General features: G+C 50.4%; 4 protein-coding genes, 2 long non-coding RNA genes and 1 pseudogene across 32 annotated transcripts; 4 read left to right on the top strand and 3 right to left on the bottom strand.

Annotated features, from left to right (window-relative positions):
* Positions 1-21,536: 21,536 nt before the first annotated feature.
* Camta1 (calmodulin binding transcription activator 1) lies at positions 21,537-778,271 on the top strand. 19 transcript variants are annotated; one of them, XM_078025166.1, is made up of 26 exons: positions 21,537-21,745; positions 46,754-46,781; positions 49,422-49,493; positions 50,928-50,997; positions 55,782-55,900; positions 283,544-283,611; positions 399,930-400,065; positions 557,799-557,870; positions 676,685-676,838; positions 692,411-692,551; positions 693,819-695,665; positions 700,665-700,791; positions 705,974-706,108; positions 746,989-747,140; positions 749,970-750,166; positions 750,550-750,628; positions 750,950-751,265; positions 751,644-752,182; positions 757,465-757,652; positions 758,055-758,301; positions 759,086-759,157; positions 760,542-760,562; positions 762,114-762,307; positions 763,031-763,105; positions 765,989-766,019; positions 775,052-778,271. In XM_078025166.1, exons 1-26 carry the CDS (start codon positions 21,552-21,554, stop codon positions 775,082-775,084), a joined length of 5,307 nt encoding a protein of 1,768 aa, XP_077881292.1. In that variant the 5' UTR covers positions 21,537-21,551; the 3' UTR covers positions 775,085-778,271. The 19 variants fall into 19 exon arrangements, with proteins under 19 accessions (XP_077881292.1, XP_077881294.1, XP_077881305.1 ...); XM_078025168.1 differs by having other exon boundaries at positions 751,644-752,167; XM_078025179.1 differs by having other exon boundaries at positions 751,983-752,167.
* LOC144367844 (uncharacterized) lies at positions 666,824-669,751 on the bottom strand. The gene is made up of 2 exons (XR_013427357.1): positions 669,264-669,751; positions 666,824-668,416 (listed from the first exon to the last, which is right to left on the bottom strand). It is a non-coding gene; the product is annotated as an uncharacterized LOC144367844 (long non-coding RNA).
* Positions 711,056-716,331, bottom strand: LOC120890610 (uncharacterized). 3 transcript variants are annotated; one of them, XR_013427360.1, is made up of 3 exons: positions 713,592-716,331; positions 712,646-712,859; positions 711,056-711,778 (listed from the first exon to the last, which is right to left on the bottom strand). It is a non-coding gene; the product is annotated as an uncharacterized LOC120890610 (long non-coding RNA). The 3 variants fall into 3 exon arrangements; XR_013427359.1 differs by having other exon boundaries at positions 711,056-712,859; positions 713,592-714,131; positions 716,060-716,326; XR_013427358.1 differs by having other exon boundaries at positions 711,056-712,859.
* A 12,454-nt stretch (positions 778,272-790,725) lies between the features above and the next one.
* Positions 790,726-800,102, top strand: Vamp3 (vesicle associated membrane protein 3). Its single transcript, XM_078025184.1, has 5 exons — positions 790,726-790,823; positions 792,765-792,846; positions 796,373-796,531; positions 797,524-797,575; positions 798,314-800,102. Coding segments are annotated over exons 1-5 (312 nt in total). The 5' UTR covers positions 790,726-790,821; the 3' UTR covers positions 798,331-800,102.
* Positions 800,103-802,197: 2,095 nt separating this feature from the next.
* Positions 802,198-850,679, top strand: Per3 (period circadian regulator 3). 6 transcript variants are annotated; one of them, XM_078025189.1, is made up of 22 exons: positions 802,198-802,779; positions 803,426-803,568; positions 804,339-804,454; positions 806,245-806,446; positions 809,718-809,766; positions 813,498-813,640; positions 815,291-815,369; positions 817,299-817,405; positions 817,630-817,786; positions 823,848-823,953; positions 824,820-824,948; positions 825,325-825,454; positions 833,055-833,187; positions 833,634-833,758; positions 833,991-834,164; positions 838,467-838,694; positions 839,543-840,207; positions 841,906-842,014; positions 842,707-842,890; positions 843,775-843,925; positions 844,039-844,040; positions 848,242-850,679. In XM_078025189.1, the coding sequence occupies exons 1-22, from the start codon at positions 802,655-802,657 to the stop codon at positions 848,432-848,434; spliced, it is 3,450 nt and encodes a 1,149-aa protein (XP_077881315.1). In that variant the 5' UTR covers positions 802,198-802,654; the 3' UTR covers positions 848,435-850,679. The 6 variants fall into 6 exon arrangements, with proteins under 6 accessions (XP_077881315.1, XP_077881314.1, XP_077881311.1 ...); XM_078025185.1 differs by lacking the exon at positions 844,039-844,040 and having other exon boundaries at positions 802,199-802,779; positions 838,464-838,694; XM_078025186.1 differs by lacking the exon at positions 844,039-844,040 and having other exon boundaries at positions 802,199-802,779.
* LOC101974228 (motile sperm domain-containing protein 1-like) lies at positions 848,490-895,156 on the top strand (annotated as a pseudogene). The gene is made up of 3 exons (XR_013427361.1): positions 848,490-848,585; positions 889,090-894,534; positions 894,603-895,156. The product of XR_013427361.1 is annotated as a motile sperm domain-containing protein 1-like (transcript).
* Positions 852,406-859,442, bottom strand: Uts2 (urotensin 2). The gene is made up of 4 exons (XM_078027212.1): positions 857,544-859,442; positions 855,259-855,427; positions 854,757-854,808; positions 852,406-852,864 (listed from the first exon to the last, which is right to left on the bottom strand). The coding sequence occupies exons 1-4, from the start codon at positions 857,644-857,646 to the stop codon at positions 852,724-852,726; spliced, it is 465 nt and encodes a 154-aa protein (XP_077883338.1). The 5' UTR covers positions 857,647-859,442; the 3' UTR covers positions 852,406-852,723.
* Positions 895,157-898,231: the final 3,075 nt, after the last annotated feature.

Here is an 898,231-nt window from a genome sequence, read left to right on the forward strand (position 1 = left end):
ACACTCTCACAAGGTCAAGACTGGAGACATTTGCATTCTGTCCTTTGGACACATCCAACTCTTGGGTACTATGTCTAGTTTCAATTTAAAAGTTAAAAGCCAATGAATGACTTCTCATCATAAAGACTAACTCAGGAATGTTCAATGCCTGGCCAGATGATGAAATCTGTGCCATTTTTCCAAACGTTAAAAAATACATATAGCATGTTCCCTAGATTGTTGCCGCACAAGAGCACACACTTGGTCTGTTTCACTTTGGGCTGTTTCTTGGTGCCTAATTACCTTTCTTTCAAGTTCTTCGTTATTCTGTCTATTCTTTCAAATCTCCCTTTTCTCCAGGGTCTTCCTCTGAGAACTTTCTGCCTTCTTGCTGTAAACTGGCTGATTGCTCCTCCATGCTCAGCAGCTCCTTGGAAGAGAGTCTGTCTGTGACATCGCTAACCATTGGGCAACACTCTCCCCTTGCCACGTCACCTCCGCTGCTCTGAGCTCTGGCTTTTCCTCTCTCCCAGTGTTTTATTTCCAAATCATTTCATCTTCTAGTTTTTCTTCCTGTCATTATAGAACTTGGCCTTACCTCAGCTTTCCTCTCTCTCAGAAGAAGAGTCCAGATCTTTCCAGAATATAACGTCAGCAGAATTTAGAAGACGATCAGCTCGCATTGAAAATGTGCCTCAAAATCCCAGGAGATAGAGGTGTGACATAAAATCAAGGAATTGATTTCATTGTTAATTTCTTGTGACTTTTCCCTAGTTTTGACTAATTATCCATCCTGCAGGCTAGATTAATTTTTGAATTTAATATCATTGTATAGGGTTCAATCAGAAAGAGGGATAATCAAGGTTAAAATTGTTACACAATTAAGTTGTAGTTTTTTTTCCCTACCTAAAATGGAAATGTTAAAAATTTACTTCTTTAACATTAAAATGAATCCAGATATTGATAAGTCTATCAGCAAGTATTTAAGGGAGATAATTTAATGCATAATCCCCACTGAGCACTTATTAAACATAAGGCTGCCTACGCACTCGTGGGCAGAATTTGTATTTGAATCAGGTGCTTCATTGGAAATATTTTGGCTTCAATCAACACAATTTTTTTTTTAAAGGAAAAACAAACTGGATGCAGAAATCTTCTTTGGAAGAGGAAAAACATCATTTTAAAACAAGCCAGCGAATCTAGCAATTCAGGCTATTCTATCCAAGTCCTCAGGGGCTGTGTGGGCGCTCAGGTGCTGACGGATCTCATGATGTCTTACTCCATACCAAGAAGCACACCGTGGTGGCCCAAGTGTTCAGCTTGGTGTTGAAACTGAAATTAGGGTAAATTGGGGGAGGTTAAAAAAATCATAAAAATTAAGGTATTCGGCATCACATGTGACATCTAAGATTTTTAAGAATTGTTTTTGCCTTCATCAGCATAAGCCTTTGGACGGCATGCAAATCGCTACAAGAAAAATTACCAGCTCATAAAAATGCTTTCCTTGCCTTCATTCCCTTAGGTGGTAAATAAGGAAGGCAACATGCCTTCTCCCTCGTTCTGGCTGAAACGGTTAATATTTCCAGGCAAGGGGGCCAGTCACTATTTGCCAAGCAGAGTTAAGTACAGACAGATGCCATCCTAACGATAATGCCTATCACTTAGAACTTGAAATTGACACATGATAGGTTTGCCCTCTTAATTTACAGTGTAGTAAAAACGGTAATAAAGGTAGGCGCTCTTCACCCTTGCAAAGAGTTACCATTTTTATAATTTTGACAAGTCCACACTCCCGATTTTCCCCTCACACTGTCCCAGGCTCAAGTATTTAATATTTAACAATCTGTATTCTATAAATAATAGATGTGCCTGTCTTCACAACTGAACATCAGCGGCAGATTTTATTGTTGACAAGAGTGATAATGTTCTCTCACCTTCTTAACTTTTTATGTTACTGTTAATTTCCCCTTTGTGGCTGAGAGTCCGGGGAGGGGTTTGGGTCGTTCTGGAGAGAAATGAGCTGTAATAATCCGGTTGGAACGGAGCACGGGGGAAGCCTGGATAACTTGATGATCGTTTCAGCAGCTTGAGGTCACAGACCCAGGCGAATGCTGGAGCCGGAGGAGCCAGCCTCCGCCTGCCTGTTCCAGTGAGGCAGCTGCAGGTCTCTGTAGGACAGATGCTTCTCAATGCCTACTATGTGCAAAGAAGGGACTTTGGGACAGGTGTCTGTGCGCCGGGATTTAGCCAAGGTCATACGGCTAATTCTTTGCAGAGTCTATGAAATTCAATTCAACTCAATAAATGGTTGGAAAACATTAAGAATCAGGATCCCAGCTCTCAAAAAGTTTGGCTCATCTGAGTCTCTTTGCTAAAAATTCTTACCAATGGACTTCTAGCTTCCTTCTTCCCCGTCTGGTGGTCACATCAGACCAAGCGCATGGCCTCCTTCAGCTGTCCATACCGGCTGTTCCCTGTGCCCCGTGAGCTCTCCACCCAATGGCCCCACTGCTCTAGCCAAAATAGCCACCCCCCACCGCTGTCCTACACAGCAGCGAGGCATTCCTGGTCCCCTCTCTGTGCTTTGTTGACTGTCCTACCTGCTGTTTCTGTCTTTCCCATGGAATGTGAACTCCCATCATGGTGGGACGTGTCTCTGTCCTTTGCTACCAGAGGCCTGGAGTCAGTGCCTGAGCTGGTATAGAAGTGCACATAGGAGTCGGTCCATGAGTGGACAACAGGGAGGCAGCTGACGGGATGGCAGTCACACTGCTATGGGAGGTGATGATGCCTCCTGTGGTCACCTCTCCTCCCACAGAGCCATGTTTGTTTATCTCAGCACTTAGTACAGCTCTTTCTTGGGATACTCGGAGGGTTTTCCCTGTCTGTAGGGCGAATGGGGTTCCTTCTCTGAGCCAATTACCCTGCTTTTGGGAGGTGAAAGAAGGTAGCTGGATGAATGGAGACCAGTGTTGAGAATTTGCAAAGCCATTCTCCTCACCAGCTGGGAGCACTCCTTGGTGGCCGTAGTCTCAGGTCAGTCCTGGTGCTATTTGTAAGTCTGATCTACCCTTTACTCAAAGATTAACGTTCATGTCCCTTTTGCTTCAGGATGCTGAGTGGAAGCAGTCTAGTTCCATTAGTTGAGAATAATGGGTCCAATAGGCTCTGTGAACACAAATAAGAACTAATGCAGGGCTCAGTGGTAGAGCGCTTGCCTGGCGTGTGTGAGGTACTGGGTTCCATCCTCAGCACTCCATAAAAATAAATAAATAAATAAATAAAGGCATGATGTCCGTTTACAACTACAAAAAAGAAAGAAAGAATGTAGAAAACAAAGCAAAACAAGACTTAAGCCTTCATGTTAAATTGCCAGAGCTTGCTTTTAGGGTTCCTACAACCTCAAATGAGGGTTCTGCAATGCAGAATGAAAATGAGTGGCCAGGTCTGTCACATTCCACGTGACTAAAACACTCAGGGTCACTCCAGGTGAACTGGGCTGCACGACATAATCACACAAGAGACAGAGATACCTTTTCTTTGGGTCCTGTGACGGCTCCTCCAACCTTAGGGGTCCGTGGAAAGAGAGAGAGAGAGAGAAAGAGCAGTTGCTGAAGCCTTTTATTGGGGAGAAGCCATTCCAGTGAGGCCAGGGGTCAGGTTTCAGGGGGCTGAGCCTAGCTTCCTGATGTCTGCTGTCAGCAGGTTGACTGACATCTAGGAAGGCCACACCCAAAGGCAGAGCAAGAGAAGGGGACACACAAAGGGCATTTCCATGGAACATTCTATTCCAAACAGGGCAAAGGGGTGGTATTACAAAGAAACAGGTGAGTGTAGCTCAATCCATGGGTTGACACACCTACATCTGAAGATGCATCCTCAACTTTCTGGACCAGGACAATGTCCAGGTCACCAAGAAATGCAGTGACTGGTCAAAGCCTCTCGCTTCAGCATGGAAGGTGTGAATCATTCAGCGTGGCTCCCCACACAGGTCAGCAGAGAGCTGGGGCAGGTGTATGGAAGATAAAGGGCAGGGGCAGTTGTCACACCTGCCATGTCCAGTGGATTTCCTCGAGAGTCTTTACAGGTATTCTCTGATCTTCATGACAACTCATGTGTTGGGACTATGGACATTTTTAGATAAGGAAAGCAAGAGCTCACAGAGGTCATGTGGTTTGCCCAAGGCCACCATCCAACACTGGCAGAGGCAGGACTGGAGTCCAGACCTGGCCATTGACCTAGCGTTTTTTTGGTAGGATGTTCCCAAATTGCAAAGTCAAGCTGGAAGCTGGAGTGAAGGCAGCTGAGGCGTTTTTGCTGATCCCATGGTACCGACAGCCAAAGAGGAGTTTGGAAACAAACTCCCTCGCCTTCCCTCTCTGATTTCCTTTTCCCTCTTGTACAATCTACTGCTGACTATGTGATGGTTGGGAGAATTAGGCTCATTGTGGCTTCAGCCTGTTGTCATGAACATGTCCCGAGGATCCCAAATCTTGTTAAATGACTCTGTAGCGTTTAATTGTGTCTTTGGGGAGGCCTGGCGGGGGTAGTGAGGTGCAAACTGTGGGGAGGCTTGTGCATGTGGAGGGAGGGCCGGTCTGCCCCAGCCTGGGCGCCTGGCTGCCTCCCCAAGTGCTGTCTGCCTTGGGTGCCAACAAAGCCTGCTGCGGAGGGGGGGGGCAGACAGCGTGGCCAGCCAAGGCTCTGGGGGGGCCACTACTGCCCCTCGGGATGGGCAGCCTCTTTGCTCTTTATCCCCACTCCCAGCTTTGACCAGGAATACTCTTGGTCTAGTCCCAGATGCCAGGGACTGACGGAGCCATTCTGTCCCTTCCCAGGGCCTGTCTCTGTAACTCGGGGCTGTTTTCACCCAGAGAAAGTGATCTCCATGGAAAGGTGTAGAAAACCAGGGAATTCTCTCCCTGCCCTTGATACCGAGGGCTTGTGTTCCCTGGGGCAAGCAGCTTCTCTTTGGCGGGCAGGTTTCCAGCCCTGGACAGTGGGAAATAGCCCAGTGGCCTGTCTCCTTGGGCTGTAAGGAAACGGGATCTGCTCAGCCGGTGCTGACTTGGCACCCACACGCACATGCAATTCCAGGCTCCCGCCGCTTCCTTCAAATCACAGGAGCACATCAGTGAACAGAAGACAGTCACTTAGATGGATGGGCCACCAGACTGTGGGGCCCTGAGAAGGGACTTCATGTGCTTCTGAGCACACATTTAGTGAGCTTGGCAACGTCATTAAGCATCCAGCTCGATTGCTGTAAAGACTCACACTTTGATTACAAACATTTGAAGCTGTCAGGTAGGCTTGCTTTGAGGGGGCCACCCCTCTATCCTATTTGTAAGGAGTCATCATTGGTACATTAAAAGATGCCACGCCAAAAGAACAGTTGGTTTTCTATCAGGCACACAAACACTGAAAAAGCCAGGCTCAGTTTTGACGAGTGTTTAAAAAACAACTACACTTGGCAACTTTGCCACGGTTTCCCTCTGCAGAGAAACTTTGCACCAGAGGAAAAGGGTTTCAGTATTGCCATTTAGCCATCAGAAACTGCATAGGCCAGCTGGTGTGGTGGCACACGCCTGTAATCCCAGCGGCTCAGGAGGCTGAGGCAGGAGGATTGCGAGTTCAAAGCCAGCCTCAGCAACTTAGCAAGACACTCTCTCTAAATAAAATATAAAAAGGGGACTGGGGATGTGGCTCAGTGGTTTGCCCCTGGGTTCAAACCCTGGTACCAAAAAGAAAGAAAGAAAGAAAGAAAGAAAGAAAGAAAGAAAGAAAGAAAGAAAGAAAGAAAGAAAGAAAGAAAGAAATGAAACTATACAGGGCACCTGGCTGTGTTCTGCACACCATTGCAACTGGACGTATGTGTGTAACTGGCTGAGTGCCCATAGTGACATGTGGACAGAATCCCCTCTGCTTATGTGTGTGCATGTTAAGTAAACAGAGCTGATTTTCAAATTAAGAAAACTCCAGACAGGGTGCCTCAAAGGTGGCATCACGGAGAAAAGTCCCTTCCCACCCACTATCCAACTTTCTCATGTTTACTTCTCCCAAAGGTAAAGATTAGGAGGGGAGCTGAGAATCTGGGACAGCGGCTCAGATGGAGTGTGTATCTATTGGCGTCACAGGCTGGGGTGGGGTGGGGGGATGCTGTGACCACAGACTGCTGGGCTCCTCTCCAGGTGTTTCTGACTCAGCAGGGCTGGTGTGGGACCCTGGAATCTGCCTGTTTAACAAGTTCCTAGATAATGCTGATGCCGCTAGCCCAGGGGACCCCACTTTGAGAACCACTGATCTAGAGGGCTATCCTGCCAGAAAGGGGTGTGCATCACCCACTTAGGGACACTGCCGCTTCTGACACATCATTTTCTCAATATTCTGATGGTATTTGTAGAACCAGTCACATTTAGCAACTATAATAAAATACCCCCCAGAAATCAACCCTTGTCTCTCTCCTTCAGTTGGTGTCCCCAACAGTGTGCGCGAGGGTTCTGGTTTCTCCACATCCTGCGGATGCTTGCTGTTCTGTTTTCTCCTGTCCTGATGACAGTCATCCTGGGGGCGTGGAGTGGTTGCACCCTGAATTTTCTGTGGCAGCTAACTCCAAGGACGCTTCCTTCTCAAAACTTTCTTTCCTCCTTTCCTCCGTGCTCTCCAGTATTATTTTCTACTTTTCTGGCTTTCTTTTCCCTTCAGTCTCCAAACACCTCATCAACATGAGTGTCCCCCAGGGCTGTGGCATGCAGGCCCCTTGCTCTGGGAGCTCCCGTGTTCCATGCGGTCACATACCGTCCATTGAGACTCTGCTGATACCCCAATGCACCTCCCACCCAATCAGCGGGGATTCTCAGGTGGATACCTACCCAGACCCTGTTCTTGAGCTCTTTTCTAGCAATCTGCTAACACCAGAAGCTAAAAACCAAAACAAAATAAAAAACAAGAGAGCTTGATTTGCGTTAGGCACTGGAGGTGAGGGGTCTACAAAGACTTTGTCACTGACTTCGTGTGTGCATGTGTGTGGTACTGGAATTGAATCAACTGAGCCTCTTTCTTTCTTTACCTATTTATTTTTCCTTTTAAGACAGCATTTTGCTAAGTCACTGAGGCTATCCCAAACCTGTCATCCTCCTGCCTCAGCCTCCTGAGTAGCTGGGATTGCCAGTGTGGGTACTGTGCTCAGCTCACATTTTTTTTTTTTTTTTAGTTGTACATGGACACAATACCTTTATTTTGTTTATTTGTTTTTATGTGGTGCTGAGGATTGAACCCAGTGCCTCACATGTGTGAGGCAAGAGCTCTTCCTCTGAGCCACACCCCATTTTTTGTTTTTAATTGCAGTGCAGGGGCTTGAACCCAGGCCCTTGAGCACCCTAGACACATGCTCTATGACTGGGCTACATCCCCAGCCTGACGCATTGTTTTGAATTCGTGCCTATTCTTACCAATCCTACCTGGCAGATTCTATCGTTAATCCCACATGGCCACTGAGGAAACTGAGGATTCAAGAGGTCACATAAGTAGTTTGCCATCAAACTCAAGGTGGTCTGCAGTGGCCCCGTGTCTGCTTCCCACCCCCCAGTCCCTCCTGACCATCGACAGGAGACTCCAGGCTGAATTTCTCACTGAGTTATAATTATACGTTTATCTCTCTGTCTCTACCACTGAAATTGATTGTAGGAAAACAGGGGCGAAAGTTTTTTATTTTAAATTTCATTTCTGTTTTAACAGGTCTAAGCTTAGTGCCAAGTGTCAGAGAATATATCCCATCAGTACTCGTTTGATGAATGGATGAGAGAACAGCCTGCATTTCATATCAGTGTTCCTTCAGGATCATGAAATACGAATGGCTACCTACCCACCAATACACATGCGTGTGGTGGAGGCTTCTACTGAAGAGGGTGATATGATTCATGTTGTCTTACAGCTAAACTCTCATGACGAAATGTTATTTGTAGGGAGAATCTCACAGGATGTGAGATCTAATTTTCTCTCCCCCTACCTCTCACCCAATGGGTAGAAATGGTAGAGAAATAATTCTCAGTGGCTAAGAGGGGATGTAAACTTTTATATTCACTATTACTCAAACCATTTAATACTGGCCAATATTTTGTGTCTTTCTTATCTTTTTTCAGATAGTTATCTTTCCTCTAAAGATAGCTATTATTTGAATAATGATAATTATCATTTTTCAGGACCTTTTATAAATTAGGGTTGAACACAGGGCCTCTCTCATGCTGGGCAAGTGCTTCACCACGAAGCCACAGCCCTGGCCCTGAACTGAACAATACATTTTTAGCTAAGTGTGGTGGCACACGCCTGTAATCCCAGCCTTTGGGGAGGTTGACGCAGGAGGATCAGGAGTTCAAAGCCAGCCTCAGCAAAGCAAGGCGCTAAGCAACTCAGTGAGACCCTGTCTCTAAATAAACTACAGAATAGGACTGGGGGTGTGGCTCAGTGGTTGAGTGCCCCTGAGTTCCATCCCTGGTACCAAAACAAACAGACAAAAAAAAAAAAACAATACATTTTTAAAACTAGGTAGTTTATGAGTGAAAAAAAAATCTAATAGTATGGAGGTGTTTGGGGGAAGGTCTCCTTCCCTCCTGTCCCTGGGCCCTGTGGGGACTCCACACAGAGACAACCTTCTTCATCCTGCTCATGCACTGCTTGAATGATGCCCTGCAATCACAAGCATTTATACATCTCCACCTACCCATGCCCACCCGTCCTGCTTAAAATATGACACTACCTGTGCTGCACCTGGCTTTTGTCGCTCTGCCGTGTGTTGGCAGCTGCTCCGTGTCCATCCACGGAGAGCAGCCTCGTACGACTTCACGCGCAGACCAGCACTGCTTGAACTCTTCTGCCCAAGTGCTTGGGATGGCAGAAGGGCATCTGTAGCAAGGACACAATTCATTCGAAACCTTCCATTTTGTTGGCATGTCATGCCAACTTTCCATTCTGCTTCCTAATGCATCTCTGCAGATTTTAATATAAAAAACATATTGTATTTTAAAACAGAGGCTCTAGGCAGAAACACCTTGTTTATCCTGAGACTCATCCCCCTGCAGATACATGGACCTCTGTGTAGAGGGCGGATATGAATTGCCACCTGGAATCCTGGTAATGTTGGGAGGAAGGCAGGGCAGGAATGATTAGTCCTTTCTAAAGATGTAGTGACTGCTGCTCAGTGATGTCAAGTGACCTGTTCCTGGTGACACAGTGAGGATGAAACTGGGAGAGTGCCCAGCACCCTGCTGTGGCCCGATGACTTGTCCCACTGCTCAATTATGCCACAATCGTACGTGCAAACCCAAGAAGATCTAAAGGACAATCCAAGCAGGGTTTACTGGAAAGGATGAAAGATCTAGAAAATGGAGTCTTTATTGACTTGGCAGAAAATGGCACCACAGTACTGAATTTTAATGCATAAGAACAGTTCACATCTTTCACACGATCAATTGTGTCCCCTGAAATTCACAAGGTGAAGCCTGAACGTTCAGAATCTCAGAACCTGACTGTGTTTGGAAATAGGGCTTTGAAAGAGGTGATTAGAAGGTTAAAACGAGAGGGCTGTGGTGGGCCCTGAATCTATCCTGTGGGTCCTCATAAGAGGAGGAGATGCCAGGGATGTCCACCAGAGGTAAGTCCACGGGAGGACACAACCACAAGGTGGCCGTCTGCCAGCCAAAGAGAGGGATGTGAGGAAAAACCACGCCTAACAACACCCTCATCATGGACTCCAGCCTTCATGACTATGAAGTAATAAATTTCTGTGGTTTAAGCCTCCCACTCTGTGGCATTTTGTAATGGCAGCCAAAGCAAACCAATACAGTATGCATTCCAAGGGCCACTTTTAATTCTCTTCTAAGTGAATTTCTTGTCTCCACAGCAATCAGGTTCCTGTGAACAGGACTGGACTGGGCATTCATCCATTCATTATTGTACACTGTTGTGTGCTTGTCCCATTGAGGCACAGGCACACTACAGTGACTGACAAAGCCCCTGCATCCTGGGGCTACTGTTTATTATCCCACCTCCAAAATGACCTGCTTCCCCATGTCTGCCCTGAGTGAGATACTGCAGGGTGGGGGGCGGGGGAAGAAGATACATTAAAAATAAATTAATGATCTAAGAAAGGATTTATGGATATTTCCAAATGTTTTGCTTTTTTAAAATACAAGCTTCCCTTGCAGATTGCCTTGTTTACCACGGGATTGAAGAAGAAGTCACTGAGGTGGGTTATAATCGCGCTTCTGCTCATTGTGAAAGTGTTCTAAGCATCTGGCACAGCTAGTTTTGAAGCTCGCAGCTCTGACGGTGATCAGAGCTATTGATTTGCTTGCATATATCTTTCCTGAGACTACCCTGGCTCAGAGAGGAGCTCAGATTCCACCAGCCCCATTAGAATGGTTTCACCTAGAGGCTGGGAGGACAGGGTGAGATGGAACTGTCCGCAGGTGTGTAGGTTAGTGTCTCCTACAGCGGATCCCAGAAAGAGCTAGAAGAGCCCCCTGGGGGTCCCAGCCATGACTCCTCTGCCTCCCAACGTCTCTCTCTGATTGTGCTCTCTGGACGTTTTCAAGAAAGCCTGAGTGGCTCATTGCAGATACCCATCATTAACGTGCCTTTCACGCTTCTTAATTCCTCCAGAACTTTACCCATCATTGCAAACACAGAAAGGGTATTATTCCTGGAGAAAGCTATTCATCATGACCGTACCAGCCTCCGTTTCTAGTGCAGGAATTACTTCAATTGCCAATGGGAAGAGGGAGCCAACAGGTATTTTTAAAGAGGCTCTATCCACTGGAGGATCGAAAAGAAAATATCCCCTTTGAGCATTTAGTCACACACATCAAAGGAAACAACAGTTTCAATCTTCATTTGCATCGTGCAGGCATTAGATGTGGTCCAGTTACACCGAGCTCCGCTTGAAAAGGCAGAAGTGCCAGTACTTTTCAAGCCTTGACGGAGACAGAGAGAAAATGCAGCCAGGCAAATAATATATCACCCTGCCAAGGCATTTTCCATTTTTAAAAGGACAGAACAATTTTACATTATTTCTGGAGACACTTTGCAGCAAATATCCCTTGACATTTGTTCTAGCCCCCTGGTCAGCCTGCCTAAAAGTGCTAGCGGGTCCCAGCCCATGGCTCCTGGGTGTGCTAGGGGACCATGTTCTGCTTCTGGGTCTTGAACCTCCAGATGTGAGAAGGGCAAGTGGCCCACTTTTTTTTTTTTTTTTTGGAGTGCAGGCAGATGGAACTCTGCTCGGCAGAAGTGGTCAATTAACATGCCACCCTGGTGGAAAGAAAGAACGTGGCGTTTCAGGTTGCTTGAAGATGCTGGGTGGAGATTCCACACTCAGGGCTTGGAGTTGCTGGAATGTAAATGTGAGGAAGCCTTGGGGTTTTGCAGTGAAGCCCCCAGGAGACCCCAGGGGGATTCCGAGTGCTTAGACTTGGCGGTGAAAGCTCTTGGGGAAAGATGGAAACAGATGCCACTTCTGGGATAAATTAGTGCAGAAGACTTGTAGTGAGGTGACAAATGACAGGTTTTCTCCAGATCTGGAGAATCAAGGATGGGGTATTTGGTAAAATTCCCCACACTGTTCTTCCACCATCCTCTTGTCAAGTGGAGGTCTTTTGTTAGAAGGAGAACTGTGAGTTTCATTGTTTCTAATCCTTAGCCTTGGCTGGCCTGAAAAATCTCAGGGTGCTGAATGATTAATTCCGATCTGCCCTAGAAAACGTTAGTCAGCTAGCAAAAGGAATAGCCCAACACGAAGGCAAAAGAGCAAATTGACTTTATCTGTGAGTGATTATGTTTGACAAGATGAAAAAGAAAAAAATCTTTGTCACTGGAGAAAATTGTGCTTTGAGAAATCTTTGCACAAGTCTTAGAGCTGTGCTGTACACTGTTTGAATTAAAATGGAAATAATCCCAGCCCTCTTTTCCCTCCCAAATAAAAAGTAGAGAAACAAAACTTTATTTTCATTCATTTACTAAGGAAGAGTTTCCCAGATCAGAGTAGGAGTCCCAGGTCTACTCCAGAGCAGCACTTTCATTAACCAGGAAATCCTCATTCAAGAAACCTATTTTTGAATTGCTATTTACTACTAAAATTTTAATTTTTCTTTTAAGTATTGTCACAAATGCAGTCTGATTCCTTGTGGGTAGAATAGCAAGGCAGATGGGAGTTTCCTCTAATAAAAGAGGAGAGCCAATTTTCATTCTAAAAGGGTGAAAAGATCACTATTGTTAAAGAGATTCTTCTGATTTTGCACTTATCCATTCCCAACTGCTTTGACTCCATCTATAGTTCTGATTTTGTTTTGCTTACATTTTCTCTTCCCCAATTAAAAGAAAAAAAATAACCTACTTAAATTTCTAAACTCCTTTTATATTTTAAACAATCTTTCAGTTACCCACGTGACTAACTCCCTCACCTCCTTTGAGTTTTTCCTTAAGTGATAATGATAATCTTTTTTTTTTTTTTTTTAATCCCCAGTACTGGAGATGGAACTCGGGGCCTCAGTCATGCCAGGCAAGCGCTTTACCACTGAGCTACATCTCCAGCTCTTCAATTCATTTTTTTTAATTAAAAATTTTTAATTGACACATAAGAATTATACATATTTATGGGGTATCTTGCATACATGGTGTAAAATGTCAAGTCAGTTTCCTAATGATACCTACATTGACCAGGACTATTTAAAATTGCACCTCCTCAACACTGGCACATCTGGCTCCATTTTTAAAAATATCATTATTTTTATATATTCATATTTTATTTTTTAGTTGTAGTTGGACACAATACATTTATCTATCTATCTATCTATCTATCTATCTATCTATCTATCTATCTATTTATGTGGTGCTGAGGATCAAACCCAGGGCCTCACATGTTGTAGGCAAGCACTCTACGGCTGAGCCACAACCTCAGTCCATGTCTGGTTCCTTTTAACGTGTTCTACTTTTAGTTTTTCCACTCATGGTCTTCTCATACACTATAGAATGTCTTTCTTTTCTTTAAAAAAAAAATTCTCCTGGCCTGGGGATAAAGCTCAGTTGGTAGAGTGCTTGCCTCTCATGTACAGGGCCCTGGGTTTGATCCCCATCACCTCCAAAAAAAAAAAAAAAAGGTAAAAATTTATCCCAGTTGTTGATGAACATAATACCTTCATTCTACCTGTCTTTTATGCAGCACTGAGGATCGAACCCAGTGCCCCACATGTGCTAGGCAAGTGTTCCACCACTAAACCACACCCCCAGCCCCTAGAAAGTCTTTCTTTACCGTGTTTATTGTCTCCCATTAGAATATAAGTGTAGAGAGTAGGATCCGTGTTTTGTTAAGTGATGTAGTTTAATAGCAAGGATAGTGCCAGTCACTTGGAAGGTGCTCAATAGATGCTGAATAACAATGTTGGGCAAAATTTTCCAAGACTTGGTAATGAGTAGGAGATTATTGGGTATCCTTTTGTAAAATGCCAGGTAGATCCTCCTGTGGGATGATTCTATGGAGTAAAGACCTTTGACCTGAGTACCTAGTCTATAGGTGAGGTGAAAATAGAAAACAGAGAGCAATACAGATTATTCTTGCCCAGTGTAGCAACCGACTTTTGCCCTGTAGAAAACATAATACCAAACGTGATGCTTTACTGCCTTATTAAAATAGGTTATTAATCAATTTTGCATCTTTTAGCAAGCATTCTTGCTTGCCTATAATTATAAATCTGTTCTTTGAATTCTGCTTTAAACTAGTTTCAACATCTTACAGGCCCTCATTAATTAAAGGGCTGAAGAAAACTCTTGACACATACTTTATGTTTGCATGAGAGTCATCATTTTTATCTTTTTGAAAGTTATGATGGAGTAAAAGTTACACTCCTTCCTCTAGGATATCTCAGCCCTGTGGTGTGTTAGCACCACCCAATGCTAGGTACTCCCAAATTTGTATCTCTAGACTAAATTACCCACGATGGCTTCAAGCTTGCAGTCATTTTGCCTCAACCTCTAGAGTGGCTGGGATTACAGGTGTGCACCATTGTGCTCAGCTCCAAGTGGATTTCTGAATTCTCACTCTCTCCTAAACTTGCTCCTTCCCAGCCTTTAAGTGCTACACCTATAACTCAATTGTTCAAGCTAAAATCCCAAGTGTCAAATCTTGGCTGAAAACATTTCTTTTTATTGTACCTCACACTCAACCCATTAGCAAAACCTAAGCAATCCTAAATCCATTTACCTTTTAAGGCCTCCACCTCAGTCTAACACCAGACAGCTGTTTTTGTAAATAAAGTTTTATTGGAACAAAGACATGTCCATTTGTTCACATATTATCTGTGGCTGCTTAGGTGCTACCGCGGCGGACTTGAGTAGCTGCGACAGAAACCACAGAAGCTGCAAAGTAAAAAATATTTACTATCTGGTACTTGACTGAAAAAAAAATCGACTCCTGGTATAGCAGGCTAAATAACGCCCCCCAAAATATCAAGTCCTCAGCTTGAGTGGAACCTGTAAATGTTACCTCATTTGGAAAAAGGGTCTTTGTAGGTGCTATTAAGTTAAGGCTCTTGAGATGGAGAGATTATCTTGGATGGTGTACATGGGCCCTAAATGTTATTATATGTTCTTATAAGAAGGGAAGGAAGACCTGACTCCATATACACAGAAGAGGGAAGGCAATGTGAAGATGGAACAGAGATTTGAAGATACTAGCCTTACAGACTGGAGCCATGTGGCTGCAAGCCAATAAAAGTTGGAAGAGGCAGGAAAGGGTTCTCCCTAGAACTTTGGAAGGAATGTAGCCCTGCAAACATCCCGATTTTGGCCCAGGGAGTGATTTCAGACCTCTGGCCTCCAGAATGGTAATAGAATACACTTTTGTTATATTAAGACACTAAGATAGTTTGTTAGATCAGCCATAGGAAATTAGTACCTTCAAGTCACCATCAAGTCTCGATGTCTGTGATAACCTCCTAACTGATCTGCTTCCTCTCTTGCACATGAGGAATATTCTCCATCCTGTGGCAGATTGATCCTTTTAACACCCCAATAAGATAATACTCTCAGCTCATCCCCTCTGTTAGCTTTCTAGTGTCTTCAAAAGAAAATCCCAAGATCTCTCCCAGAATGGGAGATGCTACGCAGTGGTTCCTCCCTGAATCCATGTCCCAGCACTCTACCTGGCCCCTCGTGGTTCCTAGGACGCATTGTATGTCTTCCTGTCAGGGCCTTTGAACTTATTATTTCCCCTGCCTAGAGCATTCTCCCACCCCATCTATGGCTGTTCACTTCCTTTTCTTTCTAGATTCAGAAACTTCCTTGACCTGCCTTGTCCAAAAAGCATCCCATCACCCCTCTCTCCCACATTATTTTTCTTTAAGCATTTGTCAATGTCCTTCAGCCATTGTCTGTCTTTCCCACTTCTGTGTCTGCTCCATAAGGGCAGGAATTTTTGCCTGTTTCGTTCACTGCTGTATCTTCAGCACCTAGAACCAGTACCTCATATGTGATAAACACTCAATAAACATTTGTTGAATGAATATACATAGTAAATAAATTTAAATCATATCAAATGAAGAGCAAGCCTTATTTTTTTTTTCTGCCCCATCTTCAAAGGTAACTACAGATAATTGAACTTTTTTTTTGTTATTCTTCTAAAACCTTTTTCAGAAGAATGTATAGATATATGGGAATATCTACACAGGAAATAAACTTTATATCCATTTCCTATATACATATGGGTATAGCGTATGTTATGCCCTGTGCCTTAATTTATTCAGTTAAACATTTAAGTAGGAGATCTTTCCATAGCAGTACATGTTGATTTGCCTCCACTTTTAAAAAGTGGCTGCATAATATCACACAGTTTAATACTTAAAGAAAAATAAGCTTCCCATTTTGTTTGAACACAGCAAGGCTAATGACAATTAAGTGCCTCTCCTCCTGTACTCTTTTCATTTACTCCCACAGTGGCCTGGCATCTCTTGAATGTTCCTCAGTGAATGTTCCTCCTAATACCACAGTGTTGGTGCATCAGTGGCTTTTATTCCAAATGTTTTGATGGGTCATTTTACTTTTAACAACTAAACAAAATTTCCTCTCGGAATGGAAACAAACTACATTGAAAGTGTTGAACACAGCAGTTAAAAAAAAAAAAGAAAAGAAAAGAAAAGAAAAAGAAAAAGAAAAGAAAAGAAAAAAGAAAAGAAAAAGAAAAAGAAAAGAAAAAAAAAAAGCATCTCTCCAAATGATTTGCAGCATCGGATATGGCCAGGGTGACTCAAGCAACATTACAATCTCCCCTAACTGCCTGGAGACACCCCAGATACACTGACAACACAAGTGCAAGTGGGGTTAGTCTGTGCAGATACTCAAAGCCCCCTGGCTCCCTCCCTCCGATTAGTTTGCACCCCCCTCCCACCAGCTGGCCTTCTGTATCCAGAGGGGCTCCACAGACATCTCCAGAAAGTTCAGGTAGGGAGTAGAGAGACTAGTTTTAAAGGGAATGTCCAGAAAAAACTGGATTGATTGTTGAAGTAGCATATCAAGGTGAGATACATTCCATCAAAGGCATTTAGATAAAACTTGAAGAAGGCCCCTGGAGAGCAAGTGCACTCAGGTATGTTTTATGCAATAGCTGGATGATGTGGAAAAGTTTTATGATTATAGCTATTGTTTAAACAACCTCTCTTGCAACCCCAATGATGAAGGATAATGTTCTGTTCTAGGTTTTAATTGTTAAAAGAAGAAAAAAAAAAAACCCTGCCAAAGTATGTGACTGTTACTCTGTCCCCTTGGACTTGGCTACCTCTAAGTAAATATTGAATGAATGAAACTACTGATTCTTTTCAAAATTTCAACACACTCTGTGTTCACAATCAGGCTTTTTTTTTTTTTTTTTTTTTTAGAGGAGAAAAATTTATTTTGGACTTACAGTTTCTGAGGTTCTCCAGGGTCAGTTCCTTTATTGCTGAGGTCCCAAATGAGGCAGATCAACATGGTGGTAGGGTGTAGAAGAGGAAAGCTCCCCACCTCACAGAAGTCAGGAAGCAGAAGCACAAATCAGGAATTTTTTGTTTTATGTGGTGCTAGAGATTGAACCCAGGGCCTTATGTATGAGAGGAAAGCACTCTACCAACTGAGCTACATGCCCAGCCCTCCAAATTCAGGACTTTTATGTTCATGTTATTTTTTAAATGAGCTGAAATTCAGGCTAACTCCTCAAATATCTCATTTTATTTGGGCTATCTGACAAGTCTCTACTCTCACATCCTAATAGTAGACATTCTGACAATCATGCTGATATCATTGCTAACTGGTGGCTGGTGGGTGAAGAGAAGAGGAAAGAAAGATGGAGATGTGCGGGACTGGGGAGCATGTAGTATCTGACTGGTGAAAGGTTGGTTCTAACAAAACCCATGCATTTTCATTATCCTTTATCTTGAAAGGAAAGGGACATGGGATCTCTGAATTATTACTTACAACTGCATGCATATCTACAATTATCTCAATATTTAAAAAATTAAGTAAAGAGAAGAGGAGAAATCCTTGGGAAATAGAAATGTTGGATATTGTAACTTTTCGTTCTAAAAGAAGGTGTAGCTAGAATAAATTCTCTTTTTTGTCCTGTGCTTGGTGAAAATGAGCTTGTATTCTGCACTTCCCTCATTAAAGTTTTTAACCATCCAAAATGGGCTTGGTCCACACTTTCCTCTCCCAGTCCAGTGATATGGAAGCTTTAGTAACTTCCAATTTAAGGAGACAAGTCCAAACACTTGGATTATTATCGTCTCTAGTAATAATAAAATCATTTTATTTCTGAAAGCTGATTGGAAAAAATGACTCTTCCACATGTATTTTTGAGGTAAGAAAGTGATGATATAACATTCCTATTGTTTATCTTATAGATTCTGTTTCTGGATGGTAATGCACTTTGCCTGAGGAACATTTGGGCCAAAATGGGCAAGGATTCATAGTAGTGCCAGCCAAGTGCATCTTCTTCTTCTTCTTTTTTAAAAAAATATTTTGTTTTAGTTGTAGTTGGATACAATACCTTTATTTTACTTTTATATGGTGCTGAGGATTGAACCCAGCCCCCAGCATGTGCTAGGCAAGTGCTCCACCGCTGAGCCACAACCCCAGCCCCAGCCAAGCACATCTTCCAACTATACCCTTTTTAGATATGCTCCTTTAGCATCTCAGGCTACCTCCTTTTCTTAAAATGCCCAACTTTTCATTATCCTCCCAAGCAAACACACAACCACCAACCAGCCTCCTGAACATATCATTCTCTAGCTCAGGGAAATTCTCAAACTCTTTGGTTCAGGATCTTTTTACACACTTAAAGAGTATTGAGGACCCCCAAGGACTTTGCTTTATGTGAGTTTGTTTACTGAGAAACAGGTACTGTATTTGAAATGAAAACTGATAAATTTTAAAAATATTCACTAGTTCATTTAGAAGGAATAAACCCACCAAGGAAAACATAAATCATATTTTTTGAGAAATTACTAACTTTTCAAAAAAATTAGCAGCAATTTTAGAGTTGCATTGTTTTTTACAATTTTGTAAATCTCTAATATCTGACTTAATAGGGCACGTCTGGATTTTCTTTTCTGTTTCTGCAGCCTGTTGTGAGATTACACATTATGTGGCCTCTGGAATGTGACTGTACTCTGGAGAGATTGACATAGCATCATTATATAAATACTTGTGACCTTGTGGATTCCTGTACCCCACTGAGGTCTCTAGGCTGTGCTTTGAGAACCGCTGTGCTGGACCTATCTTAAGTGGTTTCCATGGTGATGGTGATCCTCTCTGGAGGCTCAGTTGACTCAGGTGATTATTACTTTCTTCAGCATTCCCACTATAACTTGCCCTGATGCTTGTTAACATGCTAGGTTGTGAGCCCCCTGAAAGGAAACACCTTTATTCATCTTTAGTCTCAGCATTTAACAGGAGCTTCTGGCCTTGTAGTGGGCACCAGATAAAGTCAATGTTATTTTTTTAAGAAACAGGATCTTGCTATGTTGCTCAGGTTGGCCCTGAACTTTATAGGCTCAAGGGATCCTCCTGCCTCAGCCTCATGAATAGCTGGGATTACAAGTACATGCCACTGCACTGGCTTAAAATTATCCCTTAATTTAAGTATTTGTTTTAGTTGTAAAAGCTACATGCCTATATTATGGCTAAAGTACTGGAAATAAATATTATAAGAAAAACTTCCCATAATTTCCCAAATGTCACATTTTGGGTGTATTTTATGTCCTTTTGCAAAATGCAGTATTCTATACCTATCATTACATCATAGTTTAGAAATGAATATCATAATTTTGAATAATCCCCTTCATTCTCAGCAATGGGGTAAGCTTTTCTTTGTTTCTAATGACTAGTATTATGTTCCATTGTGTGGCTCTAACACACTTTACTTATTGAATATCTAATATAGCATATTTGGATGCTTCCAATTTTTTTTGTCACAATACATACAGTGATCCTGTGAAGAATACCTTCTTCGCACATCTAGCCTTTTTGGCACTAGTGTTATTTCCTTAGAATAGATTCCCAGAAGTAATATTACTAGGTCAAAAGATGCAGACATTTTTATGGCTTTTAACACATATTGTAAAATTGCTTTTCAAAAGGGTTATACTAATTTACAGTGCCACCAGCACTTTCAAAAATGTTTGAGCATGGGGCTGGGGATGTGGCTCAAGCGGTAGCGCGCTCGCCTAGCATGCGTGCTGCCCGGGTTCGATCCTCAGCAGCACCACATACCAACAAAGATGTTGTGTTCACCAAGAACTAAGAAAAACTAAATAAATGTTAAAAAAAAAAAAATTCTCTCTCTCTCTCTCTGTCCCCCTCTGTCTCTCACTCTCTCTTTAAAAAAAAAAAAAAAAAAAAAAAAAAAAATGTTTGAGCACACGAATTGTCAACATAGTGCTACTAAGAATGCAAATCGATAAAATATTGTACCCTTGTTAAAATTTTGCATTTTTGAGACACATAAAATTAAAATTTGTCGAGGAATGAGTGTATAATATAAAACATTCTTTTGGTTCACCTTTATTTCTGGAAAACCTAAGAAATTTTCACTGAAGACCAGAAAAAGAACACGTTAGGATTGGTACAAAATTCTTAAGGCCAAATCCTTGAACGACGACTTTTCTCTAGTTCTGCTACTTGTCACTGACAGTAGCAAAAGAAAAAAAAATAAAAGAAAAAGAGGAAGAATGAAACATTCTCACTGCGAACTGTACAAGATCACGGAGATAGGTTGGAGCTCTGCTTTTCATTCAACTTTTCTTTTTTTTTAAACTCAGAAATTTCATCCCTCTCCTTTGTTTCCAGTTTTACCTGCACACGTGCAGGATGAGGGGGGCATTTCCTTGCTGAGTGTTGCACACTCACCTTGCCCAGATCGGGGCTTCTCTGCACAGGGTGTGCTAGTCCACCAGGTGTGGACAGGCTTCCAGAAGAGCTGCAGCTGCGTTCCTCCGCCCTCTCTTTTAGGCTCTCCTTCCCCAACTAAACCCCTGCTCGCAGAGGAGCATCCCGCACCAGGCGCGAAAGCAGTGGGCGCCGAAACCTTCATTTGGAAAAGCCTTGCATTAAAGCCCGGCTGGAAGGAGAGAAGGAAACTTGTGTCACCTCGCCCTCCAGCCAGGCGCGCCGAGGTCTAACGTCCCTAAGGTTTCGCTCAGCGGCCTCATCCTGGGACAGGCATCTATGACTCATCGCTCCGTCGGTCACATGGGCAACGTGACCAAAATAAAGTTTCTGTATTTTAAGCGCTAGAAAAGGGGACAGCGGAGCACAGCGGGGGCGGGCGTGGAAGGCGGGCGCAGGCGGCCGCGCCCCCAGCCGTGGGGACGCGGCTGCCGAGGAGGCGGGGCGCCGGTGACCGGGTCGGGCGGGGCCTGGCAGGAGGCGCGGCCCTTCCCCGCGGCCGGCAGCGCTGCCCTTACTCCCGGCCGAAGGGCTGGGAAACGCGGCGCCCGGGAGGACCCCCACGCCGAGGCCCCTAGGGCCAACACCAGCTGCTGCGGCAGGTTGCGGGATCCCGGAGATCCCGGCGCGTCCTGCACTGCCACCGGGACCCCACGCGCCGGCAGCGGCTTCCCCGGGAACGTCCTTCAGCCCCGGGAGCACGCGGGAAAAGCCCTAGCGCGCCAATGAGCGGGCGCCTTCCTCATGACGGTCACGCTCGGGGGCGGGGCTTCCCTCCGCCGCTCCCGATTTCCGGGAACCCCCTTTGATTGGTCTGGACGGCTTGGGAAACACTGTAGTGACGCCCAATGAAAATGCCACGTTCCGGCCTCGAGGAAATATTCCGTATCGGCCCCACTCTGATTGGGCCGTTCTTTCAGGCCCTGACCACTAGAAAGCTTTGTTTAGGTCTGGAAGGCGGGCTTTCCTGGGAGTGGGTGGGGAGGGGGCGTTGGTTCTTGACCAATACGATTAGTCCGTGGGGTGGTGACCAGCCAATGGGTCAGATGGATAGGACGCTCCTCCCGGAGAGTAGTGAGACCCCTGATGCGGGGTGATTGGCGGCGGGAGCAATGAGTGGCAGTCCCACGGTCCAATGGGCGCTGTGCGTGGGCCGCGGGGCGGGGCCAGGGCGGGTGCGCGGCGGCGGCGGGGTGGCTGGGCCGGCGGCGGCGGCGGTACGAGGCGCGCGCTCGGGGTCCCGGTCGCGAGGAGGAGGAGGATGTGGCGCGCGGAGGGGAAATGGCTGCCGAAAACAAGCCGGAAGGTAAGAGCCGGAGCGCGAGGGCCCGGGGGGCGGCTTGGCGGGCGGCGGGACGCGGCCCCTCCGGACATCCCGGGCATCGGCGGCGCCGGGCGGGAGCGCGGGGGCGCGGCGGGCGGGCGCCCCGGCCGGGGAGGGGGCCGGCGGGGTTGGGGGGGCGGAGCGCGGCCGAGTCCTGAGGTGACTCGCGGGGCGACGGAGCGCGGCGCCCCGCACCCCACCCCTGGGGGCGGGCTGGGCCGGGGGGGGCGGGGGGCGCGCGGGGCGGGGGCCGGGCCCAGCGAGGAGGAGGAGCCGCGGAGGGCCGGCGCCTCCCCCACCCGGACCGGGCATCCCCGCCGCTCGCGAGCTCGCGGAGCCCGCGCCCCTCGCGCCGGGCCCGGGGTGGGGGCCGCGGGGCGGAAAGTTTATCCGCCTCGGGCCCCTGGCCCCGGCCGGGCCGCTCGGGCCGTTCCCCGTCGGGCGGCAGCGGCGGCGCTCAGCCCTCGCGGGCCGCCTGCTCCCGGCGGCGGGCAGGGCCGGACGTACTCTGGCAGCCCCCGCCGGCACCCCGACGCCTCCCAGGCAGGCGGGGGTCCCCGCGCCTGTCCCCGCCAGGGGGACCCTCTCCCGCTGAGCGTGCCTCGGCCGAGGGCCTCGTGTGACCCCTCCCCCTTCGCCTCTCGGGGAGGGAAGGGGGCCTGCGCAGCATCCCCGCCCCTCACCGCCCTGCACATCCTACTCTTGCCCTTGCACCCTCGAAGCCTGGAGGGTGGGGTCTCGGTTTCCGTGGCTAGTGAGGCTCTCCACACTCCCTTGCCCTTTACCTTCGGTGACCCCGATCGTCGCTTGGCATAGGGGTCCGTCTGAGCCTCTCCCTTCCATGGAACCTTTTGGGGCCTCTGCACTCTGTCTGTTGACCCTTTTTGCCAGGACTCGGGGACTCGGGCCACCGCTGTTCTTTCCTCGCCCAGTGATCCTGGGGGCCTGTGCAGCTCTGAAGTCATTTCTAAATGGGAGAGCAGACACTTCTTCAGATTGTGTGCACTCTCCGCACACTTTCCTGGGTTAGGGTGAGCTCATTCCCTGAATACCCTTTGAATTGCCCTCTTTTTCTTAGGTAGAAAACTGGATGGTCAGTGCTCCTTTCTCCAGTTGTCTATGTACCTTGATGTGTTCTTTCTCCTTTGAGTTCCCAGTCTTGAGGGTGGGTGCCCTAATGAGATGTAGGACAGGGCTTCCGTTGTGCCTAGCACTTGAGTAAAAAGGGGACACAACAATTACTCCCACATCCGAGGAAAACAAAGGTGTAATTTTTGCTTTTAGTTGATTCTTGCATCTTCGGAGGGGGGCAACCTTCACCAGTTGACACTATCCCACTGGGAGAAGAGTCGTGTGCACTTGGCTTTTGGTGTTCTGATTACTGTCTTCTGTGCAATAGGAACCAGACTTTGAACGTCCCACACTCAAGTGTCTTTGAACCTACCCTGGAAATAAACTTTCCAATTTCTCTTTTGAGAGGACTCATATCCTCCTTATGGCTTCTGTTTCCTAGTCAGCCATATTTAGTGAGCCTGTTACCTTGACTTTTTCTAATTTTCTCAAATTGTATTCATGTTGGCTGGGTAAGGAGAAGCCATATGCCTTTCCATCCAGAATAGGGAGTGTAGACACCCATGTCGCCCACGTGCCATTCGGGAAGTGGTAGCTTGTGTGCTCTTTGTTGTACTAGAACCTTCCTTTGGCCCTGGTAGTGTCTCTTGTGGGATCCAAACATTTCTTTGGATTTTGTACCTTTTAGGCAAATGGGAAATTTGAATGCTTTCTATTTTCTGCTGCTCTGGTTCTCTTTGGTGAAACAGATCATCTTGATGCTGTACTCATTTGTTGACATATATACATATAGGTCTGTATGCAAAGATAAAATAATATTCTTTACATATGTAGAGAAAAAGAAGGATTAGGTGACTAGCTCTACACTTTGGGTGTGTGAGGGGACTGTTAACATGCAAGAATATATATATATATATATATATATATATATATATATATATATATATTACTTTTGTTGGTAACTGTTCAGGCTTAGGAGAATCAGAAGAAGAATCACTGATAAATGGCCAGTTTTCACCACTCTTTTATTTGTCATTTGCACTGTACTGAATAAGCAGAATGACATCCTGAATGTTCACCATGTCCCTGCTTATGTGAAACATAGAGTGCGTGTGGATGAGTATTCGGAATTTAGGGGCAGTATTCTTTGCTTTTTCTCCATGGGGTGAAAAGTTCTTATATTTATTTCTTTATTGCAGTGTAGGGGAGGGAGGTTTCCTGTGTTTTGGGCAAATGATAGGAAATGGGTGAGAAGAATCTGTTTCTCTGTGACAGAAGTAGGAAGGAAAGGCCACATAAACATATTCCTGCTGGATTTTGGCCATTTAATAAGGAGAGAGGCTGTTAAATTAGGAAAAGGTACATTTGGAAAGGCCCTTGCCACTTCCTGAGAGGGTAGGAGGATTATTCCTGAGGTGTTTTTTTTTTTCCCCTCTCCTCTGGGGAAGGGGAATGGTGAGAGCCCTGTGGGCTGGGCTCTGGTTAGAGTTTTACCTCCTGGTCTTCATCTCTCCTTCCCTGCTGTCACTCTGAAGTAAAGTCTGTGTTTTTGACAGGCTTAGTGTGGATACTTACTCTCCTCAGTGGGTTTGTTGGGCTGTGAGAATTGGACCTTGGAGCACTTTCCTAGCAAGGAGACTCAACCTTGATTTCCTGAATAAGAAGATATAACCACTTAGAAGTTTGGATAGCACTGGGTTTGGACTGCTGGATTTTGCCATTCAGTTAATATTGAACTGTCCATTGAGTATGATAACTGTTGGCAGAAAGAGCTTTTGACCTCCTTTTTGCTTTTCTTTTTGAATTTCTTTTAGTTTTTAAGCTGTTTTGACTGTATCTGTAATCAGCTTGATCGAGTTGTGTATTTTAGGGGTAATGTTAGTCTTAGAAATATCAAGTCAAATACCTGCTGGTGTATGTTGGCATAAACCCAGAAGAGTTATCTCATTTCCCATGGTAGCTCTTTCTTGCCCTTCTCTAGGCCACTGCCTGCCTTTGGGAGTCTTCACTGTGGAACAAGGAGCTCCCTACTGGGACAGTGGAAGGCAGAGTGGTGGATGTTAGTCAGGAATGTGCTGGATATTACTGTCTAAAGTTGGGTTCTCAACCTTGAGTTGAGTACAGTTGTGCTTTCTGTGTCACTGGGCTTCATAGATGATTGGAAATGGCTTTTTCCTCCTACTCCCCCAGTGCAAGGTGCTCTTTTGTAGATAACCAGCCTTCATGGGTTCTCTTAACCACTTTCCTTTTTTCTGTTTGGTTTTCTGCTAGAACATCAGTCTTTCTCCTCTTATCTCCCAGATTTTGGGACAAGTTTCGGTGGCTGCTTCTCCCTTGTCTTCTTGAAGACCTGTCTTACCCTGCTTCTGGGAAACATTGGGTTGTTCTGTCTCATTTTTCAGTGTATTCAGAATGTTGACGTGTACAGGGCAGCCTTTCCTCAAGGTCAGATTGGGTCAGCTTTTCCTGTTCAAAGTGTAGCATTGTTGTTCTTAATTGCTTTTAGAGACATCTTTATACATCCTGCTCAGCCACATTTTCTGTTTCTTTAGTTTTTAGGCTCTGGCTATGATAGACTTCCCCCCTAAAACAGTCCATTCTTAGAGTCAGGAAACATTGGTTTAGATCTTTGTTTATGCTAGTGTAGTCTCATGTGAGTGGGTGGGTTTGGAATTCTTTTTGACTGATGGTGAGATAGCCCTTCTGTGGCTTAACATTTCTTCCCACTGTTTTCTTTACTTTGGGCCATTCATCATTTCTCATTTCTTAGAGTTTGAGGAATACCCCTTTGTGTGCAGTTGTACTTCTTTCTGACTTCCTTATGGAGAAAGCAGTAGAAGGTGATTCTCATGTTCTCTTATTTTCCTTCTGTAGTTGTGCCACTTGCCTCTCTTGTGGTGCCTTTGAATATGCCCTTTTGGGAAGAAGCTGTTTTTATACCCATAATCCATTATTGCAGTCATGTACTCAGGAGCCCTTTACTCTGGGCATCTACTATGTGTAAAGCTCTGTGGGGGTTATGTGATTTTAAGTGAGACCATATTGAATCTTGTTAGTCTTTTAGTATGAATGACATTTCAGTGTATCTTGTACTTGTCTTTAATAAAGTCTTGTACAATTTTTGTCTGAATTTTAATTTTTTGGATTGTAATCTTACAAAAATATACTCTAATAGTGTACTATCCTGTTGAGCTTTCTCCCTCCTCCCTGCAGGAGTGGGGGTGGAGAAGAGGGTGGAGGGTGTACTGGGAGAGGCATTGAACAGCTTTCCTCTAGGCCGTGGGTGTGTGTGAGATAGAGAAGGAGAGAGAGAAAAGTAAAGTCAACCTTAATCTGATTGTCTAGACATAACTTTCAGGTCATTTAGGTATATGATTGGTTGGGATGTTTATTAAACATTTGAACAGCAGCGTTGTGTTAGATATTATATAGAACATAAAATCAAATATATGCTTCATATAAGGAAGTGTTAGAAAAGCATTTTTCTCTTCTGATTAACTGGTCTGGTTTATATTACAGTATAATATATGATAACTATAACATGAGCTGCTGTTAAATTTTTGCTGCCAGAAAGTGTTATATCTAAATTTAATGCCTAAATGTGATGACCATTCTTAGATTAGATATTTGATACCATTATCACTGCTTTTGTTTATTATGTGACTTTATTCTTTATGCTTTTTGATATGCTGTTATTTGTATTTTTTTGTTTGTTTTTTTGTGAGTAGCAGTGGATTCTCCTTGGGTGCAGATTAGATATTAGTGGTGATGATAATCATAATAAAAATTAATCTGGAGTGTGTTTTTTTTTTCTTCCTTTAAATGAGATTACCTCCCTCTATAATATATTTTAGAAGCCAGTTTTGCTAGGATTTCACTACTGTGAAAAACTATGGTGTAGGATTGTTAGGGTTGTGGTATGTGGTTGGCAGTGTCCTCTGTTGTTGTGAATGTGTGAGTGAATGTTCTTTTGGTGACAGGGATGTGTGCTTCTTTTGTGTTTCCATTATACAGATCATTTCCTACAGTGTTCAGTATCTTCTGGAATCACTTAGCTTGCCCTTTTGGGATGTTTTAGATTAATTAAATCCTACCTCTCTTTCTCTTCTTTAAAGTCTTTCCGTTTTCTCTGTTTCTCGTCTTTAATCTTTCCTTTTCCTCTTCCTTGCATAAGCAGGTTTCTCTACTGCCCTTGTTGTTATAGAAAGCACTTGTAGATATATTTCATTTATAGCCTTTCTGTCTTTTAGTGTAAAGGGGCTGCTTTCCATCCCCTTTGTCCTGTAGACAAAGCATGGTTCCTTCTTATCTCCCTAAGATAGGTAGATGGCATGGAATTTAAGTTCCAGCAAGGGATGACAGTGGTATTTGTAACTGGAAATCATCTGAGGTGAAACACTGAGCCCTTCAAGGCTTCTGGGCCTCTACATGTAGGATTTTGTAAATTTGTTCGTTTCTCTATTAAGTCAGCTTTTCTCTTTCTCTTTGGCTTGATATTAGTACATTTCTTTGGGTACAGCCAACACATATACTATGTCTTTGGAGCCTTTGTTTACAAGAAAATGGGGTCCTTTCCAGTGTTACTTTGCCTAGGCTGGTATTGTCTTTAGTCTTCCATGTGTTTGAGGGTGAGACTCAGAAGTGTTTCTTGTTCTACTTCTTGGCTGTATAATTTGAGTAGAGAGTATATGGCCATCGCTCTGTTTTCTAGAATGTAGTATGACCTTTCTTTTTTTTTTGAATACCCAATCTGGTTCAGGATATAGGTTGATCAGACACTAACAGAACCTTTTGTTTGGTGCATCTATGGATGTATCCATCAGTTCTTTGACCAAACTCATTACCATTCAGTCATTAGAAACTACTTGCCACCCTGTGATATTGATCATGTATTTGTAAGGAAAGTCTATTTCTATATATATTGACAATGGTTAGCAGTCCTTGATTTTTAATATGGTGGGACAAAGTAAAGCCCCCCACCCCTTGCTATCAGTATGGCTATATAATTTTTAGGTTGTAGGACATCTTTCTGCTTTGAAAACCATGGCTTGTTGAAGGTCACAGGCCTACTTGTGTAAAGATTGGTAATGTTTCCTGATCTTTTTTTTTTAACTTCACTATCCTGGACCTAAATATTATATTCGCCACTGCAAAGAGAGGTCAAGTATCAGGTCTCTCTCTTACCCTTTTACTTATTTTTTTTTTAAGAGTTTTGTTTATTTACTTTGAGCTGATTGAAAAGCATAAGGTAGAAAGACCAGAGATAGTTTGTGATGACTCTTCTGCATTCATCCAGTGTTTTGCTTATTCTTTTTCTCTTATACATGACTTCTTTGCTCTTTTTTTTTGGTCCAGTCTATCCAGGCCCCTCAAGACATGAACCGTATCCCTTCCTGATCCAGTTAGCAGGGGGTAACTTTGAGGGAGATGTGCTAGCTGTATTATCACTTTGCTTTCTGCAGTATAGTTTTATGCACAGAGTCACATGTCTTTGAAGAACGCTTGGGACTGAGTTCTTCACAGTTTTAAACATGGAGACTAAGTGGTATTGCTCTTACCTCTTACCTCACTTCCTCATGCCATCTAAAATAAAATACCTTCCCATGCTCTCTCTCCAATTAAACAACAACAACAAAAAAAAAACAAATGCCAACAAAACAAAACAACAACCATAGCAACAAAATCCTGAACAAAAGCACAACACCCCGAAGGCCATCTCTGATTGCTCCTGCTCTACACTTCAGTTGCTAGCTTTGGACAGGTGTATGACTTTTGGATATGTAGTCTAGTGGGGTTGACATGCGAAAAGCCTTTTAGGACACTCAGCATTCATTCATTCAATAGGCCATGCAGTATCTCTTCCATTTTTCTTTATCAGTTACTACAAGGTAAAACCTGCAAAGTGTGTTAGTTTCCCCCATTATTCTCACTAACCCATTGGAATAAATAGTGGTAACTTATTATCCCTACTTTTGTGTTCAATATTGGTGAGAGAGTGGAGAGCTGATTTCCAGTGGTGATAGTATAGCCTGTGACTGACTTCTCTGTGCATCCTAGTCATTATTGCAATAATGATTTACATTTTCAACTAAATTTAGGGTTTGTAAAGAGGGATAAGCCAGATATGTAATTCTGTTTTTCTTTTACATCCAATAGGATGTATCTGTGTGTTATATTAGAATGATGTGTGGATACATCTCTTTTCAACAATTAAAAAAAAAAAGACTTTGCTTATTCTTGATATAAATTCTTGAAAAAACAGGAATTATCTTTTTTTTCTTCATCAAGCCATCAAAGTTGATTTAGATTGCCAGTTGTTATTTCTGAAGGTATATTAATACAATGAAGAATTTCTCTTTTAAAAATTTAGACTTTGTTTTTAGTCCTTTTCTGAACAGTCATTTCTGGGTATGTGTATGCCTCACTGGTTTTCTAGGCACTTGGATATCAAATCATTTGGGGGAGATAATAAGAAATTGGTATGAAGTATGAAATTATCAAATAGGAAGCAAAAAAAATGCTATTGTGAAACAATTACCTATTTATGATTAAAAATAATCTCAAAGTGGTATTTGGAAGTGTGAATTGAAATACTCTTAAGAAAAAATGGAATGTTGATGTGGTTACTATTTTGAAATCGACACATGCATATTGTAGAAAGACTGCTCTTCCAAATGGGGCATTTAGAAGACAAATAAATTGATAGGATTGGTTATTTTAAAATATCCTTTTTTCCCCCCTCTCTTTTAAGGAAACAATTGAAATAAAAGCCATTCTTAATGAAGAAAATGTAAACTTTGATGTAAGTTTAGCATTTGCAAAGTAAAGAAAGATTCAAGATAAGGATTTTTTTATTGCAAATCCACAAGGGGGTAGTGATGTTCTATCAAAGATATTTGTGGTGGAAATGTGAGATGATCTCTTTTAACATTTTAGATTTACAGATAAAACTGGCATGTTTGCATTTTAACTTAATAAGATCTTCTTTTTAAAATGTTTATTGGCAAAATTGTTTATTGCTTAAATTAAAAAAAATCCATTTGGGGTGAATGCTATTTTAAGCTGTACAAATGTTGAGAAGAGAGAATGTCCTTGTAGTTTTGTGCTTTGGAAAGGTTATGAAGGAGCTGAGGGTCAGTGTTATTTTCTAAGAATGTAATAATCTTAAATTTCCTGGGAAACATTAGGAATCTAGGAATCAGTAACTTAAGTGTTCTGAATAAAAGGATGTTAGTAAATTGTGTCTAAAGTTTACAGAAGTTCGTATTACTAGTTGTATTTTTCAGTTCTGCCAAGAGATGAAAAATGTGAACAATCCCTACCACTAGCCACTTTTAATAGTTCTAAATAAATCAAAATTTTTTAATATCTTTTTGTAAGTTTATCTTACATCATTGTATAAAAACATTTTTTTTCCTTCCTCACATAAAAATTCCAGCAGCTTGCCTCTGTCTTTGAATTCTACTGTCATATTCAGAATACAAGTCAGTGTTGTGTGGTGAAGTCAGGTTACTCTAGCTGTATTACTGTGCTCTTGTTTAAAAGGCTATGTAGTGGGTGAAAGATTTAAAATTGGGATGGGAATTATGTCCCACTTATTTAGAGATACAGTAACTTTGTTTTTAAAAAATGCTACTTTTAACATTAATGGTATTAAACAGTTTTATAGTTTAGAAGTTAGTGTCATATATGTTTGTGTATTTTTCATTTTTGGTCTAGGAAAAAGATTGTTAATACAGTTTTTCTCCCCTCTTTCCCCTTCCCTCATTCTGAGCAGAAAATGGCCATTTCTTCTTCTTTTTTAAATGACTTTGGTGATTTAACATCTCCAAAGATCCACAGATTCTTTGCATACTACTCTCAGCTCTACTGGGAACTGAACTATGACGTCAGCATTTTCATTCATGGATTCGATTCTTCTAAGCCTGTTTTCTTGGTTTGTATTCCTGAGCTAACTTCTGGCACATGCACAGATCAGTTTACCATCAGTCAGCCCATAAATCAACCAACCGTAAAAGGTAAAACAAAAGATAAGACATCGGAGTTATTTCAATAGCACTGTAGTTGCTCATGCTGATTTGCATCAATGCAGTTTGGATAAGGTTCCTGGCCAAACAGATTAAAATCTAAAAACAGTCAGTTTAATTATCTCATGATTTTGTGGATTGAACTGTGTTGTGAACATACTGATAAAATTTTTTTTTTCTTGGTGGAAGTTCAGAGTGCTGTGTGGTATATGTAGCTTCTTTGTTATAAAGTAGCATTTCTTTTATCATTTGGCTGAACTGGTACATTATTTCACCGAGGTTAGGCCTGGAGATTAAATTATGTCCTACACAAATTACTTTTGGAATGAATTTGGATTTTGGGAGGAAATTAAAATATTTTAAATAACTATTATTTAATGCATATATTTCATACATTATTGTTATTATTATAGAACTGGTGTAGCACCCCATGTGTTGGAGTCTGATTTCATCTCCCCTAGACTATATTTCCTGTGGTTGTGGACTCCAGCATCTCTTCCAGGGAGGTCACTGCTTGTAATTTAGTGCTGTGTGAGGACAGTTTTTGAAGAAATCTTACTTGGAGATTACTCTTTAGGGCCAAGTTGGAGGCTGGGCCTCTGGCCTCTGGCATTCAAGCCTCTTGGGGTTGATGAATGGTGAGCTATAAGAAAGTTCATTTTCTCTGCTTTCTTGAGAGTTTGCTGACTTTCTGTATATTTAATTGTCAAGAATATTTAGAAATAAAATGTATTACTTTTAGGAAGTACCTTTTAGTTCACTTATATTTCATGGTTCTAGTAGATGATTCAAACTGTGTCCATTTGGATTGATATGCATTTATCCTATCCTATCCCCTTGCTGGGGATTGTATCTAGGATCTTGTTAATACATGTTACTCTAGCGATACCTCATAGATACTCTCTCTCCATCTCTAAATAGAACTAGAGCTTTGTGCTTTTTAGGTTCAATAAGTTGTCTGAGGGGTAACGGATGAGTGGTCTCTGTGTTAGCTTTGTTCTTTAAATAGATGTACTGGGAAAAAGAAAATGAAATCAAATAGCATGTGGATGTGCATTTGAAGACTTAAATGACTTGTTATTTTCTCTAAGAACTAGTGTTGCTATTATAAATATTTTTTCCCTATAAATACAATTATTTGCAAGTAACATCAAAGAAAGACTTAATGTTGAAGGGTCTGTGTAAAACCTTTCTAGTTTTCAAAATTACCTCTGTTGGATTTCTGGACAGTTGTGGATTGTGATGGCAGGTTTCACAATGTTTGAAACACTGATGTGGGATTAGCATTGTCATTATTGTCATACCATGGGCAAGTAATAGGTTAAGTCTTCTGGCCATGGAGGGTTTAGGTTTCCCAGAGCTTTTAAAACAAGTCCTCTTTGATTCGTGTCCAATACTTTTTCCTTTTAGTAGCTGGGAATGTAGTCCAGCAGGACAATGGACCCTTTAAGCAGTGTGTTTTCTGCAGTCATCCTTGTTGTCACTTCCATGGGCCAGGAGAGCAAAGGAGCCTTATCTCTTCTCAGACTCTGCATCTTCTTGTTCTTACTAGAATTGGTCTGCTCCGTTTATTGCTCTTCATTCTTGGCCAGCATCTCCTTGTCTTGCCTTTCCTAGACCTCAGCTGTGGTAGAATGAGTTGATAATGATTTTGAGGGATTCATGTGTTGGGTGGTCTTAGAAATGATCTCTGAAGTCATTCTGTTCTTTCTTAAGATGATAAGAAGGTGAGGTTGGATTATGGAACTTCCCTTCACATCTTGAATTTCCTGGTATGCAGCTGTTTTGTGTAGCTGTTGCTTTTCTTTTTGGGGTCCTTGCTCCAGATCAAGAAGAAATATGTAGCTTCAAGCTGTGTAGGAGGAATTTGAACTATTGCTACTGAGGTACCTCCTTTCCAGTGTACATAGAGGGCTAATTTTTTTTTTAAACATCTTCTGTCTGCTATATTGTGAGTATTTAGGAAATGTAAAAAATTTTTAGGAGTTTTAATAGAAAATGTGAAACAGAAATGTTCAGTCTTCCTAGTTATTCTCTATGATAGATTTAAGGTTTTATTCAGTTACAGATGAGGGTTCATAATTTTAGGAAATAGACTTAAATAATAGATGATTACAGATTAAAAAATATTTGCTAATCTTAGGTGTTTTACATTCAAGATAGTGTTTATACTCATTTAGTTGTGTTTTTTGGGTTTGATTAATATCACTTATTAAAATGTATTGATTGCCAGTAATTCAGTAAATAAAAGACTCTTTCTGTCATGTGAATTGGGGAGTTGCTGAGGGTCCACTATAATTGATTATTTAGGATCTTTGCTTGGACATACTCCCTGGGCAATGATAGGCCTGGTGTTTGGGGGGCCTTTGAACATAATTCATCTTTGAAAGTTTTTTTTCCCAATATTTAAAGATACTGAAGGCAAGTTAAAGTTCCTGGTGTTCTTATAAACTTCCCTGCCTGTCCTTTCCATTTCTGCCATCATAAAATGTGTTGGCCGAATCATTTACTTTGACAAAGCTTTGATGGAGGTTTCTTCTTCATTTAGTATTATTGATGGAGGCTGTTGTGCTAAAAAGAACGCTGTAACAAGTCGAAAGGTGGTGAGTGGGCACTCGGAGCTTTGAAGTACTTGTCTTTCTTCCTAGGGCTCCTCCAGAAGTTGATTATAGATTACTTGACCAAATTTAAAGCCCACAAACTTATTGCAGACATTCTGGGAGCAAAGAAGCATCAGTCTTTCTGTACTGAGTTTGATATTCTATTGTGACACATTGCCTCTTGTGTGAGGACCTCCTGATGCAGATATGATAGTGGTGACCTCTCTGCTTAGGAGAAATATTCTTGGCAGCTCTATGATCTGTCGTCTCCAAGTATTTTTAGTCTCTTTGCCTCTGTCTGAGGAGCTGAGGATGGATTTAGCTGTTTTGGTGCTGCTCCAAGTTGTGATGGATGCCTTTGCTACCTTGCTCACCAACCTACCCAGTACTGCCCTGATGAGGTTCTTGCCCTTGTCGTTTGATGAAGGAGCAGATAGAACCATTTGCTCAATAAAGAGAAAAAAACTCATGATTTTCAGAATGCTTTTAAAAATAAAAGATGGTTAGTGGTGATGGTGTACAACCATGTGAAAGTACTTACTGCCACTAAATTGTATGCTCAAAAATGGCTAAAATTTATGTTGGGTATATTTTGCCACCATTAAAGAAAGGGTAATTTTCAAATGAATTAAACATCTAATGAGCAAAGTATCTAAACAATTCTCAAGAGTGAATGAATATATGGCAGTATTGTCATCACCCCAAGGTTGGAGATTGTTTCTTAAGTAAATTGTCAAAAATCTCCCCCCCCCTCTCTCTCTCTCTCTCTCTCACACACTCACACACACACACACACACACACACACACACACACACACTATATGATGGTAATCAGGCCCTGAGATTCTTTTATACAGAAAGTGATACAAAAAAAGTGGGATTTTTGTATTTGTAGTATTTATAATTGTTAAGAGGATTGGCTGGTTCATTCAGAAAAGTTTGAGGCTCATAGTGGATACTTGGAAAGTAGATTGTTTGGTATTGATGCCTTACTTTAAATTAGAACAGTTTGAATTGCAGGGATTCCAGCTACTCAGGTTAGGTCAAGTGGGGCAGTTCTAGGCTAAGAAGTCTCAGCCTCTAGGACAGACACTAAAGTGCAGTGGGAGATTCTGGGAACTGGCCAGAACTGGAGTGTCTGGTTGTCCTCTCTAGAGATGTGTTGGGCTAAGCAGAGATCTGTGGATGCCAAGGCTCCTGTTTCTGCTGTGCCCTTTGTCTCTTCTCTCCCGTTTCTCCTTGCAGATTGGCTTTCTCCTCTGCTTTCCTTGCTTCAGTTGCATGCAGGTATAGCCTGTCATGGCCCCAGTCATGGTTCCATTGCTTCCCATCATCCGACTCCACTTTGACAGCCCAGTATGAAAATACTCAAGACAGAATTGGACTGACTCCTTTCAGCAAGTTGCTCTGTTTCCATGGGGCTGGTTAGGGTTAGTGGCCTGCTGATCATTTAGGGGTTAGGCTGAGAGGACTTTGTGTGAGAAGAGTATGATAGCAGGGGGCCTGGCACCTCAGACTGCATCTATCTCCCTCGACGTGCAGTATAAAAGAAAGGATATTGACTTCTAAGTGGCTTTCTTGTGTTTAGTTGCTATAGTGATTAAACTTTTTGCAGAGAAAAATGTTCATTGTAGCTATAGATAGGAGGCCAAGCGTCCTCAGTCAGTCAGCTTGAGTGTGTGTAGAGTACATCAGCAAAGGGTGTCAGAACTGTCCCAGAGCTTGTGCTTTGAATGGTTGCAGAGCAGGAATGCCACCCTCAGTGCAGTCTGTGCCCTGCAGGGTTCTCAGGTAGAATAGGCAGTGAAAGGGAATGTCCGTATCATGTGAGGGCTCACATTTCAGGTGAGCTCCCCTTTCTCCTGGTTGTGGACTAGTAAGCTTAAAAGGTTAAGAAGAAAGGGAGACATTGCCTTCCCTGTGAGCATGATGGGGAACCCAGGAGCAGCCTCTGCAAAGGCCTTCGGCCGCCTCTGTACCCTGTCAGTGCACCTTCAGCCGGCCTCCTTCCTCTGGTCTCTTTTCCCGTAATTTCTCATGTAGAAGGAATTATAGAAAATGGGAAGCCTGTGAAAGAACAGGTTTGGAGGTCCTGAGTGAGGGCTGAGGGCCTCTACAGCATGGAACTACCTGAATTGACAGTGGTTAGGAATTGAGGTTTCGCAGTTAGGACCTGGAGTATCCAGTATTCAGAAAGCAGAGTTTTGGATTATCTTTTTTAACAGAAGAGGAGAGTATGTAATGTTTTAGGGAAACAATCACTAAAGTAGTTGTAGTTAAATGGATTTGATTCTTTTTAAATAAATTGTAAAACAACAATTTATTAAAATATAATTCATTTACCCTTTAAAAGTTTAGTGGCTTGTACTACATTTATGTGGTTACACAACTATCACCACTAATACTTCATGTTCATCAATCCAAAAAGAAAATCTGTGCCCATTAGCAGTCACTCCCAACTCTTCCCTCTGCTAGGCAATTACTAATCTACTTGCTGTCTTTGTGGATTTGCCTATTTTGGACCTTTTATATAAATGGAGCCAGACAGTATTTGTTCTTTTGTGATAGGTGTATTTACCTTGGCATAATGTTTTCTTTTTTTTCAGTGCTGGGATTTAAACCCAGAGTCTAGTGCATACTAGGCAAGTGCTCTGACATTGAACTATACACCCAGTACATAAAGAATTTTTTTATTTTTTTTTTCCCTTCCCTTTTCAATTTTTGGCAGTGCTGGGGATTGAACCCAGTGCCTTTCCCATGCTAGGCAAGTGAGCTACATTTCTGGTCCTGGCATAATGTTTTCAAAGTTCATTCATGTTGTAGCACGCATCATTAGTTAATTCCTTTTATGACTGAATTTTTTTTTTATGGTAAGGATATACCACATTTTGTTTATCCACTCACCAATTGATGGACATTTGAATACTCTGCTTTTTGACTATTATGAAAAATTTCCTATGAACATTAAAGAACAATTTTTTTTGCAGACAAATGCTTTCAGTTGTCTTAGGTAAGATACCTAGGCATGGAATTGCCGGGTCGTGTGTTTATTGTGTTCTCCTTTTCAAGAAACTGCCAAATTGTTCTCCATAGTAACAGTGTTATGTTGTATTCCACCAGTGATGCCTGAGGATTCCAGTATCTCCACATCCTTGCTGACACTTGTTAATCTCCATCTTTGTGACTGCAGCTTGTCAATTTCTACCAAAAAGACTAGTGGGATGTGTTTAATCTATATCTATTTGGGGAGTTAAAATCCTTTTTTTTGAATCTGTAAGTTGAGAAACTCCTGGCTAACCCCAGCATCTCACCTTAAAAACATGCAATTGTTTCACTTTTTTTTTTTTTGAGAGAGAGAGAGATGGGGGGGGAGAGAATTTTTTTTTAATATTTCTTTTTTAGTTTTCGGTGGACACAACATCTTTATTTTACTTTTATGTGGTGCTGAGGATCAAACCCAGCGCCCCTTGAATGCCAGGCGAGCGCGTTACCACTTGAGCCACATCCCCAGCCCTGTTTCACTTTTCTAATACAGAAAGTTGCCTCGGTGATCATTGCAGTCACTGTCAGGCTGAAATTGGACTTTGTAGGTTCTAGGAGAGCAGCTAGCTGCCTATATAGCCCATAGGTGATTTCTTCTTCTTCTTCTTTTTTAAAAAAAATTATTTTAGATATACATGACAATAGAGTGTATTTTTTTTTTACTTGTAGATGGACACAATAGCTTTATTTTGTTTGTTTATTTTTATGTGGTGCTGAGAATTGAACCCAGTGCCTCACACATGCTAGGTAAGCACTCTACCTCTGAGCCACATCCCTAGCCCCCAGTAGAGTGTATTTTGACATATTATGCATACATGGAGTATTAGTAACTTATTCTAATTAGGATCCCATTCTTGTGGTTATACACAAAGTGGAGTTTCATGAATACTGATCATGTATTCATATATGAACATAGGAAAGTTACGTTTGATTGATTCTACTGTCCTTGCTATTCTCATCCCACCTTCCCTTCCCTTCATTCCCTTTTATCTAAACCAGTGAACTTCTGTTCTTTCCTCCCCCACACTTACTATGTGTTAGCTTCCACATATCAGAAAGAGCATTTGGCCTTTGATTTTTTGGGATTGGCTTATTTCACTTAACACAGTAGTCTTCAGTTTCATCCATTAACTAGCAAATGCCATTATTTTGTTCTTTATAGCTGAGTAATATTCCATTGTGTAAATATACCACATTTTCATCTGTTGAAGGGCATCTAGGTTGGTTCTTGTGAATTGAGCTTTTGTAAACATTGATGTGGCTATGTTACCATAGTATGCCGACTTTAAGTCCTTTGGGTATATACCAAGGAGTGGGATAACTGGGTCAAATGGTGGTTCCATTCTAAGTTTTCTAAGGAATCTCCATACTACTTTCCATACTGCACCAATTTGCAATCCCACCAGCAGAGTAAGAGTGAATCTTTTCTCTCACATTCTTGCCAACATTTATTATTTGTATTCTTTTTTTTAAAGGGGGGGGAGAGAGAGAGAGAGAGAGAGAGAGAATTTTTTTAATATTTATTTTTCAGTTTTCAGTGGACCCAATGTCTATTTTTATGTGGTGCTGAAGATTGAACTCAGTGCCCCACGCAAGCCAGGCGAGCACGTTACCGCTTGAGCCACATCTCTAGCCCTGTTTGTATTCTTGATAATTGCCATTCTGACTGGAGTGAGATGTAACTTCAAGTCTGGTTTTAATTTGCATTTCTCTAGTTGTTGAATACATTTTCATATATTTGTTGACCATTTGTATTTCTTCTCTGAAGTGCCTGTTCAGTTTCTTTGCCCAATTATCAACTGGGTTATTTATTTATTTATTTTTGTGTGAAGTTTTTTGAGTTCTTTGTATGTTCTGGAGATCAATTCTCTATTTGAGGTGCAGGTAGCAAAGATTTTCTCCCATTCTGTAGGCTCTCATATTCTTAATCACATTCTTGATTGTTTCTTTTGCTGTGAGAAAGCTTTTTAATTTGACACTTTCCCAATTATTGATTCTTGATTTTACTTTTTGCACTTTAGGAACCTTGTTGAGGAATTTGGTTCCTAAGCCAACATGATGGAGATTTGGGCCTACTTTTTCTTCTAGTAGGTGAAGAGTCTCTTGGCTAATGCCTAGGTTCTTGATCCACTTTGAGTTGAATTTTGTGCAGGGTGAGAGAGAGAGGTTCAATTTCATTGTACTATATATGGATTTCCAGTTTTCCCAACACCATTTGTTGAAGAGGCGATTTTTTTTTTCCCAACGTTTATGGTGCCTTTTTCTAGTATGAGATAATTGTATTTATGTGGGTTTGTCTCTGTGTCTTCTCTTCTGTTCCGTTGGTCTTCACGTCTGTTTTTGTGCCAGTATCATAGGGTGACTTCTTGATGTTTGTGTTCTTTTGATGTGAAAGTTTGCTGATGCCATGCCTGTGTAGAAAAAAATAGATTGTTTTGGTTAAGACACATTCTTCTAAGAAAATTAGCAGATTACATGTATGGATATTTAATTATCAAAGAGTCAGAATATGTTAAAATTGTGATGTTGAAATTCATGCAGTTCTTATTGTTGGAGGTATCAGAAGGCACCATGTGAACATCAGTTATTATTGTGTTTTTGAGTTTTTGTGTACTCAACAGATAATAACAAAATGCCTATTTGTGCCAGGCATGGGAGGACAGAGTCAGCCCCTGTCCTCATGGAGCTAATGGCGAGACCCACCTTAATCAGGATGCCATGTGAAATAACAGCTGGATGTGATGTCCCCAAGGTGAGGTGTGAAGGCAGTGTGGTGCATTACCATGGGATTGACTCACTGAGTGAGAGGTTGGGGGCTTTGTGAGCACAACTGTGGAGGAACATGGGGATTACTTGAGGGAAGAATTAGGGAAGGAAATTCCAGGTGATTGAGTGAGCTGATTGGTGAGATGTGTGGAGATGGTTGAGTCCATTCTGGCTGTGTACAGCTTTTGGGAAAGAGTGTCTGAAGACCTGGCTATGGTCTTTTACTCTGCCCCTTAAGTGCCTTGGGACTGAGCAGGTTATCTGATCTTTCTGAGCTTGCTTACTTACTAGCTATTTTTATTTAGAGATACTCACATGAAAACATGCAGGAATCTAGGGGTTTTGATTGGTTGTTTTCTTATAATTCAGAAACAGTTATTTCTTTGTGAGCTTCTAGGATTGGCTACTTAGAAATGCAGCACTGGCAAACAATATTTTTTTGAACATTTTCCCTAGTCATTGATGTCAGGATTCACTTCATTACATCTTAAATTAATCCAGAAGCTTGTTGGGCAGAAGTGGGGCTGGTGTGGCTGTATCTGACTGAGGCAGCTCAGACTGCTGGTGTGAGGTTCTCAGAAGAGCTGGAAAGTCTTCTTGGAGGAGGTGGAATTTGACCTGGTAACATTGACCGTTGGAGGAGAAATTCCAGGAGGAAACGGAGCAAAGAAAATGCCAGGAAAGGCCTTGGGGCAGCTAGAGTGCAAAGAGCTTGATGGAAGGATAGGCCTGGAAGAGCAGGTAGGCCCAGATGCAGGCCTGTGAAGGCCGCCTGAGGAACTGCTCAGGGAGAGGCTCTCAAAACTTTTTTTACTTTTTTTTTTTTTTTTTTAAATCTACTGATGGGATAAAGCTGATTCTCCTTCAAGGTGCTGCTTGGGCCACCAGCTTGCCTCTTAAGCTTCCTCCATTCCACACACACACAACTGGACCCCACACACAGCATGCTAAGTTTTTTAGTGTCTGATTGTGTCAGGGTCTCCTACTTCTTCGTGGTTGCAGGCCTTGCACACTGCTGTTGCTTAATGTGGAAGGTAGCCTTCCTTCAGAACACAGATACTAAGCTCACATATGCTCTTGATGATTCTTCTTGGCTTTACTTCTTTCCAGACTGGATTGGGCACCCTTCCTTTTTTACCAGAGCACTCTGGGTTTCCTGGTCATAACATATTTTAGTTCCTTTTGGATTTGCTTGCTTCTGTTTCTTTCTCAGTTAGGCATTCATTTTGAGAGGTCAGACACTGAAGTACCGGGGCGTAGTAAGTGCATATTGGCTGAGTGAGTGAATGAGTGAACAGGAAGGACTAGAGTCCGGAGAAAGTCACTCCTGGCAAGAATTCTGGGTGGTGTCAGACTGAAGAAAGAGCTAGTGTGACTGAATTGTGTATGTGTTTGTTCCTCTCTCAAACGTACAATTTGTAAGTGATTGAATGTGGGCCTTGTGGGATGATGACTCCTAGATTTTAAACTCCAAGAACTGGGAGTTTGGTGAGGCCAAACGTGAATTAGGGAACACAGGAGAGATATTTTGGACAGACTATATGAAAAAGTATCTTGTTCTGTTTTAGATGTGAATGTGTAGCTTCAGAAAATGTATGTACGGGCTGGGGATGTGGCTCAAGCAGTAGCGCGCTCGCCTGGCATGCGTTCGGCCCGGGTTCGATCCTCAGCACCACATACCAACAAAGATGTTGTATCCGCCGAGAACTAAAAAAAAAAAAAAAAAAAAAATATTAAAAAAAAAAAAAAAGAAAATGTATGTACAACAGGACATTGGAAATGTGGGTCAAGGACCAGGGAGTCATTTGTATCAACCTGTCTCCTTTTTCTCCTTGATATTCTCAGAGGGCACGGGAACCCTGGTGCTAAGGTCTGTGAGATTGGCCCCCTGGGCAAGGGCAGAGTGGAAAAGGGCAGTGGGTCCATTTGGAGGGGCAGACAAATGTGCCAGCATGCCCTGGTGGGGGTAAGCTTCATGAAAGCAGTGACCTTGTTTTGCTGGCTCATGATTGGGTCACTGTGTCCATAACAAAGTCTTGTGTTTGAATGAGTGAATCAGTCCTTCATTTCAAAAGCATTAGAAGAACTCTTTGGAGTGAGTGAGATGGCCATGGGAGAAGAGAAGGGGCTTAGGGGCAGAAACGTGGTGATTCTTAGATTCAGGTGTGACCAGAGGGTGAGGATAAGTAGAGGCTGAGAAAGAATGGGCAGAGTGGTAAGCAACAAGAATATACAGCGGGATGCAGAGTGTGGGGATGGGGCATTAGTCGTAATGCGCCAAGAGAAAGTAGACAGAAGACTAAGGAAAAGGAATTGGTTTAGTCAGTTTGACAGTGAGTTGAGAAAATAAAGGCATAGAGATAGGATAGATGATTCTTTCAGAAATTTTGATGATATATGCAGATCACTGGTGGAAATGATTGATCAAGTTGAAGTTAAGAAACAAAATCACGGGGGCCTGGTGGGCTGTGTGTGTTAAATTACCTATTGGTGCTGTAACAAATGACCATAAACGTAAGTAAGTGTCTTAAAATTGTTCACCTTAAAAATAGTACAGCTTTATTATTTCAGAAGGGCGTGGCTAAGGCTGCAGCCTCAGGGCTCCATGGGCTTCAGCATCAGGGTACCCTTGCCTCCTAAAGCTGCTGTCATGGGAAAGCTCAGCTGGGGAGGGATTCACTGCTTTGTGGGCTATTGAACTGAGGCCTTGGCTTCTCTGGCTGCAGGCCAGAGGTCACCCTCAGTTCCTGTGGGCCTCTCCCACATGGCTGCTTGCTCATCAGAGCCATTGAGGGAGAGTCAGCTAGCAAGATAGAAGTCATAGTCTGTGCTGTCCAGTCACAGAAGTGACAGCCCCATATGGCTATAGCTCTTGTGAGCTGGTGAGAAGCAAGTCACCAGACCCAGCCACCCTCAAGGGGCAGAGGACTGCACAGAGGCAATATCCTCACAAGGTGGGGATCGTGATAGGTACATCATGAAGTTTGTCCACCACAGTAGGAAGGGACAATGGGACTAGGAGGCATTAGGGCAGTTCTTCAGATGGAGGTCCTATGGGATGCAGATGGAAGGATGAGAGTTCTCATCTCATGAGGGAAGATTTGGAAGTGAAGTTTCAGGGAAAAGTTAAACCGTGTCATGTGGTTGACCCTTCACTGGCAGCCTTCTGCCCTCTACCTTCATCTTCAAACAAGGGCACAGTTGCCTTTTGTGACTTCCCTCGTTTAGACAAATTAACATAGTATCTTATAACTGCCATTAATAAACCCATCTATTTTGTTAAAGTAGAATTAGTCACCAGAAGGTTCCTGGCCTTTCAAAGTGTCTGCCCTGCTTTTGTTGAAGATGAAATGAGGTGATCCATATGGAAGAATTTTTTGTAAAGTGACATGCAAATAAAGGTTATTAAACTGTATCTCTCCCTATATATGACAGGTAGTTTACGTAAAATTTATCTTACATTTTCCTTGTTAACTTGGGTTTATTGTGTTGTATGTTAAGTTACTGAATTGGGCTTTACTTAATACTGTGATATTTTTGGGGCCTTTTGAGTGGAGTATTTGCTTTTATGACAAACAGTCCCAGACTGCTAGCACCTTTCAAGCCCTTGTGTCCTTTTTTTTTTAATAAAAATATTTTAATTGTAGGTGGACACAATACCTTTATTTATCTTTATGAGGTGCTGAAGATCGAATCCAGGGCCTCTCACATGTGAGAGGAACACTCTACCACTGAGCTACAACCCCAGCCCTCCTTGTGTCCTTTTTAATGTTTAAATAGAAAGTCTCTTCTTGCTGTCCCTTGTCATTCTTTTGTGTTTGCCTATGTGTCAATTGTTGGCTATCTTCCTCTTCTGATTTCTTTCCTCTGATCTCTCGGCTTGGCAGCCTGATAATTAAGCTTGTTAGAATTATGAGCAGTTTAGTAGTAACCAAACTAGGAACGTGGATTGGAGCTCTTATTCTCAGTACAGTGGGTGAGCTGATGTGCGTGGACTTTGTGACAACCTCTTCTGGCCTTTGGAATATGTCTTGGCTTCCTTCCTGGTCCTGGCTGTGCAGACTGAGCGAGACTCCCACATAGCTGTGTTCCATTCAGGGGGAGCACGGCTACCATCTTCTTGGCATACACCCATTGCTCTGCTGTGAGGAACAGTGTCAGTTCTCTCCTTTGATGAGATTCTGATGTTGTGGGCAGAAGTGGTAGGTGATGGTTGGTCTGGTGCATGGAACAGAAACTATTTGGGAAGCACAGAAATCTTGAGACAAGATCATCAGCTGGGCCTGTACAGCAGGCTCTGTTCCCAAGCCCCTTGCCTTTAGGGCGCCCATTGCCCAGCTTAGCTTACTGCGTGCTGCACTCTTTTCCTCTGTGTGTTCATTGCTTTGGCTTTCTGTCAGAGCTGCCTGTTTCTTTTCTCTGCCCTAAATTTTGGATGCTTTCTTTGTGGAGGAGCATTCCTGTCTTCTGAGGGAGTGAGCTGTGTTCTTGTAGAAACAGTCCCTGATGGTGTGGGGTGCCAGATCTGGAGACCTGTTCCTTCCTGGCTTGCTGTCCTGACCAAGTGCCCCAGCTGTGCCTTGGCATCCCCCTTTCTGGAATAGGCTTAATGTCTGTTTCTACCTTTTTGGATGAAAATTAAATTTTATATTAAAAAATACTTTATGTGTATATAATTTAGATAGAGGCCTAATTTGTTGGGCTGATTCTGCTGATATTTGATTATTCTCTGTTTCTGAGGTATTAAAAATATTGTTGTTATTAGTACTAGTAATGATAAATCTTGCTAAAACAATGTAATTTAAAATCTTGAATAGTTTTTTTTTCAATAGTTTTTTTCCTGAATATGTTCTATTGAAATATGTGTATTTGTATAAATGGGGACATTTATTAAGTGCTCTTTCATTATTTTCAGACTGTTGAGTATACTGGCTTCCTGACCAATTAAATTTATGAGAATTCTGATGAGATTGTGATTCATATCTAGAAAGATTTTTTTAAAAAAATTCTGAAATAACTTTAAATACACTTTACATGAACATCTTGTAGTAGTGAATCAATTGATTTGATTTCTCAGACAGTAAATCAGGCTGCTATATTCTAGAACTAGTTCCTATGAGCTTAAACTAGCAGCTGCTCTGTGGTCTGTTCTAGTTACTTGTTTGCTTTTGGACTCGAATCTAGGTGTGGAACTCAGTTTAAAAGCCCCAAATGGCCCCAGTTTCTTAGAGGTTCCCATTTCACTATTTAATTTTGCCCACCCTAGGAGGAGGTAGCACTACCTACTGGACCTGGACCTTATCCTTTTAATGTATGTGTCTTGCCTTCATTTTGACTTTATCCCACAGGAGTGTTGTGAGGTTATTATGGTATGGCAGCACTTTTGGAAAGATAATGAGCACAAAATATTTTTGTATTGTACTATGTATATATATTCCCATTGACCTTTTGTGATTCAGGAAAAGGATAAAGCTGCTTAGGGGTACTTGTTGGATATTCTGTCTCAGATGTTATTAACCCAGTTTTATGGAGTATCCCCAAAGCACGTCTTTTGACAGATCTTGTGCTGTTGTATTTAGCAGGTATGTGCGCAATCAAGAAGTTTTATATTAGTCATTAGTATCTTGAACACTATTGCATATCCCCCATCTCAGTTTCCTTAACTGGGTCTAAAATAGCTTTGGTCCTATTCCCTTATTTCCTGAATAAGCAAAGGGATCTTGTTCTTTTTAAATAAAAAAAAAAAAGTTATAGCATGACTAAACCAAGACTCCTTGGCTTCTATCTTGCTGTCAGTCATTTGCTCCTGTCTCTGTGGCAGGAACACTTAGGCTCAGCACCTCAGAACCGTTGTCCAGGGTACCAGAGCTAGGAGGCAACTCGGGTAGTGTTAGTAGAGGGAGAGCAGTGTCTAAAGAAAAAAGGAGACCTTTGGTAAAGCCCAAGGCTGGGATGGGGTTACTTTTTCATAAATTTAACAAACATTTGAGCTCCTGTTATATGCCAGATGTTGAATTAAGTACTGGAGACACTGGGATGAACAAGCCAGACATCCCTTCAGGATACCCTTGGTACAGTCTGATTTTGAGTTTGTTAGAAAAAGATTTATCATAGATCAAAAACTAGATGCTGAATGGCCTTGGGAGTTAAGGTGGAGTTGTAGGTTGGCACTCAACATTTCTGGAAGGAGTGACTTTTCTGTAAGTAAAAGACAGTTTACAGATGGCAGTGGGTAGAGACTGCTAGCTGGTCCCCAAACCTACTTCCTCTTCCTAGGCATCCCTTGCATTAGGTGTGGCTTTGTGGCCCAGTTCTCTTCAGTGGAGTGAGAGCAGAGAAGTGTGCCACTTCCAGGCCTATTTCCAGAGTCTTTGTGCACAGGTTTGTGCCTTTTTCTCATCTGGCTCAGTGCAGAGGAGTCCATGGACTTAGCAACTCAGATGCCAGAGCCACTGCTTAGAGGAGAGCTATCTGCTGATTGGGAACATCTGTTTTGGACTTCACACAGGCTGGAAGTAAATATTTATGGTATTTGCACCATCATACAGTTTGTTCTAGAGTTAGGCTGCCTGACTAATGTAGACACCACTCCTAGAATGCTGCCTAAGTCTGGTGAGTTTACTAAAGGGGTGAAGGATTTCAGATTCTGCCTTGATTATTTGTATGTAATGCTATGTGCAGTGGCTGTGCACTTCATGAATCAATCTAAGTCAGGATAGAGTGACAAAAAATGTTTAATGCATCACTTGTAATTGGTACAGTGGTTTATTGCACTCAGTATGGCCTCTCTCTGTCTTTGATTTAATAAGCTATGTGGATTCTTAGTTAGCTTTAAAGGTACTCTGTGGAGACTTAAACATCCTCAGTCCTTATTTCAAAGAACTGTAAATACAGTTTTCATCATGATACTTCTTCTATTCCAAAGACTGTTATCACTTCTTATTATATAGCATTTTGTTTTAGTAATTCATCATCCAAAAACTATGTACATATGTAATGAAAGTGCCTGAGTGTAACATACTGACCTGAAGAGAGACAAAATTAGTAAAACATAGCCCCTGCCTTCAAAGAGTTTGTCCTTAGCATATTAATAGTTACTTCATTTCCACACTGCCACCATCTGCCCCTCATTTTAGCCTTTAATGTGCGATGCATTATTTTTTTATCACTCCATTTTCATTGTTGTCTCCTCCACTAGATAGTGTACTTTCTGAAAAGCTGGAAATATAGTTTTTAGTTTTCTGCGTTTCCCCTTGGGTACTTCTAGCAGATACTGGGTGCTATACTTAATTGAGTTAACTATTTCTATGGTATTTCTTAATTTATCTTGCTTGGATATTTTGGTGTAGTTTTGTATTATAGTCTGTATTAGCAGACAAAAGTACTTTTTAACCTATTGAAAATTCATAGAATTATGCAGTTAAGGAATGTCAGGACTGGAAGGATCTTTTTTTAGACCATTTATCTAATTCCTGATTTTTTAGGTTGATCATCTGGTTCCTGATACTCAAGGTGTGTCCATGAATCACGGCATCGGCATCACCTGGGGCTTTTTAGAGACAGACTCTCAGGCCCCACACAGACCTGTGAATCAGAACCCGCATTTAAACAGGATCCTCAGATGACCTGCATGCACATAAAGTTGGAGAAGCCCTGCTCAAGTCAACCTCCCATTTGACTCTTGAGAAAACCAGGAAAGTCATAGTTGCCCAGAGCCACACAACTGTTTATTTCACATCTTGGGATCACTTGGGAACTATTAATGCTGGGGTCCACTCCCCAGACATTCTGCCCTAACTGGTCAGGATTGCAGTCAGGGCATCAGAATTAAAAAAAAAAAAAAAAAAAAAAATCTCCCTAGATGACCGGCTGAGGCTGAGAATTGTTGATTTGTTTAATGATGAAATTCAGGTTTCTTGATCTTCTAATCAAGCATTTCCTTTACCCCACCATGGATGTACATTTAGGAATAACAAAAAAAGTTCCACTGAGTTCTCATAGTAGCACATCACTCTTCTGTTTCCTTTGTAACATTTATCCCTATTAGAAAGTATCCCACTTACTGTCTGCCTTGCTCCTCTGACATGCATCTATGGTGGGCAGGCCCCTTGCTTGTCTTGTTGACTGCTGGATCCCAGTTCCCAGAACAGTGTCTGGCATGTGGCAGGTGCTCCTTTCATAATTTTAGACCAAATGGAAGGAATAACAATAAGGAGGGAAACCCAGGCTGCTCTAGAGGCACTCAGAGGGCTGCCTAGCCTTGCCACTAGAGGCTTTCTGATGGACTAATGCATGGGCCAATGCAAGACTTGACCAAGTAGAGCCCAGGACTTCCACAGATGAGGGAGGGTGCAAGCCCACATCTCTCTGATTTGAAAGCTTGTGCCTTTCCAGTCTGCCCTGTTGTCCTGAGAGGCTGGTTTGCCTGGACTTCTCCACAGTGAACTGGGGAACTGGGATGGACCACTTCAGCTCTACAGATACTTGGGCTGCCTCCTCCCTCTGTGGCTGAGTTACCACAGTATTACAGACAGGCATCTAGTGACAGCGATGCTGAGTTTGTGGTCCTGTGCAAGACCCTCACTCACTGCTCAGCACAGGAAATCTTCAAAAGCAGCCATTCCCTTTCCACTTTTCTTGTGCTTTTGCTAATGTGTTGTGAGAGCCTAGAGGTTTTAAGGTTAGGATGACTTACTAGATTTCACTCTCAACTTATGTGAGTTGCTTTCCTAGTTAAATTAACTGTTAAACTTTATTATACCACTGCTATAAGAAAGCATGCTTGATTTTGTCCATGATATTTTTGTTATAGATACTATTTTCATGCTTACTTTTTCCTGTTTATTTGGAACATTTTACCACTGATTTACTTGTCATCAGACTTTGAATTTGGGTATGAAAATCCTTTTTTTATGAAGTCTGTTCATTAGCGTGTCTCACTGAGCATAAATTTTGACTGGGATCATGGTTAAGATATCTTGAAAAATGCTTCATCTTTCGCTGTCTGCTTTTGGTAATAGGATATCAGAAAATATCTTCTTGAATATAAGATTTTTTTTTTTTAAACACCATAAAACTTTTGTTTTTGGTACTGGGGATCGAACCCAGGGGCACTTAGCTACTGAGCTATATCTCTAGCCCTTTTTAATTTTTATTTTGAGACAGGATCTTGCTAGGTTCCTGAGGCTGGTCTCAAACTTGCAACCCTCCTGCCTCATTCTCTGGAGTGAGTCACTGGGATTACAGGGATTACACACACTTGGCCTAGCACCATAAACTAAAAGTTTCAGTTTAGAATCTGTATGAGCATGAGAATGTTGCCTTGGTGTTGCAGTGGGCTGTTGGAGACTGTAGATGTCGGAGGAAGGCAGGTTCTGCTGATGTCACATCAGCCTCTTTGCATGCTGTCATTCCATTCTCTGAGGGTAGTCCATAGTTCAGAGGGAGGATCCTTAGATCCAGATGCTTTCCCAGGTATCATGGGCTGAACTCAGGGGTGCTTTACCACCGAACCACATCCCCAGCCCTTTTAAAAAATATTTTATTTAGGGACGGGGTCTCACTGAGTTGCTTAGGGCCTTGATAAGTTGCTGAGGCTGGCTTTGAACTCCCGATCCTCCTGCCTCTGTCTCCCAAGCCACTGGGATTACAAGCGTGCACAGTGTGCTCAGCCCCAGGTTGTTACTGCACATATTACTATAGGTAGCCACTGCTGATGAACTCAAAGAGAGACAGTTAAAAGCCTAAGAACAAGAATTTTTCCAGAAACAGAAAAGAATTAAGGAGTTGATGGTTATCCTGGTAGCTCGAAGGCATTTTATGGTGAAGGATTTATTATATGGACCCTGAAAATAATTTGACTTCTGAAGCACTTGACTATGGATGTAAGGGAGAGGAAAATTAAAAATTCATGGAAGTCAAGTTTAGTCAGGTTTTAACATTCTTTTTGGCATAAAAAATTCAGGCTATCCTCACTTTGTTCTTAGAAAATGGAGATTGTTGAAGAGTATCTTTATTAACATAGTAACAATTGCTTATTTTATTTGTTAGGTCTTTTTGAATTTAAAGTACTTTTTTTTTAAAAAGAGAGAGAGAGAGGGAGAGAGAGAGAGAGAGAGAGAGAGAAAATGAATTTTAATATTTATTTTTTAGTTTTCAGCGGACACAACATCTTTGTTTTTGTATGTGATGCTGAGGATCGAACCCGGGCTGCACGCATGCCAGGCAAGTGCGCCTCCGCTTGAGCCACATCCCCAGCCCCAAAGTACTTTGGAATGTATTATTCCATTTATTTCCCCCTCCTGCCCTGTAAGACAAGAGTGGTCTCTTGTCTTTTTTTTTTTTTTTTTTTTTGATGAGGAAATACAGAGAGAGGTTCAGTTACTTTCCCAAGGACAGCTAGCAAGTGATATTACTGAGCTCTTTATAGTTGAAATAAGAAATGTTAAGGGTGGTTGCTGAACTTGTAAACAATCTTTGGTTTTCTAAGTATACAAATGGATAGTTTATAACGTAGGATGCATAATCTAAAATTTTACATAATACCACAACCAAACAAAAAAGTTATTAGGACTGAAAATAATTGGCTGGCAAGACCCAAAGAAAAAAATTTTAAGTTACCCTTGTGTAGATTTTAATATGAAAACTCTATAGTTTTATCTGATTGAAGCAGCCTGAGAGCAGAGACTCTGTCTTCCGACTTCCTCCTGATTGTTCCAGCCTCCATACTGCTGGTTGGCACTGAGATTCTTTTGTATGAGTTGGGTGTTGGGCATATTGCTGGGAAATGGTTAATAATGTTGATATTGATTGACTGCAAAATAAATATAACATTGGTTCTTAGTAAAAATTTACTCTATGTACTGCACATATGTGTCCCATTTAAAAAAGTAACAAAAATAATGAATGTTCACTAGCAGGGTTCTTTTTTTCACACACAAATCTTAAGTAGTTGTTTGTGGTGTTGGGGATTCATGCATGCTAGGCAAGCGCTTTGCCACTGAGCTGCATCCCCAGCCCTTATTATTTTACTTCGAGACAGGACCTTACCAAGTTGTCCAGGCTGGTTTTGAGTTTAAGATCCTCCTGCTTCAGCCTCCTGAGTTGCTGGGATTACAGGCATGTGTCACTGCACCTGGCTGTATCTTAAGTTTTGCAACCATCATATGCCTGCAGTGAAAAGAACTTTTTCCCGAAATTTGTGAATAAATTGTTGATAATTTTGTCATTCTCAAATACTTTTGTTATGTATTTCTTAAAAACAAGAACATTACTATAATATATTAATCACAATTGGGAAATTAATATTGGGACATCTCTACCCTCTAATCCTCAAATCCTATTTCAGTTTTGCCTGTTGACCCAGCAGTGACCTTTGTTTAAAAAAAAAAAATGTGTAATCCGAACCTTGGATACATTCTGTTGTCTCTTCAGTCTTATTTAATACAGAACAGTTCTTAGTCCTTTTTGACTTTCTTGACTTTGACCCTATTGAAGATTGCAGGCCAGTCATTTTGTGGAATGTTCTTCATTTTGGATTTGTATGATGTTTCCTCATGATTAGATTCAGGTTTTGCATCTTTGTCAGGAATATCACAGAAGAGCCAGAATATATCTTTTTCAAAGATTAGTTTTACATTTTATTTTCTGTTTCCTTAGAGCGTTTCCCAAAGTGTATTCTGCGGAACTAGCACCTACTGTGTTCTCAACACCGTGCCACCTATAGAAGGTAGGATTTGAAAAAGCTTTTGACTTAACAGGAAGGGGTGGGCTTGGCAGTGAGAGTGACTCCTCTGTCAGTGCAGTGAATCAGCTTTTGACCAGGACTTAGAAGGCCTGGATTCTGCCTTTTAACTGCTGTGTGATCTTAGATGAGTTACTTAATCCTTCTGGGGTCGCAGAAAGAACTCTCTCCTCATAAGGTTACTGAGGATTCACAAAGCAATGGATTCAGTCACACAGGAAAGCCAAAGCACTCTGCAGATGTTGGATATTAATAGAACAGTTGTGTAATACTAGAGACCTATACCAAGTAGTATAGAGTAGGAATAGTGTGGCAATGTGGGAGAAGCCACAGGTCATGTTTGATCCCAGTTGAGCCACTTGTATCTGTGGATCCTGGACAATGAATCTCAACCTCAGGTTCCTCATCTGTAAAGTGGAAGTAATGAAGCTTTTCTATTTTATCAGAGGATTAACTGAGAAAGTCCAATGTAAAGTATTTTCTGGGTGCTTCATGTATTAGAGTCCCACAAATGCTTACCTCCAGTCAGTAATAGAAAATAGATTTACTTGATCACATGTAACTTAAGTTGGAATTGTATGGAATAAAGCAGGATAGGGTACTCTCAAACCCAAATTGAAGTCATGGATTGAAGGGCTTCTGTGCCTGTACTTTACCTGCCCCATTCACATATTTTTAGATTGAAAATGTAAATGCAGAATAGAAGTTTATCAAACCTGAGTTATGAGTCTACCCAAACCTGGACTAGGGATTTAGTAACATGATTGACAGGATAAAGGTAAATCTGGGCCATCTAAAAATAGGAAGGAGGAGAAAGGTTATTAAAGAGCAAAACTAGTTAATGTTTTTTACTTAAAAAAATTATTTTTTTTACCCTTTTAAAAATCTTTTCTGTAATTATAATTGGGCTTAATACATTGTGGAGACTTGCATTGGAAAAGAATAATGCAAAATCTGATCAATGCTTGGCACATAGTCAGTGCTTAATTAATATCTATTTTGGATGAACAGTGCTTTGAAGGTCTGAGGTTAGTCAGGACAATGCTGGCTGCTGTGAGCACTGTGCTGACTTGAATGTAACAATATGTGCTTATGTTTTCCTGAATCAGTTCCTCTCCTACTCATTAAATCTCAGCACATAATAATTAGAGCTAAACAGAAAATTGTAGAGCTTCCTTTTAATTTTACCACTCCAAGTTGTTGATCAAATATATTCCCAATAAGATTTAGCAATTGGATACACTGTTATATCAACTTATTTTGAACAGTTTGGTCTAGAGGTTGAGAGATTAATCATAATCAACTTGATTGAATAACAGTCTCCATCGTTGTAGAACTCATTATTTAATTTTTAATAATTATAAATCAAAACGATGTGTAATTTCTAGTTTAGAGTTAATATAGTTACAGTTTACCTTGCAGAAGGCACAGCCTGTCCCAAGGAACATGTCAAATACATTTCTTTATTTAAATAAAGGATTTGGCAACCTGAATCAGAATTTTTGGAAACAAAACTGAAAGCAAGTGTTCTACTTTTTTCTTGTTAATTAAGTGAATGAGCATTTTTATATATTTTAGAAAGATTTAGTTAAATTATAGTATGCCTCTAAAATTATCATTTGGAAAATATTTGAAGGTTGACTAGAAAGGATGGTTCATTCTCTAGAATTATAGCTGTCAGCCAGATAAATCATCTGTCAATTTTAAGAGCTTCACTAGTTATGTTTTTATTGTGAAGTAGGTTAGAAAATTATTTTTGTAGAGTCATATCATACATGCATATTTTGTTAGATAACAGTAGTGAAACGTTTCACTGACATTTGGTTGACACTCCCACCTTGCAGGGTTAGGGTTTGACTATTTGGATTGAAGACTGATGCAGTTGAAACCAGCATATACCTTAATTTTATTAAGATACTGTTATTAGGATTTAAAAACTGGCATGTTATTAATCATTTATAGCTAGTCTAAAAACATTACACAGTAGCTTTTAATTAAAAACACATTTTCATGCAGTATTGCCATGTGAACAGTTCCTTGCCAGTGTAAAAGCAGTTTTTCTTTATTACACTTTAACCAGAAACACCAAAAATTTAAGACATGAGTTTTAACATTTTTGCCTTTTTGAGTTCTTAATACTTTCTTTTCCCCAATAGTGAAATCACCATATTCATAATGCATAGTGGGAAAATTTACCCAACATTGTGTTTCTTAAAAACATCCAGTTTACATTAGCATGAGCCTAAGTCCTGGAAATGGTACAGTTTAGAAGCTGATTAAGGGGAACCTGACGGCTGGTCATGGTCTTATTCATTTTTAGGCCCTGGCTGCACATCCCGTGAGTGCTGGATGAGGAAGCCTGGTTGAGATGGCACTTACAGAGCTGCTCTGCTTTTTCTTCTTTAAAAGCCTCTGGGCTGAATCACCACAGCCTGGTTTGGTATCATAGTGGAGGACTGAAGCTTTTCCTGTAACAGCCAGTTGTGGTGTCAAGAAAACACACACACACACACACACACACACACACACACACACACACACACACACACTGTATTTACCATGGGTAGCTAGGTTCCTTATAGAGGCTTTGGACAGAAAATAGAAAACATACCAGGTTGTGACCACAAACTCTGAGCCAGAAGCTAAGGTACACTCCTCTGCTCTGAACATCACTGGTTTTCAGAACTCTTTAACAGCCAGCTTTCTCAGAAACAAGACTGTTCATATGCAGTGCAGTGTAAGCCCATCTGTCAAGCACCTAGCACAGTGCTATTTTCAGAAAAGGTACCCTGTAAATATTGACTATTTGAATTGAGTGTAGATTTTAGAATTTTATCTCTATTCCCCAAACCGTATACATCATCATGGTGATATTTTAGAAATGAGAATAAAACCACTTTAGGGGCTGAGAGAAGGGAGGTGAAGGCTCCTGTGATTTGGTCTTCTGTGCTTTAAAGTTTTATGGCCCATGGTACCTCCCTCTGGAGGACGAAGTGCAGGGAGCATGCATAAGCACATAAAATTACAAAGGTTTTATAGTGTGTAATTAATACAGAACTTTCTATGAACTTTCTCCTAGTTAACAGTTTCCTTTTGATTTCTAAGTAAGACTTTTTGAAAGTTTAATCTTATTTTGCTATTAAATTAAAACTTTAGAATCTTAAAAGCAATCCATTTTTAAGTTTTTTGAGTTTTTATCCTGTTATAGAAATATATGATGGCATTATAATTCAATTGGTTATGTAGTTTATGGACCAAAAAAGATTTAGTACGATAAAACTCTCTTAAGTTCATCCCTATAAAATATTCTATATGACGTAGTAAATTTTTTTAGACTATTTCTATGCCCAATATTTTCCTTTTAAGATCTTTTCCATGAAAAGAAATGTGTTAATCAGATGAGAAATGTTTGGAGAGAGTTTTCTGAGCTTAAATATTTTAAAATTCTTTTATGTTTTTGCACGTTCAAAAATAGGCTGTGCTAAACAAAATTACTGTGAATAACTAGAAAAATATTGTATTTTACTTCTAACATCATTAACTAATGCCTATATACCTGTATAAGGCTGCTGAATTCTTAAGATGTTATTGAACGATAGTAAATTTTAGAGAGATTTGTGCCTAAAGCAGAATTAGAAGATCTCTGATTCTCTAATGATTTGGGAAAACTGAAAATATTAAGTAACTTACCCAAGGTCACACAATTGGAAAATAGCAGAACTGGGCCAGAATCTTGGTCTCTTTAAGTCAGAATTTAGTGTTTCTGTTGTACCTTATTAATATCAGAAAAAGTTGATACAGCTGTCTTACTGGAGCAAATTTAATCCTTAATGTTTCAGTGTGCTGTTTCTTAATACCTAGTTATTCATTACACCCTATGGTTATATTTTGGGGGAATTTATTTAGCCCTAAGAAAAATTGGAGTGGGTAATTTGAAATGTTGACCTAAGTGTGCCACAACTGCTAAGGAGTTTTGAACCAGGCAAAGGGACTATGTTATAGGATTCAAATAATAAATGATATGTAAATAAATGACTGAAATAAATGTTATATATATATATATTAGAAGGCATCTTGTAGACTGATTATAGGTTGTCCGACTTAACATCTAGTCTAAAAGTAATTAATTTTTAAAAATTCATTTCAAAGAGTTACATTTTGATGAAATATATTCTGTAGATATGTGCATGTATACCAAGTTAATCAAAGTGAGATTTTTCAATTCAAGATAGAAAGATTAGCTCCAGATTTAACTTCCTGGTATTTATAAGATTTGTGACTTGGTTTTGAAAGGATGAATCACATTTGTATTCAAAGAGACAAAGTGGTATTAGTTTATAAAATACTCATGTATTATTATAATTTTTCTTACCTAAAAAAAATTTTTAAGCTTTTTCAAGTGGTTAATAAAAGATTTTTGGGTTTTGCCAGGTTAAATCATTTTGTAATTATGATGTGCTTCATGGAAACACCGGGGGAAAAAAACCATTAAAAGTAACATTCTATTTATGGCAGCTGCTGGGATATTCCTTGTTCCCTTGCTTGTGATGGAGCAAAGCTCCATCCTGTTTTAGAACCTTGTGGCCAGCTACCTGCTGCCATCCATCTGATCAGGTTGTAGATGAGTGTTGCTAAGAGGAATAGTGGCCCTCTGCTGCTCTTGGTCTTAAACAGTGACCAAGCTGAGCTGCTGTTTCTGACCTTGCCAGTTTACTTAATGGGAGGCTTTTCTCTTATTTTGTCTGAATTTATTGTTTTCTTCTTTATAGATGATCATGGGAACAGCAATAGTAGTCATGTAAAAATCTTTTTACCGAAAAAGCTGCTTGAATGTCTGCCGAAATGTTCAAGTTTACCAAAAGAGAGGCACCGTTGGAACACTAATGAGGTAGATAAATTTCTATTTTTAAGGGTATAATTACTTTAAGGACAAATTTTTTAGATTGTTTTGCTTAGCACTACTTTATATTATGTTAAATTTGAAATATGGAACTAGGAAGTTATCAATGAGAGAAGAATATTTAATCTGGATTTGACAGAAACCAACTTGTGTCTTGAGCTCTCTTTGATCTGCTTGGCTTGTATTGAAACATGTAAAATGTGCACGCTGACTTAACTAAGGTAGCATGAATTTCTGTGTTTGCATTTTCTTGCCTTTTGGTGCCTTGCTTTTGGTGGTTAACCCTGCCCACATTTCAGTTAAACATTAGTACTGGGTTGTCATAAACTAATAAATATGCAGTGTTAATGTTTCACAGAAAATACAGCATTTTCACAATGTGAAGTTTCGCTAAAATTGGGAAGGAGCAAAGGAGCTTTAGTTTTCTCTGATTAAGAAAGTTTGCTTGGAGCATTAAGACTTTACCTCAACGATAGGCATTTCTACTGAGAATGGAGGCTGTGTGCAGTAGCATCCAAATGGAGGGCAGATTGATGAAAGTTTATTTTCTTGGGCAAAGTGTCTGCTTGTGGTAAATTTTAATCTGTGAGTTGTAGTATTAGGAGTGCATTGCTTTGTCATCTTTTTAAACTTTGAAATCTGAATACTTTGTTTAGGGCTATAGCCATTAGTGTGGTGACAAGAATTGGGTATGTGTCCATTTTCAGTGTAGGATAATATTCATTTAGTGTGGTGATAGGGAATCATTTTGTGAATTATATTCCTGTAGTTCTGATGGCTGAGGTTACTATTTTGCTGAGTGACAATATGAATGTTCTAAATCCATTGGTCTGAATACGTTGGTGTTGCTGGCTCAACATTTACTTCAAGTTAGGTTAAAGTTAGTGTATTGGCCTTGATTGGCACTCAGGTTTGTCAGGGCCCAAGAAGAAAACAGTGCTGTCTGATGAGCCTTGATTTTTGAAAGTTCTTGACTTAGTACTTTTGTTTCAAGTTGTGGGAGGTTCCAGGGATGAAAGTGCCTTTCCTTAGCATAAGTTACAGATTTAAATACTTTCTATTATTTCCTTGTCTCATCTGATTTTAAATCTCTCTTAAAGTATATACATTTTTGATTATTTGTATAAATGGAATTTTTCGCCTGGGTAGGATCCTTTTGTTTGACAGACATTAGCTAGCTTAGAGGCCAATGGTTTTAACCAGTTACATATTAACTATTTTGAACATTTTAGATATGAAAATGAAGTATGCTGAAAATTAGTCTTAATCAAATATTGTAACTCTTATCAGCAACATGATATAATTTGGAAGGCATTCATTAACTCTGTACTAGGTTATGGATTATTTAAAAATTCGGTATGTTTCTTAGTATTCCCTGAAACATGTATTGATACAATATTATTATATATTATTCCAGTTTTAAGTATAAAAAACCTTACAATAGGTATAGATATGTTCTTTTCTTTCTCTCTCCATCTCTTTTTTTTTTTTTTTCTTTTTTGGCACTGAGAGTTGAACATAGGGGGCTACAACTGAGCTACATCCCCAGTCTCTTTTTAAAAATGTTTTGAGACAGGCTTGTGTTAAGTTACTGTTGGAATAAGTTGGGTAGGTGCTTTTCAATGTTATATTTCAAATAAAATTGGCAATGTAATTATGGTTTAAATTTATATTTAAAGCTAAAAATTACCCAATGATTAAAATTGGTGACTTTAAGAGTCTTATTAAAGTGAGTATAGCATTGTCAGAAATTTACTTGGTAGATTATTTAGATTGGTAGTTTCAAAACTTTTTTTTGAAACTTTTAGCAATGTCCTTCATCTTTCATTAGTTTACCTCTAAATTATTGACATACTTTTACACCATACCTAAATTGTTAGGTATGGTGTAAAACATCCATAAAGAACTTTCATAGAGGACACAATGAAAAGACAATGAGAAAGTCATTCTTCCAGGATCCAATATATGTATTCTTCTATACCACGGGTTGCTATAGTCCAAGTTCCAGAGAGGAAATGCATCCCTCTTGCTGACTGATGGAATGTAAAATTGGGGTTATGGATAAGAAAAGGTGATTCTCTTTGGCAGGTGATTGCTGCTACAGAGGCAAAAAGAAAGTGTGTTCTCAAGGTTGATGGCAGCAGAAGGTGGCACAGCTGAGGAGGGCGGTCAGTCACATAGTGTCATTGGCCCTTGTGATAGCTTGATCCTGCAGTAGTTTGTTAGCACAACACTGGCGAAAACTCTTAGGAGAAAACTGAATTGATAGGTAAAAGACCTTGGTGTGTTTTTCCTATTTAATTCTTGGCTTCAGGAAAAATAGAGGAATATTAAGTGTGACAGTGGAAGACTTATATTAGGGGTTGTTAATTCCGCAGGGTGTTATGTGGCAGTGAACTGGCTTGGATATTAGAAGGAGCACAACAATTAGTACAATTACCAAAGCATTTTCCTTCTTTGGTCTTGTGGAGTATTGATACTTGCCCATTTTCGTCAGCCTGCCATCCTTTATGTCCCCTTAAAATCTGAAGAAAACCAAGTTCTATGAACTCGCCTCTCGCTGGGGCTTTGTGGTTCTAGGTGCAGGTATATCCTGTTTAGTCAACACTGCTGCGAAACCCCTTGACTCGTTCATCATGTGAAGGACAGCTGCACCATGCTGCTGGGAGACTTTCCTTCTAGAGTTGAAATAGATGCTGCGTTTTGGTTAAACGAGCAGTCAGCCTGTGTTTAGAAGCCATGTTGTTTAAAAACAGCATTTCTTCAGATCACCTTTCTTTAGGACAGGGGACACTCACTGGGAGAGGTATGTGGGCCTGAGAGTGGTCAAGTGCGTGATAGAGTTGTGTTTTCCATCTCACTCTGCACAGCATGTTTGCCAAGTAAGACTGGGGGTCGGAGCTGCCTGTGAAAAATAGCAGCTGTCATCTTTCTTGGTCTCCCGTGTCTTCACCGCCTGCCCTCTGCTAAATGTGTATGGTTGAAATCCTGGACATAAAGTGACTCCTCTTATACTTTTAAGGAATTCCTTTACTCAGATTTGGGTTAAAATATTTGTGGCTATTCAAGAAACCAGCTTTTATACTTGTGCCTGCCTGTGCTTAGGCACGTGTGTGTCGGGGAGAGGGTGTGAGACGGGGCCCATGCACATGTTGCCATTTATTGAGTACCCATTCTTTGCTAGTGACTGGGTATTTTCTATAATTATTTCTAAGCCTTGTAATAATATTTTAAAATAGGTAATATTTCCTATTAGATATGAAGAAGTATAGGTAGGATAGGGTTGAATAATTTGGTCAAGACAACACATTTGATAGAGTCTGTTTCTGAACTTAGTTTCTTTCATGTTACTTATTAATGCCCGGGAACTTTCATTCTATTATTTGTCTAGGCTTTTAATTGAAGACTCTTTAACTCTAAGCTGCTTTAGTGTACTCAGCAAATCCATTCTGTATTGTACTTTTGAATTAGAAGGAGTGATGGAGAATTAATATTGGTGTGTGTGGGGGGTCAGTGCGAACTTTGGTGCAGCTGAAAGTCACCAAAAGAAGACTTTGACAAGATGAGGGATCTTTGGTCTAGTTAAGCTATTTTAAACCTTTTCTAACCTATTGAAATACATAAAATCTCCTGTCCTTCTTGAATGTTATTTACAGTTGCAGAATAAATTAGATGCTGTACCTAAAAACAGATCAATTTTAGATTATTCTTTTCTCAACCACAAGTACTCTTCCCAAGGTTCTGAAGACCAGAGAGGAAATGATGATGACTACAACAGTAATTGTTGGAAGCAACATTTATTGAACGTATATTGTATGCTAGGCACTATTCAGTCTTTTACATGAATAATCACATTGAATCTTTGAATTAATGCTATGAGACGGGTTATTTGATTATCTTTGTATTATAGATGAGGAAACTTGAGTCATGGAGATGTTACATAGTGTTCCCAGAGTTGGAGCTAGTTGCAGAGGGTCTGGGAAGTCCAGTCCCTGCAGCCTGACTTCGGGGCTCATAAACCCTCCTGTTCTGTCCCAAAGAACAATTTCAAGTGGGCTTTTCCATGATCTTTCAGCATTTTAATGACTTCTAATCCTTTTATAGAATTGTTTGACATTTTTATTCAGTTGTATCTTCAAGTATTATAAACAATGTATTTTTGCAAGCTTATTTTTAAAAAGTAAGCAAGCACTTATTTTCTAGAGAAATAGGTTTGATTTTTAAGCATGAATATTATTAATATGTGGGCTTTGGATAATGAAGAAAATATATTAAGAGTAGAAATTTTGTACCAGTACTTGGGGTTAGGCCTGATTTGTATTTTTGGCGCAGGGGAGAAAGACTGTATGAAATACAGAGTATGTTCTTTAATGGAACCCACTCTTATTTCATAATCGGTTGGTATTCACATCTGTATTAGGTGAACTATTACAAGATTTCTACATTTTAAGTTATTATTTTTAAGTCCCAGAGCCAGAAATAATTATGCTAATGCAACTTTCTGATTGCACAAATGACTACTTCATAATTACACTTATTAGTACTCCATATATGTTGTCCAGACTGAAATTTCTTTTGTTTAGTCATTAATTAACTGTTTGACTTAAAATATAACTGCTGCATTCCCAAGTCTCCAGATTTCAAATGGCTTTCTTCCAAGTGGAATGTGGTACCATCAACCTTTTATAATGAAAAACAGTCGCCCTGAATATGTTCAAATCACTTTTGTGTGCTGTTTTTGAACTATTAATGTTCTTTCATTTATTTGTTTTTCTTCTAGTACAAAGTTTCTCTAGAGTAGGCAAACAATAGAATGCTAGTTTATACTGATTCTTAAAGTGACATTACATGTTTTTAGTTGGTAGTAGCTTCAGAAATTTTAATATTAAAAATGCTTTTTTTTTTTTTTTTTTTTTGGTACTGAGGATTGAACCAGAAGGATTATACCTCTGAGATACAGGCCTAGCACTCTTAAAAAAAAATTTTTTTTTAATATTTATTTTTTAGTTTTTTAGGTGGACACAATATCTACATTATTTTTATGTGGTCCTGAGGATCGAACCGAGTGCCTCACACGTGTTAGGCAAGCGCTCTATCACTTAAGCCACAACCCCGGCCCCCCTAGCACTCTTTTTTTTTTTTTCTTAGATACATGACAATAGTGGAGTGCATTACATTCATAATTATCCATTCATAGCACAATTTTTCATAACTCTGTATGTAAAGTTTGTTCATGTAAAATTATGCCATTATATATGAGCTCTTTTTTTGCATTACAATTCTTAATACACCTTTATACCACAATTTATCATATCTCTGTTTGTATATAAGGTATGTCAACACCAAATTCACATCCTCATACTTGAATTTAGTATAATGATGACCGTCTCCTTCCCATATCCTTGCTATTCCTCTTCTCCCTCCCTTTCCCTCCTACCCCTATTTCCTATCTAGAGGTGATTTTTCACCCATGCCCTCCCTCCCTACTCCACTTTGAGTCACCCCCCTTATATCAGAGAAAACATTTGGTATTTGTTTTTCTGGGATTGGCTAACTTCACTTAGCATAATCTTCTCTAATGGCATCCATTTCCTTGCAAATGCCATGATCTTATTCTTTTTTAGTGCTGAGTAATATTCCATTGTGAATAAATGCTACATTTTTTTAATCCATTCATCCACTGAAGGACATCTAGGTTGGCTCCACAGTTTAGCTATTGTGAATTATGCTTCTATAAACATTGATGTGCTATGTCCCTGTAGTATGCTGTTTTTAGGTCCTTTGGGTATAGTCCGAGAAGAGGAATAGCTGGTCAAATGGTGGTTCCATTCCCAGCTTTCCAAGGAATCTCCATACTGCTTTCCAAATTGGCTGCACTAATTTGCAGTCCCACCAGCAGTGTATGAGTGTACCTTTTTCCCTCATCCTTGCCAACACTTGTTGTTGTTGTTTGTCTTCATAATGGCTGCCATTCTTACTGGGGTGAGATGATATCTTAGAGTAGTTTTGATTCACATTTCATTTCTCTGATTGCTAGAGGTGATGAGCATTATTTTGTATATTTGTTGATTGTATATCCTCTTCTGAGAAATGTCTGTTCAGGTCTTTGGCCCATTTATTGATTGGATTATTTGTTTTTTTTGGGTGCTTATCTTGCTGAGCTCTTTATATACCCTAGAGATTAGAGCTCTATCTGATGTGTGAGGGGTAAAAATTTGTTCCCAGGATGTAGGCTCTCTATTCACCTCACAGATTATTTCTTTTGCCAAGAAGAGACTTTTTAGTTTGAATCTATCCCATTTGTTGATTTTTGGTTTTAATTCTTGTGCTATAGGAGTCTTATTAAGGAAGTTGGGGCCTAATCCCACATGATGAAGATTAGGGCCTACTTTTTCTTCTATTAGATGCAGAGCCTCTGGTCTAATTCCTAGGTCCTTGATTCATTTGGAGTCAACTTTTGCCTAGCACTCTTTTTTAAAAATATTTTTTCAGTTGTTGATGGATCTTTATTTTTATTTATTTATTTATATGTGGTGTGAGGATTGAAACCAGTGCCTCACACATGTCAGGCAAGTGCTCTACCACTGAGCCACAACCCCAGCCCCCTAACATTCTTTTTAAAAATTTGAAATAGACTCCCCCTGAGTTACCCAGACTGACCTTGAACTTGGGATCCTTCTATCTCAGCCTCCCAATTAGCTGAGATTACATGCATGCACCATAGCCCACAGTGTGTGGGGAAAAATTCTTGAGTGCGCTTGTATTTTTAATTTTTCTTTGTATAATTTTATAAAGTTGCCAGTCGAGGGTTGTAATTTTTCAGTGATTGGTTTTGCTAGATAACATTTTTGTGTTCTCTCTCTTTGAAATATGAAACCACATTATTTTCATTAAAATTTTTTTTATAGTTGTAGATGGACAGCATGCCTTCATTTTACGTGCTTAAATTTTTGTATGTGGTGCTAAGGATCGAACCCAATGCCTCACACGTGCTAGACAAGTGCTCTGCCGCTGAGCCCCAGCCCCTGAAACTACAATTTTTGAGGGATCATTTAGGACTCTTCAAACTTCCTAAATGTGCTCTACATTGAGAAGCACAGGTGAATCTAATTATAAAGGCTATTGAGATATTTTGGCTCTGATGACCTGGAAAGTTTGTGAACCCTGAAGTAGGGCTTTGTTTTGACAGAGCTACTGGCTTGATGGTCCCAGATTATTTTCTGAACCCAGGCAGGTCTTTTCTGATTAAATTGCAAATATGAAATAGCATGTGAACAGCGAACACAGAGCTGAACTTGAAGAGTGACATCATTTTGTTTTTGAACACAGTGCATGCAGTCAAGTTTCAAATTAAATGTGATAATCGTGTGGCAGTTGGATTAAGTGTAGTTCCTCTGTTCAACTTAGTATGAAGTGAGATAGTTGGATTCCCAAACCCAAGTAGCAAAAGGTCTGTTTATCAGACAGCTTATGTTAGCTTGGCACTTTTGCCTGGGGAGAAGTGGAAGTAGGCAGGATGTTTTGGAATCTGTGCTGGGCTGCATGTCCTTCCACTGTGGGGAGAGTGGACAGATGAAGACTGTCCCGTATAGCACATTTGAATAAGAAATGGTAAGAGAAGCAGCTCTCACCTGTAGAGAATAGTGCTCATAATATTTGAGTAAGATGTTAAAGAAAATGTTCCATAAAGGGAAAAAATTCCTGTGGACCCATTTCAGTTTGTACCAAAACAATTTTATTGTAATTTTACTTCAGTATGTAGCACCTAGAAGAATATCTGGCCTATGGTTATTGTTCAGAAATGCTTGTTGAATAAATGAAATAAAATCATAAAAATAGCAGTATAGATTTCTTAATTTCTGGAATTCTTATGCAGATAAAAAACTTAGATGTATATGTTACATAAATAGAAACTATAAACTAGTAAAATTTCTATTAAAGATCTTAGTGAATTTGATGGATGATGTTTTCTCAAAACTAAGTTGTTTCTTGAAACATGAATCTCATCCTGAGTGTTCTCCAGCAGGTTCTTTGGAATTTGGTGATACTGTACCATGCCCTTCTCCATGGAGAAACTGTTTTGTTTTTTTCCCTCCACAGCAGTCATTTCTATAAGTCTATATTAGGCCTTGGTACAAATATGTCATTTAATCTTAGATTCATTTCTGGTTTTTCTCATTAGCTCAAGAATGACTTAAATGACACCACTGGATACTAAGGTGAATTTAATTACAAGTTTTAAACTTGAGCAATGAATTTTTATGTTACAACATATTTGTTATAGGTGTTCCTTATTCAGATTACAAATTTTGAAATTAAAAGTTTCTTAGGAAGCCTTGAACCTCTGATTGTATTCCACAGAACCTGAGTGGAGAACCTCTGCTCTCTTGAATGAAAAGAATGCGGAACTGGCTCAGAAGCTGGTTCTAGTTTTGGCTCTGTCATTGTTCAGCCTCCTCAAGTCTTAAGCAATGGTGCACAGAGACCTTTAATAAAGATTGTTGTTGCTCTCAAAGGTGTTTGGAAGTGCAGCACCTTCTAGAGAGGCTTGACTCCAGCTTGGGAAGTTCATTTTTAATGTTAACTGTCTTTTTATAAAGTGTACAATTCAGTGATTTTTCATATATCCACAAAGTTATGTGAGCACCACCACTTCTAATTCCAGAATGTTTCCTTCCCCGTGACAGCCTCTGCACTCGGTGGGGTTGACACATGCAGCATCTCTTCTGAGCTCTTGAGATTCTTCTATGGTATTGTCTCGAGTTTCCTTACTTGTCTAGTACTGGAGTTGAACTTTGGACAGATTGTCCTTTTGTCCATTTCATAACTTACTGTGCTGTTTGCTGAGCTTGCTTTTAAAAAATATTGAGGTATAAATGAAGATCCATTTTGGGTCCACACTTTAAAAATTTTTTTCTTTTAATATTTTTTTAGTTGTCAATAGATCTTTATTTTATTGATTTATATGCAGGGCTGAGAATCGAACCCAGGGCCTCACACTTGCTAGGCAAACGCTCTTCTACTGAGCCACAACCCCAGCCACACTTTTTGAAGGTGGGTGGGAAGCACTTGAGGGGAGTTTCAGTTGCAGTTGAAAGCTCTGTGTTCTCTGCAGACACCATATTGATGTTATGTGGAGGAAAGTAGACCACCCTTTTTAGTAATGATGGGCCCTGGTATAAACGAGAGTCTGAGTCCTCTGGGAGGGTGGGCTGCCATGGAAAGGGAAGAATCGTGGAGAAAATGGCATTCTTTGGCTTAGAGGACTTCAGACTAAAGCTGGTCACAATCACCTTTCATTTGCTGGTCTCCATTTGTCTGTTTCAGACCCTCCCCACTCCCCCCAAGGCCCAAGAATGTACATTTTGAACACATACCCAGAGAAACCCACCTGGCTAAGAGCACTCAGCCTAGATGCCTGTTTTAATTAACATTACGTGACTTTGGCCTTAGCTTTGCTGTCCCCACACCACTCCAGTGTATTTTGGGAGACTTCAGCTACAGGGATATAATTGAGTCTCTTAGAGTCCCTTTCTCATGTCTTTAGCTAGTGAGTTCCTAAGGGTCATGGAATGCAGAGTTGTTTTTTGGGTACTTTATCTAAGATATCTGTTAATGCTTTGAGCCTTTCAAAACAGTGGTGTCCATGGTGGGGGTATGTGGAAGCATAGTCTGATTTTTTTTTTTAAATTTTTTTTTTTGTTGTTGTTGTAGGTGGACACAATATTTTATTTATTTATTTGTTTATTTTTATGTGGTTCTGAGGATTGAACCCTGTGCCTCACGTGCGCTAGGCAAGCTGTCTACTACTGAGCCACAACCCAGGCCCCACTGAGCCACAACCCCAGCCCGCATTGTCTGATTGTTTTGGACATTTTTTTTTGAGGCTGCAGCATGAAGGGAAGGTCCTTCTTCCCCATTTTTTTTTTTTTTCATCTCCATTTAAGCCCAAGTAGCTGAAAGCATCTGAATCCTGAAGCTGAATGTCATAATCTATCATTTTACCTAATCTGCCTACCTGCCAGATGTTTCTGTTCTCTTTGTAATTATAAAGTCCTGTTGAAGATTTTCAAAGAAGTTCCTAAATACTTTTACACTGTAGATCGGATTGCAAATTAGTATAACCGCTATGGAAATCAGTATGGAGGCTCCTCAAAAGACAGGAATGGAATCACCCTGTGACCCAGCTTACCACCCCTCAGTATTTATCCTAAAGAATTAAAGTCATCATACCGTAGTAATATATTTCATACCCATATTTAGAGCAGCACAATTCACAATAGCCAAACTGTGGAACCAGTCTAGGTGTCTGTCAATGAATGAATGGGTAAAGAATATGTGGTATATATACACAATGGAGTTTAATTCAGCCATGAGGAAAAATGAAGTTGTCATTTGCAGGAAAATGGGTAGAACTTAAAAACATTATGTTAAATGAAATAAGCCAGCCTCAGAAGGTCAAGAGCCATATGTTCTCTCTTATATGCGGAAGCTGGAGAGGAAAAAGGAAAAGAAATGTGTTGGAAGGGTATGTCATGAAAATCAAAGGGAAATCAGTAGAGGAGAAGGGACCAGGGGAGTGGGGGATAGTGAGGCGGGAAGTGCTGGGGAGTGATATTGGCCAAATTATAGTTACATTGTGTGCAGGTACAAATATGTATCAACAAATTCCACTGTTATGTACAACTTTATATAAGGCACCAATAAAAAAATCTGGGATAATGTTCCTAAAAAATACCCAAGTTTTCCAGTATTGATGCTTTCGAAAAGCTGGAAAATCAAATGAAAAACAGAAACAAAAAGAAATTCGTTCTAAATGATGAGAAGCTGCAGCTGAGCCAGGGTGAATGTGGTGAAGGAAGTGTGCATGGGCGATGCTGCTTCCTCTGCATGGCAGGGGACCTCGGGCAGCTTGGTGCTTCTGTGAGTTCTCTTTTTTTTTTCTTTAATTTTTTTTCTGTGAGTTCCGACATGCTTCTGGGGTGGTGTTCACTGGTGGTGAAGGGTGTAGAGATGAAATAAAGGTAAACTTTAAAGGACCTAGAATTTGTACTTGAGAAAGGTGGAAATGCAGAGTGTCTTCAGCTCTGGGGAATTGGGCAGCAGGGTGTATGCACCCGTGTGCCTGGGCCTGCTCCTCCAGGTGGGGTGTTGTGGTAGACCTGGGGTAGAATTCTGTGCAGACTTCATAGCTCTGTGGTCATTTTATTGTGATTTCAAAGTAGTTTATGGGAAGGGAGAAAAAGTTCCTATGTGCAAGAAACAAGAAGGCAGAAAAATCGCTTGCCTGGGCACAAGTAGCCTGCTGTGACACCACGTCAGGAGAGAAGCAGGTGATCTGAACCGCTGAGAACAAGGCCCAGGCCAGACTTCTGAGCAGGGAGAGACCTCATTCTGTGTGGCTCTCATTCAGGGAATTGTTGATGTCCCTGTGAGGAGACTGCTGTGGGTGGCACTGTGGTGGAGATTAGAAGGCCTAGGAAACACATGGTGGCATCACACCCTCTTTGTGCTCTGACTCTGAGAGAAGCTGATCCAAAGAGAGGCTCGTTTGGCTGGCAGATGGGGTTCTTATTCACCAAGGCTACAAAGGGGCACTTTTTCATAACAAGAAGAGGGAGAAGCATTTAAATATATTCATGTTTTTAAAAGTTGAAGAGTTGAAAGGGCAAGCAAATGCCATCAGCTTCCTGTTTTTGAGAAAGGGTGCTTAACTTGGAACTAAGCGGGATCTGTATGACAGGTTGGAGTAGAATCATTTCCCATTTTTCCTGACACATTTTTAAGTAGTGTGGTAAGAAATCCCCGTTCTTGGTGTCAGAGGACATTTGTTAATATGCAAGTTAAAATTTTTATTTTTGTACAGTTGAACAAGATTTAGACTTCTTAACTGATTATTTAAGAATATTTTTTATTAAAATCTTCAGTTACTAATCAAAATTTTGATATTAAAACATTTTCCAGAAATTTTTAACAACACATTCCTCAAGCAATTCAGAGAACCTGCTGTGTGGTGATTATGTATTTTTTATTTCATAAATGACAATAGTGACAGATAAGTGCTTTGGAGTTAGCATCCATCATGATTTAGTATACTGCATAAATTTATACTCTTTCACTATGCCTTGGTTGGCTTTCCCTGCTGGATTGTAAGTTGTGGGTGAGCAGAGATCTTGGTCTGCTGTATTCACTGATGTATCCTGTGAGCTTAGAGTAGTTCCTGGCACCCAGAGTGCCCTGGGACCTTTTATTGAATGGACGAATGAGGAGGAGTCCATCAGTCCACAGTGTCAAGTTGCTATTCACATGGGCTGCTCTTACTTTTTCCCTGAATTAGATGGCCTGGCATAGTAATAGTCATCAGTGGCACCCGGCAAATTCATGGCAGCTACCCCTGAACAGCTTGTGATGTGGAGGAGGTAGCCAACAAGTGTTCCTGTGTACGAGCGGATTCCTAGAACTAGGAGGGGATGGAGTGGGGCAGGCATGCTCAGTTCTCATATCAGACTCCTTGATCAGTTGAGGTGCTCTGCTAGGCGTGAAGGAGGGCGCGGAAGGAAGCCAAGGCCATCTTCTCTGGAATTCTTGCCTGGTGGCAACACAAAGACTGGGAAAGGAGGATGCTCGTTTCCTGCCTGTTGATTCCCAAAGTACCTATAGAAAATGGCCAGGCCTCCCAGAAGCCTACCATCAGAAATATATGGTTGTCTCTTCAGATTTTTCTGTGCCAGTGTGGAGATACATATATAGTTTATTAACTCAGAATAAGTCTACCTCACGTGTAGTTTTATAACCTGACTTCTCTTTTAATAGGTTATTAGGCCTCTTTTGACAGTGATCCATAGTATCATGTTTATTAATGCATATTAATATTCTTTTTCATTTCATGTCATTATTTTTATATTCAGCAGTATTTTGGGGGGGCCTGTTGTATACCAGGCTTTGGTTGTAGATGCTGTGAGGTTACCAGACAGACAGTTCTGTTCTCTTGGGGCTTATAGTTTGGAGAGAACGAAAAACAGTAACACAAGTAAGTGAGTAAATTAGAGCTTTAGAGAGCGCTAGATACTGAGATGTGAGCACTGTGAATTCGTTAGGGAAGGCCTGAAATCTGAATGGTGAAAGGAGGCCCGTTGCCTGAGAAGAGGATATAGGGAAGAAAACATTCTAGGCAGAGGGCACAGCCTGTGCAAAGCCTCTGATGCAGGAATGTGCTTGGTGTGAGGACCCTAGAAGAAACAGGGTTGGAACAGAGTGGGGCAAGCAGGGTGGGGTGGACCTGGGGAGCAGGCTCTGGGATTTAGTCTTAAGGGCAATTGGGAAGTCATTGGATCATGAGCTAGCAGGATGCGAGTGGTGTAATGTGGAATTGTTTTCTCTGACTGCTCCTTGGCTGTCAGGGGAGGTAGAGAGGGATCAACTAGGAGACTGTTGCACTCATTGTGATCATGGTAAGAGATGGTGGTGGCAGTGGAGAGGGAGCAGAGTGGATATATTTTGTGGAGCTGTCAAGACCCCTGGGCTTGGGTGTAAGGGAAAGGATTTTTTGAGAAATCCTTGGGGCCTCAGCTCCTGCATTGGGGCCTCAGCTCCTGCATTGGGGCTGGTGTTCATTATTGAAGAGAGGATGGGGTGGAATGTCAGGAGAGTTCTTCTGAATGTATTATGAGGTGTCTGTTTGACACCAGAGAGGTGATGTCAAATAGGCACCTGTCTAGAAGCCTGGGAGAAGGTCCTGCTTAGAGATAAAGATTGAAGGGTCATCTGTGTGTAGAGGGCTTTTAAAGCCACAGACTAGCTGAGGTCATTCTGGATGCAGAAGGTAGGTAGAGAATGGGTTGCTAAGCCCACCTAGAGCAGGAGGAGCAGTGGTGAACCATGCAGGTGTGAGATGGAAGCTGTGAGAAAGGCCTGGCATTCAGGTATGTCCCAGCCATGCATCACATGCAGGAGATGAACCGCCCTCTTAAATTTGCATCTTTTGACATGGTATCAGAAGTTTTCTGAGTGGTCAGTTTTAACAAGGGAGAAATCAACTTTTTTTTCCTTTCTCAGGTTTTTTTCTCCTTCTTTTCCTTTAGCAGACTTCACATTCCAACACAAAATGCTGGTGAAGTTCTGGGGTTAGAAACAGATGAATGAGACAGGAGCATGCAGTCTCCACCACATGTCTCTCAGTTCAATATTAGTGTTTTTTGGAAAGGAAAATCTGGCAGTTAAAAAAGCTTTTAATAGTAGTTGAACCATTTTTTTTTCAAACAGTGTTATGGGGAACCAAAAATGTATAAAACAGAAGTGGAGATGCTCTGGTTGAAGCCAGTTAGTAGGGCCAAGCTGCCTGCCTGGATTTCTCACTTTCTCTTGATGGCAGACTCCCTGGTGAGTGCTTGGAACCTTGAGTAGTAGGAAGCAAGGCTTGCAAAATTGTAGCTGAGGAGACCATACCCAGGCAGGCAGAAGACCCAAGTTAGTGCAGAGCCATTCCTTCCCTGGAGCAGCATGCTCTAGAGGGGTAGGTGCTGGCCACGTAAATGTTTTATTCAACAACAACTGGTGTTGAGTAGTGAGTGTACTATACAGAATGTTAAAAACTCCCTGTGGAGCTTGAAAAGGCCAACCCCTCTTGCTCCTGGTTTGGTGCTCGCTCTCTTTGTGTTGTTGGTTCTCAACCATGGCTACATGTTAGAATCAATCACTCAGACCAACCTAGTCGAAGTCATTTGGAGTCCTTGGGGTGGAGCCTAGATGTGTTTCTTTCTTTCTTTCTTTTGGTGGTACTGGGGATTGAATTCAGGGCCTTGGGCATGCAAGGCAAATGCTCTCCCATTGAACCCCAGCCCCAGTCCCAGCCCCAGGGGTGGGACTTCTGAAAACTCCCCAGGAGATTCTGAAGTACAGCCGGGTTGAGAACCATCACTTTAATCTTCTGTTGACTACTTTTAGAATTCTTCATTGTAATTAAACAAATTGTGATTAAAAATAAGCAAAAGGAAATCTGGAGGGGAGTATCAGTAATACACAAGTGGCCATAACATCTGAATCAGTGGACACTTCTGAGTTTGGGTTAAAATTTAAGCTGTGTGTGACATTCAAAGCTTGGTATTCATAAAGGCAAAGGTTACCCATTTCTGTTTTTCTCTAGCCACCTTTATTCGTTTTTCCTTTCTGAATATTTTAGGTTAATACAATGAAGTGTCTAACTCACAGAGGTTTTCCCCTCTTTTCTTCCCATACTTATTAGCCACTGTTTTCATTTCATACCTTACAGTTCTTAGATGTCTGTCCACTTCCTGTCAGTCTTAAAACATAGTGGCAGTGAGCTTTACTGGTAAGTGGACATCCAGTATGGAAAGACATTAAGTTTTATAAGATAAGCAGTTTCTGAGAATCTCAGTTGTTAGAAAACTTATGTTGTTGACTTTGTCAGGGAATGATCCAGAAAAATGACTGAGAGGTTAACCCAAACCTGATGTAGGGCATTCTCAGAGAAGGAATTGATTATTAATGTCCTCATAATTTTTTCCTTGAAGGGTATTTTATTTGTATGCGAGTAATTTTAACCATCCTCATTGTACATCTCTAAACTTGTACTTCTCTCTGACATTGACTTAACCCCACAATAACAGGAAATTCAGCATGATTTTTCAAATATTTCACAAGTATGTCATGATGGTTAATCTCACTTTGCTTTCTAACTTTCCAAAATAGTTGTTTTCCACCTAGTCCACTCAATAATTTATAATTTTCTTATTGTTGGATTGTTTCATATTAGTTTTTTTGGTGCCACTAAATTATCTAATTTTGATTTTCTGTAAACGAATAGCAGTCTTAATGGCTGAGAGATCTGTATCATTTCATGTTTTCTTGAGGTTGTATCAGTAATTCAATGGACTCTTTAGTTGACTTTTAAAATTTTTGAAATGTAGGTTAGATATGTTACACATATGTGAATAAATTGGGTGTCATGTATGTATATATGCATCCTGTATATATGTGGGTATCTGTTAGTGCTGTGAATGTATGGATCTTCTTAGGTACAGGTGGTGGAAGGCAACTCTTACACACTCAAACCTTGTACAACGTGGTGTACAAGGTTTGAGTGTGTATGTTGGATCTGACGGCCTATCCCCCTCTTGAATGCCCCTAAGTTATGCTGTGCTTCCAAAATATTATTTGCAGTTTTTAAGGATGTTTTGGAGGATTCAGTGACTTAACAGGTGTAACACAAATAGACTCCTTATGAAACATGAGGTCGCTTGCCCAGGGCTGATATGTATAGTAAATAATAAGACACGAAGAGTACTAACTATAATGGAAAAGGTTGATACACTGGATTACATTAAAAGCTCTTCTGTTTGCCAGAGACACCAGTAAGTGAATGAAAAGTCAACTCATACAATGAGACTGGCCAACATAGGCCTATTCAGAATATTTTAAGAATTTCTATGTCAATATTAAGATAGACAACCCAATTGAAAAGTGAACAAGAGACTTGAGCACGCACTTCACAGATGGTCAGTAAACACAGGGAAAGATGCTCAGCTTTTTTTGTCAACAAGGAAATGTAAAGTAAAACCACAGAAAGATGGCCATTGTACATCAGATGGCTAAAGTAAAAAAGACAACAGCAGATGTTGGCAAGGAGCAGAGCAGTGGTCATCCACATTAGTTTAACCACACTGAGAAACTAGAATTATCCATCAAAGTAGAAGATAGCATGCCACACATCTTAGCAATTCTACTTGTTACATATGTTACCCACAGAAATGTGTGTGTATGTGTCCATGCGCAAGAATGCTCTCTGGAGCATTATTCAAAATTCTCTAAAACAGGAGCAGCCTGAGTGCTTATCAGCAACAGAATGGAAGATGAATTGTGATATGTTCATAAAATGTAAAACTATAAAACCATGAAAATGAATGAACTAATGCTGTATTCAAGAAATGACTAACATCCACAGACATAATGTTGAAAGAAACCAGATGCTTAAAATTAAATATTGTTATATTCTGTGTACAAGTTTAAAGCAAGTTTGAAAACAGACAGAATGAATTTATGGTGTTGGAATCATAAGTAGCTACCTTTGGAGAGTGGGGAGGATGTGGTAGTTGGGCTTCCTCAGTATTGGTAATGTTCTTTTTCTTGGTCAGGGGCATACACACAGATACATGTCTGTAATAAAAAAAAAAAAAGGAATAGTTTTACAAAATGTGTGGTATCCAATTCTTTTTTTCTAGAATTGATAAAGTTGATGCTAAGCTGTTGTTCAGGGACATATAAGTAGTGTCTGTCAGTCATTACTCTTTGAGGGAAGCAGACTTCACTGGGAGTGTTGTAGCATAAAGGACCTATTTATTACAGGAACAAGGTGTTATGCAACTGTGGGGGAAGCTGGAAATAACAGTCCAGAAGAAGAGAAGTGTAGAGTCAGAGAAAAGTCACTAAACTACCCACTTCCGAAGCACAAGCACGCATGGCCAAGTTAGAGCTCGCAAGAGGATTGCTGAGGCCAGACAGGAACACTGCTGGAGTGGGACCACACCGGGAGTCAGGTGAAGAAGCCTGTGAAGAGCAGCCGCTGATTTCATGGTGTGTTGCCCAGCTCTGGTGGGAGCTGGGGGTTGGGGGGCAGGCCCAGTGACTAAGGGAAGAACCATGGAAGGGCATGCACCAGGCTGAGGCTGGTAGCGCTGCAGCTCCACTTCTTTGGGAAGCAGTGGCTGGTTTATTTCCATCTCTTCTATCTGTTGCCACTTCCAGCTCTGCTGGCCCTGGAAAGTAGCTGAATTCCACTGTTTCCTTTTCAGTCTTTTGCAGTTCCAGGGAAGGGCAGCCGGGAAATCCAGCCCAACCAAATCATGTGGGTTAGAAGGTGCTGTAGTGATAGTTGCACAGTTCTGTGACTGTATAAAAAATACTGCTGAAGTGTGTGGACTTCATGTGAATTATATCTCAGTAAAACTGTTACTTGAAAACTACCATAGGTTGAACTTTAAAGAAAAGCAAGGAAACAATTGGGACAAAAGTCAGGATGGTAATGGCCTGGGAGGAAGGGTGTGGAGAGGAGGGACTGTGAGTTAGGAAATTCCCTTGAAGAGGGTTGGGGTTCCATAATTGTTGCTTCATTATCATGTAGTCCTCTGTTAAGTGGAGTATTGCAGAAAACACAAGAAGACATGAATTTGCAGTTCAGTGATGGAAGGCAGTGAAATTAGTGCAGTTTATAAAGTTAGCGGGGCTCGGTAAGATGTGGCCCTCATTTTCTAACTTTGTAAAGGTTAGAAGATGTTAATGTGGCTATAAGTGTTCTTCTTGAGGTGCGGTTTTAGGACAGCCGTTGCTTCTCATCAACTTGGGTCTGTGTTACCCTATACAGCTATTCTTTGGAAAACTGGGGGCAGGAGCTGTGATCCACTTGTTAATCAGGTCTCCAGGTCTCCTGACAGTCCTAGTAAATTTTGAAAATAGGTCAGTGGGATACTTCTGTCACTTTCCACTGTGTGTATTTGATTTTGAAATTCAAACTAAGATTTCTTTGTACTTAAAAGTGGGTTTTACAGATTATTTAGACTTTCATATCAGATCTGTTTTAGTTATCTGAGAAATCAGAACAGTCTCATCAACTGAAACTTATTGGAAAATGTCCTTATCTATTCTGCATTTACTGGAGCCACTTTTCATTTGAATGTTTGTTATGGCTCTTTTTATTCCCTTTGTAATGAGGAAGCAATTGCCCAAATAAAGATATGCAGCTTTCCTGCCTGCGGCTGTAGTTGTACCATAGTTTCAATGGATGTGAAGGCTTTTAGGAAGTTCAAAACCAAGACTGTCTTTGTATCATTTGTATGCAGAAATTAGATTTTTTTTTTTTTTTTTTTGCTGTAGTTACGGAGACTTTTAGTTGCTTCTCTTGGTGTAGAACACATACAATGTTTTTTGAATGCGATGAGTTTTTTGGGATAGATTATTTCTATGTGGATTAAATTTATGTCAGTCAAGCCTCCTTAATATTAGTTATGACACCACTGAACTATTATAAATCTTTAGAGAATCAGTTGTTAGATAATGAGATTTTTAGGGTATGATTTGAGTCAAGTGTCACTTTTCCTACTTTTTCCATTAAGAAATAATTTTTGGTGAATTTTCTAGACCAGTTTGTTGCTAAACATTGGATCTGCTATTCTTTTTCATTCAGTGGTTGTTTTGAGTGCCCACTTATTCATGATACTTGCTAAAGCAGTAAGGCAGACCATATTCAGGGGCTCTGTCCATGGGAGTACAGCAGTGGGGTTTTGCAGCAGAGGCAAACAACTGGGCATAACTTCAGAGACAGGACAAATGGGGATTTGTATCCAAGGAGCTGGACGGGAGTCAGTGGGTAGAAAATTACTAAGAAAAAAGATAAGAGTAAGGGGGATTCTAGCTGAAATTTTTTAATGGGATTCTTGCCAAAAGCAGGCTGAGATGATCAGACATAACCTCAGAGATGATAAGAGGTTGAGGAATCTGAACAGTTATCAGATATTGAGGGTGGGGCTCTGGCTAAACTGTGCTGACAGGGTACTTGCTGACAGCCTGATTAGAGTGGATGCCAAAGGTTAAAGTGCAGGTGAGAGGAGGGTACCTGGAGCTTACCTAGATTTTTTTCAGGAGACACTCAAATATTTCCTCTGGCCTTGCGATAAGCTAGCCATTCAGAGGTATGTAGAAGGTGTCCAGGATCTTATAGGTTAAATGGACATAAAGTTTGATTGCATTGTGGTGTTTTGGGAGTATGATAACTTACAGAGCATGTGTGAGTAGGATGAACTTGGGCACAGAGGCAGCACTGACAAAGTCTGCTTGAGCATGCAAATGTAGGTAATAAAAAAAGGGCACTAGAGCTGTGTTTGGAATGTGATTAGGAGTTTGCTAGGCAGATAGAATCAGCAGGAAAACTCTAGGCTGATGGGAATACATGTACAAAGGAATAGAAGGAAGAAATTTGACTTACTTGGGTAATTGGAGAAGGCTGGCTGAGGGTTTGAGGCGAGGGGTGAATGAGTTGAGGTTAGAAAGATGGTAGCGAGATCACAGAAGCCCTGTCTGTAGTATTGGGTTTACATTTTGCCTCATAGGTAACAGGGATTATTTGAAAGATTTTAATCAGAAGAGTAATTGATCAGGCTTTCATTTTTCACAGTTACCCTGGAGTCAGTGTATAGAATGGCTTGGAGAGAGAAGCTGGCAGTTTGGTGAGGAATCCAAGTCAGAGTTAATCAATTAAGACCTGTTTTTAGGCAGTGGCAGTAGAGGAGGATCTGACTTGAAAGCTAAAATTAGTAGGATTTTAATGTGACCTCTTAAGATGTGGTGGCTATTGCCCTATTCCTAAATTGAGAAAGTACAGATTAGCTAGAGAAAAGATGGATTTGATTCACTTATGTGAATCAAATAGTTAATAGAAATGTGACTAAAAGGAGCAGTTAGAATTTGGGACTGATATACCTTTTTAATAGATGAAGGGGAGGCAGAGAAAGGGCATTTTTGGGAAAATGGATAACTTTCTAGAAAGGTAAAGGGCCCTTAGGAGAATAGTTCTGTGACATTGTTTGGATGTGGTCTGTTTAGGTGTCTTCTAAGAAGATTAGAATTGTTCCTGGGGAGGGGATTAATGGCAATTGAGTTCTTTCCATTTCTTTTGGGAGGTTCTCCTTTTAGGCCGATAGGGATTTTAGGAATGCAAATGCCTTTAGCTTGAAGTAATTTTTATATCATACTAGTTGCTTCTTGATCCTTTCTTGATGAAGGAGAGGAGAAATTACTGTATTCTGACTTAGTGATAGTGGTGCTATTGATAGTGAAGTACACAAAGAAGAGCATGTTTCAGAAGTGTAAAAATTTTATTTGTATAATCGAACTTGGAGCACCTGTGGAACATACAGGTAGAGATACTAGGAAGTAATTGGATATAGATCTGGGAGCTCGAGAGAGAGCTCAAAGAAGCCGAGGGTATGGATGAAGTATACCTAGGAGAGTAGGAAGAGTGGGAAAAGAAAAACGTTCTAGAGATGACCCAGAGGAGGTTGGAAAATGAGGGAGATGGGGAAAAATAAAAAAGAAATTGAGCTTATAAAGGAGACTATAGGGAGAAATAGCTGAGGACAATGAGAACTGGGAGAGTTATAGAAACCAAGAGGGGACAGGGTAGCAGGGAGAATAAGCAGTAGGGATTTATAAGGTCAGGTGCAGAGTAGAATTATACATGTTCAGAAAATATTTTTTGATTCAGTGTATAATAATGGCATAGTTTTGAGGAGGAAATGGAGTATTGTTTATTTAAATGAATTTGGAACAGTTGGCTTACCATTTTCCTTAAGACAAAATACATCTAAAAATTAAATGTAAAAAATTGGAAGTGACAAAAACACTAGAAGAAAATATGGGCCAGTATGTAGGTGTCAGTCTAGAATTCTGTACCCAGCAAAAATATTCTTTACCAGTGAGAACAAATTTATTACTTGATCAACAAAATTTATTAACTGATAGAATAACAGAGAATCAGAGGGCTTAGAAAATCTTAGTAACATAATTAGTAAACATGACCTAATTGAGATGTCATTTAGTAGTAGACTAGACAAAATGGAAGAGAGAGTATTTTGAAAAAAAGAAGTATTTAAAACAAAATATGGGATATAACAAAACATGAAATAAATACATTCTGCCTAATACAATAGACTATTCATTCTTCTCATATGCACAGAGAACATTTACCAAAATTGCTGATCCATAAAGCAAGCTTTAATAATTTCAAAACTAAAATTAGACCGTCAAACTTAGTATAACGATAGGTTTGATATTTGGAAAATTGATCAGTATAAAACTTGCAGAAAATAATGTGATGATGTCAATAGATGCAATATTGCCACTGGTAAAATTCAACACTCATTAAACATGAAATAGTATATTATGATTAAAAGGTAACTTCCTTAATCTGGTAAAGGTTAGACTCAGAAAAAAGGTTAGACTTCTGGCATGCATCATGTTTAATGGTGAAAATGTTGAGGCTGGGGAAAAAATAAGTTATTTTTAATATCACCATTCCTGTTTATTAAAGGAAATTCTACCTAATTAAATTATAAGACAAGAAAAATGGAGTATGGAAAAGTCAAAATAGAATAAATCTGATTTTATAGATGACACAATAGTGTATGCACAGAGACTAAAAATATATTCTTACAATTTATTTTAAATACTAACCAGACTGCAAAACTCAAAGTAACTTCAGACCCATTTTTATATGCCAGTGACAAATAGGAAATGTAATAAAATATATCAGTTGTAATAACATAAAAATCCATATTTTTCAGAAAAAATTTAAATCTAAAGCAATAAACATTATTGAGAAATGTTAAAGAACTACAGAAGGGGATATACCATATTCATGGATTAGAAGACCCTATTGTAAAATGTTGATATGCCACCAGATTGGGTGTGTGTGTGGGGGGTGTGTATGTGTGTGTGTGGAAATTAACAAATGGATACTAAAATGTACACGAAAATGTAAGCATCCAGGAATAGCTGAAAAAAATTTTGAAGGACAATTAAGTGAGCAGATTTATGTTTCAGGGTAGCAAGACTTACTATACAGCTATAGTAATACCATACTCTTGTATGGTTCTAGTAAAAGACTAGACAGGCACACCAATTGAACAAAGTAGTCCAAAGAGAGACCTACATTTGTAGGGCACTTGATGTATATTACTTAAGAGGCCCTGCAGTGTAGTCCACAAAGGATAGTCTCTGCAGTAAACGGTTTGTGGGGGCTGGGGACACAGCTCAGTGGTAGAACAGTTGCCTAGTATGTGCGAAGCCCTGGGTTTGATCCTCATCACCATCCATCAATCAATAAATAAAATTAAATAGAAAAAGAAAAAATGTATTTGGTTAAACATACTTATGGGAAAACCAAAAATGAAACAATGATACTTTTTTTTTTTTTTTGTGATGCTGGGGACTGAACCTAGGGCCTTCCTCATACTAGGCAAGCATACTACCATTGCATTGAGCCACATCCCCAGCCTAAATAAAACAAAAATATGAGACACCTACCTATGCCTGACATATTTTTTTTCCAAATTCATATCAGTCTGGATCCAGTTAGGAGGAAGAAACCAGTAAATTGAAAGAAAAGTTTAATATGAAGATACTAGTTAGAACAGGGAATTTAAGTTATAAGGGATTGACTAATAAAAATGCAACAAGAACTCTATAGAAAGCAAGGATAGCAGATACATGGAGCAGCTGCTACCTCCAGTGCTGAGATAGAGGGCCCCCTTCCCTCAGGATTGAGACAAGACTATACCCAGAAGACATGGTTCTGGTTTATTGTGTGGCAGACAAGTCCCTGGAGTGCCACACTGGTGGTGCTTGATGGGAATCTATTTCCGGATTTGGCAGAAGCCACTCTGCTGGGCTCCAGAGAAAAATGCTTCATGGAGGGTGTCCACTGTGGTACCTTGCTAAAACTACCCAGGTAGGATGCTGGGGAGCTGCTGGGCATTTCTGACTGCAGTGTGCTACGGTCTCCAGAGGCCAGAACCACTGTGTATACTGCAGAAGCTGGATGGTGGAGTAGCCACTCATGGTGCAAGAGCTGGTTGCTGTGGAATAACACACTTACTGTAGAAAAACCTGGAACGCTGTACATATCAAGATGCCAAGATGGCGCACACGTTTGTTTCTTTTTCTTATTGGCAAATTGGGTTATGATGATTTCTCCTCCCTTCCATATTAAATTCAGCATTTATTCAATAAAAGTCATTGCGTGTTTCTTCTGAGCTATACTGGATACATGGGAACGGACAAAATAGACATTGCACTTGCCTTTGCAGAGTTTGTGGTATGGTCGACTAGCCAGCTATTCAGTTGAGCTGCTTCTTTGTGCTAGGTATTGTTCTGGTCCTTGGGGATGTATATCTTGGTGATCAAGACACTCTTGCCTTCAAAAGGAAATAGCTATCGAGCAGATAATCATGAATAGCTGCATCTTAGGGAATCATCTAAAGGGGCAGAAAGGGAAAATTCTGAATTGTCAGTTCAGAGATGAGAGATCAGGATGGGGCTTATGGGAAGACCTTACCGTGGGAAAGAGCTTGGCTCATTTGAAGAAGTGAGACTCAGGGAAACTTGAAAATAGGGTGATGAAGACAGTGTCAGGAGAAAAGGCCCCAATAGGGTCCAACTTGCTCTCAGCCTTAGGCCACCTCGGGAACTAGAGTAGCCCAATGAAGGTACCCCCTGTAGAGTTCTACAGTCAGAGCCCAATGGATTCTTTTTAGGTGTTTTTATTGCCATCTTGTGGTGTGCTGAGTGGTCAGTTGATTGGAGGCAAGACTGGTGGTCTTGAGACCTTGCGCAAAATTGCAGGAATCCAAGGATGCTCAACGATGGAGCTTGACATGATGGATTTCTTGGGGATGGGGTTTGGAAATAAAATCAGACTTGGGGATGGATTGAATGTGGGCTAGGAGGGAGATGGAACTGTTGAGAATGACTTCCAGGTTTCTGGAATGTGAAGCCATTTTTCTCTGTACTTTTGAAACGAGTATAACTTACTTGTTGGGTTTAAAAAGTAAAAGAAACTTGAATTTGGAGATGAGGAAGGCTTTGGTAACCAAACAAAAATACAGTTACAGAGGGAGATAGAAAGTGAAGAAAAGGTGATGTTATAGATCTGCAAGTTCTTAGAGAAGCTGTAAGGTAGAAGGCTAAGGTAAGGCTGTGGGACAGAGGGTGTCGGGTTTTGTTTTATAGATGGGGCAGATGTGAGAACTTCTTTTGGGATGGAGAAACCATAGAGAGAAGAGAATTATCTGCATTTCTTAACAGATAATTGGATGTCTGTATGCGAGGCAATATTCTAAGTCCTTGCAGTATAAACCACAATACATATCCCCCTTTTCTGGGAGCCTAACTTCCAAAGTGGGGAGATGACAATAAATAAATAATCTGCCAAGTGCATTGTAAACAGAAAAAGAAATAAAGCCTGTTAATGGGGAGGTACAGGAGTGCTGAGGTGGGTGGACAGTGGGATGTGATTATATGCGGTGGGTGGCATTTATGGACTTGATGCCACTAGAATTAAGATACAACAGGGAAGGGATTTTTGTTTTACTCACTGTTATCTCCAGAATTTAGAATGGTGCCTGACATATAGTGCTCAATAAATAATTGTTGTATAAATCAATTGATTATATACTATCAAGGATGGGATGAAATGAGTTGTGGAATACAGTTGTGAATGAAGATGTAGGGATATAAGTACCCATATTCCCAATTCAAATTATAATTATCTTTGCTATAATTATCTTTGGATTCAGCTGTTTAGTTGTATTTTGGATCCTTTGGTTATCTTTGTTTCATGGCTTTAGTTTGGCTTGCTGTATGTTTCTTAGGTATATTAATGTAATTTACAAACCTTACTTATCCTTAGGCACATTACTGAAATGAGAAGTGACTGTTCTCAGTAATTTAAAAATAAAATTTGTACTATTATATTGGTTTATATATTGAAGATGTTTAATAACCTGTCTTGCTTTCAGCATTATGCTGCTTTAAAGTAGTCTATGTGTATGTATTGTGGTTGTTTTATGCCAACTAAAGAAACCAGTTTAGCTGGGTTTAAACTGCAGTGGTTGTATGTTAAACCAAGTCACATTCTCCTTGCTGTTCCTGTTTTGATCAGTCAGTTGGGCTGATCCCATAGCGAGTCTTTTCATTGACTTTGCGAAGTTCAGCCTTATGACGGTGTTCTAGTTTATTTGAAATCCTATGGCAGGCTAGTCCTCTCTGCTTTAGGCATGCATGAAGAAGACTGTCCTCTGTGTGCTGAGTCTCAACTCTGTGTTGGGGATTCCAGTGCCATACATGACTTTGTTCTAGCTCAGGGAAGTGCTGGCTTCTGGCAGCAGGGCTTGCCTTTGTCAAAAAGAATTGACACAGGTGTTTTAAGACCAGTCAAAGCTGGAAGTTTCCTTATGTTTCAAAGATTTCACATATTAATTAGGAAAAGGGAGCATACAAAACAACTATATCCTTTTTGCCATAGGTTGTCCTTTCTTAGAGAAATCACTTTATCTCTCTTGTAAAAGTGTATAAAATATACTTAATTATAAAAGTAATAAATGGTCATAGAAAAGATTCTAACAACATAGGAGTGTGGAGGTTAAAAAATGGAAAATTTTCTCTAAAATTGTACATTGTAGAAGATAACATTGCTATCAATTTGATTTATATTTGTATTAGTCTTTTTGTTACCATACAGAATACCCAAGTCTAGGAACTTTATAAAGAGAAGAGGTGTATTTAGCTCACAGTTTAGAAGGCTGAAAGTCTCAAGATTGAATGGCTCCATTGGTTCAGCCTCTGGTGAGGGACTGATGGCTGATGGCTGGAATGCATATGAGTGGGAGAGATCACATTGCCCAATAGGAAGACAAAGTGGGTGGACTGGACCCAGGCCACCCACTTTGTCTTCCTACTTCTCATAGGACCTTGTGACAGCCAACCAGGGTCCTATGAGAAGTACCTTAACCCCTTCTGAGGGCATGCCCCAGTTGATCTAAGAAGCTTCTACTGGGCCCTACCCTGTTGAAGGTTCCACATCCCCTTCCAGTACCTCCATCCCTGGGACTAAAGCCTCTGACACATATAGACTTTTGGGGCCACACTCAAACATATCCTTATCCGTATGATAATATCCTTATTTGGATTTTAAAGATGCATATGTACACCATGTATGTGTGAGTAATATATATCTGCATGTAAGTATGTGTGAATGCAAGTACACACACATAGAAGAGGAATCATATACACGTCTTAACTGTTTTTTCTCATAACAATTTATTATGGGCATTTTACATTTCAGTGAGAGAGTGTGTGTGTGTGTGTGTGTGTACGCTTGTGTGTGTGCATGACTGCATAACACAGTGTTCCATAAAGAATTAAGTCATCCCATATTTTGTTTTTGTAAGTAGTGATGCACTTAACCTTCTGTTAACTGTTTTTGTGAGGGGGTGTGTGTGGGGTTAATTGGGATTGAACCTAGGGGCACTGTACCACTGATCTACACCTCCAGCCTTTTAAAATTTTATTTTCAGGTAGGGTTTTACTAAGTTACTGAGTCTGTCCTTGAACTTTCCATCCTCCTGCCTCAGTCTCCTTTGAGTAGCTGGGATTACAGGTGTGCACCACCTTGCCCAGCATGTTCACATATTTTTGCACACTTCACTGTTATTTTCTCAGAAGACCGAAGGGCTTGTCAAAGTGTAAACATTTGCCTATAACCTTGTGAAAAGATACCAACTTGTATTCTCAGTTACCAAATATGAGCGTCCCATTTCCCCAGACCCTCACCAACACCAGGTGTTACTACCACTCTTAAATCTTTCTCAGTCTAACAGGTGAAAATTTATGTCTCCTTTTGATTTGCATTTCATATTTCTGTGATCCAGCATGTTTTGACCATTTGTATTACTTTGTTCTTTATTCTTTTTAGTTATAGACAGTAGAATATATTTTGACATATACATACATGGAGTATAACTTCCCATTCTTGTGGTTGTATGTGATGTAGAGTTACAGTGGTCAGATATCCATATTTGTGTTAATTTTTTTGATATCTTTTTTGAACTGTCTTTAGTCCTTTGTTCTTTTTTTTTCTTGGTAGGTTCTTTTCCCTTTTTCTGATTTCTGAATGTTTTTTAAAAAAAATATATGTATAATTTTTCTCCTGTTAGTCATTTGTATTTGTCTTTATTTATTATTATTTTTTAACTTGATATATCCTCATGCCAGTTCGGTGACTCATGCACTCAACTTTGAATCTTCTAGCATTGGTAGCAAACTTCGGAAAGTCTTCTCCATACCACTAACTAGATGTTCTGTTTGCTTATTTGTTTAGAATTTTATCCTCAAGATGTTTAACAGCTAAATAATTTTTCAGATATATGGGCAGGGTGAAGTAGAGCTCTGGGTTTTCTCCAGAACACACACTTATTGTTGAATTGTTGATGTTTTATTGCTGACTTAAAATGCCATCTTTAGGGCAGGGGTTGTATGGCTTAGTGGTAGAGTGGTTGCTTAGCATGTGTGAAAACCTGGGTTCGATTCTCTGCTCTGCATAAAAATAAATGAATAAAATTTAAAAAATTATAGCATCTAAAAATATTTTTTTTAAAATGCCACCTTTATCATGCTCAGTTTTTACAGATACATGGTTCTTGATAGCAAGACTCTGCTCAGCAATCCATTTGTTCTGTGCCTCTATTAGTAGTACATAATTTTCCTTTCCTTACATATTAATTTACTTATTCCCACATATTGTAAAGAGAACATTACTGCTTCTCTTCCCATCTTAAATATCTTCTCAAAAACAGGAGTGTGACTTCACAGTACACGTTCATTTATGTGAATTGTCTCTGTACTAATTTCAATAAGTTGAGGTCATATAATCTTTCAGAAGTTGTGGGTTGAAGGGCTGGGGTTGTGGCTGAGCAGTAGAGCGCTCACCTTGCAGGTGCAAGGCCCTGGGTTCAGTCCTCAACACCACATTAAATAAATAACTAAATAAAATAAAGGTATTAAAAAATTAAAAAAAGAAGTTGTGGGTTGATAAAAATGTAAATAGAGCAACTGTCTTTGCTGTGGAAGATGGAATTGAAATAATCCTTACCTGTATTTCTCTAGTCATCACTTCCTAGCCTTTCTCATATCTTAGAATACATCAAGAATAAATATATTTTCAGGGCCACTGGGTAGATGGAGGAGTGTTCTGGGTGTGGTCTGGATGGCCTGTCCCCTCACAGGGGACCAGGGATCAACACCTGCAACCCATTCTTTGTGTGCTGCATGTGATTAGGAAGTATTCAGGAAGCACTGCTCTAGGCTAATGTACTCCCACTTCAAGATTTTTGTAGGTCTTGACAGTTTGATAATGATTTAATATTTGGAGAGCCAGATTTCTCTAAAAATGTTTTTATTGGGGGTTGGGGTTATAGCTCAGTGGTAGAGCACTTGCCTTGCACATGTGAGGCACTAGGTTCAACATTCAGCACCACATAAAAACAAACAAAGAAAGATATTGTGTCCATTTAAACATTTAACAAATGTTTTTATTGTGGTGAGGTATACGCAATAGAAAATTGACTCTCAGTGATTTTTACTTGTACAGTTTAATAGTGTTTTTAAACACATTTGCATTATTTTGTGACCATCACCACTGTTCAGCTCAGAACGGTATCTTCCCAAGCTACAATTTTGTCCTTATCAAACACTAATTCCCCATACCACTCTCCTAGCAATTACTGTCTACTGTCCATGTACAAATCTGACTACTCCAGGGTTCTCAGAACGTGGAGTCACACAACATCTATTCATTCATTCATTCATTCATTCATTCATTCATTCATTCATTCATTCGACTGGCCTCTTTTAACATGGTGTCTTTAAGGTTCATTCATCCATGTTGTAGCATGTGACAGAACTTCCTTTCTTTTAAAGGCTGAATAATATTCCATTATGTATAGACCATTATGTTTATGCATTCATCCAATAATGAACACTTGAGTTGCTTCTACCTTTGGATATTTTGAATAGCACTACTATGAACATGATTGGGCAAATGTGAGAGCCAGACTTTTGTGCAGAGCCAGACTTTCCTCAGGGCTTGATCCTAGACTTTTCTTTCTGTGACCATTAAATGTGGATATTTTTCAGGAATTAGACCAAGGCCCTTCTCCTCTTCCCCTTTGGTTTTCTAAAAGTGAAGCAAAGAGATTTTGTCAGTCTCATCTTGTACATGAACAATATGACCTTTTTTTTTTTTTAAAAGGGAACAAAGCAACATTAATTACACTATTTTTAAAGGGTGTAACCCCCCCCAGCTTTATGAGATATAATTGGCAAATAAAAATTATGTACATTCAAGGTTCACAGTGTAATGGTTTGATTTATAATATATATATATATATATATATATGTATTGCATAATGATGAACCATCAACACATGCTTCACCACGCATGTGGCACATGTGGGAGGAGGCAAGACCCTTGAAATCTACTGCTTAGCACATTTCAAGTAAGTAGAGCAGCATTATTAACCATAGTCACCATGCTGTGTGTTGGGGCCCAGAACTTACTCATCTTACAACTGAAAGTATATCCCCTTTGATCAGCATTTCCCATTTCCTCCAGCCCCATCCCCTGTCAACTCCCGTTCTGCTCTCTGTCTTAGGAGAGTACTTCAGCCTCCCAAGTGCTCAAGTCATATCCTAAGAATCATTTTTAAAACAAACCTTCTAATTTGGGGTACTTTTGGAGTCACTGCAAAGTTGCAAAAATTTTGTGGACCCTAGTTGCTCTGTTAAAATTGCTATGGCTTGTTTGTCACCACCAGTGAACCAATATGGATATAGTATTATAAACTGAACTCCAGAGGAAATTCAAATTTCCTTTGTTTTTCCCTAATGTCCTTTTCTTTTCCAGGATTCCACGCAGGATGCCATATTATATCTAGTTTTCATATATTTTTAAGCTCCATTATACTGTCAGTTTCTCAGACTTTCCTTTATATTATTGACCTTGACAGGTGAGGTATTTTATATGATGTTCTTCAATTTGGGTTTGTCTGCTCTTTCTGTCATCATTAGACTCGGATTATGGGTTTTTGGAAGGAAGACCACATCACATTCAAGGGTTCCTGTTCTCAGTGTGACTTACTACTGGTGATGTAAACTTTAGTTACTTGGCTGAGGTACTATTTATCAGGTTTCTTCACTGTAAAGTTACCATTTTTCTCCCCAAAAGAGGTCATTTTAGAAACTTTCTCTGTTTTAATCTGTACTGAATCTAAACCACTTTGCACTGTATCTTTTTCCCAAGTAAGTTTTCCCAAGTAAGTTTCCATTCTGTTCACATCACTCTGTTTAAGCGCCACTCCTGTCTAGGCAGCAATGGCCTGTGCCCTGAGAGTGCCCTGGCCATGTGTCTCCTCTACTCTGGCCTCCTCCCACTTTGGTCTGTACCCAGAATGGTCTTTCAGAAATGCTCTTTTCTCAAACTTGTGAATAACTCCTATTGTGCTTCAGATGCCATTCCTGCTGCTCAACAGTCAGGGCCTGTGTGACCTAGTCTGTCCCCTCTCTAGCCTCTGGCAAAGTACCTCTCAGTTTGTTTACTGTCCCAGACGCTGGTTTCCCACTCTGAATTACTTCAGCAATCTCTGCAACACAATGTGGTCCTTCCTGCTTAGATTGATGGGCACCCACCACCTGTGTTCCTTTAGTCTCAGCCTGACTGCTACTTACTCTTTCTCCATAAGCCAGCCCTAGGGTGGAGTTGCCGGCCTGCCTTGCTGTGTGTTTCTGTACTTCTTCCCTGTACCTGTTGTGTTTTGAATCAACTTCCATGCTAAGTAGACCAGTGGAGACTTTCTCTGTTCTTTGCTGTGTATCCATCCCTGTTACCCGATAACTGAGCTTGCTCTGGAGTAGGTGCTTAATAAATATTTTTAAATGGGTTAGTTTTGACTTTTGAATGGAATTAAAAAATTCTTTGATATTAGCATGCAAGTATGCAGACAAGTTTTCAAATAGATGTCTCTAGTCAATTGATTGAATACCCTGGGTGTTCTTTTAAATGCCTTGTGCAGGGTGCAGCCATAGGTACAGTAAGGAATGGAGTGGTGTGTGTTCAGCCTGTGCTCTTCTTAAGTAACCGCCTGTTTATTCGGTCATTCTCTTCTTCAGCACTCACGAATCAGACTCTATAGTGCCCTTTGCAGATTGTGGGACCTGAGTGTGTGAGCCTTTGGGGCCTGGGGGACAACCTGCAGGCCAACCCCTCACTGTTCCATTAGTGGAATAAGACTAATCTGAACAGATCCAGTTTGAATTCAGCTTTGTCAGTTTTAAGACTTACAGTACAGTCTTGAGCTCATCTGCAAAAAAAAAAAAAAAAAAAGAGTATCTTCCTTGTAACCTGTGGAAGGACTCAGATAAGAAAAGGAATCTATGATGATCAGCATCACAGAGCTAATGTTCTTGCTTTTAGCTAAGCACCCTGCCAAACAGTCCATATTAATACTTTTTGTTAAATCTCACAGCAGCCCTATAGATAGGGATGTTATTATTTTCATGTTCTAAATGAAGAAAAAGACTTAGTTGGAAAGCCCAATAATTTGTCCAAGATCATGAAAGGAATAAAAGGTAGAGCTATTACTGTGTATGACTTTTAAAGCCCAGAATGGACTCCAGCCATGCCATCTTGGAGTGTAGCTTTGCTAGTTGGGGTTTTAAAGACTTTTCAGTCTTCTATTGGCATTTGAAGTCTTTAAGTCTTAGGAGGGAGGACCTTGTTACCAGCTTGAATTTTAATTCACATTGTAGCAACTTTGATATCTGTAACTGGTTGCCTGACATTGTATGTTTGTGGATCCTGGAGGACTGGGTTGGACCTACCTCGGCAGTAGGTAGGTCAGATTTACCTGGGGGGATTTACAGAAATGTAATTTCCTTGGGTGCTTCTTTGGTGTCCTAAATTGTAATCTCCTCCTGGAAGGATATGGGAAACTACAAGTGACACTATTCAGATAGGCGATTCTTATTTAGTCTGAAGCATGAGAATCAGTGACTAGAAGAAATGAGAAATGTCAGAGGATTCTTTCATTGTCTCAAGTTACAGGAAGACAAGAAGCAGTTCAGGTGCAGTAGCTCCATGGGTTTCCCTGTGCATCTCTTGGCATTCTCTGCATGGGAAGCCACAGCTTAGTGATGCGGCTCTTAACTGTGCAGGGTGAAGGCACATCCCTGGCATGAGCTCCTGTCTGCTGTTCTTATTCTTACACAACTTTATTGAGGAGCAGTTGGCATACAATAAGTTACACATTCTTTTTTTAAGATGAAGTTTTTATTTTTGATTCACACAGTAACTGCAGTGTGAATAGGGTATAGTGTGATGTTTCAGTTCACATGTATGATGTGTAATGATCAGGTCGGGGTTTTTGGCATATCCATTAACTCACTCACTCATTCATTCATTCATTTATTCATTCATTCATTGTGTTTTGTGTTGGGAATATCCCAAATCCTCTTCATTAGCTATTTGGAAACGTACAGTTGTCATAACCGTAGTTATCGTATGATTTTATAGAACATTATAGAATACTAGAAGTTATTCCTTCTATCCACCTGCCTTCTGCACCTGTTAACCAGCCCTCCTCTTCATATCCTTCGCAGGCTCTAGTAATCAGTATTCTACATCTGCTTTTTTTTATGATGTCAGCTTTTTAGCTTCTGTAGAAGTGAGAACATGTTTCATTTGTCTTTTTCTTAAACTGCACATTCCTGTGTCTGCCTTATAAGGTAGATACTGCATGATGTCCCCACACTATGATGATAAGCACATGCATCAATCAGAAGTGTCAATCAGAAGAAATGGAAGCATTTCTGTCTTGCAGGCCCTTCTTCCCACTCTCTTTATTCTTTGTGAAATCTTTGAAACTGCTATGGGGAAAAAGTTTCCTTGTTGAGGGTAAAATGGTAGGTAGGAACATATTGTGGTTTCAGTTTTTGATTTCTTTTTGAGGAATATAGTGGAAATAATATGATGATTATAGGTGTAGGTTACCATATCATTTATAGAAAGTTTTGAGAAACTGACAAGTATTCTAGACCATTTCTGAAAAGTTTGACAGGAAATGTACTTTTTGGAGGGTTGGGAAAGTGGCGGAAATGTGACTGTTGGTGGAGATGTGACTGTTGGTGGCAGGGGAGAGGAGTGACTGGTGGGTGCTATGTGGATGGGGGTTGCACATGAGAACCAAGGCTGTTTTTCTTTGGGTTTTCATTGTATGGCATTTATTCTTCATGGGAAAAACTAACATAAACCACAACATGATATGGAATAGAAATATAATCCCCACTTAACTGGAGAATATATTTAGCTCAAGTGCATTTTATATTTTATTGAATGGCATGATTTATTTATGATGTTTATAGATTAAAAATAAAATTTGCCCCATCACTGTAACTGGCTTTGGGTTGGGTGTTTCTTTAGTTGCTGAATACACTTGCTGAAGTTAGGTCTCTTTTTTTGGGAAGGGGGTTAGTACCAGGGATTGAACCCAGGCGCACTTAACTGAGCCACATCTCCAGCCCTTTGTATATTTTCTTTAGAGACAGGGTCATGCTAAGTTGCTGAGGATAGTTTTGAATTTGAGATCCTCCTGTCTTAGCCTCCCGAGCTGCTGGGATTACAGGTGTGCATTGCTGTGTCCAGTACTGAAGTTAGTTTCTACTGCAGAAAGCATTATATAATATCATTGAGTTAATAACTATTTTTTTTAAGAATTGGTAAAATGTGTGGGATTTAACTGTCACTTAGTTTCTCTTACTCTTTGAATTTCTTTACTATATTTTTATTTATTTCCAGTTCTTCCATGTATTTATTTTGAAGGAATATGCTTGAGGTAAAAATGGGAGCATTTCTGTCATAATTTAACCTTCTTAGGAATATCATTTTTGCTCTGTGTCTGAGAGTTGAAACAATTCTTCGTACTTATAGATGACATTCCCTCCTCACTTCTACTGCTAAATCAATCAATCAGTCAATCAAAACGAAAATGTAATGGAGAGTACACATCTCAGTTCCAGGTGGTGCTCACTGTGGGTGAGAATTCCCTGGAAAAAGACCCTTTGTTGGAGCACTAGTGACTTGATGTTCCGTCAGAAGGGGCTCGGTGTGTTTCTTCTTTTTTTCTTCATGAGTGTGGTGGCACAGAGTCATTTCCAGGTTTAGACTAGCATGTATACTGTGCTTACACCAATAGGTTTTGGGGATTTGGTTGGGGCTTTTGAGTCCTTTCTCTCTTTAATTCAGTTACTAGTTACAGAAAGAGACTAGCTATAATTGTAACAAGTCTGCCCGAGGTTGACTATCCTTCTGTACCTCTCCCTATGAAAATATCTTGCAGGTTGACTGTTTGGGGGTTTGCTTTGGATTAATGATCACCTTTCAGTCTGTTAGTATTAATTCAGTTCATTCAGTCATTAACTGGCTGTGGCCATAGGAAATGGGAAGCTGCTGGATAGGGAAGATGGGTCATTCTAGTTCATGAGCCACTGCTGTCTGGGGCCTGGGAAGGAGGCTAGAAGGAGGTTCCACAGAGAGAATATCTTGAATCCAATTTAGGATCAGGGCTAACCTCTTGGGGTATGTTGGGGGAAGCTAGTTGGGTCCAGTCACTTTTAAGAATTCAGAGCAGAACTGTCATTTTAACAGTTTCCAGGGCAAATAGGCAGGTGTCAACCATAATAGCTGCTTACTGCATTGTTCCTGTGGGAAAAATATATGTGAGTTTCCCATACCTCCTTTGTAAGTGGACTGGCTCTGAGAATTGGCTCTTCTTGCTGTTGTGGGGGAGGGCAGGATGTGGCAGTTAGCTACTGGCTGGGGTTGTGTTGCCCCTGAGAGTTTCCAGCCGCTTTTTGCTTGCTTACTTGTATTGTGGGGTCCTTGTGAGGACCATGGTGAACTGCTTACTGTCCTTCCCTTCCCTTACCCAATCACAAACTCATTTGGAAAACATTCCTAAGATCCTTCATTGATGTTTTGTTTTTAAATCAGCTAAAACATTTTTAATTTTGGCATAATTTCCTTCAAAGGTAGTTTGTCAGAACTGCTAAATATTTAGGTGGAAAGATGGACTCAGTTCCATGGAATCATTTGTGGGAATTCTGTTGGTTGTAATATTCAGGTGCTGAGGAACAATTCCTGACTACCTGGAGGTGGGGGCATCCTCTGGCAGTTGGTGTCTGGCACTTCTGGCAGGCATTAACTGGTAGAAGTTTAGGGCACCTTTTCTTTCTTTTTTTTGGTGAGTTAGTGACTTCTTATCTTAACTTAGAACACTTTTTAAAGTCATCCATAAATACTTCATTGTCTATTGTTAAGAGATTATTTTAAAAATACAGATTTTGGAAATGAATATTGCCCATGAAGCTATTTGTTCTGACTAGGCTTGTTGCTTTTCCTTACTAAGAGATATTAGGAAAACAAAACTTGACTAACGTCACACTGCTGGCTTCTTGCCTTTTGTTAGAAACATGCTGAAATGGTCTAAATAATGATGCAACTAAAACAACGTATGCATTGTTTTTGGGTATTGATTCCTTCTGTAGTGTTCAGAATTGCTTGCATGCCTCCCAGCAACAAATGCATATGTGACTGTGTGAGAGGAGCATTCTAGAAAAATGGAATGCTGCTTTACTTTTCAGTAGCTGTGCAACTTAAAGGGAAAAAGTCATGTTTTTAGAAATGTGACCTTAAGGCACTAACCCACTTATATCCAGTGCATGAAGCTCTGCAAATTATTTTAACACAACCTGATCAGAGGGAACAAAAATCTGGCATTTATAGTTTGTTTGTTTATTGATTGCCATAAGTCATTAGAAAGAATATCCTGTTCCTTTTAATAAAATCCTCTTGGACAGTTAAGTGTTGTATTGTGGGGCAGAGCTGACCTGGGAGAATGTAGGTAGAAATGGCAAATGGGGATTTATGAAAGAATTATAACCAAGTCAGGGTCCTTTTGCTAGTTGTGCTTCACCTGCTCTCCTGTGTGGCAGGATGTAATGTGTGTTGCTTCTTAGAACTTGCTGTCCAGTACACAGAAGTTTGGATTCTGAAATCAGGGAATGTAGCCTCTCAAGCTTAGTTTTCAGAGATAAAATGCTGAAGATGATCTTAGTAGTAGGCTCAACTGTTCGTTTTATTTACTAGTGAAATGAATTTTGAAATTGTTTACTGTAATAGTTAATTGTTACACTGTTAACAGTTAACTTACTGTTGCTGAAAGTTAAGCAAATGTGTTGTGACTTAGGTGTTAGCTACATTTTTCAAAACAAAATTTAGCTCTTTTCGTTTTAAAAACATAAATTAGTTTGTTAATGGGAAAGAGTAACATTTGTTGAAAAATTAAGTCACTTGCTTTTTTCCCTTTGTAGATCTTCTTCGTGTCAAGCCTGTATTAACTCCTTGTAATTCCAGTAGGACTAGCAAGTTATTTTGCTTAAAATGTCTTTTTTCCCCCCTGTGCAGTGAAAGTCGAATGTGAGAACAGATCTTAATAGATATAGTTACACAGTTTATTTTATCATGTATCACTTTATTGCTATCTTCTAGAACATTGTTATACTAAATGTTCCAATAATGGAAATTTTATGCAGCTACTTCAAATGAAAGAAATTTGCAAAAACTCAATTTTGGAACTCATTCCTTGAGGAGAGGGAAAAAACTCACCATGCTGTGACCAAATTAGATTTCTGATATGTTGGCAACTTATCAAACACTGTCATTTCCAGAAAACAGGGTGTGGGTTCCCACTGAAATATCACTATTTCCCAATCAATGTCAATTTGAGATATTTTGAATTTTAATATGATCGAATGGCCAAATGTTTACAAAGTTGTTGTTGATAACAGGTAATTAAAAATTGGTTTTGTACCTAAATGAAAATGGCTTTATATGGAATCAGGAATGACCATGTTCAATTACCAGGGAGTCGTCTTTTCAAGAGCTTGATTTAAAATTCTCAGAGATATTAGTTGTACTTACTGGAGCTCCTTTGTTTTGCAGAGATCATGATGCAGCCGTCCTTTTGGATTTCTTTTTAATAATGTGTGACCCTTCACCTTTGATCCCCTGACCTGCATTACCTTGGTAACCATTTCATTTTTTAATTTAATTTCATTTTTAATTTTGGTGTACAAGCTGTAACATTTCATCTCTCAAAGTGTAGCACGCTGATTTCCTCAGATAGAGATACCCCTTTGAGCGATAAATTTGCAAAATGCTGTCTTCATTTTTTGTATTAAAATTCATTTCAGTTTTATAAAATAAAATGTAATCTGTGTTTTCATCCTTTTAAAATTTAAGTTTAGTGAGTGCATTCCCCCACACAGGATAGTTCCTCTTCTACCAGTGTTTTGCAGAAGCTGAATTAAGTGACATTCATATGTAATGCACACCCCCCTTACCCCCACTCCACTGCCACTCCCTGTCAGCTCCCCTACTGTCACCACACAGCCCTGCCATTGCAGGATGATGACTTGTCTTCCCTTCAGAATAGTAGCAACTTGAATTTGTTAGTCTTAGCAGCCAGGTTCTGCACCCTCAGGTTATATTTTGTATTCTCAAATATTGTGGGGAGGGAAAGTTTAGAGTTTTATTTTTAATTTCATTTAAGGGCTGGAAGAATGTAAGCTATTTTCATTACCAGTGTTTGCCTTTCCCACCTCCTTTAATGTTTTATTTCTTTGAGACCTAAATTAAGGAAAAGTCACAATTTTAATTTGACCAAAAAATGTGGTTTTGTCTATGCTGAAACTTTATCAGTGAGCTCTGCTGGTCCCTATATCAGATTGATTTTTGCCATTTGTTCTTATTTCATGATTGCTTTTCAAATAATGTATTTTTATTGTAATCTTCTTTTCAGAAAATTCTTAAAAGCAAAACAAACCAAAACCAAAAGTCAAAACTTGAGTTAATTCTTTGAACTGGCAAAATACTCCAAGAAATCATATTCTTAAAAACAAAACAAAACAACAACAAAAAACTGTGGACTCTCTTGCATGGCCCAGTGAAGCACAGATGATTTTTTAAGTGTCTCATTATTTTATTCTCTAACATTTAATGCTGATGTTTTAATTGCACACAGCTGAAGCTGCTAAATGAGTACTGAAATGGATTTAAGTCTTCTCTGAGCTTTGTTGATACCTATAAAAGTTTATATCATTCATTAGAACCACAAATTAAAATTAGTTGTGGTGAGCTGTTCATTGGAGATTGGAACTCTCACGAACATTTTAGCTCACAGGCTTTGTTTTTGCCTGTTACACCTATTTACCTGGAAAGCTGCTTTCGCCCTGTTGGGTATCCTTTCTTTTCACAGAATTGAAAAATATCAGAGTTGAGGAATACAAATAGACAACTCATCCTATGATTGTAAAGCCCCCGTGATAAGTGTTCCAGTGGTTGAGAGCAGCTTCCTTGCTGAACCTTGAATTTTAAGGTGATTTTTTTATTATAATGTGTTCCACTGTTGTGCAGAGAAATTTTCCAGATCCAGAAACTTTTTTTTTTTTTTTTTGGCCTTAGGTACATTGTTTATTTGTTCTTTTGATGCCATGTCCTTGTAGCACCAAAGGAATGGTGCCTGAATCGCAGTTCATAGACTCACAGGGCTTTAGGGGACAGTGACTGCTTGTCAGCTTCACTCCTCTTCCTGAGGGATGAGCTGGCCCATGGTTCCCTGGGGAGGCACAAGTTCTCTGATGACAGAGTCAGCTCTCCTGTGGGCCCCCATCTACTTGAGAGAGCCAGATAACTTTATTTATAGCCTGTAGTAGGAGATGAAGAAACATTAAAAGGTGCAGAAATATTTCTATTGTCATGTTTTATTTTGTGATTAAATCAGTTAAAAATTTTAAGGTTTTCTGATTAATACATTTTAAGAGAACCTAATTTTTCTAAGAGAGCTAGTACACAAATACACTTATTATTTTCAATGAGCATTAGTTATATGGTTAGCATTTAGGACTTCTGGTAAGTTGTGAGGCACATGAATGAATACTGTTTTTGTAATCATGATTCACTGAGAAAACCCTTGTCTGAGAGTCAGAAAACTTGCTTTGGACTAGCATCAAGGTCTTTGGACATGTCACTGGTGTCTTTTGAGGTAGTTACCCCCAAACTAAAATATTCAAAGACAAAGAACTCAACACTTTAATTTGGGAATGAATACTGTGAAATCAGTTGTCTTGATTGACCACATAGGAACTTGTAAAACATTTCGTTGATGCTGCTTCCATTTTATGTGTATGTGAAATGTAGATACTGTGTGTCTCCTACTTGCCTTTTAGGGTTGTTGGGAGGATAAATGAAACACACACTGGGAACTCAGAAGAAAGGTGCTTTTGAAACTGAACCTCATCCTATGGCTGTGCCAAGAGGCAGTGGTAGTGAACCCCGTGGTGAAGGGCCAGGACCATGGCTCTGGAGCCAGGCTGCCGTGGTTTGAATCCCACCTTGGCCTCTTGCAAGCGGTCTGACTGCAGCACATTACCTAACCTCCCTGTGCCTGAGTTTCCTCCTCTTTAACTTGAGGATGATAATAGTAGCACCTACTCAAAGGATCCTGGTGAGTTTTAGCTGAGCTGATGTGTGCGGAATCCTTAGAGCTGCGCTGGATGTAGCAAGCGAGGCCACACCTGCACACCATGAGCAGGACATATACCTTGCACAAAATGACATTGCAGCCCCCCCATCCCCCTGCCCATCATTAGTCTTCTAACATTGATTTAGAAACCATTGAATGCTTAGAGAGGGGTACTGCATAGTTGGTGATATTTAAGCACCTCTAGATAGAAGTTCAGTGGGTAAAGTTAAATTTGGCTTCCTAACCTTTTTGTAAAAAAGTTCAGCTCACTAGGATCTGCCTGACACTCTGACTGTTCTTTTGTTTTAGCTGTTTTGGGTTATGGAGGCATAAGGGGAGAGGTGTGAGGGAGGGAGCTGCCTTTTGCCTAGTTGGCTTTCGTACCTCCACTCTGCTAAGTTGTCTAGCTGGCTTTCAAGGAGTCAGAGGGTTGAACTGTTGAGGGGCTTTTACTTGACCATATGAGGCTTTGGACTCCTCTTAAGTAGATCGAAGGATGGGACCCACAGTTGTCCCTGCATGAGAGAGAATATGTGTTGCATTGTTCCCAGTGCTTTCCATACATTTTAATCATACAGATTTATCCAGGAGGTGAATGGTGTGTTAACCCAGTTTTGCATCTGAAAATGCTGAGGTTTAGGTAGGGTAAATACACTTTCCTAGGTGCACATCCCTAGTAGACTGCACAGTTGCAGAAACTGTCATTTAAATCCAGGTGCTGCTTACCTCCTGATACTTGCTGCCTTGCATTCACCTGCAAACCTGGTAGAACCTCTTAACAAGAGAGTGTTCTGCTGTTTTCGCTGCAAGGACCTGAAGTGCATATATTAGTGTCCCTCAGCCATTGGACCTTTTAAATGAACAGCACCTCTAACTTTTGTAAGAACTCATATGATGGAGTAGCTGGCTCTAACAATCCACTACCACACACACCATTATCAGGAAAGTTCCATTATATATGTGGCACTTGATCCTGGTTGCACATCTGGAATCACTCGTGTAGTGTTTTGTTTAAAACTTGAAGCACTAGTCCCATCCATGACTGATTGTGGTCTAGCAAAGAACCGTTGATCAACAGGTTCAGATATATAGAAAGGTTTTTTTTTTTTTTTTTTTTTTTTTGCCTAGTTACAAACAAACAAAAATTGATTCTCTGTACACTCACAGATTTGTGCTTCTAGAATATGGACCAGTGCAATTAGTTCTGTAGTTGGCTACATTGTAGATTAAAATGGATCTCTAGTTTAATCATTTAACCAACACTGATCAGTACCCTTCTTGAAGGCAAAGCCCCAGCATCTATTCCCTAAATGCAGTCGTGTGTGAGAACCCCGAATGTCCTGAGAGGTGGGCTCTCACTTAGTTACAGGGTGAACCAAGTAGAGGGCCCTGTTTGCTTTCTTCTCCCTTTCACCTATCTTCTTTCTCTTTTATGCATCCATTTTCCTTTCCCTTCTCCATAGTTCTGTCCTCCCTCTTTTTTTCTTTCTTACATTTATCTGTCTGATTTTGACAGTGTGACAGTCATCAAGCTGTGAAGTACTTGAACTACTTCATGTACACAGCACATAGTAGGTGTTCAAATGAACTTTCTTATTTTTCTTAGCATTCGATTTTCAAAGGAGTAGGCACTACCTCTCATTAAGCCTGAACTTTGTTACATTTTGTTTGTGATTGTCTATCCTAACTTGGTTTATCTTGTGAATTTAGATAGTTTAGTCTCACTGGTTCTGATAAGTTGAGGAACTCCAGGCTTTAGTCACTGAGTAGTACAGAAGCTTAGGGAATAGAACAGACTTAGATTGTCCTAGAGGCTGCTTTTATCAGGCTTCTAATGTATTTGCTTCTAGTATATTTTTAAGCCAGAGGACCTGTGTTTGCCTCCGTCAGACCCCCTTTGTTTGGTGATGAGGAAGCTGCCATGGAGAGGGAAAGGCCCTTGGACTTGCTGCTGCTACCTCCTCTGGTAGCATTGTGTGTTGGGACAGAGAGCAGAGCAAACAATATGACAGCCTAGAGGTCTGCAGCTGACTGTTTGCCTCCAGAAATGTTGGAGAAGTAGTCACAGTAATCCTCCTTCTGCTTCCCCCTTTCACAGGAGAGGTGACCTAAGGGTGGGGCGATTCTGAGGGGAGTGGCAGGCCTCCCCAGCGTGGAAGTCGGGAGGCTGTGTGTGCGGCCCTGCACCCCAGCAGGTTGGCCCAGGCGCCAGCTGGCTGCCTTAGGAGTTCCTTCTGATGGCCTTTAGCCCTTCGAGGCTTTTCGGAGGCTGAGAAACCGTGGTAAAGGTATGAAAAGGTGTTTTTGTCATTCTTCAGTGAAAATCTGCCCTAACCAGAAAGGGAGTTTCTGCCTAGGCAGGAAACCATTGAAAAAGCTTGTTTGTGTTAGTTATGGTTATTGTTTCCCCTGGAAACTGTGGCCGTGGTTACTGAGGTACCATGTGACAATCTTAGTGTTTAGACTAGATTTCCGGTTTTCCACACACATTTATAAGTGGGTTCAGAAATGCACCTGTGATGAACATCACACATACCTACCACAAAACTTGGATGGTCAGCTTGGTGTGGTTTTGTGCACCTCTAAGCCCAGTGTCTCAGAAGGCTGAGGCAGGAAGATTGCAAGTTTAAAGCCAGCCTCAGCAACTTAGGAAGACCCTGAGCACCTAAGTGAGTCCCTTTCTTAAAATGTAAAGAGGGCTAGGGATGTGGTGCTGTGTTTAAGTGCCCTGGGTTCAGTCCCCTGTACCCAAAACAAAAACAAACAAACAAAACAAAACGGGTTTGACCTCCAATCCTTTTTTCTCTTTGGTGCTGATCCTTTTTCTTATTTCTGCATTTTTCTAAAGGAGAAACTACATGATCTGTAACTTTTTGTGATGGTGAGAGGAGGATTGGTCTGGAGCATTGAAGCTCTTGGTCAAAGTTTGGCTCTGGGTTTCCTTTTACCAGCTCTAGTTCACCTTATATGCCTGGCACAAGTTCTTGTACATAACAGACACTCAGCAAACATTAACTCTCTTTTCATTTCTCATTAGCACAGGTAATTAAGAATAGGAGCTGATAGACTCCACATATCTGTGCAGAGATATATCTGTAATTAAAGTTTTAATTAAAGAGACACCAGACCAGGCAGATGGTTCTTATCCTCATATCCTGTAAACCAAACAGCCGTGGCTTTTCGATCTTGCAAACAAGCAAAGCCGAGAAGCTGCTTTCGTGGTGGGGCATGGTAGTTTTATTAACTAGCCATGATCTATTTTGGTACTACTCTGTGTGATGCCTGATCCAGGGATAATCATTGTAGTTTGATATGGAAAGACAATACATCAAAGTTATGTCCCAACTGAAGCTTTCAAGCCTCATCAAGGGCATTGCCACAGCCCAGCTGGTGGATCACAAGGCATGTGGTTTTGTGCTAGATCACAAAAGCTGACAAAGTGTTATTTAGGATCATCAGCTAAATACAGTATTAAATTAAAGCACCATAATCCTGATTTTTCAGGTTTTGCCATTGTATAGCAATGCAGAATTGAGTTGTGCCTGTTTGCCTCATGCTGGTTCTCTTCTATGTCACAGTGACCTTATTGGCTAATCAGGTGCAGAATTTAAGAAATAAAACAACTGCAGGGGCTGGCTAACAGAAAAGGACTTATCTCAGATCTTATCACTTTTTAGGCCCTTCTAGTGAACCCCAGCCATTTATTCTATTGCATCCCTGTTGGCCAGAGCAGTGCAGGGAAGTGGGCAGCTCACCTTGACCTCTTGGGCTTTACCCTCTTCTTTACCCCAAGTTTCATAACCTTTCCTTGTAATTTTTAATGCAGTCAGGTGCATGGTTTTCAGGCCTTCCGTGCAAGAGGCAGTTCTTTTTTTTTCTTTTTTCTATTTCTTCCATATTTATTCATTAAGTTTTTTTTTTTATTGGTTGTTCACAACATTACAAAGCTCTTGACATATCGTATTTCATACATGAGATCAAGAGGCAGTTCTATAACAGAATTGCATGCTGGTTGATGTAGGTGTGTTTCTACCACCAGCATCCCAGTTTATTTTGTTAGGTAGAACCAGTACTGAAGATGTTGATTTCTTATTGCACAATGGAACATTTTAGGGTAGAGATTAGGAGCATGGTTTCTGCTTTGCTGAACAGTGCTGCTTTCATAGGAGGTGCAGTTTTTGTGTGATAGAGTCCACGGTACACTGGGAAATACGCTGGAACTTTCACATCACAGACCAGTCATCAAGTGATAGAACCTAGAAGTGTTTTAACTTACCTTAATACCATCTATAAATCAAGGTCCATTTGTCCTAGCTGAAATGTGTGTGCATAGGCACAAGGAGATGGGCCAGGAACATGAGATGTGCATGTGCTTTGAGTGGAGCCTGTGTCTCATGGGTAGCTGGAAATGTGTCTACCACCTTCTGTCTCAGGGAAGGATGTTTTTTGGTTTTAAAAGAGGTCAGTTCATTGTAAGCTGCTTTGATTAAATAGTCTTTTATTATTGTATCCAGAAAATACCATAGGATCTATGCAGAAATGTATTACTGAGTATTAAGTTGGTATTTTACATATGGAATTTGAACCTGACCAATTACAAAGTTTTTTTCTTTTCTAATGTGGTTCAAGACGTGAACATGTAACTCTGGAGTAGAGAACACAATTTTAGATTGTAGGAGGTTTCTTATGAAGTTAAACTCTTGCTGCATAGAGAGCAGTAGTTACGCCGCTTTGCTGTGTAGGAATCAGACTTCCACAGAGAGGAGAAGCACCAACAAACCCACTTGGACTTACTTTTCTTTCTGTAGTGGGTTTAGAAAAAATGTGCACCCCCACCCCATGCTGGGGATTGAACCCAGGCCTTTACCATGTTGGGCAAATGCTGTGCTACAGAGCTACATCCATAGCCCTGGAAGATCTGTATTTTACCACATAATCGTCACCACTGCATTAATGCAGATTCACTAATACTCCATGCATCCTAATCTTGAACCAGTGACAATTTAGTAATAAATGAGTTTTAAGTAATACTGGCACAGTATTTTTTTTTCTCTTTTAAAGCTTTAAATAATGGTTATGCTCAACTTTTTGCCAAAAAAGAAAAAGAAATAAAAGGCATAAAATCTGCAATGATTATGTGATGAAATGCATATATTTTTGCCCTTTCTAGTTGTGTGATGATGGGAGTAGAGTGTTCTGCCTACTCCAGAGTGACTTACCACCAAATATTTCTGTCTTTCTTTGTTTCTTTTTTTTTTTAATGGCGGTACTGGGGATTGAACTTAGGGCCTCATACAAGCTAGGCAAGTGCTCTGCCACTGAGATATGTCCCAAGCCCTTTATCATTTTTAAAAATTTTTAATTTTAAATGTTTTTTTTATTAATGCATTCTAGTTATTCATAATAGTGGGGTTCATTTTGACATGTTCACACATGCATCTAACATAATTTGCTCCATTTCAATCCCTAGTATTTTCCCCTAACCCTCCTCTCCTCCTTCCCCTTGATTTCCTTGCTCTACTCTGTTGGTCTTTCTTCCATTAATTTTTTTTAATTGGTGCATTATAGATATACATAAAAGTAGAGTGGAATTTTTGTGATGTATTTATAATGCACATAACATATTTGATCTTTTTTTTTTTTTGCTGTTCTTCTCCTTTCCCATCCCTACTTTTGCCCCCTTTATTTCCCTTTCTTTACTGTTCTTATATCCCCCACTTCCCCCACCCCCCTCTTGTTTTTAAATTTCTCATTTCTCCATAATTTCTGCATATGAGAGAAAACATTAAATCTTGATTTTTTGAGTCTGTCTTATTTCACGTAGCATAATGTTCTCCAGTTTCATCCATTTGTAAGTAAATGACATAATTTCGTTCTTCTTTATGGCTGAGTAACATTCCATTGCCTATATACACTACATTTAAAATTGTTGATGGACCTTTATTTTATCTATTTATTTATATGTGGTGCTGAGAATTGAACCCAGTCCCTCACACATGCTAGGCAAGTGGTCTACCACTGAGCCACAACCCCAGACCCCTATACGTCGCATTTTCTTGATCCATTTATCTGTTGTTAGGCACCTGGACTGGGTTCATTACTTGCTTAATTTGGATCATGGTGCTAAAGACAACACCCAGCCCTTTTAAAAAATAAAAAAATAAAAAAAAAAACAGTTTCAATGAGTTGCCTATGCTGGCCTCTTAACTAGCCATCATCCCGTCTCAGATTACAGGCATGTCCAGCCACACCCAGCTTATTTATTTGTTCTTTAAGTAGTTATTGTATTCCTGGTAAAGGGCAGCAGTAAGCAAAATTATGCCATTCCCCTCAAAAAGTTTATTTTCTGGTTAGGGGAAAGGGCAATAAACAAAAAAAGAGTAATTGAGAATTTGTATGAACCAGTCATGTTGGTTAACTCTGTGTCCTCCTCAGAGCACTTGGTGCAGGTGAGTGCTGTTCTGCTCCTTCTGCAGGCTACGGAGACACTATAGAGATGTGGACTGGCCTCTGCCCCACCCAGTGGGCTCTCTGCTTTCACATACCAGGCTGCTTGACTCTCTATTAAAACACTGCCTGGTCTGCTTATTTCTAAATAATAAACACATATTGTTGATAATGAGTGTGATGAAGAGTGTGATGAAGAGCACACTCATTATCAATAATATGTGTTTATTGATGATAATAATATTAATAAAAGCCGCAAGGGAAGCCATTGGAGGGCTCCTGGATGCCTGGGTGTAAGTGTTCGTTAGCATCATGACTTAAGTGGGATTCCCTCATAATGGGGGGTGAAGGAAGGCCACATCATGAGCCACGTAGCTATCTATCCAGAGGGGAGGGTATTCCAAGTCAAGGGAACAGAAAAAGCAAAGGCCCCAAGGTTGATGTAGCTTTGTCAAAGGTGGAAGAGAAGCCAGGAAGCCAGGTGGGAACTGTCCCTGTCTCTAGGAGGGTGGGGAGGGGAGCAGCCAGGAGCAGCATCCCTGGGGGCCTTTCAGGTCAGGTAAGGCCTTTGATTTTACTGAAGAGAGGGGAAATGGTCCAAGAATTTTTGAGCAGAAAAAGACATGATAAAAAGGATCACTCTGAAGGTAGGGCAGAGTCTAGGGCACGGTCCACAGACAGCTGCCCGCTGGCCGGATTGCAGCCTGCTTCGGTGTAGCTGACAAGCAAAGAGTGTTTGTGTACATTTGTGAATGGTTGGGAAAAAATGAATAATAATATTTGGTGTCCCAGAAAAAGTATATGAAACTCAAATTTTTGTGTCCATTTTCATTTCAGTGTTATTGGAATTGAGCCGCCCTTGTTACTTTGTGTATGTCCAAAGCTGCCTTTGAGCAGCCTTAGCTGAGCTGAGTCCTTTTAACAAACCACATGGCCTGCCTCTGGCCCTTTTCAGAAAAAGTTACTGTTCCCTGTCTTAGGGGGATGGAAACAGAGGAGACTAGAGTAGACATGGCAGAAGTGAATGGTGGTCTGAATAGGCAGTAAGAAGTGAACAGATGCAGGACGTGTTTCACAGCAAAAGCAGATGTACTGTGTTCACATGGGAAGATTCTGGGTGATGTATGAATATGGCACTGAGTTACTGGAGGGTGCACTTGCCCTTTTGGGGGTTGGGAAGACTGTGGGAGTGACAGGTTGGGGAGGAGGGTGAGCAGGAGGCTAGAGTTGTATTTTGGATATGTTGGCTTTATGGTGCCAAGTGGAGGTGTTGGGTGTCAGTCACTTGTGAGTCCAACTCTGAGGAGAGGCTGAGGCTCGAAGTAGGTATTGGAATATTTTCACATATTACAGAAGGCTTCCAAGCTGTGGGAGGGTGGAAATCCTGTAGGGAGCACACTTGGAGGGCAAGTCCAAACCTGGAACCCTGGGGTGCCCAGCATTAAGGGTAAGGAAGCAGACAATGAGAGGGAGCAGCCAGAGAGCGCACTTGAGCAGATTGGGGTGTCCTGGAAGCACAGTATGGTTCTCTGTGTCACATGCTGCTCAAGGTCAAGCAAGATGCCAACTAAAGATTCACCATGAATTTGGCAATGTGGAAGTCACTCGTGGCTCTGATAAGAGCTGCCTGTGTGACGTGGTGAGACAGAAACCTGAAACCAGCTGGGTTAATGAAACTGGGAGGACAGGCAGTAGAGCTGGTGTGTAGGAGACTGTCTCCTAAAGCCTGATTGCAGGCCAGGAAGGGGCAAGAGTGGGATTTAACCTGAGATTAGGATTTTGCCAGTTGAGGTCAGTGGAGGAAAGGGTGTGAGGGAACTGAACATTGTGTAGGAGAGTCCATATGACAGTGGATTGTGTAATTGATGCCAGGCAAGGAGCAAGATGCAGGGAGGAGATGAGGGACAGCAGGAGGTTGTGGGGGTCAGCAGATTCAAGGAGTTGTTGGATTTGGGGTGGTCAAGAGTCGTGTGCTTGAAATTGTCATCGTGGAGGGTGCAGTTGTGGTTACATCTAGATCTAAGGCAGTATTGTTCAAAAGCAATGTCAGGGGAGCCATGTATAACTTTTCATGTTCCAATAGCCGTATTTTTAAAAAGTAAGGAGAAAGAAACACGATAAATTTTAATATTTCATTATATTTAACCTGTTATCTCAAATATGTGAACATGTGAACTGTGTACAAATTATTGCAATGTATCGATTTTTTTGTAAGTCTTTGCAGTTGGTGTGTATTTTATATTTCTAGCACACCTTACTTTAGACTGAGCACATTTCAGGTGCTCAGAGGTCACAAGTGGCTCATGGCTGCCATACTGCAGAGCATAGGTCTTGGGAATCACTGTGGAAGTACAGTCCAAGGTTATTGGAGGGTGGGTTTAAGGAACAGAGAAGCCAAGGTTCATGAAGGATTATGTGGATCGAAGCCACTTGGGATTCCTTACAGAGTGGGGCCGCGGGGGTTAGTAGGCTGAGTGCTTTAATCTGCCACCCATCAAGTGAGTCTCAGCATCTGTGGGACTCTGAGGGACTGCTCTTGCCTCATCTTAAGTCCAGAAATCATGGGTATGGGGTATGCTTTCAGACTCACAATAAAATATCAGAAACATGGGCCATAATATTAAGAGGATCTTTTCAAAATGGCAACTTCCAGTCAGGGTTCACTCTCACTCAGAAGGCATTTCTTTGAGCCACTAATGAAGATGTTACCCATGTGAAGAACTCATTCCAGCCCATTTTTTTTTTCCTCAAGAAAAAAATATCCGTTAGATTTTTGTCTTTTATTTTGACATAAATCTTTAGATGCTGATCTTTATTTTGGCATAATCCTCAAATCCCTCAAATTCTGTTTGTAATACTTAGCTCAACAATCTTAAACACGCTTGAATCCCTGCAGAAGCCGACATTTAGGAGTTTCAAGGCAGTCCACATGATACAGACAGCAGCATGCAGCCTGGCTACCCTCTCTGCCTCCTTTTGATAGGGTTCATGTGGTAATATATTTTATATATACATGCATATCTACTTGTGTGTGGTGTGTGTGTGTATAAATATTGGCTTTGATCCACAATGAGTCTTTAAAGATCAATAAAAATGGATGATGTCAGGAAGCTGTTTTTGGCCTTATAGGCCAGGAAAAAGGAAAATGTTTTGAAAGGGTAGACAGAAACACTTCCACAGCTCAGTTGCTATTACTACTTTTCATATTTAAAGTTAACACAAGCTGCTCATCTGAATCCCAATGGAAAAGGTGAATGGATATTCCAGTTCTGTACCTTTATCAAATTCAAATGTACCTTAGATTACTTTCAGTTTGTTTCCTGTAGTATTAGGATTAACAACAGCAACAACAAAAATCCTCCCAGCTCAGATATTTAGGAAGAAGAACCCATTTTGAATCTGTGTTTATGTGCCCCCTCTTCTCAGATGCTATGTGTGTTGAAGGAGCAGTTGTTCATTTTGTAGGCGCCAGTGTCAGGGAATGAGGGATCTAAGTGGTCCCAAGCACCTAGGCTTTGGTAATCTCAGAGCAGGGTGAGAGTCTGCTGGGTCAGAACTGTCTTCCCTCTGGGTGTGGTGCCTCCTCTCTGCACTGTAGTGATCCCTGAAAGCAAGCCCAGGAAACGTCACTTAGTAACGAGGAAAGCTTTCTCCTTATGTGAGTTTTCTAATTAAAATGTTTTCCATCTGATGGGGAAGTGTGTGAATATCAAGAACTGGAAATTAAGCAAGAAATTAAAAGAACATTAATGGCTTCTTTGCAATTTGTTTTGAGGTTTTCCTCACTAAGTGGTATTTTGCTTACAAAGTCACCCTTTCACACATAAATCTTTATGACAAATGGACTGGAATATATCCCAGCAAAAGAAGAGCTATGGTGTCATGTGTAAATTATATCACACATTGTGAAAGAGAACCCAAAAGCATTCACTTTTTAAAAAAGCATTGATAGTACAGTTACTTAATTGGTGTATACAAAATTATAGTTTATTTGAAAGTGAAGGTTGGTTTGTCTAGAGGACTGGAAGAATAAGTGTTCTGACATTTGTTCATTGTTTGAATTTACACTCCAGACACCAGAATGCTCAATAAATCCAATGTGTGATTTACTGACTCTTTAAAAAGTTCACTGCTGAAACTTTATCCATCACAACTAGTGTCCCTTCACCCCGAGGCATGTTTGGTCTACAGTAGGCAGGCACCTGCCCCTCCTGGTCCTTGGGCCTCAGGGAGTGCATCGCATGCCACACTGGCAGTTTTGTTTGTCATTATCTGGATTTGTGTCTACTAGTAAAGTCTTCATTAAGCTGCAGCTTCTACCTCTGGGTGGAGAAGTAGGTGGAAACAGGGAACTGTCAAACTGTGTAGCCCTTCCGGGCCTACCTCAAAGTGCCCCCACCCACAGCCTCTTCTCTCTTTCCTAGACCTCAGGGTACTGCATGTTCTGTCTGCTGTGCTTTCAGTTTCCTTCTCTGGCCCAGCCCTTCCTCCCTACTTCCATTTATTCTGGTGGACAGCCTTTAGGGGCCAGCCCAGATGCCACTTCTTTATGCACCCTTTTGGGCTCCATTCTGCATAGTCTGTCTTTTGGTTCATTCTTCTCCTTCCCATATCCCCTGTGAGGACTGTCGCCATGAAAATGTCATGATCTCTTTATTGGTGTCTTTAATCTACTAAATCAGGAGCTCTTTGGGAGCAGGTGTTGGGCCTCCCTTATTTCTGTTTCCCAAGAACCCAGCCCAGCATCTGCACATGGTTGTGAGTGAATGAATTCGGGTGGATGGGTGGGGGAGTGATGGTGGGGTAATGTACCTTCAAGTCAAAAAGGTAAACTTGATTCCTGTTTTGGAGAAAGAGAAGAATAAATACTGTTTTTGTTTATACAGGTCTTAAAATTTTGGTAGCAGAGAGCAAATGTGCAGAGAGCAATGGAAAACAAGTCAGAAGCTGCTGTCTGATTCCAGAGATGGTCACATTTTATGCAAAAAGAAAAAAGTAATTTACATTTGATCACCTTGAGATCTTCAATTTGTCATTGTGATATCTTAAGTAACTAATGATTAAGTGAAATAAATCTTGGGAAAATAGATCACAAATGGAATGAGGACTTTGCATTGTAAGAAACCCACAACTCTTTTCTTTTCACAACATGACCTTTTAAAAAAGTACCTTATTGCAGGCTTGTGAAGGTGGCTGGCCTCTGAGCACTGGGCACATGCCTGAAAGTGATAGGCCTTTTTTATTTACCTTGATCCGCTGGAATTAAACAGTCATGCTTATATTCAGTTAGTTTGAGGTTTGGTTGGAATTCAGTTCCAAATTGGGGAAAGAAATGAGCATCCAGCCCCTCTTCCTCATATTGTCCAACTTGCCTTATGAGACTCATATGCACAGTATTCCCTGTTTGAACTGAAGTCACTCACTTGACTCTGTCCCTGCAGTAGTCCTTAAGGAAGGTACACGAACAGATTATCTTGAGACTTCCTTCTGCATCAGTAGTTTTGATAATTTCAAGGCCACTGTGGAATTCACCTGTAGTCTGTTAGGACCTTATCTTACTTAGGAACATTAGTCCTTTTATTCACGCACCCTCCAGTATCCCTTTGGAATGCTGTGTTTTGCTAACCCATGAAACTGGTCTAGAAAGTACAGTAGCAAGTGCTGGGAATTGAAGTCCACCTTCCTAGTGCTGTGCTTCACAAATAGTCTCTAGCTGGGGGCCTCTCAGAGCATGGTGTTCTGTTATATCAATATGTACTTAGACATGCTAATCTGTATTAGAGAGCCGATATACATAATGACTCCCCTGGGATGCTATATTAGAAAAAAAAAAAACCAAAAACTGAAGTAGTTTGCTGAATATGCATAGTAAGCTAAAAAATAAAATCCTTCTAAAATGAGCGTTAATTGAATCTGGACCTTGATCATCTTTGAACCTCTAATTTTTAATTTGATCCTTTAAAAAAGTTATAGGTTCTTGAAGACAAAATCTACAATTCAATAAAAGTTATGCTGTAGTGATTGCCTAAAGACTGAACAAAGCCCAATTTTGAGGTATTATTGCTCCATGTATACACAGCATGTGTGGGGTAGATGTATATACATGTACATGTACATGCATACACATACCAACTGTATGCTTAATCTATGCTATAGTTTGCCTTTATTTAGATTTCTCCTCTCTCTGCCTTTAGAAATGGGGCAAATTTTCTTCAGTTAAAAACAGAAATAGAAGCGGCGGCCTTGACCCATTTTACACCTGTTTATTTCAGGCTCTCACCACACACTTGTTCATGGGCACAGCAAGAAAAGGGATCCACAGAGCGGGAGCTGTGAGGTCTGACACATTGGGGTGAAGCTGGCAAAATTCGTAGGGAGAGCTTTACCATTCTGCCAGCTCCATATCTAGCCTCAAGACAGTTCTATTAGTAAATTAATTGTACTCAAAACCTCAAATTCATTTGAACCGAATGTTACTAAAAATGAAATAGATCAAAGTGACCTCCTCTTGCCTCATCCAGAGTGATCGTGAAGGAGCCCGTGGCCTCATTTATCTCTGGAGAGCAGGTCTCCACCTGTGTGCCTCCTGGTCCTGGGGGTTCTTCGTGCCTGTCCCTGATGCTGTTCTGCCCGAAGTCCCTCAGCAGGCTTCCATTTCTTACTGGCACTTCCCTCCCCTGTAATCTCTTTATGTTGATTACTGTTTGTCTCCCACAAGAATGGAAGCTCCATGAGAGCAGGGTCTCCGTCTTGTTCCATGTCCCAGTGCATAGGACAGTGCCTGGCACAGTGGAGTTTCAATAAACGTTATTGAATGAACTAGTGGGTCACTAGCCTCGTGTCCTTTCTCAGTCTTTCCCTTTTACTTGCTGTTTATATATGACATGCCTTTTAAAGTCATAAAGCAGTGAAAAATTGGGATCAAGTGTAAAAATTTTGTTGTGATTGAAATAACTGTTGACCTAGTTCAGGGTAGAACAGGAAACCCAGAGTGTATGAGGACTTAGGAATTACAACCTGTGTGTTATGGTATCCATGCCTCCTGGATCGAAGGTATGGATGGGTGGAAAATAGGAGTCAGCTCTCTGGAATATTGTAACATCAACACCAGGGAGAGTTGGAAGAAACAATTGAGGAAGGGGATCAGGGAAACAGAAAATAGACAAATACTGAATGATTTTCTTAATATTTAATAATTAATAAATGTTGGCATCAAATAAACAAGATAAATCAAAATATTTTCTAGATCAAGTGGGCATTAACAAAGATACACAGGGAACTTGAGGTGATTCCAGTCATGTGCCACATGACTATGTCTGGTTGTCAGTGGACTGTGTGCACGACGGTGGTCCCATAAGATCACATGGCATCGCAACGTCATTGTCATCTCAGTTCATGTAAGTACATGTGGTGATGTCCCCATCCCATGATGACAGGAATCACCAGTATTGCATTTCTCAGAATTTGTGTTGGAGCGTGTGGCTGTGTTAAGATGATACTAACATAAGTGCTTTTGTTCCAGATGGCCTTCACGGATGCTCTAGTCTCGTCCTCTTTACTTCTTGTGTATTGACATAGGCCAGAAACTGACACTGTTCTTGTAAATTTTTGAGAAGTTTTCTTTATTATTATTTTTTAAAACAAAGAACAAAAACCAAGGAGACAGTATTCTGTGATGTAGGCTGTTATCTCAAGGTGAGTTTATTTGTAGCACTAACTTGTGATAAATTGTTTAAAGAACTAAAACTTCTTTTCAGATTGAGCATATTTTATCTGTCAGATTTTGTTTATTTCAGCGTAAACTTGGGTTGTTATACACTGTGAAGGAATCAACTGAAGCAAGGACCAAGGTTCAATTTATGCTGGAATTTTATTTCATGCAGAGAATTGACCAATATTTCTGATCAAATCAGTAAATATGATTCAGTTTCATTAAATTGTGAAAAGCAAAGGCCAGATTTTTATGTACCACAAAGCAAAAGAGAAAAGAAAACCCCCTTGGAGCGTGACGCATTTTCATTGGACTTAAATGTTGAGTTATTTTGATTATGTAATCCTACCCTCCCAAAGAAGTGTAAGGAGTGTGAATTCTGGGGTGAAGATGTAATCACAAGAAATGGTTAATGAGGCAGAACACACAAGTCTGTATTTATAGTTTTGTGGACAAATTAATCATCAGCAGAGGATACAAATGCAAAAAAGAATTCTCGATTGCATTCAAGAAGTGCAAGGTTGAACTTTCGAAACTAAGACAGAATTTTAAACCTTCTCAGGGATGCGGTATTAAGTAAGTTAATGTGCTTGGAACAGGAACTTAGTATGTAATGATCACCCATAAAATATGCTGTTTATTCTTAGATGGATTCTAGTACAGGAGATGAAAGCATTTTTTAACTGTGCTTAATAAATTGTATTGTGGTTGGGTATGGGCGAGTGTCCACTTCTAATCGAAGCAAGTGCAGCTTCTCGAAGCAAAGCTCATAGCAAAAACTTTTCCTCGTATTTTTTTTTTTTTTTTTGTGTGTGTGTGTGTGTGCGTGCACACACGTGTAAAACATGCTGGGGCAGGCTGTGCAGATGATGCTCCTATGGCAAGAGCTACAGCAGCTGCTGCTCCACTTTCGGTTTCATTCTCAAGAGTTGTTCTGATTAATCTGAAGTTTTGATTAACTTATGTTTTTCATATATCCTGCAGCTGCATGTGTGTACCTTTAAGTTTTGTGGAATTAAATAAAAATTTATGACCAGTGACTCTTTAAAGCCATTGTCAAAGTTGCATACAAAACACTTCATAGGTTTGAAATCTAGTTTTCATTCAACATTCCTGCCGTTTAAAGTATGTGACATAATCTTTTAAAGAGCGATTCCATGAGTTAGTGCCCTCTGGTGGCACACAGAGGACATCAAGCACAGAGGGACTGTGACCCAAGAACCTTCAGATAGCTCTTCTAAATTAGATTGCTTTTTTGTTAGTTCTTTCTGGTAGTTTTTCCTTTGGGTGGAGTTTGAAAGTCCCCTGGTAGTTGGTTGATGCCTGCCTGTCATCATATCTTTTTTTGTGTGTTTGGTGCTTATCAGTTTCTTACTCTGTTAAACTCTGGTCCTGGAGTTGACTTGCTAGCAACCCAGCGATGTTAGCAGTGTAGGTTGTGAATAGAAATCCAGGTGAGGGGGTTTTTGGGTGGGTTTGCTGTAAAAAGGTACATGCCAGCATTCAGATTTCCCAGAACCAGAGCATCCATTTTTAGATACATCTCTTATCTCCCCTTTAAAAGGGAGACCATATCACTTCCTAGATTAAGGAGGGAGCCTTTCTGATGGCCTTGGGGTGACTAGGACACAGTTTGAGATGACTGGTCTTTGGTGGTACTCACTCACCATTTTGGCCTTCCTGGGGCCCATCTTTCCCACAGAGGCCTTTGACAGAGGTCATGCAGGCCAGGAACTGAATCCTCCCTCCACCACTGAGAAGTTGTGGGGCCCTGGGGAAGCTACTGTGTCTTGTGTGGGTTTCTTTAGCTGTGAAATAGGGGTGACTTTTAACCTGTGTTTCAAATCGATGTGAAGAGATACCCGTGAGGGTGAGGTGAGATGCTGTGTGTTTAAGAACTCTTTGTGGACCTTTGCCAACTGCTGCTGAGGATGTTTCCTTCTCTCTCTCTCTCTCTCTCTCTCTCTCTCTCTCTATCTTTTTAATATTTTTTTTAGTTGTAGATAGACACAATATCTTTTTTTTTTTTTTAATATGGTGCTGCGGATCAAACCCAGTGCCTCACGCGTGGGAGACGAGCGCTCTACCATTGAGCTACAACTCAACCCCATTTTCTTTCTCTTCTTTAAAGGCAAGTACTCTGCCCTTTTTAAACTTAAAAGGTCATTTAAAACAAACACACTTTATTTTGGATCAGCTTCATTTTACAGCAAAGTTACAGAGACGGTATGGAGTGTTCATTCATACACCCTTGCCTCATTTCTCCTGCAGGCCCCACTTTTATCCTGTTGAGTTTTCCTGATTGTTTTCTCTGAGATGTCTGTGAAGTTGGGTCACATCTGGTTTAAGTGCCAGCTAACACCTTGCTGAGACTGAGATGTTTGCTTTGAATCCTTGGTGTCCACCGTTGATGTGGTGTTTGCTTCCTTCTCTTTTACCTTGCTTGTGTCTGTGACCATTTGACATTAGAACAGTCTTGTGTGATTTTCCAGGATCTTAATGCCTAAGTATTTCCCCTTCTGTGCATTTAATGAGCTGTGCAACCTAAGGAAAGATGGGTAATCAGTTTCCATCAGTATTTCAGCTGGGCATTTTTGCAGTCTCATAGCTACTTGTCACATAGCTTCGAGGTGAAGGCAAAAGCACATGGATCTTCAAAAATGAATAAACAACAGAATTATCTTTAGAAACGGGAAACTTTCCTCTCTATTAAAAGTCCATTAGCTAGTTTTAATGCACAAATAATCTGTAATTAGCATTATTAAATGAAAAAAAATACTTGAGACACTCAATATTTTACATGTTTTAGCAACCTAAGAAAATGTCACAACTTCTTGACTGGGAGGATAGACAGGGAGAGCTCAGTCCCTTTTCATAAATGCAAGTGAAGTAAGGGAGGCCAAGGGGTAACCTGATCGGGGCCACACAGCAAGTTAAGTGAGTCATTCTCCAAACACAGCCTGAGAATGTTCAGCCCGTGCCTCCCCACAGCACTCCTGCAACTGTGGAGTGTTGGGAAGGCTGTTGGTCCACACTTAGTTCACTAAACTCAATTTTAGTGATATTACTTAAGCTATTAATATGTATAGTAATGCTTTAATACCTCATAGATAATTTTCATTTTTTTTTTTTTTAGGACTTTACTGAAATCAGCATTGTTGGTCCTGTTAACAGAATCTCATTGTTCTGTGCAGAACTTCAGAGGAAACCTGTGTTTTATATTCAGTTTGTGTGTGTGTGTGTGTGTGTGTGTGTGTGTGTGTGTATGTGTGGCTGTGACCAAAAGACCTGATAAGAACAACATAGAGAAGAGAAAGTTTATTTAGGGCTCATGGTTTTGGAGGTCTCAAAAGATGGCCAACTCTGGGTTCCAGGTGAGGTGACCATCATGGTGGAAGGGTGTGTCAGAAGAAAGTAGCTCAGGATATGGCAACAAGGAAATAGTTCCACTATTTAAACCCCAAAGACACACCCCATCTGTCTACGTATAGTCACTGTCCATTTGATCATATCAGTGGATTAATGCACTGCTTAGATTAAGGCTCTCATAACCCAATTGTTTTACCTCTGAACTTTCTTGCATTGTCTCACATGTGCTTTTTTTTTTTTGTACCAGGGATTATTGAACCCTGGGGTGGTTAATCACTCAGCCACATCCTCAGCCCTTTTTATGTTTTATTAATATAGGGTCCCACTAAGTTGCTTAGTATCTCCCTAAGTTGCTGAGGCTGGCTTTGAACTTGTCATCCTTCTGTCTTAGCCTTCTGAGCTTCTGGGATTATGTGCCACCATACCCCACTCACATATGAACTTTTGGGGGACACCTTGTATCTAAACCATAACACTGTGGGTTGGCTACTGTTGGTTCGTCTCAAGCTCTGCACTGTGGCAACATTGTTGGCACTGTCCACAGGCTCTGGGATGACTGTAGCCTCTTCCAGGAAGCTGCATCTTGTCTGTGACCTTTGGGTTACATGTTGTGCTGGAGATAAACCTTGACAGCACAGATATGTGTGACATATTTTTTACAAGAGCTACTGAAATGTTTGAATGAGAAGATGATGTCATTTGAAAAAGTGATAAATGGGCCAAATTCTTGAGAAACTAGCAGAACATCTTACTGAATCCTTGAGATCTGGTCAGAAAATGAATCTTTTTTAAGTTTTTTTTTTTTTTTTGCAAATATTATGGAGGTGTCAGTGTTTTTATATGAATTGTGTTACCTCTTTCTATGGTACAGAAATTTTGTTGTCGTGTGCCTTAGTCTTTGTTTTGTTTTTGGTTAGGCATCTCAGCTCAGAGCGGCCCCTGTGCTGGTGACTGTAGTGGCAGCAGGTCTCTGGCCTTGTTCACTGCTTGGTGGGTGGGTTTTTTTTGTTTTGTTCTGTTTTTAATCAGTAACTAAAAAATCTAAGCCAAAGTCAAATCTGTGAATTAAGATACGTTTTAATTTTCTGAAATCCTAAAGCCTCATTAAAGAGCCTGAAGAGGCTGTATCTATCTTTTTTTCTGGTAGGCTGTGGAGGGATCCAGATATCTGCCTGTTTTAGCCGGGCATCTTTGAACTGTGGCGCAGCAGCCAGGCAGCTTTAGGTGTCACCTGATAACTCTTTGCAGTTGGTTGGTTTGCCCTCAGGTGTGTTGCTTTGGGTCCTTAGGGAACAAGTGGGGCAGTCAGGCTGGAATGAGAGGGCAGCCACTCATAGAAGTGTTCCCTGTGGGGACATTTTCAAAATTCGTAGTGAAGATTTTAGCTTCTTGTGTCATTTTCTGGCAGTTGTCCATTACAGTAGGCTTGCATTGCACCAGGGGTACACACATGGGACCAAGAAAGTGACAGGCTGCAGTTCTTGGCTTTCTTTGCTATGGGTCACTGGAGAGACTCAACACTTTCCTTTCCTTTAGCTCTGGGCTCCTGTAATCTGTGGTGCTGAGCCTGAGAGAGGGGTGCTTTGGATTAATTTGTACCTTACAGCATCTTTTATTTTTTTTGGTACTGGTGATTAAATCCAGGGGTGCATTACTACTGAGTTACATGCCCTGCTCTTTAAGACAGGGTCTCACTAACTTCCTTAGGGCTTTGCTAAGTAGCTGAGGCTGGCCTTGAACTTGAAATCCTACTATCTCTGCCTACCAAATTGCTGGGATTTCAGGTGTGCACCACTGCACCAGGCTGTAGTTTACAGACTCTTTTGACGGGAAAATAGATTTAAGATTTCGGTTGTATAATTTATATAAATGATGGAAAGCATCAAGCACATTCCCTACATGCATAGTCGAGCCAGTTATACAGATATATATTTAAAATTTTCTTTTAGCCATGGATGGGCACTTTCCGTCTTATGTTTTTTTTTCTTTCCTTTAACCACCAGAGAGATTGACACTGAAGAATGACATGGGATCCAGTATGTAAATGTAGAAAGTGGGAGATCGGCGCTTTAGGTGCTTTGTGATGAGTGCAATTAAGTAAATGGAGAAGTGCACAGTTGTTGATTTGAAGGCTGGTTATGACATTCTAAAACCACCTGGCTGCCTTGCACTGAAACAGGCCTTTGGAGTAGGTTTTGTGTTTTAAGTTCAGTTTTGAGAATCAGCCATTTACTGTGAAAGCAAAGTTACTGGGAAGTTTGTTTTAAAGATGCTGCCACCCTCTATTTCTGTGAACCCAGTAAAAATAGCATGGAATAAAATTTAATTATGCTGTGCTGAATATTTCATGTGGAATTAAGGGGCAAAAGCTGCCTTTAAAAAGCATTAGGTTTGGAAAGAATAAAGGCTTTGTAGGTTCTTTGGAAGATACTATAATTAAAAGATTTGTTCAAATGTATTTTTCTCTTTTTTGAAGAGTTTAAAGAAATCCATCCCTCCCTTCCTAAATTGATTACCTCTCAAACAACAGCCCTGCTTGGCAGTAAATACGGTGAAGCTGCCTCTGTGCTGATTTGACAGCTTTTTTCTGTTAAATGTAAAATAGTTTTTTAATCTTCTGATTTAGATGTTTAATAGAAAGTAAATGTTTGACTTGCTTTGGTTTCTGCTGAACCTGTATTTAAATCCACACAAACAGTTTGAATAAAGTGAAAACATCACTGGACTAGCTATTTTAAACATTTCAGGATATAAGAATGCTAAATGGGGTTCCCTTTTAAAAATAGAAATGGCTGCTTGCATTTGCATAATTACTGCTAACTAGCACAACATTTTAAATGGTGACAAACTCAGGGTAGAAAATGTAGCTGTTTTAAAAACCTTGGTAAAAGGAAGCCGGAACTGTTCTGTGAGCAGCTGCTTTGGGTGGAGGGTCTTTGCAAAGGCAGGAAACAGGCTTTCCAGTTGGAGGGGTGGTATCAGGCAGGAGAGGTGGGCAGCACAGGTGGCCTCTGATAGCTCTGAGCTGGTGTGTGGGCCAGAACTTACCAGCCTTTCATTTTGATACATGAGTCTTGAGTATTGACTCTTAAATCTGCCTTGCTGTTTTGGACTGGGTGCAAGTGTTCTCTGCCAATGTTGGAAGGCGTCTGGTGAGGACTGAGGGTCAGTGTTGGTGAGAAGAGCATGGGAGGATATTTGTGAAAACGAAGAGTAGGGTTATCTTCACAAGCTCATCCTGAGTATCCTCTGGAGTATCCTTGATTCTGCCTTCTACCCTTCTCAGGCATTGAATCCATATGTAAGTTTTTTTGTTCTCTTTCCTCAGCATCTGACCTTCCACATTTCCACCAGTGCCACCTCCTCCCAGCTGCTCTTGTGTTCTTCGCCTAGACATCTGCCCCATCTGTTCCCTGTATTGATGCCTACCTCCAGTTTTGCTTCCCTTCTGGGGTGGGATCTCTCTAAAAAACGTAAACAGGATTAGGTCTAGCTTGCTTCAGCCCTGCGGGGACTTTCTATCCCTCTGGAGTCCAGCGGCTTGCTCATCACTCACTTCCCACCATTTGCCGCTTTCTTCTCGGCACATCAGGCATGTTTCTGCTGTGGTTAGTTCCCTCTACCAGGAATGCTCTCCCTTCCCCTCTGCACCTATGTGTGCTGGCTCCTTAGTGCCACTCAGGCTGACCTCACATGCCATCTCCTCAGACAGACCTTCCCTGAGGACTCCGTCTCATACAGTGCCCGCCTACTCTCATGCTGCATGTGTTTTCTTCATAGCATTTGTAACTGTTGGAAATCGTCTTTCCATGTCTCCTCCCCACACCACCGACTCTCTCAGGGCAGGGACCTTGTCTGTCCTCAGCTGCGCTCCAGCAGCTGGGATCAGATGAGTGCGGAGGAGGGACCTGGAAGGCGAAGCTAAAGGGCACTCACCTGGTGGAGTCAGTTCTGGGAAGGGTGGTTCTGGAGTCTTTGTAAATGTTTTTGGAATTGTTTGGGAAACACTGTTCTAAATCTTGCCTTTGAAGCTTTGAAAGTTGAAATTGGGGTCTCAGTCAGTGTCTGTGCTTAAATAAGAGTCCCAAGAAGTTGAGCAAGTGGTTCTTGCTGCACCTCAGCTGAGATGGAAGGTTTCTGTACCCAGGTTCTTATCCACAGCAGGAGCTCACTGGGTACTTGCCCCCCTGCTGGAGGGAGTGGGGCTGGGGTGCGGAGACCATTGTCTTGCTTTGCCAAAGACTGAATTTGAACTCACACTCAGCTTGAGAAGCCAGATGGCATTTTCTGTGACTTCCTGTGGCATGTTTCCTGTGAGCACGACAGAGATGCTTCCTGAGTTCAGTGGTCATTCTGGGGTCAGGTTACAAAAAAGAGAGGATTTGGGCTGGGGTTGTAGCTCAGCGGTAGCCCACTTGCCTAGTATGTGTGAGGCCCTGGGTTCCATCCTCAGCACTGCATAAAAATAAATAAAAAAAAAAATAAAGGTATTGTGTACAACTAAAAATAAATATTTAAAAAAAAAGAATTTCATGAAAATTAGAAAGGAGACCAGTAGAGAAGAGAAGTGGGAGGGAGGTTGTAGGTACCAAATTATGTATGCATTTGTGAATTCTAACAACAAATTCCATTAATGTGCATAATTATAATTCATCAAGAAAATTTAAAAAAGGTATAGATATTTGCAGAAACATAAACTTTGGTGATCAGCTTTTAGCTTCCTTGGTTTTCTCTGGGACATCCATGTTTTAGGGAGGGATATGGAAGGCTGCCGATACCTAGCAAGTTGTGAAGGTGCTCAGAAGTAGTTAGTTGAACCCTTTGTGTTCAGATTCCTTAGGGAAGAAAAGAATCACATTTCCAGCTCACTGAGTCTCATACATTTTATGCCACTCCCAACTGTCTGCTGAGGCACTGACTTTAGTCTTGAATGTGCTAGTTGGGGACTGGGTTGTAGAACTCAGGAGACCTGTCTGCTAAGCAAAAGCTCCCTTGTGTGACTTTCCATTCTCACTGTTGTCTTTAGCAGGGCATTATTACAGTGGTTGGGTTGTACAGTGAAAACAGTGACTAAGTTAATTTATAGTGAAATGGACCCTTCTTTAGTACTGGGACCTAAAATCCTACTCTGGAGTGATAGGTTTAGAGTTGCTTTTGATTGAGCATCAGTTCATTAGATGAGATTTGAGAGAATCACCCCCTTGTGTTTGGAGCATAATGCCACCCAGGTGCAGGTATCTTCACAACTCCTGGTCCCATACCTGCCACAGGAAATCAGACTGGAGTTGAAGGGAACAAACAGGGTACACACTGGCTGAGTCAAAAGCTCCAGGTCCTTTCAGGATCACCAGGTGTGAAGTGGAGGAGGATAGATGGGACTGGAAAAGGGTCTAGTATACAAGAAATGGGCAACCTGAGCAGGTTGCCTTCCTATGATGGTAAGCTACTGTTTTTAAGGTCAGCTGGGGGTGGGGAGAAGAGCTGAAATTACTTGCCAGTCATTGGTGTCCTATTTAGTACGGGCTGACTGAGCCTGCCAGTACTTGAAGCCACTCTTACAGCTGACACTTTGAGAACCACCTACTCACACCACCAGGTTGCATTGATTTTCTGATTTGACCCTCAGTTGATTACATTTGGAGTTAACATAGTGGACTGGTCAGGTGAATGTTCTAAGTGTATGGCAGCCAGCAATCCTGGTGAGTTATTCAAAGGACAGTGACCTTCCCAACTGCATTATTAGAAATTAGTGTATACAGTACATTTGACATTGTGCTTGACACACATTCCATTTATGTAGTTGTGATGTAAATGTTTAGGAATCATCACACTCTGAGCCCTCTAGTCAATCCTAAAGAGGTAAGACTGGCATGTCTACGTGGACATAGTGGTTGCATTTAACTGTCCTTGACTGTTAGTAAGGGAAAAGTACCCACTTAATATTGATTATTTCTCTTTTCCTAAGTGTAAAAGAGCTAAAATAATTTCCTGCCCACAAACAGCTTGGTTTTCTTTTTCTGTCTTGTCTTTCTGTGGCTATTTGCAGAAGTTTCTGGCTAACCAATAGTTTATAATTTTCCTCACTCTTACAAATGCTTCATTTAGTCATATCTGAAAAACTCCATGAATCTGAATTTGTTACCTCTGGACAGTTGGGATTCCAGTGGTTCAGTGTTGATCTCCAGTTTCACATTCCTTGTTTTGGTACCATGGTTTGCCAATTAAATGTTTCTTAAAGTTGGTTGAGGAGCTTCAACAGTTGTTAAAAGTTTAACATCTCCCGATTTAGGGGAAATTAATTATTACATACAACTTAAAAAGATACATCTGCTGCCTATTCCTCAGGTTTAGTGATGGAAGGAGAAGGTAATAAATTCTGTCTTCCAGGCCGACAGATTTAAGTTCATGATGTGTTGAGGGACAGTGAATATGACCCATCAGGATGGTGCAAATGGTTTCCAGGGGATGTTCTGGAAAGGGCTTTCCCTGAGCCTTCTCTCAGAGGAGTTTCCTTTATGTCCAACTGGCTGAGCCAGCTGGTCTAGCAGGCCTGATTGCTGAAAGGACTCGAGTCTCTCATCATGTCCAGACCTCTAAACAGGCCCCTGGTTGATGTGGATCCCTGGTTGGTTTTGTTTGGTTTTATTTTTTTATCTTTTTTTGGGAGGGAGGGTGTACCAGGGATTGAACTCTGAGGTGCTCAACCATTGAGCTACATCCCATCCCAAGCCCTGTTTTGTATTTTATTTAGAGACTGGGTCTCTATGAGTTGCTTAGTGTCTCGATTTTGCTGAGGCTGGCTTTGAACTCATGACCCTCTTGCCTTAGCCTCCCAAGCCATTGGGATTACAGGCATGTACCACCATGCCTGGCTGAAGTATTATTTTTTAATGTAGAAGTGGTTTTTACATTTCAAACACTAGACACAGCACCAGGATACCCCTGTCTTCCATCACCTTTGTGTGCCCTCATGTCCATGACATGTGGATCTTTGGGGAAAATCATGCAGGTCCCCAGGGTTTGGGGGTTACCTGTATTTTGGGCACTTCTCCAGAATGGGGAAGGTTTGCAGCCCCTGATGGCTCTGCACCATCGTGGAGGTGTGCCCAGCCTGCTTATCCATCTTGATGCACTGTGGATGATAAACAGTCATCTCAGCCCTGTGGTGGCTGAGAGGCAGACTCCAGCCAGTGTGTGCTGGGTGATGGTGTTTCCTGATGGATGGCACCTCTTCTGGGAAGCAGCTTATTGTCTCACGTGAATAGCCTTTCTAGAATAAATGGCTGCTTTCGCAATGTTTTGAATCATTTTCCTCAGCACATGTTTTGCTGCTGTGGTTTGAAAGCTTGCCAAATATATGCCTTTGCACAGCTCCCTGTAGGGCTGGATCTACAATCAGACCAAACAGTGTGATTTAAGGTTGAACATAATTGGGAACTCAACAATCACTTGCCTCATATTTGATAGAATGGCAGTGGAATGCTTAAGAGTTATTTCTCTGTTAAAAATTATATATATAAGACATGTACACACTGATATAGTTTCACTGCCTCATAATAAAGAAGTTGTGTCTGAAGCCACTGGGCAAAAACAATAGCATGATAAATAATTATTTGACTTCTGTGAGGGAGGCAGTAATTAACTTCCAACAAGTCCTAGCAGTTGATACCACAGAATGTGAGTGAGGACCTTAGTCAAGTCATATAACATTGGAGGATGGAAAGCAAAAGGTGGCAGAAATACATTTTAAACTCGGGTCTTTCATCTGATAATATGTCTTGTTTGTGAACTTAAGTAATTGAGCCAAAAGCCTGGTGAATTTGGTGTTGCCTCCCTGTTAAACAAAGGTCTTTGGTTTTACATTTCAAATACTACTGTGTGTTTGTCCATGTTGGAGGGCTGGTTGCCAATAATGGAGACCTTTCATGGGCCTCTGCTGGTGGGAAAATGCTATTAATAGCCCACTCCCTGGAGCTCTTTAAAAGACAGTTAAGAGCTCTTTGAAATCCAGAGTTCTTTCACAGTGTGGAGAGAGCGCACAGTACCACAAGCTAGTGTGTACCTGGGAAGAGAGGGTGGGGAGGGGCTGTGACACTCGCATTTTCCCTTCCAGATGTGCGGGTGGTCGCCTTGCTTGCAGCTGCCGCTGCTTGGGGAAAAGAAGTGGGGTGTTAGCAGGTGATGATGACCACCAGGCTCCTTGTTGATGGTGTTCTTTTGCCATCAGTGACATGCCTCTCTTCATCTGTTGTAAGAGTGCTAATCCAACAGGAAGAGGAAATAAAACACTTTTATTTATTTATTTTCTTTTTAGTTTTAGGTGGACACAATATCTTTATTTTACATTTATGTGGTGCTGAGGATCGAACCCAGTGCCTCATGCATGCCAGGCGTGCGCTCCACCACTGAGCCACAACCCTAGCCCGGAAATAAAACTCTTGAGGTCAAATCTTGCTATTTCAGCTTATACAGCTAGGGTGAATTTTCTCCAAGGGTTTTTTTTTTTTTTTTTTTTTGACTCTTGGACACTTTCTAATCATTGAAAAGCACCTACCTTTTGACAGTTAAATGTATCCAACTCAGAATTTAACCTTTATTTGTAAAAATCATGGTTATGAAAACTCTATTTAAACAGTCTATGAGAATAAGTGAATTCAGCAAGGATATAAGATAAATCAGTTGTATTCCTGTATGTTAGCAATCAACGATCGGAAGATGCAACTTACAAATCAGTATCACTTGCTGTAGCTTAAAAAACATTAAATACCTATTAAAGATCTATACAAAGGTAGGTCTTTCACTAAGAGAAGCTTGAGATCTATAGAAGTGGAGGATGTCTGTATTAGAAGACTAAATATTGTCAAGATGCCTGTTTTCCCTAAATTGGTTTGTGAATTCAGTGCCATCCTAGTCAAAATTTAGACAAGCTGATTGTAAAGTTCATAAGGAAATGCAGGAGACCTAGGGGGAAAAATCAATTCTGATAAAGAACAAAGCTAAAAGATTGCACTGCTTGATTTCAAGACTTCCTATCAAGCTACAGTAATCAAGACAGTGATATTGCACAGGGATAGACATATAGGTAGATCAATGTGGCAGAATAGAGGAGTCCAGAAATAGACCCACACATAGATAGATGGCCAATTGATTTTTGACAAAGGTACAGAGGCCATTCAAAAGAAAAGATAGTCTTTTCAATAAATTGTAATGGAACAACAGGATATCCAAATGCAAAAAGAAAAAAAAAAACGGTACTTCATACTGTATACAGAAACTAACTCAACTAACTCAAAGTAGATCATAGACCTAAGTTTAAATTCTAAAATCATGAAACTTCTGGCTGGGGGCGGGGGGAGAAACCTACAGGAGAAAGTTTTTATGACCTTAGGTTAGGAAATGATTTCTTAGATAAGGCACCAAAAGCGCCATCCTTAAGAGAAAAGATGGATGTCAGACTTCATAAAACTTAATGATTTATTCTTTAGAAGAAAGTGTTACAGGGCTGAGATTGTGGCTCAGTGGTAGAGCACTTGCCTAGCATGTGTGAGGCACAGGGTTCAATCCTCAGCACCACATTTAAAAATAATAATAAATAAATAAATAAAAGCATTTTTTCCATCTGCAGCTACAAAAACCAAAAACAAACAAAAAAAAAGAAGTGTTACGATAGTGAAAAGACAAGCCACAGACTGGGAGGAACCTTTGCAAAGCATATGTACACACAAACACACAGACACACACACATATACACACATACAAATTCTTATATCCAGAAATATAGGATGAACTTTTAAAACTCAATAATATGTAAAACCCAATTTAAAAACAGGCAGATTTAAATAGACATTTTAAGATATACAGATGGCAACTAAGCACATGAAAGATGTTCAATAGCATTAGTCATCAGAGAAATGAAACTAAAACCACAGTGAAGTACATATTTACTAGGATGTCTTCCAGCCAAAACAAAAAATGGGAAATGCTGTTAATGCTGACTGCCGGGGCTGGGGTTGTGGCTTAGTGGCAGAGCACTTGCCTCATACATGTGAGGGACTGGGTTCGATCCTAAGCACCACATAAAAATAAATAAACAAAGATATTAAAAAAAAATACTGAGTACTGGTGAACCTGTGGAGCAAATGAAACTTGTATCTTGCTTGTAGGAATGCAGAATGGTGCAGCCACTTTGAAATGAAGACTGACAGTTTCTTATAAACTGCATTTGAAAAAGAATCTATTAAATCTGTACTTCTAACATGACCCTGCAGTCCCACTTTCTAGGTATTACCCAGCTGAATAAGTGCATACAAAAATTTGTATGTGAATATTTACAGTGGCTCGGCTCATGATCTCCAGGTGCTGCAAACAACCCAGATGTCATTCAACTGGTAAATGAAAAAGCACCTGCATTGAGATACTACTCAGCAGTAGAAAGGAACGAACCAGTACAGCATGGGTGTATCTCGGACACCCCATGCACAGTAAAAAGAAATCAGAAAACACTGAAAAGTATCTGCTTCCATACATATGACATTCTTCAAAAGGCCAAACCAAGATGGAAAGAAAATGGGTTGGTGGTTGCCAGGGCCTGGGGTGAGGATGAGTTAACCAACAAAGGGCACAAGGAACTTTCTGGGGTTGGTGGAAATGTTCTATATCTTGGTTGTGGTAGTGGGTACACAAATGTATGAATTTTTGAATGTGTGGATCTAAGCAGTTTGAACAGGTGACTCAAAAGAAGATTCCACAGATGACATGGAAGGTGAGGAGGTGCTCCACATCTTCACTTGACAGGGAACTGCAGATTGAAACCACAGTGAGGTGCACTCTGTTAGAAAGTCTGAGATGAGCAAGACTACCAGCATTGAACATCAACTAGACCTTGGCGCAGCGTAGCCCTCATGGGCATCGGTGGATGTTGAGTGGTGCAGCCTCTTTGGAGGACTGTTGTCCATTTCCCCCCTATAATTAAACGTAATGTACGCTATGATCCAGTAATCCTACTTTTAATTTACCATAGAGAAATGAAAATATATGTTCACAAAATGACTTATTAGAATGTGTATATGAAGCCCCAAACTGGGAACAGCCCAAATGTCCATCAACTGAAAAGTTAATAAGAAGAATGAATGACAAAACCATATGGATGGAGCTCAAAGAAGTACATATTGTGTGAGTGCATTTAGGTAGAATCCAGGAACAGAAGAAACCAATCCATGGTGACTAACTGGTTTCTTGATTATAAGGAGGTGAGTTGAGAAGCAAGGCAGTTTCTATGGTGGTGGAAATGCACTGAATCCCATTTTGGATGGTAATGCATACTAAAACTATTGCCCAGATTAAGATCTGTACATTTTGATGTTTTTTAGTTATACTTAAATAAAAATATCTTAAAAGATGTGTGTGTGTGCTGCTGGGGATGGAACCCAGGGCCTCCCACATACCAGGCAGCTGTTCTACCACTGAGCTACATCCCATCCCTCTTTAACACTCTTACAGATATTTTACTGAATCCTAAATTCCTTTAACCATTTAATATGGTCATTGTTATGTACTTTGGATATAACCCAAGACTGTGTGGTATGTCTTGTTGGCATTGACCCTGTTCTGCTGAGGCAAGAGGAGAGCTCAACTTTTGATTGTCATGGCCCAGACCTTCAGAACAAGGAAAGGGTAAGTAAGCCATCTCTACTCTGGGTCCATTAGAACCTGCCCTTATTATCAGTTCACCATTTGTAGAACTCAGTGTTGCAAGGACTTGGCTGTTTGTGTTAGTCTTAAGGGCAACCCCTTCTAGATGCTAATATGGCTGGAATTCAGCATATGGATCAAGGGAGTGGGTGATTGAAGAGCAATGATGTGGACAAGAGGTTGGAAAGGAGGCCCTGGCCCCAGCTTAATTTAAACCTCATGGTTCTTGATGTGGTCTTTCCTCTCAGCACCATCTGAAGATGATTCCTGAACACTCACTTTCCTGAGTCCCCATTATGTGCTCCTTCCCCTCTGTTCACAGATGTGCTGCAGTTCTCATGTGCACTTTCTCTCAAACCTTTAGGGTTTGGTGATCTCTCCATTTCCCTTCCCATTCTCTCCCTAAGGCAGTTGCCTCCCTCCCCCCATTAAATAGAAACTTCTCATTTTAGAATTCACTGGGAACACTACTAATTCCATGACCTGTTTTTAGCCCTTATCTTTCCTGGCTTCTCGTCAGTATTTGTTGATGGAGCTGTCCTTTTCTTTCAAGAAGATTTTTCTCTCCCTGATTTCCACTACTGTCCATCTGCCCCTCTCCCTCTGCACCTCTCATTTCCTGGCCCCCTTTGAAGTGGCTGATGCCAACTGTGCGTCCTCAGCCTCTTCTCTCTTGCTGAGGGTGTTCAACTATCTCGCCTTCTCTGGCTTCAGTTTCTGTTTCACTGGCTGTCTCTCTGGGCCCCGAGTCTCTCCTGGGTTTCAGACCTTGGTTGATATTTCACATTGAGCACTTGCAGCTCAATGTGGGTGTGCCCAGAGTCAGGTTCCTCTGAAGGTTCTTTGCCTAGTTCAGGTGTCACGTGAGGTAGTGGCCCTAGGCTAAGGGATGCACTTCTCATTTTCTGGGGTAGGTAGAAAGAGATTATAGACTGTCCTGTGAACATTGTGCTCTGTCTTTTCCCAGGCTTGGGCCCTAACTTCCCTTACTCTTGGCTTTCCTTGTTTTCCTCCTTTCTTTATGAATCCCTTCTGCCTTGGTTACCCTGCTCTTCAGGATAAGCGTCTACTCCTCAGATGACAGTGGACCCTTTGTCCATGCAGTGCCTTGTCTCTTTTGCACCAGCTAACAAGACCACATTCAAGTTTCAATTAATTTCTCATTGCTTTCTATTCTATCCATATCCCCTGGCAGAGTGAGCAGTTTGGGTTTGTGTGATGCCTCACATCTTCATTAACTTGTGCATGTGTTTGTCTTCACATGTGCTCCTCAGGGACAGAACCTGGGTCTTGCTTGCATCTTTGGGGCCAATGCAGGGTGCTCAGTACAGGCTTGCTAAGGTGCAGTCACTGCTGGGGGAGCCTTGGGGAAGCACTGCTGCATCCTCCCTGCAAGCCTCCTGCTTGTTCTGTGCCTGAGCCTTCCCCTGTTCTTGCAGAACCCCCAAGGGGCACTGCCACACACATATGTAGGCTCTGGCTGCAGAAAGCCAGCACTGCCTGGGGTCGTGAGCCTCCAGGTTGCCCACACACTCTTTTGACAAGCAGGAGGGATCACTGTGACCTGGAAGATTTCCACATGTGATGCTAAGAGGGATTCCCTCTCATGTCCAATGGCCCTGCAGTGGAGTTTCCCATGACCCTCTTCCTGTGGAGAACCCTCTGCCAAAGGACTCACAGAAGGCAATTCTGGCCTCCTAATGAAGAAATGTGTGTTCCATGCCCAATGCATTTGTTGTGCCTGAGCTACCTATTGATGCCAATTAGGGCAAAGAAGGCTTCTGTCATGTTTGCCAATCCTTCCTTGCTGGAAGGACAGTGGGCAGTAGCCATCCCTCTGATCTTAAATAAAGCAGCCCAGGAAAACACAGAGGAGTCTGCATTCTGGACCACTCCTACCCACTGTCACAGCCAGTGAGGGTGGTAGCAGGTGTGGCAGGCAGGGTGGGAGACATGCCAGGGACCTGGGCCATGGAATGGTGGAGTTGGGCGCTTTTAATTGATGCCTTTAATAATTACTGTTTAAGCAGCAGAAGGCACAGGGAAATTGTTTCAAAGGCAAATCAGAACAGCACGAGTTTAGAAGTTGGCTCAGAAATGTGTGCCTCTCTTCCCTGCTCTGTGGCTTTTACTGGAATGTATTTTTTATTTAATTTTTCCTCCCCCTCATTTTGAGTGCAGCAGTCTTTTCCCTAAAGGGAATGAAAGAGGAAGGTGCTAAATGAAATATTCTCATACAGTTATTATTTGCCAGAGGCCTGTTTGGGTTTCTTGAGTAAATCAAAATATGCATTTTAGCCAAGTTTAAAACCTCACTGCCTAAGTTCTTTGGGCAGCCAAGGAGAAGCAGTGCTGACCTGCCCAAGAGGTGGAAGCCATTGCTGTGCGTCCTGTGACAAGTCACCGCCTTGCAGGGACCCTGGGGTCTGAAGAGGAAATAGAGATGCAACTTCAAGGTAGCCATCACTTAAGGTCTCAGTCTTTAAATATTTGTGTTTTGTCTGTTCTAATTGCTTTTCGGTTTGTTTGCTTTTTAAAAATCCGGTGTGTGGTTTCCACTGTGTCCTTGAGTTAGTGAAACAGTGAGTTATAGGACATCCTGAAACCCAGCAGCATCGTCAACATTCACTATCTGCTGAGTCGCCAGACGGCTGGGCTCTGGGATGGATGGAGGGACACGGTCCCTGACCTCTCGGAACTCTGCTGTGAAGAGATAGGACAACTAGCTTGCAGCCTCAGCAGCTGTCCTCCCTTCCCCCCACCAAGGTCCCATATTTCTGGAAGGAGTACAGAGATTTTGAAGTGTGGGTAGGGACACTTCTGAATGAGGCATGGTAGTAGGTGTGTTTCAAACGCAGACAGCCACTGCTCTGTGACCTTCAGTAAGCCAGGGCATCTCCAGGGCCTCACGTGACTCCTGCCTGCCAGCCTGCAGTTCCATGTTGATAGTCTCTTCTGATGAGACACAGGGCACTATGAGGCAAGTATCAGGTGCTGGGCCAGGCCATAAAAGTGGCCACTCCGCCCTGGGAGGAGTGCCTTCAGCCACACCAGGACTGCCCTCAGTATGTGCTTCTGGTGACTAGTAGACAAGCCAGGCCTCAACAGGCCCTTCCCACCCAACTTTTCTGCTCTAGACCCACCTAGGAATCAGTGTGGTCTTCAACCCCATCTCAGGTCCCATGGCTTTGCTTTCCTTCCTTACTTCCCACCCTCCCAAATCCAGAGACTCTTCCAGGTCCAGTGGTCAGGTTTGTGGCCTCTTTTCCCTTGTTTTCTGGATCACACTGGCCACTTGCAGTCCCTCAACCACACAAACAAGTTGCCCCCCTGGATGCCGTTCCTTGTGCCTGGGACCCCATCAGTTCTGCACTCGCCCCAGCTACTCCCAGACCACCTCCTCCCTGGTGCTTTCTGACAGCACACCTTCATCCTCTCTGCCTGGAGGCACTTTCACTGCTGTCAGCAGATCTTGGTCACCCCCTTCAGGATGCTAAGCTGTATGAGGAAGAGGCTTCCCTGCCTCTTCACCATTGTGATGTGGACTTGCTGTACCTGGCACAGGGGGGTGCGTGATGAGGTGAGCAGACTGCGTTGCCCTCAGTGAGCAGACTGTCTAGGGCGCTTGCCTTTTCTCAACCCCCATGCTGATGCTTGGCCTGCTGCTCCTGGCACTGGGAAGGCACTCACCGCAGATGGTAAGCCCACTCACTCACAGAGCATATTTAAAATAAAGATGAGTGCACTTTCCCAATGGAAGGGTTGTTTTTTTTTTTTTTTGGTCTGTGAATTGACCAGGATAGTGGCCCTGTCACCCTGTTCATCCAGGTTTGATGAACTGTAGCCCTCCTTCATTTTATTTTCTTGAGGGTGGAGAGTTGGGAAGAAGGACACAGCATATTTTTAAAAATATGCTTGGGTTCCCCCTGGGTAGATGCTCTTGATGTGCCAGGGAACGATGGACAGGCACTCTAGTGAGATAGGGCTCGTAGGCACTGCCACTGGAAAGCCCTTTGCTTTTCCTTTTAGCTACTGCAGTGGGACAGTCAGCTTGGTCTCCTCGATGTGTGGTTTTTCACCAGGAGTTGCTATTGACAGGTAAATGTGCAGTATTAATTTAGCCAGATTCTGGCATTTTCAGAATCACACATGAGAATTGAGAATTCATTGCTGAAACTGCTCAATCAATTTAAATTTAATTAAAATGCATCAAATCAAAGAGTAACATGGTCAAGTACACCGGCATCCTGGTCATCTTATAATATTTTTTTCTTCTTTGTAGTGGAGACAGGATTCAGCAGTCTGATTTGCCATATTTTCTTTTACCTCAGGAAAACAAGGATTTCCTGGTCTCTAAAAGAAAACTCAATTTATTTTGTCTGCTTCAAACATTTGAAGTATTAGATGTGGACCAGAGAATCCTTGTGACTTTTAATAATTTAGAGTCAAGGGTGTGCAAAGTATAGTCACCTGTATTCCATGCAGTGTTCAGAGAATATTTCTGAATTAATTCAGAATACATGTGAAAGGTCAGTTTTGTCTACTTATCCAACTGCTTTTGAAAAGAAACCTTTAGGTGTTCTTTCTCAGCAAAATCATAGCGGTCTCATTTTCGAGAACCTCTGAGGTGATAGATGCTGCAGGCTCCCGGAATGGGACAGGTTGTCGAGCAGGCACTGTCTGGATATTCATAGCCGCAGAAAGCCCATCTCAGGACAGGTAGGCTTTGGGACCTCTCCGGTAGGAACTAGTGTTCTCAGGTGAATGGGGCCCCTATCCTGAGGTGGGTGCTAGAGCAGACTCTGGCGGGCAGATAAAACTGAGGGTGGGGTGTTCCTGATGAGAGTCCGAGGAGTGTAGAAGCTCTGGTCTTTAGGAGTGGGTCTGGCTCAGAGGAGGCCTCTGCCTGTCAGTATTTCTTGGTTTTGCTTCTGTGATGCTGGCGTGGAACCCAGGGCCTTGTGCATGCCTGGTGAGTGCTCTACCACTGAGCTGCACCCCAGCCCTGCCTGTCAGTTTGCAATACGGATCTAACTGAAGCCGATGGGAGGCCCACAGGAGGTATTCCCATAAAGGGAGGCTGAGGTACACTAAGCCTTCAGCTGATTGTGTGATCTTGAGTACAGTAATCTGTGTGTTCAGGAACACTTGTGAAAAACACCCCGATGAACTTTACAGGTCTCTTGCCTTTCAGGCTCAGCTTTTAGAAAGGATGATAGTGTCTTTGATGGGATAATGCACACTTCCAGAAACCTAAAGCCACTGGAGCTTCCTTCTCCCATGTCTTTGCTGCAGCTGGTTGCCCTGGGGGTGGCATAGCCTGCGTGGAAGTCTGTAGCAGCCCTTCTTGCCCAGTTTACCAGCTCTGGACGTCAATTGCCTAACGTGTGTTCATGGAACTTGAAGCAAGCCTCTTCAACCTTTGGCTTTATCTGTATATTGACTTGTCTTGAATATGAAGCCCTTTGCTGCCCTGTTAGAGCTGATATGCCAAGGCAGTGCCACCTGTCATAGGACCCTTCTTAAGTGATTGGAGGGGCACATTGTTTATCTTCTTTCTGCTGGGTCAGAATTAAAGTTCACAATCCAAATGATTCCAGAGTTGCCATGGGCATTTCCTAGGTGACATGTGGGTCGGAGGGGTTGTAATCTCAAAACACCATTTACCTCAGTTTTCTTTCTTTCTCTTTCTGTGTGGGTATGAGTCAGCTGTGCAGCCCAGAACCTCTGTGTGGCCTCCAGCTAGACGGGACCGTAACTGCCGAGTTATCCTCCTCGGTAGCAGGATTATTGCTACTTTTGAGGCTCATGAAATAAAGCTAGCTTAGTTTTATTTATTTATTTATTTATTTTTTTAAGGAGGATGCTGGTTGTCTTTCCAAAAGAAAAAATGCTCATGGAACTTGGTGTGCACTTGGTCTGTTGGAGATCAGTCCTCTGCACACCTCTGCGTGTCACTATTTGGGAAAGTCATTATGTCCTTGCAGTCCATCTTGTGCCTTTTCTGTTTACAGAGTGCAGCCAACATTCTCGGGAACCCACACTGAATATTTAATGATGAAATACTTTAAAGATGGGGGTGTGTGCTCTTGTCACCTAAAGGGTCTGTACACGAACTGGTGGCTGGACCTGGCAGTGGGACCTCAGAATCCCATGCTGGATTTCAGCAGCTTGGAGTCTTCTGCTCTGGGGTGCTTTGCTCCTAAGTGCTCAGCGGTGAGGAAATTGAAGTGGCTTGCGAGACATGGACCTGCAAGGAGCGATGTGTCCCTGTTGCTGTCCTCCAGGATGTCATCCTAAATTGCAGTGCATCTGCTAATGAGGAGACAAGGTGCTACCTTCCGTTTGGAGTAGCTGCATTAATTACATCCTCTCAGACATCCCCTGTGTCTACCACTCCTGGCCAGCTTCCTTTATTTTAAATTAATAGACCAAATTAGAGGGAATTGGGGAGGGTGTCCCTCGAGGCCAGATGCCCTCTGCTTCTCGGACAGGGCTGAGGACTTGAGCTCAGGACCAGGAGCTGTGGGTGAAATGCAGGCTGGCTCTGTAAGGCCAGCCTCAGAGGGAGTTTGTGTAATCTAGGGCTACTTACATGGCTTCATTGTGCCTGGTGGGGGATGAAGAGAAGGGGCCCTGCAGTCCTTCTGCCTGCCAGTGATTGTTAGGGAGAATGGGACTTCAAGATCAAAACAAAAATGAGAGAAGACCCTCTGCTTTAGTGTTGTGTCCTCTAGGTAAAAGATCTGTAAGACAGACAAGTAGACCTGTGTGGGGAGCAGGGCTCTACCTGAGGGCCGAGCCTGCCTCCAGGCCCTTCACTTTACATGTCCCTGCCTCTGCCAGCGGGGAGAATGAGAAACCCCAGGGGCAGACTGCTTGCTGAGCTCCTAGTCTGAAAGCAGAAGCTCTGGGAACCACCTCTCAAGTCTGTCATGCCAGGTAAATCAGCACCTTCACACTGGTTGACTTTCATGTGTCCCAGCATTAAGCACATTCAGTGCACAGTGGATATTTGTTGAGCAAATGAATGTCAACAGGGGTCAGCACATTGATAGCCAAGGACACACCTCCTTTGTTTCCCTGAATCCTGCCTCCCTGTCCCTGCCCTCTTTTTTCCTTCAGGCTGTACCTGGAGCGGGTGTGGATGGCCAGGTTTCAGATCTCCAGTTGGTCGGTATGGCTCTCCTGTATTAGGTCTGGAGGGTGAGTGTGAGCCTGAGGCCTTCTCTTCTTTGTCACCTGGGGCTTGGCTCTCACCTCTGGGATAGCAGCTTTACAGGAGCCTCCTCTGGAAGTCCCATGTGCTGGAGCTTAAGGGCTTGAGTAATGGTAACCCTGAAGGTCAAGTCCTTTCAGACTGGCTGCTTCAGTGACTTAGCAGGCCAGTGGGATAAGCAGCAGTGATGTCCCCCTCTTTGTTTCAGAATGAGACTTTAAGTGTGAAAATGTGTGTTGTCTTGCTAATGGGACACTAATGAAATATTAAAGTGCCTTTCTTCCTGTCCTTCTCCTGGGGGCCACTCTGGCCTCTCAATTTTAGTCTATCTTTACATAAAGAGCTCTAGGGAATGAACATTTCTTAGTACTTTCCAAATAACCTTGGTATTTCTGATGCCATGGAAGAGAAGTTCATCATTTACATATGGTGACTGTCCGGCTCAGGGAGAAGCTCTGTCCCTTGGCAGGAGAGGGTTATTTTAGGTAGCCCTCCCAACAACTTGTCCTTGGACTGCCATCTTCTCCAAGCTCCCTATGCCCTGTATCTACTTTCCTCTTGACAGAAGGCTCTGTCCCAATTCATGGGAAATTTGCTGTCATAGCTGTCCGAGGTTGAGCTCTGGCCAGGAGCCAGGCACTCTGCCAGTTATCATGCCTGTCAAAAAGTCCTCTCAGCTACCTAGTGGGACAGTTGCAAAGGTGTTTCTGTTCCCAGTTTGCAGGGAAGGAAGCTTGACTTGGGTTGTATGGCTAGCTCAAGGACCTGGCAGGTAAGTCACAGAGGCAGGGTTTGAGCCCAGCCAGCCCCTACAGCATGAACCCTGGGGCCATGTGCAGAGGTGGCGCTGTCTTTCTAGCAGGACCACCATCCCCCTTGAGACCTGAGTGATTCACACTGCTTGCTCTTTCGTTGCCCCCTCCCTCTGAAAAGAATTCAGTGCTTTCAACGGGATCAAGTGCTGGGCCAACTTCTTTCTCCCACTGGTCGTTAGAGCCATGCCCTTGGCTTTGCTCTGGCTGCCACCCCATTGCCTCGGTTGGATGCTTGGGCAGTTGCTATTCACCCCACTGCTTGCTCTGACCAGCGTGTGCTGTTCTGCATGGCTAGACCATTCCTACCAAGTTGCTGGAAGCCCACAGGAACCTCCAGGGTCCTACTGCCTTTGGTTTCTTGGCCCTCCAGCCTTGCTGGGGTGTCATCCTGTCAGAGCCTTTGTGTGTCAGGCATTCTGTCCCTGGTGATCAGCCTCCCCCTCCCCAGGTCTGTGAGTTCTTAGTTTTTGAATGTTCCCAGTTGCCCTTGGTGGGTCTAGCACACTTGGAGTGGATGGTGGAGCCCTGATTGTCCAGTGCATACCCCACAAATGCCATCCCTGTCTTTCTGTTCCCAGGCTCCAAAGTCTTGGAGGTGACCAGGAGCTTTTCATCAGGCCCTGGCCCCTAGTTAGGATACCTTGGTCCCCTCTCTTCCTCCCACCCCAGCTTCCTCCAGCATAGATAGAGATCAACTTCTTCCTGGAAACTTTTCACCAAGAAAATTCTTCCTGCCAGGCATGATGGTGCTTGCCTATAATTTTAGCTACTTGGGAAGCTGAGGCAGGAGGATCCAAAATTCAAGGCCAGCCTGGGCAACTTAGCCTGTCTCAAAAATAAAATGAAAAGGGTTGTCAGTGGTAGAGCACTTCTTGTGTGCCTGGCTCTGCTTGGGGCTGAGGGAGATCCACAGGAGGGAAGGAGATGGAGGAGAGGATCACAGGAGGCTTCACAGAAGCATGAACTTAGGCTCTTCCTGCAGAGTAGGATGTTTGAGAGGTATGGATGGGGGCTTCCAGTTGAAAGCGACAGTGTGAACATAGGCGTGGGAGCAAGGAAAGATGAATTTGGAGGCAGAGGAGTAGTCCTTTTTGTGTGGAACAAAAAATTCATATTAGCTTTCTGGGAGATAAGCAAGAGCTACCTGAAGGCCATGTTGCTTGCAGTGTCTCATCCTGCCTTTGATATACTGGGCATAATCATAACTAATTGTTTCTGAGCTGATCCCTATGACATCTGCCTTGCTCACATGAATGTAGGTGGCAAAAAGGCAGGGTTCATCTCTTTGTCACTCTTCTCTCTCGTTCTGGGGTAGTGCCTGCTGTAACACAGGTGCTTCATAGGGCTTTCAAATAAATGCAGATGCTCTTTAAGATGAAACACTTTCACACACAGGTGTGTGCAAACATATACAACCATAGACTCCTGTAGCTAGTGGCTGTGCTGTGATCTCTATGGTGGGTTCAACCAGTGGGCAGCCTGCATGGGGCACCCTCTGTCCATTTGCAGAGCTGGTCTTAGGCAGAAGAGCACTGGGGAGGAGAGGCATCTGTATGTGGCTGGGCCATAGGCCTTTTCCTTCTGAGCTAGGCCTGCTTGCAGGTCTGAGGAGATGGAAGCTCAGGCTAGCCAGGGAAACTCAGGAGCCTGGAGACCCTGGGCATTGTTCTGCTGCTGTCTCTCCCCTCCCCAGAAACAAGTTCTGCCTCCACCTCTCCAGCATTTTATCTTAATTTATGAGCCTGCTGGGGCACCAATGAAGACATACTGTACTGCCTGAAAAAACTCGGCTGAATTCTAATTCTGTGCAGTTTGAAGGCGTGCTTTTGGCCAGAGCTACTTCACAAAATAAGCTGAACAGGAGACTCAGCCTTGCTCTGGCTCCATGGTTTGCCAGGAAGCTTTGCCCTGGCTGTCTCTTATTGGCCTCAGGCTTAATTAAGCCTTCTGATTTATTTTTCAATTCATTATTTTTTGAAAAAAGAAAAGCTGCTTTAATGGAAGCTTTTAAAATCCAGGAGCTTTGGATTCCTCTACTTTGTCAGGCAAAAGTGGATTCATTTAAGTAGTTTTATTTTTTAAAAAAGGACATATTTATGAAGGTTTCAAGATTAGACTTTTTTATTTCTTTCACTCCAGGAACTTAAAAGCCAGACTTGGAAAAGTTATTATTTTTTTTTTCTATAGTGGGGCATGGGCATTTGCTTAACTGGGAAATCTAGTAGTTTTTAAGTACTCTTTGAGTTTCTGCATTTTATAGTTTCCATGTCCTGCCCTCCTGGGGACTTGGGCTTTAAGGCTTTTGCCGCCCTTTTCTTGCCTTGGGGTTTGCGTAGGGGCTGCATGCAGGGGTTTTGCTGCAGGAGGAGTCCCCAGATGGGACTGTTTCAGCAGAGCCAAGGCCATGCTAGCTTTCCAGCAGGAGGCAGAGATGGTAAGGGGGCAGAGCGTGTTAAAGGGGAAAGGTCCCACAGCAAGTGCTGCTCATGTGGGTCCTCAGAAAGCCGCTGCTGGGCTCTGGCCTCCAGCTTCTGTAGCTATGGCCCCTGGTATGAGAAGGAAGGTAAGTTGGTGGTATTTGGGGTCATTCAGAAAGATAACAAGTGAGTGCTGCTGCTTGTTGAGGCCTGCATCCTACCCCCAAGATTCATTGACCCTACCATCTGCCACTCTCAGACTCTGGCCCAGGGGACTGATCCCAGCTACACCTCTCCACCCCAAGTCTGAGAGTTTACAGTCTGAATGGGTCCCAGTTGCTCTTGGTGGGTCTGTCACCCTTTGGGTAAGTCGTGGAGCCCATCTTCAGGGCATGCTCCATGAACATCATCCCTGCCCTTGAAAGGCTCCAAAGTCTTGGAGGTGACCAGGCTGCGAGAGGAGAGTGCCAGGGTGTGTGATGTCTTTGGCATGTGATCTCTTTGCTTTTTCCTACCATCTGGGAATCTCCAGGACCATGGAGACCTCTTGGCCTCACCCTGGCTGCGCTGAATCTGGCTTCCCCCACCTGTCAGCACAGCTCTGGCACTTCCCAGGCATCACAGAGTAGAAAGCTCATTCATTTTCCAAGAAAGGGCACTGGGAGAGATGGCCAAATTGAGTTAGGAGTACCAGGAATCCAGATCTGGAGCCACCAAGTTCCTGTAAGGCCTGCCCCGCCTCTGAATTCTAGCTGCTTGGTGTTTCTGCAGGGAGACCAAGCTGCTCTCTGAGGCATTCACAGCATGTTGATTTTCAGGCCTGCATGTTTGCTGCACATTCACATCAATTCTCTCTCCTTCTTTAAACTTTTAAGCCTTTGCTTTAAAATGATTGAGGCCACTGTGTTCCTTGTACTTTTCTATCAGGATTTTTCTTCTTCCCTTCCTGGTTTCTCCATAAACAAATTCTGAACCCCCACTCTGTGCAAGACCAAGGGCAGGCTCCCCAAGGTAATGAGTTGGCATTCTGGGAAGGGTCTGGGAGTAGCCAGATCTGTAGTTGTTTCTTCATTTGATTCATCCCTGAACAAGTGTGTCATGGACCCCTGTGCTACATAGGCCCTGTGCCAAGTGCCAGTGCTGGATAAGCACTGACCAAAAGCCTGAGGACCAAGAGCTTGCCCTGAGTGTCTCCTGGGGAGAAGATAGATGTGTGCTGAGAGGTGGGAGGGGAGAAAGGCAGGCTCCTGGGAGCCCACAACACAGCCTATGGGGTCTGGGTCAGTGACAAGCAAGTGGTGTCTGAGCTGAAAGATGAAGAATGAGCACGAGCTAACAGTGTGAAGGGTCTGGGAGAGGAAGATTGGTCAGGCAGGGCAGTGTGAATAGCCCCATGAAGATGTAGCATCCAGGGAAAGCATAGTTCGGTAGACAGGAAGAAGCCCAGTGCCTGTGGAGAGGGGAGCAAGGGAGACTGGCTGGGTAAGGGGTCAACATCGTGTGCAGGTACGAGGCGATGCTGAGCTCAACTGTAACATGAAGTGCACAGGAGGTCCTGGAGGGCCCAGGCGAGGGGCGGCTGGTGAGATATATGTGGCTTAGAGGAGAGGGCTGCACTGGCAAGACAGAGCTGGGAGAACCATTAGGAGACCATGAACTTGCTGCTATCAGGTTAGATGACAGTGGCTGAGTATGGCAGTGGAGCTGGAGAAAAATAACAAATTCAGAAGAGATTTAAGAAAAGGAACATGTAGGATTTGGTCACCTGTCAGACATTGAGGGTGAGGGCAAGAGGGGAATCAAGGACATCTACATGGCTGAGTTGGCTGGCTGGGCAGGAGGCAGCATACTGCCACGTAGGACCCAGGGGAGGACAGGAGAGTTCATTTCGAGGCCCCTAGGAGACAGCCAGTGTGGCCATGCAGTAGAGTTTACGGGTGAGAATCTCAGAACTGAGGAAGGTCAAGGAAACAGATTCGGGAGATGCCAGCAGTTGAGGCCCAGGGAGTGAATGGAAGCCCCCATGGGAGATTGTCAAAGGGAACCCAAGAAAGGTACAGCATTTAAGAGGCAGAACCACAATGTGGAGTTGGGGAGGTCTTCTTCAAAGGTGGGGACATGTGCGTGTCCTCTTGGATTCTTTGGACCATGTGGCGTATGTAGTCATTTAGCAGGTTGCGACCACAGGTCACAGGAAGACACTCCAGGTAACTGAACCAGTGTGACCAGGAGGAGGGGTTGCAGGCCTTGGTTTGCTCTGGATCGACCTGGACTGGGCAGGGCAGAGTCTGGCCCAATGCCTGGAGAGCCCTGAATGCCAAGTCCATGGCCTTGCTGTGCTCTGCCTTCCTAACTCCTGCCTGGGAATGATTCTGCAGCTATGCCTGAAAGAGTCATGCCAGCAGCCCTGCCATAGAACCAGGAGTGTATATTTGAGAGCAGAAGCCTTTCCCCTAGTGTTAGGCCAGCTGCTTTGGGAAAGTACAGAAGAATAATATTTTTTTAATCTAAAAGAACTTTACATTTATGCTTGACTGAGGCAGAGACCACACTGGTCCTGGGAGCCAATGGGAAGCTGGAGTGTGGGTAATCTATGCAAAGGCCCCTTAGCTGCCCTGCATCCATCATCCCAAGTGACAGAATTTACATCATTAATCATTGGCGGTAATAGAGAAGTCATTGGAATAGAATGTTGTCACAGGATAAATGTCTCCCAATTGCATATGAATGTCTCAGCTCTACTGTACCATGTGTGCTCAAGAAAGACTGTTGCTTCAAAACGGTATTTATCTGGTATCGGGAAACCATCATCCACAGCCTGACCTGCTGACAGCCTCTCCCAAGGAAGGCCTCAGGCTCGGGCACCACATATACCTCATCTCTGCTTACAGCTGGAATAGGGCACAGGGGAGGGGAGGCCCAGGCTCCTTGTGTGCTTCAGTGGACAGTGGTCAGCACTCAGGTTCCCCACTGTGTGACCCTAGTGTGCCATCTGGAGCTGGAGGCATTTTGCCCACTCGTAGCTTCCCACCACTTGATGCAGAGAAGAGCAGGACTGATGCTGGCCCAACTCGGCTGACAGTGTCATAGTCCCAGCCTCAAGTCCGAGAATGTGGCTGCTCCAAAGTCACCCCAGGTTGCTTTGGAGACTAAGGGGCCACTCAGCAAGCCAGAAGCTGAAGAGCTGAGCATTTGAAGGCCTCTCTACCATTTTAGAAATGAGGTCCACAGGATTTTTTGGCTGGCATCTTTTTGTTCTGTGACCTGAAAACACTCTGTTTTTGGAAAGTGCAGATCTGACACCATTTTCTTGAGGTTCATGTGTTTCTCTCTACATTGTACCACCCTGCCTTGGACAGGGCAGGTGCTGGCTGGAGGAGGCATGGGGCTAAGGAGGCAAAACAACTTTTGCCAGGCTTTGAAGGAATTCTTTCTGTTTGACCTTTCATTTCTCTACCCATTCAGTGGCCTTGGGCTGTGCTGGGGTCCCAGTAGAAGGAGGGAGCACTCCAATCTCGGTGGAGCCTGAGGCCCCAAGGCAGGAGGATGCCAAATTTGATGGAGGGCTTGGGGGTCCTGTGTTAGGGAGATGCGGAACTATGACTCATGGGTTTTGAACCAGAGCCAAGTGAGCTGGTAACCCAGGCAAGGTTTGTAGAGTGTGTGGTGCAAGAAGAGGTAAATTTCCCTCTTCCTTAGGGAAATTCATGAGTACTGGTCTATCAGATGTGGAAGTGATATGAGACCCCCCCCCCACCCCACCAGCTAGGTGTTCCCCAACATGGGATGCACTGGGCTTGTCAATTTTAAAAACATTTAACATCCTCGCACAGGATGGTCACTTTCCAGTTTGACCAAGTGAGGCCATTAAAAGCCAGTTCTCAGCTACTTTACTGTCATTTCATAAAGGAAAGATAATTTTAACACCAACACTATAAGAGGGATTTAATTTCAAGATAAAAGATATTTCTTCACTGAAAGAAATTTAGCTTTATAAAGGATTCCTTCCATCATATCTGTTTATTCTTTTTATTTCTTTCATTTTTTATCAAAGACTGGCAAAAATCTCTTCCAGGCCCCCAGTCCTTTATTTCACTGAGCAAGAGGGCTTGGCTGGGCCCCGTGGCTGGTGAGGTCGTGTTGCTCCAGTTGTTCCGGCTTCGTAACCAATTGCTCTGGCCTGAGAGGTGTGAATGGCCCTCATGTGTTACCACCTTCTCCCTGGTTCTGGGGGTGGACGGGGCAGCTCCTGCTTCAGGTCACATGGTGGTTGCACGGACTCATTTTGAAGGTTCCTCCTTCCTAGAGAGTTGGGGATGGGGCAGCTGGGGATCCTCAGCATTCCTTCCCTCTATATGTCCCAGCTTCTCGCCTGGACCCAATTGAGGCACTGCAGTGTCTCTCATGAGTCAGCCTTGGAAGTCAGGCATCACTTTGCCTTCTTCCATTTACTTACAAGTGAGCCATTAAGGCCAACCTTATTCAAGAGGAGAGGAAGGAATCCACTTCGTGGTGGGAGGCATGCCAGAGATTTGCAGACGTATTTTAAAACTACCCTAGCATGCATCCAGTAGGCTAAGCCTGAAGCTCCCCTGAGAGGCCAGGTTTTGATTTGGAGCCCACCCCCTTCCTTAAGTGTTCCAGGAAGGAGGCTGCTGGAGATCTAAGGGCCACTTGTACTCCTGGGATGGTGGCAAGCTCTGCTTTCTGATCCCTGCTGTCATTTGTATGAAGTAATAAATTTCATGAATAAGGTAGATTCCATCAAGTAAGTATCAGTTAAGGTCTTTTATGATCATAACTGAGATTATGAATTAAAGTCGAGTTAGAGAAATAAACAGTAAAAAAAGAGAGACTTCATAAATATGGTGTAAAATCTCGGAATCCTAAGCACTCACTAACTCTATAAAGAGGTGGCCTTCAGCCCTGGTTGAGCGCCTTCTGTGTGTAAGGCTGGTACATTGGGGCCCAGTGATGACTGCAGGAGGGGCCCAAGTCTGTGTGACCTGAATATCTGTGATCACATGGAGGGCCATCCTGTGTTTCTTCATCAGACCTGAGTGAGGAGAGGGTGAGACAGGGACCTTTTGAAATTCATGCAGGATGTAGTCCTAGCAGAGATGTTTTCATTTCCTGTCAAAGCGGCTTTCTTATAAGGATTCTTGAGGAAGTGAAGAAGAACACTAGCCCTTCTTATAGCCACACAGCCAGGCCAGAGGGATCCATGCATGGCTGCTTCCTTGGCACAGTGCTGGCAGCCCTCCCTGACAGCCCTGCAGTGACCGAGGTATCCTCAGTTGCCAGTTGCCTTCTCTTGGTCTCACTGCTTCAGAATAAAACTTCCTTGAGCCACTTTGGTCTCTGCTCCATGTTGACTGTGTCCCCCATGTCTCCTTCCTTGAGAGGCAGACAACCTCAGCCTACCACCTTCAGTGCCTTCCCATTCCTCTTGGAGTGTCAAGGCCTAGGAGAGCCTCCAGACCTAACCTACCTCTTTTCTGCATTTCCTTAGAATGGAAGAGCTTTGCTTTCTGCCATAGCTCCTTCTGAGAAAGGGACTCACTGATGGTTCTTCCTGCAAGGTGGTTCCTGCCCCGACCGGCAGGACACATCAACATGGGCAGCGAACCTAGATGGGGAGGAATGAAGGGACAAGAGACACGAAGGGTGACAGCAAGACAAAAGTTCTGATCAAGCTGCAAACTTTTATTGTTCACACAGGGGTATTTATGGGCTGGGGATGGGGGGAGCTCTCTTATCGGCAGTTGCTAGAAGTCTTCACAAGGTGAGATAGCGCAGGATGTCTCAGGGAGATGGATGGCTGCAGGGTATCTCCCAGGCGAGATGTCTCCTAGGGGGCTGTTTCTTGTAACTGTCAGGCTATTCTTTGAAGGAGAACTCCCTTTTGGTCCCTGGCAGGTTCCATTGACAACCCTGGACAATGCGTAGCAGCTATCTCTAAAACCAAGGTCAGGAAGCTGGTGAGATGGCCGGTAGCAAGAACAGAGGTGTACTGGCTGCTCAGGTCTTCTCATCTGTTCGTGGACAGACATGGAGCCAGGAACAATTCTGGTGGCTGGGGACCAAGCAGCAGGCACCCTTGCCTTTCATATGCAGGTGCTGAGGTGGTCTTTCTGAATCCCTGGGTTTGGTGGGTTACCATCTTATACCAAAGTTCTTTCCTTTCCAAAAGGAAGATGGAAACCCACTTCCCCAGTGTATAGAATTTACCAGGAACAAGACCCCACTGCCGCCCCAGCTGGTCTATCACTTCCCATAGTGAAGTGGCCACCTAGTTTGTTCATGATAAGCTGATGGATGCTTACCTGGAATCAGTAATGGAAGCCAAGCTAAGCTGGACTGGGCCACCACTCACTCACACATTCATTCATTTGATAAATATTTATTGAATGCCTGTCCCAGGCCAGGCACTGTCCCGGAGGCTGTGTAGTAGTAGACAAAAAGGGGAAGCCCCCAGTCTCTGGCTGGGAGACAGGCAGGAAAGAAAGATGTGGGAAGACTGTTGGAGAAGAACCCTGAGGAGGGGCTCAGCTGATGACAGTGCCCTGCAGGGCCCGGGAGTCAGGGCTGTCCTCTTCACCCTGAATAGGTGTCAAGGATCCAGTGTCACCCGCTTGTTGTATTTGCAGGAGATGACTTGTGTGCCCCTCCCTGGCCTGGCTTCTCCCTTCCTCCCACTGAGCATAACTCTGCTTTTCTGACTTCTGACCTGGGCCCCACGAGTGGGGAGTATATATTTAGCCTCTTGTGCTCTCCGTGGTAACTGTCTCTTTATTCCTGGTGAAGATGAAGAAAATGGGTCGGCTGTGTTTACTAAGAAGTGTGTTCCTGCTCCTTGTCCAAGGCTATTTATAAACTTCCAAAAATGTGTGCTGAGTTTTTCCATCCTACTGGAAGCTGGAGTGCCTGTGAATACCCTGTTACTTACTATGCGGGGGAAATCTAGCGCTTAGGGACTGGATTGTGTCAAGTGGGGAAGATAGAAATCTTGCAAATAGTGATTTTGATGAACACTGGCAGCCCAAGCTGCCTCTTGGTCTGATTCCTCTGGGTATTTTTTCATGTGACATTGTTGTGGCTTTCTTGGGTATGGTGGGGGACTGTGCATGCTAAAATTGGGCCATGCTGGGCCTTTCACAGCTGGAATCCTAATAACTTTATCTAGACCTCAAGCCCTGAAAAGTGGCCACTGCCAACTACTGGGCTCTGCTCTCAGCTGCCCTTGCCCCCTGGGTGTGGGGTGGTGGGTCTACAGGAAGGTGGCTCCCGAGCTGGGAACTTGGGAGCTGTTGGCACCTGTTTCTTCCATTGCTCACCTTTAGGTGGAAGGAGACCATGAGGCCCACCCAGAAGCTTTGCCTAGGCCCAGGCCGCCTCCTCCCTAAGTCCCTTGTTGGACCACCAGTCCCTGGCATCTCTCCTGTCTCTAATTCTGTGACTCTGTGTCATGGGGCTACACTTTCCTCATACTGGACAGAAAAAATGTCACTTCTCTTTCTCAGTGGCCTGGCCTTGCTTTCAGGAGGGAAAGTGCTGGGGTCATAAATTTGAAGTCACTCTCTTGCAGTAGCCTCTTGAATCAACTCTGCTTTGAGTTGGTGTTTGACCTTTTAAAGGGTCCTGCTCCCGAGAGGCTGGGCTGTTGACTCCATCTAGACTTTGTGGGGGAGCTCCACACCACGGTAGAGGTCTAGGTCCACTGCTTCTCTCCGTGGCTCTGCACCATCCCTTCCCAGAGGCCTCTTGCTCCCAAGCAGCTGAGTCACGGGGTGCCTCAGCCCATCTGTCTGCTAGGGTGGCCCTGCCCTCCTCAGCTGCAAAACACGGGGGTTTTACACTCTTCTGGGCCGCCTCCTGCGCCTGTAGGAACTGCCACCATCACCCTGGTGCTTCCTGAGTGCTTACTGCCAGGCAAGGCTCCTGAGAGCTGACCACCACAAGGCGAAGGGGCTGGTAGGATGAAAGCAGTTATCCAGTCACTCTCTCAGGGCTGGGCCTGGCCTTCCCATGATGCTTACTCTCCATATCGCCTGTCTGCCTGCTCCACACTGAGGAGCCTTGGGCCAGAATTTCCCAGAGCAGAAATTCCTGAACTTTCTTGGTTCTTGACACCCAAGTGCTTCCATGATTTTTTCTTCACATCCTCAGGCCTAAATGAATATCTAACAGATTCATTTAAGTAGTTAGAGCCAAACACTTAATAAATATTTGTGTCCTTAATATCTGTTTGAAAATATTCATAATTTAAAAAATTTTGTTTGTGACCTAATTACTCACTATTGAGATCTGTATGCCCATTGAGCCCTGGATGACTTTTCAAATTCTGTAATCATATTGGACACTACCACCCACATTTCTTGTTTCATGTGGATTTTTATGAGGAACTCACTTTTATCTCAGCAACCACTGAAAACGCAGCCTCACTCATGGTGCATGATATTCTCAAGAGGGAGGTAGGATGCCCTAATGGCGAAACGAAGCCAGCCCAAGCTAGCAGTTCCAGCGTGTCTGACAGGTATCTGACAGATAAAAGTATTGTTTCTTTCCCTCAAAAATTGAAATTGTCCTGCAGGTCTCCTGTGAGTTTGCTGAGGCTCCCTAGGGTGCCTTGGTACATAGTTTGGGAACTATGTTCCTGGAGTCTTATGTGTCTCCCCTGGTTACCCAGGAAGCAGATCCCTAGCTCTCGGGTTCTGACTCTTGCATGCCCATCTGGAAGGGTGCAGGGGAGATGAGAGGACCTGGGTGTCAGGACAGGGTCAGGAAGAGTGGCTTCAGGCTCTTCCCTCCTCCCTTCCTACTCTCCTTGTGCATAGGCATCAAGCCTGATAACCTACCCATGGGAAGGAAGGGGCATCCTCTTGACACTCTCTCATGGAAGAACTCCATGATCTGAGTCCTCCAGAATATGGATTCAGAAAACCCTCCTCTCAACAAAACGCTTTCAAGTCTGTGGCCATGTTGCTGATGCTGACAGAAATCACGCCTGCCATGTGGAGCCGAGAATTCCCTTTGTTGTTCTGGTGGGTGTGTGCCCTCCACCCGGAGTGCTGAAATCCTTCGCTTCAAAAGGCAGGGAGCTCTGCAAACCACTAGATTTACAAGGCAGTGAGTCTGGAAAGATCAGAGTGAGCCTGGTGTTATATCTCTTCCTGCTCAGGTGCTGCATCCCAGGCACAGGTGACTGTGAGCTCAGGTGGCAGGGCTGCTCTAAGCAGGCAGTGCTTCACCTCTGCACTTCTGCTTTTGCTGGTCTGCTCACTGCAGCCTTTGCTGTCTGCCCACCCCACCCATCTGCCTTGCTCCCACACAGGCCCTTACCTGTGGTTGCTGATGAGCCCCACGTCACTCTCCCTCACTGCCCACCTGCCTGTTTCAGGTTCCACCTACCTTGTCCTCTCCTCAGAGCCTTTGCACTCACCAGTCTCCCCACCTGGAGCCCCCTGCTCCAGGTGGCTGGCCCCCATTCATCTTCCAGGTCTCACTTATCAGATCAGCCAAGAGCCCACTGTCTAGAGAAGACCCGGCTCCTATGGGGCGTTCACCTCCTGGCTGTTTGAACTTGAGCTTCATCCTGCAGACAGAGACCACTTATCTCTGCATCCTGGTTACTCACTGTGTTTTCTCAGCACCTAACCCCATCTTCTTGGGCTCTGAGTAAGTACATCTTCATGACTAAGGGTTTCCCCAGAGCAGAAGGGACTTACAGGGCCAATGACTTTTAATTTTGCCAAGTAAGACTTAGAAAAACCCCAGCTGCCATATATCATCAATGTTTCATAAAAGAAAAATTGGAAGGACATAATCCCTGAATAAAGGACAATTCTTCCAAAGGAATAAATTTAGCATTATTGAAACCTTGCTGAATTGTACCTCTTCTTATCCCTGGAGGATGGATGGAAGCCTTCACAACACATTTGCTCTCCCCAGAATATCATGCCAATTCTCTACTAACGTGATACTGTTCTTGTGACATTTTTCTCCTTCACTGAGGTTGTACTCCTGGTGGGAAGCTGTGCTTTTGACTCCACTTGTCTTTGCAGGAGCCATGGCTTCTGCTTAAAATGCTCTTGTTGACCTCTGTATGCTTCCAGGTTCTGCCCAGACACCTGTCCTGCAGCTCTGGGAGATTGGCCTTGCTTCCCCTTGCTCCTTGGAATCATTTGTGATTTGACTGTCTACTTTAGCATTCAGGTCTTACTCCATTTGTACCAAGAGGCCTGGCAAGGCATAATGCACTGAAGGATGGACAGCTGTTGACGGTTTTGATGAGTGTGCAGCTGGCACACACATTAGGCTACATCTTGGGTAGGTGAGATGGAGCCTTCTCTTTTTCTATAGCCAATTTAAATTTCTGTTTCAATCCCTCATCCCACCAGATTACAGAAACATCATCTCATTTAATTCTGTGTTTTCTTTCTTTTTTTAAAAATTATTTTTCTGTAGTAGTGGGACACAATACCTTTATTTATTTATTTTTATGTGGTGCTGAGGATCAAACCCAGGGCCTCGAGTGGGCTAGGCGAGCCCTCTACCGTGAGCCACAATCCCAGCCCCAAATTCTCTCTTTTCTAAGAGCACTGCAAGGCCTCTCCAGGGTCAGCTCCTCCTTAACTGTTTCCATTCTCCTTTTGTGGGATAAAGGACCATCTGGCTGTCCCTAGTTCCCAGCAGCCATCTCTAGTCTCTGGGGCTCAGGGTGCCACTTGAGGAACAAAGCTTGCCCCTGCTGTGGAGTGCAGTTTCCTTTGGAGGACCCAGCTCATACCAGTAGGTGTGGGAGGGCCATGTTGCACTCCTTGCCTTCCTCCAGCTAGGCTCTGGGCAGGGAGCAGCTCTCCTGCCTTGGCTTCCTTGCACCTCTTCTGTTCCTGTCTGGGTGTGGCTTCTGAAATTCTGAAGTCATGGCTTTGAGTCTTCTGTTCTCTGGTTCTAAGTAACAGTCTTTTCCTGGGGTGTAGATGCCCTGGGTCTGGTTAGAATGAAAGGCTGTGAGGAATGGGGTGAGAGAAGCCTCTAGAAACCCCTGCCACATGTTCACCTTCTGCAGGTATCTGGGCTTGACGTCTAGGACGGCTGCTCATCCAGGAGGGGAAAGGATATGGGCTAAGCACCCCTTTGAAACTTGCCTTCCAAGGGGTCCAGGGTAACATGCTGCAGCCACCCAGTCTTGGCTTATTTGTTCATTTGGATATTGTTGTTTACTTAAAAATTTAAGTGTCAGGGATAATACATATTCAATGAAGAAAAGTAAGGAAATACAGGAAAACAAATAGATCAGAGTCACTTATCTTAGCTGCTGAAGACAACCTCCTTACATCCTGGCATATGTTTCTACAGGTAGTTTGGTAATAAAAGCAGAGATAATTATGGTACTAAATGTAGCTCTCACTTACTGAGTGCTTACCATGTGCCAGGCCTTGTTCCGAGCATCACTCAGATGTTAATTTATGAAATCCTAACAACCCCACAAGGTGGATATTACTATTTTCCTCATTTTGTGGTAGTGGAGCCAAAACTCAGTAAGTTACACATTTCAAATATGTGATTTATTACGTGTCAATAAAGGCACAAAGGTTAATATTATCAGCCCAGATGCAGCTGGCAGGGGAGCCTGACCAGTAGTGACCACATACAGGGGTGCACCTAGGGCCAGGCGTAGAGCAGTTAGCAAATCAGCTGTTGAGTTGTTATTCTAGTTTTTTTCAGGGGAGAAGCCTGTCCTTAAACCCTCAGGGCTCCGGATGTCACTTGCTGAATGAATGAATGGGGATATGCTTTTGAATTGAGTGAGAGCATTTTTTAGCACTAGTCACAGGCAGCTGTTTCTTTTGGTGACTCTGTTTTTCTTCCTCTGCATGTGTAGCACCCTACAGATTGGAACCTCCTTGCACAACCTCTGGGGGTTCTGTTCATATTGTATTCTTTTTCTAAAAGCGGCTTTATTGAGGCAAAATTTACATGTAATAAACCACATATTTGAAATGTGTAAGTTGCTGAGTTTTGGCTCTACCACCACAACTCACGACAATAAAAATATCCATGACCCCCAGAGGTGTCTGAGCCCTTTAGTGGTCCCTTCTTGCAGGTCTTCCTTGCCTCCCTCCCAGGCAACTGTGGATCCACCTTCTGTTACTTTAGATTGGATTTAGTTTGCATTTTTTTTTGGAATTTTATAAAAATGGAATCATACAGTCTGTAGTGTATGATTTTTAAAAAATAATTTTTAGTTGTAGATGGACCTTTATTTTATATATTTGTATGTGGTGCTGAGAATCGAACCTAGTGCCTCACGCATGCTAGGCAAGCGCACTACCACTGAGCCACAACCCCAGCCCAGTAGTATATGATTTTTGATCTGGTTTTTCCTTAGCATAATTATTTGGAGATTTATCCATGACATGTGTGTCAGTAATCCCTTTCTTTTTATTGCAGAGTAGTGTCCCACTGTATGGACATGAGACTGCTTGTCCATTTGCCTGCAGACTGTTTGAATTACTTTCAGTTTTTGACAATTACAAACAGTGCTTCTGTGATCATTTGTGTAGGAGTCTTCCTCTGGATATGTGCTCTCTCCTCAAGCGAAAACCGAGGAGTGGACCTGAACCATATGGAGGCTGCCTTGTTGTTTTTCAATGCCGTTGTGCCATTTTACATTTCGTCTCTCCACATCCTTACCAACCCTCTGTGTGGTCAAGTCATTTTTACTGTAGCCATTCTGATAGGTGTATGGGGGTCTCTTGTGTTTTGAATTGTCATCTCCTTTTCCACTAATGGTGTCAAGCCTCCTTACCCGTGCTTCCTTGCAACCTGTGAGTCTTTTGTGATGTATCTGTTCTAATCTTTTGTCCATTTAAACAGTTTGGGTTATCTGTGTTCTTTTTCTTGAGGTTTGAGAGTTTTTTAAAACATCTATTCTAGATGTATCAAATGCATATTTTGCCAAGATTTTCTTCCAGCCTGTGGCTTGTCTTTTCATCCTCTTTAACAGTATCTTTTGAAGATCAAAAGTTAATTTTTATGATGCTCAATTTATTAGTTTTTTTTTTTTTGGTTTGTTTTTTGGATTGTGCTCTTAGTATTATAGCTAAGCAATACAATGTTGTGACTATTTTCTCCTAGATTTTCCCCCCCATTTTTGTAGGAGTTTGAACCCAGGACTTCACTCATCTCATGCTAAGCATGTACTCTGCCACTGAGCCAGACCCCCAGCCCCTCAAAGTTTTATAGATTTTAAACTTTGGTCTGTAATCCATTTGGATTAACTTTTGCATATGGTGTGAGGTATGAGTTGAGGTTCATTTTTCTTTTCTTGTGCAGATGTCCAGTTATTCCAGCACAATTTGTTGGAAAGACTCCTCTTTCTCCACTGAATTGCATTTTTGTTCCTTTGTAAAAAATCATTTGTTCATATATATTAGGGTCTATTTCTGGACTCTGTTTCATTAGTCAGGTTGTCTGTCTTTAAACCAATACTGTACCGTCTTGACTATTATAGCCTTATACCATTCAGATTCTTTGAATCAAACTATTTTTTTTCCAGATTTGTTCTTCTCTTATAAATTATTTTGGCTTCTCTGGGCCTTTTGCATTTTGATGTGGGTTTTAGAATTGGCTCCCCACTTTCTAAAGCACAGCCTGCTGGGATTCTCATGGGGCTGAGCCTCACTTCTGGTTCTCAGCGGTGGTCTGCTCTGGTGGTGTGTCCACCTGGCATCCCGCTGCACCAGAGACTACAGCCATGTGAATGACCGGCTGGAATAGTGCTGTAGTCAATGCAAGGAGGAGCGATGGGTACGGAATTGGGTTTCAGGATGTCATTTTTTATTTTTATTGATTGATTAATTGATTGGCTAAGCCTAGGGGTCCCGTCCTCCCATCCGAGGACTGTAGACCAGAAGAGTCAAACATGCTCGTGGAACTCACCATTGCTCATGGCTTCAGTCAAGGCTGGACTCCTTTCAGAACCAGCGTGCCTGGAGCTCTCCTTTTCTAGTCAGCCCATGTGTGCTTTAGGTGTCAGTGTTTGAGGTTCCCTGCATGTGGTGAGTGGGTGCTATGGGAGGGTGGGCCAGGGCGAGTTGCCAGAGGCAATTCCTTTCTGCACTCTTTCTTTGAGGAGAAGTGGGTGGTTATGTCAGACTAGACATGTGTCCCTGGGTGTGGCTCTCCATTCCTTCCAGGACTGGCTTGCAGGGCCTTTGCTTCCCCTTTCTAGTACCCATCCCCTTGGTCCCTGTTGCCTTTGAAGGCATTTTGCTGAGGCTATGGCGTGGGGGAGGAAAGAGAGGCTCTGAGGAAGCGTTTCAGCCAGCTTTTCCAAGGACCGGCTCACTTGAGGCCGCCCCTGGGGAGAGGGAGCTGTTAAACTGTCAAAATAAAAAGTCAACCAAACTCCTCAGGCCAATCGAAGGCACTTAACGCAGGCTGCAGGCGCAAGGCAACAGATTTCCCTGTGATGTGCTACAGGGGAGAGGCAGCTGGGGAATTTAAAGAATGCAGGAAAAGTTCTAAAATATTGGAATATACCTAGTCAATAATACTTTAAATTTGGAATTCATAAAAAGAAATAGTGGTGAAAATCTTCCCAAATAAGTTTTTATTCCAAAATTTGATGACAAATCTCTTGGTGCACTGGTTATCCCGTAGGTGTGGTATTCTGAAATACAACCTGAGGCATATATATTGTCAAATAATAAAGTATTATGAAACCAATCAGCTGAGAGCTCCCCACTTGGCAGTTTAGAAGTAAAAACCCTTTCTCCTTTACAAGGCCAAGTGACTCCTAATTCCTCCCAGGGGATTTCACGTTAAAATGTGTTCACTGCCAGCTGACAAAAGAGGCAAGTCCAGATTTATTACCTTGGCACCTGCAGCAAAAAATGACGGATGGTGAAAATATATTTAATTATCATTCCATGCCACATCTCTGTCTGCTCCAGTCGCAGGGCTGCAGCTGTTGGCATGCACTTTATTTTAAAGTCAATGTGCTTATCTGGAGGGAAGGCTGCTCTCTGAGTAAATTGACTTGGGGGAGGAAGGAAATGGCGATCTCTCTCAACCCAGCTGAACAAATGCAGATTTGTATTCTGTGTGCCTGCTTTAATTGTCTAATCCGCCCCACATCACATCAGCACTGGGATTTAGCTTTTGTCAAGAAAACATTTGCAAAAAAGTAAACTTTCTTGTGGCCTTTCTGAGCCAAAATGAATGATTTCCTTCTTGGGGTGTGAAGTGCTAGCTGACGATGGATGCTCACATTTCTGCCAGAGGCGTGTAGGGAAGTTGCTGTAAGTTGCATCTGAGAACAGAGGGAGCCCTAGGGAGTCCGGGGCTGGACCCTCAGAAGCTGGAGGGCTCAGGCTCTGAGAGGAGGAGCCCTGGAATGGAGGTCTGCCCTGTGTTCTCATGACTTCCAGTCATCAGAGTAGGTTGTCACTGAGCTGACAGTGGCCCCTCAGGGTTGCCCTCCTGTTTTGTCTCCCGGTAGAACCTGTGGAAGTTGAAACCCTGGGTAGAGTAGCCACACTGTCTTGGGTGAGGCGCACCAGATTTCCTGAGTCCGTGGGAACTCTGACTTGGCCATTGGGAATCTCTGCCATTAGTTCATGCCTAAGATGTGCTGTTTGCAACAAAAATAGCCCTCATAATAGGCAGTGTCTAATGTGGCAATTTTCCTGCTGTATCTCTTCTTATCAGGAGAAGCCACTCGACGTTTTGTGCATGGTGGGATTTAGTCCAAAGTGATGGCATTTCCACTGAAAGTGAAACATAATAACTGGCTTAGCAGTTGGGATTTAGGGAAGAGAGATGACGCTGAGTGTTCATGCTGGTGGCGGGCCGGAGGCCGATGCCTGTGCCCAGGGGCGGGAAGGATGAGGTTTCTGTGAATGTGAGCTCACTCGGGGCGGGGCTCATGCCTCTGACCTTCTCTTTGATGAATAAGGATTCAAGATTGTATCTGCTGAGCCTGCAGGACCCGAGGCCTGGAGGAGGAAGGAGAGCTCTGGCTCATGATTTGGGCTGTGAACAGATCTCTTAACCCCCAAGCTTCAATGCATTGATGATATTTTGCCTATAAAGCAGAGTATGCCATTATTGTCGTCACCATCATCACCAGCACCACCTCATCTCACTGAATAATTTATTTGTCAGTTATCACGTACCAGGCACTGGAATAAGTATTTAAATACATTGTCTCTTTTAATCTCACGAGGTGGATATTATTTTGCCTATTTTACAAATGAGAAAACAAGCGTAGGTAAGAGAGAGCTAGAACTGAAGCCAGGCCCTGGAGTCTTCTCTGTCAACTACACCTTTTCATTCAGGGGCTTTAAGTAGATATTTTAAAAGTTTTATAGGAAAGAAAGAAGAGAAAGCCAGATATATGCTTTTTAAAAAAATATTTTTTACATATAGATGAATGAAATATCTTTATTTATTTTTATGTGGTGCTGAGGATTGAACCCAGTGCCTCACATTTATGAGGCAAGTGCTCTGCCACTGAGCCCAGCCCCAGCCCCAGCTGTGTGCTTTTGCCAAGAAAAGTGTTTTAGGATGTCAACGATTTTGAGTTTGAAGACCAGCCCTAGGGATTTCCTTTCCATGTGGCTAAGCCACCTGGACACATGCCAGGTAGAATTATGGCTTCATGCTTCGTGTCTAAGCTACCTGGACACATGGCTGACAGGAGAGGTGTCCCCTCCACTCTGAGGACTGTGGCCATTGGGAGAAAGACTGGCTGGGACCAGGATGTAAGGGTAGGTGCAGAGTCATTGCAGAGGGAGAGCGCTGGCTGGAGGGTTTTGGAAAAGACACAGCAGGAGTCAAGGAGGCCAAGAGGAGGTCTGGCCACTGCTCCCCTGCATTTCCAGACCAGGTGTTTGGGAGGGAATGGACAGTTAACTTCAAGGCTTGACTGGGGGGGAACAACTCAACCATTCTGTCCTCCCGGGTCTCCTCTGTTGTGTCACCAGCAGGACAGCCCTGCCCCGGGGGGGGGGGGTGTCCTTGTTGGTGTGGCCCTGTCTTAACACAGGTTGGAGTTGGCAGAGACTCTCCAAGTGGCCTGCATTTTGTTCCACTGTCCTGACCACACAGCTTCCAGGAAGCCTGACCTTTAAATTTATGACCTTTCATGATCTCTGGCACTGGTGGCCCATCTGGAGCTCGGGTATGATGCTTGACTGTGGCATACCCTGGCCAGGATTATGCCTTCATGCTTCGTGGCTAAGCTACCTGGACACATGCCAGGATGGTGGCCACCAGAGGATTAGGTATTTGTCACATTTTCTTCTGTTGCCTTGAGCTCCATGCTCAATCGGGATCTTGGATTTTACACCAGCTCCAAAGACCACTGGACCTTCTGAATCTGAATCTCTCAAAACAGCATTCACCACGTACTTATGTGTCCTCTGATGTAGACACAGTCCTCTCATGGGATTCTACACAGACAAACCTCAGGGAGATGCCATGACTCAGAGGACTGTCCCTCACATTCACATGTATCCTGGTAAGAACCTGGATCTGAGGCTTAGAGGTTGTTGGCAGAGGAACAGACATCTCTGAGCATTCTACCATAGCTTGAGGATACAGACGTATCAGTACTTGCTCACCAGGGGACCATGACCAGAGAAGTTAGGACTGATTTCATTTCCAAGTGAAGCTGATGATCCTCCTTTCACAATATACAATACTTTTGTTTTGAAACCTAGGTCCTGAACTACTCAGCTACATCCCCAGCCCTTTTTATTTTTTATTTTCAGGGTCTTGCTAAGTTGTCTAGGCGGGGCTTTAACTGGTGATCCTCCTGCCTCTGCCTCTCAGGTAGCTGGGACTACATGTGTGCACCACTGTACCCAGCTTCCGATACTTCTCATTAACTATTTTACTATTATTCCAAAACCAAACACTATACAGAGACAAAACACATTATCATATAGCCTCCATCTAGAATATGGAAAAGAAAATAAGCAGAGTTGTTTCTTAAAGAAGGGAATCACTGTGGTGATGTGAGGACACTGCCCATGGGCTCTAGGCACAGGCACCAGTGCTGCCTGATGCATAGGAACATGTCCTCCTGGGACAGCCTCCTGGACCCTCCATCTCTGAACTGCTAGGCTCCTATTCAGCCTGATTTCTTGTGGCAAGAGTTCCTACTCCCTGTCCTCTCCTGCCTGAGACCCTTGTATTCTCCAGGGATGGAAACATTACACAGTCCTTCTTGTGGCTCAGGCTTCACCTTGGAGAAGCCGTCCTTAACCTACCCAAACCACAGGAAATGCTGGTCATTCTTTATCACAGCAATAGAGTTTGCTTTCATTATGACACTTATTTACTCTTTGAGGGGTTTTGCTTATCTGTATCTCTGCTTCAGTGCAAGCTCCATGAAAACCATTACCTTATCTGCTCGTACAGCCTAATAGTCCTTGCAACTAGGACAGGGCCCCAAACAGAATAGACATAATCAAATACTGGATGAGTAAATGAATGAATGAATGAATGAATGAGTGTTTCCTCCACTGAAATGTGAGCTCTACCCTGGCCACCCACATGGCCAGGGCCAAGCCTATGGGATGCAGAGCAGAAGAGTGGAATCTTCCACTTTAGTCTGGGTGCTTTTAAACAGTTATCTAGGAGCTTAGGATGGAGCCTGTATTAGGGTTCTCTGGAAAAAACAAGACCAATAGGAGATCTCTCTCTCTCTCCCCTCTCTCCTCCCCTCCCCTCCTCGGATATATCTATATCAAGGCTTGGTTCTTACAATCCTGGAGGCCAGTCCCACTCTGTTATCTGCAGGCTGGAGCCTCAGGAGAGTTGGTGGTGGAGCTCTATCAGTCTAAAGGAGCATCAGTGGTGTAAGTCCCAGGCCAAGGGCAGGAGAATACTGATGTCCTGGCTTAGCACTCAGGGAGAGAATTCTTCCCTCCTCCACCTTCCTGCTCTGCTCAAACCCTCAGTGGACTTAATGCTGCTCAATCACACCAGAGAGGGCAATCCGCTTTACTCAATATACCTGTCCAAGTGCTGATCTCATAAATGGGGAACCCTCTTACACAGAAACATTACACAGAAATAATGTTATCCAAATATGGGCATCCTGTGATTTAACCAAGTTGACTTACAAAATAACCATCACAGAGTCTCAGTTGGAGATCCAACACAAACTTACGAGTTGCAGATCATTCCATATAAGGATGAGAGGGACTTTCTGGGGAGTTGAGTTCAAATTAAAGAGCAATCAGAGACTCTAGAAGCAGTAGAAATCAGGAGTTCAGTGGTGTGAGTGTGTGTGTGTGTGTGTGTATGTGTATTATGATGACCTTCTAGGGAGGTCAGAGAGGGCTGCATGGCAGGTGTCCCCTCTGCAAATAACATTGTTGTCACTGTCTCATTCATCAGCAAAATCATCTACTTCTTGGTGAGTCAAGGCCAGGCTCAGCATTAGCCCCCATCTGTTCATGGACTGTGGAGCATCCTGACAGGTGGGCTTGATCCTGACAGGTAGGCATGGCCAGTCTCCTTTTACTGCTGACGTGCCCACACAGCCAGTGCATGCATAGCAAGGATAGAACTGAGGTCTGTGGACTCCGGGTCCTAGAGCTTCTTCCATTCTGTGCTGCTGCTTCTCTGGGGGCATCCAGAGTTCTCACTGTATGTCAAGTTCCAGAAGCAACTCCTAGCCACCTCCAGACACTATGAGGGCCACGTGATATAGCTGCACTTGAAGTTATGGAACACCACTGGCTAGTCATTGTGTCCTCAAGGGAAGGATGCCCACTGACCCCACAGTTGTCATGAATGGTGCCCTTTCCCAGCTCTGCAGCAGCTTATTCTGATCTGAGCCCCCAGAGGCCAGACCTTGGTATGTTCATTCAACAGCAAGAAAGCTATGACCCAGAGGGTGAGGGGACTTGGTGACTTTGTGTGGTTCCTCCAGAAATTTCGCCTGAGGCAAGGATCTAGGTGCAAGTGGCCTATTTGGGAGACAATCCCAGAAAACGAGTCAGTGAAGGGTGGGGATACTGTCAGCCTTCTGTTAATGAATAGTTAGCACTGTGGGAACCTGTGTCCCTCAGTGACAGTAGGGGCAAATCACAGAATGGTCTGTTGACAGGTGAGGAAGCTTCTGTTCCTCATGGGCAGAGGGTCACTCCTGAGACAGTAGTGGCCAGCCATTGCAGGAAGCTCTGCAGGTTGACTGAACCTGGCCTAAGTACAGCCTGAGGCAGAGATGTAAGGAGGGGTCCCATGCTCAGAATGGGTGTGTGGGTTCCCTAAGAAGGGTGTTACCATTCGTGAAGGGCTACATTCGCTTCTGATGGAAATCTCAAGTGGGTGAAACGCAGCTCCCTTAGCATTAGCAGCTCTGAGCTTCCAGCGCCAACAGCTTTCAGCTCTTAGTGTTGAAATCCTCCTTGCTGCCCTGGCAGCCAGAACCAGCAGCTACTGGCAATTCTCTGGCACCCTTTCAGTAGCTGGGGCTAGCAGCTCCCAGCAGCTCTCCATTGCTCCCTGCCATTCTCTAGCTGCTAGCCGACCTGTGGCCAGCCCTGGTTACAGCCGGCAGCTTCAGCATTACCAGCTCTTAGCATCCAGCTAAGTCTGTGCTACTGGGGGTGGAAATCATGAGTGAGCAAAATATGACCATCCAAAAGAGATCTTATTAGGACTCATGTTGCAGCACCAGGGGGACAATATACAGACTGTTCCAGTAGGAGTCTGCTTATGTAGACAAAAATATATAAATAAATAAAGGTGGCTCACATGTGCACAGTGTCCTGACATCTAATTGCAGACTTTCTGCTTGATCACAGGGAGTGGAGGAGCTCCTCACAGACAAGATTCAGGGCTGTTGAAGGGCTGTGGAGGGGTGGCATCATCCAGAAAGGCTGCAGGGTGGAGTCATCTGGGATGGACTCAGCACAGAAACTGCTGCCACTAAAGCAAGTCTCCAAGTGTCCGCCAGGGCTACAAAGATGAAAAAAAAAACAAACATCTTTGGGGCATGGCAAGCCCTTCTCTCCTGTCTCAGGTGGAGGTAGCACAGTTGCCCTTCTGGCCAGTGCACACGGGATGGGCTGGAAGCTGCTGTGTCCACTCTGAGTGTGGCCCGGGCTTCAGAAGAGGTAGGAGGCTTGAGTTGAGATCAGTTCAGCCATTTAAGAGCTTAACAATGAGGGGCACAGCTATGGATGGACAACTTGAGTCACTAGCCTGGCTACTCAGGCTGATGGTGGACTGGGGCTGTGCTGCTGCTCCAGAAGAAGCCTTGCCCAGGGGACCCGCTGGTGGCTGCACGGGCTCCACTGGCTCTTCACAAGTGCCCTGCTCGGATTCTCTTTCCACTCTTTTATTATTATTATTATTATTATTATTATTATTATTATTATTATTATTATTTTTAAGAACTCTCATTTTACAAATGGTTTCCTGTACATTCCAAGTGCTGTTCACAGCACTTACACCCTGTTTCATAATTGGCTCATACAATACACCCTCTTCAGAATTTTTAATCAACCATGGCAAGTTGCCCTAGCAATTTAAATAAAAAGTATATAAATGAATTTAGTATTTTAATATAACAGTGACAGTAGCCTTATATATGTACTTAGCAATTTCATGCAGTATTACAATTTTATAAAATATTCCTCTTCATTTGGCTGGTGGATAAAGCCCAGTGTTAAAGCCATGGGCTCTTTGTGCAACCAACAGAGAAGAGAGCAGAGATGGTTGGGAGGAGCAGAGCCTGCCAGCTGGGCCCTCCCAAGAGGTGTTCCATGCAGCCAGAGCTATGTCAGGGCAGCGTCAGGCAGTTTCCATGTGTGGGGGCAGGAGGGCCTTTGGCCTGGTGCCAGTGTGTATACTCTGACCCAAACTGGTTCTTTGGACAGGGCATGAGAGGTACCACAGGGCAGAATGAGAACATAATGCAGGAGTAACCCACCCATTCTAGCTTCCATCAATTTCTATTGAGGGTCTTTGATGTGCCAGGCAACCTACCAGTCACTCTGCAGGCATTATCCCTGCTCAGAGTCACCTGTAACCCTGTTTTTGATTGGTGCAATAGCTGGATCTGATTCTTCCTCTCATGCCCTTGTTTGTAGTGCTTGACACGCATGATCCTCCCTCCTCTTAGGACGACTTACCATGGCTTCCAGAATACCAACTTTCCTGGTTCCCTTCCTCTCCATCTCCTCTGCTTCTTCCTCTGGAGACCTCAGGACTCAGCCTTGGTTCCTTTTCTCCTACTGCCGTCTCTGGGGCTGCCTCAGTCTAGAGCGTTGTGGGCTCCAGTGGCAAAGGGGAGGCCATGGGGTGTACACACAGGCAACAGCTGTCTTCAGAGGGCAGGGAGGCACAACTGGCCCTGTGCAGAAGTAGATGGCCCTTGTACCTCGTAGCTCCTTCCCCAGAGCTATCCTCGGTGCTTCTCAGGCTCTTTCTCATCATGGCCACAGAGTGGTTCCTCCTTCCCCTGCTCCCTCCCTTGTACCATTTTAGCCATTATTGGGAGTGCAGTTCAGTAGCATCTGTGCAACCATTCCCATCATCCATCTCCAGAGCTTTTTCATCAACCCAAACTGAAACTCTGTCCCTAAGACACAAATTCCTTATTCCCCTCTGCCAGTCCTGGCAACCATTCTTTCTGTCCCTCTGAATCTGACCCTGACTGCCCTAGGGACTGCTTATGGGTGGGCCATACCGTGTGTCCTGTTGGCAGGTTCCTTTCACTGAGCAGCATGTCCTCAAGGTTCATTCATGCTCTAGTAGATATCAGTATTGTATTATTTTTTTCAGACTAGTAACGTTTTATTGTGTGCATGCACCAATTTTTGCTTATTGATTTGTCTATTGACGGACACTTGGGTTTCTTCTACCCCTGGAAGGCCAAGCCTTTACAATGGCGCACTGAGACCATATACCTTGCTTGCTCCCACAGCCATGCTGAGCTCCCTGCTCTTCCTCAGAAACATGGGCACACTCCTATCATGTGGCACAAGCACAGGCTGTCCGTTACCCCTCTGCCTGGGACGTCCTTCTCAGGAGCTTGCCAGACTCCCTTCACCTTCTTCAGTCTTTGCTCCAGTGACTGCACTGACTGTCCAGAGAACACTGTTTAACACTGTGTCGGACCCATGTGTTAGTCAGCTTTCTGTCAATGTAACAAAACGCCTGAGGAAGCCAACTTAAAGGAAGAGAGATTTATTGTGGCTTATGATCTCAAAGGCTCCAGTCCATGGTTCTTGGCCCTAGTGCTTTAGGCCTGTGGTGAGGCAGCACATCATGGTGGGGAGCACCTTGTGCCTCGGAGCCGCCTGCCTCATGGTGGCCAGGAAGCTGGGAGGAGGACAAAATGTACCCTTCAAAGGCACACCCCCAGTGACCTTCTACCTCCAACTAGGCCCCACCTCCTAAAGGTGCCACCACCTTCCAACAGTGCTACCAGCTGGGGACTAAGCCTTCAGTATGAGGGCCTCTGTGGGGCTATTCCAGATCCCACGTCAACACCCACCTCTGCACTCCAGCTCCGACATGGCCTTCTTTTCAAAAGAGGATGTATCACCTTCTAACAGTACATTTATTTACCTTTTAATTATATCTGTTGTCTGACTCCTATTCCTAAAGGAGTTCTCTGTTTCATTTACTGATGCATCCTGTGTACCTAGATCAGAACTTAGTACAGAGTAGGTACTCAGTAAATATTTGTTAAATGAATAAATCTTTTTTGATAATAGCTTTATTGGGATGTAATTCCTATGGAATACAAATCCCCTCTAAAGTACGTAATCCAGTGGGCTTGGTGTATTTGCAGAGCCATGCAGCTGTCAGCACAACCAGCTTCTGGAAACTTGAGGCCCTGTAGCTGTCACTCCCCAGTCTCCCCAGTCTTAGGCAAACCTTAGTGTCTTCTCTCTGGATTTGCCTACTGTGGACACTTTATGTCATAGGTGGTCTTCACGACTGGCACCTTGCATTTACAGCATGTTTGAATGCTCATCTACGCTGTGTCGTGTACCCCACCACATTCCTTTTCATCGCTGGGTAACATTCTGTATATGGATGGACCACGTTTTGTTTGTCCTTTCCTCATTGACAGATATTTGGGATGTTTCACTTTTGGCTATCGTGAGTCATGCTGCTGTGACCAGTCATACACAGTCCCTTTCATGGGGGCATATGTTTCCAGTTTTCTTGGGTACATTCCTCGGAGGGGAACCATATGGGTCACAGGGTCTGATGGGTAATATTGGAGGAGCTGCCAAACTGCCAAATGCTGCGTCATTTACATTCCTAGCAGCTCTGTATGAAAACTCCAGTTTCTCTATCCTCCCCAACATTACATTTCCTTTAGACTAAAACCATCCTACTGGGTGTGAGGCTGGATCTCATGTGGTTTTGATTTTCATTTTCCGGATCGCTAATGATGTTGAACGGTTCACGTATGTGTGTATATATTCTTCAGTGACATTCCTGTTAGAGTCTTTGCCCATTTAAAATTGTTATTTATCTTTTTATTATTGAGTTGTAATAATATTTTATATATATTTTTGGTACAACACCCTTATCAGATATATTATTTGAAAAAAATTTCTCTCATTCTGTTGGCTTTGCTTTCATGATGGTGTCCTATGAAGCACAAAAGTCTTAAATTTTGGTAATGTCCAGTTTTTTTTTTTTCTTTTGTTGTTGGTGCTTTTGTTATAACTAAAATCGCCGCCTGACCTAAGGTCATAGAGATGTGCTCCTCTGTTTTTGTTGAAGAGTTTTGCAGCGTTAGCACTTATGTTGGGCCTTTGATCGTTTCCAGACAGTGTCTGCGTGTCGTAGGCGAGGGGCCAGCTGCATTCTTTTGCACTTGCACTTGTCCCAGCTGCACTTGTTGGAAAGACTGTTCTTCCCTTCGGAATTGTAAATCGACTGACCATGAATATATTTAGGAAGCTTTTTTTTTTAAAGGGGTGGTGGTGCTGGGGATGGAAGCCACCCATTGTCTTGCTGAGTTCTCCACTCTATTGGTCCATGTGTCGCCCTCATGCCAGAAGCACACTGTGGTGATTACTGTGGCTTTGGAGTAAGTTTGAAACTGGGAGATGAGAGTCTCAAGATTCTTTGACAATTCCGATCCCTTGTATTTCCATATGGATTTTAGAATCAGTTTGTCAATCTATACAAAGAAGCCAGCTGGAATTTTGGTAAGGATTTTGTAGAATTTATCAATCACTTTGAGGAGTATTGCCATGTGAACAATATTAAATCTTCTAGTCCATGAACATGGTTGTCTTTCTATTTACTTAGGCCTTCTTCTGATATAAGTTTTGCACTTCTTTGTAAGTTTTCCAAGTATTTTATGCGTTTAAGGCTATTGCAGGTGAAATTATTTTCTTAAGTTCATTTCCAGCATTTTTCATTGCAAATGCATAGAAATGCCGTTGGTTTCTATCTGTTGTTCTTGAATCCTATAATTTTGCTGAACTTGCTTTAGTTCTAACAGTGTTCTTGTAGATTCTTTAGGACTTTCTGAACAAAAGATCTCATCTCAGTGGAGAGGATTAAGTGAAATGTGGTATGTCAACTGTTAGCACCCCTCCTCCCCCATGTGCTGATCATCCAACCTACATGAAGTCCTGTGACATGCCTCCCTGTCCCCATCAGGCCAGCTTTCCCTGAGGCCAGATAAATGAAGATAGTTTTATTTCTTCCTTTCTAGTCCAGATGCATTTTATTTCTTTTTCTTGTCTAATTGTTCTACCTAATTGTAGGGAAGGAATACACAAATGTAAATAAATCCTCACATCATCTCAGTATTCATCTTTCATATTCCCATGTTACAGGTTGGCAAACTGAGACTTAGGGAGGTTAAGTGAGTTGTCTGAGAACACACAGCCGAGTATCCAGCTCAGAGCTGCTGTGCCCAGTGTCCTTGTTGGAACACCTTCTCCCTCAGCTGAGCCACGTCTACATATGTAGGGATTTGGAGGAGGTAGCATCCAGCTTATTTGATGAGGGTTTAATGATATATTCTGAGGTCTTGCAGCATCACCAAGCCCCTGTCTGTCTGTCTGATGCTCTCCATGTGTGCACAGAGAGCAAGAGGAAGCTGGAAGCATACACTGTGCATTCTTTTGGTCCAAGATCTTGTTGCATGCTCCTGGCAACCCTCCCAGATGAGAAGGCCCATTACTGTCCCATGTAATGATGAGGAAGGAATTGGCACTCAGACAGGTTGAATGACTCGTCTGGCCTTGGGACTTGCTGGCATGATGGGGACAGGCTGGGATGTTGCTGCTGAGCAGGAGTCTCATCTTTCCGAGGGTGGGGACTGACTGGCAAGGTGCTAACAGTTGATGTACAGTTTTACTTGACTCTCATTCCACATTGCTTTCCTCTTGCTAGAGTCCAGAAAATGAATGCTTAGAAGGTTAGTAAAGAGCTTCAGTCTGGTTGTAGACATCAGGGTCTCCCCTCGGGCCCAGCGTCTGACTCCCACATGCCACCTGCTTTTCTTGCACCATAGGCCTGAGACTATGAAGGAAATTCATTAAGGAGAAAAAAAAATGAAAAGAGCCATTTCCAGAAGGCCATTGCTGGCAGGTGCTGCTGCTCCCTGACGTGTCCCCTGTGTGTCACCCCACTTCGCTGCTGTTTTGAGAGGCAGAGTGATGTTCCAGGGCAGCACAGGGAAGGGGCCATCTGCTGAGGCAAGAGTCCTGTTCATACAGACTCCTGCATCTTCCCAGATGAGTCTGACTAATCCAGTCCTGTGGCTAATCTACTGGGGACTTGATCTTCAGAACTGCGGATTTATTGGAACAGGCTCAATTGTTGCCATTGCTGACCCCACACTGGGGGGTCCTAGGGAAGTGGCTGAGGGAAGAAGGTGGTCCTGGGAGTCATGAGGGTCCTTGAACTGCTGCAGTTTCAGAGTTGCCAGTGGAAGGGGCTGGGGCCAGAACCAATGTCACATGCAGCATCTTCTGCTGATGTCTCCGATGCCCCAGGCCACACCAGAAGCCACAGGGGCAGACCTGTGCAGTGTGGCCCTCTTCTCACAGGCCTCGCGGACAGTGCCATGGGTGGGAGTTCAGAGAAGACAGTGCTGGACCTTTTGTGACTTTACTTTCCCAGTCCATCCCGTGAGCCAGCATATTGTTCCGAGATCACAAAAATGCCTAAAGGCAGGGTCAGAGTTGACACAGCCCTGAAGCACAGAAAGGCTGTTGGTCGGATGCCCACCACCAGCCTCCCTGGGGACCCTTGCTATCTGAAGACCTGGACTGTGGTGGACAGAACCAGGATGTTGAAGGTGAAACTTTAGCACCTTGCTCTCTGCGTGGCCTTAGGCAACTCATTCAGGTTTTGAGTCCCAATCTTGCCATCTTACAGCTCACCTAGTCCAGCCAGTTCACTTTTCCAAAGACACTGAACTTGGAATCATCCCCAAAGCTACTCAACCAGTAAGTGCAGAAGAGAAGGGCGGTGGCCTGGATCACCTGCCCTCGCAGTGTCAGGCCCTTCTGTGTCGTTGTCTCATCTGGTCTTCACTACTAGCCTCAGAAGTGGAGGCATTACCCCTATTTGACAAGGAAGGAGACCAGGGCTCAGATGGGTGGTTACTCTGCCAAGGCCACACAGCAAAAACATGGCAGAACCAGACTGGAATCCATGTGCGTCTGACCCCAGACCCCCTTTCTCTAGGCTGACTGGCTCTTGGCTGCTGAGCAGGAGTCTCATCTTTCCGAGGGTGGGGACTGACTGGCTGGGCAAGGTGGGGTGGAGTCGTCGTGGGGGGGTGCCTTCTCCTGCTCCCAGTCCCCCACATGCTCTGGCTCTGCACACAGCCTAATGCCAAGAGGAGCCCGGGCACTCACAGGTCATCTGTTCACCTCCTGTCGTGGTGCTGGGCATTGAACCCAGGTCCTTGAACATTCCAGGCAAACATTGCCACTGAACCACACCCCTGCCCCTACAGTCTCCTATTTTTTGTTATACATTTAAATTAGATGATGCGTATTCCCTTGGTGTCTGGGGTTGACAGTGTTGGCACTTCTAAGAATGGGAATAGAACCTGGTTCCTTAGTGCCAGCTTCCCGAAGCAACATCTTAGAATAGGCCACAGGCAGGATAGCACCTGGGCCCTAATGGCTTCACAGAACACAGGTGGTCTCACTCCTGCCTCATGTTCACCATGTAGCCCTGGGGCGAGGCATGACCTGGTGAGTAAGTGGTTGGGCAGAAATGACATGCTCCTCTGCTGCTTGCTGACCAGAGCAGGTCCCCAAGCCTGTTTTCCCAGCCACGGTGCTGAGGAGGGAGCACTGCTCTGGGCGCCCTAAGGGAGGCAGAACAGGTGATAGCACTCATGACAACCACAGCTGAGGGGTAGAGCAAGAGTGCGCTAAGTCAGGGTACCTAGGGGGCAGCTCTGTTGTGGGGCTCTCTAGAAGCAGGGCATATCCAGTGGATGTCTGAAGCCTGACCTGGGCTCCTGCAGGGCATCTGAGCAGTCTCTGCCGATGGCGAGACTGTCACGGGGGCCTGGCCTCTGCCTGGAGCTGGAGCCTGCAGGTTGTCTTGTTTTGCTTTTCGTGGTGGTTCTGGCCTGGGAGCTGCAGACAGAGTCCCTGTGGGTGGTTTGGAGTCAGGAATGCTCACAGGGCCCGCTCACAGGGCCCACACACAGGCCCCAGAGGAGGGAAATGTGCTTCTTTCCACTTTCCTGAGGGATCGAGTGGCACAGGAGATACAGTCACAGTGTAAGCAAGAGTCTACTTCTGCATCCTGGGGAGGATGCAGGTGTGGGATCGGTGATTGATTAATTGATTGATTCATTTAATAGTTATTGAATCCTAGCTTTACATCTGCGTAGTGGTGTGACTTTAGTTAAGTCACTTAACCTCTCTGTACCCTAGCTGTCGCATCCTAACATGTGGAAATTGATCCCTATCTCACAGGGATATTGTGAGGATCAAACGGAAAGAAGGGGCGTGGTGCCTACCAGCAGCAGTAGGTTCCTTTGAAAGAGCTTATGCCCATTTCTCACAGGTAGACTGGGGTTCTTACCAGTATCTCTTCCCACTGGACTATTGAGAAGCCCAAAGAGGTAATTTCTATAAGCACCATCTGGCTCAGACACTTGGAAATGAGCTCCTCCTTGGGCTCCGGGCAGGGAGGCCGGGGTGGGGGGGTGGCCCCTCCTCCTCTCAGTAGGCTGAAGGTCACCAGAGCTTTTACCCAGAGCCTTCCCAGGCTCTGTCCTCAGTCCCTAAAGGCTTTCACCATTTCTGCCATGGCCAGAGCAGAGGGTGCATAGGCCTGGCCCAGGAAATGCCTGTTGTCAGCCTGGGAGGTCTAGGGCCAGGGCGCTGTGCAAACTGTCAAGTGCAGTACAGCTGGGAGGTCTGCCGTGCATGCTGTCATCTGCTGATGACTGTGAGGCGTGGGTGGAGCTGTCAAGTGTAGCATGACTGTGAGGTGTGCTGTGCAAACTGTCAAGTGCAGCATGACTGAAGCGTGCCATGCGGACTGCCAAGTGTAGCCTGACTGTGAAGCGCGCTAAACTGTCAAGTGCAGTACATCTGGGAGTTGTGCTGTGCAAACTGTGAGATGCCAGAGGAGTGTGAGGTCACATTGTCACTTCCTGGGTATGTTAGTTTTCCACCACTGAGACAAAACACCTGAGAAAACTGACTTCAGGAGGAAAGATTTATTTTGGCTGAGTTTCAGAGGTTTCAGTCTGCGGTTACTTGGCGCCATTGATTCTGGGCCTGTGGAGAGGGAGAACATCATGGTGGGGAGCATGTGGTAGAGCAGAGCTGCTCAGCTGATGGCAACCAGAAAGCAGAGCCAGAGAGAGCCTGGGACAACATGCCCTTCAAAGTCCCGCTCTCAGTGACCTACCTCTTCCCGCTAGGCCCCACCACTTGAAGTTTCCACCACCTCCCAATAGCACCACCAGCTGGGGACCAAGCCTTCCACACACAAGCCTCTGGGGAACATTCCAGATGCAAGCCATAACCTGTGAGCTCGGGTCTGGGCCACTTTCCTGCTGCTGTCTTGAGTCATAGCCCAAACCCCCACCTCCCACCCACCTGCTTCTGCCCAGCAGTCCTACCTGACAGCCTGCTGTCTGCACACTAAGCCTCCGGCTGTGGTGGCAGTTGTAAAGAAAGGGAAACGGTCTTGAGTTGTTCAGATGTTTCTGGTATCAAATGGAATAAAATCGTGAAGAGTTTTCTTAGGAAAGAAACATTTTTTTAAAGACTTAGTGTGTTTTAACATGATCAATTCTAGTAGTAAGAACAGCTCTTCATTGCAGGGAATTTAGAGCATGCAGAAAGGCATGGAGAGAAAGGGGGCTCAACCCAGCTCTCACTGCCTAGAGGTCCTCACGCAGGCGCTGTGGCCTCCCTTGGTTCCTACGTTTCAAGACATGTGTCTACTGTGCTTCATGTTGTCGGGATCATATTTTCTGTGGCTTACTTTCTTTCTCCTTAACACCATATTGTGAGCATTTCCCCTAGTCATTAAATATTCTTTGCAAACATGATTTTTAATGTTTGCCTAATGGCCTGTCCTGCAACTGTCCCTTTGCTTTCTCTCAATATCACTGTTGTGGCTTTAAGAATTCAGTATAGATTCCACTCCTGGAGTTCAGCCCAGTCTGAGAGAGAGGAAGATTCTAGAAACTACAGAGAGCCTTCTCTCTCTCTCTCTCTCTCTCTCTCTCTCTCTCTCTCTCTTTCTTTCTCTCTCTCTACCCCCCCTCCCTTTTTAAAAAAAAAAATTATAGTTGTAGATGAAAAGAATGCCTTTATTTGTTTATTTTTATGTGGTGCTAAGGATCGAACCAAGTGCCTTACACATGTGAGGCAAGTGCTCTGCCACTGAGCCCCAGCCCCAGCCTGAGCCTACTCTCTTACCTTGCAAGTTCCCAGACCTTGTGAGTGATGGAGATCTGGAGGAACTAGGGGGGCTGGGGCCCAACCTGGGGAACATGCCTTGGCTTTCCACTATGGCGTCATGCCCAGCCACGAGCTTTTCCTTTCCCACCTGCCCTCGGGCCCCTCCAGCTACACTGGAGCGTCCTACCACACTGACCCTGGGCTCACTTCTCTTACCTCCCTGTCCCCTCATTATGTCCAGAGTCAGCTTTGATTGAGGAACTCTCTAACAGAAGATGGGAAAACCCAAGGTGTGAAAGTCACTGCACTTTATAGTCTGTTAAGGACCTTTCAAAAACAACGCTCATTCCATTTTTTTCTTTTTTTTTTTTTATGAGCTTTTTGGTACACACAGCACATAATCCCACATCAAATGGCTGAGCATTATACTGGCATAAAACCCGCAATGATATGAAAGTCCATGAAGTTATGGGTTGCTTTCACAGGAGAAATTGTGGTCCTTCAGCCCCGAGGAGACTCTGGTTCAGTGCCAAGGCTCCTAGGCTTCTCAAGTTGCTGCTGAGTCCAAGGCACCAACACGGGCAGTGGGGTCCTTAGGGTGGAGGCTTAGAACCCTACCTGAACAGCGACGTGGCCGCAGCTTGAGCCTCACCACCGTGGCCCACACACTCTCTTTGGGACTCGTGTTGCTGTTGCCATCCAGTGTGGGAGAGCTGGTTCCCATGTAGTGGCTTTCTTCATGTTACCTCTGGATGGTCACTTGATGGTTGACCAATGTGAGGTCAGTAAGAGGTGTGGACTGTATGCCAGAGGACTGGTATCATGTGGAGACACTGGAGCAGGCTGTCTGGGTCTCAGATGCTGTGGGGCTTGAGATGGTTTCCCTGCAGGAGGCCCCATCAGGTGGCCCTTGGTGCCCAGTGCAGGTTAGAAGCTCCAACTTGAGATGCTAGCAAGGCAAGCTCCAGTTTATCCGCCTCACAATTGTGGCTTTTCTCTCTATCCTCAGAAGCCATAATACTATCCCAGGTGCCCCACAAGTTCTAGTATCTCATACCCCCAAATTGCATGATTATTTGTCAGATCCTGAGCTTGGGATTTGACTTTGTAGAGTAGGAAGAGAGATCCTGTTGATGGGTGGTCTCTCTGTGCCAGGCTTGCTGTCCATGGCAGCACAGTAGTGGGAACTCCAGTGCCGAGACGGTAAGAGGTGCAGAGAGGTTGCCACTTCCCCAAGGCCACACAGGAGACAGGCTCTGAGCTTGGTGTAGGCTGGCTCCAAGACCAGCCTGTGAAGGACTGTGGACTCTCAAAAGCCATCCCCACAGCCTGGCAGCTGAGAATCAAAAAAGTGCAAGGGGGAGCTGCTCCAGCTGGGACCCTGCCCTCCTCAGAGGCCACCGACCCTCTTCTTGCCTGTGACTGACTGAATGGTTGCTGCAGACCTCCCCTCTCTGGACCACTTTGACTTTTCTCAGCGTGAGACTTTTTCCAGGTCTACATTTTCATTTTCTTTGCTTTGTAGTCTTCATTCTCCTCTGTTAGAAGAGCTTTGGTTTATTGATTGTTGTCTCTGGACCTTCAGTTTTTCTCAATGGCTTAGGTGATCTGAAAATGAGTCTTCCAGCCTCGTTAGCCACCATATTCTGAAGAGCATCTGACCTTCCCCTAATCACCTTCAACTAATCATGGCTAGTAGCTTTGGATGAGTTGAGGTGGGGGCTTGGGGAGCAGGGACCTTGGGGTAGATGATGATGACGATAATGAAGCCAGGCACCTGCTACAAATCTTTCCACCTTTCCTTGTCCCCTAACTGCTCCTCTGCTCTGAGGCCAAAGGCACCTGTTCCTTAGTGTGCCAGGGGCTGTGTTGGTTCAGAGGCAGACTCTGGGCTCGGTAGAGGGGCTGCTGCTTGTTCACAGAAAAAGGTCTGATTTTGTGAATTGGGGTTTGGAACCAGAGATCTGGGTCAGTTAGATATGGGGGAGCCCTGGCCTCCGGATCGGACACCTTAACCTTACTTACCTTCTATCTAAACTGGAGACAGCTGTAGTGCCTCAAGGTTTAGGCTGCTACCAGGGCCAGATGGCCCTCACGATTGCTGTTGATTCTGTGATTGTTGAGTTGCCTGGGTTCTCCTGAGGACTCTTGCCTGGACCCTATCTCTGTCCCTTGCTTCTTTCTGGCATGATGTTCTTAGTGTTCAGTGTCCTGCTGAGCTCTGAGCTGGACATGGAGACCACTATTGTGTTGCACATCAGGGAGGAAGCCTTTGGATGGAGGGGGTGACTTCCAGGACTGTGGGAATGGGTCTCTATCCTGTACCCGTGGCCCATGGCAGAAGAGGCAGGCACTCAGAAGGATTTTTCTCCACTGGGTCTTTCTGTGCAAACCAATAGCGTGCACCAGGAAGGCCAAGCTCAGGGCAGCTCTGCTGCTGCAGTGTTTTCTAGTATGTTCTGCTTGAGAGAGTGCTGCAGCAGGCTTCATTTGGAACCAAGCTTATGGTTCCTCTGCACAGATGTGCACTAAGCATTTACTCTGTTCTGGGCTCGCTGCATGCTGAGACCAGACCTGTCTAGGTTCTGCCATGTTCTGGCCCTCTGTAGAATCATAGCTAAGGCAGCAGTTCTGGGGGTTGCTCCCTGCTGGGAAGCCCCAACCTCCTGTCAGAACCGCAGTCCCTAACAGAATCTGGGGATCAGACAGTTCTCTGTTTCTTGCCTCCCCTGGTGAACATTCAGGTGCATACTATGTGCTTAAAGCTCATGGTCAACCTTGGGGCTGATGGGTCTGAGAGGGCTTCAAGAGAGTTCTGAAGGGTTCTAAGGGTCATCCGCCCTGCTGGCCCCACATTTTCTTAGATGCTGGCTGGTCCCCTTCACTCTCTTGTTTATCATTCGCTGTTAACAACAGTAATTACAGTACAGTTGTGAGATGAAAACATGACTAAATTATGACACTGCTTGTGTAACAATCTCTTAAAACTGACTCAGAAGGCAACAGCTGCACAATTAGGCTATAAATTCTCTTCAATGAACTTATTGGTGGCAGCGGTACCTGTGTGGCTGTGTCGTGTAAGAGATAACTAGACTTAATGGGTTTGGGGAGGAGCACCAAGGATGGCCTCGTAAAGAAGGAAACTTTGTTCTTTGTCATAAACTGCTTGTTCTCTTATAAAAACAAAAGGCTTGGCGTTGGCCCATTAACTCCTCTGTTGTCGCGGGAGCAGAGTATCCGCCTGGAAGCCGACACAGGGCTGCTCCCTGCCTTCAGGTATGGGTCTTCCTGGGCCCTGGGACCCACAGGCAGCGAGAGGCCTGGTGGGAAGGATGGGTCAGAAGTGGCTAGGAACGCAGCTGTTCACACTCCAAAAGACAAACTCTCTGCGGCAGGGCTCCTTGGGCATGGGCCTGGAACATGGAAACCAGGAGATTCATTGGAGGATGAGGGAGGCTGGCCTCAAATTCACTAAATTTGGAAGAAAAGCTGCTAGGTCACTAATATAAGGAGAGGAATGGGAACTAGAAAGTGGTCCAAAATGTTTCTGCCCTACCCCAGTCTGAGGAGGTGGATGGTGTGACCAGCACTGTTGCTGGGACTGCTGTTTTCAGGCCCGCCTCAGGGCATTTCCACCTCCCATTCCCTTTCTGTCGCTGCCCCACAGATGGCGCAGACTTGGTAGCTTAAAAGGACACAGATGTGTTACAGTCTGAGATCAGAAGTCTGACATGGGTCTTAGTGGGTGAAAATCAGGGTGACATCAGGGCTGTGTTCTTCTCTGGGCTCCAGGCAGAGTCCGTTCTAGTGCTGTCCCAGTGTCTGGAGCTGCTTGCATCCCTTAGCTCCTGGCTCCATCTTCCATTGGCAAAGCCAGTCCCTTTCACATCATATTTCTTTGACTTCTTTTCCATTTTTAAGGACTCTTTAAGATTGCATTGGGTACATCCAGAAAATCTTTCTCATCTCAAAATTAGCAGATTAGCTACCTTAATTGCACGAGCCATGCAATCAATACTATGTCTGTTGACCAGTTTTTCATTGGTAAGACAAAATCCCTGAGGCTGCATACTTTATAAAGAAGAGAGGTTTAGTTAGCTCAGTTCTGGAGGCAAAAAATCCAGATAGCATGACATCTGCTCTGGTGAGGGACCCTCTGACTGTGTCACTCATGGGAGATGGCATCACGGTGGGGGTGCATGACAAAGGGAGAGGTCACATGTTGAGACTGGAAAGCCAGAGAGCAGGGAGATGCCAGTCTTGCTGTTCCAAGATCAGACGTGATTGGCTGCATTCAGGGCGATGTGGCCGTAGATGAGTGTTGCCCTTTTATAGAAACTTGGTCTCGTGAAACAACTACCTCACTCCCTGTGACCAGTACCAGTCTCTTCCAGAGCAGCGCCCCCTCAACCTGATCATCTCACACTAGGTTTCGCCTTCCAGCACTGTGATGTGGAGGACCAGGCTTCCAGCACGGGCATCTGTCGGGGACACATATGTACCATATCTATTCCTTAGCACCACGTGACAACATGTTCACAGATTCTGAGGATCAAGATGTGGACATCTTTAGGGGACCAATTTTCTGCTGCCCACAGGCATGTGGGGAGTGTGACCTTAGACCAGCGTGACCTTGTATACCAGACAGGGTTCAAACTTGAGGACAGAAGCTGATCTGGTCCTATCATGTATTAGTCACTTTCTGTCACTGTGATAAAATATCTGGGAGAAATTAAAGGAGAAAATGTTTATTTTGGCTCTCAGTTTTGGAGGTTTCAGGCCATGGTCACTTGGTCCTGTTGCTCCTGGGCCTGTGGAGAGGCAGTGCATGGTGGAGGAAGCTGCTCACCTCATGGCAGCCGGGAAGCAAAGAGAAGAAGGGCCCGATGCCAATATCCTCTTCAAGGCCACGCCCCCTGTGACATCACTTCCTTTTTAGTCTCTGCCCCCTAAAGATTTCACTACCTCCCAGTAGTGTCACAGGCCGCTGTCCAAGCCATTAGCATATAGGCCTTTGGGGAGCAGTTAAAATCTAAACCTTTACATAAGGGGAATTGAAGAGAAAGGGAAGGGCAGCTGCATCCATAGCATGGTGTGTCCGTGCAGGGGACAGCCCATGCCTCAGCTGTCACCTGCATTTTCCAGGAGCTCCCGGTCAGAGATAGAGCTTGGACTTGGAGAAACAAAACCCAGAGGCAGATGAACTCCATAGTTCACACGCTGCAGGAATCTTCCTGAAGGAAATGACAAGTGGGCAGCCTTTCCCTCCTAGATCCTCTCCCTGGAGAAGGTGCCAGTCAGAGCTGGCCAGCCCAAGATTAAGTTCAACCTTAACAATTTTAAAAATACACAAATAATACACAAACCCTGGCCGTTGCACCCACCCACTGGCAGGGGGTCATGGCTACAGATTTTACCAACTTTCCCCATTTGGGGGCTGTAAAGCTTTTCACCCACAGCTGAGGCCTGACCGGCTTCCTCTGCCCTCCCCCATCCCAGCTTGGCCAGGAGGCAGCCAGACTCCTCAGACAGCTTCCATGAGGATCCACAGGCATCTTCCTGGACCTGTCTATGCGACAGACTTCTGGAGCGTGTCCCCAGAGACCTCCAGCTCCAGGCCTATTACTGAAGTCTGTCACCCAGAAAATCTGTTGACGGAATCGTTCTCTCTGAACTGCAAGCAAATTGGGAAATTTGAATGTGATGCAATAAGACTGCAATAAAACAGAGCCTCCAAGAAGTGCACTGAGCGAATCTCCTCCCAGCCCAAGTCCACCGCCCATCTGCAGCTTCCCGAGCTGTCACCCTCCAGGGTGGCCACATACAGTATTTATTTTTTTTAATTAAGCTGCATTGCTGTGTGGTGCACCCTCCACAGACGCTTTATAAAGCCCAGCCTTCTAAGTTGCTGAAAGTTTTTATTTTTTTAAAGCAGATAGTAAAATTAAGCAGTTATTAGTATTCACAAAAAATGCTCGTGGCAGGCTTCGCACACGTAATGAGAAGCCACCTGCAGTTCAAAGCAGTACTTGATAATGCTGTAATTAGATTTGAGATGCAAAAAAGCTCATTAAAATTAAATAACATATTTGTCACTGTTTTAAGAGGTACAGATTGCCTAGAACCATGCTGGTCTCTTGACCTTGAGTATTTTGGCAGAGTCCTTGCTGCCAACGATTCAAAAATAACATCAGCAATTCTGCAGAGAGTCCTGAAAACATGTTCATCCTCGGTTCAGTTTGCATTGAAAAAAATAATATAGATATCTAGGGGAAAGCACAGATTTGTGCACAGTGTGTACCAAGAGAAGGGGCCATTCAGAATCCTCTGCACACACACTTCAGACAATGTGGAGGGGGTTGGGGTGAGTGAAGATCCTCCACAGGACATGGGGACACTATGACAGCATCTGCAAGGAAACAGTGGTATTGGGTACTACTGTTCACATCCTGGGCTGGATGAAGCCACTTGCTCAGAGCAGGCACAAGGCAACTGAGAATCAGATGGTCCATATTTCCTAGGTGTCTAGCAATGTGTTAGGTGTGTGCAGGGCAGGGAGAGAGACATGTGCCGGCAAGATGCATCTCGGGCTGCAAGGAGGGCACAGTCAGGAAAATAACTGGTTAGTAAAAAACTGATGTTTCCTGAGTGTGTCTTGCCTAGCAGGTACTAGTCACATGGCATACACTATCTTAGTACTCAGTGAGACAGTCCTCACTGTCTCAGATTCCTGGAGGAGGTTGTCACTTGCTGAAAGTCATGTAGTAACCATGTGGGCTGAGCCAGGATTCAGGTCCACCGTCCTGCAGATTCCTAGTGTTCATCATAGAGGAGTTAAGGTCCAATGACCAGAGTAGGCCAGAGGGAGGGGGACAGGTGGGATATACTCAGAGGCACAAGCACTCACCGACTGAGTGCCCATTTTCTTTGTCAAATCCTATTCAGAAAACTTCACAACTATTAATCATCCAAGCCCCATAACAACTTGTTTACTCCATGGTAGAGATGAGGAAATTGAGTCCTGAGAAATTAAATCACCAGCCCCAGGTCACCACAGTTGGCTACAGAGCTGGGATGAAGTTCTGTGCGTGACCACTATTCTTTCTCTTCCCTCATGAGAGATCTAAAGCATTCTACAAAGGATGTAATTTTAAAGTGACCATGATTATTCTTAGTGGAAGAATTTGTAAGTTTCATTTAAGGAGTAGTGACCAGAGAGTCTGCCTGGAACTGAGAGCTCTTAAGTTAGGGGTGAGGAGATGGGGTCAGATGATTGGAAAAATGAGGCCAAAAAACCTGGTCTGGTCTCCAGGGAGTGTCTGGGCACTCGTGGCCTGGGGGAGCTGGCATCCTTGGGGCAGGGAGCTGTTGAGAAGCTGGCCTGTGGCTGGCTGCCCCTCCTCCGGTGGCAGGATTGATTTTTGAAGCTGACTCTCTTGGCACTGGATCCAGATTTAGTTCTGTGGAGAGCTCGTCTTTCAAAGTCCAGCTCAAATGTCACCTCCTCTGCAAAGACTCCCCAACCCTCAAAGCAAAATTAATCACTCCTCCCTGTGCTCCCACCGCACTCTGTGGATACCTCCAGAATAGTCTTATCACATCAGATGCAAAAGGATTTATGTGTTTACAAGTCTGTCTCTCCAGCTCTACAGGGACTTCTGGGGGCCAGGTCCACTATGCTTGTGTGTCCACGGGCCTGGGGCAGTGCTGGGCCCACAGTGGGTGCTGAATAAATGATGCATGTACAGGAAGGACCAGCGGATGATTTAATCTGCTTGACTTTCCCAGGTACAGAGTACCGACTATGTGCAGGTTTCGCTTCAAGCCCTTTCTCTATGTGCCATATCCAGTCTTCACAATAGCCCTGCGAGAACAGTTAGATCTGTTATCTGCACGTTACAGGTGAGGCACTGGAGGCCAGAGAGGTTATGTAACTTCTCAATATCACGTAGTTGGTAGGTGGGAGAACTGGGATTTTAGACCCAGGTAGTCTGGGGTGGAAACATCTGCTTAAGGCGATTTTGTAGATCAGCCCATTCTGATTGTAGGTAGTGATCCTAGGGCAGTTTCTGGAATTCTCATTTCACTCTTGCTTGTCTGAATTTAGCAAGGTTTGGAAAAAGTGCTGGGGCTGTGATGCAGTTATGGCTCCTTTGTTGTAAGCCTCAGAAATCAACTCTGGTTAAATTAAGCAAAAATTGGAATTGTGAGGATTCTATTGTGAGACTCTGAGTAGCTCACAGAATGAACATCCTGGCAGGATGAGCTTTTGGAATGCTGAGGCCTAAGCAGCTGGAGCTGGAGGACAGTCTCCTGGGAGAGCTCAGCCTCAGTCTTCAGTCTGCAGGACACCTCCCCCCATTCACATGCCTGGCCTTGTAACCTGTCACCCATCAGGACTGTGCACAGGATGAGTGCTGGGTGGACAAGAAGGTGTGTGTGGCCTGCTCAAAGCTGGGTGTTCCTGATCTGCCTCCTGTATTCTGCCTGGGCATGGGCTGTGGGGCTGAGGGGCAGAAGGGCCCAGCACTCTCCGCAACATCTCCTTGACACACAGTGCTGGAGGTTGTGGGGAGCGGGAGAGGGAGATGCTTCTGAAAGGAATATTCACTGGCAGTGACCTTTCTTAGGTTTTTAACATTTTGAGGGGATTGATTGAATTGATCTAAGCCCATTCATTCTCAGCCTCTAAAGGACATAAATACCATGAGGCCAGCCTGGCTTGGACGTTTGGAAGCTGGGTGCTCTGGAACAGCACCCAGCATCTAGGGTGGGAGAAGGTGGGGGCTGGCTGGGATCCCTGGCAGCCTACAGGGGGTGGAGCTCTCTGGTTGTTGCAGGGAAGGGAGGGTAGGGGGCTGTGTGTACCCCTTAGTGGCTGGTCCAGGTCTTCCAGGATGGGCGTCTCCTGCCTAGCTGTCAAATCCTCACCCTCCCTAGGCTGGTGCTCCCAGCATCTGGCAGCACCCTCCCACCCCTCCCACCTCAGAGGCCTGGTGTCTCAGGTGTTGTTGGAGCATCCGGCCTCTGCCAAGACACCTGGATTTATTCATCACACAAGTATGCTTTGAGCTGGGGTGTGTGTGTGTGTGTGTGCATGTGTATGTGTGTGTGGGTGGGTGGGGGTACATAGCACAGTGAGAGCTGGGCAGAGGGCCTCTGGAAAACCGTACTCTGGTCTCCCACTCTGCCCAGCTTGGGGACCCTCTCCAAATCCCTACTCTCAGACTGTGCTTCACCCCACCCAGATCAGCTAGTCCTTGCTGGCAGGTGGTCCCTAGGGTGGGGAGGAAGGTGCCTGCCTCCTCCTGCCTGCAAATCCTCCCCCCAGCCTGCACCCCTTTGGGTGGGCCCTTTCTACGTGGCCCCTCCCCAGCAGGCTCCTCCCTTCCCTGGTGGCCCCGCCTTTCCTGCCTCTTTTGGCCCCTCTGGACCCACCCTTCATTGCTCTGGGCCGTATTCCCCTTTGGCTGAGGTTCCTCCAGCTTTTCCCCACCTGCTTCCACTCATGTCTGGCACCCTCCGCTGGAGCCAGCATGATTTGTAGGCCGCCTGAGCGGTGACCTATAAACCCTTTTCTTCAGGGGGTGGCTGTTCTTGGATTAAATGCCTCTAAAAGGAGTCTCTGCCTCAGAAGTGTCATGTAGAATGTTTCTACTGACGGAGAACATGACCTTTAAAACCCCACGTAAAGGAATCGGCGGCAGGGAGGAGAAGGGGCTGGGGGGCCTGCACTTGGGTTTACCAGCCCGGCTCTCCAACCCTTCCCTAGGCCTGATTGGCAGGCTGTGGTCCCCAGCCTGGTAGGCAGGGGCGCCCTCACTGGCTTGGTGGCCAGGCAGAGCAGAGAAATGGGGGTGCAGGCCTGGTTCCTGACCTTGTTAAAGGGAGAGAGGGTCCAGGGTCCTTGCTCCACATGGGTCACGTTCCCAGTGTCTCCTAGGGGATGGCGAGTCCTCATAAAGGCTCAGATGTCTACTTCATCCTTGAGTTTACTTGAGTTTATCCCAAGACTAACTGCATAGGTACAGTGTTCTGGGTTCTCATAGGGTTCAGGTAGGGTGCAGAATCCTGGGTGTCTGGATAGAAGTGCAGCATCCTGGGTGCCCTGGGTAGAGGCGCAGCATACTGCATGTGCCCCATCTGCATGAACTGGGAGACATCATAGAGCCTGGACTATACTTTAGTCTTGCATTTCATTGGAGACCTTGTTGCTTAGAGGGAAATCGGTGCAAGGAGGCCTGGTAGCATCTCTCCACAGGGCCTCTTTGCGGGAAGCAGCAATCAGTGTGTCTTGCATTTGGGATGCTACCAGGAATTATCTGGAAGGAGGACCAAGAGGTTTCGATACCTTTGTGGATGGAAGCAGGGGCATGTTTTGTGTCCTGTTAAAGGGTTTCTGCAGCCCTCTTTTAAGAATCTCAGAGTGGCAGGTTGAGATTTAGAGAGGTCCGGTCTATCTGGGAGACCTGGTGTGTGGTGTCTCGAGACAGAGAGGGAGGTATCTCGATTAAGGCGCTGAGAGGCCTGGCCACCTGGGAGAGCCTGACCGGTGGGTGCCCTTTTGTATGGGATGTACGTGAGAGCCACTTCAGAAAAAGCAGCATCGTGTGAGTGTATGTGCACATCCAAGAATGTATGTGTTTCTGTGTGCCTGTGTGTGCACATATGTGAGTGTGTGCCTTCGTGTGTGCCTTTTATGCATGTGTGTGTTTTCACATGCCTCTGTATGTGTGGTATGTGTCAAGGGGACAGCCAGTTCTAACCCGAGCAGCAGAGGCATTATAAATAAGGCTGATTTTTATATTCCCATTTGACCATGGCGTGCAACCAGCAGAGCAAAGGTAATGCGTTTCCGCCACCCGTCGGGGAAGGTAAATGTGGTTTATAAGCCCCTCTGGCTCAGAGGGGGCTGGGCAGCTGTGGCAGCTGAAGCAAGGCAGCTCCAGATGGAGGGGGGACAGGTTGGTGACTGTGTGCCCTGGTTCCTCTAAAGGAAAAGAAATGACGTGCCGCCCGTTAGCTAATCAGCAGTGAGGAGAAAGTCCTGACAACAAGTAAAGAAAACTTAGCTGGCAATAAAATAAGGGACTTTTTATGGTGGTTTTTATGGGAACATTTTCACTTTGGGAGTTATTAGAGTTAGTGCCGGTTGTGACAAAAGCCGCATTTGCATATCGCCTGTGATGGAGGCTGGATGGAGCCTGAATGCGGCATTAACTGCATATCAGAGACCCTTTCAGAAGCCAAACAGGATGACATTTATTGCAAGCTCGATGCCGCGTGTCTGGCATTAGTTACTGCTTGTTGTGTCCTGTGGAATGTAGATTTCCAGTCTTGGGATCTTCCTGGGGCTTGAAGCAGCAGCTTCCTATGTCAAGAGCAAGCTTGTGAGTGTGGGCTGGAGGGAAGAGGGGGAAGCCTTGGGAGAGGGCAGGGACCAGGCTTGCAGTGCTGCAGGCTGTCCCTTGCCCCAGCAGGTGGACCTTGAAGACACTGCCTTCCGAGGCCCCACAAGGAATAACAGGGATCCCCCCCCCAATAGTTTTTTATGCCTTAAATCACAGTTCAATCTCCACACTATCCTGTTTACCCATTTTAAGTGTACAGATCTGTGGTTTTTCTCTGTGTGCAGAATGGTGCAGCCATCCCCTCCATCATTTACAGAGCATTTCATCAACCAAGAGAACCCTCTTGCCCTTGGCCATCGCCCCAGGGCCGCCGCCTCTCCAGCCCTGAGACTACCACATCTGCCTCCTCTCTGCAAGGAGCTGCCTCCCCTCTCATTTCCTATTAATGCAGTGGCACCGTGTTTGTCCTTTGTGGCTGGCATCTTTCACTCAGCATAATGGTTTCCAGGTCCATCTGTGTTCCTTCCCATGGCTGAATAATATTCCATTGCATTTACCCATTTTATTTATATATTCATCAGTGGACCCCAAACACTTGTAAAACATACTGCCTTTTTATCTTAAAAGATACTCATGACAAAATTGACAAAATGGTGGTGGAGCCTATTGGAACCCACCTGAAGTTTTCTGATGCAGAATGGAATTCTGGATGGAAGGAGGAGCAGAGGGTGTTGACAAAGAGGCTGTGAGACACAACTGAGTAAGGGCCTTGCCTGTTAGAGGGAGAGGGCAGCCTCTGCTCTGCCCCTGGGTCTGGCTGCAGGGCTTGCTCAGCAGGAGGCTCTGCTGCTCAGGGCCAGGACTGAGACTGGGAGGGGCTTTGCTGCTCCTCATTGAGAGCTTTCTTGGTCCAAGGGCCCTTCAGCCTTTCTGTTAAGGACTCCCTGGGGGCATTGTTGTGGTTGAGGGCTTCAGAGCTGGGTGCGTTGGAGACTGTGTGCTCCTACCCATCAACTCCCACTGCACCACTTTGAAGGTCTGGACTGAGTCTTCTGAGGGGAAGCAGTTAATGCATCTCCCAGAGGTGTCCTGCCCTGATGGTCCAGAGTGGTCATAGGAGAGGCACAGGGGGCTTCTGCCCAGCCCTAACTTCAGGGAGGGTCTCTGGGCAGGGAGTGAAGTCAGAATGTCCTATTTTTTCTCTCCCAGAAAATCAGTGGGATCCCTTGGCGACTCAGCTCTTAGTCTTAATTATGCTGCTATGTAAATATTTCTGAGGTCCCTTGGTTTTCTCAGTTGGCATTATATCACCGTTAATAACTAGAGGGCACATTAGAAATATGCAAACTAATAATAATGCATCAACTTGAAGAGCTCGATAAATTGCCAAACTGAGCCGGAAGCTGCATAGCTCTTTCCCGTTGCTGCCAAGCCCACTGCCCCTACTCCCGAGGGTTCCATCAGCTCCCCCTGCCCTGGAGGGCATCCTTAGGAGCAGCCCATGCCCACTCGTTTGCTGAGGAAACTGCTCTTAATGTGGCTCTGGGTATGTTTCCAGCATCCAGTGAGCCACCAAGCAGAGCCATGCGCTTGTGTCCTGCCTGCCCTTGGCTCTGTCTGTGTTGGGGCAAGATCAGAAATAAAGGCTGGAGGGCTCGTCCTTCTTCCTGTCTTTGACTAAGGTGGAGAGCTCACAGCCCCCAGAGCAGGACAATCCCTGAGTTCCCATCCCAGCTTCCCACCTGAGAATGTGGCCGTAGGAAGTCATGTTGGTTTCCTCATCAGAGATTCATTAATTAGATAGACATTTACTGTGTGCCTACTTGTGCCAGATGCTGTGCGCGGCAGTGCAGACCTGCAAGCAGGAGGTAATGATGAATGGGATCACCGTGGGGGAAGCGTGGGGGGCCCTGGAGCATGGAGCACCTATGTAAGGCTTATCACCCTCTCCTGGTGGGCCAGGGAGGACTCTGAGGAAGTGCCAGTTAAGTGTAGACCTGAAGGGTGATCTGGAGATGCCCCGGTGAAAGGAGGCACGTAGACAGAGTGAAGGGGTAGATGTGGGGAAGAGCATGGTAGGTGAAGGGGCTGAATGTACAAACAGGCCCAGGGGAGGGTGTGGGTGTGACTGGGGAGCTGCCAGCTGCAGAGTGTGGCTGCAGTGAGCAAGAGTGTGCAAGAGGCCGGTACGTGGGTGCAGAGGTGAGCATCTGTCTCCAAGGGCGCCCTCCACCTTGCCAAGTTGGAGGATACTTGCAGGATTTAGACCTTCATCTTGACAAGAGAAGCCCAGGAAGCTCCAGGTTGAAGTGAGAGATCAGATGGGGCAAGAATGGCCGCGGGAGTGCATGGGGACCCTTGCTTGGCCTCCACATCATTTGCAGCAAGAACTCAGCCAGATGCTTCCTCTATTGCGAAGGGCACCTGTCCCACCAGCGTGGGCCTTGCTAAATTAGGGAGCCAGGAGAGGGGGTCTGCACTTGGAGTCTGGGCAGGAAGGAGGTGGTGTTTTGGTTTGTGGTAGGGGCAATGGGATGCGTGTGACTTGAGTGGAGGCAGCCTGGGCTGGGGCATTGCTGAACTGAAGTGACTAGTGCAGAGAGGAGTCATGGGCTCTAATCATCTGCTGCCACATACCCTACTTTGGCTCCTCACCTGAAATCTGAGGACACTCACATCTGCTTTAGGTCGTGAGAAGGGCTGAGTGATGTGCTGGGAATCAATGGTACCCAGGCTCTGCATACCCTTGCCCTGACCAGCTTGTTCTGGCTCAGCACGCTTCTCCAGCCTCAGCTCCCCTCCATGCCACAGGCACCTCCCTGTGGAGCTTGGAGGGGCAACTAAAAGAAGAGTGTGCTGTGTCTCTCCCCTTAACAAAACAGAGCTTAGACTAGTTCTCGCCCTTCCCAGGCAGATGCATCCAGTCGTCCATACTGCTCAGCATGAGGTGTAGACCGTGGTCAATCTAATTTTCAAGTTTTTATTTTGAAATCATTATAAAGTTGCAGGAAATGGCAAAGACAGTACAGAGAGGCCCTGTGTCCCTTCTGCCAGCTCCCTGCAATGGCTCTCAATTGCCTAACTGTAGTACTGTCACATCTAGAGCACCGACACTGATACAATGCACATGGTGCGTCTGTGTCATTCATGTCACATGCTGATTCATGTACCCACCAGAACCACACATCGCCATGGACGTCATCCTGCTTTCCTGGCTAGGCAACCCCTGGTCCCTCCACTTTCTCTAATCCTTCTCCCACACTCTGTTTTCCATCTCTGAAAGATTATTTTAAATCATGAATTTGTTTTTGTTCTACAACTGTAAACTTCCAGGAATGTGGGGACGTGAACAGCAGACCTTTTCCCTGTTCCACCCACTCGGCCATGGGGTGCCCCGCCTGCCCTCTGGCAGCCTGCACATATTGGATATTTTGTGATCCCAGGCCTGGGCCCTCGAACCTGCTCTGTTTGCCTGGCATGGTAGCGCTCTCCCTGTGAGGCTGGTGCAATCAGAATTGCAGGAAGCTGAATTTGGTGGTAGGGAGTGGGACTGCAGCAGGAGTGGAGACTGAGTGGAGACCAGCATTGGAGACAGGGTCAGCTTGAAGGGATTACTCCAAGGGCCAGGAAGCAGGGACAGGGCTTGATGCCCCAGGTGAGGCCTGGAGAATTCGGTGACTCTAAAACGCCTGGGTCATAGCAGCCTCTGAGTAGAACAGACCCACTGACTTGTAGAGTATGACTGGGCTGCTGTGCACTATGGCCTACGAGAAGGAGAGCCGAGGGCAGTGTCTGCGGGACCCCTGCTGCCTGGCCGTTTCATCTTCTCCCTTCTGCCTGGCTGCCTTGCTGATCTGGTCCGAATGCCACTCCCTGGGCATCGGGAGGGAAGGCACTCTGGTTTGCCCTCTGTTCCTTTAGAGGGCCTTGGAAGCTTCTTTCCAGAGCCCCTTTCCAGAGAACCCTGGCTTTCTGTCACCAGCTGCTGCTCAACTGTGGCAGAGATGGAGGAGACTTTGGAAGTCATGAACAGTGCAAGGACAAGAGATTCCCACAACAGAGGACACAGTGGGCCCTCTCTGTCCTCCTGGACCTGCTCTGATGAGCAGGTCCCTGTGGGGGTCTGGGAGTGGGAGGGTTTCTAGCAGCTTCTTGCTGGAGTGTTGAAATTTCTTCTTTATGGCACTGCACCTCGGAAAGGTCATCAATAAGCAGATGGTGCAATGATATCCGAGTCAGTCTGTCCTGACTTTAGTGAGCACAAGAATAAGCTGAAAGTAGAGATTCTGAAATTCCAATCTCCTGGACAGTTTGCAGGCACATCAAGGCAGAAGCTGTTTTTAACCACCCTGCCCTCACTACTGATTTTACCGTTGTCTTCAGCTGCTCAGTGGCAGATGCATCCCTGGTTGGTCTCTAACCAAAGAACAGATCTGCAGGCAGGCCCTTTATTAAAAGGCATTTAATGACTTTGAAGGCTTGGTTGCATTAGAGCTGATTTGGTACAGGGAAATGGCTGTGGCCGGATAAAACCCCATAGCCCTCCTGTGTTGTTATTAGGTTGGTGATCAGGCTGATCGCTGCTCTCTGAAGGAGAAAGGAAAGAAAGGGAAAGGACAGGGTTATCTTGGAGAAGCAGACACTTGTCTCTGGCCACGGCAGGATCTCAGTAATGGCATTATCACTGTAACCCAGGTGTGACTCAGTGCCACCGGCCACCAGCCCTGGCTCTTCACCTGCTGCCCTCTGCCTCACTGAAACCAGGAGGTGATCTAGCAAAAGGAGGGGTCCAGGCCAGGTGCTGGGGCTGCTTTTTAAATTTTTTTTTTATGTTTAGTTTTTAGTTGTAGTTGGACACAATACTCTATTTTATTTATTTATTTTTATGTGGTGCTGAGAAGCAAACCCAGGGCGTCCCATGCTAGGGTTGCACTCTACCGCTGAGCCCCAACCCCAGCCCCTGGGGCTGTTTTTTGAAGGAGAGGCCTCCTGTGTGTGGACAGCCCAGGACAAGGCATATCTTGACAGGGCGTATGTCAGGGCAGAGCTTCCTAGGGACAGCTCTTGTAGGCCTTTGTCACTTGGCATCATTGGGAGGTTGAAAGCTCTGGAAAGAAACTTGGCCAGGAGCCTCCTTTTCCTCTTGTCTTCTTCTCGGCGGTGTGTGTGTGTGTGTGTGTGTGTTGTGTGTGTGTTGCGTGCGCGCACACCTTGAGATGTTTTGCTGAGATGGGCAGGTTCTCATGCAGGGAGAGCTGGCTGTCCTGTTACTCTAGTGGGGAGGGAACTCCATTTCTGTGTTTCATGGTTGTAAACGTGGACGGAAGGGGAGAAAAATATACCGCTTGAGGGCAGTCCTGTGTATACTGCAACAGTAAGCTTGGCTCCTGGTATTTAATAAAGACAAAAAAGACTCCATGAAGACATGTACTCATTCCTTTGAACAAACTAGTATTGATTTGACCTCCCACAGGTGTTTGGGTTTTTACTTTTTCTTCTTTTGTATTTGGGGAAAGGATCATATTTAGGAAGCACCTTGTCCCCTAATGTTTTCAGTTAAACTGTATCCACTCTCTCTGCTTCTTTGATTCCTGCAGTGTGTCAGGCTGCTCTTCCAGGTGTAGGGAGCACTGTCCCCGCCCTCATTGAGCTCCCTTGCTAAGGAGAACCCATGAGGGAGGCCTGCCTGGCTGCCCTGGGAGCTGGCAGTTAGCCAAGGAATGTTGATTAAAGGGGCTAAAAGCAGAATCCTGATCGTGCCTCTGGGTGAGGGTGGGATGGGTGTAGACTTTATTCCCTGTATCCAAACTTATCCTGAGCCTAATTTGTTTTATCATTATTATTATTTTGGCAAGAACACTTAGCAGGAGGTGTATTATCTTAGACTTTTAGGTGAACGGCACAGTACTGTTCTCTGAAGGCACAATGGTGTTCAGCAGCTCTCTAGAAGGAATCATCATGTCTGGAGTCGGTCAGCGACTCCCCACGCTCCCCTCCCACCTGCCTCTGCGGCCGTCATGCAGTCTCCGTGATTCTGTGAGTTTGGCTCTTTAGGTGTTTCAACCATGTGGAGTCGCACAGGATTGGTCCTCTGGGACTGGCTGGTTTTTCCTGGTGTAAGGTCCTCAAGGCCCACCATGTTGTCCCATATTGCAGAACCCTTCCTTTCTAAGGCTGCATTCTGCCCCGCTGCATGCGTATCCCAAATCCCCTTTATCTGTTCATATGGAGGTGGACATTAGGCCATGCCACATTTTTCTGTCATTCTGGATAGTGCTGCAAGGAGCACAGGAGTGGTAATATCTTTTTGAGACTGAGGTTTCAGTTCTTTTGGAAAACACGCAGAGCATGATGGCCAGTCACATCCTGATTTTTTCTTGACCGTGGACAGTTTCTTAACCTCCTGTTCCCTGTCTGCCAGAACATTGCCTTATAGGGTCATTGTGTCCTCAGGCACTCGGAGCTCAACTGTATGGTGACAGATTCAGTCCTGTGGATGTTCCTGTGGCCATGAGCCTGGGTGAAGGGCCACCCCTTCCTCTTACAGTATGAGCTGTGGGGGAGTTGAAGCAATAGCTGTTCCACCATGTCCAGGGCATCTACCTGGAAGGAAACTTTTGTCTCCAAATCTCAGTGCATAAAGAATCTCCCTGTCAGGACCAGCCTTTAGGGAGGCCTGTGGTGAAACGTGATCCTTAAATCCCAGCTTGAGGCCATGGGGTTCTTATTTGGAATTTGGCTTAAATGGCAGACTCTCCCAGTGCGCAGGAAGACGGAAGCTGGGGCTCGTCAGGGCCCTCTACGCGGCACGCAGAGCAGCTTGAGACCCCGGAGTGGGCGCGGGCTGTCCTGCTTTGTAATATGTGTTGTTCTCGGTGCCAGGAGCTGCAGCAGAGTCTCAGGTGAGGAACAAGGAGAGGGAGGAGCCCAGGAGCAGGCGGGGAAGCTGGAGTAAGAAAATCCAATTTTTCATAGAGTAACAAAACAATACAGTTGTGTATTCCCATAATGTCCCTTCAGTTTCTTGGGGTCTGGAGTTGCATCTATTTTTAAAAACACTTGGACCAATAACTCTGCTTTATGCAGACCAACAGTAGGGTCTCTGCCTTGGAGATTTAATGTAAAATAAACTCTAAATGGGGTGGCACATGGCATGGTGGCCTACGAGTGGAGACAAGCAATTTTTCTTATACAAGCTGAGGGACTGATGTAAATGTTGGCTGTGGTAGGCTCTGTCCTGAAGTGAGGGGCTTTCTGCAAATCAGGGAGTTGGGTGGGTGTCAGGGAGATGGAAAGTCAAGGCTTATCTGGCCTCTGGTCCCCGTTGTCTCTCTGTCCGCTCTGCTTCCTGGGGATGCCAGCCCGTGTTCTGCTGAGCTCTGAGATTGGGGAGGCTGTCCAGAGGGAGGCTTATGCTTGGTAAAGAAGTGCTGTTTTGTAGGTTGGCTTGCAGCAGGACTAGCGCCATTTCTGAGCCACGTGGAATTGGAATAGTTCCTGCCGATCTTCTGTGGGTATGGAGCCCTTTTGCCACCTAAAGCCTATTTGTTTGTGGGAGAGGTTCTCCCACTGAGTCATGGCCACATACCTAAGCCTGGGCATCTGAAAAAGACTCTGAAGAGGACTTGTCCCTGGAACCTTTGCTGAAGGTCCCCAGCTGCAGGCTGAGCTCGATGTTGCGTTGACCACAGGCTTCATTGTCATGGGTCAGTAAGTCCCTGAGCCCCTCACCTGGCATTTGAACTGCACTGGGAAAGCTGCAGGGCTCTCTCACTTGCCCAGGATTTACCCCCTCTTCTTTCCCGGCCTCTTTTTCTCTCCTGGGCTTTGCAAACATTTTCTGGGGTTCTTTTCGTCCATTCTTCTTGTCCTTCATTGGGATTCCCCAAGCAGCAGAAACTTTTGAGAGACCATGCTTTTCTCTCTGCCCCAGTTCTCTGATGGTTCACTGGTCATTGTCTCAAAAAATAAAACATCAGTTGCCTCCAAGTCTAGGAATTGTGCTTGGCCAGTGAGGCGGATATGAATTAATCATCTCAGAGAATCCCCCTAAATGTCAGGTTGGAATCATTCCAAGACACTAGGAGTGCGGGGAAGATTACATTTCTTTGTTTAAACCTAATTAAATACAGTTCAAGGCCTCATCTGCTACCATTAGAAGTTGGTCCCAAATCAGGAGTTCTTGGGGCATCCCGCTCCAGGTTGTGCGAGAGAGAACCCTGGGGCTCAGAGTGCAGGACAGTCCCCTCTTTGTGGCAGCTTCTGCTCCTCATAGGATTCTTCTTGCCTCACTGCTGAGACCAGCAGAAGCCATTCAGGGTTGGGTGGTCCCTCTGGTAGCTCCACACCTTGCTAAGCAGGGCCACAAGTCTTGTTCAGGTCACAAAAGCCATAGCGTTTGGTGTCTGGTCTTCACACTCCTTCTGAGGTTCCGCTCCTTAGCTTTGCTTTGTCTGAAGGAACTCAGACCCCTGACCCCCTACCTGCAGAGTCCCTCCACCTGTGTCTTCTCTAGACCGTGGAAGAGCCAACCATTGCCCCAGGAAGGCTTCTCTCCTCTCACCAAACCCCTGGGCCTCACCCCTTCTCAGGTGCCAGCTTTGAGACCTTGGAGATGCAGAGACCTCTGCCCAGGGACATCCTGCAGGACAGCTAGCCGTCTTCTTCTGGCCCAGGGATTTGAGACTTATTTCTCCCCTGTGGGAATTAACAATGATAGTAAAAGCATTCATTCATCCAACAAATATCAAGCATAGGTTGGAATAAGTAAAAGGCTTCCATCTTCCAGGAGAAGGGGAGCTACTTTTCTTTCATTTCTGATGAGTCCACAAAATACCAGTTAACTTTTCAACGGATCCCCCTCAGTGTGTAGCTCATGAAGTCACCCTGTGGTCTCTGGCTCTTATGAGGCAGGTGCCCACTGTGCTTTCCAGGGTAGGACTTCGTTGGCAGCGATGGATGAAGGACCTGTCCCAGACACGCTGCGGCAGCGGCAGCGGCATGGCAGGCAGCTGTCCGAGGGCTTCTGGGCCAATTCTGTATGCTCCCTACCCACCACAAACAGGGTGAGCTCTGGGTAGAGGAGAGGGACGGACTTCATCTCTGGCCTCAAGGGGCTCAGGATCCTCTCAAGAAGATTCAAAGTCAACCTGAAGCGTTCACTACAAACTTCAGAGGCAGCGGAGCGCATGGTCAGCACAGGGCACTCGAAGTGTCCTTTGGCTCCTTTGCTGTTGGTTTTCATTAGACTGTGGGTATCTGGAAGCAGTGCTGTGTACTCTTGAGGCGGCTGTCCATGCACAGTCACCATTTGTTGAAACCAGGAAGGAAAGAGTAAATGACGGGTGCTACCTTGATGGCCAGGACTTCTGGGTGCAGTTCAGCAGTTCAGGCTGGGGCGGGGGAGTGTGGTGGGTGAGGAAGGGTGGAGCCCGCGGAGAGCGTGATGACAGTATTGAGATGTCCTTAACATACGGCCCTGTTCATCCACTTGAAGCATATAGTTCTGTTTTTTTATTGTTTTTTTATTCATATTGTGCGACCATCGCTACAACCAATTTTAGAGCTTTGGGGAAAGGAGGACAGACATCCCTGGCCTTGAGGGGCTCAGGATCTTTTCCTGAGGGAAAGTGAGCCCCAGAAGGTTCAGTATGAATCTTAGAACATTTTCACTGCCCCCCAGAGACCCTAACTCTTTAGCTGTCACCGCCCAGCCCCCAGCTCTCCCCGTCTTTGCTTCCTCCAGCCTGCTTTCTGTCTGTGTGGAGTCCCCTGTTCTAGGCCTGCCATGTCAGTGGAATCGTGCACGGGTGGTCTTTTGCATCTGGCTTCTGTCATTGAGTGTGGTGATCCCAAGGCTCATCCACGCTGCGCAAGGATTGAGGCTTCTTCCTCCTCAGTGCTGCGGAGTGGCTCAGGTCGGAGCTGCTGACGGCAGACCCAAGGGAGGCACCAGGAGCCGAACCTGAAGCTTGGGCTTCAGCCGGGGAGTGAGGTGGGTCAATCTGACAACGAAGATCGGGACCAGGAGCGGAAAGAGGAGCACCAACACAGAGGTGTCGAGGACTCATCAGCAGGACCACTGGGGTGCGTTTGTGGAACCAAGGGAAGAGCTGGCGTTGCTGGCCTGGGGTCCTGGGGGCCGGGGCCAGGATTATGTGGTGGCTGATGGGAAGGGAAGAGGAGGCTCCCTTGCCCCTGGGAGTGACAGCAGGTACAGAGTTCAGTTGGATGTTGGGCTCTAGATGAGGACCTGGGGGACAAGGGCTCCTGCCTTGAGGATGCCTTTGAGAGGGAGCAGATCCGCCTGGAGGTCAGCCTCTGGAGGGAGCTGGCGGCTCAGGAGGAGAGGAGCACAGGCCAGGGTGGTCCAGCAGGAGCCAGTCTCCCTAAGGGTGGATGGGCCATGCACAAGAAGGGAGAGGGCAGAGAATATTCTAGACCTAAGTCTGACAGATAACAGGATTAGGGCACTGGATGGGAGAGAAGGTTGTGGGTGGAGCCTGTTGGTATAGCCCGTATCTGCCGAGAGCATCTAGAGCAAGCTGGACAGCAAGGGAAGCGCCAGAAGCACAGCAGCAAAAAATCCAGAACATTCTGGAATTTATATTTGTGCAGCACCTGGTGACAGGCACTGGGTTAAGTTTTTAAATGTTTATTATGTCGTTTGTGTGTCACGACAGCCTACTAGTTACATTGTATCATTATTATCACTTACAAATGTGGAAACTACGGCTTGCAGAGATTAAGTGCTTGATCTAAGCCGTGTTTGTGAAAATTGCCTGACCTGGGTTCTGAAACTGTTTTCATTTGGGTGGAAACAAAAATCAGTAATAATCACAGTGTTTTAGACAGGATAGACATTCTGCTGATGCACCCAGGAAGCTTCTAGAGATGAAATTTCAATCCGTCAGATATTAGTTGGGAGCTGGGTGTTTTGGGTACAAAGTGCACCTCTAACCTGGCTGCCCCAGACAGGCACAGAAAGGACAGCCCTCCCCAGCCTGCCCCTCCCTCTCCTCTAGGGCCTCTCAGTGGACACAGGTAGAGTGATGTGTAACCAGGCTGCCAGGGGCCTCCCTCTTGCTCCGGCAGAGTTGGGTCTTAGCAGAGGCAGAGAACAAGGTGGCAGAGGTGTGGGATGCCCAGCAGGCTGTTGGTGTGTTGAGGGAGCTGTGGAGGGCAGTGTGGCAGGGAGAGCAGGAAGGAGCGAGATGGTGATGTGGGCTGGTTCCGCAGGGCAGCTTGTCCCCTTTCCCCTGGAGGAAGTTTCCTGAACTCTCTCTGCTGCAGTCTCCAGCATGGGCAGGTTTCCCAGGTAACAGGCCTCTCACCTGCTTCAAGGGAGGCCTGGCCTCCTCTAGCTCCTGCGCCTGTTTTGCAGGACCAGGGCCATTTAATTCTACATCCAGGCGCTAAATGGGTCTCCAGCAGCTCCAGAGAAAGAGATCCATTTAAACTGTGTGGTTATGGAAGGAGGCTCTGGGAAGAGCAGCCCTCTCTGAGCTCCTGTGTTTTGCAGCCTTCTGGAACTGAGCAGCTTTTAGAATTTCAAGCCACAATTTGTATTCAAATGAAGGTCATTTGAAAGGTGTAACATAGTAAACAGCCATTATTTCATTTTGATGGTGGCACTAAAATTATAGTGTTGGTTGAATTATTTTAGTGTAGGACCATTACCATCTCCCTAAAACACTTAGAGGGGTTCTTAGAACGCTGCTGCAATCCCCAAATTAGAAGAAAATTAAAAATCACAAGGCTGTGGCAATGGAGGTGGTGTAGTTGGAGAGAGGACCCCTGGAGTTCAGGACATTTCTCTGTCCCTTCACTGTGTTTTCCTTGCTTATGAAGTTATCCTGGGGCTCAGTTCCCTAGGTGCACATGAAAAGGGGTTATCTTAGTGCTTCGAATTGTGGGACACAGGAGCACCCTACAACCTGTCCCTGTCATTCAATTTCTTCAAATCCCACTGTGGGGCCTTTTCTCCCTTGGGCTTTCCCTCTAGAGAGGAGCATCCTGGGAGGAAGCTCAGAGAGGCAGTTTAGTAAGCCTCCAGAAGCCCTTTCTGATGGTCCTGCTGGGAGTACCAGCTATGGATGTTCTGAGTCCCTTCAGTAGTGCTCCCCCCACCATTTGGGGCCTACAGGTTGGGGGACAGTCACAAACAGGTGCTGTCTTCCCTGATGGGAATCTAGAATCATCTGTTTTTGTCCAGAGGCCTAAGGCTTCTCTCTGGCTAAACAAGGATGCTTCAAAGAGACATTGGGAGCCAAAGAGATGAGTACCCTTTAGGAACTCTGCATTGCCTTGCACTTGTACCAAGAATCATAAGCAAGTGTAGCAACAGAGTCAGGAGAGACGTAAAGATCTCCATCCTTCATGGTGTAGATTGGGACACCAGGGTCTAGAGAGACATGAACTCTGCTAGGTCACATGGCAAGACACAGGATGGTCTAGAGCCTTGGTCCTCTTCTGCTGTCCCTGGGCTGTGGCTCCCTTATCTGGAACCCTCGGGATCAGTGGTGTTGCAGAACTCAGGATTCTTTGGACTTCTGAAGAATAGGAGTATTTCTATGCTACTAGGCAGTGCAGTGGTTTCAGAACAGCACCCATGGGCAGACATGCTGACATTGTCCAGTGACACGTGTGAATAAACACTAGGTGGGGTGGAAAAGGACTAGGAATCGTGTCCACTCAGGTCAAGTTTGCCCTCAAAATATGTCCAATTTAAGGCAAAAGACTTTTGAATTCCACAAACTTTTTGGATTTTGGAATATCTCATAAAGGACCTTACCATGTCTGATAGAAATGTGTGTGCCTTGAAGAAAAGTTGAAAAGTTCAAGAGATGAAGAAGATGGCCATTGCCCACTTTTTACCAATTTCTGGACTTTTATCTATGTGTGTTTGCATAGCTGAGTTCTTACTCTACAAATTTGTAGTCTACTTTTTCATTATATTAATGTATAATATATTGTTTTGCACTTAATGCATTTAATGCATAATATATTTTTACTGCATTACATAATAAACACAATGCCATGTTTTAAACACTTAAACAGTTTGATGGTTGCATGGTGTTGAAAGCCAGGCTTCTTGACTCTCTCCCTGGTGCTTTTCTCCCTGAAGCATGTGCTGCTTCCCCACCCAATCTTACTGTAAGCCCACAGGGCACCCTACAGAACATTCTCCAGGGGCTGAGTGCATGATGGGTATCTGGAATCCCCAGGGCATGAGCCTCCCAGGGCTGTACCTGGGAGCAGTGCTTCAGGCTCAGGTTGATGGACAGCACCTGTGCCTGTTTCTAGGACTCCCTGGTTCTTTCTCCCATGCTGGCCACAGGCAATTGGGACATTGCTGGGACGGTGAGGGCAGATGGCTGGAGAAATGCCTCTCCTCCATCGCATGTGTGGAACTTGGAAAGAGGGGGTGGAGCAGGGGTATTCAGCATGCTCCTCTCGTGGGTGGGTGATGCAGCCCTTGGAACAAGTGTTTCCTGCCTGCGCTCCCCTCTCAGGACAGGAGTCCCTTATTTACTTCCTAAGTGTCCCAAGTACTTCTCTCATGATTTAGTACCCTTCCTTAAGGTTGTAGGTAGTATGGCCCTGGGTGCTGGCTCCCTGTCCCTAAGGGGTGACAGAAAGTGGCTCTAGGCGCCTTGGTCCTCCCTAGGACCCCTTCCTGGCTGTCTCCCCACTTGACTCTCTGTGCAATGGCTCTGGGCAAATGTCCTGGACTGGGGAAGGTTAGGGAGGGAGGGGAACAGAAATGGCCCCTGCCTCAGTAGCCTAGATCCTTGCAGCTTGGTGGGCACCAGGCGATGGCAGGGCTGATAGCCTGGTGTGTGGACTAGCTGCCAGTTTCCCATGAGGTGGAGGGTGGGTTGTGGGTGAGGGTTATGGGACCACAGTCTCAGGCGTTCTCTCTGGGCAGAGAGCCAGGCATCATCGCTATGCTGCTAACAGACCCTAATCTCAACACTACCCTCTTGGATCCAGCCCCTGAGGCTGCCCACTGTAAACTTGTTTGATGTCTCATCCATTTTCAGATTGGGATTTGGGAACAGTCACTAGGGTTAACAAAATGTGTGGGGCTGTGAGTCCCATTTGCTGTCTACCCTGTGTTACCCTTCCCTCAGTCAGGTTGTCCAAAAGTGCTTTCCAGAAAGACCCGAAACTGTCGGGGGCTGGGTGGGGAAGCTGCATTCCTGGAAGCCTTTCCTAACTCCATTCCTTGTTCTTGGAAAGTAGATGAGCCAGTTTTGAAGACCGTGCCGCCTTCTCAGTTCTGCCCACCCTCCCCGCACCAGGTTCCAGCTGTGCTGGAGCCTTCAGTTCCAGAGGCCCCAGGGTCTCAGGGCTGGACCATCCACTGCCCTTCCTCCTTCCCCTCCCCCTCTGCTCTTACGGAGTCTCAGCTTAAATCCCAACCCCAAGGCTCCCCGTCACAATCTGTCACCACACTGTAACTTTTCCTTTGTAAAACTTATCACAGCTTGATTTTAGATGTTTGTTTTAGTGTTTTATTTTATTCCCTATTTTCCTTTTTCACAAGGCTTCATGAGGAGGGTTTCATACCTGATTTGTTCATTGCTCTAGCCCAGTGCCTGGCAAATGGTAGGCACACAAAGAAGAGATTAGCTGGGTGGTGGATGGATGGGCAGCAATACCAAGTACTGCACTTCTTGAACATTCCATGAAAATCAGGCTAGATATCACAAAACATCCCAGGCTCATCCTACATCAGGCAGCTGTTTTCTGACTCCTTTGGCCACAATTTATAGAAAAAAACCTCAAGCTGGTCCAAGGAGAAAAAGAAGAGCTTCTTGTGAGGACACAGGAAGAATAAGGCTGGAGTCTTCTATTGCTGGGGGCCAGGTCACCCATCTGGTCTGCTGAGGTCATCTCTGTGGTGCATTGTAGAGGTCACTTTCTAGAGAAAGCAAATATTATGTCTAGGTCACCAATTCTAAGTATGCTGCAGAGTGGGTCATATTTTCATTTTTGGCTAAAGGTCTTACATCCCATTTGATGACCACCTGGCCTATACTGTTAGGTCCCAGGCCTGGAAGCTGACTAGGATGGTGGGGTTCAACCGAAAGCTGCAAGCCAAGGAAACCGTCCTTTTGGAACTGTGAGCACAAGAGGAGCAGGGCTGTCATGCAGAGCCCTCCCAGGAGGATTTGGGAAGAGAACTGCAGTTCCAATTGCCATGGCTCCTCGGGAAAGTCTTGTTGGATTTGCCCAAGAGAGACGGCCTGGGGGTCTGTCAGATACTGTGAGAGGGTGGAGCAGCTGTGGAGAGGGAGGAGCCACTGTGGGAGGGTGGAGCCTCTGTGAGAAGGAGGAGTCACTGTAAGAGGGATGAGCTGCTTTGAGAGGGAGGAGCCACTGTGAGAAGATGGAGCCACTGTGAGAGGATGGAGCCACCGTGAAGATGGAGGAGCCACTGTGAAGAGTGAGGAGCCACTGTGAGAGGGAGGAGCCACTGTGAGGGAGGAGCCACTATGAGAGGGAGGAGCCACTGTGAAGATGGAGGAGCCACTGTGAAGAGTGAGGAGCCACTGTGAGAGGATGGAGCCACTGTGAGAGGATGGAGCCACCGTGAAGATGGAGGAGCCACTGTGAAGAGTGAGGAGCCACTGTGAGAGGGAGGAGCCACTGTGAGAGGGAGGAGCCACTGTGAAGATGGAGGAGCCACTGTAAGAGGGAGGAGCCGCTGTGAGAGGATGGAGCCGCTGTGAGAGGGAGGAGCCTCTGTGAGAAGATGGAGCCACTGTGAGAGGATGGAGCCGCTGTGAGAGGGAGGAGCCACTATGAGAAGGAGGAGCCACTGTTAGAGGGAGGAGCCACTGTAAGAGGGAGGAGCCGCTGTGAGAGGATGGAGCCACTGTGAGAGGGAGGAGCCACTGTGAGAAGGAGGAGCCACTGTAAGAGGGAGGAGCCATTGTAAGAGGGAGGAGCCGCTGTGAGAGGATGGAGCCGCTGTGAGAGGATGGAGCCGCTGTGAGAGGATGGAGCCACTGTGAGAGGGAGGAGCCACTATGAGAAGGAGGAGCCACTGTAAGAGGGAGGAGCCACTGTAAGAGGGAGGAGCCGCTGTGAGAGGGAGGAGCCGCTGTGAGAGGGAGGAGCCGCTGTGAGAGGATGGAGCCGCTGTGAGAGGGAGGTGCTGCTGGGCGGGGGCGGGGGCGGGGGCGGGGGCGGGGGGGGGGGGGAGTCGGAGCTCACCACACAGCCCCTGAGCTTTTCCCCGAATCTGGTTTTGCAGTAGGCAATGTGCTGCCATTTTCAGAGTAGAAATTTTCTTCATGAGAAGAGAGAAACCCGGTTATGCACTTGTACAATGCAGAATCTAATTTAGGTTTCAATAAGGGAAGGAGCCATTATATCACCCTACTTCAGTGCTTTTTGTCATTGTGTTATATTTTTAAAAATACTTTCATCGGGGACCCGATATATACTTACAATCTCTCTGCATTTATTTTCTTTTAAGAACACATATAATAAAACTCAAAGTTAATAGCATGAAAATAATTTCTACAATAACAGTTGTAGCAAATCTTCGAATTGCCAGGGTGAAGGTGGCTAGACAGAGTGAGGCAATTACGTCTATTATTAGCAGCACGCGGGAAGGATTGATGTACAGTGGGCTGTGTGTAAGCAGAAGCCTTCAGACGTGAACTACATTTTAATGGTGGAATTCTCATAGATTATAACTCCCTTCATTAACATTTTCACACATCGCTGACTAACAAATGAGGAGAGAGGCCTTCTGCATGCGTAGATTTATTGTGCTCAGGATGCTCCCTGCACCTCTGTGCATGGGCAGGAGTTCTCTTCTAACCTCTGACTATGGGAGGATTAACTCTTCCTGGCCTGACCTGTTTCCTTCAGGGATGGCAGAACATTCTGGAAACACAGGCTCTGCACATTAAGCTTAGGAGGTCATCCCTGGGTGCCATCCTCTAGGATACCCCCTGCGGTCCTCTGCATGTCCCATGTTGGCTTCTGCAGGTGGTGTCACAGTGTGGAGGGTCTCAGGGGAGTGGGTCAGCACGGTCCTGGGCTCCCTTCATGCCTTGCTGCGTGTTCTGATGGCAGGGCGTTCTTTTCTACAGGACTCCCTGCTTGGGAATGTGGGTTTCTGTAAGGGGCATGGTGCCCTTTAGCATGAGGATGAGAAAAGTAGGTTTTCAGCAAGGGACAAAGCATCCTGTCCCTGGTGGGGCAGGAACATAGTCTAAGATGTGACAGGTAGTCTTGGGGAGGGCTCTCTGGGCAGAGGGGGCAGTGGACCCTTTGTTTAGGATCTGGGTGAACTGGCTTCCCACATGCAAAGCCTTGTCCTGGGAGAGATTTTCTTCTTAGTTTATGGAGGTGTTAGAGGCTTGGTCCCTACCCTGGGAGACTTGCAGTGAGGAGAGAAGACAGAAGAGGAGACGAGGTTCTTAGTGATTCACCATTTGGCAGTGGATCTGCACAAACTGGGAGGCAGTGCTGGAGCATGTGGAGAAGTGCTGTCCACTGGTCACCCCACTAGTGGGGGAGCTTCCTAGAGGAGTCTGCAAGTACTGGGACTCACTGAAGGTGTTCCTGGTGGCTGTTTGCACCTGGCACCAGATGGTGAGCCTGCTGAGGATGTGGGTCCACACAGGGGAGCAAACCTCCCAGCCTGAGCAGCAGTGGCCCGAGTCCTCCACCCACCCTTCCTGCTGAAACACCCCTGCTCCCCTTTTTGAGGACACAGGCCTTAGTGATGCAGGGGACTGGAATTTATTAGCTGCTTCTCGGGCAGATGTTGCGATGTTTATTGGATCCTCATGGCACATGAGACCCCAGGGTCAGTGTAGCCCAATGCTCATTTGTGGTTCCTGACTTAGGGTGAGTATTTTGGTGAGTTTCTCAGAATGCTCAAACCCAGGACTTTCTGTCCCCCAGCGGGGACTTTAAAAACTAATGATGTGGGGCCACCCTTGGAAACTTATTTTCAAAGATCTGGGGTGGGGCCCAGGCACTGGTGGTATGCACAAGCTTCTCACATGATTCTGGAGTCTAACCCAGATGAGAATGACTGACCATTCAAGCAGGTGACCTGGCTCAGGTGAGTGAGCTGGACGAATGTAGGTCTGACCAGAACAGTGAGCCACGGGCAGCTGGGGTGCCTTGTGGCCCCTTACTCTTGTTTGGTGCTCTGTGACCTGAAGGTACCATTGCTGCTGGACACAGTGGGACTCAAGGACCACCCATAGGTTGATCAGGGGCACCTTGTGCTTGGAGCTCCTCTCCCCTCCACTCTGTCCTTCCCTCCACCAGGTTCCCACTCCAGCCGGTGGGCCCTGAGTGAGCATCACTGCCGCCAGAGCTGACTTTTGTCATCTTTGATCTCCAATAACTCTGAAGGGCTCAGCGGCTCAGTCTGACACCAGCATGGCACGGCTGCAGGAGCTGCTCTCTGACCCCCGCCTCCCTGGGAACATTAGCCCTTAAATAAAATCAATGGGCCCAGGACATGCTTGGAATCTTGAAGTGAATCCTATATGAGTCCCATTTTCCTGTCAGTGTTTTCCTGGTGGCTGTGGGTGGGCTCTGCAGTGATAGGAAGGGGTGGGTTCATGGGAGGGGCTCTGAAAGGGTCTCATGCAGGCAGGGAAGGTGGTCCAGGCACTGTGTGGCTCCATGGGAGAGGTGGTCCGGGCACTAGGTGGCTCCACTGGGAAAGGGGGTGGGATGCTCTGAAAGCTGGTGTTGGGCTTCCTTCCACTGTGTGGGCTCCATCCTGCATCCTGGCATCCCATCAAGTGTTAAGGAGCACAGGAGGCAGACCTAATGAAAACCCAGTTTCATTTTGCATAATCAGGCACTATTGAAATGATCCTTTCAGTGCTGCATGCTGCAAATTAACAATCTGACTTGTATACAATAAAAACCCGAGTATTGTACAAAGCAATACTTCTTAGGTGGTGGATACACAGATGGAAATTCATTTAATGAACTACAAGTCCCCGAATGGATTCTAAACTTCTTGTAATTACCCTGGAAAGAACCCCAGTAGAAACAGAAAAAAGCTTTTTGTGTTCCGCCACCCCCTGCATTATGGCAAGCAGTTTTCTCCATCCTTCAGGCTGCCTCATCAGAAATGAGCATCTTCATGTGATGAATTCTTCCAGTCCCTTCCAACAGGTAGGGTTGGGCCATGTGCAGATTAGCAAACATGTCCCCCATCCCTGGATTCTGAAAACAGTGTGAGCCATGAAGATTTTGGTGCTGAACAAAATGGGTCTTAAGTGGTATTGTGAAATGTATCCCTAACCCCATGATCAACTAGTAAAGAAGCTACCTGCTTCCCAGAGGATCCAGAGCAGTGGGCAGCAGTGGGCAGACTGTGTCTAGACTGAACCAATGCTGGATAGATGACTCAAACCTAGTAGTTTACTTTGAAAGATATTCCAAAGGTGAGGCTATCGGAAGAGTTCCACTGGCCAGGAGTTGCAGGGGATGACACAGGATAGTGGTGCTTTGGGCAGAGCAGAGCTGGCCAGCAACTCTCAGGGGAACCATCTCCTGCCTCCCTTCGCCAGGGGCCTGATGCAGGAAGGAGCCATTTGGGACCAGCCTCTTCTGAGGGGACAGATCCACAGAAGGGCATTAGGAACGGATGCAGCATCCACAAAGTGTGCCACACTCGATAAGTATCACAACCTGTTCCATATTTATTATGGGCAACAATTTGACTAACGGAGAATTTAGATTAATAACATTCAGGCCAGAGAAGTAATTTCCTCTGAGAAAGCGATTTACATGCACTCTGCCAGAAAGAGCCGTCGCTGCTCTCTTGTCGTGTCAACTCAAATAATGAAGTTGGAAATAACATGGAAGGTTAATAGGTCCAACTTATCTCCTCAGAACTGAAAAGGAAGATTTACAGTGTGGAGGCTGTTTTGCATATTTCCAGTGGGAATTGAAAGGGTTTTTTTTTTTTTCCCCAAACAAGATTTACGAGAACCCGTGGTTCAAGGTATCTGCTCTGTTATTGCTCCTAAGTGAGGCAGTAAACCTCTTCATTTGGGTGGATGCTCTTGGCTTTCCCAAGAGCCATCTTTCCCCAGGTCACCGGCTGGGGGCTGGCATTGCTGCTGAAATTCCCACTTGCTTTGAAAGGAGAGTCAACAGCTTTTAATTCGTCATTTGTTTGCTAACTACTAAGGAGAGTTTGAAACATCTCCACCACCTAAGGCTTTTGAGAACATTTTTGATTTATTTTGTCCTCATTTATTATCCTTAGAACTTGGTGGGTTGCCCCGATACCTGGTGAATGTAGGGCAGTGGAGCTGGGTCAGAGCAAGGGGAATGCTCCAGTGAGTGGCAGTGCACTCCTGGAACACAGGCAAGGGCAGGGCAGGAGAGACCTTTGCTGCCTCTGTCTGCCTGCAGTGAGCTTTCCCGGAAGTCCCACCCAGCCACTTCTGCTAACCTCCCATTGGCCAGCTCTGTCTGCAGAGAGGCTGGGGGTGGGCAGTTGATCTGTTACTCAGCACATTCCTGCCCATGATAAAACTGGGTTATATTACTTAGAAAGAAGGGAAGAAAAGATATTGGTGTTTAGCACAAATGCTTTGTTCATTTATTTTTAATCTTTCTGGTTTTGTGTTGAATGCAAACTATAAAATTCCCTTTAAATACTGCTCTGGGGCTTTGGACAGAGCTTACCTGTAGAGTGCAGGCATAGCATGTGCAAACTCCCCCTGGGTTTGATCCCCAGTACTGGGGGAAAATGACAACAATAACAAAAACCCAACACCTAAGAGAAATACTGCCACAATTTGTTCCTGTTTCCTCCCAACATTGTATTGAAAATTTCAAACATAAAGAAAGGTTAAAGGATCATAGTTGCACAGATCTCCATCACTTCAACATTTTGTTGTATTTGTTTTATCGCATATCCATCCATGTTTCGATTCATCGATCCATTTTTATGCATTTCATAGAATTTGCAGATAACAACTTACTATGTTTCTCCTAAATATTTCACTGGGCATATTATGAATTGTTTATTTATTTTATGGAAGATTCCTGTACATTGAAATGCACAGTTGTAAGCATGCTGCATCCCTCTGTGACCCAAGCTCCTGTTGGGTCACTATACTTCCACCAACCCAAGGCTTCCCTTTTGCCTCTTCCCTGAAAGCACCTGAAAGAGAATACAAAAGAGAAAATGGAGGTAGACCTCAAGAACTAGTGATGCTGTATTCAGCACTGGAGGGGTACATCTTCTGCAGGAAATTGGTGGCTGGCCGGCCATCACAAGGGTCTAGGTTTCACAGGGCCTTAGCAGAGCCAAGTCATGCTAAGAGTTAGTTACTTTTGGTGGGCCTTTTGGCGGGCAGGGCCAAGTCATGGGAGGAGTTTTAGTGGTGGGGTTAATTTAGGGTGGCAGGAGGGCAGGTAGGGAAACTGTGAGGGAAGTCCCCGCCTTGGGGCCGGTTGTCCGCATCCTTATTCCCTGGCAGCGCTCTGCTCCTTTGGGCAGATAACATTCTGATTATTTTCACCAGAGGTTATTTTTGCCTGCTCTTGAACCTAATCTAAATGATTTCATATACTTATTCTCTTTTAGGGAATGTGTCCTTTGCTCTGCATGTTTTTGAGATTCATCTATGTTATTGCAAGTATCACGAGTTTTTTTCCTGTTTGCAATGTGTGGCATTCCATGGTATGAATGTACTGTGGCTTGTTTATCCATCCATTCATGGACATCTGGTATGTTTCCAGTTTGGGGCTGTTATGAATAAAACTGCTGTGACTGTTTTGTACAAGTCTCTTTAGGGGATATGTTGTTATTTCTTTTGGGTAAATGCCTCAGAGAGAATTGCAGTGCTGTGTTTTCTTTCTTTTAAAAGAAACTGCCAGATTCCTCCCCCTCCCACACCAAAATGAATATACCCAAATCTACCAACAGTGCATGGGGGTCCCAGGTGCTCTTCATACTCCCCACTCTTCAATACCATCACTTTTTAACTTGGGCCATCCTGAAGTGTGTGTAGTGGATCTCAGTCTGGTTTCAATGCTCTCATAATAGTTTTTGTGTGCTTATTAACCATTCATATGTCTCCCTTCATGATATGTCTGTGCCAATCTTTTGTCCATGAAACATTTTGGATTTTCTTTTGGTTATGGGCTTATAGGAATATTTTACATAATACAGGTAGAAGTTATTTGTTAGCTGTATGTTTCACACATATTTTCTTCTAGCATGCAATCTACTTATTCATTTTTTAAAATATTTATTTTTTAGTTGTAGATGGACACAATATCTTTATTTTTATATATTTACTTTTATGTGGTGCTAAGGATCGAACCTAGGGCCTCACGCATGCGATGCAAATGCTTTACCACTAAGCTAAAACCCCAGTCCCTGTGTATTCATTTTTAAAATGTTATCTTTTCCTAGAAGAAGTTTTTAATTGTGCTGAAGTTTAATTTGTTGCTTCTTTCCTGCTATATTCTTGCTTCCCAGGTCCTCCTTCAGAAGTCCCTGCTTACCTCCTTTCTATGAAGATAACGCTCAATGTTTTCTTCTTTCTTCTTTGTAGTTCTAGTTCACATATTGGCCTTGCCTCCACCAAGAGGTGGCTTTCAGTGTATGGAGTAAGGTAGAAAAACAGCATCATTACTTACTGAAGTCTAGTTGTCCAGTGCCATTTGCTGAAAAGCCCTTCCTTCCCCCTTGGATTGCTTTGGAAGCTTTGTCTAAGATTCAATGAACACATATGAGTGGTTTATATTCTGAGTTCTGTTCCTTTCTAGAAATTTATTAGTTCATCCTTATTCTAGTACCTTACTGTCTAGATTACTGTGGCTTTATAATAAATCTTGAAGTGAGTCCTCTAGATTTATTATTTTCCAAAAGACATTTGGCTATTCTCCTTCCTTTGCATTTCCAAATACATTTTAGAATCACTTATCAATTTCTACCTTGCAGGTATTTTCACTGGTCTGGTGATGAAATCTAGATTTGAAGAGAATTGTTGTCATTAAAATATTGAGTATTTCAGTTCTCAAAGATGGTTTATTTCTCCATTTATTTCAGTTATCTTTAAATTCTGCTAGCTATAGTTTTCAGTTTTGTTAAATTTATTCCTAGCCACTTTTAATTTTGGACACTATTGTTAAAGTCACGGATGAGGATAATGAATTTGTCTGTTTCTCTATTTCTGACAGTTTTTGCTTCTTGTCGTTTGAAACTTTGTTATTAGGCAATTGTACATTTATGGTTGTAATGTCTCACTGATTAATTGTCCTTCTTATTTTTATGAAATACCTCTATATTTGGTAATACTCTTACCTTGAATTTAACTTTATAGCCACTCCAGCCTTCTTAAGCTATGGTTTACAGGTATCTCTTGTTTCATCTTTTACTTTATCTGTCTCTAGATTTAAAATGTGTTTCTTGTAGATAGCATATAATAGGGTCTCACTTTTTCTTTCATTCCAACAATCTCTGCTTTTTAGAGTGTTTAGTCAATTTTTGTTCCATGTGATTATTGAAATGGTTGGATTTATGTCTACCATGTTGATATATGCTTTCTCTTTGTCTTATCTGTTCTTTATTGATCTTTGGGTTAATTGCATATTTTAGAAAGGATGTCATTTTAACGTCTCTCTCGCTTTTCAGCATGTTTTGCATTTTATGGTGGTTGCACTAAGGAATATAATATGTATTCTTAACTTTTTGCATTCTAATTATAGTTAATACTTGTACCACTTCATGTAAATTACTAGAATCTTGCTAGGTGCCATGGCACACACCTGTAATCCCAGTGGCTTGGGAGGCTGAGGCAGGAGGATGGGTCATAAGTTCACAGCCAGATTCAGCAACTTAATGAGACCCTGCCTCAAAATAAAAAATAAAAAGGGCTGGGGATTGGCTCCACTGTTAAGGATCCCTGAGTTCAATTCCTGGTTAAAAAAAAAAAGTCCTATGACTGTATTGTATATTTCCACTCTCTTTCATGCTATAGTTGTTACATGTATTACATCTATATTTGCTTTAAATCCATAGCACATTTTAATTTTTGTTGCTTTAAATAATCACATGTATTTTATGAAAGTAAGAGAAAAAAAATGATCTCTGTTATAGTAAACATTTAAGTAGATCTTTGTTCCTTCCTAAAACCAGAATTCTAATTTGTAACTTTTCTTCAGTGGGAAGAATTACTTTTAACTTCCTTTCATAGGAAGATTTGCTGGTAGTGAAGTTCTTTTATTTTATTTTTATAAATATGTATTTTATTTTATTTTACCTTTATTATTGGTGAATATTTTCATTGGATATAGAATTCTAGATGGTCACATTTTTTTTTCTTTGTTGTTGAACCTTTATTTATTTATATATAAACATTGGCAGTCCTTTCCAAGTAGCTGGGAGTACAGTCACATTTTTTTAAAAACTATTTTTAGTTATAGATGGACCCAATACCTTTATTGTTTATTTACTTTTATGTGGTGTTGAAGTTCTAACCCAGTGTGTCACACATGGTAGGCAAGCACTCTGCCGCTGAGCTACAACCCCAGCCCCTCTGGATACTCACATTTTGAGAAATAATATCCTTTTGCTTTTAATAAGAAATTATTTAACATTTATTTAGGTGTTCCCCTTAATGTAATGGGTTGTGTGTCTCTGGAGGCTTTCAGGATTTTTCCTTTATCTTTGGTGTTATTCACTTTGATAATGATAAGCCTATTATTTTTATTTTGTTTAGAGTTTGCTGAACTTCCTGATTAGGACTATTTTTTTTTTAAGATGGAGTCTTACTGTGTTGTCCAGGCTGGTCTTGAACTTGTGGGCTTAAGAGATCTTTTTGCCTCAGCCTCCCAAGTAGCTGGGAGTATAGGCACAAGTCACCACACCCAGCTCGAATCGAAAAAATCTTTTTTTTTTTTAAACAAATTTGGTAGGATTTTGGCCATATTTCTTCAAATACTTTTTTCCCCCATATTCTTATTTTCTTCTTTTAGGACTTTAATTATATGGATATTTGACCTCATGTTATTTTATTTTATTTTTGCACAAATCACTAAGGTTTTATTTATTTTCTTCAGACATTTCTGTTTTTAACGTAGGTCAGGATTTACAATCCCAACATTTTGGGCAAGATCATTCTGTGTGTGTGTGTGTGTGTGTGTGTGTGTGTGTGTGTGTGTGTGTGTATGTGTGTGTGCAGGTGTGGTTCCTATGCATTTTTAGGGTGCTTAGCAACATCTTTATCTCTATAACTGGATACCAGTAGCATCCCCTTAGTTCTGACAACCAACAACATCTCCAGACATTTCCAAATATCCCTCGGGTGACTATATCACCTCCCGTTGAGAATAACAGATATCAACAGAAATTTTCCAATCAAGTTCACCAATTCTTCCTCTGTCATTTCCAATTCAGTGAATGCATTTCAGCTATTTTATTTTTTAGTTGTAGACTTTTCATTTGGTTCTTTTTTCTTTTTTAATAGTCTACCTCTCTTCTGAGATGACTCATCTATTAATTCATTACAAGCATCTTTTTCTTTACACATTTGAACATAATTATTATAGATCCTTTAAAATCTTCTAATTTCAACATTGTTTTAAAAGGAAGCCATTATTATTCAGAAGCTGTGAGACTAACATTAGATGATTGCCATTGAAAAGAGAGGTGGTTACAGTTTCCTAAGGAAGGAGCTTCGCGCTCATACTGGCACGGGGGAAGCACCAGGTTGGTTGGGAGGCAGAGGAGCAAGGAGGAAATGTGGGCAAAATCCTTTCCTGTGGTCTCTGTGAGAAGGGCCAGATAAGGCTGGTTTGAATAACTTCCATGGGCTGATGCAGCGGTGAGAGTGGACAGCCTGATGGGACTATGATAAAGAGGTACTTGAGCTTGGGCTTTGGGCTGAGTTGACTTGCATTTGAAAGGGGTGCTCCTGGGCAAGCTGTTTGCTGTCTCTAAGAATTAGCAGTCCCTAACTAGAGGGGCAGTCCCTTCTAGTATCAGCAAGGACTCAAGATGTCAAAATAGTAGGCTAAACGCATGCTTGGCGGACTCCACTGGTTGTCTTTCCTCTGCATTCGGGGTGCAATCCCCTGCTTGTGCACCTTGTAAATTGGGATCTGTCCTGGTCCCTAGGAGTGATACATTATTGAGACTTGGGATTCTGTTAGGCTATTCTGAACCCTATTCAATAGGGTTTTGTTTTAGCAGACACTTAACTTTGCAGAATCCAACTCAACTCTGTCTGGGCAGCAGCAGAACTGTGGCCAGGTCTGGTATCCTTGGGTGGGTGGCTAAGGGTCTGTTCCATGCACATAATTCAGGACCACCAGAGATGTGGGCAGCTTACACGGACTTTGGAGCTCTCTCTCCTTTGGGATCTCCTCCTTCATTTCCCAGGTCACCCCCAACTTTTTTTCTGATTCTACAAGTAGATCTTTAGCTTTCTGAGTATTAGCTGCTCCATGACACATCCTGACCTGCCTTAGGCAAAACACCATTCAAAAAATCAAGACCCTTAGAAACTCACCCAGGCCCATCACCTTCGTCCTGCTGTCCAAATCCTACCAGTTTCTGCCTGCTTTTCATCTCTCCCTGGTGTCTGCTAATTTTTTTAAAAAACATTTTGAATGTTAGAGGATTGGTCCAGTATTCCATTATTAGAAGTGGAATTCTGTATGTCTCATAAATTTTGATATAATGTTTTACTGTGTTTTAATCATGATAATTTCTTGGCAGCCCTTGGGCATTGTTTCTAAGACCCCCAAGGATATAAAAATCCATGGTGCTAAAGTCCCTTATGTAAAATGGCATAGGATTTGCATATAACCTACACAATCTTCCCATAGACTTTAAATCATCTCCAGCTTGCTTATAATGCCTAATATGATGTAAATGTCATGTAACTAGTTGTTATACTATATTGTTTAGGGGATGATGACAAGAAAAAGTCTGCACATACTCAGCAATTTTTTTTTTCTGAATGTCTTCTATCTATGGTTGATTCAATCTATAGATGGAGAAGTAGTGGATATGAAGGTCTGACTTTCTTTTAAAATTTCCCTTAAGATTTTCCCTTTAACAAGGATCAAGAAATGTTTTTTAGTTCCCAGATGTATTAGATTTGCAAGCAAGCTATCCTTTTGTTAATAATTTTAAATTTTATCATGTTACCGTCTTGAACATGGTTTATATAATGTTGATTCATCAGTATTTACTGAAAGTTGCCTTATGGCCTAGCTCAGGTTTAATTTTTGTGATTGTTCTACATATGCTAAAAGTATATTTTCTCTTGGGTGAATTTTCCATAAATTTAATAGTCCAAACTTAATAAATCTCCCTTGTTCCTGCTTTTTGTGCATGTGCCATCAATTTATGAAAGGGAGTGTGTCTCCAATCAAACCTCTTGACTTTTCTTGTTGCTTCTTGTAGTTTGGCCAGTGTTTACTCCGTATTTTTCTAGGCCAGGATCTTGGGTGCATATATTTTCATGATGATGTGTCTTCCTGAGTCACTGTACCTTTCAGAAGCATCCACTGTCCCTCCATCTGTCTTTTGCATCCATTGGCACATTTTCGACTGAGGTCCTTGCATCTTCCTTTAGTTTGGGAAGTTCTTGGTGATCATCCATCCATTCATGCCTCTATCATGTAGAGAGAGACGTTTCTTCTGTTTCCAGTTTTCCTTCTACTTATTTATTTTAAAAATATTTCTTATGTCTTTATCTTTTCTTGATGCCTTCTGGGTAAGTTCCCGGATGTGATCTTCCAGCCTCCTAAATGATTCTCTGGCTTTCTATCAAGCACTTTCTTTTAGGAATAAAATATGATAAGTGCGCACCTCTGGCAGCCTCCAGCCCTTCCGAGTCCAGAGGGAGCCAAGCGCTGCATGTTCTTGGCAGGTGCCCCACCTGTCCTTCTGCATCGGGGAGCCCTGAGATGCTACCATCGGCCTTTATCCTGTGCTCATCAATCACTGCGAGGAGCCCTGACTCCCAGGACCCTCCCCCTGCTGTTTAGAACCACTCCCTGCCCTCCTCCTCCTCTGCAGCACCCAGTTCCAGCTGTGCACCCTGCATTTTATCTTCTGTCTCGACTGCAGCCTGGGAGGGTCAGGAAACACTGTTCTTTGGCTGTCTTGCCCTCTGTCACCTCCCTGCCACCTAGCCAAGGCACCTGACACATAGCAGATGCTCAGTCAGTATTTGTAAGTGAATCAACGATTATACCATAGTTTTATTTATTTCACCTATAACTTTTAAAAATAAAGCTATCATTTTATTGGATATCTATATACCAGAAACACTGTTAGGGCTTTTACATTCATACCATTATTCAAGTATTCACTTATTGACTCATTTCTAGATTTTTTGTACTGTGATAAAATATATATAACATAGAATTTGCCATTTTAAACATTTTTCAGGGGATAGTTCTGTAGCATTAAGTTTGTTCCTCTTACTGTACACACCGTCCTCGATCGGCAGAATGTTTTCATCTTCCCAAACTGGAACTCTGTCCCTGTTAAAGGATGCTGTTGTTTTCTTCAGACCCAGTGTTTCATCTTTGTTCTTCTCTATAATTGCCTGGTCCTACTTTATATCCCCGGTATCTTCCCTGCTTTGAGCCTTGTGTTTGTTTGTTTTGAATCTGGGTCTGTTCTGTGTCTTAGTTGTTTCCCACCCGCACAGGGTAGCTGCTCTCCTCAGCTGCCTTTCGGTGTGCCCCTGGGCTACAGCTCTGTGGGTGGTCACATGCCCCTGGAGGCGTGGGAGGCGTGGGAGGCGTGGGAAGGCCCACTTGGGCTCTTTCTGGTGAGTTTTAGAGCAGGGGAGGGGTATGTGCCCTCTAAGTGGAGAAGGTTGGGGGTCAAGTCTGGGCTTGGTCATTCCCTGATTTCAGGTCCCACCCGTGTATCCTGGTCCTGCACAGGATAAGGGCAGGTAGCAATGGCCCAGGGCTGTGGGATGCAGAGGGGTCGGTGGGGCCCTGCTGGCATGCGGAGCTCTGGGGCTCCCTCTGGACTCTCACGAAGGGCTGAGCCTGGCAGCCTTGACCACAGCCTGACCACGTGGGGGAAGCAGGAGGGTGGGGTGCTTGGGGCCACCCTGCTGTCTCTGATGTCATAGATTCCCCACCTCAGCAGGACCTTGGTGCCACAGGGGTACAGCTGAGGCATGGTGCTTCTGTTCTCTGTCGTCCTTGCTCCAGGGACAGGATGAGAAACGAATGGTCCGGGCAAGAAGGCCCCTGGAACACCCCTGGCAGCCTACTCACCCAGAGCTGTCTCCGCTTCCACCTCCCAGTCCTGCAAAGCTCTTCAAGGGTCCCCTGCACTTCTCACAGCTTCTTCCCATCAGTCTCCCTCGTCTGGGGTACCCCGCAGGTGGAGAACCAGTGCCCTGGGTCAGCTCACTGTCCTGTGAGCTATCTTTGCCCTTTGAAGCTTTCTGTTCAGAAGCCAGGCAGGGGAGTGGGTTCGCAGGCTGTACTGGGGTGGAATTGCAGAGGAGGGACCTGGAGAGCAGCTACTGTAACAGTCTGGGAGTCTCCCAAGCTCCCAAGGAGCAGGGCAGCTTATGGAGTTATAGACCTGACAGGGAGCAGAGGGCACCAGCAGCCTGGGATCCTTCCCTTGGGGCCTCTGCCCATTAAAGTCTGAGGTTCTGGGTCATATGGCTTCTCTGGCTCTGACTGCGAGTGTTGGGGGCCCATTGTTCATGTGTTTATTCCAGGTCCTCTTCGCCTTTCTCCCCGTCAGCCTCTGATGAGCCCTTGAGCTCGGCTTACATGTTCAAGAGGAGAGGTTGTTTCAGAAAGAGACACTGTGGGAAGCCACAGGCGTGTTTTATAGCCCAGTGTCTTTGACCAGAAAGGGACTTCAGAGGTGATGGGTCCTGTTGAAATCAGGTCATCTTACATTTGACTCACTAATTACTCATTCAGAAGTCCCAGGCCCCTGCGGATAGGAAGCTCTCCAGGCCTTCTCGTAGGTGTACTTCACATGGACAGTTTCATCACGTTTCTCATTTCCTTGAGTTTCGAGGACCTGAGTATTGGAGTCACAGTGTCGGTAGCTTCTGACCTACTTCCCGCCTCTTGGTAATCGCTGACCCGCTAATTCCGTCTGGGCTCACGGCTATCTCCCCAGCTCCCTGGATGATCCCCTCAGTATGCACTTGTCCAGGGCTTGGCTGGTGTAGTAGGTGGCCCTGGACCCATCTCTCAGCTCTGGCCTGTGCTTGAGCCTGTTCAAAGCTAGAGCCCTCACCGCCTCACCTGCGACCTGCCGTTGGAGTGGCTCACATATTTAGGAGGGTCTCGCTTCAGCTGAGCTTAGGTCGTTGCACTGAATATAGGTTAATCCTGCCTCTGTCCTGGAATTAGATTGACTACTTGGGGAGACATGAAGGAATCCCATGATGTTGTCTTGTCCATGAGGATGATTGTGATATTGAAGACAGCGCCGCAGGCTCCCTCTGATGTCCCCAGCAGGCAGATGTCCCCAGTTCCTTTGCATCATTTCCATAGGATGTTCTTCACTGTCTTAACCCCTAAAGGGTGAGCTTTTGTTCTCAGTATTGTTTCTAAATGTAGTAGCCAGAGCTAAACACGAAAGCACAAATATGGCTTGTGATCTGGGTAGAGAGTAATGGCATCACCTCCTTTCTTTTTCATGACCTTGTCCTTGACTAATGCAACCAAGTTAATGCTTTTTGAGTTTGTGCTCAACTAGAACCCTTTTAACAATGGACTCTGTCCTTTGCCCTGTTCTCTAGCCAAGTATTTTGAACCTGGGGCCGACTCTTGTAATCCCCTTTGTCAAGGCAAGATATACAAAAGACAATAGAGTAGGGGTCAGGAGACCATGACATGTGGACTGGCGATGATAATTAAATAAAATAGCCTAGAGAGAAAGTGCTTTGAAAACCATAAAGAAGTTGAAGCTTACCTATTCTTGCTGCATAGCTGGTTTATTATATCACAAGCCCCCGGGGTCTGTTCAGTTGTGTCTCAGTCCACCAGAACATCAGCATCCTTCTCATGCTTCTGTTGATGGATTTCATAAGAGTGCTTTCTATGATTTTATTCAAGCTATTGGTAAAAGTCCCGCGATAGGACTGAGGGCAAATCCCACGACAGGTATGTCTGGGATGACTCAGAACTATTAACTCCATGCTTTGGGAGTTGAGTTATTCAACCAACAACAAGCGTCCTGACTGTATCTCCACCTAGCCCATATGGCTTTGTCTAGTCTACAAGGACAACCCCGGGGACTGTGGTGGGCAGCTCTGCTGAAACCCAGAGGCCTTGTGATCCCCATGTGCAAGATCTGGCAGAGGAGACGGAGCCATGCCTTGCCATGGCCACTCTTGATGCTCCGGGATCCTGACTGTCACAGCCTCTTTCTAAGTGCTCCACCCACAGCGTTCCCTCCCCAGGACACCACACAGTCACAGCAGCTACTTGCAGCACACTGTGAAGACCATGGCAGGCTGCTGGAGACCATCTGTCCTCTTCAGCACCCTTGACATTCGGTCTGGACGCTCCTTGGTTGTAGGGACTGTCCATGCACTGTGGAGTAGGTGGCTGAGTCGCTGGTCTCTTCCCACTGTATGCCAGGACACCCTACCCAGTTGTGACAACACTTCTCTAGACATTGCCACTGCCCCTGGTTGTGAAACACTAGTCATGCTAATGGAGAGGGGTGGAAATATTCAGAACAGTGATACTCCACCCCCTTCACAGTTTCTGGATGTGGCTTCAAAATAACATAAATTTGTTATCCTAATTGTATTTTGTAAAGTTTATTATTAAAATGAGCTCATATGCTTTAGTTGTGCTCTGCCAACATAAAGTGGCCTAGAAGCATGGTTGCTGACAGGGAGTTTCCACACTGAGATGAATCCCTGGGGCATAGATAACTGGTTAATTTGATGGTCTATGTGAGAACAACTAGAATTAGATTGACTACCTGGGGAGACATTGAAGGAATCCCAGATCATGTATTAGTCTGTTTCTGTTACTATTATGAAATACCCAAGGCAGGGTACTTTTTAAAGAAAAGTGGTTTATTTAATTGCTAGTCTTGAGGGTTAAAGGGCATGGAGCTGGCGCCAACTCAGCTCTGAGCATCCCTGTTTACACCACCGCCTGTACTGTACCACCAGGCCACAGCACATGGAAGATGGCACCATAATGCTGGGAACGCGTGTAAGAGGGAGACAGTGCCTCTCCAGATGGGAAGCCAGAGCTGGACTCTTTTGTAACAGCCTCTGCTGAGAACTAACTCAAGGTCCCGTGAAGACTACCTTGAGAATGGCCTCAGTGTCTTGTGAGAACAGCGTCCCCAACAAGACCTTTCCCATGAGGACCCACCTCTTAAAGGTCCTGCCACCTCTTAACATCACCACACTGGGGACCAAACTTCCAACACAGGGTCCCAACCACAGCACTTACAGGTCCACATCAGAGGAGCATCTGGATTTGATGGCTGTGCTCGGGGTAGTGACACGGAACAAGGGCAACCTCTGAAATGTCTTTGGCTTTCAGCCATCATTCATGCTGGTCGGTGGGCGATCACAGAGGGTCTCATGGGTGCTTCATCCAGAAGTCACTGTTTTCCATTAGAAAGAGTCATGATTTTCATATATAGCAGGAATAAGGCTGTGTCGTCGGAGCTTGAGGATGAGAGTAACAGGAAACCTCCAACTTTGCAAAAGTGTCTGACTAGTGCTCTGGGAGGTCACAGAAGTTGTGAGAGGTGCATCCACGCTCATCATCATGTGTCAAACAAGGCGTTATTCATCATTATTATTTTCATTTTGAAAATTAACTCTCTGAAGGGGCCAGGCCATGCTATGCCTCTCCAGGGTGTAATTCCACTTTAAAATGTAAGCTGTTTTGAGATGATTTGAGCACAAGAATGCATCCAGTTACAGAACATGATTTCCCTAGCTTACCTTGAAATAAAACATTGCCCAGCATGCTTAGGGGTCGGGGTTATTATGCATGCCGCATTATTTTCTGGATGGACCCCCTTATAAACAAAAGTCCCATCATCCACTTAGTGGTGAAGAGTTGTCTGTTTGAAGAGAGGACAATTGCCAAGGAGCAGAGAGTCTGTATTTCTTTCCCTTTCAAAATGGGAGTGTGATACCCATTGCATTTGGGCCTCCATGTGAGGCAGCTGGAATTTTAACTGGAGAACTGAGGCTGGGAACCAGACTCAGGAGGGAGAGTCGAGGGCCTTTCTGTAATGCTGACCTGGGGGCTTGGCCAAGGACTGAGTAATCAGGTGGTCCCTGCCTATTGCTAGAATGTTCTCATGATCCCTTACAGCCTTCAGAAGTGTGTGTTCTGCTTTTTTTAAACAACCATCCGGGTGTGGTGGTGCATACCTGTAATCCCTTGAGAAGCTGAGACAGGAGGATGGCAAGTTCACAGACAGCCTCAGCAACTTGGAGAGACTCTGCCTCTAAATAAAATGCAAAAAAGGGCTGAAAATGTGGATCAGTGGTTAAGTGCCTCTGGGTTCAATCCCTGGTACCAAAAAATAAATAAATAAAACTATAAGTCTGTTTATTGTAAAACAGAGCATATGTGCAAAAAAGCATTCCAAATGAAAATGTGCAGATCAGAGGATGAAAGTGAGAGCAAGGGTGTGGTGAGCTGGCCCTCAGGAGCCACCCTAGTCCCTCCCCCTCCTTAAAGACAAGCACTTCCTGACTTCTAACACTGTATTTAGCTTTGTCTGACTTTTCATATATGTATTTTTTAGATTGAAAAAGTTTTAAACCTGCAGAGACATTGCAAGAGGAATACAATGAGCCCCTGTCCACCCTTCACCGGGACAGACCAGTTGTAGACGCTTTGCCACATCTTCTTTATCTCACCTGAGAAGTCCTTAGAGCCAACCTTGGCATTAGGCTTTGGGGTCATCCAGTTACACTCCAGGCCTGTTTTCCGGACAAGTGCTCCATCTGCTAAACTCTGACCGATTCTGAGTGCCCATTTGAAGTTTCCTGGCAAAATAGAGTGTCCTTTGGAACTTCCCAGGAGTCCAGGGTTATTTGGGGAAAATGATCCATCAGTGCCTCAATGAGTTCATTTCTCCCTCCTCTCCCATCTCCTTTCCCTCACGCCTTCTTGTTTTCTCTCCTCCTTCCTTTTCCCCTTCAGCGACTTCTTCCTGAATGTGGGCCTCTGGGCCGCGTGTGAGGGTTCACAGAGGCCAAGATGGGCTGGACTTCGCCTTGGTGGTGCAGTCTGCTGGCGTGGGGGGCCCCCTTCATGCAGCCAAGCAGAAGTGGCACAAGAGGATAGGCTACCTGCCAGCCTATGAGGGTGACAGAGGTGTCCGACGGGCAGGGACCCCCAATGGAGGAGGAAAAGCAGGGAGAAGAGAGTCTTGTAAGCCCGTCTAGAAGCAGGTCAGGCACTCACAGGCACGCGGGCATTGCAGGACCCGAGAGCCAGACCAGGGCAAGGAGAGTGCGCTCTTGGGGGCAGCAGGTGCTGTCCTGGTGCTGGCTGTCTAGGGGACAGCAGATGAAGGCAGGGAGTTTTGGTGGAGGAAGAACAGAGTAAGAGAGGCCGGGCGAGGTTGAAGAGTGGGGACAGCCGCTGAGCCCTGAGCACCCGGAAGGGTAGGGAGGTTGGCAGGTGTCGAGGTCCTGGGCATGGCTAGACTGGGAGGAAAGCCGGGAGGGCTTCACTGACCCGCCTGAGTGTTTCGGTCTGGACGTTTCCAGACGTGATGCTGTCCTGCCTTGAGCAGTGTGTGCCCTCTGCTTTTCCAGGGTCTGTGTTTAAAATCCTGGATAGAAAGAGCTGTCGGGTGAAGAGATTTTTAAGAAGAGTTTACCTTTTCTCATTATAAACTAGTATATGCTTATTATAGGAAATTTCGATAGTGCAGAAGGAATCCTAAGCAGTGGCGGTATTTCACTGAATGTGGCGTTAGTCCTAGGATCTCACTGAATGGGGGGGGCAGGTTTATTCCTTCTGTTGTTTATCTGATAGGACCCCCCCGCCCAGATTCAGGTGTAGAGAATTAGCTTATTAACTGAAAGGAAAAGGAGAGCGCTGAGAAGAGATTCCCTGAGGCCCGGCCAGGCCAAGGGCACAGGTAAGGCGGGGTCACCTCAGCAATGGCCTCTCCATGAGTCGCCCTTCAGGCCACCTGCTGGCTGTAACTGGGCCTGTTCACCTGCCTCAGGGGCTGCCCACAACCCCCGTCCTTTGAGGGCAGGGGCCCATCTCTACCTGAACCGGGGGCCTTTTCCCCTGGTTCCCACACACACATTCTGAGGTTTCCCCTTTTACCCCTTCGCGCCGTCAGACTCCTGAGGTGAATGATTTTTTTTCTTTCTTTTCTGGTTGCAGATTGGTTGTTTACTTTGGCTCACATTCTGTTTGCTTCCAGGTAGGATTTGTGAAAGCCAGTGGCAGAATGCACATTCATAGCCAGGCTGCCAGATAGAAGTAGAAATAAGAACATAATATTAATAACAACGATTAAAAGCAACACGGCTACATCAGCCCATTGTGTCACGGGCTTTAAGTTTAGCTGCAAGTGCCCTGGGAGTCAGGGCAAGAGGGAGGGACGATGGGCTGCAGGGTGACCTGTTTGGAAGGAAACAGGCCAACCCTGAGCAAAGGGACCGTGCCACCAAATGTGCACAGAACTGCTGCATAGGGTATGTGTTAGGGCCACGGAGCAGGAGAGGAGTCCACTTTGCCAACTGTGCCTCGGAGCCGGAGTGTTTCTCATAACCATCTCTTAAGGAACCCTGGGCCCCACAGAGGAGGACCAGGGAAACAGGAGTTGGAAAGTGGGGACCCTTACCAGGGAACCAGCCCTCATGAGTTTCCACAGAGGCAGGATGTCACTGCCTGGTCCTTCCCGGGCTTGAGCCACCCAGGGTGGTCCCAGGCTCCTTGAGGTGCTTTCCAGGTCCTAGTGACCGGGCCTCAGTTGCCTCCTCCCTCCAGCCTGTTCTTCCTTTTCCCCTCCAACCTGCCCCATCCTTCAGACAACCAGGCGCTTCCCCAAGGCCTGCACCAAGGGATGGCTGGCTCTGCCTGCTGTTTGGATGCTGCCTCCTTCCTGAAGGGCCCCTCTATGGGGCCGTGGGCATCCTGCTCCTGCCTCTTACAGAACTTTCCAACCTGTGGTGCTACCCTGTGCCTTTCCCCATGGCCCTCCAGAGAGACCAGGGCTTGTTCCACTGCTGCCCCCTCACAGCCTTGGCATGAAGTTGTGCTCAGTGATTATCCGATGACTGCAATGCACCCAGCCTTTGCAAGACCCGGGAACCAGCATCCACGCGTGGGTGAAGGCCTGTGCTGGCAGGGAGCAGGGCGAGGGGTGAACAGGAAGCCGTGGCGTTCTACTGCATTTAACTAATAACTCTCTTGGAGGTGGCTGCTGGGACACGGGAAGGTCATGGAGGGTTGCCTGTGTCCAGTGTGTCCTGGGCAGTTCCGGGAGGAGAAGGAAGTGGAACCTTTGCTTTCTAACTAGGCCTCTGATGTTCTCAGATGAGGTTTTTACAGAATCACGCTTGGGAATAGAGGGCAAGTGCTGGTGAGTGACGCGGAGAGCGGGCTCACAGAACTAAGGGAGCAGAGAAGCACGAACTGGGCACGCGCAGCCCTTGATGGGGGCCGGGTGCAGTCAGGAAGGCAGATGCATCGCAGGCAGAGAACACGCTAATAAACATCATGGGGGCCTGTTGATGTCTTAATGGACACAGTATGGACATGGCTGTCCTACCTGGGATACCAGGAATGAGCTTGGCTCTGTGTGGCCTTTGAGGAGGTCCCGGGGGAGGGGAGAAGCTGGATGTGACCAGGTGGCTGAGCCTTGTGTACCTCCAGCAGGGACCCTGCCAGGGGCCAGGGGGCAAGTTCTAACCTGGTATCTACCAGATGATCTCTGGATAGACAGAGCTTTCACAAGTTGATGGCTTTGTCTTGATTGTTCAAGTTTTCTAAGGCACTGGGACCCCTTATAAGTAGCTCTGAAAGGAATTGGATTGCTAATAAAAGCAAACTGTAAAATATTCATCTGAGGTGATTATTTCATATTATTGAGTTAGTACAAAAAAGAATGAACTTTCTGTCACCCAAGGAAGACCCACGACCGTCCGAGCTATTTAGTGAGTGAGACATTTAACTAATTTATGTGCTTTGAGAGACCTCGGATAAATGCTGTGGTCTCCTGCTGCAGAGGAAGCTAAGGGAAAGGATCACACTCCCAGCCGCCCCAGCCAGGAGCCCTCCGGGGGCCCTGGGGTCCCCTGTCCCTGATGGTAGGGCAGGACGGGCAGCCAGGCCGCTGGGACCCATGGTTTGCAGCACTCAGCCCTCCCCTTGGAGGGCACAGGCTGGGGAGGGGACACTGAGTGCTCTGCTGCACCCTTTCCCTCTCTGGGCCCTGTCCCCTTCTCAGCACATTAGAGGCATGACCAAGGACTCCTGGGGCTCTGTTGGCTCCAGTGTGTGGGCTGCGGGGTGCTGTGGGGCTGTGGGACTCATGCCCTGGCTCTGAGGAGCTGCGGTTCTTGAGGGTGGGGGCAGGGAAAGAGGCTGCCCTATCCACAGGTGCTACCATGATGCAGGGTATGAGCTTCACACTGTGGCAGCTCCAGGCAGCTTAGGGGGACAAGTGCAAGCCACGCTGCCCTGCCCCCGAGGAGCGTGGGGTCCAGACCCCTGATCCAGGCTGAGCTCACCTGCTTCATAACTGACACCAGTTGCCAATCAGCTGGTTTGTGCAGAGCCTCTGAGCCACCTTGGATTTCCAAAGCCTAGGGTCTGCTTCTGCTCTTTGCCCAGGGTCCTGGGTCCAAGCAACAAATGCCAAGTCCCTGTGATATGTGGTCCCTGCTCTTGCTGCTGTCCTCATTCCTGGGCTTCAGCCTGGTGCCCCAAAGGCCTTTCTCAAGTAGTTTGGCCTTGAGCATCAGGCCTCTGGGCCACAGGAACACACCATGGGAGGTGCGGGAGCTGTCTAGGACCGGCCAGCGTGGTCAGCAAAGAGCCCGTTCCTGAGCATTCACTAACTGCTTTCTGCTGCCAGGTTCAAGAACTTGCCAGGTACACTTCCTTCCTTGCTTTGAACTTGGGTTTGCCCCCAAGACATGATCTCAGGTATAACTAAGAGCCACCGGCTGGCAGGACGCTGCTGCTGTGAGGGCTTGGGAAAGGGGACATCTAGAGAGGGGAGGACTCCGTTCAAGACTCAGCCAGGACCTGGGCCTGGATCCGCATGTTGTGTCCAGAGCTTAGACTTCTGGGCCTCATCCCCACTTGCCCTGAGCTCCGCCGCTCTCGGCCACCAGGGCTCATGGGCTCAGGCGGCACTGCTCCAGGAAACTTGTCTGGCCACTCCCAGGTTGGGTCCATCCTGAGGAAGCCAGAAGGCCTTTTCTGGAAACGGCCTGCCTGCCTGTCATTGGCCCAGGTGTCTGGCACTTAGCATTGGGAAGACCTATGTTCAGATCTTGGCCCAGTACTTACCTGTGAGACCCGGGCAGCCTGTTCGTTACCCGTGGAATGGACAGAGTGCCCTGAAGCCGTGGGATAGACCAGCTCAGCACTCGTGCTCTGGGGCGTTAGCGGACGGTACCTGCTGCCCCCACCCCCAGCCTTCCTTCTGCATGTTTCTGAGGCGTCTCTTTTCTCATTCGCAGCTTCTGTGCTCAGCCTCCCTCTTGCCTTGCCTTCCATTTCAGAACCCACTGGGGGGCAGAAGCAATGGCAAAAGCTTGTCTGGCTCCCTGACCTGGCCAGGCGGCCCACACAGTCAGCACTGAGCTTCCTGTGTGGACGCCTGGCCAGGTGCCTATGGTGGCCGTTTCTGCGCCTGATTGTTGGGGCCAGCACTCCACCCCAAACACCCCACAGCTGTCTGTTCAGGTGCCCGTGGTGCCAGCCCTCTGGGGCAGTGTGTGCCGTCCATTGCCTCCTGTTTGGGCACAGACCCCTCGGCAGTAGCCGCTGCAAGCCAGCCGGGCCTCTTCCCTGTGGTTGAGTGGGTGGGTAGTCGCTTCAGTTTGGATTGTCACTTGCTGCCCAAAGCTCTCCAGAAACTTCCCCATGGCTCTAGCATAAGTGCCCAGACCCCTGCATGTGGTGTAGGGCTCACTCTTGACCTCCCCTCCATACTCAGAGTGAAGGTGAGTCCCTGTCACCATTCAGGCCTCAGCGACCTGAGACCATCCTGAGTAGCCTATTTAAAACAAGCCCCCAGCCCCTCCCATCCCTTCTCTACTTCCTGCTTGACCTTTCCCCAGTTTAACTGTCTTATTGTTTGTTCCTTTCTTTCTTGGTCTGCCTCTCCACCAGAATATAAGCTCTATGAGGTGAGACCCCACTGCACCTGTCGCTGGTGTGTCCCTGGCCCTTGGCTCAAGCCCGGCAGGCGGAGCTGCTCGTTGGTACCATGTGACCTCACCATTTCCCATGGTCACACCTGCTCCAGATCTGGACTGGAAAACAACCCAGTCTCCAAGTGCTGCACCTTGTCTCTCCAGCATTTCTCCAAGACCCACCCCCGGGGCCACAGGCGCCTCCCCGGCCCTCGGGGCTCTGTGGCCCTTCTTGTGTCTTCTCGTGTCTTGGCACTCTTCCAAGGAAACCTCAGCCCTGTTAGCCCAGTGTCCCCCTTGCTTCTCACCACGACTGCCTCAGGGGCAGCCAGAGCCCACCGCAGGCATGCCTAGTTCCAGGCCACGTCTGGCCTCCTGTGACACTGCCCAGCTTGCCCAGGACCCCTGTCCCTGCTCCCCTCACTGGCCCAGGCAACTTAGGAGCTCCCCCTGCCACTCGCTCTTTCACTTCCTTTCTCTCTCCCCCTTCCTCTCTCTCCCTCTCTCTCCCCCTTGCTTTCTCTCTCCCTCTCTCTCCCCCTTGCTTTCTCTCTCCCTCTCTCTTCCCCTTGCTCTCTTTCTCTCTCTCCCTTGCTCTCTCTCTTACTCGATCTCTCTTTCTTGCTCTCTCCCTTGTTCTCTCTCTTGCTCTCTCCCCCTTGCTCACTCGCTCTCTTTCTTGCTCTCTCTTCCCCCTTGCTCTCTTTCCCTCTCTCTCTTTCTCTCTCCTTTGCTCGCCCCCCACCTCTCTCTCTCTCCCTCTTTCTCCCCTTTTTTCTCTCTCCCTCTCTCTTCCCCTTGCTCTCTTTCTCTCTCTCCCTTGCTTTCTCTCTCGCTCGATCTCTTTCTTGCTCTCTCCCTTGTTCTCTCTCTTGCTCTCTCTCCCCCTTGCTCTCTCTCCCTCTCTCTTTCTCTCCCTCTTTTGCTCGCCCCCCACCCCCACCCCCCTCTCTCTCTTAATGACCTCACCCTGCCAGATCTGCTGCTCTTGGTTCTGGCCTCCTGCCTTCCCAAGCAGCTGTCTTCCTCCCTCTGGATTTTCCTGCCAGCACACAACCAGGCCATGATTTCCCCATCTTAAAAAACAAAAACAAAAAAACAACAAAAAAACCCTCTTTTTTGAGACCCCACCCCACCCAGTGTGGCCATCTAGCTCTGTTTTAGCTGCAGGCCACTTTGAGGGGTGGTCAGTGCCCCAGGGCTCCTGCCATCTCCTGTCCCCTCATGGACCCTCCACACCCTCCCAGCATGCCAGCCACAAAAACTGCTCTGCTCAAGGCCACAGGGGGGCCCAGTGCTGAGTCCGGGCTCCCTTACTCCCAGTGCTGAGTCCGGGCTCCCTTACTCCCAGTGCCTTCCCTCAGCCTTGCCATGGTGGGTCCCTCCTTGCGCTTAGAACTCCTGCTGCTGCCAGCCTGCCCCGTTGGCCTCTCCCCCTCCCCTCAGCCCTGTGCGGGCCTCCTCCTGTCCCTCAGCTCCTCCACATTGTGCAGGGCTCGGCACTGCTCTGCCCCTGCTACCACTTTGCAAACCCCAAAGGTACCCAATCTAGCGCTTCCCTGGACCTCCACTTGCTGAACAGGCCCAGAGCCTGAGCACCAGCCGCTCTGCCCAGATCAAGTCCTCCCCCATCTGCCCCTTCTCAGCGAGTGCCAGCCTCATTCTAGTGTCTCAGGCCAAAAGCCAGGGGTCAACTGTTTTAAAATTTATAATTTTTATTTTATTTTTTATGGCCGGGGAATTGAACCAGGGGTTCTACCACTGAGCCACATCCCCAGTCCTTTTATTTTTTATTTTGAGACAGGGTCTCACTAAGTTGCTGAGGCTGGCCTTGAACTTGCAATACTCCTGCCTCAGCCTCTTGAGTTGCTAGGATTACAGGCCATCATCACCTAGGCTGGGGTCACCCTTGACTGCCCCGCCCAGTGTCTCCACACATCTAATCCACCAAGGAGACTGCAGGTTCTACTCTCAAGGGCACCTGTGTCTCACCTGCCTGGTGTGAGCTCCAGGTGCCTTGGCTTGTGCTGGGGCAATCCCCTCCTGCCTGGTGTCCAGACTGCTGCCCCTTCAGCCCAGCAGCCAGAGCCCTCCACTAAGTCGAAGGTCAGACAGCTGCACTGCTGCTCGGATCTTCCAGGGCTCCCATCTCACCCCGAGCCAGGGCGCATGCTTGCCTGGCGCCAGGCCCCTCCCTCCCCTCTGGCCCCTCCTGGCCTCCGGCCAGCGCTCACTCCCACGTTTGCCATTTCTCTTGGAGATGTCTTGGGGATGATCTCCCTGCCCCTGGCGTCACCAGCTCCCTCTTGCTTAGTTGCTTAGCCCTTGTTTCCTCATCTGTAACACGAGGAAATGTCACCCCAGGGTCCTTGAGACAATGCAGGAAGGCTCACAGAGTGGATGCTCTGGACAGGTTGGCGGTGACCATCTGCCCGTCACCCCGCCCTGCCCAGGTGGCGCCTCTTTCGAGCCCTTTTCTGGCACCACCTGTGGTTCTAGCCACTCTGCTAGGACCATCCCGCTGCTCCTGGGCCTGTTTCCAGGACAGCACTCGGTGCTGTCCACCAACAGGTGCTGTTGACGTGCCGCTTTTCTTTGGAAAATGCCCTGAGCTCTGTGTCACCATACCTGGGACACACATACCAAGTGCCTAAGAGAGACTGGCATGGGACTGTTGGGATGACAAATGGGAAGCCCTTCCTCTCCAGCCTGGTGGGGTGAGCATCCCTGTGCTGGCCCAGACATGGGGGGCCTCGGGGCCCTGGCCACACTTTGGTGGTTTGTGGAGATGCATTTTTGAGGTGAGACTGGAAATGCAGCCTTGAAGGAGGTCTTTTAAAAACCATGGCAAAAAAAAAAAAAAAATATATATATATATATATATATTATATATATATCTCATAAAAAAAATATGCCATTTTGAACATTTTTACGGGGACAGTTCAGTGGCCCTGAGTGCATTCACACTGGCGCAGCTAGGACACTGCTACCCACCCCTCCCACACACCCCCACCACATTTGGTCCATTCCTCTGTGGACAGACTCCAGCGCCGGGGAGGCTTCCCCTGGCCTGTCATGAACAATGCTGATCAGACATCTGTTCCCGTCCCTGCTTTTAGCCCCTTGTGCACGTTCCTGGAAGTGGGATTCTTGGATCATGTAGCAGTTCTATATTTACTTATTCAAGGAGCAACTGGACTGTTTCCCAAAGTGGCTGTCTCTGACACTCCTGCTCGCGGGGCACCAGGGTTCCCATGTCTCACGCCCGTGCCAGCTCTTGTTGTTCTCTGTTTTCTCTCTCTTTGTTGATAATAGCCACCCTAATTGGAGTGAAGTGGCATCTCGTGGTGTTGATTTACGCTGTTGGAATGACTGATAATATCCAGCGTATTTTCATGAGCTGAGGGGCCATTTGTATATGTTCTCTAGAGAAATGTGTATTCCAGTCCTTTGCTTATTTGTAAATTGGATTATTTGTTTTTCTGTCGAGTTGGAGAGGTTTTGACTGAGCCTGGGTGCCTGTGAGGTCTAAAGAGGCTGCATTTTATCCTGGGCAGAAAGGGACATATGGAAGTTTCCAGAGCAGGGGAGGGACATGCTCTGGTTTGTGTCTAGAATGCTCACCTTAGTGGCCTCCTAGAGGAGGCTGGAGGCAGGGAAGGGTGTTAGGTGAGGCACAGGGGCTGGCTGAGGTGAGGGAGTGGCTGAGGGAAGACCACGGAGGGGCTCGTGTCCCAGGCTTGAGGGTGGCCTGGAGACAGATCTCAGAGGATGGGAAGCTTCTAGATGCCCTGTGCTCGTTCCTTCATGAAACGATCCTGGAGTCCACTGGGCTGGGTGGCTCTGGTGCTCCATCACAGTCAGTGACCGCCCCAGGTGGGCTGCAGTCCTCAGGATGCAGGTGAGTCGAGGGTGGCGTGGAGGAGCTCTGTCCTGGCTGTGAGAAATAGGTGGCCAGGGAGAGGCTGGGATGCACTCGCCCCTCGCCAGGTGACAGGCCCTCTAGTCTGTTGCTCTGTGTTGGCGCCTGGTGGGAGGCAGGGTGCCCCTGCACTTCCAGCCCCCAGGAGCTGGCAGAGCCTCCTTCCTGCCTTGCCTTCCCTCCTTGGGCCTGAACCACCTCCTCTGCTCCCTTTGACAGCCGAAGCCCCTATGGAGCGGGGGACAAGGAGGCTTGGCAGTGGAGCTGCTGCCAGAGGCCAGGCTGTGTCCTGGACTAGAGCCCGGCGCGCGCTTGTGCTAAAAACACAGCTCTGAAGACGGAGCCGTCCCGGGAGCCCCGTGGCCACCCCTGAGGCCAAAGGGAGGTGACTGGCCTGCTGGGCAGTGGCAGGCAGGGGCCTGAAGGTGCCCAGGGCCAAGCCCGGGTTCTGGGGAGGCCCATCTGGCTCTCATGCTCCAAACCCCAGCCAGAGGCCCATGGCAGCCTGTTACCTGCTCCAGTCTGCACATATGGAAGCTGGGCCTTGGGCTGGGCCTGGAAAACCTGCAAATAACAGTCTGTGTTCCGTGTGCGACGCTCTAAATAGCCCGCAGGCCCTAGGGGGTTGGCGACTCCGTCAACTGTGAGCAGCGGGACAGCTCCTTTCCTGGGAATCCCCGCGCCCACTAGAAATGTGCACCCGTGTTTGCTCCCTTGCCAGCTGTCCCATTAGACCAGGCAGTGTCAAGGTCGGTGGCCGGTGGGACCCCAGCCCAACTCCAGGTGGGGGTGTGGAGCTTCTGCTCCAGGACAGCAAACAAACAAACAAACAAACACGGCAGCCTGTCCCTGGGCAGGAGCCCATTTGGGGTGCTGCGGTATCAATTCCAGCCCAGCAGGACACTGAGGCCCCGGCACACCTGCGGCCACATCCGCCCACCGGACCACCCTCTTCCTGTCCCCGCAGTCTGGGCTTTCTGGCGAGTCCCATGGAGGCTGGCTTCTTGCCCTCAGCCTGTCGCTCTTGACCGAGCCACACTCTGGAGGGTGGCTGCAGTGGGCTCTTCTGGTGGCAGGTGCGAGTCCGTCCCCATAACTTCACCTGCACCTTCTTCTTGATGAATCTCTCCTGATTCACACCCTGTTGCTCGGTGTGCGGAGGCAGGCCAGTGTCCCACGCGTTTCCATAACCTCCCAGGCTGTGCGAACTGCGCACACTCAGATGAAGGCAAGAGCCGCAGCAAGTGACGCGAGAGGGAAACTTCCTATGTTCTAAAAAGGTCTAATAAACATAACCCCCAGCCCCCCAATTAAAAGTAATTAGTAGGAGAAGCAGGAGGAAAGAGGCCCAGATCACCTGGTAACAGATTTCTTCCTACCTCCTCACCTACCCGCCTTCCTGTCTCTTCTTTTGGTGAGCATTTCCCAGGCTATGCAAGAGGACCTCTCTATCACGCCCATCAGCAAGGCTGCTGTCCTGTGAGGGCTGGATAGGCCTGAGAGGGCTGGAGAGGCCTGGGTGTGAGGCGTTTTGCTCCTTCAGGCCTCCAGCTACAGTGTTAGAAGGAAACAGGCCCAAATGGTGAACTTGGCTCTTGCTGGTCCCAGCTGTGTGATGTTGCTTAAGTTGCTTCCCCTCTCTGGTCTTTATTTTCTTTATTTTGTACCTGGATGGTGTCTGTGGTCTCTTCAAGTTCCAAAACAAAATGATTTTGTGACTGAATGATCTCAACTCATACAGAAGTAGACACAATTTTCTAATGAGCTAGTTTTTCTCATTATAAAAGGTAAATTCCCTGCTCATGGCTACACATAATACTCCTCTAATTACACCTCCTTTAACTAGGATTTATTTAGTGCCTACTAGTTATCAGTTTCCAACTGGAGATTCTCAGTATTTGTAGGAGATGTAAACCCTGAGTGCTAGTGTTTGCAGGAAATCCAAGTACCACCCCACGCCGCTGTATTCATTCTTGAGATGAGGAGAGGAAGAGTGTAGATCTGCACTGTGTGGCCCTGTCCCCTCTTCTGGGGTCAACAGTTCAGGCTGGTGTTCTATACAAGGGTCTTTTAGGGCTGAGTGACCATGTGCCCTGATCGTGGGACCCAGTGGCTGGAGCCAGAGCCTGACCCCTGCTGCTTCCTTGAACCTGGTCCACGCACGCGTCCTCAGCAAGAGCAGAGTCAGGGGCCCACACAGAGCATTTGTGTGGGCTCAGGCAGACTAGGTCCTTCCTGTGCGCAGCGGGCTTGCTGCTCCAGCCGAGGCCTGGGCTTCTGCGGCTCAGTGACCAGGAGCCTGGCCCGTGGAGGCGTCTGCATGGAAGGGCACTGGCCTTCTCCTCCCTCAGTGGTGTCCAAAGTCTGCATAGACTGCTGGGTTGTTTGGCCTCTCGGGCTTGGAGGGGCCACGGGACTCTTCCAGGTCTCTTGGGTGGTGGTGGAGTTGGGGGTGAGGACCTGGCAGAAAGTGGTTCTGCTGAATGAACGTTTTAGGTCTCAGATGGGCCCGGAAGGGTGTGGTGTGGTGGAGGCAGTGAAGGGAGGCCCGGCAGAGCTCGGGAGGTTGGATCTGAGTCTCATAGGGAGTTTTCATGTTGAGTCCCAGTGTTTGGTCCCCCCAGGGTTGCCCTGAGGAGGGGGACGTCTTTCTTGGCCTTTGTCTCAGAAAGAGCAGGTGAGCTTCACGGGGGTCTCTCCTCCCGCTCTGGGGAGCCCCGAGGTGATTTCACAGGCTCCCGTCCTTTCACAGCCTCTCTGCCACCCCTCGGCTAGTGTGTGCTGCTGACCACGGCAGGAAGGAGCTTGGAGAAAGGCCGCTCACAGCAGCATCTCACAGCAGGAAGCAGCCTCGGCTCCGTCTGGTCACGTCGGTGTGGTCATCACGGGGGCCTAGTGATGCCTGGGACAAGGTGCCTCCCGTGGTTGGGGTCGCTTCTGGTCCTAACGTGCACCGTTTCCCTTCCCAGCCGTCAAAGCTTCCAGCACAGAGAAGCCTGGCTCGGGCTTGCCCTGCTGCCCTGGTTCTGTCATCCCTGCTCAGCAGCTGGGAGCTGCGGGACCCTGGTGGAAGGGCACAGGGGATGGCAGATCGTTAGAGAAGCCCCGCTGGAGCCCAGGAAGACCAGCGGTGCCGCCTGGCCCTGTGTCTGCTCCCACCCTGCCGTGGGCGGGACGGGCACCTGCTGTCCCCCAGGCCCTCAGCCCAGGTTCCCATCTGGAACCTCCACTTGCCATTTCCTGTAGCTTCAGCTCCCCTGAACCTAACCCCTGAGCTCCCTGGCGGGACCCGGTGGCTAAGGGTGCGCCCGAGGGCATCGTGGGCGCAGCGGCACCTTCCTTTCTTCCTGCTTTCTGGCCTGAGGTGGAGGCTTCGCTTCTCCACGGGCTCCTGCCAGGAAGGACGGCCTCCCGCAGGGCTGAGAGTGAGGCCAGCTGATCCTGGACGCAACTCCACAACCGTGAGCCCGGTCAAACCTTTCTCCAGTTAGGTTGAGTTCCCGCGGTCTCTGTCACAGTCTTGGAAATCTGACCAACACGAGGTTACCCCACAGCAATGGGCAGTCGGCAAATGAACGGGCGATTTCCTACCGTCCCCTGCCCAAGGCTGAGGCCCGGCCCCGAGGCTCCTGCAGGACGTGCTCCCGCCTTCGGCCACAGTGGCGGGGCTGAGAGCTGGGGCTAACTGTGGGCTGGCCTGGACCCACGACAGGGGCAGCATGATGACTGGACACCAGGCCAGGGCACACTCCCCTCGGGGCCTCGAGCCTGCGGGGGGAGGCAGCTGCAGTACCTAGGTGTGTCTGAGTGGCCGTGGTGTGTCCTGCGGGGCCTTGACAGTGAGGGATGGGGCACCACGACGGAGCACCGGGACACGGACCCTGCGTGCCGAGGCTGGCACCTGGCGCGTTCTGCTGCCTCCAGCCCCAGCGGACAGACGTGCCCGGGATGGTGCAGCTTTCTCTCTGTCGCTCTGACCCCTGTGGACGGTCTCTGGTTCCTTCTGCCTCTCGGCGGCACCAGGGCCGTCCAGCAAGTGCCTTCTGCCTCTCGCCTTCTCTCTGCCCTCGTCTCCCCACCTCCCCCTTCCTCCTTTCATATTTGATTTTTTTTTTTTACTATAATAGAAACCACGCATTGGACAGTGTGTGGGGCAGGAGAGGCCTGGGTGAGGGAGACCTCTGCTGCCCTGGCTGGGCGGTGGCCTCCCAGTGCACACCGCAGGCCCCTGGTCCCTGGCTTCAAGTTCCTCACTCAGTTCCCCGCAGTCAGCTGGCGGCTGAGATGCGAAGGTTTCCCCAGAAGGTCAGGGTGGCCTAGCAATTCCACGTGGCCTTACGTCACGCTCCTCACTGATGAAGGTGTTGAGTCATCTTTCGTCATCACGAGCAGGGGTGCAGGGCCATCAGACATTTTGAGACAGAGAGAGGGAGAGAAAGGACATTCTCTTAGCTCTTACTACAGTGTATCAGTATGTGTTCTGTTTTTATCATTGGTTACTGTTAATCTCTTACTGTGCCTGATTTTTATAAATCAAACCTTGTCCTAGGTAGCTGTGCACAGGGAACACGGTATCCCTGGGATTTAGTACTGTCCGCGGTTTCAGGCATCCTCTGAAGGTCTTGGAACATACCCCTGCAGATAAGAGGCGCCTGTGCCATGTACACCTTCAGTATGTGTGGCTTATGGCCGGTCAGTTCCCCTCAGGGAAGCTGCCTTAAACCCTGCACCCATTTGTAGTAGAAGAGCCGTGAGAAGATGTTTTTGAATGTTTAGCTTTTGGAAAAGCCCATATTTTCTTCCCTGTGAGCCCAAGGGAGGCTGTGACCTGGCAGGGGGCCATGCAATTCTGGGGTTTGGTCACTTTCAGATCATGGTCAACAGCATCAACAGCTGCTGCCACTGGGCGAGCACTCCATCTGCACATCAAACCTGTGTGCCAGGTCCCTGTGTTTGTCCCGTGTCTGAGACGCAGAGAGGGGAAGCAAAGTGACCTGTGCAGAGCCCCACAGCCAGTCAGTGACAAAGGTTTGCTTCAGCCCAGCTTTGGGGTGTCTTGTCCTTCAGCACTGCCTGAGACATGGGACAGGAATGCCACTTGGGAACAGCTGGTGACGGGTGCTGGGAGTTGCCTGTCACCTGCGCTGGAGGGTCTGTTTGAGTATGAAGGGAAGACGGTCACTGCTTCTCCTGTAAGGAGTAGTTAGTTGCCCCTTTCCTCTCTCTGCCACTCCTGCATCCCCAGCTGAGTGCCACTGGTGCCGAGGAGGGACTGCCTACTGTCCCTTTCCTCCAGACTCTGTCTGACCATTGAGGGAGGCTCATGGGAAGAATGGAGTGACCCTGATGTTTTTGGTGGGCAGCCCTGTGTGGGCCAGCTGTGCACTAGGGAACGTCACAATTGGGGTTCTTCTTGGTTTGGCTTCCCCAGTTACTCCAGGATGACAAGAAGCAACCTCCTTTAAAAAAGCTGTGTCAATCATCTATTGGTTTCCAAGGTTTTGGAATATTTAGGCAAAATAGCTTGGCAAATTCTGGAATCCTGGAGATGCAAGGCGCTGCCTGGCCTGTATTTTTTGTGGCTTTTCTCTGTTGGATTGGGTGGTATTTTGGGGGTCATATGCTTAGCTCTAAAGGGGGATTAGCTGTGACCAGGGTTTGGTGTGTTCTTGGTGAATATTAGGCAAGGGCAGCATCCCCTTGGCAGGGTGGGGGAGCTCTCGGAGACCTTCCAACCAAGGTCCCAACTACGCATGTGTGGGAGTCTCTCCTCTCACCCTGAGCCCGAGGAGTGGTGGATTACTTTAATAGCAGCAAAGGCACAGTTGAATTTCGAGGGAGATTGGGAGGTTTCCAAGTGCCAGAAACAACGATGGAAATCAGAGATGAGGCTGAGTGGCTCAGCTGGAATCTCCACGTAAACCCTAGGGGTGGGGTCTTCAGACTGGAACTAGTTTTCTTGCACAAAACTGGGAGCAAGAGGGACTGTCCTGTCTGTCAATAAAAATCAAAAGAGTTCTTGCCACTGGCTCAGAGATATGGCATGCTTTCAGCCACCCAAAGTGTAGCTATAACAGGAATTTCCTGCAAGAAAGAGGGCTACCAAACCAAACTCTACGTGGATGTGAGAGCAGTCCTGCACTGTCCAGCTGGGCAGAAGCTCTCAGATGAAAACCTAAGAAAGTTTGGTCCAGAACTAATGACTTTGTCAGATGTAAGTATGAAACTGCCCTCTGGGGAATCATCCCTCCACACAGAGCACATGTGAGTCTTGTGGGGAAAAAGGTGGAAGAATCACAATGTAGATGAGCTCTTGGATGAAAATTATAAAGCAAACGAGAAAGTCCCTACCACAAGAGATGATCAACAACCATGGCGAAAGGAGAGTCTATGTGTCAGGAACTGAAGATAATGTGGCACCCCAAGAAGGACATTAGACCAAATGCATAAAGTATTTGAAGAGAGAAGATAAGAAATAAAATTCAGAAGGATTAAATAGGAGATAATAAGAAGTAGGTTTTTTTAAAAGGATCAATTTGTTATTCTAAAAATAAAAATACATAGTATTTGAAACTAAAACCAAATAATCCCCAACCTTCTAATAGATGGTGTCAGCAAAAGAATAGACATCTTGCTAGAGAGAGAGCAAGCCTGCCTGCAGCAGTCCTGAGGTCATTCAGACCACAGCCTGGAGGCAGACGTGGAGGAGCCTGAAGATACAACATGTGGCCAGCAGAGCCCCGGAAGGAGGAGAGAGGGAACAGTGATCAGGCACGTGGGAGGCAATGAGAAGAGACTCCAGCCTTCCTACTGAGATGAATAGGGGTGCCAGGTGGAATGAACAAGAGCAAAAATCCACACGTGGATGCGGCATGGTAGGCTGGTGACACCCAGGATGCAGAGGTGTCTTTAAAACCACCTCCAGCAAGACCTCATTCATTTGGATGAATACAAAATGGGAAAATGCAAGTCGGAGGCGCCTTTCTCTGTTTTAATGTGTTCCTAAGGAAATGACTAGGGTCGTCTGGCTATTTTGGCTCTCCAGCCAGTCTGCGCTGATGCTGGCCTTTCAAAGCCGGGGCGTCCTGTGCATCTGTCCAGTGTTTCTGAAGTACTGCTTCCCGGTGTGTTGCTAGGACTGTGTGCTCTGTGGAATGTCTTTGTGGGGTAAACCTTCAAACATGGGCTGTGGGCCTGGGATCCCCTTGACAGGTGCTGCCAGGTACGAAAATGTGCTCTTCCCAGGGTGCTTACTCCTATTAATAAAAGAAAAAAGCAAACTAAATTAGTCTTGGGAAGCAAAGTGCCATATGAATCAGCTTTCCTCACTCTGAAAATAACTCGGTAAGAATTTATAGATCCCCTAAGTTCTGCTGATTTTTTATATTGTTTATTTTCCTCTCCAAAATATCAAATAATTCACAGGTGCTAGGTATGGGGACTATACGGATAATTTGAAATGAGAAATGGACAGCAGGAGGAATTTCCTTCCAGGGGGTCAGTGCTGGGGTGACTCCCTAAGACTAATGGTGCTGGATTAATAACCCGGGGCTGCTTCAATATTCATAGCCTGTTCCCTCTGAAGGCTGGGATATTTCCCACTTTTATGTCCTGCACAAAACTGTAAAGCAAAGATGGTTTCATTGCAGCTATGTGCGTAATGAGATGCGCAAGGGCCGCTCCTGCCCATTAATCAGCGTTTGGGGGAGGCTTCTGGAAGCCTGACCTATTGCCGCGGCAGCTGATCTGAATGCAATGATTTTTCCCTTGTGGGAGCCACTGCTGCAGGACCTGTGAGGTGGCTCTGGCAGCCCGGGATGGGGGTGGGGGCTGGCCAGGAAGTCGTGCCTCAGGGAGGAAGGTGGTCGCGTCTCCATTGTTCACAGGTGCATAGTGGGGGTCTTTTAAGTTAAAAAGCTGCAGGGCTTTGGAGGGAGCCATAGGACACAGGATCTGCAATAGTCCACCTGTCTCAGGGGCCATGTCATCAGCTGGCTTTACCAGGGCGGGGTCCTTAGGGAGTGTGGGTGTGGCCACACTCAACAGGAATGTGAGGGCATCTCTGCACAGGGCAAGGCTAGGTGCTGGGAGACAGCTAACTAATTGGGACATTGCCTTTGCCTTGAATGTGCACCTAGAGGCGTGGGCAGGGAGACCTACAGGATTGCTTCTATGACTACCAGTAGTGAAAGGTAGGGCTGCGACCAGTCAAGACTTGGTCCTGCCTGTTTTGGGAAAGAGGCCAGGAGGAGCGGGATCACAGCTTGGAACACTTCTGAGATGTGAAGTCTGAGCTGCAGCTAAGCCTAATAAAGATCTGACCAAGAGCTGGTGAGAAGGGGGCCAAAGCAAATGTGCCATCACAGCAAGGGGCCATGGAGGGACATGGCTGACGAAGGCGGCTGGCACGGGGAAGCTTGTGGATTGCCAGGTGGCCCCAGCAGGATTCTTGGACTTGCTGTGATGGTCTCACGTTTCCCTCTGGGGGGGCACATGTGGCAACACCCAAGTGAGAGGCAGGTGGATGGAGCCAGGGAGGGGAGCTGCTGGAGCAGGAGGGGACTCTGGAGAGCTGGTCTGGGTTTCCTGCCCCAAGCTCTCCCCTCCCTGGAATTTGGAAATAAGCTAAAACTACAATTCACTTCCAGAGATCCTGGAGATGTTCATGGGTGGTTTATAAATAGTGGGAAAATAAGGGTGAAGGGGACCCAGAACCCAAGGGTGGGGGGGATCGGCAGCTTGTAGACCTTTCCTGACCACTATAGCGCTTCTTCTAAAGGGCTGTGTCCTTGTGCTGGTGGCCTTTCCTGAGAGTCCGTGTTGGGCTGGGGTGGACTCCTGGGGCCTTGGTTGGAGTGTGTGCTACAGGACTTTTCCAGCCTGCTCTGGTGATGGACAGTAGGGCAGGAAGATGGTGGAAGGTCAATGCCACAGCGTCACTGTCTCACTCCTGGGGAGAGGGAGGGGCGGGGAGCCCTCTCATGGGTTTGGATCCACACACATTCTCATGGCTGCGGAGCTCGTGGCACCGTGGCAAATATCCACTCTGCACGGCTTTGGGGGTCCACAGCAAGCACGTGTGGCACTTAGAAGCCTGCAGTAGAGGCCGAAGGCTGAAAGCAAGACCCCAGGGTGCCCCTGGACCTGGGCAGGAATGAGTGGAACCTCAGCTGTGTATTCCAGGGCTCAGTGTGTGCCGGATGATATTCGTTCGTCTGTTCTCTAAGCCTCAGTGTACCTCGGCTGGTGGCTTGGTGGTGAGGCGGGGACTCCCTGGCTGGCAGAGTTTGACCTGATCTGTAGGACCTCTGAGCCAGGTTTCAGAAGATGGAGACGTGGCCAGGATGTCGTGCTATGGGGCAGAGGAGAGTGCTGGCAAGCCCCCTGACATGCGCGGAAGAGTGCGGGATGGGTTAGTCTGACGAGGAGGAGGAGGGAGAGTCTAGCAGGTCTTCAGCGTGGGATGCAGCCATCTGTCTGAGAGAGTAGGAGGTTGGGCATGGATACAGAGACCCTGGACTTTTCATTTGTTCACTTCAGTGGCAATGCCTAGATGTGCATTTGTTGCCAACCAGATACTCTTTTCTATATTTCTTCCTGACAATTTTCTAGATCCAAGTTTATGGCAGAAACTAAGCTCAGGAGAAAAAGTGCTTAAGGTTGACCAGCAAACAGTGAAATAACTGCAGACAATGGGTTGTCTTACTTATAGATTCAGTGCCAGTGATTGTCTGGGTGGTAGAGCTGATGGTCAAAGTGGACCTACAGCCAGGAGTCAGACCATGAGACAAACACACTCAGCCCCTTGGTTCCTCCAACCTAGGAGACTGTCCTAGAGCAGGATCTTCTCTAGTCAGGCCCCTGGTTGCTCTCTGCCACTGCAGTTTGGTGTCATGCATCTCCCCTCTTGCTGTCCACAAGTCTCTGTCCTTTCAAGGATGCCCTTTCTCCTGACATTCCTCTGAATAGCCCCCTGAACAGCTCTGGACTCCCTGAAGCCCTGGTCCCTTGGCATGCCCACCATGCTCAGAGAGGCACTCTGGTGTTGTTGTGAGTCATTTTATGGCCCACAGCCCTGCTTTGAGGCTTGTCTTCTTGCCTTTTTGCCGCCCCCCCCCCCCATCGCACAGTACTGGGCACATACTCAGGAAGTGTGTGGACGGTCGGAGGGGAGCAAATGAGCTCTCCTGTTCTTTCTGACCTGGCCTTCAAAACATTATGAAGTCGGAATTTTTAATAACTGCAGATAACCAAAAAGAGATTAAAGACTCAGTGCCTAGCTTTGAATCGCTCCTTTACCTAGTAGGTCCAGCCGAGAATGTACCCTCCCACTCCCACCAACTAAATAAAAGCTTCTGTCCTGTGATTTGGGGGCAAGACACTGAATTGAACCAGGGAGCTTCTCTTCATGCTGCAGGACTTGGCGTAAACTCATCTGGAACTTCATTTCTCCCTCCATAAGTCAGAGAGAATTACATGTGGCACATGTAGATTAAGTTGTATAGAGCCGACATTGTTTAAAACGATTGAAGACTGGGTTAGCTTTGTGTTGTGACAGAATATGTGAGCTGGCCCATTTAATAAGGGAAAGTCTTAATTTGGCTCACAGTTTCAGAGTTTCGGTCTGGGGCCACTTGGTTTTTTGGGCTTGTGGCGGCACAGGACCTCATAGCAGGAGCACGTGGAGGAGGATCTGCCACCTCATGGCAGCAGAGAGGCACAGAAGGGGGAGGGTGACCCGCCCCAGTACACCTTTCAAGGGCCTGCCCCACCACCTAACCTCCTTCCACCAGGCCCCACCCACAAAGGTCCCCCCACCCCCACAGTGTCACATGCTAGGGAGCAAGCCTTCCACACAGGATCCTCTGGGGGAACATTGAGATCTAAACCATAGCAAAAAAACCAATGTTAACACCGTCTGAGCTCTAAGTGCCACATCTAAGTTATTTGAGTGATTCGCTCCTTTGTTCATTCACTATTCAGCAAATACTTACTGAATCCTCTGCTACCATGGGTAGACACTGCTGCAACCTGGCAGGTAGGACAGACAAAAACCTCAGGGCTGGAGATGTCGCTCTGTGGTAAAGTACTTGCCTGGCATGTGTGAGGCCTTGGGTTCAATCCCAGCCCTGAAAAACAAAACAAAACCCTAAAACCCAATGCGCTCCCCGTGCCTACATTCTAACAGGGAAGGTGGACGACACATGTTATTTGGCAAGGAACAAGAGGAAGGCAGAGCAGGATGAGAACACAGAGAGTCAGGGAAGTCTCAAGGTGGGGGGTTTGCTGGCTCAGAGTAAGATGGGAACTGGTCAAGTCCCGGTTCCCTCACCCTCTGGGGCACCTAATCTCACCTCTCTGAACCTCGGTTTCTTTATCTATAATATGTGAATAACATCTATTTTCCAGTGTTGATGGAGGATAATGAGGATTTCAGTGTGAGTATAATAACGCCTGACCCATAATACATGGGAGCTTTCATTGCCATTATGATCATTATTACTGTCACTATAATATCAAAGTCTCTATTGGTCATCTGCACTGAAGAGTCTGCTGGTTAGCTTGGAATCTCCAGTGACTTGGCAAACGTCAAGAAATGCCTCCTGGAGCCAGCCGGACACTTTCTTGTTAGAGCTGCATCTCCTCATGAAGTGGAGGTCCCAATAAAGGCTTCGTCCATGTAGTCATCAAGAAAACAAAAAACAATGTCTCTTTTTTTTGCATAGACTATGGCTGAGCCATTCAGCTTCTGTAGAACAGTGGTATTGAACTTTTTGGTCTCCGGACCTCCTAACACTCTCAAAGGCCCCAAAGATGATCTGTTATGAGTTATAGCTACAATATATACTGTATTAGACATTAAAACTGAGAAATTAGTAAAATATGTATTAACTTATTAAAATAGCAGTAATAAACTCATTTCATGTTAACATAAATAGCATACTGTTTAATGAAAGATAACTGTTTTCCAAAACAAAGCAAAATTTAGTGAGAAGGGTAACATCATTTTATATCTCTGCAAATTTCTTTAATGTTTGACTTAATGAAAGACAAATGGATTCTCATATCTGCTTCTGTCTTCAATTTGTTTTGATATGTTAAAACAGAGAAGTTTCTGGATGTGCTACTTGAAAGGCTGAGGCAGGAGAATTGCAAGTTGGAGGTCAACCTGGGCAACTTGGTGAGACCCTGTCTCAAAATAAAAAATAAAAAGAGCTGGGGATGTAGAGCCATGGTAGAGTGCCCCGGGCTCAGTCCCCAGAACTACAGAAGGTGTGTGTGTGTGTTGGGGGGGAAATAGGAAAAATTCAGCTTAGTATGAATACAAATGTAGCCTGTTGATAGGCATTTCGGGGACGTGCGGTCATTCTTCTTTGATACTAACCCACACCTACAGATGGTGCTGTGTCAGTTTTCCACTGGGGTGACAAAAACACGTGAAAAAATCAACTGAAAGGAGGAAAGGTTTATTTTTGGCTTTTGGTTTCAGTCCGTTGGGCCTGTTGTGAGGTGGAACCTCTGGGCAGGGAGCATGTGCACAGGGGGCCTGTTCACCTCCTGGTGGTGGAGAAGGGTCAAGGGGCAGAGAGGGAGGGAAAAGGGTTGGTTTCCCAACATTCCCTTCAGGGTCACACCCCCAGATGACCTAACTTCTTTTCTGCCACCTCTGTCTGTAGCTGCCTATGGGCGACATTTAAGATCCAGGCCACAATAAATACTTTCAGAGAGTAGTTAGGATGTGGAGTCTGAAACCCCAGTCACGTATCACATGATGACATTTGAGTCAACAGAGACTGCACCTGTGATGGTGGTTCCTTAGAGCCTCGCCACCTTAGTGACGCTACAGCCTTCTTGGTTTGTGTGGGTACCTTCCACGATGCTTGTATGTGACAACGTTGCCTAACAATGCATTTCTCCGAACGGGTCTGTTAAGTGAAACGCGACTGTGTATCAGTGAATATTTTTGCATCCTGTTATAATAAAATCCATTGGCCTTTTTCGTTTTGCTTTCTGGATCGTCTTTTAATATGAATCTTTGGAAAGATCTTTTACTTACGCATGGGTTTGTAAAATCATACTGGCCATTTAAAAACATTGGCTCACTGAATTATGCCAAATCTTCCAAATGTTGACCCTTTTCATTATATGGTAACTTCTCCCATTACCTTTCTTGATACCCTTACTGATGACCTTGGAAAAGTATGTTTTTCAAGCTGCCAAGTTCACAGGGGTGAAGACAAATTTTCTCAAATTCCAGTTGTTCCTTAAATACTCAAATTTTACCACTGACAACAAATAGAGTTGGTTGAAATGATAGTCTTATTATTTTCATTTTTGAAAAACTGTCAAATGTGTATGATTAATTTCTAATTTACTTCCATTGAGATCAGAGAACATACTCTGTGACAAGTTATTTTAATTCTTTTAAATTTATCAAGACATTTTCATTGCTCACAATATAATGTATCTTGGTGAATATTCTGTATGCACTTTAAAAGGGTGTGCGTTCTGTGGATTTTAGTGGGGATGTTCTATACCTGTCAATGAGTTCGAGTTGGTTGATAGTGTCATTCAAGTCCTGTATTTTAATTTTAATATTTTAATCAATTATTAAGGGAAGGATGTGGAGATATCTAACTATAATCATAGATTTCTCTATTCTCATATTTTTATCAGTTTTGTTTGATGTATGTTGATGCTTTCTTGTTTGGTTGTAAACATGTAAGACTTTTATGTTCCCCTGATCAATTGTCTTCTTTATTGTGAAATTATCCTCTTTATCCCTGGTAGTACTTCTTTGTTCTGAAATCTGCTTTGTGGCATTTTCACATAGCCACTAATGATTTCTTTTTATTAGCATTGGCATGGGGGTATGTCTTCTCCTATCCTTTAGTGTTAACACGTTTTCGTCTTTGTAAATATGGTAGGTTTCATACAGACAGCATAGAGTTGGGTCTTGATTTTCAATCCAGTTCCATAATCTCTGCCTTTTTGAAGTATTTAGAGCATTTAACTTTAATGTGATCATCTCTGTTTTCTATTTGCTTTCTACTTTTCCCATCTGTTGTTTATTCCCTTTTTCTCTTTTTCTGCCTTTTTTTTTGGATTAAGATTTTTTATTGATTCCATTTTATCTCCTTTGTTGGCTTATTAGCTATAACTCCTGTTGAAGTCACTATTTTAACTTATTAAAATAATGTCTTATTATACATCTTTTTTTTAGAGAGAGAGAGAGAAAGTAAGAGGGAGAGAGAGAGAATTTTAATATTTATTTTTCTTAGTTTTTGGTTGGCACAACATCTTTGTTTGTATGTGATGCTGAGAATCGAACCCGGGCCACACACATGCCAGACGAGCGCGCTACCGCTTGAGCCACATCCCAGCCCTTATTATACATCTTTAACTTATCCCTGTCCATGCTCAGATAATATTATGCCACTTCATATGTGGTATGAGAAGTTCTATTTCTATTTCTCCCCCCCTCACTTTTCTCCTCTCTTCATTTGGTTTATTTCTAGATGTTTTAAGTCCCATTATTCATTGTTATTGGTTTAGGTTTAGTAGTGGTTTTTTTAAAAAATATTTTTTTAGTTGTAGATTGACACAATACCTTTTTTTTTTAATTTATTTTTATGTGATGCTGAAGATCAAACCCAGTGCCTCATACTTGCTAGGCAAGTGGTCTACCACTGAGCCACAACTCCAGCCCCAAAGTAGCTGTCTTTTAAAGAGATTTAAACAACACAGAGCCTTAGGCAGGCCCACATGGGTTCCGTTCCAGTCTCTTTGTTTCTTTGTGGGGTCTAGGTTCCATTTGGTGTCACGTTCCTTCTGCCTGAACATCTTTCGTTCACATTTCATGTGGTACGTGTCCACTGGTCATGAATTCTTTTAGCTTTTGTATCTATGAAAAAAGCCTCAATTTCACCCCTTTTTTCCTGAAAGATATTTCCATGGGAAAAGAATTCCGGATGGACAGGTTTTTCTTCCAGGACTTTAAAGGAAGTGGCCCTGTGTCTTCTGGTTTGTTTGCATCATTGCTGATGAGAAGCCCGCAGCGATGCGTGTCTTGGTTTCTCTGTACACAGTATGTCCTTTTTCTGTGGTTCCTTTTAAGATTTTCTCTTTATCACTGGAGGTAAGCAAGTTTATTATGATGGGCCTTGATATGGTTTTCTTATATTTCTTGTGCTTAAGGACCAATGAAATTCTTGAAACTGTGGATTTATAGTTTTTATCAAATTTGGAAAAAAAAATTGGCCATTATTTTGTTCAAGAATGTTTTTCTGTCCCCATCCGTCCATTGGGGATGTTATGCATCTCTTAGATTGCTTGAAGTTGTCACTGATACTCTGTTCATTTTTTCCCTAATCCTTCTCTCTTGTTTCATTTTGGGTAGTTTCTATTACTAGCTTTAAGTTCACTAATATTTTCTTTTGTGACATCTAATTTTGTGTTAATCCCATCCAGTGTATTTGTTATCTCCGATTGCATCTTAGATTTTGATTGCAGTTTTTATCTAGACGTTTTACTTGAGTGTTTTTAATATTTCCATGTCTCTTCCAAACAGGTTCAATTTTCTTATCTATTAATTTTATCACTGGGTCATTTCTGGTTTGATTGTGATTGACATTCCTTCTCATTAGAAGTCATGTTTTGCTTCTTTGCAAACCTGGAAATTTTCCATTTGGTCCCAGACATTCTGAATTTCCTACGGTAGAGACAGTATATATTTTTACCCCTATAAATGTTCTTGAGTTTTGTTTTGGAACATGGCAACATTATTTGGAATCAGTTGAAACCTTCCTGGTCTTATTTTTATGCTTTGTCACATGGGTGCACAGCAGCATTCAATCTAGGGCTAATTTTTCTCCACTCCTAGGGTAAAACTCGACTGATACCCTATGCCTTGTATATGATGAAGTTTTTCACTCTTGGTGTGAACAGACATATTCCAGTGACAGTGATTGCTCTCTTTTATCCTGTTGGGTGGTTCACTGAATGGCCTCAGATAATTTCCTCATGGAACAAGTCCATAACTATTGGAATAAAGGGGCCCCTCTACACAGATCAGAGTGCTCTGTGCATCTTCTCCATTACTCTGCCCTGTATGAGTTTCCATGGCCTCCTTAGATTCCTAGTTCCTTCTCCACTCAAAGAGGTTCCTGGGTGTGGGTCCCCTACTGTCTGTGCCATGGCCTGGAAACTTTCCATAGCAAGTAAACTGGGGCACTCAGGATCACCTGTGCTGCCCATCTCTCCAGGGATCTCTGCCCTTCATTGTCTGAAGTCCAGAGTCTAGAGAACTGAGGTTTCACGTATGTTGTCCAGCTTCTTAGTTGTTCTGAGCAGGAGAGTACATTCCTGTTAATTTATCTTGGCAAGAAGCAGAAGTCCTGCCACATACCTGAGTCTATAAATAACCAGTTTATTCTTTCAAATAAAGATGAAATTGCATGAAAAATGGCTAGTTTAGCTTATAACTCAAACAATCATGCAGTTGCTTTCCTTCAAGACAACATTGTACTTCAGTTTGCAGCAGAAATGCTACATGTATATTTTTAATATTCTGTAATACAGAATATTAAAAAGAATACTAAAATGAATTCTTAAGTACAACGGGAAAGAGAGTGTGTTTCTATTAGTGACCACTAGTACAGTTGGTGCCACCCCTTTATTTGTGTGGAGACCCTGAAGTTTTGCCCACCATTGCTTTTACTTCAGCAGTGCAAATGTTAACCTACTGAAAAAGGCTGATCACGTCTTAGTATTTTATATAAAAGTGATTTTGACCTTGTAGCCCTCTAAAAAGTTCTCAGGGGTGCCCCAGGAGTCTAGAGACCATACTTTAAAAGCTGCTGCCCTCTAGACACCATTATACAAACTTTGCACAGAGATGGATACAAGGGTGGTCTTTGGAAACAATGTAAATGGTCATCAGGAGTAGAGTGGATAAATACCTTGTAGTATATTTATAGAGTGGAATAGTATATAGCAGTTAAAATTAGTAAGCTAATGCTGTTGTATGCATATTACAAAGGAATTATATGGAAAAAGAGCTTTGCAGAAATAAATATATCATATGGTACTGTTTACAGAAGCTTCAAATGTAAAAAAAATCACATTGCTTGGGGATACCTACATATGTGGTAAATATAAACTAAATGGAAGATAGTGGGTTCCTGTGGAGGGAGGAGAATGAGATATGGCAGGCACATTCATGAGCTCCAAGGGTATCTGTAATTATTATTTCTAAAATATAAATCTGAGGCTAGTGAAATATGACTAGAAAAGATGGCTGGTTGGCACATAGATTTCTGTTACATTGTTCTTTGTAGTTTTTGGAAAATCTTGAACTCTTGAATCATCATCATCGTCAAAAAAATAGAAGAGGAAAGGTAGGGACGCATGGCAGATTCTCAGTGCTACGTGAACCCTGCTAGGTGCCAGTGCCAGGGCCAGGACCCCCGTGGTTATCACAATGCAAACAGCTGCTGTTTGTGGAGAGCTGCCACCTGCCCAGGACCCTACCTCGCTTTGCGTCCAGCTTTACTGCCACTCAGGAGGGAAGACTGACCCTGATTCTCGGACTCGAGCACTCAGAAATGTCCAACAACTTGCCAGTTACGAAGCCTCCAGTGGAGCCTGGGTCTTTGGGGTTCAAGGCTGTGCTTTCCCCACTCTGTTAACATCTGGGGTGATTCCTTGTCATTTGAAGGTATCCTCTTTCTTTTTCTTATTCAGCTCTTTTCCCAACCTAGTTTTTCTGCATAGTTTGCTGTGTTTCTGCTAAGTAGTGAGCCGGCTGTATCAATGACATTATTTTTGTTGCTACGGCAACAGCGATGCAGTGGTGTTTTGAAGTATTGTGACTGTTAACTGTGTTGTGAGCTGATGCTCCCCGGTTTGCAGAGGGCTCTTTCCAGGGCTGCAGCTTTCTTGTCTTGGAAGCTAATGGCATGGAGGCTTGTTCAGGGAGCCCCTGGATGTCGGGGCTGGTATATGACCTGCTGTGGGAAGGCTTCTTAACCAGTTTTATGTTGGGGTCATTTATAATGTTTTAGGTAATGAAACAGAAGGACCTTTTGAGGTTGTTGGTAATAATATCCCTATGACACATCAAGCATCGCCTGCAGATTTGCTTGACTGAATTGACTAGCTGATGGCAAGAGAGATGCTGTACTGTTTATTTAGCTCTCTTTACTTGCAGTTGACCGATAAAGGAGAATGGAGGTAGAATACTTGTGATTGCATTAATGTATCTGGAAAGATAGGCTGGGAATTTATAGAGTTTAAAAATAGAAGTTTGAGAATTTTGCACGTCTGATTACCTGCTGGATTCCTGCAGGACTCAGAGAGGGTGCTTGCTGCGGGGAGGTGGTAGGGTGAGCAGGGAGAGGATGGCACGTCATGTGGACGTCAGCTTTCCTGTGTCCTCACATCAGCAAGGCCCAGCTGCCCTGCCGCCGTGCTCTGTGATCCTCTTGCTGTGTGGGTCCTTTGTGTTGGTCTTTGTGGCAAATGGAAAAATGGAGAGTGTTTTCTTTAAATTTTGGACAAATGAAAAGCCCACATGGCCTGGGGAAACAGTGATCCTCAAACACTAGTTGTAAGACTATATGTGGATCCATCCTTTGGACCATAATTTGTAATCACAATGGTTAAAGTGACCTGCTCTGGAGTCACACTGCCACTTTCTGACTGTAAGATCTTGGGCAAGTCATTCAACCTCAGTGCCTCAGCTTCCCCAAGCATAACACAGGCTACAGTAGTCCCTCCTGATGGGGTTCACGTGAGGGTCCGCAAGGGCGACACGGTGTGCAGCTGCCTCGAGTAGGCCCTAGCGGGCGTTACTAGGCATCAGGAGTTGTGCATCCTCTTTGAGTCACAAATTCCACATGTAGGGATTTATCCTATAGAATGTTATCATGAGTATTCAAAGGCATATTTATGCAAATACTCATTGTGCTGTCCTTTGACATTGAAAAGCAACCCTGATGTCCACCAGTGAGGGAGAGGTTGACCAGTGGGAGTACCCATAAATCAGAATCTTGGGCAGCTTTAAAGAATAGAAAGACATTTGTGTAGACTTGGAAAGGGATCAATGCCATATTAGTATTTTTGTGGTTTCAGTTTGTAAATTTATACAGGAAGTTGAAAGAATTTTGCAATGAAACCAATATACCTAGAACTTAGTTTCTGTAGCTGACATTTTGTTATTCTTGCTTTATCAATATCCACCTTCTATTCATACATCCATCTTCATATTTTGATTCACTTCAGAGAAAGTTGGAGACACAGGATGCTTCTCCCCAAATATTTTAGTATGCAGGCAGAGCATTCATTAGGGCTCACTATTAGTTGAAAGTTTTTTGAAAAACTAGCTTTTGTCATAGTGCAAATGCTCTATGTACCCATTCATATAAAACAAAGCTGTTTGTATATGTAGCTCTCCAAGGGTCTCAGCAGACCATTTCTGCTGGCAATCTGTGGCTATCAGGGTTACTGAGCAGTGTGACCTTGACTTTATGCTTGGTATTTTCCCGTCGGAGGTGGACCCGTGGCATTGTGGTCACCGCTGCCCCTCCTCTGCATCCTCCTCCTCTTCCTTCTCCACCTCCTTGTTCTCTTCCTAGTTCTAGAAAGCTTTGCTTCACTTGTGAAGATACAGAATGCCTAGGCAACCCTTGCATTTCATGCGGCACAGGGGACAGAAACGGGGCACTCTTCTGATTAGAGACACTCATTCTGTCATTAATTAATTCTGGGGTCCTCTCTGATATCCTGCTTTGAGGAATCTGAATTAAAAGTAACAGCATTTCCTTCCCCTTCTGAGCCTTCTTGTTTCAATGAAATATTGAAAAACAAATGGAGATATTTGGAAGACGTGTAGGTATGTGGGGTGATTTATCTCAAGGGGCGTTTTATTCTGTGAAATATTTGAAGCTAATTGGCATGTGTCAACCTGCCTAATGGGAATTGCTTTAAAGTCTGAAACCAAAGTTCTAAGAGGCAGAAAGATGAGGCCCTTGGATTCATTATGATCAGGCATCCACCTGCTCAAACCCACTTGGTGCTTTTCTCTTCGCTCCCGTGGGTGTGGCGTGGGAGGACAATGGTGACCTGTTGGGGAGAGGGGTGTGAGTACAGACCTATATATAATTTACTTTCCTGGAAAGATACAAAACAAGGCATTTCAATTGCGTTTTATCTGGGGGCGTGTACCCTACAGATTCTGCCTAGGCTTGGGTAGAGTCCATTAGAAGTGGCAAATCATTTTTTTTTTTTTATGGAGGAATTCAGGAAATTTTAGAGCTTTGCAGTGCATATTTTTAAATATGTTAAGTGCTATCATAAGCCTCGGATACCTCAATCTTCTTTAAATAAATGGATTTTACAATTGCAAAGTGGTGACTTACTCTTTTTGGGGTTGCAACTCACAATAGCTCCACCTTTCAAGTGAAATTTTAGACGCGGTGGGTTCCGAGATGCTAACTGTGATTTTTTTTTTTTTTTTGGCTTTTAGCATTTTGGAATAAAGTTAAAAGTTTCAGGAAGCAGCCAGCATATTTCAATTTAATCTACTGCTGCTGGGTTGTCTCTTGTTGATAGCATAATGCTGGGACCACAGAGATGTTTTCATGATGTAAATAATTTGTGTATTATAAGTTGTCTAAACACGGCATGCGTGTGATAGGCTGCAATAAAATTGCCTGGCTATGGTTTTACATGACGGACTGTAATGGTTGCTTCGGAGTCATTAGAGCCTAGTATGTAAATAATCTGCATTTTCAAATTGTCTTAAATGCGCTCAGACAATGGATGAATGCCTCCTCCAGATTCATTAATTCCATCAGGAACCCACAGTCCACAGTACCTGAAGGCACCTGCCTGCCTCTCAGAGGAGCTTTTAGCATTGGCGGCCCCCCGGCTCCCGGGTGCACATGTGAGCAGGCACAGGGCGCACGCTTACCTTCAAGAGTGAAGGTTTGTGAGCTGCCGATGGAGAGCCTGACCTGGGGCGCCCTGCCTCTCTTGGTGCTCCCGTCTGCTCCTGGAGCTAGATGAAGGCCCGTAGGTGATGCCCCAGGGTTTTGCAGGAGCCGGGAGGTGACAGGAAGACAAAACCACTTTCCCTAAAAGTTGTGCCTGAGCCAGCATGGGCCCCAACGTCAGACACCAGACACCCGAGGCTCGATGGCCAGGATGGAGCTTGGAGGGCTCAGGCTTGCTCTCTGCCCTCCCAGCGTCCCCTGCCAGGGTCAGAGACATCCCATCAGATCTGTGGAGACAGGAGTGCAGCTGCTGTGATTTGGCGAGCATCTCTGGTCGAGAGGGCCAGTTAAGCTCTCTCTTTGAAACACACACACAACATAACATAAATCAGAGCCAGAATCTTTTAACATTTACAGTTTTAAATGAAATTCCTGTTGAGAGTCTCTTAAGCTAGATTTATATCTGATTTTGCATTGAACTGTGTCGTTATGTGGGACTGAGAAACTCTTACGAAATTAAGCATAATGCGAAAACATGCTGAAAAGACAGTTCTGTAGAAATGTGAAACATTATTATGTTATAGAATATTGGAGTGAAGAAATATGCATAAAGGCACAATTACCATGGACATTTTCCTTTTAATGATCCTTGTACAATCCTTGGCAGAAAGGTTTGCTGACGTCTCCTCATAGATAAAGGAAAATTGAGACAATATTGATAGTCTACATCCATTTTGAGATCCAAAAAATACCAGGAGAGTGAACTAGTCCGTCTCCATCTTCTGCAACACGGCCAGGCTACCCTCACTGCTACTTGCAGGAACTCAGGAGACTCCATCTTTGGTGTCTGGGGATTTGATTGAAACCGACACACCATGCATGGACCGAGCGAGTGGTGGCAATAACATAATAAGGATTAACTTCTGGTTTCACTGAACTGGAAGCTTCCAGAAGTTACTAGAATGGGTGGTGCTGAGGTTGTTGGAGTCTTATCTGCAGAACTTGGGGCCCTGAAAGCACCTATCTAGGATGGTTGGGGGTGGTTTGGGGATCGGTGGTCAGACTCCGTTTGGGCTCTCATTTTCAGCTGGTGGCATTGTCCCATCTTCTACCCCACATTTTGTTTCCCAAAGAAGACTCCCCACCTTTACCCTCAGATTCCTGCTGACCCAGGCAAGGGCGAAACGGATTATTTGTTACATCCCCTGGGATTTTGTTCCTCCTTCCTTCTACCCTGAAGCCAGGGGCTTCCATCTCCAAAATGACACCCAAAGCCAGTGCCTCTTCCCCTGCCTCATTGCACCCTCACCTGGTCTGCTCTGCCCCTTGGCTGGGTGGGACGTGAGCAGCAGCCCTCTTCCCCTTGTTCCTGGCTAGCCTTCTCCCGCCTGGGCCTGGCACGCGGTCTACTGCCTTTTCTGTTTAGGTGGGGCCTCTGCCTGCCAGCAGGAGCCCTAGAGTGGCTCAGCTCAGCAGGGCTCGTGCCATGCGAGATCATGAGACTTCTAGAAACCCTGGCCCCTGAGCTCCTAGCAGATCCCCTGGCAGGTTTGAAAGTGTCCCACAAAATCTTCCTGAGCCTGTGCCCTCTAAGCCTGGCATTGAGGTGCCAGCAGCTGGTTGGGGGATGGGGAGGTGGGGCTGAAACAGTCCCAGGCTGATGCTCAGAGCCTTTGCATTTGGCCTGGCACACTGTCCAAAGCCCTGGCTGGGTTCTCCTCCGGGTCAGGTAACTGCCAGCCTCTGTCCTTCAGTGGGGCTGGCAGCAGCTCCTGACCACACTCCTTCCTCTTCTGCTCTTTTTGGAACCTTTTAGAGGACCTCAAAGTATTTGGTACTCAGTTGCTTGAAATTAAGCAATCTAATTTTCATTTGGCCATGCAATGTCTGATTCTTGACCACCAGAGGTCACTGTAATAAGGTAGAAAGCAGGTGTTTCAGAGAGTTGTAGAAAGCAAAAGGAAACCGAACAAAATCCCCCCAAGTTTTTTAACTGGCGTGGGTGGACTGCAGTATGCCCTGGGACAGAGCCTCATCCCCACCTCCTTCTCATTTGTGGAAGGTCCACCAGCTGCACAGCTTGGCAGGACTAGGACAGGTGGCCACTATCGGGACACCTGGTTCCCCAGGCCCTTGGTAAAGGCAAGCTGGCCTCAGGGTGAACTAGGGCTGTGCTCAGTTGCTTGGCTCTCCTTCCTGCTCCCAGTGAGCACATATCTGGGCTGCATCCTCCCAATTTCTTTCAGCAGTCTTGGGTTCGGCTTGTCTGACTTATATTCGTGTGTGTGTGTGTGTGTGTGTGTGTGTGTGTGTGTGTGTGTGTGGTACATGCACACATGTGCCTTCCCCTCTGGCACTGTCCACCCAGAGCTGTTCGGTGTTCAGATGAGAAGATGCACAGAAAGGTGCTTATGCCCAGTTCCTGGCTCCTGGCTAGTGCTTGCTGAGCAGCCAATGCAGTGCAATTATCAGGGGAGAGTCAGTGGCAAGCCTCTATGCCCTCGAGGTGGGGCTCGACTCCTGGTCAAGGGCTGCCCTCCCTGCCTCTTTGGTCATCTTCCCTGCATACTGATGCTTCTTAATAGAAAGTAAGGAAACCTCGTCTCTATCAGCAGTGACTCCCTAATGTTTGCCCCAGGCAAAGTCTTTTCCTCTTGGGTGGGCGACTGGCAGGAGAACATCAGGGCTCTGGGGGCGGAGGTTTGGCAGGCCTGCCTTTAGCAAATACAGGGTCTGCCAGCTAGAGCTTGTGTGAGCCTTCTTTGGTATCAGCTTCCCGTCTCCTTCTAAATTCCCTGTCGTCTGCACAGGGTGACATTAGAGATGCATGGGATCTCAGTAGGGGCCAGGCAGCGAGGGCAGAGGTTGGCTCTGGATGCAGGTGCTCGCGTTTCTCCCTGGGAGCATTTGGTAGGATATATGGGTTTGGGGGAAGGTGAATGCATTACCTGGGTCCTCTAGGGGGCTGTTTGGCTGCCAGAGGAGGAGGTCAGGAGCGGTGATCTACAGGAGATGCGCTGCCATCCGCCTTCACTGGTAATTTCCTCTGGATGTCTCTGCGGAGGTGTCACACGTGCATGAACACACAGGGAAACAGCGAGGGCTGCAGAGCCTGAGCCGCTGGGCTGCAGCTGCTGGGCCTGTGAACCCACGGCCGGGACTAACCTGCCTGGCCAGGAGGGGGAGACCTGGGTATGTCCTGTCCCCCAGGACACAACTCCGGGGGCTAATTCTGGAAGGCACAGGCATGGTTAGCAGGGGGCGGCTGGGCCTCCAGCACTGGCTGCTGAAAGAGAAGCAAGCCGTCCTCTCTGACCTTGAAGACCTGGCATTTGGAGCCTGAATGCGTGGAGGGAGGAGACTTAGCCCTCCCCTCTCTGGCGACCTTCTGAGGCGCCAGTTCTGCTTGCTTCGGAGAGGGGGCTTATCCCTGCACATCCTCCTCTCCTGCCCCACTGGGTGGTATCTTTCCTCCCGGCCCTTCTTACCTCTGCCCTCTTTTCCTCCTGCTTTCCCTTCCCATCTGCTGGCCGTGTGTCCTCCCTGAAGACATCCGCCATTTTGACTAAAAGCAAAACAAAACCCAAACCCATCTGTGTGGAGGTTTTCTGTACAGACTCTGGAGTTCTATAGAAGCAGCCCCCTTCATAAACCCCATGAATAAATCTCTCCCATTGGTAAAACTTCTGCACAGAGGGCCCTTGTGAAGTGTGGCCCAGAGCCTGCGTGGGCGGCCACACTGTTTTTAACTCTGTCAGACACCAGGAAATGTTCTATGTGCTTCTAATCCTAATCCTGCTAAGGACCCCAAGAAGCCACTACCAGCATTGTCCCATGTTTTAGTGCAAAGCAAAAATTCAGAGCATTTAAAAGACAACTTGCTTAAGGTCACCCCACTGAGAGGCGGCAGAACCCCACTCTGACCAGTTGCCTCCAGGGAGGAGACCCCCTCCTGCTCACAGCACCCACCAGGAGTGTCTCTGTCAGGAAGCTGCCTCCCAGGCCAAGCTCAACCTCTTTAAAGTTAAATATCTCTACCTTTGAAAGGTCATTTTTATTCCATTAGAACAATTGTGGATGCCCTTATGGAAAAAGGGTCTCTGGAAGGAGGGGCCTAGAAGGTGACTCACCTGCCTGAATCCGGTTCTTTGCAGTCAAGATATGCAATTGGCTTTTAGAGCCACTGAAGCCTGAATTAAGCAACAGAAGCAGATTCAAGGGGCTCCTCTTTGAAGACACCTCCAGTACATGCTTTTGGGTTGTGTGGCTGATGAGGGTTGGGTGTTAAACACGTCCTTCCCTGTTACTAGTTCAACCTTTTCCTTAAAAAAAAAAAAGTAAATTCCCAGGCTTGGGCTGAACCTGGTTTAGATTTTCCCACACTGGAAGGCAGTGTTAATCAGGGCACCAGGCAGTGACATGGTGCTCACACCTGAAATTAATGGCTTAGGTGCTGCTGTGCCTTCCCAAACTGCTTTTCCTGGCCCCCAGTCCCTGTCTCCCAAAAGGGCCTAGTGTTCCTCCAACAGGTGTCATGGTGAGGAGGGGACCCCTTCCTGAGGCTCCCTCTCCTCAGACCCCTCTCAGCAGGAGTGCACACAAAGTCCAATTTCAGATCTGCTTCTGCATATTAATAGCAATATTACTTCTAAATTGAAAATTTCATTTTTCCTGCCTGGTGTGCAAGCAAATAATTGAGACCTAATTTACTTTATTTAATAAGCTGGCGGCCAATGTGGTTGAGCCCACATTGATAAAAACCTGGAGGGCGCTTGTTTACAACCTTCCGGATTTTTCTGGCTGGCTGGTTTGGGGCTGAGCATGCTCCAGAGCAGCAGCAGCAGGCCTGGACACCAGACCCTCCCATGTGCCTGAGAATCCCAGGTGGTCGTCTAAGTGCTGAGGCATCAGCTCTGGGAGGCTGACAACTGCAGGCAGAAGCCCTCAGAGGCTCTGCTGCTGGCACTGGGGGAGCCCCGAGGCCCTCGCTGGAGAGGAAGGGCTGCGGCATGGGTCTTGTCTCCCATCCCAGGGGAACTGGCACGCTCCCTCTGCCTGATGCTCTGCTGGATGGACAGAGAAGGCACCGTGTCTCCCTTGAAGAATTCTTGGTCTGGTGGGAGAGGAGAAAGTGACCAATGTCTTAGGAATGAGTGTGGAGAGGAGCAGAGACTGAGGGCTGGGCTTGGAGCACCTGCCTGCGGACTGCTCTTCATCCTTTCACCCTGACCTCAGAACGTGTATTTGACATCTTTGAGCCTTGGTTCCTCATCTGAAACCACGTAGTGGTAAAGCTTTTCTTCCTGGCTGGGACATGGCTGTCCCTGGGCAGTGCCCATCACAGCTCCTGGCCCATGGGCGCCTAGTGCTAGTATTTCTGCAGTCCCCCTACCCCCAGGGCCACGATGGGACTGCACTTCCCTGCCTCCTGTGAAGCGAGGGCTGGGTGTGTGACTGCCTTGGTTGGTGCAGTGTGAGCAGAAGCGTGTGTCTTTCTGGGCAGAAGCTGTCAGAGCCAGCCCGTGGTCTGCTGGTGCTTTGCCTGCTTGGCCATAATGGATGTGCACGTGGAGGTGGATCCAGGCACAGTCCCACACCCCAGTACAGGGTGGATATATGGTGGGAGCAAGAGACAAACTTTTTTGTTTGGAGCCACTGCAATGTTAGGGGTGACTTACTGATACTACAGCGTAACTTTGCATCCTGTCTACACACTCCAGAGGAAACTTTGTCCCCTTCAATGAGGAGGGTGCGCTCCACAGAGAAGCTGACATCAGGAGTCAGCATCTGGCAGGTGCAGGAGGGGAAAGGGCATTCAGAGGGAGGAGCCCCCCCTCCCCCTCCACAGCGCGGCTCCGGGCAGGCGCACATCTTGCCTCTGCTCGATCTCTCTTTCCCTGTCTTCCACTCCTGGCCTGCCCTCAGCTTCCTCCCTTCCATTCTCTCTTCTTGCCAGGAGTCCTGATGCTCAGAGTGACCCTGGAAGTCATCATTTAACCTGTCTGTGTCCCCAAAGAGGCTGTGTGTCTCAAAGCCCTTTGCAGCCCCAATTTTTCTTCCTGCTCCCAGATTTCTTGCTGCTGTTCTCCTCCCCAACAGAGGTCACTAGGATTAGATAGTGAAGCTGATACGTTCAGATTTCCCAGTGGTTGGCTGGTGATGACGGGGTGTCAGCCCAGCAAGAGCTGAGCTCCAGCCTCGTCCACCCACGTTTAAGGCCTTCCCAGGAGCAGGGCTCCTGTGGGTCCAGTGGACTGTGCAAACCTTAGATTTCCTGTTACCAGGCAGCGAGTTCTCATTTTTCTTAAGGGGAGATTTTAGGTCTTGCCTCAGGGCTCACCAGTTCAGTCATCCTGATAGCAGGGAAAGTCCTTGGTCACAATTGGGCACCTGTCTTGGGGCCTGGGACACAGGATTTGTGGGGGGCAGGGTGGAGCCTTCCTGGCCTAGTAGGGATCAGGATTTGCTCTTTCGCTTGATGACACTCAGAGCTGTGCTCGATTAAGATAATTTGAATATAATTGCTTTAGGAATAGAACCAATTAATTATTGTGACAAGGAGAAATTTTTGAGTGTGGAGAAAGGAAAAAAGAGGGAGTCACTGCAAGATAAAATAAACCACACGCTGGAAGGTCCAGGTAATCACTAGAGTGAGACCAACACTAGCTACACAGTCACAGCAGGGACCCTGAAAACGAAATACAATTAAGAGTTTAATTTTTGATGGAATTAGCAAATCAAGGGTTGCAGGGATGCGCGGGCTTCTTAGGATGGGAGACTCAGGTTAGCTTGGGTGCATGGTGGGCCCTGCTCCCAGCCGCTCCTGCCTGGGGACAGTAGCAGGGCCTCTCTGTGTGGCTGGGAGCAGCGTCCTGCCAGGACTCTGGGAACTCAGTGAGCACATCCACCACCTGTCCTGGCGTGTCTTTACCAAATTCTTGCCTTCCTTTCCTTCTCTGCATTCTCTGCCATACTAGAGGCAGAAGTGGCGGCTTCCTTTGTCACTCAGGAAGCTGGCTCAGTCCCTTGCACTGCACTGGGGTAGGGCGGTAGGAGGTGTGCAGACCCGGCTCTGTGTATCCCTCAGAGCTTCGCGACAAGGCTGTCCCCAAGCGCATTTGAAATTGTTCACAGGACTTGCAAGATGATCTGTCGACCTGTGTTGCAAATCTCCTCCAGCTTTAAGAATTAGTTTAAAATTAAAGTTACAGACAGGCTAAATCCCCCTGGACCCAGGTTGACTTAGGAAAGTACAGTATGTGGCTTCATTTTAACTAGGAGCTCCCTGATCCCAATGCCAGCTCATTCACTGGACCACACATGAGCCATCCACTGGACCCCAGCCGAACTCTAGGGCTTGGCATGTTAGCGGAATGTTGGTTCCAAGATGGAAGGTCCAGTGGGGGTCAGAGTGAAGGGTACACGGGGAGACCACCCAGTTCAAAGGCCAGCCGTGCTGAGCCAGCAGCTGAGCTCTTCTTTAGGAAGGTCGGGCGGAGGAAGCCGAGCCGAGGCAGTGGCTGGTGCCTGTGGCTCGGCCCTCTCCCACCCCCGCAGACCCTGGATCCTGGGAAATGGGATTGCTCCCGTGCGTGTACACGGCGTTCTGTTTTCATTTTGGATTTTTTCCCCCAAAGAAACAGTTGGCATCCAGTGGGATGGATTTATTCTTCCTACAACTATTTATTAAGCACTTGGTGTGTGTCATGGTGTGTGTCGGACACCTCAGACACTGGGGACCCAGGAGCTAAGGCAGAGGCTCTGCCTTCATGGAGCTGATGTTCCACTGGGAGGAGGGAGTCAACTCCACCCTCTGGACCTTGGTCCCAGTGCCTCTTCCAGCCCACTGTCCCTCACTGTCCCCCAGCCCTGCAGGTTGCTGGCCTTCTCTCCAGTCTGACCCGTTCCCATGTCAGGGTGTACCCAATACTCTTCTGGGTCCTCTTGGTTCCTCAGCCCCCATCCTCCCCTGCAGAGGCCTCTCCCCCTTCTCCCCTGCAGAGCCCCTCCCCCTTCTCCCCTGCAGAGGCCCCTTCCCCCTCCGGCTGGCCCTCTGGCTGTGGGTCTGTTGTCCACCACGGCTCGCCTTCCAGACCACCTCCTGTGGTCCAGGCTCACTCCCACTGGGGCCTCCAGTCCAGCCACCCTTCAGCCCCTCTTCCAAAGCTGTGGTCCTTGTCGTCTTTCTGCTGTCCCCACTGCTTGCCATCCCTTCTTGCTCACACACACATCCCTGTCCATTACTAGGCTCACTCCCTGGCCTTCTCCTTTTGGCTCTTTGCCCAGCTCCCAGTGACCAGACCTGCTCGGCCCTCCCTGCTCTGCTTTGTCCCGTTGTCCTCTCTGCTGCGTCTCACCCACCACGCTGCCCCTGGCCTTCAGCTCATGACACCAACCTGGAGGCAGACACCCTAATGCTCCTGGTTCAGGTCCTGCCCACTCCTGGGTGAGGCCATCTCCCCTCCCCTCTCCTCCCTGGTGCCCACTCGAGGCTGCTGCCCTGCTGCAGGACCAAGGCTCCCAGAACAGCACTTCTGGGCCCCCTGTCCCTCCTGTAGCCTCTGCCCCCTACTCTTTGTGGTGGGAGGAGGACGGAGCAGACGTGGCCGTGCAGGGGAGGGGAGGGACACGTGCAGGCCTGCTGTGCACCCAGGGCCACTTGCCACTTGCGACCTGGACGCTGACCCTGTGTCTGCTGGTAGCTGCCGCAGCTCCCCTCCCCCTGTGCCGCACTGGCGGTCTCCTTGACCGCCTTTCTTTTCCTCCCCATCGGCCTCCGTGTGTGCTCCGTCCTGCAAGAAGGAGCCCCTGGCCTGGCTCATTTCTGCTTCCCGTACAGCAAAACTTGGTCAAGGACAGTTCTGTGCTTACCATCTCTGGTGTCGCCCCCAGCTCATGTTCAGCTGTGACAGGCCATCAACAGCCTCCTTTCTGGTCTCCACTTCACCCTGCTCACCATGACATGTTCTTGTCACAGCCACCTGGAAATCTTGTAGAACGAGCACCAGGTCATGTCACATCTTTGCTCAAAACCTCCAGTGGCCCTTCTCCCTCAGATTAGAAACTGCAGCCCTCCCCTCAGCAGGGCCACCCGTGCTCTGCCCTCTGACCCCTGCTGGTCTCCTGGCCCACTCCACTCCAGGGTCAGGGTCTGGTGTGCTGTTTCTCACTCCAGGGCCTTTGCATGGGCTGCTCTTGCCTGGAATGCTTGTCCTTGGGTGTCTGCATGGTTCCCTCTCGCTCCCATTGGTGGAATGAATGGATGCTTCCTGGAGTCCTAAGTCTTTCTCAAGGGAGATGGCTCTTCTCTATGCCACATCTTGGCACTGGTTCCTCCTCTGTTGGTCCCCGGCCGGGTCTCTCTGGTGCCTGTGGGACCACTGCCCTCCTTGCCCTGTGTTCCTTTGGCCTTTGCTGCAGTGCTGCGGGTCTGGCCCACCATGTGCTGACCACAGGCCCTCTCCATTGCTCCCTGACTGTCTCGTGGCTGGTGCTCTGGCCATGCAGGCAGGGCCCTCCTGAGATGGCCACTTGATTTCTTACAGGAGCCCCCAGGTGTATCACAAGGAGCTGGGAGCTGGGGCTCTGGCTGCCCTGTGTTCCCCTGGACACCTCCCTGTGGGCAGAGCTCACACTCTCTCCCAGGACGGGCAAGGAGGAGGCCGGGCTGTCCCTTGTCTCCTGGTTCCCATAACAGGTGACACGCCCCCTGGCTTTCTGAGTCTGAGGGCTGCTGGCAGCAGGATGGATGACTCAGGGTCCTGGTCTTGCCAGTGTGTGTCCCGCACAGATCCATCTTTTTCTACTCTTTTGTCTCCTTTTCCCTTCTGTGTGCATTGTCAGAAGCGGTAACGGGGCCCAGCAGCGGCTTGGGCCTGCAGTTGTCTGAAGATGGAGCAACCCTGTGGGCTGAGTGCCCTTCCTGGCCCCCTGGCAGCGAGCCCAACAGCCAACAGATGTGTGGCTCTGGATCAGGCCCATGCACCTGATCATAGGCGCCCCCATGAGTTCCCGAGAGGTCGCCTCTCTGGCCCTCAGTGCTCCATCTGTGGAATAGGACAGTAATGGTGCCTAGGCCTTGTTATGAGATTAAGTGAGAATGTGTGGCCCAGCATCAAGGGCCACAGACTTCCCTTCACAGCAACATGGAGAGCATCTTACACACCAAAGCCCCGCTGGCTCTGGCCCTGGCCTGCCTCTCAGGTCCTCGAATTCCCACTTCCTCTGGCATGAATGTCACTCTCCTGGGGAGCCAATGAAAGAACACAAAGAAGGGATTTTCTGGACTCTAACACACAGTAGGCATTTTAGTGAGCGTCACCTGTGCACAGTGCTCTGTCAGTGAGTAATTATCAGGCCCTTTCTGTGCCAGATGCTGTGGGAGGTGACGTGGATGGAGACCTTCCCTAGGGGGACCTGAGCATCCATGGTCAGCTTCGCCTCTCCCTAGCTGGGGGCTGCAGCAGCGTCACAGTGGAAGGCCCTGTGTCTCCCGCCTGCAGGCCTCGGTGACTGTTATTCCAGGGACTTACTTGACCGGGCAGTCGGAGAACCAACCACGGCCCTTTCTCTCTGCCGTGAGTCCTGTACGGCAGGATTTCAGAGCTAAGCGACCCAGCTGAGAACAGTGTTGGTCGGAGGTGGCTGTTGGGGGAGCAGTGGCTGGCACAAAATTGACCAGCCCTCCCAATGCCCCCTCTCACTTCCTGTCACCTGAGGTTTCTGTAAGCTTTGCTGCTCGCCGTGCAGCTCATGAGGGTCCTGGTGTCCCACATGCCTCCTTCAGGTGGGAGGCGAGCATAGAATCAGAATGTGCAGTTGGTCCCTGGGGCTTAGAGGCTGGAGTGACAGCTCAGGGGACCTGCGATTTCACATTTTAGGGTCATTCCCACCTGGAGTCAGCCACGAAAATCTCATTTCACACCCATGCACGATTTTACTACATCTTTTGATGTGACCATGGTGCTTTTGAGTATTTAAATGTATAGCTTCAATAATTTATTTTGAACTGCTCAGATAACTAAACTGCCATTAGACCATGCTGCCACCAGGTGGGAAAGAGGGTCACCGTCTCACCTGTTAGGCTGGGACCATATGTGATCACCTAAAAGCCATCCTGGAATCATTTATTTATAGCTCTTTTATTTTTTTAGCTGGACACAATATATTTATTTATTTATTTTTATGTGGTGCTGAGGATTGACCCCAGGACCTCGCATGTGCTAGGTGAGCGCTCTACTGCTGAGCCACAACCCCAGCCCCATAGCTCTTTTTATTTTTAAAAATAAAAAATGTTCTCTGTTAAGGTAGCGACGTGAGACAAATGCTCCAGAATGCCAGATGGAAGGACTCTCTGAAGGAAGAACCCAACCTCATTTACTGTCTTTGATACGGCATAGAGGCAGGTCACTTGGTCCCCTTCCTCAGTCTGGTGGGGGGCAGGGATGGACCACAAGGGTCTCTCCTCTGGGTGTTTCCACAGGGAGGACCGCCAGAGGGTCAGCCTCAGCATCCCCTGTTCTTCCCGGGAGCCTTGGGTCTTCTCTGACCTTGCTCCCCTCCTGCCATCATCATGGCTCTGGGCTGGCACCTCCCTCGTGGGCAGAGGCCAGGGTGGGGATGAAAGTGGTTCTCCCATGTGGGCCTGAGATGGGAGTCTGCGCTCCTGGCTGTGTCTTTGGGTTCAAGGTCCTCCTGGAAGTTCACCCGTTTAGAAGACAAGTGCAGTCTCTGGTTTTGCCGGGGGCTCTCAGCTTGGAAACGGACCTGTGTGCAGGGAGCTGTGTCTGCAGGGAGCTGCCCCAGCCTCCTGCAGTGTGCACAAGCCATCTCACGTACTGACTGCTCAAGCAGGAGCTGTCCTGGGGATCGATCTTTGAAAGAGCTTGTACTGCAATCAGAACAAAGTGTTTAAAAAAGCCAACCTTGCAGGTATTTAAACAGAAGTCTAAAGTGGGTTTTATGACACCTCTCTGTACAGGCTTGGCAAATTCTCCAGGTGGTGGGTGGCTATACCCTGCTTCTCCCACAGAAGTGGCTGGCATTTCAGAGACCCCCTCAGGTGCCTGGGAACGTGTCTACCTGTCCACCTGACTAGTCTGACCTCAAGAGGTTGAGATCCTGCCACAGGGCTGGGGACCGCGTGGTCAGGTAGTCTGCGGCTTTTGTTTATGCTCAGGTGAGGTCTTTCCTTAAAGCTCTGGCAGTTAGTCCTGGCAACATCTGGATCAGAATATAGATGCAGAGAGAGGTGTCTAGTGTAGCGAGTCCCCTCCCTAGGTATGGTTGCGCTTTGTCAATGACCAGTTACGAGACATTCACCTGAAAGTCTTCCTTCCCTTCTGAGCTGGAGAGGCCCAAAGACTTGGAGCCAGGCTGGGGATGGAGACTTCCTCCTCTCTGAGAATGGCCTCTTCTCTGGACCCCAGGACCCTAGAAGGTGAGGCAGGCCAGGCCATGGTAGGGTCGTGGAAGGTATCTGCTCCAGAAGCAGGGTGGGGACGGGTGTGTCTTGACCATTTTCTCAAGGACAATCTCCTGCTGTGGAGGTTGGCCTTGTCCTTGTCCAATCCATGTGCAGCCACAGAGCACACCTTGGCTGTCATTTCTAAGAGTAATGTCCAGGCAGGAGGGAACCTAGGGTCTCTCCTCTCTTTTCCTCTCAGACCAGATGGACATAGCCCTATAGATGTCCAGCTTTGAGCTCGTTGGGGTAGTTTTCCTAGACTCCCCAGAATCATACAGTGCCAGATTCTCCTCCAAATGAAGCAGGGAAGGAGGGCCAGAGGACACGGAGATCTGGAAGTGATACTTCATTAGTGGTGCCACGGCCCAGTGGGATAATTCCCAAAGTCTGAGCCCTGAGCACAGCAGGGCTTTTAACTTTATACATAAGCAATTGGGAACACTAAGGCAAGGGAGTTGGTGTACTTCTACTGGAGGGTGAATTTTATGTTCCTTGTATGGGGAAAAGCTTGTCAACAACCTGGGGACTTAGCTCATACAGCTTAGGGGCTTTTCCTGCACTAAGCCTAAGGAGGGGTGGTTCCTCTGTCCCAATTTATTTCCTGCTTCTGCTGCTGTGGTCATCTGTTGGAGCTACCTGTTAGCAGCGGCAAGCTTCCTGGTTAAATGTCAGTAAGCGGGGCTGCTGTGTGTCGGGGGCAGAACCCAGCCTGTCACCTGTTGAACTGCTCAAGTTCCCATTCTGTTCTACCACGTTGTCCAGCTCGGAGCTCCTTGGGGGCTTTCCCTATACTCCCCAGCCTCACTGCAGTGCCTCCAAGCCCTGTGGGCCCAAGTGTGCCCCACCCCTTTTCCCTGGGCCTGAAAGCAGGAGTCCCTTGTCTGGCTGATTCCCTTCATGTCGTGTGTATTTCTTGACTGGGGGTGGCTTAATCCACGTTTCTGTTCCAGGATTTATCTCTTTGGGGAACATGTGATGAAGACACCCCTGCACTTGTTTATAAGCCACTCGCCTGCTTGGGGACCCTCTCCGGGGACCCTGGTTTCTGGGCTGGATGAAACTCCCCATGGCTGTGGAGTTCCTGCCACTTCTGGGTGGCAGGGCAGGTGCTAGCAGACAGCGTGGTGACACCCAGGAGACGTTCACGGGATGGGCGACTAAGGGAGGGAGGAACAGTGATGCTCAGTCATGGAAGATGGGCGCTCATGGACGCTGGCGTTCTGAGGGCAGCAGGACCCACGGAAGGCAGCGCTCCTCTTCCAGAGGTGGTTCCGGATCCACGGGTCTGCCAGGTTCCAGGGTCTGAACATAGAGGCCAGAATCCCTGCTCACCTTAAATTACCACATGGCAGGTGTTTTCCTGGCCCGTGGGAGACTGAAAACATTTGTGAATCCACAACTTCCAGTGGCTGAAGGGCGAGAGAACGGCGCAGCACACCACGCACACACGTATGTGCTGTGCGCGCACCACGCCCTCCGCCTCCTGCCCTGGTGAGAATTCTTGGGCCCTCTGTGACTGTAGGCTGAGTTCTAGACTCCAGGAGGAATCCACAGTCTGAGACCTGAGTTCACGGTGAGCAGGAGGTCATGGGCTAGTCGGTGGCACAGTTTGGCCCTCCTGGGGCCCCGCTGTCCTCTGGGTTTCCCTTCCCATCTCCTCTTGCTCACTCCACGGTCTCCCATCACTTCCCATTTCTGGCTGCCGCTGCCTGTCCTGTCCCTGAGCATTTCTGTCTCACCAGACAGGTAGGGAAGGAGGTCTCCATTGTTCCCAAAGCCTTGAAACTGGCCCCATCTCATCTGGGGCAGGGACTGTGGCAGAGCGCTCGCCTTGCATGTGTGAGACCCTGGGTTGGATTCTCAGCACCACATAAAAATAAATAAAATAAAGATATTGTGTCCATGTATAACTAAAAAAATATCTTTTAAAAAGAGTATTTCATCTGTCAAGTAGTTGGTGGACGGGAGGGTGGTGACAGCCTGAGGGGACGTCGCGGGCATAGGAGATCTCTGTTATCACGTCCTGTGCCTGTTTTCTAAGTCTTGTTCAGATGGTGCCCTTTTCTTATTCTTCTCTTCCTTCGGGAACTTCTTCCCCCTCCTTATACCTGAAGCCATCACAGTGGATTGTGTGCGTTGAGAAAGGATGGAAAATAGAATATACTGGGTGGTAGTAATTGGACCTTTATTGTGCTGGGTGCTTGTGCCTCATGCTTGAAAGCCGTAATTGGATCTGAAGCTCACAGAATGCCAAGAAGCAGTTGCTATTATTGCCTTATTTTAGAGAGAAGCAACCTGAGGCCCAGTTAGCACAGCCAATCAGCTGAAGAATCCAGATGTGAGCTGAGGTCACTCACCCCCAGCAGGTGCAGCACCTACAGCTGCCCCAGCCCGGGTCAGGACCACCGGGACTTTTGGATGGCTTTCATGTGCATAATCTACCATGCCCACAGTTCTTGAGGGCATAATCTGCCTAGTGAGAACATAAATTGGGCAAATGCCCCTCCTAAGGGCCTGCATCAGTCTGCTCCCATTGCCAGAACATGCCCCACAGACGGGAGGTTTAAGCAGAAATTTATCTTCTCATGGTCCTGGAAGCTGAAGTCCAAGGTCAGGAGTCTGCAGGGATGGCTTCTTCCAAGGCCTGTCTTATCGGCTAGTAGTCAGCCACCTTCATGCTGTGTCCTCATGTGGTCCTTCCTCTGGGTGTACACCCCTGAGTCTTTGTGTCCAGATGTCCCCTCACAAGGTGCCGTCATATTGGATTAGGCCACCCCATCGTGATCGTCTTAACTTCATCCCCTCCTTCAAGGCCAGGTCCCCAATGCAGTCACATTCTGAGGGCTTCAACATGTGAATTTGAGGGGGGCCCAACTCAGCCCATTACAGGGGTCTTCTCTTCACACCGGAGGGGCTGCTGGGGTGGCCCCTGTGCTAGCCGTACGCACGTCTTTAGAGCACTTGGGAGACAGCTGGCCTGGGCTTGGGCAGTGGGTGCCTGGATGGGCACAGCTGAGTATCCTCCTGACCTTGGTCCATGTCCCCTTTAGAGCAGCCCACATTCACTGCACTGGAAAATTCTGTGGCCTCTTGAACTGCCCAAGTGAATCCCTGGGCTGGCGGTCCTTCTAGGGTGGCACCCGTCCCCTGCAGCACAAGAGTGCTGCGGGCAGGCAGGTTGTGGGGTGGGCATGGGCGCCCGCCGCAGCCACGGTTCCCCTTGTTTTGGGCACTGACTGCAGAGCGTTTACAGAGGACGGCCTGCGAGGAGCGTATCATTCTCGCTGTCCTCCTCCTTCCCTTTTTACTCTTCCCAGTTTGTTTTCAGGTCAGAGCTTCCCGAGGTCGCCAAAGTTGCGAGATCTGACAGACTCACCATCTGAGCGCACAGACTGTCCAGGAACGGGCTTTATTTGGCTCCTGAGTAGATGTGACAGTTATGGGGAAGTCCTCGGTCCTTCCATTTTGTCTTTGCCTGGGAGAGTTTTGTTCAGTTTGACAACAGGCATTGTGTCCTTCCTGTGTGCCAGGCATTTGAGTGACCTCTTCCTGTCCCAGAGAGCTGCAGACGTGCACATGCCCACCTGTCCTCAGCTTGTGCCTTGGACCACATACCTTGCCGGGCTGCCAGCCTGGAGTTGCCCTGTCAAAAGCTTTCCCAACTGTTGGAGAGATGCCACCTGCTCTACCTGAGTGCCCCTGGCCCACGGGCATTCTGAGTCATGGCATCTGTGCTAGACTAGCGGTTGCATGTTGAGTGTTACCCCTTGGGCAGGGCACATGGTTGGGAGAGGTTGTGTTGAGAGTCCATTTTTGGGAATAGCCTTTTTGGAGGAAGTCAAGATTAAATTTTGAGTTGGAGCTCAGCAGACAGACCAGGGAGGAGCTGGAGGGGGACGGGACATTCTGTACAGGAAACAGGCTGTGCAGAAGCCCTGGGACAGAGCAGAGCTGGGTGGGTTGGCAATGGCGACAGAGCAGGAGGTCTGGGAGTGGTGGCTGACAGAGGGTTGTGCTGGTAGAAGGAGCTAGAAAGAAGAAAGGGTTCAGATGATGGGATCTCCATGCTGTGCTGTGGAGCCGGAGACTGTGAGGAGTGTGGCCTTTGTTCTGACGACGTGGACAGCCCCGCTGTCTTTAATTTTTTAAACTATTCTTTGCTCCAGAAAGGATTCCTGCTCCCCACATATAGCTGTTGCCCAGTAAATATTTGTGTCGTGAATTACTTATTGGGGTAGAAGATAAAGAAACATGTGATTCAGTCAGTGAGACGGGAGGAAAAGGAACCCAGCGTGAGGGGGTGAGGACACAGAGCGTGTGACGCAGAGCTGTCCACTCAGACGGGTTGAGTTTCCAGCAGCCTGGGCATGCAAAGGCGACCTCATGGAGGGTGGGCGGAAGGGGTTGGGAGGGCCAAGGAAGGGCTCCCAAGAGACTGCCCAGGGCGCCACTGCCAGGCCCTCACCAGGCGGTTGGAGAGGGAGGTGGGTGGGCCTGGCTGCGCAGGGGGCAGGGTGGGTAGGGGACAGGGGTGGGTGGGGACCAGGCCTGTTCGACTCCTCTCAACTCTATTTCATCTGTAGAGACCCTATTTCCAACAGGGTCTGTGCACAGATCCTAGAGTGGGCACCTGCACATCCTGTGGAGGACACGGGCAGCCTGTGAGCTCAGGTTAGGCCTGATCCAGAATCACCGTGGAGAGTCAAGTGGGGTTTCTCCCCCCAAGGCGCAGCTTCCTGTGGTGTGGCGCCTTTGACCCTGGGCTCCCCTTGGGGCCTGCTCCTTGATTTGGTGGAGTATCTCTGGAGACTGTCCCCAGAGCGCGCCTGGGAAACACTGGTTTAGCTGTGTGGCAGGCAGGAGGCTGGGCAGAGTGGCTCCCTTCAGACAGAACCTTCCAGCCCTTGAAAGGAAAGGTGTTGAAGGAGTCTCGCTGCCCGCCTGCCCCTTCGGGTCTGACTGCTGCTGTGGATCTGAAGAGCCTCCCCTGGCTCTGCCATTGGCCTTTGGACTTGGGATTCAGACATTTCCTTCTTGTAAGGAGCAGCAAGTTGTAGCTGCGGAGCAGGAGCAAGCTCCCAGTCACATTTGGGCACCTGTCATCTGCTGAGCATGGCGCCAGCTCTGGGAACACAGTGGTGAAGTCGCTGGAGACAATTTCTGCCTCCTGTAGTTGCATTTCTAGTGAGGGAGAGAGAAGCACAAGTCCTGTGTTGTCTGCTTGGGCCACTGTAGCAAACACCTAGGCAGGGTGGCTTAAATAACGGACAGCTATTTCTTCCAGTTCCCAAGGCTGGGAAGGCCAAGGGCAAGATGCTGGCGGTTTGGTTCTTGGTGGCGGTTTGGTTCTTGCTGGCGGCCCTCTCCTGGCTGCATCTCTTCACATGCTCAGGTGGAGGCCTTCTCTCCTCCTCCCTCTCTTACCCCATCCTGGGCCCACCTCGTGACCTCTCAGTCCTAATCACCTCCCACAGGCCCCATCCCCAACACCATCATCTTGGGGGTCAGGGCTTCAGATATGAACTGGGGGATACAGTTCCGTCCGTGGTCATCAGCAAGTGATGAACCAAGGTGAGTTCACCGGTGAGCACCTGCAGAGCAACGGGAAAGGTGCTGGGGCAGGGGGCACTTAGGGGGGCTGGTCCCCGAGTAGGGGAGGGAGGAAGGGAAGTGACCTTGTGAAGGGCCAGGAAAGTGGTCTCGGAGAAGAGAAGAGTGGTTCCTAATGTGTCCCAGGACGAGGGAGGCCCAAGGGAAGGGGAGGAAGGGAAGCTAGTTTTGATTGATTAATTGTGCAGAAGACTAAAGATTTTAGAAAGAGGCCCTCGAGGGACTGAGAAGGTGGGACCTGGGGCCCGGGGGAGGGACTCAACCTGGGTCAGAGCAGGGATATGGATTCCATGGCCACAGGAGACAGAAGGACCAACTAGGGGACTAGGTAATTTCCCCTCAGGGCGCAAGTGGCCCTCAAGGCTCACCCCACCACCTAGCCTGCAAGAGCCGCAGGCCTTGAGTGGAGAGAAGGACTGGCTTGGACCGGCCTTGACTGTGCATCTGCCCTCCCTGGAGCAGCCCTAGACATCTGAAGCCAAGCACAGGTCCAAGCTTATGCCGGGACTGACTGACCTTCACGGCAGGAGCTGAGCTGGGGCCACCTGACCTTGACCTCTGCCTGTTCACATCCTCTCGTCCTGAGCCCTGTTCTGACAGGGATCTTTCTCTCTCTCTCTCTCCCTTCCCAGTGTTTCCCTTTCTCCCTCAGCACCTGGAGCCCTGGCTGGCGGCCTCATCCAGTGCTCCGACTCCCCCACCACCCAGCGTCTCATCCCAGGTGGCGGACTGTGAGCCCTCCGGGGAGCTAGGTAGCTTGGGGAGGCACGAGTGCTGTGTCACTCACTTAAAGAAGGCACGACTGTTTGGGTCTTTGGTCAGCACTTGATTAGATACCTGCGGTCATTTTTACTGCTTTCATGATAAACATGCCAACTTTGGGAACAGAACACCAGAAATGTCTAAAAAGGAAATGACTCACTGCTTCCCATTCTGGTTGGATTTGGTAGGACTTCAGATGCAAATTCAGGCAGTTGAAGCTGGACTCTTGCTTAGAAGAAAGAGCCAACATTGAACATTCAGCGTCCACTTGTCCACACACATAATCGGTTGCCCCTTTTCAGAAGTCTTGATGCTAACAATCCCTGTGGTGCATGACAGTCACCTGAGCAATAGGAAGGGAAAAAGAGAAAGCTGTGCCTCTTAGATGGGCTAAATTTTCATCTGGCAAGTCATGGGCAGGGTCCTAAGTGACTCCATTTGTAGTTAGCAAAGTCCTAGAGTTGAACACTTGTGACATTTGCGTGACTATAGGTTTGACCCTCAGCCCAGAAGCAGGATCTGCTTTGTGGGAAAATAACTTTGCTGATCACCATGAGATGGACACGAAAACAAGGGGCCACTTTAAGGTTGGAGGGGGGAGGGTGCTTCTCCTTTGTGATTGGAATGGTTGGAACCCCCTATTTGGGGACTATCTTCCCCATAGTAGCTTCTCATCCAAAGTACGCTCAAGTGCAGGCATTGGAGCAAAGATGGAGGGGTTGCTGCAGGGCTGGTAGACCCACACCATGGGGAAACAGAAGTCAGCTCTGCTTCTAAGGAATGAAGGCCTCTCCTGGGGTTGGAAGGTTCATGTCCCTTGGACCCAATTCTCCCTTTCCTGGACAGCATGGGAGGCTGTGCTACACTTCGGTTCCTTGGGAAGTTCCCTGCCTCTGAGCAGTACCTTTCTTTGGACAGGTTTCAAAGCACCAAGTAGGCTCTTGCTTAATTACGCTCTTCTTGTCCTGCTGCTGAGACCTGGTGGAGTCGGGTGGGCAGCTTGATGATCTCGAGCCCATTCCCAGACAGTCTCTTGGTCTAATTCTGGTTCTCACTCATTCATTTATTCGCTCCACAGAGAGTTGACTGTCTCCTTCATACCAGGCCCCGTGCTACTCTGGAAGGATATGGCAAAGAACAAGCTGGATGAGTTCCCTGATTTTACTGTGTCTGTCCTGCAAGTTTCCCTCGGAAGATGGCCCATTGTGCCGACAGGGTGGTGCTGCCTGGTCCACCCAATACAGCTGTGCCCTTTTATTTCTTGACGGCAGAACTTTGGCTGTGTTCAAGAGTCAGTGGGCAGATTCCTTGGAGGGGCCAGGCCCTCTCCAGTTGTGGGGCCAAACCTAGCTGGGTCATTGTCCATCATGCCATGGTCGGTTTGGGGGTGGCCTGAGACTCAGTTATTGCCGGTGAGACAGAAGGAGCTTTGGGACCATCCCTCAGCTCTTAAGAAGATCAGAACCATGGTGACCTCTTCAGGAAGGTCCAGGACGAATCCTCCTTCTGTGGTCACCTCACAGCCATGTCCAGCCCACAGTTGGAGCAAGGCTGAGCTGAGAGAGACCCAGGTTCTCCTTGACACCACGCCTGGCTGCAGACCTCTTGTGAGGGGAGATGGTCCACCTTCCTTCCTTCAGGTGCTTTAGGTTGGCCCTGTAGTGATTTTGCAGCCCACATCTCCCACGGATACAGGCGCTGCTCATGTGCCTGTCCTGTCGGGGCCTCCCCTGGGTGCCTGGCACTGAGCTTAGCACCTAGAAGATTCCTCTCTGCTTTGGGGGCTCTTTGGTCTTCTCTTTGTCCCCTCTGCAGCATGTCACCGGCCCAATGTCTTGCAGGTGGTAGGATATCAATAAGTGCTTATTGAGTTGAGTTTGAGTTTTTAGGACAGGAGTTTAAATTTAGTGGCTACCCATGGGCTTCTGAGAAATTATTGAAGGCCAATCAGCAGCCCAGGGGAGGACGGGCCGGTCAAGGTACGTGCTATTGGGCCCAGCAGCCAGCAGCGGGGATGAACATGACCCACGTAAGGTGCCAGGGAAAATCTATCATGTGTCCTGAGCTCTGTTTTTATTGAAAAATCCATTTATAAATAATCTGGACAAATAAAGTAAAAGGCACTTTATTGTGATTCAGAAAAATTCATGGCTCTGAGCATTTGACCGATCTAGCTCCTGACTAGCCTGCCCCAGCCTCTTGGTAGCAGGCAACCCTCCAGGCCATTCCAGGGGCTGCTCTGGGACGAGGAGTCTCTTATTGCTCAGCATGCGGGGCATGAAAATCTCCTTTCTCTTTCTTTTTACATACTAGCATTTATGGGGTGTCTGGGCCGAGTGGATTTATCGACGTGTTTTCATGCAGATAATTGACAGTGACGGAGGGCACCAGACTCCTCTGCTTGGAGGCTGCTGGAGAGCCTTGGGGCTGTGGGAGGGGCTGAGCTGGAGGCTGCCTGGCCTCCCAGAGCTGCAGACAGGAAGTGGGTACCTTTCACACCCTGAGCCCTGCTCGAACCTGGGGTCCTATGGGTGGCTTCCTATTTCGGGAAATGTCTTTATTTGATGATTGTTTCCTTAACCTAAAGGTGACTGAAAAGACTCTCATGATCAGCCCAAAGGAGCAGTCTTCATTGATTGAGCACCATAGCGTGCCGTGTTCTGCACAGAGGCTGTCAATACTTCATCTTGCCTAGCTCTCTCAGAGATCATCTGAGGACAAAAATGAGACCTGAGATATACAGTGACTTGCCCAGGGTCACACAGCTTGTAATGGTGGAGCTAGGATTAGAAAATGCAATTTTCTTTTTGGAGTCTCACCTCCCTCCCAGATCACGGTGATCATCTTCTCCAAACCACAAATCAGATGCAGACAACCTGGCACAGAGCAGCACAGACACATAGTTGTTGAAGGAATAAACAAATTAATGAGATCACAGGTTACCGGGGGGCCCAGAGACCCCCAGGTCTGTCTCCCCTCTTTCGACAGTGGGCCAAGGCTCGTGGAGTCCCTGTGAAGGGGAGCCTGGACAGTAGTGTTTTGGGGGGTTGTGGGTTTTGAGAGCTGCATGGGCCAGGGCCAAGGGGCTGGCAGAGGGGCTGGCAGTGGGGACCTAGGCATGGCTGCCTCACCAGGTTAATTTGTCAAGTCGGCAAGGCTGGAGCTAGACTCAGACTCGCCCTGGACCAACTGGGAAAATACTACACAGTACAAAATAAAATTAAACAGTATTAACCACGGGCCCAAATTACACCTATATTTTAAAAAGCTTTGTGCAGTGGAGACTTAGAAAGCCAGGCAGCAGCGTGAGGCCGTCTTGGTTAGTGAGAACCTGGGTGCTGCCTGCTCCCAACCCCCTTTCCTGTGCTCATTTGCTGCGGGGAAGCCTGGTCCTCCCCAGACCAGTCCTGGGAGGATGGGGGCTCTCTGGAGGAGGAGGGTGGGGTGCGAGAGCTCCAGGGTGCCCACACCCTCTCTCCTTGTGCAAGAAGGGGAAGCAGCCAGTCAGGGAAGCCACTCAAGTGAGGGGTGGGGGCCTCTGGCTTCACAGCTGCAAAGGGGCAGGCAAGGTGGACCTTCTGGCCTTTCAGGGCCATTCGTGAGTGAGCAGCAGCATCCCACAGCCTCTTCTGATTTCATTTCAGCTCTGTCACGGATCCATGATGGGTCCCAAGTCAATCATTTGCTTCCCGCTGCTCTAGAGCCAGGCTCTGGGGCAATGTCTTTACCTTTCCAAATTCCAAAGCCCTCTGTGTTTGAGGAACAAATTCCTTCTGAGAATAGGGCTTCATCTCAGTTAACTGCAGAGATGCCTGTCGCCCCCTAGTGGTCGCCAGCAGAGGGAGGGGCTGCCCACCCCTTAGGCCCAGCCTGGCCCCAGCCTTGTAGGGCTTGTCCTGTTCCCACAGCTGTTGGGCAGCAACTGACGCTGGGGTGTGGGTGCAGAGAGGAGATGCTGCACAGTCCCTCAGACACCTAGCCCTCTGCCTCATGGAAATGCCACTAGCAGTCAGTTTTTTCCGAGCATGGAAATAATCTGCAGGTTTTAATTTTAGAGAACTCATCTGGCAGGGCTGAGTTTGGGGGGAGGGGGGCTGACTCAGCACGTACTGGGGGAAAGGGAAAGTTCTGAGAGGGAGGGATTGAGCCTGTTCTTTGTGGGGCTCCCTCGGGTCCCTGCACGGAGCTGCATAGCCCACAGGCTGGTGGCTTGCTCGGGAACATGGACGGAGTGTGCTCCCTCGTCTCCGCCCCTCCTGGAACAAGGTCATAAAAGACAAATGGAAAGGGGATGGTGAAGGTGGCTGGTGGGATGTGGATTCCTCTGACCTTGATGGCCGGTCCCTTCTATTTGTAATCTTGGGCTAGAACAACTGACAAATGGCCTGATAGGAGACAAAGCAAACAATAGACTCACTTGAAAGATACAGTGAATAGAATTTAATTGAATTTTTTTTTTTTTGGGTACAGACATTGATTTGACCCTGTAAGATGTATAGAGTAAATCATTAGGGGAATTAATATACACTAAAATGTAGTTTATTATCACGGAACTTTTATTGTGCTTGTAGTTGTGTTTTTAATTATTATTTTAATGACTTTCTGTATTTCAAATTGTGATAAATCTATTTTATTTTTAAAAATAAATGGACTATAGTTTTACAAGGTGACGTGTGGCGCTGAGCTGTGAATACTGCTTCTTCATTACCAGGAACGGACAGATTACAAAGACTGAGAACGGGCCGATTTACACACTTAAAAAGAAGCCAATTAATATCTAGCCATTAAACACAAATGTTATAGATTAGTCTCACTATCTTATCTATTCTCTGGGCTCCTATTGGATCCTGCGGAGATTGACTTTTTAAGCCAAATAAGTGAAGAAAGCTCTAAAAGTGGAAGTGCCTGGGACCAATTAAAACAAAGGATTTGGGCCATAATGTGCTGAAGAGGCCTGGTGGCCTCCTGCCTGGGCATCATTACCGGAAGGAGCAGCGAGAATGAGGTGGGGAGGGGTCCGTGCAGGCTGTCTCAGGGGCTGAGCAGAGGCTGGCAGCTCTGCTGGGAGGGCCGGGGTCTGGGGCGACCCTCCAGCCCCTCTGATGAACATCTGCATTCACCTCCGGAGTCTTCCTGGAAGCTCCTGGCATCTGGGAGCTCTGTGTGCAGCCAGGTCCACGTGGGGGCCATCCCGTGACCACTCTCAACCATGGTCATTTAGCTCAGCTGGGATCACAGGGAAGCTCCCACCAGCTCGCTCCCTGGCTGTCTGGGCTGGATGTTTCTGATTTTGTGAGTTTGCCAGGTGACATGTTTGGCCACCAGAGGTGGGACAGTGTGGGTGGGAGTGCGTGGGTCCTGCAGGCACAAGGCCCAGGTCTGCAACCTGGCACTGACACTGATGAGCTGCACGCCCTTGAACAGCCTTATTTGTTCATTCATTTATTCATCCAATATTTATTGAATCTGAGCCAACCGCTGTCCCAGGGATGGGGATAGAGCAATGATTGAAATAGAATCTCTGCATTGGGGGCGGGGGTGTTTGACAAGAGATAGATAGGGGCAGTCAACAACAGTACAGCAAAATGCGTAGTGTGTTAGAGTTGTCCGATGGAGATGTGCATGGGAGAGGGCCTGGGAGTGTGAGGGATGCTGCTGTTTGAACAGTGGTTGGGGAAGCCCTAGGAGGAGGGACATCTGAGCTGAGACCCAAAGGAAGTGAGCCAAAAGGAATTTGGAGAAGAGAGTCTCTTCTAGGCACAGGGAACTGCAAATGCTAAGGCTCTGGGGCAGGATGGGCTGGATGTCCGGGGCGCTGCCAGGGGATGGCGTGACTGGAGCAGGATGGAAAGAAGTGGATCAGAGAGGTAGCAGGGCCAGATGCCAGGATTGAGAGGCCAGGGTCAGGACTTTGGCTTTGACTTTGAGAGAGATAGGGCTGGTATGAGAGCAGGAGTGCAGGCTGGGGCACCAGGCAGGTAGGAGGCCACCGCCATTGTCCAGGTGAAAGGGACTGGTGGCTTGCACAGAGCGGGCAGCTGGCAGGAGAAGTGTCAGATTTTGGCCATCTTTTGAAGGCGGTGTGAACAGATTTGCTTTGACTGTTTCAGAGGAGACAGGGGTGGCTGGGCTGTGTGGCAGAGCGGGGCTTCATCTACTGAGAGGGGAACTAGGGAAGAGCAGGTTCACGTGCAGGAGCGGGGAGGACCAAGCACTCAGGAGTGACAGTGTGAAGCCTATGATCCCAGCAGAAATTCAGGAGGAGATTTTTTTTTTTTTTAACAGACAATTGGATAGATGAGCCTGGGGTTCAGGGGAGAGGGTCAGGCTGAAAAATATAGATTTGGGGGTAGCCAGTGCAGAGACGGTGTTGAAAGCTGCCCTGATGGGAAGCCTGGGAGTGAGCTGAGGAGGGAGAAGGTCCAGGGTGGCACTCTGGGGCATCCGATGTTCACAGGGCTGGAGGACAAGGAGGAAATAGAAAAGAAACCGCAAGTAATAGCCAGAGAGCAGAGGGCAGAGGGAGTGGGGAGTGTGGGCGGCCCAGTGACGACGCAGGCTTTTGCAGGGTGGGAGGATGTCAAAAGAATCCGATGGAGAAAGGGATTGGACAGAACTGTCTGGATGGAGTGGGAGGAAGAAGCACGTGACCTAAATGGGCTCGGGAGAGAGGGCAGGAGAGAGACTGGGAGCGGGCAGTTATGGACACTGAAAAGGAAGTTTTCTCTGAAGGGCAACACAAAAATGGAATGGTAAAGTGACTTAAATCTCAATTCCCGGTTTCTAAATCTGTAAAATGGGGATAGTGACGATCCCTACGTCATAGTCACAGCAGGACTGATAGTCTGAGATGTTGGGAACTCAGTGCCCACAGTAAGGACGTGGAGCTTTTCTTGCCACAGCGCTACTGGTCCTGTGTGACGAGGTGTGGGCAGGAAGACGGGTGGATGGCCTGTGTCCTGGGTTGCTTAAGGCGATTCCTGTTAGTCTGCCTCCTGGGTTGGAAGTACCTCACACGTTTGAGTACATTTCCAACATTCTGCAGCTGTGAAGTGTCATAGAAAGGACAAAAAGTCAGCCCCAGAATGTCCCTGCTAAGTGGTGGCTTACCTGGAGGACCGTGTGAAGGAAGCCCTGTGCCTTGTTCTTGTGCCCGCTGTAGGGTTGGCTTGCTGAGGGTGCTTTTCAAGATTAAAGCCATTTTGACTTTGAGTTGGAGTCTTTGAAGTGTAGTTTTCTTCTAATTATAAAACTCATACTAATTGTAGTAGAAGTTGGAAAAGAGAAGAAAATGTACAAAAAAAGAGAAATTTATCTGAGCCCTTATAACAAAATCCAACTGCTATTAACATTTTAGTAAATTTTTCCAATATTGTTAGGCGCCCTTTAAGATGTGCTTCAGAATATACACTGCACGGCGTTTTCTGCTTTTTCTCTCCGACACTATCATAAGCACGGAATTCCTCATACACAGTCTTGATGGCTGTGTAATATGGAATCTTTACATTTTCAATCTGAATTTCTATTCAAGTGAAATTGCTTTAACAGCTAACCTTTTTACAGCATTAAGGAGTTCCATCTTCTGTCTTCAGTGACTGTGTGTCTTTCCTTGCTCCTCGAAAGCCCCCTTACACATAGCTGCTGTCACAGTTCCAGGTTTACAGCAGAAGCCTTTGACATGGGGTTAACTCCTCCATGGACCAGGTGAGGCTCCGCACCTGTCTCCCATGAGAGGCCTCCCAGGTGAGCTCCTCCTGGAGGCTGCTGCAGAGCTGGGAGTGGAGGCTACAGGCATGCCTCCCCCTTCAACATTTTTTTTTGGGGAATAATCCTCCAAACTTTAGTAACTGATGTAAAAACAGAACGGTCTCTCCTTCTCCCTCCCATCGAGGTCTGCCGTGGCTCTGGTTGTGTGTCTGCTTCTCTTGATTCACACCCTGTGTTCTCTGCTACCGCTGCCTCTCACTTCAAACTTGGGTCAGAACTCCTGGAGACAGAGCAGAGTCGTCAGGGGTCGAGGACAGGCAGAAGCAGTTGTGTTCAAGGGCAGCGATATTTCAGCACTGTGCCCTTGGCCTTGGCAAGCAGCCAGAACTCTATTCAAGTCATGACCCAGAATCCACGTCTGTGTGTTCATCCATGATGAGGTAGCTGGATGGGGGTTGAGGAAACAGGGCGGCCAGGCACACTCAGATAGTATCCATTTCAGTCCACTCTGCTCCATCTGTCCCGCTAAAAATACCAATTCTACCTTAAATTGTTTCAGGGCTCACTAAAGGGTTAGGGCCTGCAGTAAAAATCGCCACCCTGGAGCGCGCTGCTGCTTCAGGACCAAGGACAGCAGCCTGTCCCTTCCCTTCCATCCTCATCCTGATGTCTCCAGCCAGGCCTGACCTGCTCTCCCTGGATCTCCCCTGGCCCACCTCCCATCTCTGTGGCCTCAGAGTCTTGTGTCACCCTCTGGCTTAGGTGCCTTGTCTTCCCAAGATTGTCAGCTTCTTGGAGAAGTCCTGGTCTTCTCTGTGGCTTACACTTCCTGAAATGCTTGACTCAGATCTCTGAGGCACTGGAGGAGCTTGATAGGTGATGGGAATATGGCACCAGGGCCGCTCACCCGTGGGTGGCTGGCTGCAGCTCTGTGGGGGATGACCTTGTGGACTGTCTTCACCCGGGGCCAGAGGGCCTCTCTGTATCAGAAACTCTTCTTCATATGACAAAACCAAACCAATCCAACCCAGCTCTCCTCCTGCTGCCACTGCCCTGGGGCAACCCTTGGGAGGCAGTTCCCTTTTAATGCGTTTGACCTCACCTGCTCCTTCACATCACAAGGGGCCCAGAAAGATGCTTTCCCTTGCTTTTATCCTACAGCTGTGCTGCTCTGCAGGTGACACGGTGTGATGCTTTGGCATCTTACTGCTTGATGTATCAAGAAGTGAGAGAAGAGGAAGAAGATCTCTTTTTCACCTTCCTAATGGGATTGAGATTCTGAGGATCACCTGGTCACAGAGGAGACTCATGTGCTTATCGAGGATCAGTTTTGGGCAGCCCTGCTTTTGGTTTTAATTAGGTTCTCATATAGGCGTAAGCTTGTGTCTTTGGGGATGAGGTGTCTGCACCGCTGATCAATAATACCTGAGGCTTGGAGGCTGGTCCCATTCTACCTTCCCCATGGGATCCTGCTGGAGCAACCCAGCCGTGGGCTCTTGGAGCGGCCCCTCAGCTGGGAAGGCTATGTTCATGCATATGTTAAGGTCTTCTGAGACCAAACTCAACTACTCTTCAAAGCAGGGGAGAACAATTACCTCTCTAAAATTCATGAATTCTCCTCCTGTTTACTCTTCAATCCCAAAAGCTTGAAGCTGGGGTGCTTGTTTATCATGTGGGATTTGTGATCACAGGTGTGAGCCAGTGGAGGTGGTGACTGAGCTTACCTTCTCTTATGCAGGCATGTTATGAAATTCAAACACTATTGAAATCCAAACACCTTTCATCTATTAATGGCCACCAGTGGCCCATAATCCAGTCACACTCTGTTAGCTACACAATTAGCTTGTTTGTTTGAAGTGTGAATTAAGGATTTGAGTCATCTGCTAATGAAACCTTACTTTCTCCCCACTTTAGCTGAAATCCCTGTATTTTTCTAAATGCAGCCAGTCCTGGAATTCCAAGAAAGGTGTCTGTCAACCCTATTTTCTTGCTACATGGCCTCAGCTTCTGTTTTGCTCTCACAGGGGAAAGAAGCAGGACCTCTGGCCTCCTTCCCCTCTGGACCTGCCTTCGCTTCATTCTGGATTTCCTTCCCCAGGGCAAGGGGCTCCCCTGGCTGCAGTTCTCGGGCACCTGGCTGGGCTGTTGTACCTTCCTGGAGCAGGGACAAGTGGCGGAGTCTCCCCCCTTGCCAGGGCCTTTGGCTCTCTCTTTGTTTGCGCCTCTCCTCTGGAACGAGTTTCTTTTGTAGATAATGGGATTCCATTACGGGGCGTGAGGGCGGTTTTGATCAATGGTTTCTGCTTGTATCTTGGATGTGTTAATTTTAAGATGGCTGGCTTCTGTTTTTGTTAGTTTTATTGGATTTTCCGTGGTGGGGGTTAGGATGAGTGTTGGTGTTTGTTCTGCTGGGAGCGAGGTGGCTCTGCTCGGCTTGGAGGCAGCAAGGACCTGGGGCCAGGCAAAGCTCCACCTGTCCCGCAGGGTGTCAGAGCCAGTGAGCTGCCTTCCAGGTGCCTTCTGGCCTCTGACTGAACACCCATTTCTGAAGGGCCGCGGGGGTCAGTGTGCGAGGGCAGAGGTGCGAGGGGAGGAGCCCTGCAGCATGGGGTGGGAACGCAGTTCTTGCTGCATTTTCCAGCGAGTCCAACTTCTCCTCCGGGGGCAGCGGCTGCATACAGACCAACAGGTGCAGCGCACTTCACACGGTCACCAGTTCTTAATGGGAGCTGGCAGCCCATGACACTTGCTGTGTGGACAGTGTCCTGCCAAGGTAGAGAGGGAGGCCAAGTTCGAGGGGCTCCGCTTCTGTTTTACGTTCAGGTGTGCGTCATGTTCCTCAAGCGCCCAGGACAACAGCCTCTGCTCTTTCGGGCTTTTCTGATTCTTAAGCTGAGCCCTCAGGTCCGCAAGTCTGCGCTTCATCGGGGGCAGAGGCGGTGGCAAGGGGCTGTCGAAGAAAGCAGGATGGGTCCCAAGTTGTGCCTAGTGCTCTCCGGTCCTGCTTCCAGGTATTTGAGGAAGTCTGGCTCCCCATGGGTTTCCTGGCACCCTCAGATCTTAACCCTGCTTCCTTAGCTGATGGTTCTTTCATCCAAAGTCTGCTGGCCTCTCTAAGAATAAAACACAAACTTTAAAATTTATCGCAAGACTTTTGCTGCTGGCCACGATGGAGTAACCGGCCCCGATTTGTCCTCTTGTTATAAACAATTATAAAACTGAACAGAACATGTGAGATAAATATTTGCAGACACTAGACCATACAATAGGCCTGTCACTACACAGTCACAGAAAAGATTGGGAGCCCTCCAGTCCCTTTGTATTTCTGCCTGGAGGCATTTCAGGACTGATTTCAGGGAGATATCCAAGCAGAGCACAGTGTCCCGCCACGCTGAGGAGACGCTGCCGAGTCTCAGGAGGGCGAGATGGGCCGAGTTTTCCAGGGAAGAACAGAGAAGAGAGGGTCTTGCAGATAAAGTGCCCTTCAAACCAACACGATGGCCCTGGGATGTTCTGCTGGACACCAGATTGTCAATGCTCTCTGTGAAGACCCGTGTGGCTGGACGGAAAGCAGGGGGGGCTGCAAGGTGGAAACCTCTCAGGGCTCCTTCAGAACTGGGGGTGTGTGAATTCTGACCACACAGATTTGTCCTCCCTGAGCACCTGGGGTGTTCTGTAGAGACCCCAGAAGGGAGAAATGGTAGTGGTGGGACTAAAACATTTCTAGAGTAAAAGATGCGTAGAACTGCCTGTAAGTAAGTTAAGAATAAGCCCTGGGGTCCGTTTGATCCACAGGTGACTTAAGTGTCTGGCAAAGCCAAGCCTAAGACCCTTCGTTTAATGATGCGAGGGCTGGGGGTGCAGCTCAGTGGTGGAGTGCTTGCTTAGCATGCACGAGGCCCTGGGTTCAGTTCCCAGTGCGTGTACACACACACACACATGCACACACGCACACATACATGCACACACACATATGCATACACACATGCACACACATGCAGAATTGCACACACACGCGCACGCACACACATACATACACATGCACACACATGCAGACATGCACACACACACATACACACACAATATAATGGCTGGCAGTTTTCCAAACTTAAGGAAAACTGTAAACCCACTGATCCAAGAAGACCAACCCACCCATGCCAGACAAATATGAAGAGAACCATGGAAAGGCCCATCATGATCAAATTGATTCAAATCAGTGACAAAGCCACCCAGTGGGGCACGAGGGAGACAATTACGAGGGAGAAGTCAAAGATGGAAACTGTGACTTCCTTCAGAAACCACGCAAGCCAGGTGACAGTGGGGTGGAGTCTTGAGGCCCAAATGGGGGACCATAAGCCTAGATTTCTGTACTCAGTGAAAGTTTCTTTCTATGGTGCTGAAAACCTTGCGTACCGTGAATGTGGTGACAGACCTATAATGTCTTCGTTTGTTCCCATTCACGGGCTCTGCATTCAAACAGGTGCACGTTATTGGTTGTCAGTTACCTCAGTGAAGCAGAGTCGAGCCCAGTGATCTCACATGGGCCATGGATCTGCCTGTGGTCCCTCCGGGGGTACAACTGTGCTGTCCCGTATTTTAGGTGAGGCACAGAGCTGTCAATTGACTTGCTCCAGGTCATGTGGACAAAAGGGATGGAGTAACTTTAGAAGAAATGCTTTTCATCTTCCAAAAGGCAGATTCAGGTCTTCTCATGAAGGGGGTGTGGGACACAGCTTCCTCGGTGCCTTCAACTGCCATCTGGCTGGTGCCTGGGCACTTGCTGTAAAGTCCTCACTGGGACAATTTGGACATTTCCCCCAATGCGTGCCTCGTCCCCCTGGGGTGTTCTTGTTCCACTTATACTTTTTAGTGTGCCTTCCAGGATGAGACGCGATGGTGAGTGTCCTCTGGTCTGTGGGCGGTTCTCCTATCAGTCAGGGTCCATTCAGGAGGTGGAACCCCCGCTGGTTATTTGAACAGAGAGCATTCAACATCAAGAATTGCTAACCTGTAGAAGGTGGCTGCCTACTAACAGTGTTCAAAAGGAATCCTAAGGGTTCCTGGAGTCTCGGTATGAAAGAGCCACTACCACCTCTAGGTGGAGGAGGGGCAGATAGAGGGTAAACCAAGGGTGCAAAGACCCCTCCCCCAGTGCTGAAATTCAGACCTCTGCAGAGAGTGTGTAGTGACCAAAGGAGTGTGCGGCCTGAGAGGGACGTGGGTCAGCAGGCGGCAGCCTGAGAGTGACGAGGGTCAGTGGGCCGGAGCTGGTCTATCACAGAAGGAGCTGTCCTGAGGGGTGGCTATGCCCATCTGTGTGGGCTCCCCCTCAGAGTGACGGTGACAACATTATAATAACAATAATAGTAATAATGATAGAAACCAGAGGGGTGTGTCTTGGCCTGTCTGTGGTGTTGGGATGAACCAGGGCCTCATGTGTGCCAGGCACGCGCTCTGCCACTGAGATGTGCCTTCTTGGTATTGACACCTTACAGGGTCATCTCATCGTTCTCTATTGATGAATCTTAACGTTCTGATAAGCTGGCAGAGGGGAAATGTTTAGAGGACCCTGCTTCTGTTTCACAAAGCAGGACAAAGGAGGGTGAAATTGGAGCTCAGTGACAATAACAAAGTGACAACTGTCACAAAGATGAAATAGAAATTGAGGCAGTTTGGGGGTCCAGCTTAATCAACAAATATCATTGTATTCAGGGGCAATTAGTGTTTGGGTTAATGTCACTTTGTTAAAAAACTCTGTTGTTCTAAGATGTATCTCTTTCTGGGTGGCCTGTACCAGCACATGTCCTTACAGTCCACAGTTTCCAGTGTCACAAAGACCAGAGTCAGGTGCCTGCAGGTCCAGGCAGGTACTGTCAGTGGAGAAAGGAAGCTGTTGGAGACAGTGGTCGCCCAAGACCAGCCCACCCGCAGAGGACACTCCCAGCTCCAGCCAGCGGGTGCTCTGGGGGATGGGGCCCCGCTGCCAGGCTTCCTGGTTTCAAGAGCAGCTGGGATTCCCCATCTCTCAATTTTTAATTGGCAGATAAACCAAATGGGAAAAATACTACGCAGGCCAAGCCAGTGCCTCTCTGGGTGGACTCGGCTGCTGGGCTGTCAGAGTGTGACCTTGGCTTTGGAAGTGTCCTCGCTGCACCACTGACCCTCGTGTTCTGCAGCCAGCTGGGTTTCAGCCCCATCTGTTTCACTTTTCCAGGCATTGGGTCCCCGTCCCTCTCCTGGGCTGTCAACGTAACTCCCATCAGCAGCCCCCTTCTGCCGTACCGCCACCCCCCTCTGCCACTGCACCAAAGCTCGGCCCTTTCTGTGTCTCCCCTCTGCTTAAAAGCCTTCCCTGACCACCTGGCTCTTGTAATGAAACTCACCTGGCCTGGCACGTCCACCCCGCACTCCCGAGCCCGCAACCTCGAGGCCTGGTTCTGACGTCGTCCGCAGGCCTGCGGGCTCCAGCCACTTCACTGGCTGCCATTGCCCTGAACACACCTGCTTCTCCATTTCCTGCTTTTGCACACGCTGCTTCCTTGGCCAGTGCTTGCACCACTTGTCTGCCTGGCCACCCCTGCTCACTCCTGCCCAGGCTGGGAGGTGGCTCCTTGGAGTCGCCTCCCTCCCCGCCTCAGCTTGTGCTCACTGCTAATTCAGCCCCGAAGCTGCTTTGCATGACACTGGTGCTGGACCCGGCAGCCTGTCTGTCTTCCCAGCTGCATTTCCAACAACCATTACTCATATGTCTTTGTATTGTTAAGGCTTCGTGTAACACCTAACATACAGTAGGTGCTCAATAATTCATCAAATGATTGAGCCAGTGAGTGCATAAATGAGGGAATCACTTCTTCACTGCATCTGTGGTTGACTTTCCTTTGGTGGCTCATTGTTTCTGTGCTGGTTGGTACTTAGGTGGTCAGAAGCAAACTTTTCCCTGTGTACGTGACAGCCAGCCAACTGGGCCAGGCGTCATGATTTTGGAAGTCGAGGCAGATGTATTCAGAATTGCTGTTCACCATCTTGTGGGAAGTCCTATGGACACCCTCGGATTTATGATAATGTCCATTTCATAAGTGGCCAGAGTAGAGCTCTGTTAGCTCCTGTGCAAATAAAGATATCTGTGAGCCATTATTCCATGTGCTAGTTGTTTCTAATGAGAGCTGGCCATCGCTTTGAAACCTTGACTTGGGATGTTGGCTTTGACCTGGGGACCCAGAACCTTCTGTGCAGGGTGTGGGCTTGTAGTCTGGTGCCTGGGAAGTCCACCAGAGGATAGGCATAGGAGTGTCCAGATAGGGCACTGTATGGCTGGACCCCAGTTGGAATATTTATAACAGAGGAGGAGAACCACCAGCTGTACCCATGGGGTTCCCCAGAGAGGGGGAGAGACACCAGGGGAGGGGGCATGGAATGGTTATTTATTTATTTAAATTAAGGCCAATTATTTTGTGTAAAGTGCAGTGAGTGGTGGATTCTGGGAAAATTTGCTTCCACTGTAAACATGTCGGCTAGAAGTCATTAATATGACATTCACACATCCCTAATAAAGTGCATAACACAGAGATCTGGCACCATGGAAATACCCAGAGGACATTAAGTATGAGCCTTAAAACCAAGAGTATTGGAAACAAGATATTTTTACTTCTCGTTTGGGAGTAATATAATTGCATTTTGTGGCTCTAGCAGATGCTGGGGCCAGCTGCTAGGAGAGCCGTGGCTTTCTTCCCCTCAGCGTCGGTCCCTTACAGATAAAACCCTGTGCAGAACTCTCATAAAAACCAAACTTTAAAAAATTATCTCTTGGTTGAAAACCCACCCTTTTCTCTGTGAAAGGTATGTGAGATTGTGTAGGCCACAGAGGTATTTTTATTACATGGACTCAGGAGAATAAAGAACAAAACATATACACACATATACGCATACATACATTCACACATGCATGATGCACACACACCACACACACACACACACACATACATTGTTATTTAATTTGTTACAAAAAGCACCAAAGGCCCCTCAACTGACCCTTGCTCTCCCTGACATTAACTTATGTCTGGAAGACAGATTGGACACAAGGTCCCCTAGAGACCCTGAAGGGACTCCTGCCCTTTGTCTGAGGGCTGCTTCTCGGAGGTTGTTGGAGGGAAGCTGGTCCGGCGGCCTGTTCTGTGGAGTGGGCAGCAGGCACTGTGCGGTGGGCAAGTCCTTCTGGGAGGGAAGGGAAGGCACACAGAGCTTGAGCCGAGAAGTTGGCAGATTCAGCCCTGGATTCCCTTATCCCCTCCTAAGCAGACGGGAGCCTCCCACCTCCAGCTCCTTGCCTCTGAGGTGGACCAAGGGGATGGTGAGCCCTGCCCTCTGGGCAGTCTGCCGTGTGGCACCTGCCCTCCCACTCTGAGTCAGGCCCAGGCACACAGCCGTGCTGGGAAGGCAGGCCGTGTTTGCAGGCCCCTGCTGTAGTGGCACTGGCTGTCCCATAGGGCAGCTGGGTAAAGCCACGGAGCCCTGGGACACAGCTGGGTCTGGTTGAGGTGGGCTGTGGGAGGAAACCACTCGGATCCAGGAAGCAGTAAAACAGAATATCAAGTGGCTCCCGGTTTCTTTCTAAAATTAGGGAATCACACGAGTTTGCATATATCAGTTGAAATATAAAACATTATTAAAATTAATTTCTCCTTTTTTTCTAGTTTTAAAAAATGTATCTTCAGGGCTGGGGCTGTAGCTCGAGGTAGCGCACTTGCTTGGCATGTGTGAGGCACTGGGTTCCATTCTCAGCACCACATATAAATAATAAAACAAAGGTCTGTCAACAACAACTAAAAAATATTTTTAAAAATGTATCATCTAGAAATGACAAAGCCACACACGTGCCTGGCATCCGCGCCTCCTGTCCCCTTCCTGTGGACGGTGCTGCTGCAGTGCTGGTGGGTGGCCGCAGGCTGCCCTGTGGTAGGAGCACCTGGAAGTAGCACCTGCGGCTCCTCTGGGCTCCTCTCGCAGGGGCCACGCCCACGGGACCCCACGGCCCTCTGTCCCAGCCCCAGGCTCACAGCAAGGGCAGCTGAACACTCTCATTTTGGAAGAGGACTTTGCCTTCCCTTATTCAACTTCATGGAGTCCGCAGTCATCTTTGGATACAAGGGCAGTGCAGGGCTCTGCGTGGACACAGGGCCTGAGATGGCCCCTCCTGGACGCTGCACAACCACAAAGGGAGGATCACCACACACACAGGCTCGTGACAGAAGGCACTGGGAGCTAGAAGTCCCAGAGTGCTGCGGCCATTGCGAGAAGGTTCTAGAAACTGGAGATCACAGGGAAGTGAGGAGTAGAAGACACCTGCAGGGCTGTGCTGTGAACAGGGCCTCCAGGCCCTGGGGGCAGAGCTGGTGCACAGGCGCTGGGTGGGAGGGGGCCGGAGGAGCCAGGTGGCCTCAGTGGGCGATCCTCCAGCCCTCACCTCTGGCACGGGCTTGCAACCTTCCAGAGCCTGTGGGCCTGAGCTGCGACTGGACGTGTAGGGTCCCCCGTGTGGGGATGGGGGAGTGACCAGGCAGAGCTCAGGACAGCCTTGCCACCCTTAGTCCTGCCACTCTGCCCTTCCTGCTGAGGCTCTGTCAGTGCCTCCAGGAAGGGCCCACCTGCCTCCCTGGTCTGCGGGGACCTTCCCCAGGCTGGCAGATTCTGCCACAGTGGCTCTCTGGCTGCGGCCACACACAGGCAACATATTTTGGAAGCAGTTTTTCTACTGGAATGTCCAAAGGACAAACTGAACGTGTAAGATCTGCAGGCTGGGCAGTCTTTGCTTTGGCACCTGCAGCGACTTTCCTCATCTTGACAGTCGAGCCATTCTCCTCCGCGGTGCAGTATTGAGGGTCCAGGAAGAGAAGGGTGCCCAGAGCCAGGGCACTGGAGGAGGCTGGCGGGTGGCGAGTGTGGCCCTTTGGGCTCAGCCTGTCTGTGGGCCAGGTAGGCTGGGGGTCCCTTCAGCCAGAGCACACCAGGCTGGACGCCATGCTCGATCCTTCTCTTTTTTAATTGTGATGAAATACACCTAACAGAGAACTTACCACCCATGACGTTTAGCACATCCACAGTATTATGCAGCTGTCACTGCCATCCAGGTCTTACCATCTTTGTCACTCCAATAGAGATGCAGTCACTCCCAGGCCCCTCTTCCCACAGCCCCTGCCAATCCCCAGCTGGCATTCGCTCTCTGGATTTGCCCTTCTAGACCTTCAAGTGGGTGGCCTCATACAGTGCGTGGCCTCTAGTGCCTGGCTCTCTCTTAGCATGACATTTTCAGGGTCCATCCGTGTCACAGCACCACGTCCAAACGACCGTCCACCGGATGTACGCATCCCGAGTGTTCATGCGTCCGTGGAACTTGGGTGGCCAGTGCCATAGCGATCCACGCTGCTCTGAGCACTTGTGCCTGTGCTTTGGTTTGAGTACCTGTTTTCTCTGGAGCCTCCTCTGCTCTTGCTTGCGCCTCCTGTGAATCTTCTGAGCCACACTTGATTCTGAGAGGTGGCGAGTGAGCGGGAAAGGAGGTGCCTGGGCTGGGCGCTGGGACAGCAGGGCCGGAGCCGGCCCCTTCCCTGGGCCTCAGTCTTCCCTGGAGAAAGGAGCTGCTCTGATCTCTATCTCGTGTCCTCCTTGGGCTCTCGGCTTGCAGAGCTTCAGGGGAGGAGGGGCTGGACCCTGCTGTTCACAGCTGTTCTGCTCTCAGCTGGGGCGTCTCCTCTGCCTTAAAAGACTCTTCAGCAGAGCTTCCGTGGATACAAGCAGCCTTGCCTACTCCAGCGACACAAGGACTCGCTGCAGCAGATGACCTCGAGAAGCAGACCAGGTCTCGGATGGAAGGGGCCTGGTCCTCTTGAGGGGGGATGCGTTGAGGGATGCCCAGTCTGCACTCGTGGCCCACTGCAGGGAGGTGGGCAGGCAGGGGCAGTCGGTGGGGAGCAGGAGGCTGTCCACACACGTTTCCTTTGTGCTCCATCCAGGGAATCCTGCTGTTCTTGAAGAAATTCAGGACAGTGGGCAGAGTGTGGGTTCTGGAAGCATCCCACATGGGTCTGGGTCCCAATTCTACAAGTACTGGCTGTGTGACCTTGGGCAAGTCACTTGATTGCTCTGTGTCTCAGTTTTCTCACTTGTGAAGTGGGCATGGTTCCTACTTCACAGTTGCTTGTGAAGAATAAATGGGATTATCCCCCATTAAGGCCTAGAGCAGGACACAACCCTGGACAACACTTCACCATGGTAGCGTGACAGTGATGACACAGAGGATGAAGTGTCACCCCCACCCTGCAAATCACCCCACCTAGCCCAGCTGACCCTCCTTACTCTGAAGTTTTATGGCTCTCAAGTTTCTCTACCCCATTAAATGTCTACTGGGTGTGTTCTTCCATCTTCCCAACCAGCTCCTAAGCTTTGAGGAGGCAGGTCTGGCCCTGGCTGCCAGTTGGTAAGGAGGGCCAAACCCCAGTAAGGGCTGTGGTTGGGAAGGCTGGGCAGCAGGGTCTGGGGTTGGAGAGGAGACCCAGACACTTGCAGGTCTGCTGAAGACCACTAACAGCCTGTGACAGTCACTGTGGTCAAGTCCAGGCCACTCGAGCATGGCAGAGGTGGGACTTGGTGTTGGTGTCGGTTTCTTTGGCTCAGAGAAGCTGGTCTTAAGTGGGACAGATGCTTTTCCTGGGGTCCTGGGTGAGTGTCCCATGGATTGGGAACAGCTGGGTATGTCTGGGGAGGAGGGAGTGGCTGGCAGCCACAGGTAGCTCCTAAGTCAGTGTTCCCTGGGGCCTCTGCTCGCCTGCACAGCTGCTTGTCAGAGCTGCGGTGACCCTGAGTGACCCAGAGCTTCAGCACAGCTGACCCTGGGCAGTGCTGATGCTGCCGTATGTGCTATTCCCTCCTTGACTGTGAGCTCGTTAGCTGCAGGCTTCCTTGTGGTCTCATTCACAGGCCGGCACATAGTAGGTGCTCAATAAGTGTCGATAGATCCATTCTGAATTCAAAAGTGGCCCGGGGGACTTTCTCTTTGGAGGACAGTAGCAGTGGGAAGCCTTGCTGGGTGAGCTGAGTGATGGCTGAAGGATGTTAATGAAGGTCTGTGGATGCTCTGAGTCATCAGAATAGAAATGTCTAGGGGTGGCTGGGATGGTTGCACTGTGCACCCCATCTCCGGGGTCACTAAGGCATGATGCTGGGCAAGGATATGGATCCGAGGGTTCCAGTTGCTGAGCCTGTTCCTCCAAGTCTCCCCGAGGTTTGGGGAGAGTCGAGACACTGTGTTCACACTATCCACATCCTGCTCTGAGTAGTTAGCGAAACCAGAGGGAGGCCAGCAGGTACTCCTCAGAGTGAGCAGTTATCCTACGTTGACTTTCACTGTCTGCTAGCGGGGCGAGAGGTGGGAGGGGCTGAGGGGTACACCCAGCAACAGGGGCCACTTCTGACCTGGGGCCATTTGGGCACATGCTACCTTACCGGGGGCCTCAGGACAGGTAGCTCACATCATGTAGACCTGGTGACGCTGAGACAAAGGGGCCCTTACTGGGGACAGGCTTTGCCAGCCAGAGTATTGTGACTCGCCATTCCCTGGCCTGGAAGGGGATACTCTCTCAGTTCCGTAGGAAGCGGGGTGGGGGCTGCAGAGCCACGCTGTGTGCGGGACGATGGCCAGACGCTGATGAGTGGTGGGGCTGGTACCGAGCTGGTGCTGCTTGCGGCCCGTGTGTGCCTGCTTCACCCCATGCTGCTTTCTCCTGCAGCGACTTAGAGTTGCTTAAATAACTGGCAAGTGCTCTCCAGAAACTGCTGTGCGGGGGGCTTTTGAGCTCTCACTTCCGCTATCTTCAGAATAAGCCCACACACCCTTCGAATGCGTGTTTATTTCCACACTGCCTGCCCTTCCCCAAGCCCAACCCCTTCCCGCCATCCGCCCGCTCCTCCAGCCATCTGTCTCACACACATTTATGAGAAACATCTCTGGCCCCAGGACACTGTAAGTCCCGGAGATACACCAGTGATGGCACAGTCCTGTCCTTCTGTGGTCGGATGGGATATTATCCAAACAACCAGGCAATCAGAACTCGGGGTGCTGCACCCACACTCCAGGGAGTATAGCCAGATATACTGGGAAATACAGAGGACCAACCAAAGGAGGTGACACCCCCCTGCAGCAAGACCCCGAGGGCAGATTTTCCTAAGGAGAGTAAATGAACTGTGAAAAGGCTTAGGGACAGAGGACATGTGCTGGTTGGTCAGTGACTTAATTTGTGATTTCTGTAGTGGAAACCGATGACAGCAACCTGGACGATGGGGGTGCTGTTCTTGCCGTAGGCTGCTTCTTCCCTGGTCCCTGGTGCAGGCTAGTCTCCTGGCGTCCATCACCAGCTGCCTCTTGGTAGTGGCTGTTCTCGGTCTGTGAGGCTTGCTCTCCACCAGGGCCTCGGGCCTTCTGGTTGCGTGACACGGTGGTGTTTTCTATGCTAACTGCTCTGCTTCCTGTTTTTGGTGGTGGTGCCTCCTTTTCTCTCAAGGCCAAGGGTAGTGTCTGTGGTCACAGGTGTCAACTCCTTTAGGTCCAAGTCCCAGAGGCTGCTGGCCCTGGGCAGACGGGCTGCTTCGTTCTAAGGCAGCCTGGCTGTGGAGAGAGTGAGGGAGGCCTCTGCTCTGCATTCCCTGCTAGTCGAGGGCAGCAGCTCCGGGTTGTATCCCCACCAGGATCGAGGGAAACGTGTATAGTCCAACCTTAATTTAACGTACGATCCCTGCCAACTTCGTGTTAGCAGATCTGTTTGGAGCTGGAAGTAATGGGCCATATCATGCCTCAGAGCTGGAGCAATGACTTATGCTGATGTCACCCACTGGCTTTTTACTGAAATTATTAATAAATCAGTAATTCTATCTGCAGTGATGCTGTGGTGTTTATAAATATTTAATTTACCTTCAGGTGCCCACATTTTCTCCCACTTTGCCTTAAACTCAGCTGACATTGCTCTTCTCTGAAGCACTGCTCAGTAGATCAAGTTATCAGTAGTGGGAAAGGCTACTCACTTCTCTCTCTCCTCTCTCTGGAATAAGGCTTTATCTCTTCTTTTCCTTTTAATCTTTCTGTGATTTGGCTCAGGGGGTTGGGAATCAAGCTGAGACAACGCGGCGTCTCTTGTGACAAAGCTTCAGAAAAACAGCCCAAACCTTCCACTCGACCTTGCCCAGGTGGAGACCCGTAGTTGGCATGTGCTTTTCCCTCCTTCAGATTAATGCCATTTAGAACCTGAGAGTATGTCTGATGTTTTCTTCCCACAGAGAAATATTTTTGTCCTTGCCATTGACTCTTCTTTTGAAACCCGGTGCTTTGATCATTATCGTAAGCAGGTTCAGTGGACAGGACTGGAAAATCAAATCGAAGCCGCGTCCAGGTGGCACATTTTCCTGGCAGAGACGGAGTCCAGCCTGGCAGAGGAAGACTGCGGCTGGCAGCGACAAAGCTTTCTTACTTCTCAGGGTCCAGCGTGAGCTAATTGTTGTTATTATCTCTTTATTCTTCTGTTTCAGGAAATTGCAGCTTATTTAATAACATTTGAGAAACACGAAGAATGGCTAACCACGTCCCCTAAGACAAGGTAAGGCCCCGGATCTTGCCGTTTTCCGCTACTTACAGTGAATGGATTGGTTGACTTTCATGGGTGACCTGATCTGGCCAGTCAATTCAGGCAACAGGTGGAAAACGCCACATTGCGCCAGGTAGCCTGTGGCTCCGCGGTGCCGTTAACTGCCCAGGCCGTTGTAGCCAGTATAACCAGATGGACTCAAAATGGCCCCGCTGCCTCTGAGCGCTCGAGCGCCTGTGCTGATGGCCAGGGCTGGACCCTTCCCCTGGGTTCCGGAGCCATTTTAGGCAGGGGCTGCAGGGGAGTTTATTTTGGGAAAGTGCCCCCCTGCCACTAGTATTCTCCCAAAATGTACCTTTAAAAGAGAAACTGGCTCATCTGCCCACTTTCATTTCAATGTGTTTTACACACTGCAAGTCGACTCGCTCCTGATTTCAGGTGAGAAGCTCCCCAATCAGAAGCAGTGGCTGAGTTTGTGGTTTATTATGCAGTAAATGTCCTTGAACCTACTAACTGCCACAAGCATTTAACTTCGCTTGCCACTTGGGAACCGAGGGAATTGTCGCCAACACCGCTGCCCCAGTCCTGCCAGCAGAGGCTGCCGCTGGGCGGCGGGGAAGTGTGGCTGGGATCAGCGCTTATGTTAAAGGCAGCTTCTTTCCTCGCCAACTCTGAAGTTTTTATTTTTGGTGTGTTACATTCTAGAGCTTCAGAAATGTGTGGCCACTCTCTTCCAACGGCCACAACTTTTCCACTGGCGGTGACAGGCCAGCTGTCTGTTAGCTGAGGGTATTAGCTGGGGTGTGGCTTGCGAGGTGACTGGCCTGCAGGTGGGAATCTAAGAGTGGAGTGCTCAGGCTGTCTCCTTGGACAGAGGCACAGCGTCCGGGGTCGCTAGCTGGAACCAGGGTAGGGGTGAGATGGGTCCTCTGCACCCTTGGTCACAAGCCTGACTCGGCTATGTGCTGAGCCAGGGAGGAAAGATCTGCCCCTTGAGAATGTTCACTTATTCAAGAGGTATTTTAAACTCCAGCTTCCTCAGCTCAGGGGTTTACTGGTTAGCATCTCATTTAGATGAGGGCAGAATGTTCCATTTGGAGGTTAGGGATATTGAGAAAAGGGAGATCAGTGGCTGAAATCCCCCTCCCCTGGGGTGGCTCTGACTCATGTGACTTTGCAACCTGAGACATGGAGAAGAGTCCCTCTGCAGGTGTCCTTAGCACCTCAGCCTTCTGGAGCTGTGACTCTCCTTGCTATAAAACCAAATGGCTTACATCAGTCAGCTGTTGCTGTGGTAATGCTACGTGAGAAACAACCCCCAATGTAGTGACTTTATAATAACAAACTTTTATTTCCTGCTTGTGGGTCTGTGATTGCCTGTGGCTTTGGATCAGGACTGCTCCATGCATATTGTTCTAGGACCTAGGCTGGGGAAGCTCCCTCTGTCTGGGACAACTGGTTCTCATGGGAGAGGCAGCGGCTGAGAAGCCGGAGGCAGCAAATGTGGGTGAAGCTAAAACCCCTGTCTGGACGTGGCATTGGGTGTCATGCAGGCTTGCCGATCCACGGCCAAAGCAAGTCCATGGCCAACCCCAGCAAGAATGGGGCCGGGAAGGACATTCTTCTGAGGAGGGGCAGGAGTGGGGAGTGCAGAGTCATGGTGACACAGTGTGCCATTTGGTGGACTCAGCCACAGCCCAGACTGTGGGAAACCCAGCCCAGTCCTCTTCTGTCTTCTGAGGGCAGCTTCCAGGGCAGTCACCGCAGCCTGTGGCCATCAGAGCCAGCTGCAGGACTTGCTAGAACTCATGCTGCTGGGCTCCCCCCAGTTTCCGACTCGCTGTTTGAACACAGGTGAGGGATGAACACAGGCCATGGCATGTGCCGGGCTGGACTCCCTTCCAGAAGCCCTGGCCTAGGTTCTTTGGGGAGAGGAAAGTGTGTGCTGTTTCCTGGTGGCACTGGTGCCTGTCTCTGCAGCCTCCAGCCTCTCCAAGGCTCTTGGCTCCTCCATGAGAGGCCCCTCCAGTCTGAGTGGGAGGAAAGAGCTTCTCCTGAGCCCGAGCAAGGCTCTCCGGAGTGTGCCGGCTTCAGACATGCGCACTGGTGTGGACTACAGCGCTGCAGCACAATCAAGGCGGGGGTTTTACCGCCTCCCAGCCTCCAGAACCTGGGTCTTGATTGAGAAGTGGATGTCATTCGGGGACTTTTTGGACTGTAAAAGGAGCAAGAGACTTACTGTCCCAAGACACAGTGCATGCAGGGAGGAGAGGAAATGTGGGTTCGCATATCGACGGGCTTGGGTTTGAGCCCTGGCTTTGTCACTCAGTAGTTTTGTGACAGTAAGAAAATCATTTCAGCTCCTTCAAAAGCTCCACTGTTTTTTCTTCATGTAGAAAGTGAGTTATGCTGATCCTGTCCTCAGAGCCATGGGAGGACTGCATGAGGGGATATTTGTGATCCTGCTTTGCACGTGCGAGGGTCCGTCATTCACAGGTGTCCCAGTTCCTCTGTCTGAAGGGCAGTCCCCAACCTGCCAGAGGCCCAGACTTCAGGAAGCATCTGCCAGAATTTCCCCAGGCCCTGGAAGGACAAATTCTTTTCCTAAAGGCAGAGGGTGGGGCCAGGCGGTCCTGTTAGTATTATAATATGCTCTCAGTGTTTACACTTGAAAGCTTTGTGTCCCAGGAGAAGGAAAAGTTGCCTTCTTGTTCAAGGACCTTCCTAAATTAGTTGTTGAGTTGGGTTTGACTCCCCCACCCATCTCCGGTATTGAAATTAATTGGTGCAGTTAACTGCTGAGTTCATACAAACCGGCCTCCTGGTATTAAGGAATTAATGACACCAATACTCTGCTGAATGAGAAGGCAGCACAACTTCTGTTTGCCACCACTGCCGCCACTGCTAATTTCATTTTAGAAAATTAATAAAAATGAATTGCACCACTGACATTTATAGAGTTTCTTAATAAAATGATACATTGTTTGTGTGGAGGAATCCCTATTAAATTAATTGTTGTAATCAGTTCACATATAGATGTTGGTATAGGAGCTGCAGAGGGACCCACTGCTTGTCTCCAAGGCTTGCTGGGGGGGGGTTTATAAATAGAGCCCTTGCTCAGTTATTGCCCTAATTACAGAGTGGGCCCCGGAGCCAGCTCACCTGTTTAATAAGGAGGCCTACTGCAGGGAGTCCCAGGGCTGGGGCTGGGCAGCTGTGCTGCTGCCCCAGGAACAAGTGCTGAGTGTTCATGCCACTGTACTGTGCTATCAGCAGCTGAGACCTTCATCTTGAAACATCACCCTTCAGGATGTCTTTATTTGGCACTTGCTGTGTGCTCAGCACTATGATAATCCCTCTTGGAGAGCTAGCTGAATGCCACACTCCCCGCCCTGCCCAGTGAACTTGGGATCTTGACATGAAGAGCATCCTCCCTCTGTCTGGAAGATCCGTCTGTCTCCTCATTGACCCCATGCCCCTCCCACACAGAGGACCCTTCCCTCTTCTTTGCCTGGTTCTCAGGGCTCAGCCCACCTGAGGCACTTTGCGTGTCACCGTTGCTTTGTTGGTTGGTTGATTCATGTCTGGCGCCTCAGGTGTGACTACCACAGGAAAGGGATCTTATGTTGGAGTGGTTTGCAGGGTACCACAAGCACCAAGAGCAGAGCCAGATGCACAATAGGCCCTTGACACATATTTGTGAAATGAGCAAGAACAAGGCAAAAAATGTGCATCTGCGTCTGTGCAGGAAGAGCCCTGGCTTCCTCGTGCTGTTTCTTCTGGCCTATCTGGCACCAGCACTGGCCAGCTGACCAGGACTGTGTCCTGGGCATTTGCTCTAGGCTACATGCTAAGTTTAAGTTTATTACCAGGGCTGGGAAGGTGTGTGATCCCCCTCCCAGGGCTGCACAGAGGGTGTTGGAGCTGGAACTTGAACCCAGAATGATCTTCCTGCAGAGCCCCTAACCTGCCCCTCATGTTGCACCTCCACTGCCCAGAGTGGGTATGGGGACCCGATGGTAGCCAGGATATGGCTCCACCATCCCTCTGCACCTCCGTTCACGAATTCTGAACCAGCCCAGAGACCCAGGCAGCATGGGCAGGGCCTCCCTTTGTGGGCGAGTGTGGCCTGGGCATAGCAGCCAGTGGCTTCCTGCACCTCTCTGGGACCAGGTTTGGCTCCCAGGCAGAGGCCATGCAGAACACACACCGCCACGGAGCAAGGCCCCTCCACCTTGGGGCTGCAGCAGAGCTGAGCAGGGTGCAGGCAGCAAATGCAAAACTGAGCAATCCCCGCCATTCATTTCTCCTCCCCTGGGAAACGGAGAACCTTCTGTGGACACGCAAGCCTCTAGATCGAAGGGAAGGTATATCCTTCCCAGGAATCCTGCTGTACCAGCTAGAAGGAGGCTGGAAAATGCTATTAATTGTCTAATTAATTAATTGGGTTGATACAGATAGCACCTTAACACTGATGCACTAAGGTCTAGTAATAGAATCTTCTATAATGAACACTAAATGCTGCTTCGTCAATAAGCAGTGAAACCAGAGTAGCAGGAGGTGGAAGGGAAGGAGGAGAAGCAGCCCTGAGTGTCAGGAAGACGCTGGGGCATCCGGGCTACCTTGCTCCTGGGTTTTCTTGACCCAGTCCTGGCTCTTCAAGTGCCTGGAGCCGTCCGTCGCGGTCTGGTCTGCGGCCAGTCGCCAGCCTCCTTGGGCGCCTGGATGTCTGAGGATCTCAGACTCCTCCTGGCTCCTCCCTCTCCCCTGGTGCCTGCTTCTCTGACTTCTCTGGTTCCCACGAGGGCTGTCTCCTTTTTAAGGATGCCAGAGCACAGTGCTCCCCAGGACTCCTCGCTCCCTTTGTACCCTGGGTCTAGTGAGTGCCCACCAGCCCTGCCTTCCCTGCGGAGTCCCCACCCTTGTGACCCTGGGGTGGCCGAGGTGGCTCTGGCCCCTCCTTTCTAGGATGGCTCCTTCTGCCTTTCCTAAAACACTGTTTGTGCCCCCCTAAAATGCTCCTCCCCGGACCTCAGGCCTTGCTGTGCGCTGGACCAGCTCCCCGGTGCCGCACTGACGAACTTATCAACTTATCGTGGTCATTCTGTCTCAACCTGCCCCTCCTCCACAGCTGGGAGGTGCTTACTCTCTCTGGACACATCTTCCCTGTCCCCACTTTTGCCTTCACTCGGCCACAGACCTCGTTTTGGTGCCTGATGGCCATCTGACCCATGCTGGAACCTTCTGAACCAGCAACTGCAGGAAGCACTTCCTCTTGTCCACAGCCTGCACCTGCTCCATGACTTGGATGTCCTCAGTATGGGGGTCTTGCCTCCCAGGGAGGTCTCCAAGGGCAAGGTCATGTTACTGTCCCTTTGTTGGGGTGGGTGTGTGGGCAGCCTGCAGTCATTGCCCACAGCAGCTTGCCCAGGAGAGGGGGCCTGCAGAGGGGGCCAGCAGAGGGTGCTGCAGCAGAGGGTCCTTTCCCTAGAGCCCTGGGGCCCACTTCTCGGAGCCAGGGGCTAGTGCCAGTCTGTGAGTGCAGGCCTATACCTCTGGCATTGCTTTTGCCCAGCTTCAGTGTAAGCAGTGCAGGGATGTGACCTTGTGGCCACCATTGAGGCACCACCTCCTTGGGATAGGGGCCAGGGCTTTTCTAAAGAAGTCCTCATTCCTGATGAGGCTTTTTGAGTGGCCAGAGTAGAAGTGAAAAAATTAGCATGAAGACATCATTTGGATGATTTAAAAAGTCCCCAGAGCTACAAAGGAATGAGACCCAGACCCCTCCTACCACGTGGACGAAGCCCAGTGTTGTGCGAAGTGCAGAGCTGGCACAGAGGGCAGGTGCTGCAGGGGTCTCTTTCTACGGGGCATCGGAGTGGCCAGGTTTGAAGACTCACAGTGGTGGTGACGGGCCGGGGAGGTGGGCAGTTGGTGTTTAAGGGGACAGTTTCTGTTGGAGAAGAGGAAAAAGTTCTGGGGTGGATGGAGGCGCTTAGTGCCACTGAACTGTCCACTTACAATGGTTAACGTTGTAAATTTTATGTCACATGTGTTTTTCCATAATTAAAATAATTCTCAGAGTTATTCTGTAGCTCTTTTTCAGGTGTCCTATTGGCAGAGTGGGTGGGAAAGGGGACTGGCCCTGTGTGTGGGGGGTGGGTATAGGGATGCTGTTGGGGCCCAAGTCCGTGAGGGCAGTCTCACACCCTGATCATTTCAGGGACTCTGTTCTGCAGAACCATAAGTGAAAACGGGGCCAGCCATCATTCAACATGGTGACCTTCGCTTACCCTGATTTGGGAATCTGCTCTCAAATTAGCAGAACGTCGTGTCATGTTGCGGGCATTTCAACATGTGCCCAATGCACGGAGCAAATCCAACCCTGTCCATACTGTCACCATTACCCAAACAGCAACTGCAGCCTGAAGGACCCCCAGAGCCCCGGCTGCCTGAGAATGACCGCCAGGCGCCTGTCATGCTGTTTGTATGTGTTTCAGGATGAGGCAGGGAACTGGCTGTGACCTGGATCCTGATGAAGTGTCTGGGAGCGTCTGTACCATGCCAGGTGTCTCAGCTCCAGGTGGAAGTGGGTCTGTCCTGGGTCCGGTTTCTTCACTGGGAATCACAGAATACAGAGTGCCAACAGCAGGGAGACCAGGAGAGTGTCCTGGTGGCCTCTGGGTCCAGAAGAGTGCCGAGGCAGGCCATTGGCTGCCTAGCCAGGGGTTGCAGCCCACACGGCTCTGGGCTCGGAGGATGGGCGAGCATCAGGTGCCCGCAGTGGTGCTTAGCTGGTTGCTAAAGTGGCAGTGGCAGCCGTGTGTGCTGGTGGCCCTGGCAGGAGGACTGAGGGTTGGCTTCACCCCACTCCTCAGAGCCAGGGGTGCAAGTGCTGGATGTGCTGGTGGCAGCCCGCAGCAGCGTCCATGTTGGTGTCTCCAGCTCCTCTGGGTTCAGACGGCTGCGAGCTTCTGACTCCTGTCTGCGTTTTCTTTTATTATTTTAATTTCATTAAAAATAAACACATACATCTGTGGTGATTCCTCTGGATCAGTGCAGACCTAGGAAATCAGGGCTTGCTGCGGGGAAAGGGAGCTGGCCCGCGGGCCCTACACGTTGCAAGGTGGGAAGGCCTGTTCTCTCAACAAACCTCCTTTTGCAATTCATAAGTTTCTGTGTAATGAGTAATTACCAAATCATCTGGGTATTCTGGGCTGGAGGTTCTCCCACTGTTCTCAGCTTGGCTGGGAGGTATTGCTGGCTTGCTATTCTTAGACTTTCCACAGTCCTTTATTATGGAGCTGTCTAAAAAATTCAAAATAAACCAGAGAGAAAGGAAGGAAATCTTTTCTGGTTCTTAAATTCTACTGCATATCCCGCTTTCCACCTGAACCTTAGCTTGGTGTGGTATGTGTGTCTATGTGCACACATCTCACACATACACACACACACACACAAGTTAGTAGAACACATACACACATATAATACATACATGGTCAGGAACAGACATGAAACATAGAGACACATCTATGTCCACATATGTGGGCACAAATACACAGCATACAATATGTGCACGCATACAAAGTACAGACACATATACATATAGACACACATAAATCTCTCTCTTTTTCTCTCTCTTACACACACACACACACACACACACACACACACACACACACACATACACACACATACACACACACCTCTTCCTGAGTGGGACACTGTTCTCTTGTAAGAAAGTGTTTTGGGGAAAAATTTCCTTCCATTTGTTCTATGATTTAATAAGCAGGTGCTCATTTGGGTAGAGGAAAATTTCTCCAAAAAAAATTAATCCTTCTGTCCTGGCTGTTTCTGACCTCACCCAGTGGGGAACTTCCAGTTAATTAAGCCGTTTAGTCTGAGGTGACTCTGGGGGAGATGGGGCTGGCTTGTCCCGGAGGGGACAGTCCTGGTGGTGCCCATGAGGGAACTCACTGAAGCATTCCTGGGTTTGCTCTGTGACTGCCCCTCGTTCCCCACCCAGGATCTGTGGGAATTCTGGCACACACCTTTGTGCTCTTCCTGGCCACTTGGCAGGCACAAGGCTTTTTGACTAGTGAAATTGCATCTGTGTGCAAGACGGCAGCTGGTGCCTAGGCTGAGGTCAGGATCCTCTCTGCCAGGCTTGGGGAAAGTCAGAGGGCAAACTTGGAGGACATGGTGCTGCGTCTGCAGCCCACATGAGTGCGCCATCTGCACACAGTGCCACACCCACGGGTCCGGGCCCGGCTGCCTCCTCTGTCAGGGGTTCATGTGATTAACCCAGTTCCCAGTGTTGGGAGATGCGGCCTCCAGTCTGGGGCAGACAGTGCTGTTTGGGGAAAGGACCTGGCCCCTCCCAGGGTGATAGTGAGCCCTTTTATTCCTGAATCGAGGCCCCAAATCTTTCCTGGGTAGTTGTTGGGCAGCGTTCGCCTTTCGATTTGTTCTGTGAATTATTGGAGTTCTTGTGCCTGGTGCTGCTCTGGGCATTGGGACAGTGTGGTGACCAAGAGGGCTAGACTGTCACAAATACAATTTTGAGGAGGTGCCATGAGAGACGAGTCCAGGGAAGGGGCTGGCGGGAGGGGAATGGTCACGGCTGCTTCCCCAGGGCTGAGCTTTGGTCAGAGCTCTGCTGAGTGCACACGTTCACAGGGAGCTGGTCACCCCTGGCTGTGTAGCCTGCACAGAGCTGAGGCAGGAAGGCGTTGGTAGCATAAGACTGGACCGCAAGCCCTTATAGCTGGAGGTCGTGGGGGTGAGGTTAGGAGAGCCAGGGAGACAGGCCAAGGTCAGGATGGTGCTGAGGGTGGCAGGTTCCTGGGGTATTCAGTGAGCGCGCTGGTTAACACCGCAGCCCGGCTGCCCTGCAGGTGGAGAATTGGAGGAAGGACTGGAAACACGAGAGTGGAAGTAGGAAGAAATCCGGGTGTTTTTAGGTCCCTTTGCAGATGTCCACTTTACTGATGGGAAAACTGAGGCTTCGTCTCTCTGGCAGCATGAGAAGACACAGTGGAGTCTGGCCACAGAAGAACTAGCTGGTAGCACAGAAAGGGAGCTGGGCCACCCTGAGGAACTGGTGCCAACAGCTCGTGGCCCAAAGCTTTGGCTCCCCGAATTTCAGGTACTCAGCGTTTGCCTGATGCCACATCCTCCCCTTGGCATTCTGTTCTCTCTTCTCTGTGTGCTCTGTCCCTCCTCTGAAATCGGGGTTCTGGCTGTGCCTGGGTGGTGACATCTAGATGGAAGGGCTGTTGGCTCAGCTAGTCTCTCATCAGACTGTTTGTATGTTAGAAAAATGTTGGTGACAGGGAGACCCATGGATAACAGAATGCAGGGGACACACTCTGCAGATAGCTGCCAACTGCGGGTTCTTCTTTGGCTGTCGTACAGAACTCCACGGTGAGCAGGAGCTCTCTCCCTTCACTTCCTGGGGAAGTGCCTTGGGTCTGTTTTGAGGGAGGCATCCTGGCCTTAACCCCAGGTGTGCGTCCAGTCAGTGTGCCTGGGGCTGCCCAGAGTCGCGCCATTTCTCTGGAGCTTAATTTCCTTAGCTGGTGCCAGAGGGTCTGCAAGGATACGTATGAGTTTTGCAGTTTATTAATTTTGCATTAAATAATTAATAGTAAAGTTAATTGATGAATTATTCAATTTTCAGGTAAAATGGGATGATAAATATTCATAACTTATTTTATTAAGGGAATTTTCATTTCCTATGTCATTAAATCTAGATTAACTAAGGCTGATTTTAAATGAAGATTGAAAACAATTGTGCTTTGGAATTAATTTACTAAGTTAAGGTCATTGCTTTGTGAGTTTACCCCTTGCCAGAAAGTTAGGGCTCATCCTCCGGAATATGTTCTGAATTCACAGAAAACATCAGTTTAGGAAATCAGTTTAGGAAAATTCCTCAGGTCTGATGGGGACTTCCCCAGGACAGGCACCTAGGTGGCTGTGGGAGTGGCTGGAGGAACGGGCAGAGCCTTGCCCCTTCCTTGGCCCCTTCCTGCCTTCTACTGAGCTTGGCTCTTGCTTTGAACTGTTTGTTGTTTGTTTGCAAATTGCAAGACAATGTATTATTAGCTCAGATCAGATGCCATGTGGGTGTAGATGCAGGAGAAGAAATGATAAGTGAATGTCCTCAAATCCTGTAAAAGTAACCCTGGGTTTCCCCGCAGAGCTCTAGGAAGTGTGCGCTGGGATTTCCTCTCTGTAAATGCTCTCAGTCAAGGGTTAAGGGCAGCCTCTGTTTTTATTTGTTTTCTATCTGATTTCTTCCAGATCTACTTTATGTTAATTTGCAAAACTGCTCAGAGTGCAGACCCAGGGAGGGGTGCTGAAGGCTTTCTAGCACCCTGCGGGCAGATTTCTGACCTGCAAATCCCCTTCTGATTTGGCATCTCAGTCCTCTCAGCCCTGCCAGTGGGTGATGCCAATGGGGAATGTGCTGAGGCAGAGGGAGAGGAGGCTGGGGAGGAGGAGGAGGAGGAGGGAGAGAGGGAGGAAGGGGGAAGGGGAGAGAGCACGTCACACTCCAGTGCTCTGTGCTGCTGCTTTCCTCCATTCATGGGTGAGAAAACAGACTCAGAGACCACGTTGCTTGCCCAAGGTCACTCAGCTAATTAGCCGCAGGGTTGGACTAGAGCCCAGGTCTTTCCGACTCACATTCGAGTGCTTCTTTCAACTTCAGTGTCTTTCTTCGTGGTTTAAAATAATCCCGACCACCCCGAGCTGCGGCACCTGGACGGCTTCTCCACGTCACCAGTGTTCCTTGTAGTGTCCACTGGGCCTTGTTTGCTTGGAGGAAGCAGATCCCACATAAGCCTCTGCCTCGAAGGAGCGCGTGTGATCCTATCTCATGGAGCTGCCTTCCCAAAATCATCCCTAATTGGCTTGGAAAGTGACTTCCAACAGGCAGATGGCTTCATATTTCACTTTCTAGTGTGACTGGGGAGCCCGGGATTAGATCTGGGCCGGGCGAGCAGTCTAGTTAACTTGGAGGTTCGGATTCTATTACTGCTGTGCCGACGGAGGTGGCTGCCTCTGGGGAGGCCGTGTGAACCACCGGCAGCAGCCTGCATCATCAGGGACAGCGATGGCAGGTTCAGGGAGGGGAGGGGGCACTGGAAGGTAATTCCACAACATCTAGCATTTGTCAACAAGCCTTTATTGAGTGCCTGCTGCATGCCTAGGTTTGTGTAGGCACCTTGAGGTTGCAGAGGCAGGAAACAACATGGCCCCTGATCTAATTGGAGAGCCAAGTCACGCATATCTGAGATAACTGGAGAGCAATTCCCAGACAGCACACGCAGCGGGCCTGGGTGTGTGTGTGCGTGTGTGTGTGTGTGTGTGTGTGCGCGCACACACAGAGCTGTAAGGAAGAATGCAAAGTGGGGCCAAGATCAATTGGATTCAATTGATTTCATTGGGCAAAACAGCACAGCAACATTTGTAAGGGTGAATTTTCATCAGAAAACCGTGAACTTTGGTGGTGGTGGGGGGCTGATGTGCCCTGATGAGGGACAGGAGAGACGACACTTGGACTTTTCTCATCTTTAAACCACACAGAGAGCAGATTAATTGGTGGCTTTGGCGTCAACAATTATAGAGTTCTAGAGGCCTCAGGATGCAAGATGCAGTGAAATCTGGACGTCCCAGAGGGAATGGCTTCAGGAGGAGGTGCCACGCAGGTGTCTTCTCTGTGTCCCGGCTGCCGGCAGTCAGATAGGGGATGGATAAATAGCCATGCCGACCCCACTGATCGACCAGGCGTCCTGAAGAGCTGACTTCAAGGGCACAGCCCACCCCCATTCACCGAGTGTCTGCAGGCTCTGGAGGCTGAAGCGCCTTCCCAGGCGGGATCTGATCTGGAAGCTGTTAGTCCCCCTGCACCCAGGCAGCTCCCAGGACCTCGGGCAGGGCATATGCAAGGTCACTCTGAGGGGTTGCTGGGATCATGCTGGCTTCTTCCTTCACTCAAGAGCCAGCTCCTCACCCAGGCACTTTGCCCCCGCCCTGGGACATTCCATAGTAACTGGTCACATGCGGGAGTTTGCTACGGCTTGTCACGTCTGCTGCAGTTTCTTTCTTAGGTTTGAGCCAGTGGGTGCAAACTGTGCTCAAAGGAAGGGACGGTGCGAGGGTCACCCTCAGCAGCAAGGATCAGGGGGGCCCACTCAGGTGGCACCTACCACAGTCGCGCGTCACGCAGGACGGGGCAGGCCCAGAACTGAGGCTGGGCAAGGCGCTGCCCCGTTTCTGGCACTCACTCTCCTTCTCTTAAGATGGAGGAGTGCGGGCGCAGTGGCACGGGCTGTGATCCCAGTGCCTCAGGAGGCTGAGCAGGGGGATCGGAATGCAGAGCCAGCCTCAGCAAAAGAGAGGTGCTAAGCAGCTCAGTGAGACCCTGTCTCTAAAGAAAATACAAGATAGGGCCGGGAATGGGGCTCAGTAGTGGAGGGCCCTGAGTTCAATCCCTGGTATCCCACCCCCCAAAAAGGCTGGGTTGGATTCATGGTGGAAAGGTGATGTGGGACCCATAAATGCTCAGGGTAGACCTCCCTAACCATGACACACTCTTTCTGTGGGCTGGATTCAGCCTCAGAAGCCCTAGCCAGGCGCTCTGGCCCCACCTGTATTCCTAGCTACTTGGGAGGCTGAGACAGGAGGATTGCAAGTTTGAGGCCAGCCTGGGCAACATTAGGAGAGCCTGTCTCAAAATAAAACAAAAAGGGCTGGGAATGTAGTTCAGTGGTGAAGCACCCCTGGGTTCAATCCCCACTACCAAAACAAAATGAAAACCTTCCTAATGGCTCTTGATTGGACAGCACTGGGGGCACAGTCCCTTTGTCATCCTATGTGGTCTCTGTTTACCGTGCCCCAGACCAGGAGTCAGATGCTATCATCAAAAAGGGTTGCATCATCCCCATGCCCTCCAAGGCGGGAAGGCTGAGTCCTCTGTGTTTGGAGACTGTGTGGCCCACACAGTTGGGGACAGTTCTATAGCCTAGCCATGTCCTTCTCAGCTAGAACCTGGCCTCCAGATGGGTGACTTAGAGGGGTGACAGCTGGGTCTGAAGCCCAGTGTGGGGTGGGCTTGACGGGGCATTTTTGTTGGTGGGTGGGGGTGGGCTTAGCCCCATATCTTCTGTTTGGCTCCTCTGGGGCAGACGTGGCCTGTGACACTCTTGCCTCTGGTGGGCTAGGGAGGGGCACAGGTCCTTCCGGAAAGGAGCTCGAGATGGCTGGGCGTTCCTGCATCCAGCTTTCCTGACTTTCGGTTCATTCGGCCCCTTTCTGGGTAGCGCTCTGGGGCTCCAGGTGATGCCTTAATTTGCCTGTGGAATCTTGATACCACCCAGGCACTGGCTTCCAGTCGCTGCTGGGGGCGTCCTGTTAACAAGGAGCAGGACGCATTTTCTGGGCCGTGTAACCTTTATCCCAGCCCATTAGGATTTTCGGCCCCCACCCAGTTTCTTTTCCTGGAGGGCTGGCGTGCTCAGAGGCAGTCTAATAGACATCGATTTGCAATGATTTTTAGCCACTGTGCTTCAGGAGAGTCGAGGAGCCCATAATTAATCCTCACAACCGCTCATCCCTTTTGTTTGAAAATGACCTAGTAGCTGAATCGCTCCAGCAGGCCGGGCCAGCCTGACCCAGTTCAGCTCCCTGCCTTCTGTGGCTTCATTCAAACGAGTCGGCTATGAATTATTCAGCCCTGCTGCAGGGGAGCGTGGGGCCCCTGTTGTAATAGTCAATCAGCAGCCGGGGAGGACAGCGTCACTTTCACAGACAGGGCTGCACGCGAGAGGCAGAGGAGTGAGTGTTCTTCCAAGTCGGGTTGGACCCCGCCTGTTCACGGAAGCTGGCGCCTCTGATCTCAGAAGGACGGTGCTGCTGCTGAGGCCCGTCCATGATCCCTGAGGCCTGGTCCTCTTCCTGAGCCCACAGAAAGCGACCTCCTGGCCCCTCCCAGCGTGGGACTCCTGAGGGACCCCCATTCCTGTTTCCTCGGAAGCAATCCCAGGGCGTGAGGGGGTTGCAGCAACTCCACCTACTAGCTTAGGGTTCTGTATGCCCACAAGTGGAGTCTCGTGGCCCCAAACCATGGAGCAGCAGGGCTCGCTCCTTCTGGGGGACCAGAGGAGAATCCTCCCCTTCTTTGTCCAGCTGCTGGAGGCCACCCACCTTCCTGGCTCCTGGCACTTCCTCCATCTTAAGAGCCAGCCCTGCAGAATCTCTGTCTCCCACCCCTGCCTCTGACCTCCTTTAAATCACTTTTCAAGTGATTTAACTGGGCCCATCTGGATAATCCAGAATCACCTCCCAGCTTAAGATCAGCAGTTCACAATCTTAACTCAGCCTGCCACCTTAATTCCCCTCTGCCACGTGACCTAACATACGGGTTCCCGGGATTAGGACGTGGCCATCTTTGGTTTTATGGAAATTTCTATTGAGAAGAAACTCCCAAGGGCTTCCCCGAGCAGGCAGTCTGGTCTAATTTAAGAATTAAGCCCATCTCAATTCTGCTGTCTGTGCCAGGAGAATGATGTTGACTCGGGATAGCAGGTGTACGGGACCGTCGCTTCACCTCTCTGAGCCCACGAGATGGTTCATGAATACCTGCCGGCCGTCGTGAAGGGGGATGGGGTAGCATGAGGAAGGGGGTGGCACCAGGAAGCAGCCCTTACGTGGTACGGCTATTGCGTCCCTCTGTCTTCAGGCGACTGTGGCTTCCTCTTACTGGTGCCTTATCTGGAGCCTATGTGGGGGAGGCTGGGGGTTGCTTTGGTACCCGGGTGGCGTGGAAGCAGGTGTATTTAGTGAGAACAGAGCCCTCGGCTGCTGGGCTGGTCCCTTGATGGCTCTCACATCTGGCTTTCTTCAAACCCATTTACTTACATCTAGGATATTGCGCCACGTGTCCACAAGGGACACTGACTGACCAGGCTGACCTTTTCCTGTGCCTTCGTCAAGGTTTCTATAGATGATCTTGATAATTTCCACCTCTTGATCAGTCTCTTAGACCCCTACAGAGTTTGGCCGGGGCACCCTGATTTTTCTTGCTGTAACTGGTGAAGGTTGAATCACCTTCCCCGTTAGCAGCCAGAGATGAAGACTTCAGTGACCTGGTTACCTGGCGGATAGTAGCCGAGCTGGAAGCTGAGCCCAGATCTGAGCGCCTTTCTGGCTGGGTTCTCGATCCTTCGTCCATAAGTACCCAGCAGATGTAGTGGCTTTCAATAAGCCGACCTCCTTGCCCCTCTGTCCCTTTCCCTTTGTGGTGGCACATTCTGGAGGGCGACTTTCCTCCTTGCTCACTTTTGATCTTGACACATGAAGGGCCGAGGTCACAGCCTCTGGGAGGCGAGTCTCCCCGTTGGCTGCAGGGTTTCTCTGGGCTCCAGGTCGCTAGGGCTCTTTTCCACTGCTCTCATGTGACCCAGGGACTTTGTTGACCTCCCCCACTTTCCAGACCTCACTTCCTGCATGGGGGGGGCAGCTTGGCTTTATGGGCTGTGCAGTGGAATGTGTCAATGCTCCCCGCCTCCCCGTCAGTGCCAGCCCTCCCGGCCAGCCTCGCCACCTCCTCTCTGTGCAGCCAGTCTCTTCTGGTCCTTGCACACTGGGCTCCCAGCTCACCCCAGAGAGCTGGTTTAGCATCAGTGCAAGAAGCAGCAGCTTGCTGAATTGCAGCGTGTGCAGATGAATTATTCAGTGAAACCCAGTCTAACTTTATTAAGCCTGGAATCATCCTTCTCTGTCAGAGGCACAGACAGAGGCTGGGTCAGGCCAGGGGCCTCCCAGGGCCTGAGGATGTGGCTGGCCGAGGACTGAGCTCCCCCCTCCCCCCCGGGCTCCAGTGGGCGGCGGTGAATGCCCTTGGCCTCATGCCTGTGTGGTCCTTCAAGCAGATGGGGCCAGAGGGCCAGAGAGCAGTGGGAAGAGGAGCGAGGGGGGCTCCCGGGAGAAGGGTGGTCTCCACTCGGCCCCACTGGCCCAGAGAGGATCTGGGCCAGAGTGGCTCAGGCAGGATGCCCAGGACCACACTGAGAGGAAGGAAGGACTCGGGCGAGACCTCCCCCACAGACAGGCCAGGGCAGCACATATTTATTCATGATATTTAACATCATAATAAAGTTAAAGAGTTTGTGGCATTTTAAATGCCTTACAGATTAATTTATATTCTAACATGGTAACGAGGAAGCGGCTTTTGTCCAAGAGGTGAGATATGCAAAAATAACCTTTAAGTTTCTCATAATTAACCTTTAATGGGATTCTCGCACTTCAGCAATATATTTTATGCTTCAAAACTGCAACAAACAGAAGGCACTGCGCGTTCCCTGCATCGAGAGCCAGCCACGTGAGGCTACTTTGACGTGGGCGCTTTGGCCACTCCGTCTTTTGGTCCAAGTTCACTTGGGAGGGTAAAGGAGCGATCGACACAGGCCCTGGGCCACACCAGCCTGTCTTTTGATCCATCCACAAGCCACAGCTTCTGATTCTTCCAGGCACGTCCTCCCTCTTCTCAGCCCCTCCAGCCACAGCAGGTGACTCTTCGTCAGAGTCCTCCTTAGATGATTCTGCAGAGTGCCCAGCACGGGCCAGGGCTCTGCCCCACCTTCCCAGTAGGGGCTGCAGATACCCAGGCCACAGCGACAGAAACCAGGACAGACAGTGCCACCGCTCTATTCCAGGTGTCCTCTGTATTTGATCAGGGCTCTCCAGGGAAAAAACAAGTGTGTGTGTGTGTGTGTCAATGTGTGTGTATGTGTGTGAATGTGTGTGTCAATGTGTGTATGTGTCAATGTGTGTGTGTGTCAATGTGTGTGTGTCAATGTGTGTGTGTGTCAATGTGTGTGCGTGTCAATGTGTGTGCGTGTCAATGTGTGTGCGTGTGTCAATGTGTGTATGTGTGACAATGTGTGTGTGTCAATGTGTGTGTGTATGTGTGTGAATGTGTGTGAATGTGTGTGTGTCAATGTGTGTGCGTGTGTCAATGTGTGTGTCAATGTGTGTGTCAATGTGTATGCATGTCAGTGTGTGTGTGTCAATGTGTGTGTGTCAATGTGTGTGCGTGTGTGTCAATGTGTGTGCGTGTCAGTGTGTGTGTGTCAATGTGTGTGTGTCAATGTGTGTGCGTGTGTGTCAATGTGTGTATGTGTCAATGTGTGTGTGTATATGTGAATGTGTGTGTATGTGTGAATGTGTGTCAATGTGTGTGCGTGTGTCAATGTGTGTGTCAATATGTGTGTCAATGTGTGTGTGAATGTGTATGTGTGAATGTGTGTGTATGTGTGAATGTGTGTGTCAATGTGTGTGCGTGTCAGTGTGTGTGTCAGTGTGTGTGTATGTGTGTGTTTGTGTGTGTATGTGAATGTGTGTGCGTGTGTCAATGTGTGTGTATGTGTGTGAATGTGTTGTCAATGTGTGTCAATGTGTGTCAATGTGTGTGTCAATGTGTGTGTGAATGTGTGTCAATGTGTGTGTCAATGTTTGTACGTGTGTCAATGTGTGTGTATGTGTGTCAATGTGTGTCAATGTGTGTGTGTCAATGTGTGTGTGTGTCAATGTTTGTGCGTGTGTCAATGTGTGTGTATGTGTGTCAATGTGTGTGTGTCAATGTGTGTGTGTCAATGTGTGTGTGTGTCAATGTGTGTGTGTGTCAATGTGTGTGTGTGAATGTGTGTGTGTCAATGTGTGTGTGTGTGTCAATGTGTGTGTGTGTCAATGGGTGTGTGTGTCAATGTGTGTGTGTGAATGTGTGTGTGTGTGAATGTGTGTGTGTCAATGTGTGTGTGTGTGTCAATGTGTGTGTGTGTCAATGGGTGTGTGTGTCAATGGGTGTGTGTGTCAATGTGTGTGTGAGTGTGTACACATATGCCTACAGAGAGAAACCTATAAGAAACCGCTCACACCCTGTGGAGGCCAGGATCCCGAGGTCTAAGTTAGCAGGTGGAGACCCAGGAGAGCGGTGGCTGGAGGCCTGGGGGCAGGGAAGCCGGAGGCTGAGACTCGGAGAAGCCGACTTCAGTCTGGTCTGCTGCAGTTTCAGGGGCCTCCTGAAGTCCCCGTGTGAAGGCGTGTTTCCCAGCTGGTGCTCCTGAGGTGGTGGGATCTGTAAGAGGTGGCACCTGGAGGAGGCCTTCTGGTCACTGGGGTGTGTCCTTGAAGGGGATAGTGAGACCTCAGCCCCCTCCTGTTTCTCTGGTTTTGCCTCTTGGCCATGAGGTGAGCAGGCTCCTTCTGCCGTCTGCTTCCCACCATGAAGTGCAGCCTCAGCACAGGCCCAAAGCAACAGGGCCAACAGCCCCTGGGCTGAAACCTCCCAAACTGCGAACCAAATTAACCTTTTCTCTTTGTAAGTTGATGATCTAAGGTGTTTGTTATAGTGACAGAAAGCAGCCCACACAAAATCCAAATGCCAAAAGAAGCTCAATCTCCCCACTCCAGGAGGCCAGACAGGAGGGGTCCCTTTTACTCATGAAGATGAGCCTTTCTGTTCTATTCAGGCCCTCAACTGTTTAGACAGGGCCCACCCACATTAGGGAGGAACTTCTGCCTGACTCAGTCTACCAACCCAAATGTTAATCTCATCCAGGCAGATGGTCTTCCTTGATGAGGGTGGGCCCTGTCTAATCAGAACACAAAGGTTAAGAATCTTAGCTTGGAGCCTGTTGACTGTTCAATCTTTTGATGCAGGGTGTTTTAATCTTCCTTAGCATGGGCCTGCTGTTGGGGGTAAGTTTCATCTTTTTTTTTTTTTTTTTTTTTTCAAGTTGCCTTGTAGCAACACCTTCCTCTAATTTTTTTCTTTCTTTTTTCTTTTTTTTGTTTCTGATACTGGAGATTGAACTCGGGGGTGCTCAACCACTGAGCCACACCCCCAGCCCTATTTTGTATTTTACTTAGAGACAGGGTCTCACTGAGTTGCTCAGTGCCTCGCCCTTGCTGAGGCTGGTTTTGCATTAGTGATCCTCCTGCCTCAGCCTCCGAGTTTCTGGGATTACAGGCGTGTGCCACTGCTCCCAGCCCTTTCTCTAATTTCTAGTGTAAATTTCTTCAAAGTGGAGGGAAGACTTAACGGCGTCTGTGAGGCAGCCAAAGCACAAGGTCCTTCTCGAGCTTGCCCCCTGGTGATGTAGAGTTAATCCTTCCCCTCTAACTGGGCAGCACTCTTTCGGCAGCTCACTTATGGAGTCTTTCTAAGTAGTTGACTCGGTTTTTGTAGAAAAATTTATCCTTTTTATACTCCTGTTCATTATTCAAAACATTACTTAATTTATGTGATTACAATAAAAAGTTCATCAGTGTGAACAGGTTTGGGAAGGACCTGGCAGGCTCTCGGTTCAGGCAGAGCTCCTGGGTGGAGAGGACGCGGCGGCACCCTGGGAGCGATGGCGCTGGGAGGGCTGGGCAGGTTCCGGGGGAGGCGGCTGCTGCATTGTGGCATTGCTGCCATCATGGATGATGGCTGGTTTCCTGCTGCCAAGGGTTAAACCACCTAACTGCTGAGCCACCTCCTGAACGGGTAAAATAGGCCCTCTGGCGAGTGGACGCCAGGCACCGGCCTCGTACACTCCAGGGTGAGCACGGTGAAGGAGGCCAGGTCAGGGCTTTTGCTGTTCTTGCTCACCAGCTAGCTCAGCCCTGATTTGCCTCTCCGCCACCAGATCCGCCCCCTTAGCACTTGTCAATCCACGGGGTGGAGGTCCCCTGGGCCCACCTCCATCCTCCAGCCACCCCTCCCCTGTCCCCTGTCCTGGAGGCCCTTGTGCTGCCATTCTGCCATCAGGATCTGTACCCGGCCTGCCCAGTGACCCTGGAACTTTTCTGGCTTTTTACTCCTTCTACAACTTCTCCGTTCTGCATCTCAGGCCTGGGACCAGGGGGCCTTGGGCTGCCTAACTTAATCAGCATTTCCAGCCCAAGTGTTGGCTTCACGGGCTTCACGGGCTCCGTGACCGCCACCTGCGCGTGGCGCTGGCTCCTGGGGGCTTCCAGGTCTCACAGCCTCCTGCCTGTGGTTCTCTCTATCGTGGCACAGCCAGCCGGTGTGGGGCAGTGTTTTCTGGATCCCTTTACTCTTCTTGCCGTCACTCAGGGGTACGTCAGAACCAGGAGCAAGGTGGGTCGGAACGAGAGCCCACATTCTCAGCATCCCGTGGTGTCTGGGCTTTGATGCTTTTGATTTGACTCAGAGGTGGTTTTGGAGTCAGGGATGTTCACGACTGTGTTTCTGCACATTATTTGAAGTTTTCCATTGTTAAAAACTGCGTGTCCCAGTGTGTGAGATGAGTAGCACTTCCCTCGCCTGTGCAAACACGGATGAAACATCACCAGTGGGGGACAGGCCTTGGTGGCCCAGTGTTCCTGTGCTGGGGTGAGGAGGGGACCGTGGCTGAAGGGAAGGGGACACCAGGGAGAGCTTGCTGTCAGACTCGAGGACAGAGGAGTGGAAATGCGTGTTTGCCAGGAGATGAGCAGACTCGCAGCGATCTTTATGCTGAAGTGGGGTGGGTATGGCGTGTGTAGTGAGAGCTTATCCCTGTGTGGACTGAGAAGTGTTCGCTAAGCTAGGAACTCCTGTATTTCCCAGACTCCTACGCGCTTGGCCCGAAGCCTGGGGTCTGAGTGCAGGGGCTGCCTGACTTCACAGAGCTCTGAAAGGCCCCTGAGGTCAGTTCACATTTCAGAAATAAAGGATTAAGTGCTCCTTGTGTTCTCTGAAGACTTCTAGCACTTGAAATGACTCCCGTGGTGCCGTCTCCCCGAAACCAGCCAAGAGCTGCCGTGGCCCTGCTGAAATGCTGCCCTGCTGTGGTCTGCACTGGGGCCAGGGGAAACGCAGGGAGGAAGGCCAGGGAGCGGCACAGACCACGCGAGACCGTACCTCCGAGTCCCAGCTCTTCTTTCCCCCGCACACGCTCAGGAAACGGCTGGCAATTAACTGAGGCAGGGCACCATTTTCACCTCTGCCAAATTCGAGTCCTGGAGCATTAACACAGATGAACCTGGAGCCCAAGGCAGAGGGGAAGAAGCTCCAAACTGGCTAGACAGACTGCTGGGCTGCATGGCCTTCTGGCCTGGTCACCGGGTGCAGCGGGCAGCTGGATCTGCAGCGTGAGCCCCTCACACAGGCCAGGCAGTCCTGAATCCCTACCTTGGAACGTCAGGGGATTTGATGCAAAATACCACAGTAATGAAGACACAGAGGCCAGGAAGTGAGGGATGCAGCCTGCCCCCCGGAGCTCCATGGCAGGGTTGAGCTGTGCATAATGATGTGTGCGGCTTTTTCTCAATGCTGTCAGGAATGGTCCCGCCAGGGTCACCCTGATGCGCAGGAGAGAGGCTGGTTTCTTACTTCCTGCCCACAGGAAGTTAGTGCTGGGCTCCTTCAGGAAGCCTGGGAAGAAGCTGGAGGTAAAAAATGCTAAGCTTTGACCAGTGGCCTCATTTAGTCCTTGTGACCATCCCAAGACAGGTGCCATACTTTTGGCCATTTCACAGATGAGGAAACAGAGGCCCAATGACACTGAGTGACTGGCATTTAGAGGTCACACAGATTGTACATGGTAGAAGAGGGCCAGAACCCAGACCTGTTGTCTCCTGTTGGTTATCCATCACTGTGTGGGCTTAAAACAACACCCATGTACGACCTGAGTGTCTGAGGGTCAGGAGTCCAGGCCTGACTGCCCCTGGCCTCTGCTGCAGGGTCTCTTGAGGCTGCACACCAGATGTCTCCTGGCAAGGCTGGGCAGCCACGGGCTCTGCTTCCCCATGCTTGTAACTGTTGGCGGGCCTCAGGCCCCTGCTGGCTGTGGGTGGAGGCTGTCCTCAGCTCCTGGACAGCTGGGCCCCTGCAGGAGCCAGGAAGACAGAAGTCACACTCCTGTGCAAACTAGTCATGCAAGTGACACCCCATCACCTTTGCTGTCAGATGCTAAGTGTACACTGCTCACGTGCAAAGGGAGGCACGGATACCAGGAGCCGGGGCAACTGAGCTGAGGAAACACTGGAGTCTACCCACCCCTGACTCCAAGGCCCAGGCTCGGGCTTGCTGCCTCCCGACTTGACGACGGCTTGGGAACCCCCATAGGGGACGAGAGGTTTGCCTGGACAGTCTGCTTTAAGGTGCTGAGTCTCCATGGTTCCCAACATTTCTAATGCCATTGGGATAGGATTAAAATCACAGAGCTGCACTTTCGATCCCTGTGTGAGATACAATATTATACATTTCATGAACGTATCTTTCAAAGAAAGCGAGTCTGCTTCCAGGAGAGGATGGGGGCAAAGGCTGACTTGCAGAAGAGGCACTGAGCAAAGCCATCGGCACTGCTGGTGGCGTGGAGCATCCAGACGGCCTCCCCAGGGCCTGGGCCCATACCTGGAGGAAAAGGAAGTCCTCCGAGCCGAGTCAAGCACAGTGACCAGAGTCGAGAGCGTGCGAGGAAAGACCTTGGTGTGCCTCAGCACATGTAGTCACCTGGCTTTGCACCAGGGCCTTTAGGTGGAGAACAACATGAGCTCTGTGTGCAGCTTAAAGCCCCGCTGGGTCCTGCAGAGCACCTCGATGCACACTGCAGAGTTGGAAGGATGACAAGCCACAAGTCCCGACACGACACACAGTGGTCACAATAGCCGGAGTCTGCTCGGCAGGGGGGTGCTCTGGCTCGAGGGAGGTTCTTGGGCTGGAGGACAGCAGCACGTGCTCCCCCAGAAACAGCCAGCCATGAAACAACCAGATAATTCTCAGGGACCTGTCTGTAGATTATGGGTGGCAATTGAACCTAACAGGAAAGCCAGGGCAGCTGGCCCTTAACTCGCTCTCTCTGACAATTCTGAAGTCCTGACGGGTCACAGAATGAGCAAGGCACTGTCCTGCCCTTCTGTTCTCCTCGCTGGGGTGGGGCCTACCTTGGGTGGGTTCCCTGCCCCAGTTGGTGGCGCTGAGACTCTGTGAGCGACCCTGTGCGCATGCAGAGCTCTGAGGTGACTGGCAGGTGGCTCTTTGGGTTAGGAGTCACTCTGTTTCCCAGGTCTTGGGGAGGTTTGGGGACAAAGGTGAAAGGCTGGGCCCTCCAGAAAGGCACTGCTTGCCCTTCTGTCCGTCTCTGATGTCACCTTCTCCCGGGGTCTCCCACAGTTGTCAGCTGCTCGCCTGGCTCCTCAGGACCGCCCAGGGGAAGGGCCCGGGGAGCAGCAGCCTGGCCTCTCTGGAGCCGTTCCTGGAAAAGCCGAGTGTGCTGGGCTGTGAGTGGCCCAGGCAGTGAGCACCGTGGGCTCCCCCACCAGGAGAGTGGCTCGGGACCGTCCTCTTGCTCTTGTCTAAGTCAGCTTTCAGGAAAGTGTGTGTGTGTGGGGGGGGCGCTGGTGGACACTCAGGGTCCTCTGTTCTGAGCGTGTTCCAAGTCTGAGGCTGGACGAGGCAGCTCGGACCTGCCTCTCCCTGGGGCTGTCCTGGTGCAGAAGCCAGAGCGTGGCCACCCTCCCTGCCCACGCTTGCCGGGTCCCTCTGCTGTTCTCTCCTGCAGGACGGGGCCTGGCCCTGCTCGTCTGCCTTCAACCCGTGGCGCGGCAGCTCCTGTCTGCGGCCCCAGCCCTGCGTGGTGGTTTCCCTGAGATTTTCTGAAGCAGGTGCCCGAAGCCCCACAGCTCAGTCTCAGACTGTAGACTTCTGGTCTCACAGGAAATCTCTGGAGGCCAGAAGTCTGGTTCCTTCTGTGGACTGACCGGGAGAAGCCGCGCCGCGCCTCTTTCCCAGCTGTGACCTCAGGTGTTCCCTGGCTGGTAGGTGACCGCCTTCTCCCTGTGTCTGCATGCACAGCGTCCCTCAGAATGTGCCTGTCCCTTTGTTCAAATCTCTCCTTTTTATAAGAACGTCCATCATCTTGCTTTAGGCCCACTCTGTTGACCTCACCCGATCGTCTGCAGAGACCCCACTCCCGACTGTCATACCCACAGGTGGTGGGGCGAGGCCTCAACATCTTTTGGGCTCCCAGCTTCCCCCCGCCCCTTCCCAGGTGAGTCTCTGCCGCTTCCCGTCACCCAGGCTCTGTCCCGTCCTCCCGGCTCTGGAAAAGCCTGGGCTGCCCAGCTGGCCCCTGGGCCCTTCTTCACTCCCAATTCCTTCCTCAGGGAGGCCCTCTCTGGATCCCCACCTTGTGTGGAGAGCCCTGCCGTCCCTCCCACAGCCCTTGGAATTCTCCTTTGGGACATCACTCTGGGCTGCCTCCTCCCGGGACCTACCATTCACTGAAGGGTCCCTTTGGTAATGCAGGGAAAACCTAGGCCTTGTTGTGTCCAAAGCTCAGGGCACCTGGGGGAGTGACCATGGGCGTTTTTAGACAGGTGTCTCAGAGGTCAGCCCAAGGGGTGAATTCAGCAGTGAGCCACGAAAATATCCAGCCCCCGCCACCCTGCTGCTTCTCACCTGCAGGGGTGTGTGTGTGTGTGTGTGTGTGTGTGTGTGTGTGTGCTGGGATTGAACCAGGCCTCGCTCATGCTAAGTGCATGCTCTACCACTGACCTACACCCCAGCCCTAGGGATGCCCCAAGTGGAGTCCTAAGGAAGTCCTTCTTCCACTTGAATCAGCATGGAAGGTCGTCACTGTTGATGCTGAGTCAGGAGTGAGAATCAGTCTCTGACCACTTAGGTGGGGCTGCCCCCACCAGGTCACTCTCCAGCAGGTCATCCCTGGGGATACTGGGAGGTCTCATGGTTCTAAGGGAGCTGGCCATTCATTTATTGAGTCTCATCTGGAGTTGAGAGAGCCTTTCCTGTGTCCCAGGCACCATGCTGTGTGAAGAGTGTTCAGGGGTGGGTAGGACCGGAGTGGTAGCCACCACCTGTGGCCTGCATTCAAGGTTTGCACAGAGTCGTGGTGGGCAGCACACATGATGGCCACTTACCCATCCACGCACACCCAAGAAACACCTCCTGGAGACGTGACATGTAAGCTGACATCCCAAGGAGGAGTGGGAATTAGCCTGGCCAGTGGGAAGGGGGCGGGGGAGGGGGTTTCAGGTGGGGACAGCATTGCCAAGGTCAGGTGGCCAGAGCCAGCCTGGGATGGTGAGGGGCTGAGCAGGTCAGCAGGACCAGAGCAGAGGGCTGGAGGGGGCTGGAAGTGTCGGGGGAGCAGGTCCCAGAGGCCTCCTGGGTCACGCCTGAGGAATCTGGGCTGAGGCCAAGCCAGGGTGTGGCGGAGCCCAGGGATCCCCCAGGAACCAGCCCAATGTCTGTCTGTCTACCGCAGCCGCTTCACACTGGACGGCTTTGTGCAGGCTCCCCATCTCCTCCTCCTGCTCCACCCCTGATTTGATCTGCCGCTGGCCTCTGTTCAGCAGCTAATGACACAGAGTGGTGTTTAATTCTGAACTCTGCAAACTTGAAAGATTAAATAATGGATTTTGTGATCTGCTGAGCTCTTTCCAGGATAGAATGATAAGATGTCAATTGGAAAAATTTAAATATTGATGAATTTTAACTTTTGTATTGATTGAGCAGTGACATATTTTGAATAATGATTCACATTAAAATTACAAGGATTCATATTGATCATGCAGTATCTGGCTATTAAAATGAGAAAGTAATCCTTAGAATTTGGAAAGCTTTTAATAATTTCATTCTCCTAAACTGAAGATCCAACTCACGCGTGGCTGGCAGCACCTGTTTGAGTTCTCTGTGCCCCTCAGGGTACTGAGCCTTCAGAGGGCTGGGTGGTCTGGGGACAAAGTGACCGACCCGGCACATGTGGGGTATCCCAGGGAAATTCTCAGACCTCTCTGCTCTTCCTGTTGCCTGTGGCTTCAGGGGCAAAGAAAAGGCTAGACAAAGTTTGGGGCTGGCCACGTTTCATGCTTGTGCTGAGCATGAAGCTGCAGCCTCGGGATCTGACACAGGAGCCCTGAGCAGCTGAGCCCCGGGATGCGCTCCTGGGCCTTGAACTTACCTTTACTCTCCTTGCCAGGACTTGGGACCATGTTGTCCTCGAGTTTCCAGGCTGTCTCCTTACCATATGGGTCCATTCTTCTTCACTTATGGCTCTGGACATTTCCCCAGGGCTCCCAGGAGGCTCAAGAATTAGGCAATTAATTAGAACAGAACGGTCATTGCTGATGCCCATTGTGAGCCACCCACTTTGCCAAATGCTTGTGTTCATTCATCGTTTGCTCATCCCACACATTATGTGTTGGACTTTGACTCTGTGCCAAGCAGGCACCATGGCTGCCCTGGGGGCCTGGAGCCTGGAAGGGAGGGAGACGCAGACCAGGGAGAACAGCGGAGACCAGTGTGGCTCCGTGAACTCCACGTGTGATGACCCCACACAGGACACATGCAAGGGGACAGTCTCATCTGGGGGGCCCCGCAGAAAGGCCTAGGCCTGTCTGGAGACAGTCCTGCCTGCATGCTGGCTCTTTACTGTGTCTGGGACCTAACAGGAACACAGTTCTTCATTCTGACAGGAAACAGCAAGAGCAGCCCAAACTGTGCAAACCAGTGGTTTGTGCCGTGCACCTGTTTTCCTTCCTGGATCCTGGTGCACGTGTTAAGCCTGGGCAGCCTGCATGACCACCCTCTGCCCCATACAAACCTTGAGTGCTGGGCCCCCAACAGGCTTCCCTCATAGACAGCACCTTGGGAGATGCTGCCACCTGCCTTTGGACGGTCACAGTGCGTCCCTTGCAACTCTGCTGGGAGAGGACCCTCGGGAGCTGTGGCCTGGTCTCCCTGGTCTTTCCCATGGGCCCTCTTCCTTTGCTGATTTTGCTGTGTGTCTTTCATGTAATAAATCCTAGCCATGGGTAGGACCATAGGCTGGACCTGGGAGTCACTGAGCCTGGGGATGGTCTTGGGTTCTCTAGACACAGGTGGTCAACAAAGGCCTCCCTGATAAGGTGGCGTTTAGCTGAGACCTTAGGAACTGAGGGTGAGGCACAAGATGTGAGGAAGCTTCCTAGCAGACCTGAGACCTTGTGCAGAGACCCTGAGTCAGTCACTGAAACAGGACAGGGTGGCCCGGGTGTTGGTCTGGAGGATGCACATGAGGTGAGGTGGCCTCAGAAAGACCGAAGAGGCCCGGCATGTTGGACCTTCTGGCCACAGTGAAGAATTTGGACTTAACTTTATTTCTAACTTTTTACAGTAACCCTACAAAATAGAAAGATTTGCCTCATTTTAAAACATGAATAAAATAAGGTCACTTGCCTGAGCTCTCACTATTAGTGCATGGCAGGCTTTGCCACAGATTAGGCCACCTGGCTTCCAGAAGGCCTGGGTCTGTCCAGCGTCCTTGGTACAGACAAAGGCAGTGTTTGAACCTCCTGAGCAAGGCCACGGAGAGCACAGTGGGTGCTGTCTTTCCCCTCTTCCCCTCTGCACCTGCTAACTCTCCAGGGCTCACTGCCCCCCCCCCCCCCGGCCTCGTGCACTCCCTGGGGGAGGTGCGGAGGTCACCTCTGTTGGCGTCCTCATTGAATGGGGCTTTTTCTTGGGGGAAATGGACTTCCTTCATTTGTGCCTCAGTGGGGCTGTGGTGGTAGGTCTGTGCTTAACTTAAGAAACCCCCACTCGGTTTCCCCAGCGGGTTGTGTTATTTGACATTCCATGAACTGCATATGAGGAGGCCTATCCTCCACCTCTCCCCAGCCCTGGGCCTGGCCAGCTTAATTTTTTCAAATGCTTAGCTAATCCAGGGATAGAGTAGCTGGGTCCCTAGTGACGATGGTGTGGATAGTTTTCATGTGCCTATTGCTGTCCATACCTGTTATGATGAAGTGTCTTCAAATCTTTGCCTATTTAAAAATCTGGATTGTGTTTCTGTTATTGAATTGCAAGAGTTCTTTGGGATATTCTTCATTGGTTATGTTTATGGATATTTTTCTTAATCTGTTTCTTGCTCTTTCATTTTTGTAGCAGGTCATTTGAAGAGAAAACATTTCAAACTTTGATAAAGTAAAATTTGTTGACTGTTTCTTTCATGGTTCCTGCTTTTTGTGTCATATTTAAGAAAGCTTTGTCATTCCAATTTTAGAAAATATGCTGCTGAATGGAGCACAAAGAAATCTTTGTCAAGCCTGACATCATTAACATTTTCTCTCCTGTTTAAACTTCTGGAAGTTTGTTGGCTTGCCTCTTGTAATTAGATCTATCATCACTTCAAGTTAGTTTTTGCATGTGATGTGAGATAAAGGTCAATTTTCTTTTTCCTTATGTGGCTACCTGATTGTTTCAGCACCATTTGTTGAAATGATTATCCTTTTCCCGTTGCATTGTTGGTTCCTTCACTGAAGATCAACCGGCGATGTATGTGTGAGTCTTTTCTAATCTCTTCTCCTGCCTCATTTTTATGTGTCCATCTTTATGCCCAAACCACACTTTATTAGTGTAGCTTTACAAAGTGTCTTTAAATATGGGAGGGTAAATCTTCCAATTTTTTTTCCTTATCAACATTATTTTGGCTTTTCTAAGTCATTGTACATATACATTTTAGAATCAGCCTATCCGTTCCTATAAAAATTTCTTCAAAATCCCTATGGGATATTGATTACGATTGCATTGACTACCTTGATAAGTTTGAAGAAAACTGACTTCTTAATAATATTGTTTTCTATTCCATGAACATGGTATATATCTCTATTATTTATTTATTTTAAAAATATCTTTTAGCTGTGTTTTATAGTTTAGCATGCAGTTTTTGTACATATTTTGGTTAAACACCTGTGTTTAATATTTTTCATGCTATTACACATGGCATTTAAGATTTGTCAATTTTCCATTGTTGATGCAAGCATGTAGAAATTCAGCTGATTTTTACATATTGACTTTGTATTTAGAAAACTTATTAAACCCACCTATTAGTTCTATTAACTTGTTAATTGGTTGTGTAGAATTTGATGTCTAAACAATCATATCATCTGTGTATAAGACAATTTTATTCTTTCTTTCCAATTTGTATACTTTCTATTTTCTTCTTCTTGGCTTACCCACTTGCTGCAACCTCCAGTCAAAAGAAATGGTAAAGTGTAAATCTCTGCTGTATTCCTGACTTTCAGGGGAAAATTTAGTCTCTAGCCAATAAGTGTCATGCTAATTGTGCATTTTGTATAGCTGTCTCTTATCAGGTTGAAGGTTTCTGTTTCTAGTTTTCTGAGAGTATTTTTCGGGGGGTTACTTTTAATTTTGACATAATTTTTGACTCTCAAGAAGTAAAGATAGCACTGTGTATTCTTCATCCAACTTCCTCCAATAATATATTTAAAAATATATGAAACCAGGCAATTGGCATTGACACAGCATCATCAGCAAGACCGTTGACCCTTAGCTGAATTCTGCTATGATTTTTTATCATGGACATGTATTGACTTTTGTCAAGTGCTTCATATGAACCTTCTGAGTCTGGCATGAGATTTTTATTTTTTAGTGTGTTAATAGGTGAATTACCTAATCAATCTTCAAACTTTAAACCAACCTTTTACTTGGCCATGATGCATGGTTATTTTATCGAAGGCTGTATTTGATTTGCTTGTATTTTAAGGAGGACTTTGGCCTGCATATTTGAGGACTGCTTGTTCTCTGCTTTCTTTGCTTATGCTCTCTTTGTCGGTTCTAGAACTGGAGTAAAGCTCATTCATAAAATTAATAGGGAAATCTTCCTCCTCTCCATATTCTAGAAGAGCTTGTGTTATGTTCTTCCTAAACATTTGGGGGTTCTGAGCTTGGCCTTTTCTTTGTGGGTCAAGCTCTTAACTGCACATTTAACTTCTTGGATGGGTAAAGGCCTGTCTGAGTTATCTGTGTCTTTATGAGAGAGTTTAGTGCTTTGTGGCCTTTAAGGAGGTGTCTGTTTCTTCTCAGGCACCAACACGTTGTTATGAAGCTATTCATCATCTTTCCTGTTAGGCACCCAGGTCTGAGGGGCCTGCGCCATGTACCCTCTCATTCCTGGTGCAGGGACTTGTGTGTTCTCTCTTTTCCTGACCAGTTTGTAGAGGTTTCTCCATGTTATTGTCCTTCTTAAAAAGCCACATTTAAATTTCTCGATGATTCTCTCAGGCATCACTGTCCCACACTGTTAGTGTGAAAACGTCATTTCACAGATTTTCAAGAGTTCCCTAAGGAGGAGGTCATTTCAGGCCTTGGCACTGGGTCGTGGCTCCCGCGTGTTCAAGGACATGCAGGGCTTCTGGAGGGAGCTGGAGGGCTGCCGGACCCTCCGCCCCAGGCCCTCTCAGGCACACTCTTGGCTCAGCATCATCCAGAGGCCGTGCAGGTGTCTTCCTTGCTCCTGGTTGAACTCGCACGCCACGGTCCCCATGGTCATCCCTCTTCCCTGAAAAGTCCTCTGTTCCTTTGCGCTTCCTGCCTTCAGGCTCCCTGCAGGCGCCTCTCTCCCTGCTGTTGCGGATTCCTCTTCTTCCTTGAGAGTTTGGCACCTGGGTCAATGCCTCTTTCCAGCCCTACACCTGTCATCTCTCCACGGAGGGACCCTTTCCACTCAGGAGTATTGGTGACAGCAGTGACACGATCCGCTGCTATAAACGCCTCCATATCTCAGCTGCTTAACTCACTGGAAGAGGACTTGTGCGTATGCCAAGCCCGGTGCCCTCTGTGGCTCCCACCTGCAAAGCCCACGTCTATTTATGTCCAGCTTTCTGCCTTCTGAAGACTCACACCCTCTGCACAGTGTGGCTGGAGGACAGATGCCTGCCCTGGCCAGATGAGCTCTAGATCGCCATCCCTCCCCTGAGCTCTGGTGCTACCTGGCGATACCTGGCGAGTCTGCCCTGCTCCATCCGCGCACACCGGGCCACCCTGTGTGGCACCATGTCCTCTCCCTGCTCCGCACTCACAGCCCTGGGCTTGCTCCTGTTTCACTGAGAGGATGGAATGGATCAGAGGGAATTTCTGGTGCTCCTGCCAGCACGTCTCCCTCCTGCCGTTAGCCGCACCTGACCTGACGGTGCCTTGGCTCTGCCCTGCTCCTGGCCACTCCGAGCTCTGCTGCTGCTGGGCCCATCCTTCTTGCCCCCTCGAGGACACTGTCCCGCGGTCCTTCCTCTCCCTCCCCAACCTCAGCCCTCAGCACAGAGCGTCCGCAGCGCCTCCTGTGTTCAGAGAGCCAGCGCCTCCCTCAGCCGCTGCCCGTCTCTCTGTCCCTGCGCAGGCCAGGCTGGATGCCACCTCCCTGTCACTCTCCTCTGCTCCACTTCTTTCTTCCACTTGGAATTGGTCCTCTCACCCCCTGGAAAAACTCCGGGCCGAGGAGGCCCCCACCTTGTCTTCCGGCCTGCGGGTCACACTTGACATAACAGTCGCCTCTGCTTTGTGAAGCTGCCTTTTGCCACCCACTCTGTGGCCACCGCTCCCGACAGTCTCTGAGTGGCTCCTGTGGTCCAGCCCCGTAAGCCTGCGGTGTCCAGGGCTCCATGTCTGGTCTCCACTTCTCTACCAAACCTTCTGGCCCCTCCCTGGCCCTTTCCTTGACACATATCTGTTTGCTGATGACCTCACGTGGGTAGTGCCAGCCTGACCGTCCCCGACTCTCGGTGCACCTGTTCCTCGAAGGTCAAGCAGGCACCTCAGACCTCATCTGTCCAAACTAAACTCGATTAGTCACCCCAAGATGTTCAGTCTGATCTTCCCAGAAAGTGGCACCCGACCTCCCCAGGGCCTGGGAATCACCTCCTTTCCTGTCTCTCTTCCTCCATCTGCTCCATCACTAGCCCCGCTGGCTCCACCTTCCAAATAGACCTAGAATCCCTCAGCTTCAGACCCTGCCCTGTACCACGATGGTCACGGCCACCTTTGTCTTTCTCCTGGACTATGGAAAGAGGTTTAGGATCCCTTGTAGCCCTCACATCCAAATGTGTCACCCACTGCTCAAAGCCCCCAGAGGCTCCCGGGAGTCTCCAGAGTCCTGCAGGATCTGTTCTTACCTCCTGTTTGCTGGCTTTGCTCCTGTCATTGGCTTAAATATGCCACACATGTTCCTGCTTCAGGGCCTTTGCACTCCCTGTTTCTCTGGAGGAAATGTCCCCCCTGTTTTCATCCTGGCTTCTCCCTCACCTCATTCAGATGTTCCCCCAAGTGTCACCTTCTCGAGGCTCTCCTTGACCACCCTGCACAAGACCCCCAACCTATCCCTCCTCTAATTCTCCTTCCTCTCCTCTGTCTTGGCCGCATCTCTGCTGTTATCCGTCTCCTCTGCCAGAATCTAAGGGGCAGATGTTCCCACTCTGATTCGCTGTCTGTCCCCAGTGCCTACACTAGTGCCCAGTTTGTCACTGGGACTGTCTTTCTAGAATGAATAAGTTTTGGCCCAAGTCCTGGACTCATAAACATAAAAATCCTGTCCTCCTTTATATTAATTTAAATTTCAGGAATTAAATATGACGACTGAAAAGAAACAATCAATTACAATTTAAATGCGCGTTTTTATGGTTAATAATTATTATAAGGACATGTTAATTCTGAAAATGCACACTCTTCTGAGAGGCATGATATAGAGTGAGAATCTGCCCTTGCAGATTCCTCCCTCCCTCCTCCCTGGGCCTCAGTCGCACACCTCAGAGCCAGCCCTGTGCTCGTTGCCTCTGTGTAGACAGAACACTCCACAAGTCGGATCCTGCTCCCGGCCCCTTAAAACGCCCCCAGAGGACTTTCTAGGCTGCCTCTGGATCTTCAGGAAACGCCATGAAGGCCTCTGGGACACGCTGGCTGCGGCTCTCACTGTCCCTACCCAGTGGGGCATGCCCACTTGGTACTCCCTGTTCAGAAGCTGTCCCTGGAAAGCCTGGGTTCTCTGACCCCTGTGACGCCCCCTGCACGGCGTAGGCCACTTTCCGGGGGGTCTTCCGTTGTCCCCTGCAGTAGCTTTGACCCCTTCACCCAGTTCAGTGGGTGCAGGTTCCATGGGGCCATTGGTGCTTCCCACTGCGATTTTGGATCCCCTGAGGTCCTGTGCGACGGTGCTGGAGAGGGAAAGTGACAAGACCAGTGATGCTGGCTTGGTGACTTGGAGTGGTAGGTCTGCTGGCTGGAGCGTGGCTCCCCACTTCACCCACGGGGAGGCTGCCGGCTTGTTCAGCCAGGGTGACGACTGCCATTTCCTGTGCGCAGATGCCCGATCTGCATTTTCCCTAATGTCCCGACAACCCATGTGAATTAGACGCCATTCCTATCTCCACTTCCTGAAACAGGCCCAGAGGGGAGCAGCTGCTCAGGGACACAGGTAGTTAGTGGCCAGGCTCACCTCCTCCAGAGCCCCACTTTTCAAGGCCAACCTGGTATTTCTGATGGAGAATCAGGTTGGTATGGAATTTTCTTTCCTAGGGGGACCAGGTGCATGCTTGATCACAGGAAGCATCCAACCTGTAATTAATAGATTCATGTGGCAACTTTTTTTTCTTTGCTTGGGAAACTCTCATTTTAATGCACACATAGAGTTAGCAGGGAAGAGACTCTTCAGAGTAGCCGGCTCCCTGCCCCCGCCCCAAACTTCAAAGGCGTCAGCCTGGCTCTGGAGGCCTTCTTCTGCGGGCGGCTTTCTGCTCTAGCAGGGGAAGGTGAAGGAAGAGCTGCCCTGAGCCGCAGGAGCAGGATGAACCATCAGGCCTGGCGCGTTTGTTCTGTGAGCAATGAGCACCTCGGACAGGACCATCCACTGTCTGTCAAACTCAGCTCTGGGTTCCACGGAACTGAATCTAGAAGAAAAAAGGAAAGCTATCTGCGGAGATTTTGTCGAAGTTCCACTTGGTTAGAATGCTTGCAATGCACACTGTAACAAAGCTTTAATATAATTAAATTTTAAATTCCATGTAGAATCTAGTGGGTAGGCAGATGTACCGGTATGTTAAACTTTATGTCGCTTGAAAATGGTTTTCAAGTACATCAGAGGGAGACCATCCAGCTGTAAAATTATCAGCTTTATGACTCCGCATCACAGCTCTGATCTTTTTCTTTTAATTAAAAATGTACCTTAAAGTTGAACTGCTCCGACTCTCTGCTACCTTTTCTTCTTTCATGAACTCTACCCACACAAGAGGCAGTAGTGCAACTCTTCTGTGAACCTGCAGGGATGTTTATGGAGGAAATAACTTTTTAATTAAATATTAATTTTGCTGGTTCCCGAGCCCCTCTGTGGGCCAAGGGCAGCTCCTCACCTGTCTGATGCTTTCCGGGCTGGGGGTCACAGGTAGTGAAGCCTTCCCTCTTCCGTGGCCAGTTCCAGAAATGGGAGGAGCCATAGAAATCTGGAGATGAGCCCGGCCCAGCTTTTCCCCTCTTGGTGGGGTGTGGAGGGCTGCAGGTGTCTGCCCCCACAGGGGCACGGCAGGCCCCTCCTGGGCTCTGTGCTCACACTCCTGCCAGATACCTTTCTTACTGACTTCTGACGTCTGATGCTTCTTGCCCTGGAGAATGTCGTCTCTTTAATTAGAAGTTTTGTTCTCTGATCAAGTGGAGACACTTGGTAGAGGGAACCCATCAGTCACAGTCCTTTGTTCTGACCCAGATCCCAGATCCTCAGAGAAGCCCATGGAGATACTGGAGACTGTACCCAGGGACTGGCCTCAGCAGCGGGGAGAGGACCCACAAAGGCCCTGGGCATCACGGTTATTCCCAAGGCTGGCTCTGGCAGGGGCTGGCTGACAGCTCCAACACACTCAGTGTCCCTTTTTAAAGGAGTTCAATTGTCATAAGTACCTGCTACAGAGCCTGGCTTACAGTGAACACTAGATCCATATTGGTTACTATTGAGATTATGAATATTTTTTGATATTATGAGTATTTCATTAATTATATTCAGATCCTGGCAGACCTTCTTAGGGATCCTCTGCCAAGGGGCACAGGAGGGAAATGAGCCATCCCTTACATGGCCCCGCAGTCCTCTCAGCCTCCAGATGTGGGTGGGGATGAGGATCACTACAGTTAGTGCCCCCTTGTGCACTAAATGAGCAGGAAATGGGGGTTCCCACCCACTGAGGGGACTCGTCTAAGACAGGCAGTGGGCCGTCCTCCTCCAGCTGGACCTTCCCCAAGGTCTCCTCCAATGGCTTGGCAGCCTGCCCGGCCCTCTCTGCTGAGCAGCACGGGCTGACTGTGCCCTGCGCTACTTCAGGGCGACTTCAGGGCGACTGCCCCTGAAACCTCCTGCAGCCTCAGGGAGCCCTGCCCTCCGGCCAGCCTTCCCGGGCTGCGGGCAGGGGAACTGGCCACAGAGGGTCTGCTGGGTGCTGGAGAACTGTGCAGCTCCCGCAGTCTTCCTGCTGCGCCCTGACCCTGCCCAGTGCTGTCCACACCTGTAGCAGGGATGCCACTTCCTGCCCTGGTGCTGGGACGTGTTTGGACGGTGCTCTCTGAAAGCCCTGGTCCAGGAAGTGCAGCCCCCAGGGACTCGGGATGTGGGGAGGTTGGCTTTGCTGCCGAGGGGTCAGAGACCTGGGGGGACGTTCCAACCAAGGACTCTGCTCTCAGCTCGGCCGGGGTGCCTTGCTGTGGGCACCAGGACAACCCAAGCTTCTCTGCCATCCAAGGCTTTCAGGGGGCTTGGAAAACAGCCGACACACGTGTGACTCCAGGGTGGTGGTGGGAGGCCTCCTCCGCCCGCTGGGCGAGAACCCGGGAACAGGACGAAGGGCGGAGGCTTCCTGGAGGAGGTCGGCCCTGGGGTGGGGAAGAGCCCACCTCGAGTGGGTGTCCTGCGGAGTCAGGGGGCGACCCAGAGCCGTCGGGGTCTGTGGGCGGGGTGGGGCAGCCTCTGTCGGAGAAGAACAGAAGCACAGTTCATACACATGGAACTGCTTGCATTTCAGGGTGCCCTGTGAATTTCTGTGATGGGCTTAGATGTGACTTTGAGTTTGCACCGTGGGGACATGGTTGTCACGATGCCAAGACCACCTCAGGGCTCTTCTCACAACCACCTTCCTCATGCTGAGGTACATTGTGACTTGCTTTCTCTGAAGAGGGGAGAGACACCCCCATAGGGCACAGTAGCTTGGAGGAATTTGGGGACCAGTGGCAATGATGGGGAGAGGCCCTCGCAGCCTGGTCTCCAGGTCTGTGGTGACAGGCAGGCCCTGTCCCCTCCCTGGGCCTCATGTGCCTTCTCTGGAGAGTGGGGGCTGAGTGAGCCCTGTTCAGGTGCCGCCTGCCACACACCGAGTCTGCCTGGGTGTTCTCAGGCCTGAACCCGCCCGCACTGGAGTCTACACCTCTTTGCCCCTCGGGGACCCTGAAGAGCAGACAGGCTGCTGCCCTCCAGGGACGGTGAGGGACAGGACAGGAAGAGCAGGATGCAGGCAGGCTTCACCTCCACCTGGGGCCTGGTCTGGACTCCTGGCCGAGGCCCCTGCCAGTGCAGGTGACACGGCTCCATGCTGATCAGCAGTTACGTGTTGTGACTCTCAATCCCAGTCCCAAGGATTAGTCACTGCAAGAAGCAAAACCTTCCATGAGACACTTTGGGCTGTGACAAAGTTAGCATAGTTTGGAGCCACCCTGGATGTGTGAAGCCAAAATTAATTACACTTCACCCCCAGACAAGCCGCTAAGTGTCGACGGTGGCTTCCCCTCCTCTGGAGGCAGCTGCTCTTTTGGTGGGAGGGGACTCCTGCCGGCTCAGCTGCTCTCCAGGCTGCACCCACACCTGACAGGGAGGCTCCTCCCAGAGGTTCAAGGTGCTCTGACCTCGTTCATGTGAGCTTCTCACGCTCCACCGAGAACTGTCCCTCAGGCACAGGTAAGCGCTCCCTTTCCTCAGGATGGCATTAAAACATTTTTTGGTCACTTTGCAAATAAAGCCTTTTTGTGATTTAGAGAGTAGCCGAGCAGCACCTTCTATCGCTCACTGTACGGGTTTGCTGGAGTGAACCCAGAGTCACCGTCAGCTGAAGTGCCCACTCATGTTTCATGCAGTGCCTTCTCTTCCATTCTCCACGTGCATCACGGTGTCATCAGCAGAGCCACTGTGTCACCAAACACAGGGACCTCTTAACTCTGTGGTTTCAGGCACACGGTCCTTCCCTCTGGGCACGATGTGGCGCTGGGCATTTTACCGGCCCGTCTCAGCTGGAGCTGCCGTGGCGCGGCACCAGGTGACAGCTTTACAGTGAGTTTCTTTCCTCTCGTCCTGGAGGCTGGAAGCCCGAGGTGGGGAGGCTGGCCTGCGTGACTGGGTTCTGGGGGGGTCTCCTTCTTGCAGATGCCTGGCTTCTTGCTGTGTCCTCATGTGGCCTTTTCCAAGTTTGAGTGCCTAGAAAACCCTCCTCGTCTTCCCCAGCCACCATCAGATCAGACACTACCCTTCCGTCCTCATTTGACCTTAATTACATCCTAAACTCTCTATTTCCAAATAGAGGTGTGTTGGAATTTTGGGAACCATAATTCAGTCCATAGCAAGGACCGACATACACCAACATTAGGCAAATTCACCTCGTGGGTTTGTGTGTGATCTCCACATTGTTGGGACCTACTCTTATTTTAAGGGCTCTTTACAAGGCTTGTGCTTGTGGACACCAAAACCTGCAATTACGAGGTCATTCCACTCTGAATAATTATTAAATGGTGTCCGATTCATTTGCCTCTGTTTATCAGTCCTGTCTGGTGACCTCTGTAAAGCATCCTGAAGGACGATCACCTGAGGCCATTTCAGCTGATGCTCTCTCCAAAGGGCACAGTCATTTAAGGTCGGGCAGTTATGAGCACCCACCATTTAGGCAACTCTAAGTGTCCAATCGTCAGTTGGCCGTCTGTGGCCCATGACACGTTGGTGATGTGGTACGTGCTTATCTGTCCCATTTGGCAAATGTAGATACAGATGGGGGCCGAGAGAGACTTGCTCCAGGGCACAGGGCTGTCAGCGGCTGGGGCCAGACCCGACCCTGGATCTATATTTTCCTAGCATAGTGTTCCTTATGGGGGAGGTGGTGGGAGTATGGTTTAATGACAAGACCTCTGAGGGGCAAGGGGCAGAGCAGGAACCTTCTCACTGCACCTCCTCCAAATCCCCAACCCTGGGAGTCGGTGATGCCCCTCTCAGCTGGGCCTGCCCTCCCAGCAGACAGGAGAACGCCCTGGTTCTCCGTGGCCTCGTGGGACTCCACGTGCCCCTTCATCTTGCATCAAGTCAGGGCTGGTGGGTTCCAGTTTGCTCATCCCCCGGGTTAAGGAGACCACTAAAACTTCAAGTAAGGGTCTCCTCCCCCGCGAGGCGCTCTGGGGAGATGTGTGTCCTGGGGCAGGAGAACGGGGCTCTCACTGCAGGGGCAGGGCTGCTCTGTGTCATGGGAGCTGAAGGAAACAGCTGTGGTGACAAGGCATGTGCTAGCTGAGCCCAACCAAACCTCTGGAGCCACTGCTGCCCTTGGGAGAACAAGGGCTCAGGGACATGGCAGCTGAGCAACCAGTGACCCTGGAGGGTCACAGCAGGAGCTCAGTCTGGTTTGACAGCACAGAACAATGGTGATCCACAGGTTGATTGGCCCCTCGCAGCTGGGACCACGCCAGTCACCCTGGGCCCCAGGCAGGCTGGTCAACATCAGTGTTGGGCTGGGGAACACTTCTTGGATGAGCACAGTTGCCCTTCAGGGAAATGAAATGTGGACTGAGGGTCATTGTGATGTCCAGAAGGAGTTCAGGGATGGCATGGCCCACGGGTGGGAGTCTGTGTTTCCGAGCTATGTGGCCCTGGGCTAGTGTTGTAAGCCCCCAAACTCAACCTTCGTGTCTCTGAGTGGAGGTGGTAGGAACCCCTGAGGCTGCCACAGCCATGCAGGTGCCTTCTGTTTACTGAACATGTACTCGGTGCGCGCATTATGTTGACGCTCGAATTGAATCGTCTGCTTTCAGGGAATAACTTCATAAAGTCTAGTGGAGCGTCTCGGCCTTACCAAGCACCCCCATATTCCGCACCCTTAGAAAACAGGGCAGCTGCTTATTTCAGAAAGTCTGAGGCCAGTAGTCCACCATGCCCCAGGAGCCTGTGGGCCTCTTCGCCTGCTGCTCTGGGGGGCCTCCCTCTGGGCGCCTGTGGATCCACGGGGCTCGGGATGTTAGAAGTTAACACAGATGCAGAGGAAGCACGCTGGAGGGAAGAAGTGAAGATAAGAACGTGTAGGAAGGTTATCTTTCAATTAAGAAGGCAGTAATTCTTCCTCGGGAGTCCCGTCTGGGCTATCTGTTTCGCCCATGCACTGAGAACCAGGCCCTTGGTATCTGTGCTGGAATGAGCAGGGCTCTGGGCTGGAGCCCCCCTCTGTGCCTGTGTCATGACACCAGCCAGGTCTCGAGAGCTCCTCCCCAGGGGCAAAGCAAGGCTGTACACCTGCCTACTGGACTGGCGGGGGAGGATGCCTTGGGTGTCACTGTCAGGGGAAGGAAGAAATTGGGGTCTAATGCTGGCTCCTGCCCCTCCTCCCTGCTGGGCTCCTGGCCAGGATCTAGAGGGCTGCTCTTGCTCCAGTGCTCAGGCCTGCTGACCTTCCACCCAGGTGTCTTGGACAGGCCCAATTCCAGCCCTTCCATCTCTGGGTGCACCACCAGAGCTCCCCTGTTCTGGTTTGGGGTGCAGCTAGCCTGACCAGAATGCCCAGAGGTCCAGGGAACCTCCCAGGCCCTAGCTGATCCTTCCCTTACAGGGGGCCTTGGGGTTCTCTGGGGTGGGGGCAGAGGGGCTCTGTGGGGCTGTGTGGCTGCCACTCTCCAGTGGACTGGAAAGGTGGTACCTGCGGGGCCACGCTGCTGTCTGCCATCTGCCCCCACCCCGCAAGGCTGTCTGGTTACTTCTCCACCCGGGTTGACTGGTCCCCTAGGCCAGAGCCTGGGTTTGCTTGTTCCAGGTCCCCAGGGGCTGCCCAGGGCCAAGCACAGAGAGGGCTGCAGAATTGCTTGCTGCCTTATGGGCAGCTATGGAGGCCCCTGTGCCCCAGGCCTTCTTGTCCTGTGGATGCATTTATATGGTCCTGGGGGAGGGGAAGAGGCCTGGGAGCCTCCGCCTAATGCTCCTTCAGCTGCCCAGAGATTGGCATAAGGTTGGGGGGCTCCCTGGTATGGGGCTAAATCCCCCTTGCTGTTGCTAGCCAAAACTCCGCTGCCAGAGGTGGACCAGCTTCCCGCAGGCAACTGGGGGTTCCAGCCATCTCCCTTCTGGGCTGGGGAGGGCTTCTGACCCCGAGGGGAGGCTCTGTGTCTGAGCACATTGGTCTTTTGTTTCTGAGCAGCAGAAAAACTCATGGGCAGAGTAAAGGGGGGCTCCCAAGCCAGACCCTCAGCATCTGGGGCAGCTGGAAGGGCTGTAGGTCCACCCCCTTGGAGAAATGGCTCATTTCTTGCTCCTCTTTTGCATCAGGAGAGTCTTTTCCCCTTCCTTGTGGAAATGCCAGCTTCATCTCAGGCTGGTAGTTTGGTTCCTGAGCAGCTGGGTGGTCTTGGGTCAGTTGTTCAACCTTCAGCCCTGGGATAATCAGGCCCATCTCCAGAGGCTGCTGGGAGGATCCGTGAGTTAATGTCCGTGAAGGCAAAATGTCTGTGATGGGAGTCGTTCTCATTTGGGTCTCAGCAGCAGAGCTAGGTTTCCTGGCGGGTCCCCAACACACACTGAGGACAGGGGACAAGCTGCAGGATGCAGCTCTCCAAGGATGGCTGCTCCTGACCTCTGGGGATGGAGTGGGTCCAGACAAATTCCAGAAATAATTCAGGCCTGGGCTGTGGCCAGCAGAGTCAGAGGTGCCGGTGACAGTGGCAGGCAGGAGGGGATGCTGGGAAGGCAGTCCTCCCGTGCCTCTGCGGGGAACACGAACCCGTTATGGCAATAAAGGGTGAGAGCGGCCGTGCTTCCTCCCGGGCTGCTTCCCGGACTGTAGTGCTGGGGGACATTCATAAGGCTGATGTCACTGCTGGGGGAAGGGCCTGGGGACAGTGACTCAGACTTCAGCTCCAACCAGGAGCTGGTGACATTAGACTCCACCAGCTGGGTCATGGTCCAGTGACCTCCCCTGGAAGAGTGGCTGGACCATGCCTCTTCAAGGACTCTGTGCTCTGTTTGAGGCTACTGAGTGAGGCCCGAGTCAGGGAGCCGAAGTCTCCCCGACCCCCAGCTGCCGCTCAAGATGGCAATCTTGCCCAGGAGGCCCTGGCCTAGCTTTGTGTTTGGCCCAGACACGCAAGTGGACCCCAGGACCAGTGGGAATGGCCGGTGTGGTTAATGCAGTAGAAACGCCTGTCCAACAGAAGCCGGGAGGGGAAGTCACGAGGCCACAGGGCACAATAGGGCCAGATTCCTGTGTCCTTCCTCGTAGGAGGTCGAGTCTACCAGGCAAGGAAGACACATCGACCCAGACACAAGTGCCTGCACCTGAGCACCTCAGTATTGGTGCTGGGCACATTCCTGGCTGGATACTTTTTTTTTTTTTTTTTGCTGTGGAGCCTGGCCTGTGCATTGAAGGGTGTTTAGAAGTGTCCTTTGTCCCCACCTGGCAGATACCAACAGCCCTTCCTTCTATCTGGGACAACCAAAAATACCTCCAGACATTGTCCCAGGTTCCCTGGAGGGCAGAATTCTTCCCTGCTGAGTACCACTGCTCTACTCCATGCAGACCAGATTCTCCGCGTTTTTAGGATGGAATATGGGCCAGTGCAGAAAGACAACGTGGAGCCTGCGTGTTTGGTTCATGGTCATTCCCTTCGGATGCTCGGAGGAAAGGACCTGGGTCCTGGCCCGACAGAAGCGTGGGAAGTCTGTATGCCTTCAGACATGGCTGCTGCTGGCCGGGGCTGCAGATGGGCTCAGAAGGCCCCTCTCACTTTGCCTCGGTGAAGAAAGTGTGCGCCAAGAGCTGTGCACATGCTGATTGACTCATCAAATGATCTTCCGCAGCTGCCTGCATTTGTTTACAGGGCGAAAATTAATGCCACAGATGTTTACTGTATAATAGGATTTGAAATCTGTTGGGGGAGCACCCGTTGAAATCACTGGGCCAGGAATGAGAAAAATGCTTTTGCATAAAGGAGGATTTGGTTCACTAAGTAGTGCACGGTGCTTGCTGTCAAATGCTAACAAGAAACACAGGCCTCCTCTCTCTTGGCCGGTGCTGGGGTTTGCGCCTGTCTCTTTGGCTTTATTCTGCACTGTGCTTTGATGTGGCACCTTGTAAAGTGTTTTCATTATGGGGAGAGCTGCTTCTGAGGGCACGCCCAGCCTAATTCACGCACATGCGATTCATCCTCAGCACCCAGCCGGCCTGGCCCACCTGCGCCCTTTCCTGCTCGCTGTCTCCTCCTACTCTAGCAAGACCTCTGGAGCTGGGTTGTGTGGGATCCCCCTGGAGACCTGGGGCCATGCTGCCTGGAGCTGGACCCCTGCACATGGCCATCCTTGAGATGTGTGTGTCTCTCTCGGCAGAGCATCTAAGCCACACGTGCCTGAGAGCCACGAGGGAGCAGTTGCTGGGCAGGTCCAAAGACTTTCTCAGGGACTGGGCAGACAGGGTCCCTGGTGCTTTCTTAGTGGAGTGCCACCAAGGAGATGGGTTTGGGGCAGAAGAGCTGGCATAGGCTGCTGGTGCAGTGCCCGGGGACCCCTGGGTCCCTGGAGGGAACCTCCTTCCAGAGAGCTTCCTGCCTGTGGGCCCAAGTGTGCACTTCCCTTTGATTCCCCACTTTGCTTTGTTTTTCTCTTCAGCCAGTTCTGATTGGATTCACCACAGATTAACATTTTCCATTATACGTTATAATGTGTTTTTTTTTAAACCAAATCTCCCTTCACAGATTGCTGTCTTTATAATATAGGAATGATTTCTCAGTCACTTTAAAAGTCCTGCTTCATTAGCTTGCTGACTGTTTGGTAATTTGCAAAGTCACTTTCACAAGTTTTAATACTGCCCGGTTGAGAATCACAGTAATAAATGTATTAGATCTTAATAGTGTTATGATTCTGTCTGAAGTGAAAAAAAATTAGAATCAGTAATTAGCTCTGACCCCAACATCAGCCTCCGCCGTGCAGGAGAGTACGCTGATTGTGAGCTCCGCCACGTAAGCAGCCGAGGGAGGCGACCAGCTCCGCAGTGCCCGCTGGCCTCCCTCCTGGTGCTTGCTCCTCCTTCCCCAGAACCTGCCTGGACACAGCCCTCTGGAAACACGCAGGGTGGGTGTGATTGTCACCTTTGCAGGTAGAGACCTTGGATCCCTGAACTCTGCCTCCTGCTCTGGCTTATTTTTTGATGGGTGATAACAGCTTTCCTTTGGATTCTTTTTTTTCCATTCTCACTTTGTTCCTCTTCCTGTGTGCAGGCCACCTCTGAGCTGCAGGGACGAGAGGAGGGTGCCAAGGGCAGAGGGAGCAGGCGGAGGCTCCTCTCTCCCCAGCGGGTTCCTCTGCTCCCTGGGATCCCTGCTGGGCCCTTCTGGCCAGGAAGCCTAAGCCTTGCTCCCTCTTGGTGGAGAGGCGGGTGGGCTCCCGGAGAGCCCCAGAGCTTCGCTCAGCTTTGCCATGTTCCATTTGCCCTAATTAATTTGGCAGCTGATGAACCAGAGGGAGTGGCACACGCCCCTAACCTTTCACAGATGTTCCAGGCCAAGGTTTTCTGGCAAAATCGATTTTGACATTTTGATAAGAACTCATTTGCTATGTTCTGTATTTTGAATCTTTGACTCTAAACTGTTCTGAAAACCAGCTGCGAAGCTCAGTCTTGTTTGTGGAATCTGCATACTGCATCAGCAGCAGAACTGCCAGGGCTCCAGGTCATTTCCTAGACACCTGAAGCAAGTTAGGCGGATGTGGTGGTAGGAATCGCAGTAGTTTATCAGACTCCTGCCTGGGAAGCCTGCGAGAGACGCATAATGAATGTCTTGAACCCTCTTCTGTCTGTTGCAGTGTTTGGAATGCAAAACAAAACAAAAAAAGGTAGACCCTTAATGGAAAGATTTTGTATTCATGAAAAAGACCAAGTCCCCGTTACTTAGGAAACTTGGCTGCAATGTGAAACTGAGTCTTGGCATCGGGAGCAGGGTGATCTTTTGTCACCCAGCATAAGGAACAAAATTAAACATTGGGTTGGAAGCATTTTAGGCCACTGTTTGAAAGTCACCCAGATTCTGTCCAAATTGAGCTTCCTGTTTATAAGCATCATTTCAGGGGAAGAAGAGCGATTCCCAGGCAGCCCTGGCTCCTGGAGGAGTGGCCTGCCTGCACCACAGGGTCCCCGCCTGCCTGCACCTGTGCCAGGCTGTTTCTTGCTCTGCAAGAATAACACAAACCAAAGAAGACAACGTGTGCAAGGAGACAGGTCCAGGGAGCAGGAGGGCAGGGAAAGGGTGGATGATGGCCAGTGATCATGCTGCGGGTCTTCCCTTTCTCCCCGTGGACGGTCAGTGTGATGTGGTGGGTAGGTGGGATGGGAGCCCCTGGCTAGTGTCCAGCATGAGGACACTGCAAGTTCTTGACCTTCTTCATCTTCCCTCCCTCTGCTTGGGGTCCCTGTGTGCGAGGGAGGCATGTGGGTCTTGAGAGCCTCTCGTGAATGACAACAAATGTGGCCCTAAGGACGCAGCCCCAGAAGGCTGCATGATGACATGGGACAAGGCCAGCAGGTGGGGCCCTGTCACGACCATGTGCCTGGCTTTCTCTAGGATCCCCGAGGGGGTCTGGCTGTCCCGGATGTGCCCGGGATGTTGGGCTAGAGGGTCGGCCAGGGCCTGGAAAGCCTTCCTGCAGCATCGGGGAGAGCACCGTAGTGCAGGGAGGCAGGGCCACCCATGGGGAGACTCAGGTCCTTTCCTGGACTGGAGGATGGGTGGACTGACCAGGGTCAGGCCCACTGGAACTCTGTCATTGAGAGTTGGCCATGGATAAGAGAGTGGTAGATGGGCCCGTGAGTCTGGCTGTGTCTTCTGTTTTTCCCTGGTTCTCTGACCTTCTTCTAGAATCCCCCGTCTAGCCTTTGCCATCCATTTTCCTGCCTGGGTGTTTGGAGCGTCTTTGTGCCCAGTTGGTCCCTCTCTGCGGAAGGAGAGGAGCTAAGAAATCAACACTAAGGCCATGATGGATTTGTAAACTCTTTTTTCTAAAATAATGGGGCATTTGCTGTTGGTAGCATCCAGGCCACTGTACACCTGAGCAGATGACATCTCCCTGTCCCGCCCTCTGCAGAAAAGAGAGCAGGCCATGGTGGGATAGTCTGTTGGGGGTTATTGGACTCCAAGCCTCAACCATCTGGGACACTATAGATAATCCCCTTCACATAACCCCTCAAGGGTCTGTGGTGGAGGAGTGGGAATTGGCTCCAGCTTCTCTTGGAGCCCCTCCTGCCCCAGGTGGGCACATGGGCGCCAGCATGGGGGCCTCTGCTGATGCTTGTGCACATATCTCATTAAAAACCTCCCGTCTGCCTAGAGTAGAACACGCGGGCAGCGCGCATTCCCTCTCCACTGTGGGCCTCCCGCCACAGCTAGCAAGATGAGGCCCAGAAATACTTGTAAGTGACAGACTGCAGGTGCTGGGGCAGCCTGCTGGCAGAGAGGTCACTGGGGGGGTGGGTGAGGGATCATGGACTGCTCGAGACAGATGCAAAGTGGACTTGGGAAGGGGGCAGAGTGGCCATTAGCCCTTTCCAAAGTGAGACCCTCAAAGGCCCCTCATGCTGGGCAAGGTCCACCCTCCCTGTGGGTGTCTTGTGCTGGCTTGGGAAGGCCCTACAGGAGGGAGGTCAAGACAGTAGCCTGGTCAACTTGGGCCTCCATGAGAGCACAGTGGGGTGGGAGAGGGCAGGGGACAGAACCAGTCAGGGGACAGGACACAGAAAAGCCTTGGGCTGGAAATAAGGAGCCCTGCTTCCAGCCTGACCTGCTGCTACTGAGCCACAGGGTGAGGTCCTGGGGGACTGGTCGGCAGGCCCATCCCTCTCCACCCCCTTCTGTCTCCCCGTGTCACCTGTCCATGCAGGTCTGGGAGGGGCTGTGCACTTGTCCTTCTCATTCCCCAGTCACTAGGTTCCACCTGTCCCAAGTCCCTCTCCCTGGGTCAGCTCTGTGGCCGCAGGGAGATACAATGGAAGCATTGGCCTCTTCTTCAAGAAAGAAGGAGATACAGAAATGGCTGGTGTGAGTGCAGGGTCCCCAGGACAATGACAGGGAGATGTGGGAGACCAGAGAGAAAGGTGGCCAGCCCACCTGCAGCGCCAGAGGCTTCTCAACAGGAGGTGACCTCTGGCCTGAACTCCTTTCAAGACAGTGCCCTCTGCCCCACACTGACTGTCCCACCCACCTAGGCTGTTGGCAAGAAGCCAAAGCTTGTGGTGAATACAGAAGAGCGTGAAGTGAGAGGGCCCAAGCTCTGCCGAGCCCTGGGGTGCTTCTCACGCCAAGACAGAGGCCATTCAGAGGGTTCCGCACCCCGTGTAACGTGGGACCTTTGACTGCTCTCTGGCTGACCCTTGATTTTATGGTGAGGAGGTCATTTGCCCTTCTAGATGACCTGTATCAGTCCCCACTCCCAGCACTCGACAGTCAGCAGGGTCTCCATGGCTCTCAGTGAGACCGTGGCGACCACTGCGTCCTCCTCACCAGCAGCCTGTGCACCTGCAGAACTGGAAGACAGCGGTTTCCAAGACAGTCCTCATCACCTTCCCTAGCCCAAGAGCAGCGCGGGTCAGGAAGAGTCTCTATGCAGGAGGAAGCGTAGGTAGCGTTTAACACAAAAGTTAATGATGGAAACTTTAAGCAGGACAGGGATAGAGGCCCTTTCTCATTCTGAAACATGTGACTGCCAAGCATCGTGACACAGGGGGGTGTGAATCTAGACCACAGTGACATGCACCACGCGTCAGCACCCTGGCTAACACAGAGGACACAGATGAAGGTCAGCACAGTGGGAAGCACCAGTGGCTGGTGGGGGTTAACATGGGTGGATACGCTGGGAAACTCTGGAAGGTTCTTCTATCTAAACTGAACATATCTACCTACAATAGAAGCTCCCCTTTCGGACAGTCACCAAGACACATGAAACCATGCTCACAGAAAGGCTCGTATAGGAATGTTCTTGCCAGTTTTACTCATAATAACTACAAATGGGAGACCACTCCGGCGGCACTGATGCATGGTCAGATGATCCCTGGGCCTAAGGTGAGGTGGGACGTCACGGCAGAGGGTGTGGGGAGCAGAGCAGCTCAGGACATGGCAACAGGAAGTAGAGAGAGCTCTGCTCACTTGAGACAAAACCTAAACCCCAAAGTCACACTCCAGTGATCTTCTTCCAGCCACTACCTGCCTAGTTACCACCCAGCTAATCCATAGAAGCGTGTTAATCCACTGACTTGGTTACAACTCTCTGAATCCAAGTTCACCTCTGAACATTCTTCCATCGGCTCACACATGCACTCTGGGGGACACCTCACATCTAAACCATAACAACCAGCAAGTGAGTGGACAAGGGAAGGGTATGCTCATATGATGGAATGTCACCCAGCAGTGAAAGGAGCACATTCCTGATAAGCACCATCAGTGGGTGAATCTGAAGACACCATGCTGAGTGAAGACCCAGACACCAAGAGCGCCCATTCTGTATTTTATTTATGTGAATTCTAGATTAGGCACTACTAATCCCTGGTGGGAAGTGATCTCAACCACGATTGCCTCTGTTGTGGGTGATGGTGCCTGCAATTGACAGGGAAGGGAGGTGAAGGACTTCCTTGGAGTATTAGAGTGCCCCGTACCCTGGCAGATGCGTGGCTTACGTAGGTCTGTGCATTTGTCAGAATTCATCCCATGCTGTATTTGAGATCTATATATTTCATTCTCTGTAAATTTTACCTAAAACAAACAAACTGAAAATATCGAACTGTAGTTAATGATACGTCTGCAGAAGGGTACTGATGTCTGCAATTTACTTTGAGATGCATCAAAAATAAACTGGATCGATGAATACATAGAAGGATGGCTAGACACTTGCAAGACAGCAAAAATAGCAAATGTTAATTGCAGAATCTAGATGGTGGGAATGAGATTTTTCTCTGTAAGATGCAGCTCCTCTGTGTGCTTGAATGGTGTTCAAAATAAAATGGAGGGGAACTCAGCATATACTTCTCGTGAACTTGTAGACAGCAGGCAACACTGTAGATTCAGAGTAGTATGGGAACCGCAGTGCACAGGTCAGGAGGGTGCTGTCCCCATGGCGAGTCAGGCTCGCAGAGGGTGGGGCACACGGAAGTGGCCACAGTGGTTCTGTATGGAATGTTCTGGCTCCTTGGTCAGCAATGAGATGGGGATGGGCTCATGAGTCTTCTTTTATTTAAACTTTGCAATTTACATGTAAAAAGCATAAATATTTCTACAATAATTTTTCTTAAAAATGTAAAGAGCCTGAAGGTTTTTAAAGGGAATAATAAAGGTCTTAGAGGCATGGAAGTTCTGTTCTCATTGGGGTCCACCAGGGGCTGCTCTTGATCTCTGGGGTGAGCTGGGCTTTAGGGAGGAGGGAACATAACCCTTGAAAGGGGTTCCCCAAATTTTGACCTTATTTGGTGACAAGCGCTCGGAGCAATGGTTCTTTTCAAGTTTCTAATCGACGTAGAAAGCCACGCAGGCAGGTGGAGCTGGAATCCAGTCCGAGGCTCACACTCGCGCCCCGTCACCTGCCCTGCTCACTCTCACAGCGGTCACTTCCTGCTTCTCCTCCTGAAGCGGAAGATGAGGCATGGGGTTGGCTGCAGCCATTTCCCTGCCTGTCCTGCTGCTGCCTGTCCCTCAACGGGAGGGAGGGCTGTCCCTCTGTTCTCCTGTTACTCCCCTCCATCTTCTGGATGAGGGACGGGACTGTCTCTCTGTGCCCACTTCAGAGGGTGGTCCTATAACACGTAGGTGCCCACCGCACCCGCAGTGCTGGTGCCCGTCACATGGCACAGATTCAGGGGTAACGCCATGGCTCTTGATGACTCAACTCTCCCCTCTCGACCTCCTGTCCACATCCTTAACTCCATTCTCACCCACTCCCCACCAAGATGTCTTGACAAGGTCTCCGGCTGGCCGTCTCTACCGTGGAACTGGCTGCCATGCCCTGAGAGTGCTCCCACAGGCCCCCCGGTCACTGTAGGATGGCTCTCATTTCCCTGGGTGCCTCTGAGCCTTGACTGGACATTGAGCTGTTGTATCTTGCGACAGACCCCTCTGCTGGCCTCCTGGGACGCCGCGCTCTGGTTCCCTGCCGCTCCCTGCCCACCTTCCCTCTCACCCTTGTGAGCGGCTTCCCTGTTCTCATCCCTTAAATATTCTGGATCTTTGGGAATCCGTCCAAGGCTCCCTATTTTCATTGCTTTAAAAACTTTCCTTGGGAGATTTCATCTCCTGTTATGGATTTGGTTTCAGCCATGACACCCGGCATCCTGCTGCTTCAGCACAGTAGCCCCCTTGGCTAGTGGACACCTCCACGTGGCCGCTCTGCGCTCTCATTTCCTCCTCCTGAAATGTGCTCCCTTGGGATCTCTAGCTCAGGACCTGGCCCCACCCTCGAGCCTCCTCCCTGGGTTGCTGCAGAGGCCTCGTCTCTTCCCCTCTCCCTTTCTTGCCCACCTTCAGTTCCTTCTCTCCAGCTGAGGTGTTTTCCCAAACCTCCATTTGATTCTGTCACTTGCCTCCTTGAAACATCTTCCCGTCTTCCCATCAGAAGGCAGCGTTTGACCTGGCCGGGTCAGTGTCCCCTGTGCTTCCTGCTCCCAGCTCTCTGGCTGCTGTCTGTCCCCTGTGGGCCTGCACCTGCCTTTCCTCTGCCCACCCTGTCCTTGGCACTCACACCACCACCTCCCCTAGCAGGCCTTCCTCAATCCCACAGCAAATCTCCACCGAGCAGCTGCTCTGTCCCAGCACTGAGATGAGTGCAGAAGGAGACAGGCCGCGTTCTTACCCCCAGGAGGTGACAGCCACGGCAGAGAGACAGTGAGGGGGAAAGCAAGTAGCCATCGGTTCCAGGGGTGACAGTGGCAATGAGAGAACCAGAAAGGGCAACACATGAGAGGCTGGGACATGTGTGTTTCTGTGCCCCAGCCCCAGGCCCCACCCACGGAGCTTTGGCCTTGACCTGAAGGAGCTGAAGCAGGTTTCCTGCAGAGGTCAGCAGGAAGGACAGACCAGGGGAGGTGCAGGTGGGAGCCACGAGGGCTCTTCTTGGTTCTAGAAGAACAGAAAGACCAGGTGGGGAGTGTCGTGGGTTCAGGGGAAGCAGTGGGGGCTGGTCACGGCATCATGGGACAAGGCCATGGCTGGCAATCACGTGGGGAACGTGCAGTGGAAGCCACTGCAGGGTTCTGCCGAGTGACGTGACCCCCAGAGACATGGGAAGTGCAGTCGAAGGCCTCTAGTGCATTCAGAGTGGTGGGACTGTTGCCAGAGTCGATTTCATCACCCCAAAAGAAGTCCTGCTCCCTCAGCAGTTGCCCCTCCGACCCGAGCATCTCTCAGCTGTTTGCATTCTGGGCCTTCATGTTTGTGGGGCTGCATGTCTATGGTCTCTTTGGCTGGCGTCTTTCACTGACCAGATCCTCAAGGCTGGTTCGCGTGCAGCGTGAGTCAGCTCCCCCCAGCTGGACAGCCTGCCCCTTATTCTTTCATCTGCTGCTGAGCATTCGGGTTATTTCCCCTTTTGGCTTTAAGAACGATGCCCAGTGGCCATTGGTGAACACGTTTTGGGCCGACACCTTCATTCCGGTCTCCCCAGGGCTGGAGCTGCTGGGTCGCCGGCAGCCCCCCACAGACCCCCACCCAGTTGCTGGATCTTTTGAGGAGCTGCAGCCTCTTTTCCAAAATGGCTACAACACTACTTCCATGAGGGGTTTAGCGTTAGAGGGTTGGGTTCAGGTCCCTCCTGCGGGGAGGTGGACTTCGGGAGTCAACGACAGGAGCGAGAAGGCCCACGAGGAGGCTGCTTCGGGATGCCAGGGAAGAATGGAGGGTCCCCTGCTTTGAAGGTGGAGGGCAGTGGACAGGTTGGGGACACAAGCCGAGGCAGAGCTGAGGTTCCTGGAGGACTGGTGTAGAGTGAGAGAGAGAGGAGTCAGGGAGGCTTCTCATCTTAGGCGTGGGAGGGAGGGTGGCCGTGCCAGTTCCTGAGAGGGAGGCTCGGTGTGGGCCAGTGGCTCTGATTTGGGCAAAGGAGGCATTCCTAGTGGAGGGTCAGGACTCGAGTGTGCAGTCGGGGTCGCCGAAACACAGGTGTAGGTTGTCCGAGGGTCCCGTGGAGGGAGTAGAGAGGACAATCAGGCTAGTGCTGAGCAGGGAACTTTCTAGCACTTAGGGGTGACGTAGAGACGATCCCACCCAGGAGACTGAGAAAGGCGCCTGTGTTGGGGAGGTGGTCAGAGGCCACGGGGTTTCCTGGGAACAGGGGGTCTGACCATCCATGTCACCTGCTACGGAAAGCCATGGGTGTTTGGAGACTGGGACGTGACTGCTCCGTGCAGCCACATTGCCACTCTTCAGTGACCTTCATAAAGCAGTTTCGGTAGAGTGGAGGGCTGAGTGGGAGGCAGTGAGGGGATGCCCCCTGCCTCGGGTTTGCTGTGGAGGTGGGCGGAGAGGTGAGACCCCGAGTAGGTGGCAGACACCAGCAGGAGTGGCCCCCCAGAGGGGCAGGATGGATAGTTCTGGGGAGAGGCGACAGCTGGGGAGAAGTTGTGAGCAGGTGACGAGGCGGGGGTTCTGTGAGCAGGGGTGTTTCTCCTGTGACCTGAAAGAGGGCAGGAGGGGTGGGTGTCCCTGAGGGGAGCCGGGTCGGCTCGCTGTCCGTCACTCCTGCTCCTCGGGAAACGTGAGGCCAAGTCCTCATCTGGGCACAGTGACCTTGGGTTCCAGGGGTAGAAGGTGTGACAGAGTCTCCAGAGTGGCCAAGGAGGCCCTGAGTGTCACCTAGAGCCATCTGCAGAACGGCCTGGGCCAGTCCTAGCAGCACCCCTTGCCTGCGGTCTGGCTCGTGTCCCTCACTCGTCCTGCAGCGGCTGCTTCCTTCCTCCTTTCCATCTCCCTCCCAATCTTTTCTCTCCCTCCTCCTCCTCCTCCCACTGTGGGGGTGGGCCGCCGTGTCAGGGTGGTTAGCAGGGACTCCAGGAGGCTGCCAGGGGAGACAGGAGAGCAGGACCCGTGGGGCAGCCTGATGGGCGGAGGGTGGTCGGAGGAGGAGAGGCTGGGGGATGTCAGAGGTGGCTGCTCTTGGTGTGTGGAGGTGGGGGTGGCCAGAGCTGAGGGGAAGGAGAGGCCACTGGAGACAGGAGGCTGAGGAACAAGAGGCCAAGGGTGGACGGGGCCCTGCATGGCTGCTAGGGTCATCCAGGAAGACAGCAGACGTGGGGCTGGTGAGGGAGAGGTGACTCAGGCCTAACGGCCCAGAGCGCACGTGGTGGCCAGGAGCATGCGGATGCCACAGAGGAGAGGACAGGCTGGAAGGTGAGAGGCTCCTGGCAGAGGAAGCAGGAGGGATATTCTGGAACTAATAATAGGGAGCAAGGGGCCACCCACCTCACCTGTAGGCTCTCTGGCATGATATGTGGGGCACAAGAGAAAAGGCACATCTGGGAAGCTACAGAGACGGGTCCTGGGGAGTGGCAGGCTCCAGCAGGGGCTGGAAGAGATCGCTGGTGTTGGACGGATGTCCACGATGGTCCACGGGACCCAATGGGGCACAGCAGGAGGATTTGGGAGGACAGACAGGAGCAGGGTGTGGAGGAACAGAGCTGGAGGAGGAGCCCCGTGTCCCGAGCAGGTCACACCGACACCAAGCTCGGCCCACTAACTGGCACGCTGCACCTCCCTTCAGGCTGCCAGCTGTGTTTGTGGGGCGTGGCCTCTTCATCCACAGCTGTGTCGCCCGTTTCCAGCCCCACTCTTAGCACCTAGTGTGTGCCCAAGAGTGCCCACTGTGTGAAGAACGATGGAAACTCTGCACTCTGCAGTCGCAGTGTGGGCACCGAGATGGCATGGGGGTCCTGCAGAGGGACACCGAGCTCTGGGGACTCCCCCTGCCACACACTCCTGATCCTTCCCCTGACCCGCGTGTCAGCACCAAGTCCAGCCTACAGTTTATCTCAGGGTTTCTGGCCAATAACAAGGCGTGAGATATTGACTTAGAGTTGCTGGGATCCCACAGGCCCCAGCTGGCCCCATCACTAGCTATTTAGAAGTTGGGACAGACAGATTGGATAGGGTTGTTGAAGGAGTTTGCCAGTTTGTGGTGGGAATTGAGTTGAATTTATTATCATTTTTGCCAGCATTACTTTGCCAAATATTTATTTAATCCGAGGATTCTAGAGAATGTTAGGGGGTTGACGGGCAGGCGGCCGGAAGCCAGCATGGCTATGTCTGGGCTGGCATCTCTCTCTCTGCCCCATGCCATAGCAATCCCCCACTGCAGTGCCTGCACCTCGGGACAGCCACGTTGGGGCCCATGGCCGTGGCCAGGACTGGCCCATCGGGGCATGTGGGAGTTGGCTTCGGGTCAGTTCTCACAGGAAGTGCTGAATCTCCAGTCACATCTTGGGAGCCCGGGAGAGATAGCATGGGACAGAGTGTCTGAAAATGGACATGATTAGCTCTTCACTTTTCAGGATCTGAGCCAGTGAGGCTTCTTTCACCTTGATAAGGATGACCACTGAACCAAGGGGAAAGTGGCCCTCATTGTGGGAGTGGATGCCGGGTGCAGGATCTCTGAAGTGCAGGCCACTGAGGCAGGCAGGTACCCTCGCCCCCAACTCATGTCCCGTGGTGAAATCACCTCGAGGGGCAGCTCATTTCAGGAGTGTCCTGCATGGGAGTGGGTGTCCTTTTTGTCCCTTTCAGAATGGACACTTTTCTTCATTAGAAATGGATGGAAAAGCTGCTTAAATATGATACAGTTGCGAAACGTTGAAGAATGGTAAAGAGTAGACACTGCAGGCTGAGGAAAACCATCCATTTTTTTTTAAAAGGAAATGGAATCAAAGTGGCCAGTTTACTTAAAAGTGGCCAAGGTTGTGAAATTTCCCTAGGATGAAGATAGAAATTAGTAGTTTGAGATTATTATTTAAAATGGATCATTAACTACTTCATCATGTGATACCTGCTGACCATGAAGAGAAGAATGTAACGTGCACCTGTTCATGTACCACTTGGCTTTTTACCCTTTACCCTATTTGATATTTTTATAAAGAAATAAAGCCTAACAAACACATATACATCTCCATCCAACTTCTCTCACTCCTGCTCCAGTGATGGAGTTTTTAAATCTTATGCTTTATTTTCTTTCCATTTTTATACTTTTTCACATATTTATGTGTTCATTAGCAATGCATAGCATTGTTTTGCAGATTCAAAAACCACCCAATATCCTCTTGCAACATTGCTCTTAAGTGTTTTCCTGACAGATAACCGTGTATGTATATAATATGTATCATATATCTTACATATGTATCTCATAACAAGAAATACATACATTTTTGGTGCATTTATTGTAACTGCTCTAGAGAATTTCATTGTGCTAATGTTTATGTGCCAGTGTTTCTCTAAGGGCTGTGTGTGTTTATCTGAGTACTCTCATTTTGCTAAAAGTCAAACTGCTTGGAGGTAGAGAACATGCATCTTCTGCAACTGTCAAATTGCTCTCCAAAATGATCGTATTGATTCATGCTCCCAACTATCACTGTGTGATAATTCCCATTTCTTCATATTCCAATCTGAAGACTGAAATATCTCTGCATTGTCTTAATTTCCCCTGTCACTGCTGCCAGTGTGCTGCAGCTTCTCAGTCATGACCAGCCCTTTGGTTTTTCCCTGCAAATTGCCCCTTTCCTCCCCCATTAGATTATTTGTATGTTAGTTATTGATCTATTTTCAGGGTCTCTTTGTATTTTTATATACTTATCCTTGGTCAGCTATGTGTATTAAAATGTCTTCCACATTTTGAGGCTTTTAATAAATGTGTTCTTTTTTAAAAAATATTTTTTTTTACTTGTAGTTGGACACAATACCTTTATTTACTTATTTTTATTTGGAGCTGAGGATGAAACCAGGGCCTCGCACGTGCTAGGTGAGCACTCTTCCACTGAGCCACAACCCCAGCCCTATCTGTCTCATTTTTATGGTTAGCACTTATTTTTCTTATTTAATAAATATTTCTATATTCTAATCCATAAATATTACTTTCTATATTATCTCCTAAAAGTTGTGGGGTTTTGGCTTTCACATTTGAGTTTCAACCCATCTGCAATTCATGTTGTGTAGGAAAATTTTCAGTTTTTCCTGTGTTGAAAACCACATGTTGCTGTACCCTTTATTGAAGTTTCACCAGTGCCATACCAGTGTGCAAGTGTAGTGTCCATAAGTGACTTCTGTCACGTCAAGCAGCTGTATGTGCATGGGTCATATGAGGTAATGTATAGGGGGGTCTGCTCTGCTCTTGCCTTAGTCCACATCATCTTCATAAATAAGTCTAGATAAGGGGTGGGTCGTGGATCCCACTTTAGATGTGTTCCTCAGATGTGTTGACCAGTTTGTCTACCTGCTTTTGCTGTTCCATGGACATAGGGAAGGTAATCTTGTCCAGATCTTTAAATTCTGTGATGATCTTGATTGGAATTGTACTGAAGCTATGTAGCAGCTTGCTGAGAATTGACCTTCTCACGATACTGAGGCTTCTACATATGAACTGGGTATACCTCTACGTATATTTAGGGCATCCTTAATGTATTTCCATAATGTCTTACATGTTATTCATAAATTTATTCTTGAGATAAATCCAGACGATTTATTCTCAGAAACTTTAAAATTTACATTGCAATTATAATTGGTATCTTTTAAATTTTATTTTTTTTGTTGCAGTTGAATCAACCAACATGAATTTATTTTTGTATGCTGGTTTTATATCCCATCACATTGGTAAAAATTTTAAGTTTGATGCATCACCCCTAGATTCTTTGGATTGCCATATGGAATTGTCCGTCTGTAAATATCGAGAGTGTTCCTCCTTCCTTTCCATATTTGAAAGCTTCTGTTTCCTCCTAGAACAGGAGTCGCAGGACCCCTTGTCTGAGACTCTTCTAATGTGTCCATGGTTGACGATGGTGCTGGCTGCCGGGGGTTTTCTGTTTGTTTATTTTGTTGGTATAATATAAACCCTTTACTGGTTCAATAGCATTTTCTTCTAATCCCAGTTTTTTTTTAAACAGTTTTTAAAACCACAGATGGATGTTTAATGTCATTGAAGGCTTTTAATGCCGCTATTAAGGGGGATCATATAGTTTTTCTCCTATAATATGCTAATATCCTGAGTCATGTTTATTTATTTTACAATGTTAATCTCACTCTAATTCTAGAACAGACCCAACTTGCTCATGACGTGTTATCATTTTTAGACATTGCTGGATATTTGGTTTTATTTAAGAGTTTTGCGTCCAAGTTCATGATTCCTTTGGGCCTCTAAGTTTCCTTTCTCATGATGTTCTTGTCAGACCTGGTTTCAGACCTGAGTTTGAGGTCAGGGATAGTCGTGCTCTGGAATAATGTGTGTAAGACTGGGATTACTTATTATTTGAATATTTAACAGACTTTTCGTGTGCCACCGCGCTCTGGGCCTGGTGCTGGATGCAGTCTTCCATTCCACACCATCTTGTGGGAACGTTAAGGTGCCGAGAGTACATTTTACGACAGTTTTCATAAGTTTATTTCCTTGGAATCTGTCCTTTTTGTTTGCTTCCAACTTCTTGTCAGGAGATGGCCACATCCTCTGGCAACTCCTAATTTTTGAGGCTTCTCTAGTGAAGTTTTTCATCAGATTTTGTCAACTGTATTGTTCCTTCCAAAGCACCCTCCTCCCCTGGCCCTGCTGCTCCTCTCTGCTGGGTACTTGTTTTGTTCCATGCATTTCTTCCTCATCCCGTTTCCTGCTCCCCCATCCCCGGAGTCTATCTTGCTGCCTTTTCCTCAGTTGGAAGCTTGACTTGTTAGTTTTAACTTTCCTGTATCCTCCATGAACACTTAGGTTCCTCTGTGGGTGTGCATGAGTTATCTTCCGCATATTTCAATACAAGGTATTATGATCATCATTCAGTTGTAAATATTTTACAACTTTTATTATGATTTCTCTTTTGAGTTGTCTAAAACTGGTTTCTTAATTTCCAAACATGTAGGGGTTTTTCTAGAATCTTTTGGTTACTTATTTCTAATTTAATTTTTTGATTTCAAGTTCAGTTCATAGTTCCTTGGAGAACACGATCTGTGCGGTGTTTTTGGCTGGTGTTTTTGAGATTTCTCAGGCCTGGTTGGCTCCAGTCAACGTGGAGTGGAACGCGCCCTCTCCTCTCAATGGCTGCGATGTTCCAGGTGTGTTTGTTGGTCACTTTCTTAATGGTGCCATTCAAATTTTCTTATCTCAGTGATTTTAGTTTATATTTGATCTAGGGATTGCTGGGAAAGGTAGACTTGCCATTTTCTCCTTATCTTTCTATCAACGTCCCCTTTATTGACAACTTACTTCTTGATAAGTTCGCCCTTGTGCTGCGAGGAAAGTGCAGTGTGCTCCTCTGTCCTGTCCAGTGTCCAGTTCAAGGGACGCTGCAGCCACTCGTGCTTGACCTCTGTTTCCTCCTCGCCTCCTGCAGCATCGCCAGGAGACACCAGTGAGTGGCCGGCCAGCATTATCGGAAGGAATAGTCCTGTGCTCCGAGAGCTCCTTCCAAGGGTGTCCCTCTCCCCCGGCCAGTTTGTCCCTTGAGATTTTTCAGTGGAGGTGAGATTCACGTAAGATCATCTGTTTGAAAGTGAGCAAACCAGTGGCGTTTGGCACATTCAAGTGCTATGCCACCGTCTCTATCAATCCCAAGACATTTCATCATCCCAAACGAAACCCTGCTCCTGCTAGGCGGTCCCTCCCTGTCCGCCCCTCACTGCTCCTGGGAGCTGTGCTTTCTGTCGCCGAGGCCTGCCTATTCTGGGTTTTTCTCATAGGTCATGCGCTGTGACCTTTCGTAGCTGGCATCTTTCACTCGGCATAAACCTTTTGAGGTTGGTCCCTGCTGTAGCGTGTGTCCGTCCTTCATTTCTTTCCATGGAGGGGTGAGAGTCCGTGACGCGAACAGCCATGCTGTATTTCCCTGTTCATCTGGGACGGACATGGGCCGTTTTCCCTCCCGGCCCACCTTCCCTTTCTCTCCTCTGCCTTCAGTCAATGTCTGCTTCTCACCATGGCGGACGGGTGTGGGTTGGATGCTCTAGAGATGGGCCCCTCCTCCCATCCCTTCTCAGTGCAGGGGTGCTCTAGGGGCTGCGGGTGTGGGCAGCACAGTGGCAGTGGCCTGGCCCTGAGGAGGAGGAAGCCGCCACCTTGGGGTTACCTCCATGGTCAGTAAAGGAGGCAAGGGCACCCGAGAGCTACGGCACAGACGGCCTGAGTTTCTGTGTGCGGACCCAGGAGGGAGGTCCAGCCTGGGCTCTCCCTGACCTTTAAGCCGCTGTTTCCCGGGGCTGCTGCAGCTCCCAGCCAGCCCAGGGCCCCCCTCCCAGGCCTGCCTGGGGGACAGGGATGTTCGCACCCAGTGGCAGGAAGGGACATGGGCTTCCTGGGACAGGGCCCATGAGTGGCTGGCAACCGGGGGACCCTTGGCAGCGAGGGGTGGGCATGACACAAGGACACCAGGTCTTCTCATGGAGGTCTTTGCAGGCTCTCTGTTTGCAATCCCCGAGGTTTGGGAACAGCCGAGCGGTTAATGATCTTCTGCACCAGCAATTTTAGGCTCTGGCAGCTAAAATTAGATCCCTCCCGGTGCCTCAGGGAGGATGGGCCAGCTCTGTCCATCCATCCCCTGCCAAAGTGTGGCTGGTGACAGCCTGCACAGGAGGCCTGGGGTGAGGCTCAGAGTCACGAGCTGCTGGACATTGTGTCCCTCCTGTCCCCTTCAGCTGTGCCTTCCTCAGAGGATGCAGAAATAGCACTTGGCTGCCCTCTGTCCTCTGGCAGGTCGGTGTGGCTGCATTTGAATCCCAGCTCCACCATGGGACCTGCCTGAGACCTCAGACAAGACCCAGAGCTGGGCATGATCATCCCAGGTCATGGAGCGAGGAGGATGAAACCACTTGAGAAGCAGAGGACCAGGGCCCTCTGTGCGTGCGCACGTGTGCATACATGTGTGTGTGCGGGTGTGCACGTGTGTTGTGTGTTCGTGTGCGTGCGCATGTGTGCATGCATGTGTGTGTGCATGCATGTGTGTGTGTGCGGGTGAGCACGTGTGTTCCTTTGTGTGCATGTATGTGCATGTGTGTGTGCGTCTTTGCGTGTACGTGCGTGGGCATATGCTTGCTCACGCATTCAGGGGATTGAACTCAGGCCCTTGCACTTGCTAAGCACTTCTTTATGCTGCCCTTTGGTTTAGGGGGTGGGAGGTGTGGGGACGAAGATGTCAGTGGACTTTGCTTTCTGTAGAACCCAGCAGAACCCAGTGTGGCCAGCAGAACTTAGTGGGACTAGAAGAGCCCAGTGGAAACCAGCAGGACCCAGAAAAGCCCAGTAGAACCAACTGTAATCCCTGGGGACCTGGCAGACAGGGAGCAGGCAAAGCCAGTGGGACCACGGGGCCCCGCCTTTGCTGTGGGTTACCTCGGCCACTGAGGCGCCCACCCTTCGGGTGCCTGGCTACCTTTCCTTGTATCGAGACTGTCAAACCCACCAGCTGTTCCACGTGAGCCACCCCACTCCTCTCCTCACTTCCTGCCGTCCTCTCCCCATGGAAAAATGGCCCTTCAAGGTGCAGCGCGGAGAGAGCCCCTGAGGAGCAGCTCCGTCAGGCTGTGAAAATGGTGGCATTATTCTTCTGCAGAACTTATTAGATTAGAAACTTGGTAAAAACAGCCTCAGCTGCAACCGCTGTACATAGTCACTATCAACAAGGAAAATTTATGCTTTAAAAATAAAAAGAAACTCAAGTGCATTAGTCAGAGTGAGGAAGTGTTCAGGAAAAAGGTTTGTTCCCCAAGTAAACAGCCACAATGGAATTGTAATCAAATTTCTTAATTATTTCCATAAATCTTGGGTACATAAAAACATACAGGGCCCTTTTTCAAAAAGTCACTGTTTACAAGAGCCTTGGAGTAGAGAAGAGGTAGCCTCGACCGCCTGGTGTGACTGGAAGATTCCATAAGGCGAGCAGGCTGAGTACACCCTCCCTCCTCCCAGACCTGGGTGTGTGGAGCGTGCTGTCCACCCCCAGTGACTGGGGAGGCCTGGCCAGAGGCCTGGGTGGCCGTTTCTGAGGGGCCACTGAACAAGAGAGAGCAGTGTTTACGGCCCAGGGGGAGGTGCTAACTGGGAGGAGCAGGGGAGCGGGGAAGCTGGCTCCCCCAGGGCTGAGAACCAGGCATGTGCTTCTCCCAGGTGGGGTGAGAGGCGGACTGCCCTCCACCCTCTGCATGCAGGGACCCTGGGCCCCGGGGCAGGATTCCTTCCAGGACGGCTGGGCTGAACGAGTGGAGGGGAGCCTGCCCCAGGACGCCTGGCCCTGCATCCTCCTGCCAGCCTCTGGGCTCTGGCTTGCCCTCCCCCAGGGTTAGGGGGTCCTTTTCTAAACTAGTTTTGAAAATAATTGAGAGAATTGGAAACTTTGCGATATTTTTCTAAGTTACCTTGTGGGGGAGTGAGGGAGACAGACACTCAGGCCCAGGAGCCAAGGCACACACCTATGCTGGCTCTTGGCAGTGTCCAGGTGCTACTTTCTGTCCACATGGATGCTCTGGGAAGGACAAGAGACAGGGTCACTGACACCTGGCCGTGGTGCCTCTGGCAGTTTAATGCCACGGGACGTGTGAGGGAAACAGACGCGTGTCAGTGAGTCAAGGCCAGGTTTTCCGTGCAGAAGCATCGAGTAGGGGAAGACGGTTCTTGTGTTTTCTGCTCCCCCCGAGCCTACTCAGCTCTTCAAGAAAGCTGGGTACAGTATCTTGTTTGAACAGTTGGCTGCACACTCTCATGATGACACAATTCCATTAAAACATTCCTTCGTTCAGCAGAGGCACCGTGCCAAATGCTCTACGTGCTGTATTAAGCCATAATCAGAATTAAAATGCGGAATCCCAACTTCCCACAATGTGCTTTCCTCCTCCGTGGTGCCCGAGGAATCAGGAGTGCCATGGGCAGAGGCTGGGGAGGGGCTGAAGCGGCCACATGGACAGCTGAAGCTTGGAAGCCCCTGCATCGCATCCTACAGTCAGCTGCCGGTGCCTTCAAAAGTGGGTGCACCCTGGAGTCCCCTCCTGGCTTCAGTCAGACCCAAGTCAGTCAAAAGCCACCTTTGTGCAAAACTCTGCCTTCAGCCAGGTTTACACCCCACTGCTTCCGGCTGTGGTCAGCTGAGAGGAAGAGGCACTGACCTGGAGTCCCTCTGGCCATCACCAGGTCCTGGATGGGCAGCTCTGCCTCGTGCCCTCTGGGTTCCAGAAGATCAGTGCTCTCACCCATGAGCACTCGTTTCACACAACACTGTTTTCATTGTTATTGAGCTTGCAAGTCGTTTCCCACATGTTCTCCAAGCAAACTCCGGAGCGCATCAGGAACACCCTCCCTGGGGCAGGGGAACTTGGTCCAAGGGTCCTTGGACTGCGGCTCCTGGCACCACCGTGTGTCCATTCTGACCTTGGATGCCCCCTCAGTGGGAGTGGGGGGGAGTGCGGGTGGGCTCTGAAGTTATGCTCAGGGCCTGCTGTGCTTGGTCAGGTCAGGTTTTGCAGCAAGGATACCTCCATGAGATTCGTGGTTGCTTCGGATGAAACTCTGCGCAGGTACGAGGACGTGTGGAGACAAGACTGAAGGGAAGAGAAACTCCAACCCGGGGCTCTGTGGCCACCAGGAACAATGGCACTACAGGGTCACCCAGGGAGCCTTGGGGCTGCAAGAGCCTTGGGTGGCTGGTGGGAGCACAGGGGATAGGAAGCTTGGTGTGTTTGCAGAGCGAGAGGCTTCTTCAAGGGCTTGATGCTTTTGTGTTATGGAAAAAACTATACCAAGACTACAGGATCATGGACAGGTGTCCCCAGACCTCAGAATCAGGGGCTGATACAGGCTCTCCTGGGGTCAGAATCTGCTGTCCCAGCTCGGCCTCTGCTGGCTCTAACTCCAGCTCCAGCTCCAGCTGCCTCCAACCTTCTAGTTCACCACTTTCCCTCCCTCAGGAGGGTGAGGGAAGGGGACAGACAGGCCCTGAGCTGGTGTCCAGGATGCACTGTCTGGGCATCTGCAATGGATGTCAGGAGCAGTGATAGATTTCTACACTAGACTAGCTCCTACCATGTAATATTGAATCGAGACACGTTGGAGACAGTGTAGCATAGTGATAAAAGGTGAATTGCAGTGATATTCAGGCCACCTACAGGCTGTGACATCTTGGAAAGGCCCTTGCCTGGTGATCACATAGGAGAGATTGTTGTAAACAGGCCTAGGAGCGGCATACAACATTTGAACCATATTTTATTGGACAGACGTCAGTCATAGGCCCCACCTATCTGCAGAGTGTCTGGAAAATGGTTTAGTAATGTCCCTGTTGGAAGAGAAAAACACATTGGTAGGTTCCTGCACAGTTGGATACCTGGGACCAACTGGGCAATAGGCCAGGCCCTTCCCCCACACGGAGCTCCTCCCCCACACCAGGGCTCCTCCCCCACACCAGGGCTCCTCCCCCACACCAGGGCTCCTCCCCCACACCAGGGCTCCACCCCCACACCAGGGCTCCTCCCCCACACCAGGGCTCCACCCCTACACCAGGGCTCCACCCCACACCAGGGCTCCTCCCCCACACCAGGGTTCCTTCCCCACACCAGGGCTCCACCCCCACACCAGGGCTCCACCCCCACACCAGGGCTCCACCCCCACACCAGGGTTCCTCCCCCACACCAGGGCTCCTCCCCCACACCAGGGCTCCTCCTCCACACCAGGGCTCCACCCCCACACCAGGGCTCCTCCCCCACACCAGGGCTCCACCCCCACACCAGGGCTCCACCCCCACACCAGGGCTCCTCCCCCACACCAGGGCTCCACCCCCACACCAGGGCTCCACCCCCACACCAGGGCTCCACCCCCACACCAGGGCTCCTCCCCCACACCAGGGCTCCTCCCCCACACCAGGGCTCCTCCTATGCATGGAGGCCCTTCCCCTGAGACACACCCCATACCCTGGGGCTCCTCCCCCACACTGAGGCCCCTCCCACATACCAAGTCTCCTCCCACACTCTGCGGCCCCTCTCCTATATTGACCTGACTCTTCCTGAGAAGTTCCCCAGGAGGAAAAGGCTTGAGCATCTCAAGAGAAGAAGATCTGTTTTTCTGGTGGCTTCTGCTCCTCTTTCTGGGCCCAGGGCACCAGAGCTGGTGCAGAATGTGGATCCATAAGAAAGGTCCCGCCCTACCCTGCCCTGGTCAGACTGTATCTCTGCTGCTATTTTAAAAGTTTTGTGAACAGTTACCCGTTGGTGTCCCTGCCTTTCTAGTGACTACTAATTGCCTTCCAAATGAAGGCTCAGCACTTGTAATTAGGCTGGCATGTTCCAGGCAGCATTTTGACTGTGTGTTGGGGCGAGGAGGGAGCAGGTGTTAATGGCATTGAACTAAGCCACACCCTCTTCAAGCCTGCTGATTAACCCAGGTTCATCCCAGGCCCTTTCCTACTTGGCTAAGCAGTGAGGTCTTTCTGGTTCCTTGTGCATTTACATCCTGACTTGACTCTTAGCCAAGGGCTGCAAACTTTGGTTCCAAAATACTTTCTGTATACAGAGAAGGTGCCTCTCTGCCTCCTCGTTCCTGCAGAAGGAACACTCTCCCTGCGAGCACAGGGATTCCATGAGGAGGCAGGAGGACGGGCTGGTGAGGGGTGGGTCTGCAGCAGGCTCCCTGGGGCTGCTCTGCAGTTGCAGGGGGAGCCTCCTCAGCCTCCTTCTTCAGAAGTCCTCTGTAATGCAGTTGAGAAGCCCAACCTTAGAGATATCATGTGTTAATGTTTTAAAGACACAGTTGGATTGGATGCATCCATCCCTGTAGCAGTAGGGTGCTTGGCGGTGGCTGAGGAAGAGCTGTCCAGAAGGCTGGCTGAGGGAACAGGTGGAAATAGCCCAGGAGGAAGAATGTGTTCTGGAACAGTCGGTGCCCTGAGAGAGGAGCACCTGTGCCAGAGCCGCGGCCTTGTGACCTGGGCAGAGCATCTCTGTGCCCCTCTGTGGCCGCTGCTGCCTGATACATGGAAGGACAAACGATGACATGGAGTGCCCTGGCCTCCCTTCCTGCATTCAGAAGCAAGGAGCTGACAGCAATTCAAAGTAGGCACCTAGCAGTTAGGGAGCACCAGAGCCACCTCTCTAAGGCAGCCCACTAGAGAAACAGGAGGCTAGGAAAAGCAGCCAGGGTCAGGGGCTTCTGACCCCCACACTCAGCAGAGCAGCTGGAGGAAGTGTGGCACACTCAGGCAGGAGGACGCACACATTCACCCCCCCCAGGTGTGTCTCCATTCACACACACTGCATACACACACTGCAATATACCTCCTCCTCCAGTGCACACAGATCATTTATGAAAATTTATCACTTACTAGGTCACAAAGAAAACTTCAGCAAGTTCTGTGAAGTAGAAATATTACAAGCCATGTCCTCTGATCCCGTCACCCTAAAGCTGGACACTGTAAACAAAGACAAAGACACTATCCTCTGGAAATGTAGAAACCTCCTGTGGAACGACTCTTGCACCAACAGGGCAAACAAATTAAAATGAAAAAAATTATGAAAATGCTTCCTACCATAATTTATGGGATACATTTAAAGCAGTGATCAGAGGAAAGTTCACACCCCTAAACACTTTTATTAATAAAAACAAATGAAAATAACTAGATTCCCAGCTCCAAAAGGTAGGGAAAGAAACAAAAAGTAAACAAAAGAAAGCACAAAAAATAAAACAGTGAGGATAAAAGAAAAAAGGTAAAGAAGAGAAAAACAGTACATCTAATTAATAACCCCCAATCAGATTTTTGAAAACATTAATAAAGGGGACAAATAATGTTTGCTAACAATAAAAACTGAGAGAAATCACAAATATACAAAGTAAGAAATGGTAAGGGAGGTATAGCCACTGAAATAAAAGAATTTTAAAATCATGACATTATTTGGTAGACCTCTACAAAAATAAATATGAAGACCTAGAAAAAAACACGGTACCAATTCAATATAGGAAACTTAAACAAACCAATTTCCACAAAAGATCTAGAAAAAGCCCTTAGGGAACTCCATGCAAAATGCATGAGGCCTGGGTGGTTTCACAGGGGAATTGTGCCCAACTTTCAAATGCTAGACACCCTCCGCTGTTGTGAATTGTTTCAGGGTATTGGAAACACAGGGCTGCATTTTAATTCTTCCCTGAAAGGAAATATTGCAACAATATCTGAATCCGAAAAAGCAAGCACAAACATGAGTTAACAGAACAATAATCACTTATAAATACTGAAGTTAATGCAGTAAACAAATTATTCACAGACCTGCTCTAACTTTACATTAATAAATCAATTTATCATGACCAAATGGTGTTTTTTCCCAGGAATGCAAGGTTGGTTCGACATCAGGAAATCCATTAATACACAAATAAATAGATCTAAGGAAAAAGGTCATATGATTATCTCTAGCGCCCATACCTGAGATATCAGTGAAGAAAATAGAAATGGATGGATACTTTCTTAACTTGAGAAAACATCTTATATGTCTGAATTCTCAAGTCAGGATCTCATTTGATGGGAAACCCTAGAACATTTCCACCAACTTCAGACCAAGGCAAGAAATGCTGATTATCTCCTTTCTTGCCCCCAACAGGACTGGTAATATTAGCAGCTAGATAAATCCATCAGTGGCATGAGTACTAGAACCGAAGAATCAAACTGTACCAGTGGGCACATGATATGGTAGTACACTAGGAAAACCCTAGTATGTGGTCATTGGTAAATGTAAATAATTGGTAAATGTAAATTCAGCCACAAAAGAATTTGTGAAGGTAGCAGGATAAAAAAATTGACACACACAACCCAATAGCTTTCTTGTACACAAGCAAAAAACCAGCTGTGGACACAATGACAACCAAGAAGATAAACTATTTAATAGTGAACCCAGTGAGACACAGGCAGAGCCTGTAACACTTCTAGAAAACCAAAATTAATCTTGGGCAGTAGACATCCCTTGTTCTTGGTGGGCTTATTTAACATCATAAAAGGCCAGTTTGTTCCAAGTTAATTGATGACTTTAGCACCGAAGTTAAAATATCAATAAGCTTTTTTTTACAGAGCTAGACAACTGGTATGCTTAAGGTCATATGGAAAACAAATGTGCAATAACCATGAAAATACCAGAAAATAAAAGCTCCCTAGGGAATTGCTCCACCAAACAGGAAGACTGACTGTGCAGCCTCTGTAATTCCAATAAGGTGGCACAGGTACACAAGGGGCAAAGAGCAGAGAGATGCAACAGGAAGTCCAGCAACAGGCCCAAGTACTAAGGTAGCTGAGTCTATGACACTGTAGCATCTCACATCACCCAAACAGAGATTAACTTTTTGATATTTTGCTGGGACGATCAGGCAGCCCTGTGGAAAAGATAAAATTGATGCATGTCTTTCACCATACACAACAAATAAACTCCAAATGGATCCAAGACCCTGATATGAAAATGACACCATAAAAGTACTAGAAGAAAACACGAGTGAATTTCTCTATAACGTGGATGTACAGGGAAAGGTTTTCTAACTATGACTCAAAATCCAGATGTAGGAAAATTGATAAATTTGATGATATAAAACAAAACAATTTTGACATTACAAACAACAACAACAAAAAACACCACTCTAAGTCTAGTCAAAATGCAAATGACTATGTGTTAGAAAATATTTGCAATGTGCATCAGACATAGAGGGTTAATATCCCTGAAACATAAAGACCTGTTGAAATCGAGGAGACTCAACAGAAAAACAGGCAGAATATGTGAAAGATGATTCATGTAAAGGAAATACAAATAGCCCTTACACATGAAAGGTGTTCAACTTCACTCATAATTAGGGAAATGCAAATGAAAACAACTCTGAGATATCATTTTTCACCTGTCGGATTGGCAAAAATTAGAGAGCTTGACAACACATCTGTTGGCAAGGCTGTGAGGAACAAGTGAGCTCATACACAGCTGACGAGAATGCAAATGGAGCGACCCATTGGAAGGGAAATTTGGCCATATTTATCACAACTACCTGTGCACTTACATTTTGATCCAGAAATCCCACTTCTAGGAACGAATCATGAAAAAACATACATCTAAAGTATGCACAAAGATTGCATTGCAGAGCTATTGATGTCCAAAGCACTGTGCTCCTTTCTTACAGTGGGGAACCTACTGATCAACCCATCATAAGTGGAAAACCCATCATAATCTGGAAATACACCTAACACACCTCTCTACTGATCACCCCAGTGTAGCCACAGAGCATGTAGCACAGTGTGTGGATGATGGAGTCATAGCTCACTGCTGCTGCCCAGCATTGCAACAGAGGATGGTACTGCATTGCACCAGCCCTGGAAAAGGTCCAGATGCAGAATTTAGAACACAGTTTCTTTTGCATCATTGTAAAATTGTAAGTCAAATTATAAATCAGGGACTTTCTGATGGGAAAGTACCTGAATTTCCAAACATAATGGAGCAGTTGAATGACTGTTGGTACATAATACCTGGTACATAGCACAGTGGAGTACTATGCAACTGTAAAAAAGGAACTGGAATGTCTGTATGAATGGATGTGAGGTAACTGCCAGGATGTATTGGTAAGTGATAAAAACTAAGCGCAGAAGAGCATCTTTATGAGGCAGAGGGCAGGGACAAATGCAGTTGAACATAAGGGGACTTTTTGCAGAGATGGCGGTAATATTGCACGTAATGTGGTTTTGCTGAAATTTATTAGAGTGTGCAGTTAGAGTAACTGAATTTTATGGTCAAAAATTGTCCGTAAAAAAAACTGTTATAAGAACACCTTTAGCCTACTACCATTGTGTGGCAAACGAAGTAAAATAAGAACTTATCTGTGTATTTTAGCAAAAAAAGGAATACAGAAAGGGGAACTAGAATCTAAGGAAACTGATAACCAATGGCGGGTGGAGAGGATGAGATGATGGGGAGGGGTCAAAAGGAATGGAGAGTCCAAGTTCTCTGAGTACACTGTTTTGTATACTGTTGACATCAATCATCACGTCAACATTTCACTACTAAAAAAGAGAACGAGACACAAAACCCCACGTGGAACAAAAAGAGAAACAATGACAGGAACTCTGCTTCAAAGGGATGATAAACCATGTCGGAAAGTGGGGACAGCTCCCCGGTGACTCTGCAGCTCAGTATCTTGACCACACACTCTGGGGCAGGTGACAAAACATAGCTGTAAAAAAAACATACAGTCGGGGCTGGGGCTCAGCGGGAGAGTGCTCACCTAGCGTGTGCGAGGCCCTGGGCTTGATCCTCAGCGCCACATAAAGATAAGTAAATAAAACACATTTACCTATCTTTGGCTCTAGTTAGTAGGCTTGTTTTTAAAGTCATCTAGTTATGGTTTAGACAGGAGGTATCCCCCATCATGTGTAAGCAATTTAAGAAAGTTTAGAGGCGAAATGACTGGGTTAGGAGAGCCTTAACCCAATCAGTGGATTAATCCACTAATGTGGATTAACTGGGGGTGACTGTAGGCAGCGGGATGTGGCGGAGAAAGTGGGTCACTTGAGGCGTGCCTTTGGGTCTGTCCCTGGCGAGGGCTCTCTGCTTCCTGACTGTCAAGTGCTGAGCTGCTTTCTCCTCCCACTCTCCTGCCCTGATGTTCTGCCTCCCCCAGTCCCAGGACCGTGGGCTCAGCTGTCTGTGGACTGAGACTCTTAAGCCCTGAGCCCCAAATAAACGTCTCCTCCTCTAACGTTGTTCTGGTCACGTCTTTTGGTCACAGTGGCAGAACAGCTTGACTGAAAGAGATGTTAGTTAGCAATTGTGAAATTACTCATTTGCATGCAAACTTGAGGGACCATGTAGGTCACTGAGTAGTGGCAGCCAAGTTTCCCAAGCCAGTGGAGGGAGTCCCACGGTGGAGGGTGGAGGGCTAATGTCACCAGAGGTGCTGGCTTGGGATTTGAGTGGGAGTGGGAACGGGCCGTGTGTGCACACACAGGTCTAGAATCGGTGCACGTGTCGATGTCACCCTGCCTGTGGACGGAGCCTAGAAGCTGTGACACTCAGATGCAAACTGAGCCCCCGTCCTGTTTTCAAATCACCCCCCTGAGAGGCGCAGAGGTCTTTGGAGAGATGGTTAATTCCAGGGTCGGGAAGAGCAAGGACAACAGGCCCAGAACAATTGGACCGGAAAGTAAACAAGTGCTTGAGGAATCGTGGAGAAGTGGCAAGATGGCCAGGCCAGGCCAGTCTGGGGTGGCCAGTGTCAAAATTAGGGTAAACAGGTGGGCAAATCAAGGAACCTTCCAGACAGGAGGCTGAAGACACCACCAGGGAGACGCGCCCTGGCAGACCCTGGAGAAGCAAGCCCTGTCCCTGTCCTTCCTTCTGCTCAGCAGACACGGGACGAGGACAGCTGTGCAGGTCTGCGGGTTGGACGGCTGTCCTGTCGCTGCGTCCTTCTCCTTGGGAAGGGCCACTCAGTGAAGAGGTGAAGGGCACCCTGTGGCTTCATGGCTCTCAGCTGCCTGAGGGCGCGGAGCACTGAGCTGGGCACAGGCAGCTGGTCTGCTCAGCCCTGCCCTCCTCCACCATGGCAAGCTGGCAGTCCCCTTGGAGCTTCACAGGGGCTCTCCTCCTCCTCTGTTGTCCAGGGATGAACCCAGGGGCCCATAACCTCCGAGCCACATTCCAGCCATTTTTTTTTTTTTTTAAGTTTTGAAATAGGGCTTTGCTAAATTGCTGAGGCTGGCTTTGAACTTGTGATCCTCCTGCATCAGCCAAGTTGCTGGGATTAAAGGCGCGCTGCGCCTGGCCACGAGGGTGTCTTGATAGACCTTCAGAGTGAGCTCCACTCATTCACAGTTAATTCAGTTGTTCACTTGATTTACCGAAAATGACAATGATGGGCCAGGCGTAGGTCCCTGCTAGGAGCTGGCGCTTGGGGAAGGAATGCTGTGGGGCAGGCGGAGAACCGGCAACGGCACCAGAGGAGAGACCCGTTCAGCCAGCCCCTATTTCCTGGTGGGGTGAAATCCATGGTTTCCCTGGAGCGTGTGGTTCAAATGGGGTGTCTGTGGAGTCTCCCTGGAGGGCTGTAGTACCGTCTGCTTGGCAGGGATTAATCCAGAATCCTAGGGTGTGATTCAGACTCTGCTGGTGGGTGTAATCAGTGTTCCTGGTGGGTGTCATTTGGTCACCCTGGTGGGATGTCATTTGGAATCATCCCAGGGGGTGTGAGTCAGACTCTCCTGCTGGGTGTAATCAGAGTGTTCCTGGTGGGTGTCATTCACAGTCACCCTGGTGGGGGTGGCTTGGACTCTTCCTAGGGGGTGTGAGTCAGACTCTCCTGCTGGGTGTAATCAGAGTGCTCCTGGTGGGAGGTCATTTGGAGTCATCCCAGAGGGTGTGAGTCAGCCTCTCCTGCTGGGTGGGATTGGATGTAATCAGAGTCCTCCTGGTGGGGTGTAATCCGAGTGTTCTTGGTGGGGTGTGAGTCACAGTCCCTCTGATGGGGTGTAACTTGGACTCTTCCTAAGGGTGTGAGTCAGACTGTCCTGGTGGGTGTGATCAGGTGGTCCTGGGTGGGCCTCAGTCAGGTTTCCCGGTGGGATTGGCTGTCCTGGAGGGTGGGGTTCACAGTCCCTCCTGTGGGCGGAACTTGGGCTCTTCCCAGGAGGCCAGGGTCAGAGCCTTCTGGTGGGCGGGGGGCAGGGTCTTCTGTTGGAGTCTGACTCGTCTCCCCGTCCCCGGGAGTTCAGGCCTTCCTGGTCAGGGAGGGGGCTGGGGTGCTCACCTTGAAGAGAGGAATAGAGGGCAGGAGCCAAGCTGCCAGGCCACGTCCCTGAGTGTTGCGAGGACAGCTGGGCGCAGGGCAGGAAGGGTGTGGGCGGAGGAGCCGGGCGAGGAGCAGGTGAGGAACGGGCGCTGTCTGTGGTCTGAGGAGCGCCTGGCCCGTGGAGGACTGTGGGAAATAAGGACCCTACAGGGTGGGACACTCACTGGGAAGGACCTTCGTTAGGAAGGACTTTCTTTTATGGCCTGACTCATCTTTTAACATAAAATGTACCTCCTTTTATGAACTAATACTGAAAGCGGAGACGACTTTTTAAATGCCCTTACTTATCAGACTAGGAAGTTGGCGGTCCTTATGTGTCTTCCCACCAATGTTTTAAACATCGATCATAAAACCTGGACAGCTGGGGACCTGGGAATTCCGGATTCCATGAGAAAAGTTTCACAGCACTTTCCAGTTTTAAGAAATGCACTTTTAAAAGCTGCAGCATCTTTTAAAAGATAGAGACCAGGAGGGAGAGGAGGAGGAGCACGGGTCTGCCCGGGCGTGGCCCTGCACTCCCCCTTACTCTCCCAGCTCACTTGCACCGTGACCGCCCCGCCCGCTGCCCTGGGCCTGTGTCTCCCGTGGTGGTTTGAGGGAGCCCTTTAGGAGCTGCTTTTCTGTGCTTGCTCTTTTACTTTACATTTTTAGTTGCAGGTGGACACAGAATCTTTGTTTCATTAATTTTTAGGTGGTGCTGAGGGGGGAACCCAGTGCCTCTCATGCAAGACAAGCACCCGGCCACGGAGCCACACCCCAGCTCTGTGCCTGCTCATTTGATGCGGGGACTTTGGGGATTGGCCTAAAATGAACCATTACACTTTTAAAGAGAACTGCAGTGAAGCGTGCCCCCCCCCAGCCCTTCTGGAGCGTAGGAGTGTCCACCTGCTGCGCACCATTGCTGCCAGCTGCAGAACTTACTTCCCAAAGTGAATCGGCTGGAGGGCCCATCTCCCTTTGTTTGGCAGGGTGTTTACCCATCAGCCCTGTGATCCTGGAGGGGGCTAACTGGCTTACAGGGGAAGGCTGCTCTGTCCACCAAGGCACCTGGTTGTGGGGTGATCTGCCTGGGAGGGTCCATTGCAGTCCTGTCCCTGCAGTGCTTCCTCTTATCTCGGTGTCCTCGGCCCTAAAGGGGCAATTTCCAGCTCCAGATGCTCACCTCTTAAATGGCTGACGTGCCTCTGTGCAGAGCTGAGCAGGAATCTGGCCCCAGGGTGAAGGTGATAAAGGAGACAGATACCAAATGAAGGCAGCGAGCGATGCCAAGTTTTATCCTGCTCTCGGTTACCCATCGGGCACCCGCGGGCCAGGGCGAGGAGCCGTTGCTTTTCAGCAAAGGCAGCCTGAGTCCCTGTTGTCACTGGGGCTCCAGCTCCTCCAGCTTTTGAGGTGCTTTTAGAGGGTAACAGGCTGTGAGTGAAGGTCTCTGGAGTGCCCTGCCCTCTGCCCCGTGGTGGTGCCCGGAGGCTCGCTGCCCAGGTGCTTCTGCAGGAGCCGTTGTGACCCACACAGGTGGTGCACAGGCTTCCCTTTCTCCACGTCCCACCAACTTGCCTTTTTGATTTTTAAATATGAGTCATGCAGGAGGGTGTAACATGGAATCCAACCACTGCGCTCTAAGCCTTATGTTTTTATCACTATATCAAGCTCGGCATCTGCTCTCCCTCTTGAACCCCATCTTCTCTTTGTCATCACCCCCTCCCTCAGCCTCCCTTAATTATCATCACCTGTGCACCAGGTCATACACAAAGTCCTTCTGCGTGGTTTTCAATGGAGAGAGGCTGGAGAAGACCTCTCTGTCCATCAGGAGGGGAAGGTGAAGCAGTGTGCCGCGTTTCCCCAGGCAAGTGTCCCCTCTGCGTGGGAAGATACTCAGGAGTAGTCCATGCCCCCTAGGCATGCCACACTCAGGACACAGTATGCCATGCACAGCTTATGGTCTTTCACACAGAGGTCATGGTTTGCCATGCACAGCTTGTGGTTTGTCATGCAGAGGTCATGGTTTGTCACACACAGCTCACAGTATGCCACGTGGCAATGAAAAAGAATGGGTTATATTTGCAACAATCCATAGTATATTATTAAGTTAAAAAGCAAGTTATAGAATGACATATTACAAACTACATATGTGCATAGATATGTAAGTGCACATGTGTTACATGTACGAATAAGGACACACTAAATGTAATGTGAACTGTCCTAATATGTGTGCACACTATGCAGGTACGTGTAACGTAGATGTAGACATGTTCACCTTGTTTAAACACACAGAAAGCTCTGGACAGGTATGAATGAAGTTGTTGACTATAATTATTTCTGAGAGTCTGAGGTCACTAGGCCGAATTTCAATTTTTACTTGTTGTGCTTCCAATTGTTTGAGTGGATTTTTTACAAGAAATATTATTTTTGTAATTCAAAAAATAAGAAAGAAGAGGGAAAAAAAAGGAAAGAAAACAGATGCAGTAAGCTTGACGTGCAGGCAAGCCATGAAACACAAACCTCAGCTCCGCGCGTGTTTATTCTAGATACCATGATGGTAACAGCATTTCCCAGATGCTGCCTGGGGCAGGCTGCGTTCTGGGCACTCTAAACAAACCACACCAGGAAGCAACTCCCCCCAGTGTCACACAGGAGGACATAAGCTCAGCGAGGTGAAGTCATTCACCTGAAGTCACATGGCTAGTAGACATTCAGTTCTGAAACAATGCCTTCTTTTTTCAAATGCGGATTTTAACATCTGATGTATCTTTAAAATTGACGAGCTACTGCAGACAGCTTGCAAACTCTGGAGATCATTAGGCATTTTGTTTGGCCTAATTTGAACACAGCTCTGTTCCTAGGAGCCTTGCATGGGGGGAGATGACAGGGACATGACAGCAGTCTTTATCAGAAGAGGATATTTCAGTTTCTATTTTAAATTAAAAAGAATTACCAGGTGGGACACTTGGGAGCTGTGCCTGAGCCTAATGTGAATGGGGGCTTGAGATTATTCTAAAGGTATAGCCGAGTTCTCTCATTCTGGGAAAAAGGGTCGTGATTTGCTCTTTGCCATCTGCGGAAGTGTCACCTCAGGTCACCCCTGGGGCCTGCGTGGAGGTCTGGGCCCCGGGCACCTGCTGGCCTGAGCTTCCCAGAGGTGTGGCTGGGCTCCTCTGGGAGCCACCCTTGCTCCCCAGCAGGCCCTCTCGGTGGTGCTGTCCCTTCTGCACCTGGAAGAACAGACTCCACAACAAAGGGCTCCCGGGGCCTCACTCTGTGAGACCTTGAAACTGTGGAGTGAATCACGTCCCTCCAGAACTGGTCAGTTAGGAATGGCTTTAAAGCTGGTCATTAAATTCTGGGGAACATGTGACTGCCTGCACATCTGGAACAGCTGCAGGGAGTGAGGGACGAGGACAGGGTGGTGACAATGCGGCAGACGGTGGCGAGCCAGCACTTGGTGGCGAGAGGGCTCCCCCCAACCTGGCAGCCCCCGAGTCCACTTCCTGGTGAGACGACCCGCGTGACCCCCGCGTTACTGCCCCAGGAACATCTCCTCCTGCTGCAGGAAAGGGCAGTGCAGAGTGGCCGGGTGTCCAAGGCTGTGTTCACTTCCCGAGAGCCCAGGGACTCACGGAGCCACCTGGACACGCTCTCATCTCTGTCCCCAACATCCCCATCTATGTAAGGGCCACAGAGTCCTCCTTGGGTTTGGAGGGAGGGGCTCCTGGCGAGGGGAGGAGCACTGTCTGCTTAGGAGCTATCAGAAAGATCCCAGGTGCTTTATTTGGAGAGGAGAGGATTCGGGTGACCTTCCCTTGCCATCTCCCCGTCTGTACGCAGCTGACCGTCCTCTCGGCTACTCAGCCCCAGTCTCCTTGCTCTTCTGGTTGGGCTCCTGGATTAGGTCTGTGGGACACGGACACTGATGTTGGACATTGTTAGCAGCCAGCCCTCATCTGCATCTCTCCCACTCTGTGGCCACGGTTTGACAAGCTGCCATCTGACGTTTGTCTGTGTGGGTGTCCAACCTGGCCAAGGGTCATGCACTCGGCCTTCTGTTGTAGGGACCGTGGTGCTGTGTCCTCCAGGAGCTGGTGCATTTCCTCTTCTAGGAATTGGCTAATGCTTTATGAACAGACCACAGGTGAGATGGGGCAGGAGCTGAGCGGCCTGAGTGCAGACCAGCCGCGGTGGGATCTCAAGGCTGCCGGGTGTCTAGCTGCAGCTGGAGCCTGGCCACTGGGTCGAAGCTGGGTGTTCCCACGGCCACGCCCTGCATGGCCACTGTGCCACAGGTAATACGCAGGCTCCCCTGCTCCAGTGTCTTCACAGCCCTGGAGTGGAGCCTGTGGCTCCTGTTACGCAGGTGCAGAGGCGAGGCCTAGAGGGGCTACGTCTCCGCCCCAGAGTCACTGTGCAAGTCCAGGGCAGGGCTGGGATTTGAATCCAGGTGTGAAGAGCAAAGGCAAGGTCCCCAAAGGAAAAGGAGAGGAGAGGATTCGGGTGACCTTCCCTTGCTGTCTCTCCTCAATCCCCTTCTGCAGAGAGAACTCAGATCCAGGTGACACATCAGGGACCCCGTTCCAGGCCACAGACCCCCAAGGGCACTGCAAGGCTCTGAGGAGTCCAGCATCTTCTGCTGGTCCTTTAAAAAGAGCCACTTGCTCTCCAGAGAATGTCATTTTTCAAGTCACAAGTCTCCCAGCAAAGCCAAGTGCCATCTGGAATTTATGGGACTTAAGTAGGTTACTGCAGCCCCGTTGCATCTGCTGCCCAAACACTGTTGACATTTCTAATAACAGTAGGTAAGTCCCAGGGAGCTTCAGCTGCCTGGGGAGGGGACAGCACCTCAGGAGGAAGGACGTGGGTGGGAGGTGAAGGACGCAGACACTGGACACAGGGTTGTTCTGCCTGATGTACCCACTGGAGGGAGAGGGGACACGCTTAGTCACACACACTTGGTGGCTGTTCCCAAGTGCAGAGAGCCGAGATGGCAGCGTCCTCATCTCAACACCCCTGGTGCAGCACGGGCACATCACGTGCCAGAGCTCTGTGAGGTGGCAAGGAGGGCAACGCAGGGTTGGAACCGCGCTCTCTGCGTGCCCTTCAGGAGCTCGGGCAGGTCTCAGGGAAGAGGCCCTGGCCTGAAGCTGTCACCAGCTCTGGGTTTCTGTTAACGTCTGCCTGGTCTCCGAGGCTGAAATGATGGGGCCCCCAGAGATGGTAGCAAACGTGACCCATGTCTCCCTCAGGCCTGTCATGGCCCTTGTATCACAGCCCCCTGCCACAGAGGGCACACACGCAGGAGTGTTGGCGACACGCACATGCACACCCGCAGCCTGCACTTGAGCATAGAGTTAAAAACAGACTTGTACTTAGAAATACAGAATACTTTTATCCCATGAAATCGAGGTCTTTAGAAGCATGACTTGAAAACAAATATAATAAACACAAAATTCCTTCCCCCCGCAACCCCCTTCTCTCACCAGTATCTGGTGAAAACACAGCTACTATTTACCAAAACCAGCTCCAAATTCCAAAAAGATGGCAAAGTTTCATCATCCACTCTTCGAACATTTCCTAGTGTTCTTAGAGGAGTGTGGAGCTTTGTGTGCATTGGAAAAGACTTATAGGGGGGATATATTTGGACAGGTATTGAATATAATAAACTATATTTAAATATTTATATGGGGAATTATTTTTTTTATGGTGCTGTTCTTTAAATCATTGAATAAGGCCCTATCATTTCTCCAAAAGATATATGAGCACTGTCTCTTGGCATATAGATCATTTTTGCCTTTGAAAGATCTCAACTTAAACATGATTTCTGCGGACGGTCTTTTGCATACATTTGTTATCGTGCAGAGCATTATATCCTGCTGTCTCCAGCGCTGCTTGGAGGGATCCTTCTGAAAATAGCATTTTATTTGCAGGAAGCTGAGAGCAGAGAGCGCAAGAGTGAGAACGGGCTGGTTTGGCTGGCCTGGCAGCTGGCTGGAGAGCTGGAGGGCCCTGCTGTCCCCAGCCTGACCTTGCCTCCCCGCTCCCCAACAGCTCGGGGCTGAGAGAGACTTGGCCCTTCTCTTCTGCTAAGAGTCAGGATTCTGTGATTTTTACTTTCCGCTTATGCCTCCAAGGCCTCCCTCCTCCTTCTTTGTCAATTTGAAGAGCTCTCCTTCTATTCCTAGGAGTTATCTAGATAACAACCATTTGTTTTTGAGATTGATTCCTGTAAGGAGAACATTAGGCATCTCCCGGGAAGCTGCGGAAGAACGTCAGACTCCCCGGGTAGGACAGGCCTGCTGGAGAGGGGGGAGGTTCTGGTTTTTTGGCGAAAACAAACACAAAAACAAGTCCACACACCGACTCCCCCCACCCCAGCAATGGCGGGGGTCTGCTGGGGCCCAGCGGGTGCAGGAGGAGGTTGCTAGTCTGATGGCACGTGGTGGGCTTCCGCTTCCTCATGCCTTTTGATGTTCAGGGCAGCCGTGACCCTTGCTCTGGCCAGTGACTTTCTAAGTGGAAGCGACACATATACTTTAAGGCACAGATTGCCGGAGTCAGAGAGTGGCTTTCCACGTTCCTTTTTCTGTCCTGGCAACGCTGGAAGTACTTGTGCAGCTGAGCTTCCATCCGCGTGGCTTCCTGAGCAAGGATCATGTGCCCCAGAGCCCCTAGTAGCCCCCCATGTGACTTGAGCAAAAAATGAAACGTTATAGTTATTCAGCAGAATTGAACCCATCCTGACTGATACAGGTAGATATCAGCAGGTAGATATGGGTGGATCCTGAGCAGGAGTGGGAAACTCTTCCATCACAGATGGCACCCACACCGTCAGGTACCCTAGTGGTCCTGAGACAGGAAACTGGCCTGCTAATATGCTAATTACAGCCATCACTGTCCACAGATGGACCAATAAAGGGAACTCTGAGAGGTTGGGGGGGACAGGAAATTGAAATTGCACTTGAGTGGGCTGTCTGCCTGCTCCCTGGAGCTCTGCTCAAGGAGTGGATGTGCCCATTAGCAGGACAGAGGGTGTGGTGGAGCTGGGTGGAGCTGGAAGAAATCACGCTAGCCAGGCTTCGGTATGCTAGCGGATTTTGGAGTGATTTATATGAAAACAGTTTAAAGCATTTACTAGCTGTAAGAACTAATTTCCAATAAATCAGGCAGGATTCCCTTGGGAACCAGAAATAAATGAGGGCAAAAGAAATTGCTAAGGGTTGTTGAGCAATAAAGAGATGGGTTCTAGATATCTTAAAATGATATTTAAATGGACAAAGTTGATTTAACTGTCTTTTTTCATGTCTAGGAGTAAGATTTAGGTCTACAGCATGTCATTATAACCAGGAATTATTCACCAGGAGATTTTCAACATTTCATGCACATCCCACTGAATGGCAGTTTTAACGTTCGGTTTCAGTCCTAAATTGTTACAAAAGGCTTCCGTTGCTTGGTTCCCTGCAAAGTCCATTAAAAAAAAGGAGAGTTTCTAGAAAAAGTTTAAATTTCTTATATGAAGCTGAACTTTCCTTATCTAATTTTAGTCATCTTTTTCTAATTAAAATTTTAAATGAATACATATTTTATTATCTCCAGACTCACAAGTCTTTATTACACAAACACTGGTCATCGGCAATGAGCCGCAGCCCTGCAGAATACAGGGAAAACAGACACATTCTACCTATCCTTTCCTGTCCTGTCTTGTCCTATCCTGTCCTCCTTTCCTTCCTTCCTGACCATCTGTCTATCCATCCGGAGATGTGGAGACTCCTTCTCCTGATGGGGCCTATCTGCAGCCAGCACTGGACACAGGAGGGTGTTCCTGGGTTCCCAAGGTGGAGAGCCCCAGCTGCCCAGGACACGTTAGTTCAGACCACACCACATCTCCCAGCTGAGGCTCAGCACCATTTCCTGAGTGCCTGGGGCCTCAGAGAGGGCCAATGTCCTCTAGGAACCAGACATGGGTGTTCTTGGGTGAGGTGAGGCCAGCAGGAAGGGACCCCTGTGGTAGTGGCTGCTCCGTACCAGCTTGCCCACTCACTGTCTCCGATGCCCGCCCCCCCACACACAGGGCATTTTAACTCCATCCTCCAAATGGAGAAGACAGACCTGCGAGGTCGGCAATGTGGCCGGCCACATGGCCCAAGCTGCGAGGCCAAAGTTGCCGGGCAGTCCTGAGTCCAGCCATGGCCCCTTTAGAGCACACGGAGGTGTGGTGGCCAGCAGCAGAGGAAGGTCTGTCTTCTCTGGAAGCCCAGGAGAGTGGGTGTCCCACCCAGGAGTGCAGTTTCTGCAGCAGGGTAGAGCCGCCCATGCTGTGACCTGCCCCCTGCACCTGCTCGGCACGCTTGGGAGAACTGGGGTGTGCAGGCCCTGACCCTCAGGGGAAGGCCCTCGCAGCATGGGCCTGGGACCTCGTGTGCCTCAGCCCCACCTGGACTCCCAGGAAGCAGTGGCTGAGGGAGGCTGGGCCACCGCGAGGCTGTGCAGCATGGTCTGTGCGGCAGCGTCCCCACAGAGCTGCAGCCACACCCTGAGGGCTCAGAAACAAGGCCCTTGTCACGGTCCCTTTGATCAGGCGGCCCTGGAGCTCCCGAGTCCCCTGAAGACCCCACCCTCTGCCTCCTTCCACTCAGCTGGCAGGCCCCCGGCTTCTCTCGGCAGCTGCCAAGAGGCAGGCCACAGGCTTCCCCAGGGCCCTTCTTGCTGCCGCCTCTGCGAGGAGCCCTGTCCCCAGCCACGGCTTCCCCGCCTCTGGCAGGTGCTCAGGGCCTCCTCCTGGCAGGACCTTCTCCGATGACCACGTTTGAACCAAAGCCCCAGCTGGCGGCCCCGCCCCGGGCACTGGCCCCTGTCGACATGGTTTTACCTGGTTGTTGAGTTTCTCGTCCCCCAGCCCCTCCGGGGCCCTCTCCGGGGCCCCTCTTCCTGCCCGTGAGCCTGGAACACAGGTTCCTCTCCCCCTTCCCGCTAAGGGGCCATGGTGCTTCCACCAGGGACCTCTGCCCTGGTCCCCTGGGTCCCCTTGGTCCCCTTGGTCCCTGCCTACGCTGGGGAAGCTGACTCTGCAGCACACTGCTGCTGGGCTGGAGGAGGGAGGGGACCGTGGTGGGGGAGGGGGAGAGTGGGAGTTTGGGGTTAATTTGGAATTTTGTTGTGTAATCTAGATATGCAAAGTGTGGATATTGAAAAAGTGGATAGTCCCACAGCGGCCAGCACTCCGTCCTCCCCACAGGTCACCAGGGTCACGAACATTGCCAGTCCCTTGCTACAGGGATGTGGAAAACTCTCTGATTTGTATAAATGACATTGTGCTGCAAACATGCTTTTTAAATTGAAAATTTTTATCTGAAACAATTTTGGGAAGTTGGAAAGTTTCAAAAATAGTGCCCGTCTCCTTCACATGACATTCACCAAAACCCACCGCTGTTCATGTTCCCTGCTGGCCCTGGCTGTCCTCCCGCGCTCTTCCTGGCTCCATGTCTCTTTCTGTCCCCTTGGCTCCGTGAGCCCCCTATTGGTGGTTTCATTTCTGTGCTCTCAGTTACCCACAAAGTATTAAATGGAAAATTCTCAGAGATAAACAATTCATGTTCTAAGCTGCACGCCGTCCAAGTCCTCCCTTGGTCCAGCATGTCCACGTCATGTCCACCACCAGCATGTTGGTCACTGAATGGCCGGAACAGTCATCTGTGCAACTGTCATATCACGTGCTGTGTCCAGGGGCCTTTATTTTTCTTAATAATGTCCCCAAAGTGCAGGAGAAGTCATATGGCAATCCAGAGAAATTGCAAAGTGCTTTCTTTCTTTTTTAAAAAATATTTAGTTTTTAGTTGTAGTTGGACACAATGTCTTTTTTAAATTAATTTATTTTTATGTGGTGCTTAAGATCAAACCCAAGGCCCCGGACTTGCTAGACCAGCGCTCTACTGCTGAGCCCCAGCCCCAGCCCCCGCAAAATGCTTTCTTTGAGTGAAAAGGCCAAAGTTATTGATGTCCGTGTGGGGCTCAGTACTCATGGTTCAAGCGTTCCCGCGTGTGTGCACGCTGTATGCACAGGCGTCTGTGGGGGGTGACTCTTGTCTGCACACCATGTGTGTGCATGGTGGGGACAGTGCACAGTTAAATAAAGTAGCTTGTGTGCAACAGTTGAACTTCCCCCAGGGACATTCCAGGACACCAAAGACAGGACGCCTCTCACTGCTCGCGTCTCACTCTGCGTTTCCTAAGACCAAGGACACACTGTAAAGTCACAGAGCCAACAGCCAGGTCAGGAGGCGAAGGTTGGTGGAACACTGTTATTTCATCCTTGTACTTTAGAGACACTTCAGCGGTTGCCAATGTTTTTTATTTTTCACATCAAAAGAAAAACAAAGGGTGCTTTTGGCTTTAGGTGCAGGGTCTGACCTGGGGTCACAGGTGGCCTGTACTTGCCACATCTCTTTGGTCTCTGCTCTTCTTTCTTGGAGTTTACATTTTGGAGAGTTGCCTTGTGGGGAGGCGGGAGCACAGTGTGGTCCAAATGCCTGGGAGTGGTGCTCTCCCCACGGCCGGTCTGTCCGTGGCTGGCTGAGGTTAACCCATCTCTTGATTAAGCTGGTGCTTGCGAGGTTTCTCTCCAGTAAAGGGTCTCTTTTCCTTTTGTAACTAATAAGCATCTCATGGAGTGATACTTGGGGACTGTCCAAATACCTTGTTTCTCATTCAACTTAAAACAAATTGTAAAAACAGCTTTATTGTGATATAACTCACACACCATGTAATTCACTCATTTGAAGTGTACAAATTCAATAGTTCATAGTATATCCACAGGTATGTACCCCCATTGACATTGTCATCAGCTCAAAGAGAAACCCCAAATCATTGAGCTATCACCCTACAATCTCCCCGTCCTCACTGCTGTGCCCAAGGCCTAGGCAACCATTCATCCACTTTCAATCTCTGAATTTCTCTATCCTGGACTCTTGTGTGAATAAACCTCTGTGTGAATAAATATGAACTTTTGTGAGACTGGCTTCTTTCCTTAATAATGATTTTAAGGTTCATCCAAGTTGTACTGTCAGTACTTTGTTCCTTGTTATGGCCAAATAATATTCCACTGTGTAGACTGACCAAGTTTGGTTTATTCATTCCTCATTTGGTGGACATTTGTGCTGTTCCACCTTTGGCTGCTGTGAATAGTGATGGGATAAATGTTGGCACACGGGTTCTCGTGTAGACATGAGTTTTTACTTCTCTTGGGTATGACTGAGAGGGAAATTGCTGGGCCCTGTGGTCATTCTACAGTCATATCTGTGGAACTGGCAGACCCAACCTATTCTCCCCCGTGTCAGCCCTCTTCCTTCCTGCAGGCAGGGCCTGGGGGTTCTGGTTTTACTTTCTAGCCCTCTGAGTGAGCACACAGTGGGATCTCCTTGTGGCTTTAATGGGCACTTCCCTGTGGCTCCTGTCGCTCTGTCTTTGTGCATAGCTATGTATCTTCTTGGAGGACCATTTATGCAGATCCTTAGCTGACTGTGGGATTTACTATTAAGTTGTAAGAGTTCTTATGTGTTCTGCATGTCAATTCTTTGTTAGACGTATGATTTGCAAATATTTTCTCCTAGTCTTTTCACCTTTTAATACAAGTAAATTTTGATGAACTCCAATTTATGTGTATTTTAAATTTTGTTGCATGTGTTTTTGTGTGCTTCTAAAGACGCTTTGCTGAATCCAGGGCCCTGAAGTTACCCCTATGCTCTCCTCCAAGAATTTTACAGTCTTAGCTCTTCAGTTTAGCTGTTTGATCCACCCTTTGAGTTAATTTTCCTACCTGTTGTGAGATAAGGATTCCATTTCATTCTTTTGCATGTGCCTAGTTGGTTGTCCCAGAACCATTGGTTGAAAGGACGGGTTCTTCCCTGTTGAATAGTCTTGGTCCCATGTTAAAACTCAGTTTGGCAGATGTGGAGGAGTAAGTCTGGGCTTGGTTCTACTCTGTTGATCCGTAGGTCTATCCCGGGGCTGGTTCGTGCTCCCAAATACCATTGCTTTGTAGTAACTTTTGAATTGGGGAAGTGTGAATCCTTCTACTTCTACTTTGGCTGTTGTGTCCCTTAAAGTTCCGCATAAGCTCTGGAGTCAGCCTGACCATCTGCAGAGCAGGGATGGCGGCGGGGAGTCCCGGAGCCCTCTGACGGGGTCCACTTTTCACCCGCGAACGCTGGGGCTTTCCTTTTACTTGGGGCTGCAATTTCTTTCAATAATGCTTTGCGGTTTACACAGTGGAAGTTTTCACACTCTTCTTTGTTTTTCATGGTGGACGATGAATGGAATTGTTTCCTTAATTTCCTTTTCAGATGGAAAGCTGAGTCTATAGGAATCGAGTTGATGTTTATAGGTCAGTCTTGACTTCCGCAGCCTCAGTGAACTCCTTCACTAGTTCATCCGTTTTTAGGGTTTTCTATACATGAGATCATTTCACCTGTGCATAGATTTAGTTTTATTTCTTTTTTTTTCCAATCTGGATGTCTTTATTTTTTTCTCTTGCCCGTTTCCTGACCAGGACTTCCAGGGTGATGTTCAATAGAAGTGGTGAGCGGGGTGTCTTGTCTAGTGCCTGAGCCAGGGGAAGGCCACCCATCTTTCTCCATTAAGTGTGATGGAAGCGGTGGGCGTTTATAGATGCTGATTGTCAGGCGGGGGAAGTTCTGTTCTAGTTTTTTGAGGGTTCTTATCATGACAGTGTGTTGAGTTTCCTCTAACGCTCCGTGTGCCTATTCAGAGGGTCGTATCCATGAACAAGATGTTCTGCTGTGAGTCAACCTTCAATCCTGGGACAAGTGTTGTCTGCTGATGGTTCGTCATTCTGTTTAAATGTTGCTGGATTAGGTTTGCTGGTTTCTCTTTGAGGAGTTTTGCATCTGTATCCATTAGAAGTATGTATTCATAAGAAATATTGGTGAGTGCTTTTATTTTCTTGGGATGTTTTTGTCTGGTTTGGGCATCAGAGTGGTACTTGTTGGAAAGTGTTCTCTTAAAATTTTTTAAAAGAATTGTGAAGAATTGATATTAATGGTTCTTTAAACGTGGGGTGAAGCTAGACTCTTCTTTGATTACTAATTTAGTCTCTTCACTTGGTATAGCGACATTCAGATTATCTAATGCTTCCTGTGCTGACTTTATTTCTTTTAAATCAATTTTATTGTGTATGTTTAAGGTATGCAAGATGATGTTATGGGATCAAGGCTACTATAGTGAAGTGCATTAACATATCCAGGGCCTCACGTGGCCACCCGTTCTTTGGTGTGTGGCAGGAGCAGTGGAAGTGTACTCTGTATGGATCTCATACGATGCGATTTTGGGACCCGTGGTCCTCCCAAGCATGTGCTGGTCTCTAGACTGGCTCCTCTTATGCATCTCTTCCTTTTATCTACTGAGCTATGTCCCTCCAGGTCCTCCCCCGTCCCATTCTGGTGACACTGTTTGTCCTCTGTATTTACACACCTGAGGTTTGTGGATTCCACATATAAGTGAGATCATGTGATGTCATTTTTCCTCTCTGGGCCTGACTCCTTTATTCTGCACATGACCCCGGGCTCTTCCACGCTGTGGCAAATGGCAAGATCTCATTCCGCTCCGCGTTTGGGGCTGATTTCTAATTTCATTCTGTTGTGGTTGGAGAACATCTATTGTATTATGTCTCTTCTTCAAAATTTTTCGAAGTTTGTTCATGGCCTTGGATGTGGTCTGTCCTGGGTAAGCTGCGTGTATCCTTGGTGCGAACGTAGATGCTCTTGTTCTTGGGTACAGTGTTCTAGAGGCTTCTATTGGATCTGTCGGTTTATGGTGCTGTTCAGGTTTCCGTTTCTGGGTCCCCGTTCTGTTGGTTCTTGAGGTCTCCAGATGCTGTGGCCGTTGTCTGTCCCACCTTCCTGCTGCCAGGTGCACGTGTGTCAATCCTGGGGCACCTTCCTGAGGGGCCGGCCCTTCCGCCGAGGAGACGTCCCTCTTGTCTCTTTGCTGTCCAGGCTCCTGCTCTGGTGGGGGAGAGCCGCTGTGGTCTCAGGCTGCTCTTCCGTCCCTTAGCGTCCGTTGTTTCTGGTCCTTGAGTCCAGCTCTGCCCGTGCTTTGGTAGAAGGCGTCTCAGAGTCAAGTGCCCACTCATCCCGTCCCCCACTTCCTCAGTTAGCAAGTTTCCTGGTTCTGCTGCCAGACAAAGCCAGGGCATAACTAAGGTACAGTAAGAAGTTCCCACGCTCAGCTACTGTATTTAAGGGTGATGTAGATGCTGGTACCTTTAGTTTGTACCTTTAGCTGCTGGCTGCAGAGGACCCAGTCACAGAGGGAGTGGCTTTGGACTGGGAAGCCGCTCCCTCTGTGACTGGGTCCTCTGTGGCCAGCAGCACGCCCTGGGGGCAGCTGGGCAGCTGGGCAGCACTGTGTGTCCTGGGAGAAGCCCACTGGCTCCTGCAGAGCCTTGGCCTTGGCCTCGTTTGCTAATCCACCAAGCAGGCTGGTCCAGGCTTGTGGAAGTTGGTTTGCTCTTCTGTTCATTTGGTAAACACATGTCATGGACTTCACTAAAGGTCCCACAATTACCTGGTCAGCCCAAATGGACATACACAAAAAGCACCTGCCTCTCCCTTTCCCCCTGGAGTGCTGGGTGTCTCTGAGCAACCCAAGAGCTTATAGGCAGAACTTCACCTGTGTCTGCCCCTCTGCACAGCGACATGGTGGCTGCGTGGGACAGGGTCAGGACTCTGCCGAACCACACGGTTCTGCTGGGGTCAAGTCAACCCAGTGCAGGGGCAGTGAATCAGCACGCATGGCAGTGTGTTCCCCGAGGCCTGGAGGGGTTGAGGATGCTCCCCAGAAGAGCCTTGAAGGATAGGGGCTTCCCACAGACTTTGGGGCAGGCATCAGCTTGGTGAGAGTAAGTGGGCCAGGTGATGTGAGCCTCAGCAGAGTGGGCTCTAGTGCTGTTGAGGAGACGGGTTTGGTGGGGTGCGTTGAGAGTCTCACTGTCATGTCCTCGGGCCTCCTTCTTGGGACTGCTGCATAGGAGGCCGTGTCCTGGGGCCGTGGTTGACCCTCTGTGCTGTGCAGGGTCCTGGAGGTAACTGGCTGGCCACAATGGATAAATAGCCTTCAGCCACCATCCTGGCCCCTGCCCCTCTCCTGGGTGCCTGCTTCTGAGTTCTGGTTTTCTGTTGAAGCTGTAGGTAATTACCCTTGTCCTTAATAATTGCATCAGTTTCCTTGTTGAACAGAGATGCTCTGGAGTCGACGCTGTTAAAAAGAGGTTAGGATGAAGTTTTTCAACCTGCTGCTGGTGTGAGAGGATATCTCCATGCCAATTACTGTCTCCTTGATAGGATTAGTCACTGTGTTAATTGCTACTCAGAAAAACTGCCAAGTTTGTTGTTTTAGACTTTGGCTTTTAAAATATTGCAGATGTCATCTCAAATGCAAATTGTATTTGGTATTAGAGATAACGGCTGATCTATTAACACTTTGGGGTTGATTCATATCCGAGGCTGCGTGAGAAAGAGGAGTCTTGCCCTCAGATTATTAATTGCGTCTTTGATGGTGGCTGCAGAGCTGGGAGGGGGGCAGCTGTCAGCTCTGTTCCTTGGCACTCTCTTCCAGAGAACCCAGAGCTCTGTCAGCAATAATCTGTTAGAATTGGCCAGAGTGATGTACGAAGCGGCCTGGCTCTTCAGCCCAAGAGCACGGCCTGGCTCCTGCAGGTCACCCCGTGGTCAGCTCCGATCCAGGCCTGCAGCGCTCTCCCCTTGGCAAGTGTCAAGTGGCCGGGACTTGTCCATACGTCGAGATTTTCTGAGTCAGTGGCACTTCCCCTTTTTGATGGGGAAAGACTAGTCAGAATTAAGGAATTCCGATGTTCTGTGGCATATTATTTTCACTTTATAGTTTAGAGACTTTTTTATTTTTAAATAATTAAAAATGTCAAAAAAGCTGTAAGAATACAACAAAGAAATCTTTGACACCCTCCACCCAGATTCCTCAAGGGTTAACATTTTTTCACATTTGCTCTGTGATCCTGTGTGTGTGATCTTTCCTGAGGCATTGAAGAGTAAGTTTTAGACAAGACACCCCACTAATCCTCAATATTTCAACGTGTGCACCTAAGAAATAGGGCAGAGGTCTGGGGCTGCAGCTCGGTGGCAGAGCACTGTCTGGTATGCCCAAGGGCCTGGGCTTGAGACCTGCCTTCCCCCCACCAAGAAAGGGGGAGGGGAGGGAGAGAAACAGAAGATTTTCTCACATGGCCCAGCATAATAAACCAAATCAGGAAAACAGACCCAATGCCATGCCATTACCCAATCTGCAGACTCCATTCCTGTGTCTTCATAGCAACTGTGATCTCCTAGGAGCCATCCAACCCACACTGTATTCAGATCCCGGTGCCTTTAGTCTCCGTTGATCTGGACCAGTCCCTCAGTGTGTCTTAGTCTTTGTGACCCTGAAGCTCCTGAAGCGTGCAGGCCAGTTACCTTGCAGAATGCCCTTCAGTGGGGGCCGCAGCTGCCTCCCGTGACTGCATTCAGGGTGTGTGTTTTGGGCAGGATCACCACCAAGTGATTTGGGGACCCACTTAGTGCTTCATTTGAGGATGAGTGATACCGGCCGCCTCTCCGGGGCTGATGCTGATCGTTGGTTGAGATGGTGTCTGCTGCATTTCTCCAGGGTAAAGTTTCCCTTTTCACCCTTGGCAATTAATTCACATTTCATGGGGATCTCGCTTAGGTCTATGTAAATACCTTATTCCTCATTAAACTTTTACACGTGTATTTTAGATTCCACTGATAATTCTTTTTGAGTCGATTATTATGTTTGCCAGATGGTAATTTTTTTTCTAAATTTGTTTGTTGTTTAGTGCACCCCACCATATTGAAGAGCTTTTGCTTTCTTACATTATTTATTTACTCCTTTATTTATTTATACACACATGGACTCACGGATTCCTCTTAGTCAATTTTGTCTTCTGTGTTCTTTTGACAAATCTCCACAAGTTTTTCACAACATTTTTATTATAGAAAGTTAAGGATAACTTTTTTCAGTGAACGGCCACTCTACCTGTCACCTAGGTTCTTTAACATTTTAACATGCTTGTTTTATCCAGCTCTGTCTGTCTGTCTGTCTGTCCTTCTGCCCCCTAGCAGTTCATCTGAGTTTTAAATTACATTTCAAAGTTGCAGACATCAGTGTTGTTCCTTCCTAAACCTTTGGTGGGCGTGATATTGTCCAGAGTTCAGTATTTGTTTGCAGTTCTTTGGGGCAACTTGCACACAGTACAGTGGACCAATATTAAGTGGCCCTCTGACGAGTTTCGGCCAAAACATGCACCATCAGATCATAGAGCCCGGGCCGCCCAGGAGGTCCTCGGTGTCTCTCGTCCCTGCTTGTCCTCATCTGCAGCACCAGCCACTCATTTTGCTCCCAGAGAGTCTTGCCTCTTCCTGTCACTTCTTCTGAATGGCATGTGTACTGTATTGCTATGGTTTGGATGTGTTGGAGGGTATCCCTCAAAGGCTCACATGCTAGAGGCCTGGTCCTCAGTGGGGACCCCAGAATCACCCTCATTGATTCCTCTTGGGAGCTGGGACCCATAAGAAGTAGAGCCTGAGGCCCAAAGCTCCCTGGCTTCCTGTTTTAAGATGCAGTCTCTCCATTATACATATGCTCCTGCCATGGTGCTACACAGCCGAGAGGGCCCTCATCAGAGCCGAGCTGATGCCAGCACCATGCCTTTGAACCTCCAAAACTGTGAGCAGCATAAACCTTTTTTTAATAATGTAGCCTGCCTCAGGTATTTCATTGTAGTAACACAAAATCAACTAATGCAAGTGTGAATTCATTTGTGTAAGGAGGATTTCGCTCATCCTAGTGAGGTTGAGATTTGCCTGTGTGGTTGACTGCATCCATTGTTCATTCTCCCATCACTCTTTTGAGTAATTCTTTACTTTCTGGCAAAATAAAATGTTCCAAGGTTGCCTTATACTTGCCATGCAGCAACCTTTAATTAGCTCTAACTTTAAGGAGCTTTGGCCCATTTCAGGAGAAATGATGGTTTCTAGAGTCTGAGAATTTGTTGCTACAGGTATGTCATTGGTTCTAGGGGACTTGACAGAGATAGCTAAGAAATACATGAGTGCAAATTCACAGGTACACATAGCTCCACAGCCACGTCCACACGTGCCCATCTCTGTGTGTGTGGGCGTGTGTGTAAGACACCGTCCCTGCTGACCTGAGGCCATGCTCCCGGGCTCCCTCTAGCCTCTCACCTGGCCACGCGTGGTTCCTCCCTCTCCAGTAAGGAGAGATTTTCCTGGCCATTTATTTGTTGCCTCAATCCTAAAAGACATGTTGAGTAGTTAGGGAGAGTTCACCCAAGCCCCGAGAAAAGCAGACCTCCTAACGAGAGTTCAGTTTGTCTGCCCCGCTGTGCTTCAGTCTGAGGGTACCTGGCTGGAAGGCTGTGTTCACAGATCCTCGGCGGATTTTCTTCTCCCCAGCCCTGCTTGACCTGATGATGCTATTCTTGAAAAAAAATTACAGATTTCTTCTGGTTTTTTGTTTATGTTCAATTTTAGGATCCCATTCCATCCTGTTGATCTTTTAAAGTATGGAAGACATGGATATATTTACAAAAATCCTTTAAAAACTATGCAAAAAAGTTAAGAGACATGTCACTGCCCCCTGCTCCCCCACATGGGTTTCCTTAACCTCTCTCTAGCTGTCCCGTGTTTCTTTGCTAATATAAGCAGGTGTATGTTTTCTCACATTTTCCTCCTTTATTGTGTAATGAAAGGGAGTTATGACAGACACTCCTTTACAGTCACGTTGTTTTTCCAATTAAACATTGCATTTTGAGACAATTGTTGATTCACATGCACTTATAAGAAATCACAAGAGAGAGACACACACACCCTAAACAGTTTCCCCCGGTGACAACCTCCGGAAAATCATAGTACTGTGTCCCCTCCAGGATGCTTGGCATTTATACTGTCACATTCAGGACACATCATCACCCAGGATCACCCTTTGTGGACACACCTACTTCTTCCCACCCTGTACCCTGCTTCAGCCCTGGCAACCACTAACCTGCTCACAGTTTCTGTGATTTGGTCATCTTAGGAATGCTCTATAAATGGAATCCTACGCAGATAACTTTGGGCTGGCTGTTCCCTCTCGGCAGGGCTGGAGATTGAGCCGGGTTGCTGCATGTGTTGAGTTTGCTCCTTCTTATTGCTGCGGAGTGTCCCATGGTGTGGCTCTGCCAGTTCCAGTTCCTGGCTGTCACATGTACAATTGCTGGAGGTTGAGTATCTCTTATCTGAAATGCTTGGGGCCAGAATTGTTTCCCATTTGGAATTTTTTGGACTCTGGACTATTGACATATACATAATGAGACACCTTGGCGATGGGACCCAAGCCTAAACACGGGATTCATTTTTACTCTTTATACCTATAACCCAAAGGTGATTTTATAAAATATTTTAAAAGTCTTTGCCCATGAAACAAAGTTTCATAGTGTGAAATTTTTCACTTGGTGATATCATGTTGGTGCTCAGAAAGTTTTGGATTTTGGAGTGTCTTGGATTTCTCTCTCTCCAGCATATGATGTAGTCACTATTTTGGGTTTTAACTGTCCTGATAGATGCACAATGAGATCTCATCGTGGTTGACTCCAATGACTAATAGCGCTGAACATCTTTGTGTATTTATTTGCCACCTATGTGTTCTCTTTGGTGAACTGTTAGCGTCCTTTATCTCTTTTCTTCTTAGATTATTTTATTTTTAATTTTACTGTTGAGTTTTATGAATTCGTTGTATATCCTACATACTAGTTCTTGGTCTGATCTGTGGTTTGCAAATATTTTCTCCTTGTTTCTGTCTTCTCTTTTTGTACTCTTAATAGGGTCTTTTCCAGAGCATAGTTTTAATTTTGATGAGTCCAGTTTATCAATTTTTCCTTTTATAGTTCTGCTCTTGGTGTTAAGTCTCAGAATCTCTTGCTTATTCTCAGGTCCATGTTTTCTCCTGTTTTGAGTCGGCTGTCCTTTGGGGTTCACTTCTGTAGGTATGGAGTGCTTTCTTAGACAGAGGTTCTTTTTCCTTTTCCCCTGGATGTCCAATTGCTCTGGCCCAGTGGTTGAAAGGGCTCTTTCTTCCATTGAGTTAATTGTTGAGCTTTTGCCCCTATTGGCTGGGTGTAGGTTGGCGTGCATCTATTTCTGGGCTCTTTGTTCTGTCCAGTGGCTCTTCGCTAATGTAGTACCGCACCCTTGATGCCTGGCTCTGTGTGATGGAGACCTTCTTCTCTTACAGTGGAATTGCTCCTTGTCATTCTTCCTGGATGAACTTGTGCTTTCTCACACTTGAGTGAGTGCCTAACCTGTTAGGTGGATTTGGTTGAGAAAAATCCAGAATTTTGCTTCATTAGCTTGGTCTACCTCTTTGATTTCCCCTTCCTTGAATTTTGATTGCTTTTCTTCCACTTTTAGCTGTTTAAGCTTCGTACTTATTTTTAAGAATTCTTTCATTTTTTATATTTTTTTTTAGTTGTAGTTGGACACAAAACCTTTTATTTATTTATTTATTTATTTATTTATTTATTATTATGCGGTGCTGAGGATCGAATCCGGGCCTTGCACGATCTAGGTGAGTGCCCTACCACTGAGCCACAGCCCCAGTCCCTTCTTTCATGTTTATTGACATAATATTTAGGGCTGGAAAATAAAAATTTTCATCTGAAAAATATTTTCATCTGAAAGTATGTCCCATTATTTTCAGTTTATATAACCATTAAAACATAATTTTCATTAAAGTAGAGATTTCTGTTTTTTGATTATTTTGAAAATTAATTTCCAGTTTTATTACGGTATAATGAGAAAAAAAAATTGCAATGTTTCTACTTTGTGGAATGTATTGAGCATTTATTTGTCACCTGACCCATGATCAATTTTATGGATACTGTGTTGCATTTATTTAAGAAGAAAGTATGTTCTAGTATCAGGCACAGGCATCTCTGTATGGTTTTGGGGCTTTCGGATCTGTGCCACCTGATCTTTTCTGTGGTGATGGTGGGGTGGTGAGCATTACTGGTGTGTCTCCCTCCATGTTTCCTTTCGTTTCCTACAGATTCTACCTAGGAAGGTGGAAGGAAACTGTGCAGTCCTGCTTGGCCCCTCGATATTCGTTACTGTTGTATTTTCACTGTGAAATGTGATTTAGCAGCAGAAAGTATGCTGGTCAGGGCTGGGGCCGTGGCTCAGTGGTAGAGCGCTTGTCTAGCATGTGTGAGGCACTGGGTTCGATTCTCAGCACTGCATAAAAATGAATAAAATCCATTAAAAAGAAAGTATATTGGTCACATTAAATATTTTTTAAAATTCCACTTATTTTACTTTGATATTGAGATTGCAATCCTTGTTCTGTTATTATTTTGATTTGCTATGTCTTTGCCCATCCATTGATTTTAACCTTTTTGAATCCCTTTTTAAGAGTATGCATCTGGTATGCAATGTATATTGGCTCTTGCTTGTTAAACCAAATTGAAAATCTTTTCTTTTCATGGCTAAGTTAAGCTATTCACATTATTGGTATGTGCCCAGTATTTATATAATTGATATTCTTGGTCTTAACACTCTCATAATATTTTATGTAACAAATAACTGTGTGTATGTGTTCTATTTTTTGTGCTTTTTTCTCTACATGATGCATTTTCTTTGCTTTTTCATTATTTCCTTTCTTTTTATGGAAGTTTTTACTTTTGTTTTGGTGGCTGTCTTTGTACTTATTACCTTTAAGAAAAAGCTCCCTTGGCCTCCGCCAACTTTCCCTATCTGCTTTGTAGGTCCTTTCTGGGATCTTGACCTACTGTGTGTAGACACGTCACTGAGTGCGTTCTGGTTCTTCCTCTTTTGTTGCCTACCATTTTGTGAAGGACAAAACATGACATCTGTGTATTTTTTCCTACTCTTATTCACACATTTAAGTCCTCAGTTAACTATATTAAATGCTCTCCATGAACCCATCTGCCTGAGTGGCCAGCCTTCTCTTGGTTAGGTGAAGTCAGTTCTCTAGTGGGTCCTTAAGAAGGCTGCCTGGGCCATTATTCCTGCCCTTCTTCCCTGTTTGAACCTCTCCTACAGCTCTGACCGTCAAAGGCCTGCTTTGCTGGGTATAAAATCTTTGAGCTCCAGGAGGATCCTGCTCCATCCTACTGTGCTTTCTTCTTAGGCTGCCTTAAGAAGGCTGCAGCCATCTGTGCTTCCCACCCTTGTAGGTGGTGCCCTACCTGTTTGCTGGCTGTGAGGCGGTCTTCAAATGCTTCTTTGAGTTTTTGAATTCAGTTTGTAGCATTAGGTCGCAGCTCCCTCCATCCATTGAACTATTTGGATTCCATTTTCGCTTTTCTTCTTTTCATTTCCTACAGATGAAGACTGCTTACGTTTGCATTTTGGGGTGGCTTCTGTGATTTTTTTTAGTTCAAGAGCCCCCTCTCCTGTCAGAGCAGCGTAGTGCAGTTTCTCTATGGTCGGCTTCTGGGGGCAGCCGGGAGGAGAGGATTTACTCTGTTGTCGCTTGTTCTTTTGCAGGGTCCTCCTGCCCCCCCCTTCCTCCTCCTTTCCCGCACACCTTCCCAATGGTGCCCCCTCCCCTTCCTGGCGCTGCCTCTGCAGGCCCAGGCCTGCCTCTAAAGCCCTCCCTTCTGGTCTGAGGCCTGGTCTGCCTGGATCCTTTCAGCAATTTTCCAGAGGTGTACTTTTCTTTCCTAGGTAATTTTAGTCTAATCCTAGACCTCCATTTTCAACTTGTCTTCATGTGGCTTTTGGACCCGGCCCACTCCCTTGCTCTTTACAAAGGTTCTGGGTGGGAACTCAAGAAATAGCTTCGCTGCAAATTGCTGTATATTTTTCTACTCACAGGTGATTTGACATTTACAGCGTCTCTGTCTTCTAGTCACACTGAAGGCGTGAGTTGTGTATGGTTTTATTCTTCCATAAGAATAAAAATGGGTTTGGAGGCTATGTTGGGAGATTCTGATTGTTGCAGCCACCATTAGCTTGGCTACCAGGAGGACCTTTCCGTAGCATTTGGAGAGGTTCCATGCAGTTATATCAATTTCAAGTACAATAGCAACTCGAGCCTGGTATTAACGAGGCTTTTCATGCTAATTGTACACAGATGAGGCTTGAGGACATGCTTCAAAGGATGCTCTCTTACAAAGGTTAAGTGTCTCCCCTGTGGGCTGTTTACACCATGACTCTGTTGGGCCAGTCCTCGTGGAAACTTCAGCCAGCTGTGGAGAGTTACAGTCCCTGCAGTGACCGGTGGGACTCAATGAGCTCTCATTGTTGTGGTAGTTTGCTATTCATCTGCGTGATATGAATGTGATCAAGTGGCTGAGGGCGTGTGTGTGTGTGTGGTCTTTATGAAGAAGAGACTGTCTGTGACAGCCTGAAGGTCCTCCCTACATCTCACGCTGAGACCCTGACCCCCTACCTCATGGCATTTGGAGATGGGGCCCTTGAGGATTAGGTGTAAATGAGGTCACGACGGTGGGGCCCCAGGATGGGATCAGTGTCCTCCTGAGGAGAGGAAGAGACTGGTGCTCCCTCTCTGTCCCCCCTGTGAGGACCCAGTGGGAAAGGCCCCTGGCCAGGAAGAGGGTCCTCTGCAAGAAGAATCAGCTGGGACCTTCACCTCAAGTTCTAGTCTCTGCGAAGTAAATGCCTGAGGTGCTCTGTGGTGGCCTGGGCTGACAAGACCCCTCCCACACAGAGCCCGAAGCCTGCGTCAGCCCGTGAGGCTGCGGGTGTGCACACGGCAGGGCACACGGCAGGGCTCACGAGTGCCTTGGGGAGGAGGAGTGGAGCTGCTTTGTTCTGAGGCCGACCACCTCTGAGCCACTGGAGCAGAAGACACAGGAAGGAGCGGGAAGGCCTGTGGACGCTGCAGCTTGGGCCCACGGGAGCCGCCAAGGGCCAGGCACCTGAGGAGCCCTGCTCCTGCCACTCACTGCTGTCCGCCCTCTGGGTTGACACCCCATTCACAGGGTGACCAGATCTCTTCCACCTCTGAGGGTGCTGATGAGTTTTGTCCCTCGATGTCTTCAGGGGTGCCACCCTGTTGTCTCTTGTTCTCTGTGGCCCCAGGAAAAGAGACCCCCTCAGCCCCAGAAGGAGGGTCCTCCACAGCCTCTCTGGCAGGAGGCGGCTGGCATTTGAGCCACCTCTTCAAAGTGAGAGTCATTCAGGGCTGAGCTGGACAGGGAGAAGGGACTCCCCCGGCCCAGGGAGCGGCTGGGGACAGAGAGCAGCTTGGGGACCTGCACCCCACGCCTGGCCCAGCGGTGGGTTTCAACCTCTCTCTCTCAACCCAGGCAGGGAGGAGCAGTCAGTGATGGAGGGACCTCAGGTCAGGGCCACCTCCTCTCCCGCGGGGACCTCAGACCGGCTGTCTCCCATCGACTGTCAGCGCAGGGCCAGGGCGTCCTTGGGGGAACTCCTGGGAGCCCAGCGGGCGGGCCGCGGGCGGGAAGCGCTGGGAGCCGCCTGGCCCCGGCAGATTGATGGCACGGTTTTCTCAGAATCCATCATGTGGAAAATTGGAGGAGCTCAGGAAGGCTGGATTCCGTGAGAGCGGCTGTGGGTGAGGGGAAACCCTGCCGCGGGAGCAGCTGCGGCCTGTTTCCTGGGGCTGTGTGCCTTAATCTCTGGAGAAAGCACTGCCTTCCCGGCATCCATTACCTTGTCCATCCGCTCGCTCGCGTGCTCGGTGGACGCCACCCTCTCCACCTTGTGCCCAAACCTGTGCTGGACCCGAGAATCAGAGGAGGACTCGCAGCTCGTGTCCTGGGGAGCCGCAGAGAGCGGAGGGGCTCTGTCCTGTGGAGGGAAGTCCTTCCAGAGCCAACCAAGCCAAGTCATTTAACGGATAGTCTGCAGATGGCCCGGGCTGTGGGGACGCGCTTCTTCATACCACCCCAGGCAGACTGGGACCTGCTCAAGCGCTGCTCCAAGTCTCTGGGATAGGGACAGGGCACAGTGGTGGGCATGGGTTTGGGGTTCAGATGGATCCCGTTTAGGATCCCAGCTCTGCTGCTCACTGGCCATGGGATCAGGCCATGGGGCCACCGAGCGGTGGCTTTCTCGGAGGTGGATTGGGGCTAATGATTCCTGCCGCAGTGGGAGGATTGAATACTGGGAAGGACCGGGAAAGGTTAGCCCCAGGGCTGGGAGGGTGGTATGCCAGGTGCCTGGGGTAACCCCTGTGTTCCCCCAGAGTGTGTGCAAATGGGCATGTGTGTGTAAGTGCACACGCACACACTCACATACACACAGGTTGCTGTCACCTGGTCAGGGCAGCAGCAGCTCTCCTTCCAGAAGTCCTCCGAGCTGTCTGCTCCCCACGCGAGGGCTAGTGGGACTCTGGCTGGGGTGACGGGTTATTGAGCGCTTTGCTGCCAGACACGTTGCACAGGCTTCTTATAATGTCACTTAGATCTGGGAAATGGACCAAGCATGATTTCCAGCTAGATGAAACACTTCAGGGCCATCAGCTAAATAGATGATGCTTTTGAGAAAATCCCGGGCGTGTAGTGTCAGGCAGGCTGTGGGACCTGCAAGGCTCTTCTGTCCCCATCGGGGTGATGATTCATCACCTGGGCCAGCTCCATGGGCCCCTGTGGCCACCAGGACCTGTGCTTTACGTCTGAATGCACTTGTGGAAGGAAGCCATGACATGATCCTTCTGGAATACTTAATCCTTCCTGCATCTGCTCTCTTCCTCCTCCCTCCTGTTCCATTTCTCTCTTCCTCTTGCTTGACTCCATCAAACACAGAATAAGAGTTTGGGGGCAAGCACCCTTGCCTTCCTACCCGACTCCATTTCCTCCCATGAAGTAGTGGCTGGGCCCAAGTGAGGAGCGCGCTTAGGTTCTGGTGGCTGAAGGGGGCCCTGCGCCCCAGGCCCTCGCCCTGGGTTCCGAGGGGCCAGGCTTCCACACGGCAGCCTCCTCCTGAACCCCCTGCAGAGGACCTCGGGAAAGCGCTCCCCTTTCTTTTCGGTGGCTGCCTGTGCTGGCCGGGAGATGCTCACCGTCTTCATGAGGGAGCTCTGTCAGGCCAACCCTGTCTCCAGTCCTGGCCCCAGGGCCAGCTGTGCGTGGCCCAGAAGAGACGACCAGCACTCAGCAGCTCACCCAGGCCGAGTTCTTAGCCTCCCCTCCTGCCTCCGGCCCCTTGCTCCTAGATCTTCTTCCCTCGCTGACCAGCACCTTCATTCCTCTGCCCTTGCTGGCAGCTGGGGGCGTCTTCTCATGGGCCACACTAGGTCTCCACCTGGCTTCTCTTACCTGTTCATTCACCTGCCTAGCACCCACGCACCCTCCCCCACCCTCCCCCACCCTCCACCTTGCCGCATGGACCCTTCCTACCTGTATGTGCCAGGCTGTGGCCAGCAAAGCAGGTTCCCTCTCTGTGGTCACTGAGCTCATCTCCGCGGCCTCGGATGGAAACCACGAGGCAGTTGTGCACCTGTGTGTGAGCTAGGCCGGGCGCTGGGCAGGGAGCGTGAGGGCCGCTTGGGAAATGCGTACCAGGCACCCGCCACGGCCCCTGAGGTCAGGAGGACTTCATGAAGGAGCAGGGTCTTTCCTTCTTGATCAGGTCCAGGCACCTCGAGGCCAGCGGGTGTGCTTTTAGGGCCTTGGAAAACCAGCCTCGTTAAGGGGTGATGCACCGAGTGCCCCCATCCTGAGGTTCTGGGGTTATATGGGGGGCGGATATACAAAACCACTGCAGTAGAAACCGGTAGTTGATGAATGCTGGTTCAGTTGCTTGTTCATGGGCACACGTGCCCCACTAGGCTTAGATTTGTAAGAAGTCTTCCCAGCGCGTTACCTCTGACTCCCATGACTCAGGAGCTTGGAAGTACTCATCTCGGTGTTCATGGTTCATGAATATGCAAGCCAGCTTCCTTTTAATCTCAAATTTTATTTTATTAGATGCATTTAAATTTATTTATTAGATCTCCGTTTTTTGCTTGAATCTATGGGAAATTTAATGAACGCATCATCTCATCAGTGCCGTTATTAAAGAGTTGGGTGGAAGATTCCTGAATAACTTGGTCAGCCCAGAGGGACAGAGAGCTTCTGGGTAGGATGACCACAGAGTGGTCATAATCACTCCCTGAACTGTCGCCGCAGTTAACTGTCTGTACTCCACGGCTCCTTGACCTTCTCAGCACAAACTTCACACAGGCCAGAGCTCTTAGGCTGCCCCCTCACCTGAATGGAGGGAGGCTGGCCCTCCACCAGGTGGGGTGGGGGCGCTGGGTTTGCTGGCCTCATTTTGCCACAGAGGAGCTGTGGGCTCAGTTGGAAGTGAAATTGATGTTCAAGGTCAGGGTAAAAACTGGTGGCAGAGGCACTTGGTGAACGTGTCACTGGGTGGCCTGAACTAGGCACTGTGCTGCAGGCTCCAGTCTCAGCTCACAGGGACACTGCCACTGTGAGTGGCTCAGCTTCCTCCCTAAGGGGGGAAGAAACCCAGGAGCTGGCCGAACCTGAGCAGGTTGTGAGAGCCAATGGGGAGCTGTTTTCTAAAACTAACTCTTACTTGCTAACATTAAGGCTTTGTAAAGGACGTCTGCCGTGCACAGTTTTATTTTAAACACCATCACCATTTTGGACAGGAGCACAGAACTTGCAAGCTCCCCTGTTCCTGGAGGCTGGGGAGGGGTGGGGCCTCTCTCCTGGGGTGTCCAGGGCAAGCTCTGGGGTCCGTGAGGTGCAGGCAGAGGCACCCCTGGGCTCTGGGTGGGAGTGTTGGGTGCATGTGCCTCACCCACTCAGCTGCCCAGGATCCTTCCTGACACTTCTCCGTGTCTCTTGGATGGACTGATGGCACCCCGCCCACCCAGGCGGCACTGTCTTTTGCTGCCACTCTCCCCGGCCGTCATGAGGAGACTTGGTTCACATGAGGAGCACCTTCAGAGCCTGCAGCCATTGAATGGCACAAAGCACCCCAAGCCCTGCTCCCTCCATCCAATTTCTCCTTGGCTGAGATGAGGGTCAGAGGAGAGTTTGGACAGGCAGCTGGACGGGGCACCACTGACTGGTGCAGATTCTCACTGACCGTCAAATCTCTCTCACTTTTCTTTTTTCATTTGTGGCTTTTAGAAATACATGACAGCAGGGTGTATTTCGACATAGTACACACACATGGGGTGCACCCATTACAGTTTTGATCCCGTTCTTGTGGTTGAGTGTGACGTGGAGTTACCCTGGTCGTGTATTCATGTAAGAACGTAGGGAAGTTACGTCCCACTTGTTCCACTGTCATTCCTGTCCCCCCACCCCCTACACCCCCACACACACCCCAACACCTCCCACCCCCCGCCTTCCCTTCCTTCCCTTTGTCTGACCCAATGAATTCTGTGCTTCCCCTCCCCACCCTGGCTCATTATGGTTACCATCACTTCACAAAAGAAGAAATCCGAATGGTCAAAAATAGATGAAAATTGTTCAACACTCTAGCTATTAGAGAAATGCAAAGTAAAATTACACTGAGAGTCCATCTCACTCCCGTCCGAGTGGCTGGAAGCCAGAATGTCCAGGAAGCTGGCGGGTGGGGAGAAAGGGGCAGAGGGCAAGAGCCACCCTCAGGGCCTGCTCCCAGGGACGACTCCCGCAGGCAGGCCCCACACCTGCAGTCTCCACCACGTCCCTGGAGTCCAGCTTCCAATGGGTGGACCCACCGACGAAGTCAGAGTTCTCATGACCCAGTCCCTGCCCCAACCTCCCCTGCCGTTATTGCCTTGGGGACCCAGCCTTCAACACGGGAGCCTCTGGGGACACTCCAGATCCACCCCATAGCCATCTCCTCCTGGGGAGGGTCACAGACACATAACCACAAGTTTATAGCTGGTTGGCTCTGACTGCCCAGAGCAGCGTCCCCAGCTCAGACCGGGCACCCACCCTCCTCTGATGAGGGCCACATGTCCCCACTGGAAGACCGAGAGTGACAGCAATGCCTACCCCCACCACTTGTTTGAGTGTAGTCCCTCCCTCCTCCCACCGCAGGGTCCCCGAACTGCTTTCCCTTATCTCTGAGCTCAGGATGCTGACACCCCTGTGTGTGTGGGGGGGTCCCTGGGGATGGCTGAGTATGGGGAGCGGCCTGTGCAGCCCAGGGCCCTGTCCACTGCCCCTGGCCGTAAGCATTACCTCGTTGCCTTCTCTGCTTTGGGTTTGGTCATCCCACAGAACACAAAGCTCCAGAAGGGCCTTTTCCCTTGGCCTGGTGAGAGCTTCCTTCATGCCCACACCTGCCCCTGAAGAACTGCCTTTCACAGGTGCACAGGCAGGGGATTGCCACAAAGGGAGTACGGCGCTCACTGCCTCCTGGCACAGCTGCCCCTTTTCTTGGGCTCCCCCATCGCCTGCCTCTGGAGCTTTACAGCCATCTGTTTATTCTGGTGGGTGCCTCTTGCCTGTGAGCTGTTTCTAAGACTGAGTTCCGGTCACCTCAGTGTCCTGAGGATGGGCCAGAGTTAATCAGTGAGCCCTCTCCTTTGATTTTCTGTGAATTTACATATTTCTCTTTGATTGAGACAGCGCATGCTTGCTCAAGAACATTCCCAGCACACAGACCTCTTCTCCCCACCCCCAATCCTCTGCCGCCCGTTCCTCACAGTCAGGGCCAACACTGGAGAACACCACCCCAGGCCGCTCTCCTGCCATGTAGGCACTGGGCATGGGAAGCGCTCCACCTACGTGAGAGCCTAGCATACTTGCTATTTTGCAATTAAAAAAGATAACCACAGAGCACTTTATGTGTCAATAAATACAGATAGGCACATCTTTTCTAATCACTGCATACTATTTGGTTATATGAACACACTGTGATTTATTTACCAAAGCAATTAACAGAAGCACTTTTAGGTGGCTTCCAAGCTTTGCCCCTCGTAAGCAAGGCTGTGGTGAGCGTCATTCCATGTCCCCTGGGCACCCACTTCAGTGGGGACAACCCCAACCTTTTGTAAATGGTTCTCATAACACGGATTTGCTGCTGTGGACCTGCCTCATTCCAGACGTTAAGAGCTCATGTGTGGGCCAGTTCCTGGGAGCTGAGTTTCTTAAAATGGGAATCACAGTCCCTGGACAGCAAGGGCCACTCTGTGGTCAGACCAGTGACAGGAAACCTGTAGTCTTTTGCTCCAACAAGACGGCATGCTGGAGGGTTTGGTCATCCCCACAGACCATGAAGAAAGAGTAGCTTCTTTCTGAGCCTGGTCCTGGCTCCGCTCCCTGCCCCAGCATCCTGAGCAGTGTCCCACACAGGGTGGAATTTCAGGACCACTGCCGACTGCCAGGGAAGAAGGGCCAGGGTAGGCGCTCCAGGCTAGGAGCGCTTTGTCCCTTAAACCTGCCTAAGGTCATCACGGGGCTTTTTGCCCATCTTCTCAGCCACCTAGCTCCCCTGGCAGTAAAACATCATCTTCTATTAAATGATGTGTCTGACATTTGCCAAATTTTATGTGACAATTTAGAAGGAACTGGTTGCATTAAACAGCCTTATTAATATTGCAGTAACATGATTAGGGGAACATCATGGCCGTTAGACCACAGGGCGCTGGTTTACGAGCTCTGGAGAGAAGAGCCACAGAGCTCTCTGTTGACCAAAGCCTTGGACACCACCCGTGCTGTACCTAAGGATGGTCACAGGCGAATCCCAGTAAGCGAGGACGCTGTCAAGGACTCTTCCAAGAGTCTGGATTATGCATTTCCTTCTTGGGTGCATACAGATTTGACAATGGGGGTGTAACACCATTAACTACCCAGAAGTTCCCTTGGTGGGGTGCAAGCCGTTCCAGGCCTTTCTTGGCATCAGAGTCTCTGTACCTTTTAACCAGCTTCCTGGGGACGCAGCAAGGTCTGAATGTGTCCTGGAGTCAGACCTCCCACCTGAGAAAGCTGGCAGCACCGTGATGGCTGTGTGGTCTTGGGGAACCTGTGTCACCTCTCTGGGTCTTGGTGACTTTGCCTGCAAGGAGCCATGTCACCTGTGCGTAGTCATCCGGAGACTCAGGCTGCTCCACATGGTTCCCGACCGTGGGCTCTGCTCCTGTGTGAGGAGGCCCATGGGTCACCTCTTCCCAAGCTCCAGTGAGGATCTTTGGGATCATGTCTGGAGACTGAAGCCACTTTTATAGGCCTCAGGAGACCAAGATAAAGTGATGTGGCCACCCAGGGGTTCCTGCCTTCTGGGGAGGCAGACGTGGAACTGACTGTAGTCAAGGAGGCCAAGGCAGGCCTGGGAGGGGCCTGAGGTCTTGTCCTGAGGTGGTGTGGAGCTCCATGCTGGTGGGGGATGCAGAGGCCTCTGAGACAGGCCTTGAAGAGCCAGATGGGACCCTGGATCTGGGCCAGAGATGACAGTGTGCGTGGTGACACCAAGGCCTGAGGGCTGGGCTACAGGGACTGGGTCACAGGACTTCAGGCCTGTGTGGACAAGGGTGGCAGCGCTGGCCCAACGGGAGGGCTTTGCCTGCATCAGGAACGTGGGGCAGGGCGGGGAAGGCCACCTGGAGCAGGTGGAGGGCGGGCAGAGGGCAGCACCCACAGAGTGCAGGGCGGGTGGTGAGGCTGGCCTCGGGGGGCAGGGAGGCAGGAGGAGCGGCAGGGAAGGAGGGTGCTGCCCGCCACAGCCTGCCCCATCCCCAACACCAGTGGCGCCTCCGTGTGCCTCAGGCCTCACGTTCCTGTCCCCATGGTGGCCCTTGTTAGACTCGGGAGACACGTAAAACAGGCCTGTGTTCTGGGGAGGGCAGTAGTGGACCTGAGCTAGACCATGAGGCAGGCTTGAAAGTGGGAGGTCGGGGACGGGGGTCACAGGTGCCAGGCAGCGCCACAGGGGGCTCCAGCAGGGGAGAGAAGGCAAGAGCCATTCCCGAGGGAGTGACCCCGACAGGCTCAGAGAGGGGTCAGCTGAGGCCTCCTAGGAATTAGGTGCCACTCCAGTTCAATTCAGCGACAGAGAGTTTCCCCTTTTCTCTTATTTTAAAATGAAACGGTTATGCTCACTGTGGAAAAGTTAAAATGCAGATGGGTTAAAGGGAAAAAATAGAGCGCCCTGGCACTCTGGGTCACAGGTGACCATAATTTGGGGCTTGGAATTAATTGTTATGTTCATCCAAATCACTTCTTTGGGGAGCTTTAAGAGGCTGGTTGGGCCCCGAAGCTCCAGAAAATGGAGGTCCCTTGAGGCCCCGGTGGAGATTCCCAGGGATCATTTGACCCCAGGACGGGGCTCACGGTTTAGGCTCCTGAGCAGCCAGGCCAAGGGGGTGAGGCATGTGAGCCTGGGGAGGATTCTGGAGCTGGTGCCCCCGGGTGCTCCCACCTGGGAAAGGGCCATGGCCTGGATCCCCGCCGGGTCCCAGGGTCCCGGGTTGTGACTCGCACCCTGTGGATGTGAAGCTGCAGATTTCAGGTTCGGCTGTCCGAGCCCTCCTAGGGGGCAAGAGAAGCCTCTGAGCAAGGGCTGCAGGAGCTCCCAGCTCTGGGCTGGGTTCTCTGCCCTCCGTTTCCTGGGTCTCTGGGCTCTGAGGCCACTTGACCTCTGTGTCCAGCTGACCCGCTGGCTCCCACTCTGGGCTCCCCACACCCCTCCCTGGCGGGGATTTCCTCCTGGAAAAGCTCCTTCTCTGCTCTCTCCTGAGCCTTCTGCCTCCCCGTCCCCGTCTGCACCACGGCCGCTGCCCTGATTCTGGTGTTCCTCCTGGCAGTGTCCCTGTGGTCCAGGTGGAGGAGGAATGCAGCCCTGCAGTGGCCGGGGCACCACTCAGGGCTCTTCTGCTTGGGAGCCAGAGCCTGAGAGCCCTGGGAGAGGACGCTGTTCTATCCTAGCCCAGGTGAAGGGCAGTCAGGGTGGCGATCGAGAGGGCTTCTAGACTCTCCTCAGTCCCTGGAATCCAGGCCGTGGGGCGGGGGCACAGAGCTGGTGCCCGTGGTGTCTCTAAGGGAGGAGGGCGTAGGTCACTGAGGGTGTCCTGTTGGGGGGCAGATGGTTATCTTCTAGAAAATTTTGCTTCCTGAGCCCAGGATGATTGCTCCCTGCCCACAGCTGGGGCAGCCACTGGACATCCCATAGGAGCCTGGATGTGGCCTGAGAAATAGAAGCCATTGCTGTTCAGGGCACCTACATGTGACAGGAGGGGGCAGATGCAGTCACACAGCAAGGGGGTGCCCAGCTTGGGGTGCAGCTGAGCCTGCACATCGAATGAGAGCCACGGGGGTGGCTGAGTGGGATCTGACCAGGTAACCCTCACCTTTGAGGGTGGGTGTGAAGTTTGGACACCGCTGAGGCCGTCTAGGCCAGGGAGGAATGGTGGGAGGAGAGGGCGGCGTACCTGAGACTGTGTGGTGATGAACTGGGGTGGGGAGTGCGGCCCCCCTGTGTCCTGCAGACCTGGGCCTAGTCCTGCTCCACCAGTGCTCTATGACCTGGGGTCACGACTCAACCTCCGAGATGGGGTCTCTTCTCCCAAAGAGGGGGGTCTGCTAGAACCTGCCTAAGGGGGTTGAACAGAGGAAAGCAGCAACACCTTTGAGCTCAGACAAACAGGCGTGGTCTCTGTCCTCAAGGTGATCTCAGGAGCCGGCCAAGTGTCCAGTGGGGGATGCAGAGGTGCCGGGGAGCAGGGGCAGGGCCGTCATCATGGCGGGGGCACATCAGCCCAAGGCTAGTTGTTCCCCTGACGGGGCAGGCCCAGCAGAGAGGACGGGGTGTTGATGGACTCCGGATCCTCCACGCAGGGCCCTTCAGCTTTCTGTCCATGACCTGTGGGGCTGGACTGGCTGCAGTGCTGGAGGGCACAGTGTGGTCACCTGGAAGTCTATCTACGGTGGCTCAGCCAGGCACCCTGTGCAGCTGCGGGCCATGCCACATGGAGCAGCCCTGTGGGCCTGGCCCTGGGCTTCCAGCTCCTGATGGCTGGTTTCTGCTGCCAGGATGGACTGCTATCACTTCCTGTCCCGATGCTCTGGAACCAGAGTGTGACTTTGCCAGGGTGCATTTTTTGAATTGCACTAAAGATTAAAAAAAAAAAAAAAAGTTACTCAACGAAAGAATTCTGTTTTAATGTGCAAATTCCTGTCTTGAGTTGTCTCTTTGTAGTGCTTATCTGCTTTTGTTAGTTTGTGTGTGTATTGGCCCATTTCCTCCCTGGACTATAAACTCCCTGAGGACCAAACAGGCTTGTCCATGTGCCACTGTGTCCCCAGGACCTGCAACAGCGCCTGGCATTTAGGGACCCACAGGACACGTGTCTGTGGAGGGAGGGACAAACGTCCACCCAACCTCTAGGCCCCACCTGGACGAGGTCCTGCGCGGTGTTTACATAGCTCCCTGTACAGTGCCGGCTCTGCCTGCCCATCTTTCTCTTAATAGTTATGGATTATGGAAAAGAAGAACAAAGCCCATTAAGAGGTTCCCCTACATTTGATTTGAGGAAGTTTTCATCAGAACGGCTCCATTTATTGGCCTTTAGCGGATAGCCTATTCCCTTCTCACAAAATGAATATTGCCTCGTCTCCTTGAGAAAAATTGATTTCAACCAGGAAGGAGAATAGCAAACTCCCTCCTCCTCCTTTTCTTCTTCTTCTTTTTATTTTTTTTCCCTCCCACTGAGACAGAATTTATCTCTTAGGTAGGTGGGGGAAACAGGAATAATTGGCCCAGAAGCTAATTCCCCGAGATTCATTGTCTCCAAAGCTCCCACCAGAGTGTGGGAAGCCTGCCTTGAATTGCATGCTAATGATAAATGACAACTCCAACAGACCCTCACATTGAGATGTTTAGTCCTTCCTGCAAGGAGATGACACATTAATTTTCGCTCAGATTTACATTGGATTATTAATAAAGTATCAGTGTTGGAATATGACAGGTGAGGGCCATGGGAGCGCCAGGCACCATTGTGGAGGCATGGACTCCAGCCAGATGGGACAGTGGTGGGGAGGAATATGACACATGACACTGGGTGGCGTTTCCACTGGGGCTCCAGAGCCTGGGCTGCACGGAGCAGCAGCAATGGCCGGTCCCCTTCACAGTGGTGCTGCATCCAAAGGGGGGCGCTGCTGTTTCCTGTCCCCTGTCTTAGAGCCCCTCTGTTCTTTGCCTCACCACTGACTGAAGCTTTAAACTAAAGTGATGCTTTCTCTGTGTTTGTAAGAAAAGCCACCAAGTTCCTGGATTACTCCCTGCTTAGACAGGCATCTGGAGCGCTGCTGCTGTGCAGGAGGTGGAGAGGTGGAGGCTGGGCCAGACCTGCCACGTCTGGGTGCCCACCCCACTCTGCTTCCCACCCTGCAGAGGGACGCCCGGAATCCTCTGAGGCTCCCCGCCTGCTCTCCTGCTTGCCTGACTTTTATTCTCATCCCCTTAGCCTGCATATCCCTGGGGCAGGAGATGAGCCCTGGACAAGGACTCTGTGACCTGCTGCCCTGTCCCAAGCCTCTCCCCGCTGCACTCTGTCAAGTTGCCCTGTGCTCTGGCCACGCTTCTGTTGAGAGTCCCTGCTCTCCTGCACTGCCACTCCTGTGGTTGCAGCCTCCGATTAATCTGTGTCTTTCCTCACATTGGAAATGAGATCCACCTTATTCAAGCACCCATGTCCATCCGCCAGCCCCTGGCTGCCCTTCCCGAGGCCCCACTGCCAGCAGTTGACGGACACACTGCTCTGTCCTCCCCGACTCTGGTCCTCTCTCCCTTCCCTGGTTCTGGGGACTGACAGGGTGGGCTCTGAGAGTCCTTCCTGCCTCCAGACATCAGGCAGCACTCAGAGCCCCTGCTATGCCTATCCCATAATAGCTGAATCAATCACTGGACATTGTCACAGGACTTGAAGATGAGCCCCGTGAGCTCTGGGAGTGCAGCCATGAGGGAGTCCCTCCAGCCTCGATCTGGCTGGTTCCCGGATGTGACCACCTATGTGCAGGTCGCCTTTGTTTTCAGTGACCTTCAGCCACAATTTCTATGAACAGAACTGTGCTCAGCTGCCTGCAAAATGGACGTGGGAAGCACATGTTGACGCTGCGGCCGAGCCGGCTTCCCCTGTCTCATGCCCCGGCTCATCTTGCCCCTGGAGGCTGGTGCGGCCCCACCTGCAGGCTTCCGTCATGCCTGGCTTGGGGGCCGGCCTCGTCACAGGCCTCAGGGGCTACACAAGATCCACGACTCGGGCACCACCTCCTGGTGGTGCTACGGGCTGTCTCTCCTTTTATTCAGATAAATGGAAACAGGCACCAGGGAGTCCTCAAATGAAGCTCCTGGAGCAGTGGCTTCCTGGGACTGCCCGTCAGGAACAGTGAGAGCAGGCTCACTCGCAGGCGCCTGGTGGCTCACGGGGGCTCCTAGGCCTATGAATCTACCCGGGCGTTTGTTCTCTGATAAGAAAGCCTCTTTTACGATTTTCAATTTGCCCTTATTTTAATGAAAAGAAGCTGGGGTTGGACCGCCCAAGAAGGGGCTAATCAAATAAAGCCAATTGGTGTTACCTCTCCTCATCCTTATTATTTCTATGGCTCCAGCCGGAATTTATTATGAACAGCAATTGGTTTTCCTATCTGAGATTGCAGCCCGGGCCGGCCCGACCGCCCTGCCTTCCCTACCATTCCACGAGGACGCGGAGTGGCCGGTGGGGAGGGGACAGATTGCTTGCGACAGGCTCTTGCTCCTTGTCCCCCAAATCGTGAGGACCCTATAAACAAGTCAGAGCAGGCACTGGGCTGCAGGTTAATAAACCAGCCCCTCCCCAGGAGATGGGGTCCCTCCCGCCTGGCATCCTATCAACCTTGCTGTGCGCCAGCCATCAATTACTGCTCTCGCTGGGCTTGTGCAAGGGGAGATAAGCGGCGGAGACATTCCTCTCCAGGGCTCCTTCCCTCCCTTGCAACAAAAGGCAGAGCCCTCAGAACAATTTACATTAGGCTCTGACTGTCCTTCCTTTATGTGGAGCGGCCGCTGGCTTTCCGTGGGCCTGCAGATGCCTTGAGTCTATTGAGGGAAGAGGGGGTGGCTGGGAGGGCCTCAGGAAGAGGGCAGGGGCAGGTTCCTGCTTCTGCCCTTACTGGCTGTGTGACCTTGGGAAAGTTTCCACCCTTCTCTGTGCTCTAAATATTGTCCCTGTGAAATGAGGATAATGATACCCACCTAACAAAGCCACTGTGGGATTAAAATGAGAAATGGGCTAAAGGGCTTTCCCCTGCATCGAGCATTTGGAAAAAGCTCAGTAAAATGGCAGCTCTTCTTGTTGTCACCGTAGTTGCCATGGTTATTATTGACATTTTGGTCCAGGCCACCTACCTCTAATGGTGCATTTAAATCAGGCTGTTCCGTGTGGGAAAGATCAGAAGGAAAGGTGCAGGTGCATAAAGCACGTTGGCTGCAATTAAGGGTGGCATTTCCCATTTTCTAACTGCCCACCGGATCGGAGATTTAGCACTGGCCTCGAGAACAGCTTCCCCTGCTCCAGGACATTGCGTCCGTGCCTGGTCACAGGGCCACTTTGACACTTGGGGTCAAGGCCTGCAGGCAGTGGAACACAGACACTGCATTGTCCTCTGGCCAGACCCTTCCAAGTGCCCGTGGCAGGAGGGTGGGAGAGCGGCCCAGGAAGAGAGGGAGGCGCCACTCCGCGTTTGGGTGCCAGCTGGAAAGGAGAGTTTTCTGCAGTGTTTGCCACTTGGCAGCCACCTGGATGTTGTTTGGAGCAAGAATGTCATTTGTTCTTAAAGGGACGCATCAAGGGGCAGGCGTCAGAGCTCGGTGGAGCTGGTCCACCTGCACTGCTTGCTGCACCAACCCTGCTGCCTCTGGGCCAGGGAAGTGGGGCAGGCTGACAGCAGCGCGGAGCCTTTGGGCTGACAAGGGCTGGAACAGCACCCAGCAGCCACGGTCTGCACAGAGACTGGTGGCCGTCAAGGTTCTGGACGTGATCAATTAGTGTCAAGGAACAGAGGGTTCTGGAGGAGGAGCCATGAGCCAGATGTGTTTGGGGCACAGCACATTAATGTCTAAAGGTCAACACAGAAAGTATCCAGACTTCATTTTGCAGAAGTAGCCCAGTCTTGGATTCAACCCCAGTTACCCCACAATTCCTGTTTGCTATCTGCAGATTAACCTCTCAAAGCACACTACCCGATCTTCCACTATCAATCATCTTCTGACTACCTAATTTGAAAAAGATACCGTGCCCTAAAAATGCTGGATGAGTAGGTGGACCTCCAGTGCTTAGGCTCAGCCTCTGCCACGCTGGGTGTCCCAGCTGTGCCCACGGGCACCATTTCCTGGCGCTCTGTCCTTCCCCTACTGCTCCTGCAGGGGGACCCACACAGGGCCAGGTCTGTTATCTTTATCAGTCGTGAAGCGGCTGCGCTGTGTGCTGGCAGCTGCTGGCCACCTTCTATACATTATGCAACAGGAAGACCAAGGAATCTGTTCAAGGTCACACAGCTCATAAGGAGCTGAGCCAAGATTTAAGATGTCACCTGGATCGCACTCCAAATCCCACGGCGATCTTCTTTTTAAAAACATCCTCTTATGGAAAACTTCAAGCATTCACAAATGTAGACAGACTAGGGTAATGAACTCCCTTGTGCTCAGTGCCTTAGACGTGGTCAGCGCCTGGCCAGGGTCATGTCATTCACGCAACCCCCACTCCCTGGCTAATTTTGAAGCACAACTCAGACATTATGTTATTTCATCTGTAAATATTTCAATATATAACTCTAAAAAGAATTAATAATAATTCAAAATAGTGTGGAATATCTGATCCTTATTCAAAATTCCAATTATTTCACAAATGCCAGAACACTGGCTGAAGAAGCCAGCTCACCTGTCCTGTAGTTTTCTAGTCCGGGTTTTGCCAATGGTTTCCCCATAACGCCTTGCCATGTTCCATTGCCCACTGAAGGATCTTAACAAGCGGAGGCTAGGTCAGGAGGTCCAATTTCAAGGTCAGTTTTTTCTCTTCACAAAATGCCCTCCCACTGGGAAACACTGGGTGTGGGCTGTCTTCTCCTGTGGTGCCGGCCGTAGCGGACCACACCTGTGCATCAGTTCATTTGAGGTGACAAGATGGTGATCCTCTAATTCTCTGATTTCCTCCCTTTGTTGGCCACAGTGCTCTTGTAGAGTAAAACCTCTCTCCTCCTGTTTGGTCAGCCGAGAAGGGTTGGTACCGAGAAGGTGGAATGAATGACTCTCTCCCACTTTTGTTTTTTTTTAAGTTTTCAAAATAATGTGTTGGGTCACTAGCATCCCCAAACAACGAGCAATCTGCTTTTCCTTGTTCTGGGGTCGCTGTGAATTCACGGATTTAAACACAGTCAATGTCTTATTCCTCTCAGTGGTCAAGTTGTCCCCCTTTGGTCAGGGGGAGCCTCTTCAGGTGGGCTCCTGAGTCCTCTTCACGTCAATGAGGTCTTCAGTGGAGCCAGACTTACAGGTGGAGGCGGAAGGCTTCCCCTTAAGGGGGCAAGGGGAGTCTTGGTTCTTACCACTTCGGTTCGGCATGGTCTGGAGCTTTCAGCCAGTGCAGTGAAACAAGAAAAAGAAATAAAAGCATCCACACGGAAAGGAGAAAGGGAAGCTAGGTGTATTTGTGGGTGGCTTGGTCACATATGTAGACAATCCTAAAGTATCAACAGGAACCTTTACTAGAGCTAATAAACAAGCTTAGCAAGGTCACAGGGTACAAGATGAATATGAAAAGTCAATTGTATTTCTATACCATAGAAACGAACAATTCCAAATAAGACGAGAAAATAATTCCATTCACAAATAGCACAAAAAGAATAGAATATTTAGGATAAATTTACAAATTGTAATACCTGTACATAAAAACTATCAGGTCTTACTGAGAGAAATTAAAGATTTATGTAGATGGAGAGACATTACATGTTAATGGAATTAAAAACCACTTAATTGGAAGCTATTGGAAGGCCCAATAGTGTTAAGGTGGCAATTCTCTCCAAATTGATTTCTAGAGTCAACGCAACTCTTATCAAAATCCCAGCAGGCTTCCCACCCCCCAAGAAATCATCAAGCTAATCTTAAAATGCATATGGAAACACAGAGGACTTAGAATAGCCAAACGATTTTGAAAAAGAATAAAATGGGAGGGTTTATAATCTCTAATTCTAACGCTTGCTTTAAAGCTATGGCAATCAAGATGTGATATCGGACAATAGGACAGTATACAAAGTCCAGAAATAATGCCTTATGATTATTGCCAATTTATTTGCAGCAAAAATACCTAAACAACTCAATGGAGGGTGGGTGGGGAAAAGAATAGGATTTTCTTTTCCTTTGTTTTTAACAAATGGTACTGAGACAATTGGACATCCACACAGCAAACATCAGCTTAGACCTTGACATCATGCTACACACAAAGATGAATGCAAAGGGATCAGAGACCTAAAGGTAAGAGCTAAAAATATAAAACTCCTAGAAGAAAATGTAGGAAGATTTTTGTGACCTTGGGTTAGATGAAACATTCTTAGGGGGATTCTTAGGACACTAAAGACACTTATAAAGAAAAAAACATGTTAGCATGAACTTTACTAAAATGAAAACATCTTGCTTTTTCAAAGAAACTGTTAAGAAAGAGAAAAGACAAAACATGGACTCGGGAAAGGCATTTCAAGTCACATATCTGATAAAGCAATTGCACTCAGATCTTACGGAAAGAACTCTTACAACTCAAAAGTGAGAAGATAAGTAACTCAATTAAAGATGGGCAGAAGATTCAAATAGACATTTCACCAAAGAAATTATATGAATAGCTAATAAGGACATGAAAAGATGCTCAACATCATTAGTCATTAGGGGAATGCAAATTAAAACCATCCCACTCCCACTAGGTGGCTGCCATCCAGAAGGCAGGCTGAGCCAGTGTTGGAGAGGCTGAGGAGCAACCAGAGCCTCACACATTTCCCAGGAGCGAAATGGTGCAGCCCCTCTGGAAACAGTCTAGCAGATTTATTTTTATGTAATCTGATGTATCTGTCTTTCACATAGTGTTGCTGAATTTTGAATTATGGTCAGGAAAGTTTTCTCTTTTCAGGTGATGGCAGAATTCACCTATAGTTATTTTCTCCTAGAGAATGCATGACTTCATTTGTTCCATGGAAACCTCTGGTCCAATTGGACTTGCTGCTGCTGTGCAGCGAAGGGATAGTCCAATGCACTTTCCCGTGTTCCTATCCAGTGACCCTAATGCCACTCAGTGGAAAGCTGATCCCCTTCCCCCACTGCCTTGAGCTACCTTGTTTATTATGCATATTCAATTTGTATGTGTAATTGCGGATATTTTTGGATTTTTCTTTTCCATTCTGTTGACCTATCTATTTATGGGTCAAGCCAATAGTTTTTTTTTAAATATAGAGGTTTTTTCTTCTTTTTTTATTGGTTGTTCAAAACATTACATAGTTCTTGATATATCATATTTCACACTTTGATTCAAGTGGGTTATGAACTCCCATTTTTACCCCATATACAGATTGCAGAATCACATCAGTTACACTTCCATTGATTTACATATTGACATACTCATGTCTGTTGTATTCTGTTGCCTTTCCTGTCCTCTACTATCCCCCTCCCCTCCCCTCCCCTCCCCTCTTCTCTCTCTACCCCCTCTACTGTAATTCATTTCTCCCCCTTGTATTATTTTTCCCTTTCCCCTCACTTCCTCTTGTATGTAATTTTGTATAACCCAGTATATATTTTAAGAGCTGGTAGGGTCGTCTTCATTGGGTTTATCTGGCTATTCTTGGTGTTTCTTCCTTCCAAATACACTTTATAATAAAATGTTCTAGATACAGAAAAAAAAAATCCTGATGGGATTCTCATTGTTATTACATCATATCACATTTATAAGTTATCTTTAGGAAGATTTACATTTTACAACCTTAACACTTTCCAACTGAGACTTGTTATCAAAACCTGCTTTTTTGTCTTTTGAAATATTTTTATAGCTTTTCTCTCTAGGTTTTGGGAGTTTCCTGTTAAATTTATGCCTGGGTGCTTGATTTTCTTTCTCTCTATAGTAAATAGGCGTAGCCATCGTTCCCCTGCATATCGAACCTGTCACCAGCAGCGCCTGTCTTTGTTTTGGGCCTGTGTCTTCACATTAGGGTTTGTGGTAGGCTCTGCTGACCCTGTGGTCTTCCAGCCCATTGTCCTGAGAGCTGCTGGCTTCATGAGCCAGCCGTCTGTAGGATAAAAGGTCACCTGGCGAGCAGCCCGTTAGGACAGGGTTCCTGCTGTTGCATTTCCCCTCAATGTCCCTCTGCTCTGCGCCATGCTGTGGCCTTGGCACAGCTTCTCCCAGAAGGACACCTTGAGATGAGGCTTTATGGGCAAGAGGTTTATCGAAGGTGACCCAAGAAAACACCAGTAGGTCGTTTACAATTTGGGGACTGAGGGAATGAAGAGGAAAGGAGGGTACACAGCACCGCCAGCCAGTGTCCCCAGTGGGCAGCTGCAGCTTCCTACCGAGGGCTACTCCCAAGGCCATTAGAGCCTCCAGAGCAGCCACCTCGAGGGGAAGCGAGGGGAAGCGGACCTGTGCCGAGCTGCTTACAGGCTGGGAATATATGCCTGCTCCTGGGGTTGGCGTGCAGTGAAGAAACACCCAGAGATACAGGTGCAGGCAGACACAGACCCGCCTGGGGCACTGCAGTCAGTGGCCGTACCCAGAAAAGGTGGTATCATCAGGTGGCAGAACTCCAGTCCGCCTCCACACAGCCCTGCCCTGCTCCCTGCCTGCAGTTCCACTCCTGTCCCCTGTGCTCCTCAGGCTCAGGCGGCCTCAGGTTGTCCTGAGGTGTGACCTCAGGATGGCCCCTGTGGCCTAGCCTGCCTCGTTCCTCCCAGAGCTGCCCTCCCCTCTTCCTTCCTCCCTTGGCCCCCTCTGGCCTGCTCTGGCTCCCTGTGAGGCCTTCTGCAGCCTCACGGGGCACGTGGGCCCTTCCACAGCCCGTCTGTTTCTGTCTCAGGACCTGGCGCTAAGGAGGGGCCCTCCCGCCACGCAGAGCAGGGGCGATTCTAACAGCACCAGAGGGCGGCTACCCTGTCGGGTGCTCGTCACTGCAGGTTAAAATGACAAGCCCGTTGAGCAGGGCTGTTCAGCCAGACACATTCCCTGTGGGATTGTCCCTCTCACAGGGTCAGATGACAGGCCATTCTCGGAGGCCAAAGAGGGGGTGTCCAGAAGAAGATGGGTCTCCAGGCAGGGTGCAGTTGTGACTTCACCTGTGTACCTGGTAGGGTTCTGGGGAGTCCCCCTCTGTGGGCCTTTACAATTTGGGGACAGTTGGCCTGAGTAGCTACCAAGGTTCCAGCTGCGGGACAGCCCCTGTGGCCCAGCCCGCCTCGGTCACACCTCAGGACAACCTGAGGCACTGAGCCTGAGGAGCGCAGGGGACAGGAGTGGAGCTGCAGGCCTGGAGCACACCACGTCTGGTCTTGGTCCCAGAGGCTGGGTGGGGTTTCCCACAGCAGTAGGTCTTCCTGATGGGGGCCTACAGGACTCTGCCATGGGTGCTGTCACTCCTCCTTTGAGGGGACAGGGCACATGCTTCGTCTGTTGAAGCCAACACTTTCCTTAGCTTTTTCCTGAGGCACTACTAGTTTGGTGGCCTTAAGCGTAGTAGTTGGACTTGGGGGGCCTTTTGAGGGTCTTTCCGGGGACAGGGGCTTGCAGTGTGCCTAGAGCAGGCTGAAGAGGAGCCCCCTTCCATCAAGATGGAAGTGAATGGCACTGTTTTCCATGCAGACTCCTAAGTGCAGACAGATTCCGTCAGGTCACGGCATTGTGACAGGCCTGTGTGACAGGCCCGCGGCACTGCCTCCTGATTTTTAGTCGGTTTGGGCTTAGGGCGGGAAGTGCAGGGACACAAGCCAGTTGCACCCTGTGGGAGAGGATGGAGCGCAGGGAGTCGCTGCTCAGGTCTGTGATCTCCTCAGAATTGCTGTTCAGTCATCACACCGCCAGGCTGCGTGGCGGGAAGCCATTGATAGCCAGTGAAATGGTCAGAGGAGGGAGGGAAGCAAGAGGCTGGAGGTGCTTGCCCTGCTCAGGGGCATGGCTGGCGTGTTCATCCTCACCTCTGGCTGTGCCGCCGACTGAGCCACTTCATTTGCCTTATTTGTGACAAGAGCTCTCTTCCTGCCGAGAGCGAGACGGGATGCTGGCCAGTGTGCAGAACCGTGCGGCATTCCAGGGCTGGCGTTCAGGCTCAGGGTGCCACAGAGCTGGCCCTGCAGCGGGGGTGTGCTGGCCCCAAGGCTGGATCTGTGCGCACCTGCTTCCACCTGTCCTGGAAGTGGCTTTCCACAGCACTGGCCCTCAGCTGCCAAGGGCCTTAGCGTTTGCCACCGATACGTGGCCGCGGCAGCTGCAGAGATGCACATAATGACCCTCTGCCCTCTGCAGCCAGCTCAGGCTTTCTTTTTTAGAAAATCCAAGGTTCCTTTGGTTTGTTCTTTTTAAAGGTCACAGAATGGCCACCGTACTCTTAGGGTTTAGCCAGGGGACAACTACTTTCCCAAGATACTGTGGCCATGGGCTGCGTAGGTGAGTTCACCTGGCATTACTACAGCTGAAGCCCCGGTGGGAACGAATCAGGGCCTCGGCTTGCTCAGGAGGGAAGCCTGGGCCGCTCGCCATATCTCGCAGTGATCTTCACGCAGGCAATGAGTCAAGAGCTTGGCCTCGGCAACTCTCTCTGCCATTGGTCCCTTCTTAACAGAGTCATCTAGCGCCTGCGTTAAACTTATTTATTTCCTAATGCTGGGTGATGGATTAAAAGATGTGTAGAAATCCTTCCATAGGAGATAAGATATTGCAGGCTGCACGACACCCCGGCTCTCCCTGCTCTCTCCCTCCGGTTGCCTCCTTTTCAGTGCACAGCCCAGGCCCCCACGTCGTACATCCTGATTAGTTTGTGGATATTACTAAGGGGATTTTTTTAAGCCTATCATTGACACATTTAATTCATTAGGTACCAAATCCACAAGCAAATTTTGGCTGGCCATAAAACACGGTTAATCCAGGGAGCTACAATAAAAGGTGAAAAATTATGTTCCAGCAAATGTGGAATATTGCTTTTCTGTAGAGACTTTTACTGGTCTACAATATCTTTCTTCATAAATTTGCCTTCTACTTGGTTCTCTTGGTAACTTAACCATTTGTTGTTTGCAGACCACAGAATGGCTCAATGATACTCTACAACAGGAAGAAAGTCAAGTACAGGAAAGATGGGTATTGCTGGAAAAAGAGGAAGGATGGGAAAACGACCCGAGAGGACCACATGAAACTCAAGGTCCAGGGAGTGGAGGTAAAGAGCAGAAAGGCTCTACTGTCCCCAAATGTCATTTCCGGGCTACATTGGAGAATGGAATTGCTGAGAGTGATTTGATGCCAGCCACCTCTGTTGAAAGAATCTTGGTTTGCCGAGACCCTGGGGTTTGCTTTTGTTTCTCTGCTTCCATTCAAGTTTTCAGTGAGTCGTGGTGTGACTGGAGCCCTCCGCTCTCTAGGGGGTCACTGGTGTGTAGATGGGGGTCTGCAAGGTACCTGCAGAGTGGCATATGGTATTACCACGGAGGAGCCTCTGGGTGCGCTGGGAGTTTGCAGGTGTCAGGGAAGAGGGGAAGCAGCCCACGGAACCTCCCTCTCGAGGCACCCCTTCCCCCAGAGCAGGGCTCTGCACCCCTCTACCGACACACCTTCTATCTCCCTCTGGGTGTTTCATCTGGTAGAGGTTAAAGATCATTAGCTGGGATCACAAGTGCGTGTGATTCTTGCTGGGCTGTGGTGGAGATGGCATCGCAGAAATGTCTGGGCCTCTTGGGCAACTTGGGTTTGGCCCCTGGATGCAGCCTGAGTTTCTTGGTGTTGTTCTGGTTCTCAGCCGTGGGCGGCCCTGGAGGAATCCCCTCACTCCTGATGTTGGGCACTTGAGGGCCCAAGCCAGGTGTGCCAGCAGTGGAGGGAGAGGGCGTGGGCCTGCCAGTCCGCCAGCACCCGCTTCTCTGCATTTCTTGCCTGTCCTGCCAAGAGACTTCCCCAGGGCTGTGCAGGTGCTGCCCGTGGCCAGGAGCTGAGAAGCTGATTTGTGATCTCCCTGGTATTTCAAACTGTCTTCACATGCAGAAGATAGGCGTCCTGTCTGTCGGAGTGTTGAGTCTCTAGCATGCCACCCTGATGAGGTAGCAAGGACTCTTGGTCCCATGGGTCGCCCATCCACACTGGTGGTTTTTGTGATGCACTTTGTCATTATGCTTTTTTTCTGTTTTAATCATGTGCTTTGATGACTGCTAAAAATAGCATCAAATGGCTTTTATTACCCTCTCCCCAGAGAGATGACTTTTGTTTTATGTGTATACGGGTTTTTTTACACCCAGTAACAATGCTTTATGAGGATGAACAAAGAGAAGTCCCAATCCGAGCAATCCCAGCTCCCTAACTCTCCTGTGCTTGGTGTCTGCACAGCATGATTTAATTGACTGCATGGAACATTAAAATGCAGATTACCCAAACATGCTCTCCAGACCCTCCTCTAGGACTGTGACTGGTGACCGTACACAGATATTAGCCATTGTTGCAGGGGGCAGAGGGAGGGAGATTTGGTCTTCAGGGAGGACCCGGATCTCCCACCATGAAAGAGCAGGTAGAATGTGAGGGAAAGTCGGGGTAGGGCCCAGGAGGGAGGATCTGCTCACAGACCCACAGACCTGCAGAATCCACACAAAACCAGGCGAACAGCCCTGTGCCCAGAGGCCTCTGCATATTTCATCTTTAGTAATACGTAAATCAGGAGCTTCTAGGTGTAAGTAACAGCAGGTGGACCTCCTCCTTGGCAGCCCAGGGAAAAAGCCACAGTGTTCATTTTCCTCCCTAGTGTTATAAATTAGAATTGTCACCTGATGGAATCACAATGATTTATGGCTATTTTTAGGCCATATTTACGTTTGGAGTTATTTGTGGTCTCACACTCTCGGAGAGCAGCGTGCCCCGCACAATGTGGAGGAAAGGAACCAGCAGTGGCCATGCAGGCAGTGGGTTCGGGAGAGGCCTTGGAAGTGACACAGGAGCTTTGTCTCCAGGCCACCTATGGCCACATGTTGTGAGGCTGCCTTTCCTCCAAGCTCAGGGAATTGTCTCACTGGGCCACAAACAAATATACCCACCATGCACCTACTTTGGCAAGACTGTGTATTGTCTGTGGAAAAATCAGAAGCCCTGATCTCTGTCCTCATGGTCAGTTCAAGGACACAGCCATGTCTGTACACAAAGGCCACTCATAGTGCTGATAAGTGTAGAGATTCTAGGATCAGTGTCCTGGGAGTCTGGGGTGGGCTGCAGTGACCAGAGATGCTTCTGGGAGAGGCGGGAGGGCAGTGAGCTCCTGGAGTGGGTGGAGGGCCTGCATCTGTGTCGCTCACACAACACTGTGTCACTCACCTTTCCCTAGAGAGTGTGGGCTGAGCTGCGGCCCTTTCATCCTGTTTAATGGCTCTGTGGCATCGCAAAGGGTGAATCCTTGAGCTGTCCCCTCCCAGATCTTCAATATCACACGCAACGTTCCATAGACACTCATGCGCATGTCTCTGGTGCACACACGCAGCTGGGTTCAGGGTTTGCTGGGTTGTGAGGTAAGGGGATTTTCTGTTTTGCTGGAGAGAGCCAAATTGCTCCTAAGTGACTGTACTAATTACATGCCCAGCGGCACTGGGAAAGACTATTTCCCCCTCACCCTCTTTCACACTAATGGATGAAAGATGGTACCCTGGCCAATGTGAATCTGAGTTTTTCTCAGTTACTAGTGGGGGATGGGCACCCTCTTTGGCTAGTGGGAGGTTCTGCAGTGAATGCTGTAGGTGGGTGTGGGTCTTCAAACCTCCCTGGAGAAGGACTTCCAGGTGATCAGCCTTGACCGGCAGTGCTCCTGAGTAGCTCTCCTCTGTCCAGAGTCGCAGAGCCCAGCGGGCAGCATTTTCCAACTGAGAAATTACAACGGGGAGAGACGGGGGCTTTGCGCCTCACAGGAGGAGGGTCCCTCCCAGTTGGGACCCCATTTCCTCCCTCAGTGGATTCAGTCAGGCAGTAACTAGTACTAACCAGTACTCCATCATCAGGCAGAGATGCCGCCCTCTGCCTTCGGCTGGAGGGGGCAGAAGGTCTGGCCTAGGGTCTGGAGCTGGGTGCCTACCACCCACGCAGTGCCCTCAGTTCGGGGGCGTGATGAAGATATTTACATCTGCCATTTGCCACGTCACCGCCTAAGCCTTCCCCCAGGCCAGGAGGACCTCCAGCCCTGCCTGGCTCCGTCAGCTTCCTTTGTTCTCAGAGGCTGGCTCCACATTGATTTTCTCCGTCAGGCACAGGATGGGGGCAGCGCGTTTGAAGCTGACGAGCTGTTAGGCCATGATTACTGGCCGAGGAGAAGCCAGCTCGATAAGGTTCCAGGATGACAAAGGTTGGCAGGGAGGACAGAAAGTGGCCGCGATGACAGCTTCATGAGATGAAATCTTAGCAGGTCTGAAGTGGGCCTCGCTCCCTGCAGATCCCTGCCTGTCCACCTGGAGCCACCAGGGGAGGGACAGTGGAGGTAGGCAGGCCCCCTGAGAACAAAGAGCCTCTCTGAAGCACTTGGGGACCAGCACAGCAGGTGTCTGTGCCGGGGGAGGCCAGCGGGGGGAGGCTGATCACGGGGAGCCCCTTCCAGGCTCCCTGTACTTTTCTCTGCCCCAGATGCTGGCCTCTCTGCCCTCCTCAGAGTGCCAGGGTGTCTCAGAACCATCTCATCCATCCTTGTAAAAAGTCCATGCAAAGTACATATTATTATACCATTTTATAGACGAAGAGATTGAGACTCAGAGAGGGCTTCTCTCCACCACATTAGGCCACAAGTCAGTGGCAGAGCTGGGACTGGCCCTGGGTCCACCTGGCTCTGAAGCTCATGCTCTGCCCTTAGACCAGAGGCTTCCGGCACCTGGGTGATATGGGTTGATTTTCAGGCCCAGTCGGCCCACATTTATTTGGCACAAACCCTCCATTCATCAGCCGGTTCCTGGAGGCCTTCTACCCTCCAGATTGTGACAGGGACGGAGAGTACAGGGTCCCCGATCTCATGGGGAGACAGAAAGCCCAGTGTGCCCTGGAATTCAGGGTTCAGAGGCTGTGCTGGGAGGCACCTGTGAAGTCCATAGGGGGGCACCCGAGGCAGGCTTGGCCTGAAGACATGACAGACACAGAGGAGGGACACGGCAGGAGCCGTCCAGGTGACAGGGCAGAGATGGGAGATATCAGTGGGCAATGACAGTCTATGAGGAAATGCTCATGTGACTTTAAGCCACAGGTGGCCAGAATAGTGAGTGTCCGTGTTCCTCCCAGCCCTCTGCCGGTTAGATATCTGCCTCCTGGGTTGGGGTCTTCTTTGCTCTGCTCTCCAGGTGTGCCTAGCTGCAGGCAGCCTTCCTTTGGGGCCTGTGGGTGGTCCTGGGATTGATGCTGTTGGAGCCTGTCCAAGACCTACCTTCTACCACCCGGCCAGTTCTGCCATGGAAGGAACGCCCTGGCCAGGACCATCTTTGGGTGGAAACGCCAGCCCATCATTCTGACTAACTCTCAGACGTGAAGAGAAATTTGAGTCTTGCTGACCTGTCTGTGCAGCCTAAAATGAAGGAGGGTTTGCTTCTTCCTCTCCACCGACTGCCTCCTGGCTGGACGCCCGGCATTAGTGCAGCAGCAGGGTAGCAAGGTTAGGTTTGGGAACTCGGGCTCATTAGGATGGTGTTCTTTATTTGGGCACTTAGGCCACATATTAACAACAAAAAAAGCACCTCTTTTTAAAAGTAGGAATGATATTGTAGTTACTGCATTAGGAATTAACAGGGCATGAAATAACTGTCTGCCTCGTGGCGATGCCAGATCATTTTAGCTCTGCTTGCAGCCATAAGATAAATAGGCATCTTGCTTGCAGCTGATGGGAAATGTTTTAAATAGCCAGCCACAAACATGTATGGTGCCCAAATCAAGTTTGGTAAACAGCAGTGAACAGATAAGGAGGAGGTAGATTGGCTGATGAAACGACTGAGTGCAGAGGCTCACGGGGCCAGGGCCTGCATGCCGATGTGCTTTTCACGTGGAGATACCATTTTTACTTTTTGCAAAGGACTAGGTATCTGTCCGTGACTGGTTTGTCTCCCTCGTGTCCCTGGGGCTCACCGTGAGCCTCAGTGTTTCTCCCCATGTCGAGGTCCAGGTGCCTTAACCTCGTGACTTCCGGCTCTTCCAGGGTCCTGCTCCAATTTCCTCCAGCCAAGGCAGCTGTTTCCTCCCCTAGATGAGGGTAGCTCTGCGTCTGCACCTTGTGATGAAAGAGCTCGCTCTGACGGGATCTCAGTGCGTCCGTGCAGTAGACAGGTTGAATATTTGGTTGGTATCTTCCAGGTTGAGAAAGTCTGGATCCAGTGTGGAGGTAGTGGGTAAGCTGCGCAGAGTGGGCTGAATAGAGGAAGATAAGACAGTGTCACCCTGAAAACCTACGGGAACTTGGCAATTGTTAAAATGACAGCTCACTAAAGAAGGTGTTAGAGTGTCCCAGAGCCTTGCTCTTCCCGCTCCCTGAGGGCAGGCTCTGCTCTGGGACCCAGAGCCTTGCTCTGAGCAGTGAGGTCTGCGGAACCTCCAAGAGCCCCGTGGTCACCACCTGGCCTGCACCTCACCTACGCCGCACCTTACTTCTCCTGGCTGCTCACCTGGGCCTGGGCCCAGGTCCCCTCCTGCCTGACTTGAGTGTGATGGTTAGGTGTCCTTGTCTTCTGAGGTCTCCAGTGGAGGAGCCCATCTGTCCAGGGGACCCTCGGAGCATCCCCCATGTCTCCACTGGCTTTTGGTCATCTTAATTTTTGTGTAGCTTTCTGCTAATATGCTAACAAGTTAAAATTCCCTGTTACCTGGATGTGCTTTGGTGGGATTCAATCAGGAGTTCAAACCCATAATCTTTCCTCTAACTTTTAATTACTGAGCATCCCTGGTGACATGTCCCCAACCACTCATATAATTAAAATTTTAGCTAATAAATGGAATTAAGCTAGCCATGTTTCTAGGTGACAAAGTGGCCCTTTCTGGTCACATTCCATGCTGTTCACCAGGCCTGGCGGGAAGGTGCTCTTGCAGTTTGCCCGTGTCACCGGGGTCCACAACACACATTCTTCTCACAGCCCTGGGGGTGGCGGGCTCCTTCATAAGGACACTAATCCCAGGTGACCTCATGAGCCCATCACCTAAAGGTTCCACCTCCCCAGCCATCCCACTGGGCTTAGCCTCCAACACAGGCACTTGGAGGCAGCATGGCCGGCCAGTGGCACCCTCTCAAGGCCCCTCTTGGCTCGCAACAGCCAGGTGACAGCAGCAGCGAGGATGGCACTGACACTTGTCTTGAGTGTCCTTTTATGTCCATTGTCCCACTCAGCACTGACAGTACCCGGATCAGGTGGGCTAGCTTCATCTTAAAAGTTCTATATTTTCAAACATTTAGAGATATTTTAATTAGAAAATTAAGGCAGTGAGTTATCCCTCAGGTTCTAAATGTGCCCATGAATTAAGTCATTCACATCCCCACTCAGAAGGCAAAACAGCCTTGAATCTCATCGCTCCTAAGGTCTTCCAGTAAAGAGTGAGCCCACGCCATGCCGGAGGGGAACCCTGAAGTGCCAGCATGGATGACGACCAGTAAGACATCTGCTCGTGTGGCGCCCGTCCGCATTCTATCCAGGGACTGTGATGAGACCCAGCCGCCCCTGGCTGTGCACTTTCGTCCTCAGGAGCTGGTCCCCAACCCTGGACATCCTGCATAACTCACTGCCACCCTTAGCTATGATTTGATACAAGTCCTTTGGGGACTTTTATATTCCCACGTGAGCTTTACTGGGGTGACAGAGCTGCTGGCTTCTGGCAAGAACTTCCTATTCCACTGTCCTGAAGCTGCAGGGGTCACACTTCCAGGTCAGGCTTGCTGTGACAGTGGCTGTGTGTGCTTCCTCCCCGTGGAGGAGCACAGGTGTGCTGTGTGTCTGCAGGGGTGGGGTGAAGGGGATAGGGGGTGGGGAGGGGTAATGGGAGGGGGATGGGGGTGGGGGAGAGAGAAGAGGGTCAGGCTACAAGATGTCCTGTTAAGTGACAATTTCAGATAAGCAGTGAATATTGCTTAGTGTAAATATGTTCCATGCTGTACTTGGGACACACCTGCCCTGAATAGTGCCCTGTTTGTCTGAACAACTCTACCTGACGACCCTCTGACCACGAGAGCAGTCTCCCTTGAGTCCTGCAGGCAGAGACTTGTGTGCGCTGGTGCTGGTCTCAGGAAGACCTGAGGAGTGCACAGGCTTATCTCAGCGTCAGGGAGGACTCGGGCCACTGTCAGTGGGCCCATGTGCTGCCAGGGTGGGGCCCTTTTGCTCCCTCTGAAAAATGAGTCCGTCTCACATTTGCCTCTCAAATACCAAGGCACGGGACCCAAGCACAGGCCCGGGTGTAGCTTCAGAGCGTAGCTCCTGCCAGCCGTGCTGGGAGAGGAGCTTGTAAGGAAGACGTGCCAGGGACCCTGAAGGAGGCAGGACTCCGCCTTCCTCCTGTCCCTGGTAGACGACAATGGGGACATGTTTTGTAACATCCTTTTTAAACTGGACTTGAGAGCCTGAGTGAGCCGGAGCCCCCTGGCCGAGGTGGAGCCAGGCATGCCTGCCCAAGGGCTGCACTTGGGCTCAGTCACCCTAGCGGCCCTGGCCATCATCGCAGTCTGGCCCCCAAGGGCCCAGATGGAAATGTTATCATGTCCAGTGATGACTTAGGTCCTTGAAGGCCATGGTCAGACTGGCCCAGGCCACTCTGCTGGACCCCGACCTGCAGCAGGCTTGGGTAGGGGCACTGTCGCACCCCACGTGCATTTCTGGCCTCAGCCAGAGCAGGTGTGCATTTTAAAACCATGATATATGTTCTTCCCCTTGGTAAATGACCAGATGGGGTTGTTTGTGCTGGGTAAAGAATGTCTCTGGCCTTCGCTTGACTGGGTCGTAAAATATCGATCTTCTCTATCTTTCAGTCCCCTGTATTGCTAGGGAAATTCCCTCCTGCCACCTGCCACTGTGGCTTGTGCCTGTGAGGCACCTACGCTGCTTTGATACAAGTCTCCAGACTGGCTCCAGGGGAGTCAACACTGGATGCACTTGAGTTGACATGGGTTAGTCACCAGCAGCGGGAAGGGGAAGGGTGTGCAAGCTAATTAGGCCACATCACTCAATCTGGGTGGTTCCCACACTGCCCCCCCCCATGGAGGTAGAGGAGCAGATAAGAGCTTTGGCTACCCATGGGAGTGGAGCAGAGAATGTGGCTGAGCAAATTAAAGAGGGGACAGCAAGCCACAGTGCTCTGGCCAGGCTGCTTTGGGAGCCAGTGCCTCGGTCTCAGGTTTTCTGCTCTGGGTGGCCTGGGTTTCTGGCAGTGAGCTTCCATGTCTGCCCTCCCCTGATGCCAGGGTAGATCTGTTGTAGACAGCAAGGATTTCATGAATGAACACCTCTTGCTCCTTGAGCTTGGATGGGCAAAAGGACCTTCTGTCTCCTCTTCACATTTCTTAATTCCCGCTCAGGGAAGGCTGCGTGCCTTAGGGAACGCCCTGCTTCCTGTATGTAAGGCTGGTGTCCCGCTCCTGCCACACCCCAGATGGCACAGAAAGACAGCGGCCACGGTGCTCTGGGCGCACCAAGGACAGCAGGATCAGCTTCTCCCAGGGGCCTGCTGGACCGCAGTATGCCCCTCGTCTGGGTCCCTGCCAGCCTGCTCTTTGAATTAGGCAGGCCCACGTGCGCCTGCGTTTGGAAGTACTGACTCATGTCATCCTCTTGCCACTGGTAGGGTCCTGCCTGGGGACAGGGGGTGTCTAACCACCTTCCAGGCTAAATTTTGTTTATCTTATTTTATGAAAAACAGCTAAAGGAAAATTTCAAAGGTTAGTATTTAATTCCTGATTATATGGCTTAATCCCTGGTTATATGTCATTCTTCATTCTGCCTTTAGCCGTGGTGGATGGAGAAGAGCAGGTTCCCAAAAGCAGAACACACCAACTAGAAATGACTGGACAGTCCCCCGACCTTCTGTTGTCCAGGGAAATAGCCCTGTCTGTGAACTCTCAGCTGCTCTGGATAGGACCCTGACTGTCCCTTCACTGCCGAGACTAGTGCTTGGTGTGGTACTTGGTACACATTTGTTGCTCATTAAATATTTTTGAATGAATGAATGAATTTTGAATAAATAGACTTTTTCTGTAAAGGGCCAAACAGTAGGTATTTCTGACTGGTGACTGGATGGTCTGTTGCAACAACTCAGTTCTGCCATTGTGATATGAAAGCAGCCACTGAAGAGAGTCAAGGAATGGATGTGGCTGTGTTCCCATAAAACTTTATTTACAAAGGCAGGCTGTGGGCCACATTTGGACCAGGGAAGTAGTTTGCTCATCCCTGTTTTAGGTTATGGCAGCAGTTTCTGGAAGGAGGGGTGCTTTGGGAGCTGGGAGGGCTTGTGGGCGTCATCAAGGCCTTCCACAGGAAGGATCTCAGTCTGGCACCAGAGTGTCCTAGCACTCAGGTTCACAGTGGGACGCTGTGGTGCCGCTCATGCTCAGCTCATATTTCCACTGAGTTGACTCTTTTATTCACAATATACCTGGGAGGGGTTTCTTCTTTTCCTTTATTTTTAGTGGCAAAATGTCCACATGGCATAGACCTATTGGCTTCACTCCAAGTTGTCCTCAGTCTGAGAAAGTCTTTTGCAAAGAGCGGTTGGGGTGGGAGTTGGAAATGTCCTGTCTCTCCTGGAAGCGGGGGCACTGCCACAGGGCATCATGGAAGCACCCGGCCAGCCTCCGTGATGCACTCTGTCCAGTGGGCAGTTGAGCCAACAGCGTGGGGTCTCATGAGACCCAGGGCTGGGGGTGCTTGAAGGACTAGGATGTCACTGAAGAGGGAAGGTGGCCTGCCTGCTCTCTAGGCTTGAAGTGCTGAAAGGAGCGCAGCCACTTGGACGTGGCTCAGTCCCCTCGGATCGTGACTGTGGCAGGTGCAGATGTTATTTGTCCATGTTTAAGTGCTTACATGACAGTACGAGGAACTGCAGGGGCCCCCTTTCATCCCTGCCGCCACGATTTACGTACAGCTTTTTGATGGATGCAAGAGGCAGACATTTATTACAAAAGCTTAAGAAATGTTGACTCTTCACGAATTGATTATTTAGAACTCATTTTATTAAATATTCTAGATGGTGTGTGATAAACTGAACCTCTGTTGGTTTGCAGTTTAATGATTCACACGTCGTAGTGTGAGAAGGAACCCAAAGATTGGGCTTGCCATTTCAGACGGAGGACGTGGCTTGTTATTAGATTGGGGACAGGCCTCTGGAGGAGCCCCCTGAAGGGAAGGCTCATGTGGACAGTCCCTTCTCTGTGCAGAGCCTTCATGCTGCACCTCTGCAAGCAGAAATCCCGCAGCGACTGGCGTGGGCCTCCCCGCCCTCTGGCTGCTCACGTCCTCACCCGTGGATGACCTCTTCATGCCTTCCTTGGTACGTTGCATTCATAGTTCTTCAATCCCCATGCTCCCCATCCCCCATGCTGAAAAGCTCTGCTGAGGTCTCTGTCTTCACACTGGAGGTGCTCATTGAAACCAGGGTAGTGTATTCACCTGGCCCTTTTGTTAAAATGTCATACAAAACTTAACTTCTTGGCTCACTGTGAATGAGTGTTAGATCTCAGCACCCAGTGGAAGTGCAGCCAGTTCCTGGGGCAGGACTGCCCTGAACCAATGCTCACTGAGGCCAGGGCAGCGGAGCTCTTCAAGTGGGTAAGGGCTGAGGATGGCAGGTCGGACGCTTGGCTTCCCGGGCTCTGGGCCCACTCTCATTCACAGATCCCATGAGCCAGGTGGAAGTGCACAGTGCCTTGTGGCTCTGTGGCCGTGCAGCCCAGCACCTGAGGACAGACAGCACTCCCAGGGGGACATTCAGTGGCAGGTGCCGTGAGGCATGCCTCACAGTGACATTTCAAAGGTGTTCACCTGGACAGTTTGGGCTTCCAAGTACTCCAGGACTTCCTTCTCTTTCCCAAGCTGTAGGTGGACGTGCGGGCTGCAGTCTTTCCCACAGGACATGGCGGGAAGCAGAGCTGGGGACTCCCACACCCTGCCCCCTTCCCAGGATTCCTTGCACCCACAAGCTACCCAGGCCTTCTCCACCGTGCAGTGCTCTGGCCGATACTGTGCCTGCCTGCCCCCATCTTGTCACGTGCTTTAATACGCAGAATTGGGCACAGCCTTCAGTCTAACACCGTGTCAGTGCAGCTTCCCCAAAGAGCACGCCCCGAGCTCTTCGGGGGTTATTTCTTACCAGCATCTGCTTGACTTTCCACACGCTAATCAGTCCACAAGGAAGCGAGTTTCGCTGCTGACCTTTAATTCTTTAATTGCTGTGAAATAGTTGAAAGAGTCTGAAATTACAGCCTCCCCCTAAAGGTGGGCATAATGAGGCTCCCTAGGTCTCTTCCCAGCCAGCAGGGCTGCCTCTTGGCCCTGGGTTCTGTTCTCATCAAATCCCTGCATTTCTCCTCCCCTTCTAGTGGAGGGCAGCACCCGTTCAACTCCCTGCCACTTGCCTCCTGCTCTCCTGTCTCCCCAGCACCTCGCACAGTAGGGCTCACCTGCAGCTCTGGCACATCTGGAGGAGACACACCTGAGCTGCGGTGCCCTGGGAGGGTGGAGCAGAGGTCTGTGTCACCTGGTGCTGGTGCCAGCAGCCTCGTTCCACCGCAGGGCTGGTCACATTTGCCTTTTCCTGGAAGGCGATTAAGTAACCGCATTGAAGCATCTTCTCTCTCAAATTAATGAATACTTTCAGACACAATATGAAATGTTTGGAAACGAGATGCAACACAGGATTTTGGCCGTATTTTTTTTCCCCTTTCACAACACCTGGCAATAAAATTCTCAGGCTAAATACCAGATGAGCGGGCGCTTCATTATGTATAGCAACTTCGTCTATAACTTTTTTTAAGCCCTCCAGATGGAAGCATGGTATAAATGTGGAGAGGCTGAGAAGGGAAATGAAAATAAATGCACTAAGAAATAAAGAATCTGTTTTTTATACTTTCTTTTGCAAATAGTGTTTGCAATGACATATTGTGAATGGACTGAATTATAACAAAAACAGAAATGAAACAGAGCTCGGGGGTAGGAAGAGCAATTGTTACACTTACTTTAACTGATATAATGCAGAGCCACGCTTTTTACACTCAATTAGTTTGCACATTGTGTTGGACACAAACCAGAATGTAGAACATTTTTGGGTTTTGTTTTTACATGATTAAGGGAGATGAGATGAAATAAATTCAGTAAATTACCCTCCATTCCTTTTTGGTTTGAGATATTTGTGTTTGTTTTCTCCTTACCCCTGGTATGGACTGAATGAGCCTCATTCCTTTGGGTGGAGGGGCCGGGGCAGCAAAGGCCCAGCCCCACCTCTGTTCCCCAACAAGATTTTCCTCCGGAGATGGATGGGTTTTCGGTGGAGTTCCTTCTTCCACACCAGGGCCATCTTTTGCTGCATAAACAAGGTTGTGAATCAGAATTTATTTGCATCTGATGTTTGAGTGCATTCCGTGCTTCGGCTGTGAGGAAGGGGAGCAAGCGTGACGGAGGCCAACAGATGTCAGTGAGCATTTAGGCAGCCGAAGTGTTTCCAAGACTATGTATTTCAAGATCCTTGTTTAATTTATTTTGCTTAATTATCCTTCCTTGCATTTTTAATGCTGCTAATATGGTAATATTAAGAATTTCAGTGTGTGATTATGCCTTGCTCATTTCTGGATTGAGAGGCGAGGGGAAGTGTGGGTTGATGCTGGGAGCCAGGAGCAGCGGAGCTGGGGACCCAGTCTGGCACCCTTCCGCGGCAGCTCTAGCTGTCTTCCAGGAGGGTCCCGGAAGGACTGGGCCTTCGCTGCAGATGGCGTAGGTGAGCTGAGCACCCCCTGCAGACAAGTCCCCTGGGGGCTCAGACTTGGTTGGTGAGTGGGACCCAGGGCACCCTTTACAGCAATCACCTGCAAGGCCAGCGCTGCCGTGCCACAGGTCCTGCCTTGAGTGGTGAGGACAGGAAGGTGGAGTGAAAATGATGGCAGTATGTCCCTCAGCTGCCTGCCACCTGGGCCCCACACCAGGACTACGCCTGCCACCTGGGCCCTGTCCATCATGCCTGCACATGCAGTGTCCCTCGGGTGCAGAAGGTGTGGGGAAGGGCCCTGCTCAGACCCCTGTCTTTTAAAAAGATCATCCTCATTTTCAAGTGTGCAAAATGAAGGCCACACTGGTGTCGCACACTCAGCGATTCTGTGCTTGATATTCCAAACCACAAGCACTAATAAGAAAACAATGGGAGAAACCTGTTAGGTATAATATCCAATTATAATTATTTTTTACTCCAAAAAGCACATCAAATAAATAATGCAGTTTATGTTACTTCTAGAAAATGCAGCAGCATTAGTTAATTTACATAAATTATACAACTCATTATCTTTGTTTATAAAAAGCCTTAGCAATATTTTGGCTTATGGATGGAAAAGGGGGAAAGAATCCCAGATTTCAGTTCAGCCTGGTTTTCCTTTCCTGCAGTCACCTTGTTATTTATTTACGGAAAGAGCGTCAGACGGATCCCCTTAGGAGAGCTGCCCTTTCCTCATGATGAATGGAATGTCTCACATTCACCTTTTTTTTATAAAAAGTCAAATAAATACGAGTGAATTAATCCAGTAGCCCAGAGCTGCAGGCCCCCTTGCAATGCTGACTCCGGTACCTCCGGGCTGGGGAGGGGGCTTCAAGGAAGGAGGCAGGGTCTCCCAGGCCTCTTTTCTGGCTTTTCTCAGGCAGGCTGCGTGGTGAGGTGTGCAGTGTCCCTGACTCAAGGGTCACAGTTAGCCGCTGGGCTTTTCCTGTGCCCCCTAAACCAGTAGCCAGGAACCAAATGCTGCTACCGAGCACAATTGTGGCATGTCGTAAGTGTAGAATTCACACTCCTGTTACCAAAACTTAACGTTAGAAAAAATAATAACTAACCCATGAATATTTTTATAATAATACTTTAAACATATTGGCTAAATAAAATATATATTAAAATAGGCTTTGCCTTTTTCCTCTAACTTTTAATTTTTACTTTCTTGTTGCCAACTACTGCTGTGAATGTGGCCTGTGTCATCTGCTGGGACTGCAGTCAGCGGGCAAGGAGGCTGGAGGCCTCGACTGCTCTCAAGCACGCGTGATTTAGACTCCACTGTAATCTTCTCCCAGCCCCGAGTCAGGCTCTGCCTTATAATCAGAAACTCAGGATGCGCCGCAGTGGAAAGGGCAGGTCCTGCTTGATGGTTTGGTTAGAGGATTGAAGGGCACCCAGGAGAACAGCATGATGTAGGAAAATTGAGCTCTTCTCCCTCGATGGCGCTTGGCTCCTGCTTCCAGCTTAAGCCTCTGCCCATGGCTGGAGGAGCCCCGCTCCCAGCTGTTTCCATGGGGAAACTGGCAAATCCAGACTTCTGCGTGACTCTGGCAGATCCAGCAGCAGGGCAGGAGAACAGGCCTGCCCGAGGGGGACACCGAGCAGGGCGCATGAGCTGGCTCCTGCTGTGGGCAGCCTGGGCCTGGCTTCGTACAAGGCTGTCTGACAGGTGGTAACCAGTGCACACCGGGGACCGTGGGCTCCTGGCTGGGTGTGCCCCCATGGGGTTCACCCAGGCAATGCCCGTGACCCTGAAGCTTTGCCCTCCTAACACTCAGGAGATTCGAGACTAAGATTTCCATCACTGCTCGGTTGATGACCAGTGGTTTAATTCCTCTGTCTGTTGTTCAAGAGACATGATCACGAGGCCACTCTGTCAGGGCTTTGCCAGGCACTGGAGATTCAGTGACACGCATACCAGACATGTTCTCTCCCTGGAACCCAAACTCAGGGACTTTGTGGTGGACTTTGTGGGGGACAGACAGGATGGAGGTAAGCAGCAGGCCCCTGGGAGCCTGGGAGGAGGCTGAGGGTAGCACCCAACACCTGGGCTCAGGCCCAGGCGCCGGCACGGCCTAGAGGCCCAGTAGGTCTAGAGGAGGCAGGGACATGCGGCCTCTGACTTGAAGGGAAGGGTCCTGGCAAAGAAGAGCAGGCGGGCTCCCAGGGGACGGCACAGCATGTCACCCGAAGGCCAGGAGCACCTGAGCTGGGCACTGACAGGAGGAACTGGGCCTGGAGAGCGGTGTACAGGGAGGGTGGTGTGAGGTGTGGCTGGAGGCCAGGTGCCAGGGGCACAGGGCTCAGCTGAGACACAGCGTTTGGATTTGGCTCCAAGGGTCACTAGAAGCCTCTGGCAGGATCGTCCCAGTGCTCTGGTGGGGGGAGTGGGGAGTTCTCATGGGGCCTCCACCGAGTGCTAGCTGCGCCCCTGGGTGATGGTTTTCTCATCTGTGGAGTGGAAGGGCGGGGCGGGGGGAGCAGCAGGTGGGCCCGAGCACCCTGCCTGTGGAGTGCTCAGAGAGCTCAGCCTGGCCTCTCTGAGCACACTCACCCTCCCGTCCCCTGGGACCGCCTGTGGGTGGCTCAGGGGCACTGGCATTTCGGCGCACTCTTAGCTTTCACGTCTGTGAGTTCTTTGGCTTGGTAAGATGGGAGAGGACAGGTCCTGGCTGTGCTGGTGTTGCAGCAGGGTGCCCGGCTCTCTTGGGAGGTCTGGGTCGGGCAGGCTTCCGTACTCTTCAGGAGCTTCCTGGGTGATTGTCTGCATGTCCACCAGATGGGAGACCCCCAAGGGGTTGGGCCTCTATCACGGCACAGAGGGCCCTTAGCCAGATGCCTGCAACACACAGGACTTCCTGAGACCACCCCAATTCAAATATTCAGACCCACCATGGGACCAACGTGTCATTCAGAAGTCTCACTACTGCATGTGACAGATCTCCTGCGCCCTGCGGAACACATAGCTCCATGGTAGACCGCAGGGCTTGCTGGTGGATTCTGGTCATGAGCAGACAAGTCGTTTGCGGGGAAGGCACATGGATCAGTTGTCATGAGAGCTACTAATGAAGATCTGGGATCTCAGAGGCAGATGCAGCTGGCGAGCACTTCTGATGCGGGTTTCCCCTGCCCCTCCCCTGCAGACCAGGAGCCAGCTGAGACTCTGCAGCAGGCTGAAGAACCCAAGGAGGGAGCCACCTGTGAATCCCATCCCTCTTGTGCAACTCCCAAGTGCCCAGAGACCTGTGGTCCAGGAACCCTAGTGAACAGGCAGTCCCGCCCAAAGCAGCAGGAGCACTTGACAGGATCCATGGAGCAACTGGCCAGAGGCTGGGCAACAGGCAGCGCAGGACTGCGAGACCCAAGCAGGGACAGGCACTGCTGGCTTTCCAGCCAGAGGCACTTTCCATGCAGCAGTGTGGGCATGGGTGGGCAGGCAGGGCAGGGAGGCCAGGGAGCTGAGGAGGTGGGGAATGGGGTCAGGCAGGGCAGACTGCGGGAGGATCAGGAGGAGAGATAAGCAGAGAAAGCGGGACCCGGAGTCCGTGGCTAGATACTAGGCTGCACAAGCCTTAGGTGGAACTCCACAGGGTTGGTCAAGAACAACCCTGGAGCTAATTCTCAGAGCTCACACAGAACTGAGAGATGTTGGAGTTTAGACTAGCCCATGGGAAGAGATGTTAATAAATACCTGGGTACTTAGTAGAGACTCCAGAAGGATCAGCCCTCAATCACAGGGCTAAACTCTCCCTGGAGTGAAAACTGCTTTAGACCCACCCTGTCAGAACACCCCAGCAACCCTCAAAATGAGCAAGCGGGTCTGCAGAAAGGAAGGTGCCTGACAAGACAGAATTCAACATCCTTTAAAGTAAAATAACAAAATCCACATTCAACAATATATTATTCACAATGCTCAGCACTCAATAAAAAGTTATTAAACATGAAAGAAACATGAAAATATGACCTATATACAGGAGAAAAATCAGTCAGTAGAAATGGAGCCTAAATAATACAGAAATGAAATTCAAAGACAAGGACTTTAAAGCAGCCAATATAAATATCCTCAGTATATAATCTATAAATACGCTCAATTATTTAGAGGAAATAGATGAACAAAGTGAGAAGTGCGGTAAGGGCCAATTAGAATTTCAGAGCTGGAAAACAATAAAATCTGTTATCTATTGATATATAACCAATCACCACACACAGAGCAGCCTGAAAGAATTCACATGCCTTATCTCAGTTTTTGAACATCAGAATCCAGGCAGGGCTCAGCAGCAGCTTCTTCACCAGGGCCTTTCCCGAAGCTAGAATCAAGGTGTCAGCTAGAGCGGAGGTCTCATCCAAAGGCCCAAATGAGGAGGACCTGCTTCTGAGCTTTCTTGTTTGTTGTAAGAATTCGGTTCCTTACCAGATGTTGGACCAGGACTTTGTTCTTAGATGGCTAATAGCCACAGGCCACCTCCACTACCCTGTTACATGGACCTCTCCAAAATAGCAGCTTGTTTATCCAAGTGTGCTAGCCAAAAATACCACAGAGCTTGCTAGCAAGATAGAAGTCACAGTTTTTTTGTAATCTAATTATCGAAGTGACATCTTGTTTCCTTTGATGTGTCCTAATGGCTAGAAGCAAGTCACCAATGTGCCCACAGTTAGCAGGCTGAGATTATACCAGGGGATGAACACCAGGAGTCAGATGACACTGTGGGGTCCTGGAATCTGGCTGCCACAATGGGCTTGATAGCAGGTGTGACACAGTATAAGAAAAGGATCAGCCCCTGGAACGTGAAGCAATAATGACTGCTCAAACAAAATCACTCAAAGAAAGAGAAACCAAAGAGGGGTGTGGGGTGGAAGAGCCCTAATGAACTGCGGAACCATATTCAGTCATCTAGCATACATACAAGTGGGGCCCAGACTTTACTGCCAAAGCAAAAACATTTTGAAGAGATAATGGTCAAGGTTTTTCCAAATTTGATGAAAACAATTAAGTCAGAGATCCTAGATGCTCAGTGAACCTAAACACAAAACAAAAGAGATACAAAGAAAAGAATACTGAGAAATATAATCAAATTGCTGAAAACTAGCAGCAAAGAGGAACTCTTTCAATTAGGCAGAGGAAAAAAAAGACAAAAATAAGAATTACCACTGATTTCTCATCAAAAAGACTACAATCTAGAAGACAATGAAACTCTTTAAATTGATAAAAGGAAAAGAAATTCAACCTAAAATTCTATATTCAGCAAATGTATTCTTCAAAGATGAAGAGAAAGACATTTTTAGACTAAAAAAAAAAAAAAAAGAAAGAAAAAGAAAAAAAAACCTGAGAGAATTTATTGCTGGCAGACTGATACGACAAGGTGTATTAAAGGAAACTCCTCAAGCCAAAAGAAAATGTTACCAGATGAAAACTGATACACCAAGGAATGAGGAGCTCCCCAAATGGTAAATATGTGGGCAAATACAAGATACCTTCCTTCTTGGTTTTCAATTTTTTTCTTTAGACTACAAATGGGGAAAACTAATGGGAAAGTTATCATTGATAATGCCTGTATCAAAGAAGAAAATGATTTTAACCAATCACCCAACCTTCCACACAGAATATTCAAAAAGAAAAGCAAAGTAACCCCAAAATGAGCTGGAGGAAGGCAGGGTGGCCTGGATGTTTCTGCCCCTCAGTTCTTAGACTGGAGCCCTAACCCCCGTGGCTGATTGGAGATGGGCCACTAAGGAAGTGATTGTGGTTCCACGAGGTCCTGGGGTGGGGGCACTGATTCAGCAGGATTGTGTCTTTTTAAGAAGAGACTCAGAGGGCTCACTTTCTCCCTGCAAGTGAGTACCAAGGAGAGGCCTAACAGGAAGGTTATCTACAAGTTGAGATGAGAACCCAAATAGACTTACAGCCTCCAGAACTGTGAGAAATCCATTTTTGCTGTTCAAGCCACCTAGTGTGGCCTGATGTCACAGCATCCTGAGAAGACGAATACATAGGGGAATAGTAAAGATCAGAGTGGGAATGAGGGAAAGCATAGAGCAAAATCCATGAAACCAAAGCTGGTTCTTTCAAAAGATCAACCAAATTGACAGACCTTCAGCTGGACTGACAGGAAGAAAGAGGAAGGGAGGATGGGAGAAACGCAGGGAGGGAGGGAGAGAGAGAGGAGAAGGAGGGAGCCCCAAGGAACTAAAACCAGGAATGTACTAGGGGCATCATACTGACCTTAGAGAAATAAAAGGATTATGAAAGGAATACTATGGACAACTACAGGCCAACTAGGTAGAGGACTTAGATGAAGTGGACAGAATCTCAGAAAGACGTGATTACTGAAATTGACTCAGGAAGAGTAAAGAATCTCAGAAGACCTAAAACAAATGGAGACATTAACTTTAAGATCTTCTGACAAAGAAAAGCAAAAGGTCAGATGGATTCATTGGTGAATTCCACCAGACATGTAAAAATAATTAACAGAATCATTCACAAAGTGGTTCAGAAAATAGAAAAGGTGGGAATATTTACATTTCATTATTATACACTAAGTAAATAATTTGAAAGTCAAATTAAGAAAATAACTTCAGTTATAAATAATGGCATCAAGAAGAACAAAATAGTTAAGGATAAAATTTTTAAAAAGCACAAGACTTAAAAATGGAAATCTATAGAAACATTGAAAGAAATTAAAAATATAAATGAGTAGAAACACATTCCATGTTCATGGATCACAAGACTTAATATTGTTAAGATGGTAACAGTTCCCACATTGATCTATAGATGCAATACAATCCAACTGCCTTTAAAAAAAAAAGAAAGAAATTGACAAGCTGAACCTAAAATTCATTTGGAAATGCAAGGGGCCTGGAGTAGTTAAAACAATCTGAGAAAAAAGAACAAAGTTGGAAGACTAAAAATCCTCAACATCAAAACTTACTATAGCATTATCATGATCCAGAAAACCAGTTAGTAGTATGGATATTGATCAATGAAATAAAATTGAGAGTCTGGAAATAAACCTGATGCTTTGTGGTCAATTGATTTTTGACAAAGGGGCCCAGACATTTTAATCATAGATAGAAGTCTTCAGCCTACGGTTCTGGGGCAACTGGATATACTCATGTATAAAAAGAAATCTAGGCCCCTGCCTCACACCATACATAAAAAAGAAACTCAAAATAGATACCAGACTTAAATGTAACAGCAAAAATGGTAAAAGTCTTAGATGATAACAGGAATAAATCTTAGGGACTTTAGGTTGGGAAATATTTCTTAATATGGCCCCAAACACAGGTCATTAAAGATTGATAAATTGGACTTCATGAAATAAAAACCTTTTGTGTTTCAAATAATGCTATCAAGAAACTGGAAAGATAACTTATAGCCTAGGAGAAAAAAAATTGCAAAATATATTTCTGATAAAGGACTTATATCTGGAACATATAAATAATTTTTATCATTTTATGATAAAAGCAACTCAATTAAATATGGACAAATAATGTGAAAAAGACATTTGCCCCCAGAAGATTTATGAAGGGTCAATAAACAAATGAAAATATGTTCAACAGCGTCATTATTCATCAGAGAAGTAAAAATCATAACGATATGCCGCCTCCTGTCTACCAGGATGGCTAAAAGAGAAAGAGCAGATTATAATCACTGTTGATAAGCTTTTTTGTTTTTAAATGGAAAACTATAAAAATATTGAAAGAAATTAAAAATCTAAATGAGTAGAATTAAAAATCTAAATGCACTGTTATAGTTTGTGGATCTGTAAACCTCACACAAGGCTGACAGGCATATAAGTGGTGGTGATATTGTGGAAAAGTTTGACAGCTTCTCAAAATATTAGCATGGAGTTCATGTATGACCCAGCCGTCCACTCATAGATATGTACTCAAGAGAAAGAAGATCATGTTCACAACTGTACACGTGCGTTCATGGCAGTATCACTCATACTAGGCAACGAGTAGAAACTACTGAAATATCTATGGACACATGGACAAGGTGAATTCTCACCATACTATGAAATGTTATTTGGCAATAAAAAGGAATGAAGCTCTCATACATACTATAACACAAATGAGTTTCTAAATGTGATTTTAAGTAAAAGAAGCGAGTCACAAAAGATTCCATTATGTGACACTGTTACTGAAATGCCAAGAATAGAGCGATCCATAAACACAAAGCGGGTTGAAAATCGTCCAAGATGGATGAAGGGGTGAGTGGAGGTGGGAATGGGGAGGGTCTGCTAGTAGGCATAAGGTGTGCACTGGAGTGACGAAAACGTTCCCAGATGAGATCATAGTGATGGTCTCAACGGCTGTAAATATACAAAAGACATTGAAATATACTGTAAATGAACGAATTTGATGGTGTATAAATTATACCTCGATGTAAAGTGCTGAAAGTGACATAATTGATGTCTTAAAGAATAACTACAGAGAAGCAAAGCATGTGGCCACAAGAGCACGGAGGAAGGCAGAGAAAGTTGCTGAAACGTCCCACATCTTGACGGCCGAGCGCTGCGCAGCTTTGAAGGTGGGATACTGTGATTAAGGGCACATATTGCAAATCATAGAGCGGCCACTACCCATGAGGGGACTCAGCTGAGGAGCCAACAAGGCAATTAAGGGGACACTCAAGACTCCTCAAATTAATGGACAGAGGAAGATGAAACAGGACAAGTAGAAGACACAGAGCTCGGTGGTGGAGATACCCCAGCCCCGCGATCCCCTCCACTGTACACGGCTTCAACATCCCTGTAAAAGTTAGGGATTGTCGGACTAGACAACAAAGCCACACCCAGTTGCGTGCTTTCCAGGAAATACATGTCGACAATAAAGGCCCAAATAGGCTGGGAGAAAGAAGGCAGAGTGCCCACGCCAGCAAGAGGGAAGCTCAAGGGATTACCAGGTAGAGGGGACTTCAGGGTAAGAAAGGCTACTCAGATAAAGAGAGCCATTTCCTAAAGAAAAACAGGCAAAACAGTTCTAAATCAGGCCTGCACCTAACTAAGCAGCTTTAAATACACTTTGAAGTGACAAATGGAGGGATAAAAAGATAAATTCACAATTACAGAGAGAGATGTCAACTTCTCCTTTTTCAATGATGAATAGAATGTGTAGGTGACAAATCAGTAAGGACACTGAAAAGAAAACACTATCAACCAACTCAGTCTGACTGGCATTTTTGAAACAAATACCTGCTCGTGAAAGAATACACATTCTTTCCCACTTCGTGTAGACTATTAACTAATATAGAACAATGTGTCATAAAACAAGTCTCATTAAACTTAAAATGATTACCGTCTGTTTCTCTGACAGTAATTGAATTAATTTAGAATTGAATAGCCAAATAGATATCTAAAAAAATTTCCAAATATTTGGAGATTAAACAATAATCCAGTGAGGGTAAAAGAAAAAATTACAAAAGAAACTACAAATATTTTTAAATAAGTGAAAATTAAAAGCCAACATATAAAATGTGTAGGCTGCAGCTAAAGCAGATCTTAGAAACTTACAGTCATAAGTACTTGTATTATATGTACATTAAAACCAACAAATATAATTCATATAAACAAAGGTGTAAAAGGTGACTTAAGCTATCACCTTTAGAAGCTATAATTAAAACCAAAGTAAGTTTTAAAAAGTTAATATTAAGATAGGAGTAAAAATCAATAATACAGTAAGTAGACACACAGACAATGGGAAACCTTTGTAAAGTAAAAACAATTTCTCTTCAAAGATCAGTAAGTTGATAAGTCTATAGCTAGTCATATCAAGAGACAGAAAAACAAATTATTACTATCATGAATGAAAAAGGATGCTCACTAGAGATATTATACATATGAAAGGTCTAGTAAAAGAATATCATGAAAACTTTACAGAGGGGAAGTTTGGCAACTTAGATGAAATGCATGCATTCTTGAAAATCAAAATTACTAAAATTGACATGAAGATAAATGGAAAAATTATACTTACTAAAGAAATTGAACTTGTAATTTAAAATCTTCCCCAAAAGGAGAGCCCTTCATAGTGAATTCTATCAAAGTTTGAGGAAAGAAATAATGCTAAGCTTAGCAAACATGTTTTTAAAATATACAGCAATGGTGCTGGGGTGGTGGCTCAGTGGTAGAGCGCTCGCCTGGCATGCGTGAGGCCCTGGGTTTGATCCTCAACACCACATAAAAATAAATAAACAAAATAAAAGTATTGTGCACAACTAAAAAAAAAAATACAACAATGGAATACTTTTCAGTTCACTTCGTGAGACCAGTATGTCTGATAACAAAAACAAGACAAAGACATTATAAGAAAACTACAGACTAATTTTGATTATGAAAATCTTGACAGAATATTAGCAAGCGGAATGCAGAGGTATGTGGGTAGGGTAAAACACCATGATTGAGGAGGTTGGTTGGAGGTATGCAGGTGGGCTTAACATTAAAAAATCAGCGGAATTTGCTATATTAAGAGAACAAAGGATATTGAGCATATAATCATCATAACAGATACCAAAAAAAGGCATGCCTCTATACTGATTCATATTCATTTAAAAAAAAATCTCAACAAGCTAAGGATGGAAGAGAATTTCTACAGTCTGATAAAGGGCACATAGAAAACACCTGTACCTAATATCACCCTAACAGTTCGTTACTGTACTCCCCCTAAGACTGGGAAAAGGTGAATGTGTTCCCGTTCACCCTCTGGATTCCATGCTGGACTGCTGCTGCAGGTCCTAGGCAGCTCAGTAAGGAGGGCAGAGACAGAGGCAAATATGAGAAGGAAGGAGCGAGACTTCCACTGAACATGGAAAATTCCAAAGAATCTGTGAAAAAAATCACTGAATCTAGAAGACAAATTTAGAAAGATCATAGGGAACAAGGTCAATATTTTAAAACTATGTATTTTCATAGAACAATTGAAAAATAAAATAGTATGTAGCTTATAATAGCATAAGAACTTGAGATGTTTAAGATACAATAAACAAAAATATGTAAGACCTGTACACCAGAAACTGTAAGACATTGTTAAGAGACAGTGACAGAGACTGAGTGGAGAGGGACACCATGTGCCTGGACAGGGTGTCCCGGCAACAGTTTTCGACACAGTGATCTGCAGCTGCTGCAGGGCACTCCCAACCAAAACCCCTGCAGGCTTTTTGTAGAAATTGACAAGGTGATCCTAAAACTTACACAAACATGCAAAAAACCTTGGGTAGATTGACAAAAGATAAAGTTCAAAGTGTAGCGCTACATGATCTCAGTACTTCATCTACAGCTACAATAACCAGGACAGAGTGATGCTGATGTCATCCAGCAGAGTTTCCAAGGAGAAGATTACAGGTTTCAGTTCCTGTACTTGCCTAAGAGCCAGACTAGGGACTAGGGAACTAAATTAGCCTTTCCTAGTAATGGGGTGGGGGGGGGGAAGAGGGAGAGAGACCCATTCTGGTCTCATTCTCATTCTTGAATTGCTTCTTAGCAGACGAGGCTTCCCAAGAAGGCTCCCATGGCAGATGGCAGAAACTATATATCATCTCCTCTTTTGTCTTCTGCTCCTCAAAATAAAAACATATTTCTCTTTTTGATTGTTTCAAAATGAACATATACTCAAACCAAAAATAATTCAGATGATTTAGAAAAGTAAGGCACATTAACACTACCCTGAATTCTCCACTGATGAATCAGCCCCCGATGTCCGTCCTTGGGAATGTTTCTCACACACACACTCGTTGTGACTAAATGGGGGTTCATGTTATATGCACTGGCACGCATTGATGCATTGAAATGATTCCATATTAAGTGACTTACACATTTTTAAATGGCTCTGTGCTAGTCCGCCCATTTAACCTGTTAGCTGCCCTGGGTACTGGGAGTGTTACTCCCAGGATGTCACACGGTAGGTGACATCCTCTTTCTACTCGGCAGTCCTTTGACAAATGTTTAGGTGAAGACTTACGGGCTTTTCATACTTGCCCAGTTGTTTTCGTGGGTATATTCCTAAAATCAAATGTAATGCTGGGTTAAAAGGTACATCCACTTAAAAATTGGATATGTGCTGCTAGATCATTCTTCAGAAAGACCGGGCTCATTTGTAGCAGCTCCAGTGATGTTGGAGAGGCCCTGCTGCTTGGCAGATGTGCCCACCACACATGACCCTGCTCAGGGAAGACCACTTAGGGTGGGTGAAACCTTTCATTCAGCAAAGACCAGCTGGACCACGTCTCGTGGGTGCATGTGCTGTGCTATCATCAAGGTCGTGGAGAGGGGCTGGGGAACTCTCCCTTGGTGTGTACTCAGTGTTATCGTAGACAGAAGTGTTCCAATCCGCCATTCAGCCATTTAACAACAGCAATAAGAAAATCAAAACGGAAGCTCCCACTTACTATGCTAAGTGCTTTTCATGTATCACCTCAGTCTTGCAACCACCCTGCGATGTTTCACTGATGAGAAAGTAAGGCTCAGAGAGGTTGATAAATAATTGCCAAGGTTACTGAGCTCATCAAAGAGCTGATCCCAGATTGGATCAGGTCCTCCTGCTGTGAGGTCTCACAGTTCCTGGACTTCAGCTTCCTGGCACTAATCATAGTTCTCCTACACAATTAGGAGACTAAACCTTGCTCCTCTATCAGACTGGAAGCTGCACAAGGGCCAAGACCCTACTCTAACCTCTCCTGGCCCTTTGGAAGGTGATCAGTCAATATTTCTAGACTGAATGAACCTGAAAGCCAGGGTGGTTGGGAATAGAAAGACAAGTTAAACTTGAAGGAGGTTGAGTTTGGGAGTTAGGATGTCTTGCATTTGAATTGTGGCTCTTTGATTCAAAGAGGAGTTTCTCTGAGATTGACAGCTGGTGGGGATGGGGAGGGCCATTAGAAGAAGGGGAAAGGTGGCAGACAGGAGGGCAGCGTGTTCAGAGGCCCTGAGACACGAGGATGGAGGCGCGGGAGGAGGACTGAAGGTCAGCTGGTGCCACGCTTGCCGCATGGCACCCAAAGCAGGCAGTGATGAGCGGAGGGTGGGAGGGGAGCCTCGCAGGGCTTGCGCAGGCTCTGGGATTCATCCTGAGAACACGGAGGCAGTGGGAGGTGTGGGAAGGGGAGTGTCATCATCTCATTGCTGTTTTGAAAACATCACTGAGGCGGCTGCACGGGGGCTGGGGAAGTGTGGCGTGCAGCTCCGACGGGAGGGGTTGCTGCGCTCATGGTTCAGACAGGTGGGCCCACCCTTTTTTTCGTTCCCTCCCTCTTTTGCTTTTTCTTTTATGGTTACTTCTCCTCCCTGTTCAGTTTGCACATTCTGGGCTTTGGGCTTAGGAAGTGAGAGGCTACAGATGGCTCAGGTCTTGCAGCAGTGAAACCAGGGACCAGCGGCCCCGAAAGCTGTCAGTGTCACACAAGTCATCCTTCCAGAGCCGCAGCTACCTTCTCGGCAGAATGTCAAACAGCTTGGCACCGGAGCAGCTGCTCGAGCAGCGCTGAGCATTGTAGCATTGTCAGAACACTGTAAGCAAAATGGCCAGGTTTCTGCCGAGATAACCCTGGCCTCCCACCCCAGGCTTCCGTGCCGTGGGCCAGGCTCTCTTCCAGCATCTGTTTTTGGTACTTCTGAAGCCCACAGTTGAGACTTTGGGACATTGTGGCTTGAATAATGAAATCCTGAGTCAAGGCAGGAGCAGGACTCTGAGATGTGCCCCTGCACCTGCTCTTGCGCAGAGAGGAAGCCCAGGAACAGCCTTGATGCTGATGGAGGACCCCAAGGCCTGGGTTGATGGAGGGCCGGGAGTGGCCCCTGCCAGCAGGTCCAGAGGGAGGAGGTAGATCGTGCCAGGGAAAGGCCAGCTGGTAGCTGTGGAGGGCTTGCGCTCCACCCCATGCAGGTCACTCAGCCGCCTTGGATGCTTTATTCCTGCAAATGTTAGAGATGCCTTGGCCTTAAGAACACAAAACCAAGCCCAACCCAGTGACCGTGGTCTTCCCAGCTTCGTGTATGGCCATCCTCCTGCCCTGCTGGGCATCTGGCCCCACACAGATCTCCTCCACCCACTCTGGTTTTTCTGGACTGTGCTCCCCAGGGAAGGAACGTTGGAGAATTCATCCCAGGGCTGGGAGACTCCGCTAAGCCCTTCCTGCCCGACTTGGGATCCCTGGGGTTGGCAACAGTTTCCAATTCTGCAGAAACAGTCACACTCTGGGGACAAGGTGCTGAGTGCCACGTGGCAGGACCTGGTGTCAGGGCACCGCAGTGTCAAGAAGAGCAGCAGGGCCAGCCCTTCCTGGGGAGGCCTGTGGTAATTGCCAGGTGGCTCGGGCCGCAGTGACTGCTCAGGTAATTGCTTTGTAATTGACTGCGTCACCTTCTTCCTGTTAATAAGTAGCATGAATGAAGCCAACCTGCACGTGGCAGGTTTGGAATTCCACTCCCCTCCGCCGTGGCTGCGTGCTTTCCATTTAGCATGTAAAGGCAGTTTCCATGTAAATTATTTCAAAAGGTTCTCCATGGACTAATGACATTAGTGTCTGGATGGAAGGAATTGTCGTAGTAATTGATACTACAATGGCGTGGTGCGTCTTGGAGGAAGAAATTGGCACTGTAACTTGTACATTTTTTATTATTAATATTAAAGCCAAATTAGAAGAGAACTGCTGAACAGCAAAAACCAAATATTTTGTTAACAAGAATCCAAAATGTGAGACATTTGTTTTGACTTGAAGAGCCAAATCCTCTGCAAACAGAATGAACCACTGCACTGATGGAGTTCCCGTGGAAAATGATCGGCTCTGGCAAACCTGGAGGCGCTGTCTTCCCTGACCTGTGAGCTTGCTCTTCCCCCTAGCGCGGGGTCCCCCATGCCTCTGTCCCCGGCTGACAGCCGAAGCCATATTAAAGACATTACTTCAGCTTTTAAAACACAGACTTGTAACTTTTTTCTTTATAACTAGGCAGAATATTAATCTTGCAAACCAATTCAAGAATCTCTTTAAAAAATGGCCTTCTGGGCTTCAAGGTTGTGGGTATATATTTAATAAATCGAGGTGCTTTACAGTTAATATGTCAAAGGCCTGCTCTGCCACGTGGAGAAAATAATTGCTGCAGAAACAAGACTAAAATCTTATTCCTAGTTAGGTAAATGTCCTGAGAAATTGGATTCTTGCCCCTGGAATAGGAATCCCTCATGAATTAAATATTCAGGCAAAGGACAGGCAAAGCAGCAAAATAGAAAAACAATCAAAACATCGAGTGAGTGTGTTCGCAAATGAAAGGATTAATCATACTAAATTAGAAAAAGTATTAAAATAGTTTTAGATTAATGCAGACTGTGAATATCAATATAATTGCAGCAGCTTAATTTGGCATAAAAAGCATCTAATGAAATATTTTAATATCACTGTCCATTCAATTTACCAGCTTGAATTTCATGAGGTATTAAGTGGCTTTTAAATCATCATTGCTAAATCTTTCAAATCCATGTTTTTGTCGTTGCTGTCTTTTTGGTTCCTGTTTATGGAGGAAGGGAGAAGGGAATTTCTGGGTGGGTGACTAGTGAGTCCACAAACCCACATCCCTGCTTTGCAGAGCAGGTTAGAACCAACCCCTCTCTTGCTGGTTGGGTGGGGATTGGCATCTCTCTCACCCGGCCTTTGCCTGGGGCATGCCCGGTGCTCCCAGGAGCCCAGGCCGGCCAGCTTGCCTTCACTGTGCAGTCAGGGGGACAGTGGCTCCCGCTTCCTACGGGAAAGCTCAAAGGAGGCTCATTATTGCAGATCTGCCGACTCATGGGAGGTGACTGAAGCCCCCAGAAAGCTGGAGGGGAGCTCCCCAGGGACAGGGTGGCTTGTGCCTTCCGGGGTCCTGGAGCCCCCAGGCTTGTGCCTCCTGGCTCTCCAGTGGCCGAGACTGGCCTCTGGCCTGTGCTGTCCACTCTGGCCTGTGCTTTCTCTCCCTCTTAAAGCCCCCACTCCTGTGTCCGTCGCTCTCTGACTGCTGCCCCTGGTCCAGAAGGGGCTGCAGAGCTGCCTGCGGGCATTTGCCCCCTGCTGGGTGGGGGGTGGCTTTCACTCCTTCTCAGGAGCGTTAGGGAGAGTTCATCTCGCTCTTGAAAATGGTCTCCTTGGCGTTCTCTATCTAGAAATCCTGGTCTCCGCAACCCGCCTCGCCCTGAGTTCCGCTCCTGCCACTGCCCTGGGAGGCCGTGTGCAGTGGGGGAGGGGGAGGAAGGGGTGCTGCCCTCTCTGGGGAGCCTGCAGTGGGGGAGGGGCCCGGCTGTGTGGGCTGGGGACACTGTTGCCAGTGTGTGGACAGCACGGGGTGGATCTGTTGCCACCAGAAGCAACCATAGCTTTTCATAAAGACAGAAAAGTGACAAAGTGTCCACACGATGTGTGACGAGGGTGCTGTCTGCAACATGCTGGGAGCAGGGGCGCTGGGAGCACCCAGCCGCCCTGTGAAGAGCTGGTGGCAAATCACGTCCTCCACAGATCTCTGTGGAACAAATGATCTGCAAGGACATACAGAAGGGTAAGAGGGGGAGAAGTTGTGTCCACGCCTATACCCCGAGTCCCCAACTCCGTGGCAGTCCCTCTGCTCTGCCACCCGGCCACGTGAGGCCACAGCGTGTGCTGCCGTGGCTCCACAGGCTGTCCCATCTTCTGCGCGGTTGAGGGGCCAGTGACAGTGTGTGGGGCCAGCCCAGCTCACACAAGCACACGTTCTGGTTCTGTCTTGGCTGCTGCTGTTGCCATCTGGCTGCTGCTGCTTGTAAACTAGGGATTGTGCTGAGAAACGCACAAGTTAACATGGGCAGAATGCTTGGGAGCAAGTTGACTGCAGAGTAAGTCCTTTACCAACACTGGCCATTGTTAGTGTCCTCTCTACGCATCCTGTTCCCCAGGCTCTTCCTGCCCTGAACTTTCCTGGCTCCTTCAGCTCCCTTGAGCTCACCCTGTGCCCACCACAGGGCCTTTGTACATATCCTGCTTCTGCTGTGAACACTTCCCTCTCCTCTCTGCCTGATGGATGGACTCTTCAGGGATTAGCCCAAGTCCTGACCCAATGACAGGGCCACATCTCTGGAAATAGACAGCACTTGAGCAAGGAGGGATGGCACGGTGGGTGACGCTCCCAGCTGTCACATGTGTGTGGGGAGGAGACACCACTCAGCAGCCCTCTTGGAAATCCATTGCTCCTGCAGAGCTCTCCCACAGGGTCCCTGGTGGGGGCCAGCCCAAGGCTCCTTCAGGCCACGTGGTCCCAATGGTCATGTGTCCCAGAGAGAGAAGACGTCCAACCTCAGTGGACAGAGAACTGTGCGGTGCCAGCAGGCAGTCTTCCAGCGGCCCTCTGCCACTCCCTGCCCATCCACAGCCCTGAGAAAGCAGATCAAGAGCATCTGCAGAGCCCATTTCCTGCTCTTTGTTTGCCTTTAATTGGAGAAAACAGAGAATCCTTGCCAGGTGGTAGCATCTCAGGGGACAGTGCTGCAGCCGCTTCCCAGCCAAGTCCTCAGCGAGCAGCGCCGCATTTCCTGTGGCTGTGCGCTGACCCTGGCCCTGGCCTTGTAGCCCAGAGCAGGATCGCCTTGGGCCCCAGGATCACCGAGGGCTCCTGGGGCCTCGCCTGTCTCCGGGACTCCTCTGAACAGATGCTCAAAGGCGACTTCCCTCTGAAATAGAGACCACAGACACTCTGGTTTTAAAGGTGATGGCCCAGCTGAGCCCCCTCCTCAACATCCCATGAAGGGAAGCCAGTGCTGGAGTGACCCAGCTCCAGATGCCCCCTCTCCAGGCTGAGCCCGACATTCACACGGCTGCCTTTGGGGCTGAACGTAGGGTCCCTGGAGGGTCTACACGCAGATGGAGCTGCTGTATCCCAAGCTCTGGGCTGGGTTCTGGGGACACCGTGGGCCATGGTGGGGGCCCGGGAAGCCCTTATGGGGCCATCAGCATGTGGCTGGAGTCTTGAAGGCTGAGGAGGGGTGTGCGAGCCTGTCAGCAGCAGAGCAGGGGGCACGGGTGCCAGGGGGCGCCACAGGTTTTCCGGCTCTAGGGCAGCGAATTGAGCTTTGGGGCCTCCAGGCGGTGCTGGGAGATGGTCCTGAGGGCCTGCAGCTGCTTGTAGTACTTCAAAAACTAGAGCCATCTTCTGGGAGAGGTGCACCTGTGGCCTCTGAGCCTCTTTGGGCTGGAGTGACATTTGTTCAGATGGGTCACATTGTGGCCATCACCCTGGGATGGACTGGTGGGCAGGTGTAGGCGCGACCAAGGTTGGTGGACAGAACCTTCATGCCCATGCAGTATTTTGGCATCCAGCGTCTTTCTATAAGGGCTGGAGATGTTTGGAGCCTCTAGGCTAGAGTGCTGGGTCTCCTGTTTCAAGATTGTTAGGCTCCGATTATACAAGATTTTAAATGATCCCAAATATTCCTGCTGACAGTCAACTAGAGATGTGGGGGGCCACCGAGGCTGCATGGAAAGACAGCACGCCCTCAGTGAGCACCCTAGTTCCTCATTCACAAGTCGTGAGACTCAGGCAAGTTGACGACCGTGCTTGGGCTCAGCTCCCCCGCTGTGTGCACCCCAGAGGTTGTGTGTGGGCTCAGCTCCCTGCCTTCCACGCCCTAGCTGCCTGGGGTTCATAACATGTTGAAGAGACATCTACCCAAGCCCAGAATACGGCCTTAGCTGGGAATGCAGTCCTTGCAGATCTAACTCATCAGCTCAAAGGAGGCCACACTAGATGAGGGTGGTCCTAGTCTCATGATTGGTGACCTTATAAGAAAAGGGACACGTGGACACAGACACCCAGGCAGAGACTGGAGGGAGACACAGAGCAAGGAGTGACAGGAAAGTCCTCCCTGGAGCCTTCAGCGGGGGCTTGGGCTTGGGCTTGGCTTCCAGAGCCGAAGACGCTACGTTTCTGTTGTTTAAAGCCCCCTGGTTGGCAAGTCACTTGTGTGGCAGCGCCAACAGAAGAGAGAAGGAACACATGAAGGGCGTTTGAAAATGCTGGTGAGTGGACAGTTGCCCCAGACGTGTGGCCATTTGACCAAATCTTGGCCAGGATAAAACCAGTGGTGCTGTGGGGACATGGCTGGCGAGGGCAGGCCTGGGAGGTCACCCGAGGCTCCGCCTTGGGAGGTGCTGCCCAAGGCCTGGCTCTCCTCTGCTTGGTCTTCATTCCCTCAGGAGTCAGGAGATGAGCCCAGTCTCTGGCCTTCCTGGCATCAGCCTCCGCAGGGACAGCGCCGGCCTCAGTTCTGGGGAGGGAGGAGTGGGGGAGGGGCGCCACCTCCCCCCTGCCCCTCCTGGCAGGGCTGCCCCCTTCAGGGAGGGGTAGTCGGTGCTAGGAAGTTCCATGCTGGGCCATTCTGCATTCCAGTTCCCGCAGAGCGTTGCCACTGCGGCCACGGCGCCCGATCCCCAGGTGTCCTGTCGTGCGTCTTGAAGGTGTTCAGGAGCAGAAGTTTCACTGACTGCTGTCCCCAGCTTTCCCCATTCCACCATTTCCACCATCGTCATTATCAGCTCGTGGGAGTGAGCACAGGGCTCTTGGGGACTCTCTCTGAGGACAGAGTGGGAAGTGGACACTCAGTGGCTGGAAGGCGTGTGGCCTCGGAGGCTCCTCCCAGTCTGCTGGGTCCCTGGAAGGTGCTCGGTGGGGCAGGATGGGAGGCTGCCGTGTCTGCCTTCTCCACAGAGCACCCACTGAAGGCCCAGTGGACCCTGGAGTGGATTTGGTGCCCAGTAGCTGGGACAGGTCCACATGTGGACAGGCAGAGGCAGGAGTGGGCAGGCTTGGAGCAGAGACTCTCTGCAGAGCTGTCTCTCCCAGGGAGGATGCTGCACTGGTGGGAAGAATATGGGCCATGGGGTGAACCTGCCACACAGTGCCAAGAACAGGTCTGCAGCAGCAGTGGACCTCTCTGAACTCCTCCCCTCATCTGCAAAGGAGTTTCACGCGTAGCTCCCAGGAGTTACTCAGAGATGGTCCATGTTAAGCTCCCAACCCAGGCCTGGGCCCTGTTGGCTGTCGGTTCCTCTAGCTGCATCTTTCCCACTTCACCTAGCAAAGGGCCAATCTTTCTTCTGGTCCAACTGATTTCTTAGCAGGAACTAGCTGCAGCGGGCTGGATGCTGTCTGGGCTACCAGCTGCCCTGGCCTGGAGGCTGATGTGGCAGCCGCGGTTTGCACTGGGCTTTCTGCCTTCACGTCTCTCTGCTGGCAGAAGAGTACGGGCAGAGAGCTTAGTCCCGGAGTGGGTGGCCAGGTGGCCAGGGCAGCCGGCTATTCCATTCCCTGGACAGCTCTACTCTCAGACAGCGTGGTTGACACCCACAGTTGACTTCATAGCTGGAGCTCTAGGGACATGTTCCCCTTTCCAATTGTCTGGAAGCAGGACGTGGTGCACGGGGAAGCCAGATGCCAGCTCTCCCGCTGTTTGGGCGGGGCTCTGCGAGTGGAAGAGCTGAGGAGGCTGTTGGAGGGTGTGTGTGCCCATCTGAGAGCTGGCCTGTGTTTGGGGGAAGGATGCATGGTGCAAACATACTCTGACGTTTATATTGAATATTTTAGTTTGCAGAAATTCAAAATTAAATATACTTTCCACCTACACTATGAAAAATCCATTTATAGAAACTAAATCAAATTGGCGATCTAAGGACTGGTGGCCAGAAATGAAAATTTTAAAAACGAAATATATGGAGATTGAATTGCTGCAGCGGCAGCTCATCCGGAGGCTTCCGGGTTGTGGGCTGGAAGGAGGGCCCATTGGACCATGTCTCCTCTGGGGATCAATTTGGACGCGCCCTGACGTCTTGCAGTCTCGGGAGGAAAGAGTGAGCAGGCAGAGCCAGTATTCGGTGCTTTCTTGAAGCCACCTTGGATTTCATCTTCCATGAATGTGTCTCTTGTGGATCTTCATGGAAATTGCTGGGACCCTCTGGAGAAGCTGGATGCTGCATTAAAACCAGCTCACCGTTGTCCCTCCCCAGCTGCCCACTCATCCCGAAGACTTGGTTACCGACAGGCGACGTAGGCTGGCACTGCTTTTTTCTTAGGAATGTCAGCCCAGAAGCTCAGTTCCCACCTCCCGGTGTTCAGCAGCCGGAATCTCAAACTCGGCTCTGGCTTAAGTTTCTGAGTTGATCCCTGATTGACTCTTCCTGCAGAAACCTCTTTGCAGCCCTTTACACTTCATCAAGGGCTGATCTGTCTCCTCCCGCTCCCACAAGCGACCTGCAACTGTGCAGGCATTCACCCGTGTGCTCTCTGCACCCACTGAGCATGCTCAGCCTTCTCCTCCAGGGGCTGCACGTCACTGCCCCTCAGGAAGCCTGCTGGTGGCTCACAGCCTCCTGTCCTGTGTCCCCCACAGCATCCCCTTTAGAACAAGGCCGAGGAATTCCTGGAGCCCCGGCACCCCACCTCCTCCCATTTCATACCAGGCAGATTGCCAAGGATCTCTTGGCAGGGAAATCCTGGCCCCGTTTTCCTGGGCACCCTGGAGAGGAGCCACCCTGCTGGGCCACTGGGAGTTTGAAAGCTCAGGCTAATTTCCGTGGTAATTTCCCTATTGCTTCCCAGGGATCCTCCACTTCCCAGTAGACAGAGAGGGGGTTGGGCTTCCTCCTGGGCTGGTTCTGGCCACATGTGGGGGCCTCCCCTGCAGCAAGGGGCGATGTGGGGGCTGCTGAGCAGCGGAGTTGCTCCTCCTGCACCTGGGTGCCATTCTGGGGCTGGTGTGTCCCTGGCACTCCAGATGAGCCAGGCTGTCTGGTGATTCGTCAGAGAAGACAAGAGGCATGATGAGCCGAGTTAAGGCGCGTCCAGAGCATTGCGGGGGCCAAGGCGCAGACTGTTGTGTGGTGCGATCCTGTTGAGCCTGCCGTTGGCCTTCTGGCATCCCCTGGGGAGTGTGTTTCTCCCCAGTTCTCACGATGCCACGTCCACTTTCCTCTGCTCTAAGTGAAATGCGAGGACTGGGGAGGGGAGGAAATCCAGTGCGCAGGCCTCTCTGAGGGGAGTCCAGGCATGAATCACCCCTGCTAACGCTTCAGCTGCTGGGTTCCCTGAGGATGCAGACAGGAGCCTCCTGGTGGTTGCCCAGCGTCACCAGCTTGAGTGGCCCTTGCCTTCCTCCAGAACTCAGCTGGCCCAGGGGTCCTCTTTGAAGCTGTTGGGAGACTTTGTGGCAGTGAGCGTGTGGCAGTGGCCCTCCTCCCCTGCTCCTGCTGGCCGCCCTGCACTCCACACCTGCCCGAGCACAGTCAGGAAGTCCATGGCAGGTATGTTCCTGGGAACACAGACGTCATCCTTGTTTCTGTGCCCAGGGTACAGCAGAGAAGGTCACCTCAGAGCACACCCCTGGAATCACAGGTGACTGGGGTGGCCTGGGCTGGGGGCGGGAGGGGGCTCCCAGTGGTGGGGGTTCCCTCTGCGAGGTTTTGCATGGGCAGTCGTTCAGCCAAGGCTTGGCCCCAGGACTTACCCTGTTTAACACTTGATGAGGGTCAGTGTTCGGGGTCTGTGTGCAGAGGGACACGCGTCAGTTCTCTGAGTCTAATCGAACTGCAGAGATGTGCTGTCTCAAGGCCAATGTGCTTGATCACAAGTGCGTCCCCATTCTCCTGGTCTCCAGTCACCCCAGACTCCCTCCACTCCATCTGGCCTCCACCATCCTGGTGTGAACTTTCCTCCTCCACACCCTGGTGAGCCCCAGGAGGAGGACACAGCCTCCTCGTTGCTTCCCGTTGGTCACCCTGCGGTGTCAGGGCCGGCTTGCCGTCAGACTTCAGGCATGCCAATGCCAGCTCCACCGGGTACTTGCTGGGTGACTTTTGGCTTGGTAAAATGGGGATCGTGATGGCACCTGCCTCTCTGGGTCGGAGGTTTAGATGCAGGACAGCCTGCCCAGGGCCCCTTAGGTCCTGGTCTTCCTTGCACATCCCTCTGTGGTCTTTCACTCAGCCCCAGAGTTTCACGAACAGATGTTCCTCTCCAGCCAGACCGTCGCCCTCTAGGGAGGTGTGTCGTTGGTTTCTTAGGGTCTGCACCGTGGTGCCCAGCAGAGAGCTTGGTGACACACTGGCTGACAGTGGGTGCCGCCGGGAGTCTGGGAGTGTAGATTGAGAAGTATGTTCCCAATTCCTTCCAAGTGTTCATCGTTTTACTATCCCCCAGCCCCTTGGGGAAAGGCCCACTGGATGCAATTTATTTGTCTGTTCAACAAATATTTGTTAAGTCCTCACTATGGAACGGCTCTAGTTTCTTGGGACTCAGAAATGGAAAAGACAGACAGGATCAGGTACCTGAGGAGCTCACCAGGAGCAGAGGACATACACAAGCTCAGGGGTGCTCCATGCCATAAAGACAGTAAAGCAGGGTGCAGTGGCTCTCCATCACTGCCTAACAAATTGCCCCAGGCATGGCAGGCTTGGCGCACTCAGCTGCTGATCACTCTGGTGGGCTGGGGATCAGCCTCACTTGTTCCTCCAGCTCGGGGTCTCACAAGGTTGCTGAGCGGCTCCTCAAGGCAACAGTCGTCTCAGGTTTCACTGGGGAACGACGCTCTTCCAGGCCACCCTAGTGTTGTTGGGGAGATTCAGTGTCTCACGAGCTATTGGACTGAGACCTTCGGTTCTAGTGTCTGCTGAGTGCCCCCCTCAGTGCCTGGCCTTGTGGGCCTCTCTGCCAACCTCCTAACACAGAAGCTCACTCCCAAGGGAGCAGGGAGGAAGCCCGTGAGCGAGCTTGTCAGGACCCTTGGCTCTCAGTCCTTGAAGCCTTCTCAGTAAGGTAGCTGCTTTCCAGAAGCTCAGAGAGAATGAGGGTGTCATCCAGATGCAGCCAACGAGTGGCGGGGCCAGGGTTTGATCCCAAGCGATTTGGCCCCGTACCCCTGCCCCTCAGGACCAAGCTCGGCACTGCTCTACCTCGGGCCTCATCTGCTGTCGGTGGGAGACTTCCAGACGAGAGAAGATGCTGGCTTAGTAGCATCGACAGCAGTGGAGTGGTTAGGAGTGAGCTGAGTTGGGCTGTATTTTGTTTTTTGAGAACTTGGATGTTGGAATAAGGGGGAAGAAAACACTAAAAAGTGATTCTAAACCTGGGAGGGGGGGTTGGTAAGAAATTGGGCAAATGGCAGTGCCGTTCATTCCTCAGGTCAGAGTTATGAGAGAGGGACAGGGTTGGGTTCTTTCTTGGGCATATGAGTGTGACATCCAAGTGGACATGTTGAGAAGCCGAGTGAAAATCGAAGCCTGGAGTTCAGGGTAGCATCAGATCCGAGAGGTAAACTTGTAGTCATTGGATGGCCATCAAAAGAAAGAGGGTAAAGAAGAGAAAATGGCCAAGGACTGAGGACCCCTGATACCTAAAACATTCACAAGTCTAGAAGAAAAGGAGAGTCAGCAAAGGAAACAGAGACCCCAAACCAAGCCACAAGGGCTGCCAAGGAGGACAGGGTCACTTGTGTCAAACATGGGAACAGTGTGACTGAGAAGGGAGAGAGACCCCAGTGGGAAAAAATTAAGCTGTAAAACTATGTAGTCAGAGAGGTCCTAGTTTGTTTTGTTTTAAGGTCCCCCTTAAAACAAAAGCTCTTTTTAATTTGGATTGTTAAATCTGTAAATCATTTTCAATCCATGAACATGGGATATCTCTACTCAAACTATTTTGGAAGGTGTGCCTGGGTCATGTTGCTTTCCATACAGGGTGTTGAGTTTTGTTACTCAGCCAAACGTGCTGTGAAGGTGTGGGGGCAGGTGGTTAATTCCTGGCAGATCCTCTTGACTTGGTCAGACTGGGTTTGACTAAGTCTCTGGTAGGCTTCGCCTATTTTGATTTTGCCCCTCCTGGCCTTTACTAAAGGTGTGGTCTTTTCTGGAGTCTTAAATAATGCCCCAGGTACTCAGCGAGGATTCTGCTGGGCTAGAATTCAGCCCTGCCCGACCTGCTTCTCTGCTCTGCTCTCAGCCCTGCAGCAGCTGTGGCTCTTGCCCTGCACAGGGACAGCTCTACCCTCAACCAAACGCCTCAAGGGACCATCTAAGCAGACTTCTAGGGTCCTCCTTTGGCACAGTCTCCTTCTCTCCTGAGCCCATACCTGGAAGGTCCAGCTGCTCCAGCTGCTGCAGCCGTCCCAAACTCTGACTTCTGCCTTCTCCAATCAAGGAGGATGCTGTGCCCAGCTCCCCGGGGGCTGGTCCAGAAACCCAGGCAAATGTGGGGCTGGTGTTTTCTTTTCCACAGGGTCACAGTGCGTGAGAACAGCAGCCTCAGACACTTTTGCCTGGTTTCGTGGTTGCTTATGAGGAAGGGCAAGTCCAGAACCAGTCACTTCACTGGGGCTGGAATCAGTGTCCCCCTGATTGAGTGTTTGCATTCTTCCTGTTCCCTGCTCCGGCTCATCACCCTTATCATGACAGTTCAGTATGTGTTTATAGTGTGATACGGAGCCGTCCTTTTGGTTGAAATAAAATCAAGTCAAACAATTTGTAGTCTGAAATAAACAAAGACCATTGTAAAGACTTTTCTGTTGTTTTCAGGCCAGTGTCGTATCTGGAGGAGACTCCCAGGGAAGGACTCTCAGGGACGACTCAGGGGGAGTCCTTGACAGCCAGCTGCAGGGCTGGGTGTGCAGGTGACTTCCTAGGGAGGAACAGGACAAGAGCCCACAAAAGGAGGCAGGTCCCTGGGTGCAGCAGTGCAGTGGGGCTCATTTCTGTTTTAGCTTTCCCACGACAAGCAGGGTTCCCCGGGGGCTCTGTGCAGGGCGGCTCCCCACCACCCTTACAGCAAGACCTTCTCTGCTCTGGAAGTCACTGCTGCGTCCTGCTCAGACCCCAGGGCTTCCAGGAATGGATGTCCTGCTCCGAGGGACTGTGTCTGTTGAAAGGGGACCCTTAACGGCCTCTCACTGGTATACACAGCCCTCCCTCCTGGGAATGCATCCACCGGGTATATTTTCCCACCCGCAGGGGCAGAATTCCTGTCGCTTGCAACAGGGAAAATTCTAGGGTTTTGTTTCCAAAAGGCCCAAGATGGCCAAAATCGACATTTCTTCCTGGGCATCACTTAGGAATTCACAGATACATTCTCCAATAGCTGCCTGTTCAATCTTTACCCCCCAAATTTATGAAGCACCTAAGACATAGCAGGCGTGTGTTAGGCTTCAGAGCCTCCCAGACCCCTGCCAGGACCAGGAAGGCACTCAGGAACCACTTCAGAGGCACAGGTGAGTGTCCTAATGCCCTCAGAGGGGCGTCACTGCCGTGTCCACAAACAACCCTGAGTGGCCTGCCTTCCAGCTCCCAGCATCTCCTCCCACTGGCAGCCAAACCTAGGGCTTCTGTACCCACAACTGCTCCTTCAGCAGCAATGACTGGGGAAGGGCACAGACTGCTCCAACCAGGAGCTGGGGAGATGCACTCAGGTACCCTGAGTTTGCACCAGTCTCTTACTGACTTGCTCTGTGACCTTAAGTAAGTACCTTTCCCTCTCTGGGCCTGCTACCAAAATTGTAATTCAAACTATGGGTTGGAGGTGAAGAGACCTGGGTTCCCTGCCTACTTCCATGTTTTCATGGATTGGCATTTAGAAGGGACCACTTTCATAGTATAACAGATGTGAAGCCATGACTGGATTTCTCTGTATGAAAGGTGCCTTGTAAATCTAGAAATGGGGTTAAAATCAGCCCTGCAGATGGCACAGTGGGACTCTCTCCCCCTTGCCAACATCTTGTACGAGACTCAGCACAAAGCAAGCAGGGGAGGGGTCTGGCCGCCCACTAATCCCCTCTTTCTCTGGATTTTCTCTGGGATTCTCCACTTGTTTCTAGTCTGGGCCATTTGCCTCCTGCTGCCTCACACTGGAGTCTCCCCAGCTCGCCCTGAGCCAGCCGCTCCCCCGAGGCAGACACTGGCCACCAGGACCAGGCACCTTCCCTAAAACCCTCTACCACCCCTCCTCCCTGGCAGGCAGCACCACCTGAACCCCACAAAGGGACTCAGGCCAGTCCAGCAGAGTGTGCAGCCGGGACCTGGCAGCCGTGTGGGCCGGGCGGGGGTCCCTTCCCCTCACAGGCTCAGGATGTCCTGGCCCCATTTTGCTTTGAAGTGTAGGTTCTTCCTGATGGAGTCAGACCCCAGGTTTATTGGGGGCCCTGGATGAATGGGGCTTAGCAGGAAAAGGAGTGCACGGGCCACAGAACTGAAAAATCCAGCGAAATGTCTGAGCATCAGAAGTTCAGAATCATAAGCACAACACTGGTCCTGAGGTGGCAGCAGGCGCACGAGGAGTCCCGAGGGCTTCAGCCCGACCCTGTTCCCATTCATCTGAGATCCTAGTAACTGCCCTGCACCTTCTACAAATCATAAAATTTAGAATAAAGAAAATTTCTTGCTGTATACTTATTTTAGAATCCAGCAGCCACTGTGTAATTTAGGTATGAGATAGCATTCTTTAAAAAAAAGTCCTTCACAATAAAGCCACAATGGCATGCTTGATGAGTCACCAGTGCCCTCTGAAAACAGCCGCGTTGAAGGGACTCACTCAGGAAGCACTCTTTCCCTCCCACCAAGGCTGCTGCAGCTGCCAAAGCCTCCCTCAGATCATCCCTGTCTTTCTCCTCCTCTCCTCCTGTCCATCCTGCTCACGCTGCCTGGACCCACAGACACTTCCCACGCTAATATCACCTCCCAGTGAACGTCTTTAACAATAATTGTTTAGAAAATTGCATTGAAACAGAAAAGTGAAAGATTGCTAATAATCGACAGGCAAGGAGAGGAAGTGAATTCAAATCCCGTCAGCAGTTGGTGACACCTTCAAGCTCTCCTGGTTTGAAGTTATTCCAGAGCAACTTTATTTGACGAGTCTGTGTTGCACTCAAAGTAAATATTAATTCCATTATGCCATAAACTTTTATTTATCATGACAGCGAGTCGTAAAGTTCTCTTATGGAATACAGCTTCTAAATTGCATATCAGAGATGAGATGCAGCTCTCACGCCGGGCAGCAGTGATCACCCCCGTCCTTTATGCAAGATGGTACTAAATGCACTTTCTCAGTAAGAGTCGCAGCCTGAGCTTATGCAGAAAGTCTTCCAAGGCCATTATCCAGGAGCCCATATATAGGAAGCTAGGGTGACAGAGGAGCCACAGCCAGCAGGGGCCAGCCACCAGGATCAAAGTGCACCAAGACACTCCGCAGTAATTCATTTGAAGCGTTCTTTGCATATTATGGGGCTGACTTTTTAAATTACATAAATTGCTCATTAGAAGTGTCTTGTAATTGCCTTACTCTGTGGTATTGCAAGAAGTGTGGGTTTTAATTATTCTTTTTTGATTTGTGGTGTGGTTTGACTTGTTCAGGGTGATAGTTTGAAAATGTGGATCTGCTTTAATTGTTGTGCTAAGTGAAAATAGATGACTCTGTTTATCACATTCCTTGAGTTTATGTCTGGGGACTGCAAGGGGGTCTCACCTTTCCCTGGCCTACTGGATAACCGAGGGAGGTTCCCATATGGGGCCTGGGGACAGTCCCTTTGAGCCTGCAGAGGCAGCACTTTGGTTCCACCTGGCCCTCGGATGACTTGTGTGAATCCTGGCTGCACATCAGAAGATAGCTGTGGCAGCATCTGCAGGGCGGTCCCCTCAGCTCTTGCCCACAGCATGGGTAGGACAGGAAGTGCCAAGTCCCTGGCATCACCTTTGGGCATGGCGCAGACAAGGGAGTGCAGGGCGATTCTCCCTCTCCAGACCCCTTTCAAGGGCAGCGGGGCTCCCTGCTGCCAGCCCCACCTGGAGCCAAGCTGCTCTGAGTTCCCGGGTCCCTGGGCCCCGCCTCCTGTCTTGCAGCACATGGCATCGGTGGGTCGTGAGACCAGAGCCATGGCTTTGGGGGTAAATCTCCAGGACCCGCTCTGGCTCATCCACAGCCACCGAGGACTGAAAGCCCGACCAGGACGTTGGTCCCTGAAAGGCGGCTGTGTAGGACTCACTTTGGAAAGGCAGGAGATTCTCTTTCCAAGATAAAATTGTGCACTTGTCAACGTGCAGTGGTCCTCCGGCTTTCTCTGGGGTCTCCCGCCGTCGTTACTCTCCACCAGTCTGCCCTCTCTTTGAAGCGTGGCTGTCACTGGGCTCACGGGCATCCAGGCCTCCTCAGCCCCTCCTGCTCTGGCTTCTTCCTTTTTGGAGCAGCCCACCTCGTAGGACAATGGAGGGGACAGCCTTGGTGAGTGGGGGGGGGGCAAAGCCCATTCCCCCTCTTTGTCACCTGCTGTACGCATGTGGCATTCTGTCCCAGGCTAGCCTTCTGTGACATGAAAAATACACTAAATATGTGCTGCCACTGTAGCTGTCATTAACCAGCCACTAGTTGTGTCTTTATAAATTTTTACACACCACTAAATTATAAATCCGCCATGCCGGGAGTCATGAAATATGCACCTATAATATCTGCAGTGGTGAGATTGCAATTCCGCATGGCGGGGGCGTGGGGGAGGAGCTGGAGCGCATCTGCTTCTCCCCCTCAGGCCCCCCAGGGTCTCCCCCCTGGCAGGGCCCCAGGGGAGCCCTCTCAGGTGTGGGCTCCTGCATGCCGCCCTGCCTCTGTGGGCCACGGGGACTCACTAACCGGGCTCCGTGGCTCCCTCCCTCAGCCCTCGAGTGGTTGGAAATCCACAGCAGGATGAAGCCCCCCAACACGTAAGTCTGTTCAAGATGACAGTGTGGGGTAGCGAGGGCAGAAGACAAGGCACCACAGGGGCATAGGACGCCCTTGGCCTAGGCTGGGACTCTGACGCGTTTCCTTACAGGAGGGGGCTGACCCTGTCCCCTCTGGTGCTGCAGGTGCATTAGCAGGGGCTGCCTGGAAAGCACTTGGCGGTGCCTGGCACACGTTAGGCACTCATGACGTGAGCCCACATGCCACCCTTACCCACCTTCTGTTTTCTGCCTAGTGGCTGAGATCAGAGCTAGAGGGCTCTTTCCTGTTGGAGAGCGTAGCTTCAGTACCACAGGAGTGAATTAGAGAGGCGTGGTTTCTTCTCCAAATTGAGAATGTCTTATTTCAATATGAAAATAATATGTAAAGATGCAAGCAGTATGAGAAGGTATCATGAAAGTCCCCCGAAATTCAATGCATACATCCATATTTTAATAAAATGAGGCTGTACTATATGTCACTTTTAACTACAACTACACTATGTAAGTTATTTTTTGTTCTACAAATAAATACATTTTGACAGCTGCACAGTAGTCCATTGTGTTGCCCACTGTGTGGGATAGCTACATGGTTTCTATTGCCTCATTCTACCAACAAGTGTTTGTTGAGCAGCTACGAGAACCTAGTGCTCTACGTGCTGGAGATGCCATAGCCCTTCTAGGCACATTCTAGACAGGGGAGACGGACATGAGAACTGGAACATATGGTATGTCACAAAGGGTGGGACTCAGGGGGAGAAGAGGGAGAGGAAAGGCATAGGGAGTGGGTGTGGTTCTAAATCAAGTGGCCAGGGAAGAAAACCAGAGGCCAAAGGGCAACCTGCGGATATCTGGGGAGATGCTTCCAGAAACAGGGCTGTTGTCCCCTAAAACTTGGGTGATTTTGCACATTTGTGATCCACGTATTTCTGCTGAGTGTGTCGCTTAGGCTGAGGGATTCTTCTTTACATAGAGATGCCCATTGTTCCACGGCCACTTCCTTTCTCCTTTGAATTTGCTTCACACCTTTGCTGAAAGATCAGGTGTCCGTGTTTCTGGGGTTTATTTCTGGTGTGTCTGTTCTGATCCACTAGTCTACATGCCATCGACCTATATTGTCCTCACATCTCCAGTACCACACTGTCTTACCACCATAGCTTTATATGAATCGAGAAATTGGGTGGTTTAATTTCTTCAACTGTATTTTTGTTTTCCAAAATTATTTTGACCATTCTGATTCTTTTGTCTATTAACAAAAATTTTTAATTAACTTGTCTACATATACAAAAAGAATCTTGCTGAAATTTTGTTTGATACCATGTCACCTCTGAAGATCATTTTGGGGGAAATTTGAAATCTCTACTAGGATGAGTCTTCCAGTATATGACCACAGTAGATCTCTTCATTTATTCAGATCTTTTTAAAAGAAATTCTTTCATTAGAATTTTATGGTTTTCAGCATATAGGTGTTATTATATATTTTGTTACAGTTTTACCTTTTTCATTTTTTAGAGCCATTGTGAACTGTATTTTAAAAATTGGCTTCCAATAATTTATTGCTAATGTGTGAGATATAATTGGTACAGTTTTTGTGTATTGACCTTATATCCTGTGACTTTGCTGAATTCACTTGATTTCCAAGAATGTTTCTTTTCTCTTGCAAATTTCTTAGAGTTTTCTGTGTAGATGATAATGTTCCCTGAAAATAGTGACAGTTTTACTCTTTTCTTTTCAATTTACGAGCCTTGCATTTCGTTTTCTTAACTTATTGCACTGGCTAGGATTTTCCTATAATGTTGAATAGGAGTTGTGAGAGCGGACATCCTTACTTCCTTTCCAATATCAGGAGGAAAACATTAGGTCTTTCATTGCTAAATATGATATTAATTGTAGGCTTTTGTTTTTCACAGATGTCCTTCACTGAGATGAGGAAATTTTCTTCTATTTCTAGTCTACTGAAGATTTTTAAAAATGAATGTTGAGTTTTGTAAAACTGCTTTTCTTCATCAATCAATATGACTATGTGTTTTTCTTCTTTAGATCATTAAAATGGTAAATTATAATGATTAATTTTGGGGACATTGAACCATATTTGCATTCCCAGGATAACTTCTACTTGGTCCATATTATATTATTCTTTTTATACATTGTTGAATTTGATTTTTAAATGTTATGTTGAGGATTTTTGCACCTTATTCCTGAAGGATACTGGTCCACAGTCTTCTTTCTTTCTTTTTTTCTGTCTTTGATTTTGGTATCAAGGTAATACTCATAAAATGAGCCGGGAAGTCTTCCCTCTTGTTTTCTGTCAGAGATTGTGAAGAAGCAGTATTACTTCTTTCTTGAATATTTAATATAATTTGCTAGGGAAACCATCTGTACCTAGAGAACTCATTTTTCAGAAAGTTTTAAACTACTAATTATATTTATCTAATAGGCATAGGACTACTCAGATTATCTGTTTCATCTTGGATAAGTTTCAGTAGTTTGTGGTTTTCAAGGTTTGGTTCATTTCATCCAAGTTTTTGAATTTATGTATATGGGATTGTTCATTCTTTCCCCTTATTATCTTTTTTAATCTCTATGGGGTCTAGTATCTCTTCTCTCATCCCTGATATTGTAAGTTTTTTGTCTTCTTTTTTCTTGGTCAATTTTACTAGAGCTTTATTAATATTATCTTTTGCTTTTATTGTTTTTCTATTCTCAATTTCTTTTCTAATTCACTTTTATATATATCATCTCCTTCTGTTGGTTTGATTTTTGGTTTATTTTGCTTTTATTTATTTATTTTTTTAGTTTTCTATGGAGGAGGGTCATATTATTAGACCTTCTTTTCTAATGTAAACATTTAATGATATGAATTTCCCTCTAAGCACTGCTTTGGCTACATCCTATGGATTAAAATTATACTTTTATTGTTTGATTATGTTAAAATATTTTATGATCTCTCTGAGTCTTTTCCTTTGACTTATTGATTATTTAGAAGAGTTTTTAAACTCCAAATATTTGAGATTTTCTTGTTACTTTTCTATAATTGGTTTCTAGTTTGATTCTATTATTATCAGAGAACATACTTTGTATGATTTCATTCTTTTAACTTTTTAAGGGTTTGTTTTATGGCCCAAGAGATCTTGGTGAATAGTCCATGTACACTTGAAAAGAACATGTATTCTTTTTGTGATTTTGTGTGGAATGTTCTCTAAATATCAATTAAATACAGTTGGTTGATGATGTTTTCTTTCTATGTCCTTGTTGATTTTCTGTCTATAATGATTCTCTATTCCTGAGAGAGAATTATTGAAATTTTCATGTACAGTTGTGTTTGTGTTTTTCCCTTCAGTTTTGTAGGATTTTGCTCCACATATTTTGAACCATGTTCATATGTGGATAGACATTTAGTATTGTTATGTCTCATCCCTTTATTATTACACAATGTCTCAGTCCCTGGTCATTTTCTTTGCTCTGTGGTCTACCTTGTGTGACATTAATATATCCAAACTATACTTTTCATAGTGTTTACCTGGTATATATATTTCCCTCCTTTTACTTTTAATTGTCTTATATCTAAAGTGAATTTTTGTGAGTTGTGTTTTTAAATTATCCATTCTGACATTCACTGTCTTTTAATTATTATATTTGGACAATTTACATTTAATGTAATTGAAAAAGATTTTTATTGTTTGCTTTGTTTCCTCTGTTCCCCATTGTTTACTTTCTCCTTCTTCTGATATTTGAACTTGTTTTAAATGTTTTATCTATTGTGTTTTGGCTCTATCTTTTTGAATAGTTCTTTGTGCTGTGTGGATTATGATCCACATTCTTAACCTTTCACAACCTACTTATAATCAGTGGATTATAGAACCTCTCCACCTTATGGATCCCTTTACCACCTCCTCTTGTATTTTAGATGCTTTATTCATCTATATTGAAAGATACAATAGAGAGTTGTATTTTTTCCTGTCAACCAGCAGAAGTATTTTAAAGGACTCAGGTAGATCATCAATTACAGTTACTCAGGTGTTCATTAATTCAGCTACTCTTCCTTCATCCTTCATGTTCTAGATTTCCTTCTGGTTTATAGTGTCTCTTCCATCTGAAGAACCTCTTTAGAATCTTTAGAGAAGGCCTGCTGGCAACTAATTTTCTTAGGTTTTCTTCTGTGACACTGTTTTTATTTCACCCTTGTTCCTGAAGGATATTTTTTGCTGGGCCTAGAGTCCTAGGTTGACTGTTCTTCCTTTTATTACCTACACATTTTTGTTTCTTTCTGCCCTGCATGTTTTCTGTTGAGGAATCTGCTGCATTCAAATCAGTGTTTCCCTATAACAAGGGATTTTTTTCTGTCAAAGGCCAGAGAGTAAATATTTTTGGCTTTGTAAGCTATACAATCTGTCACAACTGCTCAACTTGGCCATTGTATTGCTAAACAGTCACAGGCAATGCATAAAGGAAAGGTTGTGGTTATGTTCCAATAAAACTTTATTTACAAAACTGAGGTAAGCCAGAGCTGGCCTGTGCCCCACAGTCTGCTGATCTGCCCTGTAAGTAACATGTCATCTCTCTCTAGCTGCTTTGAAGAATTCCCCTTACTGTTAAGTTTTCTGCAGTTTCATAATGGATTTATCCTGTTTGGAATTCACTAAGCTTTTAAAATCTATAGGTTTATGACTTTTGCCAAATGTAGAAAATGTTCAACCATTATTTACTCAACTTTTTCCTATACCATGATCTTCCTTATTGTCTTCCAAGACTCAGGAACACAGATGTTACATGTTTTGGTATTGATTACATGTTTTGGTATTTCAACCGGCAGAAGTATTTTAAAGGAATCAGAGGAAAATCATCTATTACATTGTCCTACAGTTCCTGGAGGCTCTGTTTACTTTTTTCCATTTTTTTATGTTGTTCAGATTGAAATTTCCCATTGAAGTTATTCAAGCTCCTTTTATTCTGTAATTTTCATTTTGCTATTTGGTCTACCCAGTAAGTTTTCTGTTTGGTTTATGGTAATTTTCAGTTCTAAAATTTCCATTTGGTTCTTCTTTATAGTCTCTATTTATATTCCAAAACTTTTATCTTTCCATTTGTTTAAAGAATGTTTACCCTTGCTTCTTGGAACATTTTTATAATAGCTGATTTCAAGTTTTTGCCAGATAATTCCACCATCTATGTATCTTTTTTTATGAAAGCTGAAATTTTTCTAGCTCTTACTATGCCAAACAATTTTGGATTCTATCTGTGCATGTTGAACATTATGTTATGAGACTGTAGGTCTGATTTAAATCAAAGAGGACTGGGAATACTTTTGAGTGGGTGATTATTCCAGTGGGGTTCAGACTCAGGTTTCAACCAGCCTTCCATAGGTCGTGGTTTCCATGATATTTCTGGGTTCAAAGCCTTTGTCCTGCCAGGAGCTGTCCTGCTGGTGCGCTGCTGGACGGCCAGGCTGATGCACGGTAGTGGTCTGCCTCACAGTCCAGTTCTCAAAGTCAGGTCGGCTCCTTGCACGTGCAGCTGGGGGTGAGCCTGGGGGTTCACCCAACACATGTTCAGAATCCTCCCCCTTCTCTGTCTCCCGGGCCTCTCTTCAGCCCCCTTCCAGGATGCAGGGGTTTAGTTACCTTGCTCCATTGTGCAAACCCCATAGTTTGTGTCCGTATCTGGGGCCACAGTGGTAGGTCGGGGGACAGAGCGGGGTGGGGAGAGAAGACCACTGGGCTTTGCTGTAGCCTCTCGGGACCACAGGCCTTCCTTGGGGTGAGAAGTTTCCCTTCACACATGGTGTTAGGGCCCCTGGTGAAGGGCCCCTGTCGCTGCCATCGCCACCCCGGGATGGCCTGGGGCTGCAGTTCAAGTGGACAGAAAGAAGAATTGGGATTTCGTCCACTCTGTGTGGGGGCAGAGGGCACCCTGGGGCCCTCCTTCCACACGCTGGTGCCCCACCCAGGAGGTGCCCCACCCCAGCTCCGGGGCCTTGCGTCCAGGCTTGGGCACAGGACAAGGAGAAGCACGTGGTGTCTCCAGGGCACTTCCCCTCCCAGTCTCCCGCCCCCGGTCTGCCTGCGGCTGTTTGCTTTGTGGAGACCCCACTCCCACCCCGCGTCTGTCGGTGGGTGCTCCCTCAGCCCCTCCCTGCGCCTGCCCTCGGTCCTCACCCATCTTGCCCAGAAGCAGAGCTGGTCTGAACTCGGTCACCTCCTGGCTCCTGTCCTCTCTGTGCTGCGCTGCCCCTCGGCAGGCCTTCTGTCCCCTGGGCTGCCTCCCGTGGCTCTCGAGGGGTGGCTGATTTGGTCTTTCCTTCACGTCTCCCAGAGTGGTGCCAACTCACACTTCACCCCTCTGCTGCCATTGTAGTTCTGCCTGAGTTTTCATCTCAAAGCAGCCTGTGTTTCCTTAATGGATGTGGGACTCGTGGCGAGGCCTGGCCATCCGTGCTCAAGGACCCCCTGGAGATGGCGAGTCCTTCACCCTGTGTTCTGCGTCGTCCTCCTCTCCGCACTCTCACACTCGTGCTCACACTCTTTGGATTCTGATTCTTTTCTGTTGTTCCTGGTCTCTTGTGGTGGGTTTCCTGCCTGTGGCCCTGGATCTGGTATTTGAGGGCATTTCCTGAGGGAGATGGTCATCGCAGGCGTCCAGGCTAGCACAGATTGTCCCTGGATGGCCCAGGCTGTGTAGAGTCATGGCTGTCTGTGAGCCTCTCCCCAGGCAGAAGGAATTGGCGCTGCAGGGCACTGTCTCTCTGGCCACCCCTTTCTGACCCTCTCCCATGTCCACTTTTCTGGACCAGCTGTGAACCTGGCCCTTCTGGGCTGCCCGGCGCTGTGCCTTGGGATTAGCACCTGGGGCTCGTGCTGCCGCTTTGGCGACCTGCACTCTGTGGCTTTGCCGGGATCTGCACTCACAGACGTCTCGGTGCCCTCCTCTGGCCCCTGGACATCCTCTGTATGAGCCTTCCCTCGAGGGCCACTGCCGCAGCGGCCAGCCCTCCTCCAGGCGGAGACGCACTCTCCCCAGTCCCGGGGTGATTTTCTGGTGAAGGGGCAGCGACGTATTTATTCCATCATATTAAAGTCAGAACCTGGGTAGGTTTACTTTTAAAATATGATACACATATGATCCGATTAGACACCCTCGTATCTTAGATGTCCTTGTCCCTCTGCGAGCCTAGCCTGATCTGTAGGAAAGATGCGAGTGGGAGGAGGAAGTGGGGCAGGGCAGGAGGGAGGTGGGAGGTGCCTCCGGGGAAGGCAGTGAGGAGGAGGGCAGGGGCACAGGGGACAGGGACCGCCACAGGGACCTGGGCTCAGGGTCACAGGTGCTGAAGACATTTTTGCACAAGGACCCTGACTCCCACCCAGCGAAGCCGGGAGCCCCACCCCCGTATTTCAGATGCTCACTGCCCTGTGCGGGGCCGCCCAGGCTGCTGTCACCCAGGCTTCAGGGCCGTCTCCCACCACCCTGCTCCTCTGCCTGTGGCCGCTTTCCACACACTGGAAGCAGAGCCCCTCGTCCACCACCTCCACAGCTGCCGCTCTGCACGGGCGCGTGCTGGACAGGACAGGCGTGGGGAGGACACAGCTGGGTCTGGCCAAAGCCCACAGAGGTCTGGGGGACCTTGCAGCAGGGGCTCAGGGTTCGGGCCTTGGGAGGCTCCTGGGCACCACCTGGGAGGGAGCGCCAGCCCCTCCTATTCCATCCCACGCGGCCCCCACGCGGCTGTCCATGGCCTCAGCCCTGACCCCAGATGGGCGTCACTGCTTCTCCTCATCTTGGGACGGTGCCTTCAGCAATGGCCCCCCTAATGCTACGCCAAAGGCCGCGCGGGAGGGAACAGGGAGCATGAGGCGCAGCAGCGCTTCGGGCGTCGCGGCGATTGGAATCCCCACTCGGGCTTCACAGTGGAGCCGGCCGAGTCCGCGTGTTAGGGACCAATCCCCACGTTTCTGACAATTACAGTCTCTCCCTCTGGCTGTCAATCCCCTGCCTCGCTCTGCATTCACAGGGCTCTGCTTCAGCCCCCCTGGGACCCCAGAAGCACTTCACTGTTCACCTGAGATGGGGCAGAAATGGCCTCTGACGACCCAGGCCTGGCTCTCCCTCCAGGTGCCAACAGTCCCCAGTTTTAGTCATCCTGAGACTCCAGTGAAGGGAGACGTCATAGGATGAGTGATTAGATCCAGAGAGAGAAAGAGGACGCCGAGGGCTCGGCCTTCAGGGCAGTGATGGTGTCCGAGAACCCGCGACGGGAAGGGGGACATCCTTGGAGCTTCACTATCCTTGTCCCTTTGCTGCAAGGCCATTGGCAGCCATCGACTGGGTGCAGCTCCCCTGTTGTAGTTCTGGAAAGCCGACTAACACAAAGAGTCTAAATTTATGTACTTTGAGACAGGATCTTGCTAAGTTGCTAAAGACCTTGCTAAGTTGCTGAGGCTGATCTTGAACTTGCCATCCTCCTGCTCAGCCTCCTGAGTTCCTGGGATCACATGCTCCCCTGTGGCTTAGCTTTGGGACCAAGTTTCATGTTGACTCTACCCACACTCCGCAGGGAGTGTGCCTCAGAGAGGGCAATATTTTGAGTGTGAAGCCAAAGAGGCATTAGCCCTGCTGTCAGCCTGAGGCACGAGACCCCTGCCTGGGTCTGAGGAGCAATGAACGTGCAGCCGTGGAAGGGCTCTGTGCAGCAGTAGATGCAGAACGCTCCAGGGAAGGGTTTGGAATGGACGGGAAACAACTCTTTGTGCTTGATGCATTCAAGTCCAGGAGGGAGAAGGGGTGGCCAAGGCCAAAAGGTGCTTGAACTGAATGACATCACGTGGTAGGTGCCCCTGCCTTGGGCCCCTGCCCTGGGTCAGTGCCAGGTGGACTGGAATGCACTGTGTACACCAGTGTCGGGGGAGCTAACAGAAACAGCAACACTGATGGCCCTTTGGGGGTATTTATAAGAGATGTTTACAGTCAAACCAACAAATGGGATGCAGCCAGAGCGAGGCACTGCCTAGGCCAGCCCTTGATCCTTTCAGGGGGAGACATAGACAGGGTTGCTTTGGTCATAGGGGCCATTCCTGCTACCAGGGCCTTTGTGGCTAAGGTGCCACCTGCCTGTTGCAGGGTAGGAGGAAGCCCTGGGAACCGGGAAGGTATGTGCAACTAGCAAGCTTGACAGAAAGTGGGAAGATGTACTGCAGAGCTGGTGTGAGAGCCCAGTGCTCACAGCCCAGGCCCACGTGGTTCTGAACACGGTCAACAGGACCGTGCTCCTCCGAGTAGGGCAGGAATGGCACTGCGCTGCTCCTTGTCCAAGCACAGAGAAGCACGGTGCCGGGCCAGGTGGCACATGGAACTTTCTGGATTTCACCCTGGGGCACGTGTCTCCTGGGTGGTGACCTGGTAGATCATGAATAAAACAGCACTGGGCAACTCGATAAGGGCTAGGGGACAAAGGCTCACGAGTTTCACAGCATTTGGGGGGATATTTATGAGAGACACTTACCTTGGTTACAGAAAAATGTCACGTGAACAGAGCTAAGTATTATTGATTTCCCCCTCCATTTTGGTATGAGATGAATCACCGCCAGTACAAGCTCTGACTGTATTAATGGGTTTCCTTGGATGACTACTCAGCTGAGAGAGCCACCCCATTGGAATTCCAGGGAGAGGGTTATTGGACGTGACAAATAGGAGAGGAGGGCGGTTCTCCTCGGCTGCTTCAGGGATTACACAGTGCTGTGGGAAGGGAGGACCTTGTCCTCCACAGCCAGACGGGAGCTTTTCTGTTGTGCAGCGGTCCCACCTGCTGACCTGCTGCCAGTGAAAGCCAGCTCGTGGCTGCCATATGTCTTTTTTTATGGCCGAGTGTCTAGATCCTAGCACAGTGCCTGGAACACACAGGGTCTCAGGGTGTGTCAGGTGTGAATGGACGATGGAGAATGGTGACAAGTGAGGGTAGGGAGAACTAGGGAGACGAAGGAGTGTGAAGCCCCCTGCGCTGGGTGGGTGGAAGCAGACAAGCGAGGGTCGAGGGTTGCCTGGAGCCTGCTGACTTGCAGGCCATGCTGATTGGCTCCATCAGGCAGTCAGGGAGTATCCTGGGGCACTTCCTCACACCAGGGCACTTCCCACTCTCAAGGAGTCTGGACTTTGAACATCACCTACGTGGTTTAGTGCCATCACGGTGGGCATTTCAAAGAAGTTATGCAACTTGATCTGGTGGCAAGGGCGGGGAAGTTTTCTCTGAGGAAATCACTTTTACCTAAAGATCTGAAGCAAGGGTGATGTTTTTGATGCTATACTAGATCTTTATATATATATATACTAAAAATCTCATCTTGTATTCCATAGTTCCTGACAGAGAGAAATATAATTTCCTTGTGTATTGACCTGTGTCCAGTATCCTTGATAAAATTATTTATTCCGTCTAATAAGCTTATCTCTTGAAACCAGTATATTCTATACATATACAATTATGTCAGCTGCAAATAATGAAAGTTTTATTCCTTCCTTTCTGATCTTTATGGCTTTGATTTCTTTTTCTTGCTTTATTACACTGGATTGGATCTCCATATTCTATATCCAATATTCTACGTCAAATAGAAATGGTGATTGTAGTCACCCTGGTCTTGCTCCTGATGTCTTCTATCCCATTTCCTCAGTTTGTGTTTTGTTTATTGTAAGTGAATATTGTTATTTATTCCATGTGAATGAAAACTTTCAGACGGAGATAGAAGAGACCGTAGTCACCGATCACTTGTCGTGTGCTGCGTATCTGAGGGTGTAGTAATCTACTTGCGGGAAGCCATCTGGCTGGTGGGTGTGGATGATCAGGGCTGCTGCTGAGTAGAGAGAGCTCAGCAGTCTTCCTTGAGGGCCCTTCTGGCTTTTGCAGGGGCTACACTGGTGAGCGAAGTTCCCCATCCCCTTTACATTCCGTCCTGGGGTGAGCTGTTGCTTTGGCTTTGCTGTCTTAACTGGCCAGGGAGAGACTTCTACTTGCCCGGTCCCCTCCAGCCTCACAGACCCAGCCAAGTAGGTTAATCCCAATTACCCATTTGATGATGGGGAAATGGCCAATAGGCGGATCCACAGACCCAGTGGACATACTAGAAGCGGACTGTGCACAGGACTCCATGTATTATCAGGCCCTGCTCTAACAGGGGGACCATCGTGACACTTGGGGGTCTCTGAGTCTCAATATCGACTTGGACTCTGTGTCCAACAGTCCTCAAAATACCTGGGTATTTCCTCCCTTATTAGGCCTGGCCCACCCCCACTGGGTTACGCTGCTATTTAACACTAGTTTTAGGCCGTATATGCAGCAGGGAGGCAGAAACATCCTGAGTGGAGACGCCAGTTGCCACGGGGAGCGAGGCCTCAGTGCTATTTCCCAGAACAGGGGTGTGCCAGCTTTTACTGGAGAGGAGGGGGCACTCTGCAGGCTTAGAAAGTCCTGGCAGGCTCGGGGAGTCACCATCTTTGGCCCAGAAGTTCCTATCCCCTGTGTTGGGGTCCCCGAGTCCCCCACCCGCACTGGGGTTAGTGTGTTCCGTCTAGAAAAGCCTTCCTGCGGGTGTCCACATGCTGTGCCTCACGACCTGCAGTTCTGGGCTGCACATGTCCTCAGCAAGGCCACCGACCACCCGGTCCACACGTGCACCCCCTCGGCACTGCCCGGTACCTCCAGTGCTGCTCTTTATAACTGTTTGGATTTCTCCCCACAACGAACACTGGAACCATCCCACAAAACATGCATCCCTGACAGCAGGGGTGGATGGTGCATGTACAGTGCTCAGTGCTGAGTTGGTCCTCTAAGTCCCTGTGGAATGAAGGCGGCACTTTCACCGTAAATCCCTCCCTAATTTGCCTGTGGTTACAGACAGTGCTTTGTGAGATGCAGCCTCTCTCAAATTTGCTGAGACTTGATTTCTAGTGTAGAATGCGTTCCAGCTGTTTCAAGAGTGTGCGCTGTGTGGTGAGCCCTGGGTACTTGGTTAAGCTTCTGAATGACCTTGTTCAAATCTTTTGTGCTGTTTCTCTTTCTACTATGTGATCTACCCCAAGAATTGAAGCATGTATTTTCATCTGCCAATCTCTGCTTGGATTTCTGCCAAGTATTGCTTTAGCTATTTTAGGCCTATGTTATTGGGTATACATAGGTTTAGAGTTGTATCACCTCTTGAATCGAACATTTCATCAATATGTACCTCTTCATCTCTGGTGATACTTAGGTTTTAAATCTGTTTTCTCTGCTGCCTTTCCATCTCTTCCACCCTTTCACTTCCAACATTCACTTCCTCACCTTTTTCTCTATATCAGGTCTAAATGGTATATAGCGAGATTCTATTTTTAATCTAACTTGTAATCTCTTATTTGAGGATCAGTCTCTTAGCTTGGCCTTCCTATCCCTCTGTTTGGATCCACTATTGCCATCTAGTACTTTCCATTTATTCTGTCTGTGGCTCGCGTGTGATTCTTTCCTTTTCTCTACTTTCTTGCCATGTTTTTCCCTTTTCCATTTTTTAATGGCTTAGAGGTCAGAACCCTTATTTCTCTTTTTAGTGGTCACCCTAGAAATTCTAACATAGACTTGTGCCTAACAGAGTCCAAGGCTAGTCAACGTCTTCACCATCCTCTCAATCAGCACAAGAAACTCATCTTGGGCAACTCTCCCAGGCCTGCCTCCCCCACCAGTGTGAAGGAACTGCTGGTATCTTCACAAAACAGGCCTTGTCACCGTGATCACTTCACCTGGTGAATACGTCCATTCTTCTCCTCCACAGACTAGTTAACACTGTGCGCCCGGCTCTGTTCCAGGCACTCTGGATACAGTGGCAGAGCAGGCAAGGGTCCCCGGCCTCGTGGACTTTCACACCAGCTGGGGTGACAACTCTATGTGTCCCCGTCCTCCCTGAGTAAGTTAGATGTTAGAAAGAGGCAGCTCCTCTGGGGAAGAGGAGGAGCAGAGCAGGCAGGCTGGGATGCAAACTGATCTCCAGGTGGTCAGGGGCGGCCTCCGTGAGGAGGTGAGGTTTGAGTGAAGGCTGAGGGAGTGAGGGCGCCAGCCGTGTCCCCCTGGAGCAGGAACCCTGGAGGACAGTCAGTGCAGTCTGAAGGTGGAAGGACTTGGAATGTGGAAGGACAGCAGGAGGCCGCGCAGCTGGGTAGAGTGGGCCAGGACTCGAGCAAGGAGCGGGAGGAGGGCCAGAGCGCAGGGACCTGGGGTTATTTATCGCCAGGGCTTTGAGCCCTGCAGGGCGTTGGGCACAGGAGCAACAGGGTCTGACTCCCTGTGAGGAGGCTCCCTCCCACTGCGGTGCAGAGAGGAGGCCAGTCCGGAGGCTCCAGCGGCAACCAAGTGGGGAGGACCGCACCTCAGGGCAGGGTGTGGCTGGAATAGGCAGAGGGGACCAGCGCTCATCGCACACTCCTGATGGGCCGGGTGTGGGTAGACCACGCGTGTTTCTGAGGGTCGACCACGCGTGTTTCTGAGGGTGCTTGTCCTGAGCACCTGAAGAAGACAGTGGCCATCAGTGGAGCAGGGGAGCTGGGGAGGCACCGGGTGGGAGGGCCCGTGGGAGCTGCATGTCGACGTCCTGAAGTTGAGACGTCTTCAGATTCAGAGGCGGTTGAGTGCCAAGTCCGTGGTTTCTAGGGCAAATCCAGGTTTCCTGGCCTGACGCTTATTGAGGTCCTTTTTTAAGGAAGAAAAACAAGAATTACACAGAACCAGTGCAGGAGGGGCCCTGACGCCCCGGCTCACTGGGTCTAAGGAGCACTGCCTTTAGGGGACGGAGAAAGGCCGGGCTGAACGAGGGACGCTCATGCCTTGGGCAGAGAGGTGAGACCTCCAGGTTAGAGGCCGGAGGAGCGTGGCCACTTGAACTGTGTCCTCCCACCCACTGTCACCTCTGAGGAGGACCTCATTTAGAAATAGGTCTCTACGTGTGTGATAAAGTCCAGGTGGGGTCATGCTCGGTTAGAGTGGCCCAAATTCAATACATCTGGGTCTTCATGAGACAAGGGGAGCTTAGACATGACACCCACAGGGAGAAGGACAGGAAATGATGGGGGAACAAAGCAGAGTGACCCAGCGGTACGCCGTGCCGGGTGGAGACACCAGGAGGGAGCCTCCCCTGGAGACCTCAGACAGCCCTGCTGGCCCTGGACTTCAGATTTCTGGGCCCAGGACTGTGAGAGAGCAGATTGCAGTTGTTAGTCATCCAAGCGTCATTCATTACACAGCCCAGAGACTGACCAGTAAGTGTGGACGGAGAACAGAGCCGGCCCCAAGGCTCCTCTGCAAAGGATGGAGTTAGGACAGCAGGTGGGGGAGACGGAGGCAGGGAGGACCCGGCAGAGGCTGCCGACAGGAAGGATAAAGGCATATCAAGGAGGAGGGGTGGTCATGTTTGAGGAGGACTGAGAACTGGCCACTGACCCACCACGGAGGAGGCCACTGACTAGAAAAGCTCTGATGCACCAAGGGGGACAAGTCGTCTGCAGCTTGTTTAAGAGCCAAGGAGGAGGAAGGAAATGGAGGAGACAAGAGTAGGATGACGCTGTTAAGGAGAAGAGCAGAGGAAAGCAAGGAACGTGGCGGTAGAGTTGGAGATTTTAAAAGATGGAAGAAATAACAGCGTGTTTGAGGGCAGATGAGAAAGTCTGGTGGCGACTGTAAAGTTGATGAAGTTCAGAGTCAGGTGGTCGGACTGCTGCAGGGCTGACCTTGAGCAGGCAATGAGGAGGGAGCTTGAGTGGGGGGCAGTGGGTATGTCCCCTCACTCCTCCTCCCCCCCCATTTCTTCTCCCATCTCAGACACACCCCGCAGTCACCTTCTGCCCTTGAGAGGGAGGGGTGTTCTTGGGAAGCTTTCCTCGTAGAGTCTTGTGGACGTGTTTCTCAGCTTTGGTTTTGATGCTGAAAATTTTAAATATTCCCCTCATTCCTGAAAACAGTTTTGCTGGGTATACATCAGGCCGACGGGCTTGAGCTGCTGCTGCTGTTCCCTCTCAGCACTTGGAAATACCCGCCCAATGTCTCCTGGGACTGGCTGCGTAATCAGCTGTCTCTCCAATTGTCCTGTCTCTCTTTCTGAGCTGTTGAGAGAGTCTCTCTCATTTCATGTTCCCAATTTTCATTAAACCACACTCGGTGAGGAGTGGTTTTCACTTCTCCTGATTGCACTTCACTGAGACTCTTGAATTGGGGGGTGGCTATCTGTCAGAAGTTCTAAGAATCCTCAGAAAACTCAGTTATTGCCATGGTCCTATTTCTCTCCTCTTGAACTCAGAACATCTGCATCATACTCTACTTTCTATAACATTTATTTCATATTTTCCAGTGTTTTCTCTCTGTCTAGATTCTTTGGTATCATCTTTTGATTTGTCTTTCAATTTACCAATATTCTTTTTAACTGTTTAGCATCTTGTTTACATTGAGTTTTTAAATCTTATTGTATTTTTATTTCTAGAAGTTCTGTTTATCGCCCCCAACTCTGCCTAGTTGGTTTTGAGATTTTCTTGTTCCCTCATCAGACTTGACTTTGCTTTGCTTTGCTTTGCTTTCCTTCCTTCCTTCCTTCCTTCCTTCCTTCCTTCCTTCCTTCCTTCCTTCTTTCTTTCCTTCCTTCCTTTCTTCCTTCAGATTAAACAAACTCATTTTATATTCCTTTTCTGGTAATTCCAATATCGGAGACTTAGCTGACCTGATTCTTAACTTTTTGCTTGGTTCTTTCCTATGGAGGATTGTTTTCTTATTGTGCTTGGTGATTTTTTTTTTCTTATGACATCAAGCTCCAAAAGCTGCACTGGATATAAGATCAAAACACCTTAATCACCTCATGCATCTCCATCCTCCCTGAGTCTGCCTTACAAATCCAAGGGTACATCACCTTCTCTATACTTGAAGTTTTGGTAGAAATCTCTAAACTAATATCTTATGTGATTTCTAATTAGTTGGGGGCTTTAAAGTCTCCTTCCCTAGGTGAACATAAACTGCAAGCACGTGTTTTCTAAATAATTCAACTTAACACTTTTTTAAACAATGAGGCCATTGCAGCTGTGTTCATAATTAATCATTTCTTCCCTAATGTAAGACCTTTCTACATTGGGGAGAGAAATCCCAAAATTCTAAACCAGATTTAGAACCATGAGATTCTAAGATTGCTCTTTCAAAATTTTTCTACTTTATGGTAACATATTGTCTTAAGTTTGACCCCAAAATTTTGTTCCCACGCTTTATTTTTCTAAGTCGGGGAACTCCTTTCTAGGATATGATCAGGGCTGATCTCACGAGAATCACAGACCCCACAGATGGAAGAACTGAGGCCTATCCTTGCCCGACATTGCCCACTGACCATCCAGAAAACATGACTTCTCATAAGTGCCCTGGACGGGTCTGATGTGTTGAGATGGGGTAGAGATGCCTGTCTCCCATATGGACTCTACTGAGAATCCTCTGGACCCAGGTGTGAGTTGGGAGCAGAGGTGAGGAGCCAGTAGTACCTGCTTGAGCCCAGAGTAAGCCCCAACAGGATTGGGCACTTTTCCTCACTTGATCAGATCATTTATTGCAATTCAAGATGACTTCAGTCTCATCTATCTGTGCTATAAACAAAGTATTACCCAGGACAAGAGAATATGTACTAAAAATGGAAACCAATGATTCCGTCATGTTACTTGTACTAACTGCCTAAGTTATAAGAGAAAAAAAATTAAATGTTAAGATGGTTTCCTACGTTTCCTTCTCCGACTATAATGTAGGGACTGGCTATAGCAGAAATGCCACAGGAGAACTAGCCAAAGGAGCTGTGTTTGTCCCATCAGCCAGTCGTTATGGGGAGAGGGGAGGTGACCTCTTTGTCATGCCAACAAGCACCCACCAGACTCAGGCTGAGGCCATATAGGGTTTTGGAGGCTGATTGTATTGGGCTCAAGAGGTGAAGGTGAAGCTCAGGAAATCCCAGTGCCAGAGTTCTGGAGGAGCATGGGCAGATGCTGACTGCCATCGGCTCAGCTGGGTCCACCCTAAGCAGGCAGCCACCGTCGAACAGAGCTGGGGGGCCGTACACTCCCACAGAGGAAGGGGAGCTGCAGGAACTCCATGTCACGTGGGTGCATCCGTCTCTATTCACTATGTGAGTTAAACCAAGTACATCTGCCACTCAAGGACGCACACGTGCTGCTCCTGCCCTGAGCCACCCGAGCGGGGGGCGGCATCGCTGTCCAGTAGCCTCTGGAAGACGCTGCTGCTGCAGGCCTCAGGGCAGATCGCATCTCAGCAATCCCCACACCATGCTTGGCCCCAGGGGCCCTCCTGGGGGCTGACCAGAGGGAGCCCTGGTCGGGACCACGTGTCCAGCAAGACCAGAGGTGACCACATGCTGGGGTCAGCAGTTGTCCCCAGCCTCCTGTCTCTGTGACCGTCTTGTCTCATAGACTGGGACAAGGGGAAAGTCAGCGTGGAGGCTGCTGACTCGTCCCCCCCCACCGTCCTCTCCCTGTCCGGGTGATCCCGTGAGCTCTTTGGAGATCTGCGCTTCAGGCAGCGAGAGCCCTCCGCCAGCCACTGGGGATTCGTGGCCAAGACGCCAGGCCCTGGCCCACTTGTGCAGAAAGGCCAGCTTTCCCACAATACACAGGTCCCCCTGAGACCCGGAACACCATCCTGTCACCTGGTCAAGAAGGGCTGAGGTGAGGCTCGTGACTGCTGCTGGGAACACAGGAAACGAGAAGGAGCGGGCCGGAGTGGGAGCTGCGGCGGGGCCAGGGGACCCTGGGCACCAGCTTGCCCATCACTCCTGGCCCACTGTCAGGAGCCCCTCGTAAAGCATCCAGCAAGGACAGGGAACACATGTTTATTTTATGAATGACTTCAGGGAAAGAGGAAAAAAATCACCCGAATGTCATCCAGGAGGCTCGGTTCTTTTTATTATGTTTTGTCGGTAAACAAAAAAAAAATTGCCACATTTAATACTTACACCAGTCCTGTGGGATTTCTCTGACTAATGTAAAATGACAGTTGTCGCAACATTCTATATAAATACAAGTCTGTTTGCGGGAGCCTGTTCTATTTTTAATGTAAACCACACCTAACTTGCTCTGAAGAATGGCACCCTTGGAACTCTGCGTCCTGCCTGTTGTCTGTTCACGGTTCTGGATTGTCTCAGGAGCGGCCCGGAAGAAACCAAAAGCATCCCAAAGTTTTAGTTTAATGTGAGAATTATTCACCTAATTTCCCTGCAGCCATTGTGTCACTTAATTTATTGTGGTGCAGAGCGTAGGATGACGGGGCTAATGAGCGACACAGTGTATTTGGTGAGCCGACCTATAATTTAGAAGCTGCTGATGATCTTAGTGCTGTCTGAAGTCTGAGCAAAGCAGGCAGTAAAAATAAAGAATATACTCTCGGATTACATAAACACGCACAAGTCCCAAGACACAGTACACGCACGCACACACCAACTGGTGGTAGCTCGTGACCCGCTTTGGTTGCACGGAGCATGAACTCACCCTGCCTGCCCAGAGGTACCAAGGAGGCTGACACGGTGTGTGATCAGGTGGTCCCCTCCCCAGCCACCCCTCTTGAGGACCATGAGCTGATGGGGAGTTAGTGGAACAACGAGACTTCCCCGAGGCAGGCGAGAGTGACGTCCTCCGTGCTCCAGCCCCTGCCACTGCCACCACACCTCCCTGCACCCGTTCTGAATGGCATCAACTATGGGACCCCTCCGCCACTGGCATTCGGGAGCTGAACAGATAGAGGCTTGACGGGCCCTGCTCTGAGGTCTTCAGGTGGGAATGGCAAATGTGTCGGGGGACAGCTCTTGCCAGGATGACCAGCTTCTCTGCTGGTTTAGCTTTAGTTATCAGCCCAGCCCTGAAGTTGGCAGGATGAACCTACAGTGAGGAAGGACCTGTGGATGAGGTCTGATCTAACCCCAGGCCCCGTGTCAAATGACAATGATGGCATAGGTGACCCTTTCTACAAGGTCACACCTAGGAAAAAACCCATGAATGGGCACAGGTGGAAAACCTCATTCTTCCTGCTCAGAGAGTTCTTTGCACTGGGAAATTCCTGGCAGAGGACCCATATTCTGTCAGTGGGAGGCGTCTGGGCCCCTGCCCACAGCCCCAGCTCAGGGTCTCTGTGTCTGATCCAGGTAGACAACCTGTAAGTTGTAAGACGAGGGTCCAACAGCACCCGTGCCATGCCACCTGTCCCCCCGTAAAGCCCAGACCTCCGTGGACCTCTCAGAACTTGGAGCGACATATTTACATACACAGAGTGGGTTTAAAAATCAACTAGATTCACTTTGTCTTTTGCAGTCTCTTGAATAAAGCATTTTTGTAGCCTACTCAAAATCCTCTCTGCGTGTTTACATTTTAATGGGTATTCCAGTGAAATGGAGGAATTTTTAAATTATTATTACTTACATTTATCAAGAAGGGAGGAGGGGAGGAGCAGCCAATGGCCGGGCTGCCTCTGTGTGCGTCAGCAGGCCACAGCCGAGCACGCAGGGCATGGTGTTCAGCAAAGTGCAAAGGAGAGGAAAGGGCGTTTTTACTTGTCCCTGTGAGTTTATGGAATTTTAAATCTCAGACATCACCGAACAATAGGAAGAATTCTAAGAAGCAGCTTAGGTCTCATTGGTCCATGTGGACAATAAAATCCGTTTTACATAACGAGGTGCCACTCAAGCATTGTCCCTGCAGGAAGGGAGAAGCGGGAACCAAGCTCTCTGGCGTGGCAGCAAAGCCTTCCACTGGCTCTTTGTCATAGCTCATGTGACCTTGGCAGGGAGTGCTCATGTGACCTCGACTCTATGTCCACATCTTAGGGACAGTTTTAGTTCCTTGGACTGCATAAGGGGAAACCCTTCTCAAACCCTAGGGCACAGAAGCCACTGTCTGGAGGCGACAGGTTCTTTTCGGTGTAGAAGGGGACTCGGCCTATGGCAGCGTGCAGCTAGCATAAAATCCTCTCATGCAAAGGGTGCCCCCATCACAGTCGATCAGAGGATGTCGTACGATCGGGACAAGGCAGTTTGGGGTCCTGTGCATGGGGCAACTGTCAGTGTTTTAATCTTCCCTGGGGATGTCTCTCTTGTTCCTCCCCTGACATTCCCGGGAGATCCCTAATTAAAGCTACAGATGCGGTTTAAAAATACACTCACCAGATGTTCGCTGAAAATGACCTATAACTGGCAGCGGAGATGGAGGGCTGTTGCATCCGAGGCCTTCCAGAGGCCTTTTCTAGAATGTCATTCGGTATGCAAATGAAGCCCAGCGGAATCTCAGATCCAGCCCCGCCAAACCATAAAACCAACTGCTCTGAAAGCCATGCATCAGTGATCCCTGTCACCTGGCATCTGGAGTGCGGGAGAGCTCAGCTCCTAACTGGAACACGCTGTGGCCCGACTTAGGAGGCTCCCCTCCACCAGCAGACAATCTAAATGGATGGATCCGTTCGCTGGAGCTGAGACGGCTCCCTTTAGGATATTCCATTTTGAAAACCAAATCCAGGCTCTGACAGCACCAGACTTGACTGGACCCATAAGCCAGTGAGAAGGACCCTCGGGGTCGGAAACCCAGGAGGCCAGCCCCAGAGCTGGGCAAGTCAGACCGAGGCCACCTTCTGGGGTTTCATGCAGATTTTTCTGGCGAGCTCTCAGATTCGTGCAGAGCTGAGGGATGAGGGATGGAGTCCCTGGGAATCGACATCTTGGGGAACAAAAGGACTCTTTCTTTCCCAGGGACTAAAATTTACAGGAGCACTTTCTTCTCTGCATATTTATCAAAGTAAACATAGAGGTCAGATGACAGTCCACCCAGCAGCCACCTGCCAATGCCCTGGGAGGCCATGAGGCCTGGAGACACCCATCAGCACAGCAGCGTGCTCTGGGCTGTCCCCAGCCTCCCGGCCTGGTGCCCTTGAGCTGCCCCAGCTTGAGGCATTCTGTGCTTCGAATGAAAAGATGGGCCAGCTCCAGGGAGCCCCCTACGTCCCACTCTGGGGAGAAAAGAAGGCCGGGCTTTCTGGCAGAGGCAGAGTGGGCCAGGACTCGTGCTCAGAGAGGACAGGCAAACAGCTCTGACGCGCGTCCCCCTGGGTGGAGCCTGCAGGCCAGGCTGACTTACAGTCAGGAATTCTGCCCATCAGTGGAGGTAGATGTGTTTCTAGATAATGTTGGAAACAGGACCTCTGCAACCCTGGCGTTTTCAACGCAGAGCACAGGCTTGTGTAATAAGGAAATGGGATGCATCTATTGGTGGTGGGGAAGAGAGCCTGGAAGGCAGATTGGGTGTCTCAGAGGCATAATTATTTATCAAACTAATTAAAATGTAACCACGGGCTCAATGCCTCCAAACAACTGAGCTCCTCTGCCCAAGAAGCACCCTTTGCTGAGCACCTGCGATGTGAGTTTTCATTCATTATCCCAAGAGCACAAACAACAAGGACTGGCTTGGTCCTTTGGAGCGGCCACTCCCACCATCTGCCAGCCCATGGCTACCTGGGCTGGCGCTGGTCCAGAGGGGCAAGCCAGCTGGCCCCAGGGAGCCCCAGTGGGATGAGTAGCTGCACTGGCTGGCAGTGGGACGGGGAAGAGGAGCGCAGGGTATTCATCAAGCCCAGGGCCTGTGCCACTCAACTGGGTCTTCCCTGCAGCCGGGAGTTGGGACACTGGCCAGGAGGAGCTGCTGTTGGACCCAGTGGGCCAGTCGACTCCAGTGAAGGAGAGCACTGAGGGCGGGCGTGGCTTCTTGGCCATCCAGGAAAGTGGGCAGGGTTCCTGGGCGTGCCAGGCCCTGCCTCCTGTCCCTTGCGTCTCGAGGGTGTGCGCACACGGAATGGACGCTTAGCACAGTGGGGAGGCACAGGGCTTGTGGCATAGCTGCAAGGGGTGCTGCAGAGCAGAGATCTGCTGAAATGACAGGCAGAGCCTGGGCGTGGCGGGGCCAGGACAGGCGCCGGGTGGCTCTGGGGTCTCTACCCATTGGCATGTTTCCTGTCCTGGAGGGAGGGTGGCCGGGAGCATCCCCCTAGAGCGCAGCTTGGGCCTCAGGCGCAGGGCTCCAGGGCCACCACAGGGGTCGGCCTCACAACCCTCCCTGCCTCCCTCTGAGTCCCCACATGGGTCTCCCAAGGAGCCACAGCCCAAGGCCTCCTCTGTACCTTCCTTCAGGTCTAACAGTGGCAGGGCCGGAAGCCATTGTTGTGCTTGGCTGGCTACTGAGGCCACAGAAGCAAGGCCAATGACAACAGCCTGAATACAGAGGCCTCGCCCCTCTGGGAAAGAGGCAGGTGGTGGCAGACTCCAGAGGAGAAGGCTGGTGAGTCCACAGTCACCAACAGCTCTGGGGGGCTTGGCGAGCATCGGCCCATCAGTATCATCAGCTGTGACAGAAACGAGTCGTCCCTGTGGCCCTTGCTGAGTGGCTGTCCACATCTCACCTTGCCCTCTTCCTTCTGGGGAGGTGGCAATGACTTGCCAGGTGGGGAGAGCACAGGCATGATAAGGTTGTGACAGTCCCTTTCATGCACCAGCTGGACCAGGCAGCAGTGCCCAGATCTTGGTCGAGCATCAGTCTAGATATTTCTGTGAAGGTATTCTATAGATGTGACCAACATTTAAATCCATAGACTCTGCAAAACAAATGAACTTCCATAATATGGTGGGCCTCATCTGATCAGTTGACAGTTCTGAGAGCAGAGTCGGAGGTTTCCTATAGAAGGGATCTTCCTTCCAGACCACAACCCGGGAGCCCTTCCTGAGTTTCCAGCTGCTGCCCTGGAATTTGGACTCAAAACTCCAACATCAATGCTCACCCACATCTCCAGGCTCCTGTCTGCCCTACATTCTGGGGCTTCTCAGCCCCCACAGTTGATCATGTGAGCCCATTCTTTAAAATGAGTCTCTCCCTCTCTCTCTGTCCCCTCAAGAGTCAGATATGGACATGTAGACCTCCCTGTTGGTTCTGTTTCACCAGAGAACCACCTGATACAGGGGTGGAGTGCCACTCCTCGGGTTTTGGAGCTCCTGACACCTCAGTCACCTTCCTGCTTAGGTGCCACTCAGCCCTCTGTTAGGTCCCAGGAGGAAGGACACAGAGGTTAGAGGGGAGCCTCCTCTGGCCAACTCACAGGTTGCGGTGGGAGAGCGAAGGCTGAGGCTGCTCCCTGGGGCCAGGAGCGAGGGGAGGCGTCCGTGCAGTCCTGCGGGGCAGAGCTGTCTGCCTTAGCTGAGCGCAGACCGCGGGCACATGGCAGGGCCTTTCCGTAAAGCCCATCTGCCACGTCTGCCACGTGCAGTTAGGAGGTTGTGGTTCTTTATTCATTCACTTATTCAAACACTTAAGGAGCACCTGCCACGCCCCTAACAGACCTGCAGGGGTCGGGATGAACAGTGAGAAAGACCAGGTCCTGCCCCATGGGCTCACCTGGGAGAGGTGCACAGCCGTGAGGCATCAGCAGGATGCATCCTCAGGTAGCTGCAAGAGCCATGGAAAGATAAAGCAGGACAAAAAGAACCCTGGAAGTGACAGGGACACCGCAACACAGATGTGCCTGATGCCCCTGAGCTCCCCTCTTCAGATGCTCAGAGTGGTAAAGCTGATGTTGTATGCACTTTTTAAAATTTAACGTAAAAATAATTTTAAATGATTTCCAAGTATTCCAGGTTTTATTCTGGTGGAGACTGAGCACTTGTGAGTACACGGAAAGCCGCTGGGCTCCAGGCTTCCTCCTGGGGCCTCTGTGGCAGGTGAACCATCTCAATGCAGCGGGTTTTTTTAAAAAGCCAAGTGAGGGGTGGATGGATGGTTTCAGAGACGGAAGTCAGGGCAGCCCTTTCTGGGAAGGTGCCACCTGGGAGGGATTGTTGTCACCATGCTACAGAGGACTCCCGTACCAAGGGGGCTGCCTGCCTGGTGCAGTCTCAGGAGCCGGCCCTGCTGCTCCTCCCTTCCCGAGCACGTCCACACTGGTCAGCAGGCACTCAGGGCTGACCCAAGTCCCAGCAGCCAGTGACAGTCCTGGACAAGGCTGACTCCCAGGAACCCACAACCCTTTTCTGCAAAGACTTTGCTGGCCCTGTGGTCTCTGTTGCAGGGACTCAGCTCAGCGTAGAGCACAGAAGCAGCCACAGACCTTGTGCAACCCAGGGGTCGTGGCTCTGTCCCAAATGATTCCATTTACCAATGCAGGCAGGGGCGGGATTGGGCCACAGTCAGAGTTGGCCAACTCGTGATCTAGCTGGTCAGTTTCTCTTTTCTGGAAAGACTTCTAGAAGGTAGACAGGAGGGGGCTTGAGACATTCTGCCGCCCCCCCATTTGTGTCCAGGGAAAGGCTTGTGAGGTGCTTCATAGCCAAAATCCTCTGGAGAAATGAGATGCAGGACCCATTAGACCCAGATGCATCTCTGTGAGGAGGCGGAGACGAAGGGAAGGCCCCAGAGGCATCTCTTTCCTGGGCGATTGTTTCTCCTACGGCTCTTAATAAGCTACCATTCATGCACCCACGTATCCATCTGCCCTTCTTTTCTTCCCTCTCTTCCCTTCCTGCCACAGTCTGGCTGGGCACAAAATAACCGAGCCACCACACAGCCTTGTAGGTTCAAACAGCAACTCTATTCCCGAACTCTCACCAGCACTCTACACACACTTCCCAGGAACACACTCCCTCCACCAGGCTCCGCGAGCCAATTCTCCGGGCACCCCGTGAGAACTCAAGGGGAACTCCAGAATAGTGGGCTGAGGCAGCAGGATCGTCCTAATCCCAGCAGGATCCGCCCTAATCCCAGAGCTGCCCTAATCCCAGAGCAGGGTCACCTTTCAACCATTCCCTCTAGCACAATGCCAGGCGTCATTCCTACTAAACTGTGGCTCTCAACACCTTCCTTCCACCCATCCATCCACCTGTCCACCCACCCATCTATCCACCCATCCATCCATCCATCCATCCATCCACCCACCCATCCATCCATCCACCCACCCATCCACCCATCCAGCCACCCACCCATCCACCCATTCACCCATCCACCTATCTACCCATTCACCCATCCAGCCATCCATCCACCTATCCATCCATCTATCCACCCATCCACCCATCCACCCACCCGTCCATCCACCCACCTATCTATCCACTGCTTCATTTGTAAACAGGACCTCAGAACCTACCCTGCATAAAACTGGCTCGGGCCACATGGATCCAGTGAAGGACAAGGCCCAGCCCTGTTCTCAAGGGCTCAGGTTATAAACAGAGCCCAGTGTAGCCCACACACCAGTGCAGCGGGTGCCATGCAGCAACACAGTGGGGAGTCACTGGGCAACGTACCTTCTTTCTTAGACCAAGTGAGACAAGCCTCCACAGCAGGCCTCCAGATTCTAGGACCCCAGCCCTCTGACCACAAAGGGTCTCCAAGGTGGCGCCTTTCCTGAAGGGTCTGGGTAGCCTGTGCCCTGAGCCCTGAGCATGGTCACTGGGCCTGTTAGCTGGGCTGGTGGCTTGGAATGGGAGAGATACCTACTTTCCAAGCACATGGACAATGCTAGGAGTGTCTGGTGCTTTGGGTTGTCACGAGGAAGAGAGGCAGAGTCACCTATCTTTTCCCACACACGGGAGCAGGTGACCAACCCATGTGCCCTGAGCAGATTGGGCCACCCTCCAGAAGGTGGGACACAGCTGTCTTTGTGTCCAGTGAAATGACACTTATCTCCATCCTCCGATATCCAGGGCAAGCAAAGTCGGTTGGGATTGTTTGGGTGACAAAGAACAAGAGGAGCTCTTGTCAGGAGCCATTTCTCCTCTGAATTGAGCTGTCGCCCAGTTTGGAGCTGGCTCCCCTGCAGATGACAGCCCCAGCTGGCATTTGCCCAGCTAGGGGGTGGTGGCAACCTGGCCAGCCTGGGTTTCCCGTCTGTGTGACTGTTCCGCCATAAACATCATCTGTCTGCGCGTTATCTTCGGGCACGTGGGGCTCGCCAGTTTGGCCAGGGTCCAGGGCTTTCTGTCTCTGCAGAACTCAAAATCACGGCCGGGTTTCCATAGGATAAATGAGATGCCGCATCCAGCGGGAGGCAGACTAGGTCTCAGAGGGCCCACGGCCGTTCTCCAGGGGAGCGGGAGGGTGAGCGGGCCAGGCCAGGCCCTGCCGCCTGCGCTGCCTCTGACCTCGGCACGCAGCATCCACCCTGCCTGGATTGCAGCAGTGATCATCACATTGACTGTGGGCACCCCTGATGGGTGCTGATCACACTCCGTGCCCACGCGGACCCTCCCAACTCTATTTTGCAAATGAGGAAACTGAGGCACAAGGGGTTTCTTCATTGGAAAAAAATGGGCACAGACTCTTTCCAGTGGGCCCTGGGGCTGACCCTAGGAGAGGTCCGGGTCTCCGATGGCCTGGAATGGGAGGCCACTGCGGCCAGGAGACCTCAAGAGAGCTGCGGGCTCCACAGTCTGTCCGGGGGCTCCCCTGGGCTTCCTGGTGGCTCTGGCGCTGACCTGCAGGAACTCCTCTTGCACCTCTTGGCCCTCTCAGGGTTGTCCTGATGGTTGTCCTGTGGCGGGATAGTGGGGCCCCAGCGCTTGCCTCCTGTGCTCTCTGCGTGGGACCCCGCTTCTCAGGTCATCCTGGAGGATGGGGCCGGGGGCTGTGAGGTCAGGATGGGAAGAAATGACTCTCCACGGTTGTGACAGATGCCTTTGGTGGCCCCTGAAGAATGGTGCTCATTTCTTAAAATCCTGTAACCCAGAGCCATGGGACAATAGGGGACAAGAACTCAACCCCAATGTTGGAAATAAGAGGGGAGTCAGGAAAGGAGACAGGGAGGCCTGCCGTCACACCCCATCGGCCCTTAGACAGGTGCCCAGACACAGGTGGCCGAAGACAGCCTCCTGGCTGATGGCCCAGCCCCTCGAGGCCAGCGGGCAGACGGCCCACCTCCTGGGCTGCTTTCTGAACCCCTCGCCTGTCCTTGGCGAGGCACTTCCACGTTCCCGGGACCGTCAATCAGACGCGGATCTCCTCGCTGCTCTCGGGGCGGGAGGCGAGTGCCCTCTGCGCTGTGGACGCCGGTTCTACAGCCATGTATCACGTGGCGCCAGCCCTGGGCTCCGTCCCTGACCCCAACACTGCTAAAATATTGTCCTGTGGATAGGAAATGAAAAGGGTACGACCTTATTTCTTCCAAGATTGCCCAATCTAGCCCAGAGGTACAATAAAACCCCAAACTCTCCTGTCAGGACTCATCTTCTGTAAGTAATGTCTCCCTGCAGTAAGTGGTCAGCCACAGCTGAAGCCAAGCACAGGCGCGGGGGAGGGCTGCCTCGACGTTTCCTACGGACTGAGGGGTGCAGGGCACGCGGTCGCCCAGAGCTAGGGCCCCTCCAGGGCCATCTCGGCCACCCCTCTGTGGCCACACAGGGCTGGAGCCTGGGTTGCCTGTCCAGGGAGGAGTTTGTTTTTAAAGCAAAGGAGGATTTAAGTCACTGTGTTTGCCGTGATCTGGCCGGGACACACGATTATGGTTGACTTTGAGTGAGGGCCAAGGCCTCGCCACGGCAGATGCTCGACCCATGAGCTGGCCACGAACTGGACATTGCCTTTAGCCACGTCCACCTGCTGCCCAGTCCTCCCACCTTCCCACCTCCCCAGGTCAATGGCCCTCCCATTTCCCTGCCCTTCATTTCAGTCTGACCACTTACACTTTTATCCCCAAGTGACACATTGTTTAGTGTTGCCCGATTTTGAACTTTATAAAGCAAATGTTTTGTGCCCTCCGTGGTCTTCAGGGATTAGCTCCGAGGTCCACCATGATGCCGGTCCCACCTGTGCTCGCAGCCACCTCAGGTCTGACCACAGTCCTCTGCACACCCGCCCGAGGGCTTTCACTTGTCTCTGGGTTTTGCTGTAAGGAAGAGCACGGTGGCCATGCAGGTGTCGGAGGCCCCAGCAGTGCCCTTGCCGATGAGTCCTGCCACCTGCTGCTGCGCCGTACAGCAGCCCACGCCACCGCAGTCGCATGTGCTGCCCGCAGGGCCAGCAGACTCCTCGGCCCGCCGCACCCAGAGCCTTGGCTGGGATGACCTGAGCAGTCGGAACGCTGGACTGGCCAGGCCCATCCTGTCCAGAACCTTCCTGCGAGGTCTCCCCAGGACAGCAGCTCCGGCTCCCAGCAGAAGCCACAAAGGCCCCTCGTGGCCAGCACAGAAGCCTCAGACGTGTCCTGGCCACATTCCGCTAGTGAAGCCAGTCAGCAGCGCCAGCCTGGAGGCAGGGGCAGGGGCTGGGCTTCGCCCTCAGGGGACACGTGGCAGAAGTGGTCTTTACTGGGCCCCACGACATACACACACGTGTTCATCTTTGCCAGTGAACTCCAGCCGTCCCCTAAGGCCATCAGCAAGTCACAGCCGCCCAGCAGTGTGGGAGGGACGCCCTGGCCCCCACCCTCAGCCGGCGAGGCCGGACTTCTCATTGTTGTCAGCTGAGAGGGTGCGAAGGGGCATCTGACCAGGGCCTTCATCTGCACGTCCCTGATCTCGAGGGAGGCGGGGCACCTCTTCCTGCGTGGTTTAAGGTCACCAGGCTGCGTGGAGCTGTGACCACGCTCCTGTGGGAAGATGGGCTTGGCCAGTGAGTCCCCTCCCTTAGGGATGGTGCCCACCATCAGAACTGCTTTGGAACCGGAAGTCTCTGCAGTGCGACCTCGACCTCGGGGAGCAAATACCTTGAAGAAGAGGGGCGGGCTCCAGGAGGCCTGCCGTCCTCGCGACCCGGGCCTGGCAGAGGTGGCCTTCGCGGGCTCCTGACCTCCTGACCTCCACCAGGGACTGTCTGGTCTTGCCCCACCAGGGGGCAGCCACCCAGTCCACTTCCTCTCAGGAGGCCCAGCTCCTGGCCCCTAGCTTTCTTGGGGTGTCCCCTGATGCCAGGCCATAGCTCGGAGCCAAGCATCCTGATGGACACACTGGCCTTCACAGATGGAGGGACGAAGGGCATCTGGCCCCAGTGCCACCCGTCCCCTTCCTGACTGCAGGCCACCTGTCCCACTCAGCTCGGATATTTGGGGACAGCCCTTGAAAGGCCCAAGTGCTCCTCTCCAAACTGTGAGCAACAGACAGGGAAGAGGGGCCTCGTCCCAGTGGCATTCCTTGGTGGGGCACAGAGGACGGTTCTGTGACGTGGTCTAGGACTTGGGCCTACATGAGGGGCCTGTCCACATTCCACCTCCTCCACAGCCACCTGCAGCCTTGAAGCCATCAGGAAGGGGCTGCCAGTCGTCCCCCACTTTCTGACATCGGGGCCATGCTCCCCAGAGGGACATGGACTGGCCCCGGTCACCCCAGGCCTTTGCTGCCCCACCCTCCCTGGTCACTGCCTTTGGTTGTTTATTTAAAAGTGCTTTCTCGGGTTGCCAAGAGCTGGCACTTGCTCAAATCTACCAGTCTGAGTTCCCGTGATAAACTGCCACAATCCGAGTGGCTTAGCACAACAGGAAAATGTCCCTCCGCAGTTCTGGGGACCAGAGGCCTGCAGCCAAGGTGTGGGCACAGCTGGCTCCCTCTGGAGCCCGAGGAGACTCCGCCTGGGTTCCTGGGCTTGCAGATCACCCTCAGTCTCCGTCCACCACGGCACAGCCGCCTTCGCACCGTGTCCTGTGCTGCCTTTTCTAAGGACACTCTCGTTGGATTCGTCCCGCCAGATCCTGTACGGGGTCTGCATCCTTATTTACTCCCCTACTTCAGATAAGGTCATATTCGCAGCCTCCAAGGGTCAGGGTGTGGAGGTGTCTCTGGGGGCCACATCCATTGGCTTGTCACACTGGGGTGGAAGGCTGGCCCTTGAGGGCTGGCCCCAGCCAGAGCCGTGGTGCAGGGCTGTCGGGGCTCTGCTCACTCGGCCTGTTTTGTGGCCCCTGCTGTCTGTTGGTGTCAGCCTGTTTGTGTCTTCTCTCGGCCAACGGCTCTTCCTGCGCCCTGGGGTTAGCTTCCTCTGTCCTGCAGCGTTTGTTCAAGACTCTGCCGCGAGTCTTCTGATCCAGGTCCGCTCTTGGCCTCCGTTGCAGTAGTTTCTCGGCTCCAGCTTCTGCAAGTTCTCCTATTGCTTCCCAGCCCGACTCCTCGGGAGGAGATCTAAGACTGAGTCCAGCTCCTCACATCAGCAACCCACTCACAGGCCTCGGTCCATGGGCCTGGGGGAGAGCCTCCAGCGAAAGGGAACTGTCCAACGTCTGTTAATGGAGACATGTGAGTCCTAGTCCCGTTTGAGAGGAGAGAGGAATAAATAAGTCTACAATCTAGTGACCGGGGCATGACATCACCACTCCAGTCTGTTCCCCACTGAGTGCACAGCCGCCAATGGCAGGTGCCACCACCCTTTAGAAAGCAAAGAAAGATGGCGCTGCCTGCATTACTAGTTCTGACCTCCCCAGGCGGGAAAGGAGGTCGGTGGTGGAGGAGACGCCCAGCAGTGCCCTGGCTGCCTGTCCTGGCCTCGGGCCTCCCCGTCCCCAGTCCTGGGAGCCCGTGCTGCACCCCTCTCACCCAGTAGCAAGAGTCTCTCTTCTCACCCCCGCGTGGCCCTGCCCTTGGTCGGTGAGAGATTCCATCCCAGGGAATATCGTGTCCCCGCGCTCTGGGCTTAAGATGGCAAATCCGGGCGGTGACATAAATGCAAAAGTCATTACCATTCTGGGCGCGTGTCTGTTAACGACACCGCGGAATAGCGATAATTAGATGAGGCCTCATTTCCCAGCATCACCAGTGTGCTTTACATTTATTTATCGCCATTCTTTTCCCCTAAGTCAGCAAAACGGAGTCGTGTACAATATCCCAGAGCATCTGACGAGGGGACCGTCCTGTGACTGTTAATTACTGCCCCACAGGCGTGCCCAGCCCGGCCTCGCCACCGGCCTCTTTCTGGGCTCCAAAAGGACAACTCACTCTTGGCCCTCGCCAGCTGGGACCCGTCTGCCATGGCAGGTGACCTCTGCTCGGCTCCACCTCAGCTCAGGCCATCAGGACAAAGTCCCACAGCCTGGGGGCTCTACCACACAGATTTACCTCCCAGTCCTGGGGAAGAGAAGTCTGAGGTCAAGGTGTGCAGAGGGGGCTCCTTCTGAGGCCCCTCTCCTGGGCTGGGAGGTGTCCCCTCCCGTGTCCCTACAGTCTCTGTGCAGTGTCTGTGTTCTAATCTCCTTAGGAGGACACAAGTCACGGTGGGTTGGGCCCCTGGTGACCTCATTTTACCTTACTCATCTCTTTAAAGAGCCTGTCTCCCAGTGCAGCCACCTGGCCTCCTGGGGCTGGGGCTGCCACAGAGGGGCTAGGGTAGCAGCTCGGCCCACCAGACACCCCCGTGAGCAGGCACAGCTCTGTGGCTGCCTCTGCCCGGGCCCTCGCAGTCCCACGTCCCTGCAGGCCCCTCAGAAGTGCCCCAGCTCTGCACTCATCTCCAGGAGTTCCACTTGGTGCCTTTCCTGTTGGGTGGGCTGACCACGTTCTGCTGGGAGAGAACGAGAAGTTCCAGACACACTGCCAGCCCTGAAGAGCACAGCAAGGACTGCTCCGGGGAGCTGGACGCCACGTGTGCCTCTGTGGCCGACGCTGGCTGAGTCCCGGAGTGAATGTATCTTCCGTCGTCTTTCCAGTTCCACATGCCAGGCCCCGTGCCACGCCCTCTCTCGGCCTTCCTCAACAGTCCTTGCTGCAGTCCTCTGCAGGGTTTAGGGTACCTTTAGCCTTTGAAGTGGAAACTTGAGTTCAGAGGGGCTTAGAATCTGCTCAGCCAACAGCAAGTAAGTGGCGCGTAGGATTCCGCGGAAGTAGGTCTTTCTCATTCCAAAGCCCATGCCACTTGTCACTGTGCCATCTGGCGGACTCATGAGTAACTTAGGACAGAGCCTTGATTATGCCACCCTATCACCTCAGTTTCTCTTTCTACTAAGACTACAGAGTCAGCCGGCATTCTGATGGCCCCTTTCCCAGGTCACTACACAAAGGACACAGATGGGCCACTTAAACACCAGAAATTTGTCCTCCCAAAATTTCAGAGTCTGAAAGTCAGAATTCAGAGGTCAGCAGGTTCCTCCTGAGGGTGGCGAGGGTCTCTCCCCCTGCCCTCGGCCTCTGGCACCCGGGCGTTACCCACCACTGCCTGGCATCCCCTCCCTGTGTCTGCGTCCCCTCCCTCCGTGCATGTCCGTCTGTGCCAGGGTTCCCCTTTCTATGAGGACAGCCATTGGGGTGAGAGCCACCCTAATGACCTCATTTCAGTTTGGTCACCTGTGAAGACCCGATTTCCAAGTCAGGGGCAGCCCTGGTACTGGGGTGTGGACTGGGACGTGCACCCCACGACAGCACTGAAGCCAGGGGACCTCAGTTTAAGGTGAGCCGTGATGAGCCACATCTCCTTGGGCTCCTGGCCTCAGACCTGCAGAGGGCCCTGGGGGCAGGGGTCCACCTGGCAGAAGGGAAGTACGGGGGCACGTCCTGGGCTCCTCTGGGCTCATGCTGGGTCTGACTTGGGTAGGGCTGGGGGGCGCCATGACTCACGTGAGGCCTCAGCCCGGCTTCCTGGAGGGGAGCTGTCCTGCATGCTTCCCTGGCTCCTGGCTGCCCTCTGTCCCTGCCCACCTCCTGCCTCCCACCTGGGTCCCCCACATTGAGGATTCCTCAGTGCAGGGATGGCAGGTGCTGGGCCAGGGAGAGTCTCGGGAGTGGGAACGATGTGGCAGTGCTCTGTCACTGACAGTCCCTGCTTCTTGATCCACAGGGTCCTCCAAGACCTGCCATTACTAGAGCCCCCTGGGAAATAATCCGCTGCAGACTTGGGTGACACCTAAGTGTCATCTTTTATTAACTTGACCTCTCCTGTTGCAGGGGATCTGGTGGAAACGGCGTGTTCCCGCAGCACGGGCAGCGGTGGGAGCCACAGCTGGCCCGCCCCTCCTGCCTGTGGGGCTCGCTGCCCGTCGGGGTGGCCACCTGCTTTCCTGGGGAACTGCAGCTGTTAGGTTTCCCTCTTCCTCTGTACACTGTCCTCCCGCCCTCCCGAGGACCTGTCTCCCAGGACTCCTGACTTCACAGTGGACTCTTGCTTAGTATCAAGGGATTGTATGGTGTGTGGGGCCTTAGGAAGGCCTGGCACGTGCACACGTACAGCAGACGCCAGTGCTTGGGTCTCAGTCCCTCCGAGTCCTGCTGGGAGGACGTGAGCCTGCTCTGTGGCGGGGCCCAGGCTGGTGGGGCCTCCCCGGGCCTCTCCTCTGCCCAGAGCTGCGTGAAGGTCTCCAGGCCCCTCCTGAGCAGGGTTCACCCCCATGCTCTCCAGGGTCCTCTGGGCGTGGGTTGGTGGTGGCAGACGCGGGCATCATAGGAAAGTTGGGCATTGTGGGGCAGGGCAGCGTGACCCTGGACGTGCCATAGTCAGGGCCACTTGCCAATTATCGTTTGCTCGGGAGTGAATCGAGTGGCCCTGCGCTTTCACAAGCACAGACCCTCTGCTGTCCGAGGAATCGCTTTCCCTGGGGAACCGGCAGGGCTGGTACAGCGTCTGCCTTCTAATCTGAGAGCAGCACCAGGTGCCCAGAGCTGGCAATAGCTGGCCACAGGACAGCTGAGCCTGCAGCTCCTGACAGCACAGGTGCTGGCTGGAGGGACAGGCCACTGAGTTCAAAGGGCCAGTCCTCCCTGGATGCAGAGGTCACTCGCCAGAGTTCCCTCTATCTCAGAAAATCTTCCTTCAGCAAAAGCACGGGGTGGCCTCTGTCCAGCTGCTGGTCAATGACGCACGTAATGGCTTCAGCCATGGCTGGGCCGAGCCCCGTGTCTGTGGTGGTGGGCTGACTGCGGTGATGAACTTGGGCCTGAAAACTGACCAGGGAAATGAGTTGTGGTGTCTATGCAGGGCAGAGTCCACGGGTGTCCACCCATCTGGTCGGATGAGATCTGTCGGGAGTCACTCCGTGGTGAGGCTTCGAGCTCTGGGCTCGGGCTGTGCGTGAATCCCAGGTGGCGGGGCGAGATGCGACTGCCGTGTGTCACTCTGATGTGACGTTTATGGCAAATACAAGCAGAACACTATCCCCAGCAACTCAGAGCTGCGTCCCACCAGGGGAAGGCAGTGTGGAGAGGAGGAGCAGGACAGAGCGACAGGCTCCTCTCCCAAGGTCCTGCCATATAACAGGAAGGCGCAGAGCAGAGCAGAAAGTTGGAGCCATCGGAGAGCGCCGGGTCCCAGCGGCCAGACAGAAGTCACCGCAGATGACACCAGGGTGGATTCCCGAGAGAGGACGGGGGCAGGGAGGAAGCAAGGCCAAGGCGAGGGGGAGGAGGGGACACAGGGAGGGGACAGAAGGGACAACCGGTGGCCACACTCAGTGCTGGCTTTTCTTCCAGCTCCGTTGTCCTCCGGAGCATCTCTTCTGTCATCGAGGCCATCTGGCCACGTGCGCCTTGGTGTGTCCTGGAAAGGGTGACTGAGAAAACCCTTCAGGCTGTGGGCCCAGCAGGCCGGGGGGCCGGTCCAGCTTGAGTTCTTGTCCTGGCACAGAGGCCTCCTGAGTGTCCCTTCTTGTCACTAACAGGGAAGGCGTGGCCAAGCTGGTGGCTCTCTGAGCTCAGGGCTGTGTGACATTGGCTCAGAGGGGGCCTCACTGGTTTCCTCCCTGGGGAGACTTCTTGGCCACCACCCCAGGACCCCCTTCCCAGAACGGGAACTTTTAAAGCCAGCTGTAAGAGCCACGTGTCTCTGGGCCTCAGGCCAGCAGCCCTGACCCGGGGCAGCCCCTGTGGGGACTGGCCTCCTGGCTAAAGAGGCGTGGCGTGGTGTCTCAGCTGGAGCTGTGTGGGGTCTGGCCTGGGCTGGGGCCTTTCTAGATGTCCTACGCAGAAGTCCAGCCGCCTCCCTGGCTGGGCCAGGACTCTTGGCAAGGCCCCATTCTCCAGAGAAAGGCCCAGAACGAGGTATGAGAGGCTCCGCCCTTCATGCAGCCAGCTGTATTGAGGGGGAGAGGAAGGTCCAGAGGGACCCCTTCCCCTGGGGCATCGTAGGTTCTCAGAGTCACCACCCTTGACTTCTGCCGAGGGGAGGGAGACAGAGAGGATCGGGAATCTTGACGGCTGCCTGGGCGTGTGTGGGCTTTGTCGAATGAGCAGGGCAGTGTGACCTTCCTCTGTCCACTCTCCAAGCCCCGCGTTCCTTGTCTGCAGCACAGAGATTGCAGAGGTTTGTGAGGACAGGGTGGCATCGACTTGTTCCCCACGGTCAGCACCAGATGCCCCTCTGCCATATCCCAGTCCGCGTCTCCAGCCCTGGCCTCCCTCCTGAGCCCCAGACCCCCGTGTTTAGGCCTACCCACTGTCCCCTCCTCAGCCCAAGGAGCTCCCAGGCCAAATCAACCAAGCCCAGACTCTTCTGACCCTTCAGCAGATAGATGTCTCCTTCCTGTCTTCCCACCCACCCTCCACCCTTTCTCCAAACCCCAGGGGTCATCCTGGACTCCATCTTTCCTCCTGTCCGTGTTTAATTGCCATCCACTGCACCCCTATCAGCCCTGCACTCCAGCCTTGTCTTGCACCCAGGCCCCTCTGGCTGCCATGGCTCCAGCCAGATGGACTTCTTGCTGGCCCTTAGTTTGCTGCCTCTGGCTGCACCTCAGGGCCTTTGCACATGCTTTCCCCTCTGCTTTGAACACTCTCCAGATTGTGCAGGGCTGGTTCCATTCATATAAGCCTGTGGCATCACTGTGCATGGCTTGGGGACAGGGAGTTTACCCACCACCCAGAAGGCTGGAGAACCCTCAAGCAGATATTTGGAAAAATGGAGACACTGCATCAGGCTGCATGGTCAGGATGACAGCCAGCTCTGGCAAAGGTGGGCACAAGGCCTGAGGTGCCCCCGTCTTCCGTGGGTTTATTGCCTTGGTCGAGGTGTTCTTCCACAAACGGGGACTCCCAGAGCACCAGGCTCCCCTGCCCCCTTCTCTGGAAGGGCCTGCATGTGGAGGGGGTGACCTCCAGGCAGTTCTTGTGGCCTCTGCCAGGCTCTGGGCTGGCAGGCCAGGAGCTGCAGTGCCCCGGCTCGCACTGCGGAGTTCCCCGCTGCCACTGGGTTTCTGCTGATGCCATTTTGGCTGCACCTGAAGGTCGAGCCGCGGTGGGGTCTTTTGAAGGGTATTTGAAGGTGTTCTCAGAGCCTCCCCTGGCGTTTCCCAGGAGCTGAGAGGTGGACCTATAAGCTATGGCCATCCACCGCAGCGTCCACCGCACCCTATCAGCCCTTATAGGTGGACCTATAAGCTACGGCCTCCTCCCCAAGGTGTGAAAAGTGGAGAAGGGGAGACACTGACCTGTGGTCCACAGGAGGCTGTCCGCCCCTGGGGACCCAGCCTGCCAGGGCTCAGCGCCAGATGGACCCCGCTGCCCCTCTCCTGGCAGCTGCCGCTGTAGGGACGCGGTGAAGGTGACTCAGGGGCAGGGCTCTCACACGGAGCCTGGGCCTCCCCCACCCCCACGGACAGCGCTGTCAAGCAGCGCTCACCCGGGTTCATGTCCTTCCTCTCTCTTCGCTGTCACCGTTTCCTTCCCCCTTTCTGCCCCTTTCTTTATTTCTCTGTCCCTGAACTAGCTCAGGGACACTAGCCAGCAGCTAGGACCAGAGCTCTAACTGGGCAACGCTCCAGTGCAGGGCACTCCAAAGCTCGTGCCCCTGAAAGACAGGGCAGTAATACTAATGTCCTTGCCTCTGGGACTGGCATGAAGGCACAGTGTGGACCTGGCCCAGCGCTTGTGTCGTTACCCAGAAACAGCCTCAGGCCGGGTGGGGCAGGGCTGTCTGCGCCTCCACCTGCGGCTGTTCTTGGTAGCTAACCCGAGACTCGGTTTCATTTTGGACATCTTGGGCTGTGCTCAGGGCCACCACTGAGGGACAGCAGTGCTGGCTGAGCCCTCGTCGTCCTGCCTTGAACCTGCCACATGATGCCCTGGTCCTTCCCTTCCCTCCGGGGCAGCTGCTATTTGGGACCCGTGTGTGGCTTCCCCAGGGTCTGTGAGGTGGCACTTCTGATCTTTCCATGTGCAAGCGCCCTTCGACTGGGGAAATAACCTGAGGAAGCTTTCCAGTCTGTGCCTGAGCAGGGTGACGAGGTGCTGGAGCCTGGAGTCCCTGCCCCTAGGCCCCACTGCTGTGCCTAACTGTGTCCCCTAAAAGTTCATGGGTGGGAAACCCAGTCCCCAGATCCATGTTGACGGCATCGGCATTACTGGAGGACATTGTGATGGCATCTGTGCTTTGTAAGAAGACCTGAGCAGGCACCCACTCCACGGGATGCCCTCTGCCATGTTCTGATGCAGCAAGAGGCTGAGCGGAGGCTGAGCAGGTGTCCCACACTTGGGCTTCCCAGCCTCCAGAACTGTGGCCAAACAACCCACTTCCTTTACAAGTTACCCGGTCTCTGGTACTTGTTATAGCAACAGAAAACGGGCTAAGATCACCCCAACACACATACACAAATGGGGTGAAACCATCGTCTTCCTGGGAAGACTGCCCCTGTCCTCGGGTCTCTAGATGGCCACACACAGGGCCCTGGCTTTCAGGGCTGTGCTAAGAGGCAGTCTGTGTGCTGGGTGCAGACAGGGGATCCGTGGGCTCCTTTTCAGAATGAAGGCCCAAGCCCGGCTCTCCGGGGGCTGATGGACCTGTCACAGCACACCCTCCTGGTCTTCTGTTTGCCAATGACGGGCTCCTGAAGGGCTGTGGTCAGAGACTGCTGGGACGAGACCCCAAGTCCCCATGGCCTTCTTCTCTGGTGCCGGGGATGTGGGATCTCCACTTTTCCGAATCTGTAGCTGAAAACCTTGACTTGATAAATGAGATGTGGCCTTGGAGTGAATGTGCCTATTATCTGGAAGTCATGGCGGCAGATATTAAGAATGGACTTCGTCTACTGCATGAGCAGGCCAAGCTTCTCATAATGAGTAATAAACTCATCTCTGCTTGGCGGCGTTTACACTGTTGGTATTTTTTATTGATGCTGTCATGCTCAGGTGACCCTCACTTGAGGCCGACTGTGGGGGCCGTGCCGGGGGCTGGACTTTTCCCTCCAAGGGGCCAGCGGCCCCTCTTCCCAGGGCCACCCCGGCCCTGCTTTGCTTCTGGCCCCGCCCCAGGACTTACACAAGCCTCTCAGACCCCCTGCCCCCACAGGTGGCCGGGATGAGTGTGCAGGATGGGTGCCAATGGGTTTCCTCCCTCCTTCCTGAGGAGGGACCTGCAGTCCCCTTCACGTGCAGCCAGCCCCCTCTCATGACCGGCAGGCATGTGACCAGGCAGGAACTGCCATTTCCAGGCCAAGTGTGGGCAGGAGGTGGCCCTGGCTTCGTCCCCTTGCCTGCGGCAGGGGGTCCTGTCTCTGCCTGGCATTAGCGGTTGACAGGGAGGCGCAGAAGCTGTTGTCCCTGGGGTCCCGAAGCCTGATGGCTCTGGCTGAAAACTCTCACCCTTCCGCTGCCCACGGGGCACACAGGGAAGTGGGAACCTCCCTTCTAGAAAGTTCTAAGAGGCTTTCCCTGCCAGTAGAGCCCAGGGTAAAGCCAGCTCACCCTGCAGGGAGGGTTGGCTCCTTCTGGGCACTGTCGGGAGGATCCGCCCAGGCCTCCCCATGGCCACAGCCTCCATCTCCACCGGGCCTTCTTCCCAGTATGGCCGTGTCCACATCTCCCCTTTGTGGAGAGACACAGTCACACTGGACCAGGGGCCACCCTGATTTTTTTTTTATATTTTTATTTTTTGGTATCAGAGATTGAACCTGGTGCTTCGCCACTGAGCCTCATCCTCAGCCCTTTTTATTTTTTTATTTTGAGGCAGGATCTTGTTAAGTTGCTTATGGTCTCTCTAAACTGCTGAGGCTGGCTTCAAACTTGCAATCCTCCTGCCCCAGTCTTCTGAGCCTCTGGGACTATGGTGCGTATCAACACACCCAGCTCTGAAACCTTATTCTAACTAGACGACCTCTTTAGAGACCACCTTCAAACCAGGCTACATTCTGAGAAACTGGAGGTTAGGACTTCAACATATGAGTCTCGGGGAACAGGACTCATCCCATAATCTCTGAAAAAGGAGATGCAGCCTGCCCCCAGGGAGCGGGGGCTCACCACAGAGGCTGGTTCAGGGGCCGTTCCCCTACACAGGTGTCCTCAGGACTCATCCCTCACCGCTGGAGTGTGGAGATGTCTCTGGGCTGGGCATGAGTCTGGTCCAGATCTCAGGTTTGTGGCCCGCCAGCACATGACCTTGATCGGGTGACTGTCTCTCCTAAGTGCAGTCCCCTGTGTGTAAAGCCCAGACTGCACCATCCCTGAGGCTCCCCCTAGCCTGCCTGGCCAAGCGGCCGGGCAGTGTTGGCTGACTCACTTGGAGGATTTTCATCCAGGGAAGGGTGTGATGGAGACAGAGGCCCTCTCTCTCCTCCGGATCCGTCTGCAGCCCCTTGGCGGGCAGGGCACACCGTGGCAGAGGAAGGGAGTTTTACTGCTGAACGTAATGGGGTCATTTTCTGCAGCACATAAATCTGTCTGTGCTCGGCTGAGGTTCCTGGGTGGCTGGCACACCAGCCATTGTTAATGGGACTCGCTGAAGGCAGGCTGTGGGTGTTGGAGCATTGTTCTCCATGTTTCTTCCTTGGGGAGGGATACCGTGTGCAGAGGACTTAGTCACAGAAGCTGGGTTTGGCTTTTTAGCTGCTGTCTGCCAGTCGGGCCAAGGGGTCACCCTTGAAAGCACAATGGGAGGGACGCGCTCTGCCAGGATCTGTGATTCCCCTCCATGGCAGGCTGTGGAGGTTGGACTGAGTGCAGGGGTGGGGCCCCACCTCTCCCAGGAGATTCATCCTCCCGTCAGACAGTTCTCTGCTGAGCTTCCTGTTGGGCCAGCCCTAAGGCCAGTCCTGGGGCTGCAAAGACACAAGACAGATTTGGTCCCTGGCCTCAAGGAACTGAGGACAGCCAAGCAGAGGACAGGGACAGGGGTGATGGCCAGGAAGCTATCTCAAGAGGTGGCCTTCCAGCTGTCCCCTGGAGGATGGTCAGAGCTGGCCTGGCCTAGAGGGGAGGCCCGAGGAGCTGGGGCACGGAGGGGGGGGGACTGTGTCCTCTTGTCACCTTCCCTCAAGGACAGCTGCAATTCTCATTGTGGCGGGGCTGGGGGGGGGGTGGAGGGCTCAGAACAAGCGGGGCCTGCAGATCCAGCCACCTAAGCCACTTCTCCACAGCGTGACTTTTTAAAAAGTCAAGGTGAATCTCATTTCATGCAATAAATATTAACCTGGAAGGTTGGGGGTACATTAAACTTTTATGTATGGCAATCAATTCTTATGCAAGAAAGGACTCGCTACTAGTTGAAGGAATTTGGGGTGAAAGCTCCTTTGGTAGGGATCGCCCCGCCTCGCCTGTGGGCGGGTTTCACCAGGTCCTCTCGGAGCTGCTCCATGTTTATTCATCATCTTTGATTCTCTGTTCTCTTCCTCTCTTCAGCATCTCTCACTTGATCCCCGGAGCCCCCAGGCCGCTCTCTGACTTGGCTCCTCTTTGAGGGAGAATCTCTGATGTCCACCTGCTAGGCGTTTAACATGCCTCAACACGTAGGCCACAGTCTGTGTCTTACGGAACTGACCTGAAACTTTTCTCTGGCTGGCCATTGGCAGATAGCCTGTGTTCTGGTGAAAGTGTAACACATGCCCCTTCTGCTTCGGGTCCCAGTCCCACGTGATTTCGCAAGCTCCGTTCATTCTGCCTTACTAGCATGTCCCTCTGGATGGTAGGCGTGGCGAGTCGCTGGACCTGGGGAGGTGATAGACTGGGGTAGTACCATTACCCTCTAGGGGTGCTGGGTCCCCTGTCTGCGCTCAGCAGAGAATTCAAGAGCAGGACAGAGACAGGAGCAGGCAGCAGGCTGATGGCAGACCCAACAGAACAGACTTCTCCAAGGAGAAGGGGCCCTGGCGCCAGGAGGCTGGCGGGCAGATTGGGCCTGTTCTTATGGTCTCTGAAGTGTCCCCCTTTCCTTACCTCCTCCCTGTCCACCTGCTCCTCACCATTATTGATTGGTGCCCCGTGTTCTGTTTTCGTGTTTCTATTGGGTCCCCCCTTAGGAGCAGGAATACAGAAACACCTGTCCCCACTTGTGTCCACAGGCGCTTTCGTCAAGGAGGAAGTTGACCTCTGGGAGACCCTCTCCGCGCTCCTCTGTTCTGGCCCTGCCTGCCTACGCCCTTCTGCACCTCCCCAGGACTGGTGGAAACGGGGAGGGTGGTGGACTTGGGTGGTGTTCTGGGCCTCGGAAGGCGGTAGACTTGGTAGAGTAGATACATTTGAGGCAAGTCTTGATACAACCATGTCTGCCAACTTGCCTAGCTGGGGAAAGCTCTGCCCGGAAGGAGGAGGGCTTTAGGAGATCTTAAAATGCAGACATTGCGTTATGGCAGGTTTGAGACGTGGGAGGTGTGGATGGCATGTGCGTCCCCTAGTCTGACCCGGTGCTAAACCGCAGCACGTGCCGCTCACTCTGGCTGGGCATGTGACTGGGCTGTTTTCCTTGCACCCACTTCACCTGATGATTAATATCTTTTTTAATGTTCAGCTGCAGTGAATTCTTAATAAATTATTTTGTAACACATTGAAATCACTTTGTAAGCTTTTTGTTAACACCTCTAAGAGGCCTCCAGCTATAAAATATTACTTTATCATCTTCCCGATGCTGGACATTTGATGTGAAGCTCTGTCTCGGAGGTTGTTAATAAGTAATGAATGGAGAGATGATCTGGGGGTGACCTTTCGTAGAACACCATCCGTCAGCTGAACTTCCCTTACTCCTTCCTCTCTCTGTCTTCTGGCTTCTGGAATACGGGGCAGTTTGCAAACCGGGTGGCTTGGTTCCTGCCAACGAGGGATATTTCACAGGATGGGTGACATGGGACTATCGGCTGTGCAGTCGCCGCTGGGACCCTCAGGACGACCTGAGCCCTGTGATTAGCAGGTCTATTTTTGGCCTGGGGGGGTGGGGAGGAGCTGTGGGGTGCATGCCCTCCCGGTTGTGAAGGCCCTGGGGACCCTGCAGGGACTGTCCAGGTAAGAGTGTGGCAGTGCTTTGGTCAGCCCACTAGGCAGGGGTGTCTCTCAAGGGAGCTTTTGTAAATGGGCCTTTTGTTGACGCTTTTCAACCTTGCTAGCCCCCTCAAAGTCAGCAAGCAGAATGTCACAGAGACCAGGAACACCTGGGGACAGACACCGAGTAGATGGCCTCAGAATAAAATAAAGTCACTGCAGGTTAAAGCCAGAAAAACAAACGCCTCTTCGCTCCCAGCCCCAAGCCCTAGAGGAACTGGGGCCCAGGCCGGCCGAGTGCCGTCCCCAAGGTGGCAGGCACACCATGAGAGAGGACTCCTGGCTGGGCCTTGGACTCCGCTCCCCCTGACACGCTCTTCCCCATTGGATGGTTCTAGATTCACCCCACCCTTCGGAAGCAAAGTCCTATGGGGGGCCAGGTCTGTTCAGGGTTGTGTGACATCGGGGATGCGCAGGCAGCAAGACAGGCACGGTGTCCCTGGCCTCTCCCTGACACCTCAGCCCTGCGCACAGTCATCAGGGCCTCTGCTCGTGCTGTGAGGAGGCAGGCGGCAGGTGTGGCGGGAGTGAGGGCAACAGGGCTCCCTGAGGAGGGTCAGGGGTGGTGAGTGCCAAGGAGGAGGACGTCCTTTGGCTGGTGGAGAAGTGTGTCCCAACCTGCTGTGGGACCACAGAGAGGGGTCCTGGGTCCACGGCCTAACCTGTCAGAACCCGGGCACCGAGCAGCTGCTCCTGGGTACTGCGTGCATGAAGGAGCGGGCCACGTGTCACTCTGGTTTCTCCAGTCACACCAGGGGTGGCAGGGGTGTGGCCGCGGGGGACGCTGCAGCTACTCACAGCCCACGGTGAAGGATGGAGCGTCATACCACAGGGAGGTCCCAGGAGCAGTTGTGACGTCCAGCCCACCTCTCTCGTGGCCTTGAGGCAGGGCCCACGAGGTCCCTGAGTGGACGTGGACTACCAGCCCCGGTTCCAAAGCTTCCAGCAGGGAGCACTTGGCTGCTGCCCCCGCAATGGGCCTATGGCCTGAACCTGTAACCAATTCAGGCGTCTGAAAATCACTCGGAAATTATCTCTGGAGTTTTATTTCCTCCAATCCTGAATAGATCACATTTTATTGTTGAACACTGAAATCTCATTACTTTAGGAAGTGCTATTACTGGGCAATTACTGGAGAGGAATTCCTCTCTCCTGTTCTGATTAAAACCTCCTGTTCATATTTTAAAAAATAATTTCAGACCGATTTTTTTTTAATTTTTATGTTTCTTAAAGTGTAGAGGGACAGCCAAGAGTCTTCTCTGGGGGGCTCCGAGCCTAGCTGTGGCTTGCCTGGGCCGTTGGTGGGTGGGCAGCCCTGCCAGGGTCAAGGTGGCCCTCTCCTTCCCGTCACTTCCTGAGATTTTTTTGTTTGTTTGTTCTGGGGATTGAACCAAGGGGCACTTAATGACTGAGTCACATCCCCAGCCCTTTTTATATTTTATTTTGAGATAGGGTCTTGCTGAGGTGCTTAGGGCCTTGCTAAGTTGCTGAGGCTGGCTTTGACCTCGAGATCCTCCTGCCTCAGCCTCCTGAGCCTCTGGGATCAAGGTGTGTGCCACCGTGCCTGGCACTTCCTGAGGTTCTCGTTTCAGCTCTGACCTTACAGGCAGCTCTAGTGGAGACACCCAGGGACTTGGGCCCTGGGTTTGCTCACTACAACAGGATGCTGAGAAAGCTGGATGTAGGGTCCAGATCTCAGCTGTTCCTCTGATGGGTGGAGCCCAGGGGCACCAGCTCAGCCAGGGCAGTGGGACAGGTGAGAATCCCACTCACAGCAAAGAGACCACTGCCCTGCAGTCACCAGCTACCAGGTCTGAGAACTGACCTGGAGGTGCCCCTGCCCCACACCCTCCCTGGGTACCGTCAGGGGTTGAGCCCACGTGCGGTGGACATTGGCTGCTGGCTGGCTCCATCCTTGTTCCTCCAAGACTCTGCTTGTCCTCTGGGACCCTGGTGTGTGTCCCTCGGCTGCCAGCATCATGTGCTCAGAACGTATTTGTCAGATGGATGGCTGAATTCACACCAGCATCTAGAAAGCAGTGTGATTTGGGAAGTTCTGCCTGACTCCTGAAGGGCAGAGGCGGTGTCCTTCGCCCATCCCTGTGCCCACGTGGGTGCATGCTGCTTGGCAGGCTCTGCTGTGCTCACTGTCCCCTGGGGCCTGCTGCGCCTGCCTCGAGGCACCGTCCATGCAGACGCAAGCCCTGGAGGGAGGCCCCTGGGTCAGGTCCAGCTGGGAGTTATAGGTGGAGGCAGGATCCGCCTGTCCTCAGCTCAGGGGACCCTGGAGAGGAAGCTGCCCCCTTCCCCTGCTAAACCTGCCCCCAAGGCCGCAGTGAGCCGAGTAGGAAGCTCAGAGTAGCTCTGTGACTCCGCGAGGGGCTGGCTGGTGCGCTGGCTGGAATGCCTTTCTGGACCCTGGGCAGATGGGACCATTCACAACCGCTGGGGCCCCGCTCCCCTGCTTCTCTTCCGACTTCAGCAGGTGGAGTGGATGCTCTCTCCTCACGGAGCTGATGACGACGTTCCGCTGCCCCGTGGGTCCTCGGTGGCACGGTGGAGGGCATTTTCATTTCCCCAGGCAGCTCAGCAGCTAAGTGTGACATCCACAGGAAGCCCTTGGGCCAGGAGCTGCAGACACAGTGGCCTCAGCCTCTCTGTTACACAGGCTGCAGCACCTGGCCGGCCTGGCCTCTGGCCGCCGGGGCACGCTCCACGGGGGTCCCCCTGGAATGCACAAGGGAACACCTGATTTCTGATGTGGCCATGAGTCAGGGTCCCTGGCAGCAGAAGCTCGTTGGGATGGACTGCGCAGTCACAGGGGGCTTCTGGTTATGCAAGACCTGACCTTTGGCTTAGTCTCTGGGCCCTTCTCCCCTCACCCACGGCTTCCACGGCCTCATCTCTTTGCCATCCTTTCCCCTTTAAAAAAAAAATATCCTGCTGACAGGAGCTTTCTAACTTGTCATTTTGGAGATCATCAACAAATTCTATAGAGAGGTGACCTCCATTACGAGAAAGGGACTGGGAGTTGGACGGGCCCCAAGCTGAGGAGCTGGAGCCTCTTCTGACGGGCAAGGTGACATTGTGTGTCATATCAGCATTCATGACCAGCTCTCTTCTCCTCGGAGAGTAATTATTTCTTTCAGAGCGAAAGGTCCAATTTGCTGTAAAGAACAGAGCCCCGGGTAAAAGGAAAGCGCTCCTGCAGCTCCCTTGACACGGAGGCCTGCCGCCCTGGCCCAGCTCCGCTCCACACGTACACCACTGGGGCCGTTCCTCCAGGTTCTGTGTTTATTTGTGCTTCCTTCCTTCCTGTCCTAACGCACGAGGGAAGCTGCACACTCTGGTGAGGCTAGCTCCGAGGGGGACTGGCACTCCCTGTAGCTGATGCTGGTCTTGCCACCCTGGCCTGGGGCTCTGGACAGGACTGAGCCAGCAGCTTAGGAGAAACAGGGAGGTCTGCCCCAGGGTTAGGCTGATGATGGGCACTCCACCCTCCCCAGACGTTCCCCCAGTCCTGAGCCGTCGCAGGGACAAGCAGCCATGTGTCTGGGCTGCCAGCTCCGCAGCTGACACCTGTCACTGAGCAGACCACGGTTCTCATTCTCTCCTTGGGTCAAGACCATGTGCATGAAGCCGCTGTTTGGCCCTGTCTGGTGGCAGAGTGAGGCTACAGCAGGCAAGTCCTTCCCAGAGCCCTGGCCCAAGTCAGGGGCCCCTGCTGAGTGCTCTCAAGCCATCACCCCTAGTGTCCCTTGTCCCCTGGACAGTCTTTGCTTCCTTGCCTGTCTGCCCTCCCCTAAGGCTATGGGCCCGGCCTGTCTCAGCTGGCTGTTCATAGGAGTTCAGAAAGGTCAATGAGCCGGGAAGGTCATCTGGTTAGTGAGGGGCAGAGCAGAGTTCAGACTTGAACTTGGGACTTCCTCGTTAGTGTAAGACACCAGCTGCAAGTTCAGACGTCCCCAGGATCGTCCCTTGGGGGACTCACAGAACACACCAGGTTTGCTGCACTCAGGGTTATGGTCACTATGTTAAAAGGAACTGATTAAGTTCAGCCAAAGGAAGGGTGTGGGCCAAGTCCAGGAGAGCTCCACACACAGACGGCCTGCCCGTCGTCCACTCTGTGGACTGTGGGAGCGCCCACTCCAGCCAGCTGCCCACATCACCCCTCAGCTGGAGACCCTCCCAGGCCCAGTCCTCGGGGAGACTGACCTGGGTCTGCAGCCCCTGCTGAGCTCAAGCAGATGCCAGGTGATTCCTGAGAGGCTCTGCCCTGCCCAGCCCTGGTGGCATCAGTCCCCAAGGCCACTGGGACCCTTCTCTATCCTGGGCTCACGGCAGCGTAGTGCCCACCCCATCTGTCGGCCAAGGGTAGCAGGGCTCGTCCGCACGACGCCGGCATCCATGTTCCTCACCTCCAGCTGCAGCAACAACTTTATTTGATTTGATGTATATGAAGAAATAAAACTCAGAAGTCAATTGACTTAAACATGGAACAAATGCAGCTTGGTTATTATGGTGTATGCTAAATTTTAATGGCATTTAGAAAGCATTTTGTGGGGTAGAAAATAGAAGCAAACCCATCAAACCTCAACTATGCTCCATGTTTTATAGTGCAGAACATTTTTCTGCTACAATCCAAAGACTTTAAAATGTAATAAGGTACGTTTGAACCCAAGGGTTTTAAAATAGACGTAAGAAACACACGCAGAAACAGAGTAAAATAATCCATCACGGTCCAGGTCAGATTGGAGGGAAAACACGCATTACCGGGAAGGCTTTCCACGTTGCGTGCTCCGCAGATGTTATTTATCGACACGTTACTGTTCCAGGATTAACATATTGTGAGTGAGTGAGAACAGGGTGTTGAGGCTTTAATACCCAGCACTCTCAGGTGTTACCTATTTGTTAACACACTTATTCCTATGTATTTAGAAATCACATGCCACAAAAATTAATATATCAACTGAAAAGTAATGCAAATTTTCCGATTTTTATATTTCATTAAAAATATGCTCCAACCTTTGAGTGCATCTCAGCGTGGTGCTGTCCTTACCACCTGCTGCAGTTTTCCAGAGCTGTTGTCTGGACTCCATCCTTGGTACAGCACTTGATAGCACAGTGGGGAGTGTGTGTGTGTGTGTGTGTGTGTGTGTGTGTGTGACTGGGGAATGAACCCAGGGGTGCCCCTCCACTAGACTATATCCCCAGCCCTTTTTGTTTGGAGACAGTGTCTGGCTAAGTTGCTGAGGCTGGCCTCAAACTTGTGATCCTTCTGACTTAGCCTCTTGAGTACCTGGAATTACAGGTGTGAACCACTGTGCCAGGCTCCACACTGTGTTTTGTTTTAATACATTTTTTTAGTTGTAGGTGGAGACAATATCTGTATTTATTTATTTATTTTTATGTGGTGCTGAGGATTGAACCCAGTATTTCAGGCATGCGAGGCATATGCTCTACTACGGAGCTACAGCCCAACACTGGTTTTGATCACCTGACCGCCAGCATTTCTTGGTCAGCCTCTCTGAACCTACTCAGTTGTTTCTGTGGCTCAAAATGGACAGAATTCTTAGAATGATCCCTGACTTGGCTGCAGTGAAGCAGTTGCCTCTGGAAGTCTGCCTCCATCTCCAACATTCATTTGAAACGTGAATCTATTTCCATGAGCTTCAGGTTTCAGGGCCAGAGGAACCCTAGAGGTCACCAAGTCTGTGGACTTGGCCAGGGGCGATTTGGCTGTGGTGCTGGGTGGGGAGGGTCAGCCCTCCTGGTGTTTGGAAGCAGCTGAGGTCAGGGAGGTTTTTGTCATTCTCAGTGGTCAGGGTGCAGCCAGACCCAAGCTGCTGCCTGGGGCAGGCCCAGCCTGTGGCTGAGGGTGGCCCACCTCCTGTTTCAAATCCCTCCAGACCTTCTTCACCTCTAACCACTAGCAGGCCCCACCCTTTCCCTGTGCTAGCTCCCTCCCCTTCAGGGGTCCCTGTCCCTGTCACCATTGTTGGTGAGGTCATTGCGGGCTCCTTCAGGGAGCACACAGACCTGCTTTCTCCAATAATCATGGAGCAGTAAACTGGACGTGGCAGAGTTTGGCTGGAGGTCCCTGTTATTAGTTTATTTGTCCCCGTCCTACCCTACCTCCAGCAGAGTGGCCTATCTCCCGCTCTGTCACTGCAGCTTATCACTAAGCACTTGCGACCTGATTCATGGGCACGTGCTCCGGCGTCCCTTGCCTGGCCCTCCACCCAGGCACTTCTGCGTCTCTCAGCGTCCCCTCCTCAGTGTTGGTGACTACCACAGTGACCGTCGCTGGCATCCCGTGTGCCAGAGCTCCGTGTGGCAGAGCTCGTTTAACACCCACGGCAGCCTGGGAGGCAGGCATGTGCTCCTTGCCCCCCGCTGCAGGGGCAGGACCTCAGGCGGACGTGGCGTGTGGCTGTGGGCTGCGCAGCAAGCGGGCAGCAGGACCAGCCACCTCCACGGTCCTCTTAGCTGCTGTCTGCGTGGCTCTGGGCTCCTGTGGCCCCCCTGGTGCTTCCACCTGCCTTTGCGCTGAGCTCTGAGCAGGCCTGGTGTCACGGGAGGAGGCCCTGCAGTTACCACCAGCACACCCCCATGTCCCCCCTTGCAGTCAGCCGGAGGCCCTGGACAGGAGGCGGAAACGAACCAACCCCACTGGGCAGAGTCCCTGTGGGGCACTGTCTCCTGGGGGCAGGATGGGTCTTCGTCAAGGGGCTCTCCGTCAAGGGGCTCTCCTGGGGCATCCCGGCCCCACCACCACGGTCCTATCCGGTACCTCCCCACCTCCAACATGACGGCTCCGAATGTCTCCATACTTGTTAAAGGTCCCTGAGTGGGTTGGGGGAACATTCACTGGGGTTGGAACTGCTGCCAAAGCTCTGGCATAAGAACACTTTGCTAAGGCACAGGGTGAGATTCCTGCTCTCCCACCCCAGCAACCCTGAGCTGGCCATGGTCGAGGTGAGGCCCAGGCATGGACGACACTTGGGCAGCTGGGAAGCCTCGTGCTGGGCCTCAGTCCCTCACCTTGTCTCCACCTGCATGTCTGGGGGCCTGGGTCTGGTGGGTGTTGCACCAAGACCCAACCAGAGCCCAGGAGACCAGAGGGGCCAAGAGACAGCAGGGGACTCCAGACTGCCATCACCCACTTCCAGACAACTTGGCTTCTTTGCCTTGTGGGGGAACTTATAAATTATTTGGAGAGCAATATTAGTCTCTTTGCTTCTGAAAGGGGTTCTGCATCTTTAATAGAGCCTGGTTTTGAAACATAACTCACAGAGTTGTACAAATACCCCATCAATAGTGCAGTGGCTCATTTCATTGTTCTCAGCGCATGGAATCTTCATTATTTGCACTGTTGATAAAAGGCGGCATCTTCAGCAGATCCGCACTACTCCATTTAGCTGAGAACAATGATTTATTCCTCCCTCACTATTGGACATCCTCAATTTCCTTGGGTAATAAAGAATGCTCCCACGGATGGGCTGAGCGGGGACGACGGCTGCTCTGAGCTCGGAAAGTCCAGAAGAGCAAGAGGGGTCCTGACCGTGGCCCTGCCGAGGAGCCTGCCTCCAGCCCCACTGGCAACGGCGGCCTCTGGTGCAAGCCCAGAATTAGCACATGTCATTGACAAATTGCCCAGGAAGCAGCCGGGTCCCTGATGGCAAACCACCCCTCTCAGCACAGACAGCCAGCATGAGCCCTGAGCGCAAGGCTCCTTCCTGTGCAGAGATGATTCCAGCAGCCCTGGCGCAGTCCCAGCTCAGGCACGGGCAGAGTTGGAGCCTGCGCTCGCTAGCGCCTGGCTTTCTCCATATTAGAGAATTCACCAGCAGAGAGGGCGGGGCAGGAGAGAGAAAAGGGGGGGAGTGAAAGCAGTAGCCCCCAGCTGGAGACCTTTCCCTGGGACACAAAAGAGAACTAGAGATCTTAGGGCAGCAGGGCTGCCAAGGACACGGGGTGGGGCGGGGGCAAAGAAGAGCTGCCTCCCCACCCTCAGACGCCCTGGCTCCGGCAGCTTCTTGTGGAAGGGAAGAAGGTTGGGCAGTGGCTCCAGGGACCCCTCTCCTAGATCAGCGTTTAGAAGGAGCCCAAGGCAGGGGCAGGGTGCCCAGGGCCTGAGCACAAGGACCTCGTGTGCACCAGATGCAAGGGCACCTGAGAGTCCAGCCCAGCCAGGGCTAAAGTGCCATATCTGGCCCTTTCTCCCAGGACCCTGGTGGGTCGTGCAGCGTGAGTGCGGGGAGAGGATCCTCGGTCAAGTCCTCCCCTGGAAGGCTCTGGAAGCAGAGGATGACTGGGTTTTCCTGGGTCATTTCCACAGGGAGAACTGAGACAGCTGAGATAGACTTCTGTGAAAAAGGACACTCTGGATCACTTTTTAAGAGGACAAAAGGCCAGTTTCCAGCCAACTAACAAGAGACTACCCGCTGGCCGTAGCCAACCCAAAGCCCTCGGCCTCACCTCAGACACACCCCAGTAACTCCAGTGGGGCCTCAGATCCATGGAAGTGTGTTGGCAAGAAAGGAAGCACAGGGCAGCACCCCCTGGCAGGGGCTTGCCAGGTGCTCGGCCATCTTGACCCACCCTCCCTTCCCGCCCAAGCAGCTGGAGGCTGGGCCTTCCCGGCTGGCTGGCCTGGCTCCTCTAACCAGGGACTCATGTCCCCATGGTCACCCAGGCTGAAAGCTGGCAATAAATATCAGGGCCCCAACTGCAGGCAAGAGATGCGAGACTCAGGTTGGTTTGTGAATCCGGGAACTAGCGGTTTCCTACCAAATCAGCTTGTCCACTGATGAGTGCAGATATAGCAGCCTTATGGGGTCGGCTTCTCTGAACACCCTCAGTCAGCAGACAGGGCAGGGCAGGGTGACTGAAGGCAGCAACTGCCACCCCTCCTGGGCTCCTCCCAGCCCCTGCCCAGCGCAGCCCTACAGCGGTCTCCTACTGCAGATCCCTTGCCCGCCTGGACCACCAGCTGAGCCATTAAGTCTTCAGCTTTTAAAACGCTAATGGGGAGGCCAAATAAATATTTCAGGGTCACCTAAGGGCTCCCTGGGGTCTTGTTTATTAATAGCAACCTGGACACCCCAGTGTAGAAATGCTTCAAATTGCAGAAGTATGAATAGAAAGCAGCTCTTTATTTATTTATTTGATTATGAATTTATTTTTTTCTGCCGTCACCAACCCAGTGGGTATGGGCATGCTGGACAGCCACAGAGCCCTGCCCTGGCCAGCCGTGCGCTTCCGCCTGCTCACTTGGGAGCATCTGAACAGAAACCCTGCATTGCGACCGGTCCTTGGCTTCCAGAAAGAAACGAGCTGGCTCCCGGGGCCTGGGTGGGCACGTGTCCAGCACCACACGTGAGTGAGAGCCCATGTGCCGTCGCCCTGGGGACACTTGCCCAGTACCTTGGAGTGTCTCTAAAGGTGGGGTGCAGGCAGCGTCCACCCATGCCAGAGAGTGGACAGGCAGAGGGGTGACAGGCAGAGGGGTGACGGGCTGGGCTTCATTTCCTCCCCTTCTCAGTCCTGAGGACTCTGCGCTGCATCACCTCCACTGTATCCTCGAGGCCAAAGGAGAACAAATGCATGACCTGGTCCCCATGGGGGCACAGGGCCTGGGTCATGAAGCTGGGTGTTTGAGGAGCTGAGCCGTCTCCCCTGCCCTGGAAGCAGGAGCCAGTGCACCGCCTGCCCAGCAATGGTTGTCGTGCCGCCCCCTGCGGCTGCCTCTCTCTGCGTGGAGGCTCTGATGAGCCCCTTCACTGACTGGGTCACAGAATGGGGCCCACCTGGCGTGCGGGGCCCCAAGGGCATGTCCACGGAGAGGGTCTAAAGCAGCAGGACAGCACCTAGCCGGCCCCACCCAGTCCCAGCCACCACTGAGGGAGTGTGACCATCATGCAGTGCATTCCCTGCCCAGGGGATCTGACAATCTTCAGGTCTCACTCATTCACAAACACTTCCTAAAGGCTTAAAGAGGGCGGAGTATTGGGAACATTGCAGCTCAGAGCATCCTCCTGATGAAAGAAAGACAGTCAAATAATAAATGTTTAGGGGCAACACTTGTTAGGCAGGGAAAAGTCCAGTGTGAGAGGACTACTGGTGTGGCTTGATCAAGACGTTGCTCCTGTCTGTGGGCCTCTTGCTCCCTTCCCTCCGGTGCTCCTCATCCTCAGGCTGGCTTCCGGGGGCCACTGCAATGGCTGCAGGCATCTCAGACCTCTGGGAACATACTCCATCCTCCCAATGAAGAGAGAACCCAGACACTGGGCAGAAGTCCTGGGCTTCACTCGGGATCCATGTAGGTCCTCTGAACCCACCCCTGCGGCCGGGGGATGCAGTCAGCTTAGACTCAGACCATCCATGGCCCCTGGACCAAATCCAGTTTGGCATCAGCTTAAGTAAATAAAGTTTTATTGGCACACAGTCCTGCCCATCTGCCGCACAGTGTGTGTGAGCTTCCACAGGACAGTGGCAGGGTGGAGAAGGGGCAGCAGGGGCACTATCGCCTACAAAGCCGAAGGACCACAGAAAGCCCTCTAATAGAGAGTGCCGCCCCGGCTCCCCAGCTGCGTCTATCCTGCAAGGGGGCACTGGAGGGAACTCCCCCAACCTGTCGGGGGAAGGGAGGGCATGGAATAATGGCTGGGCGGGCTGTCAGTCCAACCAGGATAGCAAGGTGTCCACGAACTCACTAGTGTGCCCAGCTTGACCACACCAGACTCAGCCAGAAAAATCCCGACTTCAGACTGACAGCAGCTGAAAGGGAGAAGCAACCCACACCTTGGCTGAAGAGTGTGGTCTAATCCCTGCTGAGGGGTCATGCTGCCCCCAACCAGGGAGGAAGTACCAAATCATGGGAACAGGGAGAGCCTCAAAGTCGCTCCCATGAGAGTCAGCACAACAGCCACCTGCTCCTACCCCCAGGCACGTTCCAGACTCACCCCCACCCCCCACACCCCCCATACCCAGGTACACCACGCCCCAGGAACTCTGCCCCCCAGGCACACCGCCCCCAGGCACACCTCAAACACCCCCCACCCCTAGGTACAACCCGGCAAGCCCCATGCATGCCATAGAGACCAGAAGCAAATGGGTGGCTGCAAGGCAGGGTGCAGGGGAGGCTGCTTAGGGAGGCCCAGGTTTGCTTTTAGGGTGATGGAGATGGTTTGGAACAAGACAGTGGTGATGGTTGCAGAGCTCTGTGGACATACTAAAAAACACTGAATCGTACACTTTAAAATGGTGAATTTTATGCTCTATGAATTTTACCTCAATTCAAAAAATTAAAATCAGAGCCAGAGTCAGCTTTAAACTTGGAGGTGGAGGGAAGGCCTGTGGACTCTGTAGGCTTTGGAAGAGGGAGCCCAGGGCAGGGCGTGGCATCCTGGGGACATTCCTCCCCCTTTGCCCAAGCTCATAACTCCCCAGTCCCCAGCAGGTCCTCCTGGGGGGCGGGGGGGGGGGGCTTGGGCAACTCCTGCAGCACCCGCCTCACCTGGCCTCCAGAGCACCCGGTGCCTCCCTGCAGCCTGCGGGGGTGGGGGTCTATAAATTTGCCTGCAAGCTTGGCATTTATGTTGCCACCTTTGTAAAAATATTATTTCCCACCGCTACCCAGTTTTTATAATGTCAGTATACTAAGATCCCCCCTCAGCATCACATTTTACACACAATGCCGCTTTCTTTATACCCTGGAGCGCGTGTGTTTTTCTAACTTGGCTTTCAAAAATAGTTGGTTTTCAAAGAGATATCGCAGGAGACTTGCTATTGGCAGTGAAATACTTCTTCTTCTTCTTTTTTCTTTTTGTACCGTGATCTGGAGCAAAATATGCGATGGAATCCTTAATTGAAATTCACCTTTAACATTCAAGTTACATTTTTATTACAATTTGAAATCCATTGTGAGGGATCGTTACTACAGAGATTCATTCCCTTCGGGAAGTTTCTTCTGTGGTGATGTCATTCAAGTCTGGGGAGCTGGACAAAACACCAACGTCACATATTTCCATTGCTGGCCTTGGTGCCCTGGAGCCTATAAAACAAAGCACTCTGTCTCCTGCGGCCCTCCTCCTGCTGGGCTCTGCCCGCCTGCTGGGCCGCTCCCCTGAGCCTCTCAGGAGCAGGGGCCCTGGAAGACAGGCAGCTTGACCAGGAGCCAGCTCACACGGTGGGCTTCTGAAGCCCGGCCTTGATGCCTCGGGCCTCCTGATGGCCTCTCTCACCTCCTGCTGGCAATGCTTCCTGTGTTTTCATTTTGCAAACCACACATGTCAGGGCGCCAAGAAAGCCTGTCTGTGCACATCTGCCTCGTGCCTCGCAGGGAAAACTTGACGAGGCTGTGGCCAGCAGAGAGAGGACCAGTGAGCGGCGTGGAAGGGCAGTTCCTACCCAGCAGTCGTCACTTTGGGAAGTATAATAGCAATTTAATTAATTGCCCAACACCAGCGCTGGAGACAGGGTCTGTGAGACCGTCTCTAGAATTTGAGGAAATTATTACAAATTGTGCATTCTCAACTCTTCCGGTGAACACCAAATCCAGACATCATATGTTTTGACATGTCTATTATTTATATGCAAATCTGGCTCTTTGGAAAGGGTTTCCTGGGAGACTGTTAGGTTAGTTTTCATGCAAGTTCAGAAGCGACCGTCTGTTGGCGTGGGCCTCTCCATGGGCACCCTTGAGAAGGCAGCCCCCGCAGATCAGATTTCACGCCCCTACCAGCTGCCCTTCCACAGGGCTCCTCTGTGGAGCATAGCGCTGTGGTGCCCCAGTGAGACTCGCACCAGGCTCAGGCTCCGTCTGCAGGGCTCCGATACGTCTGCATGCAGGCATCCAGGGCTGCGCCCCCCAGACTCTGTGAAGCCATCCTGCCCAGCCCACCTGCCAACTGGTCACTCTGGACTGCTGAGCTCCCTGTTGGGGTTTGAACATGCTGGCAAGTAGCGGCAGCCACAGAACCCTGGAAACACGGCTAACTAGCGGGTATTGAGCACTCACCAGGCCAGACGCCGTGCTGAGAGCTTCCACATGGTATCCTAGGATCCAAGGATGACAGAGATGATCTCTGATCTACTTCCTAAAGAAAGTGGTTAGGTAAAGGTGCTCTGGAGTCAGGCAATCTGTACTAGTTAGGATAGATTTAACTGCAAGTAGGAAAAAAACACAATAGTAATGGCTTAAATAGAATAGGTTGATCCCTCTGCCTTGGAAAAGATTGGTTAGAAAATCCAGAGCCGACACGGAGAATCATCAGAGACCAGCTTCCCACACTGCAGCACCTCTGTCCTCATAGCCCAAGATGGCTACTTGAATTAAGCCCCACACCCACGCCTGCAGCCTCTGGTGTGCCCTGGGTGCCCGCATGCCCTGTTGTCGATGCACCCTGCAGGTGGGAGGAGTGAAAGGACACTTGGCAGGAAGCCGCAAGGCCACTCCTTTTTGTTGCAGTGATTTATTAGTCTTCATGGGTAGAGGGATGGATGGACAGACAGATGGACAGATAGACAGATATTCCCATAGCTTCCCAAGGCAGACTCTAAGAAATTTGGGGAAAACCTTTCCTTTTGTCTATGAGTGCACTTATTTATTCAGCCAGAGTCTGTTTCCTGCACTGTCCCTGAGGGCCCGGCCCTGGGTGGAGCACTGGGAGTGGAGTAGGAGAGCTGGCTGACAACGTGCATGCGCGGAGCTTAGTGTCCCAAAAAGGAGAAGCAAGACAGCCGGTCACAGACGAGGTGTCTATTGTGGATGGCATAGATGGCCCGGCTGAAACAACATGGTGCAGGAGAGTGAGGGTCCCAGCCCTGCAGGACTCCTGCACCGTCATCCCACTCAGAGCTTCGCCAGATGGTAGGAAATGTCCCCATTCCAGAAGGTTCCCGACGCCCACCACCCTCATTAAACTCAGACATCTTCTTCACACTTACACTTTCTCCCCAGCACACGTGTGGTGTGGTGATCTAGAACACACTCGGGAGCCACAGGGAGTCACACTGGACACAGTCCTGGGTCTGTCTGCCCAATGACTAATCTGCCCAATAACAGTTAGGCTAGCTTCTATGTGCCTCAGTCTTCCCGTCTGTAAAATGAGGATAGGAATGTTGAGAAGACTATAGAATGGTTGAGAAGATTAAAATTAGTTACCACATATGGCACAGAGTAAGCCCTATGTAAGACTGCTGAGGATGGTGATGGTGATGGTGGTGGTGGTGGTGGTAAGGGTGGTGGTGGTGGTGGTGGTGATGGTGGTGGTGATGATAGTGATGGTGATGATGGTGGTAATGGTGATGACGATGATGATGGTGGTGGTGGTGGTGGTGGTGGTGATGATGAAGGTGGTGATGATGGTGATGGTGGTGGTGATGGTGATGATTGTGGTAATAGTGATGATGGTGATGTGATGGTGGTGGTGGTGGTGGTGATGGTGATGATGAAAGTGGTGTTGGTGGTGATGGTGGTGGTGATGGTGATGATTGTGGTGATAGTGATGATGGTGATGTGATGGTGGTGGTGATAGTGGTGATGGTGATGGTGGTGGTGATAGTGATGGTATTTATGGTGATAGAGATTGTGATGGTGGTGATGATGATGGTGGTGGTGATGGTAATGGTGATGATGGTGATGTGATGGTGGGTGGTGGTGGTGGTGATGGTGATGGTGGTAGTGATAGTGACAATGATGATGGTGATGGAGATGGTGATTGTGTTTATGGTGACAGAGATTGTGATGGTGCTGATGGTGACATTGATGTTGGTGACAAGATGGAAGAGGATGAGAGGAGGAGGAGGATTATAGAGGATTATTATTTCCCACCATGCACACACCCCCACCCTCAGAGCTGGCTGTGCAGAGGGGAAAAGAGAGCACATCATTCTTCCTGTTTAGGGAAGCAGAGAAGCCAAAGGTGACCACAGGGCTGTTTAAATGCAGTGGAGCAGCACAGAGGGTCGGGCTGCAGAGGAGGGCACAAGCCTCCCTCCCCACAGAAGCAGGGCTGGGCTGGGCGTCACCCCACTCCCCACACCAGGCAATCTGAGATGGAGAGCAGGGATGAGGAATGGGGCTTCCTTTCCAGGAAGCCTCTGTGTGGGGGCTTCTCTGCAGTGGGGGTTTCTCCCCTACCCAGTGGAAGCGGGTGCTGGGTCCAGTCTGAAAGCTCTGCTCCTAAGCATGGCTTCTTCCAGAGGTTGCAAAGTGGCCTTGCAGAACCCACTACTCATCTTGTGACAAAAAAGTAGGCCAAATGCCTAATGTTTCCCTTTACTTCACTGGAAGTTGCAAGAAGTTGGTGCCCATCTAAGCAGCAAGGGCACACATCCGATAAATCAGTACATCTTTGCCATTTTGTCATTCTTAATTTTTTGCTAATTTAATTAGAATGGAGATGGTTGAGTCTAGGTGTGCTAAATCACAGACCATAAAATTCTGTAAATCACTGCAGCCTACGACAGGTGCACGGCATGTTTGTCAATCACAAGGGGCAGGTCTGCAGCTTCGGGGACCAGCCTCTGGTGGGGACCCTGAGTTGGCAAAGGTGGGAGGACTCCAAGAACACACGTGACCCCCTCTGGGACCGCTAAGGGCTTCTGCCTCCTGCTGTACCCCAGGATGATTCAGCTGGGCCAGGGAGGAGAGAGCGCAGGCTCAGCCCTGCTTTCCGGCTGTGAGTTCCCCAGATGAGACTCCTGAGGAGGCAATGCCCCACCCCCTCCTGCTGCCCCCACCCCTCTTGTCTGTTTGCTATTAACAGGACACTTGGCTTTTGCTAGACAGCAGCAAGCAGTATTTCCAGAACAAATAAAGCTGCGTAGACTATTGCCGTGGGCGGTCCACGTTTCAACTTGAATGTGTTTATCTCAGCTTTGCTGTTTGAATAACATCTCTGCAAGGATGTTTGGGCATCTAAATTGCCTGCTCACAGGCCAGTACTTACACTCAGGGGAGCCAGACAGGCTGGGAAGGGCCCCGAGAGGCCGTGACACCTCCCAAGAGAGACAGAATGGCACATACCAGACCCAAAATGGGCTGAGGCCCAGTCGGCCCAGGCCTCTTGGAGACGTCTCCCCAGAGTGCCGGCCTGGTTTCCAGAGACCTTGGGGCTGCCCTCTCCATCCCTCCCCCCAAAGCTCAGCTCTGGCTCCGCCCTGCTGGCCACCCGCCAGCCTCTGGTTCCTCCACTCCCTAGGGGTTAAGGCCCTGAGCCCAGCCCCTGGGGAACCGCACCTTCACAGTGACCACTCAGGTGGAGACACTGTGCAGCCCTGGGGGGCGGGTGTGGCCACCACCCAGGAAGATGACCTGCTGTCAGGAAAGACGCCTCTGAGTGTCTGTCCTCAGGGGCAGTTTGCCAGGAATCTGTGTCAAGGACAGGTCTTTGTGTTGAAGTCACAGGCCCCAAATGCAGAGCTGAGCAAACCATCCTGAGTGACGTCCCAGCATGCCCCCCACGTCACCTGCAGCCACTGCCATCTACCCATCTACCCCACACCGAGAGGGGTGCAATGTCCTGGAGAACTTGTCACAGGTGGGTGGTGCCTCTGGGAGCCTGCAGCTCCTACAGCACTCTCCTGAGGCTGGCGGGGGCTGGGGGGTCAGCCTGGCCAAGGGGCTCCAGCCCGCCATGGGCTCCAGTTGCCCTGGGGGCTGAGCTCTGCTGGGTGCTGCATCTCCTGGTCTCGAGCCCTAAGACCCCTTCCTTTTGGGAAGTGTTCTTGGCCTCCTCTCTCCTCCTAAAACCTCCAAGACTCCCTCTCACTCAGAGGAGCCACCTTCCTTCTCAGAAGAGCCTACACTGTGGCAGTGGACAATTGTCCCTGGAGGCTCAGCTGAGTGACCTGCAGCGAGTAACTCAGTCTCACAGCCTCCATCACCTCGTTTGTAAAACAGGAGTGGCAATGTCCCTCCTTCAGAGCCAGGAAGCCGATGGGATTGTGCTAGTCAGCTCTCCGTCACGGTGACGAAATACCTGAGAAAATCAATTTAAAGGAGGAAAGAGGTATTTTTGGCTCATGGTTTCAGAGGTTTCAGTCCAGAGTAGGCTGGTCCCATTGCTTTAGGCCAGAAGTGAGGCAACCTGTCACGGTGGCAGGAGTGTGTGGGAGGATGCCGTGTCCCTCATGGTGGCTGGGAAGCAGAGAGAGAGAGAGAGAGAGAGAGAGAGAGGAGAGAGAGAGAGAGAGAGAGAGAGAGAGAGAGAGAGAGAGAAGAGAGAGAGAGCGCCCGCACTAGGAGGGGCAGGAGGCAAGAGACAGGCTTCCCATCGGCCTCTCCCTCCCGCTGGGCCCTACTTCCTACAGTCCCAGTAGTTCATTCAATTGTGAGCCCACCAGTGGACACGTCCATGGAAGAGGCCAGAGCCCTCGGGATGCAGCCACTTCCCAGAAGCCCGCCTCTGACCACCACTGCCCTGGGAACGGGCTCCAACACAGAGTCACACTCAACAGGGCAAAGGCATTAAAGATACTTTGCAGGTAATTCCTACCCCTCGCAGCCGCACAGAGAAGTCCCTGCAACTGAGCAGCGCCTCGCCCCTGCGACACATCTTCCTGAGGGTGCACCTGCACCGCCCCGCACACCCTCCCCGTGCCCGGGAGCCTTGTGTTGCCAGGGTTTCCATGATGGTGCATCTCGGGTTCCTCTGACCTTGCTGATGGTTTAGTTGGAATTCTCTTCCCTGGCTCTCCTGAAGGTCGGCCTTCCAGGATGCCCCCTTGGCCTCTTCTCTTCCTGGGCTCTCTGGGCCCCTGGCCCTGTGTGGGTTTGTCCATTCCCAAGACTTCCATCCACGGAGGCTTCCCTTTCACAGGCCGGAGTCAGCAGGCTGGGCCCCTTGGCCTGTGTATGCTGGCCCCGCCCCCAGCAGGCCCAGACTCAGTCTTCCCTCCCGGCCTCCACACTCCCCTCGAGCACCTGGCTTCTCCCGCTCCACATCGTGGCTCACGGGTGCCCACCCTGGTGTCTCCTGGCCCTCCCCATCCAGGCCCAGTCCAGTCCTTATCAAGAGCCTCCAGGTCTCCTCTGCCAGCTGTTGCCATTTCCTCCCAGGCCAGGCTGCGGAGTCTCTGCGCTCCATGACTGCAGCTCCCCGGCCAGCAGCGAGTCCCAGCTGCCCAGCCCTGTCCCGGCCACGTCCAGCCCAGGTCCCCTTCCTGCCGACTTCCTGAGCGTCCACGTCTCCTCTCTTCAGCTGGAGGCAGACGAGCTTCCACTGGACAGATCGCAGAGAGGGAAAACTGAGAAGGAGATGTCTAAATACGCCTGGTGTAAAACTGATGGTGGGGACTGGACACAGGCGGCAGGGGGTTATGGCGGAAAACAGTTCTGCTTAATCTTGGGATGAAAAATGCTCTGATGCTGGCAGAGTCTGGTCAGAAGGAATTTCCAGGGGGATCTGTCTTCTCGCCACGCGTCTGTGACACGACTGGTCTCTGCTTGCGTCGCCCCTCCCGCCCCTCACTGGGCTCTTTTGCAGCTAATGCCCTGGAAGTCCTTCCTGTTGTCGGAGCCAGGTCCTGGGGAGGCCTTCCAGGAACACACCCATCTCCCCTCCCACGTGGCCTCCCGCATCCACGGCCAGGCCAGGCGGGGAGATGGGCCTGTCCCTCTCTGTGACTTACTGATCTAGGAGGGGCTCTGGCTCAAGTCCCTTCACTAGCCTTGAGCAAATTGCCACTCTAAAGATCTTTTTTATTTTTTCCATCTGAAAATGGGGACAGTAGTCCCTTTTCCATGGAGTCATTGTAAAGTTTAAGTGCAATGACACATAAGAATCGCTGAGCTGTAGTAACGCGCCGTGTCTCTTGTGTCAGGTCGCTGTGAGCCTACTAGCAGGACCGCCCATGTGCCGGCTCCTCGGTGTTGCTCCCAGGGCCCAGGCTGGGCCACTGTGCTGCAGGCAGAGGCATGGAGGATGCCTCTGTCCCCACTGAGCCAGACAAAAGGAACGTCTCCATCCTTGCACCTGCCTCCAGGTGTGCCTGGCTGGTGCCCGAGAGACCGGATCTAACTCATTCCCCGCTGCTTCCTGAGGACCATGAGCACATGGGTGGCGCCCCTCATTTCCCAGAGGCTGTATCAGGGAGGCCTGGTGTCAGGAAGCTAGAGGGGAGATGGCCAGCCAGGAGCCCTGCCCTCGGGAGGCACAGAGAGAACTCCGGGGGACCCCGCCAAGAGCCTGGCGGAATAGCCGGAGAACTTCTGCCCCACTGACTCCCCCCGGCTCTTGCCCTGTTAGGACTGAGAGTCAGATGGAGCTGCTGTCTCTCTCCCCAGTGCCAGCTCCCAGCGCTTACCCAGAGAGGCCTGTCCGTAGGCCAGCACAGAGCCAGGACTGAGCAGAGAGGGCCTCAGGCCCCGGAGCCCTCTGGCCTGGGCTTAGTAGGAGGGCAGGTGTGTGGCTCCACCCCAGCAATCTGGCCCAGGTGGACCCTGCTCTGCAGGTTTGACCTTGCCCAGTCCCTTAGAAACAAATGTTGGCGGCCACAAGGCTGAGCCAGGCTCCTGTGAGGCACGTGGGTCATCTGTGGGTGGGTGGTTCACCTCACTTGCCATGCTGGGGGCTGCACGCCAGGGTGGAGGAGCTGGTTGTTCTGAAAGGTGACCCCTTAGTGGTCTAGATGGGAAAGGATAGTGAGCACAGGGTCCCTGCAGGAGCAGGGTACAGCCCTGGAAGGGTGGAAGGGACTAAGGAGAGAGAACCTTGGAGTCCCCCAAGCTTTGGAGAAGACAAGATGGCCAGCACAGACTGGGGGGTCCAGCAGGATCATTGGAGGCTGCAGTTGGGGACAAGGGCTGAAGGGAGGTTTTCTGTCCAGGTCCAGGCCTCTGTTGTTCACCAGTCACGGTCTAAGTGCTGCGTTAACAGCTCCTGCAGCCTGTCTGTTGCCTGGGCTGCAGTCACGAATCAGTGACTCATCCTCACCTGTGGGGTGGCTCTGGGTGCAGGAGCCAAGGGCCCCAGCAGAGCCAAGAGCTCGGGGGACGCTGCAGGCTGGCCCTGCCCACTCCTGTCCAGCCACAGCCTCACATGCACTCAGAAGACCCTGGAGGGACTCTGTTGCCGCCTGAGCCTCCGGCAGCTTCCAGACTTCCAGCTCTCAAGCAGTGGGAGGCCAGGCCTCAGGGTCAGAGCCAGAGGATGACAACCCGCGCTGCAAGTGCCCCTTCTTCCAAGCATCTGGCCCAGCTCAGGGGCCTGCTGTCCCAGGCTCATTGCAGATGGGCACCCTGGCTCTGGGCTCCAGACCAGTTTCCCTGGGGAGCTCCATCTGGACCTGTGTGATGGATGGCCTCCCTGGCCTGCCCCCCACAGTCCACAGGACTTGCTGCAAGGGCTAGAGCAAGAGAATGGCCAGGCCTCACCCCCGGCCAGAGTCTCCTCTTGAGGCCTCAGTTTCCTCCTCACGAAATGGGGAAGCATCAGTGGCAGGGTCAGAAGGGCTGTGTTCAGACACCCAATCGGACAAGATCCTGCCAGGGGCCGCCCTCTGGTGGGCAGCCAGACCCGCTCCCCTAGAGAGGCACGTCCCCAGGAGGCCAGAGGTCTGCAGCCTGGGGGTCAAGTGCTGCCCTGCCACCAAGCCCCTGGTGCTGCCTGCTGGACCTCCCTGCCCAGGCCAGCATGTGGGCCTGGCCTGTCTGGCCTTTCCTCTGCAGACGGTCCTTTCAGTGCCTTCTTGGGAGAGAGGCCTCTCACCTCCATCAAGGAGCGGGTGGCGCCTCCTGCTGGCTCCGTGGGCTGGGGTCGGCTGTCAGAGTCTGTGTGCAGGCTCTGCCCCGGGACCTGGCCACAGGGTAGGCGCTGAACCTCAGTGCATCCCTCAGAGCCTGGAGAGTTACTGCCATCCCCTTCTTACAGGGCAGGAAACTACCTTGCAGAGGGACTAGGCCGTGTGGCCAGGTCACGAGGCTGGGAAGCCTTGGCCCCCAGCAGCTCTGGAGGAATACTTATTATTTACTCCCACCTGGGTCGCTGGTTGCTGCAGTCTGGCTGGGCACAATTCAGGAGCCACTTGTCAAGCAGAAACGAACTTTATTTTGGAACACACATGCTGCCCCTCACAAGCTCTTCAGGAACTCCCTCAGAGCCCAACTGCCACCACCCGCTTCCCACAAGCCTCTCAACCCCCACTCCTCCCGCTCTTGAGGCCGATTGGCTGGGTCGTGTGGGCGAAGCCAAAAGAGTCCCCCAGTGAGCAGCTCCGTGGTCTGAAGGGCGGGAAAACAGCCCAATGAGCATCACGGCAGAGGAGCCAATCAGCTGGAAGTTTGCTGGGGCCCACTACGGCTGTGGCTCTCAACACTGGGTCATGACATCATAGCCTCAGTCAGTTTGAAAATTCCCAACACTGTGATTAGCAACGCCCTCCCATGCCCCTCCCCTCTCCAGCCCCATGGCCGTGCAGATGGACTCAGAGCATAGCCTTTGGTCTGGCTTCTCCCAGGGAGCGTGGCTTGGCAAGTCATGCGCACTGCTGCTGGGTCCTCAGTTCCGAGGCATTTGGGATTTATCTGTGCAGTGTCCGTTGCTCCCTTTCCTGGTAAATGGCATTGCATTCATGGGCCTGATGCAGTCTGCTTAGCCCCTCACCTATTGAAGGACATCTGGCTATTTCCAGCTCAGGGCTTTCACACGTGAAGGATGATAAACGTTTGTGTGATCATTCGCTTTTATCTCTTGGGGAAACACCTAGGAGAGAAATTGCCAGGTCCCATGGTAAATAAGTTGTTCCAAAGGGCCTGTCCCATTTCACACCTCCAGCCACTGAGTTCTCCTTGCCCACACCCTTGAAGGAATCAGTATTGCTGTTCTTTTAATGCTACGGTAATAGGCACACAGGAGTATTTCACTGAGGTCTTCATTCGCATTTCCCTAAGGACAAATGCTGTCTCTAGTAGTTTCTGCATCTCTACTTGAGGGAGGGGTGTCTAACTCCAGACCTGATTTTCTTGGGTTGTTTTTTTGTTATTGACTTGTGTTTTCCAGGGAAAGGTTCGTCTTAGTGTGTGACAGTTGCATGTCTTCTCACCAAGTCTGTCAGTGTGTTTTTCAAAGGCTCCATGTTCCTAATTTTGATGATGTCAAATTGATCAATATATTCTTTTTTACGATTGTGCTTTTGGTATCATACGAAGCTGAACAATCTTTGCCTAACTCAGGATCACAAAGAGCTCCCGTGCTTTTATTCTGATTATGCAGTTTTAAACGTTACCTTGTCCCTGTGATCTATTTTGCATTGACATCTGCATGTGATGTGAGGTATGGACTGAGGGTTCTCTCCACACGTGGACGTCTCAGTTTTCCACCAACTGGCTCTGCGCTTTTGCTGAAGCCAATCGATTATCTCTTCTAAAGTCAGAAGATTCCCTCTTGCTGATACCCACCCTTTGCCAACCCCACGTGTGCCAATGGCTACAGCTTTGGAGTTAAGTCTTGAAATCAGTGGGTGTGAGGCTTCCAACTTCGTTCTTTCTCAAAATTGTTTTGCAACACTACCTTTGTTGCCTTTCCTTACAGTTCCCCCCAAGCCCCTCCATGTGCTGGGGATGTAACCAGGGCCTTGCACATGCTCGGTCAGGCTCTGCCACTGAGCTCCACTCCAGCCCCTTTCCATATTAATTTTGCAATGAGTTAGTTGATTTCTACAAGAGCCAAGAAAGTCCTGATGTGCTCTGTTTGGAACAGCAATTGGGTCTGCAGGCCAGTTCGGGGCGGGTGACATCCCATCAGTACCACACCTTCTGATTCGTTGATGTGCCATGTGTCTCAATTTATTTAGGTCTTTGATTTCTTTCCTCATGCTTTGTAGTTTTCAGCACACAGATCTCACACGCATTTTGTTAGATGTATTTTTGTTGCTATTGTACATGATACAGCTTTTTCCAATTTCCAATTGTGTGTTGCTGTTATATAGAAATGCAATTGATTTTTGCAGTTGTTGTTATTGACCTGAGCTCAGGTCTCTTGGCGCCAGCTCCCTCCTCCACCCCCACCCCAGGCTGTGTCCTTGGCTGCAGAAGTGAGGTCTGGGAACTGGGTTACTGGGCTATGGTCCCCGCGGTGTCCCTGATGGCAATGAGTCACCTTGGCAGAGTCGCCAGCCTCTTGCTGTGGTTCTCCTCTCCCTAGAAGAAGGGTGCAGGATGGGACCTCCTGCTCTCTCCCCTCCCAGGACCGCTGAAGACAGTGACTAAGGCAGCCAGGGCCGCAGTGCTCTGCCTGGAATAGCTTGGTGCATGGAGACCAGTGGCTGCTTTTTGTCCTATTGCAGGGCTCCTGTCATTTGCCTGTTAGGGGAGCGGCTGCAGGTGGTGGGCGAAGGGGCCAGGCTGCAGCTGCTTTGCCCACACCATCCTCAGGAGCCTGGGCAGACCCCAGGTTTCCCTTGTTTTCCTGCCACCAGCCCCAGGGCACCTTCTCCCCTCTCCTCCTCCCCTGCCTGCCTGGGAGACCAGCTCTAGCCTTCCCTCCTCCCCTGCCTGCTGCACAGCCATCTGGCACCTGTCAGTCTCCCTGGGCAGGGACAGGCAGCTCTCTGTCCTTACAGGGGGTGGTTGTCTGCCCATCCCCCAAACTGCAGGCATGAGGAAGGACTCCAGCTCCTTCCGGCAGGGCCCCCAGGTTCCACCTGATGCCCTGGTGGGGGCTTAGACAACACTGGGCGAGGCCTGGTCTCCTGGGTTCTTGAGCTTGGCCTCCCCTTCCAGCTCTGGGTTTGTAGAGGTCGGGGGGGGGGGGGGCTTCTGTCTTGTTGACAGTGAACACAGCAGGTGAGGCCAGCAGGGGCTTTGGTAAGGAGAGGCGGTGAGCAGAATTGGTGGGGAGCTGGGGACAGGCACCATTCTCAAACCCGGAAGGGAAGTCAAGTCAGAGCACATCCCATGAACCTCCAGAGTGGTCCTGCTCCCAGAAGCCTCCCTGCCCAGACCCTGCCTGGAGGGAAGGTCAAAGCGTTTGCCAGAGCTGGCATCCGCCCCTCTTCGTTCTTCTTTCATTCACAAATTAGCCCCAGCACAGAGTGAGTGCTTGGAGAGTAAGGGCCAACAAATGAATGAAGGACTGCCGGTGTGCGGCTCTGCCACTGAGGCGAATGGCAATCGTTTGAACCCCGAGGAGCGCACAGCCTGCTGAGGGAGGCAGACCCCAAGATAAAGAATGGCACTGAGTGGCTCAGTCCAGCAAGGAAGGTCTCCCCAGGAGTATGTGGTGCAGTGTGAGCCAGGAGAGAGCCACGGAGGCTTCCTGGAGGAGGTGACCTAGGTCTTCAAGGCTGCGTAGGAGCTGACCAGGTGCTGGGGGACCTCAGGGGGACAATGCAAGGCTGGGGTAGGAAAAAAGAGTGCAGACCCATGAATTCTGGGTGGTATGCCCTTCAAGGTCAAGGACATGGCTGCAGGTCAGCACTGCCAACTAGGACAATCATCCCGCCTGCTGATTTTCCACAGGAAGAAGTAGGCGAGAGACAGAGACCCGAGTCCCACCCTGCGGAAGTTCTCCCCACTCCTCACCACAGTCCCCCAGGGGGTGCACTAAGTTCTTCATCTTCTAAGTGAGAGAATGGGCAGAGGGGAAACTTCTCCAGGTTTCTGCTGCCATGAGCAGTGCAGAGGGACTAGGGAAGGACGCTGTTTACAGACAGGTAGAGAGGTACTCCCCTTTCACGGCTGAGGACCCTGAAGTCAAGAGGTCACCCGATGGGGTTTGACCTCTGAGTTGTGACCCCAAAGCTTTCTCACTTGAGCCCTCTGGCCAGCCCCTCATGTTAGCCAAGGAGAGCTGGCCTCCAAGCCAGGGCGGCTGCCCAAGGTCACAGGCTGCCCGAGACGGAAGTCATCAGGTTCACAGCCCTTGGTTCACCTGGCCCTCTTACCAAGAGATCCTGTGCTTTAAGGACAGGACAGTGTCAAGGACTGTGAACTCCCACCCAGGGCAGCTCCCGGCTCCAGCATGGGACCCTCACTCTTGACCTGGTCCTTGTGTGCATGCTCAGCCTTGATTCTGGGCTCTCTCGCCATCAGCAAAGTCCATATTGGACCAGTGGGGCAAGCTTTCAATGCGATTTTTTAAAAGTTTTCATATTAGTCTTCTGTGTTTCCTGTAAAAAAATCACTAAGAACTCAGTGGCTTAAAATGATAAAAATCTATCATCTCTCAGCTCTGGGGGTCAGAAGTTCCACGTGGGTCTCACTGGATTAAAATCAAGGTGCCGAAGGGCTGGCTTCTTCTGGGGGACAGGGCAGGATCCGTTTCCTTCCCTTTTCCAACCTGTAGAGGCCGCTGCATCCCTGGCCCTCGGCCTCTCCCTCCATCTTCAAAGCCAGCAGCCTGGGGTCCCTCTGAGAATAGCCAAAGGGTGGCCTCTTACAGCAGGGCACGTCCTCACAGTGGGTCCTGGATACCCGGGCAACCTCCCATCTCCAGATGCCAGCTCCGTTACAACTGCAGCCCCTTCTGCCATGAAAGGTGACGTATTCATGGATTCCAAAGACTAGGTCATAGTCATTGTTGGATGGCCATTATCCTGCCCACCAGGTTAATATACTCATATGGTGTAAAACTTAAATTTAAAGCTCAAGTTTAAAACTCAAAATGACATTCTAATAAGAAGAAGAATGCATGGAGCCCTGTATTGATTTCTTTTGTATTATTCAAATGTTTCTTTGTGCAAATACAAATCTCTGTTCTACTGACCCCTTTCTTGCACTTGGTGCCCATTCATTCAGACTTAACAAATTTTCTTTTGTTGTTAATGATCTATCCCAGAAAATGTTTTCCACAGTTAGAGAGAATGTCCCTTCATCTCCTCTAGTTTATTCTAATACTACATGATGTTCCATTGTGTGGATGACTCGTGGTTTATCGTTGCTTCTAATATTTTCCTATGACAAATACTTCTCTGGGGAGGAGTCCTGTGCATCCAGCACTTTGTAGTGGTGCAGGTACACCCGTGGGGTAGAGTCCAGCCGTGGGCTTGCTGGTCAGAAAGTAAGTGCATTGTGATTTTTCTGTTCACTAGTTAGAACTTATCTTGTTGGTTCTTCTTTATCCTTACATTTTTTATTGATCTAGCATGGATTGAGAGAGTGGTTTAAAGTCTCCTGTTATTAGTATGTTTCTATTTTTCCTTGTGTTTTCTTTAACTTCTGCTTTCTGAAAATTACTGGGATTTTACAAAGAAATCTATCCCCCCCATTTAATTCCTTGGGAACCGCACTTTTGAACACCAAGAAGTACCTTTTTTGCCTCATTTGTTGCCTTGTCTGAAGTCACAGTTTTGTCTTCTGCTTGACTCTTCCTGCTCCCCGCTCCCACCTGCACCATGTCCAGCTGTGGCCCATGACCCGTGGGTGGGCCGAGCCTGGGCCCCTCTGCACACCCCACCCCGAGACCCATCCTCCCCCCTGGCTTTTCCTACGGGGTCTCACCCTCCCACTGGGCCTGCCCACACACACCTCTTACCCCATTCTGTTTGATGCTACGTGACCTAGACACTGGCTTTTGATGTCCCTTGGCACTGGTGACCATGGGGTGTCCCAGAGAAGATGGTGAGGCCCAAGGCAGAGACTTCCCTTCTCCAGGCCTCCGGATAAGGCGGCCTTTGTCAGCACACAGCGGAAGGTGGAGCCTGGGGTACGGGGCTTGCTGCTCCACGTCGCCTGACAGGGGATGGCGCCGATGCAGGACCTCCAGGCACCCCTTCACAGCTTGGGCTGCAGGCTCCATGTCACACCCCTCTCCTTGGCTCCTCGGGGTCTTGCTGAGGTCCCCTGAAGGAAGCCAAGAGTTGGGGCCCTTCCTACAGGGGAGAGCCAGCCTCCATTCCCCTGGGGCAGCTGGAAAACAATTCGTAAGGCATTTTGAGAAAGTCTCTGCAGAACAAGGAAATTGATATGAGCAATCTCAGATCTCTAATAGAACTAATCTGGAGGGTGAAGCCTCCCTATTAATGGTCAGCATGAAGTAAAGGTCCTTTTGGTGTAACGGTAAGTTAGCTATTACTTTACAGTTGCGCTGAAGTGAAAAGATGGCGAGGAGGGGAGGCGTTAAGCTTTACGTCTCATGTCCCCGGTCCTCGTGGCAGGGGAAGATGACAGCTGGAGGCTGTGGAGTTCTGGGTCCCCGTGCTCCCTCACCTGCTAGGCCCCCAGAATGCCTCTCCTCTCTGAAGCTCCTGCGTTGGCACACACCCTCTTCTGAAATGGCCAGAGGTCCGCAAAGCCAGCCCCAAAGGCTGGCGTCTCACAACGAGCTTTGAACGTGGAGTTATTTCTGCTAGGCCTCGGTTTCCTCATCTGTAAATGGGGACGCACCACACTGGGTGGATAGGGGCTCCCATGAATTCGAGGTTGACACAGACCCCATGTCCTGGAGGCAGAGCAAGCGTAGCTCAGCGTTGAATGAGAAACAGGTGCCAGCTGGGGACAGCTTCTACACAGCTGGGGACAGTTGGGAGTATCATTCTATACATAGCTGGGAACCTGAGGACTCTGCCACTGTGGTGGTGGATTCGAACTCCTTGCCCAGAGCCTGGAACTGCGTGGGAGACCAAGCCAGACAGGACAGAGGGCAAACTGCAAGGAACGAGGGTGCCCCCTAACGGCAGAGCCGCTGCTCCTGCAGCTGCGGGGCTCCTGGGGCTGCTCCTCCACTCTCCAGACTGCTCAGGACCCACAGATGGGAAGGGTCATCCCAAGGTCCTTGGGTGTGGCAGGAGGTGTCTGTAGAGGCCCAGGGGCACAGAGATGCTCGGGGCATCCAGCAGCAGAGGCGCCCCAGGTCCAGACTCCACAGAGCCGAGGAGGCTGCGTTGGCCTCAGTCTTCACGAGTCCCAGGAAGCCCCTGACACCTAGCAGTGGAGTTACTTAGTTTTCTCAAAAGACATCCTTGCATTTCTGCCAACTTTATTTCTGAGTTACCTGTGCAGACACTGCTGCTAGACAAGGGCACCTGCTGAGAGCGTGGAAGTTCCAAGGCTTTGTCAGTTCTGTATCTCGGTCCCCAACTGGCTGTCTCCTGGGCTCTGGTGGCACTTTCAACCAAGTGCCCCCAGCCCAGCTGGGCAGGCTTTTTCACATGGTGAGACAGTTATTATATGGTTGCTAAACTCCATTTGATTCACTGGAGACGGGCTGGCTGAGCAAACTCTTCTGAAATGGATTTTGGTGACATTGCTGCTCGATCCCATGCACAGGGTTTCAATAGTGCACTCCTACCTAATTACCTCGAGGCACCTGTCAGCTGCAGGTTTGCTGGGGAAGCTGACTCGGGGACTCTGCTGTGGGAAAGGACACAGATGCCATCCATCAGAGGCAGAGCCTTTGGCAGCAGCTGGGGTCCAGGGGCAGGGACCTGTCTTGGGGGGCTGTGGGTACAAACTGCCATGCACAGAGAGGCTAGTAGGGGCTGCTCTGTGGGGCTGCTTCCTGCTTACCCTGGAGCCTAAAGTCCCCGCTGTGGGGTGGGAGGGGGCACCGCATCCCAGCCAGCCTAGGCCCGTGAGCTTGAGGCCCACTTCCCTGTGCCAGCCTTGCTTCCCCGCCCAGCTACAGGGTGTGGGTGGGTGGTGGGAGATGGCTGCAAGGTGGCCTCTGGTTTTAAAAATAAAGTCTGTCCCTGGCTTGTGCTGAGGCCTGTGACTCGTCCACTGCAGTGGAGGGTCTGAGTCCCCGCCACACCCCTGCCCCGAGCTCTGTGAGGCAGGACTTGGTTTTAGCAGGAGCCTGAGACAGGAGTCAAAGCCCAGGTGAGGATTGGGCAGTGAGGCCCCTGCAGGGGTGAAGGGCCCAAGGACAGACTCCAGGAAGGCAGGGCCAAGGCCATCTCAGGTCATAGCCCCTCTTGCCTCGATACCACTGCGCTCAGGCCGCTTCTCTGGCCGCCAGTGAGGCCTGGGTTTTGTGCCCAGAGGACCCAGGAGTTTTTGACAGGTGCCGATGTGAACAGAGTGGGTCAGCGATCCCATGGGAGGAAGGTCAGAAGCAGGCCTGGCATCCAGGCCACAGGGCTCAGCAGTCTTGGGCAACACCTGGAACTGTCTGTCCTTCCTGCCTGCCCTCAGGAGGCCCTCAGTGGTCTTGTGGCCCTTCTAGGCTCCCACGTAAACCATGGGTGGCTGCAGGTTGCTCAGAGAAATCAGAAATCAGAGTCTGACCTAGGCCTGGGAATGAGGGGCCAGAGACCCTTAGAACAGGGACTGAGCATGCCCAGCTCAGCACAGCTGCTCAGAATGTCATCAGATGAGAGTGGAGTCCCTGAGCCTTCTCTGAGCAGCTTCAGCACCTGCACCCATCAGGGCAGTGGGGGGCCCAGGCCATTTGGGCAGCTCTCTGGGCAGCGTCTGCTGACATCACATCCCTGTGTGTCCTGCGGTGCCCCGTGGGAGCATCAGGGGAGCCAGGGTGTGGGTGCTGAGGGGCAGGAGGTGGTCCTGGGCAGCCCCTCTGCCTGGCTTCTGTCTCCTGGTGCACCATGGCCCACAGGCAGCTCCCACCTTCAACCAGGTGTCCAGGCAGGTGAGCCACTGGCTTCTGGACAGCCTCCCGAACACACAGCCTCTGCAGCACCCCTCAGCCAGCCTCTGAGCCAGGGACTCTCTGTGGCCATCTTCTGGTTTGGAATTGGAGAAGCTGAGGCCCTGAGTCTCGTGCTCACGGGCGGCAGGGCCCAGGCCTCCCACTCGCCCCCTGCCCTGCCGTTGCCACCTCCCTGCCCTGCTCCTCTCCCACCACTTGAACACCTGGAGGGCAGGGCCTGTCCCAGGAACACTCCTGTCGGATCCCTCCTCCCAGCTCTCAGAGGCAGCCACCTACACCCGTCAAGTCCCCGCCTGTAACAGCTTCTCCGAGGTCATGGCAATGTCAGGCCAGGAGGAGCTGCCCCCTGGGCCCAGGGGTTTTGCCCGCAGTGAGCCACCAGGTGAGCTGATCTGCTGAGGGGAAGGATGAACCTGTCCTGGGAGGGCCACAGGCTGGCATCTCTAGGGCACTCCCAGACAGACAGCCCAGGCAGCCCGCCCCTCTGAAGCCTCCTACCCGGGGAGAGGAGAGCCCACAGCCAGCCCGTGGCATCTGGAGGCCCCTGGCCTGCTCGTAAAGTGGCCCTCTGTCCTACAGGGAAGGCCACCAGCTCACCCACCCCTCAGCCCGCAGAGGACAAGGGACTCCGTGGAAAACGAGGGCCCACGAGGCTGCCCTGGAGGACAAGGTTGACCATGGGGCCTCCTCTGCTGGTGCCCGCCCCCGGGCCCCCCGTGGCTTTGCAGGCCATGGCTGGCATTTCATAGCTGTCGCCTGCACCCGGCTCTACACTCAGCACTTCCCGCAGGGCCGTGCTGAGCCCTGTCAGCCACCTGTGGGTAGGGTGACCCGTCTCCACTCAGAGAGGCCAACTACCTGCCCGAGGCCCCTGCTGCACTGGAAGTTAACCATCAGGTCCAGGATCAGAGGCCAGAGACCTCATTTAGCTTTTAATGCAAAATAAGATTCCCCCCCCCCCAGAGGAGCAATACCCAGCTCCCACCCCAGGGTTCTTCTGGGGACACCACAGTGGGGTGACCCCCAAGCCTCAGACAAATCACTGCAGTCTTCTGAGTTCGAGGAACTCACTCATTTGACTCTGGGGGCTGAGGCCTAGACTGGCCAAGAGAACAGGCCGGGCGAGCCCCCTGAGCGGAGGAGCCGTGCCCCAAGTCTGTCAGCTTGCAGCCACTTCCTCAGGACAAGGAGCCTTGGGGGACAGTGACCAGAAGCTTCCGGTGTAGCAGGAGCCTCGATGGCATAGCACCCCCACCCTTGGGCAGGGGTGAGGCCATGTTGCTGGTAGTTTTAAAGTGAGCAGTCCCCAGGGAGCTGCTGTGAGCGGCAGGAGCCTCTGGCTCCCGGAGAGACAGGAGGCAGGGAAGGAAGCCCTGCGGGCCCCCGGCTGGACCAGCCGCTGCTGAGAGGGGGTCACAACTGCCACTGCCACGGTCACTCACGGGCCTCTGGATGGACAGGACCTTGACTACCTGTGGTCAGGAACTCATGTGGGGTGCAGTCACCTGGAGCTGGAGCATGGTGTCGTGTGCACACAGGCTGGCCCACAGACCCGCACCCAGCAACGCCTTCAGGAGCTGACACCTGAGACATCGGTAGCCCTGCAGAGCGAGGAGAGGCTGGCACCACCCACAGAGGCCAACGCCACCCACGGAGGCCAATCCACCCACAGAGGCCAACGCCACCCACGGAGGCCGATCCACCTATGGAGGACGACACCACCCACGAAGGCTGATCCACCACGGAGGCCAATCCACCCACAGAGGCAGAGGAGGCCCGACATTCACAGAGGCCGTGGCTGCACTGTGGGTCACCAGGCTCCCTGAGACTCGCTGCACAACCTGAGAGTCCTTGAGCGTGGACCACTGGATGGCAAGTCCACAGCCGCCGTGGTGGTACCCACAGAGAGATTCCCGGCATGTTAGATCCTCACCTCAGCCTGGCTTTCCAGCAGCCACCTGCTCTGATCCTGGGGACACAGCCAACCACTGGCTCAGGCAGATGTCCACACCCTGCTGGAGTGGTCCCTCGGCCTTTGGAAGGGGCCATGTTGGGCCCTGGAGACAGCATTCTCAGTCACTTCAAAGCCACCCTGGTCCTTTTTGCTCTGCATATGGGAAGGGGGGTCCGGGTTCTCCCTGCCGGTGGCCCATCCCTCTGCTTCGAGGAGGCCCACTGGAGCCCGCGCTCGGGCCAGGTGCGCACCCTCACCCTGCTCCTCCTGTCCTCCGTCGACGGAGCGGCCCCCTGACCTTGGAAAATTGCTGGTCTCTAAAGAATTAAAATCAAACTAAATTAAAGGGCTAGCACAGGGCCTGGGGGGACCCTGCTTCTCCCTCCTGTGGTGACTCCGAGGGCTGAGTCCCAGTCATGGTCTCCGCTGTGTGAGGGGAGCCCCGAGCTGCTGGGATCGGCGAGTGGGGCAGGGCGAAGGACAGGCGAGGGGGTGGAGTCAAGGCAGCTCGCAGTGAGGGTTCAGGGAAGCAGGTCTGAAGACCCAGGTCCTTGCCCCCAGCCGTCACTGTCCCCGTGTCCCCTCTGCCATTCCTCAGCCAGCCCTGGGAACCCCCTTCTCCTGGACACCTCCTCTCCGGCCTTCCCCACCCCTCTGCTCCTCCTTTCCCGGGGCAGGGCCAGCTCCCCAGGACCACGGCCTGAAGCTCCCTCTGCGCTGTGTCCACCACCATCCCTGAACTGTCCCTTCCCAGAATTCCCACTTGATAGTCCTCGCCTCCACGTGGCTGTCAAGTAAATGTCTCCAACGTCATGAGTGGAAAGGTGACACCCCCCCACCCCCCGCTACTTCACCCACAGCCTGCCCCTCTGCCAGGGGCGACTCCATCCTTCCACACGCCCCGGGTCCTCCCTTCTGCTCACCTCCTCCCCAGCAGGGCCTCCTTCCTTGCTGCCAGGACTGAGCCTCCGTCTTCCCTCCCAGGATCTACCTCAGCCTCCTCCACCTGGTTCCTTCCTTCCATTCTCCACACTGTGGCCGGGATGACCTCAGACAGGTGGACCTGGGCAGCACTCCATGTCCTCAGAGTAAAGCCACCAGCTCAAGGTTCCGCTTTCGTCCTCATGGTCCACAGCACACCTCACGGCTGAGTGCGCCTCGGCCTCCTGCTTGCCGGCCACCCCACCCCTTCTCATCTGGTTCCACCCCGTCGTCTTGACTTTCAAATATCGCAGTCCCAGACCCCCTTCCTGGACCACTTCTCCATCTGCCCACCCCCAGCCCCGCCAGCGACCTCTCAGACTCAGGGCTTTCAACCCTGGCCTGCCCCACCTCCCCACGGGATGTTCCTGTGTCACGCTGACGTGCTCCTGCAGGGCCACCCCTCCCACCCCCATCCACTCTACCCCCCACCGAGCCCCGGCCTTTCCTCCCCGCACCCTCCACCAGGGTTGGTCCCTCTGGACCACTGCGCTGTCCGCCTTTTCTGCATCATCTCAGCAGCTGTTGTCCCGCGGCCATGGTCCCTTGGTTTATTTGCTGAGGTCCAGATGTCAGCTCAGGTCACTTCTCTGCACAGAAGTCACCAGGAGCTTGGCACTTCACTCGAGCAATGACCCCAATCTTCCGCAGCCAGCCCGTCCTCCTCCTCCTCAGGGCCTCCAGCTGGCTGTCCCGTCCGCCCCAGCACCTGGCCTGTCCCTCCCGCTCACCCCCTCTCCCCTCCTCTGGTGCCTCTCAGATCTACGCACAGCGGAGGGGCCTCTCCTGCCCACCCGCGGCCCAGTCCCGCCTCCGCCCCGTCTTCTTTCTCTCCACGGCCTGCGTGCCCAGCTGGAGCTCCACGTGGACTTGCCCGGGCGCCGCCTGCCTCTCCCCCTGGGGGAGCTTCGAGGCCCCAGGCCCTCCCAGGGTGGCCGCCCCGGGTCTGTCGTCTCGGGAAGGAATGAGGGTGAACGGGCTGGAGGGCCTCCCTTCCCCAGGACTTGCAGGTCCCCTCGAGCCTTTGCTCTGTCAATGTCTCCGCTCAGTCTCCTGAAAATCCACGCACATATCCTCAGCCCAAGCCCCAGTGCCCTGGGCCCAAACTGGCGTCTTCTTTGAGCCTCTGAGCTGATGGGGAAGCAGGCCAACTGCTCCGGTGCAAATCTGCTGTCGTCAGGGCTCTGGGGGCACACAGCTGGTCCTTGGACACCTCCCAGGGCTCCGGTTCTCAGCCTCACCCTAGACCCCAGCCTGGGGCACCCTCAGGTGGGGCTACCAGTTCTCGGGGTTCCGTGACTTGCTCAGAGTGCTTCTCGGGAGGCCTTCTGGGAGAGTCCCAGCTGTCTTGACGTGGGACCACGCGGCTCTTCTGGTGTCCTGGCTTCTTCTGGCCTTCATTGGGGGCCCAGCATCCCTTAGCCTGGTGACTGGACACCCCAAGTACTCAGTGTGAACTGGTTGGACATCTTAGGCAGAGGGTGTGCAGTGGGGTGGCTAAGCATGGGGACTATAGCTGGCTGGCTCTGTGACTTTCTAGTGGGTCACCTGGATCTCGGTTTCCTCGTCTGTGAACTGGAGCGTCAACAGCATCCCCCTCTTGGTGGCCGTGAGGCTTAGTTGATGTGAAGCCTCAGGATGGGGCCCGGCAGGAGGGATGACACACGGAGGCTGGTGACCCCTGGCCCCACAGTGGTGTCAGGCGGGGTCCTTCAGTGGAGGACGGGAAGCTAAGGGCCAGTGGCGCTGAACCTCCCCCAGAGCCCTGCTCTCCCTGGTGCTTCTGGTGTGGCATGAGGCTCCCTGTCAGTGCGGCATGACTACGCGTGGGTGACCACAGGGCAGGTCCTCAGGACTCCCAATGCCTCCTTAAGAGCCCCGAGGTGTTTACAGTCCGTCTGGGGGAAAGTGCTGCGTATGGGAATCCAGGAGGCACGAAAGTACAGAGAGCAGGTGGCTGGCCTGCGCGCTCTGAGCAGAGCGGGAGCATGGCGGGTCCCGGCCAGGCCTCCTTTGTGCCTGGCCAGTGCTCTGAGCCACATGCTCCGACACAGTTCCCGGTTTAAAGATGCATGGTTTCAAGGGGCAGCTGCAGGTGCGTGCACACATGACAGTTGTTGAAGTGAGTCATCCAATAAGAGAGAAGGGCCAGGGGCTTCCAAAGAGGCTGGTAGATGCCCCTGGTAGGGCAGGTGAGGGGCTTCAGGACCAGGATGCCACCTGGTGGCACAGCCCAGGGAGCTGGTGGTGCCCAAGGCCTCCTTAGCATCTGGGCACATTTAGCTCCCTCCGGGCCTGTTGTTCTCCAGGAGACAGTGGGTCTGGCCTCCAAGGGCAGGTGAGAGGACCTGCCAGGCTAAGGGCCCACTGTGGATAAGAAGGGGGTGGGCAGCAGACAGCCGGACCCCTGTGCACTGCTGCCTGTCAGGGTGGCCTGGCAGGGATGCGATGCTGTGGCAAAGGTACATCTTTTAAACCAAGTATCTCAGTGTCCCTTTTTTGCAGGTCAGGAAAGAAGGGTCCTGAGAGGTTAAGGCCAAGGCCAGGCTGTGAACACTGCCCCCTGATTCTAGATCCCCACATACCCCACTCTCCAGAGCGTGGGACGCTCCCTGTCTCCCCACATTGGCCAACCCTGGACCACTCTCCTGCAGGCACCCCACTGAGAACAGCCTTCTGGGTGGATTCCTTCTGAGAACACATGAGCCCCTCCCCAGGTTGCCGAGGGGCTGCGTTTTCAGAACAAACATTAGTGGAAATGCATATTTAAGTGCTCTGAAAATATTTTCTGTTAATCTCTGTTGGGAGCTGATTACTACCCACAGGCTGAAGACCACACAGCCTGAGTAAGTCCAGGTCCCGGGGAGGAAGAGGCCAGGACAAGGGGCCCTCACAGCCCAAGGCCTCCTAGGAGGTTCAGACCAGCTCAGAGTAGTACCTGCTGTATGCTCCCACTCTCCTGGCCGGGTGTGCTCTGTGGGAACTCACCTGGGCATACTGCTGAAGGAACAAAGATGGCCCGTCCTTAGCATTTGGACCTCCCTCTGGGCCTGTTGTTCTACTTAGGTGAGATGATACTACATACTCAGTTTTAGATCCTATTTTTTGCCAATTAACATGGATTTCCAGTGACAGGACTATTTGCCCGCCCTGCCTTAGTTCCTGTTAGCACAACGCTGCTACGTTCTGCACCTACCTCTTGGAGCCAATTGCCAGGCCCACTGAGACAATGGGTAGGGCCCCAGAGCATGCATTGTGTCCAGTGCCCCCGGGACTTTGCACTTGCTGTATGTTCCTTCGATAAATAACACACCAGGGAGAAGAAGGTGCTGAGAAGGAAGGTGGAGGAGGAGAGGGGGCTGGAAAAGCTTCTCAGCCCTTTATCAACCAGGCCCCCTGCTGTGCCTCCCCAAGGCTCGCCCAGTGTCCCTCAAGTCCCTGCAGGCTGTTTGGTGGGACCCGTGCCCTCTCCAGCTCCAAGCTGCAGTTCCTGTGGGTGAGCTCTGCCACAGGGCGGGGCCTGGTGGGCACCTGAGGGAGAGGCTCAGGGCCCTTCACCTGCCTTCCGCCCTTGCTGCCACTCTGCAGCTGTGGCCCTGGTGTTCCTGCCTGCAGGGGCCTGCTCCCAGCCACAGCCGTCCAGGCAGCAATCAGAAACGTTTTAACACCATTTATCTTACAAACATTAATAGGCACTTGTAAAAAGAAACTAAATTAAAAGCCCCACCTCATTTCCTCTGCTCTACAAATTAAACTGCTGCGGTTTTCCCTATTCTCTGACAGATTCTAGAAACGTCATTTAGCATGGTGGGTCATGGCGCAGGGTCTCCGGGGGAGCAGTCAGTGGTCCTCCCTCTGTGGAGCTGGAGCAGGGGCCCAGGCGGGCAGGTGGGGCTTTGCCAGACTGAGGGACTCGAAGCCCTGCTGCACAGAGGCACCCTGGCTGCTGAATCTGGCCTGAACCTGAGGCTGTGGGAGCTGCTGACAGGCTGGGGCGCGAGCAGGCAGGCTGGGGCGCGAGCAGGCCTGGCGGCAGTAGCACTCTCCCATGGGCTACAGTGGAGTCTTGGCCAAGGGCTTGGAAAGGAGGTGGCTTCAGGGACCAGGGAAGCAGGGCCAAAGCCATGCAGCTCGATAAGGCGTGAGGGCTTCACGGCCAAGTTCAACCCAGCCTGGGACTTGCATCCAGGAAGCTGTCCCCAGCCTGGGACTTGCATCCAGGAAGCTGTCCCCAGCCTGGGACAATGTGCAGAATAGTGCCTGGTGGGGCACATTCCCCAAAGCCCAGTTGTTCAAGTGGGAGGGGCAGGTAGAAGGGGGTGTCCTGCCTGGGACTGGAGGAAGCAGAGTGGAGCTGTCCCCACAGCTACCCCCGGAGAGCTGAGGGGTGGGATCCCCGCCCGTGGGCCTCAGCACCCCCTGACTAGTCCCAGGGGAAACACCAAAAGCCTGAGCCTACGACACACGTGTTTGGAGGGTCTCAAGGGGTCCACAGACCCAGGGCTGTGCCCCAGGGTGGCCTTTGCAGCTCCCGCCACTCGCAGCCCACAGTGGAGGCGCCTGCTCCAGGAGGCTCCGGGACGGCAGAGAGAGTGCCGCATGCGGGCTCTGGGGGGAGGGCGCTCCGGCTCCTGGCAGCCCAGGAGGCCCTTGGCGCTGTGATCCGGAGGCCCAGGTGGTATCTAGACCCTAGAGAGAGGCCCTGGCCCTCCCTTCCTGCCGGGCCAGTCGTCCTCTGTGAGCCTGGTGGGGGCAGGAGAAGGATGACCTTGGAGCAGCAGGGTCCAGGAGCCTCCGCGGAGGAGACCGCTAGGGCTCGCATGTCTAAGAGCCGTGTCTCTCGCTGCCAGAGGACAGACATGGGGTGTCAGGGGACCCCTTCCCCTTCTCTGCATCTCACGGAGGCCCACGTGGTGGCACTCACCATGTGCCTCTCTGGGGCTGGCAGGCCTGTCCATCACTGAGGTCACTCTCCTGCCCACTTCCTAGATAAGAGCTAGGGGCCTGCAAGGAGCCCAGGTCTCCCTTGCACTTGGGATTCAGGTCTCACTATCCAGCAAAGGTGCCACCGCAGGGGGCTCCAGGCTCCCCTCTGCTCTCTGCCACAGGGGACATCCTCGGGACGGTCATGCGGTGCTCTGCTTTGGTGCGTCTGCAGTGTATTGACTGAGCACCTGCCCTGGCCTGGCCCCGCCGAGCACTTCGCTCCCTCAGGAATGGGGTGGGCCAGGTGGGGTGGCGCACGCCTCTAATACCTGCGGCTCAGGAAGCCGAGGCAGGAGGATCACAATTCAAAGCCAGCCTCAGCGACAGTGAGGTGCTAAGCAACTTAGTGAGGCCCTGTCTCAAAAAAGGAAAGGGCCAGGGATGTGGTTCAGTGTTAAGTACCCCTGGGTTCAATTCCCACACACACACACACAACGGGTAAGATGCGACCCTAGGGACATGAAACTGGGGAAGGGGACTGGGGTACCTGAAGGGTGCCTCCCTCATCCCTAAGCACCCCTCATGGTTGGGGGCATGTCTAGTCATTTTAAAAGGTACGGCGTCTGCCCCAGGCCTTGCTCATGCACTGCAGGAAGCTCAGGGCCACCTCAGTAAGGGTTTGCTACTAAGTCTACCTGGATGCCCCACCTGGTGGGGCCTGGGGCCAGGAACAGGAAGGCTGGCTGGGGGCAGCATCAACCCCGTCCTGGATGCTTGCAGTAAGTCCAGAAGGAGTGAATGTCCCTAAGTGCTGACCTGGGGTTTCCCGCTTGGAGCCCATTATCTGATAAATAACTGCAAAGATTTGATTGATACTATTTGTTAGATAACGCAGAGGGCCCTGGACGGGGCTGAGAAGGGCCCGATTTACATGGAGATGGTTTAAAAGATTGACTTTAGTGAAAGCTTCAAGGTTTGGTGAATCCATAATTAATCAGGTTGGCTCTGAGCTTCTGTAATTGGGGGCTGGTGACAGTTCTGCAGAAAGGCAGGCGTGGGGTGGGGGATGAAGAGAAAACTTCTCACTCACCACATCTGGGGAGGAGAAGGCTGAGACGCAGGGAGGTGGGAGTTGTGAATTGGATCATTTTTGTGCTTAGTTTCAGGGTATTTGCTTGCATGTGACTCATAAATAAGGTCTTTCACAGAACTGCAAAATCAGAGCTAAAAAGACCTGAGTGCTGTCCTCCTGGGAGGCAGAAAGGGATTAAATTTGGTCCTTAAATCTGGCTTGTGTTTTTAGTAATTTATCAGGGCACCAGGAAGGCCTCTCTGCCCAGCGGTGGCATTCAGAATCATGCTTCCCGTACTCCACATTCTGACCTGTCGTCCCTTCCTAAACTGTCCTAGTCAAATCTTCTGGAAGCAGAGCAACAACTTGGAGGTTTGAAGAGGTGCTGTCCCCATCTTCAAGGACAAGTGAGGACTTCAGCGGGGGGACAGGATGTGCCTGAGCTGAAAAGCGCTGTTTATTACAAGCCTGTAAATGAGCTTGGCCTTCTTTGGGGCAAGCCTGAAGCCTTGGCTGCGTCCTAAGTGGCCCCCGATATCAGAAGAGCTCTGTTCCTACTGTGCTTGGTGAATTCCTGCACACTTGCTTGCTAATCTCAAGAGATTAATGCTCAGCTATTTGGGTCTGGCGAACACGAATGCAGTGTTTATGAGTCAATAGTGAGCCATCTAGACTCGGTATTTCTACATCATTGGCTTCAGAAAGACCTTCTCAAACACGCGCCGACTGTCCTTCTCGCCAGTGTATCCGAGCTCTGGGAAGCTCTGCAGAGTCTAAATTGGAATGTGAAGATTTAGTACAGGGCTACATAATAATTTGCTTTAAGCTGTATAAATAGTATTTTATTTGGAAATTCATTGAAAGGAAGTTTTGAAGGTCATGTCTCCCCCCAGCATTGAGTGCCTGTGTATTTAATTTTCCATCTCTAGTCTCTTTGATAATCCTGAGTGGCTTGGCTTCAGAAATATTTTTAGCAATAGGAAATTGAATGTCAGTTTGAGAAAGCCTTCCCTCGGGGTGGCCCCTCCTGGCCTCCGCACGCCCTGCTCTGCCAGAACACGGTCATAATCCCCGCTGGTCCCTTGGGGGGCTGGTCGCTGTGACTACTCGCTCCTCGGACACTGCAGGTCCTCTAAGGTCAGCTCTGGGCACCGGGGCATTCTCCAGCCCCTTGCTGTTCGTCCCTGCCTTTTGAAGCCGCCGTCCCCTGGGTTTAGAGATGGCCCAGGAACCAGGGAACAGACCAAAGCAGAGCGCGGGACGCAGCCTGGCTCTGTGACCACCGCACTGGTCCCCAGGGCCTCCCACCCAGCTTGCCACAGACCCAGTCACCACCAGCCTCGTACCCGTGGGAGCACGGAGCCTCCTGAAGGTCTGGCCACAGCAGATGTGCCATGGGGGAGGGCGGGCAGCCATGGGCCCCCATCAGACCCTGGAGAGCTGTGGGGACGCGGTGCTGCTGGGAAGGACAGACCCAGGGAGGCATCCGGCTGGCAGAGTTGACCCCGTGCCGTGGGAGGGGGTTCCTAGAGGGCAGGACCTCCCTGGGCTCCTGGGCGGCTCCAACCCAGCAGCCACAGCAGAGCTCCGTGTGGAGGGGCTCAGCAAGCACAGATTACGTCAGGGGCTTTGGTGGGGGGGCTGGGGGCATGTTTAAGGCATGCCCTGCACCCCAGGACTTTGCCAAGTCAGGGACTGAGTGGCTCTTACAACCCTGCCCTGCTCCATTTCCCTGGGGCCCGGGGAAAGCAGAGTCAACCCCAAGCCCCTCCCCCACGGAGGTTGTAGGCTGGCTCCTGCGGGGGAGGCCCAGCCTCGCTCCCCATCGTGCCCCCCACCCTCCGAGAGTCCCCTGAAGTCGCTGGGCACTTTGGCTCCCCACTGCTCTGCCATGCTGTCCTCATCCCTGGGTATTTTCCCCCTCCCTTGCCCAAGGGGTGAAGCTACAGTTCTTCAGAGTCCCATCAACGCGCCTGTTTTCTAAAGGCCACCTGCCCCTGCCCCAAATCAGGATGGTGCGCAGCTTCACCTCAAGCCCCAGTCTTCCTGCCACACCTCCTGCTTTAGAGCCAGTTGTCCTGTGTCTGACCCCTTCAGCTGGCCGCACTGCCTGCACGTTGCCGAGCACACGGTGCTTATTTAATGGGATTTCCTCTGGCCTCCGACAGTGAGGACCCAAGTCCCCGCAGCAAAAGGCCTCAAGGGGAGAAGAGCCCACCATCCTGAGGTGTGACCGGGCACTCTCAGGTTCCATGCAGCTCTCATTGGAATCACAGTGTTGTCAAGATCAGGATTTGGGAACCAGAGTGACCTGGGTTCCAACTTGAGCTCCTCCCCCTGCAGAGGTAGGAAGTCTTGAGCAAGTCTACACCTCCTTGAACATGACATTCAGCAAACATAGGAGGAGTCACGTGGTCATTGAAAGTTGAAATATGATGATTTCTATGAAGCCCTTAGTGTGCCAGCGCACGGCAGAGTTCATCAGTGACAACTAGTAGCACTGTGGTGATGGTGTCTGTGATGGTGGTGATAGTGATGGTGGTGGTGGTCGAGATGGAATAATGGTGGTGGTGGTGGTCGTGGTGGTGGTAATGATGGTGATGGTGATGATGGGGGTGATGGTGGTGGTGATGGTGGTGATGATGGTGATGATGATGGTGATGATGGTGATGATGGTGGTGATGATGGTGATGATGGTGGTGGTGATGGTGGTGATGGTGGTGATGGTGGAGGTGATGGTCAAGATGGAATAATGGTGGTGGTGGTGGTGGTGGTGGTGGTAATGATGGTGATAATGGTGGTGGTGGTGGTGATGGTGATGATGGCGGTGATGGTGGTGGTGATGGTGGTGATGATGGTGGTGATGATGGTGGTGATGGTGGTGGTGGTGGTGGTGGTGGTGATGATGGTGGTGGTGGTGGTGATGATGGTGGTGATGGTGGTGGTGGTGGTGGTGGTGATGATGGTGGTGATGATGGTGGTGATGGTGGTGATGATGGTGGTGGTGGTGGTGGTGGTGGTGATGGTGGTGATGATGGTGGTGGTGGTGGTGATGGTGGTGGTGGTGGTGGTGGTGGTGATGGTGGTGGTGATAGTGGTGATGATGGTGATGGTAGTGATGATGGTGGTGGTGGTGGTGATGGTGGTGGTGATGGTGCTGTGGAAGTGGTGGTGATGAGAGTGGTGGTAGTGGTGATGGTGGTGATGATGGTGATAGTGATGGTGGTAACAGTGATGATGATGATGATGATATGGGGGATGGTGATAATGGGGATATCCATAAGTTTCTGCCATTTTGAGGCTCATCCAGGTTCCATGGCTTCAGATCTTTGCAAAGTCCTCCTCTGATACCCGACCAGTGCCAGGCTCCACTGAGGCATGAAGGCCACCCTGCTGCCTCTGCTCCCACTCTGGGTGTTCACCCACAGGAACACCCTCTGCTCTAGTACTGCCATTCCTCCCCTGCAGACCAGTGAAGGCACCAAGTGAAATCTTCCCAACTCCCTGCACTCCAGGCCATCTGCAGCTTCCTGTTAGACTCTTGCGCATCCCTTTCACATATTTTTATTGTCAGGTTAGAAGAAAATATTCCACTCGTTTGCAACATTCTCATTATATTCCCTTTATAACAATTTCTAAAAGAGAATAAATATAAAATATTTCTCGGTATTGTGGCAATATTTCATCCTGACTTTAATATGCTGCATAGTTTTCCAACTCGCAATCCTTCTAACCTTGTGATGACAGTTAAGAAATCTTCAGGCCTGGGAAAGCGAGGATCGATGAGTTAGTGGAAACACAGGGCACTTTATGGGGATTCGGGAGAGCAGTTTTCTGCCAACTCAGAAGGGCCTTCCCGGCCTCAGAGAGGAAGCCATTCCACAGCCTGAAGCCTCTTCCCCAGGGCTGTCTCTCAGATGTCTCCTCTGGGACCCGTTAGCACCTGAGTCCCACAGGAGCCTGGTCAGGAAGAGCAGAAGTAGGCCCTTGACCATGGCCTCTGAGCCTGGCTCCCAGGTGGCCATCACAACTGTTCCTACCCAGAGGACGCAGGCACATGGACACTCACCTGGAACACAGCTCCAGCACATGGTGGCCAGGCCCCTGCCTGCTGCAAAGGTCACCCTGCAATGCCCTCGGCTCCAGGCTGAAACCCCCTTGGCAGATGGAAGAAGTGGGCATTCCCAGCTGCTCTCCCTGGACACATGCCACTCTAGAGTGTTGGTGGTCTCTACTCCTCGTGCCAGGGGCCTCTCAGGCAGACCCAGCCCATTGGAAAATCCAGACCCCTGTGTGAACCCCTGCTTCTGCACCTGGCTGTGCACCCCTTCCTGCCCAGCATGGCTTCCTCTGACTGCCTGGACCCCTCCTGATCTGTAAGGCCCAATCTGTAGCCTTGTCCGACCCCAGTCACTGGGGTCACCCTGCCTCCCATTCGTTTGGGGCCCGTGCGTGTCTGGGTGCTGTTCTGTGTGTTTGCTGGTCACCCACCTGTCCCTCCCCACATGGCAGGATGATGCTCAGTAATCAACACAGATAGGCACTTGGGAGTTGCTGATAAGGGTGCCAGGAAACAGCAGAGCCCTAACCAGACAAAGGCAATCCTGGTCCTTGGGATGCTGTGGACAGTTCTGCAGAACACAGCCTAGACCTAGAGAGGACCGAGGAACTCTTCCAAGCAGAGAAGAAACAAGGCCAGTACAGAGCAGAACAGACCCGGGGAAGTCGGGTGACAGGACCGCTCTCTGTTGCTGGATGTCTACACTCTCTCTCTGAACCCTCACCCAGCCTCCTGAGCTGGACAGATAAGAAACAGGACCAGAGAGAGGAAGTGACCTTTCCAAGGTCACACAGCCAGGACACACAGAAGACAGGGTTTCAACTCAGGTCTCATTACCCAGCTGCACCCCAGGGAGTCCATCTGCGGGCATTTCCAAGTGGTCTAGAGGACCAGCAGGGATGGGAAGAGTGTGTCCCAGAATCAACGGGGACTTGGGCATGGAGACCACTCTCCACACAGCAGAGGATGAGCAAGAGCACCTGTGAGAAGTTGGGGCTCGTTCTGGTGAGGTTCACAGGGGGCCGGGGTGGTGAGGCACCAGGGCAGCGCTGGGCCTCTGTCTGGGCTGATCCCCTGTGGCATCGTGGTAGCCTGTCCTGGGCTTGGCCCTGGGAGAGGCCACTGGTGGCTTCCTGGGAGCAGTGCCTTTCTGTTGCCTGAGTCCCACCCAGTGGAACAGAATTTGCTGTCCCCCGTGTGGCCCTGTGTCTCCTGCTGTCTCTATCCAGGGCCCTCTGTCTTGGCTCCACCAGGAAGAGTTATTTATGGCCCTGTTTGTTTTGCTGTCTGCGGGAAATGCCAGGCTGAGCTCCTGGGGAGATGGGGAGCACGGGCCAGCCAGCACTGCCTGGCTGTGTGCATGCAGTTAGCACCAGGCCAACCCCAGAGGGTCTCCAGACCTCCAGCCCCAGGCTCAGGAAAAGCACCTCCTCGGAAGGAAGCAGCAGCCTCTTCCAAACACCAGGCACACTCAGTCCAGGGCCCCCTGCAGGGGCTGACGGTTCCCTAGGCCCTGGCCACCTGCCTCCTGCCCTGGAGGTCCTTGAGGGAGGAACTCTGCAGGAGAGGGGCCACCTGAGGCTTGGGGCTGCCCGGCAGGCAGTGGCTGGTGTCAGAAGAGGAGGACTGGGAGGCAGGGCCACGCTGCCCTCCTCTTCTACCTAGGCGTAGCTGTGTAGCTGGAAGGTTCTGGAAGCCATTAGGCCCATACATTCGTCCACCTCCTTGAATCTCCAAGTTTCCCAAGGAAACCAGCAACTTCCTGCTGCAAGGTCCCTCCCTGGGCTACAGGCTCAGCCAAGCCAGTGGTACAAAGGGCCCGGTAATCAGGAAGGACTATGGAGGCCTGAGACGGAAGAGCTGGGCCTCCAGGGAGTACTGCTGAGTGGAAAGGCCATTCCCGGGGCCACGTGCTGTGCGGTCCCACGCAGACGGCAGGGGGAGTCCTTGTGAGGACGTTCTGTGCCCAATTACCTCAATGTCACGGCCAGATGTGCAAGAAGGAGCCTCATGGCTCCAGGACCCAGCCAGCCCTGCTCTGGTCCCCAGGCCAGCCCTGCTGGTCAAGAGGAAGGCCTGGAGGGAGGAGAACTTACGCCTGTTAGCTTGCCCCAGCCTCCACTGCTACCCTCCCTGGTATCCCTGGCCCTCCCCCATGTTCCTCCCCCGGGCCCCGCCTATGCTGATGGGCAGCTCTCCTCTCTTCCTCCACAGATAACTCATGTAGTGACATACATTTTCACCTGATTCAAAGGACTGCAGCAGACAGGAACAGTGGAAGCAGGGAACAAGGACAGGCCCCTCTGCCCCACACTGCAGGGACATCTCCACCAGGGGCAGATACTGTACATGTGTCACTCTTGCAGTAGGGTGGCTGGCCGGTCCACAGGTTGGGAGGAGAAGAGCACTCATTCATTCATTCACAGTTGCCCCCAGAGCCCCCAGTATGTTCTAGAACCTCCCCTAGGCACTGGGTATCTAAAATAAATCTGATGTCTGCTTGTGTCTCATTCTGTGCTACTATCACAGAATGCCTGAGACTGGGAAATTTATAAGCAACAGAAGTATATTTCTCACAATTCTGAAGGAACTGTGCCAAATATATGGAGGCACCTGCACTTGGTCTGGTGAGGACACTGCATCCTCACATGGCAGCAGGTGAGGGAGCTGACCCAGGCTGGGTGAAGACTCTTTTCCAAGGACCTTAGCCCTAGCTACAGGGGAGAAGCCTCAGGGCCTAGTCACCTCTCAAAGACCCCACGTCTTAAGGCTATGGCATTGGCAAGGCCTGCATTTTGGAGGGACACAACCCTAGTAGCTCGCCTACACCCACAGAGCTCACAGCCCAGTGGAGAGACTGAGCCTAGACCTCCCTCCTTCCTTCACCATCAAACACGACTCCAGGCCAGGATCTCATAATCCCAAAGCCTAGAATTGCAAACCTTCAGATTCCCAAGTCTGGCACTCCAGAGCCTCTCCCTGGGATCTCTGCCCTGGCTCCCCCTGGGCTCCTTCCTGCCCCACCTGGTGGCTGTTCCTGATTTGAAACAGAACCTCTGGTCTTCCAAGGGTTGAGTCCTGTCCCTTCCACCTCTGCAGGCTCCAACAGGAGGGCGCGCTGCTGAGCACAGTCTCCACCTTTGGGGGTTCAGGGTCACATGGCCTTGGGGCCAGCTTCTCTGAGCAGGGTGGTTCACGCTGAGGGGCCCCACAGGAGCTCAGGCTGCATCCGTCCTGGACACTCAATTCTGGCGGGGCCTGGAGAGCACCTTGCCACATCTGACCTGGGTGGGACCTGGCTCTGCTGGGCTCAGGAAAGATTCTCCCTCAGAGGCATCTCTGGAGCAGAGGAAGTAGTTGGGGACACAGAGCAGCCCTGGGGCTGGTCTCTGCGGGGCACACAGGGAGGTGGGCTTCAGGGAACCCAGGGCCCTCTGTCTGGGTGTGGGGTGCAGAGCAGCATCAGAGGCTGCAGAGGAGGTGGAGCTGGAGCTGGGATGGAAGAGTGGGTGGGCTCTGCCTGTGCACAAGCCTGCTGCTGGTAGGAAGGACAGGGCACATCTGCCCTGTAGGAGCACAGGTGACAGGCTTGGCCAGGTGGGCCAAGTATAGAAAGGAGATAGGCAGCGTCCTGCAGGTAGCAGGAGGCCACCAGAGGCCTTTCCAGGCCTCCGTCCTCCTTGTGGTCCACTGGGTGTCTGTGGCCAGTCTCCAGTAGTCTGACCAGCAGCCAGGCCCCTCCCTGGCCCGCAGCCTCTGGGCAGTGTGCCACCTAGGTGAGGGGATGCCTTAGTCTGCTCAGGCTGCTGAAGCAAAGTGCCACATACTCTGGGGCTTAAAGGACAGGAATTCATGTCCACAGCCCTGCAGCTGGGAGCTGGGAGTTCAGAACTGGCTCTCTGTCCCCCCAGCTGCTGCTGCCTCGCTGGCACGCTGTGCTCTCCTTGGCTGGTCCACTCTCTGGCCCCATCTCCACCTGCCTCTCTACTTGAGGTTTCTCTGTGCACCTGTGTCCAAATTCCCGCAGTCACTGGGAGCCAGGGGCCCCTACTCCAGCATGACCTCGTCCTGACTGATCACATCTTCAACGACCCTATTTCCTCATCCTGAGGGACTGGGGTAGGATTCCTTATGATTTTGCTATCATGGGGACCTCTGGCTTTTAATCAAGGAAAGAGCCCACCCCCAGGATGTGCAGGTTGGCCTGGGGAGAAGGCCACGGCCAAGGCTGGTGGGAGTGCCCTGTGGGGGCTCTGCAGGGCGAGCCCTGTGCCTGCAGGCCCCCCTCATCCGTCCCCTCACTCCTTCATCTCCAGGAGGCTTCTGGGCCCTGCTCCCTGCCGGCTGTTCCAGCCCTGGGGTGCAGCAGCAGATGGTCACTTGGGGCACCTGGGCCCCCTTCTGGGTGGAAAGTGGACAAACACAGATCAGCAGATACATCTCAAGTGGAGCTAAGAGCTGTGGGTGGAAGATCAAGACAGGAACACCAGAGGGCCTCCCCGGAAGTGGGTGTGGGAGCGGAAATCCAACCGAGGAAGAGGCCAAAGCACCACAGAAAGAGCGTCAAGGCCTCAGGAGTGACCAATGCCAAGAGGCAGGAGTGAGGCCAGGCCAGGGGCAGGGTCAAGGCAGGTCGGAGTCCTGGAGCTGGGCTGAGGGGGCAGCGCTGGGGCCTGGTGGCAGCAAGACGTCCTCCGAGGGCAGTCGGGAGGCAGTCACGGCGCGGGAAGACCTGGCCCCAGGGAAGCCAGCTGCGGCTGCCTCTGGAGTCTTCAAAGCCCTTTTAGAAAGACGCCAAGGCCATGAGTGAGCAGGGTGGCCCAAAGAGGGAAAGACGTGGCTTAGCGCTTGTCACCAGCGCTCAGGCCATTGCTGGAGAGGCAGAGAGCACCCAGGAGGCTGGGCTCCGGTAGGAGTCTCTGTCCTCACTCGGGAGCCTGAGGCCTGAATGATGGACAGGCCGAGGGAGACAGCTGGGCCCTTGCCCGTGGCTCCTCGCCCTCCTTTGCTGTCCACCCTCAGCCGCAGCCGCACCCTACCCTGCTCTCCCTTGCCCCGAAGGGCCAAGGCGGGCAGAGGCAGGCAGAATCAGCCCCACCCGAATCAGCTTCGAGAACTCACCAGGGCCCCCGAGGTCCAGGTGGAACAAAAAGAAGATGGTCTTCAGAGACCAAAGGCCTGATTGTGGTCACCGACAAGGACTGTCACCAGGGAAAGTGCTGCCAGCCCTCGGCCTCAGAGGCCCTGGGGATTGTGAGCTGGCACGGGTGCCCCTGGGTGCAGCTGCTCTAGCGGGGTGGGATGAGTGCTGCGTCTGTCTGTCATGGTGCACAGAGAGGCAGGTGCAGTAGGAGGTTGAGAAGGCAGTCACCATGCGGAGGTCGACCCTTGCCTGCAGGAGGGTGGCCAGGGTGCTGCAGGCCCAGGGCCCCACCTCCTTGGCTGAGACCCCTTCAGGCCCCGGCTCCCATGTGGGCAGCTGTGTTCCTCGTCCAGCCCTGCCCCTCCTGGCAAGGACACAGCGGGCAGTCTCCCTTGTCCTTGTCACGACTGCCTTCTGCCTCCAGTGTGCAGAGGTCTGGAACCTCTGGTGTGGGCGAGAAGGTGCCTGGGCCGCGGAGCTTCCCTGGCACAGGGCGCCTGGGCCGAGCATGCTGCACCTCGCGTCCTGGTTCCCTCCTTTCTAAACAAGGGGGTCCAAGGAGCCAGGAGGACCCTTCACGAGCCCTTCCCTGGAATCCATGAGGCTGCGGAACCCCAGAAGGTCTGTCTCTGGTGTGGAAAGAGGCCGCTCAGGCAGAGCAGGCACTGGGGCCCAGGTAGCTGCACTGGGGTCCTGCCCATGTGAGCAGGCACCTGGCGCGTCAGCCCACAGGGCCAGTGGCACTGTGCCATTTGCCCCCATGAGAGTGGGGCCCAGGACCCTCACTCATACCAGGGCATCTTGGGCTCTGCCCGCCCTCTGGGGAGAGGTGTTCAGTCCCCAGCCCAGAGCCCACCTAGCCACCTCTCAACCTATCAGCGAGCATGGCCGTGGCTTCCTTCACCCTCGCTGGAGCCTGGGGAGGCCTGGGCAGAGGTCCTCAGGGCAGAGCCAGTGCCGCCCCAGCAGGAAAGAAGCCAGGAAGGGGAGACCCAGAGCGCAGGGTGAACCTGCATCTTCAGTGTTTGATTGATGGCGTCGTTCAGAGTGGATATATGTTTTAATAATCTGTTTCCAAAATTAGCCTCTCCTGTGTAGCAGCTGTCACGAACAGCGGGAGGTGTGCTGCGTTTTACTTGTCAGACGTAGATGGTTGTTTGCCTTTGAGGGAGCAGCAGATGAAGGACTGGCTCCTGGGTCCCAGTCCCTGGGCGCTGGAGTTGGCCCTCCCTTCTCGGGCTCCAGAGCCAGGGCAGTGCAGAGAAGTCAGCCTCACTGGGTCTTCTCTTGTCCCTGCTCTCTGTGGCTTGGGGGCCAAGTGACAATCCCTGACTGCTCCTCCGTTTCCTTGTCTGTAAAGTGACCATGGTCACAGTTACTCCAGGCAGCTCTGTGGGAACTAAAATAGAGGATAAACATAGTTCACACATAGTAGGTGCTCAGTGAACGCTCATTAAGGGACAACTTCATCCTCCATTCTTTACCCTCCCAGTGGCCTTAGCAGCAGACTTTGCCGCAATTGGACTGGTCCTTCCGGAGTGTTCTAGAGCCTTACCTTTAGCCCAGGTGTTCTTTGAATGAAGTCATAAAGCTCTCCAGTGTGCCCAGCCCCCACAGCTGCCCGTCTTCTGTGAGCTCCAGAGATCCTCCTCCAGCCAAGGCTTTTGGTCCTTGAGTTTTCTATTTCTGTTGTTTATAAACTCAACCAATAGGTTCTTTCTGTATTCTAAAAAATAGTCACACTGAATGTGTGTTCAAACCAGTCCCCACCTGGCAGGTCCCCTGGAGCCATGCTCCCTGGCACCTTGTTGGGGAGCACCACCCATGCTCGCCTCTCCTACGGTGACTGCTGCTGTCCCTTGGCGCACAGCCCTGCTGGGCCACTCCTGAGGGGTCAAGGCTGATCTCTGCCCCTAACGCGCCCTGTCTCTGGCTGAGGAGTCTAGGTGAGAGGTGTGAAAGCCTCGGCGGGCCCTGGGGCCGTGCCCATTTGTCCTGGGTGGCTGCAGGCCAGGAGCCAGGGAGCTCGGGAGAAGGATGGAGTGCAGGTCGGCTTTCTGGAGAGTCCTGAGCTGAGCTCCAGATAACAGCAGGCGGGACTGTCGGAAAGGAGGGCAGACTGCAGGTGCAGTCGACTGGAGCCCAGGCTGAAGGTGGGGTCAGTGGGCTGCAGAGGGGCAGCTGGTGGGCACAGCCCTGTGCTCCCGCTGGTCTTGCTCATCCACGGACTGCGACGAGCAGCCAACCCCACCCCATCCTGTGGTTCTGCCGTGTGGCCTACCATGCCCACTTCTCCCTGCTCTGGGACAAGGTGGGTCCCCCCTGCGTGGCCCACCTGCTCCCGCAGCCAGCCAAAGGGCAGAGCTGGACTCAGCAGAACTGGCCCCCAGGGGAGGCCCGGATTCTGGCAGCGTCTGAGCGAGGGCTGTTCCCTGCCGAGTCATCCATCAGTCCTCTCACCGCGGGCTTCTGGGGACCCCCAGGACTTCCCCAGCGCCACCCTCGCCCCTCGTGTTTCCATGGAGAAGTGCTGACGATTTTGTTTCTACTCTCCGTTTCTTTCTGAAATTCATCTACATCAAAGCGAGATCCCTTATGTTCAGCTCTCAACAAGGCTGTGGTGATTAAGCACTTAAATTGATTAATCAAATTTCCTGTGATGAGAACTACTGTCATTCATTAATCTGAGCGGGATTATAAATAAGAGATGGCAGGTAGAGGAGACAGACGTGCTGACAGATCCACGCGACAGCATGAATCACAAGCAGGCGCCTGCTTCCCGAGGGCTTTCGCTGCGGGCAGCCTGGGGCTGGATTCCCTAAAGACAAATGAGACGGAGGTTAAAGTGGCCCCTCTTGATAAGGGAGTGTGCACAGCTGAGCAGTGGCCGAGCCGGGGCGGAGGCCACAGGCTGCGTGCCAATGGCCGGGCTCTGTGCCCGCAGGTGGTCGCAGCAGCTCTGGGGGCCAAAAGGGTGGGGAACGAGTCTCCCTGCACGCAGATGCCAGCAGTTTGCCCTCTAAGCTGCGCCCCACTGAGGATGCAGGCTTGGGGTCGGATCCGCCGGGGCCCACGGATTGCTCGGCTAAGACTCTCAGCCTCCCAGGAAGGGGATGTCAGTGACACCTGTCACACTGGGCTGTCGTTCAGATTTCATGATGCCATGCCTATGAGGCACTTAAATCTATTCTATAGATACTTATTGAGCACCTGCTGTATGCCAATACTAATCTGGCATTTAGAGATTTGCAAGCAAGAGTGCCGTGCCTGCCCCCAGGGCAGTGTCCTCGTGGGGAAGACAGACACTGAGACTAAAGGACTGGGAAGTGCCACCATCCCAGCCTCCCAGGGTGCCACATGCTCTTGTGGCCATCCAGCTGCATGGATGTCCTTTCTGTCCCTGGTCGTCACACGCTTCTTCCTGCCTGGGCTCCCACCCTGGGACACTGGCTGATTCCTTGGCCTCTGTCAGAACTGTGGCTCCTGGCTCCAGGGTACTGCTTCCCCGCCCAGGTCAAAGCTACCTGCCAGCCCTGCAGAGCAGGCGGCCTCTACAATGCACTGGGTTAGTGCCAGAGCGGAGGGGAGCCCAGAGCAGAGGGTGGGCGCCTTTTCTGGGTGGGCCGACGCCAGAGCTGGGTTTTGTGGATGTGGGAGTCGGGAAAAGGGAAAGGGGTTTCTTAGGTCTCTGCACCCGGTTTTCCACTGATTTCTACCTCCTGACATCCTGTGCGGGTCTTAACTCACCTCTACGGGGCAGCGTTGGGGGGGATCCTCACTAAGTAGGCCAGAAGGAAGAGGCCCGGCCTCCCACCCACACCGCTGCCTGGACACAAAAACCAGGAAACTGCATGCTCCGTCTCGCTGGGCTCAGACGCAGCCATCAGTCGGCCGCTCTGCAGGCCCAGCCTCCTTCAGGCCTCCCAAACTGCCCATTTGTGGAGGCGGGGGACGGGGTTGGGAGTGGGGGGAAGCTGGATTCCCTCACTGGGAGGAAACCCGCTGGTGCTCAGTGAGATTAAAACTATCACTCGTGGTTGAATTGGCCTCTTCCACTGGTTTGCTAAATATTTAAAGACTCCTTATTAAAAGAGTTACCATCTTAAAAATGTCAGCTCGTCATCTGTCATGTCCTTCCTCTGGAGTGTGGCCTCTGGGCCATTCCCAGCATCCCAGCCAAAGAAATCTTCTGCCCTGGGACCCCAGATCACCTTGAGTAGCTGTTGAGGACCTACTCTGTGCCCAGCGCTCCAGGGCGCCCAGGCACCTGGAAGCTCAGCCTAGGTCCCTGCAGCCACAGAGGCTCCCACAGGATGACAAGCCAGCACCAGCCTGAGCAGGACTTGGGTACCAGGAGGAGGCAGGTAGGGCTGCAGTCCATTGCCACCCAGTGCCTTGCCCAGCCCTGGGCTGCCTGCCACTTCCCTTACCCCTGGGCACTGGCTGGGCCACGGAAGCCGGAGTGCCAGGCAGGCCCAGGTTCTGCCCTGAGGGGCTCCTGCCTAGGGAGGGACAGGGAGTGAAGGCTGAGACGGGAGGGCTGTGGCCTACCAGGATGGTGAGAGGGGCTGGTGGGGCTCCAAGGAAGGGTTAGAGGTGCCAGGGTTGGGTGGGATGGCTCAGGTTAGGTCAGTTGTGCAGTGGAGCAGCTCCCTGGAGCATGGGAACAAGGTCACTTAGCATAGACACAGGCTTCCCCGAACCCCCCAATCCAAGAAAAGTAGGTTCAAAGAGTTGTAAAAGCCTGCAACTCATTCAGGGATTCATTCAGCTGAGTGCCTACTGTATGCCGGAAGCCACAAAGGGCTTGAGAATAGAGAAATGGGGTGACACATTCCTATCCCCTCATTAGTGTGCAGCCTACCGGGGGCGGGGGCAGAGTGGAAGAGCCCACCTTGCTGCAGGAAAGGCAGGTTCCAGCCGCCCCCTCCGCACCTGTGCATCAGGGGAGGTGGGAGGTCCCCCTCCTGCAGGAGATGCCTCTGGGCTGGCGTTGACGGCCTCGCGATCCCCTAGGAATGTGGGGAGCTCAGTGTGGCAGGCCGGCATGAGGGAAGCTGCAGCAAGTGAGTCCAAAAAGGGCTGAGGACCACAGGGGAAAGAGACAGAACCTTCTGGAATATCCACGCAGAGGTGGATGAAGAAGCCAGCTGCTCTGAGGAGGCCCCTGAGAGCTGAGGGGGTGGCAGGGCCGATGAGGAAGGGAGAGCTCGTGGAGCTGGACATGAGTCACGTCAGAAGGGGGGTCAGCCAGGAATGCCCACTGTCCACAGGGGCTCTGGGAGCTGGTGGCAGATGCAAGTGCCCAGCCAGGGCACATGGCCCCAGTGACCTGGGCCTGGTGGGGGTCAGCCGATGACCCCATGCAGAGTGGAAGGACTCAGTTGAGCCTGGGGCTGGGGGGTACAGGCTGCCTGACACTGGGGGAACCAGAGAGCAGGGGGACACGGGGCAGGAACGGTGTGGCTTGACCTTCCATCACTCCCACCCTCGTGTTCAGAGACTCTGGCACCCAGTCTTTCAAGGTCTGTGGGATGAGAATCTCAATTTGCTGCAGCCACTGTTAGCCCCAGAGTCGGGGACCACAGCTGGGAGACGGCACCCGATGTCCACCTTGACCCGTGCATATTCAGGGGTGCAGATGATGTGAGGAGGGGCGCCCGGAGTCTGCAAGTCCACAGACCCGAGTCCCGTCTGGGCGTGGCCATGGACTCCTAGGGAGCCCGTGGAGGAGGCCAAAGTCCCGGTGCCAGGGCCTTCCTTCACTGCCCAGTGCACAAAGGCCTCCACTGGCCGGTGGACAGTCCCAGCCGCCCCTTCCGGCTCCAGTCAGCCCCCAGCTCTGTGCATCACGGCATCTCGCACCCGCCCGCTCACCTTGCTGTCGGCAAGAGTTAAGTTTTAATGAGAAAAGAATTTCTCTCTGGAATATTGAGTATAATTAAAACTCTGCTGTGGGGGAAAAAAGTCTAGCAAACACTGAGGTGCTAGAGGAAGGGAGAATGTTAGAACCCGACCCCCACCTTCCTTTCCCCGTGACACGGATTATTAAGTCAGGTTGGAGAAAGTTCCTATTAAATATTTAAATATTTCATTAAATATTCATCATCTCAAAAATTGCTTCCTAACAGATCCTTAGGTAAATATAACAATATTTGATCACAAAAGCTGCTTGGCCTGACACAGGCCCAGGGGGGCGAGTCTGTCTGGGGCTGGGGTCCCATGGGTGCAGGGAGTCCCACTCAGGGAGGGGAGGCTGGGAGGGCAGCAGGGGCTGCTGCTGGCCGTGGCCAGGGGCCTGAGTGGCTCCAGAGAATGAGCCTCAGAGGTGAAATGACCCACAGAGGTCACGTGGCCTCTGGTGGTGTAGCTAGACCCAAGTGGCCAGCCCTTCTTAGGTGTCTCTTTGAGGCTGTGGAAAAGGCTCCATAGGAGGGGCTCCCTCTGGCCTGTGTCACCTGTAGGGGGACGTTATGAAGGGATATTGTCCCCAGATGTGGCTGGGCTAGAGAAGCCTTGGGTCCCTTCCCGGCGCTGTGGAGGGGTGTTTCTCTGGGGCTCAGATGGCTGTGCTTGGGGCCCTGCCATTCCTTTTAGGGACATCTGGTCCACCAACGGTGGGAGTGGTGCCTGGTTTTCTGTGGGCAGTCACGCATGTGCCCACCCTGTCTCCCACCTCACGGGTACAGCGCTCAGGTCTGCAGGGGCTCTTAACCTCCGCGCTGTGACTTTGGGACCAGATCATCCTCCGTGGTGGTGACTGTCACGTCATTTAGGATGTGCTGCGTCGTCCTGGCCTCTGTCCACCAGATGCTCCATCAGCCATGACCCCCGAACATGGCCCCAGACATTGCTCTTACAAGAAAGGCCCTCAATAAAGCTGAGTGGGTATGGCTTAGGGTTCCCAGGGACAGAAGGGGAGCCAATCGGGTGGAGGATGGGGCCAGCCTTGGCCTGAAGGGCTGGCTCTGAATGGGCGGGGGTAGGGAGAGAGCAACCTCGGTGCCCACCCACAGTCCCTCCTGGGTCTTCCCCAAAGTCCCCGGGACCTGGCATCTACCACCGCCCCAGCCCATACACTGATTCCCCCACTAGGCCTGGACCACCCACACAGAACACCACTACACACCAGCGTGGGGACACCCACTCAAGGCCATACTAAGTCTCCCTGTCCCCATGCCCTTCCTTGACCTTCCCAGCAGCCCCTCCCCAATCCTCTCTTCTCTGAGCCCCGTTCAATGCCCACCCGGCCTTATGGGGCACCAGGGTCAGTGCAGGTCACGGTTGCAGACCTGGCCCCTGCTCACCTCCACCTGGCCCTGCTAGGAACACGGGCTGGGTCCCGTCCTCCCTGAGGCTCTGTCCCAGTAGAAGAACAAGGACATCCAGCCTCGCTATGCCACTGGCTCTCACAGCCCTGCCCCTGGTGGCTGAGAGTCTGGGCAGCCTCCCTGTCCTCAGTGCAGCCTGGAAGATAGACCACGCTCCTGCCCGCTGCCTGCATCCCAGGCCAGCCTGCCCTGGGCCCCGGGAGCTGCTGTTCTCTGCTCGGGAGCAGAGGCTGAGCTGTGTGCCCAAGGTCACAACAGCAACAGAGCAGGTTCACGCCCAGGACGGTCCCACCCCGGAGCCCAAACGAAGCAGGTGCTCAGTGAACACCCCACAGACTGTGCCTTTCAGGAACTCTCCCAGCAGGCGAGGGGACGCTTCCCCCCCGCACACCAGCCCTGGGTGTTTGCAGGCAGAGAGGAAGCCTGGGTGCCCAAGCCCTGCTCCCCACCGCCCTCCTCTCCTTCCCTGGGCAAATTCTGGGGTGAAGAGGAGGCCACAAAGATTAATGGGCTCCCCTCCCGGGCAGCAGGTTCGGGAACAAGGCGGGGTGGGGGACGCTCTCCATGCTCAATTCTGGTAAACGGCTCTGGCTGCAAGTGCTGCCCTCAGACTCCCGGGTGGGCAGGAAGGCGTGAAATCCGAGGCTTCGGTGGGTCTGGAATGTGCCTGGGCCCGTGTCCTGGAGGAAGGATCGTCTGCCGGGGACAGCCTGGCCTTCAGGCAGGCACTCCGTCGAGGTCCCCTGTGGGGGTGTTCTGCCCTGTGCCCAGGCTGGGCAGCGAGGTGGAGAGCAGGGCAGGAGCCAGTCGTCCTTGGGCACAGGGGAGGGACCTGTCACAAAATACCACTGACCTGGGTGACTTTTGTCTCTCTCCCTGTTTGGGGGCTGGCGGTCAGTGCAGCTGAGGGCTGGCTCCGATCTTCAGTGGCACCTTTTTGCTGTGTCCTCACAAGTCCCATTGGTGGGGCCTAATCCCCTCCCACCTCGAAGGCCATCCCCTTGGGGGTCAGGGCTCAGACACGTGAATTTGGGGAGACACCATTTCAGACCCTGTGGCCCCCTGGGCCAGGCTTCCCTGCCTGGCTGGTCCTGTGACTGTTGCCCAGGCTCCTTGCACACACAGACAGAAAATGGCTCCAAGGTACAGAAGCCAGAGGTCTCCCCACGCAGAGTCACCTGTCATCGGTATTGATGCCAGCCTGGCCTGACTGGGCACCAGGGGAAGGCAAGGAAGGGACCCAGGTCCCGGGCCACTGCTGGAAGCAGGGCTACCCCAGGTCGGGGGGGGGGCGGCGGTCTTAACTGAAGCAGCACCTGACAAATGTAGGGAGGGGGCCGAGTGGCTCTTTTCTGACACAAGGTCCCTGATCAGTGGGGGAGGCCAGAAGCAGTGAGACCACAGCTCAGGCAGACGGGCTCCCCCAGGGATGAGCAAGGGCGCTGGCAGAGGATGGGAGCCAGGAGCCAGAGCTGCTGGGTGCCCTCATTTCTCGGTTCCCTCACCTAGGAAACAGGGATGACGAATGCTTCCTCCTTGCTCAGAGCTGCCCCAGGAGAGACCCCGGGACTCCACCCTGGACAACAGGAGGTGGTCACTCAGTGGCCAGTGGGAGCAAAAGATCTGGTTGAAGTTCTGGTCCTGCCATCTTGATACCCTGAAGGCATGGGGTCCTGGGGAGAAATGGAGCCAACAGTGAAGGCTCATGGCCAGCCCCATGGGGACTTGGCCAACTTGGGACACAGGCACCAGCTCAAAGGCCAGCATCCAGCAAGTTCAGTTCTGAATGCCTGTTAAAGGTGGGTAGGTCCTGAACCTCTCCAAAGCTTGGCGGATCCATCTGTAAAGTGGGTGGCCAATTCCCTTCAGCACTGGCCACTATGAGGACCAAGAGCCAGTACAAGTGCCCCCCAGCTAGCATGCGATGACACTTCCTTAGGCAACAGTGGTCCAGGGACACAACCACCCAATGAGGCGACTTCTAAGTAGAAGTAGAGCTGCTTCTAACATCACAGGAAGCGTGGCTGTCATGGTCATGGAGAGATTTCCGTTATCAGCTGCAGCGGGAGGGAAGGCAAGACCCCCCCCTCCACTTCGGCCCCCTCTGGTGTGTGTGGGAGGGCCGGGGAAGGGCCTGTGCAGCTTGTGCCTGGTAAACAGCCAGATGCAGAATGGAGACAGGTGGGATTAAATTACCCACAGGTGCCCCAGGCTGTGCACCCCACCGCCTCACCACTGTGCCTGCAAGATTCGGTACCGCCCCGCGCGGGTTAGCAGCATATTGGATTCCAAAGAGTCATATTTTAACACTGCCGAATAGTTGCAGGCGACAGGAAACCTGTTCTTTTCCCATTTTATACATCCAGAAAATTTGTACCACATGCAGCCCGCATGTCATTACACACTTTAAAATATTGCATTCTCTTCCCAGAGCTGCAGAACCATCATAAGGCAGGTGGAGTGCAGGAGCAGGGGCGAGGGGCCTGGAGAGAGCAGCTAAAGGAAGGTGCCCGCGTCTTCCCATTAAGAACAGAACCACTGCCCCGCCCTGGGAGGCTCATCTTCCTGGAGGATGCAGGACCATCTGTTATTTCCCAGGGAGGTCACTGAAGGCGCTCACGCGGGAAAAGCAGGTGTAATTACAGAGGCCCAGGCGGGCTCTGCTCTAATGGATGTAGGATCCGTGGCCAGGCAGTGCACATGGCTGAGCCCCCGGGTCCCACTCCCGCTGTGCTTGGGCTCCAGGCCGGAGGAGACCAAGCCTCCTGCCCTGCACCATTAAAGAGCACGGGCAGTCCCCATTCCTCCCTGTCCCTGGCTCCAGCTGAGAGCCATTTGCATCCTGTCTCATCTGCAGATTGTCCCTCTCACTGGAGGCAGCTCAGAAACCACAGGGAGGGTTTGGAAAGCAGATTTTCAGTCCTGTCATGGTGCAGAGCAGCTGTAGCTGCCACACGGGGCAGGTGGCCACCCTCATGGCCTGGGCACACTTTTGGAGGGTCTTGACTCTGTCCCAGGCTGCAGCTCTGCTCTGTCCCACTTGAGCCACTTGTCTTCATGTGGTGCTTGGCCCAAGGAGCTTTTCCAGAACATTCTCTGTGAGCTAGTTGCTGTGCCAGGCTGGGGAGATAGACAGCTTGAGAAGCTTTAAGGCAGAGGGAGAGTGCCTTTCCTCCTCCCAGACCCCTGCCCAGAGCATCCTCTGTGGCAGGCTCCATGTGGGGCCTGGGATCGGGGACCCTTGATCCAGAGGATGGATGGCCTCCAGCCCACCAGGAAGGCCCTTGGCACTCCTGGATTCCTCCAAGCTGGGTCCCAGCCACACAGCATTATCCAGGACTCTCTTCGTGTCAGATGTGCCAACGTGGGGGACCCAGGGCAGACAAGGATGGGTGCAGCACCCAGGGTAGACAGGTGTGGATGCAGGGAGCCAAGAGGGTGGGCGGCCGGTCAGCAGAGGGAAAATAACTGGAAGATGAAAAGCTGCCAGTCTCACTGGGAAGATGAGCCTTGGAGAGGACATTTAGGGGGACACAGAGGCAGGCAGCTCCTGCTTCAAGGCTGAGACTGGACTCAGGTGCACAGGGCTGGAAACCAGGCAAGGAGGGCGCCCACCCCACAGACTCTGTGCATCTCACAGGCAAGGCCTCTCTCTGGTTCCCCAAAGAATCTCAGCGCCTGCACCTACTGGGTGCCGGGAACTTTATGTCAGCTGAGCAGGCAGACTCAGCCATGGCAGTGATGCTGAGCAGCGCCTCTGGGGCTGGGCAGAGGTGCACAGGGCTGGAAACCAGGCAAGGAGGTCCAAGATGGTCCTTGGGCCACAGTCTTTTTGTTTTAATTGAGTTGAAATTTACTAACTTAAACAACTAGCTTTATTTATTTATTTATTTATTTATTTTTGGTACTAGGGATTGAACCCAGGAGTACTCTCCCACTGAGTCCTTTTTATTATTTATCCTCAGTCCTTTTTATTTTTTATTTTGAGACAGGGTCTTGCCCAGGCAGGCCTCAAACTTTCCATCCTCCTGCCTCAGCCTCCTGAGCAGCTAGAATTATAGATGTGTGCCACTGCACCCAGCTTAAAAAATGGACACTTTTAATAATACAGTTGCCTTTCGTATGTTCACAATGTTATACAACCGCCACCTCTATCTAGTTCCAAAACACTTTTATCACCCCAAAAAGAACCACATCCCCATTATCAGCCACCTCCTCTTCCTTCTCCTCCTCTTCCTCCACCGACAGCTCCACAAATCTGTGTTCTCATTGTAGACACTGACGTATTTTGAATATTCTGTATGTGTGGCATCATAGAGTATGTGCCCTTTTGTGGCTAGCTTTGGGGACTAGAATCATGTTTTCCAGTTTCTTCCATGTGGACGGGGTGGTCCTTGATCCTCTCGTGGATGAAGAGTGCTCCTGCTCAGATCTGCCCCATTTTGTGCATCTGTGATGAACTCGGACTCTTTTCTCCCCGCGGGAGGGCGCCGTCAGGGTCTGTGTGCATGCCTATCTGCTTGAGTCCCTGTTCTCGGGTCTTCTAGGGCACGCCTAGGAGAGGAAGCGCTGGGTCGCGTGGCCAATCCATGCTTAACTGAGAAATGGGCCACAGTTTATCTGTGAGATTCAAAAGGTTCTGAACAGGCGTGCAGTGGACCACACAGGGAACTTCACAGCTGCGGGGACGTGTGAAGTAGGGACTCAAAGGCTGTCCTGGCCCAAGTGGCTGCGGAGACAGGATGACTCCTGAGAGCAGCGTATGGAGGTTGCATCGCCTTTCAGCCAGCCCTTGTCCTTGAAGCCCAAATGGATGACTTGACCTTCAGCAGCCCAGGTTCCCTGGACTGTGAGGGTTCGTGGGGGAAGCTGGCAAGGCTGGACAGCATGTGGCTGGGAGTGAGCCATGCAGAGGGGACTGTGGCCTTGGGTACCCTTCCCTCTGGTGCAGACCAGGGTGGCTGACAGCTTTGGGCAGCCCATGCAGGTGCCTGGACCTCTGTGCTCCAAATTCAGGGACCAAGAAGGCCAGTCCCACAGTGAACTTCCACAGGGAGGCTGCCCTTCAGCATTGTGCATACAGATGACACCTGGCACCTGGGCACGACAGCAAACAGACCTGTTGTGGCCAAGACCTGCGGGGGGGTCAATAGCATCCTCTCCTGTCAGTGGGAGTCGAGGGCCAGGCTGGAATGGCTCTGAGGAGTCCAGGAGGCAGGCACAGGGCAGGAAGGGCCTCCAGAGCCAGGGGGCCTGGGAAGGCCCGGCCTGAGGCCCGCCCTGTTGAGGGCTGGAGTTGCTGCTGGTGGGTGGGGGATGGGGGCGCGAGGCTGAGAAACAGCGGAAGCTGGACCAGAGGCGGCCCCTCCTTCCTGGAGGCCAAGGCGAGCTGCGTGGCTGCCAGTGGAGGAGGAGGGCGGATCCGAGTCTCGCCTTCAGAATTGCTCGCTGTGGAGTGGGCACGGGATTCACAGAGCCAGGGTGGGGGACACGGGCTGGCTGAGGTGGGGGGCAGGGCTGGGCAGGGCCCAGGCAGTGCCCTACAGCAAAGGTGCTACCTGGGAGAGGGTCCTCAGGGGGCCTCACTGGGGGTTTGGGCCAGGGGCCCTTCACTTCTGAGTGTGCCCTGGGGGCTCTGCTGACCGGGCATGGCCTCCCCTGGCACTGCCACTCCTGGTGGAGTCGGGCGGGTGGGTGGCAGGCCAGGCCAGGGCACAGTGGTCAGCTGGGTCTGTCAGGCAAAGGTTGGTCTGGGTGGTCCTGAAGCTGAGGGCTCGGGAACCTGAGCAGATCCAGGGTGTCCACTCTCGTGCAGAAGGAGGTCGCTGCTCTCATCCCCAGTGAGAGGATTCCAGAAGGATTTCTGACTGCGTCTCCTTCCCCGTATGCATGTGGGCAAGGCTCCGTCGGCCTGGGCACTGCACTGAACTTAGCATCCTGGCCACTTGAAGTAGCTGAGGACACACAGCTCTGCCCACACACCTGAGCACGAGCCAGGCCACCAGATCCACCAGGTGACCGAGGAATGCTGAGGAATCTTGTGTTAATTGATGACTGCGATGGTGCAAGTCACTAAAAATGTATTGTCATTTAATCCACCAAACCTGCAAGATTGGGTCGTTACCAGTAAGGACAGTAAGATTCAAAGAGACCAAGTCACCGGCCCCCAGTCTCTACCGCAATAGAGATTACACAGAGTTTCAGGCCCAGGCGGGGTTCCTGCTGGGTGCCCCCTCCCTCCTGGCCCTCCCTCCTCCCCCAGTCAGGCCAGGAAGGCTGGGGATCAGGTGACCTCGGCCTGATGAAGAGGGACAAGGAGGGCTCTCTGCCCCACTGGTCCCCTTGGACTCTGGCTCCCCGAGGTTTGCAGGGCTGGGCAGTGGCCCTGGGCAGAGGTTTTAGCCTAGCTGTCCCAGGGCACAGAGCTGTCCTTTCCTGACACTCTTCCTAGAGGGCCAGTGTTCCTTGAAGGGCTGTTTTCGAGGAAGGAGCCTCTCCTGGCCAAGGTCCAGTGCCCTCGGAGCACCAGCCCTTCTCTCTGCTGAACCAGAGACTTCTGCGTAGGGTAATCACGTAAGGCTCACTATCAGTGCCATCGTGGATATTTCCATTCCACAGCTGAGAAGGTCGAGGCCTGACAACAGAGACCTGGCTGGGTTTCCTTCCCCGCCCCCCCCCCAGAGCCTGCAAGGTCTTGGAGGCCCCAGGGCAGGGCCTGGCTGGGAGAGGATGTCCACAGGTGTCGGAGCCCTTGGTTTTTAGGGGAGGGGTGTGGCTGTGACCTCTGCTGGGTTTCCTCCTAGGACAAGCCTTGCTGTCATCCTGGAGTCTGGGCAGCTGCCCAGCGGGCCCAGATCTGTTTGTGTGCACTTCTGACGCCAGCTCCCAGATCCCTGGCCTGGTGCCGGGGTGCTTCCCCCACGAGGGCGCTGCCGGCTCCCTTCTCTCTTTGTAGAGATGTTTTTGTGAACTTCAAAAAAACAGGAAAAGTCCAATCCTCTGTCCAGCCCATTAATTCTGCATGCTCAGGCCCAAATTAACCTTGGCAAGCCTTCGAGAGGAGAGAGGGAGAGAGTAATTCTAACCTTAAAAATCTGCTGATTAAAGCTGGTTTCAGGAATTCACTCCACTTAATGTCTTGGCCGGGAGCCCAGCCCCGCATTAACATAGCCACGACAGGCCTGGCATTCCCTCCCCTCATAAACAAAGCCCCCCTGCCGGCTATAAGCAAGAATCCCATCCCTGATCCTTCCCTGGGCAGCTGGTGTTTGCCATGTGCTGCAGGTACCTGGACGGTCACCTGTGCCTGGATGGGCGTGCCGAGGAGCTGGATTCAGGCTGTGAAGCAATGATCACAACCAGAAACCCCAGCAGCTGCAGCCCCGGGCCACCTCAGGGGGAGGCCGAGGGCTGGTTTCCCAGCAGTGCTAGGCCCAGCCCTCCCTACCGTTTAGAATGGCCACTGAGCACTTCAGACGGCAGAATCGTGGGTCTGCCTTGGCTTTCCTTCTGGGAGTAGGAGGCCCTGCGGATGAGGAAGGGAAAGGCCAGCTTGTTGGGAATGTGCATGGAGCACGCCCAGCGCCAGAGGGTACAACCCAAGCTCCCTGCAGCGGCTCAGTTCCCACCATCTTTCATCCCTGGGTCTAAAATGTGCAAGTTCCCGTGAACCCCACTGGCTGTTGGCAAGGAGGACACCTGCCCAAGGGGTACTTGTGAGGGTCCTTTTGCCTCTTTAGAGAATCCTCAGTATGATCAGACCTGCTGGAAAGGAGGGAGGGGCTTAACAATGTGAGAGGAAGGGAGGGTGGAGAGAGGGAAGGAGGGAAGGAAGGAAGGAGGAGGGATGGATAGAAGGGAGGGAGGGAGGAAGGAAGGAAGCCGTCATGGGTACAAACCACTTGCAAGATCAGTTCTAGCCTCTTGACAAGGCTCCAAGAAATAGGTCTCAGCAATACGCTTTGATGAGAGAGGAAATTTCACTTTATTTATTTATTATTTATGTCTCGTACTTTTTGTGAGCATTTGAGATAGCAGCAGCCCCCGACAATGAAACAGGCTCAAAGAGCAAGAGCCTGCCGTGGGGCTGCCTGGACTAGGAGGGCACACAGGGATGAGCGCTGCGCAGGACAGGCGGGGAGGAGGGGCAGTGCTCCTCACCGGGCCCGGGGACCCGGTGTTGGGATGAGCTTCTGCGTCCCAGCGGGTGTGGGTCTCCCACATCTGCCCTCTGGGCAGGGTTAGAAATGGTCCAGGGTGCTTGCTCCCCAGAGCCATCTGGCAAGTGCAGAGCTGGGGGCAGCTGGAACCATGTGGGCCTGGCTGGCAGTCTCCAGAGGGTGGAAATATGTGCAAAGAGGGCAGCCAGGTACCTGGACTTGACCCCAAACAGGGGGAGCTGACAGGAGGACTGCAGGGCCCACACTGTCCCCTCCACCCACCCTGGTCTCCCACCCGAAAGCCAGGACTGGAGCAAGCCCCTCTCTAAATCTAAATTCACCTTGTTACCAACTTTTAGCTATTATTCCATTTTATGCCCACTAATTTATTAATCTTGGAACCCCCAAAGCCCATAAAGCCAAAGCTCCAGGGATTTTATTTATACCTTTAAACATGATTTTTATGCCTTTTTATCTAAAAATTCATTTAATTTTTATGACCTCCCTCACTCATGTCCTTGTAGGCTGCTGCTTCATTCAGATGGTCCCTGCATGCGCAGGCCGTGTCCCGGGGGGCAGGTGAGGGAGGCAGGTGGCCCTGTGCCACGGTGGCCCTGGGTCAGGACAGTGGTCCCACCGTCTTCCCCATGGCTCCCTCTGCCCCTTGGTTCTCAACCCTACACCTTGTTTCGAATTTCCTTCCTGATCTCAAAAGGGCTTCTGCTGTAGAAGTGATCTAGAAGGTTCTATGGAGATGTCCAGGGAGCTTCCAGCTTGAGAACCAGGTGCCTCCCTCTCCGTGTCATACCCTGCAGGTCTTCTCACAGCTCCTTGCCCTGACGGAGGGGCTGTGAGCGCCAGGGGGTCAGGACATATACCCCGCTCTGTCCTGCCTGTCCTCCCTCCCAGGTGGCGCCCCAGGGCCCACAGCACCTCCTCCAGGCTGCTCTCCTCTGCCCTCCGCTAACCCAAGTTCTCCCTGTCCCGGGCACCCCCTCCTCTGAGCTCAGCCCTTCCAGGTGCCTACGCGGGGCGTTTTCCTACCTGCAGGGGCTGGGGACCACAGGTACTTTCCGCAGGTGGGGGACCCAGGTCTGCCTGCCTCCTCAGCTCTCTCCCCTTTTCCCACTGAAACCCGTGTGCCTCCCTGGTTTCCGTCTGCCCCCTGTTTCCTGCATCACCTGACCTTCACAGCCAGGCTGGACCACCTGGTCCTGTGTCCCTCCAGGGTGTGGACCCGACCTTCTGCTCCAGGGAAAGAGCCTGAACTCCTGGAGGCTTTCAAGGCCCAGGGTCCAGGGTTCGGCTCTGGCTGTCATGAGCCCTGTGGTCTTGGCCAAGGAAAGTGCTGCCATCTCCGAGCCTCCGCGCCCACGTCTGTAGGGAGGGATTCATGCTGCCCTTCCTCAATGATGGCAGAGCCCCTTTCCCTGTCTCCCTGGGTCCCTTTAGCACCAGGCATGGGGACACTCCGTTAGTGGGCCCAGAGACTGGTTTAGGTCATGGGAGGGCAGGAGCTCCCAGGACAGCGGGAGGAGCAGCCTCTCCGGGAGGAGTCATCTCCGGAGCCTGGAGGGTGAGCTTGGCAGCCGGCCCACCTGCCCCAGGAGTCCCGGAGGAAGCGCAGGGCTCAGGGGGTGACTCCAGGGGACGCTCTGGACTCACCCACGCAGCCTGCATGGGCCTGGTAACAGGAAGGAGTCAGGACTGGGCGTCCAGCGGCCTGTGTGCCGCCTGGCGGGTCCCCGGATGTGGCCGGCCAAAGCTGCTTGGGGAGACGCCGTTGAGACTGTCTGAGGAGAGAGGCCAGCAAGAGCCCTGGCCAGTGATGATCTAATATTCCAAATCCCGGCTGTCACCCAGTCCCCAAGGCCGAACCGGACTGCCATGCCTTTAGCTCAGACTCGTTTTAAAGCAATTCACCATTTAACACGTTCTGAGGCTCGGCACCCGTGCAGGCAGCAAGCGAATTGAATCATTTGGTCTAATCTTAGATTAATACGAACCAAATCCGTCAGTGAGGACAGTCCTCGGAGGCACCGGGACTTCATCCCTTTGTCTGTGATGAGGCAGGCCCTGCAGGCGACCTGAGGTGCAGAGGGATGTGTGAGAAGCTACGTGGGTGGCACCGTGGGTGGCACCGTGGCGGGGAGGAGCGGGCCTGGGCTCAGACAAGGCTCAGCCGGAGCTCCCCCCCATTCCAGCCCATGCCTCCTGTCCAGGCCTGGGGCCTCCCCAAGATGCCTCCTGGGGTCCAGCTGGGCAGCCAGAGGACAGGAGGCAGGACACCACATCACACTTGCCTACTCCCGCCAGCTCCCCATCCCCTCCCAGCTGTGTCGCGACCTTTTGTACCTTGCTATAGCGGCCACTGGCCAGGGAGGCTCTGGGGGGTGCGGGAGGTTTTTAATCCCTACTGCTCTTTGAGGAGCACCTGCTTCTTACTGTGTGTCACAGCTCCCAGGAGAGGGTCACCCTTGACCACGCAGAGCCCCACAGCCCTGTGGTTGGCAGGTATCCCCACTCCACCCGGCTCCCTCCTGTCCCACGGATAGTTCCCGGTCAAATCTAGAAGAGGGAGATGTTTCTGCCTCTTGGTCACAGCTGGAATTATAGGGCCCTCTCTCCCTGCCACATGAAGACCACCCACTGCGGCAGGCAAGAGGCACAGGGAAGACACACAGAAATCAGAAATGGAGACCGGGAGGGAGGGGACAGGTCCAGCCCAAAGCTCTAGTTCTGAGCCTGCCCTTGACCCTTCTGTTCTCAGAGCTACCCCCAGCTCTTCCTGGAAATCTGGGAAAGGGCAGGGCCATAGAAACTAAGGGTCACCTGCAGCCACTCGTCCTGGTTCCACGGGGGATTCTGCAGAAGAGCTGGGCCATGGACTCAGCCCCCAACCTGATCCTGCACTTGGGACTCAGATGAGAAAACAGAGGCTTGGCACCCTTGCCTGTGCCCATGGCCCTGCTGAAGACATCTCTGTGGTCTGCCTGGCCTGGTCTTCTCTACCTGCTGTCCACCCCGCCATTTCCCACTCACCCTTCTTGGCTCAGCACCTTGTCGCTTCCTTCCACACGACTTGGCTGAGCTCAGAAGGAAGGGACCACTGGTGCCGGCTCGAGGTCTCTGCATCAGCACCAGCTCTCTCACTTGGTCTGGCTCATTCTGTTTACTCTCCCTCCCACTCCCCCTGAGCCGAGGGGTGCTCTGGGATTGGGGCCATGCCCTCCTGGTTCCTGGTCCTCCAGGCCCTGCCCAGCCCAGGGCTCCCTCTGTGGGGCATCTGGCTGCCTCTTACATGCGCCTGCCCCTTGGTCACTCTGGGGCAAGATGAAATCGTTATCTTGCAGGAGAGCTTCCCTTTCCCTTCATTCTTGTTCTTCCTGCACCTTGACACCTGAGACACGGTGCACATGGAGTCCTCCTGGCCACGTGGGCATCAGATATAAGCCAACAGAGAAACCAAGCACCAAAACACCGATGCTCACTCTGACTGTCTCTGTGTAGACTGCCACCTCCCAGGGAGACAGCGGGGGAGCTGAGTGGGGCTCCTGGGCCTGTCACAGGGGCCTGGGCCGGCACCACAGCAAGCCTTGCCCTGCTCTGGGACCTCCGCACTGGGCTGGCTCCCAGGGGCTGATCCAGCTCTGGGCAGAGGAGGTGGCAGAGGGACTCTCCTAAAAGAGGATTATGGGTGGAGATTTGCTGGTAAACACGCGGTGGGAGCAGGCGGTGGGTATTAGAGAAGGCTTTTGAAGGAGGGCTGAGGCGTGAGGTTCTGGGAACCCCAGCAGAGTCAGGCCCTGACCTCCAGACAAACCAGCTCGCAGGCCTCTCCCCACCAATCCCTGACTTTCCCCAAACTGGGGTCCCACCCTCCAGGGGCCTCAGCCAAACATCTCTGAACTGGATCCTAGAGCATGTTCCCTAGTATGGGTGTGTCCAGTACGGAAGGTCCTGTGCCATCCAGCAGGTGGCCACTGCTACCTGGGGCCCTCAAATCCCTGAAACAAGTCAGCACCACTGAGGATCTGAGGCTTCGCTTCGTCAGTTGGACTTAATTTAAGTTTGGCTTTGCACACCACCTGGGCTGCCACCACCATGTTGAGTAGCACGATTCTGAAAAGACCTGGTGTGAGCCACAGCGGGGATGCGAGGCCACCTGCACCCTGAAAGGCAAGTCAGCTGCAAGCCACCGGCTCTGGGGGCTCTCTGCTTCTTGTGAGAGGCAGACCCGGCAAACAGAATGAAGGGGTCTCCCCCAGAGAAGAAAGTTCATGGGAGGCCAAGGCTGCAGGGCATTTCCCCCTCCCAAGGAAATGCTGTGTGTGCCCCGAAAACAAATACCCAAGACGAATCAACTTGAAAGCCGGCCCGCACCTTCTGTCTGTCTGTTGAATATTCATTCTGAGGTTCCGCACGCCTGGCCCTTTGTTCTCCTTCCTGGCCCTGCTCAGGTGTCTGCAGGAATCGAGCAGATTTATGGAGCACCTGCCACGTAGAAATCACTGGGAAACTTTAAAGGACCCTATAATTCACACATGTCCCCGTGTGACAGGTCAGGGATAGGGAAAGTGTGGCCTGGCCCACATCTTTGAACAGCCTGAGGACTAAGACTGGCTTTTACAGTTTTTAACTCTTGAAATTTTTTTGAAGGGTGACATTCATGACACGTGACAAAATTCACATTTCAGCATCCATGAATAAAGTCGTGTTGGGACAGTCACGGCCACTCTTCAACTTGTCGTCAGAGGCTGCTTTGGGCCTAGAATGGCAGAGCCAAGTGGTTATGAGTTCATCTGACCCCAAGCCAAACTCCTTACTGCCTGGCCCTTGAAAGAAAGCCCAGGAGCCCCCGTGAGCGGGGAGGTGGTACCACAGACGTCCAAACTGAAATGACAACCATGACGGTGTGGACCACGCCCCAGGAAGACCCCCCCCAGAGCTGCCCACTGGGAAGGCAGCTCATGTGAGCTCCAAAGGGCCATCTCCAGGGAATCTGCCCAGGCAGCTGGGGCTGGAGAGGCTCTGGGGGACCCGAGCTAGACTAGGAGCCATCCCCAGGCGAGGACAGGTTTGGATGAAGGATGCACCCAGCCTGCCCAGAGCCACGCGTCAGTGTCCACTGGGGAAGACCCAAGGGGGCATAAGTGGGTGAGCTGGTGTCCAGCAGAATCATCTGGACTCCACCTGTTCCTCCAGCACTCAGGGCCTTCAGTAGGGGCCAAGTCCTCTGTGTGGTGGGTGCTGGAAGTGGAAGAAAGAGCTGGAGGGTGTGTGCATGGGAGACAGACAGACAGAGGCATGGGAGACAGACAGAGGCTTAGGAAACAGAATGAGAGTGAGGGAACCCGGGTGGGGAAGTCGGTCACATCCCCACTCACACAGTGGCCATCCGGGAGCCTGGATGGCCCCCCATGGCACACGGGCCCGTGCTGGTGGGTGAGTCTGGAGGAGAACCCCTCTGGAGGAGGGTGGGGGACTTCCCTTCCGGGCCATTGCTGGCTCAGGAGGGCAGAAGGACCTTGCTTGTGCTGGTTTCCCCTGTAATGTCATCTCTCCTTCTTTTATTTTTTGGACACTGATGCGTGACCATGGTGTCCTAAAGCGACTTTGAGTATCGAAGGGAACAATCTTCCTGGCTCTGCCAGGCCAGAGGGAGGCTGTTGGGCCTCAACTCCCCCAACATGCCTCCTCGGAAGGAGTCTCTATCTGAAGGGGGACGTTCTCTGGGTTGCCTGTAGATACATAGCTCCTTCCTCTTCCTCCTCTGTGTGCACATAAGCAGGAAGCCCACGCATGCCCGCCCACACCCCCACCGCCTGTGCACACGCAGTAGGGCCCCAGGATGTGGCTCTCCCTGCAGCCGCATCACGGCCTCCAAATGGAAAGCTCACCCAGGGAGCCCCCAGGGCCTGATCAAAAAGCGCCGGGAGTTTGTACAACACAAATCACTACAGACCAACTTGATTGCTTTTTTGATTAGTGGGTAAGGGAATGGATTTGATACGCTGCCTCATAAAATACTGTGCGATTAATCCCCAATTGGCTTGGTAATGACATTGTCCTACAGACTGGAAACCAATAGGAAGATTGCAAAGTGAGGACCATGTCCCCAGGAGCCAGGGAGAGGCTGGACAGGCCGGGGTCCTGCAGGGGGCTGGGTTTAGTGTGGGGGTGAGAGGAGAAGAGCGGGGACACAGCCAGGCAGGCAGGAGCCCCAGGCCAAGCGGTACCATTGGCAAGTCCACCTTCAGCTGCTCTATCCACCTGAAAAGGCCCCAGAGAAGAAATCAGACTCAGTGGATGCCCCCCACACCCCCACCCCACCCGACTGCTCCTGCCGGCGCTGCCCGGGCACCGCTGCCTACCAGGCCCCACCCAGCCTCCACATGGAGGCCACGTAGAAACCCTGCATCCCAGGGCTCCTGTCCCCACACATGCCCATCGACCCAGCCAGAGACTGACATCATCCTTGCACCTGTGAACTTGTTTGATCCTCTCCACCCTCGCCGCTAAAGCCACTGTCCCATCCCCAGCATGCCTCCCATCTCATAGGAACTCCTCCAGACAGTCCTCATGCCCCAGCCTTCCTCTGCTCCTGTCCCCTGGCCACACTGCTGCCACAGTGAGGTTCCAAAGCACAAATGTGGCCATGACATGACTTTGCTCCTTACTGACACAGGGTGAGAGCAAAGCCTCCCCTCCTTGCTACGGTCTTTTGTGATCCGACTTGGTTGATCTCCCCACCTGTCCTTTATTCTCCATCATCCACATAATTTCGGGGCTCCTCCAACCCAGCCCACACTGTCCTGCCTCCCAGCCTCCACCACCAGCAATCCTGCTGCTCCAGATCCTCTTTCCCAGCTCCTGTTCATTCTTACAGCCTCGCCACCTCTGACACCTGCTCCAGGGATGGCCACTGGCACGGCTGCTTGTGCGTCAGGTCTGGGACTGTCCTGAGCCTCCCACTGCCACATCAGCCTTCAACCTTCACGGTCACCCTAAGAGAAGTGATCAGAGCTGGGCACGATGGCGCACACCTGTAACCCCAGCATCTTGGGAGGCTGAGACAGAAGGATCACAAGGTCAAGGCCAGCCTCAGCAAGGTCCTAAGCAACTCAGTGAGACCTGCCTCAACACATGAAAAGGGCTGGGATGTGCTCAGTGGTTAAGCAGTTAAGCGCCCCTGGGTTCAATCCTGGTCCCAAAGAGAGAGGGAGAGCAAGAGAAATGATCAGAACAGCACCCGGAAGGGCAGCCCGGAGGACGAGGAGCCTCTGAGCTGGCAGGTGGGGGACCAGGTGCAGTCAGCTCTCCCACCAGGCAGCACCCTTACCACCCCCACCCGATGAGCCCCCGAGTGACTCCAGCCCACGGGAGCTGGTTCCATGAGCCTCTTTCCACACAAGGAGAGCAGGCCAGTAGTGGGAGCCAGCCTTGCCGTGAGGCTCAGCCCTTCCCGGGGGAAACACGGAGCCGTGTTTCAGGGTCGTTTTCTAGTGTGGGTCGGAAGTCCTCGGCTTGCAGGGTGCCACAGCAGACTTCAGCGCTTCCTCTGCAGGGTCCTTTCCCACACCGGGCGGTCTCCACCCTGTGTCCTGGGGTGCCAGGAGGGAGAAGTGCTGTCTGTCCTCTCCCAGGAAGTCCAAGGGTCCCCACCCCAGGACCCCCAGGCAGGAGGAAAGACAGTAAAGCAACCACAGGGCGACCTAAGTGCTGGGCGAGGCCACGGGAGCGAGGCCGAAGCCCAGGGACTTCTTAGCCGTGGTGTGCTCCCACCAGGCCTGCGGATGCCCACGGTGCACACCATGCTGCCGGCTGCGCTCAGCCACTTCCCCCTCCCCCCTCTGAACACGCGCCTCTCATCTGATGAGACCAGAGACCCCAGATCCCCACAGTGGTTAGAGGAACAGAGCAACATCTAAAAATAGAGTCTGGAGGTTCTGAGCGAGGCCGAGGGCTGCTCTGATTAACATGCATGAGCCTGGATGCAGGCACGGCCGTTTTTCTTTCCACCTTCCTCTTGCTTATTGGATGGTCCTGGACAGTTCTAGGTGGGCCAGGTCGGCGCCAGGGAGGTGCAGGCAAGCTCCGGGAGGACAGGCCCGCCTTCCTCTTGTCCTGCACTTTCGCAGACTGGGCAGGGCAGGCGTTGGTAAATTCTCTCTGGCCTCTGAGTGTGAGTAAGGCTGAAGCTCGATCCAGACGGGGAGGCAGAGACTGGGGAGACCATGAAAAGCAGCCATGTTTGCCTCCAGTCTCAGTGGGAGGAGCAGAGAGGACTTTGATTTCCATTGACAGGAGAAACTTCTCCCAACACTTCATGTCCCTCCCCTTGGGGTCAGGTGAAGAAACTGCCCCTGGGAAGCAGCTGGCCGAGGTCACCGGCCGCTCAGCCCCTGCAGCCAGCCTCCTCCAGAAAGTGTCCAGACAGACGCCTCCTTTGCCCAGAAGGAGTGAGTTATCAAAAGCACAAAAACAAAGCGCAGTGCCTTGCAAGCCAGAGCAGTCGGGGAAGAATATTGCCTTCTTAATAATAAATACATTTCTTGGGCAAGAATTGCAAGGGAATCGTTTAAATTAATTTCCGCTTTGTTTGTTTGGTTTGTACAGGGCGTAAATCCCAGCTGACGGCACTCTGTAAAAGTCCTAACATATTGGAGATCTGATTTTCTTACAGCCAGAATCCCAGAGTCCAAAATGATTTCTCTTTCAGCTCCGCTAATCAGACAGGCAGGGCTCAAACGGACTCCGGGACGAGCCAAATGGCACTTGGTCTTTTGGGGGTGTAAATGGTATCCGATGAAACCTTCAGCTGCGGAGCTGGTGGCCATTCCTCCCTGGAGAGCTGGTGTCAGGGCGTGGGGGCTGCCGTGACATGAACTGAGCAAGGAGACAGGGACAGAGGCCTCCCCCGCAGGGTCCTCAGGCCCGTCCCGGCCCTTCCTTCTTGGTGAACTCACCCCTCCCCGAGTGGGTGCCGCGGGGAGCCAGGGAACCCTGAAGCCGAGGAACGGGAGATCATTCAATTTTGATTTGGTGGCTGCAAAGGAAACCTTTCAGCGCTGGCTCAGAGGTGGGCCCCCATCCCCAGGTGCCCGATGGCCGCCCACAGTGAGGCCCCTCCTTCCCACACAGATTTGCCAGTTGGGTTTTGAGAGGGCCCCTCTGCCTCACCAGCAAGCCTGCCCCCGGTGCCCAGCCCTGGGTGCCCAGGCAGCCCCCAGAAGCAGGGCTACGGTACAGGCCACCCACGAGTCAACGCCACCTCCCTGGGCCTGGGTGACGCCTGAGAACTGTCCCTCTTCACAACTCTCACGCCTCTATTCCACCCACCGCGCTCTCTGACCTGTCTTCTTCCAAAACCAAACCCGCGTGCAGTAGATGTAGGGTTACACCTTAAAAAGCAAACAAGCAAATACGTGACTAAACGAACACTCAAAATAGAAAGGGGGGCTGTGTAAAGGGGCCTCGGGCTCTGGAGGTGCAGCCTTGGTGCTCCCCGGCCCTCTCTCCACCGGGGCCGCCTGGTGAGAAGCTGGCGGGAGGCGTGTTTCCTGTGTGTGAATCAATTCCGCCGCCTTGGGTCCTTCCTGGTGTGCAGAAGGCTCTTAGCCTTGGCGCTAGGCATGGGCATCCCAGGAGCTCCGAGTCCCTGGAGCGTGCCTATGTGCATTTCCCTGGTCCCTGGCTGTCCTGAACTTTCAGAAACCCCCAGGCCCGAGGGTAGGGTGCCCGCTGCCCTCTGCGTGGCCTGCTGGCGTGATCCACGGGCTTCCTAGCTGTCCCTGCCCCCAGTTAGCTGGGCCCGTGTGGCCACCTCCTCCCGCTTGCAGCAGGGCCGCGGCCCCCTGCTCCTCGTCTGCTGCGCCGTCTGCCTTCCTCCCTCCTTCCTCTTTCCAACTGAACTCTCGTTTTTCCTCTCTCCCTAGTGCTTGTACGGCTGCTATGTCCATTCCTCCATCATCCCCACCTTCCACCGGAGGTGCTACTGGCTCCTTCAGGTAGGTGGCTGGACTGGATTCTTCTTGCGTCACCTCGGGAAGGGTCTGCGGAGGGCGCTAAGGGGGCGCGGGGCTCCTGCGCGGGGCTGCCTGGGGCTCAGAGCCCTGGGGAGCCTTCCTAGCTTCCGGCTGCGTGGTGCTGAGGCCAGCCGGTGGCCGGCCTGGTTGTCAGGGGCCAGGAGGGGAGAGGTGGAGGCAGGTCGGCCCTCGCCACCCAGTGGGAAGTGGGCTAGGTGACTCGAGGTTCCAGGGTGCCTCGGTTTCCTGTGAGGAGGACAAGGAAGGAGGTGGCAGCCTGCCCCTGGCTGTAAACAGGTCGGCCGAGAGCTGCATGTTCTTCTGGTCTGTGGGTTGGTCAGGAGACGCATGTGGCAAGCAGTTGGATTGATGGGCACGACTTGGGCAGGAGCTCCGTAACCCATTTGTGATGTCTGGCACGGGGGGTGGCGGGAGGCTGCCATGCCTGTGGAGGGAGCCCCCGCCTGCGTTCCTTGTGCACAGTGTTGCTGAGCCAGGGCGGGCGGTCATCTTGCCAGGTACAAGGTGCTGCCATGTGGGTGGGAAGGCCAGGGAGCCTTCTGGTCAAGCTGGACCTCCTTGCAAAGACAGTCCACTGGTTTGCAGCTGCCCTTTGTACACACATCCCTTGGCCGGGCACCGCCCCCTAAGGCCTTCCTGCTGCCTCTACCCAGGATGCTGCTGGAGGCCTTTCCTGCCCCCGTCCCGCCTTCCGCGCCCACTGGTGTTCAAGCCAGCAAAACTCTGGCCCTCGGTGGTTTGGGGATCCCTCCGACTGAGAGGTGTGGTTGGGAGGGAACTGGCAGCGGGGACTTAGCCCCAGCTCCGGGACAGGTGTGCAGAGAGACGGCCTGTGTGGCAGAGCAGAGAGGACACGGGTCCTGGGCAGGGTCCATGAGGCCCGGGGCCATCTGGAAGAGGAGGCCATCACTCAGTCTGGTCAAACCCTCCGTCCATGGCTCCACCCAGCCCCAGCCTCCAAACCCTTTCCTTTCTCCCTCGGTTCCCAGAAATAATTGTCTGTTCAGCAAATTCATTAAGAATGATGCCGAGACCACGGGGATGGGCTGACTGCTAGACGCTGTTTCTGGTCCCTGTGCCTGTTGTCAGTTGCCCTGGCCGTCAACCTGTGGCAGTTGACATCAGAGTGCGGGGGTTCATGAGTGACAGACCTCGTGAGAGGACCTCAGCGCAGCCGCAGGGTTTGCTCTGGTGTCCTGTTGGCAGACATTGCCCCGAAGGCGTTTCACCATGGGGCAGAGGCTCCTCTCCTCTCCTGAGAGGGGGTGGCCTGCAGGACCCCACCTAAGAGCCGACCTGGAGATGTCAGGGCCGGCCCCTGTGACTCCGTGCTCAGATTCTGGCTTTTAAAAGCAACATTTACTCCATGCAGCCTTCAGCCTGGGGAACGCCTTGCCGGGCCCCCAGCCCGGGTCTGCCCCTCCACCTTCGTGCCCCTCCACCTTCGTGCCCTGCTCTGAACACTTCTTTGGCACTGCCTGCCTTCTTCATACTTCCTGCCACAGCCCGGCACCTGCCCCGAGGACCACCCTCTCCTCCAGGCCTCCTCCGCGCCTGCCTCCACCTGCCACCCTCATCCTGTCCCACTCTTGGGCCTTTTTAATTCCACTAAATCTGCTTTCCTGGAGTAGGCTCCGCTGGGAGGGCCAGGGGCGAGTCCACACTTCCCACACTCCTCTCGATGCCCAGGCCAGGAGGGCACCTGCCACCCACCCCCGCGCTCCCTCCCTCCTGCCTCCATCCTCTGGCTTTGACGGTGCAACCTGGCACAGCTCACATGCACCTGCTGGTCACCTTCCAGCCAGTGGGAAGCTGGAGTCCCCCAGGGCCAGTGTCACAGGTCAGATTCCTCGGTGGCTCTTGCAGGGCCTCTGCTTCCCCTCCCCACTCTGGGGGTGTGTCCTCCCACTCCTGTCCTCAAGCATCACTGTTTCTGTGATCAGGTAAAAGGAGGGAATGGGCTCAGGCGTGGGGTGCCCGGGCAGCCCAGGTGGCACTTGGAGGTCAGGGAGCTTCAGCCAAAGCAATGAGCGTCCTTCCTGCTCCAGAGCCAGGAGCCACCGTGACTGGTGCTCGTGGCTCCTCCATGGTGATGACAGCCTGGTCAGGTGTCATTTCTCTGATGTTAAATAGGAAACAAGCAGGAGACACGGCCCAGGTGGCAACTGGCTCAAGTCTGCCCCCGACACCCATTACCGGAAGAGTCGGAGGGAGCAAAGGTGTCAGGGGAGTGCCCCCAGGGGGAGCTGGGGAGGCCACTCAGGACACGGAGAAGGTGCTGGGCAGGGCCTGAGTGGACCTCAGCCCCGCCGCCCGCCACCTGCTGAGCCAGCTGGCCGGCACCAGGCCACCTTCTAGCGAGCTTGTGGGCGCCTCTGAGAAAGGAGGGTCCCTTGAGGAGCAGCCCCCGCGGCCTCTGGAGCTCAGTGGCCGTGAGCTCACTTCTGTCCTCCGACACCCCCCAGTGGGTGCCACCCCAGGGCCACTTAGCACAGCAGGGCTTCTCCCCACGCTGCCTGGGTTCTCTCTGCCTGGACTGGTCTGTCCCCCTAGTGTCCTGCACAGAGCACGAGCCACAGGACAGGGTGCCCGGCTCTGCTGCAGCTGCTGCCCCCACCCCAGGACAAGGAAGGCGCAGGCCATGGGGACTGGGGCCAGGAGCAGAGTCGGGGCCAGCACGCAGCGGGGTGCAGACCTGAGCTGCTTGGCAAGGTGGGAGGCGCCACCTCCACAGTCTGTCTGTCTGTCTCCGTGGGCGTTTGTCCCTTCCGCTCCCCTCTCTTCGTGGCTAGTAAGATCCTGTGAGGAGGAAGGTGAGAGCGAGCAGGCAGCCCCCGGGGCAGGGCAGCCAAGCCCTTTGGGCCCACGGGTGAACACAGTCCTTGCTGTGACTGGTGGGAACATGCGAGGCCTCCAGCCAGCTCAGAGGTGTGGAAGGTGGGCCGCCCCTGCCCTGGGTGGTGTCTTGGGCCCCAGGTCACTCTGGGCCCAGAAGACCTGAGCTTGGTTCACTCCACTTCTCCAGCTAGCCAGGGCTTGAGCACCAACATGGCCCCTGCTGACCGGGGACTACCCCGCAGGCAGGGGGCACAAATCGCCTTTGCTCAGACCATCACCCTCCCTGGGGTCTCCTCCTGTCACAGGCAGGAGGGTCTCTGGGTCCACTGAGCCAGAGGGAGCATGGCCAGGCTCAGGGTCACCCCATGGTCAGCAGTCAGGCAGGGATCCAGCCTTAGACAGCCCTGGCCTCTGCTCCCACTGACTACAGGACTGTCACCGGAGCCGCGGGGACATGCGCTTGCTGGGCGAGGCAGTGCCCAGAGGCAGGCCAGACAGTCAGAGGGCCCTCCGCCTCAGGCCGGTGCTGCTGGCCCCTCCGATTTGGGGTCTTCTGGTGGCGATGGGAACAGGCGTCAGCGCCTCAGCTCCCTGCCGTCCACCACCCACCTCTGAACACTCTCCACCTGACGTCCCCCACCCTGAACACAGGCCCCCTTCTCAGGCCAGACTTCCCAACAGATTCTGTAGTTTATTTGGAAACTATTTCTGCTTCTAATGAGTGTTTTCTTTTTACCCTTGTCCTCTAAAGCACATAATGAATGTTTTCCTGTGAGCGGAGCCGGGGGTGTGTCCCTGCGTGTCTGCCGTGGCTGTGTCTGAGCTGCCTGGTGCCAACTCCAGCCTGCTGGGGCAGAGGCCACGGGAGCCCCAGCCTGCCCAGGCAGCATGCACAGAGGCCGGCAGGAAGACAGGGACCCTGGGGGCCGGGGAGACACGGGGACAGGGTGAGGTGGGGTGCTCCTGATCATTGGAGAACAGCAGGCGAGTCCAAGTTCTGCAATGTTCTGCTGCTGGGAGGAGCACTGGATTCTGAGTCCCAGGAGCTGGCTCTAGTCCTACCCGGCCACCCGACCAGCAGCTGTGACCATACTCTGGCCACCACTGGAGGCCATTTGGCAGTAGAACTCCACCACATACCTCCATGTCTCCCAAGCAACAGAGGCACAGCTGGTGCAGAGCTCTGAGGTCACTGCAGCTGCCCCAGCTGCCCCTCATAGGGCACCATCATCACCCCTTTTTATAAATGAGTCACTTGAAAGTAGAGGTTGGACACAGGTCACAAATATGACCAGAAAGTGGGGTAGCTGAGGGCTTCCTGCCTGTCCATTAGCCTCTGTTAGCCCTGGTTCCCTAGAAGGAGTGGGCACAGGGACACTGCTGCCACCTGGGGTGGGCACCAGGAGGCCAAGCTGCAGGGTTCATGATGGTGGCACAGAGCCCACCCAGGCAGCCTCCATGGCCCAGGCACAGGGCCCACCCAGATCAGGCTCCGTGGCCCAGGCACAGGGCCCACCCAGGCAGCCTCCGTGGCCCAGGCACAGGGCCCACCCAGGCAGCCTCCGTGGCCCAGGCACAGGGCCCACCCAGATCAGGCTCCGTGGCCCAGGCACAGGGCCCACCCAGGCAGCCTCCGTGGCCCAGGCACAGGGCCCACCCAGATCAGGCTCCGTGGCCCATCAGCTGAGTGCAAGGAAGGCCAAATGCAAGGAAGGCTGGCCACCCCAAGGGCAGTGGCCTTCCTCTCCTGCCCCAGGCTGGCTGTGAGGCCTGACACAGCCTGCTGGCCCGTCCGCTATATTGCAGGAGCCAGACAGTTACATGGAGTGGATGCTCAGGCCGGAGCAGGTGCAGTGGCCTTCTTAGCATGGGACCCACAGATGGGGCAGCTGTGACTGGACAGGCTCTGAGACCCAGGGGTCTGGCAGTCCTGACCAGGGCTGGGGCTCCTGCCAGGAGCCGAGGGAGGGGCCAGCCAGAAACCACACCCCCTCACCCTTGGCTGGGTCCTAGCAGGGAGCACACGTCCACTCAGGGTCGGGCGGACTCTCCAGCCACAGGCGTCCCCTGGACACGTGGCAGAGTTTAACAGGTCATAGTTTATCTTTTTCTTTCTCCTTCTTTTTTTTTTTTTAAGTTGGAGAGTAAAAAATACCGAGGCTTACTGCTCGGTAGCAGCTTTGGCAGAAATGGCGGGAAACGAAGCACGAGGAGCGTGCTCCGTGTGGCCCTTCAACAGCGCCCGCCTGACCCCCATGGCGAGATTCCCTGGGGCGCACTGTGACGTGAGCTTTGCGGGGTTAGAATACAGGAGGCACTGCTGCCGGCAGGCCCTGTCCCACAGGGGACAGTGACCTATGTGTTTCAAGGAAGTGAAGCCAGTTTGGTGCCCGAGGGGCCCCTGGTCCCTATGCCCAGGTCGGTGGGGAGGAGAAGGTGCCTGGGCATCATGGATCCAGGAGCTGAGCCCAGGCCTGGCCCCTCTGGTCTGATGTCACCGCAGAGAGCCCGCGGTGGCGGTGGCGGTGGCGGTGGCGGTGCAGAGGGCAGGCTGGGCTGAGCTCCGCCCTGTTCACGCTTCTCCCTGCTGTGCCACGGGGAGGTCCAGCCCTGCCATGGGCCACCTGCCCCTGGTCAGGAACTCCACGTCCAGCGCCCTTTGGTTCTCACGGCTGCCCTGGGAAGGTGAGGGCAGGGAGAGTGAGAGACCTACAGACGGGGCGCGGGGCGGTGCCTGTCCAGGCGCTTTGAAGAGGCGTGGCCTATTGTCCTGGCGCCAGGTGACTGGAGGGGACCGTGGTCTGGAATCTGTCCTTCTCTGCTTTGGGCTCAGAAGAGGGTGCAAGGGAAGGGCCCACAGAAGGGCAGGTGCGCGGCTGCTGCCAAAGCTTCTCCCCGGCCGCCACCATCCTCGTCAGTGGTAACAGCGATAGTCGCTATGGGCCTGGGCCTCTCGGCCAGTCTGTGAGGCTGCATATTGTCACTGTCACCACATGAAAATGAGGCTGGGGGCGTGTCAAGCACGTGCTGAGGTCGCCATCAACAGGCCTGCACATGCAGGAGGGACACTGGCCCCAGACCAAAATCACTGTCACCTGGCAGGGCCTGCTGTCCAGCAGGAACAATATGCCTCCAGCAAATGCTTGTGTCACTGGGTATTGGGAGGAGAGCCGGGGCTGTGGCAGGAGGCGGGCTTCACCGGCCCCGCACTGCAGGAGAAGGGGCGGGCGGAGGACGCAGGGGGCCCCAGCCCTGGAGGACACGGACCAGGGTAATTAAATCCAAGCCGCGCCTGATAAGCCATCTGGAAGGATCTTTGTCTGGGGAAATGGGAGCAGCCACCTCTGAGGAGGGCGAGCTCTTTTGCAGCCAGAAGGGCAAGGTTTGGAGAGGAGGAGAGGAGGGACGGTGGGAGCAGGCAGATAACTCATGAGCGGCCTTCTTGTTAGCTTGATTCTAAGCAGCAGCTTCCACATCTTTCTCCATTTAATGTCCCTTGAATAACGTGACGAGGAGATAAGGTAGACACCAGGAATTTACGGTACTATGCAAAAAATTGCTCAATTCCATTAAGATTTCCGGACCCTCGCCAAGGCTGCTCGGCAGAGCCGGTAGTATTTCCTCCGTGGACGTCTTTGCTTGATTGTGATTTATGACGCCAAGGCCACTGCTGCACCCATGTAGAGCCTCCAGAAAATATGGCAGTTCCCCCCAAAACGGCTATTACCCTCATCCTGATTCCACGCTTCCCCTTCCGCTGGGGACAGGGATGGAGGATTTGCTTTGTCATCTGGTTGCTTTGGATGGAGAGGGTGGGGTCAAGGGAGGTGGCACTACCTGACCTTCTCCTGGCAGAGTGCTGAGGGTAAAGGCTGCTTCTGTGGCCAGAGCCCTGTGGGGCAGGGAACCCTCTGCTCCCACCCAGTGGACAAGATGGCCACTGAGTATAGGGGGACAGCCCTGGGCTCCCTGTTTGGGACCATCAGTGTTTGAATTCTCTTCTTCCTTTGCTAGCCGGGGGACTCTGGCCGAGTGACCCAACCTCTCTGATTCTTACTTCTTTTTCAGTAAAGTAGGCATAACCTGCCTCCCTCCCGGGTTACCAGGGGGACGGAGGAAGCACAAGCCACGGGGTTCTCAGCGTCAGGCTTGCTGGACTCTGGACTCTCCGGCCTCACAGCAGATTTACTCTGGGAGATTGGGCTGGGGAAGGTCCCACCCAGACCCCCTTTCCAGTGGCAGAATGCAAGGTCTGCCAGATGCACCTGAGATCGCAGACCCGCCTTCCCGTTTGTTCCGCAGCCCGGGGCAGGAACGCGCTGTCTGTTAAGGGACAGGAGCCTCTGCATTCTGGCAGTTTGTCTCCTGCGTCTCCCACCCAGCCCTCTCTGCTCCCTGCCCCACTGTGACAGGGACCATGGTGCACCCTGGCCTGGCCTGCAGACCTCCCCCTGTCCTTCAGCCCTGGAGGCTGGGCTGCCCGGGGTTGGCCTGGAGGAAGGAAAGAGGCCGCTACCAGAGCTGTGGCTCCTTGGAGATGGGATTATTAATTAGCTATTATCCCAGCTTGTCAGTCTCTTAATCCTGCCGTCTGCAGAGGGCCATGCCTCTGTGGTGTGAGTGTCAGTGTGGCTAAGCAATTGCTTTTAATATAAAGGCAGAACAATGGGCCCTACAGTTTGGTTACTATCTTTATTTATCAAGTCAAACAATTCCTGCTCCCCTTTATAGCACATCCTTCAAAGATGAGGAGAATGCAAAAGCTGCTTAATTCCCTTCTAGATGGCTCATAATATGGGGCTTTTATTTAATTATCCTTTTCTTGTAATCTGCATCTGACATTCTGTCCTGTATCCTAATCTTCTTTGGAGCAAAGGGGAAGCTTTGCTTTCCAAACCAAAAGACAGGAGTTTGCCCGAGGAAGCGCTTTGCTGTGCCTCTGAGGGGTGCAAAGGGCCTGGGACGAAGCTCAGATGTGGTTTGATAGAGTGAAATGGGAAACGGGAGTCTGTGGTGACATGCTCCATGCAGATCACTCGGGCCTCGGGTCGCACCCCAGCTGGGGACACTGGTCTTCACAGGTGCCGCAGACCCTAGTCAAACAGGGAGGTCTCATGACATGGTGCCGTCACCGCTTTGCTGACCTCCAGTGGTTCAGCAGCTCTCAGGATGCAGTCTTCACACACCACGTGCTGAGGCTTATGGCGGATGGTTCTGGTTAGGCAGGTACGCACAGGTATATGCAGGTGATATACGGAGGTATACACTAATATATGTAGGTATGCACAAGTATATGCAGGTGTTCACAGGTATGCCCCTGTGTACACGGGTACGCATAGGTAGGCACAGATATATGTTGGTGTACACAGGCGCGCACAGGTGTTCACAAGTATGCACAGGTGACAGGCACACACAGGTGTACACGGGTATGCAGAGGTGTACACAGGCACGCACAGGTTTACGAGGGTATGCACAGGTGTACCCAGGCATGCACAGGTGTGCACGGGTTTGAACAGGTGTACACAGGCACGCACAGGTGTACACGGGTATGCAGAGGTGGGAGAGGCATGCACCGGGGTACAAGGGTATGCACAGGTGTGCAGAGGATCGCTGTTCCTCACGCCTGCCTCTCAGCTCTCCTGCTTCCTCCTGATGAGCAGGGCTTCCCGGGGCTTCCTGCTTCCTTTTCCAGGTGCGTGGGTTCCCTGCCCCGTCCGTGCTTCTCCCTCACACTTGCCCGCCTTCTCCGTCCCCTCTCCTCTCCAGTCACAGGGAGTGCCTCTGCCTTGCTGTCCTCACCTTCCGACCTCCCAGCAGCACTCACCAGGCCAGCCAGTCCCTTCTTCTGGAACATTCTCCTCTGGTGTCCCCTGGCCACCTCCCTCGTGGCCTGCCCTTTGCAGCCCCGTGTCTTCAGCTCTTCAGTGGTGGACCCCCTGAACTTCCCAGGCCTTCTCTCCTCGGCCCGATTCTTCTGGGGTCTTCCCATCCAGCCCCAGGGCTCTGAATGCCAGTGTCAGGGAGACATGTTCACATTCGGCCCTCTGCCCTGACACTGCCCTCTGCACCAGAGGTCACCCGGCCCCCGCTCAGCCCCCTCTTGCAGGGACGATCTGCTCCTCAGACTCCCTTGGCCGCGGCGGTTCTCTTGAGATCCTCCCGGAGCCCACTCTCCTCCCGGCCTCCACCCAGGGCTCAGGCCAGCCTCATTCCCCTTTCCCTGCTGCCCCGCCCACCCAGGAGACTCTGAGCCCATCTCACGCTCGTTTCCTACCCAGGCCCAACCCTGGCTCCCCTGCCCGGGCCAGGGCCCTTTCCTCTCCACGTGGTCCATGCCCAGGATGCAGCCAGCGCAGCCAGCTGAATCTCAGGTCCCATCACGTCCTGCTCACATTCAGTACCTTCCACACATTGCCAGGCCTTTCAAGTAACAGCCACAGCCTTCCCCGCCCTCCAGGGCCGGCCCACCCGACCTTCACCTTCTTCCCTGCACCTCCAGCCGCGCTGGCTGCTTCTGCTCCTGAGGCGAGCCCAGCGACTGGGTGCCTCAGGACCCTTGGACATGCTCCTCCCTCTATCTAGAGGCCCATCTAGACCCTACACGGTTGGCTGAGATGCAGGTCTCAGCTCAGCTGTCATCAAAGCCCTTGGCGCCCCAGCTCTCCGGCACAGCACTCTCCCGGCTCCTGACATTTCATGATGAAGTGTTGAAGACACACAGAAAAGTTGAGAGAATTTCACAAGCACCATATGCTGCCACCAGCCTCGACTGCTGGCATGGGGTCGCTCCTGGGCACACGCACCCAGCAGCCTGTCTGTTCACTCTTCACGCAGGCCAAAGTCCTCGGCTCGCGTCTCCTCGACCCGGGGTCACAGTTTAGGCATAGCTACAAATGAGCGTCCTCAGTGAGTTTCAGCCCACACGCACCGCCATGACGCCAGCCCACATTCAGGTCCGGAACAAGACCACCCCTCCAGAAAGTTCCCTCTTTCCCAGCAGCCCCTCCCCCACCGAGCACTAGCGTCTGCTGCTCTAGAGCCGCGTCCGAGTCGCGCAGGGTGTGCTCCTGGACAGCCTCTTTCCCTCAGCGTGACCCGGTTACCCACACCTCGTCCCTCCTTGGGCCTGGCTTCCATCTTTCCAAAGCAGGCTCCACGGGGCGGGCCGCCTCCCACCCAGCCCCCTCACTGTCCCCAGTGCCAGGCTTGGCACACAACTGCTCATGGGCTAGGTAGGGTGATTGGGGTCTGGCCCACCCAGTAGGCAGGCTTCCCCGGGGCAGGCCAGGCCACGGCTTCCTGGGGCTTCTGCAGACTCCCACACGGCTGCAAAGGGGCCCAGTTGTGCCCACAAGTACCAGAGTCCGAACAGGGTAGACTTCAGAAAGGGCTAACTGTGCATTCCCCTCCTTCAATCCCACCCCCTCCGCCCTCTGCCTGTCCTCCGTAAAGGAAGAGTGTTGTGCCGTAAACTGGCCTGGTGTGGCCGCAGTGAAGTTCAGAGTCCTTGGGGTCCCAGGACGGCTTGCCCTGGGGACACAGGGCAGAGCTGCTGTGAGGTGAGGTGGGGGAGTGAGAAGGGCATCAGAGCAGACATGTTCGCTAAGATTCCTGAATTCAGAGACCAGTTCTGAAGAAATGAGCCGCCCCGGGCCTCTCTGTGCCTTTCTCTGTGGCTCTGGGGCTCAGGACACGCCAGCTTAGGCCCCTGAGGCAGGTGGTCTCGGAGCCACACCCCTGTCCCAGAGGGATAGAAACTGCACCATGCCCACCCGGGTGTGCCTGCCCCAAGCCCACCCGCCCTGGGGAAGGGTCTCTGGGTCTCCCAGGCCGACCACAGTCCCCGGAGGCCCGGAAAGGGCCCCTCTCTGATGCACTGTGAAGGCCCAGGCCTTGGTGGTCACACGCCCGGGATCCTAGCCCCACTTCAGAGCCATGCAGAGCCGCGTCACTGGGGGCTAACTGGCCCCAAGTTGGGCTCTCTTTCCTACCCTGGAACAGCGCGGTCCAGCTTAAAGGTTCAGAAGCACTTAATGGCCACACACTGGGCTGGACGCAGGCAGGACTGGGAGCATGACACTCAGGGCCGCTGTCACGAGGGCTCTGTTGTTACAACCCAGGCAATCATCCCCGCTGGACCCGGCGGGGAAGGACACAGTCCCGGGTCCTCCCCTCTCTGTCACCTGGGCCGGGTGGAGAAGTCCGCTCCCCACGCACCTGCCCCCAGCTCTAGGACCACCCCAGGACAGCTCAGGCCTGGATCCAGCTCGGTCCGAGAAGCCAGCATTCAGAACCTGCCAGCAGGCTGCCACCCTCCGCCCGCCCGTGCCCTCCTGGCATCCTCTGACATCTCAGACGGAGACTGGCAGCCCCAGGGCATCCATTAGGCAGCCACTGGCTGCCATTTGTCACTCACATCTTCATAGCACCCACCCCTCGGGGCAAGTGGAAGTAGCCACTTCTGTGGCCTGGGCTCCCCATCACACCGCCACTCCCTGCTTCCTGGAAGCCGCTGCTTTGGTGACGGCTGGGGGAGGGAGGGGGTTCCGGGCAGGGCGCCCCTCCAGCCAGAGTCGCATCCTGAAAGTTAAACCGTGCACGGCGCAGGGCGAAGAGCTGCAGCGGAGTCCAGCCGCTGGGCCTCTGGGGCTGGGCGGACTCTGACGTTCCTTGTCAATGTCACTGGCAGGACCCTCCGTTGCAGGTGGAGTGTGACATCCAGAAGGTGGCCTGCCCTGCACAGGGACACTCCCTGCAGTCCCTGCTCCCTCCAGGCCAGGGGGTGGTCTCCCTGCACTTCAGAACTTGGGCAGTGCCAGCAGGACCTCACAGGCCAGCTGCCTGACCCCCAGGGAGGTCAGGGAACCAGTGACTTACCAGGAGCTGGGCTTGAACCCTGCTCCCTGGCTGCCGGGCCAGGCCTCCTCCTGGGACACCCCTCCACCCAGGACGTGTGTGATCCGCAGCCTTTTAACATTCCAGGCCAGCTTCCCGGCGCCCCCGCTGGTGCCTGATCAGAGAATGCACACTCCGACATTAGCCCAAGTCGAGCCTAATTAGATAAGAGATCATTCTGCTGCCAGAGACCAACCAGGCTTTCCCAGCCCCAGAAATGACGTTCGAATCCAGCTGCTGTGGGGATGGTGACTGCCTTGTCAGGAGTGACACGCGGCTGCCCCTAGTTACTGTGGCCAGGGGAGGCAGCCAGGTCTGCCCTGCAAGGCAGTGGTGTGCTGCTGAACGCCGAGCAACCCTAACCCTGACCCTGACCCTAACCTGCCCACGCCTGGTTGGGGGTTTGCCAGGTTCCGTGCTGTCAATCTCGCGCTGTCCAACTTGAAGCTACCAGGTGCTCTCCAGCGGCCGGCAGAGTTCTCCAAAACGTGTCAGGTGGTTCCCAGGAGCCGTACAAGTGAGCGCCAGCACAGCTCTGTGTTCTTGCCTTGAGGGGCACAGGCCCGGAGACCCTGCCCACGGGGTCCAGCCTCCCAGCTCTGGTTGGTGCCTCTCCTAAAGCTGACCACACTCACGCCTTGGGGAGGGAGAGGCAGGGCCTCCAGGCGAGTCTCCACGGGGACGAGTAATCCGTCACTGTGCTGAGACGTGGTTCTAGGGTGGTCTCTGTCCTCCTGTCCTGCAGCAGCTGCTGCACTCTGCTCCCCCAGACCCAAGGGCCAGTCTGAATCCCCAGCCTGCAGCCTACCTGTCCCTGCTGTCCCCTCTCTCCTGGCTGGGACGGCCACTGGGTGGTGGGCAGGCTGCTGTTGGGTGCTCTAGGACGGTCACGGTTGCAGTCTGGGGACTTTCCTCCCGGGGCTCCCTCTCCCAGGCAGGGTCCCGCTCCTGAGGTGCCCTGGAGAGAAGTCCCCCAGGCCTGCCTTCCCATCACTCCCAGGATCGGGGTGTGAATCCGGCTCTGCCCCTTACTTCCTTGGGGAAGTAGCTTAAACTCTCTCCCTCAGTTCTCCCTGAGCTGGGAGAAGGCCTGCAGTAGCCTCTGTAGGGACGGACCACCTGGTCCCTTCCACCCCACGTGGTCCCCCACAGCCTGGCTCAGGGGTGGTATTCAGTCCTTGACAAAGAACAGAGAAGCAAAGTTTCATAAAGAACCAGTGGCCCAAAGTCAGACTTCCCAGAGCATTCTTAACCTCCAACCTAAGGAGGGGACCCTGCCCCTGGCCTGTCCTCCACCTGCTCACTGCCTCTCATCTGGCTCTGTGCTGAGCTTCATCTGGGGCCTTCACTGCCCTCTCTGTGCAGTTCTGCCATGGGACACCCCAGGCCCCATGGGGAGGCCCTGTAGCTATTCGTCAGAGCTGTGGTCACTTTCTGTTACCTCCTCACCTCCTCCAAGGGACACAGATACAGAAATAGCTGCCTTTGCTTTTACTGGGACACTTCCCATCCCCCGTCTAGATTCCCCCTGGATGCCAGCTCCTGGGACCAGGGCCCCCCTGCACTGGAGGCCAGTGCCGCTGTGAGGCTGGGCCAGAGTGTGGGGAGCTCTTGGTGGGATGTGGGGTGGGTCCAAGGCTGGTCCTGGAGTCCACACCACCCCAGCTTCACTGGGGGCCAAAGGCTACAGTGGGGTGGGGGTCGGGGACGACAGACCCACCTTTTCTACCCAGCCTTTCTGCCTGTCTCCGTGCTCTCACTCACATGCTCATTACCCTACACATGTACAAATGCAAACACAGACACACATACACATACGCACACACACGTGTACACACACATGCACACACATACAGAGTATACACATACAGGCAAGAATAGCACATGTATATACCCGATGTACACATGTACACACATATGTACCCAGGCACACGTAACACGTACATGTGTTCATGCATGTGCTACATATAACACACAGGTGTGCGATATACATGCATGTATACACATACACATTTACATACACACACGTATACTCAGTATGTAACGCATTGATATGTGCCTGTGTGCGCCTATACATGCATAGCACCCAATACCTGTTACACATAAACACACGCACACATAACACACACACGCATACTCGTGCATACACAAGCCTTCTGTGTGCATCACATACATGCCCATCCAGCCACCTCCTGGCTCCTCTGTAAGGAGGGTCACAGAGCCTGCGGCGGGGCAGGGCCAAGGCCCCCTGTCCAGCTAGGAGCAGGGAAAGGAGGCCCAGAGCCATCCTCTCCCAACACAAATGGCCCAGGAGCAAGGGTCTCCTCTGGAGAGAGTTGAGGGTTACTTAGCAACACTTACCGCCATCTTCCTCACGTGGCAGAGAGGCGCCTATGAGTTGAAGGCCACGGGTCGGAGGGGAGGGCAAGTGCTCCTTCTGGGGTCAGGCGGAGCTGCCACTCAGTCCCCCTGCTAGTCTCACCACTCCCAGGTTTTTCATGCAAACCGACCGACCACTGCCTGCTTCTCTGAGGATGCCGGCAGCCGGGGCTCTGGGGCTCTGGCTGCTGCTTAAGTTACCTGAATGAGAGGAGTCCGCTGGGTGGGGCGTCCTAATGCAGAGAGAGTTGTTCCTACAGGCGGTGGGAGCCCAGTTCCGTCTTCCAGCATCCGATGGAAGCACAGGGGTTGGGGATTGCAGGTGGTAGGGAGGAAACTGAGGGCACCTAAGCCACACACCTGCCCCTGACATGGACAGGTGACTCCGCTCGGCCTCAGCAGGGCTTTAGCTCAGGCAGGAAGCCCCCCGGGGTGAGCCCTCCTCTGCACCAGCTCCCTTCAACAGGGCCCGCTAGCTCCCCCTGCAGGAAAAGAGCCACCTGCACCAAGCTGCCTGCTGGGCCTGCCCAGGCTCTGCCCCTAGGGTCCAGGGCCACTGCTTCCTGAGCAGCCCTCTGCTGTCCTGCCCTGTCCTGCCCTCCCCTCCCCACCCTCCCTGAAGACAGACACCTTTAGGGAAACTGGGAAACGTTCCCAGTTGAATGTGGGTTCCGTGTTTGGACTCAGGCTCACTGGGAGTGGCGGCTCTCCCTGGCCACACAGCCTGAAGCCAGAGACAGACAGGGGTCCCGGCTCCCCAGGGCCCAGGGTGCCCCACGGCACTGCTGTGTCCCTCTCACGTCTCAGCATGTGGTGCTACTGCCTCCTGTAGGGACGTGTCCAGGAGACAAGGAACTCCCGGTCACTTACTCCTGAGATGAGAGGCACAGGGCAGCTCTCCTCTCCCCGTAGTTACGAGTCCTCAGGCCAAGTGAACGCTTGGGCCTCTCAAAGGGGCTTGGAAACCCTGTGCCCACAGCTCTTCCCTGAGGGTAAAGTCGTCCTGGCCGTGAAAGGCCTGGACCCCGCTGGCCGCCCGGGGTTCTGGACTGCGAGCACTGGCCTCCACCCCTGCAGGCCATTACCTGTTCCTCCAAGAGCAGCGTGGCATGTGCCACTGGTGTCCTCCCACACGTGGTACCAAGGCCATTCCACATGCCCCCTGGGGCACACGGTGGGTGGAGAGGTGTCACTCAGAGGAGCTGCTGCCCCCCCAGGACCAGGAGACCCTGTCCCCGGGAGGCAGGACGATCTGGTGAGATGCTGCCAATGGTAACCAGGCCATGATGACTCCCGACCTCCTCCCACCAAGGACACCACCCAGCCCTCACCTTGGGTGGGTTTCTGAGTCCTTTAGACTTCAGCTTCTGCCCGTGAATGGCTCCTCAGGGCTTGCCTTGTTGGAATCACGGAGGTACATAACAATGGCTCCCTTCGTTCGTCCCTCCTGTGACCCTGTGGAAGTCCCTCTCTGGGTCTCAGCTTTCTCATCCAAGAAAAGGAGACGGGGGTCCTAAGCGCACAGCTTCCCCTGTCTGGAGTCCAAGGGCCTGCTGTCCCGGGCTCCTCTCTCCTCCCTCTCCCGTGGCCACCTCCCGCTCCTCCCTGTCCTGGCTCACACCCAGGTTCTGTAGGGCCAGCGTCCCCCACAGCTGCCCGAACCCGCTGTCCAGAGGCAAGTCCCCTGCTCCCTTTCCACTGCTGAGGAGTGGAGCAGCGCAGACGGCGGGCCCGTGGCACCTCAGTAGGGCCAGTTCAACCCAGAGCCTTTCATGGGCCTCGTGGCGGGGACGGTCTCGAGGCCTGGCTTGGCTGATCCAGAAGCAGGCTGTGTATGGACGACGGTCCACGTAGGGCCACGGCCACAGGCCTGGCTGGACTGCAGTCTTGTTTTCCAGGAACTAGAGGGACGCACACCTTGCATGTCATTAGAGGCCAGGTGCTGGGGACAGTGGGAAGGACCAGGCCCCAGGAGGCTTACGGTGGGTGGAGCACAGACAGGAAGAGGCTCCAGGCGACCTGATGGCAAGTTCCCCAGAGAGCAGACCTACCGTGGCTTCGCCTGGTGCGGGAACGTGGACTTCCATGTGTCCAGACTTTCAAGTGGGGCTGTCCACCCTCCCGAGGCTGGAGAGGTGAGGGTGACCCCTGTGCCCTTCCAGGGGAAGTTTCCACACCAGTGTCCCCTGATCATCCCATGACCAAGCAGAGGTTGAGACACGTCCTTCACGTGCCCCATCTCTGGTCCCTCACTTCTGCTGCTCAGCAGGGGTGACTTTCAGCGGCAGCTGGAGGGCACTGGGGTCTCAGTGGAAATGGGCACATGCTTGGATGTGGGCTCTCCTGGGCCAGCCACCCTGTGTCCCGCCAGCCAAGCTGTCCCTCAGCAGCCACTCTGCCCAGGTGATGGCATTCTCCTAGAAGTGACCTGGACATCCTGATTAATGCCAGAGAGTGTGGTGGGAATAACAGGCCTCCTCCCCACACCAGGATCAGCTCCTCGCGGCCAGCTGCACACCGAGCTCTTGCTGTGTTTCTGGCCTCCTGTCCATCTGCCCAGGAGCACAGCACAGAGCCCTCGGTGAAGGCCAAACTGGAATTACCCAGGTCACACCTGGTCAGTGGCCTGTGTGACCAGAGGCCTTGGTGCCCAGGCACAGCCCTTTCCTGTGGGTGTCTGCGGGAAGGGGCTGCCACGTGGGTGTGCTCTTCATGGTTGGAAGCCTGGGCGTCCACTTCCTCACTGGGTCTTTGGACACAGACCCTTGGACACTGAGGGTGAAGGCGGCGCTCTCCCGGGGGGATGCTCTTCCCCTGGGAGACCAGGAGCCTCAGGCTGAGCGCGGGACCCAGGGCACATAGGAGGAGAGCCAGCCGGCAACCCCGCTCTGCCCGCGGGGCCAGCTCTCTCTGTGATGCCGCTCTCACGGGTTGTTGCTCTTTCATTTTCTTTTGTTTTAGTTTGCAAATAACCTAATGAAGAAGACTCCTCTCATTTTCTTTCCAAAACAAAAAGGAGGCTACAGCCCACGCTCGCTGCTTATCGGAAATCCTCCAAGCTGGTTCACAGCGTGGGGTCTGCACAGTCCCCGGGTCACCCTGCCCACTGCGACCTGGGTTGAGCGTCAGGCTGACTCCCCCCTCGGACACTGGGAGGGTGCGCCGCCAACAGCAGGGGCCGAGGAGCCTGGTCCCAGGCTGTCTGGGGAAGTCCCCTGAAGCCCCACTTAGGGTTCCGATGGCACGTTCAGTGGGCACCACCCAAGGTCCAGCTGCGTCACCCGGGACGCCGTGTGCGTGTGTGGCCATTAGTTAAGGTGTCTGGGAGGGAAGAAGGGAGAGAGCTAAATAATTACCAGCACTCGGTGATTTTTTTCCCACTGACTAAGGTTAAAATGAATAGTGTTGATCCGCTGCCCAGGCAGTAGGCTTGTTAAAGGAAATGGTATTTAAAATGATTTTTGAGCCAAAGCAATTTGGCTGCTCCGAGGCGTCCTTTATCTTTTGCTTTCAAGAGGATAATAATGTTTAAAGACGAAGTCGCTCATGCCGTTTCCTGTCGGGAAGCCAGGCGGTGACGGGCAGCTCTTCCTCTAGTTTGTTTACTTGCTCCGTGATGGGAAATGCAAACTGAACGGTCCCTCTGCAGAGCCTTGGTCTTCACACCAAACAGCCCTGCACCGCGGTGGAAGCTGTGTCCGCGGCCGGGGCCAGCGCTCCCCAGAAGCCAGGCACCGCCTCGGCCCATATCGTGGAGATCAGGATTTCACCCAGCGTCGAAAGAGCCCCCAAACAGGAAGCTCCTGACCACTTCCTGCACTGGGTCTTTGAGGGGTCCCAGGTTGAGGGGAGGGATCGTCCAGGATGGGAGAGCTCCCATTGCCCAAGGGGTGTCCGCCCCTCCGAGAATATGATGGAGCGCCCAGTGGGGAAGGTGCTGGGCAAAACCTCTCGGGAGGCAACCTCTGTCGTCCTGTGCAAGTCAGGCAGGGGCTACTGCCCCCCTTCCAGACTGCGAGAGGCAGAGAGCACAACTTCCCCACAGGGAGGAAGGGAAGGGGCTGAGGGCCAGGCCTGTCCGGCCTGGTTGGGCCAGGGAAGGGCTTCTGTGGTCTCATGGGTAGAGACTGAGGGGCTGGCTCCAACCTTGGCGGTCGGGGCCTCTCAGCGCAGATGCGCACCGTGAGCCCTGTCCCCCGCCTCCTGCAGCTCCCCAGAGCCCCTGCGCACTGTGGGGGAAACATCTTCCATGGCAGTAGACAGGAGACCCCAATGTCCCCTCCTGCATGAGGACTCAAACCACACTCACACACACTCGCACACTTGGGCACGTGCACAGAAGTTCAGGGTGTGGTGCCTGGCACACAGCAGCGTCTCCGCACACGGGATCCTTCTCGGACCTTGTCTTTTATTTCGCCAAAGCAGCGCACCCCTCGCCCAGGGAGCAGCGGGGGGGGGGGGGGGGGGGGGGGGAGGGCAGGGCCAGGGGGGGGGGGGAGGGCAGGGCCGGGGGGGGGGGGGGAGGGAGGTTGGCTTATCAGCAAACCAAACCTGGGGTGCTGTCCTTGGGGTTCCTGCCAAGGGTGCCCTGCATGCATTCCCTTAGGCCGTGTCCTGACCGGAGTCAGGCAACAGAGAGAGCCACTAAAGTGAGGGAGGGTGAAATGGGGACATACGGGGATTTTGTGGTCTCACTGATACACTTTTCACTCAGCCTAGGGGTCTCATGCACCTAGTGGGGGTGTGACGCTGCTGGGGCAATGGGGACTGTGGCCTCGCTCCAATCTCACCTCCCAGGCTGTTCAGGCACCTACTGCCCTGTCTTGTCCCACGCCACGGGGGCCTGCAAGCCCCTGCGGCGGCAGGCTGAGCGGCGGGATGGCGGCCGCGCTCCTGATGCACCTTGGACATGCTCTCCAGCCCTGCCCATTTTTTCTTTGATGGGGAGGTGGCCTTCTGGGTTTTTCTTTCAAGAGATGCAGATTTAATGGACTGTGATTTTTCTCCAGATCTGCTGTTTAAAAAAAAAAAAAAAAAGAAAGAAAGAAAGAAAAGGGGGAAAAAGGCAGCATTAAAAAAGCAACTCAGAATTTCTATTTGCTCAGGGAAAAAAAAAATCTGCTTGCTATTCAGGCCCTAGATTTTCCTGAGAGATTAGTGTACTCGCCTGCCAAGATGTTAGCTAAAGGAAAACACATTTGCTATAGATCAGAAATATTTATCCTTTTCTGGGCAGGAGATCCGAGGAGCCTGGTCTGAATGCCGAGCACCTGGGAATATGAGTGAGCGCTGCCCCGGAGCCGCAGGCTGCCCCGGGAGGTGGACGGAGGGGCTGGGGGAGGGGAAGCCGTGGGGGTCAAGCCAGGCCGCCAGGCTCTGGGGTGGGTGCCAGGGAACTGGCAGGAAGGGAACAGGAGGCTGGCCCTGCACGCTGGATGTGCCCTGGAGCAGAGGACACCTGCCTTGGTGCCCTGGGAGTGGGGGCCACCAGTCAGGGGCCCAGGATGGACAGCCCCACTCCTGCTTCTTGAAAGAGTCAGGCAGGGGCTCCTGACCCACCTTTCAGACCTCAGAACTGGGGAGCCACTTCCTCTCTGCCTCCTGGCCAGGGCCAGCTCTCGGAGCTTCCTGGCTTCCATGGAGCTCCATGTTATGGCCCCCAAATGATTGCCCCCATCTTTTAAAACCTTCCCTCAGACTGAGCAGATCTTGTTTGGTTGCTGCAGAGGAGTAAGAGATGCAAGCTCATGAATAATGAAGAGACCTAGCCATTGTCCCCCAGCCTCAGGCCTGCAGCCTCGAGAGAGACCAAGGCCAGCCCAGTGTTTCGGGGCACAGGCTGACCACCTGGGGTTCTGCAGTTTTTCTCATTGTTGGTCATAGATTGCTATGATTAGGATTCATTTGGCCCCTGCGTCTGCTTCTGGGTTCTGTTCAGGGAGGCTCAGGTTTGGGGTGTGGGTTGCGTGGGGTCAGGAAGCAGTGAGCCTGTTGTAGGATCGTTCATCTTTTCGACCCATTTTCCATTCGTAGAAGCAATTTGCCCTTGACACCAGCCAGTATGGCCCTTGCCCTAGACCTCCTGCTGGACCTGGCTCCAGGGCGTCCCAGGGCTCTTGACGTCTGGCCTCTCACTCTTGGGCCCAGCACAGCCTCTTGTCATCCGGGGTGCAAGCTGCACTCGACCACTTTGGCGAAGAAGCAGCTCTGGCATCTCCGAGGGCCCTGGCCAGGTGTGGAGAGCGGATTCCTCCCCAGACCTGCGCATCTGTCAGGAGAGCTCTGCTAACAAGGGTTTGGTTGCCACAAGGACTGCGCCCTTTAACTTGGAGGCCCCTAGATCTTGTTCAAACAGAATTACTCCTGGGGCTTCTCAAGGATAAAGCAGCCCAGGAAAGACTACAAATCCCGGGAATTTACGGCGGGCTGCTTGTTCCCACTTATCTATTTTGGTCTGTTCAGAGTGCCTTCTGGCTATAATTTCATCTCAGGTGGATGAAAGCTCCTTTCTTCCCCCTCAGAACTGGGGAACCACTTCCTCTCTGCCTCCTGGCCCAGGGCCAGCTCTCGGAGTCTCCCCCAGGCGCTGGGGGACCCGGAAAGACAGCTCAGAGCAGGGTGGCCGTCCTCTCCGTGTGGGTCGGCCCCAGGGGCAGTCTGCGTAGGCAGGGGCTTCTTTGCCTTGAAAAGCAGCCCACACGTGGGCGGAGGAGCGGGAGGGGGTGTGTGAGTCCCTGTGGCTGTCTGCGAGGCAGGGCTGCGGGGACACTCGCGAGAGAAGGCAGGAGGGGCCTGTAGTGCACACTGTCCTCAGGTCTGTCCAGCCTGGGTGTGTGCAGCGACAGGGCAGGTGTGGGCCGTGGCAACACCTCCATGAGGCACCTCCACGTGACACCTTGGTGACGGCCACCGTACTGGAGGGTCACGGCTTCAGCAGCATGTCGGGGTGAACACCCGTGTCTGGGGGGGGCCTGGGCTGCTTTAGAGATAAAGGCAGAATGAGAGGAGAGCACCCTGCCCTGTCTTATTGTCCCTTGGAGGAAAGGGCCTGGGAGGCCATGTCATCCCCCCCTGCCTCCCAGGAGGCTGCCATCCAGACTTTCCCCAGAGCCACTTAGGGAGGCCCCGTGGACCTGCACATGGCCACCATGTGGTCTCAGCCCACGCGTCTCCACAGACACTCTCCCGTCCTCAGCCAGGCAGAGGTGACACAACTTGGCCAAGGAGACAAGAATCCAAGCCAGGTTCCACCCCCAGGGGACCTGAGGCCCACAACTAGGCCACCAAGGTACCGGCCTTCATCTCTCTGAACGTGAGACTCACCACCAAAGACAAGCAGAGAGCCACGCTGCCCAGAGGTGGGGCCACAGCAGGCTCTCCCAATGCCCTCAGCCACTGCCAGCCTCAGGCCTGCTCCTGTCTCCAGCGGGTTTGAAGCTGGGCCAGCCACTGCCTCAGGGCAAAAGCGCCCCCTGGTGGCCTCCCAGCCTCTGAACTGCAGGCTGTTCCGCCAGGGAGAGAAGGTGCCCTGGTAGAGGGCCACGTGGGACGAGGCCATCCCATCTGGGGAGCGAGAGAGAGCCCTGGCCCCGCGTGCTGGCCATCGCTGTCCAAGGCCCTCTGAGGGTGGGTTCAGTCTGCCCTTTGGGGTTCTAGAAGGCCATCTCTCGCCCTCCCCATGGCACCCCTGTGTGTCTCTAGTACCTTGATGAACTTCAGCACTTGCATTTCCGACTCCGCTTAGGGACTTCCCAGAGACAACCACATGGAGCCAGAGCCCATGGGGACTGACCAGGGAGCTCGTCCACGAGGCAGGGAGGAGGCAGGCAGGAGGCACCCTCCTGGGGGGCAGCACTTGACCACGAGAGTCGTTTCATTCCAGAAAGTTCCACCAAGCAGATCGTCCTAGCACACAGGCACGGACAGACAGGCAGCCCTCCCAGCCCTGGCAGAAAGAGACGCCTGGCCTCCTCTGCGGGGTCTCCCTAGGGACCCTCAGTGCCCGCTGATGCTGCAGGGCTGTCCTGTCTTAACTTCTGGGGATGTACGGAAGGATGTCGTGAGGACCGGAGAGAGGGGCCGGGGTCTTGCCAGCAGGCTCAGCAGGACACGGGGACTTGCGAGTGTACATGTGTGTGCATGTGCGTGACTGCGTGCGTGAGGATGAGCGTGTGAGTGTGTACGTGTACACACACATGTGTGTGAGTGTGTAAGTGGGGGTGCGCACATGACCGTGCATTGAGTGTGTGTGTGAATGGTGCGTGTGCAGGTGAGACGTGTGTGCGGGTGGGTGTGGGTCAGCAGCCAGTTGTCCTGCAGGGGGGACTTCTGCCGGCATCTGTGTCGTGACACCTTCTTGTGCAAGGCTGAGGCTCCCGGCCCCCGAGCGTCTGTGCTTTGCCAACCTAAAGCTGCAAGTCTGGGTGATGCCCAGCAGATCCAGTCCAGAGACTGTGGCCTCTTCAGGCCCCAGAAGATGCCAGGACTTTACACTTGACTGAGTCCCAGACACCGTCCCCAGGGGTTGTGTGGGGCACTCAGGGCCAGAGCTGCTTCACGCAGAGGGAATGCAGGCGGGGCTTGGAGGACGCCAGTTGGTACCCCACTGTGAGATGCTTGTGGGCCACGGCTGGAGAACCAGGCACAGGGGCCGGGAGAGGAGGCAGGTCTCCCTGGAGAGTGGCCTGCGTCCTGCCTCAAGCCAGCAGCACAGTCTGAGTTAGGATTAACTGGGGGCGGGGGTCAGAAGTGTGGTCTGCTCAGGAGATGGAGAGAGAGGCCTGGGCACGCTGGGTGTTCCTGGGATCCAGACCAGATGGGTCCTCCCAGCTGCCCGCCTTCCAGGGATGTCACTTCCGGTTTCTGTCCTCCAGAGACGCCTCGGCACAGCCCTGCGCCGGGCAGGCGTGGGTGTTGGGGGTGAGGAGGTGGGAGAGCCTGGCGGTGAACCCGAGGCTGCCGTGCAATCTTGCCAGTTTTAGCAAATAGAGATTTGGGGTGTCCCATTGCACTTGAATTTCAGATAGACCACAGATAAAAAATTCAGTGTAAGCATGTCCTGCACAGAATGTGGATGTACGTACAGAACTGACTTATTGTTTATCTGAGATTCAACTTTAACTGCCTCCTCTGTCTTATCTGGCAGTCCCTGTGTGTGCCTCTCCCTGCTCTTCCTGCGTCCCCGTCCATCCCTTCTTCTGCATACAAGTTTGGGGATTCTGTGATGGACAGACACCTGCCAGCACCCAGATTCCTTGGCCGCCTCAGCTGGTGGGGCTCTGAGTGGGCAGAATCTTCCCTGAGCTGAGAACTTTCAGGCCTCAGCTGTTTGCGGGAAGCCTGTACTTGAGGCTGCAGAAGGGTCTGGAGGCTGAGGGGTCCGCGCTCCTAACTGTGGCCCCAGGTCTCTGGGTGGGAGGATGTGCAGAGCCTCTGCTGGTGTCCCACTCTGGGTTGGGACGAGGAGTACCGCAGAGGAGACTGCGAGTGCCAGGTCGGGTCCCAGGTCAACAGAAGCTGAGGCAGGGGCTGGCTGGGGTTCGCAGAGTGGCCCCCATCCCACCCTCCCCACTTCCCTCTGGCCTCTGGCCAAGGACAACCCCAAACACACAGCCTCTTGCAAAGAAGTGGTTTGGAGACAGTCCTTTCTCCAGGCAGGAGCATTTGCAGTCAGGTCTGTGTGTGGAATTTTTATTCCTCGATGCGGCCGCGGCAGGATTTAGTGCACAAGTTCTCAGAGGAACGCATTCAATAAAAATTTGATGGGCTCCGGCAGCTCAGCAGAGTCTCCTTAGGAATTCCAAGTGTTTGCTGGGTCCCTGGCTTGGGCAGGAGCTCAGCCACAGGCTGCATAGGGCACCTGCAGAGGGGGAGCGCCTGGAGGAAGGAGAGGGGCCCTTGCCCCCTGCTTCCCAGGAGGGGCCCCTCCAGGTGGCCGCTTGGGGACTTCTTGCCTTTGGCCCCGAGAAGGAGCTAAGCCCCTGGGCTCTGGGGTTGCGGGATCCTGTTGCTCATGAAGGGATGACACTGGACGCGGGACAGGAAGCCGGTGCCAGGAGGCCGCAGAGTCAGTTAAGGAATGAGGTGAGGGTCCTGCAGGGGCAGCAGGCTGAGCTCCCTGACACTTCTCTTGGCTAAGCACACGGAAAAGAGCTACTTCCCTTTGAGGGCCAGAAAGAGGAGCATGGCCCTTGCCCATGGCCATGGCCCATGCCCCACGGGTCGGGCTGGGCACAGGGGACCTGGGAGGGCTGTGTCCACTCGCATCTCTAGTCTCACCTCTTAGCCCAGGCTGGCACAGAAGGAAACCAGCCCCTGGCAGTTGGTGGGGGAGGGATGGCAGACTCCGTAGGATGGAGGAGCCCACTGGTCACCCGGCTGGCCACTAGGAAGGCCCAGGCATGGCCCCTATTCACCCTGCCCTCCCCCTGTACCTCCCCCTTGCTGGCCTTCTCCCTGGTGGCCTTACCCCTGATAAGACAGAATCACATTAGAAGGAGATGCTCCCAGGGCTCTGCTGCAGCTGGAGGGGCAGGGCTGGGGTCAGAGACAAACATCCACAGCATGGAGGACCCCCTCCCACCCGTAAAACAGGGCGCTCTAGACGTGTAAATGGAGGAGGGAAGGTGCGGAGCTCCTAGCTGGGCCACCCAGCCAGTAAACAGCGGAGCCGAGAGCCCACGCCTGCCTTCTCCTAGTGAGCTGTCCTCTGGGTAAGCAGGGTGAGGGGCCACCATCCTGTCCCCCTCGGGTGGGTGCACCACCTTGAAGGTGGCCAGGTGCAGTCTGGGGTTGGGGACAGCGCCCTGGGCAGTCTGGCCCACCATCCTCGCAGGGCGTGAGCAAAGCCAGCCGCAGGCCATCAGAGGTGCGCCTTGGGGCACACCAACCATCCGCCTTCTGCCCACTGGTTTCGGGGTTGGGCTCAGCTCTGCTCAGGGAGACTGAAGCGGAAGCCACCCATCGGCAGCTTACCCTCAACACCCACAGCTCCCGTTAGAGTTCCCTGTGAGTGTGACCTGCCTGTCCCACCCCACTGCCCCCGATGTCCCTGTGTTGTGAGACAGTGACGTCCATGTCCTCCTGCCTGGCATAGAACAAAGACCATCACCTCACCAGGAACGGTGCTCTGCTCCCTCGGGAGGACTGGCCTCCAGGCGGGAGCCCATGCATACCCCAAGTGCCCCCTGGGGCAAATGGATGTCCTCTCTCAGATCAGCTGTGGGTGGAGGGCCAGCACAGGTCACAGCCTCCCTCATGGGTACACGGAGAACAAGACTCCTTCCTGGTGTGCACGGCACACGCACCCAGGTGCCCTGGGGCCTGCGCACACACAGTCACCTGGACACCAGACACACGTATGTGCCCATCAGCTGGCCGGCAGTAGGACGCCTGAGTGGCCTCCAAAACAGGCTGCAGGGGCTCACCCTGGGCAGCCAGTGGGGTTCCCTCTGGTTCAGTGTCAGCCTGGAGCCCAGTTCCCCTCAGGGCCCGGCCTCGGGGGTCCAGGGTGCCCATGTGCAGCACTGGACCAGAGCAGTCTGGGTCACCCCAAGCAGCAGAACGTGCCACTCAGGGGATGTGACAGGGACAAGCCCACCCCTGCCCCAGCACATCCCTTCCCCATCCCCAGCGCTGCCCTCGAGGTAATAAAGGGCTGTTTTCCCTCCTGGGACTGTTCCGGGTGTTCCAGGCGCCAAAGGAAAGAGAAAAGGGAACCAACGCTAAGTGCTGCTCCTCCGTGAGAGGAAGCCATGGTGAGAGGAAGCCATGGTGAGAGGAAGCCATGGTGAGAGGAAGCCATAGTGAGAAGAAGCCATGGTGAGAGGAAGCCATGGTGAGAGAACCATGGCGAGAGGAAGCCATGGTGAGAGGAAGCCATAGTGAGAAGAAGCCATGGTGAGAGGACCATGGCGAGAGGAAGCCATGGTGAGAGGAAGCCATAGTGAGAAGAAGCCATGGTGAGAAGAAGCCATGGTGAGAGGACCATGGCGAGAGGAAGCCATGGTGAGAGGAAGCCATAGTGAGAAGAAGCCATGGTGAGAAGAAGCCATGGTGAGAGGACCATGGCGAGAGGAAGCCATGGTGAGAGGACCATGATGAGAGGAAGCCATGGTGAGAGGAAGCCATGGTGAGAGGAAGCCATGGTGAGAGGACCATGGTGAGAGGACCATGGTGAGAGGAAGCCATGGTGAGAGGAAGCCATGGTGAGAGGAAGCCATAGTGAGAAGAAGCCATGGTGAGAGGACCATGGCGAGAGGAAGCCATGGTGAGAGGAAGCCATGGTGAGAGGAAGCCATAGTGAGAAGAAGCCATGGTGAGAGGACCATGGCGAGAGGAAGCCATGGTGAGAGGAAGCCATGGTGAGAGGAAGCCATGGTGAGAGGAAGCCATGGTGAGAGGAAGCCATAGTGAGAAGAAGCCATGGTGAGAGGACCATGGCGAGAGGAAGCCATGGTGAGAGGACCATGGTGAGAGGACCATGGTGAGAGGAAGCCATGGTGAGAGGAAGCCATGGTGAGAGGAAGCCATGGTGAGAGGACCATGGTGAGAGGACCATGGTGAGAGGAAGCCATGGTGAGAGGAAGCCATGGTGAGAGGAAGCCATGGTGAGAGGACCATGGTGAGAGGAAGCCATAGTGAGAGGAAGCCATGGTGAGAGGAAGCCATGGTGAGAGGAAGCCATGGTGAGAGGACCATGGTGAGAGGAAGCCATGGTGAGAGGAAGCCATGGTGAGAGGAAGCCATGGTGAGAGGAAGCCATGGTGAGAGGAAGCCATGGTGAGAGGACCATGGTGAGAGGACCATGGTGAGAGGAAGCCATGGTGAGAGGAAGCCATGGTGAGAGGAAGCCATGGTGAGAGGAAGCCATGGTGAGAGGAAGCCATGGTGAGAGGAAGCCATGGTGAGAGGAAGCCATGGTGAGAGGAAGCCATGGTGAGAGGACCATGATGAGAGGAAGCCATGGTGAGAGGAAGCCATGGTGAGAGGAAGCCATGGTGAGAGGAAGCCATGGTGAGAGGAAGCCATGGTGAGAGGACCATGATGAGAGGACCATGGTGAGAGGACCATGGTGAGAGGACCATGGTGAGAGGAAGCCATGGTGAGAGGAAGCCATGGTGAGAGGAAGCCATGGTGAGAGGACCATGGTGAGAGGAAGCCATGGTGAGAGGAAGCCATGGTGAGAGGAAGCCATAGTGAGAGGAAGCCATGGTGAGAGGAAGCCATGGTGAGAGGAAGCCATGGTGAGAGGAAGCCATAGTGAGAGGAAGCCATGGTGAGAGGAAGCCATGGTGAGAGGAAGCCATGGTGAGAGGAAGCCATGGTGAGAGGACCATAGTGAGAGGACCATGGTGAGAGGAAGCCATGGTGAGAGGACCATGGTGAGAGGACCTTGGTGAGAGGAATCCTGCCCAGAGCAGAGCCCCCGCCATGGCCACTGGCCACCCAGTGCTATAGGTTCTGCAGACCAAGCATCTTCCTGAGGGACCGGGGTGGCTTGCTGGGTGGGGGGTGGGGATGCTGGCCCAGGAGACAGTCCACAGGGACAAAAATAGGGCAGCACGTTCAGGCCTGGCGAAGTGGTGACATGTCCTGGGGCAGCAGGTGGACCCTGCAGCTTCTAGGCGGGGTCCAGCCCTTCTGGGTTTCCTCCATCTGGGCCAGCCCTCTCCCAGGCCCTCCGGCTGCTCCCACCAGGCTGCAGGCCTGCCTCAGGCCCTTCCCAAACCTGGGCGTCCGCCTCCGGTGCTCGAGGTCCCCTGGGCGCAGGAGCGAGTGCCGCTGAGGGCCTGGCGGGCACACTGTCCATGCGGGCACTTCGCCTGCACCACCACGCCAGCCCTCCCAGCCAGAGAGGGGCCTTCTTCAGACGGAGGGACTTGTTTACCGTGGGGCCGGGCGCATGGGCCGCATCCGGAGGAGGAGCGCGAGGCCGAGGAGGTGGAGGCCGCGGAGGTGGAGGCCGCGGGTCCTGTGGGGGGAGGGAAGGCTGGGGAGCACCATCCCAGAGGAGGCCAGCAAGGCCAGGCGAGGGGAGGGCTGCCCATGCCTGGTGGCCCTGGGTGGCCCTGGGTGGCCCTGGGTGGCTCTAGGCTTCGGCATCAGGATTTGGGGCAGGAACTGGGAATGGAATGAGCACACCAGAAACCACAGGAAACCCCAGGTGCTGCAAGGAGAGCGGCCCGGCCGAGTGACCCAGGAGGAGGCCATGAGCCCCGGCAGCTTCGCCCTGAGCTCCAGGCTGGGCCTCCCAGGCCCACGCCGCCACCCGGGCCCACACCGCCACCCGGCACGACGCCGCCTCCCAGGCCCACGCCGCCACCCGGCACCATGCCGCCACCCGGGCCCACGCCCATGCTCACAGGCACTCAGCCACACGCACACACTCACTGTGCAGCTCAGAATCCACTCACACTCACCCTACATCCCCCACACGTCGACACACTCACACACTGAGACACTGACGTACAGTACCCCCACTCACACTCACTCTCACACTCACAGAATCCACTCACATCACCCTACATCACACTCACACTCACACACTGACACATATACTCCCACTCACACTCATTCTCACACTCACACATCACACATAAGCTCCCCACACGCACATTGCACACTCACACCCATCCCCCACACTCACATTCACACGCACACAATATGTGTCACACACTCTTACATATCCATTGCACACTCACCCACACACTTGTGCCCACATACACTCACACCTGTACACACATACAGATCCCACACACTATCCAACCACTCACACTCTCTCACGCTTAAGCACCTCACATAGTTTGCTCCACCCCTCTCACCTTCACACACACACACACTCCTGACAAAATCACACACTTGCATGCACCTGCTCACGAGCACACTCTCACGTAAGCACGTGTGCTCCTGGTCCCTGGCACATCCTCACACTCGCACACTCACTGCCTCTTGCACACGCTGGGTGTCCCGAGCTCTGGGGCCATGCTGGCTTCGGCACCCGGGCTCTGCTGGCCTTCAGAGCTGGTCACTGCAGGAGGCCATGGCGCTGGGGGGCTGGCCGGGCCTGGGGTCTACCGCAGCCATCGGCTCCTCGAGCGGCACTTAGCTTTGGTTCCTTCTTCCCTCTCCTTTGGCGCCTGGAACACCCCAAACATCCCCAAGAGGGAAACGGGCCCTTTATTACCTCGTGGCCAGAACTCCGCATCCGTCGCAGTAATTGAAAGTGGCTCGACTCAAATTGCATTTTCCACGGAAAGACGGGAGTGGGGAGGAGGGGCGACAGGAGGGAGCAGAGCCCTGAGTGAGCAGAGAGCGGCAGAGGCCCAGCTCCCCAGGCAGCCCAGCTCCCCAGGCAGCCGTGGGCCCAGGGGCCACACCTAGATGACAGCACACCCTTAGCCCAGTGGCTGGGAGGCTGAGGCAGGAGGATCACAAGTTCAAGGCCAGCTGCAGCAACTTAGTGAGGTCCTGTCCCCAAATAAAAACCAAAAAGAAGGAGGGATGTGGCTCAGAGGTTGACAGCAAAGGCTCCGCAGGAAGATGAGTTGAGTGGAATTAATGAGGGGAGGCGGGGGCAAGGGAGAAGGGAGGTCGGAAAGACAGAAGGACGGAAGGTAGAAAGGAAGAGAAAAGGAGAGCAGGGAGCGGGGAGGAAGAGGGAGGAAGGGAGAGAGCAGAGGGAGGGCAGGAGTGCCCTGAGGCACCAGAACCAGCGCAGTCCCGTCCAGCCCTTCCCCATCCTGACTTCTGCAGCCCCCTCAGCTACGGAGAAACAGGCCCCTGAGGGAGGGGTCGGAGGGAGGGGTCGGAGGGTGGTGGCAGAGGCTGGAAGACAGGCAAAGTGCCTGTGGCCGAGACCATGCTAAAGGCTATGGGTGGGCACAAGCCCAGGTGCCCCTCCCCAGTCTGGACAGGCCCCCCAGCTGCCCCAGGTGCCCGGGCAGGACGCTGGCCCTAGGAATGCAGGTTTTCCCTGGAACGGCTGGGCAGAGAGCTGGAAGGGTTTAGTGACGGCCTCGGGCCCGCGCCACTTGTTTCAATTTGGGAGCGAGTGCAGGAGCGTTGGGTACACCAAACCCAAGCCCTGGGCTCCCGTCTCCCCCCAGCCTCCGCAGGAGGCTGCCACAGCTGAGATGAACAGGCAGCACCCGGAGGGATGACGGAGCCCATGCCTCCACCAGGGCGGGCGACGCTTGGGGGCAGGGTGCAGGGAGGATTCAGGACAGAGACCAAAAATTGTGACACCAGTTTGATTTCTGAACCGCCGGCCTCAGCACACTTTACGATCCGTGGACACTTGGATCATTTTTCCCCTCCTGGTTTACTCCGGTTCGGGATTATTGTCTATAAGTTTCGAAATGGCCCAGGTTCCCTGAGTGGTTTATAAATCAGGGCTGTTCCAGCAGCACCCAGTAGTGCTGCTATATCAGAGGTGGTGTCGGAGTTCCATTACAAACCCCATTTCTCAGAGGTTTATAACTTGGCCATAAAAACCGCACCGAGGCCCAAGGCTTGGACTTTACCCTGCGCAGCTGCTGGGTCCCTTCCAGGTCTCTGGGCGGGGACATTCAGCAGATGTACCATGGAGCAGGATCCAGGGATGCGGCTCCAGGTCCTGGGGGGGGGGGGGGTTCTCCTGCCGCCTGGGGAGCCCTGCATCAAAGGCGGCCCATGAAGGGCCTGGTGAGTTGCCAAGGCCAGGCTAACGCTCAGGGGGCAGCTGTCCAGTGGGACGACGTCCCTCTGCCTCTCAGTGGGCTTCCCCGGCCACAGCCCGTCATTCCTAAGTCACCCTGAAAACAGTAACGGTAAGGAGCCTCCTCTGAGGCCCTCTGGGTCCTTTTCTGCAAGTCGCTAACCCAGAGACCAGACACATGGCAAGACAGGACGTGAAGCCACACCTGCCCCTTGCAGTAGGAGCAGGTTATAAAGGATGTGGGAAACGGAGGCGAGGCCACGGCTCCCAGGCCCGCGGGCTTGATAAATACGCACCCACAGGTGGGCGCCCTGAGCCCCAGCCCCGCCCAGCCCTTCTGGAAGCATCTGTCTGGGGAGAGCCCAGGACCGCTGCCTTGCTCCGCGATCCCCAGGCCCTTAGAGTCAGACTCGGGTTTGTCCTGCCTCCGAGACACGAGCTGGCCGTGCCCTGACCGTGCCTGGTGCTTCTGCAGCAAGGGAAGGCTCCTTAGGATGCGGGGTCGGGCCACGCCAGGACACAGCGTCCAGTGGCAGAGGTGGACACAGCGTCCAGTGGCAGCGTCCAGTGGCCTGCCGGGAGCCAGGAGGAGAGAGGGCTGAATGCCCAGGGCCTGGAGCCCGTCCCTGACCCATCAGAACTGAGGTCATGAGGCTCTCACGGGAGAGGAAGAGGGAGGAAGGGAGAGAGCAGAGGAAGGGAGAGAGCACTTGATGTGGCTTACACAAGTGGCTCTGCCACCAGCCTTCCCAGAAACACATCAAGTGTGGGCCCCTGTCACGGGTCCCCTGCGGGGCACTGCAGGGCCCTTGTCCAGCTGCAGGACACCTCTCTACCTACCTCTGGGCACTCTGGTTCACAACCAGCACTATCATTCCTACTGTATTGGAGGCTGCTGCTGGGTCCCTGTCAGCTGACCGGGCCTCAGCTCTGTGGGCCAGCACAGCCGGGCCCCACTCTCAGCCTCCTCTCTGGGAGGCTCGGGCACTTGCTTTCCCCTCCTGGGCCCTCTGTGTGGCCCTCCTTTGGCACGTGCCTCACTGCCCTCCTCCTCCTCTAGCCAGGCCCTGACCATCCGCACTGACCAGGGACACCAGCTGCTTGTGACCCCTCCTTACTCTCCCCTTCAGTGGACCCTCCCTGGGTCTGTTGCCTGCCCCTTTCCTTCAGTGAAACCAGAAGAATGCAGGACAGCACTTGGGGACACTCAGGTTTGGAGTCAGAGAGCTGGTAAGCTCGCTTTGTGAACTTGAGGGCCCACTCTCTCGCCTGGGACGCGGGGAGAGGCATCCACACGGTGAGCGTTGTGAGAAAGTGAGATAATGAACGCCGGCACTGGCTCATGCGTGGGCCACCGTTGTCACTGTTAGGTGCAGCTCTTGTTCCTGAAGGAGCAGGAATCTGGGTGCTCAGGCCCCCCATGTGCCCGTGCTGTCTCCGCATTGCACACGACACCAGGGGAGCATCTGGGGTCCTGGTGCTGTTGGGGGTCCTGGAGCTCTGGGCGGGCAATCTTCTCCCAGGTCCCTGCTGCAGACCTGAGAGGCTACTGAGGCCGCCTTCCCTTCCCCGTCCCCGGAGCTGGGTCAGGCGCTTCCGTGGCAGGGGCTGCTAGACACGTGGACCTGCGTGCGCTGAGACCAGGGAGCCCAAGTCGCGCCTTTTGGCCAGCTCTGCTCTGCCAAAAACACCCAGTCACCTTCCCTGTGAGCCATTGGCCTGTGAGCCACAGGGACAAGGACCCACCAGAGGACACACCAGGGGACACGCGGTCTGCGGGTGCTCACTTGGTTCTCTGCCTTCCTCCTGAGCTCCCCAGCTCCTGATCCAGATCAGGACTCGGGCTTCTCTGGCAGAGGGAACCGTGTCCCTGGGTTGCCCAGCTCTGCACCGCCTGCCCCTCAGGGCCCTGCCAGGGCGGCCGGGGCCTCTCTCAGCAGAGCCCAAGTCCTCAGCCCACAGGAACCATTTCCCCAAAGGGCTCCCTGCCAGCCCCTGTCGGTGTCGGGCAGGTGCCAGGGAGCAAGGCTGATGGAGACACGGCCCCCAGACCCCCACCAGGCAAGCTGTCCTGGGACAATAGACACAATGAGTCGGTTACTGTCACTCGCCCCTGAAGGACAGGAACGTGTTCTGGGAGTGTGTCAGTGTGTCATTGTGTGAGTGTCAGGGAGTCACACAGACCTAGGTGGTGTGTTCTGTCACTGGCCACCGTCACTGTGAGGCCTGTGACTTTGTCATAGGTAAGGGCAATCAGCGGAAGAGTGGGAGGAGGGGAGCTGGCCAGGATGGTGAGGGCCGCGGGGGGCCCCGGGAGCGCGGAAAAGATGCAGTTTCAAATGGGGACAGGCGGTCAGGTGTGCGGCGACACTGCTACATAACAAGTGGCCTCGGAGACCGGCTGGCTGAGAGAAGGTGTTTCTCTTTCTCACTCTGCCTGTGGGCTGCCACAGTGGCTTTGGGCAGGCTGGGGGCAGGGACAGGTGGGTCCCGGGGCCTCACTGCAGCGCCTGGGCTGGGCCTGGTTTTCTGAGAGCAGAGGTAGGGAGGGCCACTGGTGACGCAGAGCCACACAAGCCACTCAGAGGCCCTGCTCAGACACGGAAGTCACACCCACTGCACCACACAGAGCGAGTCACACGGCCAAGCCCCTGGCACAGAGGGTCCCTTGCTGAACAGGAGAGCCTTGCTCCAGAGACACGGGAGGAGCTGCTGGAGAAGGGTTACCAGGAGCAGAGCCTCAGAGGACAGCGGGAGGGCAGGAGCCAGGAGAAGGCGGCCAGGAAGGGCATCCAGAGGCATGGGGAGAGCTGGAAGGGAGGAGGCGGAGGCCCAGCGTCGGGAAGGCCGGCTTTCCCTGGGGTGGGAGAGCTGTGGATCTCGACAAGATCCAATCACATCCCACAGCCCTCTTGCTGGCCACTTCATTGGAGAGGCACTGTGGGGGGCAGCGGTGAAGCAGGAGGCCGGGCGGGGGCGGGGGCACGTTCATGGATCCATCGCCCTGCGGGGGCCGTGTCCAGGGAAGAGCACACAGTGAGAAGGAGCAGATTGTAGACAGACTCCAAGGTGCAGCCACGGGGTCTGCTGGCTTCCAGGGAATGAGCTAGGGAGAAAGAGAACCTTCCAGACTGACTGGGGTCCTGCCATCAGCAATGCAGGCACACGGGTCAGGAGCGCCAGCCGCCCTGGAATTTCAAGGTGGAGAGTGTCCACGTTGTGTATGAGGTCGGAGCCTCCTGGGGCGCTGGGGAGAAGCTGCAGGCCTCTACCTCGCTGCCGGAGGCTCGCTGCCATCCCTGTGCCCCCGGGTCATGGGAGCAGGCTCACGTGGCGTTCCGCCTGCGTGTCTGAGTCCCAGTTCCCCCCACACGAGGACAGCAGCCGTGTTGGGTCAAGGCTCACCCGGTGAGATGCCCTCAGCTCACTGGTCATACCTGCTGAGAGCTGTTTCCAAGTCCACCTCTGAGAGAGGGACGTCACACGTGGACCTGTGTGGGACACGTCCTGCCCAGCAACATCTGAGAGGGAGGAGTCAGGGTCCCCCAGGTCTGGCTCAGGTCCCACGCCCAGGAGTCCCTTCCCGCCCCCCAGGCCAGGACGGGAGAATCGGGATTCTCCTCAGACCTTCTGCCCTTCCCAGCCAGCCCCCAGCCCCAGAGGGAAGGGAGAAAAAGCTTCACCCCAACCCCACCCAAGGCCAGTGTCCTCTGGGGAGTGCCCACTCTGGACAGAAAGTGCATGAGTGCGTAAGGGCATCATCCGCTCAGCACGCACGGGCAGTGTATGAGCACCTACTGTGTGCCACAGCCTCCAGAGACTTGGAACACATGAGAGACTGTGCTGGGGCTGGGGAGGGCTGCGCCGTGGCCTCAGGGGAAGGCTGAAGGGCAGTGAGATTTGTCCTGGGGAGAAAGACTGTCCTCTGCACAGAGCAACTTGTGGCAGGAACGTGGCAGGCAGGGAGAGCCCTGTGCCTGGGCTCCAGGGAGAGCCCCGTGTGGGCAGAGGGCTACCAACAGAGCAGGGGTGCTTCTCGCCAGCCAACCAGGAGAGCCAGTGGACAGGAGAAGGCGCCCTCATCCCGGGGAGCCCCAGCAGCAGATGCCCAGCGATCCTGCAGTCCTGGGTCCAAGGACGCGTCGTGTGGACCTGCTTCCTCAGCTGCTGAGCAACCAGCCGAGGCTCCACCCAGCGTCCAGACAGTCCCAGGGGGAGGCCCAAAGAGCAGGAGCCTGCTGCCAGCTGCTCAGCGCTGAGAGCCAGAACCAGCCCCGCGGGCTCCCTCCCAGGGCGTCATGCAAGGCCACCCATCAGCCCCAGGAGGTTCCTTAAGACCTTAGGAAGAAAGGGGCCGTGAGGGGCAGTGTCTAGATTGTAGTCGTGATGCCAGACCGCCTGGTCCTCTTCTGGGCACCGCCACCCTCCAGCCCTGGGGCCTTGGCCGAATCACCTCTCTGCCCCATTTCCTCATGGGCTTAAATCCATCATTACTTAGCACAGAGTCCAGCACCTACCACAAGGGCACAGTTGGCCTGGGCCCTTGCCCAGCTGGGCACTGTCCCCACCTGCTGACTGGGACGCCTCTTTGCAAGGTGCCTTCTGCCCTGGCCCACTGCACTGACCCCAGCTCACCTTGGAGTGAGAGGTACCCAAGAGCAAGGGGTGAGTCCAGGCTCAGAGGCCCCCCTGTCCCTCCTCCCTATCTCCTCTGAGAGCCTCAGACACAGCTAATTTCACTTTTTCCCAGGACCTGCTGGTCCACTCAGACCCTCAAAGCCCTCTCCCTTCCCCAACAGGCCCCCAGAGGGCAGCTGGCCAGAGGAACATGGGTCCCAAACAAGGGCACTTGGCTGGTTTTAGCCTCTAGGTGGGAACAGGCTTGTGGAGCCCAGCTCACGGCTCATACTCAGGATGTGACTGTCCCCAAGCCTGTGCATCTGTCCCTACCCCACACCATACCTTTCCTAGCAGAGCTTCCCGGCTGGGGAGAGTGGGCTCTGCTCCAGCCCAGCCAGCCGGCCTCCCTGTGGGCCGCGAATGTGCGGTGACTTTGTAAGTCTCTGGCACTTAACAAAAAGTCACAGGCTCTGCCACAGAGAGGTTTTGTTTGGAACTTGAAACACTTGCTCAAATTAATGACCAAAAATGTCAGATGTGTCCACAGCTAATTATTCATTAGATGCTTAATTAGTGTGGGATGATCATGACATTTTAATGTTATTAATTTTTATACCGTAATAGGAATTAAATTGTTCTGCTGTGCTGGAGTCACACTGTGGAATTGGGGTCCAGGAGGAGGCAGGGGCCACGGGGGTAGCGGGGGCCAGCCAGGCAGCTCGCTGGCCAGTGTCCAGAGCACTCATGCCACTGGCTGGGACAAGCTTCCTCCAGGCCGCAGTGCAGCTCTGCAGTGCTGGACGCTCCACGCGGCTGGGCTGAGGTCAGAGCCACTGGAGTAAGGGAAAGACGGGACCCGGGGGCTCCCCAGGCCCTTCCCACCCACGCTCCTCAGGATGATGTTCCTCCCCCTCTCCCAAGACAAGAGCCAGGGAGCCGTGCTGGAAACCCACGTGGAAAGGCCAAGGGCCACTCCAAGGGGCCGCAGAGGGCCGGCCACCCAAGTGTCTCAGACCCGCTCCCCAGAGGAGGGGGCTTCACCCAGAGGAGTGGTCCCTGTTTTCAGACGGATCCAAACCAGCCCTGGTCTGTGGCACAGGGAGTCAGAGCAAGAGCCCCAGGTGGTCTCTTCTTTGTAAAATGGACACAGCTCTCTTATTATTTTCTAATTAGGAAAACAATTCATGCCTATGTTTAGAAATCCAACCCGTCAGAAAAGGAAAATGATAATAGAAGTTCACATGCAATCCCCCCATCCAGGAGGCTTGCTCTGCCTGTTTTGGTGGATGCACTTGTGCGCTGTCTTTGGGCACATAGATGTGAGCTCCCGTCGGCACCGCTGTCTTGTAATGGGCTCTGTTCTCTAAATAACCTCTTGGGCATCTTCTCAGGCCGCCGGGTGTAGGTCGGCACAACCCTTTCTAGTGGGAACATGACATCACATTCTGCAAGCTCATCAAAATTTTTCTAACCAGTCTCTGATTGCTGGGCATTTGGATGGTTCCTAATTAATTCCTTCTCTGATAGCCGGGGTCCTCCTAGTCGTCCTTCCCATGTTGGTCTGGTTAACACCTTGGGATAGATGCCCAGAGGTGACATTGTTGGGTCACCAGGGGTGTGGCAGGGGAAGCTTGGAGTCCACATATGCCTGTGACTATGGTCCCTCCACCTCCTGGGAAATGGGGGCCATAACCCTGACCTGAGCCACAGTAGGACTGCAGACCCCAACCCAGAGCCTGGCACTTAGTGGGTGCTGCTAAACGTGAGCTTCACCTGCACAGTATGCGCGTCCGTTCAGAACGCACTTGCTCTGTGGTGTCTCCTCCCTCTTCTCATCTTATCATTCTGTAGGGGAGAACAAGTAGAAAGAACGAGGAGGCCCGGGCAGGGCTGGGTGGCTGCAGGTGGCTGCAGGTGGTATCTGGGGCTCGTCCTTAACCTTCGAGGACAGAGGCGTGTGGAGCACCAGCACGTGCTTCTGCCCGCTGCCCTTGAAATCCCCATTGGAGAGAGACTATGCACCATTCCTTCCTGGGACCCACTTTCTGAGGATGAGATCACCCCAAACCAGATGGAGGAGTCCATCAAGCCAAGGCTCTGGCCTGGAGACCCCTCCTGCACCCAGCTCTGAGCAGGGCTGCATGCCGAGATGGAGCTCCTGGCCTAGTGAGCTCAAGGGCAGCCAGTAGCCTGTCAGACCAGGTGCCCAGCCTGGAGAAGAAGGCGAAGGGCTCAGGGGAGCTTCTCTGGCCCAGGGCTGAGAGTGCATTTGTCTGCAGAGGCAGATGGGAGAAGGTGTGCCTCCGGAGCAGGTTGGCTTTAGCCAGGCGGGAGGCCAAGCACCAAGTCCCAAGTCGGCCTGCAGTCTCTCCTTTTCATGTAAAATTCTAAAAATACCTGGTAAAGTGAAGTTGGCAGTTGGATCCCAGACCTCTACAGGGCCCTTCCAGAGGTGTGGCCACCCCTCCCTGAGGCCACCCCAGTGGCCCTCACCCCCACTGTCCTCCTCTCTCTTCTCTTTGGGCCTCTCCATGCTGGGTCTGACCCTCACCCACACCAGCTGCATTAGGAGCCTGAGAGACAGCCCGGTGTTGGGTGTCTCGGTGAAGAGAGGGTCCGTTTAGGTGAAGGCTGACCACAGAGCCCCGAGTCCCCACCAGGCAGCTGCCCCTCCCCATAGAAATCAGTGATGAACAGAAGTCCAGGTTGGGCACCCTCAGGGGATAGGGCCCCTTGCCCATCCAGAGCTGGCTCCAGCAGAGGGACCAGGTGACTCTGTGCAGCCAGGAGAGCAACTCTTGCCGGCATGGAAAGTGCCCAGCTCTCACAGCCTCGCCCTCTGCAGAACCAAAGGTCATAAGAGACCTCTGCGGCCCCACGCCCTGTGGGCAGAGGGAGCCTGCTAGATGCCGGCCTCCCTTCTGAGGTCGAACTTGGGCAATTCTCCTGTCAAGTGCCCTGAAGAAATGACCTGTGAAGGCTCCACGCTGCCAACCACAGTGCCACGCGCTGACCCGGGCCTTCCTCCCTGCCCCTTGGCTGCTGCAGGCAGCCTGCTCCAGATGAGAAGGGAAAGGGAAGAAAAGCTGTTCCTGTGCGGTTAGAGGAGGCCCAGACGCTCCAGGGAGAAGGCATCTCAAATCACCAGGAGCTCATTCACCAGGTGAGGTGCCACAGTGCCCGGCACCAGAGTGAGCCCCAGCTGGTGAGCCATCTTGGGGGAACTCACCAGTCTCCCTGAGGCCTTGGCAGGTAGACAGGACAGGAGAAGTGGGGGTCTTCCTCCAGGTTTTAGGGAGGCAACGCCTGTCCCGGCACCTCCACGGTGGCTCTCGTGCATGGCCACCTGCCCCGGCCCTCTAGGCAGAGGGAGCATCCAGGAAGTCCCTCTGAGCAGTCCAGGGGCTGAAGGAGACTGCAGTTTGCAAAGCTCCCTGCAAAGTTCCTTAGGCAGGAGGCTCCTTGTCCCATCTCACTGTGAACCTCCCTGAGCCACCTCTGCCCAGATCCCGCCCTCCAGCCTGGAGCCTCCCCCTGGGCTGAGAGCTGCAGGTCCAGCCACCCGCCGGGCATGCCCCCACCAGCAGCAGCCCTCCTGTCCCACTGCTCCTCACTGACGGGGCCCAGCACCCTGCTGATCAGCCTCAGCCTCTCGACGCTGCTCCTAGATATTCGCCAGTTCATCTCCTCGCTACCTGCATGGCCACCACCCTCCCTGGGCTTTCTTGCCTCTGCTCTTGACAGTTGTCATGGTCCCCCTGCTCATCTCAGGGACATCGGCTGTCCTGCACTGGTCCCTGGGCCACATGTGAGCTGTCAGAGTGGAGATCTTTCCAAAACATGTCACTTCATGTCACTCCTCTATCCAGGGCTTCAAAGGCCACGGTCCTAAGGGGGAAAAGCTGCTACTTCCCCAGCAGAACTCGGGTCCTCTGCTGATGCCCCGCCTGCCAGCCCCCACCTCCTGTCCAGGCTTCTCCACTCCAGAGCCGACCTGTGTTCTCAGGCTTCAGCCACCTGCCTGGGCCGCCTTCTCCTCCTCTTTCAGGAGATGTCTTCTCTGGGCAAGATTAAAACCCTCTCCCCGCTGGGTGGGAGGCGGGTGGGAGCACATTGCGTTAGAAGCCCTGGGGAATCCATCAACAATGCGTCTCACCCAGGCTGCTGGGCTTTGCCTGGGTTCACCGCTGGTGGGCTGCGGAGCCGGGGTTTGAACCAATACAGTCTATAGCTCCAGACCTTGCATCCATAACCACTTCCACGGATTCCCTCCAAGGGCCCGGGCTGTCTTCAGTGCTGAGCGAGCGAGCGAGCGAGTGAGGTGAAAAGTTCCTTGAATGAAGCCGCTCACATTTATCTCTAGAAAGCTCAACTTCAGCTCGGGCTTGAGAGCTGTGGGCCCAAACTGCAGACTCAGAATAGCCACCCACCTCAGGATGGCCCTTTATGTGGGAAAGAAGGGGTCACCTCAGTCCCACAGCATCACTCCAACAGAGGGCCTGAGACGCTGGCCCTGCCCCTCGGCCACATCACAGTCCATCTGAGGAAACTTCCAGCAAAGTCATGCCCTGTGTCCAAAGGGTGTCTGGCCAGTGTCGGGAGCTGAAGCCCATCAGTGTGCCTCAAGCAGGTGCAGAGGTTAAGGTTGCATAACTGCAGATCTCTGTGCAATTGTGAGAAATAATACAGATGCTCCTGCTAAGCCACAGGCTCCACAGCCGCCCGGGACTCTCCTCTTTAAAGCTCTGCCACGGTGGGGCCTGGCACTGGCAGAGAGGAAGCTGATTCCTGGCCACATGGAGCAAGGAGTTATTCAATTAGCGGGCAGGCGCTACGGTAAGCCCCTGGCAGCAATGCTGAGTGGGAGCTCCTCGGCAGGCAGCCAGGGCCAGCAGGGAGCAGCATCTGGTTCCATCTCACTGGCCATCAATCATATGTCTCAGGGCCGACCTGGGTCCAACACAGGAAGGATTCAGATGAAAGGAATCTGATCTGCAGGGATGGAGGAGTACAGGGCGACCCTTGATCTGCCCGCAGCCTTGCTGGCACAGCCACCTGAGAAGGGACATCTCCCTGGGTACCACGTTGGGGAACACTGGCTTCCAGGAGCCCCCCACTGGCCATGCCAGCCATCCCATCCTGCAGTGTTGAGGACCCCAAGAGCCACACACTCTCCAGCATCTGGCTGCAGAAGTGGGGAGGAGAATGGGGTGTCTGGTGCCTCTGGCCCGAGACAGACCTGGCCCCTCCTCCAGCCCTCACTCCCCAGGCGTCCACAGCTCCTTCCAAAGCATCCTGGCTTGAACCCAGAGTGCCTGTCCCTCCAAATCGATCTCCACCTTCCCGGGGACACCACTGCACCAGCCAGTGCACGCTGCCAGGAGCTCTCAACGGCTCACTTGGGTCCTGGACAGCGGGTGATAACGTCATCAGTCGCGGGGAGGTGAGGGGGTGGCCAAAGGCCCAGAGAGCTCTGCCCAGCTCAGGGCTCATTTCAAAAGGACGGTCCTTTACTCTGGGACCATGGCCTCTCACTCCCATCACACTTCAAATGTCCTTCGTTTTATGACAGTGTGGTGACAGTACAGGGGGTGATTGGTTTTTAATGACTTATTCTGCTGCTAAATGGCAGCATCCCTACCATTTCATTATTTTTAATTGGAATTTTTATTAAGATAATTGTAGACTTGTTTGCAATTGTAAGAAATAGTAAGAGATCCCTGTACCCTTCCCCCAGCTTCCCCCAATGGTAACGTTTTTGGGGAAAATGCTAGTCTGGTATGACAGCCAGAATGTGACACTGATTCAGTTCACCAGTGTGCTCAGTTTTCCCCAAGGTGCCACAATTAAGTCATTGACTGGAGGCCCCCGAGCTGCTTCGCCGAGGGCTCCACGTTACGTAGACAGCCTGGTTAAACGTGTGGCGTTTTCCACCTTTTGACTGTTCCAAAGCTGGTATGAACGTCCCTGCGGGACTTTATGTGAAGATAATCTTTTTTCTTCTGGGATAAATGTCTAGGGGTGTGACTGCTATGTCATTCCATAGTTGCACATTCAGTTTTATAAGAAATTGCCAGACTGTTTTCCAGAGCGACTGTACCGAGCTCCCGGTCCCACCAACAGTGTCTGAGTGGTCCGGTTTCTACATCCTCCGCAGCATTTGACATTTTCACTGTTACTCAGACGTTCTAGTGGGTCTGTAGTAGTGCATCACTACAGTTAAAGTGTACGTTTCTTTGAGGCTGAGGCTGCTGCCCACGTTTCTGTGTGCTTCTTTGCCAGCTGCATATGACCTTGGGTGAAATGTGGACTCTTATCTTTTGCCCATTTTCTATTTGCTCAATTGTTTGTATTGCTGAATTTTTAGTTCTCTGCCTGTCCTCTCTCCTAGCCCTTTGCTGGGTCCATGGGTCACAAGTGCTTTCTCCCATTTGCAGCTTATCTTTGCACCCTCTTCACGTTGATTTTGTAGAATAAAAATTTTTAATTTACCAAATTTCAAAGCTCTGATTTACCAAATTTTCCCTTGGCAGATAATGCTTTTACTATCAAGTTGCCTAGTGATTGACCCCAAATATTTTCTCTTAAGTTTTTACTAAAAGCTTCATAATTTCACATTTAAGCCCCTGATCCAGTCCTAGCTAGTTTTGTCTGAGGTCTGACGCTCGGGTTGAGGTTCCTTTTCTTGGGGTGTGTGTGTGTGTGTGTGTGTGTGTGTGTGTGAAGCACCATTTGTTATAAAGATGAACCTCCCTCCATTCATTGCTTCCGAGCCTTTGTCAATATAAGTTGAGCCTTTTGCAGGGGCTGTTTCTGGGTCCTGCATTCTGCCCCGTTGATCTGCAGGTCTGTGCCCCTCGAGCACACCGCAGTCAGCCCCACACCAGTGTGTCCCCCTACAGCATTCTTTCTAGTCGCAATGCTTTTAGCTATTCTAAGGCCTGTGCCTTTTCATATAAATTATAGTCTACATTTGTCTATCAATTTTTATAGGAATTGCATTAAGCCCATAAATCAGTCTGGAGACAATTTGCATTTTTCACTGTGTTGATTCTCCCAATCCACGAACAAGGTGTGTCTCTTCATTTGTTCGGTCTTGGATTTCACCCATCAGCGTTTTGTAATTTTCGATATACAGATCCTGCACATTTTTTGTGAAGTGTATGCTCAGAATCTCATTGTCTTTGGAGCTGTTGTAAATGGTATGTGGTTTTAATTCCATGTTCCCTGTTTGGAATTCATCGTACGTAGAAATGAGGAGTCTTTTTGTGTGTGGATCTTATCTCCACAACTTTGCTGAGCTCACTCATTACTTCTAGGGGATTCTTTCGGGTAGGCCTCGGGATTTCCTGTGTCAGCAACAGTGTCCCCTGTAGCAGGGCTTGCTGAGCCTCTCCTGTCCAGTCTGTGTGCCTCTCTCGGCCTCCTCTGGTCTTCCTGCCTTAGAACTCCCTCTGTGGTGCTGTGAGGCCAGACACCTCGCCCTACTCCTCACTAGGGGGAAAGTGTTCCTTAAACGTGTGGTCGCTGTCGGGCTCTGTAGATGCGTTCTGTCAGGTTGAGGTGGTCCCCATCTCTCCGTAATTTGCACTTGGGAATCAGCCGTTTGCTCCTTGCCCAGTGCTGCTTCCCACGTCCACCTTCTCCTTCCGTCCTCACAGGACCAGGGAGGTAAGGGTCCAAGGCTTCCGGCTCAGGTTCTCGGCTCTCAGCCCTGTCTCTTATGCCACCAGTCCCACTGCCCCATGCCAAGCCTTCTGTCCCATGCCACCCAGAGTCAGGGTAGGGAGAGATACTCCAAACCAGCGCCAGACTCTCGCCCTTCGTGCATACAGTTCACTCGTTCATCCAGTCCAAGCCCTGGAGGCCCTGGAGGCCTGGAGACCTGGAGGCCCTGGAGGCCTGGAGACCTGGAGGCCCTGGAGGCCCTGGAGACCTGGAGGCCCTGGAGGCCCTGGAGACCTGGAGGCCCTGGAGACCTGGAGGCCCTGGAGGCCCTAGAGGCCCTGGAGACCTGGAGGCCCTGGAGGCCTGGAGGCCTTGGAGGCCTGGAGGCGGGCGGGACACGCAGGATGCCGACCTGCTCTTTAGAAGCCCAGTCCAACAGGCACACTCGTTTGAGCTCTTCGTGTGCCACGGGGCTCTAGGAGTCGCTCCATTTTCTTTTATCCGAAGCAGCCCCGGGACCCGCCCCTCGCGTGGCTGCCCTGCAGCAAGTAGAAACAGCCCCTTGGCCCTCGGGACTCTTCCAGAGCCTCCAGCCCAGGGCAGAGGGAGGATGCACCTCCTCCGTCAGCCCAGCCCCCACCCTATGCTGGAACCTTCTGTGGCACCATAGGCTGCCGGCTCTCCACAGCCATGAGATGGCATGGTGCTGATGTCCTTGGATTTGGGGTTTTTTCTTAATCAAGGGAACAGTTTTTGTCTATGCAATTCTCTTTAATAATAGTAACATTATTGTCCTCAGTGTGGCCTCAGGCAGTCTGTCTGAACTGGAGAGTAGCTGAGCTTACGGTTTTCTGCAGAGTGGCTCTGAGCATCATCAAGCCAGCTGGGGGCGGAGGGGCGGGTGGGAGCTCTCATTTCCCCTGGACACTTCCAGCTGAAAAATGATAGCAAGGAGGAAGGGACACCTGCTAATTGTGCTGTCACTTGGATATCTGAAACCACCCACCCTCCCTGCTTCCTGCAGTGCCTCTCCTCTGTCTCGCTCAGCCAAGGCTGGATAGCCCTGACCGCGGAGCACTCCCTCCGCCAGCATCCACCCCCTGGCTGTATGCAGATTACTGCCTATGGCCAGGCTGGCGGGGTGGCCTGGTGGCTGCTCACAGCCTGAAGGAGGAAGCAGGCAGGACAGTGTGGGACACACAGCTGATCCCCTACCCCAGCACTGGGTCTAGAGTAAAGCATGTGCTTACTTCCTTGGCTGCAAAATTTAAGGGACCTCCAAGAAAAGTCAGTAGTCAGGCCAAATAATATATCAGTGCAATATTTTTGAAGTCAAAATTGATACAAAAAAATCCATGATGAACAAAATAGCAACATTTTAAATAAAGATAAGAAACCCACTGAAGGCTTCCTGGGCAGAGACATGGAAAGTGCAGCAAAGGGTTTACCAGGTACGAGAGGGGCCCCACCACCTGCCCGTCACGGGCCCCACCACCCTGCCCGTCAAAGACCTCCTGGCCCACAGTCTCCAGGGGCTCTTGGTGCTGAGCCCTTAGCGCCTCCCCTGAGCCCTTTCTGCAAACAGAGCGCCAGGCATTGCTGCTTCCCTTCCCTGAGCAGCTGCATACCCTGGATGTGTGCATGCACTGGACACGTCAGGCCTTGGATCCTCCATTTCAAGGAGGCCCTGAGTCACCTGGACACTGCCCCTGCTCACAGCAGCAGGGTAGCCTTATGGTGGAGGGAGCAGAATGAGGCACTGAGAGCTATTTGCAAGGTGGAGGAGTGAGGGGCAGAAATCTAAGAGTTAGGGACAAAGGTGGGACAGAATGTGAATACAAGGACAGGGCCCCCGTGGCAGTGACTCCCAGCAGGGAGGGGTAAGGCTTTCTGACCTGGCAGAGCCGTGCGCTCACTGCTCATTGGGAGAACACCAGCCTGGGTGCTGGTCGATGTTCAGGGCCTGCTCAGAAGGCCTGGCTCCGGCGGGGAGGCTCTTGCTCTCCAGTAGCAGACGGCGCTGGATGATGGCCCTGCCTGAGCCAAGCTGGCCGCCTCCATGAGCTTTGTCTGAATAATTGACTCTATTTATGTCACTGGGCATTAAGCCACTTTGCTCCTCGCTCAGCTGCTGGGGCCTGTATTTCCCAGAAACCAACCTTTCAAACAGGGGCTCTGAGTACCAGGGATGTGTCTGTCCATGGGTCAGCCTCTCCCTGCACTGGGCCAGCTGTCACCCCCTCCCATGCTAGGAACAAGGGCCTGGGGACATGCCCAACTGCATTCTGATGCCCAAAGTCACCAGCCACTGTGGCCAGCTCTCCATGTGGGGACGCTGTCTAGACCTTCTCACCGTCCCATGAAGAAGGGTGACTGCTTTCAGAGAAGGCCATTTAGCGGTGAGTGAGGATCTGAATGCAGCTGTGTGGCTGCGGTGATGCTCCGTGGAGGAGCGCTCCGCACGTTCACAGCTCTGGGTTCCATCCCCCCGACCACCAAAAATACAATAACTATGATGAATGGAGTCGTGTTCTTAGCCACCAGGCGATGGGCAATCCAGACTCACAGCCCTCCTCTGGCCAGAGGACAAACCCAGAAGATGGGCATCCCAGGGTCAAAGTTGCTCCCAGGACAGGAAACTTTAAGCGTAGCTGGGACAAGAGCCAAGTACATAGTGTGGAATGCTGACCTTGGAGCAGTGCCCTGGACAGGGACAGGTCAGGGGCACATCAGGGGAAAATAACACAGTTGACTTGGAGCTATACTTGTTGGGTATAAAAGAGGCCAGACACTGCCCAGCTATGACTCAGCCACTTCTTCTTGGAAGTCACTAGAAACTAACTTCATGCAGAGCCAGGAAAACAAGGGCACAGCCATAGCTTCATGCCCTCAATCAGTTAAGGGAAAAGGTTCTTTACGTAAGAGCCCCCCACGAACAAATGGGGTTCTCAGGCCTCAGAGATCTCAGCCTGTGCTTGTCTGCCCCACCCTCCTCCAGACCCTTCTTTTCATGAGAACAGCCCGAGATTGAGACAAACACCACCGCTAATACCCTAGAGATGGCTCCCAGGAGATAGGACACAGTGGGCCACTAGGAAGAGAGTGTGGGAGGGAGAATTGTTAAATGGCCCAGCACACAGCAACTGTTCAGTAAATAGTGGCCATGATCCAGATGAGGCCAACTCCAAGATGTGAACAGGCTGAACTGTTCCCCAGCACAGGCAGGTATCCTGGCAGGGTGGGGGGCACTGCCAACCTTACCCACCCTAGTGTGCACCCCACTGTGGGCTGAATTGGGCCTCAGGCCTGGGAAAGGCAGACTCACCTGCCCTGGTGGGCTCGGCCGCTCCGCCCACTGTACTTGCCAGACCCTTCTGGCCCTGGTGCCCGCCTGCAGAAGGTCCCAGGTGGCATTGCTGCTGCCCCGCCCAGCCACCTGGGCTCAGCCTCCTCCCCATTACACACATAACCAGAGCCTCATGAAAGGGACCAAGGCTCATAATTTAAGGAGCAATTTGTTATTAGTGTGGCACTGATGCGTTGAGCTGACCAAAGTGCCTTTCAACAGATCATTATTAAATATTAAGTCTATTGATTTGATGTCCAGCAGTGTGCTGTCGGTCCCTAGCAGCAGGGGACATACATTTGTTTCCATGATTTATGGAAACCAAGCCCACTCCAGGGAGCCTCACAAATATTACCATCCTGTGCCACACAGGTATCCTCCCAGCAGCTCCCAGAGGAGGCTCAGAGAGGTAAGGGAGCTTCCCCGGCAGCACAGCTGGAGAGTGGCAAAACCAGGATCCCAGCTGGGATGCATCAGAGTCGAGCCTCTGCCACCTTGAACTGTGTGTCTGGCACGCAGTAGGGACTCACTCAGTTTGCATTAGTGTTCCCTCCCAAACATAAACTCGACGTTCGTAAGAACAGAACAGGGGTGGCTGGTGTTCACTAAGCACTTCCAGCACCGAGGATGGAGTAAGCCTTTGATATGCACAATAAATATTAAGATGGAAGGATGGAAGGACAGGAGGATGGGTGGATGAAAGGAGGACAGGGAGCGAGAGCAGGAGGCAGCAGGAAAGGAGAGAGGGAGGGGGAAGGGAGAGTGCGGTTCCAGACGGAGCCAAGAGCACGAGGCTGCACCCTCCAGTCTCAGAGTCGGTTTGCCTTCAGCCTCGGCCTCACGAGCTTCAGCGCAGGATGGGAGGCTGCCCAGGGCACTGGCCCGGGCTCACGAGAGGTGAGGCATCTCATACGGAGCTGCACTTGGCGCACGCTGCCCAGCCGGAGCCACGTCCAGTGCCGTTGGCCTGTGCTGCCAGGCAGTGGCGCTGCCGAGGCGCCAGCCCTGAGCATCGGGTTCCAAGGACCCCAGGAGAGGAGCCACACATCCAGGAAGGAGGCGACCTCTGGCCCACAGGGCTCTCAGGCCAGAGGCAGGTGGGGGGGAGGCCAGGTCCCCTAAGCTGAAGCACTCTGGGGAGAAAGGCTTCCCGCGGCCCCGCCCCTGGCCCTCCCGCTGCCTCCTTTGATCCTGTGAGTCTGAAACCGAGCCTCTGCCATGAGCAAAAGCCTGTGGAGCAAGAAGAGAGCTCCTCCAGGCCACGCCCTGCTCTTGGAGCCTCGGAGACCAGGGGGCGCTGGCCAGGCTGACCCTTACTGCCTCTCTGAGAGTCCGTCTGGGACAGACACAGACACTGGGCTGGACATTGGCTTTGGGGCAAATGAGGTTTTTTAATCCACCTATAAAATGCCCTCAACTGCTGGCCTCCCGAGCTTCCAGTGATGCTGGCCTTCAATGTGTGAGGCCCTGAAGCCACGGGAAGAGGCATGAAAGGGGCAGCGGGCATGGTGAGCGGCAAAGGGACCAGGTGACTCCAGAAGTCCCCAGAGGCCTGGCCTCGCCGGGGAGCACTCCCGCTAGCTGACAGGGAGCTCGGGGCCTACGCTGCACCCTGGACGCCTCCCTCAGTCCTCTCCTGACCACTGGCCTGAGAACCTGGGTGGGGGAGCCTTGTCCACAGGTGCCCCCACCAAGATGGCCTCCCCCACCCGGCCCTGGCCCATCTTCTCTGCTTCCATCTGGAACCCAGCATCATTCAGCGCATCTCTAAAGCCGCAGAAGCAGAGGGCTTGGCGACCCTGGCGCCTGCCGGAGCACCTGCGAGCCTGCCACCACAGGAGCCCTGTCCTTAGTGGATGAGCGAGTGGGTGAAGGAAGGAGAGAACAGGGAGAGGGAGAGAAAGGGGGAAGCAGACAGGCCCCAGGCGCCGAGGGAGACGGGCAGAGCCGCCTGAGGCCCCGGGGGTCAGGGGCAGGAAGCTCTTCTTGGGCTGCCTACCTGGGGGGCCCTTGAAGAGAAAGGGCTGGTTCCCCTGGAACCCATAAGCCAGGACTCGGGGGGCAGTTGAGGGGCCCAATCATGGGCTACTCCTAACAGAGAGGGCACAGATCAGCCTGGTGGCCCAGGGCAGAGCCAGGCGGGGCCTGCCCTCGGCAGCAGACAGATGGGAAGACCAGGAGGGGGCGCATGCCCTGCCAGCTGCACTGCTCCCGCCTGCGGACTCCCTCCTGGGCTGAGTGAGCCAGGGGACAGGAAGGGCCACAGGGTCACTCCCAACCTCTGAAGGAGCCATCCAGGGGGAGCAAGGGCTGCCCCTAAAGGCCTGTGGAGGCAGAGTTCTCAGCTGCAGGGGGAGCAGGAACCCAGGCTCTCCCCTGGGAGTGTGTTCAGAGAAGCAGGAGGACACGGACCACTGGGGGTCACCCGGCCTCGGTCTCCTGGACTCAGCAGGACCAGGCCTTAGGGATCCTTCTGACAGCTTCTTCCTCTGACGCCAGAAGGAAGGGACCTTTGCAGGAGCCAGGCCCCACCTGGCTGGGACCCCCTCAGCCCTGGAGGCCCTCGGCCCCTCCCCACCATCCTGCCACCCCACTGCAGCCTCCTGCCTGCCAATACCAAGCCATCCATCTTGGTGTGTGACAAATCACTTTTTAATTGCCTCAAGGAAGAAATCCATTAGTCTTTTCCTGACGTGAGAATCATCCTAATCTTGGGGAAGCGGGGCTGGCTGGAGGCCGAGGCTGGGGGACGCAGGCTATTTTTAGTTTGCATCAACATCCCCGCTCTGAGCTCTCTTGGCGGGAAGGGAGGATTAAGTCTCCCTGACACCCCAGCGTCCGCTCCGCCACATCAGGAGAGCTCCCCACAAGCAGAGCTGCCCAGGATGGCATGTCAATTGTCCACAAGAATTTGGGTCACGTTTCACACAAAATCCACTTTCCTGGAAGTGAGTTGCAGTCACGGCCCCTCTGATCAGCTAAGGGACCTCAGGGCCGCCCTGCTGGGCGGCTCTGCCTGCTCACACCCCCACCTGCATCTTCACTGTGTCCCAGCCTGTCCAGCAGGGGCCTCTGCAGCATGGGCTCTGGCTGCAAAAGTGTCCCCAGCTGCCCAGGGTTGCACAGTGAAGGTCGCAGCTTGGTCACAGCAAAAAGGAGCTGAGTCCCTGGCTCCTCCCTACTTCTTCTCAAGGCCACAGAACGCCCCAGGTGGAAGAGCTGGGGGAGGGGTCTGCGCCAGCCGCTGGCCTTGGAGAGGCCAGGTGGTGATGGCTGCCCCTGATGCGGGGACCCGTGAACAGGCCGTCTTCTGTGTGCTACCACCACCCCATCTCGATTCTGGAAAAAAAAAAAAACATGTAGGAAGGGAAAGAGAAAGTTAGAGGGTAGGAAAGGGGGAGAGGAAGGGAGGGGAGGGGAGGAGTCCACCAAGAAGTGGCAGCTGGGTGTCCCCCTCACTGTGCTCCCTCTCCCTCAGCCACAGGCTTAGGGCACCATCACTGGTTCTCTAAGGCCCATGAGCGTCTTTCCTCCCCCACAGGAAAGGGGCTCGCCCCCCCGGGAGTGGAAAGGGCGCACCTCGGCCTGTGCAGCTCGCGGGGAGATCTGGTCTTTTCTTTTTAATCAGAATAAAATGCGGTACGCGATGATTCCTGTGTGAGAAGTTCGAGGTTACCAAGTGTAGGTTCCACCTGATGCTGATAACCTTAATTGTAAATCCTTTATTATAGACCGGGGCTACAGCAACCCCCGATGGGTATTGGAGTAAACGCTGACGAGGGCAGAGGTGGGCGAGCGTCCCTGGCAGCCCCCATCATCGGCGTATCGAGTGACAGGGCTCATAAAGCCCCACAGCTCCCCTCCCCCAAGTCCGGCTCCCAGGGGGCAGACAGTGGAGAGTCTCTTGCAAAATAAATTGCACTGCATTTTCACTCAAGGGTAGCTGCACCTGACTCAGCACTTTGGGCTGCGCTGAGGGAGGGGCTTTGTGGCACGATCCAAGGACAGGAGGAAGGGGCGCCCTGAGGTCACCCATGCCTGCTGCGGCTCGTGGCCTGCGCTGGGGGCTCCGATTTCGCTGCCCTCCGGTTCCCTCTCCCTCGGAGGCTATCAGATGGCCTGAGGCGGGCCACTGGAGAGCCCAGATCTCTGACCTGGTTTTCCTGGACCTGGCCAGGCCTTGAGAGGGGCTCTAGACCAGGGAAGAAGGCAAGGAGGTGCCTGTGTCCCCCGCGCCGCCCCGTGCCTGCTCTTCTCCAGCAGCTTCACCGTCTCTGGGGCTGATGTGGGGGACCCGTGTCTGCAGGGCAGGTGGGAGGCCAGGCACGGGGCCTGGGTGTCCGCTGCAGCCCTTTTTCTACCTAGGAGATCAACCACAGCCTTCCCTCTCGCATCTGTCCCTGGGCCTGCCACATGAAGCCCGGTCACTAGAGGGTCCCCGAGCAGCTCTCCATGAGCCCCTGCCCCCTCTGCCTCTCATCCCTCTGACCTCTCAGAAGCCACCTCCTCCAGGAGCTGCCCAGACCCTACAGAGTGCAGTCCAGGCCTCAGCGTGGCCTTGCTCCCCACGGGCCCCCGGCTGGGCAGTCTCCTCCTAGCCAGGTATTGCTGGGTTGCTTAGTGGCCGGGGGTGACCCTCCGCAGCAGCAGCTGCAGCCTGTGGCGGACACCTCCTCCCCACAGCTGATAAGTGCAGCTTCTCTGAGTGGGCGGCATATGGCGTAACCAGGAGGGACACATTGCCCCACGGTTTATGGGGCGCAGCGTGATTAAGCACACGGGGCCTCAGGCTCATGGTGAAGGGCACCTCTGTGACTCTTGGTTAGATGGGCCCCTGGTCTGAGCAAACAGAGCCCCTGCCCCAGGCAGTCAGCAAAGCGAGTCCCCCGCACTCTGAAGGATGCTCTGAGCCCCACCTCCGCCCCCCACCACCAGGGCACAGAGAGCGGCAGCAGCCACATGAAGCCTCTCAGGCCGGGCTCATTCCACGCGCTCCGGCCCACACTCAGCCTTCCACACGGCGCTGCCTCAGGGTCAGTGGGTGGTGAGCCTGAGTGTGAGGCTATCTTCCAGGAGCCCGGCCTCAGGGACATGTCCAGGGTGCACAGGGGACCCACTTCCCCCGGGGGGAGAAGCTTCCTGCTGATGAAGGGCATCGGGTACAGGAACCGGAGCCGTCTGTTCCCGGAAGCTCCTCAGCCTGCCCTCGCTGATGGATGGCCTCCGCTAGAACGAATTTAAATGCTTTGCTCCAGACAAATAGACACAGTCTCCATCCCCTAGAAAGAAATGAGATTTTAATTGGAGATGGTTTTATTTAGCAAGTGCCCCCAAACCGTGCGCTGTTCAGCAGGAAACTGCAGGTCCAGCCTTGCCTTTGGGAGGAGGAGAAAGACCTTTTCTCTGCGGCTCACTCCCAGCTCCGATGGGCACGGGCAGCCTCTTCACTTCAGAGGGGCTTTCCCTGGTTCTCCTCCCTCCCCTCCTTGGTATCACAGCTCTTGTGTTTTTTCTGCTTCATCGCTCAGTGGATTCTGCTGACAAATGTGTTGTGACCACAGGCAGATTTGCCATGAAGTACCGAATCTCAAACTTCAGGCCCTCGTTCAGCGGTGCCACGCCGCGCTGTGCCGGGGAATGCCTAACAGCCAGCCCCTCGGGAGCGGGAGGCCTGGTTTGCAGCATCTGTCCGAATCCATGGCATTAATAGTTCCATGGTGGCTGATTTCAAAAACATGCTCGGGACCAGAAACCTGTTGGATTTTGGATTTTTTCAGACTTTGGAATATTTTCATGGGCATTATGAGACACCTGGGGACAGGACCCTACGATTCATGTATGTTTCGGGTGCACAGTAGACACCTCACCTGAAGGCAGTTTTACAGAATACTTTTAATAATTTTGTACGTGAAACAAAGTTTCATGATGTGGAAGATCTCTCTTGTAGTGTCACATCCACATTCTAAAGGTTGTAGATTTTGGAGTATTCTGGATTTCAGGGTTTTGGATTAGGCATGTTCATTCTGTACCTGTCACTGAACACAAAGCTGGGAGAAAAGACCACTGTCACAGGTGCACGCCAGGACCCAGGACCAGCTTCTATTCTAAGCTCTGTATTCTTTTTCTTTAAAAGGAAACCCCAGTTACACAGACCTCAGACTCAACCACCTGGGCCTGCCTCTGATTATGATGCGGGGGTGGGACTGTATCCCTGGTCTCCCAGTGACCGCCCCACGTCAGGCGGCACCCGACAGCTGACGGCCAGCTTTCAAATTCCACACTGGAGGAGGACTGACTTCCCAGGCCTCCAGTCTTTGGGCTACCTTAGCTCCAAACTGCGACCGGTCAGAGGGGTCTGAATCCTGGGTCCCGCCTGCTCCACGTCCCAACTGCCCTCATTGTCCAAAGCTGCTCCTGCAGATGACAGCTGGAAGTGACGGAGCCTGCCCCCACCCAGGGCGAAGCTCACAGCGAGCCCAGAGTCTTCCAATGGGTTTGGCATCGTGAGCCACATAAAAAAATCTGAGAATCTTGCACCAAACCCCAGAGTTATGACTTTTCTTGAAAACTCAGAAGACCCAACCTCATAGATTTAAGTCCCTGCCAGCGAGCTCCGGGCAGGAGGGATGGACAGCCCACGAGACAGGACGGCTTCCCAGGCCAACCCACACTCTCTCCCAGGTGCTCCTACGAGAAGCAGTCGCTGTTCCTCACGGTGCCTGCCCTGTGGTTTTTCTTAGAGAAATATTTCTCTCTACCTTGGTTTTTTATCCAAAAGTGGGCAACGAAATAGAGCGCAGGGGGGCCGCGTGTTTGCAGGGAGAGCCGCGTGTTTGCAGGGAGAGCATGCAGCGTATTTCTCTGTGGAGTGAGCAACATCCTTCCCAGAGCCTTTGCACTGAACAGCTGTCCCAGGGACACACCACCTCACGGTTTGTGGGCCTGGCGCCTCCTAGAATGTGTGCCACGCAGGGTGTGCAGCCTGGTTCCCTGTGTGTGATATGCAAAACACTTCCGCTCTCGGTGCCGCTGGTCCCACGCACATGTCTGCCCTCCTCTGAGGTCTCACACGGAAGGACCCTGAGAGGAAGGCCTGATGGGCATGGCCTGTCAGAGGGGCACCAGAAGGGTGGCTGCTGAGCTGAGTCTCCCATCTGAAAACCAAGCAGCACCCTCTGCTGGGCTCCCTTGTTATTGCAGGAACCATCTGGCAAACTTCTGTCCCCTTGCAAAACCCAGCTAGGATGCTGCCTCCTCTAGGAAGCCTCACGGTCCAGAAAGTTAACCACACCCTCCCCTGGGCGACCTCTGAACCCTGTACTTGCCCCTCACTGTATGTCTCACGCAGTGTGTTGTGCTCCTGTTGATGTGATCCAGCCCCACGGCAAAGCAGCATCTGGTCCATGAGTACATGCCCTCTGCCTGGGACATTGGAAACTCAATGAATAATTAATTTAATGGACAAATGGATGGATGGGTGGATGGATGGGTGGAGGGGGGGGCAAATGGATGATGGGTGGATGGATGGACAGGTGGGCAGATGGATGGATGGATGAATGGATGGATGGGTGGATGGATGGACAGGTAGGTAGATGGATGGATGGATGAATGGATGGATGGATGGATGGATGGATGGATGGACGGGTGGGTAGATGGGTGGGTGGATGATATCTAGGAACTGCAACCCAGAGAGCCCAGACTGGAGCTCAGTCTTAGATCTGGAGTATAGGCAAGGCTTTGTCAGGGTTACTCACTTTTGGAACCAGATTTCACTAGTTTTATGGAACTAACTCAGAGTCTTGCCACAAACCCCCTGAGCTCCCGGCTGGGCTTCCTGGTGTCCTCCACCTGCCTGCAGAGAGCAGTGTTCCCAAATGGGGATGGGGGGGGGCAGCAGAGGCAAGAGGAGAGTCTCCGTCCTGCGCCCCGGCACCAGGTCCCAGCCCCCAGGCCAGCAGTTCATAGATCTCCCCTCTCCAGGGCAGGTGTGATGGACGCAGCTCTCGCTCTGCACAGCAGCCGGCTCAGCCCCCCTCCTGCCTCGGCACCTCAGGGACGCTGACCTGGACTCGTGGGTCCACTTGCTGGCCCTTCCCAGAGTGCAGTGGGGAAGCCACGGGCCAGTTGAGGATGAAAAATGCAGTGAGTTAAAGGTTTCTGAGGGATAGTTATGTAGTTTAAAAAGGTCAAGAAAACTATTGCTGAGACTCAAGGCCAAGTGCAACTCTGGGCCGTGATTAATTGACTAAATCTGGAGGTTTTGACCCACCTCTCTGAAGTTGAATGAGTTGGTGGAGGAGTTGTAAGAATTTGCTTTACCCTCAGGAGGAGGGACAGGGTCACTGGCCTTTGGCTAATGGCACCCCAATGGCTGCCCCCAACCTGCCCTGGGGGTGTCGACCTGAAGAACACAGGGTCCCCTGCTTTCCAAAAAAAAAGAAAAGCTGCGGGGCTGTGCTGAGCAGGACAAAGTGACCTGCCCCCAGGCTCTGGCTGCGTGTGGCCCAGGTGTACACTGGCCCCAGGCTCCTTCCTATCTTACTTCCTCTCACTTTCCTCCTTCCCTTCCTCCTTCCTTCCTCACATTTGGGATTTGCTTTCTGACTCTGGGCCTTGGAGCATGGGCCAGCAGCCCCCCACATGGTCCTCCCAACCCAGAAAAGGGAACCCCGGAACGTGACACCTCAAGACAACCTCGTCCACAGCGTCCTGGCTCTAAGGGGGAAAACCATCACCGTTGTCATGATTATTGATGGGCACTGGGATCCTGAGTTGGACATGGGAGAAGGGTTGAGATGACGTCCACCAGACTTGATTTGGTCAATAAAGCAAATTGCTTTAAGTGAAAATAAAGCCGCAATCACAAGTATATTAGAAGAATAAAGTAATTGCTGTCCAAGGTGCACGGAGTATAAATCTCTGTTTGCTTGAAATTATTACAATGTGGTATCGATCACTTAGAACCTGCCACTGCCTTGTAAGTTATGGTTGATTAAAGGGGAACACGCTTTGCAAACATCTTCCCCTGCGCACCCTCGGAAACACAGGGGTCGCGTGGGGGGTGGCCGGCTCACCCCCAGCCCCGGTGCTCCCTGCCCTGTGCCCCCACGCTGGGCAGCCCTGGGCCCCACGGACTTCTGCTTGGCTCAGGTCCTTCCGGATCCCAGGGAGAGGTCCATGGGGGCCTCTGCCCACCGAGACCCCTCCACCTCCAGCGTTGGTGTGCTCCTCTGTGCACGGAGCAGACGAGCCCCTGGACATGGATACCATCGTCCCTGCTTCTCACCACTGCCCATGTCCCTCCACAACCAAGCTCACACCCACACACAGGGCGTGACTATAAACACTGGTGCCACGCGGGTCCCTTTTAAATATTTGTCGTAACCTCTTTCTTTATTAAAATGTTTAATTGCAAAGATAAACAAGGTCATTATAACAAATGAAGATATCTTTTTCTAATATTTTAAAATACTTTTCTAATTAGAAACGTTCATAAGATACAGGGAAGTAGGCAAACGGCCATACAATCACCTATGATTCCTTCGCCCACAGTCAAAACCTGTTTCCAGTTTGGTCTATTTCCTACAAGTCTTTTTCTATACTAAGCAGAAGACTATTTTTCTTTTGCAAAACTGATAATATGATACGTGTGTAGCTTAGTGTTTTGTATTTCTTTCACTTACCGTTATAGAACAATATTTCTTGTGTCATTCAATATTCCTTGGAACATGGTTTTTAATGGCTACATAATATTCCATTTTACAGATGTACCTTGATTTACTAGTTGTTCTTTCTTGGACACTGATGAGCTCCCGGTGTTAAGCCTTAGAAATCATTCTCTGGTGATCATCCTTGTGCATAAACCTCTCATCTCTGAGTATTGTGAAAGGGCAAGTTCTTAAAGCAAAAATGGCAAAAATTAAGGGCTGATTTCCAGGCCTGAAGCCTCTGTGATCTGAATTCTCAGTCAGTTTTGGACAAGGCAGCACACATTTGTGTTTGGCTCCAGGCCCCTCGAATCCTGCAGTTGGCCCTGATTGTGGAGGGCTCTTCCCCCTGGCGCTGGGGCCCGGGGCCATCTCTGCCTGGTGACAGGCTTGGTGACTGGGCCATCTCTGCCTGGTGACAGGCTTGGTGACTGGGCCATCTCACTCCTGTGATACTCAGAGGTCAGCGTGTGATCTCCTCTGTGCCCAGCTCTCCAGACTAGAACGGCCTCCCACGACAGTCTTCCGTGATGCTGAAGTTTGTCCCTCACACCCCAAGACGTGTGTTGCTGAGCCGGTTTGTGTCTCGCCTACAGTCTTTTTATTGGAGCCTTAAGTTCTCCGTGCGGTTATCGTTGTTTGATTTTCTTTGATTTTCTAATCGTCTCTTTCATGTTTTCCTAAATTTTGCTGCGATCTCAAACTTACTAAAACATCAGGAGGACAGTTCAAAGAAACCTTGTTGTGAACCATCTGAAAGCCGCCAACCTGAGGACCCGTCACCCACCCAGAATAGTTTAGTGTCTGGTTCTTAGGAACAGGGTCACTCTACAGAACCACATCAGAACTCTCAAGCAGGGAGCTACCTGACGGATCCTCAAGTCTTCCAGTAAGTTCTACTGCCTGTCCCGCTGCAGTCAGCACCTCATGTCCCAGTCTCATCTTTCCTTCCGGAACAGTCTTCCTTCTGTCCTTGACTTTCATGACCTTGCCATTTTCTGAAGGTCACAGAGCAGTTATTTTGCGGATTGTCGCTGGGTTTGAAGTGGTCAGACGGCTGCCCATGGTTGGATCCTGGTTGCACATCTCTAGCAGGAATCTCACAGAAGGGTCCCTGGGCTCCGGCTTGTGGCCTAGAACTGGCACGTCACCCCTCCCTGGGGCACTCCCTGTGGTCACTAGGTAAAGCCTTGTCTGCAAGGCTTAGCCCTGCGTGGGTTCTTTCTCTTCGTAGTTAATAAGGGTTTGTGGGAAGGCACTTTAAGACTGCTGCTCGTCAAACCTTCAGTTTATTCCTCTATTTTATAGTTTCGCGCACTCACGGTTTCCCGTTTTACTCAGTGGATCATAATCCATTGCCATTGCTGTTCCTTTTGATGGTCACTTGTCCTGGGGGGAGTGGGCTCAGCTCCCACAGCTGCCGTGTCCCTTGATAGACGCCCCGTCCTGAGCCCTGCGCTGCTTTCCGACCAAGACGTTCCCTAGAACCAGCGAATTCTCCCCAGAGCCCTGGGAACCTGGTGCCTTCTCATGGAAAGTGGTGTTCAGAGCCAAGGCCTAGCTGTGAGCGTGCTCAGTGTCACTGCAGCGCCGCCGTCCACTAGACGACGTTCTCAAGGGGCCCTTGGGGTTCACAGTGAATCAAAGGCCGCTTGGGCCCCGAGGGAAAAGCGGAAAGCAAAAAGATGTCACTCTGCACATCAGGAAGTGACCCAGAATAAGAGTGTGAGGTCGGGTGGGCCAGCACCCAGGCTTGGCTCAGGACCACAGCACCTGTGAAAGGAGATGGACAGACAGGGGTCAGGAGGAGGAGAGGAGATGGACAGACAGGGGTCAGGAGGAGGAGAGGAGATGGACAGACACGGGTCAGGAGGAGGAGAGGAGATGGACAGACAGGGGTCAGGAGGAGGAGAGGAGATGGACAGACAGGGGTCAGGAGGAGGAGAGGAGATGGACAGACAGGGGTCAGGAGGAGGAGAGGAGATGGACAGACAGGGGTCAGGAGGAGGAGAGGAGATGGACAGACACGGGTCAGGAGGAGGAGAGGAGATGGACAGACAGGGGTCAGGAGGAGGAGAGGAGATGGACAGACACGGGTCAGGAGGAGGAGAGGAGATGGACAGACAGGGGTCAGGAGGAGGAGAGGAGATGGACAGACAGGGGTCAGGAGGAGGAGAGGAGATGGACAGACAGGGGTCAGGAGGAGAAGAGGAGATGGACAGACAGGGGTCAGGAGGAGGAGAGGAGATGGACAGACACGGGTCAGGAGGAGGAGAGGAGATGGACAGACAGGGGTCAGGAGGAGGAGAGGAGATGGACAGACACGGGTCAGGAGGAGGAGAGGAGATGGACAGACAGGGGTCAGGAGGAGGAGAGGAGATGGACAGACAGGGGTCAGGAGGAGGAGTGGGGGCTGGAGGGAAACGGGGGGGGGGCAGTGCAGGCCCCGGGAGGGGAGTTCTGAGGGGCTGGGTGAGGGATGCTGGCCCAAGGCCAGAGAGGAGAGTGAGACTGACCCGTGTCTTTAGACCAAGACGCCAAGTCCACGGCCTCCCAGGGGGCAGGCAGAGAAGCCAGACCAAAGGCCATGGGAGGGGGTGTTAGGAGCAGACCCTTGGAGGCCCTGGCCTGGGAGAGGAAGGACAAGAGGATGGCCCGGGTCCGGGTGAGGGAGGGTGCCTGGAGACCCCTCTCTTGCTGTCCACCTTAGGAGTGTGGCCGCTCCAAAGCCCTGGGCCAGGCTCCCAGCGCCTCCTACCTGCCTGTCCCTCCTGACCCTCCCTCCAGGCCCAGCAGCCGCCTGGACAGGTCCCTCTGTCTGTGACCCTGCCCTGTGGCTTCTTTCAGGGGAGGGGAAGCACCAGTTTGTTTTAATGGGATCTTGCCAAGCCCTGGACTGAGCAGACGCAGGGACTGCCCTTGCCCGGCACGTCCTGGGAAGGTAAAGCGGGATTGACTTGGAAAGGCCGGTGGTGACGGTCACCCCACAGAAAGGGGACCAGCGCGTGCTTACCGGCCTTGCCCACTGGCCAGTCCCCACTCAGGCTCCCCACCAGAAGACAGGGTCAGGAGGAGGGTGCTCACCAAGTGCCCCTCTGGGCTCCAGAACTGGCTGCAGGACTGAAGGGCACACCAGTGAGAGCGTGTGTGTGTGCGTGTGTGTGTGCGTGTGTGCGCGCACGCGTGTGTGCATGTGTGTGCATGTGTGTGTGCGTGTGAACCTACTGTTTGTGGGGAGGGGGATGCCGGGCGCGGATGGGAGACACACCTGCTCCCTGACCTCGCTCCTCTCCACATGCGCCACAGGACACCCGAAGTTGCCTGGAGAGCTGGGGTCAGACCTGCGCGGCAGGGTCCCAGCCTCTCCCACCCGACCTGGAGGGCACTCCTGACACTCCAGAGGGGGCTTGACGTGGCCTGACTCCCCTGGGGTGGCCTGCGTGTGCCTTGGGCCTCCTGTGGCCCTGGGTCCCCTGGTGCCTGCCATTGGGCTTCCTGCAGGGCTGCCCCCACTCGCCTCTCGGGTCTCCCAGCTGCTGGTGCTCAGGGGAGGGAGCACACTCCGGCCGCCCTGTCTGCCTGGGCCCCAGCAGAGCCGAGCCCAGGGAAAACAGGGAGGGCGTTCCACAGAACCGGGCTCCAGTGCCGACCTGCTGGGGCCACTCTGCTGGCTTCCTGAGGTCCTCTCATTCCATCCTCCCGACAACCTGAAGCAGGTGTGCGCCTCCCTCTGCACAGAGAGGCTCCCAGACCTGCGCAGGCCCAGGCCAGGAAACGGTGGAGCTGGGGCTCGATCCGCTCTCTGGCCCCAAGGGGCACCCGCTTCCTGAGACAGCAGGGGTCATCCAGAGGGACTGGCCAGCTCTGAGACGTAGTCTCCCAAGGACTAGATCTGGAGCAAGAGAGTAGCGTCCCCACCCCACAAGGCACAGACGAGGCCCCGAGGCCACCCTCTCTCCACCTCTGCCCAGTGCCGTGGCGCTTGCCACAGACCTGGCAGATAACGGCCCCATTTCTCCACCCTTTGGCCACGTCCTGATGGGGGAGCAGTGTCATCCTGGGTGTGCACCTGACCTCCGAGGAGGGCAGAGCAGAGCACAACCTACAAAACCTACAGGAGGGAGCTGGGGAGAAGTCCCCCAGCCACCCACCTGGCTTCCTGACCCACCGGGTCACTGCCCTGGTGTCCCTGCAGCTGCTGTGTAACAGGAAGCAGGAGGGGCCTGACTGTCCTGCTGGGCTCTGGAACAGCCCCTGCGGCTCCCCAGTTATGCAGTGAAGCAAGCAGGGAGCCAGGTGTGGAGAAGAGTGCGGGACAGCCTGCCACAGCCCTGGACTCTGTGCCGGGGTGGCCTCCTCAGGGTCGAAGGCCAACCAGGCGGTGACTGTCCAGTAAATACAGAGGCCGCCTGTGCTGTGCTGTTAGGCTGAGCAGAGGTCTGGTGGCAGCCCCTCTCCTCCCAGATTGTGAGGACAAAGGACAAAGGGAGAGCCACTTCAAATGGCTCTCAGAGAGGCGAGAGGCTGCAGGGCCGTTGGTGGGGAGAGCAGGGCCTGCCATGCAGGAAGCTCAAGGGGGCGATTTCTGGGCCTTGGTGGGTGAGGGCATGAAGGCAGCGAGAGGGAGAGCAAAACCAAGGACATCGTCACAGCAGAGGTTGGGGCTGGGGCAGGAAGCGCCAGGGTCCCACAGCATGGAACCCACAGGAAGTGGGGGAGAAGCCAAGATCAGGCCCAGTGCCCGGCCCTGCCCTCTGTGCTCTGCCCTGTCCACAAACAGAGCCTGGGTCAAGCTGCTCTGCACGTGCTTCACAGAGGGCCTGACGGGAAAGAAACTGGGGGGAACCCAGGAAAGGGCAGGCAGCTCCCCAGACGCTCCCGGCAGAGTACCAAGCCCCGCCAGGCAGGTGCTCCAACAAGGCCACTGTTCTGCACAGAAGGTGACCTCGAACTCAAGCTGACTGCTAAGGGGGAGTCCAGGCCTGAGTGAGCAGCTCAGTGCAGGGGGCGAGGCCGCAGATGCATCCTGCCTGGGCTGAGCCGCCAAACCTGGGTCCCCTGCCCTGTCCCTGGGGACTTGTACTCAGGATCCCTGTGGCATAAAGAGATGGCCCCACAGTACCTGGATGTGGGCTGTGCTCCAGGGCACGCTGCAGGGAGGGTGTGGGTGCAGAAGGGAAAGAGGGAAATGGATACTGAGGACGGCCTGGAGGTGGAGGACAGAAAGGGCCAGACGTCCACGGGCTCATTTGATCAGGCAGAAGGAGGAGGGCACTCCCCCAGGTGTCTCCTTCAAGCCTCTTTGCTGGCTCAGGGCTGAGGGATCCCCAGAGTGGTCCATGCTCCTCCGTTCCTGCACCCCACTCTCCTTCCCTCCTACAGCCTATCATCGAGCAGGTATGACAAGGGCCAGACCCTGTCCTGGGGGCTGTAACCCATGGTGAGTCAGACAGGACCCAGTCCTGCTTGGGTCATTGCAGATGAGAGAATGCTCTAGGAAAGACACAGAGCAGAGCCGTAGGAAAGCTCTGGAAGGCAGCTCACTCCTCCCATCTGAGTTCTGAACCACTTCCTGAACCCCGGGGGGCCGCAGCCAGCTGCCTTCTTCCCCTGCCCGGGGCAGACATTACTAGCAGATCCAGCACGGGTCCTGCCGAGCCCCGTCTGAGTCTTCCCCGCCTGGCGCTGCAGCTGTCAGCTGTCAGCAGAGGCTTCGAGGGCGACCCAGGGATTTGCCCACTCTCACACCTGCTGTCCTGCCTCCCGCCTGCCCGCCTCCCTCCTCTGGGCTCCTCCTCCGGGTTTCTGCCCCCCTCCAGGAGTGGCGTGCAGCCCTCCCTCTCCCTCGCATCTGCCTTTCGGCACAGGCTGGACGGGAGCTTCAGCAATCTTGTGGCGCTGTCCCAGGTCCTGGACCAACCTGGGCTTCCCCAAGAGCAGGACCCAGCGCCCCTTAGGCCAGGAAGAAGCCCCAGGGCTGCCCGAACCTGATGGCCATGGCGGGCTCAGATCTGAGCGCTGAGTTTTTCTGATGTTTTTCAAACGATCTGCTAATGGAGGTGGGAAGGGGCTGGGAGCATCATCGGCTGCCTCTGTCGACACAGGGCACCCCTCGGCCAGCTCCCAGGTACCGCAGCCAGGGTCGCCTCCCGCGTAGCTGAGGCCACAGCGATGGGGCGCCATCCTGACCATGTGACCCTCCCTCACTTAGAGCCAGAGGAAGCTGGTGGCGCTGATAGACAGGAAGGGCCACGAAAATCTAGGCAGCGCTTGCTCCCATTATCAAAGTGAAGGCCATTCGGGGTGCACGTGAGCATGACCCGGAAGGCAGTTGGGACCAGAACTTCTTGGAGGTCAGGTGGCCCCTTCTCTCCCCGCCCTCCGCTGGCCAGTGGGCCTCCTGGCCCTCTGCCACCTGGGCCCCTCCCAGCCTCTGTCTCCTTTTTCCTTCCTCGGACCCAGGACTGGGTCAGAAGGCCATTCTCTCCTGGGCCCCAGGACTGATGGCCCCAGGGTCTGGGTGCCCCAAGCCTCAGGCTTAGAACTTTCTGACCCAAAGGCCTAGCAGCTGGAAGGTCCCACGGAGCTTCTAGAAGTTTTTCTCTGACTCCCGCCTCAGAGGCCCCTGGTGGCCTGCTCATGCCTGTACTCCAGGCGCCCTGACTCCCCAGCACCTCAGGCAAGCGCCTGACCCTCAACATCAATCCTGTCGTCTACTGTCCTAACCATCCCCCTGCAGCCCAATCTGAGCCGCCACAATCCTGTCTCCACATGTAGACTTTGTCACCCTTCAACTGTGCAAGGCCGGCAGATCAGGAGATAGAACCTTTGAAACAGTGGTTTGTCGCAGTCCCAATGGGACAAGGCAGGCTGGACACACAGAAGCTACAGGGTCAGTCTGGAGAGGGCGAGTGGCAGTCTTCACTACGGCTTCCTGGGAAAGACCAGGTGGGGCAGGGTGAGCAGGCGGGGGACTGGCTGGTTTGAACAGTTCCTCTGGGCACCAGGGCAGGCAGGTGGTGGTGGTACCTGGCCCTGGGGAGACCGGGGCAGGTGGACAGTGGCCCTGGGGAGATCAGGGCAGGTGGACAGTGGCCCTGGGGAGACCGGGGCAGGTGGACAGTGGCCCTGGAGAGACTGGGGCAGGTGGACAGTGGCCCTGGAGAGACCGGGGCAGGTGGACAGTGGCCCTGGGGAGATCAGGGCAGGTGGACAGTGGCCCTGGGGAGCCTGAGAGGAATGTGGTGGTGGGTGCGGGCACTGCGTGGTTGGTTTACATAGGGAAGGCAGGCCCCAGGCAAGAGTCCTTCTCTGCCTCTGGGAACTGGCCCAGTATGTCAGAGCAACTGGACACAGAAAACCTGCATGGTTAGTACACCTCCCCAGGCCCCTGACAGGCCACCTGAGTGCAGTCTTGCAATCCACACAGCAGCCACAGTGGAAAGCTGTCGTCTGGCCTCACGACCTGCAGGCCCTTGTCCATTGGATACCTGCAGTGGTCACTCCATCCCAGCCCCATCCCAAACCATGGTCCCTGCTCTGCAGACTCCCTGGCCTCCTGCAGGGTCTGGGGGGTGTGCTCTGTCCTCTGCCTGGCCAGCGGCCACCAGCTCAGCCTTCCACCTGCCTCAGGCCCCTTCCGCACGAGTGGGCCTCGTCTGGAGTGAGACCCAGGAGACCCGGAGGGTCTCCCCAGACTGCGCATTCACCCCCCACCCCCCACCCAGGCCACAGCTTTCAGGGGACCCTGGAGAAGAGTTTTCAAGCCGTCGCGGGGCCTTGTGGGATGGCTGTTCCTGTGTATCTGCTCCTGCAGACGAGGAGGGCGTCTTGAGACTCAGGAGGTTTGTGGCTTCAGGGTCACAAGGGGCCAGGGCCAAGGGTCCAGCTAAGCTACAGTTTCTAGAAAGTTCAAACTGGCTCTGTGTGCTTCCCTCACTGCCTTCTCCCCCAACAGTGATCTTTTTAGGGGACAATCAAGGCCCAGCCCCCAGAAAGACTTGGTGGAGCTCTGGCCGTGTGGGGCCTGTGGCTCTCAGCCTGTCTCCGTCCCCCTCTGTGGGTGGAGTCCAGAGCTGAAGCCCCCCCAGGAGCCCTCCTGCTTGGCGCTCTGCCTCCCCAGCCACCCTCCTGTGGCAGCAACCCCTTCCGTGACCAGGCTCTGGAAGCTCCTTATCTCCTGCTCCCAGAGCCCAGCTCTCCCCAGACCTGTTCCGCCTGGGCCTGATCCCAGCCCACAGCCCCAGGACCTCTGCCTCCACCCCGGGCAGGAGCAGACGCAGTCCCAGAGCAGTTGGCACTTCCCTGTGAACATGGCAGCAGGATTGAAGGGGAGAAGCAGCAGCCCTGCTGCCCCACGGGATCATGAGTAAGAGCAGGTGAGCCCTGGCCCTCCACCGCGCAGAGCAGGGGGCCTGGCAGGGTCTGGGCAGTGCTGCCCTGGCTCCAGAACAGAAGGAGGAATTTTCCTCCAGGGAAAACTCTTAAATGTGTTCAGGGGCCCACTGTTGTTCCTTCAAGCACAGGTGCCCACGGCGCTACGGGAAGCCAGTCAGTCCTAAAGATGAGGCGGTCGCCCCCACACCTCCCTGCCCCCCACCAGCCGGCCTAGCCCCAGGGTGGGGCCCGGAGGCAGAGGAAACAGGGCTCCGATTAGTTGGCCCACCCTCTGGGGTCTGCCAAGCCAGGCTGGCATCCCGGGAAGCCCCTTCGCCCGCAGCCGCTGTGGCAGGAGGCCACAAAATTAAAGAAGGATTTCAGCAGCTGTAGTCATTAAGATAAAAGTCACACTAATGACTCGAGCGTTATTTAGTTCTGATATCTTAATTTAATTGGATTTTTTTAATTAAGAAAAAGACCCATAATCCTACAAGCACCGAGCTGCTGCTGTTTGGTAAAGGCGGGCTTAAAGGGCGGCCACCCTCCCTCCCGGAGCCCGGGCCAGGGGGGCTCATGGGGAGGGACCACGGGGACCTGGCGTCGGAGCAGAGAAGGAAGCCTTCAGCTGCCCGGAGAGAAGGTCCACCCCTGCCCACACGAGGGCCATTCAGGAAGGAGGGCGCCAAGGCCCTGTCCCCCTGGGGGAGGCTGGGCTCACCGGGCAGCCCTCCCAGGACCTGGGCCATTCCCCACCCCAGAACCTCCAGTGAACCCCAGACACTCCCCTCTGCCCCTGTCCCCCCCAGCCCCTGCCCTGCCTGGGGAGGGGAGGCTCCGGGGCCCTCCTGCCCCCAGCCCTCAAGCTGCAGCCCCCCTTTGCGGGCTGCCCTCCCTGCAGGGCGCTCACAGCCAGCGGCTGCTTGGCCCGGGTGATTGATGGTTTACCAATAGGAGTGGAATGGAGTTTTAATAGTCTCAGATTAAAGGATCAGGGGGCAGAGGGAGGCGGGGAGCCTGGCACTGGCTTCCTAGTTCCGCAGGAGCAAAGCTCAGAGCTCGGCAGAGGGCCTGTTCAGGCTGCAGAGAGTCCTGGAGGTGGGTTGGGGGTGGGTCTGTGTAGAGGAGTCCTGGGAGGAAGGGCAGCCACAGGGTCGGCCAGGAGCACTCACCGTCCCCTGGGGGTCCGGAGTCTGGCATCCCCCATGAAGCAGGCCCACTGCCCCCTCCCTACATCTAGCTGAACTCCAGCCCCGGAACGTGACTGAGCGCTCGGATGAGAGCCTGGTTCTCCGCTCTTCTCAGGGAAACAGGACTTTTCTGTTGATTGGGGATTCTGTTGAAATCCACACACGATCCCTCCAAAGTTGGTTTCGGCTCCCAGAGGCGAAGCCCAGGCTGAGGGCAGGCCTGGGGCGGGTCCTGTCTGGCTTCCTCCCCTCCGTCCCAGGGAGTTACTGTTCCCTCTTCCTAAGGGCCAGTGAGGGGCAGGGCCTGGGGGCTCTGTGTGGGGTCCTGCTCCACCCCCACCGACCTGCGCCCCAGGAGGCCCACACTGCTGAAGCCCTGGGCTAGGAGCCCAAGAGAAAGGCTAGCAGTGACCTGCAGGTCACCCGTGGCATCATGGGCAGGGGGTATCCCTGTCCCCTCTGGGCTTCAGCCGAGGGTGAAATGAGACATCTGTGACCCCTTCAGGCCCTGAGGACCCACAGCCATCTGGGTCAAGAGGATAGCCTGGGCCCCCAAAACCAGCTGTGAGGGCAGAGCTGGCCGGACAGGGAGGGTCAGCGGGAGTGAATCATGAGGGGTACATTCCAGATCACGGGGCTGCTCTGCATTTCAGCTGGTTTCAGACCTGTGTCACCGAGCCCGGTGACCCGTGAGCTCAGTAATGAACTACTAGGCTCTTTGTCAAATCAGCGGTGGCACCATCAGCGGGTGGCACCATCAGCTGACTGAAGATCGTGAGCCAAGGGTGCCCGGTGGGCAGCTGGCAGGAAAAGAGAATGAGGGAGGACTGGGGGAAAGAGGAGGAGCAGGGCCAGGCCTGCAGGAGGCCACCAAAGGAAGATGGGCATGGACCTCACTGGCCAGTGTGTCAGGAGGGCCACCTGGGAGGCCTGCAGACTGTGAGGGCCAGACAGGGCCCCGGAAGCTCCAGCCCTCCATGCTTGGGGTGTGACCCAGGACTCGGCACCAACTGCTCTGCAGGATCCTCAATGCCCAGCACATCCGGGCCCTGGCTGAGGAAGGACAGCTTGTGGGGGAGGGGGTATGAAGGGTCCCCACCCTGAACCGAGGCGGGAGGATCGGTTCCCATCTGGCCGTGATCTCCTGGCCCCTCTGTGCATCTGCTCAGCTCCACCACCGAGGCCAGAACTCCCTGGGGAGCCTCCAGGCACCCAGCTGGGGGGTCAGGGAGACAGTGCGGTGGACAGGCCAGGCAGGAGCAGGTGCCCTCCTCCAGGGCAGGGTTCCTGCCCCTGCGGGTGAACACCAGCTCCACGACAGCCCTAGGATGAGCCGGCAGAGGCCAGGAGGCGCTGGCCAGCACTAGTCCAGGCCCAGACAGGCCCACCACAGGGAGGAGGGAGACAGGGCCCACCTGCCCCAAGCGCTCTCCCAGGCAGTGTGGGCTCACGCAGGGTCCACAGACTTCCAGGACCCGCCAGAGACCCCTGCCTGTTGCGCAGGCCCCAGGGCTGGCAGGCCCACTGCCCTCCAGAGGCAGAAGTGGCTCACAGATGAAGGGACAAGGTCTCACCCCGCCTGAGCCAGTGGCTTTGCCAGCAAGAGTCACCAGCTGCTGCCCTGCTGACCTGCCCAGCCCTGGGTCAGGGTCAGAGGAGCAGGTGCCAAGTCTCTGGAGAGCACCCAGGTTTATTTGGACTCTTTCCCCATCCGAGGGTCATGGCCAGGATGGTGATTCAGAGATGGTGGTCAGAGGGAGACTTTGCACCCCAGGGAGAGCCAGGCCGGAGGCCATGGGCCTGAGTGTCCCCACCTCCCAGCTTGGGTGAGCAGGCAGTCACTGTCCGCTGGAGGCCCAGCTGGCCTAGAGCTTTCAGCCCTCTAAAACCTGCTACGGTAGCAACCAACCACCAAAAAGACTCGGAGGAATGTGCCCGGGCAGCTGTTACGCTGCGTATTTTATGGCGCTCGGCCTGGTTTGAATATGCAAAGGCGCTAAGCTGCTTGATTCCGCGCCCTCGGCCTGGGTTGGGGCATAACTCAGTTTGATATCAGCGGCTTGTCGCGGCAGCCTGGAAGGGCTGAGACCGTGGGTAATTTAGGCTCCACTCTCCACGGAAGCTGGAACTTGTGCCTGGCTCTCCACCCTCACCCTGCGCTGCATGGCTGCTCTGCCCTTGACAGCCACCTGCCCGCCTGACAGGCTGCGGTGACGGTGACGGTGACGTTGTCATGCTACCTGCGCTTCCGAAATGTTATCTCCTCTTTTTCAGAGGTGTCACCCACAGCGTCTGAAAAGACAGGGAGTTGTCCTACAATGTAGCTCAGATGGCTTATCTGACTCCTCCTAGGCGCTGGCAGGAGGGAGGCTCCCCTGGAGGAGGGGCTGCTGTTAACCCTCTCGGGTCCCGTTGCCCTCTCAGCGAAGCAGTGCTGGCCCTTTACCCTGACCCACAGCCTCGGTGCATCCCAGAAACACTTGCTGGGTGCCCCCTCCACCTTCCAGAGCTAGCTCCTGTGTTCCCTCCCTACCCTCATGTGACTACGGACCCAGACCCGAGTGGCGTCCTCCCAGCCCAGTGCCCCCTGCTCCCATGTGTCCTGGACTCTTCCACCCACGCATGTGGGGACAGCGAGCACAGGCCCCTGAGTTGGGATGTGTGTGTGCCTGGGTCTGCCGCCAGGCTCCGCGTGGCTGTAGGAAAGGCACATGCTTGCACCCTGCCCAGGCCCCACCAGGGGGCAGGGGGCAGGACCCCGGGTCACAGCTGTTCCTCGAGGAGTCTGGTGTGGGCAAAGGGTGAGGATGGGCCACAGCACAGTGGTCCCCGGGCAAGAAGGTGGGCCGGGCCAGCAGGCATCTCCCATGCCCTCAGTTCCCACGCAGGCCTGCCATCCACGCCCACTGTGTGCTCCCCTGGAGCAGAGCCCGGTGCCTGTGCCCACTGTGTCTTCACCCAGGGCTCCCCGTCAGGGGGCCAAAGCCCTTGGCTGGAGCCTGGTCCCGACGGTCATGTGAGATGGGACAGCACCCAGGTGTGAGCACATGGCCACATGGCCTGTGCCTTAGAGGCTGCTGGTCCTCAGCACACGTCTCCTGCTCACTGGGGAAACTGAGTCCCAGAGAGAGATTTGGGGACGTGCTGAATACCACACAGCTATGGAAACGAGCAAACATTTATCCTGTGCCTCGTGTTTACAGCACTGAGAACAGAGCAGGCCAAAGCCTGGTCCCACAGGTGGAGAGTCCAAAGACAGAGAAGAGAAAGGAAAGAACAGAGACAAACACAGGAGATGTCACCCAGTGGCCAGTGCGGTCAGTGGCCAGGGTGGGCGGAGGCAGAGACTGCACTTTCAGACTAGGCACTGGGTCACACGACTGATCTGTAGAGTCCTTTTTGCTTTAAGTTTTTGAATTCAAGTGACTCATACTCAAGTTGATCCTGGCTGGAGAAATGTCGTTCTGTTTATGAGCCAGTGGCAAAGGGAGGTTCTCGGGATGGCCGGGCCCCACTCCCCTTCCTGGGCTGCCAGCTCCTGCCTCGGGTCCCCCAGCTCTGTTTCTGGTGAGGGAGCTGAGGCCGCTGGGCAGGGCCAGCTTCCCAGGCAGAGCGTCTCCCTGGGTGGGAGGTGCTCACTCAGCTCCGCTCTTCTGCTTCCCGGAGAGGAGGGTGGCGCGCTGTCGGGATCATTGCTGCTGATGTGATTTGTAAGGGGCTGCGGGAGGGATCCGCCTCAGGATGGCACGCTGCGGTTTACAGTGAGCTCTGAAAATTAATTAGAGAGGGCGCATCTTCAACAGCAAGTAATCAGGAGCCTCTAAACTCCCTGCCGCCCGGCTGGGGGTGCAGCTCGGGGGTGCAGCATGTGCCCCATCCCCTGCCCCGCAAAAATAACCCCCTCTGCCATCCCCTTCACCCTGTTTCTTAGGAGGGGTTCAAGAGCAAAAAATTGAATGCAGCAAATTCTAGCCGTGGGTTGTGTGTGCGTGGATCTGTCTGCTGGTGGCTGTGCACATGCGTGTGTGTGTATGCGCACGTGTGTGTGCAACACGTGTGTGGGCCCTGCAGACACAGCCACTGCCCAGCAAGCTCCCCATCCCTCTGCCACCCCATCTCCTGTGGAGAGAGGCTCAGGGCCGGTCAGAGAGGGAATCCAGGAAGGCCCTGGGGCAAAGAGTGAGAGTTGGGGCAGGACGCGGGTGGGGGCTGGTGGGGAGGGAGGCCAAGGCAGTGCCAAGGAGAACCGAGAGACCACAGGGGGCAGAGTGGGCCGAAAAGGAGGTGTGGGAATAGACAAGCAGAGAGAGGAAGAGAGCAAGAGGAGGAGAGGAGGGAGGAGGGAGAGGACAGGTCGGCGGCCTGCGGAGGGAAATGGAGGCAGGCGCAGGTGGAGGATGAGCAGGGGAAGGCCGAGGCTGGCAGGAGGGAAGGGAGGGGAGGAGAGGGGCTGGGCGCCACAGACAGCGCTCTTAGGAAGCAACTGTTCCCGTTGGCCCCGTGCTAGGTGACGTGCCCTCCTGACCCGCCCTTCCCTGCTCCAGAGAGCCCTGGGCAGAAGGCAGATTTCCTTCTGTCCCTCCTCATCCTCATAGACGCACACAACCTCCCAGAGGGACAGGTCTGCCACAAAGAGCCAAAGAGGAAGGTGCAGACCTGTGGGGACTGGGTGCCTGGGCTGGGCATGGGCTGCCTCGGGCCGCAGACCACTTTCTGGTACAGCATAAGGAGGCAGGAGCGGAGGGTCGGACCCTGGTGCTCACCAGGGGCAGGATCTGAGGGTCCTTCTCTGCTGGGACAGGGCCATCATACTGAGCAGGGTAGGCTGGCCGCACACCAGGCCAGGGCTGGCAGAATCTGGGACCCAGAGTCTCCCCCCACTCTTCGCGGCCCTCCTCCTACCTGAGGCCCCATGGCCTGCTGCCTGTGGGAGGCTGCCCGGGACCTCAGCTGCGCTCTAAGCTCCTCAGAGAGAGGAGTCCCGAGCATTTTCTGGACGCTGTTTATCTTGTGACCCTGGGGCTTTGGGCTTCAACTTTTGGATTTAGGGGGTCACGGTTCCATTCACAGCACCTTGAAATCACTTTAGAAAGAAAGGTGGGAGTTATCCTGTGTCCTGTGCTCCCTGCAGACTGGAGTCAGGAGCTCTGGGTGAGCGGAGCTGGGCCCTGTGTGACCCCCAGGCATTCATGTCCCTTTCTGAGCCCTCCCCTCCACTTATAAACTGCAGAGCCGACCCAACTCTGGGGGATGTTGGGAAGGATGATTAAGGTTATTTTTAAGTATGTAAAGTGGTCTTTGGAGACAGGCCTAGTGTAAATAAGGTTGGTTTTATCGCTCATAATAAACATTTATTAAGCACCCACAGAGTTCCAGGCATTGCACAGAATACCAAAGAGACCCCAGCCCAGCCCATGCCAAACTGGCCTCCAGCCCCTGTTTTACCTCCCCCTCCCATCGCCATTGATGAGCAGAGAGATTCCGGCCTGGGTGACACAGGTAGGCACCGTGGCTCCGACAAAATCTCACATCACAGCTTCAAGACAGCTCAAAACTGGCCTGAGTCCAGAAATCAGCACCGCAGGGTCCTCCAGGGGACTGAGACCTGGGGCTGCAGCTCCTGTAGCAGGTCCCTACCTCAGTCCACTCGTTGGGGGGGCTGTTGAGATGCCCCTGTGTCTTTCTGTTTCTGGGGGCTCTGTCCTGGGGAGGAGGGAGCCAATGATTCCAGTCCCAGTCCCTCGTGCACACTGTTGGTACAGGGAGCAGGTCCTCTGCTCAGATGGTCACCGGACAAGCTCCTAAGTGCCCTTTGGGTCCACGTGGATGGAAAAATGGACCAATCTCCACAGTAGGGCTGACCTACTGGGAGGGAGGCAGATCCATGGCCCCCTGCATGTTGCAGCCTGGGACAGGGTCTGGGGCCAAGAGCATTAGGTAAGGTAAAGAGGCCAGCCACGTGACACACGGAGGCAGTGTGGATCAGAAGGCCCTCTGACAGATGGAAGGACGGGTGCTCGTGTTGGGCACGCTTCAAGGCCAGGGCCTGCGGGCAGGGGAAAGCACAGCTTCCTGGAGCAGGGGACAGGCAGAGCCAGCTCGAGGCAGGCTGTCCTCAGGAAGGCCACCTGACCCAAGGGGCAGCTGACAAAGGGCCGTCTGAAGGGCAGGCAGAGGTGGTGAAGGAGAACACGTCTGAGGATCTGCACTGCTGAGGGGGAAGCTGTCATGAACGTGGACGGCCATGACAGGGACTGCACGGGTGGCCAGGGGACTTCAGCAAGCCCCTGACCTGTGGCTGCCGACCTCCTAATGGGTTGTTCGCCCTGGCGGATCCCCACAGAGTCGTGGGTTGGCGGCCTGGGAAATGTCCACGTGCCAGGCTGGGCTGCAGGGTTCGGCAGCTGCCCTGGGCCGGCACCTCCTGGACTCTGTGTGGGTCATGCATTTTACCTTGGTGTCACCTGCCACCCGTGCAAAGGTGAAGAGAGAGGACTCGGGTCCCAGACTGTCTGGACTCCAGCTGGGCTCTGCCAGCAGTGCTTATGGGGCCTTGGCGTCCCCTGACCCCTCCAGGCCTGTTTCCACGTCAGTAGGATGAGGGGGTCCTATTGGCAGCCTGCAGCGTGGAGTAGATGAGTCAATACCTGGTGAGCTCTTGGGATAGTGCCTGATGGAGAAAAGAGGATCCACACTATTGATCATCACTGTCACCGCACTACACCACCATTATCACACCATCACCAGCACCGTCGTCACGAGCAGTATTGCCATCACTGTCACCATTGTCATGACCACATCATCACCCCCACCATAACCACCATCACCGTCACCACCGTCATCATCACCGTCATCATCATCACCACCACCACCATCGTCATTATCACAATCACCACCGTCATTGTCACCATCACCACCATCATTATCACCATCGTCATCATCACCGTCATCATCATCATCACCACCACCACCATCGTCATTATCACAATCACCACTGTCATTATCACCATCACCACTGTCATTATCACCACCGTCATCATCACCGTCATTATCACCATCACCACCGTCATTATCACCATCGTCATCATCACCGTCATTATCACTATCACCACCATAGCATTGTCGTCATTATCACCACGGTCATCACCACTGTCACTGTCAGTCATCAGCAGCAGCAGCATCGCCGTGACATCAGCCAGGTGCAGACAGTGCACCCGGGATCCGGGCCCCTCAAGCCCTCCCTGCTGCCATAGCCGGATCCTCTCAGTCGGAAACACCCAGGAAGTGAGACCTGCCCTGTCCATCCTTCCAACCCTTGATGGGGACGCGCTAACCTGTGTGCATCTCCCTGCCCCATTGAAGACAGCGTATTGAGTTAAAATGACCTTTGTTCTGACAGTTAGGGATCCTGTGAGACCCGCAGGCTGTCTTTTCCAATCCTGCTGATCATGGCCATGGGGCTCCCCTACTGGGCACTGTGTGAAAGCCAAAGCTCCTGCAGGACTGTCCCCCTTGCTCTGCCTCCTGCCTCTGGCCCAGTCCTGAGATCCTTCCAGGACGGCTTCTTTTCTGCAGTTTCCGTGTGGGATTCCTGGTGAGGTGCAACCCCCTCCTGAGCACACCCTCATCCTCCTCCAGGTGCTTCTCACTATGGTGTGAATTAGGGCCCTTCAGGGAGAGGAAGAACTCAGCTTAGGGGCCGGGAGGGAGAAGAGTGGGAACAGGGAGAGGCCGGGCGGGCCCTGGCCAGTCTGCGCACATGCCAAGCGCTAGCCCGGATGCCGTCGGTCCCCGGCAGGGTGGGAGTTTGGCTGCATGTGTCCCCGAGCTGGGCCTGGAAACTGCTCCGGTGCAGGTTTTTAATTAAGGAAATCCCTTTGGCGCCATCACACTTTGTCCTCCAAGGGAAGGCGGGGCAGCCTGCGGCTGTCACTCACCTGTTCATGGAGCCAAGTCCTGCAGGCTCCTGCACAGCCAGCACAGACCCTGCCTGGGACCCCTGTGTCCCCAGGCAGGGTTGGTGGGCCTCTCCTCCGCTCCCCACACTCCCCACCAGGGGAGGGAGAAGCAGTGGTCCTGGCGAGGAGCCTGGGAGAGGGAGGAGGGCTGTGAACTGGCCTGAACCTCGGTTTCGACTGCAGAGTAGGGGCCGCCGTTCAGTGTCACTAGCTGCTGTGAGGACTGGGTGGTGCGTGAAGGGCCCTCCGGAGCCAGGCAGCAGGCTCCCCTCAGTCCACTCCCACGGCCTCGGCTGCAGTGGGGAGGGGGGTGTCTAGTCCACGGGGGCCGCGGTGACAAGATAAATCAACCCCTAATCACCTGGGTAGTTCACCAGCATCAGGAACTTGTTCCCCACAGTCCTGGAGCCGGAAGCCCAAGGTGGAGGCACCTAGAAGCCGAGGCTGTGGGCCTGGTTTTCCGGTTCATGGACAGCCTTGTTCTGTGTCCCCACCTGGTGGGGGGTGGGGGCCTCTGGGGGACTCTGTAAGGGCACTAACCCCATCACGAGGGCTCCCAAAGGCCTCCACTCCCAGTGCAATCCCTGCAGGGGTTAAAATTTCAACATTCAAACTTTGGGGAGGACACAGACCACGGCAGGAAGAGGGCGTGAGGACAGAGGAGGGATGGAAGACAGAAGGTGCCCGGCTGGCCACGGCCCACGGGGACCTGCAGCTCTGCTCAGCTACTGTGAGGCCGCGGCCCCTCGGCTCCCTCCCTGCTCTCAGCGTAGCTGAGAACTGCTCCTCACCCCGAGCACCGCACCATCGCCCCTGCAGCCCCTGCAGCGGGGCTGGGTTCACAAAGCCCTTCCAGCCCCCTGGGGAGGTCGGGCCACTGCCCCCACCTTAGGGCTCAGGGAACTGAGGCCCTGGGAAGCGAACGGCTTGACAGACATGGAGGTTCACTCCCAGGGCTGCCCGGCTCCAGAGAGCATGACTGCGTCCCTGCCATCCGACATGGCTTCTGGGACATCCAGGAGGAGGGCCTGGATCCCTGCTGCCCTAACAAGTCACCACGGACTTAAAACCTCAGGAGTTGCTCTCTCAGGCTGCCCCAGGCCTCTCTGCTGCTCCCGTGGCTCCTGGTGATCTTGGGCCTCCGTGGCTGCAGCCCTCCACCTCTGTGCCCCTGTGTCCCTGCTCTTCCTAGGAGTACGCCTGCTGTAGGACCCAGGCCCACCCTGAGGCGCTGAGTCCTGGGAAGGCCCATTTCCAAATGCTGTCACCTTCAGGGTTCCAGGTGGACATGCGTTCAGCCCAATTCATTGCTAAGTGGCGACACCTACGTCCTGAGAGGCGGGCGCCCTGGGACAGAGGAGCACTCGGAGTCCACCTGGAGAGGGAGCGGTTGGCTGGGTGGGAAGCCACATGGCCCCAGCGTCATCCGTGGGGCACACCTGGTGTGGCCTCCCCCTGCACCCCCAGGTCTGGGATTCCCCGTGGGAGGCCTGAGTGGAGCTGGGGCTTCCCCACAGGTGCCCCCCAAGAGGCAGCAGTGGGACCCTCTGGGTTTTTACCCCTGGCTGGGGGCTGAGGGCTGGCCCTGTACCCCAGGAAGCAGGCTCCAAGTAGACATGTCTGGGCTCTGTTCATCCTGGAGGGAGGGCCGTGTCTGAATGGAACCAGGAGAGAAGGGCAGCCGCCCCTCTCCCACCCCAGGTTGAGCAGCTGGCAAGGGGGCCTGGTGTCAGGATGTGCAGCGACCCTCCCTGGCCGATGCGTGGAAAGCACATGACCCGAGGGGCTGGCTCAGGCCGGCCTTTTTTGCCAATGAAGCTCTGATAACTGGCACTGGGCACGGCCCCCAATCGATATGCCGCTATTTTTAACTCCAGGATCAGCAGGGTCACTTTCCGGAGAAGGAGGGCTGTTTATTCTGCTTCCTCTAGATGCCACACAATGCTAGTAGGTCCCCAGGTCAGCTCTGTCCCCTGCTGAGCCCTGCTTTCGACCTTCTGGGGAATTCAGGGGTCGGACAGGGAAAGGCCAGGGGCCAGATGGCAGGAGTCCCAGGCTCCCCAACTCCCACCAACTTGGAATCTGGCTGCCAGTCCCTGGTCCGGCCACAGTCCCACCAGGGGTGGCTTCCCAGAGGATGAATGCAGACCAGGGGGTGCTGGTCCCAGGTGCAGCCAAGCCTCGAGCTCCGGGCTGCGGTTTCTTGCGTGCTCCCTGCCTCTGACCCAGCAAGTCCTGCTCCTCTCTGGGCCTCCTGGTCTTACCTGTGACACGGGATGATACTGTCATCTAAGCAGTGAGGAGCACAGAATCAACTCAGGCTGAGTGTCGGCTCTGTCCCTGGCCCACGGCCAGCGCTCAGTGTCACCTGGCACTTTGGGGGTTATTCTTGGCTGCCCTCACCTCCCCAGGAACTGAGAGTCAAGGTGCCCTGCCCCGTCCTGGGCCTCCTTCCCCTTCCCCACATGGCCCAACTCCACCTCCCCAGCTTAGGTGCTCAAATCACATCCACCAGACAAGGGGGGGGGGGTCAGACTCATCCTAGAAGCAGGGCTCCTTCTGGAGCAGAGTCCCTCCTGCTTATTCGAGAGGATCCAATTTACAGACCGTAGATCTAGAGTTGGCGGAAGGCCTGTCCCGAGCCAGGAGGAAGGGAACAGGAGACCTAAGCCGGCTCCACCTTAAATGACTATGTAACCTTGAGTCAGTCACCCCCACTTTCTGGACTCAGTCTCCACCCCCCCAAAAAAAACCCATGGCAAATAGGTTCATCACTTTTAATACCATTTTGGGAGGAGGAGTCTGAATTCTGGTTGAGAGGGAAAGAGTGCTGTGGTTGATTAGTAATGTCTGGCTCTGGTGCAGGCGGGGGAAGGTGGAGCCACTCCAGGATTGCCGAGGTCCCTTCTGGCTCCTGCCTCCCTGGGTACTTTACCTGGCTGGTGCGATCAAGGAGCAGGGGGGTGGCACCACTGCAGGGAGGCCCCTCCCAGAGGCACAGGGGAGCATTAAGTGCCCTGGCATTAAAAATGCCTGTGTCCCTCCAAAACCTGGGTTGGAATCCTAATTCCTAATGTGGTCAAGAAGGTGGGGACTCAGAGAGGTATTCAGGTCATGGGAGTGAGGCCGTCACGTTGGTACCAGTGGCCTCAGGAAAGGGGCCTGGGAGCCTGGGTCCCTGCACCATGTGAAGGCACAGCGGGAACAGGCTGAGCCAACAGAAAGGGAGCCCTCCCCACACTCCAGTCTGACCACCAGCACCTCCGCCTTGGGCTTCCCAACCTCCACGCGGTAGAGAAGAAACACCTGTGGTAGGAGCCACCGCGTGTGGAATGCTGATACGTCTAGCTCCCAAGGGACTAACGTGCCAGCTCTGTGGCTTAGAGGAGGCGATTGTGAGGGGGAGCATGACCCTGTGACGGTCACCTTTTAGAGAGACCTCTTTGTTGGGGGTTTGTGGTGGGAGAATAAGGGATTGGGAGCTGCAAATACCAGGGTCTGCTGATAAGGATCCGTCCTGTGTCTCTGAAAGTGGGGGAGAGAGCTGAAGGTTCGGGGGCACTGAGAACCCGCAGCCCCGGGGCAGGGCGATGGGTCCCTGTGAAGGATCAGAGAGGCCAGCCTCATGCTCTCGCTGAGCCTCAGCGCTCTGGGCTGTGATTGGGGGCCTGGCGGGGGCGTCTTCTGTCACCTCTGCCTGTCCAGGACTGTGCTCCAGAAGCACATCTGGGAGACGGGACCACCACCTTGGAGGAGAAGCCCGTTCCCGGCCGGCTTGGCCTCACCAGCCAGCCTGGCTGGAGCCAGCCTGTCCACTCCTTCCCCAAGGCAGACCATGGCGCCCCCTGGTGGCTGGCTGTGGTGCCTCAGGGATTGGGGCACCTCCTGGAGGGAGGAGGCCCGTCCCAGCACAGGCCCCAGGGCTTTGGGGGGACTAAGACTTGCCTTTGGTTTGGTTTTGCTTGGCCTTCCCATCTGATTTCCTCCTAACTGCAAATGCTCCTGGTGGCATAAAAACGGGCTGGTGCCCTCCACACCCACCAGCCTGTGCTTCTTTAAAATGGTCTCACGAAGCCTTGAGCTAAAGCCAAAAGTTGGCCCTTGTTTTAAAGGAACAGATAATGAGTGCTTTCCACTCTGTGGCTTCTTTCACAGCCGGGCAACTCTGCTGTGGTAGCCCGAAGCCACCAGACAATCCATCAGTGCACGGGCGGGCTGCGTTCCAATAAAACTTTATTCACAAAAACAGGTGGTGGGCCGGATTCGGCCTGTGGGTGGGTTTTCCACTCGAGGTCTAGAGCATCGTTTCTAAAACTGTACTTCGAGTCACCCACACAAACAGTGTTCCATGTTCAGGTGAATTTGGGAAACAGAGCTTGACGGGGCTTCCAGACCCTTTCACACGTCCCATTGTGAGTCCCAACGGACAAGACCATGCGTGGAACCCAGGTGGCCGTGAGATGTGAACCCTGTTTCCAAGGGCGCCTTCTACATGTGCCGTCGACAGCTCTCTTGGGCACAGCTCAGGGAAGGTCGGGAGGTCACGCCCAGATGCCCCCACCCACCTTAGTCCCACTGGAGGGAGAGGGCGTCACACTCTCGGGGACCCTGGGACAGCCCTGGGAAGAGGTGCTGTCATCACCCACCACCTGTAGACCAGGAGAAACACCTGGGCGGGGCCTTGGGAGTGATGGGGAGGGGAGTGGAGGAGAGGGTCCAGCCTCCCAGAGGGGACGCCCCAGGGAGGCAGGGGCTCAGAGTGGCAGGGCGGGGGGACAGGCAGCACAGGGCTGTCCCTGCAGGCGGGGAGCCAGGCCGAGGCCACACAGGCAGTGTGCCCCACTTGGACACCCAGAGGCCACAGAGACTCCCAAAGACGCGTGGTCCTTCTCCGTGGGCCAGGTGGCAGACAGGACACTCACTAGCAAGGGGCAGACCTTCCACATGGGTCAGGCAGGGTGGCTGGAGGGGACAGAGGAGCCTTGGGAAATCTCACGGGCTCTGGCTAGACCTCAGAAGACCCCAGGGAGAGAGGTGGGTGGGGATCAAGTGACCAGAGACGGGCAGGAGGGCAGGAGGAGCTCCCCTGGAGGAGAGGGGAGAAGATGGGGTGCCCCGGCCTTAGCAGGAGGCTCAGGTGCGAGGCCCAGGGATTGGGGCTTTGTCTCACCTGCTTTCAGCCTCCAGTCGGGCTCGCTCTTGGGCCCAACAGTTTCCGAAGTGCTTTCGACCGCGGGAGGTGGCCTCCCAGCAGCTGCCTCTGAGACCATCCGTTAGGACGGTCCAGTCAGAAGACGATGATCCCGTTCATCCGGCTCAGGCTGCTGAGGTCCCCGGGCACATGGGCCCGAGGACTGACCCTGTGCCAGGCACCATGTAAAGTCCCCCCAGTGCTTCCTCTGGCTGGACCCCGCTGCTGGTCCAGGTGAGCTGGACCCTGGCTCCCTGCCGTGGTAGGGTCTGGTAGCCCTTCCCCACTCAAGACCTCCACGCCCCATGCCCACCGCAAGCCCTCACAAGAGCTGCCCAGGGAAATACAGAGCAAAGCACTGTCCTGGCTGCGCGACCTGGGTAAGTCGCATGACCCTGCTGGGCCCTTCCGCCTGTGGGGAACTCACAGAAACTACCCTGGACCACGTTGAGAAACTGAGATGGCGTAAACCGCCACCAAACAGCGCGTGGTTGTGACGCAGAGCAGAGGGTGCTGGGGAGCTGGGGGGTGTCGGAGCAGAATGGAGCCTGTTGGTGGTGGACGGCGGCGTCTTTGTCCAACAGGATCCATCTGGCCGGCGAGGCTGGCCTGGCCTCTGGTCCAGGGAAGGCCGGTACCCCTCCGCTCTACGAGGCCACAGGGCAGTCTGAAGGGTGCCTCCGAGATCAGCCTCCTTCCTGAGGGTGGCTGTGGCCTTGAGGGGGAAGTTTGGTGGCTGACACTCCAAGATGGCTCAGCCCCACAACTTCTGCGGCATTGATGGCTGCCGCGGAAGGCCCGGCCCGCGGGGGTGTTCTTTGAATTGCTAAGCAACGGTGGCCATTCTCGCACATGGAGAAAATTGAAACATTGATTTATCTATTTGTTTTGCAACTAGCACTCGGGCTTCATTACTCGGTTCCCCAGGGACAGCCTCCCACTCGCTGGATTGAAAATTAACTCTTTTTACCTAGGAAGGGGCAGCAACGGGTGTTTAATTTGGAGAAGGCACAGAAACAATGGCTGGGTCGCGAGCCAGAAATCAGGGAGGGGGCTGACCAGGGCCGGTGCCACCCACCCTGCCTGCTGCTTCAGGGGCGGGACAGGGCCAGCAGGTCCGAGGCCAGGAGGGGCGATCCTCACTGACAGCGGGGTCCTCTCTGGAATTCTGCTCCTGGTCGGTGCCTCCGAGCTCTGGCCCCGGAGCCTGTGGCGTCCTCCACAGGGATCCCCCGGGATGGAAGGTTCTGCTCCTGGGTTCACACAGCCCGGGGCCAGCTCCCAGCTCTACCTGGGGGCTTGGAGCCCCTCTTGGCCGAGCCTCGGCTCCCATCTGTCACAGAGGCAGGGCACTTCCCTGTCTTTTGGGAACACTGGCCTCGGCCCGGGCAGAGGTCCTGGGCAGCTCCGGGGGCTCCTCTGGCTCTTCTTCTCCCACCTCGCATCGCGCCTTCTGGCCCCATTTGTCACTTCGGCGACGTTCATGTCCGTCAGACCGGCTGCAGGAGAGGCTGGCCTGGCCCCCAAACCAGGGTCTCAGCTGTTAGTCGGCTTCCAGGGAGAACAGGCCACTCTGATGGGAGCCAGCCTGGGCCTCAAGTGAGGGCCCTGGAGGCCACTGGTCAGGGGAGGAAGGGGCCCCCGCCTGCAGGGCCGTCTGGGTCCTTCCGCAGTGCACCGTCAGCTGCCGTCCGTGTCCTGCGGCCCTCCTCCCCCCGTCCTGCCTGCGCTGGCCACAGACGGGTTTTCTGTTCTCATCCCCAGCAGGATCTGCGTGGGCTCCGGATCCCCTGGGGGTGGGTCCCGCTGCCAGGGGCAGAAGACCTAAATGCGCGAGGCTCCGGGGTCAAAGGTCTGGTTCTCTCTGCAAACAGGCAGCGAGGGCGAGCGGGGGGCTCCACGATTTCCAGGAGACCCGCTGACCCGTTTCTCTGACCGTCCGCCCCAGGGCCTTCAGGCCCATGATGGCTGGGCGAGGTGGGGACCTCAGAGAGCCCGCCAGGTTTGGTCAAAGTCGCGAGGCCATGTCAGCCCCCAGGGCTCTGTCCAGGGCGTCCATCCCAGGGAAGCCCCCAGTCAGAGAGGGAGGTCTGCAGTCCCGCACTGGAACCCCCCGGCCAGTGAGGCTCGACTCAGGGCCACCATCTGACGTCACTGACTGTCACCGCGGGGCAGTCGGGGCGGGGGCGCTGGCATCTGGGGGGTGGATGCCAGGGATGCTGCCAACGTCCCACAGTGCCAACAGCCCCCACGGCTAAGGGCTGCCCGGCCCTTGGTGCCCACGGAGCCGAGGCCTGGACCGGTCAGCGCATTCAGGCTCTGTGTTTTAGGAAGTTGCTCCGGCACAGGGACCATATATTACGTGCCGTCCCCAGCGGGGTGTGGAGTGGCACCCCGTAATCAAACATATTAATATTTCTGCAGCAAAATGTATGAATATTCACACAAAGAGGGACGAACACGGCTATAAATAGCCTCGCATGGGCTCAGGTCACGTTTGCCACCAAGTGAGTTATGAACAGGCTTTTGGTTTTCAGAGCTTTATGGATTTTGGAATTGGATTGTGGGTCTGTAATATAATTTCAGATCGTGATAAATGCTGGAACGACACCAGGCAGAGAAAGGGAAGGAGTAATGGGGGGGTTAGACAGAGTGGTCACAAAGGAGCCTCTCTGCTCGGGGGAACGTCCTAGAGGGGACCTGGGTGAGGTGAGGAAATGCGCCATGAAGGGAAAAGCAATCCCAAGGGGCAGGAAGGCGTGCAAAGGCCCCGGGGTGGAAGGGAATTCAAAGGTCTGAGAAGGGGCCAGGAGGGCAGCCGAGGAGTGGCAGATGGGCCCCGGCTGCAGACCCTGGGAGGATTTGGGGTTTGCCACAGTAAGAGGGGGAGCCAAGGGAGGGTGAGAATGTGAGATGTGCCAGCTACAGGGTGCACAATGCGCCACAGGGGGGGAAGAGCAGGTGGCCTGAGGGCAGAGGAGGAGTGGCCAGAATTCAGGGTGCCCCATTCACCCATCCTGGGGTGGGGCTCACACAAGGAAGTGGAGGGAGGTGGGCAGCGATGACTTTGGACCAGCTGGCAGGCCCCCTCCCTGGTCCCTCATCCTCTTCAGCTTCCTGCCTCAGGGCCCTTGCTCCTGTCAGCCCCACCTGCCCCTCTCAGCCACACCACTGTGTGCTGATTCCTTCTCTTAACCCTCATTCTTCTCCAGCTGAGACCCAGCTGCTGGGAGGGCTGGGCCCAGCCTTCTGTGTCCGTGTCCCCAAAACCCCAGGTTCAGCTCCTCAGCAAGGACAGAAGTCACACTGGAAACCTTTAAGACAGCAGACAGGGCAGGTCCCAGGGAGACACAGTTCTCAAGGCCAAGGGGACAGCGAGGAGCTAGAATGGGGGTTGGCGGGTCTCAAGGAGAGAGGAAGAGGCTCTCCTCCCAGCCAGGCACCAACGGGGCTCCTCCCTGGGGCACCTGGGCCCCTGGAGAGTGGACAGCTCGTCCTGTGGGCACCTCCAGGGCTACGCCACGGTCACCAGCAGCTTGTGACAAGCCAGCAGGAGGGAAGCTGGCGCTGAAGAGAGACCCCAGGAATCAGGGAATGTCCTTGGCCCTCCCCCTTATCAGACAGGAGTCGGGTCCGGACCCTCCAGGGCCCAGGACAAAGCCAGGCTCTGTGTCCGCAAACTGCAGGCCTCAGCCTGGAGCTGGAGCTTTGTCACCCTGCCAGGGCGTGGCCAGTGCCCGATGGCTGCTTGGGGAGCCATGGCAGGCCACGAGCCCTCCCCAGCACCCCAATACCCCGGGCCCCACACCCACAGCCTCCCGCCCGCCCCACTACCCCTGTGCCCTCAGTGGGCCGGCAAGATGGAGATGCCCAGAACAGAGAACCATGCCCCCACCAGCAGAGGAGGTGGCACGTCCCCTCCTAGGGTCCCTGGGCACCCTGCAGTGTCAGACGTAGGCTGGGAGGGGAGGCTGGTGTCCACAGCCCCAAGACAGTGGGCCCAGAGGGCTTCCTGGCTCCTGGGGAATGGGTCTCCTAATGCCCCTCACTGCCCAGTGAGGCAGAGAGGCCCAGCTGTGACCCAGATTGGGGTTTCCCTCCCACTGTTGGGGGGGCCCTGGGAGTCTTGACCCCAAGTGGCTCAGATATGTCAGGGCAGCTCTCCGTGCAGCCCACCCTGTGTACCGTCTGCACCCACCTCCTGTGGCCCAGTGGGGGAGGGACGTAAAGGGCACTCTGTCTGCACACCCTGCCCTCCCCCACTCCGGGCAGGTGGGTGGCAAGAGGCCTCCCGGTGGATCAGAGCCACTGGCTCCACGTCTGCTGGCGGGTCCCGCCCGCCAGGGCTGCGAGCACAGGTCCGTCCAGTCCACCAGGCCTGGCTCTCTGGCTCCCGAGCCCCGAGGACTGGCCCTGGACCAGCCTTCCCTCCCTAGCCTCTGCCCACGGATCATCTAGCCCAACGGCGCCAAGCGTGGGGGGCTCATCTGCAGCGCGCCGGCCGCTGGCCCTCCACCCCCGGGATCACGGGCTGAACGTCCCTCAGAGTTATTTAAGAGCCTCCTTCCTTCTTCCTGCTTTGATGATGTTTCTAAATTATGCATTAAACGTATCGGGGTGAGTAATGCCTCAGAGCCGCCCGCGTCAGGCCCAACGTCACTTACTCTGTACCGCGCGCTGACACGGCTGGGGGCCCCTCTGGGGGCTCCTCTCGGATCCATTTGTCGTCACATTACGCGTGTCCGGATGAGCACCTCCGACGCAGGGCACCCTTGGCTTGTGCGGGCCCTCACTCCTTCAGCTGCCCTGCCCAGAGTCTGCAACCCATGCTCCCAGGCGAGCAGGGGCTTGGGTGCCCCCCAAAGCATCATGGGAAGTAGGGGAGCCCCAGAGGAGGCAGAGCTGGGAGGCGAGACACCCTGAGGATGCTTGGCCCCCGTGGGCGCCATCTCCACATTCATTCATTCATCCAGATACCAGTGGCCGTTCCCGCCCTGCTGGGTAGCACTGGGCAGCCTACCAGCGGCCACCAAGCTGCCCTGGCCAGAAGACTGTTAGGACAGCCCCCGGTCTCTGCAGGTGAGGGTCCTCTTGTCTTCTCAGCCAGGAAAAACTCTGTCCCCAGGACAAGCCCCTGCACCAGGCAGTCCCCACCCCAGCCCTCGCTGCCCTCCAATGCCCACGGCCCAGGGCTCCTGCTGTAGGACCCCAGCTTCACCAGGTGGGTGAGAGGTTGCTCGGGGCGTGGAGCCCTGGCTCTGCCCACCAGAGGGGCTGCAGGTGTCAGGGCCACAGCTGGCAGCTCTTCCCACCACTGTCTGAGCTGCCTTTGACCCATATGGGGGAGACTTGTGTGCCCCAGGTCATGTCACTGGGACAAGTTTGAGCCCAGCCCAGCCCTGGACTCTGAGCAGCCCTGCCACAGCGACCCTCTCCTGCAGGCGCCCCCAGGGCCACCCCAGGTACCAGCCCTGCCCACAGCCTCCAGGCAGGAGGCTCTGAAGGGGAGTGAGGAGCACAGTGTCCCATCAATAAACTCTGGGGTGACGCGCACTCTGTCTTCCCATAATGAAATGGGGATACAATCCCACTTGCTACCGGCACCGGGCCACCCGCGGCAGGCGCTTATTATTTTCTGCCACGATCAGGGGAGGCTGATCCGGCTTGGATAAGTGCAGCTTAAAATTGAAAACCAAGCAATTTACCTTCAATCGCTTCTCAGAATTTTGTGCAGCCAGAGACAGTTAGGGAGAAATGGACTCCCTTTCCATTTTAAGTGCTTTCATTAACATTTGTTTCCTCTGGGAGATCAGGGCTCCGTGGGGGAGGGGCCCAGGTCCCTGGCTGGGTGGTGTCCTGCTCCCTCAGCTGCCCCCCCAAGGAGCTTTGTCTCCAGTTCCTCTTCCTAGAGGGCCTCAGAGGGGGACTCAGTCCCTTCCCTTCCTCCTGGCAGAGCTGGGCACTTGGCCAGGCACTGGGCTTCATGCCGGTGGAGGCTGGGGAGGCCCCGCCTGTGCTCAGGCCCAGCAGGGAGAGGGGCCTCTTCCTGTGGGTGTGCACCTCCCACCCTGCCCAGCTGGGCTCCCTCAGGTCCTGTATCTGGTTCTAGCAGATGTCTCCAGGCCAGTTCTCCTGGGACATTCTGTCTTGTAAGGCCAGATTCGTGGGACCCCAATAGACCTCCAGGAGCCGAATCCGATGCGATCACACAGGAGTCTTTATTGCAAGCTCCAGCCTGGACTCACAACCGTTCCCGATGCAGCTGTCCCAGGGAGTGAGTCCTGGTCCTTTGTCCAGTGAGATTTTATAGGTTTTTTGGGGGGGATACTCTGTGCGTCACAACATCACACAGCAAATCATTCCATACCGCGGGAAAATCATAAAACATGATGAGCTCAGTTACTGGCGGGAACAAGTTGAGTAGGATGATTGGTGAGTACAAGAGGGGGATTCGTTTGAACTGATTGGTTTAATCCGTGAGGGGTGTACGTGCTGAACTACATGGTTTCCCAACACGTCATCAACCACACAGACTACTGGGGTCATCTGGCATCCCAGGTATTTCCCTGTCTCAGGGGGATTGGTGGTTGCTAGGGGGTTGCTATGGGTCCTCACCTAGCCTGACTGAGCCAGGGACACCTGGCCCCACAGATCTCTCTCTGGGGGGCCTGTTTTCAAAAATGGAGTCACATCAGTTTCTCAGTCTCATTTCTAAATTAAGGAGCAGAGGTTGGCTGAGGGGTGCTTAGGGACCTGGGGAAGGCAGACACCCTTGGACAGAGTTGTCAGTGCCAAGTTCATAGTGGCCTCTCATTCTGTTCAGCCCAGGGTTCTGGGTGCCAGTGGTGCTGTCCACCCGCTCCCCAATCCCTTCCCCATGTTCTGTCCCTCAGCACCTACAGGGCAAGTCCTCGAGACCTGCCAACTTCACTCAACATCCTGCAGCCAGGCTCTCTGTGCAGAGCGTCCCAGAGCTCCTAGCTCCTGGGGTGGGGGTAAGGGAGTCCATGATGCACAAGCCACCATAACTGCCCCGAAGACCAAGGCCCCTCCTGGAGGATTTATACACAAGTCCCAGCCAGGACCTCTCCTGAGCCTCTACAGGGAAGCAATGGGGAGAAAGAAATCCTAGGCAGAGAGAGCAGAACAGTCCGTAGGGCAGAGCAGGGGCAGGCAGAGGCAGGATGGTTTGGATGGATACTGGACAGCTGCCCACCACCGCCTCAATACAACGAGGCCAGTCTCAGTTCAGAGAATCAAAAGCAAAAGAGCCCAGGGACCTGGCAGTCCCCTGGGCTGGCATCTGTGCCCATCGGCCATGATGGGGGGCATTTGTCCCCCCGGCCTGCCCCTCAGTGGGTGGTTCGTCCACCACTGGCCTCACGTGGGGTGGGTGACCGACTGACAGCCCCCCTGGGAGTCCCCTCCCCTGGCTCCATGTCAGTGCTGATTTTGCAGAGGACCTGGAGGAGCCTCAAAGCACAGCCGCCGTCACTTCATGGTCCTGCTTTCAAAGTGATTGACACCTTTGATTGACACCTTTGTGCTTCCCCAGGGCAACCAGGCCCGGGGTGTCAGTCTCTGGCAGCATCCAGGAGGAGGCCAGGGAGAGGGACCCCCACAGGCCGAAGGCTCACACACCATCCAGGCCTCTCCAAAGAGCGGTTTGGGAATCGAGGTCACCTGATAATGCCTGTTTAAAAAAATCTACAGCCACGCACCGCCTCAGTCACGATGGCGTCCCCAAAGATGGCCACCCCTCGTGGTCGCCACAGCAGTCTTAGTTCGCATCAGTGATTTGGGTCCTTTAAACCTGCCAAATGACACGGTTTTCGGAACATGCCCCCATCGTTGAGCAATCCTTCTTCCTGTTGTCGCGCACAACGTATCTGCAGAAAGCTGTGTGCAAGTTCCAGGAGCGAGTGATCAAAACCAGACGAGAGCAAGGGGTCGAGTGCCTCCGGGTTCTCCCCTTCCCCATAACATAAAGACCAGGACCTGGCCCCCCACGGCAGTGCTTCTGTGCACCCAGCCCCGTTCTCACCATTGATCCTTCTCCCTTCCTGGTCTCTGGGAGAGATGTCCCAAAGATGACAGGATTCCAGAGAGATTTATTTGTTATTTTAGACCTTTAGGAAGTGCAGTTGCACAGAATCGGAGTCCCTGGGTCGTAACGAAGTTCAGATCAATTAAAACAATTTACTTTGCGGCTAATGATTTCAGACCATTGTAATTTATTGGTAAGTAAATGACTTCAAAAGCACATTCCTTTGGTGGCGGCACAGAGGGAATTTTAACAAGTTCTTGGATAAATTAAGTCTGGAATTTGTTAACAGACCGTTATTGTAAAACATTTAAAGAAGGCCTTTTCACACTGCTCCAAGGCCTCAAAGTTTCCAGAAACAATTAAAACTTCTCATCAGTTCTTCATGGTTTAAGCAAATCAAATGGCAAGAAAGGGCTCCTGCTTCCATATGGAGGCCTTCACGTCCAGGGGTCCAGGGGCCACTAGGGTCTACCCATGACTCCTGCTCTCGGGTATCTCCAACTGGAACTCGGGCCTGCGGTGCGGCGTCCCCTGCCCTTGGTCCTGCTCTGTGCAGGTCTGCCCTTGCTCCGCAATCAGATCGCACTCCACTTCCTGCCAGTGATCACGCCCAGCCCGGCCTGTGCCTGGGCAGCTCCTCTGCCTGTGACGCCCTCCCCTGACCCTCCATGGCCGCCTCTTCCTGTGGCTCCGTCCCAGCTCAGCAACCCTCAGTGGAGAGTCCCTGCCTATGCACGCCTGTCACCACCTCCCTCCTTCCTGCCCCTTCCTCCTGGTCCAGCGTAGCCACAGCCCCTCATGCTGTTTAGCCAGGCGGCCTGTTAAGTGCCCTCGTGACACTCCCCGCTGGGGCTGGTGACTTCTCAAGCAGGCCTGGATGCAGCCAGGACAGCTCAGCTGGGCCCCGGGTTACCGCAGGTCAGAGGAACTGTGAGCGTCTAGCACACAGGTGACATGCAGGTGGACAGCTTGGGACGGGCCTCGCCTCATGTATTCAGTCACCAAGATGTATTTACCGAGGAGTCTGTGCTGGGCACCCTTCCAGGGCCTGGGATCCGAGTTCTGGAAGCCCTGTTCTCAGGGAGCACACGGTCCAGCCGGAAGATGCACGTGGACCACGAAAATATCCAGCGTGTGACCCCGGGTCAGGAGTGGGCTCTGAGGAGGTGGCATTTGGGCTGACACACAGTGAGCCAGAGCATGTAAGGTCCTAGGGGATGTTCCAGAAAGGGGGATGAGCCCGTGCAAAGGCACCAAGGCTGGAGGGAAGGAGGAGAAAGGCGCAGGGGCAGGAGCTGGTGAGCAAGGACAGAGGGCCAGGAGGGAGCAGGAGGTGGGCTGGAGGAGCGGCCCGTGGGGCTTTATTCACAGTGCTGGGGAGCCTTTGGGGCAGCGTGAGCGGGCAGCAGCATGATCCAGTGGGTGTGCCTTTAAAGTTCTCTCTGGCTGCTGTGGGCAGAATGGATGCTTGGAAGGAGGCCAGAGAGGCAGCCTCCCGAGCAGCTGGAGGGCAGGATGCAGCGAGAGGACGGGCACAGGCAGGGCAGAGCAGGGGAGGAGAGATGCAAAGGTCCAGGCATACTTGGAGGTGAGACTGGCAAACCTGCAATGATTTGAACACGTCTAGCCCGGGCCTGTGCCAGGGCAGCTCCTCTGCCTGTGACAGTGTGTGAATAAGGTGAAGAGAGCAATCTGGAGGCCCATGGAGGCCAGGCATGAAGCAGGGCAGGTGGCAAACCATGTCCTCAGAAGAGGACACACAGCAGGGAACAGGCTCTTGGGATCCGGTTCTTGTTGGCCAAGTGGGTTCCATAAACCAAGAGGGGAGAGTCGTTGGGAAGGAGGCCTGTGGGTTCTGAAGCAAGGCTCCCAGCCAGGGATGCCCTCCATGAGGCCCCGGGATCATCGTATTGATCAAACCGTGTGCCTCGTGTCTCAGATCCAATGTGATCAGCTTGTAGGTTATTTGAAGCGAGTTGGCAAACCCTTTTAGAACCAACATAGACTGCATTTTAGTAATTTTCATAGTATTTTTGGCAGCTGCAGAGACTCCAAGGCTAGGCAGAGAGCCTTTTAATGGAGCAGTGAAAAGCAGCTTTTAAAAATACCTTTTGGAAAGCTATTTAAATTCTCCCGTCTGTAGCAAAATTAATGTAGAAACTTAGGGCCTTAATTTGGTTCTTTCTTAAACGAAGGTGGGTGTCTGTTTCCTTTCGTGGCTCTGCTGAACACGGAGCCCAGACGTTCCCGGGGATGCCCCGCGCTGGCCAGGCTGGCTGCAGACTCTCGGCCTGACTAAGTCATGTGATCTTCACAGCGACTCCGTGGGGCGAAACCTGTGACATGCTCGCCCCGTTTAGAGACCGGGAAGCCGAGGCCCAGGCTGGTTCACGAGAGGCCGAGGAGGGCTGGGCTTGTTCAGAGATGGGAAGTGGAAGAAGCTTGCCTGGGATTAAGAGCTGGGAGGGACCTGGGTAGCTTGTGCTTCTGGCCCCTCCTGCAGAGCATCCCAGTCTGCCTGGGCGTCACCACAAGGGCCTGGTGGCTCATCACAAGCCCAGCCCACACCAGTTGTCTCCTGAGACCCCAGGGCAGGGTGCAGGCTTGGACTCACGGCGGCCGTTCTCAGGGGGGCTACGGCCCCCACCCCACAGCAGCCCCTGTGGGGGGCCTTTTAAGTGTGAGCTTCCCCAGGACAACGGGGGATCAGGGTACAGACGCTCAGGGTGCCTGCAGGGGACTCTGAGGCTCACTTGAGTTTGAGATGCCCTGCCACCTGCCTCCCGGCACGTGCCCAATGCTGTGATTTCAGATTCAGTCAGGACGTCGATGCCGAGGGCCTTGCAGTTACCCCTGGGGAAATACAGACCCAGAGAGGGGCGCTCCCTGCTCAGAGCCCCACAGCACCCAGGCCCAGGGCAGGATCTTCTCACAGACACCCCTTCCCAGGTCCTTCCCATCTCCTGGCACCTTCCAGAGAGGCAAGTCTTGAAGAAAAGGTGGACTCACATCCAGGGGGACACTGGCTGGAGGCCAAGCTGCCCTGGGGGGGCTTGTATTGGAGAAGTTGGCTTCCTGGCAGGTCCTGGGGGCCCTGCTCCACCAGCACCTGGGGAGGTGGCCAGCACTGTTCCCTCCTGTCTACCCTAGGTCCTGGGGGACGGGTGGGAAGTCCTGAGAGGCCAGGGCCCTGCGCTGAGGAGGAGGCAGAGCTGGGCAGTGGATGCCCACAGCTCAGAGCAGCCAGGCACCACCTGGCAGAGCCCATGGAGGTGGAGACCTGTCTGCCCCACACTCCATCACCCAGGTGTGGAGGGGCCAGCCTTGCTGTGGCCACGCTGTGTGACCCAGATTTAAATGGAAAGGGTTTGGAGAGGCTGTGGCCCTAGGTGCCAGTGGGTCCCCCAAGCCTGCTCTTACCCTGTGCTGGACATGCCCTCCGCCCACCCAAGGACCTGAGTCATGCTCCCCACAGCTGCTCGCGGCCCTGCACCCGGGGATCCCTGCCCCTGGGCACACTGCTCCCCACAGCCTCAGGGTGCCCCCTCCTCGGATGAGCAGAGGGGCCACGTTTCTCAGGGTCACTTACGCCCTGGTCAGCTTGCTCCAACTCCCATTTCCCTCTGTGGTTGAGTGGGCTGTCGCCTGCTGGGGACAGCCAGAGTGGTCAGGCCCTGTCCACTGGCTCTCACTGGTTCACCTGGTTCTCTTCTTGAGCAGTGAGGGGCGCCAGCCGCTGTGGAACCACTCAAGTTGACGTGGCTTTTCAGATGTCATTTTCTCTTCCTTTCCTCCTCTGTGTCTCTATCTGTGAGAGAGAGTGACAAGTGACAGGCAGTAGCTCCCAACACAAGCAGAACCCGTGGCCCTGGAGCAGCCTGTGACCCCAGGAGCCTGAGGACATGGAAGGTCCAGTCTGGTCCCTGGTACAGTCTCTCCACGCTTCATCCCCTTTCATCCCAGTGTTGACCTCAGCTTGATCCTCTCTGTGGCCCCAAGATGCAGTCCTTGCCCATGACATCACTGACCTGCTCTCCCCAGCTGCCCATGAACACCAGGACAAGAACCCCGCCCACGGACGGGGCCTCAGACAAGGTTGGGTTCAAGTCTTGGCTGCATGGACCATGAGCTGCATTTGACCTTGGGCCAGTTGCTTGACCCTTCCAAATTCCCACTTATTTTTCTGCTTCCAAATGGGAATGATGATAGCACTGTCCCCAAGGGCTGAGATGAGTAGTTGGCTCAGTGACATGCACGGGAGCACCATGGTTCTTCCTCTTATTGACCAGTTGATCACTGGTTGACTCTGGCTCTAAGACCTGCAAAGAAAGGAAGAGAGGACTTGGTCCTGGGCTGGGCAGCGCCTGAGTATCCCATGGAGTCAGTGGAACAGGACGTGTGTTTCCAGGTGGGGACAGGCCAGAGGGAAGGGGGGGAGGGAGACTTACGGTGAGGACTTGGCTCACAGGTTGGGGTGCAGGTAGAACAACACGTGGAGGCCCAAGAAAGGGCCAGTGGCACGGGGGACCCTGGAGGGCATCTGCCAGTGGAACCCTCCTTCCTCTGGGGACCTCAGCCTTTTTCTCTGAAGTCCTTCAGTTGATGGAGGCCACTCACATTATGGAGGTCATCTGCTTATCCAAAGTCCACTGGCTTAAATATTAATCTTATCTGAAAAAGCACCTTCAGAGCAACAGCTAGACTGGTGTTTGGACAATGCCCGGGTTCTGTGGCCTAGTCAGGTTGACACACGTGACTCGCCCTCCCAGGGAGGGACAGCAAAGGACCTGTCGCTGTTCTGTCAACACCGTGGGCTCTGAGGCCCAGAGCTCACCTGCCTGGTCTGCAGCTCCCCCACCCCTGGCTTCCCGATCTCGGGAGGAGCTTGGGGAAAAGCTTCAGGGTGCGGGGGGGTCTGGGCCCACATAGGAGGGGCCCTCTGAGTCATGTGACCACATGGTGCCATGAGTCGTGTGACCAGCAAAGCTGGGGTGGAGAATGAGATGTCCCTGGTTGGTCTGGGAAGAGCGGGGCCAGTGTAGTCAGGGGAGGCCCTGGACAGGCCTCCCAGCCCTGGTCCCGGCCAGGCCAGACCCGCCGCATCTCCCAGCCAGGCTGCGGCTGCCAGGTGCCTCTGTGAGGCTCTTGGGAAGCAGCAAAAGGGATGGCAGAGGCCAAAGGCCACTGCGGTCTCTCCAGAGCAGAGTTTGAAAAAGGGCCCAAGGCCCCTGGCGCAGACCAGAGAATGGTCCTTTAAGTCGTCGGCACTTGTTCGCCAGCAGCTGGGGCGCTCCCTGGAGAGGCTCAGATCCGTTCTGTGGCTTTTATCTTTTCTTGAGGCTCAGCACGATGGAGAGTGCCCCGTGTCGATGGCTGACAAATACCAGGAACGTGCTGTATCTGCTTTCATTTGATTTTCTTGAACAATCACCGCCAGCAGGCCTTCCGTTCAGAGGCTGAGATTTAAGTGGCCAAGAGAACTTCCCGGCAGCGCCCACCAGGGCTCGTGGGAAGCGTCCTTTGGTGTATTGAAAAGCTCCAGATGGACTGGGCTGTGAGGGAGTTGGAGGGAAGTGTCCCGGGTTCCTGGCACAAACATGGCCTCCTCCGTGGGGACAAGAATGGAGGGTCTCACCCCAGCCGCGGACCGTGGGAGAAACTGGCCCACCAGTCCCTCTGAGCTGAAGACCACCCTGGCCTCAGGCCTGGCTGCCCAGAGCCCTTGGTGAGGACGGCAGCCAGACCAGACACGGCCGAGGCACCTACAGTGAGCTTTGAGGCTGGAGAGGGTGGTGTCCCAACCGGGAGCCATCAGGCCTGGCACCCCTGTGACATCCCTGAGAGGAGGAGGCTGGCGGTGTTGAGCTGCAGAAGCCCGAGATCCAGCTGCATCCCTCTGGTGGAGTCCTCGGGTTGCTGTGGGACTCTGGTTACACGGCCTGTGGCCACTGTGGGAGAACAAGCCCCTTGCAGCCAGGGGACCGGGCCCCTCCTTCCTGGAGAGGAGTCAGCCTGCACAGGCCCTCAGCGTGTGCTGAGTGGAAGGGAGGCTGGATGGACGGAAGGCCAGGTGGGGAAGTGGGTGGATGATAAGTGGGAGAGTGGGTAGATATGTAGGGAGGGGAGATGAGTGGGTGGATTTGTGGGAGGATAATAGGTAAATGTTTGGGTGGCTGGGGGGATAGATGGGTAGGTGGATGGATGGATAGACGGATGAATGGATAGATGGGTAGATGGAAGGGAGGATGGGTTTGTGGGTGGGACAGATGGGCAGATGAATTTGTGGATAGATGGGTGGCATGAATCTAAGTTTTTGAAGGACTATCACATCTTCAAGAGTAAAATCCTATCCTCTGTGGACTCAGAAAACACCATCATGGAAGCAAATTTGGACTCCGGTTAGGAAAGAACTTGTGAGCACCCACATGGAGTTTGGATACTGGACGATGTAGACAGGGAGGAAGCCCCTGTCCTCGGTGTTCGGGAAGAGGAACCTGCCAGGTAGAGCAGAAGGCGTCCTGTGATTGTGGGGGTGAGGCTGCAGCCTCCGAGTGTCCTTCCATCTCGGCTGCGTGATTCCTCTCAAGTCCCTGCCCTTAGTCGGGTCAAGGGGCCAGTTTTTCCTGGGTCAGCCTTGGCCCCTGCAGTGACCCATGCTCGGCTTTTGCTGCTCCTGAAGCAGGTGGGGACCCAGTCTGCTGCCCTGCCTGCCCGAGCTCTCAGATGCTGCCCTGGCAAGCCCCTTGCAGGCCTGGCAGGTCCACAAAGAGGACAGAGAGCACGTGACAGTCAACAGGCCTGGCCCTGGGGAGGTCAGGGGGAGGGCTTGACAGAGGGAAGCAGAATGTCCCTGCAGGGGACCGAGCCAGGGCAGAGCCTCCCAGCCTGGTTTGGGGGACGCTCAGTGCTGGCCCCCTCCTCTGAAGGCAGGTACGTCTGGGGCACCCAGCTCCCCATGAAGAGCCGGGGCTCAAAGGAGCAAGAGAAGGCTTGAGAGGGAAGTTGTCACCAAGACCGATGGCACAAGGGCCCGTGCCCCACAGGAAAGGCGCCGGGCGCATCCTGCCAACAGGGCCCCCCTTTGGCCCATGTGGGTCCCTGTGGTGTTTTTCTCTTTGGAAAATCTAATTGCTGTAGTTCTACCCTGGCCATCAATTGGATCTGCGCTCAAGGGTACCGCCAAGACTCACCTTGTTCTGCTTAAATAATGCAGGTAGTGAGCCTATCGACAACCTGTCATCTGCTGCAAAGTGACTTCGCCGCAGCCAGAAGCCCCCGTGGGCCCCTAGGGCCTGGGCCAGCCACAGGTCCAGCCCATGGCTGGACCTGGAGTTGTGTAAGAAGAGGCGGGGCCTTGGCATGTCGGAGGGGGATGGATGGCAGCTGAGCCCCACCTGGCCTCTTCCAGGAGGACTTGCTGCTGGGCATTCCAGGAGAAGGGGAGGGCGGGCGCTGACCCACTGAGGACTGTGTGTGGACTGGAGAGGGACGCGGGTGGGCCAGGCCGCCCGCAGGGGCAGGGGCAGCACGGAGTCACTCGCCGTCAGGGGCAGGGCCTGGGGCTCCCAGGACGTTTGTCCCCTCCGCTCTCCCCGGCCGCCCAGCACCGGCACTTCACCCCACAGGAGTCTGTGATGAGGCCCTGGCTCTTCCCTGAGCTTGGGTCGTATTTTTTTTTCTAATGTTTAAAAATTCCCAGCAGCGTGGCAGGTGCCCGCCTGCCGGGTCACCCCATCGGCTGTTCTGTCACCAGACATCATGTTTACCCGTCAGACACTGTTTTCCTGACACTCAACACTCAAAATAATGATCTGGTTGGAGCGCGCGTCATGAATGATTCATGAGCTCGCTCAACTTTGGGTTAACGGCGAATCAAAGCCCTCCGAAGGGCGAGCAGAGCCGAGTGGGAAGGCCTCCCGGGCCCAGCCTCCTGCCCCCAGGGACGCTGCAGCCACGGGCCCTCCCTCAGAGGCCCAGCCCAGCCCAGCCCAGCAGACAACCAGGGGAGCTGGTGCCAGGGTCCCAATTGTCACCATGTTGCCCAGTGACCTTGCAGAGAGTGTCAGAGCTGGGGCCCAGGTTCGGACCCCCTGGATCCCGACTGCAGATGCCCTTGAGCACCTTTTCCTGTCTGTAAGGCCAGTGCAGGTGGCTTTCCCCCAGGGCTCCTGGGACAGGATGTGCCCGGGGCTGAAGACCGGAGCCTGGACACAGTGCAAACACGGTAGCTATTAGTATTTGCTGTTTTTACCTCGCTTCTCCCAACCTTCCTGTTCTCATCTGTGAAATAAAAGGGCTGAGCCAGGTGCCCCTCCAAGTCCCTTGTCCCCTGGGATCGGGTTCTCAGCCTGGGAATGCCATCTGCAGAGCTGGGTGGCCTCTGCCAGGGGACAGGTCCTGAGACATGCTTCTTATCCACACTCAGGGAGGGAGACGCCTAGAGGGCAGCCTCGCCTTCTCAGTGTGCACAGCCCAGCAAGGGTGGACACAAACCACGAGCACACGGACAGACCTGGGGGCCTCCAACATGGGTGCCCATTCGGCCCCTAAAGACCTAAAGGATGGAGCTGGGTGGGAGCAGCCGGGAGACCCGGGTTCTTTCCCTCATTCCTGGCTCCCTGTGGGAAGGGTGGGGTCTCCTCCGTCCCCACCCCCTGCCTGACTGCCACGCACAGCTGTGGGCCCTAAACTCATGCCTGATAAATACTGGTCAGTGAGAGGAACTGACAGATACATATTGAGCCCTGCAGATACTGTCCAGCAAGACCAATTTTGTACAGCAAGCCGGGTGACCGTCCACTGGCCTTGGTTTCACCTTAGTCTCCTTCTAAAAGCAACAGACTGAAGGGTTGAACCCCTAGACTCCCATGGCCTCCGTGGGCATGCAGCCTGATACTGCCCTTGGAAAGCTGGGTCAGGTGGCTCCCGAAGGCCGGCAAGGGGGAGGGGAGGGGCCAGACACAACCCCGTGAGGACCAGAATTGGCCTTTGCCTGCTCCCGGAAGCAGAGTTTGGCCCCAGCTGAATTTCCTCCTAGAAGGCTGGAAGCCACCCTAGAGCTGAAACGGCCTCTTCCTGCCTGTGTGGCTGACCCAGTGCTGGCACCAACAGCACTCAGTACAGGAGGATCCCAGAGAAGCCGTGGCCCGGGGAGTAAAGGCAGGCACCTCCCAGGCCTGACAACTAGTGGGACAGGTGCCAGGTCCACAGACCATGGGAAGGCTCAGTGGCCGAGACCCAGGTCCTGGGATGAGACCCAGCTCTGCCATTTACGACCTGTGGGGTCCTGGACAAACCTCTCCCTCTTGGAGCATCCCTTCCCCATCTATCAAGGGCACATAGTGAACGTCGCCACTGGGGCTGGATGGGAGAGCGCCCTGGATGCAGCTGTTGGTCCAGGGTCAGGGGTCGAGACTGTGACCTGGGGCACTGCTGATCTTGCTTTATTTATCTGGTTCATCGTGGACCCTTATTGAGAATATTGCAGTGAACATTATCTTCATTTTTGGGGTTTGGGGTCCCCCTCACATTTGACGCCTCAGGCAGGTGCCTCTCTGAACTACACCTGGCTCACCTGGGGTCTGGAGCCCTGGCTGAAAGTGTGGACTGAAGGGTGGGAGTCCAGGAGAGGGGCTGGGTGAGAGGTCCATGGCTGACAGGGGCCCAAGCCTGAGGGGGACGGGCGGGAGAGCTGGAGGCGCTGAGTTCCCAGCTGTGATTCCAGCCCAACTCGTCTCCCAAAGACAGGGACCCTCGACCTAGACGCCTTTGCAGCCCACCCCCCACCATGGCATCAACACGCAGCCCCAGACTAAGGACCCAGGGAGACAGCAGGAAGAGGCTGGGCAACTGTGTCTGACCGGGAGGTGACTGGGGCTGGGCAAGGGCTCTAGCATCTGGCTGCACGGTCAGCGTTTCCCTCTGGAACTGGGAGGCAGAGCAGAGCCCAAGCCCTGGGGAGCCCCTGCTAAAGCCCTGCCATCACCTAATCCTTTACTGCAGGCCAGCCCCATGCCTGGGAGTGAGCAGAGGTAGGGAGGGCGTCCCTCGGGGCCGGTGGGCGCTCGAGTGATGGTCAGCCCAGGAGGGGACTCCGCCCAGCCCAGGGCGGCCCCCACAGAGGGTTAGAGAACTGGGGGGACACCTATCCAGGTTATGAAGGACAGGACGCACAAGGCACAGGAGCAGCAGCAGGCCCCTCCAGGACCTGCAGAGGCATATGTGGCACGGTCCTTGTCCACAAGGAGGTGATGACAAGTTAAGGACAAATTTAACAGAATGAGATTTAAGCCGCCCTCCCCCAACCCCACCAAGCAGGGAAGGTGAGCATGGCACAGGACAGCATGTGAGTGAGTGACAGGTGGGTCACCCCACTGCACAGGCTCCGTCAGAGGAGAGAGATGGGTGGGAGCAAGATGGCCCCCGAGGGTGGGTGTCAGAGGTGATTTCAGCAGGAGAAATTAGGGTGTCAGCAGAAGCCCGAGGCCAAAGTCTCCGGCTATATCCAGGGGACAGTTTGACTGGACTGGACAGTCAGGGTCAGGGTGGGTGGGAGGGACATTTTTCAGAGCCCTGAGCTGGCCCCTCAGTCTCTGTCCCCCAGAGAGACTCGAGCGCTCGTCCCTGGTCCCCAGCCCCCTCCCTTGTCACAGTCCTGGCGGGGAGCATCCCCCCAGCCTGAGCTACCTATTTATGTCCATCTCCTGCTCACACAAACCAGACTCCAGAGACAAACAGGGAGACATAAAAAGGAGAAGAGACGAAGATTCATTGATGCCAGAACCGACTCTATTCTGGAAAATTGAAATATTTTGTATGTAATGACAATCGAGTCACCGCGCGACCTTCCCGGAATAACTTTCCAGATATATGACAGTAACAACAGGCAGCCCGCTGGCGCTGACAGGCCGAAGGATCCCCAAAGCCACCACTTAAAAAACGCCTCCTGTGTTATTAACACTCCTCGCTTGGGGATGTTTATGGCTCGTCACTGTTATCAACAGTAACAAATTTCAAGAACCTATAAATGACACCACCCCCAGAGACAAAGCCCGGAACAATCTGCCGTCAACCTGCCTGGCCCAGCCTAGACCATGAACATCAAATCAGCTTCACCCGCCCTGGGCGCCTCTCGGCCCCTGGTTCTCCCATCCCACTCCCTCACCTTGACCCCCAGAAGCCCCAGCTCCACCTGCATCTCTTGGCCTTTCCTGTCAGGAGCCTCCTATGATGCTGGGGGCCAGTGGGGGGGTCTGGGGGGCGGGGGGTGTTCTTCCCTTCAGGATCAGGGCTTTGAGCCAGACAAGTGTTAAACATCCTGCCTGCTGCGTAGACCCACCTTACACCCCTGAGAGTCGGACCCTTTCCACATCCGTCTGTCACTCATTTGCCCATTCACTGATTCACTCCTCCATACAAGTGCCTGGGCTGTGCACAGGATTCCGAGCCCTGACTCCCAGCCCCAAGGGTCAGGGCAGTGCCCAGCATGGGAAAGCCTCAGGGCTTAGGATGGCAGACCCTCAGGGCTCTGGTCCCTGTCCCAGGACCAGCTGACAGGAGGCAGAGAACAAGGCTGCTGTCAAGAAGGGCAAAGCGGCCTCACCCCCCACCCAAGCCCACCTCTGGCTGATGCTAAGAGCTGCCCCTGGAGAAGAGCAGGCAGCATACAGCATGGTGACCAGGATCATGCTGACCAGGCCTTGTCCCCCACACTTGGGGCAGGCTGCTCAAGTGTGATGTGGCCCTCACACCGACTCCCTGGGATACTCCACACGCTGACTTGCTTACCTGTGAGGCAGGACTGAAGGTGTTTTCAGAGGGGTTCAGAGGGCCACATGAGAGGAGGCACACAAGGGACTGGGCACCCTCAGCACACGGCCGGAGCTCACGGATGACTTTTACTGTTTGGGGGGAACCACCTTTTGCTTTGGGCTTTAATTCTCCTAAAAGGCATAGGGCCCCTCGAGGGGTTCTCTGGGCCACTTGGTTTGGAGAATTTGTTTGATGGGAGAAGGGGTATAAGGTGGGGAGAGGGGGTACAGGGGAGAAGGCAATGCCACCTCCTGGCCTCGGCCGTCCCTTCCCAGCTTTGCCACCTTGGGGTGATCTGCAGCTAGTCGTTTACTCTCCCTGAGCCTTGGCTTCTCCGTCTGCCAGGGAGCCTCCTGAAGCCTGCCATTCACATCCGGCACCTACAGTAGTGATTTGTGGGGTGTTCTGAACAGGATCGCCATGGAAATCTAATAGGATAATGAGTGTGAGAGGGCTTTGAAATACCCAGTGTTTTGTAAATGTAAGAGATTATTATTCCCATTTACCACCCTTTTAAAAAGGATATTTTCCCTCCATTCAGCCAAATTTAACTTGATGATGAAGAACCAAGCCCGGGCTTCCCAGCTATAATTTTCTTGCTTCCTTGTGCCTCTGAATATTAAAACACAAAGGCTCACATTGCCGAGAGAAACCAAAACACCAGCCTATTAGAGGCACAACTGCACAAATGGAATTCAAAGTGATATTTCCAGCAGGGCGTTCTGTTTATACAAACCTGGAGAGCACGCGAGGAGTGTCAGCAGAACTTTGAAATTAAAATCGCTCCTTTTTTTTTCATACACAGCTCACTCTGTTATTGAGCCTGTGTCTGGGTAGCGATGGAGGTGAGAAACCACTTGGGGTTTACTTCATAATGCTAGAAATGCTAAGAGACGGGGCGGGCAACCCCCAGCAGCCCAGGCCTCCAAGTCAGAGGCCAAGGCCAGCCTCCAGAAATGGCCGCCATAGGGAGCTGTCCAGAGTGCTGAAAAAGGAAGGCTGTCCCTGGGAGGGACTGGAAAAGGTCAGGGCGGGTCCTCCTCCAGTGACCATTCCTGGCACTCTAGGATCCTAGAGGAGAGGAAAGCGAGCCCTGGGGGGCCAAGTCCCTGTGTGAGCTGGCACGGGGGGCCCCAGGAGACCCAGGAAGAAGTGCGAAGGGGAGGGGAGACGGGGCCCCACCAGAGTGACAGCTGCAGTGGAAATGAGTCGAGAGGTGAGCTCGGAAACCAGAGGAACTGGAAAATAAAGTAATAAAATAGACAGATACACTCAGTGACAGCAGGGAGATAAATGAAGCAAGTTATAGGAAGGGCTCGTTTTTGTGCAAATATGTGGGGCTCTATAAAATAAGGCTGTTTATTATAAATCTGTCTTCCAAATAAGTCTTGCCATTGCCTGGGTGTTACCTGCAGTGATGTTTTCCCCTAAGACCTGGAGGGCTGGGTTCTTGGGGTAAAGTGTGTCTCCATGGCTCCTTCTGTCCACAGTGGCCCTTCCTGTGGGGGAAGGGAGATTGCTGGGAGCCCAGAGAACCTGCCCTGTTTTATTGACCTTGACCTTGTTTCCAGCCCAGAGGCTGCTGGAGCCGGGCAGTGACCTGAGATCAAGATGACTGATGTGTCTGTGGGCAGAGCCAAGGAGTCCCTTGATTCTGTCCTCAGACATCAATCAGGAGGGCTCAGCACCAGTTCCAGTGGGACAAGAGATGACAGAGTGCAAAAGGGTGACAGAATCGGGTGAGACAGCAGAAAAGCTTAGGGTTTCTCAAGCCCTTCTGTGCAGACTTGGAAAGTATAGATATCCTCTGCCCAGACTGGCTCAAGGCGTCCTTCCTGCAACCCAGGGACAGATCATCAGGAGCTCGGAGAAACTCCCGGAGGACCTGTGTTCTCGGCCACAGGTTCTGGCCAGTACAGTTATCTCTTTCCACCAGTTTCACTTTCTGCTTTCAATGACCCATGGTCAACTAGGGTCCAAAAATGTTAAACACAAAATTCCCCAGATAGACAATTTGTAAGTTTTAAGTTGCCTGCTCTTCCGAGTGTTGTGATGAAATCGTGTGCTATCCTGTGAATCACCCCCTTGCCCAGCGCAGCGTGTGATGCAAGCCTGTTGGTCACTCAGTAGCCACCTTTTCTCGGCATCACAGGGCTTGTGTTCAGATAATCCTTGTTTTACTTGGTAACGGCCCCGACGTGCTGGAGTAGTGAGGCAAAGGAGGTATCGGGGCAAAAAACATGGAAGAACCAATGAGCTTTGGTACCATGTGGCATAGGGGAAACATAGAATGTCTGGGGCACTGTGGTATGATCTGCAGTTTCTGGCATCAACGGGGGTCTTGGAACATATGCCCACAGATAATGGGGCACCGCTTTACATCAACAAAGTAAATGAGGCCTCAAAGCTGGCAGAGGACTCACATCTCAGAGTGGCATCTTTTCCTGCTAATCTGACATTTAGACACCCAAGAGAGGACACAGAGAGATTGTAAATGTCTCAATGGTAGGTCACCCTGAGGACCCTGGTCACACACCAGAAACCTAGGATTCATGTTCCTCCCAAGAATTTACTCTCCAGTCCCAAATAATGATTGATGTAGAGTCAGAAATCAACCATTCATGCATCCAGTGACAAAGCCCAGCTCAGAGCACAAGGGGATTATTCCAAGTTCAAATGCCAGCACATATAAAATGAAACGGTCACCATTAGCAGGTTCCCTCACTTCTCCGGGCCCCTTTCTCAGCTCTCCAGTGGAGCTGGTTGTAATAAGGTCCTAGGGAAAAATGAATGCAGGGAGCCACTTAGAGGGTACAGTCCAGGGCCTGGCACGGGTGGACACCAGCTCTTCTTAGCACTGTTTAGGCAGGAACTCAGCCCTGCTCCATGCACACCATAGGCGTTCAGGTGGACTTGGGTCTGTTTCCAAGTCCTCCCATGGCAGCTGGGCATTCCTCCAGCAGCAGCAGGGTCCTTACCACCATCCTTCAGGGTCACCTCGGAGGGTCTGACCATACGAGACTGCTAGATCACCACACCATCCGTCTTGTCCACCTAGGCCCTGAGGACAGGGACTCTCTCCTGTGCCATCTCCACAAGCCCAGGGCCGGCATATAGGACTCAGGAAAATGTTAGCTCATGGTTAATGGGACGATGTGACCTCCGAAGCCAGACCAGATTCCACCCTAGGACAAGCCTCAGCAGATCTCCTGGGGGAAAGGGCCACCGTCCAGGAGTGGAGGGCCCACTTCTCCCAGTTCTGGGCCTTCTCTTTTCATGCAACTCTGCACATTTACAAGAAACATCTGATTTCTCCCCAGCCAGAAGCCTCAGCTCCAAAGACTAACTTGAGGCCATTTACGTCTCCCTCATTTTCAGGGTTCTGGCTGGAAATGTGGCTCCTGTGGTTGATCCCAGCCAGTTCTGCTGGTGTTTTGCAGTGCTTTCTTAATTTACTGCCTTTTATGACGACAGTAAAAGGCCACACATCAGGAAGCACCATCAAACAGGACCAAACGCCCCTCTCCTCGTCAGCTCCAGCTGAGCGTTGTCATTTACATTGAAACCTTGTGGATTAGGGGGTTTACCTCCCATGGACCCAGTTTCCTCTCCCATTATGAGAATGAGAGAATTAAAATACATCCCTGTTCCTTTGACATTGAATTAGGTTAGCTCAGCTCAATTTCAAGTGGCAGTTTGAAAACTGTTATGTTATTTGAGTTGCAATGACTCTAAAGTCATCCATTTTTTCCAGGAAAAGAATTTTTTAAAGAGTATTTCCTTTCTTTCTTTCTTTTTTTTTTTGTGGTGGGAGTGGGGGACTGAATTCAAGGGCACTCAGCCACTGAGCCACATCCCAGCCCTATTGTGTATTTTATTTGCAGACAGGGTCTCACTGAGTTGCTTAGCGCTTTGCCTTTGCTGAGGCTGGATTTGAACTCGTGATTCTCCTGTCTCAGCTTCCCCCGAGCCATTGGGATTACAGGGGTGCGCTACCCACACCTGGCTTTTAGAGTATTTCCCACTGATGTTGGGCTAGAGAAAGGCAAGGGAAATGAGGGATTCATTTAAATTTGATCAGGAAATTTGCATCCCAAACAGAAATGTTGAGGAATCCAGGGCCAGGACACAGCGGGCCTGTGCTGCTCCCTGCCAGGGCAGCCAGCTTCCTAGCTGACCCTGTATGAGGCAGGAAAGCCAGAAGTGGTGACTGTGAGGTCCAGCGGTTAGGAGGTACACTGTCATCCACCTTCTCGCCCTCTGCCCTCCGCCATCACTGCTGAACAATGCCGTGGCCGAGTTCCTGCTCTAGGGAGGGAAAACCCAGCTCAGCCCAATGTCAGCAACATGGAATTGGCCATGTCTCCTGCACAGAGAGCTGCAGACTGCCGTGGATGCAGAGGCTGGGCCATGTCCCCAAGGTCCCAACTTTTTTTTTTTTCCAACTCTGTTCTGCCATCATCGGGGTGGCTTCAAGCTCCTGCTGAGAGCCAGGTGACTGCAGCAGGCTCAGGTCCCATTATGCATGTCAGTGTCCCAGGAGGGAAGGGATGGGACATCCTGAGCCCCTGCCAGTGGAAGAACCCTCTCCTGGAAGCCTGAACACTTCTCTTGCCTTCCTAGCCAGAACCGGGTCACATACTCACTTCTGAGCGACCCGTGTGAGCGGGACCCCTGCCCAATCAGGCTCACTCACCCTGCCCCAAGGCCGGTGGCCACACAGGGAGGAATGGGTTTGGTGGGGAACACAGGCTGCACAGACAGCACAAAATCATCCTGCAAAACGCCACAGAGCACGATGATTAACCTGAACACATTCAAAGAAATTGTGTGCAGGAGGCCAGAAGTAGCAAGAAAACGGACCCCCGAATTAACCCAGCCCTGCAAGGTCTAAGGACCATCTTACTCTTTCCCGTTGCTTGAGTCCTGAAAGTTGAACAATATGTTACCAGGAGAACGAGCAGGATCTGGGGCCACTGTGGAATTCTCAGAGACAAGTTCACTCCACAGGAGATGTTTGGCAATTTGTGGAGGTGTTTTCTGTTGTCACCATTTGAGGATGCCACTGGCATTTGGCAGTAGAGGCCACAGATGCTCTAGGAAGCTACAACGCACAGCCCTCCACAGCGGGGATCATCCAGCTGCAAGTCTCTATAGGCGTGATGTTGAGAAACCTTGTTGCAGCCTGGCTTGCCTCCAGGATTTCCCTTGATGCCTTTCTCCCTGAGGGAGGGGATGGGGGAGGATGGCTCACCAACTAGATGTGATCAGAAGTTGGAGAAAAAGAGCCAGGCCTTGCCCTGCACCCCTCTCCCTGCTTCTCTCACAGGACGACGTCTCCCTGGGAGACAGACTGCATTTGGAGTACGGGGCCATGCTTAGCCTTCCAGTGCCTACACCAGCACTCACAGAGCGGGTGTCCCAAAGATGTGGGTAGAAAGGAGGGAGGAGACTCGGGGAGAGAGGTGGGGAAAGGCCTGGGGCTGAACAGATAAGGTATGATTGAGAGCCCAGCCTTGGCGAGGGCTGAGATCCGCTGATTCTTAGCTGGGGAACCAGCTCAATTCAGGAGGAGGTCAGAGAGAGGCAAAGGCTTCACTCTGAGAAGCGGAACCTGACAGTTCAGATGAAGCCCAATGATCCTTTGACAAGAGCAGCTGGGAAGAGGCGTCAGAGGAGGCAACCCTGAGGACAGGTGCAGGACAGACAGAGTGCAGAAGGTGGAGCTAGGAGAGAGAGAACCAGGGAAAGCCGGAGGGTCAAAATTCCCTCTATGGATGGGAAGGGCAGGGGCCAGGAGTGGAGAGAGGCCAGGGTCCTGACTGGGGGCTGTAGCCCAGGAGGAAGGGGGACAGGGATGGAGCAAGGCCAGGAGCCCCCCTCCCAGGGTGACTAGAGGGAAGCTACCCTAGGACAGGAGCTACTGGTCCCAGAGCATCAAGAACGCTGGGAGGGTCCCCTCAGTGGACGCCAGGAGCCCTGAAGCCCTTCCACTTCACAGTGACAGTCCACAGCCACCTTTTTTTTTTTTTTTATCTTGTCCCTGTCACCTGTCGGCATCCACAGAATTTTCACCAGGAGCTGCAGCCCCAGGTGCCAGGAATTTTCCGCTGGCTGCGGAGACACTTGCTAAGCCAGGTGTGAGCCTGAGAAGGAGACGAGGGAGGCTTCAGCACCCACCTCCAATATCAGAACTGCTGGGAGCCCCGGTGAACCTTGTCCTGCAGCCCCGCACCACAGAGAGACTCCCCTAAGCTCATAAGAAACGAAAAAATTAATTTCCTGTCGGTGGCTCTGCCCAGCAGACCGCTGGACACACTCCATCTCGGGCACGCATTCAAATGAGGGGGAGTGGGGGATGGGCATGCCAAGCGCAGTGCTGAGAAGGATGGAGAAGTCTGTGTGCACCGGGGCGGGGCAGGGCTGGGGACCATCTCTTCTGAGAAGGTCACTTTGATTTTCAATTGGCCACGGTCAGTTGCAAAATTCGGGGCACCAAGTCATCTCTGCCGTGTTTTGGCTCCCCTGTGCCTCCAGAGTAAAGGTGCCAAGGACAGGGCCGGGAGTCTCCCCTGGGTGACCTCGTGTGACTTTTGTAGTCACCACCAAACTTGGGTCTAGACCTCTAAAGGCAAACCAAAATCGGGCACGGTAGAACTGGACTTGACCTTTCATGTCGTGGCCCCGGAGGTTGTGGGAAGAGCTGGGGGAGAGGTTGGCATGTTCTTTAACTCCTTAATCAATGGGAACTGTGTGGGGCACCCGCCATATTCTCTCTCTTAATCCTGCAATGACCCTGTGACATGATGGTCCCTTGTGCTATTGAGGAGATGAGGCCAAGAGGCATTAAGTCACTTGCCCGAGATCACACGGCCTTTAAAGTGGCCCAGGTGAGATTGGAGCCAAGGTCTGGCTTCGTGTCCAAGTGCTTTCCGTCATCTGGCTGCAGGCGAGATAACAGATTGGTGTACTGTTTCTTATTTTAATTCCAAAATTAGGATCTGCTACTGAAAGCAGCCGACTTCATCAGAACACATCCTTTAAGCCTTCATTCAACAAATAGCCAACAAAACAGATTGTTCTTTCAGAACAAGCCTTAAACATGGGAACTCGGGTGACTTCCTCCCTAACCGGTGGGTCTTGTGCTTCTTGGCGGAGGTGTGGGCCCTTCCTGGTGATTGAGTCTCAACGTGGGGAGGTTTTCCTTCCAACGAGAGAATGAATCTTTAGTGCAATGTGGCAGCTCATTCAACATTGACGTGTCCCTGGACCGTTTCACTTATTCAACAAATAAGAACCCAGCCCCCAAGATAGACGCAGAGCCACCATCTTGGACACTGGCCCTTATCAGCCCTGCCCCCTGCTCACCTGGCCATTTTGTGATGGCCTGGGTCTGTCCTCAGATCTTTATCCCAGTTCCCTGTGCCTGCACTTTCCTCCCAGGTCTCCCCAAAGCTGGCTTTTCCCTCTCATTCCAGACTCCACTCCAGGTCCCCTCCCCAGAGGCCTCCCAGGGCCACCTGAATTCATCCTGACCCCTCTGCACCCTTCATCCCCATCAACCTGTCTTCTAATGCTCCTGGCATCTCACAGTATCCAGAACCATCAGCTTCTTCATCAGTTTGTCTCTGAGGGAGAGACTCAGTCCTCATCACTGCAGACCTGGATCCTGGGCCAGTCCTCGGCATGTCCTGGCTCTTGAGACACCTGCTGAATAGACCAGTGAATGAATGAAGGGACACGTGGGGGAGTGAACCGCATGTGCCATCCGTGGAGGAGAAAATGGCCTCTAAGCCGCTGAGAATTACACCCAGGGCCGCCCACTGGCAACTGGGTGAGCTGGGAGCCCCCAGTGCCCTCTCCAGTCAGCCAAAGCATCTCCCAGCACGTTGCCCCGTCTCCCGGACGGCAAGGGAAGCCCAGGGACAGCTAGGGAAGTCGCCTGACCCCCTCCCCCTGATGGCACTTTTCAGCTTTCCCTGTAAGTACCCCTTTTTCGTGAGCTCTCTCCAAAGGAGATGCTGGCCCGATTTACCTACGACCACCAGAATTAATGGCCATCCTGGGTAGCTAACGTCTTAACAGCTCCATAGCAACAGAGGTTTGCGAATGCCAGCAAGTGTTTTTTCCAAAGGGACTCTACCCCCTACACAAAATAGAACATTTTGAGTGAAATTCAAACACAGTTTTTGAACAGCACTGTTCGGATTTCTTCACACTTCACAAATGCTTTCTTTGCAAACATGGGTGTCCCAGTTACCCTGGGCTGGTGCCAAGGCCCTCAGCCCAGCGTCTGTTTCCTCAGCTTCAAGGCAGCCGCGGTGAAACTTAAAAACAAACAGGGGAGAGAGCTGTGGGTCTCCTAGCCAAGAGGGTGTGTGTGTGTGTGTGTGTGTGTGTGTGTGTGTGTGTGTGCACACGCATGCTGACATGATGACCGTGTTTTGTTCTCTCACCCCAGTGATGATCAATTAGTGATAGTAACCCAGAATTCTGCTGTGAGATTCCGAGACCCTGGCAGAGCTTAATGCTATCTGCCACCCGCCATGTACCAGCCACCAGCCACCAGCCACCGTGGTTTAGTAAAAAATTTCAAGGGCCAAGATGAAGAGTGGAGTTTTGTATGACAGGAATCATCCTGGTAGGCCCCTGCTCCCACAGAAGAAAGCAGCAGAAATTAGGTTAAAAGGGGAACCCCAGGAAACTCAACTCGCTGAAGTACCCAGAAGGCCCTGCAGCTCCATTCACCCCGCCCAGCAATGGGGGAGGAGGTGGGCTGAGGAGGTGGGTGGACAGGGAGAGTAGGTGCCTCCCACTGGCGGGTGCGCTTGCTCTCCTCCTAACACGGCATCCAGCCCCAGCACAGGGGCTCCCTGCAAGTGGTCCAGGCTGAACAGTCCATTCACCACTGCCCCAGGGCAGGGGTAGACACCTGCCTACAGGCAGTGAGCTTCCTTCTGACTGAGACTCTGCTCTCAGGAAGCCGGGGTCTGGAGGAGGGAGATGGGCCGCAGCCCAAAGGGAGAAAAGCCAGGGCTTGCCATTGCTGAACCGGCTGCAGGGGCCTCTTTGGCCTCTGGGCGAAGGCACTTCTCATTGGTTGGGAGAAGGAGGAGGGCTGCGAGGACAGTGCGTGTGTGTGTGTGTGTGTGTGTGTGTGTGTGTGTGTGTGTGTGTGTATGTGTGTGTGTTGGAGCTGGGTGGGAAGTAGGTGGAACATGGAGGGATTCCAGGCCTTGGGAGCAGAGTGGGCAAAGCTGTGGCAGAGCCGCCAAGTGGTCCTGATTTTGGAGACGGGGGATGTGAGAGAGCATGGGGGAGGTGTAGACGGACAGCGTATTGATCTGACTTGGGAGGCCGTTGGTGTCAGGAGTGGCGTTGTGTTCACAGGAAATTAGAGCCTTGGAGGTCAGCAATGGACGGCACCAGCCAAGCTGGGACTTGGAAGACGACTCCGAGAGTCCAGTAGGAACCAGTCAGGAGGCTGGGGCCAGGGCCCGGGGACAAGGCAGTGTGGGCCAGACTGGGCAGTAGCCTCAGAGACTGAGAGAAAACTCCTTGCTGTCCCCTTGCTACCTCTTCCCTTCCCTGGGCTCTGCGGGCATTAGCAGCACCCTGGAGTCGTGGCCAGCTGGGGGCTCTGTGGCTCGGTGCTGCCCCTGCTGGCAGATGCAGGTGTTGGTCTCAAGGTGATGCCTGCAGATGCCCCAAGGCAGCTGGAGAGGCCAGGTCTTTGTATCACACCATCGAAGATGGTGGCTCCAGCAGGTCATCAGCTCCCTGCAGGCCAGACACCCGTCCCAGTGGTGGCCTCAGCATCCACCAGAAAAGGGACATTGCAAGGCAGAGGTCGTGCGAGGATTGAGGGGCTCACTCTGCTGTTGCGGAGGGCGGGTTAGGGTAGCCCCCTTGGCTGGGCCCCTGCCTGTGGTTTCAGGACTTGGCAGCGAAGATGGGACCTGAATCTATGTTGGTATTCAGGCCATCGAGGCCCCTGGCTGAGGGACAAGCTGGCGTGGCCTGCAGGTGCAGGCTCTGGGGAGGGGCGGGCCTGCCGCAGCGGCTCTGCAGAGGGTGGCCCCAGATTCGCCTGTGTCCTTAACACAGCGGGTCCCCGTTATTACCCAAGGAGGCCTCCAGGTTATCAGCGAGCTCCAGGAGCCACCGGAGAAAGGAAGAAGATAAAGAGGGATTTAAAAAGAAAATAACAAAAAGAAAAACTGTATTTTCTAATCCAAACCTTGCCCTGCAGAGGCTTTGTTAACCCCAAGTCACTCTTTCAAGACGTCACTGTTGAGGGCCACAATGACTTCAGTGATTACAATTTATCTCGTCCTACCAAGGTATTAAAGGGGAACTGGGGAACACATTAAAAAAACATACAGCCCAATGTAATCATGATTCCCTCCAAAACAATTGCTGGAACCTCACTGTTACAGTTACCAGAGCATGAAAATCCTACAGCTGCCTGATGGCCGGGCTCCATCCATCCTCGCCGCCTCGCAGTGGGCCCATTTGTCAGTCAAGCGAGAGCTTGGGGTTCCTGTCTTCAACAGGATTTAGTGGAGGGGCTCCCCAAGGGCTCCCCCAGAGCAGTGGGTTGCTAGGTCCCAGTCTCCTAGACTCCCAGCTTAGAATGCCTGCCCACCAGGAGGAGGCCAGGGCCCGTCCAGTCCCCCATCGACCTCCCACCAGGGCCTGTTCTCAGCTGAGGCTGTGAGGAGGCCAGCGTCGGGGAAGCCAGCCTTGTTCCCAGTGTCACTTTGGCAAGCAACAGCCAGCTCTGCCCTGCTCCATCGCCTCTCTACAAAGCAAGGCAAGAGCAGCCATGGCTGCTGGGCGGTTCTGAACATCAGAGGTGGGGAGGTAGGAGGCCAGGAGAGGGTTGGTGGGCTCCCTGTCATCATCTTCTCCCTGTCCACTGGGTGACATGGGGCAAGTCAGAGCTTCTCTTGGCTCTGTTTGTCCAACTGCAAACCACAGGCCTTTTCTTCTAAAGATCCATAAAACCAGGAGGAAGCTTAGGGATCCTCCAGGTCACTTTGTCCCTGCACTTCCATTTTCAGTTGGCGGCCATCCGTGTCCTCCTGTGGCTCCGGCAAAACACCAAGGACCAGCTCTGATTACTCCCAGGGGTTCTGTCCCTGAGCAATCACCATGGCCCAGAGAAAGCCAGGCTCTGAGTGGCCAGCCCGAGACACATGGGCCACCCCTAGACTGAGTGGCAGAAATGATTATTTCCCTAAAGAAAATTTCAGTACTTTTGTCAAAAGAACGCCAAATGCATTTGAGCCTCATCTAGCTCTGCCTCCCATCAACCACGAGGCCATTAGCAGATCACGTGGCACTTCTCTGTGCAGCGGGTGGTGCCACATGCCCAGCCTCCTCCAGAGCAGCTATGGCGAGCAGATGGACAGGAAGGCTCAGAGCACATCGGCCCTCGGAGACTCCTGGATGACTGGTGCCATTGTCATCAGATGGGGCTGATTCACTGCCTAATGGGGCACAGATCTGTCCCAGGAGCAGGCTTGGGGTACATGTCCTTGGAGAGAGTGGGAGAGACAGGAGAGGACATGAGAGGCAGGTCCCTTTGAGGCTGGTGTACCCCGTGGATTGGGAGGGAGGGAGGTCAGAGGAGCAGGGTCTGCAGCCCTCTGAATCCTGACCACCAGGCACATGGGTGGCCTTGGCCTCTGGCTCTGCTTGCTAGGAGTTCTCTTTGTCTCTGGAAAAGATCCATGGCTTCTTGTCCCAAGGCTCGTCGGAGCAACTCTTGTGGTGATCTCTAATAAATCAAAAATTAGTTCAAGGTGAGAGCAGAAGACACACAGGACACAGACCAACAATCTCATCCAAGCTCAGACTCCGCCAACCGCAGGGCACCAGCCTGCATCTCGGCAAAACCCTAGCAAGCACGAGATGGATGGGTGGACACAGCACCCAGCCGACACTTCCAGCCTGGATCCCTCCCTGCGGGGCACCAAGTATCATGGTGACACCTGGGTTCGGGTCAACCCCCAAACTCTCTCATCTCCTGATCTCCTTTCCCAACTCCTTATGGATCAGCCACCCAGGAACTAATGCCACCAGTTTAAAAAACAAAACAAAAAAACCTCTTGATACGTTTCAGCCCTGTTTCCCTTAGCAACACATTTAGTGTCCCTCCACGTAGTTGATTTGTGGTAGCATGACCTCCCTGAGCTCCGGGGTGCAGGGACACCCTCATTCTTAGGATTTGGGGAGCTGGAGGGAAAAGCACTTTGGGATCCAAAAGATGTGAATCGCATTTCCTTTTAGCCTTTGTCTTGCTGGACAGAGAGGTCCTCCCTGCTTGAGGCTGCCCACGCCTACAGACCCCACTCTCGCCATTGCAGATCAGCTCTGTGATAAAGGCAGCCTTCGTCATTTCCTTTCCAAGACCCAGGTCATGCCCACCTTGCCAAACGGGGCCTGTGCTGGTCCTGGCAACTCTGGACCAGGAGCCTCCGTGAACCACTGGGGTCCTCCGGGTCACCAAGGCCTCCATGGGCAATTTATTTAACCCTTCCCCAGCTGCTGCCTTGCTCTCCACCACCAGGAGCCATCTGCCACTCATCTACCCATCAAAGTGACCCCATGAGATCCTTCAATACCTGCAGAAGTTTAGCATCATCTGCAAACATGGAGATGTGATTGGACAACCCTTCTCCCAGATCACTTGTAATGATTTTAGATAAGCCGAGGCCTGGCCCCAAGCCAGTGTGAGTCCGGTGGTCTCCATCTGTCCATTCAGAAATGCTCCGCACATCCGCGCCCCGCAGGAGCCCCGGGGAGGCAGGTCTCGCTGCACCATAGCTCCCGAGAAGCCTCGTTCCAGAACGGCTTCACCTGCTAGGAACCTTTGGATAGAACCTTCTCAGAGGCTTCTGAGAAGTCCAGATGGGCAGGAAACTCTGGCAACCCTTGCCCCTTTATCCGATCTGCTCACAGACGATGACAGATCACCCCGCACCCTGCATTCTCTGAACACCCAGAGCCAGCCAGGACTGGGCAGGGCATGGTCTGCCCCACTGGTATCTCTCCTCCTCACCTTCAGACCGAAGGAGCAGAGCCAGCCAACCCCTCCGCCAGCCAGCATGGGTCCCGGAACCCTGCACCAGGTGGAGATTGTTTAACTAGATTCCCATGACTGGAAAATTCTGGTAATTGTGTAATAACAACAGCAGCAGCACTCAGCAATTACCCAGGGTTTTCCATCTTCAGACCACTTTACCCACATTAACTAATTAAGTCTCCCAGCCTCCCTTCCAGGCGGGGAGGGCAGCCGGCCCCAGACGCCCGCTGCCAGGCGCGCTCGCTCGATGAGGGCAGCCCTTTCAAAGGGCCTCGGGGATCCCCTGGTCAGCAACCTCTGCCCCCATGCAGACCCCCCAAGCCTCTTGCTGGGCATCACTCCTAGCCCCCGAGGCCCTGCTGGGCACGGGTGAGGAACTGTACGATACCTGGACTGCAGTGGGGGTCCCTGGGCCCAGCTAAAATACAGTTGACCACTGGCCCTGCCTATTCCTGGGGGCCCCAGGCCACCTTCTTAGTTCCTGCTTCCTGCCTTCCCTCTTTTTGCTGTAACTGTCCCTGACTTTGAGGACCTGGTCTGTCCCTCGGAACTCATGTACTGTCCCTCTACCTCCCCTATGCGCCCCTGTGGCTCCTTGATATGGGGCAGGGTGTCTGCAGCCTTGGCCTCCCCCAAGGAGCTCGCCTGCCTGGCGAGACCCTTCCAGCCGCCCGGCCCTGTGTTCACAGCTTCGTCCTCTGCACCATCTGGCCAGCTCCCTGAACCAATTTTGCACCATGCTGCTGTTAATCGGGCTGTTGCTGCCCCAGATCCTGAGGCTGTGTGCACAGCCCTCCTCCCACCAAGTCCCAGGGCCCCGGGGTCTGGGCAGAGTAGGGGTGAGGAGATCCAGGATCTGAGTGCAGGCTGGTTTGAGCAACAGGAGTCTCCACCCCTCCAACACTCTCCTCTCTGTGAACAGGGCTAGCAATAGCAAACTGCATCCTCAGGAGGCGGGAGCGACTGAACCAGGACACACACATGTGGCCGAAGCTGAGGCCCAGCACACAACTGGCTTGAGACAGCCATCTTTGGAAACAGAGGTCCCCAGTGTGTGCTCAAGGAACAGACACACTCCTGTCCCGTCTTGTGCCTAGAGCACCCAGCCCACCCACAGAGATGGCAGAGCCCAGGAGGACCCCCCCCCCATCTGTGTGTCCTGCTGTCTGGACCGCAGGGCAAAGATCTGAGGAGACAGCAGCCTCCAGAGCCCAGTGACCCCAGGAGACCTGAGCCGCAGGTGCCACCCACTCTGGCCCTTCTTGGGAAGTAGAGTTCTCCATTTCCCTCCACCCTCCGGGTCTCAGCTCCAGGAGGCCCTCAGTGGAGGACAGAGGGGAATGGAATTCCCCCTCCAGGGGCTTGGGGACCAGCTTCCTTTCTGGTAGGGGTATCAGCCCCCACCTCATACCTTTACCCAGGACAGAGAGAATAGGGGCAAGCTGCCTGGGGCAGCTGGAGCATGGGCAAGAGGATTTTTCTCTGCCTTGCAGCCAGGTGACACCCCCAGCCCCCAGCTGCCTCCTATCATCATTTATTCATTCCCTAATAAATCCTGCCCTTCTTTCTGCCAGCTTTGCACTCCTGTTTTATGGGCTTCTACCCTCGTTGTTTATGAAGCACCCAGGTACAGGCAAGGCTGTGCCTCTTAAGACCAGGCTCATGGGGCGTACGGAATCTGCGTACATGGCGCTAATATGACAAATGCAATCATACAAGGGACTTGTGGCGCCAACGACGCTGATTTACTTGCTCACCTCCCTCCTTCCAGCTGGTGGCACACGGGCCGCCCCCGCACCCCCCGCGGCAAGTGGGGAGGTGTGTGGCACTATTACATGCCATTATGACTTTGTGGGTAATGTATACATTTCCACTATCACACGGCCTCTCTCCTTCATTTTTCATGAGAACTGGCACGAGATTAATGACTGAGCCACAGAAGAAACGGGACGCCATGCCACTCTGATTTATTGACCACTTAGCGTTGATGAAGCTGCAAACAAGAGTCAAACAGATGTTGCAGCTGCATTTTTCTTTATCAAAACCAAGGTCTTTTTGCATTTTTAACCACTTCTTGGGTGGCTGTCCTGCTTCCTCCACAGCAAGGGTGCTGGCTGGCTCTGGACCTCCTCCTCTCTGGTGGTGGCAGGGGAGACAGGGCTGGGGCTTTGGGACCCCACCCGGCCTCCAGCCACCAAGCATCCACCCCAGGAGTGTCCAAGAGGAGGACGCGAGAGCCCCAGGGCTAAAATTTGAGTCCCCTTAGCGGGTCTCCAGTGAAGAGCTTGCGCTGGGCCCCCAGCTGACCCCAGGTCGTGTTACACACACCCTGGGTGGGCTCAGCTTGGAGGACCTGCTCAGCTTCTCCCTGCACACTAGAACCCCTCTCCCACCTCCGTCTCAAACCCGTTACAGATTACGGAACACCCATTTAGCAGGCCACGTTGGTGGCCTTAAACGTGGGTGCTGGCTGGGGGTCAGGTCCGTCCTGAGCCCTTTACCTGCCTCACCTCCCAACAAGGTTAAGGCCATGCTAAAGAACAGGCGCCAAGGCTGGAGAGGTCAGCTGCCAGCCCATGTGTCTGCTGCACCCCTTTCTCTCTCATCTGGTCTTTGCCACCCAATCTCCTTTCTGTCCCCAGCTCTGGTAGGGGTCCGGCCCTCCAGGCTGCCATGGACTGAGTCCTCATCTTGTGCTCCCTGGCTGGCTGGAGGCTCTGCAAGGGGAGCTGTGGCCGCAGGCTGGTGAGGACGAGTCGGGGAACACCTGCCCCTGCGGTAACTATAAATCTGAAGTGTATGAGGCAGGAGCTGCTGCATGTTAATCCAAGTCCCAAGGACCTGTAGGCGCCCCCAGCTGTCCCCAGGCTGCCCACCCAGGCCCCAAATTCCAAACAATAGCTTAACCCTCCAGGAGCTGACCGCAGTTTCTTGTTCAAAGCAGTTTTACTTCCTCAAATTGCTCATTGTCCTTCTAAATGGAAGCCCCCCCTCAGGTTGCGGGTGACTCTGGCCCTCAGAACTGGGTGACCTTGATGCCAGGATGCTGAACGAGGTCACCCAGGCGAGACAGAGGCTAGGGAGGGAGACAGCGCCCCAGCAAGCAGGCTGGATGCCCGCGGAGGAAGGGCTGTGCAGGTCAGAACCAGGACAGCACTGCAGGCCCCGAGCGGCTGGACGGCCTGCTGGGGAACTGGCCGTCCTCTCAGGAAAACCACAGGACTTTTCTGGTTGGTTTGGTTCCGTTGGGTGGCAATTGGTGGTGAGAGCAGCAGGGCTCTCGGCCGTCCATGGGGCACTTCCTGCCTCTCAAAGGCCCTGCCACAACTCCCTCTGCAGCCCTGGGAGAAAGGCAGGGCCTGTTTTCACTCTAGATGAGGAGCCTGAAGCCCCAAGAAGCAGGGGTGGAATCTCCTAGCCCAAGACCCCTCCCAAAGGGCTCTGGAACCTCCTGAGACTCCCACCTCCACGTCTCCCTGGGGATCCCTACAGGGGGCCTTTACCACCAACTGAAGCCCATAAAACAGGGTTCATCTTCAAAGGTCATGCTCACTTAGCGGGCAGCCTCTAGCTGGAAATTCCACAGCCCAGGGCCGAGCGGCCCCCATCCCAGTGCATCACACAGCCACGGGGCAGCATGGAGGGCCTGCAGGACGCTAAGGCGAATATAGTTTTTCTGCCAAAACACCCCATAAAACGTATAACTAATGACTAAAATTGCAGTGTTGCCAAGAAGGGATATGTGCCCCAAATTTCTAAAAATACCTCAATTCCTCTCTTCCTGTGCTCCCTGGCTGGAGGCTCTGCGAGGGGAGCTGTGTCCCCCAGGCTGGTGAGGACCTAAAGCCAGCCCCAAACCAGGAGAGGTCCACCACCAACATGCCACCTGGGGAGCCCCGGCACAGGGCGCACGGCGCAGGGGGTAGGGGTCAGGGGGATGGGGAGGTGTCACCTGGGTCAAAGACGGAACCGCAGGAGTCCAGTGCAGCCTGCTCCCGCCTGACCAAACCCAGTCTCCTCCACCCTGGCCGGCTGGGACTTCCTGCTCATTGCTTTGAAGCAACCAGAAAGGAAGGCTGAGGGGGACCCGAGGGGACCACAGTCTGGCTCCTGTGGACTGGAGGGCAGCAGATCTAGAATCTGGAAGCCAGTGGTCACAAACGGGGGGTCCCCACCACCACTGGATCTGTGAAGCCTGGAGGGTGAGGGCCCGGGGGTGCTCGTCAGGGACAGGGTGGGGCACCCACAGCCCTCATGGGTTCTCAGAGAGGGTTCACACCTAAAGAAGGTGGGGAACCCGCGTGCTGTGCAGTTGTCTAGACAGGGCCTCCCGTTCAGAAGCGCTTCCCTATCCTTCATGGACCCAAGCGTCCAGAGGCCCCAAGCCTGGGAGGCAGAAAGACCAGAGGTCACCATTCAGCTTTATTTCAATCCTCAAAACCTGGGTGCACATCACCAGATGCTGGGGTCTCCAGGGGCTCGTCCCTGAGGTCTGCAGATGAAGCAGATGTGGAGAGCATGAGTAGCCATCATGCCTGGGGGTGGTGAGGTGGGGGAGGCAGAGGGGAAGGCTTCCTGGAGGAGGGGGCATGCTGACCCTGTCCTCAGAGGGGAGGTAGAGACTGGCCCTTCAGGCTGACTTCAGAGCTTCCAGACACAGCAGGAACTTTGGGGGCGTGGGCTTTGATTCCTTAGCAAGCAAGGCCTTGTCGGCACAGCCCCTGCCTGCACCTCCCCTTGGCCCCCCGCAGCCCTTCCCAGGCGCCCAGGCTGTGCTCCGCTCAGGAGGCTGTGGGTCGGAGGCTGCAGCCTTTCATCTCCACGGGGCTGACCTGCCAGCTCCCTCCTGCGGGGCCAGGCTCCTGGTCCAGAGACTGGGATCAGAGGAAGCCCCAGGGAGCCTGCTGGCCCCTGCAGCCCTTTGATCCTGCCTCACCCCACTCAGCAGCTGACACTGCTGCCGGGCCAGGCCAGCTCAAGTAGGAGCCCGGCCCCAGCCCGGAAGGCCAGCCTGCTGCTCTGCAGGGAGAGGGCAGGACCGTTGCTTCATCCGTGGGATGGGCATGGCAGATCTGCCCAGCCCACCCACCTCTTGGGCATATTGCAAGGATAAGTGAGATGGGAGGTGGGAAGGCATTTGGGCCAAACAAAAAGAGGCCACCAGATGTCTTGGCAGGTCTGGAACCTGGAGTCGGAGCCCTGGCTTCCCGCCCAGGCCCGTCCCTCGCCAGGCCCCGGGCTTTGGGCAAGCTTCGCCGCGCTGGTCTCCAGACAGAGGGTGCCCGCCCTGCCCAGCCTGCCTCCCTGGCTAGCTCGGGCACCAAATGAGATAATGGCTGGAAAGTGCTTTGAAAAGAAGCAAGTCCTGGGCCGACGTCAGGGATTATCACTATTATTAAGGAGCGCGAGTCCCGCAATCCAGCAAAGCTGCCACAAACGAGAGGCTCCCCTTGGCGTTGATTTAATTTCCTGGTTAACTGAGCGTTGGCAAGAAAGAAACTATTTCCAACCCTTATTGGAAATCTTTTTAAATTCCTCCCGTCTACGTTCTCACACCGGTGGAGGTGTAGTCATGAGTCTTTATTTATTAATGGCTTGATTGATTCACATATTCATTTCATGCTTTTGCTCTGACCACATCCAAAAAAGCAGGTGCAGACTTGGCTTCTCCACGCCTGGGCCCCGCCCATCCCACTCTGGTGCTTAAACCTCAGCTGGGAAAGCTGAGGCCCGGGCCGGAGCCGGCACGGGAGGGGCTTCCACACAGTGTGTTCTGTACTTTCTCATGGGATCTCTGTATATTCTCATTAGTTTCCTTAGAATCGTACAAGAAAAAAAAAAAAAAAGCTCAAGAAATGCCTGCAGGTTTGGGTCAAAGGGCTCAGCCATTTCTTTCCAGGTGTGTCCAGGTGCATCTGTGGAGTGATGTGATTGTTTTCAACAAATTCACAGGCTGAATAAACAGCCTGACAGCTGCCTTTTCTTTGTTTGTTTTGTTTTGCAATAGGATCTTGCTAAGTTGCTCAGGGCCTCACTAAGTTGTTGAGGCTGGCCTTGAACTTGCGATCCTCCTGCCTCAGTCTCTTGAGCCGCTGGAATGCACCAGGCTCAATGGCCTCACTTTCCCAGTTGGGGGGATGGTGTGGAAAGGCCCCCAAGGCCCCGTGCTCGTTGCAGCAAAGCCGCTACCCCACAAAGGCCCCTTGGCGTGTAACTATCAGAAATGGTGGTGGGCAGAAGGGACGAAGGGTGTTCAGATGGAATTCACTGGGGAGAGGCTGACCCTCTTAAATAGAACCACGTGGGGACCAGCGGTGTCCTCAAGGTCTTCAGCCTGACCAGGGGGTCTTCCATTTTTAAGACCCAAACGGGCTTCTAAGGAGGTATCCCTAAGAGGATAGGAGGCTGGGGGAGGCCACAGTGGAGAGTGTGGGTGGAGCTGGGTGCAGGAAGAGGACCCAGCCCTGAGAAGCAGGGGCCCCAGGCCTACAGCTCCTTCCCCCCGGGAAGAAGGGCAGGATGGCACCTGGGTGGGGAGGTCCAGCAAGCTGTGATGAGAAGGCAGGCGTGGAACGCAGAGCGGGGACGAGGGACAGTGGGGCCGCTGCTAAAGGGGGCTGGGCAGGGATACAGCCGACCTCACAGATGGGGTCCTTGGTCACATGCTTGCCTGCTGGTGTGGAGGTCAGCGGCACCAGGGGACACTGGGCAATGTCTGGAGACTATTCCTGTTGTCACAGTAGACAAAGGAGGAGTTTCATGGCAGGGGGTGGTAGAGGCCCCACAGTCCCCAGGACGCTCCCCAACAGAGGATCACCCAGTTCCTGGCATCAGGGTGCCCAAGTCAAGCAAGCCCGGGGTGGGGACAGTCCCTGCCTGCACCTCTGGGGGCCTGGGGCGCCTGCCCTGGACATCCTCTGTGCCGCCCGCATGCTGCCCGTCTCTGTGCTCTCCCCCCAGAACCCCGACATCGTCCTGGTGCACTACCTGAACGTGCCGGCCATCGAGGACTGCGGGAAGCCCTGCGGCCCCATCCTCTGCTCCATCAACACCGACAAGAAGGAGTGGGCAAAATGGACCAAGGAAGAGCTCATCGGGCAGCTGAAGCCCATGTGTGAGTAGCCGCACGGGGACCAGCCAGTGCCATCCAGGCGGGGCCAGGGAGGACCCCAGCGGCCATGGGGTCCCAGCCACGGAGCCCCGTCTTGCTCAGATGATGGCGCTGCTGGGAACCTGGCTTTCACAAAGCTCCCTCATGTCCCTACGTCCGCTTGATCCTCAGGAGCCTCCTCTGTGACTCCCAGGCACAAGATGTCAGGTCCATACGACCGACGTGAGGCTTAGAGACACGAAACAACAGGCCAAGCATGCCCTGGGCCTGTGTCTCCGTGCCCAGACAGGAAGCAGGGAGGCCAGGGAGGGGAGGACCTGGACCCGGGGCTGCCTCGGCCCAGACTGGGTGGGGCGCCCTTGATGGTGATGGAGCTGGATTCCATTTTGTCAGCAAAGCAAAGCTTTCTGAAGCCGTCAGGTGCAAATCACTGAGTGCAAATCACAGTGAGTCCAGGAGGCTGAGGCTCAGCTGTCCCTTGCTTCTGTGGGCCACAGCTCCTGGCCACTACAGGGCTCTTAATGCCACTCCAGCCCCTGACAGCTGGGCTCTGCAAGAACAGACCCAGGGCTGCCAGCCTGAGAGGAGCGCGGAGTCGGCTGGTGCCAACAGGGGCCCCAGGGTGCAGGGTTGTCCATCACCCAGGCTCAGGCCAAGGCTGGTCCCTTCAGGACCTGAGAGAGCCCATCTGTGGGTCTCTCCAAACCAGGGCCACCTTGTCAGGCACCACATACAGCAGAGGAGCCACTAATGTGTCCCTTCCTTGGAGATCCGAGCTAAGGCTGGGGCCACCCGCAGTGGTCAGCTCGTCCTGAGTCCCCTGGAGGCCCACACACGGGCCCCCAGCCTCAAGGCTGGGGACGAGGGGCAGGAGGGACAAAGGGTCCTCCACGGGAAGAGAGGCCTTCTAGGGGCAGTAGCTCGGCAAACACCAAACTTCCTCTCATGCCATCCTCTGAGCCAAGTGCCCCAGGTAGGGGGATCCGGCCCGTCTGGCCTCAGTGCTGCTGCCTGGAACCTGGAACCAGGTGGCCCCAGGGCCTCTCGAGGTCGGTCTCCTTGCTGCCCTCCTGTCTTCACTGGCCTCCCACCCACTCACTTTCAGAGCTCAGCCCGTACAGCCCCTTCCTCTAGGCCCCTCACACGTGCACCCAGCGTGGGGGCCTCCTCAAGACCCCCAGGGGGGACGTCTGTATGAAATCAGCCCTCATCGTGATGAGCCAGAGTGGCCGCCGGCCTCTTCCTCCTGCTGCAGAGCATGGCGGGGCTCGGGAAGCTCCACAGAGAACTCCCGGGAGCACCTGCTCTCTGCACAGCACTGGGCTCACGGGGCTCATAGAAGGAACCATGGCCCCGAGCAACAAAGGCCTGGAGCTGAGGCCACCCAGGGACACCTTCCCAAGGCCAGACCAGTGGGCCTGGCACCAGAGGGCCTGCCCCCCACTTCTGATCCAGCATTGAGGGGTGCAGGCTAGCCCTGGGTGTGGGACTCTGCCCCTCCCACCCTGGTCTGCTCACCCTTGCTCCTGGGCCAGAGCAGGGACTGCTCGTGGTGGGCTCTGGGGCCACCTGGCCAGGGCAGCAGGGAGAGCCAGAGCTGGGGAGGCAGCTGGGCCCTGGTCCTGGCTCTGAGGCTGCCTCACGGGTGACCTCACCACCCTCTCTGCTCTCCACAAAGGCCAAGAGTCCAGGGGCCTCTGTTCCCAGACCAGCTGCTTCCAACCAGCTGGACAGGGCTCACTCAGCTCCTGACTTGGGTCCCATGACCAAGGACAAGGGTTCCTCCTCCCTCCCATTTCCTGGGAGTTGGAGTCACTGCAGGTGCTTCAGGATGGCCAGAGTCAGGTGCTTCTGCCCCTTGTCCAAATCCTCAGTGTCCACTGCTGGAGATGGCAGCTGTGCCCCGTCCTCTCCGGGCCTGCTGTCCTTTCCCCTGTTCTCCAGCAGGAGCGACTCCTGTCAGATCCCACTGCGCATTAGGGCCCCTTCAGCAGAGAAAGGCCCATCTCACAGCCAGGAGCAGCCGCTGGCCCAGCACAGGCCCAGGAGTGCAGGACCCGCCAAGACATGCTCCAAGAGGAACCTCCCCTGGGAAGGTGGCTGCAGCCCCGGCCTGGGCCTCCCAGACAGCTCTCTCCTCCACCGACAGTGCTTCTCCTTAGGCCACCCCCTCCCCATTTTCCCTGGCACCTCCACCTACAGGAGCGCCACCTCCGGGCGGGGTGGGGGGCTTGGGCTCCGCGGACTCCAGGAGGTGAAAGCCAGACCTGTGTTGGCCTGGGACGCTTAGCTGGAGGGGCTGAGTGCCTGCTCAGAAACCTGCAGTGCACCACGGATTATGTAAAACGACAGCAAACTCCCCCTAAATCCAATCACACTTGGCTCTCGGGTCTCGGGGGCGGGGGGCAGAGCGGCAGTGGGCTCAGAGCTTGCCTGCGCCGGGCTCCGCTTACAGAGAGACGCAGCCCGGAAACACGGCTCCCGGAAACGCTTCAGATGCCGCTCAGGCCTGGAGCACGCAGAGGGCACCAGCTAGCCGTGTTGGGAGAGCACAGGTGTGCCGAGAGCCAAGAAGCCATCAGATTTGGTTCCAGGATCCGGAGTGCCACCCAACGCCGCAGCCAAGCACATTAGCTTCATCACATCTCCACATAAATCACAGTCCTTCAAAGACTTCACAGTTGGATTTCCTGATGTTTCCAAATTTCCCTGCCCTACAGCAGAGTTGTCAGTGCCTTAATCAAAATGTTGTGCTTATCGGCGGGAAAGGGAAACGCAGATCCGCGGCCCTGCCTCACCTGCCGTGAGATGGAGCTCAGGTCTCCTATCTCAGGTGTCGCAGATACCTGCTCCTGAGGCAGACTGGTTCCGAGGGTGCCACTGTGACTCTTGCAACCATGCCCATGGACAGAAGGGGCCTTCTCTTCAACCTACAGTCTGAGGAATGCCTCTCCAGATAAACACACACAGAAAAAAAAAAACTGAGCTGGGCACAGAGCCGCATGCCTGTGATCCCAGCAGCTCAGGCCTGAGACAGGAGGATCACAAGTTCAAAGCCAGCCTCAGCAAAGCAACTCAGTGAGAACCTGTGTCTAAATAAAAGAGATGTGGCTCAGTGGTTGAGTGCCCCCGGGTTGAATCCCCGGTACCCACCCCCCAAATTAAGATGTCTGATAGAATTCCCAATACGTTTCCAAAGATCCTTCCTGTCCTCTGTAACCCCTTCCATAGTAGTTAGAATATAGATCCAGCTGCTAGGAAAAATACCAAAATAACAGTGGCTGAAATAAAAAGGAGGCATGCTTCCCTCTCACATGATTTGCAGTGTGGGGTTGATATGGCAGGTCCCCGTGGAGGCTCCTTCCGGCCGGCTGCTCTGCCATTCTCAGGGAGTTATTCTCTTTTAATGATCCAAGTGGCTGCTCCCGCTCCTGCCATCACAACTTCATTTCAGTCAGTGAGAAGGGAGAAGAAAAAGTGGAGGGTAATCTTCTTCCCTTTAAGGATAAGTTTTAAAAGGTACGTACATAATTTCCACTCATATGTCATATGGTCACTCCTGGTTGCAAAGAAACCTGGGAAGTGTAGTCTTTTGCCAAGCACTTTGAGGGATAAGGTTCTGCACGTGGATGATTCAGGGCGGAGCAGAGCTGCGCTCAGCCTGTGACTTCATCTTCCTGGCTCATGGTGTACAGAATTGCTCATCTCAGTTCAAGGCCTGGGATGATGGTCGGGGGTCCCATCTGACGACTGGAGTTCACAGGACTCAAGGAGCAGCAGCTGAAGTTCAGCACGGCTCACCCTGGGTATGCCAGGGCCTCTTCCAAGGCAGCTGGTTGGCGGGCACCAGCTCTGCAGCTGGCTCACTCCCCGGTGTGAGCGAGGCCCAAGCAGGTGCGGGTCTCCCTCCTGGATCAACTTCCGGGAGACAACCCAGTGGGGGCTGGTCTCAGCCGGGTTCTGTGCCTGGTTCTGCCAGGCTGGGGGGAAACTTGGCCAGAGGTTCTAGGCCGCTGCCCCCACCTTCCAGAGCCCACCTTCCCCTCTGAGAGTATGTGGCCTTCTGCCCTGGCCTGTTTCTTGGCAGCTGGACAAGGACAGACATGCCGGCCGCCTCCCAGCCAGCAGGGGGTGAGGATGCATCAAGTGAGGGACAGGGGCGTGGCTCCAATGTTGTGTCCACAGCCCGCCCAAGTGGTGAGCCCGCCCAGCTGTGCCCACCTGGGCACACTCCTGGAGTGCCCTGGCTGGCTGGCTCTGCATCGCCAAGCAAGGCCTCCCCAACCCCAGACGTCACTGGGCAGATCCGTCCACTCCCCTGGCCCAGGCTCTACCCGGCCTTCCTGGACCCTGTGCCCCTCCCGGGCCCGAGGCCTCTGTGTCCTAGGCAGCACTGGGAGGGGAAAGCAGAGCCGTGGCCCGGGAGCCAGCCTGGCCCCGAGGCCTGCACCCTGCCTGCGCCATGCCACACCTGTGGCTGCCCCGGGCCACCCCTCCTGCCCCATGAGTGTACGCCCACCTGCTCACACGGCTGCCCTCGCAGCCACAGCATGTGTTCAGGGACAGGCGACACACGTGAGCTCGCAGGGAGATGCTCGGGTCTCCGGACCCCACTCCCAGAGCAGCCTGGCCTCCATGCTGGGAGGTCCAGACCAAAGGCACTTGCAGGAACAGACACCAGTCAGGCCACGTCACACACTGGGACAGCAGGAAGGGTGGAGGAACTTCCAGGAGCGGACAGCAGCGTGATGGAGCCTCGGCCTCGGTGAACCGCCCCTCCTGGTAGGTGTCCTGGCCTCTCTGAGCCTCCACACCCTCCTTCCTGCACAGGGATGATGATGGCCCTCAGGCCCCCTGGCCTTTAAATGACGTCACAGAGGTAAAGGACAGTGTGTCCAGACGGCAGCCACCCCGTGAGGGGAGACCACCCGAAGCCGAGCGCCAGCTGTCTCCAGAGCCTGGACCTGCCGAGCCGGCAGTCAGCTGTGCCAAGCGCTGCACAGCAGGGGCCACCCAGAGGCCAGCTGGACAGTCCCTCGGGGCCTCCTCCAGCCAAAACCAAGCCCCGAGCAAGCTGCCAGAGCTCCCGCTCAGTCGCCCAGCTCGACCCCAGGGAGGTGCCAGCGGGAATGCCAGGCCTGCCCTCAGGGAGCCCAGAAGAGGCGGTGCCAGCTAGCGAGCCCTGCACGGTGGGCCTGCGGGCAGAGCTGGCACCCGACATGACGCAGCACCATGGGGCTCGGGGTCGTCCTGACAGAAGGAGGGCCCGGCTCTGGCCTGGGAAGCCCGTGGGACTTGGGAGCACAGCAGAGGCCAAAAGGGCTCCAGGCAGGGACACAGGAAGGAGGAACAGAGGGAAAGCCAACAGGAGGTGCAGCAAGAGGTAACGGGCCTGTCCATCAGGCTTACAGGGCCGGGCAAGAAGGGGGGCCACGTTGGATGTGAGGGTGGACGGATGAGGGGTGTGAAGGGGGAGGGATGGGAGCCTGAGGGGGCAGAGGCCATGGAGCATGAGGGGTAGAGGCCATGTGGGTGTGCAGGGGGCCCTGTTAGGTATGGGAGGGAGGTCATACTGGGTGTGAGGCCACTGAGGCCATGTTGAGTGTGGGAGTGGCGGCCATGTTGAGTGTGAGCTGGGAGGTCCAGGTTGAGTGTGGGAGTGGCGGCCATGTTGAGTGTGAGCTGGGAGGTCCAGGTTGAGTGTGGGGGTGGAGGTCAGCCATGTTGAGTGTGAGCTGGGAGGTCCAGGTTGAAAGGGGATGAATGTCAAGTTGATGACAGGACAAGGTAGCTTGGTGACAGCTTGGTGACAGAGGCATTGTGAGTGTGGGTCTTGAGGGTGCTGTTGTGGCTCCCCCAGTCCTCGGTTACCCCAGTGCTTTGTCTTCGCTGCAGCCTGTGGTGTTCCAGGTCTCAGCCGCTCTCCCAGAAAGAGCCCCCTCCAGCACAGCGCAGTGCGGGGTAGTGCAGGCAGCCCGCATGGCTGTGGACGGGACCCCCTGGCTGAGCCGTGCTGCAGCAGTAGAGAAAGGAGACAGAGGCAGCTGTCCCTCCCTGGCGCTCTGGCGCCCTGGAAGGCCAGAGGCCAGCAGAGCCGTGTCCAGAGCCCCTCCCTCTGCGCTGCCCGAGGCCTGGCTGGTGCTAACACCCAAGCCTTGGGTTGTATATTCACTTGTGCTGCTTTTTATGATTTTTCATACAAAGACCAAAGATTCGGTAAGGGGGGCTGTGTTTATTTGTTTTGCTGTTTTGCTTAAATTGTAATCCTGGTGATTATAGAATATCAAGAAGTAAAATCAACAAAGGCTTCCCTTTCCTGGGCCTCCCCAAACCCGTTCCTGGTCGGTGAGCGCCACCTGGTGGCTGGTGACAGCAACAGGGCTTGGCGACGGGCCCGGCTCTCCTCTGGACCTGGGCTCTGGAGGTGGAAGGGCCATGAGGGGCCAGCTCTAAGATGCTGGAGTGGTGGGGCTTGAGGAGGGGCTGTGTCCTTCCTCTCCTCCTCCTCAGTCCATCCTCATCAGTCTCCACTGGCTAGCCACAAGCCGGGTGGGCACCGAGCTTGGCCCCTGCCCAGGAGGACCCGTGCCTAAGTCTCCACCAGAACCCATGGGGAAGGAGGGCGGTCAGCAGTGGCAATGGAGCTGCCCAGGCAGTGAAGCTGGGGAAGCCTGGGGAAGGCCGCTGTGGAAAGGGTTTGAAGATTCGCTCAGAAACACCGTTGTCCAGCATCCCCACCTTGGAGTGAGACTCCAGGGACAGCAGCCAGGAGCTCGAAGTCAGGAGTGAGTCTGGGGACTGTCCCTGGGGCCCAGAGGAGCCAGCTGTGGTTTTACCCCCAAATCTATGAAGGCACAGCAGAGCTGAGCAGCTGGTGGCTCTGTGGCGAGAGCAGGGATTCGCCTGGGCACCACCTGGGCAGGTGAAGAGGCAGCCCGGGCCCCAGCCCCGTGTTGACTGCATGTTGGAGCTGGCCCTGGGAGTGGGACGTTGTTAAGCAAGATTCCAGAGCTGGAAACCCCAGCCTAAAGCTGGCTCTGGTGAGAGGCCAGCGCAGCACCCTGTCCTGGACAGCAGGGTCAGCACCTTTAGGGGACACGGGCTTCTGGGGGTCAGCTGGTCCTCATCCCTGGGCAGGGGTAAGCAGACTGAAGACAACACCGATTTTCTCATGGCAATTCCTGGAGGGTGGCATTGCAAACGTGCACCAAGAGTTAGGGACACAGCTTCTGAGTATTCTAGGACCTCTGAGGTCTTTCCCTGGGCAATGGGTTGAGAGCCACTGCCCTGGAAGTTTCCGTGGGTTGCAGCTGAGGACTTGGTTCTGGTGCTGGGCACTCGTTCACTTGAACACAGGAGAAATTCTAGACTTTCAATCTGAGCATCAAAGGAAGCACATCTAATCCCCAAAGCAGGTCCAGGACCAGGGACAGCGGCTCCGTCCCTAGGAGCAGAGGCCCAACTCCCTGCCTGTGTCCACTGACCTGAGTCCTGCAGGTTGTCAGGACAGTACCGAGAGGATTTCCCGGGGAACTTTCCCTGGGTCAGGAGCTGCTGGCTGGCAGCAGGCAGGGCAGGTCTCTTGCCCTGCTCCTGCCAGGACCCGCAGCCGTCTCCCATCCTGACACAGAGCCAGCCTGGGTTTCCGGGGGCTGGCTTCCTTTGCTGGCTTGGAGGATCCTGGTTTGTTTTGCAAGCTCCCTTCTCCCTCAGGCTAGGTTCTATTGAGCGGCTGTGGCCTGAGTAGAACTGAAAGAGAAATTCTTCCTTTGATTTCCTGTCTCCTGGCTGCTTGCCACTCTGCGCTGCTTTGCGCTGGGTACCCCTGCTGTCACCAGAGGCTTCCTCTCCTCCATTCACCAACTAGCGAGCGGGTAGAGTGGCCTCGAAGCTGGATGAGGCCTGCCTCCACCCTGCCCCTGACTCCGCCAGAGCTGATTCTGAGCACTGCTCTCTACTGGGTGGTTTAGAGGCATTTGGAATTGCTGCTAAGGTCTAAACCTTCAGATCTTACGTCTCTCTACAAAGGCTCTGGGCCACGTGGGTACGTCCACACAAAAGGGCACACCCCAATAGACGGAGCCTCCTCCAGAAATCACTCTGGACACCCAGAGGACACCTAAGTCCCAGCGCCCAGAGCAGCCTTACAAAAAGCAAGACAGAAACTGTCCAGAATGCACTAGGTCTCCTGTCCCCACCTCCAGTGACCTGGAGGGGCTGGGCAGACGCCATCTGAGCAGGGCTGTGGTTACACCCAAAGGGGAGAGAGTATCTCAGAGGTCAGAGGCTCCGGAGGTGGAATAGCTTCCCACCTGCCACACAAGCAGAGCTTCGGGCACATCCACGCCCTTGCCACTGCGCAAAGAATGCCCAGCCTCCGTGATGGTGCCACTTAGCACATCAGGAGGACATTCTGAGAGCCTTGAGCGGCTCTGAAAAGCCACATTGTTGGTCTGGTTGGATGGGCTGGGTGCAGACGTTCAGCCAAGGCCACTCTTGATGTCACTAAGCTCCTTGGAGACAACCTGGGATGCCAAGTATGGCGGCAACGGGGGCGCCATCTCCCACAGTCTGACTTCCTGATCTTGGAGACCTTGGCCGGCTGCAATCCCCTGGCAACCTCAAAGTTCCTGTCCCTACCCGTCACCTCTGGTCTGTACCACATGAAACTGAATGGCTGTGCCCTGGACCTTCCTCCAGGGGTGTGGAACCTTGGAACAGAGCCTGGGCCTCCTGGTAGAGAGGGGGACCCTGATGCCCATGTCCCAACAATGCCACCCAACAAATACAAGGTGACTCTGGACACGGCCGGCAGGTCCCCACACACATGGCCAGCACACCGTCCACCCAGGCCCCCCTCAGCCTCTGCACTTCTCGAAATGAGGTTTCTGAAAATTTTGTCCTCAGGACCAATAGGAGATGGAGCCCGGAGTGGTGAGATCAGGAAATTGAATGGTGTGTGGGTGTCTGGGCGTAAGAAGTTAAATCTAATGAAAATTTCATCCAGTTGAACCAAGAAATCAGAAGCAGGGCCATTCTTCCTGTCAACAAGAATACAGTGAAAATTAAACCAACGTGGCTGCCATTTCCCAGTGACCTTGTTGCCATGGTGACGGCCTTCCACCATCAACAACGAGGAATCCAAGGGGGCTCTCATTCACTCCCTGACAGCACGCGGCTGCCTCCCCCGCCCGCCTGCGCCACGTGGTTCATAGTAGAGTGACCCCGTGTCCAGGTGTGCACACAGAGAGGCGGAGAGATGGCCACAGCACCCCTTGTCCACCTTCTAGACGGCCTGGTTTGGACAGGAATTCGGTCGCCCTCCGTATGGGTCTTTTGGGGTGGCGGTGCTGGATGAGCCCAGGATGAAGAGGGGGAAGGAAAGGGCCCCAGGACAAGAGACCACCACTTGTCCTGGTCACCTGCGAGCCACAGCTCCAAGGAATCGCTTCCTCTGCAAAGAAAGGCCAAATGTCGATTCCAGCAGGTGCTGCCTGCTCTGTCGCCGTGGAGACCAAAGCCCTGTCATCCTTCCGGATCCTACTGCCCCACAGAGCCAAGGGGACAGGGAGCCCGGCCCTCCCTGGTCCCTGGGGCCCTCGGGGCTGAGGGGGCTCTTTCTGAGGATTCCTTTCTGACCGCCCGTCCATCTCCTCTCCGGTCTTCCCAGCAGGACTTTCAGAGCAGAAGCTGTCATCTTTCTGGGGGCTTCTTTGTCCTGTGGATGCCACCAAATCAGAGCCAGCTTATCTGGGTGTCCTTAAAGTCTCTTGAAGAAGGAAGACAGATGAGGAAAGTGACATCCTGAGGTCACACGGCATGCCAGAAGAGCTTCCGCCACGCTGTGGCCTGGCCTGGCCAGCTGGCCGGCCCCGCTCCCCCAGGGCTCCTGCATCTAGTCCCTCCTTCCCGCCTCACGCAGGAGCAGCAAGCTCAGAGAGTCACCTGGCCATCAGTAGGGCTGCCCGGGGTAGCCCCATCAGGAATGAAAGTCTGTGGCTTCCACAGACCAGGGAGGCCACCTCTCAGCCCCAGTCCATCACTCAGGGGGTCCCCTCAAGTGAAGAGGCTTGACTCAGAGCCAAACGCTGCCCCAAGTCCCCGCTGCCTGGGATGAAGCCTTCCTTCGGGTTCCTTCCTGTCTAGAAGCCCCCTAAATGCACCCATAACCTGGCACCCAGCCTGCCAGGGGAGGTAGCCAGGTACCTCTAGGAGACCCCAGGCCGCTCCAGCCCGAGCCTGCAGGCCTGAAGCCTTGCGGAGCCCTCTCTTCCCCGACCTCCCATCTCCTCCGTGAAACCTCGGGGCCCAGAGGGGGCGTCCCTCTGCCCTGATCTGGGTGGCTTGGCCAGCTGGGCACTGCTCATTAGAGCCTGGCTACCCTCCTCCCCAGCCACAGGGCGGGACCTGGCCCCCTGGAGACAGCTCTGCCCTCTTTTAAGCAGAGGGAGTGGGAAGCAGGACGGTCTCCCGCACGGGAGGAGGCACCTGGCCTGCTCCAGGTGTCCGGGTCCCCAGGGCTGCTGGGGAAGCCAAGCTCCTCTCCAGAGAGAACAGTGAGTCCAGCTGCACACAGAGGGGCATCTCCACCTCCCCTGCCCCCTGGTCAGCTGTTCGGAATTTCCGCACCCCCTCTAGGAGCACATCCAGGGAAGATGCAGGCCCGCCCGGCAGCTTAGTGGAAAAGTGAGATTCTGCAACTCCTCCCAGCCCCACCGATCTGCTGTGTGACCTTGGGCAAGTTGCATAACTTTTCTGAGTCTTGGTCTTCACAGGAAAAACATGGAATAATAATTCTGCCTCAAAGTCTCATTGGAGAACCACAGCTCTGCCTGGGACCGCCCAGCCCAGGGCACCGCCCACTGTCGAAGTGTCATTAGGGGTGCAGATCACTGCCATTTCTTTTTATACTGGAGTCAACAGCTCACATGGTGCCCGGCACAAGGTGTTCAGTAAATATCATTGGTTGGCTGTTGGTGTGATCAAGAGAAGAGGTCCCCTTACAGCTAGCTCACTGCAGGGGTGGGGGAGAACGAACTAACGTAAAGGAGGGTGCTAGAGAGGGCGCGTGAGGTGGAGACCCTGGCCGTGCACACCTTCCTTCAACCAACCTTCATTGAGCATTTACTCTGTGCCAGGCCTGGTTTTAAGCTTGGGGGTGGCACCGCGAACAGTTCAGCAAGTCCCGATGCAGACTCCGGCTCCAGTGGGGATGGCGACCCGAGGTGGGAACCAGGGAGGCTTCCAGGAGGCGGTGGGGACCTGAGCCGGGCTGTGCTAGAACGGCAGGATCTAAGGTGGTAGAGGAGAGGGACACCTGAAAGCCCCTGTCGTCAGGGTCCCTTGAGCTGCACGCATATGTACACACACGCACGCACACGCACACGCACACGCACGCACACGCACACACACACGCACACACACACACGCACACACACACATGCACACACACGCACACACACGCACACACATGCACACGCACGCACGCACACACACGCACACACGCACACGCACACACGCACACGCACACGCACACGCACACACACGCACACACACGCACACACACGCACGCACACACGCACACACGCACACGCACACACGTGCGCACACACACGCACACGCGTGTGTAGGTGTGCAGAGCACGGGCGGGGCAGGTTGCAGAGGCTCGCAGGGCTCCAGCCAGACAGCCCAGCGAGCTGAGGCCAGGGCCCAGGGGGCCTCATTAGTTTGCCTGCATGGTGTGAGGATCTCCCCCAAACCCAGGTTGAAATGTAATCCCCAGGGCAACGGTGTTGGGGGGAGGCCTAAAGAGAGGAGTTCTGGGAATGCCTGAGGCCACCATCCAAAAGGACTCCCAGGAAGGGGTTTTGTGCCCTTCCCCCACGGGATGAGGCTGAGAGAGCCCTCGCTGGGTCGCGCACCTCCATCTTGCACTCCCAGCCCCCACAACCATGGGAAGAAAGTTCTGCTCGTTATAAATCTCCGTCTGCGGTATTCTATCACCCAGCCCAAAGCTGGCCAAGACACCGCTGCGACACGACACCTGGACAGGGGCTGAAGCCACAAGAAAGGATGGTCTCCCGCTTCTGGAGACTGGGCGCCCAAAGTCAAGGTGACATTGGGGCTGGTTTCTGGTGAGGCCCTGCAAAGGCCTGCCTTCTCGTGTCCTCACCTGGCCTTCGCTCTGTGCACAAGAGCCCCTGGCGTCCCCTCCTCTTCTCCTGCAGACACCAGTCCTGTTGGATAGGGGACCTTCTCGGTGACCTAAGGACCCCTGCCACACTTGGGTCGGGGCTGTGAATGTAGGGTAAAGTTCAGTCCGTCACAGGGGAAAACGGGGGTGTGCCTGCTTCGTCCGTGTGCCCGACACCCTCCACCTCTTCCCAAGAGCCCGGGAGGGAGCAGCCGTAATCCAGGGGCCTGGCTGCGCTGCCCCACGCAGGCTGAGGCTGCACCTTCGCACAGCCCTCTCCCCCCAGCGGCTGGTGGCCTCTGGGGTAGAGCGATCACGGAAGATGCTCTCCAAAGACGCCACACGCTGCCAATTATTGGTGTCAGTGAGAGGGCCGCTGCCTCGCTGCAGGTCGTAATTAGAGCAGACATCACGAACAGCCAGGTCAACACTAGAGTGGGCAGGAGGGTCCCTGCACCTGCCGCCCAGCCTTCCATCCTGACACCGCCACGCTGTAGACAGTCCCCTCAGAGACAATGTCCCCAGACTGCATCCCCAAGCAGCAGGGGACAGCTGGGGAGCCACCAGAGGGAGCTCTGAAGGTGCCCAGCAGGCAGTTTCCTGGTGGCCAGTGGGTCCCTCCTGGACAGCCCTGCCCTACAGAGGCCCACCCACACCGAGGCCAGCTTATCACCCGCCCCCGACGCCTGGCGCCTGCTCTCCCCTGCCCCTGCCTTCTTGGGGACACAGGTCCATCGCCACCCCCAGCTTGGCCCAGGGACCACTGGAAGCTAAGAAAGGGTCCCTCTCCTGGCTTTGTTTCAAGCCGGGCTGGAACCCACTGTCCTCCCAGACCTGGCAGGCCGTGTCCTGGAGCCAAGTACAGTGAGCAGGAGGGGACACACAGGACCCGGAGCCGCCAGAGGCTTGTTTTCCCAGGAACCCCTTATCTCTTTCCATGCTGCCCTTAAGTGACACGTCGAGACCTCACGTTTGATCCAGTGGGCTCTGGTGAGGTTTCCATTTTTCTGCTTTTCCAGGAGGGAGGCCCCGGGAAGGAGGCCATGGTGCGTGTTTATTAACCTTCCTTTCATGACGCGCCTTCTTCCCCTAGAAATCTCCTTCCCGCTGATTCATTACGTGTCGGGAAGCCAAGCGTGACATGTTAAAAGCCGTCTTGATAGTACTTGATATTCAGTACTAACAGCTCACCGCCTCAGAGGAGGGGGCGGGGAGGGGGGCGATCTGCATATTGGATGTGCCAAGACAGTGGGTAATTTGCATTAAGCATCCAGAAAGTCTCTGCTCACAATCTGTCACCCTTCGCCGGGTTTTCATTTTATAACCTTCACAACACAAGGAAGAGAGCAGGAGGCAGAGAGGGTGTGGACACTGCACCCCCAGCGGGGGCCGGAGGAGAAACGGGACTGAGCAGTGGCTGTCAGAGCAGAGGCACGGGGCAGAGGTGCCCGGAGATGCTCCAGCCCAGGGGAGGAGCGAGCAAGGTGTCCGCAAGGAGAGAAGCAAGCCCCCTGACCCCAAGACCCTTGGCTGGGGTGTGGCCAGGAGGCCAGAAGCCGGCACTGCAGCTGCTGAGAGCAGCTCATCTCTCCAGAGAGCCAAGTTCAAACCCCTGGGAAGTTTCCCTGAGAACATCTGGCCTGGCTTTGTAATGGGCATGTGCTCAAAGTGCCCACTGGTGGAAGCTCCCAAGGGCAGGCGGTTTTGCTCCTGGCCTAGCAGGCCCTCCTGGGTTTTCTATATACATAAATGCCTGGAACGCTCCAACCCAGGACATCAGAATCTCTGGGTTAGGGCCCGGGCACAGCCAGGGTCAGCCAACGATGGACCGACTATGAACTGGTATGTGCTAGAAGCAGCGGGGAGTCTCAAGTTCTGCTCTCCAACCCCTGGATGTGACATGGGGTGTCATCGCCCCTCCCCCGAGCCTCTGTCTTCTCATCTGTAAATGAATCTGAAAAGGTCCTTGGCCAAGGAGGGCCCTGAGCAGGGGCCAGGCTGGGAGCCCCTGACCCATCACTCCTTGTTCCTCGAGGCCCTGTCGGCTGTTATCTGTCCCCTGTATGGGATTTCCAGGGAGAGGGTCATTTGCCCATAGAGCTCTGTAGCTATGATGAGGGCCCACAAGTCCTGGCCTGGGCCTCCCCTTCCGACACTTGGGGACGAGTCCCTTGGAGGACAAACTCAAGCAGCCTCACCAGCAGGAACCAAGGCCTCCTGGGCTGCTGGGGAATTCCTCTGGGGAGCCCAGGACAGGACAGTGGTTTCCCACCGACAGAGAGGCCGGCTGTAAATGCCACCATCCACCGCACTCCCCCATCACCTAAGGCGCTGAACAGGTGAGCACATCTTCAAAGCAGGCGGCACGGCAAGCCGGGAGTCAGGGCCACTCAGCTCCCCACCCCATTCTTCCCGTGGGGACAGGTGAAGGTGCTGGAAACAGGGCCCTGCAGACGTCCAGCGGAGCAGAGGGCAAGGAGGTGGAGAAGGCGCGGGGGCATTCCTGCCGGAGCACACCACACTCTGGTTTCCTTTCCTTTGAGAGAGCGCTGACGATCTAAATGAAGGCCCGAGGAGAAACAGAGGCCAGAGACCCACAGCTGCCAGAGATCCGCCGCCACAGCGTTCCAAGGCTGAGCCTGTGCGGATCTCACAGCCAGAAGCTTCCTTCCCGTGTCCAGTCTTCTTGGCCTCCGCCAAGCCCCAGCAGGGCGGCCCCGCCCCACCTCCAGGGGCTGCAGGGGGCCAGAGTTGCCCTGAAGCCCCACACAGCTCTTTCAGATGGCCAGTGGCCAGTTAGCATTGAGGCCCCCACTGTGGCAGCCTGGGGGGTGCCCTTCAGCCCCCTCCCTTTCTCTGTCCCTTCTGCAAACCCCTCAGGGCAGGGAAGTCTGGGGAAGGCGGAGAGCCAAAGTCTTCCTCTGAGGGGGACGGGCCTCCTCCCAAACACTCCTGGGCATCACCTGTCCTCCTGCTCACTGGACACCCCACCATCCTCCATCCTCTGAGCCTCCACGAGACCCCTGCAGTCTGCAGAGGTCCCCCGGCCTCGCTCCTTTCCTCCTCCACTTGGCCTCCCTGGAAGAGACACCTTGTACCCTTGGCCTTTGGGAAAATGAAAGCAAGACTCTAAGTGGTCTACCCCATGGGGAAGGGAGCCAGGGGAAGAGTCCAGAGTTCCGACGGAGCAGGAGGCCAGTGGAGGGCAGCCCGGCCTCCGCCACCCTCCCCCTTCACCTGCTCACTGATCCTCCCTGAGCCAGGCCCCTAGCAGAGTGGGCTGCTGTCTAATGGGGCCTGTTGCCACCCTCAGCCCCTCATAGGGCCTCCCCTGTCACTGCAGCCTCTGACACCCCTCTGTCTGCCTCCGCCCTCTCCACAGTCCATGGCATCAAGTGGACCTGCAGCAATGGGAACAGCAGCTCAGGCTTCTCGGTGGAGCAGCTGGTGCAGCAGATCCTTGACAGCCACCAGACCAAGCCCCAGCCCCGAACCCACAATTGCCTCTGCACCGGCAGCCTGGGTGAGCGGGACCCCGGGGGGGGGGCAGGTGGGCACACCAGGCCCAGGGCACTGCTGCTGTATCCCGTAGGGAGAGGGCACAAGGAACCAGGCAAAACCAGTGTGCCATCCTGGCCCTGCCCTGCACAACTGGCCCATCAGCCCACTTTGGGCAAGTGAGACCCGTTTTCAAAGAGTCAGGCTCCCCCGAGGGATGGGCACGGAATGGTGGACAGCAGCACTGGGGAGTGGAGATCCTGGGGCCCAGCCACGCACTGCAGTGCCTCCCAGGCCCGGGTTCTCTAGGATCCTCAGCATGTTCCCAGGTTCCCAGTGCGAGGTTTCTCAGGGACGTCTGCCCTGAGGCAAGGGGACCACTCAAGCTAAACCTCTTTCTTTAACCTCTGCCTCCTCCAAGATGGTAAGGCGCCCCTTGCCCTCGTCCTAATGGGCCGGCTTGTCTGATGATAGTATTTGCTCTTTGGAATGTGCTTCTCTACTCCCTTGGCTGCCTTAATTAGATACTTCCACAGGAGGGTCGGGTCACTGCCCTGCAAAGTCTCTGTGCATTCCGGAGTCTTGATGGTGAGACTAGAGCAGAGAATCCACCCTTTCATCAAAAGCCAAGTGACCCGTATCAGACAGACTGAAAATCCTGACTGAGTGGTCCACAGGCTGTGGGGCAGGAGCCGTAGCCAGACTGGCCAGAGGCGCTCTGCTCTGGGGCTCTTTCCTGCCTGATGGGGGGTGGGGAGGCAGGGGGCTGTGTTCTAGCTTAGGACTTAGAAGGGTTTTTGTCCCCCAAAGAGCTGAGGACAGACCCGGGCTGAGCCGAATGGCAGGGAGGGTAGCCTGAAGTCACTTTCTGCCTCTGGAGCAGGGGGTAAAACTTACATCCTTGGTCCTGGGGGCCGAGAGCCACCCAGGGGGAACACCTTCAGGCTGAGCCGCTCTCCCCAGGGAGAGCCCGTGCAGGTGAGAGGTGCCTCTCTCCGGTGGCTGAGAGGACCTTCCTGGAGGAGCAGGCTCAACCTCTCCTTCCCAGCTCCCCACATGCCAGACACTTACTCTTTGAAAAGAGCAGCAAAGATCTAGCCCTCTGGTCTTTGGAGGAAGGCCCGGTAAGCCCAGGAGAGCCCCAAGACTGGGGTAAGTGGGCCCAGGGCCCCAGTGTCCAGGGGCAGGGTCCGTGGCCTGAGTGGGGTCCTAGCCAGGTCCCCAGTGCTCGGTGCAGGGCCTGCCACGGGCCCCCGCTGACTCTCTCCGTGTGTGCGTGCGTGTGCTTCCAGGAGCGGGCAGCAGCGTGCACCACAAGTGCAACAGTGCCAAACACCGCATCATCTCGCCCAAGGTGGAGCCGCGGACCGGGGGCTACGGCGGCCACGCGGAGGTGCAGCACAACGATGTGTCGGAGGGCAAGCAGGAGCACAGCCACAGCAAGGGCTCCAGCCGGGAGAAGAGGAACGGCAAGGTGGCCAAGCCCGCCCTGCTGCACCAGAACAGCACCGAGGTCTCCTCCACCAACCAGGTGGAGGTCCCCGACACCACCCAGAGCTCCCCAGTGTCCATCAGCAGTGGGCTCAACAGCGACCCGGACATGGTGGACAGCCCCGTGGTCACGGGCGTGTCTGGCATGGCAGTGGCCTCCGTGATGGGGGGCTTGTCCCAAAGCGCCACAGTGTTTATGTCAGAGGTCACCAATGAGGCTGTGTACACCATGTCCCCCACCGCCGGCCCCAACCACCACCTCCTCTCGCCCGACGCCTCTCAGGGCCTCGTCCTGGCTGTGAGCTCCGACGGCCACAAGTTCGCCTTCCCCACCACGGGCAGCTCGGAGAGCCTGTCCATGCTGCCCACCAACGTGTCTGAAGAGCTGGTCCTCTCCACCACCCTCGACGGTGGCCGGAAGATTCCAGAGACCACCATGAACTTTGACCCCGACTGTTTCCTCAATAACCCAAAGCAGGGCCAGACCTATGGGGGCGGGGGCCTGAAGGCCGAGATGGTCAGCACCAACATTCGGCACTCGCCGCCCGCCGAGAGGAGCTTCGGCTTCACCAGCGTCCTCGCCAAGGAGATAAAGACCGAGGACACCTCCTTCGAGCAGCAGATGGCCAAGGAGGCCTATTCCTCCTCGGCAGCGGCCGCGGCGTCCAGCTCCCTCACCCTGACCGCCGGCTCCAGCCTCTTGCCGTCGGGCGGCGGTCTGAGTCCCAGCACCACCCTGGAGCAGATGGACTTCAGTGCCATAGACTCCAGCAAGGACTACACGTCTAGCTTCAGCCAGACAGGCCACAGCCCCCACATCCACCAGACCCCCTCCCCCAGCTTCTTCCTGCAGGACGCCAGCAAGCCCCTCCCCATTGAGCAGAACGCCCACGGCAGCCTAAGTGACTCTGGGGGCAACTTTGTGATGCCCACGGTGAAAACGGAGGCCTCGTCCCAGACCAGCTCTTGCAGCGGCCATGTGGAGACGCGGATAGAGTCCACTTCCTCCCTGCACCTCATGCAGTTCCAGGCCAACTTCCAGGCCATGACCACGGAAGGGGAGGTCACCATGGAGACCTCACAGGCGGCTGAAGGGAGCGAGGTCCTCCTCAAGTCTGGGGAGCTGCAAGCCTGTGGCTCAGAGCACTACTTGCAACCTGAGACCAACGGGGTGATCCGCAGTGCTGGCGGCGTCCCCATCCTCCCGAGCAGCGTGGTGCAGGGACTCTACCCGGTGGCCCAGCCCAGCCTCGGCAACACCTCCAACATGGAGCTCAGCCTGGACCACTTTGACATCTCCTTCAGCAACCAGTTCTCCGACCTGATCAATGACTTCATCTCTGTGGAGGGGGGCAGTGGCACCATCTACGGGCACCAGCTGGTGTCGGGGGACAGCACAGCGCTCTCACAGTCAGAAGATGGGGCGCGTGCCCCCTTCACCCAGGCGGAGATGTGCATCCCCTGCTGCAGCCCCCAGCAGGGCAGCCTGCAGCTGAGCAGTGCCGAGGGCGGGGCCAGCACCATGGCCTACATGCACGTGGCTGAGGTGGTCTCAGCCGCCTCAGCCCAGGGCACCCTGGGGATGCTGCAGCAGAGTGGACGGGTGTTCATGGTGACCGACTACTCCCCAGAGTGGTCTTACCCAGAGGTAAGTGTCGCTGTTACCGCCACCTCCTGCCACTCACCCCACCTGCCCCGGGAGTTTAGGTGGGGGGGACACAGGGCAAGGGAAGTTCACTTGCATGTGGTCACCGTTGGATGAAGTTCTGGACCAAAGACAAAGCTGTTCCCTCCCTCTGTCCCCACAGCAAGTGGTCCTCAAACTTCCCTGGAACAAGCAGCTTTCAAACCAGGGAGTCTTTGGAAGTGAAGTGCCATCGCAGTCTACCAGAGCAATCTTCTTTTCTTTCTTTCTTTCTTTCTTTTTTTTTTTAAAGGCCCAGGTCTGCTTTTAAAGCACTCAAACCTCACCATCATAGGTCATCTAGGTCATTCGTACCCATTCCTCTCGCTTTGCTTCACTCAACCAAACTAAAAAGCTCTCATCAAAATTGAAAGGGAGGGCCCAGCTTCAGTATACCCACCTGCAAGATCCATGTGACGTCTACAAAGTCAAAGATATGTCAGAGGCCCAGACTCCAACCTGCTCCCTCTTTTCCCACCAGAGAGCTGACTCCATTTCTGGGGACATGAGTTTGAGAATCACTGCTCCAAAGAACAGGACTGCAGGAAAGTCCAGGTCTTGCCTCAGTGGCATAAGTATTTAAGGAGAAACCTTTGCTTTTTCTCTAAAGTGGGATGGGACAGGAAGGGGGCTCAGCTCGTTCTAAATACGCTGTGCACAGCCTGTGCTCCCTGGCTCCCAGCCTGCCCGCCTGGTGCTTGCCGAGCAGCCCTGAGGCCAGGAGCAGACCCTTCCTCCCGGGAGGTGGCTGCCCATAGTTCCATTGGTTCTAGAGCCACATTCCACTGATGCCATAGAGGGGGCTGCTGCCAGGGGACATCAAGGGAGAGACTCCCACTTCTTTCCTTCTGGAAAACCCCAAATAAGAAGATCTATATAGAAAGGCCCCCACATCTCAGAGAGAGATGGCAGCAGCCCAGGTAGGGGCCCAGCCTTAGCACACTGTCTAGACATCCCAGACAGCATATTTATAAAAAATGGAGAGTGATGTGTGTGTGTGTGGTTAGGAGCATGGGGCTGGGGCCAGACAGTCTAAATTCAACCTGGCTCCACACTTACTATCTGATGATCTTGGGCAAAGCAGCAGCAGCCTCTCTGACTCTAAAATTGGAGCACTAGGGGCTGGGGATCGAGCTCAGTTGGTAGAGTGCTTGCCTACTATGCACAAGGCCCTGGGCTCAATCCCCAACACCATTAAAAAACAAAAACATAAAACGGGAGCACTAACATCACATTGTGTTGGTGTGAAGACTCACTCTGCACAGCACCTGCCCCTTCTGTCCATCTCCATTTGGTCCCACCCCCTGGTGAGAGCTTTCTCTTGGCGCAGCTCAGTGTGACCCCGCTTCTGACCCCCTGCTCTTGTCAGAGACACTGAGGCCAATGGCATCTTCATTGTGCCCACCACGGTTCCCACCCAAAGGCTGAACAGGCATCTTGCCCCCACGTGAGCATTTGCAGGGATCCGAAGGGAGGACCAGGACTGGGTGTGGTGGGAAGACCGAGCTGTCCTCTGATCTGACTCTTTGAGGCCTGACTCTCTGGACCTCAGTTTCCTTATAAATTCACTGTTAAGAGGAGTGGACTTGGGCAAGCCAGGTCCTAGGACCTGGGAGATTTGGCCCTCAGGATGTCTGCAGGCTCCCTGGAGCACGCATCTTGCAGGAGCCAGGAGGGGACAGTCTCCTCTTCCCCCAGTTCCTGATCTGTGAGCACAGGTCCCCAGCTGGATCCAGCCACACTCCAGCCTCCTTGGGCCTGTCAAGCTCTGGCCAGAGAGGTGTTAGCAGGCCTGGTCCCTCCATTCTTCAGCAACCTGCACATCCCTGAACTGAGTCAGTTCAGGGGCTCGCCACGCGAGGGCGCCCCAGGAACGGCCAAGAATGGCAGTCGAGAGCATCCAGCCCTGATTTTCCAGAAACTCTTGATGCTTCCCGTTAGCCAGAAACAAAAGCAGCCATTTGATTTGGAAAATGACCCTCTAGGGCCCCAGAGTGGCCACATGGTGCAGCCTCAGAGACCGCCAGCAGCTCTGATGGCCACTTGCTCTTCACCAAGCTCTTCCCCCAGGACACTGGCTCCAGGCCAACAGCAGTGGTCACCCTGTCCTCCACTCAGAAAGAGACAGCACCTTCTCCCCTGACATTTGAGTCCCCTCACAGCCCCCTCACCTGCATCTTCACCCCACATCCTGTCCCCTTCCACAGCCAATAAAGACGCTGTTTGTGCGCTGACTGCATCCGGAGCCCCATGGCAGCCAGGCTCTGCCAAGCTCTGAGGGGGCTCTGCAGCAAGGCGTGTCTCTGGGGCCGCCCCTCCTAGTCTTGAACTCAGTGTTCCTTCCTGCTCCACCCAGCTCCAACCGCAAGGTTCCCCAGCACACACTTAGCGGGAGTGCCACAGCTGGGCCATCCTGCTGCCTCTTCTCTGGGCGTCCCTCCCTCCCCAGCACTGCTCCCACTTCTCCTATTCTCTGCCCACCGCCAGCTGCAGCTGCATCCCAACACACACTCTCTCACTCCCCCACCCCCACAGCACTGCCCCTGTGCCCCATTCGCATCAGAAACCTGGGTCCTTTATCTCAGGACTCCCAGGACACGGAGGCCTCAGATGGCATCTACTGCTCCCTCCCCACCCAACCCTCCTGCGTCACCTCCCACCACTGACTCCTGACGCACCAGGCAGAAGATGCGGCAATGAGAGCCCTGGGGCAGGCTCATCACACCATTCCACACAACCAGGCTAGCGGTTGCTATGGGAACCATCCCCTGAACGGCTGGATGCTGAGGCGCCCTGCGGCAGTTTCCATGGAGAAGGTCCTGATGTTCTCCAGTAATTTCTGCAGTTCTTTGTTCCCGGCAACAGCCCCAGCGTCATGCTAGCAGCTGCAGATGGGGGTTATCTTTTTTTTTTTTTCCTTCTTCTTCCTTTTTCCATGGTAACTGTCTCTGGCCTTTTGAAACCACTGCTCTTGCACCTCCAGAATTTAGGGGGGTAGCTCCCTGAGATGGCCTTCTGGTGCTTCTCGAACACCCCACCCCACCGGGGGCATGCGCTCCTGGGACCCTGCCCCACAACTTCAAGCTCCAACTCTTCCTATGGAGCCATATATCAAAACCAAGGAATGTCAGGGCCAGAATGGCCCCAGAGGATAAAATGCCACCCAGAGTGGCTAAGCCACTTGCCCGAGGACACCCAGCTACTGAGGGGCAGGGATAGACCTTCTACTGCTGAGTCTCAGTCCTGAGCCCCCTCACTGCCCCCAAACTTTAGCTGCCTGTTGGTGAAGTGACCTCTTCAAAGCCAGCACAGCCCAGGAGCAAGGGGCACGAACCCCTTCAGCCCTGAGAGCAGGTCTCTTCTGCGCGGCTCCAGGGAGGCCCCTCCTCCTTGGAAAGGCCTCCAGCTGCTCCTGATCTGTGGCCACCCCTGGGCCAGCTCTGTGCTCCAGGAACAATGAGGTGGGGACCTGGGCAGCAAGATCTGTGTGGAGGCTGGGACAGGGACAGGGATGGTCCAGGCCAAGGAGATACCAAGCAAGAATGAGTGACAGAACAGGACAGAGTGTCTGGCTGGCCTGGGGCAGCAGCGGGGAGAGCTCGCCCCGTCCTGGAGGGGTGGGGAAAAGGGCTCAGGCCACCCCTGTTCGCCCTGCCGCCGCCTCCTGGCCTCTCAGCCTTCTCCAGCCTGGACACCAGGTGGCGCACTCCGCCCTGACCAGCCGCTCTCCGCCCCCCTGCGGGGAAAGGTGTTTACTTGTTTGGGGGTGGGGTGGATGAGCCTCTGGGGTGGGTCCACCCAAGGTTAGTCGGGAGAGCCAGAGGCCTGCGCCCCCGCCCTCTGCACCCCCGGGGAGAGCCTCCCTCCACCTTGAGTGACCAGCCCCTCTTCTCGGCTAAGCCGTAAGTAGGGGACCTATAGCGCCTCGTCCTCCGGGGCTGGGTAGTGAGGAGGTGCTATTAATCACTGCCGGGAACAAGGGCCCTGAAGCAGGTCTGCCCTGCTCCGGGACGGGAGGCCACTCTCCTGGCTCTGCGGCCACCCCGGCTGGCCCCAGCAGGAGGTCAGGGAGCACCGAGGCTTCCCAGGCTCCCCAGCCCTGCGCCCTGGGGTCCCTGGGGGCGGGATCACTCGCCTGTCGCTGGGGAAAGTCATCCGAGGCTTCTCCCAGCCAGGCTGCAGGGTCGTGCCTGCCTGCGCAGTGCGTGGCCGCGGCCAGGGGCTGTCTGCCTGCGTGCGCGGGGCCGTGGCTTCGCACACTGTGAGCTGGTGGCGCTCAGGCCCCAGCTCCGTGCCCCAAACTCTGAGTTCCCGGGGTAGTCAGTCCCTGAGCCCCTCCAGCTCTGAGCCTTTTGTCCGGTTTTCCTGTTTCTGCGGTCTTGCTCCCTCCCTCCCCTTGCTGGGCCCCTCCCCTTGCTGTATCCCACCTTGTCCTGGAGATCCTGGGTCTCCCCTCAATTTCCCCCAAGAACTCTGGCCCCTGGGGGAGACACTAAGACACCCAGACCTGCTTTCCAAACTCGGAGTTCCTCCATCTCTCAAGTGAACGACACAAAGTCCCCACTGTCCCCGCTGCTTCCTTCTCCATGCCTGGGTTGACACGTTCTCAGGTGCATCGTGGGCTGGAAATTCTTGAAAATATTCTGCTCCCTACTGCCTGAAACTTTTGAGTTTCACGGAACAGGGTCAGTGTACTGGATGCTGGGACCTCCTGGGGGTCAGGGGAGGGCTCCAGGCCCCCTACTCTTGCCCTTGTCCTGGAACAATGCCTCTCAAAAGTCAGGGCTTCCTGGACTCCATGGGGCTGTGGCCTGGGAATCCACATGTTTAACCAGCAGACCCTCAGCTGAGCAGGCAGCTGCGGGCGCCTTCCTTATGCAGCTTGCCCTGTCCCTCCTCCCTGGTTGGAACTGCATCCCTCTATGGCTCTTGCTCCATCCCTGTCCCTCTCTGTTCCCTTCAGGGAGGAGTGAAGGTCCTCATCACAGGCCCGTGGCAAGAAGCCAGCAATAACTACAGCTGCCTGTTTGACCAGATCTCAGTGCCTGCATCCTTGATTCAGCCTGGGGTGCTGCGCTGCTACTGCCCAGGTAAGAGGGCCACCTCTAGCAGAGGGCTTGGAAGGGCCAAGAGTGTTGGACTCAAGTTGACTTCGGGGTGACCTTGAGAAAGTCATGTCATTGCTCTGGTTTCCTCAGTTGTGAAGAAGTGGGCCCCAGATAGTCTATTATAATGTCAAAGGTTTGAACTTGGGGACCCCATATCGGATGGTGACACCATATATGCTCAACTGGAATCTTGAAGAAAACATAACAAGGAGATGACTTCGGGAGCCAGTAAGCCAGGTGATGTACCCAGGACTGGCCTCAGCAGGAAGCTGTTATCACCTGGAGCTGGAGCCAGGGGCTGGACTGGAGCTGCTTGTGGGCCAGAGGCTACCCCCACAGCAAGGTGTGCCCATGCCTGCCACAGCCCAAGCCAAACAGAAACTCAGAGAGCATAGACCATGCGTCCACAGGCTCAGTTGTCCCGGGCACAGAGATGTTCTGGAAGTGGGTAGGCTCTGTGGGGTTGGGCTGCTACACTAAGAATAATGAGCACAAAGTCCTTGAGGGTTCCATCCGGCATCCACCAGGAGAAGGCACATGCATTATGTCCTCCTAATTTCAGAGCCTCAGTGAGCCCCAAGAAAGCTGGCCAGGAGCCACTCATGCCATCCCATGGCTCTGACCCCACCCTCACCCAAGCTTCTTCATTATCTGCTTAGCTTGGTGTCTTGTCTGGTCAGCTTGCCCTTGACTTCTGACCTTTCTACCTCCCCACCAGTCTGCAGGCTCCACGAGGGCAGGGGCAGTGTCTTTCCTGATCACCATTGTCCTCAGGGCCAGCAGAAGTGCCTGGCCTAACCCAAAAGGGCAATGAAAGTCCGTGAAGGAAAGACTGAGTCTCTAGAAGTTTGAAGGTCATTTAGAAAGCCCTCGTTTTCTCTTCCCTGGGCTGGGTTTGGGAGGATCTCTGTGTTCACCCAGGAGAGTGAACAGGGGAAGCAGAAGGAGGAAGCAGGGATAGTGAAGGGCAGAGGGTCCACCCCTTGTCATCTGAAGCCATGGAGCTTCCAGTAGAGGATTGGGTGGGGAGAGGAGTGGGGGCTCCAGCAGGAGCGGAGCTGGCTTGCCCCCAGATTCCACCTGGGATGGTTCAACTTGTGCCTTGGCTGCCCTGGTGTCTGCCTCTCTGCTGTGTCCCCCAGCACAAGGCTCCTGAGCTCACACTGAGCCCTCTTCTTTTTCTCCTCTCAGCCTGACCTTGCAGCCCACCAGAGCAGATTGCCCCTGCTGCAGAGGCTGGCCTCACCTCCCAGCCTCTGGCTGAACCTCTTTCAGCACCTCTGTCTCCCCACACATCCCAAGCTGATGCTCATGGTGGCCTCCACCTGCTGCCCCCATCAGCCTGGCTCCTAAGGACTCTCAGCAGCCCTGCTGGGCCTGGATAGTGCCATCCTGGATGCCAGCCCTGGGCGGGTTGTCCTGACAGTGCAGCAGAGAAGGCAGCATGTTATGAAGGTTCACTGACCCCTGCTGCTGGAGGGGACTGGCCTGGCCTATAAATAGACGCCACTTCCTGTACCTGGTTCTTGCCTGGCTAAAGATCCAGATCTTGCCTGTCCTCAGCTACCAGGCCCCTCCAAAAGAATAAGTAAACTGTCATTTATGTGCTCTTTAGATGATGTCCCAGGTCAGGACCTGGAGAACCCTGGGGGCTGGGTACATTCCAGACAACTAGATACCATCTGGGTGACTAACTTGGAGGTTGGCCTCTCTGCCGCCCAATTTCTGCATCTTTAAAACCCACCTGAGATGGGTGAGAGGACATTACATGAGAGATGGGTCAGGAAGCACCTGGCTCAGGTGCTCAATTCAAGAAGATGCCCATCAGTGAGGCCTTTGTTCTTCCTTCCCAAAAGAGAGTGAAGGGCTGGAACCAGGGATGTTCCAGCCTCAGCAGGCAATTCTGGCCCCTTGGCACATCCACATCCCCAGAGCTGGTGGCAGAGTCTCAACTCAGGCCACCATCTCTCCTGGATGTCCAAGATCTTCTGGCATAATGCATCTCAGGCCAGAAGCCACAGACTCCAAGGAGACTGAGTAGAACCCTCTGCTCGACCACCATCCTACTTTATATAGCTCACCCCATGAAGGAGATCCACCTTGGGCATCTCTGTTTTGAGGGCCAACTTGAAACATGTTCCAGAAGTGTCCACTCACGTGTCATCCAGTTCCTCATTAGCCAAATAGCTTTGGGGTGTCTTCTGCTTGCTGTGTAGTGGGTTGACGCATAGAATGAAGCCAGGAATAAGACCCAACCCCAAGCAGGCTCCCGACCCCAAAGAGCACCCCGTCCATGAAAGACAGGTCACCCACACCAACCACTGCCCTGGTAGATGTCACCTCTGAGTCTCCCTGGGGGCTGAACTTGAAGGATTAACACTTAGAGCCAGAGCCGCACTGGACTCTGGCTGGTGAGCATGGCCGGCCACCTTAGGGGCTGGGAATGGAGCAGGAAGAGGACATACTGGAAGCACAGCTGGCTGCTGCCCACCAGCCTGGTACATCTGCCCAGGTAAAACAGACCTTGACCAAGGACAGGGTTCTGCCCAGGCAGATCCCACACCATCTCTGGCTGCAGGAGACACAGGTCTGGACTCGTCTCCTGCAGGACTCCAGGGCTCCTCCAGGGTCAGGAGCAAGCTGCTGAGTCAGGGTACTGAGCAAAGAGTGAAACTGTGGGAAGGAGGCCATTGAGCTCAGGAGACAGGCAGCCTACCCTGGGTCCCCGGGAGGTCATCAGAGGCAAAAGATGAGATTCCAAACAAGCTGAACGCACACATTTTGAAGAAACTCAACAGAGAGTTACTGCGTGACCAGATGTGATGACAGGCACTGACCTTGGCATTGGGCATAAAAAGCAGGATTGACTGGGACCTAGCTTTTGGGAGCTCACATTCTGCTGCAGAGAGACAGAAAATAATGAAAATGACCAGGGAAAGTAGTGAGAAGGAAGTCACAGGGAGAGCAGAAGGGAAGATCCGGACCCAAGGCCTGGTATCCTTCTGGAGGATGATGAAGCCCATCGCCCAGGAGGCTGAGGAACCACGAGGTGAAGCCTGTCACAGGAAGGGTAGGAGAAGGCCTCCAGCCAGGCAGAGGGCGAGGCAGGGAGAGGCCTGGCTGTGGAATGCTCACGGGCAGGAAGCCTCCAACATGGTAACACTCGAGGAGATGGAAGGACCAAAGACAGACCATGCCCAACCCAATAAGAAGGAGTCTGACTTAATTTCACTTGCAATGGGAAGCTATTAGTTAAGCAGGGGAGTGACTTGATCTAAATTAGGTCTTTTAAAGATGGTTCTGGATGTGTGGGAGAAGGGACTGTAGGGAGGAAGAGGGCAAAGGGACAATCTTTAGTGACTTAGGAAGAGGCCCCCTTGGGTAACACACCCCACTGGCTTCCCAAAGGGCATTGCTGAACCCCCCTGCTCTGCCTTCAGCAGGAGGCTAGTGCACAGGTCTAGGCAAGAAACCATAGCAGACGCAGCAGAGATGGAGCCTCCACCCGATGGATGGTGGACTGCATGAGTGGGCCGCGAGAGGGCAAGTCCAGACGGCCTCCCCGTGAGGGCTGGCACCTGGGGCGCTGTGACAGGTCCTCTGCACTGCATCTCTGGAGCAGGCAGGAATGCCCGGGAGGCTGCCACCACTCAGCTTCACTGCAGATTGTGCGTGTGCCAGGATGATGGAAGAGCCGCAGTGGAGGGCCCTGCACTGGGACATTTGGCACCAGAGAAGCCTCCAGCTGCCCAGGGGCCCGGGCCAGCTGAGGCAGAGCTGAGGGAAGTTGTGTGGACAGCCTTTCCTTCCTATTGGTAAACCAGGCAAATCTCCAGGGGAGGCGAGTGACCACGAACTTGGAGATCTGCCCAGGGATGCTGTCAAAGCCACAAGAGTCTCTGGACTTGGCTGGCGATCCCTGCCCAGAGAGATGCTGCGGGAGGTCCCCTGTGACCCCCTGCCATGGAGCCCATTGGTTCATGTGTGGCCAGGAGCTGAGGGGCCAAGCCAGGGTGGGAAGCACAGGGAAAAACCACTGGTCACTCTTGGACAGCGACATAGCCAAGGCCTGTACTGGGGTCAGTAGCAAGGTGACCACCGCCTCACTATATTCACCTGGGCTGGACAGAGGCCACAGGCCCATGAGCTGGTTTTCCCATCGGAAGTGGAACCTGCAGTTGTCCTGAGAGGGAAGCCAGAGCTCTCCTCTGTCCCCAGGAGCAGCTGACTTGGACAGCTTCCTCGGGCCTGTGAGCTTCTGAAAACCAAGAGCCCCAAACAGTAATGTGATCCCCGTGTGTCCTCCCTGGAAATCCGTCCTGGGGAGGCCCTGTAGGTCAGTATCTGGGCTTTGGAAAAGCAGTGCAAAGAGTACCTAACCATGATTCCTACCAGGGGATGAGGCCTGGCAGGGTGGGGTGGCCGGCACACCCACCATTGCCCAGGGGGGCCACATTAGGACAACTTCCAAGATACTGATATCCTAGAACTGAAGCAGGTCCCCACCACGGGTTGGCTTTCCACTTCCTCCCAGTGAGAACATCTAATCCATTTGGTCAGTGTATCCAGTATTCCTGAGCCCTTGTGTTGGGGCCAGAGCTAATGAGACCCATGAGGGCCCTGCCTAACCAAAGCACAGCCTCTGGCTCTCAGAAGGAGGTACAGGCTGTCTACCAGCACCCCGGGTTACACCCACTGGGTCCACAGCATCCCACGCCGGCTGGGAAACCACCAGAGTAAAAGGTGTCTCCAAAGCACTCGCTTTCAGCAGGGAGGTGGAAGAACTTCTCAAAATATATCACATTAAGAGAACCAGGGCAAGCTTGTAGGAGAGAGTGAGAGAAATCAGCACAAAGTCCAAAGCAAATGCCTGTACCCTTCCTAGGATGGATGGGACAAGGGAGAGGGGGAGGTGTCACCCACTCATTCATCCAGGCTGTACCAAGCCCACACCTCTGCCGTCATCAGGGAGCAGGGAGCCCGTGGCCCTCACGGGGATCCCAGGCACCTGCTGGGTCTGGGGCCAGAGAAGGCTCCTTGAGGAACAGGTGGACACAGGTTGCTGTTAAAAGGAACTGGACATTAACTGATGAAGGCTAGTGGGGAGGAGGCTGATGGCTGCCCATGTGCCCTTGACCCTGACCTCTCTGCCTTTCGCTTTCAGCCCATGACACGGGTCTTGTGACCCTACAAGTTGCCTTCAACAACCAGATCATCTCCAACTCGGTGGTGTTTGAATACAAAGCTCGGGCTCTGCCCACACTCCCTTCTTCCCAGCACGACTGGCTGTCACTGGACGGTAAGAATGGCATCCAGGTCACCTGGCCAAGCCCTAATACACGAAGTGCAAAGGAAAACATCCAAGCACCCAGAGAGGGGCGGGAAGGGGTGTCAGCGTTCACCAAGGGAGGATCAGCTGGGTCTTCACTGTCAGGCTGCAAGTGTTCATGCCACCTGGCAGCCCCGTATCTGGCCATCTGCTGGCCACATCTTCAACTTGGTGTCTCCCTGAGAGAAGTATGTGAGCTGTGCCTGGCACTCTTGCCGGGGTATCTGAATGGCTAAACAAACCCCAGGAGCTAAAAGGACCCTCTTTGGACAGACCCCTAGCAGCAAGTCCAGGCACCTGCTATTCCCCCTTTCCTTCTGGAAGCAAAGAGAGTTCCCGAAGCATCATCAAACCCAAACCTCCTAGAGCAGGAAGCAGTGTGAAAGGCTGGGGCAGCAGCTCAGGTCGGAAGACTGCTGGGCCGTGTGTGGAGTGTGTCTGCCTTTTAGGGACAGTTAGCCAAACCTTCCTCTGGGAGCTCTCGCCCCCACCCCCACCACGCCCACACACATTGACCCCTGCTCCTTGGTTGCTTTTACTTACACCTCTGCCCTAATACAGCCTTTGAGACAAACCTGGGCCCATGATTGTTCCAAAGGGTGCAGGGAGCCCCACTGTGCTGCAGGGAAGGAGGCAGGGCCTGCTGGCCAAGGAGGGACAAGGGCTCCCAGAGCTGCTACCCTTGGCTGTGGAGTTGGTGAGAGGTTGCCCACATCCCGGGGGTACCAGAGGCTCTACAAAGAAAAGCTGTCAAAGACAGGCTGGGGACCCCAGGGTCAGAGGCTGCCCTCCTCTACCTGGGCTTGTTTCCCAGAAACCCCAGAGCTGGAGAGCCCTTGGCGGGCCGGGTGGGGGTTGGGAGGGTGAGCTCAGCCTGACCTCTGCACAGCGGACAGATCTCAGTGTTAGGACACCCCATAGAGGCAGCAGTCTGTAGTTACCCTGCAGGAGACTTCAGCTGCCCTGAGGTGTTGGGGCCCTGGCTAGCTGACCTTGGGCCCTCTACAAGGTATCCCTCCCCTACCCGTAGTCACCCCTTTGCCTTCTCCTGGCTTCTGGCTGTCTGTGCACACCCTGGGCAGCTTTCTAGACTCTCCGTGTGCAAACCTCAACCTTATCCCAGCCCCTATACCAGTGGTGACAGGGTGCCTGGCAGCCACTCTGGTCAGTGAACCCTCAGGAGCTATTCCCAGAGGTGGTTTTGGGTCAGCAGGCATCTGCACCCTGGCATGGCTGCCTGGGAGCACCGTGCTGGCCTTGGCAGCATCCCTGGCCAAGGCTGGAGCCAGCAGAGCTGTGATGATGACCTGCAGTATGTAACAGAGAAGGGCAGGGTGACCAGGGGCTCCCGTTCAGGAAATCCGGTTTCAGTTTTGCAGAACAAATGGGGAATGGAGCAGGGAGCTCTGCAGAGGCCTGGCTCTCCCTGAGTGACCCAATCAGCCTTACTAGGGTGGACTGAAGGAGGTTGGGACCCGTAAGAGCCCTGCCTGGAGGTGGAGCCTTATCAGACAGCTTAGTCTCACCCAGAGGTCACTGGTGAAGGGGACCTGCCTTAACTGCTCATGACAAACACAGTCCTGGGGCCTGGGGAATGAGACTGCTGCCAAGCTCGACATCTGTTCCACAGCAGTCCCCTCTACCAGCACTTTGAGCTCTGACCTTTGTATGCCACCAAGTTGAAGTAAGCATCCCCAGGCCTCTGGCAGGCTGCACAGGAGAGATGGTAGGCAACAAGGTTTTGGCATCTGAGCACCACTGGCTTTGTGTTGCCACCAGTAAGGGTGCAGTTAGAACCGTAGCTCCGTGTGGTTTGGAGCTCAAGGGACTCTGCTCAAGTAGATGGGGCCAGCCTGGCTCTGGAGAGATAGCCAGCCAGCCACTGTGGCCCAGCTGCCCTGCAGAGAGCAGTTCCTGGCCCCTGGGGCAGTGTTCTTCCCTTTCCCTTTGGTCTTAGCCAGGTGCCCTTTCCAGCAAGGCGAGGGGGAGGAGGAGGGGGGTGGAGAAACTGAGACCCCACCTGGCTGGGGGTGGAGCTTCCCTCATTATTCTTTTTCCCCTAAATGAATACAAGTGACTTACCCACCCTAGGACCATTTCTCCCAGCTTTTCTCTAGCTTGACTGTCAGTGGGGGAGGGGAGCAGCGCGGCAGCCTCAGCGCTAATCTGTTCCAGCGCAAAGGGACAGCTGGGACAGCTAGCAGGAGGGCGAGGGTCCCGGGTCTCTGGCCAACCTCTTGGCCTGGCATTGAACTTTCTGTCGGGGCAGATGCTGCAGTGGCCGGGCAGTGGTAAGCCTCTCTCTCCCCTCTCCCCTCTCCCCAGCCCTCCCTCCTGTCTCTGCAGCTCCCTGGCTCAGTCCCTCCCGCCCCCACGGCTACTGGGCACATTCTCCTTTAGAGCTCGCCAGGAAGCAAGACGTGTGTGCAGCAGCGAGGGAGGGGTGGTGCTGGAAAGGGTGGGGGCGAGGGGACTGCAGCGCTGAGCAAAGTGGGGCACAGCGGCCGGCGGCGCGCGTGCACACACATACACACGCGCGCCCGCGCACACACACGCCCGCCCGGAGCGCAGCCGCAATGCGGGGCCCTTCGCGGAAAGGCTGCGCGGGTCCCGCGGGGCTCTGGGACGCCCGCCCCGCGCTGCAGCAGGACCACGGCTATTTAGAGGCATGCGGCCCTTCCCTGACGCTCCGAGCCGGGGCCTTGAGGCGCAGCCCTCCACTTGCGTCGCCCTCCTGAATCCCCGGAGCGCTCTCCGCCCCTCCCCCACCCCAGAGCGGAGACTGTTTGGGGACGAGAATTTCTGCCTTCCTAGGATTTAAACAATGGATTTGTTTGCTAGACTAAAGGCTGGTGGGGGGGGGGTCTGCGGCCTGGAACGCAGCGGACCCACGCGCATGCGCACGCAGGAGCTGAGCGCAGTCTTTGTCCCAGCGTGCAGTCTTTGTCCCCAGCCTTCAGCCTTTGTCCCTGAGGCACAGCTTTTGTTTGCGCAGCCCCATCTAGCTGCTGTCGAAAAATCTTCCCCGAGGAGGGGACGCAGCACCGTGATCCCCCTTCCACACACGTTCCCAAAACCTCAGCTGGGGCGCAGCCATCGAGAAAAGAACGGGCATAGAAATGGGGGAGACGGTAGAACCAGGAGGAGGTGTTGGTGTGGGAGTGCAGCCCTCTGGATACGCGGGCTGCAGCGCCTCCTCCAAACCTAAGGGGTTTTCCCCAACCTTTTTGATGAACCTCCGGTGGCCACAGGCCACCCTTGCCAGAACCCCAATTCCCTAGCACAGGGCGGCACCATGGTAGGCTATATATTTATGGTATGAAAGCAGGCATGAAAAAAAATGAGTGCAGATGAGACCCATCCAACCAGTTTATTAATCCAGGGTAGTGGCCAGAAAAGCTTCACCTACTAATCAAGGTCCTGGTGAGACCTGAAGCTTGATTAGGCATCAGCAAGAGAGAATAGATATCCCAGGAGAGGGGCCAGCGAGTAGGGAAAGGGGAGTTGCCTGTGGTCAGGTCTCTCTGGAAACTGCCATTTTTATCATTTGGCCTCCAGAGGTCCAGGTATGGCACTCCAGGGTGGTCTGAGGAGGCTTGCAAAGGGAATCTTCTGGGCTGGAGGTAGGCAGGAAAGGGGGGGTTACCCTAGATCTGGAGTCTCTGGGAAATATCACGTCTGCCTGCAGTGTGTCTTATGGATACAAGCAGTCAGGCTGTGCGGAGCTCTGGGCGGGTGGTGCAGGCTGTGTAGGCTGTCTTGTCTGTGCTTGTGTTTGCAGAGAACACTGCAGCCCTGGAGCTGAGAGGGTGGGGCAGGTTCTCATTGGTCAAAGGCATTGGAACACCTTTAAGTGGCCCCTGCCCTGGAAGAGAAGGTGAATGGAACTCCTGTGCACCCCGTTCTTTCTCTTCTTTTAGCCCTCTGATTCTCCCAAGGCCAGGTTGAGAAGATTCAGGGTCACCCCAGCCCCACCCTACTCATCCCCTTCTTGGAACCCCACTAAGCTGCTTATGCTTAGACTATTTTCAATTGCTTCTCTGACAACAGAGCCTACTGCCGGCCGGGGTGAGAGGATGGGAGTGAGCCATTGAGTGAGTTCACTGAGGTTGCAGTTTTCCTGGGCATCCTGGGCTGGTCACCTTGGCAGGCCTGTTGATCTCCAGTTGGGAGGGACCCTGTCATCTCAGGTAGAGGGGGAAAGCAGGGACTGACAGGTTAAGCTGCTTTCCAGGTACCTGGTTCCCTTGCCAACCTCTGGGCAGGCTGGATGTCCCAGAGAGCCTGCCCCTCGCACTCACCAGGAGCATAGAAGGGAATTCTCTGACTTCTAGGGCAGATTGGCTCTGGGTTGGGTGTTCGGGAAAACTGAGAGCCTTGACCCTGTCTAGGGAGGCAGAGAGAAGGAAAGGCAAGACTTGGCCTCCCCATTTGGCCTTCTGATTTGACCCAGCCCTCTGTGATAAGATGGCAGATTGGCAGCAGGGGTGGGTCCCAGTTCTGCCCCAGCCCTGCCTTCAAGCTGCAACATGTTCCTGACATGTGCCTGCAGTTCTGCAGGCCTCCCCACGGTGTGCCAGCTCCTAGCTCCACCCCAACCCACCAGGGCTGGAGACCACACACTGACCTAGAGACCCTGGGTGCAGTCTAGGGACAATGGGAGAGGCCAGTTATCTGTGGAAGGCATTTGGTTACTTCTTTTCCTCAGGGTAGCTCTCTGATGAGTGTGTGCCAGCTTCTCCTGGGCTGCCCTCTTCCTCTTCTCCCTCCCAGCCCCCCTTGCAGTCACCCTCAGCCAGGCCCACTGCGTGACACAGAAGAAGACTGGCATGGGCAAACAGAGGTGGAGAACAATCCAAAAGCATCTCTTTCCCCAGCTGATGGGGAAGGGGGTAGTTAAGTAACTTAGCCATTGAATAATTTTAAATGCCATTGTTTTACTGAAACAGATATAGTTTGTTTTATGGCATAGAATCCAAAATCCACAAGAATTTTTAAAAGAAGACAAGATAAGACGCCATGAGCCAATTGTCTTGACTTGGAGAGTGGCTCTGAATGACACAGTCCATGCTCACCCTCTCCTGCCTCTAGGGGCACTTTGAGGAAGTTGGAGACCCTCCGTCCCAGGGGCCTGGTGGGCAGTAAGTGAGCAGGAGCCCTGCCCAGAGCTTGCTGAAGTCCATGTGGAGTGGGGTCTGGACAAGCATGAGCCAATTAGTGCTTGGGCCTCTGGGTGCTTCTGTGTGTAGCAGTGACCTGAGGGACACAAGTGGCAGGAGCAGAAGAGGTTCGAGCCAGTCTTACACTTGAAGCTGAGTGGCAGGAGGAGCACCCTCCTGAGCCCAGCCAGCGTCTTGCTGCAGTCACAGCCTCCCTCCTCATCACCAGTCTCCTGTTCTCCGTGGGGACCGCAGCACCGTAGGTCGGAGGAGCGTCCATCTGCGTGGACCTCCAGGCTCTGTTGGAGTGCTCTCCTTGGCACTGCTGCGGGTAGCAATCCTGTCGGCATCCAGTCAGAAGCATCTTAGCTATTGGAGTCCCCAAAGAGCTAGCTGCTTCTACCAAACCAGGGACCAAGGGGAGGCGACTTCCTGCTGTTTGCAACTGGGGTCCCACCAAGTGGATCCATGCAGAACCTCTCTGTGTAGGAGCAGAATGGGTCACCTTGGAGCTGGGCCTCACCCAGCCTCCTTACAGCAGTGACAAATGGGGCCCTGTAGATAAGTGGCACTTAGGAGGAAGCTCAGCCTCCCGGTGGAGGCTGAGGGGACAGCCTTTGCCACCCTCTCCTGACCATTAGGTAGGAGGCAAGAAGACAAGGTAGAGGAAGCTGGGGGTGGGGGCAGGGTGGGCAGGTGCAGGCTGCCCTTGAGGGCTTGTCCCCCACCACCTGGGGATCAGGTGGCTCATTCTGAAGCCTGAAGGTGAGGGGTTCAGTCCCTCCAGTGGACAGCACCACGCAATGTCTCCTGACCCCTGTACTCCATTCCCAGGGCTGCCGTACAATTTACCACCCACTACAGACACTTCTGTCAGCTTTGGAGGCTGGAAGTATGAACTCTAGGTGACAGCCAGGCTGGGATGCCTTTGGAGGCAGAGGGAAGAATCCTACCCTGCCTCTCCTGGCTGCTGGTGGCCAACAGGCCTGGCCACACCTTGGCTTGTGGCCGCATAACTCCAGTCTCTGCCTCCATGGCCACGTGGCCATCTTCCCTAGATGTGTTTCCCTTTTTCTGTTCTTATAAGGACCCCAGTTGCTGAATTAGAACCCACCAGGTCCACTAAGGACTGGTCTTACTAATTGTAAGACCCTCTTTCCAAATAAATGACACCTTGAGGTTGTAGGTAGACAGCTTGGGCCATGTCTGTGGGATGGTGCTGGAGCACCCAGAAGAGCACCAGCCAGGGTCCTGGCCCTCAGGCCTTGTTGAAATCGGAGCTGACCCACAGAGAACACCACAGCCCCCTGAGGGTGTGCAGGCCCTGAGCCGGGGCACATGTACCCACCACTGTCGGGAGCCGGGCTCTTCCCACAGCCAGGGAGTCAGGGAACAGAGGTGAGCTGTTTTAAGGTGTGTGAAGGAAGTGCTCCTCCACTCCGCGTCGAGCGAACATTTATCCTGCGAACAGGAGCACGCTTGGGGCACATGCAGGAAGGGCGTAGACGGGGAGGCAAGCTCCTGCCTGGAGATCACTGTCCTGCTGGGATGCTTAGGGACAGCTGAGGACAACAGGACAGAGTGGGCCCTGGCATCCAGCTTCTGGCCTCCCACATCCACCCACTGTGGACACACTGACCAGCATGGCCCTTGCCAAAATGAACAGCGTGTCCTTGTTGACCCCATGGCCTGTCTGGTCCTCTGACCCACTCGTTGCCCCTCCCCTCGCAAGCCCCTCTGGCCCTGAGCGCTGCCACTCTGCACTCTCCTCCAGTCCCTTCCAACTCCCCTGCCTGCCTCTCCTCAGTCTATCACCCAGCTCCTTCTGGAAAGTTCTGTGTCCATAAGGCTGGCTCCCTTCTCCATTTACCCACTCTCCCTGAGGGTGTTCCCCTGACCCCTACACCAGGGCTCTCTCCACTGGTGCCCAGCTGGCTGCTCCTCTGTATTTCGCCTCAGAACCATCCAACTGCCCGGAGGAGAGTGCCACCCAGACTTCCTTAGGGCAAGCCAACGTGCCCCAGACAGGACACAACCGGTCTTGGGTTGCCACCCCTCCCACCAGCCCTCCCCTCCCAAACCTTCTGACCTCGGGGATCCCAGAAACTCACTAGGCACCCTGGGGGCGGTGCCAGCCTGGTGCCTTTCTGTCCTTGAATTCTCTCACCTTCTCCTTCCCTACCACCGCTGTCATTCAGCCCAAAATAATCCCAGAATGCGTCCTCCCCAGTCTCCTGGCCTCCTTCCCCTGGGCCATTCAATCTTCCATCATCCAGTAAATATGCACTAAGTACCTGCTGTGGCCTGAGCCCTGGGGAACACAGTTCTTGCAGTGTTTGTGTTCCAGTGGGGAGAAAGGCAGAGGACGGTGCCAAGTGCTGGCCAGGTGCGGGCAGGCCCCTTCCACTGGGTGGTCTGGGAGAGGGTGCCAGGGTGGCTACTCTAGGTTGGTGGTCACAGGGGCCTCTAGGAGAAGGCCATAGTGAAGCTGGGATATGAAGGACAGGAAGGAGCCAGCCACGCTAAGGTCCGCGGAAGAACCTTCCAGGCAGAGGGATTCGATAGAACAAAGCCCCCAGCCGGGGAGGGGTGGACTAGCCTGGCATGTGGGAGGGGCTGGAGAGGCTGCTGGGGTCAAAGCAGAGGAAGGGGAGGGGAGGGCCTGAGAAGGGGACCCGAAGGGCCAGTCATTCGATGCAGGGCACAGGGGTGGTACCCTGAGGTCAGTGGGTAGGTGCCATGGGAGCTGATGGAGGTGCTCAGTAGGGTGACATGCTCCTGGTATGTTTCACGGCCACCCTGGCCGCTGTCTGGAGAAGCAGTTGTGTCTGTACCTGCAAGAAGAACACCCTGAGGCTCTAGCATCAGTTTAGGCAAGAGACAGCTGTGGCTCCGACAGGCTGGTAATAATGAGTCCTAAGGTGCAGGGCAGCTTTGGGGGAATGTGTGAGGTAAAGTCAGGGATCCCGCTGGTAATATGAATGGGAGGATGAGAAAGAGGACCTGGACTTGTGACTTAAAGAGGTAGGGGGCCAGCGGGCCATTCCCTGAGATGGAAAAGTTTGCAGCCGCAAGCTTGGGGCCAGGGGATGTCTGGGCTCTCTCCACAGGTGCCCAGCCGGATCTGGTTGTTATGAGTGTCTTTTTTAGGGATGCTGAGCTCACAGTTGGCTTTGAAAGTCTGGAGGCCAAGGAGAAAGAGGCCCATGTTGGAGGTGGAACTTAGGAGTCACCAGCTCATAGATGGTATTCAAACCCACGGGCCCACCAACGGGTGGAGATAAAGGAGAGAAGCTGCAGGGTCAACATGGCCAGCGCAGCGTTGGGATGCCAAGCAGAGACTGGGGAGTCCTTGGGACAGAAGGAGGACCAGGAGGAAATGATCCTGTTGAAACTAAGGAAAGAGGGAGTTTCAAGAAAAAGGACTTGATCAACCATGTCCAGTGCCAGCAGAGAGGTGGACGGTGCTCCAGGTGGAGGGGCCCCGTGTGGGAAGTGGGGAAGACAGCACCACTAGTTTTAAGGCCTGGAAGGGGCTGAGAAACCCAGAGGAGATGGTGCCAAGCCTGTCCCCGAGCTCAGAGCCACAGGCTGGGGCAGGACAGTAGAGGACAGCAGCCTCTCCGATTTTCACCTGGCCTAGGGGATCCTGTCTCCCACTGTCCTCACCCGCTCCCCACGCAGCAGGGAAGGACCAGGGCCAGCCTCTCCCGCCTTGCACCTCCGTGGGCCCAAGGAGGTGGCCTTCAATCTCTGGGCTCCTGGGATATCCCACAGCCCCCAAGTGCCGAAGCCACACTCCCTCTTCATTCTTCCCCCTGGGCACAAGGGCAGGAGATGAGCCCCAGGCAGGAGTGTGTTGATGACATCAGGCCCAGCAGAGACAGCTCTGGGCCCCTGGCCACTGAATGTCCCCGAAATGCGGGAACCCTGCACGTGGGAAGACAGCCTGCAGGCCTGCTCAGGCAGCTGGACCCTCACTCCCAAGTCACTGGTGGCCAGCTCCATTCTCCTACCTTGTTATTTGGAGGCTGGTGGTCATTGGTGCTCCACAAAGCACAGCCCCAAAGGCCACTTGGAAGCTGGGACCCCAGAGAGGCCATCGGGGTGGGATCAGGCCAGTATTTGGCTGACTTCTTTCGCCTTTTCTAGGATCAGGCTCCCAGAATCCCCCCCGCCCCGGAAAAGACTGGAAATGTAGGTCTGTTTATCCAGAAGTGGGGAGAAATGGCTCCACCTGAGGCTGACCAGACTCCAGAGCCTGGGCAGTGAGGAATGAAGAGGCAGGGGCCACGGGTGGGAGGAGCGAGTTTCTGCAGGTCCCTAAGCAAGGTGAGAGGAAGCACCTCGCACGTGATCCAGTCTTGCACACAACTGAGAAGGCGACACTCAGCTCTGACTGGGGCCAAGAGCAAGGCTTTTCCTTTTAAAAGCTCCTAAAAATACACTGATTTCTGATCCCTCCTGAGCAGCTCACGACCTCGTCCCCTGCCTCTGCGACACCAGGAGATTCAGAACAGTCTCTGATAGACTGAAGACCAGCTTCCTCCACTGCAGTAACCTGCCAGCACTTTCCAGGGGTTGTGAACTCTGAGTCCTTTGCTTGAGGGGGAAAAGTGAGGGCAGGTGTGTGTCGAATGTCCATACTTAAGGAACAACAGGGGACATTCCTAAAAATCAGCACAGAGCAAGCATCTCAGGATGCCAGAACAAACTAGAATACCAGAGAGTTAGAAGCAAGTTTGGTTGGCACATAGTCTACCTCCGCATCCTTCTAGAAGGACGGTCCCCAGAAGAGCAGGAACAGCCCAGACCCTGGCTGACTCCGGATGGAAGCTTCCTCCTTACTCCTCTTCAGCACATTCTCCTCCCTTCCATCTTCCCCTTCTCCATCTGTCAGCCAAGCCCACCTAAGCTCTCTAGAAGCCGGGACAGAAAGGCGGATGAGGAATGAGCCAGCTGAATCTGGGGCTGAGTGACAGGTTGCCGTTTCTTTGCAGAGATAATAGGCTTCGCCTCCCGTGACCCCGTGGATTGAGCGGATGCTCTTTCCCAGCATTCCTACCATTAAGGAAGAGGGAGCAGTGACCTGGCCCCACCACGCTCTCCAAGCCCTGTGCCCAGAGGGCTTGGTTCTCACACCAGAAAATGGGGAAGTCCCCAAAGAGACCTCAGGGTCTCTTCTCATACCAAAGCCTGAGATATTCTGGGATCTGAGCAAAGAATCCCCAGCCCCTCTCCTAAGTTGGCAGTGTTCTGGAGAGCTGGTGACATCCTGGCCTTAAGGCACCTGGGAGAGCTGGGGGCCCTCTGAACCACAGAGTGATGGCCTCTTTCGGCAAAGCCCACCTCCTGGCACAGAGTTGCCCACCAGGGGTAATAGCTGGCCTCTGCCAGTGCTGGCCACCCGCCTGGTCCCACCTGTAAAGCACTGATGTGCAAGGACACACTCAGACGTCCAACAACCGGAGGTCCCCGTGCTGCAGGTGAGGTCACCAGGACCCAGAGCCTCCCACATGGTGGTCCTACCCCGGCTGCGGCTGCCTGGCCCCTGCGCCATGGGCTCCCCTGCCTTGTCCCTGTTCCAGTGGCGCTGCTTCACAGCTGGAGGCACGCGGTGACCCTGCACCCCACAGCACCCGCTGCCCCATGAAGGGTGCCTTCTTCTCTGCCTTCCCATCACACTTTCTAAGAACCCCCATTAGCAGTTTTTCTCTGAAAGCATTTTATTCAACAACCGTTAATGGAGGGATCTCCCATGAGGTGCCAGGTGCTGCACCAAGTGCCAGGAATCAGAACCCTTTGAAGACAGGAGGCCCGCGCTCCCTGGGCTTTACCGACCCGTGGACAGGTCACAGCTGAGCGCAGGCTCGGGCACAAACGGCACTTGGAGAGCTTTTCCCAGGGGTCTTCCCAGGAGGTCTCGGAGGGTTTTCTTGAAGAAATGACCTTTGAACTGAGATCTGAAGGAAGAGCAGAAGTTGACTCCATGGAAACAGGGATGGCAGGGCCAGGCTGAGGGAACAGCACGCGCAGGGCTCTGTGTTGGGAGGTGGCGGGGAGCGGTGGCCAGGCTGGAGGAGGCAGGAGGGGCACTCGCGGGCGGGGCTGGGCGGGAGGGCCTGGAGTGCTAGCTTTCGGAGAGGGAGGCCATTGAGGGTTTGAGAGGCAGTGACGTGCCCCGGCTTGCTTTCTGAGACATGGGCTGGGAGAGCAGACTGGACAGGCGAGTGTGGACAATGAACCTGTCCAGGCTCAAGGCCATGGTAGACTTGGCAGTTCTGGGAAGAAGAACGAGTTGAGGGACACAAAGAGGTGGTCTCTGTAGGACACCTGGATGGATCAGCTGTGGGGGCCTGTGTCATTCACCTTGGATAAGGACTGGTCATGAGTTGGGCTAAGCTTCAGGGGCCTTTGGAACAACCCTGAGAAAAGTCAACGGCAAGTGGGTACAAGAAGAGAAGAGGGGCTCAGAGAAGCCCGTGGGCAGGAGAGGGGTGTCTGAAGTGTGGGCCTAGGGGCACTGCATGAAATGGGTCTCTGGATGTGGAACAAATGGACAGGGGTGAGAAAGAGTCCAAAAGCCAGGGACTTTTCTCTTGATCATCTTTGTGCCCCAATGTCTGTCACAGTGAGGCCAGAAATGTAGTAGCTTCTCAATCAACATTACTTCAAGGGATGGGCTGATGGATGGATAGATGGAGGCCATTGTCCTCACTGCTAAATGACTTCAGCATCAGCCTGACGTCCTCCCTGATGTCAGCCGTCTGAGGATGGGGTCTAGAACTGATCAGGCACCACTGCCCCTTTCTGGTCTCCCTCTCACCGGATGCTTCAGGCAAGTGACCCAAGAAAAGAGTGCAAAGCTTGCCGGGCACAGTGGCGCACACCTGTCATCCCAGCAGCTCCGGAGGCTGAGGCAGGAGGCTGAGCCAGCCTTAGCAAGGGAGAGGCACTAAGCAACTCAGTGAGATCCTGTCTCTAAATAAAATACAAAACAGGGCTGGAGGTGTGGCTCAGTGGTCGAGTGCCCCTGAGTTCAATCCCTGCTCCCCCCCCACCAAAAAATGCCAGAGCTTTCTTTATTGAACATGCCCCCAGGCTGCCTTCAGAGCCCTTAGGCACCCCCCACCTGCCCCGCAGCGGGAGAAGGAAGGGAAAAGCAGTCTCTGACCGGAGACATTCAAACCTGGTGTCGATAAGAAGGAGACTTCTCTGCCAGGCCCCTGGCAGGTCACTGCATGGTGACTTGCCATCCGGGGGGCATGAGGTGGGGCTTTGTGAGCCTGTGATCCCCCACTGCCTGGCTAGTTCCTCTTCAGCCCGGGTAGAGCATGAGTGAGTGAGCGAGGGGCTCGGTGGGTAGAAGAGTCAGTGGCCATGGAAGTCTCCCCATCCCCATCCCTCCCCAGGCATGGAAACACACTGGCAGGACAGTGACACTGACAACAACCAGCCAGGTCCCGTGGCCAGAGCTTCACATTCATGATCCTGTTGAGGTCTCAACACCCACCTCCTTGGCCACCTGTGGTCTCAGGAAGTTGTTCTTAGGCAGATACCTCTCCCCTAAACTGGGCCATATACCATCATGGTGTAATCAGGCTTGGCAGTCTGCCCACCCACCTGTCATCCACTGACCTGCAGAGCTCCAACCACCCGAGAGCCACTCTGCAGGAACTGAGACTTTGCTCACTATGTCAGACCATTTTTTATTACTATAACAAATTACCCATAATTTGGGTGCATTATAAAGAAAAATGACTTATTTAGCTTGTAGGTTCTGGGGGTTCAAGGGCATGGCACTAGCTTTGGCTCAGGCTCTGGTGAGGGCAGATGGCATCACAATACTGGAGCATGTTTAGGAGGGAGAGACCACCTCACCAGATAGGAAGCTAGACTAGTGGGGCAGACTTCCAACACATGACCAAGCCCAAACCCGAGTACCCATCCACCAGGCATGCCCCCACCCAAGCAGCTCATGGCTCAGGACAGGAGGCAAACAGGACAACTTGGGTAGTGTGCAGAGCACTCCACGAGCGGATTCTGAGTATTGGGGGAGGGGCAGAGGGTCCTCCACCCCTTCAGAAGGGGAGCACATGTCACAAGGGGTGACCCCGTGGGACAGCTGTACTGTCTGTTCCCAAGCGCACTCTTGGCAAGTAGAAAGGTTGTGCGAGAGTAGCCCACTGTGCGGTCACTGTCCACACAAGCCTGCCCTGCCTCGGATACCACTGCCAGTTCGGGGTACCAGGACTCCCACTTGACAATCCACTGGGAGGACTCAGCACACTCTGAAAGTTGCTAGACTCACAGTAGATGGCATCAGGAGGGCACAGGTTAAAACCAGCCAAAGGAGGATTGCACTGGGCAGAGTCCCCTAGGGGGCCAAATACGGAGCTGCCATGGTCCTCTGCCTGGGGAGTGGTACATAGCACTGCTGTCCTGACATTGATGTGAGACAGTCCCCAACTAGGCGTGTCCATTTGAGCCTCCATGTCCACGGATGTCAGTGAGGTTCCATTGTGCAGGCCCCTAATGGCTAAGGCAACCCCAGAATCAGCTGACCCAGAGCCCCCCACTCTACATCATGATATTGGTCTTCCTGTCATGGCCGACCACTACCCTAAAACACCCAGTGTGGCCATCTCCTACCCTAAATTAGATGGTTCGACCGTCCTGTGACCCAGGAGGGGAGGAGAAAGGCTGGACCTCTCTGGGGGCAAGGTTAAATCGGTTCCTGCACAGGAGGCCCTTCCCCCCTGCCCCCACCTGCCTCTCCTATTCCTTGTCTCAGGGACCAGATTCTGTTTGGTGTTTGCATCGAGGAGGGAGGACGGCTGTGTTCAAGACGTCATCGTTTTCAGAGCATTGCCCTACAAAGCTCTCGCCTAGCTTTCAGTGGTTCTTTGGAGACATGTTTTCTTGTGATACGTGGTTTGGGTGGATCATCCTTTGTCTACCATCGAGAATATTGTGCACAGCTCACATTTTCCCACATGGGGACGTGAATTAACTAGATTGCAGATCAGTCCACCTCAATATGAAATGAAAGGAGCGATTCCAGGAGCCTTGGCAGCTCAGGTGATTATTCTAATATATTATTTTAGTCACTCCTCTAAATCACTCCTCTGTGCTGTGACCTCGATGCTCTGGAAATGGACCTGCATCCTGCCTCCATTTTGTAGGCGGCAGCCGTGGTGGGAGCAGTGCTCTTGTTCCTAGTGCTCCCTCCCAGGGGCTCCGTTAGCTGCAAAGGCTTGAGAGCAGCTTTCTCCTGCCCCGCCTCTTGGGAGCTGGGGGCCTGGGAGCCCAGAACCAGCATCCCCTTCTCTGTGGCCGGTGCTTCTCTTCCTTCCCCCAGTGCTAATGGAACCTTATAAGTGGTGACCAGCTGGGTGTAGACAGGGAGGGAGCCTTGCTGCTCCATAAACTCACAGTTCAGGAAGAGGGAAGGCAGATGCAGCATTCACCCATCTTCTACGATCGTGACAGCTGAGTATGATTCTTAAGGCACAAAAACTGCATCAATGCTCCTACTTTATATGCTTGGTGCTTTTCCTATTTACTGGAAGGTCTAGCCTGGGTCACCTGGCAGCCAGAGCCAGTGGAAGTGGGTATGTGGCTGTGTGGAGGTGCGATGGGCAGCCTAGAAATACTGCAGACAGAGCCCCATGCATAAGTTTGGATCTGGTGCATTTGAAGTCCCCAAACCCAGAACTTGGAAATGATTGATGCTTTGTTTTGTTTGGTTGGTATTAGGAATTGAACCCATGCTTTACCACTGAGCTACATCCCCAGCTCTTTTTATTTTTTTATTTTTTGACACAGGGTCTCACCAAATTGCTGAGGTTGGCCTTGAACTTGTGTTCCTCCTGCCTCAACCTCCTGAGCAGCTGGGATTACAGGTGTGTGCCACCACCACACCTGTCAATTGACACACTTATACCCCTCACTCGCTTGGGAAGCAGCAGGAAAGAGCAAGCTCTGAGCAGAGGCAAGAGGTGGCAGGGAGCTTTGATGCTCCAAGGCCTCCCGTCGCATCCAAGGACATGATTCCTCCCCTGGCACCTGCCTTTTTTATTCCCAGTTAGGAAGCGTGCGAGTGCTTATTGGATACTTGGTGAAAGGCCCTGGGCTTATTCCAGGACACTTAAATGTGAGTTAAAACCAGGGGGATTACTGGGCAGGGCTGCCTTTCCTGTCCCAACTCTGGAGACATAGAGCAATCCAGGGGGTTCCTCTTTGGAAAGGGACAGTGCTTCTCTGGCCCAGGGCCAGCAGAGCCAAGCAAGGGACTGACTCCACTTCATTATACCCAGAGCCAGTGAGCTGCTGGCCCCTGGGGTGTGGCTGCACCAAAAGGGACCACTGTGAAGAAGTGACCAGGGTGTCAAAAAAGAGGGGGCTGGGGTGGGAGGCACAGGAGTGTGTAAGGGCCTGTGCTTTTCCGTGGCCACATTTTTTATTTTCTCGGGAATGGCATTTAGCACCCAGGGTGTCTGCTGTCAGCGCCCTTCCTCCCTGGGTGCTAGCCCGGGGTTGGCGCTGCATGAGTACCTGACCAGGCCTTCCTGCCCATCACACGGCCCTTTTTCCATTTGCAAAACTCCTCCCCTGGCTCCCCTGGGACTTTATCAATCTAAAGTCATAGTTGCTTCCCTACTAGGGAACTGTCTGGCTCTTGTTCCCACCGGCATTTGACAGTGATTTCAAAGTGGGTCTCACAGTAAGTGTGTTTTGACTCCATTGTTGCTTCTCCCTAATCAGATCTCCATGCTAAATAGATAACTGGCACCTACTTAGTAAGACACTACAACAGCTGCAACTTGCAGTTTTTGAGTGTGCTGTTCTGAGTGAAATGTCCTTTCTTAGCTGTGACACAGCCCCCACCCCCCCACCCCCGCCAGGCTATAGGAAGCTCTGGCCCTCTTCAGAGGCTCAGCTGGGGTTTCCCACCTCATGGAAGGGCCAGCTGCAGCACCACAGGATCTGTGTTCTCAGACATCAAAACTGGGCCTTGCTGAGCTCCAGGACCGAGGGGCATTAGTTCCTGATTTGGCAAGCGTGGCCTTGAAGGAGAATCCAGAGGGGAGGGCCTGTGAAGCCTGAGTTCTGCACAGCTCTGCCTGTGAGCCTTTGCCACTGAAGAGACGCAGGGAAGTGAGGGATTCCAGCTAAGAAGGAGTTTGCAGGAGTCCAGTGGGGTGGGCCGGCCTGAAGGGGCCCCATGAATTAAACTGTGTGCTAAAGACCCTGGGCCTGGGTCCCCTCCTGATGTCTCCTGAGTGACATGTGTAATACTGAGGTTCTGAGGGGTTGGGGGGAATGAGCAGGCCTGTATTAGCCACTGAGGATGAGTTGAAGGTGGCCCCACCCAGCTCTGTGGATTTTCTTTCTGCATTATGTCCCCAGAGAGAAATCTGCATGTTCTAGGACCAGTGGCAGGGTCTCTCTTCCTGCCCTCAGATAAAGCTGATGGCCTTCTGAGGCTGATATTAACCATGGCATGACCTGGCAGCAACACCTCCCTCCCCACCACCCCCTGCACCCCAAAGCTGAGGGGCTCAAATCAACAAGAAGGTGCTAGTTTTCTGGGTACTGTGCGTTGGTGGAGCTCACTGGGAATCCAGAGTCCCTGCAGCCGAGGCACAGGGGCACTTGCTGGTCCAGGTCAGGCTGGACGTGCACTGTGACTACACAGCCTTCAACCCGTCTTTTCAGCAGTAACAGTGATTTGGATGAAATGGGATTTTTAAAAAGAATCATGTTGTGACTCTAGTCCAGCCTCACCTGACAGATGAGGAAACTGAGGCAGGTAGTTAGGGTGGCAGGGGGAAAAAACAAGCCCAGACTGTGGAGCCAGGCCAGGACCTTCCCCCCTTAGCTCTGGACAGCCCAGAGGCCCCGACCAGGCAGCCCAGATGGAGGTATGTGAGGCTCCCTGCAAAGGTCACAGCCACTGTGATCCTGAAGAAGACCCCCAAGTTCAGGACCGTGTTCTCCAGGGTCCCTGGTCACCCAGGAGGAATCTCGGCAAGCAGGAACTGTCGGACCCACCCAGCTTTTTGCACCATTAGAAACCACCCATCTTAGGTGGGAGCAGTGGCACACGCCTGTAATCCCAGTGCCTCCGGAGGCTGAGACAGGATAATCTCAAGTTCAAAGCCAGCCTCTACAACGGCGGGGTGCTAAGCAGTTCATTGAGACCCTGTCTCTAAATAAAGTACAAAAATAGGGCTGGAGATGTGGCTCAGTGGTCAAGTGCCCCTGAGTTTAATCCCTGGTACAAAAAAAAAAAAAAAACCGCCAAGAAACCACCCATCTTTTGGCCTCTTCCCTGGGAGTCTTCATTTTCTCTCTCTTCTCCCCACCTCCCTCCCACCACCCCCTTTCTGAGTTTTTATAGCTTTATTGAGATACAATTAACCTACTATACAATTTACCAATTGAAAGTATTCTTAGTATATTCACAGTTTTTGCATTCATCACCACAAACTAACTTTATTCATCTTATTTATTTTGGGGATGATGATTCAACCCAGGGATGCTCTATCACTGAGCTATACCCCCAGCTCATTTTATTTTGAGACACTGAGGCTTGCCTTGAACTTGGCATCCTCCTGCCTCAGCCTCCTGAGTTGCTGGGATTAAAGGCCACAAATTAATTTCAGAATGTTTTTCATCCCTCTCCAAAAGAAATCCCCATATCCATCGACAGTCACTCCCCATTCCTCCCCAAGTCCTCTCTCCCTTCCACCTTAGGCAACTCTTCATCTACTTATTATCTTGATAATGTGCCTATTCTGGAAATGTCCTGTAAAGAGAATCATACATACAGTGTGTGTCTTGTGGCTGGCTTCTCTCACTCAGCGTGATGCTTTCTGGGTTTATCTGTGTCACACGCAGCCTGCGTTCGCACCTCATCTCTGCTTATTGCCCAGCAGATGTACGAAGAGCTGTTTTCTTTTCCTGTGTCTAGAAGTGGAATTACAGGGTTGTGTGATAACTCTACAGTTCACCTTCCAAGGAGCGCCAGACTGGTTTCCAAAGTGGCTACATTCCCACCCGCACTGTTTGAGGGTTCTACCTTCTGCACATCCTTGGTGATTCTTGTCATTATTCATGTTTTGTTTATAGTCACTTGGTAGGAAAAGTGCTCTCTCATTCTTTTTTCCATCATAGTTTTGATTTGCATCCTCAGTGATTTTATTGGTTATTTACTTATCTTCTTTGGAGAAATGTCTATTCAGATTCTTTGCTCATTTAAAAAAATTGAGTATGTTCTTTATATTTGCAAGTTTCTTATCACAAGTGCAGTTTGAAAAGATTTTCTCTCTTCTAGTGAATTGTTTCATTTCTTGATCATATTCTTTGAAGCACAAAGTTTCTAGTTTTGATGAAGTCCAACTTATTTGTTTATGTTGGTAGCTGTTATTGGTATCCTATTTTTTTTTAAAAAACCAAAGCCAAATCTAAGGTCATGAAGATTTACTGCCAAGTTTGTTTCCCAAGAGTTTTAGATATTGGTTCCACTTTAACTGTGTATATGGTGTGAGGGAGGGGTCCAGCTTCATTCTTTGGCATGGGGATATTAGTTCTAGCATGCTTGTCGCCCTTACCTGTGGTTTTTAAAAATGTTATTTCTTAGTGCCTGAAAGATACACTGATTATGCATCTTGCACTTATTTTTAAATTGTCACTTCATTTGAGCAGAATCCTGTTTACTTTTTCTCTTATTGAAAGTTGATATATGTAGAAACATTTTTGATTTCTTATCAGTCAGGAGGGATTAGACTGTGCTGCAATAACAAACAATTCAATCTCAGGGGTTTATTTCTCACTCATGCTTCAAGTCCAATACCAATGGGCAGGGAAGGCTCTACTCATCATGGTCACTCAGAGGACCTGGGCTGATAGAGGCCACCTCTAGACATAAACAAACTTTCATAGTTGCCAGGGCTGGGGAATACAATGTGGTGGCCAGATCATTGGCTCCTCGAGCTTCTATCTGTAATGCTGCAAGAAAATCACATGTTCTCATCTAACTTCAGAAGGTTTAGGCCGGTGCAAAGAACATTCCCACTAGCGGTGTTTGATGGTCCCATTTTCTCCCCATTCTTGACAACTCTTGTTATTGTCCATCTTTTTTGTTTATGGTCACTTAGTGGATGGAAAGTATATCTCATCCCCAAGGCTGACAACCAGAAATATTAATGATAATTCATTTCCTTGTAGTGTACTGAATGAAATCTGCCAATTTGGACTTTGTTATGCATCTCAAACTTTAAATCATCATTGTAAGAAAATGCCTTTGTAGATATTTCAAGACTGTTCTCTTAAACAAATGGTATCTAAATGATGAGAGTTTTTAGGTGTTTCTTGGTGGGTAGAATGAACACTTGAAATCCAGTTGTGTAGTTTGGGGCGAATTGTTTGACTTCTGAAATTTTGTCTTATCCTCTCTACAACGTCCTACTTGCAGGATGAGCAGCAGTGGGTGTGAATGGCCAGTGCAGCAGCAGGCAGGTAAAAGACATCTGGCAAACCATAGTTCCCTTCCTCCTCTACAACAGGATCCACTTCATAGGGTGCTCATCATGACCCCCTCAGCAGAGGTCAGAGCTGAGCTAACAACACACTGTATCTCCTTCAGGGGCAAAACCCATACTTATCTGGGTTCTGCCAAGTGGACTCCTAACTGGTCAAGTTTTCTTTTTCTCTATTTAAAAAAATTACCCAGGTACACTACAAAGTCCATAAAAATTCAGTGTAATAATTGGCTTGAGTCATAGGCATGCCTTACCCTTTCATTTTCTAGCTTTGAAGAGAAGAACACAAATATCCACAAGGAACAACCACCCACAGGCATTTGGTTCTAGCATGCCATCAGATCTTGAGCTGGCTTTGGAAGCATCCAGCTCGCCCAAATTTCTGTGCACAGTTCAAGGAGAGCGTTGGCCTCTGAGGTGCAGTGGTGACTCAAGAGTGGCAGGCCTTCCTGGAAGTAAAACAGGCAAGCTGAGGAATAGTAAGAGGAGATTCCCACTGGCTGCCCGAGAGGAAAGCCCCAGGCCTTCAACCCAATCCCTACACAGAAGGGCTCAGCCAGTGCCTGCCATGCTGCAGCAGCCAGGCTCCCAGCTGGCTCACATGCCTAGTGGACGTGGAACTGCTGCAAGAAGGGTGAGGTCATGGGTTCCCTGAGGCCCTCCTCAAACAGCTGGGGTACCCAGGGCCGTACTCTGCCCCAGCCATATTTTACCCAGGCACACTTTCCCATGTGAGAGACAGAAGAGATTGGAGATTCCTTTCTTTTGCTGGTCCAGATTGGATCTGCATCATCATCCCTGCACTCTAAAATATAAAGGCCCCCTGCCCCTTGTTCTCCCCTTTGGTCTTTGTTGCTGACAATCATTGAGAGCAATCCAACAGCTATCAGCTGAACACATAGTGTTTCCAGCATGAATTGAGCAGGTACCAGCATGAATAAGACTGTTTTTCTTAAGGATCTTAGGGCTATCTTGTTCTTAGCTAATGACTAACTTTTATTTAGGAAACTTATGAATGCATGAGATACAAATGGAAAGTGCACTTACCAAGTGTGCAGATCAGTGAGTTTCTACAAACTAAAACCAGTGCTTAGGTCAAGAATTAGAAATCCAGAAGCCATACCATACTCAAGCCTTTTCCCTACCCACAACCCTAAGGTATCCTGACTTAGTAAAGACAATAACAATAGAGAACTTTTACCAAGTGCAGGCACTATTACAAGTACTATATATCTATTGATTTAATTTCTTACCCCACAGATATAAAGGTGCAGGCAGAGGAGCACACAGGTAGCAAGTGGCCAAATCTGGCTTTGAAACTGGGCAGTTTTTCTCCAAAGTTGAAGTGTCCTTGACTACTACCCTTTTACTGCCTCTCCTAGAAATAAACTGATCCTGTATGGTATGCTGTACTAACAGAATTTCTGGTTCAATTCTCCTGAGAGTCAGGGAAGACCAGAGAGGGTGGTCAGGTTTGAAATCAGGCCTTCATCGAGGAGTTGAGAAGCAGAACTGGGAACCTGACAGGGTCCTGTGAGGTAATGGGAGGACAGGCAGGACCTGTTTAGAGCTGACCTGTTCAGAGCTGGTGGCCAGCCCCCAAGAGAGACCAGTCAGACCTGCATGCTTCCGGGCTCTGAGGCGTGGGCACAGAATGTCCTTCACTTGGCCTCTAAATGACGTTTCATTATTGGTTGTACAGGCTTAAGTGCTGTGCAAAATTTTGTGGTCGTTTTCCTGGGTGTGTCTGGGTAGGATCAAGAGACCGTGTTCTCATCTTTTAGACTAGGGCTTTAACAACCGATGTCAGAAAGGAGACAAATTTATTTTTAAAGACAATTGACATTATGAAGGAGGGGATGGGGGAGTGGGGGGCCTAAGATGTTCTCATCGCAGTCTGTATATGTCAAGCATTTTCTACATACAAGATCGTAAGTGATGACTTAATACCGGTGGGATACAAATGTTATTAGGGGAAGAACCGGTGGCGGTGTCCACTTGGGACGCCTGAGAGCTGAGGGGAGACAATGAGCCTTGATAGAGAGGTGTGACTTGGGCTAGTGGCAGAAGGCAAGAGAACCCCATGCAGAAGTGTCCAACTGAGCACAGCCGGTGCTAGAACTTTTAGATACCGATGTTAGGGAGCCTTGGACGCTCCTGAACTCCCCGGGGGCCGCAGGTCACTGCCGCTGCTGATCCGTCCTTGTCCTCCTCCCCGGATCAACTCCCGGGTCCCTAGGCATCCCGGTCAGTGCAGAGGCCCTTGCCACCTCCCGGGAGCTGCGCAGGCTCCTCGGGCCGTGGCGCCCTGCGCTCCCTCCTTCCCGCGCAGCTCTCAGCGCTCCTGGCTCGCTGCGCAGCGCCGGCTCCTCCCGCGGCTGCATTGCAGACGCCGCCGCCGCAGGGCGCGCCGGGGCCGCGCAAGCAGCCTCAGCCCGGGTATGCGGGGCCCCTGGGCGCAGGGCTCCAGCGCGGACCCGACGGCGCCGGCGCTGAGAGCCGGCTGGTCAGGCCGTGCGCGGCCCGAGCGAGGCCCTAGAAGGGCTCCAGGACGTCTCCCTAGAAGGCTCTGCGGCCGTCGGGCGGGGAAGTCGCCCCTGCCCTCGAGCGGACCTCGGCCACTCCCCTAGCGGGCTTTCCTTTATGTAGGTGAGCGGGCGGGCGAGTGAGCTAGGCGCGGGGTCGCCGGGGCGGCGTCTCAAGGGGCGGCAGGACCCCCTCCCTCCCGCCGGCGCCGCGCTCCGCCCGCACCCTCTGGGCCCGGCCCGGCCCGCCGCCGTCCAGCGCGGCGCCGCGCGGCTCGGGCGCAGTTCCGGCGCAGTCCCCTCGCGGAGCGGCTCCGCGCCCCACACCTGCCTCTGCCCGGCTCCGGGTGACGTCGTGCTCCCCTACTGGCCCGCGCGGCCAAGGGGGCGGAGCCAAGCCCGGTGAGCTCACCGCCGCGCCCCGCCATTGGTCGGGGCGTCGCACTCGGGCTGTGGCGGGGAGACGGCGGTACCCGGAGCCCTGCAAGTCGTTCCAGCTGCGGCGTGTGGAGTTCAGCGGGCTCAGGGCCGGGTCGGGCGGGGCCGGGCGGGGCGGACGAGCAGGAGAGAGCGGCTCGGCGCGAGCCTGACCGAGCGGTAGCCGTGCTCCCGAGTCCGAGTGAGTGCTTGCGGCGGGGTGAGGCGGCCGGGCGCGTGCGGGGTGAGGGCGGCGGCCGGCGGGGGCGCGCGGCGGGGGCGGGGCCGGCGCGGCGGGGGCGTGGGGAGCACGCGTGCTCGCGGGGCGGGGTGGGGCGCGTGTTTGTGCGAGGGGCGTGAGGGCCGAGCGTGAGGGAGCGGGCTGCGGCCACGCGTGACTCTGGCGCGCGAGGGAGCGAGGCCTGCGAGCGTGTTTACGAGCGGGAGGCAGCGGCGTGGGAGGCGCGGCTGAGGGGCGCGCGCGTTTCTGGCGCGAGTGGGGTGGGTGCTTGGCGCGAGCGTGCTCGGGGGCCGTGGGTTGGGGGGCGTGGATCTGGAGGGGGCCTGCGGGAGGAGTCGTTTGCGTGAGCGTTCGAGGTCGCGTGTGAGACACGCGTGCTCGGGGAGCGTGTGTGTGCCCCGACCGGGCCGTGGTTCCGAAGGCGTGAGCGTGGCTACTGGAGGGAGTGCGCTCCGGGCCAGTGTGCGTGGAGCGGCGTGAGATGAGCGCGACGGAGTGTTTGGGACGCGCGTGGGCACGCGGGGCGGGCTGCCGGGTGTGTTTCTGGAGCGGTGTGAAGGCGCGCGCGTGGTCGTGTGCGGGCGCGCGCGGGCGGGGCGCGGGCCCCTCCTGCCGCGGCCACTGCAGCCGCTGGCGTTTGGTGTGAGCGCTCCCTCCCGCTGCGCCGCCCGCCCGCGCAGCCTCCCCCGCGCCGAGCGCCACGGGGACAGCGGGGCGCCGAGCCGCTGGCCCCTTTGCGGGCCCAGGCGCCTGGGGACGGCCGTGGTTGAGAGCAGCCGGGAGGAGCGCAGGGACGCTTTGTTCTTCCTTGCGCAAAAGGCAGTTGGGAAAGTTGAGAGGAAAGGTTCCGAAGAACTTCCTGAGCTTGGCTCACCTGCAGTCCAGGGACAGGAGAGGACAGGACCAGCGCACCACGCAGATGGCTGGCTTGCACTTTAGGACCTTCTGCACTGATGGTGTCTCTGTTGATTAGTGCAGATACTAAAACCAGTTCTCTACAACTTGGGCATCAGAACAAATTTCTGAAAGAACAATATTCTTGTACATTATCTTCTTAATTGTCTCCTCAGGGAATGACAGTTTTAAAGTCCATTTTCTATTTTGTCCAGTGATACTTGATATGATTTCTATTGCTTATCCTGAAATATCTAATCAGGAAAGCCTACTGGGTAAACGTGAGAAGGGCTCTCAGATAGACGGAGCACCTCAGGTATGTGGTTGAATGCATTATATTTCGTCTGCCAGTAAGACCACACCCTGATAGTTCAAAACTGTGCTACCAACAAGTTTTGCCCTCTTTTGGTAAACTGTCTCCTTGACATAAAGGAGTTTTGTCTTATTGACTAAAGAAATCATTTATTGATTTTTGCTATAGAATCTGCTCAAGAACATGATAAAGAGAAGTGTTTTTAAGTAGCACAGAACATTTTTTCTGGTGTGTGTTTATAGGAAAGTAGTTATAAAAATGAAGATCAGAATTAGTTGGTAGCAAATAAGCTTGTTCCTTTTTTTCTTTGTTAGATTTAGGGATTAATAATGTTTACTCTTCTAGAAAATATTATTTATTTACAGAATATGTATTTCTCAAATAAATTTAGTTAGTAGTGATACAAGCAGAGACCTGTGAATTCCTAAGGATCCTGATTAGGTCATCCTGATTAATTGCAGTCTGGGTAATCCAATAGGAAATACAGTAATGCAGGAGTTAACAACATTGTGTGATTTTAGGATTTTTATCTTCTCTTTTGCTTTTGTGATATGCTCACAAACATTCTTTGATGCTTTTCTTAAGTCTTGTGTTCAGGACTGACCTGGGCCTTGCTGTCTAGAAGAGATGTCCCTGTGGCAGCGTATTCAGGGTCGTTGGGTTGGGTTGTTCCAGGTCTGGGTAACAGGTGGATTAGAATTCTTTCATATGAGAAAGATAGTAAAGTTAATTGGTTCACATAGCAAGGTTCCCTACTGAAAGACGTGAGGCTCTTAATGACAGCTGAGACACAAGGGTTTGATAAAAGAATCTTTGGCAATGCAAGAAATGTAAATTCGGGGGGATATAAATTTCCTCTGGGAACCATTGTAATTTTTCTGATGTTTTGATTATCGTTTTATGAACTTCTGAAGTTACAGAATTGTGCTTGTAGGCTGTCTTTTTAAAAACATTTAGAAAAAATTGTTAGTACATTTATATAAGCAACAACTTTAGGAATCACAGAAATTTATCAAAGACCCATTTCATTAAACTTGGCACAGTTCTTCAGATGAGTTCTTTTGCAGTGGTTTTCTGGGAGCCCTTTATGCAGCCTGAGCTGTGTGCACTTGCCCCTCATCCCTGCTGTTCATTGTGTGTCCACCCTGTTGTCTCACGTTAAAAGGGCTTTGCTTCCTCTGATTTAAAGTGATTTAATATTTGTATTCCGTTGATCTCTTCAAAAGGAGACTCTGAGTGGTGCCAGGTCTTCATTATTGAATATCAACTGGGCATTTGTCATAGTGAAGAAGCCTAATGTCCAGGAGCTTATTTCAGTTATGGATTTGTTTGTCAAAAAGCTTCTGATAACCAGCCACCGATGACATGGTTTGTTGGCATATACCTCAAGTTCAAAAAAGTGATTTAAGGGAGCTTTCTGAGAGGGATTATACAGCAATGCAAAATAAAATAAAAACATGAAAATAAAGGAGGATTGGGAAAAGGAAACTGAAGGTACAGGAAGAGAAATGGAGATACCAGTGAAGTCAGTGAACATTCATTTGTAAAATCTTACCTTGTAGTGGTCTGCCACAAGCTGTGTTTTAGGCTGTCTGGCAAATGTAGAAGAAGTGGTGTGTGGTTACTTTTATATCCCATGTAAGGTCTGACAGCTGTCAATTTTAAGTGATGATGGGAAAATTCCAAATGAGATGTGTTGAATTATATTAAGGACCACATGTTAAAATTAGCCCCATTTTACATTTAGGAAGTGCTGTTTAGCCTGCTAGGTGACACAACAGGTGTTATTACCTCATACCATGAGGACACTGTGCTCATAATTATGAAGCTCTGCAAGGTTAGGCTTTACCCTCTTCCTGAGTGAATTGCCCTGAAGTCAGTTGACCATCTTTTCTTTGCTGTTTTCCCAGGTGCCTCCATTTGGGTTAACACACAGCAGGCAGACGGGAGGTGCCTTTGCCATCAGGAAGCAAAGTCCACTGTCCAGCAGTATATAGCAGGTGGCTCTTTAAAGTCGTGATGAGATACCTCGCAAATAGAGGCTTTTAAAAAAATTGATTGGGTTGTCAGTATGATTTTTTTTGGTGCTTCAGTAAGGCTGCTTTCATGTACTAACTGAAATTTTAGTTTTGAAAGCATCATGGTACCTATCATTTGCCTAATTTCATCTTGTCTTATATACATTAAAAATAGGACAGTAGCCTTAAACGTATGTTGTGGCAAGATCAATCAGCACATTTTTAATCACCTACTGTATAGAAATTGCTAAGCAAATTATAATAATTAAATTGTAATTTGAAGAAGGTAAAGTATAGGAGTTTAAACAGGGTAAAGGTTATAGAAGTGAAATTGCTGATGATATACTTCTGTAATGTTTTTGTAATAGGCAATGTGGTGGTAAATCAAGAAAGTAATTTTCCCTTTGTCTTAAACTAGTACAAGTCGACCACTAGGATTAACCAGGCAGTCTCTCATTTTTCTCCCGGTCACCTTCCCGATGTCACTGCTTTCCAGGTCTTTCTTTTCTTGCGCCTCCTACCACATGCTCAGGATGTGCCCCCTCTGTTGCATTCAGGCCCTTGAATGTACTGTGCCCCACCGGCCCTGTCAAATTCTTCCTTCTCATTCTGTGTGCCTAGCTCAAGTCTTCCTGATTAAGGAAGCCTTTTCCCTCATCCCCTGGATCAGATCATGGCTCTTGGGGGTGGCAGCCAGGGCTGTGTCTCGACTGTATCCCCAGCACACCCGACATGGTGGAATCAGGGAGCCGGGGTTTCACAGATACGTTAGCTGACAGGTTACACAGCAAGCATGGTGCTACTTGTTGGAAAGAGCGAGAAGCTAGAAGTGAGATTGTTTCTTCAAGCCCAAGGCAAACCTGATCCTCCTTCCTGAGTTCAGTTGGTCCTGTCTCCTGTTAATGTGGACATAACACCTCACTTGATCGCCCCTTCAGGCCAGCTCAGGGCCTGTTGTAGGTTTGAGTTTTCACTTTGTGGTCTTGAGGTGGCCCTAAAAATCCTGGACGCTGTGCCAGTGTAAAATAGCTTAGGTCAGACACCTGGATCATCTTCCCAGACCTCTTAAGACCTGCTGGGAGCCTGCTGTCGAGGAATGTGCATGGGTTACAGCTGTTTTCCTCCATATTCTGCACTGGAACGGGCCTTGGGTTTAAGTTTCAGGTCGGCCGCTAACTGAACGAAATGAGAAATCTTAGGAAATTACCTTACTTCTCTGGATCTCATCCTTTACCTGTTTCTCAAATCTACTGGTGGCTCAGGAAATCAGTCAAGTGGGTCAGTACCAGTTTTTAAAATCAGAGTGCATCGCACATGGTAAGGGTAGATATTTGGGAAGCTTTTGTTTCAGAAATGTGTGTGTGTGTGTGTGTGTGTGTGTGTGTGTTTCTATGGAGTTCTTTTCCTTACAGTGAGTGGGCCACCGTCTAAAAATGTTGAAAGACATAGGAGTGGATGATTCTTAAATTCTCTTTTAGTTCCAGTGTTCCATAGTGATTCTCTTCTGTGGGAATTGTCATTGTTATGACATTGCATTTGGCAGGGACCCAAAGCCTGAAACAGTGAGGATACTTCTGTGTGTATGTGATTCAACAGCACAGATGGTCTCCAGCTAGGTGGGGGCTCAGCATACCTTTGTTGTCTTCCTGATTTCTTTGAGTAATCAACAGTGGATCAGGTTTCAAATAAGAATGGCAGCTTGTTTCTGCCATAATTTATCCCATGTTTTCTATAGAAGTCCTAATGACATTTAGTTTCTGCTACTAAGTATATTTAATGGTAGAGAATAACATTTTTTTCTGTATTTGTAAGTAGAAGTAGAACAGTTCTAGTTATTTAGCAAAAAGATCTACATGTCTGTTAAAAGACTGACTTGACAGCTTCCTTTCAGCTGCAAGTGACAAAATTACAACTCAAATTGACTTTTAATACCAAAGAGAATTTATGACTCTTATGAAGTCTAGATTCAGAGTTTTCTTCAGGTACAGTCGGTTCTAGGTGCTCAAGTGGTGTCTTCAGGAATCTCACCCTCTCTTGGCTGTCATCTCTGTAGATTTTATTCTCAGGCAGATGTTCCCAAACTGACAGCAAGGTGGCCTGCCTAAAATTTCAGGCTTACATTCTGCCAGTTTAGCAAATGTCTCCAGAAAGACAGCTCTTCTGTCCCAGTGGTTCCAGGAAATGCTCTCTTATTGGCCTGGCTTGAGTTATATGCCCAGCCACTTGAGTAAGAGGAGGTATATTCTCGTTAGCAACGACAAACTGGTACACTGACTCCTGGAGTCAAGAACTAAAGTCAGTACCACCTAAACTGAGCACAGAGCAAGAGTAGCTCCCTGTCTTAGTTGGGGCTTCTAAAACATTGCCAGGTAACAGGAAGTATTGGGGCCAGGAGTTCCCCACACTGCTCTCTGGGTATCTTGGTCCATTTTATGTTGCTATTAACATGGCAGACTGGGTTCCTTATAAAGAAAAAAGGTTAATTTTGGTCCAACCTTCGTTCTAGTTTAAGGTTGAGAAGCAATGTCTGGTGATGGTCTTGCTGGCATCTTAGGATGTCACACAGCAGGGACTGAGAAGTCCTCCAAAGCCTAGCCATCCATACCTGTTTTTACAGCAGAAAGTCCACTAATCCCATGAGTGGGTCAGCCATTCAGGAGGGCAGAACCCTAGTCACCTCTCCAGATTCCCACCTGGTGCCACCTCTCAGCATCCATGATGGAGATTACATTTCAGCATGAGTTTTGGAGTTGACAGACTGTATTCTAACCAGAACATTGGGTGACACTTACCATTCATCTATATGATTTTATTGAGGCCTTTGGTGGGCTGGAGTGGCTCCTGAGCTTAGCCTGGTGGGTAAAGAAGATGAGGAATAGTGTGGACCAAGAATTTCCCAAATCAGAAACTTAAAGTTCTTTTAAGCTGACTTTAGTTGCAGACTCCTGTGTGAACATCATTTACAGGAAATGCTTGTGAGTCTCCCATACTACACAAGGTCCAGGTGAGTTCAGGAGGCACCCTCCCTGCTCTCTGTTTGTAGTGTACATGAGTATATTAAGTTCAGGAAAGTCATGGAAATGAAATGTAATACATTTAGTTGCATTTAACCTAGTGCTTCCAGAACATCTTTGACATAGCATTTTGTTCTCATCATCTACTGATCAACATCTCATGGACAGTGTTCTATAGAGTGCTGTTGGGGAAACTCTTCACAGACCAGTCCCCACAAAATCATTCTGAGCCTGGGATCCGTGAGTCTGTGAGTCCCCTAAAATTAAATGCACGTGTGTGGTATTCTAGGAAAGGATTTATAGTTTTTATCACTGTCAATGAGCCTATGCACAGATGGGTTCTTTTCTAGGAGGAAGTCCTTTTCCCTGTGTCTGCACATGGAAATTGCTCAGTGGGCAGTCTCAGGTGGTATACAGGGAAGAAGCCAAATTGTAAACAGGGCCAACCATTCATTTGTTGTTGAATAGATTAAAAATCTGGCAATTATTCTCTTTCCACCAAGGATGTGGAAAGAAATTACCTATGCAGGACAAAACACCAGAAACATTACCAATCATCACATTGTTTTATTGCAGTAAGAGGCTTAAAGTTAAGGGCCACTGACCTGCAGAAGAGAAGCCACTTGAATCACTCAGTGATAAACAACTTAAAGCCAGCTAAATATGGGAAGCTTTCCTTCAAGAGACTTTAAAACATTCAAATCATCTGCATTTAAGAACCAGGTTCACCAGAGTACTGTTCAACAAAAAGTTGATAGTAGACCTGCATTCCTCTGAATAGTCTGATTTACCCTTGACTTAAGCCACAGTGTCAGAGGGTGCGGAAGCTGAGCCACATGGAATATCTGATGGATTGCTCGTCTGCAGTGGTGCTTTGGTGTTCTTTAATCCCAAGCAGGAATAGTCCTCTGGAACTCAGCACTACCTTTATTGCAAGGATGTCGACTCACAGCACACTTCTATATTTTTTAGACACCTCAAACAGGCATGTCTGGATCCAGGCTTGTTTCTAGTTAAGCAAGAGCAGGGAGGTGAAATAAAGAGGTTTAGGGGAACTGGATTGAGAACTGGAGGAAAAGTAGGAAACAGGGAGGAAGGGTGAATGAAGGAGACAAGGATGGGTGAAGAGAGGACAGTGCCCACTGAACCTGTTATTAACTTTTTGATTCATGATAGAAATGCTCCCTAAACCTGTAGACCCACCATACTCTGAGTAAATGACTCAGGAGGCCCACGCTGAGAGGCCCGCCACTAGGAGAGCAGGACAGAACAGCTCCCACAGCTGCATGAAGTCAAGGTGCATCCCACTTGAATGCAAAACACTGTGTTTTTCGTTTTTCTACCCTATCCGAAGGATTAGGCCTCAGTAATACATTTGTCCAAACCTCCCTGCTTTGAAATTTGCATTGGAAGACCACACTGGTCTAGGGGTCGAAGGCTAACAGGACATGTGATACTTAAGTTACTCCTTCCAGGCTCACAGTGTGGAAGTGAGTACCCTGCAGATTTGGGATGTCTCCTTGATGTGTTTTAGAATTTTAAAAATATTTATTCTATATCAGAAAGGCTTGCAGTGAATTATGAAATAATATTTTCAAATCATGTTATATATTAGGACTTATTTATATATATTTTAGGGAATATAGCTGTTCCTTTTAAAATATATGCATTTCCATCTATTACGTTGGAATTTTATCTATATTCTGGATTTTACAAAATTTTATAGCATTATGGGAAAAATAGTTTATTATGCTTTGCATTGTGGAATAGAATTATGTCTATGCAGAATCCACTGTTTATGAAAAACAGACATTTTTGGAACATCTTGGAATTTAACACTCAGCGTTCGCAAGATGGCTGAGAACGTCTGTGCAGATGGCACCCCACAGTTAGCTCTGATGCAGAGCCTCACCAGCCCAGACCTGAACAGCAAGTGGAGAAACCATTAGAGGACTTTTCCAACCATCATCCTGAGATCATGGTTTCTCAGTCAGGCATTGAAAACCACCAGGAACTCACAACGGACAGATCTCGAATGAGTAGAAGTGTTAGCTAGAAGCAGCTGGGATCATGTCACTACTTGTCTCAGGTACGGGTTACACATCTTCCTGGCAGTCTTCTGTTTTACTGAGGTTTCAGTCTCCACCCTGGCCTGCCCTCCCCATTGTCCCCACCCTGATCTCGTGGAGCACCACAAGGTAAAGACCACCAGTTTAAAGTGTGTCTCTGTCGCCTCAGGCGGGTGAGTGGTGGGGCAGGTGGGTGGTTGGCCGGTTGGTTTTCAAGTGCCTAGTTCTTGGTGTGTGTTTGGAGGATGGGGTAGAGGGTGGCTGGGTGAGAAAAGAAGAAACTACTTTTAATAACTTGACTAGAAAAAAAGAATATCCCAGAAATGACTAATGGAAATAAATACTTTGTTCCACATGGTGTCCTTTACCTTGTCCCTGTGGAAGCTCACGTCTTGTATTTCTTTTTTTTTTTTTTAAAGAGAGAGAGAGAGGAGAGAGAGAGAGAGAATTTTTTAATATTTATTTTTTAGTTCTCGGTGGACACAACATCTTTGTTGGTATGTGGTGCTGAGGATCGAACCCGGGCCGCACACATGCTAAGCGAGCGCGCTACCGCTTGAGCCACATCCCCAGCCCCCACGTCTTGTATTTCAAGTGGACGAAATTCACTCTTATTCACCAGATATTTCTTGAGGCCCTTCGATGTGACAGGTGTCCTGCTAGATATCAGGAGTTTAGCGGTGACCAAGATGGACAGAACTACTGGCCTCCAAGGCAACAAGTTCTCTTTGTTCGTGTGTGCAAGACTTCAGTTCTTCAAGTAAGGGCTTCTACCTTTGATTTTTGGAGCCCTGTGGCTAATACAACTTGAGTGTCTTGGTTGTTGACTCCCTAGAATGCCAGCTCTGGTGGCAGGTGTCAGTAAATTTGTGTGGAATGCCTCTGTTCTGGCCCTCATTCTCCATATTATCCCTAACAAATCTAAGAGACTTTTGATAGCGGTGGGCACCACAGCAGAGCCTGCTGTGGTACTTAGTTAATACACGCACGCCTCCTGACAACGCCTATGTGTTTCCTCATCTCAAATGTTTTCCATTCCTAAGCATCAGGTCTCTTGCTCTCCGTTTTCCTTTGTACAATCATTTCAATTTCCTTGCACCTTCACATCTCCATGTCCAGGCCAGATTGTTCATCTGTGTCTTGGTGGCAGCATGTGTTCCCATTCTTTTTGCAGCCATTTCACTTACTTTAGAATGTCTCTTTCATTTTTGTTTTTTTAAAGAGAGAGGAGAGAGTTTTTTAATATTTATTTTTCAGTTTTCGGCAGACACAACATCTTTATTTTACGTGGTGCTAAGAATTGAACCCAGTGCCCCGCGCATGCCAGGCAAGTGTGTTACTGCTTGAGCCACTCTAATATGTCTTATTTTTTAGATATACTGAAACTATTTAGGATGCTTTCCTCCAAATTGGTTGCTTTTTGAAGTTAGCAGACCGGCATTTTTTGTTTTTTGATATACTGTATAAAGGTGGGTGCAAGCTCTGCCCTGGAGTTCCTGGCCTCTTTTGTACCCCTGTTAATCATCTGCTGTTTGACTGCCTTTAGCTCCTGTTGGATTTGTTCCTGCATTGATAGCAACACTGGCTCCTGCATAATCCGGGGTGTTCTTGCGCACTTACTGCTGTCTCTCAGTGGCCGGGCTTCTTGGACATCCCACTAAGCCTTTGTGTCCTTGGAGAATAGGTCTGAGCATTTTTCCCTCATATACCTCCAACTGGTACTAAAAGGTTTCACATGAAAAGTCATTGTGAGATGCTTTGTTGTCCTTGAAACATTTTGTCTGCAAAGTGCTGTTATTCGGTCATTAAGAGTTGCATCCCAAGTGATTCTTCCAGACAGGTCTAAGGCTCTGAGTTTTAAGAATAGTGTAAAACAAAGACCCAGGAGGGCTGGGGATGTGGCTCAAGCTGTAGCGCGCTCGCCTGGCATGCATGCGGCCCGGGTTCGATCCTCTCAGCACCACATACCAACAAAGATGTTGTGTCCGCCGAAAACTAAAAAATAAATATTAAAAAATTCTCTCTCTCTCTCTCTCTCTCTCTCTCTCTCTCTCTCTCTCTCTCTCTCTCTCTTTAAAAAAAAAAAAAAAAAAAAAAGACCCAGGAGAAGAAAAATGAGTCCAAATTCTTACAAATGAAGAAGTCTGAGAAGGATGGCTACTTTTCATTTCCAGTGTTTTGGTACTTGGAGAGTTTTTAGAAAGTGGAGTATGGCAGTTTTTCCTGAGGCTAAATTTAGCCCTTGCTGTGGAAAATCAGAGTGGTACAGCCTGTGCCTCGTCTCCGGCTAGCCCTTACCCTTTCCTCTGCACTTGGACATCTTAAAGGGCTTGCAGGGGAGCAGCAGCTTAATGGGCTCTAGTGGACCCATTTATTCTGGGAAGGAATTAAGTGACTTCATTTTCCCTGTCTTTCTGAGCTTCCTAAAAAATTTAGGAGACGTCCTAAACAGCAATTACAGTTCTCTACAGGAATAGCTCCAGTCCGGCCTCCTCCTGCCTCATCAGCTCTTCCTGCCAGTGCAGCCAAGGGCTGTAAATGGCATGAGAGATGGCCTCTCGCTCCCAGGCCAAATAGCAACAGGAGGCACATGTGCACTTGAGCTACAAATAACGCGTTTTAAAATAGCAGATGGTATTTGACGATTGCTCCTTCATTCATTTACCTGCCAAGGCTCAACTTTCTCTTCTACTCTGGCAATAGGACCTGCGGTGGCTCAGCTCACACAGTCATACGACAGGGCTTGTTTGAAGATACTGTGCATTACTGGTTGCTGGCTCTGAGGTCCGTGCAGGCTTTCTGAGGCTGTTCTAGAGAATGAGTCTTTTGTTTAGCACAATTGAAATTTCATGTTTGTACAACAATTTAACCTGTCAGACTTGTTAAAAACTTCTGTAACTAATTATATATGCTCCTTTTACTAAAATGTGCTGCCAGTCATTTATATTCTGAACATCCCATTTTGCCAGTGAACAGGGATCTGTATTTTTCAGGTGCAGCTCAGTGGCTGAAGGGAAGTGACATTGCTGGGAAATTCAGGTTTGTCTGTGAAGATGTTAGATATTCCAGCTTTGCTGCCAGAAGATAAGCCAAAACACCGTTGTTACATAATTTCCTTACCTAAGCTGAAGTTCGATGACAGCCAGCCAAGTAAACTCAAGCATTTTCTCACCTGTTTTCCAAGCCAGCTCTATTGTGTCTTGATCATTTCTACCACTCTCCTCCACACGGAACAAGTGGTAACCTACTGATTGGTGCACAAGTTAGCTGTCCACTGTGCACAGTGGAGATTGCAAAGTCCATGGCCCATCAATAAGTGACCTGTATGATAAATAGGCTTCCACATGTGTAAGTTAGAAAGCAACATTCCATGCACACATGCCAGGGACACAAGCCAAGGGCCCTTCTTTCAAAGTGTCCACTGTCTAGTGTCGAGTGTGTGTGTGGGGGGGTGACACAGAGGACATAACCATACATTTCTTTGCTAAACACTGTGAGAACAGAGTGCAAGACATAGCAGGATAATTGCCTATCGTGGAAAGAACATCAGCTTAGAATTCAGCTGTCTCTGGCTCTGCCCTGTACTTACAAGCTGAGTGACCTTGAGTGTGTAACAGATTTTCTGAGCCTCAACTTTTTCCTCTGTGAAATGAGGAGGAAAATCTTAGTTATTTTGAATATCAGAAATAATACACAGAGAGTGAATGTTTACACAGATGCTCAGTGGCAGCTCAGCTGCTATTAATAATACTATTTTTTTAAATTTTAATAATACTATTGAAGTGGTGTTTGAGCCACACTCTAAAGGATAAGAAGCTAACCAGGTGGACATGGGGAAAGGTTGGTAAGATCCAAAGGCATGGAAAATTCCCGGTGGGTTTGGAGAACAGGAATTATGAAAAGAGAGAACCCTGAAAACGGATAGTAGCTAAAGAGCATGCCATACCACACCAGTTTTAAGTTTATTTTATAGATTCAGAGGAAGGGATTTAATTTTTTAAACTAAATTATCTGATATAATGTCATGCACCACCTCACACAGCATTACCCAATACAGCCAAGAAAATGAACAGCCTCCAAGATTTAAAGTGAGTGTTCAAAACCTAGAGGAAGCAGGCGGTGCTGCTGGGTGCCAAGTGCCTGGGAAGTCTGTCTTGGCGTAGACACTTCTTACTCAAAACAGATGCCCAAACACTTGGGATTCTCCACTTTTACAGCAGTAAGCTCCACCTTTCTAAACTTAGAACATACTGTGGGTGTCTGATTTCCTGAAATTTTTCTGTCTTTTAAAACTTTGGTGGTACTAAGGAATTTTGAACATGTAAGGGAATGTTAATTTGCCACATTTTAAAATGCATCCCTTCAAGAGTCAGAAATACCTGTGAATGCTCAGTGAACCACGTGTTGACTCTTAGGCCAGTGGGTGGTTGGGCACTCTCTCTTCATCTTCCTCTTGATCTTTGTAATGCTCAATGCCATCTGGGTTATAAATGTTTTCTTTATTTTTTCTTATGTCATTGAAAATCACAAGAACTGGGGTATAACTGTAATTGGATATGCTGCTCTACCCTGTATCTGCCTTTGAGAGTCAAAAATTAGGCTGACAGTTTTCTTTTTCTGTAGTTTAGTGCATCCAAAAGATTTGGGTTTTTTGGGGGGGTTGTTTATTTATTTTTTTTAATTAAATTGGCTTATTGTGTCTAGGTAACATGCTATTGCTTTTAATCCTCATTTTTCTATATTTGAAATGTTACCAGAAGGCTAAGTACTGCAATTCTGTATTCGAATCAGAGACACTGTGACCCGGAGTGTCAAGAAAATATATGAGTTCATTCTGATGTAAATAAGTGATTAAATGGAGAAGGACATATCTCCTTTCAGGAGAACTCCGAATAGCATATGTAGATGTCCCCATCCATGACTCGGAGCTTAGTTCCCCTCCCTGTCCCTATGGGTCACACTGAGTAACTTACCATGGCTCCTGTGGTTGTCCACTGTGTCATTGTTGCCTAGTCTAGAAATGGTGCTTCCACAAAAAGGATGCAGAATGAATCATGAGCCAGTTGCCACCAAGCCAACAGAATTCTTTACTTTTTGCCTTGGGCATTGGTACGTGCATCTTGAAGGCAGTGGAGGAACAATTGTGTGGTGGTTGAAGGAATCCTTCCCATTCCCTGAATCCAAGCAGGTAAATACAGAAATGCAGGGGCAAAGACAGACCTTGGGAACTGATCCCCTTCAGTCAGCTAAGTAAAGGAAAAACACAAATCATAAGGTGCAGCAGGAATGGTAGCATAGAGCAGAGTGGTTGTAGGGGCTGCTGCTGCTGCTGCTGCTGCTGGCCATGTCCACGATTTAAGAACCACTGCCCCAAGACCCAGCCTGTTTCCTGAGTGAACAATGACTCCTCTCTCCTGAGCCCAAGTACTTGTTCAAGCCTGATCCAAGAACCAGCTGCTCCGAGGGAAGCATAGAGTCCTACCCAACAAGGAATGGATCACACCCACAGGCAGCTCCTCCTGTTGCCCTCTCGCCAGAGCACCTAGTGTAAACATAGCACTTGTATTTCTATTTTCTTGGGCAAGATGCTCAAGGTGATTGGTGTCCATCTCTGGACAACTTGTCTGTCATCTGCACACATTCGGTAGGATGTCACATGTGCCACTAGGAGGAGACCCGTACAGCTCTTCCCTGAGGTCTGGTGTGGAGGCAAACAGTGTTTTCTGTGGCAGAGGGGTGACTCATTTCCTACCACGGAAATAAGAACAGGACTCTCAGGACTGTTGGGTGGAAGGTAGGGAGCAGACCACTGACCTCCTTGGCTGGATCATCTGGAGTCTCTTGGGGCCTTTGATTACGTGACTTCTGGTTCTCATGGTAGAAGAGTCAGTGGTCTCTCTCAAAATTGGCTTTGTTTGTGGCATCATGGGTGAGAATTGGAGCCAAATTAGTCAGTCCCCTTATATCTATACATCATTTCCTCTGCCTCACATAGGAGTTTAAATATGTAGGTTCATCCAGGTTGCAGGAATTATTTGTTAGCAACTGAGGGCAGGGATTTTCACTAGTGGATGCTCTCCAGTGCCTTGCACATAGGTGTTCAATATATATTTGTGCTTAAGTAAATCTTGAAAAAGTGCTTTTTTTTTTTTTTACTCTATTGTATAAACAGAATTTCTAGAAATTTTACTTCTAAGTCACCATTTCTTCAGCCCAAATCACACCCTGCATACTTCAGAGTACATACGCTTTTCTTTCCATCTAACTAAGGAGCCCAGCCAGGCCGCACTCAGAGGAGGGAGGTGTGTTGGAGTCTCTGGTTCTCAGCACTGAGAAAAGGCCTGCACTCTCAGGGGTGTTGGCTCAGTCACTTCCCTCTGAGATCAGCGTCTTATTGTAATTATCACTCCCTTCTGCTTTTGGAATTGAGGCTCAGAGATGCTGTTATGCTGATGACAGTTTTGTTGAGAGGCACATAATTGCTTTTGAGCATCAAGTGCTACTCAAAGGCGCTTACTGTGTGAGGTGCTGCCTGCACAGCATGGGGGGGTGGGTGCAGCTGGGAAGGAAGGCCAGTGAACTCTGTGGCAGTCCTGGAGCCATTGTTGTGACTACTGGAGTAGTAGGCGGTGCCGCCCTGCCTGGGTAACCTCGGGGGCTTATTTCTGCAGTGTCTGCCCAGTGGGAGAATGGAGGGACCACTCACAGTGCACTGCAGCTCTGCCCAAACAAAGCCGCCTGCCTGGCAGAGGCAGCTGGGGAGAGCCTTCCGCCCTGTGCCTGCCATGGCCGCTCTGCTTCACTGTGCTCTGAAATGAGCAGTAGGCACCAGGAACTATGGAGTAGCTACAAGATCTCAGGCCTGCAGGAGACGGGCAGCCGGTTGGTGGCTGTTGAGACGCAGAGTTAGTCCAGGCTGTTTCGGCCTGACAGAGGTTTCTCGGTCCCCTCTGAATGGTGGTCTGGCGTCACTCTGAATAAGCTAGAGAATTCGCTTGGGCTCACACTGCTTGGAATTGAGCTTTAGCTGAGGAGTGAGTTTTCAGTGTTCAGCTGGCTTTAGGCGAAGAAGGCTTCTCCTGTGAGGTTTTCGGATTCCTGATGTTTTCCACTAGTGGCCACGTAGGGCCCCCCTCCTCCACAAAAAGTCTTAACTGGGCTTCTCCAGAAATCTTCACCGTGACTGATTTTAGGACTGTCAGTAAGAGTCTCTACAAAAGAGTTCAATGTAGATAAACTCCCTACTTTCATATTGCCCACTTTTACTTGGCCATTGGCCGGGAAGAAATCACCACTCCAGGTGCTGGACAGCCCCTCACTAGGTTTTCACAAATGTATCTAGTATAGTAGTTTGTAGAAATGTGTAAATAAGCCTCTGGTCTTGAGCTGGGCTTCACACAGATGACTACATTTCCAAGATAAGATAAGTTACCAACTGGGCTCCCTGGTAACAGCTGGCAGAGGGAGGAAACAAAGGGGAGCCGCTCTCCCTTCTCAGGTGTGGTCCTTGAAGGGTTAATTTGCCCAGAACAGTGAAAGAAAAAGCTGCTTTTATGTGAACTTCTGCAGACTCTGAACTTCTGAGCCCCTCCCCTTAATGCTGGTTATAAAATTCTGAAACTACCTGAACCCATGAACTTGGGGTTCAGGGGATTGATTGATTACAGCAGAAGCTGTGCCCTCTGAACCTGGCTGCAGCCAAATAAAACTGTTTCCTGCTGTCTTTGGTGCCTTGCCTTGTCTGTCCCTACAACAGTCACAGGGTAAAAATGGCCACAGGCAGATGACCACAGGAAAAATTTATTCCAAGTTGTTAACATGCTGTTTGCCTGTATTTAACATTGTGTGTGAAATTGGAACAAAGATGTTATTTTGACTTTAAAAGAGGATTTTTCTTTCAGTATTGTTCCTGGAGAAATAAGGATTCTTGAAAACAGTACCTTGTTTGTGTGGCTTGTGATATAAAATTGATTTGCTGTTAAGTCAGTGCTGGGAATTGCCTGCAGAAAGGGTATTTCCTATGTGTTTACCTAGCTGAGCCTCCTGGAAAGAGAGTACCTTTGTCCCCTAGGTGGGACAAAGTGCCTGTGCCCCTTCCCTCTTAAAAACTCTTCATTCCTGTTGTCATGTGAAGGTTAAACTGGGTCCTAGAGACACACAGATGAGCTACCCTCTCATGCCTCACTTACCTCAGGTGATGGTTTAGAGTCTGAGCCCCTGAGGGCAAACAAGGGAGGGCTGCAGGAGGCTCCTGCAAGGGGTGGCCTTGCCCTTCCTTCTCATTCACATGCAGTGGTCACTTTGCCCTCTGGTTTTGGTGTCTGTGGCCTGGATGGTGAGGAACACTGACCCAGGTGGCTCCTTCCTTCACTCAGAGGGCAGGTCTTGAAAGTAGTGTGCCAGTAGCAGCGTGAGAAGCTGTCATCACAGCTCTTCAGTTGCTAAAGATGATGGTGGCTAGCCCGCTGAACCTGGGAGGTGGCGTGCTCTGAGTTCTCAAGCAGTTCTCTGCTGGCCCTTTCCAGAGCGGAGGAAGCTGAGGCACCAGAAGTTTTGTTTGAGTTGTGCAGTTATCATAAGGCAGAGCCAGGGTTCTGGGCAGCTGTGCCCTGTTTAGTTTGTGCCCACTTCTCCAACCCTTTGCTCTCCCTGTCATTGTCAGCTACCAGACACCCTGGTCCTCTAGTGACGTACCTCAGGGCCTTTGCATTTGTCCCACTTCTGGTCCATTCCAGTGTTACTTTCCTGACTGACTGAAGTTCTGCCCCCACCTGTTGCTCTTTATCGCATCTTCCTGCTTCCCTGCTTTTCCCAGTCTGCCTATCAGAGCAGGAGGTGGCCGCCTCGGTCTGTTCACTGACAAGGTGGATGTGTGCTTGTGTGTGCATGAACCCGTGGGCGAAGATGTGTGAAGATGCAGGTGCGTATGTTCTGGTCTTGGCTCATGGCATGGAACCTCAGCTCATCTCTTGAGTTGTAGTCCAAGCTCCAACAGTGATGTCTTCGTTTTTCTCAAGTGGAGGTGAAGTACTTGTGTGTGTTTGACAGAAATAGGTGTTAAAAGAAACATGTAAGAATCCTAGGTAGTGAAAGAAACAAGTAAGAATCCTAGGTAGTGAAAGAAACATGTAAGAATCCTAGGTAGTGAATGATACAGTCTCTAGAATGTAGCATAACAGCTATAGCCTGGCTCGGGAAACTTTTTTTTAGTTTGTTGTAAAAACTCATTGCTTGGACAAGGCAGATAGTACTGTTTTCTGGTATCGATAGCTCCTCCTCTCCTGCACCACCACTTCTCCACTAGTGCTTGTTAAATGATAGTCACTTGGCATGTTCACCCCAGGGCATGCTCCCAGATCCCTTCAAGGTAGTTGTTGGGAATTTGACAGAGATGGAGTGACAGAAAACCAAAAGCAGGATCTTTGACACAAAGGGATTTTCTGTGCTTTTGGCTGGGAACTTCAGCCTGCCATAGATGTCAGTCTTCGGTTGGGGTCATCTCTGTACTGGGGACCTGGCCTGAACAGTGATCCCTGATTGGGAGAGTTACTGATAGCCTTTTGGATGCCAGTCCTGCAAGCTGGCACAGACCATGGGTCAAGTGCTTTTCTTCCAGAACACAACCTCACTCCTCCTCCTGTCCTGTCCTAGATAACCAGTTCAGGATGTCCATCCTGGAGCGACTGGAGCAGATGGAAAGGAGGATGGCCGAGATGACGGGCTCCCAGCAGCACAAACAGGCCAGCGGAGGAGGCAGCAGCGGAGGTGGCAACGGGAGTGGGACTGCAGGGAGTCCAGCTCAGGTAGGAACCTGTGCTGTCCATCTCCCACTCAGTTAGTGTCTTGTTGACACGGGAGCCAATCCCGGCCCCTCCCCTGCACAGATGGCATTCCGGTACTGAACTCCTGAGTGTCATGAAGGTAGCCTTAGAGCTGAGGGGCTTCTCACTTGCTTCCTCCCTAATCTTCAGATTGTTTTTACTGGTCTCAGAATTCACTACTGGCCCCTGGCAGCAGGATTGAGGGCATCAGTTCAGAAGGAGGCTGGTTGGTGACTCTGATCTGCTTGGGCTCAGAATCAGTCTCTGTCTTAAAGATGAGCCTAAAAGATAATTCAGTAATTCATAAGCCTCAAGAAGACCATGTGGAAAGGGCCCAGGACATTCTCTGGAATCATCGTTCAGCATGCAGTAACACTGTACGTGAGAGTGTCTTTCACGTCATCTTTTCAGCAGTTGCATGAGGAGCGTACCAAGTGCAGGGAAATTACCAAATATTAGTTTGGTTCTCTTGGTCTTGAAGCTTTGTATATGAGTCACTTAGGAACTTCAATTCTCGGATGGCTCCGAGCTAGAAACTTTCCCAAAAGACCTCATGACAAAGTTAAAAGCCCTGGTAGTGTTTCTTCCCTTCACTATTCAGTTGCTGCCTGAAGACCTCAAATAACCCCCCCTTCTTGCTCTTCAAGATGAATGAGGATTTCTTTTGCAGAATTCTCACTTTTAAGTGAATATTTTCCACTTTGTAATCCTTATGAATATCAAGTATTTGTGATATTTTTAATAACAGATGAAAGAAAAGCATAGTATTCCATACCCAAAACTCTTCTCTTAAATTTTCTTCTAATTTCTCCTCTGTCTTCACAAAAAGTGGAAAGAAGAGTCTTGGCACATTGTAAATTCTTGTGAAGGCCAAGATAGCTCCTTTTTCCCTGAATTACTAAGTGTTATAAAGAAAGCGATTGTTGTTTAAGGTACTTCATGGCTGAAATGAGAATTTCCCATAGAGCCTTTTCCTTTCACCCACACAGGATGCATAAGGGGGATGGCATATCGAATTTTAAAGCCCATGCATTCAGCCGCTGGCCTGTAACCTGACCTCATGTTAACTGCCATTGAATACTATCATCAACTTGCATTGGTATCAATAATATTTTTGCCGTATATGATAGAGACAGAGCTGTTTTTGTTTAATTTAAGAAAATCCTTGCTCTTCCTTCATTGGCTGGTGATTCGGCATTTTGGGTGTGAGAGAGTGGTATATGCAGAGCCGCTCTGCCTGGCCTTCTTCAGCATGGTCAAGTGACAGTGTTGGGATTGCCCAGGGTACTCCTTCGGGACGTCTTCACAGCTCTGACGGGGATGACATTGCATGCAGCATTTGCCTTTTTATTTTTGGAGGCATTTTTTTCCACATTTAAAAATAAAGAGCAATGTTGAACAACAGTATCTCTGTTCTAATTGGATTCAAAGGAGTTCATTGCCAGAAAAAAATACTTTAAAAATAACACGAGAGATGCAAATGAGGCTGAAAGTGCCATTTATTTGGGAGAGTGTTAAACATAAAACCACTGCCACCGGGACTCAGATGAGCTGTTGAGGTTACTGACGTTGGTTTTGTTTTTCTTCCTTTACAACTGATTCCTGGGAAGAAGGCCACGTGGTTCACTTTAGTGCATTTCTCCTCCTTGTGTGCCTTTATTGTTTCTAACAACACTTAAACTCCAGGACCTCTCATGCTTTTCCAGGATGCTCTTTTATTTTTTTTAATTTTTTTATTAGTTGCTCAAAACATTACAATGATCCTGACATATCATACTTTTGATTCAAGTGGGGTATGAATTCTTTTTTTTCCACATGTACAGATTGCAGTATCACATTGGATTTACAGCCACATTTATATATACAGCCATATTAGTGTCTATTATATTCTGCTACCCTTCCTATTCCCCCCTCCCCTCCCTTCCCCTCCCATCACCTCTCTCTGTCCACTCTATGACACTTTTCTCTCTCTCTTTTTTCTTCCTCACACCATCTTATATGTAATTTTGCATAACAGTGGGGTCTCCTTCCATCTTCCGAGCGATTCCCCTTCTCTCTCCCATTCCCATGCATCTCTCATCCCTATTTAATGGTAATCTTCTTCTCATGCTCTTCCTCCCTGCTCTGTTTTGAGTTGCCCCCCTTATATCAAAGAAGACATTTGGCACTTGCTCCTTAGGGATTGGCTAGATTCACTCAGCATAATCTGCTCTAATGCCATCCATTTCCCTGCAAATGCCATGATTTTGTTATTTTTTAGTGCTGAGTAATATTCCATTGTGTATAAATTCCACATTTTTTTTTATCCATTCATCTATTGAAGGGCATCTGGGTTGGTTCCACAGTCTAGCTATTGTGAATTGTGCTGCTATGAACATTGATGTAGCTGTGTCCCAGGATGCTCTTTTAAAAAGTAGAAATTGTTATCAGATATTTTTAAGTGTTTATTTAGGGGGAAATACCCACATCTAGGTAACTTGACTTTCAGAAGAAGTCAGGGAGGGAACTATAGGGAAGCTAGAGCCTTTTCCTTTTTTTTAGCAGCATGCATTTTCCCCAAGATGGTCAGCATGGAGTTCAGAGTTGGAGTCCTGGCTGTGGTAGATGCTGGTTTTACCAGTGATGGAACTTAACCTAGTGCTCTGACTTTGGAGGCGTGCTGCCCATTCTGTTCTCTGTCCCATCCTGTTCTGTTTGTCTATTTTCTGTTTCTAGTTGCTAATCACAAAGCATTTGCTTCTCTTATGTCAAAATTTGGTTATGTAAAGTGGCTGTGGTCCTCCTATTGTGATGTCTACTTGTCTATGACAGTGTACTTCTGGGACGGGGACCTTGGGGAGCTGCTTCGAGAGTCGTGTGGTTGTTGTGTGTGAGAAGATGATGAGCCGGGCCTGCTGGGCCAAGTCTAAGCATCTGATCCATTCCAAGACGTTCCGTGGAATGACCCTCTTGCACCTGGCTGCTGCCCAAGGCTACGCCACCCTGATCCAGACCCTCATCAAGTGGCGGTAAGGCTGGGGTGCAAATGACAAGTCATCTTTACCTACCAGCACACAGCTGCTAGAGGGATTCCACCAATGGGGAGAGAGCAGTGCCACTCAGCTTTCTAGGCTGGGAGCAAAAGGCTTTCTTGGAGGACAGTTTCCAAGACACGTTATGAATTGTGCCCAAGAATTCCCGGGTGAGGTACTAACTAAATGCTGTATTTTACATTTCCTGTGGGCTCCCAGCCAGATGGAGAATCCAAGCTACCTTGGAAATCCCACTCTATTTTTCACATTAGGGAGATTAGATGCCTAGTTTAGTTTCATCTTGTGGGGTTTCATAATTCTCTAACATTCCTTTTAACATGGATTAATCGTGTAATAACTTCTGGTGCCGTCCCTTCCAGCACGAAGCATGCAGATAGCATTGATTTGGAACTGGAAGTCGACCCCTTGAATGTGGACCATTTCTCCTGTACTCCTCTGGTAAGGAATAGGTTTATTTATCCCCCTAACCATTTTCTCAAACCGGTGTAGGGACTCTTTTGGGATCTGAGAACAACGCGTGGAAGATGAGTTGTTATGTTACAGTGTTCTTAGGGTGAATTTACCTGTGTACTGAACTGTGAGTGCCCAGTGTCATCCCTCGGTGATACAGGGCATTTATCCGAGGTGCTTTGTGATGGTAACAGTGAATGGCCTGCCAAGGTTGCCAGTAAGGACTAGTTTGTGGGTTGGCAGCCATAGCAAGAGTCAGTAGAGCTTCAGACTCTTACTGAGAATGCTTTCTCTGCCCTTCTGTCTTAGATGTGGGCATGTGCCCTAGGGCACTTGGAAGCTGCTGTCGTGCTGTACAAGTGGGACCGTCGGGCCATCTCCATTCCAGACTCTCTGGGAAGACTGCCTTTGGGTATTGCTAGATCAAGAGGTCACGTGAAACTAGCCGAGTGTCTGGAGCACCTGCAGAGGGACGAGCAGGCGCAGCTGGGACAGACCCCCAGGATCCATTGTCCTCCAAGCGAAGAGCCAAGTACGGATAGCTGGATGGCCCAGTGGCACAGTGAAGCCATGAGCTCTCCAGAAATATCCAAAGGAGTCACTGTTATTGCAAGTACCAACCCAGGTAAAGCTTTAGAGTTTCTGTATCTCAGAGTTTGACAGCTCTTCCATTTGCTTTCATGCCACTGCCCTCAAAAAAGTTTATAGGATATTCACATATTTTTAAGGGTTTTTTTTTTAATGTTTTCGGTATTCCTTTAAAAATGCTTAGTGACCCCCCCAGATGGAAAATAACAGAAATTCTGTGTTCATGCAAAAGTATACCTTTTTGAAGGAGAACTTTCTGAGTACTGTGTGTGCTGCTGGGGAATATTTAAGCCTTAGGGATGTGTCTTGAGCTCCAGCTTTGCACTTTGTCTCTCAGGCATAGAGAAAGTGTTAATTCTTGAGGATTCCTACTTTTATCGCCTATCCTGACTGTCCTTTCTACTGTACTTTTCAGAGCTGAGAAGACCTCGGTCTGAACCCTCTAATTACTACAGCAGTGAGAGCCACAAAGATTATCCGGCTCCCAAAAAGCATAAATTGAACCCTGAGTACTTCCAGGCAAGGCAGGAGAAGCTGCTTTCCACTGCACTGAGTCTGGAACAGCCAAATATCAGGAAGCAGAGCCCTAGTTCTAAGCAGTCTGTCCCCGAGACAATCAGCCCCAGTGAAGGAGTGAGGGACTACAGCCGGGAACTCTCCCCTCCCACTCCAGAGACTGCAGCATTCCAAGCCTCTGGATCTCAGCCTGTAGTAAAGTGGAGTTCCAAAGATCTTTACATTGGTGTGTCTACAGTACAGGTGACTGGAAATCCGAAGGGGACCAGTGTAGGAAAGGACACGGCACCTTCACAGGTGCGTCCACGGGAACCAATGAGTGTCCTGATGATGGCTAACAGAGAGGTGGTGAATACAGAGATGGGGTCCTACCGTGATAGTGCAGAAAACGAGGAATGCTCACAGCCCATGGATGACATTCAGGTGAGCTCTGCTCAGGTAAGCTGCAGAGGCCACAACCTAGAGTCGCTGTGGTCTTTAGGTTCATTTCCAAGGGTCATGTAATTTTCTCCCTGATGGAGGGGTAGAAGTCTGGTCTTAGCTGGGTGTGGTAGCACATGCCTATAATCCCAGCAGTGCTCCAGAGGCTGAGGCAGGAAGGTCACAAGTTCAAGGGCAGCCTCAACAAATTAGTGAGGCCCTAAGAAATTTAGCAAGACTCTCTCAAATGAAAAATTTAAAAAGGGCTGGGGATGTGGCTCAGTGGTTAAGCACCCCTGGGTTCAATTTCTGGTACCAAAAAAAAGAAGAAGAAGAAAAAGTCTGGCTTTATACATGAGAGCTTTGAAGTATCTTCTTTCCTGGGCTTTTGTTTTCCTTCAGTGAAACCAGGCACTGTGCAGAGGGCCTGAACATCAGGGCCCAGGTCTCAGCAAAGCCTTTCCTCTTGGCACCAGCTCCTCGAAATTCACTGTGACCCTACAGTATGTCGCCTGCTTCCTCCTTGCATCCAGGATGACGGGCTTCACTGTTTTAAGGCTGTAAAAATAGCTAGCTGGGAAGCCTGCGCATACAATTTGTATTATCAAAGTGACTTTGAATGGCATAGCCATCATCTAGCTATTATAAAGGGCATATAGGGCATGAGGCACTCACAAAATGCAGTAAAACATCTCTAAAGCTGATAATGGACTGCCCTTATAATGTGGAGAACACAAAATCCTCTTAAGGCATTAAACTCATTACAGATTAAAAGAATATGTACTGAAGTAAACTTGACAGTAGGCTATTAGCAAATTCCATTAACTAAAATATGTAAGGGCAGGGTTGGGAAAGAATGTAGTTCAGTGGTAGAGCACTTGCCCAGGTTGTGCAAGACCCTGGGTTCAATCCCTGGTACTACTAAATAAATAAACAAAATTACAGAGGAGGTTGAAAGGAAACAGGAGCACATATGATAGAATTCCTCTCTTTCCAACTTCCCATTGATCCAACCCAAAACAAATACAAAAGGAGAAAACAGCCTGCTAGGAGTTCAGCAGGGAACCCGTGCCTGTGGAAGTGATGGAGCCGGAGGGCCATGTAGAAGCTCCTCTGTCCCGGCCAGCACACCTAGTAGAGGTCTGAGTGCTGAGCCGTTCCCAATGACTGTCCTCTGCCAGTCAGCACAGGAGGAGAAGCAGGCATGCTTACCAAGCTCCTGTTCTTGGTGGACAGAAGGCCCACTACTAATCTCTAACCCTGCAGTCTTGGGGAAGCTGCCAAATTAAATAATGTTTTAGACAAAGAGCTGGCAAACTGCTTCTGTAAGGGCCAGATAATGAATAATGTGGGCTTCATGGACCATAGAAACTTTGTCTTAACTATTTAATCTGCTGTATCGCAGGAGCACCCATATACAGTAGTAAATGAGTGTGTATGGCCACATTCCAGGAAAACTTTATTTACACAGGTAGCTGGCTGGATTCAGCCTGGTATAGTTGGCCAAATCCTGTTTTAGACAGTTCCTGTCGGAAGCCATTCCAGATGTCAGTACTACGCTATCCAGGGCTGTGTTTAGATATAAATATAGCAGTTTGAAAATTGGTGGCTCGGAGGAGGGAGACTGAGTCGAGCATGCAGTGCTATCCAGCAGAGCTTTCTGCCCTGGTGAAATGTGCCATAGGCGCCACACTCTGGCAGCCCCTTGCCATGAGAGGCACTGAGCCCTTGAAGTAAGGCGTTGAAATTCAGTTGCCGGACTTCTCATTCTGCTTAAGTTTAATTCAAGTTGAAATAGCTGTTGGATGGCACAGCTTTCTAGCTGCTAGCCTTCACGGAAACAGAGTTGATGCAGAAAATAGAAAATAACCTTTAAAAAACTTCTTCAGATTTTTACCAAGTCTTGAGAGAATACTGTTGTGCTAAATGAAGAGCACACATCTGTGAAGAAATCAGCAATCTAAAGAAGTATATTGCCAAATGCAAAAATAACAATTAAAAATAATAAAACAATTTCAGAAACAGCATGACAAGAGTTCTGAAGGAATGATCAATCAAATCAGTGGCATCAGTATGTCCGTACTTGTTGATTATGTGGTTGTATGTAGAGGGCATTTCTAGGAAGGGATTCTTTTCGTGGGAGAGGAATAATTTTTAAACAATTTAGAACTAATTCCAAGTTATTTTAACAGACGTAGGGAGGTGGGGAAATAAAGACAAAGTTCATTAAGGCAGCCCAATGTTCAGGGAGTGCTGTAGACTTCCTCCCACTGGTGACACGGATAGATAAGCATAGACTGACATACGCTTGTTAAAAATGTCAAGCTAATAGGGACTGTGAAAAATAGGCTACTGAACATCCAAGTTATTAAAGAGAAAAAGAATGGCTCATTTAGGGAAAGTTTAAGGATGGTAACACAGGAAAAACCAGCAGTAAGAAATAATAAACAGGAAAGAATATTGTAAGAATGTTTCAAATGTGATTCATCCACACTTGAGTAAATGATGAGTCCATTAAAAGGCAGATTCTTGCTTTTGGTTAAAAAGAAAAGCATATGCTGCTTGTAAGAGACCAACTAAAATGAAAAGAAGCAGAAATAATGGAAATGAAGTGAATGTGATTCATCTCACAGATGAATGAGTATAAAAAGAAAAGGGAGCAGCTGGGGAGGGAGCTGAGTGGTAGAGCGCGTGCTTAGCATATGTGAGGCCCTGGGCTCCATCCCCAGCATGAAGGGGGAAAGAAAGATAAAGGTACAATGCAAGGCAAGTAGTGTACTTATGTACAACTTTTTCAGAATATCTTGACCGTTATGAACCGTTGTGTTTTTAGCAACATAACCTCTAAGTACCACAGCAAGAACTAGTACACACGGGGCTGGGGCTAGGGCTGAGCAGCAGCACACTTGCCAGGCATGTGTGAGACACTGGGTCTGATTCTCAGCACCACATATAAATAAATAAAAGTTTATCAACAACTAAAAAATATATTTAAAAATATTTTAAAAAAAATAACTAGTAAATATAAAAAAAGTGGAACTGTGGTCGTGGTGTGACCCTGCTGCACCACCTCATAGCTTGTCAGATCCCTGGGTGTGAAAAGGATATGAAACCTTTGAATAGCACAGTTAGGAAGCTCAATTATTTTATATATATGATAAAATTTTATAGATGTGTAATTGATACACATAGTAAATATTTAATTGTTCTTTTCAAATATTGAAGAAATTTTATTAAAATTCCTCATTCTGGGACACAAAGAGAATTTGAATAAAAACTCAAAAGCTGGGCTGGGGCTGTGGCTCAGTGGTAGAGTGCTCGCCTAGCATGTGGGAGATAGTGGGTTCAAACAAAACAAGAAAACAGAAATAAGAGTCTGAGCACTTTCACAGACAAGGAGTAGAGGCAGGACTTCCTGTTATTTGAGTCACAAACCAAGAGGAAGAAAAATGGGATTTTTTTTTTCCTTTTTATGTCTATTACACAAAGTAATTCTTGTTCTTTGAGAAAATTTGGAAAATCTTTCAAAGTCAGCATCTCTAACAGCTCTGGAAAGGAGGGCTGTGCAGCTGTCCCTGTACTCCTTTCCTGCAGCACTTCCTCAGCCCTCCTCTGCAGTTAGTGTCTGCTCTACTTGACCCTGAGCAACCACTGATCTGGCTGCATCTCCAGAATTTGGCTTTTTCTAGAAGTTTCTCCTGGATAGAATTGTTCAATATGTAGTCCTCTGTGCCTGGTTCTTGCCATTAAGCGCCATGTCCTTGAGGTGCACTGGTGTTGCAAGACAAGCATTTTGTCCCTGTGTAGAGCTCCTTCCAGAACATTTTCAGATGACTTAATACCCTGAACTGCTGTATTCCAGTCACCACTTTTGAGAGATATGTCAGGAAACTTTTAAAAATGAGGCTATAGTTCTGATCCTGATTTAAAAAAAAAAATACTTCATCCAGATGAGCTTTGAGGATTCTTTAGTATGACTATTAAAATTAATATGTTTTGGGTACAAGTACTAGCAACCTAACTACATTGGTTTAATTTTTAAAAAGCCTTTTTTCGCATGACCAAAGGTCCAGCCTGGCAGGCATGAGGCCCTGGGTTAGATTCCCAACAAAGATCTGGAAGCCCAGTTGCTCAGTGTTGTTGGTCCCACAGGTTTTTTGTCTTTCATTTTCCCACATACCTGTTCCTATGACTGTTGCGTTCCTCACGACTAAAACACTCAGGGTCACTCCAGGGGAACTGGGCTGCACGAAACAACCACACAAGAGACAGAGAGACCTTTTCCTTTGGATCCTGTGATGGCTCCTCTGACCTTAGGGGTCCACAGAAGGAGAGAGCGAGCCGGGCTGAACCCATTTATTGGGGAGAAGCCATTCAGATGAAGCAAGGGGTCAGGTTTCTGGAGGTTGAGTATAGCTTGTCTGCTCTCAGCAGGTTGACTGACAGCTAGGAAGGCTATGTCCAAAGGCAGAGCAAGAGAAGGGGACATACAAAGGGAGTTTCCTTGGAACATTCTATCCCAGTCAGGGTAAAGGGGTAGGATTATAAAAGAATAGGTGAGTGTAGCTCAACCTCAGGGGTATGCCTACTCAGAAGACTGGCCTTGCTATCTGAGTGGGGGGAAAGACCAAGTCACAAGTCATGGCACTACCATACAAGATTATAGTGGTCGTTCAGATCCCTGTGGTACATCAGGACTGGAAGGCGTGGTAACTCAGTGTGGCTCCCCAATATGACTTTCCTTTTCATGCCTGATGCTTTAATGGATGTAGCCATGCAGGTTGGTCGTCTGTATTCAAGGCAGGAGGAAGGGAGGAAAGGACAGACATCTGCATGGTCTCACCACAGGAAGGTGAGAGATGAGACTATGTTGGCAGCCGGGCATCTAGGGTTTGGCACCTTGCTGTGCTCTACACGATCAGGCCTCCCCAGGCAAGGCAGGGGGGAGTTGAATGCTGCTTAGGCAACCACTAGTGTGACCACATTAAGATGGGTGTGCTCACCTGCCCAGCCATGGTACCATTGATTGCTGACCCAGTTGAGAGTGGAGAATAGGCCTGAGCCAGACATTCTCCAAGATGTACCCAAAGGTTTTTGGCCAAACTGTGATTTGGAGATAACAAGTCTCAGGACCTCAGTGTATTAGAATAAAATTGTGGAATAAGCCTTAACTGCATTAAGGTGGAAATCTGTCCACCTGCCCTTTTTAGTCTGCTTTCCCAAGTAGGGGGTGGAGGGAGACCTGGATACCTTTCAAGGTTCCTTTCTCACCTGCGTGTTCTGTGCCCTTCTAATTACAGGTGAACATGATGACCTTGGCAGAACACATCATTGAGGCCACTCCTGACCGGATCAAGCAGGAGAACTTTGTGCCCATGGAGTCCTCAGCATTGGAAAGAACAGATCCTACCACCATTAGCAGTACGATGAGCTGGCTGGCCAGTTACCTGGCTGATGCTGATCGTCTGCCAAGTGCTGCCCAGATCAGGTCAGGAATGTTCTGGGGTCACTGCCCAGCATGAACGATTTTGCTGGAGGCAGGGAAGGCTAAGTGATAGGTTGAATGCTTGGTGGTGTAGCATGAGATTGTACCAGGCGGGAGAAGGGGTCAGGATGTGTTCCACCGCCACTCTCGAGGTCCAACTCTGTCCTCACTGCTTCCATTTGTTCCTCCCCAGACCAGAGTATACTTGGTGGGATTAGTATTTACCATGGTACTAAAGTCATTTTCAGGTACTGAATGTGTCCGGCAACTCACCTGAGAGGAGGGGGGCCTATCTCGAGTGGCCCACAGTGGCTCCAGTGGAAGTCGTCTTGTCTCATTGATTTACAGATGACCAATTATGCCAGTCACTCTTCAACTGCCTCTCTTTTCCTCCTCTTGTTTCAGAAGTGCATATAATGAGCCTCTGACCCCTTCTTCTAATACCAGCTTGAGCCCTGAAGGCTCTCCCGTCAGTGAAATGGCTTTTGAGAAACCTACCCTTCCCTCAGCGGCAGACTGGTCAGAATTCCTGAGTGCCTCCACCAGTGAGAAGGTAGAGAATGAATTTGCTCAGCTCACCCTGTCTGATCATGAACAGAGAGAACTCTATGAAGCTGCCAGGCTTGTCCAGACAGCTTTCCGGAAATACAAGGTAAAATAGAAGGTTCTTGATGTTGTCTTGTTCTTAAGATCAGGGAGCAGGGATGAGACTCAGCTACTTATTCTGAGATACCTCCCAGTTCCTTTATCTCTGGGCTTATAGCATTTTTATAGAAAGTTATTAATTGTATCACATTAGATTATTAATGATTTTCAGGAGCTTCAGTGAAGTAGAACCAGCAGTGGACAGCTGTCACCAACTCCACTTATTGTTGATATTTTGTTTAATACAAAGTGAGTTGATACCTTCATTACAAAGAATTTATGACCTAAAGCAGGGATTTTTTCAGCCAGAAGCCTGGGGGCTGACTTGAGGCAGCCCATGAATTCCTAAAATTACATGGTGAGGCTTCTGTATATGTGGTTTTGGTGGTGAGAGGATCCACAGCCTTCTGCAGATTTTTAAAGGATCTTGGATGCTCCCACCCCCACAAAGGTGTTAAAAGCCATTAATCATTGAACTAAAAGTGGCCAGGCTTATCTTAGGAAGACTGTTGAGATCTGGTAAGAAAATAGTATGATATCTAATGTGTTATATACTTTTAAAATGAATAACTTTTAGGCCTCCTAAATATATCCTAATGTCCAGATATCATGGTTTACTCTATAAATTTATTTTTGTTTATTTATATTTATAATCAATGATCAGTGTATTTTTCTGGTAAACTGGGAGTCTCCGGTCTGAGAGAGTTGCATTACATGATTGCATAGTTTTTAGAAAGTCTACAGTTCTTACCATTAGGCCATTAATGATTTCCCCCTCATATTACTTTAAGGGTCGACCCTTGCGGGAACAGCAGGAAGTGGCCGCTGCCGTCATTCAGCGTTGTTACAGAAAGTACAAACAGGTAAACCTCCGTCTGTGTCACAGGAGGCGGCCCTCCCTGCAGCCCCTACCTCTGAGGACCTGGTGTGCAGTTTGGATAGTGAGCACCACATAGAAGTGATTTGCATTGCCTTGATTAAAAACCAGAGGACCAGGAAGTGAAACAAAGCCATCTGCAGTTCAGCTTGTGCCACAAAATAACTTGTGTGCAGAATCTGGGCCTTCAGTCGTTATCAGCTCCCTGAGATAAATACAAGGAATTACTTGTGTTTGAAGTGAGGACCGATGTTCCAGTAATTTCATAGACTTAATAATTGAGGAACTCTGGAGAGTTTGACATGGCTCTTGGAGGAGGTCAGTGCTGGCCATTCCTTGGACATTGAATTATATAGGTCGTATAGTCTTCTGCCCTTTTCCATTCAGCTGCTGCTTATCCATTTTAAAATGAAGAATTATAAAAATCTTTGAGAATCCTAAGAAGCTTGGAGCATCTCAGGCCAATTTCACCTTTAGTTGGCAAGTGCAGGAAGGACAGAGCAGGACCTTTCTATGCAGGGTTACCATTTCCAAACAGCCTGTGGGGTTGGTGACTACTGCCAGATAAGAAAGGTGCCTGTTGTTCCTGGAGCACCTGTGTGTGTGGGGCCTCAGGCCCACCATCTCATTCACCCTTGCAGACACTCAAAGTTTCATTTCCATCTTAGAATCTGAGGCTCAGATAAATTCAGTAAGTATTAGACTTTCTAATCCTCAAACTGCTTAGATTCTAGAACCTTTTATTAAGTTGTGTTTCAGGTAGGTTTTGCATTTTAATTTGAGGACTGAAAATGCAAAGGTGTGTGATGATCTCAGCGATTTGGGGTCATGCTGTCTTGTTCTTTGATTTCTGAGACAGGTTGCCTTTAGCTCCTGTTTCTTTAGGACTAAACCCTACAACAGGGCAGGGAAGGACCATCTCCAGCTCAGAGTCAGCTGAGTTCACGATCCCAGAAAATGAAGGTTTATTGTGCAAACGCTGACACCACGTCCCTGTAGCTGTGCATCCCTGTAGGTCTGTGGCAGGAGCCACACCTGGCGTCTGCTGTGAGCACCCGCGGCACACTGATGGAGGCTTCTAGTCTGTGTTAATAGCAGGTGTTCACTCCAGATTATGAGTTGTTTTTTAAAAAACAAATTCCTTCCCAAAGAAATGTTGTCAACAGTGAGGACGGCGGAAGGCAGGCCCTATTTTCAGAAATAGTGAGAGCTGTCAGACAGATTTTGGAAGGTGGAAGGCATTAACGTAGCCAGGATGCCTTTTTTTGTTCTTTTTTTCTTTTTGGTTGGGAGTTTTATTGGTTCTGATTTTAATTTCATTATATTCAGCAATCTAACATTAATCTTGTATTTTCTGTTTCTCCCCCAAGCTGACATGGATAGCCTTGAAGGTAATGATACACCCAAGTCCTCTCACAAACCATTCCACAAGAGTCACAAGCTTCACACCCATCACCAGCCACCAGAGGGGCCATTAGGATGGCACAGTCCTGCACAGACATAACCACCTTGCAGGCCACCTAGCCAGAGCACGCCTATCCTCTGGGACCTTGTGGTTATTCAGTTAGGATGGGTTTTGGCATTAATCATGACTGGACATTTTCTTGGCAAGTGTCAGTCCATCTGAGCCAACTACCATGAGCCCAGTGGCCACTGAGTAAATGTCTTCTTCCCACAGTGGGCTTCAAAGGCCTAGTAGGGTCTGAGGGTGCCGTGTGTACAGGCCAAGTTGAGCTGACCGCAGGCTCAGAGGATGCAGCATTCTTGTCTTAGACTTTTGGACCAGTGGAAGTAAATATAAAGATCAGATGAGACTGATGATTTTTGCAGAAGGGTCCTATTTCTCAAGAATTCCTTCCCTCATCCCACCTCATATATCCAGGGACGTAGTTAGGCATGTGCAGGGATTTTCTAAGGAATAGTTTTCATTAAAATGGTAAGTTGCCTTCTTGTAAGCAAAAGGCTTTGTGTGCCCTTTTGTCCCCTGACTCATTTTCTATTCCATTACAAATTTGGACAAAGTATTTTTAAACCATGGTTGATCCCTGTACTTTAGTGCCTAGACGGTGTTAGCAATGAGCACACATACACCCTGTGCCTTCATCCACCACTGTTGCGGCCCTGCAGCAGGCTAGGTGGAGGGGTGCTGGCCTTGGCTCAAGCAGTTCCCAACTTTGATGACCATCCAGGTGTCATTACTTCACCATCGTTGATCTGATGAGTGTTAATCTTTTACAGGGTAAAATGGCTTAAAGGTGTCAGCGTTTCATGATAAGCCTTGTATTTGGGACCTTGTAACTCCATCAGAAATTCATCATACAGACAGTAGTTAGAAATCAGTCAGATGCTGACTGCTAGGTGGACATGGCCACGTATAGTGGGAAGCATGAAAAGGGGTGAAAAAGGTTTCCAGAGCTGGCACTGTAGCACACACCTGTAGTGCCAGTGGCTCAGGAAGCTGAGGCAGGAGGATCACCAATTCAAAGCCAGCTTTAGCAACTTAGTAAGGCCTTAAGCATTCAAAAAGGGCTGGGGATCTGGCTCAGTGGTTAAGCACCCCCTGCGTTCAATCCCCAGCACCAAAAAAAAAAAAAAGTTTCCAAATCAGATAATTAATACTAATCTTAAACATGCAAAATTTTATTTTCAGTATGCTCTTAGTCTCATAAATACTCTGCTTATTGCTATTAATCTTTTTCAAGAAGTGCAAAATATTTTAATATTTTAGGGAAAAAGCACATTGCAGAACAATAAATTATTTGCAAGCAACTCTCAAAGTAGTACTTTACATTTGGAAAGGCAGGTGAAAAGAGTCTTCACCTGCCTTTTTCGTGATTAAACACCATGCTGAAAATAGGATAAGAAAGGGAGGAAAGGGCCTCTGTCTTCCCTTCCCCAGAGCTCCGTTGTTACTGTCCTGCTCATTCTTGTTTCCCCTGCAGTATGCACTTTATAAAAAGATGACTCAGGCGGCCATCCTTATCCAGAGCAAATTCCGAAGTTACTACGAACAAAAAAAGTTTCAGCAGAGCCGGCGCGCTGCTGTGCTGATCCAGAAGTATTATCGGAGTTATAAGAAGTGTGGCAAGAGACGGCAGGCTCGCCGGACCGCAGTCATCGTTCAGCAGAAGCTCAGGTGGGCTGGAAAGGCTTCACGAAGCTGTGCAGGAAGGGGAACCCCCAACTGGTTCCAAAGAACTGCCCCATGCTAACACTAGGCTCAGCGTGAAGCAAGGTGTCCAAGGTTTCCTTCTTTTCAGAACCTGGGTGTGGAGACCTTGCAAACAGTACTTGTGCTATGTCTCCTTCTGTCCATTGAGACCCTTCTCTCCACCCCAACCCTAATCAGCCAATTTCAACTTTTATCAAAATTTGCAGGACCAAAGTTGGGGCTCCAAGAGACATCAACAGTCATTCACTCTGTATAGTAGTCTAAACTGAAGAGTCACTGCACAGAAGACATTGGAAACGTAGATAGGGTTGAGCTGTTAAAATAGCACCTATAGCAGAACAAATCATGTGAAGACAATAGGGAATAACTCCAAGTTCAGCAAGTCAGCCTCTGAACAGAGTCTCTAATGACAGAATGCCCTTTCCAATGAAATGGCTGTAGGGATATCTTGTTTTCAGTCTTCTGTGCTCTGAAAGCTTAAGAGACAAAGGGGGGCTTTTGCCCTCTTCCTTCCTCTTCTGGCCACGCCTAGACTGCACTGTGTGAGCAGCCTGTGTGTATGCTGCTGGATTTACTACATGAACTGTTTAGTGAAAAGTTCGTGGTCACCACTCACCAGTTTTAATTTTGTGCAAATTAAGCTTTATGGAACCTTCTTGTGACAATTTAATATTCCTGCTTTTTCAGGAGCAGTTTGCTAACCAAAAAGCAGGACCAAGCTGCTCGAAAAATAATGAGGTTTCTACGTCGTTGTCGCCACAGGTACATTAAGTTATCCCGTGTTTTACTCATCAAGAAAAATTAAACAGCCCTGACCTTCTTAACCATTCACTTAACTTCTGCACAAAGCCAAACCCAGCAAACACCAGGGTAAACATCCCAAATTATGATAAAGTAATAGAGCTTGTCAACTTGGCACCCATCGAACTCGGAAAGCCATGTATGTTAAATGGCAGGTTCATACCAGGGTTTTCTGTTTGATTTGGGTATGAGTATAATTTATTCAGACTAGCTTTCAGTTTCTCTATTATTCTTATGTCACTTTGCATCATGGTCTCAACTCTGCATCCTTACAACATGTATCAAAACAGAAAATAAAACAAGTCTCTTACGAAGGAAAAAGAAAACCTTCCAGGTTTTCTGGTGTAGAATTTCTACCAAAGAGCTGGTGCCCTCTGCTGGAGGAAGGAAAGCTAATGGGCTCTAGGTTGTCAGTGGCAGCTGGTTTGTGATGAAGAGCAGGAGAAACCACTGGGGTGAAGCTGTGCAGGAAGAGGCAGACATCTGAGGTCCCAGCTGCATTTTTAATTAGCAGGAAGTGCACTGAAAGCCTGTGCTGTCCCTGGGACTGTCCCTCCTCAGGGAGCTCAGCTGGAGAAGAGGCTGTTCCCCAGAGTTGAGCCTTGTTTGTGAAGACTAGGTTCTCAATTAGGCTTCTGGGGGCTGATGAGCAGTGCTGTGTTTGCCCTGCTGAGAATAGTATTCCAGGCTGGGATCTGGGGGCTACCAGACATGCAGATGTCCGGTAGCCTTCCTTGTGGTTGGGTGGTTTCTTTGTACATCAGGAGCTGTGTAGCTGGCGGTTGCAGATTTAAAGCAGGCTCCGTGGTGCCTGTTCAATTTGATTTTTAAGAGGTTCCACTGTAGTTTTTTCTTACTCTTAAGACCATCTGGTTGCTAATTTGCAAAAGTTTGCCTTAGAGACTTAATAGGGTTTAACTCGTTACTTGTACTTTCACCTAAATCAACAAAAGAATGCACATATGTGGCTGTAGAAAGAAATTGCACAGCAACTAGGTTAATAATAATAAAAACTTTCAGAAGAGCTTTATTGGGGCACATGGGGTTTTGTAGCTCCAGTGTGGTAGAAGCAGCTTGGGTCCTCACCCCATGGGCCTCGGCAGCTCATTTGCTCTCTGCCATGCTGCAGGTAGGGTCTTTTTAACCAGGAGAGCTAACAAATGAGATACCAACATGAACACTCTGAGATAGGAACTTGTGTTAGGAAACACACATCAAACTACAGGGATGGCGATAACATAACAAAATCAATTTGCAGGGATTGGGATTGTGGCTCAGTGGTAGAGCTCCTGCCTCACACGTGTGAGGCACTGGGTTCGATCCTCAGCACCACATAAAAATAAATAAATAAAGATATTGGGTCAATCTACAACTAAATAAATTTTTAAAAAAATCAGTTTGCAGGGGCTGGAGTTTTGGCTCAGCGGTATTTACCTAGCATGTGTGAGGCCCTGAGTTCAACCCTCAGCACCACATAAAAATAAACATTTTTTTTTAAAAAGGTAAAAAAAAAAAAAAATCAGTTTTCAGGCCCTAATGAAGTGGTCTCTTTGTTATCCATTCATGCCTTTTACTTGGCATCAGAGTGCTATCCCAGTTGGAAAGCTGATGATCTGCATTTGGTGAAAATATCAAGGATTCCAGGCCCTTTTCCTTACACTCAAAAGTGTGTTCATAGCCTTCTGCCTGCAAAATGAAAAACCAGGAGGCTCTGCCCAGTACAGAGAGCGGTAAACTGTGACCCCAGTGGGCAGAATCACACAGGCACCTTCTTTCAGGAGGCTGCAGTTCAGAGTTTCCAGGAGATTTTGTTTTTAAGAAATCACCTTAACATTGCTCTTGAGGCCACTCCAGACAAACCAGAATACTTGCAGGTTGAATTGTACACAGCTTTTCCCCTCTTCTTATTGTATTCTCAAACCTTGAATATGAGTATAGGGAATGCAATATGAATAAAATTATGTAAGTTATTTTCTTCTGACCTGTGTTTATAGTGGGTGAGTTGAGAGAGTAAGATGTCCAAGCAGTACATAGATTCATAAAAGATTTCCTCCCAAGATAGGCTGAACAAAGAGGCCTTTCCACTCTTGGCTCTTAGAGTTCTCTTTTTGTGAACTGATGGAGGAGAATTTCCTGAAGATTTTTAACAGTCATAAGAAAGCCAACAAGTTTCATTATGAAGAGTGCATCAGATTATGGGCCTTGAATGTGTGTGATTGGATGAAGTAGTCACCCTGATTGGCTGTTTTCTTGACTGTTTTCATAGTTCAGATGTTAGAAAAATACAGGCAAATTCTGACATCCTTATATAGTCAGTATATGTGCAGTATTTTAATACTGACTGTACAAGATTGGTATTTAATCCCTTTCCTATAAATTCAGTTAATTCATTCAATGAAGGAGCTTGAAGAAGTCCTGAAAATCTATCTCAGAGGTTTATTAAACTCACATTTTTCCTAGGAGTATACAATCCTGTTTCCATTTGCATTTATTTAATACTACTTTTAAGAGATACTGTTATGTTTATTGTCTCTTGGAATCATTAAGTCTATATTAAATAGAAAACCTCATATGGCGCCCCTTGAAAAGGTAGGTAGATAGTGGTCTTCGGAATCAACGAGGGTCCCATTTCTAAGTAATGTGACCCCAGTGTTTTAAGACTTAAAGGATAAATTGAATTTTCTACCTGCTCATTTCACACACCCCACCATCCTGCTCCTTTTCTTTCTTCCCCCAAAAGAAACCACTTTATACTCATTTTGGTTGAATTACAGCTATTTTTAAGATTTCTGTTGTGACCCTCTTAATGCTAATAGCTCTTTGGTGTTGTTTTACTGTCTAAAGCCCCCTGGTGGACCATAGGCTGTACAAAAGGGTGAGTTTAGCTGCCTGCTAGCCAGTTTATCTTTATCTTCCATTTTCAATATTGTGCTTTTTGCTTGCTTGCATGGGGCTGCAGCCTAGGTATGCCAGTAAGTTTCACATCCATTATTGAATGAAATGAAATAAAATAAACTAACCCTAATTACTAACACTGCTATTTTATACAGCAGAAGAACAGTCACAGGCAGTAACTGTACAGATGCATGAGTAAATAGGAGGGAGGGACCTTCTGAGGCCACCGCAGGGCATGCTAGGCTGGGTGGAAGGAGCCTCTGCAGACACACGTGGCTGGCTACAAGTGGAAGTCTAAGCAAAGCTGTCTTTTAAAAAAACAGTAAGCAAGTGGGGTTTTGTGTTAAAATAATTCGCTATACTAAATCTTCTCAACTAATGCTTTGTCGACATATATAAAGCAAGAAGGCTCACTCGGCAGTACTAGGCTTTTTTTTTTTTTTTTCCCAAGCCAGTCTGTTTCTTGTTCAGAATCATTGCTTCCCTGTAACCCTACTCCTATAGTTCCATTCTGTAATTTCTTTCCCCTTGCTATGCCATGAGGTAAGTCAGTGTGTAAAACTGCCCTTTTAGATCTAGCCTCAGATACTCGTTTAAATAGTGAGCAAACCAGACCCCAGCATGTAAGGGTAAAGCTGAATAAAAAACATGTAGGAAAGGGTCCTAAGTCTTTGTGTTCCATTTTGCAGTTGGGACTGATTATTCCAAAGGAATTCATATTTTTGATAAGTTATCCTGAATAGGTATTCAGTAAAGACTATTGGCCAGGGATTTTAGAGTACGTTTCTCATTTATAAGTGTGGCAGCATTCTCTGCCAGATGCAACCATAACACATCTTGGTTATAATAAAAGGTTTAGTGTCAGAAAATTGTTTTCTAAAAGCTAGGAAAGGAATTCACCAGTACTGGACTTGAATTTAGGTAAATTTGATCACTTTTTTTCCTTATGTAGTCTTAAGATGAGGTGGCTGTCTTTATCACCCAGATTCATTGTGTCCTCTTCCTAGCCTTGCACTAATACTTTGGTCATTTTTAAGATTTCTGAAATCATAATTCAGAAAATCTTAAAACTTGTGTGGTGGCACACACCCATAATCCCAGGCTGAGGCATGAGGATCACATGTTCAAGGCCAGCCTCAGTAACTTATCAAGAGCCTGTCTCAGAGTGGAAAATTAAAAGGGCTGGAGAAGCAGTTCAGGGGTAGAGAACACCTGGGTTCAGTTCCTAATACTGGAGAAAAAAATATTCAGTGTTTCTGCAAGACATTATTTTGCATCTAACTAGTTATATTGCTACTAGTATTGATTCATTATATTTTATACCAGGAGTTGGCAAACTTTTCTTAAAAGGCTAGTGAATAAATATCTTCAACTTTTTGGGCCATGTATACAATCAGTTTCAACTATACAATTCTTATGTTGTAACCTGAAGACAACCACAGACAGACAGTGTATAAAAGAATGATCATAACTGTGTTCTTATAAAACTTTATTTACATAAATGGGCACTGGGCTGGGATTGGCCCACAGTCTGCAGTTTGCCAACTTGGAAATAGAATTGAGTTTTTTAAGTTCTTCCTGAATAATGAGCTTATCTGTATAAGACTTAAAGTCTTACCTGCTTTGAAACCATGAACAGTTGCTGAAGGAAAAATTTGTTTTGAAATTAAAAAGCAGCAGCATTTGTTGACTAGTTGATCCTCTTTACTATTAGACAATTGTTTACCATTGGGTGCATTTTCCGCGTGGTAGAGCTGGATCAGAGATTCCTCTGCTTAAAATAGAGAAAATCTCTGTCTCTCTATTCCCTCTCACCTTCTGCAAACATAGACAATTTTTATTTTCATTAAAAAACAATGACCACTGCCACCGATTCCACGAACATACGCATGCCCTAGGATATGCAGTTTACCTGAAGGTGATGGTGTATCACTTATTCATTGTGTTTCACAGAGCCTGCTGCAAGGGGCCAACCTTCCATTAGAAGTGGCTGTTTCTGGCGCTCTGTTAGTTTTGCTATGTTCATGATCCTTTTTGAGAGAACATTTTCTGAAGATGTCTTTCAGTGCCAGACAGAGCCCCTTCTTTAATTTCTTTAGTGTCTGCTGCATTCTGTTGTGAACTGCAACTGGAAAGTTGGAATCTTGTAAAATCCCTACTGTCTCGCACAGTCTTCAGGGCATCTGAAGAGAGGAACAGGGAGGTGTTGGGCTCCTGCTGGTGTAGGAACGTTTACCTAATAGTAATCACAGTATCCGTGGAGCAGCTTGTATGTTTAACATTGTGTAACCACCAGTCAGATGCCCTTCACTTCTCCCCCAGGAATGTTGCGATGGCACTCCCTCTAGTGGTCCCCATGTTAAAAATCTTGGGAGCTGAGCATTCTCGGAGGATTTATGTTCCTGGAATTTATGTCAAAAAAGATGACATACTTATTTTTTTAATTTATAAAGTACACCATACTTAAGACATTTAAGGTTGATAAGTTGAAAAATAATATTCAAAAATATTAAGAAAAAAGAAAACATTAAGAATTAAATTTTGTGGTGCAGTGTTTGTAAAACGCTGTTATTGATCCACACTCTTGGGATGATGAGCAGAAGGATCTGAAAAGGTAGGCACTGCCCTTCCTTAGAGTGAAGCACAGCAGGCTCCGCATAGCCGCACAGCAGCTGTGCACCCCGTGTCCTGAAAGCTTCCTTTTTGCCTGTGGAAGGCCAAGAGGAGCTCCCCATGTTCTTCCCTGAGTCCAGCTGAGGTTTTTACTCAGCTTTTCCTTCAGGCTTAGCCGCTAATTTATCCAGTAACTGAAAATAAAGTTACCAAATCCCTGAAATAATCAGGGGTGTTTTGTTTTTGTCCCAGACACATAATTGTACACTTGAGTGAATTTCATTACTCAGGAGAGATACTAAACCAACTGTTTCAATTCTTTTAGTTAACTCAGATGATAAACCAACTTCAGCAAACCACTGAAGAATTTTTAAGGTTTAAGAAACTTAAAATGTAAATGCTGAAAATATTACTTTCCAACTGGACTTCGTATACCTGGCAGGATGTTACTCACTGCCACAGCAGAAAAACCGAGATACGTCACAGGCAGAGGAAATGGCAAACATCTTCTTACGTAGCAGACTTCTCAGGGTTTTAAGACTTCATTGCCTAAAAAAGAGCCTGCTTTTCTGGGTAGAAGATGGTTTTCCATTTCTATTTCTTAGAAAAATTTCTTTCCCTGTATGAGACAGTGTTTCCACAAGGGGGCTTTATAAGCTTTATAGTCACTGCAGATAATTATCAGCAGTGGAAATAATGCTGTTTAAATAACGTGTTTCTTAAATTGCTAGCCAGTCGCTCATGTTCAGGAAAGGTGGGTACAGCTGTCCTCTGGCATAAAAGAGCCTTAATTGGAGGAAGGAGAAATAGCGCATTTTGAGCACCTTTTTTAAACAACAGATTTCGTCTATATTTGAGAGCCAGGTTTGCAAACACTTTAACTTTTCCAGAAGCTGACAGTCATTTTGGTAAGTAGTGATTTCAGTACAGTAGCTTCACCCTGTGCTTGAGAGCAGCCCTGTGAAATGTCTCCAGTGGTCACGACCAAGTTCTGAGAGTTACGTATCCTTCACACCTTTTGCTGTGTCATCTGAAGGGACAGTTCTCTGACAATGCCCGGAAGTGTACTGTTCGAGAAAAGTAGTCCGTGGGCTAAGATCAACAAATGTGGTCCCAAGTTAAGTCCGGCCTGAGGTCTAGTTTCCAAGTGGCACATCATATGTCCCTTGAGAAGTGAGTGTGGGATGATCATCAAGGGTATATTTTAAATCTCCAAAATAATTTTGTCTTACTTGCCTCTTTTAGGAAATGAATATTTTTGGAACACAGTGGTGTGTGTTAAATTGCAGACAACATGCTCTGTGTCATTCTTATTGGGCCTCTCTGTCTTTTTTGTTTTGCAATCCAAATGAAATTTCTGGAAAATGGCAAGATCTCTCTTTTCCTAAATTCCCCACAAGCTATTGCAGCTCTCAGAGCAACAGGTAACTAATCAGAAAGCCACATCGGGCTGCCCTGTATACTTGACGTCCAGCATTGCAAGAATATACCTGCCGAAATCCACTGACTCATGAAGCATTTCTGGCTGAGCATTACTGAGTAGATGTAATGAAGCGGCTTTGCCTTATGCTTTTCCCATGGAGCATTGTTTGCTACAAGGTTCTGAAGCAGGCCTATTCCATTTACCATGAATTACCATTGGACGTCTGATGGAAATAAATCCGTGGGCTTCTGCTGGCTTTCAGTGCTGTTGCTTACCACATCACTTCAGTACATTACAATGCACCTTTTTTTTTTATTTATTTTTTGTTGAGACTGCCAGAGTATCCCAAGGTGGTGATTATTTTCGTCCTAGAATGCTTGGGGTAATCCTGGGATTGTCTTTAATTTTAATAGTTGAATGGTCACAGGTCAAAGTCTTACTGTCCTGATTACTTAACTCTAAACTAATAACAGGAGTATTTTTTAAGTGACTGATGTGAGGTTCAGGAATGTAGTCCACACAGCTCTTAGGGAAGCAGTAGCCTTGCACCTGTAGAAGCCACAGCTTCTCCCAGCATTAATTGTCATTATGACCTCAATGAAGACCACTTTGCCTGTCTTCTATGTGATGGGATTTTTTAAGATAACCTGGACATTTTAGGTTCAGCTCTTTCATAGCCTCATGATTGTAATACCAAAAACTCAGTAACCCTTAGCAAGTTTGTGTAATATAACTCAATAAAAGTTTTGAGTACCTGTGTTCTAAGTTATATCAATGCAAACAACACAGCCACTGGATTTTCAATATCATTCCAATTTCAAATATATACCAAGTTTGTATACTGAAAAAAAAATGTTTATAACACAGGTAATATCAGTGAAACAAATTTAGTTGATTAATTTTGGCTTTGTTCTATGAAAATGAATTTTTTCCTCCACTGATTTTTCAGCTTGTGTCCTATGTATACAACTTTAATAAGACATAATAGTAACAGATGGATAGCAAAATATAAATCTTTTCAAACATTCTTTAAGGTAGGAATAATAATTATTATTATTAGAAAAGAAGCACATATTCATTGTAGCTAATTTTGCAACTACAAATAAGAAAGGAGAGTAACCCAGAGATGATAATAGTTAAACTTTTATTATGTATCCTTGCTGGTAAAGATTTATTTTTTGTTAACATATGCCTTTTAGTGATTAATCATGTCTCTGACTGATGATAAGACAAAACCAGTTTAACTGATTGGAACACTCTGAATGAAGTATCTATTTCTTAGATTTCTAACAGGTGTTATTCCAGGTCCCTTCAGGGATATTATCATTTTCTGTTTCTTTGGAGGTAATGTAACTTTCAGTTACATCTACCCAGTTGACATTTGATTTAAAACAAAAATTAGGCACCCCATTTTATCTTAATAATCTGCCCTCAAGGAACCTAAAACCCCACATGTGAGTTCAGTAGGACGGAGGGTGAGTGTCTCAATTTCATGTGAACTTTCAGAGGTAAGTTAACATCAACACAGGGGGCTAGGGATATAGCTCAGTTGGTAGAGTGCTTGCCTTGAATGCATAAGGCCCTGGGTTCAATCCCCAGCACCACAAAAAAAAAAAAAAAAAGAAGAAGAAGAAAAAAAGAAAAAAAGCCTAAATCCTTTGGGCTGGGGATGTGGCTCAAGCGGTATCGCACTCACCTGGCATGCAGTGCGGCCCGGGTTCGATCCTCAGCACCACATACAAAGATGTTGTGTCCGCCGAAAACTAAGAAATAAATATTAAAAATTCAAAAAAAGACCCAAAACATCAACACAGTCTGAATCACAGATGAGAGATCAAAGCTAAAAAGCTGATTTGATTCTAGGTACATTGTTTATACATGTTTTAGGACTTTAAATTTAATTGTGTTATAAATCAAGTACATCTTATGTGGGGGTCTTTGTGCCCCCCCACAACATTGTAATTAAATCAACATAGGGTCTCATAAAGAGCAACATCTCAGAATTAAGAAAATATTGTTGTCAGCTTCATTTCATATTTTAGAAACTTTCCAAATGCATGTTTTCTGTAAGTCTTTTGGAAAAACCAATAAAGCAAGAATTTATAAAAATTCTAGTTAGCCTGAGAAATTACTAGAAGCAGGAGAGTGGAATGGCAGACATGTAGGCTCTGAAGTCAGACCATAGTGGGCTCACATCCCTGCTCTGCCACTTATTTTCTGTATGATTTGGGACAGGTTATTTAATACTTATCAATCCGAAGTTCTAATTTACAAATTGGATAGAATGGCAGAATTGTGAGTGCTGCATTATATGACAATATTCAGTCCTGTGTAGCTACTGGAACATAAGCTCTTCTTTTACTCCTCATTCTTCCCTTACTAGTGAAGACATTTTGATGTGTTTTATAATGCTACTTTACTGTGGTAACTTCATGATGAAACCAGGAACTAGATTCTCCTCTAGAGCTCTAGGGGAGTTACGGAAGCCCAGAAAACAAATCTGAAAATTGGAACGTCCTCATGTTTCCTCTGCAGACATTCCTATGTGTGGCTGTGCACCTATCCTGAACTTAGTCTGTGAGGACATCACTAATTTTAGCAGAGTATTTACCTGATAACTTAAAAACCTTATGAAAACTTGGTTGACTTTTTAATTAGTTCTGAAAGAAACTGGGAAAATGAAAAAACAAATGTGACCATTTTAACTAGAAGAAAAATGTTTGAAGTGATACCTTCCCTGACCAGCTGATTACAGATTCTTTGGTATGAGACTACATAAAGCATTTCTGGTTTATAATTCACTCTCCTTCTCTATTTCATCTCGATGATGAATTTAATGTTTGTAAAGCATTCCTATTCATGTTAGAAAAACTGTGAATGGATATCTGTGTTTATGCGATCAGATTTTCAACTTGAAATTCTTTAAATTCTAGAAATCTTATCAGTGATGGAGTCACTGTTGCATATTTGTGAATGAGTTCTGTGCTAGTGCAGAAATAAGATGTAATATCTGAAGTAGCATGCACATTCTGCAGGAATTCAGGAAACAGGTCTGCACAGTACAGATGTTGCATGTCCGGAAGTAAAGTTGGCATCCGTGCATGCCTTGCATTTCTCCAGCAAAGAGATGTTAGTATAGATATTGCATGTTTAAAAATTGAACACAGACTGTAGCATGTTTCAATTTTTAAAAAGCCATTTATTTATCAAGTATGCATGTCCAAAATTAGGGACCTGTAATGATGCACAATTCTATACTGTAATGACTCACATTACCCTAAAATTTAATAAAAATGGTATCCTTAATTATAAAATTTAAAACTAATATCCAGATCTAGTTAGGAACATAGCAGTTGTGTTCTAAATGTAGCTATTAAGAAAGAGTCAACCATTTGGGAGGTAGAGCATCGGTCATTGTCATCTATAAAAATCACACCTAGACTAAGCTGGGCTTAGAATATGTCACCACTAGGACAAATAAGCAAGTTTTCAAACAATAATTTTTATTATTGATGAATTATCTTTTCTTCTGAAAGAGAGCATCTTTGAAGAGATTTTATCAACTTTTGCAGAATCCTCAGAAATGATGATGCTTGCAGGTTGTGAATTCAGTTTCCTCTGTTGCTCCTGACTGAGGAGAGCCTTCGACTCCCAGTGTGTGTTGATTCTGCAGAAAGCCTACCACTTTTTTCCAGAATGCTTTTTCTTCCTGCCCAAGTGCTATCAAGAGTCTGTTTAGAAAGTGAACAAGCACAAGGGGCTGGGCCGGGGCTCAGTGGTAGAGCGCCTGCCTCTCGTGTGAGGCACTGGGTTCAATACTCAGCACCACATAAAAAATAAACAAGCATGAATGTTAAAATTTTAACTTACTGGTATAACACGATAATAGGAGAGACCTTACCATGAGGGAATGAGGAAATAGTATTTAAAATTATCAACCTCGCTGTAGGCCTGTAACAAATCATGTGTTTCCCTGACCTGCTGCTGAGGTAGAGTAGAGACGTCTGCTCCTGTTTGGCTAAAGCTGTCCTCTCACACCCACTTTTGAGAAACAAACCTCACAACATGGTCTGTAGTTCCTCACTGAGACGTGCACAGCATGCACTGGCTTGTATCTGATCATTCTGCTGTTAAGGCAAGCTCATTATCATTGGTCAGCACAGAGAGATTTTCTTAGTTTACAAGTGCTTCCCTGACACCCTCCCACATCAGCCACCACATTAAGGGGGGTGGGGGAAGCAAATTTTTACATTAAAAATATAGATTGGAAGTGATAATTAATACTCAGCTGCTAGGAACTTTCCATAACTCAGCCTCTACTCGTTCCATTTAAATTTGTTTGCTACAATAAATCTAAGTAGAACAAAGTACCTTTTCCATATTGCCCTAACTGCCGTCCATCTGGGAGCTCTGAGAGGGAACCCAAACATCCCTCACAATTACAGGGTGCAAAGGGAGGAGAATAGGAAAATCAGATTCCACAGTTCATGAAGGAAAGAGAAGTCGTGCAGATTGTGTGGTCGCTAGCAATTGAGCCTGTGAGCAAAGTAATAGTTGGATCCCCAGGTCTATCCAAAGCTTAAAAAAAAAATGTTCGGTTCCCCTACTCTACGCCGTGCAAAATTGGGCATTCACGGTGGTCCAGCAGGCAGAGGAGGAAGTTACTTGAATGAAATTTTCCAAGATGAACATATTTTTATATTTCATAGCAACAGACTGATTTCACACTGCTCTTGGAGGACCTGGTACAGGACAAAGTTCTTAAATTTTTTTTAAAAACCACCTTAAGTAGGGTACAGGCGTCCTCCTGGGATGATCTTCCCAGCAGTGTCATAGGAGTTTCCTTTGCCATCTGTCCTCAAAAGGGGTTTTGTTTTGGCTTTTCATCTCAGAGGGAAGAGTAACACCCTGGCCCCTTTCGGGTCGCACTTTCACTGTATAGTCATCGCCTGGTGTTCTGTTTGTTTCTCTTCCAGAGTGAAAGAATTGAAAAAGGCCAAGGAACTTGAAGACATACAGCAGCATCCCTTAGCAATGTGACGTTGCTTTTCAGACTGTTTTCATTTCTGTTTTTAGCAGAGACATGCAACAACAACACACGCGCACACGCACACACACGCACACACAATCCCTCTGCAGTTCTGGGGAGATCAGCTGCAGGATTTTAACAGGAATGTTTTGGTCATTGCATTTGCACTTTCATGGACAACTTTTAATTTGATCAGCAAGACATCTTGGAACTCAATCTTCTGTTGGATCATAGGAAAACAAGACACCAGGAGGAACTGAAAGAGGCTTCCTCTTAGGAGGAAGCCGTTTTCCTTCTCATATAGGGCTGTATTCAAACATCGTGTGGAACTGTACAAATATTTATACCAAAAATATAGATAAGAAAAGGTGGGGATACACTAGCAACAAAAAAGAATGCTGAACCTGCCCCTGTCGGTTATTTCCAAGAAGCTGAATCTTTGGGATTGATTCTCAGTGGAGGGCTTAGATCATACAAATCTTTATTGGATCCGTGTGTTCTCATTTCCTTCACTGTTTTATTTTTGTTTTGTTTGTTTGTTTGTTTGTTTTAATCTCTACAGCACACTTAATGCAACTTTTAAAATCTGCAGGTTTTAATGTCTTGTGGAAATTTGCAGAGGGGCGGGTGTGTGGTAAACGGGTAATGCATGGGAAATAAAGAGAAACAGCTTACAGAATTTAAATTTATGTTCTTGTCCCCACCACCTCCCAAGAACCTGCGAGGATAGCATCATCTTGTCCCTTTTCTCACGTTCAGCACTTTAATTTTTTTGCCTTACTTTCATGTGCAATGAGAATTATTTAAGAATTGGTAAAGCATGTAGCCTTTTTTAGTGACCTTGGAAACTAGTCATTCCAAGGAATCATAAACCTAGCCTGGACATTTACCACCTAAACGACCAGTGTGGTGCTGCGTTCTGGCCAGTAAATCCCATGTTTTTGGCTCTATCTCATCCAAACTAAGTGGTTTCTGTGTATATATAGAAGGTAGAAATGAAAAGTGAGAAAATATTTGAAAGGGATTATATTAATTGCTAAATATTTTATTCACAAAGGTCAATAACGTGGCAAGATAAAATTATTTGTATAGTTTTGTCTGAACGAGCAAGAAAAAAATGTGGATGTATTGTTTGTATATATTGTATATATTAAAACAGAGATATGTGCATGAAATCAAGAAAAAAGAAATGAACAAAAGCAAAGCATTAGTGGCTATGGTCTGTAAAATGAAACAAAAAAAAACTTTATTTCACTATAAGAGTACTTTATTTTAAATGTTCTTTAGAAGAACATTTTGCTAAAGCATGACTAAACTGCAAAAAAAAAAAAAAAAAGAGCTACTGTATCTAGACTTAGGAAAAAAGGCAGAGTAACATTACTTAAAAAAAAAAGGATATGTTTACATTTCATTTTGGCTACCAGGAGTTTATTTTATTTTATTTAAGATTTTTTTGCCAATGGTGCCAAGTAATGTGAATGCTAATATTGCTGAAGAAAATTAAGTTACTTTTGCAAAACAGATAATCATAAGATGAATCCGTATATAGCTTAACACCATCCACTCACTCCAACAAAGAACACGTAGAATGATCAAACCTGACAAACGGAATAGTATGAAAAGTAGAAAAATGTCACGTTTTCATATCTCCTGCTGGAAATCAGAAAATTAATACAAATTGCACAAAAAATACCTAAAAGTGAAAAAGATGCAGACCAGCCTCGTAGGGATGCCACGATATGTTACTCTCTCCACACAATGAGGAGCCAAAGAAATCTGATGCTTTTAAACATTAAACTACTCAAGTCAGATTGAGAGAATGAAGTCTGCATTTGCTGATGCCAGTTGTAAACCCCCAGGTGGAGTCTGAGGATCAGTTGGTGTAAAGCTGAGGTTTTTTTACTTGGTTCTGGCTGCCAACTTCGAGTTAAAACTCAAGGCTTGTTGTGAAGCCTAAAAATATTCACAAATAAGCTTTTAAACTGGTGTCTTTGGAAGGAAGATAGATACAAAGAGATTGTGGTAAAAACTGGGGTCAGTGCTCTTGGTGCCTTTTCTATAATTGTACTTGTTTTTTAATTACTTCCTTTCACTGCCAACCTCGAATTACTGTACAGTATATGTCTTTCTGCTTGTGATCAGCTTTGACAACAGTGACAGCCCCACAGCTAGGAGCCACCTGTACATTTGTAAACTGACCTGACTCAATTTTGTTTCTAAATGTGTGGGTTATGTTGCAGTCCCCCGAACACCCACTGTTTGACCCAATTTGACTTGTAGGAGGACGCGGAGTAATTTAGGAACACACGCAATTGCATTCGAAACTGGGAACAGAATGTGAAAGCCAGCTCTTTCAGAATATCCTATATTAATACTGCATTTGGATACATTTATTCCATTTATTATGGTACAAACAACGGATCTTTTGACCAGAGTAATGACCTCAGTGGATTTGCTTTGACCCTCACATTTATTTTTTTAACTGTTTCACATCTACATTATTAGCTGAATAAGTTAGAAAATTCCGGAAAATAGAGACTTACATAGATTTAGGCGGTTCTCATGGAGGGAATAGGAAGTAGGTTCAAAAACCTACTATCCAACTGTGAATCCTAGGTGAGGTAAAAAAAAAAATGCACTTCCACTGAAACAAAGCATTTCTGACCGCTTTTTCTTGGTTGTAAATCTTAATTTTGAATATAAGATGATAGGTAAGCGCAGCTTTCTTGGATAATCTGAATTCCCAAGTGCCAGGAGTAGGGTATCATTATAAAATTAATAGCTAGTCTTATTCTGTCTCCTGAAGATTTAATTGCTATTCTTGTTACCCATTCGAAATCAGCTGTACTGTGTGAACGAAATAAAGCCAATAACACGAACCCCTCTCTGGCTGCACGGTCGCTTATGGCAGTTCCACACAGTAGTTGGCGCCCAATGGGGGGTCCCTGAGATTTGCATGTAAAACTAGTCTAGATGTCTTCTTTTTTGTAAGTTTTATTTTTGTAATTGTGCATGTAAAGCATCATTGAATCAATGGATCTGTTGAAGAACTCAGCTGCTGGAAACCATGCAAAATGTTTTGAATTGCCCTTAAAATATGGAAAATGTTTTCTGAATGCTTTATATTCTTTCTGCTGTAAATTAAAAATGAAGAAAATTTCCCCATACTATCTGCGTGTCTTGCTTTAACTGGACCTGATACCGAAATCCAACGTGTTTAGCACAACGCGTTTTCAAGTATTTCCTTCCCATCCAGATACAGTGTCTTGATATTGAATGTTGCAGTTTCAGAGGCAAAGAAAACATTTCCTGGAGCCCTTGCTTTCCCTGCCTCCCAGGGCCCCCTCAACAGTCAGTCATTTGTCGGTGGTTGTGAGGGAAAGATGCCAATCAAACCATCCCAGCTGGATCCTCTGAATTTTGTAAGGCTTTTCCAGCTCACTGCTGCCAGCCCCCCGCCCTTAGTATTCTTCCAGGCTGCCCCCTTCCCTGCAGAGCCTCTGTTTCCATCCTCATCCCTCCCATTTAATCCATCTCACAACTACTGCTGGACAGAGTTTGCCCCAGGAATCTCCCAGCTGTGAGTCCTTGGTGGTTTCTTGAACCAACTGTGCTTTACTTAGATTCATGGTGCTTGTTTCTCCCACCTCTTAACTTCGATCTTATTTTCTCCTATGCCCAACCTGTACCCTCTGGATGGTCTGCACATTCCCTGTCCACTTCTGCTGACCTGTTCATGGTGTGTGTTCATCCCTTGGCTGGAAAGTTCTGTCCTGGGCTATTTACTCAACTCCAATCCTACTTTTGAGTAATATACAGTGACATTTCCCTTTTCAAATTACTGTGCCGGAAAAGAGAGCAGTTTTATTTTTCACTTACTGAGAGATCCTCCGACAGACCTATGGGTTGATGTTATTTGTTTCATGCAGGAGATTGTCTCTGTTGGTAGAAATATTTCAGTAACAAATACATAACAAAGTCAGTCACTGCACTCCACCTAAAGTTAACCTACTTTGTGCCGGGGCCAGGGAATAAAGAAGTGAAAGAAACTGCATTCCTGGTGCCAAGGCTCCCTGCTGCGGATCTGTAATGTGGTCTGTGCAACGACAGGTATTTGTACCTCTAGTGAAAACACGACAGTGCTACTGCTGGAGGGTCCAGGTGGGGTCCAGGTACGTGGAATCTCAAAGAATTGAACAAACAGAAAGTTTGAGATGCAGCCAGAGCGTAGATTTATTGGAAGTTCACTCCCCGAAGCAGAGCAGCCCAGGGGAGGGCATGGCTCAAGGCCCTGAGTCTGAGCCTCATTCCCTCCCTGCAGTCCTGATGGGAGACACTGCCCCATTTGTTCCTAGGGGTGACTTGATTTCCACCTAATTAGAATACCCAACTTGCCAAGGTAATAGGGTAACTCTTGAAGAGGAACACACGGGCCATTTGGTGGTCCCACTGCTCAACTCCTCTCCCAGTCCATGCTCCAACGGGCATTTTTCTGGTACCCTGCCTCCACCACCCAGATGTCCCTAAACTCCTACTCCCCGCCACAAGAGACATGATCCCAAAAATCTTTTTGGGTGGCTGAGGGGCTGGAAGTCCCATCTTCTGTAGCAGCTTCAGGCCCACTGGAGGATGTCATCCCTGCCGATTGGGAATCACCAAACTCGTGTTATTTGGTCCAAATGAGACAGCAGGGCACCCAGGCTCATTTGTGGGATTGGTCTGAAGCCCTGCTTAACACCAGCAGGAGTTTGAGACCCTGGATGAGGAGACAGTAACTTGTTGGTAGGTTTAATAGGCAGGTCCAAGAAACAAAGCCAGGAGGAACAGCAAAAGGGGTCCCGCTGATGGGTAGTAGTCAATACCAGGTCTAAATTTTTGACCAGGATCCCCTTGACTCTTGACAATTGCTGCCGTATCCTAAAGGCACAGTCTGCTTCTTTCTTTGCTGCATCCTTCTATCCCAGAGGGGTTTACATAAAAAAGCATTCTTCCTCAGGGAAGAGACAAGTTTCCCCTTTTCAGCAGTTAATAGATCAAGTCTTCTCTGGTTTGGGAGACTGGTTGCTGCTGTTGAATCTCTGGTTCTGGAGGGTAATTGTGCTTTTTGCTATTTCCTCTATCAGAGAGATCTTTAGACAGACCCCGAAAATAGGAGAGGGAGGTGGATAGTCCTCCTCTCCCTGTGCCCACTCCAGCAGTTACTCCCAATCCCCCAGCACAGGAGTTAGTTGTCCAACCGGTTTAGCTCTAATGGATGCTGTTAAATGTGTGATTGGAGATTGATCATTAGGGGCTATATCTATGTTTAGAGCTAGATGTGTGCATGTCCCCATCTGCTTGGTCAGTAGGCACTAGGAAGAATTTGTTCCACATAGGAAGAAGATTCCTGGTGTTTCTGTAAAGAAACTAGTTTTGGTTGTGAACACGTGGGGTTTCTATTTCCAAATCCCCACGTGGATAGGGTTTCAGCTAGTGTAGCCCCAGTCAGAGGACAGAAGGGACTATAGGACTGGCCGGGGGCTGCTCCCAACGCCTGTTTTTTGTTTGATTGGTTGATTAGTTGTTCCCCCCCCCCCCCGCAACATATCAATGAGAATTCATTCAGTTCAGGGCTGGGGCTGGGGCTCAGCGGTAGTGCACTTCCCTGGCATGTGTGAGGCACTGGGTTCAATTCTTAGCACCACATATAAATAAATAAATAAATAAAATAAAGGTCTAGCAACCACTACAAAAAAATATTTTTTTAAAAAAAGAATACATTCAGTTGAGCTTTTGTAACTGGGGATTAGTAAGCATTTTGAAAGGGTTGGGTTGGAGCAAGTCTTCAGGGGAAGATGCTTGTGCAAGCAGAGGTCTGTTTTGATAGTAGCCTGCATTTTTATTTAACAATTGGTCCTTTTTCAAGGATGGTTTCCACAAGAACCTTACTGGTTGTTTAAAGGGGGTGTATTGAGCTACTGTGTAATTGGCGTGGTTATTTGAGGGAGAAGCTACCAGGTAATGATTATGAAAATGGTCTTTTGACTCACCCAAGTCATGCCCAGGACTCTGTTTCTTGTGGATACAGAGCGGGCACCTGGAACTTGAGTCTCATTGGGGTTGTAATAGGCTCGTGTGGGTTGCATAGCAGGTGAGATGAGGTCTTGGGTTATTTTTTAGTGATGTCTGTCATTTTTATGTTGTATAAATCACCTAAGGTCATTAGCTGGAATGAATGGCCACCTGGATACTTAGTATAGAGAGTCATGGGGCTGCAAGCCCATGGTCAGGCATGGATGGCCAGGGCTCTAGTACCTGTAGAGTTGGGCTACAGGTCTACCCAGCAGCCCTTGGCCAATCCAGGGTTAGATTGATTTAAAATATCCTGGGGAAGGTTTAAAGTTTTAAACAGGTCTGTGGACCCAAAGATTCTCCTAGAGGCCAACGTGAGCCAATTACTGGCCATGGGTGAGGGTCAGTTCCAGGATACAGATTCCTGCACCTTGATTAGAAAGTTTTGTGGTCAGAGTTCTGGAAACAATTAACAAATTTGTTTAGAGACAAACAAAACACTTACTACATTAGTGATTAATGTACTGACCTAGCCCTTGGCTAGCTGTCTCCGGAAGATAGCTAGAGGTCCTCAATTGGCTCACTGGACCAGGTCTTCAAAGTCTTTTTTCAAATCTTGTTCTGATTCTGGAAGAGTCAGAGCAGTCTTTACTGTTGAGAGATATATCCAACTGCTTACTTTTACCAGTTTAACAGGGTGCTCAGGATTACTTAGGCTTTAACTGGTCTTCCAGAAAGCCTTCCTCCCAGTTTCAACTATAACTTGTTCCCCTTGATATACTCATAGAGCATGTCTACCAGGAGCTGGAAGAAGCCAGCCACCTATGGTCTGAATGGCCATTGAAATTCCCCTAGGTTTGCAAGATATTTGGTGAGCTGAGTGATCTCAGGATCTACCCCAAGCTCTTTAGACAGGAAAAGACGTCCATGTAGTATTGTATAGGGGCTTACATTTGGTTTTGTTCCAGGTGCATTCTGGATTCTCACGGGAGCAATAGGTAGCATAGTTACCCAGGTTTTGGAAGTTTCCTGACAAGACTTGTAGGAGGTGAGAGAAACAGGAAGAGTATGAAATCATAGGATGGGCTTCACGCCCACCAGAGAGGGAGGTCTCTCACAGAATGTACCCACTATGCCCTTGTGTGGCCACAGGATTGGGGTGGATGGATGTTTTTTCCTATGTGCCTAGGATGGTGAGCTTTGTCTTGCGTTCAGCACAGGCCAATTCTGACTGTAGCTCACAACCAGATTATCCTGTCACAGGAGCCTTCGAGCAGCAGATGCCCGAATGGTTCTTAAGTGTGGCCACATATCCAAGGCCCATCATCGTCAACAACCCAGGAACTTAGGAGAAAATGGTAGGAGGCACAAATGTATTAAAAGAAAACAGATACCCAGGACAAACTCAGAGGATCCCAAGGAGCCAGGGTAGGGCCCCAGCAGAGAGGCTGAGACACACTGGGTCTGGTGAAGTCACAGTATCCCCACCCCCAGGGGCCTTCTGATCCCTAGCTTGCAGGTTAGTCTGAGTGTGGACCCATGGGACAGCCTCAGAAATAAGTCCAGAGAGAACTGGGGCCAAGTGGTGCTTTAGGACCCCCTCCCGTACCTCGTGGCCAGCTGCAAAAGGTGATGTAGGACCTGGTAGAGATAAAAAGCCTGTGGTCCATTTGCAGAACACAGAATTCAACTTTGCATGTGAAATGACTTGGGGTGTAAGAAAGGCAGCTGAGGGGAGAGCAGGCAGTTAATGTCAGCAAAGATAACCAGGCCAGAAACCCACCTCGGATGGACGCATCAGCAAGCTTGTTGGGGGGCAGGGAGGCGTCACTTTCTGGATAGAAAATGGCCGCTGGTTACAGAGGGGCTCTGAGGTTTGTATGTCACAATGAGGGTGAATTCATCATTGGACACTAAAGCGGGACTCGTTGATTTGGGCAATCAGGGAAAAAAAAAGTTGTAAAAAGCCAGAAACTTATTGTTACTGGGAAGAGATGAAAGCTCAGAACTCGGCAGGGGTCCCCTGTGTGTCTTGTCCTCTGGGACCCACTGTCACCCAGAGCTCCACATCAACGATGGGAAAGGGTGAAGGTCCGTGGCCCAGTGCTCTGTCCCTTCAGGACTCATTACTCCTGGGACGGTTCATGTTTGCCTTCCTTTTTCTCCCTCCCCCTGTTCTCCCTGGGCTGTCTTGGGGACACTATTTTCCATGATCCTTCAGTTAATACCAGGGTGAAAATTCACAGCCCCTTGACACATAGGAGGTGAGAAGGAAGGGGCCGGACCAGCGGAGGAAACTGTACTGGCCAGAAGGCACTCAACCCAAGGGGACTTTCCAGCCAAGAGAACAAAGGGAGGTTGAAGGGAAGAGGAACGGGAGAGATCGGTGAGTGAGAGATGAAAGGTGAGACCAGGCGGAGATGCACGGAGGAGCTGACCAACAAAGGCCATCTCTTTAGAGGGGAAAAGGGCAAAACAGGCTTGGGTTCCGGGACTTTTATGGGGCAGGATCAGGAATCAGAGCTGAGGGTCCTACTGCGGGCGGTTAGGGGTTGGGTTGGTGAGAGGGAGTGCTGAGCCTTTCTCAGAAAGGCCCGTGGGTGGGAAATCGACCCTTTTGTCCTTAAAATGGCAACTGTCACTTAAGATGGCCGTCCAGATGCTAAGCAAGGACCTTTTAGAGGTGGGGACCACAGAAGGTATATTTCTTTAAGTAACCAAAAGGAGACCGTAAAACTTAGGTGACCTTTGGAATATGGTGAACCCTCAGCCAATGAGGACCTGAGGAGGGATCCTGAGCTCTAGGGAGCAAACCACTGGCCTGGGGGTCCCTGACCTCCAGGTACCTAATCTTGCAAGACTGTCATTAAAGCAGGGCCTTGCTTCTTGCTGTTACTTGTGTCTCTTAGTCCAGTCTTTGGGCTTGGACAGGTGAGCGTGTTTCTCACAACTTCGGGGCTCCTCCAGGACCTCTGGAAGAGAGGGGAGACTCATCCCACCCCACTTTGAGTGCCTCACTCTGCCTGGATGCCCCACCCCACGCCTCCCCCGGAGGCCACAGAAATACCTGAGACTGTTTTGGAGGACAGTGAAAGCAATGCTTTCAAAGGGGCGGGAAAGGCAGGCACCGTGGGAATCCGGCACCTTCATTAGCTAAGGGAGGACAACTGGTTATTGGGAGTTGTTCCTGGTGACACTACCTCTCGGCCTGGGGTTAATCTCTGCAGCCTTGGTGGTTGGGAATTTTGAGGTGGAATGTGTGTGACCGAGATGTCTCCTGGTCCCGAGTGTGTGCCGAGTCCTGATCCACGGTTCTGTTCTCCTTCAAGGGAAATGTCTGGAGAAACAAGAAGCAAGAGCTTGGGTTTTACAAGAAACCTCCCATAAGAGGGTCTGAGCAAATGGGTGTGCCAAAAATCCCCACTAGGGGGATTGAGCCCAAGGAGGGCAGGGAGTTAAATACAAACGAGGAAACTCAGTTACAGGAACCCACCAAAAACGGGGGAAAGGGAAGATAAATGGAAAGATCCCATATGTACAAGTCTTCTTTTTCTTTGAAGAGTTCTAAGCAGGGAAAATAAACGATGATGATGGTGGGAGTGAATCTGCCCCCCTGGAGGGCAAGTGGCACCTAAATCTTTGAGTGCAACATCCCCCATGGCCGACAGACTTTACTCCCAATGTTCCCAACTGCACAGACCCTCTTCATGTCTGGGTCATATTGTAAAAGTCTGTGACAGTCTCCATTTTAATTTCTAAAGGGTCAATTTACTTTGGTCAGAGTGAAGATATCATTGAAATTGCTAAACTACATGTTTTTCTAGTTGGCCAGCTAATAAAAAAAAATAGTTTCTATAAAATGTTTATAGAGCAATCAATGCTCACGGATTTTTCTTTGGCAGGAATAACGAATTTAAAGTGTTAACTAGGTTTGTCTGATACCTTGGTTTTTATGGGTAGCAGAAGTTAAAAATGGGCAAATTAAATTTAACATAAATGGGATAAACATTTATGAATGTGTTTGTTAGGGGAGAAATCTGATAATTTGCAAAGTTAAAATGCTAAAACAACTACTAAGTTTAAGTTCTCTTAGCTTCTTAAATTCCATAAGGTAACATAATTGGGCATATTAAATATGTTTTTATAAGTTGGTAAATGGAAAACAGTTTAAAGGGTGCTTCTGGGCCTAAACTAAAAGCAAGATTACTAGAAGTTAAAATTCTAATAGGTGTCATTCTATATGCAGAGAATAAAAAGTTTCAGCTGTCTTTTGATTAAAGTACTGTAAAAAGAGTAAAGCATTTCATCTTATTAAAAAGGAGTAGTTTATCTAAATTCAGAAATTTCCTAGTTTTGACTACTTTCAGAATGTAAATTTAAGAAAGAGTCAACAACCGGAAGAAGTGAGATATAAAAAGTCGTAGGTAGGGTAATGTATGTTCTAGATGAGAAAGTATTTTGTATGAAAATGGAATATTTTTGTGCTGAAGTCCAAGATGAAAGAGGACAAATCTAAGAATGTAAACAAGTTGTAGACTAAGTCAATTTCAAAGGGTTTGTGGGGGTAAATCTCAAAAATTTTGTGTATGTGATTGAATTGGCTATTATTACGTCAGTCAGTAAAAAATATTTAAATGGTTTTCTAAGGTCATATATTTAAAAAAATTTTTTTAGTTGCCAATGGACCTTTATTTTATTTATTGATATGAACCCGGTGCCTCACTTATGCTGGGCAAGTGCTCTGCCACTGAGCCACCACCCCAGACCCCTAAGGTTATGAAACAAAGTCTAAAACACTGACATTTTCTATTAAGATAATTTCTTGTATCTGTTAGGTTTTATTACTTAGGGAAACTAAATTATAAAGGAATTAGGATTTGTACCATTTAAAAATTCTTTTAAATGATTGCTTTATAACTGCGTAAACAACTGCTATTTTAGGTTATTATAGTCTATTTTACACCCTAAATATATGTGACTAGAGGTACAGCTGAGAGCTTAGGGGAACACTTTTCCAAACTGGTGTTCTCCAAACCAAAGTTGTCAGTAGTGGTAGTCTTTTTTAGACTTATAAAAAAATAGAAAATTTAATTGGAGATTTATTTCTGTCATTTAATGTTTTGTAACTAGATAAAGGTAACCTGTTATCAATAAGTTATATACAGAATTTTGGATTACTTTTTACTCTGGGATAGAAATTTAAATGTATTTTTGGAAGACAATAAGGAGAGCCTAATTTGTTTAAAGGTTGACAATATGAAACATGGAAGCATTCTGCCACTTTTTTTCCATAAAAAGAAAGGAGTTCTCTTAACTTCTATTTTGATTCACATTTCAGATATAATGTTATAAGTGTTAATGATATTCATATGGACTCAGTAAAGTATACAAGTACTTTATAAAATGATATTTAAGAAAGAGGCAAAGACCAACTTCAGAAATAAATCACTTTACCTAAGATTTGTTAAGAATCCCACCTCACCTGAGATAAAGCTCTGCCTCTCACCCTACTTCATGTTAAATGGCTCCAAAGAAGGGTAGACTTAAGCTCATTTTAAGTTATGTTCAAAAGATGATTTTTATTGCAAAGATTACTGCAATCTCCAAAATAAACAAGGAATATACTACAAAACTAAGTAACAGTTTGAGCAAATTATAAAACATATGTAAGTTTGTAAGACAGTTTTTTTAAATGTAAAATTTGTAAAGGGTTTTATACGTAATTGAGTTGATAAATGTATGTGTCTTTGTGGAGGTAAAATAGATACCAAAGTGTTATTATAGAAGTTATATTTCTTGCTTCAAAGCTATTATACAAACTGAATATGTTTTTGATCTTGTTATTATTTTTTATTTTCCTTATATAACTTTATATCTTTTCCCCATTAGTGTTTTAAAGAAGTACTCTTTCTAACAAAACAACCTGACTTAATTTGAGATAATAAGCTATCACCTACAGGACAGAATTGGATATAAGGCAGACTTCTATAATGCAAACCCCAGTTAAATGGAAGTGTTAACTATAAAATTATAGATATTAGTTACTGGTGAAACTGGCCTGCTGGATATTTAAAACGGAAACTTGGGAAAGCAGAGTCAAGGAAGTAAAAGGGTGAAGGAAAAACCAGTCAATATTTTGGCCCTTGCCCTCTAAGGTCAGCCAGGACCCAAGGGGTCAGCTTGACCCCTCTAAGGAGCCATCTCTGATGAGTCAACTGAACCTCCTGATCAGGGGGATCAACAGGACCCTAGAGAAGAGGAAGCCAATCAGTGCACATCTGCAAAGAGGGGGTTCATTGGACAAGGAAATGTCCCATGTGCTTCCAAGGGAAGCCATATGTGGGTCGCAAGACCCTGACCACTCCTGGTGGATGGCACAACTGGTAGAGGAAAGCTAAAGGAGCCAAGAGGCTTCTCACACATTCCCAAGAGTAGATAAGAATAGGATCAATTTTGACCAACTTGTTTTTTTTTGGTACCAGGGATTAAACCAGAGGTGATTAACCACTGAACCACATTCTCAGCCCTTTTTTATATTTTATTTAGAGACAAGATTTCACTAAGTTGCTTAAGGCCTCACTAATTTGTTGAGGCTGGCTTTGAACTCATGATCCTCCTGCCTCAGCTTCCCAAGTGGCTGGGATTACAGGCATGCACCACCATGCCCAGTCATACATGGGAGTTTAAGAGAAAAGACAATTTTTTTAAAAAATGAAAATAGAGATGTATGTTTGTGTCAGTTCTCCCAAAAGGAAGTAAACTGGGAGATTATAAAGAAAGGGTTTTTATACAGGAGTGCCTGATAAATCTCACAAGAAGCTCTGTCAGAGTCACAAGTTTGTTCTGAGTCTATTTAAGACCTATAAGTCTTCCTAACATCCTTACATAAGTGGACTTCTTTTATTTCCCCCCTCTTCTGGTATGATTATCTAGCCCTGCTATTTATCATGAGCTGGTTTATGGCTCCCTTATTTGGGAAAAAGTACAGATTCCCCTACCATGGAAACTAAAGGTCAGTTTCTAAGAACATATATCCTGGCCATATTCTCCACTTTATCATCCCTCAGGTTAAAGAGACTCTGCTCAGACTCCTCTTCTGAAGTTCACGGTTCCTCATGTATAGTCTAGTGACTTGGTTTTAATCAAGACTTAGCGAGAAGACATGCTTCTGCCAAGCTGGAAGGGAACTGACCAAGTGCTCCTGCCTGGGATGGCTGTCTGAACTGCTAAAAAGTCCACTCATTACCATGGGTGGTTTCCACCTCAAACAGTGAATATGGGTAGGACTGGTGACAGTACCAAAGGGCACAAGAGCAAAATGAAAATGAGACCAAAGGATATAAAAAGAGAAATAGAGGATCTGAGAAATAAAAAGTCCAGTGGTCCATTTTTCAGAATACAATATATTTTACATGTAAAATGACTTAGGATGACAGTGTAACAGGGATTCACTTGATGCTTTGACTGTATTCTTTGTGGCTTTGAAACTTATTTTTTTTTCTTTTTCCCAATCTTCTTTTCCCTGAACTTCTCCCTAATTTCATTTTCTCTGAATCACCTCTATAAAAGCCCCCTGTGAATGGGCAGAATCATAGTCTTTGGGACAGGAGTCCCTGTGTTTCTCCTTTGCTAGCAAAGCAATAAACCTTCTTTTCCTTTTTTCTCAAAACTGTGTCCTTGTTATTGGTTTGGCATCAGGTACAAGGACCAAGCTTTCAGCAACATAAGAAAGATGGCTGGCAAAGCCTGTCTCTAAATAAAATACAAAATAGGGCTGGGGATGTGGCTCAGTGGTCTAGTGCCTCTGAGTTCAATCCCTGGTATGCTCCCCCCCCCCCAAAAAAAAGACAGCTGGAGGAGAATGTAGAATGAAAAGTTAAAGCTGGAGTGTGAAAATTCACAACCCCTTGACAAAGAGTAGGTGAGAAGGAAGGGGCCTACCTGACCAACAGAGATAAAGTATGTATGTGCCGAATGAGAATGTATTGAGAATGAAGGGAGGTGGGGACAACTCAAAATATATTTCTTTAAATAACCCAGAAGGAGACAGTAAAACCTAGGTGACAACTGGAAAGATTGTGTACACTATAGTACTCAACCAAGGAAGACCTGGGGGAGGGACTATGCACTCTAGGGTTTAAAACACTAGTTGTACCCACTCTGGGGCTGTCTGACACAAGGCTATCTGACACCTGATCTTGCAAGACCTTCAGTAAAGCAGAGCCTTGCTTTTTGCATTGCTTGTGCCTCTTTGTCCAGTCTTTGGGCATGGATAGGCAAGGTTGTTTCTCACACATGTTGAACATAGAATTGGGCAAGAGGCAGGGGAGAAGCAGCCAGAGGAGGTTTATTAAAAGCAAAAGTTCACTCTCTAAAGCAGAGTGGGCTTCAGGGACAGCATGGCTCAAGCAAGCCCTAGTGTCTGCTGCCTCCCTGCAGGCCTGAGACTCTAGTTTGTTTGTACCTTTTGGTGACTTTATTTTCATCTAATTAGAATATATAACTAGTGGCAGTGTTGCTGAAAGCTTGGTCCTTGTCCCTGATGCCAATCCAATAACAAGGACACAGTTTTGAGAAAAAGAAAAAAGAAGGTTTATTGCTTTGCTAGCAAAGAAGGAACACAAGGACTTCTGTCCCAGAGGTTAAGATTCTGCCCCTCTGCAGGAACAGGTGACTCAAAGGCTACAGTCCATGTGTTCTCTGTCTGGAGTTGTAATCCACTTGTTAATTTGGAAGATAGCCTTTTCTGAGGTCTTCTGGTATCACCTCCAAAGTCTGGATTACCTTGTTCCTATGGCGGGTGTGTACTCAGGGCAGACAACTCCGCCTGGGATGGGGAAGAAAGGCCATCCGGTTTCCCCTGAGATTAGGTAGGGGGAAGGGGAGAGGAGGGACAGAAACGTGGCCTTTTCAAAAATAAGTCGCAGTGGCAGAGCAGCGAGTGTTGTATTCAAAGCATAAAGTGGGCCACTGTCGCAGCAGGAGTTGCCCTGGTAACGGGACAAATCCGAAGAGGAAAACAGCGATCCAGTGGTCCCACTGCAGACTCCGGTCCTGGTCCTGTGCTCCGGGTGGCGTTTTTCTTGTACCCTGCCTGTCACACGGATACAAGATAAACTTCTCGCCCAGAGAGCGGGAACCTCGCCCGACCCAAGCTGTGAAGATGCCTCCAAAGGACTCCCTACTTCATTGTAACCACTTTCTTCGAAAAGCGCAGGTCTCCGCAGGACCACTAGGTTCACGTGGGACGCTAAGGGGAAGCACGGACGTTGTCGCTGATGTCTCCACCGGAGAAACTGCCCGGACGCCCCGCGCTTGCCTCACATCCGCGTTCCTGCGCCTAAGGCACCTCGGGCGGGCGCCCCGCAGACCAGGAGGGAGGGAAGCCAGGCGGTACGGGCGGGCGCTGGAGACTCCGCACCCGGACTCCGCACCCGGACTCTGCACCCGCTCGGCTCTGGCAGCGCAGGCCCGCAGGACGCGGGGCGGGGCCAGGCAGGGGCGGCTCCCTTAGGAGTCCTCGGCCCGCCCACTTCCGGCGCGCCCTCGGCGGCCGACGCGCCCCGCCCACCCGCGCCCGGAGACGTCACCGGCGCGCCGCCCCGCCCACCTCCCCGGCCTCCTCAGCCCGCTGCGCAGCTCCGCGGACCCTCGCCCGCCGCCAAAATGTGAGTGACGCGCCGCGACGCCGGCGGCTTCGGGCTCCGCAGGCGGCGCCCGGCGCCAGGGCCCCCCGCACCGCCCGGGGGTGGCCGTCCGCCGCTCGGACGCGGGCCGAGGCCGGGCGGGCTTCCGCGGCACGCCCGGGGCCTGGGGGTGGGCGGCGGCCCCGGGGCCGGCCGCAGACGGGTCGGGACGTCCAGTGGCGCGGCCGGTCCCCTGGAGCGCCCCGCGGCCGTCGGGCGGGGCGGCCGCTCTTCCCGGAGGAAGCGGCGGCCCCACCCGCACCCGGGCTCCTTCCCCGAGGTCCGCAGGAGGCCGGCGACGACTGCGCTCGCCCGGGAGCTCCCCTCCCGGCCGCCGCTGGGCTGCGGAAGTGCAAGCGAAAGGACTTGGGCCCCGTCGTGAGGCCGCTGCGGCCAGAGCAGACCAGCAGCTCGTGAGGGCCCGGGAGCCCCGGGAGCTGCCGTCTGGAGAGACCAGGGGACCACGGGCCTTCGCCCTGGGCTTGAGCAAAAGCCGCCTTGCACTGGCCCCTAGATAGTCGGTGTTTCCACTGGGAACGTTCAGAGAATCACGAGGACCCAGTATTTCCCTCCAGCCTGCCCAGTCACCTTCAGAGGAAGCCCAGGCGCAGCACTTGGAGTGTACCTGTCCAGGTTGCTGTGCCAGATAAGGGGTCACGGTGTTGGAGAGCTACCTCTGAGGAATTAGGACCTGGCTCTCTGCAGCCAGCTGTGTTGACTTCCAAACCTCACTCCTCTCATCTGTAAAATGGGGGTAACAGTATCTCCTTGAGAGTTCTGAGGATCAAGGAGGAAGTACCTGGACAGGGCCTACGCAGCTCCCGAGTCCAGTCCTTATCTACTACCACACCCTAAACTCTTTGAGGGCAGCACTCAGATCTGCTGTGTCCCCTGGTTCCTGGTTATTGACACAATGTAGATTGGAAATAACTGTTGAATCAGTGAATCCTTGGTTGTTGTGTAGCAAGGCCCGCGCTAGGTACTGTCTTGGATACAGAGAATTCTGAGACCAGGAACCTCTATTAGGGTAGGCAAGACTTTATATATATTTAAAAATCATGTATATACAGAGCAATCAAAGTGATGCCAGCCAAGTAATGGAGGCAGTAAGGACTTCAAAGCTGGAGTGATTATAAAGATCTGCATGGAGAAAAATGAAACATTTGATGAAGGAGTACCTTTCTAAGAGAGCATAGCTTCAGTTCATCCATTCACACCACCTCATCTCTATCCTAGTGTTCCTGATCTTGTTTCTGTAAATGGTTCTATTTTTTCATAATGAAAAAGGGCCATTCTGTAATTGTTCATAACTATAAGTTAGTTTTTTTTCCTATTTTAAAAAATTTATGTGTGTCTTTGCTACTGTAAAAAGATCTGGAGAATATTGAGTGGATTTAAGCAGATACATGCTTTTAAAACAAGTAAAAAATAATTAGAGCCAGGCTCAGTGGCACACACCTGTAATTCCAGCAGCTCCAGAGGCTGAGGCAGGAGGATCCAGAGTCCAAAGCCAGCAAAAGCGAGATGCTAAGCATCTCAGTGAGACCCTGTCTCTAAATAAAATACAAAATCGGGCTGGAAATGTGGCTCAGTGGTTGAGTGCCCCTAAGTTCAATCCCCAGTACCAAAATAAGTAAATAAAACAATTAGAAAAAAAAGTGTACCTATCTTGGGATCAGGCACTTCAATGACACAAAGAAGAAACTATTAAACCTTCATTTTCGACCCTGATCACTTTATAATGTGGGACAATCTTGGGAATTAAGAAGGATATTAAGAATCCTTGTTCATTATTGCAGTACAAGTTTATTTTTGTTTTTGTTTCTTATTTTGCTTTAGTTCTGAATCTGGCCTGGAGTCTGTGTTTACAGAAATGTCTGTGGAATCATAATGTGTATGTGCTTGTTTCTTTGTATATTTCAGGTCTGCAGGTGCGCCTGCAGGTTCCAGTGCTGCCACTGGCAGTAATCGGAGAATTCAACAGACACAAAATCAAGTAGATGAGGTATTGCTCTAAAGTTCTAAAACATGAATCTTAGACAGATTTTTAGACAAATTTGGAAATACTCTGGAAATAATTCTGCTTAGGAAAAAAAATCAAAAGTGTGAATATAGCAGAACTGGGGACATGTGGGAAATGTACGCCTTGTGTTTTAAATTGATGGGTCAGCGATAAACATAGGGCCACGGGAAATGTGTAGTAAATTCATTAGGAATTAGAAATATTTTGGAATAAACTGAGTTGTTTTCGGGTTCTGCCCTTCAAAAAAAAAAAGTGTGAATATAAAGTAAATTTTAACTGTAGCAAAAATCTGCCCCCTGATGTTCTGGAAGCCCTGATCTAAGCAGAGGTCAGACTTTGCTGTTTTTATGCTGATTTTTCTGCCCCCAAATCATATACCCAAAACACAAACATTTGGTAACATTTTCTAAGAATTGATTTATAAAATAGGGTAATGAAAAATTTAAGGATCAGGTTTACAGATTGCTCAAGCAAGGAACAAGTCCTTCAGATCATTTTTTTTTTCAGAATGCCTTGTCTTATAGCCTGTCTTAACAAGTTTCTCAGCCTGAGCAAGTCTGTAGAGTTCTTCTCTGATAGTTACCATTGAATGCACGCAGAAGGTGGATGTTGACAAACTGCTCTAGCCCAACTGATCTATATTTATAGAATTCTTGAGTTAGAAGACCTTCACTATAATGCAGGACCCCATGAAGATGGTGTGAGGAGTTGTCTCATATTTCCATGTTCCTAAAAGCTGTCACTGTCCAACAAAAATATCTTGGTCTTTCTGCATTTAGTTCCCTTAAAAAGTACAGTTAAAGTTAAGTTGGATATATTGTTAAATCATACAATAATGTCTTGATTTGATGGTTCATGAACTTAATTCTGAAACTTTTAGATTTTCACCTGAAACTTTTGTTTACTTACAAAATCAAATTGCATCTATTTTTTTTTAACCAAAGTAATTGAAAGGGAAGATTTTTTTTCCCCTTTTCTATGGAGGTGAAATTCACTTAACACATAATCAGTCATTTTAAAGTATTTAGTGTATTCATTGTGTTGATAGCCATCACCTCTTCTTGTTTCAGAATACTTTCATCATCCCTGAAAATACTCCTAACCATTTAGTAATCACTCCCCATTCCCCCTTCCTCCCATTCCTTGGTAACTTCTCATCTGCTTTCTGTTTCTATGGATGTGCCTATTAAATCATTAAAAGAAACATAAAACATGTGGCCTTTTATGTCTGGTTTCTTTCACTTAATATGTTTTCAACATTAATCCAAGTTGTTAGATGTATCAGTACCTTTCCTTTTCCTGGCTGAGTAATATTCCATTGTGTTTTATGCCACTGTTTGTTGATTTATCCATCAGTTAATGTTTGAGTTGCTTCCAACCTCTTAGTCTCATGACTTGTACTTATATGAGTGTTTAAGAACAAGATTTTGATTAGACATAGTTTTCATTTCTCTTAAGTGTCTACCTAGGAGTGGCCTTACCTTTATGGTAATTGTATATTTGACTTTTTGAGGAACTACCAAACTGTTACCCAGTGGCTGCGCCATTTTATTTCCCATCAGCAGTGCCCCAGGGTTCCTGTTTCTCTATTTCCCTGATAGCATTTGTTTTCTCTTTTTTGGAATAGAGCCATTCTTGTGGGTGCAGTGGTTTTGATTTGCATGAGTAAATGATTAGTGATATTGAACATCTTTTCATGTGCTTATAGGGTTGCTGCATATCTTTGAAGAAGGAGCTATTTTTTCTAAGAGAGAGTGAGAGAGGAGAGAGAGAGAGAGAGAGAGAGAGAGAGAGAGAATTTTTAATATTTATTTTTTAGTTCTCGGCGGACACAACATCTTTGTTGGTATGTGGTGCTGAGGATCGAACCCGGGCCGCACACATGCCAGGCGAGCGCGCTACCGCTTGAGCCACATCCCCAGCCCGAAGGAGCTATTTTTGATTGCGTTGTCTGTCTGTCTGTTTTTAACTAGTAAAAAATACTTTATGTATCCTGGATTTTAAGCCATTTTTAGATATATGATTGCAAATATTTCCTTCATTACATGCATTGACTTACATTCTTGATAACATACTTTGATGTAAAAGAAGTTTTTAATATTTATCAAGCCCAGTTTATTAGTGATCTTTTTTTGTTTGTTTGTTTTGTTGCTTTTACTTTTGGTATCAAACTAAAGAATCCAGGCCCAAATCTGAAGTCATGAAGATTACCCTTATTTTTCCTCCTAAGGGTTTTATAGTTTTAGCTTTTACATTGAGGTCATTGATCTGCTTTGAGTTAGTTTTTGTGTGAGGGGAAGTAGGGGTGCAGATTCATTCTTTGGCGTGTGGCTAACTGGTTGTCCCAGCACTATTTACTGAAAATACTATTCCTTTCTTCACTGGATGGTCTTGACCCCGCCCCCCTCAAAAGGGGTATAGCTCAGTGGTAGAGTTTACCTTGCATTGTATGCACAAGGCCCTGAGTTCGATCCCTAGCACAAGGGGGCAGGGGGAAATGGTTGAGCTGATTTGTGATTTTCTGATTTCTGGACTCTCCATCTATTCCATTGGTCTTTGTCCTTATGCCAGTACCATAGTTTGGATTACTGTAGGTTTGTAGTGGGTTTTAAATTTGGAGATGCGAATCGTCCAACCTTATTCAGCTGTTTTCCATATCATTTTGCCTGTTCAAATCTCCCTACAATAAATATGGAAGAAAGTCACTGTGATTGGAATAGCATTAGGATTTTTCTGAGGGGAGGGAAAAAATGACAATCGGGATTGCGTTGACTCAGGGTCACTTTGGGGAGGACTGCCACCCTCACAGTTTGACAATATTAAGTTTGAATGTTTGAACCTGGGAGATCTTCCCATTTAAGCTGCTCTTTACTCTCTTAGTAGAGATTTTTAGTTTTCATTCTGTAAGTCTTTCACCTCCTTGGTTAGATGTATTCCTAGGTAATTTATTCTTTTGAATGCTGTTGTAAAGGCAGTAGTTTCCTTAATTTCCTTTTCAGATTGTTCATTGTTTGCATATAGAAACACAACTGATTTGTATGTTGATCTTAGACTCTGCAACTTGGCTGAATCTATTAAGGCTAGTAGCTTTTGTGGATTCTGTGGGATTTTTCTGTATCTGTAGAATCACCTACCGATGGAGATAGTTGTACTCGTCCTTTCCAACTTGGATGCTTTTTCTTTTCTTGACTAACTAGTCTGGCCAGGATTTTAGTACAGTGTTGAATAGCAGTAGTGCAAGTAAGCATCCTTCCCTCTTTCTGATCTTAGAAGGAAAGCTGTCAGCCTCTCACCATTGAGTATGATACTAATTGTGGGGAAGTTCCCTTCTATCCTTAGTTTGTGAGTGGTTTTATCATGAAAGATTAGGGCCCATTTTTTTTTTTTAATGAAGTTTGGCTCAAAGTTATAAAGTGATGATCTGGAAAACAGTGTGCCAATAAATTTCATTTGGATTTTGGTTCCCCCATTCCTTTATATGTAACTTACTGTGATCACATTGGTTTAGGTGGTGGACATAATGAGAGTCAACGTGGACAAGGTGCTAGAAAGAGACCAGAAGCTCTCTGAGCTGGATGACCGTGCAGATGCATTGCAGGCAGGAGCTTCTCAATTTGAGACAAGTGCTGCCAAGTTAAAGAGAAAATATTGGTGGAAGAATTGCAAGGTAACTCTCTTAACTGATCTTTCCATTAAGCCTCCTTTCCATTCTCAAAGGATTACAAATGCTGGACTTTCATGAACCTAGGATGTGGGTTTGATTTTGTACGCATGAACATTTGGATCTAAAATAAGCATCCCTTCTACTTATCCATAAGTAGGACTCCCCAGGTTCTGTGGCTAATCTTAAGAGACATGTAAAACAAGATTGTCCCAAAGCAATCACAGACAGAAGCCCCTTCTGACCTGAGCCGTTCAGGACCATGAACACAGACTAAGAGGAGAAGGCTGGCCTTGGTGGTCAGTTTGCAGGTAGTTCTGTGAATGGCTCCAAGGTCAAGGGAAAGAAATGCATGGTCAACTGGGGACTGGAGTTGTGACTCAGTGGTAGAGTGCTTGCCTCACATGTGTGAGACACTGGGTTCAATTCCAAGCACCGCATATAAATAAATGAATAAAATAAAGGTCCATTAACAGAAGATGAGAAAACAGCCTGAAGCAGATTTTACATAGTTAGTAAACAAACGTGCCATGATCAGATCCCACACACAACCAGTCCTGTCTGCGAAGTTGAGAAGTGACACCTTGAGATACTTGGGACAGGGGTTAGTAGCCCTTCCTTGTCTGGAAAATGTGTATACACAAGCAGATGCCTTTCTAGAGGCCACAGATCATTGGAACATATTTTTATTTTATTTTTTTAATTTTTTATATTTTTTAGTTGGACACATATCTTTATTTATTTATTTTTATGTGGTGCTGCGGATGTAACCCAGGGCCTCGCACATGCTAGGTGAGCGCTCTACCGCTGAGCCACAACCCCAGCTCAGGAACGTATTTTTAAAAGCAAGTAAATAACCTTCAAGTCCTAATTGAGAATATTAAATTCAGACTTTAGAAATTATGAATTGCTCCCGGCTGTGGTGCACCTCACACGATGCTCTTCAGCAAGCACTCCTTGTCTGTTGAAGTGTGAAGTGGACATGTGTTTTGTTGCAGATGTGGGCAATAGGGATCAGCGTTCTGATCATTATCATCATCATCATCATTGGTGAGTTACTCTGTGTTCCCAGATGATTCCCCTCTGAATGTTAGCTCAGTCCAAGGGTTTTATGAATTTCCTTAGCGAATGTTTTAATATTTGAGTTTTGTATGATTAAAGTCCAAGATTTTTTACATTGATCCTTTGAGGTTAAGGAAAATTTATTCATCTCTATTAACTGGCTTTTCTTTCTGAATATATTTTTTATTTTCTATTTCCTTTTATTGTGATGTAATGATTAAAAGCATGGACTGCCTCTGATCCACCGTGGCTCCACCACCATCCAGCACTGTGGTTAAACAAGCAATTTAATGTCTCAGGACCTCAGTTTCCTCATGTGTAAAATAGGGATAATAATGGTACTTAGCTTGTTTGTTAGGAGGACAAATCTAATTAAATATATGCAAAGTGCATAGGATGGTACCCAGTATATAATTTAAAAAATAGTTATATAAATATCACAACTCTTACTATCATTACTATTACATATAATATTAGAAGAACTCATTGCCACTTTGGACCAGTATCTGGGAACTAGAGAAGTGTGTTTTCCATTCGTTGCTTACGTGGATGCTGGTGGATGTTTCCTTTCAATAAGAATGGGTGTGGTGGCTTGGATGCCTTGTGCTCTAGTCTCCAGCCCTCTGTAGCCTGTAGAAAATTAGATTGCAGTCCCTGCTCATTCTGGATTTTCTCTGAAAGACTAAACTGCCCTTCTCCTCGTCTTTGAATCTCCCCTCATCTTAGTATGGAGCGTCTCTTAATGAAGAACAGGTGGAACTCAACCCTGCTGTCCAGGAAACCTCTTCAAGACGTTCGACTTTGAACCTGCTACATTATCCAGCTTACCTACTGTTATTTCCAAAATGATTTTTTTTTTGTTAGTTCATGTAAAGTTTGGTTTCTAGGCTGTGTGCCTTGTTTTTTAATATGCACTCCAAACCAGAGGGCCAGCTTGCCCCCATTTTGCACAGTGCCTTTACAGATTTACCTATGAGCAACAGAGGACATCTGGACTCCAGAGTACTGTATCTAGACTTAACGTTGTCACTAATTCATTGCCATTGATTCCAGTTAAGGGAATCCATTCCAAGTTCTTTCTCCTGTCATTTGACATTATCTTCAGAGCCACATTTTAAACCTTTGGGTATTCTAGGAAAAACACTACTGCCTAATACTGATCTGTGACAATAATAGGCTATTCCTTATTTTGATACTTTTCTGGTTCCTTGTAAGCCGTCTTCTTTTTGTAAGCAGTACTGACTCTTGCTGTATTTAAAATAAGATGCTGGTAAAGAATTTTTGCTCTTTCATTAGATATCAAGATGTTTACTTTCTTGTTATATATATCACTCGCTAAAGTATTAATTAGAAATAACCCCTTTAAAAAATTCTTATAGAACTATGAACATGACCAAAGTTCCTAGTTTGCCAAAAAGTTAAATATGAATAAATTTTCCTTAAGTCTGTCCCTGACAGATAAATTCAGAAAAGTGCCAAATGGAATTCAAGGTGTCCTTCAAAAGGAGAATGGTAATGTTGTGTGTGGACCTTCCACACCCTGAGCACTGCGGTGTCTCTGAAACGCTGTAGATGGCTCCCATCCCTTCTGCTTCGTCCTTTTGCAATGGGGTTGAGAGGGGAGTGAGGCTCTCATTGTTTCCTCTCACACTTGTAAACAAAGAGTTTTCCCAGCTTCTTGCAAACCATCAGCTGTGGACTCCATTGTCTTTCTAATAATTACTTGAGCAACAGTTTTGTAGCCCTTTAAGTAAGACCACCTGTGCAGTTGATCATTACCTAATCCAGTCCTCAGAGGTGATAGTTTTTTGAAGTTTGTTTCCTATTTTTTTTTTCATATTCTGCTTCTTAAATCAGTCTTCTAAATTATGGTTGTGATGAGGCATTGGTTAGCGGTGGGTGACTCTTCACAGAGGATAGCTAGCCGAGATGCCTGTTTTCTTCAGTGACAAACTGCACAGGCTGCTGCTGTGGAAATAGCTATTCTCTTCTGAGAGACTTTTTGTTACATACATTAGACTTAACATGAGGGTATGTGGCTTAAAGGTGGGAATTCCAGTGTGAATGAAAGCAGGTTAAGAGGCACTGAGAGAGAAAAACACATGAGCTTTATTGCTCTGTGGCCCACTTTTACTAGAATGTTCTAAAATGCTTGTTTACATGCTAGTATGACTTTACAAAGCAGCAACAGCTGAGCTGCACCAGGAACTGGTTCCATTTCTTTAATATCTGTTTCCCTGATATCACTGAGATGATTTAATGTTGGAGACATGCCTTGCAGTATGCCCAGCCGTAAGAAAGCAGCTGTTGGTTTAGAGACATCTGCACACCCTCAGCACAGGGTCCCTGGCTGGGTCTGACTCTGAATCCTTGGTGCTCACCCTTCAGCCTTAATACGCAGTCCCATGTAACCCACTGGCTCCGGCATTAACCTAGGAATACCTCGCTTGTATCCGTGCATTTAGATGGGAACTCACGCACTATAATGACCTGAATAAAGTGTTTATAAATATGACTCTGGCTCCTGTGTTCCTTAGCAATAGCTTTGCCTGGTCCAAGTCCTGAAAATGGCATTCCTTGTGCCACTTCCTCCCTCTCCCTTACACACTGCACTTTCTCTTCTTTCCCATCCGTACCCTTCCAGGACACACACTCTTCTGGTACCTTAGTTTCCCCATACCAGAGTGGGTAGAAGCATACCACTCCCCTTTGAAAAGTGCCTTTCATCATTGAGTGGGGAGCTGGCTTTCACACAATTACCAAAAGGTTCAGGATTTGGCTTTGGGGTTTTTAAATATGTTCTTTCAGAAGTGATGTGCAGAGCTGGCTCTATATATGGAGAATTAGGTAGACCCTGACATGCGTAGAGTAGGTAAGCTTGGAAGGGTGAGGGACATCTCCAAACACAAACACTCATGTATTTTGCCACCTGTATTTCCCCCTTCCCTTATATTTACTTCCAAGTCTTACTCTTTCGCAACTAGGAAACATGTAGCCCTTGTGAAGTAAACCTTTGCGTATGTTAACAGATCCAAATACATTCCTGTATTACAAGCCCCACCATGATCTAGCCCTAACTTTCCCATCTTGTCTCATACCATTCTGGCCCTCTCTTCTCCAGGCAAAGCTTACTGCCTTCCTGTTTTTTTCAACAGCAGAAGTTTCCCTGTCCAGGTCTGTGGTCTATTCTGCTCTGTTGGGCCTCCTTCCCCAGCCTCAAGGCCTACTTCTCTCGTCACCAGGGTTCCAATTCCACATCAGAGGCCTTGCCTGATCACCTGGATAAAGTGCCTTTCACCTCCACCTATCTCAGGTATACCCCATCTCATTAGCTTGTTTTATACATAGCACCTAGTGCTTTCTGAACTTCTTTATTGGAGTAGTTCATGCTTGATGTCTTTCTCAAAATGTAGACTCCCTGAGCGGGCCCTTTTGATCTTGAGTTCATTCTGTGTGTCCACCATTCTGTCTCCAAAGCTAACAGTCATCCCTGCCCAGATAGGCATTCAGTGTTGAAGGAATGCAGTTTGGCAAAACAGCTTGGGAGTACAGCGTTGCAAGGTAGAGTATCGCTTAGAAAAACAGGTGTTTTACCCAATACATAATATGGACAACCGCCACTTCACTTTTCCCCTCTCCCTTTATCACAACTTTGATTCATGAAACAATTAACTTGAGTATTTTTTGATGTATCAGGCAGCCGAGGGTAGGGTTTTGATATGCACTGAGATACCAACGGAAAGGAACTTTCAGACTGTTTGGTTTCAGCCATGCTGGGGATGGAACCCAGGGCTTCACGCAGCCAAGCAACCGCTCTACAACTGAGCCACATCCCCAGGCCCAGACTTCTTTCCAAGGGTTCCAAGTCCCTTTTCTGAACCATCTTTTCCAAATACGTGCCTTTCTCCAGTTGCCAAATTAACGCTAACTTTAGGAAGGCCAAGTTTCAGGGTCTAACTTCTCTGTCTGAAGGTCGAGTTGCATTTTACCTGGGCTGCCCTGAGGCCGGCTTTTCCAAGCACGCCCCACTAACCTCGAGTTAGCGGGAAGGAAAGCAATATTAGGAAGGACGAAAACAATGGGAACTAAGAAGACAGGAGAGTACCGCACCGTCCCAAGGCCTCCCGGAAACCCTTCCCGCAGTTAAAGTCACCTGTCTACCGGCGAGCGCCACTCAGGACCCTCGCCCCCGCCTGCAGCTAGGGCGGAGGCCGCGCCGGACCCGCCTACCCCTCCTGGTCCCGCCCCCTCGCGACTGGCAGCTCCAGTACCCTATCAATGCCGTGCCAGCTGCCACTGGCCCCGCCCGCCCCCAGGGAGCCCGGCGCGCGACTCCCGCGAGCTGGCCCGGGCCTTCCACGGGGCCACTCCACCCCCGCCCACCCGCCGGCCCGCCAGGATTGGCCGAGCGCTGCCCTTAACCGATGTGTTATGTAACGTGCTCTGGGGCTTCGCCCCGCCCACTCCCTGCGGTTATATAACCCAGACGTCCCAGCTCGGGCTCCGCCCCTGGGCCAATGGGGATCCGCGCACCCGGCCGCCGCGGCCAATCGCGCGCTGAGGGGGCGGGGTCCGGTCCCGTGGCGCGCGAGGGGCGCGGCGCGACAGTAGCCCGGCACGCGGCGGGCCTCGAGACCGCACGCTGCAGGCGGGCAGGGCTGGCGGGGCCGCGGTGGCGGCGAGCGCTCGGCCCCCGCGCCCCGGAACGTTGCGCCGTGGAGCTGCCCTCGGCCGGCGGGCTTTCTGGGTGCACGCCGGCTTCCAGCACGGCCCGGGGGGACAGTGGTTGCGGCGAGGACCCGGCAGAGGGCCGCGCAGGGGCTCGAGCTGCTCGTGCCGCTTGTCACCTCGTGTTCTCCCCGGGGCTGGACCTCCGCGAGGGAGAAGCGCGAACTTCTGTGAAATGCCGAGGAGGAAAGTGCCCCTGAGATGAGCGCGACCGGAGGTGGCGGGCTGTGGTGACTGGTCTTCCTGCAGCGCGGTGGCGGGGACCACGATGGGAGGTCCTTCTCTGCCGCCGACTGCAGCGTGAGAAGCCGGCGGCCGGCCGAGGGCTTTCGGCGCGCCATGGACCCCCGTGAAGGCCTGGGAGCGCCCCGCGGCGACGCTCGCGAGTCCAGGGGCGCGGGGCGCGGAGGGACGCGGGGCCCCGGGGGCCGGCGGCAGGGAAGGCGCGCCGAGAGCGGCCCCAGGTGACGCCCCGCCCTGCGCACCCCGGCCGTCTGCTGTCCCTCTGGGGCAGGGACTGGGAGAGCAGGACTCGGCCCTTTTGATCTTGAGTTCTTAACCCCGGGAGAAAGAGCGGAGAGAGATCAGGGCGAAGGGATCTGGGTCCCGCAGACGGGGACTAGAGTACAGCGGAGCTACAGAGTGGCCGAGAGGTCCCCTGAGGTCGGGCCAGGTGGGAAGTAGGAGTGGAGAGTGACGTCTTCTGTCTCTTTGCCCGCAATCCCAGCATCTCGGGAAGTTGAGGCAGGATGGCGAGTTTGAGGCCAGCCCTGGAACTCAGACCCTGTCTCGGAGAGGACTGGGTATGTGCTCCAGGGCGAAGCGCGCCTGGGTTCATCCCCAGTGCCAAAAGGAAAAGGAAAAAAAAAGCATAAACAAATGAAAGAGTCGATGTGCACAGTGACCCTGGAAAGTAATTTGTTGTCCCTTTATGTGCAACATTGTTACTTCTCATTTTTTTTAATATCTATCTTTTTAGTTGTAGTTGGACACGACATCTTTATTTTTATGTGGTGCTGAGGATCGAGCCCAGGGCCTCGCACGTGCTAGGCGAACGCTCTACCGCTGAGCCACAACCCCAGCCCCTATTTCTCATTTTTTGTCTTCCAGGGAACAAGATCGAAACAGAGTTTCAGAAGAACTTCTAATGGTTGTCCAAGAAATGAAAAAATACTTCCCAGCCGAGAGACGCAGTAAACCAAGCACCCTGGACGCCCTCAACTATGCCCTTCGCTGCGTGCGCAGTGTGCAAGGTAAACAGCTGCGGACGATGTGCAGGCGCAGGTGCACCTTGGCGGTGAACAGGGGTCTTAGCTTTCTGTGTAAGATGTCTTGAGCACATCTAAGACTGATTTCATTTGTCTTAATTTTTCAAATTTGAAAGACCAGGAGAACTTATTTGGCTAACGGTTTAGTAGTTATGCAATACTTGGCTGATCTGTTGCAAGAGAGAATTTAGGATAAGTACATTTTGAAAACTAACTTTTTAAACATTGTCTCCTGTGAGGGTCACATGAGAAAACACATTTGACTAAATACAATTTACCCTTTCCTGTCCTACCCATGCTTTGAAAATGCAGTCATGATAGCTAAGAATTTGCCAAATTAAAAACGAACAATTTGAAACACCTTTTCCTTTTTCTTTCTGATTTTTCTCCTCAGGGGATTTCATACAATCATATTCTCTTCAGCCCAAAACTCTGTGCTTCATCTATAACCTGTAGCTTCAGAATGCTGAAGTAATGTTCCCACCATAAAAATTGCCTGTGTCTGAAGCTTTTTAAACTTGTTTTAGTATATTAAATGTATCTTGCTTCTTATGACCTAGAACAGGCAGAGTCATAAAATTCACAATTGTAAGTTTGCATAATTGTCAGTATTTTAGATATAAGCAGAAAGTGACTTGATTTGAGGGAAATGCTCTTAAGCTGTTCTTTTCCTAATAAGCCTGCTTAGTAATGCTAAATGTGAATTCCTGAAGATACCATTGTCACTGGACTGTTTATTTCCCTGTGTTTCTTAGCAAACAGTGAATTTTTCCAGATTCACAATCTAAACGGAGCACCTGAGAGGGAAGTGACTGTGTACAGTCTGAAGGAGCTGGCCACTGTTGCTTCTGAACTCACTTCTAAGAACACAGTAAGAATTTATGAATGTTCCCATGTCAACCTGGGTGACTTCTCCTAAGGAGCTTCTGTAGTTGTATATTTTTAAAAATATTGAGTGAAATTTTCAGGAACCACGGTTTGAGGTAAACAGAGGAGAAACTGCTCAAAAGGCATGTGTAGCTTCTCTTGCCAGAGAACATCCAGAAACCGAAGCAGTGTGTTGTGTATTGGGCAATAGTTTCATTTGTTCACCAGCTGCTTCTATCCCCTTAGCATGCCTGAATTTTCTTAAATTAAGAGGAAAAATGGAAGCTAATCCAAAATAAGGGCGAGGGGTGTTAAAAAAAGGAGAATAGAAGAAATTAGTGGAGTAGACAAAGGGGAATGAAGTGATGGCACAGGGAAGGGGTAGGGAAAGACAGTGGAATGAATCTGACCTAACTTTCCTAGGTACAAATATGAACATACCACCATCATGTACATCCATAAGACACTAACTTAAAAAAACAAACAAACAAAAAAAAAACCGCCAGATGCTGTGGCACACGCCTGTAATACCAACAACTTAGGAAACTGAGGCAGGAGGATGGCGAGTTCAAAGCCAGCCTCAGCAATGGTGAGGCCCTAAGCAACTCAGTGAGACTGTCTCTAAATACAATACAAAAAAGGGCTGGGGATGTAGCCCAGTGGTCAAGTGCTCCTGAGTTCAATCCCCAGTACAAAAAAAAAAAACCAAAAAAGCCCTATACAAATAACAGATCAGTAAAGGGGAGGGAAGAGAGGAGGGGAAAGGGGAAGTACTAGGGAATGAATTAGAACAAATTATATTCCAGGTTTTTATAATTATGTCAAAATGAATCCTGTAGACTACAAAGAACCAATGAAAAAAGTTATACAGAGAGAACGCTTTTTAAAAAAGGAAAAATAATAATGCTGCAGAGTAACTTCCTACATTTTATTCTCATCTCCAGATTATTAATTTCTATTTGTATCATTCTTAGGTTCAATAACTACTTTAGGTTATTACCATTGGGTTTTATAGAACAGATGAGATGAGATGCTCTCATTTTTTGTGAAATTTTGGAAGATAATTTTTTTTGTCTTGTTGACAGGGAAATAGGCCTCACATTTTGTTGATAGAGTGATGACTTAATTTTATATTTAGACTTCAACATACTTGTAACAACGATTTTGTAACATTGTAAAATAAGCTCATATAAAAATATTAAAAAGCTACTTTTTTGTAATAGAGCTTATTTTACCAACTAGTATGTGCATAATACTGTAGCAGGATATGTGAAGCTTTAAAAAAAAAGTTTAAGAAAACATTTCCCTCTAAGATCTTTAAAATAAAGCTAAAGAGGAAAACATGCTACTACAAATGGTGGCTGATCATAAACAAATCCTGTTTGTGTCTCATGGATAATCAGAGCAGTGGTGCTGGGCGAGGCGTCTTCAGGGATACTTCCTGGGGGAGGCACAGAACTTGCTGGGAAGGCAGCAGGTTCCCTGGGTGTGAGGCACGGTTTCTGAAGAAGGACTCGGAAGCTTTTGTGCCACATGTATTTTGAGTCTGTGTAGAAGGAGCCAGTGTATTTTTTGGCATAGAAATCAAACCTTCAGCAGGTGAATTGCAGATTTTGTGATATTTTCTAAGAGGAATGCTGAAAGAAACTATTTTTGGAATTTTCTTGCCTTTTCAGGATTTGTATGTGTTTTAGGTTATTGATTATAGTAGAAATCTAGAAGAAACTCTCCTTTCTGGGGGTATTTCCCATAAGTATCGTAACATTTGCGTTTGTCTTAAATGGTTTCTCATAGGATACCTTTGTGGCCGTGTTTTCGTTTCTTTCTGGAAGGTTAGTGCACATATCTGAGCAGGCTGCTTTGATCCTGAATTGTAAGAAAGATTTCTTGAAGTCCTGTCACTTTGTTGACCTGCTTGCCCCTCAAGACGTGAGGGTGTTCTACACACACACCGCCCGAGCTCAGCTTCCTTTCTGGAGCAGCTGGAGCCAAAGAGGTAATGGGACCAATGCTGGGATGTGTATCATGCCCCAGGATCAGTTTCATTTTTACAAAAATAGTGCAGAAATTAATGCATTACTTAGAATATGTGAACTATATAGTTTGTCTTATTTCTTTTCTTAAAATGTCAAAATATGATGAAACAGCTTTTGAGGGGTGGGGCACACATCGGGAATTGAACTCGGGGACACTCAACCACTGAGCACATCGCCAGCCCTGTTTTCTTTAGAAACAGGGTCTACACTGAGTTGTCTAGTGTTTTGCTTTTTGCTGAGGCTGGCTTTGAACTTGCGATCCTCTTGTCTCAGCCTCCTGAGCCACTGAGATTACAAGCTGAAACAGCATTTTAAATGTTTCTAATAACACAAAGACCCAAGAAGTTGGTTTTCATTTAGTCAAGTTAGATTCATAAATTATATATTAAAATATGATTTGATTACCAGCATATTCTACAACAGTTTAGTTGCTACAAAACCTGTTTCCTTTAATAAAATTAAATATTTTTCCTCTATGTTGATTTCATGATTTTCTTATATAATCGATTTTACTTTAGAGATAAAACTGATAGCTCCCTTTTCCAGTTTTTCTTGCTTCCTCCTAAAAGTTTATGAATCTCATTACTTTCTTTTTTGGAATGCTTGTCTATCTGAACCAGGGATGTGTAGTCAGTTTTCCTTGTGACATTCGATCCTGTGTGATCTTTAAATAATTCCTTTATTTTAAATCACTCTTTATAATATTTATTTCATATTTTTTGTGAAGTGTCTCAAAGAGCTTACTGTCTGATTCCAAACCCTTTAATTATTAAAAAAAATTAAATTTTAAAAATTGTGATTAAAAAATGTGTAGCAGCTAGGTGTGATGGTGTATGCCTATAATTCTAGCTGCTTGGGAGGCTGACACAGGCGAGTTAAACACCAGCTTTAGCAACTTAGGCGCTAAGTTACTTAGCAAGACCGTGTCTCTAAATAAATTTTTTTTTTTTTTTAAAAAAGAGCTGGGGATGTGGTTCAGTGGCTAAGTGTCCCTGGGTTCAAGGTTCAATCCCTAGTACCAAAAAGAAAATAGAAAGAAAAAAAAAACCAACAAAACTATAGCATTAAATTTGCCTTCTTAAATCATTTTTAAGTGTATAGACCAGTAATGTGAAGTATATTTGCACTGTTGTGAAACAGAACTATTTCATCTTTGCCAGGTTAATATATATCTTTTCTGATTTTTTTTAATCCAGTTCTTGGCCCAATGAGGAAAGGCTTTGCTTTTTTTTCTAGTTGTCACCTTTCTGCCATTTTTTTTTTTTTAAGTTGGACACTATGCTTTTATTTTATTTTATTTTTATGTGGTGCTGAGGATCGAACTCAGGGCCTTGCACACGCTAGAGTGCTCTACCGCTGAGCCTCAGCCTCAGCCCTTCTGCCATCTTTTTTGAATATTTCTTCATAAGCTCTAGAAAACATGCCTAGCAGTCTTGCCTCCTAGCTCCATCATTTATCCTTTTTGCATCTTTCAAAAGCATTGATTGCCTTTCTCTTCCTCATTCCTAAATACACATTTTCATCTCTAAATATCCATGTTTGTTTCTTTCCCCGTATTAGTAATTTTTTTCATAAACATCTATTCAGCAGTCACTGTGGACCAGGGACAATTCTAGATGCTGGGGTCCAGCCTAGGAGCAGGACAGACACTCCAGAGTATTCTCTAGCTCCTGCACATTTTCCCTTCAGCACTGACGTGTGGTCCCTGTCCTCTTTTCAGCCTGATCATCTTTGTTGATTGAGACACGCTCCTTCCATGTAAAAACAGTGTCTCCTGCAATTTTTGTCTTTGGTACCTCAAATTGACTTGTGCCCTCATGATCTGATGCACATTATATTTCTTCCTGTGAATCTCAAGGATTCAAGCTCATACTGAGAGCAGTTGCTGAGCCCTACAACTGGATGGGCCTATGTTACCACCTTCAGAACATAAGAGGACATAGGAAGTGATGTAGCCAGCTGTGGGCAGCCTTTGGTCTTGCATCAGAACATGTTTCTTCTTAAAACTGGTTCTGTATACCTCTCAGAAGGATCTGATTGCTATTTACTGCGAACATACTTCAGAAACAAGAATTCACACTTGTAGCCTGGGTGCATAATGCTTCATGGGCTCTGCCAAATGAGATCGCATATTCTGGCTCCCAGGGTTCTGGGACTTGAGGTGAACACAGTTGGGTTCGGGAGCCTCGTGCAGTGTGTGACTGGTGAGCAAATTCACATCACAGCAGAGGCTGATCCCCTATTATCCTACAGTCCTCTCCGTGGAAGCAGAAATCAGCCTGATTCAGTATTTTGGTTCTTTAGGGTTGTCACCATTTATGCTACCATCAGTTGTTTTATTTTGTTGGTTTTGTTTTTTAACTTATCAAAGCTTTCCATGTTTTACTGCAGTGCACAAATGCCCAAAAAATATTTTTAGGGAGTTCTACCAGAGGAAATACAAATAGCAAACATTTGGGTAAAGGTTCAACCCCCTCATTTGACCCTAAGATAAGCAAATTTATTTCTAAATTGTCACCTTGTAAGTTAGTAGTCACTAAATTGACACTGTTGGCATGAAGATCATGAGAAAGTATTATTGAGAGAGAGCATTAGTGACACTAAATCCGTATAGTCTCTAGAAATTAATTTCAGAATACATGAGATGGCGCTGGGATTGTAGCTCAGTGGTAGAACACTTGCCTAGCATTTGTGAGGCACTGAGTTCAATCCACAGCCCCACATAAAAATAAATAAATAAAATAAAGGTATTGTGTCCATCTACAACTAAAAAAATATGTATTTTTTTAAAAAGAGTATCTGAGAGTTGTAAAATGAACACAACTTTCAGAAACTTATCCGAGGAAAGAATTTAAAGTGAAGGGGAAAAAGTCAAAGAAATGTATATTTCATAGAGCTAAATGCTGAAACTGTTCTAAATTTCCAAGTATTGAGAACTATCCAGACTATTACCACCAAAATAATGGTGTCAAAGGACGACTGTGGTGGCATTTGAAGTAGCGAATGTGGGCAGGCATGCAGCAGTCACTAAGTCAGTTGCCCCCACTTGTCTGCTGGAGGGTTGCTGGGATAATACAAGGCCCTTCAGCCCAGGGAAAAGAGTCCTCTCAGTCAAAAGCTCATCTCTTTTTAAAAATAATCCTCAGTTGTTGGCTGGCAGTAATGGGAGACTGCTCGTATGAGGAGTGTGGCCCTTGGGACGAGAAACTGACGCTTTATCTCTGTTTCTAGCATCACAGTACGAATGTGCTCCAGTGAAGCCCTTCTTCTGCAGGATCCGGTAAGTGGACAGGCTGGGGAGGCCAGAATGCACCTGATGCTCTGGTTTGTATTTAGCACTTATTCTGGTTCTTTTATATTCAGCCGGATTCTGTTGTAGATTAAAAAAAAAAAAAAGATGTGGTTGCCATGAGGAATTTGCATTTGTATTAAAAAGAGACATGCTCGGGAATAAACAAGACAGTAATGCAGTGGGCAAAGTCAGAAAGCTAACTATCTACCCCAGTGGCATGTGGGGGTCAGTGGGTAGGAAGAACATTTTTTGTTTTTTAAACATTTATTTTTCAGTTGTAGTTGGACACAGTACCTTTATTATATTTATTTATTTATTCTTATGTGGTGCTGAGGATCGAACCCAGAGCCTCACACCTGCTAGGTGAGCGCTCCTCTGCTGAGCCACAACCCCAGCCACACGTTTTGAAATGACCATTATTTAGTGCACTTTTGGGTCTGCTTTTTATCTTTTAGTCACATTTAAAAATTTTTTCCCTACTCAGCTATACTTGAATTTTTAAATTTTTGAAGTTTTTTCTCCATCCCCCTCCCCCATGGGGCTAGAGATTGAACCTAGGGACACTCTACCATTGATACATCCTCACCCCTTTTTATTTTTTATTTTGAGATAGGAGCTCACTAAGTTGCAGAGGCTGGCCTCAAACTTAACAATTCTCCTGTCTCAGCCTCCTAAGTCTCTGCTGCACCACTGTACCCCACTTAAATAGCTTTAAGAAAGCAAGGTATTTATACTTGTGAGAAGGATTTAAAAGATCCAGAGATGGTAAACTAGAAGAAAATAGACCATAATATTAATGGTAGTTTATTTCTTACAGAGTTTACTTTCATAATAAAAAGGGAAAATATTTTAAGATGGCATCGTGATTAAAGTTATAACTGCTGTAGATAGTTAGAGAGAAACCCATGTAATTGGTTAATGATATCACTCATGGATTTGGGGGCCTGCACTGGTAGGATCTGAATGCAAGGAGGGGTGAGCCAAGGAAGGGCAAGCAGGGAGGCCTATGCTGCTGCCCACCAACAGCCCAGGTCCCCAGGAAATACCCTGTGGGTTCATCAGCTTGATAACTGTGTTTAGGTTCAACTTCTGAGCAGGCATGATTATAGTACTGGGGTCAAAACGCTTGCCCGTGTATACTTGAGTTCTTGTGTACTTGAGTTCTGTAGTGGGGACCAATAACATGTAAACGTGTGTGTCCCCTGGCAATAAATTCTTTGTAGAGACTAACTCGGTAGAAGGGAGTTCTGGGAAGTGAAGAGATTGCCCTTTTATTTCAGGCTTCCTTGGTCCATTTTCTGTTGCTATTTAGAGTACCTGAGGCAGGAAAATTTATAAAGGAGAAAGGTTTATTTGGGCCCAAGTTCTGAAGTCCAGAGCGTGGCACCAGCATCTGCTGGGCCTCTGGTAAGGGCCTCATGATGCAGGCAGGCTGGCATGTGCAAAGAGAAGGGGCCAGGGAACCAGATGGCAGATCAGCCCACTCTCACTGAAACTGCCTACTCCCACAGGAACGACACCGACCCTTCCTGGGGGTGGTCCCATGACCCTAAACCCCTTGAAGCCCTGCTACCTCTCAGTACCTTGCACTGGCAATTAGCACTTTGGCGGTGACAAGCCATACCCAGACGGTGGCAAGAGTAATCAAGGAACTCTCCTTTTAAGAAGCCTGATTGCAGCCAGAGACTGGAGGAGGTGAGGTAGTGAGCCATACAGGAATGGAGGGCCGGGAAGTGTCTGAGGAAGCTGCTCCTGGCAGAGGGTGCAGCCTGGCACCGCCTTGGCAGGGGGCGGGCAGCAGGGAAACTGCCTGGCTGCGGCCAAGGAAGGACCAAGATGCGGGGAGCAGCTTTTGAATAGAGTAAGTTTTGTTCAGGGTCATCACTTGTTTCAAAAACCTTTTACTTTGGGAGTTTTCTAACATAACAGAAAAGTAGAGAATCAATATGTAATCATCCAACTTTGATAACCTTAACCTGTGACCAGCGTACTATCACCAATTCCTCTGCTCCTCTTCCCCAAGTGATTTTGAAGTGAATCTCAGCTATCGTGTTATTTCCTCAAAGGTTTTTTCAGAATGCTTGTTCCCGTTCATCTTTGTGATGCTCAAATTGCCCTTTTCAGCAGTAGGAAACCCTTCAGGGTGGTTCCTCTGCCCTTGAGAGGGTGCCCGTGAGGTTTTCAGTGACCTCCATTCTTTCAGGCATGTGACGTCCCAGAGTTGCAGTCATTCATTTCCCTGGGAATCCCCAGTTCCTGTGGGAAGTGGCATGAAAGCTCTGGAGACTGGCTCTGGCTAGTAGGCATGGCTGCTACAGGGTTTTCACTGCTCCAGGAATTTCAGTGCACAGAGCCAGGCAGCTTTGGGTTTTTGAAAGGAAGTGTAATTTATATTACCCAGGGTTGTGTTGGCTGCTGTGTTGGCAGTACTGTGAAGGGGCAGAGGCAGGGAGAGTGGTGGAAGGCTGCCTGTCCGTAGTGCCAGGCCAGCAGGCAGTGCGCAGCAGCCTTCGGGTGGGATTATCACCAGGATTTACGAAAGGATTCAGTTTGGGGTGTGAGGTGAAAAGGGGGCAAGGATGACAGCAGGGTTTTTCAGCTGGAGTTACTTACTGAGGTGGAGGAAGTTGTAGGAGAAGCAGCTTCCTGGAGAGAGGCAGGAAGGCAAGTTAAGTTTGAGATCTGAGCTGAGACATGAGTCTAGTTCAAGGGAAGTGTCCAGCCAAGAGGTGGGTCCTAGGTCATCAGCATGTCAGTGGCATGAGAACCCTTGGGCTGAGGAGCCTGGGAAGCCCATCATGGAACGGAGGGAAGAGTAGGAGGGAATCCAGGAACCCCTGTGTGGCCACCTGCTGCAGGGCAGGAGGAGGAGGAGCAGGAGGAGGAGGAGGAGGAAGCGTCCTAGGAACAGGGAAGAGAGGGGAGAGCCAGTGGGGAGTGTGTGCTGGGCGCATGTCTGGCAGCACTGAGACCGGCTGGGGATTAGTGTCAGGACCGGGATGGTGTAGAGTAGAGGTGTGGTTAGCACAGTGGAGTGTGGGAGTCGGACCTCGGTCATATGGACTCTTAAGGGATGGTGGCACATCCTAGTGAAAATGTCCCCTGGGCAGCTGGGGTGAAATCCTTGTACTGGTCACTCAGAGCCAGACACCACCCCTAACCCAGATCTTCGTGAGAATCAGGAGGAGGCACATGCTCAGGGCTGGGGCAGGGGCTGGATTTCAGACCCGACTTCTCCTTTCCTCCTCAGGCAGGCATCTTAAAGGACTAGAGTGCCCGACTGTCTAGCTGAAGCTATGAGACTAAATTAGTTCTTGGAAAGAGGAAATGGCAAGGGACAACTGAGAGTTGGCTTTGGGACATGACCACAGAGAACCAGTTCTCTGTTTGGTGGCACTTGAGGTAGACCCATAAGATAGGCTTCCTTACGTCAGAAGCAGAAGAGTCAGCCTGGGCATCTGGGGCACAGAGGTCAGGAGAAAATCATGCAATGTCTGTTCTGCTATTACACTCATGGTGATATAAGCAGTTCTCCATATTCAATGAACAATGGACAAGTAGTATTGCCTGGATATTGAAATTTCAAACTAACCTTGCCCTGCTATGGAAAACAAGCTGTTTAAACAATCTTAGATTTGATCATGTTTGTCTGGGAATTCCCCATGGGGCCATTCCCAGAGGGCACCAGGGCCAGCACTAACCACCTTCCATCTCTTCAGTGGAGGTGGAGGCAGAGAGCACGAGAAGCATTACTCCCCGTTCCGGATCATCCCCTATTTGGTTCATGTACATAGCTCTACCCAACCAGAATCAGAACCTTGCTGTCTAACGCTGGTTGAGAAGATTCACTCTGGTTATGAAGGTAAGTCAGGAGGACCTGCCTTTAGATGAGATGCAGAAATGCCAGCAATCAGATAGGAACACAGCGAAGCCTGTTCACTGCAGCCCTGGGGCAGAAAGATGCTTGTTTTTAAGAGTTGGGCTCCTAGACTCTGAGCATGCTGGTCAACTTTTAGTGACCTTGATTTCCAGAGCAGTCATCTTCACTGACAGCCTGGCCTCACAATCTTAGCCTGGGACTTCAGACAGATCCATGGTCCTCCAGTCCCTTCTCTGCTGGTGACCCATTCTGTAGGGCTTTTTGATTCTGTCTGTGTGGAATTTGAGCACTGAAACTGATGCATGGAGAGGCCATAGGAGTGAATGTATGTTTTTTGTTGTTGTTGTTGTTGTTGTTGTTGTTTTTGGTGGGGGGTTGTTGGGGATTGAATCCAGGGCCTTGTACTTGCGGGACAAGCACTCTACCAACTGAGCTATACCCCCAGCCCCTGGAATGTATGTTTTTAAAAAACTGTTTTGAAACTTGAGCAAGCAGAGCCATGTTTCTAAACTCACGTGCCAGTGCTCAGGCAGCTCTGGGTGCTGTGGCCGTCACTGCCATTCTGATGTAGCATGCTCGCCTGCACGAACTCACAAACCTGCAGAGCTGCGGTGACAGTAGGGTCAGCCCAAAACTTATTCACACATGAAAAATAAGACAGGATTCTAATAAAAATAAAAGTTCATTTTACACATTCATGCTTTTTTTAAAAAAATTTTTTTAGTTGTAGATGGACACAATACCTTCATTTTACTTGTTTATTTTTATGTGGTGCCAGGGATCGAACTTAGTGCCTCATGCATATAGGCAAGTGCTCTGCCCCTGAGCCACAACTCCAGCCCCATCATGCTTAAGAGGTACGAAACACTGCAGTTCGCTTGGCAGGCAACGCAGGAAGAACCCGGCTAGCAGGATGATGATGGAGTGGTGCATGTTTTAGTGTCTTCAGTGGTTTCAACTTCTGCCTCCATGTAAGGTTTCTTGCAAAAGAAATCGCACCTGAGAAAGTGTGGTGCTGTAGATGCTCAGATTGTTCCCTAGGATATCATCTCTTTGTTTTTTAAATCACATGTTGGAGCAAAACTGACTACTGATTTTTTTTTAATATTTATTTAGTTAGTTGTATTTGGACACAATATCTTTATTTGAAGATCAAACCCAGGGCCTCGGAATGTGCTAGGTGAGCCTCGGAATGTGCTAGGTGAGCACCCTACCACTGAGCCACACCCCAGCCTGACAGTACCGATTTTTATTATGCAAAGACCATCCATATACTAAGTAAATTTCATATACTTTTGTTGTTGAGTTGTCTGCAACCACTAACTAGCACTAAACTTTTTATTTACTTCTGCTTTAACCACTAGATTATTTGTGATGAAAACAGGCTATTGAGTGGGCACAGAATTTTTCTTCAAGTTATCCTTAGTGAATGTCACACTTGGTTTGATTAAGATGTAGTTAATGAAAATTCTTATCATTTGTCTGTTGCTTTGGCTGCTGGAAGGCCTGGGCCCTAAGGGAGATTTCCACTATTTCATATAGTGATGTTAGTTCCTTTTTAATATGTTAAGCAGTAGTTAAGTGGATTTAATTAGCCATTGCCTTTAAATGGGTCTTTCTGTTTTCTCCTAGCTCCTCGAATCCCAGTGGATAAAAGAATTTTTACCACAACACACACCCCAGGGTGTGTGTTTCTTGAAATAGATGAAAGGTAAGAATTTTTTAAACCTATAAGAAATTTGTTCCTGAAAATGTATTAAATATGAGAAAAAGTTTACATCAGGTTTGCATGCTCTTCTACATTGTGAAACTGCAGTCCATCTCTTTGCCTGCAAGATTGTTGTTAGTTAGGTTGGAATTTATTTGTGTTGTCTGATTTTTAACATAAACACTTGATATATTTCTAAAAGTGATTTACAAGAGACCATATTAGATTTCATGATGCTTTAGGTGGCCAGTCAGTCCTCCTTCGCAGAAGCACACAGTGAACCTGGGAGCCAGTTTACCAGTAATACCCATGATGTTGGACACTCAAACTGGACACTGGTCTCTCTGATCCCAGGCATTCCCAGTGGGCAAGTGTTCCTCAAATCAGTTTATGAAGTGGGGGAAAAGCTTTTTTTTTTTTTTTTTTTAAGAGAATTTATTTAAAGAATTTTTCTTTATTTTGAATTTAAGTCATTCCTTCTTTCTTTGAGGAGGGTGTTTAGATAGTTTTTATTATTTAAAGAATAGTAATAGTAGATGTTAATAATTGCTTATCACTGATTTTCAATATTTTTATTTGGAAATATTAAAGATTGATATTATATTTGTAACTGCCATTTTTCCCTCACATTTATTTTTTGAATTTTAATTATTAAAGAAATTTGAAAATCTGGGAATCCATGCTGTTCCACACATAGTGTAAAGTAAAAATGACAAAAACTTGGGCATAATAATGATAGGTATTAATTTTGATTTTTAAAAAGCTTAACATTTGAAAATGGGTTTATTTAATTATAGTTACCCTGAAACCAAACAGTAATTAATGAAATACTTTGTATAATATATTCTGTGTAAAGTTAGAAAATCGAAGGCTAATTCTGTAAATAGCTTAAATTTATTGCATTAGAAAATGTATTTGGATTTCTATACCCAGAAAATGGTCATGAAGTCAGCTTTTTCTAGGGCAGTTTTACTCTTCCATAACAGTTTTCCCATGAATGTGTTAAGTGTCCTAAAAGTGTTTCTGTGTCTACTTCATATCATCTTTTGTATTTAAGTATTCTTAAGCATGCTATGTTAATCAGCTCTCTGTTACTGTGACAAAATATTCGAGATAATCAACTTGTAAGGAGGAAAGTTTTATTTGACTCACAGTTTCACAAGCTTCAGTCCATGGCTGGTTGGCTTCATTGCCTTTGCATCTGTGGCCAGGCACAACATCCCTGCAGGAGCATGGGGTGGAGCACAGCTGTGGCCAGGAAGCAGAAAGAGAGAGCACAAGGGGCCAGAGTCCCCAGTAACCTGACTTCCTTCCACTAGACCCTCCACACTAAAGGTCTCAGCATGTGCATGGGCCAGGGGCCAAGCCTTTAATGTGGGCTTTTGGAGACATTCAAGATCTAAATTATAACTGTATAAATTTGTAACCTGCTTTATTCATTTAAAATTATCAGCATCTATGTTATGATTTTTTTTTTTTCCAATGGCAACATAATGGGCATCAGACTCTTTCTGAAGAACTTGCTGGAAACAGATGCCTGGTCTTACCAGGTCTGTCTTCTGGCTCATTCTGTGTGTGTTTGTGATGCAGCTTCTCTGTTGACACCAACGTTTACTGGATCATAAGACCATTTCCCCTCAGTGCAGCCACTTATGTTGTTGCTTTTTTAAATCGTTTCATGAACATATTTTGCATAAGTTTTTTTTTTCCTATTTAGAACTTAGTAAAGAAGTGTTTTCAGGGACATTGTTGGTGGCTTTGTGGTTGTTGGGTTTTGCTTCTTAGAACTGGGGATGAAACCCAAGGCGCCTCATGCGGGGCAAGCACTCTACCACTGAACTGCACCCCAGCTGAGAAGCGTTTTTAAAAGTGTGTGAAGTTTAAGTTACTCGATGAGTGTAACCTGCTGCCTTTGTTGTGTCCTTGGTCCAGAGCAGTGCCTTTGCTGGGCTACCTCCCTCAGGATCTGACCGGAACCTCTGTGTTAGCATGCCTGCACCCCGAAGACCGGCCTCTGATGGTCACCATGCACCAGAAAGGTAGGACCTGCTCCTCTGCAGAGGGAGTTTTAACCACTGATTTGTCCAACTTTTCACTTCATTTCTCTTTGGCCAGTAGCCTTTAACTAGATCGGCAACAGGTTGAGACCCTAAAGCAATTGTTCTCTATTTCAATACTTGAAAAAATTGACAGATGAACAACTTGAAAAGAGCACTTGTGATCAGTGTCTCTAAAGTCACTTTTGTCTTCTCATTTCACGTAGTCTTGAAGTATGCAGGCCACCCTCCCTTTGAACACTCACCCATTAGATTCTGTACTCAAAATGGAGATTACATCATACTGGATTCCAGCTGGTCCAGCTTTGTGAACCCCTGGAGCCGGAAGGTTTCCTTCATCATTGGTCGGCATAAAGTTCGGACGTAAGTCAATCGGCTTTAATATTTCCTAAACATTTTTTTTTACTAAATAATATTCTTTAGCCCACTGACTGCCCCTTGAAGCAGTTGGCACCTGAAGTAAGTAATGTCAGACTTAGAGTTCCTTAAATGTCCATTGTTAAGTAAACTCTGGAATATTTGCTTGATGTATTATTCTATTGGTCAATAAAAATTTTTACAGAAATTACCTAACATGATACCTAAAATGTTTGACATGTTAGATGTAAAATGCAGCATACAAAGTTATCTATACCTGTCCTTCTAATTGTGTTTCCAATATACAAACTGAAATAGGGAAAAGAAGATCAGAGGAAATAAAAAATTAATATGGGTTAGGTATGAGGAGAGGAACTAAGGATTTTTTTCCCTCTATTTGCTCCTTCTATATTTTAAAGATCTCCATAGCGTGTACAACTTCTTATGTCAGCCTTCTGTTGTCAAATTTTACCTAGTAGTATCTGTTTTTTTGTTTCTGTTTTTAATTTTTTATTCTGATTTGTTATATATGACAGAATGTATTACAATTTATATCACACATAGAGCGCGATTTTTCATATCTCGTATACAAAGTATATTCACACCATTTGTGTCTTCATACATGTACTTAAGGTAATGATGTCCATCTTAGTCCACCGTCTTTGGTATCTGTTTTATTAAATCTTGATTTTTACAAAATTGGATTCTTCACTCTTTCATTTCCTGCCAGCATGACTGACTCCTGTTCCTTGTCCATGCAGTGACATCATGTGAATGGATCTGGAGCAACCTGGCTACCTTTGTCCCTTGAATTTTTTAGTTGACCTGTAGGGTTTTTTGACCTGGCCATAAGTTTCTTTTTGATAGCTGGAGGTTTTGGGTGGTGGTGGTCGTGGGTGGTGTTTGCTTTTTTAAGGATAGAATGCATATTTACCTCTGCTTGACATGCTGAAATCAAGAGGTTATGTTTTGTACCTTGGTATACAACTTTGTGTACGTAAGCGTAGAACTAGAATAGCTGGGTGCACGCCTGTAATCCCAGTGGCTTGGGAGGTTGAGGCAGGAGTATTTTAAATTCAACACCAGACTCAGTAACTTAGCAAGGCCCTAGGTAACTTAGCAAGATGCTGTCTCAAAATTAAAAATTAAAAAGGGCTAGTTAAGCGCCCCTGGGCTCAATCCCTGATACCAGAAAAACCAACCAGACCAAAACACAACAAAAACCTGAGAACAGTAGATCTACCAATAAAACGTATTTTATCAGATTTTTTTATATGGCAGTGGAGATGGTTCATATTCCCTTCATGACGAGAAATGTCTCGAGGTTTCCCTTACTGCTTTGTACTCCAGGGTTTGGCCTCTGCAGAGCAGGTTTAGAACCTCAATGGGAGGAATGGGTTCCTTGCTACTCTGAGACTGATTTGTGTTTAAAAACTAATTGAAAAGTTTAAATAGGAGTGCCAGTGAGAGGGAGACTTTTCTTCTCTCAGTAGGAAACCTATTGGGAAATGAAAATAAAATCAGATAACTGCTCAGGGCAAATGGGGGGGAAACCCAGAGCAAATAAAATTTTTTTTCTAAAACATCCATCCAGGGGTTGTTGATGGGTCTGTGTCCCCTGCCCCCAGGCAGTGCCTGGGAGAAATCCTAGATTTTTTAGGTCATCCTTTGAGTTTTTTGATAGAACATGTGTGGAATTACCTGATATATAATGAATCCTCAGACTGCTGTCAGCATTTTTAAAAAGTACGCCACTGTTAACATCTCAAGACCCGAGATTATATGATGAAAAGGATGTAGAGTCTACAGGTATTAATTTTTCATAAAATAGAGTTGTTCATCATATTTACAAAATTATTTTCAATGCAGTATTCTTTCAAGTATTTAGGGCTTGCCTGCCCTGGTGAGACACTATGCTAGACCCTGAGAGTGAGAAGGTAAACAAAATGTTCTCTCGCCTTCATGGAACCCACATGTGTGTAAGGGGAGAGACAGTAAATAAAAATGGTCTTGTCAGTCGAGGCGCAGTGGCATGCACACTCTAATACCAGCTGATCAGGAGGCTGAGGCAGGAGGATCACAAGTCAAAGCCAGCCTGGGAAACTTGGTGAGACCCTGTGTCAGAAAAAAAACAAACAAAGGCTCTGCCATACAAGTAGAATTTAAGGAAGTGTGACCTTTGAAATGGGCAGGGGGCTGTGTTTAACAGGAGACCCACCCACATCTCTCTGGGCCCTTCCTGGAAGCTCTGTGGGCAGGGAGCTTAGATCCTGAGACCTCTTATTTTACAGAAAAAACTCATATTCATCACAGTTTTCCTAGAGATTGTAACCAAAAGCTGGGTCCTTGTCCCCGTGCCAATTCAAAAACTAGGACATGGTTTTAGGAAAAAGAAGTTTTATTGCTTTGCTAGCAAAGGAGGAACACAGGGGACTCCTGTCCCAGAGGCCATGGTTCTCTCCATCAGGAGGAGCACAGGGTTGCATCCCAGGTGCCCACCCTGGAGGCATGTCAGGATTCACTTGTTAATTTGGAGATAGATATTCACTTCCTAGATCCTCCCCTGGCTTTCCTTCCTGTAATGGATGTATTCCAGGACAGTTAACTAGAGGAAGAAAACACTGTCTCCCTAATCTTGTTTAAAATAAATAAATAAAAAGTGTTCTTAAAAAAAAAAAGTTCTTTAAAAAAAAATAAGTCTTAGGGGCTGGGATTGTGGCTCAGCAGTAGAGCGCTCTCCTAGCAGGGGCGGGACCCGGGTTGGATCCTCAGCACCACATAAAAATACAGGCATTGTGTTGTGTCTGTCTACACCTAAAAAAATTTTTTAAAAAAGCCTCAGAGCATATATTCAGATTATGTTAAGAATATATATTCAGATTTTCAAGCTCATAGTGCACAGAAAGATGTAACATGTTTTGAGTCATATAACCTTTTTTTTTTTCCAAGATAACTAATCATTTATATTAATTCTTGCAAAAGGTGAAGTGGCCACTGTTGTGAGGTCACTTAGAGAAGAAGTGGAAAGTGAGGCCTGGCCTGCTTTCTTCCTGCTCACTCCCCTGCACACATCCGCCTGGTACTGCTCAGCTGCTTGGCCACCACCTGCAAGTTAATCAGCTGGATTAAAAATAGTCTTGTAGAAATTTTCACAACTAAGAATATTTAAATTCAGAGTATAAAATAGTCTATATTCTGTTTCCATTTCAGAAATTCACCCAAAAAACAAAATCTAAATAATACATGTGAAAGATTTTCAAGCTCATAGTGCACAGAAAGATGGAACATATTTTGAGCCAGATGAACTTTTTTCCCAGACAACTAATCATTCATATTAATTAATTCATTCTTGTAACACATGTTTTGTGGGTGTCTGCTGTGCACCAGAAACTGTTTTTGGTACAGAAGGTACAGGAGTGAAGAAAGACAAAACCCAGCCCCATGGAGCTTACATGGCAGTGGGAATAGACAGGGAACAGATTGGAGAGCAGTTAGTTAGGTGAGGTGCAGCCTGTTGGGTTGTGAAGCAGGGCACAGCCTGCCCTGTGCGGTGCACTGTGCTGTGCTGAGAGATGTTGATGGGTCGCTGTTTACCATCTAGGTGCTACTGGACACAGAGATGACTAGGGCTGTGCATGATGAGTGAATGGTCCCCAAATGTAGATTTATTGCTGACTACTCTTATGACACTGCCGATATCCTATGATTGTCTGATAATGATAGAGTTGTTCATCATATTTACAAAATTATTTTCAATGCAGTATTCTTTCAAGTATTTAGGGCTTGCCTGCCCTGGTGAGACACTGTGCTAGACCCTGAGAGTGAGAAGGTAAACAAAATGCCGATATCCTATGATTGTCTGATAATAATTTCTGCCTTTGTGAGAGTGTTTTGAGTTTTAGGTAACTAAACTTCATGTGCAAGTGGTAAGAAATAGCAGACTGATGTCCTAGGAATACAAACACTGGCTCTGAGGTCAGACATGGATTCAGACTCTGGCTTTGCTGCTTCTTGGTTACGTAAATTGGGCATGTTCCCTGGACACTCGATTCCTTCCACTGTATGTGTGCATGCATGGGATGCTGGGAGCAGACCTCACACACGCTGGGCAAGCTGAAGCTGTCTGCCTCTGATCTACAGCCCCTGACTCTCATCTCACTTTTAAAAGTCAGGAGTACCCCCTGCTTCATGGGATGCAGTGAATTAGTATATTTAATTGGGTAGACCTCAGTAGACCTTGCTTTGCTGAGGTTCCAGGAGGTAGAGCCATACGGTGGCAAAGGCATGGACCTTGGGGCTTAGACTCCAATCCCCTCACCCATCCTTGCTTGCCTCTTATCAACTAGGTCACCTGGGAAGGTTGTGATTCCAGTGAATAATATTTACACTCGGAATAGTGCCTGGTACATCATAAGGGTTTTGAGATGTTGGTTCTTCTTATTGTGTATTATAAAAACTAGTACAATTCTTGTCACAAAGCAGATCCTAAATGTGTTCATTTCTCCTCCTTTTGTTATCTTTGTTGGCATGTCTGTTGTTCACTATACTCAGCTAGTAGATTTTAAATCTGTAGAATTTGAGTATACACGGGCCTGAAGGTAATTTGGTGACAGCCACACCTTCACCATGACTGTGAGTTAGACTCCTGTTAATAGATAGGTTAAGTGATTAGGGGCATCAAGTGATTAGGGGGCATCAAACATTAGTTGTTGTTTGGCAAACTTGGGTGTTAAAATTCCTATAGGAGCTTGCCGAGTTAATGTCAAATTTTGAAGCCAGTCATTATTGAAGATGTTTTAGAAGCTAAGGAGACTACTTGTCCAGAGCAGCAAATAAATTATTGCTTTGAACTCCATCTGGGAGTCTTTCCATGAGAAGACGTAGAAAGACACACCCATTTGCAGGCAGCAGCTGTTAATGGGGCCAATTCCATGCCTGGCATGTAATTTATGGGTTCAGTAGCTTTTTTAGATGCCTGCCAGCCGTACACCTGCCAGCCTGTACACCTGCTAGCCTGTACACCTGCTAGCCTGTACACCTGCTAGCCTGTACACCTGCTAGCCTGTACACCTGTCTAGTGCACTAGACACCAGTGAGCCTGAACAGCCTAGAGGCGCCAGCTACCTGCAGGAGGAAGACTCACTGTGTAAGTGATCAGGCCCCTACTGTGCCAGTTTCCCTCTTAAAGAACCCTTCCTAAGAATGCATTCTTTTCCCCTATAAAATAAATATTGGTGGGCTTTCTCCCTTTGTTAGGCTCAGACCCATCAGGTCTTTTCCACCTGTCAAGCCCCTGCTTTCATATATTTCTTGTCTCTTTTGTCTTTATTTCTTTTTTTTTTTTAATATTTATTTATTTTTTTAGTTTTCGGCGGACACAACATCTTTGTTTGTATGTGGTGCTGAGGATCGAACCCGGGCCACACGCATGCCAGGCGAGCGCACTACCGCTTGAGCCACATCCCCAGCCCTTGTCTTTATTTCTTTTTTTTTTTTTTTTTTTAAGAGACAGTGAGAGAGGGAGGGGACAGAGAGAGAGAGAGAGAGAATTTTTTTAACATTTATTTATTTTTTCTTAGTTCTCGGCGGACACAACATCTTTGTTGGTATGTGGTGCTGCTGAGGATCGAACCCGGGCCGCACGCATGCTAGGCGAGCGCGCTACCGCTTGAGCCACATCCCCAGCCCCATCTTTATTTCTTAATATCATGTTTTCAGCCTTTTATTTCCAGTCAGCCCACACCTCCATACGGCTACTGATTTCCCTCCCCATGCAGGATGCAGTGGGAGCTACTCGTCACTGATTTTATTTATACATATGGCTGTGATTACAGAAAGATTAGTGTCTCAGAGAAACTTACGAAGCCTGTCAGTGCCTCATTCGTTTCTTGTATTTACTATACCTCTATGAAGAGAATTTTAGCTTCATATTTCCTGTATTTGGAGTCAAGAGTTGCTTTATAAAAGCACAAACTTATTGTCAAGTAAAATTGTTAAAAATCACTCTGGACTTCATTGTAAATGGATTTAAAATTGCTTGATTCAATCTTTACTTGGCATTTTATAGGAGTCCACTAAATGAGGATGTTTTTGCTACAAGAATAAAAAAGACGAACAGTAATGAAAAAGACATAACAGAATTACAAGAACAAATTCATAGACTTCTGTTGCAGGTAAAGTGAAAGATATTGAAAACCAAACACAAAATTACATAATTGGGTTTCATGTTAGCATTCAATATTAATAAAATCACTTCCTGAATTGTAAGCAAAGAGAAATTTTTACCTCTACATAAATTTTTGTCTTAGATTAAATTATGCTAATTTTTTTTGCTCCTTATTCCATGTGAAATATAGGGAATCCTTTTGGAAAAACACATTGTAAAACAGCCTACTGAGTCACAGCAGTTGGGCAACAACCTTTCTACATGAGAGGCACCACCAGCATGTTCAACCTCTTGGTCTTGGCGTATTTTTTTTTTTTTTTAAATAATCCCAACTTTAAAGGTGAAGGAAAGGGACAGTAAGTTTCAGTATCTGTAGTTATTAGAAGGTAAAAGCAGGAGAAATTGCCTGTTGAAAAGAAATACCAAAGATGGTTTCTACTACTAAATAAAACTGAGTGTCACATAGAATAGCCCAGTGGTTTTCAAAATGTCTTTGATAAAATCTCTAGGATTTGTGAAGTTCTCCCAAAAATGGTATATATTTAGTTTGTTCTGTTTATACTAAACTCAGCATAAATAAATAGAATTTATTTTCATGTTTTAAAAATTAATTATACTATGCATTTAAAACAATTGCTGTTCCAGAAATATCCACTTAGACTGGGAATCAAGACTTTGCCCTTGACAGTAAATGACAAAGTAGTGTCTTTCTAATCAGCATCCAGGTTAAAAACAGCCCCAAAATATCTAATTTAGGACAGGGGATTTCTGAAGTTAATTTTCTGATGATTTTAGAGAAACTCTCAGGTGCTTAATCTACCATTTGCCATTTATGTAGCCAGAGACTCTGAAATTGGGCCTCTTCTCTCTCAGCCTGTTCACGTGAGCACTTCCAGTGGCTATGGGAGCCTGGGAAGCAGTGGTTCGCAGGAGCTCCAGGTCAGCGTGGACTCTTCCAGCGAGTCGAGCGGGCATTGCCTGGAGGAAGTGCAGAAGGAGCCGGTGCGTGCAGATATGTTCCTGTGCAGGCGCTGGGTGGTCTGTCATGACTGGGCCCGCACTTGATGACATCTTCGCCCTCAGTCAATAAGAGACATTTCAATCCATTTTGATTTGAAAACCTGTTAAAAAAAAACCACCAACTTTGGAAGGTGGTATTTGGATTAATTGTATGCGTTCTAAAAATTAGCATGCTGTGAACTGATACATTTAAAGTCACATTGGCACCATGTACCATGGCCCATGGGCAGCTGAGTTGAAGCCATGGCTTTTCTTGTTGTTGTGTCTTCAGAGAACCAGAAGTGAACAGTGTTTTGTTTATGTGTATTTTCATGTACATATTTATATTACTTGAAACCTGTCTTATTCTTTTCCTAAGATGACCTTGAAGCAGGTCTACTCCAGTGTGAACAAAATTAAGAATCTGGGTCAGCAGCTCTACATCGACTCAATGGCCAGGTCGTCAGTCAAGCCAGTGATGGGGACATGCCCAGAGCCCTCTGGTGGTGGTGAGTGGGAGTTCCTGGGGCCTCCCCCAGGGACGGAGCTCTCCTGCGGAGTCTTGCTCGGGAGCCTGGAGCATGAAGCCCTGAGCCATGTGGCTGCTTTTCAGCTTTCTTAATTTGCCCAAATGACGTTAGTGATATTAACAGCAATAATGGTGGCAACAGATACTATTCTGAAAGCTAAATGGTATTAGAATGTGGCTCTGATGTATTTTTATTGAAGAATTAACTTTTATGATAATACCTGCAAATTCAAGATTTTCCTATTTCCCTATAAACCAAGAGTTGATTTTTGAATGAAAAACATTGTTTTTTTTTTTCCTTAATACATGCTTACTTTTCTCAAGCATGAGGTAAGGACTACTCCAAAAGAATTGATCAATGGTATTAGTGGCATTATTTTGAAAAGTTAACCTAGTTACATTATATAGCAGAGGAAAGTACTCTGATATAGAAATCACGTCAGATTGACTTTTTAACTTAGCTAACTTTCCCTTCATTTTTTCCCCTGAATATTAATGTAATTTTGGCAGTCATGATGGATTTTAGTCACCTCAGTGGTATAAATGGTCTCTGTCATTGTCAGCTGTAGGCATTTTACATGGTGGGGGTGACACTCAATCTTCCTGAAGCCAGTAATGACAGTCTAATAGCTGTTTCTCAGGACCTGACAGCATGTATGCCTTAAAGAAGTCACGGCAGCCTGCTTAGTTGTTTATGCTGCTGTGTCAGGATCTGAGACTGTTGGAGGTCAGGAAGGCCAGGAGCAAGCTCAGAGTCTAGTGAGAGCCCCGTCTTTGCTTTCAAGATGCATCCTCGAAGCCGCGTGCAGTGGCACACACCTGTAATCCCAGTGGCTCAGGAGGCTGAGACAGTATGAAGCTGTGGAAAAGCAAGAATAAAAAGATCCTCCCAAGAGACAAAGCAGTCACCAGAACAAGGCTCAGCCTGTGGCTCTGACGTGCACCTGACAGGTCATAAAATAATCCCAGCACTAACCCAAGGCTGGAGGCCACAGGGGCCATGGGCAAGCCCAGCATCAGGGTGGGACGGACATCAGGACCACCTGAGACACTGCACACCCTGGTGCCTGTTTTCCTACTGGCTTGTTCCTGCAATTTAAAAAATATCAAGTAAAGTGACTGAGTTAAAAGGGAATGAAGTTAAGTTTTGCATACTTTGGGGAAGAGTGCCAGAAATGAAGAAGGCCTTTCACCCGCACATCAGGGGAAGAATCAATAAACTCCAAGACAGCTGACTTCAAAAGTTACTTAACTGACACAGAAGCAGAAAACAGCATCCTAAGGATCTGGGAACAATGTCAAACTAACATATGTTCAGTTGGAATTTCAGAAGAAAAAATGGTCAAGAATTTTCTGTGGATACAAAATATACTAAGTAAGATAAAATTTTTTTAAAAAAATTAACCTGAGCATTTTATAGTGAGACTGCTAACAATAAAACTAAAGAGTACGTATTGAAAACAGCCAGAATAAAAAGAATGAAAATCACATAGAGACCCAAAGATAAGAATCACAGTAGACATTCCTCCAGAAACCAAGCACACTAGAAAGACAATAGAGTGACATCTTCAAAGGAAAAAGCTGCCCACACAGAATTCTATACGGAGTGAAAAATCTCTTCCAGCTATGAAAACAACATAATGATCTTCTCAAACAATAATCGTAGGAATTTATGTGCTAACAGACTCATTCTGTAGGAAATGCTAAAGGAATTTCTTAAGGTAGAAGGAATAGGATATAAGACCCCCACCCCAAAACATACAAGCAACAAACTTGAGTCTACACCAAGAAGTGAAGGGCACTGAAAATAAAATAAGACAAACTTTATTTTTAATTGCACTAAAAGATAACTGACTAAAGCAAAAATCATTCTGCACTTACAGCATATATCAAAGTGACATATGACAGTAATACCACAAAGATGGGGAGGCTTAGGACTACACTGTTGCAGGATTTGTATACCTGAAATAGTACTGTTTGAGGATAGATATTGAGTATTTAAGGTTTGATATATTAGAAACTGTGATAACAATTTAAAATATTTTTAAGCAAGTATTAAAAAAATAAGTCAGGGGCTGGGGTTGTGGCTCAGTGATAGAGCGCTCGCCTAGCACATGTGAGGCCCTAAGTTCAGTCCTCAGCACCACATAAAAATAAATAAGTAAAATAAAGATATTGTGTCCAACTACAACTAAAAAATAAATATGAAAAAAATAAGTCAATAGAAGAGATAAAATGAAATTTAAGAAACAACCCAAAATGAGGGGCTAGGGTGGGGGCTCAGCGGTAGAGCGCTTGCCTCGCACGTGTGAGACCCTGGGTTCAATCCTCAGCACCACATACAAAGATAAACAAGTGAAATAAAGTTGTGTCCCACTACAACTAAAAAATAAATAAACAACCTAAAATGAGAAAAAAAGGAGGAAGGAAACAAAACCCAGCAGAATCCATAGAAAACATGAGCAAGATGGTACACTTTAACCCAGCAACTCTAGTAGTCACATTAAATATGATCTCAGAACACCAGTTAAAAGTCCAATCAGGTAAAAGGATCTTGTTGCATGTCACCTGTTAGAAGGCATTTGAAAGCTGGGTGCAGTGATTTGTGCCTGTAATCTTGGCAACTCTGGAGGCTGAGGCAGTCTGAGGCCAGGCCGGGCAACTTACTGAGACCTTGTCTCAAAATAGAAAAGCCTGGGAATGTGGCTCAGTGGTAGAGCACCTCTAAGAAAGAACCCATGTTGAAAATAAAAATATAAGGTAAAAACAAAAGGTTAGAAAAGACGTCATGTTAATGTAAAAAGAGAAAAAAAGAAAAACAGTTTGGAAAGCTACATTGATATCATACAAAGTAAACGTGGGTGGGGGGGAATTTTTTCAGGGTTACAGAAAGAGATTGCATGACGATAAAGGTTTATTGTCCGAGAATGTGGAATAGTCCATACGCACATGTTTACACACCTAACGAGAGAACTGCAAGACACATGAAGCAAAACCAGTGCTAGCTGGGGCTTGAACACTCTGCTCTGTGATAGAGGAAGAGGACAGAAAACAGGTGAAGATGCAAAGGATCTGAGCGACACCTTAGGACTGAACTAATTCACTGTGCAGCAGCAACATAAGTCATTTATTTTTCTCAAGGATATGTGGAACATTCATCAAGATAAACCATATTCTGGGTTCTAATAAAAACTTAACAATTTTTAAAAAACAGAAATTGGGCTGGGCTTGTGGCTTAGCAGTAGAGCGCTCACCTAGCACGTGCAAGGCCCTGGGTTCAATCCTCAGCACCACATAAAAATAAACAAAATAAAGGTATTGTGTCCAACTACAACTTTTAAAAATTTACAGAAATAATCCTAAGTATGTTCTCTGATCATCAGGGATTAAACTAGAAATCAGTAATGAAGGTACCTAGAAAATCCCCCAAAATTTAGAAATTAAGTAATAGACTTCTCACTGACCCAAAGACAACATAAAATGTGTGGGATCTACCTAAACCAATGCTTAATGGATATTTACAGCATTAAATGTTTATATGGAGAAAAAAAGAATGATCTCAACTCAGTAACCAACCTTCTCCTTAAGAAATGAGAAAAAGAACAAATTAAATCCAAGATAAGAAAGAAGGAAAGAAATAAAGACCATCTACATATCAGTGGAATTAGAAACAGAAAAAGAGAGAAAAAAGCAAATGAAAGTAGTAAGTTTTTAGCTTAAAGAATGAAAGAAAGGAAGTCCATACACATTGAGTTTTATCAGAATTGAGAACTCATTTTTTGAAAGATATTGATAAGAAAATGAAGAGATAAAATATTTTCAAATTATATATACAATATAGAACTAGTATCTGGAATACATAAATAACTCTTAAAACTCAACAACAATAAAAAGATGAACAATTTAAAAATAGTAAAGAGTCAGGCGAGATGGTCCATGCCTGTAAATCCAGTGGCTCAGGAGGCTGAGGCAGGAGAACTGCAAGTTCAAAGCCAGCCTCAGCAACTTAGGCCTAAAGCAACTTAGCAAGACCCTGTCTCAAAATAAAAAATAAAATGGGCAGGGGATGTCTCAGTGGTTAAGTGCCCATTGGTTCAATTCCCTGTACCCTCACCATCACCAAAAAAAAAAAAAAAAAATAGTCAAGAGATCTGAACACTTTTCCAAAACATATAGACAGCAAGTTGCATATGAAGAATTCACAACCTCATTAGTCATTAGACAAAAAGAAAATAAAACCATGTGAGCTTCTACCACAAACCTATTAGAATGGATCAATTAAAATGAGAAAATCTGACTGTTAAGTGTTGGCAAGGATTCAGAGTAATCAGAACACATGTCTGGACAAAATGCAAAATTATACAGCCACTTGGAAGAAGTTTGACCCTTTTCTATGAAATAAAGCATGTTCTTACCATATAACCTGGCAATTCCATTTTAATTCTTGACCCAAAGGAAGTAACCTAAGTTCACACAAAAACCTCTACAGGGATATTTACTACACTGGACACAACCCACTTCATTCAACAAATGAATGACTAGTACATCCACATGATGGAATATTACTCTGCAGTGAAGAGGAGTGGACCTGATATAGGCAGAAGTGTAGGTGAATCCTGACTACATTTTGCTGAGTAAAAGAAGGCAGAGCCAAAAGGTTATATATTGTACAGTTCTTTTCTGGAATGCTCTAGTTATTATGCATAGGGAATATGTTCTAAGACTCCCGGTGGATGTCGGAAACCACTGATTGGTACTGACTCCATGTAGTATACACTATGTTTTCCCCATATGTGCGTTTAATTTATAAATTGGGCAGAGTAAGATTAACAATAATAATAAAATATGTATAATATGTTAGAATAAAAATTATATGAATGTCCTTTTAGAAAGTTACATGAATGTCCTTTCTTGTGATGATGTGTGATTATAGTGTCTAAGTGAGCAGATGAAATGAGGTGAATGACGTAGGCATTGTGACATAGCGTCAGTCTACTACTGACCTTCCCAATAGAACTCAGAAAGAGGATCATCTGCTTCTGGTGTCCTGGATCACTGAGCCCTAACGATGTCAAATGGGTAGCATATTCATTGTGGATACACCAGACAGAGTTGTAAATCACATCCCATGTGGAATGGAACATCACGATCCTCAGAATAGTGCACAATTCACTGCTTGAGAATCATTTATTTCTGGAACTTTCTCAGTTCCTGGAAACTGCAGTTGACTTTGGGAACTGAGATCACAGAAATTGAAACTGCAGATGAGGGCGGATACGTATTAAGGTTGGATGGGGAAGGATTTGGCTCCAAAGGGGCAGCGAGGAGAGTTCTAAATGATAGGAGTATTCTGTTGGTTACTGTGGCAACTGAGGCACAGCTCCCTGTCAGTTGAGTGAAGACCCATTGAGGCCCCACCCCAGAATGTAGGGAGAACCTAAGGTGGTAGGCTAGCTGTGACAAACGAATCGATGTTTCAATTGAATGGTGTAAGGATGCAGAAGGAGATAGGGACGCAAGGAGCTGGGTAGCTTTTGAAAACAACATTTTCAGTGGATACTCTAGAGCTAAACACAAAATGCTAACATGCACCAACACTGGACTCCAGATGGTTTATTTCTTTCTCATTAGAGCAATTCTTTTTTGGAGGGAGAGGTCCTGGGGATTGAACTCACTCACCACTGAGCCACATCCTCATCCCTATTTATATTTTTTTACTTTGAGAAAGGACCTCACTAAGTGCTTTAGGGCCTCGCTAAGTTGCTGAGGCTGGCTTTGGACTTGAAATCCTCTCGCCTCTATCCTGAGCTGCTAGGATTATAGGTGTGTGCCACTGTGCCTGGCTACCAGTGCATCTCTGAAGCTGACTTATATGTAAACTGGGGTTGAACAAATTAGTGAATGTGATACAAATAAGGATAAGGATATTCCTCACTATCATAGAAGTTTCAGATAATTGGAAAAGGAGTGCTAGAATGAACTCTGTGATCATGTTGGCTTAGAGATACAGACATTAGGAGGAACTCAGGCATTTTTGTCTAATGGATGGATGGACATACATACAGATGGACAGACATACTTACCAGTTCTGATTGTCGAGGATCCACAAGCAAGGACACATGTGGCCAGATCTTGGTTTCAAATGTTTTTCTAACAAAAAGAACCAAGGCCAGAAAGTAAGGAAATGTTCAAAATAAAATAGAGGGATGTGTCAGAAGGTCACACAAGACAATTTGAAAGAGCTGCCAGTGGCCCAAAATGTAATAATTGGAGCAAAAAATACATAATGATAGTGTTAGATCCTAATCCAGCAAACAAAATAAAGCCAAGAGTCGATAGTGATCAACCACTGGATGAATAAATGAAGACTAAGGAACTGTCACAGAATGCAGCAGATGGAGAGGTGACCATGACATTAAGTGTGAAGACCTGAACAGAAAAATTAAACTTATCAGTGTAAACTGGTAAAAATGCAGATGAACTCTATGACAGCTGGCCACTGTTTCGTTGTGCCTTCTGTGTTTTGGTCATTTGATGATGGTGTACCTAAGGTGGGACAGTTGGTGGAAGCTGGGTCAGAGGTATGTGGGAACTCTGTACTGGTTTTGCAGCTCTTAAGTCTACAATTTCAAAGTTAAGCAGAAGAGGTTACACAGGTGGTCCTTTTTCCAGAATGGCACTGAGGTCAGGGAAGCTCTCCAGGCCAGTGAGCATGGCCTTTGCTAGTGGCAGCAGCATCGACATGGCCTCCCTGCAGACAGTGTCTGACACAGGCTGTCCGCTCCTCCTGGAACCCACTCCCGTTCTTGGTTCCCGCGACCCCCTGCTGGGCAGGGGTCTCCTCTCTCTGGCTGTTTCTCAGTCACCTTTCTGGCTCATTCCCCTCTACAGCAAGTTGAAGTTCCTAGAGCTCAGGCCGGGGGCCTCTTCTTTTCTCTCTACACCTGTGCTATGCCACATGGTAGCCACCAGCCTCGTTGGATAAATACAGTGAAAATTTGGTTTCCATCCGTTGCTCTAGCCATATTTCAGGTGGCAGTTTGGTGGCTCCCATATTGGGCACACGGACAAGAGTCTGCTCGTCATTGCAGAGGCTCTGTTGGACATGGGTCCACAGGCAGCGCTGATTACTTCACACTGCAGCCCATGAGAAACGCAGTGATCAGCCGACCCCTCAGCCCTGCCACGACCAGCAGCCGTGCCTGTGTGCAGTGGCCTGCCCTCACAGGGCAGCGTCTGACCCACGGCACGGTGTTGTCAGCTTGGCATCGCGCAACTCCCATCAGCCTTTCACCTCCCAGTTCATTGATGATTCTTGTCTGAAATATGTTTCACTCCTCATTTTTAAAAATACCAATATTATCATTCTGTTGTAATATGCTGTGCACCTTATTTTATTTGCATTGTTATGTAGCGTGAATATCTTTTTGTCAGGGCGTTAAGATTTGAGCTCATTTTAATAGCTGCATAGTAGTATAGGTGCATAATAATGTATGTCATAAAAGTACTATGATTGAATTTTGCTGATTTTCTTAACTGCATGCTCAGTATTTTATCTGCACATTTTCATTTTCCTCCAGATGAACAGAAGGCCTCTTCTTCCTCCCTGACACTGAAAAATAAATGCACGTGCACTGAGTTTTGTGAGGATTTGAGGAAAGACCAGCACAGCTCATCATATCAACAGATGAACTGTATTGACAGTGTCATCAGGTGGGAGACACACGCTCTAATGGCACGTTGGCTTTTTCCAAATACATACGTTGTCCCTGCGGAACCCCTGTTAGATTTCTGACAGCTGTCCTGTCTTGATTTCATATTAGAAATTAGTAGGTATTTATGGGGTGCCTACTGCACGCAGTCCACAGTACACTGAATATCGCGGAGTGTGCAATTAGATGACGTCCCTCCCCTGAAGGAGCGTGGGGCAGCTGGAAGACGAGACCTGAGCTTCTCAGAGTTGGGTGGGTTAGGACGTGGAGTCAGTCCAAGTCCATGGTAGATGAGCAGTCCCAACCCAGCGGTCCAGGCCAGGGCACGTGGGGAGACTCCAAAGAGGAAAGAACAGAGGATCCCAAACAAGTGGCACAGGAGAAGCAGAGGTGGGAAGGCTCAGCAAGGGGACAGGCAGAAGCTGTGGCCTGCTCCTGTTGTTGCAGGTACCTAAAGAGCTACCACATCCCAGCTCTGAAAAGAAAGTGTGTGTCCTCCACAAACACCATGGCTTCGTCATCAGAAGAGGAGAAGCCGAGCCACCAGGCAGACGACACCCAAGCAGTGCAAGGTGACGAGGCTTCCGTGTCTGCACTGAGGGAGCCGTCCCGAGCTGCCTGTCGTGTCTCTGCCTTCTTGCCGTTCGCTCTTTCACTGTGATCACGAGACCCTAGTTTCAGGTCTCTTCTTTATGGCCAGGAGGCTTTGATTCGTCAGTTACCAACTTTGTAAGCTGTTGGCCTTTAGCATAAACTTCCCACTGGGAGTCTTCTGTTCACTGTTGGTTTCTCGTGTCTCACCAGCTGTCGCACAGACCCCTGCCATGCCGCAGCCGAAAGTGCCCACAAATGGACGGCCCACCGAGGCTGAAGCAGACCTGGCCGGAACCCTGTCCACTGCCACACTGAGCCTGGGGTCAGGCACCAGCCAGTGCAGCTGCAGCAGCACCATCGTCCATGTCCCACCCCCAGAGCCAGGTGCCACCTTTACCTTCACTGAGCCATTGATACTCTTTGCTTAATTCTAACTTTAGAATTAGGAATAGTTGCCCTTCTTTAATTCAGTCAAGGTAGTTTGAAGTGTCACCATATTGTTTGGGTGACACATCTCAGGCTGTGTTTCCCAGCTGGCACTGACGGGCACCATCGGTGTGTTTACCCTCAACCTCCTTGGCATTCGCTGTTGGCGCAGCATCATTCCATTGACTTTCAGAGAAGGTGTCCGTTTCCCACCTTGGAACATGTCCCACGGGGTCTGTCACGGGTACATGCTTGTCTGTGTTGATGGAGAAGTTAGGAGTAGAACAGATTGAAAACTCTCCTTAACAGCATGATTACGTGGTGGATTATTCTGATCTTGTTCTTTCTCTTCTGTTCCCTCCTGTTCTCTTGACCTTTTGATAGCTCATAAAGACTTAGTAGATGACATGGGGACAGGTCTGTCACACTGGGTTTTCAGGTACCCTAGTTTGTCCTTGCTGGTCATCACGGAGGCTTGCCAGCCCATGCTGAGCTGCTCCTGTGCCTTTTCTTCTTGTTCTTGGATGCATCTTGCCCTTTGGGTTCTCTCAGCAGCCCGTCAGCTGGAGCGTGGTGGGCAGAGAGCTGTCGTTGGTGGAGAAGGGAGATTGGATTATTTGCTACTTAGCCAAAGATAAGTGTTTTCCTAGAGCTGAGGCAGGCCCCCAGGACAGGAGCGGGGCACATTTTTAGTGCATCTTTTCATCCTACTTTGGGATCCTACAGGGTGTTTAATTTCCCACCACCAGGCCCATGCAAGGTGGGGAGGGTTTCAACCAATAAGAACTCTTTTTTTTTTTTTTTTTTACTGTATCACTGTGCTTTTGGTACTCTGGTCTTACGTTACCGTTTTGAAAGAATTAATGCTAAAATCCATCTGCTTTCATTTAAAGAAATATTTACAGATTATAGGTTTTTTTTTTCCTGATCTTAAACCAGTCTCAGTGACTGCAAGGCCACATCGCTGTTCCAAGCAGAGTCAGCTCATGTGTTTTAAATTGTGGTGGTCACACACTGGCCCTAGTAATGTGCTGGGTCTGAAGACCGTGCTCTCACGAGCATTTCCTTGCATGTGTGGAACAACCCAGGTGTAACTGGTGAAGCAGGTCAGCTAGCCCAGAGGCCTGTGGCCTGCGAGTGGCAAAGTGAGAAGTGTTTCCCAAGAGCCATTCCCACCATAGGACCTGTAGCAGGGACCAGTTAAGATGGAATGTGAAATAGAGATGACTAAAAATCAACCCACGTGTTTGTTTCTAGTATTGGGGATTGAACCCCAGGGCATTGTACCACTGAGCTACATCCCAGCATTTTCTGTAGCTGGGATTACAGACGTGCCGCTATGCCTGGGTGCCAATCCATAAATTGAAATAAAACTTTAAAAATGCTCATATCCAAAAGAAGGGGTGGGCAAGAAAAATAAAGTAATGAAAACAGAAAAATCAACAGAAACAGAAAAATCAAATACATAATAAAATAATAGCTTTAAATCTAATTATTGTCAAAATGACTTAATGGACTAAATGCCACAAGAAAGGGGCAAAGATTGTCAGAACAGATACAGAGATCAGCAGCCAACCATATCCCGCCCGCAGTGCTGTCATCAATCTACAATTGAAGCAAACTCACAAGTGCACGGGGAGTGAAGGAATGGGAAAAGCAATGCCGTTGGGCAGTAGGGGAGGAGGCCTGCGGTGCTTGCAGGGGGCAGGACTGGCGCCCTGTGGTGATGCCGCAGCCAAGAACATTCACTAAGGCAAGAGCTTCTGAAGATAGGCAGTAGAGAAACGCCTCCGTGGTCAGAGTGAGAACCTGAGCATAGAGGTGAGCTGAACAACATGCCCGCCACCTCACCCTAGCTGATCTGCCGAGAACCTGGTGCCCGCCAACCGCGTAATGTACATGTAAGGACAGGGTGCTCACGGGCCTGTAGAGCACGTGGGGCTGAAATGTAAGTCTCAAATGTGAAAGGGTCCATGAAATATATACTGTGCTTCCTGGGGGAGGGTGAATTAAATTAAAAGTCACTGATAAGATGTTGAAACCCGAACGCTTGGAAATTAAAGAGCACATTTCTACATAAGCCTTGATTCAAAGATGAAATTACAAGGAAATTAGAAAATAGTTCAAAATCCACAATAATGGAAGTATATATAGCACATCAAACCTGTGCAGTACAGCTACAGAAGAACTTATAAGACTAGGAGCTTTTGGGGGCTGGGGTTGTGGCTCAGTGGTAGAGCAGTTGCCTGGCATGTGGGAGGGCCTGGGTTCGATCCCCAGCACCACATATAAATAAATAAAATAAAAGATCCATTTACAATTAAAAATATTTTTTAAAAAAGATTAGTAGCTTTAATTGCTAATACTACAGAAGAAAGATCTCAAATCAGTGATCCAAAGTTCCATTTTACTAAAAAAAAGAGCCGAGTAAACCCAAAGGAGAAGGAAGGAAGTGATAAAGATAAAAGCAGAAGTCAACAAAATAGAAAACAGGCATCAGTTGAAACAAAACTAGAAGCAGTTTCTCTGAAAAGATGAACAAAATTCATCAAGCCCTGTGCTGGCCGTGGCGCCTGACTCTTCATAATCTTAAATCAGGTGGTGCAAATCCTCCAACGGGTGGTGTTGCTCCAGGTTCCTGGAATCTTCCAGTCTTCTGTCCCTGCAGATGGTAGGCGCTCCTCAGTGTCTTGATGTGGGTTATATTTTCCCGCTGTTGCACAGGAGTGTTGATGTTTGATGGGATGCCAGGTACTATAAAGGCAGACCAGATAGTTTGTATTCCTTTGAGTAGTCTTAAGCTTTGTTGTCGGGGAGGTAAGTTACCTGGAAACAGACTGACCCTTTAAGCTTTGCTTTCACAGTTTGGTAGGCAGGAGCAAAGCAGTGTGTGGTCCGGGCCTGATTTGGCTCTGGTTCCAAGAAGAGGTCTTTCTGAGTCCTTGTCTCCTGCCTCAGGAAGCACAAGGCTTTCTGGTCTGACTGATGGAAATGGTGCTGTTTTGGGATCTTTGGTTCCCTTTCCCTTGTGTTTCAGGAGGTTCCTTCTGCACACAACTACACTGATGAGTGTTCCCCCAAATGGACTGGGGGCTAGCTGTCACTCTCACGACCCTCTCTCCCTGCAACTCTTGTTGAAAACCCTGCCCCTCATCTCCCCAGCCCTCCACCTGCCCCTCCACTCCAGGCAGTGAGCTGGGGCAGTCCTGGGCTGGTCTCCCTGTCTCCTGTCCTTCCATCTGGAGGTCGGCCTCAAAGCCATGTTTCATATGGTTCGCTCATTGTCATTGTTTCAGACAGGAAGGTAAATCTGGTCCCCCGTCTGCTGAGCTGATTCAGACCAGCTAGGGCCCCCTGGTGGGAGTGGCACAGGGCCAAGCCCACCTAGGCCACCGGATGCTGCCCAGAACCAGAGGGTGTTGGGGAGTCCACCACAGTGCCCACCACAAAATCTTTTTTTTTTTTTTTAATTTTGTTTTAGTTGCTGATGGACCTTTAATTAATTAATTAATTTTTATGTGGTGCTGAGAATCGAACCCAGTGCCTCACACATGCTAGGCAAGCGCTCTGCCACTGAGCCACAACCTCAGCCCCCAGAATCTTTTTTTGAAAGAAGTGATTTTTAGGAGTGCACACCCTGTGGGGGGCAGCTAAGATGGAGCCCCTGCAGCGTCCAAGCACATGGTGACTGCAGCGGAGCTCTCCACTGTGTCGTGTGGGAAGGGAGCGAGCTGCGGGCTTGTGGGCACTTGTGCCTTGGGTTAGGTGGGGCCACGGGAGGGAGGGGGCGTTGGGGCTCACGCTTGTTCCCGCGTGCATAAAGAGCTGGGTGATAGTAAGGCAGTGGCTTCCTGAGGAGGACGAGTGAGAAGCAGGAGGTAGTGGGCAGACAGTGGACAGGGTGGGGAGAGCTCACTAATACCTTTAGGATACATGCTGTTTTTTAACCACCTGAGGATATTACCTGTTTGAAAAATAAATACAAAGATTTAAAAAATGTTTTAAAGAATTCAGGGAGATAGAAAAAGCATTTATGATAAAATCAATTAAAGAAACATGAACTGATTATCATAACTCTATAAAGTGCGTATATATTTGTTTATAAGGAAAAATAAGAATTTTTGTGCTAGACTGCTGAAGTTTTTTATATTCTAGTGTTATAATGTGTATAAAATTGTTGAAATACTTGAAATAATAACTGAGTGAATAGAAATAATTGACAAGGACTACAATTAACTCTGTCTTGTTTCACCTCAGCAGAGGATGCTGCCCTAGGATGCGAACCCTGGACCCTAAACACCCAGCCAGCTCCTTTCACTGCAGAAGAATTCAAACATGTAGGGCTCACAACCGCCTCTCTGTCAGCCCACACGCAGAGAGAAGAACAGGATTATGTGGACAGGTTCCGGAAAAAGATCCTCTCCTCGCCCTATAGCTGCTGTCTTCATCGCGAAAGCAGCAGCAAGGCCAGACGCTCCTGTGTTCAAGGTGGTTACATTAAAACACATATTCCACTTGTCCCTGAGCTGATAAAGCCATAGGTGCCACTGTCCCTCAGCGTTAGCTGGGATGGGCTCCAGGTCCCACCCTGGCAGGTCCCCACCTGAAAGGTGCCTGAGTCCTAAGGCAGAGGGTTGCCCACACCTGCCACATTCTCATCTCTTAGTTACTGTAAAGCCTGAGACAATGTCAGTGGTTCTTTTACTGCATTGTATAGGGAATACTGACAAGGATGGTGAGTCTGTACATAGTCAGTGCACATGCAGGTTTTTTTCTGATATTTTCTATCTGTGATTGGTTGACTATTGATGTGGACCCTGTGGATATGGAGGGCCAACTTCCAGAGGGATGGCGTGAGCTCTTGGGGTCGTACTTGAAAGAGAGATGCTGAAGTAAATTCCCTTTTGTCAGTAATTTACTTAGGATCTTTATGAGATCTGAGTTATTGATTTTTATAAGAAACTGAAGAGATGCTAAAATAAGCTTATTTATTTTTTAAAAAAACAAATTTGTAGTTGTTGGTGGACAGAATGCCTTTATTTTACTTGTTTCATTTTCACGTGGTGCTAAGGATCGAACCTAGTGCCTCACACGTGCTAGGCAAGTGCTCTGCCACTGAGCCACAGCCTCAACCCCAAGCTTATTTTATAGTAATAATTTTTACCCAGAATTTTGGTCATCTTTTTAGAGCTACTTTTTGCTGTCTCTGAAGTAGACATACTTAATATTGGCAAGTGTTCATTCCTTTATAATCTATTTACAATTACCTGTACATGCATTCTCTTCCTTCTTTCAGTTTAATTTTCCATAATATGCCTCCATCTTTATCCTTTCAGGAGATTTCACTTCCAAGCAGAGCAGGTTAGCAGGATGCAGAAAGGGGAAGCACAAACGAACGAAGCCACCAGTGCCCTTGGGCAGTAGCAGCTCCAGTGACAGCTTCCATTCCCAGGCTGGGGGACCTCTTCAGGATGTGCTCCCCTGGTGCCCTTCCACCCCGTCTTCTGCCTGCGCCTCGGGCCTGGGGTTCCCAGCTGCTGTGATGGTTCCCAGCCAGTCCTCTTACCTCCTTCCAGCTTTTCCCCTGCCAGCCTGGGCAGCTACGCCTGAATGTCCACCTAAGCCACCTGTGTCCAGTGGCCTGCAGCATCTGCCTGCTCTCCCTTCCCTGCACGTGGATACTTTGATGACCTTTTTCTTGCACGACCCCCGTATCTGTCCTCTGTGGTCACCATCATTCTCTCCATATCCATTCTTGGGAGCCACAGACTCTTCTGAAATTCTTCCCTCGGTATCAGCAGTGGCTCCAAACCTGGAACCACCTCCTTCAGTCAACAGTGGGAGAGTGGAGGAAAATTGGGAGATGCAAAAGGAAGAGCACCTGTTCATCAGTTCTCGGAGCAGCTCACCACTGCAGCTAGACCTACTCCATGAAGATATGCCCGCGTCTCCTGAGCCTCCAGACGCAGTGAGAAGGGATGCTGGCCCCGAGGCCACAGACGTAAGTGATGCAGCTGTCAGCACACACCTACCGTCCGGCCTAGGCTCAACACTGATGTCCTCTTTTTTTTTTTTTTTTTTAGAGAATTTTTAATATTTATTTTCTAGTTCTCGGCAGACACAACATCTTTGTTGGTATGTGGTGCTGAGGATCGAACCCGGGCCGCACGCATGCCAGGCGAGCGTGCTACCGCTTGAGCCACATCCCCAGCCCCTGATGTCCTCTTAGTTGTCTCTCTTGTCTATGGCCAAGGCTAAGCCTTGCTCCATGTGGCCTGCAGTGGGCCTCTGACCCCATGGAATGACCCTTGCCTGTTTTGGTCCTCATCTGACCTCGGCTAACCCTTGCTCCACAGAGCCTGCATGGGCCTCCTGACCCCATGTGGGGATCAGGACTGGTCCTCAGGTGCTTGATGAGATCTCTTTTGTAAAGGGCCATTTTTCAAGTTTTCTTTGTGAACCAGGTTCCCTGCACCCTCTAAAATTTGATATTCAGGTTTTAAACTTAATGTGTTTATTGCCTATAAAAAGTATTTTCTTACAACTGAGGTTAGATCTGGGAAGATGGGAATAGGCCATATAATATGAATTGACATGCGTATGTGTAGGACACCAGGATTTATGCAAGAGGTAGGAGTCACCTTTTGTAATCAAAAAGCAGGCAGCTTTAGCCAGGTGCTGTGGTGTATACCTGTAATCCCAGCAGCTCAGGAGGCTGAGACAGGAGGGAGGCTGAGACTGGAGAATCACAAGTTCAAAGCCAGCCTCAGCAACAGCGAAGTGCTAAGCAACTCAATGAGACCCTGTCTCTAAATAAATTACAAAATAGGGCTGGGGATGTGGCTCAGTGGTTGAGTGCCCCTGAGTTCAATCTGAAGTACACTGACCACCCCCACCCCCACCCAAGAGAAGCAGGCAGCTTTAAATTTCATGTTTATACACATCATTTGGATCATTTTTCTTTAACTTTTCAAATACTGTGCCTTGTTAAATTTATGTATTACCAAATTAAATTTTGGAATCTTGACATTCCTGTATTTTAGTGTAGAATCCAACAAGTGTGGATATGTACTTGTTTTTCTTTGGTCTTCCCTTCAAGGTATAATACCCTTCATTGAACATATGTTCACAGTATGATGATCAGAATTTAGGCTCACCTGTGGAGAGCCTGGCACCAGGGCACTGTCGAAAAATCTAAAGCAAGGCCCCGTGTCGTTCTGACTGGAGTCTGGGCTAGGGAATAGGACATGGTTTAAACTGCACTGTGTCACTAGTTGGGGGTTAGCTCAGACAAGTTATTTAACCTTTCTTTGCCTTTGTTTTCTTATGAAGAAAGTAAAAAGATGGCTAGCTCAGAGCCTATTCCAAGGATCATATACGTGTTGAGCACGTTCTTCCCGGGAACCTGGGACTTCCTTCCGCCTGCTGCCATATGCCTACAGTTTGCACAGTGCTTGGAACAAATGAAATGTTCAATATGCGTATTTACCGAATGACAGAGACAAAAGAGCATACCTGAGTGATGCTTGGAGTGCTTTAGGTGCTCCCTAAGCAGTGACACTTTCCCTGTTACACAGAGGGACTTTGACACGTCCTTAGGGACAGGCTCGTCTTCACCTCCTAGCGTGAAGCTGAAGACCTGCCCGTCGTGGGATGCTTGGAATGTTAACATGTGTCTTCTCCTGTCCCTCCTCTCCAGCACTGTGTTTCAGGTGGCGGTGGCAGCAGGAGCAGTTCTGCTGCTGGTGACCTCTCCCCAGCCCCACCCCACAAGGTGTCTCCATCTGGAGCTGGTTCTGCAGCCTCAGGTAGTGGATCTGGGAAACCGCTTCTTCAGACTCTGTTGTCCAGAGGTTGCTGTGTTGAGGGCCATCTGACTGAGGCACTGGTGTAAAGACAAAGTCCCTCCACCTTTTTTTTAACAGGCTTTCTTGGAGTATATTTACATACAATAAAATTGACCAGTTTTAATTACACAAAACAAGAATTCCAACAGACTTGTACACTTGTAAACCACTTCTACAATCACCAGAACCTTTCTATCACTCTAGAAAGTTCTTCTGTGACTCTTCAGACATTTCCAGCCCTGGGTTTGCCACTTTAATTTTGCTTTTGCTCTAATTTTGCACATTGGATTAGACAGCAAGCAGCTGTTCATGTTAGGCTTCTCTGAGAATGAGGCTGTTGAGATCCATCCTGGTGTGTGGGAAGTTCATGTATCCATCCGCCAGAGGAAGTTTGTCGGGTCGCTTCTGCTCTGGGGCTGGGATCAGTAATGCCACTGTGAGTTCTTCCGTGGACATATGCTTAAATTTTCCTTGGGTAAATACCTGGGAGTGGAACTGAGGCCTGTGGCAAGGGTATGGTCAGCTTGGTTAGAACTGCCCAACTGCTTCCAGAGCAGATGTGTCCGGGCCGCCTGCTGGGCTGGTGGTGAGGAGCAGCTGGCCACCGCAGACCTGGAAGTCAGTCTTTTCATCTGTTGTTGATTTTTTTTCAGGAAGCAGTAGTAGCTGCATCTTCTTCACTAGTACTGATTATTCTTCTGAAAGCTCTGAAAATGGGCAACAATCTCAGGATACACAGAAAACAAGCGCCTTTCACAGTTTAGCTGAGGATCCCATCTGGAAAATGATAGCACAGACTCCTGAGTGTGTTCTGATGACGTATCAGGTGCCAGAGAGGTAAGAAAGCATTCTAAAAGACATTCTATGTTGTTATGGCTTCTAGTGTTATAAATATAACATAACCATAGAAGTATTTTAAAATGTTTTATACATACCCTTCAGATTTATTCATTTGAAGTCAAGAAGAAACGACTTCCTAAAGCAAGGGTTACAGTGGTAGTGCGGCACATACACAGACCCAGATTGAACAAACGTGTGTCTCATCCTGAGACAAGAAAACAGCTGAGGTTGTAGCTCAGTGGTTGAGCGCTTACCTCACATGCTTGAGGCACTGGGTTTGATCCTCAGCACCATATAAAAAAAAATAAATAAAAACAAAGATATTGGGGCTGGGGATGTGGCTCAAGCGGTAGCGCGCTCGCCTAGCATGCGTGCTGCCCGGGTTCGATCCTCAGCAGCACCACATACCAACAAAGATGTTGTGTTCACCAAGAACTAAGAAAAACTAAATAAATGTTAAAAAAAAAATTCTCTCTCTCTCTCTCTGTCCCCCTCTGTCTCTCACTCTCTCTTTAAAAAAAAAAAAAAAAAAAAAAAAAAAAAAAAAAAACAAAGATATTGTGTCCATCTACAACTAAGAAAAAAAAAATGGCTCCACGTTCCAGGACAGTACACAAGATGAGGAACTTTACTCTTTAGACGCTAAAAGACAAGGGGAGCAAAGGGAAGCCCATTTCTTCCATGTGCTTCATTGAAACATCGCGCAGTTGTTTTCCATTTAGAAGAAAAGGCCTGCTACCAGCCTGGCTGGGAAATGGTTCTGCACTGTTGTCCACGTGTGCATCGTGTATTAACCAGACAGTGAAAGTGTCTCACCCACCAAAGAGAACAGAACCCTGTACCTTATTCAGGACTGTGAAGATGTCGTTGTTTGTTTCCAGGGTTAAGGAAGTTGTGCTAAAAGAAGATCTAGAAAAACTGGAAAGCCTAAGACAGCAACAGCCCCAGTTTTCTCCTGGGCAGAAGGAAGAGCTAGCCAAGGTGCATCCTTGGATTCAAAGCCAGACTGTCCCTGGAGGAATGCATGTCCAAGTAAGCCCAGTCGCATAACCATCACATAGACGTGTTTTGCATTGGGAAGTGTTCTTAATGTAGGTGAGCTTTTTCATGATCCCACTGAGATTTGTAATCCTCCCAATTGACAGAGGTGCTATTAAGGTTTGTAGATGTTAAATAATAATATAAGGTTATGCAGTTCTTTGAATTTTGAACTCAGGTCTTTTTGACACTAATTTTTTTTCTTTCACCAGTTGGACTATTTGGGGGCAATAAAGATAATATTTGCTTTGATGTATGATGAGGGAGGAGAGAGGTGGAAGAGATATACATTTCACATATACATGCATGTTTGAAAAGAGTTAAAATTGTGGGCTGGAGATACAGCTCAGTTGGTGGAGTGCTTGCCTTGCATGCACAAGGCCCTGGGTTCAATCCCCAGCACCACACACACAAAAAAAAAAGTTGCAGAAGATTCACACTTGAGGTGGTGTTCACAGCCAGCAGGAAACTTGGTGGGGCCCACGTGGGCTTTGCCATCATGAGGCCATAGAATGTTCATGAACAGCTTCAGCAGTGAAGACTTGATCCACCACTGTTCCTACCGGTGGTGCAGCCGTAGTAATGAAAGTGACCATTGCATGGTAATAAGGCCTTTTCCCAGGTCTCAACATGGGGAGGTAGAGGCATCAGGTTAGAAATTACTTTTAGAAAAGTAGTATATGAAGGCTCGTGAAGTAAGCAGGTCACTAAAATCCTCCCCTCTCACTCTTTTTAACTTAGTACTTTTTAATCTGTTAAAGTATACATGGTACATGTAGCATAAAATTTACCTTCCTATTTTAAAGTGCACAGTTCAGAGGTATTGAGTACATTCATATTATACATCCTTTAGCACCATCCAGCTCCTGAACTCTTTATCTTACAAAACTGAAACTGCTCAGAAACAAGGAACTGAGCATCTCTCCTCCTGCCTCTCCTCCCACCTCCTGGGCAGTCCTCCCACTGTCCACCTGTGGGCCTGGCTGCAGAGTACTTCAGTACCTCGTGCAGATGCAGCACACACTCTCTTTCCGACTGGCTTATTTGTAGACACACCTGCTCTCTCTTGGTAGCTGTTGTGTGGCCTGTCTGTCCCTCCTCTCACTGTCAGCCTGTGTCCAGAGCTAACGTGACTCTCTTGTGGACAGCAAATGGTCAGATCAACGTGTTCACACCCTTTGTTCCAGCCTCTGCCTTCTGAGTGGAAAGTCGGGCCCTTTACGTCTAAGGGACCGCTGGTCAGAGGCGCACGGTGCCCTCTTGCTGCTTATTGTCATTGACCCTTGTTTTTACATTGTTGTCTTCTGTTGTGTTAGGTTTATTTATTTATTTTTTGCAATGAAAATTTTAATTCCCTGCTCATTTTCCATTGGGTATATTCTGTAATTATTTTGTTTGTGGTAACTATGAGGGTCATATTTAATATCCCAATGTTATATCACTCTAGTTTGAATTATTCCAGCTTAACTTCTATAACATTAAAAAAACAAAACAACCTGAGCTGAGTGCAGGGTGGTGCATGCCTATGATCTAATAGCTCAGGAGGCTGAGGCAGGAGGATTGTGAGTTCAAAGCCTGCCTCAACAACTTAGCAAGGTCCTAAGCAACTCAGCAGGACCCTGTTTCTAAATAAAGTACAAAAAAAGGGCTGGAGATGTGGCTCAGTGGTTAAGTACTCCTGGATTCAATCCCCAGTACCAAAAACAAACCAACGAACAAAAAACTACTTCTGTAGAGCTCCATCTCTATCTCCTTTCAGCTACTGATGTTACAAAATTAGATTTTGTTTGTTTGGTACTAGAGATTGAATCCAGGGTGCTCTACCTCTGAGCTACATCCCCAGATCTTTGTTTGTATTTTATTTAGAAACAAGGTCCTGCTGAGTTGCATAGGACCTTGCTAAGTTGTGCGGGTGACCTTGAACTTGGCAAACCTTCTGCCTAAGCCTCCCATTGCTAGGATCATAGGTATGCACCACCGTGCCCGGCACAAAGTTAGATCTTGATATATTGTATGTCCCAAAATATAAACTAATAACTGTTTTTATTCAGTAATTTCTTAAATGATGTAGAAAATAAAATATGTAATTACAAACTAAAGTTACCATAATATTAGCTTTGAGACTAGCTTTCTTTAAATGTATTAGTCTTTTAAATCATATAGAAAACAAAAAGTTACATGTCATTATTAGAATAATAGTAACTTTTATAATTACCCCCATATTTTTCTTTACTGAGAACTTTTATTTTTTTCTCTGGCTTTGAGTTATTGTCCGTTGTCCTTTCATTTCAACCTTTAGCATTTCTAATTCCTAATTCCTTCCTCACTTTTTTCCCTCCCTATACCAGGAATTGAACCCAGGGGCACTTCTTTACCACTGAGCTACATCCCCAACTCTTTTTATTTTTTTATTTTGAAATAGGGTCTTACTAAGTTGCTCAAGGTCTTACTAAGTTGCTGAGGCTGGCCTTGAACTTGCAATCCTCTTGTCTCAGCCTCCTGAGTAGCTGGGACTATAAGCGTGTACCACCATTCCCAGCTCTCCCTCTTTTTTTTTTTTTTTTTGTGGTGTTAAGGATCGAACCCAGGGCCTTGTGCATACAAAGCAAACACTCTACCAACTGAGCCCTCTCCCTCACTTTTGAAGGAGTTTTGCCAGATATGGGATTCTTGATTGACAGTTTGGGTTTTCTTAAAGTACTCTAAATACATTGGCTCAGTGTTCCTGGCCTCCGTAATATCTGATGGGACCTCTGCCTGTAGCCTCACCATTGTACCTAGTGAATCCTTCCTTGCTGCCTTTGAGATGCTCTTTCTTGAACCTTAAACTGATTGTAATGGATCTCAGGGTGGGTCTCTCAGGTTATCCTTCCTGGAGTTGATTGAGAGCTTCTTGGACATGTACGTTCATCTCTTTCACTAAATTTGGAAAGTTCTCAGCCATTTTCCTTCACACCCCCCTGTCCTGCTCCATGCTTGCTTCTCTCTTGATGGTCCCACGGGCACTTCAGGCTCTGTTCACTTCCCTTCCGTCTTTCCTTTCTGTTCCTCAGCTTGACAGTTCGACTGTCTTCACATTCTTAGTTCCTTCTTCTGCCTTCCATGTCTGCCTTTGAGTCCCTCTAGTGAATTTTTCATTTGTTTTGTCTTTCTCAGGTACAGACTTTCTTTTTGATTTTATTTTATGTTTTTTTTTAAACTATTTTTGGTTGTAGATGGACACCTACCTTTATTTTGTTTGTTTATTTTTACGTGGTGCTGAGGGTGGAACCCAATGCTCTACGGCTGAGCCCTAGCCCCTCATTACATATTTGCTATTGCTTTATTGGTATTTCTGTTCTGTTCATACATTGTCTTGGTTTCTTCCATGTCTTCCTTGAGTTCTTGAAGCATCTCTGAGGTGGTTGCTGTGAAGCCTTGTCTAGTAAGCCAGCCATCTGCTCCTCCTGGAAGCCCTTGCTCTTGGCCCCTTCTTCCTGAGTGGGCAGTGCTTTCCTGTCTTTAGGCCTGCAGTGGAGGTTGAACTAGACCTTGGGACCTGGTTGTGTGGTAGACTCCTGCTCCGTCCCTGGAGCTTGCTGCTTTTGGCTCTTCTCACTGGTTGTCATGACCATATCTGCTGGAGGGAGCAGGAGGCACAGACCTCAGGACTTCCCAGACCTTTGTTAGGTCTGCACTTCTCCCCAGATGTGCATGGAGACTCTCCAATTCCCCACATAAGTGGTTGCATTTGAATGTCCTAGACTTTAAATGTCTGCCTCCCAAAGTGGGGGGAGGGGTAGGAGTGGGGCCCTTTAAATTCCTTGAGAGTTGCTTCAGCTGGTGGGGCAGGAGCTTGCAACAGTAGAGGGGAGGGTGTCATGATGGCTGCCCACCTGAGTGTCTACACCACCAAGACCAGCAGCAGCCAGAGCACAGGTCCCAGTTGTCGGAGGATGGAGTCCTTACTGTCCACTCTGATTCCCATGAGCTGCATGCACGCTGCTCCAGAAATACATGCATGTCCACTGGGTAGCCCGTGCTCTGTTGCAGCTGAATTTGACTAAAACCAACCACAGTTTACCATTGAGGCCTTCCTCTGGAAGTTGTAGCCTTCAAATAGACTCCCCCTGGAAGAGTACGTGAAGAATGAGCTTCCAAAGAATTTAAGCTAACGTATCTAAACAGTTTCTGTCATTTACATTCTTATAATTACAAAAATGAATAAATTGAGGAGTTAGAAATGATGTTACTGGCCAGCCCTGTGCTGATTTTAAACCCTCAGAAGGCACAGACGTTGCATAACAGGCCTGCCTGTGTTCTCTTTTGAGAGCTGCGCCACCTGTGAAGACGGAGGTTCAGCTGGTGACACTGCAGAGGCCCCTGGCCGCATCCAGGAGAAGACAGCAGCTGAGCCACCATGAGGATGTCCCTGTACAAGCTTTCCAGGGCTCGTGTGACAGACCTCCCTATGTGTCTCTAAAGCTCGACTCACAAGTGACCACAAAGTCATCATCAACATAAGACTTCCCACCGTGCTTTTTTAACAGACGTCATTTTTCTGAAGCAGAAGCAGCATTGTATATCGAATCTTGTTCCTGATGTGTTAAAACTGCCAATTAGACTCCTTTTCTAGTTTAGCTGTCTTCTAGAGAGATTGGATTGCCTTTAAGAGGTAGGTGTATGGTAAAATTTTATTTCAAATATCACCCAAAATAAATTATGATTAGAAGTACAGCTAAAATGAGCCCACAGCTGAGCCTCTCTGGTCTTTCTGTTGCTACCTGAGTCCTTCTCCCTGGTGGAGTGCAAGGAGCAGCACACCCCTGGGCGTGTGCCTCCGTGATGGTCTCCGCAGTGTGGTGCTCCCCTGTGACTCAGAGAGGACATCCCGGTTTCCTGCCACCCAGTAAAGTTCATTGTCCACTAGTAAATCAGGAAATAACTATTTTTAAGGCTGGATTTTTACTTTCATTCTTACAAATGCATTTTTACTTTTTTTTTTTTTTTAACCTGTCACTAAAAGGCTTTTCTAAAAAGACTCCGTCAACTTATTAAGGGGCTTATTCTTTGGAGAACTTAAAATTAGCAATTGTAAATGTAGTTAAAACAAAAGAGCTATTTACTCAACCAATAGTGTTTTTCTTTTTAAGATTTTTTGATTTTAAAATAATGATTGTAAAAAGTGGACAAAAGTTCTATAAGTTGATATTATTCTTATTGCATATGTGTTTAACCATTAACTTTTGCTTTCCACTGAATTTACACAAAGATGGCTTTCTGTGCTGAGCAGAGGTCTGATTGGCACTGCCTTTTGTTTGCCCTTGAACAGGGTAAGTGTTCTGATACCCAGTGAGAAACCTGGGGAGCTCGGGACCCCCCCCTCCCCCGCCCTCAGGGACTGCAGTCCTCAGGAGTCATTGATTTCTGTGTCACTTGCCGAAGACTCTCAAGAAGTGAGTGTTGACTTGGCAGGTTGGCTCACTCCGGTGCTCTTTATAGAGAAGTCATGGTTCCTTCTCAGACTTAGAATGATATGCGTGATCCACACCCATGCAGCTCAGAAAAGGAAATAGAAGATGAAGGTCACAGTGACCTTGTATTTTTATATAACTTACAACAAACTTATTTTTCTTTTCTTTGTTTTGTTTTTTGTTTGTTTTAGGAAAAGACTTCTTTCTTCTTTGAAGTTTCATAACTTTTTTTAAATGCATCCTCATAATGATTAGGCAAATTGACCTTTTTGTCTGTGGAATAGATGGACCCTGATTCTCCAATCCTGTAGCTCAGATTTTCTCCCAAAGTAGTGGGTTCTGGATTCAGTCGTCAGGTGCCAAAAATCAGTTTCAAATGCTGCCTTTGACATTTCTTGAAATTTTCTAGTATCAAGCGTTCGAATACAAATATTGCCGTTTTATGAATAGAGAACACTCATATTCTATTCCATCTTGATAGTTAAATGATTTCTGAGGTCTTTGTGTGTTGATCCAGTTGTTCTGGTGTTTTTTTCCCCTTGGTAAAAAAATCAGATTAAAAAATTAGCCTGTCCACTGACAACTTTCTAGAGTAATGAAGTTCTTAGTTTGTGTAAATCAAAGTTGGCATTTGGAGCTATCAGGGTCATTCTGCCTTTATGTGTGCGTACTTTAAACTCTGTGTTCTGTGCCGACGCAAGGCTTCTTTGTGCTGTTTTGGATGTTCGCTTGTTAGAATCACCTGTTTCTCTCCTTCGTACACATTCTGTGTAGTCACATGATGCTGGGCTGGATCTGACGTGGTGCTGTTGAGGACAGGTCTGCAGGAGCACTCTCAGGCCTCTTCTCTTCTCTTGATAAGAAATTGTTCAGTGCATGTAGAGGTTGTCGCACCGTGAGATGCAAGGGGATTCACAGTGGCCTCTGCTCCCCCGCAGGGGTATGGTCTCACCCAGTTGAAGCTTGGTTGTTCAAGTTTATTATCAGCTTTTTGTATTAATGACTGTAGGAACTAGTGATGAAAGTGTATTTTATAGGCTTCCATGTTTACATAAATACTACCCAAAAAGCTTTATTTTCTTGGGTCAGAGGCCAAAATTTATGAAAAACAAAGTGCTGTACGAAGGGAATAGTTTTGCAATTACACAAAACTTCATTATTCATAAAGTAAATTTAATCCAACTTGAAATTTTGTTTCAGCTGAATTTATAATTATGTGATTTGCTGGTTTTTATGGCTATTAGTATTTTATTTGGTATCTTTTTTAAGTAAAATAATAAACTGTGCATGTGAAACCTGTGGGTCCCTAGCAGTGCTATGTGGCAAGCCCTGGTCTCAAGTGGGTTTTGCGTCATGAGAGGTGCTTCTCCTGGAGGCACTGGGTTGCCATTGCAGCGCATGTGGGCTAATGGTGACAAGCGTGGCTCAGTCCCTTTTCCCAGCACATTGGCTCATTTAATCCTTGCTCCAGCCTTGTGAAGAATTTATTGGGTTCCGTGTGTGTGTGTGTGTGTGTGTGTGTGTGTGTGTGTAGTAATTTTCATGCCACTTTAATGAAACCCAGTTAGCATATTACTCTTTCATATTCCACAGAGTGAACCTGTGTTTTACAAAGACTGTGACTTGGCCTGGGGATGTGGCTCAAGTGGTAGCTTGCTCGCCTGGCATGCGTGCGGCCCGGGTTCGACCCTCAGCACCACATACAAAGATGTTGTGTCTGCCGAAAACTAAAAAATAAATATTTAAAAAAAAATTCTCTCTCTCTCTCTCTCTTAAAAAAATAAAAAAAAAAAAACAAAGACTGTAACTTAGCAGCAACAAAATCTAGAAATTAAAATATGGAACAAGAGCCTGAAGTCAACAGGTCTTTTAGTAATACCCTTTTTGAATCCCTGCCACCTCTCTGTGGCAACAGTGACCACAGCAGGAAGGAAAGGGCCGTAGTGTGGGTGGCACTTAGTGTGGGTCAACAGCTCCTGGTCTCAGCTTCCCCGAATAAGCCTTGTCGTCCCTGTTATGGAGGACGCTGTGGCAAGGGAGCAGATAGCCTGGTGGAGGACACAGCTGGTACGTGAAGCGAGTAAGGGTCTGAATTTCATGATCTGACTGCGGAGCTGTAGGAATAATCTCCCGATATTGCCATGAGTGAGGGATTTTGGAATCACTACAAGGGAATTCTTCCGTGAGGCTCTTTCTGGTGTTGTGGTGCGAGCTGGTATGGGCTCCCTCAGCTCTCAGAGGCCCGGCGTGTCCCATAGCTGTGCCTGGTGTGGGCATGCATCTGAGATCAAGTACCCACTCCTCACTAACATCTTTCTCTGCAGATGTTCTTTTTTTTTTAATACCTTTATTTTATTTCTTTATTTTTATGTGGTGCTGAGGATTGAACCCAAGGCCTCGCATGTGCTAGGCAAGCGCTCTACCGCTGAGCCATACCCCAGCCCTCTCTACAGATGTTCTTGATGTCTTAAACCAGGAGAGCTTTATCCAGCTGCACTCTTAAGAGATTTGTGATGGCTGCTGATAAGCGCACATCACCTGCTTCCAAGTGCCTGGTGCAGCCTGTGCTGCGAGGGAGTGGGGTGGACAGCCCCTGTGGTCCCCCTCTGGACAGTCTGCAGAGCCCTTGGTGCTCACCCTAGTCATTCTGACCTCATCACCGTGGAGGTGCTGGTGACGTGGAGTAGATTTACACACGTGTGGTTTCTAAAGATTAGTAAACAGGGCTCTTTCTTCTGTTCTGCAATCTTAAATCCTGCCATAGCCTTTTCTCTCGATAAGAAACTAAGGTATTTCCCCCAGAATACATGAACTGTGGTTCTAGAGCTCGGAGCAGCGCAGTTCCAGCATGTGTCTCTGTGAATGTCTTGGCTGTTCCGGGAGGGGCGAGGCCAAGCCCAGGCACCTCCAGGTGGGAGCCCATCCTGGGTTCTGCCCGGAGGGGTCACTCACTCTAGAGACCAGCCAAGCCGTGGCACTGCTTTCTGAAAAGTAACCGTTTATGTGGTCATTTTTAAGGGTGAGAGGACATCAGCTGTTTGTTTAAATGGTTTGTAGTTGAATGATTTTGACTAAATTTCACCTCTATGGCTTTTTCTTCTTAGTATTTGTTTCTATTTATTTATTATCTTTACTTTAAATTTCCAAGAAATTAGGAATAAATTGAAGGTAAGACAATGACAGATTCCAGGACATGCTTACAAGTGAACTAGCCACTCATGATCTTGCGGACTAGAGCGTGGTTCCCAAGGATGAATTGGGCGGTGGCCTCGTGTTTCTTCAGTGCTTCTGGTCGGTGTCCTGTGTCCGACTGTCCACACTGAGCCGGGCCCCTCTCGCCTAGACGCAGTACTTCCAGAAGCACTCCAGGGGGGGCCCGTGCTGCTTGTGCTGTTTCCTGGGTCTGGCCAAGAGCTGACTCAGAAAAATGTTAGGACCCTCTTCAGGAAAAGCCTGCAACCAGAACAATCCAGAGCAACATCAGCCGTCAGTGCAAGAGGAAGGAGCCTTGGCCGAGCCTCTGGGGTGAGTGCTCGCCCTGTGGCCCTCTGGCTGTTCCTGTGCCCCCTGGATGCTGGCCTCCCTCCGGCTCCTCGTCCCAGGCCTCCAGGCTCCCCACCTGTGGTTGCTGTGAAGTTTTCTGAGCCCTTGTTGGCCTAGTCCTGTGTCACTTCTCTCTTAGTGACATGTTCTGCACATATATTGTTCTCTGTGTATCAAATCTTGATCATAAAATTTTCTCTTTATTCTGTTTTTTTTTTTTCCCTAGAATTTAACAAACACAGCTACTTATCACCTGTGTGGTTTTAATCGTGAATCATAACCCTGTTCAGGAGAACGTAAACATGGGCATGGTGACTTGTAATTAGCCACATATAGAAGCCAGGGCGTCCCCTTCTGGGTAGCTTCTCCCTCTGGGACTGCAGGTGGTATGTGGTGTGTGCTGTCTGCAGGATCTAATGTGTCCACCTTGTACTTTTGCTGGAATGTTAAGAGGCATTATAGCCAAAGAGGTGCCTCTGGTCAGAATGGGAAATGGTTGGTTAGTGTTAAATGAGGCTCTTGAGCTAGTGACCTTCTGGGGGCCTTCAGACGCTGCTGTACATGCACTGCCAGGAAGGGAGAGTGGGAACCCAGGGCAGCCGAGGCCAGGCGCAGGAGGCGCACTCAGGAGACCCCTCAGGCAACATCAAGAGCTTTCTGGGGTTGATGATGATTGCATAGACTTTTCTTCTAGCTTGTCAGGTCCTCTGCGCGCTGTGCACCATTTCTAACCAAGGGTTTTGCCATCCTCGTTCCCTATTCCAGCCCTCTCCACCCAAAGCGACTTTCTCGAGACTGCTGTCTGCTCCGTCCTGCACCCCACAACTGTGGACACAGCATTCCTCCTTTGAGATGGAGGTGCCGAGCTCCCGGGCTGTCAGGTGGGGGGGGAGCTCGTTGAGGTAGGGGGATGACTCGTGGGTTTTATTTTATTTTGAGGGGGTACCAGGGATTGAACTAAGGGCCCTCAACCACTGAGCCACACCCCCAGCCCTATTTTGTACTTTATTTAGAGACAGAGTCTCACTGAGTTGCTTAGCTCCTCACTGTTTCTGAGGCTGGCTTTGAACTGGCGATCCTCCTGCCTCAGCTTCCTTAGCCATTGGGATTATAGGCGAGTGCCACTACATGCTGCTGACTTGGCGGTTCTTGCAAGCTCCCAGGTGATGCAGTGCTTCTGGCAGGAGTCAAGAAGACGGTGACCGTATAGTGACCAGCACACTTGAGAGCAAGGACCTTGTCTGGTTTTTTTGTTTAGTTGGTTGGTTTTTGTTGTTGTTTTTGTTTTGCTTTAAGTTCTTACAACTTATTTAACTTACCCTAAACAGACACTGGTGAGTCCTTGTCACATTCAGATTTTTTTATGAATAATGGTTTGGACAAGTTAATGCTTCCACAACACTGGCCAATTACTTTAAGGTGCAATTTTTACAAGAACACTAGCAGTTCCTGAACACTAGTTCCTTCTAGTCCTATGAAATCAGGACTAGAAGGCTCCCCTTTCATTCCTACCTCTCGTAAGTAGAGATACTTACCTTTCTTGGATGGCTTCTTGGGTTGGAAATGTTCATAGTAGGATCTGGAAAACAGTTTTGAAACCAGTTCATCAGACCTGCTGTGCCTAGTGTGTGCTTACTTTAGAACACATAAAATAGTGTATGATGAGTCACATCTCCTCCCAATCCCTCATGCTGCAGCAGGGTTCACTTTTGAATACAGAGAGGGTCCTTACCTCTGGGGTTCACAGAGGCCTTGCAAAAATGCTTAACAGTTCAATATCAGATTTTTTAAAAAATTAATAAAAGCTGAACTACCATCTGCTAAATAACGCAGTGAAAGGCTCCATCTTGTTTCTGGAATGTCCTGAGCATGGCGTCCGTGCTGGGGGAGACACTAGCCATGGACAGGAGTCAGAGCTGGCATTTGTTCTCTGAGCATTTCACTTGCATTTTTTCACTGACTTTTCAAAACACCTCCAGAGGTGGGTGTTTGTCATTTCTGTTTACTGATGAAGAGCTGGGTTACAAAAAGATTCAAACCCTGGGAAACCAGGATTTAAAATTGCACTCATTGGAAACAAAATCACCACTGCCCCCCCATCCCCCATCCACACAGAAAGAGAGGCTCAGGGTGCCTTGCACCCCTGGAGCTGGGTGGTGAGGACCACAGGTTGCAGTGGGAGTCCGGGCCAAGAGGGGAGAGCGCTGGGTCACGAGTTTTGCTGTTCCATCTGGTGCGCCTTTATGCTCCCGCACAGGGTTTCCCCTCCTCTGAGGACAGAGGGTGAATCAGTAGCCATGAAACCAAGCCCTCTGTAAGCAGGGACTCAGCTAACCTGCTTCCCAGAGCCCGTCGCCTCTCTCCGCACCCAGCAGCCTGTCGCCTCTCTCCGCACCCAGCAGCCTGTCTCCTCTGCCCGCACCCAGCACCTCTGGCAGCAGCTTTAGGATGGAGGCTCTTTCCAGCTCCTCCAGGGCCAACCTCGCGTCGTCTTCAGGTGCTGCAGAGTGAGATCGAGACCAGTGACTCGCTCCGGCCTTCAGCTCATCATTTCTGCTCCCTGTTGTGTTGGGGGAGTACCAGCAACAGGGAGAGGAATACTAGAAAAACTTCAGATGCAAAGTTCGTGATCTGGGACTGGTGGCGTTTTATTTATTTGCAGTACTGGATATTGAACACAGGGTGCTCTACCACTGAGCCACATCCCCAGCCCTTTTATTTTTTGAGACAAGGTCTCACTGATTTGCACAGGGCCTCACTGAGTTACTAAGGCTAACCTCAAACTTGGGATCCTCCTGCCTCAGCCTCCTACGTGGCTGGAATGGCAGGCATGCGCCACTGCACCCAGCACTAGTGGTGTTTTAACAAGTGAAAATCCCACTGTCCGTTTGCATGCCAGCAGGACAGAGGTCAGGAGATGTGGATCTCATATGTCACCTCTTCACTGCATATGTGGCTCACCTCACCACCCAGGAGGGAGAGCCCTGAGCAGGAGGGAGAGCAGAGCCGGGGCCCTCAGCACCCTGTAGCTCAGAGAGTCTGAGGGACCCTCCTTCCCTACTTGTCCCCTGCAGCTGACTGCCTTTTCTTTAGATATCTGGGTGGTGCCATTGGAATGAGAGGAAAAGAGATGGTTTTTGCTCTTTCCATAAAGGGAGGGCAGTGGCAGCACCTCTCACTGTCCTCCAGGTGGAGATACAACTATTACTATCCTGGAAAAGAATTAGCTTCAAGACCACTTGTAAGGCGCTTGACTGGTGTGAATCAATTTAAGGTGCTTTTCCAGCATGAAACGTGGCCAGTGGGCTGGCCCTGCACTGTGCAGTCGTCACCGAAGCTCTGAGGGCGCTTGTATTGGATTGGAGTCGTGGGCTACGCTGCTGTGCAGGGGCACAGGCTGCGGGAATGGGCGGAAGCCACACATGGCCGCAGCCTGACAGCGGAGCTAGGACCTGTCTGCAAGACGGCACACAAACCCTCTGTCCGAAAGGCATCCAAGCATGTTCTCAGCATTTCTAATACCAACGAAACCTGTAAAGTCTGATCATGGACAGGTGCTTATGGCTTGAAGGGTCCTTTACGAAGGAGCAAAGATTTGTGACAAAAATTCCACGGTAAGCTTCTGCCTGCCTGGAATCTGGGAGAGGTGCTGCCCTCATTTCATCTGATTTTGTTTCTAATTATTATCTGAGTGTTTAAAATGTATTAGTATCTGAATATTCATTTGATTTCTTCTTACAGTGCTTTTCAAAATCTCTTTTTAAATAATAGAGATTTGATTAGTGCCTGGTTTTGACCAACAAGGTGACTGCCAGTTAGGAGCTCAGTGACCCAGAAGTGACTGATGATGTATGAATGACTAGCAACACTTGAAAATCATGAGAAAGCTGTTTGGAGAAACTTTTAGAGGCTAGAAATTATAAAATCAATGGCTTAGAAGAGTTTTTTTTTTCTTTATTTAAAAAAAAAAAGTCTAAAAGTACTCAAAGATAAAATCCAGTGAAAAATTTTTTTAATGGAACTTACCTCGGTCTTCTCACTTCTTAAACTAATGTACCTCACTGGTTGTATTTTCTTAAAGCTCAACTTGGACTTTTATGAAATGAGCACGTATCAAAAGGAAAAGATAAATGCACTTGGAAGACTGACATCCCTGCCCTGCTTGCCGCTTTCCTGATCTTTAATAAGCCCGTTTCTCTCAGCCACACATCAGGTGATTACTTTTTATTATAGAAGGGGAGAGAGCATTACTGATCCGTAACTAGAACAGCTGATTCTACACTCAACCCAGTTTATTTTAAAATTAAAAGTAATGATGTTTTAAATTCAGTGCAATTTCTATAAATGGGAAAAAATATTGACCAAAGCAAAAGTTTGAATTGGAGAGGTGATATGAAGCCAGCAGTGCTACTTTTCTGTGTTTACATTTTAGAAAGAGAAAGCTGCGTCCACTACTAAATCTAAATTGTGCTGCAAGGGTGCCCGGTGTTCTTGGGAAAGCTGGGACTATCCAGGTAACCAGCTCCTCCAAGCAGGAATCCCACCCTCACCTCCAGCATGGCCCCGAAGGCCAGTGGAGATCCTTCAGAAAGACTAGCACAAAAGATGGATCTTACCTGGGAGCTGGAGAGACATGTCCCTGGAGTCAGTGACAGGAAGAGATACGAGAGGATTTAAGAATCCTATAAAGAGCAAGCAGCAGGAGGCCAGCTGGTACATGATTGTGGAGAGGCAAAGTCCCCCTGGCTCTGTCCTGGAGTGCTATCAGCTTGCTCCTCCTCAGTCTGTGGTCACCAATTATATATATCATCCCGTGACCTCATTCAGAAAAATGTAAATGTATTGGCTCTGGAGGCTAAAAGGCAATCACTTTGCATTGATGTAATTTTTCAAAGTAACAATTCATAGACAATAAATTTATTGTCTCGTTGCCTAGTGTGCAAAGTAGGTGATATAAAGAACAAATCTGGCAAAGGGAGTCACTTGGCAGTAAATCTTGAGTTAGAGAAAGGGTCAGAAGTGAGTTGATGTGGCCAAGGTAGGAGACACAGATTTATGAGTCTTAACAGAAGTGACGCAGAGTGTGACATGAAATATGTTGGCTCCCTTTAGTTTTAATCTTGTGAGTGAGTTGCCGTGTGGTGCTGGGGCTGCCGTGCCTGGACAAGCACAACCTCTGGACAGACTTACAACCAGTTCTTTAAAACAGTGAAGATAACTTAAATATACAGCAGACATAGCTTAGGACTCCATTTCGGGGCCTGCAAGCATGGAGACGTCAGGGAAGGGGAAGAGCATTCCGCAAAGCTGGACGGTATCCGTCAAGCAGGGCTAAAGGACCCCAAGACCCTGCTGGTAAATATCTCCAGAACTTGACCTGCTCACCATGGCACCTGGCCCTCTAGGTCCAAGCCTGGGCAGCTGCCGTGGTGTCCCCAGGAGCGCTGCCCGAGCCCCACCTCAGCAAAGCAAAGTGATGCCATAGCGCGGACATCCATTCTTTGCTCAAAACCCTCTTTTGACTTAAAAGTCAAGACTATTATTAGGGAAAAAAATACACAGATACCTTTGCAGCCTCAGATCAGGCAGGTATTTATAGGGACATCAGCTACATAAGAAGAAACCAGAGACGGAGGTGCACGCTCACGGGTGACTCGTTCAAACAATGGGTGGCACACTTGAGGAAGCTAACTAGATTCTTTTTTATAGCATTACTTCTTTTAATTTTTTTTTTAGTTGTCAGTGGACTTTATTTATATGTGGTGCTGAGGATCGAACCCAGGGCCTCACACATGCTAGGCAAGCGCCCTACCACTGAGCCCCAGCCCAGCCTGCTAACTAGATTTTTAAGCGATCTCATCATGCCCGGAACATTCTGAAATGTTTTTGTAAAATTAAGCACCCTACCTGTGCAACCCAAAAATGCCTCTCCACTTCGTTCAAGTGGAATGAAACGTGGGCTCCCACAGACCTCAGCCCCCTGATGGCAAAAGCAGCTCTGGTCACAACAGTGAAAAACCAGAGGCACGTGGTGTCCTTCCCTGTGCACTAAGAGAAGCCACTCTGGAACACAAAGGAAATGAGTCTTGGAACTACACACTGAACAACATAAGCCAGACCTGCAGAGACTGTCACATGGTCTTGTGCAAATGAAATCTAGAACAGGCAGAACTGGCCACAGCAACAAAGTGGCCTGGGCCTAGGGTGGGAGGCAGAGGGGGTACCTGGGGAAGCAAGGGAAGTTTGGGATGACAAGAATGTTCCCCATGTCAGTTAAGGCTGTGGCTGCATGGGCACGAGCATCAGTCGACACTCATCAACTTGTACACATAGACAGGTGCATTTTGCTGCATGTGAATGATACTTGAATAAAGCTGGTTTTTAAAAACCTCCACTAACTCCCGATTTTATTTTGACCGAATTCTGCTCTCCCTCTTGCACACTCCATTCCACCACCATTTTCCACTGTCCACTGCTTCCTGAAAACACCTCTGCCTCAGGTCCTTCTGCCTGGATTGCTCTTCCCCAGGAGTGCACAGCTCTTCTCTCGCCTCCCGCAGGTGTCTTCTAGGACCTTCCCGCCGCCCGGCCCCCACGTGCTGAGCACCCTGCCTCTCCACCTTTTCCCCTGCACTGAGCTCCTCCCGACGTTTGTCAGATGTTGGTTCTTAGTATACATGTGGCACTCAGTGCCTGTCAGGCCACAGTGTGCGCCCGCCATGTGCCGTCCCTGCTCAGGAAAAAGCAATGACCCCAAGGAAAGGATTTCTACCTGGAAGGACCGACAACAAAACAGAGGTCCAACCGCGGTGACTTTATTGGCAAGAAGAAAAGCGGAGCCCGCAGGCCCTGGGCCAGTTTCCGGGCGTGTGCTTTCAGGAGGGAGGCCTTGAGCGGGATGGGGACACGTGCAAGGTTCGTGAACTAAGTTAAGGGTCCAGCCCAGGAGGTGGAGGCGAAGGGCCTGACCCGGGGCTGTAAGAAGAGCCCACCCAGCAGGAGCAAGGGAGAAGTGGGCTACGGCCGGGCTCTTGACCCTGGCCCAGCCGGGAAACCAGCCTTGAGATCTCGGGCAGGGGCCACCTCTTCAGGGGTCCTTCCTGGCTTACATCTCGCCAACTAGGTCAGCGTCTCCCACATGCCACCAGAGCTGGGACACAGCTGTGGACAAAGGACAGGGAGCTGGCCTTGAGAGCCTGACATCCAAATCAGGGCCGAGAAAAACCTGGAAAGAACAGGCAGCATCCACCAAGGGAGCGTGGGGTGGCAGGAGCCGGCCGCCCATGGGCCTCTGGCCTCCGCCTTCAATGCCTGCCTCCCACCCTCGATGGGGACTGAACCAGGGCCTGTGCAGGCGAGGTGAGCGCTCTATCAACGGAGCTACGTCCCCAGCTCTCCCCCAGGGTTTCTTGCTTCCACATCTCTCCATTCACGTGTTATCTCATTTTTCTTTTAGCAAAAACATCTTTTCTGTGTCTATTTGGCCAAACATAACCTCTCCACTGCCAAAATGTCTCTTTGTTCAGTTTCAGTGACCAGTTCAGACACAATTATGTCCTTAAATCCAATTTTCAAGTTCCTAGGAGAGGGTCTTTGCAGGGGGTTATATGGACAATTGTAAAAGAAAGAGCTGCCACCCCAAAGGAGGACAGTCCCAGAGGACACCCCAAGTAGAGTACAGTATGGCAGGAGACTGAACATGTTTGTACGTGGGACTACTTTCAGAAACAGACCCTAAGGAAATGTTCTGTTGAACGTGAGCAAACAATTACCTGAAGGCATCACTTGTCACCTCTCTGTAGTGGCAGGGACATGAAATCCAAGGTGGCAACTCAAGTATTCACAGGGGTCAGAGAGGTGATAATGTGAGGGAAGGAGGCAGGCCTGGTGGGTGACATCAGGGAGTGGTGGCAGCTGTAGCAAGGTGGATGTCGCATGCTCTCCCTGAAGGGGCACCTCTGCTACTTGGTAGCCCGCCAGTGTGCTGCCACCCAGATCCCAAGCCTCCCCGGGCCGTCCCTGAGAACACCAGAGACACCTGCAGGCCATGGTTCAACCCATAGCCATGGCTCTGAGCCCCAGTACCCTCAGATGTTTTATTAGTGGGCCATAGAGCTATCAGCATATTATTTTAGCAACCCTTAAAGCAGTACCTAAAAGGTTTTTAGAAAAAAAAGAAAAAGGTCTGTGGGAGGGAGCAAGGGGTGGGAGGGCGGGGAAGGGCGGGAGCTGGGGTCTGAGTTAGAGGGAGAGGTCGTCCATGCCTGTGGAGTCCTGTCACAGTGAGTCCTCTGTCAGGTGCGACTCAAAACCAGAACCAATAAACAATTTAAAAAGAAGGTAAGTGGGCAAGAATTGGTCTGTAATATTGCAAAATTTAAAATAATTGGTTAAAAGGATTTTTCTTTCCCTTAAATCTCGCGCTGCAGGTGTGTGTGTGTGTGTGTGTGTGTGTGTGTGTGTGTGTGTGTGTGTGTGTGTGTGTGTAGTTCTTGGGTGTGGAGGACACAGGCTGTGAGGCCCGGGGCTTGGGGCGACCCTCGAGGAGGGAGGCAGAAGGCAGATTTCCAACTCCAGCCCTCCTTGCTGGTGGAGGTGGCTTTGCCACGTTTGTCATCCCCTAGTGACTCAGGGGTCCTTCCCACAGCTATTAGTGATGGTTTTACGGCCTAATTAAGTTACTACCAAAGGCTTAAGCTCAGGAGAAAATTAGCTTCTTTCCTCCAAGTGGCCTTCAATGACAGTGGCACCTTGTCCCAGAAATGTCCCGAGCATGTCATTGAGCCACAGTGGTTCTCGTGCAAGGCAGGGCGCCTGACGTTTATGTTGGGACACCTGGGAGCAGCGTCCACCCTGTGGGCAGAAACCTTAGGTCGGTTGCAAAGTTCCTTTTTAAATGGTCACCTGTGTGTGTGATGGGGAAGCCAATTATTCATGTGTCCTATTTTGGCTAACTTCTGCCCATGGAGCATGAGTGACCAGTGGGTGGGCGTGGACACACAGAGCCCCTTTTCAGTTTCTGTTTTGAAATGGATCTCGATTCTCTCCCTCTGCCGCTGTGTTTGCCTTTACAAAAGGGTCACAGTTTTCTAACAGAATTGATATGGAATTGTCCTCAGAAGTCCAGAGGAAGTGGCCCTGCCAGGCACTGACCCTCTGCCCCACAGTGGGCGCCCCGTCAGGAACGTGTCCTCTGCTTGGAGCTCGTGCCTCCAGCCTGCTTCCTCCCACCTCAGGGCCTTTGCACGTGCTATTCCTGCTACTTGGAATGTCCTCCCCAGGTGGCTCCATGGCTAACTCTTGCCTCCTTTAAGTCTCTGCTCAAAATCTACATTCCTAATGGAGCTGTGTGGACAGCCTGGGTTTGAAATCGTAACCTGCGTCTCGGGCCCTGGATTTCCGCCCCTCCCCTGGTCTGCTAAGTGCTTTCCCACACCCACCGCCTGTCACACCTGACTCGGGTAGTGTGTCGTTGGGGTTGCGATGGAGGCACGGATCTCCATTTTGCTCTGGTATCCCCAGAGCCTAGCACGCCCCGGGCACATGCGGGAGCTCACGCTGTCCACCGGAGGCGTGATGGTTGGCCAGGCCTTCAGCCTGGTGCCCGGCTGCCTGCCTGGCTGCCCGCTGTGTGATGGCCCACCGGGCGCCGGCTCCCCAGCACCACCTCAGCGCTCCCAAGTCTGCGGTCAGCAACGCAGACTGGTGCGGGGAGCCAGCTGGGGGTGTCCCCTCCCTGAAACAGGGTGACCACAGAGAATGTGGTGACGTTCCTGGTGACACGCGCACCGCCTCACGGCCCAGGTGCCTGTAGAGCACCTGGAGAACAGCGGCCTCGGGTTTCCTTGGCGTCCTGCGCGGGCACAAGGCTCGGCCCTCAGGCATCCGTCTTCCAGGGAGATGTCCCCGCTCTCCTGTGACTGGCCGTCACTTCATAAGGAAGGATGAGCTGCCAAGGGGACGTGGCTCCGCGCCTGGGTCTGATCCAGCAGCGGATGCAGCGAGCGAGGCCGGCCAGGGAGGAGGGTGACGTGTCCCACCTCCGCTCCTCGTTGATCTGATTCATCGTTTCCTAGGAAGGTTCTAGGGAATGACTCAAGCGTCAGCTGGGCAGGGCCCAGGCTGCGCCAGCGTGGCCACCAGGACGGGCACTAGAGGAGACTGCTGCCGGGAGCCGGGGTGACGCTGAACGGAAATGAAAGGTCACCACTAGTCGAGCCACCAGGGAGCCCCTGTGAGGGCAGTGGTGCCGAGCCAGTGCGAGACTTGATTTAATGACCATTCCCACTCCCTGTCACTGGCTCCTGTGAAGGGCAGGTTTGGTTGCAGCTGTCTTCCCGGCCCCCGTTCCACCTACGGAGACCCTGACGCTCAGACCTCAGATTGCAAGGGAGACTGGGCCTCTCAGAGAGAACCGAGCCAAAGTGAGGCCATCAGGGCAGCCCCGAACCCATAGGAATAGTGTCCTTATGCGAGATCAGGACATAGGCACACACAAGGGACGGCCAGGGAGGGACCCAGGGAGAAGACCCTCTGCCCAGCAACAGGGGCGTCAGAAGGAAGCCACCCTGTGGCACCGTGATCCTGGCTCCCAGCCTCCAGAGCTGGTTGGAAGCAGACCTGCAGCTCCTCACTCTGTCCATCGTGAAAAGTCAAGCCCCCACAGTACTCGGTCACAGGGCACTTGATTTTGCATGTGAGAGAGTCCTCTTGCTCTGGGAATAGGAACTAAGCTCCGATCTCCAAATCCCCCTTATAGTGCTTGTAGGCCTGTCCAGGGTCAGAATCCAGTCTCCCGAGTCCTCCAGTTTAAAAAGGACATGTCCTCAAGTTTCAAAAACTATAGAACATTGAAACTGAGTGATTGCTTTTCCTCACATCATTTTATTTGTACTGCCTGCCCATTATCAATTTCCTCTAGCCCCAAACTGCCAGAAACACATCTGTAGTCAAAGAAGGTTAGATTTCTCTCTCTCTCTCTTTTTTTTTTTTTTTGGTATTCGGAATTGGTTGAACTCAGGGGCACTTGACCACTGAGCCACATCCCCAGCCCTATTTTGTATTTTATTTAGAGACAGGGTTCTCATTGTGTTGCTTAGCACCTTGCTTTTGCTGAGGCTGGCTTTGAATTCTCCATCCTCCTGCCTCAGCCTCCCAAGCCGCGGGGATTACAGGTGTGCATCACGGTACCTGGTGAGAAGGTTACATTTTTTTGACTCACTGATAAAGCCATAGCCATGGGGAACTGTGGGGGTGTCAGTGAGGAGTGAGGACAGGGTGTTCCAGGGCTGTGGCCTGAGCGGTGTGAGCTGGGGAGCACCCATGGAAAGAGCTTTGCTCCAGATTGGATGCCATCAGGAAGCAGGAGTATTCTCTGTCAGGATGTCTTACCTTCTCGATGAAAAGATAAGGAAGAACCTTCCAGAACTCGTGAGAGGCTAGCACTGTCGCTGGCAAAGCAGCAGCCCTCACTCATTCAGCCACAGAGAGGCTGGGGGACTTCTCAGTTCAAACAGTGCTCGTGTTTTGTCGGGGCAGCCTCAGTCGCGTGCCGTGGTCTTGTTTCTGCCCTGATCCAGCACCAGAGTGCGCTTATCTGATGCTGGTGGTCACTGAAGTCATGAGGTTCAGCAGGACACCGAGGCACCGCTGGGAGGGCCGGGCCAGCCCTGCTGATGGGCTGGTTTCCTCCTCCCACTCATGGCCACCTACCTGGCTGTTGGCAGGCATGAAAGGACATCAGTCTCACGGAGCATCTCCCCAGAGCCCCTGGGAGACCAGCGCGCTGTCGGCGAGCAGTAACGCTTGGGAAGGACCCTCTTCTCACGCAGCGGGCTCCACAGTGGACACGCTCAGCAAGCTGAGTGACAACAGGGACGTCACAGCCTTGGCCATTCCCTTTATGGAGCACAGGCAGCAGAGCTGTGTCACTCGGAAGGCCCCAACGGGCTTCACCTTCCCCTTGAAGTCACCAGCTGCCTTCGCCCCTAACAAGGAGTCACTGTCCTTTGACGACCTGCTCAGGCGCTGACTTCTCCGCAGCCATCAAAGTCCTGGGCAGCACCTGCTTCCACAGAAGCTGCTCCGTCTACACTGGAAATCTGCAGCTGGGGCAGCGGCTCCATCAGCCGTCCCAGGGGATGATCCTGGGGACAACTCTGAGCTGCTTCACCGCCCTTGCTGCGTCACCTGCACTGGGACTGGTGGACCTCAGGAGCGACCTCCGCAGCCTCACCTCTTGGTCCCCCAGGAGGGAGAGTGGGGGCCTGGCTCTGGCTACACCTGGCTCAAGGGAACGCTGTGGCTGGTTTGATCTTCTGTCCCGACTGCCAAAACTTTCATCAATAAAACTTCCTACAGCAACAGGCTGTGTGGCCACTGTATCGTCGCGTTTGCGGGGAAGCACCTCTCCCTCTCAGACTCTTCCTTTGTGTTCACAGCTTGGCTCTTGGAGAAGAGGCTGAGCTTTGGGCCTGTCTTGGCCTCTGACCTGTCTTCCTCACTAAGCCTGATCACTTCCAGCTTTAGATTGAAAGGGAGACAGGAGAGGTGTGTGAATCTCCCTTCCCCTTGGGGGCTTAGCGGCCACTGCAGCGTTACCACCTGACCGATTTCAGGGAACAGGGGCCCCAGGAGAGGGGAGAGTGGAGCCGCCAGAACACCAGAGCACTTAGTGATCAAGTTTGTCATCTCGCCAGGGTCAGTTCATGACTCCCGAAACAGTTACGATAGTAACACAAGATCACTGGTCACAGATCACCATCGCAGGTGAAATAACAGTGAAAAAATGTGAGATATTGCAAGAACTGTTCAAATGTGGCCCAGACAGGAAGCGAGCACACACTGTTGTGTTGCAGGGCAAAAGCAGGGTCCTCACAGGGGGTCCTTACGTCAGGTTCAAACAGCTCCACAGTTTCATCCTAAATAAGCCTTCCAAGGAATTCTATCAAGATTATTTTGAGGGCTGGGGATGTGGCTCAAACGGTAGCGCGCTAGCCTGGCATGCGTGTGGCCCGGGTTCGATCCTCAGCACCACATACAAACAAAGATCTTGTGTCCGCCGAGAACTGAAAAATAAATATTAAAAAATTCTCTCTCTTAAAAAAGAAAAAAAAAAGATTATTTTGAAAGGTAATTCTGAGGCACATTTCTGGACTTTACAACAGAAGCCAGGTGATTTTGTAATTGTACCGTATGGTTCTCATGATGGGAAATAAAAGAACATCAGTTAATTTCATGGGTAGAATCACAGAGGGGTGCATTTTTTGCATTAAGTTCATTTCTTTATTTATTTATTGCATTAAGTTTATTTTCTTTGATTATTACAAGGGAATACAGATCTTATGAGAAACAGCTAAAGAAAACTGTATGCTCTTTTTTTTGTTAAAGTCTGTTGTTATAATGTCATTTAAAAACATAATATATGCACGATCTTCCCACTTACAAGTGCTAGCAAATATTTCTTCTTAACATCCTGTACCATCCAGTGGACGTGCACGGAGGCCTGCAGCTGTGCTCAGGGAACAGTCCTCTGCTGGGGAGCTTTCCATGGCATGTGCTTGTCTCTCGGGATCTTTAGGGAGTTGGTTCCAGGACCCCCAGAATACCCAAATCCACAGATGTTCAAGTCCCTCATCTAAGACAGCACATCCCTGTCTGTTTTCAGTCATCTCTGGCTCACTTCCTAATGCAGTGTGTTGGGTTAGGTAGGGAGCACCTGTGCTAGATAGTTCTGGTGGTGTGTTGTCTAGGGAATAATGACCAAAAAGGTCTGAACATGTTCAGGACAGACAGAGTCTTTTTCCTGAATGTTTTCGATCCTCAGTTGGCTACATCTGCTGATGCCGACCACACAGGTCCCTTAACAGGTGGGCATTGGTCTGAGCTACAGTTTCTAAACCAAATGACCTTCTAACAATAGCATGGTGTTCAAAGAAAAAAAATAACATCCTGCCTGACGCACAGCAGTTGCCTGCGTCAGGAGTCTCCTGTGAAGCCGAGAGGCCACTTCTGTGCTACAGCTCACTTTTTTTTTTGTTTTTTTTTTTTTAATATTTTCTTAGCTGTTGATGGACCTTTATTTTATTTACTTATTTACATGTGATTCTGAGATTTGAACCCAGGCCTCACTCGTACATTTTTATTTCAGGCTCAAGGAAAGTATGTGGGGACTTCAGGAGCCTTTGTGGAATAAGAGTAAAATGGGGAGGAGGGTCCAAAACTAGAAATATTTTTGGAGGAAGAAATTGGTTCTGCACAGAATATAAGGAAGACAGATGTTGCCTTATGGAGCTCATCAGCGCTTTTCTTCTAAAGGAAAACGTCCTACTTAAAAAAAAAAAAAAAGAAAAACCTTTGAGCAGTTTGTGGCTGTCGTTTTTTTAACTCTATTTAGATTTTTATGTGGTGCTGAGGATCAAACCCAGTGCCTCACACCTGGTAGGCAAGTGCTCTGTCACTGAGCTGTGACCCAGCCCCACGGCCGTGTTATTTTTTAAATCATCCGACATTGTTTCTCTTGTTTATTTCGCCAGGATAAGCCCTGTGGCACGGGCTCCTGTCGTGGTGCCATTGACCCAGAGCTCTGATTTGCAGTGCCACCTGCTTTTGTGCCACGCTGTCAGCTCACATTGGACTCAGAGTCAGTGTGGGTTTTTTTTTTAAGTTTTGTTTACCTGACTTTAAATTTGCGTATGGTGAAATGTGTACTTCTGCTGAGCATTTCTGAGTTTTGGACAACCTGTGGTCATGTACCCACCACCACCATCGGCACAGAGAACTGCTCCATCCAGCCCCCGAAGCTGGAATGAGGGTTCAAACGCAAGCAGGAAAATCATGGAATGAGTACTTTTTATTTAACCAAGCAGGAAACAAATTCATAGAAATCTTAAAAACTGAGCTGAACAGACCCCCTGCCAGGCACTCCAGTCCCCGTGATGGTCTGCCTCACTGCAGGCCCAAGGCAATGGAGTCGGCCAACCTGGGGCTGCAACCTCTGAAATCATAAGCCAAAGCGAACACGTGCCCCTCTAAGTTGGTTTCAGTATTTTGTAGTTTTCAGCATGCAGATCCCATGCAGATTTTGTTAGATTTATAACAAACTATTTACGATTTGGGTGCTATTATAAATGTGTAATTTCTATTTCTATTTGTTCACTGCTGGTATATAAAAATTTGCTTGATTTTTGTTACTTCCTATCCTATGACCTTGCTAGACTTATTTGCCAGTTCTAGGATCTATCTTAAGACTCCTTCTAAGTAGAATCCACAAATTTTTTATGTTTATTTAGCTGTAATCCATATGTTTTGATATTTTGGGTTTTTCATTCAGTTAAAAATAGTTTATGGTTTTCTTTCTGACTTTTAAAAAAAATCCCAATTATTTAAAAGTGTGTTTTTGGTTTGTTTTATATTTTGATGGTAGTGCTGGGGATCAAACCCAGGCCCTCACGCATGCTAGGCCAGCACTATACCACATACCCAGCTCCCAAACTGTATTTTTTTTTAATTTCAAAATATTTTGGTATTTCCAGATACCTCTCTGTTTAATTTCATATGGCAGAAAATGTATCCTGCATTATTTTAATTGTTTTAAGTTCATTAATGTTTGGTGACCCAAAATGTGGTCCATTGTGATGTGTGTTCATGTGTACTTGCAGAGAGTTTTTGGATGGAGTGCTTGGTAAGTCTCAATCAGGTCTACTTGGTTTAGTGCTCAGGCCTCACACTTTCTTGCTGCTGTCCTGTACTTGTTTTATTATTGATCACTGGACAGGAATGTTGAAATCTCTAAGAAGAGTTGTAGATTTGTCTAGTTCTCTTTATCTTTTTTTTTCTTTGAAAACTTTCCACATTTATTTACACATAGCTTAAGGAATCGTTTCCCAACCCTATTTAATATTTGCAGATTTCTTTAGTTGGAAACAAAAATTCAAAATACAGCAAGTACAGGCGCGGGTGTCACTCCAGCAGGGCTTGCCCTCTTGATCTTGCCTTTCAGCAGATGGGCTGAAGTTGGAGAGGTGGCAGTCAGACACAAAAGTGTTTGCTTTAATTTCTTCCGTCCATCAAGTCATAAAGGAAGCTGCCACGGAGCCTCAGAATCAGTACCCAAAAATGTGGGCTGGTCCAGAAGCTAGCAGCTCAGTGGTAGAGTACTGACCGCGCATTAAAAAAAAAAAAAAAAAAAAAGTGGAATGGATTAGTTTAACTGAGACGATTACCAGATTGATGAGCAGTGGTTGAAAGAAACAAGACCTGTGGTGCATAGGCAACATTACATCATTACTTGCAGAAGCAGAATTCTCTAGGACCTTTCTGTAGCCCTTTATTTACATGCGTTTTAAAAAGTTACTGCAAGATAGTTTAAAATTTTAACCAAAACAAGAAAAGTATGAAGTGAACAGTTGATGACACTAAATTCAACTGTTTATGAGTCAAGGAACTTAAAAAGCAAATCTGGGAATTGAATTCCCTTATGACTCTAGGGCTTCAGTTAGAATCTTTTTCTGTTGATGCTCTTTCTATTTTATTCTTTCAATCTAGTCTCTTCAGAATCAGAAAAATGACTTCAGCAACTTTATGAAAATCAGCAATTTTTGAGAGGATGTACCTGGGAAATCCAGTGAGCTCAGCTTCCCTCCCTCCCTGCGGTGGGCTGGCGGGTGCCTGGCCCCTCCACGGGGTCTTTACCCCACACTTCTCCTTGGGGATGTCTTTAACCAGAAGGCCCAGGCCCAGGGCTGGTAGGAGTACCGGTAAGAAGCTCGAGGCTTGGAGGCTGTTTTCCTCTGCTCTGGGGGCTGGGGGCTTCTTTCCCCGGGTCAACCTTGGGTCTGGGTGTCAGGTGGCTTGAACACAGAAGGTAAGCTGTGAGTGCGCGTGGACAGAAAAAGTGATCAAATAGACTGTGGGCCTTCGACATTGTTCGTGTGTCTCTCTATTCCACTTTGGGGTCTGAGCATGGGAATTGGCCTTTTGAAAATGCCCTTCCTTGGCTGGTCGATGGGGACCCCCTTTACTAAGGGGATCCCTGATGTCTCTCTCAAACATTAGATGTGGGAACTTGCAAGTAGATTTTCCACTGACTGTCTGGCCTGCCCTCAGGGATGGTGCCCCTGCTTGGCGGAGAACCAGTTTCAACTGCTGTGTCGAATTCAGGTGTCACCAGAGAAGTGATGTGCTTTGGTCCACAGGCTTACTTACTGGGCCCCTGGGAGTGTGAGTGATCTGCTTCCATAGAAAGCCACAGCGACATTTGGGGCCCTCCAGTGGTTGCTGGTGGAATGGCAACGGAGCTTCCTGGGAACCTTGGCGAAGATTTGCTTGGAGGCACCAGTAGAGGAATGAAAAGCAGTCACCACGCAGGCCCTGGTTGCCTTTGGCTTGGGGAATAGGCCAGTTCCAGCCCACACCTGCCCTGCGGGCGGCCACGTTCCTCTCAAGTGTTCAGTGTCTGGTTCTCTTTGATTTCCACCTGGCTTTGCCTCACATATTTGAAGGCTGTGTTCTTCAGGGGCGTCACACCTAGGGAATGTTTTTTCTTTAGTAAATTGAGCCTTTGTCATTGTGTGAAGTCCCGTTTCACCCCTGGTATGGTTTCTGTTCTGAAGTCTCCTTTGACTACGTTAACATTGCCACTCGAGTTTCTTTTGATGCCTATTTTCATTCTGTAATCCTCTTTCATCCCTCTGCTTTTAAAAAAAAATTTTTTTTTTAGTTGATGGACCTTTATTTCATTTATTGTTTTTATATGTGGTGCTGAGAATCGAACCCAGCGCCTCACACATGCGAGACCAGCCCTCTACCACTGAGCCACAACCCCAGCACCATCTTTCTGCTTTTAACCTATGTAATTTTATTTAAAGGTGAGTTTGTATAAATAGAGCACACATTTGGGCTTGTATTTTCAATCCAAACTGATAATCTCTGTTTTTTAATTGGTGTATATAGACCATTTAAATTTAATGTAATGATTAATATGGTTGAGTTTAAGCTTCCTACTTTGTAATTTGTTCTGTTTGTTCCTACTGTTTTTTATTGCTCGGTTACCTCTTTCTCACAATTTTTGGGATTATTTAAATATTTTTGGTACTTTCTGATTTATTTATTTATTTTTGTGGTTCTGGGGATTGAAAACAGGACTTCATGCATGTTAAGCAAGCACTTCACTAAACGATACCTCAAACCTTATTATGGTTTGGATGTGAGGTGTCCCCCAAAAGCTCACATGTGAAGCAATGCAAGAAAGTTCAAAGGAGAAATGATTGGGTTGTAAGAGTCGTAACCCCATCAGTGTTTTAATCCCAGTGGTAGAGATTAATTGAGTGGTAACTGAAGAGGTAGGGTGTGGCTGGAGGAGGTGGGAGCTGGGGTGTGGCTTTGGGGTACATATATTCTGTATCTGTCTGGAGAGTGGTGTCTCTCTCTCTCTCTCTCTCTCTCTCTCTCTCTCTCTCTCTCTCTCTCTCTCTCTCTCCTCTCTCTCCTCTCTCTCCTCTCTCTCCTCTCTCTCCTCTCTCTCCTCTCTCTCCTCTCTCCTCTCTCTCCTCTCTCTCCTCTCTCTCTCTCTCTCTCTCTCTCTCTCTCTCTCTCTCCTCTCTCTCCTCTCTCTCCTCTCTCTCTCTCTCTCTCTCTCTCTCCTCTCTCTCTCTCTCTCTCTACCCTCCCTCCCTCCCTCCCTCCCTCCCTCCCTCCTGCGGATCCAACCCAGGGTCGTGTGCATGCCAGGCAAGCACCCTACCAACTGAGCTATATCCCCACCCCTCTCTGCTTCTTGATCACCGTGATGTGAGCTGCTTCCCTGTGCCACACACTAGGCCATAGTTCAGCCTCACCCTGAGCCCCAAGAAATGGAGCCTTTTATGCACTAAGGCCTCTGAAACCATGAGCCCTCAAATAAATCCGTTCTCCTCTTCAATTGTTCTGTTCAGACCTTTAGTCACAGCACAAAGAAGCTGACTAAAACAAGCCCCTAGTACTATATTTAATTTACCTACTCTGTTGCTTGTAGTCCGTATCTGTTAGTATTGTTACACAGGAGTTGCTCTGGACAGCACAACATACGTCCCTCATTTTTAATAGTCTATCTAAATTTAATATTTTAATACTTCAAGTAAAATGTACAAGCCTTATAAACATATTTTATCCTCCTCTTTATACTTTAGTTGTTTTATGTATGATCTCTACATTCATCAAACGTTTTACCAATGATATTTTTTTTCTTTCTGCAGTCAAAATATTTTAAAGAACTTTAGAAAACAGTCTGTTTAGTCAGATACTAACCACTTCTCTCGTTCTTTCATTCCTTGAGCACCAAGTTTCTCTCTCACATCTCCTCAGCCCAAAAAACTTCACTTAGTATTTATTTTAGAACAAGTCTGTTGGCAACAATTTTTTTACATTTTCCTTCATCTGAGAACATCTGTTTGACTCCATTCCTTAAGAATATTTCACCTAAACCGAGAGCACTGTTCCACTGCCCTCTGTCCTCCAGGGTTCCTGATGACAAATCTGCAGTCCCTCTAATCCTTCCCAGGATGCTATGTCACGTTTCCCGGCTGCTTCCCAGAGCTGCTTCCCAGAGCTTTGTCTCTGGTGGTGGGCAGTTGAGTGGGTGTATATGGGCCCATTTTCTTTGAATTTATCTTGTTGGATGGCTCATGGAGCATCTTGAATCTGTAAAGTTGTTTTTCACCAAAATCTGAGGAGTTTGGGTCGTTATTTTTTCAAATGTTTTCTGTACCAGTCCCTTTATTCCTGAGACTCCAGTGGCAGAGGTGTTAGACCTTTCAGTGTTGTCCCAGAGGGCTCTGCGCCTCCTGTTCAGTAGTTTTAATCATTTTTCTCTCTTCTTCACATTGAGAATTTTCGATCTTCAAGTTCACTAACGCTTTCCTATGTTGTCTCATTCTGCTGTGTTGTTTCAGACAGTGTGTGTTTCAGTCCTAAAGTTGCCATTCAGTTCCCATTTCTTCCTCGTGGTTTCTGTTTCTCTGCTGAGAGACTAGCCTTTACCTTCATTTAAAGTGCATTCATCTTCCCTCAAGAGGTTATGTCCGTCACTTTAACACCAGTGTCCATTCCGTTATCTGAGTCAGCTCAGCATTGCGGTCTGACAGTTCTTTCCCTTCGTTTGTTCACATTTTCCTGGTTCTTTCCATGTTGAAGAATTTTTGACACTTTGATGATTCTCTTGGGAGACTCCATGTTCTGCTGTAATCCTCTGGAGAATATTGACTGGCTGCTGCTGTGGGGCAGGCAGTCACCTGGTTAGACTCACACCACAAGTCTACCTTGTTCTCTGTGAATGGTGGCTGCCGTGCCACCTGAGTTGATAAAACCTTTCCTGTGCTCCTCTGGGCCTTTCCTTTGCATGTGCCACTCTGAGGTTACCTGGGAGCATGATAGCAGTTCAGTTCTCAAAGCTCTTGCTATCCTATTTTGGATTCACTCCTGCAGAGTTTAAGGTTGAACCCAGGATTTGTTCCAATTTATACTTAGAATTGGGAGGTTCCCCTTCTTCAGCTCTGTCCGCTCTACGATTCCCTGAACTCTCTGGATCCCAGGAGCCTCTTTCCCCACCCTCTGGCCAGCAATCCCGATTTTCTTTCAGAGTTCCAGCTGCACTTCCTGCCACTGGGGTTGGTTGAAGGACAGGGCTGGAGGAGGAAAAAAGGGAGAGGAAGAAAAAGAGAAACACCAGAGATTTCTCTGTACTCTTTGATTAGTGAAGGCCCTTTCCTTGGTTCTGTGGCCAAGAAGACAGAGTTGGAGAGGCCCATGGTGGGATGCCTTCGTGTCAAACACAGGGAAGCAGCAGAGAAGACCAGCAACGCTGCCCTCCTCTCCACCAAGGATCGCACCTTCACCTTGGCTCCCCGGCAGTCTGTGGCCTACTGTTTACTCTTCAGGGGTCTCAAGTTTGATCTCGTCCCTTCAAGAGGGCTTGTTTGCTAAGAGGACTTAGCAGGCACTGGAAAGAGACCTTGTCCTCCTTTCCTCCTCGTGGAAGTCTCAATGTCACATTCTGTGCCAACCCTCAAGTGGTGCATCTGTATTCAGAACACGAACGCGTACACCACACACATATCCAGTCTCTTTTTCCAATTTGTAGAGCAAATTCAACCCCTGGGTAGGGAAGCCCCGACAACAGTTTCCTGACACAATGCCTTTTAGAATTCAGCCTGGAGACTGCATCCCTAGTCCTTTGGACCTTTGCAAGGTCAGTCCCATTGATTCTGCATTCTCATTCTGTTGGCGTCAACACATGGGGCAGTGGAACTTAATCAGTATAAATTGGATTGCGTTTCAGAGTTCTGCCTGCATTAGAGGATGATTGCTTTACGCTGGAGATTCCATTAGTTGAGCTCAGCTCCTGGTCCACGTGAGGCCTGTACTGAAGAGCTGGCTGGTGAGCCTCGGCACCGCCGCCTCCTCCCCCACCTCCCCTCTCTGCCAACCATTTGTGGAGGCCACAGTTTTTAGAAGGAAAAACAGTGAATGGTTTGACCACGGGAAATATGAGACTCACACCACAAGCTCTACCTTGTTCTCTTGTAGCTGAGGAATCTGATGGTTCTTTTCTAGTCACTGAGCCTCTGGGTTCTAAGTATGGGTGGCCTTGCACGTCCATCAGAGACTTCTGTCTGAGTGTTCCTGCAATCATTTACCCAAGATGAGCCAAACCTGTTAGAAAAAATGACTCTATTGTCTCCTATTATCTTTCTTCTTCTTCTTTATCACTTAACAAATGAGTCTGACATATATTAATAAATGTATCATCTGAGAGACATTAGTGCTTTAAGTGTTACTTCTTTTTTAAAAACCTAGTTAAGACAGGCTTGGTGGCACCCACCTGAAATGCCAGGGACACAGGAGGCTGAGGCAGGAAGACTCAACAACTAAGCTAGGTTCCCAGCAACTTAGTGAGACCCTGCTCTAAATAAAAAATTTTAAAAGGCTGGGGTGTGGCTCACTGGTTGAGCATCCCTGGGTTCAATCTCCAATACAAAAAAAGGAAGGAAGACAAACAAACCTAACTATTGGCTGTGATGTGGCTCCGCGGCAGAGCACTTGTCCAGCATGCATGAGGCCCTGGGCTCCATCCCCAGTGCCTCCCCCATAAACAAACAGTTTAAGTCCTAACGGCTGAAACACGTTTGGATTGGGGGTCTGCACCTAGTTGTGGCAACGGCTCCTGCTCCGAGTCTGATGAACCCTGATGGACTGCCCCCTTGCTAACTGGACACTGTGGGCAGTCTCCAGGCAGTGAGGTGGAACCACTCAGGAGCCAGTGGTCTGCAGCCAGCCCTCGGTGGGCTCTTGGCCCTGGCCATCTTCCCCCAGCCCCAGACTCTTCACCGTCACCACTCTTTAGTGACAGCCAGCGCTCTCGGAACAAGACATTAGCCCTGAGCACCCCCTGCTGGGTGGAGGGCTCCGACAGGCCTGGGTGCCACGGAGAGGCACCTGGAGTTCCCTCCTGCTGGGCAGACAGGGCGGGCAGCCAGGGGCTGGGGGAAGGGGAGACCAGCGTGGGGTCAGCAGGACCAAGGGGAGACCAAGCGAGGTGTGACCAGGGAGCCACCTAAAAGCAGCTCTGAGAAGAGGAGGGAACGGGAGGCCCTCACCAGGACGCTCCTCTGACCGGTTCAGGGTTCAGAATCCACCACGAGCTTGGGACTGACCTTGAAAGGAGCAATGGGAAGGGCTCAGCCGTGGAGCTTCCAGAGGGCAGTGTCTCCCCTTCCTTTTTGGTTCAGGTGGGGAATTAAACCATTCTTTGCTATTCCATTAGCACATTTTTAAAAATGTCCACAAATTCTTTTTACCTGTTTCCCATGGAGAAGTGGGATGTAGGCTCCCCTGCTTCCGTCTGGGCGGGTCCTGTGGACTGGTCATCCACTGCCCTGTCACAGATCACCCTGACACTCGGTGCCTTGAAACAACAGTTATCATCTCAACACTTCTCAGCAAAGAGACCGTCATGAGGTGAACAGAGAGCCTGCACAATGGGAGCAAACCTCTACCACACCACGTCAGACAGGGTCCACAAAGCACTCAAAAACCTAACACCAAAACCCAAATAACCCAATCAACAAATGGGCCAAGGACCTGAACAGACACTTCTCAGAAGATGATATACAATCCACCAACAAATATATGAAAAGATGTTCATCATCTCCAGCAATGAGAGAAATGCAAATCAAAACCACTCTAAGATTTCATCTCACTCCTGTCAGAATGGCAGCTATTAAGAATACAGACAACAGTAAGTGTTGGTGAGGATGTGGGGAAAAGGCACACTCATACACTGCTGGTGGAACTGCAAATCGGTGCAGCCAATATGGAAAGCAGTGTGGAGATTCCTTGGAAAACTGGGAATGGAACCACCTTTTGATCCAGCTATCCCACTCCTCGGTTTGTAGCCAAAGGACTTAAAATCAGCACACTGTAGAGACTCAGCCACATCAATGTTTACAGCAGCTCAGTTCATAATAGCTAACTGTGGATGCCCTCGGCAGATGAATAGATAAAGAAACTCTGTTATACATACAAAATGGAATATTACTCAGCACTAAAAGAGAAAAAAATCATGTCATTTGCAGGTAAATGGATAGAGTTGGAGAATATAATGCTAAGTGAAGTTACCTAATCCCAAAAAACCTGCGGCCAGATGTTTTCTTTGATATGAAGCTGCTGACTCACTATGTCGATGGCCGTGGCGGGGGCATGGGAGGAATGGAGGACTTTAGAGGGGGGACTTGGCCCGCTCTCAGCTACCTTCAAGATTGCTTGGTCCCCAGCAGGAGGCCTCAGCTCCTCACCAGGTGACCTTTCCATATGGCTGTGGGAGTGACTCATGACCTGCCAGCTGGCTTCCGTGATGACAGATCATCACCTGCTCTTGGAGGTCACATTTCTGACCTACTCATCCTGAGTCACTCGGAAGAGAAAGACGGTTTGTTTCCACCCTTGGAAGGGCGCCACATCAAAGAACACTTATTCTGAAACCACTGTACCCTGTGACTTCCACCAAATACAACCCGGCCCTGAGGACCGAGTCTCCATGTTAGAGGTTGACTACCCTGAAGCCACCATGCTGTGAGGAACCTGGGGCCACGTGGAGAGGCCATGTGTAGAGGCCATGTGTAGGTGCTCCAGTGGACAGCAGCATCGGCCCAGACCTGTGGCAGCAAAGGAGCGGCCGATGCCCCAAGCCCGAGCTGCTGTGTCACTGGAAGGCATGGCCGGGCATCGTGGAGCAGAGCTGGATCACCCTGGCTGAGTTCCTAACCCACGAAATCCACGAGCATGCTGAACGCTTGTCCCAGGACACTCAGTTTAGGGGCTGTTTGTTACGCAGCCTTGGGAACTGGGGAGGGGTTCCCAGCCTTCTGTCCCTGTGGGCTCAGCCTCCAGTGAGTCCACAAGGCCCTTTCCCCAGCCATCTCTCCATTTCGCTGACCCTCCTGCACTTCACTTTGTCCCTTGGACTCTGAAGAGAGAAGTCTCATTATAAACAGTGGCTGCTCCGCTTTCCGCAGCGCACAACAGGCCGACCTCGCCCCAGCTCGCGCTGCTGCTGGGCAGAGCAGAGCCCTGCGTGGGCATCGCCAGTGGAGTGCAGCGCAGCGCAGTGGTTGGAAGTAGTTCAAGTGGTTATCGGGAACAGCCTTCCTTTCTTTCATTTTTTACCAAACCACCCACCTCCAAGTGTCCCACAGCCCACGTAACGTGTCCCTGAAACACTGAGGAAACCCCTTGAACGCCGTGTGGCCCTGGGACCGAGGGCTGCGTCCGTCACAGGCAGCCTGTGGCCGGCAGGGCCGGGCTGTGCAGGGAAGGGAAGCCAAGGGCTCGGGGAGCGGCTGGCGGTTGCCAGGTAACGCCTTCCCTCCCAGACCTGCCCTCAGCCCTCCTGGCCCTGGGACGTGGCCCTGCAGTCCACACAGCGGTGTGGGCACATGGAGTCCCTCCCAGGACTTTGTGGGGTCATAAAAAGAGAGCTCACCTGGGGCCCTTCCTGGGCTGCTGCTCCCCTCATCTCTGTCCCCGTTCTTTACCCCACGTGGCAGGTGTGGGATTTTGTCAGCGTGACTGTGACAATGTCGTAAGAATCATCAGGCTGTTGTGGACATTCTCAGTTCCACCATGGAGTGAAGTTTCGGGGTCGGGGTTTCCATTTGGGGTCCCCTGCAGGGGCCTCTAGTAGGTGGGGCCTCTCAGTGTGTCTGTCCCCAGTGGGCGCGAGACCCAGAGGGGCCCGAGCGTCACACTCGGTCACAGACACATGCTGAGGGGCTGGGGGCAGAAGCCGAGCTTCAGGGACGGACACAGGCTGACCTCTTCTCCCTAACAGTGACCGTCACCCCCCCTAGTGTGGGCAAAGGTTGGTCTGCACCGTAAAGCAGTGTCTAAAGCAGCCTGGAGGGCCCGCTGGGGGCTCGGGGAGCGCTGGCGGGCCTGGGGGAGGACAGGGTTCGATCCTCAGCACAGGACAGAAAACAAAGACCCATGGACAACCGAGACAGACCAAAGTGGGCTGGGTGTGGCTCGGGCAGCCGCTCGCCTGGCACGCACGAGGCCCCGGTTCCCTCCTCAGCACCACATAAACGTGAAATAAAGACGCTGTGTCCGCCTAGAGCTAAAAGGTGAAGATCTTTTAAAAGTCAGAGTGTGTGTGTGTGTGTGTGTGTGTTAGGGCCGACTAGCGGTGAGCTCGGGACATTTATCGATGACCCAGTCACCCTCTTTTTACCCGAAGCCCCTTCAGGCCTGGGCCGCAGCGGGGGGTGCCCTTGCTGTGCTGTGCCGGGGTTCCTCCAGCTCGGGGTCTGAGATCCATCCCGCCCCCTAGATGGACCGCAGAACTGAGGGTCAGGCTCCAGGTGAGGCTGGCCTCCCTCAGAGCAGCAGGGTCCCTCCCCAGAGTCGGACTCCTCTGTGGGGATGTAGGAAGCCTGGCCTGGCCCTCGCAGAGGGCAGTGGGAGCTTAGGAGGACCCCGGCCCAGGGCCCCCCCCCCCCGCTGCTCCAGGCCCCTCCAGACCCCGCGTGGCCCTCGGACCCCTTCCCCCTCCTCTTTCTAGCCACCATGTTCACACCAGGGGCTCTTGACCTGGAAACCCCCGAAGGGCACCTGGTGTGTCTGGCCGCCCCGGCCTCCCACCCGCCCCACTCACTGGGACCAGCCCTCCCTCACCAGGGCTCCGCTCAGCCTCTGGTGCTTCTGAGAGTCAGTGACAAGGAAAGAAGCCCTTCCCGGAAGCGGCCTCTGTCATCCCTCTCTGTCTCAGCGCTGTGTCTACGCCAAGGTTTCCATCGTCTGCAGGAACCAGCTGGAGAAGCGGCTGCTGGAACCCCCTGGCCATCTCATCAGAAGCATGATGTCCAGGAGGAAGGAGGTTAAAATGCCAGCCACACGCGGGAGGCTCAGACAACCTTGAACACCAGCTGTGTCTGCATGACGGTGGGAAACCAGCTCGAGGGAGGAAGGACGGTCAGCTGTGGCTGTCCTGCCCAGTGGAGGCTCCCCCGTGGGCCTGGGCGGGTTCAAAGGCTCGGCCGACCTTCCGCCGGGGAAGCCGGCCCTGCCTCTGGCCACCGTGGGGCCTGGGCAGGGCCACTTCCCTCTGCTTCTCGGTCCCTTGTCCAGAGTGGAGGACAGCCCGGCGCTGGCCTGGAGGGGCGTGGAGACAAGGGTGGCTGGGGCTCGTGAATGAGGGACGGGGACGTCAGCTCAGCCTGGTCATGCCTTGCTGAGCGGCGGGGGGGGGGGGCGCATGGTGGGAAGCGGTGACGTGGCTGTCCCCAGCCCTGGTGGGGAGGAGGCACCAAGCGGCCCTCTCTCCCGTCTCTCCCGGGTGCTGGGGCTGGTCACTGCACCGGGGATGACCCTGGGACCTGGCCAGCACCACTGCGGGCTCTTCTTGATGCAGTGGAGGGGTGCGTGGGTGCAGGTGCGCGGGAGCAGGTGAGCGGGCACGCGGGTCAGGCTGGCGCACAGTAAGCTCCATTGAACAAGCAGGTGCACTTGGAAACAGCATAAAAAGTGTCACACGGTGCGCAACAGTGTCACCCATCCTCCAGTCTGCCTCCACATGGCTGGCAGTTCGCTCTTCGCCCCTCAGTCTTTTCCTGGACTTAGATTTTTGGTACCAGTGACTGAACCCAGGGGTGCTTGACCACTGAGCCACGGGATCCTCAGGCCTTTTTTTTTTTCTTTTTTTGAGCCAGCGTCTTGCTAAGTTGCTTAGGGGCTCAGTAAATTGCTGAGGCTGGCCTCCAACTTATGGTCCTCCTGCCTGAGCCACTGGGATTACAGGCGTGTGCCACCACACTGGCCTGGCGGTAGCTTTTTACTGCAGCGTCACTACAGACACGGGAGAAGGTTGGCCAGATGCTGTGTGACAGGAACTTCCCAGATCTGCTGTGTTTCCCAGGATCATGGCCGTTGACAGAGACACTGTGATGTGGCTGGGGATGGAGTGGGAAGAGCCTCCTGAAACACCAGAAAAATAGAGCCCTTTGCCCGTCATTAGGAGTGTGACAAACAGCAACAAAGGACGGTTGTGTTACTAAGTCCCCTCAGAACCGCTCCCAGATCCCGTCTGAGCTCAGCTCTTCACCCCCAGCTTTCTCTGACTTAAGCACCCGCTGCGACTCGGACCTCAGAATCATCCTCCCTCCCTCCAGCACCAAGGGCAGAGGGTCACCAAAGCCGGGTCAGGCCGCTCTCCTGTCTTCATGACGAAGACTTGGGAATGGGGCTCAAAAGTCCGTGAGTGTAGATGACCTGTGACGTGGCACGTGCCCCAAGGGAGACCCGCAGGAGGTACTGCAGAAAGGCCTTAGGAAGATATTTCTAGCCCCGTTAAAACGGTGAGGGAAATTAATACCGATACAGAAAAATGCTCCCAAAATATTGATAAGAGTAAAGGATCGATAATGTAAGAAAAATCAGACTAGGCACTCCTCAGACAGATGGACTCCAGCTGCCACATCACCTGGCCACTCTACTCCTAGGATTTAACCAACAGAAAAGGAAACATAGATCCAGCCAAGACTCACAGACACTTGTGCACAGCAACTTCATTTATGATAGACCTGAACTGGAAACCGCCCAGAGGCCTGCTAACGTCTGGACAAAGAAATGGTGGCCTAAGTAGACAGTGGAACAGTACTCATCCCTGAAAAGGGAGGAACTATGTCCTCAATGGCATGAACGAACCTCCACATCACTAGGAGGAGTGAGAGGAGCCAACGAGTTCATGGAATCAGAGAACAGAATGGCGGCTAACCAGGCCTGGGCTGGGGGTGGAGCCTGGGGCATGGTCAGAGGGTAAAGGTGCCAGCGAGACAGCAGGTCAAGTTCAAGAGCTCTGCTCTACGACATGGTGACTGTAGTTAGCAGCGTATCCCACACTTGAGAGTTCACACGCACACCGGAGGGGAAGGTGACTCTGAGCTGGACACAGGCTAACTGGCTTGACTCAGCCATTCCAAAATACATGTATATTCAAAACTCCAGACTGAAAACCACAAGTATACTGTATCCCACTTTTATTTGTCAATCTAAAATAATAGTTGAAGATTTTAAAAGAAAGAAGCCATCCCCGAATAAGAGAGTGCGCCCTAAATTGTTCCATTTGTGTGAAATTCTGGAGAACTCAAGCCAATCTGTAGTGACGGCAAGGTCAGCATGGCTGGGGTGGGCGTGGGAGGGGGTGAGCTGCCAAGGGCGCGAAGAGGCCTTGGGGGGGGGTGTCTGTGGTCCTGAGTGTGGCAGCTTCACACGTGTGCACACGTGCCAGCTCCCTGCCTGGTGACCTCCCACCCACCCTTCTGGCCCTTCCTCACTCTGCAGTAGGAGCAGCTCCTCGGTCCTCTCTGGGCCTGGAGCACCTCTCTGGGGAGCACTTCACACATGGTTTATTATTATGTCAAGGTATGAGTTTCCTGTTGCTGCTGTAACAAACCACCACAAACCCAGTGGCTTAAAACAACATGAACTTATTCTCCAACAGCCCTCGAAGTCCAGAGTCTGAAACAGGCTTCATGGTGCTTAAATTCAAGGGTCCCACAGCCTCCAGAGGAAAGCCACAGGCAGGACCTGCTGGGCTCCCTGTGAGACAGTCACGAGCCCGCAGGGGTCCCGGCCAGACAGACGCTCTCAGAGAGCAGGTTTGGATCCTGTTGTTCATGTCCCTTTATTTCTAGATTTTGAGATGATCAAATCGTGTATTTCAAAAACACTGGGTCCTGGGCACCAAGGTCCACTCAAGGGCAAATGCATGTCCATCTATGACAGCCCTGGGAGGCCGGCTGGTACCCTTCCCCCATCCCACAGACACTTGGGCATGGAGAGGTGAGGGGCAGGCCCTGGGCCGAGGGAGAGAGGATTTGAGCTCAGGCAGCCTGGCTGCAGAATCCTGTGTTTTTTCCTTCCTCCCTTCCTTCTGGGGATGGAACCAGGGCCTTGTGCTTGCTGTACAAGCTCTCTACCACTGAGCCACATCCCCAGCCCCAGAATCCCATTCTTAATCATGCAACTCTGCTGGCCTTGAAATGCCAATTTTAGGAATGACTAACAGACTGATGGGAAATATTTCTTTTTTTTTTCTTTTTCTTTTTTTTTAAGAGAGAGAGAAGAAAGAGAATTTTTTAATATTTATTTTTTAGCTTTCGGTGGACGCTACATCTTTATTTGATTTTTATGAGGATCGAACCCAGCGCCCCGCACATGCCAGGTGAGCGCGTGACCACTTGAGCCACATCCCCAGCCCCAATGGGAAATATTTCCTTCAGAGAATAACAGTGGCCAAAGCTCCTATGTCCAGCCTGTACCTCTAGTCACCACCACTGCAGGGTGCTCTGCCATCGGCCGGGAGGACGGCTGTGGGGCAGACCTCACCAACACAGGGAGTCAGTGCAGTAGAGGAAGACGACGGGGGTGGGGGCTGTGGAGACACGGACGACAGGGCAGACGTCCACCTGTGAGTGACAGTGAACCCCTCCCCTGGGCATATCTGTAAAGCACCAATTGAAAAGAAACAACAGATAGACGGGAGACCGTAGAACCCAGGAAGGAGAATGGGGTGAGGGCGGGGGGGAGGGACAGAGGAATCACGGGGCAGAACTGGAGCAGATTAGACTCCGCGCACACTGGGTCATGTCCACAATGGACCCCCAGGGGCTGGGGTTGTGCTCGGCGGTAGAGCGCTCGCCTAGCAGGTAGAGGCTCTGGGTTCCATCCTCAGCACCACATAAATGTAAATAAATAAAAAATGAACCCCGCTATTTTGTGTCACTGTAATGCACTAATAGAAGCATTAGAAATTTGCTCAGAGTGTACATCTCATGCTTAGATTTCTTGCAACAATGATAATAATTGCCCATCCTGATTTGGTAAGCGTGAGTACAGCTTGACCTCTGCATTTTAATGAATTCACAGATGATTCCAGGGCTGAGGTCCGCAGACCCCACTTGGAGTAAACAGGATGTACGCATTTGTAACAAAGAGAGAGAGTGTGTGTGTGTGTGTGTGTGTGTGTGTGTGTGTGTGTGTGTGTATGTGAGATTCATTCATTCATGTCCAGGTACAGAGAGACTCCTACACTGAACTGGAAACAGTCCTCTCTAAATGGGGATTTTTGAGTGGTTTTCCCCTCCCTTTGGTAAACTGTTCGTTCTCAAAGGTTTGATAATTGGTCTGTAAAGAAAACACTTAAAATGCAACGAATCTTACTGATTCAGAAAGAGAGAGAGAGACCAGCCTGGAGGGTCCCGTGGGAAGCTGGGCATTGGGTGCCGCTTTGCTGGACCCTCCTCTGTGGCCATGGGAAAGGGAGTGCCAGGAACCAGGTGAGAAAATGTCCCTGAGCGTCTCTGTCCTGTGTGACCCCTGCACACAGGAAGCCCCATGTGCCTGTGAGCAAAGAATGATCCAAGAGAGAACCTCAACCCTGGTCACCCAGCATGAACAGGACGTGGCACCTCAGGAGAAGGTGCAGAGGTGGGACTGGCCACGTGTGGATGGAATCCTACTGCTGCAGACACTAGCAATCTGCCCAAGTTTTCTTTAACAAAAATTGAACTAACAGGAGAAGGTGCTAAGGACAAGTTTCCTAAGTCTTTGCTTTCCATTTAAACCTCTCTCTGGAAGTAACAACAAGATATGGCCTTGTACCAGTCAGCTTGCTGTTACTGTAACAAAATGCCTGAGGAAATTAACTTATACACAGAAAAGGCTTGTTTTGTGGGGGAAGGGTGTGGAGGTGTGGAGAACCAATGCCACTTTTCACATTTCTGTTCACTCTGAAAATGCTTTCTAGGGAAGATATTACAAGGGCTGAGTGCAATTTTTTTTCTGGGTATTATTTGAACTTTAATGTGTTAAGCCAAAACAAAACAAAAAAACCTCTGCTTCATCTGTAGTTAGAAACTTGAGTTTTTAAAAGCGACGTTGCAGATCGGTGGGGACGGCAGGAAAGGCATGCTCTCCACCAAGCGTACACCCATCTGTGTGGTGGGTTCATGGAAACAGGTGCAGACTTCCTCCAGCTAAACCTAAACCCGGTTTCACAGGTGACTTCTACCACACGTTTTCAAACCAGCCGTGATTGAATCACAGCCTGGGAGTAGAACTGTCATGTGTGTTGTGTGTGTGTCTCACTGTGTTGTTCTTGACGGAAGATGTTCCTAAGCAAAGAAATGGTAGATGTCTGAGGTGACAGACCTGCCAGTTGCCCTTCTGTGGTCATCCCATCATCACCGTTGTCCATAACATCGAAAGGTCACACTGCACCCAGTCAGAAGTGCAATGCAGTGTGGCATTAAAACCAAATATATTTCTAAAAGACGATGTTATCAAGCTGGGCGTGGTGGCACAGCCCTGTATTCCAGTGCCTCAGGAGGCTGAGGCTGGAGGATTGCAAGCTCAAGGCCAGCCTTAGCAACTTAGCAAGGCCCTCAGCAACTTACTGAGACCCTGTCTCTAAATAAAAAATAAAAAGGGATAGGGGTATGCTCAGTGGGTAAGCACCCCTGGGTTCAATTCCCAGTGCAAACAAAGGGGTGGGGCGAGAGTGAGAGGCAGAGAGAGACAGAGAGAGAGAGAGAGAGAGAGAGAGAGAGAGATTAGGTTATAGCTCTCTAGTCCAACCAGAGAGCACACGTGCAGGCCAGGTGTGTGCTGTCTATTACTTTATGTTTATCAAGCACCACACACACACAAAAATGTTCCTGAGGGAAGCTTTAAAATGCTTTTGTTTGGGCTGGGGATGTGGCTCAAGCGGTAGCGCACTCGCCTGGCATGCGTGCGGCCCGGGTTCCATCCTCTGCACCACATACCAACAAAGATGTTGTGTCTGCCAAGAACTGAAAAATAAAACATTGAAAAATTCTCTCTCTCTCTCTCTCTTTAAAAAAAAATGCTTTTGTTTTAAAATGCTATTTCCTATTGCTCAGGAAAACAAGTGATTCTGTTACATAAAGAGAATTCTGACAACTCTCTGTAAAAATCTGATGAGCTTTTCTCTCTGCTGGGTACCAGATTTTTTTCAAGTTTCTCCTTGAGAATTAGGTCCAGTAGAACCCACATGTTGAGAAAGAAGCTTTATGGATCATGTATAAAATATATTCGAGTCGTTTTTGTGTTTTAAGTTATGTGAGGTTTCTGCTGCCATATTCTTAGGCCTGCGTAGATGAGGATGTGCTTTATGACGAGGCTTCTAAGGGTCTGTTGACCCTTTAATGTGTGAGGAACGAGTTCTTGGGAATCTGGCTGTTTGGACATCACCATCTTGTCCTGTTCTGTGCTGCTGCAGCACAACTCCTGGGCCCGGGCTGATCGGGAGCCCAGGGTTATTGGCTCCAGTTCTGGGGCTGGAGGTCCAGGACCAAGGCCTCTGGAGCAGCCCTTCCTACTGCATCAGCACGTGGTCAGGGACGGGGAGCAGCGGGCTGTGCGCACCTTCCTCGTTCCGCATCCACTGGAAGTTTGTAAAAGACAGGAACGTCCCTGATGGTCTAGGAGAAGTCACCTCTACAGCCATCAGGGCCCTGGTTTAATTCAGTGAAGATTTTTACTTCCAGTCATTTGAGGACTGGTCAAACTTTTCCTTTCTTCTAAAGTCAGTTTTGGTAAACTTTTTCCTAGGCATTTGATCCTTTTGCTTAAGTTTTTAAATGTGTTGTCAAAAAGTTGTTCGCTGCAATCTCTTACGCCACGATGGGTTTCCATCCCCCGCAGATTACTTGGCGCACGTGGAGCCTGGAGTTGAAGGGAGCTGGTGTGTTGGTTCACGAATGGCCAGAGAGAGGGCACGGCCTAAAGATTCTAGTCTGTCACCTGTGGGCGCAGGAGCAGAAGGGGCTGGCTGGGGAGGGTCAGGACCGCTGCTGGAGAGGCCGCGGGTCATGGAGCGGCTGTGGATCGGTGCAGTGCTTCTTGCACCAGGTGTGGTTAACGGAAGGAGGCTCAAGTCTTCGTTTCACCCACGGCCCGAGAGCCCTACAGAGGCTAGGCAACCCCTCAGCCATCACAGAGGAGGAGCCGGGCTCGGTTCAGTGCCACCAAACACAAAGCAAAGTTCTCGACCAGATTGGAGCATCTTGTCCTGGAGAAGTCTGTGAGGCCCCGCGGGGACCGGTCCAGCAAATAACGGGGAGCCCGAGCCATGGGGCGGGCAGGAGCACTGCAGCCAGACGGAACCCCAAACTCAAATGTCGCATGGCCAGAGTGAGTTCAGTGGGTTCAGGAATGGAAGAAACCCAGTGGTGCTGGGGCAGAGCCAGCGAGGGGAGAGGGTGGTGGGTGGGGTGGGAGAGAGGAGGCCATGGCTGGGCAGGAGGTGGGACTCGGAGCCGGGGGCACCAGCTCGGGCTGAGGCCATGGGGGCTCAGCGCCCTGGCAGAGAGGGCTGCAGGGGGCTGCAGTTCTCCTCCTGGTCCTCCAGCAGCATCTGGACCTCACAGATCCCTGGCCTCAGGCCCTCCTGGTGCCCCCCTTGTGGGGTCTCGGAGACCAGCCCCTGTGTGCAGAGTCCTGTGCCCACACAACCACCTGCACCCTCCTGAGGAAGGCCAGTCCAGTTCCCGGTCTCTGGATCCTGGGCAGGATGCCCACCTCCTCAGGGGCTCCAGCCAGCGGCTCTGATGGGGAAGGGGCCATTTCCTGGGGCAGCAGGTATGTCCTGCGACGCTCTGAAGATCATTTCCATTGACATGACGTCATTGTGCCTGGAAACGGCTTGGTGTCTGTGTTGCCTTTCTGTGTTTGTATTTTTAAATTCACTTATTTATTTTAATTAGGCATAAGTGACAGAGGATGCATCTTGACTCACTGTACCCAGTGGCAGCGCAGCTGTTCCTTTCCCTGATTGTCCTACCCAGGACGGCATCTCTGTTCTGTTGGTGGGCTGCTCGCCGTCGTGGTCAGACGACTGTCCCATTGCGTCCTCAGCCTCTCTCGTTCCCCCCAGCCGCGCAGGTTGGCCTTGAGCACACAGGCGCTGGCCACCTGCACCTCCTCGTCCCTCCCCTTCCTGCCTGGGGTGGGCTGGGGGCTTTGTCTCCTTACTGCCCTCTGGCGGCGGAGGGGTTTCTGTTCTGCACCGGGCGTCAGATGCTTCGAGATAGCGGGAAGGTGAAGGGAAGAGGAGTGGGGGATCAGAACCGCCTAAGCCTTTTGTGCCGGCATCCCAGATCCAAAATGACACCCTGCGACAGGTGGCTCATCTCTATCAAGGACACACTGTCCCAGGGCCTGTTACAGGCCAGCCTATGCTTTTGTTCTTAAAGATAATAAAGTACAATGAGCTCTCGAGAGTGATTTATAAGCTATTTGGATGCACCTGTGTCAAGTGGCTGACAGGGTCACAGAATTGGAGTCTTGGGCCTTCACTCTTTCCAAGACCCCAGAGCCAAAAGGCTCCCAGCCGACTCTTGTCTAAGCTGAGACCCCACAGCTGGATGTCGGAGGGGAACATCGTGGTTGTTATTACCCCTCTCGCGTACTTTTTCTCATCAGGTGAAAAAAGTCGGCTGCTCACGGCTGCCAGAGTCAGAATTCAGGATTCTGTGATCTTTAATTTTCAGATCTTCAAATAAAAATTTCCCTAAATTTATATTACAATCTATTTTCATTGATGTCATTATAATTTAACTTTTAGGGTTTTAATATGATTTTTGTTTTACACTGGATCTTAAGAAATGTGTCTAATGTTTGAAGCAAAGACATGTGCAGTCAATTCACTTGGACAGGGGGACTTTGCTTTCGGAATGGCCTCTGATCATTGCTTCTCACTGCTCTTAAATACTTACGTATGACGCATGATCTGGTGGCTGGGAAGTGAGCGTAGAGCATCCCCGTTGCCAGGACAGACTAACGCCAGTGTAACCGCTGGCTGTAGGCGTTGGCCCAGTGTTTGGCAAACACCAGCCTAGACATGGCTGCACGATGAACATGTGAATCAGGAGATTTTGATGAAGCAGATCACGCTCCCTGGTGTGGGTGGCTTATCAGGCAGCTCAGCTGAGAAGGGAAGAGGTTCCTGCCAGTTGGTGCCCTTCAGCCCCGTCTGCAGCGTCAGTCCTTCCGGAGTGGGTGGGCGTCCTTCCCAAGTGTCTAAGGACAAGTCAGAGCTCCTTCTTGGTGCCTGGCCTCCCTTTTCCGGAGGCACCACAGGAGCAGGGACATGGGGCTTCCTGAGGTTGGGTCTGCTGGTCTCCTGGGGGGTGAGCACGTGCCTGTTTAGCTCCTTTCCTCAGAACACTACAGAGGAGGTGGGGCCTTGTCCTGCCGGTGACTCAGGGGCCCTGCAGCCTCCCTCACATGGGAGGGTGGCTTCTTATCAGGGCTCAGGAGCTCTGCAGAGGCATCCTGTTGAGCGGCTGACTGCTGCGAGGATGGAGCTTTGGTCTCTTCCTTCTTGCCCTGGGTGCTTCTTCCAACACCCATAGCATTCACACAGCTGCAACAGGCAAGTGGGGTTCCATTCAGGAGGGACACATCCTGTTTTCATTGATTTGTGAAGAAGCATTCACAACAAATTAAGCTATAGAAATGTCAAAGGCGGTACCTTTGCATGTTCCTGCAAAAATGTTTGTTTGATGTGAATCAAGACCTGAAGCTCACATTTGTCCTGCATCCCTACAGAGGCCTCTGGAACAGAGATTGGTGACTGTCTTACCTGCTTGTCTCACTTCTGGACATAGCTAAAGAAAAAACAATGGAAGAGTATTCTAGAGCTTTCGCCCAACACCAATACCAACCCAATACTGACACCAGGAGCCCAAAGCCAATACCAATACCAACCTAATACCAACACCACAAGCCCAACACTAATACCAACAAATACCAACACCAGGAGCCCAACACCAACATCAAGACCAATATCAATACCAACACCCCAGGTTCAATGCCATTATCAATATCAATATCAACCAATACTAATACAGCCACTACAAGTGATACCAGGACTGGAAATCAGGATCAGGTCCTCGTTCCCCTGGCGCTGAAGATCAAACACCCGAGAAACACGGAGGCAAGCTAGGAAAGCAAGTTTTCCTGAAGAATGAGACAGACAGAGAGCAGACTTCAGAGAAAAGCCAGGGCCCAGAGCTGGTGCTGCAGGAGTGGACACTTCTTGCTTTTTACAGACCCCCATCCTCTCTTTCTTTCCTGCATATGTGCCCAGAGGCAGGAAGGAGTAGCCCCAGGGGGTACTTGCTTGGTTGGAAAGTGCAATCTTCCCCTAAGGGAGTGTTGGCATCCCATTTCCTTTTCTTTGATAATTGGCACCCGTCTTTCCAGACTAATCATTTATTGTTTATGTTGACTCTGTACTTTGCCACTGTCTCACCAGGAGCCCAACAGCAGTATCAATATAAACATCCACCCAATACCAACACCATGATCCCAACACCAATACCAATACAAACCCAACACTAACACCATGAGTCCAATGCTAGTATCAATTCCAAGACCAATACCAGGAAAACACCAGTATGGATACCAGTCCTAACCTGAACCCAACACCAATATCAATATCAATGCCAACACCCTGAACCCAATACCAATATCAGTTCTACCAATTCCAACCCAGTACCAGCACCTGGAATACAACACCAACACCGGTACTGGTACCAACCCCAGGTCACCATGAGCATGGTATGAGGAGGAATGCCCAGATGGACGTTCAAGTATGTAATGGCAGCTGACATAGAGCAGAGAGCTCCTGATGAACATCCATGATTACAGCCAGCAATCATGATGGCCTTTGTGGATGGAGCTTCAGTCATTGCTGGAAAGGAAGAGGAACTGTGTCCCCTGGGTGTCAAGAATTCGTGGAAAGAAAAGTGCACGTGCAACACAGTCTCAGAAAATCAGAGCACACCCAAGGCTGGAGGGAGCGGTGTCTTGGACAGAGCTGGGAGCCGGCTCAGCCCTGTCCAACCAGGGCGTCGTTCAAGTCCATCCTTGGGCAGGACAACAGTCATTTGGAAGTGACTGCTAAAGTCATGATAAAAATATGTGATTCAAGTATTTTTGAAATCTCTGCACTGTCAGCCTCCTCTAAATAGCCATGTGCATTATATGGACCGAGTTACCAATCTCAGGCTAACTTGGCCCTTTTTTCCCCTCTGTCACTTCACTAGGAAATCCACACAGATGTTACAGGGTGGAAGAACGCCATTAAAAATAAGTCTTAAGCTGGGCGCAGTGGGGCACACCTGTAATCCCAGCAGCCCAGAAGGCCAAGGCGGGAGGATCGCGAGTTCAAAGCCAACCTCAGCAAAAGCAAGGCGCTAAGCAGCTCCGTGAGACCCTGTCTCTGGGCGGGGATGTGGCTCAGTGGCTCAGTGCCCCTGGGTTCAATCCCTGGTACCAAAAAAAAGATAAATAAAGTAGATTTTAAAACTTTACTCAAGCCAGGCACATGCCTATTGAAGGATGGGAACAATAGGCCCCACCCAGGGAACTTCCCTTATCCACACTGTCCCCCACTGCCTCATGCCCCACCCTCACTGGGCCCACCACCAAGCTCCTCCGAGACCTGGCCCTGCAGAACCCTGCAGAACCCTGCAGAACCCTGCAGAACCCAGGCCCTGCTGGAGCCAGGCCATTTTCCTCCTGACAGTCAGCCCCCTGTTCTTGGTGAAGCATCACTGATCCGTGGAGTCTGTCTCCATTTCTTTTTCTTTTTGAATTTCCTTTCATTTGCTTTCACCTAAAATCCCAGCTTCTTGGGAGGCTGAGGCAGGAGGACTGCGAGTTCAAAGCCAGCCTCAGCAAGTTAGGGAGACCCTGTCTAAAAATAAAAGGTAAGAAAGGCTGGGGATGTGGCTCAGTGATCAAGTGCCTCTGAGTTTAATGCCCAGCACCTCCCCTAAAAAACAAAACAAAACAAAAAAAACCCTCAATCAAATGCCTCCCTGGGTCGATATAATTCCAACATAAATAACTGAGATTCTCACAGTTTGCTCCTTTCTCTGTGTAGATGATCCAAGTTGTACTAACTCCATAGGAGAAAGCTACTGGCCATTTCCCAAAACAGCAAAAAGTTTAATTCAGGAAGTACACCTTCTTGTCCGTGGCGAACTAGAAGGGTTTGTCTCTGTTTTCAAGGAGACGCCCCAGAATACTGGGAAGCATTTGTGAAGTGCCCTCTCGTCTCCATCCAGGGGTCAGAGAGCACAGATCTGGCCTCACAGGCCTTGGCCTTTGCAGTCAGGTAGGGAGAGTGGACACATGCAATCATGGGAGGGCAGAGGGGGCCCAGGGCAGTGCCCAGGAGGGACAGACTGTCCTGGGCAGTAGGTCAGACTCACAGAGGAGGCTGCTTCACAGACATTTAAGGAAAAGCAAGGTCTTTCCAAGTTGGTGAGGGCGTTGTCTTAGACGGTTAGGCTCCTGGCAAAGATACTGCCCACCAGGTGGCTTAGACAACAGAAGTGTGCTGCTCATGGTCCCAGAGGCTGGAAGTCCAAGCCCGGCAGATCTGTGTCCTGGAGCTGGTTTTCTGCTTCACAGGTGGTGCTTCTCACTACGTCTTCACCTGGTAAACAGGTGAGGCCTCTTCAACCCTTATAATAAGGGCACTAATCCCCATTCACAGAGCCCCCCCATGACCTAATGACCTTCCCAAGGTCCCGCCTCCTAGTGCCTTCACCTTGGATGACTGTGAATTGCAGTGGGGACACAAACATTCAGACTATAGCAGGTGCTTCAAGCAGGGGAGCAAGGCTGGGGACGGCCCGGCCTCATGACAGTACTGTGTGTGCCCACCAGCAATTTGAGGAGAGACCAGCTTGTTGCAGGAGTGGGCGGTGAGCAGGCCTGTGAGCTGCGCCCCGTGGGCACTGGAAGCCGGGGAGGGATGGGAGGCTACAAAGCAAATGGAGTGTCATCTGTCCTGTTGTAGAGACTGTGAGTTGATTAGACAGTGGGGCGAGGGAGAAAGCCCAGGTGACACCCAGACTTCTTGCATATGAAGGGGTCTGAATGGAGTTACCACCAGCAAGAATGAGACCCCCAGGGGAGGAGGGGGTTCTAGGTAGTAAGACAATGAATTCAACTTTGAAAGGTGGGGAAAAGTGCAACCTCTAGCTGAATACGGGTTAAGGGTTTATCCCATCCACCCACCCACCGTCCACCCGTCAGCCATCCCTCCATCCCTCCATCCCTCCGTCATCTACCTACCCATCCATATGTCTGTGTGTGTGTGATCTATGATTTATGTATCTACCCTCCAAGTTCCCCGTTCACCTTTGTCTGATGGTCCCGTGCCTTGGCTGTCTCCTCTGAATTAGTTATCTTGGGGGCTGTAAATCGTGTTCTTTCCCTCTTTGTGTTTTTAATGCCATTACTTCCCTCTTCTTCAGGGATACCTGGTTGCTCTGAAATGTGGTACATATAAACAGGCAGGATACGTGTTCATTGATGGGAATCTTAGGTAGAATTTTCCCAGAAAAAAAGTTAGAGGGCAGAAGATGGTTTTTCTTTTCTCATTAGCAGTGATAGAGAAAAATTAAAAAAAAGAAAAAGAAAAATAGCCTTGGTCTAAATGGCAGCCTTGTATGTGAAGAGTCTTCTCCAGACCCCTCCTCTCCCATCCGGGTGCGTGCTGGGGTTTGTTATTTTGCAGTATTGCAGGTATTTCCTAATAGTCTACACAGTTATTTGTCCAATAAGAAATTAGAAGTTATAAAAATAGGGGCTGGAATGGAGCTCAGTGGTAGGGCTTTGCCTGGCGTGTGTGAGGCCTGGGTTCAATCCCCGGTACCAGCCCACGCGGTTATAAGAATAGACCGATGGCTATAAAATCAGACACCTCTAAACACATCACTCATCACTTACGATTCTGAACTACGTGTGGACACAAATCCCTGGAAATGTGGCCCCAAGGCCCCCTGGACCAGCCGAGGGCTGAGCCAGAGCTTCCCGGAAGACAGCAGCTCAGCATCTTGGGGGAGGGGGGAAGGAACGGGAGAGGGCTCCAAAGGGTAAGCAGGCACTCCCTCATGTTGACCTTGTTTTATTCTGTGATGCACCAGAGAAGCAGTGTATGCTAACAATCTGGGTCATTTTTAAGACTCTCCTAAGCATTAACGATTAGTCAGATTCGGCACTCAAGCTGGGAGGCACCTGCACCTGGAGGCCACGGTCCTGAGGTCCTCCCCCACGCCCTCCGCCCTCCCTTCATCTGCACAGAGGCTCACTTCTGACCCCAGCAAAAGCGCCTCCAGCATGTGGCTCCTTTAAGATTTCTTTTCTTTTTTTTAGCATTTCAGTTATTTACTTTGCATTATCTATCTATTTATTTATTGCAGTACTGGGGATGGAAACCAGGGGTGCTTGCAACAGCCAATGGACAATGAGTTCCTGTACATTGTGCCAGAGTTTGTTTTTTTTTTTTTAATCTCTGAGACTCTCAGGTCTTCAATTCAATAGCTACACCAGGAGTCGGGGTAGAAATACACGAATGTGGCAGTCTGGAGACACTGACAGAGGAGTGAAGGAGCAGTCGCAGCTGCTTTCCGAGGAGCCGGTGTTGCCGAGATTGCCAAAATGCTTTGGAGCTTTTAACTGAAACGAAGAAAAATCCAAAATGTCTGTAAAAACAGAAGCTTCAGCAAGAGGATTCAGTGCCAATGCATCAACAAAAAAGACAACCAGAGCTAGTGGAAGGAAATCTTCCCGTGTTTGTGTTTCCCACAGAGCTAATATTTTATGCAGATGATCAGTCAACACATAAACAAGTGTTGACGCTGTACAATCCCTATGAGTTCGCCTTGAAGTTCAAAGTTTTGTGTACTACTCCAAATAAGTATGTTGTCATTGATGCTGTGGGTGCAGTAAAGCCTCGGTGTTGTGTGGATATTGTGATTCGTCATAGAGATGTTTGATCCTGTCACTATGGTGTAATAGATAAATTCCGTCTCCAAGTTTCTGAGCAAAGCCAGAGGAAGGCTTTAGGAAGGAAAGAGGTTGTTGCTACTCTTCTCCCATCTGCAAAAGAACAACAAAAGGAAGATGAGCAAAAAAGACTAAAGGAACATTTAACTGAAAGTTTATTTTTTGAACAATTGTTTCAACCAGGTCTCACTAAGTTGGACCTCAAACTTGCGATCCTCCTGCCTCAGCCTCCTGAGTCACTGGGATTACAGAAAACAGAACTGTCTCCTCAGGACCTAGTTTACTAACTGTCTTCCTGGGAGTGGTGTGCATTGCAGCCCTGATGCTGCTCACGCTGGGGGATGTGGAATCGCTGGTGCCTCTCTACCTCCACTTAAGTGTGAATCAAAAATTAGTGGCTGCTTATATCTTAGGTCTTATCACAATGGCTATACTTAGAACGTGAGCAAGGATTTCAACCAACTTCTGAGTAAATTTATCTTGAAAATATGAATGTGGACTGCCTTTTATCTCTATTTCACTCCATTAACATGCTACAAACTATTGAATGATTTCAAATAACTGCAAATGTATAATATATATTTTTAATTTCTCTATAACTTTATTTGAAGGAAGCCAGCACATTATGTTACAGACAGACAGCAAGGCTGCTTCTGAGTGACACCTAGGAAACTATTTGAAGAAACTTTTTTATATCTATACCTGTTATGCAAAAGACTTTAAAACATTTGTTATTTTCTCATCTTTTTTCTAATTCACTTTGATTGACAAGGGTCGTGTGTCCTTCAAAGCTAAAGGCTGAAAAGAGCAAACAGAGCAGCCTAAAAATAAAATTACATTGACTTCCTAGCTATGAACAGCAATGTTACTCTCTATGTAAATTATACCTTGCCCTCTATCATTGTGAACGGTCGCTATGGTGTTTCTGAGAGTTTTACAGTTAATGTGTGGAGGGTTAAAAAGTATAAGGTACTAAGGGATAAAAACAGTATGAGGTACTAAGGGATCATGCTTATCCTAGGGTCTCAGAGAAGACCGGACATATTCAACTCATCTTGTGAACTGCTGATGGGTTAGGGTCCATACACCAAGCACATGGGTGTTTTCCAAAACCTAATGGAAGTAGGTTGGCCTGTTTGGTCTGAGAGTTCTAAGGGAAAGTAGGCATTTGTTTAGTTAGTTTGCCCTGGCTTTACCTCTGCTTAATGCTTTATGTTAATCGGGGGAAATCCCTTTATCTTTTCTCCCAAGCCCCTTAGCCTGCCTGACTGTAAGTGACTTGCCCAGACTGGGATTATCAGGTCTCAGATGGTTTCTGTAGAGATGACTCTTTCACCTTTAAACTCTTAAGCTGAGAATGGAAAACCCTTGATACCTGCGTCTATTTTATATCAGTCACTGAGACATTTTTAAGTTTTTATTTATTAAAACAACTTTACCAAAAAAGTCCCCTAAGCACAACTACTTACATTTCTTTATAGCCTCTTCTGATCTCTAATACATACATATATATATGCACGCATACATATATGTGTGTGTGCATATATATGTATATAATATGCAGTTTTAACTGTTATTGTCATAGCAACTGATCTTTTGTCTTAGGATTTTTATCTGAAAGCACAATGTATTGAGAGTCTCTTGAAAATCATCTTTCAGATCTTTTTATAGAATGAATTTATGCACCGCTACTGTAGCATTCTCAAGGAACATACGTAAAAACAAAATTATGCCTGAAATTGGTGTTTGGAGAAAAAAGTTCTGCTTCTAAAAGCTTTTATGTCTAGTCTTTCATAGAAAATCATGTTTAACCATTTGGGGAGCATAAATCACTCAGTGGACCATGTCTGTACATTGCGTAATGACTGAAAAGCACATAAATATAATCTACTTTGAACTTTGTTAAACAATACACAAATGTGTTCTCTCCTGAACATTTTATTTTATTTTATTTTGGGGGGTACCAGGGATTGAACCCAGGGTATCCCACCACTGAACCACACCCCCAACCCTATTTTGTAATTTATTTAGAGACAGGGTCTCACTGAGTTGCTGAGTGCCTTGCTTTTGCTGAGGCTGGCTTTGAACTCGCGATCCTCCTGCCTCAGGCTCCCAAGTCTGGAATCACAGGTGAGCGCCACTGTGCCTGGCTGAATATTTTCTTTTTGAAGTCTCAAATCCACATGTGGCCAGTCACTTTCTAGGTTATGATTCATGAAACAAGACCACAGTAAGAAGCCAGGAGACCCTGGTACTAACCAGACTTAACACAAGCCACTCAACCTTGAAGGGCCACTTCCTCCCTTGGGACTTTAGCTTTTATTTCCCTTTCGGTTTGGAAACTTTGTGGTTCTACATTGCTGACTGGCATGTAAATTGGTAAACCTTTTTGGAAAGTGATTTAAAAAAAAAAAAAAGAATTATTCTAGGTAAGAAACAGAATTCTAGTTTTAAAATCATGTTCTCCAAACAGCTCTTATGATACAGAAATGCACATCATAGAGTATAATTTCATTTGCAAAGTATATTTATTTTTTAATGTCACGCAAACCCTCCAGAAATGTGTCCTTTAAAGTAGCAGAACACTGTTTCACTGTCGGACATGTCAGCAGAACTCATTTGCAAAGTTTAATGTGTGGAATATTTTACCTTGTAGGGAAACCCAGGCTAAACTCAACTTCCTGTGTTTTTGTAGTGAACAAGGAAGAATTGGGATGTAAGTGTGGTTGTCAGACTGTGAAGGTTCCCAGTGGGTGCCTGGTGTCCCTGACACTGGACCTCACTTGGATTGTCTTCCTGGGGCCTCATAGAATCAGACCAGCTACACTGTACTCGGAAGCACGACAGCTGTAGGATGTGTGATTGTGGGATTGCACTGATCTGTAAGCGTTTCTCACAGCGGGAAACTTGAATGACTTACTAGAAGTATGTGTTATTGAGCCAAGTGCGGCTAAACACGGTTCAAGCTTGTGGAGTAAGAATGTGACAAGGGCGTTGCTCCAGCGCTTGGTTTGTGTGTGGCAGTGCGCTAAGCACCTTGTTCACAGGCTTCACATCTACGGGCCAGGTGTAGACCCTCTACCACAGCCAACTGGTTAAGGGCTCTCAGGTCCAGTGGCAATGACGAAGCCTCAGACAGACCGGGTCCAAAGCCTGAGAACCTAACCCTGAATCGTATGGCCTGCAGTGGTTTGATTAGGTGTGTGGGTTGGAGGAGTTTTCCGTGGATTCTGGCTTGCTCTCTGCCTTTCATAAATAGCGGTAATGCCAGGCGAGGTGGCCCACACCTGTAATCCCAGCTACTGGAGAGAATGAGCCAGGGGGATGCCAAGTTCAAGGCCAGCCTGGGCAGCTTAGCAAGACCCTGTGTCAACATCAAAAACAACACAAAACAAATAAGAGAGGCTGGGGATGTGGCTGAGCGGTCGAGTGGCCCTGGCTTCAGTCTCCAGGACTGCAAAATAAACAAGAGCAGTAGCAAACAGAAACCTCAAAAGAGTCAGACCCAGGGATTTCCTCCATATGGCAGCATGTGCTGGCCAAATACCACGTCACCTGTCCTACCCACGTCTGGCGAGTTGTCTCTCCACACTGGGGACGGAGGTTTATTTCACAGGAGCTTCCCAAAACCAAGAGCAGAATTAAATTCCGTCCAAGCCTCATGCTGCATGAGAGCCATGGCTCCTGCCTCGCAGGCTTTGGGCTTTGCAGTCGGGAAGGGAGAGTGGACGCATGCGGTCGTGGGAGGATGGAGGGGGCCCAGGGCAGGGCCCAGGAGGGACAGAGTGTCCGGTGCAGTGGGAACAGAAGCAAAGTAGGACACACGAGGTGTTCCCAAAGGAAGGTGGGATCTTCCCCTCTCCCACCCAGCTGCGCCACA

This window comes from Ictidomys tridecemlineatus, chromosome 11 (genome assembly GCF_052094955.1).
Source record: "Ictidomys tridecemlineatus isolate mIctTri1 chromosome 11, mIctTri1.hap1, whole genome shotgun sequence".
NCBI lineage: Eukaryota > Metazoa > Chordata > Mammalia > Rodentia > Sciuridae > Ictidomys > Ictidomys tridecemlineatus.

Coding starts and splice junctions, on each gene's coding strand:
- Camta1 (XM_078025166.1), top strand. CDS start 21,552: ATGAGTGGCAGTCCCACGGTCCAATGGGCGCTGTGCGTGGGCCGCGGG. Junction 46,782..49,421: donor TCTGGTTCCTGATACTCAAG/GTGTGTCCATGA, acceptor TTTATTTTTTAG/TTTTCAGCGGACACAACATC. Junction 757,653..758,054: donor CCAAGTGCTGCCCAGATCAG/GTCAGGAATGTT, acceptor CTCTTGTTTCAG/AAGTGCATATAATGAGCCTC.
- Vamp3 (XM_078025184.1), top strand. Junction 792,847..796,372: donor CACAAAATCAAGTAGATGAG/GTATTGCTCTAA, acceptor ACATTGGTTTAG/GTGGTGGACATAATGAGAGT. Junction 796,532..797,523: donor ATTGGTGGAAGAATTGCAAG/GTAACTCTCTTA, acceptor GTTTTGTTGCAG/ATGTGGGCAATAGGGATCAG.
- Per3 (XM_078025189.1), top strand. CDS start 802,655: ATGGACCCCCGTGAAGGCCTGGGAGCGCCCCGCGGCGACGCTCGCGAG. Junction 804,455..806,244: donor AACTCACTTCTAAGAACACA/GTAAGAATTTAT, acceptor GGTTTCTCATAG/GATACCTTTGTGGCCGTGTT. Junction 840,208..841,905: donor CTGGCCCCGAGGCCACAGAC/GTAAGTGATGCA, acceptor CCTCCTCTCCAG/CACTGTGTTTCAGGTGGCGG.
- Uts2 (XM_078027212.1), bottom strand. CDS start 857,646: ATGTACCAGCTGGCCTCCTGCTGCTTGCTCTTTATAGGATTCTTAAAT. Junction 855,428..857,543: donor CATGTCTCTCCAGCTCCCAG/GTAAGATCCATC, acceptor CTCACTCTGCAG/CACCTGAAGACGACGCGAGG. Junction 852,865..854,756: donor AAGATGGAGCCTTTCACTGC/GTTATTTAGCAG, acceptor ACTGACGGCTGA/TGTTGCTCTGGATTGTTCTG.